This window comes from Tursiops truncatus, chromosome 2 (assembly GCF_011762595.2).
Source record: "Tursiops truncatus isolate mTurTru1 chromosome 2, mTurTru1.mat.Y, whole genome shotgun sequence".
In the NCBI taxonomy this organism is placed as follows: Eukaryota; Metazoa; Chordata; class Mammalia; order Artiodactyla; family Delphinidae; genus Tursiops; species Tursiops truncatus.
The window spans coordinates 156,475,852-157,348,537 of NC_047035.1; the positions used below are offsets into that span (position 1 = coordinate 156,475,852).

Consider the following 872,686-nt stretch of genomic DNA (forward strand, 5'->3'; position numbering starts at 1 on the left):
ACAGGCAGTCCTCAGGGCAGCCACAACCAGCACCTCTGGCCAGGACCTCAAGGGAGGGGAGGAATGTTCCGAGGACCGGAGGCAGGAAGTGGATTGGTCGCCAGGAAAGGGAAAGCGCCTGAATTGGAGGTGCGCAAGCGCAGGCACTGAGGTTGGGGGGGTGGGGAAGGGGAGGAAAGCGAGAAGGGGGCGGGGCGGAGCTAACAGGAGGTGAGGAAGGGTGGTGGCACAGTAAGCGAGTTACGGAGCGCCATTAAGGACAAATTTAGCCACGTGATTCTCATGGGAGTTTCCTGGAGCTAACGTAAGGAAGAGGTCTAAGAAGGGAAAGTTTGATTGGACTAATTCCTGGGGTGAAGTTAAAGATTTAGGAAGTTGAAAACTGGAGAGACTAAAGAATATGGCTGGTGAGGAAGGTACAAAGTGGTAAGGAACGGGTCTAGATTTAAGAAAGTCCCGTGGGGGAATTTCCAGAAGCAGTTTTAGGTGTTCGACCTAAAAGTACCCCAGAGTGAAGAAGAACCAGAGCTTTTTTCATACAGATCTTAGAAAGTACCCTGTTCTAGCAAGCAACTTCTTAAAATTACAGTGGAATGACCTCCTGGAATTATTGAATGAGATCACCAGCTTAAAAAATTGGCCAGTGTTGCCATTTCTTCTGAAATGTGAGACCAAGTCAACTTTAAAAAATGGCTCAGCTTATCTAAACAACTTATTATCTAAACAACTTATTTTCTTTTACATTGATGAACTCGTGCATCTGGCCTCCGATTTTTATCAAAACGGTGCTAGGGTTTGCCAACAGAATCTGACTGGGTGTTAAGTACAGGCCGGCTTTGACTGGTCAGGAGCCAAAGGAACAAAGGTGCAGAACTGGTCTTGATTCTTGCTTGATGTGCGGCGCCCCGCCCACAAAATAAGCTACTAGCAACCTCAAATCCTTGACGCAGGTCTAGGTTCACGTGTGTTCAGCTTTTGCCCTTTGCCTCTATTTACTGTTTTTTACTTACCATTTATTCTTTTTTTTTAATTGTTGAGGTATAATTGATTTACAATGTTATATAAGATTCGGGTGTACAACATAGTGATTCAAAATTTTTAAAGATTGTATTCTATTAATAATTATTACAAAATGTTGGCCGTATTCCCTGTACTGTACAATATATCCTTGTAACTTATTTATTGTACATAGAATTTATACCTTTTAATCCTTTACCCCTACCTTGCCCCTCCCCCTGGCCCCCCTTGCCCTACTGGTAACCACTAGTTTGTTCTCTGTATCTGTGAGTCTGTTTCTCTTTTGTTGTATTCACTAGTTTGTTTTCTTTTTTAGATTCCACATACAAGTGATAACCTACAGTATTTGTCCTTCTCTGTCTGACTTATTTCACTAAGCATAAAGCCCTCCAAGTCCATTGTGTTTTTGCAAATGGCAAAATTTCGTTCTTTTTTTATGGCTGAGTAGTATTCCATTGTATGTATATACCACATCTTTCTCCATTCATCTGTTGGTGGCAACCAATTAGGTTGCTTCCACTTACCATTTATTCTTAGCACACAAGTTGTGCTTCCAAACTGACTGTTGATGCGTCCTGTACTTAGGAAAAAAAAACTACCAACAGGCCCATCATTTAAAGGGTAGTGAAAGAGAAAGACAACTACTGCTATTTTGTACCATTGATAAACAACTATGAGAGAAGTATCCGAAAACACCATACTAGCAATAGCCACCAAGTTCTCATCAAAATTTTCTTTTTCTCATTTTGTCTGATTACCTTAAGAAGATTCACCTATGCTGCTGATAAATAAATTCTTCTTCTCAATCCTTTGCCTTTCATTAGGTGTTAAAAAGAAATCAGGGGCTTCCCTGGTGGCGCAGTGGTTGGGAGTCCGCCTGCCAATGCAGGAGACGCGGGTTCGTGCCCCGGTCCGGGAAGATCCCACATGCCGCGGAGTGGCTGGGCCCGTGAACCATGGCCTCTGAGCCTGCGCGTCCGGAGCCTGTGCTCTGCAACGGGAAAGGCCACAACAGTGAGAGGCCCGCGTACCGCAAAAAAAAAAAAAAAAAAAAAGAAATCAGGTGTTAAAAAGAAATCATGTGAATACAGGGATCAAAAAAGGAGAGCATTTGATCAAGCATTTGCTATTTTACATTTGTTATTTTAATAATCACAATAATCCTGTAGGTAAGTGTAGAAACTGAGTCACAGAAATATTAAGTAATTTATTCAAGATCACAAAGCTAGTAAATATATTATCTACTATCATACTGAACACTAACGCCACTAGAGAAAGCCCACATGCAGCAGTGAGGACCCAACGCAGCCAAAAGTAAATAAAATAAATAAATTTATTTTAAAAAATAAACCGAAGTGTATTTAAGCAAGTGTAAGTATAAAGTATATGGAACATGATACTAGTTAGCAAACCATATTGAAATTTCTCATGAAACTGTAAGGTTGAAAATCAGTTTACTAACACTGGCTTCTATTTCACCAAAATAAAAGTGAAGCAATGTGAGGTTACTCTTTTTTTCTTTTAGCTTTTGATAAACATGGTCAGTCAAAAAAGCAAATTAGATCTTATAGAGGGCTTAAAATACTGCATAGCAAATAGTGAAAGTCAAATAAATGAAGTTATAATCAAATGCACAAGATAGACAGTAAACAAAAAACTTAAATAGAATAAATGCTACAAAGGAAATAACAGGGAAAGGACTTCCCTGGTGGTCCAGTGGGTAAGACTCCATGTTCCCAGTGCAGGGGGCCTCGGTTCAATCCCTGGTCAGGGAACTAGATCATGCATGCAGGCCGCAACTAAGAAGCCCATATGCCACAACTAAAAATCCCATGTGCTTCAACTAAGACCTGGCATGGCAAAAATAAATAAATAATAAATCAATAAATATTAAAAAAAATAATAGAAATATAATGGTGAGGAACTGGAGAGAGAGAATAAGGTGGCTTCTGTTACAGTGGTCAGGAAAGGCTTCTTTAATGATGCAAAGTTCAGGCTAAAACCTGAAGAATTAGATGATCTGAGTTATCCAAATACAGATATCAATGGGCAGTTGGAGCTCAGAGAAGTGTACTGGCACAGAGATGATAATTTGAGCACCATCAACATAGCTAATATTTAAAGTCATAAGAAAGGGGGAATCCCCTGGTGGTCCAGTGGTTAGGACTCCATGCCTCCACTGCAGGGGGCACAGGTTTCATCCTTGGTCAGGGAACTAAGATCCGGCATGCCATGTGGTGTGGCCAGTAAATAAATAAAGTCATAAGAAAGAACGAGATCAAAGAAAATGTAATAAGAGCAGAAGGTCCAGGACAAAGCCCTGAAAAACTTCCAAATATAGAGGTTAGGTCCCTAAAAAGGTGACTGGGTGAGGAGAGAGGAAAGCTGGAGGGTATAGTGTTGTAAAAGCCAAAAAAAGAGATGCTCCAGGAAAGGAAAAGTGGTTAACTGTCTCAAGTGTTACTGAGAGAACAGGTAACATCAAGACAGAAAAGAGCTCACTGGATTGACACCATGGGGCTCGATATTGACTTTGTCGGAGGCAGTTCAGTGAAGTAGGGGGGACGGATTGGAATAGTTCAAGACTAAGCTGGAGATGGAAAAAGTGAAGACAGGTATTTGAGACATTTTATTGTGAAGAGCGATAGAAAACTATAACTGGGAGAATGTGAAGTCAGGGAGGATTTTGTTTTTGTATCTTTTATATTGTTTTTGTATTTTTTAACGAAAGGTATAGGGAATGTATACTAATGGGAATGATCCAACAGGGAGGGAAATATTGGGGATGCAAGAGAGAGAAAAAAAAGATAACAAAGGAGCGAAATCTTTGTGATGGAAAGGAATGGTATCCAAAGTACAAGTGGAGGGACTTCCCTGGTGGTCCAGTGGTTAAGATTCAGCACTTCCACTTCCAGGTTTGATCCCAGGTCGGGGAACTAAGGTGTCACGTGGTGAGGCCAGAAATTGTTTTAAAAATAAAGTACAAGTGGAAAGAGTGCCTTTGATAGAAGTAGGGGCATTTCTGCATGATACTAAGAGAAGACAAAGACGATGGATACATGTACAGATAGGCTTGTAGGTTTAGGGGGTGGTCCATGAAGGACTTCCTTGACCATCCCATTTTCTCAATGAAATTTGAGGCAGGCTCATCAGCTAAGAGTAGGTTGAGGGAGACATTGTGGGAGGTTTAAAAAGGGGAGAAAATAGTGTTTCAGACCCAAGTTCGTGTGCCTGACACACAGTGTGACCAAACAGAAACGTCAAGTTTGGAGCAGAGAAAGTTTTATCGCAAGGGCTGAGCAAGGAGAACAGGATGCTCCTGCTAAAAAAGTTCAAACTCCCCAATGGTGTTTGGCATAGAGTTTGTTTGTTTTCTTTTTTTGGCCGCACAGAGCAGCTTGCGAGATTTTAGTTCCCTGACCAGCAATGGAAGCTGGGCCCCCAGCAGTGGAAACACGGAGTCCTAACCACTGGACCACCAGGGAATTCCGTCAGGGAAGAGTTTTTATAGGCAAAATTTGGGGGGAGGGCTGCAGGGGGTGTGGCAATCCTCTGACTTGGTGGTGGTGAGGTAACAGGGTGGTGTTCCAGGAATCTGCCTTCTGGTTCCAACCAGCCGTGTTTACACTCAGCCTGAAGTTACCATCCTCCAGCTGGGTGGGGGCCTTAGTTCCTGTAGAAGAACTCAGGTATTTATATCAGGTTGTTGTGTATATCCCTTGAGAAGAAACCAGGCCCCTGCCCCTGTGGCTGCACTATCGTTTCTTTCCTGCCTTTCCTTTGTTTCTGCATTCCCTTACTCCCTGAATTAGTAACTGTTTAAATCTGCCCTTTGGGACTCGGGGGAAGGTCTAAAAGTCTTTTGTACCTGGGAGGGCCCTACAAAGTGTGAAAGCAATGGAGATTGCCTGCAGAGCCAGTTGAGGTTTGTGGTCGTGAATTTAAAGTAAAACCATCCAGCCTACGTATGCCAATTTCTCCAGAAGAGATGGACAATTAGATTTAATCAGGGTTGTGGCTTTTTTTTTTCCCCATGAGAGTAATGAAAGAGAAAGAGACAGCTACTGGAATTTGGGTGTTTGCAAAAGAATGATTATAAAGAGGGATCTTGGGATCTAAGCTGGGTGCAGAGGGAGGTTAAGGGAGAGGAGGTATGTGCGTCACTGTGGATGAGGTTAACGGATTGACAGGAGTACAGGTTGCAAAGAAAACAGTAACAAAAGAGCTTGGCTTCGGTGAATTAATGGGGACAGACAAGGACATAAGAAAGTGGTTCAGAAGAATTGCGGTAGCAGGAGGCGTAGACAGAAGAAGCAAGCCCAAAGGGGCCAAGGCTCTTGAAAGAACGGAAGAGAACTGGTTTGGAAGCCACAAAGGGAAGCAAGAAACGTGCATCTCTGAAGCCAGACGACATGAGTCCAAATTCTAGGCCCAACATTTACTAGCTATTTGAAATTCACAGCTTTTTATTCTTGAAAATTGTGATAGCGGTACTTTTTTCTAGGGTTTTGTGAACAGTTATTGAGGTGATTTAAATAAAAGCACTTAACACAGTGTTCATAGTTTATGCTCTATAAGTGTTAGCTATTACTAAATCATTTTGGAAACAATAAACACTATCATCTAAATGGCTTTGCAATTTGAGTAAATAGTGCTTCAGTGGCCCTTTCTTTGCCCTCCCACTGGTGTGAAACCAGTGCACCTGGGAGTTTTTACTCCAGCATTACTTATCCTGCTAAGACAGTGAACTCTAAAATGAAGATTTAAAAGAAAGGGGAAAAGTCAAATCACCACGCTGCACATTTTACTTTTCTTACAATTTTGTCAATTATACCTCAGTAAAACTGAGAAAAAACAAAAAAGAGAAAAAAGGAATTGTGTTCTCAGCTATCATAATGAATAATGACAGAGGTTTGTAAATATCACCTCTAATTCTGGTTTCACTTCTGTTTGTCCAGCAGAATAACCATTTTCAGTATTCTTTAGGAGAACTAATGGGTAAGTGGTGAGAAAGCTAACCCTTTGTCATCTACTTGATCTCAGTTCTTTAATTCCTTATATTTCTAAGTCTTTGCAGTGGGATAACTGTGATGAAATATACCACATATACTTCAAAACTAAAATGTCCAAAACTGAACTTAATATTGGCCTCCAATCCCATCTACTTCTTTTTCTATTTTTATTCTTTCAGCTAGTGGTGCTAAAGAGGATCAGACAGGCCACCCCCAAAATGTGTCTTCATCATAAGGATTATTTTGAGCGGAAGGCAATTGAGAATCAACAGATGCAGGAAGAGTTCTCTAGGACTCTCCTTATCTGCCTAAATGCAAGACATGGATTTCCCTTTGTGAAAGTGTCTACCCCCAACCTCAACCCCAGCATCAAGAAGAAAATGACTCTTATCACCGGAAATGTAGAGACAACATCCAGATGGGTTTGCATAAACAGATCTTACTGAAATAATCCTTATCTTCCATTAGTTCCCCCATATATTTCCTGGTGATGTCCCACAATTTGTCATCCCTTGAAACCCAAGTCCCCTTTCCTTTGTTAGGATGGTACCTAAGCCCCGAGTCTAACTGCTTCTTTGTGTTTCAGTTCTTTTCTGCGAACTCTTATGCACATAAATATAAGTGAAAATTGTATGCCTTTTCTCCTGTTAATCAGTCTTTCCTTAGTTTAATCTGCGCACTCCCAATTAAAGAACATAAGAGGATAGAGGAAAAGTTATTCCTCCCCAATCGTTTTTTTTTTTTAATTTTTTTTGATGTGGATCATTTTTTTTGTCTTTATTGAATTTGTTACAATATTGCTTCTGTTTTATGTTTTGTTTTTTTGGCCGTGAGGCATGTGGGATCTTAGCTCCTCGACCAGGGATCAAACCTGCACCCCCTGCACTGGAAGGCAAAGTCTTAACAACTGGACCGCCAGGGAAGTCCCCGCAATAGTTTCTTAGTCCCAACTCACCGTCTCTTATCCAAATGCAATCAGTATGTCTTTAAAAGATCTTGCCTGGGTCCTCCTCTGTATCCCCACTGACATAGCCTTAGTTCAGGCCCACAGCAACTCAAACCCACACCATTGGCAACCATCTCTTCTTCTCCCTAATTGCTTCCAATCTTGCCCCCTCCTGACCTTAGAGAGCATTGTTTCAAACACAAATCTAATTGTTTAACTCCCGTGCAAAACACCTTTTAATGGCAATAATCTCCGAACTTCTTTGGTCATACAACCCTATGGGGAGGGGAGGAGGGCATATACTCCCAACCCATGTCTATTTACTTAGATATAAACTGTGTATATATGTAATACTACACAAATTTATACATTATACTACATACCCCAAAGTAGAAGAAATTTAAAAAAACAAGTTCTAATATTTTGGCCTCGATGGATCATCTTGCACAGCCCCTAGTGCCAAGCCACCTTAGAAGCCACTCGCTTACAAGGTGAAATTCAGTCTTAAGCAGGAGCCTTTAATACAATGGCTCTTGCCTGTATATCTAGTCTCATTTCCTGCTGATCCCCCACAGGTCTGAGTTCTAGCCATAGTTAATAACCTGCATGTACTGGACGCCCTCTTCCCTTGGTGCACATATTATGACTTTGCCTAGAATGCTTTTTCTCCCATGACTGTTTTCAGACTGGTCGCTCAAGCATTATTTCCTCAGGGAAGCCATTTCTTATCACCACCCCCCCACATATATCAGATTACGTCTCTCTCCCTACCTGGGTTCCCATAGCAGCCTCTGAACAACTCAATTGCAACACTCACGATATTATATTGAAGTAATTTGTTTATATTTGTTTTCCTATTAAGACTGTGAGCTCCTTGAGGCTACGATTGGTAGCTTATTAGTCTTTGTGTCCTGGGACCACAACCACATTTTTTTTTTCACAGTCACATTTTGATAGAAGAATTAAAAGTGATGAATATGAAAGGGATTAGAGTATACCACCTCAAAATATGCCACTTTGGCATATGGATTATTTTGAGCTGAAGTCCATTGGGAATCAACAGATGCAGAAAGAAAACTTCTTGGAGCTCTTTATCCGACTAAAAGCAGAAACTTCTGAGGAATGAGGACTGACTGCCATAAATACCCTCCCTGGGAGATTTATGGACCTGAAGAAGATGGAAAGCCAACACCAAGATGAGTCTGCATAAACAAACTTTATTCAAATAACCCTTATATAGGTTATTTATATAGGTAATATGTCTTAAAGGGGTTCCATTGGTTATCCCATATATTTGCCTTCCAACAATTTTCTGCCCCTAGAAGTCCACACACACACCCCTTTTTTTGTCTAGTCACCCTTTGTTAAAATGGTATATAAGCTTCTGAGTCTAACTGTTTCATTAGATTTTCACTTCTTTTCTGTGTAGCCCCATGCATGCAAAATTAAAAACATCAATTAAATGTATATACCTTTTCCCCCTGTTCATCTGTCTGTTGTCAGTTTAATTCACACACCCCAGGTATTAAATCTAAAAGGGTAGAGGGGAAAAATTTTCCTTTCTTACAAACACTTTCTTGGAAGAGAGTGAAAAACCTGTGTACTTATGCAGGAATGTGTAGGATTAAACTAAAGTGAAAGAACAGACTATTTTAAAGACTGGAATTTCATTTTTATTTACCAAGCAATATACCAACTCTTAACAGTCCAAATATAGGATTACATGTCCCTTTTTGTGATTTCCATTAAAGGTAATTCAAGTTTTTAACACTGGGTGATTGAATGGATGAATGGAGAGAAATAAACAGATAACTCTTTCTTAATGTGTATTAGGCATTAATCCATCCAATGATTCTTTTTGAGAGACACTGTTTTTCTTGTTTTTATAAATGGGGAAACTAGGGCTTAACATAGTTTAATAATGTGCCCAGGATGACAGAGCTACTAAGTAGAACCTCAATTCTGGACTATCTGATCCCAAAGTTCACAGTCTTATGTAATATTTCCTCTTATTCTAGGGTGCTTTCTCCACCTTATACAACTGAATACCATACACATGTTCATACAAATGTCCCTTTTTACACAATCAGAATATAGAATAAGAAAATACATAATTTTATAATCTAGTCCTAACAAGACCGACCAATACATATAATGATATAAAAAAAAAAATCTCTGCCTGTGTCAGACATACCAATGAAAGTGCAAAGGGAAGAGAACTGGGTCTGGTTTTACAGCCCCACTAATGTCCATGGAATGCAGTGAACTAGGGCAAGTGGTTTGTAACCTGTGACTCAGATGCTTCACTTAAAAAATGAGTACATTAGAACTTATGATCCCTAACTTCATTATTTTAATTTAATTTTGGCATCACACTTCGTCATGGCTTCCAAGTGTTTAAGTATTCAGAAGAAAAGTGGTTGCCTTCATAACCCAGGACAATATTGTCACATTGAGAAATATAGCTGGAGAGAATAAAAGTATTACTCAGAGAGTCCTCTGGCATCACTTCACTCCTTGTGTCAGTTGCTAAGGGAAAGTAAAGCAGTGAGCGTCATTTCTAGCTTATTTGTCTTCTGGAATGTTCTACACTGCAGACATGATACTATATACTTTATACTTCCCTACCTTTTCCCCATGGAAGCTGTAGAAACAGCCATTCCATTGTGTTTTACCCTTTTTCATCCAACTTAAGGAAAGACTCATTTAAACAGGGATGTCGGGGGTGGGGGGGGGATAAATTGGGAGATTGGGATTGACATATCCACACTACTGTATATAAAAATAGATACCTAATAAGAACCTACTGTAGAGCACAGGGAACTCTACTCAATATTCTATAATGACCTATATGGGAATAGAATATAAAAAAGAGTGGATTTATGTGTATGTATAAACTGACTCACTTTGCTGTACAGCAGAAACTAACACATCATTATAAATCATCTATACTCCAATAAAAAATTAATTAAAAAAATAAAATAAACAGAGATGTCATGGGAATTCCCTGGCAGTCCAGTGGTTAGGACTCTGTGCTTCCACTGCAGAGGGCACAGGTTCGATCCCTGGTCAGAGAACTAAGATCCTGCAAGCCGTGCGTGGAACGGCCAAAAAAAAAAAAAAAACTTAAAAAAAAATAAAATAAAATAAACAGGATGTCACTTTGTATTAATGGTCTCATACCCAACATTTAATATCAATTTAAGAAGAAGAATAAGCTAATAACCATAGTTGTAATCCTTTGGGCAGAGTGTCATAGCATCCCATGGAAGAGTTACATGAGAGTTCATGATTGATAGGCCAAGAGGATGAACACTGCATATACTTCAGTCAAACCTTTCTAGAAATGGTCATGTGGGTATGGTAGGTGACCTCTAAAATGGTCCTCAAGGGCTTCCCTGGTGGCTCAGTGGTTAAAAATCCGCCTGCTAATGCAGGGGACACAGGTTTGAGCCCTGGTCCGGGAAGATCGCACATACCGCAGAGCAACTAAGTCTGTGTGCCACAAGTACTGAGTCTGTGCTCTAGAGCCCGTGAGCCACAACTACTGAGCCTGCGTGCTGCAACTACTGAAGCCCACTTGCCTAGAGCCCATGCTCCACAAGAGAAGCCACTGCAATGAGAAGCCCGTACACTGCAACAAAGAGTAGGCCCCGCTCTCCACAACTAGAGAAAAGCCTGTGCACAGCAATGAAGACCCAATGCAGCCAAAAATAAAATAAATAAAAATTTGAAAAAAAAGAATTTCCTTCCTTAAAAAAATTAAATAAGTAAATAAATAAATAAATAAAATGGTCCTCAGGGATCCCTTCCTCCTGGCATTTACGCCCTTGTGTAAAGCTCTCCTCTTGAGTGTAGGCTGGATTTAGTGACTAACTTCTAGTGAATATAATACAGCAGAGGTGATGGGGTGTTAATACCAATATTAGTTTACAGAAATGCTGTGGTTCATCTCCACATACCTCTCCCTGAGGACAATTGACTGCCATGTTGTAAGCTACGCTTGGAGAGGCCCACAGGGCAGAGAATTGAGGGAGGCTTCTGGCCAATGGCCAGTGAGGAACTCAGTCCTGCCAACAAACAAATGAATTGAATGAAAGTTGATTCTCCCCTGCTTGAGCTTTCACATGAGATCATAATCTCAGCCTGCAGCCTGACTGCAACCTTGTGAGATGCCTTGAGCCTGAGGCCCTGAGCTAAGCTGTGTCTGGATTACTGACCTACAAAAACTGTGAGGTAATATATGTTTGTCACTTCAAGCCATTAAGTTGTGAGGTAACGTGTTATACAACAATAGATAACTAGTAGATGATAATCATTATTATAACATTACGTGTTGTTTTTGGTTTTTTTTTTTGGCTGTACTGCATGTGGGATCTTAGTTCCCTGACCAGGGACCAAACCCATGCCCCCTGCAGTGGAAGCGCAGAGTCCTAACCACCGCACGGCCAGGGAATTCCCTACATTACATGTTTTATACATATAGTTAAACAAATATATTTTATAAGTATGACATATTTCAGACTTTAAATCTGGCCTATAGTCTTCTTCTTCATAAACACTTTTTTTTTAACCCCATTTGACTTCAACAGATTCCTGAATTAACCACACAGTTTGTTTTCATTCATTCATTCATCCATGCATACACCTATTTTTTAAAAAATATTTATTTATTTGGCTGCACCTGGTCTTAGTTGTGGCACGTGGGATCTTTAGCTGCGGCATGCAGGATCTAGTTCCCTGACCAAGGATCGAACCTGGGCCCCTTGCATTGGGAGTGCGGAGGCTTACCACTGGACCACTAAGGAAGTTCCACATCTAATTTTTTTGAGACTTTATTTTTTAGAGCAGTTTTAACTTCACAGCAAATTGAGACGATAAAAACTTTTCTCATATACTGCCTTCTTCCCACATATGCACAACCTCCCCCATTATCAACATCCCCACCAGGGTGGTGCATTTGTTATAGTTGATTAACCTATGTTGATATGCCATCATCACCCAAAGTCCATGGTTTACATTAGGGTTCACTCTGGGTTCTGTACTCTCACACGTAACCATCTTTGTAGTATATCATACAGAGTACTTTCCCTGCCTTAAAAATCCTCTGTGCTCTGCCTCTTCATCCCTCCCTCCCCTCAACCCCTGGCAACCACTGATCTTTTTATTGTCTCCAGTTTGCCTGTTCCAGAATGCCATATAGTTGGAATCATACATTATGTGACCCTTTCAGACTGGCTTCTTCCACTTTGCAATATGCATTTATGTTTCCTCCATGGCTTTTCATGGCTTGATAACTCACTCGTTTTAGTGCTGAATAATATTCCATTGTCTGGAGGTACCACAGTTTATTTATCCATTCATCTACTGAAGGACATCCGGATTGTGTACAAGTTTAGCAGTTATGAACAAAGCTGCTATAAACATCCACGTGCTGGTGTTTGAGTAGGCCTAAAGTTTCAACTCATTTGGGAAAATACCAAGGTGTATGATTTCTGGATCATATGTAAGAGTATCTTTAGTTTTGTAAGAAACTTCCAAACTGACTTTCAAAGTGGTTGTACCATCTTGCGTCCCCACCAACAATGTATGAGAGTTCCTGATGCTCCAAATCCTTGTCAGCATTTGGTATTGTCAGTATTTTACGTTTTGGCCATTCTTATAGGTGTGTAGTGGTGTCTCATTTTTTTTTCTTACTATATCACTGGTTTGTTATAAAAGGATATAACTCAGGAACAGCCAGATGGAAGAGATGCCTAGGGCAGGGTACCGTAAAGGACCAGGAGCTTCCGTGATCTCCATCTTCCCCCACATCTCCATGTGGTCACCAACCTCTCATTGTTGTTTTAATTTGTATTTCTCAAATGACATATGATATGGAGTATTTTTTCATGTGTTTATTTGCCATCTGTATATCTTCTTTGGTGAGGTAACTGTTAGGGTCTTTGGCCCATTTTACAAATCAGGTTGTTTGTTTTCTTATTGTTAAGTTTAAGAGTTCTTTGTATATTTTGGATACCAATCCTTTATCAGATACGTCTCTTTTTTTGAAAGACAAATGCCATATGATATCACTTATATGTGGAATCTAAAATATGACACAAATGAATTTATTTACAAAACAGAAAAAGACTCACAGACAAAGAGAACAGACTTGTGGTTGCCAAGGGGGAGGGGTGGGGGAGGGATGGATTGGGAGTTTGAGATTAGCAGATGCAAACTATTATATACAGAATGGGTAAACAACAAGGTCTTACTGTCCAGCACAGGGAATTATATTCAATATCTTGTGATAAACTATAATGGAAAAGAATGTGAAAAAGAATATATATATATATATATATATATATATATATATATATATATGTATAACTGAATCACTTTGCTGTATGGTAGAAATTAACACAACATTGTAAATCAACTATACTTCAATAAAATAAATTTAAAAAAAGGTATGTCTCTTTTTTAAGACTTTATATTTTTAGAGCAGTTTAAGGTTCACAGCAAAATTGAGGGGAAGGTACAGGATTTCCTAATGTACTCCATGGCCCTACACGTGCACAGCAGCCTCCCCCATTATCAACATCCCCCACCTGAGTTAGACATTTGCTATGGCTGATGAGCCTACATTGACACATCATAATCACCCGAAGTCCATAGTTTACATTAAAGCTAACCTGTGGTGCTGTACATTCTGTGGGTTTGAACAGATGTATAATGACATTTATCCATCATTATGGTCAGATACATCTTTTGCAAATATTTCCTTCCATCTGTGTCTTGTCTTCTCATTCTCTGGACAGTGTCATGCATCCAATTTTGAAAGTGTTACTATGTATCAATCACTGTTTTGGAAATAAAGTAGAAAAATGAATAAAGCACTATTTCTGGCCTCAAGAAAGACAGGCAGAAACTGATAATGACAAAATTACATGAAAGCCCCACTATTATTCTAGGCCATTTCATTGTCCATGTAGAAGACTCTATCCTGTATCCTAACCTCATTGGACCTTAACTTTAGCTCTGACAATTTTAACTTCCACCTCACTTCAGCATTATATATAACTCTATCTTCTCAATCACTTTCTTACTCTAATAATAATAATAATAATAATAGTGGTAGCTACCACTTATTGATCATCTACTATGTTCTAGTCATGGACTTTATGTGTTTTACACAAATACTTAAATATTTTACAGGTAAGTATATGGATTAAGAGTTAAAGGAATCTGCCTAAGGCTTATGTAGTAAAGGGGATCAGGGCATGCCACCCCAAATATGCCACTTTGGCATATTAATTATTTTAAGCTGAAGGGAATTGAGAAACAAATTTCCCTTTGTAAAGATGACATAGAGTTCCATTTGTAAAGATGACATAAACTTCCCGACTCCCATACCAGTAAGAGGAGAATGATTCTTACCACCAGAGAGGAATTGAATCTGCATAACAAACCGTACCAAATATCCCTTATCTACCACACTTTTCATAGTCACCCTTCACAACGTACCATTCCTAGGAGCACAAATCCCTTTTCCTTTGCCTAGTCACTTCTCCATAATATATCACTCTTTGTTAAAACGGTATATGAGGCCCCAAGTCTAGTCACTCCTCTGGGTTTTCATTCTTTTCTGTGAAGCCCCCGTGTACAAAAAGTATTAACACCAATAAGGAAATATATGCCTTTTCTCATGTTATTATATCTTTTCTCAGTTTAATTCACAGTCCCCCAGAAGCCGATCATGAGTAGATAGAGAATAAGTTTTCTCCTCTCCTACAGTAGTAAGTGGCAGGGCCTGGATTCAAATCCAGATCTCTCTGGCCCAGAGCTCGTATTTTTTTCTGCTGGGCCACACTGTTCTTTATCCTTTGACAACACATTCTGGCAGGAAAGCATTATACAATTTTATACTGGCACCCAAGCCTAAGGGTGAGTTATTGTCCGCAGTTTAAGAAACGATGAGTAGAAATTGAAGATTGTAATTTAAAATATGTTATTTTAGGGGCTTCCCTGGTGGAGCAGTGGTTAAGAATCTGCCTGGCAATGCAAGGGACATGGATTCGAGCCCTGGTCCGGGAAGATCCCACATGCCGTGGAACAACTAAGCCCGTGTGCCACAACTACTGAGCCTGCGCTCTAGAGCCCACAAACCACAACTACTGAGCCTGCGTGCCACAACTACTGAGCCCGCGTGCCACAACTACTGAGCCCACGCTCCTAGAACCCATGCTCCGCAACAGAGAAGCCACCGCAATGAGAATCCCGCGCACCGCAACTAGAGAAAGCCCGTGAGCAGCAACGAAGACCCAACGCAGACAAAAATAAATAAATAAATATTTAAAAATAAATAAAATAAAATGTTCTTTTATTATAAGCTCTGTTAAGAATGAATATTTTAGAAGGACAGGTCTCTAAAATGAATAGTGTTCTTTATAATACAACAAGTGTCATAGCAATAAGGAAGAGAATGGATAGTATTAAACCTTAGGCCTGAAAGATTGGTTAGTATTAATCTCAGGCCTAACAAACAGGATTTAGGTCCTATCTCTGCTGCTTATTAGTTGTGTGTGCCTGGGGTCTGTCTGACCTCAACTCTGCAAAATAAAGATACTATCCACTTTAAAGAGTTTTCTGAGTTCTAGACACATGTGTTTAATTATGTGCCAGATACCTGTACTCAGGAGTCTCATAAACATCCGATGTCCAAAACGGAATTAATCCTGCCTCACAGGCTTCTGCTTGTCCAGTGCACCTTTATCCGTTAATGGCACCACCAACCATACAGTGGCTCAACTCAGAAGCCAGGAGGTCTTCATCTCCCCACCTCCCCTTAGTTTTCATATCCAATCCCTTTATCCTATATTCTTCTTCTTTCATTAATTCATGTACTTAACATTTTTTACTCAGTACCTACTATTAAATTACTGGGTGTTCAACAGTAAATTAGGTGCTGGGGATAGAACAACGCTGTAGACAGACATAATCCCACACTCTAGTCATTTACAATTTAGTGGGAGGGCCACCCACAAAGGAGTCATATCATACGTTTAAGTTACACAAATTTAATCAATTATTTAATTATGTTTGAGAGGGTAGAGAAAGAGTCATTGAAATACGCTAAGTGGGCAAAAATTTAGATAACTATAATTATGACATATCTGGTACTCAGGAAACACTTAACAAAATTGTACTAATATAATAAGGAAATTTGTGGAGTACTATGAGGGCGTAGAGTAGAACTAAATAAGCCAAGGAGGCCAGGAACACTTTCTTTTTTTTTTCAGGAAGTAATTCCAAGCCCAGTGGAGAAGGAGGGTAGGAATCATCCAGGTATGTGTGTTGTTGTGGGACGGGAGGAAGAAGAGCCTTCCTGGAAGAGAGCATAGCTTGTGTGAAAATCCTCAAGTAGGAAAAGTATGGATGTTTGAGGAACTGAAAATAGTATCGCTGGTGCACATCGAGAACCACAGGAAGTGTGGATCTAATTAAGGGTGGAAGAAGAGGCAGGCAGACACACCATAGCAGACTAGGGGTTGCAAACACAAGTGGCTATAGGTCCCAGCAAGCAGACCACATAAAGGTAAGAGTGATGGTGTCTGAAAACGGGCACCCATACGCCCCATCTAGAGAGGCCAGCCACCGCTCAGCTCATGCTGATCCCTATGGAGGACAGTGGGTGCAGTGTGGCCAAATCTTTCCGCTTTCTAAGAAAAACCACGAATCTGGACTTGAATATGCAATCTTCCACGTTTTTAATAAAAGCATCCAATTAAAAAAAATTAAGACACTCTGATGGCAAACAAAGCATATATCAGCCATTTATTTATTTTATTTTTGGCGGTGCCACACAGCTTGTGTGATCTTATTTCCCCAACCAGGGACTGAACCCTCTCCCTCGGCGGTGAAAGCACCGAGTCCTGACCACTGCACCGATAAGGAATTCCCCATATCATCAGTTTAGATGGGACTTGTGGGTCACCAGTTTGCAAAATGATCATATTTTAATATATCATGGAGTTTAGTATATCATGACTTCATAATGACACAGAAGAGGGAAAATGTCGGGTAAGCAGTATTCCACATATGTGGATCCTGGGTCCAGAAGAGAGATTATGATGGTGATTTGTATTTGGTGTCATTTCTTTTTTATTGCTAATTAAAGTCCTGAGTGTGAATGAGATTACAAAGGAAAAAGGGTTTGTGTGTGAAAGTCTGGCACATTGAAGTTTCTGGCTGGAAAATGGGAAGACGAGAGTTTTAAAAAATGAGTCTAGGGATTTCTCTGGTGGTCCAGTGGGTAAGACTCCATGCTCCCAATGCAGGGGGCCCAGGTTCGATCCCTGGTCCGGGGAACTAGATACCACATGCCGTCATAACTAAAAGATCCTGCAGGCCGCAACTAAGACCCAGCGCAGCCAAAATATGTACATAAATATTTCTAAAATAAATAAATGAATAAAAAATGAGTCAAGGTTTGTGATCTATAAAGAACTCTTTAGTCGTAATAAGACATTCAGACTTTATCCAAAGAAGAACAGAGGACTTCTCTGGTGGCACAGTGGTTAAGAATCCACCTGCCAATGCAGGGAACAAGGGTTCAATCCCTGGTCTGGGAAGATCTCACATGCCGTGGAGCAACTAAGCTCCTGAGCCACAACTACTGAGCCTGTGCTCTAGATCCCGTGAGCCACAATTACTGAGCCCATGCTCCACAACAAGAGAAGCCACCACAATGAGAAGCCCACACAACAACAACAAAGAGTAGCCCCTGCTCGCGGCAACTAGAGAAAGTCCACGCACAGCAACAAAGACCCAACACAGCCAAAAATAAATAAATAAATATATTAAAAAAAAAAAAGAAACAAAGAAGAACAGAGAGTCATGAAAAGGTTTCAGGCAATAGTGATGTGAATCTGTTATTAATTTATAAAAATAACTCTGACTCAGTGTGAGAGGAGCACAGCAAAGCAAGGAAAGACCCAAGACAAGAAGACAATTTAGGAAGCTACTGTGGAACTCCTGGAGAGGGGTGCTGATGGCCCAGACAGGCAACAGGTGGAGAGTGAACATATTTGAGAACGATTTTGCATGTATTTAAGATCCAGAGCTGGGATCTGTATCATCTTTATTCCCAGTTGCTTCCAACTTTTGTGCAAATTTCCCTGCTGATTTGAATCCATGCATTAGGGATGTGCCACACCTTCTGCCCCTTCTCTGCATCATCTGTCAACTTCCTAGTCACTTCTCTTAATTCACTGAAAACTTTAACCTAGGACTAGGAGTCTTCCTCTACTCCGAGTCCTGCCATTTCCAAGGAGATATTAATGTCTTTATGGCAACTCGTCTAAAAACCTGTTGTCCAAGTTCCTTGATCTTCTCACCTCTGATGACACTCTTCCCCACCTCCACTTTAGCCAACAAGCTGGTCATTATCAAAATTTACATCACTGCTACAATGATCACTTCAAACATTCTGTTTTCTGTCTACAACCTTCTGTTCCAGATGTGATTCTCAAGCACCCCCAGTTTACCTAGTCTTCAACCTCATTGGAACTGCCAACCCACTGGCACCTTTCTTTTGTCAACAGCCCATTCTTATACTTGATAGCATTTTAAAAATGGTAGCCTAGAGCCCATGTTTTATTATTTCAATCGTCCACTAACCAATATCTTAAATGTCTTTGCCTCTTGACCTTTATATCACATCTGCCTGGAAAAACTTCAGCCCTGAATGAATCCAGTTATCATCCTTCTGAATTTCTCAGTACCAAGGCAGAAGAAAAATTACAAAACAGCAGAAATTGGTATCTCTGTATATTCATGGCCACCAACCTCAACCGGGTGAACTTCAAAACTTTAAAGATACGGGCTTCCCTCGTGGCGCAGTGGTTGAGAGTCTGCCGGTGCAGGGGACGTGGGTTCGTGTCCCGGTCCGGGAAGATCCCACGTGCCGGGGAGCAGGCTGGGCCCGTGAGCCATGGCCGCTGAGCCTGCACGTCCAGAGCCTGTGCTCTGCAACGGGAGAGGCCACAACAGTGAGAGGCCCGTGTACCACAAAAAACAAACAAACAAACAAACAAACAAAATATATATATCTTAGGAATTGTTCCAATTCAAGACATAATGAGCTGCTTCATTCTTTTTTATGACTCTATAGTAGTCTGTTGTAAGGAAGTAGTATAACTTATTTAATCTCTTATTTTTTGATATTTAGGATACTCACAATCTTTTAAAATTTAAGTTATAGACAATACAACAGTGAATATTCTTGTACACACATAATTGTGTTCGAGTGTGTGTATGAAAGTTTATCTTAGACTTTCAAATTCCTAGAAGCGGAATCACTGGGTTAAATGAAATGTGCATTTCTAATTTTGTAAGATATTGACAGTTTTCCCTCTATAGAGTTTGTACCATTTTACATTTCCACTAGCAATATATGAGTGCCTATTTCTCATATATTTACCAAAACAGAAAACTTTTGAAACATTATGAACTTTGCCAATCCACATCGAGAATTCTTATCCAAGGTCCACAGGCCCCAAGAAATTTATTCCAGAGACTTCCCTGGCAGTCCAGTGGTTAGGACTCTGTGCTTCCACTGCAGGGGGCACGGGTTGGATCCCTGGTAGGGGAACTAAGATCCTGCATGTCGCGCGGCCAAAAAAAAGAAAGAAAAGAAAAGAAACTGATTCCAATTTTTGCCTTCCACTCAAAGTCCCAACTTCAAATGTCAGTCAGTGAGACCACCATTTCACCTACATGAGAATCCCCACTCCAACTATGCACGCTTTTACCCCTGGTACATTCAGTCCCCTGATCCAATCAACTTTTCAACATAAGCCTCCCTTCAACTTCTCCAGCCTGGACTGCATGGCTCAGTGCTATGAATTCTCCCTTGCCCCATCTCTCCATCATACCTGCCTGGCAAAAATCCATCCTTAGTTAAATACAACTCCTGCCTACCCTGCACCTGCAAAAGGAGCTGAACATATCTGGAGAAAAACTCACAATCACTCTGTCTTGTCTGAGTCAAGTCCGTAACCACAAGCCTCAGTGGGCTCTTGGCAACCCCCAAATCATGACATTTCTGGGTCTGTTCACTTTCCCATCCCACTGCTTCATACCTTTTTATCCCTTTCAGTCCTCCCATGTCTTTTCACTCCCACTTTCTGCTGTTCATCTTGCTTAATATTTCACCAAAAAAAGTTGAAGCAGAAAAGAACTTCATCATCGTTCCATGATTAAATCTATCAGCCTACCGAAACAGATAACGCTTATGCTCTGCCTTTCCTCCCTTTTATATTCTATGAAGTTCCCTTGCTCCTGTCCAAGGCTAACCTTGTCACTGTGGGAGATTGGAGATTCCCTTCTCTGGGATATAAAGGGACACTGATCTCGTAATTACTTGCTTCTTTTTTATTGAAAGCTCTTTTAATCACGCAGTTATCCTGTATCTACCTTTCCACTCCCGTCTCTCAATACACACCCAATTCGCCGGCCTCTTGGAATCACTTGCAACGCCTTGCAGCCTCTCCCAGGCTTCTGTGCACATGCTTGCCCCTCTCCTTGGTGTGCCCCTCACCTTGCACATTTACCTTACTCCACATGAAATCTTCCACGTCCACTTTCTCTTCACTCCTATTCTATCGCTTTCGTACAGGCTCCTTCTCCCCTATTTTATTCTTTCTCCCTCAGTGTTTCTTACAAAAATGCAAATGGAGGGGGGATGTTGATTTTCTGGTTACTTCCTATGACCTTTCCTTCAAACCAAGTCCCTTGGTTTGAGTCCCAGCCACTTTTCATGCACCCTGTCGCTAATTTTTCCTTTCTGTAGGAGACTGCATCGTGTGTGTGAGGATGTGCTCTGGGGCTTCCAGGAGAGTGGTGGTGGGTGATCACTCCTGGTGGGAGACCGCAGCATATATAGGTATATCAAGGTTTATACCAGAAAGCCGGTAACGCTCTACTCAACACTCCCCATTTTCCCAAATCCAGGGCTACCCTCAGCCTCTAGGACCGCGCGAGTCCCAGCGGATCCCGGGGCGCGGCTTCGCTTTGAAGGCCGCTGATCTAGATTGGCTCCGAGGGCCGGTCCTGGCCAATCAGGACTGGGGGCGTTGTCTCGAAGGCGGGGCTTCCCCTCGCCTATTCCCCCCCCCCCCGCCTCCCACGCGGTGGGTTCCAGGAGCTACCTCCCTGTGAACGCGATCCCTAGATCTCCCGCAGAAGTCTCTGGGCCCGGGGGGGGCCTGGCGTGACATGGCCTTGGCCACTGTGGCAGCAACAAGACTGGGCCTCGGCCGGGCCCCTCCGCTCCTCCTCCGGCGCGGCTACCAGACAGAGAGGGGTGTCTACGGCTACCCGCCGAGGAAGCCCGAGAGCCGGGAGCCCCAGGGCGGCCTGGCGCGCCCCCCAGGTCAGGGGTTGGGCCCGGGCGGTGGGCGTGGGGCCTGGGGAGGCAGGGGGCCTTCCTGCCTGGCCTGGGGTGGGGTGCTTTTGATAGTTGGGGCTTCTAGGGGCCTCAGTGTGCGAGTAGGAGGGTGGGGAGGAACGTGAGGCGAGGGAGCAGAGGCGGACAGGCGTGCCTACAGTCAGGGTCGGGGGTCACAGAATGGTTTTGTGAGCTCTTGTCTTTTCCATTCCTTGGTCGTAAAACGTATAAGAACTTAGCTCTTTGCGGAGTCGGGGCTGCAGGAAAAGAAAAGTTCTAAGATATCCCAGCTCCTGGAGATCACCCAAGGATACATTTCCAGGTCCGTCTCCAAAGCTGGTGTGAGCCGGGATGTGTGGGGATCGCGACTGTGGCAGGGTGAAGAGGGCAGTTAGTAGATGGTCTTGGACCACAGCATGGTATTTATTGTCCATTTGTCTCCTCTGTGTAGCCTCTTTAATTTCAGAGTTTAGAACTCTTTGCTGAATTTAGAAACGTGTTACTCAGGTTTTAATGTATTACGAGACATGAATATCAGTTTTTGGAAGCTCTGTTGCATCCTCATATGCTAGAAACTAATTTTGAGCATTTGGTTTATGCTCCAAAGTTATTGTATCTTTATTCATCTTCACAGAATAGAAGATGAACACAGATCGATTATTAGAGGAAGGTCATTTGGCATCTTTGATCCAGTTATTGGATAAACAATTAGGAGCCCCTTCATCGTCTAAGCACCTGACCTTTGAGCAGTACATCACACACTGGAACCTCAATATTTTGCTTTTGATCCCAGGGGACATTTAGAATAAAACTGATTCTCCTTCTTGAGTCTAGCGGGTTTCTTTAGGGACAGGATTTTGGCCAGCTAGATTGCTAATCCCTTGAGAGTAAGACTATAGGTATCTTATTTCACTTGGCAAATTGAATGCCCAGAATTTTACACGCCAACTGTCCTCAAACTGAAGCGCGCATTCAGATCACTCTGCATGATGTTAAAATGCTAGCTTCCAGGCCAGCCTCCCTCTCCCCTCCCCCAAACCCCACCCTAGTTCTCATTCAGTGGCCTGAGATGAGGTTCAGGAATTTGTATTTTTATGTCACTCTAGGTGACTCTCTAGCAGGACGTCCGTGGCCACCATGGCCAAACACTGTTATAGTCATAAGGGATGTATGTGTAAGATGTATTTGACAATCTCTTCTTCAATTAAGAACTTACTAGTGTGTGCTCAGTGTGCAATTATTGTGATCTTATTTGAGGTTTTCCCTCACTGCTGGGTCTCTGTTTGATTCCTATTACCAGCCTGGCAGTCGAGAATTAATCTTTGCTGGGAAAAGTCTGGGCTGGTGGTTCTCAATGGCAAGACTGTATCCAAATCATCCAGGGAGCTTTGGGCTGGTGTGGTTTGAAAAAATATCTCTGGAGTTGATTTTATCTGTATATAATCTTCTCTCTTCCCTCATCACCAACTTGTGCCTCCCCACCCCTCCTAGCAATGAACTTGCTGTATTGTGGGATCCTTGGTGAACTTTGAAATTTCAGTATTGAGTTAGAACTGCAGGCTAAGGGTACAATATTGTGTTGTACTGAGAGGATAGAGTAAAATCAATACTGAGAAATAGTTGTTTGTTGCAGTTATGGGATCTGACTTAAGGAATTTTTTTCCTTATATCTTTTTTTAATACTCTGAATAAAACTTAAAGGCAAGTGGGCCGTTTTGTAACTTTCTCCAAAATTATCATTCCATGTAGATCTGTGACAGTTCTTTCTGTTTAAGAACTTATCACATCATTTTGTAAAAACTCTTTTTATAGATACTACTCCTACTAGGCTGTGTGGGAGAATGGGGAAGGAGATTACATATAGCTCACGTCCAAAGAGCTTGGTCACACTTCTATACATACCTGCAAGGGAGACTGGAAACCATAGTCTTTACTCAGGGTGGCTACCTTCCAATTAAAAATTATTTTGAGAGAGAAGAGGAAAATAGTTGTTGGAAAATAATTAGTAATCACGCTCGGCCCCTTTGGCCATTCAAATATCCTAAGCTTTTCTTCCCACACATAGAATGTACTCACTTCCTCCCTCCTCCATTAAATTCCTTAATCCAGCTCAAAGTCCATTTTCTCTGGAGAATGTGCAGTCCTCTCCAGCAGGTGTGGCTGTGGCTCCTTGGAGTCTGGAATTTTATGAACTGCCATCCATCCTGAATATATACACATTCGATGTACAAAGGAAACTCCCATCCACAAAAGGAAAGAATGAGGAATTTATAGCAGCCACTGGTTCAGACCAGTTATCAAGTCCTGTTGGGTGGGAATGGTAAAGCCCCTTTATGTGGCTTAGTGGTAAATTCACTAGATTGTCTGGCCCCTCAACTCTGCCCCTGTCCCTTCCCCTGGTCTTGCCTTATGGGTTCTTCTTCTTCTTTTTTTTTTTTTTAAATTTGCCCATTTTAAGGATGTAGTTTTTTTGTGTTTTTTTTTTTAGATGTTGGGGGTAGGAGTTTATTTATTTACTTTTTGGCTGTGTTGGGTCTTCGTTTCTGTGTAAGGGCTTTCTCTAGTTGCGGCAAGCGGGGGCCACTCCTCATCGCAGTGCGCGGGCCTCCCACCATCACGGCCCCTCCTGTCGCGGAGCACAGGCTCCAGACCCGCAGGCTCAGCAGTTGTGGCTCACGGGCCCAGCCACTCCACGGCACGTGGGATCCTCCCAGACCAGGGCCCGAACCCGTTTCCCCTGCATTAGCAGGCAGACTCTCAACCACTGCGCCACCAGGGAAGCCCACGGGTTCTTCTTTAACCTGTATCTTCTGAGGGCATTGGGGAGTGTGCCCTCCTTGGGGGCTGCACACCTTTCATGGTCCACTTTATTTTGATAAAGTTAGGAGCCTGAGAGTTACTTTAGGTAGTCATCAATTACAGATTTTTTTTTTCTGGCCAGAGTTGGGATTTCTTTGGCAGTTCAGTTTTTAATTTTATTTATTTTTATTTCTTATTTTTTAAATTAGTTTTTATTGGAGTGTAGTTGATTTACAATGTTGTGTTACTTTCTGCTGTACAGCAAAGTGAATCAGTTATACATATACATATATCCACTCTTTTTTAGATTCTTTTCCCATATAGGTCACTACAGAGTATTGAGTAGAGTTCCCTGTGCTGTACAGCAGGTTCTTATTAGTTATCTATTTTATATATAGTAGTGTATATATGTCAATCCCAATCTCCCAATTTATCCTCCCCTGCCCCATTTCCCCCTTGGTAACCCTAGGTTTGTTTTCTACATCTGTGACTCTATTTCTGTTTTGTAAGTAACCTCATTTGTACCATTTTTTGAGATTTGGAGTTGGGATTTCTTTGGCAGTTCAGGTTTTTAAAAAATTTATTTATTTATTTTTGGTTGCATTGGGTCTTCATTGCTGCGCGCGGACTTTCTCTAGTTGCGGTGAGCGGGGGCTACCCTTTGTTGTGGTACGTGGTCTTCTCATTGCGGTGGCTTCTCTTGTTGTGGAGCACGGGCTCTAGGTGCACGGGCTTCAGTAGTTGTGGCTCACGGGCTCTAGAGCGCAGGCTCAGTAGTTGTGGCGCACGGGCTTAGTTGCTCCACGGCATGTGGGATCTTCCTGGACCAGGGCTCGAACCAGTGTCCCCTGCATTGGCAGGCGGATTCTTAACCACTGCGCCACCAGGGAAACCCGGCAGTTCAGTTTCTTAAATAAAATTCCTAGGACTGCAGTCTTTTTGCTTTTTGCTTTTTGGCTTTTTGCTTCTAGTCATTCCATGAGCAATTTGCCCACAGTCAAAGAGTTCATCTGGGCCTAGTTTTTAAGCCTGCAAACCCTGGTCTTTTATTTACTGCTTCTACCCACTCGACTCCCTAAATTTAATGGTGTTTATTTTGAGACCATCTCAACTAATATGCTGTAGTGGGAAGGCAAAACCCTTTGTGTGATATTGAAGGCTCAGCTGGCTTTCATCATCTAACAGATAATGCTTACTAGAAGGTACTTAAAAAGGGGTTTCATCTTTTCTCCTATATCCGGCCAAGACAGCCTCTTCAGAACTACCTTAACTAATTGCTTCTACTCTTCCAACCTTGGCTGGGTCTGCCCTCTAGGTACTGAGGCCACAGATGGAGAAAACCTCCCAGAAGTGGAGTGAATTTCCCTCCATCTCTTCTTAATGATGAACTATCTCCTCCTTGACCTCACCTTTCTTCTGGGGCTTTCCTGAAGATGACAAGAAACGATGAACACAGACTACTGAGCCACAGGCTCCATGGGCATGCAGCCTGCCTTTCAAGATATCGCAAGTGACAGTTTTACCGAATGTCAGATAACATAACACCGCTTCAGCTTTCTAGTCTGAAATACCTGGGTCCTCAGTACCCACCACCTGACTGCGAAGCCAGTGTCATATACATTTTAGGTTCTGTTATGGCAGCAACCCACCTCCGGTAGCAAATTCAGTATTGGATAGGATGTGTTCAGGGGCTGTGCCAGAGACCTGGAATAACAGTGGGTTGAATAAAGTAAGTAGAAGTCTGAGCTGGTATGACAGCTCTGCTCTGCAAAGCTGTAGGGGTTCAAGTTTCTTCTATGTTGTTCCTTTGCCACTCTGTGGGTGTTGCTTTCAACTCTGGTCGAGGATAGTTCACCACTATAGCCACAAACTGGCCAGCAAGAGGGAGGAAAAGGGGGAGGGGAAGAGAACACCATCTCTTTAAGGGTAAGACCCAGAAGTTGAAACAGCACTTCTACTACCCTCTCATTGGCCAGAACATAGTCATATGGCCACCCTGGCTGCAGGGAAGGCTGGAAAGGGTATCCTTATTCTGGGTGGTCATATACTCAACTATCTGTTACCATAAAAGAGAAGGGAAAATGGATGTTGGGAGTTATAATAGTCTCTGCTACAGATGTACTTTAAAAATCTGGGGCAAGCAACTTTTCACCTTGTACTTCCTGTCCCATTTTGAGCACTCTATTTCTCAAAGCCTTGCTTTCTTCATATTTTCACTAACCAGGATCCTAGTCTAGGTGTTTAATTCTGGCCTGCTACCAAAAAAAAAAAAGTTGAATTCAAGGGTTCTTAACCTGGGCCCATGGACCCTTATGAGAAGGTTTCAGGGGGTCTGTGTACTTTGCACAACTCTGTGTGTGTGTCTGTTTGTAGGCCGAGGGCCCGTAGCTTTCATCACATTCTCAAAGAGATCCATGACTTCAAAGAGGTAAAACTGCTAGCCTAGCTGGTATTATAATTTATAGCCTAGTTCCCTTCCAGCTTAGTCCAGTCTTTCTAAAACGTTGGTTTAACTGACTTTCTTACTCAGGTCTCCAAAGGCTCTACTTTGCCTCTCAAAATAAAATGCAGGTTCTTTAGGTTGCTACTCAATGCCCTTCATGTTTCTTGACATGTTCTAATTCTTTCTTACCTCTTTCCATATAAATTCCCCCACTTTCCAAATCTCTTCTTCACTTTGTGCCTTTCCACTTCTTACTCTCCACAGTCCAGCTCCATCCCCAAGTTCTCCGTGACATCTTTCCAGACAACTCCAGGCTATCCTAATCTGAATTCCCTTAGCTCTCAGTATGGGGCCCAACCCCTTGGACTGTATTAAACTTTTTCTAATTGTGTGCAGTTTTGTGCGGGGATCATCTTCTCATTTACATTGTAAGATCCTGCCTAGTAAAGACCTTGTCTTATATTCCTTTCAGCTCTACACTTAACTAAATACTTATTAAATGATTGATTCCTACTAAGAAGTGGAAATAGGGTTCTGTATATGCAATTTCTTTGTGACGTTTGATACATTTGAATTTTGCACGTACAACCGTAACACCAAGAACTAAGAAACACTTTATATATAGGGTAATATACTGTATTACCATGTTCTAGAAGAAGGAATAACTTTTTTTTTTGCTGATGAAGACAATTAAGATTCATTGGGTTTTTCCTTAAATTCTGTTTAACTGTGTGCTTATGGTCTGTTCTAGTAATTATAGGAGGCTGATGAGGCCAAGGACACAGTTTAATTGGCTTTAGTCTTTCTTTTTTTCGGCCTTGCTGTGCAGCATGCAGGATCTTAGTTCCCCGACCAAGGATCAAACCCATGCCCCCTGCATTGGGAGGTGCCCCCTGCATTGGGAGCCCAGAGTCTGAAGCACTGGACTGCCAGCTAAGTCCCAGCTTTAGAGTTTTTCATAATGCCTACCAGTTGTCCTAAAAGGTACCATCTTTGTTGAGAGGAATGACTGAGTTAGTGGGATGGATCATGTACATTAACTTTTGGTACTGGCAAAATGAATCCAAGGACAAACCCTACGGAAAATGGACGCAAGGCATCCTCCCACATCCAAGGTGACACAGAGAAACGGGAGGAGGTACGGTCAAAGTTATGGTGCCTCCCTCCTCCTCTTTGACCTTCATCAGCCTTCTTTCTTAATATGTTTATCTTGGCCAAATATCAATGCCTGCATAGGATGACTACTTCATTTACTAAGATTTTCACTGTAGTAAGGCTTTGGAGAGATATTGGATTTGCTTGTAGTAACCTTTTTGGGTGGCAGCGGTTTCACTAGTTAAAATTTGACCTGTGATGAGTGTCCTTTGTAGCTGGCTATTAGTAAAACAGCTTGTACTTTAACCTCTGTATACCTCAACTTCCAAGTAAACTTGAATTTATTTATCAACAATCCTAATTTAAAATGGAGGTGGGTTTCCATATACATTTTAGAAGTATTTGTTCTAGTTCTGTGAAAAAAGCCATTGGTATTTTGATAGGAATTGCACTGAATCTGTAGATTGTCTTGGGAAGTATGGTCATTTTAACAATATTAATTCTTCCAGTCCAAGGCCATGGTATATCTTTCCATCTGTTTGTGTCATCTTCCATTTCTTTCATCAGTGTCTTATACTTTTCCGAGTATATGTCTTTTACCTCCTTAGGTAGATTTATTCCTAGGTATTTTATTCTTTTTGGTATGACACTAAATGGGGTTGTTTCCTTAATTGCTCTTTCTGATAGTTCGTTGTTAGTATATAGAAGGGCAACAGCTTAGAACCAGTGATTCATAGGCATAAATTTCATTATGAAGGATTTGGGTTATTAAAAAATGGCAGAATTTAGAGACCATTAGGAGATGGGAGCTGTAAGATTCCAAACAGCGTTTAGTGGTTACTGATCTTGGAGATCAGCTTTAGTAGTTGAAGTGAGGTTGCAGGTATGTTGCATATTAGAAATAATAGGAGCCTTGGGAATTCCCTGGCAGTCCAGTTGTTAGGACTCGGCACTCTCACTGCTGGGGCCTGGGTTTTGTCCCGGGTCGGGGAACTAAGATCTCACAAGCAGCGTGACGCGGACCAAAAAAAAAAAAAAAGAAGAGAAAAGAAATAATAGGAGCCTTTACTGGAGGTATAGGAAAAACAGTTGGGGAAAATCTTATTGCATTAGAGATTTTCAAAAATATTTAGATGATTTTTTAAATGTTTCAATGACTTCTAGTTATCTCATCCTGTTTGCTGTAGGCCCTGGACTTTCCTTTTCACTTTTTGTTATGGTATAGTGGGTAAAACACTGGATTAAAATCAAGCACACCTGAGTACAAATAGTTCAAATTCCAGCTTCTTCATTACCAGTGTCACCTTCTGCAAGTCACTTAACGTGTTTGGGCCTCAGTTAACTCTTCTGCAGATAAGGGTGCCTATTTCAGGGCTGTTACAGGATTAGATAAAATGACGTATCTGAAAAATGTAACACAATGTGTAGCACAAGTTAGTACTCAATAAATGGTCACTATCATTTATTATCAATCTGTGACTGTTGCTCACCTATTTCGGCAATGATTTAAGAAAGGAATCTCAAAAAAAAAGGAAAGGACCAGAACAAGGTTTCTATTTAAAGTTTGGTTTTTTGCAAGAAAGAACTATCTGGCAAAATAAATTTAGCTTATAAAGATATCAGGTTTGAGATGGGAAGAGAAGATAGGATGTAAAATGAACTCAGCTGCGCAGCCTAGGTATGAGTTTGTTGTACAGAATTCATAATAATAGTATTCTGGTACCAAGTCTTGCCTTTTGATATGGTTATCTATGAAGTTCCTAAGTTGAAGCTGGTGGCAGCTGTCTCATTTCTTTTTTTCTATAAATTTCTGTTGTTTATTTATTTATTTATGTATTTGGCTGCATTGGGTCTTCGTTGCTGTGCGCGGGCTTTCTCTAGTTGCGGTGTGTGGGCTTCTCATTGCAGTGGTTTCTCTTGTTGCGGAGCACGGGCTCTAGGGCGTGCGGGCTTCAGTAGCTGTGGTGTGCAGGCTCAGTAGTTGTGGCTCGTGGGCTCTAGAGCGCAGGCGCAGTAATTGGGGAGCACAGGCTTAGTTGTTTCTCGGCACGTGGGATCTTCCAGGACCAGGGATCGAACCCGTGTCCCCTGCATTGGCAGGCGGATTCTTAACCACTGTGCCACCAGGGAAGTCCCCGTCTCATTTTAATAGGGCCTAAGAGGGGACTTCCCTGGCGGTCCCGTAGTTAAGACTCCACGCTTCCATTGAAAGGGACCTGGTTTCGATCCCTGGTCAGGGAACTAAGATCCCACATGCCGCAAGGTGTGGCCAAAAAAAAAAAAAAAATAGGGCCTATGGGACTCCAATTATGGAGTTCTCTTTCTTGGAGTCTTTAGTATTTTTATAGATAGCCAATGTTCCCGCTTGCTCTAAGCATATGCTGACTTGAATGCAAAGAGACTGTGGATTGGATCTAGATATTTTGGGGGGAGGCTGTTTATGACCAGATGATGAAAGAGAACTGTATTGACTTCCAGTTGAAGTACTAAGTTTAGTTTAGGTTATCTGTCAGTGTACTTTATGTTGGTTAATATGAACACATTTCTTTCTGAAAATAAAATGCTATTCAACACTATCCAGTGCCCCCACTGTGTTTGCTTACAGCAGAGAATAAAGTGAAGTAGATATCCCTATCATAATGTTTTTTATTTGTTTGTTTGTTTTGGGTGCACGGCACGTGGGATCTTAGTTCCCTGACCAGGGATTGAACCCGCACCCCCTGCATTGTAAGCACAGAGTCTTAACCACTGGACCGCCAGGGAAGTCCCTCATAATGTTTTTTTACTCTTGTTTTAGCTAAGGTTCTTTTGGTCACAAGCAGCAGAAACCAACTCTGGCTATCTTAAGCAAAGAGGGGACTTTATTTGAAGGGTACAAGGGTATCTTCTAGAGCTGAAAAACGTTTCAAGTAATCAAGAAGGGAGTGAACCAAAGCTAACTCTGGGAATATTGGCAGAGGCTGTGTGTGGCCCGATAAGGCACAGCTGTTAAGGTACTTAGCTCCTGTGTCACCCATAATGTGTGTTGGGGGTTCACAAGACCACCCCACATTTAGAGATTCTCCAGAAGGGACTCATGGCACTCAGTCTATAGTTGTACTCATGGCTAAGGTTTATGGCAGTGATGTGATAAGGACACACAGCTGGACCATAATGGAAAAGGCACAGGAAGAGTCTGGAGTACCTTTGTGCAGGCTTCCTTCTGCGTTCTCCCATGAGGCATCACACGGAATGCACTCCTCTTCAAGAAACACAGCAACATGTGTGCAATGTTCCTGCGCAGGGAATCCTATTAGAGTCTCAGCACCCAGGGTTTTGTTTTCTTTTTTTTTTTTAACATCTTTATTGGGGTATAATTGCTTTTCAATGGTGTGTTAGTTTCTGCTTTATAACAAAGTGAATCAGTTATACATATACATATGTTCCCATATCTCCTCCCTCTTGCGTCTCCCTCCCTCCCACCCTCCCCATCCCACCCGTCCAGGTGGTCACAAAGCACCGAGCCGATATCCCTGCAGGGTTTTTATTGGGAGAGGTTCGTATAAGCACCCTCTCCATGTGCCAAAATCCCAGACTCCCAGAAGGAAAGCAGGTGTTCAGCCTAAACTACCTTGTTCTCCCAAACAGTCGAGGCACAGTGGATCACCCTTACCAATTAGGGACAGGTGAGGCCATTCCTGAAATTCAAATTCCCAGGCAGCAACCAAGAGCATAAACCTTGCAAGCAGGCTTTTCTAAGGATAGCAGTCTCACGCTCACTCTTCTCGTATCTCTTAATTCCAAGTCTCAAATTCTGGGAAGATTGAATCTGACCCACCTTGACTCAGGTGTCTTTGGAATCCATTGACTCTTTGGGAGGCAAAGTGGAGCAATAGAGACATGGCCCTGGAACCCACCCTCTGGGATGGGAAGGTACAGTTCTCAGAAGAGAAGGACCCAAAGTGATCAGGAGGGATCCACTGCAGCCCTCATACGGCATGTTTGAGGGCTCTGGAAACCTTTGATCGGGAGGGTTCTGTGATGCCATTACAATACAGTGAATTTCAGGACTTCATTCATTCAAGTAATAACAAATATCTCTTGAGCATCTACTATGTGCCATTCTCCTGAGCCAGAAGCACGCCTCCAGTATTTTCCATTTTATTTGGAAGAAGAGCGTATATATCTGCTACTGTGGTTTGCCCTATTCTCTCTGGCTTCTTAGGAATTTAAACATCCAATTAAATTCCTCTGAACTTTCACAGATATCGTGAGCACTGAGTCATTTGGTCAGTATTATGCCTCAGGTGAAGGGATTCATTTTTCTCTTACAGTAATCCTTTGATTTATACAGTAACAGGGAGTTTTTTTGTGAAGAAGATATGTATTCTATTGCTGTGATCCAATCCATTTAAATCTTTTAATTTCATTATTTGCTACCAAAGTAATCCAGCTGAAGCAATTTTATCCAATGCATTTGACACTGAAACTTGGTCAGTTAATTTAACAAAAAATCATTAAATCAAGGATTATCATAATGAAATGAGAGACACTTTACGTATTTTAACTCAAGTATGTTTATTTTTGGTTTTGTATATGCAAATCTTTAAAGTGAAGAGCACTTATGAAAGCAATCTGAGTGCGGAATCTCCTAGATTTTTATAATGTCTCCCCTAATGTTTACTTTTCCCCATAGCAACAGCCTTAGGAACAAATATAATTTATTCTTACAAGCATATAGTCAACTGGTGAGGGCAGTGGAGAGAATCTGATCATCAGAAGCTTTCAGGGTGTATTTAAGTCAGTTAAATGGATACAATTTAAAGAGCTCTGGGAATTTCCTGGAGGTCCAGAGATTAGGACTCAAGTGCTTTCACTGCCTTGGGCCTGGGTTTGATTCCTGGTCGGGGAACTAAGATCCCATAAGCCTCATGGTGTGGCCAAAATAAATAAAGAGCTCTACTGGACATGTTCATTACAGAAAACTTAGAAACTATGGTAAGCAAGAAAATTTTTTTTTTTTTTTGGCTGCGTTGGGTCTGCATTGCTGTGTGTGGACTTTCTCTCTAGCTGCGGCGAGCTGGGGCTACTCTTTGTTGTGGTGCACGGGCTTCTCCTTGTGGTGGCTTCTCTTGCTGCGGAGTATGGGCTCTAGGCTCAAGGGCTTCAGTAGTTGTGGCTTGAGGGCTCTAGAGCACAGGCTCAGTAGTTGTGGCGCACGGGCTTAGTTGCTCCACGGCATGTGGGATCTTCCCGGACCAGGGCTCGAACCCATGTCCCCTGCATTGGCAGGCGGATTCTTAACCACTGCGCCACCAGGGAAGTCCCAAAATTAAGAATTTTGTTTGTTTGTTTGTTTGTTGTTGTTTTTTTTGCGGTATGCGGGCCTCTCACTGCTGTGGGATCCTCCTGGACCGGGGCACGAACCCGTGTCCCCTGTATTGGCAGGCAGACTCTCAACCACTGCGCCACCAGGGAAGCCCCAAAATTAGGAATTTTGACATAGGATCATCACTAAGTTTTTGGTCTATTTCCTTTATATATGTGGAATATATACATGCAAGTGCAGAGACATATATGAAGTATATAGATACTAATATGCTAGATATACTATATAATGAAATATATATTATACACCAATTTTAACAAAAATCAGGCTTATGCTATATATATAGTGTCTTTTAGTCTTTTTCCATCTAAACAAACTGATGCTTTTCCAGTAAGCATTCTCCTACAGCATTATCTTGTGATGACTTTTGGCCAGTGGGGATTAGTTATCAACACTGTGGCATGTCCCTAAGAGGACTGGGGGTTTGTAGGGAGTTAGAGGACTAACTACAGGGGAATGTCAGTGAGGAATGAGGAGGCATTGACTCCACCTTCAGTACCGGAGGGACGTGTGTGTGGGTGATGAGTAACTTCACCTTCCACTGGTGTCCTCAGGGGAAAGCAGATTCCCGTGACGACAGGAGTATAAGCAATTGTTTAGGGAAGAGGTGAAGAGGGTAGGGAGACCTGTTAAGCATGGAACAGAATTCCAGAGGTCATAATGGAAGGATCTGGGAGACAGAGAGGGAAGAGATATGGGACTGGGTCTGGTGGAAGATACCAGAGCAGTGAAATGAGGGTCTGAGAGAAAACAGATGGTCAGGATGGATGGAGGATGTGCCCCAAGGTGGGAGGGGAATAGTCCTCTCTCTCTGGCTCTTTCAGAATAGTAGGTGCCACATGTTTTTCGGGGTGAGCAGCATCCTTTTGTGCCAACTCCCCCGTCAGTGTTCTAGAGTATCATTAAAAACTGGCTTTTCAGTTAGCAATTTCAGTTAGAAATTGAAGCAGTGATCCCTGAGCTGATGTGGTTCACTAAAGAGAATGTTTTCAAAAGAGGGCTAGTAGAAGACTTCCCTGGTGGTCCAGCGGTTAAGACTCCGTGCTTCCAATGCAGGGTGCGTAGGTTCAATCCCTGGTCAGGGAACTAAGATCCCACGTGCTGCGTGGCATGGCCAAAAGTTTAAAAAAAATTAAAATAAAGCATTAAAAAAAAGAGGGCTAGTAGATTGTGGTGAGAATGGTGATGATAACCCTATATATTTACCACTGGACTTACCCCACTAAGGATGTAGTTTTGCAGATGATATTGGAAGTCGTGGATGAGATCACCTAGAGAGAAAGTAGATTGAGAAGAAGACCCTGGGCAGACCTGGGGAGAACCAATATTTTAGAGGTGGACAAAGAGGAGGATCCCCTAACCCACTTCTCGCCCAGCAAAAGTGATTGAGGTTGAGTAGCCAGCGAGTTAGGAGGAAACCCAGGATCTTGCAATGCCAGAGAGCCCAGGGAAGCAACTGTTTTTAAGGAGGAGTGGCCAACAGGGACAATGCTTTAGACAGATATATCTGTCTGTATTTTAGCCAGAAATATGAAGGTGTCCTACTTCATAACCAGAATAGAGACTATAGCAAAATTATATATGACTCCTCCAGCTTGAAATCTGTTCATTTACTGGGATTGTTTGATGAGTTTATTAGACATAGTGTGGATCCTCTTAACTGCCGGATTTGTGCCAACAGATCCTACATATTCGTATGAATATTGAATGCATGTTCAACACACCTCAGTTCTTTCCTCTAAGCCTGTGACAAGAGATACACTGCAGTACCCTGAATACAAACCCCAGCACATAAACATGTAGCTCTGAAATCATTGTATGGCAACACATGTTCATAAAATGGTCAGTAAGTATTTCAAAATATGCTAACAATTTTCTTTGGGTTCTGAAAATAAAAATGCAAATTTTTGTAATGTTCAGAAAATGTGTGCCCTTCATGGTGGACTTGCTCATCTTCAGAGATTTGTGCTTGATTTGTATAAGACCACCTTGATGAACTGAAGGTTAATCGATTGTGGGCTTGAAGGATTTTCTTCCAAATTTTAGAAGGGCTTTCCTGTGGGAAAGGGAAGAAAAGCAGCTTCTGGCTCAATATAAAATCATCTAAGATAGAATTGGATTCATTGAAAGATAATGATTCCCCCTTGAGTAGAGACTGGGGAATTACTCATTTAAGGCTGTACAAACGGGATTTAAAAATTTTTTTCATTATGTGAGTAACAAGATAATTTCTAAGGTCTTTTCCTACTGTACGATTTCATGAGTGTATGTACCTGGGGTCTTTAAGAAATAAGGAAGGCTGGGACTTCCCTGGTAGTGCAGTGGTTAAGAATCCGCCTGCCAATATAGGGGACACGGGTTCTAGCCCTGGTCTGGGAAGTTCCCGCATGCCGCAGAGCAACTAAGCCCGTGCGCCACAACTACTGAGCCTGCGCCTTAGAACATGTGAGCCACAACTACTGAGCCCACCTGCCACAACTACTGAAGCCTGTGTACCTAGAGCCCATGCTCTGCAACAAGAGAAGCCACTGCAATGAGAAGCCCATGCAACGCAACGAAGAGTAGCCCCCACTCCCCGCAACTAGAGAAAACCCGTGCACAGCAACGCAGACCCAACACAGCCAAAAGTAAAATAAATAAATTTATAAAAAAAGAAATAAAATAAGGAAGGAAATGTAACATTGATTTTGTAGTTCAAATTGTCTGTATTTCTAATGTACGATATAAAAAATCTCAAATAATAATTAAGAGGACTATAATTATCCATAATCTCAGCATTTTAACAGTTATTTTCAGTTTGGGGTGTTTCCTTTTAATATCTATCCTCGTGCATAATTAGTTTCACAAATGTGCACTTATAGTTCTGTTTCCTTTCTGTATTTTTCAGTGACTTTCCCTCTCAGGAGATAAATTTAAGGAAATAAGTGTGTTTTCCTGGAGTCTGTTAGTCTTTAATCCTGAAAACCACTGGCAGCTGTGGTGGGTAGGAGCCGTGTGTTTAAAACTGTCCAAGGCCACAGAGGCTTCTTTGAAAAACTGATTTTGCAGCTTGTGGGCATTTCCTAAACTATATTGTTCTGTTGTTTTTTCCCCCTGAATTAGTGGATCATGGCCTTGCCAGGTTGGTGACGGTGTATTGTGAGCATGGCCATAAAGCTGCCAAAATCAACCCCCTCTTCACTGGCCAAGCCCTGCAGGAGAACGTGCCTGAAATCCAAGCCCTCGTGCAGACGCTGCAGGGACCCTTTAATACCGCAGGTAAAGCCCATCAACAATGGACTATCCACGTGACAGTTAACTGCCAGTGAGGTGGGGCTCCTTTCTCTGTTCTTGAAGGACCCACATGCCCGCTGGAGCTGAGGCTTCCACGGGTGTGAGGAGACAGTGAGGGGCACATTCGAACACTGTCTGGGAGGAGCAGTGTTGGGGTTCTAGAAGGGTCTTTGAATAGGACCCGTTTCTTCTCTATTCAAATCATATGTACAATGGCCAGAGGGTACATGAAAAGGTGCTCAGCATCACTAAGCATCAGGGAAATGCAAATCAAAACCACAATGAGGGGCTTCCCTGGTGGCGCAGTGGTTGAGAGTCTGCCTGCCGATGCAGGGGACACGGGTTCGTGCCCCGGTCCGGGAAGATCCCACGTGCCGTGGAGCAGCTGGGCCCGTGAGCCATGGCCGCTGAGCTTGCGCTTCCGGAGCCTGTGCTCCGTAACTGGAGAAGCCACAACAGTGAGAGGCCCACGTACCGCAAAAAAAAAAAAAAAAAACCACCATGAGCTATCACCTCACACCTGTTACAATGGCTATTGTCAAAAAAAACCCCAAAGATGGATAAACAACACAGTCCTACTGTCAAGCACAGGGAACTATATTTAATATCCTGTGACAAACCATAATGGAAAAGAAAATGAAAAAAAATGTATATATATGTATAACTGAATCACTTTGCTGTACAGCAGAAATGAACACAACATTGTAAATCAACTATACCTCAATTAAAAAAAAAAAAACCCAAAGATACAAGTGTCGGCGAGGATGTAGAGAAAAGGGAACTCTTGTGCACTGTTGGTAGGAATGCAAGTTGTTGCAACCACTATGGAAAACGGTATGGAGGATACTCAAAAAATTAAAACTAGAACTACCATATGATCCAGCAATTCCATGTCTGGGTATAAATCTAAAGGAATCGAAATCACTATCTTAAAGAGATATCTGCACTCCCATGATCATCACAGCTGTGCTCAATCAGTATCAAAGATCTAACGTTTATTGTAAGAAACTATACACGATATAAAGAAAATGTTGGTTTGTTAAATTCATATTGTAGGCTTAGGCAAATGACTGATAATTGATTTGGTGCTGGGCCAATCACGTACTACAAACCTTTCTTTTCTCTGGCTGAGATTCAGGGAGATTTCCTTTTACCTTAGAATATTGCATTGCTATCAATATTAATTCACATTAAGACCAACTGTGCAATAATAGGCATTGCTTTATAGATATTAATAAGACTTGAACGTTTTGGTAGATAGATGTTTCAGATAAAGGTATACATATGATTTGTAGCTATAAAGCAGATGAAAGGTAGGTTCACAATTTAGTTCAAAATGACTATAGAATCAAAATTTGGCATAATGCATCATGGCTCTGTTCGAGAGATGGAAGCTTTTTATTCCCTCTCCTTTTAGTACCTTTATGGCCTTTGATCATATTTTTAGTTTTGCCTTTAGAAAAATCTAGATAACCCAAGTTACTTGGAATGAAATGCTCTGAATTCAAATAAGGATCTTGGTATGTTCTATAATTAGTTACATGGTTGATTATTCTTTAAAACGATCCCTTTGATTCCATTTCGTAGGATTACTGAACATGGGGAAGGAGGAGGCCTCTCTTGAGGAAGTGGTAGCCTATCTCAGCCAGATCTACTGTGGGCAGATTTCTATTGAAACCTCCCAACTTCAGAGCCAGGAGGAGAAAGAATGGTTTGCCAAGCGGTTTGAGGAACTGAAAAAGGAGACATTTACCACAGAAGAGCGAAAACATCTGTCAAAACTAATGCTAGAATCTCAGGTATAAAAGTAGCAGCTAATATCAAAGAAACAGGTCGATTCATTTTCTACAAAGACATATAAATATTGAAGAGAGGGAGTTAAGACATGAACTCTCTGAATGTAGCCCCATTTACCCCATGGCCTCAACACAAGGGGCAGGGTAACACATACCACTTTATTCTAAGTAGAAGAAAGTAGATCACCAAACAACAGAACTATTGGTGCTTCTCAGAGTCAATATGTTTTATGTATTTGTCTATTCCCTCTATAGAAGCCTGCAAAATCCTTAAGATCTTATTTCTCTTTTTCTTACCTGAAGTGATAGAAAAAAAGGAACTGTATGTGGAAGAGGCTCTCAATACAGATTAATGGGATTGAATGTCTGTCAGGGCTGTGATCAGGACTCGGGCATATCAAGATGACAAGAAACCTGTTCCCAGTAATGTGGGTGGTTGGCTAATTTGCAGCCCAGATGAAATGCTATTGTAGAGCCCTGTACTGAAACTCAAGTCATGGGAAGGGCCCGGCATTCTGAGGGGATTCCTGCTGGGGTGAGTTCTTCTACCACTCAGGTTGTTTTCTCTGCATCCCTGCTGCTGTCTGGTGTCCTCGGCAGGGCTTTCCTGCCTGGCTCTGGGTGACTTCTGTGCATCTCTGCGGTCGGTAGTGAAGGAACCCTGTTGCAGCTGCTTGACGTAGTGTGGGGTCTTCTTAAACGTGTTTGACTTTGACCCAAGTAGTTAGCTGTCCTGTAACTGATACGTCTGACGTGGTGTTCCATAGGAGCTTGACCACTTTTTGGCCACCAAGTTTGCCACGGTGAAGCGATACGGAGGCGAAGGAGCTGAAAGCATGATGGGCTTTTTCTATGAGCTGCTGAAAAGGGCGGCCTACAGCGGGGTAACCGATGTCATTATTGGGATGCCACATAGAGGGAGGCTGAACTTATTGACAGGCCTTCTGCAGTTCCCTCCAGAGGTAAAAGACATTCTGTGTTTTCCGCTATTCATGTACAATTGACTGTAAAAGAATAAAACCAATGGTAATAACTGCTTTTAGAAAACCAGCCAAGCATATGAGCCATTTGTCCAGGAGACAGCTTAGTTAATTTGTTTTTTGATCTGAATTTTATTTTATTTGTTTATTTTTATACAGCAGGTTCTTATCAGTTATCTATTTTATACATATTAGTGTATATATGTCAATCCCAGTATTTCAATTCATTCCCCCACGCCCGATGCCACTTTCCCCCCTTGGTGTCCATACGTTTGTTCTCTACATCTGTGTCTCTATTTCTGCCTTGCAAACTGGTTCATCTGTACTGTTTTTCTAGATTCCACATATATGTGTTAATATATAATATTTGTTTTTCTCTTTCTGACTTACTTTAGCTTAGTTAATTGATGAAACCTGTTGCTGTTGGATGGCCCTCTTCTTTTTCCTTTTGTTTGTTTATTCTTTTGGCCGTGCCACGTGGAATGTGGGATCTTAGGTCCCCAACCAGGGATCGAACCCGCGTCCCCTGCTGTGGAAGCACGGAGTCTCAACCACTGGACCACCAGTGAAGTCCCTGGACCTGGCATTTAGGTTGATTTTCTGTATCAACTTACAGAGGTTCTTCACTCAGGGAAGTTAAAAGTTAGTTTGGGGCTTCCCTGGTGGCGCAGTGGTTGAGAGTCCGCCTGCCAATGCAGGGGACACGGGTTCGTGGCCCGGTCCGGGAAGATCCCACATGCCGCGGAGCGGCTGGGCCCGTGAGCCATGGCCGCTGGGCCTGTGCGTCCGGAGCCTGTGCTCCGCAACGGGAGAGGCCACAGCAGTAAGAGGCCCATGTACCAAAAAAGAAAAAAAAGTTAGTTTGTTTCCTACGGATGATGCAAACAGATAAATTCTGTTTTTCGAAGCATGCTTTCCCTATTTCATAAAAATCATTCAAACAAACACAAAGATCTGTACAATTTGATACAATTTTACCTTACAAAAAAGTCATTTTTACCTTCCACTTATTTGCAGTTTCTAGTTAATAGATTGTATGAAACTAGTAACACATTGTTATCTCAAGAGACCCCTCTGAGTGAGTGGTTTTATGGGTTATTGGATCTTGGTGTTCCTGTTCTGTCCAACTCAGCTGCTCTGTAAGTCTCGAAAGACTTGAGGGTCAGGATGGAAGATTCGATGTCAGGGAGCATCAGAGGGACTCAATGTCTGATAAGGTTGTAGCCATTACGCGTGGATAAACCTCATTACTGTTCTTGGCCCGGAGATTAAAAATAATTATAAATGTTAAAGGACCTTTCAAAGTTAGATGGAGTTAATGGAGCCTATGGAAGGATGTGTTATCCTTGAGAATATTAGAAGAAACACATGGGAACCCTAGTACGCTGTTGGTGGGAATGTAAATTGGTGCAGCCACTGTGGAAAACAGTATGGAGGATCCTCAAAAAACTAGAAATAGAACCACCATATGACCCAGAAATTCCATTCTTGGGTATATATCTGAAGAACATGAAAACACTAATTTGAAAAGATATATGCACCTCAATGTTCATAGCAGTATTATTTACAATAGCCAAGATACAGAAGCAGCCTAAGTGTCCATCAACAGATGAATGGATAAAGAAAATGTGATACACAAACACACACACACACACACACAGGAATACTACTCAGCCATAAAAAAGAATGAAAATTTGCCATTTGAAACAACATGGATGGACTTGCAGGGTATTGTGCTTAGTGAAATAAGCCACACAAAGATAAATACTGTATGTTGTCACTTATATGTGGAATCTCAAAAATAAAACAAACTAATGACTATAACAAAAAAGAAACAGACTCACTAAGACAACAAACTAGTGGTTACCAGTGGGGAGAGGGAAGGGCGGTATAGCAGTAGGGGATGGAGAGATACAAACTACTTTGTAAAAAATAAATAAGCTACAAGGATATATTGTACAACACAGAGAATATAGCCAATATTTTATAATAACTATAAACAGTATAATCTCTAAAAATTTTGAATCACTACGTTGTACACCTGAAATTTATATAATATTGTAAATCAACTATACCTCAATTCTAAAAAAATTTTTTTAATGAAAAAAATATATGTGATGTTATGTCTAGGGGCCAAGCTTTACCTTTAATATTCATACCTCAGTGTTTCTGATACTAAGAGACTGGTAACCAGCTTTGAAAAGACACCTTAGTAAAGGTAGAATATGACAGAATAAAGTAATGGACAGATGGAGACATGTGCTTAGATACCTGCAGAAATTTTCTCTCTCTTTCTTTTTTTTTTGGCCTGCTCCATGCGGCTTGCGGCTTGTGGGATCTTAGTTCCCTGGCCAGGGATGGAATCCGCGCCCTCGGCAGTGAAAGCGCAGAGTCCTAACCACTGGACGGCCAGGGAATTCCCCTGCAGAAGTTCTTAAACCAAAAATTGCATTCCTAAAATATCCCAGACAAGACAGTTACTGAAAGACACAGAAGTGATTATCAATAATCATATTTGCCAGAAACACACCCATCCCTATACTGTGTGAGTTTGTATGCTCCTATTTGCAGATAGGGAAATAAGAAGCTTTTGTGAACTGGAGAAGCTTTTGGGTCATTCAAACCATTTGGCCAGTAGAGAATAGCATGCTGTTTTTGGTAAATACCTTGGTTTGAGACCCAGATTTTTAGCCGAGGACCTTTAAACCATCTAGTTAATTTCTCTTGCTCATTCATTTTTTTTTTTTTTTTAAATCTCAAACTCCTAATTTATCCCTCCCCTTCCCCTTCGGTAACCATAAGATTGTTTTCTATGTCTGTGAGTCTGTTTCTGTTTTGTAAATAAGTTCATTTGTATCATTTCTTTTTCCTATTCTTTTTTTATTTTTGGCCGTGCCGCGTGGCTTGCAGGATCTTAGTTCACAGGGACTGAACCTGGGCCCTTGGCAGTGAAAGAGCAGAGTCCTAATGACTGGACTGCCAGGGAATTCCTGTATCATTTTTTTAGATTCCACACATAAGTGATATCGTATGATATTTGTCTTTTTCTGTCTGACTTATTTCACTTAGTATGATAATCTCTAGGTCCATCCATGTTGCTGCAAATGGCATTATTTTGTTCTTTTTTATGACTGAGTAATATTCCAGTGTGTGTGTGTGCACACACACCATATGTTCTTTATCCATTCATCTGTCAATGGACGCTTAGGTTGCTTCTGTATATTGGCTATTGTAAATAGGGCTGCGATGAACGTTGGGGTGCATGTACCTTTTCGAATTAGAGTTTTCTCTGGATATATGGCAACTCTAGCAACTCTGTTTTTAGTTTTTTAGCTTGTTCATTTTTAAAATGGGTAGTAACCTCTATGTCATAGAAGACTGTGAAGATGAGGTGACAGAATGTATGCAGAGAAGTCCTTTGAGAATTGGACAATATAGTTTTTAAGATGCCACTTGCACTAAGCAGTGTATGTTATCCCCTGACTAAATGGGATTAACTTCTTATTTGCCTCTCTACCTTTAACAAGAATAATACAGATTCTTTTGGAAAATACATAATAACAGGTGCATTTAAGAAAAAATATTTTGCTTATTGCAAGGCAGAAGTATCTTACCATCTGCATCAGGCTAGACTCTTCTGAAAGTGTTGGAACTTCATATGACTGAACATCTCCAAATAGTTCTGTGCATTCGAGCAGTTACAAGTGTGTGCTTATCTTTATTTATTTAATTTTTGGCTGTGTTGGGTCTTCATTGCTGCCTATGGGCTTTCTCTAGCTGCGGCGAGTGGGGGTTATTCTTCATTGTGGTGTGTGGGCTTCTCATTGCAGTGGCTTCTCTTGTTGCGGAGCACGGGCTGTAGGTGCATGGGCTTCAGTAGTTGTGGCACACAGGCTCAGTAATTGTGGCTTACGGGCTCTAGAGTGCAGGCTCAGTAGTTGTGACACACAGGCTTAGTTGCTCTGTGGCATGTGGGATCTTCCCGGACCAGGGCTCGAACCCGTGTGCCCTGCATTGGCAGGAGGATTCTTAACCACTGTGCCACCAGGGAAGTCCCTATTGTGTGATTTAAATGAACCACCTCTTACCATTTTTTCTTGTACGTTTATTCGGCATAGCTGATGTTCCGTAAAATGCGAGGCTTAAGTGAATTTCCGGAAAATGTCTCAGCCGCTGGCGATGTCCTGTCTCACCTGACGTCCTCGGTTGACCTGGACTTTGGCGCGCACCATCCCCTCCACGTGACAATGCTGCCCAACCCCTCACACCTGGAAGCCGTTAACCCCGTGGCTGTTGGGAAGACTCGCGGGAGACAGCAGTCCAGGCGGGATGGGGACTACTCTCCAGACGGTTCGGCTCAGCCTGGGGACAAGGTCATTTGCTTACAGGTACTAGTAGCTTCAGGAAGTGAGGCCTGAGGTTGGAAAGACCAGGAAGTAAGAATGTCCAGGATGGTAGTTACGACAGGAGATGGCAGATGTTCCAGATGAAATTGAGATGAACTTTTGGGAAAAGAAGATTTTTGGGGTTCTTTAAAAAATTAATAGCAGATGTGAGGTGGTGTAGTCTCAAGGCAACTGACTTTTATTTTTGACTGATGTTTTAAAAAATTCTTCAATTAATTTTTTTATTGGAGTATAGTTGATTTACAGTGTTGTGTTAGTTTCAGGTGTACAGCAAAGTGAGTCAGTTATACATATACATATATCCACTCTTTTTAGATTCTATTCCCATATAGGTCATTACAATATAGTAGGCTCTTATTAGTTAACTATTTTATGTATAGTAGTGTGTATATGTCAATCCCAATCTCCCAATTTATCCCTCCCCGCTCAAGGCAACTGATGGAGGTCTTCACTGTGTTTTTCCTTTCTTGAGTTATGAATTAATTAAGGGGATATAGACCGGCATACCTGCTACTGTTAAGAGGACAGATGTCATTACTTCTCTGAAATTATAACTCTCTTGGAAACGACGTGGTATCCGTCTGTCTAACAAGACTGCAAGAGTCTGGATTTATTTTATTTGCTTGTTTGTTTGTTTTCCAATGAAGGTCTTTGGCATTAAGGCAAACAATACAAATTATATAATGTATTGCTTCCTCTGCCCCCCACTTTTTGGTAGTCCAACAGGTATACTTTAGAGGTTTAGATTGTGGGTCACATTTTTCTTCTGCAAGTATTCATTTAAATATGAACGTTTAGGGACTTCCTTGGTGGTCCAGTGGTTAAGACTCTGCACTTCCACTGCAGGCCGCGAGGGTTTGGTCCCTGGTCGGGGAACTAAGATCCCACATACCACGCCACAAAAGTAAAAACATAAATATGAACCTTTAACTACTGGATAACTACTAATTAATCCTGGATATCAGTAACTGAGTCTTCAAACCCAAAGGAAATTAAGTAAATCTACAAGGCAGTAGAATATTTGGCTACATATACAAATAACCACATTATCTTACTGTTAATTTTCCATGGGCCAGAAACTTGTAGTAAATAAATCGGGGGTAAGCAGGATTGGATTTGATTATGTTATAGTATTTCTAAATAGAAATCTTCAAATCATTAGCCAGACATTCTCTTCACCTTTCACTTGAATTCATGAGACTAAAATATTTCAGTCACTCACATTTCCCCAGTACATTGAGCTGATCTTAAGGCTGATTCCTGAAGGAAGAGGTGAAAGTGCCATGTTCTTTGAAGTGAAAAGAAACCGCCCTCTTCTCTCTACTTTGTGTTCCCAAGACATTTTGCCCTGCTGTGTCTGCCTGGGTCTTGCCTCACTCAAGTTCAAAATTCTAATTTATTGTGGGAACTTGAAATTCGGAGTCTATAAAATCATGGTGGGTGAGACTCCAGATACTACTTTTGCCGTCTGTCTTCTGTTCATCTTGGTCCTGAATGTGGTGGAAGTGGATCGTCACATGTGATCCTCTGTGTGTGTCCAAGCCCCCTGCTGTGTTTGGCTGAGCAGTTTCCACCGCCCACAGCATTCCTTGGGGCTTACGGACCCGACTCCTGCAAAGCTTTATGGGCATCATGGAGTGTTTTCTCTTCTAAGACAGGAAATAAAATTAGCAGATGACACATGGCTTTAGTGCCAAGAACCCTAAGACTATGATAAAATGACGCAAGTTATGAACAGATGTTATGTTCTCAGCAATGCCTCTCCTGTAAACGCTTTTGTAAAGGAGTGGAAGAGACACCCAGCTCTCTTCCTTGCTTTACTGGTCTCCTTTTACATCATTACTCCACAGGAAGTCCCATCAGCAAGGAGGCCAAAGGGTGTGGAGTGTTCAGATGCTAGGAACCCCTTGACCCTGTGTGGACCGCCGTGCAGCTGAGGGTTGGACTTGACAGTGTAGCCCGGTGTAGAAAAGACAAGGATTCTGGAACCAAGAAGCACTGAGTTCAGATCCTGGCTTTGCTGCCTTCTAGCTTGGCGTGCTTGGTTCTGTTCCTCAGGTTCTCTGAATCTCAGAGGTCAATGGGAGTAGGTTACATTCCTTATAGTGTTCTGAGGATTAAATGAGAACATAGTAAGTTCGTTAACCCAGGCGAAAGGCTTGGAGGGGTGGGGAAATAAGTCCAAAAAATGGAGGCATCAGGACTTTCCTGGCAGTCCAGTGGTTAAGACTCCACGCTTCCAATGCAGGGGGCACAGGTTCCATCCCTGGTTTGGGAAATAAGATCCCGTGTGCCATGCAGCGTGGCCAAAAAAAAATGGAGGCATCACAGAAGGTCTAGTCCTTGGCACGTGAAATACGTACTCTTTCTGAACCTTGGTTTTCTCATCTGTGAAAAGAACAGTGGCGATTCCCTTACCTGGCCCCTACACCTGATTGTTGAATGGATCAATGGAGGTAATGTACATAGCGTTGTGGAGGTGACGTAAGAGTATGTTATCACTACGTCTGGATATTCCAAAACGTCAGTCATCCCTGTAGGCCCTAGCAATGGGAAGGTGTGGGCTGGAGATTTCGCTAAGCAAAACAGTGCTTCCTTTCTTAGCCAAAATGTTTTACCTATACACAAATTACTCTTTTAGGACGTCTTCACTGTCATTAAAAAAATCTGCTTCCAAGGATTCCTTCTTTTTATTTATTTATTTATTTATTTTTGGCTGTGTTGCGTCTTTGTTGCCGCACGCGGACTTTCTCTAGTTGTGGTGAGCGGGGGCTACTCTTCGTTGCGGTGCGCAGGCTTCTCATTGTGGTGGCTTCTCTTGCTGCGGAGCAGGGGCTCTAGGCACTCAGGCTTCAGTAGTTGTGGCTCGAGGGCTCTAGAGCTCAAGCTCAGTAGCTGTGGTGCACAGGCTTAGTTGCTCCGCGGCATGTGGGATCTTCCCGGAGCAGGGCTCGAACCCGTGTCCCCCCCTGCATTGGCAGGTGGATTCTTAACCACTGCGCCACCAGGGAAGCCCAAGGATTCTTTCTTCATTCATATTTAGGTCTTTTATTTCTGCTATTATTAGAGCCACAATGGTTACCATATCAGGTCATTTTATTTAATTAATTAATTTGGCCGCGCTGTGCAGCCTTCAGGATCTTAGTTCCCCGGTCAGGGATTGAACCCGGGCCATAGCAGTGAAAGCGCCGAGTCCTAACCACTGGACCACCAGGGAATTCCCCATATCAGATCATTCTATTCTCTAGCTGAGCATTTTGGCTGTTTATGATAGTAGCCTTTTATTTAATAGCTTTTTAATTAAAATGCATTTGTCATATAACATCATGTAAATTTAAGGTGTACAACATATACCTTATTGATATAACAGCCTTTTATACAGCATGAAGTCAGTGGAGCTCATACTTTCTCCTAAGGTCTGCAATTCCCTCATTATTTACTTTCAAGTTTTCTAAAAAAAATTTACCCCCTTTTCTACCACTTTCCGTTTACCAGTTTTTTTTGTTTCTTTGTTTTTTGCGGTACGCGGGCCTCTCACTGTTGTGGCACGTGGGCCTTTCACTGTTGTGGCCTCTCCCGTTGCGGAGCACAGGCTCCGGATGCGCAGGCTCAACGGCCATGGCTCACGGGCCCAGCCGCTCTGTGGCGTGTGGGATCTTCCCAGACCGGGGCACAGACCCGTGTCCCCTGCATCGGCAGGTGGACTGTCAACCACTGTGCCACCAGGGAAGCCCATACCAGTTGTTTTTCTTAATTAATTTTTTATTGAAGTATAGTTGATTTACAATGTTGTGTTAATTTCTGCTGTAAGCAAAGTGATTCACTTATACACATATGTATACATTCTTTTAAAAATGCTTTTCCATTATGGTTTATCACAGGATATTGAATATAGTTCCCTGTGCTATACAGTAGGACCTTGTTGTCAGGTTTTGTGCTATTATGATCTAGCAGACTTCACAAGTTCTGGAAGAATAGCACATTTCAGAGATTCTCTTACAATAGTATTTTGCTCTTTCCCCAAAGCCTCCTTTCACTTGTGTATGATATACTTACACCCCCATGCTCCTGTCTTTGCTGTCACATCATTCTCATTTATGTTCACAGTGGTGGCTAATACACCCAGTGGGAATGAGGTGATGTGAGCTACACGCAGTCTCGTTTTGGGGGGGAAATGATTGGGGAAGAGTGAGAGTTCGAAGCTGTGCATTGGTCTTAGTGTCTTGCAGGCTGTTTTCATGATTGCTTTACTAGAGTTGATTTTCCTTCTACACCTCCAATCACCCTTCTGTGGTGCTGCTGTGAACACTAGCGTGTTGATGGGGATGTGAGAAGTGATGGGTGTAGGTGATGATGTGGGGCGGAAGGAATAGGTCAACTGGTGGTGGCTGCAGGAGGAAAAGGGCTGATTTAGCATCTTTGAAAGCTGCTTGAGATCAGCCTAACCATTCTAGGAAATCCTATAACCGGCAGATTTTTAGGAGGGCAGGGAAGCAGTGAGAGCATGGTTGTTTTTATTCCTGTTACTATTGAAAACCTAAATTTCTCCATCCCTTACGTTCATTTTCTTTTTTTCTCCCCCATGATCTAGGTTCACGGTGATGCTTCTTTCTGTGGTCAAGGGATTGTTCCTGAAACATTTACACTCTCTAATATCCCGCATTTCAGAATTGGTGGGAGTGTCCATTTGATTGTCAATAACCAGCTGGGTTACACCACTCCTGCAGAAAGAGGAAGGTCTTCCTTATACTGTAGTGACATCGGTATGTAACACAGGGAAGAGTTGATGCTGTGGAGTCAGACAAGGAATTCCTGGAGAAACTTCTAGTTCACTCAGAACAGTGAGCCTCACTGCTGGTCCCATTTTAAATTTTGGATCAGATATGGCCAGTGGTCACCAACAGTGTTGTTAATATTCCTTTTAAAGTCTGAGTGTGATCTTAAAATCCAAGGAAATAAAACAAGAGTAGAATTTAGAGGGTGCAATCTCAAAGTGCTGAAGTATCGAGTTGAATGATCTGCTGGAATCCAGAGATAACACAATTAGCACAGCTAGAGCAATTGTCTTTAGGATAATCAGATTTGGAGTACCCAAGATCACAGTCAAAGAGGATATGTTCAACCGGTAAACTTGGCCAAGTGGTCTGGTTGGAAATCAGATGTGAAGAAGCAAAGTCAGCTTGTTTTAACCTGTGGAAACTAGTAGTATTCAAAGAAACACAGGGCTTTTTATTATTCATTCCCTATTTCACAGAATTTCCAGAACTGTTAGATGGTAAGAACTGCTCGGTTTTTATATCCAGAGCCTGGCCTGGATGCCTTTTGGGGCTACCTATATGAATTTTTTGTAATTAGTTAGGTAGAGATTTGAAAATTCATTCTCAATCTTCTCTTTGGAGAAAATCAATTTTTTTCTTGGATACATCCTTTAATGACCCTTTTATCTCAGGAAGAAAGATAATAGTCATGATGATAATAACAAATAAGTATCAGTTATGATGTACCAGGCTCTGTTAAGCACTTTATATGCATTAACTCATTGCCTCTTTAGGACATCACTAAGAGGTAAGAGCTATTATCCCAGTGTTACAGACAAGGAGACTGAGATTCATAACTTTACCAGGATCACACAGAGCTGGGACTTGAACTCATGCTTGTCACCTGACCTCTAAAGTGCAGGTTCTTTTTTTTTTTTCATAAAGTGCGGGTTCTTTTTGTTTTTTTGGCCTCACCATGTGGCTTACAGGATCTCAGTTCCCTGGCCTGGGATTGAACCCAGGCCACGGAAGTGAAAGCCCAGAATCCTAACCATTAGGCCACCAGGGAACTCCCAAAGTGCAGGTTCTTAACACCCAAGCCAAACTACCCCTAAGGACAAGGGCTGTCTCCCCATGCGGGCAACAGGACTTGGGGGTAGGTTCATGGGTTGACTAGCCGGTCTCATCTCCAGCTCCTCTGCCTCAGGGAAGCTTGTGGGCTGCGCCATCATCCACGTCAATGGAGACAGCCCAGAGGAAGTGGTCCGGGCCACGCGACTGGCGTTTGAATACCAGCGCCAATTCCGGAAGGATGTGATTGTTGACTTGTTGTGCTACAGGCAGTGGGGCCACAACGAACTGGACGAGCCCTTCTTCACCAACCCGGTCATGTACCAGATCATCAGGTACAAGGATGAACCGTCATGCGATGTGCCCTTTCCCCCACAGTGCTCACATTATTATTTGTGTTAGACACTCTCCGGTAGGGCGACCAGCTTTCCCAGTGTGTCTGGGACATGAAACTTTCAATGCTCAAACTGGGACAGACCTGGGCACACTGGGATGGTCATCCTATGGGTCGCAGGAAAGCGCCCCATGTTCTTCCAACTCTACATATTTCCTCAATGAATAGACAAAGGGCAACTTCACCCCCTCACTTAGCAGAGGGAGGACTGAACAGAAGACGTAGGCAGAACCTTGCCCGAAGCTGCTCAGTGCGACATTGACAGGAGCAGAAACAGAACCTCCGCGATTCACTTCTGCGAACTATAGACGTGGACCTGCTTTGTGCCTTGGCAAGAGGTTACGTGATGGATTTTAACGAAGTTCTGAACTACACTGTCCAAAGTGGAAGCCTCGAGCCATAAATGGCTGTTGGACACTTGAAATGTGCCAACTCCTGAAGGAGATGTGCTGGGAGTGTAAGATATACACCAGATTTCAAAGACTTAGTGTGAAAAAAAGAGTGTAAATGATCTTGATAATAATTTTTATATTGATTAGGTATTGAAGGGACAATATTTTGGGTATATTGAGTTAAATCAATATATGATTAAAATTAATTCCACCTCTTGCACCTTTTCTAATGTGACCACAGGGAAATTTTAAATTACACATTGTTTGCGTTACATTTCTGTGGGACAGTGCCGAGTCAGAAGGTTCACGTGATGGGGAGGAGTGTGTTCCTTTGGAATTTCCTATTTATGTATTTATTTATTTGGCTGCACCGGGTCTTGATTGTGGCACGCAGGATCTAGTTCCTGGACCAGGGATCGAACCTGGGCCCCCTGCATTGGGAACACGGAGTCTTAGCCACTGGACCACCAGGGAAGTACCAGGATTTCCTTTTCAGATGCTAGGAAGTAAAGTAGATCCCTCTTTCCTGCTTTATTTCCTCATAGACATAAATTAAAGCAGAGGAATAAACTTGGTGATATTTTATGGGCCTTTCTGGTCGTGGGTAGCAGACTGCCCTTGGAAGAACAAATCTGGTTTCTCCATTTAGCTTTGAACTTAGCACCTGAATGACTTGATGTGACTCAGGACCCTGCTTGTAAAAATATATCCTGTCTACCTCTCACTTTTTTCAGGATTAAATATAATGATCAATGTGACCAGACTTGCAAGTTTAACGTATTAAGCGAATGCAGAGTAGCATCATCGTTATTTCTATTGTTGTAAAACCCGGATGCTGAATAGTTACAGGCTTCTTCAAGCAACCTGAAACAGATGTCGGCAACTTATAGGTTCAATCCTTTTTGAAATAAAGGGATGCAGAATAGGTAGACAATATAAGTCAGCCTTGTAAATAACTGTCCAGAATTAACAGTTTGTAAGAAAACTCTACTACTCATTACTTCTGCCTGACTGTAGACAAAAGCTTATAAAGGTAAATTTGTGGGCTTCCCTGGTGGCGCAGTGGTTAAGAATCCACGTGCCAGTGCAGGAGACACGGGTTCGAGCCCTGGTCCAGGAAGATCACACATGCAGTGGAGCAACTAAGTCCGTGTGCCACAACTACTGAGCCTGCGCTCTAGAGCCACAACTACTGAAGCCCGTGTGCCACAACTACTCAAGCCCATGCTCCTAGAGCCCGTGCTCCGCAACAAGAGAAGCCACCAGGATGAGAAGCCCACGCTCCGCAACGAAGAGTAGCCCCTGCTCACTGCAACTAGAGAAAGCCCACAGGCAGCAATGAAGACCCAACACAGCCAAAAACAAATAAATAAATAAATTTAAAAAAAGAAAAAAGATAAATTTGTTTTCACTTGCTTGCCTGAAAGAGGTGGATACTCACCACTGCCTTTAAAAAACAAATTTATTGGAGTAAAAGTCACATGACATAAAATGGACCTTTTATTTTTTGGCTACACCACAGGGTGCGTGAGATCTTAGCTCCCCGACCAGGGATTGAACCTGTGCCCCCTGCAGTGGAAGTGTGGAGTCTTAACCACTGGACCGCCAGGGAATTCCTGTATCTGTCTCTTTGATTTTTACAAATCATATTGATTTTTGTTTCCCTTTTCCTTGGACAGAGCCCGGAAGAGCATCCCCGACACGTATGCAGAGTACCTTGTGGCCAATGGACTCATGACCCAGGAGGAGGTGTCGGAAATCAAAACCTCCTACTACGCGAAGTTAAATGGCCATTTAACTAACATGGCGCACTACAGCCCCCCTGCCACGAACCTGCAGGCCCACTGGCAGGGCCTGGTTCAGCCAGAAGCTTGCATCACCACTTGGAACACAGGTGTGCCCCTTGACCTCCTGCGGTTTATTGGCAGGAAGTCTGTGGAGGTGCCGGAGGAGCTCCAAATGCACAGTCACCTTCTGAAGATGCACGTGCAGGTAGGGAGCCCGGGAATCTCTGGGTATTGTTTGTCCATCTCTCACAGCAAGGAATTGCTGTTGGTCTGGTCTTGTTGCTTGGCTAATGCACTTGGCAAGTACTTATTGTGAACCACTCCTAGCGGTGTTTTGGTACTGCTTGTCAATTAACTCAAATTTTGTCTACTTCTATTTTTTTTTCTTTCTTTTTTTTTTTAACCTACTTCTATTTTTCCTCCACTTATTCTTTCAGTCACTTATTAATACATTATATGTACAGGTACTGCATGCATATTATTAGAAACACAGCCGTACAGGAATGCCCTTTGTGGTTTTTCTGAGCAGTGAGCAGAAGACACTTCCATTTTGAGGAAGGTGGTCGGGGTTTGGCTTAAATAAAATACATAAAAATCAGCACACATACTCCCGAAAGGCAACCATTTACACCCTTAAGCATGTCGAGGTTTTACATGTTGTCTCATGTTAAGGATGGATTGACAAACTGTCATGGTTTGCCTGTGGTTTCCTAGAACGTGGGACTTTCAGCACTAAAAGCAGGAGGAGAGCAAGGAGATACAGGTCTTCATCATTCTTGAACTTGGATGAAGACACGATGAACTCTGGATTATTTTTAAAACACTAACTTCGTTTATAAGTTTCTATTATAGGTATAGAGACTATTAAAACAATCTGTGTACTCACCATCAGGCTGAAGACATAGAATATTACCAATACCGTTCCTCTCTCCCCTCCCTGATAGAATATTACCAATACCGTTCCTCTCTCCCCTCCCTGACGTCTCCTCCTCCCATCCATCTGCCCGGTTAACTGCTCACCAGAGTGCCGGTTTGTTTCGCCTGCTTTCATATGTCATGTACTTGCTGTCATACTCCGATGTTTCCTTCTGCACTATCTGTCATATTTAATGTTATGTTTTTGATTCTTAACCATTGTTGCCTTACATTTTTTGAACTCAATGTGAAAAAGGATGGGAACTCTTAAAATTTTCTTTTCCCCTCCCATTCAATTTTACAGTCCAGAGTGGAGAAAGTGATGGATGGAACAAAGTTAGACTGGGCCACAGCAGAAGCTCTTGCCCTAGGCTCATTACTTGCTGAAGGTAAGACGTTTCTGTGTAGCTGCACAGAGGGTACGGGGTGCTTTATATAACATTTCTTAGATGTGACGCCTGCAGTTTTGAGTTACAACTACCTTGTATTGTTTTTATTGACTAGAGAGGTTCTCAAACGTGTTAACATTTCTTACCTGAAAACATTATTTAATCTTGGTATGTCATGTTGACAATCTTCATCAGCGAACAGACTATGGAAACAAAGGACTCAGTGCTGGATGTATTGGAAAGACATTTTCCTTTAAAAATTGTAGGACGAATGATGACTCTTCATTCTTAATTAGACTATGGAGTGTTGAATATAGGACAGGTTTTTTTTTTTGTTTTGTTTTTTTTCTGTGGTACACGGGCCTCTCACTGTTGCGGCCTCTCCCATTGTGGAGCACAGGCTCCGGACGCGCAGGCTCAGCGGCCATGGCTCACGGGCCCAGCTGCTCCACGGCATGTGGGATCTTCCCGGACCGGGGCACGAACCCACGTCCCCTGCATCGGCAGGCGGACTCTCAACCACTGTGCCACCAGGGAAGCCCAGGACAGGTGTATTTTAAGAAGGATAATCTATTGTCCTAAGGACAGTTCTCAGGATGAGCCGATATATAAGAATTCAGGGTCACCAGGCCTTATTATTACTTAGGTTATTCATGGGAATCTGGATTTTTTTCTTTTCCTTCTTGCTTGCTTTAAGGTTTTAACGTCCGTCTGAGTGGCCAAGATGTTGGCCGTGGAACTTTTAGCCAGAGGCACGCAATGGTTGTTTGCCAGAAGACCGATGACACCTATATCCCCCTGAACCATATGGACCCTAATCAAAAGGGCTTTCTAGAGGTAGGCTGTTTTATTATCTAGTATAAACCTCAGGTGCTGGTGATTATAGCTACAGGCTTCTTAGACCAACTAGAAACAGATGTCGGAAACTTTGGGTTCAGTCCTTTTTGAGATAAAGGGATGCCGACTGGGTAGACAATGCCCGTCTATGTACTTGGAATGGAAGTAACAGACTAGCGAGTAGACTAGAGCTGTTTTACTGTGGCTACTTATCTGTAATCATGTAAATGTCAAATGGGTGTTCATTTTGTGAATCCAAAATTGATTATATAACCTGCTCATTGCTGAATTCATCAAAGTGAGTCGAAGATGTGGATAATAAGCCAACATTTCTTGCCAACTTAAAAAAAAAACCCACTGACTTAAGGTTACTTTATTCCCTAGAGTTTAGCGGGCTTGATGAATGTATCCATTGCCATGTATTTCTCTGTGCCAGTTGCTAAGTTAGATTCATTAGAGTCAAGAGCAGGGCCTGGGTCTTTTCATTTTTGTTTCTCCAACAACTAGCATAGTGCCTGGCACATGGAGTTTATGAAATTATCCTTTAAGGTACAATTAGTGGTGTGTCATCTTTTTTCCTACTCTAGCCATTTGAGAGTATTGGGTTCACTGATACTTGATTTTTTTTTTCAATAAATTATTTTATTTATTTATTTTTGGCTGTGTTGGGTCTTTGTTGCTGCGTGCAGGGTTTCTCTAGTTGTGGTGAGTGGGGGCTACTCTTCGTTGTGGTATGCGGGCTTCTCTTTGTGGTGGCTTCTCTTGTTGTGGAGCACGGGCTCTAGGCGCGCAGGCTTCAGTAGTTGTGGCACATGGGCTCAGTAGTTGTGGCTCACAGGCTCTAGAGCGCAGGCTCAGTAGTTGTGGCCCACAGGCTTTGTTGCTCCGCTGCATGTGGGATCTTCCCGGACCAGGGCTCGAACCCGTGTCCCCTGCATTGGCAGGCGGATTCTTAACTGCTGTGCCACCAGGGAAGCCAAATACTGAATATTTTTTTTAAAAATTCACTTTGTGAAAAGCAAGCTTCCAGGACAATTACTTAAAGGACATGCAACTCATCTTTTCTTTAAGTTAGTCTAAAATCACCTCCTTGATCAGTATCAGATTGGTGACCTAGATACTGAAACATTTCGTATTTTCTCCACCCGATGTCTTTTATTGATTTGTGATTTGATATATAGTATCAGTTAATTTTGAATATCGCTATTTAGAAAGCCCCAAGTAAACGTCTCACATCTGTTATGGGGATACTGTCAAAGATTTCATTTATTACCTAACACTTTGTCCTTTATATGAAGACCCTAGGGGGGACTCCTGCTTGATCTTGGTATTGAGAGTAGTTGTAGTTCCCTGAGCAGTGGCTCGTCTTTATTGTGTGTACATCGAAAATTCTGCAACCGATCAACCTCCCCTTATCAATAATGGCTTCTGGGAAGGGGTAGAGGCCATGGCAGCCTCAAGAAAGTAGGTTACCAGGTTGTATGTTTTCCCCAACGCTGTTGGGTGTGTCAATCTATTTATTTTCTTTCTGCCCACCTACTTTTTTTTTTGGCTGCACAGCGCAGCATGTGGGATCTTAGTTCCCTGACCAGGGATTGAACCCATGCCCCCTGCAAAAGAAGCATGGTGTCCTAACCACGGAACCACCAGGGACTTTCCTGTCCACTTACATTTAAACTATCATTTTGTGTATTATCTATATTTACAGGCCATCTTAAATAATTTTTGGAATAAATGAAAGCATTAATAGATTCAACAAATTAATGTAGATAAGGGTATACAAGTATATGAAGTACAATAGATGCATAGGAGAAGGGGCAGCTAGGTTACTTGGGAATTAAAAGGAAGAGCTTTAGCGAGGAGGCCAGATTTGCGCTGGGACTTGAGGGACATTTGGAACTGCCTGGTCTAGTAAATGTAGGGAGAACATTCTAGGTGGACACAGTAGTGCATACATAAGCTGTGAAGTAAGAGGCCCTGACCTCATGCTCAGGGAACTACCTATAGCTTCATATGACTGGAGTTTAAGCTGCAAAGTGGATACAGAAGTAAAGGAAGAGACGGGCCAGTCAGGACTACCCACGTTGTGAAAGACTTTGAGTGTTACGTAGAAGAGAAACCATGGAGGAATTTTGAACAGGCGATCAGATTTCCATGTTAGACACAGCACTCCTGATGATACTTTGGAAGCCTGAGCTGAAGAAGGGTGAGACTTAGGACAATTTCTAAGGAGGCTTCTCAGTCATCTAGGCAGGAAATCCTGGAGCTGTGAATTAGGGCAATAGCAGTGCAGAGGGGAGATGGGGCCAAGATTTGAGAACTAGTCAGAAAACAACAGCTATCAGACTCAGTGGTAGGTGTAGGGAGTGAAGAAGACCAGTACTGGTACCTCCTAGCTCCCTGACTAGGACAGCTTGCATAAGATGATGGCATTTACCCAAATAAAGAGTAAGGGAGAGGAACAGGTGTGGTAAGGAAAGGTGATGGACTAACTTTTGGGCGTTAAACTTTGACATAGATATTTCAGGTAATTAGATATGTATGTCTGGAGTTAATGAAGGAATCTGGTCTTGGATGTCTATTTGGAAGTCATCAGGGTGCAGGAGTGTTTGAAACCACAGGGGTGGAGAATCTCTCTGAGAGAGCAGAATGAGAACAGATAGGGTCCTGGGAAAAACAACTTTTAAAGGGCTGGCAGAGAAAGCATTTTCCCAAAAGAGCATCCAGAAAGGCAAGAGGAGAACTTAGAGTCCCCGTGTCATTGAACTTAAGGAGGGAGGAATCTGAAAAGAGGAAGAATAACATGGCCATTCAATTTAGCAACTGGAAGGTCAAGGTTGACCTCCTCTAGAGCTATTTCTGTGGAGTGGGGAGAGCAGAAGCTAGATTTTACTAGTTGAAGGGTAGATAGGGGTTCAGGAGGTAGAGACAACTAGATTAGATAATTCTTTCTAGAAGCCTGACTGTTACAGGAAGCAGGAGCTAGAGAGCACCGGCCAGGGGAATATTCTTTGTTTTTTGCTTTTATTTTTTTGGCCACACTGCGTGGCATGCGGTATCTTAGTTCCCAGACCAGGGATCAAACCTGTGCCCCCTGCATTGGGAGCACAGAGTCTTAACCACTGGACCCCCAGGGAAGTCCTTTCTTGTTTTATTTTTAAGCTTTTGATTGTTCATTTGCCAAGAGGAGAAAGCCAGTGAGGAGAGGTTCAGAAAAAAGGAGTTTGGTGATGAGCCGAGTGAAGAAGCAGAAAAAAGGTATGGATTAGAATATGAGTGGGTGTGTCAGCCTTGGGTAGGAAGGGAGATGGGGAATGAGGTGAAGACGCAGAGGTGCAAGTAAAGCACTCAGTTCAAATCCCGTTGACCACAGACTCATGGATCTGAGAAATACAGTGTCTCTTTTCAAGTTAATGTCTTATAAAGATCATAATTGAAATCAAATAGAAATCAGGAAAGGTAACATGCATAATCCTGCCATACTAATACATTATCTGTTTTCATTTTTTGTTGTTGTCATTGAGTGCTTATCCATATAAATCATGCATTTTTATGGTTGTAATCATAGTAGAGATGAAATTTTTTTCCAGAGTTTTTTTTATTAAAAGCTTTATTGAGATAAAACTCATAGAATTCAATGTTTCAATGTGTACAGTTAAGTGGTTTTCAGTGTATGCAGTGGTGCAGCCATCACCGCTATCTAATTTTAGAACATTTTCATCACCCCTAAAAGAAACCCATACTTATTAGCAGTCACACCCCATTGCTTCCTTCCCTCAGCACCTGAAAACCACGAATCTACTTTCTGTTTACATTGATTTATCTATTTTGGCCTTTTTATATAAACAGACTCATAAATATGTGACTTCTTATGGCTAGCTTCTTTCACTTAGCATTGTGTTTTCAAGGTCCATCGTTGTTGTAGCGTGTGTCAGTATTTTATCCCTTTTTGCTGCCAAGTACTATTCTATAAATATGTAACTTAAGGACTTCCCTGGTGGTCCAGTGGTTAGGACTCCGCGCTGCCACTGCAGGGGACGTGGGTTTGATCCCTGGTTGGGGAAGATCCCATATGCCTCGCAGCATGGCCAAAAAAAAAAAAAAAAAAGTAACTTAAAAAAATTTTTTTAGAAAAATGTTGAAACAAACACAAAATTACAAAAAAGTTGGATGTATAATGCAAAAGGAACTTTTTCTCATTCTGAGACATTTGAGCCATCCAGATAGAAACATCACGTTGCCAGCCTGATGCCCTACATGTGTATTTCCTACAAACTAGGTCATTCTCCTACATTACCCCAATGCAACCATCCAAGTCAGGAAGTTAACACTGAGACATGAAGACATCTGGTCCACAAACCCAGTTCAGAGTTGTGCTGCCTTGAACTGTCACATCTCTTTAGCCTCTTCAGAGATGTAATTTTATGTTCTGCTTTTTAAATCTTAACATGTGGTGATGATTCTTTTGCTTTATCATGCAAACAGGATATTAGAATAATGGATTCCGAAAGGTAGGCCTTTTTCAAGTAACTTTCCCCCCCTTTGTTTGTTTGTTTGTTTGTTTTCAATTAATTTTTATCGGAGTATGGTTGCTTTACAATGTTGTGTTAGCCTCCACTGCACAAGAAATGAATCAGCCATACACATACAGATATCTCCCCCCTTTGGGACTTCCTTCCCATTTAGGTTACCACAGTGCATTAGGTAGAGTTCCCTGTGCTATGCAGTACGTTCTCATTAGTTGTCTATTTTATACCTAGTATCAATAATGTATATGTGTCAATCCCAGTCTCCCAATTCCTCCCTCTCCACCTCTTTCCCCCTTGGTATCCGTACATTTGTTCTCTCTGTCTATGTCTCTATTTCTACTTTGCAAATAAGATCATCCATACCATTTTTCTAGATTTTTAAAAATTTATTTATTTATTTTTGACTGCGTCAGGTCTTAGTTGCAGCACATGGGCTCTTCGTTACAGCGCGTGGACTTCTCTCTAGTTGTGGAGCGTGGGCCCTGGAGTGCAGGCTCAGTAGTTGCGGCACGAGGGCTTAGTTGCCCCATGGCATGTGGGATCTTAGTTCTCCGACTAGGGATCGAACCCACGTCCCCTGCATTGGAAGGCAGATTTTTAACCACTGGACCACCAGGGAAGTCCCTCCCCCCACTTTGTTTTGTGACATTTTTTAAAAAGCTCTTACGACACCATTTTACTCTCAGCTTCAAAGGTGGGGCATCTGAGAAGTTAATTTTGCTTCTCCTTCAAGAAAATCTTTAATGTCCATATTCCAACCTTTTGTATGTCTTCCTCTGTTTGCCCCAACTTTTCCCATACACATCATTCATGGAGAGCAGGAGATGTCCTCTCTCAAAGGGATGCGGGGATGAACGAAAGCACAGCTGCCCTCACGGCCCTCCTCCCTTTTGAGCAGTTGGTACCAATATGATGCTTTACTTTAACTGATTCACATCCCATCTTCCCTGCACGACGGTTCTGTTCTCCTCCTTTGCCCTAGGTCAGCAACAGCCCACTGTCGGAAGAGGCCGTCTTGGGATTTGAGTATGGGATGAGCATCGAAAGCCCTAACCTACTGCCCATCTGGGAGGCTCAGTTTGGCGATTTCTTCAACGGTGCCCAGATCATCTTTGACACGTTCATCTCTGGAGGTTGGTGTTGGCCTATGGGTGTGTAGTGGACGTGTGGCACCAGCCTCACGGGGACAAATGACAGAAAAGGGGCCATAACTGCTTATGAGACTCCTGTGTACCACGGCATCCCCCCACTCCGAGAGTTGGGAGCCTGTTCTGTCATCCACTGGGGCATGGCAGCTATCAGGCAGTTAAGTAAGCTGCTAGGAAGAGCACGTAAGTCCTCTGTCAGCAGGAGGGCCTGTGTCTCCTGGGGAATGTGCTTGGCTGTAGTGATGAATGGTGCAATGAAAATGGTTTTGGGGGTCCAGCAACAAACTAACATGTGTCTCACCGCCCAGTCGCCCGGGCTGTCCTGCACCTGCGTCGTAGCGTTCTTACTCCCGCTGCTGCTTTGCAGGTGAGGCCAAGTGGCTCCTCCAGAGCGGCATCGTGGTCCTCCTTCCTCACGGGTATGATGGGGCTGGACCAGAGCACTCATCTTGTCGAATAGAGCGTTTCTTGCAGGTATGTCCACTGCCTTCTGGATTCCACGAAATGTTTCCCTGCTTTCTAGGTGCTTTGAAATAGAACTGCCTCCTGCAAATACCTAATGTGAACCTTGGACTTTAAGACATTGTAGTATTTGAATGAAACAGATTTAATGCAATGTCAATCAATATTCCTTGGAAACGTGATGCCTCAAGCATGTTAGTATCACGGTTTTACGGCAATGAAAGTGCTTCTTCTTTTTTTTTTTTAGTATTTATTTATTTAGGCTGTGCCGGGAGTTAATTGCAGCATGCGGGATTTTTAGTTGCAGCATGCGGGATCTTTAGTTGCGGCACGCGGGCTCAGTTGCGGCATGCGTGCGGGATCTAGTTCCCCTACGAGGGATGGAACCTGGGCCCCCTGAATTGGAAGTGTGGAGTCTTACCCACTGGACCACTCAGGGAAGTCCCTGAAAGTGCTTCTTATGCGGCAAATATCAGTAGTTTCTGAGTCAAGCTGATCATCGGAGTCATCTAGGGGCTTTTTATAAACAGAGATACAGTGACCAACCCCAGATCTAAGTAGTGATAGTATTTTTATAAAATGATTCGTGACCATTAAAAAATGTTAAACAACAACCGAGAAATTACCATTGTTATCTTTTGGTAAGAATCATTACCAATGCCTCTTTACGCATATTTCTAATATTTTATTATGAAAAATTTCGAACATACAGAAAAGTTGAAAAAACTTTACAGAGAGTATTCATATGCCCACTTGCTACATTCTACCGTTAATATTTTATTATATTTGTTTTATCATGTATCTATTCATCTGCCATCCCTCTATCCATAAATCCATATAATTTTTGGATGCATTTGAAAGTAAATGGAGACATCAGTACACATCACCCTAAGTACATGAATATCATTAATTATCTTAGCATACAGGCAGATAAAATATATAGAAAGGTGATAGATTAGTAGATAGGTAGATAGAACAGTAGCTAGATAAATGGATATAACTGGTTGGTTGGTAGATAATGACAGAGAAATCATTTCATAAAAATTAGATTACAGAAATAAATTGGAGGTAAATTAAAGAACTAGCTGTGAAATACAAAACTACAGTTTTTCAAAGAAATATATGAATGAGCATGCAAGAGATACAGTTTGGGAGTCATCAGTTTCTAGATGATATTTAAAGTCATGAGACTGGAAGAAATTATCAAAAGAATGAGTACAATTAGAGAAGAGCAGTTGCCCCCAAACTGAGCCCTGGGATAGACCAGCAGTTAGAGGCTGCAGGGAAGGAGAACACGGGAGGCTGAGAAGGAGCAACCAGTGAGGCTGGAGGAAGGTCCTAGAAAGCAAGTGAAGGATACGTGTTAAGAAGGAGGACGTATCAAGGCCAGTCAGGATAGGACTGAGAATTAGCCGTTGGATTTAGCAATAAAGGGTTCATTTGGTGGTTGGTAACTGCAGTTTGTTTAGGTGGAGTGGTATTAGGAGTATATGGAAGGAGGAAAGTTTAACTCTTTTGAAAAGTTTTGCTGCAAATAGAACAAGGAAGGGGGAAATTTGCACCAAGAGAGGTTCTTTTTGCTTTTTTTTTTTGCGGTATGCGGGCCTCTCACTGTTGTGGCCTCTCCCGTTGTGGAGCACAGGCTCTGGATGCGCAGGCTCAGCGGCCATGGCTCACGAGCCCAGCCGCTCCGCGGCATGTGGGATCCTCCCAGACCGGGGCACGAACCCGTGTCCCCTGCATCGGCAGGCGGACTCTCAACCACTGCGCCACCAGGGAAGCCCTTGCTTTTGTTTTAAAGATAGGAGAAATAACAGCATGTTTGTATGCTGATAGGAATGATCCAGTAGAGAAGAAAATATTGATGTAGGAGAGAGAGTAGAATGACTGGAGTGATGGCCTTGAGAAAGCAGGATGGGCTGGTGTCCACTGCACAAGGGATTGGATCAGCTCTAGACAGCAGCATGGCAGGTTCCTCTATGGTGATAACCAGAAGGCAGAGAATACGATGCCAGATGATAGAACATGGGAGATGTTGTGGTGAAGGTCTGAGGAGATACTCTTGGGTCATTACCCGAGAGTGATGATGCAGGAGGAGATCCTGGGTTAAAGCTGTGAAATAGTCATCTGGAAGAGGAGGAGAATGAGTGAATTAGGCAAATAGAAGATAATAGTCTAAGAGCACTGAGGGCCCACTTAAGATTCTTGGTCAAGATTTTAAAGTGAGATCCATCAGTGTGATTGTGTGTTTTCTCCAGCTTCATTCCCTGCATAGGTGCAGAAATGGGACAGATGGAAAGTTGAGATTAACTCGGCTTGTGGTTTGGAGTGAAAAAATGTCAAGGGAGTCAAGGGTGTATGCAAAAGAATGATTATAATGATTGACTATGGAATTTAGCTTAAGTAAGGAGGAGGGAGGAGATGTGAAGGGTGAAGGCCCGTGAAAAGGTGATAGGATCAATATGTTGGTGGTATTGATGAGGCTGAAGGATTGATGGAGTCAGAGTGTTAAAGGGAATTGAGCTAGAAAGGTAGGAAGTGGTGGTCAGAGTGGAATGGATAAAGGAGAGCTTATGGAGAGATCCCTGTCATTGAAACCAGGATGTAGCCATGGAAATGGGTTGTTGAGGTAGGATGGAGGACAGAGTGATTGGAGGACAGGAGTTCAAGGAACCAAGTTGCCAGGGTTTTGAAAGGACCATCTACATATGCATTAAAATTACCAAGTCGTGTTAATAATTTTCTCAAACCTACTTCATAGGATTACTGTGAGGCATAAAGGGTCAATATATGTAAATGCTTAGAACAGTAATCGACATTTATATGTTTGCTGTTTATTATTTTTATTATTATCGTTTCCTGTGCTTGCACTGGGATTACCTCAAGCTCTTTGTTTACACTACTAATTTTATTTTTAGCCCTGCAAAAGAATTAATATATCGATATGTAAAGTGAAGAGTGTTTGCTGTGTATATAAGCACTTGCTTACTTCATCTTCTTTCACTGTGATTATCTCAAGCTCTTTGTTCATGCCATTTCTCTCTTTTTTTTTTTTTTCTGGTACGCGGGCCTCTCACTGCTGTGGCCTCCCCCGCCGTGGAGCACAGGCTCCTGACGCGCAGGCCCAGCGGCCACGGCCCACGGGCCCAGCCACTCCGCGGCACGCGGGATCCCCCCAGACTGGGGCACGAACCCGCGTCCCCTGCATCGACAGGCGGACTCTCAACCACTGCGCCACCAGGGAAGCCCCATGCCATTTCTTTTTCGTCCTGTCTGTTCTGCTTCTTGATGTTTCTTATTTATTTATTAGGTTTGTAATGGTTGAGTTTGGTTCTCACTTGGTTTTCTTGGCATTGCACTCACCTTTCTTATCTAATTCTACTGTGTTATCTTTAAGACTATCTGCCCTTTAAAACACTGTTGTTTTTTAAAATTGTGGTAAGAACACTTAACATGAGACCTACCCTCTTAACAGATTGTTAAGTGTGCATTGCAATACTGTTGACTGTAGCTACTATGTTGTACAGCAGATCTCTAGAACTTATTCATCTTACATAACTGAAACCTTATACCCCTTGACTAGCAACTCTCCATTTCCCCTTCCCCGCCCCTGGCAACCACTGCTCTGCTTTCTGCTTCTCTGAGTTTGACTATTTTAGATTGCTCATATAACTGGAATTGTGCAGTATCTGTATGTCACTTAGCATAATGTCCTCAGAGCTCATCTGTGTTACTGCAAAGTGCAGGATTTCCTTCCTTGAATAGGCCGAGTAATATTACATATATAGATAAAAATACCTGTATACCACATAGCACATTTCCTTTATCCATTCATCCATAGATGACCATTTAGGTTGTTTGCACATCTTGGCTATCATGAGTAGTGTTGCAATGAACATGGGAGTGCTAATACCTCTTTGAGATCCTGATTTCAGTTCTTTTGGTTAAATACTCAGAAGTGGGATTTCTGGATCATACAGTAATTCCGTTATTAGTTTTTTGAGGAGCCTCCAAGCTGTTTTCCGTAGTGACTATACCAATTGACTTTCCTACCAACAGGGTACAAGGGCTCCCTTTTCTCCACATCCTTGCCAATACTTATGTCTTTTGTTAAAATTGGCTGCCTTTTGCCTGCTATGTTCCTTTCTTTTTGTCCCCCCCCTTATAAAAAGTTATAAGGGGCTGTATAATATTTACATTGTTGCTATATCATTTTATTTCATCTTGTCTTTGATTATTTAGGGCAATTCTTCAAAACCATATAGTTTCCCTGAGAGGGTGTGGGTGAATTCCCCTTAATTTTCCTTCCCATTTGGTACCAATTTACCTTCTTAGAACAGCAGTTGAGAATAGTCTCCAGTACATGAAGCCTGAGGACATGGCGTGGGAGGACATAGCTCTGCTGGACAGAGGGTTTTTCTTGCTAAATTCCGGTGTCCCTTCTGAGATTCAATAGCTAAGCCCATACAAGGGTCCACTCCCTGGTCAGGGCTGTGTATCACTTCCGTGGGCCTCTCTTTCCTTGGCATGTCCTGGCCCTGGAAGCGGCAAGCCTGGCAGCCCCATCTGCCTCCACTGAATTCTGCAGGGGCTTCAGCCCTAGATTTTGCCTTTTTTTACCCAGGGTGCCACTCACACCCTGTCACCAAATTGGAGGAGCCCAGTAAAAATCTCAGGATTTTGTCAACTCACTTACTTTCCTCTGTACTGCTTCTTGATCAGGGTTAGGAGACATGCCTCAAGTTTCTGTCCCAGCAGGATCTTCTGAGATTTCATTCCTTGCCCTCAATTTTTCAACCTCATTAGCTGCTCTCGTTCTTGTCTCTAAGACAAACTACACTTACATTTACTCCATCAGGAGAGTGAGATTCAGATAGTGCATCCTTCCAACATCTTCACTCCACAGTCATCAGCATCTGTACTTTTCAAAAAGTCTCCTCCAGATGCTTCTTTTTTTTAATTTTTAATTTTAGCTTTTTTTGGTCATGCCACACGGCTTGTGGGATCTTAGTTCCCTGACCAGGGATAGAACTCGGGCCCTTGGCAGTGAAAGCTCCAAGTCCCAACCACTGGACCACCAGGGAAGTCCCCACCTCCACATGCTTCCTGCAGTCAGCTGTGTTTGGAAAGAACCACGTTAAAACACACAGACTCGGCCAATGGGGAGCCATCAGGCTTCTCCTCTGGTGAATTCTTCACAGGTCATAAATTTACCTTCTGGTCTTTTTCTATAATGAAGAGACACATCTCTTCTCCTGCTCATTGAGAGCCCCGTGTCCCCCTTAGGATAGCCTGTGCCCTTAGGATGGAGTGAGATGACCCGACTGTCTGCCCTGCCTCTCACTTCCCTCCCAGATGTGTGACAGCGTGGAGGAGGGCGTGGACGGGGATACCGTGAACATGTGCATGGCTCACCCCTCCACACCCGCCCAGTACTTTCACCTGCTACGGAGACAGATGGTCCGGAACTTCAGGAAGCCCCTCATCCTTGCTTCTCCGAAGATGTTGCTCAGACTCCCTGTAAGTAGAAAAAGCTGGTTATTAGTCTTTTTTCTCCTGTCATTTTTTTTCCCCTGCATTTTCGTCTCTTGTCTGTATCTGATTGTAGATGCAAATGACAGAAGCATCTCTTTGGTTTTAGTTGGCCATGCTGCTTTGTCTCTCCCTTTTTCTCTTTTTTTAACCTTTCAAGAATAACTAGAAATCTAAGTCGCTCTCAGTTTCATTGTCATGAAGGACAGACATAGCAATTATTATAACCCTGGCATCCCAGTCTGAGCAGAAATAATCTTTCAGGAAAAGTTTCAAAGTCCAAATGGTCTCAGCACTACTATGTTGATAGTTGCAAGTTGGGAATTGAAAGTACTTCGATGAAAATGAGTGGTTTTAGTCATTGACTTTTATTTAGACTTTTTCTGTTAAATGATTTATCACCGGTAGCCTCCATTTCAAACATTGTAACAATATAGCTTATCACTACCTGGCTTTACAAGAGTATATTTTCTCTTGGTTTACCAGAACTAAGTGTTAAGCGCACATGTTTTTTTAAATCACACAAATATGCTAGTTTTCAAGTGGCAGAGTTCAAGATAAGAAACACTGCTAAGCATATATTTATCCCACCTGCTATAATTTTTGTCAGTTTTGTATGAGAGTCTGAATTAGGATTAACATTCAAAAAACCTCTGCATTTATTTGGTTGCCACTGCTGAGGTGAGCTAAGTCGTTTAGGACTTGGCTGTTTGAGATGATCTTGTGCTTCTCACAAAGCTTATAGAATGTGTATTTGGAAGTGAGGAGTGTTGAGGGAAGCTGCCAGTGATTTGCCTTCACCGGTTGCCTTTTTTGGCGCTTCTAGCATTTGGAGGGGAGTAAGGTGACCCTTGTTCTCACAGTCGCTCAAGTGTAATTGAGTGATCCCAGAGTGAGCGCCCCCTTAAATTTTGCTCTCCAGGCCCCTCACCTGTCTCACCCCAGCCTCAGGGGTCAATAATGAGGAAATGCACTTCAAGTTCTTTCATCAATGGCTGAAAGTTCATTTGTTTGGTCTGCTTATTCTCTCTGTGAACAACCTTATGAATTTTGAGATGGTTTCATGAGCATCATGGGACATTCAAGACAAACAAATTCAGTCTCTTTACACCATCTTTCTGATGGGGCTGCCTTGACACCGATATTTTGAAACAGCAATGTGAAAGGAGCCAAGTCAAAATGTAAAGTTACTATAATTTTGCTCTGGGTCTTAGTAGCGGCATGTGGGATCTAGTTCCCTGACCAGGGATCGAGCCTGCACCCCCGGCATTGGAAGGCAGAGTCTTAACCACTGGAACACCAGGGAAGTCCTGATCTGGGATTCTTGAACCCAACTTTCATTGTATCCCTAACATTGTCACCTGCTCTCTCAATCATAACTAAAAGGAGTGTAATGATATTAAATATAATGCATGTATATTATTAGGTATTGAGTGAACTATTAGAAGTTTTGTTGAGAATTTCTTTTGCTGTTTGAAACTGAAAATGAGTTCATTTTCTGGCCCTAATGCTCCACCCCTCTCCCCAAGTCTAATATACAACTTATTAAATAAGTGAAGCCTTCCTTGGGGAGCTTAAAAAATATCAACAGCTATCTTATAGACTTTCAAGTGAAGAACTACTCTTATTAAGTAGTCAAATATTTTCATTAAACATGTACGTCCTTTTGTTAATGGAAAGTCAGTACAACCAGTATTGAATTCTGATTTCTTCCTGAAAATTGGATTATTGGTACAAGTGATCTAGCAGAATATAATAGCCAGCCTTCTCTATCCATGGCCCACTCAGAGATGACTTGCCATGTAGCAAACATGACTCAGGGGTACAGGGAGTTTGTCTGTCAAGTGGTACCAAAATCCCACCCCAGTTTCCCACCTAACTCTGAACTCTGAACTCTGAACCTTTTGATTCCTGCTGTAGGAAGTGGGGACTGACAAAAGGCTCTGTTCAGAAGGGAGAAAGATTGCCTCTATCACACATTATTTACTAATATGCATAGCTGAATAGCTAATATTAATTTTTTAGGTTATATACAATATCCCAGCATCAGTATGGCTGCCCTCAATGGCCTAGTCTAAATGTCATATACCCATTTGAGACTAGACTATAGGGAAACTAACTAGATGATAGCAAAAGGGATCAAATCCCTCACCTTGGCTTCATCAGTTTTCTAATTTAAGTTCTTTGCAACAAGTGTTTTTTTGCCGCACCACGCAGCTTGTAGGATCTTTGTTCCCTGACCAGGGATTGAACCTGGGCCCTTGGCAGTGAAAGCACTGAGTCCTCACCACTGGACTGCCAGGGAATTCCCAAGTATTTCTTTAAATTGGGCTCAGTAATAACATTTCTTTTCATCGTGGAAATAGTCATATGTTGTTCCTACTTGTTCTGTTTCGTTTATAAATTATAGTCAAAATCCTAAAGACAGAAATAATTGCCCAACTCAGCTATTCCGGTTCACAATATAAATTCTATAAAAGGTTGTTTCTGATTCCAATTCCAAAAAGTTAAGGTGTAGTTTTTATTGATAATAAAGTTGAGTCATCACACTGCAATTTTTTTTTTTTTGGCTGCGTTGGGTCTTCGTTGTGGTGCACAGGCTTCTCATTGCGGTGGCTTCTCTTGTTGCGGAGCACAGGCTCTAGGCGCGTGGGCTCAGTAGTTGTGGCTCTTGGGCTCTAGAGCTCAGGCTCAGTAGTTGTGGTGCACGGGCTTAGTTGCTCCGCAGCATGTGGGATCTTCACGGACTAGGGCTTGAACCCGTGTCCCTTGCACTGGCAGGCAGATTCTCAACCACTGTGCCACCAGGGAAGTCCTCCACACTGAAATTTTGACTGTTAAAATTTATTGTGGCACCAAACAAAAGGCGATCTTATTTAACCTCAGAAAAATATTTTATTCTGAAGTAACAGAACAGATACTTTTGGGAAAGATATTTTGTTTAATAGTACATATGTTTACTTATAGCCCCAGGAGAGAATTTTGATACTAGATTTTGGGAAAGATCCCTGATAAATAAAAGCATCTTCAGGTCCTTGCCCTTGGTTGATAGATTTGTGGCTTTTTTCTCCCCCTCCCCCTCCTTAGGCAGCTGTGTCAACTCTTCAAGAAATGGCACCAGGAACAGCATTCAAACCAGTCATTGGTGATTCATCTGTGGATCCGAAAAAGTAATCTGACGTGGAGCTCTGTTTTCATACTCTGCAGTAGATTTGTAGTGAGTGGGAAAACTAGTTCATGTTAAGTGAACCAAGCGACCCAAATCTTCTCTATCCTTATATAAGTCCTTTAAGTTCATGGGGTAGGAGTTAGAATATGCACAAAAGAGTGAATTTTGGAGGCATATGTTGCTCAAGAAGGTTGGCCAGGGCACAGCATGAGTGAACCCCACTACAACGCCCCTGCTGCTTCAGTGGTGAAGCATTGAAATCTCTGTGGTCTCCCCCTTTCTTCTGCTACAGTTCTTACTTTAAGATATTTCTCCCCCGCCTCGCTGTCCCTTTTCTACCCAACAGGGTTAAGAGTTTAGTGTTCTGCTGCGGCAAACATTTCTATGCCCTGCTGAAGCAAAGAGAATCTTTGGAGGCCAGGAAGCATGACTTTGCTATCATCCGAATGGAAGAACTCTGCCCTTTCCCACTGGATTCGCTGCAGGAAGAGATGAGCAAATACAAACATGTTAGAGGTAAAGGGTCCTTCTTATTAGACATTTTTGGTTTTAAGTTACCTGAAACCTATTTGAACTATCTCAAATAAAAAGATGGTACGGGAGCAGTGAGAGTTATTAGAAAGTTGAATCTCATGGAATCTGGAGATATGAAAGTAATACAACTGAAGCCAATGTCTCTATGTCTTTTTTGGTGTCCCTTTGGGTGTCCCTTTCGTTCTCCCCCGCTTTCATATAAGACATCGAATTTCTTGAGTTTGGAGGGAATCAGTGCTATACAATCGTTTATGATACATCGGTATAATTGTAAAAGATAAGCCTTTTCAACAGATGGGGCTGGAATGATTAGATATCTATGTGCACCTTATATAGAAATTAACTCAAAGTTGATCATAGACCTCAATGTAAAACTATAAAACTTCTAGAAGGAAGTGGATGAAAATCTTCCTGACCTTGGGTTAGGCAAGAAGTTCTTAGACATAACACCAAAAGCACGTTCCAGAAAAGAAAAAGTAGATTTTACCAAAATGAAAAACTTTTGCACTGCAAAGAATATAAAAAAGACAAGCCACAAACTGGGAGAAAATATTTGTAAAAACATATCTGACAAAGGACTCTCCAGAATGTTGAAAGAGCTCTGAAAACTCAACAGTGAGAAAACGTATAATCCAGTTTTTCAAAAGGTGCAAAAGAATTGAACAGTCATTTTACCAAAGAACCAGATGGCAAATACCCATATGAGAAGATCATCAACATGATTAGTGATAGGGAAATGCAAATTAAGCCAAAATGAGATATGGCTACATACCTATTAGAATGGCTAAAATGAAAACAAAACAAAGTCAAGGACTGATCAGGATGCAGAGCAACTGGGACCTTCATTCACTGCTGGTGGGAATGCAAACTCGTACAGCCACTCTGGAAAACAGTTTTGTCAGTTTCTCATGCAGTTACACACAGAGTTTCCTTACCACGCAGCAGTCCCACTCCTAGGTATTTACTCAAGAGAAAGGAAAAATCCATATGTGATTATTTATAGTGGCTGTATTCATAATTGCCCCAAGCTGGAAGCAACCAAAACATCCTTCAACTGGTAAATGAAGAAACAATCTCATTGTGCATCCCTACAGTATCATGCTCCTTAAGAGTAAAAGAGAGTGAACTATTGCTAGCGGCAAAATGACCAACGGATTTTGCTAATTCACAGAAGCCCAAACCAAAAGGCTGTATACTGTGTGATTCCACTTACCTGATGCTCTGGAAAAGGCAAAACTTCGGGGATAGAGGAAAGATCGGTGGTTGCCAGAGGTTGGGGGTGGGAGGAAGAGCTGAGCACAAAGGGTCAGGATGAGGGAATATTTGGGGTTTAGAGAATTGTTCTGTATCATGATTGTGGTGATGGATACATGACTATGCATTTCTCAAAAAAAAAAAAGACAACACTGTGCCATATTGGAAAGGTAATAATATATTTACTTGAGGATATATGTGTATGTGTGTGTGTATGTATATATATGTAACTATGTGTGTATATGTGTCTATATACATATATAACATGTATAGTGTGCGTATGTGTATGTGTGTGCACACACATGCACATATAGTGTGTCTGTGTGTGTAGTATGTTGTATATATTTACTTGAGGTACTGAGATGAACTTTCTTCTTTCATAGATTTTATTTGGAGTCAGGAGGAGCCTCAGAACATGGGTCCTTGGTTTTTTGTTTCTCCAAGGTTTGAAAAGCAACTGGCCTGCAAGGTGATAGCTCTTTCTCCTTTGCAGTGTTTTGTGTGTGTCCCTTTTCTCCTGTTGGAGTGCCACCAAATAGGTTTATCCCCTATTATCAGTCCAAAGCTTCTAAAGATAAACTAAAATATAAAACCTAGTTTTAGGCTCCTTTTTCAGACTAAACTTCTGAGTGTTTAGCAAGATGTATATGTGTAGCTACTAGTATCATGTTAAAAAACAAAACAAAAACAATGATTATACTCGAAAAGGTAGAACACCTACCTGTCGTCTACCGTTCCCATTAGCCTACTCAGCATTCTTGTCCCAAAGGTCAGTATCCAAGCCCCGGGAGAGGAGAGCGATGAGCTCGCTTGTTTTACAGTAACACTTATTCCAGGCCCACCTGCAAAGCTGGTAGACATCGGAGGCCAAATTCTTTGTTATGTTTTAGGAAGAGGAAAACAAGGAGAAGAACAGTTGTGCTTCTGTTTATCTTTCTATTCTGCTTTGATTAAAACTCAGGTCACTTGATACCAGTTTAAGGCACTCAAATCATTTTCACCTGTAAATAGTTCTAATTTAGGAAACTCTACAGCTAAAACCAACTAACAGTTACCTAAGAATAGGACAGATTCCAGAATATGTCTCACCTTATCACGCCTGGAATTTAGTTTTCAGTTGTGACATAGATCTCCCTGCAATCTATTTTATGTAACACATTATTTTTCAAAAAGGTGATTTATAGTTAAACAACTTCAGAGAAATACATGCACATCCCTGGACGAGCTAAGCAGAGCTCTGGTCTAGTCCAAATGTCATTGTATTTCTTTTCTGCTCCAACGCTAGCTCCGTCTGGTGAGCCGACCCGCGTTGCCGGTACCTGCTGTAGGAATCGGCAGCGTTCATCTAGAGCAGCACGAAGAAGTCCTCGCCAAGACCTTCACCCAATGATGTCCTAAAAAGAAACACTACTTACTTGTAAGAAAACTGCCATAAAAAGAAAGGCTCGCCTCCTCCACTCTCTCCTCCTTCCATTAGGTGCCACAAAAAGAATGTATTCCTCGAAGATGTTGGGATTGATGAGGACAGAGGAGAGGTTAATCTGGAAGAATACGTGGAACAGCCAAAGGAATTGTTCATCAAGACGTGAATCCTACACGTCACTTTCGTCCTTAAAAGTACCATAGTGTTATATTCTGTTAGACCTGCGTGGGTTGTAGAGCTAGGTCCTTATCCGGATGTTTCCAGACTCGACTCTTTCTAATTAACTGGCTGTACCCAGGAAAAGTTCTTGAGTCTGAATTTATAGTTGCATAGGGATTACCTCAACATTACCTCCCTATTTTCTTGACGCATGTGACTTTCATGAATTTTCCCTTTTTTATTCAAAGTCCCTGACTACCTGTATTTTCAATTTATGTCATCTCTGGTACTGCTTTCCAGCCACTGTGAAAAATGTTTCACCAAATCATTTTCACCTGTAAATAGTTCTAATTTAGGAAACTCTACAGCTAAAACCAACTAACAGTTACCTAAGAATAGGGCAGATTCCAGAATATGTCTCACCTTATCGTGCCTGGAATTTAGTTTTCAGTTGTGGCATAGATCTCCCTGCAATCTATTTTATGTAACACATTATGTAACACTATAGCAAAACTGTATTATTCCTGATTTGTGTTCTTCAAGATCACTATTTTACCCATTATCCTTAAATATAGGTCTTATTAAATATAAACCTCCGGGTGTATGATCCTTTAGCACAGTATTATCAAGCTGAGTTATAGTTACGATGAAATTGATTAGTGGTCTGCTTTGCCGTAGTATCTTTTTTCTTTTTCCTTAAATTGTTCTTGCCGCGATACCTTAATATTTTTAATTACCTCTGGGTGTCTGATATGGGGATTTCAGCCCCTGGTTGATCATCAGCCTTGCCTCTAAAAGTCCCTGCTGTCATATGATGTTAATTTGTGATACTTAAGGGTCATTTTAACTTTGATAGCAGGAACTTCCCAACATCAGGCACTTTCTGGATTTCTAGAGGTCACCAACCCACTCCCTTATTCTGAAATTACGCTTATAACTGGAAGTATAACTAAATATCAGCAAACTGTGTACACTTACCTGGCTTGGTGCTGCAGAGCACTGCCATGTACCATGCTTGTGCTGGGACACTGTTTTTCTCAGAAATGGGGGAAGTACCGGGGCCCTGTAACACCCTCTCCACTTTTACTGGCAACTTTTAATGTCTTTCAGAATCAATGTATAGGTTGTTCTGGCCACAGCAGTAGATTCGTGATTCATATCTTAAACGTGTACATTAGTGTACTGATTTACCGTTTCTGTAATATTCACATCCCTTTTATTCCTATACACGTGAATGCTTTCTTCCTTCGCCAAGCCTTATAAATCATGTAACTTAGTGCAAGCCTTATAAATCATGTAACTTAGTGTCACACATGTCAACCAGTAAAATTACAAAGGTCTGCTTAATGAGAATGGTTACCAATGTTGTATATTGAACTAGAAAAAAAATAAAAGCACAGTGCCTTTTTTTTTCAGATCTCTGTTTCTTGAGTTAAAACATTTCAAAAGTCTGAGCACAAAATGAGATGGAAAACCAGATTTTTTTTTTTAGTTGAGATCTCTCCAGATTTCTAACTTTACGCCTCACGAGTCTGTTTCCTGTTACATCTCCAACCTGAGCCGTGAAATGTCTTCTGTATCTTAACCTTACTCTCAATCACCAGTGCAACGTGGATCAGCATTTTGAATTACCTTGCAGGAAGAGGCCATTTGAGGAATTCCAGATCAAATACTCACATAATAAAGAATGGGATAAATATATCAATAATAAAGTAAAATATTTTAAAAATTGATAATGTGGTATTAATATCCCATTAATGTAAATCTATGCTAGAAGCACAGAGTCTGAACCACTGGACCACCAGGGAAGTCCCCCAAATTTTCTTTTTTATAAGAACAATTTTGCTCAGTTTTCCTATATTTTCCATACACATACTATAAGCAAAAATATTCTAAAGCATAGCCGTTTTGGGGCTGACTGTATTACCTTTGAAGTTTTATTATTTTAAAAAATTCCTGGCTGGCAATAGAAACAGTATCACTTTTGCAAAATTGAAGAAATATGGTTTTAGCAATTAAGGATTACACAGGAAGGAAGTCACAGATTAAGAATCAAGACTTTTGGTCAAAGAAAGACAAATACCATATGATATCACTCATATGTGGAATTAAAATATGATACAAATGAACTTATTTACAAAACAGAGACAGACTCACACACCTGGAAAACAAATTTATGGTTACCAAAGGGGAAAGGGGGTGGGGGAGAGATAAATTAGGAGCTTGGGATTAATGGATATCACTACTATATATAAAATAAATAAACAACAAGGTCCTGCTCTATAGCACAGGGAACTGTATTCAATATCCTATAATAAACCATAATGGAAACAAATCTGAAAAAGAATATATATATGTATGTATATATGATATTGAATCACTTTGTTGTACACCTGAAACACTGTAAATCAACTATACTTAGATTTAAAGAAAGAAGGAAAGAAAGAAAGAATCAAGACTTGGGTCTTGAGGTTCCTCAAGCCTTACCTAATTTCTCTTAGATGTACTTGGATATTTGGTTTACATTTTTAAGCTTCTCAGAGGATTCAGGCTAAAACTATTAAATTTTGGAGAAATTTGGACAAAATGTTTAAATCCTCAATATTTGTAACACTATTACACAAGTAGACAATTCCTAAATTATTCTATGGAAGTAGTAATTCACTGTCATGTTTGTATTTAAATCTGATAAAGCACAATCTAAAGCAGACTGTTAGTTCCCCATGGCTAGCTGCAAAATCAGTTAATTTTAGCAAACTTTTAATAAAAGTACACTACTTTAGTGTTGTTTCCCTGTGTCTTCTCTGACTCACGTGAAGAACCAGCTATAATGGAACAAAGATATGATCCTGTAAGAGTAGAATGGTATTTCCTCAATAAATAGTTTATTGAACATGTGTTGCATATATGGCATTGTTCTGGACATTAGAAACACATGAAATTTAGAGATAAAATGGGTTGCCCACTGCCCCAATGGACTAATAATCTGAGAAGACAAAATACTTTACATGCAGAGAGAGGTTCTTGCTGAATGTGCTTAAAACAAGGGGGAAGGTCATGATAGAGTGATATTCCTGATAGATGTAGATTAGGTGGTGTCTTGACGTTATGCAAGGAAAAGTCCTGAGTGGCAAGTAGTAGCAGAAAGACTGAAGAATCTTGGAAAGGGAATTCACAAAAGTTATCTAGGGTATATTCCCAGCTTGTTCCCAGGCTTTTCCTTGAACCAGCGAGCTGTCCCAGAAACAGGTAGTAAAGAGAGAACTTTTCGGGTAAGGGGCCTGAGGTGACCTCTAAAAATGGTTTGCTATTCACTTAACCCAGAAAACCCCACAAAATCATGCAAGTCAAGAGGTTCAAATCTTCATGTTCACTTTAAGAACACTCATGAAACCGCCCAGGCCATCAAGGTATGCATATCCGAAAAGCCACCAAGTATCTGAAGGATGTCACTTTAACGAAGCAATGTGTGCCATTCCGTTGTTACAGTGGCGGAGTTGGTAGGTGTGCCCAGGCCAAAGAGCGGGGCTGGACCCAGGGTCGGTGGCCCAAAAAGAGTGCTGAATTTTTACTGCACATGCTCAAAAATGCAGAGAGTAATGCTGAACTTAAGGGCTTAGATGTAGAGTCTCTGGTCATTGAGCAAATCCAGGCGAACAAAGCCCCAACAATGTGGTGCAGGACTTACAGAGCTCATGGCTGGATCAACCATACATGAGCTCTCCCTGCCACATTGAGATGATCCTTACTGAAAAAGAACAGATTGTTCCTAAACCAGAAGAGGAGGTTGCTCAGAAGAAAAATATCCCAGAAGAAACTGAAGAAACAAAAACTTATGGCCCGGGAATACATGCCGCAAAAAATAAATGCAAGTAAATGTTAAAAAAAAAAAGAGAGGTACAGGCCACTCTTCTCCTTCTGTCAATTAGATTTTCAATTTAGCTCATCTTTATTGAAAGGATTCACGAAATTAGTTCACAATCTAGTGTCAAAACTGTATTTAAGTCAAACACTTGCAGGTAACTGAAAATGATACAAAAATTAAATAAGACCCTCCCTGCTATCCAGAAGTTTATGGTGTACTAGGGGAGATTAGGCAAGTATGAAAATGACTAAACAAAGTAGAATGAGAGAAGAATGAAGTCACAGGATGTGCAGTGATGATTATGGCAGATTGCATTTTCCAAAAGGCCAGAGTCGTATTTTGTGTCCCACAAGCTCTTCCAGAATCTTACCACATCCTCACCTGGAGGCGGAGTCTATTTCCCTTCCCTCTTGAAGTTGAGCAAGACTTTGTGGCTGCCTCTATAAATGCAATGCACTGAAAGTGATGCTGGGTCATTTCCAAGAACATGCCTTGGTACCCAGCTGCCATGCTGTGGGGAAGCCCAGGCCACATGGAGAAGCCACGTGGAGATGTTGGAGCTGACAGCTTCTGCTGAGGTCTTCGCTGACAGCCAGCATCAAATGCCAGACTTGTGAGAGCGCCTTCTGATAATTCAAGTCCCCAGCCTTGGACCTGTTGCAGATGACCCCAAGTGGAGCAGAGACTCATGCAAGCCCAGCCTAAATTGCCATATATATATATGCCATATATATATATGTACGTGCATGTATGTATATGTACATAACTTTGTTTAAAGACAAACACAGCTGGACACTAAAGTGCTAAGGACAGATTTTATTCAGTAATATACTATGTGTTGCATTAGGGAAAAGAATCCAGTGTGAATTAAACCCAACTTTGATTTGGACAAAAGTGACTGGCCTTTTAAGAGGAGAGTGAGAGAATAGGAAGAGGGCAGTGAGTGGAGGCTCAGTAGAGTCAGGAAAGTGAAAAATTAAGTGAAAAAAGCTGGAAGGTTTGGTCCATGTGAAACCCATCCAGGTTTGTTAACTGGTGCTAATGGAAGTTAAGCTCCTATCCTTCCACAGAGGTTGGGAGCCAGAGATCCTGCCTTCAAGTGTTGGCTGGAAGAAACGGTAAATTCTTTTGGCAGCCTTGAGCTTTCCCAGGCAGATATTTTAAGGGGGCTACGGACAGCCTAGGGTGGAATTGTGTGGTGCTTGTTCCACCTCTTTATAGGTCAAGGTAAGGCCTAGTGGAGAAAGGGCTCAGAGGAGCCTGGCTAGAGTGTGGTCAAGGGGAGGCTGTGTGTGTGTGTGTACTTTGCTTCTTTTTTAGACATACATCTAAGCATTAGAACAGATCATTGGATTTGGTGATTATAAGTCATTAAGTGTCCTTTGAAATAGCTTGTTTCAGCAGTTGTTAGAGCAGAAGTTACATTGCAGGGGTTTAAAATTTGAGTAAAGAAAATAAATCTGAGGGCCTTCCATGTGTCAATCTCTTCGTTCATTTAGTTTTCACACCTGTAGGCTGTGGCTATCACTATCCTTATTTTACTGATGTAGCTCAGAAAAAATTAATTGCCCAACGCCATTAAGAAGTAGGAGGGACTAAAATGTACGGCCTAATACATTAGGAATTAGGAATGTAATGTACGGCCATTAGATTCCTAACACTGCATGCGTTCCCTTACACTACGCCGTCCAAGAGGAGACAAAAGAGATTAGTCCAGAAGGACAAAATCCTGATGTATTTCGGAGAAGCTAAAGGAGCGTGAGTGGTAGACAGTGGAGGGAATTCTCCGGCGGTCCAGTGGTTAGAACTCCTCGCTTTCACTGTGGGTTCAATCCCTGGTGGGGGAACTAAGATGCTGCAAGCTGCTCCGCGAAGACAAAAAAAAAAAAGTACTAGATAGCGGGGAGTTCAGAAGCTATTAACTATAGACAAAGAGTCACAAATTTCTGAAAACTTCCTAGTGGTTCCAATAACATGGAAGCAAAATAAAAAGGTTTGGGTCACGCCGGCTCTGGAGGCGTCTCAGCCCCAGTCCTGGGTATCGAACCCCGGCCCGCGCTCCTGGGGCGGCCGCTCTGGCTGGGTGCTGACCTGCCCCGCGGGGCGCTCGGGAGCCAGGGTCGAGGAGACGGCCCTTGCTGGACACTGAGCTCGGAGAGGTACTCATAACGGATAAGCCCTGGCGGCCCTGGCCTCACAGAGGCTCCCAGCTCCCAGAACCCACTAGAGGACGCCCACGGGAGAGCCGGCGGTGGCCATGGCAACGCGGCGGACGTCAGCTGCGCCGGCGGCCAACGGCCAGGCTGTTGTCGGGGGGCGGGGCCTGCCAGGGCCTGGCTGGGTGGGCGCGCGGGTCACGTGGACCGGGGCGGAGCCTGCGCGGGGCGGGCCGGAGCGTGTCGGGAGCGGGTGCCGAGGCCCGAGCCGCGGGACCCGAGCGAAGGCCGCGCTGAGGTCGCAGGGCCCCGCCGGGCCGCTCTAGCCGCCGCCATGGGCAGTGAGTAGCGGCGGCGAGGCCTTCGCCGGGGGCGCGGGCGCCGACGGGCCGCGGGCGGTGGGGCAGGCGACCGCCCGGGAGCGCTTAGCCCGCGGGCCGGGGAGACGCGGGCTGCGCCGGGCCGCTGAGGAGGGCGCGAGCCGGGGGCCTCCGCGGAGGCTCCTCCAGCCGTGCGAGGCCTCGCCCGGGCCGGCTGCGGGGTCGGGACCCGGAGGTCCGGGGTCTGCGCATCTTGGTGGGTGGCGAGGAGCGGCACACGGCGCGGAGAGGCCATTGGTTTTGGGGGCGGGGAGTTAGGGAACCAGGGGAAACCTGGACCACTTTTAATTTTTCAGGCAGGAGCTTAGGAAACTCATATTTTTAGTCCCAAATCACCGTTCTTTGGCATGTTAGTTGTGATGAATGAGGGTCCCTGACTTGTTTCATTTTTTAAAAAGTGATGCATGGCGTGTAGTTTCGGGGAGGAAAGGAGGCGATTGGTGGCATAAAGTTTTCTTTAAAATTTTCATTTCAGTCATTCTGTAGTGTGTACTGAAAACTAAACGTGTCTCAGGTTGTGTAAGCCTTAGGGACAAGGCCTTGCATAATGGGGATCTTTTGAGGGCCCTCTCCCAAACCCTCAACACCAGGAACCTTCACATCGCTGTTGGGGTGACTGTTGTATTAGTGGATTCCCGCAAACCCAAGCTGTGCACCCACTGGCCAGCTAGCTAGCTAGTGGACATTTGGGGGAAGCTGGAAAGGAAGTAGAGGAGACCCTTGGTCTTGAATTAGCGGTATAATGGGTTAAATTCTGCAGCACAAGAATAGACAAGTGGCAGACAAAAAAGCATTGCTTTTTACATAAATACTCCAACACGGATGATCTTAAGCCAAGAGATCAGGGAGGGGAGCTTGGGTGGAAGTGGGAAGGAAAAGGGGTAAAGGGGTTCTAGGAAGTTTCCCGATGTGATTGACATTGGTTTTACATTAGAGATGAACACTTTCATAATTCAGATTTGCTTTCCAGATCGTCTGAAATGGTACTTGGGTAACAAAACATCTGCCCATGAGAATTTCTGAATTCTGTCAAACATCAGTGGCTGCCATCATTTTGAGAGGTTTTATAAAAAGACAATATAGTCAGATCAACTATACTTCAATAAAATAAATTTAAAAAATATATAGTGTGGTCAACTTTTGGCTAACTGCTGAAGTGTAATTACCCATGTCAGTTTAAAAATGATATCCTGATGTTCGTATATACAGAATCCAGTGTTTGTAAGGGAAGATGATCATGACTAATACCTAGTTGTGGCTTTTTGTGTTTCTGTACGTTATAGACGCTGGCAAAGACTGAGAGATTATCATCTTCATCCTTCAGTTCTTTGGCAGGACTTTGACTTAAGCCGTGCCAGAAGAGAGTGCCTATCCTTAAAGAACCTTGGTTTATCTTTTCAATATTATGAGTTGTCTGGGAAAACAGTACTTTCTAATGAAATGTAGTTGTCATTCTCTGGGCTGATGATTGTACATACACAAGTACTTTGAGATCCTTTTGTGGGAGAGTGACCAAGCAATGAATAGCGACTTAGTGAAATGAGGTAGAGATTGTATACAGTACTTTGAAAACCTACCTATAGAAGGTTGTTCCCTGATCTGTCTCATTTATGCATTTCAGCATTTTTCAGTCCCCAGTTAAGTCAGTCCTGCAGTTACAGCCCATTTCCTGTTGTACTTTCCTTCTCTGATATGTCTTATTTCCTTCTGTAATGCATGGTCTTGTGAGTACACTGCATTTGCTCCTTTTGATGTAGTGGTGCTCACTGAATTATTCCTTTTCTGTATATATAAAAGGGGTGGGATTCAAGCATGAGGAAGCAAAATTGTGGTACAAGGATACTTGTATTACTTTGCTTCTGCTGACCAGCCCTTAAACCCTTCGGGCTCCTTTGTCCCGTGAATTATTTCTCTTCCCTTATGTATTTGAAATGGCGAGCATTATGGTTAATTCATTTTGGGGGGTGTGGATGGGATGGATTGCCATTAAAAGAAAACATTTGTATTTGACTCTGTGAAAAGATACATCTCTTTTTAAAAACTTTGTAATAGGGACATTTATTCTTTTTTTATTTTTTAACAGTCAAATTTTTAGAAGTTATCAAACCTTTCTGTGCAGTTCTACCAGAAATTCAGAAACCTGAAAGGAAAGTAAGTATAATATTTTAGTAATATAGAGGGTAGCTAAATGACTTATTCTGTTAAACTATCTAGATTGATTTATTTTCCCCAATGTTTTTCTGGTTGTAATTGGAAAAATATTACGTGTTCCTTCTCCTTGCAAGAGGCACAAAGTGAATAAAACTAGTGTAGACCTTTTAAATCTAGTTTATCTCATGGTTTCAAAACTGACTGTTCTTTAAGTTGTAACGTTTCCAAACCAAGTGTTTCTTTGGTCTGTGTGTTATAAGATATAGTATTCTCCTGTCCATTGTGGTCTACCGCACTAGGAATGACCCAGTCTGTTGGGTCAGTTTTGATGAGTACACTGTTGCACATAAATGGATTGCAACTGTGCAGTTAATATACCTCCCATTTCTTGATTCGTTCAGTACAAAGAAAAAAATCACAGAAATGCATTCGGAAGATATTGACCACATCTAATTGTTCTTCCATCATTGTACGCCTTTGGAACTGAGGCATTTCTATTCCAGAAATATTGTTAATCCCAAACTGGTCAGTTCCCAGACATTGCTCTTTTACTGTATGCTCAATTTCGCATGGAACTAACCAGAATAGGGACTAAAAAGAGTAAAGTAAGACTTCTGTTAAACTTACTGTTTATTTAGAAGTATATTTCTTTTTTTATTGCTTTGAGGTTATAAAAATAGTTGTTCCAGTTACATGTAAGGCATCTCAAGAAACTTTAGCTTTTCATATTCTATGAAACATTCACAGAATAATATTACAGGCAGTCCTAGCTTTCCACAATACAGTGTTAACTGAAATGTGTGCGTATTAGATCTGTGTCTTTTCATCCTTTTCAGTCTCAGTTAATGTGGTACAATGCCTTGAGGCCAGCCTGTATTTAAGTTGTACTTAATTCTGGAAAAAGTAAAGGAAGATGTTTGAGAAGTTTAGCTGTTTGCTTTAGCTGCTACTAACTAGGGCGAGAGTATTTTAAGAGTAAATAATAGGAGCATGTCATGATGGGGAATGCTGGTTAAGGTTTAATATGGATTTTTCTTTATATTTGCTATTTCTTGGTTTTGATTGATCATTCTTTGTTTTCTTGCACAGATCCAGTTTAGAGAGAAGGTACTATGGACTGCTATAACTCTCTTCATCTTCTTAGTATGTTGTCAGGTATGTAACCAAACATTAAACAAATGTCTGTACTGTTATTCTAAGGTCTTGGTTGGTTAGAATTTGAGAAACTTATTTTAGTTCAAATAGTAAATATACTGAATTATTTTGAGCAACATCATTTTTTAAAAATTATTTTTAATTGAACTGTAGTTGATTTACAATGTTATCTTAGTTCTAGTGTACGACAAAGTGATTCATTATACATATACATATTTTTTTTTCATATTCTTTTCCATTATGGTTTATTACAGGATACTGAATATAGTTCCCTGTGCTATACAGTAGGACCTTGTTGTTTATCCATTATGTATATAATAGTTTGTATCTGCTAACCCCAACCTCCCAATCCATCCTCTCCCCCCACCCTTGGCAACCACAGGTCTGTTCTCTATATCTGTGAGTCTGTTTCTGTTTCATAAATAAGTTCATTTGTGTTATATTTTAGATTCCACATATAAGTGATATCATATGGTATTTGTCTTTCTCTTTCTGACTTACTTCACTTAGTATGATAATCTCTGTGTCCATCCATGTTGCTGCAGATGGCATCATTTCATTCTTTTTTATGGCTAGGTAATGTTCCATAGTATATATGTCTGTGTATATGTTCCTATATGTGTGTGTGTATATAATACACACACACACACACACACACACACACACACACACACCCCACATCTTCTTTATCCATTCATCTGTCAATGGACCTTTAGATTGCTTTTGTAAATAGGAGCATCATCATTTTAATCTGAGTTGATAGTGAAAATGGTTATCTTCTACTGTGTATTTCTTTTGGTTTACTAGTGGGTTTGAACATATTTTCTTTTTTCCCCTTACTTTTCAGTTAATGATCTTTACCTATTTTTTCCTTGAGATTTTTAAAATTGATTTATGACAGGTTTTTTATTTTTATTTATTTATTTATTTATTTTGCGGTACATGGGCCTCTCACTGTTGTGGCCTCTCCTGTTGCGGAGCACAGGCTCCGGACGCGCAGGCTCAGCGGCCATGGCTCACGAGCCCAGCCGCTCTGCGGCATGTGGGATCTTCCTGGACCGGGGCACGAACCTGTGTCCCCTGCATCGGCAGGCGGACTCTCAACCACTGCGCCACCAGGGAAGCCCCTATGACAGGTTTTTATATATAAAAGTGTTAAATCTTTGACATGTATAGGGCAAATATTTTTCCACTTTGTTTGCTTTTAATCATGTTGTAAATTTATGTATTAATTAAAAAATCCCCAATAGCCAAATTCTAGAATCCTAGGGATATTCTGTGTTTATAAATTAATAAAGTTCAATGATGCTTTTTAGTAAAATTTCACAGAGATTAAGTTCATAAAATGAGGATAAAATGTGACCTGCCCATGTCACAGGGTTATTGTATTGTGAGGATTAAATTAGATAATTTAAGTAAAGTTCTTTGAGGGTTTGAAAAGTACCAATATACATATAAGAAAGTTTAAAAAAATTACATGAGGAAGGAGTAGAACAAATAAAGTCCATAATCTGGGGAAAAGCCAAATTTATTTTTTTGAAAAGTGAAACTATTTGATCATTAAAATATTTTAGTATTATACTTTGTTGGAAATTCTTTTGCGTGGTCAGGGAGAGTGAACTTTTGAAAAACACAGACAAGTAGAAAAAAAGAAGAATCATCCATATTCCTACCATCTTGTTTTAACATCTTGGAAATTCCCCTCCCCTCCATTAAAAAAAAAATCAACTTTTTAAGGGTACAATTTATGTACAGCAAAATATACTCATTTCTAAGTGTACATTTTAAAGAGTTTTGACAAATGTATGCATCTACATACCTACTATCTTAGTGGGTATAGAACATTTCTGTTACTCCAGAATGTTTCTTGTACTCTTAGTCAGTTCCCACCTCACCCCATTCTCAGGCAACCACTGATCTGCTATTTCTATAATTTGATTTGTCTTTTCTAGAATTTCATGTACATGGAGTGATACAGTGTCTAACTTCTTCATCAGCTTTTTGAGATTCATCCATGGTGTTGATTGTATCCATGTTGATTGTATCACAGTTTGTTCATCTTGTCACCTGTTGTTGGACATTCGGGTTGTTTCCACATGTTGGCTATAACAAATAAAGTTGCTATGAACGTTCCCGTACAAGGCTTTCTGTGGATATTTGTTTTCATTTCTCTTAGGTGAATACCTATGAGTAGAATTGCTAAGGTTTATGGTAAATGTATGTTCAACTTTGTGAGAAACTAACTCTTTTCCAAGTGGTCCCATCAGCCGTATAGGAGTTCTGGTTGCTCTGCATCGTTGTTTATTCTTAGTATTGTTCAGCATTCTAATATTAGCCATTCTAATGGATGAGGTTTTTTTTCATTTTTATTGTAATTGAAGTATAGTTGATTTATAATATTGTGTTAGTTTCAGGTGTACAGCAAAGTGATTCAGTTATATATATATATTTTTTTCAGATTATTTTCCATTATAGGTTATTATAAGATATTGAATATACCTTCCTGTGCTAAACAGTAAATCCTTGTTGCTTATCTATTTTATGTATAGCAGTTTGTATCTGTTAATCCTGTACTTCTAATTTATCCCTCCCCCATCTTTCTTTCCCCTTTGGTAACCATAAAGTTTATTTTCTATGTCAGTCTGTTTCTGTTTTGTTTATAGATTCATTTATGTTATTTTTTAGATTCCACATGTAAATGATATTTGTCTTTCCCTGACTTAATTCACTAAGTATAATATTGTCTAGGTCCATTCATGTTGCTGCAAATGGCAATATTCCATTCTTTTTTATGGCTGAATAATATTCCATTGTACACACACACACACACACACACACACACACACACATCTTAAACCAGTTGCCTGCTGATGGACACTTAGGTTGCTTCCGTGTTTTGGCTGTTGTAAATCATGCTGCTGTCAACATTGGGGTGCATGTATATTTTTTTTTTTTTTTTTTTTTTTTGCGGTACGCAGGCCTCTCACTGCTGTGGCCTCTCCTGTTGCGGAGCACAGGCTCTGGACACGCAGGCCCAGCGGCCATGGCTCACGGGCCCAGCCGCTCCGCGGCATGTGGGATCCTCCCAGACCGGAGCACGAACCCGTGTCCCCTGCATCGGCAGGCGGACCCCCAGCCACTGTGCCACCAGGGAAGCCCACATGTATCTTTTTGAATTAGAGTTTTCTCTGGTCATATAGCTAGGAGTGAGATTGCTGGATTTTATGGTAGCTCTATTTTTAATTTTTTAAGGACCCTCCTGTTTTCCATTTCCATCAAAGTATAGGAAGGTTCTCTTTTCTCCATGGTGAGGTTTTAACTTGTATTTCCCTGGTCAATGATACTGAGCAGCTTTCTCATATGCTTATTGGGTATTTATCTTTTGTAAAGTGTTCTTTCCCCAGATATTTTGCCCATTAAAAAAAATTGCATTTTTGTCTGTTAGTGAATTATATGCATTTTAAAATATTTTCTGGATACAAGTCCTTCATCAGATATATGTATTGTGAATATTTTCTCGTAGTCTATGGCTTGCCTTTTCATTTTCTTAACAAAACTTTTTGAGCAGAAGTTTTTAATTTCGATGAAGTTCATTTTATCTTTCTCTTGAATTGCTCATGGTTTTTGTTTCCTATCTAAGAAATGTTTGCCTATTTTAAGGTTGTGAAGATTTTCTCCTGTATTCTTCTAAATATTTTACAGTTTTAGCTTGTATGTTTTGGTCTATGATCTATTCCAAGTTAATTTTTGTGTATGGCGTGAGGTAAGGTTAGGGTTCATTTTCTTCTATATGCATAACCAATTGTTGAAAAGGCTCTCCTTTCTCCATTGAATTACTTTGGCATCTTTGTTGAAAATCAGTTAGCCATATAAGCATGGATCTATTTTTGTACTCTCAGTTCTGTTCCATTGATCATATTCCATCGTTATGGTAAACCATAACTCTTTTGATTAATGTAGCTTTAAACTGAGTCCTGTAATTAGGTTGTAAAAGTCATCCAACTTTGTTCTTTCTTTTCAAAATGATTTTGTCTATTCTAGGTCACTCATATTTCCATCTGAATTTTAGAATCAGCTTGTCATTTTCTTTAAGAAAGTCTCCTGGCATTACGATTTTTATTGCTTTGAATATATAGGTCAATTTAGAGAGCATTACCATCTTAATATTGAATCTTCTAATCCAAGGGTCTGCAAACATTTTTTTTGTAAAGGGCCAGATAGTAAATATTTGCAGCTTTGCAGCTGGAACCCAAGAAAACCCAAGAAGAAGAAAACATAACTTGAGTTACATTTCTTAAAGTGTGACATTTCTCATGACTGTTTCATGCCATAAATTAATTTATGCATTTTATGTTACCTCATTATTTTTTTTCTGTAATGTGTTTACATGGTTGTCAAGCTGTACCTTTTTTTGTGTGTGTGTGGTACGCGGGCCTCTCACTGCTGTGGCCTCTCCCGTTGTGGAGCACAGCCTCCGGACGCGCAGGCCCAGCGGCCATGGCTCACAGGCCCAGCCGCTCCGCGGCCTGTGGGATCTTCCCAGACCAGGGCACGAACCCGTGTCCCCTGCAGCGGCAGGTGGACTCTCAACCACTGCGCCACCAGAGAAGCCCAAGCTGTACCTTTTTGTCTTTTTCACGCTTAGGCAGTTTGGCCCAGGGCTGGTGATTTCTTGATTCTCTTTCCACTGAATCTCAAACAGAGAGAGCCACAGTTTTCCCCTCCCAGCCACAGTTGAAGGGTTTGGGGTCTCGTGTTCTCCATAGTGTTTTTTTAGCTTGAGGGACTGGTGGGAGGTGAGATCAACTGAGAGAAGTGCCATAAATGCCACCTGGGCTCTGCTCTCTTGCTAGACTTTTGTTACGTGTCTTGTGAGGGTCCTCACCACCTGACTGAGGAGGGCTTTATTCCATTACTGACCTCAGATCGCTCCCCAGTTCCTGACTCAGTGTAGCCCTGTAATTGTCAGTTGCACCAGAGAGAGCCCCGTTCCTGGCTTCTCTCATCCATTTCCTCTCAGCTGCCAAAGGAGGCAGGAGAGATGAGGATATCTGTGCAGCCCGCTCTTCTCCAGGTTTGGAGTGTTGTGGGAATTCTGTGCCCTTCCCTTTGTGATGGTTGGAGCAGTTTCATGCTGAGTCCCTATTCCTCGATTGTTGTTTTCTCCCCGCCTATGACCATCAAGTTTATGATTCTTTTTCTTGTTTGGCTGCTTTATAGATATTTTTCCTTTAGATTTTTAAATTCTTTTACTATTTTACATGTTTTGAAAAATGTGTTTTCTTATGTATTGGGGAGGGAAATTCTGTAACCTGATCACTCACGGCTTGCCATTTTAGCCCAGAAATATCTTGCTTGGTTTCAGTGCTCACTGCGTTTGGAGATCCCTACTACTAATTTTCTATTTGTCCATCTGATTGGTTCAGGGTTTCCATTCAAGCATGAAATGCTTGTTTCTCTGAAGTGTATACTGTATTTTGTGAAGTTGAAACTGATTATTTTATGTAATATAGGGCAAAGCCTGAAAGTCTCCAACTTTGAGAGTCATAGAAAATAGCTCCTGTTGCTGCCCTTGTTGGACGTGGTCCTGTAACTATGGAATTTACTAAGAGGAGTAAAGTTAGACACTGAGTTTAATCCTGTTGACTACGGGAACGGAGGGAATACCATTACTTAGGGATGGTTGGCTGACTCTTGTTTGTTATCCCGCAAAGCATCTAATCATGGAGGTAATGGCTATCTCTACGAGACTCAATTAAGGAAGGTAATTTGATTGATTGGTCTCTCCCCCACTTAGGGAATATTGTGATATGGACTATCCTGTAGTGTTAATTGGTTTTTATTCAATAACTTCCTTTCTCCCCATCTCTCACATTAGCTGAAGAGTGTTTGCATCTATAGGGTGCACACAAAATATTGTGCTTCTTGCTTCTGCTAACCCAGCTAATATATTCAGATGTCCAAAGAGGTTTAGGTTGACCAGATGACCTGTTTAAAATTGCTGGCAGCATCTTTTGGAACTTTTTTTTTTTTAAATCAACTTCATATAGGGAAGGTTTATGAAATTGGAAGTGTATTTTTCTCCTACATGGTGAGGGAGGGGGTATGGCCAAGTGCTGTGTTCTGAACATGGGTCGTATAATAGGAAGCATTCTGAAGTTAAGGTTTGTTTTTTTTTTTCTGATTAAAAAGTAATATGTGTTCATTATAGAAAATATGATAAATGCTGAAAAGAATATAGAAGAAAAAAACAACAGTAATCCCACCGCCTGTGAATAATCACTGTTCGAGATTAAAAAAAAATTTACACCTAGTTTTTTCTTCTATGCATATTTTTACAGTGTTGATCTTTTACTTTATTTATACAGTTTCATACCATTCTTTTTATACTAGGTTTCCTCAACAATGGCACTGAAGTTTAGGCTGGATAATTCTTTGCGGTGGGGGACTGTCCCATAAATTGTAGGATGTTCAGCGTCTCTGACCTCTACCCACTAATGCCAGTAGCACCCCCCTCAAGTTGGGACAACCAAAAGTGTTTTCCTATATTGCCAGATGTCCCCTGGGGGGGCAGAGTTGCCCCAGCTTGAGAACCATTGTTTTATACTTAATATTACAACATAAGCACATCCTCATACTGTTACAAGCTTCATAGTATAATTTTTAATGGCTGCATAGTATTCTACTGTATATCTCGTCTTCAGTCTTACATTTGGAGTATGGCCGTGGCTGTCACTAGTACCCATAGCTTTCCAAGATTATTCTGTGACGTGGTAGATATATCCTGTACTGATAGGAGCATTTTCTTTAATTGCAAAAACATAAAATTTACCAACTTAACCATTTTTAAGTGTGCAGTTCAGTAGTGTTACATATATTCACATTGTTGTGTAACATACCTCCATACTGATAGGAATATTTACTAGTGAAATGTTGTAAGTAATGATTCCCATTGTTTTTATTTTCATTAAAGAACTTTACTTTTAAAGTATGCTTGTTTTGTTATTGAACATGAGAAGTAGTGGGTTTTTTTTAAGTATTGCAAATATTAAGTGAATGCATTATAAATTAAGTTCAAACTTAATTTATATAATACATTTTTATAAAATATTTTATGTAATCTTATAGATACCACTATTTGGAATCATGTCATCAGATTCTGCAGATCCTTTCTACTGGATGAGAGTTATTCTTGCATCCAACAGAGGTATATGCTGCTTTTCTTTTGCCTCCATTCTAGTACTGACATCAAATAGATGTGAAAATGTGGAAACAACTATTTTTTGATGTCTATGGGGAGGGGCAGTATATGGTAAAAGAAACTCATTGCCTAGGAGAAGAGACAAACATAAAGATAATTACAAACCTGTGTATTTATTGTAATAATAGAAGTATGTACAGAGTATAGAGTTACGACAGAATGGAGTGATTAGCATTGTCTAGAGCTTTGGTTCTCCATCTTTTTGTGGGTCATGTTTCCTTTGAGAATCTAATTAAATTTATCTGTACTCTCCCTAGAAAAATGCATGTACATTCACACGTGCAGATTTTTCATAAAATCTCAGGAGATTTCCTGGACTCTCTGAAGTGTATTCTTGAGTTTCTCATGGGACTGAAAGACTGATCTGTGGTGCCAGGGAGGAGATGATGCTGGGAGAGCATTTGGGTTGGAATTCAGCCTGTGGACCGTCGGGAGAGGGAAGCCTGAGTCACAGCACACATGCATGAGGACACGGGGTGCAGGCTGGGGATTCGGGTGGGGGATGCTGATCAGTGAGGCTGAGAGATAGGGAGGGCCTGGATCAGGAGGGGCTTTTGGGGTGGGTTTTTTTCTGCATCAAAAAAGTAACATTTGTTTGTTATAAAAAAAATGCACCAACATTTCAGATTTGTATAAAGCTGAAAATGAAGGTCTCGCTTCTCAGGGGTAACTCCTGGGAAGACAACAGATTGGTGAATAACCGTCTAGACCTTTTATCTGAATATATATTCATATATATGAATTTATATACTTTTTTTAAAAACTGAAAAATAAGATCTACTATATAACTATTCTGCTACTTGGTGTGTTTACTTAATATCTTGGATGACCTATTTTACTGAATGGCCATATACTATTCCATTATATGGATGTGCCACGATTTCTTTAATCATTCATTCAGGTATTTATTGAGTTCTTCCTATGAGTGGAGCTTTGTGCTAGGTGCTGAGATTAGAGCAGTGATCAAGACAGTGATGCTGTTGTTGTGGAGTTTATGTTACTCTATTTGGGGAGGTAGACTCTACATGAACTGTATCTTGGGAGGGGGAAGGGACATTTGAGCAGAGACCTGCAGGACGTGAGAGAAGGCCGTGTGAAGATCTGGGGGAGGAACCTTCCCCCAGGGAATAGCAAGTGCAAAGCCCCTGAGGTGCGAGTATGCTTAATGTGTTCCAAGAACAATGAGGAGGATGGTGTGATTGGAAGAAAAAAGGAAAGGGGAAACGTGGTAGGACATGATGCTGCAGATGAATCCAAGAGCCAGATTATGAGGCTTGTAGACAGTAAGGAGTGTGTTTTAGGTATGACCCCAAGGCCTGTAGGATCTGTCATGCATGTAGTTTTTTTCCCAATTTTATATCATTATAATCAATGCTACCATGACTACTATCATACTCTTCTGTAAGTTTTTAATAGAATGAATTTCTAGAAGTTTAACTGCTTGTTTACAAGGAATGTACACTTAAATTTTTGATAGATATTGTTAAATTGTCTTTCAAAAGCTTTGAATTATTTTATACACTCTGCTATGGTGTATGAGAATGACCATTTCGCTTCCAATAGTGGATAATATTTGTCCTTTAGTCTTTGTGTTAGACAAGTAAAAATTGGTATCTGGTATTTAATTTGTATTTCTTTATGTGTTGGTGAGCTTGAACATCATCTTATATTTTTATTGAATATTTCTATTTCTTCTATGAGTGGACTTGTTATAAGTCATAGGAAATTACTGACTGGTTTAAACACAAAAATGGAATTTACTGGAAGGATACTAGTCATTTTTTGGAACCCAAAGAGGAGGTAGAACAACTAAGCCTTGTGGAGAGAGAACCAGCTTTCAGACCTCAGCAGCAGGGGCAGGGAACCTTGTCTTTGTGATCTAGCTTCAACAACTCCTGGGTTCTTCAGTTCTCAGTTCAGAATTAGAAATTACCAGGATTTCCACCAGACCCAGCCAGCTTTGGTTACAGTTTCAGGGTTACATAGTACAGATTTGGGTGCTGGGGTTTCCTCTTATGTTGTTGGTATTTTCCTGAGAAAAGAGCATTATTGGGAGTGGCCATGCCATTTATCTTTTTTATTTTTCTATTTTTTTTGCGGGGGGGGGGCCTATATTCCCTGTGTTGTACAACACACCCTTGAGGCTGTCTTATACCCAGTAGTTTTAACCTCCCACTCCCCACCCTATATTGCCCCCGCCCACCGCCACTGGTAACCTCTAGTTTGTTCTCTGTATCCGTGAGCCCGCTTCTTTTCTCGTTATATTCACTAGTTTGTTGTATTTTTTAGATTGCACTTATAAGTGATATCATATAGTATTTGTCTTTCTCTGACTTATTCACTGCTGTTTGTTCATTTTAAAATTCATTTGTAAGAATTCTTTGCCCTTTAGACATACGAGCTCTTTGTTACTTGTGTTCATTTTTCTTTTAACTATTACCCTGTCTTTTGCCACATGGAGGTTTCACAGTTGTATCTAATCATATCGTCCATTTTTTGCTTGTGGCCTTTATGTATTTTGTTATAGAAAGGCTTAGAGAGGCTTTTTCTTTTGCAAGATTATAAGCATACTCACTTCTGGTACTTTTGTATTTTGTCTTTTATGGTTATGTTTTCTAAATCTGTGGCCTTTATTTTAATGTAAGTCATGAGATAAGGAATCTAGGCTTAATTTTCTATATTGGCCAGTTATTTGCCAAGGTCCATTTATCCTTCTTTTCCCTATTGAGTGGAAGTGCCATATTTCCTAAATGAAATGTTCATTAAAGCTTGACTGGATTAATTTTTGGACTAGATCCATTTGACAGTTTTAAATTTTGGTGATTTAATATAAAAAGAAATCTCCCTACCTGCCTACTAGCTTTAATGATAAAACATATTTTTATCTTTTCCCATTGAGGAAGTATCTGAGAAAACATGAAGAATCCATTTAAGATGCCATATTTTTTAAAAATTTATTTTATTCAAGTATAGTTGATTTACAGTGTTGTGATAATTTCCGCTGTACAGCAAAGTGATTCAGTTATACATATATACATTCTTTTTCATATTCGTTTACATTATGGTTTATCACAGGATACTGAATATAGTTCCCTGTGCTATACAGTAGGACCTTGTTGTTTATCCATTCTCTATATAATAGTATGCATCTGCTAATCCCAAACTCCCAAACCGTCCCTCTCCCAACCCCCTCCCCCTTGGCAACCACAAGTCTGTTCTCTATGTCTGTGAGTCCGCTTCGTAGATAAGTTCATTAACAATAGAAACATGTTGATAACCAGACTAAAATAACAGGAAATGATTTTCCATTTAAATATTTAAATGAAATCAAACTGTACATGCTATTTTTGAATATTTTTCCTATCCACTATGTCATTAACATTTTTCATGCCACTCAACATTCTACAACATTGATTTTGATGACTTTCTATATAATTTTATATTTTGAATTAGAAGAGTCACAGCTATTCATTTTTGTGTGTGTGTGTGTATGGTACGCGGGCCTCTCACTGCTGTGGCCTCTCCCATTGCGGAGCACAGGCTCCGGACGCGCAGGCTCAGCGGCCATGGCTCACGGGCCCAGCCGCTCCGCAGCATGTGGGATCTTCCCGGACCGGGGCACAAACCCGTGTCCCCTGCATCGGCAGGCAGACTCTCAACCACTGCGCCACCAGGGAAGCCCCACAGATATTCTTAAATATCATCTTTTTATTAACTTGTTATTTAATTTTTGGGCTTTTAAAATCCTGCGTTAAAATGTTTAGTGTACATTTTAAAAATAGTGATTTGGACAGAAATCTTGGACAATTTCTTTCAAAGGATTTCTTTAACAATTTAAGTTTAGAATTCACAGAAATTTACATTTTTGTAGTATTTATAGTAATTTTGATTAATGCATTGTTGTGAGGTTGTGTTAATAAATGAGAGGGTTTTTTTTAGCAGTTAATGTTTAGAAAATGAAAATTTGCTTGTTAACATTTAACATGTATTTCATAGACATAATTAAGGACTGGGACTCTTCTAAATTAATCTGCATTGGATATCGTAAAGATTATTTACTTTTTTCCCCTTCCTTTACAGGAACGTTAATGGAATTGGGTATCTCCCCAATTGTAACATCTGGTTTGATTATGCAGTTGTTAGCTGGAGCCAAAATCATTGAAGTTGGAGATACACCCAAAGATAGAGCCCTATTCAATGGAGCCCAGAAACGTGAGCATCAGTACAATTAATAAAGAGCCTTTTCCAAATTTGAGAATTTTGTGGCAAAGATGTTTTTCTAGTCTTTTTTGTCTTTGGTTATAAGCATGTACTCCTTTTCCCCCAATTTTTGTCAGTATTTGGTATGATCATTACCATTGGGCAAGCCATTGTGTATGTCATGACGGGCATGTATGGGGATCCCGCTGAAATGGGTGCTGGAATCTGTCTCCTTATCATCATTCAGGTAAGAAATACAATTTTTCATATGGATAACAAAAAAGTTTGTTCCTTCTTTCTTTTGAAACAATTCTTTAGGTGATTGATATACTCATTTTCTTACTTTATTGAAGTGACATGTATAAGTTGTTTCGATGTTAAAAATTAAAATAGCCCCGTAGATGTCTAATAATTATGGATCAATCAACTGTATTTCACTGATTCTAAGATGCACATTTTTCACATTTTGATGTCTCTGAAATCAGGATGTTTTCTTAGAGTTGATGCAGTCACACGTGCGGTCAGCCAGGTGGCGGTCGTGATGGTAGGCATTGCCTGCATGTGTACGTCAACTTGGTCAAAGCTGTTTATATCGTCCTTATATCACTTGGTTATATGCATTGTTGATAAAACATGTCGTTGAGTTTAACTGCTGTTTAAAATGTCTTCCAACAGTCTGCTGTGATTTGTTATTGAAATGAAGAGTTATTGTGTATAAACAGAGGCACAGAAAGAGCAAGTTAGATGATAAACATCTATGTCTAAGTCTAAACTTTTTTTTAAGTAGAAAATAAAAAATTCTTTGTAATAGGTTATTGTGTCATAGTTTAATTGAAGTATTTTTTTCTTTCTTAATGACACAGATAATAGTGTTACAAATAATAGTATCTTACAGTAAGTGAAATACCATATAAACACACATGTATATCCTATGGATTTTTTAAATGGATATTTTGGAATGGAATTTTTGAAGGCCAACTTGATTTTCCCTCTACTAAGTATCTTAAAATGTGTAAAGTTTGGAAGATATTTCTCTAATGTAGTCATTAAAAATCCTTTAGAGAAGTTACCCAGGAATGGACTGTACTTAAGTTATATAATAGTTATTTACTGGATTTTGAAAAGAAGCTTGCTTAAGTTAAACACTAAACGTCTAGAGTCCTGGTTATCTTGGAGATGCCTCTTGTTCACTCTACGAAATTAGGATTAATTTAGGAAAAAAATTTTTTAATGGTCAAAAGGATCAAAGTCAGAAAAATAGTTTAAAATAAAACTAAAACACCAGTTTATTAGTATATATATACATTGAGAAATACAACCATTTCGGATTGGCATGCTTGACCATCTTTTTTTTTTATAGGAAATCTTATATAGGAAACAAATCATAGTAAGAAGATTGTTTAGTGAGTATGATTCAGAACAAGGAGAATGGGATTGTTGAGGTGTTTATTGGGCATCATTAACACATATCACATATCACAGGGCTTTTCTAATGAAATGGAAATATTTCATCTTTTAACCAGGGGAGGAATCTTTAATGGACTATTAAGTAGTTTTCTGAGCCCCAATGAGTTCCCATTTGGTATAAGGTACACTTCTTTAAAGGATAACTTTGTCATTATTTCTCCATTTAAAAAACACCTTGGGACTTCCCTGGTGGTCCAGTGGTTAAGACTCCGTGCTTCCACTGCAGGGGACACGGGTTCGATCCCTGGTCAGGGAAGTTTCACAGGCCGCATAGTGTGGCCAAAAAGAAAAAGTAAGAAAATTAAAAAAAAAAAAAAAACACCTTGACTGGCAAATTTACAACCCCGGGGAATTAGAGGAAGAAGAGTTGCAATGGATGGGAAAGAAGATCCTCTGAAAACTGGTTTTAGTATCTTTCAGTTCTTTGACATGAGGATACTGATACACCAATTTTTGCCTTATTTTGTTTCTTTACAGCATTTGCTTTGTGACCCATAGTTAGAATAACCCTGCTTTCTAAAAGACACTCAAAATTGGCATCTTGCTCTAAGAACATTATGCATCAGTAAAATTTTTCTAGTATTTTAGTAAGGGTGTATTTATATTCTTAAGGAACCTCAGCTGACCAGTTCTGGGTTAGTTAGTGAAAGTATTGACTTCTTATGAAGTCAGTTATGAATTTGAATTGATAAAAAATGGAGTTAAGCTATTGTAATTTTTTTTCCATACCAGAAATCAAGGAATAGTTAAATTCCTGGAACGGAACAAGTGAAGTGGGTATATACTAAGTTGTTTACATAAATTCTGGTGCACAAATATTTGTCTTGTGGTTAATCCTTCTAGTGTTAATGTATAGAGAAATTTTTCACATTTGATCATAGGTGGGTAGTGACCCATTGCATCTTTTTAAGGCTTTGCTAACATTGAAAATGTGTAGATTTGCTAAAGAGATGTGATTAGGTCAGTGTGTTTTCACCTAGAGATTTTGAAAACTGTGTGCATGCTGTTATGTAAGGTATTTCTCACCTTAATTATTCTTGTTTCATTCACATGGTCAGTGTTTTTCCACTAGTGAGTTTTGGAATCTAAATAGTGGGTCTTGATTAAAATTTTAAAAAAGAGTAGAGAGAGTATCAGTGTGCATGGCACATAGTAGAGGTAAGTATTGTTTTGTCAAACTGAGTTGTGTGTGTGTGCGTGCACGCATGAGCAAGGTTGAAATGTTTAAGTGTTATTTTTATACATACTTTAGAGATTCATATGTATTGAACATTCTAGAAGGCATGCAATTAATATTCAGTTTTTTTATCAACTGTTCTAGTCAATGAGATGCTGTCAGTTTCTGATTTCTCATTCCCTGCATAGGCATGCATGCTTTTTACCATCTCTTATTCCTTTAGTTATAGAAACCATTTCTCATTTAGGTTTCTCTGTAATTCCTTTGTCCAGTTAGAGAAGCACGAGTTTGATTTTCACCACATATAAATGAATCACCCTCTAGTCTGATGGACATTGGTGTGAACAGGGGTTTGGAGAATTATCGTTGTTTCAGAGCTGCCTGTGTGACCTTGGACAGGTCATTTAATTAGAAGTCCATGAAAACACTGGTTGGCTGATGGTTTGTGGACAGCTATCATGCCCTGTAGAGGGTGGGCTTCTGTATTTCTGATGGGGAGTATGTACTTGTTACATAACTGTGGTCAAAATAAAATCTCAGTAGTTAAGTCCTAACTTGTCTTTTATCTTGTCAAATTGGTAAAGTTGGTTTTCAAACAGTAAAGAATTTGTGAGCTCTCTTAGGAGTTTTGAGAATTTTACCTTTTTTACAGTCCATTGAAATTCAAATTTAAAGATTGTAAACAGACAAGTTAGGCTCTGTACAGCCATTGAAATGACAGTTAAGGAAAAGAAAAAACACGGTAAGGTAAGCATGCTTCAAATAGTGTACTGTAGTTTTCTCTTCTTAACAGGGATATTGGGTGAACTGAGTAAGGAACGAGGGTGGGAGGCTTCAGAGCTGGGAGGAATGGAAGGAGCATCTCATGTCTGTAGGAGGGTGTCTTTGAAGTGGGGACAGGTGTGAGATTGGGGGCCTAGAAGCACATTTTCTTCCCCCCTTGATTAGGTTACTGAAGTGTGGGGAAGGAGTCACATGACCAAAAAGGTCACTTGTAAAGCTATGGATTATTTCTAATTGATACATACTTTTATTGATGTTTTCTCCAAGAGGAAAATTAAGAATTTTCAATTTCACATAAAGTTAGTATGCTTTCTTTTTTAAAAAAAAAAATCATGAACTTAAGAACCTGGTGAACCCTTAATTGTTTTCAGATTTATATTCAGTTTTTGTCACTGTATGTATTGAATGCATTTTTACATTGTTATAATCTGTGTACATATTTGTGCTCTACTTTTTGACTTATTCTATTGTATATTTTATATATAATACACATATATAAAATCTATAATACTTAAAAATGTATCTGCATAGTTCACATGCTTTTCCTTTAATGGCCTATAAAATTGCATCTTGTTACTGTGTCATAATTCATTTGGTCTTTTACTTACTTGAAGCTATTTGGAATGCTTTTCAGTTTCTTGCTGTCATAAATGCTACAACTTTGTGAACATTTTTGTTTTAGGGTGCTTTTCAATAGGTCTTATTTAAACATTATAAGAGAAATATAAATATACTTTAAAAGTCAAAGTGCCTGCTTTATAATGTAACAACATTTCCAGTCCTCTCATTTTCAGAATTGGCTTCTGATGAAACTAAATCGGGTTAGATGCAGGGTGTCATAATAGTGATACTGCATCGACTATGTTTTAGTGTTGAAAATGCCTGTACTTTGAAAGTAGTCAGTGGTGTTCACTGCCCCTTTCTGAGTTTATTCTTGCTTCAGCTTACTTGCATTTCTTTCCCCACAGTTGTTTGTTGCTGGTTTGATTGTGCTGCTGTTAGATGAGCTGCTACAGAAGGGTTACGGCTTGGGGTCTGGGATTTCCCTCTTTATTGCCACCAACATCTGTGAAACCATTGTCTGGAAGGCCTTTAGTCCCACTACCATTAACACTGGCAGAGGTACAACGCACAGGGACGCAACTGCACGGGTTTGGCCGGGTGTGTGCTGAGAGGAGCACGAGGTGGTGGAGCGGGACTGCCGACAGACGCCCTGGTTTGCTGTCCCAGGCGACGGCGGATGTCAGGTGTTCCAAAGCTGATAAGCAGAGATTGGTGGAGTATGAACTGTTGCTTCAGAAAGAATAGTATCTAAAATTTAGCCTCTGCTCATTTAAAATTTCAGTGGTTGCAAACATTTAAAAAATTTTATTTGCCTAAGCCATTGTTGCAGAAGTCATTGATTTTGACTGATTTCAGCATTCCTCGAGGGATAAAAAGGTAGTGGATTTCAGATTAAAAAAACATCATTTATTGCATCATCAGGGAGTACTAGTACTTTTGCTGCTGTTCTCCTTGGCTTTGTAATAGCACCTAAATTATGAAATATTTCATTGTGTTTCCCCTTACCCATCTCCACTTCTCTCAAATGCCATCCAAGATTTGTAATGGTTAACATCTAACCTGGTCCCAGCCTTAAGAAAAAAGCGGTGATGGTTTATTAATATACTTAGTAAAATGAATTAAAGGCAAGCTTGGTAGAGTAATGTCTGTCTTTCAACTCTGACATCTTTATTCTGCTTTGCTGCTTCTTTTCCCCATCTCCCCCCACCCCACCTCTGAATGTTCTTTTCCCTTCCCTAAAGTAAAGGTGAGGCAAATCATTATGAACTAAATATTTGCTTTGGTTTATTCTACTTTGTTTTCATCAAGAATAGTCTCTTGAGAAAACTTAAGATTTATGAAAAAAAAGACATATTTGCCTCAATGATGTAAATATTTTTTAGAAGCTCCACACATGGCTGTATCATAAACATAGATGAATTATCTGGACTCATATTTTCTGCCTTGTACTGGAGCTTCAAGGTTATTTGTTTTTGACTTTTGGGACAACTTTGGGTAATGAAGCTACAGCCGATTTCTATCTTGATTTATCAGGTACCGAGTTTGAGGGTGCAGTCATAGCTCTCTTTCATTTACTGGCCACCAGGACAGACAAAGTTCGAGCTCTAAGGGAGGCTTTCTATCGTCAGAATTTACCCAATCTCATGAACCTCATTGCTACAGTTTTCGTGTTTGCTGTTGTTATATATTTTCAGGTAAGTATACTTTCTTCGCTGAAGTTAAGTGGAGTGTGGATTTTTATTTTGCTCTTAAAGAGGAGAATACCATTTGAAATGTTAGCAGCTAAGTCAGTGTTTCAAAATCTAGTTAGGCAAATAATTCCATCGTTTAGACTCTGAGGTGCAAAATTTTAGCAATTATGAAGTAGAAAAGGATTTCTATTTCTGTGTGTCTCTGTGGAAGGGAAAGTTTGTTAGCATTGTCTTTGCAAAGTCCCTCCTGTGACTGTTTGCCTCGTCTGGAGTCGTGGTACGTGCAGCCTCTCCGCCTCACTCCTAAGCTTCCTTTTTCAGGGATTTCGTGTGGACCTGCCCATTAAGTCGGCCCGGTACCGAGGGCAGTACAGCAGCTACCCCATCAAGCTCTTCTACACCTCCAACATCCCCATCATCCTGCAGTCGGCCCTGGTGTCCAACCTGTATGTTATTTCCCAGATGCTGTCAGTTCGATTTAGTGGCAACTTTTTAGTAAATTTACTAGGACAGTGGGCTGTGAGTATTTCATTATTTATTCTAAGTATTCAAATTTATTGTAATTTGCATTTCATGCTTTTAACTGAAAGAGATGAGCCATAATTGAAGCAGTTGCTATATATAACACTTCCAGATTCATTTACCTGTAGCCCAGTTTATCATTTATTTGGAAGAGTTGTAAAACTGTAAGCATTGTAAAACTAAGATTGGCCGAGTACTGTACTATTTTACGTCTAGGAAGCATTTTCACATCTTGTTTGAGTGACCTTTTAGGTTAAAATCACAGTTGCTCTTATGAAAGTGATTCCCTGTTTTGTAATCTTATTCCTCTATTGTCTAGAATAATGGTTTTTTCCAAGAAGCTATCTGCTGATTATATAGGATACCGAAATCATCCTCTCCTGCCTCCCCCGCCATTTTTCACGGCCCAAATGGCAGTAAATAAGAAAGGCACATAATAACTATATTGAAGAGAGAACAGTTGCTAGAAATGGAATCCAGTAAATTCTGCCTTCCTCTTTTAGATTTTCATCATAGCTCCTAAAGCAATCCAGCCACATTGTGATTGAGGTGTGAGTTATTGTAGGATTGAATTTTTTTTTTTTGGCTGCGTTGGGTCTTCGTTGCTGCGCACGGGATGGGCTTTCTCTAGTTGCGGCGCGCAGACTTCTCATTTTGGTGGCTTCTCTTGTTGCGGAGCCCGGGCTCTAGGCACACCGGCTTCAGTAGTTGCAGCATGTGGCTCAGTAGTTGCGGCACGTGGGTCCTAGAGCGTGCGGGCTTCAGTAGTTGCGGCGCGTGAGCTCTAGAGTGCAGGCTTAGTAGTTGTGGCACACGGGCTTAGTTGCTCCGCAGCATGTGGGATCTTCCCGGACCAGGGATCAAACTCATGTCCCATGCACTGGCAGGCAGATTCTTAACCATTGGGCCACAAGGGAAGTCCAGGATTGAATTTTGACTGGTTTAAATTTTCACCTGACCAAGGAGTGTTTTTTCCCCCTTAAAACTACAGAATTAGAGAAGAGTAAGAGCCTTTATTGTTTTCAGAATATGTAATTCTAGAATTTGTATTCCCCCAAAGAACTATTTTTTTAGTCATTCCTGAAATACGGTGCTTATTCTATGCATTTGTCTTAACGTGCTACCTTTTGTATTGTAAGTTGTAGCGACGTATCTTTCTGCATTTACTGAAGGCCATTTTTAAAATGTAAAGTTTAATAGGATGAAACAGTAATTCTTGAAAGGCAGTTGAAGGAAGTATGATTCCCTTTATCCAGAATAGTTGACCCTTGAACATGGGTTTGAGCTGTACGGGTTCATTTAGACGCAGGTTGTTTTCAGTAGTAAACACTTCAGTACTGCATGGTCTGCAGCAGGTTGAATCCTGCAATGCAGAACTGCGGATACGGAGGAGCCGTGTACACGGAGGAGTAACAATAACTTATATGTGGATTTCGACTTCATGGAGGGTTGGTGCCCTAACCCCCTCGTTCAAGGGTCAGCTGGACTCCTTTTCCATTCATTTAACAGAAATTGGATTGCCTGTGGTGAGGGGAGGGACTGTCCCTCCCCTCATGAGCTAATAATCTGGCAGTCATTATTACTATGATAATTTCACAGTAATAAATGCACTGAGTGGTTGTATAGATTGTGTTGTGATCTTAATGAGATTTTTTTTTAAAGTGAGAGAGCTATTGGGAAGTTTAATTTGTCAGGGCTTTTGATTTAGAATCAGTGATTCTAGGGGCACAGTAAATGAATCATTTGGAAATTGTAAATTCAGGAACCAGACATTTTAATCATTGCATCCAAAAATTGCTTTCCCACCATCTATGCCCAGAACTTCTATTTAATATGAGCAAATACATGTTATTCCCATTTCTTTTACTATAAAAATTCTTAAATGTTTGTGTGGATTAAAAAATCCCTTTATACTTATTAAAAGACTACTCTTTACAATATACAAATCATATAAAGTTTAGGTAGTGAGTCGTTAGTCTTCTGTTAATATTTCAGTTGATTGCATTCTTAATAGCATACCTTGAAGTGAAAGAATATGTATGTACTCTTACATAGTTCAGAAAATTTCTGACTCTAAATGTTATCAGAGATCGATGTGATCTATTCCTGTCTTCAGGAAGAGAAGATTCTTCTTGTAGAAGTATTATAATTTTTTTTAAAAATTGCTCTTCTGTTAATATATTCACAATGTCTTATGTAATAGACACTCACTATATAATTTTTTTTTTACTCACTATATAATTTTGTAAGGGTGAAGATATCAGACACAAAAGTAAATCCTTTAAGTTACATAGAATCATTAGCTGTAGGTGCTTTGAGCTTAAAACATCATCATAATTTTTGAGGAGTTTGAAGTCACAGAAATGTGACCATTTGTGCTTTTTATTCTTGTTCTATAGGACGTCAGTGGGGGAGGACCTGCTCGTTCTTACCCAGTGGGGGGCCTTTGTTACTACCTTTCTCCTCCTGAGTCCATGGGCGCCATATTTGAGGATCCTGTCCATGTGGTTGTTTATATCATCTTCATGTTGGGATCATGTGCATTCTTTTCTAAGACATGGATAGAGGTGTCTGGTTCCTCAGCCAAAGATGTAAGTATTTGGTTTGTTTGAAAATGAAAAAAAAAATTCATAATTTTTAGGTGTCAAATGGTAATTGATACACTTAATTACTTTTGTAATTTTAAACTCAAATTCATACATTCTTAATGAGGTAATGTCATCCCCAGGGAGTTAAAAACTACAGGTAGTTCCTGGAAAGTGAAAAATTCTTAGATTTTACAACGGTTTGTGACCATCCAAAGCTCAACTCTACCCGACAAAGTCTTATTCCTTAGTATTTAATTTCTCTTTAGGGAGGTGATAATTAAGGAAAGATTGAGAAACCCTGGCTTAAGGTATGGATAATGTGGTTGTGCAGCATTGTAGCCTCAGGGAATATTATGATATGACAGTGTCTACTTCAGTCTTCCTGTATTTTCTGTGGAGAGCACTTCACACAGAACCTAGTAGTAAACAGTGAAATAGAGTTTGATTTTAAAAGTTGTTTTTCTCTTTGCAGGTAGCTAAACAGCTTAAAGAACAGCAAATGGTAATGAGAGGCCACAGGGATACCTCTATGGTTCATGAGCTTAATAGGTAAGGAAGGCCATTAGACTCAGTCTTGGATAGGAGAGAGAGAGAATGTGTTACACACACACACGTGTTCTTGGTTTTTCAATCTATCATTTGTTCTCAGATGTTATTTAAATTCATATTTGAAGCACTTTTCTTCTACTTAACACAAAAGAACCAAAATTTAACACAAAAGTGAATTGTTCTCCACATCAGAATTGACACCTAAATTATTATTTTAATTGAAATTATGTTCCCTTCACTGCTCAGCCCAGTGTTAAAATGCTGTAGGTCAGAGGTCCTCGTCTGGCTGCACTTAAAACCACCTGGGAGCTTTTAAAAAATACTGATATCCCGCCTCTAGGAATTGTGATTTATCTGGTCTGAGGTGGGTCCCAGGCATCAGTTTTTTGTTTTTGTTTTTGTTTTGTACGCAGGCCTCTCACTGTTGTGGCCTCTCCCATTGCGGAGCACAGGCTCCGGACGCGCAGGCTCAACGGCCATGGCTCACGGGCCTAGCTGCTCCGCGGCATGTGGGATCTTCCCAGACCGGGGCACGAACCCGTGTCCCCTGCATCGGCAGGCGGACTCTCAACCACTGCGCCACCAGGGAAACCCCCGTTTTTTGTTTTTTGATAACAGTTTATTGAGATATAATTCACATATCATGTAATTTACTCATTTGAAATATACAGTTTAGTGGGGTTTTGTTTTTAGTATATTCTGAGTGTGTAATCATTACAATATAATTTTTAAAACATTTTCATCACCTGGAAAGAAACCTTGTACCTATTAGTTATTCTCCATTCCTACCCACCCTCCCACCTCCCAGCCCCAGGCTTTTTATCTAGTGTCTGTAGATTTGCCTGTTCTGGACATTTCATATAAATGGAGTTATATGTGATCCTTTGTGACTGTCTTTTTCACGTAGCATAATGTTTTTGGGGTTCATTCATTATTCGTGAATAATATTCCCTTGTATGGATGTACCATGTTTTGTCTATCCATTCATCAGTTGATGGAAATTTTGGTTGTTTCCACTTTTTGGCTGTCGTGAATAATGCTGTTGTGAACGTACTTGTTCAGCTTTTGTGTGGACATATGTTTTCATTCCTCTCAGAGTGGAACTATTGGGTTGGGTAGTAACTGTGTTGAACGTGTTGAGGAACTGCCAGACCCTTCTCCAGAGCAGCTGCCCCATTCTGCATCCAGCTGCAGTGTCTGGAGCTGCTGCACGTCCTCACCAGCACTAATTCTTGTTTTGATTTTAGCCACCTAGTAGGTATGAAGTGGTGTCTCATTGTGGTTTTTCCCTTTTCATTGTGGTTTTGATTTGCGTCTCCCTGATGAGTAATGATGTTAAGCATCTTCTCATGTGTTAATTAGCCGTTCAAATATGTTCTTTGGAGAAATGTCTCTTCTTTTGCTCATTTAAAATTTCTAATTGGGTTGTCTTTTTATTACTGTTTATAAGGGTAAAAAAAATATTTTGGATGTATCTCATCAGGTAAATGATTTGCAAATATTTTGTCCCATTCTGTGGGTTGTCTTTTCACTTTCTTGATGGTGTCCTTTGATGCACAAATTTTTAATTTTGATATTCAGTTTTTCTATTTCTTCTTTGGTTTCTTTGTGCTGTTTTTGGTATTGTATCTAAGAAGCCAGGGTCACAAAGATTAATCCTCTTATGTTTAGGTCTGTGACAACTCTGAGCTCATTTTTGTTTCATGTGAGATAGGGGTCCAGATTCCTTCTTTTCCATGTGGATAGCCAAGTGTTCCAGAACCATTTGTTGAAAAGGCATTGGTATTTTAAACTTTTTATTTACAACATGGAATAGATTGCAGAGTGGTATAATGAACCCCTGCGTTCAACTGTATCCAGCTTTAGTCGTTATCCTTCTCCCATTCTTGTTTCATCTACTGTCTTCCCCATCCATGGTCCCTCGCCCCCATCTTTTTTCCCCCTCTGGAGTATTTTAAATACAATCCCATTATTTTTAACAGTTCTCCAGGTGATATTAACATGTGGCCAAGGTTGAATTACTATTGAATAGGGTCATCCAAATCTTGTCACATAAATTTGATACTTAGAAAGCATTTTGATATTTACTCTTCATCTACGAGAGGGAACTAAAGGTTACCCACTTACAAACAATATTAAACATTCCAATACTTAAATCACAGTTGAGGATTCTCCTCTTCTGCTGTAAAAATCATGTATTGCCTTTCTTGGCTATTAACTGGTTTCTTGAAATCAGATCATTTCTTGAGTCAGATCATTCCTTTCATCATTTTCATCAACACATAACTGTGCACAGCCCTGGACGAATCGTCAGTACTGCGGACAGTTCCCTGGCGCGTTAGTTCAATTTTCTTCTGCCTGTTACTGCTGCTTCCTGCTGCCCCTTCCTGTGGGCCTCCCCTGCCTGACTTGGGGTTTTGTCTTCCAGGTACATCCCCACGGCGGCTGCGTTTGGGGGCTTGTGCATCGGCGCCCTGTCGGTGTTGGCCGACTTCCTCGGGGCCATTGGCTCGGGCACTGGAATTCTGCTTGCAGTCACCATTATTTATCAGTATTTTGAAATATTTGTTAAGGAACAGGCTGAAGTTGGCGGGATGGGTGCTTTGTTTTTCTAAATGTTCCAGTATTTTTGTGTGTGTGAAAGGGAAAATATTTTGACTCATTGTTTTTGTCAGATAATGCTGGCTCCCCTTTTCTTCTCTCACAGTTTGTTTTCAAGTGTTGACCGTCTCATTCCTGAAATGGGCACGGAGCTAAGCCTGTGTGCAGCATTAGTACCAGCTGCCTTAACATTAAAGTTTACATTATTCATTAAAAAACCTACATGCAGTGTTGCCTGTGATGCTGGAAACCAATGTACCTGCCTTGCCATGTTCGGTTGTGACGGTGAGATGGTGACGTGGATCAGTTTTGCACACAACATTCAGGACACTCAGTATTCCCCCCACTTGTTTAAAAATAAATGCAGTTCAGATTGCCACTTTCCAGTATTTTTGAGCTTATTTAATGAGTTCTGGATCATTTATATCTAATCTATATTTTAGATATAATTACTTTTTATACTTTTTTAACTCATAGTATCCACATTCCCACCCTCCCCCATTTTATTTGTTCCTCCTCAAAGCAGCCACTTAGCCCAGATGAGCAGAATCAAGCTTTCAGAGTCAAATCTGTCACCAGAAACAACTGCTTATAATTACTCTGCCTGTTTTCCATTCCCCTTTCCTCCCAGGGACAGCACAGTCGGTGCTGTTTTACTGTATCGGCTATGCCTTGGAATTCCAACACGTCACTTGAGAATACTCTTCAAGATACTATACCCCAGTTTTTTTTTTTTAATCCCTAAAGCAAAGATCTAATTCTCAAGCAATGTCTGTAGTTCAGTGGGGGTGAACAATGAGTAATTCATGCTAGGAATCTGTATATGTTGTTGTACTTTATAGCAGCAACATGAGTGTAAACAGTAGACAATAAAATTTTATTTAATAAAACTTTTGGTTGTGTTGGAAAAATAAAATCTGGTATTAAATGATTTCTAAGATTATATAGGTTCATTATATTCATACAGAATTCATCCTGAGATATCTATTGCAAATGTATTAGTTTAATCCTAAAAATATTGAGGGACAGTGAGTGGCCAACAAAAGGGTGCTCAGTTTTGTGACTAACATTTGGAAAGACTAGAAAAAAAAATGGTCACAATATCCCAGCCTCCATTTGCTATAGCACAGTTCTTTATAAATGACTCTTTTTTTTGGGGGGGGGGGGGGGCGCTGTGCTGCATGGCTTATGGGATCTTAGCTCCCCGACCAGGAATCCTTCATAGTGAAAACAGAGTCCTAACCACTAAACCGCCAGGGAATTCCCTAATTCATTTTTCAAAGTATGTGCTTTATTGCCCAAAAAGATCAAACTTAATTTTTCAAAGAAGTCCTTCTCATTCATATGGTTTTCTATCGTTGTTTACTTTCTTAGTGCAGGACGTGTATCTTATTTAGCTTAGGATCACAAAGCCAACTAACTTCAGGAGGAAGGCAGAGGAAATACAGGCAGGCAGGAGAGTCGCCATGTCCACTGGAGAGCATCTCCTGAGGGCCTCAGACCACTGTTACCATGGAAATACAACCCAGTGTTACAGCTCTTTTTCCCCAAAGAAGGTGGACATACAGCTTTTAATAATAAACCTTCAAAAAAGCACTAATAAACCTTCAACGTTTAAATACTGATACACTAATAGGGCCAGCCAGTGAAAGCATCCAGACTGCCAGTTCTCAAACTGACCGAATTTCCAAAGCATAACCTTTGATATTTGCAGAGAACATAAACTGCATTAGGCGATGTTCTAGGATTTAGATGTCATTTCTGAACTGCACTCAGGAAAAGAAGAAGGCAGAAAAGACAGGCAGGGGTTACAAATCTCTGTCCTCCATCAGCATTGTGTAGCTTTATCAGTTGGCATGGGGAGTGGTTTTGCAAGAGTTAGAGGCTGTTTGGAGACTAGTTCTGTGTGCTTGAGCCTGTGCATTCTCTGTATGCTTTGGCGTCTCTTGATTTTGATGAAGAGCAGTAACGAGGGCCTTGGGTGCTCAGGGAAGAGGATTACAGTCCCTGGAGAATCATGATGCCCATGATTAAAAATAAGGATTTAAGAGGTACAGGGGAAGGCTACTATTAGAGCAACTAGTTGGGGCTAAATTTTCATAGTATTCACAGGGAGAGTAGACTTCATCTATACAGTTCTCTAGTTGCATGATTCTTTCCATTCTTTTTAGGAAGTACAATATAAAGATCTATTTTTGCTTATAAAAATATCTCTAGGGAAGTCAGTGAACCTGCAGACAAGCAGACTGTACTTGTACTTGTACTTTTTGGCATTAGTCCCCTGATCTTATCTGGCTCTGAGGGGCCTGGCTAACCCCTGGTCCAGGGCTGGAAACATGACTTAGGGGTAGCCAATGAGAACCATCCAGAGACCTCTACACCAAAGAGGCAGTAATCCTGGAGCCCCTGAGGCTACAGAAGTCCACACAACAGCCACGCTCAAGAGGTAAGAAAATGGCCGGTGACATCGGTGGACCTTGAGGATTGGGGGCAGGGGAAGTTTGGGCACGGCATGAGCCGGAAACAATCCATATTTTCCTTTAAAGAAGCTTGTATTGGGTTTCTGGTCCTTGCTAACTGTGCTGGCTATACTCACGGTTTAACACGAAGACAGTGCCCCAAACCATATAAATCTTATTACTATGGGCTTGGTTTTTAGAAACTTCAAGTACTTTTTGAGGTAAGGATAGGAAAAGAGATTCTGAAGTATATACACGTGCTTGAGGGAAGGGCCCTGTATTTTCATTAGCCTCTGAACCTTGGTACGTGAATGAATCGACCGTTTTTCATTACATAAGAGCTGGTCACCCTCCAGTAGTTAGATGGCTATAAGGACACTAGCTAACTGGAAACATTTGCTTATTACGAATGTTATTCTCTTTTATATCCTGTGCTATGCAGATTAATTCCATATAGCAGATAATTAGGAGAGGCCAAGAAAGTCCCTATATAGGTCTGTCTGTTAAAAAAACTCTAATGCTGTAAACGGTTGTTTGCATACCTCACTACATATTTTTCAGTGGGGTTTGGAAGCGTTGACCTAATTGGAATTCAGGGCTATTTTCCTATGAAAATACCGTATCTCCTGGATTAGAGTAGAAAAGTTAACAGCTGAGCTTTCTTTTTTAAAAGCTGGATTAAACATTACCTGCATTTATGTTGTTGTTCTTTAATATTAGCTGTGGAGTCTAGCATTTAAATGAAGTCTATAATCTACCTGTAATTACAATTCCATACCACCACATGCATTCTGTGCTTTTATTTTATGAAAAAAACTAATTTCAAATCTCCATTGAAACTAAGCTGAATACAAAGTCTTAATGAAGGAGGCCTGTGTCCTGGTTACAGAAACAAGGCGACTGTCCTTTGGCCTTAAAACTTCAGGAAGGGCTCTTCAAGCGGCTTCGTGTTTGCATGTTTCAGCGCCAGAGCGTAGGAATAGACTCTGGCGTCCACTGTCAGACGTTCATTAGCTACCAGATCTAGAGGAGGTGAAGAATACAAGTCAGATAATGAAGTTGATAACGGATAATACCCCTTATCAGCCAATCAGTGTTTACTGAGCGGCTACTATGTGCCAGTTCCTGTGCTAGATGCTGGTGGTATAGTGATGAACAAGACGTTTCCTGCCTTCAAGGATCTTACTCTAGCAGAAGAATAAAGGATGTAAAAGCAGGACTACGTTTCCAGCATGAGATTAAGAACAAGAAAAAGTTAAAGACAGAAGAGCACATATACCAGGTGATGATTCTGTGTTTTAAACAGCAAAGCTTTAAGTTTATAGATCCAACTGTTACTTCATAGATTGCTCACTACAGGGCTTTGTTGCGCTGAACTACACAGTGATGATTCATCCATCCTCTCCACTGTCAGGGACACACAGGTTCCATGTGCAAGTTCAGCTGTGTGCTCGGATGGACTGGATGAGGTCTCTGAATCTGACCACAAGGGCCTTTCGTGAGAACTTCTGTTTTACTCAGGTGGAGGCCCCCAGATTTCCAATCTGCCCCTTGTTTCCCAGCCACTTGTTTAGGAACAAGCTCAGAGTCGGTTTGACCCTCAAAGACAGGGTTCTGTCCTGCTCATCTGTGCCAGTAGGTGCTGGGCGAGTGCTAAAAGCTATTCTTCATAGAAAACTGAACTCCACGTGCCTTCCTACTCCTCAAATGGTACGTGTGGAATAAATAATTTGATTACTATACTGTGATGCTAGTAAAGCCAGGAACACTGTTTCTTTGCCCCTCCCTCTTCCTATATATATAGATCCTTCTACCTCCCTATTTTCGCCCCTCTTTTAAGGCTGGAAGGGAAGTTACTGGAAAGGAGAAGGAAGGAATTTTTTTTAAAAGGACATTTTTCTAATACAAAAAATAAAAACAATAGCACATAACCTTCAAGCATTTGTGTGTCACCGTTATCCCATTTAATTTTACTCCTGCCTCCTCAGAGGTAGGGGCTGTCCTACTGTTCCCGTTTAATGAGAAGAGCTAGGAGCCTGTTCTGAGCTGTAACTAACACACGGTTGACTGAGCCTCAATCCAGCCAGGCCTGTTGGCCTCAGAGTTGTGCTGTGACGGGTGGCCGTGGCTCTCCCCGAGTAAACACCTCAAATCACTGCATCTCCTCACGACGAGCACTTCTAACTCTGACCCTGGGATCCTAAGGTGGTTTCTACCTTAGGTCTGGTCTATAAAAAGGTAACGTAGGGATGGAGGCTGTCTGTCTGGGAACCTGAAATCCCAGCAGTTTTTGAAAGATCCCCTTGACTTTTCAAACACAGACGTCAGAAATAAAACTGTACGCCACTGGTACTCACGGGAGGAAGGAAGAGACTGCTCCCAAAGCTTCAGGTCAAACAATGCTTCAAGTTAATTTTTGAAATAAAAACTTAAGAGTATTCAAATTAGGAGATCACCCACTTCTTTGTCATGAGTGACTGGAGACGAACCCAGCTGGCAGAGGAGCCCCTGAAGGCCCTGCCACGTCTTTTGCAGTATCTCCTTGTGTAGGGTTACTGGAGGACATCGGTCCATGGAACCTGACTAATTTTTACAAAGTCCTATGAGATGGGCTGACTGGGAACCACATGTAGCTACATGACAAGTAGTTTACTAAGGGGCACGCTGCTAGTTAGTTCATTATATCAGCTTATCACACTGCGTATATATTAGATGCCTAAACATTTGTTAAAATCTTTAACTTAGACCCCACACAAAGAACCGTCCAACATACTGGCATATTTGAGGATCAGTTAAGAGATTATTTACTATACCTTTGCATGGCAGGGGTTAAAGACTGAAGGTATAGAATAGTTTTGGCTAATCAGCAGGCCTATATCTTGACTGTTCTGTAGAATTAAAAAAGCCCCTAATGAAAGCTTTCACTTGACATGGAATGTTTTGCTCTTATTTTCAAACTCTGTGCCACCTGGAAAGGAAACTTATTATGTAGGTCAACTGCAGTCTTATAACAGTTTCTAGGTATTTGAGTTTAATGAGGAAGAAATAGAATTATATTTAGTACCCCGTTGGTGGGGATGGGGAAAACAGAAAGTGGGGTGATCAAGAATGCTTACCATCAATTCTCTTCAGCAGGTCATTCTTTGGTAAGGAAATCACTTCCACAAATTCTAAACAAACAAAGTGCAAGTGAAAATAAAGCCGGACACCAGGCGAGCCCAACTGAGCAACTCACAATGCCATGGCCGCTCCCGCTGCACCACACGGCACTCAAGGCCAGCCCCCGAGCGGGACACGTACCTCCATCTCCTGAAAACAAACAGAAGGGGGACATCTCAGCAAGGCCCGGAATGGTCAAACGCTGCAAGGCTTTTGTGCAAGACGTTATCAAAAAGGCTATAAGAGTTTAACAGAAACCTGGGTCTCTACTAATTTAATTTATACACGTGGTAAAACAATTCCAACAGTACAAAGTTATTGTTCTCCAAATCAAATGTTTTAATGGCCAAGTTTAAAGCATATTCTGTGATATGCATATATGTATTTTTAAACTTTGTTAAAATATACATAACATAAAATTTACCAATTCAACCATTTTTGAAAGTACAAATTCAGTGGCATTAAATACAGTCACATTGTTGTGCAATCATCAGCACTACGCCATCTCCAGAACTTTTTCATCATCCAAAACAGAAAGGTGGTACCCGCTGAACAAGAATTCCCTATCCTCGGTGACCTCTATTCTACCTTCTGTCTCTATGAATGTAGCGATTTTAGGTATCTCACATTTGTGGAATCACACAACATCTGCCCTCCTGTGTCTGGCTTAATTTCACTGAGCAAGATGTTTTCAAGCTTCATGTATCAGCATGCCTCGTTGCTTTATGGCTGAATCATATTCCATTGTAAGAATAGGCCACATTTTGTTTATCCATCTGTTAATGGACACTTGGGTTGTTGCACCTTTTGGGTATTGTGAATGATGCTGAATGAACATTGGTATCCAATTATCTGTTTGAGGCCCTGCTTTCAGTTCTTCTGGGTATTTACCTAGGAGTGGAATTGCTGGGTCACCTGCTAATTCCATGTTTAACTCTCTGAGGAACTGCCAAACTCTTCATCAGCATGTTATATTCGCTAGTTTGAAAACTGAGCATTTAAAATTAGCTGCAGTGGGAAACTGAACACTGGGAACAACTAAAAGGGACGGGAAATGGAAGACCTCCACTCCAACACATGATTTACGGTGGTGTCTGTGTCACCACCACCTTTTAGTGGGGCTGCGAGAGCACATGGAACCGACAGAGGCATTAAAGCCTCTGAATCCAAACTTGCTAAGAAACGTGGAGCAAAGAATTTCCCCAAAGCTTCACTAAATATGGAACTCAACAAAAACAGTTAACATGGTGCTGTGCTGTAGCACTTCTGCCATTCTTACAATATTGATGGAGACAGAAATCAGAGTGATTTCGAAGATTTTCACTGTTTATGATTTAAGGCCTGTAGTCCTTATTACTAAGCGGGAATAAACTCCATATAGAAGGTATGGAAATGTGTAATTGCACATTTTATATAAAGAAAGCACCAAAATCAATGAAGTGCTAAGAGAAAAATGCTGAAATACATAAGATTAGGAAAATAGCCAAGAGTACCAATGAAGCATCTCTGAAAGACCATTATTCTATTAACAAAAATCAAACTAGCAGCAAGTTAAAAGAAATTTAATACAACGCAACCACTGTAAACGCAGCCAACACGTGCTTACCTGGCTTTGGCTTAGGCCTTACGTTTTCAGCATCGTCTCCATTGATAGTTACGGTTACCATATGTGTGGTACAGTTTGACAAACCTGGATCCATACAGACAGCTGGGGAGAGAAGCAGCAGATCACCTTTCCAGACACTAGTCAGGTGTCATTCGTTTCATCACTTAAATGTCTTTGGAGGAAGAGTGGGCTTGTAACCCATAGTTTATGTAGAAGTTACGCAGGGGAACTGGTTTCTCCTATTCCCTTAGTATACACGCTGTAGGTCTGCAGAACACATGTGTAGTTAGTACTCATATTTTCCCCAGAGTTCCTGAGGAAATTTTGGTAAATCTGAGGGGTTAGATGCGGTAATATCCTTTCACCACATCAAGAAAGTCTTCTAGTGAGGAGCACGGCATACGGACGAGATGAGTACGTAATAAAGCTTAGAATGTGGGAACCCCGAAAGGCACCCTAATCTCATAATTCTTCTCCAACTTCAGCCCTTTTTGCTCAGCCGTGCTCTCATGGGGCAGGGAGGTTCACTCTCAGGTGACCAACCCTCATCAAGGATTTCTCTTCAGTGAATTAGCTAATAAATAAATCCCTGACCATAAAGAACACCCAAAGAATCGTCCCTTTCACATCCAGAACAATCAACTGCTTGGCTAATTTTCAAGAGTTTGTCCCCAAGCACACACATGGGAAGCAGCACGAACCTGGGGAACATTCAGCAACGTCGCCCTTGTAGCCAGTTTCTTCCTCGAGCTCCCGAAGAGCAGCTGCTTCTGGGCTTTCGTTGTCATCGATGAGACCTGCAAGTCCCAGTCATGTGAGAGGTGGGACAGGGAGCCCCCTTCTTCTAACACACAAGTTGCCGAGCTACGTGTGAACAATCAAGCAAGAGGTTTGGGAGAAGTGGGCGTGCAGATAAAACTGATTCCGGTTTTGATCTTTTATAGAAAAATTAAAGACAAAAGAACACCCCTGGGCAGATTTAGTAGGTTCTGTTCCTCGTGTTTAGACCTAGATGTTTTTGTGAGCATCTCAGCATCAAGCTTGTTGTACAGCACGGATCTCCTGGGCGGGTAAGTGGCTTGGTGGTGGCCAACTGGCCCCGGTTTTAGACTAGTCATGTGACTACAGCACAGGAAGCCTGTGCTTTTTTTTGTTTCCTCACATGCGAGTTGGGGACAGTGTTTCCCATCTTGCCTTCCTCCCTCAGGGCCATATGGAGGGCTCTGGAATGCAATGCTAGGATAAACGTCACCTGGGAGGGAGAAGATCGGAAAGGAGGGAAGCAGGGGGGAGGGGACTGTGGGTAACACTAGTTCATTGTGAGGAGGGAGTAAACGGGCCGAGTGGGAGGAGGCCAGCAGCATCGCAGATCCTTTCTCCTGAAAGGAATTTACAGGATGCAAAGAAAAAGTGAAACATGGGCTATTCAATTACTTTTCTGTTGTTTTTTTGGGCCACATCAAGCGGCATGTGGGATCTTAGTTTCCCGACCAGGGATTGAACCTGTGCCCCCTGCAGTGGAAGCTCAGAGTCTTAATCACTGGACCACCAGGGAAGCCCTCAATTACTTTTAAAGTTATTAATTTCTTCAGTGAAATGGCAAGGAAGTGAGAAAGAAAATAAAGCTGTTACTTATGTGTTACTATGGGATGGACTTTGAAAATACAGAACTTAAACCACTAATGATAACTGAGATCTAACCTCTTCAGATGGGAACAAGCCAATTAAGTGCTATAAGGATGCACTGCATTCTAGATACTTCCTGTACAACTGAAAAAATATTCTAGTTGAAATTAAGATGATTTCCTTGGCCTGTATACATACAGGAGGATCATGGTTCTTCCCCATTCACAGTTTCTGGAGTTAAAAGCCAGGCCTAGTTATTACTGTAAATTTGCCAGAGGCAGATCATTAGTGATAGAAAACGAAATACCTTGACAAATTAGGAAAAGCCAATGACTCAAAAGAGGCTAGAAAGAACGCTGCAAAGAGGAGGGCAGGTGGCCTGGAAAGGTGAGCTGTGATACCGCTACGGATTACAGGATCACTGGAGTGTGGCCTGGAGGTGCCTCACTGCAGAAGTGGTTTTGTTTTACTTAAAACCGCATGGACAGATGAAAAGGTGTTCAATGTCTAAGCTCTGCCGTTCTCAGGCTCTGCCCTGGCCCAGTCCAACAGTCCCTGAGGGGCCATTCTATTCCCCAGTGTTCAGTTACTCACCGGCAGGGAATTCTAGGCAGTAGCCCCCCATCGGGGGTCGGAACTGCTTCACCAGAATGATGCATTCATAGTGAAGGGTTCTTTGCAGCACGGGGATGACCGCCACACCTGCCAGCAGGAAATAAAACCAGGAAACCCCAATGAAAGCTCAGGAACGCCAGGAATTTGTTTACAGCAATCTAACTATTGATAAAAGCCCACATTTTAAGAAATGCTGCAGCTGAAATCTGTCTTGTATCTGCCATTAGCAATAGGAAGTTAATTTAAGCTACAATACTGGCAGTTAACTTTGGAAGTTATTCTCATTAAAAAAAAGCAAGGAAAAAATAATCACACTTCCGTATTATTTAATTTTTCTTTTTATAAAAAGCTTGTTTTTATTGCCACAATTTCTTTAAAATAAAATTGAAACTAGAAGTAAAACATTTAGCCCACGGTCCAGGACAAATTTTGGTCTACACGAACCGCTACAGACATCATTTCTCACCCTGCTGCAGCCAGGCCGCTGCCGAAGTTACATTGATCTCTGTGCTCTTCGATTTCCTTTAAGCAATAAATCAAATAAGTTCCAACATTTGTCGTATATGCTAACTAGACTGAACTTCATTGTTTTAGGATAAAAGACCCTTTCTCCCAAGTTTACTTGGGCTTCAAACCAAACCAAAACGAAAAACCACTGGATTCTGGAAAACACAACTGCCCAGGGGGACCATCGGCTCCTCTCGCTTTCCCAGTAGGAAAACACAGCAGCTGCGGCAGCTGCTCCACTTCCAGGAAAAACAGAACACAGAACAAAATGGAAAAAAGGGAAAAACAAGGAAGACTTATTGCCCAACTTCCCCTAGACCAGAGGTGGTTTTCAGGACTTTTTCTGGGATCTTTGCAGGCAAAGCATCCAGGCTGGAAGGGAAAGTGAACTGAATGAACAGTCTTTTCCTAAGTCGTTTCCTCATCAACTTATAAAAGCAAGCAGTCAGAAAGCGCCAAGTCATGCCAAATAAGTTTTCCAAACGAAAGGCTCTCACCCAGATCCTCTGACCAGAACGCAAAAGATTTCTAGAAGTCATAACACATCTAGATACAGTATGTGGCTTCAAATTACACTGACTTAAGTTTGGCCTTAAGTATGATGACATCTTCCCCTCAAAAACACTGTTCTGAGCTTAGGTAACAGGAACCGGAAGTTATTGATAAAGAAAGCTTGATTTAGTTACAGTGTTGCAAAATAGAACACCAGAGTTAAAGATAAAAGATCATACTTGAAGATAACCCTGCTCTGAGGTCTTGGTTACAGTAAAAAACCCTCCTACCCCCAGTCTCCTAGTCCTGTGTGGGACTTCCTTTCGGGAGAGTTCTAACAGGTTTGCACTCATACCATCAGCCGACTGGCCTTTCCTCGTTGTCCGTTTCACAGTTTCCCAAGTTCTGTTCAGGCAGACAAGAAAAAACAAAAGCATTAGCGCTCAAGAGGAGACTTCTTAGGTTTTGGGTGTATAACCAGCACCTTACAGATGCAAAGCATGCAAATGTGCTAAAGATAGCAGCCAGGAACACCACGCAGTAAAGATCTGTATCAAAAAAAGAGCCAACTGTGCTTTCCCACAGCCTCTAAAAATTATCAGAGAAAACCACTGCCTCCCACATCTAACTCTCTACATCTAAACAGAGGGCCTGCTCATCACTTGAGCTGCCTTTCAAATCAGCTTTCAAATCATTTACTCAAAACACTTCTGTTTGGATCATAAATTTGCGTGAGCAGCACAGCGGGCGATCACAGCTTTAAAGGCGATTAAGCAGTCAGTGCAAATCCAGCCCCTGTGCAAATTCCAAATGATATCCTGCATAATGTAAACCATTGAGACGTTTATTTATAGTTTAGATTTTAAAAGCTGTCACCTCAGCTACACAATGTAAGAAAGTAGGACCTTCCTGTTTATTAATTGAGGAATTAATAAATTTAGGTAAGTACTCTGCTTTGCATGCGTGAGATCCTGTCTAAAGGGAAAATGGTCCCTAAAAGAACAAGTGGGGTGAGCGGCTCCTGGTCCCCCCTCACAGCTTTATTCCTGACTAGCTATTTGTTTCAGGGAACCCGGTACTGACAATCCAGTTACTGGAACGACCGTGTTGTTTAAAGGGGGAAGGGCGCATGAGGGAATTTCCTCCTCACTCTTAGCCCTTCAACAGAAAAAAAGCAGCGGTTAGAGATGGGAGTAAAGAAGCAAACAATTTTGGTTTAAAAGAAGGAAGACAGGGCTTCCCTGGTGGCGCAGTGGTTGAGAGTCCGCCTGCTGATGCAGGGCACACGGGTTCGTGCCCCGGTCCGGGAGGATCCCACATGCCGCGGAGCGGCTGCGCCCGTGAGCCATGGCTGCTGAGCCTGCGCTCCGCAACGGGAGAGGCCACAACAGTGAGAGGCCCGCGTACCGCAAAAAAAAAAAAGGAAGACATCTGGATGGCTCCGGAGAAAGAAAGCAAAGCAGCCATATCTGACATCTGTCTCCCTACAGTAAGACTGAGGGTAAGAGGTGCTCCTCGGAGGAAACCTCGTACTTTTTATCTGGTTGTCCTGGAGGCTTGGACCTTGCCACATTTCTATTAAAAAGTGTCAGAATTTAATCTGGTTAAAAAAAAAAAAAACCTTTCGGTAAACTGTAGATCTTTTAGTATTGCACCCAAATTCTGAAGTGCAAATATGTCAAAAATGAACCTGTGAAAATCAACCAGACTACCAGGACGACTCACAGCTGCCCACATTCCTGTTAGTAGCAAGAAGCCAACCAACAAGCCATTCTGATCAGTCAGTAACTCGCAAGTGACGAAACACCTTCTGGCCCAGTTCTCTCTGCTGCCTCCTAGGGTTAGAGTCCTAAAGACTGAAGAAGACAGTGCTGGGAAAAGCACTGAAGGTCCCATCCCCAACACACTAGGAATAAAGGAAGCAAAAAGAGGAGCATCATTATAGTGGTTACGCTGAATTAAATAAGCAGTATGGAGCCATAAAATAGGTACGTATTTATAAGAAACAGTAGAACGAGAGCGCCCCCCGAGAGCTCCAGTCATCTCAGAGGGACTCAGAGAGGAGAGACGTCCATCTGATTGTTGTCTTAAAAGCCTCTTGTAGCTTTAGAATTCTGATTCTCGTTGAGTTACTCCGTTTTTAGTCTTTGTTATAAGGAAAGCCTGTTTTACTTTCTTCCCTCTAGTCAACCAACTCCAAGAGGTAGGCAGGGTGACAGAGGGGGAGCTCAATTCTCTCCTGAATGTCAATACAGGGGCACACAGCCGGCACATCTTTACTCTCCCCAAATCAATTCCATACCCTCTTCCATGAACGAGACAATGGAACAAAGGATTTTCTAGCTGCAACTTAACTGTTCTGTACATGCAATAGTACTGTAAAGTACTGAGATTCATTCTTCAAAGCTTGACATTCAGGTATGCAATGTTAATGTTTCACACAGGCGCTCTCCGGAGGCTGCAGGGCAGCCCTACGTATGGACGGATGCGGAAGACCGTGCTGTAAACAGGCCACACAGTGTGGAGTCTGGGAGACCTGAGGCCACTCCCAACTACTGAAGCAGACTCTCCGGAGGTGAGACCGAATCCTGAGTATTTGGAAACAAATCCCCAAGTGATTCCGAGGCACATCCCTGATGAAGAAGTGCTGGAAGGAAGAGAGGACAGGGGCAGGTGCACAGCCACATGGGCCCCAACCAACACGTACTCTTCACACTAACTAGTGTTAAGGGCTCTATTTTGTGTTATAAACTTAACTCTACAGGAAGGAGAACGAAGCTGTGTCATGGTAGGTTAGGCTCTAAGCTCTGGCTACGTTTTCACAAGTGTAAGTATGTGTGCACCTGTCGTGTTCCCCAAGTCTCGGGCCTCACCACACCCAGCTCACTGCACGTAACAGGTACCCCCTCCCACTCTGTGGACGGGGCGTAGTGTGTGTTAAACCAGTTAGCTTTCTTACTTTGGGTTTACCCAAAGTAAGCTTTCTTAGATTTTAAAAGCTGTCACTTCAGCTACATAATGTAAGAAAGTAGGACCTTCCTGTTTATTAATTGAGGAATTAATAAATTTAGCTTTCTTACTTTGGGTTTACCAGTGCTATGAATATCTTAATGTTCCCCATGGCTCTCCAACATTGAACCTTATTACTGTTTTTTGCTACTTTAGTAGGTATAGTCAAAAGTTGTTTAAATCACTGGCAAGTCCATGTACTTTCACACTGACGATAGATGTATTTATTTCCTTACGAAGAAACTTTATTCTCATTTGATCACTTAGCAAATAGAGTTTTTATGTTAATGAATTTATATCATATAACCTGGATACTAAATTTAGTTACATTTTCCTATCTTCTCATTCTGTTTTACTCCTTTTTTGTATTTCATATGTAAACGTTTAGCACATTTTTTTCTTTTATAATATACAGAATTACTAAACAGAAAAGTTGGAAAATAGAAGAAAAAGGCTAGTCACATAGCTGCCATTAATATTTTGCTACAGTTTTCCTTCTAGCCTTTTCTTACACATTATTTGGCAGGGTTTAAAAACCATATATCCAATATCCTATTTTGTTACCAGCTTATTAGCTTTTCTGATACTGCTGGGTTGTCTTCGTGATCTGCTGTGGAGACGGCTGCTTAGATTTTGACAAATGAATACACTGTAACAATTATTTCTCTATTTTTAAGATGTTGAGGTGAATTTCAATTTATTTGTCTTTTAAATTTATGATGAACATTTTTCATGCATAAATCTGATCCCAAATAGTTTTCTCAGCATAGTCTCAGACACCGCGGGCGCCAGGCCCCAGGAACTCCCTCCTGGCCCTCACCCACATACGTCTTTATGGCGACTGGTACACAGTGTGAAATGCTTTACAAAACTTTTTCCCCCCCAATTTTCATTTCCGTGAGCAAGGTGTAAGCCTGTAAGTTTTACCTCAAACCCAGTAGCAATTTCTCCTAAATTCTAATTCAGAGACAAAAACTGGTTTAATAGAAGGAAGTCACCTGTACTGTTAATTATTCTGCTGCTTTATTAGCCTAAATTAGGCTTGGCCCAAAAGGTTTAGGTTCACCCTAATCTACTTGGGAGAATGGTGTTAAAACAGCTTAACTAGATTCTTTACTTAAGACAGAGTTTACAGTGAGGAAAATATCAAAGTTTATGCTAAACACTAAATAGAGACCCTGAGAACCCAAATCCTCAGCATTTTACAAAAAGAAGAAAAAAATACTTTACCTTGTTTTACCAGTAGGATCTCTGTAAGTTGTTCTTTCAAGCTTGACCCATTTTCCTTCTGAAATTAACTAAAAGATCAGATAGTAAGTTGGGAAACTTTCAAGCTGAGCTGTTTTTTATTTAGTTATTTTTCCTTTCAAACTTTTTGTGGCTCTCAATGATCACGCTTCCCTCCCCAAAATTTGTGTCCAAGTTTTCTTTGTGTCTAAAGAACTGAAAGTTGTTTTTCTGATGGTGGGCCTGCTGTCCTGTGGAGTTTTGGAGGTAGGACTGAAGAGGTGAAAAGAAATGAGAGTTGACAAATTCTTGGGAGAGGGGAGGACGGGGGTACCTAGAAGGGAGCATGAGGGAGGGAGGGAGGGGTTTCTTGGGATGCTCCTAACCGTCTCTCCTCTGATCTGGGTGCCAGTCACGTGTGTGTGTTTAGGATGTGAAAACTCAGTGGCATCTGACTGTCAATGACTACACAGCAAAGCTGAATACAGGGATACCACGGCCAATGACTACATTTCCCATGACACATGGGTTTACCACCCAGTCTGAGGGGCACCCAGCATCGTTTTGCCTGGATGCCAAGGTTAGGTTACCAGGACTAACTTACCTACAGACTATACTGACTGAGCACAAAGGTGCACTGTGTACATAAAGCAGTAAGTAGCTTTTTTCTTACTATTCTATCTGTCACTTGTCGCCAGCAGCAACCTAATAATTATCAGCAGATCTGTTCACAGATAACACAGAAAGATTTTTAAATCAAAAAGAATTCCAGGGCTTCCCTGGTGGCGCAGTGGTTGAGAATCTGCCTGACAATGCAGGGGACACGGGTTCGAGCCCTGGTCTGGGAAGATCCCACATGCCGCGGAGCAACTAGGCCGTGAGCCACAATTACTGAGCCTGCGCGTCTGGAGCCTGTGCTCCGCAACAAGAGAGGCCGCGATAGTGAGAGGCCCGCGCACCACGATGAAGAGTGGCCCCCGCTTGCCGCAACTAGAGAAAGCCCTCACACAGAAACGAAGACCCAACACAGCCATAAATAAATAAATAAAATTAAAAAAAAAAAAAAAAAAAGAATTCCAGAAAGGTGTCAAGCTCAGAGTTCCAAAGATGAAGGATTTAAAGTTTATCCACTACAATGGTTCCTGTAGGAAGAGACTTTTTAAAAGGTAAACTGGATAACACACAAGACATACATTAGTTCTGGAATTTAGACCACAACTAACAACTTAGGTTTTTATTCTTCTTAAACACACATATTGAGACCACAAATATCTAACCAAGATGTGATACCTAGGGATGAAATGTCTAAGCCCTAAAACTCACAAGATTTATTCTTCTACCCAGAGAAACTTTTAATAAAAATTGAAACAATAAGGTCCTACTGTATAGCACAGGTAACTATATTCAATGTCCTGGGATAAACCATACTGGAAGAGAACATAAAAGAGAATGTATATATGTGTATTACTGAGTCGCTTTGCTGTAAGCAGAAATTAACACAACACTGTAAATCAACTCTACTCCAATAAAAAATAAATGAAAAAAATAAAAATTGAGAATTTTAAAAATCAACAGTCAAAACTCACTTTAAAAACAGCCTCAATTTCGCTAATACATATAATTAAGAATGATACACCACTGCTCCCACACAAGAGCAAAATGCCCGAGTCCTAAAAAGGGAGCGGGAACAGTGTTTAAAACCTGTCTTAAAGAATGAAAAACAGGGGCTTCCCTGGAGGCGCAGTGGTTGAGAGTCCGCCTGCTGATGCAGGGGACACGGGTTCGTGACCCGGTCCGGGAGGATCCCACATGCCGCAGAGCGGCTGGGCCCGTGAGCCATGGCCGCTGAGTCTGCGCGTCCGGAGCCTGTGCTCCGTAACGGGAGAGGCCACAACAGTGAGAGGCCCACGTACCGCAAAAAAAAAAAAAAAAAGAATGAAAAGCAATCATTTGAAACAGCAAATAGTCTATACATTTCTTTTAAACTCAGCTTAATATGGCGAAGGAGAAGGGAAGTAAAAATCAATGTATACCTCCTCTGAAATAATAGACTGCTTGGTATTTTGAGAATCTGCTGGTTCTTGTTGCTCCATTTTCACTTTATAGTCCCCAGGCTGTAAGAGAATGAGATGTGTTTAGGCTACATTAATTTTTCTGAATTACACATTTGTCCATAGGTCACTGGTCAAAGTACTTAAATGGCGGAAAAACTTGTGTCATCAAAGCTTGAGTTTCTCACGTGAAGACTGGGGAGAGCTGCCCCAGGTGGAACAGGAAACGCAAGGCCTCGGAAACGCCAGGAAAGAACAGAAAGCGTCCTGGTGAGACCGACCCACACCCTGCTATGCATAGACCTGGCCCTTAGACACAGCCTGAGATCTCCTGACTCCACCTTTAAAATGCTTTCCACGGGGAAACAGTACAAAGATTGTACACCATTCCCAACGCCCGCCCCTCAACTGCTGTCCCTTATCAACGCTTATCAGCGAAACTTTGAGTTGTTGGCTGGCTGCTTCTCCCTCCCCTTTGTGTGTGTGTGTGTGTGTGTGTGTGTGTGTGTGTGTGTGTGTGTGTGTGTGAAATGGATATACTATTCTAATAATTTAAAACTGAACAGTTCAGTGGTCCATTCAAAGTTTTAACGTGTCAACGTAACAACTGCACATAATGAGTTAACTAGAAGCAAGATTTGTTAGGAAAGGGCAGGCCCCATCCCGGGTGCCATGGGCTACTACTTTCTCCTGGCATATTCCCTCAATTCTGTACCCTGAATGTCTGAACATCTTTTTTCTACCCTCAAAGTTGATTGATAATCTGGCTGCATATACAATTATGAGCTGAAAATCATTTTCTGTCAGCAGTTTGGAGACACTGTTCAGGGTCTTGCTTCTAAGAAGCAAACTGGGGCTTCCCTGGTGGTGCTACAGTGGTTAAGAATCCGCCTGCCAGTGCATGGGACACGGGTTTGAGCCCTGGTCCAGGAGGATCCCACATGCCGTGGAGCAACTAAGCCCGTGCGCCACAACTACTGAGCCTGCGCTCTAGAGCCCGTGAGCCACAACTGCTGAAGCCCGCGTGCCTGGAGCCCGTGCTCCGCAACAAGGGAAGCCACCGCAATGAGAGGCCTGCGCACGATAGCGAAGAGTAGCCCCTGCTCACCGCAAGTAGAGAAAGCCCACGCGCAGCAACGAAGACCCAATGCAGCCAAAAATAAATAAAATAAATAAATTTATACACATATATATATAAAAAGCAAACTGGCTACTGCTAAGAAATTTGGAGTCACTCTGATTCTAGATCCTTTCCAAGTGACCGGTGTTCTTTCTCTGGAAACCTGCAGTTACTTACATCTTCACGGTGATGTTGGTGTTATTTTAGGGGATTCAAGTGGGTCCTTTCAATCTGGAAACTTCATTCTGTGCCTCCTCAACTATTTCACTGATAATTTCCTCCCCTCTGTTTTCTCTCTTCTCTCTTTCAGGAAATAATACTTAGCTGTTGGACTTCCTGAATCGGTCCTCTGTCTTGTCTTTTTCATTCCTATTTTCTGTTTCCTTGCTATTTTATCTACATTTCTCAGTGTCTATTCCAACCCTTCACTACCCTAAAGTTCCACAGTTCCTAACCTACCCCAGCTCCAAACTTTAGCTCCAGGGAAAATAGAAACCATCAAACAACAACTCTCTTACCAACCATCTTAGAAGGAAAAGTGTCTGCTCTGTTTCTTCTGGGACCTAAAGTGATAATTAAACAGCAAGTTTCCCTAAAACACAACCAACAAAACTTAAATAAACCTTCTCATAATCCTGTTCTCTGCTCCAACCTTGCAGGACTTCTTGAAAGACCAGATGACACTACTGTGTATCTTTACTCAGGCCATCAATATCTAGTCCCACACGTCATCCGCAAGCTGGAAATACAAGTACCTCCGATCCCTAAACTCCTTTACCAACCATAACTCATCCATCGCAAGTCCTCGAAATTTACCTCTAACACTTTCTGAAAGTGTCCTACCCCTACTATCCCTGCTCTGGTTAAAAACCTTAATGTCTCCCACTTGGGATGAAATGATTTCCAAAACTATCTCCCAGACACTAGATTTTTGTTTACATTATCCAACTTTCAACATTGCTCACAGTTATGTTACTATAAAAACTCCCTAAAATCACTGACACATAAATGAATGAAGGAAAAGAGTGCAACTGGCTGGCTAAGTCTAGAGAGCCAACCTGTTTCTAAGAATCAGGTTGGTGTGGGGCCTGCTTAGGCTTGTTCTGAAGAAGAGTTCCTCGTCTACTGGTCTTTATCTAATTAAGTTAAACTCAATTTCAAAATTACCTTGGCACAAAGTTAAAAAATTCACACTTTCTGATTTCAAAACTTACTGTAGGGCTTCCCTGGTGGTGCAGTGGTTGAGAATCTGCCTGCCGATGCAGGGGACGCGGGTTCGTGCCCTGGTCCGGGAAGATCCCACAGCCGCAGAGTGGCTGGGCCCGTGAGCCATGGCTGCTGGGCCTGCGCGTCCGGAGCCTGTGCTCCGCAACGGGAGAGGCCACAACAGTGAGAGGCCCACGTACCGCAAAAAAAAAAAAAAAAAAAAAAAAAGCCACAGTAATCAAGATGGTGTGGGTACTGGCACAAGCATAGGCTACATATAGATGGACAGAATTGAGAGTCCAGAATTAAACCCATAGATGTACAGTGAACTGATTTTCAACAAGAGGGCCAAGAGAATTTTGGAGGAAAAGAACAGTCTTTTTAACAAATTGTTCTGGGACTAGATATACACATAGATAAGAATAAAAATGAACCTTTACCTAATACCATCTATAAAAATTAACTCAAAATGGATCAAAGCCCTCATTGTAAGAGCGAAAATTATAAAACTCTGTGAAGAAAACATAACTTTAAGTCTTCATGATCTTGGGTTAGTCAGTTGTCTCTTAGATACGACACCTAAAGCTCAAGTGACCGAAGAAAAAACAGATAAACTGCATTTCATCAGAGTGTAAAACTTTTGTGCTTCAAAGGATACCATCAAGATAGTAGAAAGACAACCCACAGAATGGGGAAAAAGTTTGCAAATCTGATATAAGACTTGTATGTGAAATATGTAAAAAACTCTTACAACACAATAATTAAAAGACAAATAGCCTAATTTAAAATAGGCAAAGGATCTGAACAGACATTTCTCCAAAGAAGTGTATACAAATGGCCAATAAGCACATGAAAATATGCTCAACGTCATTAGCCATCAGGGAAATGTAAATCAGCACCACAATGAGATACCCCTTCACTCCCGCTATGATGATTATAATAAAAGAGATAATAACAAGTGTTGGTGAGGATGTGAAGAAACTAGGACCCTAATATATTGCAGTTCCTTAGAAGGTTAACCACAGAGTTCCCATATGACCCAATAATTTCACTCATAGGTATATAACCAAGAGAAATGACACACAGGCTCACGCAAAAACTTGTACACAAATGTTCACAGCAGTATTATTCATAATAGCTCGAGTGGAAACAACGTAAATATCTATCAATTGATGAATAAATAAAATGTAGTGATTCCATACAGCAGACAATTATTCAGCCATAAAAAGGAATGACGTACTGATACATGCTACAACATGGATGAACCTTGGAAACACGCTAAATGAAAGAAGCCAGCCACAGAAGGCCAAATATTGTATGATTCCATTTATATGAAATACCCAGAAGAGACACATCCATAACACAGCAAGCAGGTTTGTGGTTCCCAGGTGACTGGGGGAGGGAAGGACTAGGGTATGGCATTCCTTTGGATGAAAATGTTCTGGAACTAAATAGTGATGATGGTGGCACATCTTGTGAATACACAAAACCTTCTGAATTTTATAATCACGAAGGTGAACTTTATGGTCTGTGAATTACATCTCAATTAACCACCACCATTGCAGTCTTAAAATTCCCAACAGCTAAGTGTGTAGGATAGTTGGGTTATTGACTGTCACCCTGGGTCCAAAGGCTGACAAAGCCCGGAAGACCAGTTTGCAGAGTTCTGCTCTGGACTCCACAACACTGCGTTGCTAAACCACGCAACCATTTTACTGTCCGCTCGGTGCGCATTTTGTCTGATGCTCAGTACGTATTTATGCTGTATTATTAAAACATTATGAACACCGTTGCTTGCACATTATTTTGTGGGCCAACTCAGGAATTACTCTGGCAAAGAAGCGAAATTTGAGGCCTGAGGTGAGGAAAGATGACTATATGCTAAAGAAATAAAAATACCCACTTAATGAGGATGAGAGAAAGAAATGCCTGTACATCTTCACACTCACTGAAGCAGAGTGAAGGGGGGAGAAGGGTGCTAATCTATACAGAGTGATCAGGAAAGGCCTCTTTAATTCGGTGACAGTTGAACAGAGGCATGAAAGTAATAAAGTAGTAAGCTACACGTACGTTTACATACTTAGAGACAGCATATGAATTATACGCATACAGCATAAGAAAACAGGCAGCTATTCCTTTGAAAGTACCCCAGACGGTAATTTATTAGGTAAACTTTTAACTGGCATTGGTTTACATCAGACAAACAGTTGACATTATTACAGGCAATCACAGTAGAGTGCTGCCCCAGATGAAAACGAACCATAGGTTAGTTACATAAACGGCTGGCTGCCCGTCTCCACCTGAGTGTTCTACATCCAGAGAAAAGAACTTTATCCACCTAGATTTTTATCTTCTAGATTTCCATTCCCTTCTATTAACAACATATACATCAGAGAAGGAAAGTTTCCTCCACTTCTAGTTCTGACATTTAAGAGAAAGTAACTCTCAGGCAACCAAGCAACCCCATTTAGTGCACAATATAGAATCTGTCCAGAACGGTACAAAACACTCGGATTAAGTCAAAATTTCTACCTCCTTTAAAATGACGTTCCGACTCAAACTTCTTTTTTTTTTTAAACATCTTTATTGGAGTATAATTGCTCTACAATTGTGTGTTAGCCTCTGCTCTACAACGAAGTGAATCAGCCATACACATACATATATCCCCATATCTCCTCCCTCTTGCGTCTCCCTCCCATTCTCCCTATCCCACCCCTCTAGGTAGACACAAAGCACCGAGCTGATCTCCCTGTCTGACACAAACTTCTTAAAAGCAGAGAACTGCAGTCCTTAAAGGTACACGTGCCACCAGAAGAGCAGATGGGCAGAGCAAGATAACCTCTACTTTCCTCTATGAAAAGATTCATAATCTGGATTCCCAGGAGACAAAATGTCAGTAACACCTAATTTCGAACAAGAGGTCCTCCTACGACCCCCATGTGAGTATCTTTAGGGGCAAAGGGGCATCTAGTTCCTTCAGATTTACACGACACTTTAAGGCATTTATGTTATCTGCTGGGTCCCCTAATGTTTCTCTTTACAGCTGCCCTCAGATTTTCAAAGGGATTGTTCGTGGGCTAAAAAGGTGAAAAAGCCCTATTCTGAAGGATGGTTCCCCATCCACCCCTCTTCATCTAAATTAGCTAAACTCAAGTACAAAACAGTCCCAGTAATCAAAAATCGACCCTCAGTTGGCAAATGCTAAACTATTTATAAGCAGTTGTTTCAAACAGACTGTATTTTAAAATGTTTAAGCTAAACTGTTAGAGGTCTAGAAAAACAAAAAACAAGCTCCAGACATAAATTACAAAAAAAGAAAGAAAAGAGTGGCTAACAGGGCTGGGCCTCTCGAGGGTAATTACTTGGAATGCAATCAGCCCCAAGGGTGAAGAGTATTCTCTGGTAATCTATGAACTGTGTTAAAAACAAAAATGGGATTAAAGAGTGATTTCAGAAGTCTATTCTTTACCACGCGATTCCCAAAATGTTCAGGATTGTGCAAGCACGTCAAAAGTATTACTGAAACAGAAAAAGAACATTATTCTTAGCACCATTTCAGAAACAGAAGCTAAATAGTGCGGTGTGGGGCTGGTCACCAGCGCAGCTCTTCAGAGACCACACAGCTCTCCACGCCCGGCTGCATGCTTGTCTCCAACACCACTGTGACACAGCTTTCCTAAGCCAACCCCATGCTATTTCGAGATTTAAAAGTAAAATTTAATTTGGGCTTCCCTGGTGGCGCAGTGGTTGAGAGTCCGCCTGCCAATAAAGGGGACACGGGTTCGTGCCCTGGTCCGGGAAGATCCCACATGCCGCGGAGCGGCTGGGCTCGTGAGCCATGGCCGCTGAGCCTGCGCGTCCGGAGCCTGTGCTCTGCAACGGGAGAGGCCACAACAGTGAGAGGCCCGCGTACAGCAAAAGAAAAAAAAAAAAAAAATGTTATCCACTTCGTTAGCTAGAACTTAAGGTCATCTACATTTTGCTAATAGGTGTATGTTATACGTAAAAACCCCACAAAAACCCCCATGTACATAACGCTGAGTGTTCTAATTCACATAATCTGTTTTAACCTACTTTGGTTTGAGCAGAGAAGGTCTATGATGTGTCAGATGTGTGATTTTTCCAGGGCACAAAAAACTCCAGTGAAGGAAAATGTCACAGGATTCTTTGAATTCCTGTACAGTGTCGGGCAGCAGCGTCTAACTAGCTTTGTGAGCGTGGGCAGTTCAAAAGTTCAAGTATACAGCAAGTGCAAAGTGACCACTATTCCTGCCCTGGGGACCTTATATGTAAATAACCAGAAGGGCAAATGCCTGCTAGAAAGATAATGCAATACCAGGGTTTTTTAAATGAGGCACAAATCACATCCACTTGGGAGGCAGGGAAAATAGAAAAGACTTTTAAAAAGCTACTATTAAAAGGTAGTTTGATACTAAGATATGATTTAGAGACCAAAAAGGCAGGGCAAGCATTCTGAGTAGAAGGAACCACATGAACAAAAGCAGAGATACTAACTGGGGGAAGGGTTGAGAAATCACAGGAGAGGCAAGCCCTGAGGCTCTCAACTTTTCCCTCCCTATGCCCTCCAAAACAAACAAACAAAACCAAACAAACCCCACATATAATGGATGATATTAACAAACACATTTCCAAAGGCTTACACAGATTCGGCTGGATGCCCGCCCCTTTCCCCCAAATTTGCTGGCAAACAAAGCACTCAACAACCTTAACCAGCAGGCCACAAACTCCTGCTGCTAGGCACGTTCCTCTTGGGTTTAGCACTTACAATTCTCCACTGAAGGGAGGAAGATAAAAGATCACATTTTCACAAACTTGTGTATTTGAGTATTAGGAACAACAGCTGGATTAAAGTTAAGTGGGAGTAAGATTCAAGAAGTTAAACTGAGAACCGCAAAAGTCAGGCTGTAGGGTTTGCGCCCAGGCTCTCATCATTCACGTATTGTGATACCTGAGTCCCTGCAGCTTGCTGAGCTTGCAAAGTGAAGCAAAAATCAGAGCGAGAAATCACACATTGGTTAATCTCTCCCAGCTAACAGCTGAGTATTGTAAACACCATCTATACTCAACCAAAGATGTAGGAGCTCAAATCGTAAGCCAAAACTTCTGATTGACAAATGAAGGTCAGGCAGTTGGAACAGTTTAATAATTGAATAGAGAAATCAACAAGGCAACTTGAAAGAAATTAAGTGGGAGATCAATTTTTGCAAAAAATAACGATTGTGTTGTTAACAGGAATGTCTAAAATGCTATTCTACATTCTTTCAGAAAAATTACACAGAAAAGCCACTTGATTTATAATGAACCAAGTACCATTAGTTTTGTTATATTTCATAATCTTGGTTAAAATCATAAAGCTTCAAAAATTTTAGTTTTTTTAAAGATAATATTTTGATCAGTCTTCTTTTGTACCATCTATGGTACATCAAATGGATTAACTTTAAGCGAGCTTTTCTTTGTTGACAATTAACCTCACATAACTTCCTGCAGTTACTTTGTCAATGATGCAAAGCCACTGAAAGCTTTCTTCTTTCTTTTCTTTTCTTGTAGGTGTAGGGGTTGGATGGGCAGGGAGGGACTGACATTTTACTGAAATTATACTTGGTGATTTATAATCATTAACCAAGTGATTTACAATCATTACCTTTAGTTCTGGTTGAGCAAGAGTGAACTGATTGTAATTACCCCTTGGAAAAGTTAACTGGTTACAGCTACAGAGTAACAAGACCAGTAAAGAACCTCTTCATAATTGCCCAGGAAAGAGATAACACAGGTTTGGACGAGGGTGGACCAGGAGCAAGCAGATTTAATTCCCTGCAGATGAGACTTTTTTACTTTTCCTAAAACAGTTTCTGGGGAAGGGGTTTCCAAAGCTAATTCCAAGAAGGAGATGATCTTAAAGAAAACTGGGAGAAAGGGGTGGTGCAGTGTTCAAACTTGGAAACACTGAGTTTGAGATGTCGGTAAGATATCCCAAGGGGAGAAAACCAACAGGCAGTTGGAAACACTAATCTACAATATTAATTATATTATGGATTCAGAGAAGGAAATGTTTCTTCATTATTTAATTTGGAATTGCTCAATTACCCCCTATCACTTTGGTTACAGATATTTTTCGGCCCTCACGAGAAAAAGCAACTATTTCCACTGTTGTAAAGGTTTCATTGAAGAAACTTGATTAATATAAACAGTTGATGGCTAAATGAAGAAAAGGTAAACATGGTGGCTAATAAATAATGAAAGCGGGGCTTCCATGGTGGCGCAGTGGTTGACAGTCCACCTGCCGATGCAGGGGACACGGGTTCATACCCCGGTCTGGGAAGATCCCGCATGCCGCGGAGCGGCTGGGCCCGTGACCCATGGCCGCTGAGCCTGTGTGTCCGGAGCCTGTGCTCCGCAGCAGGAGAGGCCACAGCAGTGAGAGGCCCGCGTACCGCAAAAAAAAAAAAAAAAAAAGAAAGCGAATTTAGCTGTACCCATTCAAAATACTGGAGTGTCTGTTTGTAATATCAATTTATTCGATGCTGGTTAAATGTGTAACAAGTTACTTAAAATCAGCTGTGAGTAATACTAAAATGTCAGCACTTCTAAAGTATATAGCCTGAATAAAAGACATCTGCATCAAATCCCTTCCCTGTAGTGTCTATATTTAAGTTTACAGACTTAGCTGCTTCTTTACAAATAACTGCAATTCTCACCTCAACCTCTACACGCAAGTTTCCTGGGCTTCCTCCCAGACTGACTACGTTCCCAGTTTCTACTTTCTCCTATACATCTATTAATTCCTATCTTCAACAGAAAATACCTTACCCAAATTAACCCCATCAGTGCTAACATTGCCTTCAGCTGCAACTTGTTTATTTCTAGGTCACATCAAAAACAAATATTTGAGTGACCACTCCATCCGGTATCAAGTCTCTCTTAGATCTGGCAGCCTGGCACCATTCTCCCAGCATCTATGGAATATTGCTTCTTTCCCCCATCAAAACAGAAAGGATTGCGTAATCGTGGATCTCAGAAGTGCTACCGACCCACTACCGCCGCCCCTGCCCCAACATACTCTGCAACGGCAAACTTCATTTACCTCCGCTTTGACAATGTATGTTTAAAAGCTCTGCTCCCAATTAAACCACTTAGGAACACTTTTTGAGCAAAACAAAACAGGAAACGCATATTCCCGGTGTGTGTGGGGGCGGGGTTCTAACGCCTAATGGGCAGAGAATCCTGTAATTATACGAATGAATACCTTTCTAAAGAGGCTTGTAATCGGTGGGGTTCTCACCTCTTTCTAATTTAAAACGACTTAAGATGAGCCAGTAAGAATGTGCAATTTTAAGGAGCTATCCGAAATGTGCGCCCTTAGGCAAAGGTGCCTGGGACAAGCCCAAGGCACGTAACTGTACGAAGCAAGGCTAGGTTTAAAAGGCGTTTCTCAGCACCTAATCATTTCTCTTTTCATTCATTTAAAGAAATAAATAAAAGCGAACTTTTTCGTTACTCTACTTTCTGACCGCCATCTGATACGCCCTTACGAAAGGAATAGGGAAAACAGACGATAGGGTGATAGGGGACGGACGAAGAAGAGCGAAAAAGAATGGTATAACAAATTCGACTAGCATTCCTTACAGTCTTGTGAATCCAGCATGGCATGGGTACGGACACGATATCTGGCTGTGTTTTTGCAAGCTGCTACTTTTGAGAGACTAGAATAAATGAACTTGACGCTCAAAGGCGACACCTCTCCTTTCCTCTGTTCTCTCAAATCTACCTCCTCTATTCACCTCCAAAGTCCAACTCCCCAGGACCGTACAGACGGGCTCGTTCCCTCTCTCTCACAACCCTCCCCCACCAGAGAAGCGGGGCCATGCCTCCCTTTGCAGATGCCTCCACCACTGCACTCACGCTAACATTTCACTGATTTTTCCTACTTTCTGTACCCCGAGTAGCCCAGCTCTTCCACCCCGTTTCCTGGTTTGTCTCTGAACCTGCCCTCCTTTCCGCGCCTCGCGGGACGCGAGCTGGGTTCACAGCCGTGGAGACGCGCTCCGCTGCCGGCATGCTCCAGGTGTGCTCCCTCCCTCCCCCGCCAAAGAGACCCTGCACTTGATTGGCCCGCGCCGAGTTACCTACTCCCAGGCGTGGGGCGAAGGGATGGGTACTCCTTTAGGAAGGGGGAGGAAAGGAGAAAGCACGGGTCCAAGGCAGCAGTCTCAGGAGATGCTGGGCTACTGCGGGAGCCGCAGGCGCGCCTCGCGTTGATGAGAGAGGGTGCGCGCTCGCCCCCTCGCGGCACCCGTAGCACCCCCGCTGGTGACCTAGCCGCAGAGGATTACCTTCCGGGGCAGTGCGCGGCTAGACGAGAAGAGGAGCCCTGCATTTACAATCCTCGTCTCAACAGTTTCGGAATTCCTCTCCCGTGGACAGAACTGTGTGTGTGTGCGTCTGCGTGTGCGTGTGAGTGTACCCTAAAAAAGCACGCCCCAAGATTCTTTCTCTCCGCTCCTTCTTCACTCCTTCCTCCTTGCTTAATAGACCGGAAGTGTCCTCTCACCAAACCAGCTCGGCGGGCACTTCCGGGACGGGAGACCAGGGTTCCGGGAGGGTGCTGGGAGCAGAGGGAGAGGCGGCGGCGACGGCGGCGGCGGGGGCGGCTGGAGGATGAAGAAGGAGCATGTGCTGCACTGTCAGTTTTCCGCGTGGTATCCACTGTTCAGAAGCCTCACCATCAAGAGGTGAGACGAGAGGGGTTACGCCGAGGCAATGGGCAAAAGGGGATTGCGACATTTGGGGCGACTCCCAGCTCCATAAAAAAACTGCAGGCCTCGATGGGAGCGCCAGGGCCGAGATTTCGACTTCCTGGTGGTATTTCGGGTGGGGAGATGAATGAAGTCGATCCATGTTTGCTGTGCCCCCTGTTGTGCATCAGGGAGGGTGCTGGGGAGGTAGAAGGGCAGTGTCGTGGCTCAGTGAAGGTCAGAGGCGGTCTGAGGAGCAGATGAAGCTAGTTTAGGCTTGGGAGTTCACCTTAACTGCCTTTAGAATTGCCAGCGGGGGGAGGTGATCAGCAGAACTGGGTAGTCTGGGCTTTGCCACTGACTAACCCGCTGGGGGACTTGATAGTTTTTGGTCACTATCAAATGAGAACAATGATACAGACCCAACCTCAAATTCCATTGTGAAGCTCCAACATGATAGTGTAGATGGAAAGCATTAGTAAAGTATACTTATGTGTTGTTAGGGATGGAAGCCGTCTGAAAGAGAAGTGGAACAGGATTTGTTTTCTAGTTCTCTGGCCCACAACAAGGAATCTATGACCAGTTTGCAGGGCAAGCAGAGGATTAACTGTTTTCATCCTTCACCCGGTCATTTGAGGTAATGTAGGCAAGGCAGCTCGGAGAATATCCTCAAATGTTCAAAAGCAGTCGTGACATCTGGAGCGTGATGCAAGGGTAGGCTTTCCCACACTAAGGCGGATAGATCAAAGAGCTGCGTATCCACGGGTAGGATTTTCTGTCTTTTGGCACTCCCCCTTTAGGCCTAGATTGCCACTTTTTTAGATATGCATCTTCCCTTTTCATTCTCGGTGCAGAGAGTGTGAATACAGAGAGGGAAACTTTTGAGATCCTGAGTGTTTGGACAAGCCCAAGGAGATTATTCAAAAGACAGTTCTTTTCTATCCTGTTATTCATACATAGAATCAGCTCCCAGTTATCCAGGGTGTAATGGAGGTTAGAGCATCTCGCAGGAGCTTTGCATTTGAAGATGGTTGAAGGCACACCAAAACGGAAGGAAGAGCTTCAACAGCAGCAGTGGACTTTATCTTCTTATATGATGTGCCAGTCCTTCATTCTCTTGCATAATCGAAAGAGGCTCAGGGTCTGAGATGATGCTAGAATTACTTATTTTGTATTGGTGTGATAGAAGGTGTAATTGTGAGCCTGTCAGACATTTTCACACGGAGTTCACTCGAAACTGCCTTGTGCTTTGTGTGCAGGCACCTTTGTCACCTCTGGCGGAGTTTTTCTTTGCCTTCAGCAGTAAAGTATAATGGTTAAGAATTGGACTCCAGAGTCAGGGCCATCTGTCTGGCGTGGAATTTTGGTTCCACCAGCATCTTGTGCAAATCGCTTAATCTCTCTAAGCCCCATCTGGAAAATTGAGAAAATAGTAGGATTGTCATGAGAATTAAATGAGATAAAGCATTAAAAATGCTTGCCACTGTTTCTGGCATATAGTACAAAAAGCTGCTCATTGTTAATGTTTTTGATTTAATCAAAGCTCCATTGAAGCAAAATAATTTTAGTTCACTTAAAATGTGTACCATTCATGTGAAGCTGGGAGTGAAAAATAAACCAAGGCGTGGGATTTTTTTTTTATTTTTTTAACCAGTCCACAACTAAGCTGTGTTGCCTGAAAGTATTCTTTCCTCTGTCTTTGAACTGTAACTCTAGTTAGTTCTGTGGTGTCATCACTGGAACCCAACATATGGCAGGATGTCCCTCCACAACCCAGGTCATTCTGGTGGAGTTGTGTTAGGTTTGTCATTGTCATTGTCAGCTTTAATGCCGAGAAACCATATTCTGGTTATTGACTCAGCCTTATTATTTGGTGTTTATTAATCAAGGTTCAGAGATGATTATGGAGGAAAGAATATAGAATCATTTTTTGACATGTTCTAGAACTTTGACTCAGGCTTAAGAATAAGTAGCTAGATGACTTTGGGCCATCCACTCTCCTTTCTAAATGTTTCTTTCTTCAAATATGAAAGTTATAAATAATCTTTTAAAGGCCCCTTCAACCTCCATTCCATTAGATTAGCTTGTCTTTGTGTATAGAATTATATCGACTTGATGGGATAGGTACTTTGTCATTAAATCTTTTACATCTTTCGTTTGGGCCTCATGGAGTCTTGCCTGCATCGTGGATTTCAGTGACTGATTTAAGCTCTTTTTCGACAGCCTCAGTAGCTTTGGGTCAAGTACGCCTGGCCATGACTTATTTATGGCCTCAGTCTCTCAGGCATGGTTCCCTTTTCTTCAGAATTTTGGTGGCCTTTGGTACATCTGCACTTGGTACAGCACTTACCATATTGTACTGTGATTTTTATTTTTCTTTTGTGTCTTTTCCCACTCCTAGGCGTTCAGTTCTTAATGGAGTCATCTAGGACTCCTCCATGACTTAGGTAACATAATGCAAGGTCACGTCATTAGGGCGACTTTAGAACTGTGACAGCAGGACTCAGGGACTCATGAGAACGATGCAGAATCTAACTCGGTGAGGCTCATACATGTAAGAGTTGTAGACCCTCCAAATAGGAAAAATATGCAGAGAATTCACAATGGAATCAAACAGTAAATAGATGTTTCAAATCCAGTCAAGGGATGATGCAACCTGGAGGGAAAGTCAGGATTCACATCAGACTTGAGAATTAGTATAACTCAGAAACAAGGGACGTGGACTCGGAAATCATCGATTTGGGGATTCAGAGATGTTACTGGCATAGAAGAGGGCTCTCTCTGCTCTTATTGTGGTCAGGAAAATCACCCTAATGTCTAGGAACCAGCATCCCTGCTGATATTTCTCAGTCTCAGGCCCATGAAAAGGTAAACTTCAAATTCTCTTAGGAAGGTCGTGTATAATTCTCTTGGGCTGACATTGTTGGGTAAGTATCTTTAACCCCAGGAAGAGCTAGAATTATATATAGAGGTGATGAAATAATTCAAACTTGAGGGTTTTTTCTCCTGTTAAGTTTATTTAATATCCTTGAATTTGCCTTTTTGAGAACATTTGGCATATGTATAACAGGTTAGCCTTGTGTTTCCAATTTAAATTGTGTAATTGGTTTAGAATTGTGATACGTTAAAAGATATAAGAAAATTTTTAAAGTTTTTCAGTTTCAGTTGGAATGTTTGCAAGAACCTTGGATTCACTGTACTTACAATTTAATTCACTGGTTTTGTAAGAGTTAAATACTTGGAAAGGCTTACCTGTAATTAGACAATTGACATATTTAAAAAGAAAGGTGACTAGATTATTTTTACAAGAGTTAAAAAATTTAAAGCAACTTTTAAGTTTCAAAGACTCACTTGAAATTTCATTAAAATTTAGCAGATTTACAAATAGAAGAATAAGATTTGGTAGTTGAACTTAAAAGCCTGAAGAAGAAGTAAGCTTTTGAATGTGAAATTGTAATTTTGATAAATCAGATATTAATTTCTAAAACTGAAGTAGCTCATGAATAATCTTTCCTGTGCACAACATCCATCTGTAATGTGCCAAAAAACTTATTCAATAAATAAATGAAGCATACTGTTATAAGTCAATTATGGTCTCTCTGAAAGCAGGCCATAATCGTTTTCAGTTTTTAAAAAATACATGCCTCAAGATCAAAGTAATAGCATTTTAGGTATCTGTGGCAGGATTTTTGATGATTATTACAGAATAAAAAACCAAATTATCCCATACGTTTTTTCAAGTGATATCAAGTATGGCTTTGTCATCCCTTTTTTTTTTCCCAAAAGAAAAAAACGTATTTAATAAACAGTAACACAAGTGAATGTTTATAACATGTTCAGTGATTATTAAATAGACAAGATGATGGTAAATGAGGCTTGTATATCAAATATAAAGAGTAAAGTTTATTCATTTATTTATTTAGGCATCTGATGCCTTCCCATGCAACTTTCTAGTTTTCTCACATAGGCTTTGCCATTCCTTAATTATGATTGTCTGAAACCAATTCAACTGAAGCATGCCCAGGTAGGCAGCTGTGTACTCTGGTGATCAGGTGAATAGAATGCACATCCAAACATACCGTGAATTCTTAGCCTTACACACTCATTGCCAACCAAAGAATGGTTTCCACATCTTAAGCCTGCTTCCTCCCCATCTCTTAGAAGGTGGTCAGATGCTGTTCATCTTCTGATTTGTTTGCTCATTTCCTGTGTTGCTGCAAATACCTGCAGGGCTCTAATTTCTTAAAGGCACATAACCCTTGTACTCAGAATTCTTCTGAGCTTGTTGCTTTCATACTGTGATTTCAGTCCAGTTCTTTGGATTTGGCTGGTTTTTGTCTCTTTATCACCGAGACAATGGGGGTAATTATATGCACCTAATTTAGTTTACCACAGTATTTATTCATATTATCCTAATTTCCAGTCTGCTGCTGCCAAGTGTCCATCATTAACATTTCCCACTTCATATTAAAATAAAGGGAACAAGTAAATCAGAAATTGAGTTTTGAACTTTTTTTCTCTGCTTATGGTTGGTCTTTTAAATTGATGCCCTTTTTTTTGGTATGTGCATTTTGTTTTTGTTTTTGTTTTTTAGTGTCATTCTTCCACTTCCTCAGAATGTGAAGGATTATTTACTTGATGATGGAACTCTGGTGGTGTCAGGAAGGTAAGGCATATCAGAAAAAAGTTCTTTAAATTTTAGCATAAAGAAATTTGTAATGATTAAATCTCAGCGATTACCATGTAAAATAAGTACATTAGCTTTGGCCCCATTCTCTCCCTTTTTTCCCTAGTTAAAATTATTTGCTGATCTTTGTTCTGTATTCCTTGTTAATGCTCAGTTGATAAGATTTTCAAAATTGAGTACTTCCTCTACTAATAATTACAAGTTGTGAAATTGAGTAATTCCTTTCATCTCTACTTTTAGAAAATGTGTATGATAACTATTCCTTTTGTTCAAGTAGTTCCTCTGTTTATAAAGGAAAGTACCATGCTTCAGTGTTTTTAGTGCAAACTGGAAAAAGTTTAAGAATCATACTTTAATGTCATTCCTATTTTTTCATTCAGGTCTCTGCTCAGAAGTCATGTTATCTAAGTGTTCATCCTTCTCTTTCCTTTCTGAAGTAGCTTAATGGTAACCCTTACTGAAACATCACTCGTTTTTTTAATAGAATTCTAGGTTGGAAATAATTTTCCCTTAGAATTATTAAAAAATATATTTTTTATTGAGATAAAATATACATAACATAAAATTTACTATATTAACTATTTTTAGGTGTACAGTTTAGTGGTATTAAGTACAGTTACAATGTTGTGCAACCATCACCAGCATTCATCTGCAGAACTCTTGCCATCTTGAAAAACTGAAACTCTGTACCAGTTACACACTGAGTCCCCATCGCTCCCGTCCACCAGCCCCTGGCAACCACCATTCTGTTTCCTGTGCCTGTGAATTTGACTTCTCTAAATACCTCATACAAGAGGAATCACACAGTACCTGTCCTCCTGCGGCTGGCTTATCTCACTCAGCATAACGTCCTGAGGTTCATCCGTGTTACAGTATGGTGAGAATTGCCTTCCTTTTCAAGGCTAAGTACTGCTCCACTGTATGGATTACCACATTTTGGTGCATCACTTTTTATCTCCTAACCTCACTTTATTTTTCAGTGTAATACTTATTTCCATCTGACATCATTCCCTTAGTGGTTCTATTAGAATACAGTCTTCATGAGAACAGGGACTTGGACAGTTGTGTTCCCAGCTCTTGGAACAGTACCTGATACACAAGAGGTGCTTGATGAACGTTTCTTCAGTAAATGAACTCAGAAATGTAATTAGAATTGTGTATGTTTTCAGTACACTAATTTTACCATAAATATGTATGTGTGTGTATGTATATGTATATATATGTGTATGTGTATATGTGTGTGTGTGTATATATATATATATATACACACACACACACACACATATATACCTATATATATATTTTTTGGTCTGATGGATCTTCTGTGTAGCTTTCTAGATTATAGTTCTGTTTTTGGTATTCTCAACCACTTAATAACCTGAAAATTATTAATTTAGAGCCTCATTGACTTGGAATAATTGCAGGATAAGGAAACAGAATAGGTAGGTGAGTCTCAACCTTGGGATATTTACACACGTAACTTTATTATTTTTAAATATAGAACACTTAATAAGCTTACATAAATGGGAGTGTAAAGCAAATGCCTCCCGCTCTTAGAAAGGCCTGCATAGATTTCAGTGCTCTGAGCTTGTGGAAGAGCTCCTGTGATGTTTTTCGTTGGCCAGATGTGTGCATGAACTTCTGGCAGAGGCAGGCCTGTTAAACACTGTTAAGCAGTGTGATACAGCACACAGCACTTCACTCTGCTCTCCAGTAACGCACAAATCAGGTAGGGACCCTGCCTTTTTGGAGTTGACAGTTCAGCTTTGTATTTTATGGGAGTCAAATAGCACAGTGCTGGTCTGTCAGTCGCATTGCCTAGGGCTAAATCCTATCTTTGCTCATTTCTAGCTCTCTGTGCCTCAGTTTCCTCTTCTGTAAATAGGGTTGTTGCAGGGATAAAAGGAGATAATGCATAAAATGTTTAGCCATAAATATTTAATGTTTATAAATATAATAATGCCTAGTACATTGTGTGCTCTTAAGAAATACTAACTGTTCTCACCATTATCATTAATCTCAGTCCGCACATTAAACAAACACACCAGTAAATATATAAGTGAAAATTGTGGTAAAGGCTGTGAAGGAAATGGGGTGATCACTGCCGTATTAAATTACTGGGAGTGGGCTGGGGCTGAGGATTTCAGGGAGGGTCAGGGAATACCCCAAAGAGCTAACTTACGAGCCTCTCAGTTAGGAAGTTTGGGTGGAAAGCAGTCAGTTGAAGGGCAAAGGGAAGAATCTTCAAGGCTGAGGGAGCAGCATTAAGGAGGGGTCTGAGGCAGGGAAGATCTTGACGTGCTTGGTTTGGTTATCATTGCCTGCAGTTGGTGTAGGAAAGGAGGCTGGTAGCACGCATTTCTGGTGTAGACAGTGATTCATTTTCATTGCACGTTATTGGGTGCCTACCATGAGTTGGGTGCTGAGCATGCTACTGGGATAACAAGATGGGTGTCTGGTGTACTGAGCAAATAAACTTTCCATTTAAAACAAACAAACAAGAAAAGATGGGTGGGACATCCTGCCTTGGGAGTCCAGGCTTAGTTAGTCGCCAAGTCAAAGATGTAAATAAATAGGTGCCCGTGTTTGGAACAAAAGCACCCAGTGTTCTGTTAAGCCATGTTTTTGGAGTTGAAATAATCACTGTAAGCTGGGGTGATGCAGGGAGTTTGTACAGAAGAGGTGGTGCCTGACCTGGGCTCACAAGTTGGGTCGGATTCAGGTGGTTTGACTCAGCGCTCCCGAGTAGGTGTCAATCCTCACTGTCTCCTTTTGGCCCCGGGAGTTCTTTCTTTCCTGATCGTCTCCCTTAAGGAGAATGACAATAGATGCCAATTATAAAACACATGTTCGATTCGTTCATGTTTTGAATCTTCACAACTCTGCAGAGTAGCTACTGTCATATGGTTTAATTGATGGGATTCTGGTGCCACGCTCGCGACTAACAGAGGCAGAACTGACATATTCTGACAATGTCTGTCTGCCTCCAAAGCCAGTGCTCTCACATTTCCCGCGGCTTTTAGGTACCAGCTCAGTGCTAGCTGTGATATAGAAAACAGAGAATACTTCTAAATATTAACATCAACTCAGTCCTCAGTATTTAGAGGTTTACCTTGGAAAGCAAGTCTGGTGAACTTGCCAGTATATACACTCCATCATCTTTTCCATTTCAGTGACACATCCCATGGTAGGAATTGCAATAAGTTTTTCTGAAGAACTGTATGAATACACCGATTACAAATATGTTTTTTAAAAATGTATTTTGTTATACTAACAAAAACCAAAAGTGGTGTTTTAGAGTGATAAATGCATTTTCAAGTTCATTGAGTACCTTTTGTGTTGTTATTTCATGATAGTCATCTGTATTGCCTAAAGTTAGTGACTTAAAACGTGACCATTTTATGTGTCAATGTTTGCTCAGCTGGGTGTTGAGAGACACTTCTCCTTGGGTCTCTGCATGTCTTTTGAGCAGAGGCACTGACAGCTTTTGTTCCTGATTGTCTTTTCAAAGACGTTTATGCAGCAGATGGCCTTGGAAGATAGAGATAGTGTCTCTCCCTAGCAGAGAGCAGGCTTGTTACTGTCTAGTACAGATAAAGACAGTGTCACCTCTTGGGTCAAAGACCAGCCAGGTTTACCTGCAGCTCATTATAAAAGATGAGATTCTCTAAGTTCAGGGTTCCTCAGTTGTAACACAAACCTGGGTCACTCCTTGACCTTCCACGGGGCGTGAGGGGCCAGAGGGAACTGATTCGAAGATGGAGCTCATGCTTTGTACTGTGAGTGAGAGTCCTTTGTTTCTGACCCAGGAGTCCCCTGTCTTCTGCCAGAGTCCATGAACTCTGGCAGGCTAACTTGTTAGCTTGCAAGTGGGGTAAAATCTCAGAGCCTCTGTAATGCTCGACACTGGGCAAGTCTTCTGTCGGTCTTGCTGAGGTCGCTCTTGCGGCTGTAGTTTTCTGGTGGCTCGACCATAAAACTGGATGGTTTTAAGATACCTCACTCATGTCTGGCAGCGGACGCTGACTGTCACCTGGGCTTCTCTTTCCTTGTGATTTCTCAGCCTCAGACTCAGCTCCTTTACGTGGTGGTGGCAACATTCCAAAAACGGGGGCACGGAAGCTGTAAAGACTTGACACCTAGGTTCAGCATCACATGGTGTCGCTTGTGCTACATTTTGTTGGTCACAATGAGTCTTGAAGCCAGTTTGAATTAAAGGGGCGGGAAAACAGATGCCATTTCTTGATGGGAAGAGTGGCAAAGTCACCCTGCAAAGGGGCATGTCAAGATGGGAAGAATTGCTGTGGCCATCTTTGTAAATACATCATCAGAGTTTCTTGTTTTTGTTTTTCCCATTCATTGTGATGTGTACTTGGTGGGCTCTTTCGTTCTAGAACAGTTAAAAATATTATGTCTTTGATCATTTCCTCTTATTTTCTTGCTTCTCTTTCTGGAACTCCTATTATTTAGAGGCTGGGTCTACTGGATTAATTCTCTGAATTTTATCATTTCTTCCCTATTGTCTGTCTTCTTAGTTTTACTTTCTGGAAAATTTCCTTGATTTTGCCATTCATTCTGTTGAATTTTTAGATTTCGGCTACCACGTTTTCAGTTTCTACAAGTCCAACCTTGTCCTCTGGCCTCCTCTCATGAATGCAGTATCTTTTATCTTTGAGGATATTTATGATTTAAAAAATTATTTTTCATCTGGTTCCTGTATTGTCTTTATTTCATCCATGTACCTTTTCTCTCTCTTTTTAAAAACTCTTTTCTCATCTTGGAGCCTTTCTTTAGTTTTCTCATGATTCTAGGCCTTTATTCATATTTAAGAGTGAGGGATGGACACACACACACACACACACACACACACACACACACACACACACACATGCAGAAACTTTATGTGCCCGGGTGGGGCTTGTTTACTAAGAGTGCCAGCAGTCAGCAGGTATTGATGGAAGATTCCCAGATGACAGTTATTTGTGAGTCTTTCCCCGGGGGTTTTCCAGTGTCTACAGAGATGAGTCCTCTAATCTGTCTGTATTGGGGGAGCAGGGAGGGAGGAAGGGGACTAGAGGTCTCACTGTTAACACGACTTCCACTTATGACTTCGTCGTATTCTAGCATTTCACCCCGATTTTCCTCTAGGGCATTAAGGACCGGAGCCCTTACCCGGTTTGGTCCACGGAGGAGGTTGAGTTGCTGGGGTGTGCCAGCTGAGGACAGCTCGGCGTGCCTCCCTGCCCCCTTCACGGACTTCACTCAGGTCACCCCTTTTGAAGCCGGAGCTGTGGTCCCATCGTGTGTGATGGCTCCAGGGTCTGCCTGTTGCCAACTGGGTCCCCCCGCCACTGGCTTTCTGTTTTCCAGACTTCTGTTGTCTCTTCTCTGCAGTTGTCTCCTCTCTGGTGCTTTTTCCCTTGGGATCTTTTAAATCATTTTAGTAGCATTTCAAGAGGGAGTTCTTCATAGGCCTGGGCAGTGTCGCTCCCTCTGCGGTCTTTCAGCCCTTGCTTCGCCCCAGGCGGTAAGGATTGGCTGTTAATGGCCCTTTTCAACACCCGCTCTGCCCACTGGCTCCTTCTAAGACAGCATGTCTGAGTATGTCTTTCTCTTCCTCCCCCATGCCCTCCAGTGGTGCCAGTCCAGATACAGGGTAACTCCTGCCACCAGCCCACACGCCCTGTTTTCACTATGTAAACAAAAGATTTTTGGCTGCGCCCGCAGGGTGTCCAGCGGTTGCCCGGAACAGCTCCTCCGGCAGTTCCTTCTGTGGCTTCCTTCATCCCGTCTGGTCTTCCTTGTCTTGGGCAGCACTTTCTCTTATATCGGGATTGAGACTGGATTCTTAGTGTCCTCACAGGTGGAGTTTGAGTTTTTCTTTTCCTTGTTTCTAGTGATTTCTGAGAAGAGGGCAGGAAGTTTTTATTCCGCCATCTCTTATTGGACATGTACTCTCATTAATTTCATGTTGGTTTTTATTAGTTTCTGTCTCAAAAAGTGAACTTTTCCTAACATTATCTTCCAATTCTAAGGCTTTTTTAAAAATATATATACTCAGCACACCTGCAATTATGACTGCACAGCACCAAAGCTTTCTCTTGCTCAATTTAAATTTTATGTTCTTCCAGGGAAGATCCGCCAACATGTTCTCAGCCGGACAGTGATAACGAAGCAGAAGAAATACAGGTTGGTTCAAAATAATATAAACTGTTCCGTAATGTGTTCTAATCGAAATGTTCTCTGAAATGGTTCTGGCTTTGAGATCTTAGCATAGATTCAATCAAGTGAGAAATTACATGAAAATTTCCCTTGGACACATACTTTGTATTCAGGAAAAGCTGTCTCCTGTGTATGGGTGATTTTTAGATGGGGCACTGCTTTTTGGAAGCCCAGTACACTGTCCACATTTAACATTCTGTTTCTGTCCTCTCCATGCAGTGGTCGGACGACGAGAACACAGCCACGCTTACGGTAAGAGCCTTGAGGTGTGGGGACCACCTCACACTGTCACCCTGGGGTGCTTCCGGGTTTCAACACAGATCACTCTAAATCCCCATTTACTCACCTTTTCAAGCTTTTATTTATTATTTTGAAAAATAACTTAAATCACTGTTTACAGGCAAACATGGTGCGCCCTTTTTTCCCTTTTATTTTTATTTTCATTTTTAAAAAAATACACCTTTAAAAAAAATAAATAAATAAAAATTAAAAATACACCTTTATTTTATTTTTTTGGCCATGCCATATGGCATGTGGGATCTTGGTTCCCCGACCAGGGATCGAACCCGTGCCCCCTGCATTGGAATGACAGAGTCTTAACCACCGGATGGCGAGGGAAGCCCCTCCCTTTGATTTTTTTATTTTTAATTTTTTAAATTTATTAAATTTATTTATATTTGGCTGTGTTGGGTCTTCATTGCTGCACGCAGGCTTTCTCTAGTTGTGGCGAGCGGGGGCTACTCTTTGTTGCAGTGCACAGGCTTCTCATTGCAGTGGCTTCTCTTGTTGTGGAGCACGGGCTCTAGGCACCAGGCTTCAGTAGTTGTGGCACGTGGGCTCAGTAGTTGTGGCTCGTGGGCTCTAGAGAGCAGGCTCAGTAGCTGTGGTGCACGGGCTTAGTTGCTCCGCGGCATGTGGGATCTTCCCGGACCAGGGCTCTAACCCTTGTCCCCTGCATTGGCAGGCGGATTCTTAACCACTGTGCCACCAGGGAAGTCCCTGTAGAAGTTGATTGAGCATGTTTTAGTCTTTCAGGCTAAGAGTGTTGTCAAATTCAACTTAAAATATGTTTTAACAAAAATCTTTTTAAAGGAATGAGAGTATTTCTAAAAATATGGGAGGCAAATGAAGCTTCTCATACTTTGAGATAAAAGCGAAAGATTTATGTAAAATTGCTTACAAATAAATGTAAAGGCACAATAAAGGAAACTAGTTGTAGAGGAGGGTATATTCTAATGCAATTCTAAATAGGAGATATTTCTGTTTATTTTGATGGAAGAGATATGATGTCCAGGGTACAAGGGAAAAAAAGGGCAGGTGCCTAAACATTTCCTTAGGTATAAAAAGTGTGCCCACACATGCAGAAAAGGCAAGTTTACATGTTTTATTTTACTCTGGATATCACTCAGGTCAGTTCCTCTCCTTTTATGAAAATTCTGTTCAGTTAGCATACATCTTAGCTTTTGCCCATATTCAGCGCCCTGTAGTAGGTTCTATGAAGTAAATAAAGATGACTATGATTTGATTCCTGACGTTAGGGAGTATATAAACCAGTGAGGAAAGACGCTCCAGTTTGAGGGTGATGACAAAGTGCTGTCAAACACAGAGGACAGGGCTTCCCTGGTGGCGTAGTGGTTGAGAGTCCGCCTGCCGATGCAGGGGACGTGGGTTCGTGCCCCGGTCTGGGAAGATCCCACATGCCGCGGAACGGCTGGGCCCGTGAGCCATGGCCGCTGAGCCTGCGCATCCGGAGCCTTTGATCCGCAGCGGGAGAGGCCACAGCAGTGAGAGGCCCACATACCGCAAAAAAAAAAAACCAAAAAAACAGAGAGGACGGTTACCACCAAGGGCATCTAGAAATAATTCAAGGGAGAAGTGATATTTGGCCTGGATGCTAAGTGTAAGGATGATCAGTATCAACTCATGTTTTTTAAATATAGATAGATAGATACAGAAATTAATAATGTGTGTGTGTGTATTTACCAAACTCTGCTTAGCTCTAAAAGTGACATAATGACATCGTGGTGGCAGTGAGCACACCTAGTGCCCTGATCTTGGTGTCTAAATAGCATTTTCCACTAAAAGGAGTTGAAGCTCCTTGAGAAATTAAAGAATGGGGGTGGCATGGTAAAGATGAGCCTGCAACAACTTGTGTCAGAAAGTAAGAATGATGGGTCATGACACAGAGGACCCAGAAGTTAGCGTGAATGGGCTCCCACTGGCCACATATGTGAACATCATAACAAAACAATAATAGTAATGGAGTATAACCATTGACTAAAATTAGAATCCACGGTCCCATATTGACATAAACAAATGATTAAATTAAATAAATGGAGCAGAAGAGAAAGCCCTTCTTTATAGTAGAAAAGACACCAACTGATAATTGTAGAAGGAATGATAGAATTGGAAATCACCATTAGCAACCATTATAGTAATAATTGATGGAATAGATGTTAAAACTCATGGGTGAATATTTGATGAGGATACTTGAGTATTCTCAAAGTTTTGTCCACCAAAATTACTTACTAGTTGTAAAGAGAAAAACAGTACCTTCACAGTGGAAAGAGCTGGCACCAGTGTGACCAAAGTTAACCTTCTCAGTGATGGGACAGACTTACATCGCCTGTCTCCTCGTACAAGGCACAGAAGGACACATCACCTGCCAACAATGCACAACCTGAATCCAGTCATGAGGAAACAACCAGGAAACTGAACTTTTTAGAAATTACATAGAGTCGCTGCCCTGTACTCTCCAAAACGTCAGGGTCATGAAAGATAAAGAGCAACAGAGAGAGGAAATGTAACAGCCGAAAGGAGATTAAGGAGACACGACAAGGAAATGCAGTGCTCGATTCTAGACTGGGTCCTGAGCCAGAGGAAAATGTTCCGTTTTTCTTTTGCTATAAAAGACGTTATCAGGACAATGGGCACAATTTGAATAAGATCCATAGATGAGATAATGGTATTGTATCCACGTTACCTCCCTGATTTTGATAATTTGGCTGGGTTATGTAAAAAAAAGTTACTGCTTTACACACACACACACACCACACACACACACATACACCACACACACACACATCCCCCCCCACACACACCCCACATTCCCCCACCCCCACACACCCACCCCTACCCCTGCCTACTTATATGTAGAAAGGGAGTTGAGGGGGAGAATGATAAAGCAATGTGGTAAAGTGCCTGATTGAAGAGTGTGTCGAAATTCTTGTTACTCTTCTTTTAATGCTTCTGAAAGTCTCAAATTATTTCAAAATAAAAAATTAAAAAGTGATTGGGTTTCACTGGGGAGAGCTAGATGTTGGGCAGGGGAGCTTTCAGGGCAGAAGAGCACTCTCAGAAGAGGAATGTGAGCCAGGACCCAAGGAGGGAAAATTACCACTGCAAGTAATTAGTAATTAGTGTAGTGACAGAAATGCCAAATTAAAAATGGAACCAAGTAGTCGAGATGGGTAAATTCCAAAGGCACAATGGTGAATTTCAAAGAGCAAGTTGCCAAAAGTATAGATATCAAGTGACAACAGTTACTTTAAATTTTTTAAATGTTATGTTTTATGGACAGGCACACGTAGTATAACATCAGGACTGTAGAAGAATATGCCCACTCCTGTAATGATGGTTGCCTGGGGGGAGAGGGAAGCATTAGGGAGGAGAGCAAGGAGATTAGGAACTTCATTAGTATCTGTGATGTTTTTTCCTTAAGAAACTTAAAGGTCTGGATCAGACATGTCAAACTGTTGAATGTATGGATCCAGGTATATATTTTTTGTATATTTAAAACATTTATTTCATGATTAAAACATTTTTTTAAAGAAATGACCTTTCTGATGGGTGTGATAGAGGGGGGCTGTGGTGGGTAAAGTTGGAAAGATAGGTGAGTTTGGATCATAGAAAGTCCATGGATATGATTTAAAATGTGGATTTTATCTGACTTAAAACAGGAACCTTTTCTCAGACAACTGAGGTGTTCCGCGAATTTAAAATCGACTTGAACTGTGAGCTTAAAAGAACCCTATTACTAGTAAAATCTGTTAAAAGATAATTTTCAGGAAAAGGTAGAATAATGACAACACGTTGAAGGCTGTATTTAACTCAAGAGGGAACCAGGCAGATGTTATAACTGTCTCAAAAGAGAACCCAAAGGACAGACACATTTATAGATTAGTATTGAGATGAATACGTGGGAGGGAAGATAGCTGATTTCCACCAGACAGGATAGAATTTTCACGTCTGTAAGAAATACTTCTCATTGTTTTCACTTACCTATAATTCACCAAGTTGTAAACTAGCTCGCAGACCCAGATAGAATCAGGTAACCCAGAAAGTGCTGTATGTATAGAATGCATAGTCTTTCACTGAAAGCACAGATTTTTCTGTACAAGACATAAACTTTTCGTCATTTAAATTTGTTTTAGTATCCTTATGGCTGGATTTTTTAAAGTTGAGTAATTGGAGGATTTGAGGGAATCGGTTGCCTCTTTTAAAATGTATCAATGATACAGAATAGCCAATACTTTACAATAACTATAAATGAAGTATAACCTTTAAAAATTGTGAATCACTATGTTGTATACCTATAACTTATATGGTAAAGAAAAATGTAATACAGAAATATAAAGCAGTCCTTATATGTGAAGTTTTATGGGATAGGAAAATTAAATTGTTTTGTCTTTGAAGATCGAACCCCTCATATTGTACAATTTGTTAACTGTGCCATTTATCAAAAATATTGCTAATGCAGATCTTAGATGACTTTTTATGGATAGAGCTCTAGGGTAGCCAAACCAGCAACTTCAGGGGATTCTAAGGAAATTACTGCCTTAACAGAAATGAGGGAGAGATGAATGGAAGATAAAGGACTCAAGGCTGTTATTCGTTTTGTAAACCTCTCTAAATGGCTGCAGCTTAGTTTCACGTATCTAAGCAGAAGAAGAATAACAGAGGATGGAGACGGAGGCAGGCTGTCAGATAACTAACTGAAAGATGCTGCTGACTAGTCCAGAGGTCACGTACACCTGCAGCAGAAAGAAAGGAAGTCCAACCTGCCCTTGATCTCTGCCTGCACTCACTAGCCTGTTGCTTAAAGCTGGTATCTTGTCTGGGGAATATGTTACCTTTTTTTTTTTTTAACTTTCATTTTTTGGTCTGCGTCTCTGTGACTTGAGTCATAGTCTTTTCTCGGTCATAACTGGATTAGATCTTGGGGATCAGCATAAACCATTTTTCTTTTTGGTATTTGATTATTTATTGCTGAATAACAAGTCATCCTAAAACTTTGTGACTTGAAACAATAATAATCATTTCCTTTTTTAATTTTAAAAAATTTTATACAATTTTTAAAGATTATACTCCATTTACAGTTTTACAAAATAATGCATCATTCCTTGTGTCATACAATAATATATCCTTGTAGCCTCTCTTACACCCAGTAGTTTGTACCTCCCACTCCCTTAGCTTATTCTAGACCTATTGTAACTTTTTTTCCCCTTGTGGAAGAACTTGTCATGACTGGACTTTTTCAGTATTTGCAGTTGCCAGTAGGGGGCAGCAAATATAAAGGAAAAAAGTGACTGCAGAGCATCAGTGTTACTGTTTTTGTATTCTTGTCTCTCCTGCAGGCCCCACTTCCATCTCTCTTACTCTCCTTTTCTCTACTTTATGTCCATGTGCTCCTGATGGTGACAGAAGGCTCGAGGGAGAGCATAATTGTAATTACGTTTACGTTCTGTCACCACTGTATTTCTACTTACTTCCTGGTTGAAACAACACTTAGAATGTTTTGATTACTCACCAATATAAAATACACATTTTAGGGACTTCCCTGGTGGCACAGTGGTTAAGAATCCGCCTGCCAATGCAGGGGACACGGGTTCGAGCCCTCGTCCGGGAAGATCCCACATGCCATGGAACAACTAAGCCCGTGCACCACAACTACTGAGCCTGCGCTCTAGAGCCCATGAGCCACAACTGCTGAGCCCATGTGCCACAACTACTGAAGCCCGCGCGCCTAGAGCCTGTGCTCTGCAACAAGAGAAGCCACTGCAACGAGAAGCCCGCGCACCACAACGAAGAGTAGCCCCCGCTCGCCACAACTGGAGAAAGCCCGCGCGCAGTAACGAAGACCCAATGCAGCCAAAAATAAATAAATAAATTTGTAAAAAATAAAAATAGGGCTTCCCTGGTGGTGCAGTGCTTGAGAGTCTGCCTGCCGATGCAGGGGACACGGGTTCGTGCCCCAGTCCGGGAAGATCCCACATGCCGCAGAGCGGCTAGGCCCCGTGAGCCATGGCCGCTGGCGTCCGGAGCCTGTGCTCCACAACGGGAGGGGCCACAGCAGTGAGAGGCCCGCGTACCACAAAAAAAAAATAAAATAAAAATTTAAAAAATACACATTTTAAAATCAACCAGAAAGGAAAGAACATTTTAACTTTACCAAGGTCCTATTTTTAAATTTTGTTTATATTAAAACTTATCCGGAAATAGCAGCGTTTAAATACAGTTAACCACATAATTTATTTCTTATTCTCATGAAGCCTTTTGGGGAAACGTCCAAGAATCTTTTCCTGCAAATGGAAAGGCTTCTGGCCCTTAAGTGCGAGGTATTATTTCTGAGAATTGGAGTATATGCACAGGTGATATTCTATCTGTCTCTTTTCATTTAATAGATACTGGTTTTATAGGTGCTAAGAGAACCATTCATTCCTTCCTCACATCCCCAGGTGCCTTGTAACATCTGTCTCTTCAGCTTTGTGGTCTTGATTGTTTTGGAAAGTGCCATTGGCACTTGTTATTTTTTTTTCCTTTTCAGATAAATGCTATTTGATCATTGATTTTATTTAGCTGAGTTCAGAAATTCTGATAGTAATTTGTATTCTAAGTTATTTTTTACGCCCTGAAGTGTTGAACTTTGAGATTTTGATCTTGTTTTCTGTATTTGTTGTGATGATACTGACTTGCCCAAATATTTCTTCTTTCTCTCTGTAGGCACCAGAATTTCCTGAGTTCACCACTAAAGTCCAAGAAGCTATCAATTCCCTGGGGGGCAGTGTATTTCCAAAGCTTAACTGGAGTGCCCCAAGGGTAGGAACACATCAGTAAATCTCTCACTGTGTGAATATTATTTGTTTTGCTATTCCATTTCGCTTTATATCCTCACAGAGGGTCTGATTATATTCCTAATTCTAGGGAATTCTGTGGAATTTATTTTTATTTTCCCCCTGTTATTTTATTTTCCTGATTTTGCAGTGCACTTCCCTGGGTCTGTGAAATGCTGTATATTTTGCCAATTGACAGTTTCAACCTCTTGTGTTGCTGATTGCGCTAGAAATCTGAGAAAAGCCTTTCTCTACCCTTTTCAAAACTTCACCTGTTCAGTTTGACAGAGAGATTTTTCTCTATTGAAAGGTAATAAAAATTAAAATGTTGTAGGATCTAGAAACAACGGTTTGACAGATCACCTGACGTTTTCTTAAATTGTGTTTTATCATTTCATCATTTCATTGACAAGATTTTTTTTTAAGTTAAGGTCTGAAGGAAAATTCGTTATTTTTTCTACTACAGTAGAAAACAGTTTTATGTCAGCAAGGCTCATTTAAGGCATCAAGACTTATCTGCATTTTCAAAAAATCATCTCATGTGCTTATCTTTTCTTATTCTAACATGAATGATAAATTGTACTTAATCTAATTTTTGTTTTTACTTATTAAAATTAGTGACACATATACATAGTTTTTTAAATTAATTTTTATTGGAGTAGAGTTGCTTTACAATGTTGTGTTAGCTTCTGCTGCACAGCAAAATGAATCAGCTATGCAAATACACATATCCCCTCCCTTTTGGATTCCCCTCCCATTCAGATCACCACAGTGCATTAGGCAGAGTTCCCTGTGCTATACAGTATGTTCCCATCAGTTGTCTATTTTATACATAGTATCAATAGTGTATATGTGTCAATCCCAATCTCCCAGTTCATCCCACCCCACCTGTTTCCCCCTTTCTCTACATCTGTGTCTCTATTTCTGCTTTGCAAATAAGGTCACCTATACCATTTTTCTAAATTCTGCATATATGCATTAATATATGATATTTGTTTTTCTCTTTCTGACTGACTTCACTCTGTATGACACACTCTAGGTCCATCCACGTCTCTACAAATGACCCTATTTCATTCCTTTTTATGGCTGAGTAATATTCCATTGTATTACATATACAAAATAGTTTAAATTTTCAGAAGATCTGGAAGCTTCCTACAGAAATCAGCCAGTTCTGACACCCGTTTTGCTTCACTATTTCCCACTGCTCAGAGGCAGCTGTTTTCAAATATTTTAGTACCTTCTTCTGTTATTTTCCTCTACTTCTCTGTTCTTCTGTCTTAGATGTTTATTACTGACTTCCTGCTTTAGAACAGAAAGGTTCAGCTCTGTTTCATCTCCTGTCCCCACTACTTTATTTATTTATTTATTTATTTATTTATCTATCTATCTACCTTATCTATTTATTTATTTATTTTTGGTTGCATTGGGTCTTTGTTGCTGCTCGGGCTTTCTCTAGTTGCATTGAGCGGGGGCTACTCTGCATCGTGGTGCATGGGCTTCTTATTTCAGTGGCTTCTCGTTGTGGAGCATGGGCTCTAGGTGCACAGGCTCAGTAGTTGTGGCTCGCGGGCGCTAGAGCACAGGCTCAATAGTTGTGGCGCATGAGCTTAGTTGCTCCATGGCATGTGGGATCTTCCTGGACCAGGGCTTGAAGCTGTGTCCCCTGCATTGGCAGGCGGGTTCTTAACCACTGAGCCACCAGGGAAGGCCTGTCCCCACTGCTTTCTGTTCCACTGTCCTCATCATCAGAATGGCATACTTTGATTAGACAAGTATTCACTGTTTCTCATACTATGTTTATGCAAACACTACGTCCATATCTGATATATACCGTACATTGCTTGTGTTTTCTTATTCAACATTTTGTTTTCCCTGGAGTTAATAACTGTCTTGTTTATTCAGTTGCATGGTTTTCTATGTATATACTGTTGTTTTAGTGGAGTTAAATTTGTGTGTTCAGTATACCGTCTTTAACCAGAAGTTCATCATCCTTTTTCATTTGGAGAAATTTTAAAGAAGTTATTATAAAGAAGTTATTGAAACTCATTTTTAGTTTATCTATGAGCAGTAATTTGAGTTGTGCTTGACTACTGATCTGGCTTGAGGCTTTCTAGTTAAAATGCATAGATTATTTGTGATTTTAAGTTATTCCTTCATTTATTTTTTATTTATTGAGTGCCGACTGTGTTCCAGTGCTTTCTTTCATACAGTGTGGATAACTGGACTTTTTTTCTGCAGTCATTAGTTTTCCTAATTACTGTCCTGTGTCTGATCTGTCTATGGGAGAAGTACGTTTTTTAAACTACTTAATTATTCTGTCATTTTTAGGCATATTTCGCTGAGGTTTGTGCCTCCTGTGTCTGCTCTTCTTACTTTTTTTTGGTGCATATATTTGAGGCTTTCACCATTTAAAATTGTGATGGTTCAGAATATGTCACCTCCTCCCTCCCAGATTTGATAGACATGGGTCTTAACTGTTGCAGTCATCCAACTTCAGGGTTCCAGCCGTCTCTCCCCAGAAACAGGAAGAAAGGAAGGTTCTCTATTTTCTTAGTCGCTGGTCAGGCTGTTTTTTTATTCCTGAATCTTCTAGCTGAAGTGTCAGCATTTCTGATATCTCTTTATCCCCCTTCTTTCATCATCAGTGAGGAAGACATAGGGCAGTGCTTAGGCCTGAGCTGAAAGGTGAGAACCTGAACATCTTGGTTCAAAACTGAGTACCCGACATGCAGTGGTGATGCTGTTACTTGTTTAGAACTGTAACTTGACATTTGACAGTATAGCTAAAATTTCTTACCTGACTTTTTTCTTCAACCTCTTCAGGTTATATGCATTGTTGATTTTGGCTATAGGCTTGAACTTCATTTATAGCAACTAACTTGGAATATATACTAAGTAACATGTGCTCTGTTATTTAGGACGCATACTGGATAGCAATGAATAGTTCTCTGAAATGTAAAACTCTCAGCGACATCTTCCTACTGTTCAAGAGTTCTGATTTCATCACTCGTGACTTCACCCAACCGTAAGTATGTCTCTTGTTCTCTTATGTCAGTAGTTTCAGTACTTGTGAGTTTTTCTACAGATGAAATTCCATTAGTTCTAGTACTATTGTAAACAACAGATCCACATACCAAGGCTGTTTCATTTTCTCAAATGACCTATTAAAGCAAACCTTTCTTTTCCGTTGACAGCTAATGCTGTACAATGAATATCCCTAAATATCAAGGGCTTTCTGTGTATCTGCCCAGTAAATATAGTGGTAATTTTTTTCTTATTATAAAGCTAATATATGCTTATCATAGAAAAATAAAAGTGGGGACTATAGCTAAACAAAAACAGGAAATGTAAAAGCATTCATGATCTCGCCACAGTTGGTTTTATATACTTCCAGGATTCTGTCTGTGCATAGGTATAATATAGATACACCTGTCTCTAACTGTATTCCAGTTTTTTAAAACAAAAATGGGATCATATAGTTCATATTGCTTATGAGGCTGCTTTTGTACTTAATCAGTATATATTAAACATCTTTATGTGTCATTAAATATTAAACACATCATTGTTTTAAACTTGCTTCAGAGTATTCCACTGGACAGCTATAGCATCATTTATTTCATTAGTTCTCTCTTCTTATTTGTCTCTTTTCTCTTCTTCTTAGTCCTGCAGTGAATATCCTTGAGCTAAATCTTTGCGTGCTTTCCTGATTTTTTTTCCTTAGGATAAATTCCTAGGCATGGACTTGCTGTTTTCTTCCCTCTGCTAGTTACTCTGTAACTAATCCTTCATCATAGGCAGACAGCCCACCTGCACTGCTGCACTGTAGGCGATCTCTTTATGCTTCTTTTGTTCTGTCATCAAACAGCAGTTATTCTTCTAGATTTCTTATCCTACCCAATTTTTAGATCCAAAATATCAATTAAACTAACCTTTTATCTGATCTTTAAAATAAAGCATATCAAAAAATCTAGAAACTAAGCAGGTACACAGGTGAATACATACATACCTCATGTATGCATGCCACTTCCTCCCCATCCATCCAGTTCAGTTTGCCCTGCTCATTCATCCCCTTTCAGCCTCAAATCCTTTTTTGAAGAGGAGCCTGGCATAAAGAAAATACATTCCCTACAAGTCAGTTGTGCATCATCGCTTTTGCATCTGGTTCTGCAGCTTGGGCATATGGTTTTAGTATTAAATTAAGAAAACGAAGTTAAGTAATAATAAATGAGTGTGATTGTATCGCTAGTTTATTATAAAAGGACTTTACCTGTATTGGTTTTTCTGGTTCACTTACAGAAAAAGCTTTATGTTGTTCTGACATTTAGGTGTCAGCCTTTTATGGTTGTGTTGGCGCAGGTGTTATGAGGTGTTTGCTTTAGTAATAATGCAGCAGCATTTTCGTTCTGGGAGACACCCTCTGATTAGAGGAAGTCGTGGCCCTCTCTTTTTTTTGCCATTGTAGAGCTTTTTGATATTGAATGCTTTTGTAAAGAGGCCTTGGAATATATTGCATTAAAATACTCTGTACCTGTTAATTTTTGATATGGATTTTTATGCATCTTTGATATTAGTTGCAGTGAGTATATGAGGACATTTCCTCTCCAAAAATTATAAATCACTTCTAACTCTCTGTGGTTGATGGCTTTTAAATCATCTTTGCACCCTAGCAACCTGCTGGCTCCTCTTAGCCCACCTCTCCTTTTTTGTCTTACATGAATTTAGCCCCGATTCCAGTGAAGGGTAGAAATACCAGTCAGTCTTTTTGCGTTTTGTACTTTTTGACTTTTGCATGGGGAAGAAGTTAAATCAGCAAGTACATTTGAGGCCTTGGAGTGTTTATCCACAGAATACCATCTTTCTCCTCATGTAAATAATTGGGAGTTGGCAGGATAAACACCAAGCCCTGGGCTTGCAGCCTTTCAGACCGGTGGTACTCACAGTCACCTTTTCTGGAAATCTTTGTCGGTAGTCAGTTGCGTAACAATAAGTCTTGTTACTCCAGAAAAATCCCTATTGATTGGGTCTTTAATGAAAGATGAACTTTTGTCACAGAGGCCTTTCTGGACCCCTTAAAGATTAAGAATACAATACTTTAAATTGGACAGGATCTTATCAGTGATTTAATTTGACTCTTCAGTCAGTTAGAAAATTGAGGCCTGAATCTGCTCAGTAATTTGTTTCCATCCACTAGTTAATAGAACCAAAACCAGAATATAATTTCAGTAACGTCATTCTAAATGTTCTCTGTATTTTCACTTAATAAAGTTATAAATTCCTTCTTTTCTAAATGCTTCAAAGTAAAATATTATAGAATGTGATAAAAGATAAAATATTATAGTATATAATTATGTACATAAAATTATGTAATGTTATGAAAATTATGTTATACTCTTTGGGAGCTTGCTTCAACAAGAGAAACAAAGATGTTATAGTTAGGATTACAGGTTAACAGAGGGCCAACCAAAAAGAGTTCACACACAGTGTTTTTAAAAATACATTATTTAGCAAGGAGTCTGGAGATGGGCTATTTCCATCTATAATGGTTAAGTCACAGCTCATCAGGGTCACCAGGGACCAGGTTCTTTCAGTCTTTCTCTCTGTCATCCTTGGCTTACTGGCTTGGTATTTGGGTTTATCACCTAATGGTTACAAGGTGGCTGGTATTTTGCAGGTATGGCATGAAGATGACTATATCTTGGTCAAAAATATGAGGGGGTGCATCTAATTCCTCTCATTCTTCTCTGTCTGTGAGCAAGTAAAGCATTCTGGAAGCTTCCCAGGAGACTTCCTGATAGGCTCACGGTCACACAGTTACTCAGCCTCATCCAGTAGTTGGCAGAGGGAACAGAGACGCCATGATTGGTTTAGAGCAGAGGCTCTCCAACTTTAGCTCGGATTAGAGTCACCTGGAGAATTTGGTAAAACACGGCTTGCTGGTCCCCACCCCCAGAGTTTCTGATTCACTAGGCTGGGAGTGGGGCCCAAGAATATAATTTCTAACCTGTGCCCAGGTGACCCTGATGCTGCGGGTGCAGGCCTGCGCCTTGAGGGCTGTGCCCTTAGATGTACACGTGCATCCCTGGGATTCCACAGGTCCACCTGTCCTCCTCTGAACAGCCACAGAATTTTGTTGGCAACGGGAGAGGCCACAGCAGTGAGAGCCCGCGTACCGCAAAAAAAAAAAAAAAGAAAAAAAAAAAAAGAAAAGAAAAAGAAATGTACTGGCATAATTTCATAGTAGCTTTCAACAGAGTAGACCTTTGGTTATTTGTTTTTTTGCTTTTTTCGGTCTTTACCGTGATTGTACCCGAGAATACTTTTATTTTATAATTCACATTGTAGATTATATGACATTAATTATTTAATAACACCTGTGGGTTTTGTCTTTTTTGTTTTTGCTTTTTTCCGTACCACTTGGCATGTGGGATCTTAGTTCCCCAAGTGCAGAGTCTTACCCAGTGGACCACCAACGAAGTCCCAATAATACCTGTGTTTATTTTGAAGTTTTTTTTGTTTTTTTTTTTCTTATTTTTGGCTGCATTGAGTCTTTGCTGTACGTGGGCTTTCTCGGTGCTTTGTGACCTCCTGAATGGGTGGGATAGGGAGGGTGGGAGGGAGGGAAACACAAGAGGGAGGAGATATGGGAACATATGTATATGTATAACTGATTCACTTTGTTATAAAACAGAAACTAACACACTATTTTAAAACAGTTACACTCCAATAAAGATGTAAAAAAAAACAACAACAACAACCAGAGAGCAAAGGCAAATTTTGTGGAAAGAAACAGCAGTAAAACTGTCAGCAGGTTTCTCAACAGGAATATTGTTTCATCTAGTCCTACCTCTGCTGGGAAGGGCCTGGGTCCTGGAGGGTGGAGATGGATATAGAACAATGCAGATGCCTATATTGTTTCTCATCTGTATGGGACACTTATCAATCTGGACCTAGACTAATTTCGGGTTATAACTTGAGGAATTCTCTAACAGTTGCCCAAATTTCAAGGTGATCACGAATGATTCCATATTATTTCATAATTCAGGCAAATTTTTCAAGTGTTATTTAAATGTGTTCGTTAACACAGGGGAAGTGTTAGGTATTATGACATATTTCTTGCTTTTGCTCATACATTATAACGTATTATAATTTTATATTATATGCTGAGTTGGGACTTGAGAATTTATACTAGTCCTTACCATGACTTTTAAATTACGTGTTCATAGAAACAAAAGCTAAAGTAGACTTAGCAGTTCAGTATTCTTTCTCTGTAAATTGGTTTCCTTGATCTTAACTTGCTGTTACCTCTCTGAGGTCCTGCTTTCTTTTAGCAATTAAGAAACTGTTATTTTTGGAAATGAGAGAATCAGCTTTTTTTTCTCCATTGCAGATGCAAGTGTTTGGATCATCTGTGTTCTTGGTTCAGTCAGTTAAGGGAATAATACAAACATTTTTATATTTGATATGAATGAAGATATTTTATCATTTCTGTTAGGATACTCATATTTTCTGCTAGTATTTTTTCTACTAGTATTTTCAATGTAGTAAGAAGCCTTGATTTAAGGATTTCTTTCTTTTTCCTTTCTTGATGTAACCTGGAATTTTTGAACCGTAATTTATATAAGGATTTGTAAGCATTCAAGTGTTGTTAATACTCTAAATATCTTAACACATTTTTGCTTTTTAAATCTACTTCCTCCAGAATATAAATGGAATTTAAATATTCATACACAGTGTTTTTTGCGGTATTTCAGCTGAGCTCCTAAAAATGTTGTTGACCTTCACATTCAGTCTTAATTAGGTGGCTCTGCACTTTCCTCTCCTTTCAGAGACTGTACTTGACCATCTGATTAATCATCTTAATAAGAAAAAGCCTTGTACAGTAATCTCATGTAGCACATATGTTCTCACATCTACCTTCTGAAACTAGTCAAGGTTTTTAACTAACATTAAATGTTAAACCTATCACCACTTAAAAAATAATGTTATGGGATGGTAGAATGCAAATGTGTATTAAAATGTATACCTATTTTAAAGTAGCAAATGAGGATTAACCAAGGGTTGAAATCAATATTTGTAGGAATATAGAAGCATTAAAAAATTTAGATAATGAAGACCTGTGTTTTGGAAGTGTTTATTCGAATTCCTTTGTCATTTCTCTCCTCCCATCTCCCTTGTATATATATATATTTTTTTTTAATTTAATTTATTTTATTTTATTTTTCGCTGCGTTGGGTCTTCGTTGCTGGGCGCGGGCTTTTCTCTGGTTGTGGTGAGCTGAGGCTACTCTTTGTTACAGTGTTCAGGCTTCTCATTGCGGTAGCTTCTCTTCTTGCAGAGCATGCAGAGCTTGCTCAGCGTGCAGGCTGTAGAGCACAGGCTCAGTAGCTCAGTAGTTGTGGCACATGGACTTAGTTGCTCCGCGGCATGTGGGATCTTCCCGGACCAGAGCTCGAACCCGAGTCCCCTGCATTGGCAGGCAGATTCTTAACCACTGGACCACCAGGGAAGCCCTCCCTTGTATATTTTAGATGCATTTAAATTTTTATAAAACGATAGGCAGTTCAGTTTTATCATGATAAGAATTACTGGTTAATTGAAAGCTAAAATATTAACTTTTTTTTAAATTTATTTTTGGCTGCGTTGGGTCTTCGTTGCGGGCTTTCTCTCATTGTGGCGAGCGGGGGCTACTCTTCGTTGCAGTGCGCGGGCTTCTCATTGGGGTGGCTTCTCTTGTTGCGGAGCACGGGCTCTAGGCGTGTGGGCTTCAGGAGTTGTGGCTCGCGGGCTCTAGAGCGCAGGCTCAGTAGTTGTGGTGCACGGGCTTAGTTGCTCCACGGCATGTAGGATCTTCCCGGACCAGGGCTCAAACCTGTGTCCCCTGCCTTGACAGGTGGATTCTTAATCACTCCGCCACCAGGGAAGTCCTAACTTTTTAAAAAATTGTATAATTGGCCTAACAGTATATATTAGTTTCAGGTATACAACATAATTTGATATTTTGTATACACTGCAAAATGTAAAATATTAACTTTTAAAGTAAACTTGGTTTCTTATTATAAAAGTGCTATATGTACACTTTGTCCTTTTTTTGGCTGCGTTGAATCTTTGTTGCTGCGTGTGGGCGAGTTGCGGCGAGCGGGGGCTACTCTTTGTTGCGGTGCGTGGGCTTCTCATTGGGGTGGCTTCTCTTGTTGTAGAGCACGGGCTCTAGGCGTGCGGGCTTCAGTAGTTGTGGCTCGCGGGCTCTAGAGCGCAGGCTCAGTAGTTGTGGCGCATGGGCTTAGTTGCTCCACGGCATGTGGGATCTTCCTGGACCAGGGCTCAAACCCATGTCCCCTGCATTGGCAGGTGGATTCTTAACCACTGCGCCACCAGGGAAGTCCTCACTTTGTACTTTTATGTGTTTTTTAATTCCTCAAAATTAAAAGTTAAAGTAATATATATTTAATGTGATAAACATAATGTTAGAAATACTACAGAAAAGCAGCAGAAGAAATGAACGATCACTGCTGGGAAAGAATCATTGTGAACATTCCAATAGTTAACATTGTATTATGTTTTCTCATGTATGTTTTAAAATATGAGCTTGTACTGTGTAGTTTTGTGACCTTTTTTATTATTTAAAAGTATACTGTATTGTGAACGCTTTTCTCGCTTGTGAAAAATTCTTTTACCACACAATTTTTTATTCCTCACTGTCTGGATTTTTGACACACTTTTCATCTTTTCATTTAGAATTTAGAAAGGAGTTGAGGGAAAATGTTTTAAGGATAAAATGAATTTTTATAATAGAATTCATAAATGAATTAGTGTTTTTTGCTAATTAAAATATTTAGGCTGTTAAACCAGAAAAAAAAAGGTGAGGGACTCTTTTACAATAAAGAAGAATAGGACTTCCCTGGTGGCGCAGTGGTTAAGAATCCGCCTGCCAATGCAGGGGACATGGGTTTGAGCCCTGGTCCAGGAAGATCCCACATGCCATGGAGCAACTAAGCCCACGCGCTACAAGTACTGAGCCTGCGCTCTAGAGCTCGCGAGCCACAACTACTGAGCTCACATGCCACAACAACTGAAGCCTGCACACCTAGAGCCCATGCTCCGCAACAAGAGAAGCCACCGCAATGAGAAGCCCGTGCAATGCAACAAAGAGTAGCCCCCTCTTGCCGCAACTAGAGAAAAGCCCGTGTGCATCAACGAAGACCCAACGCAGTCAAAAATTAATTAATTTTTTAAAAATTGAAAAAAAATAGAATAATGAAGAATATATTATGTAGAGCTATTAAAGGAGATGATCCAGGACTTACGTATTTCTCTGGATCCATTTGGTATTTGTGGTTTCTCTGAAATCTGAGAGCAATAACAAACAGCTCTAGAACCTCCACCTCTGAGAGGAGCAGTTCCACACGTGGTTTAGTGCCCTCCCACCACTGACTTCATTTCTCACCTTTCGGAGCCTTGGTTTCCTTGTGCGATGAATGTGGATAATAATAATAGCACTTTCTCAGGGATTATTGCAAGGATGGAATGAGATGGCAGATGTACATGCTTCACCTGGTGCCTGTTCACTAATACGGAGAAAGCCCATTGCCTTTTAACAAAGCTCCCCGTGTGTATCTTTCTTTGTCATTCAGATTATATCCATTAGTGCCCAACTGTTAGTGGCAATAAAAGTTCTTATTTTCTGAGGATTTTAGCCAACCACCTTATTTGTGTTGTTATTGTTTGTAGTATAAGTCATAAATGATTGCAGAGAATTCCAACCTAATCAAACATTCAGGGAAATTTAAAAGCTTTTCAAATTTAATTCTACTTGTAAATTGCTTAAGATGTCTTTAAAACTATTTTTTGTTTTGCTTGTGTATTTTTTTATGAAAATGTCTCTTGACCACCTGTTTTGCTTCTTGAATTGTTGGTATTCCCTAGGTTTCTATCTGAATGAGCTGACTGATCACTTCTGTCTCCATCCTTGACCTTAGCTCTTATACCAGTAGGACGATTACTTCCAGATAATTATTTTCACCTCCACCCACTCTTGAGTTTCCTTGTTCCAGTTGCTTACTAGACATTCTCTGTGGTTCTCCCAGGACTTCTCCAACACTACCCACCCAAACGTAGTTAGCTCCCATGTTTTCCTCATCCACATCACCTGCTCTTCCTTCTTAGTGAATGGTATTTGCCTCATTATCCAGCGAGTCATCAAGCAGCCACCCCAGTTATCTGGCCTCTTTCTCCCTCATCCTGCGCTTTCAATCAGGCACCAAGTAGCCCTGACTTTGTCTCCTAAATATCTTTGTATAGAGCTTCTCCTCTCCCTCTCCTCTGCCTTCGCATTAGTTGGCCCCTCATCTCTCGCTGGGGCTGTTGCAATGAGCCTTCTAACTGGGCTCTCAGCCTCCCAACCTGCCGCCCATTCCCCCAGGCTCTCCAGCACCGTTGCCACCTGTGATATTTCTAAAGCCTAAGTGCAATGATCTCCCTCACATGTTTAGAAACGTTTTTAGCCCCCCATTGTCTGTATAATAAATCACAACCTCTCTGCGTAGGCAAACAAGACCCTTCATGATCTGGATAGTCCTTCTTGTCCAGAATTTCTCTCCAGCCACATCTTTTGGCAGTTCTTCCCTCCACACCCATCAGTACTGACCTCCAGTAGTCCTGTGCGTAGTTCTCACTTCTCTCCCTTTGCCTCAAACACAGACCCTTCTCTTCATGTCAAATGAAGCCCCTCCCCCCAAACATGAAGAGCTAATCAGTGTTTCCTTTGTGCCATCACAGTATTTTTATTTTCAGTGTTTTGAAATTCTTTGGGTACTTGTTAGGCTTTCCTCACCAGACTAAAGGACAAGGGACTCTTAGTCATTTTGGTGTTCCAGTGCCTCGCCAGCCCTTGGTATAGGTGGGTGTTTAATAAAGGATGTGAAAAATTGTCCATGAAACTGAGGATTTTTAGAGGAGGAAGGAATATATTTAATGGAGGAATGAATAATTCTTCTGTCAGCTATTTTTAAATGGGATGTGGGAGAAGGATTAGATGAACTTTTTGTGGCTTTAGGTGGCAGAGTTAATGTCAGCAGAGAACTAGACTTCTGGTTCAGCCATGAAGAGCACAGTGAGAATTATAAAACAACAGTGCCATCTCACCCTCATTTGGAATCTAGAGTGGGTTTGCGTTATACTCCTGGCTTGGTCACTAAATGTGCTCTTTCCTTAGTTTTAGCCCTTTTTTTTTTAACAGAAAGATGGAGATTATAGTAGCTCATATGGTTGTTTTGAGGACAAATGAAATAACAAATAACATTTCAGGGTGCCTAGGCTAACGCCTGACACTGAACGGTGCTTAATAAATGTTCATTGAATTTGAATTAGTCTCCTGTTTCTGGAAGCTTTTAGTAAAACCTTACTCCCACTTTAAATATAAGTAAATATAAGTAATGTGTATGCATAAACTGACAACCATAAAATAAAGATTCAATTGCCTTTCTTTCCCTCAAAGATTTATTCATTGTACTGATGATTCCCCAGATCCGTGTATGGAATATGAGGTAAGAATCTTTTTTTTTTTTTTGATCTTGAATAAAATTGATAATTCTAGATGAAGACGTATTGAGAATTTCTGTTCTTAAGTGAAATGAATCAAATTTTTGGACTAATTTCTCTGGGAACCTAGAGCCATTGAATTTTTAAATTTATGAAATATACACATAAAATGCATGTATTATGTACATACACATACAGTATATACACAGTATGTACATACTATGGAATATTATACATATTTTGAAATGAAGCAAACACCTTCATACCATCCAGCTTAACCTGTTTAAGCTTTTTAACCTGATTGACAAGGAAAAGTAGTCACCACCATTTTACCGTTTTTGTTTATTTTTTCTATGGTTCTCTCATTTTACAGATTACATATAGAAGTAAGAACAAAAGGACAGTGGAAAACTTTATTAGAGATAGTAATAAGAGTTGAAACACAGCAACTCCCTTCCCCATCCCCCAATAGCAAACCCATGTTTTCCTGGTTTGAAGGTATACAGAGCGCGCGCACACACACACACACACACACACACACACACACACACACACACACACACACACACACACACACACACACACACACACACACACACACACACACACACACACACACACACACACACACACACACACACACACACACACACACACACACACACACACACACACACACACACACACCCGAAGTGGGCAGTGTCCTTGGATGTTGTTGTTAGTTTAATTTCTTCGTCATCTATTTGCTTCCAGTCACTTGTATATACACATGCTTTCAAAAGTTGTCCACTGACTTACTGTACTAAGTAATTCTGAGTGTGTTGAGTGTATATAGTGGCATATCTTCTGTGAACAGGTAATTGACTCTTCACCAAGCCACCAAACAATTCCTACATCTTTTAGCACTTGTAATTGAGATCTTTACGTACCGTTTGTGAGGGGTATGTAATATATTAGCATTTTCCCAGGTCTTTAAACATTTTTTATAACATTAATCGTGTGTATGTAATACATTCATATCTATTGTTTCACTGAACAAACATCTATCAAGCACCTGCTATATCTTATTACTTTGTGCTAGAAACACAAAAATGAAAAAGATTGTTTTCCTAGTCTTGCCCTGCGACGTAATCTTTGTTGTAATGTCATCATCTGTCCCCGGGATTGATTTCACCGGCAGTTTGCTCTTTTATTGCTTTTTGGGAAATGTGCCATCATCATGTTAGTGCATAGGGTTTAAAACCCAGTTTTAAAAGCCCAGGAAAGTGAAAGTAATTAAAATGAAAAAAGTGGCAAGCAAAATCCTAGGTATCATGTGCTTGCGTCTGTGTGTATTTAAAAAGATACCTACTATATGCTCATGTATTCATAGAATACTTCTGGAAAGAGGTATGAGAAATTGTCAGCACTGGTTACCTGTGCGGAGGAGGACAGAGACACTGTTTGGGGGGAAGACTCACCTTTTACCTTTTTTAAAAAATCAAGTACAGTGTTTGTATTACCTGTCCAAAACGTTATTTCAATAGATAATGCAAATTTTCCAAAAACTTAATGTCAGTTTGCAATAATTGCATATTTATTTGTTGCTTACATAAAAATTACTGTAGCTGTCAGAAAATATATTTGCCAGTATCAACTTTTAATAGGTAACAACAGTGTAATTTTTTAGTGTGGGATTCTTCATTTAATAATTAGGTTCTTTTTCAAAAGGTGGCACATACAGAGCTTGACCAAGAGCTCACAATAATGAAAATTGGAATCAGCACACTTCAAATTTCTAAGACATATTTTAACACTACAGTTTTTTTTTTTTTTTTAATTAATTAATTAATTTTACATTTATTTTTGGCTGTGTTGGGTCTTCGTTTCTGTGCGAGGGCTTTCTCCAGTTCCGGAGAGCAGGGGCCACTCTTCATCGCGGTGCGCGGGCCTCTCACTGTCAGGGCCTCTCCCGTTGCGGAGCACAGACTCCAGACGCGCAGGCTCAGTAGTTGTGGCTCACAGGCCTAGCCGCTCCGCGGCATGTGGGATCTTCCCGGACCGGGGCACGAACCCATGTCTCCTGCATTGGCAGGCGGATTCTTAACCACTGCGCCACCAGGGAAGCCCTACAGTTTTTTTTTTTTAAGGAAAGCAACCTACTATCAAAAATTTAAAAATACAAGAAAATATGAGGAGCCTACCACCCAGATATCCTCAGTATTATTAGCATTTTGACCTTTAACTTCCCTTTCTTGAGATATTTGTGTGTGTGTGTGGGTGTGGGTGTGTGTGGGTGTGGGTGTGCACACCTGTGCGCATATACACACTCCATAAGATGCTTTATGTGCCACTTTTTTTTTCACTTATGACATAGTATGAGCATTTTCACAGTTCATTAAATTTTTTTGTATCATGTTTTTAGTGGCTACTTATCTTAAATATTTACCATTCCATGTTTCACTCGACAAACATTTCCTAGGCACCTGCTAGGCATTACATACCTGTGCTGGGAACGCAAAGGTGAATAAGACCCAGCTGCTCACCCTTAGAAGAGAGACTTGTGTCAGATTATCCTAGTACAACATGGGGTATGGGCTTACTCTCGAATGTTATGTACAAGAAACTGGGTGGCATGGGAAGGTACAGAGCCCACTGGGGGGATTCCTGGAATGGGGCCTAGAGTAATTCAAGTCCTATCTCCTAGGTCTTGAGGGGCAAAGAGGTGCATGCCAGGATTCGGGAGGCTGGGGCTCTTGTCATTGATTACAGTTAATACTTCAAAAGGACAGGACTAGTTTTTTCCAAAGAACATTTTAAAACCAGACTCAGAAGCATACATTTGTCAACTGTACTATTTATAAATTACAACAATATGAGAATTTACACATATTAAATAATGTTATAGTAATAAACCCATTTATGAATTGGGCCATTGGTAGAATTGTATTACTTTAAAATAATGGGAAAATCATGAAAGGATTTTAGTGAGTCTTTGTGATAAGCCGTAATAATTTTATCAGAGTATTACAGAATGATGCTTAAGGTAGATAACTTGGAAATTATTTTACTTTTTGATGTTCTTAAAGGAGTGAGGAACATGAATTATAGGGAAACTTATGGCCCAACGATGATAAGATGTGACTATATCATCCTTTGAGTTGTATGTTATGTCAGAACTCCCAAAATGGTAAATAAATGACAAAGGCACATTTTGTCATAAAGAGTTTTAATACAATTTCCCCTGTTCTGTTAGACTAATAGATCATAGCTCTGTTCCCTACATATCATGTCAGGAATGTTTTATGATGCCTTTTTTTTTAAAAAAACCAAAACACTTGATAATGGCAATTGTTAAGATATAGTCTCAACATAAAATTGTTTATTAGACTAGTAAATATTCTCTTGTTACATAGTTGTGTCCCTTTTTTCCTTTGTCTACAGCTTGTTCTTCGAAAATGGTGTGAATTAATTCCTGGTGCTGAGTTCCGATGTTTTGTCAAGGAAAATAAGCTTATTGGTGAGGTTTTTGCGTTTTTTTGTTTTTTTAAACCTTTGAAAGTAATTGTTAAAAGAAGACAAGCTTTTGATGGAAATAAATTACTTAGTAATTAAGACAAGGGTAACAATCAGTTTTTATCTCAGATGCTACCTCTACCCAATTGGCACTGACTCTCTGGAATGCTGTATCAACAAGGGTCCTGAGGCCAGATTCTGTTTCCACAGAAAATAGTCTTGTTGATGAATCACGTCAATCTGGATTCCAGGGATGAAAGTGGTGGCCTTTACTGTTCTCAGGATGTGTGTAATACTACCTGCTTTCTCTCTGGGGCTTTCCTAGGTATTACTGGCAATACACTGCTTATTTTAAGCAGCGTAAAAAGCCCAGTTTTTGAACATTTATTTCTATTATTGAAGCACTGTTTATTATTCTAGCAAGAGAAAATATGCAAAGAAGTACATTGCTTTAAAAGGCACCCATTTTCTTTCCTCTGAGGTTATTATTTTGTCTGCTATGATTTATTCAAGCTAAATATTGTAGATAATTTGCTCTTATTTTGTCTAAGCACATTTTCCATGAGGTAGAATTGATTTTCAACCAAGAAAAGTGTGATTTGAACAGAATCAGATCAACACTATTTATTTATTGAATGTGATGTTGACATTTAACTTACCTGAAATACACGGGGGTCGTTTGAATTTATTGTGTAATATTGTTATATATCTCTGAAAGAAACACTGCAGTATTAAGTACAGTTAAAGAAGGGAGTCATATTGGCATGTGATTAAGAAATTGGTTGGAAGCCCTTCTTTCAGAGCAGAGAACTTTTTCTTAGGTCTAGAGCAGATTAAAGGAGTTCTTACAATACTCCCTTTAGTCTTTTTGGAATAATGTCAGCAAGTCACTCTGAAGAAAGGAATGTTTACTTTTCCATGGCTTGAAACATCAGGCTTGTGAAGGCAGGATAGCACGTATGAACAAGGAAAATAGACCGTGAAGTGCAGTATGATTATGGAAGACGTATGGTGAGGGGTATTTTACGTTTTCCCAAAGAAAGTGGAAAAGAATGCCAATTTTTAGACAGTTCATTGGAAAAATCAAAGAAGCAGCAGTTGACTATGTGGGTAGGTTTAAAATTGCTTCTTTCATTTTTTACGTAAGAAACATTTTTATGACTTTGAATTCTTCCCATTGTACTCAATAAAAATAACTCCTGTTTCTAAAGTAAGAGTGCATGGCAATATGGAATTGTAGGGTTCACCTAGCCATTTGAACCTTTACAACTGATAAGCTTTATATCTATATAAAATGCTGACTAATGTATGATGCCATATTCATTCGATCTACTTTAATGGTTTCCTCAAAAAGAGGTTTAAATCACATATTGGTGTTTTTGAAAAGAATATTGTGTAATAATGAAATATAAAATATTTTCTTGTCAGGTATTTCTCAAAGGGACTACACACAATATTATGATCATATTTCTAAACAAAAGGAAGAGATTTGCAGATGCATACAAGACTTTTTCAAGAAACACATACAGTATAAATTCTTAGATGAAGACTGTGAGTATTTTTTATTGGCCCAGTGAAATGACATGCATAATGTTACCGAACCTTATTTCACGGCGGTACATATTTTAAAACTGGATTCAAAATACTGTATTTTAAACATTTTATTATATGATAGTATGGCTGATGGGTTTGCATGTTAATTTTACGTTATTTAACCAGAGTCCCTTTTTAATACTGAGATGGTCTCTCTCCTGTCATTTGAGGTATTTTATTGTACATTTCAAAGGGTCTGTCTACAGAGAACCACATGCTTCTGTTATTAGGACTAAATTAGCTAGTTGACTGATCTGCCTTTCTAGATTTTTATTTGAATGATCAGATAGCACCAGTTACAAAGTAAATATTTGTGAGTTGTTTTTAAGAGTTGAAAGTAAGTATTGAAAGTATTGTGTATGAGACAATTTTCATGCATTGTCAAATTATATCTGCTATGGTTTCTGTTTTTCTACTTGCCAAGCCTGGGGTCTGTGGCAGGTTTGACTTTTAAAAAAGATGAATCATGCCCTAAGCATGGCTAGGTAGTGTGCTTTTCTATTGCAGATTTTACCCATTTTATTCCCCATCAAGCAGTCAGTGATTGATGCTCCTTTCTCTGATATAGATAACCTGTCTCTAATTGTGAACTGGTTGAGACGATGTTGGTGTTTGGTTTGAATTTTTAAACGTAAGGGATTACGGCTGAGGATCGCGAAAAGGAAAACAAAATTATATAAGTAAAACATTGCAGGATGCCTTTTTATGTTTGAAGTTTTGAGATGTAGAAGCAGGAAGTCCTTTGAGTAATAATAAAACGCATTTTAATTTTCAAAAGGAGGTGTAGATCATGAAAATAGAAGTTCATTACTAACTTCAGGTTTTTTCTCCTTTGCAGTTGTATTCGATATATATAGAGACAGTAGGGTAAGTAAAAATGACATTTCATATGCTTTAAATACATAGGCATTCTCTATGGAAGGGCTCACCGCTCAACAAATATTTTCTCAAATCAACTAAGGTGCTTGAAATTCACCATGGCCAAGAATATCCCCTTAAAATATCCTTAACACTAGAACACATGATATCTTCCATTGTTATGTGTCACAAATTCAAGGATTATTAATTTAACAGACTGCTAAGGCCACCCTGTGTCCTCCTTTCCCCTTTTGTCGGGGGCCTGGGCCTACTTAAAATAGTTGAGTTTGTACTCTTCGGTGTGGCCAGGAATTTGTCACTGGATATTTAGAAGTTATTATTTTCAGTTACCTGAAAGGCCCTTAGCGTGATTCGAGTCACTTGCATCTTTAGACTGAAGACGAGGATTCGAGTAGTTTGTATTTATTCTGTAATCTTGAAGTGATGGAAACTTCTGTAATGAAAAAGAAAACAAAAACCTGACCTAGTACATCCTGCAGCAGAGATTTCACTATCAAGACATGCAATCTTTTCAAAGAAATTTGGTTCACTAGGTGTCCTGTGACAGTGCTCACTGACTTAGCTGTTCAGAGGACAGCAGGTGTGTTTTCTAAACATTAGACCCCTATGTTTCTTAAATGTCTCTCACATTTTTCTTCTTCCCTCTCCACGCTCCTATCGCCTCATTGTAGTGATGATTGTGATACCTTTGAATCATTTTTTGGACAAAAGGAGGGGCCCATATGGTCATATCCCAAAATAACTGTTAACTGTTTACTCATCTCTATCAAGCCAAAGCATCACTTACTCTGTTTTCATGTCTGTCTTTTTTTTTTTCACATCTTTATTGGAATATAATTGCTTTACAATGATGTGTTAGTTTCTGCTTTATAAGAAAGTGAATCAGTTATATATATACATATGTCCACATATCTCTTCCCTCTTGCATCTCCCTCCCTCCCACCCTCCCTATCCCACCTCTCTAGGTGGTCACAAAGCACCGAGCTGATCTCCCTGTGCTATGAGGCTGCTTCCTACTAGCTATCTATTTTACGTTTGGCAGTGTATATATATGTCCATGCCACTCTCTCACTTTGTCCCAGCTTACCCTTCCCCCTCCCCGTATCCTCAAGTCCATTCTCTAGTAGGTCTGCATCTTTATTCCCATCTTATGCCTAGGTTCTTCATGACCATTTTTTTTTTTAAGATTCCATATATATATGTTTTAGCATACGGTATTTGTTTTTCTCTTTCTGACTTACTTCACTCTGTATGACAGACTCTAGGTCCATCCACCTCACTACAAATAACTCAATTTCATTTCTTTTTTATGGCTGAGTAACATTCCTTTGTATATATGTGCCACATCTTCTTTATCCATTCATCCGTTGATGGATACTTCGGTTGCTTCCATGTCCTGGCTATTGTAAATGGAGCTGCAATGAACATTTTGGTACATGACTCTTTTTTTTTCTATAAAATATGTATTATATATTTATATCATACTTGTACTTATATTAAATATATTTTATATTTAATATATAAAACATGTATTTATATAGTATATAGTATAGTAGTAGTACTATTAGGTTTTGGGGTTTTTTTCTTTTTTTAATTTGACACAAATAATACACACAAAGAGTAACAAAATAATGCACAATTGGCCAATACCTTAAACAAACCATTTGCTCATCATTTAAACTTCATTTTCATGTGGATATGCTTTCTTTTTTTTTTTTGCTCACAACTCACACACACACACTGTATTTTATTTTTACAAGAGATAAATAAACTGGCACCAAGCATTGTAAATGGATGACTACAACAAAAGCAACAATGATTGCAATTACCAAATACGAAACACACTCATACTGTGTCATAATATTGATGTTCAGTCCAGTAATCCTCCACTGTAACAGCTCCTTTACTTTGCAGTGAAAATTGATTTGTATATTTTTTGCCTCTGAGTCCTTGTGGGATTTTTATTTTTTTTATTCAAACAGAAAGTCACAAAAATTATAATCAACCTCATCTACATGACTCTTTTTGAATTATGGTTTTCTCAGCATATATGCCCAGTAGTGGGATTGCTGGGTCATATGGTAGTTCTATTTTTAGTTTTTTAAGGAACGTCCATACTGTTCTCCATAGTGGCTGGATCAATTTACATTCCCACCAGCAGTTCAAGAGGGTTCCCTTTCCTCCACACCCTCTCCAGCATTTATTGTTTCTAGATTTTTTGATGATGGCCATTCTGACCGGTGTGAGATGATACTTCATTGTAGTTTTGATTTGCATTTCTCTAATGATTAATGATGTTGAGCATTCTTTCATGTACCTGTTGGCAATCTGTATATCTACTTTGGAGAAATGTCTGTTTAGGTCTTCTGCCCATTTTTGGATTGGGTTGTTTGTTTTTTTAATGTTAAGCTGCATGAGCTGCTTGTAAATTTTGGAGATTAATCCTTTGTCAGTTGCTTCATTTGCAAATATTTTCCCCCATTCTGAGGGTTGTCTTATGGTCTTGTTTATGGTTTCCTTTGCTGTGCAAAAGCTTTGAAATTTCATTAGGTCCCATTTGTTTATTTTTGTTTTTAATTTCCATTTCTCTAGGAGGTGGGTCAAAAAGGATCTTGCTGAGATTTATGTCATAGAGTGTTCTGCCTATGTTTTCCTCTAAGAGTTTGATGGTATCCGGCCTTACATTTAGGTCTTTAATCCATTTTGAGTTTATTTTTGTGTATGGTGTTAGGGAGTGTTCTAATTTCATTCTTTTACATGTAGCTGTCCAGTTTTCCCAGCACCACTTATTGAAGAGGCTGTCTTTTCTCCACTGTATATTCTTGCCTCCTTTATCAAAGATAAGGTGACCATATGTGCATGGGTTTATCTCTGGGCTTTCTGTCCTGTTCCATTGATCTATATTTCTCTTTTTGTGCCAGTACCATACTGTCTTGATTACTGTAGCTTTGTAGTATAGTCTGAAGTCAGGAAGCCTGATTCCTCTAGCTCCCTTTTTCATTCTCAAGATTGCTTTGGCTCTTCGGGGTCTTTTGTGTTTCCATACAAATTGTGAAATTTTTGTTCTAGTTCAGTGAAAAATGCGAGTGGTAGTTTGATAGGGATTGCATTGAATCTGTAGATTGCTTTGGGTAGTAGAGTCATTTTCACAATGTTGATTCTTCCAATCCAAGAACATGGTATATCTCTCCATCTCTTTGTATCGTCTTTAATTTCTTTCATCAGTGTCTTATAATTTTTTGCATACAGGTCTTGTCTCCTTAGGTAGGTTTATTCCTAGATATTTTATTCTTTTTGTTGCAGTGGTAAATGGGAGAGTTTTCTTAATTTCACTTTCAGATTTTTTCACTATTAGTGTATAGGAATGCAAGAGATTTCTGTGCATTAATTTTGTATCCTGCTACTTTACCAAATTCATTGAGTAGCTCTAGTAGTTTTCTGGTAGCATCTTTAGGATTCTCTATGTATACTATCATGTCATCTGCAAACAGTGACAGCTTTACTTCTTCTTTTCTGATTTGAATTCCATTTATTTCTTTTTCTTCTCTCATTGCTGTGGCTGAAACTTCCAAAACTATGTTGAATAATAGTGGTGAGAGCACTATTGGGCAGCGTTATCTTGTTCCTGATCTTAGTGGAAATGGTTTCAGTTTTTCACCACTGAGGACAATGTTGGCTGTGGATTTGTCATATATGGCCTTTATTATGTTGAGGAAAGTTCCCTCTATGCCTACTTTCTGCAGGGTTTTTATCATAAATGGGTGTTGAATGTTGTCAAAAGCTTTCTCTGCATCTATTGAGATGATCATATGGTTTTTCTCCTTCAGTTTGTTAATATGGTGTATCACGTTGATTGATTTGCGTATATTGAAGAATCCTTGCATTCCTGGAATAAACCCCACTTGATCCTGGTGTATGATCCTTTTCATGTGCTGTTGGATTCTGTTTGCTAGTATTTTGTTGAGCATTTTTGCATCTATGTTCATCAGTGGTATTGGCCTATAGTTTTCTTTCTTTGTGACATCCTTGTCTGGTTTTGGTATCAGAGTGATGGTGGCCTCGTAGAATGCGTTGGGGAGTGTTCCTCCCTCTGCTATATTTTGGAAGAGTTTGAGAAGGATAGGTGTTAGCTCTTCACTAAATATTTGATAGAATTTACCTGTGAAGTCATCTGGTCCTGGGCTTTAGTTTGTTGGAAGATTTTTTTTTTTTTTTTTAACATCTTTATTGGGGTATAATTGCTTTACAATGGTGTGTTAGTTTCTGCTTTATAACAAAGTGAATCAGTCATACATAAACATATGTTCCCATATGTCTTCCCTGTTGCGTCTCCCTCCCTCCCACCCTCCCCATCCCACCCCTCCAGGCTGTCACAAAGCACCGAGCCAATATCCCTGTGCCATGCGGCTGCTTCCCACTAGCTATCTACCTTACTGCGTTTGTTACTATGTATATGCCCATGACTCTCTCTCGCCCTGTCACAGCTCACCCTTGCCCCTCCCCATAACCTCAAGTCCGTTCTCTAAGAGGTCTGCGTCTTTATTCCTGCTTTACCCCTAGGTTCTTCATGACATTTTTTTCTTAAATTCCATATATATGTGTTAGCATACGGTATTTGTCTTTTTCTTTCTGACTTACTTCACTCTGTATGACAGACTCTAGGTCTATCCACCTCATTACAAATAGCTCAATTTCGTTTCTTTTTATGGCTGAGTAATATTCCATTGTATATATGTGCCGCATCTTCTTTATCCATTCATCCGATGACGGGCACTTAGGTTGTTTCCATCTCCGGGCTATTGTAAATAGAGCTGCAATGAACATTTTGGTACATGACTCTTTTTGAATTTTGGTTTTCTCAGGGTATATGCCCAGTAGTGGGATTGCTGGGTCATATGGTAGTTCTATTTGTAGTTTTTTAAGGAACCTCCATACTGTTCTCCATAGTGGCTGAACCAATTCACATTCCCACCAGCAGTGCAAGAGTGTTCCCTTTTCTCCACACCCTCTCCAGCATTTATTGTTTCTAGATTTTTTGATGATGGCCATTCTGACTGGTGTGAGATGATATCTCATTGTAGTTTTGATTTGCATTTCTCTAATGATTAATGATGTTGAGCATTCTTTCATGTGTTTGTTGGCAGTCTGTATATCTTCTTTGGAGAAATGTCTATTTAGGTCTTCTGCCCATTTTTGGATTGGGTTGTTTGTTTTCTTGTTATTGAGCTGCATGAGCTGCTTGTAAATTTTGGAGATTAATCCTTTGTCGGTTGCTTCATTTGCAAATATTTTCTCCCATTCTGAGGGTTGTCTTTTGGTCTTGTTTATGGTTTCCTTTGCTGTGCAAAAGCTTTGAAGTTTCATTAGGTCCCATTTGTTTATTTTTGTTTTTATTTCCATTACTCTAGGAGGTGGGTCAGAAAAGATCTTGCTTTGATTTATGTCATAGAGTGTTCTGCCTATGTTTTCCTCTAAGAGTTTAATAGTTTCTGGCCTTACATTTAGGTCTTTAATCCATTTTGAGCTTATTTTTGTGTATGGTGTTAGGGAGTGATCTAATCTCATACTTTTACATGTACCTGTCCAGTTTTCCCAGCACCACTTATTGAAGAGGCTGTCCTTTCTCCATTGTACATTACTGCCACCTTTATCAAAGATAAGGTGTCCGTATGTGCATGGGTTTATCTCTGGGCTTTCTATCCTGTTCCATTGATCTATCTTTCTGTTTTTGTGCCAGTACCATACCGTCTTGATGACTGTAGCTTTGTAGTATAGTCTGAAGTCAGGGAGCCTGATTCCTCCAGTTCCTTCTTTCGTTCTCAAGATTGCTTTGGCTATTCGGGGTCTTTTGTGTTTCCATACAAATTGCAAAATTTTTTGTTCTAGTTCTGTGAAAAATGCCAGTGGTAGTTTGATAGGGATTGCATTGAATCTATAGATTGCTTTGGGTAGTAGAGTCATTTTCACAATGTTGATTCTTCCAATCCAAGAACATGGTATATCTCTCCATCGATTTATATCATCTTTAATTTCTTTCATCAGTGTCTTATAATTTTCTGCATACAGGTCTTTTGTCTCCTTAGGTAGGTTTATTCCTAGATATTTTATTCTTTTTGTTGCAATGGTAAATGGGAGTGTTTTCTTGATTTCACTTTCAGATTTTTCATCATTAGTATATAGGAATGCCAGAGATTTCTGTGCATTAATTTTGTATCCTGCCACTTTACCAAATTCACTGATTAGCTCTAGTAGTTTTCTGGTAGCATCTTTAGAGTTCTCTATGTATAGGATCATGTCATCTGCAAACAGTGACAGCTTTACTTCTTCTTTTCCAATTTGGATTCCTTTTATTTCCTTTTCTTCTCTGATTGCTGTGGCTAAAACTTCCAAAACAATGTTGAATAATAGTGGTGAGAGTGGGCAACCTTGTCTTGTTCCTGATCTTAGTGGAAATGCTTTCAGTTTTTCACCATTGAGGATGATGTTTGCTGTGGGCTTGTCATATATGGCCTTTATTATGTTGAGGAAAGTTCCCTCTATGCCAACTTTCTGCAGGGTTTTTATCATAAATGGGTGTTGAATTTTGTCAAAAGCTTTCTCTGCATCTATTGAGATGATCATATGGTTTTTCTCCTTCAATTTGTTAATATGGTTTATCACATTGATAGATTTGCGTATATTGAAGAATCCTTGCATTCCTGGAATAAACCCCACTTGATCATGGTGTATGATCCTTTTAATGTGCTGTTGGATTCTGTTTGCTAGTATTTTGTTGAGGATTTTTGCATCTATGTTCATCAGTGATATTGGCCTGTAGTTTTCTTTCTTTGTGACATCCTTGTCTGGTTTTGGTATCAAGGTGATGGTGGCCTCGTAGAAGGAGTTAGGGAGTGGTCCTCCCTCTGCTATATTTTGGAAGAGTTTGAGAAGGATAGGTGTTAGCTCTTCTCTAAATGTTTGATAGAATTCACCTGTGAAGCCATCTGGTCCTGGGCTTTTCTTTGTTGGAAGATTTTTAATCACAGTTTCAACTTCAGTGCTTGTGATTGGTCTGTTCATATTTTTTATTTCTTCCTGGTTCAGTCTCGGAAGGTTGTGCTTTTCTAAGAATTTGACAACATTTCTTCCAGGTTGTCCATTTTATTGGCATACAGTTGCTTGTAGTAATCTTTCATGATCCTTTGTATTTCTTCAGTGTCAGTTGTTACTTCTCCTTTTTCATTTCTAATTGTATTGATTTGAGTCTTCTCCCTTTTTTTCTTGATGAGTCTGGCTAATGGTTTATCAATTTTGTTTATCTTCTCAAAGAACCAGCTTTTAGTTTTGTTGATCTTTGCTGTTGTTTCCTTTATTTTCTTTTTCATTTATTTCTGATTTCATCTTTATGATTTCTTTCCTTCTGCTAACTTTGGGGGTTTTTTTGTTCTTCTTTCTCTAATTGCTTTAGGTGTAAGGTTAGGTTGTTTATTTGAGATGTTTCTTGTTTCTTAAGGTAGGATTGTATTGCTATAAACTTCCCTCTTAGAACTGCTTTTGCTGCATCCCATAGGTTTTGGGTTGTCGTGTTTTCATTGTCATTTGTTTCTAGGTATTTTTTTATTTCCTCTTTGATTTCTTCAGTGATCTCTTGGTTATTAGGTAGTGTGTTGTTTAGCCTCCATGTGTTTGTATTTCTTACAGATTTTTACCTGTAATTGGTATCTAGTCTCATAGTGTTGTGGTTGGAAAAGATACTTGATACAATTTCAATTTTCTTAAATTTACCAAGGCTTGATTTGTGACCCAAGATATGATCTATCCTGGAGAATGTTCCATGAGCACTTGAGAAGAATGTGTATTCTGTTGTTTTTGGATGGAATGTCCTATAAATATCAATTAAGTGCATCTTGTTTAATGTATCATTTAAAGCTTGTGTTTCCTTATTTATTTTCATTTTGTATGATCTGTCCATTGGTGAAAGTGGGGTGTTAAAGTCCCCTACTATGATTGTGTTACTGTCGATTTCCTCTTTTATGGCTCTTAGTATTTGCCTTATGTATTGAGGTGCTCCTATGTTGGGTGCATAAATATTTACAATTGTTATATCTTCTTGGATTGATCCCTTGATCAATGTGTCTTTCTTTGTCTCTTGTAATAGTCTTTGTTATAAAGTCTATTTTGTCTGATATGAGAATTGTTACTCCAGCTTTCTTTTGATTGCCATTTGCATGGAATATCTTTTTCCATCCCCTCACTTTTAGTCTGTATGTGTCCCTAGGTCTAAAATGGGTCTCTTGTAGACAACATATATACGGGTCTTGTTTTTTTTTTTTTTTTTTTAAGAAGATGTTGGGGGTAGGAGTTTATTAATTTATTAATTTATTTTTGCTGTGTTGGGTCTTCGTTTCTGTGCAAGGGCTTTCTCTAGTTGTGGCAAGTGGGGGCACTCTTCATCGCGGTGCGCGGACCTCTCACTGTTGTGGCCTCTCTCGTTGCGGAGCACAGGCTCCAGATGCGCAGGCTCAGTAGTTGTGGCTCACAGGCCTAGTTGCTCCACGGCATGTGGGATCCTCCCAGACCAGGGCTCGAACCCGTGTCCCCTGCATTGGCAGGCAGATTCTCAACCGCTGCGCCACCAGGGAAGCCCCAGGTCTTGTTTTTATATCCATTCAACCGGTCTGTATCTTTTGGTTGGAGTATTTAAGCCATTTAAATTTAAGGTAATTACCGATATGTGTGTTCCTATTCCCATTTTCTTAATTGTTTTGGGTTTGTTATTGTAGGTCTTTTCCTTCTCTTGTGTTTCCTGCCTAGAGAAGTTCCTTTAGCATTTGTTGTAAAGCTGGTTTGGTGGTGCTGAATTCTCTTAGCTTTTGCTTCTCTGTAAAGATTTTAATTTCTCTGTCAAATCTGAATGAGATCCTTGCTGGGTAGAGTAATCTTGGTTGTAGGTTTTTCTCCTTCATCACTTTAAGTATGTCCTGCCTCTCCCTTCTGGCTTGCAGAGTTTCTGCTGAAAGATCAGCTATTAACCTTATGGGGATTCCTTTATGTGTTATTTATTGTTTTTCCCTTGCTGCTTTTAATATCTGTTCTTTGTATTTAATTTTTGATAGTTTGATTTTATTTATTTATATATTTTTTGCGGTACACGGGCCTCTCACTGTTGTGGCCTCTCCTGTTGTGGAGCACAGGCTCTGGACATGCAGGCTCAGCAGCCATGGCTCACGGGCCCAGCCACTCCGCGGCATGTGGGATCTTCCTGGACCAGGGCACGAACCTGTGTCCCCTGCATCGGCAGGTGGACTCTCAACCACTGCGCCACCAGGGAAGCCCTGATAGTTTGATTAGTAAGTGTCTTGGCGTGTTTCTCCTTGGATTTATCCTGTATCGGACCCTCTGTGCTTCCTGGACTTGATTAACTATTTCCTTTCCGATATTAGGGAAGTTTTCAAGTATAATCTCTTCAAATATTTTCTCAGTCCCTTTCTTTTTCTCTTCTTCTTCTGAGACCCCTATAATTCAAATGTTAGTGCATTTAATGTTGTCCCAGAGGTCTCTGAGACTGTCCTCAATTCTTTTCCTTCTTTTTTCTTTATTCTGCTCTGCAGTAGTTATTTCCACTATTTTATCTTCCAGGTCCCTTATCTGTTCTTCTGCCTCAGTTATCCTGCTATTGATCCCTTCTAGAGAATTTTTAATTTCATTTATTGTGTTGTTCATCACTGTTTGTTTGCTCTTTAGTTCTTCTAGGTCCTTGTTAAACATTTCTTGTATTTTCTCCATTCTATTTCCAGGATTTTGGATCGTCTTTACTACCATTATTCTGAATTCTTTTTCAGAAAGACTGCCTATTTCCTCTTCATTTGTTAGGTCTGGTGGGTTTTTATCTTGCTCTTTCATCTGTGGTGTGTTTCTCTGTGTTCTCATTTTGCTTAACCTACTGTGTTTGGGGTCTCCTTTTCACAGGCTGCAGGTTCATAGTTCCCGTTGTTTTGGTGTCTGTCCCCAGTGGCTAAGGTTGGTTCAGTGGGTTGTGTAAGCTTCCTGGTGGAGGGGACTAGTGCCTGTGTTCTCGTGGGTGAGGCTGGATCTTGTCTTTCTGTTGGGCAGGTCCACGTCTGGTGGTGTTTTTTGGGGTGTCTGTGGCCTTACTATGATTTTAGGCAGCCTCTGTGCTAATGGATGGGTTGTGTTCCTGTCTTGCTAGTTGTTTGGCATAGGGTGTCCAGCACTGTAGCTTCCTGGTCGTTGAGTGGAGCTGGGTCTTGGCGTTCATATGGAGATCTCTGGGAGATTTTTGCTGTTTAATATTATGTGGAGCTGGGAGGTCTCTTGTGGACCTGTGTCCTGAACTTGACTCTCCCACCTCAGTGGCACAGCCCTGATGCCTGGCTGCAGCACCAAGAGCCTGTCCTCCACACAGATCAGAATAAAAGGGAGCAAAAACAGAAAAAAAGAAAGAAGAAGATAAAAGAAAAGTTAATAAAATAAAAAATAATTATTAAGAGAAAAATTTTAAAAAGTAAAAAAAAAAAAAAAGGACAGGCAGAACCCTAGGACAAATGGTAAAAGCAAAGCTATACAGACAAAATCACACCCAGAAGCATACACATACACACTCACAAAAAGAGAAAAGGGGAAAAAAATATATATTTATCGTTGCTCCGAAAGTCCACCTCCTCAATTTGGGATGATTCGTTTATTCAGGTATTCCACAGATGCAGGTACATCAAGTTGACTGTGGAGATGTAATCCGCTGCTCCTGAGGCTGCTGGGAGAGACTTCCCTTTCTCTTTGTTCTCACAGCTCCCGGGGCTCAGCTTTGGATTTGGACCCGCCTCTCCGTGTATGTCGCCTGAGGGCATCTGTTCTTCGCTCAGACAGGACGGGGTTAAAGGAGCAGCTGATTCGGGGGCTCTGGCTCACTCAGGACGGGGCGAGGGGGGGGTGCGGATGTGGGGCAAGCCTGCGGCGGCAGAGGCCGGCGTGACGTTGCACCAGCCTGAGGCGCACCGTGCGTTCTCCCGGGGAAGTTGTTCCTGGATCCCGGGACCCTGGCAGTGGCAGGCTGCACAGGCTCCCGGGAGGGGAGGTGTGGATAGTGACCTGTGCTTGCGCACAGGCTTCTTGGTGGCGGCAGCAGCAGCCTTAGCGTCTCATGCCCGTCTCTGGGGTCCGCGCTGTTAGCCTTGGCTCGCGCGCATCTCTGGAGCTCCTTTAAGCGGTGCTCTTAATCCCCTCTCCTCGAGCTCCCCGAAACAGTGGTCTCTTGCCTCTTCGGCAGCTCCAGACTTTTTCCCGGACTTCCTCCCGGCTAGCCGTGGTGCACTCAGCCCCTGCAGGCTGTGTTCACGCCGCCAACCCCAGTCCTCTCCCTGCCATCCGACCTAAGCCCGAGCCTCAGCTCCCAGCCCCCGCCCGGCCCAGCGGGGGAGCAGACAAGCCTCTCGGGCTGGTGAGTGCTGGTCGGCCCTGACCCTCTGTGCGGAATCTCCCCGCTTTGCCCTCCGCACCCCTGTTGCTGCGCTCTCCTCTGCGGCTCCGAAGCTTTCCCCCTCCGCCACCCGCAGTCTCCACCCGCGAAGGGGCTTCCTAGTGTGTGGAAAACTTTCCTCCTCCACGGCTCCCTCCCACTGGTGCAGATCACGTCCCTATTCTTTTGTCTCTGTTTTTTTTTTCCTTTTGCCCTACCCAGGTACGTGGGGAGTTTCTTGCCCTTTGGGAGGTCTGAGGTCTGCTGCCAGCATTCATTACGTGTTCTGTAGGAGCTGTTCCACGTGTAGATGTATTTCTGATGTATTTGTGGGGAGGAAGATGATCTCCGCGTCTTACCCTTCCGCCATCTTGAAGCTCCTCCCACGTGTGTGTCTTCACGGGTGATGACATTTGTTAAGAGTTAGAAAGAGGAGGCATGAACTGAGATGTGGTACTAGAGATGTCACCTGGCAGAGTTTCAGCTTAGTGGAAACAAATCTCAGAGAAAGAACGGGGAGCTGGCACAGTAGAATGGGTAGGAACCTGAGCTGCTGTGCGCCCATGGCTCTGTTCTAAAGCCGGACCCCGGCCACATCCAGTCAGTCACGCACCATTGTTTATCGAGAGCCTGTCCTGTGTTAGATGCTGGGCTTCTAACAAGCAGCTTCCAACCAGATGATCTCTCGACTGTCAAGGAGCTTATCTTCGAGACTTAAGCGTTCCAGGATTGGCCTGGTAGCGAGCAGGATGGAATCAGTGAGGGAGGGAGGGAACCTAGCCCATTGCCCTGAATGTGCGGCTCAGAAGAGCTTTATTCTCATTTAATTCAGCATCTCCCTTAGTCCATACCACCCTGTGAGTTGTGTTATTTGTTCCCATTGTTCAGATATTCAGTCTGAAGCATTTCTGTTCTAATGCACTTATATTTAATGGCATTTGAAAATTTGGGGTTTGCTGGGGTGTCTCAGTATTTCCCTGGCACATGTCCAGGTCTGCTGTGGTTCAGTAGGGCTGGCATGTCCGTGCACATGTGTGAGTTGGTGAAACAGTAAATGTCTTAAGTGAAGTTGGACATGGACGTCAGTAATTATGACTGTGATCTGACAGAACTGAAAGCAGTTTGCGTGCTTTTAAATTGGGAAACACGCCAGTGTAAACATCCTGACGGTTTCTGAGAAGAGATGTCAGCCATGATGTAAAACTCATTTGCCTTCATTCAGTGGTACGTGTATCACTATTTCTTAGACATTGTCTTGAATATATAATTTTATGGCTACTGTTGTGAGAAAGCTAACTCTTCTTTTATGTTGTCTCTGATCTGAAGTATAACCAAAGTGTATCTAGGCTTGGTGACACTCTGATGTGTCCACGTTCTGACAGCAACTGGGCAGGTGGACTCAGTGTTGAGAGCTTCTACCTGCCCGGTATGTCAGAGCTACAGCGCCCCATCCAGTAGGTCTGGGACGAGGCCTTGGAATATGTATTTTAAGAAGCTTCTTGGAAGCAACCTAAGGGTCCATCATCGGATGAATGGATAAAGAAGATGTGGCACATATATACAAAGGAATATTACTCAGCCATAAAAAGAAACGAAATTGAGTTATTTGTAGTGAGGTGGATGGACCTAGAGACTGTCATACAGAGTGAAGTAAGTCAGAAAGAGAAAAACAAATGCCATATGCTAACACATACATATGGAATCTAAGAAAAAAAAAAAAACGGTCATGAAGAACCTAGGGGTAAGACGGGAATAAAGATACAGACCTACTAGAGAATGGACTTGAGGATATGGGGAGGGAGAATGGTAAGCTGTGACAAAGCAAGAGAGTGGCATGGACATATATACACTACCAAACGTAAAATAGATAGCTAGTGGGAAGCAGTCACATAGCACAGGGAGATCAGCTCAGCTCAGTGCTTTGTGACTACCTAGAGTGGTGGGATAGGGAGGGTGGGAGGGAGGGAGACGCAAGAGGGAAGAGATATGGGAACATACGTATACGTATAACTGATTCACTTTGTTATAAAGCAGAAACTAACACACCATTGTAAAGCAATTATACTCCAATAAAGATGTTTAAAAAAAAGAATAAATCTTAATGTATACCAATTTAAAAAAATCATTTAGGAGTTTGGGGGAATCCCAGAATGGAATGCAGAAACTGAGAAAAGAATTTAAATGTATTACAAATCCCAGTTGTGGGACATTCTGCAGAATGTCTGACCAGTAATCTGCAAAACTGTCAAGGTCATTGAAAACAAGAGTCTGAGAGACTGTGAAAACCAAGAGAAGCCTAAGGAGACATGACCATTAAATGTGATGTGGTATCGCTGATGAGATCCTAGAACAGGAAAAGGAAATTAGAATACAGTTAAGAAAAATAAAAGACAAACCAAGAGCTGGGAGAAAATATGTGCAATACACATTTCTGATAAAGAACTTCTATCTAAAATTACACAAATAACTCTTAAAACTCAACAACAACAAACAAGAACTAAATTTAAAAACTGGGCGGAGTACATTAAAACTCTCTGTACTATATTTGCAGTAACTCTATAAATCTAAAACTGTTCTAAAATAAAAGTTTATTTTTAAAGAAAAAAAAGCTTCTTAAGTGATGATAATGCACAACTAGAATTTAGAATAACTACTTTAGGTACTTGAAAAATGATTCGGGTCCCCCTATGTATTTTTTTTTGGTATGGTTATTGTCTTGTTATTAATTTCATTGCTTTTGGGGATGAATATCATCTTGTATCTTTGATATTGTTGAGAATGGATCTGCAGCCTCATCATTTTTTATTTTTTATTTCTGTCTTACGAGTGATTGAGAAAGAAAGTACAATTTCTAATGTGCTAAGTATTCTTTAGATATTTGTTAGATTAAGCTTGTTAATGTCATTAGTGTGAAAATATACATAGAAGGTCTGATTCTTAACCTTGCTCCTCTGCACTCCTATGGTATTAGTTTCTTATGTATCCTTCCAGTATTTCTTGATGCAAAAACAAGCAGGATACTTATTTTTTTCCATCTTTCTTACACAAGAGTTAGCATATGATATACGCTTGCACCTTGCTTTTTATACTTTTTAAAAACAGTGTATCTTGCAGAGCTTTCCATTTTCTTACAAGGCATAGTATTTCGTTATGTGGATGTACTGTCTAGTTTGATGAGTCACTTCCCTATGGATGAATGCTTAGCTTGTTTCTAGTCTTTTACACACTGTGCTGTGGTGAACAGTCCATATACTGGTGTGTGCACATGTGTGCATGTCCTGGTCTGAACTGAACTCTTTCAAGGAGTAGACTCTTTATGCCCTTTATGCCCATATGATCTTTATGCCCTCATGCCTGGCACGGTGTTTGGTGCATAGAGATTTAATTGGGTGGATGGAGGGGTGGTCCGTTGGTTGATATTAGGAAGGTCGGTGTGACCACTCTTGTCTGATGGGTTGCCTAAAAGCAGAATTTCTCAGGATGTTTTGTTCCTGAGGTGTGACATGAAAAACGTATTACAGGTTTGAAATCCTTATCTTGATAGTTTTATGCCTGATTACAGCTGGCTTATTTTTCTTTAAACTAGAGGATGGCTTCTGAACTACAGAACAAATTCTGCCAGCTATCAGTCCTAACAGTGGTGATTTTATTTGTTTTTTACAATGTGGCATATTTTTAGTTTATACGGCTAAATATTCTGATGCTAACAGGTGCAAAAGTTTTTTTTTCTTTCTTTTTAATAAGGAGATAGTTTTACTGGTTATAAAATCTCAAGTCGAAATGGTTTGAATTTTAGAAAGTACTCATTTTGTTGAAATAACATACAGTATATCAGAGACATCTGAGTAATCGCTGAAAAAGCAAAGCTGAAATCATACCAAGGAGTTGATTGATGGCTGACATTATTTCACGTAGTCAGAGAAGGTACGAGTGGGCACCAAACAGAAGTGAGGATACAAGTCAAGTGGCAAGAAGGAATTGCAGGGTTTCTCCCGGGGATTGTAGAAACCAGGAAACTTAGCCAATGGTATATGGTAGAAACTTCCTGCAGTAGTTCTTTGCCTCTTATTAGAGGTTTCTAGTTTGCAGCCAATCCTAGGAAGATGTTTCATCTTTCTTAAACTTTTCCTTTAACACAGATGAGAAACAGTGCTAGATATTAGGAATGCTGGCTTAGCAGTCCAGTTCCTTTTCAATTTCACACATGCGCGGCTGATCAAGACACGACTGCTACATATTTACAGAAAAAACTACCAACAACAAAACGGTACGATTAAATAAATGTCTCAGTGAGAAAAATCAAAAGGAGCAAAGATAAAAGTTTCAACGAAACATTTATCTAGTAAAATGTCACATAACGTCTCCGTGATCAAATGTGTTGACTTTAATCTCCTGGCAGGATTTCACAGATTCTCCAGCTCCTTTACGTCGGTGCTCTGCCACTTTATACCAAGGTGCAAAGGTGCAGACTGTCTGACTTGGGTCAGAGGTGTCCTTTCCCTGAGGCTGGACCCTATCACTTTGGCCATCGCTACTCTCAGAGTAGGAGAAGATGGCTTTTCCTTTAAAGGTTGATTTCTTTTCTTCATCTCCCTTTCATGTACCATCAAGTTCTGTCATGCAGAGAAAACAGTTATTACATTGAAATGAAAGACAGCTGAGCATTTTCTTATGTCTTTCGTGTGTTTAAAAAAAACAAGCCTCGGGCTTCCCTGGTGGCGCAGTGGTTGAGAGTCCGCCTGCCGATGCAGGGGACACGGGTTCGTGCCCCGGTCCAGGAAGATCCCACATGCCGCAGAGCGGCTGGGCCCGTGAGCCATGGCCGCTGAGGCTGCGCGTCCGGAGCCTGTGCTCTGTGACGGGAGAGGCCACAACAGTGAGAGGCCCCGGTACCGCAAAAAAACAAACAAACAAAAAAAAACAAGCCTTTGCAGAAACCTCTCAGGGCTCAGGGATGGTGCTGAGAACTGCTGGCCTCTTCATGAAAGATCATTGAAGTCACCCTTGAGAGCATTGCAGTCATGCTACTTCGGTGGAACCATTTTGTGAGATTTTCCTTTCCCTGCTTGGGTTTTTGACATAAAATTCTCGTGTGATTGGAGGCGGAAGTCTACATATATGTCTTCATCGGGCTTTCCTCCTTCATCTCTCCTCCGCCTTTATGGGCGGCCTCCCCTTTGGCGCTGTGCCTGCACCACTTAGACAGGCGGCCCCTTCTCAGATGGGGCCTGGAGGAAACTGTCTTTTGAAAGAAGTGATATGATTTTTAAGATGACCTTTTGGGTAGAATAAGATGATCTTTCTGATAAGCCAGATTACAGACTTTATTTTATACTTATTGATCTTTCTTTCTGTACTGCAGGGGAAGGTGTGGCTGATTGATTTTAATCCATTTGGTGAAGTCACAGATGCGCTGCTGTTTACTTGGGACGAACTGTTATCTGGAAGAAACTTAAAGGGTGATTTTAGTGAAGAAGCCCTGGAGCAGGTAAGATGATCGGAAAGATCCCCAGGAAGCCTGTCAGTCCACTGAGGAATTGCTTGCTGGTTCTCCAGGCGCTGACACAGATTTACTCATAGATGCTTTGCTGAGTTCTTCGTTTCATACTCTCTCGTGAATGTTTTCTGGCTTTCACAAAATAGTTGTATTAGAGAAAGGGTGTGCGCTTTGATTTCTTCACTTCACTTTGTCTAAAGTGAAGATGATCATCTGATAGTTTCTTTTCTGGTTATTTTTCTTTCTCTTGGCTCTTCTGTCCTGCCCACCTGAGAATCCGGACCGTGGGTCAGGTCACGCATCTGTTTATTCTGGTCCCAGCCCCGGGCTGCCACGCACGGTTAGAGGGATGTCGCCCAGATGCGCAGACGGGGCGGGGAGGGGGCTTGTCCCAGTCACCACCCCCAGCTTCCTGTGGGCTCTGACCGCAGGTTCTGTCGCCCTCACCAACGTCCCCTCCTGCTGTCCACGGTGGCCGTTCCACGCACTCCACGCTCCTCTGAGCTTCCGTCCGTCACTCCTGTCCTCCTCAGCAGCTGCTTTCATGTCTTCCCTCTTAGGAAAAGAGAATCCATCGGTGAGAACTCACTCCGTTAAACTGTCGTCAAACCTACAGACTTACCTGCATCCTTCCTTCCGAGTCTCGTCTCTGCCCCTGCGTCTCTCCAGGTTCCTGGGGCTACCATCTGTCTTCTTTCCTTTTTCCAGTCTCTTCCTTTCTCTGTAAGCAAGTAACCGTGTTCTGACGCCTCCTGTCATAGAAAGCAAGACTTCCCTCAGCCCCGTAATGCCTGCTCATTTTTAAAGGAAATTCTAAAGTCACGCATAATCCCACCTCCTCGAGAACCACCGTTAATATTCTGGTGTGTAACCTGCCTGCACATACACACGAGGCTTTCTAAAGTAAACGCGAGCGCTCTGCGTCTACAGCTCTGTCCACGGAGCTCTTCATTTCGTACTCTCTCGTGAGTGTTTTCTGTCTTTTACAAAATATTTTTATTTTCACACGGTTGTTTAAAAACACGCAGAGAGAATTAGAAAGAGGCGAGACTTGAAATCCTACTACCTAGAAATTGCCATTCTTACCACCTCTGTTAAGGTTTTCTGGGCATTTTTTGTGTATATACACATGCGTGTGCACACATTATTTTGGCAGTGGGCTCCTGCGAGTTCCTCTCCTGCTGTCGGGCCACTTGCTAGTCCTGTGGCCACCGCTCCCCAGCCCCCTTGCCGCCGGGCCTCCCCTGGCTCCCCCCGCTTCGCCACCCCCCCCCGCCCCGCCCCCGGTTCCGAAGAAACTGCTTGTGGTGAGGGCTCCACCAACGTGTCAGGAATTCCAGCGAGCAGTGCACGGCCCTGCTCTTCCTTAACGCTGGGCCGCATCTGAGCTGTTACCTCTTGTTCCTATCACACCCTTTCCCCTGGTTTCCGCGATGCCTGCTCGCCTCCCGGCTTTCTTCCTGCTTCTCCGGCTGCTGCCTTGCCCTCTGGGAACATCTTTCCTTCTGTCTGTCTCTGATATAGTCCTTTTCATCCTTACTCTGTCCCGGGCCGTCCTGGGCCTTGTTTTTCTAGATCTGACCGTGGTCCCTCTTTTCCACATCAAGGCGCTTGCCCTGCTGTGTGGGCCTCGCCTGCGGACTTGCCTGCCTCCTGCCTCGGGCTGTAGGTTTCCGAGCCCATTGATGGGGTCTCTGTTCTCCATGTGTCTTCGGGGCTGCACACAGTGCCAGGCACAGCTAAGGTTGATCAAATTAGTGAATGAAGGGATCTTATTCCTGCTGGCATCTTAAGAGTTGTGGGCCATTAAATCTGAGCGTCAAGGAAGAAGATTTGGCACAAGGTTATTTTTTTTTCGGTACGCGAGCCTCTCACTGTTGTGGCCTCTCCTGTTGCGGAGCACAGGCTCCGGACGCGCAGGTTCAGTGGCCATGGCTCACGGGCCCAGGCGCTCCGCGGCATGTGGGATCCTCCCGGACCGGGGCACGAACCCATGTCCCCTGCATCGGGAGGTGGACTCTCAACCACTGCGCCACCAGGGAAGCCCACACAAGGTTATTTTTAAATATGAGGGACAGAGTTATTGGATAGAAACAGTTTGCACAAGATTCACTGTATGATCCAAATTCATTCATTCTTCCTTCCCTCCCTCCCTCCCTTTCTTTCTTCTTAATGTAAACAACCTCATATTGGAGGTTGGGGATGACAGAAGGGCAACAGGAACTGGCCCCTGCCTTTCCCCAGCATCACCTCCCGTCTGTCCTCCACCGCAAAGAGATCTGCCTTCCTTTTGTTCCTCGAAGCCACAAAGCCCTGCCTGGCCTTCAGGTCTTTGCACTGGTCGTTTCCACTGCCTCCAAAGCCGTGTTCACTCCCAGACCTCACGAGGCTGCTTTCCTCCTACTTCTCAGTTCTCAGTCCAGACGTCGCCTCCTGAGCAAGGTCCCACCTGGCCCCCCTCAAGAGGAGTCTACATGGTTCTCCTCTTACCATAGTGCCCTGCTCTTTTGTTTTTATAACACTTTTTACTCTCTGGAACAAGCTTGTTAATTTATTATTTGCTTGCTTGGTGGCTGTCTACCATCTTGTTTTCCAGTTTTTCTCCCACCCCTAGAACAAGGTCCAGCAGACGGGTTTCATGAGTACTTGTCAGATGGCTGGTCTGTCTGTCATAAGGTGTGGCCTGCTTTCTAGGGCTCCATGGTCCTGTTCCACCCAAGTTCCCGGCCTGTCTCCACATGCTAGACACGATCCATCCCTCACCTAGGTCTCTGCCACCCATGAAGCCCAAACACAAGGCCTCTGACTCTGAAATCCTTTTCAGCACCAGGCAACATGTGAATATCCTATGCAAGACTCAGAGCATGTACAGTAAAGAATGTGAAGACTTGTTAAATATGATCCTTGAATTTGCAGTTTTACATAGGTGCTGAGAGGAATCTACAAATAAGTCTGTAAAATGCCGTGAGAAAAGCACAGCAGCGTTAGGGGTTCAGAGCACTCGTTCGCCCTTACTGTTGACTCTGTTCTCTAAGGCGTATTTCCAGCAGTGCACCTGTGGAAAGTGACAATGTTTATAAAGCATGCTGGCCTGTGTGGGACCACTCGAGGCAGCCTCAGGCCTGGAGAGACCCACAGCCCTTCATGGCCATGGTGGCTGCACACCCAGCACTCAGGGACCACCTAGCCCCCTGCAGGGACTCTGGCTTCAGATACCTTAGATGTGTATTTTCTTGTGAACATGTGGAAGTATTTTTAAAACCTTGGTGCTTTCTTTTACTTCAGTATCTGATTTTCTTCCCTACGTAGTACAGAAGAGGACATGGAGTGGGAATTGCTACACCAGTATCTTTTTCAGTTTGAAGAGTAGACTTAAAAAAGGACTTTCTCAGCGACTTTCCTTTTTCTTTTCCTTTGTAAAGGATGCTCCGGCCTTCCGTTGCACCAACAGCGAGGTCACAGTTCAGCCGAGTCCCTACCTGAGCTGCCGGCTGCCCAAGGACTTTGTGGACCTCTCCACCGGGGAGGACGCTCACAAACTCATCGATTTTCTTAAACTGGTAAGGTTTATGCGTACTTAGTAGGCTGGCCAGCTCTGCTTTCAAGTTGACTCTTTAATATTTCATTTTAGTTATATACCACGTAGACTTTTATTTGATGATTGGGAATTAATGGGCAGGAATTACTAATTGAGGTCATTTTATAATGACATATGTCAAGTAAGCTGAAAGATTAATTTATTGATTAAAATGACAGAAAATGTTTTTTATGTGTATGGTTTGAGTAATTTTCATAATACTTGTAATCTTGAAGAAAGTATGTATAGTTGACCCTTAAACAACCAGGGGAAAATACACATATGATTTATAATGAACGCTTCGTATCCACGGTTCTGCATCCATGGATTCAGCCGGCGGTGGGTCCTCGGTACCGTAGTATTCGCTACTGAAGCAAATCCACATGTAAGTGGCCTGTGAAGTTCAAACCCATGTTGTTCAAGGGTGAACTGTATACTGTTATAGGGCTGAGAGCAGATCAGATCTCTCCTATGGGTACTCCAGGGGGAAGGTGAGTATTTGTATTTGTGTGTGTTTCTGGGTGGGAATATTTGTACATAAAGAAGAAAGAGAAGAAAATGTTCAAATATCTTGAGGATAATGTGCCCAGGAGCCAAAGTGATAAACTACTTTAATGAACTACATAAGGCGTGGGTTTTTTTTTCCATGATAATTTTCAACCACATCTAGAAAATTATACTTGCTGACAGAAAAAGCGATCTTGGCTGAACAAATATCCCAATTAGAATGTGCTGTTTTAATGCATCTTGGTTTCCTTTGACAGAAAAGGAATCAGCAAGAGGATGACTGATTAGCATGCTAGAGTTCAAGGCCAAGTCACACAGGAAACCACTGCTGCTTCTGGAGGCCGTACATAGTCCACAACCTCCTATTAACCCAGTCAGCGGGGGAGGGGGAGGGGGCAGCGTGGAAGTCAGTGGCTTTTTATATTCATGTATAAAACGGGGGAAATGGAGGGCCTTTGCTACTTGTAAAAATAACACAATAAATAGATCTTAAACCTAGGAAACCATCCTGTTCTGATGATAAAATACTTTCTATGAAATACCTTGTTCTTTAGGTTCAGTCTATTTATTTTATCTCTGTTCCTTGTGCTATTTTTTTTATACCTGGCAGGTAGCTGGGCAAGTTTATATTTGTTATACAGAAATGGGTTCTTTCTTTATCATTACTTTTCCCATTGAAAAAATAGAACCTTATATTACTATAGAAAATATTTTTCCTACCTTGAGGATTTTCATGTAATTTTTCTATCAGTTGAGCTTCAGTTTGGGTATAGTTAAAATAATACAGACTTCTCAAACTGTCAACCATGAATTTCAGTATAGTACCTTAATGTGTATCCCTAAAACTATCACAGGCATAATTCAGCCTTTCAAACAATTATTGGAATTTGGGGGGCGGTAGATTCACTTTTTGAGGCCACCGTTTTAGTAATTCTTCAGTGTCGTGACTGATGATGATATGTCAGCGATACCTGATTTACTCAGCACTCACTAAATGCTAAGACGCTCTGCTAAGTGCTCTTTATGTGGTATTTTACATCACGGAGCAATTTAAGAAAACAGACGTTACAGTTTCCTAGGGTATCTATCTAATGTGGTATCAAAGAATATTTTACTAGTTGGAGGTATGTTTCTCAACATCAGAGAGCATGTGCTCCCATAGAAAGATAACAGAGAGAAGTGGGGCGAAATCTCCCCTTTCTGTGTAGTTACGGCAGATTACGTGTAGTGATGAAAGATATCATTTCTCATTAGGTTATTTCGAATTCTAGCTTGCTGTGTGGTTTCTCCGTTACAGTCACTTGATATTGGTGTTTAAAATGCAAAGATCAAGTGTATCAAATGCCATTTCTGAGGCCAACTGTTTGAGGTATAAGTGCTTCAAAAATATTTTTGTTTTTTAAACTGCTCATGGCCTTCTGTTAACTCATAATGGAGGGATCTATTGTGAGTTGATTTCGTCTTAGCTCCGAAGCTGGCTTCGCCAAGATGACACTTGACCAGTCAAAAAAAGGAAATGTATTTGATACCAATTGAAAAAGTTCAGACTATGTATAATAAAAAGACTCAAGCAAAATTTAGCAAACAGTTTATAGAAAGGACAATTCTTGGTGTAAAACTCATTAACTTTTTACTTTAATTTTCCTGACGGTATGATTGAGTTGAACTCGCACCTCCCTTTTAAAAATGTGATTTGGTACATTGTTTCTGTAGTATATTTAATTCTAGTTGATTATCCTGGTGTTAATATTAAATATAGGATAACATGCAGGAAATATTCTCCTAATTCAGATGTCATTTATGCCTGCCTAAAGATTAGTTTTCGAATCATCCTTTTATTATGTTGGCTTTATCTATTCTTTCTTTGAGGTACCTCAGGTTTGCGCTTGAATTTAGAGAGTGGATACACGTGTGATTCCTTAATCTGGTTCTGAAATCCTGCCTTCGGAAGAGAAGACATTACAGATCTTGATTCTGACAGGTTGGGATAAACACGTTTACTTTGTCCTGCAGGCAGTGGCATGTAGCACAGGCCTCGCCAACAGCAGACTTTGCCAAAAGTTCTGTTTAAAGAAGTGTCATTTGGATTTGCATTTTCTGAGTTCATAGATCTTTCCCATCTACTCAGCTTTTTTTTTTTTTTTGGAAATTGAGGATCATGTCTGTTAAAAAGCAAACAAAGCTTGTGTGACTGAGTTCTTCAGCTTAAATTTGTTTTCTTACCTATAAATTGGGAGAATAATAAACTCATGCCTCCGTTAAATGAGACGTAAAGCTTTTCATGTAGTGCATCGTACGCAAGCCCCTAAGAAATGTCAGCTATTATTACCATTCTGCTTTGCAGACTTCTGTAGTTTAAAGGCAAATTCTTTCTTAACAGAACCAAAAAAATTTTGAGTGGAAAGGGACTTCAGAGATCATTCAGCCCACTTTCTTTTCCTTTTTCCCTCTTTCCCTTTCCTCTTTTTCCCTTCCTTTTTTTTTTACAGAAAACTGCTCACAGAAGTTAAGACTTGTCCAAAATTGTAGCAGAATCAGAACCACAAAAGAACCTCTAGTCTAATGCTGCTCTCTAAGGATTTGTAGCCTAATATTTTTTGTAGATAAGTTTCAACCAGAACAAATTATTATTTTAATAATAAAATTTTCAAAAAGAATTGTTTTTTAAATAAAAGTAAGTACAGATTCGTTTCACACATCTCTGTGCAGAGGAATTAAATAAAAAGATGCTAAATATAGAGAAATTAAATGAAGAAATAACTGAAAGATTTAATTCAATTTCATGTTTGTATTAACTAGGCTGATCTTGAGAGGAGACTTAGCCATCTTTAAACATTTTAAAGACAGAATTCCTATTTAACTAAACGTTTTATTCATGTGTTGTCTTGGCTCATAGAAAACAGTTTCAGTAAGTGTTCTAAGAAAAGAAATAGTGATAAACTCACCCTCCATACGCACTGCAGCTCTATTATGTATACACATTAAGAAGAGGCTTGAGGAATGGCAATATAAGACCTAGTAACAAAAAAGTGGTTGAAGCAGCAGCTAAATGCCCCATGTCATGAACTTAGGCAGTGAGTCTGGCATTAATTACCTGAAGAGAGAATGCATTCAAATGTGTCTTTTTTTTTTTTTAACCAGGGAAACCAAATAAAATGACGCTTCTAAATACATATAGACAGAAAAATTAACAGAGGTGGAACATTAAGGTAAAGATGCTGAGGCAGCGACTTGTTCATCCAGCAGACATTTTTCGGGTCCAGGACAGTGTTAGATGCTGTGTGTACATCTTAAGCGTCCTGCCTTCAGAGACCTAACAGGATACAGGACACCATGATAGACTCGTACGTAAAGAAGGAGGGTTTGATGAGTTGCAGCAACTTGAAGACCTCTGTGGGTGCAGAAAGAGCGGTCAGGGCCTCGTCCAGGTGAGATGTTGGGATTTCATTCTCAGGTGAGGCGGGAGGCCATTGGGAGGTTTACGCAAAGGAGAGACATAATCTCATTTAGGGCTTTGAGGTGTTACTCTGGTTTCTGGGTGGGAAGCGGAGCGATCAGTTAGGAGACAGTGACTCGTGATGGTCAGGGTGGCCCCTGCTGCGGGGGAAGGCGGTGTGAAGACATGAAGTGCAAAGATTGGGAATACAGCCAAGGGGAAGCCCTGATGGGATGTAGGGCGTGAAGGAGAAGGAGGGTGTGAGCTGCCGGGTGGAGGGGAGGCAGTTTTCTAAGCATGAGAAGGAATAAAAGGGAACCAGGTTAGGGAGGGAAATCAAGACCTCCGTCTTGGACATGAAGAATTTGAGATTGCAGTGACTTACCAAGTAAACATGTCGAGAGACAGTTGGATTTAACAATTAGAACTTGGGGAATTCCCTGGTGGTCCAGTGGTTAGGACCCGGCACTTCCACTGCTGTGGGCCCAGGTTCAATCCCTGGTCGGGGAACTAAGGTCCCATGAGCCACACAGTGTGGCTAAAACAACCCCCAAAAAACAATTGGAACTTCTGTGGAACAGTGGGAGCAGATCAAAAGCCTGGTAAATTGGGAAAGAAAGCCAGGGGGTGGCATTATGTCCAGCTATGTGGGACACTGCTAAGAAGTTAGATAAGGCGGGCTTCCCTCATGGCGCAGTGGTTAAGAACCTGCCTGCCAGTGCAACAGACACGGGTTCGAGCCCTGATCCTGGAAGATCCCACATGCCGCAGAGCAACTAAGGCTGTGCGCCACAACTACTGAGCCCACACTCTAGAGCCCACAAGCCACAACTGCTGAAGCCAGTGCACCTAGAGCCCGTGCTCTGCAGCAAGAGAAGCCACTGCAATGAAAAGCCCGTGCACCGCAACAAAGAGTAGACCCTGCCTGCTGCAACTAGAGAAAGCCCGCGTGCAGCAATGAAGACCCAGCAGAGCCAAAAAAAAAAAAAAAATTAGATAAGGCAACAAAAAAAGCTCTTACAGGTTGAAATCTTTTAATTTGTTGGAAGACTTAATGTGGGTGTTTAATGTGAATTTAGACCGGTGATTCTTACTGATATTTATGTATAAAGTACAAATCTCTCTTCGCACCACAGAAGTTAATATTTAGCAATATAATTATTTTGAGATTCTTTAATTGATCATTTAATTTTGTTAAAGTCTCAGTATGAACTAAGATGACTTAAATTGGGTTTTCTGCATCACTGATTTTTTTGACTGTTGGACACTCACATTTAATGGGTAGAGTTCTTAGGTGGATTATCTCACCATGTACTTACAGACTTTTAATCAAGGAAAGACTTAAACTGAATTTCCCCTACTAGTTGCAAGTGCTTCTCCCCACCTTGAAAAATGTCTGTCAAATGTCAGCACTAATTTCGGAACAAGGCAAGCAGCTGGGGCGTCAACTACCCATTCATAGCGTGTGAACAAGCAGTCATTGGGGAACTGAGTGTAAATAACATAATAATCTTCCAGATAAGCGTGAGGAGAAATGGATTTCTTTGAGAATCTGGTGAAAGATATAGGCTCACCTGAGGAAAATCTTTACACACAGTTTCAGGGGGTCTTAGACCTCAGATTAAGACCCCCGCACTAAAGCTGTGTGGGATCAGATTAGAAGCCAAAGCTTCTGCACTTGCAAGAATGGAGCCATTGCATAGCGTGTAGTGTGCCTCAGAGAAGTAACGCGCACGGCTTCTCTTTTAACTCAAGTAGTTTCCAACAGTGTTGTTTCTGTAGTTAGTTAATTTATAGTACATTCCCCTCAGATTGTCAGCTCTCATGAACAAAGTAAACTGAGTGTTAGAATTCCACCAGAAAAGCAGAAGTAGTATGAGTCATACATATACATATATGTGTATATATAAAATCGCCCTATGACATATATATGTATATATGTACACTTGTTATACACACCTGTGTGTGTGTATAATAAGGGATTTATTACATGGGACTGACTTATTCAGTTGAGGTGAGCTGGCTACACAAGTCTGAAGCCTTCGGGCAGGCTGGGACTCCAGGCACGGGACGGGACGAAGCTGTTTGTCCACAGGTGGAATTCAGTGTGTTTCTCTCTGGAAAGGCTCAGCCCTGCTTTCAAAGCCCTCCAACTGATGAGCCCACCAGGATACTCTCCCTTAGATTTAACAGATGGGGGCTTTCATTGCATCTACACAATTCCCTTCACAGCAGGACCTGGGTTAGCATTTGAATAACTGGGGATGGACCCTTGCTTGCCATGTTGACACACATACTAGAGAAGACACCACATACTAGAGAAGAAGGTCTCCTTGTACTTACAGAAGCTATAGTTCTGGTGATGGATTATTTCAGGAGTAACTGTGACTAATTCCGATTGTTTTAAAAGGAGCAAACTGATTATGCACTGGAATGGGTGTTTTCCTTGAAAGCAGGTGCTTTAGGGATGACCATACACTTATTTTTGTGCTGTTGCCACCACTCCAAAATCTTCTCTTGAATCTTCTTGGAAGTGCCTTCAGATCCATTTATAAGCCACAGAAGAAAATCTATCTTACAATCTATCTATAGATTCTTTTCTAATCTATCTATCCTATTTTATTTAGTACCTTGTGTTTTGATTGAAACTGATACACACTTCCATATCATTTTTCTTTCTTATTCATCAGACTTGGTTCAGAATTCTTCCAAAATTCAGATGTCAGCTTCAAGAGGTCTTAATGCATTTTATGTGCCACTAGGACTTTAATCTTCCTGAAGCACATTTCCGGTCATTCTAACGCTTAAAGCCTCTCAGAGGTTTCCCATTTCTTAGAAGTTGATGTGCCGACTTCTCAGATAGGCGTTCAAAGCCCAGAGCAGCGTAGCCCCAAGTCTGTCTCTACGGCCCAGTTCCGTGCCCGCCAGCACATACTGTTCTCCAGCCAACCTCGGTTACTTGTGGGAGCCGAGGATATCTTTATCTTTCTTACCTGTTCCTCTGACTGTGCTTTGCCCCCTCACCCCCGCTCCCCCCACCCCATCTTCTGCTTGTTCAAAGCCAGCCTTCAAGGCCCGGCTCCAGTGGCACAGAGTCCTTTCTGTGCTGGGATGTTCACAGCACTTTTGTGTTATTGTCGCTTTCACACTTAGAACTTAGTGGTATAGGATGTTGGTGCCGTGATCGGACTGCTAATAGTGAACTTAGGGCGAGACTGGTGTCCTAGCTTTGCTCTCACAGCAGTTGGTGTGGTGCCCTCTCGGGGCCGAATGAATGTGATTTCACATCAGGGACGGGTTGTGACGTAGAAGCAATTCAAAAGGAGTCCCCCAAATGCTTTCCAGCACATTAGCATCACCAAAACTAACGCATCACTCTCAAAATCCACAACTCGACTAACGCAACACTCAGTTACATACGTTAATCTGCCCTTTCTATTCACAATATGGAATCACTACTCGAAAAGGTTATTAAAGAGCTCTTGTCGAGAATTCCCTGGCAGTCCAGTGGTTAGGACTCTGCGCTCTCACTGCCGAGGGCGAGGGTTCGATCCCTGGTCAGGGAACTAGGGTCCCACAAGCCGCGAGGCGCCAAAAAAGAAAAAGAAAAAAAAGAGCTCTTGTCTTTCTTTAACTGAACCAAACCATCCAAAGCCTGTTGCTAATATCTTATCCCACAGCCTTCAAGATGCAACATGTACTCCCCTTTCAACTGGGAATAAACCCCAACTAATTACTTCTGCCTGGTTGTTCTAAAACAATTCTATGGAACCTCAGTCTGTTCTGCCTGTCTGCCTTTCATCTTTTCAGACACACCTCCCTCCCCCTCCCCTTCCCAGCGCAGCAAGCAGGGTCTCCGTCCCAGGCAGGCACAGACAGGACCACTGCCTGGGATTCACTGCCTTACTTATGTGTCCAAACACTCCGAATGATAATCTCTTTGGAGGTAGTTCTGGTTTGGTTTGGTTTTGCTTTTAAGTGGAAAATGTGGCTCTTCTGTTGCTGTTGCATCTCAGCATAGCCTTCTCACATGGACCCCAGAGCCAGGCAGCCTGCATTAGGACTGGTTTTGTCCTGGGTAAGGTATTGCATCCCTCTGTCCCTGTGTTTCCTCATCTGTAAAGCAGAGATGGCAATAGTCCCTATGTCACAGGGCTGCCGCCAAAAGTCAGTGTAGGACAGTTCCTGGCATCATAGTGAATGCTTGGTAAATATAAACTCTTACCTGCTACACTATATCATTACCGTGGTGTGATTTCAGTGAGCTGTCTACATCTATGATAGAACAGTGTTTTCTGCCTTCTGCTTTTCCTCTGTGTTACTGGGGAGGGTTTTCATAGGAGATCCCTCTGTGTTTGTTTTCCCCAGTCCTACCCGCATAACCGGCCTTTGCCCTGCCACAGCATTGCCTGTAGTGGAACCAACATTCCCCGCAAGGCTCACTCTTCCTGCCCGAGATACAATGTGTGCCTTTCCAGAGCCACCTCACTTGACCTGGGCCCAGGAGGGAGCAGCCTGCAGGTAAATGCTTAGTTGAAAATAAATCCAGTATATCAGGAATTAGATTGGGGACTGAAAAAAATTCATCCTTTCAGGAGACACAAGAAATGACCAGCCTGGTAATACAAAAATTGTAGGATAGAGAATGCCAACTGCTTGATGTAAGTTACCTGAGTCTTAATTCTATAGCTATATGAGTTAAGCAATAATTTCCCCCATTTTATAGAAGATGAATTTGCAGCTCAGTTAATTTGCTCTAGATAACAAACAGTAAATTACGGAGGTGGGGTTCAAACCCAGATACGTCCAAGCTCAAAGCTTATGCTTTTCACCCTATGTGTCAAAAACCTCAGAAGACTTCAAAAACCACAGAAGAATAACCTGAAATCTATGAGGGTTTATGTGGACTGTATTCAATTAATCTGTGGCCCTTTCAGTTTCCCTTACAAGTAAAATATATATAGCCTTCTCGAATAATTCCGGTGGAGGCCACGAATCCAAGTGGTTTCTATTTTTGTGAACTGGAGACCAAGTACAGGAGCAAACTTGGAAGCATAGAAAATAAGACTTGGAACCTCCTTCCTACTTCAAGAACAGATTCCTTTCATTGTCCCATTTCAAGAGTTAATGATTCTCTCACCATTCTAGTCACCACCCGCTTAAGCCGGTCACGTTGGCTCGCTTTAGTTCCGCAGTGGAATTCTGAGAGGCCGACCATTCTTCCCTGTGGCCCGGGAGAGCCTGCCAGAGAGCATGTGCGCCTGCTCCGGGCTCCCCCGCACGCCCTCTGCTTCGTGCTGCAGGCCCTGCAGTTTCGTGATGACGCTCCCGGTTTCGTGTGTGCGTTTTTATCCTGTGCCCTCATTAAGCTTTTGGTTAATGGGGTCTCTTCTACCAAAGCAAGAGCGGAGCCGCGTGGCTGGGCGTTGTGCCCTGGTGTTCTTGCTTGAAAAGGACTCTGAACAGGTCACTCAGCTTTCATTACATTTTGAGGAAGATAACTACAAATCTGAAAAAAAAAAAAAATCCCTGAAAGCTTATGTGTTGATGGGAGGGTACTCTTTTCTTGTCCTTCTCCACCCTGGAATATAATAACCACAGTGCAGCTCCGAGGCTGCTGGGAAGGAGCCCCAGGCGCAGCACAATATTTTAGAAATTTCACCTGTTTGGGGGTCTCAGGTTGCTCTATTTTTTTCCTTGTCTCCTGATTCTTTGATTCCTTTAGTTTAGGTTTCTGAAAGCCCTGGATGGGTAGGAGGCAATAGTCCCTGACCTTGAGATTTACAATCCAGTGGTGGAATAGACACACACACGCACACACAAGCAGAATGGCTAAGATGGGTGGATACACACATGTGTTGACAGATGACAATAAATAAAGATATGCCTTGATTTATAGTTGGTTTTATAACATGTAAAACGTTTTTAAATTTTATAGAAATTTTATAAATTAAAAGTTGTTTTAATATAATTTATTGAGCTTATGAGAACAAGACTCTACAGTAAAAAGAAAAAGCCTCCCATTTTGTCCCATTATGCAAATACCTACCCACCAGATGACCAGTCCTAAACATGGTTTGTTGCATATCTGTTTTCTTTAATGCCACACAGCTCCATCTATTCCAGGTTGACATTTGAGAGGTGAGAGAAGGGGGCTTGTTGAAGGGACTGTACTTACTGTGTCAGATTTCCCTGACTCAGACCTGAGTGATTATTGGTTGAGACGGGAGAATCAGGGCGCAAGAGGATCCTTTGTGCATGACAGAACTCTGAGATAGAGTGATCTTTAAGGAAGACCTGTGTGCAACGCCGTGGAAAGGCTTTGGCTTCTGCCCTCATGCCCTGCATTTATTTGCGGTTCACAGGGTGCCTCACTGTGAAGAAGTTCAGCCAGCCAGTTCTCTGAGCCGGTGAAGGCTCGCCTTCCTTTTGACGGCAGGGTTCCTTGAAAAGGAGTAAGCTGGTCCCTAATCTCATTGAATTCTTTCCAGTCACATCATTGCAAAACATCGGGCTAATAGGCAAGGTTCATTCTTTACCTCCCTCCCCAATCCTTGGCCTCGAATAAGAATGGGCAGTAGGGGTGGGGAGAACAGAGGAAAAAGAGTACAGATGTTATGTGTGTGTGTGTATGTACGCCCACACAAACACACGTTACATGTGTTAGTTTAAAATTGATTTGCTTTGATAAGTGAGGCAACACTTGAATTTGGTATCAGGAAGTGGGCCAGTAACACAAAGGAAGAATCATCAAACATGTAAGACCACAGCTTGAGGGATGGCTGGGGATGACCTAGCCTCTGTGGAAACTCCTCTGTGGAGTCATAAAGTATGATAAATGGAAATGGAGCCCAGCCAGAACCCTGGAGTGTTTTTCTTCAAACTGTCATCCCAGACTCAAAATATTCATTAGATGAATGGTAGGTCTTGTCTTTTTTTCTTTCTTACTCTTTTCATTCCCCACATTTCCCCTCTTTTCCTCGTGAGAAGGCGTCTCGCTCAGCCACAGTTTATACGCAGGGCCCTTTGTTTAGGTCTGAGGAACAGGACAGACCGGGTCCAGCATCACACACTTATTCTTGTGGGAAGAACTGACAGCTAATTCATGTCTATGAATTGCTTGGAGATGAAAAGCGTTGCATAAATACCAAGTAACATTATCGCTGTGAGGGCTGTTCGTTTTGAGTGTAGTAAAACGCGTTGATCTCTGGGTCCAATGGAAGCCCAAACTTCCACAGCCAGAATCTGTGTCTGTTTCTCTCACATGTGAAAGAAGCGGAGCCTCCTGTATGCATATCGGTTATACTGAGAGCACTGCAGTTTTTAGTTATTTTTAAAAAAGTGGTCACTCAAAGAAAGAGGACATTGGGTAGAGACACAGGAAAGAAGGGGTGGAGAAGCATATTCTCAAATACTCTTGAAGGGCATCTGACATGGATTGGGAGGGGATTTAGAGTTGGAGAAATAAATGGAGTCGGAAGAGAGAATTTGAGAGGTGAGAGAAGGGGGCTTTTTAAACAATTTTAAACAGACACCTTAAGATCCAGTCCAGGGCAGAAGGATCACAGGCACCTCTCTCAATGAGTTAGTAGGTATGAAAATTAGAAGGTGCAAAGCTGGCTGTTTCCCATCAGCATTTGTTGTCACGAAGTTGTCTTCTTTGAAATGAAAATGAGAATCCCTGGGATAAGCCTTAGAAAAGGAGGGAGAAAGTCCACAGGAGAGGATATGCTCACCTCTGGATTTTGAACCCAAAGCAAAGCTGTGCAAAATTTGAATAATGGGAAGGAAAGTGGTCAATCAGTTAAGAAGGTTTAGTAGCAAACAACAGAAACTAACTCCGGTTAACTACAGGAAAGGGGTTGTAATGGAAGGGTAATTCACAGCAAAGCTGAGTAGACAGGCCACAGAGATGACAGAGACCCCAGCAATTTCAGAGACCCAATGGATAGTGTCACCAGGACTCAGCCACTAAGGAGGTTCTGGCTCCTGAGCTGTTTACTCCGCTGGAGACTCAGAATCCCAGAATAGAGTCTGATTGGCCTAGCTTAGGTCAAAGGGCAATTGCTGCTAGTTTGAACAATGTGAACTATAGCTCTGTAGACATTCAAAGGAGGAGGGGGACGGACTGTGCAGTGGTCCAGGAAGGCCTCCAGGAAGAGGAGGTTGAATATAATGCACTGGCCCAATATTTATGTAGTGAGTGGTTTGACACCCTAGCTGGAGTGGGCAGGGCACCGAGATTGACAGTCCCAACCAGACTGCGTACCCTGGGAGCGGGAAGTTCTCCAAAGGGAAATTGAGGAACCAGCAAAGGGAGTGAATGCTGGATGATGAAATCAGCAGGTGTCTCTTACAGTGGGTGAGCCGCGGGGAAGAGAAAGAGGATGCAGGATGGGGTTGTTCTGCAGAGATGCTTAAAATCCTTATTAGAGGGCTTCCCTGGTGGCGCAGTGGTTGAGAGTCCGCCTGCCGATGCAGGGGACATGGGTTCGTGCCCCGGTCCGGGAAGATCCCACATGCCGCGGAGCGGCTGGGCCCGTGAGCCATGGCCGCTGAGCCTGCGCGTCCGGAGCCTGTGCTCCGCAACGGGAGAGGCCACAACAGTGAGAGGCCCGCGTTCCGCAAAAAAAAAAAAAAATCCTTATTAGATATCCAGGATGTCTCCCAGAGGGCTCTGCTATGCGCAAAGCCTCAATTCCTACTCATCTCTTCCTTGTTAATTTCTCTTCTCTGTCACATGCAGTTTCATACCTGGATGTCTACTTAGGTGTTCCAATTCCACCTCATTTAACTCTAGCCAACCAAAGTGTATGTTACACACAAGACATCATGCTAAGTGTGAATAAATGAGATGCTATCCCTGACTTTAGAAGATTAAAATTTCATAGAGAAGCCCATGATCTAGACAAATTCATGCTCTCTACTCCTCGCCAACAATTTCTTGTATTCACTTATTTTTTGTTAACAGTGTATTCCTAGACCATCAGCTTTGAAACCTTGCGATCATTTATAGCTCAACCTTTTCCTTAGTCTCCCTTACGTATATCTCTTTTCAACTTGTCCATTTAGCAAGTCCTCTGAATCCTTTCGCCCATTTCTGCATTTCTGTTTCAGTGCCACCACTTAGCAAAGTCCTCATTATCTTACACCTATTTTTCTGTAATAACCAGCTAGCTGAGCTTGCGGACTTGGTTTCTACATCCCTCCTGTCTTTCCTGTCTGTATACAGGTTCCAGAAGCCTTACAGTAATTTCACTCTGACCTCTGTGACCTTATTTTCCTTTACTTCTAAAGCATATCCACAGCTCCAGGCTGGTCAGCCTTCTCACAGCCCTTCAAATATACCAGGTTATTCTTACCTTCATGCCCCTCGCCTCTCTTCCTCCTCCTCACCTGGAAAGCCCTCCTTTCTCTCATTCATCCATTGAAACCAGCCGTTCTCAGCCCCAGTTACACATTCTCATCACCTGGAGAGGGTTGTGAAGTAAAGGTGTGGGCAAATTAAAATCCCAAGCTTAGATAATATAACCTAAACTATATACGTAACAAGCTCTGAGCTGTCAGATAACACTTTTTTTGGTTAAAGGAATGTAGCACAATCTATATTTATTTATTTTTAATAAATTTATTTATTCATTCATTTATGCCGCGTTGGGTCTTTGTTGCTACACGCGGGCTTTTCTCTAGTTGCGGCGAGCGGGGGCTACTCTTCGTTGCGGTGCTCGGTTTCTCATTGCGGTGGCTTCTTTTGTTGCGGAGCACGAGTTCTAGGCGCGCGGGCTTCAGTAGTTGTGGCTTGCGGGCTCTAGAGCACAGGCTCAGTAGTTGTGGTGCATGGGCTTAGTTGCTCTGCGGCATCTTCCCTGACCAGGGCTCAAACCCCCGTCCTCTGCATTGGCAGGCGGATTCTTAACCACTGTGCCACCAGGGAAATCCCACCACTTGTTAACAGAGTCAGAGACCACTGTAGGTGACATCATGATGCACTCACTAATAAATGCTGGGACGTCGTCCCAAAGGGTATTAGAAACACACAAATGCACACCCACACAAGTACACTTGGTGGGGGGGGGGTGCGGTATGCACAGTTCAGGGGAGCCCTTCACAAGAAGGTGTGGGCCTTTCCTGAAGGGAGAGACTCGAAGCAGCAGCGTCTCTGTCTCTGTTGCTGGCCTTGAAGTTGGAGCCGCCATGAACTCTGGAGACGCGGCACCACTCGGAAGCTGAGCCTTCTCCAGCCCAAGCCTCCAGGTGAGAAGCAGCGCAGCCAACACCTGAATCTCAGCCTCCCGGGGCCCCACACAGAGAAGCCAGACGGTACCTGTGACCTTCAGAAACAGACAAAACAACTGTGTGTTGGTTTGAGCCATAAATTTGTTGGCAATGTTTTACATAGCAATAGAAAGCGAATACAGCAGTTATTTTCTAAAGCCGGGAACATTAGAACTAGGGCCCATCATTTCAAGCCCAAAGGAAATTTGTTTTTGAACTTAAAAGTGAGCACAACTTCACACACCCAAGAATAAATTTATGGAAACTGTTGCCCAAAGAATTGACAGTTAAAAAATAAGCAAGTTTTAGAAGGATGTCCGTGAAATCATGGACAACCTTTTTTAAAAATTAGAGCTTATTCTCTACCTGTTTCCAAACATGATTTGAGGTGACTTATAAGGCACTTTTTTTTCCCATAAGGCATGTTTGATGACAATTAAAAAGTCACGTGGAAAATAATAAACCACGGAGGATGAGGAATAATCAATATAAAAAATCTTGGCTAAGTATCATAAGGAATTTAGCTTTGAATTTCTCAGAAGTCAAGATATTTTTAAAAGGGTAAAATGATAAACTATAGCAGGGATTCTCAGGCCTAGGTATATATTAAAATCTCCTGGAGAACTTTTAAAACACCGTCAAGCCTGAGTCCCATTCCCTAGGATTCTGGCTTCATTGGTACAGAGTAAGGCCCTAGGACAAAGAGGGGTTAAAACCTGCCTCAGGTGATTCTGGTGTGCGGCCTGGGTGGCAAACCGCTGAACACAATTTTTATTATCAAACGAAAGCGCTCATACTAATTTATCAGGAGAGAACGTTATCTTTTGGGATTTATATTGTGAAATTTGTATAATAGAGAATGTCTGGACAGACATTTAATGACTGTTTGCATTAACTAATTTAATCTTCATGATAACATGTAAGGGAAATACATTATCCTCCCATTTTAAAGATAAGAGCACTGAGGCACAAAGAGGTTAAGTGACTGGCTGAAGGACACCCTCTTAGGAAGTCGAAGTTGTAGGCTTTGAATCCAGATATTATGGTTCCTGAGCCTTTGAACCAATTTCCTACATCCCACACACAGAACGATGGGAGCCACTGTAGGTGAATACGAGAATAATCAAAAAGCATTTGCAGACCTTGGAGAAATACATCCCGATGAAGAGTTAGATGTGCACATACAACTATACCTGGGAGAAAGGGGAAGGCTTCTGTGGATCGCATATGGAAGTAGCCAACCTGAATCATGTTGACCCAGGTACCAGCCATATCTGTAGCTCTTCCTTTGTGCTTGAAGGTTCAAGTTTCCCTCTGGTATAATTTCCCTTCAGTCTGAAGAACTTCCTTTAGCAGTTCTTTTAGTTTTTCTTCATCTGAGAATGTCTTTATTTTGCCTTCACTCCTGAGGAATATTTTTATGGGATAAGAAATTTTGGATTGAGAGTTCTCTCCTTGGAGAAGTTTTAGGATGCCCTTCCACTGTCTTCTGGGTCTGTATAGTCCCTGAGGTGAACTCTGCAGTAATTCCATTCATTGTTCTCTGATAGGTAAGGTGATTTTCACTAGCTGCCTTTTTTTTTCCGCACCGCATGACATATAGGATCTTAGTTTCCCAACTAGGGATTGAACCCGGGCCCCCTGCAGTGCAAGTGCAGAGTCTTAACCACTGGACCACCAGAGAAGTCCCTCACTAGCTGCTTTTGAAATTGTTTTCGTTTTCCTTTTCTGGCTTTCAGCAGTTTGAGTTTCAGTGTCTGCGTGTGCTTTTCTTTGAACTTATTGTTGGGGGTTCACTGAGCTTCTTGAATCTGCCAGTTTATATCTTCCACCAAATTTGGGGGATTCGGGGTCATTTTTTTCAATATTTCCCATACAAATCTCTTCTCTTCCTCTGGACTCCAATGACACAGATTTAAAACCTTCTGTTATTATTCTATGGCTTGTGTGGTCTTGTTCATTTTTAAGAAAACACATTTTCTCTCTATTCTTCGGATTGGATATATTTATCCTGAAGTTCATTGACTCCTTACTTTGTCATCCTCTCCATAATTTGTCCTGAATATTATTCGTTCATATCTGTGGACATTTGCACGAGAAGCAGCTATAGACAGACCACTTCTATTACTTCTGCTCTCTCTTTGTATACCTTGGTGTGTGTTTCCATCAGAGTGGAATTAGAGGGTTGGGTGGAGGAAGTGGGGAGGCCACAGAGAAGGAACTTCCCAAAGGATGCTCAGACCCAGTGGCCTTGACCTCAACAGACCAGGGAGAGCCAGCCCTCCATCTCAAGAGGCTTCCCTGCCACCACACCGGCAGGAAATATGTTATACGTGGTGGGTTGTGGGCAGCAGAGAAAGGAGTAACTGTCACCTCATGGGAAATTCACCTCTTAGAAAAACATGTGCATTGCTTCTGTTTTCCCTTTTGTCTTTCCTCCAAGTTTGTTATTCGAGATGCCCCCGGGATAGTGGATGTTCTCCCTGGGGGGAATGAAGGTGGGAGAGTAAGGAGCAGAGTCCTTATATTTTTCCTCTTACGGGGTGTCATCTGTTTTAGCTGCAGCTACTCCATCTGAAGCTGAGTTTTTGACTTAATCCTTGACCTGATGAAGAGGGTGGCAGCAAGGACCCTGCCTGCAGTTAAAGGAGGGGCATTTGGAGGTGGGCAGCTGGAACGGGTCTCCTGGGAGGGTCAGGATTCCCTCGGGGGTGCGCTGGTGCCCTCCCCACCGTAATTTCCCTGCCTGCCCATCCTCGCCCCACACCTCCTGCCTTCCCCCCTGTCCTCCCGCATGGCTGTCTCACTCCTCCCCCAAAATGACTTCATAAGTGCTGCTTTCAGCTCCTCTCTAGGGCCTTGCAACTATTTCTACGACTTCTCCCAAATCTGTTTTCCCTTCCCCAGGTTGCCTCTCACCGCCTAATTATGCCCTAGGCATCTCTCCTTTCATCTATATCTGTATCTTCTCGGATCTCTTCCCTTCCTTCCAGGTTAGTGCATCACAGACATGTCCCCGGAGTATTTTGGTAACAGAAAAGAAGGAGATGGATCACTGACATCCATACTTGGTCACCATCGCACCCCTATTCTCCTTAGTCACGGGTGTTCATTTTATTTTCCTTTTAACATTTTATGTTGGCTGTTAAGACCAATAAAGATGAACGTTTCTCATTTTAGACCCTTAATCTGTCCCCTCCGTGAGTGAGCAGTGAAGCTGGGGAGGGAGGACAGGAATGGGAGCTACACAATCCTCAAACTCATCGATCTAGTCGATCTCCCATCTCCTGTTTTCTCCTTTATTCCACTTTAAGACTCTCACCAAAATGTCTTCTGCTCCTGGGCTCCCTGCAGCTTCCTTTGATGGTCCTCCCTTCCTGGAATCTGATGGCCAACTTCCAACCACATTACTTTTGATCTCAGTTTCCTCCAGCCACATCCTCCTTCCAAATCTCACCTGGCCGATGGCGTTGTCTGTGGCTTACTCTGTCCTGCCTTTCAAGCCGCGCCTAACACCTGGCTTCCAGAAAGCTGAGTTAGATGACCTCCTGACCCCCAACATCATTTTCAGGCACCCTCACCCCCCAGTTCCTTGGAAGCTAATTGGGATAATTCGCAGCCATCACTGCTTATTTCTTCCAGTAGAGGGACTTCCCACCACAACGATCCATGTTTACCAAAGTGTGGCCTCAGGCAGCCAGGCTGGCTGTACAAATTTAGCCACAATGAGCATATATATCACCATGCCTGGACCATAGCAATGGGCAGTCAATAAATGTGTGTTTAAGCTTAATCTGAACAAAAGAACTCAGAGTTTGGGCAAGTGAGAATTCTCTTTTTTTTGTAAATTGAAGTATAGTTGATTTACAATGTTGTGTTAGTTTCAGGTGTACAGCAAAGTGATTCAGTTATACACACACACACACACACACACACACACATATAGACACATATATATTCTTTTTCAGATGCTTTTCCATTATAGATTATTATAAGATATTGAGTATAGTTGTTTCCGCTGCTATACGGTAGTTCCTTGTTGTTTATTTTATATATAGTAGTGTGTATCTGTTAATCCCCTATTCCTAATTTATCCCTCCCCCCCTTTCCCCTTTGGTAACCACAAGTTTGCTTTCTATGTCTGTGAGTCTATTTCTGCTCGAGATAAAGTTTATTTATCACTTTTTTAGACTACACATATAAGTGATATTATATGTCTGTCTGACTTACTTCACTTAGTACGATAATCTCTAGGTCCATCCATGTTGCTGCAAATGGCATTATTTCATTATTTTTTTTATGACTGAATAATATTCCGTTGTATATATACACCACATCTTCTTTATCCATTCATCTGTCAATGGACATTTAGGTTGCTTCCATGTCTTGGCTATTGTAAATAGTGCTGCTATAAACATTGGGGTGCATGTATCTTTTCGAATTATGGTCTTCTCCCGCTATATGGCCAGGAGTGGAATTGCTGGATCATATGGTAACTCTATTTTTAGTTTTTTAAGGAACCTGTATACTGTTCTCCATAGTGGCTTCAGAAAGAATTCTGATTTAATTTTTTTTCTAAAATTCAGTCAACCAAGTATTTATTTCATGGCCAATATGTTTCAGGCATTGGGGGTCTTCTGATATTCATCATGATGAGATATGTCATGAGTAATCCGTCAAGAGCATTCACTGAGTGCCTTCTGTGAACTTGGCACTGTGGTATCACCATGAAGTAAGTGCAGGACTGAAGAAGATGTTGGTGGCGGGGAGAGTCTTACAGGCTGGTGGGTTTGGGGGGGCGGTGTTTGCTGTAAGGCTGGGCTGGCAACATAAAGAATCCTGAATGTGGCCTGGAGCTTTTCCAGTCCCCAGCTTGACCTGTCTGGTCATCTCGCTTAGGTGTCTCCCTACAACCACCTGGCCACAGATCCGCAACTCTGATTTCATCACCACACAAAATGCAGAACTTCACACCACTCCTAACCAGTGTGGGTTCACTATCTAAGCAGAGCCCTGAGAGCTACAGTGAAGACCGTGAGCCTAGAAATTAGGGAACCTTGGTTTCAGTTCTGGTTCTTCAGGTGCATATTCAATTGTGTGAAGTTTTCATAAGTGAACAGGAGGCCCTGCATCATTTACGTGTAAATTTTAGGGAGACACCACTGGTTAACCCTTTCTCGAGTTGAAAAAGGAAAAGAGAAAAATACAGAGTCCATGTGCTCAGGCCATTAATTTCCTTTCAGGTTGTTTAAAACCAATCCATCAATGACCATATCTAGAAAAATCCCCTTATCTTTGAAATTGTTTGGAAATGAGATAGTACAACTTAATCTAGAGCCTGAACCTCGGGATTTGAGAAGTTCTTTTCTCAAATAAAACAGTAACTGTCAGGCTTTCCTGCTGGCACCGTGGTTAAGAATCCACCTGCCAATGCAGGGGGCACGGGTTTGAGCCCTGGGATGGGAAGATTCCACATGCCGCAGAGCATCTAAGCCCATGCGCTACAACTACTGAAGCCCACGTGCCTAGAACCCATGCTCTGCAACAAGAGAAGCCACTGCAATGAGAAGCCCGTGCACTGCAACAAAGAATAGCCCCCGCTTGCTGCAACTAGGGAAAGACTGTGTGCAGCAATGAAGACCTAATGCAGCCAAAAATAAATTAATTAATTAAAAAGTAACTTGTTAAAAAATAATTTTCTGTGAAACAGTCAAATTTCTTCCTCAAAAATTTTCTTGGATTTTATTTTTTACTTTTTATATATTTATTTTTTATTGGAGTATAGTTGATTTACAATGTTATGTTAGTTTCAAGTGTACAGCAAAGTGATTCAGTTCTTTGTATATATGTATGTATATATATTCTTTTTCAGATTCTTTTCCATTATAGGTTATTACAAGATATTGAATCTAGTTCCCTGCGCTATACAGTAGGTCCTTGTTGTTTATCTATTTTATATATAGTAGTGTGTATCTGTTTCCTGGATTTTGTAATCGCTGACTTTGGGATGGGGAAATCTCAATCAATATTTATTCACTCTTAGATCCAATGGAAAATGTATCCTGAGCCCTTTTTTATTATTAGCAAGTAGAAGCTCAAGGTATTCTTAAACTTGTCAAAAATAGTCTAAATACTGCACTTCACAAAATTAATAAAGTGAGAAAAATGGGCTTCCTGTTTCTTTCAAGTTGCTGAAGGGATTCACCACAAGATGGCGCCATGCAAGTGCTACTTAATAAAATGTTTTCCCCTGTGGGTACCGTTCATCTTACACGAGGCCCTTATATTATCCTTAAGCGCTGTGGCGTATGGCACATCTGAGAATGCGGTTTACACAGAGGCAAATGCTTGTCTTGCTATGTGAGTTTTTAGTGACTAAGGTCTTCCTCTTGTTCTTCGTATGAGCTCTACCTTTCAGCAAGCTTTTCTGCTAACATGCTATTGCCACGACACCAAGCCCACAGTTACATATTTTGAGGGGAAGGTGACTTAGTTAGGTGGGTCTCTGAAGGCACTTAAGTTTTCCCCTCAGCTCCTGATGGAAAATGCAGGAAGGTTATGTTCTGGTTCCTTTCTCTATCATGTTTTGTTGTCGTGGATTTCCGTAAGCACCAAACTCTTGGTGTCCTTAATTTATCTGTAGAAGATCAGCAGCAGATCTAGAAAAGTCTGCAGAGCTTGTGATTCTCATTTCCAATAATGCAAGGATGAGTCTGAACTCCAAGGCCGAGTGACAGCCATTCCCTTCACATGTGAAAGCAAACGTCTCCATCGGATGTTCAAATCCTGGATAACTGGATGATTTGGAAATTAAAGGGGTCCAACCTTCACATGGTTTTTAACACTTGGAAAGATAGTCACAGGAAAGGATGTAGCCTTTTTTTTAAATGGGAGGAGAGAATGAAGTGCAGGGCGTGTGTCCTTGAAGTTAAATAGAACTTTAACTACTACTCCCTTGTTGCCATGTTGCTAGGTAAATATTTGCAAAGTGCCTACTGCCTCTCTGGATTTGGGGCATATGTCTACCGGGTATGAAACAATCTCTGTGGGGAAGCGAGCCTTCCCAGCCTTTATCCCTCTCTTGCAGCAGAGTTCATCGAATATGACACGACCGCCAGAGGAAAGAGAGAACTCCTAGTTCTTCTGTCTCAGCTGGCACTGGAGCATTCTGGTGGCCAAGACCTGTGGGTCCTTTGCAGGAGCCCTGGAGACGGCAGGTAGGCCCAGAGGTTCCTTCCTAGAGTTGTAGTATTTCCTCAGGGCTTGTGTCCGGAGGGCGTTGACGGGTAGACCACTGAGCTCATGTGGTTCTTAGGGGCAGCCATCACTAAGAAACACTGACATGTGGAAAAGTAATGAGATGGAAAGTCATATTTTTCAGAACTGTTCTGAGGTAGGATATTCTAAGGGGTAGGAAGAAACACCTCGATAAGTGGTTTAAGGCGAAGTTATGATCGCCAGCCCCGACCCAGCCACTCCAGAGGTCATGCTAGGGTAACAGCGGCAATCTGCCTAACTGCCTTCCAAGGGAAAAACTTGTTTGCTAAGTGGGATGCACAGCATGGGGCCTGTTTTTAGGGACAAAAGAGAAGAGACTGAGTTATCAGATACTTTCTCCTTCTATCTCTCCCCTATCCCCCAACCAACAGGCTCTCATAATCATCAAACAAATCCCTAAAGACTGTGGATTTAAAGGCGTGCCCAGGTATAAGCCTGTTAAAGCACCAAATGTCTTCCCCGAGGCAGGGGACGCGGGTTCGTGCCCTGGTCCGGGAAGATCCCACATGCCGCGGAGCGGCTGGGCCCGTGAGCCATGGCCACTGAGCCTGCGCGTCCGGAGCCTGTGCTCCGCAACAGGAGAGGCCACAACAGCGAGAGGCCCGCGTACAGCAAAAAAAAAAAGAGAAACATAAGAAGAGGTTCAGGTTACAGGATTATTATCCAAGTGCCCGCTGGGTCAGGACCTTACCTTTTCACACCTGCCTTGTCTCTCAGACAAGCATCTTGGGACAATATGAGAGCTGTATATCCCAAATTTTCTGGTTTTAAATATTCTGTCCATTCTGTTCAGGTAAGTATATTTTAACTTGACCCTCAAGTCTCATGTCCTGATTTTGGCCTCAGAAATTTAGCCACCACAGACAGACTCAAGACTCAGACTTCGAGCTCAGCCATCCTTCCTTTCTTGCAGTAGGAAATCCCCTACGAGATGATCAGAGGTGGATCACTTGGAAAACTGCCAGGCCCGGGGTGGGCGGGGGGTGGGCGGGGGGATGGGGGGAACATTGCTTGTGTCGACTCCAGTGGAACACCATTGTGGATGCTTAAGTGAGTTAGTCACTGAGGGGGAAGATGAGACGGATCAAAGGCCAGGCTCAATGGAGGTACCTATTTTTAGAGAGCTTTGAGTTATTCAGGAAGGGTCCTCTCAAAGTGTGAATGGACCTATGGAAACAGAAATTCAGTCTTTTGTCTCTAGAATTTAGCTGCTTGAGAGAAGGCTCTCTGAATTGTCCAGCCTAAGGGCACATACTCTTGGCCAAATTTAGCAGCCCCTGTTTCTTCTATCCCATTTTTTTCCCTTTCTTAAATTCCTCTTTTCTTTTGCCAGAGTCGTTTCTGAGTGATCGCGTCATGGTGAAGACATGCGTCGTAAGCCTTCTGAGCTCCCGCATGCATGCCCAAGAATGTCTTTTTGTTCCTCACGTCTGATTGATAATTTCAGCGAGCTGAGAACTCTAAATTCAGAGCCATTTCCCGTACGTGTTTTGAACACATTGCTTTATCATCTTCTAGCATAATTATTTTAAGTTTTAAAAATTTAAATAAGATTTTTCTCTCAGGCCATTTCCGTCAGCCATCAAGGCTCTCCACCCCTATTAACTTCTGCTTCTTAGGCCAAGCCTTTCCTCATAGCCAGGGTGGGGTCAGAACTCTTGGTCAGAACTCCCTCTGAGAGTGCGTCTGTCTCAAGGGGATCAAATGCTTATAGTCAGGGTGAAAAGCTATTAATCTTTAGTGCCAGGGGCTGGAAGCAGGCCTCTTATGGAATTTGTGACTCATGCGAGAGCCTGAAAGATTCATTTGTTCCTGTTGGGCCCTAACTGCATGGGCTGAACATCACCGAGATGTCTAAAATCTAGCGCCAAGACACCATGTTAACTCACCTGGAAACTACCTGTTTCTGATTGGTGTCAGGATACAGAACACCTGTTGGGTGAATTGTCAACTTCCAGGTCTAACAAGCCATCTGCTATTTTGCTGAGTCACAGGGTAAGAGATGGCTGGGACAGTTAGATGCCCGTACAAGGGACAGGAGTAATTCATGTTCTTAGCAAGAGGTGATAGCTGGTGATAGTTCCCTCTGCATAATGGATGAATTATGAAATAACCCCAGGGAGAACCTGCCAAAAAGTGAGCTCCCCAAAAGTGGGATGGGCAGCCTTGCCAACCCCTGAGCTCTTCCTAAGGGTTATTCTGAGTGGAGATAATGTAAATCAGATCCAAGAACCTACCGGACAGTTGGAATTCATGACCTTTAAGTTCTTTTCAACCACGAAAATTTGTCTGCAGTGCTTAGCGCAATGCCTGGCACACAGTAGATGCTCAACAAATGCTAAATAAAATGTTTGTGGACTGCATTATGCCTCAGCTGCCGAGGCGAATAGCACCCCTGTTTTCATTTGCTATAATTCGAGTTCACACTAAACAGGATGTAGTTCGCAGCTACCATGAGCTACCTACATTGAAACATTAATAGAAGAGCCTCTTCCACAAACAGTGGCCGAGTTGGAACTGGGGACTCAGTTTTGGTCCCAAGCACTCTTCTGCTTGAAGTATTTATGGCCCTACCACAAACTTGGTATCGTGTAGACAGAAGCAATGCACAGGGCACCAAAACAGTTAAACAGCAAAGCCCTACTTAATTGTTTGGATTAAGGCTTTTGAATAGTAGTGAAGAGGCTTCCAGGCAGCACTTGGCCTGGAAAATATAGCTTTTCTTGTCCATGAGGGTTGAAGAAGAGCTGCCACTTTTTTTGTGTACCAGCTTGTGCGGTGCAGCGAGGAAAGTAATCTGTAAGAGTGGGGACGGTAGAGACACAGGTGTTCGTGCCCATCTATTCAGTGAGAAAGCTAGAAAGGATGGAGCCTTTCAGATAGGATTCAGAGAGGCTGCCCATATGAGCATCACAAAGTCAACACCAAGAGGAGACTGGCCCGCGTGACCAGATGACAGTCAAGGGCAACAGGCAAGGAAGGGACCTGGCCGCCCAGGCAGACTGCCTTCGCCTGTGCTGGTTTCCAATTCAAAAATGAGTCTGATAGAGGATATTTCCTCCTTTGTGAGTTTATTTTTATGTACGAAAATAGTATTACAGGTTTATAGGAAGATGCAAAAGAAAATAATGTATCCATAGTCTTACCAGTGACTTTTTCAAGCCTGTTTAATACCTTCTAGGCTCCCTGCAGGCACATATAGTTTATTAGAGATGGATGGTTTATGACAGTCGCAGTGCCAATGTAATGTGTGCAGTTGGATTATTCTTCCAGCTGAGTATATCATATGTATTTTGCTAAATATTTTCTCCCAACTTTTATTTCACACTTTTGGCTTCTTGCAGCTAAATGGTATTTTGTCACGTGGAAGGAACAATAGTATCTAACATGTGTTATGTTTATTATATGCTAAGGTGAATGCCCTGAGCTTTTAATGTTTATCTCATTTATTCCCCACAGCTGTAGGATGATGGGTGATATTATTTACCTCTTTTTTTTTCAGATGAGGAGTTTTAGAGAGAGTTTGGTAGCACAGCCTGTGAGTGGCAGAGCTGGGGTTTGGTCCTGATCTGATTCCAGGGCACGCCTCTTGCTAGTTGGACATTTAAATTGCTTCCTTTTATTTTCTTTTGTTATTATAACTCACCCTACAACCAAACAGCTTTATCCCCAGACCATCTGCAGTGTAATGTTGACACTGAACAACAGAGTCAAAGAGTGTGGACATTTTGATAACATTTGATGCCTTGTGCCAAAATGACTGAAAAAATTATGCCACTTTATAATACATAAATTATAGATATATTTTTTATCCATCTATCTATAAACGTATATCATTGCCAGCATTAGTTATGTTAATTAAAAATTTTGTTTCACTAATTTAGTAGCAAAATGATAATTTAGTTTAGTTTTTTTCTTTTCCAATATGGTTTATTACAGGATATTGAATATAGTTCCCTCTGCTATACAGTAGGACCTTGTTGTTTATCCATTCTATATGTAATAGTTTGCCCCTGCTAATCCCAAACTCCCAATCCTTTCCTCCCCATCTCCCCCTCCCCAAAATTTAGTATTCTAACTTGTTTTATTATTTGAACAATTAAACATTACTTCATGTATTTGTCCAGCTGCTATAGTTCTTTGAGTCATAGGTTTATATACTTTTTCAATTTATTCATTGGAGACATTTTTTAAAAAATCAATTAATAAGGACTTTTCTCGTACTAGTAAGAAAGATATTAACCGTTTGTCAGATTTGGTGCAAATATTTTTCCTGGTCTGTTTGCACTTTGTTTTATTCATTTTGACATATTTTCAAAAGTTTATCTAGTCAGATATAGCCATTTCTAACTTTTTAATGTAATATACTGCTTCTAGACAAAGTTCTCTCTTCTAAACTCTTCTCCAGATATTTCAGAAATATTTTAATTTATTTTTCTGTAATCTTTTTGTGCGGTTAAACAGCACTATTTGGAATTTATATTGATTTTTGGTGTGATTAGATGCCTAACATGCTCCAGGCTGTTTCATAACAAACAAACAAACAAACAAAAATCCTTATCCCATCTCTCTCTCTCTCTCTCTCTCTCTCTCTCTCTCTGTCTCTCTCTGTCTCTCTCTCTCATCTTGCCAATGACCTACACTTTCATTTCTGTTCGGTAAATTCCTAGGAGTAGAATTGGTGGATTATATGGTAGGTGTATGTTTTTTGTTTGTTTTTTTGCGGTACGCGGGACTCCCACCGCCGCGGCTCCTCCCGCCGCGGAGCAACAGGCTCCGGACGCCCAGGCCCAGCGGCCATGGCCAACGGGCGCAGCCGCTCCGCGGCACGTGGGATCCTCCCGGACCGGGGCACATACCCGCATACCCTGCATCGGCAGGCGGACTCTCAACCACTGCGCCACCAGGGAAGCCCAGTAGGTGTGTGTTTAACCTTATTAAAAACTGGATTTGGATAACTGCTAAGCTGTTATTCAAAGTGGTTGTACCATTTTAAACTCTCTCACTAACACTGCAAGAAAATTCCAGTTGCCTCACCTTCTTGCTAACATTTAATATGGTCAGTCTTTTTCTTTTTCTTTTTTTTTTTTGGGGGGGCGATACGCAGGCCTCTCACTGTTATGGCCCCTCCCGTTGCGGAGCACAGGCTCCGGACGCGCAGGCTCAGCGGCCATGGCTCACGGGCCCAGCCGCTCCGCGGCATGTGGGATCTTCCCGGACCAGGGCACGAACCTGTATCCCCTGCATCGGCAGGCGGACTCTCAACCACTGCGCCACCAGGGAAGCCCCAGTCTTTTTCATTTTAATTGTTAATGGATATAAAGTAACATGTATGCTGGTTTTAATTTGCATTTTCCTACTGACTAATGATTTTGAGCACTTTTCTATGTGCTTAGTGGTAATTTGTAGAGCGTATTTTGTGACACGTCTGTTAAAATCTTTTATCCATTTAAAAACTGGGTTGAGCTTCCCTGGTGGCGCAGTGGTTGAGAATCTACCTGCCAATGCAGGGGACACAGGTTCGAGCCCTGGTCCGGGAAGATCCCACATACCGCGGAGCAACTAAGCCCGTGCACAACAACTACTGAGCCTGCGCTCTAGAGCCCGCAAGCTACAGCTACTGAGCCCAAGGGCCACAACTACTGAAGCCTGCGTGCCTAGAGCCCATGCTCTGCAACAAGAGAAGCCACCGCAATGAGAAGCCCATGCATTGCAACAAAGAGTAGCCCCCGCTCGCTACAACTAGAGGAAGCCCACGCGCAGCAACGGAGACCCAACGCAGCCAAAAAATAAGTAAAATAAAATAAATTAAAAAAATTAAAAATAAAAAAATAAAAACTGGGTTATTGGGAATTCCTTGGCTGTCGAGTGGTTAGGGCTCTGTGCTTCCACTGCAGGGGGCACAGGTTCGATCCCTGGTTGGGGAACTAAGATCCCACATGCCACGTGGTGTGGCCAAAATAATAATAATAATAATAAATAAAAATTGGGTTGTTTTTCTTTTTGGTTTATAGAAGCACGTTATATATTCTGGACATAAGACCCCTGTCAGATGTGTATATTGTGTATTTCTCCCAGCCTATGGCTTGCCTTTTCAATATTTCCAGTTTATCAATCTTTTCTTTCATGGTTAATACTTTTTGTGTCCTAAGAAAATTGTTGCCTACTTCCAAGGTCATGAACATATATATTCCCCTATGTTTTCTTCTAGGAGCCTTATAGTTTTAGCTTTTACCTTTAGTTCTAAGATCCAGCTCAAATAAAATTTTTGCATGTGGTATGAGCAGGGTCAAGGTATATTCTTTTCCATATGGATATTCAGTAGTTCCAGCAAGATGTGTTGAAATGAATTCCCCCACTGAATTATTTGGGCACGTTTGTCGAAAATCAATTGATCGCATTTTACACACACACACACACACACACACACACACACACAATTTCTGGACTCCCTATTCTGCTCCACTGATGTATTTGTCTATCTTTGCCCCAATACCACACTGTCTTGTAGCTTTATAGTAGTACGTCCTGATGTCAGGTAGTGTAACCCTTCTAAACCAGCACTTCTTTTTTTCAAGATCATTTTGGCTGTTCTATGTCTTCATATTTTAGAATCAGCTTGCTAATTTCTACCAGAAAAGCCTGGAGGGATTTGGATCGGGATCATGTTGAATCTCTGGATCATTTTGGGAAGGATTAACATCTAAATAAACTGAGTCTTCTGAACATGCATATGACATATCTCTCCATTTAATTGGCTAATTAATAAGGCATTAAGTAATGCCTTATTGCATAGGCTAGAACTCAAGTACAATGTTGAAGTAGTGAAATCAGACATTCTTGCCTTGTTCCCAATCTTAGAGAGAAGACAGACAATATTTCGACCTTAAGTATGATGTTTTTGTCATGAATGGATGTTGAAATTTGTCAAATGCTTCTGCATCCACAAAGGCAGTATGAGTTTTCATATTTTATTCTGTTAATGTGGTGAAATACTTTAATTGATTTTCAAATATTAAATCAACTTTGCCTTCTTGGAATAAACCCCATTATGTTATGGTATATTATCGTATATATATCTGCTCTAAGCAAATATATATATATATATGTATATATATTGACTTTGCTAGTATCTTGTCAATATTTGCATCTTTGTTCTTGAAGGATATTGGTCGGTACTTTTAATTTGCAATGCCATAGGCTAGTTAACAGGGTTTATGTCAGACTATTTGTTGCAGCCCCACAGGCCATCTTTCTCCCCCAATCTTTTTTCTTTGCTGTTCAGTTTAGAATATTTCTGCTTATCTGTCTAGGTTCACTGATTCTTCCACAGTGAACACTCTCCTATTAATCCCATGTGATAAAATTTTATTTCAGATATATTTTTCTGTTCTGGGGTTTCCATTTGGTTCTGTTTTTAGAGCGTCTATATTGCTTTTTAAAAATTAATTAATTTTATTATTTTTGGCTGCATTGGGTCTTCGTTGCTGTGCACGGGCTTTCTCTAGTTGTGGCGAGCAGGGGCTACTCTTTGTTGCAGTGCGCAGGCTTCTCATTGCAGTGGCTTCTCTTGTTGTGGAGCAGGGCTCTAGGTGTATGAGCTTCAGTAGTTGTGGCATGTGGGCTCAGTAGTTGTGGCACATGGGCTCAGTAGTTGTGGTGCACAAGCTTAGTTGCTCCACGGCACGTGGGATCTTCCTGGACCAGGGCTCGAACCCGTGTCGCCTGCATCGGCAGTCGGATTCTTAACCACTGCGCCACCAGGGAGGCCCCTATATTGCTCTTAAAATTCACCATTTCTGGGCTTCCCTGGTGGCGCAGTGGTTGAGAGTCCGCCTGCCGATGCAGGGGACACGGGTTCGTGCCCCGATCCGGGAAGATCCCACATGCCGCGGAGCAGATGGGCCCATGAGCCATGGCCACTGAGCCTGCACGTCCAGAGCCTGTGCTCTGCAACGGGAGAGGCCACAACAGTGAGAGGCCCGCGTACTGCAAAAAAAAAAAATCACCATTTCTTTCCTCTTTGTAACTACCTTTTCCTTCACAACATTTACCATATTTGTTTGCAAATTCCAATAAATAGGTCATCTGCAGGTCTACTTTTATTAGCTGTCTTTCTTCCTGTGCCAATGGGTACACTTTTTCCTATACATGTTCCTGTCTGGTAACTTTTCTTTTCTCTGAGTTTATTGGCAGAAAGCTGAGTTCCATGCAAGTTACTGGTAGCAGAACTTCTTTCCACTCATTTTTTTAACATTAAACAAGTTGAAGTGATTTTCAAAAGTCATAAATTCTGGGGAATTCCTTGGTGGTCCGGTGGTTAGGACTCCACACTTCCACTGCCTAACTAAGAACCCGTGTGGTGCAGCCAAAAAATAAGCCCCCAAAAAACAAAGACAAAAGCCATAAAATCTGGGTTTTAATCCCATTCCTGCTACTCATTAGCTCCAGGGTCTTGGACAAGTTACTTAACTTTTCTGAACCTCAAAATTTTCCTCATATTTAACATGAGGGATTAGAATAGGTGTCTTCCAACTCTACGATTTGGAGATTTTATGATTATAATGTGTTGGTCCTCAGACTCAAGCACTGGTGCTGGGGACCAAATTTTAACTCTTTCACCTCAAAGTTCTGCTGACTGAGTACCCCCTTTACCTCTGAGCAGTTTTGCCTGGGTGATTTCCCTTGCTAATGCAAGCAGCCAACTTCCACTTACACACCCAAAAAGGACTTCATCTTTGCAGTCCTTTTTGTTCCCCTATCTCAGGAGGAAGGTACCTTTGACCTGGAAAGAGCGTCTGTGTGTAGAAGCATGGATGGAGAATGTCAAACAGCAGAGAAAGTTGGTAGCACTGGAAATACATCACCAATGCAAAGTTTTGACTCCACCTGAGACCTGCTGAAGCAGAAAGGCGGGGCTGGGGCCTAGGACTGTAGGTTTAACAAACTCGGCAGGTCCAGGTGATTACAATGCACACTCAAGACTGAGAACTGGTGTGGAGGAGTGTGATACAACAGAGCAGGAACACGGAACGGGGCCTGGGGCGGGGGATGGGAGACAACAGTAAAGCCATACAGAGGAATGTTTCGCTTTTACTCTTAGAAACAGAAACTAGAGTCTATTTTGGTCTTCGGAAAATGGCCGCTCAGAAGAGTGGGTGGTGGGCTTCCCTGGTGGCGCAGTGGTTGAGAGTCCGCCTGCCGATGCAGGGGACACGGGTTCGTGCCCCGGTCCGGGAGGATCCCACATGCCGCGGAGTGGCTGGGCCCGTGAGCCATGGCCGCTGAGCCTGCGCGTCCGGAGCCTATGCTCCGCAACGGGAGAGGCCACAACGGTGAGAAGCCCGCGTACCGCCAAAAAAAAAAAAAAAAAAAAAAAGAGTGGGTGGCATTTCTTTGGATGATATTTGAGCTGTTTTGAGAAGTAGAGGATTGAGGCAAGAACCATATGGCCTAGGAGTCCGACTAGGATTTTCTCCAGGTCATTTCTCTCCAAACCAACCAGCTTCTTTGGTTCTCTGAAGGCCAAAGTGCGTCAAGAGGGCTGCCCTGCAGTCACACTGGCTTCGGTATGGATAGAGGTTTGGTGCTGGTTGGTCCCATTAGGAGTTCGGGTTTATCCCATTAGCACCTCGTGGAGCCCACTGCCTCAGTGGTGCCCTGAGTGTGGTCACCCGGCCTCCAGGAGGGGCTGGGTGAGTAGTCCTAGGAGAAATCAGGAAGGTTAGGCTGACCTGGCTTGGAGCACACAGCATGTGTAAGCTTGGGAGTACACGAAGCCCAACCGTTCCGTTTCCTAACAGGAGACAACAATGGAGGTATTTCTCTGGCCAGAGGGAAATGGAGCCAACTTCTGTCAAGCAATTGCAAACACATGTGGATTGAAAAAAAGGGAACGCTGGTGAATGGTTAAGGTAAAAAGAGTCTTTGTTTTAGATGGTTTGAAACCACAGTAGGTTTGGTAAAACAAGGTACTTGGGCTTGTGCGGGAGAGGGAGAGAACATGCTCTCATATGTTTACTGGTTTCCTAGGGATTCCTGTGCTTGCCGCCTTGTGGAGACATTCTTGCTACGTGGTGGAGCAGTGCTTTCATTGCATTACTCTCTTGCCCAAGACCTCACTCCTGCCTGCCCTGTGAAGTCTGCCTTTTGCCACACCCTCAGGCCTAGGCTCTTTCCCAGACTTTTAACCTCCTTCTTTCATTTGATCCAATTCCACCTTTCCAGCCTCATCTCTGAATTCCTACCAACACCAGCGCTGCCTCTACCAGGCAGTCTCCCAGCTCACACCACCCTCTTGCTCACCGCCATGCCCCACTCAGCCTGTTTGCCTCCCTGTAGTGCCTCTCTCTTCCCCAAGTCAAACCATCCATCTTTCCTGATCTGGACCCCCTCCCTGATTATACCATGTCACACTAGGCTCTGTTTCCCCAGCTCCAATATTTGTAGGCCCTGCTGCTAATTTAGTGGCTAAGTATACACTGTCTTGTGGTTTTTACTGATGGGCTCTCTAGCTGGCTCGTTCCATGGAAGAAAGAAGCTTGAGGTCAACCTCCTTTGGATTCTCCATGAGAGCCGCCAGCTTGGGGTTGGTCGCAGGGAAAATGAACACACTGCATCGTTGTTTGCTTGAGTAGAGATCTGGTACGTTAGGTATTGATGAACTGAATCGTGTTCCAGGGAACACCAGCTGGGTATGGTGCTCATCGTTCTGACCACCATATATATGCCTCTTACCATCTTAGATGGCGCACTCACCCCAGGGGCAGCAGCTCCATCCTGCTACCAGCGCTGTTCTAAGTTAAAGACAACTGTTCAAATAGGGAAAGAGGGGATTTCCCTGGTGGTCCAGTGGTTAAGACTTTGCCTACCATTGCAGGGGGTGCGGGTTCGATTCCTGGTTGGGGAGCTGGGATCCCACATGCCTCGAGGCCAAAGAACGAAAACATAGAACAGAGGCAATGTTGTAGCAAATTCAATAGAGACCTTTTTAAAAAACAGGGCAGGAGAATGAAAGCGGAGTGTGGGGAGGGGGCGTTTTTACTATTCTTGCTCCTTAAATTTCAGTGCTTTGTCCTTTGAGGGGAGTATGTAAAGAAACATGAGGAATAAGTTAATTAAAACACGCTGAAAGGGGAGGAAAGAAGATGCACAAAGAGAGGGGCGTTAAAGAGAGTTTGACTTTCTTAGGGGGCCGGCCTTTTTTTCACTTGGCCATTTCCAGTCCATTCGTTGGGACCACACATGTGGTCCATTATCGTCTTATGTATTTAGCTGACCCTTCAGATAACATTGCCTCTCTTACCCATGAATAAAGTCGGAATGCTCTTGTCAGTACAGAAGGTGCGTGGGCTAATGGATGAGGACACAAACAGAAAGTTAAAAATCTGGGCACCCCAGAAACTGGTACTCTTTCTCGACCAACTTTGGTGTGTGTACATCTGCACACACCTCTGTTTGACAAGGACAAAATTGAAAACACAATCAGTCATAAACAAAGATTGCTCTTGCCCCGCATTTTCTTTTGCATTGGTGAAGGTGTATTAAAAACTATATGACTTTTGTTACGCAGATAACATGATAAATTCACAAATATTCAACATGTAGATAACAAAAAGAAAGCATTCACTTGGAATCACATTATCCAGACATAACCACGCTTACTCTTTTGTCAGATGCATTCTAGTTTTTTTGTTCCATGAATGTATATACACAGACATGTAAACTTATGAGTGGTATCACAATAAATATGTTATAAAGTTTTTCACTCTTCAATATATTTTAATCCTATTTTCACATAATCATCTATATCTTCATTTTAAAAAATTAATTTATTATTTATTTATTTATTTTTCGCTGCATTGGGTCTTCGTTGCTGCGCGCGGGCTTTCTCCAGTTGTGGTGAGCGGGGGCTACTCTTCGTTGCAGTGCACAAGCTTCTCATTGCCGTGGCTTCTCTTGTTGCAGAGCACGGGCTCTAGGCGCGCAGGCTTCAGTAGTTGTGGCACACGGGCTCAGTAGTTGTCGCTCGTGGGTTCTAGGGCACAGGCTCAGTATTTGCGGCACATGGGCTTTGTTGCTCCATGGCATGTGGGATCTTTCCGGACCAGGGATCGAACACGTGTCCCCTGCATTGACAGGTGGATTCTTAACCACTGCACCACCAGGGAAGTCCCTATATCTTCATTTTTTTTTTAATGTTTTGCTGTTTTTTTTAATTAATTTTTTGTTTTATTTTATTTTTGGCTGTGTTGGGTCTTCATTGCTGCACGTGGGCTTTCTCTAGTTGCAGTGAGCGGGGGCTACTCCTCGTTGCAGTGTGCGGGCTTCTCATGGCTGTGGCTTCTCCTGTTGCAGAGCACGGGCTCCAGGCACGCAGGCTCAGTAGTTGTGGCACACGGGCTCAGTAGTTGTGACTCTTGGGCTCTAGAGCGCAGGCTCAGTAGCTGTGGTGCATGGGCTCAGTTGCTCCGCGGCATGTGGGATCTTCCTGGACCGGGGCACGAACCTGTGTCCCCTGCATTGGCAGGCAGATTCTCAACCACTGCACCACCAGGGAAGCCCTATATCTTCATTTTTAATGGCTAATAATAATTCCTTTGGAGGTACCATAATGTTTTAACCATTTTTGTCAATTGATAGTTTTTAGGATCATACATTTTTTCTATAAATAAAGCTTCAGTGAACATGCTTTACATACAGACATCTTTGGATACTTCGAAGGATTAAATCCTTCGAAGCGGACTTACTAGGTCAGAGTATGCATTCTATTAAGAGTGAAGTAAGTCAGAAAGAGAAAAACAAATATAGTTTGTTATGCATACACGTGGAAGCTAGAAAAATGGTACAGATGAACCTATTTGCAAGGCAGAAATAGAGACACAGACGTAGAGAGCAAACATATGGACACCAAGGGGGGAAAGGAGGGGTGGGATGAATTGGGAGATTGGGATTGACATATATACACTAATATGTATCCAACAGATAGCTAATGAGAACCTGCTGTACAGCACAGGGAACTCTACTTAATGCTCTGTGCTGACCTAAATGGGAAGGAAATCCGAAAAAGAGGAGATATATGTATACATATAGCTGATTCACTTTGCTGTACAGCAGAAACTTACACAACACTGTAAAGCAACTATACCCCAATAAAAAAATAATAAACTAGTAAATAAATGTAAAAAAAGAGTTGTCCTACAGATTGCCAAAATGCTCTCTGTAAGTGTCCATTCCTAAGGTTCTTGCCAACAATAAACTATTCCTCTTTAATCTGATACATTCTTACTGTATCTGACACATTCTTACTTTGATACAAACTAATGTTTTTATAGCAGTAACAACTAGATCCAGGTTCACAGGATAGCCCAGTACTGGTTTGCAGTCCCAAGAGAGAAAACTGTGACAGGCATCACCCTCTTGAGACAGTGTAGAAGGGTGCAGAGCTGTGGGAATCAGTGTCTGATTTGTGCTTCTGTGCCCTGAAGAAAAGCTTCTCCACAGGACATGCTCTGGACATAAGGAAGCAGCCAGCCGCATTTAACCCACGTCCCAGCCTACCTGCTCTGCAGTGTTTTGCTTCCAACTGTCCATTCTGCTCCTCACTTTCTTCACACCCCAAACTCGACTGCATTTCACATCCTTTTCCTCCACAAACCTGCACTGAGGAAAAGATGTGGTATCAGTGAGTCCCACCTTGGTATAAATTGAATCAACAAGCTCATTTTTCTAGTTGTTTGCTTTTAAAATTTATCCCTAATGGTGCAAAAAGAGCACTGTTCTTAATGAAAGAAATTTATAACAGAAGGGATGCTTTTTTCTTTCTTTGTTTTTAGCAACTCTTAAAAAGCAACTCCATCGGGCTTCCCTGGTGGCACAGTGGTTGAGAGTCCGCCTGCCGATGCAGGGGACACGGGTTCATGTCCCAGTCCGGGAAGATCCCACATGCTGCGGAGCGGCTGGGCCCGTGAGCCATGGCGCTGAGCCTGCGCGTCCGGAGCCTGTGCTCCACAACGGGAGAGGCCACAGCAGTGAGAGGCCTGCGTACAGCAAAAAAAAAAAAGAAAAAAAAGCAACTCCATCGAGCCTATCTAAGTAGAATTAAGTTGCCCCTGACTGCCTGGGGAATTGCCACCTCCAACACAGATGGTTGCCCGAGTTAATGCTGGGCAAGGGACAACAGAGAGAGTGACCTTGCGGGAAGGACAAGTGAGTCACCTTGTCACGGGTTTCAGGAAAGTGACATGACTGCTCTGCGTGTTTCAGATCCATTCCTCAGTCCACACTTGTGGTCTACTGGTAAACCAGCTCTCCAAAGGGCAAAATGAGCCTGATTTGTAGCATTTGCTGCTTTCCATGGCAGATTTCAAGTTACTAACAGTTTAATGACTGGCTCACCACGCTCCTGACTGTTTAGCCATCAGCTCTTTCATCACGAAAGTCTCAGTGGTTGCTTTTACAATCAAATTTTCTTTTCTTTTCTTTTTATTTTTTTCTTTGCGGAACGCGGGCCTCTCACTGCTGTGGCCTCTCCCGTTGCGGAGCACAGGCTCCGGATGCGTAGGCTCAGCAGCCATGGCTCACGGGCCCAGCCACTCCGTGGCATGTGGGATCTTCCCGGACCGGGGCACGAACCCGTGTGCCCTGCATCGGCAGGTGGACTCTCAACCACTGCGCCACCAGGGAAGCCCTCAAATTTTCTTTTAAAGCTGCTATGCCTCACCCCATCTCACCTGTTTATTATGATGGGCACACTGGAGGAATTGTCTCTCAATATTAGGTATATGTTGGACACCCCATGAAATCATTTTGTGATCATGGCAGTGGACCACTAACACCTGTCTGAGATGTAAGGCTACATCATCTCTTCTGTATTTGATCGTGAATGACACTGGGCTGTAACTAGATGCTCATGAGAGGTTTTAGGCAAGCTCACCGTTCTTTGTTAAGAAAAATGGGTGTCCTGCTGCTTTGGGAGCAGTGGCTTTTCTTTGAGAAAGAGAATATATGTCAGACCCCTTAATTTTCACACGGGTGTGTCAATTCTGGCATCAGGTAGCTCAAGAATAGGGAAGTCTTTCTATCTAGCAATGCAGACAATATGAAAGAAAATGCTTGTGAGGTCACACACACACATCCTTTTCCAGGTCACGGTGTCTTAAAGTTTAGTGGCATGAGAACCACCGAAGGAGTTTCAACAATGTTGATTTCTACCCTCTCCTCTCAATAGTCTGATTCAGTAGGTCTGCGTCCATCCCAGAATCTACATTTTATCAGCACTTCAGCTGAATGTGAAGCAGGTTCTGGCGGGGGTGGGGTGGGGGTGAGGGGGACATACTTGGAGGCCCTGGTCTCCCCTCCTTTAACTCTCACCCTTGTGCTAATGTTGGTCGTCAGACACAAGTATGTTCAGACCTGTAGACTCCTCCTCACTCAGCTGCAAATCAGTATCCCATGCCCTTGCCTTTTATCAAAGGCCAATTACAAGAACCAGTCACATGAAGTAAATGTAGGTTTCTGCTCATACTTAGATTTAATAATAAATTCCTTTTAGAGTTTAATTTTAGTGGGGGAAAATGTCTTCTTTCTTCAATGTCTGAAGAGGGAGCCATCACATTTTTTTAGCCCCTAAGATGTCAGAATGGACTGAATTTAGTGTTTAATAACAATACTTGCCCACCCTGGGCTCCTGGTATAACTACGACTGCCTTTTTCTCCATAGTTTCTGGTGTCTCAGCTTTTATTGTAAGGTGCCTTAAGTCCTTTTTGGAAGTACACAATGTGTAACAAAGCAAAAAATAGATGAAACAGAGAGAGATCTGTTAGTTACAAGATCTGTTAGTAACAAGGGACATAATTTATCTCTTGGTATATCCAAAGCTGTAGCCTAGTAAAGGACTTCATCACACAGTTTTCCCACCATTTCTTTTGTCTTTTAACTTCAAGTTCCCTTCCATCCTATCTTCATCAGCACAGGGCTGACCATACCACCAATAGAGCCATCAACACTGTCATGGACTGAATGCTCATGCCCCCTACATTCACAGGTGGAAGCCCTGACTCCCAATAGGATGGCAGTTGGAGGTGGAACCTGTGGGAGGTAATGAGGTGAGGTCATGAAGGTGGGTTAGACTGAGTTAGAAGGAGGGTTAGGTGAGGTCATGAGGGTGGGGCCCTCATGATGCAGTTAGTGGCCTTACAAGAAGAGGAAGGACTAGGGGCTGGATGGGGTGGTGGGAGAAAGAGAGAGAGAGAGAGATCTCTATCTGCATACACCCAGGAAAAGTCATGTGAGGACAGAGTGAGAAGGTGGTCATCTGCAAGCCAGGAGGAGAGCTCTCGTACAGAGCCTAAGTGGCCCCCACCTTGGTCTTGGACTTCCCAGCTTCTAGAACTGTGGGAAGTGCATGTCTGTTGTTTAAGCCACCCAGTCAATGATGTTTTGTGATGGCAGCCTGAGCTAAAACAAACAGCATCTATGGGCACCTACTGTAGACCCAGTGCTCTGTTTTTGCTGCTCTTTGTCTGACAAGGGGAAAGATAGGGTAGATTTCTAAAACTGGGCAAGTCTAACTTTTACACTCCCTACTCACAATGTGACTGATCTCTGTGGCTTTTTCTGACAAATGCAGTTTCCTAGGTGTGCAAATGTCCCAGGAGAAAGTGCGATCCTTCCTCACACAAAGAAGAGCCACAAAATTCCGCCCAGCTCATGAGCTCTGTGCCTATCACCTCCCTCTCATGGGGGTGGGCAAACTCCTCTGTAGACCCCTAGAAAAACGCCATGAGTCTGAAGTGCCCTGTGAAATGCTGCCCACCTCACTGGCATGGCCAAGGCTCTGAGCTATTTCCCATTAAAGAGTCCCTTTCAACTTTGAGTCATCCAAGTTTTCTCAGTCAATCTGACCAGAGGGCCCCTCCCTTTTAATTTTTTCATTTTGAATAATGTCTGTTAGAAATCGGCAAAGGGCTGTGCTCAAGACCTACCTCCCCTGAGTGCCGGTAATGGCCCTCTCGTCTTAGAGGGGCTCAGTTTTACCTGCCGACACCGACACTGACCCTCTGTCTTCCCTGAAAGAGAAAGCTTCACCACTGAAAGAAATGCTTGTTTTGTTTTTGAGTCAAACAGAGATGATTCTAGAACTATAAGGCAATTATCACGAGGCCAGCTGTGGTTTCTTAAAAAAGGCCAGAGTGGTCTACTGGTGGAAGATACCTTAAAAAACAAAATGGGGGCTTCCCTGGTGGCGCAGTGGCTGAAAGTCTGCCTGGCAATGCAGGGGACACGGGTTCGAGCCCTGGTCTGGGAGGATCCCACATGCCGCGGAGCAACTGGGCCCATGAGCCACAACTACTGAGCCTGCGCGTCTGGAACCTGTGCTCCGCAACGAGAGGCCGCGATAGTGAGAGGCCCACTCACCGCGATGAAGAGTGGCCCCTGCTCGCCGCAACTGGAGAAAGCCCTCGCACAGAAACGAAGACCCAACACAGCCAAAAATAAATACATACATACATTAAAAAATAAATATATATATATATATTTTTAAATGGTTGGAAGGAAGCGTTAGAGATTTAAAAGTCTGTGAAGGGGGGATGGGAAATGGGGAGTTGTTTCATGGGGATAGAGTGTCAGTCTTGCAAGATGAAAACCTTCTGGAGATTTGTTGCACTACAATGTGAATTTATCTCACGCTACTGAACTGTGCACTTAAAGATGGTTAAGGTGGTCAATTTAATGTTATGTGTTTTTCTAGTTTTTTTTTTTTTTTTTTTTTAACCACATGACAAAAGAAAAAAGAGTCTGAGAAAGGTAAGGGAGGAAGGATGGGAGAGGGGAACACGTATCTGGAAAGTGAATGCTTAAAATGAAGTATTATAATAGTTACCTGTATCCAGAATATAATGATACCAATAGCATCTCTCTCTCTCTCATTTGTGTTTTTTGCTCTGTGTCCTTTTTTCTCTCATCATTTTGATCTGTAGAACCTGCTGGAAGACTAGACAAAGTAAGGTGGCCAGATAGCAGTGCGGTCATTGTCATTTTGGCCACTACATTTTCAGGAGACCAAGGGCTACCTGCTTTTTTTCTGCTGGTCCTCAAAGCATCTCAAGTAGCTTGAGAATTCTTGATTCCTCCAACACTAAGTCACTGCTTCAGGCCCCAAGTTAATGGATGGGGGGAAAAATTAAGTCATTAATTTGCACGCTTGGTCAGAGCCAGGTCTTTGTTTATGCTGAATTGCGCTTTGGATTCAGAAGTTCTGCCAAAAAAACCTGTGACAGTGCCATCCGATGTGAGATTGGGACAATTAATCAGAAACAAGCTTTTCTGTACTGTTTCTAGACTCCACCAGTGAGCATGAGAATGGGTCCTTTCCTTCACACAAAACTGAAAACACTAGGTGTCTGATGAGATTTGAACCAAAGGCAATAATAATTAATTATTATAATAAGTAACACTTTACAGCATGTTTGACATTTTACAAGTTATTCTGTCTAAATCATTTCATGTGGTCCTGACAAAACCACTGAAGGTGAGTCCTAGCATCCTCCTGTTGGGTTCAGAAAGGGTATGTGCTTGCCCAGGAGCACATAGTTAGTCATCTGTCTAAAGTTACAGGAGCAGAGAAGGAGTTAAGATTTGAGCACTGTTTTCAACAGTCCAGGGCAGGAGGTGGCTTGGTGGTCACAGATACTGTAGAGCTGTATTGGTGAAACCAAGGAGAATTTTGCTTATGGAAGGGACCCACATATAAACCCTACTTGAGTTCCGTCTTCTTGTTTGACCTCACTAATCCATCATGCTCGACTGTTCTCGAGGGTCTCACCAGGGCACGTGGGCTACTGACTACAACTCAATTGTAAATGTGGTTGAGACCCTAAGGACTGGAGAGCAAGTTCTGTAATTCTCATAAGAGTTCATTTTCCCAGAATGAGGGCTAGCACAGAGGGAGTACTTCTCTTTGGTCCCAGCCTGCAAAGGCACACAGCGCATGCTGCCACCTCCTTACTGAGAGGGCCTCCCAGATCCCAAGGTGGAAGTTCAGTGATGTAGGTGATACAGATGGGCTTTAACCTGTGAACCAGCTTAGCTACATGGGGTCCATGGTGAGAAGCAGCTGGATTTCCAGCCATTCTGGTGATGGAGGTGGGCTGTGTGTGAACAAGAGCCTCCCAAAGGCAGTTCTGCTCTCAGTCTAGTGGGGCAAGGAGCAGGCTGCAGGGGCAAGGGGTGACCACATAGCTTATGACCGAAGACTTCAATCTCTTCTGCCTCTGGGTATTTCCTCTTTTCTCATTCCTGTTCTAGTAGGAAAGAGAAAGGTAGATTTCCTCCCCAAACCCTGTTCTTGTGAGAGTGACCTTAGGTGATAAATGTAATGACTACAAACCTCAGTCTCCCCATTTGTAATCCTTCCTTAGCATGACATACACAGAGCCTTGTAATCTGTCATCATCTTCTTTTTTACTCTCATCCTTTACAATGTCCCCCCGACACATTATACATGGTCACAGTAAGCTACAGATGGAATGTCTGTGTCCCCCCCAAATTCATATGTTGAAACCTAACCCCCAATGAGATGGTGTTAGAAGATTGGGTCCTTGTGAGGTGATTAGGTCATGAGAGTGGAGCCCTCATGATGGTATTAGTGCCCTTATAAGAGACCCCAGAGAGCTCCCTTGCCCCTCTACCACGTGGGGACAGAGTGAGAAGATGACCATCTATGAACAAGGAAGGGGGTCCTCAGCAGACACAGAATCTGCTGGATCCCTGGTCTGGAACTTCTAGCCTCCAGAGCTGTGAGAAGTAAATATCTGTTGTTAAGCTGCCCAGTCCATGTTATTCTGTTGTAACAGCCTGAATGGACTAAGGCAGTAGACCTTTGAGGTTCCCCCCAGTGTCATGCTCATTCTCATCTTTGTTCTTTGCTCTTGATGTTCCCACTGCCTGGAATGTTGCCACTCTAACCGCCTATGGGATTCTCACTTACCTCTTATTTATTCTTTTTTTTTTTTTTTGGCTGCATTGGGTCTTCGTTGCTGCACACGGGCTTTCTCTAGTTGAGGCGAGCAGGGGCTACTCTTCATTGCGATGCGCAGGCTTCTCACTGCAGTGGCTTCTCTTGTTGTGGTGCACAGCCTCTAGGTGCACAGGCTTCAGTAGTTGTGGCAGACGGGCTCAGTAGCTGTGGCTCATGGGCTCTAGAGCGCAGGCTCAGTAGTTGTGGCTCACGGGCTTAGTTGCTCTGTGGCATGTGGGATCTTCCTGAACCAGGGCTAGAACCCGTGTCCCCTGCATTGGCAGGCGGATTCTTAACCACTGTGCTACTAGGGAAGCCCCTCACTTACTTTTTAAGACCTGTTTGAAAGGTCTCACTCCTCTGTGCTCCCACAGAACTTGGCATATACTCATATTACAGAACCCATACAAATTTCCCCTGATTATGTTCCTCAGCCCTAATCGGGGGCTCTGTATTTGTCAGCCCCCTAGTACACTTCCTGCACACAGTAGGTACTCAGTACCATCAGCTGCATGGAGTTGATAATATGCAGCTTAGGGCTTCTGCTGAAAGCTCCAGTGGGAGAGTAATATCAGACACGCGTCCTAAGAGAGGCAGTCATTTACGTCCGCAGCCTCCCTTCAGGAGCGCTCTTTCACTGCCGTTGAAGGAGAGTAAGTAGCCAACTTACTTTTAGAGGAGGGTCCTTGTAAGTACAACGTGCTCTAGAATGTTCCAGTGCTATCAGGCTTGGTGGTGAAGAGGACGGGCACCCGGCAGCACAAAGCACTGGGCTGAATCAGGGCAGCCTGCCATCTCCAGGGGCAGCCTCTTCAGGATATTTCTGCCCCTCCCAAAGGGACACTACTCTCTTCGGAAGGCTCCAAACCTTAAACTTGGTCTGCATCAGGCTTCATCAAGGGGCGTTTGGTCTTTAGAGAGGGATTGCACTGCGTGGAGGCACCAGGAGGACACGTGGAGCTTTTAAAGGCAGTGGCAGGACCAACTCCTTTCAGCGTTCAGAGGTTCTGTCAAAGAAGGCTGGGGAAGCTGACATGAAAGGAAATGGTCTCATTTCTGTCCCATCTCAGGCACCTGAGCATCTTTCATACCCATGGTTGACTCTAAGGTGAAGAGAAGAGAAATTCTCCTAACGTTCTATTTTTAGCTCTCATGTTATTACCCCCACCCTCATTACCAAGGAGGCTGGCACAACCCCTCATCAGAACAAGCCATAGGGTGACTCGTTTGCTGTGAAATCTTCAGCATTCAGTGTGGTTCCTCGTCCATAATAAAGACTCAATAAATGTTGAGTAGATAAATGGATGAATTATCTACTCAAAAGTGCAACCAAACAGCATGCCCAGTGGATCCATTTGGACAACTTCTTGAAGGATCAAAACAAATACAATTTTAAGCAAGTAAGCCTCCTGTTCGTTTTATTAATAAGACTAATCCTAGGAAGTTTTTAAAATTAAGGTGTGTATTATTTTACCATATTCATTAGAATAGCTTGGGTTCCAAGTACAGAATTTAGATCCTTGAGGGCAAGGATTACACCTTATTATTGCCCCTTCCTCACCCAAATGCTAGCTGATGATGCTATGAAGTGATTTGATACAGTAATCTTGAGATGTTGAATGTTTAAATACAAATTTTCTTTGACAACTATTTTTATTTATTAATTATATTATATTTAATATAGAGTATTTTGCCAATAGAAATGATCCTAAATGAACTTGGTGCATATTTGATATGCTCTTTCTACTGGGAAAAAACACCCTTTTGTTAATATTATACAAAGGAATTTTGGTGCGCTTATGCCTGCAAAATCAGTTGTAGATTTTGTAAAGTGCATCTAAGAACGGAGAATTCTTCTTAAGAAAAAGAAACAGCCTGCAAAAGGTAGAGATTTTATTGTCCAACATATAGTAATGGGCCTCGAGAAAATTCTCCGATTTATGACGGGTGTTCTGACTGAGTGCCAGGGCGCTTCCCTGACAAATGTTCTCATGATGTTAAGTAGGAAAAAGTTTCCTGACTTGAGTTTAATTTGATTCTCAAGGATTTAAAAGTGTTTTCTTTGCAACCATGGCAATGGACAAAACTGGAAACTATTAAGAGGCAAATTAAACCTCAAAAAGAGTAATGATATGTTCATTAGGAGCAAAATATATCCATTTGTCAACATTTGAATCCCCTCAGAATCTGTAGTTGTGAGACTGCAATCCCCACAGCAAAGTCTTTGACTTTGGAGAAACTTTGACTGGAAAGGGCACCTCTCTGTTTCTAAGCAGAACTTGACTTTGAAATAAGTTGTTCTAGCCATTGAAGAAGATTCTGTCTCTGTTCCAGGGTGATGATGTTTCAATGAATCACAGTGTTTACAGCCAATAAACTCTTCCTAACACTCTAAGTGCTCGGCACTTGGTTGGTGTTCAATAAATAATTGCTAACTTGGGTAAACCAGATGTCCTGTGTGACACCAAAAAAAGCTAGGATTTTTACTTTCTTAACGTTTTGGATTTCACCCTCTTTAGTCTCAATGTATCTGATGCTTCTTTGTCATTACCCTCTCTCTCTTCTTTGATCAGTGAGATTCTTGCTGACACTAAACCCCAAGGGGTCGGCTGAGCCTGGCTCTGCGGCTTCCCCTGCAGTTGATGAGACTTTTCCTCCACGCTCAGATGCTCTTGCCCATCTCTCCACCCCAACTCCATTCAACTTTTCTCGGCTAAACTTCCCAGCCCTGATTGCTAAAAAAAATCGTGGTGAACACCCATAGGTGTTCCTTTCTACCTCTGTCCCAGCAGTGGTTCAGCACTGACCAGCTTTATATCTTGTCTGTTAATAGAGCAATAATTGATGATTATTCCCTTGAAAAGCCTGTGATATGAAAGCTTCTTCCTTCCTGAATTGTCTTCGTAAGTAGAAGTAGACCCAGTTTTCACAAGCACAAGAGATTTCAGTGTCCACTTCCCACTTCACAGTTTACCCCGCCTGTGGCCTCGGCATACTTCCCACTGCTTTTGATACTGCAAACGGACCTAGGAACTAATGAGACAGAGTGGCACTGTGCAGAGAATGTTCTAGTAAAGAAGAGGGCAAAATAGACCCCTTCCCAAGAGACGCTGCATATATGCTCTAGGGAATGAACATTTCTCGGAGAGTGAGACGAGGATGATCATTGAGGCTCGCCTTTTCCTCTTAAGGTGCGTGAAGGTTGTTGGCCTTTCTCTTAACGTGAAAATTACTGAGAAACATTCTTCTTACAAAGGCTACTCACATGTTCTGAGCAGGGCACTGGAAGGGAGGCAATGGAAGAGATGTGATGGTAGGAAAATGGAATGAGCCCAGTGGTGTTCAATGAGTTCCTTTGTCCCAGTTTCCTCATGAACAGACTAGAGGTGATAGTGATCACATTAATAATTTGCTTAAAGCCGTGTTAGGGAGAGTAAGAGATGGTGCGTGTAAATCTTGTCACACCCTGCCTGGAACATACTAGGTGCTCAGTGAACAGCTGCCTTCGGAGCTGGTTCCCCCAAGTCCTTTCTCTTTGTCACAGGGCTCTTGTGCAACTCCTCCCTCTTTTTGGAGGCTGAAATTCCCCACTGTGCCTGGGTATCCTACTTTGAGACCTCATAGCCTTCATGGTAAAAATAATGAGAGCTGATGTTAATTGAACACCTGTTATGTACCAGGTATGATCTAAATGCTTTATAAGCATTCACTTACTTCATACTTGCAACTATGCAACAAGACAGAAGTATTATTATTTCTAATTTACATATGAGAAACTGAGGCAGGGGATGCTTTATTTGGCTGTTTAGCTGTCACAGCTAAGAAAGTAAGCCATTGGTCTCGGGGGTCAGGCTTTGGGGTACCGCTCCAGTGCCACCTTTAACTGTGGAGTCTTTCATGGAGCTGATCAGAAAAAAAAACCTAACAACTATTCGTACCACCTTTTTTTGAGTAATGTGTGTTTTGAGTTCCAAAAGCCAACTTATCCATGAACTTTTGGAGTGACATTCCTTTGTCAAGTCCAGGCTGCTGGTAATGGGGTGGGGAGTGGGGCCCCTGGCTGTCTGTTTGGGGTGAGCTGTGTTGAAAGGTAGTCATCCTGCCCTCACCCAGAGCTTTAACTCAGATGCTCATTTTCCACACATCCGGGGTGTCATTCTTCTAAGTCAGTGGGTCTGGCAGGCTTCCAGCAATGACTTTATGCTTTTGGACAATCCACATGGACTGGCCTAGTTTCCAGTAGCTTCCTACACATAACTCTCCAGAGACAGCCATGGTGTTTCACGTGCTGGCTCCCTTGGGGGAGGTCTTATTTACAAAATGGATCGTTGGGTTATCAACTATTTTAACTATTACTTGTCACATGCAGGAATACATTTTCTAGGGTCGTTTCACACCTTAGCAGCAGGAAGATGGACTAGCGGTCTCCTCTTTTCTGTCTCTTGTCTGTTTAGTTCCTGATTTTTTTACTTTTTATTGGAGTCTAGTTGTTTACCATGTTGTGTTAGTTTCAGGTGTACAGCAAAGGGAATCAGTTATACGTATACGTATATCCACTCTTTTTTAGATTCTGTTCCCATGTAGGTCATTACAGAGTATTGAGGAGAGTTCGCTGTGCTCTACAGTAGGTCCTTATTAGTTACCTATTTTTGTTTAGTGCCTGTTTAGAAGGAATTCTTTATTGTTGATGATTAATAATAGCTCTTATTTCATGAGTCTCTTCTGTGTCCTGGGAAGTGGGCCCAGCTCTTTATATATATTTTCCCCAGTTTCACAGATGCGATAACTAAGGCTCAGAGAAGTTCAGCCATAGGCAGAGCTGAGGCTGAAACCCAGTTCTATCTAGCACCAAAGCCTATTGTCCTAACCACTAGGCTCTCTTGCCTATAGCTGCCTTGCAGTCCTTTATAGGGATAAACGGGGTGCCTGTAGGGCTCATCCAAACAACAAGCAACTTAAAAAAATTCCTGTTTGCTATGGAATCCATTGTTCATGGGATTTCCTTGTCTTCTTCAGGCTAATATGGAAAATTAATTTGCATTTTGCGAGGGTATAGCAGTTCAACGTGTGGAGGGGTGAGACTGCACTTGGGAGCCTGAGAATCAAGGGGAAATAAAACAGATTGAGGTTAAAAATGAGCGTCCTGGTACCAACAAACAGTGGCTGTAGAAGTAGGTAACCAAGGTTGGTGGGCCCTTTGCCTGAGTTTTATGGTACATTATAAAATGATGAATTTCAATCTGTAACGCATTTTCATTAAGTTTAGACACTTCTAATTTGGAATTCACAACAACTGGGCTGCAGCTGAGTTGAAGCTTTCCTGTGTTTACTTAGCCAAACAATTTCTTTAAAGATCATACACATGACTAAGAGAAACAACGACCTGGGCTGTTCAAGGTAAATTGCTTTTGGTGAGTTTTCAGTGCCTTAGATGCATTTGTTTCTAGATGACAATAAAGATCAAGTACATGTCTTATTCCCAGTTTATTAAAGTGACCCCCACAGAGACCTCTATTAGGGAATATTATTCCCTCTATTAGGCAACCTTTTTTAGATGGGGTTGTCATTCTTTTCTAGAAAATTCTGAGCTCAGATTGTGAATAGTCTTCCTTTGGATTTAATGAAGCTTGACTTGTCTCTGAAAATGTCCATTTCTGCACCCACAATACTTTAGTTACAGTCAGTATCTGGTGTGTAGTGCTGCCTAGTGCATACTTATTCTGTGTACAGAGCAGTAAGTAAACCGCTGTGCATGAAGGAAAACCAATTAATTATAATAGAAAGGGGTTGGTTTCCCCACTCAGGACTCTCTTCTTTCTTATGGCCATTTCTGGAAAAGATGACCTGTCCTAGATTCATATAATTTTAGGGCAAGAATGGAGCTTAGGTGTGGCCAATTCGCTCATTTTCAGACATTCCTTAGGAACATCCATTTTCTTGAAAACACAGCCCAGAAAAACGTGAATAAAATCACATGCGGCATGGGTCTGTCTTCCTGGACCTGTGAGGTGTTTGTTTTTAATGCTGCATCTGCGTAGCTGCCTCCATGCTCAGGCCTCTCCTCGTCATCCCATTCTTATTTACCCACCTACAGAAAAAAAAAAAAAAAAGCAAGGCTCCCTCTCTAGCTCTAAGAAGACAAGGACATGATGCTGCTCATCACATATACCTTTTTTTTGACGTTCTTTTTTAGCTAGCTGGATAGATAGAGGAGTCACATAGATATTCAGGCATGTAAAATTTTCCAAATTGCTAAGATCGTGAGTTTAACCGTATTGACTACTACTGAGCCCAAGTCAGTGGTAACAGACCGTGTTTTGAATGTCGCAATTCACTCATTCATTCCTTCATTGAAGAAGCATGCACTGATTGACTGTCAGATGCCATCCATTGACAGTAGAGCAATAAGTAAATCACAGACCTTGTCCTGCAGGAGCTCACAGCCCAGAAGGTGAGGTAGATTGACTTACCTGTGTCTAAGAGGGTGAGCACCTTGACTGCTTTCTAGTGATGGCAATGGATCGTACTGATCACAGCTCACCCAGAGTTTGCTTGTGAACCAGGGCACTCATTTCCCAGGCTAGCTGAGTTGGGCGGGGGTGGTTCAAGGAAGGCTCGGAGGGTGCTGGTAGGTGGTAGGTGCCTATTATTATAGACCTGCTTTAGAGAAGCATTTGAGCCCCAGTAGACCAAGTTCAGTATAAAGCCAACGATTCATGAGTCACTTCTAAAGAGTAGAGTAAGTGAATTCAATTCCATCTCTAAGGATTCTCATCCCCAAAGGTTTCTGTTTAGGAAAGCAAAGCTCAGGGCATCATAACTGTCCACCTCCGAGGCTTGGCTTGCTTTACGGATCCAGGTTTCCTTGAGGTGAACAGACCCGTTCTCAATTTAGAAAAATAAATCAAAACCTTAAGTTCAGATTCCGCTACAGTTTTGTTTTGATTTTTCCAATTTAGTAAGTGTTCCATTTTAATAACCAGACTGTGCTTTTTGTTCTATTTTATTTTTCCTCAAAGAAAAGGCACAGAATTCCAAAATCCTTTTTTAGGTTTAGTCCAGATACCCGTTTCTCACAACATTTGTCTTTTATGTAGCTATTTGTCTTTTTTTTTTTTGTGGTTTGCAGGCCTATCACTGCCGTGGCCTCTCCCGTTGCGGAGCACAGGCTCCAGACGCGCAGGCCCAGCGGCCATGGCTCACGGGCCCAGCCGCTCCACGGCATGTGGGATCCTCCCAGACCGGGGCACGAACCCGTGTCCCCTGCATCGGCAGGTGGACTCTCAACCACTGCGCCACCAGGGAAGCCCGACTATTTGTCTTTTAAATGAGTAATAACTAGCAGAAAAGAAGTGAGAGAAATGGGTTATCTTTGTTTCCATGTAGAATTATTATTTATAAAAGTACACACATGAAAGATCTCTGAAACAGCAAAATGTTCTATATGTGTATCATAAGATTACAGTAATTAAAGTAGTGTGTTATTGGCATAGATAGTAAAACACAGATGAATAGAATATGGTCCCAGGACACATAAGAGTATATGACAAAGGAGCTTTACAAATCATTGCTAAAGGGATTTATTTATTGAACTTATTTAATGAATTATTTAATGAATGATGGTAGAAAAACAGACTATCTGGGAGAAGTCTCAACTTACATACTTTGCACCATTGGAGGTGAAGGCACGTCACAGTGAATTTCAGATGGATTAAGAGTGAAATGTAAAAATCAAACCATAAAAAATCCAAAAGATAAATGAACACAATACAGGTTTATTAGAAAATAGAGGTACACATTAATGAAAAACGCATTAAAAATTCAAATTCATGATTAACAAAAAAAATTATTTAGATGCGATTCGGAAAAAATTCCATTTTCCATTTATCAAATTAAAAAACAGTACTTAACTATAGGGTGTTTCTGTAGGAAAACAAGCCCTTTCACGTACTCCTGATGAATGTGTAAATTGGTAAAATCTTTTTTTAAAACAATTTGTCAGTATATATTCAGAGTTCTCAAAATACTTATACCTTTTGCTCTAGTAATTTCATATCATGAAGTAATCAGAGAAGTGCAGACGGATATTTATGTACTGGAATGCTCACTGAGGCATTATTTATACTAATGAAAATAGGAGACAACTTAAAAGTTTAACAGAAAACAATCATTAATCACATTTGGTACACCAAAAAAAGGAATAGCATGCAGCTGGTAAACATCTGGTCCTCAAAGAATATTCAGTGACATGGGGAAAGTCTCATAAAATGGTGTTTAGTGAAAAATATTCATCCCATTTCTGAAGAAAAATTATGTTTAGAAATAAAACAGGAAGCAAACATGCCAAAATCTTAGCAGCGCTTATTGATGGTTGAGTTTTTTTGGTTTGGCGCTCGCCTGGATTTTCTAATAAACCTTTGTTGTGTAACGCAGAGTATACCTAAGAGTCAAGTGGGATAAACTGCAATTTATTTTCAGTAAACTGAAAAGCACCGCCCACAGGCATTTTTATTTATGGTACTCTATCAATGAGTCACACGATCCAGAGACCTTTATCTAGAATTCAATCCCTTCCTGATAGGTTCCCTGCCTTCTTTCCTTTCCTTTTTAAAATTAATTAATTAATTTATTTATTTTTGGCTGCATTGGGTCTTCGTTGCTGCGCGTGGGCTTTCTCTAGTTCCGGTGAGCGGGGGCTACTCTTCATTGTGGTGCCTGCGGGCTTCTCATCGCGGTGGCTTCTCTTGTTGAGGAGCACGGGCTCTAGGCACGTGGGCTCAGTAGCTGTGGCTGGCGGGCTCTAGAGCACAGGCTCAGCAGTTGTGTTGCACGGGCTTAGTTGCTCTGCGGCATGTGGGATCTTCCCGGACCAGGGATCGAACCCGTGTCCCCTGCAATGGCAGGTGGATTCTTAATTACTGTGCCACCAGGGAAGCCCCCCTTCTTTCCTTTTTATTTCTCTTTGCTCCCAGCCCACCCTCTAGCCCTCCAGAGTCCAGACCTCCTGGTCTCCCAAGCCCTTCTCACCACCTGGAATTTCCTCATTGCTGATCCTTGCACATTCGGGGCCCCTGGGGTTCACCTCTATTCCAGGAACATCTTCCCAGGCCAGCCTCTGAATTCCTACAAGCCTTTATTGTATTTCCCTGTGACCTAACTGTTCTCTGTGGGTCTTTCTGAAACTAGGTTACAAATACCCACAGGGCAGCCCAGCATGTGTCTAGTACAAAACTTGTTACACAAGAGGTAGGGTTAGTGCACAGTAGATGCTCAGTCAGTATTGCAGGTTGTCTCCTTGCTAATCTAGTTGTGGTAATACAGCCCACCACCCATTTGGAAAACATTTATGGGGGGACATGTCTCCCCCTCACCCGGTCCCCCAAAACAAGGTCATTTAGAGACCATGGACCATCTGTGAGCCAAATGAGCATCCCAGATGTAAGGGAAACGAGTTTGCAGACCGAACAGGCATTTATTCTGCACCCGCTCCCACTGCCCCCCCAACTTTGTGTGGCTCTGCACAGACCTCCTTGCTGCTAAGGAGTCACTTTCTATGTGACGTCTAGGGGAACGCTTGGGCTCTCCTCTCCTTTTAACCTCACAAAGCACAGGACTTCTTTTTATGACCTGAAATGTAGTTATCCTTTCTTTTAGTGGCTGGAGTTTTAGGGAAGGCGGGGCCAGCCGCTCAGGGCCAGGGCCCAGCTGTGCTTATACTGGAAATCAGGCCTGGAAAGAAACATGGTGGCAGGAGCGGATGGCAACAACGCACAAGCAAGAGGTCACGGGCTCAGAGGCCTAAACGACTGGACGGGCAGCTCTCGCAGGCCTTAGGCTGGGGAGGAGAGGCCAGGATTGGAGACCTGAGCTGGCTTTACTGTGGAGGCTCAAGACCTTCGAGCTTCCTGACCATTCACTTGCTCAAGCCCTTGGAGAGGCCCTAACAATTTTCTAGTTAATTTTTGTTTTTTAATTAAAATAATTTTTAATATTATTTAAAATTTTTTAAAAATTAATTTCTCTTGGAGTATAGTTGCTTTATAATGTTGTGTTAGTTTCTGCTGTACGGCAAAGTGAATCAGTTATACATATACACACATCCACTCTTTTTTATTTTATTTTATTTTTTTTAAGGTTTTTTAAAAAATTTATTTTATTTATTTATTTTTGGCTGTGTTGGGTCTTTGTTGCTATGCACGGGCTTTCTCTAGTTGCAGTGAGTGGGGGCTACTCTTCGTTGCGGTGCGCGGGCTTCTCATTGCGGTGGCTTCTCTTGCTGCAGAGCACGGGCTCTAGGTGCCCAGGCTTCAGGAGTTGTGGCTCGCGGGCTCTGGAGTGCAGGCTCAGTAGTTGTGGTGCACGGGCTTAGTTGCTCTACGGCATGTGGGATCTTCCCGGACCAGGCCTCGAACCCGTGTCCCCTGCATTGGCAGGCAGATTCTTAACCACTGCACCACGAGGGAAGTCCCCACTCTTTTTTTTAGGTTCTATTCCAATATATGTCATTACAGAGTACTGAGTAGAGTTCCCTGTGCTATACAGTAAGTTCTTAGTTATCTCTTTTATATATTGTAGTGTATATATGTCAATCCCAATCTCCCAATTTATCCCTCCCCCTAGTTAAAATTTTGATTTATTTTTTTAGAGACGTCACCCCAAATTACACAAGCTTCAGGCCCCACAATACCTGGTTCCATGTGTAGTAGAACTCCGGTGGCTGGAGGGCTCTATCTAAACAAGCAGGACTATTCAGCTCCAAGTGATGACAGCTAATCAGAAGTGTTGCTAAATGGGGATGCATGTATATGTACAGCTGATTCACTTTGTTATACAGCAGAAACTAACACACCATTGTAAAGCAATTATACTCCAAGAAAGATGTTAAAAAAAAGAAAAAAAGGACAGCTGCAAAAAAAAAAAAGTGTTGCTAAAGCTTCTGATTTTTCAAGGGCAGCAAGGAATCCAGATTTTTGTATGAAATCTCTTACATTTTAGATGTTGGCAACTTAAAAAACAAAAATCAAACTTTCTCTGGCCAAAACAAATCATATATAGAGGCTTGATTGAGCCCATGGGCTGCCAGACTATGATTTCTGGTTATTGGAGTCGGTAGGAATTACAGAATTGCCAGATGCCGGGAATGGCTCCACGGCAGGTACACCTGCCCTCCTGGTCCCCTGGCCATTAAGAACAGGTCAGACCAGGTCTAAACCAGCGAGCTTTGCTCTTTTCCATGGCTGCAGCCCACAGCCAGACATTCCCTAAGTGTCTGCCACTGGTCACAGGGCAGGGAGATGGCCAAGAGTGTAAATGGATGAATGGGTATAAATTCATCCTTACAACCGGCAAAGTGAACTGAAGCACGTGGTCCACAGACAGTGATGTGGCAGCAAAGTCACCTTGTGAACATCCAAAGATAATGAGGGGTGGCTATAATTCTTCCCCGGGCACTAATGTGTCTCATAGGCGGGTAAGGAATTGTTCTGTGCTCCTCTGCAGGGTGGCAGCCAATGATTTCAGGAAAGATTTATGTAATTTCTTAAATGGGAAGCAAGTCACTTCTTTGTATCCCCCAATCCTCCTGAGACTAGGCAGCCCAGCATTCCAGAACTGCAGACTTTCTTCAGTGTGAACACTCTTTAGAATCTATAGAGCCTCCCCCGAACCCGACCCCAGTGAAAGGAATTACTTCTGGGGACCATTTCCTGTGCAGTGCATGGGCGCTCTTACAACCTCCCAGTGTGATGAGGACATGACATCATCAGATGGGGCTGTGGGCTGGAACTAGAGGCAGAACATGGCAGTCACGGCTTTAGGACAAGGACCAGGCTGATGGGAACAAGGAGAGCCATTGACAGCCCTGTGGGCATCTCTCTGCTGTCAACTCCAATGGGTGATAAAGCTGCTTCCAGTGGTTGCATGTTTTTATTTATTTATTTATTTATTTATGGCTGCACTGGGTCTTTGTTGCTGCACGCAGGCTTCCTCTAGTTGTGGCGAGCAGGGGCCACTCTCTGTTGCAGTGTGTGGGCTTCTCATTGCGGTGGCTTCTCTTGTTGCGGAACACAGGCTCTAGGCACGTGGGCTTCAGTTGTTGTGGCACGCGGGCTCTAGAGCGCAGGCTCAGTAGTTGTGGCGCGTGGGCTTAGTTGCTCTGTGGCATGTGGGACCTTCCCGGACCAAGGCTTGAACCCGTGTCTCTTGCACTGGTAGGGGGATTCTTAACCACTGCGCCACCAGGGAAGTCCCCCCAGTGGTTGCATCTTGATTTCTAATTAGCTTGTTGTGGGATCTGCTTCGCTACAGAATGGCTTTGGGGGCCAGCTTGGTGTTCAATTAATCTATTGTGGTGACTAAGCTTGAGAAACATGGGGCCAGAGCCAGAGGGATCTGTTGTATAAATGGAGCTTCTCCTGATTCTAAGAAACAGAAGTTGGGGGAGAGGCAGGATATGGAGGGGATGGGGGAAATCATAGGACATTTAATTCTACCGGGGACATTAGGGAACCATCAAGACCCGTATATATGCTGTCTACAAGGACATGGGTTCAAGCCCTGGTCCAGGAAGATCCCACATGCTGCAAAGCAGCTAACCCTGTGTGCCGCAACTACGGAGCCTGCACTCTAGAGCCCGCGAGCCACAACTACTGAAGCCCATGTGCATAAAGCCTGTGCTCCACAACAACAGAAACCAGCGCAATGAGGAGCCTGTGCACAGCAACGAAGAGTGGCCCCCACTTGCTGCCACTAGAGAAAGCCCGCATGCAGCAACAAAGAGCCAATGCAGCCAAAAGTAAACAAACAAACAAATAAACAAATAAATAACTAAATAGAGGGACTTTCAAGATGGCGGCAGAGTATGACATGGAGATCACCTTCCTCCCCACAAATACATCAAAAATACATCGACATGTGGAACAACTACAGAACACCTGAACCCTGGCAGAAGACCTCAGACTTCCCAAAAGGGTCTTGGTTCTCCAGCTGGGTGTCAGTCCTGAGCCTCTGAGGTGGGAGAGCCAAGTTCATGACATTGGTCCACCAGAGACCTCCCGGCTCCATGTAATATCAAATGGCAACAGCTCTCCCAGAGATCTCCATCTCAATGCTAAGATCCAGCTCCACTCAATGACCGGCAAGCTACAGTGCTGGACACCTTATGCCAAACAACTAGCAAGACAGAAACACAACCCCACCCATTAGCAGAGAGGCTGCCTAAAATCGTGATAAGTTCACAGACACCCCAAAACACACCACGGGACATGGTCCTGTCCACCACAAAGACAAGATCCAGCCGCATCCACCAGAACACAGGCACCAGTCCCCTCTACCAGAAAGCCTACACAACCCACTGAACCAAACTTACCCACTTGGGGCAGACACCAAAAACAATGGGAACTACAAACCTGCAGCCTGAGAAAAGGAGACCCCAAACACAGTAAGTTAAGCAAAATGAGAACACAGAGAAACACACAGCAGATGAAGGAGCAAGGTAAAAACCCACCAGATCAAACAAATGAAGAGGAAATAGGTAGTCAGCTTGGAGAAGAATTCAGACTAATGATAGTAAATATGATCCAAAATCATGGAAATAGAATGGAGAATATACAAGAAATGTTTAACAAGGACCTAGAAGAACTAAAGAGCAAACAAACAGTGATGAACAACACAATAAATGAAATTAAAAATTCTCTAGAAGGAATTAACAGCAGAATAACTGAGGCAGAAAAACGGATAAGTGACCTGGAAGATAAAATAGTGGAAATAACTACCACAGAGCAGAATAAAGAAAAAAGAATGAAGCTAATTGAGGACGGTCTCCGAGACCTCTGGGACAACATTAAACACAACAACATTCGAATTATAGGGATCCCAGAAGAAGAAGAGAAAAAGAAAGGAACTGAGAAAATATTTGAAGAGATTATAGTTGAAAACGTCCCTAATATGGGAAAGGAAATAGTCAATCAAGTCCAGGAAGCACAGAGAGTCCCATACAGGATAAATCCAAGGAGAAACACACCAAAACACATATTAACCAAACTATCAAAAATTAAATACAAAGAACAGATATTAAAAGCAGCAAGGGAAAAACAATAAATAACACATAAGGGAATCCCCATAAGGTTAACAGCTGATCTTTCAGCAGAAACTCTGCAAGCCAGAAGGGAGTGGCAGGACATATTTAAAGGGATGAAAGGGAAGAACCTACAACCAAGATTACTCTACCCAGCAAGGATCTCACTCAGATTCGATGGAGAAATTAAAACCTTTACAGACAAGCAAAAGCTAAGAGAATTCAGCACCACCAAACCAGCTTTACAACAAATGCTAAAGGAACTTCTCTAGGCAGGAAACACAAGAGAAGGAAAAGACCTACAATAACAAACCCAAAACAATTAAGAAAATGGTAATAGAACTTACATATCGATAATTACCTTAAATGTAAATGGCTTAAATACTCCAACCAAAAGATATAGACTGGCTGAATGGATACAAAAACAAGACCCATATATATGCTGTCTACAAGAGACCCACTTCAGACCTAGGGACACATACAGACTGAAAGTGAGGGGATGGACAAATATATTCCATGCAAATGGAAATCAAAAGAAAGCTGGAGTAGCAATTCTCATATCAGACAAAATAGACTTTATAACAAAGACTACTATAAGAGACAAAGAAGGACACTACATAATGATCAAGGGATCGATCCAAGAAGAAGATATAACAATTGTAAATATTTATGCAACCAACATAGGAGCACCCCAATACATAAGGCAAATACTAACAGCCATAAAAGGGGAAATCGACAGTAACACATTCATAGTAGGGGACTTTAACACCCACTTTCACCAATGGACAGATATCCAAAATGAAAATAAATAAGGAAATGCAAGCTTTAAATGACACATTAAACAAGATGGACTTAATTGATATTTATAGGATGTTCCACCCAAAAACAACAGAATACCCTTTCTTCTCAAGTGCTCATGGAACATTCTCCAGGATAGATCATATCTTGGGTCACAAATCAAGCCCTGGTAAATTTAAGAAAATTGAAATTGTATCAAGTATCTTTTCTGACCACAGTGCTATAAGACTAGATATCAATTTCAGGGAAAATTCTGTAAAAAACACAAATACAGGGAGGCTAAACTACTAAATAACTGAGAGATCACTGAAGACATCAAAGAGGAAATTTAAAAATACCTAGAAACAAATGACAAAAAAACACGACAACCCAAAACCTATGGGATGCAGCAAAAGCAGTTCTAAGAGGGAAGTTTATAGCAATAAAATCCTACCTTAAGAAACAAGGAACATCTTAAATAAACTTAACGTTACACCTAAAGCAATTAGAGAAAGAAGCACAGAAAACCCCCAAAGTTAGCAGAAGAAAAGAAATTATAAATATCAGATCAGAAATAAATGAAAAAGAAATGAAGGAAATGATAGCAAAGATCAATAAAACTAAAAGCTGGTTCTTTGAGAAGATAAACAAAATTGATAAACCATTAGCTAGACTCATCAAGAAAAAAAGGGAGAAGGCTCAAATCAATAGAATTAAAAATGAAAAAGGAGAAGTAACAACTGACACTGCAGAAATACAAAAGATCATGAGAGATTACTACAAGCAATTATATGCCAACAAAATGGACAATCCGGAAGAAATGGACAAATTCTTAGAAAAGCATAACCTGCCAAGACTGAATCAGGAAGAAATAGAAAGTATGAACAGACCAATCACAAGCACTGAAATTGAAACTGTGATTAAAAACCTTCCAACAAACTAAAGCCCAGGACCAGATGGCTTCACAGGTGAATTCTATCAAACATTTAGAGAAGAGCTAACACCTATCCTTCTCAAACTCTTCCAAAATATAGCAGAGGGAAGGACACTCCCAAACTCATTCTACGAGGCCACCATCATCCTGATACCAAAACCAGACAAAGATGTCACAAAAAAATAAAGCTACAGGCCAATATCACTGATGAACATAGATGCAAAAATCCTCAACAAAGTACTAGCAAACAGAATCCAACAGCACATTAAAAGGATCATACACCATGATCCAGTGGCGTTCATCCCAGGAATGCAAGGATTCTTCAATATATGCAAATCAATCAACGTGATAAACCATATTAACAACTTGAAGGAGAAAAACCACATGATCATCTCAATAGATGGAGAAAATCATTCGACAAAATTGAACACCATTTATGATAAAAACCCTCCAGAAAGTAGGCATAGAGTGAACTTACCTCAACATAATAAAGGCCATATATGATAAACCCACAGCCAACGTTGTTCTCAATGGTGAAAAACTGAAACCATTTCCACTAAGATCAGGAAAAAGACAAGGTTGCCCACTTTCACCACTGTTATTCAACACAGTCTTGGGAGTTTTAGCCACAGTGATCAGAGAAGAAAAAGCAATAAAAGGAATCCAAATGGGAAAAGAAGAAGTAAAACTGTTACTGTTTGTAGATGACACTATACATAGAGATTCCTAAAGGTGCTACCAGAAAACTACTAGCTAATCAGTGAATTTGGTAAAGTAGCAGGGTACAAAATTAATGCACAGAAACCTCTGGCATTCCTGTACACTAATGATGAAAAAATCTGAAAGAGAAATTACAGAAATACTCCCATTTACTACTGCAACAAAAAGAATAAAATACCTAGAAATAAACCTACGTAAGGAGACAAAATACCTGTATGCAGAAAACTATAAGACACTGATGAAAGAAATTAAAGATGATACAAACAGATAGAGAGCTATACCATGTCTTGGATTGGAAGAATCAACATTGTGAAAGTGAGTATACTACCCAAAGCAATCTACAGATTCAATGCAATCCCTGTCAAACTACCAATGGCATTTTTCACAGAACTAAACAGAAATTTTCACAATTTGTATGGAAACACAAAAGACCCCGAATAGCCAAAGCAATCTTGGGGAAGAAAACCGGACCTAGAGGAATCAGGCTCCTTGACTTCAGACTATACTACAAAGCTACAGTAATCAAGACAGTATGGTACTGGCACAGAAACAGAAAGATAGATCAATGGAATAGGATAGAAAGCCCAGAGACAAACCCACGCACATATGGTCACCTTATCCTTGATAAAGGAGGCAGGAATGTACAGTGGAGAAAGGACAGCCTCTTCAATAAGTGGTGCTGGGAAAACTGGACAGCTACATGTAAAAGTATGAGATTAGGGCTTCCCTGGTGGCGTAGTGGTTGAGAGTCCACCTGCCAATGCAGGGGAAACGGGTTTGTGCCCCGGTCCGGGAAGATCCACATGCCGCAGAGTGTCTGGGCCTGTGAGCTATGGCTGCTGAGCCTGCGCGTCCGGAGCCTGTGCTCTGCAACGGGAGAGGCCACAACAGTGAAAGGCCCGCATACCGCAAAAAAAAAAAAAAAAAAAGTATGGGATTAGAACACTCCCTAACACCATACACAAAAATAAGCTCAAAATGGATTAAAGACCTAAATGTAAGGCCAGAAACTATCAAACTCTTAGAGGAAAACATAGGCAGAACACTCTATGACATAAATCAGAGCAAGATCCTTTTTGACCCTCCTCCTAGAGAAATGGAAATAAAAACAAAAATAAACAAATGGGACCTAATGAAACTTCAAAGATTTTGCTCGCAAAGGAAACCATAAAGAAGACCAATAGACAACCCTCAGAATGGGAGAAAATATTTGCAAATGAAGCAACTGACAAAGGATTAATCTCCCAAATATACAAACAGCTCATGCAGCTCAATATCAAGAAAACAGACAACCCAATCCAAAAATGGGCAGAAGACTTAAATAGACATTTCTCCAAAGAATAATATACAGATTGCCAACAAACACATGAAAGGATGCTCAACATCATTAATCATTAGAGAAATGCAAATCAAAACTACAATGAGGTGTCGTCTCACACCGGTCAGAATGGCCATCATCAAAAAATCTACAACAGTAAATGCTGGAGAGGGTGTGGAGAACAGGGAACCCTCTTGCACTGTTGGTGGGAATGTAAGTTGATACAGCCACTATGGAGAACAGTATGGAGGTTCCTTAAAAATCTAAAAATAGAACTACCATATGACCCAGCAATCCCACTACTGGGCATATACCCTGAGAAAACCATAATTCAAAAAGAGTCATGTACCACAGTGTTCATTGCAGCTCTATTTACAATAGCCAGGACATGGAAGCAACCTAAGTGTCCACTGACAGACGAATGGATAAAGAAGTTGTGGCACATATATACAATGGAATATTACTCAGCCATAAAAGGAAATGAAATTGAGTTATTTGTAGTGATGTGGATGGACATAGAGTCTGTCATACAGAGTGAAATAAGTCAGAAAGAGAAAAATAAATACTGTATGCTAACACATATATATGGAATCTAAAAAAAATAATTGGTTATGAAGAACCTAGGGGCAAGATAGGAATAAAGATGCAGACGTAGAGAATGGACTTGAGGACACAGGGTGGGGGATGGGTAAGCCTGGACGAAGTGAGAGAGTGGCATGGTCATATATACACTACCAAAAAATAGATAGCTAGTGGGAAGCAGCCATATAGCACAGGGAGATTAGCTTGGTGCTTTGTGACCGCCTAGAGGGGTGGGATAGGGAGGGTGCGAGGGAGACGCAAGAGGGAGGAGATATGGGGATATATGTATATATAGAGCTGATTCACTTTGTTATACAGCAGAACTAACACACCATTGTAAAGCAATTATACCCCAATAAAGATGTTAAAAAAAAAAAAGATGACAAGGGAATATGAGACACAGCATCTGTCTTTTGGGACTCAATGAAGAGGTTAGACATCTGTGCACACGGAAATAAGCAACTTAAATGTCCCATGGCGTGGCACGATGGATAATTATGACGGGCACATGCTGGCTGAGGAAGGGGAGCCCTGACCAGCCCATTTCTCAAAAGATCAGGAGACTAGGATTTAAAAGTTCCATGTTTTTTTCTTCCTTCCTGCCTTCCTTCCTTCCTTCCTTTCTTCTTTTCTTTCTTCTTTCTTTCTTTCTTTCCTTCTTTCTTTCTTTTCTTTCTTTCTTTCGTCTGCATTGCATGGCTTGCAGGATATTAGTTCCCAAGCAGGCATTGAACCGCCTGCAGTGGAAGCATGGAGTTCTAACCCCCGGACCACCACGGAAGTCCCAAGCTCTGTTTTATAGATGTAAAAAGTTGAGATACAGCCTTCCCTGTGCATGAGGATATCAATTCAAATTAGCATCCGAAGCCAAATTTGATGTGTACACAAGAGTAGCATAAAGCTGGGGTTTGGGGCTGGAAAGTAAAAGATGTGAAACTCTCTTGTCTAGCACCCATATGCCCCCTTCTCCCGCCCATTCACCATTTGTCACTGGCGGAGAAGGTTGTGGGGAGGATGCAGGTGAGGGGAAGAGGGCTCTGAAAGCCTCTTTCCTCCTGGTTTACTTCTGAGTTGAACTGGAGGGCTCATGCCCTCCGTGAGTCTGAATATTCTGATTTCTGGCTCAAAGACTGCATGCAGCGGGTCACATGAAAACTCTGGGCTTTATGTAGGCACAGCAGCAAAAAAGTTCAAGTGTCTTTTCCAAGGATACAAATCAAGCCAGAAATAGAAGTCGGACGCCTGGCCTGCCAGCTTGGGGCTGCCTCTAATTGAAGGGTCCTCGTGAGTCACAGCTTCACCCAGTGCAGGGAGGTGACCGAGGGGCTCGGCATCCTTTCCTAACCCTCGGTAGCTGGGTTGAGAGTTTTTGTTCATGAGCTCATCCCGATCCATGTGTCCAGACGCCCAAATATTTGACTTGAGCCTGGTTGCTAAGAGACCTCCCACTGGGACCCAGCTGCCTGAGGGCAGGAGGGCGGGATTGGCATCGCTTCAGATTTCTGCCAATTTATTTTGAAACCAGAAAACCTGGAACCTTGGTCTCCTCAAGGCAGCCACAGGGAGAGGAGAGATCTGAGTTAGCCAAGCAACAGAGGAAAAACCCCCACTGACCTTCTGCCAGGGATCCGTAGGAGGGTCTAGGATAGAATTCTTACATGGCATTTGTTGACTTGGGGTGAAATTTGCTGGTACGGTGATGGGGAAGGAATTGGAGCTTTGTGCCTGGTCATGCCGGAGACATCTCGAAGCAACCCCAGGGATTCCAGAGCGAGGCTGGACTTCTGAGTTCTAACTGGGCGTGGTGAAAGCTGCCTTGCTTCAAACCCAGCACCTTGGGTTTTAATTGCCTGGTGACTTAAACCTCCTCCAGGAATGCCATGGGCAAAAGTCAGACCTATACAGGTGTGTTAGGGGTCAGTGCACGTCGGGGAGCTGGGGAAACCCCACTTTCCCAACATAAGGCGGACAGCTGAGCATAAACATCTGTATGGTTATCAGTAAATAACTATCACCGCTTCCCCACCCTGTGCAACTGAATAGAACCCCCTGGGCAGGACCCCTGGTCACAGCACCATTCATTCTCAGGACCAGATAGTGATCACTACAGGCTTAAAAGCTTCTCCCGGGTAGTTCATTTCTGAATGTGGCTTTAGTGTTTATTTATAAATAAGTGTATGGATGTGAGAAACAGATTTTGTTGCCAGGATTTTTGCATGAGAGTTGTCGTGTGATGAGAAACATAAAGGTCATGGATGTTGACCCTTGACAATCACCCAAATCCCTCCTTTCAATTATTTGCTCAGAGGAAGTACAACCTACTGGGTTTTGCTTTCAGATAGAACTGAACGGTGGGCTCCATTCTTTTCCACATAGATGTGTGCCTTTGGGCAAGATCTGATGCCTTGGTTTCCTTATCTGTCAAAAAACACGGAAAGGAGCATTTGTCGGGTTTGAGAAGAGGAGGTAGGAAGTAGTCCTACCTTGGGAAAAATCCACTGGAAATAGGAAAGAGCTGGAAATTAAATGGAAATAAGAGAGCAAAGGGAGTGGGACTGGGGTCATCACAGTGCCATCCTGGAGACCAAGGAAAAGATACTCTCCAGCCATGAAGTATTCCTGAATCCAGAGAGAAGGCCCTTCAATAAAGTGAGTTTTTGCTGTATGTGTGCTGAAGAAATCTTCAAGAGATCTCTACATTTATTACCCCCAAACTTCTGGTTAAATATACCATGTCATCCAGGGTACCAAGGATTTCTTTCCGTGAAAGAAGCTATGATATCACAAGGGCTGTATTGTGACATCATCACAGAATCTCTTGGGCGTCAGACCAAGAGAGACGGCCTCTTGTTTGGAATACAGATATCCTTGCTAATGAGGAGACTTGGCAGGGAGAAGAAGGAGGACACTCCAAATAAGATAAACGCGGCAGATGGAGGGCCAGATTCTGCACAGAGATCTTGAATATTCTACAGGATACTCGGCCCAAACCGACTTTTCTCTCTTAGTTTTTCAGTAATGATAGATGACAAAGCCTGGGGTAAAAATAAACCCACTTCCAGTGTTGTTTCTGGGTGGTTCAACAGGAAACAGCATTGTTAATCTTGAGGGGACCGCTGAGCTGTCTGAGATTTGGAAGCCTGGGCGTCTCCTGGGAGGAGAGTGATGGGGAAGGAGGGGCGCTCCAGGGCTATTCAGGCCCGAGTTCCTTACTTGGCCCCCTTCTTAGTTCCTGTCTAAATTCAATTAGAAGAAAGGCTCTTCTTCTGGGTGGTAATTTAAATATCTTTCCTCAACATGTCAGTTTTAGACATTTTGTCACGGGTGTAGTTAATGCCCCAATAATCCCACAGTCTGGTTTATGTGCATCTGGGTATAAATGCCACACCTGCCTCTGTCTGTGAACTCTGGAAAAGCCGTTGGACCAGGAATGCTGAGAAGCACTTAAATGATTTTTTTCCCCATAACTTTCGGGTGAATATTTCCCCCTCACGTTTCCTCTGTTTTTAGAAACACTTTGGAGAAATAGAACGATGAAGACCTCCAGGGGCACTCTGTCACCTCGAAGGAGCATATCCTTTTAAAAAAATTAAGTGACAAGTCATTTGCTTTTGTAAAAACTATTGGTCTCCACTTGTAGGTCTATGGTTTATACAAAAATACTCATATGTTGCTGTTTACAGATTTTTTAAAGTTTTGATTTCGAAGAGTTAATGCCCACAATGCCAAGATGCTCTTAGGGCATAAGGTATTGGCAGGGTCAGGCTAATGAGGTTTCCTGCAGCTAGGAAACCCCTGCTGGAGACAAGAATCCAAGACATTCCAAGACTACTGACATCGAATCTAAAATGCAACCATCTAGTGGAAGTCTTGTGGGTGGATGTGTTTTTGGTAGGATTTTTTAAAAATTCTTAAACCATTCATTTTATAATCTGGGCAGAAAACAAAGAGCCAGATGTGACAGCTATTAAAAAGTAAAAGTGCATACTGTTAATACCTTATGTTTACCTACTGGCTTTCTTCTGAGAAGTCCAGAGTGCTTTGCTGGTGTTTTCTTCTCCATACCCATATGGTACCCTCATTTGGAGAAGGGACTGGAAAATGCCTGAAGTCAGGGAGTGGGTTAGACATCAGAGGAGACCTGGGTTCTTTCTTTTCACACAAACACCTTGCTCTGGTTTGTTCTCTGAATTCAGTGGACCAGTATCAGAACACAAGCTAGATGCCTTTCACACCAGTTGTGTTTTAAAAAGAAAACCCCACTCTTGCACCTACTCCGTTGTTTCTCTGTAGCCCTAAGGGAAAAACCTGAACTTGCAAACAGCTCTCACCAGACCGACTGACAAACCTGATTACTTGTTGGCTTGGTTCCTGCGTCAGGCTGTTTGCAAAGTCATTTTTGCATGGAGTACCCACTCACTCACCAATAACAGCACTCTAGGGCTCTGTTGGACTGGAGTTAAGATTGTATTGGACTAGAGCTAATAGTCTATTGGACTGGAATTAAGATTCAGTGATGCTCCTGACTGTTTCTGGGACTCAGGACTGCAGAGATGCCCCAAAAGGAGATTGCATTTTAGAGTCCGAGCTAATCAGTCCATCCTTGACACATACGTAGGACCTCACCCCAGACCTCAAGATGCCTTAAAGACTAGAAATTGAAATACATTACTAACATCAAAAGTAGGAATGTAGGAAGCAATACTGCAACCTCTGGAGTTGTTGGTTCGAATTCCTTCAAAGGTGTCCAGGGTTCCGTTGTGCTTAAGGCTGTGTTCCACCAGGATCAGAAAAGCAGCCACAAGCCCATATACTATCTGTGGGTGACACAGCCGTTCCTGAACTGCAAGGTGGGGTGTGGCTGTTTTCAACCCTGATTGTCACACTTGTTGAAGCACTTAAAATTTTTATTTTGGGGCCCAAAAGAAGGACAGTGAAGGCCTTTCACAAACAGATCCTTCAATTTCTTCCAGCCTATTCTGTGTTCCCGTCTCTGCTCCCTGCATTCTAACCACCAGCACCTCCAGCGCCATTTCCTGAACACACAGCCTTCTGCAGTGCCTTTGGTGTGGTTATTAGCGCTGTTTGCCAAATCACTGCAGGTCTCCACCTTCTGGGTGCATGATAAGATTGCATTTCCAGGCCCCCTTGTGGGGTGAGGCTGTGTCATCAGTTCCGGCCAGAGTGGAAGTGATGTGTGTCACTTCCGGGACAGAGCAATCCACCAACTGCTGTGCAAACCTGGCTTGATTCCCCTCCGCCACAGGGACCAGCAGAGTTCAAGATGGCGGCTACTCTGCCAGCAGGTCCCGACCAATGGATGAATGTGAGAAACAAATCTTTGTGCCTATGCTGCTAAGATTTGGGGGTTGTCACCAGGCTATTCTGATGGATATACCTTTCTTTGGTTTTTGTTCCTTTACACATGCTTTTCCTTCTGCTTGAAATCTGCATGCACCCTCCCTTCCCTCCTTGGCAAATTCTTACTGATCGTCCAGACCCAGGTCGAAAGTTTTCCTTTCTGCGAAGTCTCTTCTGACCCCTCCAGGAACTTTGGCCCTTTCTGTTCTGTGCTTCCCCACCCCTCTCTGTGCAAACCTCCGTTATAGCCTCAATCACATTTCATTTTTACTACCTGTTTGCATGTCTGCCTTTGTCTCTTAGACTTGGAACGTCTTGAGGGCAGGAACTGTGCTTCATTCGTTTTTCAATCCAAAGTGTCTATTTCTTTTTTTTTTTCAAAGTGTCTATTTCAAAGTACAAGCTCAACAAATATCTCACAGAGAAATTAAGCTGCTCAGAATGGTTGATGGACAGAGTTCAGGTTAGTTCACTGGTGTTACGATTCATCTTCCCAGTGCCCCCAGATGCACCAGAACTGGTAATTTACCAAACACTGGAAGACATTTCTTTTTAAAAAAATTTTTATTGACGTATAGTTGATTTACTGTATTGTGTTAATTGCTGCTGTGCAGCAAAGTGATTCAGTTATACATGCATATATATTGCTTTCCGTATTCTTTTTCATTGTGGTTTATCACAGGATATTGCATATTGTTCCCTGTGCCATACAGTAGGACCTTGTTTATCCATCCTGTATATAAGAGTTTGCATCTGCTAATCCCAAACTCCCAATCCTTCCCTCCCCCATCCCCTCCCCCTTGGCAACCACAAGTCTGTTATCTGTATGTGTGTCTGTTCCTGTTTCATAGATATGTTCATTTGTGTTGTATTTTAGATTCCACATATAAGCGATATCATATGGTATTTGTCTTTATCTTTCTGACTTCCTTCACTTAGTATGATAATCTCGAGTCCATCCATGTTGCTACAAATGACATTATTTCATTCTTTGTTATGGCTGAGCAGTATTCCATTGTGTGTGTGTGTGTGTGTGTGTGTGTGTGTGTGTATACACATACGCCACGTCTTCTTTTAAAATAAATTTATTTATTTATTTTTGGTTGCGTTGGGTCTTCGTTGCTGCTTGTGGGCTTTCTCTAGTTGCGGTGAGTGGGGGTTAATCTTTGTTGTGGTGTGCGGGCTTCTCATTGTGGTGGCTTCTCTTGCTGCAGATCACGGGCTCTAGGCGCACAAGCTTCAGTAGTTGTGGCACGCAGGCTCAGAGTTGTGGTGCACGGGCTTAGTTGCTCTGCAGCATGTGGGATCTTTCCAGACCATGGCTTGAACCCGTGTCCCCTGCGTTGGCAGGCGGATTGTTTTTTTTTGTTTTCTGAGAAACACGTACATTTACTGAATGGAAAACAAGCCTCCTCGTAGAGCCCAAAACCTTGGCAGGCGAATTCTTAACCACTGAGCCACCAGGGAAGTCCTAGAAAATGTCTTCTTTATCTATTCATCTGTCGATGGACATTTAGGTTTTTTCCCTATCTTGGCTATTGTAAATAGTGCTGCAGTGAACACTGGGGTGCGTGTATCTTTTCGAATTACAGTTTGTCTGGATATATGCCCAGGAGTGGGACTGCTGGATCATATGGCAACTCTATTTTTAGTTTTTTGAAGAACCTCCATACTGTTTTTATAGTGGCTGCACAAATTTACATTCCCACCAACAGTGTAGGAGGGTTTTCTTCTCCACACCCTCTCCAGCATTTGTTATTTGTAGACTTTTTAATGATGACCATTCTGACCTGTGTGAGGTGGTACCTCACTGTATTGATAGTCTTGATTTGCATTTCTCTAACAATTAGCGATGATGAGCATATTTTCCTGGGCCTATTTGGAAGACATTTCTTAAGATTGATCCCTCTCCTTCTTCAACATTATTTGACTGTTACATCTTAAAAATGTTTGTGGTTCAAATTACTGAAAAGGAAAAAAGATCATCTTATAATTAGGCTCCCATCTTTTGATAATTACTCATCTTTACAGGAAAAGATTTTTAAAAAGATTTGGGGTTTTGGAGAAAATCAACTTTATGGGCAGTTTTTGGAGGCCATTGTGGTTGGTTGTGTAGGCCTGGCTTTGTTAATATGAAACAGCATATTTATTGACTAAATGCCCTCAAATTTTATAAATGCATTTATGTGTATCATCCAATGTACCTCCTTCAGTTGTTTGGAATATAGCATTAAGTTTAAATATAAATTGATGAGATTCTACTTCAGTGTCTGTTGTAGATCCTGTTCTGGGTAGAAAATCAGGGGAGGTACCATTTTTGTTTAGGCCTGGTTCCCCATAGAAGAGGAAACATATTTACTACTTTCAGTGTCCTCAATTTTATTAATTTTTTTGGCTGTGCCACATGGCTTATGGGATCTTATTTCCCCGACCAGGGAATGAACCCGGGACCCTGCAGTGAAAGTGCTGAGTCCTGACCACTGGACCACCAGGGAATCCCCATTTTTTTTTTTCTTGTTCTCAGTGTCCTCAATTTTATAAATGCACCTGTGCATATTGCCAAATGCACTTCGCTAAGTTAGGAATAGACTCTTTTTTTTTTTTTTTTTCGGTACACGGGCCTCTCACTGTTGCGGCCTCTCCCATTGCCGGAGCACAGGCTCCGGACGCGCAGGCTCAGCGGCCATGTCTCACGGGCCCAGACGCTCCGCGGCATGTGGGATCCTCCCGGACCAGGGCACGAACCCGCGTCCCCTGCATCGGCAGGCAGACTCGCAACCACTGCGCCACCAGGGAAGCCCAGGAATACTCTTAATTCTAACATGAACTGACAAGATTGTGTTGCAATGTCAGTTGTAGCAGAAGCAAGATCCAGGTCTGGGAGAATGTTGGGAAAGTTCCCGCCCTTGTTTCAGGTCTAAGGTAGGAAGATAAAGGTTATGTCCACCAGGTAAAGATCCAGGAGGGTGTGTTCATTTAAAAGTTCCTTGAGGTTTGAAAAAAAAAGAAACTTAAAAAACAAAAGATACATTTCTGGATTTAGCAGTCATTTGATTATCCTATTTTGTTTTTGAACAACTATCATTCTCCTCTCTTTATGGAAAAGATGTTTACATGGTGGGGGAAATCTCTCACTTTTGCCTGCTCAACATCCATCCCTCCCCCTTCAGTAACAGCTTCTCAGTGTTTGTCTGATGCCTTTTATTTGAGTAACACTTTGACGGAGGGACTACAGTACCACAGTTAAGGGCAGGGCTCTGGAGCCAGGCTGCTTGGGTTTTATTCATTCATGCTGTGTGCCCTGGGGTGTGTTTCTTAACCTTTCCAAATCTTGGTCTCCTCCACTACAAAATAGGAGTAGTGATATTACCTACTTCATAGAATTGATGTGAGGATTAATGAATAAATATGGTAAAGCACCTGGAACAGGGTCTAATGCATTATATGAACTCAATAAGTATTATCTATTATTATGAAATTCTTACATAACAATTAATTTCTTCAGGGACTTTATAAACATATCCTCTATCATTGGATGTGGCTATGGAAGTCTATGAAAGGCTGATATTTATTTTTCCCATTACATGTAACTTGATTTTTTTTTTTTTTTTGAGAAAACCAAAGGACTATTTCTTTGGAGTTAAGTAGTTTTACTAGGAAATGTCTTGATATTGATCATCCATATATTTTCTGATACCTGATGTGCCCCTTCAATCTGTAGATTAAGTTCTTCATTTCTGGAAAGTTTTCTTCTTCTTCTTGTTTTTTTTTTTTTTTGCCACACTGCGTGACTTGTGGGATCTTAGTTCCCCAACCAGGGATTGAACCTGGGCCCCTGGCAGTGAAAGCTCTGAGTCCTAACCACTGGACCACCAGGGAATTCCCTGGAAAGTTTTCTTGAATAACATCTTTAAATATTTTTTGTTCCATTATTTCAGTCTCTTCAGAAGGGATACCATTTATGAATATATTGAACTTCATGTTTCATATAATTTTCTAGGTAACCTTTACTCATTTCCATTTTCTTTTCCCACTATTCTTGATTTGTTTTCTATATCCCTTAAAAAGTTTTATACCTATGGTGATTTCATTTTGTTTCCTGATTCTTTCCTGAGCTCTCCAGCTCATGTTTTAAGTCCTGTTGTTGTCTTGCCCTATCTTCCCTGAGCAAGTTCTTGTCTTATACAATTATTCAAAATAAATTTTGATACTTTGAACACAAATTTTATCTATTCTATAGCATTTTTTTTTTTTTTTTTTTTTTTTTTTTTGCGGTATGCAGGCCTCTCACTGTTGTGGCCTCTCCTGTTGCGGAGCACAGGCTCCAGACACGCAGGCTCAGTGGCCATGGCTCACAGGCCCAGCCGCTCCGCGGCATGTGGGATCTTCCCGGACTGGGGCACAAACCCGTGTCCCCTGCATCAGCAGGCGGACTCTCAACCACTGCGCCACCAGGGAAGCCCCAGATTTTTTTTCTTGTGTTGAATCTTCACTTCTATTGTTCTTCCTACTTCTTCACTCTCTCTTTTTAAATTGGAGAAATTTTGTAAAGATTTTGTGCTTGTTCTTGTGCTTGATTTTTCATGTAAACTAGATGAGTTCCTCTACGAAGAGCTATTTGTAAGAGGTTCATGGTAAGGAGTGAGACTTAGACATCTTCCAGGCTAGCTGGAATTATCTTTGAATCATGCTCAGGTTCTTTATAACCCAGGTTTTGGACTAAAGGCTCTTTTGTCTTTACGTCTTTGGATAGAGATCTGAAACAAAAACACTGAGTCCCTCTTCTCAACCCTGCCTCCCTGCCAGGCTGCTTTTTTTTGCAACGGTGGCAATTATATGTGATTCCTCATTCAGCTTTGATTTTTCTAGGTGTCATTGTTGTGTACACAGTCAACAACTTACGCTGATCATCAGCACATGGGCAGACCTCATTTTATTGTACTTCGCAGATATTGAGCTTTTCACAAATTGAAGATTTGTGGCAACCCTGTGTCGAGCAAGTCTATTGGCATCTTTTTTTTAATGAAGGTCCATACATTTTTTTTAGACATACGCTATTGCACACTTAATAGGCTACAGGACAGTGTAAACATAACTTTTACATGCAATGCGAAACCAAAAAACTTGTGAGACTCACTTTATTGCGATGGTCTGGAACCAAACCTGCAGTATCTCTGAGGTGTGCCTTGCTAGGAAATATGGCCTAGTAACTCTCTTTAACTATTTCTAGGAACTACATACACAATTTAAGATAACCAAACTTTCACAGGGTTTGTGAGAAGAGGCCTCTAGCATCAGAGTGTTGTCACACAATCCATTTGATGGAAAGGATGATGCCCAACTTTTTATTTTTTGGCTGTGCAGTGCGGCATTCAGGATCTTAGTTCCCCAACTAGGGATCCAACCCACACCCCCCGCAGTGGAAGTGCAGAGTCTTAACCACTGGACTGCCAGGGAAGTCCCGATGCTCATCTTCTAATAATGAAACATTTTTCCCTGCAATATTTCTGGCTGAGATTTAAATAAGTTTTTCGTGTAGAGTGTATCTACATGAAGTCACCTAATAAAACATTTTTGATTAATACATTTTTAGACCAAAGAGTTCTTAAGTTTTCAAAGAGTAATGATATTCTGGATAAGCTTTTCATCATATGAAAAAAACACACTGATTTACAAATCCTAAAATCATTGAGTTTACTTACCACTCTCCCTCCTACAACCTGGGTTTTATAGGCTCAGGGAGGTAAAGTGTCTTTAACACAAACTTAGCAACAGACTTGGGACTTGAGCCTAGTTTCCTGGATTTCTAGTTCTGTCTACCACCCCAGCTTGCCTTCCTGGTTTATCACTTTAGGTACTAAAGGCTGAATAGAGGTAATTTAGAAATTTTCTATAATCTATTATAGATTATAGATAATCTATAATCTATTCTATCTATAATCTATTCTATCTATATAATCTATATAGATCTATAATCTATATATCTATATATCTATATAATCTATATAGATCTATAATCTATATATCTATATAATCTATATAGATCTATAATCTATATATCTATAATAGATTATAGATAATCTATAATCTATTCTATTCTATAATCTATTATAGATTATAATAGAATATATTAATCTATATTCTATTATAATCTATGCATTTGCTTTAGATAGTATATATTTCCCCCACACCACCTGCCCAGCTCTGAACCTGGGCCACACAAACCTGACCTACTGGCAGAACTGTTGGCTGGAAAAGAGTTTGATGGGCATAAAGTTAGTAAGTCTTTAATGATGGGTTATTAAACAACGTGTTCTTTGGGTCCTTTAATTAAAAAAATTAAAGGCTTTAAAGGAAATATAAAGACTTGGGACCTAAACTTTAGTAATCTGGAATATCTGCAGAGCTCTCTGGAGTGGAACTGTTAGGGAACAGACAGCTTTTGACCGATAGGTAACAACTGATTGACAACGGAGTTGGGGTGGGAAGAAGAGTGTGGCAGCCACCACCGCTAGAAAAACACGGCAGCTGGAAGAAATGCTCTGTTACTGGAGAACAGTCCAAGCAAGAGTCCTCAAGCAAACAGGATTAAGCCCTTAACAGGCTACGGTTTAACCATTCTTTGGGAATGATGGCTTTGTTCTCTATCGCAGTTTCCAAGGTCAAGATCTCTTACTTTACATGGTGTCCAGTAAGGGAGGAATGACCGTGCTAAAGCCAGACTGAATTGTCTTTGACATTTCCACCTCCTTCTTTGGGTCATGGGATCCATGCTTTTGGGCTTGGCCTCTTCAACTCCCCATTAGTTTGAGTCTTTTCTCTAGGACCTAGTCCAGCTGAGGATAACTTGATAATGCTCTGAATGAACATCATTATGGAAAATTTGGAATAGAAAGAAAACTCCCCATTACAGTTCCAACCGTAGAAAACTTCTTTAGCATCACCACTTCTTTATTTCCGGGGACAATAGCTGAGACTGAGAATTGTTATCATGAGCTCCGGTGTTTGATCCATAGGCTAGAAGCAAGGGTGAAATAGAGAGGAAAGAACGGGATAAGGAGGAGTGGAAGGAAGGGGAAGGGGAAAAAAGATGAGCAGATGCATATGGCGGGCATGGGAGTGTCCGCTGGGATCTTAGTCACACCTGGTTCCTACTCTTCATATTGCCTAACCTTTGACCCCAATAAACAATAGTACAGTTCTTCAAAAAAACTTTTTTTTATTGAAGTATAGTTGATTTACAATGCTGTGCAAATGTATTCCTTCTTGAAGTGGTGCTGTTTGCTTTTGGTGACGTGCCCCAACTTTGAGAGAGGTTCCCTAGTCATCCATCTTGGAAGTTGGGTTTGTCAATTTAGTCAGTTTCTAACAGCCAAATCCCCCGTTTGCTCTCCTCAGCCTGGAGAGCCTTAAGCTAACAGCCCCTGAAAGGCGGAATCCAGCACGCAGATGTGGAGGAATGGGCAGGCCAGATTATCTTTCCATCTCCTTGGGGTCAGGGAAAAAAGGTGGAGGGCGGCAGGGTGCAGTGTGGGGTGGGTACAGACGGCTTCTGGGAGAGCAGTCGGCCAGCGTCCAGCCTGTCAGAACGAGGAAGAAGGTGCTGGGTAAGTTTCCTCTTCAGGGAGTAGAATATTTTTTTCCCCCTTTTACAGTGAAATTGGAACAGTCCTGGGAAAATGGGACAGGTGTCACCAATCAAGACACAGGGCTGTTTACCCAACTCAGCCGAGGGGCCCTCAGGAAGAGAGAGTCTTGATACGAAGAAAACTACAATTTTTCGAAACACGAGGTAGTCCCTGCAGGTTGGGAATGGGCGTCTGTACGTGGATCGCCCTCTGACAGGTGGACACGGGAGAGGGATGGGCAGTCAGAATGCGCCTCCGAAATGGGAGGCCAGAGGGAACTCTGGGTGCGTTTCTCCAATCTGTTAGAAAGGCTATTTCCAGGTACCTTCCCTGGCACAGCGTGCCCTACTAAACCCACTGCGGCTGGGCTGAGGAGGGGCGGCCCCCCTGGCGAAGAGAGCGTGGGGCAGAGGTTCACTTTGCTCGAAGTCTCTGGGTTTCGGCCGGCGAAGAGAGGGAGAAACCAGGAGGGGCCGAGCTGGAGCGAAGGCCGCTCCAGCCCTGGGGCCGAAGCAGCCTGGGAGGCGCACAGAGCCCGGCCCTGAATCCACCCGCCGCTCGGCCGCCAGATAACCCTGAGAGTTAAGCTCCCAAAGAGAAAACGAGGCAGCGCCTGGCACGTCTTGCGCGTCCCCGGCCGCGAGGCTCCCGGCTCCCTCCTCGCCGCGAGGCCCCCTCCCCCAGCCATAATTGGACACGGGCGCCGATTTTGGTGCAATGCGAATTAGCTCCAGTCGCCCAGTCGGGAGGGCCAGGCAGGCTCGGGGAACGCCAGCCGCCGGCGGGCGCCGCGCCGCCCGAGTCAACGCCCACCTCCGCCAGCATCCCCGCGGCCGCCGCCTCCCGTCGCCATAACAACCAGCCCCCGCGTTCGACCCCGCGCAGCGCCCGGACGCCCGGGGAGGACGCCCCCGCCCTCGGCGCCCGGCATCCGGGTGGCCTCGCGCCCCCGCCCTCGCCCGCGCCCCCGCCCTCGCCCTCGCCCCCGCCCTGCAGCGTCCTAGCGCAGCGCAGAGGCGCCCTCTCCCGCAGCCGGAGAGGAAAGCCCTCGCGCCCCCGAGACTTGACTTTGCGGAATTAATAAAGCAGCCCCGGGGGGCCGGGGTCCTCCAGCACGCGCCTGGGCGCCCGCACCTGCCTGGGTCCCCCGCACCTGCCCTCTCCTGGGCTCCAGGGCGCGCGCGGCGGCGGGGAGCGTAGCCGGGCGGCGACGGCGGTGCCCCGGCGTCCGGGGCACGGCGTTCCCGGGGAGCAGGACATCCCCGAAGGCGGCAGCACGCGGGAGGCGGGGAGGCGGGAGGCGGCCGGGGCGCGCGGGGAGGGCGGGGAGCCCGCGGGAGGAGGAGGAGGGAGGGAGCAGGGCGGGCGGCTGGGAGGGAGGAGAAGGGAGGCAAGAAAGTAGCAGAAAGTGAGGCTGGCAGCCGGCTGCAAAGGAGCCGGGCGAGTGGCGGCGGCGGCAGGAAGTCTGTGCCCGAGACGCGCAGAAATAAGAGCCAGGGAGGGACCGCGGCGGCGGCGAGAGTGAAAGAGGAAACTGCAGAAGAGGAAGCTCTGCCGCAGCACAAAGTCTCCTCCGGCTCCCGCGCCGAGCATCCCCGCGCCGCCAGCCCAGCCCTCCCGGACCGGCTCGCCGCCGCCGCCGCCGCCGCCCCCGCGCCCCCGCGCTCGGGCGTCCCCTCCTCGCGCGCCCACCCCGGCCCCCCGCGTCCCCGGCCGCTCCGCCTCGCCGCCCTCTGCGCACGCCGGCCTCGTCTGCCATGGCCCGGGAGAACGGCGAGAGCAGCTCCTCCTGGAAAAAGCAAGCTGAAGACATCAAGAAAATTTTCGAGTTTAAGGAGACCCTCGGAACGTAAGTGGGGACCGGGGAGTAGAGGGTGGAGATGGCAGCGGCCGCGGGTGCAGAGGTGGCTCCCGCTGCCACCGCCGCCGCCACCGCGGTAGGAACCGGCGGGTCGCCGCGTCCTCATTGTCCAGTTCTCGGCTCTGCGTGCCCCCCTGCGTGCCGGCCGCGTGGGTCGCCCCGCGGGCCCGGGTGGGAGCCGCTCCTGGGCGGGGGAGGCTCTGGGCTTTAGGGGTCAGTCGCAGGCGGGCGACTTTTCACTTCCCTGACACCGCCGCCCTCTCGACTTCTCCCCATGCGTGACTGTGGGCTGAGCATGGTGGATATTCCTGTTTACTGGCTGCGTGCGTCTACTCACCGTGTGCATGGGTGCACCGTGTCCGCGAGAGACGTGGTCACGAGAAAATCGGGCTCCAGGCATTCCCATTTCTGTCCTTCCGTTATGTATCCTTATAGAATTGACATCTTCACGTACTAGGTGTAGGCAAGACTTCGGATGACCGCGCAATTAAGGAAGGGAGGAATTTCGCAGTGTTCAGGGTCACGTGTGGGCAGAGCCTTACCTGAGCGTCTGTCCATTTCACCAGGCTCGGCAGCACACGCTGGGGTGCGGGTCGCCAAGGGAGGGTCTGCGAGGGTCGCTGTACCGGTGGTTTCTCTCTAGGGCTGTGTGTAGTCCGAGGCTGGTTGAGGAGTAACCAGAAGTCCATGGCAGGAAGGCTCCGAGCATGTGCTGCTCCATTCAGCTGCTGTTCCCTTTCTGCCCAGGAGTTGGTTTTTGTTTGTTTTGTTGTGGAGTGCCTCAGAATAGGTAGGGAGGCTGATAGTGAAAGAGAATCGGGCACTGCTGGAAGAGTCTGAAATTGGAGTTATTTTCTCCCCTCATGTGATCGGTATCTGTCAGCATATACATTCATACATACACATATGTGCTGTATGAACCGAACGTTTTGCAGGGGTTCATGGAGGTGTTAATTAGGCTGGGAAGAGATAGACGAGGTGTTTCATAAGAGAAATCAGTGTGCTCTTCTCTCCTGTCTTCCTTAACCCCCCTTTACTTGCTATTGTGGTTGGTTTGCTTTTCCAGGACCACATTTTCAAACCCAGATTGTTTTCTGTCCCATACTCAGGGTCCACTGAGTTGTTTGGTCATTTTCCCTCCCCGAGCCGCGCATCTGCAGTGGTCCCCCAGAGCCCAAGTTGTGAAGGTAGCATCCCTGCCATGCTTCTGATCCTGGGGACGCACACTTGCCGAGGATGAGAACAGGGTCTCCCAGCCGTTGTGCTCGCTTCAGGAACACAGTCTACCTGTGGGTGTAGACTTTCTGTCTGTTGGAAAAAAACAGAAAGGACTTAGCCTTTTCATAGAGAGGGGCTTGGGGCTGCCTCTTAGCATGGCCTGTTAAGGGGTGAGGTTTTGTCCATAACTTTAGAAAATTATCATTGAGGTTTATTTGGGTTTGGGGTAGTGACTCTGAGGTGCTTAAGTTGCCGAGAAAGAAGCAGCGTGTGCTTGCTGGTCCTCCTGAGACCAGTCGCCTCAGATGAGGGGATGGGAGAGAGTGGAGTCCCATCATGAGAGAATGCGTTCCTTTGCCAGGCGCATCTCCACCCGAGCCCCTCGAGCTGGTCCCTCTGCCTGCAGCCTCCAAGCAGACGGATGCAGCTCCCCTGACTGCCTCCTGCTCCCTGGAGAGCCGGGTAGCTGCCCCTCTGCCGTGGCTGGGCTGCTCAGCCCCATGAGCTGTGACTTCACTGAGTGGCTCCTGCTGTGGCAGGTGCTGTTTGGGTATGACTGCTGGTGGTTCCACCTCTGGGCAGGATGGGGACTTGACTCATGGTGACGGAGAGACTGTACAGCTCTTGCAGAACAACCTCTTGGACTCTGGCCACATTCCCCGTGAACCTGGGGATGGGTCTCTGTTAGGGTTCCAAAGCTTTGCCTTCTGTCTTGGAAAGAATTCTTTGAAAAGAAGCTTCCCACTGTGGTCCTAGAACTGGGGTTCTAGAAGAGTGAAACACAAACAATAAAATGATCAAAATGTTTTCACTCTGACCTAGCAATCCCACTACTGGGCATATACCCTGAGAAAACCATAATTCAAAAAGAGTCATGTACCAAAACGTTCATTGCAGCTCTATTTACAATAGCCAGGACATGGAAGCAACCTAAGTGTCCATCAACAGATGAATGGATAAAGAAGATGTGGCACATATATACAATGGAATATTACTCAGCCGTAAAAAGGAATGAAATTGAGCTACTTGTAATGAGGTGGATAGACCTGGAGTCTGTCATACAGAGTGAAGTAAGTCAGAAAAAGAAAGACAAATACCGTATGCTAACACATATATATGGAATTTAAGAAAAAAAAATGTCATGAAGAACCTTGGGGTAAGACAGGAATAAAGACACAGACCTACTAGAGAACAGACTTGAGGATATGGGGAGGGGGAAGGGTGAGCTGTGACAAAGTGAGAGAGAGGCATGGACATATATACACTACCCAACGTAAGGTAGATAGCTAGTGGGAAGCAGCTGCATAGCACAGGGAGATCAGCTCGGTGCTTCGTGACCGCCTGGAGGGGTGGGATAGGGAGGGTGGGAGGGAGGGAGATGCAAGAGGGAAGAGATATGGGAACATATGTATGTATAACTGATTCACTTTGTTATAAAGCAGAAACCAACACACCATTGTAAAGCAATTATACTCCAATAAAGATGTAAAAAAAGATGTTTTCACTCAATTGCATGATAATAATAATAGTAGTAGTAGTAAAGGTAGGTGACTTTATTAAATGAATACCAAGAACCAGTTGTTATTCTAAGTGCCTTAGGTATAGTAACTCATTTTACTCTCACGTTAACCTGATAAAGTGGGTATTTACTTTTATCCCCACTTGGCAGATGGAAAAACTGAGGCAGCAGAGAAATTATGTGACCTGCCAAACCGGAGCTACTTATTAAGTGGAGCTGATATTCGAATCTAGGCAGAACAACTTGTGATTATGCATGTGGGGTTGAGCCCCTCTGTGGATTATGTAACAGCAAATGTTAATAATAATTTGACTAACTTTAGTATTTGGAAAGCTAATTTTCATATTAAGGTAAAGAAAACCTAATTATCCAAACATGTAACATGTGAAAGCTTTTGGGTTATCAACACCTTTTTGTCTCCTGGACTTTCTAGAAGTGGTCCAAAGTTCAGGATGCCTGTTTCGCCCTGGGCCAAGTCCAGTGATCCTGACCTGGGTCTAAATAGAGGTCACTTCTGGTTCTGTTAGTGTGGATTTTGGCTTTGGGCTCTACACTTGTTTGCAGTGGAACCTAGCATCCGTCAAGGGTGTCAACAGTTACAATTGAGATTCATTTCCAAGGTACTCTGCAGGCCCAATCATTTTGTTTGTCACACTTTTACCATATGCCTTTAGGATCCTAAGGCAGGAAAGCCCTGCCAGGAGCCAGATTGTCAGCCCACAGTGTTAAAATGCTTTTAAAATAAAGCACTGTGAAGGCTCAAGGAGCACTCACTTGGCAAAACCTTGTAATCTGATATCTGGCTGCCTGATCCCGGTACCTTTCCATGCAGAGCACAGCCTCTACTGTTGAAGGCCAGAGGGTCAAGCCATTTAGACCATGTGGTCAGCGGGACCTTGCTGGAGGGTGGGAGCCAAATGGGAGTGAAGGGTGGCCCAGAAGGGTGGGAAGAGAGCTGGAGGAAGCAAAGGACAGCATAGGGGAAGGAACCCACTGGGTGGTTTGGACCTGGGTTTTCTGATGCACCCCTGAGTCAGGCCTCAGGAGAAACCTCTCAACTTATGACCTTCAGTGTGGCTCTCTTTGAAGGGGAATCCCAGGCCCTAACCCTGGCTCTGAACAGGGTGGGAAGGCTTAATTACTGTTTATTAATCAACGCCGTGTTTTCAGATCCCTGCCTGGCACGCCAGATTAATGTGGGATCAAATAAATGTTGTGTAACAGCAATTAGGAGTCGTAAACATTTCTGTGGAGTGTTTGCCGAGGCCATGCAGGCCATCTCTACCGTAGGTGTCTTTCCACGTCTTCTGAACCAAGACAATGAAAATAGGCCATTTGGAGAAAGATACAGATGGGAAGAAAGGTTTGACTGTGGTGTCCAGGAAGTACCCCAGACTCATGGAAGTGGCTTCTGTAATTGCCACGCCATGAAAGGCATCTGAACAGAGGAGGCCCTGAGAGTTGACACAGAATGATTCTCCCAATATACCTCATTTCTTCCCCCAGAGTATGGAAATGGCACGTCCTGGAAAATAGATCTTCATCTCTGCAGGGTATGAATACACGCTTTTCTTACAGACCGAATGTTTTGTGTTGAAGTAATTGCTGTTTGTGGGGGGCTGGAGCGGGCACCATGGAGGTCTTGGGCCTGGGCTCAAGGTCTGAGTCAGCCGCTGCTGGGGTGTGTGGCCTGTGGGCTGCTTGGTCATTTTTCCACATGACCTGGTCTTAGCTTCCTCACCTGTAAAATCAGGGGGAGGGCAAGGAAGATGGGATGATTTTCAAGTGCCCTTACAACCCTAAGATTTTTTTGGCTTGTCTAGGTAACGAAGGCACTCACTACAATTTTTCGGGAGCTTTCGTGTGTAGCTAGAGCAGCTTAGCCCTATTTGGAGGGACATTTTTATGGCCAGGCTAGTAGCAAAGTGATACAGCTCAGGACAGGAAGTGTTATCCCACTTGATGTCAGTAGCACAATGCCTTTGCTTTTTCATGAAATGAGTGCCTGCTGGGTGCTGCTTTAGGAGGGGTATAAATAGAAATTTCTGTGGGGCCAGCGCTGTCTTTTCCCACTAGTATCTTCCTTACATGCCTTGTTCTGAAATTGCTCAATCAGTACACCTGTTGAGGACACAGATTATTGATTTATCTGAAAGCCCGGGTAGAACACAGACTCACCTGTTCTTTTGTGGGAGGCAGGTGTGTGTGTGGGTGTAGGGGGAGAGGGAGATTGCAGAGCTACCCGAGGTGATTTGTGTATTTGACCGACTGATTTAAGAGTAATTTTTCTGAGACTACTCAAAATTTTAGTCTGTGAAAAGCATTTAAAAGAATATTACCCAGAGGAGCAGAGAGGTGGGCAGCCCCCAGAGTGCCCCCCGAGGGTATCCCAGCTGCGGCATTGGTTAGAAGTTTGCATTTTTCAGCCCTTTGTTTGAGGCATGATATAAATTCAGCCTCTTGTACATTTAAAAATATCTATTGAACACCTGCTATATTCTAGGCACCGGTGCACGGTAGCGGGGAGTACAGCAGCGAACAAGCAGACACAAATGCCTGCTTTCCTGGAGCTCACATTCTGGTGAGGAAGCCAGAAAATAAAAAAAAAAACACATGAATCAGGAAGATGTAGAGTATGTTATCTAGTATACACGTTAGGGGAGAAATGAAGCAGAGAACGGGGATTTTTGGGAGGGGGAGGTGATGGTGGCTTGAAGCAGGGTAGCCAGGGAGGGCCTGGCTGAAGAGCTGCTATTTGAATAAAGATCTGGAGGCTGCATTGGGGTAGCTGAAGGTAAAATGTTCCGGTCGGAGGGAACAGCAAGGGCTGTTTTGAGCAGAGGTGTACCTTGACCTGACTCAGGTCAAGGTCATGGCTGTGGTTGCTGTGTTGAGAATGAATGGACGGGTTCAAGGGCAGAAGCGGGGAGACCAGCTCGGAGGCTATGGAAACCATCTAGGGGAGAGAGAATGGTGGTGGAGGACTGGGGTGCTGCTCTGGGGGTGATGAGAAGTGGTTGGATTATGGAAACATGTGGAAGGGAGAGCCGATAGGAATTGCTGGTAGATTGGGTGTGGGATGTGAGATTCGCCAGGGATTTGGGGTTGGAAGAAAGATGCTGTTTGTTGCTTTTGGTCAGTTTTGTTCCAAGGATTTTCTGAGCACCTGCTCTGTGGGCACAGCAGGGCTGTCCATGTTCTGGGAAGCTCTTGGAAAGAGTTTGGAGGGAAAACTCAACATTCTTTGGGCTCCTGGGTTCTCCTTGTGAGGGACTCTTGGATTTATTTATTTGTTTATTTTAAAAAAATTAAAAAAAATCTTTGGCCACACCACGTGACATGTGGGATCTTAGTTCCCCCACCAGGGATTGAACCTGCGCCCCTTGCATTGGTAGCATGGAGTCTTTTTTTTTTTTTTTAACATCTTTATTGGAGTGTAATTGCTTTACAATGTTGTGTTAGTTTCTGCTGTATAACAAAGTGAATCAGCTGTATGTACACATATACCTCATATCCCCTCCCTCTTGCATCTCCCTCCCACCCTCCCTATCCCATTGGTCTAGGTGGTTATAGGGCACCGAGCTGATCTCCCTGTGCTATGCGGCTGCTTCCCACTAGCTAGCTGTTTTACATTTGGCAGTGTGTATATGTCCATGCCACTCTCTCACTTTGTCCCAGCTTACCCTTTCCCCTCCCCATATCCTCAGGTCCATTCTCTAGTAGGTCTGTGTCTTTATTCCCGTCCTGCCCCTAGGTTCTTCATGACCATTTTTTTTTTAAAATTCCATATATATGTGTTAGCATATGATATTTGTTTTTCTCTTTCTGACTTACTTCACTCTGTATGACAGACTCTAGGTCCATCCACCTCACTACAGATGACTCAATTTCGTTCCTTTTTATGGCTAATATTCCATTATATATATATATATGTGCCACATCTTCTTTATCCGTTCATCCGATGATGGACACTTAGGTTGCTTCCATGTCCTGGCTATTGTAAATAGAGTTGCAGTGAACATTGTGGTACATGACTCTTTTTGAATTATGGTTTTCTCAGGGTATATGCCCATTAGTGGGATTGCTGGGTCATATGGTAGTTCTATTTTTAGTTTTTTAAGGAACCTCCATACTGTTCTCCATAGTGGCTGTATCAATTTACATTCCCACCAACAGTGCAAGCGGGGTCCCTATTCTCCACACCCTCTGGAAGCGTGGAGTCTCAACCACTGGACTGCCAGGGAAGTCCCAAGGGACCATTGGATTTTAAGGCTAATCTCTTTCTTTCCGAGAGCTTGTGTCTGGGATGGGCTTTTGAAATATCTCCTGTTCTGTCACAGGGGGAAGTCATGATAGGCTGGACATTTGAGCAGCTGGACAAACTGCTTAACTTCCTGTGAAAATGCTGGGTTTTGCCTCCAGAATTATCACCAGGAAGATCACTCTGACAGGTTTGTAGGTTACCTACAACTCTCCCACTTGATTTGGGAATTAAAGCGCAGACGTTCTGTGAAAAATAATAAACGTGCAAACTCCTGCTAGGTCTTTCTTTGATAGGATGTTTTATGTTTGGAGAAAAAAAGCCAGAAGTTTTTCTTGGTTGCAAAAAAGATAAACCCTCGTGGCCTTACTGATTAGTACGGTGGGATCTGGGAAATTGCACTTTTTAGAGCTTGGTCCCAGAGGGGCTAATGAAGACTAGGTCTCAAGTAGAAATTTCTGGATCAAACTTGGCAACCGAGTGGACAATAATTAAACTTGGCAGGTGGACTTCCTTGTCCTCTCAGAGGAGGATTTTAGGGGTTAACTTGTTGAGCTTTTTTTTGGCTGGGTCTCCATAAATCCCTTTAATCTTTCCTTTCCCCAAATAAATCTCCGTAAATCCCCTTCAATCTCTCTCCTTCTCTGCCTCTCCCCTCTGGGAGGGCTTAGCATTGGTCCAGCAGGGCACTGTCACATTATTGGACAGCTTACATCCACAGGGTGGACCCCAGGACCTCACATTGCCTCCAGTCCTCATGAGATTTTTCAGGAATCGCCGGGGAGCCCACAGCCCCTGGGGACACATTTCTTTAATTGAAGAATGAACCACTTATGGGTGGCCAGCACGAAGCCTGGAGCCTGACTCAAGATCCAATGCACAGGGACACATGGACCCTGGGAGACATGCCAACATTACCTTCTTTTGCAGTTCACGTTGGGTGCCTCCCTTTGACTCCCTGTGGTGCAGGAGATCACCTTTTCCTTGGGCTAGTTTTCTGTTAGACCCTTCTTGATTTTTTCAAAATGTTTATGATGCAGTATGTGGATTCTTCAGGTTCGAATCAGACCAGATGGATGCCACAGGCCAAGTTCATTCCATGGCAGACCAAGTTCATTCCCTGTCTCCAGTGGTCAGCTGTGGGTCTCTTGCTGTTTTTCCTAGTATTTCAGCAGGATTCAGAGATGGAGGAATGCGTTTCTTGGTTAACACCAGATCTTGAGGATAAGCCTAAAGACAGCAGATTGGCTGAGGCCAGGCAGGGGAGGCGTCAGGAGGCAATGAACCGTACTAGAAAGGCAGCTCCAGCACCACCCTTCATAGCTGCATCCCTCTTGATGTCCATCCTTCATCTTTCTGAGTTAAGATGCAGATGGAAGTTGCCGCTTGTGGGATTCCTGTAAGGATTCAGTGCCATCTCTGAGGTGCCTGGCACATAACTGGGATTGAGTAAACAGCAGCTGCTGTCAGGTTTTACTTGCCTTCAGCAGCTGTGGTGGAGGATAGCTACCCTCAGATACTCAGGGCCAGCGCTGTGAGGAGGAACATGTCAGTGTCTGTTGGAAATTGATTTTTGGAGGCTCCTGGGGCAGAGATGCAGAACAGTGCATACTTAACCTCCCCCCGCAAAGTTGATTTAAGAGACCGTCAACAAGTTCTCTGTCAACCAGGGAAGAACATTCGCTGGATATTCCGCGGGGCGCAGTCCTGAGCTGCTAAGAACGGAGGATCTGAGGTCACCAGGCCATGGGTGCACATCCTGGGTCCACTGATTCCTAGCTATTAGGTTTTGGGCAAATGATGTCACCGTTCTCGGCCTCGTGCCCTCATCTGCACAACAGGCTAACACTAGCACCTGATCTAAGGGTTGCAATGAAGGTTAGATGAGGGCGCGTGGAAACCCCTTAGTGCATGGACATGGCTGTGAATCTGTGTGCAGGAAATGCTCCTTCTCCCTCCTTAGCCCCTGCGGGGCTGACACCCTGCTCCTCAGAGGCCACGTGCCCAGATTTGGAGGGTCCATTGCACCATCCAACACATGCTTCCCACAGGAGGCTGGTTGGTTCCCCTGGCGCTGGTGTTCACCAAGAGCCTCAGTCCCAAACGTCCTCCAGGCCAGCTCGCGTGTTGAGTGACCTAGTTTGCTGCATACGTAGACTCATCCCCTCCCTGGGTTATCTCATCAGCTTTGTCTCTCTGCACCTCTCCCTGCACCCTGAGCTGCTTTTTTTTTTTTTCTTCAGTCTATCTCTACATCAGCTTGTGCAAGACGCTCTTCTAACTGCAGTTTCTGTTGTCGCCAACAGCACTTAGATCTTGGTGCAGCTGTGGCCCTTCTTGAAGCTGAAACGTGCTTCTTTCTGGGAATGGCTTCAGTCTTACCTGCGTTGGTTTCTGATTGAAAATAACGTTTGGCTTGGAGGACTGAAGTAACTTGTTGATTACAGTATTCCAAAACGTCACTGACTTTTGTGAGTTTAAATTCTCTAGGTAGTGAGTTTATGTTAATGCTAGAGTTTTCAAAAATGGCAACGTGTCTAGGTATAGACCGCATGAACGTGCATTAACAGTTTACTCAAAAATAACCTCATCAGGGATTGTGTGATGGAGGGTGGGAGATCTCAGAAGTTTAATTTCCCAGGTTGCAGCATGTAGATAAAACAGTCGGAGAGCTCATGTCTGAATCGGGTGAAATCCCTCATCTTGGCTTCTCCATGTTAGACCTTTCCATGGCCTGACCAGGTCTGGGGTCACAGATTATTGGTACCTCTGCAGTGTAGTGAGCATGGGAAGAAGAGGCTTCCCAACTGGACAGAGTCAATGTTTTTACTGGTTGAGAGGCCCCCTCTCTGACATTTAGAACCACGGCTTACATCACTGAAATTGCTTTTACTCCAAACTGGAGTAGGGGCTGTAAGTGGAATCCTAAAGGTATCATATTCAACAAATACGATACCTGCACACAATGCCGTCCCCTCCCACCAAGGCCCACAGTGTTGTGGGAAAAAAACCAAGAAGGAAATGAAGCTGTGCTAAGTGGAGAGGTCTGGTGGGATGATGGGGGGGGCAGACACCCCAGGGCCCCTGCCCCCTGCCCCCCTGGGCTCTTCCCATTTCTTTAACCTTCATAAAAATGGCTGCTCGAAATTTGCCTTAAAACATTAGAAGATACGAATGCCTTGAAATAGGTTGAGAGACCAGCCATCTGTGATGTAAGTGATTTTAAAGAAAGTGCTTTTTCCTCCCACGTGAAACTGACAAGAACTAGCAGTTTGGCTGGAAGACGGGAGGAAAGTAGGTAATTGTGGTTTTGGAGCTTTGGGGGGGGAAGTGGGGAGGTGCAAATGAGTTCCAAACTGGGAAGTTGAAGGCCAAGTGCGGCAACTGGGAGAAGGATCCCAGGCCGACCGACTGATTAAATAAACTGGGTTCTGACGCCTCCCTGGTGGTCCAGTGGTTAGGACTGTGCTTCCACTGCAGGGGGTGCGGGTTCGATCCCTGGTCGTGGAACTAAGATCCCATGTGCTACGTGGCCAAAAACAAACAAACAAAACTGGGTCCTAGACTGGCCCGGGCTCCGAAAGGGAGGCTGCTGTGGTACTGCCTCTGTGACCTCCCCCCTCCCCTCCTCCCCCAGCACAGCCCCGGCTCCCAGGACCCGGCTGGGACATTCACACTGTAATTCAGCCTCACTGGGCATTGGTACTCAAGGCTTCTCTAGGTGTGAGCGGGCTCCTTACCCCCATGAGACATTTCACTTTCCTTAAAAAATATGCCTTGAACAACCACCACACCCAAAAGGTGAAAATGAACTTCGGGGGCAGACCTTGTATAAAAGTTGGGGACAGCCTGTATCTGGCCGTCGTGTACAGGAACGATGCTGCTGGGATTCACTCTGCCTGCGTTAGCATGGCCAGTGTCAATGGAATTTGTGGTCCTAGTCATGATAAAAAAACTCTGATGTTGACTTTTTAGGGCCCTCTTGGCTCCTTTGACAGCTGGGAAATAGAAGACATAATATTTGGGTGTGTGTGTTTCTTAATTGTGGTTAAAAAAATGCATAACTTAAAATTTACCATCTTGACAATTCTTAAGTCTTTAGGGCCCTTTTGGCTCCTTTGACAGTTGGGAGTTAGAAGACCTCGTATTTGAGTGTGTGTGTTTTTAAGTTGGGGTTAAAAAAAATGCATAACCTAAAATTTACCATCTTAACCATTTTTTTTTAAAAATAAAATAATTTATTTATTTATTTTTGGCTGCGTTGGGTCTTCGTTGCTGCACATGGGCTTTCTCTAGTTGCGGCGAGCGGGGGCTACTCTTTGTTGTGGTGCGCGGGCTTCTCATTGCAGTGGCTTCTCTTGTTGCCGAGCACGGGCTCTAGGTGCGTGGGCTTCAGTAGTTGTGGCTCGCGGGTTCTAGAGCGCAGGCTCAGTAGATGTGGTGCATGGGCTCAGTAGTTGTGGCGTGCAGGCTCAGTAGTTGTGGTGCACGGGCTTAGTTGCTCTACGGCATGTGGGATCTTCCCGGACCAGGGCTCAAGCCCATGTCTCCTGCATTGGAAGGCGGATTCTTAATCACTGTGCCACCAAGGAAGCCCCCATCTTAATCGTTTTTAAGCCTATAGTTCAGTGGCACTAAGGACATTCACGTTGTTGCACAAGCATCACCACCATCCACCTCCAGAACCTTTTCATCTTCCCAAAGTGAAGCTTTATCTCCATTACACGCTCACTCTCCATTTCCCCTCCTTCCGGCCCCTGGCAACCCCCATTCTGCCTTCTGTCTCTGTGAATTCAGCTACTCTAGGTATCTCCTATAGGTGGAATCAGACAATTTTGTCATTTTGTGTCTAGTGTATTTTATTTAGCGTAATGTCCTCAGGGTTTTTGCCTGCCCTTTTAAGGCTGCATAATATTCTATTGTATGGCTAGACCACATTTTGTTTATTCATTCCTTTTTTTTTTTTTTTGCGGTACGCGGGCCTCTCACTCTTGTGGCCTCTCCTGTTGCGGAGCACAGGCTCCGGACGCGCAGGCCCAGCAGCCATGCCCCATGGGCCCAGCCGCTCCGCGGCATGTGGGATCTTCCCAGACCGGGGCATGAACCCGCGTCGCCTGCACCGGCAGGGGGACTCCCAGCCACTGTGCCACCAGGGAAGCCCTATCCATTCTTGATGAACACTTGGGGCTGCTTCTGCCTTTTGGGTTTTGTGAATAATGCTTTATGAGCATGGCTGTCCCTCTTCAAGTCCCTGCTTTCAATTCTTTTGGTTCTTTCATTTCATACCCAGAAGTGGAGTTGCTGGGTCATGTGGTAATTCTGTGCCTTATTTTTTGAAGTACTCGCAGACAGTTTTGTGCAGCTCTGTGGTGTTTTGCAGTTTGCAAAATACTTTTACATCCACGATTCCTGCTGCGCCTTAGGACAGCCCTGCGAGTGGAGAGCAATCATTGCCCTCATTTTACAGAGAAGAACATGGAGGTTCTGAGAGGAGATGAGTCAGGAGAAAAGGTTGCTCAGTGGCGCTTGGAGGTTGGAGCGTCTTCTGACTCTGAACTCAGTGCTCTTTCTCCCCCATCGTGCTGCTTACAAGCTGGTTAGTGGGGACAGTGGGAACAGAGAACACTGATGGATGAAAAAGGTACGTCCTCATTCTGTGGATGTGGTGTGGTTAGGAGACCATCGGAGCCCGTTGTGTGCTGTCAACCAGCTCTGGTTTGTAACCTTGCTGATTCCATGGTGTAACTACTCCCACTGGAACCACTTAAAGCTACCCCTGGTTTAACAACCGATTGCAGAATTCTTTTTTTTTAAATTAATTAATTTATTTTTGGCTGTGTTGGGTCTTTATTGCTGCGTGCAGGCTTTTCTCTAGTTGCGGCGAGCTGGGGCTACTCTTAATGGTGGTGCGTGGGCTTCTCATTGCGGTGGCCTCTCTTGTTGTGGAGCACGGGCTCTAGGCTTCAGTAGTTGTGGCTTGCAGGCTCAGTAGTTGTGGCTCGTGGGCTCTAGAGCACAGGCTCGGTAGTTGTGGCACACGGGCTTAGTTGCTCCGCGGCATTTGGGATCTTCCCTGACCAGGGCTCGAACCCGTCTCCCCTGCATTGATAGGCGGTTTCTTAACCACTCTGCCACCAGGGGGAAGCCTCCAAAATTCTTGAATGAGGCTCTTGTGAGCACGTGTGAGTTGACTCAGCACACCTTTGGAGGAAGTTGACGTCAGGAGATCTGAGTTCAGTTCTGGCTCTGTAGCTTCAGAAGTGTGGAACCTTGGTCATATCCTCTCTATGTCTGGATTACCTTGTTTGTTAAGTGGGGATAATGACACCTGCTTCCATTACAGACCTGTTGTAAGGCCTGAATGAGATAAGGTATGTGCAGTAAGGCTTTATACAAATAGAAGATATTATTATGTTGCAAAGATTATAGCTTTAAAATAGTTCTTTCTCATAAATGTTGGTGTCATGCATACTCTTTGGAACCTAGCTATCATCTTTTGGGCACGGTTCCCGAGAAGTTGGGCCATGGTCAGCCTTGACGCTGAAAGCATCAATGCAAAACCCAAAGTTTCATAGTATATTTTATCTAGACCTGTTCAAGTGTATGTTGTTTTTGTTCTCAGTGTTTAAGCAATTGGTACGTTCGGAAAAATTCTTTAAAAAGTATAAAAAGGACATGTCATCCTGGTAGAGAATTTAAAAAATATGGAAGAGTATAAGGAAGATGATGAGAACTAGGTGGCTGGATGGGTCTTGGGTCATCAGTCCCTCTAGGGGGCGGGGAGATCTCAGGAGAGACCCCAGCGGTCAGCGTTTGGGGGTGGGTCTCTGGGGGGGTGGGGTGGGGCTGTGGTTATTCACTCACTGCTGTGGAGATATTCCAGTATTTTACCAACTGGTCTGATTGGACCACTGCACACCGGTTGAGTATCGGCTCTGGAAATAGGAGTGGTGGTCTTTGTTGAATGCGGTGGGTGTCCGATGTTTTTCAGGGTGCCGGTAGTTTGTGTTAGTTTGGTGCTGGTGGTGATGCCATCATTGGGATTATTGCCATGATTACCCTCTCTACTCTCATCACCACCTCTAAACACCTACAGAGTCAGCAGTGGGACAGAACCAGGTGCCAACAGGAGACCCTGCTCAACAGGCTTCCAATGGGCTAATCACCTATGTGAGAAGAAGGAGGTAAAAAAAATATTCACATCCAAGTGTGCCTGACTCCCCTCGGTTGGCGTAGGACACAGGAACCTAGATTCTCAGTCACTTCATGGCATGAAATAATTACTGTTCACTCTGGACTGAATATTTGTGTCACCCCAAATTCATGTGTTGAAATCTAACACCCAATGTGATGGTATTAGGAGGTGGATATTAGCATAATATCCTCAAGGTTTATCCACATGGTAGCATGTGTTAAAATTGCCTCCCTTGGGCTTTGGGAGGTGATTAAGTCATTGAAGGTGGAGCCCTCTTAAATGGAATTAGTGCCCTTATAAATGAGACCCCAGAGAACTCCTTTGCCCCCTCCACCATATGAGGACACAGCGAGAAGGCAGTTGCCTTCTCGAACTAGGAAGTGGGCTCTTACCACACCCCAGCTCTGCCCATGTCTTCATCTTGGACTTCTGGGGGCCCTGCTTGGCTGGTGAGGCTCCCAGGCAGGGTTCCAATGGGGCATGGACGTGGCAGCCTCTGAGTCTTCAGGATCAGTGTGGCCGCTCTCCCCACCCCTCAAGGCTGTTCCTGGTGGCCTTCCTTTCCTGTAGGAATTTTTGAGTGTATAATATATTCCCTAAGTGTGATCTCATCCTAGGATCGCAGGAATGGTCCAGGTAGATGCAGGGGCCTCCAAAAAGCTTGGTTAATCGTGAAGGTACTAAGAGCTGGGTGTCCTTCCAAAGCTTTCCAGGAATTGGGAGTTTGAGGTCTCTTCTAGCATGGCCAGGGGGTCAGGCCCTAACCCTGCAGAAAACTTCTGGGTTCATTGAACCCTGAGTAAACTGGGCCCCTCTCTACAAGCCAGGTCTGCCCCATAGGAATGAGGGAAACTTGAACTAGTCCTGGTGCTAGAAATTCCAATGGGTTTGTCTGGCCAAAGCCATCTGGAAATGTGCCTTCATTTAGTTGCCTCGGTCAGGCTTCAGATAAGACTTTGGAGAATTGTGAGACTGATTCCACAGTTTTTTCTTTTAAAAAAAAAAATCATCAGATATTATAGACCGAGATTCTGCTCTGTGCCAGGCACTACGGAAGTGCTGATAAGACAAAATGTGGTTCTTGTCCCTGGGGAACTTTTGGGGGGGACAAACATGTAATTACACTTCAGTGTGATAGTGCTGCATGGTGGGGACACAAGATGGAAGCTGCAAAGAGGGGCGCCTTGCCAGAATTGGGGCTCAGGGACGGTGAGCTGGGCTGTTGCCTAAAAAGTCAGGAGTGGAAAAGATCTAGCATTCTTCATTACTTAAAGAGCTCCTGCTTTATGCCAAAGAGAAAGCTGGCTTCTGTAAGACAAAGGAAACATACAGTTTTAATAATAATAATAGCAACCATTTATTGAGCACTTACTAGGTGCTAGGCACTATGCCAACTACAGTATTTTACATGAATTTTCACAGTAAATCCTCATAGCAGCCCAATATAATAGGTTCCACTGTCATCACCATTTTAGAGATGAGGACACTGAGCCCCAGAGAGGTTAAGTAACTTGGCCAAGGTCACACAGAGCTATGTGAAAGAATTGGGATTTGAGCTTAGGTTAGGTTATCTGTCTGGGGCCAAAGCCAGTGCCCTTAACTATTAGATCATTGTACTAACATTCTACTGACTTCATAAGTTGGCAAATTTTGTCCCCTGAACTCTTAACACAGCACATGGTGACATAAGCATGGGGCAAAGTGTTTTGGGGTTTCCAAGGGAAGGGAAGTAATTTTTATCAGAAATAATAGATGGAGACGAATCATAAGAGCAGGTAACTGAATTGTTTTCCTAGTAGAGCTTCTCCAGCGGCCCATTTCCCAGATGGCAGCCGTGTATTCATTTAACCAGTGGTGGTTAAGCTCTCACTTATGGCTGGTGCTGTACCAACTAGAGATTCAGTGGCAAATGAGAGGAGTGGTCCCTGCTGTGTCCTCCAGACATGCTAGACCTGTTCTGACCTCTGTGTCCTGCTCTTGTAGGTCTTCCTGTTGCCATCGCTCCCCATTGATTTTCCAGGGTCTTAAGATCACTTAAGTCTGCTCTCTTCCATCAAGTTTCCCCAGACATAAGCAACCCACTTTGGACTTCTCTGCTTCTGTTCTTTCCAGTCTTAGAATCATTCTGTTGAGGGTCAGCCATTGCAGGTTTTTTCCTTTGTGAGAATTTTCTCCAGCTGGTGCAGCTCAGAGCTGCTCACTGGGGACATTCTCACACACGTGGTTTCCCTCCCGGGTGTTTCCCACAATGCCTTGCACCCTGAGTAATAGGTGGAGAGTGTGTTTGGTTCAGTGTTAAAAATCCCAAGTAATAAAATTGTCTCCATGGTCTGTTAGGAAGCTTGCTTTTACTAAATGTTTTCATTACTGATAAGCTCTTCCGAACATTCTGCCCGTATTTTCTCCCCCTGGATTTCATCTTCAGATCGTCACCACTTTTCCACGTGTGGCTTACTCAGCCGGTGGATTAGCTGCGGTGAATTTTTAATCTGTGGGGCTTTGCTTGCTTCCTCCCTTTGGCAGCCTCTTTCTCTTGGCCGCCGTGGGGCTGCGCTCGGAGAAAGAAAACTGGTCGTCAGGCTCCAAAAAAGAGTCCTCCTCAATAGGAAGGCCCAACGCTAAATAGAAGTGATATTTGGATCATCACACCCTTCTATTCATTTTGCGGCCACGGTTGGTTGTGTCCTGTGGTATCCTGTTAAATACCTCTACTTTCTATTATTTTCCATCTTGGAATTTCCCCCCAAACGTGGCTTGTTGCAGTCTTGAGGTACTCATGGAAGCAATATGTAGTTGGCTTTTTTCATCTTTTCTTTGCAATCAGGCCTTTCTTAGTTTTATGACTTTTTCTGCATGCTAGTGTGTCCAAACCCAGGGGCGATCCAAGGGGTAGTTGGCAACTGTGCTGTTTTTCTTCTGAAGGTGTGATGTCTGTGGAACTGATGATGGGATGCGAAATTTCTGGGCACTTACAGTAGTCTTTCCTGATGTTCTTTCCTTGAAAATTCAACAAACTCTTTGTCTCGAAGTCCCAGATTCATTGACTTGGAGGTAAAAGTTTTCCTTGCTCTCAGTACCTGGGCCAAACCTCCTGAGTGCAAACATGTGCAGCTTTTCTTTTGCCAACCTGTTTTCTGAGGAGGTCGCTGGTGTCCCTGGGAAGGTGTGGAGGTGGCTTGAAAAAACCTAATAATGGCCACCAGTATTTGAATATCTTCCAGGTCTGAGGTCTTTCACTGGCCACTTGGCCACTTGAAGGGTCATTTAATCCGTCAGTAACCCTGTCAATTAAGTACTGTTTGATAGTTGAGGAGAGCTTACTGGTCCCAGGGCACGTGATTCGTAAGTCACAGGACAGCGATTTGGACCTAGATCTGTCTGAAGAAGCTTCTGGAAGGCTGTGCCCAGCTCACAGCTGTGTTGACTGGGGTGAAGCAGGCTTCTCCAGGGTGTGTCCTGGCGTGGTCCTGGGGGCTCTGACAGGGAGACTTGTGTCCTTGTGTGTTATGACCATTGTCACTGAGTCTCTAGAATGTCGCCGCGGCCACCCTTCTCCTCGGGCCCATCAGAGACTTGCTCTGGAGCTTGGAGCCTGGAAGTGGTATGATGTTCAGTGTGCGGGTGAGGACACTGCCCCTTGGAATTCGTGCCCTGGCTCAGGCTCGTCAGAAACCTCTGTGCTGGAGTCCTCCCTGGAGGTCCGGTGGTGAAGACTTTGCCTTCCAATGCAGGGCTGTGCAGGTTTGACCCCTGGTCAGGGAGCTAAGATCCCACGTGCCTCTGGGCCAAAAAACCAAACATAAAACAGAAGCAATATTGTAACAAATTCAGTAAAGACTTTAAAAATGGTCCACATCAAAAAAAAAAAAAAACCCTTAAAAAAAAAAAGAAACCTCTCTGCTGAGAGAGAAGTGGGCCTCCTCACAATGTTACAGGCTGAGGTTAGATTTCGTTATCACGTGGCAATTTCCGTACTGGCAAAATGAAGAAAATCATATTGAAAACATCGAGAGAACCCTGAGATTTTAAATCAGACTATTTGCCAAAAAGAACAAAACCAAGCCAAGACAGAGCACTCACCTCAGGGTTCTGGCAAACAAAATGCTTTGGAACTTAAAAAAATACACATCATTTATAGCATAGATATCCATTAGCAAAAGGTCGTGGAAAACACAGGCAGATAGCCAGAAATTCAGACCAAGTCTGGTTGATTTTCTCAAATGGCTAAAATATGTACAGGAGTATGATTCTAGCCCCGGCTCTCCTGTATGACCTGGCGTTGAGCTCGTTCTTAGTGGCAGTTGAGTGACAAGGGGACAGATATTCTTGACTCCCAGTTCAGTGCTGTTTTCCTCACTGAAGGGGTTTTTCTTTTTTTTTTATTGTTGATGTTCTGCTCCCACTAAATAATTAGCTTTGTTTTCGCATTGCAATGTATTGTAAGTGCTTTTCAAAAATGTGTTAGAGCAGATTTACTTTTTCTCAGGGCTTGTTAATTAAAAAAAATGACTATTAGTTGTGCAATAAAGACCTCATCATATATGATGGACCTCACATGGTTTCTTTATATTTTCATTACTTGGAAAACACCAGGAGAGAGCCAATAGGAATATTAAACGTGTTGAACATCTGCTCTGTTAAGAAAGACGTACCAGCACAGTATGCCACGTTACTCATTGTTTCTTTTCAGGTTATGTTTTTTTTTTTTTGTGGTACGCGGGCCTCTCCCGTTGCGGAGCACAGGCTCCGGACGCTCAGGCTCAGCGGCCATGGCTCACGGGCCCAGCCGCTCCGCGGCATGTGGGATCCTTCCGGACCGGGGCACGAACCCGTGTCCCCTGCATCGGCAGGCGGACTCCCAACCACTGTGCCACCAGGGAAGCCCGGGGTTCTGTTTTAAAATCTGTTTCTCTAATGATTTTTATGCAAGATGACCTTTTCCTGTTGTCACAGGCAACTTCTTAGCATAAGAAGCAGTTAACACAGGATCTTGTATTGAGTTCACATCCAGAGGTATTAGGAGCCAAACTGTTTAACGTTCCAGTTTGAGATTCTGATTTTGCATGTGGTTAATTTTGGAGAAAGCGTCTGACACATGTAGCTGAGCTCACAGACCAGTTCATAGTCCTTTTGGCCTCATTGCTCTGGAGTCCAGAGTGACCTCTGGGGCCCTGGACGCCCACCCCTCCTGGGGCCAGCATCCTGGGTGTGCAAGCTTCATAGTCACACGGGGCCCTGCGCTCAGAGGGCCCCAGGCTTCGTTTAATGAGCTTTGCCCGCTGTCTTGAAATTCTTAACATTTTTTGAACAAGGATCCCCCCCCCCCCACCATTTTCATTTTGTGCTGGGTTCTGCAAATTACATAACAGGTCTGATCCCTTTTAATAATAAAACGTTCCTCTCCACTCCTTTCAGCCTAATATCAAAGGTCTTTTACTGATTGATTAAAATTTTCTTAGGGCTAGTTGTTAAGGTTTATCAAATACTGAAGTTCATTGGATTCTTGGGAAACCCTTGTGATATTGTGATATCTTGGGTAATGAACACTACCCGGGTATGGGCATACAACTTTTAGTATTAAAAAAATCTCTGAGGCACTACTTCGCAAAAATCTGAGGTGCTCCTAGAATGTTGTGGCCTGCTGGCTTTCTTGGTATTATTAGGGATCTTGTAAGTAGGTCGTGGTCTGTGGACGGGGAGACAGCATTCTCTGCCCAGCTTACCTCCTCACCAGCTGTGTGTGTGTATACTGCTGAGCCTGTATTTGTAATTCATAAAATGGGGATAATAATGGCCCACACTGTATAGGATTGCTTGGAGGTTTTGGTGAGATGACTCATGTACATTTTTTTTTATTTGCATAGTGTCTGGTATATACCAAATGCTTAGTAAATGGTAGCCGACATCGCTTCATTTGGGGCCTGTTTTTGCCACTCTGATTCATGGCCAAATATGATACCTCTGACTCCCAGTGAGAGATTGTTCAAAAAAATGGGTCGTCAAGTAGATGGATCGGCGTGAATCCTTTAGGAGACCCTGAAAAAAGGGGGTGTCATTTTGAGATGTCGTTCCCTGCATATGAAAGGCAGGGATTGATAAGTTTCCTGGCAGTTGCTAAGTCAGAGAGTAGCCAGAAATACTATTCGGGGTATCAAATTGAAAAGAGGTAAGACTGCAGCTCCTTGTGTGTGTGTGTGTGTGTGTGTGTGTATATATATGTGTGTGTGTGTGTGTGTGTGTACACACACACACACACACACACACACACACCACCCTACTATATTACAGGCCCTATGGATACAAAATGAAAAAGTCACATATACACACTATGATCTATAAAATACATAATCAACAGGGACCTTCTGTACAGCACAGGGTACTCTGCTCAATATTATGTAATAACTTACATGGGAAAAAAATCTGAAAAAGAATGGATATATCTATATGTGTAACTGAATCACTTCACTGTACACCTGAAACTAACAACATTGTAAATCAACTCTACTCCAATATAAAATAAAAAACTAAAAAACAAAAGCAAAAATCCGAAATGAAAAAGTCCCCATTACTTCTCTCCTCAAGGAGCAATTAGAAGGGACTCTTTCATGATATTTGCTACATGATTCCTCAGAACTGGAAAAAGGGAGGCATTTGCTCCTGTGGGTTTTCTCTGATGTAAGACCTGCAGGGTCTCAGGGCTTTGGTTGCAAGGCATGATGGGAGAAGGTGGATGTGTTAATAAGTGTGTTTGGCCTGCATAACTGTAACAGGGAGTGGGACGGGAATGGGGTCAAGAGGAAGGGGAAAGCTCTGATTTCAGGGTTTCAGATGAACCTCTTCTTCCTCGGGTTTGAATCCTGCAGAGCACGGACCATGATACTGCTTCAGCTTCTGATTAAGTGGATACACGATTTCAAATACGAGCTAACGGTTCATGGTGCTTCAGGGTTTCAGTCACACTTGTCGCCTCTTTTATGTAATAATGATTCAGTTTGACCACAGAAAGGAGGCCAAAAAATCCTTCCTTTCAGAAGCAGGTGAGATAATGGCACGTCTGCTCTCGTGTGATTGCTGCCCTTATAACATGGATTGATTTTTGCATCCGGATCAACATACTTTAAAAGAGCATTTCTCAACTCATTGAAGGCTCACATAGTCAGTAGTGATATAATTGGCTAGTTGGGCATTTATCCATCTCTTTGGGGTTAAAATGAATGGTAAGAGGTTCCGGTGGAAACAATACTAGGTACTACCTGTGTGAAGTCGCTGGTGCATCTTATGAATTTCATCCATTTAGATTTTGTTGAAAGCCTTCCTCTTCCCATTAGACTTAAAGAAATAAAAAGGAGGTGGAAGTGAAAAGAACCCGCTGTGCCTTTAAAGTCATTGTAAAAGGAGGTCAGGTTTGTACATACATGGAGCACTAACAATGGGATCGGCGACTTACGGAGTCACAGAGTTAATGCCACCCCCTTCCTGGTGTGCGCACAGCTGGACTTGGCCAAATGTGATGAAAATGTGAACACTTCAAGGAGAGGTCTGGGGTAGCATTTCTTCAATGGCGGATCAGAAGAAGTAGAACAACATCAGGTTTTATGGTGGATCACGTCACCCCATCCCTCTGGCAACCAGGCCCAGCCCAGGGCTGTGTCCTGCAGTCCTCACTCGTGTGGCCGTGAGCACATTCGAGGACGTCTTAGATTTTCAAGCTTCAGCACGTTGACTCTGGAGAGGGCCTGGCGAACATCTGGTTCTTTGATCAGGCTGAGAAAGCAGAAGGCCCCCAAAGGGTCAGCTGGGGGCCTTCTCCAGGGCCACACCGCGCAAGGTGGCGGGGTCAGTGCCACCTCCCGGAGCTTCTGTGCGTTGCACATTGGGGCTCTTTGCAAGGTTGCGTTGGGATTCCAGATGCTAAACTAACTTAGGGGACAGAAATACATGTATGTTCTCCTGTGAAATGAATAAAAATGACCTCAGTGTTCCTTCTTCTTGTCCTACTTCTGATTCGTTATCCAGATCTCAGGGAGGCCCGGGAGTGTAGTAGTTGGGGACCCTGTCTCTGGCTGTGGTGAGAATTAAGTGCACTGACACATAAAGTCTTTAGCCAGCACCTGCTACAGCGTAAGTGCTCATTCAACACCAATTCTCCCTGTCAAGAGCTGCGGGAGACAGGTGAGGAAGGAGTGCACTGGGGACTGGGTGTAGTTTTCTGTGCTTTATGACCACGTGGCCTTCAGCCTGGCTGTGTGCTTTGACGGGACAACTTTTATTTCAGGAGACCATGTGGAGGAGGAGCCCCTATTTGCCAGATTATTGTTGGATTTATTTCTCTTGTTGCCTGATGATTTTTAGTTGTTGATGAATGGTTTTCTCTGGCTGACTTTGCTAATTACAAGACAGCCCTGCGTCCGGGCATGCACACGTGTGTGTGTGTGTGTGTGTGCATGCCTGCGTGCTGTTTGCATATAGTAGGCATTTTATGCTGGCTTAATTGTTTTGTGTTGTCTTCGTGGCTCAGCTAAGCCCAGCACCTGGACCAGGGGAGGTGTCCTGGCTGTGATTGTGGAATGAGTACAAACTGGGTACTGGGTTTAGTTCTTCTCTTAATAACTGCTGCCCGGTGGACAGAGCCCCTCCCCCTTGCTTTTTACCCCTGCGTGCCAACATGCTAAGCTTTTTGAGACAGGAACTGTTGTCAGGTGCCTACAATTTTCTTTTTTTTAAAAAAATTTTATTTATTTATTTATTGGCTGCATTGGGTCTTCGTTGCTGCGCACAGGCTTTCTCTAGTTGCAGCGAGCGGGGGCTACTCTTCGTTGTGGTGCACGGGCTTCTCACTGCGGTGGCTTCTCTTGTTGCGGAGCACGGGCTCTAGGTGCGTGGGCTTCAGTAGTTGTGGGTTGCGGGCTCCATAGCTGTGGCTCGTGGGCTCTAGAGTGCAGGCTCAGTAGTTGGTGGCTCACGGGCTTAGTTGCTCCGCGGCATGTGGGATCTTCCCGGACCAGGGCTCGAACCCGTGTCCCCCGCATTGGCAGGCGAATTGTTAACCACTGTGCCACCAGGGAAGCCCGGTGCGTACAATTTTCACAGCTAGAAAAATACACTGTCTAGAAGAAGGCTTCAAAGAAGACAGAGCAAACCTCTCCAAATTGATTAGAATCTCAGCCTGAGTTTTCTGAAGCTTATGGTGTGGTGTCCAGGAGCAGCCTGGCTTCCCCTTCTCGGTGCTGGTACGTCCTCATTGGCTCATTGATTGGACAGTTTCAGATGTGCCAATTAGCCGGGGTTGGGAGGATGCTAATGTGGGAGAAGGGAGGGGTTTGGCAGTGCCATTGCTGATTAGTTTCCAGAGTGTAGACGTGGCCTTTTGGGGGATACAAGGTAAGAGTAAAGCTTTCAGTTCATTGCCTCTTTTCCTCTGCTCCCCTTTTAAGGAAAACAGGCAAACAACAGTTGCCTAAGCTCATATTTGGAACGTATTAATGAAAACCACGTTTTAGGATGTGTGCCAGGTCACTCACTGTATAGCCAGCCCAGTATCCTGCACCTTTATCTCTATAAGACTGTGTAACGATCACGCACATCACAGCCTTATGGTGTGTATCTCGTTCATTTATACCAGTTTCTGAACTTCTTGTGGATGAGCCTGACACACTTTTTGGTCACTGACATAGTATCAGAAATGAAACGGAAGATGTACCTGTCTGTCTACCGTAATACCGTAATGCTACTGTCTACTGTCTACATAGTATCAGAAATGAAATGGAAGATGTACCTGTCTGTCTACCGTAATACCTGTCTGTCTACCGTAATGTACCTGTCTGTCTACCGTAGATGAACAATACTAATATTGTTGAGAAGGGTTTTCAGCCACACAAGTTTGAAAATCAGAAATTAGAGTGGACCAGACTACTCCATTTCCTGAACAGTTTAGTTAAGAAATACTTCTACTACTACTAGTAATAATAGCACCTACTGTGTTCCAGGCACTTTATGAGTAATACGTAATCTTCACAGCCTCCCTGCAAGGAAGGAGTTTTTTTTTTTTTTTTTTTTTGCGGTAGGCGGGCCTCTCACTGCTGTGGCCTCTCCCGTTGCGGAGCACAGGCTCCAGATGCGCGGGCTCAGCGGCCATGGCTCACGGGCCCAGCCGCTCCGCAGCATGTGGGATCCTACCGGACTGGGGCACGAACCCGTGTCCCCTGCATCGGCAGGCGGACTCTCAACCACTGCACCACCAGGGAAGCCCCAAGGAAGGAGTTTTATCCTTAAATTTTTTTTAACAGTTGGCACAGAGAGGATAAGTATCTTGCCCAAGGATGCACAGGTAAGAATGGAAAGATCTGGGATTTGAGGCCAGGTCTTTTGAAGTCCAGATGTTTCCCCCTGTACCTCTGTGTATGTGTCCTGGCTAACGAAGATGTTGCTCTCATACAATTTGTTTAGGGGTCAAACTGGATAATCCAGGTTTCAGGGTGTAGTTTTTAATCTGAAGTATTTGGTATGACTAAATAATCAAGTTAAGTAACTGTCAAATCCCTCTTTGTTCTAGGATTTAGAGATTTAAATACAATTAGACTAGATCTTGCCAAATGTTTTTTTTTAGCCTTTTGTGGTAGAACTAATTTTGGAGAGCAGCAGAATGAGAACTCAGGGAACATTCAAGCAGGGAAATTGACACAGAATTTCAGAACATGCTCAGAATAAAGTGGAAATTGACACAGAATTTCAGAACATGCTCAGAATAAAGTCTTCCTTTCTGCAGGGAATTGAGTAGCTGACAACTCAGGGAAACGTCAAATTGACTTTAACTTCATGCGGGCTGCTTGGGCTTTGTATTAGCAGTTGTTTATTTCACCAGACACAGGCATTGAATTTCATTAAATCTGTCCATTTCAAGTCTTCTTGAACTTGAGAATTACTTGAGATTTTCTTTAACACGTCACTGTGCTTTTCCTACCTAGTACAAGTACAAAGACTGTTGAAATTGGTTTAGGGAAAAAATTTGAAGATATTGCATATTAGGAAATGGTTGTATTTAGGATCTCTTATGAATCGGTGTTACCTTTTTATCTTTGCGTGACAAGTACAGTTAGGAATTATACTCTCAGGGCTAACATCATACTTAATGGTGAGAGAATGAAAGCTTTCCCCTCAGATCAGGAACAAGGCAAGGATGTTTGTTCTTGCCACTTGCATTTAACGTTGTACTGGAGGTTCTAGACAGGACAGTTAGGCAAGAAAAAGAAATAAAAAGCATCCAGATTGTAAAGGAAGAGTAAAACTGTCTTTATTTGCAGATGACATGATCTTGTAGAGGGCAAATCCTAAGGAATCCACTAAAAATCAATTAGAACCAATGTATGAGTTCACCACGGTTGTAGGATACAAGATCAGTATACAAAAATCAGTTGTATATCCACATTCTGGCAATGAACCATCTGAAAATGAAATTAAGAAACCAATTCCATTTAGCATCAAAAAGAATAAAATAGGAATAATTTTACCAAAGAAGTGGAAGACTCATATGCTGCAAATTACAAAATACTGAAAGAAATTAACGAAGAAGACATAAATAAATGGAAAGACATTCTGTATTAATGGCTGGAAGACTTAATAGTGTTAATGTAGCAAAAGTCCCCCAATTTTTTAAAAAAAAATATTTATTTATTTGGCTGCGTTGGGTCTTGGTTGTGGCATGTGGGATCTTTCGTTGCGGTGCGCAGGCTTCTCTCTAGTTGTGGCGCACGGGCTCTAGAGCACTCGGGCTCAGTAGTTGTGGCGCTCGGGCTTAGTTGCCCTGCAGCATGTGGGATCTTAGTTCCTCAACCAGGGATCGAACCTGCGTCCCCTGCATTGGAAGTCAGATTCTTTACCACTGCACCACCAGGGAAGTCCCCAAAGTCCCCAAATTTGTCTACAGATTCAATACAATACCTATCAAAATCCCAGCTGCCCCCTGTGTAGAAATTCACAAGTTGATCCTAAAATTCATATGGAAATGCAAAGGACCTAAAATAGCCAAAACAGTCTTGAAAAAGAATGAAGTCGGAGCATGCACATTTCTTGCTTTCAGAATTTACGACAAAACTACAATAATCAAGACAGTGTGGTACTGGCGTAAAAACAGACATATTTAGATCAATGAACTAGAATTAAGAGTCCAGAAGTAAACCCTCACGTTTACAGTCTATTAACTTTTGACAAGGGTGCTAAGACAATTTAATGGGGGGGAAAGAATAGTCTTTTCAACAAATAGTGTTGGGACAACTGGATATCTACATGCAAAAGAATGAATTTGGATCGTTACCTCATACTGTATACAAAATTAGCTTAAAATGGATCCATGACCTAAATATCAGAGCTAAAACTATGTAAAACACTTAGAAAGAAACGTAGGCATATATCTTCATGATTTGGAGTAGGCAGTGTTTTATTAGGACCCCCAAAGCACAGGCAACAATAACAAAATAGATAAATTGCATTTCATCAAAACTAAAAGCTTTCATGCTTCAAAGGACACCATCAAGACAGTGAAAAGACAACCCAAAGCATGGGAAATTTTTTTTTGCAAATCTGGTAAGGAACTTCTGTCTAAAATATAACTCAATAATTAAGACAACTCAGTTAAAAATGGGCAAGGGATCTGAATAAACACCTCTCCAGAGAAGATATACATATGGCCAATAAGCACATGAAAAGATGCTCAACATCATTAGCTATCAGGGAGATGCAAACCAAACTCACAGTGAGATACCGCTTCATGCCCACTAGTATGACTATAATGAAAAGACAAATGACAACAGTGTTGGTGAAGTTGTGGAGAAATTGGGACCCTCTCACGCTGCTGTTGGGAATGCAGAGTGGTGCAGCTTCTTTGGAAAACAGGATAGCAGTTCCTTAAAAGGTTAAGATAGAGCTGCCATATGAGCCAACAATTCCACTCCTAGATGTATATCCAAGAGAAGTGAAAATATGTGTCCACAGAAAGACTTGTACATGAATGTTCATAGCAGCATTATTCATAGTAGCCAAAAAGAGAAAATAACCTAAATGTTCATCAACTGACGAATGGGTAAACAAAACGTCGTATATCCATACTATGATATAATATTTGGCCATTTAAAAGGAATGAAGTATTTATATATGCTACAATAAGGTTGAACCTTGAAAACGTTAGGCTAAGTGAAAGAAGCCAGTCACAAAAAAACTGCATGTTGTATGATTCCATTTATGTGAAACGTCCAGAATAGCCACATCTGTAGAGACAGAACGCAAATTAGTGGTTGCCTAGGACTGTGGGTGGGAGGGCTCGAGGGGATATGGAGAACGACTGCTATAGGGCATGGGATTTTTTGGGGGGATGAGGAAAAGGTTCTCAAATTGATTGTGGTGATCATTGGGCAATTCTATAAGTATTCTAAAACCATTGGATTGTACACTTTAAGTTGGTGAATTGTGAATTATAGTTCAATAAAGATTTTACAAAAAAGAAAGCTGTTTATCTGTCTATCGATCGATCTGTCATCTATCCATCTATGCACTAGTATTTCCTGTAGTAATTGATTTCCTATAGTAAATGAGTTGGAAACAACTCATTTAATAATACAAAATTTACAAAATAAACTGTGGCACGTCGATAGAATGCAACACACTGCAGACTTAACTCATGATGCAGAATATCATTTAAGGGTGTGGGTAGAAGATATCCTGTTTAATGTGAAAAAGAAGCTATCAAGTAACACCCCAATTTTGTGGAAGAGCATTTGTGATTATATGCAGAGGGAGAGAGCTGGAAGTAGCTACGTCAGTTATAATGAGAGTGCTCATCTTTGGGTGTGGAAATGACAAATAACTTTAATTTTCTTCTCCTTGCCTTGCTGTATTTCCTAGATTTTCTTTTTTTTTCTTTTTCTTTTTTGGCCGTGCTGCATGGCATGTGGGATCTTAGTTCCCCGATCAGGGATTGAACCCGTACCGCTTGCATTGGAAGAGCGGAGTCTTAACCACTGGACCTGCAGGGAAGTCCTTCCTAGATTTTCTATGCTAATCAGATATTAGTAATCAGAAAAAGGAATTTTATGTACAACTTACATATAATAGACTGGTTTAATACTTTAATGAAATAAGAAGGAACTAAGAAGATAACCTTACCCTCACATGTTTCATTTTACAATTATTACCATTCTCAGGATCATAATGTTCTTCCATGTTTTGACATATATACACATTATAGACATAGTATATAATAGCTACCTTATTGAGAGCTTAGAAAATATATGTATAGATTGTAAGCTCTTTCTAAAAGTTACATGCGTTTATCTTACAATGTCATAATAATTGCTTAGTAAATTCCAGCTATATCTGTTGGAGGGTAAGTTCTAAAATATTTTATTCATTTAAAAAAAATTGGGCCATAAAACCATCTCTCTTTTGGGACTTCCCTGGCGGTTCTGTATTTAAGACTCCGCGCTTCCACTGAAGGGGACGCAGGTTTGATACCTGGTCGGGAAGCTAAGATCCTGCTTGCTGTGCCACAGGTCCAAAAAAAAAAAATCTCTCCTCTTTCACACCTGCCTCCCCTCACCCCGCCTCCGTTCCCATAACGAGTTGCTTTCATTGAGTGAGTGAGGCAATGGAGCTTCTCGTGGGAGAGAAGAAACCTCAGATATTTACTTTTCTGTTCCTCCCTAGAGCGTCCCTCCTTTCTGGCACCCGCCACTTAGCATCTCACCTGGGGCCAGTGCTCTTTGTGGTCGGAGCAGTGATTCTCAGGAGATGTTCACTCTCCAGTGATGTCTGTAGACAGTGGCTCCTTCACTGATATTTTGGGGCACTGGGTTGTTTTCCCCTCCGCATTGGCAGGAGACTTCTCAGCCTTCCTGGTGACAGTAGAATCTTACATGTGTCAACCTTGAAACTTCCAAGCTTTCTCACTTTCCGCTTTTTCCCCAGACTCCAGCTTCTAGGTCCTTTGTCTGCAAATAAATGGTGTCAGTAAAACTGGGTAAAAGCAGAGGGGAAGAAAGCCCTGGGACGTTCTGGGGTGCCTTCTTTCCCTCTGTGCTTGTGCTCTGCTCTGTGCTCTTCAGAGGCCAAAGGAAAGGGGCCAATCCGCTAACTGCAGGGGTTAAAAGCAAAAATTAGAACACATCTCATCTAACGTGCCGCTTGAATTAATACACCGTGAAAAACACACACTTGCAAGGCTTCCGGGGGGCACGTCAGCGGCTCTGGGATCGCCTAGGGCCAGAGGTTCCAACCATTTTTCAGATAAGCCGTGCCAACGCAGAGGTTTGTCTGCTGTGAAAAGAGAAACCTCACGCCTGAGGAAGCCCCAGGCTCTGGCATGAATGGAGTGTGTTTCCATGCTCCCCGGCTTCTCCCGAAAACTCTGTTGTTGGAGGAAAATGCATGATGAGCCCCGAGAAAGGTGAAGCTTGTGATGCAATTGCCAAGATTTCCATTAAGTCTGCATGATTTTCGTGCCAGGGAGACGTGGCTGCGTTTCACCGAAGGGGCTTCTCGTCCGTGTGGTTTCCTTCTGCAGGATCTGGCTGAGGAGGCAACATCCTCCGGCTAGAGAAGGGGCTCTTTATTTGTTCAGTCAGCTCCAGTGTGTGGTTCCGAAGCGAGCTGAGGCTTTGGGTGGAAGGGGTGCTGCCACGTGCATGTTTCATGTGTGTTTCATGCCGTGTCAGCCGTGGCTTAGACCTCTAGCTACATTCTGGCGCTGCTCTGGGGACAGGCTCTTCAGGATACGGAGAAATGTCCCGATACTGCTCCCCTGGGGAGGGTGTGGCCAGAAGTGCCTTCCTCAGGCTTCCCCGAGAGATGCTGAGCACGACAGCACGACCCGGCTTTGCCCGGTGCACCAAGCAGCCGAGTGGCTTCGTCCACGCCCGAGTGGGAACGTGACCTAGTTACTGTGCCTCCCGGTGCGTTGGCACAATAACCAGACCTGCCTTCCTCCTCTCCCCACATCAGCAGTCATTCTGCTGAGCCTCTTGGAGGCTGAAGGGCCGGTTTTAGTAACATGCCCTTTCCTGGTCGGCTCCCGTCCAGTTATTTCGGGTGAGTGTTAATGGCCGTGAGTTTGAAAGTTTTATTTATAAGGAGACTGTCCTTCTTGACCCTGGTGTCCTTGTCAACTGTTATTCTGTCTCAAGCCCTTTCCTTCTTGGGGAAGAGGCTGAGAGCAAAGTGGTCACGCAATCCGTGGCTTTGAATCGTTACCTGTGGTCTTCTGCTTTTTTGGGGGATGTGGAGTTGGGCCAAGGGAGGGGGGTGAATTCAGCATCCGTACTGGTAGTAGATCTCCCAGAGCCCCAGCGAGTAGGCCACTTTTCTTGCAAGTGATTTTAACGCTGGTTGTGGGATGCACCCTGCTGCCGTCCACAGTGACTTGAACTTTGGGAGGTGCCGGTGGTCCTGGATGAGATATCATTTTGAGTCACAGGTGTAACCAATAGATTGTTCCGGCTTTGCTGGAGGAGATATAATGTTTATACTGTATATGACATTTTATAAAGCACTTGTCCCCTGTGGCCTGTCCGTTTTCAAAGCCGATGCAGAATTTTTATAGTCCTCCTTCTGGTGATTTGCACCAAGGGGCTGAAAAACGATAAAGTGGTTCAGAGCCTCTGTTTTACTCCCCAGTGGAAGGGATTTCTCCAATAAGTAGAATTCTAGAGCTAGAAGGGACCTAGATACAGCTTAATCCCATGTTTTGTAGAGGAAAATAAAAACCCGGCGCAGAAAAGCGAAGCCTGTTGCCCAGGATCACACAACTAGTCAGGGATAGAACAGGGCCCAATATGCTAGAGTGAAATGGGTTAAGAGGGCAAGGCCAGGGCAAGCACAGCCTCCGGAAGTGCTTCTGAAGACTCATGTATTTCCAGTCTCTTGGTCCCCTGACACTCAGGTTACGTGAGAGCAAGAGCATCTGGTCCAATGTGTAAGTGACACATGAGGAAACAGACGCCCAGAGAGGTTGAGTGACCTGCCCAGGGTCACACAGCTAGTGTGATCCTGGTCTGAAATGTGGGTCCAGCTTTGCCCACCGGGTGTCCTTCCAGCCCATAGATTCAGCATGTACTCTGTACGTGACTATGGAATGCTGTCTTACGTAGTCTTAACTGTATGAATTAAATTGGTGGGGTTCAGTTGGGGGTCACTAATGGGCTCAAAATCTGGCACCGAGTTGCAGGGGTTGGTTCACGATCAGTTTTGGCTGCCTCCAGAGTGGGTGTGTTGGGCCATCATTCATTCTCTTCTGCTAAGAGTGCGAAGCCCTGTTCTCAGGTGTGGTGTGTTGGAATCTCAGTCTTTTTGATCATAGTGGGTATAGGGGGAAGATTTAACTTCTGTTCTAAGTCACATTTCTGCTGAGATTCTTGTTATTCTCAATACAAAATCCAATACATGAACTTAAAGCCTTTGGGGCCCTGGGGACAAGTTGTAGGTTTGCTTTGCCCTGAATCAATTGGAATCACTATGTAAATGAACTTTCCAGAGGATTGTCTTTGGGAATTCCTAAAGCAGTCTTAGGATTGGTAACATATATAAAGAAAATGCATTAAGCAATTCATCTTAGAATCTTATTTTCTATTCAGGGTTTCCACAGGAAGGCAGTTTCACCCCAGCTGGGATCACCGGTTGCTTTCATATTTTTAATTCTTTTGCCAGTTTTCCAGATGCCTTTGGAAATTCATGCTGACAGTTTTTTTCTTTTTTTTCATTCCATTCTGAGTACTGAATATTTTCCCGTCACTACTTAAACCGGCATGAATAAAATATTCCTTTTCAGGATGATGATTTTCAAATTTTTTTTTAAAGACAAACAAAACACCCCAGTTGGTTACATTGGTGAGGTCTGTTAAAATGGCCTCACATTGCCAGTGGGTATATTTGGGAGCAGGAATTCTGTCCTTCTGTAGGCCACAGAGTGTCAGGCACAGTGCTTTCTGGTAGTAGGGTCCGTGAAGGAACCAGTAAAAAATAAGCAAATGTGAATGAATGGAATTGAGTCATTCAAGACTCAGAATTGAGTGTCTCCCTCAGAACCATCTGGTTGTCTATACTAAATTCATGGGATGGTTGCTGTCATTGACAACGATATAGATAAAAATGGGGGAATGATTAAAAATAATAGAAAGATCTTAAGTTTTGTATACGTTGCTAGGGAGTGTTCTAATTTCATTCTTTTACATGTAGCTGTCCAGTTTTCCCGACACCATTTATTGAAGAGGCTGTCTTTTCTCCATTGTATATTCTTACCTCCTTTATCAAAGATAAGGTGACCATATGTGCATGGGTTTATCTCTGGGCTGTCTATCCTGTTCCGCGTTGGGTCTTCATTGCTACGTGTGGGCTTTCTCTAGATGCGGCGAGCGGGGGCTGCTCTTCATTGCGGTGCATGGGCTTCTCATTGCTGTGGCTTCTCTTGTTGCAGAGCACCGGCTCTAGGCACACAGGCTTCAGTAGTTGGGCTCGCAGGCTCTAGAGTGCAGGGTCAGTAGTTGTGGCGCACGGGCTTTGTTGCTCCGTGGCATGTGGGATCTTCCCGGACCAGAGCTCGAACCCATGTCCCCTGCATTGGCAGGCGGATTCCTAACCACTGCGCCACCAGGGAAGCCCTATGTTTCTGTTTTTGTGCCAGTACCATACTGTCTTGATTACTGTAGCTTTGTAGTATAGTCTGAAGTCACGGAGCCTGATTCCTCCAGCTCTGTTTTTCTTTCTCAAGATTGCTTTGGCTATTCAGGGTCTTTTGTGTTTCCATACAAATTGTGAAATTTTTTGTTCTAGTTCTGGGAAAAATGCCATTAGTAGTTTGATAGGGATTGCATTGAATCTGTAGATTGCTTTGGGTAGTAGAGTCCTTTTCACAATGTTGATTCTTCCAGTCCAAGAACATGGCATATCTCTCCATCTGTTTGTATTGTCTTTAATTTCTTTCATCAGTGTTTTATAGTTTTCTGCATACAGATCTTTTGTCTCCTTAGGTAGGTTTATTCCTAGGTATTTTATTCTTTTTGTTGCAATGGTAAATGGGAGTGTTTCCTTAATTTCTCTTAAGCAGAAACTCTGTGACATAAATCACAGCAAGATCCTTTTTGACCCACCTCCTAGAGAAGTGGAAATAAAAACAAAAATAAACAGATAGGACCTAATCAAACTTAAAAGGTTTTGCACAGCAAAGGAAACCATAACCAAGACGAAAAGACAACCCTCAGAATGGGAGAAAATATTTGTAAATGAAGCAACTGACAAAGGATTAATCTCCAAAATAAACAAGCGGCTCATGCAGCTCAGTATCAAAAAAACAAACAACCCAATCCAAAAATGGGCAGAAGACCTAAATAGACATTTCTCCAAAGAAGATGTACAGATGGCCAACAAACACATGAAAGGATGTTCAGCATCACTAATCATTAGAGAAATGCAAATCAAAACTACAATGAGGTATCACCTCACACCAGTCAGAATGGCCATCATCAAAAAAATCTATAGACAGTAAATGCTGGAGAGGGTGTGGAGAAAAGGGAACCCTCTTGCACTGTTGGTGGGAATGTAAATTGATACAGCCACTATGGAGAACAGTATGGACGTTCCTCAGAAAACTAAAAATAGAACTACCATACGACCCAGCTATCCCACTACTGGGCATATACCACGAGAAAACCATAATTCCAAAAGAGTCATGTACCAGAATGTTCATTGCAACTCTATTTACAATAGCCAGGACATGGAAGCCACCTAAGTGTCCATCAACAGATGAATGGATAAAGAAGATGTGGTACATATATACAATGGAATATTACTCAGCCATAAAAGGGAACAAAATTGAGTCATTTGTAGTGAGGTGGATGGACCTAGAGTCTTTCATACAGAGTGAAGTCAGAAAGAGAAAAACAAATACCATATGTTAACACATATATATGGAATCTAAAAAAAAAACGGTTCTGATGAACCTAGGGGCAGGACAGAAATAAAGACGCAGTAGAGAATGGACTTGAGGACGTGGGTGGGTTAAGGGTTAAGCTGGGATGAAGTGAGAGAGTGGCATGGACATATATACACTACCATATGTAAAATAGATAGCTAGTGGGAAGCAGCTGCATCGCACAGGGAGTTCAGCTTCGTGCTTTGTGACCACCTAGAGGGGTGGGATAGGGAGGGTGGGAGGGAGATGCAAGAGGAAGGAGATATGGGGTTATATGTATATGTATAGTTGATTCACTTTGTTATACAGCAGAAACTGACACAACATTGTAAAGCAATTACATTCCAATAAAGATGTTAAAAAAAAGCCATAAAAAATAATAGAAAGAGCAAGTGTAAAATGGTCCACCTTTGCATCCACTCAGTACATTTTCGTTTAGCTGTCACTACGCGTCAGGCCTTGTGCTTGTTCCTTTGAGAAAGACAAAAATACTGCACTCAGGGAACTTACATCGTTAGTAGGAAGAGAACTTACAAGCCTAAATTACTGCAATAAAATTTAGAGAAGTAATAAATTTCACGAGAGAGGGAAGGCGAGGAGAATTTAAACCAAGAATTTTTCCATATATTATGCCCACTTCTCCTGCTCACCATGGTGAGATTGGTTCAGGGATTTTAGTTTTCTGACCCAGCGGTGTTCAGCTAGTAAGTGGCAGAGCTGGGATTCAAACTCCTGACAGGACACTCCTCTGCCTTCCCTGTAGAGACCTGAAAGCTGTGTCACTTCGGAAATGGAGACATTAATTCCATTTGGGGGAGAAGAGGGAGGTTGTGTTAAAGCATGAGCCAGTCCTTGAAGACTGGGGGGATGTCCAGCTTTGGAGGCGGGTACCACAGGCAGGTCGAACACGCCAGGCCAGAAGCACCACTGTGGGAGATGGTAGGGTTGGCATAGAGGGTGGGGCTCAGGTGGGCATGAAGGAGGCATGAAGGAACCAGTAGGAAGTAAGATTAGGAAGGTAGGTAAGGGTAGAGTATTCTTGGTCATAGGTTCTTCCCTTTCATCACTTTAAATATATCATGCCACTCCCTTCTGGCCTGCAGAGTTTCTGCTGAGAAATCAGATGATCGTCTTACGGAGATTCCCTTGTATGTTATTTGTTGCTTTTCCCTTGTTGCTTTTAATATTTTCTTTTTGTCTTTAATTTTTGTCAATTCCATTACTATGTATCTTGGCATGTTCCTCCTTGGGTTCATCTTGTGTGGGACTGTCTGCACTTCCTGGACTTGGGTGACTGTTTTCTTTCCCATGTTAGGGAAGTTTTCAGCTGTTACCTCTTCAAATATTTTCTCAGGCTCCTTCCCTCCCTCTTCTGCTTGGACCCCTGTAATGCGAATGTTGGTGCATTTGACGTTGTCCCAAAAGTCTCTTAAACTGTCCTCATTTCTTTTCATTCTTTGGTGGGGGGAGGGATCAATTAGGAGGTTGGAATTAACATATATACACTACTATATATAAAATAGATAAACAGTAAGGACCTACGGTTTAGCACAAGGCACTAATACTCAATATTTTGTAATAACCTATAAGGGAAAAGAATCTGAAGAATATATATGTATATATGTATAACTGAATCACTGTGCTGTACACTTGAAACTAACACGGCAGTATAAATCAACCATAGGGGTAGGTAAGGGATCAGATCATGATGTGTCTTGAGTTCTAGGCTAAAATGTTTATAATTTTAGCTGGTGATACCAGCCATTAGAGTATCTAGGATGTGGTGATAGAAGCTACTGGAATACAACATTCTAATATTAGAATAGGAGGAACCGACCTCAGTGCCTGGGGCATAGGGGGCTGGGACGCAGGCACAGGGGTCCCAAGGAGGCGGGCCTGAGTTAGTGATGAGGTGTGCAGCGGGGGACACAGGTGAGAGAGCTGTTTCACCTGGGAGCTCGGAGAACGGGGCTGGGTTTTGGCGCTGCCTCGGGAGCTCCCCATCCTAGCACAGCGCCCCTCCGATTCGACTCGGGTGTAGTTTGTAGCTGCTTCCTGATGGTGGCTAGAACAGTTCTGTATTTTCATTTGAACGCCTAGGGCTTGGTGCCACATTTCGTTCTAAGTGCTTTACAGAAACCCGTTTATTCTTCATGACTACCCTGTAAAGTAGACTTTTATTATTCTTCCCATTTTACAGATGAGAGAATGAAGGCGGCTCTGGGGTCTGTATTCTTAACCGTTCCGCGAAGCCTGACCCTCACTTTGGTGTTCATAGTACCACGGGGATTCAAATTTTAGTGTATTTCCCTGCATTGCGACTCTTTTCTCATCCTAAAAGAAAACGATGGTAGTGTCCACAGTTACATAATCTGCACGGTGGAAGCACCTAGAATGAGAGGATATTGGAGTGAGAAAGACGAGATAGGTTATGTGCTCACTGAATTTGGGTCCAGCCTTTTCAATGTGTGGGTGGGAGAGGAGGTGGGGGGCGGGCAGCCATCGGGGCAGGGCTGGGATTCAGGGCTCTGACATCTAGTGCACCGAGAAATGCTCTATTATGTTTGGGGGAACTTCTTGAACAATAACTCTTCGTAGCCTGCAGACCAGGGCTGCTTAAACAGGCGTCCAGAGTGGGCTTTCCGGGTGGGGAATGCTGGCGGTGACACCGGAGCCCCGGGGGGCTGTGCGGCCCGGTGAGGGCCCCTCTCCTCCTTGCTGCCGTCCTCCGTACTTTACTCTGTGTCCTCCTTGTCTTCCTCCATTCCTCTTGGAATGAAAACTTCGGGAACTGTTGCCCAAATTGTTCTTTTTGTGATGAGCGCGGTTGAGGTTTTGTCAATTCTGGTTCCTCTAGGGTTTCCAGAAGGGTCTCCCACTTAATCTCCTCTTTACTATCTGTGAAAAAAGCATCCTTCTATCAGAGAACATTCCTTTCCTTACAGGCTCCACGCCCCCATGGAGCAGGGGCTGTGCGGACAGAGTTTTCTCTTGCGTTGGTCTCTTATTATCTCTCCTGAGCTAGGCCTCAGCTGAGCAGATCCTTGAAATGGGCTTAAACAAGCACTAAAAATCTTGCTTGAGTTCAGAGCTGGAGTTGTGTTCCTTGCTACGTTGCTGGTTCCTGTGGGCAGTGCCCAGCCTTCTCCGTCCACAGCTGTTGCTGGCTTGGTTCCGTAGTTCAAGGCCACAGAGGTGGCCCGCCGGCCCTGTCCACGGCGTGGGCTGTGTGCCTGCCTCGCGCCGTCCCTGAGGTTTGCATTTTTAACTCGTGTCACCCCCAGGAATTGAATTATGGGCCCAGCAAGAAGCAGGTTTTGTGCAGCATCTCTGCGTTTGGCCCTCAGCTGTGTTTGTATGATGGTGAACGAGTTTCTCTCTCATCTCAGATGTGCCCCGTCGGCTGACCGGGCTCATCTGCCTGCCGTCGGTAATCTCAGTTTTAATTAATCTTTCAAAGAAACAGATTAAGCTGATTGCTTCACAAGCTGAGTTTTGGTGTACGTACCTTTCAGCTGCCTTCCAGAAGTGATTAAAAGAAGAATTTTTTAGGAGCTTGGACGCCCAGTTAAGATTATTTTTGGATCTTGTCTCAATGGTTTATTTCCATCTTGTGCCTGTTTTTAACTGAAGAACTGGAAATGAGGAGAGGGGCTGGTTTTCGTCTCCTCTGGATGTTCATAGCTTTCGGACGTCCTGTCATGATCTTAGTTCCTGTCTGCCTGATTGGCCATCTCCCAGGGAGCCTTTCCAAGGTAGCCAGTCCGATCCCCAGCACTGAAGTCAAACCTGTGTCGGTTTCTTGGGATGCTTCTAGTCCTGCCTCTCTTTAGTCTCAAGCTTCTGCAAATAAAACCATCTACTCCTGACCCACCCAAGACAAGGTGCTTGACCATTGCACCCAGGGTCTAATGGTAGCACTGGATTTTTTTTTTTTAGGATGAAATAGTCTGCTCTCTCTCTCTCTCTGTCTCTCTCTCTGTCTGTCTGTCTGTCTCTCTCTCCCTACCTACCTACCTATCTATTTTGGCCGCCCCTCGCGACTTGCAGGATCTTAGTTCCCTGACCAGAGATCGAACCCATGCCCCCTGCAGTGGAAGCGTGGAGTCCTAACCACTGGACCGCCAGGGAATTCCCCTAGCACTAGGTTTAATAGACGGTATTGCAAAAGGTTGTCTCCCGGTCGATGGCCCCCCTAGGGTGTCTTCCTTGAGGGCAGGTGTTGTTTCTGCCATCGCTGGGTCCCCAGGGCCCGGGATGGCACCTGCCAGCCCGAGATGTTCAGTGAGGGTTGTTTGAATGAGTGGATCTCGTTTAAGTATATGGAAACGTTGACAGAGGATGCTAACTATTGCTCAGAGTCAAGGTAGAAAAAATGTTGGCCTGCAGATATGTTTTGTTTGGCCTGCACACTGTTTATAAAATTTCTAAACCAGTATTTTAAAAAAAGATCAATTGTACATAGAAGATCCAGATCTCCAGCTTCTCTTGCAAAATGTTAAGACTCAGACTACGCTGGAACTGAGGGGCGAGCTTCCTTTGGAGGGGCCCGTACTCTGCCTTTTGCTCCCCTAATCCCTAAAATAATTTGGTAAAGCCATCTACCCCCTCACACACTTTGAGCTGATAGCGAAGATTTTTCATCATAATTTAAGAGTTTCATTAGTTTAAATTAGGCGTTTGGGATTAACAGATATACACTACTATATATAAAATAGATAAACAGCAAGGACCTACTGTATAGCACAGGGAACTCTACTCAGTATCTTGTAATAACCTCTAATGGAGAAGAATCTGAAAAAGAATATATATATGTATAAGTGAATCACTTTGCTGTATACCTGAGACTAACACATTGTAAATTAACTATACTTTAATAAAAAAAATGGTTAAAAAAAGAGTTTCAAAGGATGTTAGATCCAGCTTATTGTAAATATTGACATCTTGAAATAAAACGGTTACATCATTCTTTTAAATAGAACCAGTGGGATCTAAATAGAGACGATACCTATTGTCATCCACGTAAAAAATGCTTAAACAGACTCCTCTGTAACCATTGGAATTTCTACCTTATTCTCTTTTTATTTTTGAATTCATATCCTATTCCCACAGAATGATACCTTTGGGTATAATATTTGTCCTTGCAAAAAAATATGTCTATATATGTCAATTAAATTTCCCGTGGCTATAAGGGCCTATAAAGTTTCTGTGTTTAGTTACTATGATTGATTACTATTATACATTTGAGTGAAATATTAATATATTACAGATTTTGATAAATCTATTAAAAGGAAAAGGTAAAGTTTACTTGGAAGTATATCTCCTAATGAAATGCTTGGAGGTCTTTGTTTTCTGCCTTTTTTGCAGTTGTTTTCTGTATCCAGGGATGCATGTTGCTTATTGCTGGAATAAGAAGGCTCAATATTGGCTCATTCCTGTTTTTGTGTGTTTTAACAGGTGTCAGCACAGAGAAGTCATATATAACTGAATAGGTAGATGGGATCAGGGGTTATGTTATATATTATAGCAGCCCTGTATTTTGGGGGGGAACTCTTTCTGAGTTACACGTCAGGTTATTACTCTGCTGCATTCATAGTTGGTTGTTGTCATTAGCGTCTTCATTTTCAGCAGGTAGAGGATTGGAATTGGCTGGGGGTGGGGAGGGTGCTGTCCGACTGTCCACGTGTGTCTCTTTGAGGCTCTGGTGTGAGGCAGTGGGAGGTACCCCCAAGTACACTCAGGAGGGTGCAAGCTGAGGGTTGGTGCTGTAGCTCCCCAAGGTCAGGAACCACACCGGCAGGGAGGGGATCAGTTCTGTCGGGCCCTCCCCCAACATCCAACCTAGTCTCAGTAACGTTTGAAGTGTAATGCAGACGACAGCCAGTCCTTGTCATACCCAGATTCTGTGTCTGCGAATTCATTGACTCACTCAAATGTATTTGAATCGCCAGGCAACACCTGAGACGCTTGTGTGACTGTTCAAGGCCATGAGCAGAGCAGTGAGAAATTTGCGTCGCCTGCTGTACGTGTTCCCGGGGCAGGTGGGACAAGGCGAGGCTCTGCCGTGGGTCTGGTTCTCAGTGTAACATGGGTCCCTTTCGTGGTCCTTCTAGGGCTGTGTTTTTCACATTCTTGTGCCTTTTGTCGGTGACTTCGCTGTTCAAAATGGTGCCCAGAGGACTTCCCTGGTGGTCCAGCGGTTAAGACTCTGTGCTCCCAATGCAGGGGGCCTGGGTTCGAGCCCTGGTCAGGGAGCCATAAGTTTGTTTTCTACATCTGTAACTCTGTTTCTGTTTTGTAAGTAAGTTCGTTTGTACCCTTTTTTTAGATCCCACATATACGTGATATCATATGATGTTTATCTTTCTCTGTCTGACCTACTTCATACAAGACAGTCTTTTTTTTTTTTTTTGCAGTACGCGGGCCTCTCACTGTTGTGGCCTCTCCCGTTGCGGAGCACAGGCTCCGGACGCGCAGGCTCAGCGGCCATGGCTCACGGGCCCAGCTGCTCCGTGGCACGTGGGATCCTCCCGGACCGGGGCACGAACCCGTGTCCCTTGCATCGGCAGGCAGACTCTCAACCACTGCGCCATCAGGGAAGCCCCAAGATAGTCTTTTAAAGCGGTTCCCTGACATGTGTGGCATCTGCTAGCCGGTCTTTAGAGTTCACCCAAAGGAGAAGTGTTCTAATGATGGGAAATGGCTTTGCTGTTTAAACTTAACTCTGAACCTACTTCTCGCTTCGAACTTAAAGTCTGAGAGTCAGACAGAGGCTGAGTGAGGGGAACAGCATCTGAGTTACTCTTCTATTATTTGACTAAAGCTTCTGTCACTGGAGGAATAAAAGACTTGAGAAAAGAAGCCTGGAGTTTAGAAGCTGCACCGACCTCCTGATTTACACTCAGAACCATCATTTAGCCTCTTATGTTACATGCCTTCCACTATTTTTTTTTTTTAATACCTGTGAGTCCCACAACCACTAATCCCTACTAACTAGTACATAAAAAGTAATTGTCCTGGTTTTGAGACACTTATATTCTGAGGAGCTGAGTGTGTTTTAAGATGCGACTTGAGCCTGCTGGAATCCCCATTTGAGAGCTTGGCGTTTGAGTGGAGGGAGACTCACAGCCTTTACCCAGACTGTGACGTGGGCATTCAGGAGTCCTTATCTAATTCTCTCCTCTTTCTGGGACAGATCTCTGGTCCAAGGGATCCTTTCTGCACCCCACCGACTCCTCTTTATAGAATGTTTTATTTTACTTTATTTATTTTTTCTTTTCTTTTTTTTTTTTTTTGGCAGTACGCGGGCCTCTCACTGTTGTGGCCTCTCCCATTGCGGAGCACAGGCTCCAGACACGCAGGCTCAGTGGCCATGGCTCACGGGCCCAGCTGCTCCGCAGCATGTGGGATCTTCCCGGACCGGGGCACGAACCCACATGCCCTGCATTGGCAGGCGGACTCTCAACTACTGCACCACCAGGGAAGCCCTATTTATTTTTTAAATAAAATTTATTTGCTTATTTATTTATTTCCGGCTGCACTGGGTCTTTGTTGCTGCGCGCGGGCTTTCTCTAGTTGTGGTGAGCGGGGTCTACTCTTTGTTGCAGTACGTGGGCTTCTCACTGTGGTGGCTTCTCTTGTTGCGGACCTCGGGCTCTAGGTGCGCGGGCTTCAGTAGTTGTGGCATGTGGGCTCAATAGTTGTGGCACACGGGCTTAGTTGCTCCGCAGCATGTGGCATCTTCTTGGACCAGGGTTCGAACCTGTGTCCTCTGCATTGGCAGGTGGATTCCTAACCACTGCACCACCAGGGAAACCCTATAGAATGTTTTATAAGCTGAAATCAGATTCCAAGTCTGATCCCCCCAAATACATTATAAAGCCATGCATGCTGTTTTTATTCATATTTATGGAATCAGCAGATATGGCTGAGCTCCTGCTTTGTGCCCGGGCCTATGCTGGGTGCTGGGGGTACAAAGATAGCTAGCGCTCAGCCCTGGGGTCTAGGAGCCCACTCTCTGCTGGGGAGAAGCATCCGTATCATAGCCTGGAGAGGCTGGTAGGGGAGGTTCCTGAGCTGCGCTCGGGGGAACCTCAGAGTTTGCCTGGGAGCATCAGGGAAGGCTTCACAGAGGAGTTGGGGCTAGGTTTGAGGCTTGAAGGACAGGTAGGAGTTTACCAGCTCAGCAAGGGAGAGAGGGCTTCCAGGCAGATAGCCCCTCTGTGGTCCTAAGACCCAGAGGATGAAAGGGCATGGGGTCTATTTTGGGGGTGCAGGCAAGAATAAGAGGAGTGATGAGAGAGGAGGCTGGAACGGGACTTAGGGCTTTGGTTTCAAGGACTTCTGGTGCCACACTCAGTAGTTTGGACTTTACTCTGAGGGTGGGGGAATTGAAGGGAAAACGTGATCAGCCTTTGTGTGTGTTTGAAAGACCACTTTGGAGAGAAAGTTGGGAAATTGAGGACGGGCATCAGGGAGACCAGTTAAATTGCCCTTGGACTCATGGGGGGGGGGAACTAGGGGAGAGGTAAGTGCCCTAACTGGCAGGGGGCGTGGAGAGATGGGAACGGACAGAAGATGTGCTGAGGTAGTCAAGTCTAATTCTTTGGGTTTCGGAACCTCAGTCAAGGAGAGAAGGGCTAAGAGGTTTCATGCTTGGGCAATTGGGTAAAAGATGGTGCCCTCTACTGAGGACCCACAGGAGAGGGCTGTGGGGGAAGGTAGTGAGTAGAATTGCATGGACCATGAGACCCCAGGATGGAGTGATCCATTACACAGGTGAATAGATTCATCATTATGGCATCAGTTCAGCTCCAGGATTATAGCCCGGCAGCCAGGTTTTGTGTTTTCTTTTTGTGGTGTTAGCATGGTTTTGCCTGCATTATGTACGTAAGGAATTTATGTTGATCTGTTTGTTAGCAGAAAAAGAGCACGGAGCAAAATGTGTGAAGTTACCTGGGAGGAAGGAAAAATCTCTACTGGTGTGGTCTGAACACCAACGTGGGCACATGAAACCAGATGCAAGGGAGGCTGTGGGCTGGTTTTGGAAAGTGACTTAGGACAAGCTGTCCCCTCCCGGCCATTCTGTGTTCACCTCTGCCCTGTGGAATTGCACAGTGGCTCAGAACACTGGTTCTGGTTTCAGGTGGACCTAGTTCATCCCTCCCTTGGGCAAGTCCCTGCTCTGTGCCTAAACATCTTTCCTGCCTAATGATGATAATAGAAGCTGCTTTATTTGTGCAGATTAAACGAGCTAATTGATGACGTTTCTAAGCCCATTTCTTGGCACAGTGAGTCCTGAAAAAACTCATATCTTGAAATAATTACCAGAACAGATTTTATGGAGTGACTGTAAATTCACAAACATAAACCTGGGGATCAGGATTGATTTTCTAAAAGATTTAATCTCCATTTATGCAAGGATGCACCATAGAATCCCTATAGAAAACCTTCTTACTAGTGCATTTAAGAATACCTGATTCGCAAAAATTCCATGTGCTTTAAAATCATAGTCTGTTGTTAATCATGCTTAAATTATGATAAACTGTGTTACATAATGCACTGAACTTTTACTTTCTTCCCCCCAACATTGTCTCAACTGCTGCTCCGTCACAGGACTCCCTCACAGCGGGGCAACACTGTGGTCCCGACTCTACTGTGACAGTGTGGAGGCCAGGGAGCTCCAAGGACATCACTCAGGTGACAGCAGTGGGGCCTTTTCTTTTGAAAAAAAAAAGGATCAAAGAGAAAAAAGTGAGCATCTAGTTTCTTGAGCTTTTTGAAGAGGAAGCAATTGGGGAAGAAACCGCTAATGGAGCAAATCCAGATGGTTCCTTAACATTTCAGAGAATATACAGTTGCATCTAATTCAGTTTGGAAATATCACACCCCTTATAAATAAATATGCCCTTAATTAGTTGAAAAGATATAGACGAGTGTAGGGAAGCTAAGAGAGAGAGCTGTTATTGTTAATTATGTAGTGGATGGGACTGCCCTGAGAATGGATTACTCTTGGTATGAAGAACTTCCTGTGAAAATTAGAACCGTAGGATCGTGGAGCAGAAGGAATCTTAAAGATCAAGTTTTTCATCACAAGGACGAAGGATACTGTATTGTTTTTTTTTTTTTTTTTCTTTTTTGTGGTATGCGGTCCTCTCACTGTTGTGGCCTCTCCCGTTGTGGAGCACGGGCTCCGGACACGCAGGCTCAGCGGCCATGGCTCACGGGCCCAGCCGCTCCGCGGCATGTGGGATCCTCCCGGACCAGGGCACGAACCCGCATCCCCTGCATCGGCAGGCGGACTCTCAACCACTGCACCACCAGGGAAGCCCATGGATACTGTATTTTTGAGGCACTCATTCATTGTCTGTGTGTTTTTGTTAATATAGGACAGGCCTAGGTGCCAGCACTTCCCTGTGCTGTCCCCATGGCCACTGCACGCTGAGTTGACATAATCCTAGGCCAAAGCAAATATGTTTTAGCCTGTGCCATTATAGTGTGGGTAATATGTGGTCTCTGCTGGGACTTTTGAAATACTGAATATTAACCCAGGTGTCCCCATCACTCCCTTTGGGGACATCCACAGCCATCTCCCGTCCAGCCAGCTCATTTCACATACTTCATTAGTGTAAGTCACGTGCCTAGGGTCAGAAGCATAGGGACTTTGGAAGGTAATACATTGTATCCAGTGCAGATAGAGTGCCGAGAAAACGGGGATGAATCGCTGATGTTCTTTGTAGAAAACGCAATGACAAGGGTTGTAGTACACAGCAGTTTTTTAAATTGTAATATACACCATCTTTATGTTCCCTTGGAAGGCAGGCAATAAACCAGCGACACAGCTCAACTGTTTGCTTAGTGTCTTGCATCTTGACTCACATGCCCACCGTCCTAAGGAGCTATCTTAAAAAAGTAGTCAGTTTGTCAGATCGTACACAGAATAATTAACACCTGTAATGGTCTTGCTCTGTAAGTATGTACTGTGCGCCCTAACCCCCAGTAAGACCTCATTCACGGAGACCCCCATACGTTTGGAATGCCCAGTGGTAGCCAGCAGGGGCAGGCTGGTATCTACGAAAGAGGAATTTGCTGAGCACACAGACAGCATCAACACAAGTGTGGTCACGGTGTTTAACCACTTAGCTTTAGCATTTACACATGTAATTAAATGTTTATGACAAGTAATTCTTACCAGGACCGACAGGACTCCTGCCTAGCAGTACTTTGCCAGCCCTTTGAAGTCGTTTATGAATTTCAAAGCATTTGAAGTGCATTTCTCTACGGATGTCTTAAGATCAGCGGGGAAAGTGCAGGTGAAAGTCTATGACTTGTGTGCCCCAGTGGTGATGCTTTGCCTGTGGTTGACACAGTGCTGGCACACAGGAGCTGCTCAGCGCTCATTTGTCAAATGGATAATTGTATGCAAATACATCGATGACACTGGGATTGTTGGGAAAAATAACACATAGTGTTTTTCAATGGGGCTCTGTTGGTTCTGTGGCCAAGATGCCTCTTCCTAGCTGAGCCCTGTCCGGGGCATCCCTGGTTAGGGACCACCACTTCTCCCCAAACACCAAAATCAATTCCAGATACTAGAAAGTTAAATATAAATAAGAACATAAGAAACAATAAGAAAATGTGAATTAATATCTGACAGGATTTTTAAAAATTGAGTTCTCTGCAGAATCATGCTTTCTGACTCTACCTGGGCCTCCTCTGTTGCCTAGCAGGTCCTTCTCTCCAATTGTCTATTTGATTTTCTCATGCGCTCTCCCACCCCTTTCTCATGCTGTTCTTGATTTTCTCTGTCTCTTTACAGAGGAGATTGACACCAGCCAAAGTGACTTGTGGAAACTGCACTTCTCCAAAGCCCAGAATCCCTCCTTTCTTTGTAAGGAAGACTCCTGAGGGGGCCTCACTGCCCTAGCTTGCTGCTTCTTCAGCCCTCCCCCTACCTCTAGCATTTTCCATTTTATTTTCTCCTCTGTCTCTTTCCACTTTGCCTCTAAACCTTCTCAGGTGTACCGAAATTCTAAAATAAATCTTTAACATCCATCTTCCTGTACCACCATCTAGTAGCCTACCTTGGTCCTTATGTTCATGGCTAAACCGCTCAATAAATTCTCCTTAGCCTGCTGGAAAGAGCATGGGTCCTGCGTTCAGCAGCCCAGAGCACAGTCCAGCCTCTGACCACGCTGAGCCTGATGAGTAAAATGGGGATGAAGATGCCTTCCCCATAAGGAAAGATCCCCACGAGAGATGGACCTAAAATGCAGACAGGATCCTATTGTGGCCCAGCTTGGCATCCCTCAGAAGCTTGCCATTGCCAGTGGGAGAGAACCTCCCTTGCCCTCCCTCCAACTTCAGATTTTAGTCCCACTGGGCTGTTTATGGAAACCATCCCCATCCCCGCCTCCTCCCCCAACCCTTTCTGCTTTGCTGTTTCCCACATGGGTCTTTTCTGTCTGGCTGTCTGCTTTCCAGATCCCTCCTTCCACCCCATGGGTGACTCCAGCTCATGATTTCACAGTAGCCCCTTCTTCGGGAAGGTTCCCAGAGACCCCTCCCCCACTCCATCTCTGCACCTGCACATTGTCCTACAGGCTTCCCCACTAGACGGTGAACCTCCTGAAGGCAGGGAGGAGGCTGCTTCGGGACCTGTGGACAGGTTGGCCAAGGGATGGCCGGTTGAATGAATATCCATTCAGGGAGATGGTGGATCCAGTCCCACCAGTTCTAGCTGTGCTAGAAGTTGACAGACATCATCCAGTTAGGTGATGTTCTTGAATGTTTTACAGTGGTTCATGGTCTAAGTGCCAAGCGTATCTTCTGGGGGAAATAAAAACAGATTCTTTCCCCAGGGACATAGTTTGCTTACTCTCATTTTCTCATTCCCCATTTCAAACTCCACAACCCCCGATCCAGGTATGCACATGGCGCAGTCAACTTCCTTTGCTTGAGAAAATGTTTGAACCAAGGAGAGGTGCCTTCTCAGATCTTTCTTTTGAGAATTGTTTCTATCCAGTGCAGGCTGGGCACTCAGGTTCAGGTGGGTGGGGCAGGTGGTGATGTGGCAAAAGCGTTGGTGACTCAGGAGCTCAGAAATGTAAGCAGTTGCCCTTTCTCAAGTTGGACGTCACATAGTGCATGGTCCAGTGGTGTTCTCCATCATTGGTACTTTCCTGTGCTCGTCCTTTTAAAGTAAAACAGGTATTTTTTCTCTTTTATGATTTTTGTCTCATTCCATTACTTACTTACTTACTTTGTTTACTTATTCTGTAAATGTGAGGCATCAAGCTAGGTGCTGGGGAGTCAAATGCTTGGTCCCTGTCTCCGTGTATTTGGTCCCTACACTCATGGGTAGGAGGGGAAATGGGATGTAGGCTATGAATGTGTACAAAGAAATAAAACAGCTACACCTTGTGATGAATGCTGTGATAGAAAATAAGGGGATAGAAGAGGGAATACTTTTTCAGATAGGGTGGTCAGGAAGCTCTCTTGTGTTACTTGAAATCTTTAAAAAAAAAAACAGCTTCCTTGAGACCATACAAATTGATACAGATTCAGAGACCATACAACTCACCCATGTAAACTATACCATTCAATGGTTTTTGGTAAATTATATCAATAATCCTCTTTATTTTATTTATCTTATCTTTTTAAGATTTATTATTTATTTATTTATTTTATTTTTGGCTGCATCGGGTCTTAGTTGTGGCATGTGGGATCTTTGTTGAGGCATGCCAGATCTTTTGTTGCGGTGCATGGGCTCTTCATTGCGGGGGCTTCTCTCTAGTTGTGCCATGCGGGTTTTCTCTTCTCTAGTTGTGGTGTGAGGGCTCCAGGGCACGTGGGCTCTGTAGTTTGCAGCATTCAGGCTCTCTAGTTGAGGCGCACGGGCTCAGTAGTTGTGGCACGTGGGTTTAGTTTCCCTGCGGCATGTGGGATCTTAGTTCCCCGACCAGGGATCGAACCTGTGTACCCTGCATTGGAAGGCGGATTCTTTACCACTGGACCACGAGGGAAGTCCCTCAATAATCCTTTTTAAATTGTGGATAATATATGAGTATATGTATGGTTAATATACATCACAAAGTTTGCCATTTTTAACCATTTCTTTTTTCATTTAAACCAATTTTAATTGTACATCAGTGACATTAATTGCATCCACAATGTCAAGCAACCATCACTACTACCTGTTTCGAAAACTCTTTCATTATCCCAAATGGAAACTCTGTAACCATTAAGCAGTAAGAGCATTGCTGCACCCTGCAGCCCTTGGAAGCTCTAATCTATTTTCTGTCTCTACAAATTTGCCTCTTCTAGGTTGCTCATATAAGTGGGATCATACAATATTTGTCCTTTTGTGACTGGCTTCTTTCATTTAGGTTAAGGTTCTCACATTTCATCCGTATGGTAGCATGTGTCAGAGCTTCTCCTTTTTTATGGCTGAATATTGTTGCATTGTGTGGATATACCACATTTCATTTATCCAGGTCACTTGAAATCTTGGTATATGTTGTTTCTTTTCTTTTTTAATAAATTTATTTATTTATTTATTTTTGGCTGTGTTGGGTCTTTGCTGCTGTGCGCGGGCTTTCTCTAGTTGAAGTGTGAGTGGGGGCTACTCTTTGTTGCGGTGCTCAGGGTTCTCATGGCGGTGGCTTCTCTTGTTGTGGAGCTCGGGCTCTAGGTGCACGGGCTTCAGTAGTTGTGGCACACGGGCTCAGTAGTTATGGCTCATGGGCTCTAGAGCGCAGGCTCAGTCGTTGTGGCGCGTGGGCTCTAGAGCGCAGGCTCAGTAGTTGTGGCGCACGGGCTTAGTTGCTCCGCGGCACGTGGGATCTTCCTGGACCAGGGCTCGAACCTGTGTCCCCTGCATTGGCAGGCAGATTCTTAAGCACTGCGCCCCCAGGGTAGTCCCAATGCTGTTTATTTTCTTAGGGCTTCCCCATAATTCTTGTCAGATTAATTTGCCATATTATTAGTAAATATTTCTTTTTTTTTAATTTTGCGGTACGCGGGTCTCTCCCTGTTGTGGCCTCTCCCGTTGCGGAGCACAGGCTCCAGACGCGCAGGCCCAGTGGTCATGGCTCACGGGCCCAGCTGCTCCGCGGCATGTGGGATCTTCCCGGACCGGGGCACGAACCCGTGTCCCCTGCATCGGCAGGTGGACTCCCAACCACTGCACCACCAGGGAAGCCCTAGTAAATATTTCTTGATTGACTTTACTAACAATTTCCAACCAGATGATGGTGGTGACAAGTCAGCAATGCCATTTCCTGGTATGTGTGCAACTGCGTGCATTTTCTTGATACGTGTATATTTTTCTGTCTCTCATAAGTGAGGTCATCCAGTTGGTAAACGTGTCTGAGGAAGATATTGGGGGGCAGGGGTGGAATCACAAGAACTTGGAGCAGTTTTGCCCTGCCCCCTGCCCCAAAAGTGTTTAAAGGAAAAGCCGGTTTCTTTGAAGCTTAATATTGTCCTGATTTACAATCTGCTCAAAATAGACTTATATCTGTCTCCTTGTAATAAATGTGTCTCGAAAGGCTGAAGAAACACATAGAAAAAAAAAAAAGTACTTCTCTGGAAGGCTGCTCCCCGGAGAAAGTGAACTGATAAATCTTTTTGTTGCCGGTTTCACACATCAAAGGAGGACACGTGGAGTGTGATAAGGCAGTGGGGCAAATATATAAGACGTTTGATAACAGATGTTAGTTCTCTCTGAGCTGGAATGACACGCATTTTAATAGGTGACCAGAAGCAAGGCAATTCTAGATCTTAGGGACAGCCTGGGGCCTCGCCATTGTTGAGCTTCGGTTTCATCTTGAAGGATATTCTCTCCCCTGCCCTCTCTTATTGATTATTTTTAACCCATCTCCGCAGATATACTTAGTGCTTCTGCTCGTCTTGGGTTTGTACCAATTGCCAAAGGTGCCTGAGCATCGTGCTTTGTTGTAGTGGCCGCTGTGTGTCTGTGACCTTTCTAGAATGCTTGTAGATCCCATCTCACATTGCAAGACGTGCTCGAAAATCCAGTGCGTTCATGCCTCTACCGTCCTCTGACACCACCTCACTAAACGTTGACTCATGGAGTATTTATTTGGGCCGGTCTGGGTGCTGAGTAACCATCTCCGGACGAGATGACCTCGGCCAGGCCTCTGCGTCTTATTTTCTTATCCCGTGGCACAGCTGAGCCTTGGCCGGGTTTTATTTTTGGGGCGGGTGCGTGTGAGGAGGATGCCAGGAACCTGAGCTCATAAGTTTCTGGCTTTAGTTTAAAAAGAATTTCAACTTGACCTCAGCGCCTTGGGCTGTGCTCACGGGTATGAGCTCATGTTGGGTTGCTCGTTTTGTGGCGTCTTGCAGAAGTAGAGCTTGTGGCCTTGGTGGCTCTGGATGGGATGACCGGAGGGAAGCTGGCCACTGTCTGCTTTTTCCCCCAGCCAACTCCAGCATGCTCGCCCCGCCTCTCGATAGCCATTCAAGAAAGAAAAGTGCAGTGGCGTCTGTTAAAAATGAAACCAAGTGTAAGGGGTAGCAGGTACCGGGGTTGAATGTAGCAGAAATGGGTCGGGGTGAAGTGCGGGTGTTTGGCACTGAATTTTCTAGCCTCTTTTCCCCCTTTCTTTCCTTTAGGTGAATCAAATCACATGCTCATCTGTGTTGGGTCCTCCTGGGCCCTTTCTGTCCCTGGCAAGAGGTCATGAACATCCCTGCTGTCCTTTTCTGCTTGACTCACACCGGCCCTCGCCCACGCTGCCTTGTGTCACAGGGTTGGTTCTGGGACTTTCGAAGGAGGTGCTCAGCCATCGCTCTGAGAGTAGCTCCTTAGATAGAAGACAGGCCCCTTCCCTTCTCCCAGGGGCCTTGCTGTCTTCAGGTTCTAGCAGTGCTGGCCGCATCTCCTGGCAGGTGGGAAGGCTCATTCAAGGGTTGGGGAGAAAGGTCCATCCGTGCCTTTGTCTGAGGTGAAGGCCAGCCTAGCTGAGGTGCAGGGGAACCCAGGGAAATCCCAGGTAGCACACAGTGGTCCCCAGGGACCCTAGATGCAGGTCACCAGGTCTGAGATTCTGAGTGGAATGTCTGTCCCACCTGTGTGGGGAGGGGCTGAAGCTGCCTGGGGAAGCCTTCTAGGGAAGCCTCCAGAACCTCTGCAGCATCCTCTGTGTGCCACATATCACCACAGCAGATTGGCAACCCGCTTAGGCAGTTATGAATTGGGGAATTGTACCACGGGAAGGACTCTCGTTGTGCTGAATTGCAAGGGACAGAATGGAGGATCTCTACTGTAAAAACAGAAAATGTAAGACCCCTGTTAAGAACAAATAGTGAACGCTCGAGGTAGCTGACGTGCCCTCACCCAGCCAAATGGGTGATCGTATCTATTACTACACCTACTCCACAGGGTTGCTGGGTTGATCAAAATAAAAATGGAATCGTGAATTTGAAACTTGCCTTCACATCTTACGCGGTGTGAGCGTTGTACGGTGATGGTGAGGAAGGTGGTGACGATGCAGGGTCCCGGAACAGAAGGACATGGAACTGTGGTTTGAAGGAGAAGTTTCTGGTTTGCTGGTGTTTATGGATCTCGAATCCCTAGATGTGGGATTGTTCTGATTTCAGATGCCCTGTTCCATGGTCATACTGTATATTTCAGACTAAAATCACGCCCTTGTTTATTTGGAAAAAATGGGCTGTTTTCACCGAGGTTGATGATGGGAAACCTGGCTGGCCAGCCTTGAATTGGGGTCCTTGCGCTCCCTTCCCGGTTCTGAAGTCCACATGCTTTTTGCCAGTGGTCTTCAAACTGTAGCCAGCGTCAGAATCACCTGGACGGCTTGTTAAAACACCCATTCTAGGCTTTAGCCCCTGAGTTGCTTGGGGTTTGAAAATTTGCCTTTCCGACAAGGTCCCAGGTGATGCTAGTGCTGGTGGTGGGTGGTCCATGCTTTGAGAAGCATTACTCTGTACCATCTGGACTGCTTTTTCTGGGCACTGGTTCAAGACAAAGTTTTCTCGGGTTCATAATAATGTACTGGGGTTTCCAGAAATCCAGATATGTTAAGTGGACAGGATTATCCTTTTTTTTCCTTGAAATTTTGTCTTTCCTATTTTCTCATGGTCAATATCCTTTCTGTCATGAAATGATGGTAACCGTGTTGGTAGTTTGGAGGTACTGACCTTACTGGAAAAATTAAGAGTTGGCAACTCTCCTCAAGTTCCTTGATTGGGGGGAAAATTCTGCAGCTTTCTGAACCTCAGAATTCCGCCAACAATAATCTAATACGTGTATGTGTAGTTTAGTTCCTTTATTTAAAAATTTTCTCCTTTTGAACAGGAGGTGGGGAGAATGGAGGTGGTGAAATAAGAAATTTGTGTTTGTTACTTTGGCAAAGTCCTTGCTGTTTTATTTTCTGGTGATAATTACACTAAACTTCCTCTTTTGTTCGTTTGTTTTACAAAACCCCTGTCTCTTGCAGCAAGCTCACTGTACAAAGAAGACAGTGGCCCGGGTACAGTGATATACAGTGATGTGTGTTATCTTGGAAATCATCTTTTTCCTCTGTGGTTTCAGAAGTAGCTGGGAGAGGGGTCAGCCACGGTGAGGATCCGGCGAGGGTTTTTGAGCTGATGTTTTATCTGTTGTGCCTCGTTATCTTCCTGTTCGGCGGGAGATGTTACGGTTTGTACAAACATCTTGTGTTTTGGGAACTTTTTACAGCTTTCTCAAGCCTCGCTTTTGAAGAAATCTAACACTAATAAAGCCCGTTTGCAGGCTGCTTTCTGGAAGTGTTCTGATAAGCTTTCCCTATGGTTTTGGAATATTTTAGGCCAAGTGTAGAAGAAACTTGAGCAGCTATTCCCTGTGAATTTGAATTTGGATAGTTTCCTTGAAAAACCCTCTTTCTTTTTTTTTTTTAAATGCATTACTTTAAAAAAATATATTTATTTAGTTATTCATTTATTTGGTTGCACCAGGTCTTAGCCTCGGCAGGCAGGCTCCCCAGTGCAAGCGTGCATGTGGTCCCCCGACCAGGGATCGAGCCCAGGCCCCCTGCGTTGGGAGCACGGAGTCCCATCTACTGCGCCACCAGGGAAGTCTCAACAAACCCTCTTTCTAGCTCACAGTGTCCGGCTTTTTGCCTTGAGTTTTCAGGTGGTTAATTAGCTTATTTCCCCATTTGGCTTTCCTGTGTAGACGTCATCATAGTTGAAGCCTTTCTGATCTAGCTTTACGGCCACATTCAGTTCAGATTTAGGAAGTAGGTGATGGAGGGTCAGTTTCTCTTTTGTGCTCAAAAGTTTCCATTAATGTTCATTTTGAATTTCTACTGAAAAAAGGCGTCGAGTTAACCCTCTTTGATTTTCCCTTGTAAGTCTGTCTTGTTTCCCTGTTTGATTGTGTTACCTTCCCACGTGTATAACTTCCGCCCCAGCTCTTGCCATTTTCAGTCCCATTATTATAGTTAGGACACCGTTTCTTAGCTTACTAACTTTTCTTTTCTTGAAAAATGGTGTTGCAAGCTTCCCAAGATTTTCTAGTCCATTAAACTTGAAACGTATGTGATTTTCCCTTTCAAAAATAAAGTTACTTCCTTCCCTAGACATTTCTTTTAGTATCTTGGAGTACCTATTGGTGAGATACATTTATTCTATAAGTATTTATACTTTCTAAAAATTATTTCTTGCGAGCATTCTATGTCCATGGCTCTTTTTCAGGGTCTTCCTTACTTCTTACCTTTACTTCTTTATTCTTAGCTCAGCGCTAAGAAATCACTCCCCCGTTCAAAGCAGATTGAAATCACGGACAGTTATTTCGTCTTCTTTAAAATAGGCGGTTGACAGTGGGAGCCAAAGTATTTATTAATGTGTGATTGTGGCTGTTCTTACTCCAAGACTTGTGTCGTGTAGCAGAATAAAGGACAGTATTTCAATTCATTTAAAAAATCTTATCTCTGGGTTTCTTAGGGTCCACATAGTTTTTTCCTTAGGTAATAGGACAGTCCCTTTAAAAAAATCAGTGTTAAGTATATGAATGGAGAGGTCTCTGCAAATGTCATTTCAAAAGAAAACGTTTAGTTTGGATTGAACTTTTTATGGAATGGGGCATGTAATGCCGTTTGATTTGCTGAGATTTGGTGTTATTCATAGAACAGACGGATCAGCGTTTTCTCGGGTGTGTGTGTAAGACTTGCTTGTTTTTCCTGTCTTGATTGCTGGTTGCACATGAAATTCAGGAAAGGAAAACTTGTGTAGTGCACAGAGGAAGGGTGGAGGAGGGGTGACTCCAGACCCCCAGGGTCCTATGTCTGCTTCTCTTACAGCCCCTTTGGCTAGAGGCCTTCATTTCCAAACTGCCCGGATGGGGTCTTGTAAAGCTAATCCAGGACCCTGTGAGTCTGGGGGTCGGGCGGCAACCCCACGGATTGTGTGTTGGCGGTACTGAAGGTGAGAAGGCTCTGGCTGCAGGGCGGGGTGGCCGTGAGGCCAGGATGTCACTGGGCACCAGAGGGGAGGTTCTGACTAGTATTCAGTACTTGGCAATGGAGAGACCTAGAAGCCCCTTGCCTTACTCCGTGTCACAGTTTTTCCAGGGCGAGTGAAACTCTCTTTGCCTGTGGCTTCTGCTGCCCTCAAAGTCCTATTCCTTCCCATCTCTTCTTTCCTTACTGGTCCAGCCCCCCCTGCTCCAGCACTCCCAGCATCCCCAGCTGTTCTGCCAGAAGTGAGCCTCATCGCGGGTGTGTCCGGGTCTGTTGGCGGACTCCCTAAACATCTTCCGGGGTCTGAGATGCCGGAGATGCCGTAGGCTGCTGAGGCCTGTGGACTGGTTTGTTAATATAACATTGTCGGGGCTCCTGAGTCAGACTGCTTGGGGCTGAGTCCCAGTTTGGCTGTGTGACTTTGGATGAGTCATTTAAACTCCTGAAGCCTCTGTTTCCTCATCTGTGAAATGGGCACAGTAACAGTCCTTGGCTCATAGGGCAGTCCATGGAAAGAACATAGCATCGTGCCGAAATATAATCAGTTTTCAAAAAATAGTGTCTATTAGTACTGCCTGAACACAGGGTGATGGATGTGACCTTCTGATTTTTCTTTGTGTGTGTGTGTGTGTGTGTGTGTGTGTGTGTGTGTGTGTGTGAGAGAGAGAGAGAGAGAGAGAGAGAGAGAGAGAGAGAGACGGGGGTGGAGGGTGGTATTGCAAATAGCACAACTACTTCATGGACTGTGGGAGATATTTGAACAGAGTTTCAATGTTGTGTCTTTGAAGAGAGAGAGCCAGGAATGTCGGTTTGGGGGCGGAGGTGTGCCACCGTGCCAGAGAAAACAGGCTCCTGAGAAAGAAAACAGAGGAGAGATCCCTTGCAGACCAGGAGGTGGGAAAACGTTGCGGCGTTCAGCCAGGGGGATTGCTCAGAAGGTGGTCCTGGGGCCCAGGGGAGGAAGGCTCTGTGGGGCTGTGGGCTGGGAACCAGGGCTTCAGCCTCAGTGACTTGCAGGCCTCCTGGCTTTTGCTCTGGCTCCCGCGAGGGGCGAGCTCGGACTCTCTGGTGTGGTGGTCCCGCTCTAATGTTGACATCCAATAGACACTGGGCGTATTTTCTTTCAAAGACAGTTTCTTCCTGCCGTCTGGGCATTCCATGCTAACTGACCTAGCAAGTGAAGCAGGAATGAATAAGCGTCTCCAGGGTGTCAGAGCAGTGTAAATTGCTTGGTATCCAAAGAAATGTTTGGACCACTCCTTGCCTGCAGGGAGCTGTCATTCATAGGTCAGCTGTGGCAGATGACATGTCATCCAAGGAGGCATATGATTATCATATTGTGATGCCGTATGGAGGATAAAAGCTTGGCCAGCTCTTGACAGATTCGAGATGCGGATGGACCTACCTGATCGTTAGAGAAGGACTTGCTTCCTCACTGACTCACCATAATTATTGTCCTCATGGGCAAAAGTACATGTATCTAAGTTGGCGGCATCCTTACTGTATAGCTTTACACCTGACTTTTTCTTCCCAACACACACATGATCCCTAGAGTAATTTACCATGAATTATATAGCTGTTTGCAAATATGCCTTTTAGTGGCATTTTAATGTCTCATTGCAGTCTCCTCTCCTGTTGTTCGACATTTGGCCTATTTCCGTTTTTTTTTTTTCTTTACTGTTAGAAAGACGTATGTGGAGAATATCCTGGTGCATAAATCTCTTTCACAATCCTGCTTATTTTCTTTCTTCCCCTCCTGGTTTTGATCTTTGTCAGCTTTCTCGAGGTATAATTGACAGAGTCATGAGATATTTAAAGTATACACGTGTACGTTGTGGTGATTTAATATACGTATCCCATCTAGTTAATTAATACACCCGTCACTTCACAAATTTACCTGTGTGTGCGTGTGTGAGAACGTTTATGTTTTACTCTCTCAGCACATTTCAGTTATATAATATGGTGTTGTCAGCTGTAGTCACCATGTTTTACGTTAGAGCCTCAGAACTTACTCATTTTATAGCTGAAAGTTTGTACCCTTTTACCAGCCTCTCCCTATTCTCCCCAACGCCCAACCCCTGGCAACCACTTTTCTACCCTCTGTTTGTTTCTATGAGTCTGACTTTTCTTTAGATTCTACTTGTAAGTGATACCACACAGCATCTATCTGACTTCTCTCAGCTAGGATAATGCCCTCAGGGTCTATCCATGTCGTCACAGATGGCAGGATTTCCTTCTTTCTCATGGCTGAGTAATAGTCCATCGTGTATATGAACCACATCTTTATCCATCCATCTGTTGACTGACACAGGTTGTGTCCATATCTTGGGAACTGTGAATCATGCTTCAGTAAACATGGGTCTCGTGATAGATTCTGAGATGGGGAATTAAGTTAAAAGATAGATATTTGTTGTAAGGGCTTACATGATGCCATAATGGCTCTCAGAAAGATTTTTTACTCATTTACATTCCTATTAGTATTGTTTGAGCATATCCATCTTATCACATTCTTGCCAGTGATCATAAAACAAAAAATTTTTTTGGCCATTTTGAAAGTTCAAAATGAAACTTTTATTTAAAAGATAATCAAGGTATTACAAGAAAACCCTCGATGTTCATTTGGGCGAAGGTCCCAAGTACTGTGTTTGTCCAGGAGTTTCCAACCCCGACCTGGGTGGAAGGTGGAGAAGGATGGTCTCCCCATGCTGGGAGATGTCCACAGATTTCCTGTAGAAGAAGGACCTCAGCTGAGGCTGTGCTGTGGTTAGGGCATTGGGCAGAGGAAACTTTAGAACAGCTGCCTGCTTCTTTTCTGCTTGCCTTTCCTCAGTGAATGGACTTCTCTATTTTTGACTGAAAATTTATAAAGGTCCCTGGGAGGTCATCCATTCCAAACCTCATCTCAAATAAATGGAAATCCATCCTGCTTTTTAAAACCCCAGGGACAGGAGATTTCATAAGCGTTAATGATTTTCCTCAAAACTTGGCACATATAATCTCATCAATATTTACCCCTACCTCCCATATTAAAAATTTTTTTTTTAAATGAGGCAAATTTGAGAGAACTAATCCCAAGGAGGTAGGTTTGCTACCCTGCAGCACTCACTAGAGATTCCAAGAATGGAAGGGGGTTTCCCTGATACCCACTGATTTTGGGTGGTGACATTTTCTAAGTTACTGTGAAAAAAACCCAGGAAAATCCATGCGAGAGCCAAGTTCTGTTTCCTGACTTTTCCACAGCCTTTATTAACGAAACACAGGGCACACATTAGAAATGAGTCAGACCCATGGCTTTCCTGGGGCATAAAGCACTGGGAACAAGTAACCAGTCCTCACTGGGCCTCAGTTATTCTAAATGAAGCCAGAGAGTGAGTCAGCCTGAGATCCAAAGAGAAAACACAGGCACACTCGTGACACCCAAAAGCAAAAAGAGTTCCTGTTACTTCTAGGTTGTAGAAAGTATTAGCATTGGAAAAGCCATTTTCAGCTTCCTAGGGTTTTATTTTATATATTGGGTTTTATATATTGGGTTTTCGTACTTAAGTCATGACCACCACGACTGCTTCACCTGGAGCCTGACCCTTGCTGGATCCTACTTTCTTACTGACTTTAGGAAACTAACTAAATTAATTGAGTTTAAAAATTTCTTTAGTAAGCAATGAAAAATTGGACACAATACTTTAAAAAAAAACACTTAGAAAATAAATTTTTTTGTTTTATTTTTTTTGGCTGTGTTGGGTCTTCGTTGATGCGCACGGGCTTTCTCTGGTTGCAGTGAGCGGGGTTACTCTTTGTTGCGGGCTTCTCACTGTGGTGGCTTCTCCTGTTACGGAGCTCAGGCTCTAGGCGTTCGGGCTTCAGTAGTTGTGGCATGCGGGCTCAGTAGTTGTGGCTCGAGGGCTCTAGAGCGCAGGCTTAGTAGTTGTGGCTCACGGGCTTAGTTGCTCCATGGCACATGGGATCTTCCCGGACCAGGGCTCGAACCCGTGTCCCCTGCATTGGCAGGCGGATTCTTAACCATTGCGCCACCAGGGAAGTCCTCCAAATAACACTTTTGATAGAGGTAGCAGAGGGATGATATAATAGCCCTTTTAATATTTTACACTGATGGGCCACTCCGGGCAAATGAACATTATATAATTCGTTTTATTGTTCGACAAATTATAGTATTTGTTTTTAGAACTCCAACAAGACCTTACTGGCAGTGTATTTTCTGGATTAGTAAGATTTTGAGGTAATTGAGGCTTCCTCATTTAATTCACCCTTTGGGAATTCTGGGTGGAAATCTTAGTCCAATATATTCTTTTTTGGGGAGTTATCCAGAAAAATGCAGTATCCAGATGGCCTGAAGTTTCTGCGTGTTTCTAAGAGTCTCTCTCTTGCAAAGGGTTGTCATGGAATCTAGGAAGACTGAATATTTCAGGAGAAAACCAATTGGATTCTATCAGGGCTGTTATAGACGATGTCAAGTGTCTAAGCTGCCACCTATAAAATAAAGTATCAGATGTATTTTCTTGCATTTCCAGGGGGCTGCCATCTTTTCTGTGGGCTCACTTTGGTATCTGGGCCAACAGAGGAGTTCGGTGCTCTGGCCATCAGATGAGGAGGGGGCTTGCAGGGTGCAGACAGGCCCCTTATACATCACTGTAGCGTCTTGCTGCAGGGGCTTGCGGCCCCTCCATGTAAAAAGATGAACACACTGCTTTCCCCCAGGCCTGGAGAAGTCCCTCTTTCTGGTTGGAGCTGCCTGCTCAGGGCCCTGCAGGTTTTCTGCGTCATCTCCAACCTTGGACCTCTGGGGGAGGCAGGAGGCCCTGACCAGCATCATGGCCCTGAGCCCCAGCCTGTGCCTCTGGGTGAGGAATTCCAAGACCAGGCAGGTGTGGGCTCCAGGTGGTTGAGCCTCGTCTGCTTCCCACTTTCACATCCAAGCGTAGGAAGAACTTTCTGTCCAGCTTGCATCAGCCTGGGCTTTGCTCTGTGAGCCTAATGAGAGGAGTGAAATCCTATTGATAAAGCATCTCGCTTATACTACTGATTCTAAGGGCCAGAGGCTTTGTGGGCAGAGCTGTGCCCTCTGTGCTTGCCATCAGAATCCCAGGGAGCTTAAGACCCGGTGTTCCTAGCCCACATTATAACCATGTACAGCCAGTTCCCACGTCCCAGGCATCGCCTTCAGTCTGTTTGATTTGTGCCTTAGTTCACTGTTTACGTCAGGCCATTTTGCCTGGGCACTTTAAAAAAAAAAAATTTTATTTATTTTAGGCTGCGTTGGGTCTTCGTTGCTGTGCACGGGCTTTCTCTAGTTGTGGTGAACAGGGGCTACTCTTCATCGTGGTGCGCGGGCTTCTCGTTGCGGTGTCTTCTCTTGTTGTGGAGCACGGGCTCTAGGCGTGCAGGCTTCAGTAGTTGTGGCGTGTGGGCCCAGTAGTTGTGTCTCGCAGGCTCAGTAGTTGTGGCACACGGGCTTAGTTGCTCCGTGGCACGTGGGACCTTCCCGGACCAGGGCTCGAACCCATGTCCCCTGCATTGGCAGGTGGATTCTTAACCACTGCTCCACCAGCGAAGTTGCTGCCTGGGTACTTTTTGATAGTTCGCAGTCATGCCCCAGCAGCTTAATTTTATTCTATTGAAGCCAGGCATTCAGAACGATTTCTCACTGATATTTGGTAGTTAAACCATATGAAAATTCCTCCTTGGTTTCAAGCCCTAACAGATACTGAGGAGGAGATAAATCTGTTGAGGATGAACCTTTAGTAAGGATATTTTAGTTGTGTAACAGGAGGGTTAAAGAAGGCGATCTTATCTTTCTCTGGTTATTCTTGGTTTTCAGCCCGTGTTGGTAATGAGATAATTACACAATGATCAAAAGATCACTCACTAGCTCTGTCTGAAGGTGCCCCAAATCCACAGGCATGACCACATAATAACAGGTATTAAAGGGGACGCGATTCCTTGGATGTGAATAACTGCAGTGTTTCAGGTGCCAGCATGCCATGGGAACACCCAGCCAAAATGGAAGAGAGAATCTTGGAGTTTCCAAAGAAGAAAAGACCTTACAGATAAACGGAAAATAATGATCTGGCTTATGGAACTGTTTCACCACTCTGAGCTCTCTTTAGGAAATATGGGGGTAATATATAGTGGTTATAATTTATTACTTTTGAGGGGATTGCTTATGTCCATGGAGTATGTGTTGAGATCTAGAAAGCAAGGATGTTGTTATGGTCCAGAAAAACAGAGGAAGGAGGGGGATTTTTATGCCCCTTCCGTTTACTTCTAGGCACGTGAGAGAGATTTCATCTTCCACTCTCCATGGACCTCATCTAATATTATAAGAGTGACTAGTTAACTGTATCAAAAAGAGAGGCCCCTTAAATCCTACCCCGTGACAAGTAAATTGTTACCTCTGGCTGCTGAGTGAGGTACTGAGGAATACCAGGTACCCAGCACCTCTGTTTGTCTGGAAGCATCAGTGACAGAAATTTCATCTTCTTCTCTCCCATCAGATTGCCAGCTTGAAATGATAACTTGAGTGTCTCAGACTTAAGCATAAGAAACATTTCCCTCAAGGTTCGTTCAGACAGACGTAGATGTGGTATCCTGACTAATTTGGTTATTTTAGGGTTCATTTTTTGTGGAACAAAATAAAAAAGATCCTGAATGGTGTGTATTTGGACTTAAGGAGGCCTTTTGCCAACACCCAGGTGATGACATTTGCTCTATTCAAGTACGCCTGGTAGCTTCCTGCTTCAAGTCTTGATCCCTCTTATTTGATGTCCCCCAGCCCGCGACGCAGTACACTCTCCAGGACCAAATATCTCGCCCAGTTTGCTTCTTGGTCCCCTCACTTCTCTAGCTCACTGCAGCCTGTACACCCCAAGCCTCCATGGAGACTTTCTCCCGAAGGTCACGGCTGCCCATTCCAGGGGCACTTGGATCATCACATGTGTGCTGACAAGTCCCAAGTCCCCATTTCCAGCCCGGGTCTCCTTCCGGAGCCCTTCCGCAGTCCAGCGGCTCCCTGAATAATCAAGCCCAGCACGTCTCGAGTGAACCTGCCCTCGCTCCCCACCTGAGTCCCCTGGTTTCCAGTGGCCCCAGTATCCTCCTCTCTTTGCCCCAGCCAGACATCCAGTGATCAGTTGGGCTCCTTCCTCTACCTTGCATCTCTCCTGCCAACGCCCACTTCTGATCCCTCTCCCACATCATAAATTTCAGTGTAAATGTCTTGCATTCCTCTGTGAACAGTGACCATCCCGCCCCCACCCCCATGCAGTAGCCCTCGCCATCTCCTTCCTGAAATTCTCCAGCAGCACCTTCACCGCTTTCACCGTCTTCACTGTCAGCTTTTCTCGAGCTTGTGGTCCACGAGGGGCCCACAGTGATCTTCCGAAAGCACAGATCTGCTCGTGTTACTTCTCTGCTCAGACCCCATCAGGCACTTGTCCGTGTGAAGTGTGAACTGCCTCACGTGTCATTGTAAGTGGAGTGACCCCGTGTCTGGGACAGTCCCAGCTCAGGTGGGCCTTCCCAGCGCACATGTGTCCCGGTTTGGATGATAAACTGTATGGTTTCCCTCCGGATGAGGCCGTTCACAGGGTGTCACCCACACCCCCAGCCTGCTCGCCTCTGTCCTGCTCACACTTTGCTTCAGCCGCTCTGAACGCCTAGAGCCGTGTCATGTTTCCTCTTCCGCTTCACACATGTGGGTCCAACCTGACCCCCCCCCCGCATCCTCTCTCTCGGGCTGGCTACTGCCCATCTCTTGGCCTCTGCTTAGATTTCATTTCATCCGGAAACCTTCCCTGTTCTCTCCCCACGCTAGATAAGACACGCCCCTCCTAAAGTTTCCCCCAGCTGCCTACTGAGCTCTCAGCTCCTCTTATTGCCTTGCATTTAATTGTGTGTTTCGTTGTTTTTTTTTTTGTGGTACGCCGGCCTCTCACTGTTGTGGCCCCTCCCGTTGCGGAGCACAGGCTCCGGACGCGCAGGCTCAGCGGCCATGGCTCAAGGGCCCAGCCGCTCCGCGGCATGTGGGATCTTCCCGAACCGGGGCACGAACCTGTGTCCCCTGCATCGGCAGGCGGACTCTCAACCACTGCGCCACCAGGGAAGCCCTAATTGTGTGTTTCTTTATCTCATTCCTCAAAACTAGATTCTCATCTCCTTGAGGGCGACGGACTGTACCTTGCATTCTCTCTGAGGTTGGCCTAGTGCCTGCCAGTATCAACAAATATTGATAAGGATTTGTTAAACAAGTGAATATGTGGCAAGATTAAGGTAGGATTCCTCCCAAATAAGCAAATGTCATGTATCAGTTGTCCCGAATTGTGTAGGACGACAAGAAGACTATAAAATCCGGCATTAAGAATTATATTCTTGAATGTGTTGGTGGAAGAATTGGAAATAATAACCAGAAAATTCTCCTCCTGCTATTAAAGAATCCAGGCTCGCTGTGATTGTACTGGGGCCCAGGCCATGCCAGGGATGTGTCAGCTCTTTAACTTTAGCTAACTTTAGCCGACCCTGCTATTCCTTTACAATTTCCTCTTCAGCACACTAGGCGTGAGAAGCTGTTAGTTTGAGCACTGCAGCAACTCCTCTTTAATGAGACATCTTTGCGCTTTGGAATAGTTGGACTGGATGGGGAGTCAACCCCTGATACCGGGAAGGCACGTCCCTGTGCTAGATGGGCTGCTGTGTTTCTGGTTTAAAGGGTTTTCCAGGCACCTGGGCATCCCTCATGTTTCAGATGGAATCCCAGCAGGAAGGGGACCCACTCTAGATGCTTCCAGTGAGGAGACTTTAATGGAAGGGCTCGTGACCGAAGTGGGCGGGGGAGGGAATCAGCAACAGATTTGGGCGCCCAAGGTCTAGTGCCCTTCCCCCCTCCCCTGGCAAAAGGGCAAAGAGAGGAGGCCACGAGCCCTGGAGGATGGATGCCAGAGGGAACCATGGTTGTGGGGAGAAGGCCATTGCTGGAACCCCAGACCGAAGCATGGAGGGGGCAGGTAAGTGATACCCTGACCTCTCTCTTTTGCTCTCTGCTCTTCTGACTGTCACCCGCGGAAGCCGGGGTGATGCTGTTACCGAATGCAAGTTCATGCGCCCGACACACAGTGAGGCCAAACAATGCTGAAACGTCACAGTTTGGAGTGGAGAAAGGTTTACTGCAGGTCCACACAAGGAGACAGGTGGCTCGTGCCCCCCAAAAACCCTGAACTCCCCGAAGGCTTTCAACAAAGCATTTTTAAAGGCAAGGTGAGGGAGGGGCAAGATGAGGGAGGGGCATGGTTCGTTGTTGCAGACTTCTTGATCCAGGAGTCTTCGGTCCAGGTAGGTCAGGTCACGATGTTCCTGTAAACGTCCAACAAAACAAATGTTATTCTCTGTGCTGCAATTTTTTAATTCTATAGGAACGGAAAAGTGTTACACTCTTAAAGGTCAAAGCCTTGAGAATAGGCTACAGACAGCATTCTTAACTCTAAGCAAAAGCAATAGAATACAAAGGTTAAAGTGAAAGAAACAGATCTAATATGGAGTCAGATTTGTTCTTCCCTATTACAGTGCCACTTGCTGAGTTGTCCTATGGGGCAGAGGGCAGGACACTGCGGGGTGGAAGGCAGAGCTGGGAGGTGAGGGAGAGCCAGCCTGGGCTGTCCTTGTCCGGCAGCCTTGGAGGCTCTTCCCCTTCCTTCATTCGGTTTCACTTATTTTCCTCTCTGGGAGCTGTCACAGGGCTAGCAGGACGCTCCTAGCTTTACAGAGCTCACGCTTTCTCGGCAGGAAGGTGCTGGACTCTGTCCAACCTGTTGAGCACCCTTGCTGGCTCCTGGGAGCCGTCTCACCTGGGCTCCTGATTTGGGAATTGGACTGAGGGATTTTAGGTCGTTGCAAGTAAACACTCGCTAAAGACCCGGACCTCACCGTTCTCTCTCACTGAAGCTTCTTATTCCACTTTCAGAATTCTGCCCTGTGTCATCCCTCAGAGCTGTCTGTTCCTCCCCATCTCTGTTTCTGCGGCCTGAATCCCAGGCACTGTCCTCTCTCTCCTGGGCAGAGGCAGTAACTTCCCAATGCTTCCCCCACTTTTGTCTTGTCCTTCTTCTTCCTTTAATTATTCCATTTAAAAAATATTTATTTATTTATATCTTACTTGGCTGCATTGGGTCTTAGTTGCAGCATGCAGAATCTTTAGTTGTGGCAAGCAGGCTCTTAGTTGCAGCATCTGGGATCTAGTTCCCTGACCAGGGATTGAACCCGGGCCCCCTGCACTGGGAGCACGGAGTCTTAGCCACTGGACCGCCAGGGAAGTCCCTTGTTTTGTCCTTCTTCGATGTCACCTCCTCCACGGGAGCATCATCACCGTCCTGGAAGACGGCAGTTGATCAAGGCACGTCCTGTTCCAAAGCTTCCATCTGCTTCCCACCGCGTGTAGAACACAACCCAACCTCCTTACCTTGGCCCGGGGTTCTGATGTGGGACCTCTGCCCCCTTCCCCAGCCCCCCTCTCATTCTTGCAGTTATGCGTCCCTCACCAGCCCCTGCAGCCCCGGACTTCCGGCACCCGGGCGCTTCCCCAGCTCTGGGCCTTGGACTCACTCTTCCCTCTTTTCTGTCTCCTCCTCCCCTCACCCCTCTCTTGGCCTTGCTGGCTGCCCTCACGCAGTTGCAATGTCACCTCCTCGGAGCACTCTTTCCTGGCCACCCAGTGTCACAGTGGCTGTTCCCAGCCCTGCTGTCTCTCTCCTGACACCTGTAACTCTACACATCCATCCCGGTGTGCCAGGCACTTAGCGCAGGGGCTGGCAGACTGTCGGCACCAAGTTCAGGTCTGAGGAAGGTGACCACACAGGTGCACCTGGAACACAAGGGCAGAGGAAGTTGTGTCTGCAGCTGCAAGTCTCCTGAGCTTTCCCTTCTGGCAAGTTCCTGGGCTGTGTGTGCACGACTGTTTGCATTCACTGGATTTAATTTACTGGTTTGGTGGCCCGTGGGCCACCTGGACCAAGGGCAGGCAGCTCCCAGAGCAACAGCTCACCGCCCCCAGTGCGGGGGTCCCTTAAGTGGCCGTGGGTCACCTACTTTCGTTTTGTCTCCCGCCTTCTGTCTTGCTTGCTTGCTTTCTCCTCTGACTCTTAGCAGCCTCTGACTTCTTGCCTCATTTTAACCGCCAGCCACAGTGATGAAGACACACACACACGTCCCTTCTCTCTCTTGCCCTTTTCTCTCGGACACAAGTCAGCAGCCAGGATAATCGTCAAAACCCCTTAACCCCGTCGTACCCCTAGGTACTTCATGACCTTTTTTTTTTTTTGGAGCATGGACTTGATATGGGGAGGGGAAGGGTAAGCTGTGACAAAGCGAGAGAGTGGCATGGACATATATACACTGCCAAACGTAAGGTAGATAGCTAGTGGGAAGCAGCCTCATAGCACAGGGAGATCAGCTCGGTGCTTTGTGACCACCTGGAGGGGTGGGATGTGGAGGGTGGGAGGGAGGGAGACGCAAGAGGGAGGGGATATGGGAACATATGTATATGTATAACTGATTCACTTTGTTATAAAGCAGAAACTAACACACCATTGTAAAGCAATTATACTCCAATAAAGATGTTAAAAAAATTTTAAATATACAATTACCATATGAAAAAAACCCCAACTCTTATCACTTCAGATCAGCCTCTTTTCGAATTTGTGAGCATTTGGAGAGGATTAACCTCATGTTGACCTTGGTACTCCCCACAGAGAGAGGGATTGCTTGGCAAAGCAAAGTGATAAATGTGGCCCCCAGGGCAGCTATCGGCTCTGTAAGAGAACCAGGCGTTGTGGGGCAGTTAGCCCTGCTGGCAGGAGGGTTGATGTCCGTGTGATGGGGGTGGGGTGGGGGTGTGGGGGTGTGGGGCAGCGCCCCTCAACCCAGAGGTTTTGCTTCTGATGAACATGAAAGGGATCAGATTGCTTTAGAATATCGAGAGCTTCACTAAATCAAATTAGCCTTCCCCCCAAGTCATTTGAATTAATTACACGACTTTCCCCTGGTCCTACTTGCCGGCCAAGTGCAGTAGTCTGGGAACGAGGCAAGATGTGGCCGGCTTTGCAGATGAAGAAACGGTGGTCAAAGAGCTGCTCAGGCTGTAACTACCACAGGCCTCCCCAGGGGCAGAGCTGGAGCCAGAGCCCACGTGTCTTGAGTGTCGGATTTCTCTCTTGCTTCCCTCTGGAGCTTTGCAGTCTTGCAGCTTTTGTGTCCGTGTGATTCATATTTTTAAATGCTTTTAGGGGCTTTTGCATAACAAATCAGGAGCTTGGTCTCATTTTCTTATTTGCTGAAACGGATCTTCCCTCCACCTTGGTCTCGGTGTCTTATTACTGTAGTAGAGAAAGGAAGAACCAATGAAAACAATAAACCAAAATGGTGAAGGGAGTTTTGTGGGAAAGTTAATCAAACACGCATCACCTCAATATGCCGCTTAGAGCCCCCGAGCTGTTTTTCACAACTGTGCTGTCATCCCTGGGTTTTTTTTTTTTTTTTTTAACATCTTTATTGGAGTATAATTGCTTTACAGTGGTGTCTTAGTTTCTGCTTTATAACAAAGTGAATCAGTTATACATATACATATGTTCCCATATCTCTTCCCTCTTGCATCTCCCTCCCTCCCACCCTCCCTATCCCACCCCTCTAGGTGGTCACAAAGCACCGAGCTGATCTCCCTGTGCTATGAGGCTGCTTCCCACTAGCTATCTGTTTTACGTTTGGTAGTGTATATAGGTCCATGCCACTCTCTCACTTTGTCACAGCTTACCCTTCCCCCTCCCCATATCCTCAAGTCCATTCTCTAGTAGGTCTGTGTCTTTATTCCCGTCTTACCCCTAGGTTCTTCATGACATTTTTTTTTCTTAGATTCCATATATATATGTTAGCATACGGTATGGACACCGGGATCAGCTCTTAGCTGGTTGCTTACCGAATGGGAGGGAGCTGGGCTTGCAGTCGGGTCCGAGTGAATCCGAGGCTGGGATCCTTCAGTCACTGGGATGAAAGGAGATAATGTAGAGACCTGGGACCCAGGTACTGAGTGGGGTGCAGGACCAATCCTCAGACACCCCCAAGGGAACCGGTTAATCACACAGCACCAAGAGGTGATAAATGGTCCCCATCTCCACAAGGGATAATTTGCTTAAAAGATTCACCAATACTCAAGAAAAGCTGGTGTAACTCTTCAGAGAGCCAGCCTGGCTGGTGGGGAGTAGCCAGGGGGCCAGTGGGTGGAATGTGTTTCTCTCTCCCCCTAGGGCAGGGACGTGGGGAAATGTCCCTGCTTCGCAGGCCTCTCGTCTTGCCTGCATGACCACACCTAACTTTTCGCCTAATTTTCTGCTTCCCCGAAGGGATTGCTTAGGAAAGCTAGGACTGATGGCTATTATCCATCTTTTCTATATTACATTTTAAGATTTAGTACAGCAGAGACTGGCACAACATTGTAAATCAACTATACTTCAATAAAAAAAAAAAGGGGGGGCTTCCCTGGTGGCGCAGTGGTTGAGAGTCCGCCTGCCGATGCAGGGGACACGGGTTCGTGCCCCGGTCCGGGAAGATCCCACATGCCGCGGAGGGGCTGGGCCCGTGAGCCGTGGCCGCTGAGCCTGCGCGTCGGGAGCCTGTGCGCCGCAACGGGAGAGGCCGCAACAGTGAGAGGCTCGCGTACCACACACACACACAAAAAGAAGATTTACGACTCCCTCGCCTTCAGTGAGGATTTGGAGATGTTCTCTGCAGCCTCTTGCAGCTCTCCACTGTTTTTTCCTGACACTGTATGACCCCCAACTGTGACTTTCTTTTCAGCCACGAGTTGGGGTCTGGAGAGTCAGGTCACACCTGGGAAAAGATGTCCGAGAAGGCTCAGCACATCTCCTTGAGCACAGCTGGCTGTGGGAACCCTTTGGGCCTGGCATTCTGCGTTAGGAAGAAGGATTTGGGGTGAATCTGAAGGAAGAAGGATTTGGGGTGAATCTGAGGAAGGCTGGTTTCCAGATTCTGCAGGCTCTTTGAGGACAGGGGGTAATGCTGCTCCCAGCAACGGGGGCAGTTCTTCCCCTTTGGTGACAGGGGGCTGTGGGGAGCTGTTGGGCCCACAGAGACCGACTGGAACTTGCCCCTGTTGGTGGGGGGAGACAGCTCTAGAGCTTTCCCAGCCGTGTGAGGCTGTGACTCTGAAGCCTTTTCCATCAGCCCACGGTCGTTTGCAGACAGTGCTGTGAGTGATTCCGGGGGTTCATTCGTCTGCTGTCTCAGTGTTATTGGGTCTGTGGCAGGTCCGACTCGGGGGCTGGGGCCAGGTTTGAAGTCTTTTACTTTCCTTCCAAAGTGGGAATGAATGAATGAATGAACGGATGGATGGATGGATGGATGGACGGATGGATGGTGTCAGGTGCCAGCACTTACCTGTGCTGCTGGAGGTGTTGGGATGGCTCGCTCCCTGAAGACTCCCTGTCGTCCAGCCCCGTGGCTTCCTTGTCACCTGTGCTCTGCTGTCAGTGGGGGAGAGGTCACGCTGGCAGCCATTGAAGCCCGGATTCCAGCCATCTTCTCCCGGGATGGAGACACATTAGTAAGTGGGAGAGCCTGCACAGCAAGGGGAGACCCTTGGAGAGAGTCTTGTGTGAAGCCCACTCAATTAAAGTAAATGCAGATGCTATGTAGCCACTGAACAATCCCTGAGCTCTCACTGGATAACTGAAAAGAACCGCTGACTGTGCCCAGATGCATTCTGGGCATTGGGGAGGGGGCGGGGAATGGGTGGGGCACGGACGACATCATATCACCAGGGAGAAACCCACAGACCACACACCAGGTGCTCGGTCAGGTTTCATCTCAGCCAGCCTCAGAATTACCCTCTTTGTGCTGTTCTCCTCTTAGAGATGAGAGGGGCATGGAGATCCCCTGGTCTCCCAGCTGAATACCTTTCCTAGCCTCAGCTACTTTGATGCCTCACACTTTCCTGGAGATTTGCTGCTTATTCTCATCACTACAGAGTGCCCTTCTGCAGACCACAGGATTTGATTACCAACGATTGGTAGTCTTCTTTCTGCCCTCATTTCCTGTTCCAGGTTGCATGGTATTCTTTTTTTTTTTTTTTTTTGCCCCTTTCTCAGATTGAAGGGTTTGATATTTTTTATATTTGCTTTTTCAAACAAAATAGTCTAGGTTTTCTTAAGGTTCTTTTCCTCAATTTTCCTTGATGATTCAGTCAACAAAAGAAGGATGAAATTGGGCCAAGGGAAGCAGAATCTGGTAGTTCCAACTCATGGAATTTTGGAACACTTATTCAAGGTTCACGTGCTTTGAAGGGGAACAGGACCTTATTGGTAGTGTCTCCCCAAAATGCCTTACATGTGGTTCTCCAAGAAGTGGGCACTTGTTGTATATTCACGGAATAAAGCCCACAAAAACGAAGGAAAAACAAAGCCATGGGTTCAGAGCGTTTTTTGCAGTAATATGTTTTGGCTGGGCTAAGGGGTGCCCAGATAACTGGTGAAACATTATTTCTGGGTGAGTTTGTGAGGGTGTTTCCGGAGGAGATTAACATTTGAATCAGTGCACTGCGTAACGGAGAGCCTTCCCTAACGTGCAGAAGCCTCATCCAATCCCGAGGGCCTGCGTAGAACAAAAAGGCGGAGGAAGGGCAGCTTCACTCTCTTCTTGAGCTGGACGTCCATCTCCTCCTGCCCTGGGACATTGGGGCTCCTGGTTCTTGGGCCTTCAGGCTCTGGGACTTCACCCATTGGCTTCCCCGGTTCTCGGGCCTTTGAACTCAGACTGAATCGCACCTCTGTCTTTCCTGGTTCTTCAGCTGGCAGACAGCCGACTGTGGGGCTTCTCAGCTTCCATAACTGCGTGACAGTTCCTATAATAAATCTCCTCCTGTATCTCTATCTCCTACTGGTTCTGTTTCTCTGCAGAACCCTGACTAACACGCAGAGTGATGAACCTGCAGAACAGATAACACGTTTGCGGCCCTGCTCCTGGCCGACTCTCAGCTCCGTTTCATCCGGGTACTACGAGCGGTCAGGCCTCACCTGGTGAATGGTTGTGTTTAGAGTCCCAGTGTCCGTGGGAGGACTACCTGTCTGTTAGGCCAGCATTTCAGGATGCCACGCTTCCTGCGGTCCAAGTTTGGGCGGGTCTGTGAGTGCCTCTGAGTTTGAAGTATCATCCCTCCTTGGTGCAGTGGGACAGGAGACGTGCGTTCCTGGTCCACACGGCAAAGGGTTGGATCTTGAGTATCTGTGGTACCACGGCTGAGTGGGTCACTCACAAGGTAGGTATGAAGCCCCCTGGGTTAGGGTCCCCAAGACCACTACGATTTGATGATTTGCCAGGAGAACTCACAGGCCTCAGCGGATCGTCTCACTCATGCCTGTGATTTATTACAGTGAGAGGATACGGAGCAAAATCAGTGAAAGGAAAAGGCACGTGGGGCGAAGTCCAGAGAGACCAGGCGCGAGCTTCCCAGGGTCCTTCCCCTGTGGAGCCACACAGGATGAGCTTAATTCCCCAGCAGTAAGTTGTGACCCTGTGTGTGAGATGGTGTCTCCTGGAGAAGCTAGGCTAAACCCCAGCAGCCCGGGTTTTTACTGGGGCTGACCACGTAGGCACCTCTGCCTGGCTGTGCCCCAATTCCAGACTCCCAGAAGGAAAGCAGATGTTCAACGTAAACCTTTCACCCGTCGTGGAAACGTTCATAGGCGTAGTACAGTTTTATCCTCAGCTCGAGTGGAATGAGACACTTATGCGGTCACCCACCGTAGGGGCAGCTGGTGTCCTGAATTTCAGCGACTTTTCCTTAAGTCTTTGGCGTCTCACCTGGGTTGGGTATGTTCTTCTCAGGGTGCTCTCAGTACTTCCAAAGGCCTAGGGTGATACTGAGTGTTTTTGTGTATGCCAACAGGGAAAAGCTCTCTTGCTTTTCTGTAGTTGTCTTACCTTGAATAATCAGCCCTAAAATTTTTTTTCTTCTGAACGAAACCCAGTCCGTTGGAGTGTTTCTCAGATTGTAGTTGGCCACAGAGCGATGATATAGAGTGTGTGGGGTTTGGAACCAGACACACCTTGACTTGTGACTTCTGACACATTGCTCTGCCTTTCCGAATCCCATCTGTAAAATGGGAGAGTCCTTCAGCGTTTGCGGTTTTGTGATCATGTGTGTGAAAGGCCTGGCACTGAGGCCAGATGATGGGTGCCCCGGAGCTATCCACTGCTGTAGTTATCAGGGGCTGGAGCAGGGCTGGGTCCAGTCAAAGCTGTGAAGTAGGCTGGGGTCCTGGCTTTTATATTCCAGGCTGTTCTTCCACTACTTGTGAGCCTTCATTACTAGCCCTGAATTAACCGGTGGCTTTAGGGATAATAGCACCTAACAGGTTATTGCTTAATGATTCCTAAAATTTAAGGACGTAAATTAGCAAGTCTCTATCCATAACTGAAAAGTCAAAAAATTCCTTGCAATAGCCTCAAACCTATTAAATAATATTCCTGTATTATTCAGGGTTCAGCAGAGAAACAGAACCGAAAGGAGATAGATAGATAGATAGATAGGTGGATAGACAGATAGATAGGTAATTTATCATAAGGAATTGGCTCATGTCATTATGCAGGCTGAGAAGTCCCATGATTTGCAGTCAGCAGCTGGAGGCCCGGGAGAGGTGGTGGTATGATTCCAGTCCGAGTCTGAAGGCCTGAGAAGCAGGAGAGCCAGTGGTGTCCGTCCCAGTCTGAGGGCAGGGACATCCAGCACCAGTGTCCCAGCTTAGTAATGAGGTGGAGAGCAAATTCTCCCTTACCTCACCTTTTTGTCTTACTCAGGCCTGAACCACACTGATACATGAACAGGGTCGGACAGGGAGCCAGTCTCTGCAGTTTGCATGGTGGGAACCCTTTGCACATCCAAGTTCTCAGGTGCCCGTCAAGGGCCAGCCTTGGAAGCAGCCCCTTCCAAGGACAGAAATCAGGCCTGCTGTGATCACTTCCTGCATACCCCGCTAGGCTTATAGAGTGATTCCGGCAGCGGAAGTCATTGCCCTGCACCTTGCGCATTGGTCCTCATCCTCTTCACCTTGGACCCCTGATCTCAGATCTGCCTTGGAGAAGAATCCTCATTCAGAGCAGTTCTTGGCCTCTTTTCTCCAACCCTGGTCCTTTGCTTCACATCAGGTAACGGCCTCGTTTGTCCTCTGCCCTGATGGAATTATATATTTGGCTTCTGTCCTCTCTGAATTGGAAGGATGAAAAGGCTTAACTCCCCAGGACATTAATTCCGTTCCTTTCTTAAATGACATGTTCAGCTTCTAAGAAAACCCTATTTCTAAGCCCAGGCTATTCTATCAGTAGGGCTTCCTGGGCACATCTTTGCCTTGTCACCTTCCTGTTTGCTGGAACCTCCTTTCTATTCATTTCACTGGTCTGGGACTTCAATATTGTAAGGAAATTTGTCCACTGCTGCTGATCTCTTACCAGGGGTAGTGGGTCTGCATTTTTGGAGTCGTGCTAGGGATTACTAACCTTGAGGTTTAAAATTCTCGCCATAACTTCTGAAGTTTGAGGCATCGTGGTAGAGATGTGATGGGTTTGTCCTCCGTAGTGTAGAGGAAGCCTGCCTCTTTGCTTCCTGCCTTGCCCCATTCTACCATACAGTTAATAGTTTTGACTTCAGGTAGACAACCAAAAATAAAGAGACTTGCTTTTGGACACCGAGTATAAACCATATCCTCAAACAGCACTATGTTACTTTCACTTTTTTTTAGAAGGACATAATACTTGCATCGGATTTTGGTTTTCCCTGGAATTTTCCCCAGACCTCAGACTTCTGGTGCAGGAATCTTTCCCATCTTCCCCTCCCAGCTGTTAAAAACGGAGTCATGCAGCCCTCGTGGGTGGGAGACTGTTGTCTGGGTAGAACAGATGTCAGGCACCCTTGTCTACATCTCCCAGGAGCTGTTATCCCAAGCCCGGTGGCTGACTGTCAGAGGACTATTTACTGTTCTGTATCGCACAGGCTAAAATGGTTTTTCTTTTCTGCAACTCATTTTTGAAGCTTTCTGTGGGTAAAAAGACTGCATGTGTCTCAGAGACCAGAACGGTTGTTTGCTGTGGTTTCACGTGGATTGAAAGTGCTCGTATGTGGGTGCATTTATTCACTGAAGGCCAGACAGCAAGAGCCACATGTTTTTACAATTATTTTGTGAATGCACATCCCTTTATATCTGCTGGAAGCTTTATCACCATTCAGTGCGCTGTGGAGATGAAATTGATACACCTGAAATGTGCATCGTATTGTTTGCCTGCATGTGAGGGTTCGGCTGTGATGACAGCTGTGGAGTTTTCCTCTTACTGTTCATCCTCCCTTCTTCTGTTAGCATCGTCGGTGTCAACATCTGTTGCATGAACAAGCTGCAGAGCTGTGTTCTGAGTGGTTTGCACTTGAACCTGACGGTCCCCGAGTCCTGAGAGGGGCCTGCAATTCCTTCTTTTCTCCTGCTGTATCTTTGATACCAGGCAGGCTGAGGAGATTTTGTTTGTCTAAACAAAATGGAGAAGAATTTAGTGGCCTGACGTGTCTTACTTTATAGCAGGAACTTCTCTTTAAATCTGATGAAAGGCAGAGATGGGGCTTCCCTGGCCTGGGGTTTGTTTATTCCTTGTAACTCCTCATAAAAGTCTCTTTTAAAATATGTAGTAATTATGAAAGAGTAGAGCTGTTCCCCCTTTTTCCCTCCTAATACTCTTGTTGTATTTTAGTCCTTTTGGATATATAGATATACATTGGTTTGTTTGTTTTGCTTTGTTTAATTTGATGTGACAAATGGCAAACTCTATTTTTCCCCTCTCTCATCTAAGCTTACTTTTCTTTATTCTACGCTGTACTCAAAGATGGAAACTAAAACCCTCAAATAACCCGAGAAGCACTTGCTAATAGTCAGATTCAGTAAAATCTCTAGAACGTAGAATAGATTGGAAATTGTATAAATTGAATTTTCTTGCACAGAAAGGTGAAAAAAATGTAAATTTGCAATTTGCATTTAAAGTTATAAAAGGCAGTCTCTTTGACGGCATAAAAACGCAGCAGAAATAATTCTCCAGGTGTTATTAATGAATTAGAATGGACCAAAAACTCCATAAAATTTAAACCATATGCTCAAGGAGTTATTAAAGTAGTCTTTCCTAGTAATTTGCTTTTCTTAAAACTTTGATTTCTTGTAAACGTTATACAGAAGCGGAACTTCAGTCTCCTAATGTTTTATTTCAGTTGGATCTGCAAAGCCCTTCCTTTCCTGGTCACTGTTTTTAGTTGTCACCCCAAACCTTGAACATTGACCTGCAGGCAGAGTTTTCACGTCCAGAGTCTAATGATGTTGCTCTTTGAGGTCGTGAAAGGTGGTGTGTGGAGTGTTCTTCTCTCCTTTTGTTTTGCTTTCTTTTCTAAAAAGGAGAAAAAAATCAAAAAGAAACTTGCAACCACTGATGAGCATTTTGGGGACCGTGAAAACCTGTTTCCTCCATTTCGTTTGTAAGAAGAGGCACAATAGGAGTGAGTACACCCAGGAACGTCCACAGTTCTTCCAGGAAAGGAGGCTGTGATGATGGATTCCAGGCAGAACTGAAGAAGGCGGCTGTGTCTTTGCCTCCTTCCCACCTTATCTTTTCTTCTCATTTCCTTCATTCCTTCCACCACCCCTTCCTCACTGTTTCTCTCCTCTTTAATCTTTCCCTTTGAGCCATTTTCTTTTATTCCCTTTATATATCAGCTCACAGCAGATGAGAAGACAGTGACACCCTTCACAGAGATCTACTTTAAAAACTCTGGAAGACAGAGCCAAAGAAATTAACCTTTAATAGTGAAATTCTGGCTTGAGTTGGAAGGATATTTTTGAGCAGAAAGTCTTCTCAGAGATTCTGTGTTTATAAAGATTTATTCAGTATTTATGGAACAGAGATGACAGATGTCCAGTCAGAGCCAGGCGCTGCTGTCAAACAGATGAATACATGGTGTGCTGGCGTTTTGAGGGCCCTGTCATGGAGGGGAAGGGACAGACAAGCAGAGAAATTAGTGGTTACAATATAATATTGTAATTGCCTTCCTGGAGGCATGAACCATGGGTTGTGCTTATATAGTCAGGCATGAGAAGGACCGTGGAAATCTCCGTTTCCCTGGTCTCTTCGACTTTGAGGAAGAGAATATGCTCGTTGAGTTAATGTGAGAGTTCTGAAATGAAACCACCTTGGAACTGGTTTAAATACTGCACGGCTAGAGTTTAGTTAGAATTAGCTTTGGTTCTGCCTTTTTTTTTTTTTTTTTGCGGTACGTGGGCCTCTCACTGTTGTGGACTCTCCCGCTGTGGAGCACAGGCTCCGGACGCGCAGGCTCAGCGGCCATGGCTCACGGGCCCAGCTGCTCTGCGGCATGTGGGATCCTCCCGGACCGGGGCACGAACCTGTGTCCCCTGCATCGGCAGGCGGACTCTCAACCACTGCGCCACCAGGGAAGCCCCTGTTTCTGCCATTTGTCATAGCTTCTTTGGGGTGAAAGACAGGCCTAGGCCTTCTGTCTCTTGTTATTTGGCTGGCTTCCATGTTGGCCTTGCCATTCCCAACTGTGAGATACTTAGCACCAAAATATGGGTGAGAAAAGGGAAGACACACGACTGGGCTGCAGAATAGACAGACTTGCCTTTGGGTTTTCAAAGTTTCGTTGCTTAGTCATGTCAACACACATTTTTAGACAGGAGACTATCCCAAGGTCTTTTCCTGACTAGCCTTTAGCCATTATAACCGTCACATCTGCACTGTCTGAAGTCATAAAAAGAAAAAAAAAAAAGAAAAAGAGTCCCCAGTCTTTTTAATGTAAAAACCATAAAGCATGCCCTTGACAACGCCTGAAAATTATATCACTAATTTATTTTTATTGTTAGTATAACTTCAAATTGCCTTCCTTATCTTCTTGCCTGACGGTTGTTTTCTGGGCCGAAGTTAACCATGTTTTGGAAGTCAGCTCAGAGGTGAACAAATGATGTAGTCATAATAGCAGATAGAGGCCTGCTGTTGGCATTTGGTGAATGTCAGATACTAATTTTCACAATGATGAATTTGGGGAAGGAACGAGAAGTTCCCAGCTAGTGAAAGGAAGCTGTTTCGTGTGAGAGGCTCTTGTTATTTGTAGATACCGCTGTTCATTTCCATGGCAGATAGGAAATATGGCCTCTGTGCCTTAATTATTACCTTCCTCATTCAGCCTACTAATTTTTGAGGAAACTCAGTTTTTCAAATAGGGAAAGTAGCCAAGATAAAAATCCTTTTTCTTTTTGTGATCAAGGCCTGTTGCAGAAACGTTCATGCCAATAATTACTGAACCCTTTGGAGTTAGAACTCTTGGTTCTTGTTGATCTGGTTTTTAGTCTACCCTCCCCTCCGTGCTTTCAGATGCTACATGTGCTGTATTTTGAGAATTCTTTGAGAATCCTCAAAGAATTGAAGACATCCTTTGAGAATTCTGTGACGACTTCTAAGATTACACCAGACACCCTTAACTTATTCCTGTTGGATTAATGGAGAGAAAGGGCTCTGGAATGGGACCATTCCAACAGGCAGTATCCCCATTTCATCCTAAGACACCTCACTTTTTCTAGGATCAGTTGTTTCAAATTGATTTTTTTAGTCTTGTATCTCATTTTAGCTTTGAAGACACAACATTAATGATGTAATTTAACTGTAAAGGTTCATTCAAAGTCATTGTCAGTACTGGAAGCATTAGAGAAGGTATTGGAAGGTTGACTGCATCCTCCTTTCTTTGCTGTGCGTGTGTGTGAAGACTTTTCTGCAGAAACTGACTCAGAGCCCTTGAAGGGAATGACTGGCAGCTGCCCATCACATCGGGATGAGAGGCTCAGTGGGCAGCCTGGGTCTCTGCTGTCCAGTGGGGAGCCTTCAGATAGTTCTCTAGAGGGGAAACCACAGAGCTGCCTGCCTTTCTAGTCCAGATTTGTTTGGAGAAGAGAGTTAGGCGGGCACTTGAAGGTTTGAATTTTTCATGAGAAAAACAAAGTGAAAGATTTTTCTGACATCGGACATTTTGTTTGGGCCTGTGGGGCGGATTCTGTTTTTTCTCTTTTACCTTTTGTTTTCATTCTTTTGTACTGTTTTTAAGGACAGAAATGAGAAGTATCCCTGGACCATTTCTCCCAGAGAAAAACATCGGCTGTGACTATGTGGAAATGGAGTGTGGCACAAGGAGAGCGTACGGCAGAGTCATCCTAAAGGGTGATGCTGACCCTTAGGGCTCTGTGGTCGTGGTAACTTTCTCAAACTCTCTGTGCTCTGGTTCCTTCCTCTGTATGATGGAGACAACAGCCTCTTTGGGTATTGCAGTGATTAACTGAGATCGTTCTTGTCAAACCCTTAGAATAGTCCCTGGTACATAGTAAGCAGTTCCTGGTTATTACTGTATGAATATACCCTAATGCTGTTAGGTCATGTTATTACATGATGAGAGATTCTAGTTTCTTGGTACACTGATATGGTTGTAGAAACTTGGAACAGATGTCTCCTCAGGCCAGTGTTCAATGACTCTTTGGCCATGCCTTGGTCATTTGGATCTGAGAAGAAGCCCAATCTAGCAGCTTACTCTTTCCATCCAAGCCCAGTTTGCCACACTAATTTGGACGGTGCAGGGCCCTTCCAAAGCTGAGTGGGCGGAGCCCGAATGGGCCTCCGAAAGGCTGCGGTCACCTTGAGTAGCTGCTCTGGTGTTGAGAGTATAAAACACTGTAAAGGGTCCCTTGTAAACCAATAGAGGAAGGATGCTTGGCTATTACCCAGCTCCTCCACTAACCAGGTGTGTGTCCCTTGGGTCAGACAGCTATTCATTCATTCGCTTATTTAACTCGCTGCATTTGTAAAAAATGCTAACATATTTTAAAGTAAATTGAAGATATCTTATTGCAGCATTAATCACAATAACCAAGACATGAAGACAAGCTAAGTGTCCATTACCGTATGAATGGATAAAGAAGATACGGTATTGATAAAATGGAGTATTATTCAGCCATGAGAAAAAAGGAAATCCTACCATTTGCAAAAACATGGATGGACCTAGAGATAAGTCAGATAGACAGAGACAGATACTGTATGATATCACTTATATGTGAAATGTAAAAGAGCTGAACTTGTAGAAGCAGAGAGTAGAAAGGTGGTTACCAGGGGCTGGGGGGTGGGGAAGTTGGGGAGATGTTGATCAAAGGGTACAGACTTGCAGTTAGAAGATGAATAAGTTCTGGGGATCTAATGCACAGCATGGTGACTCTAGCTAACATACTCTACTATGTACTTGAAAGTTGCTAAGAGACTAGATGGTAAATGTTCTCGCCACAAGAAAGAAATGGTAATTACGTGAGGCAGTGGAGGTGTTAGCTAACACTGCAGTGTAATCGTACTGCAGTATGTAAGTGTATCAAAGCAACATAAAGCAACATGTTGTACACCGTAAATTTACACAATGTTATATGTCAGTTACCTCTCAACTTCAAAAATAAGTATCTTGACATTCCACCCCTAATAATACTTAGTGTGGATTAAATATTAATCCCATCCTGCGAAGAAAGGAAAGAAGGAAGGGAGGGAGGGAGGAAAGAAGGAAGGAAGGAAGGCAGGAAAGGAGGGAGGGAAGAAGGAAGGAAGGAAGTTTCCCCATAAAACTAAAATAACATGATCACAACTAACACAATAATTTTTTAATATCCTCTAATACCAGTTCCTGTTTGGTTTCCCCGTGTGTGGTCAGGTCATATACTGAATTTACTTTATGTCACTACAGTTGCTTCATACAAGGAACGAGGGAGAAGGACTAACTGAATGATCTCTAAGGCGCATTGCTTTATGTTTAATACCTTTAGGGAGCTGCTCTGATTTTGTTCATTTCTCTCTCCTTCTTGGAGGAGGAGGATTCAAAGTTTATAGACATAAACTGTGGCTCTACAGCAGGATGAGATGGAAATTTGGAAATGATTTGGTTTACGGGATCAGTTGAGGCAGTTTGGGGTCGCCTCACACTGGCCTTGACCTGTAGGTCAACCTGTAGGTTGGGCAGACTGAGCGTTGACACTGGTTAGAAAAATTGTACACTTGCCAGAGAGAAAGAGGCAGTCAATTCATTTTAAACCCAGCAGGTTTGGGTTTAAGCTTGCATTTTGTGTGTTCCGTAAATGTTCATAATGCCATTTAGAGCTAGCTGAGGACTTTGAGAGTCTTTTTGATTTCGTGTTTTTTTTTTTTTTAAATTGAAGTATAGTTGTTTTACAATGTTGTGTTAGTTTCAGGTGTACAGCAAAGCGATATATTACACACACACACACACACACACACACACACACACACACACGTACTTTTTCAGATTCTTTTCCATTATAGGTTATCACAAGGTATTGAATATAATTTCTTGTGCTATACAGTGGGTCCTTGTTGTTTATGTATTTTATATATAGTAGTGTGTATCTCTTAATCCCAAACTCCTAATTTATCCCTCTCCCCTGATTTCATTTTATTTATTTATTTATTTTTGCGGTACACTCTTTTGCGGGCCCCTCACTGTCGTGGCCTCTCCCGTTGTGGAGCACAGGCTCCGGACACGCAGGCTCAGCGGCCATGGCTCACGGGCCCAGCCGCTCCGCGGCATGTGGGATCTTCCCGGACCGGGGCACGAACCCATGTCCCCTGCATTGGCAGGCGGACTCTCAACCACTGCGCCACCAGGGAAGCCCTTCCCTGATTTCATTTTGTTACTTGAGACTCTAGTGTTTTATTCAAGGAGACTAAATGCTGGGTCTCTCAGGTTACCTATCTAGGAAATTCCTATTGTTCCAGAACAAAAGAATGAAAAGGTCATGCAGGGACCGCCTATGGGTGGATATCAGGTGCTCCATCCCCAGAGGCCCCTGTGATGGGCGCGTTCTCTGCGTCATGCAGGGGCCCTGGTAAAGCCTCTTCCCAGCTTCTTTGCCTTCTTACCACTCCTGCCTCAGGCCCCTGGGGGCCGTGTGTGAAGCGTGCGGGCCCATTAACAACACAGCCTTTCCCACCTGAGCTCTGAACCAGTTGAGAAGTTGGGCTGAGGGTTCAGATAGATAGAGACCAAGATATTAACTTTATTCCTGAGAAAAGCTAATTGAGGGCTGTAGTATGTGGTAATAAAGGGCTTCTTCATTCTGAACCTCTGACTCAGGCCATGCTGGTTTAGGGGAGAGAAGCAGTAGGTGGGCTTCCAGCAGGTTCCCAGGAGTCGGGAGGATGAGGGGGCTTCACCCCTTCTGCTCCTCTGGGCCAGCCTGGCACGGGGGGAGGAGGAGGGAAGGGACGCAGTGGGGGGCACTGCTGGGAAAGGGCCATCAGGGCTGTGGGATGACTCCTCCCCCTTTACCCTGACCTTCCCCTTGCGGGGCTGGGTGTTCCCCAGCATCATGGGTGCCTCCTGGGTTCTTCCCTCTGTCTTAGCCTCAGCGACTGATTGATTTAGAGGGGGTGAGAGAGGTAAGTTCTGATAAGAGTATCCTTCAGTAAATATTGTCATTCCTATGACAGGCACTCCTAGAATAGATAAATTTTTTTTTTTTTTTTTAAAGAGCATTTATTTATTTATTTTGGCCGCATAGCTCACGGGCCTCCGCAGCATGTGGGATCTTCCCAGACCGGGACACAAACCCGTGTCCCCTGCATCAGCAGGCGGACTCTCAACCACTGCGCCACCAGGGAAGCCCGAGTAAGGCCTTCTTGGTTAGGATGCTAGCTGACCAGCTCAGGTATAATTTACATAGAGTAAAGTTCACAAACCTCAAAAATTTTAACCTGTGTAATGACCACCTAGATCAAGATGTAGAACATTTGCATCACCCTAGAAGGTCCCTGGTCCCCTTTTCCCAGTTGGAACAACGTCCCCCTCCCCAAGGGTAATCATTCTGACCTCTGTCACCATAAAGCAGTTTTGCCTGATTTAAATTCCACGTGAAGGGAATCATACTTACATTTTGTGGGATTCATTCATGCTGCGTATATAAATTGTTCATTCTTCCCCGTTGCTGTGTAGTGTTCGGTTGTATGAAATCTAGATACACATTCTACACCTGATGGACATTTGTTTGTTTCCAGTTTGGGGCTAGTATGAATACAGCAGCTAAAAATACTCTTGTGCATGTCTTTGGTGGATGGAGTATGAGTTACTGATTAAGATTAACAAACTGTCCCCGGAATGGAAGTTCACAGTCACTAGCACAGGAAAGGCTATCGTACTGTCCGTGCCAAATGGTTTTAAAGTGTGTTGACGGCATGGTGCAAAAGTACAGTTGACCCTTGAACAACATGGGTTCGTGCCACGCGGGTCCACTCCTACGCAGATTTTTTTTCGATAGTAAATACTATAGTACTACGTCATCTGCAGTTGCCTGATCTGTGGATGGTTGATCCTTGGGATGCAGAACTCTGGATATGGAAGAGCCACTCTAAATTATACTTGGATTTTCAACTTCCGGGAGGACTGGTACCCCAGCTGCCACGTTGTTCAAGGGTCAACCGTATATCAAACGAAGGAACGAATTTAGTCTAGTATACTTGTATTTAGCAAACCGTGCTGGTACGAAAGCAGATTATTGCTGTTGTGCTCCTTGACTATGATGAATATCCTAAGCTAGAGGATCAGTTTCCTGAAAGCCGAGATTCTCATGTAAAAGTATGTTGTTTCCTCATGCTGTCTCTAAAAGGAGTGGGAGGGCTTCTGTGGTGGCGCAGTGGTTGAGAGTCCGCCTGCCGATGCAGGGGACGCGGGTTCGTGCCCTGGTCCGGGAAGATCCCACATGCCGCGGAGCGGCTGGGCCCGTGAGCCATGGCTGCTGAGCCTGCGCGTCCAGAGCCTGTGCTCCGCAATGGGAGAGGCCACAACAGTGAGAGGCCTGCGTACTGCAAAAAAAAAAAAAACAAAAAAACCCAAAAAGGAGTGGGAAAAGGACCTTTTCATTAATTCTGCAAATAGCCATCATTTTCTAATTTTAGGTTCTCACTGTGAAAAAGAGTCATGAATTACTAAAAACTCTGAGAATATAAACTAGTTTTGAGGGGAGTCCCCTGAATTGGAATGAATAAAGATTTTAAATATTCATTTATGTTTTTCTTTCCATGTCATTTTGGATATTGTGATGAAGAAAAAAATTTGCTGCTGATTGAGAACCCCTGAATACGCTTATAAAAATTGAATTCCCCCCCGTATTAACTAGGCTTTTTTAGAAAGCCTGTTTTCCTCTAATAAGTTGCTAGAGGGAAAATCTGTTAGCCTAGAGAATTGATGGGTAGAAGTAGAATAGGAGAACTGAACCGACCACCATCAGGGGATGCTGCATTGATTTAAATTTTAAAAGAGCCTGGGTTTAATGAAAGTGAAGAATTAGGTTAGCATTCCACTTGACAAGAATGGGAAAAATTCTAGTGACCGACGCTGCACACATACTTTTAAGGCATCACCACCTCTTTATAGCCACCTAACAATATCTTTTAACAACCTACAGGAGGGGAATCTGGCAGTGTGAATCAGTATTACAGATATGCAGTCCTGGCCTGGGAATCTTTCCCTGTACATACACCTGCTCATGTAATGAAATGACATGTGTACATGGTTATCACTGAAACTTTGCGTGTAACACCAAAACATCAGAAGCCACCCAGTGTCCATCAGTCATCAGGGAGCAGTTGAGGGATGGTGTATGTGTACAGTAGAATGCTGTGCAGTTGTTGAAAGGGAGCGAGGAAGATCTACATTCTGATGTAGGATGATGTCCGGGTACATTGCCAAGTACAAGAAACAGGTGGAAAGTAGTGTAGACAGTGTGGTAACTTTATGTAAGAAAGACTGGGTTGTGAACATACAGAGGTGAATTTGCTAATATTTGCATAAAGAAATGCTGGGTGGATAAACAGGAAACTAATACAAATGTGTATCTGGAGCAGGCAGAGGGGAACGGAGCGATCGGGAATAGATACAGGAACAGCTCCTGCGCGTATCTTTTTATATCGTGTTGACTTTTTGAATGATGTAGAAAACAACCAACCAGCGGAAGTGAATCTGCCTGGGCATTGCCCTTTGACACTGAACCAGACCAAGAGTAGGTGGCGTGAAGCTGGTTGAATGCATCATGAAAAGATGAGGCCATGGGCTCCGTTTCATTTCTCAGAAGCTAAGGCAGTGCATTCAGGGCTTGTTGAGCCAATCTGCCAATCCGACGTGCCAGGCGCTATTTTAGGCGCTGTCAGCAGGCGCCTTATGGTCCAGGCTTTCATAAGGCTGGCGTTGTTGAAGGAGCAGGCAGACAACAAGCAGGTGATGAGCGAGGGAGAGAAGCCTGCTACTGCTGGGGTCCAGGGAAGGAGGTAAAAGGGGTCCGTGCGGAGGTCAGAAGGGAGGGTCATTGCTGATCTGCATCCCTACGTCTTTGTGGTGCCTTTGTGAACAATATTCTTACAGATGGGGCAATACAGTGGGGTCAATTCTCACTTTTAGTCTTTTGCTATAGCAGTCAGGATTTCATTTTACCGTAAGGTCAGTATCACTTAAGTTTCAAACATAAACACATTAGAGCAGTCACTGTACCCCAGTCTGCTGCTGTGTTGGCAGGAGACTCGAAGTTAGGGGAATAAATAAAAAGTTGATCTGACCGTTCTAGTTTGTTTTCACAGCAGTGGGGCTGTAGTGGGGATAATGTTATCTATATGATTTGGCTTCTCCTCTGGTTTTCAATCGCTTGGCCTGGAGAAGAGGTTTCACCCATTTAACAAGGTTTTGCTTGTTTGTTTGTTTAAATTTTTATTGGAGTATAGTTGATTTACAACGTTGTGTTAGTTTCAGGTGTACAGCAAAGTGAATCAGTTACACGTATAATACATACATCCACTCTTTTTTAGATCTTTTCCCATATAGGTCATTACAGAGTATTGAGTAGAGTCCCCTGTACTATACAGTAGGTTCTTATTAGGTATCTATTCTATATATAGTAGTGTGGATATGTCAATCGCCATCTCCCAATTTATCCCTCCTCCTCCCTCTCCCCCTTGGTTAACCATAGGTTTGTTTTCTACATCTGTGACTACTGAATTCAGCTTCTAAAGAGGAAATAAGAAAGACAAGGATGCAAAGGTGAGATAGGGCAATGGGGAAATTCAGCAAAGGTGGGCTGATTCTCTGCCTTTTGCTCTTTGGGGCAGCAGTTCAGCGAGAGATGTCTTTAAAGTAAACGTAACCCGAAGCAGTGGAAATCTTTCACGATTAGCTTTAGGCATTCTTCCCCTGTGATTGTAGTCGATACATGGTCCTAATAGCAGATGAGCAGCCCCGGGTGGAGACGGTGTTGTTTTGCCAAAACATCTTTGGAGCCAGAAGTTTGTTGCTTGTCACAGAACCTGAAGACTGTTCTCCTGGGAGCATCTCTGTCTCCTAAGTACACAGTAGACGCTATGCTCTGCTATCCACTTACCCTGAATGTTCCCATCCAACACCTCTTGCATCTTCTGCACACAGCAAGGGCCTTAGCTCCTGTGTGAGTCAACGAAAGAAGACGTGTGTGTGTTCACAGTGGTTTTAAGGGTTTGCCAAAACCCCAGTTCTGTTAATTGCATGAAAAATAAATGATTCTTTTATGGGCATGTTTTCCTGAATGTTCAGTTTGTATTTCTGGCCTGTTAAGAGTTTTTTTTTAACTTCTGATAAGCATTTGACCATATTTGTGAGCGTCTCAGGGCAGCCCGGCACGATGGGTATAAAATGACAGTAGGAACAAGGACAACAAAAATAGAGTTGACGTTTGTATATTTCATTGGCGCTCACTCACTGAGATTTCTTTGTCCTATGTGTTATTAGAAAGGAGAGGGATCCAAGGACAGACGAAACAGGCTCAGTGGACTGATTTGATTCAGGAAGCTTTTATTTTTAACCAGTTAAGGTAAGAGGGTCTTATCATGTTGATGAGAATAATTCAGAGGACAGCACTTAACAGTAGCATGGACAGGACCATTCTGAGTGGACTGGGAAGAAGAAAGGAGCATTATGCTAGAGAAGGTGCATCTCTGGCAACATTCCGTCGAGCAGACAGTGGCTGGAATTCGTGTTGGGAGCAAACTTATTTCCTGACTAGCTGGGTTAGGGAATGAAATTAAACTCTAAGAGTTAAAAAAGTATGTATATATATTTATAAATGTATCATGTATTGGTGTTTATGAGTGTTTGTTAGTAAATTTGATCATTTGTTTATATTCAAAAGTTGACCTTTTTAAGTAAACCACGAGAATTCATACCCCTCCAGCACATCTGTATCTGTGTCAACCAATTTTCTCATGTCTGCGGTTGCCGCTGGTGTGTTTTCACTACCAAGTTCCTGGTGCTTTTTTCTCACCTAGGGCCTCAGACTCAAAGATGTGATATAAATGCTGAGCTGCGTTCTGAAAACCCAGTTAAAATGTATCTCAAAACAGTAATAAGTCTGTGACTGTTCTTCCCTCTTCTTCCCATGATTGTTGAATGACTAAGTAAGAAATTAACCAAAGTGATGGTGTGCAGACACCTGGCACAGGCCTTGGCAGATGGGTGCTCCATAAATTGGCATTTTCCTTCACCCTCAGAAGTGCTCTTCAGCCTTTCCCCCAAGGACTCTCCAGTGTAGAGAGTAGTAAACACAAGAACTCAGGCATCTCTGGATGGTTCACGGACTCTCCTTGAGGACACTGGTGCATCAGGAAGATGTGTCATTGTAATCTTGCGGCTCACCCACCCCCCGGCACCCATACTATAATTTGAGAGGTTTAGTGTTAATGGCTAATGTCAGACAAGGCAGAAAGGAGTGGTCAGTATATTCACTCCAAGTGCGTTTTGTCATATGTCTTTTTTTCTTTTTAATTTTATTTATTTTTGGCTGCATTGGGTCTTCGTTGCTGCGGAGGGGTTTTCTCTAGTTGCGGTGCGCGGGTTTCTCATTGTGGTGGCTTCTTTCGTTGCGGAGCACGGGCTCTAGGCGTACGGGCTTCAGTAGTTGCGGAACGTGGGCTCAGTAGTTGTGGCTCGCGGGCTCTAGAGCGCAGGCTTAGCAGTTGTGGCGCATGGGCTTAGTTGCTCCGTGGCATGTGGCATCTTCCCGGTCCAGGGCTCGAACCCATGTCCCCTGCATTGGCAGGCGGATTCTTAACCACTGCGCCACCAGGGAAGTCCATCATATTTCATATTCTTTGAAATTTGGCCACTTAGAGATAGTTCATAATGCAATTCTCTTCAGCCAGAGGCTAAGCACACACTTGTTTCCCAGTCATTCTGGGCATCGGCAGGGAATAATAATCATTCCTAAACCCTGCATTTGTGTATACAGCCATAATGTGGAAATCTGACGAGGACACACCTGTAAAGTACTTAGAATTCTGTGGATTTTAGTTATATGCAGAACTTTAATGGGGCATCTCTGATTGAAGGATAAGATAACAGGGCGGCATTTCTTTACCAGCTCAGATAAACGAAAGGAAAAAAGAAATCCTCTTGCTCATCTGGGCATTTCTGAGGCAGCCACTTATTATGGCCGATTCTCAATTACCCAGCAATTTATGCAGATAATTAAAATGCTCTGATAACCCTAAAATTTCACATTGGTTGTTAGTTTCTTATTTCTGTTGAATGAATCTTACTTCAAAAAACAACTTTTGACACAAGGGGTAACATTTTGAGCAACCACTATCTAGACTATTCACGTTGTCACATTGAATCTCCCTTCAGCCCTGCAGTGTGGATGTTAACCCCCATGTTACAGATGAAGAGACTGAGGTTCAGGGAAGCTAAACGCAAGGTCACCGCTGAATTATGGAGCTGAACTGTAACTTCACCTCCCAGACTGAAGACCCATTCTCTCTCTCCTAAACTATTGCCTGCTCCCTGGTAGAAATGGGGTAAAATGTCCCAAAAGCTAGGAGAAGGCCAGAAAAAGGCTAAAATTATGTTGAATCGTCAATTCCTGAGTAAGCAAGAATTGATAAATATTTGAGAGAGTTAGTTTCAGTTTCATCAAGTAAAAGTATTGATACGTATCATAAGAAGCAAATGAGATCATGGATTAAAAATACTTTGATATGTTACAAGCAGCAATAAATATGCCAAGGAAGATTGTCGGTCCTTGAAACCTCCATCCCTTGGGAAGAGTCTGTTCCCTGGGACTGTGCCTTTGGTCCTTGTGAGTTATGGGAAGGTCACCATGGTAGCTGTTTAAACTAGTTGAGAGCTACATGTAGTCTGGATAAATAAGAGTTACCAAACAAAGCAGCATGTTAAACGAGGGTTGTCATGGCCTGTCATGCATGGCCTGTTTGTTGAAGATCTCCAGAACTTTCTGGTTAAAAGGTACACAGCGTTTTTTTATTTTAAAGGTGAAATTATTTTTATTTTTAAATTGAAGTAGAGTTGATGTATAATATTATATGAATTACAGTGTACAGTATAGTGATTCACAATTTTAAAAGGTTATACTCCATTTACAGTTATTATAAAATACTGGCTATATTCTCCATGTTGTACAGTATATCCTTGTAGCATATTTTATACCTAATAGTTGTTGTTTGGGTTTTTTTTAACATGTTTATTGGAGTATAATTGCTTCACAATGTTGTGTTAGTTTCTGCTGTATAACAAAATGAATCAGCTATATATATACATATATCCCCATATCCCCTCCCTCTTGCACCTCCCTCCCACCCTCCCTATCCCACTCCTCTAGGTGGTCACAAAGCACCGAGCTGATCTCCCTGTGCTATGCAGCTGCTTCCCACTAGCTATCTGTTTTACATTTGGTAGTGTATATATGTCGATGCTACTCTCTTGCTTCGTCCCAGCTTACCTTCCCCCTCCTGCCGTTTCCTCAAGTCCGTTCTCTACATCTTCGTCTTTATTCCTGTCCTGCCACTAGGTTCATCAGAACCTTTTTTTTTTTTTTTTTAGATTCTATATATATGCATTAGCATACAGTATTTGTTTTTCTCTTTCTGACTTACTTCACTCTGTATGACAGACTCTAGGTCCATCCACCTCACTACAAATAACTCATTTTGTTTCTTTTTATGGCTGAGTAATATTCCATTGTATATATGTGCCACAGCTTCTTTATCCATTCATCGGTCGAGGGACACTTAGGTTGCTTCCATGTCCTGGCGATAGTAAATAGAGCTGCAGTGAACATGGTGGTACATGACTCCTTTTGAATTATGGTTTTCTCTGGGTGTATGCCCAGTAGTGGGATTGCTGGGTCATATGGTAGTTCTATTTTTAGTTTTTTAAGGAACCTCCATACTGTTCTCCATAGTGGCTGTATCAATTTATATTCCCACGAACAGTGCAAGAGGGTTCCCTTTTCTCCACACCCTCTCTAGCATTTATTGTCTGTAGATTATTTGATGATGGCCATTCTGACTGGTGTGAGATGATATCTCATTGTGGTTTTGATTTGCATTTCTCTAATGATTAGTGATGTTGAGCATCCTTTCATGTGTTTGTTGGCAATCTGTATATCTTCTTTGGAGAAATGTCTATTTAGGTCTTCTGCCCATTTTTGGATTGGGTTGTTTGTTTTTTTGATATTGAGCTGCATGAGCTGCTTGTAAATTGTGGAGATTAATCCTTTGTCAGTTGCTTCATTTGCAAATATTTTCTCCCATTCTGAGGGTTGTCTTTTCGTCTTGTTTATGGTTTCCTTTGCTGTGCAAAAGCTTTGAAGTTTCATTAGGTCCCATTTGTTTATTTTTGTTTTTATTTCCATTTCTCTAGGAGGTGGGTCAGAAAGGATCTTGCTGTGATTTATGTCATAGAGTGTTCTGCCTCCGTTTTCCTCTAAGAGTTTGATAGTGTCTGGCCTTACATTTAGGTCTTTAATCCATTTTGAATTTATTTTTGGTTAGGACTTTGAGAACTCATTTTGAAGCAAACCAAGTACCAGGTTCTCTCTCGCAGTCCCTTGAGAAACTTGCTTCTAAATAGGTGAAGAGCAGAAGGATGAAGAATGCTGCCATGGTTAAGCGTGTAGTCAGTAGTCAGAGCTGGTGGTGGGGAATCCACCCTCATGTTTTCTGGACAGCTGGAACTGTGGGAGATGATGAATTGTTACTGGAGCAATGTCCGGTCGTAAATAGGGTGGTTATTTCATGGGTGTCTAAATATTTTCGCCCCCGTTAAAAAATTGAAATTGTCAGGCACACAAGGCCTTCCTCAGTGATTTTTCTCTCATCGCTATTCATTTTCTGAGAACATCAGGTGAGGCAGCTGTCATAGTACCTGGCATAGTAACCGGCACACTGAGGGCTGACATATGTATTTGCTGAATGACAGAAGTCTGGACAGCAGCCAGGCTCAGTTTGTATGACCATCTTGATCCTCATGTAGGATGACCTCTTGGTTGGTCTCTATTCACATGAAGCTTATAAAATACGTTCTTTGGGTTTACTTTAATGGACATTTTAATTGAGGTAATTGTCGATTTACATGAATACAGGAATAATACATATGTAATATATTATAGGAATAATATGTAGAAAGCTCGTGTATCCTTTGTCCAGTTTCCCCAATGGCAACATCGTACAACACTGTAGCCCAATATCACAACCAGGATGCTGACATGCTGACAGTACATGCGTGTCATTCGGATGGTCTGCTGATTTTATTCAAATATGTTTTTTTCAAGTGATTTTAAAGTGGCGACGTATGATTGGGGAGAATAAAAGCCAGGCTGTGGGCTACCGTGGCAAAGATGGAACCAGACTTTGTAGACAGCTGTTGGGATGAGGCTGGTTCCCAGATGTGGAGGACAGCTGAGGGTAGGATGACTGGGCTGGGGGAGTCCCCAGTCGATGAGGAGGTTTTCCCAGGGCGTGTGTAGGACTTGAGAACAGAAAAAGTCTGTCTGGCAGCCCAAAGGCAAGGAGGGAGCATTGTCCAGGGATGAGCTGTCCCCCTGGTGGGCACCCCTGCCACCCGGACCCCCCTTTCCATCCAGCCTCCAGTCCACGTGGCAGGATCGTGTGTGATGGTACGGGAGCTCCAAGTCTGGTCTGCACCCAAATCCCAGACCACACCCTCCCCCTTTGGAACCAGAGTTTCCTGAAGGTTTGAGAAGAGTGAGCCTCTGTCTTTGTCATCCTTTCCTTTCATGGGGTTGTTTTTCTTATTGAATTCAGGCAAGCAAATAATTAGGTATTGGAGGGCTGGTAGCGCCTCTTTTTAGGCATTACTTAGCAGTCTCTTCCCAAGTCTCATCTGCCCTCAGCAGCCCACACAGCATCCTGCCCCCGAAAGGTGGATCATTAAGGCTAATGGAAATGAAGTCAGCATCTCCACAGAGGGAGACCTGTAGCTCCCCTGACACAGAGGAAACGGGAAGAGAAGAGGAGGGTAGTGGTGTAGTGTAGGGCAAAGAGCTGGCTCTGTTCCTGGGACCCTGGATGTCATGGCCCCCCTGAGCTTAAGGGGGCTTCTCTGAAGTGGGAAGGTGGTCTTGTTTCTATTTAGGGAGAGAAAAAAACTCTCAGCATTTTTATACTCCAGAATTAAATTCAGTGTTCTAGGTTAGAAGATCGAGGTTCCACCCTCCCCCATCCTTTGCATATGTAGACCTGTAAATGTCTGCATTTCGGACTGTCCAAGTAACTAACTCATGGAATTAACTCTTGCCTCTAAGGCAGGCTTTCCCTCTGGGGTGTGTGGACAGCCTGCAGTAATTAAGGGAGGCGACATTTGTATAATATTCCCTTATTTGATTTGCCATCCTCTGCTATAGATTTGGAAAATAAAAGACACGCCTTTCACAGGAATTACTACTTCTTAAATAACTGCGTAAACAACAGCTTACTATGTGGGGACGCTGAGAACTTTTTTCCCCAGGAAAAGCTAATATAATAATATGCTTTTGAAAATATAGTATAATATCATTTAGTACGTTTTTAAGAATCTGGTTTCCAAATTTGCAGCTTCTGGAGAAACTAATGTTGTATTTTACTTGGGGAACAATTTCATTGAAGTGACCCTTTCAAGGGATTTGGAAAGTGCGCGTGTTAAATTATTCTTTGAAGCCTTGACATAATCAGTTCTCGCTGAACTTTGTTATTCCTGGCAGATTTTTTTCTCTGTCCTCACTTTTTTTGGTTTATTAGGTTCTTCTTCTTAAGTATTGAACATTTTCTTACGGGCATATTCTGATATTTAAGTAAATGGATGAAAATCAGAAAAAGGATGGTGAATTCCTGCTTGATTGCTTTAGATTTTCCTTTGTATTCAAAGATATGTCTCAGTGGTTCCAAATGTTCACATATTAGTAAGCAACCAGATCGTTAGGTTTTTCAGATTGTGTCAAAATGCCCATTATTCCAGAAACACAACTAGCCTCGATGGCAGTGTTTGCCTCCCAGATTTCATAATGGTTTTCTCTGATGCTTTGAAAACCTTGGCTTTCTGTATAGTATGTCTAAGCTTGGTTTTGTCAATTAAGGAAAGTGCTCGCCATATTTTGTATAATATATAAAGACATGAAGAAGAATGTAAAAATCAGCTCTAATCCTGCCACTCAAAAATAACCACTGTTAAATTTTTAAGGTATTTTCCAGGCTTTTTCTATGCATAAATAGTTAACACAATTACTTTCATATTGTATGTTGTTTCTTCCCTTTCTCATTAAATGAAATATCTGGGCGTCCTCATATAAATCTCCCCTAAAATACTATATATGCCTTTTGAATCCCAAGAAACCCAGTCTTGGTTTGAAGTGAGCGTCATGGCCCAGTGCACTGCCGCCTCTGTACTAAACAGGGCCCCCATATGTGTATATGTATATGTATGTGGGGTGGGTGTATGTATGAGTATGTGTGTGGTGTGTGTTTATGCATGTGTGTATATGTGGTGTGTGTGGTGTGTATGCACGTGTGTATGTATGTGCATGCATGTGGTGTGATGTATGTACGAGTATGTGTGTAGTGTATGTGTGTGCACGTATGTGTGTATGTATGTACGAGTGTGTGGTGGGTATGCACGTGTGTGTATGTGTGTGTATGTATATGTGTGTGGTATGTGCGAGTGTGTGTGTGTGTGTGTGTGTGTGTGTGTGTGTGTGTGTGTGTGGAGGGGCTGGGGTTGACCCTCCCTCTTGCAGTCAGAGTACCATTAGTGCCCTCTCATTTTCTTCTCTTGCTCCCTTTCTTCTTTCACCCTGTGTCTGTTTCCTGCACGTTTATTTTTAGTTCTCCTTCCCCGTTGGCCCGTGTAGATCAGAAGCCGGAGGTAGAGCGGCTGCGTATTGATCCTGCTTCCCTGCCTGTGCGCGTGCTCCCTGATGGCGGTGGGAGCAGGCTTGCTCCTCTTGGAGAGTGGGCACCAGCCCTGGTCTGCCTCCCTGCGCCTGGGTACAAATGGGGCAACTTTCTTTTGATTCTCTTTCATGTTGACTTTGGGGCCTGAGCTCACTCGTCCCGATGTTGACTTCTAGCTGGAAAAGCATCTCATTCAAGATGGTGAACCCAGTTTTCAGTGCGGGGCTGGCTTTGCCTATCAGGTGACCACGTGAAATGTGTCCTGGGTCCAGCCTGTCTCATTCTTTCCTCTTCTTTCATTCCCAGTATTAGTCTCGTTCTTTCTTTGCTCAGCATTCATTCATTCATATTTGATTGGATGTCTTCTATGTGCCAGGCCCTCTGCTTGAGGCCGCGTGTGTAGGGATCAGTAGCACAGCCTCTCCCTCTGCCCCTCACCTAGGGAGCCAGGTGAGCAGACACGTGTCCAAGGTGGGGATTGCTTTGATGGTGGGCAAGGGCCATCAGAAACCCAAAGGAAAGTGGGCATAAGTCTGTCCAGGAGCCAGGAAAGCCACCCACGGTGAACTGACACCCCTTCAGGAGTTTGCCAGGTCAACGAGGGGCAGAGGGAGAAGGGCGTGCGGGCAGAAGGAACAGCACATGTGAAGCTGGAGGCGTAAACGGTGTGATGTGTTGGTGAAGATCAGGTAGCAGGGTGATCCGTGCAGGAATCAAGGGCAGAAATTGCACTTGGAAAAAGAGGCTGTGGCCACATCATGGAGATTCTTGTATGTCAAAATGATAACAATAGCTAACACTTACATGATCCTTATTATGTGTACAACACTGAGCATTTTATAGCTATTAATTCATTTAATCCTCATGGCAACTCTAAGAGGAAGGAACTATTATCGTCTCCAGTTTACAGATAAATAAAGTGAGGCTGGAGAGCCTGAGATTTACAGGAAGTCTTTCAGACAGCAGAGGGTAGAACTGGGATTCAAGTCAGGAGTCAACTCTGGGTGACCAGATAGCCCAGAAGTCATTCTCTAACAGCTCAGCTTGCTGCCTCTCATACTCCAGAGCTGGACGTTACCGTGCTGGCCCCGAGGGGCCGTGGAAAGGTGTCAAGTCATGGGGGAAAGGACCTGAGGTTTGTGTAGATAATTCTTTCTCTTTGGAGACAGATGGAGACTTGATTCTGGAAGGCTGCTTAGAAGTCCCTGCAATTTTTGTGGGGGAATCTGGTGGAACAACCTTTTTAGAATCACTTTCTCAGAATTATATATACTGAAAAGGCAATTCTGGAACCTATGTTTTAAACCAACATTCGTTTATAACAAAACTTACCCTATATGCTAATGGAACTTAATGTTTGACTTAAATGAGAAAGATGCTGATAGGATTTAAAGTATTCTGCTATATAATAAAAGAAATTTTGCTTTTATCAGATGCTTTTCTTAAGTCTCTTTGGACCTTCCTTCCATCTCTGGGTTGGATGGGAGGCTGGCAGTTTTGCTGACAGTACCTTTGGGTACAGCGATTTCTTTAGGGAATTGCTGGAAGACAGGGGAAGCAGCTGCTCTTTGACAGTGACCCTAACTGGTACCTCGTCCGTGATGGTGGTTTTTTTTTAAAATCATTTTTTCGTAGTTATATATATTTATAAAATAAACTTTACATATGTATAAAGTTTTATATATATATAAATTTTTAATATATATATAACATAAACTTTACCGTTTTAGCAACTTTTAAGTATACAGTTCATTGGTATTAAGTACATTCACATTGTTGTACCACCATCACCACCATCCATCTCCAGAATTCTTTTTATCTTCTGAAACAAACTGTACACCCCGTTCAACAACTTCCCATTTCCCCCCAACCCTCCAGCCCCTGGCAACCACTGTTCTGCTTTCTGTCTCTGTGAATTTGACTACTGTAGGTATCTCACACAGGTGGAATCATATATTTGTCTCGTTGTGTCTAGTTTATTTCACTTATAATGTCCTCAGGGTTCACCCATGTTGTAGCATGTGACAGAATTTCGTTCCTTTTCAAGGCTGAATAATATTTCACCATATGGATAGACCACATTTTAAAAATTATTTTATTGAAGTGTATTTGACTTACAATATTGTGTTAATTTCTGCTGTACAGCAAAGTGATTCAGTTATACATATATATACATTTTTTTCATATTCTTTTCCATAATGGTTTATCACAGGATATTGAATATAGTTCCCTGTGCTATACATCAGGACCTTGTTGTTTATCCATTCTATATATAATAGTTTACATCTGCTAACCTCAAACTCCCAGTACATCCCTTCCCCCACACCCGTCCCCTTTGGCAACCACAAGTCTGTTTTCTATGTCTGTGAGTCTGTTTCTGTTTCATAGATAAGTTCATTTGTGTCATATTTTAGATTCTACACATACGTGATATCATATGGTATTTGTCTTTCTGTCTGACTTACTTCACTCAATATGATAATCTCTAGGTGGACAGACCACATTTTGTTTATCCGTTCATCCATCCATGGGTACGGTTGCTTGCATCTTTTGGCTGATGTGAATCATGTTGCTATGAATATATATCAAATATCTGTTCAGTTCTCTGCTTTCAGTTCTTTTGGGTCTTCCATAAAGTTTTAACCCCTCCTAGCTCTGGGTTTGGGAACTATGGTATAGTTGTGTTTATGGGCATGAAAACTGTCTCCTTCTTTTCCTTCCTTTCCTACCATGTTGAATCATACTTAACGTTAGCTGCAGATTTCAGGAGGAGCATGTTTTAGAATGGATTCTCCTCCTCACTTTTATGAAATAGGAAGCATAGTGGACATGAGACAGGAAGCACTTACTGACAAGTTCCAAGCAGGAGATGACTGCTCCCTGAGCTGTGGAAGTGCTGGCAGAGATGGGGGGTGGGAGGAGGAGCAAGGAGAGCAGTGCTTATTTGAGCACAGTCTAGGAAGTAGAAATAGGGGCATTCACGAGTCTGCACTTCATGGTGGGGCATGAGGAAGAGAGGAGAGTCTAGAGGGAGTCCTATATTTCTAGCTTGGGTGACCACATGGCCCTACTACCTAGAAGGACTGGCAAATGGGGAGGGTATTGAGAGATGACAGATAGTACATCTACTTCGGGCTTCTCCAAACTAGGAGAAAAAACTCCATGGATCTGTGAATGCTCTGCAAGGTGGGGATAATTACTTCACAACTGTCTAATGGAACTAGAAAATGAAATAAAGATACAGTATAATTAATGTGAATTTAGAGTCCTATTCAAAGAGGATGGTTATATTTCTTTATAGATGTTTCTCTTATCGTGTCAGGATTTTTAATTTTGGTCACATCTGTTGTGAAGGTTAATATTGTCTCGGTTTGTTTCAAAGGTGACAGATGAAACTAGGAGAGTAAATTGATATTCAGTGTCATAAATTTTCCCACCTGAATTTGTGTACCCAACTCTGAACTTGAACTTGGGGTGAGTCATAATGGATGTTATGAGAAGGGTAATGGGTTCACTTACAGATATCCTGATCTCAAGATGCTGGTGGAACATCCAGGTGGAGGGAAGTAGTGGTGGGGTGTGAAGTTCCAGGGCTCAGGATTAATCTGGGGCTGGAGGTAGCTGTGAGGTACGTCATCCAAATGCCCAGGGGGATGAGATCGCCAGAAAGAAAAAAAAGGCACAAGAAGAGGAGACCAAAGACAGACCAGCCTCTTCTTTGTTCACCTCTGTATCCATATTAGGGGACAGAGTAGATGATAGACCAAGATGAAGAGATGGTGCCTGACCTAGGGATTTTTCATTCCATTATTTTCATGTGCACAACACAAACTCCAGAGCAGGAAGAATGGGATTTCAGTGGGTTGGCTGGAAGAGAAGTGGGAGGTATGGCAGCTGTGTGGTTGGGGGGAGGAGCCCCAGAGGAGGAGGAAGAGGGAGGTAAGGGTGAGGATAGGAGAACTAGGACAGGTGGTGTGTTGGAGGTCAAAGGGAGGAGATTGAGGGGGATGGAAGCCATCAACTGTTAGATTCCAGAAGGGACAGTGGTTGACCAGTGTCCACTGCATGTGGCTGTTAGGAGGCCCTTGTGACCTCTGCCAGAGTTGTTTCAGGTAATGGTGGTGTTTAATCCAAGATGAAATTCTTCCAGCTTGTTCTCTCCTTAGCTCTTGGATTCCAGACACTGTCAGTTTGGACATGATTCTTCTTCTCACCGTTCCTTACTGAAAATACCCTTCAGCAATTCAGAACATGTTCTAAGGACTTCCATTATACATTTTATTTTATTATTATTATTATTTTTGGTGTAGGTAAATCTATTTTAATTCAAATATATAAGTTAAAAGAGGAAATTATTTAAAATAGCTATGACTAAAATATGTTTAAAGACAAATATTAGGAACGAATGTAAGTTGTGACAACAGTAACTTAAAGTGGGAGAGAAGTTAAAATGTAGACTTTTTGTATGTGATTGAACTTAAGTTAACAACTTAAGTTAGACTGTTATAAGATATGTAAGTCCCAAGGTAACCACAAAACAAAAATACCTCTAGAATTTACACAAAAATAAATAGAAAGGAATCAAAGCATGTCAATACAAAAAATCAACAAAACACAAAGGGAGACACCTCAGTTCTTAATATATCATTTTTACAGGTTCTCTTTTATACGTTTTATACAAGGTATACTCTTTTATAGAAGATGGTATATATAATATTTTATACAAAATCTGCCTGTGCTGCCCCACACATCTACCAGGAATTGTTTAAGATCTACAGGAGAGGTTGTTGGTTTTTTTTGAAACCATCTTTATTTTATTTTATTTTTTTAACATCTTTATTGGAGTATAATCACTCCACAATGGTGTGCTAGCTTCTGCCCTACAACAAAGCTAATCAGCTATACATATACATGTGTCCCCATATCTCTTCCCGCTTGCATCTCCCTCCCTCCCACCCTCCCTATCCCACCCCTCCAGGTGGTCACAAAGCACCGAGCTGATCTCCCTGTGCTATGCGGCTGTTTCCCATTAGCTATCTGTTTTACGTTTGGTAGTGTATATATGTCCATGCCACTCTCTCACTTTGTCCCAGCTTACCCTTCCCCCTCCCCGTATCCTCAAGTCCATCCTCTAGTAGGTTTGCATCTTTATTCCCATCTCGCGTCTAGGTTCTTCTGACCATTTTTTTTCATTTTTTTTTTTTTTTTTAGATTCCATTTATATGTGTTAGCATACGGTGTTTGTTTTTCTCTTTCTGACTTACTTCACTCTGTATGACAGTCTCTAGGTCCATCCACCTCACTACAAATAACTCCGTTTCATTCCTTTTCATGGCTGAGTAATATTCCATTGTATATGTGTGCCACATCTTCTTTATCCATTCATCTGTTGATGGACACTTAGGTTGCTTCCATGTCCTGGCTATTGTAAATAGAGCTGCAATGAACATTTTGGTACATGACTCCTTTTGAATTATGGTTTTTTCAGGGTATATGCCCAGTTGTGGGATTGCTGGGTCATATGGTAGCTCTATTTTTAGTTTTTTAAGGAACCTCTGTACTGTTCTCCATAGTGTCTCTGTCAATTTACATTCCCACAAACAGTGCAGGAGGGTTCCCTTTTCTCCACACCCTCTCCAGCATTTATTGTTTGTAGATTTTTTGATGATGGCCATTCTGACTGGTGTGAGATGATACTTCACTGTAGTTTTGATTTGCATTTCTCTAATGATTAGTGATGTTGAGCACCCTTTCATGTGTTTGTTGGCAATCTGTATATCTTCTTTGGAGAAATGTCTGTTTAGGTCTTCTGCCCATTTTTGGATCGGGTTGTTTGTTTTTTTGATATTGAGCTGCATGAGTTGCTTGTAAATTTTGGAGATTAATCCTTTGTCAGTTGCTTCATTTGCAAATAATTTCTGCCATTCTGAGGGTTGTCTTTTCGTCTTGTTTATGGTTTCCTTTGCTGTGCAAAAGCTTTGAAGTTTCATTAGGTCCCATTTGTTTATTTTTGTTTTTATTTCCATTACTCTAGGAGGTGGGTCAAAAAGGATCTTGCTGTGTCTGCCTATGTTTCTGCCTATGTTTTCTTCTAATAGTTTTATAGTGTCTGGCCTTACATTTAAGTCTTTAATTCATTATGAGTTTATTTTTGTGTATGGTGTTAGGGAGTGTTCTAATTTCATTCTTTTACATGTAGCTGTCCAGTTTTCTCAGCACCACTTATTGAAGAGGCTGTCTTTTTTCCACTGTATATTCTTGCCTCCTTTATCAAAGATAAGGTGACCATATGTGTGTGGGTTTACCTCTGAGTTTTCTATCCTGTTCCATTGATCTATATTTCTGTTTTTGTGCCAGTACCATACTGTTTTGGTTCCTGTAGCTTTGTAGTATAGTCTGAAGTCAGGGAGCCTGATTCCTCCAGCTCCATTTTTCGTTCTCAAGATTGCTTTGGCTATTCGGGGTCTTTTGTGTTTCCATACACATTGTGATTTTTTTTGTTCTAGTTCTGTGAAGAATGCCAGTGGTAGTTTGATAGAGATTGCATTGAATCTGTAGATTGCTTTGGGTAGTAGAGTCATTTTCACAATGTTGATTCTTCCAATCCAAGAACATGGTATATCTCTCCATCTATTTGTATCATCTTTAATTTCTTTCATCAGTGTCTTATAATTTTCTGCATACAGGTCTTTTGTCTCCTTAGGTAGGTTTATTCCTAGATATTTTATTCTTTTTGTTGCAATGGTAAATGGGAGAGTTTTCTTAATTTCACTTTCAGATTTTTCACTATTAGTGTATAGGAATGCAAGAGATTTCTGTGGATTAATTTTGTATCCTGCTACTTTACCAAATTCATTGATTAGCTCTAGTAGTTTTCTGGTAGCAACTTTAGGATTCTGTATGTATAGTATCATGTCATATGCAAACAATGACAGCTTTACTTCCTCTTTTCTGATTTGGATTCCATTTATTTCTTCTTCTTCTCTGATTGCTGTGGCTAAAACTTCCAAAACTATGTTGAATAATAGTGGTGAGAGCACTGTTGGGCAACGTTGTTTTGTTCTTGATCTTAGTGGAAATGGTTTCAGTTTTTCACCATTGAGGATGATGTTGGCTGTGGATTTGTCATATATGGCCTTTATTATGTTGAGGAAAGTTCTCTCTATGCCTACTTTCTGCAGGGTTTTTATCATAAATGGGTGTTGAATTTTGTCGAAAGCTTTCTCTGCATCTAATGAGATGATCATATGGTTTTTCTCCTTCAGTTTGTTAATATGGTGTATCACGTTGATTGATTTGCATATATTGAAGAATCCTTGCATTTCTGGGATAAACCTCACTTGATCATAGTGTATGATACTTTTAATGTGCTGTTGGATTCTGTTTGCTAGTATTCCATTATACATTTTAAATACCAGTATTTGAACTCAGATACCTCTAGTTTTCTCTCCAGTGGCATTGCCTCAAAACTCATATTATCCTTATTTTAACAATAAAATGGGGAATGCTTTTGGTTTCTGAGATTCCCAGCCCTCAAGATGCTTGAGGAGTCAGTTAGTGGGAATCTCCATGGTTCACAGGTAGTGTGTATGAGTGACCCCGGGATCCTAGGGGCCCTCGGACGACCTTGGGCAAGGTAGGATGTATCTGGCAACTCCCCTTAGCTTCTGTCCTTGGACTGTCCTTTAAACGACTTCCGTGAAGAGCAGGGCTGTCATGGATTCCAATCTTATTTACTCTAGGTGTTTCTGAGCTACTGCTGTTTTGTGAATCTGTTCCACTGACTTTGATAGTAATAATAATAAAATAATGATAATGATAAGTAGAGTGTATTGAGTGTCTACCGTGTTTGGGGCACCATAGCCAGTGCTTGACATCTATCATCTATCTCATTTAATTCTTACATTGTAGTCGCTCATCTATCTCTTTTAATTCTTACATGGTAGCCTCATGAGGTGAGTGCTATTAACCCCCTTTCTTGAGTGAGGAAACTGTGACCCAGAAAAAATTGTCACTTTCTCGAAGCCAGTGGTTCTTAAACTTGGGCGGGCATCAGAATTCCCGGATGGTTTGTTAAAACCCAGGCTGCTGGGCCCCATGCCCAGAGCTTCTGATTCAGCAGGTCTGTGATAGAGCATTAGGAGTTGCATCTCTAACGGGTTCCTGGGGGCTGCTGCTGCTGCTGCTGCTGCAGGGGCTGCACTTTGGGAACCACTGCTCAGAGCCATTCAGCTAAGCGGCAGGACAGGGATTCATACCTGGGCCTGTCCGACTGCAGATGTGCCCTCTGCTTGATGGTAAGGGCACCTTGGGTCCCCTGCAGTGGAGGGACAGTGCTCACTGCCCAGGGTGGATGGACTAAGGGCTTCCTGGCGGGAGATTCAGGTGGGCGGCTCTTTCTCTTTTAGGTGAGATTTTGGCATGCACGGGGGTAACGAGGCAAAGGGAAGGGATGGTCACAGGAGCTGAGAGAGGGCTTTGCCAATGCAGAACTTCAGACGATAATAACATGGACCAAAAGCCTGTCTGCTTTATGATTGCTGTGAGCTGGCAGTTCTAAACAATGTCTGGGTGATGCTCCTTTCCCCACGCCCTTTATATGCTGCCACGTGGCAGCTAAAACACCTGAATACCCTTCATTGTTGGGGCTCTGGAGGCTCCCAGTCAGGGACCTCATCTTCTGCTTCTGTGTTTTCCACACATGGCTAAGTGCTGGGTCCACTTCTAGTTGCTAACTCCTTCCTTTTTCATCTTGATTTTGATGCTAAAATAATCGAATTTAAAATAGTCAAGGAAGAAATAAAATACTACAGACCCTTGCATTTGGCAGGTACGTTCCGAAGCGGTCCCTTCTCTCGCCCTCCCTGTGTATCAGACAGAGGTCTGACCCCTGGACACGGGTGAACCGGATGAATCCTCACCATGACCTTGTGAAGTGGCTTCTGTTATCATCCCCGTGTGATGAGTGAGGACCCCCATGTCCTCACTGCACAGAGATTCAGTGACTTGCCTGAGGTCAGACGACTGGTGTGTGAGCAGAGCCGGGGTTCCTGCCTGGCAGCCCAGCTCCAGAGCCCAGGCACTTAACCACAATGCCATAGTGCCCCTCAGGCAGATAGCGGGGGCCTAACGAGTGTGCATCGGATGGACAAGTCAAAATGGATAGACATATGAGATGCCAGCAATCTGGGGTGCACCATTCTCCGGTCAAAGCAGGATGCTGTGTGGGTCACCCACTCTACTTGGGGATTACTCTGAGTGCACTCGGGGTGCCAGAAGGTCCCTCCGAGATGCAGCCCATCTTTTCTGCAGGCTGCTGCAGCATTTACCTCCGCTGTAACGAAACGTGTTTTCCCTCGAGGGGGTGGTTATTGGTATTTATAGAGCATCTTCTAGCTGAAGAGCTCCAGAAGCAGTCATTACCTCTTTCACGCTTTTAGCATCCCTCTCTAGAGCGGGAAGCGAACTGGGGCTGCCTGCTTCTGTTCCCTCTCCCCTCTCGTCTCCACCCCTGCCCCCGTGGTCCACAGAACGCACTGAGCAGTGATGGGGCATTTGGAGGGGGAAAGGCATTTCTTGCAGTTCACGTTCAGAGCTGGGTGGATGTGTGGGGACCACTTGTGAGGGCCTTGAGGTCATCTCACCTGCCATTCCCACTTCCTTTGTACCACGTGGTAACTAAACTGGAGAAATAAACTTCTCGCTGAAGAAATCTTACCAGTCATGATCACTGTTCTCCTCAGGCTCAAGGAAAGAAAGTTGGAATAATGGAATTGTTTTTCCTTCTCAAGCAGTGAATTCTTCTGTCTTGGCAGCTACGGTTTTCAAGATGAGCTATTCAGAGGACTAGCAGAGAAAATAAAAAGGGATGAGGTCTGGGAAACTTCAGCGTTAGTGGCTTTTTTCCATGTTCGTGTGTATATCACACACACATTGGCATCTGTGCTGGCTTCCAAGACAAGCCCACGGGGCATGCATGATAAACAGCGTGTGATTGTGACTGTCTTTTGTTACACGGATGTAATTGGGTTCAGCGGCAGCACCTGAAGATAGACTCTAAGGCGATAAGACTAATTTTGGTCATCTGAACTCACCGATGGGGTGCCGTATTGGTGCTGGAGGGTTCTTTGTTTATCCCAATGTTTTCCATGACTGAGGGTGGAATCAAGCCTAGATAAATAAGATTCTGCCGTTGCTGGAGTGCATGAAGTTTTCAGACATTAGAATCTCCTATGTCAGGGTTGTTAATAATCATTTTCCTGGCCAGATCACAGTGCTAGCTAAGTGTTCAAGAGCTAATACAGTCCGAGAAGTACCTTCAGCTTTTTCTGTAATCCTTCATTCTGATAATTTCTGGCCGGATTAGCTTCCTCCTTCCTACCATTAAGCATCTCCGTCTGGCCATTTCCTGTGTGTGTGGGGCTGGCAAAGCCCCGAATTCCACTTTGGGAGACTCCGGTCTATGTTGGTTGAGAGGCCATCATTCGGTCTCACGCTTTTGTTTTGAAATGTTTTAATTTTTTTTAAGGATCTGATTTCTTAACTGGGGAACAGTGGTTCCAAGTTCAGGTCGGTGCACCCAGCCAAGGTCCCGGGAGCTGAAAAGGGCAGGGTGGAGTTGGCATTCTAAATGCTTCACTCTGTGCTTATCTTGGCACCAGCTGGGTTCTGAGCTCCGGCTCCCCCCAGGCATCCTCCTCCCTCTTCTGGCCCCACCCCTGGGGTCCTTCTTCTCTCCCTTCCTCGAGTACCTTCTCTGCAGCCAGTGACACCCAGTCACTGTTTGCCTTGGTGTTTCATCTCCGAATAAAGGCAGATGAATTAAATATGTCAGATCTGGGACAAAACAAGAAAAAGGAAGCACGCAGGAAGACCTTTGAAAAATGGTCATACAAGACTTCTCCCTCCTGTTCTCCGGGAAGGCAAAATCAGAGACGGAGAGCTGTCATTATCTCCCGTGTATGAGAGGAAAGAGCCAAAGTTCTAGGAGACGCCAGGAAAGTCAGGGAGCCTTCCAAGACGGCCGAGGGAAGCCAGCAGGGTCGTCGCTCAGGGGAGGTTGAGCTCATACAAGGGGACCACTGTGCAGTGGAAGTGCTAACTTGCCCGGGCCTCAGCCATGGCAGACAGCTTCCTGGGGATGGCTTGCGGAGTTCAGCCTGGTCTGTGCCTTTTTTTTAGATGTTCCCCCGGTTTCTAGCACGTGTCCTGTGGCTTCAATGGAGAGGCCATTCTGCAGCTGCTTTTGGGGTGACCGTGACTCTGGGGGCCGGGCGTGTGCCCATGAGGGAGGAGCAGGTGTGGGCAGAAGGAATTGTGGACTTCACGGCGTGCACAGCTGTCTCCTTCTTGGCCTCTTCCTTTCTCCTCTGACCCCAGCCTTTTTTCTTTTATATCCCCAATACCCATCCAGCGTGGGAAGGTTTTATGTCCAATTGCCATCCAGTGCAGAAAGCTTTGCTTTTCAGATGTATGTGCTGAGCAGAGCCGAGAGGAGCTTTTCTGTAGGAAATGCTCTGACGTTCTGAACATACTCACTGCTACCCATACGGGCATTTGTACGTGAGAATGCGAACAGACCTGAAATAGACTGTATTAGTAAGTGTCACAGAGAAGCGAGATGTATTTTTAGCAGATATGGCTAAAGCAGATTATTGCAGTGAGTGAGGGAGACGGAGGCGAGGGGGGGTCTGGGCGCTGAGGCTGAGGGTCATGGCCGCCTCACCTGTTCCCCCGGAGCTGAAACACTGATGGGGCCTGAGTCTGCCTGGACTACTGGTGGCGGCTCCTGGAGGATGGAGGGCCTCTCGAGGGCCCTGTGCTGGTTCTGGAGCCCCTGCGCTCCTGTTCTGCCTAGAGACAGGCAGCGTGACTGTGGTGAAGCCAGTGGATCACGTCCAGAAAGGCCAGTGGCAGTGAACCCCCCAGGTTCGGCGGAGGGGCTCAACCACCCACATGCGGTGGCCACCATCCGCCTCTGACTCGGTGGAGGACGGAGAGGCCCGGTCACACGGAGCCGTGTAAGCCGGGGGAGGTCAGGGCAGTGGTTGGCGGGGCTGGGAGCGCCGCAGGGTCCTGGGAGGGAAGGCAGGGGCTCAGGTTGTGATGGCCAGTTGTGCAGCTTCGGCCGCAGCACCCCAGACTCTCTCTAGTTCAGTTTCTTTATCTGCGAACAGAGGGTGTTAACATTGTCTCAGAGACTCATGAGTCCCAACAGGGTCACAGACCAGGGAAGCTTGGATCTTTGACAAGAACATTGTTCAACATTCCAAGATGTCATTTTTTCCCCTGCAGATTAGCTGTGTTTAACAGCTGACAGCAATATGGGTATGTCACTGTCTCTTGTAATGGCACGATTCACGATAGAACAAAGTTCAACCCCAGGTGGGTCCTCCTGGTGTCCTTGTGGGCCTCTGGACAGAGGGCCTGAGGCTAAGACACTTTCCACACCCTGGAGTCTCATGGCTGTGTTCCAACCCGGAAGTCTGGTTTCTTTATGTTGGCCAAGTTCACTCTGGGATCCTCAGCTTTGCATGGACCCCTGACATCTGCCCCTGGATTCCCCTTGTAGAAAACAGCCATTCCTATTGTGATGGTTAATTTTATGTGTCAACTTGACTGGGATCTGGGGTGCCCAGACATTTGGTCAAATGTTACCCTTGAGTGTGTCTGTGAGAGTGTTTTCGGATGAGATTAATATTTAAATCAGTAGACTGAATAAAGCAGATTGCCCTCCCTAGTGTGGGTGGGCCTCATCCAATCAGTTGAAGGCCTGAATAGAACAAAAAGGCTGACCCTCCTCTAAATCAGAGGGAATTCCTTTTTTTAAAAAAAATATAGAAAAGTACCCTTTTATTGAGAGGTAAGACAAGTGTATTTACAATATTCAGTTGTTAGATCATATAATCTGTGATATATAATTCTGATGGCCTTTGAACTAGGACATTGGCTTTTTCGTGCCTTTGAATTTGAATTGAAATAGCAGCTCTTCCTGGGTCTTGAGTCTGCTGGCGTTCAGATTGGAACTACACCATCGGCTCTTCTGGGTCTCCACTTGCCTACTCACACTGCAGATCTTGCAACTTCTCTGCCTCTGTAATTGTGTGTGCCAGTTCCTTATATTAAGTCTATTTATTGAGTCTGTTTCTCTGGTTCTGTTGCTTCTGTTTCTCTGTAGAATGCTGACTAATACAGCCATCTGCCAAGTACAGTCATACTTTGTGGCCCACCCCAGATGCCCCCAGCTCTGTTTCAGGATTTCCTAGGAAGGCAGTGAGTGAGCAGAGCAGTAGAGGTTGGGGTCTCATGGTCTAGTCTTCATGTAACAGCTAGTGGGTCAGAGACTTACAGTCACAGGGGCTTTACTTTTAGAAAGTACAGTGCGTAAAAATTTAAACCGGTGCAAAAGGAGAAGTTAGGAGCTAATTTTTCACTTGAAAAATAGGTTTCTCCACTAGGTCCCTTTAATGAACAGCTCCCTCTTTTCTATTGAAGATTTTGATTTGCACATGGATTACCTCCAGTGAGCTCCCCGCCCCTCCGCTCCCAGCCTCTCCTGCTGAACCTTGAGTGACCTTACTGATCAATTCACAAGGTTAATAATATGATGGCTTATTTCACAGCCTGTTCTCGAACAACTGGCATGGACCTGGGAGTTGCCCTGTGGCAGAGAGCTTTGGTTGATTTGTACCCTTTTTGTTTGTTTGGGTTTGATTTTATTGGATGGACCCCGAATCAATATTTGAGTCCTTTTCTCATCATTCAAGGGCTTGCAGCAAGCCTCGGCTCACCACTGCAATGACACGTATCCCAGAGGGAAGGCGCCAGGGAACTGGAATCATTTCTAATGGGTCCTACCAGGGATTCCTGTCGTCAGAAAGTGGCGTCAGGCTCAAAAGAGCTCTCAAGAGTCAATGGGATGGAGATTTTTCTGTTTGTCTTGACAACACAGACCCTTGGCAGGAGTCAGCAAATGTCAGTATTATCTGAAATAGAAGTGTCAAAATATCTATTCATAGACGCTTATTCAGCAATAAGCAAAGCTTATGGGCCCCTGGCCCCTCCATTCTTGTGTTAATAACCTGGGCATTTCAGGGTCTCTGTTGATCAGCACAAGCCTGGGAAACACCCCTCCTAGGCTCTCAGGAAACCTTTCCCAAGCTCCCCTCCCTTCCCAGATGTCACCCACACTCATTCCCACCACATCATTCACCCTAAGATGAAAGTGACGGATAACAACTTAGTAGGATGCTTCAGAGACTTGCAAGTGCGACGTCAAGTCAATGATGTTAATAACTCTTTAAAGGGCGCAGATTTTTTTTCTGAGGATAGAGGCCTCCCAAACTCCCCCAAATCACAGAGTGGGTACCCCAGTCCTTCATGTGATGGTGATTCTTCCATAGGCCCTGGATGAGTGTTCTATGAGAAAATGACTTTATCTTTAGAGTCTCCTATGAAGTCCCCAAATGAAGTGTGGACTCGACTTATCAGACCACAGCAGTCGGCAGGGACTCTGTACGGTGCAGGTGTCAGAGGAGATTTTTTTAAAAATACACTTATGTATTTATTTATTTATTTTTGGCTGCGTTGGGTCTTCATTGCTGCGCGCCGGCTTTCTCCAGTTGTGGTGAGTGGGGGCTACTCTTCGTTGTGGTGTGCGGGCTTCTCATTGCAGTGGCTTCTCTTGTTGCGGACCATGGGCTCCAGGCACGTGGGCTCAGTAGTTGTGGCTCGCAGGCTCTAGAGTGCAGGCTCAGTAGTTGTGGCACACGGGCTTAGTTGCTCCACGGCATGTGGGATCTTCCCGGACCAGAGCTTGAACCCCTGTCCCTGCATGGGCAGGCGGACTCTCAACCACTGCGCCACCAGGGAAGTCCCCCCCGAGTAGATTTTTTAATAGAGGTCGTCCACATGATGTGAATTAATGGAGGGATTTCCCACACTTCCCTTTTGTGGTAGTTCCTGCAGTGTGTACCTGCCCATGCTATTTATCCCTTCCCTTTCATCTCCACCACCTCTTGCCCGAGCTTTTATCTCGAGCCCTCACATTCACTGGCCTCAGGTTGACCATCTACGTCGCAGGTAGCTCTTTGCAGGCAGAGGCCAGCTCTGCAGAGAGCCATGTGCTGCCAGGCGACACCTCAGGGGTGCATTCCTACCTTCAGTACAAGCGGAGTGCGCTGGTAAACACTGTGTCCCCTGCGCTAGATAGCGTGGTACAGCTGTGAATGGGGCAGACCCACGCATGAAAGGTGTGGGTGACACCCAGCCAGGGCATAGGAGGGAGCTGGCCGGTGCCTCCCTAGGGGGTCTCCAAGGTTTTCTGGGTGCGATCTCCAGGGGCCCCTGCCTGGGAGCAGGCTCTCCTGTGCTGCAGCCCTCGCCTCTGCTGTGAAGCCTTAACTGGGCCTAGGAAACCACTCAAGGGTTGTCCCCTCTCTGCCTAGTAGGTGGAGGCAGAGGACGACGTCGAGACGTTGTTTTGAAATCAATTAGAGTGCGATATGTGTTATGAAACAGTAATACAGCCCGTGGAGCTGCCATCAGAGCCAGCTGCTGGCAGGGCGCTCTGACACCCTGACTTGCTGGATGCTTTTGCCACCCGTGGCTGTTAGGTTCCTGTGGTGTGGAACGGGCATTTGGGGGCCCACCCCAGCTTAATCGGAAGTCAGGGAAGTGATGGAGAGGGAAAGAGGCATTAAGACAGAAGGAGGAAATGGGATGGGTGTTGAAGAAAAATATCAGGGTGCCATTCCCACTGCCCCTTCGTTGTTACTTTCTTTGTGTAAGGGAGTAAGGCCAGGTTCTCCTGCTTCATTCATTTTGTAATGAAAAGGAAATAATGCTGTGCAGACCCTGGGGATCTGATAATGCTTATTGAGTTGGACACAGTCAGATTTCCATGGCCCATTTCCATGCCTTTTGCAGAATCATCCTGCCCCACGCACATTCGATTGTAACTATGGGTCACTGGAGGCTGTGCATGTGTGTGTGTTATGGACTGAATGTTTGTGTCCCCCCAAAATTCATATGTTGAAACCTAACCCCCAATGTGATGGTGTCAGGAGTTGGGGCCTTTGGGAGGGGATTAGGTCATGAGGGTGGAGCCCCCTTGATGGGATTAGTGCCCTTATAAAGAGATCCCAGAGAGCTCCTTGTGCCTTCCACCATGTGAGGACACAGCAATAAGATGGGAAGTGGGCTCTCACCAGACACTGAATCTGCCAGCGCCTTGGACTTCCAGCCTCAAGAACTTGGAGAAATAAATGTCTGTTGTTTAGAAGCCCCCCAGTCTATAGTGTCCTGTTGTAACAGCCTGAAAGAACTAAGTGTCAGGTGTCTAAAGACAGACTCTCAAGCTCTGATAGAAAATATCTGGGCATGTCTGGGCCATGATGTTCTGCTTTGTAACTGATGGCAGGTAATTGAGCTCATCAGGCGGGACAAAGTAGTCACCAAACTAAGGGCAGAGGTTAAATCGGGTGATGTTGCTTTTTTCGGGAACACATTGATTTATGTTATTAACTTGTGTTTTTGTTTTAAAGTCATACAGCCTCATGGGATAAGTTCACTTTAAATTTACTTTCAGAGGTGATGCAAAGTTAAGGAGATGTATATATATATATGTATTTTTTTCTGCATCTGGAAGGGCAATTCCTTTTTCTAAAAGAAAATCTTACTGGAATGAAAGATCCCCAGACTCCACCATCAGAGGCTGAGTAGTGGAAGAATTCTGACTTCAGAATGAGTGCTGGTTCTATATCCCCTCTCTGCCGCCTACCAGCCATGAGAACCTGGCGAGTTGGCTCCTTTCCTCACCTGTAACACACTGTGAGCAGATTCGCTGAGATGATGGCACAGAGAGACACCCACTCATTAAAAAATCATTCAAAGCCCTGTAGCAGTGATTTGCCACCATCCTCTGTTTAATACATTTCTAGCTGGAGGCTTCATTTTTAAAAAAAACATGTGACCTCTTTGAGAAGGATCATTCTGGACAGCAACGACTGTGGATTTCATGTCTGCAGGCCCCGGGCTTGTGTCCTCCTGCTCTGGGGCTGTTTTCCAAGGTGGAGGGTTGGAAACAGAGAGCCTAGAACACCATCATGATGGCTTCCCTTCACTAGGAAACTGGAGGAACAAAAATGCACATCTAGCAGCTGTCATTTGCAATCATATCCATTTGTGCAAGGGCCCTGTGGCCAGTAGGAAGACCTTTCCCATAAGGGGAGCTGGCTGCCTCTCCCCCACAGTCGTGTGGTCTCCCAGCCTGCCCGCTGGCACATAGGAGTGGCCTGGTAGAGACCGGGCTTGGAGCCCTCTGAGCTGGACACCAGGACCTGGCTACTCTTGTCCCTGCAGTTGACCCCAAACTGTTCCTCTTCTGGGGCGGATTTTATGGCCCCACTCCTGCCTGTTTTTGGCTGAGTGCGTACTCCCATCCATAGTGCTGCCCGTGTGGTTCCCTGGTGGCCAGTCTGACAGGCGCACTGTGGTTTATCAATGGATGAAACCCTTGAACACTTGCTTATATATTCTTGTCAGTAACTTAACACGGCCTTGTGACATGTTCTCTGACCCACACATAGACAGAATCTCTATAAACAGCCGTTTTGCCATCTCCAGTCTGCCAGTCTGGGGCTGGCTTGAAAACAGGTCTTTCTGGTGTCTCCTAGAAGCAAGTGGCAGCGGGGCCAGCGGCAGTGATTTCTGTGAAGGTTGAGGAGCCCAGGCTGACATCTGGAGGTGGGCAGGTGCCTTTGGGGTACAGAGTGGCCCTGCCGGAGATGTGGCCAGCACACACAGCCTAACCCGCCTTACGAAGTCTTAGGGTCAGAAGGAACCTTTCAAGATCCTCCCGTGCAAGTTCTTCACCTTTTCACATTGCCTGAAATATCTGATGCCAGCTGTGCATGTTCTCACAAGGAAAAGGCACATATGCACACACACCCCTGCAATTTTGCAGACCATTTCAGGAGTTCACCGACTGTCTGAAATTTATATATGGACCACAGATAAGAGACAACTGAGCCAGGGTACTCTGGGTCGCCCTATTCCCTTATTCACTGGTGAAAAGACTCTGGTGCCCTCATTTCTGTCTACCTAGCTAGTTTGTGGCGGTTTATATATATATTGGATATTAACCCCTTATTGGTCACATCATTTGCAAATATCTTCTCCCATTCAGTAGGTTGTATTTTTGTTTTGTCGATGGTTTCCTTTGCTGTGCAAAAGTGTTTAAGTTTAATTAGGACCCGTTTGTTTACTTCTGCTTTTGTTTCCTTTGCTTTAGGAGACGGATCCAAAAATATATATATATATTGCTGTGATTTATGTCAAAGAGTGTTCTGCCTATGTTTTCCTCTAGAAGTTTTATAGTATCTGGTCTTAAATTTAGGTCTTTAATCCATTTTGAGTTTATTTTTGTGTATGGTGTTAGAGAGTGTTTGAATTTCATTCTTTTAAATGTAGCTGTCCACTTTTCCCAGGACCATTTATTGAAGAGATTGTCTTTTCTCCATTGTATATTCTTGCCTCCTTTGTCGTAGATTAATTGACCATAAGTGCCTGCTCTCTCTTCTGGCGCATTGACCTATGTGTCTGTTTTTATGCCAGTACCATATTATTTTGATTACTCTAGTTTTGTAGTATAGTCTGAAGTCAGGGAGCATCACATCTTTGTTTTTAAGCATCTGTCTGCTCAGACCCAATCCCAGTTGTCCTATGGGCAGTGAGAATGAGCCTGCCATTGGAAATTCATTTTTATAAATGGTGTCAATTACGTTTCTTTGGCAGTGGAGAAATCACGCTCTTAGAGAATGAATGCAAAAGGAAATTAAAGACACCACCACCAGCATAAATAGACGAGGAATTCATAAATATTATAATATCTCATGGAGAAAAGATGATGTCTTTTAGCCTAGAATAGTGCCTGTGACATCAGCCTGTTTGTGTATCTGTTTTAAGGTATTCATTTTATGTGGGGCGGGATCAAGTGGATTGAAGATTAGGTGCCAGTGAGGATACACTCGTTTTCTGGTGGAAGCCCCACCCCTCACCTGAGCTTTAGAAGGACAAATGGGAAATGTTTTAAAATGCAGGAATTGCAATTTGAGGACGGGGAGGGAAAATACTGTGTGAGAGTCATTGAAGGACTATTACAGGAGGCTTATCTTTGGACTTGAGACATGGCTTAACATAATGAAGATCTTTTCAGCACAGTGCTTGTGGAAGGGGAAGTATTGCTCCTGCCGGGGGTCTTCAAGGGGAGCTATGAATTTCTCAGCAAAGTGGGGTGTTCCAGGACTGACAGGTGTCGTGTCAGTACTGACCAAAAAACCTCAGCCATGAATAGTACATCTGTCGAAGGCAAGTACTAGAAGAAGCTTAAATTCAGTTATAGAACCAGATTATCAAGGGTGGATTATCTCTGGGAAAGGTTCAATCCCAGGCTAGCTTCACTCTGAGTATTTTTGGCATGCAGCTTATTTTTGAGCCGTTTTTCCTTCTCAGTTGGTGTGTGCTTGGGAAATACATGCTGATTTTTAACGTTAGTTTTATACACACACACATATTATACGAGAAAGCTATACAGAGGAAGGCAGACCTGCTTCCTTGTCTCCCCTCCCCCACCCTTATCATGCCAGCCAGGTGTGTCACCAAGCCTGATAGTTTTGCCTTTGCTTTTGTATTCTCCGTGGCCTCGAATTTTCTTGTCACTTTTCACCTTTATTGTTTTGGTTGATTAAGAGCTAACTATCTCATTGTTTCGCGTTTGAGAGCTAGTAAAAAAAGCTGATTCTAAACAGACACTAGAAGCCAGTGGGATAAGGGTGTCTTGGAGATGGAATTTGTTTCAGGAGAAAATCTCATTTAGGATTAAAGACACCACCGTCAAAATCCTGCAATTTAAAAAAACGTTGGGAATTCCCTGGGAGCGCAGTGGTTAGGACTTGGTGCTCCCACTGCCGGGGAAGGGGCCCCGGGTTCAATCCCTGGTCGGGGAACTAAGATCCTGCAAGCCACACATCAGGGCCAAAAAATAAATAAATAAACTGTGAACTAATGGGCTGAGAACTTAGATTCTGGTTCCTTTCAAAGGAAGCACATTTTTTTTCACTCTTGTGTCTTTCTCACAACAAAATTTGCTGCGGCAGTGAAAGCCCATGCTGTTTTTGAGAAAGGAAAATGCCTTCAACTTTTTTACAGCCTAAAACATTCCCAGAAGCAAATAGTTTTTTCTTCTAACTGTCATGTGTACACATGACTTTACGATAATGCAGGATACAATGATGACGTCAATTTTGTGACTGTTTAGAACGAACTGAATGTTATCAAGAATATTTACAGTTAGTTCAAACAATGATATGCCTTTCCCATGTATCCAAGGCTTTAACGGGTCAGTTCTTTCCAGTTTTTAAAAAAAAAAGTCTTAATTTTTAAAATCAAAGATTTTTTTTCCAGTTAAGGGAGCAAAATATTTAGCTCTCCAAGAAATGCAGGAAGCCAGAATGGTTCATTTGGGTGTATTACTCACTTAAGGTTTTATGTCCTTTGGAAAGTTAAGGAATAAATATTTAGGCAATTTTGAAAGGATGGCAAGATGCCAATATGTTACACTAGCAGAACACAGAAAGAATGTATGTGTTCTGAATGTAAAGGACAACTTGTTGTCTGTCAAGGATTTAATGATGTGAAAGATTTGAAAAATTGGAGATTGGAGATATATATTCACTTACTGTAGAAAAAGCTGCTTTCTCCTGTTCTTTTAAACGTCTGTGTTTGCTTAAATGTTCCTTTGTTCACTAAAGGATGTAGACAAGTGTCTTAGTAAATTAACTTGGTTGTTAATGTCTTTTTGAAGTTCATATTCAGGTTTAAAATTTCAGACTGTTGAACTTTAATATATCAGTTAAGATTAAGGTTGGCTGCAAGTCATAGAAAACTACAGATAATCATGAGTGAAACAGGATAGAGGCTGTTTCTCTCTTGTACAAATTCTGGTGGGTAGTCTGGGGCTGGCGTGGGTTCATGGTGTCAGGGATCCAGGCTCCTTGTAGCTTGTTGCTCTGCCTTGTGTGGCCTTGAGCTCATGCTCCAAAATGGGGCGTGCATATCCCAGGCAGCAAAATGGATGAAGAGACAGAGAAAAAGGGGCCAAGGTGCATGTGAACTGGCCAGAGCTTAGGCGGTTAGCGACGCCTTAATGCAAAGGGGGATGGGAAATGGAGTCTTCATTCTGAGACATAGGGGCTTGAAATCAGGGGCTTCCTCCCCATAAGAGAAAGAGAGGGACTTCCCTCATGTTGCAGTGGTTGGGAATCTGCCTGCCACTGCAGGGGACACGGGTTCAATCCCTGGTTTGGGCAGCTTCCACATGCTGTGGAGCAACTAAGCCCATGCACCACAACTACTGAGCCTGCGCTCTAGAGCCCGCGAGCCACAACTCCTGAGCCCGCGTGCCACAACTACTGAAGCCCGTGTGCCTAGAGCCCATGCTCTGCACCAAGAGAAGCCACCACAATGAGAAGCCCACGCACTACAACGAAGAGTAGCCCCCGAGTGCCGCAACTAGAGAAAGCCCGCGCACAGCAACGAAGACCCAACACAGCCAAAAATAAATAAATTTTTAAAAATGCTTAAAAAAAAAGAAGTAGCAAAGAGAAGCAGTAACGATACTGCCCTGCTTTGGATGTAGAACCTTTTCCTTCCATGAAATGGCATCCAAGTTAAGGATTCCTCTCCATTTTCACGATAGCATTTAGGTAGCAGATATTCACGCCCAATTTTAGCAGTGGATAAATTAAGACATTGATTGCAGAAAAACTTGCCTTGGGCCATACTTGAAATCTATGTTCTCGGTTCTACTAATTCCTTTTTTTTTTGCATCCGTACCAAACTTGGTGCTTTATTATCATGTATATTATTGGTTGATTAATGGGCTAGATGCACCTGGGATGGAAAGGGGATCAAGTAAATAAAAATTTCCCCAGCAGTTCTTTCATAGATTGTCTTTTTAAAATCAAGCTCAGTACTTAGAGCTGAACGGACAGGGTCATTTGGAGCGACTGACAACCTTGGCTAAGATGCGGGTGGATGATTCTGGGTCTTGGTTCACGGCCAGGAACCTACACCTCTTCGCATTCTGGTAAGAACCGGACTGCTTTATCTCTGCTGCCCACAATCCGTATCCACATGCATATTTCATGATTTTCTTACCTTCCAGTGGCTTCTGGAAAAAAAAAGAAAAAAGAGAGAAAGACACATCAGAGGCGAGAGCAGAAGTAAACACTTTGCTGTCACTGGCCCTGAGGCATCAGGATGGATCTTCCCCCACAAATCTGAGTCCCTCCCCAGGAGACTCCGTCTAGGGAGCGGCACACATGGGGTTTTATGCTAGGATTTGGCTGGAACAACACAAAGAAGGGCTATTTTTCTACTCTTTTCAATAGATGGGCTTGAAAGAGGTGGGGCTTTCCCCTTAGAGCAGACCGTGGAGAGCAGAACATAGAATTACAGGCAAGTTCTCTGCCCTTTAGGGGTTAGGCTTTGAGGAAGCTCTTCCACGGGGCACTGACGGGTGTTGGCAGCACCGTTACAGTTCCAGAACCCTTCCCAGGGCGCCGGGACAGACCGACACTGCCCACGGTCTGTTTGAGGAAAAGGAATTACAGGGAAAAGCACCCTGCATGGGTCACTTAGTAAGACCACGCATAGCCGGGATGCTCAGAGAGGAGGTGGTTTTGACTACGTGGAGGATGGAGGATGGGGTGGGGGGAAGGGGGAAGAAAGCTATGTAACTTTTTCCTTTCTCTCCCAGAGCGGAGTCGTTCGCTGTGTGCACCTGTCCAGGTGTGCTCGCCTGCTTTTAGACCTCACTGAGGAAGGAGGCAGATGAGGCCCAGCATCACCTATCAGTGTGCATCTGCTCTGGTGGGGCTGGGCAGCCAGCCTGGGAGCCTTTCTCATCTGGGACTGGAGGAGCCCCTGCTGTCACTGCCGTTGCTGTGACCTGACTTCCTAGTGACTGAGAATATATTTGATGTACAGGCAGACCTGGTTTTATCGCACTTTGCTTTATTGCACTTCATTGTGTTTTTTACAAGCTGAAGGATTGTGGCAACCCTGCACGGAGCAGGTCTGTCAGAGCCATCTTTCCACTTCATGGCTGTGTGTCACGTTTTGGAAATTCTTGCAGTATTTCACACTTTTTCATAATTAGTGTATTTGTGATGCTGATCTGTGATCAGTGAGTGATTTTTTTTTTTTTTTGCGGTATGCGGGCCTCTCACTGTTGTGGCCTCTCCCATTGCGGAGCACAGGCACTGGACACACAGGCTCAGGGGCCATGGCTCACGGGCCCAGCCGCTCCGCGGCATGTGGGATCTTCCCGGACCGGGGCACGAACCCGTGTCCCCAGCATCAGCAGGCAGACTCTCAACCACTGTGCCACCAGGGAAGCCCAGTGAGTGATCTTTGATATCACTATTGCAAAAAGATTATGACTCCTTGAAGGCTCCGCTGATGGTTAACATTTTTTAGCAAGGAAGTATTTTAAAATTAAGGTATATGTACATTGTTTTTTTATACATAATGCTCTTGCACACTTAATAGACGGCAGTATAGGGTAAACATAACTTTTATATGCACTGGGAAACCAAATATTTTAGTGACTTGCTTTATTGCAGTATTCGCTTTATTTCGGGGTCTGGAGCTGAACCCTAAATATCTCTGAGGTGAGCCTGTATAGCAGAAAAGACCAGGCTTTGAGGCCTGGTACCACCCTTCACCTTGTGACTTTCGACACGTTAAAGGATTGTCTGTCCTCTAATGGCTTGGGACATTCTACCATTTTGTCATGGAGTCAGTCTCTCTTTCAGAAGACACCATGGTGTGGATTCTTGATGAGGGCTTCTCAGTGAAGTTCCATGCTATGCTCTGTACCTCATGTTTTGCTGATGAAAAATATCGTTGAATTCTTTGGCTAGTACAAAGAGGAGGAAACTGTACTGTTATTAAATACCTGCTATGTAAACACTTTTACATAGATTCCCTCCATGAAGCTTCCCAGTAACCTTCTGTGGTTGGCATTCTATTTCTCCCTTTACAGACGACGAAACTGAGGGTCCTAGAGGCCCCTCGCCAAAGACGTCTGAGCTAATAGTTGACATATCCAGCATTCACATCTATGCCCACCTGACACCCCCAGCTCATACCCTTCTCTACCCTACACAGTTTCCCAGCTCAAAGCCGTTCTGCTTACTCAGCAATGAAGGGAAAATGGAAACCTGGTAGCCCCAGCCCAGTGGGTAGTAGCAGTGCCCTTTTTGTTTTAGTTCATAGTTTTTTTTCTATGAACAGTGGCCTGGGTCTGCCCTTACCATTCTTCAGTTTTTTATTGTGCCCTAGTATATTCAAAACACTATCTCCTGGCTAAAATTCGCTAAGGGGTAGAGCGATTCAGAAAATCTGATTCTTGTTTAGAACATAGTAAGGAACAGGGGGGATTTTATGTATGCTCAAGCCTAGGTTTACCTGGGGACATGGGTTGCCCTGTGCAAAATGCTATTCTGTGCCGTTATCCTGCTGTGTGCCTAGTCTTGTGTTCATTCCAGCAAGTACTTGATGGTATTGTTGTGTGCACAGCCTTGTGCTAGGTGCTGGGGAGGAAATACAAAGAAATAATATGGACCCTGTTCTCTAGGAGCTAATGGTTTAATTAAAGAGACAGTATGTAGCAGAGATTCTCACCTGGGGGTGATTTTGCCCCCAGGGGACATTCGGGGGTTGTGTGTGCTGCTGTTGGCATCCAGTGGGAGAGAACAGGGATGCTGCTAAACAACAGGACGGCCCCCAGGACAAAGACTGCTCCAACCCAATGTCAGTCCTGCCCACACTGAGGAACCCTGGTGTGTCCCAAGGGGCAGCGTGTGATAATGCTGAGGACCAGCGTGGGGGGTTGGGGGGTGGGAGCCCCCTGAGCGGAAGTCACAGGGGAGAGATCAGGGCACACTGGACCGGCTGTGAACGTGAACCGTAGTAGAATTTCGGCCCCTGGAGGGGGGAGGGGAAGGGAAGTGTATTGGTGTGTGTATGTGTATATCTGTATATGTGTGTATGTGCAGGTGTGCCTTGTGTATGTGTGCACGCCATGTGTGTTTGTGCATATGTGTGAATGTGCATGTGTATACATGTGCACCTGTGTATGTGTGTGTGCATGTGTATATGTGCTGCACATACATGTGTGCATGTGTGTACATGTTTGCATATGTGTACATGTGTATATGTTTGTGTGTGTGTGTTTGCAACTGTGTGTGCGTGTGTATATGTTTCCGTGTGTGTGCGTTGCTGGGCTTGTGGGAGGAGCCCTTCTCCCCCTGCTTGTGCCTCCAGGTGCCCGCACATAATGTATTTAAATACATTCAATGAGATGCGCGAACCAAAAACTCCTGGGAGCCAGGTTGCAGCCCGGTGGCAGGTCCCTTGGGGTGGCGTGTGTCACAGCCATCTGGCAGCCTGGGCTACTTTTAACAGGTGAGGAGAGAGCGGCTGGGCAGAGGGGAGAGAAGGAGAGAAGGGACGTTGGCAGAAGCAGGCTGTTGGGGAGCGGGGCGGGGGCACTTGGAAACAGAGATCTTATCACGGGACAGAACATTCACGTCAGGCCCCTCTGAGCTGGGCTGGCTCCACCCTTAGGAATGAATGCATTTGATGGAGGATTAACTGACAGTGATGACTTAGCCTGATATTTTTGTTTTGTGTTTCCTAACACAACAGTCTTCTTTCCTCTGTTTTTGGCCCAGTCCTTCCGAGCTAGGTCTGCAGCTCCTGCAGGGTGGTCTGGAGGATGGAAGATCATATTAGAACGTTTCTCTGGGCATCCTGCTTTGTGGTGGTATTAAAGGTGCCAGGTTTAAAAGTCCAAGCTCCTAAGCAGGCAAAACACTGGCCTTAGGACAGTTAGCGTTTCTCAGGAGACTTGAACCTCCCTCTGAGGGCACCTGGCCGGCTTTGTTATGGACAGAGGACCCCATAGGTGTCCTGCTTTCCTGCCTTCGCTGGAGCATGGTAATCAGATCGGGAGCCTATTGACCAGACCTGGCAAGGCTGGGTTTGCGAGCCGCTGGGTACGTGTCCTACTGGAGACCCCGATGGGCGCTTTGTCCCCTTCTCTCCCCTCCCAGGAGGTGGCTGCTCTCCCAGGTTGTCCCTGCTCTGCATCCATGTCCGCTCTGACTCTCTCCCGAGATGTGACCCACATCTCTCGGGGGCAGGGCTGAAGCCTCACTGGTTGGGGAATTTCAGTGGCTGATGGCAACAGAGCAGTGGCATCTCACCTCTTCCTGCTTCCAACGGAGAGAACAGTCATGGACCAACATCACCTTGTTCCTTAGGTGTTTTTCGTTTTTGTTTTTTTCTGGCTGCTGTTTATTTTTGAGGTGTTTTATGATCATTATTACCCCCATCACCCTGATTGGTGCAAAGGCAGTGAGAGTGTGAGAAGTGTTAGTGGAGCGGGTGCAGGATTGCAGGGTGCTAAGGTGAACCTTGATGGTGGGACTTGTGTGGCCGCCCTCTGGACACGAGGACGGAGGACTCCCAAGAGTCTTCAAGAACTGAAGTTGTTGTTAAGAGCTTCTGGACTTCTTTTCTGTCAAGGCCCCAGAGAAATGAACATTCTTCTGCAAACACCCAGCGTGGAATAGGAAGGCACAGATCGTCTAAGACCTGCTGTATAATTTTTTTTTTTTTTTTTTTGTGGTACGCGGGCCTCTCACTGTTGTGGCCTCTCCCGTTACGGAGCACAGGCTCCGGACGCGCAGGCTCGGCGGCCATGGCTCACGGGCCCAGCCGCTCTGCGGCATGTGGGATCTTCCCGGACCGGGGCACGAACCCGTGTCCCCTGCATTGGCAGGCGGACTCCCAACCACTGCGCGACCAGGGAAGCCCTGCTGTATAATTTTAAAGGCGATAAAACTGTGATGTAGAAGCTTCTCGAAGGTGGATCCAAAGCTTCCACATGTTATAATATCAGGAAGATTGGTCTTTACTTTCTGGAGGGGACTTTCCATGGCCTGAGTGGTCCATCTGACGACTTCCTTGGCCTGAAGTTGTGCCCTTTACAAACGGGGTCTGTCCTTTATTTGTTTATTCAGCTCAGTTGCGCAACCAAAAATAAATAATAGTGGAAGCAAATGGGGCCGCATCAGAGTCTGTTTCACAAGAATTTAGTTATGCTTCTCACGGCAAGATTGGGGGTTTTCTGTGCTTTGAGGCTTTATTGCTGTTTGTTCTTTATCCAGGCCGGCCCTGCGATCTCGGGCATGTACCACATACTAACAAGATAGAACGAGGAGGGCTGCTCTGATGGAACAGGTGATTTCAGACAGCTGCCTTCTTCCTCGTCCTCCCCCCAACCTTTCCTGCCCCCATCACATCACATCACATGTATACGAGAATTTACCATTTTCCCCAAAAGAAGGGACACCCCAGAATTCATCCTTTTGTATAAGAGGCATAGACTAGAAGCAGGGGGATCTAGGTGGATTCCAGTCTCTGCTACATGCTAAATGTGTGAGAGCTGGCAAGTCACTTAACTTCCTAAGCCTTTATTTTCTCGTCTGTGCAATGGGTATATTATGCCTGTCTAGCTAGCTTCCTGGGGTTGCTGTGAGGATCAGAGGAAACAGTGTATGAGCCAGTGCTTGGGACATTTAAGATTCTCTACACGCTGTAAAGGAGTAAATGGAAGGACCCAGGCCATCCCTCTTCTGTTCATCCGGCGCTGGGTACCACCAGCCATAGGCAGGAGGGTGGGACCCTGCTACTTCCGGTCACATTGTATCCTTAGCTCCTAGCACAGCTCAATAAATGTTTGTGGAATTAATGAAAGGAAGCAAGAAAACAGTCTTTTAATATTCCCCATAGAAAGGCAGAGCTGGGAACGTTTTCCAAAGGAACTGCACTAATTAGAGGAAACGATATTGGGTTGTTTGTTACAGTGCTGAGCACCTCATTAAAATTTTTGAGGATAGCAAAAGAATTGAAATCAGGGTCTCCCAGATCTATCTGCACCCCCAGGTTCATTGTAGTGTTATTCACGGCAGCCACAATATGGACTAAAAAATCCTAGCGTCCATTGATAGAAGAATGGATAAAGAAAATGTGGTATACACCTACAATGGAATATTATTCAGCCTTAAAAAGGAAAGGGATTCTGCCATTTGTGACAACATGGATGAACCCAGAGGACATCATGTGAAGTGAAATAAGCCAGTCATAGAAGAACAAATACTGTGTGATTCTGCTTATGTATAGAGGTGTTGAAAATAGTCAGACTCATGGAAGGAGAGAGAAGAATGGTGGTTGCCAGGGGCTGGAGGGACGGAGAGATGGGGAGTTGCTTGTCAGTGGTTATAAAGTTTCAGTTATCATGATGAATAAGTTCTAGAGCACTGCATCTGTAGTTAACAACACCGTATGGTGCCCTTTAAAATATAAGAGGCTAGATCTCATGTTGGTTGTGGTAAGTGTTCTTGAAAATTTCTTTGAAAATTGTTTCAAAAGAAACACAGTTTTTTAAACTTATTTACTCATTTATTTATTTTTGGCTGCACTGGGTCTTCGTTGCTGCACGTGGGCTTTCTCTAGTTGCGGCCAGCGGGGGCTATTCTTCATTGCAGTGAGAGGGCTTCTCGTTGCGGTGGCTTCTCTTGTTGCGGAGCACGGGCTCTAGGTGTGTGGGCTTCAGTAGTTGTGGCACGTGGGCTCAGGAGTTGTGGCTCACGGGCTCTAGAGTGCAGGCTCAGTAGTTGTGGTGCACGGGCTTAGCTGCTCTGCGACATGTGGGATCTTCCCGGACCAGGGCTCGAAACCATGTCCCCTGCGCTGGCAGGCGGACTCTTAACCACTGCGCACCAGGGAAGTACCAGAAACACAGTTTTTAAGGATAGGCGAGGATGAATTTTTGAACGTGTTGAAAGACTTACAGCTACTGTTTGAATATGCTTTACTGTTTGGAGTAAGGCTACAGCCTGGATTTTTCTCGCAGCCCTGTTTCCTCACGATTCTTTGTTCCAGTGGGTCGTGTGCACAGTCTCCCTCAAGCTGATCGACACCATGGAGGAAACCAAGAGGCTAAGAAAACCCTGGTCCAGTGGAAATAAGGTTTCCTTCGGCAGCTCAGCTGGTATCTGCCTCCTGCAGGTGATGGCTCTGAGGATTCCATCCTGAGAAATGAGGGATGCCCAGCCACGGCGCGGCATCCCTTCTCTTTTTAATTTCTGTTCATCAGGTTGGAGAGGCTTAAGCCTACCGAGATGAATCATATTGTGTTGAAGAGGGAGTCTCACCTCCTGGTTTCCACTGAGACAGTGATTTGCCACTGACACCAGGAAATCCTATTGTTGCTTTTCCAGGAATGACAAGGGGAGTCATTGATTTAAGCCCCGCAGCTGCTCCCATTTCTGTAGGTTGCTGGCCAAGGGGACACCCAGAGGAAAGGCAGCTTTTGCAAATTGGCACCGTGTATGGGCTAGTGGCACCCTGAAATTTCAGTTTCTAGAAATCCACCAGTCAGGTCCCCCTTGACTCAGGCTCTTTCCCCCTCAGCTGGGCCCTTATTGCTGTTTCAGATTCTTTTATTTACTGATTCCCTTGCTGCCTCTCCACATCACGAATTTATCTTTCCCGTTTCCAGTTGGGATTATTTTGGTCCTTCCTTCATGTGAACGTAGATGCTTCTCAAGACTGTTTTCTAGAATGAGCTGCTCCTCTTTTCTCTTTATGCATCTCCCGTGTTCACCTTATCTGTCTGATCTCCTGGGGAGCTTGCAAAATGCAGAGCCCTGGGTCCTGTTCCAGCTTGTCTGATTCCCTGGGCCTTGGTGGGGTTGAGACCTTTTAACAGGCATCCCAAGACACCCTGCGAAACAGCTCTGGGATGACGATTCTCAAATCCCGATCTCCAGTTGGCTGCCTGCCCTCAGCGAGAAATCCTCACTTTCAACTCTGTGCCCTTTCCCTCTGTTTATCTCTTTGGTACCTCAGACGAATCCTTCCAGAACTAAAGATGTCATTATTTGCAACAACCGAAAGGTGGAAACAACCCAAAAGTCTGTAGACAGATGATTGGATAGACAAGATGTATACAATGGAATATTATTCAGCCTTAAAAAGGAAGGGAATCCTGACACAGGCTACAACATGGATGAACCTAGGGACATTATGCTCCATGAAAGAAGCTAGTCACAAAAGGAAAAACACTGCTTGATTCCACTTATATGAAGTCCCTATAGAGTCATCAAATTTGTAGAGACATAAGTACGATGGTGTCTGCCAGGGCCTGGGGGGTGGGGAATGGACTCTTACTGCTTACTGGGGTCAGAGTTTCAGTTTGGGAAGATGAAACAAGTTCTGGAGATGGATGATGGTGATGGCTTCACAACGAGGTGAATGTACTTAATACCTCTGAACTGTACGCTTAAAAACGGTTAAGATGGTAAATTTTATGTTACATGTATTTTCCTGCAATTAAAAAAAACCAAACACATCTATCTCCCCTCTCACTCCCCACCAACTGAACTCCTTATATCAATGCCTATTTAGTTGATATAACCTGGAGAAAGCTGGGAGGAACCCACTTCACTTAGTTTGTGCATTTAAACCAAAGTAATAAAATCAGAACTATACTTGGCCCTTAGACTCTGTAAGTTTATTAAAGGAAAACGAATTCATAAGCAACATTAACACTTCTGGAAAATAGTCTCCCCACCCAAGACTGGGTTGGCAATTCTGGCGGAGTACGAGGTCACCTTTGAGAGGGGGTGTGGGCACAGAGGCTGTGACCATTCACATCTTATTACATTTTCTGAGATGCAGGAAGGTATCTCAGAAGAGGAAGCGGCCTGCGCCAAAATGCAGGGGTTGGCGAGAGCCTTCACTGGGTTCATTGCAAGTCTTTCTGTTCAGCAGCTGCTAACGGGAAGGGCCGCGGGCCAAAGGCACCACCTACCTTTGGTGAGCACGCTGATAGCTACCCTGAGCCCAGCACACACACAGCTATTTCCTGACCTGGAATCCGGCTCTTGGAGGAAGAGTGATTAGAGACAAGTGTTGGGCTGGACCAGTGTGGTTTGATCACGACACGAGTGAACGTGGATTGTCACCTTCCTCTCAGATGTGAATTTGCGTGTCTTGACATGGGTGGGGTGATGGCATTCTTTTCGTCCAGAACTTTGAGAATGTGACTTCTAAGTGAACCTTGTCCCCAGACAGGTGCTGGCAGATCCCTGCTGCTGCACTTAACACGCTGGGGTTGGTCCTCCGTTCACCGGGGACTTTGTCAGTGACCGTGATTCAGAAGTAGCCACAGGGCACAAGGTGAATTACACAAAGGCCTGGGTTACACTGCTTGTTCCCTCCAGGCCCCCTGGCTGGATGCATGTTTCCATTTGGGGACCGGGAATCACTGAAAAGAACATTCTCCGTTGTTGTCTGCTTTCATTCTTATGGGGAGGAAATGCCCTTAGACTTTCAAACAAAAATCGTGGTGTGGGTCTAGAAAAACCTGAGTATGAACCCCAGCCCTCGCCTTCAGCATCTGTGTGTCCTGCTGGCCTAAATGCAGAGCCATACTGTTCATTTTAGGATGGTTTGGGAAGCTTTTTGAAACCTTCTCCAAAGCTGTCTTAAGATCTCCTTAAATCATGTCCTGTTATCCACCACAAAAGCGTTCTTTCCCTCAAGACGCACAGCTGAGAATTGACTGTATTTTCGCTAAGGTGGCTGCATACGGGTGAAGCAGAATTGGATCGTTTGCTGAGAGCAGTGTGGTCCTAGTTTCTAGGCCAGCTGCCAGGGCAGCCTCGGGACCACCCGGTAACTCAGCCCTTCTGCAGAGTCACCGACACATGTGATTTCATTCTGGTCATCGCTGAGTGAATCAGAGGGCCCTCCTGCAGGATGCAGAGGGGACGTGGATGTACAAGCTTGGCATTTTCTGAATTGCTGTGCATTCATTCTGCAGGAAGACAGTAGAAATGAATGCAGATGAGTGCAGAAAGGTGGTGCCCACAAGCTTTGAGAAGCCTTATTAATTCAGCAGCGGTGTGTACACACTGGATTTCTCATTGCTTAAAGGCGGTCCCTGCTCTCTGATAAGAAGCAGAGACCGAGGGAGGGAGAGGATTAGGCTGTTAGGTCTTTGCAGAAGACCTGGATTCTGAAGCAGGATGGTTTGACCTTCACTTTTCATTCCCTCAGCAGTTATACTGTGTGCATGGCTTAAATGTGCAGTTGATGTCCCACTTTGTTGCAAAGAGGCTCGACTTATTCATCATCGGGACCTGCCCTGTCTCCCCATTTCAGTGCACTTCAGGTGGCAGGGAGTCTAGGTTTTGGAATTGAACATCTCCCTTCCTTGGCCTTCATGGATCGGCGCTTCAATTCTCTAGTCAACTCAGATATTTATGACCTGGTAGGGCCTACCGGCTAGAGGTTTTCATCTGTGGCTGCAAATGAGAATCTCCTGGGGGAACTTTAAAAAAAAGGCACATACCCAGGCCCTGTTCCAATCCAGTTGGATTAGAATTTCTGGGTGGTGCCCAGACACTGGTATTTACAAAAATCAACTTTTTGGGCGATTCCACTGGGCAACAGTACAGAGAACCCTGGGGCCACACAGAAGGAGCCTCCTTCCAGGATGGGCATGGGGATTTGTTTCCACTACATAGAACCTAGGAATGGACCGTCTCTAACTTCTCACCAAGCCAGCAGCATCTCCAAGCAGGAAGAGCAAGTATGCAGGTGGAGAGCCTCATCTATTAGCAGGCTGCATGAATTCACTCAAAAGTGTGGGTTTTCTTTTTCTGTGTCTTCATCTGTGAAATCGAGATGATCCCTGCCCCGTGTTCCTAGCTGGGCTGTTGGAAAGGATGTAATCAAATCATACATGTCCGGGAAAGCACAGTGGTAAAGAGAATGAAACACATGCTAGAGGAAGCTGTCATTATCCCCTGGCATATTTTGGTGTAATGAGATACCCAATGGATTATAACTCTGTCTAAACCCTTAGCATGTGGCTGGAGGGTACAAAGAAGGATCAAAATGTGTCAAGTCACCCAGATATTTATAAAACCCTTTCCAACAGAGGGACTCAGGTGGGCTCCACCAAGGCCCCAGAAGACACTGCCTTATGCTCCCCTGGTTTCAGATCACCTTGAAGTTTCTACCACCGGCTTCACGAAAAGCCCCCCCCTTTTTTTTTTTTTTGCACCTGCCCATCGAGAGATTCAAGGCTCATTCCTGGGGCTGTAATTAAATATAGTACGCCTCATTTTAATAGATAAGGCTTCCTTTTGGCCTTCAGGATTTAGACTGCCTGGCTGCCACCCTTGTGTTTTATTCCTTGTTTCCAGTTAGTTGCTGCTTTCTCCGTGTCTTTGAGCCTGAAAGTGGACTTGGCAGTATCTGTGCGTTTTCTTAAACCCAGGAGAAAGGTTGTGCTCATAAAAGCTCACTAAAGCTCATAGGGGCGTTTGCTTATGTCCGAGGGAAAAATGTTTCCTGGTCCAGGTGATTTCAGTCTGTTCAAAGAGAGCAGGGGAAAAACAAGCAAACCGCCATGGGGCTGATGTTGACAGTGTCCGTAATAGAAGGACCAACGTGATCAGGCTTTGTTTAACTTCGCTTCAGTTACCGTGGTCCCTGGGTATCCACTGGGAATTGGTTCCAGGACCCCACGGCCAGCAAATTCACAGATGCTCAAGTCCTTTATGTAAAACAGTGTAGTATTTGCGTATAACCTACGCAATCCTCCTGTACACTTTAAATCACCTCTAGGGTACTCATAAAAAACATTGTCAATGCTGTGTAAACAGTTGTCGGTGTGTGGCAAATGGGAGTTTTGCTTGTTGGAACTTTCTGGAATTCTTTTCCCCAATACTTTCCATGCATGGTTGTTTGAACCTGAGGATGCAGAGCCCTCCCATACGGACTGTATTTTCTTTTCCTGAACAGAATCAAGAGCACAGACCCTAGAGAATACAGCTGGGGTTGTGTTTTCACCCCATGATGAGTGGCAAAGGTTTGGCTTTCCTGCCCAGTCCCGCTCCAGAAGAGGAAGTTCTGATGGCGGCTCATGTGGGCAGTGTTCCCAATCACGTGTTTCTGGCTGCAGCTGCTTGGATGGGCGTTTTGCTGGCTTTATTGACGGGCATCTCATTTTTCTGCCTGTCCAAGGTCTTTTTCCTGGCCTTCCTTCCTAAATGCTGTCTGCAGGAGAGTTGTTATGTGAAGCTTTTGAGTTCTTGGAATTGGATGTAAATAAATCCTATGAGCCTCTTGCAGGAGGGTGCTGCGTTACCGTAAGTGCTGGGAATTCTGAGCCTGAACCGCTGGTTGGTTCATCAAGTCACAGAAGGAGCCACAGCCCCACAGAGGAAGGCCTGTTAGGAGGATGTGAGCCTCTTGAGGTCAGGCTCCTTGACTTCTTCCTAAACAGTGCTTAATGAATGTTTGTTGAACCAATGACGCTTTATCCTCTATTTCAAGTGAAAAAGTAGTGAAAGCCCAAGTGATGGATGTGTTGTGTGTCCACATTGGTCTCCTGTGCTCAGATCAAACATTTGTTCATCTCGCGGTCTACTCCGTGGCAGTGGTGGGCCGTGCTTGATCCCGAGAGCATCATGAATGACGCTTTCTGCACCCAGGCCCTTGTTGCTGTGCTGTCTTGGAGAGATCAGACTTTCCCTGGGTTGTTGTGATGGGGTAATGACATAAGAGGCTCCGAAAGTGCTTTGCAGCTGGAGAAACATTAAAGTGTGCAGTGTGGAAACATTAAAGTTTCATGAATGCTAATACTCATAACAGTTATCTCATCAGCCTGCTCTCGTGAGGCAAGAAGGAGATGTGGCGCAGGCTGGCTGATTAGCAGAAGGGTCACCCAGCACCCACATCTCTTGCTTGTATTTAGCGCTCTATCCATCATTATGCAGATTTCATAGGAATTTAGGTCTGTCTTGGATCACACCTGGAGTGTTTGCATCAATAAATAAAAATTTATTATGATAAAAGTAATAACGTCCGTTCAGTCCTGGTCTGCCATATGCTAGACACTGCCCTGCGGGATCATGCTGATTTAATCGACACAGTGACACAGTGAGGTAGGACTTTTATATCCCTTGTACAGATAAGAAAACTGAAGTTATTTGTCTCAAGTCACATAGGAAGCAGGTGGGGCAAGATTTCAACTCATAGGTCTGCCTTGCTTCAAAGTCTATATTATTAATACAGTTGTCCCCCTTTATATCATGGGGAATTCGTTCCAAGACCCCCCTTTGATGCCTGAAACCTGGGATAGTAATGAAACCTATTTATACTTTGTTTTTTCCTATATATACATACCTATGATGAAGTTTAATTTATAAATTAGGTACAGTGAGAGATGAACAATAATTAATAATAAAACAGAACAATTATAACTCTACTGGCTCTCTCTCAAAATATCTTATTGTACAAATGCAATGCCTTTGCCATCGTAACGAAGCAGTCACCACACACTGGCCATAACTTTGGCAGTTTGAGGTGCGACAGCAAAACCAGCGTGTATTTCTTTTTTCTTCACAATTTCACGGATGGAAGAGTCTCTTTTTTTCTTAATTAATTAATTTATTTTTGGCTGTGTTGGGTCTTTGTTGCTGCGTGCGGGCTTTCTTTAGTTGTGGTGGACGAGGGCTACTCTTTGTTGTGGTGCGCGGGCTTCTCGTTGCGGTGGCTTCTCTTGTTGCTGAGCACGGGCTCTAGGCACGTGGGCTTCAGTAGTTGTGGCGCACGGGCTTAGTTGCTCCGCGGCATGTGGGATCTTCCCAGACGAGAGCTCGAACCCGTGTCCCTTTCATTGGCAGGTGGATTCTTAACCACTGTGCCACCAGGGAAGTCCCGGAAAAGTCTTCCTTATCATAGACCGAAGCAACCTCAGCATACAATTTTTTTTTCCTTTCCTTATTAAGTCGAGAACTTTCACCTTTTAACTTAAAGGAAGCACTTTATGGCCTTCTCTTCAGCATATCTTAATTGCCAGCATCACTACACTAGCGCTTTTGGAGCCATTACTAAGTAAAATAAGGATGACTTGAATACAAGCACGGTGATACCAAGACAGTTGACCTGATAACCAAGGTGGCTGTTAAGTGATTAATGGATGGGGTATGCTGGACCATGGGATAATTCACGTCCCAGGCAGGACAGAGTGGGAAGGCGTTATTTCATCATGCTACTCAGAATGGCTTGCAATTTAAAACCTAGGAATTGTTTATTTCTGGAATTTTCCATTTAATACTTTTGGACCGTGGTTGACCATGGGTTACTGAAACCATGGAGAGCAAAACCTTGGATGAGGGGGGACGGCTGTAAATATGTTTTTTTGTTTTGTTTTGTTTTTTCTGCTGTGCCACTCGGCTTGTGGGATCTTAGGGCATGGATTCAACAGAGAATGCTAGACTACCATAGGCTTTTGTCAAAGCTGGTTTGCAACTTGAGAGAAGAAATTGTATATTTCACTTTTCCCACTCAATAAGAAGCGCCTGGTTCATAGCTAGTGCTGTGCGTTTATTGGTGTATGTTTATAACCCTTTTTTTAAAAAAAATGCTTTTTAATTTATGGACAGTAAAAATCACTCTTGCAGTGGATAGTTCTATAAGTTTTGACATGTGCCTGAAATCATGTAACCAGCATCACCATCAAGATACAGAACATTTCCATGACCAGCAAATTCCCTTGTGCTACCTCTCTGTCATCAGAAACTTCCCCCAGCCCTGATCCTTGGCAACCTTTTCCTATAGTTCTCTTTCTCTATAGTTTTTCTTTGCTGGAATGTAATATAAATGGAATTACACAGTATATAGGTTTTTGAGTCTGGTTTCTTTCTCTTAGCCTCATACATTTGAGTTTCATCCATGTCGTTGCATGTATCAATCGTTTGCTCCATATTTCTAAGTATTATTTTATTGCATGATGTCTAGTAGTTTGTTTGAATCATTCACTAGTTGAAGGGCTTTGGGGTTGTTTCCAGTTTGGCTGATTATGAATATAGCTGTTATAAGCATTTGCATATAGGTTTCTGTGTAAACACATGTTTTCTTATTTTTTTTTTTTTTTTTTGCGGTACGCGGGCCTCTCACTGTTGTGGCCTCTCCTGTTGCGGAGCACAGGCTCTGGACGCGCAGGCTCAGTGGCCATGGTTTATGGGCCTAGCCAGTCCGCGGCATATGGGATCTTCCTGGACCGGGGCACAAACCCGTGTCCCCTGCATCGGCAGGCGGACTCTCAACCACTGCGCCACCAGGGAAGCCCCTAAATGGTATTTTATTGTATACAGATTTCCACTGGATGTAGAGTTTAAAAATCTTTGAAGATTTCTTCCACTGTCTTCCAGTTTCCATCATTTCTGATGAGAAATTTGTATTCATTTTAATCACTGTTTCCTTTATGGTGTGTTGATTTTCTCTGGCTGTTTTCAAGATTCTTTTTTATCTTTGGTTTTTTAGCAATTTGAATATCGTCTCTGTGTTCTTCTCTTTGAATTTATTTTGTTTGGGGTTTGATGAGCTTCTTGAATCTGTAAATTTATGTCTTTTACCGTATTCGGTAAGCTTTCAGCATTCTTTCTTCAAACATTTTTCCTGCGCCAATCTCTTTCTTCTCTCATTTTTGGAGTGTAGTGACATGAATATTAGATGTTTTTTTTTTTTTTTTTTTTGCGGGCCTCTCACTGTTGTGGCCTCTCCCGATGTGGAGCACAGGCTCTAGACACGCAGGCTCAGCGGCCATGGCTCACCGGCCTAGCCGCTCCGCGGCATGCGGGATCCTCCTGGACTGGGGCACGAGCCTGTGTCCCCTGCATCGGCAGGCGGACTCTCAACCACTGCGCCACCAGGGAAGCCCCAATATTAGATCTTTTGATATTGTTCCATAAGTCCTTAAGGCTCTGTTAATTTTTTTCAACCTGTTTTTCTCTACCCTTAATATTCAGTATTTTGGTTGCTCTGTCTTCCAGTTTATTGACACTTTCGTCTGTCGTCTATATTCTGTTATTTCGTGCATCTAGTGGATTTTTTTAAAAAATATAATTTATTATATTTTTCAAGTCTAAAATTTCCATAATTTTTATTTTGCTCTGAGAACTTCTGTCTTTCCATTAATTTCAACAGTATTCAAGCTTACTTATGGAATATAGTTAAAATAACTGCTTTAACTTTTTTGTCTATAATTCCAACATCTGAATCATCTTGGGGTTAGTATCTATTGATCTATTGATTGTGTTTCCCTCCCTCCCTCCTTCCTTCTTTCCTTCCTTCCTTCCTTCCTTCCTTCCTTCCTTAACAATTTTAGGTTGTATCCTGGATATTTTGAACATTATGTTGTGAGACACTGGGTCCTAATCAAAGATGCTGGAGAATGATTTTTTTGTTTTTAAAGAAGGAAGTCAACCAGGTAGGGCTCAGATGACAAGTCTGTCTCACCTTTTGGGGGTGGTAGCAACCATGCCAGTTCAGTTTTCAAAGCCTTTGCTATGTTGTTTGGCTCTGCCCCACATTTGTGCTATTTGTGAGTTAATTTTGGATTAATGTGGTTCTTTATATCAAAATTTACTTCTCAGAGCCATTGCTTCTTTGGGTGTGTTTCACAGTTGTGCGTCTCATGGGTAGCCTGGAACTTGTGTTGATTCATATATAGATTTACAAGATCTCCTTCCCCAGCCCTCCCCTCTCTGGGATTTTCCTCACACTCTCAGTCTCAGCAGTCCTTCTTCCCAGTTCTCTGGTCAGAAAGGTGGATGTGTCTTAGAGTTTTCCCCTAAGCTATTGTGCACCCCACGTAAGCTATTGTGCAGCTCTGTGTAACTGGGGCTGCCCTCAGGGCAAAGCAGTGAGAGAAAAGAGAGAGTACAAAAGTAACCAGCATCCCCTGCACTCTCCAGACCACAGGGACCCCCTTTTTCATTTCCTTTGGTCAAAGAAATGGGTTATTTCTTTGGCTCGTAGGGTCTCATGATGTGCAGCAGCAGTGCAGTGCCGTGACAAGGTCCAGCCTTAGATCAGGGCAGGGAGGAGAAAAAAGAGGAAATACCTGGGATATCCCATCACACTCTTCGGTTTTTAGAGGCTCCTTTTCCTAGTCATCTGGCCAGAAAGAGGAGATTTTTCTTGAAGTTTTTGTTTTCTTCTCCCACTGTGTATTTCTTTGATTGGGCCCACTTTTGAATCGAAGCCAAGAGATAATGGAGGAAAATTTAATCCAGGAAACCTGCCAATGTGTGTTTCTTCAGTTTTTAACTTCCTTCTGTATCTGATATTGTTTGCTCTTCAGAGGCCTCAAGAAGTTGGTTTTTATGTTCCGTGCAGAGATTTTACTTGTCATCAGGGGGAGAGAGAGGCTTTTGTGAGGCTTTTCTTCATCCTGGCCAGTCCCACGAGTCTTACATCCCCTTTCCAAAAAACAAACGGTAGCATACTATTTGCTTGGCACTTGTTTTTACTTGTTAGTATACATTGGAGATAACAATGATGCTATTAACAGTGACAGTAAAACAACCATTATTGAATACTTTTAAGTGCCAGGCTTTGTTCTAATTATCATACATATATTAACCTATTTAATCCTCGCAGTGACCCTATTAGGTAGGTAGTATTACTAAGTAGGTGGTATTATTTCCATTTTACAATGGAACGATACCTCTTTGTGGATATTAAGTAACTTGTTCAAGGTGACATAGCAGTCAGTGGAGGAGCTACCTGGTCTGTTTGGTTCAAAATTCCTTACACATAACTCCAGTTATATAATAATAATGACAATGATGATAAAATCCAACACTTACCTATCACATGCTAGCTAGAACATTGCTATAGTGACATATGTACAGATCACCTTCAGAATGAAATGCCTTTGTGAACACATTTCTCATTCTAAGGTAACAAGTACATTCATTCTGCACGTAGGAAATCTGAGAAAAGTCAGGTGACTTGCCAGAGGGGTGGCAATAGAATTCTCTAGAATAGAGAAGTGGTATTTTCAATGATTGTTGCTGTCCTCTCTGGAAGGTACCGTATATTCCTAGCCAGTAAATCTTGGAGAAATAGAATCATAGGAGGTTAAAGTTGGAAGAGACTCACATGGTCTAAATTTACGTCCTGATTTTATTAATCACACATCATGACGTAGGAGAAAGCATCTTGTCAAAGGTAAAATGGTATATGATGTTAGCTGTTTGCATAAGGAATCAGTTCTAGAGAGCTAAACTGATTAAATCCTTATCTTCATTATCATCATCATAACTGCATTTATAGGACACAAATGTCCCAGGATCTCTGCAGAACACATCTCTGATGTTTAAAATAACCTTGCAGAATAGGTATTATAGTCCCTATTTTTTTAAAAATGAAAAAAATGAATGCTCAGAGATGATAGGAAACTTGCCCAACAGAGGTGCCCCACAGTATTCCTCCACGTGTCTTTACTGAGTACTTCCTACCTATAAGTATTTGACACGTACTAATCGTATGTGTAATTATCATGTAATACGTCGTCTTGATTGGGATACAATACCGACCCAATACGTCGGTATTGGGAGACCGAGTAGTCATTATACTGGGACTGTCCTGGGCAGATACAAAATGCTGTAGATGGCCAGTGTTCGTGAGTGTGTATTAATAGGTCTGTGGGTCTGTTTCCTAAGGCCATTAGAGGTGAGCCACATGGAGCTGGGTATTCCTTTATGCAGTGGACAGAGGCCACTTACAAATTTGCTCATCCTTGGGGATTAAGAGAGGCCATTCTTTAAGCCAATATAGTTTTAAAATGCAAGGGCTGTGAAAAGTCATGAAGAAAGCCCTTATGCTAATATATATTTAAAATTTTTTTCTCTAGGGCTAGGTACTCATGAGCCTTTCAAGATGAATAGTATTAAGTATGGATGGGAGTAGATAAGATTCCTTCCCCCTGTATTACACTGAGATGAGGGTAGATCCTTCCTGGAGGTAAGGCTTTAGAAATGGAAATGACTTAAATGTGATTTTTTTTCACTTCTATTCTCATGAAAAAGATATTTATCCAACTGGTCGTGATGTATCGAGCTGGGTAATGTGCCTGTAATACACATAAGCATATAATGCTTATTGCCATTCTAAGGAAGGGACTCATATCCCTGTTCTATGTATGGGGAAACTGAGGCTCCGAGCGGTTAAGTTACTGCCCCAAACTTGCAGAGCTGATTGGTGCTGGTGTAGGGATTCGGGTCAAGGTCTGGCTGACTCCGGAGGCCGTGTGCTCCTCAGCACTTCTCTGTGATGAACTGGGAGGCTCTTGTCATCAGAACGAGGAACAGGGTGAAGCTGCTCGCTCCCTTCAAGCTGTTAATGGGGAGTATTGGGCAGTCTGACCTCCCGGGTGAATATGAATATCGTGCTTGAGGAAAGCACTAGACTGAATTATCACCCCAGTGTCTTAAGTGCCTGGGCCTTGGGCCAGTTGCTCAACCTTTCCTGAGCTCAGTTTCATTTTCTAGGAGGTGAGGGGATTGAACTTAATGATTTGTGTGGCTCGTCTGACAGTCTGCGGTCTGAAATTGACTGGGGTCCCCATTCATCATGGTGGACATTCTGGTGGGAGAATGCAGCTTGCTAATTTGCATGCTAAGAGTTTGACAGATGGAAAGGCATGCAAGTCCTGTTGCGATTTATACAGGACTTAGAAGAGTTTACAGGAGGGGTGTCCTCGTGGCTTTGGGGGTCTAGGGGTGGCAGTGGTTCTCATGTGTTTTCTGCCAGGGGCCGTTTTTGTACATTACTTTTGTGGACCCCATCCATCTTTCTGCATTGTAATTCCAAGCTTCCTCCCTTCACTTCCGTTGTTAGTCTGGAGGCTGAGATGATTAGAAGTCTGAGATTATCCAGGATCAAATAATTAGAGCACAGGCTTAAAGGACCCTGAATGTCAGGCTTCCCCTTGGCAAATAGAACAGAAAGTGGAAGTTGCATGAGGTTTACATTCATGTCAGTAGTCTTGCTTTGGACATTAGTGGCGAGACCATCACAATTTTATGATGAGTCTCTGATACTTGTTTTTCTTCAGGAGGAAGTAGTGTATCTTAGGGATCCAGTCAGGCAAAAAAAGCAAGGCTCCCTCCAGCAACCCACCCCCAGTGCGTTCATCCTCCTGTGCTTTGTGCTGAAATAGGTTAATGGTTGCTGGGGCTGCGTGGACATTACCAACCTTAGAAGTTTCCTTGTGCCCTGCCCCTTTCTCATCTGTATGCATCACATTTGCTTAAACGGATTGTCTGCAGGCAAAGTCCAATTATTTGGAACCAAGTTCCTAATGATAAACACAATGGCTCCAGTGTCTGTCATTGTAAACTTCCACAGAGCAGGAGAGATGACGGGGAGTCATCAGAACTGAACCAAACCCAACCCATTTTGCACAAAACAGCATGGTAGGGCACTACTAGTTCAAGATGCGTCTTCCATGTTGAAATGATAAACTGTCAAATGCAGAGTGATTATAACTGAAGCAAGACTTACACGTTGCTTTTCCTTTCTTTGTTTCCTCGCGATAGTGTTCTCATAATGTACTGTCTGGGTCGGTCACAAACCGAAAAATAACTTGCTGGCTTTCCTCACAGGGTGGTTAATGTCGTAAATAACTGCTAAATGATGAGTTTGGGTCTAGTAGCTGAGGCCAGGGAATTGATAATAAAGGCAAAGGAGATTTTCTGTCTCTAATTACAATGATTTATAATCTAGGAATCAGGGAACTCTTTCATAGGTCATCTTTAACAGGTCCCTAATCCAGCTCTTCCCAATAGAGGATGTTCCAAATGCTACCCAGTGGAGAGCTTTGGCCAGATCTGCTGATCATTTCCACTCGACAGTGCTCTCCCTGGGTACACTATTGAGCAATTGAACCATTCCTAGAAGAGAAAAAAAAAATCTTAATTTTCTCCACTCATAATTGGGCTTCTTTTTCTTAATTTAATCCTTAACCTTGTGCTTTTTCTTTTTAAAAAATTAATTAATTTTTAAATTTTTGGCTGCATCGGGTCTTCGTTGCTATGCGCGGGCTTTTTCTAGTTGCGGCGAGCGGGAGCTACTCTTCATTGCGGTGTGCGGGCTTCACATTGCAGTGGCTTCTCTTGTTGCGGAGCACGGGCTCTAGGCACACGGGCTTCGGTAGTTGTGGCACACGGGCTCAGTAGTTGTGGCTCGCGGGCTCTAGAGCGCAGGCTCAGTAGTTGTGGCGTACGGGCTTAGTTGCTCCGCGACATGTGGGATCTTCCTGGATCAGGGCTTGAACCTGTGTCCTCTGCATTGGCAAGCGGATTCTTAACCACTGCACTACCAGGGAAGTCCACATTGTGCTTTTTCTTCTTTGTTGTGTAGGCTTTTAAAAAGTTTATGTTGTCTCCATTCATTCATTCAATAGGTATTTATTGATCACCAAAAGAGTCACGTTTAATTCTCTTCGTTTTATTTTCAAGCCTGACCTTGCTGCATACATCACTGTTTATGGGCAGTGGTTGGCGTTTCTCTGCCCTGAGCCATCTCCTCCTTGCATTGTTTGTCTGGCTATGAGATTATTTGTCTAGAAGGCTGTGCCCCAGGCATCACCCCATGTCCCATCTCCTGGTCCATATCCTGTAATGGGATACAGTACTCCTTCATAGACTGACCAGCTGTGAGTTTATCCTTTTAAAGCCCGAGTTTTCAGGCCGTAACCTTCCAGTTGTGTTTACTGTAAAGTCACAGTGTCCTCCATGCTCTGCTTTTTAAAGTTTTCCTTGCTTCTTCTATCTTTTTTTTTTTTTTTTTTTTTTTTTTGGCGGTACGCGGGCCTCTCACTGTTGTGGCCTCTCCCGTTGCGGAGCACAGGCTCCGGACGCGCAGGCTCAGCGGCCGTGGCTCACGGGCCCAGCCGCTCCACAGCATGTGGGATCTTCCCGGACTGGGGCACGAACCCGTGTCCCCTGCATCGGCAGGCAGACTCTCAACTACTGCGCCACCAGGGAAGCCCCGCTTTTTCTATCTTCAATGCCTTTATTTTAACGGCTCTGTATTATCGCCGTCATCCTCCTTTATGCTCACTACTCTGCATTGGGACGTAGACCTCCACTCTAATTGGGTAGTTCTTGTGGCCATTTTATTAGTAAAGAAGTAGACTTGACAGATAGTGAGAGTTCCTGTGAACATGGTATGAACAGGTTGTGGGTTTATTATTTCACGTAAAAGAATTTAAAAAAATAGGGAAACCAAGACTAGCGTGCTGGCCCTATGAAGGCGCAGAAACCTGGGTTCTTTCTGTCTCTCTATTCTGTCACCACTAGGAAGAACTCAAGTTCACAAGCTGACTGCTGGAGAACCAGCTGTCACGTCCTTATTCTAGAAGCAAAGGAGGGGCAAGAGACAAAAATATATGCATCACAGCAGGTCGGCCCCCTTTAAAGAGTCTTCTGTAAGCCTCACATGATCACTTTGGTTTAAATCTCGTTGACCACCTCTAGCTGAAAGGGAGGTTGGGGATTGTAACTTTGCAGCCTGGTGTATTAGAGTTATGTTAGCTGTTGGAACAAACCAGCCTCCAAATTTTAGACCCGGGCTCCTTGCCTCTGTGGCACTACCCTCCTCTAGGACCTGCTGTCCTTAGCATTGAGTGGGCAGGTGGCAAACACGGATGGACAGTCCCGTGTGGGATGTTTCTGGGTCAGCCTGGAAGGGGCCCAAGGCATCTACTTATGCTCCATTGGCCAGAGCTCTGTCACTTGGTCATGTGTCCCTGTAAGGCTGGGAACTAGAGTCCAGCTGTGTGTCTGGGACAGAAGGGAAACAGGCTTGGTGAACAGTTAGCCACTGGGCATGTTCCTGCCCCCACGATGTCAGGACATTAAGACACACAGAGATTCATGAAACGATAACAGTCTCAGCCCAACACAAACTCCTGTTCCTCTTTCCCATGGGGACTCTTCTCACGGGGTCACCAGGGTCAGGCCTTGTCCCTTCCGGGTCTGTCTGATGACACCAGCACTTGATATTTTCTCCATTCTCCAACTTCTTGTCCATCCCACCAAATTTAGCTCTAAATTCCACAGTGACTTGTTTTTAATTTGCTCAGTGCTTCCTGGATCTTGATTTTTGTTCCTTAAACCTGTGAAAGCAGGGACTTTAACCTCTTCTTCCACTGTCATTAGTGGGTAGCGATGCCCTGGTAAGTGATGTGTCCCCCTCATGAGAATGAACAAGAAGTCCTCTGTGGAATCCAAGATCACGAGGCCAGGAGTTAAAGTTAAAACTTTCTGGCCAGCATCCAGAGGCCATTCCGAGGGCCTCCAGGCCTCTTTAGTCATGTTCTACCGCTGTCAGTTTCATCCTCTGAACCTGGAGAAGGCCCTCCCTTCTCTAGGTCCGGGTTTATTGTAGAAAACTCCCGCTCCTAAAAGGTTACTCACATGCCCCTGCTTTGTAAAAGTATGACGCTTCATTCTGGCCAGACCACGTTTGTTCTCTTCTTCCTCTGAGTTCTGGTAACGTTTTTTGTGCGTGTTTTTGTTTTAGGGCCTATCACCTCATCAGAACAATTAATATGTATGGATCACACCAGGGAGTGAGGGTATAATTCCCATCTTTTCATTTAATCCTCCCAACAGCCCTGTGAGGTATGGGGTGTCACCATCTCTATTGTACTGAGGGAGAAATGAGAGGTTATTTACATCATGGGGTCCAGTGCTACTGCGAGTGGAAGCCTGTCACTGCTATGCTAGGATGGTAGGTGCATCGGGGTCTGTCCTAAGAAACCAGGGCCCAGGGCTTCCTTCCTTATCTGTCCCCAACTCTGCAGTTCCTTAAGGCACCATTGTCTACTCCGCCTTTGGTTAAATGTTTAAAATATCATGAAATATTTCAAATTTACCAAAAAGCACAGAAAAATAAATGAACAGATTACTACGTACCCACCACCCAGCTTGAGCAAATGTTAATTATCACTTTGCCATGTTTACTTTAGACGTCTAAAAAGTTACGGATGCAGGGCACAGTTATGGACATGTGTCTCATTCTTTTGCCCACCCTACAAACAACTTGTACTGGAAGCTGATGTGTGCGTTCTTATTGTGTGTCTTTATACTTTTACTCCATGTGTATATACTGGACGTCCTACAGCCTAGGACTTCGTATTGTTGGTGTGTACGTGTGTGTGTTTTATGGAGTGACATAAATGGCCTCAATACTGTATCTTTTAGTAACCTGCTTTTTCTCACCCATTGTTATGTTTTTGAGATTTATCCGTATTAATTCAAGTAGATCTCATCATTTAATTTAATTGCTAGAATATTCACTGAACATCTCTATTTCTTATTTGAGGCATCTGTATCTCTATAGATAAATTTAATATTATAACACTCTAGATAAATACCTATAACTCTAACTCATTCTTTTTCATGCCTGTGTTACATTCCATGGTGTGGATGTACCATTCCAGCATTACTGGAAATTCATGTTGTTTTCATTATTTTCCATTTCTTATAGTGCTACAATCGGCACCTTTATACCTGTATCCTTATAGAATGCTTTTATTTCTATAGGATGGATTTCCTAAAATGAAATTGAACAGGGATAGCTAGTTCGTTTCCAAAAATGTTGTAGCAGTTTACAGACAGCTGCTTTCCCACATATACTGACCTTTTTTCAACCTGATAAGAACTAAGCTGTTCTGTTGAGGTTTTATTTAGCCTTTTCTGGACCACTAGGAAAATTGAGCATCAGTTAATATGTTCATCGGCCATTCTGTGAACTTCATATTTGTATCCTGGTTCACATCAATTTGCAGGACTAGAGCATCTCCGCTGGGCATGGTTTCTGTGAGCAGCGCCCCCTGGAGTTGTCTTAGTAGGAAGCCCTTGCTATCAGAGGGATATTAACTCTGTCTTATGGGTTGCAATGATATCCCTTTAGATAAATTGGGGTATTATATCCCTCTAGATAAATACATATAACTTTCATTCTTTTCAATAGCCGTATAGAATTCCATGGTATGGATACACCATTCCAGCTTTCCTGAAAATTTGTGTTTCCACCCCACCATGTCATTTTTTTTTTTTACTTTGCTTACAGTATCTTCTACTTTTCCCCCCTTTTTTAAAAAAAAATTTATTATTTATTTATTTTTTTGGCTGCGTTGGGTCTTCATTGTTGCGCACGGGCTTTCTCTAGTTGTGGTGAGCGGGGGCTACTCTTCGTTGCGGTGCTCAGGTTTCTCATCGCAGTGGCTTCTCTTGTTGCAGAGCACGGGCTCTAGGCTCGCGGGCTCAGTAGTTGTGACTTGCAGGCTCTAGAGCACAGGCTCAGTAGTTGTGGCGCACAGGCTCAGTTGCTCCGCAGCATGTGGGATCTTCCCGGACCGGGGCTCAAACCCATGTCCCCTGCATTGGCAGGCGGATTCTTAACCACTGCGCCACCAGGGAAGCCCTATTCCCCCATTTTTAATTCATAAGACTTGAATATTTTCTCTTCTCCAGTATTGCTTTTTGGGGTTTTGTGCCCTGCTGTAAAAATGTTAACTTATGCATACCTTCCAATTCTTTTGTCCTAGAACATATCCAACATTGTTATTATATTTTTTAACTGGGAAATTTAAGCAACGTCTTTAAAGAACTCAGATTTTCTTGATAGGTCAGCACAGCCCGGCTAAGGCCTGGGAACTCATTTACTAAACAGCATTTGCTTGGATGCTGTATCAGATGCTCTTTTGAAGAACAGTGCCATGACATGTGCTTTCATCTTTTCCTTTTTCAAGTTGACACTTTGATCTTTCCTGTTCAAATGCGGTGAAGCTCAGGGAGAAGGAGAAAGGCACAGCCAGCCAGCCGATAGCTGTGCACACTTAGGAGGAAGGTCTGGATGGGTGTTTGTGTTTAAAAAATCAAGTAAAGAAAACAAGACCATCAGGGGACTTCCCTGGTGGCACAGTGGTTAAGAATCTGCCTGCCAACGCAGGGGACAAGGGTTCGAGCCCTGGTCTGGGAAGATCCCATGTGTCACGGAGCAGCTAAGCCCATGCGCCACAACTACTGAAGCCCGTGTGCCTAGAGCCCGTGCTCCGCAACAAGAGAAGCCACTGCAGTGAGAAGCCCGCGCACCGCAGCGTAGTCCCCGCTTGCCGCAACTAGAGAAAGCCCACGTGCAGTAACGCAGACCCAACGCAGCCAAAACAAAAAAATTAATAATAATAAAATTTAGAGGAAAAAACAAGGCCAGATCGTCCCTGATGTTTACCCTTGGGAAAACGCTGGCCCTCAAGCCTCCTGGAGACTGACAGGCGATCTCTTTCGTTCTGCCATCCTGTCATTTTTGAAGGTTGAGACATAGTGATTTGTTCCTGGAGAAGAAAGGAAGGCAGCCGGGAGAGAGGAAAGGAATTCATTTTGCTGCTGCTCGCGAGATGGATCTGATTTAATGGTGAAAACAATTTGTGGATCCAGTTTCTATTTTTAAGCCGACTTTTCAGAAGCATTCAGGTCTGTGGCAAATGAAAAAAGAAAGTTAAATCATTTTAGCGTTACGTTGTGTGTGTGTGTGTGTGTGTGTGTGTGTGTGTGTGTGTGTGGTTTCCACACATTTCCATAACCTTCTTCTGTTGATCTGTGACGTGACTCAAGCCATTATGAGGATGAAATGCCAGTTCCAGGAAGGGCCTGGGGGGGTGCAGACCAGTTGCTAGGTGTCTGGCAGATTAGCCATGCGATGCAGAGTGGCACATTTATTCTCTGTGCAGCCAGCGTTGGGCAGGAGACGGGCATGCAGACAGCGTGTGGGACGTGGAGCTGTGAGTGCTGGGGTTTGCGCCTCTGCTCACAGTGGGGTCTGAGGGCAGGCCTGGTGTGCATTGCCTTTACGACTCTTATTTGGTGCACAAGGTAGAGTGTCATCCCCATTGTGTGGATGGCGAAACTGAGGCCCAAAGAGGGCACATCTAAGCAGCTTCCTGAAATAACTCAGGCAAGTACAAAGGGCCTGCTCACAGTTTCATGAGGAACTTGGACTAAATGGGTATGAATTCTGCTTTTTAGGGAGCATGAGAATGCCTAGTTAATGTAGCTCAAAGAATGGCATTTTTGAAGCCAGTACTGGGCTTGGCACAGTTCTTTGTGCTTTTTTTTTTTTTTCTTTTAAGTTCTCACTCAGAAGAAAAATGTGTCTTCTAACTGGTGGGTTTGCATATCTCTCAGAGAAAAACCCTCAACCTGCCAAACCCTGGCCATGACCCATGGACCCTAATGCTCTGTCTGGATTTCCCGGCCCTCCCCACTGTTTCCTCCTTCCCACACAGCTCCGGGCACCCTGGCCACCTGCTCTTTACCACACCAGGGCCCTCGCCAGCCCAAGGCCTTCATTAATGGTTTCCTCCTTCTGGAAGAGTCTTCTAGATATGCTTAGGGCCCGCTTCCTCGTTCCATTCAGTTCTCAGCAAAGAGGCCTGCCCTGGCCACCCCATCTAGAAATGTCCATGCGATTCTTTTTGACCCACACTTTATCTTTGTCTCCAGCGCTCACCGACACATGACATATATATTTGTTTATGGTCTGCCTCTCTTCTCACTGGCCTGGGAGCTTCCTGGGGCAGAAAGCTGGCTCCATCCGCCTCCCTTGGAGGGAGGCAGATGTTCACTGCATGCCTGCCGACCAGTCAGCCTGGGCTCTGTCCCCTCTGGGGGCTCACAGATGTAGGGCCTGCTCCCCAGGCAGCAGCAGGGCCTGGGGACACTTGCCCCTGTCCCTCACCACCTCTAGGAAGCAGTGCTGCGTACAGTGGTCAGTGACAGCTTGTAGCTCCGGTTTCTCTTGAGAGTGAAGTTCATTGTCACAGGCCAGAGCTGACTAATGTTTAAACTGAAGATTGTCCCCAGTGTCGTTAAGGACTTCCTGCTGAGCAGGTGCGAACATGGCACGCGCCCAGGCCATGTACCTCTGCTTCAGAGGGGATGGCAGGAGGTACGTCCCTTTACCCAAGAAGTGGTCAGGCTCCTTAATGGGCAAATGTGGGGAGATATTTTGGGGCAGACAAGCCTTTTGGAACCCCTCCCCAGCTCTGGGGAGTCTCACTGTTTGAGGGGTTGAACCTGTTTTACCTTTCATAAATCTCAGAGGAGCCCGACCAGAACATTGCAGTGTCAGGGGAAGGGGGTTGTAGAGTTTCTAAAGGATGCATCCACCTTACGTCGCGAGAGACACATGTGCTGCTTGGCCCTATTGGGAGAAGCCAAGCAGAAAGGACCAGTGGCCTCTCTGGGCATCAGAGCGTCCAGGTCACCGTTCCTATCATTGAGACTTGGGGAGGGCTGGCAGGGGCACAGTAGACCCTACATTCCTTTCCATGGTCTCTGTGATGGGTCATAACCTCCACGGCCAAGTAGCTGAGAAAAGCCCAATGAACCATATCCCCATGCTTCCAGCCTTCGTTTTCCACGCAGAGGCATCTCGCAGGATGCTCTTTGGTTTTGTGCGTAGCCACCAGGCAGGTGTACTCATTTTTGGCCAGAGAGAATGTCGTCATCAGAGCCTCACAACAAATCGGTTAGTAGTTCGTGTGTGTATGGTTGAACAGCAAGTGTTCCAGCAAGTGACACTAGTGCCTGCAGATGGACATGTGAACTTTTCTTTGAGATGGGACAATGTTAATGTGATTATGCTTCAGGAAATGGAGAACCGTCCGTTGCGTTTGAAGATGAAGTCTGTTCCATTCATCGGGAGATGAAGAACGGGTGTGTGGGAAGTTTAGAAAAAGAAGGATCAGTAGGTGGGACCATGCAAAGGTCAATCTTGAGTCTACCGAGTTTTTATACGTTTGAAAGGAATGAAAATTAGTACGTAGAATTTTAAGATATAAAGGCAGTAAGGAGGGGACCTAATTTGAAAACACGAAGGAGTAGCTTAGGAGCACGAACAGAAAATCCAAGTTAAAAATTCACCCACCCTCCTTTCATGGGGAGTGTGGGTTCCTGGAAGTGGGAAGGAAGAGAACACAGTTCTGCCTCAGCCCTTGGGATTGAAATGGACAAACATTGTCAGAAACTTACATGGATACCAAAGTTCCTGGGGGGTTCTATTAGCAGGTTTGCAGGTTAAGAAAGTTTCAGTGAATTTACCCATCAGAACCCAGATCGTCATCGACACAGTATGGGTGAGAATTTGGACAATTTCGTGGGGGGAAATACAATAAGAAGGACCTCTGCAACCCACCCACTCTTCTTACTCTTTCTGAACTATGAAATTAACTCCGCCCAAGGAGGTGGCATAGTTTTGAAAATGAAAAAGCATGACAGTGGCATCAAACCAGAGTTCTCGCATGTCTGTTGATTAACTGATGGGCAAAATTTGAACCTCTTGGAACTTCCATTTTGCCAGTTGTCAGGTGGGCATGATGTTGTCATGCAGGGTTATTGGTAGGATTAGAAAACTGTTGTCAGATAGTTTTTAAAGTAAGCTTTTAATAAGGCTTTCCTAAGCAATGTAGATGATGATGGTGGCGGTGATTATCTAGGTTAGGGAAGCTTCATTCTTTTCACAATAACCCATCTTTCCGGGGAAGGGAATTGTTCTCTAGGCTGAAACCTTGCACCTACAGTGAAGCACAGAATAACTTACATCTTGGCCAGGTTCTGTCTCCAGCCTTGAGTATTTATCTGTCCAACGTGTGCAGCTCAATGATGGGAAGATGTGTAGACCATTTCATCTGCTTGAGGTAGGGAGATGCAGCCAGTTAGGAACAATCACTAAAGCTAAAAGAAAGAGAAGGGAATTTTCTTGGTGAAAATGTAGAAATTGTTTTTATATCATTCACAGCTATAAATAGAGAAATGTTTGCCGTAAGTGGATTTCCTGCAGGGCAAAGTTCTATCATATCACTGTGACCGGGAGGACACGTATCTGTTTCTGTTCAAAATGATGTAAAAAGACACAAAGAATTCCCTGTGACACATTGGATTGGATTGAGAATATTAATCAGCTATGTTCATTTCCCCTGTTTGTTCATGCCTTCTGACTGCCCACTGCATGAAGTGACAGTCTTCCATCGCCTTTTATGATGTCCACGGTGTGATTTTAAGTTACCTGTCCAGTGGCAGCATTCCATTCACCCCTCACATCTGGGTTTGAATCCTGGCTCCTTCAGTCCCTGGCTTTGAGAGTTGGGCAAGTTGTTGAACCTTGTTGAGTTCAGTTTCCTCATCTGTAAACTGGGGATAAATACTAATAACGTAGATTTGTATTAGTTTCCCATTGCTGCTGTAACAGAGTACCAGAAACTTAGTGGCGTAAAGCAAAACAAATTTATTATCTTATAGTTTTGGTGAAAAGCTCTGAAGTGGGTCTTACAGGGCTAAAATCAAGACGTTGCACGGCTGTGTTCCTTCTGGAGCGTCTCAGGGAAAACCTGTTCTTTCCCTTGCAAGCTTCTAGACGCTGCCTCATGACCCTTTTTGCATCACTGACCGCTGCTTCTGGAGTCCCATGTCCTTCTCTGATTCTGACCCTCCTGCCTCCCTCTTATAAAGACCCTTGTGATTACACTGGGTCACCCGGGTAATCCACGGTACTCTCCCTGTTTTAAGTCCCTTCACCTCATCACAGATGCAAAGTCCCTTTTGCTATGAAGCTAATATTCACAGGTTCCAGGGGTTAGGACGTGGACATCTTTAGGGGACACTATTCTGTCCATCGAAGGATGCTGCAGTGTTATGAATAGAAATGATGTGTTTTGTAGCTTTATACACGCCCTCACACACATATGTTCTTCCCATTGCACTGTGCCCCATAAATTACCCTCTTCCCGCACTCCCCTCGTGTATCAGCTGCCGCGTTGTTCTGCTTTTGTCTGCTTGCCTTTCTTGACCTCCCTCCATTTCCCTGACGTTTGTGTCTGTTGAAACACTCATACTTCAATTCCCCCTTCCCCCAGAATGAGTTCCCTAGTGTTATGTATGAATGATCTCTATGAAGAAGAGGTTTTCTTCCAAAAGCCATTGAATTTCTGCATTGGTGAAGGTGTCCAGGCTAATGGTGAGCCAGGTAGAGAGGCTGAGTCACCAGTTCACACCAGCCCTATTTGGACGGACGGTTATCCATCCAGCACAGGCGTGAACTTGGCTCTGTAATGGGATTGTAGCTGACGTTTTGTCAATAGGGTATATAGCTAGGACAAGCCTTCAATTAGCTGGATAGTCATTTTGCATAGATGATTATTGGTTATTCTCTGTCCTTTTCCAAACATGTCTCTGCTTCATTAAATAACTTTTAATGGAAAAACAGTGCATGTACATGCACTGGGTATGTAGTAAAATGGGTAAAAAGGAAGAAGACTCCCAACCAGCCTCATTCTTGGGCCTCTCCCTGGAGGCAATAATTTTACTTGCTTCTTGTCTGTCTTCTCAGAGATTGCGTATGCGTGCACGTGCGCCTACGTGTTATGCAAACAGGAACACAGTAGACAATTTGCACCTTTATTTTTTCACTTAACAACGTATCTTGGGGATACTTCCATATTAGCACACATAAGTCTACTTAATTATTTTAAATGACTGCATAGTACTCCATTCTATTTTTAGGTTGCAGTTTACTTCATCAGTTCCCGGTTGGTGGACACAAGCAGAATTCATTCTGTTTCCCTTCACTTTATTGTGCTTCACTGCATTTTCTACTAAGTGGAAGGTTTGTTGCAACCCTGGGTTGAGCAAGTCTGTTGGCGCCATTTTTCTAACAGCATTTTCTTACTTTGTGTCTCTGTGTCACATTTTGGCAATGCTCAAGATATTTCAAACGTTTTTCACTATTAATGTGTTTGTGATGGTGATCAGTGATCTTTGATGTCACTGTTGCCAAAAGATGACAGCTCACTGAAGGCTCAGATGATCGTTAGCATTTTTTAGCAATGAATATTTTACAATTAAGGTATGTGCATTGTTTTTTTAGACATAATGCTATTGCACACTTAATAGACTACAGTACCGAGTAAACATAACTTTTACGTGCGCTGGGAAGCCAAAGAATTCGTATGACTTGCTTTATTGCTATTTTCGCTTCAGTTTGGTGGTCTCAAACCAAACCCGCAATATCTCTGAGGTGTGACGATATTTAGGATATTTCCAGTGTTTCGCTACTTCAAACTTTTATTGATTTTTTTTAAACCAGATTATAATAAGCCTCCTATTTTCTTTCTGTAGATACAGCCAAATATCCCTTTCACATAGTAATTATTATTCCAATAAGGACTCTATTATTTGATGGGGGAGCTTGAAAGAATGAGTACCTTGATGTGTGAGTTTGGTTGGCATGGAGCTCAAAGGCATTTCCCTTCAAGTGCTACGTCTGCCCTGAACAAGAATTAAAAGAAGTTTAAAAGAGGGTTTAAAACTATGAGCCCACCAGGGGGTCCCAGTGAGTAGAAATGGCCATGTGAGGGATGGCCAGCTGGGATTAACCATAAATGTCCATCCCGGCTTTGGGATTACGGTTTTGCCCACCACTTGATGATGATGTCCCCCAGCCTCTCCAAAGCCTGTGTATTTGGCGTCAGGGGGATGCTGGATCTTCGTAGCAGTCACAGGATCAGGGGACACAAGTCTGCTAGTTCTGGTTTCCCTGCCATGATGGGTGGGAGTGAGAAAGGGCAGGGTCATTCTGAAGAGCCACCCCTGTAGGGAGAATCTTGGTCAAACAGGAGATCTGTGAAGGCTGCAGGTCTAGGAGGTCTGCATGGTTGACAAAGGAATCTGGAAAATATACTGGGCGTTCCAGTTTCATCCAAGTCATCACACCTATCATCCAAGTAAAGTGGATTCTTGCAACAGATGCATACATGCCCCACAAGGACACCTTATGTGCCTTTTAGTGTTGCTAGCCTTTTAGCTGAGACTACAAGGACACTCTATAATTCCGGAAGTAATGCCACCACCTTCAAAAACCAGGCTTCCATGAATACTCCCTGTGGATGATGTGCTGAGAAAAAGTGCCCAACTCACTAGGGTTCCAGATCGACCTTTCCCTAGTGACTGGAGAAGAGCAGAGAGAAAATATGGGACCGCAGCAAAGAAGTGAAGGGGAAAAGTTGTGCTATTAAATGAAGCGTGTTCTTTAAAATATGACAGGAGGCATTCAATTGGAATTTATTTCTCTTCCTCATTTAGATCAGTGACGCAATTAGCGGGAAAGATTTACTGCCACAAAAAAACCGTAAGAAACCCAACATGTAACCCGCAAGACAGTGCTGGTGTTTTGCAGCTTCCCCTGGGACAAGCATTGTCATCACTTGCTCCAGTGGTTTTAGAGGCAGGGATGTAATACTTGGAGTGAGAATTGATCCGGGCAATAATCAGGCTAATCGGGTGAATGCTAAAGAACATTTCAGCATGGTTCTTGAAGCTGTTATAGAATCTGGTGGCTAATCATTGCGGAATTTGCCAGTTGAAGAGGGGATTTCTGGGTGAAAAAGAATAGCTGCTTTTAGTAGGAATCCCCCTATTCCTATGCATGATTTACTAAAGTTAAGAAGATGTCTCTGATTTGAACTGGTTGGTGAGACACGGGTTGCAATTAATAAGGGCTTGGGGGGCTTCACTGGTGGCTCAGTGGTTGAGAGTCCGCCTGCCGATGCAGGGGACACGGCTTCGTGCCCTGGTCCGGGAAGATCCCACATGCCGCGGAGCGGCTGGGCCCGTGAGCCATGGCCGCTGAGCCTGCGCGTCCGGAGCCTGTGCTCCACAATGGGAGAGGCCACGACAGTGAGAGGCCCGCGTACCGCAAAAAAAAAAAAAAAAAAAAAAAAAAAAAGGAGGAAGTGAGACTTTTTGCTTTGCTTGCTAGTCACAGCTTTATTCACATGGGGCATGGCTTTCTTCAGGCCAGTGGGCTGAATTAGTACAAAATGTCTTGAGTGGTATATGAATTAATGAAGATATTTAAGTGAAGATTCTACCAGAAAGAGTTAATGCCACTTCTAAAATTGCTGAATTTCTGGCTGGAGAGTTTAGACATTGAGACGATCTGACTCCACTACTGTTTTTATCTATTTGGATTCTCTGGGGTCAGTACGACTCCTCTTGGGGTGAGCAGACAGGTTTTCCTATTTTAAGAATTGATTCTGCTCTGGAACAATAGGTCTCAAAGGCACCTGTCAGTTTCTTTATTGTTTGAAGCCAAATATTACCAACTTCATTTTCTGCTGTTTAGGTTTTTTTCATTTTTTTTCCCCATCAGCCCTTAATATTGTCCTGGCCTGACACTGGGGAAAATAGTAGGCTTAGTGGAAAAGAACATTTTAATTTTTGGTCCAAAGCCTGGCATAACGTCTGTCTGTCCAGTTGCACGTCGCAGTAGTGGCAGTGGGTTAGAGGCGATGCTATTAACAAAGATAATAACACAGCCAATCTGATTTGTATGTAGAATGATTCAAAAGCATGGAAAGGCAGTGAAACAATAATAGCTGACTCTAAGGTAATAGGGCAGATCATTTCAGCACCATCTGATTACGTCTTGGTCTAATTTGGGATGGATATAATTTTATCAAGCGACCGCTTTAGTGTACTGTCGTGAGTCAGAAAGACAGCTCTGGAATTCCTGATTCTGCCTGAAAATCAGAGTCGTCTTTTGGAGGTTTTGCCAGTTCAATTGGACGGACATTTGGGGAGCACCAAAAATGTGCAAGTCACAGCAGGTGGTCAGAGACTCAGTGTTTGTAGATTTTGTGATTAAATTGCTCTCGTTTGACAGAAGAGTTTATTTTAAAATTATGTGCACTTAGGGGAGCCGGCACATCAGCTACTCTTCTTCGATACTAACTGATGTTTGTTCTTAGCAACTTTGGTTTGTAGATCATAGAAATAGGGAAAGCAGAATCCAGAGATCCTTTCTTTAAAAAAAAAAAAATTGAAGTATAGTTGATTTACAATATTGTGTTAGTTTCAGGTGTACAGCAAAGTGATTTAGTTGTACATTACTTCATTAGAGTAATGAAGTAATGTATTTAGTTGTACATTACTTCATTAGAGGTTTTCCATTATAGATTATTACAAGGTATTGACTACAGTTCCCTGTGCTCTACAGTAAATCCTTGTTTACTTCATATATAGTGGTGTATATCTGTTATCCTTTACTCCTAATTTATCCCTCCTCCCTGTAGACTCCTGTTTTTACTTTTTATGATCATAAGTGGTAGTGAGTAGTTGTGTTATCTAGCGTTATCTGTGGGAGTGGCTTAGCTCTGAGTTCTGCCCACAATATATAGCAGCGGATCTGGAGGTAAAGTGCTCTAGGAATTTTCTTTAACAACTGGAAGGTAAATTTCTAGTTGTGGTTCACAAAACCTTAAATGTCTGTTTTAAGCCAAGGCATCCTCAGCACACATGGATTTTGTGCTGCTTTTCCAGGGAGCTCAGAAATATAAGGAATTTCCAGAGCCCTACCCACTTCTTTGCTTGCCCTTCCGCTGGTAAGTTGAGGGTGAGGATCATTTCATTCATGGAGGTTTGCGTGCCGGTCCTCAGCTGGGCTTCATAGCACGGATAGTCTACAGCGTGGATAGTTCATTACTACACCAGGGTTCCATTCTTACAACTGACTAGATAAAGCAAAAAACGAGGCAGCCTTTTTTCAGAGCCATCATTGATGAAGTGAGAAGCAAAAGTAGTTGCTTAGAATCCTTTAGTGAATATAGAAAATGTGACATTTTCCTCGAGTCTTGGAAATTCTGCTCTCAAAGGATTGTTTCTTTTCTCCTGGGTTCCTGGCTTACAGTCAAAGCAAGGTGCCTCCAGATGATGATGTGATTTGCTCTGAAATGTGGACGAAAAGGGGGAAGGATTCAGCTTTTGTAATTTGTACAGCTTATCTTCGGGCGATGAAAATATTTAGCATTTCAAGAATTTTTTCTTTGACCTTTTCAGGAATTCATCCGAGGTTTAATTTAGATGGAAACTTGGTGTTTTTTTAAAAATAGGATAGTTTTCTTTAAATAGCAAAGAAATATCTTGTCACAACGTGAAACAATACAATTTTCGTGTCACTGGAATTTTTACTTCTCCCACGATTATGCATTTCCTAGAGTCCTTTATCTAAAAATCTGCTTATTGTTCCTACCAAATTTTACTTCTATAACCAGGATAAGGGGGAGAAGTATCATACCATAAATTCACAAATAGTGACGTCAGGATTATCGAACTGTAAAATATGACTTAAGCATTAAGGTACATAGTGTACAGTTTAAAGTATATCTGGAGAGACTCTAAGAATTTTTACGCTTCAGGAGAAACCTTTGAGGATCTTTCTGCATAGGCTTGCATAGAAGTTTAGAGGAATGCATTGTGAAGGAGGAAAGGGACAGTAGTTTTTCCTCTACACTGAGTGCAAGGTCATTGGCGCACGTCATTTACTTTGTGGATCTATAGCACAGGGAGGAATCCAAGGAGAGCCCCAGATAATGGTGACCAAACTGCCCTGGACGTCAGTTGGTGCCAATATTGTTAGGAATAGAGACACAGAAGAGAATGACTTAGGACTTCTGCTCGCATCAGGCAAGCACACGAAAGACCACCCCGGCATGTGTAAGTAGGGCAATGACGGTATAAGCCAAGTGTGTGACCCTCATTCTGTCTGGTGGAAGACAATTGAGAAAGCCTTCAAAGGTTAGGATATATAATATATCAGCTAGGCCCTTCAACATTTATAATGGAATATACTTCTATTTATAATGGAATTGTGCCAAGCAGAAAGAAAAAGGAACGGCATTCAAGGAAAGGGGGAGGTGGGGGAGGAATCGAACCCAGGCCAGTGGTGTGAAAGGGCATGGGTGTATTTGGGAAATGCCAGCTGACCTTTGCCGTTGGGTGGAGGTGATGTGTGTGTGCATGGTGGGGCGAGTTTGTGTTGGGGAGGATAGCTTGGTGGTAGATGAGCCTTCAGGTTGGGGTCAGCTTGGGGAGAGCTTTGAATGCCGTGGAAACTTGCAAAGGAGTTTAAACTTTATCCTGTGTAGACATAAAACCTCAGTGTTTTAAGTAGGGTAGCCACATAGTCAGGTCTTTGCTTTGGAAAAGTAATTCCAGGAGCAGGTAGGAGATAACGGTGGAAGGTAGGCTTGCTGAGGGCAGAGGGGCCAGGAGAGAGTGCTGGAAGCAGTCCTGAGTGAATAAAGGAATGCGAACCAGAGCAGTGGTGTAGGGATGGACCAACAGACAGGCATCTGAGAATCATTTTAGCGGAAAGCTGGATATACTTGGTGATGGAAATGAGAGAGGGATGACATAGAGTTCTAGGCTGGGTTCCTGAATCTATAGAGAAGAGACTATGTAGGAGAGAGAAGTTTGGGGATGAAGATACTGTGTTTTGCTTTGGTTATGGTGCTCTCGAGAGGCTGCTCGGGGGTTTCAGCTGGAGAACCCAAGTAGGCAGCTGGAAAGATGAGATTTGCACAGGAGATGAGATGAGAGATGTTCAAATTTAGACCAAGGTTAGGGGGCCATGAGGAGATAGGTGGTGTGGAAACAGCAAACACCAGATTTCCCGGGGGTGGGTGTAGAATAGGATGAATGCAGGGCTGAGGATGCAGCCTCGGAGCTCGCTGATGTTTGATTGGAAGAAGAGGAAGAGGCGGCGATGGAGGGAAGCTGGATGTAAAGGTGGAAGGAGAGAGCTGCCGTAGAACCAAGAAGAAGGGAGTTTTAGGAAGGAGGCCGAGGCCATCAGAGGTCACACAAGAGACCAACAGGATGAGCAGCAAGAAGAAGGCACTGCATTTAGCATTTGGGAGAACCCCCTCCCCTTCCCAGGGTCCCAGGGGCCCAGCCCTCCTGGTTCCAGTTAAGGGATGACACGGGGAGAAGTCAGATTGTGGAGGGGGGGATGTGGGGGATGCCAGGCAGGAGCGGCCACTGCACAGACTGCGTTTCAAGATGCAAGTGTGGGGCTTCCCTGGTGGCGCAGTGGTTGAGAGTCCGCCTGCCGATGCAGGGGACACGGGTTTGTGCCCCGGTCCGGGAAGATCCCACGTGCCGCGGAGCGGCTGGGCCCGTGAGCCATGGCCGCTGAGCCTGCGCATCTGGAGCCTGTGCTCCGCAACAGGAGAGGCCACAACAGTGAGAGGCCCGCGTACCGCAAAAAAAAAAGGTGCAAATGTGGCTCAGTCTGGCTGGAAGGCTCTACCACTCAGGTTTAAATGCCCAAAGCTTGTATTTTTCAGCTCAGGGAGTGCAACGTGCTTTGACCTCCTTGTATTTTTATAACGTGGTAACTCTCTGTCCTTGCTTGTGTTCTTAGGGGTTTATTTCCTTGGGTTGTCTGGAGGCTTTCTGGCTCCCAGATAATTTTTCTTGCTGTCTTCCCTCCTACGACCAGCCCCCCCTCTCTCCCTCCCCGCTACCCCATTCCCACCTCACACAGGCAGACACACACATCACTTTGTTAATTACATTGAAAGTGCCCTAGCTCTCCATTCTTGAGTTTCTGCTTCTGATGTTTATTTAGCTTTCTTAGAACAGGGAAAGTATCTTCCAGTGATTTCTGTTTATTGCGGGAACAATAACAATTTATGCTAATCTTATATGCCCCTAAGAAGACTAGAGACCTCTGTCTTTGGAAAGCTTAAAGCCGGAGTAAATGCACACATTGGCTCAAAGAGGAAGCGAGGTGGATTTGCACTCTCGGGGCAGAGCGGGAGGACAGCTCACCCAAAGGCAGCGTCTGACCCTCCCTTGCTGTCACGTGCCACGCTTGTGGGGAAGACCGCCTGCTAGCAGCCCAGCAGAGTGTCTTGAAAAGGACCTGGGAAGGGTTAGGAAGCATACGTTTTCCTTTCTGACCCTTACTACCTGAGCCTCAGTATCTTCATCTGTAAAACAGAGGGGACAGTAACTTCTTGGGCTGCTGTACGAATTGGATTTGTTGATAGGGGCCAAAGCACTTTGTAAAGGTCAAGTAGTACACAGCATCCGGCACCTCCAGTTACTCATATAACTTCTTTCTCCTTTAGGGAGGTAATGAGTGAAAAAGCTTATCGTATGTTTCCAACGTAACCATTTTTAAGCATGCAATTCGGGGGCATTAAGGACATTCACACTGTTGTGTAACCATGGCCATTATTCATCTTCTGAAGAACTTTTTCGTCTTCCCAAATGGAAACTCTGTCCCCATAACTCCCCATTCCCTCCTCTCCCATCCCCTGACACCCACCATACTACTCTCTGTCTCAATGAATTTGACTATTTTAGGTACTTTGTATAAGTGGAATCGTACAGGATTTGTCCTCTTGATTCTGGCCTGTTTCCCCGAGCATAATGTCTTCAGGGTTCATCCATGTCGTAGCCTGTGTCAGAATTCCATTCCTTTTTATGGCTGAATAATATTTCATTGTATGTTTATACCACAATTTGTTTATCCTTTTATCCATCAATGGATAATTGGGCTGTTTCTACCTTTTGGCTATTGTGAATAATGCTGCTATGAACATGGGTGTCCAAATACTGTTTGAGTCCCAGCTTTTGATTCTTTGGGGTGTATACACAAAAGCGGAACTGTAGGCTGAGTTTCATTCTGGTAGGACGGGAATATATCCTTGGCTTTGTGACTCTGCTTAGTAACCGTGGAGTCACAAGGGGCCTTGTTCGTTGTCAGGTCCCAGCTGCTTAGCTCACGAGGCCCTTTGCGTGTCTATGTCCCCTTGTCCTGCCCTCGCTGTGGGGTCACAGACAGTTCATCCCTCCCTCTCAACATCAGGGACAAAGACAGAGAAGCCTTCGATCCAAGAACACCATGTGTCACCTTGGCCTCAGCTGCCCGCAGCCGCCCACCAGCACTGGCTCTGATGGAGACCTCCAGCCCCCTCCCCATTGTCATGGGCCAAGGGGTTGATTCAGGAGAAACCGCACTTCTCACTCTGTCTCTGGGAGGGATTGATCTGCAGAGCAAGGAAGCACTTCTCTCATGTGTGCCCGACAGCTCAGCAGAATACCTCCTCTGCATTGGCCAAAGTCTGTTACTATTTTTACAGACTCTGAAAAGGAAGGAGCTCAGGGGGACACAGAGAGGGCAAGGGGACAGCCAAGGGGGAGAGGTCTGCCTGCAGTTCTTAGCTCAACTTCTGGCTGCTAAGGGGCTTTTCCACCTTTTGGAAAATGGGCGCAGTAAATCTGACAGACTCAGGAGAGAAACCGCTGGAGTGTCATCAGCATCAGGGACCCAGGAGACAAATGGGGCAACTGGAAATGAATGCATGGAATCCATGGCATAAAATCACCTTTGGTGCTACCCTAATGTTCGTAGCAGCACTATTTACAATAGCCAAGACATGGAAGCAACCTAAAGGTCCATGGACAGATGAATGGATAAAGAAGATATGGTACATATATACAATGGAATATTACTCAGCCATAAAAAAGAATGAAACACTGCCATTTGCAGCAACACAGATGGACCTAGAGATTATCATACTAAGTGAAGTAAGCCAGCCAGAGAAAAACAAATACCATATGATATCACTTATATGTGGAATCTAAAATATGATACAAATGAACTTATCTATGAAACAGAAACAGACTCATAGACATAGAGAACAGACTTGTGGTTGCCAAGGGGGAGGAGGGAAGAGGGATAAATTAGGAGTTTGGGATTAACAGATCTACACTACTATGTATAAAATAGATAAACAATGAGGACCTACTGTATATATAGCGCAGGGAACTATACTCAGTACCTTGTAATAACCTATAATGGAAAAGAATTTGAAGAAGAATATATATACGTATAATTGAATCCCTTTGCTGTACACCTGAAACTAACACAACCTTGTAAATTAACTATACTTCAGTAAAAAAAAAAAAAAAAAAAATCACCCGTGGTGCTAGAATCCTGGTCTTTCCTCACTGATTTTTTCTTGTCTCTAACGTGGATCTTGTTCCACTTCCTGGAGGACAGCGAAAGGGAGCAGGTCCATAGCCGTCCATGTTTCTTCCATCTAAGAACCCTCACTGGGAGAAGAATCCGCCTCAGTCCATCCCCGAGACAGACGTGAGGGAGAGGGGAAGCTCCTGGCTGGGGATTCCCTCAAGTTGTTATGAATTGACTTTTTTGGGCGAAAGCCATTGGCAGTGACCAAATGCCACTGGGAATGTCTGATGCCGTATATCACTCTGTGATAAATCTGTCCTGGGTTTTATGTATTTCTAGTTCATAATTGCTGTTCTGGCTGAGTCAAATATGAGGCATGTGGTGGGAGACTCCAACTTGGCCAATGCTTGTGAGCAGAGGATCTTTGTTCTGACATGTTCCACTTGGTTCTTTCGTTGAATGCCTACCTTCTGCCCCTCCAGTATCTATAATTAGATACAGACCTTGAAGATAGACAGACTCATCTCTCCAGAGTTAGGGTTCAGGAGGAACACTTGCCCCGAAGACTCACAGTTAATTGCACTAAGTGGAGTGAATTCCTTTCACTGGAAAGGATTTAAAATATATATATTCGTCTTCCTTTGGTCCAGGACAGATGCCTGTCCCTGTCAGATGGCACAAGAGGGGGAGAGAAAAGTCCGTTCTTGCATAGGCATCTCTCTTTTTTTTAAAATTAATTTTTATTGGAGTCTAGTTGATTTACAATGTTGTGTTTCTGCTGTACAGCAAAGTGAATCAGTTATACATATATCCACTCTTTTTTATTTTATTTATTTGTTTGAATTTTATTTAATTTATTTTTTTATACAGCAGGTTCTTATTAGTCATCCATTTTATACCCATCGCTGTATACATGTCAATTCCAATCTCCCAATTCATCACACCACCACCACCACCACCCCGCCGCTTTCCCCCACTTGGTGTCCATACATTTGTTCTCTACATCTGGGTCTCAATTTCTGTCCTGCAAACGGGTTCACCTGTACCATTTTTCTAGGTTCCACATATGTGCATTAATATTCGATATTTGTTTTTCTCTTTCTGACTAACTTCACTCTGTATGACAGTCTCTAGATCCATCTACATCTCTACAAATGACCCAATTTCGTTCCTTTTTATGGCTGAGTAATATTCCATTGTATATACGTACCACATCTTCTTTATCAATGCATCTGTCAAGGGGCATTTAGGTTGCTTCCATGACCTGGCTATTGTAAATAGTGCTGCAGTGAACATTGGGGTACATGTGTCTTTTTGAATTATGGTTTTCTCAGGGTATATGCCCAGTAGTGGGATTGCTGGGTCATATGGTAATTCTATTTTTGGTTTTTTAAGGAACCTCCATACTGTTCACCATAGCGGCTGTATCAATTTACATTCCCACCAACAGTGCAAGAGGGTTCCCTTTTCGCCACACCCTGTCCAGCATTTGTTGTTTGTAGATTTTCTGATGGTGCCCATTCTAACTGGTGTGAGGTGATACCACGCTGTAGTTTTGATTTGCATTTCTCTAATAACTAGTGATCTTGAGCAGCCTTTCATGTGCTTCTTGGCCATCTGTATGTCTTCTTTGGAAAAATGTCTATTTAGGTCTTCTGCCCATTTTTGCATTGGGTTGTTTGTTTTTCTAATGTTGAGTTGCATGGGCTGTTTATATATTTTGTAGATTAATCCTTGGTCTGTTGATTCGTTTGAAAATATTATCTCCCATTCTGAGGGTGGTCTTTTCATCTTGTTTGTAGTTTCCTTTGCTGTGCAAAAGCTTTTCAGTTTCATTAGGTCCCATTTGTTTCATTTGTTTTTATTTCCATTACTCTAGGACGTGGATCAAAAAAGATCTTGCTGTGATTTATGTCAAAGAGTGTTCTTCCTGTGTTTTCCTCTGAGAGTTTTATAGTGTCAGGTCTTACATTTAGGTCTCGAATCCATTTTGAGTATATTTTTGTGTATGGTGCTATGGAGTGTTCTAATTTAATTCTTTTACATGTAGCTGTCCAGTTTTCCCAGTACCGCTTATTGAAGAGACTGTCTTTTCTCCATCGTATATCCTTGCCTCCTCTGTCATAGATTTATTGACCATAGGTGCGTAGGTTTATCTCTGGGCTTCTATCCTGTTCCATTGATCTATATTTCTGGTTTTGTGCCAGTACCATATTGTCTTGATTACTGTAGCTTTGTAGTATAGTCTGAAGTCAGGGAGTCTGCTTCCTCCAGCTCTGTTTTTTTCCCTAAAGACTGCTTTGGCTATTTGGGGTCTTTTGTGTCTCCGTACAAATTTTAAGATTTTTTGTTCTAGTTCTGTAAAAAATGCCATTGGTAATTTGATAGGGATTGCATTGAATCTGTAGATTGCTTTAGGTAGTATAGTCACTTTCACAATATTGATTCTTCCAATCTAAGAACATGGTATATCTTTCCATCTCTTGGTATCATCTTTAATTTCTTTCATCAGTGTCTTAGAGTTTTCTGCATACAGGTCTTTTGTCTCCTTAGGTAGGTTTATTCCTAGGTATTTTATTCTTTTTGTTGCAGTGGTAAATGGGAGGGCTTCCTTAATTTCTCTTTCAGATTTTTCATCATTAGTGTATAGGAATGAGAGATTTCTGTGCATTAATTTTGTATCCTGCAACTTTACCAGATTCATTGATTAGCTCTAGTAGTTTTCTGGTGGCATCTTTAGGATTCTCTATGTATAGTATCATGTCATCTGCAAACAGTGACAGTTTTACTTCTTCTTTTCCAATTTATATTCCTTTTATTTCTTTTTCTTCTCTGATTGCCATGGCTAGGACTTCCAAAACTATGTTGAATAATATTGGTGAGAGTGGACATCCTTGTCTTGTTCCTGATCTTAAAGGAAATACTTTCAGTTTTTCACCATTGAGAATGATGTTTGCTGTGGGTTTATCGTATACGGCCTTTATTATGTTGAGGTAGGTTCCCTCTATGCCCACTTTCTGTAGAGTTTTTATCATAAATGGGTGTTGAATTTTGTCATAATCTTTTTCTGCATCTGTTGAGATGATCATATGGTTTTTATTCTTCAACTTGTTAATATGGTGTATCACATTGATTGATTTGCATATATTAGAATCCTTGCGTCCCTGGGATAAATCCCACTTGATCATGGTATATGATCCCTTTAATGTGCTGTTGGATTTGGTTTGCTAGTATTTTGTTGAGGATTTTTGCATCTATATTCATCAGTGATGTTGGTCTGTAATTTTCTTTTTTTGTAGTATCTTTGTCTGGTTTTGGTATTAGGGTGATGGTGGCCTCATAGAATGAGTTTGGGAGTGATCCTTGCTCTGCAATTTTTTGGAAGAGTTTGAGAAGGATGGGTGTTAGCTCTTCTCTAAATGTCTGATAGAATTCACCTGTGAAGCCATCTGGTCCTGGACTTTTGTTTGTTGGAAGATTTTTAATCACAGTTTCAATTTCATTACTTGTGATTGTTCTGTTCATATTTTCTGTTTCTTCCTGGTTCAGTCTTGGCAGGTTATACCTTTCTAAGAACTTTTCCATTTCTTCCAGGTTGTCCATTTTATTGGCCTAGAGTTGCTTGTAGTAGTCTCTTAGGATGCTTTGTATTTCTGCAGTGTCTGTTGTAACTTCTCCTTTTTCATTTCTAATTTTATTGATTTGAGTCCTCTCCCTCTTTTTCTTGATGAGTCTGGCTAATGGTTTATCAATTTTGTTTATCTTCTCGAAGAACCAGCTTTTAGTTTTATTGATCTTTGCTATTGTTTTATTTGTTTCTATTTCGTTTATTTCTGCTCTGATCTTTATGATTTCTTTCCTTCTGCTAATTTTGGGTTTTGTTTCTTCTTCTTTCTCTAGTTGCTTTAGGTATAAGGTTAGATTGTTTATTTGAGATGTTTCTTGTTTTTTGAGGTAGGCTTGTATTGCTATAAACTTCCCTCTTAGAACTGCTTTTGCTGCATCCCATAGGTTTTGGATCATTGTGTTTTCATTATCATTTGTCTCTAGGTATTTTTTGATTTCTTCACTGATCTCTTGGTCATTTAGTAATGTATTGTTTAGCCTCCATGTGTTTGTGTTTTTTTCATTTTTTTTTCACTGTAATTCATTTCTAATCTCATAGCATTGTGGTCAGAAAAGATGCGTGATATGATTTCAATTTTCTTAAATTTACTGAGGCTTGAATTGTGACCCAAGATGTGATCTATCCTGCAGAATGTTCCGTGTGCACTTGAGAAGAAACTGTAATCTGCTGTTTTTGGATGGAATGTCCTATAAATATCAATTAAATCTATCTGGTCTACTGTGTTATTTAAAGCTTGTGTTTCCTTATTACTTTTCTGTTTGGATGATCTGTCCATTGGTGTAAGTGAGATGTTGAAGTCCCCCACTATTAGTGTGTTACTGTTGATTTCCTCTTTTATAGCTGATAGCAGTTGCCTTATGTATTGAGGTGCTCCTATGTTGGGTGCATATATATATATAATTGGTTTATCTTCTTCTTGGATTGATCCCTTGATCATTATATAGTGTCCTTCTTTGTCTCTTGTAACGTTCTTTATTTTAAAGTCTATTTTATCTGATATGAGTATTGCTACTCCAGCTTTCTTTAGATTTCCATTTGCATGGACTGTCTTTTTCCATCCCCTCATTTTCAGCCTGAATGTGTCCCTCGGTCTGAAGTGGGTCTCTTGTAGACAGCATATATATGTGTCTTGTTTTTGTATCCATTCAGCAAGCCTGTGTCTTTTAGTTGGAGCATTTAATCCATTCACGTTTAAGGTAATTATAGATATGTATGTTCCTATGACCATTTTCCTAATAGTTTTGGGTTTGTTTTTGTAGGTGCTTTTCTTCTCTTGTGTTTCCCACTTAGAGAAGTTCCTTTAGCATTTGTTGTAGAGCTGGTTTGGTGGTGCTGAATTCTCTTAGCTTTTGCTTGTCTGTAAAGGTTTTAATTTCTCCATCAAATCTGAATGAGATCCTTGCCAGGTAGAGTAATCTTGGTTGTAGGTTCTTCCCTTTCATCACTTTAAGTATATCATGCCACTCCCTTCTGGCTTGTAGAGTTTCTGCTGAGAAATCAGCTGTTAACCTTATGGGAGTTCCCTTGTATGTCATTTGTCATTTTTCCCTTGCTGCTTTCAATAATTTTTCTCTGTCTTTAATTTTTGCCAATTTGATTACTATGTGTCTCAGTGTGTTTCTCATTGGGTTTATCCTGTATGGGACTCTCTGCACTTCCTGGACTTGGGTGGCTATTTCCTTTCCCATGTTAGGGAAGTTTTCGACTATAATCTCTTCAGATATTTTCTCTGGTCCTTTCTCTCTTCTCCTTTGGAACCCCTATAATGCAGATGTTGTTGCATTTAATGTTGTCCCAGAGGTCTCTCAGGCTGTCTTCATTTCATTTCATTCTTTATTCTGTTCCGTGGCAGTGAATTCCACCATTCTGTCTTCCAGGTCACTTATCCGTTCTTCTGCCTCAGTTATTCTACTATTGATTCCTTCTGGTATATTTTTCATTTCAGTTATTGTGTTGTTCATCTCTGTTTGTTTGTTCTTTAATTCTTCTAGGTCTTTGTTAAACATTTCTTGCATCTTCTCGATCTTTGCCTCCATTGTTTTTCTGAGGTCCTGGATCATCTTCACTATCATTATTCTGAATTCTTTTTCTGGAAGGTTCCCTATCTCTACTTCATTTAGTTGTTTTTCTGGGGTTTTATCTTGTTACTTCATCTGGTACATAGCCCTCTGCCTTTTCATCTTGTCTGTCTCAGTGAATGTGGTTTTTGTTCCACAGGCTGCAGGATTGTCGTTCTTCTTGCTTTTGCTGTCTGCCCTCTGGTGGATGAGGCTATCTTAGAGGCTTGTGCAAGTTTCCTGATGGGAGGGGCTGGTGGTGGGTAGAGCTGACTGTTGCTCTGGTGGGCAGAGCTCAGTAAAACTTTAATCCGCTTGACTGCTGTAGGGTGGGTCTGGGTTCCCTCCTTGTTGGTTGTTTGGCCTGAGGCAACGCAACCCTGGAGCCTACCTGGGCTCTTTGGTGGGGCTAATGGCAGACTCTGGGAGGGCTCATGCCAAGGAGTACTTCCCAGAACTTCTGCTGCCAGTGTCCTTGTCTTCATGGTGAGCCACAGCCACCCCCCCCACCTCTTCAGGAGACCCTCCAACACTAGCAGGTAGGTCTGGTTCAGTCTCCTATGCCGTCACTGCTCCTTCCCCTGGGTCCTGATGCGCACACAGTACTTTGTGCGTGCCCTCCAAGAGTGGAGTCTCTGTTTCCCTCAGTCCTGTCGAAGTCCTGCAGTCAAATCCCGCTAACTTTCAAAGTCTGATTCTCTGGGAATTCCTCCTCCTGTTGCCGGACCCCCAAATTGGGAAGCCTGACATGGGGCTCAGAACCTTTACTCCAGTGGGTGGACTTCTGTGGTACAAGTGTTCTCCAGTCTGTGAGTCACCCACCCAGCAGTTATGGGATTTGATTTTATTGTGATTGCGCCCCTCCTAGCATCTCATAGTGGCTTCTCCTTTGTCTTTGGATGTGGGGTATCTTTTTTTGGTGAGTTCCAGTGTCTTCCTGTTGATGATTGTTCACCAGTTAGTTCGGGTGTTCTTGCAAGAGGGAGTGAGAGCACGTCCTTCTACTCTGCCATCTTGAACCAATCTCCCCACTCTTTTTTAGATTCTGTTCCCATATAGGTCATTACGGAGTATTGAGTAGAGTTCCCTGTGCCAACCGTAGTTCTTTTTTTTTTTTAATTTATTTACTTATTTTTGGCTGTGTTGGGTCTTCATGTCTGCGTGAGGGCTTTCTCTAGTTGTGGCAAGGGTGGGCCGCTCTTCATCACGGTGTATGGGCCTCTCACTATCGCGGCCTCTCTTGTTGCGGAGCACAGGGTCCAGATGCGCAGGCTCAGTAGTTGTGGCTCACGGGCCCAGCCGCTCCGCGGCATGTGGGATCTTCCCCGACCAGGGCTCGAACCTGTGTCCCCTGCATTAGCAGGCCGACTCTTAACCACTGCGCCACCAGGGAAGCCTCCAACCATAGTTCTTATTATCTGTTTTATATAGAGTACTGTGTGTATGTCAATCCCAAGCTCCCAATTTATCCCACCCCCACTTTTCCCCCTTGGTAACCATAAGTTTGTTTTCTACATCTGTGACTCTCTGTTTTGTAAATACGTTCATTTGTACCATTTTTTTAAGATGCCACATGCAAGCGATATCATATGATATTTGTCTTTCTCTGTCTGACTTCCTTCACTCAGTATGGTAGTCTCTAGGTCTACCCATGTTTCTGCAATTGACAATATTTTGTTCTTTTTTATGGCTGAGTAATATTCCATTGTATATATGTACCACATCTTCTTTATCCCTTCCTCCATTGCTTAGGCATCTCTTTGATGTTGGCTGAAGAACAAAGGCCCTGAGGGACCAATATTGGGATGACATTGGTCCTTCTAGTGGTTTCTTTTGATGTAGGAGAGTTTGTCTCTAGTCATAACTGTTTAGAAGCCATGTTTGGTGTGTCTCAGAGGAAATGAGTCACTCCTGAAAATGTAGGGATAGAGAATGACTCGGTGGTTTTCCGCGGCCTGCGAGCACAAAGCCCAGGTTACAGAGGTCTGCAGCGGGCAGTGGAGGTGTCTGTTTTTGTTTGAGTTGTTAGGGAAGTTGTGCCCCAGTACAGGAGCAGCATCCAGGCATTGTCTGCTGGAAATAGACAAGGTGTCAGGTGGGGGGACAATGCAGCGTCTGGGGCTTGCAGACCACCTCTCTGAAGAAATGTAATCTCTGGCCCCGAATGTTCTGGTTACATTTTCAGTTTGGTGATGTGGCCTCACAGAGTTAGATTTCTGTTTTCCGGCAGGAAGTTCTCCCCACTCAGGGCATCATGTTTCTTTTCATTTGTTTGGTTGAAAAAAGAAACAAGCTGCCCACTGCAGCCCTGCGTGGCCTTGAAATTTAATTAACCTGTGTGGGTACCGTGCGTCACACACGTTAATTACACCCGTACCTATCTTTGAGAATTAATTACGGCTTTGCCAAGTGCTCTGAAATTTTCTTGGGAATGAAAGGGCCTGGGAGGAATCTAGACATTTCGGTGTTATCCTCTCATCTCCTTGGGGGTGTGGGTGCTGACAGCTTCAGACGGACCTGATCTTTCCCGCAGGAACCTTTCTGGAGCTTTTCTGTTGCTCCCAAGTGACTGCTGCTTGGTTGTTGTGCAGGATGGCAGGTGCCCACACCCACGTGGGCATTCCTGTGTCCCTTTGCAAGAGGTCACACTTGCCTTTGTCTACCCTCTGCACAAAGAAGTTTGGTTGGGAGTGTGGCTGGTTAAAAAGTCACAGTGATGCCGGGAATTGTTCTTCTTGTTGTTACTCAGATTTTGGTAGTGGGATCAGAGGAGCTGTCGGGAATGCCCAGATCTCCTGAATCTAAGCCGCTTCTTTTTCTCCCTCTTTGTTCACAGTGGGGCATTTTCCGAAGTGGTCTTAGCTGAAGAGAAGGCAACTGGAAAACTCTTTGCGGTGAAATGTATCCCCAAGAAGGCACTGAAGGGCAAAGAAAGCAGCATAGAGAATGAGATTGCGGTCCTGAGAAAGTAAGTACCAGGAGGGACGGCCTCCTTCCCCCACCGCCCGGTGGATGATGCTCCGGGGTGATCGGGCCTCTGGCCCACAGGAGGGAGGAGGCTGCCGGGAGCTGGCTGCCCAGTGGTCGGAGAGGGTGACCAGGATGCTGGCCCGCAGTGAGGGGTGGGCTTGTTAACCCTGACTGCCTTTCGTGCAGGGCGTCCAGAGCACTTTCCACATTATAGAGCATTTCCTAATGTCTGTGCCAGTCATTTAGGTTGTTATTCTTTCCAAAGAACATGGCAGTCAGATGGACTCGGTTTTGAACCGAGACCCCGCCACTCCCTGCAGCTGGGTGACCTTGGGCTGGTTCCTGAGCTCTGAGCCTCCTCCATAAACTGGAGTTAACAGTATCCTCCCAGGTGTCCTCAGGATTAAGTGAGATGGCGCTTAGCAAGTGTTTGTTCAGCACCTGCTGCATAGTAAGTGCTCAATGAAAGGGTAGCTGCCACTGCCACTGGCCCCCATTACTATTATTGTTTTCTTGTTGTTGTTGCTTTATTTTATAAGAAGGAGGTGAAGCTCAGAAATGGAAGTCACTTGTCCATCGCCTTGCAGCTCAGATGTGGCACAGCCAGGGAGGTAACCCCCCCTCCCCCGCCCCACCAGTGTGATTTCCAGTCTTTGGTGGGTCTCCTGCTCTCTGCCACACACCTGGCACCTGGCACCCAGAGAGTGCCAGAGCTCACTGGTTACCTGCTTCACCTCTTCACTGAGTTTGATTTTGCTCCCCGTGTGATAGAACCTGGATGGGGTTCCTGGACCCAATTCCAAGGTGTGTGGCTCAGGGTTTTACCACACCAACAAACAATTCTTTGTTGCCAGCAGGGTGTCCGAGAGCTCACCTCAGTCCTGACACTGTCTACCCGGAGACAGAATCAGATCGCACAGGTGAAGGGCTCAGTCCCATGAGACCGCTCCCCACTTCAGGCTCCAGTCTCAAGCTTGGGTTGTTACCTGTACTTCTGACCAACTGGTTATAAGTCAGAGGTTCCCAGGGCCCTCTCCTGGGGTTCGATCAATTTGCTAGAATGGCTCACAGAACTCAGGAAAACCCGTTTACTCACTAGATTACCGAATTATTCTGAAAGGATATTAAAGGATGCGAACCAACAGCTAGATGGAAGAGATACACAGGGCAGGGTCCCGAACAAGGGAGCTTCTGTCCTCTTGGACCGTGGGGCAGCGCGGTGGCATGCAGAAGCGTTCTGGTTCTCCAATGTGGAAGCTCTGCAAAAAGGGACAAAAACTTGTCCTTTGGGCTTTTTATGGAGGCTTCGTTATATAGTCGTGATTGATAAAGATCATTGGTCATTGGTGATTGGTTCAACCTCCAGCCCCTCTCCCCTCCCCAGAAATCAGGGGGATGGAACTGAAAGTCCCAACCCTCTAGTCACGTGGTTGGTTCTCCTGGCAACCAGCCCCCATCCTTAGGTGCTTCTAAAAGTCACCTCATTCACATAACAAAGAAACTTCTGGCTCTCTCAACACTTAGGAAACTCCAAAGGTTTTTGGGAGCCGTGAGTCAGGAACTGTGGACAAGACCAAATATATATATGAGAAATATTTTTTGGTCATCTCAGTGACCAAATATATATTTCTCATAAATCACAGTTTCGCAGAATCAAATCAAAATCATGCCTCCAGCCCACTGGTGCCACAGAGAACCATTCTGATGTGGCTGGATCCACCCAAAAGATGGCCTCCCGTTAGCGTGGTGTCCAGGCTGCTTCCCATGTCCTCACGATCGAGCCATTCCCCCGTGTCTCACAAGGTTTGGGGGAACAAACCTTTATATGGGACCTGCTTTTGCGTGATTGGGGTGTATCTGAGCATTGTGCTGTGAAGATTTTAAGCTCTCCTATTAGTGAAAGATGTTAGAAGTATCCTTGAGATTTGGGGGGTTTGGAATCAGCACAAAGTAAGAATCAGATAAGCAAAGAAAAATGGGAACAAGCCTTACAGGGCCTCAGAACAAGATGTCACACTCTCTGCATTCTTCCTGAGTAAGCCACGTCTCCCACTTCTGTGTCTTGGGGACCAACAGTGCCCTCGGAACAGTGCTTTGTTGCCGTCAATACAAACCCAGCGCCACTGAGGTGGTCCGGATCTTCCTGTTCTGCAGCGTGTGTGATGTGTGTTCTAGAACAAGTGGGTCTCGATGGCTTTTAAGTCCAAGGGTTTTCTGTTATTTGTTTGGTTGGTTTCTAGGTTGTCTCTTAGGGACCTGAAGAGTTTCAGGTTGTCCTGTGAGGACTGCATGAAATGATTCTGTGGCGGAGAATTTGGGAAAACAAATTACTCTAAGTACATTAGCATCCGGCCGGAAAACAGTATGTTAATGAAACATTTATTTAAATTGTTCATTTTCCAATATGAAATCGGCACTCAGAGAAGAGGATATTGGCTGTGTATGAAGTTGTAGCCACATTGCAGATATTTGGCATTTGAGATGGGATTCTGGGTGGGCTCAGAGCTTCCCCAGAGGGCCTACCTTGGGGCACAGGGGCTGCTGGATGCTGAGTCAAGGATGGTGCCTTTATTTTCATGTGTCTCCCTTATGGGCTTAGAAGCCACAAAGCCGGGGAAGTCAGTTTTATTCTCAGTGTTATCTTGCATCTACATGGGCAAGGGCAGCAGTGTAGACTTCATAAGCCAGTCTTCGTTCATGCCTTGTTCCCTCTGCTTTAAGTAGTGTCTCCACCCTGTGCCTCATTCAAATAATACACACTTCCAGCAAGAGGGCATTTAAAAGCAAGAGAGGGGACTTCCCTGGCAGTCCAGTGGTTAAGACTCCACGCTCCCAATGCGTGAGACGTGGGTTCAGTCCCTGGTGGGGGAACTAAGATCTCGCATGCTGTGCGGTGTGGCCAATTAAAAACAATTAAAAAATAAATATATCAACTATACTTCAATAAAAAATAAAAATTAAGAAAAAATAAAAGCAAGGGAGGACCAGGGATTGGGAATCACTTATTTTGATAATTCTCACTCTCTGCTGTTGGCGTGCCTTGAAGTGTGACCCTTTTTTCAGGAATGGAAGACAAAGAAATGATTTTTCAGGGGATAAAAGGTGCTGTATCCCCTGTACTGATTTCTTGTTTCGGTCCCCTGCGAAGGATTTATAAGCGGAGTAAGAAGCCGTTCCAGGTTATAAGCAGCCGGAAGCAAAGTATGTGAGTTGTAAGGAAGATAGTTTTGAAACTGCTGTCAGAAGCCGCCATTGAAGCATTCATTCATTTCACTGATGTTTAGTAAATTCCTACGCACCAGTTGGAACCAAGGTTGAAAAGACAAGATACAATCCTTGCCCTCCAGGAGCTAAATAAGTGCAGTAACGTCGCAGATACTGTGTGAGAGGTCTGACCAGGGGCTCAAGAGTAGGGCTGCCCAGTTTTCCCTTTGGGGTGGGGTGTGAGGGTAGGCTTCTTGGAGGAGGTGGGTCCGGACAATGAATATATTTCGCTGAGGGCAGAAAGGCAGAGGGATATTCCAACCAGGAAGGAGCAGTGCAAACAGAGGAAAGGAGATGGGGAGGCAGGCTGGTGTGCTGGGAACTCCACATAGCTCACTGGACCAGGTGGAGGGTTCAAGGCGAGGTGTGGGAGACCTGAGGTTGGGGAGGCTGGATCGGGGGGGCTGTATACCGCAGTTTATCCGCTAGACAGAGGGGAGCCTTGAAGGATTGTTTCATAGAGATTATTGTTGCTGAACTTGGAAGGATAGATTGGGGGGCGGGCAAGACTCACTCTAGGGGGAGCAGTTAGGCAGCCGTTGGAGGCGTCGGGGAAGCAATGCATTGAAACAGGAGGTGTGTGTTGGGATGCAAGGGGCAAAATGGAATCTCCAGGACTTAGGGATTCAGGAAGAGTGAGGGGAGGATTGAGGGGAGAGTGGATTCTAGGATAACTATCAGGTTTCTGATTGGATACCTGGGTGGGTAACGACCCCATTAGCTGAGATCAGAAATCCAGGAGCCGGAGGGCAGGTGATGAGTTCTGATTCAGACATGCTGGTCTTGGGAATGGCTGGGTGGAGTTGACCAGTTGACCATGGAGGTCTGGAGCTCAGCAGCTCAGCTGTGATCTGGGCTTGCTGGATGTTAAAATTTTCTGAAAACACATATTAAAAAATCCTTTGGTACTTTCCACAGCTAAATCATTGTAGATAGGGTCCCAGACAGGCCTGCATTATTCCAAATTCTGTCATATACCCTGGTCGTTTGTATATTTCCAGGCTATTTTTCATCCAGGGAGGCCCATCTGGGAGACTGCTTGCCCTCCTACGTGTTGCGTTTATTGCAGGGTGAGAGATTTACGTATTTCATTGGATTTAAGTAATGTAGCTAATATATCCTTAAGGATGTCTTTTTTCTTGCTCTGAAAATAGTTCCAAAATGAATCTCCTCCTTGAAAGTGGATATTAAACCAAGCTCAGAGGGAATAAAAAGAGGCTGGCTTCATGGTAGACAGTTACTATGTAGCAGAGAGAGACGCTGTCTGACTGGCCAGGGGCAGGGTCTGTGTGGCTCAGTACCACCTTTCCCTGGTGGAATGGTTAGCTCAGGTCCCACGCAGGGAGTGTTATCTGCATTATGGAATATCACATCATCAGTGTTACATACCCTGCACTGGATTATAGAGTTTATCGTTTCTGTAGTATTGTTTACTTCGAGGGCAGGCACTACCCAAATCCAATCTCAAGGCAACACATAAAGTATTTTTGGAGAAGTAGAAAGGCAAATATATAGACAGTCTGTATTGAAATGGGGGGATGAAGGGGCTGCATAAAGCTGGAATATGGGAGATGGAAGAAACAGGACAGATGTATTTAGAGTAGCCCTTTTCCTAACAGTTGGGGTAACCGAGGCTCAGACTGGTTAAAGAGTTACTGTGCTTATGAAACATGGCACCAGGATTCCACACGCTGTTGTAATGGTTACTTTGTCGGCTACAGAGGTGATCTTCCCTGGGGGAGGAGCCTGGGTAGCGATTGCTTTTAAATCGCATGTTCTCCATCTTGAATACACTGAGGAGTCTCAGCTGACGGTCTCTGCCTTCTTCTCTCTAAAGCAGTGGTTTTCAACCCTGGTGGCACATTGAAATCACCTGGGAAGCTTTTCCGACCATCCTGACACCCAGGCTCCATCCTAGACCAGTTGAGTTAGAATTGGAGGTTATGGTGGCCGTTGGGAAATTTTGAAAAGCAGCCCCTCTCCAACCCGAGATTCTTACCTGCATTCAAGTCAGTGTTGAGAACAGCTGCTCTAGGGCCTCAAGGTCTCACCTCCCAGCGGGGTAGAGATGCTCTTCACGTGTCCGGGAGTAGGGAAAGATGTGTACACACATGTGTGCGTGCGCACGCACACTCACACACTTACATACACACACACGCACACACACGCACACACACGCACACACACACACACACACCAGATGACGTTTCCTTTAGGTGAGAGGCTTCATTTAGAGAAGCAAACTCAAATGTGGTCCCTTTTGAAGAGCTGGGTTTTATACTAAGAGAGGGGAATTGACCTGACCCCATCCTCCGATCAGTGGGGAGTGGGCACCAGCCACTGGCTGGGTTCAAGAGCGAGAACCTGGCTTTTTGAGGGTGGCAGGGGAAGTAGGGGCAGTGATGGCCATTTCCGGCCTGGAGAGGCTGGCGTAGGGGTTGGTCAAGTCAGCAGGACTCAGTGACAAGGCCACTATCTGAAGGGGGTCAGGGCTGCTGAAGGCGGCAGACGCCAAAGCCCAGGATCCGCTAAGGCCAAGGTCAGGATGGATCTCCGGCAGGGTGGTGGGGCTGGGTCTTCTGGGGGGAGCGTGAGTCAGCACCTCAACCAGGGGAGAGCCGGGCTCCAGAGGCCTGGGCACTTCTTACAGTAGTTTGATTTCCTGGTTATCTTGGACAGACATGTTTCTCTCCTACAGATTAACTAGAGGGAAGGCAGGCAGCTTGAGCCCCCAAAGGAGAGGACAGCTGGTTTTGAATTAAGTATTAGCCTTCAGAGAAAGGCTTTTCTGTAAATGAACGCATTTAAATCTGGCTTGCTTCTGCTCCTGCAGCTTTGTTCTGATGGCAGCCTGGCCCGTTTGCTTCTTTAAATCACTGCCAAGTGACAGTTTATTGTGTGTGTTAGAGGAACAGACGCATCAATAGAAATTCATCGATTCAGGGCGAACAAAACCACTTTTCCAATGACTGAAAATGGCTGAGCTGGTAAAGCTGATACTTGAGTTTCTCAGGCACCAATTCAGCTTTTGAAGGATCTGATCTGCCTGGAAGATGATGTTCCAACATGGAGAGACTCTCCTCTGGAAAGGTAGTGTCGGGATTAAGGACACAGGCAGGAAGTAAGAAGAGGAATGGCTGGAGGCCCTGTGATAACAACCAGGGAGGCAGGTCTATCTGTTAGGATCCTAGAACCCTTCGCTCCCCTGGAAAAGCCTTGCTGAAAGTTCCCTTAATTCTGGGAAAAATGTGCAGTTCGAGCAAAACAGGTTGAGGGATGCAGTTAAGTTATTTGGTGGTGGTTATTGTGCTGTGTGTGTGATTAAAGTCACAGTCTTGTCAGGCTTGGAGCATGCACGGGTGGGTGTATCTGCCCAAGGCCCCTAGTCCTGTTGGAAAATTGACAACAGCCCATCCTGGACCTGTTCACACCAGGCTCAGTGAAAGCATCAGACACACGCACGAGCTGATGCTCGTCCCTCTGGCCCTACCAGAGATCTGACCTTGGAATCTTGCTGAATTTGGTGGACTTTCTCCTCTTTCGCTCTATACCTCGGCCTCTCCATTTCTTTGAGCCCCGTGGATCTGACTGTAAACTCCGCTTTGTTCAGACCACTATTTGCTGGTCGTTGTTTACTTCATCCTAACAGTGGGCATGTGTATAAGAAATAAAACTGGTCTCATGCCAGCGTGACTTTACAGCCAAAACGGGATACATTTGATGCTTCCAAGTGGCTTTCCCATGATGCTTTGTCCATAGCTGATAATCCAGCCACATTTTTAAAATTTGATTTGAGATCCAGAATCAATGCACTTTTATGAGTTTTTATCAATTTCTTGGGCATTGCTTACAGAATGCCATGAATGGGAGGAAAAGGGAATTGGTGGTATCCCTTAGTACAAAACAGGGATATTCAAACTAGTTTGACCAGGCATGTTGGCTTATCTTTCCAGTGACCGTGAACCTCTGGGGCCACTCCCTGCCTGCGGTTTCTGCTTCCCAAGTATCATGTGAAGTGTGGCTCTTATGATCAGACTGACTCCCTTTCTTCATGCCTTGTTCCAGTAACACTGTGCAACTGAGATTTTAAATGCATGTCTGATTTGACCCTCCCCACCTTAATTCTGGGAAGTCACCTGCTTGATGGAATCCAAGCTCCGTTGTAAACAGCCCCTCCCCTCCACTTTGCCATCTTGCTGTGTAGCGTTCACCTCCTCACCCCCCAAGTTCAGTTTCATTCTTCCAGAACGAACAGATGATTGCTGCACAGATGATTCAGGCCTCTGCCTCACCTTCCCTCTCCTTCCTGCTACAGTAGGCTAAGCCTCAGTTTGAGATGCCCCCTCCTTCAGGATTCCCCCCCTCCATTGTCCCTGCTGGGGGTGGGGGCCCTTCCCTCTGAGACCCCACGGCACCAAGCTTACCTCTGTCGCTCCTGACTCTGACTGTGAGGTCCACTTCCTGTGGATTTCCTGAGTCCAGCCCTGAGCTAAAGGCATGGTGGGGAGCATGGAGGGGAGGAGTGGGTGGAGGAGATTCAGGTGATAATACGGAGTTAGAAACACTGGGCTCAGGAGCTGACTCAATAGAGATTAGGGCGAGGAAGAAATCTCTGCTGACTTCTAGTGGGCTTTCATGACCCAGCGCACACAGGTCCATCAACCAATGGGGGCAGGGAGCATCCTGGAAAACGAGGCAGAGGCGAAGATGATTCTCCTATAACAACAAGGCTGACTTCATCCAGTCTGGCTGTTCCTACCACCTTTTATACTGTATGTATTACTCTGTAGATATTTAGAGTAGTTGAAGAAACATTGTGTTAGTGTTAGTTATTTACATGCTTATTTCCGTTTGCTAGCTCTCTGTCAGCTAATCTGGTTCTGTGTTTGGGCAGTTCAGCCCTTGTGTGGATGGTTGGTGGTTTAATTTCCTCTAATAATATATCTTGGCAAATGTTTTCTCCCTTCTTCAGTAAACTTACTTAGCTAATGATTTATATAAATTTTATTTAAATGATTCCAACAGATTGTGTGAGTTGATATCTGTATCTGTATATATCTCTCTATGTGTATGTGAATATATATGTGTGTGTGTATATGTATTTCTTGTCTGATATTTCAAAAAAATCAGAATAGCCTTATATTGGAGGGTATTTCACAGCATGAAAGATTAAGTACAAGGAGTCCTAGGATAGACCAGGATGGCAAATACAGAAAAAGAAATAAATATACCCCAAAGGTTCACTGTTTCTTTTCTGTTAAACTTTAGGTTGTGTCAGTTCTATTTTCGACATGGTTTTGGCATTGTTTATATGGGTAGATAAGTGATTTCAGTGAAGTTTTATTTATGACTCATTATCTAGTTTAAACTCTATAAAATTTGGTGAATAGATTTTATTTTACATATTTGAAGTCCAGGGTTATCCTTGGGTGGTTTAAAAACTTACCATTTTAAAGCCATATCACTGACTTTTGTCCTGAAAGTCAGCTTAAAAATTGAGGTCAGGGCTTCCCTGGTGGCGCAGTGGTTGAGAGTCCGCCTGCCGATGCAGGGGACACGGGTTCGTGCCCCGGTCTGGTAGGATCCCACATGCCGCGGAGCGGCTGGGCCCGTGAGCCATGGCCACTGAGCCTGCGCATCCGGAGCCTGTGCTCCGCAACGGGAGAGGCCACAACAGTGAGAGGCCCGCGTACCGCAAAAAAAGAAAAAGAAGAAAAAAAAAATTGAGGTCAGAGTCTTAGGTGATTGGTCTGAAGTTTTTAGGAAATATACAGTGAAAGAAATCTTTTCTAAAATAGTGATATATATGGAATTTGGTAAATGGGATTTAATATTCATTTTTTTTAGCCATTTACATTTTTCTTTTATAAATATTTTAAAAATAGGGTTGACTATAGGATTCAGATATGAGGTAGGTATCATTGGGGAATCCAAACACAGGCAAGGATATTTGTAAACAAATACAGTGGTGTGATGGCTGCGGTGTTTTCGTCCTTGTTGAAGGCTACAGAACTGATGCGCTAAATGCATACATTTATATGTGTGTGTATGTGCATAAATGGGAACAGATGCACATATATGTAGACACACATGTACATACACATATGTATATACACATTTTAAAATACATTTCAGTTTTTTTATATCTTTCCACTGAAGAGCAAAAAATTCTTTTTGCTTAATTTAATCAATATACCCTCAAGGCTGTCAAAAATCTGCTGTCTGGGTGCCTAAATAAGATCATAAGGCATATGAAAAGCCTTTTTAAATTACATTGAAATGCTCCAGTGTTAGGGATTATGTAAATGTTAGGCATTACCACTCTCATCATGCTATTGTAAGAGCTCAGAATATGTTGGCGGAAGAGGTAAGAGCAGAAATTGTATCCATTTTGTGGAAGGAGAAACTGAGGTGCAGAGGGTATAATTTTGAGTGAGTGATGGAGCTAGGGAGACAGCAGAGTCTCACTTATGGAGCTGTTCCCCATCTTTTAGGGTCCACAGCCTGCCCTTCTGTTAGGAGACTGTTATGGGAACTTCGTTCAATCTAGAAACAGCCTGTAGGAATCAGACGTCTTATGACTCCCGGAAATTCCCTGGCGGTCCAGTGGTTAGGACTCTACGCTTTCAGTGCCGAGGGCCTGGGTTCGGTCCCTGGTCGGAGAGCTAAGAGCCAACAAGCCACGTGGCCAAAAAAAAAAAAAAAAAAAAGTCTCACGACTCCCAACAAATAGTAAGAAATAGATGGCAATAGATTTCAATAGATAATAGGTGTCAGTAGATGCTAAATAGTTTAATTGAAATAGATGTCAATTAATTAAATTAATAGACTGATAACGCTAAAACCAGAACCTGAAAATTAGAGCCATTTGTAGCTACCCTTTGAGACTTTAAATATACTTATTCTCACTTTGTCATAATTTAGAAACTAGCTGGGACTTCTAGGAGCCTTGTTTTCTGTAATCCTCACAGTCAACCTCTGAAGTGTCTATTATTATTCACGTTTTACAGTTGAGCTGGGACTTAAATAAGAAATTTCTGGAGACCACGTAAGTAGATAGAGCAGGAAGTCAGACCCGGGTCTGTCTGTCTTTTCCATCATGATTTGATCCGTCTGGTGTTTCCACGTTGTTTAAGACAGGGCCACATACTCTTGATGTAGACAACAGCCCACTGCATGGGGGTGCCCATTAATAGTGAAGGAAAATAATCTCTGTCTATCTTATCCTGCCATCAGAGGGGCAGTGTAAAATATGGGTGAAGACCTGAGAACCTGCCTGCCTGAGATTTCATCTGACTATACCACTTAGAAGCTGTGTGACCTTGGGCAAATGACTTCAACTCTTTGCCTCCATCATCAGGAAAATGGGGGGAACTTCCTGGCTGCTCATTGGTTAGGACTCGGCGCTTTCACTGCTGGGGAGGGGCGGGGGGACCCGGGTTCGATCCCTGGTTGGAGAACTAAGATCCCACAAGCCGCGCCGTGTGGCCGGAAGAAAAATCAGGAAAATGGGGATATTGTTGGTACTTACCTCACATATTTCTCGTAGGGATTAAAGAGCCGATGCACGCAAAGCACTTAGAACAGTGCCTGGCATGTTATGTGAGCTCTCCAAATGTTTGCTGTTTAGTTATTACTATGTGTACGGGGGACATCTTGCTAGACAGCGGGAATGGGGAGGAGGTGCCTTCCTGGAAATCACATCACACAAGTATGGCCTCCCCGTGGGAGCAGCCGCAGGGAGGTGGCTGCCCTCATCCAGCGGAGAAGGTGCCACAGTGCTAATGCCCGGCGTGGTTGCAGAGTTGTTAGCAATGCATTAGCTTGACTGTTTCTCTTGCTGAAAAAAAACGCTGAAAGCTGCTGCTCTCTTTGTCTTACTGTCTGCTTCCCTAACATGAGAGTCACCGGGCATTAGAACTGGAAGATCTTAGAGAACTTAGAGATCTTGGTCCAGTTCTCTTGACCTCCAGATGGAGAAACAGGTCCAGAGAAGTTAAGTGAGTGGCCCAAGGTCACAGAGCTGACTTACGCGGATGTGCTGCCAGAGCGATGGTTTCTGGCCTCCTCGTTCAGAGCTCTTTCCACATAACCACGCTGGCCCTCTTGTAGAGCATCCTTTGGTAGAGTGCAAGCAAGTGACTCTTCCTCATCTTTAAGAGCCCCGTGGTGGGCTTCCTTGGTGGCGCAGTGGTTAAGAATCCACCTGCCAATGCCGGGGACACGGGTTCGAGCCCTGGTCTGGGAGGATCCCACATGCCGCGGAGCAGCTAAGCCCACGCGCCACAACTACTGAGCCTGCGCTCTAGAGCCCCCGAGCCACAACTGCTGAGCCTGTGTGCCACGACTGCTGAAGCCCGCGCGCCTAGAGCCTGTGCTCCACAATAAGAGAAGCCACTGCAATGAGAAGCCCGCGCACCGCAACCAAGAGTAGCCCCCGCTCGCCGCAACTAGAGAAAGCCTGTGCGCAGCAACGAAGACACAATGCAGCCAAGAATAAAATAAATAAATTTATTAAAAAAAAAAGAGCCCCGTGGTATGTCTGGCAAGGACTAAAGACCCTGCCCCGGTAGCTTGGCCAGATTCCAGTGTGGGACATTGGATCTGGTTCCAGAACCGCCTGCTGATTTCAGTTAGATGTGCTGTTCTTTCTGCCTCCCCTCCTTGGTGGTGATGCACTGATGCCGCAGGCTGCCGTGATTGCTCTCGTGTTCTGCCTCCAGCTGTCTCTGGTTCTCTGGAATTTGCTAGAAAGGAGCTCAGAGCCCGTGTTAAAGATGAACCACTAGGAATACTTCCTTCCCATTTCAGGTGTGTTTGAGGACCTTCGTCCTTTGTGCCAGCTTCTTGGCCATAGAATGACGATACCACTACTCAGAAGTGCAGTAGGAAGAAGCCAGCTGCCGACGGTGGAATAATTTGGAAACTGTGCAGAGTGCTGCTGTGGCAGGGGGCACGTAATCTGGGAAGCCTTTTTCACCCTCCCTGTCTGGCCACAGGCCAGGGAGGCGTGCCGAACACCCAGGCCCCGCTCCTGTTCCCGCTTTGCTCTGTTGGAACTTTTGCCCTCGCTGTACCTTTCTGGAATGTTGTAGAAACAAAGAGAGGGGTGGCTTCTTGCATACCGTGACTGGACATCAGAGTGGGTTTGAGGGACATGGGTCATCCTGCGGGTGGCCCAGGGTAAGTGCCACAGGGAAGGGGAGGCCGCTGAAGAGCTGACCACAGAGGAAAGGTACCGTTGGCGGGATAAGCCCACCAGTTCAGAAAGCCACAGAATTTTCCTCAATGGCAAGTTTTTATACATCAGTAGGTAACTTTTTCTAGGTATAAAAAGTAAACTTACAGAAAGAAGTATTTACTCAGCATTAGATATCCTTTCTAGTGAGTCTCCTTGCTGGAGAGTAAGGGATAATGTCGCTACTTCTTTAAAACCAGTGCTTCCCTGGGTCGAGTTGAGGTGGTTGGTGTGAATTGTATTTCCACACATCCAACCTTGATTCTAGAGCTGCTTGATACAGCCGCTGGGAGGTGACCCAAAGGGATGGCAGAGTAAAAATTCAGGTAGTGCCCAGTCTTGGGTTGAATGTTAGCAATGTCTTGTAGAACGTTAAAACTTGGGAGGCAAATCCGTTTGTGAGCGCATCTTTCTGTTTAACTCAGTAAAGGTCCCCTTTTCTCTTGGATTCAGAACACAGCACATTGTCAGTGAGCCCTAGAAACTCCCACACCTGCTTTTACTCAGGTATTCTTTAAAGATGTAAGTAGAATGGTTGAAACTTGGATTAACTTGTTCTTCTACCCAGAGCGAGTCCCTCCCTCCCTCCCTCCTGCCATCTCCCTTCCTCCCTTCCTTCCTTCCCTTTGTGTTTCCCTTTTTTTTTTTTGGTTTGGAGTGCCTTTTTTTTTTTTCTTAAAACCTTATGAAGCTTGCAGGAGTAGGTCAGTAAGCTAAATTTAACTCATGAACACTATCCATGCAGAAGTTGCTTCTGGTCACTTACATCTCAATAAAGCTGAAATAAAAAGTTGTTTATTGGTATAATTACCTGGAGGAATATGGCAAGTGGTTTCACTTTCCAAAACATCATCATTTAATTAAGTGACACAGAATTTCACTACACAGACTTGGATGCTTTAGCTCATATAGGTGGTGAGGGGACAGTCATTAAGTTATTATTATTATTCAGTCTGGTATTATTCTTCAGTCAATGTAATTTTTCCAAAAAGATATTCCTCTTTAAAAAAATAATTTAGAATGAGAGGTTTTGTTTCTTTATAAAGACCACAGTGTCAAGCAGTATAGTACAAACTTCTGAGTGGTAATTTTGTTCTGCAAAAACTACTTACACAAGAAATATGCCTGAATATTTTCACAATATTGGTGCTGAGTTGGATGAACAGATGGCAGTGACACTTTTCGGAGTAGAGATTTCAGACTTCTGTATTCTCTGTTCTCAAGGGTTCAATTAGTGTGTACATTTAATCTTTTGTTTTGCAGTAACAAGCTGCATTCACTTACTAGCAGAAACTATAATTTTTAACAAAATAACCCATAATATCAATATTTCATTCAGCATTTTTTCATTGCATCTTTTTGTAAAATGACAATCATCTATTACATTTATTATATAAAATCTTGCTATTCTGAACTTGACTTACTCAGGATACAGATCCATTTGAAATGCATCCTTTCTATGACTCTCAAAAATTGTGTGGTGAGCATATGACAATAAAAAACTCTTAGGAAGGTATGATAAAAGCTTCCTAGGAAAATGAATATTTTTCAGTTGTTGACCCCAGTGTGCTAAATGTTGGTAATTACCTTTTCACCTAAGTAGATGGGGCAGTGATCCTGTGTAGCTGTGAGTTCAAGATTCTACAGGAACTTGAAGTAACTCAAGTCCATTTCAAAATATTTTACAGCTCAGGCTTTTAAATATTTCGATTTGTCCTCTTACAATTACTCTGAGTTGGAGAGTTCTTAAATCTATTCAAGAAGGCCATATCACACTTCCAAGATGGCTGGTATTTTCCTAGTCTTAAATTTGCCTTTTCCCCATTCAGTTACCTCTTTGAGATGTTTGTGTCGTGGTCTCCCCTCTGGCTGTGTTCGCATCATTTCCTCTGCCTGGTCTCGCCTCCGCTGGGGTCTGGTCTGCACCCTTGCTACTGCGAGTGTGGTCCACAGACCAGCAGCATCTCCAGGGAGCTTGTTGGAAGTGCAGACTCTCAGGGCCCTGCCCTGGACCCACTGTATCAGAGTGTGCAGTGTAACGGAACCCTCAGGTGGTTCATTTGCACATTTACCTTTGAGAAACACTGATCTAGGAGACTTTCCTTTGGAAAAGAAGATGATATAGCTGCCCCTTCTGTGTGCTCCAGTAACATGGAGTATTTTCCTCCATTGTACCACTTATCACAATATGGAGTAATTGCCCATTTCCTGGTCTTTCTTTCCCATTACATCCCCCCCCTACATCCCCCCCCCACATCCCCCCCTACATCCCCCCCACTCCCCCCCCCACATTCCCCCCCGCCCCCCGGTACGCGGGCCTCTCACTGTTGTGGCCTCTCCCGTTGCGGAGCACAGGCTCCGGATGCGCAGGCTCAGTGGCCACGGCTCACGGGCTAGCCGCTCCACGGCACGTGGGATCTTCCCGGACCGGGGCACGAACCCGTGTCCCCCGCATCGGCAGGCAGACTCTCAACCACTGCGCCACCAGGGAAGCCCTTTCCCGCTACATTTAAAGCACCTTGAGGATAGGGATGAGAGCTGAGACCCTCATGTATTTCTAGTGCCTGGCAAAGTCCCTGCTTCTGTACTCCTCTGTTTTATTATTGAATTGAATTTTACCAATGTCACAGGAGGGAAGATTGAAAAAGACAATGCGTATTCCCTTCCCTCTTAAAAAGAAATCAAAATGCTTTATTTCCTTCAGTGGAGAGAATCTTCAAATATTTTGAAAACATAAGCACGTGTATCCTAACCAAAATGTTTTGAGAGTGGCAAATTTGCATTCATTTCAAAGATGGAAATCACTAAAAAACTAAGAACTTAAAAAAAAAAGGCTTGATAGAGTACGTTAAATCCCTAGAAGAATTGGCACAGAATTTCCAGTTTTGCGGTCAGTTCTTTTCAGATGGAACACACGATCCTCTCTTTTAAAATGGAGACTGCAGAGGGAAACGTTTGAATGGCATACCAAAGACATACCCCTATTGTTTTAAATAATTCTGGTTGAGATTTTCCTTTCCTGTTTATAGCTTTTCCAAAATTTAAAATATGGAAAGATACTATCAATGGCTCTAACGTTTCAATGACTAAACTACCTTCCGTAAAGAAACTAGCACAGTTTTGCACTGAATTAATAGATTTCATTTCTTGAACCTTGTTGATCGCTATATACACACTTTCAAAACTGAACAAAATCCAGTCCACGCCTCCAGGAACTGAGAGTTGAGACAAGGAGGTTTCCCAGAGCACCCAACAAGTGTGCGTAAGAGTGGCCTGAGCATACTGTAGGAGAGGCACAGATGCTTGGCAGACGGGTTTGGAAGGGGGACCAATTATAGCCATTGGGCGAGTCAGAAGCAGGTGGTGTTGGAGTGACCTTGAAGGATGGGGAGGCTTTTCGTGGGTGGGGAAGCAGGGGGGAGGGAAAACATCTCCGTGGATGGTACAACTGGAACAGGTGTGGACAGAAAGAGATGATGTTGGGGCTGAGTTTGGAAGTGTGGCTGGGAGCATTTGAGAAGATGCAGGTGAGAAAGTAGGGGCATGGCTCAGAGCACAGAGGTGCTTACCTAGGAGGATAAAGGGTTTGTACTTCATCTGCTGGGCGGCAGAGTAACTGCTGAAGACTTCTGCATAGAGGAGGATAGGGAGGGAATGTTGGGAAGATGAAGGATGATTCCTGTGATGCTGCAGGGGATGAAGGTGGATTAGAGCAATGTCAGAAGAGAGACCGAGGACCATCTGGGGTATGGTTGTGAAAGTCCCCGCCAGAGGGGAGGAGCCCTAAACAAAAAGAAAATGGTGCTTGTTTCAGTGAGCGATGGCCTACGGCTAAGGCAGGGTTGGAGAGAGAGAGGACGTCCTTGGACCGTGTTTTTACCCTGATGAGGGGCTGATTTACATAGATGAAGAGACTGGATATATGATGGTGTATGATGGTTAGTACTGTCGAGATGCATAAACCCATTAGGACAAAAATTCTGGCCCCTGAGGTAGGTCATAATCATAGTCTGGGTTTTTAAGATGGACCAAAGGAAGCCAACACTTGATATTATTGACAGCATATAGTGGGATCATTTCTCCTCTGAAGTTCTGACTTTTAGAACAGTGGGTTCACCTGTAGCTTCTGATGGTTTCAGAATGCCCCACGTTTTCTCCTTCCTTCTTCTGTTTTCTTTTCTTTCCTTCCTCTTGTCTTCTTCCCCTACTAGACTTCTTTAAATTGTGTTTCTACATCGACTGCTGTACTTCCTCCCTCATCAACTCACTTACTAGCTCTTTACAACACGTCTTCCGCCCATCCCTGATATTGACGCTATTTCCTCAAAGAGCCCCAATTAATGTTGAGTTGACAAACACCATAGCCTTTTCAAAGTATAGATTCCCTTTAATTTTTCTGAAACACTAGGCCCTGTTGACCAATGCTGTCTTCTTAAAACTCTCAGAGAGCTTAATTATGACATGACAGTTGCCTTCTGTCTTGGTCTGTTCAGCTGCTGTAACAAAAATAATACAGGTGGGTGGCTAATCAATGACAGAAAATTTATTTCTCGCAGTTCGGGACGCTGGGAAGTCCAAGATCAAGGCACTGCTTCCTGGTTCACAGCAGCGTCTTTTCGCTGTGTCTTCACATGGTAGAGTCATTTAAAAAGGTGTCCGCTCTAAACTTTTTATCCTGTGTTTCCCTTGGGCATTTTTTCCATAAGCAGAGCAGCCAACGATCCCATCTTTTCTGTGGAGGCTGAGATTGCCCTGTGAAACCACAGAGGGTCTTCGGGCAGAGGCAGAATTCCCCAGTAAGGGGATCCTGCAGGTTTAGTCCTCCAAACCTGGCTGCATGAGCCAGACCTCTCCTGTCTCTAGATATTTCTTAAGGCTGCAGTTTGTTCTTCAATGTGATCTGTAAGTAATTTAATTAACAGGTGTTTCTGAGTTGGAAATCTAGGATGTATCAATGTAGTCAGACTAAAATATATATTTTATATATGTATGTATGTATATATATATATATGTGTATGTATGTGTATATATATATATATATATATATATATATATATATATATATATATATATATATATATAGCGTCAATGAAAGACTGGAGCCTGGTGAGCCAGCCGCTTGCCTCCCAGGTCACAGTATTTGGGGTGCAAAGCTAGTGACTCTGCAAGTGTTGAATTAGTTGCATATTAAGCCCTCTGAGAACTCTGATTCAGATGACGGTGGGAAATGCACTTTGTATGCAGAAGCGTTACTGTTCAAACAGGGCTTGTTAGCCAGCTGAGATTTCACTTTGTACTTGAAAAGTAGAATGTAAATCATAACAAAATGACTGTATCATTTAAGCCCCACTGGAGAGGAAAACAAGAGTCATGGGATACTGTGTCTCCTTATCTGGGTACCAGCCTAAGGAAGGATATGAGAGTGCTTGGGAAGGTTCCACCAGGAGCCACTGGATTGGTCAGAGGTTGGAAATTAGGTTCTGGGAGGAGAGCCAGGAGCAACTGGTATTATTTTACCGGGACAAATTTGACAACTAGCATCCGTTCACATATATTTATTATTGTATGAGAGTGGCTAGCATTCTGTGAGGGCACTGTGCTTTTTTTTTAAGTTCGTGAAGATTTAGAATCATAACACGTAGCCCTAATATTCCATATCATTTATTTTACAGTGAAGATAATGAGTCCCAGAGAAATTAAAGTACCGCAGTTCTCCACTTGCCGTTGGCTGGGCACAGATCAGGACATGGGACTTGAGGACACAGGGGTGTACCGGAGGCAGACTTTTACTTTACTCTCTTAGGGTTCTTTGGGGCTGGACCTGAGAATTAAACTGACCTTAGACAGATCAGTAGGAGGAAAGCATACAGATGGATTTAATGCAAGTTTTACATGACACGGGAACCTTCCTAAGGAATGAAGCCCCAAAGCAATGGTGAAAACGATTGATTTGCTTTTATATGAGGTTGAACAAAAAAAGACAGTTGTTGAAAAGTGATCGGACTATGTGGGGAAACTAAAGGAAGGTAATAATTATTTCAACAAGGTCTGTTTGTTTAGAATGCTCTCAGTTTCAACTTCTAGTCCTTAATGATAAGAATGTTACTTTCCTTCTGCTACAGGGAGGAGATGTCTTTCAAATGGGAATTTCATCTCCTGTTCTAAAAGAAGGAGAGTCAGAGTGTTTTTCTTGTATTTGTTGTTTTTAACTCAAAATATTCAATATGCCCACATGACACATTTTGGGGTAGCATGTTCTGAACTCCTTCAGAAGTCATAGATGAAATTTTTTTTCATAGATGAAATTTAAATTTTTTCATAGATGAAATAAAAACAATTTTTTGCTAGGGGAAGATTATCTAATATGGGAATGTGGGACTACAGTATCTTATCTGGAGACCTTAGAAAATACTGTTTACACTGGGGCAGTTATAGCTCTGCGTAGAGGGGGAATAGATGAGCTGATGTCTCAATGTCTTTAATTTGATGGCTCTAATTATATGAGTTGGTTTTTCTTTAGCATCTAATATAAGAGAAATTGTTCTGGCAAACATACAGTTTGATATTTGCCATTGTGAAAATGGCTTATCCCATTGCCAGGCATGTTTTAAGATAAACAGCAAAGATGATGCTGTTTCCCAATAAGACACTTAGATTTTTATCTGACATTGTCAATGGTTGTGAATCATTTTGAGTATCTCCATATTTCTAATATACTCCATGCTTTGCTCTTTCTTTCAGGTAGCATTTCCACTTTGAGTTTTATTTTTTTTAATTAATTAATTTATTAATTTATATTTGGCTGTGTTGAGTCTTCGTTTCTGTGCGAGGGCTTTCTCTAGTTGCGGTGAGCGGGGGCCACTCTTCATCGCGGTGCGCGGGCCTCTCACTGTCGCGGCCTCTCTTGTTGCGGAGCACAAGCTCCAGACGCGCAGGCTCAGTAGTTGTGGCTCACGGGCCTAGTTGCTCTGCGGCATGTGGGATCTTCCCAGACCAGGGCTTGAACCCGTGTCCCCTGCATTGGCAGGCAGATTCTCAACCACTGCGCCACCAGGGAAGCCCGAGTTTTTATTTTTTCAACGACTGCATGAGTGTGATTGTACTAACTAGATTTAGAGTAATCAGAACATTATGATGGCAAAGTAGCTGTCAGCACTCAGGCACAGTGACCACGTGATTTCAGTGGAAACAATGTCTGCACTCCCGGGAGTACCTATTTTCCTTTTTGTCTTTGTGTGTGTGGAGAGTGGAAAGCTGGGCTCAGATAGCTCAGGTTCTGGTTAATACCTTGTGAGTGTAGATTCTTAAAATGATGCTGAACCCTAAGATTTATGTAAGTAAATAAAAAGCTAATGGGGGAAGAAGCTTCTACTAGGTATATTGCTCTTATTTGGAAAAGTGGCAATAAATTTTAAGGGAGTATTAAGGAAGAGTAACATGTCAATTCTACCGGAAGAAAAAAATTGAACTTTCTTCACCAAGCCATAAAGGCTGTTGTTCAAGAAGTAAGCCATATCTGCGAAAGGACTTGGAGATGATAATGATGGTAGTGGTGGTGATGAGGAAGAGGAGGAGGAGGATGGTGAGGATGAGGATGATGGCTATGATGAGGAGGATGGTGATGATGATGATGGTGGTGGTGATGGTGGTGGTGATAATGAGGAGGAAGATGGTGATGATGGTGATGATGAGGAGGATGGTGATGATGGTGGTGGTGATAATGAGGAGGAAGGTGGTGATGGTGGTGGTGGTGATGAGGATGATGATGGTGAGGGGGAGGAGGAGGAGGATGGTGATGGTGGTGATGATGGTGATGATGGTGGTGATGATGATGATGATGATGGTGAGGAGGAGGAGGAGGAGGATGGTGATGGTGGTGATGATGGTGATGATGGTGGTGATGATGATGATGATGGTGATGAGGAGGATGATGATGGTGATGATGAGGAGGATGGTGATGATGAGGAGGATGGTGATGGTGGTGGTGGTGGTGGTGGTGGTGGTGAGCATGTCCACTGTTGAGCACACATATTCCTGCTGCTGTGCATATTTATCTCCAGACTTTATAACAACACCGTAATGCAGGTATTGAATCTCCATTTGATGAGGAAACTGAGACTCAGATTCTGTTTCAGTAGCGGCCAAAGCTGAGATTAAAATGTAGGTTTCTCTAGAATCTAAGCCTTTTTTGTGTGTGTATCACATGGCCTCCTAATACAAACATGTAGTACAGTTCCTGGATTAAAAAAGACTAACCAACAAGGAAAACCACAGATAACCTGAAAATACTACTAGTAGATTTTGGGGCCTCTTGGGTAGCTGGATTTGGTCATTAGGCTGGGAGCTGATATTCAGACCAGATATGCCGCTTTCCCTACGTAGATGTAAAGTGAGGATAAATCCTTGCTGAGAAATTCTTCACAACTCGGCCAGTCTTTCTGGAAACTCATTGGAGATTTTAGCTGGTGGTTCCCCAAATTTGAGAGGCATCAGAATCACCTGGGGCAGGGGGCTTGGGAAAACACAGACTGCGGGGGCCAGCCCAGATCCTGGGCCCCAGATTTATGTTTCTGTTATCCCATGATGCTGGTCCTGCTGGTCCAGAGACCACACTTTGAAAAGCACTGACTCAGCTGGCTCAGTCCAGGGGCTCCATTCTGACCCTGCCGTTGCTTCTCAAACATGGTGACCAAGTGCAGAGCCTTTGGGGGCTCTGACGTCAGCCTGGGCTGCTAAGGCTGGTCTCCGGTGACTTGCCATCTGGGCCTGCGGGAGGCTTTGGGACAGCATGCATCATCTATCCTGCCCAAGAGGGCGTTTCTCCCTCACTGAGTGGGATGCTCTGAAGCATGACTGTGCAAGTTTTCGCTGAGGACCAGCTGTGGTGGGGAAACCACCATCAGCTTCTTTTAGCTTTTTGAAACCAGAGGGGTTTTGCCAGGGGCCCTGCTCTGACGAGTGGTCTCGTGGATCTGACATTTCAGAACAGTCTTCATAGCCTCCAGTGCTCATGGACGGCCCACAGGGATGAAGAACTCAGTGGGTTTCTCCCACCAAACCTATATGAAGTCTCGCACAACATTTTGAGAAATATTCAAATATCTTTGAATTGTTTCTCCTCTGTTTTTCAGTAATAGCAGCCTAGCATATCCCTATAAAGTCCTGCATGAGCTAAAGAAAACCAACTCCAGTTGGCTCAAGCAGATGATGTTTATCATGAGAATACTGGTTTATCTGAGCTAATCCAAGGGAAAAATGAATAACCGAGATTCTCCTGCAGAGGCAATCAGGTCTGTTCCTGAAACGTCATCTTAAGAATTCATGATCTTTTTTCTAGGGTGTAACCATTGGTATAATTCAACCTCAAGTCTCATCCCTTGTCTGTTGGACAAGTCTCATCCATGTCTGTTTGTCTGTGTCTTTCTGTCTCCCTCCCTCTCCCCCTCTCTTCCTCTCTCTCTCCCTTCTCTTTTCCAACTGTCCGATTCCAGGGATAGCATAGACCTATCTTGGGTCAAGAGTTATCTTTGGATCAAACAGATATGGTCAGGCTCACACGGCATGAACGTGACCCTTGGGGGGCCCCATGTTGGTGCTTTCATAGCTGTGCCCAGAAGAGGGGGCATCCTTGTGAACCCAACACCCCACCTTAACTTGTTTGTCATATGGGTTTCTCAAAGGTGTGTTCACACTGAAATGGAAGTCAGGGGATTAAAAATGCATGGTTTTGTATGCTAACACATATATATGGAATCTAAAAAAAAAGTGGTTCTCAAGAACCTAGGGGCAGGACAGAAATAAAGATGCAGACGTAGAGAATAGACTTGAGGACACGGGGTGGGGGGAGGGTAAGCTCCCAATGTGAGAGAGTGGCATGGACATATATACACTACCAAACGTAAAATAGATAGCTAGTGGGAAGCAGCCACATAGCACAGGGAGATCAGCTCAGTGCTTTGTGACCACCTAGAGGGGTGGGATAGGGAGGGTGGGAGGGAGACGCAAGAGGGAGGGGATATGGGGATATATGTATATGTATAGCTGATTCACTTCGTTATACAGCAGAAACTAACACACCATTGTAAAGCAATTACACTCCAATAAAGAATAAATAAATAAATAAAAAATCAAGTTACCAAACAGAAAAAGAAAAAATAAAAATGCATGGTTTTAGCCCTCAGAAGAGGAGTGTTTCTCTTACCACTGAAGTGGCGTCCAGAACTTGTCCTGTTTGTACTTTAAATCCTCAACTGACTGTTAGCTTACAGGGTGCCTTGTAAGGAGGGACTGAGTCCCCAGAGAGATGCAGGGCATCCTGGTGGCTGACTTTTAGCAAGGAAGATTTGCTTTCGTTTGTAACTGTTTTTCATCCTTTGTGAAATGCCTGGATAGTTTTGCATCCAACAGAGTTAAATACACACATAAACAGCTGACACTCACGTGGCCTGAATATACTGGCCTTGACGCGTCTTTCTGAAGTGTGGTTCTCCCAGAGTTGTCCAGGGCTCTGCTTTGCAGGAGCTGCAGCAAGGCCCCAGGCTCCAGATGGCCCCCTTTCTGCCCTCTTTTCATAGAGTGCTTACCCTCCCCTGGCTTCTAACTCCCTTAGAGCTCTTCTGAGAGCCACAGGCCTCCTCAAGGCTAGAGACTGGTCTCCATTTGAGAAAGCCATCGTCCAGGTCCTAGGAACCAGGGGAAGGAAATGGGAGGACGGGGCAAGGGGAAGCTGGGAAAGCCCCTGATGGGCGCCATCTTCTGAGACTCCAAGTGGAGAAGGAAAGAGCCCAAGAGAATTCAAGTAAGACCAAGTATATATTTGAAAAGTCAGGATGTTTATGTAAGATAGCAAATGAAATCTCCTAATGAAAGAATTCAGTAAAGATACATTTCACGTGGTTAGGAAATCTGACTTCCTTGCTTAAAGACAACACCTGTTCTCCAAAGTTAGTTCCAAGGGAAGACCCCGTAAAGAGAGGGAGCCTGACCCCCCAGCCTCCCCTCAGCCCCAAGAGTCACCTTCTCTGAGTTTCATTCTGAGGAATGTGACCACCTGTTTCTGTCCCTTTACACCCAGGCTCAGACATAGGCAAACAAGCTTTCTTTGGTGTCTCTTCCTTTGCTTACCTCTGGCACTCCTGAGACTCCCAATGCTAGGGCATTACAAAGGAAAAATCAAACATGGAGACTTCCATGAATCAAGACGCTTCTGTCCTTCAAGGGACACACAGTAGTTTGCTCTCCAGAGCCCAGGGGGTTCTGTCCAGTCCGTGTGGGTCCGTTTGGGGATCTGCCTTCCTAGTTCTCAGGTTGCTTCCACCATCTCTCACTCGCCAGGTAGAAGGAAAATGCTGGGTGTTGGCATCTAGGCCAAAAGAGAAAGATCCAGATTTCCCTTCTGCCTTCCCTGATCACTCCCACCATCCCGCTCCCTGTCTCTGGAGGGTGCCATCCCATGCCCCAGGGGATGGGCACCAAAACCCAGCCACACTTTTCAGGCAGGATTTGGCTTTTACCTCTGCCCATTTTCTCACGGTCTTCGATAGTTGTGTCTGTACCGGAACATAAAAGGGGAGCAACAGCGTTGATACAACAGAGATTTGCATGTCTGGTGGGAAAAGTGTTTTTTCCCCTCCCTCACCTTCACGACTGCCTAAGGTTGAATCATTGATCCGATATAACCATTGAAATCTATTGTGGATCAGACAAAGATACCGCTCTTCTTTGAAGTACTGATCTAACGCTGATTGCCAAAGGGCATTATCTGCCCTTTTGCTGCTTAAAAAAAATGTACTCAGGGCCTCACACAGTAGGGAGTTACTTGTGTGTACAGGAGCTTTCAATTCAGTTGTTCCTGAAACGTTAATTGAGCAGCTACTCTGTATACACACATCCGAACCAACTAAATCCTTTGTAAAAATCATTTTGCAAAAGAAATAAAGTTAATAGCCTAAATGCACAGGAAAGGTACCATCTCAGAAGAAAGAATAGCCTTTTAAATAAAAAAACCCAAAACTCGGGCTTCTCTGGTGGCGCAGTGGTTGAGAATCCACCTGCCAATGCAGGGGACATGGGTTCGAGCCCTGGTCCGGGAAGATCCCACATGCCACGGAGCAGCTAAGCCCGTGCGCCACAACTGCCGAGCCTGCACTCTAGAACCCGCGAGCCACAACTACTGAAGCCCACGTGCCACAACTACTGAAGCCCGTGTGCCACAACTACTGAGCCTGCACCCTAGAACCCATGAGCTGCAACTGCTGAAGCCCTCACGCCTAGAGCCCGTGCTCTGCAACAAGAGAAGCCACTGCAATGAGAAGCCCGGGCACCACAACGAAGAGTAGCCCCCTCTCACTGCAACTAGAGAGAAAGCCTGCGCTCAGCAACGAAGACCCAATGCAGCCAAAAATAAAATAAATAAGATAAATGAATAAAAAACAAAACAAAACTCTCCAAACACTCCTTTTCCTATACCTATTTTTCTGATTCCATCACTGACAGCTGAGAACGTGCCTGACTCTGGTACTGAGAGCAGCTTTTGAGAATAGCTGTTCTCAGGGCCTTCTCTTACTGGTAAGGAGCAGGAGTCCTTAGCACAGGGGCACAGGAGTCCCCAGCAGCAGAGACTGGTCTTCACCCCGTCTCCTACCAGAAAATTGGACTGTGGTCTTGTTTTCTTGGTTCCCTCTGACTTGGGCATCTTTCTGTTAGTGGTTTTCATTTTATTCGCTCTTGATTTCACTTTCCTCCTCTGTTAATTGTCTAGTTGGAAATGATCTCTGAGTACCATGCTCTGATATTATGGTTTCCTTTTCTTTTAAAGGGAAACAGAGTTCGCTGCAATGTTGGGAGAGGTTTGACGGTACATAACCTAAAACTAATAAGCAACAACTGGGGAGTAGCTAGCCCACAACCGCTTTCCTAAAATATGCTCTGATTTCCAAAATAGGCTGACAAACAACAGTTTGGAAGTCCCTCTAATAATATCCTGTATACAGAATTCCGGGAGATTTGGAACTAGCAGCATACTGACTGTCTCATCTACATCTATTCAGGCTTAGGTGATGGATTGCAGTGACTTACCGCCTTTGATTCTAGCCTGTGGTCCTGGACTCTGGCTGTGTATTAAAACCACTGGACCCTATTCCACATCAGTTAAATCAGAATCTTTGGGGTCCATACTGGGGTCTGGACATGAGTATTTAAAAGCAAACCTCCCATCTGAAAGAGAATAGATTGTATATATATGTCTAACCGAATCACTTTGCTGTACACCTGAAACTAACACAACCTTGTAAATTAACTATACTTCAATTTTTAAAAATGGTAAAAACAAAACAAAACAGCCAAATCTCCCTTAAGGTGGAGCCAGGGTTGAGAATCCTTAGACCAGAATAACACATACAGCAGGAAGGACAGAGCAGCGAGGACTCCATAGGAAAGTGCAGGTGACGTGGTTTCTATAATAAGACGATTCACCTTTACATATCATTTTAGAGAAGTATGCTCACCCTCCTTTTCTTATTCGATGCTCAAGAATGAATATTTGGGGGCTTCCCTGGTGGCGCAGTGGTTGAGAGTCCGCCTGCCGATCCAGGGGACACGGGTTCGTTTCCCGGTCCGGGAAGATCCCACATGCCGCGGAGCGGCTGGGCCCGTGAGCCATGGCCGCTAAGCCTGCGCGTCTGGGGCCTGTGCTCCGCAGCGGGAGAGGCCACAGCAGTGAGAGGCCCGCGTACCGCAAAAAAAAAAAAAAAAAAAGAATGACTATTTGGGTTTGCCTTAGCATCTCCGTAGATTTTTTCCTAGATGTGTGGCTCTGTCACCAGTAAACCCGAGATAAATGAAGGAATGTCTGTACTGTAGAAAGGATGAGTCATTGAAAATTTTGCCTTCAAGCTCTTTTAAATAGTGACTTTGTTGTTGTTTTTAAAGGGTGTATTTACATGCAGCTTTGCAGGAGAACGTGAATATTAAGGGAGTTCACATTTATGTCGTGTTGAAATGAGTCAGTTTATAGCAAATCTGAAGTGACTATTCCCAAGGGGGTGGGAAAAAGCTTGGGTGGTTCAGTGTACTTATTGCAGTTGGCAGGGCACCTGGGGACCACAGCTGCTCTGTGTCCCTTTGTATCTCGTATGTGGGTGACAGCTTGCAAACAGGGCTCTGCCAGATGCGTGCCGTAGTGACTGGGTGGGGAGCATCCCATCCCCCACCTGAAGAGGGGGAACTTGTTAAGAATAACGATTAGACACGCTGACTGCACACTTAGCAGCATCCTCGGGGGCTTTTCGTCCCGCAATTTAAATAGGAGGCACACCCAGGAGAATTTGCAGGAAAACAAAGAGAAACCCTGCTTTCAGAAAGTGCCTGCTGATTGTTTGGGGATGTGCAGTAAATACAGTCAGCATCAGATGGGACCTCCAGATCCCTCATCAGATCTAGTAAATATTGAGTCAGTATTTGGGTGCTTGCTTTTGGTAATTGACAAACCAGGAGCCACTGGTCTCCAAGAACTTCCTGTGTCCTGCCCTCAGATCTCTCTCCACGCTGCAGTGCACCTGCTCAGGGCTGTCTCTCACCCTGGAGAGGAAGTTATAGAACAAGAAAGCCTTTCCATTGCACTGGACATCCAAAAAAACAAAACAAAACATAACCAATTTGCAATTCTCAACTGCTATTCAAGAAAGTAATGGATGCTCCGCACTGAACTTGAGAGAGTTGTGTCCATCTGAAGTGCCTCTTTTTGTATCAGCGTTTTTTTTTCATTTGTTTGTCTGTTTTTTCCATAGGGAACAGACAGTAAAATGTAACCAAGAATTGTTCGGTGTGTCAGAGAGGCTGACTTGTTTACTGTGGCAGACTACAGAGGCAGTTTGAAAAGCACGCCTGCAGGCAGTGGCTGTACTTCCTGGGCAGAGAGCACTTTTTATTTTGTGATTTGCATGTTTCTCTTAATTTGGAGAAAATTGAAGTGTCTTTGGATGGCAGCAACAGAGCTGCAAACATTAAAGATCAGGCTTCCCAGCCAGAAAGGGCAAGTGAAAAATCTTCCCTAGCCCCTCTCTTGCCAGTGAAAATATAAGGCATTCTAATGTAATGAAACTGCATCTTTAAAAAACCTGTCCCCCGCCCCCCACAACTTCGAGTACTTTCAGGCAGGGGTGGAGGGGAACAGGAAATGGTAATTTTCAATATTTACCACTTCCTAGGAACGGGACTTTGAAGAAAACCGGCCTCATGGGAACATTTCATTGCCCCTTCATTGCAGTTATTTAGTAATTTCTGAGACTGGGTTTTCTCTGGCCAGAACATCTTGTCACATGTAGAGTTGCCATTATTCTGCCATAAACCCTCCTTTTAAATGCCCTTTGCAGTAGAGACCAGCTAGTATAACTCTGATGTGCCAAACCCCAAAGTCGAGGGGAAAAGAAATGAGAGCAAATGCAACTTAAAGCAAACACAAATTATTTGCACGTTACAATATGCAAATTACAGTGTGCATGAAAAGATAACAACCACTAGCTAATCATTCTTTTTGCAACCTTTAGGGAAGCCATTCAGAGTGTACAGAGTATTTGTCATTTTCTAGAGCACTTTTGGTATCATTTTAGGGCACTGAGTACTTTGTTTATTTAGTTAATTCTGTGCATGTTTTCACTTCTCAACTAGAGTCCCTTAGTGCTGGGTCTCTGTTTCTACTCTGCTTCCCCCATGGCTCCTAGGAGAGTGCTTCGTTCACAGTTGCTGTTCAGTAATTACTGCTGAATGTGGCTGCACTTTTACAAAACATGGATGTGATTTGTTTTGTTTTTCTAACTCAGCTCCTGATGAATTAATATATCTAGCTGGGCAGACATAACGCTGCCGCATGTAGAATAAAAGAACTCTCCAAGTGACCGGAATCATAGAACCATAACATTTTACAGCCATAAAGGACCTGAGTGATTTTATTTCAATCTATTTGTTTTACAGATGATGAACAATTACGGCTGATAGAGATCAAGTGACTTTCTTGCTCAGAGTTGCAGAGCTGTGGCTGAATCAGCCATTCATCTTACTCAGGCATTGATGAGCCACATATAAACTGACATTGCTGACAATTATTTTAGCCACCTATTATAGTACACTTAAGCTTCATCATTCTGTGTGCCCCTGGGTTTCCTTGGGGTAGATATTTATTGATTTTTAATTTGATCTCCTCTGAATTTGGGGCTAATCAATTGCTTTGTTTTCCCTGTCTACTTTCTAAAATTTCTTCATGCCACTTTCAAGGAAACTGACTTGAATGGTTTGCCTGTTCTCCTCATGTTGGACGCAGAGCAGAGGTGGGTGGGAGACATGATGTAAACAGAAAGTGGCCAGACCACATAGAATATGAAAACTTTGCCTTCTGATCTGAAACACCCAGCCCGGGGAGCCGAACGGTAACCCCTGGGGCAGTTGGCCCTAAATGACCAGGACTTAACTAGTCACTGACACTCCCCTAATTTTTGTCTTAGGACCAGCCTGAGAAAGCCCCATATGTTCTCCAAACCAGCCACAGAGGATGCCCCGCTTCTAGTTTGCCTATAGCTTCTCCATGCCGACAGCCCCCAATCAGGGCATCCCTGAAACCTTCCCTTTTTTCACTACAGACTTTCCCACTCTGCCTGCTTTGAGTCTCTACCCAATGCCAGTGATGGTGGGTGACTCCCTTGCTCTAGCTGGCTCTGATTAAATAATGTTTACCTGTTGTCATTTGCGTGGGCTTTACCCTCATGGAGGCAGACCCACAAAGAAGACCAGTCCTGCCTACTTCAGTGTTCTCTCTGGTTCTCATTGCGCAGCCAGCCATACATCTGCATCGTGGGGTTTTTAAAAGCCTATTTGTCTCTCCTTTATCAAAAGAATATATGGAAAAGGCTTGGTCATTTGCTTGGCTGAAATCAACGTACACCCTGTGGCGTTTTTCTGACCTGTCAGACCCGTAAACCTACCCAGACAGGGCGGGAGTTTAGCGTGGCGCTGCGTCCTCACCTCAGTGTTTTCTGAATGTTTATAAAATTTCCATTTCATAATCTCTCTAGAATTTCACCAGGAGGAGGATGTCAGGCATCATCTCTCCTTTTTCTGGAATCCATCCTTTTCTCTCATTTTGAAGCTCAGTGTTTTTCTTATTCTCCAGGATTTCTCAGTAAAGATTTAAAGGTCTGAAACCACCAATAAGGTTGGTAATTTACCAGCCAGGGATATCCTTCTTTAGAATGTTAATAATTCACTTTAATTCAAAGGATGAAATTATCGTGTATGTCACTTCCCTCTGCACAGTGACGCTGCCACGGCGGCGCTTGGAGTGTCTGTCAGCCCACACCTACCTCCCGATTCTCTGATGTGAGCAATTGGCATTTTCCCAACATGAAGGGAAGTGTTATGCAAATACAGTTGCAAGCCCCTCATTTCTAATTATATTGGCTCCATAAGCTCCTTAAGGGAGTAAAAAGTTAATGTGTGTAAAGTGCTTAAAATACAGCCTGGCCCATAATACTCTGTGTCTGCTGCTGTTACTCCTGCTTCGATCAGATAGAATCTGTGGAGCTGCTACTATCTCTCTGTCCTGCTTGCGTCACCCCTTATAGTCCTTGAACCTGCCAAGCTCTCTTCCACCTCTGCCTTCACCCACACAGCCCCCTCTGCTTAAGACCCCTTTCTCTTCCTTCTGCCTGCCTCTTTCGTCCTCATCTTTCAGGTGCCTCTTAGATGTCACTTCCTCCAGGAAGCCTTCCTAAACTTCAGTCTAAATGAAGGTTTGCATTTTATTCTCTTAGGCCAGGGCTCAGTAAATATTTTCTTAAAGGATACAGTAGTAAATATTTTACACTTTGCATCCATGCAGGTGACTACTCAAGTCTGCTGTGGTCATGCCAAGGCAGCCAAATGCAGTATGTAAATGAGTGGGTGGGCCATGTTTCAGTAAAACTTTATTTACAAAAACAAGTGGTGGGCCTGTGGCTGTAATTTACCAACCTCTGTTTTAGATTACTCCATAGTTTTTCCCCACAGTGTGATCTTGTGATTGTCTCTTACCTCTCTTCCTCTGAACTGAAGCTTGTTAAATACAGGGATTAATTGGTGTCTTTCTGTATCTATCGGACAAGCCTAGGGCCGGCATATAGCAGGCACTTAAGTAAATGTTTACTGAATGAATGAATGAATGAATGAGGTGGAAATGCAATAGGCATTGAGGTCTGCCTTCTGCCTTCTCCCACTGTCCTCAGTTTGTTTGCCAACATTTTTATCTTCCAGCTCTGAATATTTCTTTAAAATAAAATCCTCAGTGGTCTTTGGCCTTTATCCCCTCCTCCTCTCCCCAATCTAGATCCTTCTGGACTTACTGTCTTCCCAAGCTTGGGCCACTCAGTTGGTAACTATCTTTGGCCGGGCAGTTGTTGTCAGATGGGAATTTGCGATCCCTTCTTTTCTCATTAAAACATGGGAGTGAAGTTATGTGTGTGTCATTAGGAGTGGTGAGCTCATTTTAGAGCCTGATGACATTCGTATTACAGGGAGGAATGCTTGGCCATGTCAAATTGTCATTAACGTGATTTGGGGCAAGGAAAAAAAAACCCAGCCACCACCTAGCAACCCTTCCCCAAGCATTTCAAGATGTAGTCATTTCTTTTATACCAAATGAGTTTGTTTTGCTTAACTACAGTTAAGTCTATAGGTGTGAGCCTTGTTTTTATAGGCGTCTCCTTTCAAAGTGATGGTTTGGGACGTGCTGATCCTGGTTGTATTTTTCTTGCCTCTTAAATGGCTTGTAGTCGGGGCTGTCAACACTTCTCAGAGTCCACAGAGCCATAAGTCAGGAGGAATGTGGAATCACCCACCAGCGGAGCCAATGCTGGTAGACTGCATTTTCTGCCTTTCTTATTTCCTGCAGTGGATTTTCAGGGAGTCAGTGAACTCAGGCATTTCTCAGTGTCTCAAATGTAGAAACGTTTCTCATGATTGGGAAGTTCAAGGCTAGTTTACGTTACTAGCAGTGTTTCTATGGGGAAATGCATAATATATGTATATTTTTTAGACACATGTTTTCCTGGTAAAAATCTATTTCCAGAAGGTTGAACCTGTGGTTCTCGGCTGCTCCATCCTGCTGGTGTTGAAGAGGTCCCAGGACGTGGTTCACTGAGGCACAGAAGCCACGGTGTAGGCTTGCCTAGGGGCCCAGGACCAGGGCTGGGTAGGAGAACAGAGTTTACTGTCAGGGTTCAGTTGCAGAAACTCCTGTTTTAAGCACAAAGTCAGTAGTCCAGGGCATCTTTGTCAGCAGGGGCTGCCCTAACAAAATACTATAGACTTTGTGGCTTGAACAACAGATATTTATTTCTCATGGTTCTGGAGGCTGAAACTCCAAGGTCAAGGTGCCAGCAGATTCCGAGGCTGGTGAGGGCTCTTCTTCCTGTCTTGCAGATGGCTGTCTTCTCATTGTGTCCTCACATGGTGGAGAGCTCTTGTCTCTCTTCCTCTTCTTGCAGGGGTACTAATCCCATCATAAGGGCCCCAATCTCATGTCCTCATCCAAACTTAATCACCCCCAAAGGCTCCACCTCTAAACACCATCATTGGGAGTTAAGGCTTCAACAGATGAATTTGCAGGGAGACAAACAGCCCGTAACAGAGGGATTTGGGTTCTGCCACAGTTACTGGAAGGGCTGCCAGGAATGATTCTCAAAATGATTCCAAGAAGATTCCCCTTTCGCCACGGTCAGGAGGTAGAGGAGGATCAGAACTTGGAGAATGATCACAACCTGAGGGATCACTGAGATGCTGCTGGCAGTGCAATCAAGCCCTTCCTCCTGACGCTAAACTAACATGAGCCAGGGTCTGCTCCCTGGGACCTCTGCCATCTTGGTGGGTGATAAATCCAGGCCATCTTAAAATTCTTAATCATTTTATTTTTGCATTTGTGTTTTGCAGGTTCAGTACAATGAACATGTTCTAGGAACTTGGTACCTTGGCTCATAGGAGTTTTTGGTTTTTTTTTTCTTTGTTTTTTTATACTGCAGGTTCTTATTAGTCATCAATTTTATACACATCAGTGTATACATGTCAATCCCAATCGCCCAATTCATCACACCACCATCCCCACCCCCCGCAGCTTTCTCCCCTTGGGGTCCGTACGTTTGTTCTCTACATCTGTGTCTCAACTTCTGCCCTGAAAACCAGTTCATCTGTACCATTTTTCTAGGTTCCACATACATGCGTTAATATATGATATTTGTTTTTCTCTTTCTGACTTACTTCAGTCTCTATGACAGTCTCTAGATCCAACCACGTCTCTACAAATGACCCAATTTCGTTCCTTTTTATGGCTGAGTAGTACTCCATTGTATATAGTTACCAGAGCTTCTTTATCCATTCGTCTGTCGGTGGACACTTAGGTTGCTTCTATGACCTGGCTATTGTAAATAGTGCTGCAGCGAACATTGGGGTGCATGTGTCTTTTTGAATTATGGTTTTCTCTGGGTATATGCCCAGTAGTGGGATTGCTGGATCATATGGTAATTCTATTTTTAGTTTTTTAAGGAACCTCCATATTGTTCTCCATAGTAGCTGTATCAATTTACATTCCCACCAGCAGTGCAAGAGGGTTCCCTTTTCTCCACACCCTCTCCAGCATTTGTTGTTTGTAGATTTTCTGATGATGCCCATTCATTTTCTGATGATGCCCAATGAGGTATCATTGTAGTTTTGATCCCTCATTGTAGTTTTGATTTGCATTTCTCTAATAATTAGTGATGTTGAGCAGCTTTTCATGTGCTTCTTGGCCATCTGTATGTCTTCTTTGGAGAAATGTCTATTTAGGTCTTCTGCCCATTTTTGGATTGGGCTGTTTGTTTCTTTAATATTGAGCTGCACGAGCTGTTTATATATTTTGGAGATTAATCCTTTGTCCATTGATTCATTTGCGAATATTTTCTCCCATCCTGAGGGTTGTCTTTTCATCTTGTTTATGGTTTCCTTTGCTGTGCAAAAGCTTTGAAGTTTCATTAGGTCCCATTTGTTTATTTTTGCTTTTATTTCCATTACTCTAGGAGGTGGATCAAAAAGGATCTTGCTGTGATTTATGTCAAAGAGTGTTCTTCCTGTGTTTTCCTCTAAGAGTTCTATAGAGTCCAGTCTTACAGTTAGGTCTCGAATCCATTTTGAGTTTACTTTTGTGTATGGTGTTAGGGAGTGTTCTAATTTCATTCTTTTACATGTAGCTGTCCAGTTTTCCCAGCACCACTTATTGAAGAGACTGTCTTTTCTCCATTGTATATCTTTGCCACCTTTGTCATTGATTAGTTGACCATAGGTGCGTGGGTTTACCTCTGGGCTTTCTATCTTGTTCCATTGATCTATGTTTCTGTTTTTGTGCCAGTACCATATTGTCTTGATTACTGTAGCTTTGTAGTATAGTCTGAAGTCAGGGAGTCTGATTCCTCCAGCTCCGTTTTTTTCCCTCAAGACTGCTTTGGCTCTTCGGGGTCTTTTGTGTCTCCATACAATTTTAAGATGATTTGTTCTAGTTCTGTAAAAAATGCTATTGGTAATTTGATAGGGATTGCATTGAATTTCTAGATTGCTTTGGGTAGTATAGTCACTTTCACAATATTGATTCTTCCAATCCAAGAACATGGTATATCTCTCCATCTCTTGGTATCATCTTTAATTTCTTTCATCAGTGTCTTATGTGTCTGCATACAGGTCTTTTGTTTCCCTAGGTGGGTTTATTCCTAGGTATTTTATTCTTTTTGTTGCAGTGGTAAATGGGAGTGTTTTCTTGATTTCACTTTCAGATTTTTCATCATTAGTGTATAGGAATGCAAGAGAATTCTGTGCATTAATTTTGTGTCCTGCAACTTTACCAAATTCATTGATTAGCTCTAGTAGTTTTCTGGTGGCATCTTTAGGATTCTCTATGTATAGTATCATGTCATGTGCAAACAGTGACAGTTTTGCTGCTTCTTTTCCAATTTATATTCCTTTTATTTCTTTTTCTTCTCTGATTGCCATGGCTAGGACTTCCAAAACTACGTTGAATAATAGTGGTGAGAGTGGATAACCTTGTCTTGTTCCTGATCTTAGAGGAAGTGGTTTCCATTTTTCACCATTGAGAATGATGTTTACTGTGGGTTTGTCGTATATTGCCTTTATTATGTTGAGGTAGGTTCCCTGTATGCCCACCTTCTGGGGAGTTTTTATCATAAATTGGTGTTGAATTTTGTCAAAAGCTTTTTCTGCATCTACTGAGATGATCATATGGTTTTCATTCTTCAATTTGTTAATATGGTGTATCACATTGACTGATCTGCATATACTGAAGAATCCTTGCATCCCTGGGATAAATCCCACTTGATCATGGTATATGATCCTTTTAATGCGTTGTTGGATTCTGTTTCCTAGTATTTTGTTGAGGATTTTTGCATCTATATTCATCAGTGATATTGGTCTATAATTTTCTTTTTTTGTAGTATCTTTGTCTGGTTTTGGTATCAGGCTGATGGTGGCCTCGTAGAATGAGTTTGGGAGTGTTCCTTCCTCTGAAATTTTTTGGAAGAGTTTGAGAAGGATGGGTGTTAGTTCTCTAAATGTTTGATAGAATTCACCTGTGAAGCCATCTGGTCCTGGACTTTTTATTCTGTTCATTTGTTTTATTTTTATTCTGTTCGTTTCTTTTTATTCTTTTTTTCTTTATTCTGTTCCACAGCAGTGAATATCACCATTCTGTCTTCCAGGTCACTTATCTGTTCTTCTGCCTCAGTTATTCTGCTATTGATTCCTTCTAGTGTAGTTTTCATTTCAGTTATTGTGTTGTTCATCTCTGTTTGTTTGTTCTTTAATTCTTCTAGGTCTTTGTTAAACATTTCTTGCATCTTCTCAATCTTTGCCTCCATTGTTTCTCCAAGGTCCTGGATCATCTTCACTGTCATTATTTTGAATTCTTTTTCTGGAAGGTTGCCTGTCTCCTCTTCATTTAGTTGTTTTTCTGGGGTTTATCTTGTTCTTTCATCTGGTATATAGCCCTCTGCCTTTTCATCTTGTCTATCTTTCTGTGAATGTGGTTTTTGTTCCACAGGCTGCAGGATTGTAGTTCTTCTTGCTTCTGCTGTCTGCTCTCTGGTGGATGAGGCTATCTAAGAGATTTGATGGGAGGGACTGGTCATATGAGTTTCTGTCCCCACTGCCTGACCACCTCTCCAGGGTGGGTTCTTAGCCACATGCCCCTCCCCGCTTCCAGCAACCAGTGCCACCCTCAGCCTGGTGCTGGCCCGGGCATGGATACTCGGAGGGTCGCGACTGCTGCCGAGGGGGTAGAACGGTGTGCTGACCTTGCATCTTTGTGCCCAAACAAAGCGTGACATTAAATAGCAAATAAAAAATGCTGTGTCCGATTGAGAAAGAGACTGTGGAAGCAAGGGGAAAACCTCCCCCCCTGCTTTTCTGAGCAAGGAGCCCTGCACTTTTATTTTTTTATGTTAAAAATTCTAAAAAATTTTTTATTTTATATTGAGGTATAGTTGATTAACAATGTTGTGTTAGTTTCAGGTGTACAGCAAACTGATTCAGTTATACGTATACATGTATCTATTCTTTTTCAAATTCTTTTCGCATTTAGGTTATTACAGAATATTGAGCAGAGTTCCCTGTGCTGTACGGTAGGTCCTTGTTGGTTCTATTTTATTTTAAAAATATGTATTTATTTATTTCGCCACGCCAGGTCTTAGTTGCGACATGTGGGATCTAGTTCCCTGATCAGGATCGAACCCGGGCCCCCTGCATTGAGAGTGCGGAGTCTTCACCACTGGAACACCAGGGAAGTCCCTTTATTTTAAATATAGCAGTGTGTACACTGCAGTTTTATTTTGCAGTGGACTCTGCAGATTGTGTAGCCGGCCGTGGCTAAGTCTGATACCTTCAGGACAGTGTGTAGCAGCCTCTGTCTCACTTCTGTCACCCCTGCAGCTGCTGGAGGAGAGCCAGCCGTGGGGGAGTCTGGGAAACATAGTCTGGAGGGCTCCGCCCTTGGGTGGGCATAAGACACCCTGTGAAGGGGTGGAGATGAGGGATCCAGCTGTCCTAAAAAGGAAGATGACCCAGTAAGCCGCAGGGATAGGGGAACAGGGGGTGAGATGAGTGTGGGGAGATTTGGGGGAGGGGTTGAATTCATCCCCAAAGCTCCTGCCTTGAGCTACTCCTAGGTACCTACCTGTTCCTTGGTGTAGCCTCCCGCTGTAACGTGTAGATCAGTGTTGTTCAAACTTAGGAAGCAGTAGGCGAGCATGTTTAAAAATCAGGATTTACGGACCCTTATCCTCAAAGATGGTGGTGCTGAAGTCCTGTGAGATCCAGCATTGAAAGGCGGGGGGTGGTTCTCTGGAGCCCTTATTTAAGATGTGTTTCAGATCCACTGCTGGTATCCCATCCTCTGCTTTCGAGGCCGCCTGTCCCACCCACATTTTTTTCACATCTGGCATTTTCGTTTTCGTTTTCTGCATTTTTTTGGGGGCGCTGTTTTATCTGTCTTTATTAACTCTCTCATTGGTAAAGGGACTGAAAACAGAGTTATTTCTTTCCTATGAGTACTCTAGTGAACCTAGGACGTTGAAGATAAATGCTTAAAAAAAAGAAGATAAATGCTAAGTTAAGATGAGGCTATTGAGTTATCTGTGGGGTTTGGGGTCGACTTCATTCAACATGTATTGAGCCCCTGCCATGCGCCCATCTGCGGGGATACTGTATTATAAATACACAGCCCCTGCCCCATAGGAGTTCACAGCTTTGCGGGGAAGCTTAGCACTTCTCCTCCCTAGGGTTCAAGCAGTCAGGGGAACAGGGTCTCTTTGGAAGAAAACAACAAAACAACCGTTTTGCAGATCACACTTGGGTTCTGTGGTGACTGCTGTTTGATTTCTTGAACACAAGGCGCTGAGCTGACTCTGTAATGCCCTGATGGTCGGTGGGACATCTGCGGCTCCCCCTTGAGAACTGAATCCAGCAGTGATGTTCCAGCTATGGAAACTTCAAGTTGAACTTTCAGGGATGGAGGCCAGGGCGTTTTTGAGGGGGTGTCCTGGAGTTCACAGCTCTTCTAACTCAAGGTCGTTGGCCTTCCGGGGTTAAAATCTCCTCCCACAGATGCATTTACCATCTGGAGGGAGCAGCATTTCCCTTTCCGGGAGACACGTCAGTAAGTGATGGGGAGGCTGTGAAGTTATTGCCCTGGAAGGAGGTGGTCATGAGCTAAACCATAAGCAGAGACGGGAACCTTTCTTCTGACAGGGAGGCACATCTATGGCCCAGGTGTTTCCTAATTGGTGGTATGTGGAGAGAGCCAGATCCTTCCTGGAAATTGTAGCCATTCTGGCTTTAGATGATTGCTTCATTCATATCCTTGTCCAGTTCTTTGGCACCCATTTGCCTGTTCTCCTGGGCTGCCCAGAGGAGTGTCTGTGTTCACCATCTACCTTCAGCTGTTCTTCTCTCTCCAAAGATAAAGAAAGCTTGATGTTTGTGGTTGTGAGCCGAGTAGCCTTATCTGTACTCCAACCAGATCTCTGGGAGGTGTGTTCTGTGATCAGAACACCTGGGACGGTTACTTGGCTGTAATGCCGGTGTTGCCATCATTATCAAACAACAGCAACAAGTACTTGCCAGCACTACCTGCGGATGTCACTGTACTAGATGCTGCAGAAGAGAAACACCGCGCAGTCCAGGAGCCGAAGAAGAGCTCCCGTTAAGAGAGACGATGCTGTGAAACACGTGCATTTGTAAGTTACAGAACGTCTTCCTATGCAGACAGTCTAATCACATTTCTTTGGTGAAAGATAATTGCTTGTTAGCTTCAGAAAGACCTCATTCATGCTTTGATTCTCAGTATTGCCACATGAAAGCAATAGCTGAACCTGGGTCCCTGCTGTGAAAATGAAAATACTGCAGGATATTTGATTGCTTTTCCATTATTCATGTGCACCCGTGGTCTACCATCATGGCAGCTCATCTGCTCGGACCGTGTGATTCCGTGTGGCTCCCACTTCAGCCTGTTTGCTTCATTTCCTACAGCTGCTCTCCAGCAGGATCACATTTGAATGATGCAGATATTTTGCCCATAAAGACCTCCCAAGATGCATCAATGTGTGCTTTATCCAAAGAGGGGACCAAAGGAAACAGAAGCGTCCTGAGATCCAAAGTAGTTTGAACTAAGGTTTACTGAGTACCGACTCTGTGCCCGGCACCCTCTTCATATCTCAGGAAGCAAACTCGTTTTCAGAAGAAAATGGAATGTGTTTGGGGATAGTCTAGTTCCTGCAGATTTTAGAACAACCCACTGAGAAGTTAAATCCCTGGGTGCTCTTCTGCCATAGTCTACGAAATGCTTGTTGTCATAGAGCAATGCTGAATGCAAACGATCTTTGTAATATGGTCTGGGCTATAGGGCCGAAGACAAGACGGAAGGATTCGTTACCTATGGGTTCCTGAAACTCTCTTTGCGTGTAGGTTGTCGATTGATTGGACCTCTGTAGACCTCTGGGTGGGAGCAAGGTAAACCGAGGCTGGTTAATCTTTTACTGAGTGTCTTGTGAATGACATGCTGTCTGCTCTATGAGCGATGCCTGGATTTATCAAATCTATTTTCATTAGGTCTACACAGTCCAAAATATTTCAATACGTGTGATGTGTTGTAATCTCTGCATTTGAGGGGGGGCAGTTGCATAGGGAGAGGATTGAGAAAACAATTACTTTGGAATTAGCAAAAATGTGTACACTGTTTAGTAATTCAAAAGAATGCGTGGATAGGGCTTTCCTGGTGGCACAGTGGTTAAGAATCTGCCTGCCAATGCAGGGGACACGGGTTCGAGCCCTGGTCCGGGAAGATCCCACATGCTGCAGAGCAACTAAGCCCGTGCACCACAACTACTGAGCCTGCGTGTCACAACTACTGAAGCCCGCGCACCTAGAGCCCGTGCTCCGCAGCAAGAGAAGGTACTGCAATGAGAAGCCCGCGCACTGCAACGAAGAGTAGTCCCTGCTCACCGCAACTAGAGAAAGCCTGCGCGCAGCAGCAGCAACGAAGACCCAACGCAGCCAAAAATAAATAAATAAAATACATTGAAAAAAAAATGCGTGGATAGTCATAGAATTGAGAAAGGGGAGACAATTTCCCCATAAATTAGGGAAGGCCAGAGATGTGTCTGGGGGTTGTCTGGGTTCACGTGGTAATAAGTGTTTATCATCATTATTAATTGAGCAGTGATAGTGATTTAGTATCTTTTTGGCATTACTTGGACCAGTCGTTCTGTTTTCTTGCGTTGTAAAATTATGGGTCAAGTTTTGGGTTAGAGTGTTGGACATAGGAGGGTCTCCCTGTCCCTGCCACATTTTGAGAGTTGATGGGGGGAGATTCAGTCAGTTCAGGGAGGCAAGGTGCTGAGGCCTCTAGGTCCTTATTTAACCACTGTGGACTCCTGGAGCCTGGAGGGGGTGGGGTGGAGTGTAGAGAAGAGAGAACGTCTGGCTTCCTGGATCCTGGGTGATTCCATGACTTCATCGTTCGCAGCTGGCATCACGGGAGTAGGTGGTGCAGTGCCTCAAAGGAGCGGTCATCCTGACCGAGCATGAGAAGAAAAGACGGAACCTTTTTGCTTTGCAAGCTTCTCTGTTCCCTCCCACTGAGTCCCTTTCATGACAAGCCTATTACTTGGTAGAGACAGGAACATGATCAGATTTGGGAGAATCCTGACACTTTGGCCTCATCTCTCCAGCCGAGAGATGCTGGTGTTTTATGAGCACTTGTGAGCTCTTGGCACTGACATATGATGCCCCCACCCATAGGTATTAACACAGTTTCCCGACAGGCTCTAGTGGGAGGGCTTGGGGCTTACCCAGTGTTAGCCTCTGGAGATGAGACGAATTCCAGGATTGTATAAATCTCTTACTACCAACGAAGGGACGCTTGGATGTGCATACATTAGGCAAAAAGCCTGTTCTGAACAAGTGACCTTATTTTGCAAACAAACAGAATAATAGAAATTTGTAAAAATACCCAACTGGAAAAAAAAAAAGAGGAGGACTATTCACTGAAGTCGATTTGACTCCAGTTCCTGCTGCTTAAGTGGGAGGCTGGGTGGGTGTCCCCAGTTCTGATTAAATACTCTCTTTGAGACTTCCTCCACTCGAGGGCAACTTCAGAAACAAACAACCAAAAGAGTGGCCCCTGCGTTTTAACTCAAATGCTTTGTTTAACTCCAGGCAAAACCTCAAGAGTCTATACTCTGCAATCCACTCCCATTTTTATTTTTTGTTTTCTAAACAAAATATGGAGTGGTCAGTGAGCATGTGTTTTGTTTCCTAGGAAATTCCAGGCTCCTTTGTTTAGCAAATGTTGATCTGGTGAAGTGTGGTCATGTCTCTCTTTCAGCAACTGAAATGTCCGATAATGAAAGAATTTTCCCTCTCATTTACTTGACCAGACGGGCTGTTTGCTCAGAGATCTCTAAGTCCTTTATCAGTCTTTTGTGGCCTGAACTTCTGCCCACAAGCATTCTGTGTCCTGTAAACAGTGGGAGCAAGTTTTTCTTTTATGACAAGTTTTGTCCCATTCTGTTCTGGTTTGTTCTTATCTTAAAACACATGGCAATGACACGTGACACTCTAAATCTCATGGTGTCCCTGACCTGGCAGGTGTGTGGAGTGAGGTAACTTCTTTTTTTAAAAAAAAAATTTATTGATGTATAGTTGATTTACATTGTTGTTGTTGTGTTCATTTCAGGGGTACAGCAAAGTGATTTAATTATACGTATATATATTCTTTTTCAGATTCTTTTACATTATACGTTATTACAAGATACTGAATCTAGTTCCCTGTGCTGTATACAGTAGGTCCTTGTTGATTATCTATTTTATATATAGTAGTATGTATCTGTTAATGCCAAACTCATAATTTATCCCTCCCCCTGCTTTCCCCTTTGGTAACCATAATACTGTTTTCTATGTTTGTGAGTCTGTTTCTGTTTTGGAAATAAGTTCAATTATATCATTTTTTTAGATTCCACATATAAATGATATAGTATGGTATTTGTCTTTCTCTGTCTGACTTCACTTAGTATGATAATCTCTAGGTCCATCCATGTTGCTGCAAATGGCGTTATTTCATTCTATTTTGTGGCTGAGTAATATTCCATTGTGTATATATACCACATCCACTTTATCCATTCATTTGTCGATCGACATTTAGGTTGCTTCCATGTCTTGGCAATTGTAAGTAATGCTGCTGTGAACATTGGGGTGCATGTATCTTTTCAAATTAGAGTTTTCGTCTTTTCCGGTTATATGCCCAGGAGTGGGATTGCTGGGTCATTTGGTAACTCTTATTTTTAGTTCTTTAAGGAACCTCTACACTATTCTCCATAGTGGTTGCATCAATGTACATTCCCAGTGATGTGACTTCTTACTTGGGAGTCTGAATTCAGTCCTCAAAGATACAGGGTATAAACACTACTTTCAAGCATTAGAAGGGCTTTCTTCTCACCCTCAGCATCACTGACCTCGTTAAGTCACGTCAGTTCACCTTGCGTGCCTCAGGTGCCTGCCAGCCGTCACGTTCCATCATGAGTACCAGTTACCTACCTGTCTCCTCAGGTGGGAGGTGCACCTTCTGAGTCCCGGATCCTTTTTCACCTATCTTTGAAGTCTTCGTACCCGGTCAAGCCAGTGTCCGGTACTGAATTGTTTCTCAGGGTGAACGAATGTAGCAACACAGATGCTATGAGATGGGTGTTGTGCAGACAACTTGGGTAAAAACCCGGAGGCTGGTGGAAATTGGGTGCAGGGAATAGTACAAGTGCCAGTATCTTTGAGGACGGTGGACAGTAATCAGTAATCAGCTAAAATATGTACCATACAGTGACTATTTGACTAGTGAGCCGAGTGCTTGACACACGGGAAACTGAATTTCTGCCTCACCTGTGACATCATCTGTGTGGTTAGCTTCTCGGGAGGACTTTCTAGAAGCTCTTGTTTGATGCTGTTCAGGGGGTATCAGGAATTTGAGCGTCAGTCTTAATTATCTCCAGGTGACTCATTCCTGAGAATAGTAATAATTTGCCACCTATAACTGGTGAGCCTTTCTAGGGATTCAGATTCTAAATAACTGTCCAAATGTATATTCATGTATCATGTGTCAGGGGTACAGGGAAGTGAAGGGCGTGACTCTCCAGGACCAGGAGGGGGTGCGCCGGTACTGGAGTGCGAGGGGCTTGCAAACGTCGTCAATCTCAGAATCCTTTTTCCTGGACACTGGTGTACATGGAGCTCCACTCTGGAGAATACTGATCTGATCCGGTACAATGTTTTTATTTTACAGAGAAAAAAAGCCCTGAGCTCTGGACAGATGAAGGCCATGGGACCAGGACGTGGTAGACCTGGGGCCAGAACCCAGGTGTCTGGGTTCCTAGGTCAGGGCCCCTCCCTGTGAACCACGTGGCTTCTAATGCAGGGTGAGAGAGTGGGAAGAAGCTGTGTGTGAGTGTGCGTGTGTGCGTGTCTCTGTGTGTCTGTGTATAAGAGAGAGGCGGACAGACACACGTGCCTTGGTCAGAACTGGCCCCGGGCAAAAGGTAGTGTTTGCCTTGGTGTCTGCTCACCCTGCCCACCTGTCAACATCCTTTTGCTCCCGGCCACCCTTCCTTTTCCAGCACCTGGTGATTCTAGGCCACTCACGGGCCCCCCCTCTGACGCCCAGCAGCTCTCCTCCATCCCCGATGCTGTGTCCCAAGCAGAACTTCTCAAATGTGATTCCCGTCCACTGCCTTCAGAGGAGCGATTCAGACGAGGGAGTTCTCAGGAGGGAGCTGATGAAGGGCGGCGGTGAAGGTGGGGAGGCCCTCCGGCAGAGGTGCAGAGCACGTGGCCTGTGGCCCGCAGTTCTGCCTCCACCCTGGGCTGCCCTTGGCCATGGCTCTCTGTGGCCGCCTCCCTCCCTCTCCCTTTGGCAGGGAAGCCTTGGAAACAGCAGTTATTGGGAAACCAAAAGAAAACAGCCTGGCCTCTCCCTGGGGCCCAGGACTGGAGGGGCTGATTCCAGCAGCTGTGCTCGGCCAGCCTGCAGGGATCTGAGCAGAGGCAGGGGGCTGGGAGCCACAGGGCAGACGTGGGCATCGCAGGGGTAGCCGGAGTCCTGACTGCTAGGGGCAGATGGAAGTGTGGAGAAAAGGGCAAACGGAAACGCTTTCTCTGTTTCTCAGCCGTGCAACTTGGAGTGGAAAGTAACCAGAATAGCTCTTTACTCCGAGTGAAAGCAGGTGCTTTATCCTCATTTCACAGCTGAGCAGAGGGGTTGTGACTAAACCAGGGTCATGCAGGGAAGGGACCACTGGACCTCGGATCCCGGGTCCTCTGACCCACGCATTGCTTTCTCTCTACCCCGGGGACGCCTCACGAATAGAACAGCATCCAGAGGCAGATCTGGGTCTCAGAGAGACTAGGATGTGGGATAATTCATAAATAAACCAGCTCTTCTCGACACTGCCCTGCTCTGCCCGTTTCCCTTAACGTGCTTGGCTGAGCTCGCCCTGAGGTTCTTAAGACAGCACAGCAGTCGCTGAGGGCTTTGGCTCCAATTCCAGATACTTGTGAAAACCGTGGTCGGTCCTCCCAGGGCGAGGCTTCTGCTGGAAGGCAGGGGTTTTAACTCGATGTTTGAGTGTGGGAAACGTCCTGCCCATCCAGCCCCTGATCTACTCCTAGACCCGAGCCAGCCCGGAGGATACACACATTCTGTGTCACCCCTGCCGTTTGTATGATAACGGCTCCCATTCACCGATTCCCTGCAGCATGTCAAGTACTGAGCACTAAGCGCGTTGTGTAAATGAGCTCTTTTCATCCCCGGAAGGATGCTGGGAGTTAGATAATATCTCACTCATTTTGAAGATGAGGAACTTGAGGCTCCTTTTGCAAACATTCAAGCCCAGTGCTGTCCCCGTAAGTCAGACTCCTGCCTGCCACCCCAGAGACCGAATGCCCGTTTACTCTTGGGATGGGCCGGTTCTTTGTTTTTTCAGCTTTATTGAGATATAATTGTCATATAGCATTGTGTAAGTTGATGGTGTACAGAGTGGTGATTCGATACACGTATATATCGTGCAGTGATTACCACGATAAGGTTAGTTAACACCTCCATCACCTCATGTAGTTACCAGGTTTTATGCTGTTGTAGTGGGGACATTTAAGATCTATTCCCTTAGCAACTTTCAAGTATATAATAGAGTATTATTAAATAGAGCCTTTTACTTACACTCCAGTGCCGTGCATTGGGTCCCCAAATGTATTCGTCTTATAACTGAGAGTTTTTACCCTTTGACCAACATCTCCCCATGTCCCCCACCTGCCCCCAGCCCCTGGCAACCACCATTGTAGTCTCTGCTTCTATGAGTTCAGCTTTTCTTAGATTCCACAGATAAGTGAGATCATATAGCATTTGTCTTTCTCTGTCTGACTTATTTCACTTAGCATAGTGGCCTCAAGTTTCATCCATCTTGTTGCAAATGGCAGAATTTCCTTAATTTTTTAGTGGCGGAATGATATTCCATTGTACACATCTACCACATTTTCTTTATCTATTCTTCCGTTGATGGACATTAGATTGTTTCCATGTCTTGGATGTTGTGAATAATGCTGCAGTTGACAGGGGGGTGCAGATAGCTCTTTGAGATCCTGATTTCACTTCTTTTGGGTACGTGCCCAGGAGTGGGGTTGTTGGATCATATGATGGTTCTAGTTTCAGTTTTTTAAGAAAACTTCACACTGATTTTCACAGCGGCTGTCCAATTTACATTCCTACTGACAGTGTATGAGGGTTCCCTTTTCTTCACATCCTCTCCAGAACTTGTCATCTCTTGCCTTTTTGATAATAGCCATCCTAGCAGGTGTGAGATGGTATCTCATTGTGATTTTGATTTGCATTTCCCTGGTGATTAGTGATGTTGGGCACCTTTTCATGTATCTGATGGCCAGGCCAGGGCTCGGTAACCCAGCTGACCACTGACAAAGGGGAGAAGAAATCTCTGAAACTTAGCAGTAATGTAGAGCCTTGCTCTTCACTCCTCAACTAAGGGCAGTGAATTTCCATCTCACTTGCCCTCCTTTCCTTGAAGACGAGTGGGAAGAAGGGTTAAGGGAAGAGGCTGTCTTCCCCTCTGAAGGCCGGTGGGTGTCCGTGCTTGGTGGTCAGATGGTGTGACCTGGTGGTCGAGGGGAGGCCCTGAGGCCTGCCTGGTGCACATTCAGGTTCACCTACTCACAGACCGAGCGATCAGATTACTTCACGTCTCTGTGCCTCAGTTTCTCCATCTGTACAAATGGGCTAATAGTAGCACTTATCCTGAAGGTTAGCGTGAGATTAGCTGAATTAATATCCATAAAACAGCAGCAACAGTACTTGACCTGTGGTATATGCTCAGCAAATAATTACCTTTTTGTATTAGTTCCATTTTCTGTGTACTCTTTTTTATAAAATTAATTTTCATTGGAGTATAGTTGATTTACAGTGTTGTGTTAGTTTCAGATGTACAGCAAAGTGACTCAGTTATACATATATCCACTATTTTTTAGATTCTGTTCCCATATAGGTCATTACAGAGTACTGAGTAGAGTTCCCTGTGCTAACTAGTTCCCTTACGAGTTATCTATTTTATATATAGTAATGTGTATGTGTCAATCCCAATCTCCCAATTTATCCAATTTATTGTTTTCTACACCTGTGACTCTGTTTCTGTTTTGTAAATAGGTTCATTTCTACCATTTTTTTAGATTCCACGTGTAAGGGATATCGTATGGTATTTGTCTTTCTCTGTCTGACTTCACTCAGTATGACAATCTCTAGGTCCATCTTCTGTGTATTCTTCATCTTTCTTCCCCCTCCTTCCACGTTTCTACCTTCAAAACCTTCTCCAATAGTCCTAGAAAGTCACTAGCTCTTCTGCTGACATCCTATGCCAACGGGGAGAGTAGTGTGAAATCTCGTGAACTGATCATTTTTAGGGAGGTCTGGGGGAGTTTAAAATGAGGAATCCGAAAACTCTGAGGTGTGCTTAGATGTGTGGGAGCCCTTTCACAGTTTTGTGGCCCAGACAAGTCTCTAACTCCTGACCTCCGAGGGAGAGAAAATACATAGAGGTCATACACAGCTATGTGGAATGGTTTCTAATGACGGCAGAATCACTTTGCAAATGAAATCTTTAATGATCAGTCAAGGCTCATTTTTCTCCTTGGATGATAGAAGGTTAGAGAAACGAAACTATTAAATGAAAAGATCTACATGATTGATCAGAAAATAGCATTGCATTTAGTCTTTGCTCTTCCTTCTTCTACGGATATGCGGTGTTTGGCCAAACTATCTGATCACTGGAGCCTCAGTTTCACTGCTGGGGTAGGGCTGGCAGCACAGGCGCTGACGTCGGGCAGGGTTGGTGCAGATCCTGCTTCCCTTCTTGCCTGGGTGACCTTGGACCCTTGTCCACACCTTTGTAAGCCTTGCCGTCAGTGGTAAAGGGAGATCTGGAAGTCCTACCTGGTAGAGCGTTTCTGAGGTTGACATGGGAAAACGCCTCCCCGGGGCTTGCTCGCCTGAGGCTCTGCCCTGCCTCTCTCCACGCCCTTCCCCTGGGAGGAGAAGCCGAGGGGGTGACGGAGAGCCCGGAGGGAGGGGGGGCCTGAGCGCTGGCCTGGCCCCATCTGGGCCTCATGTGTCCTCAGGGGACGTGCATTCTGATCCTGCCTCAGCAGAGCCTGCCGCTGGGCTTCGGGGCCAGTGCTCGGAGGGCTGGGCTGCAGAAATAAGGGGCCAGTATTAGCCACCTTCAAGGTCCAATTCGCTTCTCAGGAACAGAGCTCACGTTTTCATCTCCATCCTCGGTGTGTGTCTCCTCTGACTCATTTTCTCTTGTTTCTAAACTTAGCAGGAGAAGGAAGAGATGTTATGTATTGGTTCCCTAAAACCCGGGAGTGCTTAGAGAGCACTTGACACCTACTAACTCTCGTTCGGGTGGTGATGGTGCCAGAGGAGTGAACTTCTTAGAGTTGCTGTCCATACGAGAGCACATCCTCGGTCGCGTCGCACGCATGACGTGTGACTCAATACGCTTCACCTGTATGACACAGGGAGTTGAGCAACCCTGTGAGCTCGGTCTTCCCAGTTAGACGGAAAAACAGACAAACCCCGGCTCTCAGTGAGCGTGCAGTGGTGCTCAGTGAGAAGAGATGCGTGTAGTCGTTCTCTTCTTAAAGGAAGGGATTGAAGTCAAGGCCTTGGTGAATTACACTTTAGGGATCATCTCAGGGACCCCATTCCTGGGACCCAACACAAGGCTGGTGTGGGAAGGTCTTCAGCCTGGACAGAGTAGACGTTCCCAGTGATTTGACTTTTATTTTCTCTCCATTCCCTTTTTCTTTTTTCCTCCTTTTTCTTCCTTCCTCTTTCTCTCTCTCTCTCTTTCCTTCTTTCTTCCTTCCTCCTTTTCCACTTCCCTCCCTCCCCTCCCTTCCTTCCTTCCTTCTCTGTCTCTCTTCCCTCTTTCCCTTCCCCCCATTTCCTCTTGGGCTTTAAAGCCAAGTAAAAACCCATCACCCACATGTCCCGTTCCCTCCATTGGTGAGGAGACTCCAGGGCTGATGGCACACATTCTAGTAAACTATCCCACAGCATCACCTTAGAGGGAAGATTGCTCTTGAGAGACATTGTGGGCTTTGTAATGAGAGGAGTTCGGAAAACCTCCTGGGCCATTTAGCATTGTGTTAATTTCCCAGGCACATCTCTCTGCGCTGTGTGTGCTCTCTTAGCATCCCGGAGCACGTGCTGCCTCCGCCGCAGACACACAGCACAAACCTTCTGGCAGGTGCCTGGCAGCCTGTAGTCACCCCCAGGATCCGAAGCAAGGTCCAATTTTGCAGATTGCTCTGGTGTATCACGGCTCTTTCCTACCCAAACACAAAGATGCTTTTGCTTTTAAAACTAACAGGAGTTCAGACCCACAGGGCACTATTTATTTTATTTTGGGGGGAGTAACCTGAGATTCAATAACAGAACAAAACAGACTCACTAGAGAAAATACCTGGAGACAATGGACCAATGGAATTCGTAGCCCATTTTCGTAGTGTACAGTGTTTTGCTGTTTGTGTCGAAAGATTTAAGATCATGTTGTCAGTAACATTTTTCCTTCTTCCATGCTGTACTAATACTTTCACTAAGCCAGTGATAAGAAGGAACCATCGGTTGTGTTTTACTGTATAAAAATCCAGCCCCATTGGCCTGAAAAATGGCAGTTGTAAAGAACCAAGTAAATTGGAGTTAGGGGCCATTTCATTTATTCAACAATGTTATAAACATAAACTTGTATTGAAATAACAGGACATTTACTTTTACCAGATCCCCTGCCTCTCCGTTCCTCTCTTTGTTCCTCATACATACGTTGAATCAAATTCTTGGGCTGCACCAACTGGAAGAGCCACCGTGGGGCAATGGTTGAGGACATCGGCTTCCATGCCTGCCCGTCAAGGTTCTCATTGGTCTGTGTAATCTTCGGCAATTTATTCCAACTCTGCGCGTGTCAGGTGTCTCCTGGGAGAAATCATAGGGTTGGCATAAAGAGTCAATGGAATAATCTATGCAAAGCCCTTGGGCTGGTGCCAGGTAGAGCATGAGCGCCAGGAACAGCCGTTTGTCATTATTGGTTTTATTGTTCTTGCTGTGGTTCCAAGTTCTTGTCCTCCAGGTTCTTACCCTCCAGCAGGAGGGATTACACAAGTAGACGGACATTCACCTGTGATGGCGGAAAGGACAGGAATGTTCTAGAAATGGGCATCACCCAGACCAGACCGCTCAGGGAGGTCTTCCTGGAGGAAGCAATGGCCCAGCTGTGTCTTAAAGGACACAGTGCAATGACCAGGGAGAGAACTGTGGGAACACCAACATGACAGGGCCTGGTGGGGGAAGGGAATCTTGTAGAGCCTGAGAAAATGTGCTTAGAAACAAAAGAAAAGTCAGCAGAGAGTCTCAGAATCTAGGAGGAGAAGAGGTTTGGGAGGGAGGAAGTGATTGATTGTCAACATGCTGGAGAGTTCAAGAAAAATAAAGGTTAGATGGTATCCTTTGGATCTAGTGACAGTGAAGTCGTTTGGCTTCCATAAGGGCTATTTCAGCAAGTGGTGGTGAAGCAGACCAGTGGTGTGCTGGCCAGTGTTTAACAACCGGCTCTCTTGTAGCCTTTACCCACTTCTGTGGGGTAGATACTCCCAACACGGCTGATGTAAAGCCACCAACTTGAGGTCCCTGAATTCCGATTGGGAAGAGAAGCTCACCAGCCTGACCTCGGGGGTCATGGCAGGGTGGCCAGCTGACAAAGCGGAGATGGGCAGATGGCTTCCGGTTTCAAGGTCACAAACTTTCTGTAGCGTTGCTGTAAGCAGTGTGGCACTATGTCTGCTGTCCTCAGTGCAGCTGCTCTTGGAGAATCTTGGTGTTCTCCCCTTCTCCGTGGGCACCCCCCTGGTTCTTGGGTGCTTTCTCTTCCCCGTGCTGAGGAGTCCCCTTTTCTGTCATCTGCCTCCCAGAAAGACCCGCTATCTTACTGTGAATAAGCTGAACCCCCAACTTTCCCAATCCTTAACATGTAATGGAATATCAAAAAGGAGGAGTTTGAGCGTAAAGAGTCAGTCCTCTTGGCAAGGACATCTCAGGTCTGGAAAGATGACTCAGTCTTTCTTTTCTCCTTGACCACTCAGTTGGATGATTTGACTTTGGGCTCAGAAAGCAACCTTTTAATCTTCATCTGGTTTCTTAAGTAGACTTTTCTTACTTGAATGAAAATATACTATCCAATTGATCTGACTTTTCCCATCTCCTTGGTTATAAGTCTCAGTTCAAAATTATGTGTTGACTTTCTGGCTTATACATCAGTTTCCTGTGAGTTTGGTTAATAGGAGTCAAGACCTGAGAACCCCTGAGGGAAATGATAATAAGAGCAAACATTTACGTGGCACTTAATATATACAGGACACTCTCACAAGTACTTTGTATATAAATCCAAACAACAAACCTACGAGATCTCCATTTTACTGATGAGGAAACTGAGGCACAGAGAGATTTAGTAATTTGTCCAGGGTCACTCAAAAAGTATCAGGACCAGAAGTTGAATGTAGGCATTGGTTCCCAGTGTCCTGATCACTACCATTTGCTGGCTGCTCAGCGGTGCATTCCAGAGCTGAGAATGAGGCCCTGGACCCTTGGACCCCATCCAAGTGCAGAGAACCTGGGAGATACCATCTAAACTACTAGCCACAGGCTTCTGCCCATCCCTGGAAGGAATGCAACAGAGGCTTCCTGGGGCCTTGAAGAGCTTCCTTCCCACTTTGAAGCTCTACCATTCCCCCTCCTGCAGCTGCCCTGCCCTCACCTGTTTCTTTGGTTTCTGGAAACTAATCATTGATTACTCTGGCCACACATGTCTGCTTCCTGGTGAGGAGGCTCAGCCCCGCCCCTGAGAACACATCTCTGCTACCTGCCCAACGAATGAACCCCATCCTGCCTGCACCCCCAATTCCCTGGACGCTTCAAGTCATTTGAGTTTCTTTTTGCCCCAGGTTATCCTGATAATGCCTTGTTTCCCCACTTTACTGGGCACTTCGTGTCTGAGGCTGGACCATTAAGAGGCTGATAAAAAGGGAACTCGGATACAGTGGTGAAAATGATGTTATTCATCTTAAGACTCTCCTTAGCTCTTCGATGCTTTGTGACAAGATGGTGGCCTTTTGCCTTCCATGTTCCCTCCTCCTTGGACCTCACAGGGATGCCCCTGTGAGCTCTTTTCAGTGAGCTTCCACTTCAAAACTCTGAGCCGGAAAAGAGATGACAAAACACCTTCAAGGGTTATGGAGAAGCCTCATTGAGGAACAGAAGTAACTTCTGGGCAGAGGGAAGGATTGGCCTCCCCTGGTGTGTTCATATGTCTGCTGTTTGAAGTTGAGTTTTTTTGGTTTTTGTTTTGTTTTGTTTTGTTTTGTGGTACACAGGCCTCTCACTGTTGTGGCCTCTCCCGTTGCGGAGCACAGGCTCCGGACGCGCAGGCTCAGCAGCCATGGCTCACGGCCCCAGCCGCTCCGCGGCATGTGGGATCTTCCCAGACCAGGGCACGAACCCGTGTCCCCTGCATCGGCAGGCAGACTCGCACCCACTGCGCCACCAGGGAAGCCCTGAAGTTGAGTTTTAACCTGTGAGTTTAATCGTGCCCTGGCTGTATCAGGAAGTTCACTGGATCAGGGGCAAGAGACAGCTGGCTTTCCTCCCATCGTCCTAGTAGAAGAAGACAACGACCTTGGCGGAGAGAGGAAGGTGGTTCTTCTGTTCAGGACATGGTGGGAGCACCTTGGGCAGCTCCATTTACTTTGAACGCTAGTTCATCCCCTGTGCAGTGGAAGGCTGGAGCTGTTTGATTTCCAAAACACCTATAGACCTAAAATTTCCGTGATTCTGTTGACAGAAGAAGACTTTTATAGAGGTTCTTTGTGGTTGGTGTCATTGCATTAAAAAAAAATTATAATTAGTCTAGTCTTGGCCACGTGAGTCCTGTAAGGCAAATCTATGACAGTAGTTCATCTTTGGAGATGGTGTCTCCAGGGGATGTGGTTACTATATAGAATGAGTGTCCCTCTATCTGTCTCGAGGCCTGACTAGGATGGTGTGTGGCATTGGTGCCTCCGTCCTTGATGGCTGGCAGGAATAAAGGTAGCTGGGCACCCGCTTTTCCCTACAGGTTAGATCCTAGTCTCTTTGTAAGCTTTAACCTAGCCTACATAGAGACCGTGATAAAGCAGTGGTACCTTGCATCCCACCCCCCCCTTAGGTGGTCCTCACACCCTCATGGCCCGTTCCCCATGCAGAAACCAACATGGACGTGCTCTGGGGCTACTTCTCTGATAATATAGGAAGACACATGTGACTCATGACTTCGAGTGCCAGCCATAGCATTATTGTGTTGGAAACTACTGACCAGGGAGAATCAGCCATAAGAAAGGCATGTGCCCAAATCATTAAAACACAGCGCAATGCGGTCAACGCCTTCCCGACGAATCATCAGTGCAGCAGGGCCCAGACCCGGGGGTTCTCAGGCAAGAGGTCGGGGGAGACAGCGGTTGAGGTGGGTTTTAAGTGTTCGTAGAAGCAGCTGAGAGGGGACTGAGAGGGTGTTCTGAGCAGGACTGGCTTGTAGGACGCCTGAGAGCGAAGAGAGAGTGTTCCTGGAGGGTGGGAGGGCAGAGGCAGGAGAGGATGGGGCAGGATGCCCTCAGGTGACCAGAGCCATCGATGGGTTTTTTTGTTTGTTTTTTTTTTGCTTTTTGCGGTACTCGGGCCTCTCACTGTTGTGGCCTCTCCCATTGCGGAGCACAGGCTCCGGACGCACAGGCTCAGCGGCCATGGCTCACGGGCCTAGCCGCTCTGCGGCATGTGGGATCCTCCCGGACCGGGGCACGAACCCGTGTCCCCTGCATCGGCAGGCAGACTCTCAACCACTGCGCCACCAGGGAAGCCCCATTGATGGTTTTAAGCAGAAGGAACTCAACTCACTGTTTTTGACACTTGATTGAGGTTCTTCACTTTTTGTATTCCATCTCAATCTAAGTACGAAAATATATTTGAGTAATTGATTCTGTCAGGTATGGTTTCCAGAAGGAAATGGTTCAAGTTCTTTGCCCCTCTTTGAAAGGGGATTCTCTGAGGAAAAGTGTGTGTGTGTGTGTGTGTGTGTGTGTGTGTGTGTGTGTGTGTGTGTGTTCACGATATAGTTAAAAGTTGGTAAGGAGATACGAAGAAGTGAAATTAGTTTTCATATTAGGAAAGTAGGGATTATGAGCAAACTGAATGATTGTATTTCTTACATAATGTTTCAAAATTGAGTGAATAACAACACTTCAATTATCCTGTACAATAATGACGGTAATCGTTTAATGATGCTTCCAGTTCTGCAGACACTGGAAATGTCTAAACTCTTTACACATATGAGCTCATTTAATCCTCTAACTAAGTAATACATAGAATGGGTGTTTGGGGGGTGGGGCAGGGGAGGTAGGAGCAGGACATTTAGTTTGGGGATTGCTTTCTCAAAATTGTCTCTGTTTGGTCATAGGAGTTCAAGGTGTGTCATAGTCACCTAAGCATTTCACCAGGAGCCTCTCATTAGCATGGTGACTGGAAGATATTTTCCCTCAATGGCAACATGGAGCCAGTAGGATTTGGAATAAAGTTATTAGTTGAAAATACATTTGTATTTTGCAGTAAAGTTACTTTTGCACCAAAGGAAGCATAATTTTTAAGTCCTTGGACTAACTGGTGCTATTGTTTTGTTTTGAAATGTTTTATTTCTTTTTGTAATGACCAAAGCAATCTGTGCTCACAGAAAGCAAATTAGGAAAAGTATATAAGCAAAAGGAGGAAAAACACTCACCATCCCGCCTGTCTAGAAATCCCCACTGTTGACGTTGGCATCATTTATGTTAAATATTACCATTCATCTTTTTTTTTTTTCCCCAGAATATATTAATTAGCAACAGCCTTTCAGTGGAGTAGGAGATTGAGCGGCTAGCGTGATAGGCAGATTTGGGGCTGTGATGGCCAGAAGATGAGGAACCCCACAGCACGGCAATTTGCGTTTCTTGCTTCTGGGAGATCTGTTCATTAACTTTGAGGAAAGAAGTAATTTTTGAAATCTTATTAAATATTTTATCGAAGTACAGTTGATTTACAATGCTGTGTTAATTTCTGCTACACAGCAAAGTGATTCAGTTATATATATATTCTTTTCATATATTCATGTCATATTCTTTTCCATAATGGTTTATCACAGGATATTGAATATAGTTCCCTGTGCTATACAATAGGACCTTGTTGCTTATCCATTCTATATATACTGGTTTGCATCTGCTAATCCCAAACCCCCATGGATTGGTTGAGTTTTGAAAGTTCTTTATATAGTCCCAATAGTAGTCCTTTGTTGGATATGTGGTTTGCAGGTGTTTTTTCCGACTCTGTAGCTTGTCTTTTCATTATCTTAACAGGGTCTTTCACAGAGCAAAACCTTTTAATTTTGTTGAAGTCTAAATTTTATATATATATATATATATATATATATATATATATATCTTATGGATTATGCTCTTGCTGTAACGTCTAAGAACTCTTTCCCTAGCTTTAGGTCCTGAAGTTTTTTCTCCTGTTGTTGTTGTTGGGTTTTTTTCCCTAAAAGTTTTCTATTTTAACTTTCACATTTAACTCCATGATCCATTTTGAGTTAATTTTTGTAGAAGGTTGAGACTCAGCTCAAGGTTCACCTTGTTGTTGTTGCCTTTTGCTTCGATTTCTTTTTTGCTTTTCGCTTCCGTTGCACCAGTACCATGTGTTTAGATGACTGTCTTTCTCCACTGAATTGCTTCTGGACCTTTGTTTAAAGCAATCAGTTGTGAGGGTTTATCCCTGCATTCTCTGTCCTCCGTGGATCTGCGTGCCCACAGCGCCGCCTGTATCACACCGTTCTGATTCTGCAGCTAGACAGTAAGCCTTCAAATCAAGTGTTATTCCTCCCACTTTCTTCTTTTTCAAAATTGTTTTTAGCTGTATCCTAGTCCCTTTGCTCCCTTTCATATACATTTTAGAATAATCTTGTTTCCATCTACAAAAAATCTTGCTGGGATTTTGGCACGGTGTTAACCAGCGTATCAATTTGGGGAGAATTGACATCTTTACCATGTGGACTTTTCAACCCATGAACATGGTATGTCTCTCCATGTATTGAGATCTTTTTTGAGTCTTTTAATCAGCATTGTGTAGTTTTCATGATACAAGCCCTGCGCATGTCTTGTTAGATTTATACTTAAGTATTTCATTTTGTGTGTGACTGTGAATGGTACTGTAGTTTAATTATCGGTGCCCGTGGATTCACTGGTAGTATATAGGACTATGTACAATTGATTTTTGCAAGTATTTCTTTTATCCTGCGACCTGGCTGAACTTCCTTTGAGTTCTAGAAGTTTGTTTTGTTGTGGTTGTTGTTTAGATTACTGGACATTTTCATATTATGAGACTTTGAATCTTATTTAAACCTTCTGTTTTAGATGGCTTTGCTGACACTGCCCTGGCAGGAGAAGGGGAGGGGTGCTGCCTGACTATTGGCAGTTGTAGGGAGAAGTCCAGGTTGGACTGGGCCTCCATTGACACCTGGGAGGCAGCTGCCCTTACTGTCAGGTGGGGGGGAAAAGTGTAGCCTCCTGCGTGGTCTCCACTGAGCTGCCCGAGGTGGAGGCTGGCGGGGACAAGCCTTGTTATTGGCCAGCAGGGACAAAAGTTTCAACTCCCCACCTGGCCTTTTGTGACACCACCTGGTGCAGGTATTGGGGCATCTTGGGACAGTCTTGCAAGGATGGACGTTCAGGCTCCTCACTCGGTTTTTGCTGGGGTGGCCGATGGTAGGCCACCATTTTTCCTGTGCTTTTTTGCTGGAGTTGTGTGGCTGTTGTCTGCATGCCTTGTCTTGCCAAGGACCCTTTCCTGATCCTTTGACAGGCTTTCCTCGGGCCTTTTTAGTTTGCACCTGTTGGCGTTTCCAGTTGCCACCTTTTCCAGCTCTATATCTGGGATAGATGAGGCATAAAGAAAACTCAGGGAATGCATCACCATCATGTTCCTTGGATCCCAAGGTCCCTCTCCAGCCTGCATCCCCCCTCCGCTGCAGCATCTTCTGATGTTCGTTTTCTATCAGATGTCCAGGGATATTGGTTATACTCAGCAGGAGGGGTAGGGAAAAGTATGTCTGCTCCATCTTCCTGCACGTGGACGTGGCGAGCTGGATTTGGTTCCTGGGCCCTTGTACTTAACCCCCAAAAGGAGGGAGGAAGGGAGAGCCGTGTGGCCAGAGTGGTCAGGGAGGCATTTGTAAAGTCAGTTAAACCTGAGTTGGCCAGAAAACTTAGGTTTTGGAAAGCTAAGGAGGAAGGAGCTTTCTCTTCCTGCATTAGCCTGACGAGAGGTGAGGACACAGGAGTGGGATGTGTTGGAAAGATCAGGAAAGAGCCTGGCCCACAGCAGTGAGGGCTGTGGCAGGGGACAGGTACCATCAGGGCGCCCGTCAGGCTGGCATGTTCCTTGCTTCAGAGATGATGAGCCCAAGATGGGAGTAGCCAAAATGTGCCTGCCTTCTTCCCTTCCTTTTGTGCAGGAGAGTTTATCTCGCTTAGAAAACCGACTCTCTTGATCCAGGGGAGGCCAATGCTGCTGGCAGTGAATTTTCTTGGAGGAGAGAGTGCCAGAGATGGGGGCTTCCTGCTTATCTCGAACTCCTTTGAGCCTTCATCACACTCTTTATGGTTGTGAAAATTAACTAGCATAGCAGGTAGGGTATCCAGGGCCATGCCTACATGGGCACATGACCTGTGCCTAGTTTTCCTGGCTTCCAGAACCTTCCTTCCCTTCATTCACGGCTCACTGTGTGCTGGTGTCTGCTCTGTAGCAGCCCTCTGTTTCTCAGCTCATGGAAATCTGGGAGGCGGTTGCTTTATTTATTTATTTATTTATTTTTGCGGTACGCGGGCCTCTCACTGCCGTGGCCTCTCCTGCCGCGGAGCACAGGCTCCGGACGCGCAGGCCCAGCGGCCATGGCCCACGGACCCAGCCGCTCCGCGGCATGCGGGACCCTCCCAGACCGGGGCACGAACCCGCGTCCCCTGCATCGGCAGGCGGACTCTCAACCACTGCGCCACCAGGGAAGCCAAGGCGGTTGCTTTTTACATGCTTGTATATGGTCAGTCAAATTGGATTAGAATCCATAGATGTCTTCACTTGAGGTTTTAAAAGATTTGCCAAGAGTGCATGTGGCCGCATCTGAGATACATGTCACATTACAGTAATCAGGGACGTCTGGACTTCTAGTAGAAGTTGGGCAGGAGTCATGCACTCTTACAATATTAGACCTGTAGGATCCGTAGATGTTACCCTGTTTAATCCCTTGTATTCAGTGTTTGCTGTTTTTGTTAATTTTTTTAATAGAAAAATTAATATACATTCATTATTACACATCAAGTGACATAGAAATGTACAATATGGAAAAAGTTAATATCTATGGCATCACCTTGATAATCTTTCATTTCTCCCTCTGGTGTAGCTAATGTTAAAATTTTGTCGTTTCCCAGTCTTCACTTTTCTTTCCACTCATAAATTCATATACGTATATGCTTAGTTTTTATGTTGTTTTAAATGAAAGCTACAGCATATTCACATTACACTGAAACTAGCTTCCTGTACTTAGTAGTACATCATGAACATTTTTATGGGTCTTTATTTTTATTTATTTATTTTAAAATATATTTATTTATTTATTTTTGGCTGCATTGGTTCTTCGTTGCTGTGTGCGGGCTTTCTCTAGTTGCGGCGAGCAGGGGCTACTCTTCGGTGCAGTGCGCAAGTTTCTTATTGCGGTGGCTTCTCTTGTTGCGGAGCACAGGCTCTAGGCGTGCAGGCTTCCGTAGATGTGGCACATGGGCTCAGTAGTTGTGGCTCACGGGCTCCAGAGCGCAGACCCAGTAGTTGTGGTGCACGGGCTTAGTTGCTCCGCGGCATGTGGGATCTTACTGGGCAAGGGCTCGAACCCATGTCCCCTGCGTTGGCAGGCAGATTCTTAACCACTGCACCACCAGGGAAGCCCTTTATTTTTAAATTTAACTTTACTTTTATCAAAGCAGGATACTTCTATGTCGTTTCAAAGATCAAATAGTAAGACTAGGTTTAAAATGAATAATAGTTTTCATTTGTCCCTTTCCCCCAGTACTCTGATTTTCTCTTCCGAAGAGGATACATTTTAAACTCCTTGAACTGTTTCTTCTGCTATTTACTTCCAAGTTTCTAAACAAAATATCTCTATTGCTATATCTTGATTCATTTGTTTTAGAACATCATTTATTGACATTGTACTAACTAGAGGATTCAGCTGTTTCATCTAATCCCACAAACATACATATGCTCTCTCTCTCGCACTCTCTCTCTCTCTCTCTCTCTCTCTCTCTCTCTCTCTCTCTCTCTCACACACACACACACACACACACACACACACACACACATCTTAAATGATTAAATCAGAGATCAGTGCTTACATGATTGCTTATTGCTACTCTGTGAATAACATACACAGCACAATCATAAAGTATATTAGGATTACATTTTCTGTCTTGTACCTTTTTGGTTTTCCCTAGATTTAATAAGTACCTTGTTTCTCTTTTAAATTTTAATGTCCTTTATCGGAGTTCAAGTTGTAGACAGTAAAAGCATCCATTTAAAATGTATGGTTCTATGAGTTTTTGAGTAGTGTACACATCCAGATAATCACCAGCCCAATAAAGGTACAGAACGTTTCCATAGCTCAGAAAACCTCCAATGTCCTTTCCCAGTTAATCCCTTCCACTCTGTCCCAGGCAATCACTGATCTGATTTTTTTTCACTATAATTATTTCTGCCTGTACTAGAACTTCACATAATGAAATCATCCAATATGTCTGGTATCTTTGTTTGCTATCTTTCACTCAGCACCATGTTACTGAGCTCCATTTATGCTGCTATGTTAGTCCTTCTTCACGCCTGCAAAGTATTGCATTGTATAAACATATACAAAGTGTTTATCCATTCACCTATTGATGAACAATTGAGTTCTTTCCAGTTTGCAGCTGTTATGTTAAAGCTGTTATAAACATTTGTATTCAGGTCTTTGTGTAGATGTGTGTTTTCATTTCTCTTGTGTAAATACTGAGGGGGAACATTGCTGGGTAATTTCATAGGTAGTGTGTTTAACTGTTTCCCAAAGTGATTGTACCATTTTTACTACCTCCAGTAATGTAAGAGAATTCTAGCTGCTTGTCAATGTTTGGTGCTGTCAGTATTTTTACAATTTTAGCCATTTTAGTGCTTGTGTAGGCATGATTCATTGCAGGTTTTTAAAAAATTAACCGACTTTATTCATTTAGTTATTTAGCTATTTATTTATTTAAGCAGTTTTAGGTTTTCAGAAAAATTGAGTGCAGGGTACAGAGAATTCCTATATACCCTCACCCTCGGTTTCCCCTATTATTAACATCTTGCCTCAGTGTGATACATTTGTTACAATTGATAAACCAATGGTGACACATTATTATTAGCTAAAGTCTATAGTTTATATTGGGTTTACTCTGTGTGTTGTACATTCTATGGATTTTATTGATAACAAATGTGTAATGACATGTATCCAACGTTACAGTATCATATACAGTAGTTTCACCGCCTTAAAAATGCCCTGATCTCCACCTGTTCAGCTCTCCCTCCCCCCTTCCTCCCTCCACCCGCACCCCAGCAACCACTGATCTTTTCACTGTCTCCCTAGTTTTGCCTTTCCCAGGATGTCATAGAGTTGGAATCACGCAGTCCATGATTGGAAGGCTTGGAAATCAGGCCTTTCCAGGTTGGCTTCTTCACTTAGCAATATGCCGTTAGAGTTCCCCCATGACTTTTTGTGACTCGATAGCTCATTTCTTGTTCACGCTGAAAAACATTACGTTGCCTGGATGTCCCGCAGTTTGCTTGTCCATTTATCTGTTGAGGGACATCTTAGTTGCCTCCTGGTTGCGGCAATTATGAATAAAGCTGCTGTAAACCTCTGTGTGTCTTTTGCTGGGTGGGGATAGAGCTTGGCTGTCAGTGTTCTGGAGCTGAGCTAGGCAGGGCCTTTGTTCAGTCACCTGTCTTCTCTGAAGTGCTTCTTTGACCCCTCAGCCACGTCTGAGGCTGCCTGATTCAATCTGTCTGCAGAGTGAATCTCAGGCTTTCCCCCTGGGTTTGCTCTAAGGGCAGGAGAGAGAATCGCGGGTCTGATCCGTCCAACCTGAGATATCCGGCATCCTGAATTCCTGAGCCTTCTGGGGCTCAGATGCAAAGCAGCCCTGGTTTTGTTTGCTTTTTACTCACCCCCCGCTCCATCCCACCCTCAGGCTTCCATTTTGGGTCTTCTGATCTGTCAGGCCAGTTACAGGTTGACCTGTCCTAAGTCATTTTTCCTCCTAATCTCTTTTTCTTTCTGCTGTGCCTAATGAAACTCATTCTTTTTTTATAATATCTGCATCGTATACTATAATATGAATATATCATGATTTTTCCCCCATTCATTCATTTATTCACTCATATATTAATTCAGTAAATACTTACAATATATGATGGTGGTATATTAAACTTTGAGACAGTCCTTTTTTTTGGACCACACCCTCTCAGATGCCCTCTTTATCATGACTTGCTGAACCATTTCCCTGTTGATGGACTTTTGGGTTGTTTCTGTGTCTTTATTTTGCTTTTGCCTCCATCTCCTAAACATCCTCCTCTATGTAGCCTGTCATACTGGGTTCTTTTATTTTGATAGAAAGATTCCGCCAAGTGGGATTGCAGGATCAAGTTGCGTATGTTTTCCATTTTAATAGACGTCGTCAGATTAATTTTCCAAAACTTGGTTGCAGTTTACACTCCCACAAGCTCTGGAGTCCCTTTCACTTTCCAAGTGAGGAAATTAGGATCCCAGGAGGGCTGAGCATTATTTTAAGCAGAGTATTTGCAATTAGATGATTATTCTTTACTTTTTCAGTAGTAAGTTTTGATAATAATGCTGGACTTTGGGAGTTCCCTGGTGGCCTAATGGTTAGGATTCTGGGGTTTCACTGCCATGGCCTGGGTTCAGTCCACGGTCGGGGAACTGAGATCCCACAAGCCACGTGCCACGGCCAAAAATAAATAAATAAAATAAAATGGTTAATGGTTAATTAAAAACAAATGCTGGATTTTTTTTTTAAGTAAGGGGGAGAATAGGACTGTGACCAAAGGTCCTCAGGTCGGCATAGGAACATTTCCTAATTTTCCATGCGGCACCAACAGCTTTGACTGGACCTTGTGTGCGCTATCCCCGAACTCCTCATGAAGCAGAGGTCATCCTGTCCTCAGTGAAGGGCTGTGAACACCTCTGGTGCCCCATGGGAGCTCCGGCAGGGACACTGCTCGTTCCCCCTGGAGAGGAGGACTTAAGGTGTTGTTTACCTGACTGATCTGAGATGTGTTTTTCTTTGAGGAGCAAAGTGTTCTGTTTCTGAGGCCGTTAGAGGCTCAGTGCATTTCTTCTCTGGACCATAGTGAACAGGACCCAAACTGGTCTTATTAAGCATTGTGACCCCTCTGATTGCTGATTTTGACTGTTCTTATTTTAACTTAGCTACTTCTAACACGTTCACATCTCTGGATGGTGGAAGGCCTGCCTCTGTGAGCAGCGGTTACCACCTGGTTCCAGGCCTCCAGCACGGAGGGCTCATGGGGACTGATCCTGGGGAGAATATGGTGCCCCAGAGCTGGAGGCATGAGGAGATAGTTGGAGTGGGGCAGGTGGTCTCAGCCTGCCAGGGCGGAGGGACTGGGATTGTTAGCAAACCAAACTTGGATCCACTGGCCCAATGGGAAGCAAAGCCAGTCTACTGTGTTGTGGTGAAGGAGAGTACAGCGTTTATTGCAAGGCACCCAGCATGGGGCCAAGCAAGGAGAAAGGGCAGCTCAGGCTCAAAAGACCTGAACTGTCTGATTGCTTTCAGGGAAGGGGTTTTAAAGGGAAGGTTAAGGGTTCCTTAACCCTGTGGGTTGCAGGGTGACTGATCAGCTCATGCACAGGTCTCTGATTGGTCAATGGTGAGGTAACAGGGTGATATTTCTGGAATCTCAGTTATCAAGTTTCTGGCTCCAACCAGTCTGGGGTCTGTGTGTTGGTGGTCAACACACAGTTAACTTCTTCCACCTGGTGAGGGTTTCAGTATCTGCAAAACAAGTCAAGGATATGGCTCAGGATATTATCTGTAGCCCTTGAGGAGGAGCTAAAGGTCCTGGACTTTGTTTTATGGCTAAACTAATATTATTTTGTCTTGCGTGACTGTTTTCCTTTGTTTCTGTATTTTCTCACTTCTCTGGTTAAATTTGCTCTTTGGAACACTGGGAAGGCCTAGGAGGCGAAAGCTTTTCTACAAGCAAGAGGCAGGGCACATGGCACGGTGAGGGCGGGGGAGGGGGGTGGGGGAGGAACGTCGGTCCCTGGGAAAACCCTGCAGGGTTCTGCTTGGTTTCAGGTTCTGAGTCCAGCATGGAGCTTTCCAGCATTGTGGCCAAGGGCAGCCCAGCTTCTCAAGCATCAGATGGGCCATGTGTAGAGCAGTGATAATGACATCTTGTCTGTGTCTGTAATGTCTGTAAGACTAAACCCATGTGCTAGCTCAGAGCCCGGTCACACATTCTCCCTGCAACTTTCCTTCCAGGACCTTCCAGGTTCAATCCTACCTTTCCTGGAGCATCACTTGTTTCTTGTGAAGGCAAAGTTCGGCTCTCCTTTGCTTACTTACCACTGGCTCGCCAGCACCTGCCACAGTACTTAGTGGGAGAGCAAAAGATAAATTAAAAAAAACCACGTTGCTGGCTTCCTCTCACCCTTTGTGACTTTTTTAAAACCCTGGGAGACATTTAACTTTCTTCATCATCATAGCAATGACCTCAGTGTTCCTGACTTTTCACTCTGTGCCAGAATCCCTGCTAAGCGCTTGACATGATTATTATATGGACAATATCTATTATATTATTATTATACAATTCTTATTATAGCACATAACTTTGTATTTGCTCATTTAATCCTCACAGCAGCTCCATGAGGCATCCTGAAAGTGCTCCCATGTTTACGGTTGAGAAAAGTAAGACCCAGAGAGGTTAAGTCATTTGCCCGACAACACTCAGCTGAGATCCAAACCCAGCCTCTGGATCCACAGCCCAAGCTCTTCTCCTTCACCCTCAATTCCCTCCTTCGTTCCCTTGTCCATTGGTGTCATCACAGCCTTTCCCTCCGTGTCACATCACAGGAGATCATCATGGTCCCTTGAAGCTCCTCCTTAATATAGTTTATTAGGGTGATGCCCGCTGATGCTTCAAGCCATTTAAAAAACCAAATACAGTTCAATAGACTCAGATTCTGCTGTATCCTCCCCAGTGTTTTTCTCTCCATCCAGTTTTTCTCCCTTAAATGCATCTTCCAGAACTACTTAATTTAACAAACACATACTGTTTCCTATACACAAAGTCATTTGGTCCTCAGAACAACCCAGTGGAAGAGGTACTATTTTTATCCCCATTTTATAGGTGAGAAAGCTCAGGCCCAGAGAGGGTGAGCCACTTGCTCGAGGTCCCACAGCTGGAATCGGTAGAGCTGGGATTCAAATCTTGGAAATCTGGCTCCGAAATTCCGAATCCAAGCTCTGTACGATCAAAAGTCTTTGGCAGCTACGTGCTTGTTAATTAAGAGATGTTCAGGTCCTTTTCCCTGACCTTCAGAGCCCTTCAGAATCACTCCCCAATTTACTTTATTCTGACTCATATCCAGGAAGTCAGCCTTAATCGCTGCTCTTTTAGCCCTTACCTCCCTTTAACACCAAATCAGAGTATGGGGTCCGGCAGCTCAGTGTTTGTTCCTCTTGTGTTTGATTCAGGACATGTTGTTTGATTTAGGGCATGTGCTATGGATTATTTGGGATATACTGAGGAATGTTCTCACCACTCGTTGTTAGAGAACCAGACTGAGGCACAAGTCCTGAGCAGCTTTTGTTGGAAGAAATGAAATGAACCCAGTTTAGCTAATGTGGACTCACCTAGATGCTTGTGGAAAGGTAACAGTCTCCCACCTTCTTTCTGAGAGTCTGGGCCCTTTCTTCCCCTTTGGAGTGCATTGACGGAGCTTTTCTGTTCTGAAAAGAGAGCTTCATATATAAAACCTATGCTAGGAATACTAGAATGTTTTCATACTTTGCATTTTTCTTTACAGAGCTTATTAAAGGAGAAAATTCACAGTTAGAAAGTAATTTCATTGTCTTAACTGTGGGTGTAACTGAGGAAAACCTGTGATTCCCTTGCAGAGATTCTGACTCATTAAGCCTGGGGCAGGGTCCTGGGATTTGTGTTTGTAGAAGCTCTCTCCTTGATTCTGATGCATTCCTTCATTTGAGCACCACTGGCGTTGGGACGTTGCTCTGAAATGTGGTTAACCTTGGAAAAAGTAAAAGGCTTTGCATCGTACTCAGGGGTGCAGCAAACCTTAATATTTAGTCTGTTCTAAAAACTGTTATGAAGCTACAGAGCAAAGATAAAACAACAGAGCGTTAATGGTCTGCACTTAAAGGGGATGTTTTTATTAGATGCTCAATTCTTGCTTGTTAGTTTTTAAAAAGCATATGACAAATATTACCATTTTGTTTAATTTACCAGGGGATTTATTTTATCATGATCTTGAAAATTATAACTTTATGCAATCAACTTTGCCCTCCACCTGCTGCCGTGGAAACATCTTGTTCCAAGGTGTTGAAAGCCCAAGATGACAATAAATAAATAGAAATTAAAAGCAGTACAGAAACAGAGCTAAAGACTTGTCCTTCCTGCCAGAACTCTTGCGTGCATCCCATGTCGAGATTGTCAGCACGTCACTTGGAGCAAAGTTAGAGGCCTTTGTGGCTGGGAAGGGAGGAGCTCCTTGTGTGGGAAGATCTGATTATAGGCATTAGAGAGGGGACACATTCTCTACCTCTGGTTTTGTTTCAACCTCCACAGTATCTTGCAGAAAAGTGCCACATGGTAACTCTTAGAAGAGCCGAATGGCATTTTTTGTTTGTTTGTTTAATTTTAGAGTTCTCGATTTTGTTAGGATGATCCATTTCTCTGGGCTTGAACCAGTGTTTGCTGGTAGCATCCTCTCAAGCGAGAGGCTCCAGGTACAGAAGGAAGGGGACCGTCTATTGAGAAGGTTATGAGTTCAGGGTTATTATGGTCATAGAATGAGGGTGGATAGAAGTGGGGCTGTGTCCCTCTGTACTGATCACCTGATCTTTAGTGAGTTCGGAGGGACCTCAGGCCAGAAGGGCTTTAATGCTTCCAACATGGGCTTTTCATCTTGCTTTTGGGTATAGTTTGGACTAATGACCCCTTTCCAACCCTAAGGGTATAGGATTCTAACAGTTAAGCCCAAATTCCTCACCCTGATCTTTGACGCTGTCTATCACCTGGTCATCTCTTACATAACTGTAATACCGCCTCTTCTCCCCAGTATCCTCTTCTCACTGGCAAGCTCATTTCTGCCTCTGGACCTTCTGTCTTTTCTTTTTTATTAATTTATTTATTTTTGGCTGCATTGGGTCTTCGTTGCTGCGCACGGGCTTTCTCTAGTTGCGGCCAGCGGGGGCTACTCTTGGTTGTGGTATGCGGACTTCTCATTGCGGTGGCTTCTCTTGTTGCGGAACATGGGCTCTAGGTGTACGGGCTTCAGTAGTTGTGGCACACAGGCTCAGTAGTTGTGGCTCGCGGGCTCCAGAGTGCAGGCTCAGTAGTTGTGGTACACGGGCTTAGTTGCTCCGCAGCATGTGGGATCTTCACAGACCAGGGCTTGATCCCGTGTCCCCTGCATTGGCAGGCAGATTCTTAACCACTGCAGCACCAGGGAAGCCCAACCCAGCCCTTCTGATGGCCCGTTGGGAGTTCTTTCTGTCTGTGGTCTCGTGCTTGGCCTAAAAGGTGGGGTGTCTCCCAGTTGGTGGGTCTCCTCTAGCCAGGCCCCAAGGGGCTGACCCACAGCGAGTGAGTCGGGCCTCCTCTGGTAGATAAAAAGGTAGTAACATGCGTGTTGGGAGCTGAGTGTGAGCTAAGAAGTCACTCCTTTCCTACAACGGGTCCCATCCCTGCAGGGGTGTGTTCTGTCTTGGCCGCCACACTTCGGGAGAATGAGGGGAGAGTGGAGCCGTGCCTGAGAGGAACAAGCAAATAGATCAAAGCCTGCCTTAGTCATCTTACGGGAGAAGGTTAATGCAGTTGAGAGGCAACAGTAATGCTCAAATAACTGAGATTTCTGGCAAGTTCCTTCCATCTCGGCAGAAGGTTAAACTGGAGAAGGTCAACTTCAAGTGTAGTGACAGAGAGTGTTGTGGCCTCACGAGCTTGCTAACAGTAAGCATTGTCAGATACCTACACAGGCCGCTCAGGGTGATTGTAGAAACTTGGTCCCTAAGACTGTGTGAAAAATCAAAGCTATGCTTCCGAAAAGGCTGGGCACAGGCTTTTGTCCTGGACACCCTGACCTTTTACATTCACTTGACTCTCGAGGCCCTGATCTGGGTAGTTTGAAGTCTGCACAGAAAGAATATTTCTCAGGCTTGGCTCAACTGGACCTTGGATGGAGGATTCCTTCTGGGCCACTCAGTGGCACTGTGGGAACTGGGAGAGCCTGAGGCCAGCTGCTGACGGGCTTGGGTTGTCCTGGGGTCCGAGTAGGAGCTTTTTGTTTCTTGAAGGATGATTTTCAACCCCATCGTGGTTGGAAACAGTTGTTTGCCCTGTTGCTGAAGTAATTCCTTGATGGGTCCTTGTGCATTAGCATCCCCCTTCTCGACTGTACCGTCATCTCCTCTGGCCACACAGCGTCGAATGTGCGCTGCTTGGCTGGGGAGAGAAAAAATAAAACGTAACCTAAAAACCCATCTGCTTTTTCAGGAGACGCCTCCAAACAGACAGATGCCCCAGGTTCCCCTCCGGCAGCTATTTTCAGCTGTAAGACAGCCCCCAGTGACCGTCTTCTTGTCCTGTCAGTTGTCCTTCTACAGGGGCAGAGCTCTGGGTGGGAGATTTCTCACCTCCTCCTCTAGCTCAGTGGCATGGGGACCAGGAACTCGTGTCCCCTGTCCTGCTGGCCCTGCACCTCCCTTTTCTTCTGTGGATTCCATTCAGGGACACTCTGGCCAGCCCTGCAGAGCCACCTGCAACTTCCCCACTGAGCATCACTATGATTCTTGACTCTTTGCCGCTGTTTCCTGTCCTTGCAGCTAGAGTCTAGTTTGGTGGTTCTTCCTACCAGCTCATTCCCTGTCACCTTCCCTGCCACCAAGAGGCAACATCTCAAGGTTCCCTCGTTGGGGACCTCATGATGACATGAGCCAGGGGTCATGATGGTGGCCAGGGTTCTGGCCATGTTCAGCAGGGCTTGGGTGACAGCACAAGCAGGAGATTAGGATTTGTTTTGTGCAGCTGTTCATTCATTCATTCTTTCATTCATTCATTCATTTGGCATGTGTCACATGCTGTTCTAGGAGATACGATACAACAGTAACCAAGACAGATGCAGTCTCCATTTTGATGGAGTTTACACTGGAGGGGAAAGGGTACGGGACATAGACAGTGAACCTCATAATTTCAGAAGTGGATACACACCGTGAAGGATATGGGAGAGGACAATGAGAGGGTGAGGGTTTGGGCGCTGCAGACCGAGCGCCAGGCTGTCCCAGCTCCGTGACCGTCCAGGCCTGGTCCATCTGGTTGTGCTGGACAGAAGACCAAGAACCACCACCTCCTGCGACTTCCAGCCCAGGTCAAGTGGGTGCTTTTCACTTCTCTCCGGAAACCCAACAGCCTCTCTCAGTTGTTTGTTTGCTTTAAGACCTGTAATCAGTGAAACACCTGATTTAGTGTAAAACTATTCAGACTTCACCATCTGGAGTAGATGAAGTATAAAGTTGTGTTCACTCACAAGTTTACTGAGTGCCCTCTGAGCCCATGGCATCGACCAGGAGCACAGGACAAGGTCCTGCCCTCAAGGAACTCCAGTCTGGGGGTGGGTGAAGGGATAAATGCACCCTTGATAGAGAGGAGGAACCCAGGGGACCTTCCCAGGGATGCAGGAAGCCCCTCTGCATTTCAGATCTATTGGTTCATGGTCCTTCAAATGTCCATAGTTACTGGAAATGAGGCCTCCATATTTTAATGCAGCAAAACTGATTTTATTTATAAATGTTAAACCTAAGTTAAAATTGGGAGCAGTGATCTGCAGAACTAAGGCTTTTATCTTATAAGGGTTAATTCTTTCTCTTTCTTCTTTTCTAAAATATGTGACTCCTGATAAAACCCAGTGTTTCATTTTATATTTAAATGATGCCCCATTGAACATTTTTACTACTAACAATTCGCTACTTAACAATCCCCTGGGCTGGAAAGAAAAGCAACCAATTTAAAGTGGAAGAAATCTCCCTCTTGATCACTGTGAGTTTCTCCATCTGGACATTCAAACACTTTCCAAATTGTCCTTGGAGGTTTTTTAAGTTGCGGTAAAATGCACAGGAAATTTACCATCTTCGCCATTTTACGTGTATAATTCAGTGGCAGTAAGTACATCACATTTCTGTGCAGCCAGCACCACCGTCCATCTTACAGACCTCTTTTCATTTTGAGGAAAGACTGGAGTTTTTACAGCTTCCCTTGCTGATAGGTGTATTTGTGTGTGTGTGTGTGGTACGCGGGCCTCTCACTGCTGTGGCCTCTCCCGCTGTAGAGCACAGCCTCCGGACGCGCAGGCTCAGCGGCCATGGCTCACGGGCCCAGCTGCTCCGTGGCATGTGGGATCTTCCCGGACCGGGGCACAAACCTGTGTCTCCTGCATCGGCAGGTGGACTCTCAACCACTGCGCCACCAGGGAAGCCCAGATAGGTGTATTTTATTTAGCCAAGGCACTATTACTAGGTATTTTATATATGTAAAATGTATAACGTATACTTGATATGTAATCACATTTGTATTTGATTTAATTCTCACCATAATCCTATAAGGGGCATATTATTTACAGACATACCTTGGAGATGTGGCAGGTTTGGTTCTAGACCCCTGCAATAAAGCGAATATCATAATAAAGTGAGTCACATGAATTTTTTGGTTTCCCAGTGCACATAAAAGTTATGTCCACATTATACTGTAGACTATTAAATGGGCAGTAGCATTAAGTATAAAAGAAGTGTATACACCTTAATTTTAAAATACTTCATTGCTAAGAAATGCTAACCATCATCTTAGCCTTCAGCGAGTCATAATCTTCTGGCAGTAGTGACATCAAAGATCACTGATCACAGACCACCATCACAAATATACTAATAATGAAAAAGCTTGAAATATTGTGAGAATTACCAAAATGTGACACAGAGACGTGAAGAGAGCAAATGCCGTTGGAAAAACGGCACTGATAGATTTGCTTGACAGAGTTACCAGAAACCTTCAATTTGTAAAAAACAAAAAAAAACCCAAAATAACCCCCGCAGTACCTGTGAAGCGCAGCAAAGGAGAGCTCAATAAAGTGAAGTGCAGTTAAACTAGGTGTGCCTGTACTCTGTTTTTACTGATAAGAAAACAGGTCAAGTACCTTGTTTAACATTATACAGTCAGTAGATGTTGGAATGGGAATTTGAACCCAAGTTTCTCCAAAGCCAAGTTTTTTCCTACTATTTCACAGTGATTTTCAGTATGAAATTTTGGTTCTGGCATCTTGCCCCTCCATCAGTCACTGTTGCAGCACAGGTCAGAGCGCTGGTCACATCTTCCCAGAATACTGGGCCTGTTTCCTTTGTTCTCTAATCTTCCTGATCAGCACACGTGAGCGCCAACACAACAGGCGTGTGCAAAAGCAGCTAGAAATCAACACCATACTCTCTTTGAAGAGGATTTGGAAACTTGGATCCCTAAAACGTGATGACTGCATATACCTCTGTTTAGAGTATTCTCCCCTCTAAAAAGTTAAGCGTTGTTTTTTTAACTCTAATAGGAGGAAGTGAATCTCATTGTTACATTACCTTCCTGCCCATTGATGATGGCATTTGTGTCTTTCTTTTATGAAAACACATGGACATATGACTTAAGTTTCCTTCTTAATCTCATCACTGGCTGGCCCGGGTGTAGAGGGAGGTAGAGGCAACATTAATACTGTAGAAGGTCCAGGAAGAGTCCCGATGTTGGTGCTACTGGACCTGCTGATACACAGGTGCCCTCGTTGTTGGGAAGCCACGTCAGCTGCAAAAATCGCGCAAGTGTTGGTAATCTTTTTTATCCTTGGAAGAAGCAGTCTGTTGGAGAACACGGTTAGGAGCTAGCGGTGAAGCATCCTTGGTAGTGGTAAAGTGTCCTCGGTTCCTTTCCCCTTTGTGAGGCTGTGGTGCTATATATTCAGGCGTATCACTCAGATGGGAACATGAACCATATGGCACAAGACGGAAAGAAACGCGCTCCTTCTCTGGTTTGACATGCAAACAAGAGGGAAGACATCACAGATGCACAGGCTGGCTTCTAATCTTAGAGAGGAGGGGAAGGCCACCCAGCATCCCAGCCCATAGCCTCATAATATCTCCTCTCCACCTCCCCGCTCCCACGGCTCCTCCCAGCCTGTGCCTCCAGGGACCAGAGGCAGCAGAATGGTGGGGTGGGGTTCCAGACATACTCGTGGTGAGAAGGACCTCACGGCAGGGAAAGAGGGTGCTGCTGTGTTTGCAGGAACCGTCTCTCTTCCTCCTCTATCTCTCTCTCTATCTCTCCATCCCCCCCGCCCCCCTCTACATCTCATCTTTTCCCTCTCCTTCCCCTCCCCCTCTACACAAACACACTCACGTACCTCCATCATTGATTGACTGAAAGTTCATTGCAAAGTTGGGGTGGGGATTGATGAAGTCTAGGCTCCTAGCTAATGTTTCACTTTTTCTCATTCTCAGATCCAAAACTCTCATCCGTGACCTTCCTCAGATCTGCTTTGAATGGCTTTGCATTGCCATCTGGATAAAGTTCCAACTCCTAGCCTGGTTGCTCTCCAAGATCCAACCTTTGTTCTTGGCTTTATCCCACTGCGTCCACCAAGCCTTCCCCATCCTCACCCCCAGCCCTTTATAATCTGACCATTGCAAACCCTTGCTGCTCGCCACGCACTGTGATCTCGGGCACCTCGGGCCTTTTGCAAAGGCCCTTCTCTCTACCTGGAAGACTCGGTCCCCTTTATCCCCCACCCACACACCACTTTTCCTGGATGAATTCTCCTCATCCTTCATCTGCCACATTCATTTCCATCAGGAAGTCTTCTCTGAGCCCCTACAACTGGCCAGGCTCCCCTCCTGCGTGATCCCATAACCCCCATGTTAACATAACATGCGGCATCAGAACAGCCTGCTCGCTGGAGTCTCCTTGGAAAACCCGAGGAGCTCACACGTAGTAATATCCTCAGAGCTCAGTAAACGTCTGATGAAGGAACGGGTGAACTCTGTCCCACACTGGCTGTGCAGCCATCCCTGCCCATCCCTCTTTTTGTACCATCAAGTCTGTAAATGTGGAAGAAGAGTGGGATGGAGGAAGGTGAGCTGTCTACCTTCCCTCTGCTGTGGTAGAAAACACATCCTCAGGGACACGTTCTCTGGCCACTGTCATCTCCATCACTGTTCCTCTTGTCCCACCACCTCCCTTCCAGTGTTCGTTACAGTCATAAATGATCTTACTTGTCTGCTGTCCTTCTTCACCCTCTCTGGACCGTTTTCTTCACAAGCACTGGGACCTCATCCCTCTGGCTCCCTCTTTAGCTCTACCACGTAGCTCCTTCCTGGGACATACAGAATATTCAGTACCTATCTGCTGAATTGTAGGAATTAATTAATTCAGTTGACAGCCACATACTGGACTTTCAGCAGCAGAAAATCCTCTCTCCCGTTTTTGCCTTACAAATACGGAAAAAATGCTTTTCAGAACCAGAAAGCACTCTAAGGGTTAACTATTTTGTTCATCTGCCCTTCATCTGAAGGGAAACCTCAGGAGAATTTTCATCTCCATTTCCTCTAGGACACATTCACGTGAAAACTTGCTCTAAAGGAGATCTAATGTTTATTTACTTTGTAATTAACATTTTGTTTTCCACTGTCCATCTGTTTATTATTTGTTCAGTTTCATTGATTTGCATGCTCATGCATTCATTACCAGATCATCTAAGCCCCTAGGCATTTTTCATTGCAGTGCTCTCTGGAAAAGGATTACTATTTAACGATCCACTGATTGTTAAATTGTTAAAGATATATATTCCTTATTTTAGAGAGTCTATCCATGTTCCCACTGTTCAGTTGGAGACTTCTATGCAACTGAAATTTTACAGGAAAACTCTCTTGGTAGATCTACTAGAATAATCGATAATTTTTTTTACAGTGCCAGTTCCTTAAACTCTGAGACTTTAACAAGAGGAAAGAAACCCTATAATATAACATTTTGTGAAACTCCCCTTTTGGATGATAGAAACCGACAGATGTCCTTATTATTATTCTGCAGAACGGTTCCTTCCTCTCACTGGGAGGAATCTGTGTTCCTAGACCCAGCAATTTCTACTCCTAGAAAACTCTTTTCATTTATTCTGCACATGAGACTATTTCTCCCAGTTGGGGGTTTTGTTTGCTGTCAGCTTGCCTTCACCCCATGCAATTAAGCAAGGCTTTGCCAAAGTTACGTGTTTTGCCAGTAGGGATGGTGGAAAGGAAAAGGATTTTAGAATCAGGAAAACCGAGCTCCAGGGTATTTGGCAGGTTAGGGCGTCTCTCCATTCCCAGGTTCCTTCACTGTAGAAATAGGGCTTCTTCTGTCTGTCTCACAGGTGGGGCCTCAAGAAGCTAGTACGGAGCTTTCCACGTATTGGATTCAAGTGTAGGTTGTATGAGTGGCACTGAGCCACATTGGGGGATCTTATTTGTAAGCCTGTGGACAGATCAGCTAGTAAATTTCACAAAGCAAGTAGTAGTTTGTTTTCTCTGTGGAAACCATGAGGATGTGAGAAATAGATATAAACAGATACAAATTTTTTCTTTCATGAGATGGAATCAGGCTACTTGCATCTCTCTGTAATTGGTAAAAAGTACATTCGTGACCTACATCTGTCTTTACTTCAGGGCTCTACAAATACGATCTTTTTTTCACCCTGTGGTGACATGAAAAAGATCAGGAATCTCTAACCTGCATATTCTAACTAAATTCTTTCAAACTGATTTTAAAGAATAATTTATCCATCATCATGGATATTCGTTGGCTTAAAATACAATTTTTTTTTTTGCGGTACGCGGGCCTCTCGCTGTCGTGGCCTCTCCCGCTGCGGAGCACAGGCTCCGGACGCGCAGGCTCAGCGGCCACGGCTCGCTGGCTCAGCCACTCCGCGGCATGTGGGATCCTCCCGGACCGGGGCACGAACCCGCGTCCCCTGCATTGGCAGGTGGACTCTCAACCACTGTGCCACCAGGGAAGCCCAAAGTACAATTTTGATAAACTATTTTGACTTAAAAAAAAAGTCAATATTTAAATCATCAAAACATGGAAATCTAGGACTATGAGGAATAAGTTGATCCTGGACAGACTCGAAAACATACCATGGAAGAGATGGGCTTTGAACACCGTAAGAAAAGGAAGCAGGAATCACTTTGAGTCAGCATAGGATTTTCAGCAAAATTTTGACACAGACAAACTCTCCTGTGCTTGGAGATGCTGTACCTGTTATCCAGAGTGTGTTGTAAATATTCACTGGCCCATCGATGGACTAGACTGTGATTTCCTTGAAGCCAAGAGTCATTTGGTCCAGCGCGTGTAGGGACTGGCACATAATAAGGCTTCAATAAACGTTTGTTGAATAAATTAATGAATATCCTTGTAGGTGAGATGGGAAAGTGTGAACTAAATCATACCACAGTTAAGTGGACAGATGATTGGTCGAGGAGGCACACCCAAAGGCAATTGAAAATATAGACCTGAAAGGAAATTTCTGGAGATCTTCCCCAGGACTGGCTCAGAACATATTCTTTCCAATACTGGAAAAATAAATAGCTTGAAAGAGGACATGGAAGGCATACTAATTAAATTTACACATGGCCAGAAGCTAGATTCAAAAATAATTCTGCCAATAATAAATGACACAATAAATTAAATTTACCCTAACGCTGGTTTCTTTTTGTTTTTTTTCCCATGTTTTTTATGCTTTTCATTTACTTTTACCACCCACTCTCTTTAGTTTATTTTAGGGTTTCGAGTTATGATTGGCTCTTGACAATGTAGAAGAAGACTGTGTAGTCATTTCCAGTGAGTGTAGGGGAATATTCTGTGAAGAAAACTTAACAGTGTTTCCTAGTATATTTGAGGTAAAATATAAAAATAAAGAGTCAAAAGTAGTCTTGGAAGAGACTGAGTTACATAACTTCTTTTTCTTTTCTTTTCCCCAAAATGACTATAAAGACTAGACATAACATATTTATTCTCCTCACCAAACTATATACAGATATATATTTATATATTTATATTTAATGCGGTCTGTGTGACCTAGCCTTCTTTGGGGTGTGAAAGTCCCCCCTGCCAAGAGGCTCTCACCCTGTTACTTCTTCCACTAGGGCTGCCTGAGTAAAACAGGACAGAGTTACTTCTCTGAATGTCCCAATAACAATAAATGTCTCTTTTCTCCATTCGTGTGAGTCAAAAAATAAACACAGCTCAAAACAGAGGACTGTGCCAAATGACCAAACCTTTGACACCTAAACTCAACTCCTTCCATGTTTGTGACAAATCAGATAACACCATCTCAGTAGGCCACCAGATTGAATATTTCCTTACCCACAGCATTGGCCGCATCCCTGGAAACCTCCATGACCTTCTTACATGTTGCCTTCGTTTCCTCTCTCGGTTGTTGCTTTCTCAGTGCACGGCTCCCCTCGCCTTTTCCTCGGGGCTCCTGGCTGCTCTCAGCCATCTGAGCTTTGGAGCTTCCCCTGGAATTTTAGTGACCCCCTCATTGTGCAGTCTTCCCTCTGATTCCGAAGGGGCTCCAGGCCTTTTGTGCTAAATTACACATTTTTCCTTACAGGCGCTGAAAGCTCTGATTCATATCTTGTGTAACTCCACAGAGAAATGACTTTCCTCATTATTTTTTCATAAGCCATTACAAGTTAATACCAATTTCATGTTAATATTCCTCTAAGGCTGCATTCAGGGGACCTCTTCCTTATCTCTGAAGAAAGTGGAGATGGGTGTCAAATGGCTCCTGTAGAAATTTCCTATGTTAGGATTGGATTTCAAATACGCAGAAATCCAAGTGGGATTGTGTGAAGGTTAGAAAATCTTCACAAATGGCTTAAATCCATTCCTTTTCTTTTGTGAAACTCTCGTTTTCTTAACCTCTGACCTTTACCATGTGTCTCACATCTCTGAGAATCATTCCAAAGTTTGTATCCTTCTCTGTCTTCCTTATTCTTTTCACATTTTTAAGTGGATGCACATTGTTGTGAAGTACATGAAGAGCAGTGAATGTTTTCCCACACTCTGACAGGAGCAACCATTTATCCCCTGCTATTTTTAGTCAGGACTAATAATAACGTTATATTCGTTATTAAGGCGATGCTATCATTTTCAAATTTATTACTAAACCTAGATATGAAACAGACTTCTATTTTTGTTCACACTTATGGCATAAGTTAGAAATATATGAACTTCACTTTTTGGACCCTCTCTATCCATTAGGATGCATTTGATCGCAAGCAACAGAAAACAAAGCTTGTATTAGAAATTAGCTTAAACAGTCAAGGGGGGAAATTGGTTGATGTGTCTGATTCTCCAAAGATAGGGCTGGCTTTCATTTGGTTTTATTCAGTGAAACGATACTGAGATCAAGACCTTGGTTTCTATCAGTTTCTTTGCTCTGTTCTCCACAATGTCATCCTATTGTTAGTTCCTTCTTGTCGTCCCATGATGGCTGCCAGCAACTTCGAGATCAGTTGCTTCCTTGTTCAAGGTCTGAGCCAAATGCCCCAATCTTACTGCCAGTTAACTTTCCCCAAAGCACAAGCTGTGTGGGAATGATGTAGATCGAGTGAAAACTCAAGAACTTCACGAAGGAAGAGGGTTACATGGACATCATCAGAGTTTCCAAAAAATAACGTCTGAGCAGTTTATCTAAAAATGCTGCCTATGTTGTAAACGTTCCTAAGGAAATGTTTATTTGTCCATCTGCATCACGAGGCTTTCTGACTTTATTTAAATCATTTTCATACTTTTTGGAGAATTTCTGTAATTTTTTTATACATGTCTAGCTTTTTAGTAAGTGATTGAAACATTGTAAATAGTTGCTGTTCAGTGTCTTCCACGAAACAGAAAATAAATTTCTGTGAGAAGAATTACTTGCTCTCTGGTTTATTCTGTTAATTATTTTTATCCAGAAGCTGGGCAAAAACTCAAGTCTCAGTATGGGAGATGATCTCTGAAGTGTAAAGCATTCTTGTAATTGATTTTCAAAGATTTTTTTCAAGGATATTAGGAGAGTAATTTCCTGCAATATCAGTGAGAATTTTTTAATATTGTTTCATTTGAATGTTCAGAGTTTCTCCCTGTCTGACCTGTGGATCTCTAAAGAACCCTCTCTGACCACCATTACAGGTAATAGAAATTTGAAAAAAAAAATCTTGTTATGTAACTAATATTGTTATAATGTTACAGAAATAGTAAGACTTCTCTTTCTCTGGAAAAATTTACTTATCTTAAAGAAATGTAGGGGACTACACCCAGACTTTCCTTCCCAATAAGACAGTCATGGGTTTGAATTCAGGACATTCCAGTGAACTAATTTTGGGCCAATTGCCCAATCCCCTTAAATCTCAGTTTCCTTTCTTATAAAATAAGGATAATAGGTCCATCCCCTAGCATTTTCAGTTATTGAAATGAAATGTGATCAGCCCAGGGTCCTGCACATAGAAAGCTCTAAGTAAATGATAGTTATTACAAAAAAATATGGAAGTGAACAAGGAAAAAAAAATCAAAGTCCAACTGAATTGTAGGAAATTATTACTTTAAAACTTTAGCAATTCTTTATCCTTTGTCATGCTGATTTCTTTTACTTTAGAAACATATAGCAGTTTCCTTAAAAATGTTGTTTGGCGATGCTTAGTAGAAAATCCATCTCTGTGAAAATGTATGGACATATTTATGTATATGAATATATACATATATGGAGAGGGAGGGAGACTGCAGGGTCAAGGACACGTGACCTAGGAGATGTCCTGCCCAGGGTGTGTGCCCTAGACTTTGACCCCAGGAATCCTCCCCACGCCACCACCATGAAAGGAGCCCCAGAACGCAAAAGTCAAATCTGGAAGGAGGTAGAACAAGTGTTATTTCAGAGTGTGTTGTTTTGATTTATAACTTCATTTATACAAAAGTCGTTTCTCCATAGAATATAAAGGAGTTATACCCTGGGACATACTGTCATCATAACCGGCTGACCATTTGTGAAGTAGTCATTTAATTTCCCCATCTGTAAATGGAGGGCTGGCTGAGACATTGGCTCCCAAATTTGGCTAATCATCAGAGTTGCCAGAAACTTTCAAATATATACATCATTCCCAGGTTCCACGAGCCTAGTAATGGTGTTTTCGGGGAGTTGGGTAGGAGCTGCAAATGTGCCTTCTTATATTACACGGGAGTCTTGGTGATCATACCACCCCCAGAGACAGATTTCAGTGTTGGTCTGTTTATTTGATCTAATCTCACAGCAGAGTCTTGTCCTATATATCTGGAGTTGAGGGGCTAGTGTTCACTTTGAAACCCTATGTCTATTCAGTATCTCTTAAGATCTGTGCTTTGCCAAGTTTGAGTTCACACTAATCCAGAGAGGCAGCTGTGAGGTCTGCTGCTTTGACTTTCATTCTGTGTTATTATTAGGTACTAAGTTTGAACAACAGTTAAGAAGAAAAATAGAGCAGATAGATATGTCTCTAAAAGGAGAGAGAGGCTGGCCTAACATATGACCAGAGGCTGTGTGTTGGAGCCCATAGAAACTGTGTTCTGGGCTCGTGGAGCCCAGAAATCCCATCAAGTAGCTGGCAAGTGTTGGTGGCTGATGAAGAGGAAAAGGTCTTTCCAACATCTACAGTGTGGTTTTGAAAATAATAAGAAATATTCCATCAGTGGGATCCCGATTCTAGAGATGTAGGAAGACTCTGAAGAACAAAACCCCAGATCATGACAGATATTGTTTTCTTTCTCACAATTCTCTTCTCTTTCAGAGGAAGAAAAAAAAAAAAACTATTGGTAAAAAGAGTCATGAACTTGACATTTTGCAGGATTCCAACCTTTCCATCACTACTTACTAAGAGCTCTTGCATTGACCTCGGTCCCCAAGGACATCTAGACATTTACACTGTGGTCAAGTTGACTTTTCTACTTGTTTATGACGAAAGAGAAAAGTGCGTATGAACTTCCCACCTGGGAGGTTAAAAGTGGAAGAAAGTGAAATTTCATGTTTAAAGTGACAACATCAGGAGGAGAGAGAGAGGGTTAGGATTTCAGGCATGGTTTGTAAGGAACTACGTCACATGGCTTAGTTAAGCAATTAATGTATTTCTTTTTGGTATTGCTCTTTTTAAAAAATGAGGTATTTACAATATTATAAGTTTCAGGTGTACAACATAGTGATTCATAATTTTTAGGGGGTAATATACTCCATTTATAGTTATTATGAAATATTGGCTATATTTAAATATCCCTGCCAAACAAAACACTACATGTACTTTTTTCAGAGCTGGAGTTTGACACGTGTATCCCGCTTCCTAGTGCCTTTGGCATAAAACCCACTCTGTTGAACCTGGCAAGCAAGCTTCTCATAATTTTCCCCAATCTACTCTCATCGATTTCTTCCCCATCCATCTGAGTATCCTTATGTCCACATCACTCTTCTGTGTCTTTGCAAATGCTGTTCCCTCTCTCTGGAGTGCCCTTTTCCTTGTTTTTCTATGCCTGGCAAACGTGCCAAAACCCAGAGCGCGTGTCAGCTCCCCGGGTGCAGCCCTGCTGAGTGCCCGGGCAGAATAAGACATGGGAGCAGGCTGTGCTTCCATGATCTGCGTCCGGCTCCCTGGCAGGAGGTTGGCTGTGCTGTATCCTGATGTTTACATACACACCTGTCTTCCTGAGCTGGCGAGGGAGCCACTGGGTTTCAGGGACTCTGTTTTATTTATCTTTCTAACCCCACTGCTTGGCCTCAGGTCTGGCACCCATAGGTACTCTCTGGATGTTTGATGGAGTCTAGGTCTGTGAGTTTTATGCAAGCTTTCTGGAAATAATGTGCCCTGATGCTCTTCCAAGGGCTCTTGTATGCAGTGAACTTTGAGGAAGAGTGGCGGTGACAGTAAGAGGTCGTGCTTTTCCCTTCCCTTCCCCTGCTGCCCCACCTGCAGTGCAGTTGGTGGCATTCTTGTGCAGGGTTCATCGTGACAGCTGATGGACTGTCTTGTTAAGCTGGGCCTCTGGGTGTTTCTTTGTCATCAGGTCGCATTAGAGCTTCAGATGCTTCGTTTACCACCAGCCCCATCCCTCACCCCCCTGCAGAGAAAAGAGGGAAGAAAAAAAAAAAACCATGAAAGAGGGAGCACTACCAGATGGTTCATCTGACTCCACACCCTTATTGCAAGATCCTAGAACTGACAGTCCGCATTCCCACGTTGGAGTTTGCTTCCCCCTAAGGCTCCTGAATTAACCAGCTCACGTCCACACCGGGGCTTCCTCTGCCTTCTGATTCGGCATCACAGGGTGGGAAATCATCCTGACTCAGTTTTGTGCATGTTTTTCAAGAGGCGCCACACTTTGCACCTTCCTCCACCCAGGCCCTTATTTTTTCTGTTCCTTTACCCCTCAAATGTTCTTGGCATCCTTTCCCTGAGATAAATCATTCTGCCAGGCTCTGTGCCTGCAAGAGTGTCTTCCACAGTGCTGACTGCCCCCCAGCCTCTGGTGGAATAGCAACTGCAATGCTGTTAGATCCAGCACTGTGTGACTTGAGACTGGGCTTAAGGAGAGTGGCCCCACAATGTATGTATGTATGTGTATATGCATGTGTGTGTGCGTGGATGCCTGTGTGCACGTGTATACGTACGTGTGTACGTAGCGCCTCACCCCCTTCCTGTCTCTGTTGTTGCATGGTTGGCTTCTTCCTGATTTTAACGTAAGTTAAAAGAAATAACTCTAAAGAGGCCAATGATTCAGGAAGAACATTAGCATCTTGCGGAATGACTTTCTGAGGACAGGTCTTCTCTTTGTATCTGAAAATATATTCATAATACTCGTCTTCTCTAGGTAGAGTAGGGAAGAAACTTTTTTATTCACTTTTGTATTATTTAGTGCACTGGTTTCCTTCTTCCCTATCTTTTTCATTTTCTTTTCTTCTTTTTTAAAAAAATAAGTTCTTTTAAAAAGTGAAAAAGCATAAATTCTTATACATATAGAAAAAAAAAATTCTTATACATATAGAGCCCCAGTACACAAACAGGTAAGAAATAATAGTATTTCACCAGCGTGACATAATCCAATTTTATAACTTTTATTTATTACAGAGGCTTTCAAGGAGAACACGAAGGAACGTGCTGGTAGTTTCCACTGTGTTCACATTTGGTATCTATTAGAGTTGGATCTGTGAAAGTTGTATTTCATGATGGTTTCTAAGATATTTATTGAGAATCTGGAGGATTTGGGAGAAACCAGATCGGAAAGCATGGGTCCAAAGTGACCTCAAGGAAGTCTGGCCGTTGGACTAAGATGCTTGGATGTTTGGAGGAAAAAAGTCTCCATGGCTTTGCTCTGAAAAAGGCAGTCACCTAAAATGCACCCGGCGGGCTGCGTATGACCTCAGCCTGGCCCACCCTCTCCACTCTTTGGCTTGCAGACTGTGGCCATCGCCTGAGCACTTCAGCTGCTCTGCTTGAGCCGAGGAGTCCAGGGACGGCCCCCCTCCCCTCCCCGGCTACCCTTGTGTAGCTGTCAGGGACAATCTGTGTGGCTGGACTTCTCCCATCCCCTTCTCCCTCACAGCACAATTGCTTTCCTAATTCTCCTTTAAACTCTGAATAGAAAACTGGGTGAATAGAGATTAGTTTATGAGCCACCATCTGTGAACAGTATCATTCCTGAGAATCTGCTCACAGCCCTGGTGCTCATCCCCTGGGTCATCATCATCTTTTATTAGCAGGACATCATATAACTATAAACTCCGAACTGTCTCGGCATTTCACACCCATCTACCATAAAACTGCGATCTGGAGAGGCGATGCATATATCAGACACATCCTCTTAACAAATCATCGACAAAGCAAAACATGCTGTTCTTTCTTTTTTCTTTTTTGTTGTTTTTGGCTGCACTGCACGGCATGCGGAACTTCCCTGGCTAGGGATGGAACCCGCACCCCCTGCAGTGGAAACGCAGAATCTTAACCACTGGACCACTAGAGAAGTCCAACATGCTGTTCTTTCTAATCGTGCCTCTAATCTCTTGCTCTTGCTTTCTCAAGAAAGAACACAGATTTGCCGTTATTAGACACTCATAGCGATTATCTCTGTGTTTTTAAAAATTATATATATATATATACATATATATAGAGCACACAACCAGCCACAAACACCCTCATGAGTTCCCACCATGTAAGTGCCTGAACACTGTTTTTTTTCCATTGAATGCACTTGATTTTCTGAAGCCTGGGGATGACCTAAGGGAGCTGTGTGACGGCTTTAATTACTGATGTGCAAAAGCTAAAGAACGCTTAGTTTGGTGTTTGTTGTCTCTGAACGTGGGCACTTTCCTGGAACGGTGAGGAGCGTTTTACAGCCTAAGTTCCATCCTCCTAAGTCTGAAATGGAGCTGACGGGAGACAGTTGTTCAGAGCAGACTTCTCTCCATCGCTCTTTTTCCTTCTTACCCTTTTTCATCCCAACTTTTTCTTTTATAATTTGCTTCTCGCTTTATCAATAAACAGCACAGTATTCCAGCAGATTTAGGGAGCTGCCCAGGATCGTGCTCGCGTGGGTGGCCCTGATGCTTCATTATCTGCAAGGAGAACAGGCAGCAGACTTGTGCCTCTTCGTTTCTTACCCGTGCTCCCGGGGCTCTGTGTCCACGTGCAGGCTGTGCTGTGCCAGGGCCATGCCCCTGTGCCATTCTGGGCACCTATGGACTTCGCAGAGTCCTGGATTCAAGTTGTGAAATACGGGACCTCGCTGTGGGTATCAGCACAGAGAAAACACAGGGCTCTCACGATAGGAAAGAAAAAGGATATGATGCCTTTTCCCAAGATTCCAGTGCATTGTCTTGGTCCCCTTTCCTTTATACTCACGTGAATGGAAGTGTTCAGAGCTAGAAGCCTCTAAGATGCTTCTTGAATGCAAGCCCAGTGTCTTCAGTCTGGGGCACAGGGTGTTTGTGATGAAGCTGCAGGATGCAGCCCAGGCCATTGGCACCCGGTTATAGGTCATCACAGGAACTCACATGGGCGTGGCTTCTGAATTCGCCTTGGAATTACCTGCAGTGAACCTGGAACGAGCTTTCTGAGATTCTCCTTCTAAGGTGCCTCTGGAGACTGTGTTTTCATATCAGTGGAGCTAGTAAATGAAAGTTACAAGACTTTATCTCTGTTTTCAAGCAGGTGTGTGCCTTATGTTCTCCAGGAGTGCAAGGCATCTATTCTCATGTTAAAACATCCCGAGAAATGTATATTACCCTTTGACGGAAAGTTACCCAAAAATCCAGAGAAGGAAACCACAACATTCCCTTAAATGTGTTAGTGTTTCAAAGCCTTACTAAGAAATACTAGAAATGTTATGGTTAACTGGTTGAAAATTGTTAATTTTTCATATTCTTTTTCCCAGAGGACTAATATGTTGGGCAAGTTGCCTTGAACTTTTAGCCTCAGGACACCCTGAATCTTACCTTTAAATCAGATCAATTATGAAATAAACGTATTCGGCCAAGTATTTAAAGGTAAATCCTTCCTCACCATCTAAGGTTTTCATTAACTCAGTGACTTACCAGTGGTTCTCAAACTTTACATTTGAATCACTTCGATTTTTTTTTTTTTTTCCCCCAAAATATCCAGAAGCCTAGGCTACTTCCCAAGCCAATTTAATCATAATGTCCAGGGACTAGATCCAGGTGTCATATATTTTAAAACTCCTCTGGTAATTCTAACATACAGCCGATTTTGAGACCCACCTGCAATTTATCATGGGTGGTAATAGGAGTAGGAAAGAATTACAGAGAGTCAAATCTTCTAACCTTTTTTGATTCCGGGGCCCAGCTTTTGAGTGCCTTTGGTCTGTAAGACTTGAGGAAGGCTGGAGTTCATTGTTCATTCATTTTATCCGTTCTTCTACAATACTCGCAGAGTGTTGGTATGTGCCAGGCACTGGGTTTTTCCCACTGATTTGGACCTAACATTTCTCCTTTGGACTAAAGCTAACCAGGCCTTGGTTGGAACTTCTGGAGTTATTCCAGATATGAACAAATCACTTGGTCCTTTCTCTGTTGGTTCAGGGCCTTGTAGAAGCTGACTTTGGGAGAGGGAAAAGGTCTTTTCCATGTGACTGGATTCTTATCTCAATAAATTCTATTCCACGTCTAACTGACAAACTTACCCACGCAAAAGAGCCTGTTGAAGCATGACTCGTTATCCAGGTTTCTGTGTAGCAAGCAGTATTCTGGTACACTGAATATTGGCTTAGAATCGAGCATTGTGGGATCCTTTATACCTCAATATGCTTTGCCTCCTTAATTTTGAATTCATTGATTGTGAGAGTTGGAAAGGCCCTGAGGGAGCATCCTGTTTGCCTAGTTAATTTCTAGATGAGGAAACTAAGACTCTGGAAAATGATGTGACTGACATACACCGTTTTCTGTCCTAGAGAGAATGTCCATCATTTTCCCCTAGAGACAGAGCCAGCCTAGTTAGCGCCCCTCCCGTGGTACCATTACAGGCTCCAGCCCTGCCTCCTTCTGTACAAATGCTGGCCAGGCCTCCACCCTGTGTAGCCTGCATTGTACTAAGGATGCCTGAGATGCTTTTTTGAACATGTGGTCAGCAGTGCACAAGGTTTTAATTGTTGTTTGTTTGTTTTGAAGGATTCAAAGCAAAACTCATTTCAAAATGAGGAGATATCACATGTGGTACTTAATCCTTAAACAAACAAATTGGCTTGCGTTCTTAAGATGTAGCTGATTTAGATACCAGTCTTCTGCCTCTTGGTGTCCTGTTGATTACAGCGTCACCTGCTGGCATCAAAAAAAGATGACTCGAAGCTTTGGATTTTGAATCCTTGCCTTTCCTGGAGTGGTCTATATTCTTTTTTAAAAAATTGATTAATTAATTAATTTATTGGCTGCGTTGGGTCTTTGTTGCTGCGTGCGGGCTTTCTTCAGTTGCGGTGCGCGGGGGCTACTCTTCGTTGTGGTGCGTGGGCTTCTCATTGCAGTGGCTTCTCTTGTTGCGGAGCACAGGCTCTAGGTGCTTGGGCTTCAATAGTTGTGGCACGTGGGCTCTAGAGCGCAGGCTCAGTAGTTGTGGTGCACGGGCTTAGTTGCTCTGCGGCTTGTGGGATCTTCCCGGACCAGGGCTCGAACCTGTGTCCCCTGCATTGGCAGGCGGATTCTTAACCACTGCGCCACCAGGGAAGCCCCCTATATTTTTAATAGGATCTCTCTATATATGTAACATGATACATGTATGTGTATATATATTTTTTTCTTCTATACATGTATATATATGTGTGTGTATACATAGATAATGAAACCACATAATTTAATGTTCAGTTAACAAATGAGGAAATCAAGTCAGAAAGTATTTAAAGGCTTGTCCAGAATCTTGCAGTTAGATGTGTCAGAGCTGAGACCCAACCTATCGCTTGATTGCTTGAGCGCTTGAACTAATCAATATGTGTTTCTTTGGGTCCAGCATTATGGATACATTTTGGTGAATCAGGTGTTGATGATTTTGATCAAGATCCTTTTAAAAATTACCTCTTTGTAAAAGTCTGGCAGTACAACAGTCCATCAGCCTTTCTCTACTTGGGTTCAGTGAGAGAGTCAGGCCCTAATTCCCTAAAGCATTTATTGTATATAGTGAATTCACTTTCTCCCCTGTGCCATCCTTGGGAGAATTGAGAAAATAGTCACTCAAATCAGTTTTCTCTGTTCTGTTCAGATGAAGAACCTCAGTTAAGAAAAACTGGAAGGTGAAAATTTCCTCCCATCCTATAGCACACTTTTTGAGGTACTCATTTACTGGTTTAACATGTATCCTGCTAGACTTTTATTCTCTTCAAATAAAACCATTTAACTAGGTACACACATACGCATACAAACAGATGGATACAATGCAGTATGTACAAAGACAAGGGATGAAAGAACTGGGGTGGCCCAGAGGAGAGGGAATCAGTCCTGCAAGAGGTAGGGGATAGCAAGGGATTCACAGTGGAAGTGATGGGTCTCGGAGGATGAGTAGTTTAATAAGAAGATAAGAGAGGAATGAGCACACCTATGTGGCCAGAGAGGAAGGTGTGCACTAGTGTTTGAGAACTGCCTGGGTCCAGTAAAGTTCTGGTATGGGGCAGCGGTGGAGGATGAGATGGAATGGACGGGTGAGGACCAAGCAATATGTGACCTTGTAGGTCATGTCAAGTCGTTTGGACTTTATTCTGGACTGTGGAGAGCCATTGATGAATTTCATTCTAAGACATTTGATCAACTCTATATTGTGGAATGATGGCTCAGGAAACAGCATGGAGAATGGTTAGAAAGAGAGCCAGACCGGAGGGAAGACAGGAGAATGATTAAGTGGTTATAAAGTAGGAGTGATCATCAATAGAATAGGAATAATAATGCCTGCTTTATAGCGTTGTTGGGAGAATGAAATGCGATAACATCTGTGAATGCGCCTGTTAAGTTATAAAAAGGAAAGGTATTATTTTTTTAATACCACCTGGCAAATATTTCAACTTTATCACTTTCCCTTGTGACTGACAATATCCTGATTTTCTCAGCGTTGTTTCCTGTACTGCTTGTAACAAGAGGGAGAGAAAAATCTGACCCAAGAAAGGATTTTGAGTGATTTTTTAAATGATTTTGTTTATTAAAAAAAAAAAAGGAAATCATAGTTACTTAGAAAAATCAAGACTGTTTGCCAAGACGTCAGAATATTCTTCAAATATTTTTGAGGCCATTTGCCATGCCAGAGAACCATAGCGTCTTTTCTGTGAATGAAATTTAAACTTTCTGGGCTGTTTAGAAAAAGATAAAGAGTGGTGGGTGGTGAAAGACCTGGTCCTTTAGGTCTTTGCCTGAGAGGGACCTGCTTTTCCCCTGAGGGAGAACTTCCCTGGACTGGACTGTTAACCCGGAAGTGCTTGTGGGAGGAGGACAGGAAGCTGGTCGCGGCTCATTGACGTAACTCCTGCCTTGTGCACCTGCGCCGAGATTGGTTCCTCCACCATATTTGTTCTGCTTTCACTAGTAATCACCGTGTCTCCTGTCTGCCCCTTCTGATTATATTTCCTTCCATCTCTTACCTTCTTGTGGCCTCTTTAAGTTGAGCAGATAAGTGACCTTTTCCAAGGACCACCCAAAGGAAAGGTGTTTTGTTGCCTTTCCTTCTGATAATTCTCTTAGTGCTCATAATTACTGCCATGGTCTTCCCACCCCACGCCCCCCCTCCCCACTCCAGATCAGTGAACCACGATAGGATGAAAACAAGCAAAAAATGTTGGATTTTCCTTTCTCTTCTCTTCTCTTTTGTGTTTTTCTAACTTTCCTCAGTTCATATGGAGTTCAAAATGTGTGGCTCCTCGGACCATGGAGAATTAGACCAGAGGGAGAAATGATGTCACTATCATTTTCATAGGAGCACGTGTAGTCAATAGGATGCCCGTCCTTTGGGTCCTGATGTTCTCTCCAGCCTGGGGGTTTGGAATGGGGCCTACTTGTGCAGTTGGCACGATTTTTTGCATGAATTAACTTTAAAATGTTTTCCTGGCTCTTTCTAGGGTTTTCTTGCTTGGCTGTCAGTTACCATGCAGGCAGAAGTCTGCCTCAGTGCCCATATGCTGTTTTCCCATTCAACTTTTCTCTCCCTCTCTCTGCCTGGGCCCACTTCCCTCTATCCACCTCTTCTGTCCATTATTGTAGATTATGGAGACTTTAGAGAAGATTACCACCTAAACCATTTACCCTCTGTACATAGATATACCAGACAGTGCTTACTTTGGGCCTGGTAGATAAGTGATTAAAATTAAGAGAGGGGCTTCCCCGGTGGCGCAGTTGTTGGGAGTCTGCCTGCTGATGCAGGGGACGCGGGTTCGTGCCCCGGTCTGGGAGGATCCCATGTGCTGCGGGGCGGCTGGGCCCGTGAGCCATGGCCGCTGAGCCTGCGAGTCCGGAGCCTGTGCTCTGCAACGAGAGAGGCCAAAACAGTGAGAGGCCCGCGTACCACAAAAAAAAAAAAAATTAAGAGGTTCTTTTCATCACAGAGTTGCTTTCAGTGACATTATTCTTTTGAATTATGCATATTTTAGAAAGGATTGCTGTTTGGGGGTGGACATTCCTCATGTTTGGAGGTCCTCTTGGCCGTGTTTTGGAGAGACCGAGTACTGACCTACAGGTATTTAGCTATGCAAGGTTAACAGAACCTTGGTTTTCATTGCTTGTAGCTGAGATGCCCCACCTCTTTTCTCTGTCCATTTTCTTCCCCCTTCTGATGATACCAGCAGATGTAGGCTGATGCAAGGCTCTTCTTAATTGTAATTTCTGGACTCCTAACTGTTCCTTCTGCTTCTGAATATCTCTGCCTCTGGTTCCCTTTGACCCGCTGGGATTTCATCTGTCAGGATGTGTATAACCAAGTATCTTGAGCGCTTCCAGTAGATTTCAGGATAGTAGAACAGATCTCTGCCCCACTCCCCTCAGAAGTGGATATCATATTGTTAGTTATGAAATTTAATGCTTTAGGTGCGGTAATTCTATGCAAATAACTGAATTTATGTGAACTGTTAGGTATTCTCATAGTTACTAGTTAATATGAAGTTACAACATAAGTGCTTGAACAGGGTCTTGGGAGTTAGAATCTTGGCAATTCCAGTTACTAGTAGTATGACCTTGGAACACTTTCTTAGCCTCCTGGGGGTCTTAGTTTTCCTCTTTTAAAAATAGGGAGAATGATAGCTACTTTGTAGGATTGCTGTATTAAATGAAATCCTTAAAAATACTTAGTATAGTTTTGACACAGACTTAACACTCAGTAAATGGTATGTAGAAAACAGCTATGTAAGTGGGGCCTAAAGAAAGTTATAAACTTAGTTCACTAGGTTTAGATTTGTTACATCCCAGGGGACTAAGGAAATCACACTTATCGCAAAAAAGTCACAGTTGAAGTATTTGAGAAAACAATATAAGAGATGTCGGCAAATTTTCCAAATATGAAAAAGGTAGACTGTGAGATGTATAGACGGGGAAATTTGGCTCCAATGCACAGCAAAGTTCTGGAACAGTAAATTAAGCATATGGTTTATAATCATTTAGTAGACTGTAGTAGTTGCTAGAAGTCACCATGGGTTTACTAAGAACAAAACTTCCCAAACATTCCATTTCCCTTTCAAATAGTATTATGTGCTGTGTAGAAGTGAGGAATGCCACTTCAGCCGAGAATCTAATTGTCTACTTATGGTTAGTACAGTAAAATATGGGCTAAGACTGCTGCGTTTGTAACTCAGCAGCCATCGAAGCCAGCTGATTAATGTCTTGGTTTTCTTGATGGGGTCTCTGGTGGAATACCATGGAGTTCTGGCATGTAACTCTCTCACTAAAGACTTTAACTAGGAATGTAGATGAAGACATACGGTATGAATGTGTACCAACAAAATATGCAGATGGCCCAAAGTGGAGAGGGGTAGTAACTATAATAGAGGAGAGAATCAAAATTCAGAATATTTCTGATCATTTGAAGCATTGCACGGAACCCAAAAGATTGAGTCGAATGAAGCTAAAGTGAAGACGTTAAGCTCAAAAGGTCAAGCCTGAGCAAGAAAGGAGATCTTGTTTGGCAGAAGTTCAGGTAAAAATGATCTGGTCATTTAATTGACCCTAAACTTTATATTCTTCCATTCATCCATCCAGTCATTCATTAATTCACTCTAACATGTATTGAAAGTACTACCTGCCATGCCCTTTTCTTACCATTGGGGAGACGGTAGTGAACAAAATAGTCAAAAATCCCTACCCCCATGGAGCTTATCTTCTTCATATGCCAACAGTTGTGCAGCTGCCTAAAAAAAGTGAACCTAATGTTAGACTTTATTCGCAAAAAGTATAATATCCAGCTCATGATGGTTAATAGTTCTACTCTGTTATTTAATATGTTGTTCTTGGTGCTATATCTTACACTGGGATCATTACTTTCAGTTCTGAATGCTCTAGTCTGGACAAACAAGAGTGACAATAACATGATGGTAGGAATATAAACCATGTTGAAGGGAAATTGGTCAATGATAGGAAGAGTAAACTAAGTAGGGAAATTATATCCCTCAAATATTTGCAAGATACATGAGACGAGTTTATATGATATGTAAGCTTGTTCTGTGTGGCTCCCAGGAGTCAATACTAATTATGACGAGGATGATTTCTGGTAAACAGAAGAAAGATTGAGCTCCGTGAGGGCTGAGATGTCGCTGCTGTGATTCCTAGTCATGTGCCTGGTACATGGTAGGCGCCCAGAGATGTGTGGATGGATATTCACATGGCATTTTGTGAAGATAACCTAGGTACTAAAATAACGTAAAAAATTTAAGTTCAGTTTTTGTGTATCTTTTTGCGTACGCGGGCCTCTCACTGTTGTGGCCTCTCCCGTCGTGGAGCACAGGCTCCAGACGCGCAGGCTCAGTGGCCATGGCTCACGGGGCCCAGCCGCTCGGCAGCATGTGGGATCTTCCCGGACCGGGGCACGAACCCGTGTCTCCTGCATCGGCAGGCGGACTCTCAACCACTGCGCCACCAGGGAAGCCCTAAGTTCGGTTTTTGTATATCTTAAGGAATCTGAGGGTGGAATAAAGTACCTGAGAACAGCTCTGAGGGATCAGGATGTTTTCTTCGATCACGTTCTAACATTTACAAGTGAATTAAACCACTTTTCTTAAGAGACATTTAAGAGCCCATTTTAAGATTTCTTTGAAATTTCTAATATGCTTATTCACACATTACCCAACCCAGCTCAACCTCCATCATTTTTTGAGGGCTTCCCCATAATTCTGACCCAGGGCCTTGCTTTCTCTGAATTTAACAATTCTGCAGAGCGTAACGTTTAATTCTTCCCTAATTGCTTCATGGGTCTCCCCATCAAGGTGATAAGATTTTGGAGGGAAAAACCTTATTTTATAGTTTTCTCGTATCAGACACAGAGCAGGAAGTCAGGAAATGACTCGCTTGCTTGATTCATCCGCTAAGAAGGAGAGTCAGTAGCAATAGCATTTCAGCCACTGTAAGAACTCATGTAAGACATAACGGTTAAATAGCCTTTAATTTCTCTAGCCCCTGCGTACAAAGAAGGGATTTATGTTCTTAATTTATTAGAGCCTCCTGCGTTGGCCGGGCATGTGCTTTGTACGTAGTTGATTCTTTGTATATAGTTGAATATTAATGGCTGTGGTCCAGGGCTCAAGTTGTCTTCTTGGTTGAACCTCCGAGGGGAGCTGGGACTCCAGGTACAAACCCCTAAGGCCCGCTTGGAGGCTCATTGACTGGGATTCATGTACTTGGGTGGCCGGATCTAGCACCCAGTTACATTTGAACTTCAGATAAACAACAGTGCAATGTTTGGGACACACTTATATTTAAAAAGTGTTCATTGTTTATCTAGAATCACACGTTAACTGGGTGCCCTGTATTTTACCTGGCAACTCTCCAATAAACCCCATTCTTTTCGTGTTCCCGTGAATCTAAGCTGCTAATTAACCCCTAACTTAACTTCACTGAAAGAAAATATTCGTGCCCATGTGATTGATTCCAATGGCAACTTTTTTTAATTGAAAAGAGGGAAAATCCATGCGCTGTATACTGTTTTTGTCATATTCTTTCAGGTGTGTCCAATAATGATACTTCCACAGACACCTAGGGTCTCAGCAGTTCCAGATTAATCTCTCATGGTTTCCTTGGTGGCACAGTTTAGCTGGTTCACATGACATGTTCCTGATGTTATTTTGCTCAGACAGCACAGAAACCATTGCTAACAAATAATCAGGTTCTGCACGTTAGAAGCGGGTGAAATGTGAATTTGGGATACTCTGTCTTCTCACTTCCTACACATCAACTGCATTGGCTAATAAGAGCCGCAGCAATCAAAGCAAAACATTACCTCTCCTGGTTAATTCTTTTGTTCTCTTCTTTCATCTGCTCAAAGGGAAGATAATATTCCTTATAAACTTCTTTTGAGGGGAAGACAGCTCACACTTAGGAAAGTTGCATCCATTTTCCCTAAATAAATAATGACTTGCCGTTCAGGAGCAAAAGGCTTAAATATCATTTATTCATTCAGCAAACATTTATCAAGCAGCTCTATGCTAGGTACTAAGTGGAAACAGAATGAGTAAGATGTAGTCCCTGCTTTCAAGGGTTCACAGGAATCTGCCCGTTCAGTGCTTGCTTTTAAATGGCTCAGCAGTCATTTCAGAGAAAAAGTGTGTAATAAGAGCTAACTAGCTCATAATGAAATGATTCTTCTCTCAAATGCTTTCAACAAATACCAAACCTTACATTCCGAGCAGAGGCTGTTCCTAATCGGTATTTCGAGGGACTAGACTTGGACTGGTTCCTTCTCCCTTTGTTCAGTCGTTAGGACTTTGCTGCTCCCAGTGTGGCCCGCAGACCAGCAGCATCAGCATCTCCTGGGAGCTTGTTAGCAATGCAGACTCTCGGGCCCTGTCCTGGACCCACTGAATCAGCGTGTGCAGTGGAACCAGGACCCCAGGTGATTCATGTGCACATGGCCCTGAAGTTTGAGAAGCCCTGGTTTGATACAGAATTTCTCCAGCTCCACGTTGTGCGGGATGATCATCTGAGGATCTTGTTGAGGCAGATTCCTGGGCCCCAGCCTCAGGGATTCTGATTCTGTATGACGGGGCCCAGCCTGAGAATTTGCATTTCTCACAATCTCCCAGGAGATGCTGGTGCCGCCTGTTTGGGAAGCACTCTTGGGGTAGCACCAGTCTAGCTCGCTTGGGGTATTGAACTGACCTTTGCTGGCGATGGTGACTAGAGCCCCAGTGAGGAGCTCAGTCTGGTTTTCCATTGCTTACACTGGAGTCAGGAACATGAGGACGAAACTGTTCCCTGAAAGAAAATATTCGTGCCCATGTGATTGATTCCAATCTGTTGTGGGGATGGATTTGCATACAGTGGACTATTCAGGCCAGTCTGTTCTGGCTGTTGTGAGACTACAGAAGAGGGAGCAATTAAATTCTCCTTGGGGGCTGAGCCATTTGAGTTGGGCCCTGCAAGATAATAGGATTTTGGCCCATTTCTGGGATTCATATGAATAAATGCCAGGAGAGTGGGATATACATGAAGCAGTGATAGTTAATCCAGTATTGCTACATTGTAAGATATAGAGCCTCCAGAAAGAAGAAGAGCAGAGAGCATGGGAGATGGGTCTGGGAAAAAGTTTGGGGACAAGATGGAGAGGTGTCTTAAAAATGTCACCTTAAGGAGTTTCGATTCTGTCTTAGAATTTTTTGCTATAATGACATCTGTTTTTTTTTGTTTTTTTTTAAAAAGTTTGCATGTCTCGTACTTACTATTCTGTGTGTGTGCTTTTTTTTTTTTTTCTTTCAGGATTAAGCATGAAAACATTGTGGCCCTGGAAGACATCTATGAAAGCCCAAATCACTTGTACTTGGTCATGCAGCTGTAAGTACCTGATTTATTTGATGAGTGCAGACCAGGGGTTGCAAACTCAAATGCCTAAAGGGCCAGGTGGTAAAATAAATTAATGGAGTGGGCAGGGCAAGACAGCAGGGAGTGGTGAGAACTGTAGGGCGGTGGGCAAGAATGTGTCTGTCTAAGAACAGTGGTCTTTAGACCTCACTTGGTCTCATCTGCAGCTGCTGGACCAGACCGCAAATCTGGAGTCCTCACAATAGAATCCAATGCTACTGTTGCAGGGTCGCTCTATCTAGGATGATGTCTCTTTTGCTTTTTTAATGTGCAAGGTCCACATGTTGCTTCCTGAAAGCACTTCAGTGGGCCCACTGTGAATACACTCTGCTCCTGTCTCCAGGAGAAACTCCCACCCTTGTCTTCATTTCTAGGGAGGCTGGGGGATGGCAGCAGATGGTAGCTGTGTGTTCTGTCCCTTCCCTTCTCCTCTTCTGCTGGCAGATAAATGCACATGTGATTCGTGCCAAACATACGAGACGTATAATTGGAGTTGGACTATGCCATTAGCATAGTCCCCCTTTAGAATATTTCTGCATTCCAGTAACTCTGGAGCTTACCAGAAGGTGGAAGAAATAAGAAAGCCGAATATCTAGGTAGAGGCTATACTTGAACAGGTGTTTTTTTGTTTTTGGTTTTTTTTATGTGAGGTGAAATTAGCCTGCCCACATACACAAATGCTTTATTCTAAGTGATGTAATTCGTAGGAGTATTCCAGGACTAAACTTGTTATAATTAAGTGACGGAAGCTGTATCAGAATGCTACATGTTCACCGCGACTTGAGTAAATTCTGGAACACTTTGTTATTGAGCTTAATGACCAAAGAGGATTTTTGCTGAAGGTCAGAATATATACTTAAATTTCATTATTTATTAATGATTTTCAGACTTTGAATTTCCAAAGGTATTTAGAAGATTTGAGGGTCAGGCTAACAATTTCTTTTTCATCGATTTTCCTTTTTCTTATGAATGTTTAAACAACACATTAACTTGGAATCATGTTAGGATGCAAATAAGTTTTCATCAATGCACTTATTTAATCTTTCATTATTTTTAAAGTATTTTTAGTAGGTTATGACACTTTAAACACTTATAAAAGTGTCCAAGTTGGAAGCATGTGGGCAGTTTTTCTCTGACAAATGACAGTCCTAGGTGATGACCAGCAGTTTTACAGGTTTGTGTGTCGTTGTCGGCTGTTAGGCAGTGACTGGTGACTCCATGTTAATTTTCAGTATCCTAAGTGCGATCTTTCCTAGTTCCTTGCTATTCTGTTTGTTTTATGATTCACCACATTTCTAGTTCCCCCCAGATCTGATATCCTTCCTAGAAATTCATGTGACTTTCTTTTATGCAGAATCAACTCTTAAAGAAGCAGGTGAATCACTTTCCCATCAAATATTGACTGCCCAATAGGAAAAACAGAACATTTTGGGGACAAGAAAAAGCCCCACAAAATGTCTGTAGTACATTTAAATGTGTGCTTTTTTATTGGCAATGCAAAAAGCAAAATATTAATACTTGAATCCAAAGCTATATGCATTCACTTGCTTTAAGTTCTCTGTTTATGAAACCGTCACGAAATAAGAGGAAACACCCCAAATATGTACGTCTCAGCTCTGCCTCTTACTGGCTGGGTGAACTTTAGCAAATAACTGGGCCTTTCTACTTTCTCTATGGAATTATTTTATCAGTTTGTCTCTGCAGATGGTCTTTAATTTTATGAGATAAAGTTCAAGTACATTTGAATTCTACCTTTCTAAGCAACTTGATTGTATACTTATGAGCAGTAGTGTATATAAAGATAGGTTGGCAGGAGAGCATGAAAGTGTCCAGAATGGGATGAACTTTAGAACATTTCTCTTACTATTTTATTGTTTTCAGTGTGTAAGTCTTCCATATCGTTGTTGAATTTATTCTGAAATATTTTTTTGATCTTGTTGTAAATGGGTTTTTACTTCATTTTTCCAGTGACTTGCTTCTGTTATAAAAATACAGTTGATTTTTGTACATTCACTTACAATCTTGCTAAATTCACTTATTGTTTGTAGTAGTTGTTTTGTGGATTTCTTAGCATTTTCTATCTAAACAATCATGTCATCTGCAATTTACGTTGATTCTGGTTGGTCCCCAAAGGAATTCTATTTGGTAAAACACTGATAGTTTAGTCCTAAATATTAAGTGTATTTGAATGTTGTAATTATACTCCTTTAAAATGTTTTATGTCAGATGTTTTGAAAATTCAAATTGACCTCCCTCTTATGCCTTCCTCTCCTCCATTCGTTATCTTAATCAGTGAGATTTTTTAAAAAGCAATGGCAAAAAAGAAAGAAAGGGAGGGAGGGAGGGAGGAAGGAAGGAAGGAAGGAAGGAAGGAAGGAAGGAAGGAAGGAAGGAGACCCTTAATGGATCAGAATATAATCCTGAGAAAATCTTTGGTCTGGTTTGAGAATTTTGTGGGCTTTATTGTTATTTTTGTTGCTGTGTTTTAGTTTTTGTCAGTAAGACTCAATAGTTTTCGCTTGTGAGACCCCTGTATTTTTTCTGCCTGGGTCAGCAGAACATGGGTTGGTTTGTTTTTTTTAAGAGTTTAGAAAGTCCTTGATTTCTAAATACTTGGGGATGGTCTAGAACACAGCATATGAGAGGGACTTTAGTTCACAGTATTTGTGCCTGGGAGGTTTCTGGTTTCCTAGGAAACATCATCTTGGGCACTGACACTCAGATATAATAGGGGATGCGCAGTAGTAATTTTATTACTTAGCTAATTGCTATTTCGACTCTGAGTACTGTAGATGTTTGTTCCTTCGCTACTGCAGCAAAGGAAATTTGATTGTTTATAGAGTTCTATATTTAAATTTGATTCGGGGTTTGGGACAAATATCTTTTTTTCCCCAGAGTGCTATTTTTTCGAGCATTCTTCTCTTTTTTCAGTTCTTTTTTATTATTATTATTGAGAGATAATTGACATAACATTTTATTCATTTTAGGTGTACAACATAATGAATAGTTCTTTTTTGGAACATTCTTCCTTAGATAGTGTGAGATCAAAATGACATTGAAGTAAATTACAGAAGAAAGGTCAGTTTGTTTAAAGTTTATTTCTGGTCTGACTTTGCTTGTGGGGTGTTAGCCCACAAGCTGGGCTTGAGGTTATCATATTCACCAGATCCGAAGTAAACTCCTGAACGTTTCACAAAATCTGCTTTCTCCTGCTGTCTGTCTCATCCCAGCAAATGGTAAACTTCTTTCTTCCAGTTGCTCAGGCCAAAACCCAAAGTCTTCCTTGACTCACCTTTTTTCTCTTAGGCCCTACAGTCCCATCCATTGGCAAACCCCGTGGTCACCAACTCGAGACTATCTCGAGAATCCAGCCACTTTCTCTTCATCTCCACCATCATGGATAAAACTTATCTTTCTTCCCCCATCCTTTCCCCACTGCACTGGTCTTTCTCAGCATGTTAGCCAGACCTTGTCATGCCTCTTGAAAACTCCTACTGGCTTCCCATCTCAGAGTACAAGACCAAGTCCCTTTTTTTTGGCCGCACCGTGTAGCCTGCAGGATCTTAGTTCCCCAACCAGGGATTGGACCCAAGCCACAAGCAGTGGAAGCGGGGAGTCTTAACCACTGGACCACCAGGGAAGTGCAAAGACCAAGTCCTTGTAGCAGTCTCCAGGGTCTTCCGTGTCCAGACCCCCTGGTCACCTCTCTGACCTCGCCCCCCCACTCCTCTCTCATTATTTCATTCACCTTGCTGTTCCTCAGACACACCACGCCTGTGCCACCACGAACCTTTGTTCTGCTTGGAACACCGTCTCTTTGATATCGTCATGCCATCATGGAAATATTAGAAATATTAGAATTTCTACCAAATGTCACCATTTCAATGAGATATTATTCCCCAGCGCCCCTGTGAAATAGCACCTCTCCCTACCGTCTCTTGCCACACACACATTCATTCCTGGCCCCCTGCCCAGCTTGATTTTTCTCTGTAGCACTTGTCACCGTCAGAAAACGTATCTCTGCTTTGTTCTCTGCTAGAAGCATGCTGGTACATTACGGTAGGCACTTACGAAATATTTGTTCCATTAATGATTACATATAATAGGAATAGTGGTTGACACTTATTTATTCACTCATTTAATCCTATCACAAACTCAGGAGCAACTCTCTCGTTTTTTTTTTTTTTTAACTTAAACTGCATACAGCATATATATTTTTTAATTTAAAAAAAATTTTTGGCCGTGCTGTGTGGCATATGGGATCTTAGTTCCCTGACCAGGGATCAAACTCATGCTCCCTGCACTGGAAGTGCAGAGTCTTAACCACTGGACCGCCATGGAAATCCTCAGGAGCAACTCTTATCCCAATTTTACATGAAGAACCTGAGCAGAAAACTTGGATCATTTATCCAAGCCAGCAAGTGACCCAGTGAATACACTTAATGAAAGGAATACAATACACTGATGACATTTTCTAGGAAAAAATCTTGTAGGTAATATTAATGTGAATAGTTCAGTTTACCTTGAAAAATGTATTACTTATGATTCCGTAAATGCTTAGCTAACTATAAAATGCCCTGTATATTGTAGTGGTTTGTGAGGGGAATAAAATTTACTGCATAATATCACAGAAAGTCACTAAACCAACCTCAGTTCATTCACAGCAGTGATTGTGTTTCTTTCTTAATTTTTTCAACTAATGAAGGGATGGATGAACGTGTTTTACCAGTATTGTGATTTGCTGCATTGTGCATATTCCATGCGAGACAGAGAGATTTCTAATATTCTGATAGTCCTTTTATTCCAGGACAGCATTAAGATATGTACAACTAGTTGCCCGCTGAGCCTGAAAACTAATGATTAAACACACGTTCTTTCAAGAATGTTAATTGGATTCCTGAGCAGTCCAAGACACAAAAATATATGCAGCTTCCAAGAGAAAATCTGATTTATCTACTCCACTAGCTGGTGCATGAATCTGTTTGAACAGTTCCCTATTTGTGGGTTGCCAGTGTTATTTCATGTGGATATTGTATTCATAATTCATACTGTGTGTTCCCAGAAACAGTTTTAATTAGAACACAAATTATGACTCCCAACAGAAAGTCTTTTGTAAGTAGCCAAGCATAATAATGAAGACAGAAGTGTTTCTGACTATGACACCTTCATATATTTACATATAATTTACCAAAATCTTCTCTCTGTTCACAACAGGCACTAATTGAGAGCCCAGAGGGCCTGTGGCCTCTGTTCATTATTGGGTGGGTGGGCAGGGGCTTGGGGGACACACATGAGGTGCAGTCGGGGGATTCCATGGCTCTCTTTTTGGATGAGCAATCATAACCCACCAGCACTGCACCCCTCAAGGTTTGCGCAGGGAGCTCTGGATCACCAGGAAGTCCTCAGTGGAGGAAACGGCCTCAGGTGGAGGGTGATTAGGACGTAGCCAGATGGATGTGCTGGGCATGGTGTAGGTGGGGGGAGCCATGCTCCAGGCTGAAGGGCTGTCACGCAGAGAGGCTTTAAGGAGCCTGGGTGGGATGTGTGGGGCTTAGTCTGTGGGGACTTCAGTTTGTGAGAGGTTTAGTCTGTGAGGGGTTCAGACTACGAGGGGTCCAATCTGTGAGGGGTTTAGAATGTAGGGGGGGGGTCCAGTCTGTGGGGATCTGTTCTTTGCGGGTTTCAGTTTATGGGGGATCCAGTCTGTTGTGAGCGGTCCAGTCTGGGAGGAGTTTAATCCGTGGAAGGTCCAGTCCGTGGAGTGTTCGGTCTATGAGGGGCACCATCCGTAAAGTGCTATCTGTCGGGGTCTGCCTTTGGGGGTTCAGCCCGTATGCGGTTTTGTCCTGGGGGGTTTCAGTCTGGCTAGGATGGGGGACTGTGTGACGTCTTGGTGGGAGATATGGCTGGAGACCTGGGCAGAGGCAAAGCCAATACTGCAGCTGCTGCTTCTTTGTCATCCTCCAGGCTAATTGCTTAATATGCTTTTATTGTTTTTCCTGCCACTGGAAAACCTACTGAGAGTTAAAGAGTTTAGAGAGTTAAGGAGGAAAAGAAAAGAGAAAAGCCAAGGTCCAAGATAATCATGAACCAATTTTACCAGGTTCAGCTGTTTGAAATTGCCAACATACAATCACATTTTTTTAGATCTTCCTTTTTTAATGTAAGCACTTAAAACTGTACATTTTCCTCTTAGCACTGCTTTTCCTGAATCCCATAAGTTTTAGTATGTTGTGTTTTTAGTTTCATTTGTCACAAGATATTTTCTCCTTTCCCTTGTGATTTCTTCTTTGACCCATTGGCTGCTTGAGTGTGTTGTTGAATTTCTACATATTTGTGAATTTTCCAGTTTTTCTCCCACTGTTGATTTCTACTTTCCTTCCATTGTGATAGGAAAAGATACTTTGTATGATTTCAATCTTTTAAAATCTATTCAATTTTTTTGTGTTTTGTGGCCTAACATCCTGGAGAATGTTCCATATGAACTTGACAAAAATGTGCATTCTGCTGTTGTTGGATGCTCTGTTCTGTGTATGTCTATTGATCCGATGGGCTTGTAGTTCAAGGCCTCTGTTTCCTTATTGATGTTCTGTTTGGCTGTTCCGTCTATAATGGAGAGTAGCATATTGAAGTCTCCTCCTATTTTTACAGAGCTGTTTCTTCCTTCAATCCTTTCAATGTTTGCTTCATACATTTTGGAGCTCTGATGTGTAATACATGTTTGATGTGTGTATCTTCTTGGTGAATGGATCCTTTTATCAATGTATAATGTCCTTCTTTGCTTCTTACAACAGTTTTGACTTTGTTTTTTAACATCTTTTTTGGAGTATAATTGCTTTACAATGTTGTGTTAGTTTCTGCTGTGTAACAAAGTGAATCAGCTAAAAGTATACATATACCCCATGTCCCCTCCCTCTTGCGTCTCCTTCCCACCTTCCCTATCCCACTCCTCTAGGTGGTCACAAAGCACGGAGCTAATCTCCCTTTGCTATGCGGCTGCTTCCCACTAGCTATCTGTTTTACATTTGGTAGTGTATATATGTCCATGCCACTCTCTCACTTGGTCCCAGCTTACCCTTCTCCCATCCATGTCCTCAAGTCCATTCTCTATGTCTGTGTCTTTATTCCTGTCCTGCCCCTAGGTTCATGAGAAGCATTTTTTTTTTTGATTCCATAGTTAGCATATGGTATCTGTTTTTCTCTTTCTGACTTACTTCACTCTGTATGACAGACTCTAGGTCCATCCACCTCACTACAAATACCTCAGTTTCATTTCTTTATATGTCTGAGTAATATTCCATTGTATATATGTGCCACATCTTCTTTATCCATTCATCTGTCAGTGGACACTTAGGTTGCTTCCATGTCCTGGCTATTGTAAACAGAGCTACAATGAACATTGTGGTACATGACTCTTTTTGAATTACGGTTTTCTGAGGTTTATACCCAATAGGGGGATTGCTGGGTCGTATGGTATTTCTGTTTTTAGTTTTTAAGGAACCTCCATACTGTTCTCCATAGTGGCTGTATCTATTTACACTCCCACCAACAGTGTAAGAGGGTTCCCTTTTCTCCACACCCTCTCCAGCATTTATTGTTTGTTGATTTTTTGATGATGGCCATTCTGACCAGTGTGAGATGATATCTCATAGTTTTGATTTGCATTTCTCTAATGATTAGTGATGTTGAGCATCCTTTCATGTGTTTGTTGGCAATCTGTATATCTTCTTTGGAGAAATGTCTATTTAGGTCTTCTGCCCGTTTTTGGATTGGGTTGTTTGTTTTTTTGATATTGAGCTGCATGAGCTGCTTGTATATTTTGGAGATTAATCATTTGTCCATTGATTTGTTTGTAAAGTATTTTCTCCCATTCTGACGGTTATCTTTTCGTCTTGTTTATGGTTTCCTTTGCTGTGCAAAAGCTTTTAAGTTTCATTAGGTCCCATTTGTTTATTTTTGTTTTTATTTCCATTTCTCTAGGAGGTGGGACAAAAAGGATCCTGCTACTTTACCAGATTCATTGATTAGCTCTAGTAGTTTTCTGGTAGCATCTTTAGGATTCTCTGTGTATAGCATCATGTCATCTGCAAACAGTGACAGTTTTACTTCTTCTTTTCCGATTTGGATTCTTTTTATTTCTTTTTCTTCTCTGATTTCTGTGGCCAGAACTCCCAAAACTATGTAGAATAATACTGGTGAGAGTGGGCAACCTTGTCTTGTTCCTGATCTTAGTGTAAATGCTTTCAGTTTTTCAACATGGAGAATGATGTTGGCTGTGGTTTTGTCATATACGGCCCTTATTAGGTTGAGGTAAGTTCCCTCTGTGCCTACTTTCTGGAGGGTTTTTATCATAAATGGGTGCTGAATTTTGTTGAAAGCTTTTTCTTTCATCTGTTGAGATTATCATATAGTTTTTATCCTTCAATTTGTTAATATGGTGTATCACATTGATTGATATGCATTTATGGAAGAATCTTTTCATTCCTGGGTTAAACCCCACTTAATCATGGCGTATGATCCTTTTAATGTGCTGTTGGATTCTGTTTGCTAATACGTTGTTGAGGATATTTGCATCTATGTTCATCAGTGATATTGGCCTGTAGTTTTCCTTTTCTTTTTTTTTTTTGCAGTACGCGGGCCTCTCACTGTTGTGGCCTCTCCCGTTGCGGAGCACAGGCTCCGGACGCGCAGGCTTAGCGGCCATGGCTCACGGGCCCAGCTGCTCTGCGGCATGTGGGATCTTCCCGGAACGGGGCACAAACCCGTGTCCCCAGCATCGGCAGGTGAACTCTCAACCGCTGCGCCACCAGGGAAGCCCTGTAGTTTTCTTTTTTAGTGACATCTTTGTCTGATTTTGGTATCAGAGTGATGGTGGCCTTGTAGAATGAGTTTGGGAGTGTTCCTCCCTCTGCTATGTTTTGGATTAGTTTGAGAAGGATAGGGGTTAGGTCTTCTCTAAATGTTTGATAGAACTCGCCTGTGAATCCATCTGGTCCTGGGCCTTTGTTTGTTGGAAGATTTTTTTTTTTTTGCAGTATGCGGGCCTCTCACTGCTGTGGCCTCTCACGTTGCGGAGCACAGGCTCCAGACGCACAGGCTCTGCAGCCATGGCTCACAGGCCCAGCCGCTCCGCGGCATGTGGGATCTTCCCGGACCGGGGCACGAACCCGCGTCCCCTGCGTCGGCAGGCAGACTCTCAACCACTGCGCCACCAGGGAAGCCCCTGTTGGAAGATTTTTAATTACAGTTTCAATTTTAGTGCTGTGATTAGTCTGTTTATATTTTCTGTTTCTTCCTGGTTCAGTCTTGGAAGGTTGTGCTTTTCTAAGAATTTGTCCATTTCTTCCAGGTTGTCCATTTTATTGGCATATAGTTGCTTGTAGTAATCTCTCATGATCCTTTGTATTTCTGCAGTGTCAGTTGTTACTTCTTTTTCTTTCTAATTCTGTTGATTTGAGTCTTCTCCCTTTTTTTCTTGATGAGTCTGGCTAGTGGTTTATCAATTTTGTTTATCTTCTCAAAGAACCAGCTTTTAGTTTTACTGATCTTTGCTATTGTTTCCTTCATTTCTTTTTCATTTATTTCTGATCTGCTCTTTATGATTTCTTTCCTTTTGATAACTTTGGGTTTTTTTTTTTCTTGTTGTTGTTCTTCTTTCTCTAATTGCTTTAGGTGTAAGGTTAGGTTGTTTATTTGAGATTTCTCTTGTTTCTTGAGGTAGGATTGTATTGCTATAAAGTTCCCTCTTAGAACTGCTTTTGTTGCATCCCATAGGTTTTGGGTCGTCATGTTTTCATTCTCATTTGTTTCTGGGTATTTTTTGATTTCCTCTTTGATTTCGTCAGTGGTCTCTTGGTTATTTAGTAGTGTGTTGTTTAGCCTCCATGTGTTTGTATTTTTTACATATTTTTTCCTATAATTGATATCTAGACTCATAGTGTTGTGGTCGGAAAAGATACTTGATACAATTTCAATTTTCTTAAATTTACCAGGGTTTGATTTGTGACCCAAGATATGATCTATCCTGGATAATATTCCATGAGCACTTGAGAAGAAAGTATATTCTGTTGTTTTTGGATGGAATGTCCTATAAATATCAGTTAAGTCAGTCTCGTTTAATGTATCATTTAAAGCTTGTGTTTCCTTATTTATTTTCCTTTCAGAGATCTTTCCATTGGCGAAAGTGGGTGTTAAAGTCCCCTACTATTATTGTGTTACTGTCGATTTCCCCTTTTATGGCTGTTAGCATTTGCCTTAGGTACTGAGGTGCTCCTATGTTGGGTGCATAAATATTTACAATTGTTATATCTTCTTCTTGGATTGATCCCTTGATCATTATATAGTGTCCTTCTTTGTCTCTTGTAATAATCTTTATTTTAAAGTCTATTTTGTTTGATATGAGAATTGCTACTCCAGCTTTCTGTTGATTTCCATTTTCATGGAATATCTTTTTCCATCCCCTCACTTTCAGTCTGTATGTGTCCCTAGGTCTGAAGTGGGTCTCTTGTAGATAGCATATATATGGGTCTTGTTTTTGTATCCATTCAGCTAGTCTGTGTCTTTTGGTTGGAGTATTTAATCCATTTACATTTAAGGCAATTATCGATATGTATGTTCCTATGACCATTTTCTTAATTGTTTTGGGTTTGTTATTGTAGGTCTTTTCCTTCTCTTGTGCTTCCCGCCTAGAGAAGTTTCTTTAGTATTTTTTGTAAAGCTAGTTTGGTGATGCTGAATTCTGTTAACTTTTGCTTGTTTGTAAAGGTTTTAATTTCTCCATCGAATCTGAATGAGATCCTTGCTGGGTAGAGTAATCTTGGTTGTAGGTTTTTCCCTTTCATCACTTTAAATATGTCCTGCCACTCCCTTCTGGCTTGCAGAGTTTCTGCTGAAAGATCAGCTGTTAACCTTATGGGGATTCCCTTGTATGTTATTTGTTGCTTTTCCCTTGCTGCTTTTAATATTTTTTCTTTGTATTTAAGTTTTGATATTTTCATTAATATGTGTCTTGGCATGTTTCTCCTTGGATTTATCCTGTATGGGACTCTGCGCTTCCTGGACTTGATTGACTATTTCCTTTCCCATATTAGGGAAGTTTTCAACTATAATCTCTTCAAATATTTTCTCATGCCCTTTCTTTGGGACCCCTCTAATTCGAATGTTGGCGCATTTAATGTCCCAGAGGTGTCTGAGACTGTGTTCAGTTCTTTTCATTCTTTTTTCTTTATTCTGCTCTGTGGTAGTTATTTCCACTATTTTACCTTCCAGGTCACTTATCCATTCTTCTGCCTCAGTTATTCTGCTGTTGATTCCTTCTAGAGAATTTTTAATTTCATTTATTGTGTTGTTCAGCATTGTTTGTTTGCTCTTTAGTTCTTCTAGGTCCTTGTCGAACATTTCTGGTATTTTCTCCATTCTATTTCCAAGATATTGGATCATCTTTACTATCATTACTCTGAATTCTTTTTCAGGTAGACTGCCTGTTTCCTCTTCATTTGTTTGGTCTGGTGGATTTTTACTTTGCTCCTTTATCTGCTGTGTATTTCTCTGTCTTCTCATTTTGCTTAACTTACTGTGTTTGAGGGCTCCCTTTCACAGGCTGCAGTTTCATAGTTCCCGTTGTTTTTGGTGTCTGACCCCAGTCGCTAAGGTTGGTTCAGTGGGCTGTGTAGGCTTCCTGCTGGAGGGGACTTGTGCCTGTGTTCTGGTGGATGAGGCTGGATCTTGTCTTTCTGGTGGGCAGGACCACGTCTGGCAGTGTTTTTTGGGGTGTCTGTATTATGATTTTAGGCAGCCTCTCTGCTAATGGGTGCAGTTGTATTCCTGTCTTGCTAGTTGTGTGGCATAGGGTGTCCAGCACTTTAGCTTGCTGGTCGTTGAGTGGAGCTGAGTCTTGGCATTGAGATGGAGACCTCTGGGAGATCTCTCACCGACTGATATTATGTGGGGCCAGGAGGTCTCTGGTGGCCCAGTGTCCTGAGCTTGGCTCTCCCACCTCAGAGGCTCAGGCCTGACACCCGACCAGAGCACCAAGACTCTGTAAGCCACATGGCTCAGAATAAGAGGGAGAAAAAAAAGAGAGAAAATAATAATAATTAAAAAATAAATTTTTTTAAATTATTGAAATAAAAATATTTTTAAGTAATAAAAAAAATAAAAGAATAGAGCAACCAAACCAATAAACAGGTCCACCAATGATAGCAAGTGCTTAAAAACTGTACTAAGGTAAGCATAAAAATCAGAAGCTAGTCAGTCGCATACAGCAAACCCCAAGTGTACAGTTGCTCCCCATGTCCACCATCTCAATTTGGGGATGATTCGTTGTCTCTTCAGGTGTTCCACAGATGCAGGTACATCAAGTTGATCGTGGAGATTTAATCCGCTGCTCCTGAGGCCGCTAGGAGAGATTTCCCTTTATCTTCTTTGTTCGCACAGCTCCTGGGGTTCAGGTTTGGATTTGGACCCGTCTCTGCGTGTAGGTTGCCGAAGGGCGTCTGTTCTTCGCTCAGGCAGGACGGGGTTAAAGGAGCAGCTGATTCGGGGGCTCTGGCTCACTCAGGCCGGAGGCAGGGAGGGGCACAGAGCGCGGGGCGGGCCTGCGGCGGCAGAGGCCAGCATGACACTGTAGCAGCCTGAGGCACGCTCTGCGTTCTCCTGGGGAAGTTGTCCCTGGATCACGGGACCCTGGCAGTGGCGGGCTGCACAGACTCCCCGGAAGGAATGTGTGGACAGTGACCTGTGCTCGCACACAGGCTTCTTGGTGGCAGGAGCAGCAGCCTTAGCGTCTCATGCCCGTCTCTGGGGTCCGCGCTTTTAGCCGCGGCTCGCGCCCGTCTCTGCAGCTCACTTAGGCGGTGCTCTTAATTCTCTCTCCTCGAACACCCCGAAACAATGGTCTCTTTCCTCTTCGGCAGCTCCAGACTTTTTCCTGGACTCCCTCCCGGCTAGCAGTGGCTCACTAGCCCCCTTCAGGCTGTGTTCACACAGCCAACACCAGTCCTCTCCCTGGGATCCGACCTCCGAAGCCAAAGCCCGAGCCTCAGCTCCCAGCCCCCGTCCGCCCCGGCAGGTGGGCAGACAAGCCTCTCGGGCTGGTGAGTGCTGGTCGCAGTGATCCTCTGTACGGGAATCTGTCTGCTTTGCCCTCTGCACCCCTGTTGTTGTGCTCTCCTCCATGGCTCTGAAGCTTCCCGCCCCAGCCCAACCCCTGTCTCCACCAGCGAAGGGGCTTCCTAGTGTGTGGAAACTTTTCCTCCTTCACAGCTCTCTCCCAGAGGTGCAGGTCCCATCCCTATTCTTTTGTCTCTGTTTTTTCTTTTTTCTTTTGCCCTACCCAAGTACGTGGGAGTTTCTTGCCTTTTGGGAAGTCTGAGGTCTTCTGCCAGCATTCAGTAGGTGTTCTGTAGGAGTTGTTCCACATGTAGATGTATTTCTGATGTATTTGTGGGGAGGAAGGTGATCATGTCTTAACTGCTCTGCCATCTTGAAGGTCCTCTCACAGTTTTGACTTTTTATAACCATGTTTTTAATGCAATCACATTTGTTGTAAAGATTTTTATAATGCTTTTCTAAACAACATCTTACCCATTTTATCCAATTTGAATGAAATTGAACATCTTTCATGAAATCTAATGAGTTCTTTAAAGTATGCACAATTTAAAAATCCCATACGTTATAGAACAATTGTAAAATAATTGGTAGGTAACATCTGGTCACTAATACTCAAATTTGAGAATCCATAAAAGTACATAAAGAGTAGAGCATGTGTAGAATATAAAACATCAATTTCAGAAATTATCCACTGATTAACTTACATGCTGTACACATATTTATTTGATTTAAGGATACATGTAATGCTGTAGAGTCAGCAATTGGAGCTTATAAAATAAAAAATAGAGATAGCACTGTGGACTTCACTGCTTCTAATTCCCTAGTATATAAACATTTGGAGCTTGTAAAAAGTGTGCATATGCAGTAATAAATTTCTGAATACATCAGATTAGACGTTCTGGGTTAAAATGCCCCTGAATTACAATTCTATCTGATGACTTATTAAAAGAAATAGGCTCTCTACTCCAAGCAAACCAATTTCCTAGGATTTCTCTCATGTCTTCCCAGTTTCTAAAATGCTCTTTCTCCTCTTCTCAGGCATCTAGACCCTCTCTTTTCTTTTAGACCATCAGACTAAACCCCTCATTATCCTGCCCAGGCTCCTTAATGCCTCTTTTGGTACCAGCCCTTCAGCTTGGAGTACAGCCTCCCAGCCCACCCCATGCCCAGCACATCCATCTGGCTAAGTCCTAATCACCCTCCACCCAAGGGTGTCACCTCCACTAGAAGTGACCTGTGACCCCAGAGCATTCTGCACAAACCTTGCAGAAAGAAATCATTGTATAAAATTGCTCCTCTTTAAAATGTAAGATGTGCACCCCCTGTGGTCCCAGGGGACCAGCCCCCAGAGATTCGCTCTTTCCTGAAATTCTGTAACATTTTAAATGTGTACCGGTCATTATGCATTATGATAACCATTCATTCATTTACTCAACGAGTACTTCTGGAGCCTCTGACTTGTGTCTGGCTTTATTAACCCATGGGGATATAGCAATGAATACAACGAATTCCCTTCCCCTATAGGGCTTACATTACAGCAGAAGAGAGGGACAACAGATAAACAGTTCACTTCATAAACAAGTTAGTATATACCGGACAGTGGTAAAGTTTATCGAGAAAAGTAAAGTCCGGGGGATGTGGAATGCTGGAAGGTGGGTGAGTGGTTTGCTATTTTATATACAGTCAGGGGAGACCTTTCTGAGAAGGTGACATTTGAGCAAAGACCCGAAGAAAGTGATGTAATGAGCCACGTGGCTAGGCCTGACTTCATGGGTGTGTGCCCAGTGTGGGCACACAGAGCCCCATGCCCAGGAGGGTCCCGTTCTCGGGGTTCAGTGCTTTGCACTTGCCATCTTAAAATTCTTAATAATTGACTCTGAATTTGTGTTTTGTAAGCAAAGTCCCTTGGAGGGACTTGGAGCATTGGCTCATATCAATTTCCAAGTCCTGTCACCTTCCCACGGGACACCTTCTCCCTTGTTCCCACCCAGTGGGGGTCTGGGCATAAGCGGGGGGGGGGGGTCTGCTCAGATGTTTGCACCCCACACGCCGGTGTAGGCAGAACCGCAGGTGCTATAGGGTCTGCACTCACCCCGCAGGTGAGTATCCCTGTGACCGAAGGAGTGTGACATTAAATAACAGATAAAAAAACCCACCATGACAGGTTGAGTGCGAGACAGTAAAAGAAAGGAAAAAAAAGGTTTTCCTGTTTTTTGAACACGGGATGTACAGTTCTATTTTGCACCGGGCCCAGCAAATGCTGTGGCCAGCCCTGTGTGTGGCTGTCAGAAAAAGCATCCTGGCAGCACAACCGCAGGCACAGGATGGGGGTGAGCAGCTGCGCCCTGTGGTGGAGGAAGATCAGGGGGCCTGAGAGGCCGGAGGAGAGCCAGTGGGCAGGTGAGCACTCAACAGAAGGGCCCTGAGAGGAGTGGGAGGCCACGCTGAGTGCGGCCTGGGTTCAGGAGGAGGAAGGGGGAAGCAGGGAAGAGTCTAAGGGGGGAGTTCTAGAACATTCCATAGTTTACTGATGTTGTGGTGCATTTACTATTCAGTGATCATATCCTGAATTGCCAATTTAAATCTGAGCCCCTGCAGGGCAGAGACTATTGAGTCATGGGATGTAGCCCAAGCTAACCTTGGAAATAATCTAATCCAACCCCAACTTCTGTCCTTTTGAGGGAATCACTGCCCCTTCCTTGGAACTGTGGAAATTCAAACGATTTTCAGATTACTTCGTGGTGAAAGTTGAGGCTTTTCGGTGTAAACTCCCTCACGGTCCCATTGGGAGATTTTGTCAGGCATCTGGTAGGAGATTTGGGGGCGATCTCACAGGGCTTATTTAAGGACTTCATTTAGGGATGCTGCGAATGGAAAGAGCACGGGGCCGGAGCTGGCAGGCACGGGTGCCAGGCTCCCTCCTGCCCCTGACGAGTCCTGTGACACCCCAGCGCCTGCCCTCCCTGGTCTGTCTATAAAGTGGAGGGTTCTTATTGTTGTTGTTTGTTTACTTGTTTTAGACAAGCCTAAGGTCTCAGGTCTAAAGTTCTGTAGTCTGTTTCATTGGCTGTTTCCATTTTCTCGGTGTAAAACTCCATGAAACAAGTGCAGACGTTAGAAATCCAGTACTGTAGTTGCGTTTTCTGCGTTTGCTAGCCCAGCCACTCCATTTCCCAGATATTTTTAAAACCGTGTCTTATCTCTTTGAATCCATGGGGCTTTATAAATAAGGCATGTTGGTGATGAAGCTGGTTCGGCAGCCCTGATGAATGTAGGAAATTTGATGTTTTACAGGGCAGGGCGAATGGGAGTGGCTGGGATTATGGAGATGTTCTCAGGTTGCTCTTTGGAAGCAGGCGTTTACAATTCTGCTGGATCTGGATGATTAACTTTACATTTTTTAAAATTAATTTTTATTGGAGTATAGTTGCTTTACAATGTTGTGTTAGTTTCTACTGTACAGCAAAATGAATCAGCTATACATATACATATATCCCCTCTGTTTTGGATTTCCTTCCCATTTGGGTAACCACAGAGCATTGAGTAGAGTTCCCTGTGCTATGCAGTATGTTCTCATTAGTTGTCTATTTTATACATAGTATCAATAATGTATATGTGTCAATCCCAGTCTCCCAATTCCTCCCACCACCCTCTTTCCCCCTTGGTATCCATACATTTGTTCTCTAATCTGTGTCTCTATTTCTGCTTTGCAAATAAGATCATCTGCACCATTTTTCTAGATTCCACATATATGAGTTAATATGTGATATTTGTTTTTCTCTTTCTGACTTACTTCAAAAAGATACATGCACCCCAGTGTTCATTGCAGCACTACTTCCAATAGCCAGGACATGGAAGCAACCTAAATGTCCATCAACAAAGGAATGGGTAAAGAAGATGTGGTACATATATACAGTGGAACATTACTCAGCCATAAAAAGGAATGAAGTTGGGTCGTTTGTAGAGATGTGGATGACGTAGAGACTGTCATACAGAGTGAAGTAAGTCAGAAAGAGAAAACTTTACATCTAGAAATAAAAATCCTTGCTCCTTTTTGGCTCAGACTCTGAAGCTCTGTTCTCCTCCACCCATCCTTGTTTCTCCAGCTGCCCATCATCTTTTTTTTTCTTCCAGTTTTATTGAGGTAGAATTGCCATGCAGCGCTGTGGAAGTTGAAGGTGTGCAGCACAATGACTTGATTCATGTATATCAGGAAGTGATATCGCAATACGTTTAGTAAACATCCATCATTTACACAATTTAAAAAATAGAAATTTTTTAAATTTAAAAAATAGAAATTTTTTTCTTGTGATGAGAACTCTTAGGATTTACTCTAACAGCTTTCATACATAACACACAGCAGCATTAATTGTATTTACCGTGTTGTACATTACATCCCGGTACTTATTTATCTTATAACTGGAATTCTGTACTGTTTGACCCAACCTTCTTTTATACATTGAAGACTTTGGTGTCTGATGCATCGATTTCTACCCCCTCCCCCAATGTCTGCGCTCAGGATGATCAGTGGGGTACCTTCAGTGTCCCTGTGGACAACCCACATGATAAACCTTTAGTGTTTTTCAGCCAGCTCCTCTCCTGTCACACACACCCCTGGGCACTTTCCAGAATGGTGTTCCCGAAGTTGCTTCAGCTCTTAATCTTAATCGTAATCTTAATCTTCACCACTCTATGTCTGTTTTCAGCCTTGCTGACAATAATCCCTCAATTTTTTTTATTTCTTGTCTCTTCCTTGGCATTATAGAGAGCCCCCCAGCGCCTCCCTCCTTGGGCTTCCTTACCCTGTCTAAACCCTTTCAGTATCCCCGCAGTCAACATCTTTCCTTCTTTGCCTGCTGTATCCATCTTGCAGATGCAAAACTCGACATCACTGTAACTGCCTGCATCCTCTGTTCCTACATCAGGGCTGCTGGGTACTGCTGGGGGATAGGACACATGTGAGTGGCTTGGAGCTGCTGAAAATTAAATGGTCTCCAATCCCAGCCCAGTCCCAGCACTGCTCAGCTCTCCTTTCATGTGATTCTGGCAAGATTCTTCTTCCATTCTCTTGTTTTCCACTTAACTCTATACGTTTATCACTCTTCTAAGCTACCTGCTCCAACGATTGGATGTTAGAACTGTATGAGCCTTTAAGGATGGTACTTTGTAAATCAACATAAGGCTACTAAAATGGTATCGAACTTCTCTGTAAACAAATCCCCCAGAGTTCGGCTGCATTGGTTGAAAAGCAGTTGGAAATCTTTCATCAAAATGTTCAACAGTTTAAGTGCAAAACAACAGCAGCTTTTGACGTTTTTAGCAAATTGCAGTTATTGAAAACAAAACTTGAAACACATCCCTGTGAAAGAAAGAAACAGAACAAATTCATGATGAGAGCTCAAATAATGTATAAGAGTTTTGAAATTCTGTGATTGTTCTTTGGAATAACTCAATCTGTGGGCAGTGTCTTGGTGGAGCTCCTATTTTCAATTGGATAATTTTCTGTCTGTTCTGCAGTGGATTGAGACTGGGAAGGCTGACCATTTTGCAGCATTCACACGCAGAAAAACATTGTAAAAATCATCAATAGAGACAGTTTACTTGACAGGGTTTGTCTGTTAAAAGAAAGGTAGTATTTATCAAAGAAAGGTAGTATTTGTCCAAGAAAGGTAGCAAAATGACAGTAACTATAAAAAAATACTTGGGCTGGAGTATTTATATATTCGATTTAAAATTTACAGTTTAGAATGTTTTTGTTTAGCAGGATTTGCTCTGAACGTACTAGGTATTAAAGCAACTTACAGAGTGGTTTCCAAGTTAAAAATATTATGGTTGATAGAGAAGATCCACTTGGAGGTGTTCGCAGTTTCAAACTTAGTGATTGTAAATTGCAACTTTGAAGACTGTAAGCGATTTTTTTTTTTTTTGGAGTATAATTGCTTTACAACGGTGTGTTAGTTTCTGCTGTATAACTAAGTGAATCAATTATACATATACATATATCCCCATATCTCCTCGCATTTGCGTCTCCCTCCCACCCTCCCTATCCCACGCCTCTAGGTGGTCACAAAGCACCAAGCTGATCTCCCTGTGCTATGCAGCTGCTTCCCACTAGCTATCTGTTTTACATTTGGTAGTGTATATATGTGAATGCCACTCTCTCACTTTGTCCCAGCTTACCCTTACCCCACCCATGTCCTCAAGTCTATTCTCTATGTCTGTGTCTTTATTCCTGTCCTGCCCCTAGGTTCTTCATGACCATTTTTTTTTTTTAGATTCCGTGTATATGTGTTAGCATACGGTATTTGTTTTTCTCTTTCTGACTTACTTCACTCTGTATGACAGACTCTAAGTCCATCCACCTCACTACAAATAACTCAATTTCATTTCTTTTTATGGCTGAGTAATATTCCATTGTATATATGTGCCACATCTTCTTTATCCATTCATCTGTAGATGGACACTTAGGTTGCTTCCGTGTCCTGGCGATTGTAAATAGAGCTGCAGTGAACATTGTGGTACATGACTCTTTCTGAATTATGGTTTTCTCGCGGTATATGCCCAGTAGTGGGATTTCTGGGTCATATGGCAGTTCTATTTGTAGTTTTTTAAGGAACCTCCATCCTGTTCTCCATAGTGGCTGTATCAATTTACATTCCCACCAACAGTGCAAGAGGGTTCCCTTTTCTCCACACCCTCTCTGGCATTTATTGTCTGTAGATTTTTTGATGATGGCCATTCTGACTGGTGTGAGGTGATACCTCATTGTAGTTTTGATTTGCTTTTCTCTAATGATTAGTGATGTTGAGCATCCTTTCATGTGTTTGTTGGCAACCTGTATAGAAGATTGTGAGCGATTTTATGAAAAAATTAAAAATAACAAATCCACATTGGAGAAAATGAATTCTTCAGATATAGATTTGGAGAGAGATATGAATTAACAATTGATTAAAATATGTAACTATGTTCCAGGAGTAATTATTCTACTTACAGTATTTTCTGATATTCAGACAAGCAACAAAAAAGTTTTTAAAAGTATTTCCATACATGGATGTAGGTTATTCTAATTTTTTGGAAATAAGTTTATTTTTGAAAATAGTTATTAAACAAAATTATTTTCATAGGCCTACCAGTGTGATAAACCAATTGTCAGTCCATAAATAAAAATTTCAGACGTTGTATGGTTTTATTAACTTCGGTAGCTTCTTTCATTCTCTAAATAGGCTAGTTAGATACTAAATTATACAGTAGTTCTAGCTGTGATACTCTTTCTAGCCTGCTTCTCTCCAGGAATTAAACCAATCCTCCCTGTCTTTTTCCACTTCTTGTAAATGATTTCATTGTGCCCTTTCTGCTCTTACTTGCCCACACATCTGTCTCTTCTAACTGGAAGTGCCTTGAAAACACTGTCTTATTATTTGTGCATCCTCAAGATTTATCCCAATGCCTGGAACCTAATAGGTCTGTAATAATGATTATTAAGCAAATGAATTTAGGAATCTAGGATTTTTTTTTTTTGTAGAACATTCTAATAAGGTAACCTGTCCGTAAGCATTTTCATTCAACATCATACCTTTCTTTTCATCTCCCCTCCAATAACCATTTATTCAGACCCCTAGTGACAAGCACATGAGACTGAAAACATTTCAGGGCAGCTACACATGGTGTTTTCACTCATAATGGATGCAGGAGTGCCCTCTAAGAGGGATGAGGTTGCATTGCATACAGATTTGACATCTGGTGCCTTTAAAACAAACCAATGAAGCATCAGGAAGATGCATCATTAAAGAAGGAGAATTTCTTGTCTGCGAGAGGGTGGTGTACACAGATGTCACTGGGGCACAAACCACAGAGCCCGTAGGCCGATTTGTAAGGCTTATAGGAAGTCAGAGAGGCTCCCGTGCAGGGACCGGGCTGCAGCAGGAAGTGTTTTCTAACATCTTGATGGTTTCAGAAACCATCATTCTCCCTGGAAGAGTGGAGTTCCTTGAGTCGCCAGGGGCTTTCAACGGATCAGTGACATCTGTCCGAACTGCATCTTTGTAGGCTCAGATGGGATGGGGGCGGGGCAGGGGGATAAACTGTGTTGGGTCAGACATGGGGTCAGTGCAGAGGAAGTCCCAACCAGAACATTTCCTGCCAGTGGATGCCAAGTTATTTGAAAGAAAGGACTCCAGCTATTTTAGGTTATAAACCCTTGGTAAAGGTCCTTGAAGGAGGTAGCTAAATCTTTTAGCCATTCCTGAGTATAGTAGGAGATTATTAATTCATGTATCTAAATACTAAAAAGCATGCAGATAATTGGATTGTTCTAAAATAATGTTTAAATGACTGCTTATTTTAAAAATCATTCTCACTTATAATACTTACAATGAAAAGAAAAAACTAAGAGAGAATATATTCAGAAGATATTGGGAATTGGGCAAAAAGTTTTTCAGTCATGATCCTTTTTATTTATGTGGGTTTTTTGGTTCTGGCGTTAAGAGCTCTGAACCCTGGAAATAGGGATTGTTTGTTTTCGCATGTAATACCACAAATTTATTATCATACAGACACCAGAAACCAAACCCAAATTTTGACAATATCCACGGAGTTTTCCACAGTCTTTAAAATAGTTAACAAGAAATAAGGGATAATTGAAGAAATGTAACCTCATAATCTTATAATTTCTATAACAGTGTAATCTATTCAGTTAAGAATTCTACTCAATTAAGACTGTAAAATGGCAAACTTTATATGAGTATTTATTTATAATATAGATAGAGGTCCTAAAGGATTTGTAGAGATTGTTGTCATAAACCATATTTTGTGGCTGGGCTACAAATAGACAACCTGAAATAGGTTACCTTTTACTTTGTAAAATAAACATTCATCTAGGGTGGTTAATATTTAATATCCCAGATAGAAGTGGGGATGGAGCTGCCTCCTGAGATTACAGCAAGGACTGCAAGTGAATCATGTTTTTCAGAGGCTCCTAAAGTTTAGCCTTGTCTTCCAAACGTTATCTAACAATATCGAACGATAGTCATTGCTAACTGCACTGCACCGGAGCTGTGACCTTTAGTGTAGATATGTATTAGAACTATTTAGAAACACCAGACAAGCCTGAGTTTTAGCATCTTTTACAAGGACTCAGTGCTAAGGGACTGTCCCCTTATATTAGGAAGAGCCACCATAAATCAATAATAACTACACTATTAACTTTGCTCAAATATCTACCTTCCCGAGAAGCGCAGTTTGCTTAACTGAGTAAATCGACCTGGACCCCTTATGAAGAGCCTGAGTGGCTCATCATCCATTTCCAGGAATAGTTCTCCAGCCACAGAATTATGCATATTTATATTCAGAAAAGTCATCCCCAGCCCCTGTCGGTGGTGACTCACTGTCTCCTGTTCTCAGTCATCCCAGGTTTGATAGAGAGAGAGAGGAGATGGCGTTTCTGGGTTGTGCAAACGAAGTCATGGAAGATTAAGGACTGGCGAGTACCCGGAGGTGGATGGACTTGCATCTTGAGAACAACTGAGTGGACAGTAATGGGAATTTTGGACTCTAGGGAAGTTTTGCAGGAGATTTTGAAGGCTAGCCTGCTTCTGCCCTTCAAATGTATCTTGTTTTGTTCCATCATCTCCCAGCTACAGCTACCCACCCACTCTGCATATGACCCAGAGAGCTGATGCATCTACTGTGCAGAGAAGGAAACAGTTTTCTGGATTACAGTAACAATGAGTAACAGTGAGTAACAGCCAGACCCCTGCAGTGGCATCTGCAAGTAAAACAACATAGTTGCACAGGAGTATCTTGTTTCTAAAGTTCTAGATGCTCAGGTCAGCATCTAGAAATCAACATTGTTCACACTTTGAAAGTTCCATCATGTATGCCATATATATATGGAAATATTATGCCCCGGATGCGGTTACTTCTATGTGCTGATATGGGGTGCTTTTGAAGATATGATTTTTTTCATTTATTTTATTTATTTACTTTTATTTTTTTATTGGAGTATAATTGCTTTACAATGTTGTGTTAGTTTCTGCTGTACAATGAAGTGAATCAGCTATATGTACACATATATCCCCTCCCTCTTGGACCTCCCTCCCACCTTCTCCCATCCCACACATCTAGGTCATCACAGAGCACTGAGCTGAGTTTCCTGTGCTTTATAGCATGTTCCCAAGCTATCTGTTTTACACATGGTAGTGTATATATGTCAATCCTAATCTCCCTATTCGTCCCTCCCCTTCCCCCCACTCCAGCCGTGTCTACATGTCCATTCTCTACGTCTGCATCTCTATTCCTGCCCTGGAAATAAGTTCATCTGCACCCTTTTTCTAGATTCCACATATATGTATTAATATACGATATTTGTTTTTTTCTTTCTGACTACTTCACTCTGTATGACAGACTCTAGGTCCATCCATATCTCTACAAATGATCCAGTTTTGTTGCTTTTTATGGCTCAGTAATATTCCATTGTGTATATGTACCACATCTTCTTTATCCATTCATCTGTCGTTGGACATTTAGGTTGTTTCCATGTCCTGGCTATTATAAATAGTGCTGCAGTGAACATTGGGGTACATGTGTCATTTTGAATTATGGTTTTCTCAGGGTATATGCCCAGGATTGGGATTGTTGGGTCATATAGTAGTTCTATTTTAAGTTGGGTTTTTTTTTTTAACATCTTTATTGGAGTATGATTGCTTTACAATGGTGTGTTACTTTCTGCTTTATAACTAAGTGAATCAATTATACATATACATATATCCCCATATCTCTTCCCTCTTGTGTCTCCCTCCTACCCTCCCTCCCTATCCCACCCCTCTAGGTGGTCACAAAGCACTGAGCTGATCTCCCTGTGCTATGTGGCTGCTTCCCACTAGCTATCTATTTTACATTTGGTAGTGTATATATGTCCATGCCACTCTCTCACTTTGTCCCAACTTACCCTTCCCATTCCCCGTACCCTGAAGTCCATTCTCTAGTAGGTCTGTGTCTTTATTCGCCTCTTGCCCCTAGGTTCTTCATGACCGTTTTTTTTTTTTTTAGATTCCATATATATGTGTTAGCATACGGTATTTGTTTTTCTCTTTCTGACTTACTTCACTCTGTATGACAGACTCTAGGTCCATCCACCTCACTACAAATGACTCAATTTCGATTCTTTTTATGGCTGAGTAATATTCCGTTGTATATATGTGCCACATCTTCTTTATCCATTCATCTGTTGATGGACACTTAGGTTGCTTCATGTCCTGGCTATTGTAAATAGAGCTGCAATGAACATTGTGGTACATGACTCTTTCTGAATTATGGTTTTCTCAGGGTATATGCCCAGTAGTGGGATTGCTGGGTCATATGGTAGTTCTATTTTTAGTTTTTTAAGGAACCTCCGTACTGTTCTCCATAGTGGCTGTATCAATTTACATTCCCACCAACAGTGCAAGAGGGTTCCCTTTTCTCCACACCCTCTCCAGCATTTATTGTTCGTAGATTTTTTGATGATGGCCATTCTGACTGGTGTGAGGTGATACCTCATTGTAGTTTTGATTTGCATTTCTCTAATAATTACAGATGTTGAGCAACTTTTTATGTTCCTCTTCGCCATCTGTATGTCTTCTTTGGAGAAATGTCTGTTTAGGTCTTCTGCCCATTTTTTGATTGGGTTGTTTGTTTTTTTGATACTGAGCTCCATGAGCTGTTTATATATTTCGGAGATTAATCCTTTGTCCGTTGCTTCATTTGCAAATATTTTCTCCCATCCTAAGGGTTTTTTCTTCTTGTTTATGGTTTTCTTTGCTGTGCAAAAGCTTTGAAGTTTAACTAGGTCCCATTTGTTTATTTTTGTTTTTATTTTCATTACTCTAGGAGGTGGGTCAGAAAAGATCTTGCTGTGGTTTATGTCAGAGTGTTTTTCCTGTTTTTCTTTAAGAGTTTTGAAGATATGATGTTAATGAATAAGCATCATGTATAACATTATGTAGCATGTAGTCTTATTTATGTTTTTAAACAAAGTTATATAGGTTATACAGACACATATATGCTTATATGTACAGGAACTGTCTGGAGGAATATTCCGAAAACTGCTAGGAGTTGACTCTTGGAGGAAAGCATGAGTATTTAGAATAGGAAGAAAGCAGTTTTAACATATACCCTTTTATACTATTTGACTTTCTTTTTTTAAACCATATTTTTAAAAAAGTTAAGGGGCCCCATTTGTAGTTATACCCAGGGTTTTAAACCTTCATTGTAAATCACTTACCAGATTTTTTTTTTTTTGGCTGCGTTGGGTCTTTGTTGCTGCATGTGGGCTTTCTCTAGTTGCGGCGAGCGGGGGCTACTCTTCATTGCAGTACACGGGCCTCTCACTTTGGTGGCTTCTCTTGTTGTGGAGCACGGGCTCTAGGCGTGGGCTTCAGTAGTTGTGGCTCGCGGGCTCTAGAGTGCAGGCTCAGTAGTTGTGGTGCACAGGATTAGTTGCCCCGTGGAACGTGGGATCCTCCCAGACCAGGGATAGAACCCATGTCTCCTGCATTGGCCAGCAGATTCTTAACCACTGCGCCACCAGGGAAGTCCTCCGTTTACCAGATCTTTAAGAGCCTTTGGGTCCTTCAGCAGACTGGATCTTTCACTGCCAACCTTGAATAGTAATTATTTTGCTTCCATCAATAATTTTCAAAGCATTGAGAGTCAATTGTCAATATGACACAGAATTCCACTTTGCTGGCATAATCAGAGATGAAATGTTCCTCAATGAAGATGTGATCGAGAGAGGTGGTTCCACTGATGTGTAATATCAGACTCTAAATGAGAAAAGGTCTGATGTGGTGCATTTTCAGAACAGATTCATTTTTATTGTCGTCCTTCCTACCGAGTCCTTAATGATTTGGGCCTTTAATTATCTCACTGAACAATTCATGTTGATTCAGGATCACCCGTAACCTTTGATTTTTTTGAGTCGACGCTCAGGAAAAAAATATTGCCCAGTCTGTTTTGACAAAGAGCCTTTCAACCCAATGCTGCCTGTCTTGTGCCCCCAGAATTGTATGCCAGAAATGTTTACATCTGTTCTCTCCCTACTGGGTTGTACATTTGCAGTAAAGGTGCTGTTTAATTACGAGTTTAATATATGATTATGGAACCTCTGTGAATTTTTGAGCTTCTCGTGTTGCTGTGAGGTGAAATGGTTGATGGGTGACCAGGACTGGTACCTCAATCCCAGCAGAATTACATCTTCTCATGATCACATCACTAAACTAAACTGAAGGCCTCTGTGTGTGTACAGCATAGGAGTGTCCAAACCAAAGGGCTTGGGCATCAGGCTAGAACAGGAGGCAACGTTTGCCATAGTGCAAGCAAGAGAGCAAGCAGTTGACTGAAATAAAGACCACGTCTCTCAATTCTGGAGATAAATAAAAAAGAGGGGAACACTGAAGTTCACAGCAGCTGAGGGCTGCAGTAGCTGGGAAGCGTGGCTTTCCCCCTGAAGAACTGTGTGGCTGTAACAGGCTGTGCTTCTCTGCCTGTTACCCTCACGTTCTTCCCTGACAGCATCTCAGGGACATCTCAGCTTGTAAGCCCAAGAATGGTGTGTTGCACTTCTTGTGATTTTGAGACTTTTGTGACTTTGAGCATGGCTGTAAATACATTTGATTAATGACCTATATCTATGCAGGTCTCTGGTCTGTTCAAATTGGTTGAAAACAAATCATCCCTGCTCCCCAGAAGTGGACATGATGAAAACCAGCCGGGGATTAAGATGAATGAAATACTATTTCGATCCAAGCTCTGCTCAGAAAGTATTTCCATGTTCTAATTTTGTTTTGTAAGTTTAGATGATACCATTGTGACATGTGTCCTCTTGTTTTCCAGAGTAGCCTTTCGGGGGCTGTTTAGCTCTTTCCAGGCCTGACATCCCTCCTGGCCACCAGGTGGTTGAGTGGCCTGTGGCTCAGTTGGCAAAGCTTCATTTGGTATGAATGACTCAATCATAGTGTAAGGGCATCTGGCCACACAGGTCTGCTTTCATCCTTAAAGAAGCAGTAATTGATTGAAACAAGAAAAAATGCAAACCAGTTGCTAATTACTAACCTCTGTTTAGCTTCTCAAAGATGAATCATGGAGAGAAAGATTTAAAGACTTACAAACAACTCAATAGGATTCCATGCCCTAATATTACCGTTACAATATTGGCAGTTTTTCCCTGCCATGTTTGGGTAGAAAACTCATCCAGAATCCCTGGGATCTGCAAGTCAGTGAGGTGGTGTAGATCCTTCAAGGGCCTAGAATTCCTTTAATTTCCAAACCGCTTACAGCTTTAACTTATCCTCAGACGTCTGTGCAATGAGTTATATTCTTTCAGACTTTTTAGAAGGCTGTTTATGCTCCTGAGAAAGGAAGTACTGAGTTCCCTTCGCAGCCGTCTTATATAGGCCTCTAGAAGAGGGAGATTAATGTCCCACCATTGCCTTCCTGCTTCCTACAACTTGGATTAAACTGAAAAGAAGAGAGATTATGACCACCCTATGGGGTGACTGTATTTTTTCACGGCGGCGGTTTCCATAGCAACCAGCTTTCATAACTCACTCAATTTTCTTCCCCTCCCCACTCCCTTCCCTTTCAAACGGAGCTTAATCTCTATTAGTTGGTTAAATAGACTCATTAACTAAACAAAGTATACTGTTTAATAACAACCTATTTCTCCTCATGGCAGTTGGACAGCCTGCTTCATGAAGAGGTTTCATTTCTTTCTCACCCCTCATCTAAAATTTAAAGTACTGTTGAACAGGAAACTCAGTTAAAAGCATAGATAAACTGGTTTTCTCACAAAAGTGTAGATATTAGAAATTGGTTTGAGCTGAGCCTACTATTTATAAAAGTCTTTATATTCAGTTTCTCATTAAATGGAAAACAAAATAAGGTTTAGATTATGTCTTTTTTTTTTTACAATAAATATGTAGTTTGATCCTGTCTTTGTTTATTTTTTTTAATTTTTAAAATATTTATTTGGCTGCACTGGGTCTTAGTTGCAGCACGCAGGATCTTTTAGTTGTGGCATGTGTGCTCTCAGTTGCAGCATCTGGGATCTAGTTCCCTGTCCAGGGATCGAACCCAGGCCCCCTGCATTGGGAGCATGGAGTCTTAACCACTGGACCACTAGGGAAGTCCCTAGATTTTGTCATTTTTATGGTTCATTCTGATTCCGGGGTTCACAATTTCATCGAAAGATTAAAAGTAAACAAGACATTAACACACAGAGAGCTCTCCAATGTTCAGGGATCATGGATGCTGAGAGATATTTATATTGGTTTATGATTTGGTCTTGACAGTAGCACTGACCCATAATCTATGCACTGAGGACTGGTCGGTTCTCTCTGATGTCCATTTGGACCTGTCAGCTTCACTCAAACATTGCCATGACCATATGTCACATGACCACAGACTTGACGAGAGTCACGGAGAACTGGCAGAAATATTGATGAGCTCCCATGTGTTGAGCCCTTACCGTGCCAGCCACTGTTCCACGCACCGTTTGTGCCCTGACTCCTTTAATATTTCAGTGCTGATTGCTGAAGGCAACTCAAGTCGCAGCTCCCACCGATAAGAGGTCCCCACACACATGTATGGCTGAAGACCTCATTCCTGAAACAACACAGAGGGTGTCAGCATACTTCCTTTTCCTTGCCCCCAGATTCTTGAAACCCATCTTCAGAGTGATGCTTAAAACTGACAAAGGGCCAGGGTGGGTAAGGGCCTTCCAGAAATTGGGCTGATGCATGAACTAGGTGTTAGAAGCAGAGAAGTTGAACAGATGGGAAGGTGATAAGCAACAGTGTGAATGGGCATTTGTGGATGGGGATGGAAAGACTCTGGACAGAGAGGTTAAATATTTGGCATGGGGCTCAGTTGCTTTATATTTTAATCTACAATATTAAGTTCTGTGAATAAACTGAAGAGGAGGAGAGGGAAGCCTTCCACAACCAAACCAACATTTACATCCTGTAAGTGTCAATTTTTAGATTGTCAGAAACATTGAAGGCAAGTGACGCCCACTCCCCCGTAGCTGTGGGGCCCTCCCACCCCTGGCTTTCCTGTCTAGCTCACTTTGGCCCCTGGACTGACACAGTTTGGTAGTGTCACCTTTGACTCCAGAGAGAGATGAGACAGGCCTGGCAGCTCCTAGTTTGCTTGTTGTTTTTCTTTTTAAAGGTGAAGTGATTTAAACCAAATGGTTGGACTCTTTTCCTCCGTCATAGGGGCCGTATTAACAAGGCACCTGTTTGATTTCACGTGTTGGTAATTTTATTTCCCCTTCACAGCTTTTTCTGTATTTTGATACAGCTGTTCATTTCAGCTGCAAAACCAGCCCCTTCAGTGATCTGGTGGTAAAGTGTGGCCTGTTTCTTGCTGGTTAGAATAGAGGCTATTAGCACATAGTGTTTTATGTAATATGTGATACTGATGCAAGACTAGTAAGGCTCAGAGGAGAGAGTTCAGAAAATAGACATTCCCCCCACCCAATTACAAACATATTTGTGTATAAGCATACGCACACAGACACACACACACGCACACACGTGCACACACACACACACACAGAGTTTGGTATATGTTAAAGAAAATATTTCAGACCAGTGGGGAAGGTAGATTATTTAATAAATAGTGCTAGTAATTTAGGAAAAAAATAGATCTCTGCCTTATTTCTTTATATAAATATAAAATCAATTCTAGGGGTCCCAAAGATATAATTATAAATAATGAAATAATAAAATACTAATATCATACTACTTTTTCAATCTTTCTACACTTGACCTAAAACTCAGAAGCCATAAAGAATAATATTAATAACTTTGAGACTACATGAAAATAAAAATAAAACTTCTTTATGGCTAAAAACAGTTTTTTAAAAAAGGGAAACAGGAAAAAATATTTGCAAAACACATAACTGACCAAGCTTTAATTTTTGTATTCATTAGAGTGCAAAGCAACAGGAGAAGTACAAGCCATTTAAATAGGAAAATGGGCAAGGGACAGAAATAGCAATTCCAGGAAGAGAAATTCATTAGTTCTCTCGATACATACGGACTGAACATCGTCTGCTGGTGTAGGTGCTGGGAATTAGCAGTGCTCGTGGCAGATAATAATCCTGCCCTAAGGAGCTTACATTCTAGTGGGGCTAACAGAAGATGAACAGAACATAAATACACGAACAAGAAAATAGCTCACTGGTAAAGTATTATAGGGTAATATGACAGTGTATTAACCATGTGTTTCTGAAGTTTTGATATCTTGGGGCCTTGCTAACCCTGGAGGGACTGCCCTTCTCAGCGTTAGCCGGTTCCTAGAGATAGTACACAGCTTACCTGTGATGACACCTTCTGTATGTAGACCGGCCAACCCAGAGCCCACACCCTAACTACCTCCTCTGTGGGGCTCTTACTCTCAGGAACAATACTCCTCTCACCCCTCATCCCCCAGGGCTAGACAATTGAAGACAGCCCCTACACCCTAGAAGTTGTTCAAACTAAAATTATCACTGAAATTATTCAAACTAGCCAATGCTAAACCTGCTTGCCCTACCTTGCCCATTCCCTTCTGAAACTCCTATAATAATAGGAGATGTGTTTTCTTCTTTATATATTTGTCTATAGTTATACAATTCCCATGTGTTATTTAATTTTTAAAAATATTTCAGAGTTTTTTTAAGTATTGGGATGGCTGAACTAAAGACGTGGCTCATATATTCCAGACTTTATTCTCCTCTCCATCCCTGCTTCCCCCCGAATTTATTTGCCCTCATTAAAATGCCAGAGAGCTAATGTCTTCTATTTGAAAAAGAGAGAAGTTTTGTAATGATTGTGTGTTATTCAGGACTCATTCAGCTAACAACCCAATTCTAATTGGGTTGTTATTCAGGACTCATTCAGTTAACAACCCAATCCAATTCACAGCGGATTAAGCACAAAGTATTGCTTCAACACTAAAAGTCAATGGGGTAAAACTTGCTTCTTGACACAGCTGGATCTCAGTCCAAATCTGTGTCCATCATTTAGTTCTGTGTCCTCTTGAGTTCTTTATTTTTTAGGCAGTTTTTCCAGCTGACAGCCCTAGACTCACCTCTTCACCCTGTGGAAGCAACTCTCCTTTTTTCTCGAAAGTTCCAGCAGAAGGCAGGGCAGGAACTCACTTCAGTCGCCCTCTTGAATGCCCAGGCACTGGGGCAGAGCAGCCGCTGTGGTTTCCACCAGTGTGGTGGCATCCCTGTTGGGATGAGGGTCCTGGCCTGAACTTGCCTAGCCTTTGCCAAACCTCTGTTCCCAGAGACTCAGACAAAACCCTTCCCCAGTCACTAAGAGTCTACTTCCAACTGGGTGGGGTCCCTGACTTACCCAGCCTGGACCCCTTGAGTACTGACAACAGCCTGCATCCTGACCCACCTCACTACCTCAGTCCCTTAGACACTGACATTTAGATGTTGGCTTCTGTATTAGTTTCTTGTTGCTGCTGTAACAAATTACCATAAGTAACTTAAAACAACACAGATGTATTATCTTACAGTTCTGGAGGTGAGAAGTCCAAAATGGGGGGTCACCGGGCTAAAATCAAGGCATCAGCTGGGCTGCATTCCTCCTGGAGGCTCTAGGGGAGAATCTGTTTCCCTGCCTTTTCCAGCTCCTAGGGGCCACCTGCCCTCCTTGGTTCCCAGCCTCTTCCTCCACTTTCAAAGCCATCAGTATAACATCTTCCTCTCTCTACCATGTATAGAGCCTTCCTTGGCTCTTTTTTTTTTTTAAGAGAAATTTTATTATTAATTATTTTTAATAAGTGTTCTTTTTTTACCGTGCCATGTAGCTTGTAGGATCTTAGTTCCCTGATGAGGGATTGAACCCAGACGCTCAGCAGTGAACGCGTGGAGTCCTAAGCACTGGGCCACCAGGGAATCCCCTCTGGCTCTTTTAAGGATCCTCGTAATTACACTGGGCCCACCTGCATATTCCAGGCTCATCTTCCCATCTCCAGATCCTTCGTTTAACCACATCTGCAAAGTCCCTTTTGCCATGTAACCGGTCAGACCCATGGGCTGCGGGGATGAGGATGTGGACAGCTTTGGAGAGCCACTGTTCTGACTACCTCCACCTCCGTCCATCCTCAGGGCCTTCCTCCCTTTAGCTTCATCTCTGCCCATTCCCAGCTCCCTCCCCTCTCCTCCACGGTCCTGTGGCCAAGGCATTATGACAATGACAATGGCATTCTTAATTATTGTAAGTAAAAGGGGATGTTTCACATCAGATGGTAGGGTCCATGCTTTAGTTACCATGGAATGCCTTGTCGTTCACACAGAAGGGCTTACAGACCACTCGATGGACGCCCTTCTTGTTAGTTATGGCCATGTTTTGATTACCCCCGAATGAGGTACTGTGGTCCTGCCTGGCTCTAAAATTTAACGGTGTGCAATATAATCTGTGTAACAATGTAGTCAATTAAAAACAATAAAGGAATATTTCATCTCTTTGGAAATCCTGCCATACTGTTGACTTATAAAAGAGACATGGAGCTTGAATATTTCCCAGATATTTTTCAGTCATTGTCCTGGGGGTGGAAGAGCTTGAAAATCACTGCTTTAAAATTATCTCAGGAGTCTGAACGCCTGAAGAAATATCCATCTACTTAAGTTATATATTCATGTTCATGTTCAGCAGTAATTGTCTTAATAGATGAAAATGTCATTCTCTACAAGCTGTCATTTACTGAGTCAATACTACTTGTAATTCTTGATGTTCTTCATGATATTTGGAAACATAAGAATCTTCTACTCAGTAGAACAAGTAGATCTAGTAATAAATTTCGAATTCTTGCTTTCATGGGAAAATGGGGCTTTCCAAGAAAGCAGCTCTTGAAGCTCTGTCAATTTTATATAAATGCACACAGCTCGGGGTTAGAAATGGTTCCATCTTGGTGGTGTTAGTTAATATTCTAGGATATTTATCTGCCTGGAGTTTTTCAGAATGGATCAGAGTTCCCAGCTAAGCAGTTTGTTTGTGGTCACACTAATATTACTTTTCACTGAACTTAGAAAGGAAAAACAATGATGCTGAACTCAACATAATTGGCAGTAAAAACAGGCTACCCTAGGGTAAATGTACAACCCAAAGTAAGGGGTAAGGATAATACACCTATTCACACAGAATTTAGAGGAAATTATGGAATCAGATTTGGGTTAAATAGTCCTAAAACCTCTCGAAATGTTTTTACCTTTCATATGTCCTAGAACTGGAACTAGAATTTGGGATTCTCTAGGGACCAGGAAACGATTCTCTACTTTTTAACCTCCTGCTTGCTAATCTCTTGCTACAGGAAAGGCAGCAAAGATTAAGAATAGGAATCTGGGCTCAACTTCAGCAGTGTTGCTAAATTTTTTGAGAATGCAATGATACTTTGAAAAATCAAGGACAAGGGGAAGACCAGACCCTCCACACAGGCACACTTTCTGCATTTCCACTGATGTTACTGAGCCTCCGGCTCTGGTCTGGGTTTTGGTCAGTCATCGTTTTGGCCGGGGTTTGGGGCAGAGGCAGCCACGTGGTGTGAAAGGTGGGTAGCTTTGCAGACAATCTGCAGGAAGTGGCTCTAGTCGTGTCCAAACCCGCTAAATCTCACAAAACCCATTTGGATTATTTGGCAAGAGTTGCTGGTTTGATAGGAAAGTTTGGATGGCCTTGGAATGGCTGCTCTTCTCTCATGGTAGTAACTTTGTAAATAGTACCCTATTGATACAGTTTTCAAGTGTGCCTCAATTGCAGAAACAGTAGATACTCCTGAAATTTATCCACTGGGATGTATGAAGTCACTGTGAACACTGATTTAGTCATTCCTGAGCTCTTGCTCCTGGGGGAAAAGAGGCTTAGGTGCCTGTGAGCCTCTGGTCACATTTCCATGAACCCATCAATACGTAACCTTGGTTTCTGTGTGCTTCTGTTTAAAGAGACCTCATTTCATATGTAGTGTTGGTTCATTAGCATTGAGTTCACAGCCAACAGCCCTACAGCTCATGCTTGGACAAGCTTATCTAACACGTGTCTTTCCTTCATAAGGCACATCCCAGCCTTCTTGAGCTCAGAAACACTAGACAGCATTTCAGCACTATGCTTGGGGGCCTTTTTCAACAGCAAAATCAGCAACAAAGATGTGAAAACCGTGGCAGTAAAGCGACTGCAACAAAAGGGTACTGGTTTACAGTCAGAGCTGAAACAAGAAGGCAGAGCTTTTCTCTGTTCAACCTTAGCTGGGAACGTGCAAGTTGGGACTTAAATTTTCTCCCTTCTGTTCATCTCCCCAGATGGCCACAGAAGTGCCGCAAGTATTTTTTTTTTACATCTTTATTGGTGTATAATTGCTTTACAATGGTGTGTTAGTTTCTGCTTTATAACAAAGGGAATCAATTATACATATACATATGTTCCCATAGGGTGAGAGGGAGGGAGACACAAGAGTGCCGCAAATGATGAGGACTGACTGTACTTGTATTTTAATTTTCTTTACTAAATATGTAAAGCACAAAAATGAGGTATTTTTCCCCAGATAGTGGCCAAAATCCAGACCAAAGCCAGAGGCTAACTCAGTGGAGATGTAGGACGTGCTCCTGTGTCAAGGGTCTTTCATTTGTCCTTGATTTTAAGAAACATCGTTGCACTCTCAAAATATTTAGAACACTGCTGAGCTTGAACCCAAATTCCTTTTCGTAATCTCTGTTGATGTACATTTAGCAACAAAGGAGTGAGCCAGGAGGTTAAAAGAGAATCATTTTCTGATTCTTGGACATATAAAAGGTAGAATCTTTTTGAGAGATTTTAGGACTATTTAACCCAAATTGGATTCCATCATTTCCTCTAAATTCTGGGCAGATCCTCGTATTTTTCCAACAGCTGCTTTGGGCTGTATTTTACATTGCCCCTAAGGTAGCTGTTTTTTGTTTTTTACTGTAAATTATATTGAATTCAGTATCATTCCTTCCGCCCCCCGCCTTGGGTATGATTGAAATATACTGCTGTTTAAAAGGTGACATTTTGGGCTTCCCTGGTGGCGCAGTGGTTGAGAGCCCGCCTGCCGATGCAGGGGACGCGGGTTCGTGCCCCGGTCCGGGAAGATCCCACATGCCGCGGAGCGGCTGGGCCCGTGAGCCATGGCCGCTGAGGCTGCGCGTCCGGAGCCTGTGCTCTGCGACGGGAGAGGCCACAACAGTGAGAGGCCCGCGTACCGCCAAAAAAAAAAAAATAATAAGGTGACATTTTCATTTTTTTAAATTGCCTATAGCTTATTCTTTAGTTTCCAATGAACCTTCACTTCCAGTGGTTTATTCCCTGGAATTATAATCTAAAGCAATCTGCAAAAAACGAAACACCTGCAAAGATTACAAAGATTTTAATTGGTTAATTAATCGCAATTAATTGTCATCATTTCCGTGGTTCTAAGTACACTCCTAAACAGACTTCAGAATTCTTCCAATCAGCTGGGCCGGGGCTGAGGAGGAGAACAGAGGACTAGATTGCCTCCTCTGTGCCAGGTCAATTTGTTCAAGGTAATGTGGTTTCTTAAAGTGACATCTCTGTGATAAACATCTGGAAATGTTTCTTAAATATCCACCTTCCCACGAACTCCAGGTCATTTGCTAGTATTCACTGGAGGAGCCTGGTATAAATTTAGGCTGTTTTATTTTTCTCCAAACACATGGTGTAATACTCACCTGCTCCTAGAAAGGAAATCTAGAGTTCTTTCCTGCTAGAGCAGATACATCCCAGGACTTAAGGGCTTATGACAGAAACTTCTCTCTCATTCTGGTGATATCCAGTTGGGAGCCTGGCTGGGGCCCAGGGTTTCTCGTAGGCAAAGATTGTGCTGTTGCTGGAGTTGCTGTTTTATATGCAGAAGTGGCAGAAGGCTCCAGGGGTCCCACTGGCAGGGCTCAGGACAGCCTGTGTGGAAGCCACCAGGCCCACGGGCTGTGGGAGTCAAGTCCTGCAGTGCTCTTGTGTCCTGGTGACTCAAGTCCCTGTGAGGAAAGGCGCCTGCATAGCAGCCACCTGGAAATGGCAAACAGCTGTCTTCCCTCCATTGCCCAGATACCTCGTGAGACAACTGAGTTCAATAGTATATGTAGAGCTGATTCACTTCGTTATACAGCAGAAACTAACACACCACTGTAAAGCAATTATACCCCAATCAAGATGTTAAAAAAAAAGTGAAATGCTGTCAAAAAGTAAACTCATATTTATTCAAAGGTATAAATTCCATAGATAAATCATCCATGGTTTGATACTTGACTCATTCTTCTTGGTGAGCCAAAAATAGACCAGTGTTGTTCTCTGACTTATTTCCTGGCTGTTTTGAAGAGTGTGTGTGTGTGTGTGTGTGTGTGAGTGTAACCTTGTGTGTGTGTGTGTGTGTGTGAGTGTGTGTGTGTGTAGATGTGTGTGGGATGATAAGGGATACAACTGCCCCTCCCATTAGTGATATTAATGAACTCTTATTGCCCAGGTATGCCCAGAGCTGTGCTATATTCATCCTCCTTTTTAACCTTTTAAATATAATTTTAAGAAGCAGCTGCATTAGGGCAAGGTTTAAAAATAGAACATTATTTATATAAAGCCCCTTGCTGTTATCAGTAAATGCTATCAATGTAGCTGATTACAGTTAGCAGTCACCCACCGCTGCTGGAATAGAAACATGAGTTAATTATACCAATTATAGCATTATCTTCGTTTTGTATGAAACACTGAGTGAAAATGGCTAGGGGCAAATGAAAAATGTGGGTCCTCAGACCCTGTAACTTGCCCTTGGAGTTTTGAGTTGAGACCTTTGTCCACATAGCCAGACTTCCCAAAAGATGTCACATTTTCGAGAGTCTCTTATTTTCTTTACCTCAGGTGATAACTCAAAAAGAAGAGATATTTCCCCAGAAATGAGTCATCAAGAGTGGAAATTCAAGTGAAGTACATGTTCTGGGTGATTGACAATTGACAAAATGGCAGCTGGGAATACAATGGATTCTGTAAAACTTTGTGGGTAGGAGGCGTGGGGTAGAATGTGAAGTTTGTCAGGTGACAAGCATTGTTTGTATAATTCCTTTAAATATTTGATGGTATTCATTTTAATACATCTCCCGTGGAAGGTCTACTTTTAGTGTATATTTATAACATGAGTTAAATATCACTTATTTTTCTTCTAGTTCTAGTAAATTATCCCCTTGCAGTGGTGGTGTTGGTAGTAATATTGGTTCTAGAAGTGTGAAATAAGACTTGGTGAAAACCGTTAGACGTAATCAGAATTTAGAGGCACTGAGTATGCTGTCTCCTCTATACCATCCTTTGTGATCAGTAGGGATCAAGGGATAAACTAGGGCTGCTGACTTGTGCGCTGCTTAACTGGTGGGTTTTGACTATAGATTAGATTTCTTCATACTCGGGTCTTGACCCACCATCTGATCTTGAATTCAGTTTGGTGGATTGTAACTGGCTTTACAAAAAGAAAACGACAGAATAGAAAATGATAGTTACCATATGTAGGTAAGAATAAGAAACTGTTGTTTTATGCAACTTTTGTTTTATTTACATGAACGTGTGTGTGTTATAACATAGGCTGGTTTAGGAAGACCGTCTGGTCTTTGACTGTGACTGTGGCTGGCCATTTCCATTTGACAGCTGCCTCTGTTCAAGGTAAATGAAACCAGGAATGAAGGTCTTCGTTGTAACAAGGACCTAGGCCAGAATTCAGTTGTTCATTTCTCTTGCCAAGGGTTGAGACATACTTTCTTTTAGTCTCATCCAAACATGGTGTAGGGTCTGTGCTGCTCTAAGAATAGCAGTTTTTTAGCTGGAGTGCCTCCAGGATGAGAATGCTTTTATTAATTGGTCAGATTAACCAAAAGTAGTGTTAACGAGAAACTCCTGATTTCATCAGTAGTCGAACATCTTTATGAGATGCATTGTAATACTTAAGCATCCTTATTTAGCAGTAAGTTATACGAAAATCATTTCATCTTTATCGATTTAGGAAATTACAGCATCGTCATTCTGACATAAAGAACCACAGTGCAGCAATGTAGATATGGATAGAGAAGATGGGAAGCAGCTATTTTTCGTGCATTTTCTTATTTATTTTTGAATGCAAGCAATTTTTGAGCACCTGCTGTGCACTGTGTTTGGGGAATCCGAAGAGGATGGCCTTGCCCCTTGGTCCAGAGGCAGAAACAGATGTGTAGACACACAACAGCCGTTCAGGATGGTAAGTGCTAGAATAGAGAGAGGTGTGTATAAAATCTGGGATGTTAACAGAGGAAGGACTGACCATGTAGTTTGGGAAGACATTAGCCATCACAAAATCTTGGAATTAAAATTTGACAGGCAAATAAGACTTCTCCAGCTGCAGAAAGATAGAAGTTTTAGAGGGGTGGGTCGGGGACAGCCAGACTCCAGAACATAGCCTGGTATTTGTTTTCTTTAGTCAGCACTTGATGTGTTTTGAGTATCAATTGCTTCATTCTCTTAAAAATTGAATTTAGAAAAAAAAATTGTAGTTATTCAGAGTACCAGTTAGGGGAGATCTGGTTAAATAAGGTTTCACTGTAGCTTTCGTGTATAAGAAAGCAGGATTATAATAACGTGTTTTGTTTTAATTCTATTAACAGGTTTTTGGGTGGTTTTTGTTAGTTTGGTTGTTTTGGTTAGGGTAGAATTGGATCTGTATAATTCTGATTATGAGTTCTCCCTTACAAATCCAATTTGGCATCTCTTTTCAAGAATTGAAATATAGTTGATTTACAATATTGTGTCAGTTTCAGGTGAGATTCAGTTTTTTATATATATATTTTTCACATTACTTTACATTATAGGTTATTACAAGATATTGAACATAGTTCCCTGTGCTATACAGTAGGTCCTTGTTGCGTATCTATTTTACGTATAGTAGTTTGTATCTGTTCATTCCATACTCCTAATTTATCCTTCCCCTTCCCTCTTTGGTAACCATAACTTTGTTTACTATGTCTGTAAGTCTATTTCTGTTTCGTATATAGATTCATTCATATCATTTTTTAGATTCCACAAGTAAGTGATATCACGTAATATTTGTCTTTCTCTGCCTGACTTACTTTACTTAGTATGTTATTCTCTAGGCCCATCCATGTTGCTGCAAATGGCACTATTTTATTCTTTTTTATGGCTGAGTAATATTCTGTTGTGTGTGTGTGTGTATACATATATATGATTGATTTTAAAAGATATATATATCACATCTTCTTAAACCAATCATATGTTGATGAGCACTTGGGTTGTTTCCATGTCTTGGCTATTCTAAATAATGCTGCTATGAACATTGAAGTGCATGTATGTTTTCAAATTGGGGTTTTCATCTTTTTGGAATATATGCTCAGGAGTGGGATTGCAGAATCATATAGTAACTCTACTTTTAGTTTTTTAAGGAACCTTCATACTGTTTTCCATAGTGGCTGTACCAATTTACATTCCTACGAACAGTGTAGGAGGGTTCCCTTTTACTCACACCCTCTCCAGCATTTATTATGTGTAGACTTTTTGATGGTGGCCATTCTGACTGGTGTGAGGTGATACGTCGTTGTGGTTTTGATCTGCATTTCTCTAAAAATTAGTGATGTTGAGTGTCTTTTCATGTGCCTGTTGGCCATCTGTATGTCTTCTTTGGAGAAATGGCTATTTAGGTCTTCTGCCCATTTTTTTGATTGGGTTGTTTGGTTTTTTGGTGTTGAGTTATATGAACTGTTTGTATATTTTGGAAATTAAGCCCTTGTCGGTTGCATAATTTGCAAATATTTTCTCCCATTCCGTAGGTTGTCATTTTATTTTGTGGATGTTTCCCTTTGCTCTGCAGGATTAGACATCTTGTATCCTCTGCCCAACAAGAATTTAAGGTGTTTATTGGGACTTTCCTGGTGGTCCAGCGGTTAAGATTCTGCACTCCCAGTGCAGGCGGCCCGGGTTCGATCCCTTGTCAGGTAACTAGATCCCGCATGCCGCAACAAAGATCCCACGTGTCGCAACTAAGACCCGGCACAGCCAAATAAATAAATAAAATAGTTTCTAAAAAATAAATAAAGTGTTTATTAAAAAGGGGACGAGAGATGGGTCATGGGTAGCAGAGAAAATGGCAAAGCCTTCAGAGGAAGACAGGAAGTGTTTGCTGGCATCTTACACAGCAGACGCGAGATGGGGAAGAGATGGCCAGATGCGGGAATTCCAGAACACAGAGGACAAAGGTCAATACCGTTTATTCAAAATTATGGTTTCCTGCGTCTAACCTCTCGTGGATTCCCTGTTCTTCGAGTCTGATGGGCACAGGTAAGTGCTCTAAGGAAGCAAGGCATTTCAGAAAGCACAGGGGTTCTTGCAGACCTGCCTTCCAAGTCCAGATCTGGAGCCCCTTTGGGCCTGCTTCCTTAGCTGTATAATCAGCCACGAAAAGACTCTCTTCATGCCATTTCTTATGAGGACTCCTAAGGATTTATGTCTGCTTAGCAGGTAGTCTGAGGTATAGGAGATGCTCTGTAAACCGTTTTCCTCTTCCCGCATCTCTCACCCCATATATGATCCTATGTTAGTCTTTGACTAGGAATTACAAGGTGACATGGTCACTGCGATGGTTGGGCACACATTGTAGTTAGTTTAGCCTGTTCTCTGTAAAATTCAGATTAGGTCTGTACAAGAGAGGCAATTTCAGTGTAGCACAAATAGTTAAGTCCCTTTAACTGTGGTTTCAATAACCCACCCAAAGTTCCACACCTGTGCAGTCTGCATGCTGCCACCTGTGATGCGAGCTGGCATTGCTCCCCCAGTGTGAGCCTGGAGGTCCTTCAAGTCCCAGGGCTGTATGGATGCATTTACACGCTCTGCTGCTGTTGTTGATACTGACTTTGGGAGGTGCTGGTGGTAGGGAAGTGAGGCGTAGGACGAAGCAACTCAATCTGGCCGTCAGAAAAGCATAAGAAGGATGAGAGATACTCTGTATGTTTACTTCCCTCTCTTCTGCCTGATTCCTGATCCCAGTTGGATGTCAACTTAGAATAATAAAACTCTGATCAAGGTAGCATAAATGCAGTCAGTTTTGTGTTAAACTCTGTCATACACTTTTGTTCCGTGTTTCTCTGAAGTCTTTAGATCACTTCAGCAAAAGAGTTGGTGATCGTTTCCTTTGCCTCTCGTTTAAACAATTTGCGTGTCTCTATTTTCTTCAGTGACACCGATTTCCTCCACCATTTTACAGCTATTAACTCCCAAGACAGTATAGTCAAAACAGCCTTGCAGGCAGATGGGCTGTTCATTCCTTCTTATTTTTGTAATATTGTGAGTCTGCTTCTGATTTGACTAATCTGGGATATTATTGGGGATTGAATATGGACATCTTGTATGATGTATGATGAGCTTACTTTAAATGATCCCGATTATATGTTAGGGTCCGGAGGTCCTCAGGTCACCCAATAAGAAGCTGAGCTGGAATCCACACTCCATACTCCAGAGTTAACTTCCCCCCATCCCTCTCCATTCCTGTGGGAGTTTCTCATGCAGTGTTAAATCCCCACACACAAGTATTTGATTTTTGGGACATATGTGAGACAAGTACATTCTCTATACAACTACACACAGATGCACATTCCTTCAAAAAACCCTGTGTTGTAAAACTGAAGTGAGTTGGGTCTTGATGTCCAGTTGAGATGCTGATTGTGGGGTAGGCTGGTGAACTCCCTGGGGAGAAGTCCTTGGCTCATGGCCCGCGGATTCTGTGAAATTCTTAGATGGAATTCCTCACCGCAGCAGCCCCCCCTTAAGTCGTGAAGCAAATTGAACACCCACAGGCAGACGGTGAGTGACAGCTTGTGTCCTGAAATTAGTTCAAAATATTACAGTCCAAAAAATCTACTTTTTACTAGCTGAGGCCCTTTGAGCAAATTACAGGGCTTCTGGGCAGAGGTTGCGACTCTGTAAAATTGGCGAGCGCCTGCCCGGCCTCGCTCAACTGTTGTGAGAATGAAAAGATGGAACAGAAGCACAAGTGCCTCACAGTGTAGAATCGAACATCTGGGCCCTCAAGCGAGCAAATACTGATGGTCTCCTGTGTACGAGGCAGAATAAAACGACAGGTGAGGTCAGGTAGGAGTGGAAGCGGCAGAGACAGGTGCTTTGGGGCCTGAGATGTAATTCACTGACACAGGTGTCTAACTCGAGGGTTCTGCGGGGTGATGCTTAACTCACGGGTACCCCGCAGGTTTGAACTGAACGGCGATCCAAATCCAGGTCTGCATGTCCTTAAAAGAGATTTGAAAACCAGAAGGAAGGAGCCTGAGAGGCCTGAAGCCCAGAGGGTTCACGAGACACTGCTAAGGTGGCTTCTGGAAGCGTGCCTGACCTTAGATGTGAACCTGTGGGCGAGGAGGTAAGGAGGAGGTACCACCTCTTAGCAGTGTCCCAGTTGGCGGCAAGGCCAAGAGAGGGACCCTGACTCTCTGGGGCTTGAGTTGTAGTGTGGGGAGGGCTCTTTGGGGCGGGTAGCCACCCAGCCCCGCCTCCCACCCCAGACCTTTCTCCCGGGTGAGTCACCCTGTCTGGGGGCGGGTGAGAACCTGATGGTGAGGCCCAGGGAAGGCCTCCACAGTGATATAAATGGAAAGTTTTTTAAAAAAAAAAAAAGACATGGAGGGTTTGTAAAGATGGACTACATTGTGGCTGAGAAAGTGTGGGGAGAGTGCTAAGGCCATTGCCGGAGGGTTTTTTCTGGTTTGTTTTTTCTTGGTAAAGGGAGATGTGGGCTCGGAAGGGACCAGCTCTTGCCACCCCTGGGCCATTGTGGAAACGACCAAACTAAAAAGAAGACTTTGCAGTGCAATTAAGAGTCAGTGGAGGGAAAGTGAAAATATGAGGCATAGAAAGAACTGACTGCATTCTTAAATCTTACGGGGATAAAAATATCTAGCACGGAGGCTTGGAGCCCAAAGCTCAGAGTCTGCTAACTCAGAAACAGCGAGCGTCTTCTTCAGTGGCTGTAGAAAGGAGTGATCCCGTTTCCTCCCTGTAGCAGCGTCCATGAAAATATCTATTTACCCAATACCTTGGGGGAGGGCATTAGACGAATTTGTGATTCAATCAGCTTGAAAATATTTCTGTTGAGTTTTGCCACTTTGTTTAGTTGAATTTAATTTTTAATTTTTTAGTAGCTTGTAGGCTTTAGGCATAGCCAGCAGTTGGGACATTTTGAAGGAAAGGTTACTTTTGATAGGAAGCCAGTAGAAAAGGAATATAAGAAAGTGGACTAGATGCCCAGAATTTCTTGTTATGAGAACAGTTGACCATATTTACATTAAAAAAATTTTTTTTAATTGAAATTTAGTTGATTTACAATGTTGTGTCATATTTACATTTTTTTGGAATTTGTTTTTGTTTTTAAGCCTGTCATACTTACACAGAGACCACTCAGGGCACCTCCAAAAAATAAAACAAAAGCACTGAGAGTCTGTCGAGAAGAATTAAGGGACGCTCCTCTGACTGACTCAGGCATAAGATAAGAGCTGGCTGACACACTGTGGTCTTTTCTGAATCTGCTCGTTAATTAATCATTTTGGGTACACAGATGATTTCTCCTCATTACCCAGTGGGAAAAAGAATGCTGTCTGATGGGTACTGCTCCCACAGTGGCTGGGATTGTCATTATTTTCTGGCTCTGTTCACTTGATCATTTGTGAGACTAGCCGAACGGTCTTAGTAATTTGTTGCCTTTGTTTCCCCATCCGTGAAACTGTCAGCCCCTATTTCAGGGACATCAGTGGTTTTGGTTGTCTTTTTGAGGTGTCATTCCAAATGCAAACGCAGACACCTATATTATTTGGTTTAGTAAAACTTGGAACACCCAAAGTAATGCATTTGGCAAATTGCAAATGAAAATGTCATAGGCGATGTCTGTTAAATTTTGAATTTGCATCAGCAGTACTTTGCATTTGTAGAGTCCTTTCATTTTCCCAATTAGTTTACCCTTTTTTTATCCTGTAGCCTGTTGACAGCCTGCCCCTGCCCTGACTTTCCACCTCCTCTCTGGGAGAAAGACCAGGAAGTCCCATTCTCATTTTAAAATGTTGAAAATGAGGCCCAGAAGAGATGTACACTATTCAGAGCCTAGAACTTTTGAGCTATTTAGCAAAGAAGACAAATTCCAATCCCCATCTCTTGGTTCTTAATCAAGGACTTAAGCCATTAAACCAGGCCTGGGGAAGCTACTGTCTGTAGGGCTTGGGTTCACTTTCATTTTATCCATGGGTCAAGGGCAAAGGGGTATCTGCTCATCTGATTTTGTATCTTCTTGCAAAAATCCAACAAGGCTTTAAAGAGTATTTCAGATTGTATTACGAAACAGCCTCCTCTCTCCCCCTCCCCCCTCTTCCTACTTTGGTTCATTCATTCCTTATTTTCATCTTGCTTCCCCAACTCTTTGTTAAATACCTCTGCCAACCACCAGGAGAGGTGCTGAAGATTAAAAAAAGAGAGCATGATTGCATCATTATCCTTATAACCTGAAAGGGGGGGAAATAGAAACAGATTAGTGCAATGACATTCTGTCTTCTGGAATCAGAATATGGACATCCTCTAAAAGATAAATCCTTTAAGGTGCTAACTCATCACAGAGGCTTACAAATAATTGAAATGCCTTAGTCCAGTTTCTTTGCTGCCTTACGTTACCAGTCACTGTATATCCAATTTTAGACATGGGCTCAATTGGGATCCTACGTAATTAATTAGTTTATTTGGTCAGTTAGAAAGGGATGGGGGCAGGAGCAAAGGTATAATCGTAATCTCAGGGTTTCTGGCAGAGGCAGCAAGACACCCATTTTTTGCAGTGGAAAGTGACATAGGAGTTGGTGTCTGGTGGTTGGTCCAAAGGCTTGTGAGCTTCTCTGAGCCTAAGCCCTGAGAAGACTCCAGTGTTGCATAGAAAGGTGATCTGCTTACAGGACCAGACAGAGCCATCAATCATTTTTTATTCAGCTAGTGTTTATCTTTAAAAAAGGGGGCTCCTTGGACTTCCCTGGAGACGCAGTGGTTAAGAATCCTCCTGCCAATGCAGGGGACACGGGTTCGAGCCCTGGTCCGAGAAGATCCCACATTGCCATGGAGCAACTAAGCCTGTGCGCCACAACTACTGAGCCTGCGCTCCAGAGCCTGCGAGCCACAACTACTGAGCCTGTGAGCCACAACTACTGAGCCTGCGAGCCACAACTACTGAAGCCCGCACACCTAGAGCCCATGCTCCACAACAAGAGAAGCCACCGCAATGAGAAGCCCGCACACCACAATGAAGAGTAACCCCCGCTCGCCGCAACTAGAGAAAGCCCGCACACAGCAACAAAGACCCAATGCAGCCAAAAATAAATAAACAAAATAAATAAATTTATAAAGAAAAAAGGGGGCTCCTCAATGTCACATAGTTGCTATTAACTAGGAAAACACAGCTGTAGAGGTAGATGTGGGAATACTGACTCCTGGGTTACTAGCATAAATTTTTTTTATCGGCCCCTCCATAGCTCTGTACAGCAGGTGACGTGGCTTTCTAAACAGTAGTTTTCAGATTTGCCCCCCAGAGTCCTAAGATACGCCAGGAGCCTGGGGTCGAGAGAGGGCCTAGCAAGGAGCCCAGTGGGTGGGCGCCAGTCCTGCTTCCCTGCTTCCGCAGAATACGTTCATCTTTTTGTGATTTCTGCCACCACCGGCACTTTGCCTCTGTGCCATCTGTCACTTGTGGTTACGTTCTCATCAGAGGACGGTATGAACTACTGGTTCTGTCCCTTATAATGGTAATGCAGAAGCAGAAGTCAGTAATTGCTGGTGCAGCATCCTCCTGCCCGCATGCCATAACCTATAAGCAGTGGAAGGACATGAGCAGTGATCTCCTTGTGGGGATGAAAACACCTTAGAAACTGAGAAGGTCCAAGTTCTTGCTTTGTTTTATTTTGTATAAGCCCCTCATGGATTGCGTGTATCCCGTTTGGAGAGGGATGGTGATCTATTTACACAAAATGAAGAGCCTGAAAGTTCCAACGTCATGGTTCTCTCTTTTAAAAGAAAGAAAGAAGAAAAGTATACACGATATACTGAAATAATGAAGGGGTTTGAAATTCTTTTATTGTTTTCATCCTTTCTAAGATTAGCCTGTGTGGCAGAAGCTGCCTAGCTGTTGATCAAACCCATTTCCTTTCCCTCCTGGGCGCAGGGCTCGATTGAGTTCCTAGTTCATCCTGCAGTTGGATTCAGCCCCATGACTACGTTCTGCCCCGTGGAACGTGAGCAGAAGTGATATGTGCTCTTCCAGGCCTGGCCCATCAGAACCTCCATGCAAAACTCTTTGTGCTGTTTCTCCTGTCGCTAGATGGAAGGAGATGCACACCCTTCCTCTTGGAGAAGGTGGAATGACCAGAAGGAAGGATCTGGGGTCCAGGAGTCACTCCTAGGAGGACAGCAGTGATCGTGAACTTGTGTGCACGAGAAATGAATGTCTACTGCCTTGGAGCCATTGTACAATTTAGGGCTTTGTTTGTCCCAGTAGAGCTAGACATCATAGTTTCATTAGGTAATTTCATTCCTCCGAATTAGAGAATGGGATCTGCAAGAAGCACTTGAAAATTCCAAGAACGACAGAAATTCTGAGCTAAGGGGCTAGAAACTCCCCTTAGTGGATGATGATGTATGTGTAGGAACTGCACGATGATCAGCTACTGAGAAGGTTGAATAAGGCCTACCTCCCCCCATCACCCACCTTCAAGCAAGAAGTCACTGATGTTAGTGTGGTGGCTGCTTTAGGCTTTCCATTAAGAGAATCGGAGACACAACACAGCAAAGGGAGGCGGGACAGTGTGATGATTCAGAGAACCAGCTCTCGAGTCAGACTTCATGTGTTTGTACCCTGACTCTGCAGCTTACTGTGTGACCTTGAGCAAATCACCTACCTTCTCTGTGCCTCAGTTTCTTCTCTTTAATATGTAATAACAATATTTATCTCAGATTGTTGTGAGCATTAAATGAGATACTATATAAGTGCTTAACACAGTATCTGTCACATAATTTTTCAAAGATATATTATCTATTGTCATGTTTCCCCACTTAGAACCCAAGTTACATCTCTGCAAACAGGTACAGTAGGTGGGTGCAGATGAGATGACATTGGTTTATAAATAACAGTGTTATGCCTCCTCCACCAGAATACTTTGGACAATCCATTGACAATTTTCTGTAGTTGGGCTGTACCCTGCCATTCATTTCATTCATGGTTTTTTTTTTAAGACTGTACTTTATTTTATTTTATTTATTTACTTTTTAACATCTTTATTGGAGTATAATTGCTTTACAATGGTGTGTTAGTTTTTGCTTTATAAAAAAATGAATCAGTTATACATATACATATGTTCCCATGTCTCTTCCCTCTTGCGTCTCCCTCCCTCCCACCCTCCCTATCCCACCCCTCTAGGTGGTCACAAAGCACTGAGCTGATCTCCCTGTGCTATGCGGCTGCTTCCCACCAGCTATCTATCTTACGTTTGGTAGTGTATATATGTCCATGCCACTCTCTCACTTTGTCACAGCTTACCCTTCTCCCTCCCCATATCCTCAAGTCCATTCTCTAGTAGGTCTGTGTCTTTATTCCCATCTTGCCCCTAGGTTCTTCATGACCTTTTTTTTTTTTTTAGATTCCATATATATGTGCTAGCGTACAGTATTTCTTTTTCTCTTTCTGACTTACTTCACTCTGTATGACAGACTCTAGGTCCATCCACCTCACTACAAATAACTCAATTTCGTTTCCTTTTATGGCTGAGTAATATTCCATTGTATATATGTGCCACATCTTCTTTATCCATTCATCTGTTGATGGACACTTAGGTTGCTTCCATGTCCGGGCTATTGTAAATAGAGCTGCAATGAACACTGTGGTACATGACTCTTTTTGAATTATGGTTTTCTCAGGGTATATGCCCAGTAGTGGGATTTCTGGGTCATATGGTAGTTCTATTTGTAGTTTTTTAAGGAACCTCCATACTGTTCTCCATAGTGGCTGTATCAATTTACAGTCCCACCAGCAGTGCAAGAGGGTTCCCTTTTCTCCACACCCTCTCCAGCATTTGTTGTTTGTAGATTTTTTGATGATGGCCATTCTGACCGGTGTGAGATGATATCTCATTGTAGTTTTGATTTGCATTTCTCTAATGATTAATGATGTTGAGCATTCTTTCATGTGTTTGTTGGCAATCTGTATATCTTCTTTGGAGAAATATCTATTTAGGTCTTCTGCCCATTTTTGGATTGGGTTGTTTGTTTTTTTGATTTTGAGCTGCATGAGCTGCTTGTAAATTTTGGAGATTAATCCTTTGTCAGTTGCTTCATTTGCAAATAGTTTCTGCCATTCTGAGGGTTGTCTTTTGGTCTTGCTTATGGTTTCCTTTGCTGTGCAAAAGCTTTTAAGTTTCATTAGGTCCCACTTGTTTATTTTTGTTTTTATTTCCATTTCTCTAGGAGGTGGGTCATAAAGGATCTTGCTGTGATTTACATCATAGAGTGTTCTCCCTATGTTTTCCTCTAAGAGTTTTCTAGTGTCTGGCCTTACATTTAGGTCTTTAATCCGTTTTGAGTGTATTTTTGTGTATGGTGTTAGGGAGTGTTCTAATTTCATTCTTTTACATGGAGCTGTCCAGTTTCCCCAGCACCACTTATTGAAGAGGCTGTCTTTTCTCCATTGTATATCATTCATGTTTATTGAGCACCTGTTATGGACTAGGACCTATACTCGCTGTGGATGAAAAATAAAGAGCCCGCAGTTTAGTGGAGACAGACAACAAAGCAATACTTCTGATGCAGTGTGACAGCTTTTGGTTTTTACATGAAAGTTGTTAGCATTCTGGATGATGACTGGAAAGACCAGGGACACAGGCTTTTTTTAGGACTCAGGTCCTGCAAGTTGTGGACTGGAGGCTGGACTCGTGTGTGGCCACCATGCTTGGATGAACCCACCTACAGCTGCCTGGAACACTGTCCAACCTCAGCCAGTGAAAACACAATACTTTGGGAGTCGGGACCCAGGCAGAGGGAGATTTTGTGAAGAATGATGCCAAATTCCACTAAAGCAAATACTGACAGTCACACAACACACCACTAGTACAACAGAGAAACGCGGGAAGAACAGAGCCCTCTCGGGGATGTGTCCCCCGCAAGGGTACACCAAGGCAGCCGTCAGCACACCCGGCACACAAAAAGTTACACAAATCCGTGTTGTGTTTGATGGACGTTTGATCCATCGTAGTTGGAATTTCCATCAATTTGTTGAGACCAGAAGATGGATTTGTGTTTGGTAGACCATGCTTTTGTATGTATTGCTTGTCTGATTCATCCTGAAATCAAAATCCGTCTCCCACATAAACTGTTGGCTAGAACTCCCGATCATGAAAGCCTGTTCTCTTTTTTATTCTCTGCCTCTTTGTATTCATTTCAGTTTTATAAAATCTAATGGCCCTGTGATTCCAGGAACAGTTGGTTTCTGGCTAAAAGCAAAATAGAAAACTACCCGTTTTAGTTACATAAGGTGACGTGGAGAGTACTTGCTTCTGAAGAAACTGGATCTATTTCTAGCAGGGCAGCCGGAGCGCCCTGGAGCAGAGGCACCACCTGCAGGGCTGAGGGAGAAACACACAGAGCGAGAAGCATCCAAACCTTGCTTGGCAGGAAAGACAGGAAAAGTAAAAGGGAGGTCGTCCCACAGGATAAATAGCAAAGAACTCATCAGGATCGCTTGTGAATATGCATGAGAATGCATCCTTGCAAGAGTTCTGACAAATTCCCTTCATTCCTACATTTTGGAGTTCTCAGAACTCCAAAAGTTTATATTTTTATTTACTTTATTTTTTTCATTTTTAGAGTGTGGAGACCCTAAAATTGTCCCCCAGAGCACTTCCTGCTGAATGCTGCTGCTGACTGATTTTCAAATAAAAAGCAATGCAGCACAAATATTGTTTGTCTTGATAAGACAAAGTGAATGCCCCTGCAAACTCTGTCCGTAGGAGGCAGGGAAAGACATCCTGGCCTTGACCCACAGTTGTCACACCATTTGATGTCTGTCCTCTCCAGCAGATCTAAATATGTGGCCCACCTGCACCCACCCATCTGTTCCTGCAGAAACAGCACTGCTAGTCTAGAATTAAGAGAACTTCGACAATGAAGATTAGCAAACATTAGTTTTTCCAGATGCCATGAAAAGCGAGTTGGTCCAGAATAAAGTTCTGCCAGAATTCTTCTGTTTATACTTCGCAAGAGTATCTCGGGAAGTATAAATAAGATGTCGCCAAGATGGCGACATAGGTCATTTCACTCCCTTCACAAGAACAGCTAACATTTATTCAAGAACAGGACACTACTGAGAGAATCGTAGAACACAGGGGTGAGGCTGAAACACCCCCTGCATCACAGAGACCAAGACAGATTGCACTGGAAGGGTAAGAGGAGAAGCTACACGCTGACCACACTGCCCCTCCGCATGCCAGAGAGGTCTGACCTGAGCCTCTGGTTCCTCCAGTAGGAAAAGAGAACCCGGGGAGACATCTAGTCTCCCCCAGCATGGTGGGTCGCTTTGTGGGAGCCCCTATTCTGATCTCACACAATGGGGATCACAGGGGAATCTGTGGGGCTCAACTCCTGGGAATGTGACCGTGACAGAGAAGCGGGGAGGGGTTTGCAGCACCAGGCACTTGAATCTTGGAAACGGAGTTCCTACCTGCAGAGCCCAAGTAGTAGTCCTAACCAGCAGAACCAAGTCAGGGCACACTCAGACCAGGAAAACTGGATGGTAAAGATCTGCCTGATCGGGGTCCTCATATGAGGAGTTCTGCTGGCCCCGGAGCCCGGTTTGCCCATGTCCAGCCACAGCCCCACTGCTGTGGAGGGTGCCTTCCAGCCCCATCTGATAAAAAAAACATGCTGGTGACAACTTCCGGAAGCTGTGTGCCTCAGCGACATTCAAGCTAAGAAGTAGGCAGGCAGACTGATGGCTCCCAGAGCAAAGCCACTACCATGCCTCAGTCCACTTCAAGTTAATTTTTGTGAGTGGCATAAGATCTGGATCCAGTTTCTTTCTTTTACATATGGGTATCCAATAATCCCAGCACCATTTATTGAAGAGACTGCCTTTTCTCCATTGACTATTCTTGGCGTCCTTGTAAAATATTAGTTTTCCTAATTCGATTGCTTTGCAGATATTGAACCATCCTTTCATCCCAGAGATAAATCCCTCTTGATCATGGTGAATGATCCTTTTATTTTATTTTTTTTTTTTGCGGTACGCGGGCCTCTCACTGTTGTGGCCTCTCCCGTTGCGGAGCACAGGCTCCGGACGCGCAGGCTCAGTGGCCATGGCTCACGGGCCCAGCCGCTCCGCGGCATGTGGGATCTTCCCGGACCGGGGCACGAACCCGTGTCCCCTGCATCGGCAGGCGGACTCTCAACCACTGCGCCACCAGGGAAGCCCGAATGATCCTTTTAATGTGCTGTTGAATTTGGTTTGCTAGTGTTTTATTGAGAATTTTTGCATCTATATTTATCAGGGATATTGGCCTGTAGTTTTCTTTCCTAGTGTCTGGTTTTGGTATCAGGATAACGCTGGCCATGTAAAAAGAGCTTGGGAGTATTCCCTCCTCTTTCATTTTTGGGAATAATTTGAGAAGAATTGGTGTTACTTCTTCTTCAAATGTTAGGTAAAATTCACCAGAGAAGCCATCTGGTCCTGGGTTTTTCTTCATTGGGAGGTTTTTGATTACCGATGCCATCTCCTCACTAGTAATTGGTCTTTTCAGATTCAGATTTCTATTTTCTTCCTGATTCAGTCTTGATAAGCTGTATGTTTCCAAGCATTTTTCCATTTCCTCTTTATTTTCTATTTTTTTATATATCTATGAGAAAATGATGTTAGCTAAACCTTTTGTGGTAATCATTTCACAGTATCTGTAAGTCAGACCATCATGCTGTACACCTTAAACTTACACAGTGATGTATGCCAGTTATTTCTCAATTAAACTGGGAGGAAATGTATACTTCCCTTAAAGGTGACCCATCTTTCTTGGACAGACCTGATTTGAAATATTCTGTGCACCATGCTATCTGATCACGTTTCTCATACACTCGGCCACACATCAGCTGCTGTTCCTTTAGCTTCATTTACATTTACTCTCTAGGGGCAAAGTAGGGTTTATTCGCTGATTTATGCATCTTGTCAGTACCTATCTTTTGGGCATCTGCTATCGTGCCACGAACAGGAGACACGGCAGATGTAAGAAGATACTTTTAAGAATGTCACCGGGAAGTTCAACAGCCAGCGTTTAGTCGCACCTTGAGGAACATCCCTCTCTTCTTCACCTGAGGATCCTCAGAGCCAATAGGAACGGACGTTTGTTGAAGCATCACAGTGTAGCAGTAACTGTGACAGATTCAGGGACGTTAAGGTGCAGCCCTTGTTTCTAGAGTATTTAGAGTTAAGTGGAAGACAGGGCACAGGGGACAGGGTAGACATGCACGTAAATATCATTCATAGCCAGCCTCAGGAAGTGCCACGGAGAGAGATCCAATGCACGTGCATGTGAGCACACACCACACACACACACACACACACACCCTTTACTGATGAGAAAACCAAAGCAGAGAGAGGAAGGGCACGGAGCTTAGCAGCAGCAGGCTACATTGTCAAGCTGACATTTTGAAGAGCTTCAGAGATCACTCTCTGTGGAAAGAGCAAAGCATAATCACATGACAAAATACATTTCTGTACGGAAAAGATCCTTTTGAAACTCCTGGAGGCACTGAACCTATCTCAGCTCCCCTTAGGGCTTCCGTTAAGTGGGTGCCTCCTTTAGGAAATCAAATGGTAGGAGACTTGTGGAATACACCTTAGGTTTATTGTGGGTCTTGTTTTGGCTTTGGGGTTTCCATGAATTAATTGTCTTTTACCCAGAGGTTGGTTGAAGTGTAGCATTAGGTTAACTTTGTTCTCAAGAATTCCAGGGGTGCTCATTGCTAACTGGCTTTTCACAGCAATGACATTTAAGGCCTGGATGTTCTGTGTTGGTACAGCGGATACACACGCATCTTGTTGGTTTAAAAAAAAAAAAACAACCAGGGAAGGAATGGAGACTTTGATCAACGTTTGTAGGAATCAGAGTAGAGAAAATGGAAGAGAGGATGGTTGGACCACCCCCGTGCTTGACCTTCATGCCGGTGCAGATGCTCATTAGGCTTGGGGAAGATCCGGGGAAGGTCAGCCACACACATAGGTGACCCTCAAGGAGTGGCATTTACCTGGATGAATCAGTGCCTTGCAATCCAACATCTAGACCTCCCCTGATTTCTCAGCACAGTGAGAGTAGGTCTTTTGGTCAGAACATAATCCCATTAATCAACAGGGAGAAAGCCAATTTTATTAATTTATAAAGAAATGTGTAATTATCCAGTGAGCTTATGTTTGCTAAGCTTCCTAGTCTTTCCCTTTAGTCAAAAATACCTGAAAAGGCAGACTCTAATCAGGAGATTGCTTGGAATCAGAGCAAGAGGCGGGAATGGGCTTATTTTAATGGTTGCTACCATCAAGCTGTGATGGGTAGTCTGAACTCTTCACCTCCATTGCAGGTCCATACCTGCCTCAGTCCATGGTCATGGTCAGTGGGCCAAGACTCTGTGCCCCCCGACAGTGCTGGGAGGCACTGCGCGCTCTTCTGTACACGTCCCGTGCTGATTGACTCCACACTCACCCTCACAGGTGTGTTTCTTCTTTAGAGTATTAATACAAACAAACCTCTATCTTCTTACATACTGGATTCCCCAAAACATGGTACTTATTTGCAAAACTTGATCCATACACGCACATATTTCTATTCCAGGGAGATTTAAAAATACATTAATATTTATATAAACAGGTATATAAAAATATACAAAATCCCTCATTACACCTAATCTTTTAGTCACAGTTTCTGATGCTATATTACTAGCGTTCCATATAGTTCTTTGACTTTTGTTGTTTCCTTTCATAACTAAACCCAAACAGTGGACAAGCTAGAGTTCAATAAGCAGCCGGTTGGCCACTTTGGCTCCATTTAACGGGTACCATCTTCGTCTCATCTCACCTGTGTTACTGTTGTGAGATCTTCATTTTTATCACTAGTTGCTTCAGGTGCATTTTATCATTTAACATCTATTTTTGTGAATAATAATAGGAAAGTGCCAAAGCTACTCCAACAACGAAACACCGTTCTATAGTAGACAAACATAGTGATTCAACTCAAACTTGACTTTGGCTAGAAGTCATGGCCGCAATGCAAAGCTGAAATTAATTGTGTGAGCATCTATCTTTCGCATGCAAAAGGCCATGTCACCGTATGTTATATTGAGAGTACAATGTATTTTTAAAAGTTAAATGTAGGAATGTTAGGGTTGTTTATACCCTCTGTCAGATTATAGTTAGATCTTGTGGGGGAGGGAGAGCGGAAGGCATTTTGCTTATTTTGGTAAATTCAATAAATAGTGAATGCCTGCTAGGTATCAGGCTACGTGCTAGGCATCTATTTTCAAGTTCTAAGTAGTGGTAGAACGAGGGGAACACCCCCTCTCTCGCGCCCTTACATATGCTTACAAATCATCGTTTTGAAGTCATTTTAAAATCTCTTTAGACCAGGGGAGCATGTTTTGAAAACATTTACAATTAAGGTGTTTAATCAGAGTGGAGAGGAGAATAACTGTATTTAACACAGAAATAAAAACATGCATTCCATTCTGCTATAATACTATCATATGTATTTCTAAGACTCCCCATGCGAGGCAAAAATCACACAATAAAAACCACAGAGCTTATGGGAGAAGTGGCGTGATGCATGCGGCACTCCAGAAGTTCATCAGTGATATGTCATACAGAAAAGGTGGGAACCTGCTAGAGACAGCACAGTTAAATGGTTAAGAATAGTTACCCTAAAAGCGACCTGAAATGTGCTTGTGGAAGTGGGTGTAAGAAGGGTTGGAGCTTGTGAGTTACTGAGAGGTGGTAGAAGGATGATCTGTAATCAGATGGAAAGCTGTAACCGTGACATGGATGACAAGGACTCATCACACAGGGAAATCCAGGGTAGCTGGTAGATGCTTGAAGGGTGTGCCTGTGTGCATTTTGCATATCCCTACCCGGCTCAGTTCTTCGTTCACTGAGCGCAGTGTTCCTCACGCTTTTCACTACTGACATTTGGTACTGGATAATTCTGTGTTGTGGTGGGAGAGCTGTCTTGCTCATTGTAGGATAATCATCAGTATCCTTAACCTCTACGCGCTAGATGCCGGTAGCAACCCCCGCCCAAGTCATGGCAGAAGCGTCTTTGGACATTGCCATACGGCCTCTGGGGGGCAAAATTGCCCTGATTTAGAACTGACTGAGTGTTTCTCACAGGCAAAATTGCGTATATGCAAATGGGAAATTTTGTGATATATCAGTCATGTTGGAACAAGTTCATATTTTCAAAGCAAGTGTGATAGCAAAAATGGCTGTGTTTCATTACATTTAAAATAATGAATTTCTGATTTAAATGTGAAGGAATCATTTGGGTTTTAAAAACTGAACTGTTTCATGTTGAATACAACACAAAGGTGAAGATGAATTAAAAATAAAAACAGGATACAATTTAATATCCATAGAAAATAAAGACATATGGCAATAACAATTGGAGTTAAAACTGATTTAAAGAAAACAGTTCAATAAAATGTGGAACATACATTTAATGTAATTAAAGTATTTTAAATTAGCAAGCATATAATTTACATATCTAGTTATGAACCTCAGAAAGTGTTCAATTTATCCAAGACAACCACAATAATAAACAAAGATGTTAAGCAAGGGAAAAAAAGAATGCTATTAATTTAGAAACAGTCCAGTGACAACGTATATTTCATAGTCTTTTAATATATTTGGTTCAAATTATAGGTTAGGAGATATCTTTTTTAAATAGCCTTTGTATTGGTTTTATAAGTAATTTGAAAAATTACATTTTGATTTTCAACATTTATGCCAACTTTCTGGTATATTTCTACAGCCAGTTTATACTTTAACAATGAACAATAATGAGAAACTCTTAACTGCTTCTTCTTCACAGTTGCCAGTGAAATCACTGTAATTTGTCTTTTGTGTAAGGAACTGGGTTTTCCTCATGCAAAAAAAAAAAAAAAAATCATTTCCAGTAACTTATTTGGTGCTGGGCAAGTTGAAGTAACGGAAGGTTTAGAAGAAAAGTTTATAAAGTATATTGTTATGGAAGAACCACCTCTTAGTCAAGGCAATTATCTGAAATTTGGAAGTCATGTGTTCTCCTTCCTAATGAGCATAATATGTACGCTTTTTTCAACATGAAAGAAAATGTATTGCAGAGAAAGAATTTTCCAGTATTTGAAGAGGTAGACACTGCACTGAAACCATAACATTCTAGATGTGAAAGAAAGGGTGTATTAAATACTAAATTATTTTTATTAACGATGCTCAGGGCTTGAATTTTTAATTTTTCTGAGCAGGACCTGTATCTTCCCATCTTATACTACTGCTTCTCTTACAAAGTCAGAACAAGCTGTAAAGCTAATTAAACCTGTGCATCATTTCAGCAAGCCATTGATTTGTTTTTTGGTTTGATTTCTAGTTTTTTAATTATTGAATTAATTGTCTCCTTACTCTGTGTGAAAATACAATCTTGAAATAAAGTTCAAAACACAGCTTTTTATTTTTCATAGCCATTATTTGGTTTCTTTTTCAGAGCAGGTAGAGAAAATAATATAAGAATTACTCTTAAGCATACCCACCCTTAATTTAGTTCGTTTGTGTCTAAATTACACTATTTGGCTTTTATACAGCATAAGAATGCTTTTTGTCAGCTCTTGTTTGTCTTGTGCCATTTGCTCCAATGACAATACCCACAGGGCAGCAATCTTGTGCCCAGGAGATGGATTTTAATTAGTCGGCACACAAGCCACCAGATGGCTCCCTCAGGTTTTTAAATCTCCACTTGGGTAAATAAATTGACTTGCCCTGAAAAAACGACTTACGTAAATTTTGAATAATGCCCCAAAGTCACAATATGAGCAGGTGTTCATAGTTTCAAGCTGAAATGCTGTGTGTAGAGCTGTCAGGGGATGATTATACAAGATCCTCAAGATGGTTTTACCACATGCATCGTGACTTATCTTCTTCATTGACTTTTCTTTTTGATTTTTTTTTTCATTCAAAGTTGAAATGCCTCATAGCTTGTTTCTCTTTCTCCCTTTTCCCTTCTGAATGTGTGGTGCCTTAAGGCTCTCATAACTGGCCCTAAGCCTTCCGAAGATGTTGGAGTTCACACGCAAAGTGGAATGCGGAAGTTGTGTTGCTCATCTGACATCAGTATTCTCTGCTGACCTTGCCTACTTGCTTCCCAGAATCCTCACAATTGGGCAGTTTCACATCTGCCAAGAACTCCAAAACCCGATGGGATAGATTCTTTAATCAAAACGAGGCAAGGGAAAGGGATAATGGGATTTTTTTTTTCATTGTGGTAACAACACTTAACATGTGATTTACTCTCTTAAATTTTTAAGTGCACGGTAGAGTATCATTAACTATAGGCACAATGTTGTACAGCAGATCTTCAGCTGAGTAAGTTCTAGCTTTTTGATAACAGCCATTCTAACAGGTATGAGGTGATATCTTATTGTGATTTTGATTTGCATTTCCCTGAGGATTAGTGATGTTGAGCACCTTTTCATATACCTGTTGGCCATTTGTATGTCCTCTTTGAAGAAATGTCTGTTCCAGTCATTGGCCCATTTTAAAAATCTGGTTATTTGGTGTTTTTCCTATTGAGTTGTAGGGATTCCTTATATATTTTGGATAATAACCCCTTATCCAGTAAATGGTTTGCAAATATTTTCTCCCATTCTGTATGTTGCCTTTTCATTCTGTTGCTTGTTTCCTTTGCTGTGCAGAAACTTTTGAGTTTGATGTAGTCCCACTTACCTATTTTTGCTTTTGTTGCCTGTGCTTTTGGTGTTATATCCAGGAAATCATAGCCAAGACCATTGTCAAGGAGTTTCCTCCTATGTTTTCTTCTAGGAGTTTTAAGTTTCAAGTCTTAAGTGTAAGTCTTTAATTCATTTTCAGTTGATTTTTGTGTAAGATGTAAAATAAGTTGTCTAATTTCATTCTTTTGCATGTGGATATCTAGTTTTCCAATCCATTTGTTAAAGAAACTATCCTTTCCCCATTGTGTATTCTTGGTACCCTTGTGGAAGATCACTTGCCATATATATGTGGGTTTATTTTTGAGTTCTTGATTCTTTCCACTGATCTACATGTCTAGCTTTATGCCAGTACCATGCTGTTTTGATTACTGTAGCTTTGTAATATATTTTGAAATCAGGAAATGTGACGCCTCTAGCTATGTTCTTCTTTCTCACGATTGCTTTTGCTATTTAGGGTCTGTTGTGAGTGTATGAATTTTAGGCTTGCTTTCTCTCTTCCTATAAAAAAGTGCCATTGAGATTTTGATGGCAATTGCATTGAATCTGTAGATGACTTTGGGAAGTATGGACATTTTAACAATATTAAGTCTTCCAATCTATGAAGATTGGAAGGATGTATTTCTATTGTGTTTTCTTTAACTTCTTTCATCACTAGTTTGTAGTTTTTAGCATACAAGTCTTTCACCTTCTTAGTTAAGTTTATTCCTAAGTATTTTATTCTTTTTGATGCAATTGTAAATGGGATTGTTTTCTTAACTTCCTTTTTGGATGGTTCATTATTAGTGTATAGAAACACAACGGGTTTTCTTTTTTACTTGTCATGGTGTTGTGTTTTTTTAACTTTTTTTTAATTGAATGAAAGATTTTTTTAAATTCTATAGTGCTTTACAATTTTCAAAAGTTTTAGACACATGGTTTCATATAATCCCATAATAACCCTTTTTTTGGTCCCCTACTCCTGCATTGCCCCTGCCCCCTTCCCTCTCCCCACTGGTAACCACTAGTTTGTTCTCTGTATCTGTGAGTCTGCTTTTTTCTGTTTTATTCACTAGTTTGTTGTAATTTGTTGGTGTATAATTGTTCATAGTGGTCTCTTAGGGTCCTTTTTACTTCTGTGGCATCAGTTCCATCAGTTGTAATATCTCCTCCAGAGTTTCTCGTTGAAGATTCACCCTGAGAACTGTTGAGAGTTTCACTCTTTTCATAGACGCACCACGCAGGGTCTCACAGTGCGGATCGTAGTAATGAAGAAATCCGTGAGGAGAAGTTCACCTAATGTTTCTGTGATCACCTGATGTGAGGCAGGGAGGAGTAAGCAGGCTGAATTGAGCAAGAGGACTCATCCATAATCCTCTTTTCTTTTTAGGTTTAGAACTACTTTGTATTGACATTACCCAAAACCACTCGCCAGAAAACACTAGGAACATAAAAAGAACTAACCACTAGCACTGACCCTCTGCCTCCTCTGTCAATCTTACTCCTCCTTCTTCAGTGAACGGGTTTTATTTAGCAAGTCTCTCTTGCAGTTATCCTAGGGCAAAACCTGTGTATAACACTCTGTTAGCGCTTACAGGAACCTGAAAATAATTACCCGTTCCAGTCTTTTGATTCCAGTCTTCTGGGAAGTATGGCTGAGAAATCTACGTGGGAGTGCTTTAAAGCACATCTCAAATTTTAGTGCACATCGGAATCACCTGGAGATTTTGTTAAAACAAAGATTTCTCGGCCCCACCTTCATTCTGATTCTGATTCAGTAAACCTGGGTGGGAAAAGGGGGCATGAACTTGCATTTCATTGAACTCCCGGGTGATACTGATGCTGCTCTTCCAACGGTTCCTCTTTGAGTAGCAAGACCTTCCAGAACACGCTTCTAATATCAGTTGTTGTCACCTCTAAGGAGAAATGCTTTTGAAGATGAACAACAGAGCGATGCTACAGCAAACCATTTGCAATCTGAACCATGCATGATTGTATGTGACTTGAGACTTATGACTTCAATTAGGGTGTAAGAAACCCAACTTGGTCCATCTCCAGAATTCCTAGCAAAAAATAACTCTTGGGGTTTCAATGAGAGAAGAGGAAGGGCACTGGACCATCACCTAGAGAATGCCCCTACTGGTTTTGTCTTCACTTATACCTAGAAGAAGATGATTGAGACAAATCTCAAGACATGGTCCCATTAATAACACAGAAGAATGGATGCCTGTTGTTGAACATGGAGAGACGGGATGAGTGATGAGAAACATGGCAAGTCTGTGACCTGCTGCCTCTAACCAGTCATTTCAAGGCATTCTTACTAATCTTTCGATGCAGCCATTACTTAATGGCAATGAGACCCAAAGGTGATGCCTTAGATAAGGTGACTGCTGACAAATTCTCTAATCTCCACTAAACACAGATCCATTGTCCCAAACCACTGGCTGGCACAAAGCCCTGATTGTCTTAACAGGGATTTGACATGGAAATGGGAGACTTTCAAGCCTTTTTTTTTTGAGAAGCCTTCATTTCTGAGAATGAAATGCTGCAATGGAGAAAAATGTTTTTTCTCTTGAATGGCCCTGAAGAATCAATAAGGATTTCTATCTAAGACTTTTCAAGTCTGTGGAAAGGTGGTGGTTCTTGACAGGTTACGCTGAGGAGTCTATTGTGTGTGCAATCATCCTTCCGTATTTTCAGCCTTAGAATCAATTGCAGCCCAAAGATGTACTCCGAACCATGCTTGTGAGTAGTTCTCTGAAGCCAACAGCAGCACACCTATCTTCTGGAATTTATCAATTCATTCAACAGAGATCTTTGGTGAGACTCTGTGAGATCATATAACATAGGCCTTGACTCATGGGGCTTGCTATGTTTGGCTGAGGTATAGATGTATGTACACAAATAATTACAGGTTGGTTAAATGACATCACGTGAGTAACAGACATTGGGCCATCCCCAGTACGCTTGGGAAGTGTCCATGATGGAGGAGCTGGTGTCGCCAGGGGAGGTGCAGGTGAGCAGAGCCTGGGAGGAGGGTGAATTTGCCTGGCACACCGGGATCTTCAGAGTCAAGGGAAAAGTCTGGAGAAGTATGCACATATGCACAGGGGACAGAGACCACGTTGCAACGCATGTAGCCTCACTGCCTACCCCGGCTTCTGGCACATTTCAGTCGCTCAATAAGTAATTTGAGACCAATCACAATACATTTTCAGACAGTACCTTTTCTCATCCTCACTGCGAGTGAGAAGTCTCTCTGCTTCTGTCTCCCTCCACATCCAGGTTATGAAAATACCTTCTAGAACTCTATACGGGGAAGAATGCAATTCATCAGAAGAGGAGTGTTAAGGAAGATCATTTATCACTCAATATTGCACTGTTGGTCGCAGGTCAAAATCTGGGATCCATGGCGTTGACGGCTCAGAGCTCAGAATTGAATGTTGCCTTCTCTAGCCACTAATCATTCATATATTTGTTCATTCATTCATCGAAAAATATCTCCTGAGCATCTACTAGGTGACAGTCCCTTTCTAGGCATCAGGAATACAGCAGTGAACAAAGTAGACAGGACCCTGCACTCACAGAGCTTCTTCTCTAGTAGAGGGAAACCCAGAAATCAAGTCAACACATAAATGTTCAAGGTCCATGTAGATAGTGATGAGTGTTATGAAGATCTGATCGGAAATGATGGTGGGAGATGGTAGGTGTGGGTGAACCCAAGACTTCCTTCCTGCAGACAAACACTTGTATTGTTATAGATACAGTACTCAACTCTGCACGTCAGAAGTACCAGTGTAGACTTAACATTCTGTAACAGAAGTTTTTTTTTCTGTTATTTTTGTTTGTTTGTTTGTTTGTTTTGCTGTATGTGGGCCTCTCACTGTTGTGGCCTCTCCTGTTGCGGAGCACAGGCTCCGGACGCGCAGTCTCAGCGGCCATGGCTCACGGGCCCAGCCGCTCCGCGGCGTGTGGGACCTTCCTGGACTGGGGCACGAACCCGCGTCCCCTGCGTCGGCAGGCAGACTCCCAACCACTGCACCACCAGGGAAGCCCCAGAAGTTTTTATAGGAGTTAATTAAACCTGTTGCTGGTCTCGAAGTGCAACGGGTTGTGTACCTGGAGAGACCCCGGGTTTACTGATCTCAGAGGCGCATTAAGAAGTTGTTGGAGAAGCAGTTGCAGAGCAGAGTGAATTGCTCTCTACAGCAGAGGGAGTGAGAAATGGGAGAAATGCAGGAGAGAGGAGCCTGGAGGCCAGAAGCCTGTGAGTAGGAGGAACTGGTGAAAGACTAGGACCTCTGCTGACGCGTGGGATGGGGGAGAACTTCAGCGTGGCAACATAGCTGTTTTGTGAGGAGTTACTTCTTTATTGTTGTCTGAGCAGATCGAGAGGTGAACTCCCTCCTCTGTGGGTCCTTCAAAACCTCAGGTGGTTCTCATTGCTCACTGATGCCTTTCTGTGGCTGGACTCTTGGGTAAATTCAAAGATGGGCTGAGTTCCATGTCCAGGCTGGCAATGGGCTATGACAAAGCCTGATCAGGGGACACAGGAAATGGAAGGTAGCAGGAGCCGCTGACATCTGGGTTGCATTTTAATGTAATCCCAAAGAGGTTTGAAATTAGCACAGATTGTAAAGTCATCTCCTGGAAGTAACAGAAATGTGTTCTTCGTTACCCTCATCTGGAGGTGGAGAAGATGGCCCTTCCTAGAAGCGTTGTGAGGAATAGCCAAGGGCCTGGCACGTTTTAGTAGTTACGGGCCGAACGTTTGTGTCCCCCCAGACTCACGTTGGAATCCTGACTCCTAATGTGATGGCATTAGGTCGTAGGATCTTTGGGGAGGTAATTAGGTCATGAGGGTGGAGCTCCACGGGCGAACTGGTGCTTCTTAATCTATAAGAAGAGACAGGTGAGAGCTCGCTTCCTTTCTCTCTGTTCTCCACCTTATGCGGACACGGTGAGAAGACTGCTTCCTGAAAACCAAGAAACAGCCGCTCACCAGGCATCAGACCTGGCAGCACCATGATCTTGGACGTCCAAAACTGTGATCAATGTTTGTTGTTTAAGGCACCCGGGCTACAGTGTCTTGTTGCAGTGCTAGCGAACTAAGACAGTAACCATTCTATTTGACAGATGGTGGTTTCCTCCCCCGCTGCCTGCCAAGGGATTTGGACCAGGTGCACGCTAAGGGTTTTATTTAAAATTGACAAAGCTGTAAGTTAAAAATACTTGTCCTTACTGAGTTTCCAATATTATGGCAGAAACAAGAAATGTAATCATGGGAATGAATGCAGTCTGTCAGGGACCACTTGAAACAAGAGTGAAAAATTAGAAAACAGAGTAAACAGTCAATAAATATTATTTAATAGTAACAGAATATTGGAAGTTTAATAGCATTTCTCTAATGGCCATATAATAGGGGCTCTTGAGACAGGTGAAAAACTGGGTGGGCTGGAACTTGAGTAGACTGTGGATGGGGAAAAGGTAGAAAGGAGAGTGTTGTAGAGTCTGTGGTGGGAGAAAAAGCTTAAGTACAGGCATGTGCTTAAGCTGAAGCTTCCAGGGCATCATCTTGTGGGTTTACACGTGTGTGTGCCCTCACATCTTCTTAATGAAGCCATCTCACTGAGTCACACTTAACTCATTTAGAGTTTATGATTATTTGGAAAGAGATGGCCTACAGTTCGGAAGAAAAGAGAATTATTAGGTGTTTGAACAGCCTAAGCAGGACAATTGTAGAATTTTAGCTCTAAAAAGGAAAGAGTGGGGCACCTATAGCTCAGAGAGGTTAAGTAGCTTCCCTAACCTCACACAGCTGGTCAATGACAGACCCGGAACTAATTAAAGGCATCAGTTTCGGGGTATCTCAGAAAGAAGGGGAAGGTTATCTACATAAGGAAACAAATGATTAAAAATACCAACAGGGGTATCAGTTACATAAGAGCATGCTGTGACTGCAGTACAGTAAGTCCCCTACATACAAACAAGTTCCCAGAGCACTTTGTAAGTCCAGTTTGTTCGTAAGTCCAACAAAGTTAGCCTAGGTACCCAACTAACACAATTGGCTATATGGTACTGTACTGTAATAGGTTTATAATACTTTTCACACAAATAATACATAAAGAATAAACACAAAAAATAAAACATTTTTGATCTTACCCGACAGTACCTTGAAAAGTACAGTAGTACCAGCTACATCACTGTTGCTTTTATGCTTGCTCCCAGATGTCCTGGGCTTGAACTAAAGGTATTGTACTGCTGTACTCCATACAGCACTATACAGTAAAGTACACAAAAGCGCAAGCACTTGTACAGGATGCACGCACATGACAGTGTATGCCAGACACGTGAACCAACTTACACGATTGGACATACGAAAACGTTCGCATCTTTGAAAGTTTGCAACTCGAAGGTTCGAGTGTAGGGAACTTACTGTATAGCACAGGGGGACCTGTGTCTTTTGGTACAGTTTAAGCTCATCCTTTATCAGCCTGTATATTTAAGAAGCAAGAGCTCTGTGGGCAGCACAACTGCTCCGTAAACTGAAAGTAATTTTTTCTACTAAAATACACCATATATTACCATGTTTGTGTCCTTGAGGTAGTCTCAATGCACACAAGCAAGGTTTTAAAATGGATTTCTGGGTTTGTACCTTTTTATCCTCGGTCATCTTTTACTTTAAAAGTATAAGGAAAATGGCATCCATGTATACAGAGAAGCGACCCTATGGTTCGGTGTTTGTGTTCTGGGGTTTTTCGAGTCTCTGAGAGGGTTCTGTAGTAGTCACATGGCTTCCTCAGGGTTTTCCTCTGCTTGAGCTGTATTACAGCTATACCTCCGCATCTTCGGGTATAAGAATGGAGTGTGGTTGCTGGACAAAAACAGAACTTTGTCAGTCCGCTTTAAAGAAGGCAGCTGAGTACAGGGTCACAGACGCTGAGAAGTTCTTGCATATTTAAAGGCTGTTTGGGGAACTGTTAGTACTTTGAAGAGCTCGGTACCTGGGATTTTAGGAGATGTTCCTTCTGCCTTAAAAGGAACAAAGCCCTGCCCAGTCTTACTCCTCAGGACCTTCCCTCGGGTCTAAGAGGTGACTAATATGCTCCATCTGCGTCCCAGCTTCTGCCACCCGAGTTGCTTGATGTAATTGTGGAAGTATTAAAGGCATGTTTCCCTCTATCACAACTTTCTTAAAGATTTAAATTTGTTGAATAATAAGTAAGCACATTTGTCCAGCAGTTTGCAGTAGAAAAGTGTCCCTGCCGTGTTTCTTTTGAGCCATGTGGTTGGGGGGCAGCCCCTCGAATCCACAGTCCTCTGTCCGTGAGATCAGCTTGCAGATGCCTGTCCTGGCTCCCCACCAGGTTGCCGCGGGCTGAATGAGAAATGCATGTGAGAGCACTTTGCGGTCAGGACTGTGGAAATCCTCACCAATGGAAGGCATTAGTATGTTCCTGTGTGATGGGATCTCAAAGCTCCTGTACATCTCAGCTCAAAACTAGGGTGTTTTCACAACAAGGTCCTACTGTATAGCACAGGGAGCTATAGTCAATATCCTGTGCTAAGCCATAATAGAAAAGAATATGAAAAAGAATGTATATATATGTATAACTGAACTACTTAGCTGTACAGCAGAAATTAACACATTGTAAATCAACTATACTTAAAGTGAATTTTTAAAAAGTAGGGTGTTTTCTTCCTAAACAAAAGGACATGAAGTAGTCATTTTAAAGAGAGAATAAATGTAACCTCAACCCAGGTATATGTGGATCTAGCTCATAGGCTGGTGGTTGCCGGGGTGGGGGCATGAGGGGTGGGAGAAATGGGTGAAGGGATTCAAAAGGTAAAGAGAAGAAAAATAATGGTGCATTACTGAGCAACGAAAAACAAAAAGAAATTGTTTGGTTAAAAAAAAAAAAAAAAAAGGTACTTAAAATGCCTGAGCCCAGAGGGTCTTGTTCACAGTAGCTAAATTTCATGATTTGATTATTACCTCCTAAATTATAATGCTACACCAACATTGAGTATTGCAGTGTATCCTAGCTTTGGCTATGTCTTTTTGTTCAAAAAAGTCTACCAAAAATATATGAACGTATAAATGCTTTGAGCAGTTGTGTAAAGACTTAACAGTGCTGCAGAAACGAAAATATACTGACCCTTGAATACAAGGCATTTTCTTTTTTTTAAAGGCATTTTCTTAAATAACACACAGCTTTAAAGAATACTTACTTGGAACTTCATCTCACCATCTTTGAAACTAGAGAGGGTTTAAAATTGTAAAATATGCTATCAGTTGTAGAGAGGAAATTAATTTTAAATAGAATGTATAATTCGGATAGGTTCATCTTTAAAAAATAGAATATGACATTAAATAACTTTGTCAAAGTCAACCAATAGTGATTCAGTGTTGACATTCAAATGCTAATTTTGAACTCTGTCAACTTTGCTTCCTTTTAAGAAATTAGAAGCTACACTGTGAAATTTATGTACAATTTTCCTTGTTTAAAAAATTTCTTAAGTATGAAAAAGTGGAATATATAGTGAACAAATCATGCTTCCTGTGTTCTGATGTCTTTCCAGATTGCTTATCAAGAGGTAAACAAATGATTTCACAATTACCTCATACTTAAGTGTAAAATTTGTAAAAATACGTACGAGGCAATAATAAATTAATATACTGAAGTGTCAGATAAATTGCCGACTGTTGTGGAGGAATCTTGGTTGATGGAGTAAACTACCTTAAAAACGGGATATTTCTTGTTATTCTCAGTAAAAAGGGATAATATAACTCATACTGTAATTTTTTTACTCCAATGGAAGTATCTTTTTTTTTTTTTTTTTTTTTTGCACTCTAATCCTAGGTTTATTCAACACAATTCGGGAAGTATCTTTTGAATTTAGAAAAATTTTCCATTTATAAAATACAATAACAAAAAGGCACAACTGCAAGAAAGAGTAAAAAATGTAACCTCAACTCAGGTATATTAACCCAAACATAATTAAAACTTTTTTTCAAAGGATATTCATCCAGAGTAGTTTGTAATCAGACAACTTTTAACTACTCCCTTAAAAAGTCATAAGTGCCCGCTGGCAATGTCAGTTAATACTTTGTCTTCTCAGTATTCGTCTTCTCTCGTCTTGGAGTCTAGCAGGTAAAATTAATATCATAAGACATGTCTACAGCTGTTCTGAGAGGGAAGGAATAGAAAGGATTTCAAAACGGGTCATGCTTTCCTAGCAGATTAGACGCTGACTAATAGTATGGTGTTTGTATAGACCATTTCTCTTTTTAGGGAATATTCCTGATTCACCCATGTTCAAGGTCAAAACCATTTTAATGTACTTCTGAGTACTTTTAGTATCAGAGACACGTGCTCAAAATAACATTTGCTATGGAGGATTTCCAATTTTGTTCTGCAGTCATTGACCATAGCAGGATGAAATTTTGAAATTGGATGTTGTGTATATTTAAAATGATTTTCCCCCCACAAAAATCTTAACATTTGTTTTTCTTTAAATCCCATTGTTTACATAACATATTTACAGACAATGCTTAAAATCTTCAAGAAAAAATAAATAGTAATTTTTCTACTCTGCCCACAGATGTATTGCAGATACATTGGAAAGGAATTCTCGGGGTGGAAGTCTTCAGTATTTCATCCCTATGCACATGCTATATGCTTTTCCTAGCTAATAAATAGTTCGTCAGGATTTTTACTTAGTTTATAAAATGGAACTGATAACATTTAATGTCATAAAGGGAATACTGAAGGCTAATAGAAAATAGACTTACATACAGTCAACATTAATTAGATCCAGTTCAGCAGAATTCAGAGAAACGTGTCCTGAAAAACAATTCTACAGAAGCCACAATCAGAGCATGTTATTAGAGTACTAATTATTTATAGACCTCCTGTTACAGAGCAAAGCTGTGCTAAGCACTTTATATTATTCACTAAATCCTCACACCCATTCTGCGATGGCTGGGGAAGCTGAGACTTGGAGAGAAACGTGACTTGCTTGTTTGCTTGCTTGGATTTGTTCTCAGTCTCCCAGGTCCCAAGCTTTACCTACGATGACTGGTTTTCCACAAAGGGGAAGGTTTTGAGTTCCCAGTTCCCACTTTTGTTTCCACCAGAATAGCTGAAAAAAAAAACTTTTTTGCGCTTGTTTTTGCATCCAGGTGAAAGGCCACTGGAACCAAGTTTCCTCTGGGCTGTACTCCTGACCACCTAAGGCCAAGGTGAAGGGCAGTTGTGTTAAATTCATGCCCCTGACAGCCCTGCCTATGATCACATCCATACCCTCCTTCTCTGCAGTCCTCTGGCCGTTCTACCCAGGGCCTCTGTAGCGTGCGAAAGGCTGTGGGTCATGGGGCCCAAAATACCAGCATCTGGGGCTTTGCTGTTTTGTAAAAACTTATTACCCAAGGAAGGGAAGCAAAAATCAGGCTCGTTCTGATTACCGTAGGCTACAACTTAAAGCCTTCTGCAGACTTTTCAAAATAATCCCCTTCAAGCCCAGAAATGTTAGGAAGATAAAGACTGGAAAACATCCAGCCAGGGTCTGTGTGTCATCTGAGGTTAAGTAATCATTGAGGACAAAGAAGCTGTCACAAGTATGTTCTGATATTCGAGATTTCTTAAAATCTTGCTTCAAGTAGCTTTTTTACTGACAGCATGTGAATGTCTAAGCAATCTGTATGTGGAGATTGGTACTGAGGTTGTGTACGAGGTGTATGGCCCATTGTATTTTATAGAACAAGCATAATCACTGGGTTGATAAAACGTTCAGAGGCAGAAGTTACACACACTGGGATGAGGGTGTTTTGAGGTCACACTCTTCCGTACCATGTGGGGGCCCCCGAAATACATCCCAGCCTTAAACACAACTCTCAACATCACGGCAATGAGACCTATTTTTTTGTTTGATTATGTGCAAGGTCAGATTCTGGTGTATCACTGTATATCATACGATGTATCTAAGGTCCACAGAATTTTTTAAATGTGGCATGTTTCTAAGTAAATCAGAGCCCTTTAAACTGGAAGATGTGCTTAAATGCCTCCCTGGGAGCAAAGCAGAGAGCTGCCTTCATAGCGCTGACTTGCGATTCCAGACTTGTATCGCCTGTTAGTGGGCTTATACAGTCATGATATTGCCTGTCTTACTAAATACGGTAGATTTGCAGTTTCTAAAATTCAAGATCTAAGGAAATGCTGCATGTTTTTCTAGCAATCCATCTTGTGCTGACATCTTGCAGGGACAGCCCTATCTGCTTTGTCATCCCACTTGGCCGCTTGTATAGATCCTTGGGCAGGACTGGTTGTACCTGTACAAACATTGGGATTGTGTTATAATTTTAGTCCGTTAGGAGAGCCCTTGTCCAAGGGTAATAGCCACTGCAGGGTGGAGACAGCCTGTGATGGGAATTGGCATCAGAGCAGGGTTAAGTGGCCTGACGTGGTCTGCATGTAGCAACCGGAGGCTATGAGTTAGTCTTTGGGAAGAAGCGTTCCAGTATTGCATTATCGGTGTGGTAATAGGACTGAGCCAGAGACTTGGCTTCCAAAATCATTATAAAGAAATGTGATCTCTGTGCCGTTGATGGCTGCGTGAGATGAAGCAGGCTGGTTTCTCTATCTGCCCTTAAAACTCCACTCGCTCACCCTCCCCGTGGACCCCCTGGCCTTTTCATGCTGCAGAGCTGTGTGCTTTGGCTGCCAAAGTCAGTGACTCTATAGAAGTTGCCACTGTGGTTCGGCTTTTCATGTGCACGTGCACGGATGTGTGTGCGTGTGTGTGTACACGCGTGTTTCTGACCTCACTTGCTCTTTGGTCAGTTGTTTACCTACAGAAAAAGCCTAGAAGATATGACAGTACTGGAGATGATGATTTGCAGTATCTGTCTCTGCTGATGATGAGCAATTACAACAACTACAGATTCTATACACAAAGAGAAGAAGATTTTAAAGGTAATCCAACACATGGAAAACCTTAAAAGTAATTAAAATCGGCCTTCCTTCCTCACTCAGGTTATCAGTATCCTGACGGATGCCATCCTTTGTGCCTGCGTGTCGTTGCAGTTGGGTATAATAGAATTCCCAGAATAATGGAGCTTTGGAACAAGGGACAGAGCTGTTCTTCCGTGTGTGTGTTTTTCATTCAACAAATCTTGTATGTTAAATAGGTGCTGAGTGCCAAGGATGGTTATAGGTTACAACAGACAATACAGTCTGTCTCTATAGAGCAGAGGACACAGAGAGTACCAAAAAACATAATAAGTATATTCTTTAGTAAGTTAGAAGGTGGTGAATTCTCAAGAAAAATGAAGTGGTATAGGGTGCTTAGGGGCCCAGGAGGAGAAGCGTGGTCAGGTATACACCTCATTGAGCAGGTAGCATCTGAGCAGAGACTTAAAAGAGTTAAGGGAGTAAACATAGTGGATATTTAGGGGCAGAGGGAAAGGTTAGTGGAAAGATCTGAGGCTGGCGTGTGCCTGGTGTGGCCGCGGAAGATCGCAGAAGCCAGTGTGGCTGGTGTGCGTGAGGCAGGAGAGCAGAGATGGAGATGGGGTCTAGGTGCACTAGGGGCCGGGTCCTATAGGGCTCTGTAACTATATGTGGACGACTAGACTTTGGGTTGACTCCGAGGAGAATGTGGAACCTTTGGGAGATTTTTAGCAGAGGTGAATTGTGATCATTAAGAGGCTACCACAGTGACCCAGTTAGGATGGGCTTCAGGCCAGGATGGTCTGCAAGGGAGACAGGGAGATGTGGTCGGATTCTGGAAATATTTGGAGGGTCAATGATACTCCCTGGTTGGATGTATACCAGGAAGAGAAAAACAGGTGTCAGGAATGGTGCCAGGATCTTTGCCCTGAGTAGCTGGAAGGATGGAGTTGCCACCAGCCGAGAAGGGGAAGGCTGGGGTTAGAGCCGATTGGGAGGGAAAGTCAGTTCACTCCTGGATGTACCGAGTCTGAAATGTCTGAGATGTACCCAACTGGAGAGTTGGAATAGGCAGGTCAGTACGTTTAAGCTAGAGGTCTGGGCTGTAGACAGACATTGGGGAGTCACTGGCATTTTGATTTGAATTTGTCCATGACCCAGGGTGAGATCACCAAGGTAGTGAGGGTGGACAGAAAGGAGACGGAAGACCAAGGCCTGGGGCTCCCCAACATTTAGGGGCTGCAAGAAGAAGAGTCAGAGAAGGAGACTGGGAAGAAGTGACTGAGTTGGGCAGAGCAGTACCTTGGAAGGTGAGTCCAGAAAGTGTTTCAGGAAGAAAGCGATGGCCATTGGTGTCCAATGCTGCTGGCGGGTCCAGTAGGTTGAGGACTGAGACTTCCTGGCTACGTTGAGCAGTGGAGAATCACTACCTTGGTGATCTTGATGAAAGCATTCTTAGTGAAGTGCTAGGGCGAAAGCCCGATGGGAGGTAAAGGGTTCAGAGAGAACTGTGGGGAGAGGATTTAAATTTAAGTGCAGAGAGTGTATTTTGCTTTGCTACCAAGGAGACGAGAGAAATGGGACAGTAGCTGGCAGGGGAAGCAACATCAAGATGAGAGCTTTGTTTGTTTTAATGAGAATCCTTGTGTTCCGGTGAGGATGATCCAGCAGAGAGAGGACAAGTTTATCCTATGGAGGGAACTAGGGAAAATTGTTCAGATGTGGTCCTTGGACCAGGGCATGAGATCTGGTGAACAGGAAGGAGGATTGGCTTTAGAAGGATGAGACATAGTTGACTAGGAAAGGGCAGAATAACTTGGTACAGATGCTTTAGGTGGTGAAAGTCCCCGGAAATTCTCTTCTGATTGTTTCAGTTTTGTCAGGGAAGGAAGAAACCACCCGGATCCTATCTACTAAAAGTCTTGTAAAACAGAGAATGGAGGAAAGAAGTCGTGAAATGATTGTCTGTTGGAATGGAATGTAGGGAAATAGAACACAGTTGCCAGGCAGTGTCGTGGGTCAGCATGGTCAGGAATTGAAAGTGGGACCAGTTATCACGTGTGTCTTCCACCACCATGTGCAGCTGCACAGGTACAGGCACAGAGTAGGTGGAGTTGGATCAACCAGGGTCATGGCTTTGCCAAGTAACTGAGACAGGAGAGGAGCAAGGGAGTGTGGAAGGGGGTGATTACAATGATTGGCTATGGAATTGAGGCTGGTTAAAGGAGGAAGGGAGAGTGTGGAGGTGACTGGGGACAGTGAAAAGATGACAGATAGAAAAGGTGGATTGGAGGTTCAGTGAGGTTGAAGGATTGCTGGGTCCCGGCTACTAGAAGGAGTAGGTTGGGAAGATTGAGGGTGGAGATCAGAGAGGAGGATGCCTGATGTTAAGATTATGGAGGGGTTGCAGTTATTAGTAATGACAAGGTCCAGGGTATGACCAGGAGCATGAATGCATGTGAGGTAGGATGCAGGACTAAATCATTGAAGGATCCGAGAGGCCCTCCATTCAAGAACCCAAGAGACTCAGGCACGGGCAGGGCAATCTGTGCATAGAGAAATGACCAATCATTCGTGGTGTTGGAGAAGAAGACAGTGAACAAAGAGCTAATAAAATCATTGAAAAGTAAGGGGGAGGTGATCTGGAGCCGATAGTTGACAGCAACAATGAGGGACCATGGTGCTAGCATCTGGCGAGATCATCTGTGTCTTAGGATGGACGTAAGACGTTGGCATTGGAGCCGAAATGCACCTCATTTCAGATCTCATCTCTGCCCCTTACTATCTGGCAAGTACTAAGTCCTCTCATTCTCAGTTTCGTCACCTGTTGCATGGAGACAATGATAGCACATACCCCAAAAACTGGGAAGTCATGAAGGTCAAATAAGATAATGTATACATGATAAAATGTTAAGCACAGTGCCTGGCACGTAGTAATTACTTAAAATATCATTACAGCGTCACTCCCTTGCCCCGAATCTTCACGTAAGACCCTGTGCCTCCATTTGAGAGCATCGTGGCTGTTGGTCTTTCTCTTCTTAGGTAGCAGCAGCCGTTTGCTACATTAAGGTTCAGTCGCCTTTGTTTCTTGGAATCATTTGGCTCAAATGCTCTTGGTTCCTGAATTGAACTTGCTTTTAGCCAACTCATTGAAAACTTCATTTTACGGTGACTTTCAAAACCATAAATAGCCATATATACGTTTGTTGTATGTATGATCCGTTTCTAAATTAAAATTTTTGAAAGGCCAGAGGTTCAAAGGTGAGCAGATCCGATCTGAAGCCTCTTTAAGATTCTCTGCGATGACGCCCCCAGCAGTGGCCTCCATTCGGGTCCAACGTGTCTCGTGCTTCCCTTGAGCAATTGGTTCATGTTATTCTAGACACAAACCTCTTGGACTTGGTTGCCGAAAAATCTTAGAGCCACATCTGTGACCGCTTTCGCCGGGGGCAGAGAACTTCGTGGCTTTCCCGTGCTTGCCTCTCCCCTCCCCTCATCTTTGTTTTGTTTTCTTCTTCGGCTTTGTTTTTCTTATATTAAATATTCTTTCTCTTTCTGTATTGCCTGCATCCTTTCTAAGGACTTTGAAGCCTGCTGTCTGGAATGGGTTGTGCGTAAGCAGTAGTTCCATAGGAGGATGGATTTGGGGCTTTGGATCTCTCCTTCCCCACACCTCACAGAGCACCTATTACAAAATAGGCATTCAGTAAACATTTGTGACAGCAGTTAAATTTTACTCAGTCCTATTTGTGACACGAAGATATGATCCCAAGCATTTGCTTAGAAGTGCTTTCTAATAATGATAAAATGATGATAATAATAGTAACAACAACAATAATAATAATGGCTAGTAGTTCTAGAGTGCTTGCTCTGTGTCTGTCTTTCATACATTATCTTATTTAATCCCCCTAATGATCTTGTACAATAACACAGTTATCATACCCATTTTACAGATATGAGATCTAGAGGGTAAAGTATGATACCTAAATTCAAGGAGCTGGAAGTTGAGGAATAAGGATTCAACCTCCAGCGCCTGGAACCTTCACCACTGTCCTGCAGTGTACCATCCACACGATAACACTGGCAGAAGTGTGTCTGCGTAGAAGGAGCTGGACACTCTCATCCATCTGTGGCCCTCTCTCTGCACCGTTTGGTCCAGGTCACCAAACCCCATGTAGAATACTCTGCTCTGACCTTGGAGCAAGGAGCAGCTGGCAGCCTGGCCGGTTCTAATACCAACAGGTTGTGGGGCGGCATAGTCGGTCAGTGTCTTTCTTTAGAAAAAGAAATGAAATGGGGCTTCCCTGGTGGCGCAGTGGTTGAGAATCTGCCTGCCAATGCAGGGGACACGGGTTCGAGCCCCGGACTGGGAAGATCCCACATGCCGCGGAGCAACTGGGCCCGTGAGCCACAATTACTGAGCCTGCGCGTCTGGAGCCTGTGCTCCGTGACAACAGAGGCCGCGATAGTGAGAGGCCCAGCGCACCGTGATGAAGAGTGGCGCCCGCTTGCCACAACTAGAGAAAGCCCTCGCACAGAAATGAAGACCAAACACAGCCATAAATAAATTAATTAATTAATAAAAAAAAAAAAAAAAAAGAAATGAAATGAAAGACTATACTTGCCCTGAAAAAACATGGAGGAAACTTAAATACATATTAAGAAAGTAAAGAAATCAGCCTGAAAAGGCTACACACCATATGATTACACTAACATTCTGGAAAAGGTGAAAATATGGAGATGGTGAAAGTATCAGTGTTTGCCTGGGGTTAAGGAGGAGGGAGGGATGAATAAGCAAAGCACAGATAATTTTTTGGGGGCAGTGAAAATACTCTGTATCTATAATGGTAGATACATGTCATTATACGTTTGTCCAAACACGTAGAACGTGCAACACCACGAGTCAGCCCTAACGTAAACTGTGGATTTCAGGTGATGATGACATGTCGTTGTAGGTTCATCAGTTGTAACAAATGGTGGCATGTGTTGATAATGAGGGAGGCTATGCGTGTGTGAGGGTGGGGATAAATGGGAAATCTCTGTCCCTTCCCCTCAGTTTTGCTGTGAACCTAAAACTAAAAGAAAGTCTGTTTTTTAAAAACCCTGCATTTCTCATACCCTCCCCACCCAATATTTCTTGCTATAGGGTTGAGGGATGGCTGGCCGCATGTGCAGGTTGCAGGGGAAAGAAGGATGAGCTGACTCTGATTGAAATTCCACTGTCTGCATGCTGAGGAATTTTAAAGACGTGCTGAGCCAGTGAGCGCTGTGGGTCCCTTGTGTAGATTTGGCAGTGGTTGGAAGGCTGTGCTGCCGGGGGAGCTGTTATGGAGGACAACCAGGTCTGCAGCAAGTCCTGAAACGTGCCCTCTTTTCATCCCGAGAGTCTGATCATGGTGCCAAATGCCAGGGCTTCTGTGGAGCCTCTAGCGCTCCAAGTAACCCATGAGTTTCTTCCCCATGAGGAGGACCATGCTCTCCCTTTTCTCCTCTCCTCCCCCCTCCCCTTTTCTTATCCTCTGTTACAGGCCATATTACTGTGGTAGACGGCTCAGAATTTAATGCTATCCTGGTCTTTGTAGTGTTGTGGGCCAAAATAGTCCTTTGGTTTTTAAGTAAAAATAAAAGACAAATTTTTCATTTTCACCAAGAACTTTATTGAACAATACATTCACCCTTTTTTTTTGCCTTCTTAAGGTGTCCTTTATTTTTTATTTATTTATTTTTAACATCTTTATTGGGGTATAATTGCTTTACAATGGTGTGTTAGTTTCTGCTTTATAACAAAGTGAATCAGTTATACATATACATATGTTCCCATATCTCTTCCCTCTTGCGTCTCCCTCCCTCCCACCCTCCCTATCCCACCCCCATTCACCCTTTTGTTCCACTACCTTCTGCCATTTTTTTTTCAGGCAACTTCATAATTCCATCTTCCCAAAACTTTTTATCTTTTTGAGTGAAGCACTGGTCCAGGTGCCTTTTACAATCTTCTAGGGAATTGAAATTTTTTCCATTAAGAGAATTTTGTAAAGACCTAAATAAATGGAAATCCAAAGGTGCAATGTCTGGTGAATACAGTGGATGAATCAGAACTTCCCAGCCAAGCTCTAACAGTTTTTGCCTGGTCATCAGAGAAACATGCGGTCTTGTGTTATCCTGATGGAAGATTATGTGTTTTCTCTTGACTCATTCTGTACAGTTTTTGTCGAGTGCTGTTTTCATTTGGTCTAATTGGGAGCAGTACTTGTTGGAATGAATCATTTGGTTCTCCGGAAGGAGCTCATAATAGAGGACTGCCTTCCAAACCCACCATATACACAACATCACCTTCTTTGGATGAAGACGGGCCTTTGGTATGGTTGGTGGCCGTTCATTTTTGCTTGCCCCGTGATCTCTTCCATTCCCTCTTCTTGCGTTTAAAACTCTCTCTTTGTCTATGATTTTAGACAGTTTTATTATAAGGTGTCTTCAAAAGTATCATTTTGGGTTGAAATTTTGGGAGAACTTACGAGTTTAATGAATTTGGATATTCAGATTTCTCCCCAGGTTTGGGAAGTTCTTCACTATTATTTCTTTAAATAAGCTTTCTGCCCCTTTCTCCCTTTCTTCTCCTTGTGGATTCCAATACTGTGAAAATTATTTCTCTTAAAGGTATTCCATAGTTCATGTAGGCTTTATTCACTCTTTTTCATTCTTTTTTTCCTTTGTTCTCCTCTGACTGGGTCATTTCAAGGGACCTGTGATCTAGTTCACAGATTCTTTCTTCTGCTTGATCCAGTCTATTGTTGATGTTCTCTGTGACATTTAAAAAATTTCATTCAGGGTTTCCCTGGTGGCGCAGTGGTTGAGAGTCTGCCTGCCGATGCAGGGGACATGGGTTCGTGCCTTGGTCCGGGAAGATCCCACCTGCTGCGGAGTGGCTGGACCCATGAGCCATGGCTGCTGAGCCTGTGCGTCTGGAGCCTGTGCTCCGCAACGGGAGAGGCCACAACAGTGAGAGGCCCACGTACCGCAAAAAAAAAAAAAAAAAAAAAAATTTCATTCATTCAAATTCAGCTCCAGAATTTGATTCTTTCAATTTCCATTTCTCTGTTAAACTTCTCATTTTGCTCATGTATGGTTTTCCTGATTTTGTTGAACTGTCTGTTTTCTTATAGCTCACTGAGCTCCCTTAAAACAACAATTTTGAATTCTTTACCAGAGAAATTGCAGCTCTCCATTTCTTTGGGCTCAGTTATTGAAAAATTATCATATGTTTTTGGTGGTGTCATGTTTCCTTTATTTTTAAATATTCCTTGAAGTCTCGCACTGCTGTGTTCACGTTTGAAGAATTGGTCATCTTTTCCAGCCTTTACTGACTGGCCTCAGGAGAGAAATACCTCCCATCAGCCCTGATAGGGATTCTGAGGCTTTCTCACACCTTTTCTGTGGACACTCCCACCTCACACCTCTTGTTTCCCCTTGCGGGAGAACTCTCAACTTTGCACGCCTTCTCTTGATCCTGCAAAGTCCTGCTGGGTGCTGACGGCCTCCCATGAGCTTGCTTCCCCTAGGGTGGTGCTGCCCCTCAAGCTTGTATGCTCTCTCCCAATCTCACAGCGTTGGGCCAGCTTCCCATGCAGGCTCACAGCCATCTGCGATGTCTTGCTGTCTCCACCATTGGGGATGTGCACCCATGGGAGCCAGCCACAGGGTAAGGCGGTGTGTGGGTGAGGTACATGGAGCACTGGTAGTACTCGTGGTTGAACTGATGGATCTGCAGGCATCGTATCCCCAGTGGCTTATAGGTGGGTTTCCTGATAGAGTCAGCAAAGCAATTGGTAGAATCCATGTCCTTTTGCCCTCCAAGAGCCCTGCAGCCTCTCCTTGTCCTACAGTCATACAGCACACCACAGTTTTCTGGATAGGGTGAGAAAGAAGTGGGTCTCTCTGACAGTGTCCTGCACAGCTGGGGAAGCCAGGGACTCACTCACATGGTCTCACTTTACCACCTGGGAGAAATCACAGGCTGAGAAGTTCTCTTAGTCCTAAGCTGTGCTGACCTGGGGAGATTTACATGGGTAAATTGAAACTATTCCTCTCGCCTTTTCACTGGGTACAATCTCAGATCTTATTTTGCTCCAGTGATGTGCTGGAACATCTCTGGACCCCTGGACTTCCACAAAGGCACTCTCAGTATGGGGGATTGGGGGTTCTTTGGGGGTAAGACAGTAGAAAACACATGTTGCCATTTTGATTACACAAATATTTTTTAAAAATAAAGATTGACAGTGGTTAAGAGTTGAAAAGTGGTATTATTTATGCCAAATATTTTTCCTAACTTGTAAAAATATTTTATAATAGCATGGTAGCAGAGTAGCGCGGTTTGCTATTTCATCACATAATTTGGGGTTTAATTTTCCTGATTTTTCCCTATGCATTTCTGTGCCGGTGCCCCCAAACTCTTTCCACTTGGGCAGCACTTCCTGCCACTCCTGGTTTGGGGTTGTGGGACAGCTTGCACAAGGGCCAGCCTGTGGGGGGAATTCACATGTAGGAGAGGACTGTGTTGTAAGTGAATGATCCCTTGATGTCGGTACCATGATGTAGGTACCATGTCAAGATCAGAAGCAGAAGCTGGAACCAGAGGTAGGCAGGATGGGCTGATGAAGATAGGTGAGGTTACAACTGGAGAAGATGAGACACTGGACAAGGCACGAATAGGTAAACTGAGGCAGTTCTGGAGCAAATTGCAAGAATTTGGAAGGCATTGCCTTCTTAGGAAAGATCTGTTTTTGCATCAGACAGCACACTCCATGGTGCTAGGTTGCTAGGTATTATTTGAACCTCCTGCACATGTAAATCAGTAATTTACATCTCTTTGTTTGAGAACGTTTAGTGTAGTGCAGGCATTCATGTAATGGGCCAATGGGATTTAATAATGGTAAGACAACAAACACTTTCTAATACTTGGGATTTCTTTTAAGCAAAGCAATGTCAGATAATTGGTGGCTCCTGGATTCCCTAAGGAAAGGGGATTTTCCAGATCATCCTTTTGATATAACAGACAAAATATGTGGAGTGCTGTCCAAAATGCTACAATATCAGAGACTTTAAATAATTTAATCACCGAAATCTTATTATCCTCTTGCCTGCAGGCTTTCTAGCAGAGTGCAATTATATTAAACGTAGGGGAAAACTGGACTCTGAAATCAAGACCTTCCTGTATCTCTTTGCCTTTCTGAGGGTCTCAGACGCTCAGATTTCCTTGTTTTCCCTTCTTCATGTTTGACGAGGACAGACACTCTTGGAACTAGTGCAGACAGGGTAAGAAGAGCCCTTCCGAGTTCAACACATCCTTCTGGACAGATGGGTGAATGCATTGCACGGTCCTTTATGAAAGAGCAGGGAAGACACTGATAATGGGGCAGCAGGTTTCTGACTCAGAGTTCATCGAACGACAGATTTAGTATTGGCTACAGCATCTGTGAAATATCAGGTGTAATTTTCCTGGAGTTTGTAGTACTTCACTTTGGGGAACTTCTAGGTGTATGTTTTTTGTTTTGTTCTTTACTGCTTGTTTTGAAAATTTTTAAACACTTAAAACTGTAGAGAGAATGTATAATAAGCCTCTGTCTTAGGTCTGGTCCCCTGGAAACAGGTTCTGAAGCAGAGCTCTGGGGGTAGGTGATTTTCTGGGAAGAGCTGTTGGGATCAGCATCTGCCAGGAGTGAAGGAAGCAGGACAGGGCAGAGGGAAGAGGGGAGTTAGTTGCAAGGCAGTTTCAACAGCCAGTTCTGAGAACTGTGGACTAGGGTGGCCTGAAGGGGGCGCACGAGGCAACACCAGCAGTATCCGCTGCATTTACCCATCACCCAGCCTCCTCTAATTGTCAGCCTAAGGGCCACCTTGCTTTCCCTCTACCTCTACCCACTTCCCCCCGCTCTACCCCCCTACCTTCTACCACCCTGCCTTCTTTATTTTTTTGTTTCTTGACAACTTTAGTGAAGTATAATTATATACCAGAAAATTCATTGACTTTAAGTGTACAAATCAGTGATTTTTAATAAACTTACCCAAGTTACACAACCATCACTCTAATCCACTTTTAGAATATTTTATTACCCTAATTAGCATATTCCCTTTTAAAAATGACTTCTGGTATATTTTGAAGCAAATCACTTTGTTGAGGTTTTAATGCAATTAAGTTTTTAGCTGAAGGGATCTATTGATAGGAATGAAAAAGAAATTCATATTCCTTTGAGTGAGTGAGGTACCATTAAAGTTATTTGAGGTCACGTGATAGGAGACCTTGGGAGATGTAATTAACTAAAGGCTGTTTCCAGAGAATGTGGTTTATTCCCAAAGGTTGTCTAAGAATAACACATCTGACAAAGGTGTGTGCTTTATAGTTCTTCTGCTTTATTCCTCAAGAGAAGAATCTGTATTCGAGACAGAGGGTTGGTTTAAGTGGGTATAGGTGTGTGTAGGCAGCAGGCAGTCGACGAGGAGGGCTGTCCTAAAAGAGGTAGGCAGCTCCAGTGAGAGACCACCTTTGTATGTCATCAGAAAGGAGAGAAAGACCACATGTGGAGAAGATACAACCAAAAAACGAAGACAGAGTGGAAAATTCTGTCTGTTAAATGGCCAAGGCAAAAAAACTAAGCTATTTCTAGGGTTGGTATAAATGTCTTGTGCACATGTGTCATCCTTTTGATACAATAATGAGCCTAGAAAAAGAAAAGAAGGCATTTTTTTAATGAGATATAATTCACATACCATAAATTCACCCTTTTAAGGAATACAATTCAGTGGGTTTTAGTATACTCACAAGATTGTGCAACTGTCACCACTGTGTAATTCCAGAACATTTTCATCACATAATAAACTCTGTACCCATTAGTGGTCACTTCCCATTTCATCTTCCCCTCAGCCTTTGCAACCACTCACCTACTTTCCATCTCTGTAGAACGGCCTATCCCGGACAATTTGTATAAGTGAAATCATACAATATGTGGCCTTTGGTGTCCAGTTTCTTTCCCTTAGTGTAATGTCTTCACTGTGTTTGCAGTGCCGTACTGTGTATCAGTACTGCATTCCTTTTAATGGCTGAATAATATTTCCTTGTATGACTTACGTGGATACACCACTGTTGTTCATCTAATCATCAGTTGATGGAAATTTGGCTGTCATGAATAATTTTGCTCTGAACATTTATGTGCAAGTTATTATGTGAACATAAATGAATATGAAAAATGTTTGCCATTCACCTAGGAATGAAATTGCTGGGTCATAGTGTAACTCTATGTTTAATTTTTGAGGAGTCACCAAACTGTTTTCCCCAGAGCAGCTGCCCCACTTTATATCCCCACCAGCAATGTCTGAGGATGCCAGTTTCTTCACATTCTCACCAACACTTGTTGTTTTCCATCTTTTTGTTTTGTTTGTTTTTAAAATGGTAGCCATCTTAGCATGTATGAAACAGAAGGTCACATTTTAAAAGATGCTGGCGGCAAAGAAATGTGAACATTAAAAACAAAAGCTGAGTTCCATGCTTGAGACTCTCAGTTCTGTGCCTGCCAAGCCGCATTGTACATGTTCCGTGGGTAGGTTTGGGGGCCGCCGCTGCGGAGGGGCTGGACCCTTGAGGGACCAAGAGGGCGCCCATCCCGGTCTCGCTCATTGACGAGGACCTGCTGATTTGTAAGACCCGGATTGACCAGAGCTCATAGTCATTTCTGAATACACGGGCATGCACATGCATACACGCACACCAGGTGAAAACACTAGAAACAGAATGTACTGAAGACAGTAAGAAAGTGAGTCTCTACCTAAGGCAGTTGTGGGGTTTTAGTGTTGCCGTATGTGGATTTTCGTTGGTGTTTTTGTTTTGCCAAATTTAGGCTGAGAAGGAACTTTGTTCAAGAAAACCACAAATCAAAACCAGCAGCTTTGTTGAAGGTGTGTCCTAGGGCCCATTTGGCACTTGGACAGCGTTTTAGACTTCTAATTGGCTTTGCAGCATTTTTGTCATCAAAGATACACTTGGAATTTGGCTCGATGCCTGTGTTACCTGTAAAAGTAAAAACATAAGGTACTGTATCTCAGATCCGCCCACTTGGGGCTCATATATCTTAGAAAAGCTTGCTGGAAATGGAGGGGGAAGTTGGAACAGTGGTAAATCACTTAGAAATGTGAGTTTTCCACACTGTCCATTCCCACTCAGGAGAATGTTTGAGTGGGGATCTCTTAATAGATGGACAACTCCTGAAACCACTTTCTCTTTCTTGTTTTCCTATCCGGGCCACCTCTGTGATTCTAATCTTCATTTCCCAGTCTTTCCCACACTGTCTTTTCTGCTCTCCAGTTTCTCTTAGAGGTTAGTGACTAGACTGGCTGAGAAAGGGGTCTTTTCACAGGAGGCACCATGAGGCAGTGCCGAGGGGCCATGCCGTCTGTGAACCGTGTGACCACAGGTGAGTCACGCCATAGCTCAGAGCATCACTTCCCTCACTGGTAAAAGGAGAGGGTTGACCTGTTGGCTTCCAAGGTCCCTACATTTGGAGACCAGGAATGTATCTTCCTGAATACAGACAGCAGGTGATGCCATGCATTGGGGTTAAGCCAAGGAGTCCTGTAAACTCCCAGAAGCTTCCGAGACCCGGAAGCTGAAAGTCCCCGTATTAGTTAATATATTCATGAGGGTTCTGCAGAGAAACAGAGCCAACAGGATGTGCACACACATGAGATTTATTGTAAGGAACTGGCTCACACTTTGTTAGAGGCTGACAAGTCCCAAGATCTGCAGGGGAGGGTCAGCAGGCTGGAGGTCCAGGAGGGCCAGTGGTGTAGTTGTAGTTCAAAACCTCAACACCTGGGTAGAGCCGACATTTTGGTTCAAGTCCAAAGGCAGGAAAGATACCAATGCTCAACTAGAAGGAATTCAGGCAGGAGGAGTTTCCTCTTTCTCAACCTTTTTGTTCTATGTAGGCCTTCAACCGATGGGTTGAGGCCCATCCGCATTGCGGAGGGCAATGTCCTTTCCTCAGTTCATCAACTCAAATGTTAATCGCATCCCCAAACACCCTCACAGACACACCCAGCATAACATTTGACCACATACCTGGATACCCTGTGTTCCAGTCAAACTGACAAATAAAATCAGCCATCAAAACCTCGGTCAGAGATGCAGCAAAGGGAAGCTAAGACGTTATCCTGGCTTCTGGTCTGGCCCAGGACAACGCAATTTAATTCCTCTCTTCACTCCTCACAGCTCATGATATTTAAACTTCTCTTATTTGTTAAATGTATTTTTTGAACAGTTCAAAAGCAAGCATGCTGGGTGTGTCTTTCAGAATAATCTTGAGAAAGGAATAATTCTGTCAGAGGTCCGCTGTGGAGCTGCAGCAGTGAAGAGTCATCCACGCCCAGACATTGAGAGAGCGGAGCGGGGAAGACGTAGGAGGCTCATGGGAACCCAGGGACTCGGGTTCAGGGTCAGGAAAGGGACGGGCAGGCAGGGCGTGCGGCTCAGAGTCCCCCCTGAGGACGTGAAGAGGGAAGGAAGAGAGTTCCTGGAAGGAGTTTTCGCTTTGGAACCTGAAACACCACTGGTAGTTGCTACAAGCTTCTGATCTGGGGTCATTGGCTGACCAGAGTGATTCTTCTGGTGACAAGGACAGCGGCTATATATACACAGACCACCAGAAAGGGCTCTTTACTGCGCCCACGTCTCAGAGCTCCTGCTGGCAGCAGACGGAGTAGGGAGAGGCCCCAAACGTTCATTAGCGGTGGTGGATGATGAGCGAGGCGTGGCCTGAAGAGGCCCGAATCCTTTCCATGACTTCTGTTTCCTCTATTAAATTTGATTGCAACTCAAGTTTCATACTCTTATTTTCACAAACAATTTGTTTTCATAAGGAGATACTTTCAGGTGTGAAAGCAGGAACTTTAGGTCTTACCAGTTACCCACACTTTGACTGTCAATCTTTGTTTAATGGCAGCTCCTACGTTTCGGGCATGGTGCCTCGGAGGTAGTAAATTACCACCCAGATTCAGGATGGTTTTCACAAGGCTGCTCTTCATTCCTTGGGGTCAGTGGTATCCATCTTTAGAAGCCCTATTCACTTTGGAGAAAACCTTGCTTTGTTTTAATGTTAAGGCTCATACTGAATACAACCATAATGAGGTTTTGTAGGTTGTCATGTGTTATCTTCAGATATGTTGCAGTGATCACATTCAATGCCATGATACATCTTATTTCACTCTGCTACATGTGGAGGGTAAATGTGTGGGTGCCAGAAAAAAATGGAAGTCCATCAGCAAGAATTCTTTTTGCCCAATAAGGGACTAGAACACATGGGAAATATGTGAGTCTGTGAGTGGAGGTTTTGTTATATATTCTCAGACTTGGAGGAATTTGGGCTCAGTGAGAGAGAGCAATAGTGGACACTTAAGTGAAATGTCTGGAACCTGGTCTGTTTCATTATCTTCATGCTAAAAGAGCAAATTAACTGAAGAAGCCATTTCAGTGTATAATGTGTATTTGTGCAATTACAAGGGAATGTTTAAAACAGTTATCAATCAAAATTCGCAAATGACAGCAAACTTTGATGGCTTCACTGCTTTCGTTCTGCAAACGGCTTTGGTCTGTTTTGATCTGCCCCATCCAGTCCCTGGGGCACGGATTAGGTCATGACAGTACCAGACAGGCACTTACACCCTGGGGGTCACTGTGTCCCCACACCCTGCTCTATATCACTCATAACTCACCCTTCAGCAAATCATTCTAAATGGATTTTTGACATGATTTTTAAACGGATGGTTATAAAAATATGCTGAAGGGTTCTCTTATTTAGTTGCTTTTAGGTAATCTTCTCTTGAGGGGAATTTACGAAGTCTCATCTGCTCAGGGTACCTGGGCAAAGCCAGGACCAGCCAGGTGGGAGAACCATTCACTGGGTGCGTCGGGGGCCCTAGAACATCCTTCAGTGAGGGTGCCTCTTCCAGGCAAAAAAAGCAAAACGCAAAGCAGAAGAGGTCAAGGGGAGATATGATTGGAGAGACGTAGGTAGAGCATGCAAACCAGTAGCAAGTTTAGGTGCCTGGGAGAATTGTGGATGGATGGCTGGGTGGGTTGATGGATAAATTTGATGATTTAATTCCTCTCTTCCCTCCTCACAGCTCATGATATTTAAACTTCTCTTAGTTGTTAAATGTGTTTTTTAAACAGTTCTAAAGCAAGCATGCTGGGTGTGGGGGCCTCAGAACACTTCTGTTGTGCCCTCCGTGGCATGAGCTTTGAGGATTTGCACAACTGCTTGTGTATGCCGTGCCCAGCTACATCCAGATCCCACTCACTGTTTTGTTTTTTGTGTATGTGTGTGCAAAATCTTTCTCTATTCAACATCTGTTTGGTTAGCTTTTTGTCTGTGCCAGGTACCTGGCCAGGTCCTGGCTAAAACAGTGTCAGTGAAGAGGTTGACATTGCCTCTGCCTTCGTGGACGTCACAGTCTGGAATAGGCAGGGGCAGAGTAGGAAGACAAGCATTACACAGACAAATATGCCAACAGTCGATTCTACCTGATGAGTGCTGGGCAGAAATACAGATGCTGAGAGAGAATGTAATGGGGCAGGGGGAAGGGAGGACCTAATCTGGTCTGGGGATCAGGAAAGGCTTTTCTGAAGTAGTGATATTCAAGCTAGGATCTAAATGATGAGTGGGAATTAGAAAGACAAAAATATGTGAGGATTCAACAGGTACAAAGGTGGCCCAGAGCCAGGGAACCCTACCGTGGGCAGCTGTGATCTTGTACATTTGTCAGTGCTATTGATAGAAAGTGAACTTGAACTCCGCAGACTTAATGAAGTCTGAACAACAGGTAGACCATTTTTATTTTGGTTGTGTTTTTTTGAAGGCACTGTTAGACCTTTCTCATATTACCTGAAAGCATGGGCTGTCCCATGCATCTGCTGTAAGATTTTCAGTACAGATTGGCTGAGAAACACTAGAATGAATATAAATACATATAATAAATTAAAGCTGGACAAAGGAATTAACTGCATTTTTTTAGGCTTGTCATAAAATTGGGACCCCATCAAGTTGTCTTCAGATTCTGAATCTCTGAGCATATGTAAAATTGCATAGTTGTTCTCCGTTAGTTTTGAGCAAACTCACCCAAGATAGGCAAAGCTGTGCTTAACAGCCAACTGTCAATTCCCTACATGGGAGTTAGCAATTTTACGGACTACCTGTAACCACGCCATCCTCCAGACCTATTCCAGAGCCATCTCCAATCTCTTCCAGTTGTTATCTACTCAAGAAATGCAAAATTATTTTAATACTAGAAAATTGCAAAAGAAAAAAAATTGTTGCCAAGTGAAATTTTCCTCATTGGAACTAATGGTGGGAAGGCCAGTATGTAACAAACATTTCATTACAGAATTTTTCCAAAACTTATATTTGATATATTCAAGAACATCTGTTAATATAAAGCCCATACTGTGTACGTTCTACCACAAGGTCACTGCCTGGGGCTGTGGCACATCTATCAGTATTTCATTAACCTAGAACATCTCAGGAAATGTGCCATCGGAGGTCACATTGCGACCCTCACATTGCGAGTCCTCATTATAGAAGGTTATAGAAATGCATCTAATTAATACAGAAGTCACAATACAACGTTGTAAGATTACGTAAGAAGGCTGACATTGTCACAGATTTCCATCCTAATCAAGTGCGTGGATATCTTCAAAAAGTCCAGCCTGTCTGCACGGAGCAGAGAAGAGAGCAGGGGACTCTCCTGCCTGTTCAGCCTGAAGCCCTATGTCACCCTCCTCACACTGCAACTCCCTGTTTCTAGCAGCTCCCTTCACACCGATCCCTTGTCAGTCAGTGGTTGGCTCCTGCCCCCGATCCCCTGCAGAAAAAGGAGAAGGGCACCGATATTTACAAAACACTGCAGCACACCAGGAGTCCGCCTAGGGGTTTTCCCTTCATTGTCTCACTTAATTCTTTTTCTTTTTTTAAATTAATTAATTTATTTATTTATTTTGCCTGCGCCGGCATGCAGGATCTTTGCTGCGGCATGTTTAGTTGCGGCATGTGGACTTCTTAGTTGCGGCATGCATGTGGGATCTAGTTCCCGGACCAGGGATTGAAACTGGGGTCCCTGCATTGGGAGCGTAGAGTCTTACCCACTGGACCACCAGGGAAGTCCCCTCACTTAATTCTTAGGCATAATTCCCCCTTGTGTAGTTGAGAAAATGAGGCTCAGGTAGGCCAATCCTGTACTCAGACATCTCCAGTCCCAAGGTCTAGAAGCATCTCATATGCCAATGACTCCCAGCTCTTCGCCTCCAGCCCTGATCTTCATCTTCGTAAATACAGTGGACATTTCTCTGCCCTCATCTCTCAGCAGCATCTGTCAGGGTTGACTAGACCCTTCTCCTTGATTTCCATGGCCCCACACGCCTCCTTTGCTTCCTCCTGCTGTCTGGTCCTTTGCTGGCTCATCCTTATCTGAGTGTTGGATCCCCAGCACTCAAACGCCTTTCCCTTATCCAGCTGCACTCTCCCAGGGGATCAGCTCTACCCTCTTGGCTTTGAAGACCATCTGCGTGCTGATGACTTGCTAGTTTTGAACTCTAGCCCTGATCCTCCCCAGGACCTTCAGGCTCATATCTGTGGCTACCTGCTTGACATCTCCATCCCACAGGCATCTCAGACTTCCATATCCTACCCAAGGCTCAAGATCTATGCAATCCAATATGGTAGTGCCATGGAGCTATTTACATTAGTTAATACATTAATTAAAATTAAATAAGATTTAAAAGTCAGTTTTCCAGTTGCACTAGCCACATTTCAGATGCACCGTAGCTCTCTGTGAGTGGGGGTCACCACATCAGATTGCAGATAAAAAGCATTTCCACCATCACAGGAAGTTCTGGTGGTCAGTACTGCCCTAGTTGTTTTTAACCCCTCCAAATTTGCTCTTTCACCCGGGACCCCCTTTTCAAATAACCTACCTGTTCCTCAAGTCAAAAATCTAGGAGACGTTCTTGATTCCTCTCCTTCCAGCATGCCTTATATCATCTTCATCAGTTAGTCTTGTCTACTGTGTCTCGAAAACATACCTCATGTCTGTATACTTTTCTTAGACTCCAGTGTTCCCCAAGCTGAGCCACCAGCCTCTGTCATGTGGATCACTACAGTGGCTCTGCAATGATCTGCCTTCTTCCACTCTTGCTCTATAACCTATTGTCCACACTGCAGGCAGCCAGAGTGATTTTTGAAAACTGTAAACCAGTTCCCCTGTCTCCTCGCTGAAAACCCTCCAATGATACCTCATCTGATGTAGAATAAACCCCCTGTTTAAATCTTAGTTTACATGGCCTCTTTTTCCATTTGGGCTGCCATAACAAAGTACTGTAGATCAGGCGGCTTATAGACAACAGAAATTTGTTTCTCACAGTTCTGGAGCCTGGAAGTCCAAGATCAGAGTGCCAGTGTGGTTGCATTCTGGTAAGAGCCCTCTTCCAGGTTCTGCCAACTTCTTGTGTCCTCACGTGGAAGTAGGGCCAACTAGTTCTCTGGGGTCTCTGATGAGGGCACTAATCCCATTCATGAGGGCTCCACCCTCATGGCCTGATTACCTCCCAAAAGCTCTACCTCCTAATACCATCACTTTGTGGGTTAGGTCAACGTATGAATTTGGTGGGGGTGGGTGGGGAACATAAACATTCAACCCATAACACATGGCCCTGCATGACCTGAGCCTTCGTCTCTCTCAACCACCCTACTCTGCCCACCAGATTCCAGTCACCATGACTTTGCTTTTGGTCCCCAAATACCTTAAGAAAGACCTGTGCTGTCCTAAGGGTCTTAGGACAAGCTCACCCCTTTGCCCAGAAGCTCTCCCGGATCATCACTGGGCTGGCTCTTCCCTGTCATCCAGTGGGGCCATCTCGGAGCCCACATAAAAGTGACTCCACCACATACTCATCTCAGGCTTGCTTCTACCTCCCCACAGCGTTTTGAACTCTCTGAATGTTTCACATTTACCTATTTGTTCATTTATTTCCTTCCTCTTCCTCCTTCACTAGAATATAAGTCATAAATCCTGGGGATTCAATATGGATAAGACACGCTTTGCCCTCTTAGAATACAAAAATCTAAAAATGATTTGTAGCAGGGCAGCGCAGTGGAAGCGTGCTGGGCCCATAAAAATGATTTTGTAATTAACTTATCTTTTTTTGGAATGTGGACAGGTGATGGAAGAGATTAACTGTTTTAATCTTGAGCATGCTAATAATTTTTTTCAACAAATCTTTTCATCCTTTTCTTGAGTAATGCAAAAGTAGAATTTCTCTATCAGAGTCTCAGCAAGCACGTTTCATATACAAAATTAAAACACCTTCGCTTCTTTCTTACCCATTGTTTTGGCTGTGACCACATTTTTCCTGGCCAGCCTTGAGGGGCAGCTGGATGGGAGCTGGAGGGGCATAGCTGGAAAACAGGGAGAGGTGATTGTTAGGAATCACTGAGGCCCCACCAAAGGCAGTGAAAGTTGTTGCCTGGATGGATGGAAGATCAGTGCACACTACAGAGCTGGTTGACATGGAGTCGGAGGAATGGATTTTAGATGCGCTGTTGTGAGCACATCTAAAGGTGGTAGGAAGCCTGCAGGACCGAGACTGTAAAAGCAGTAGGCCTCCAGGATGGCAGGGACAGACCTGCTTTGGAGGACAGGGTACACACCCTGCAAAAGGACTTTGGTTCCAAGATGTCCCTCCCCTCCACGCCCACATGCACAGATGGTCACACTCTCAGTAGCATCTCTCTCAGAAGTGGGTTGCCTTGGATCACAAGCAGCTTAGAATTAAGTGTGGTCCAATGCACCCCATCCAGTCTCTGCTGTGTGGTTTCCAGAATCCTTCGTGATTTGACTCATCCTCACCGGTCACATCTTCCAGATAAGTCTGGCTTCTTTGCATATCTTGTCCGTTCCTGCGTCTCCCTCTTCTCCCTGCCTGTCATGATATTCCTCCTAATGCCTTCCTTCAGGAATCAGCCAGCACTTTTCTGTCATTCAGTGAGTGCTGTGCTAGACTGAGGACACAAAGGAAGTTCAGATACCTCCTTCAGGAACCTTCCCTAACCACGGATTTCTCCCGTCTACGACGTCCTGTGGTCAGCCAGCCTGGATCACAGCCTGGCAAGTCATTAGTTGCTAGTGGTCTTGATGGTCAACTTGAACTTAATTTGTAGCTCCCCAAATAGAGACTAACTGCATGCCACGTGGTGGGCTTATAGAAGGTGCTCACTTAATGCTTCTTTCATTGATTCTATTTCCCTGAAAATTAATTCAGCAAAAACTCCGTTCATGATCGTTCAAATGACTGGACTCTGCCTGCCCACTGGACTTTTCTCCACTTGACTAAATACTGCTCCTCCTTTAAGACAGCTCCGATTCACTTTTTCCTGCCCTGTCCCCTGGCCTTCTGTGGTCTTCCAAAACACCTTCACCCCCTCTCCCTCCAATATCAGAACATCCGTACTGTGTTTTTCTTGTCTGTGTATCTTGGTCACCTGCCCCCCATACACACTGGCCTGTGTACCCCTTGGAAACAGGGACAGCGTATTTTATCACTTGATGCAAGACTATTTGATTAGGTGAATAAAAAGGCATACAATGCAAGTAAAGTAGCAAAAATGTTTTCCCCCAATAAAGCTTGAAAAAAATATAAAGAGAGTATGCATTCAAAGACACAGTACACAAATACGGACAGCCTGCTTGGGCTGCCATCACAAAATACCACGCACTGCGTGACTCGAAACAACAGAAATTATTTCCTCAGCATTCTAGAGACTGGAAGTCCAAGATCAGAGTGTGGGCATGTTTGGCTTCTCCTGGAGCCTCTCTCTGTGGCGTGCAGACAGCTGCCTTCTCACTGTGTCCTCACGGGGTCCAGCCTCTGTGTTCATCCCTGGTGTCTTCTCTCACTAGACCTGTATGACCTCATTTAACTTTCATTACCTCTTTAAAGGGCCCATCTCCAAGTACAGTCACATTCTGAGTTGTACTTTGGCTGGGGCGGGTGGGGGTGGGGGGCGGCGGTGGGCGGCTGTTAGGATTTCAACATAAAAAAAATGGGGGCTGGGGGGACACAATTCAGTCCATAACACCCAGACACCGAGAAGGGAAAAGAGCCAGAATCGAAATGCAGTGGCACACAAGGGGTTACATTTCTCTGCCCCATTCCACGGAGAGGTGTGTGTTTGTGTTTTGGAAACTTCTGAACAGATCGAGACTGGGAAGACGTTGCGAAGCTGAATTCTGAGAATAAAGGTATTTTGATTATTAAAGTGGGATTTGTTGAAGGAGGGAAATGTTGAGGACAGAGTTTTCATGAAACAAACCCTTAATCGTCCCAGAGTGGGTGAGAGAGTCCCCCCAGGAGCAGAGAGTGAGGGCACCAAAGACACATGAAGTCGTGAGGATCAGGGGACAGAGAGACAGCGGGTGCCCTGCATGGGAGGAAGGAAGTTCCAGGGGCTGCCAAGTCGGGACTCGATTGAGGCAAAGACTGATGGTCTTTATCTTTCTCCAGGCTGCGTGAAAAAAAAATTTCTGTCATCTGGGCCTTGGGCTTTCACAGTTGAAAACTGCTTTGTCTGCAGCCTCTCAATCACAACCTGTATGTTTCAGGACTGCCTTCCCCTTAGGATCAAATAGGGGAAATGTTCTTAGAAAACACGCGTTTTTAACCAGCCTTGCTCTGGGGCACATTAAGCCATGTGGCTCCTGTAGCCACGCCTCCCGGGTCTTGAACACTGGCGCTGCCTAGTTATCTGACATTCTTGTGAATTTCAGGGCATATCTGCTGTAACACTGCTTTTCATCATCCCCAGTATCAGCACTAATACTTCTCAGACTCCTGTCTCTAATATTAATAGCACAGCACTATACTATTTGGCCTTTTGGGGAAGGAAGAAGTTTTTTTCTTTAACTCTCAGATGGTCCCTGGCTGGATCTGAAGATGAAACTCACAAAGACAGATGAATAGGAAAAGAAGCAAACAAATTTTATTGAATTTTTACATATCCACAGGAGGCTTCACAAGGGAATGAAGACCTCAAGAAGTGACCAGGGCAGGAAGCTTTTATACCTTTTAGGCAAACAATAAATTTGTGAAGAATGGACAAGACAAAGTAGTTTGTCATAAGGGTAGTAAACGGTGAAGACGTGTAACGAAGATGATAAGGGTTAGTTGAACATGGTTTACTTGCCAGTTTCACTCTGGGCTGATAAGAGTCTGTCTCCAGTGAAAGGAGAATTTATTTCCTGCCTTCAGACAGAAAAGTGGGAACTTCTTTTACATTTACTTGCTTCTTAACTGCCTTCAGTTCAAAATAATTTTATGTTGAAGAGGCGTATTTGAGGGTGACATATTCTGGTTTCCACTGGCCTTCTTCGTATTTTATTAAATCTAACTCCTAGAGGAATAGATTTTTGGAGCCCACTTTTCAGCATTAGCACAAGTACCATTTTTGAATGAACATGTGGGTGATGTAAGGTATGAAACATTTTAGACTATAATTAGCAGTAAATCTTAAAATAAGAGGAAAATATCTACCAAAATCAGATGAAGTTCAAGTGCATGTAAAAAACAACATGGTTTGCCCAGTATTAACAGTGGATGCATGGTACACTGACAAAGTTGTATATAATAGTACATTACAGAATATATTACAGTATAGAATCAAAGCTTAGTTTACTTGATCCAGCGACTCTGAAATTCTGTTTCTTGACTATTTTTTGATTTGAAGAGATTTGCATTACTTAAAATTTTGCAAGTAAACAAATTTTATTGAGATCATTACGTCCAGCTATTTGGTTTTTGCATAGTTAAGATTCACATACAGTGATAGCAGTGCAGTGTAATAGGCAAGGAAGATCAGAGACTGAGCAAACCCAAGTTCACTGCAAAGGCAGGTTATTCTAAATAAATGTCCAAGTTCAAATTGAGAGGAGTAGAGAATTTTTCAAACCATATTCCTGTCTTCTGCTCCCTTAGTCTTTGGTAGCCAGTTTCCTTCTATATAGCTACATCCCCCTAAAGCTGAACCTCTCTCCCCTAGCTGCCATTAAGTAATTTTATTTATTGACCTGTTATTATGGTCCTATTCCTTTTCTCCAATCACCTGACCCCTGATCCTTCCAACTACATTCTGATGCTTTGCGTGTTTTCATTGGGGAACTCCATTTCTAAAGAGGACCTTTAAACCGCACACGTTGGAAGCTTGCCGTAGGAGGATATTGACTCAAGCAAACAACCTGTCAGCTCAGCAGCCCATCACCCCAACCTTCACGTGTCCTGCCAGCCTGAAAATGAGACAGGCCCCTTGCCACAATTCTAAATGTATTTCCTTGTCAGTGATTCTGGGATTCTGGTTGTTCACAAGTGATTTTGAAAATGATTGGGTGTCTTAGCTCAGGCTGTCATAACAAAATACCAGCGACTGGGCAGCTTAAAGGACAGAGATGTATTTCTCACAGTTCTGGAGTCTGGGATGTCTAAGATCAAGGTGCTGGCACATTTGGTTCCTGTTAGGCCTCTGTTCCTGGCTTACAGATGGCCACCTTCTCACTAGGTCCTCACATGGCTTAGAGAAAGAAAACTCTCTGGTGTCCCTTATTCTTCTCTTGGAGACACTAATTCCATCATCAGGGCCCCACCCTCATGACCTCAACTAAACCTAATTACCTCCGTAAATTCCCACCTCCAAATACCATCACACAGTTTGGGGGAGGGGGACAGTTAGAGCTTCAACATATGAACTGGGGGACGGGGGCGCACAAACATTCAGTCTGTAAGAATGGCCTTTTGAAATGTGTGCTTAAGGAGATTTCTGGAAAGTATAAAGTGACTTACAAACTTGAAGGTATTTTTATCAGTATTGTTACATTTTTTATTGGCAAGTTTTTTAAACTTTCACCCTGTTCCTTGGTTTCTAAGGAAATGACATTCTTTCTGAGCAGTGTTCAGAAAGATAAATCCCTGGTGCAGTTTGGAATTTAAGAAGTGAAATACTAAATGTGCAGAAAATGGAGACCCTGACACTACATGTGACAGGAGTATCTTAAACTTCAACTCTGATGCTTCAGTTCTTATTGCATTGCTGACCTATCACAGTGAAAATATTGTTCAACGGCTATTAATACCTTATATCACATTGCGGAGAGGTGGACTTTGAGAGAATGGGAAGCAGGAAAGATCAGTTTTGAGGGAGGGAAGGGACCTGGCAAAGTGCAGGTCACAGAGTGCTAAGGGTGGGAGGTGGAGGAAGGGGTGAGCTTTATTTATTTATTTATTTGTTTGTTTGTTTGGCTGTGCTGGGTCTTAGTTGTGGTATGCAGGATCTAGTTCCCTGACCAGGGATCGTACCAGGGATTGCTCCTGCATTGGGAATGCGGAGTCGTAACTGCTAGACCACCAGGGAAGTCCCAGGGGTGAGCCTTGTGGCTCGAGGGCTTCCAGCACCTTGCAGAGGATGTGAGTAGCAGGCAGCCCAGCGGTAAGAAAGCACTGGAACACTAGTAAGTGGTACCATTATTGAAGGTGGGCTGATGTAGGGAATGAGGAGGGGCACAATCAAGACAGGGTTTTCCTCCGGCGCAGCTAATGCCACCTTGATTGGCACCAGCTGCACAGGGTGGCTGGCACCTAATGGGCGCCCAGTACACGTGGAATGAATGATTGAATAAATGATTCAGTGAAGTGAATGCCTGCAAGTGAATGCACGCAGGTTCTCGCTACCCCTGGCAACTGTGCATCTCCTGTAATACATCCTCAAGCTCTGCAAAGGTCTTCCATTGAAATCATTGGAAGAAGGTTCCAGAAAAATGAAGAGTGGCGAGAACTTGATGTGAGTTGCTGAGAGGGAATGTCTTGGGATCTGGGCTTACCTAAGGATGGTTAATGTAGACAACATGGTCATCAGGATGTAGTTGCTCCCCTGTTTGTACTTCTTTTCACTCTTTGAATTGCTTTTTATTTCTCCTGAGCGTCCTTCTTCTTTTATCTAGATTGCTCAGTTTGCTTTGGAAATGAGACACTATGCAAGCGCAGTATGGCTTGGAATGATTATATGTAATGGGAAAGACTCTAATACATAGGCCTTTTATAGCTGCAATTGTGTTTTATTAGTTTTTTTGAAAAGAACATTTCAGTGGCTCAGTTACTGAACATTAATTGCGTTGACTTGAAGAAAATGAATCATAGCTTTGTGTGTTAGTGTATGTGCGTGTGTCACTCCTGGGGCCTGTCTTTTAAAGATGTAAAAGTTGTTTGTGAAACTTTCATGATCTTAATATTTCACATACACCTTTTTCATTTTGTTTTTGGAAAATTTTTTTCTCTTTTATTGAAATAGTGCTGATACGTCCCTTGAAGCTAATTTCAAGGGATGACTCAATTATTTGCACAAAGCATTGTGTTTCTTGGAGAAGTCTGTACTCCAAGAATTTGAAGGCAAAGGTATCAGTTGAATTGTTTCTATTCAGGATTTAACAGTTCTGTTACTTTGTTCAACTCAGAGCAACATCAAATCTCAGAGCTGAAAGGGTCTCTGTCCACCCAGGCTTTTTAACCTTTAGCGACCTAGGTCCCCTTTTGATAAATACAAAAAAAAAATGGTAATGCAATCTGAAATTCAAAGAAATTGAAATGAAATATTCTCAACAAAAACCGAAGTAAAACAATGTAATGGAGTGTCGTTCTTCTATCTCTTTTTGTAAATCACAAGTGGCTTTAAGGCTCTGATGCCTCTCAGGGTAGTTGACTAGATTAACTACCTCATTTTACAGATAAAAAGACTGAGGTGCAAAGATTCCAGGAGTGCCCATCCTCTCAGCATCTTAGGAGCAGAACTGGGTCAAGAACCCAGACGTCCTGTTGGCTGCTTCCTGCTTTGCCCACAGCACCCCTCCCACCGCCCAAACCTTTAAGGCTATACTCGCATGCAAAGGAGGCATCTTATCCAGTGTCATCGCCCTATAACTGATGATGCTGATATTCTGGAAGGTTATCCTGAGTTAATGCTGTCCCAGCAGGATGGAGGCAAAGGCCGAGAGAAACTTCTCAGGCCTGGCCAGTCCATGGATCCTGGTTGACTTTTATTTACTTTATTTCGTCCTGGACCATCTGTACCATCATGACATAGAAACACTGCCCTGATATAGCTTCTGGGGAATAAGGGGGCAACATTTAAATCTGAAAATTGATTTTTTTTTTTTTTTTTTTTTTTTTTTGCGTTACGCGGGCCTCTCACTGTTGTGGCCTCTCCCGTTGCGGAGCACAGGCTCCGGACGCTCAGGCTCAGCGGCCATGACTCACGGGCCCAGCCGCTCCGCGGCATGTGGGATCTTCCCGGACTGGGGCACGAACCTGCATCCCCTGCATCAGCAGGCGGACTCTCAACCACTGTGCCACCAGGGAAGCCCTGGATTAATTTTTGAAATAAAGTCTGGGTCTTTCACCATATTGAAAGGTCTTATTGGTAGTTTTCACTGAAAAATTTAACACGTCTTTTTTAACTTATACTGATTGGTTCTCTCTCTCTTTTTTTTTTTTAACAGTGTATCTGGTGGAGAGCTGTTTGACCGGATAGTGGAGAAGGGATTTTACACAGAGAAAGATGCCAGCACTCTGATCCGCCAGGTCTTGGATGCTGTCTACTATCTCCATAGAATGGGCATTGTCCACAGGGACCTCAAGGTGAGGCTGTCGCTTAGGAACACCCTCCAGTTGCTTTCCAACCCACAATGCACCTGTCGGAGCAGATTGGCTCCAGAGGAGGGATGAGGTTGCCTTGATGTAGATACGGTGGGCTTTGTGTACTGTTAGTCATCAGGGTCTATGGGACCCAGAGGTAGCTTGAAAGATGATGAAGATCAACGGGGCTGGCCATTGTTTGGGACATTTAATAACCACTGTACAGCAAAAGGGCCATGGGGAGGTAGGTTGTGTATTGCTTCAAACTTATCTAAAGGGTAATTTTGTTCAAGACCTGGATGCCGTGAAGATTGCCCAGTGCAGTTCTCCAGCCTTTTCCCAATTCCAGCCCTGTTTCAGTGCAACCCACCATATGAAAGAAAGGGAGCAGTAGATAGAGGGTGTGAGGTGAGGGAGAAAGGAAATAAAAGGTTATCCAGAAAGATGGGTTAAATGACATACAGTTACAGCCTTCTCCCAATGTCCTGTCGGTTCCATTCTTATCTTTTCCCTATGAGGTTTTAAAATACTCACCCTTCATCAATAGCATTGACGGATCTGGGCCTTGGTCACCTTGGCCCAAGGGTCTCTGTGGATGCCGAAGGGTGGGTATCATAGTACCAAGGGTGGGTATCATAGTACCAAGGGTAGGTATCGAACATATCAATTTGAGGAACAGGAAAAAATCTGCGCTGTTGACCCGAGGCTATAAAGTGGCTTCATTCTACAGCAGTTATAGGTCCAGCCCCCAGAACTCACGGCACCAGTCAAGATAGACCTCTCACCCCAGCACACATACTCACCACTCCTATCAGAAACACAGGGATTATATTGTGCTGAAGCCATGCTCTACACAACTACGGGCAATCTAAATCAATTTAGGGAATAAATGGTAAACGTGTGTTAAAACAGAATGTTAACATCCGGCCGTCATCTGGTGCTGGCTGTCAAGGTGTAAAATGGTGTGGCTTTCCCTTTCATAGGAATTCACTGTGAAGTTTTTGCTTTTCTCCATGTTAATCACTTTCCATTGACTAGGGTAGTGGCTCCCAGATGTTAGCCTACATCAGAACTGTCTGGATGGCTTATAAAAACAGATTGCTGGCTCTACCCCAGAGGTTCTGATCCTGCAGGTCTGCATCAGGGCCCGGGAACTTGCATTTCTAAGAGGTTTACAGATGATGTTGATGTTGGCCTGGGAACCACACTTGGAGAACTGCTGGACGAGGGTATTTGAGGACGTTGATGGACTTCTTACAGCCTTTGCTAGCCTCCTGATGGGTGAAATGGGCTGTGAGCACAAGTAGTTCATCTTCAGGACTTGCAGGTCCTTCAGAGGGCCAGGTAAGGGCTAGGTAAGGTGACCTGGCGCCTCTGTACCAGGCAGCCGTGCCTTCTCTGCTCTCTTGTGCCCTCACGAAATGCCGGTTCTGTGCTTCCAGGCCACAGCAGGCAGCTAGCTCTTCCTGAACAAGTTAGTTTAGTGACCGTAGAGATGTGATGTGGTGTACTTACTAGAAATCATTTCTAAGCAGGTAAGCCACTTCCTAGATGGGCAATGTTTATTTCCCCCTTAGAAAATGGTAAGGAAGGCTTTATTCAAGACCCCTGCACGAGGGGCATTGCATTAGGGGAGAGAATTGGGCTCCACTGCACATGTGGCAAGGACACATGGAGAGGTATAGCCGTTGAGCAGAGTGAGGGGTCATGGACGGATTGGCTTTATGGGAGATCATGTTTTTTACACACAGGTAACGCTTTTGAAGAAGTACATGCAGCTCCCAGCCTGTAGAATTTTAAGATCACCAGGCTTGTAATTGTGGATAGAATGTTACCATTTTAGGACCTTTCTGTGGTCTCTTTTCAGAGGCACAAAGAAGTTTGATCTATGTGGAGGAAGTTGGGGTTCAGGAATTAAATTTTCGTAAACCTCTAAGAAAATTAAACTCTGTGATAGAGGCCAGAGCAATAGAGAACATGATTGGGTTCATGTAAGATTAGAGCACAATTTGAGATGCTGCCCTACCCCCACAGGTGGCTATACCTCTTTCTCCCTTCAGAAAGGTATTCTTGTGTCTTCTTGCCCCAGAAGCTGCTAACGATGATCAGTTGTCTTTTTTCAAAACAAGCGAAACGTCCCCTGTTGCCTCCTCCCGTTAGGCACTGTTGCCCTTTGGAGCTGGGTCATGCTTTGCTGTGCGAGGCTGCCCTGTGCATGTTCAGTAGCGACCCTGGTCTCTACCCACTAGGTACCTGTACCAGTCCTGAAGTTTTGACCACCAAAAAGTGTCTCTAGGCATTGCCGAATGTCTCCTGGGGGGCGAAATTGTCCCCAGTTGAGAATACTGGATCAGGAGTATGACTATAGGTAACATGAACTTTACAGGAAGTGTTGATTCAGATCTTTTAGAAGATTGTTATGTGAACAAGCGTTGGAATTGACATCCCAAGTCAAGTATTGGCCACAAATTGTCTTGCAAAGATGCCGTAAAATACAGAAAAATCATTTTTCGGTGAGTCCTGGGCCTCATAGGATCCCAGGAAGCATCGTAAGATCGCCTCCCTCCTCCTGCCCCTCCACCCCTCACAGCCCTCCTACTGCCTAGTGGGGGCCTCCACCCACATCATCCCTGAGCCCATCTTCCCTCCCACTTTTTCCCTGTGCACCCCTCCCCGCAAGTAAAGCCCTGCTGTGCTTACTAAGTCTTGAGGTAAGTAAAAGTATTGACCTAAGCTGAGAATGGCCAGTCCACTGAACCCTCCTTGACGATTGCCCTTCAGAAGAGCAGTTCATTGATCCAAATGCGTCTCCTGTAGGAGGAAGGTATCAGGAGAGATTCGGGGCTCTTAGGCCGTCTCCTGCCTGGATGCAGCCTTGTCTAGGAGCATGAGATCCTTGACTTTACAGCTGTAGAAGTACTGGGACAGGAAGTTATAAAATCAGACACTTTAAAAAAGAAATTCTCTTTGCACCCATGATTGGATTCTTACTGTTCATCAAAGGTGAATCCCTAAACATTCAGAGAAGCCAAGAGCCACGTGCACTGTTTGGTTAGATTATTTCCCTCTGCTTTCTAAGTGTTGTTGTTTCTACTATTGATTGGCTCATTTTATTCTAGTTTAAAAGGAATTGAAAGCATCCTCAAGCATACATTGGATTTTCTTCTAATTTTATGCTTCATCCACAGGGTTAAAGTCACTGTGAATGATGTATCATGTTATTTTGAGTGAGGGGTAGTATTTTTTTCCTTGGGGTTCAGTTAAAGAAAAAAATGGTTCTGACACATGTTAAAATGGTAAGGAAGGCTTTATTCAAGACTCCTGCAAGAGGGGCATTGCATTAGGGGAGAGAATTGGGCTGCACATGTGGCAAGGACACATGGGGATGTATAGCCGTTGAGCAGAGTGAGGGGTCATGGATGGAAAATTACTGTGAGAGACAGCAAGGGTGGGGGGATGCTTGCTCAACATCTCCCTCCGTCTCCATAAGCCCCGCCCCCATTTTTTGCCAGAAACAACCAGATTCCCCAATTTTCCACAAGATGTCATACAAACGAAACTTTGCTGTCTCCTGGTTTACCCCAGGATTGCCATCCGTAAGCCCCTCCCATGTAGACACCACGGGGGTGCCACTGATGTACAGACTTAGAGTGGAAACGGGAGCTGTAATCGGACCTTTGCTGCATGTAGTGCATTACTGCTGCCTGAGCTCTGACATTTCATTTTACAGTCAGGGAAGCAAACGAGGAACCATCTTGACCCGTCTTCTACAGAAACAGAGCTTTTAAGGACACATGGCTAGAAAGCTCTAGATCTTCTGCCTCCGATTCATTCGGTGATGACCTCCCCCTGTTTCCCAGGGAGCGGAGCGCTCGGATATCAGCTGGCCCAGGAAAGGGGGAAGTGCAGTGCATGTGCCCGAGCTATGGACACAGGACGTCCCGTAGGGCGGGGAGAGAGACCCTTAGGTTGGAGACAGGTTGCTGACAAGGGTCAGAAAAAAGAAACCGAATAGCACCTGCAAAGACAGTTTTCTTTCTGGGAATCTCTGTGCCCCGAACCCAAGAAATGAATTGACAAGTCTGAGAGACATCTGCTTTCTAGTTGCCTCAATATATGGTTCATGGTTCTTAAGTAGAGAAAATACTAATAAGGGAAAGGGGCTCACATTTATTGAAAATCCGTAAATGCCCAATACTATATAAGGCACCCTGCATTGTTTTCACTAAACACTGCTTTTCTTAAGGCGTTTACTGTGTTTAAAGGTCAAGTCTGTTCTTCCATTGTCATTAAGTTTTGGTGGTTTGGTGAGGCTCCCACAAGTAACCCAGCTTTTAAAACAGATTTCTTTTTTACATTTCTTTTTAGCCTGAGAACCTATTGTACTACAGCCAGGATGAAGAGTCCAAAATCATGATCAGTGACTTTGGATTGTCCAAAATGGAGGGCAAAGGAGACGTGATGTCCACAGCCTGTGGGACCCCAGGCTATGTCGGTAAGGACTGCGCGTGTGTGTTTTCCCACTTGTCAACCTGATCGCTTGTCTTAAGCATTTGAGCCTGGCACGTGATCACAGCTGCCTTCGTTTCCCTTGAGGGAGGAATAAAAAGACTGAGAGACACTGGAATGAGTTTGAAGGGAAGTGACTTCCCCTGAAACCTTTTAATAGTTGGGTGGAAATCCCGTTTGATTTGGGCGTGGGCCTGTGTGGAGGCCAGGAATCGATTTGGGTGAATTCCCAGGTTCTAAGACCAGAAATATGTCATGTGTATCTATGTTTTTAAATGATTTACAGTGACATGTGGGATGACAATAAGGTGCAAACACACATAAAACAAAATGTTGAGATAGAAACACGTAGAAAGAAAATATTGGTAGGAGGAATCTGGTTCAGACCTTGACCAAGCCACTCTCTTTAATTAGCCAATCCTGATCTGTCCTGGAGAAGCCAAGAATTAAAGTTTTTTCTAAAATCAGAACCCCAGAGATCCTTTGTCCCTGACACTCAGAATGCAGAAAATGCTGTGGCAGACCTGAGCACATACTGAGACTCAACTTCCATCTTCTGGGGGCCCAGAGAAAGGCCATCGGAACTGTGTACGAAGTTATCGAGGCTTCCATTTGCATGACTGTATAAATGCCTGCTATGTACCAGATGCTGTTCTAGGCACTGGGGTGAAGACAGTGAATGAGACGGAACACCTGCCCTTGTGGAGCTGACCTTTCAGTTGGGAGAGACAGGCAGAAAAGAAACAGGGGGCATTTCAGATCTTACATGCTATGAAGAAGACAAAACGGGAGTGTATGATAGAATGACAGGTGTGAAGAGGGGTTGGGACATTTAAGGGGACAGGAGGAGACTCAGGCATTAGCCTTCATGACGAGAAGCAGCCCCAACCATGGGAAAGTCAGGGGACAGAGTTCCAGGTGGAGGCATCAGCTTGTGCTGGGGAGAGAGTGAGTACAAGCTAGGAAGGTCTAAGAGCAGGAAGAACTGAGACTGGAAGAGACTTTGAGAAAATGGAGACCAAGGCTGAATTCTCATCATACAGACCATGATGGCTTTTCTTAATGAGAACAGTAAGCCTGCCCTGAAGGAGAGGAGGTGATGTTAGATGACCAATGTTATTCCTGTTTGTTTGGGGATACAACCACGTGACCTTCCCAGGCAGGCTGAGGGAAGCAGGCCTCAGCTAAACGTGTCTGGGGCCCAGAGCATGGTCAGAAACTTCGAAAGACCTCGGAGGCAATTCAGGGCCCTCCAAGTGCTTGCATGATAATGGGCGTTAAGTCATCACTGTTAATGTCACAGCTGTTGCACTTTTAAAGGAACTCAGGAGAAAAGAACAGACTTGAAGAGAATAGAGACTAAAATGAGGGGAAGGGAAGGAAGCCACAGATTTAGGAGGAGATCAAGATGGTATAAATGTGGGAGGGGAGGAAAAGATGTGGTCAGTACCTGTTAGCTCTTGACTGTCACAGTACCCAGGAATTTTGTCCCTGGGTGGTGTGTATGCACTAGATATAGAAGGGGAGATGGTTCTGCTCGTGTCTGCGAAGCCAGCACATCTGATGGAGATGCATGGCAGGGTGAGCAGTCCCCGTTCTAGGAGAGAAAAGTCATGGTTTCAGGAAGAGCTTGGACTCCATCAGGAGGACTTGGATCAGCAGCTGTGGTGTGAGATGCACGTGTAGACACGTGTGTGCCCTGAGGGGGGGCCGTGGGTGGAAATGTGAGCGTGTGCGGTGCGTGTGTGATGTGTGTGTGTGTGGAACTTCTCCGGTTCAGTCCAAGCCAGCAGGCAAGCAGCAAATAAAAATGAATGAGACAAGCTTATTCTCATTTCTCTTAAAAGACAGGGGGGAAAAAAGCCGGTTCCAACCGTGGTGAGTCATAGGCATCAGAAAATGGACAGGCCTGTGAGGTCATGGGGTCCAGTCTCCTGGCTGGAATGGCTTTGCTCTGCTCTGCAGGGGCTGCTGCCCAGGCCACGCCGGGCGAGGAAGCTGAGGATGCTGTAGCCGCCCAGCTCCTGCTTCAGCACGTGGGCTCTGACAGAGAATGTGCATATTTACATAGACATCGTACTGTTCTCGTATTTGGCTCTGATGTTGGAAAGCTCCAGCACTTTCTAAATGGATTTTCGCTTTTTTCCATTTTGACAGAGCTTGTGGAATGGCAGTTTCTCTGGGTTTCTAAGTGGCTCCATCCTAGTGGTCTGGTTGCGTTTAGATGTCAGTCGCTGATGAGTCTGGGAACCGGGACTGGGGTTTGGATGTGGCCTTTGCTCTTTTACCCTAAATGGTGGCAAGTGGAGCCGTCGGGTAATTCTGTTGTCAGATACAGAGTTTTCCTGGAGTGAAGAGGAGAAAGGAGGACTATGGGAATATAGCAATTCTGTTTGTTCACATTTATTGAGCACCCAGATTCTTGGGGGACCTTTCAGAGTAAGAAAGGGGCAACACTGGAGAGCTTGTGTCTACGTAGACATGCCCTGGGCAGTGAGCAGCTGAGCTTAGGCTGTTTCTCCCCAACAGTCTGCATGGCAAGCTCCTATTCGGCCATTAAAGCCCAGCTTACGTGACCCTTTTTTTGTTTTTATTTTAAATTTATTTATTTGTTTTTATTTTTGGCTGTGTTTGGTCTCCGTTGCTGTGCACAGTCTTTCTCTAGTTATGGCGAGCGGGGACTACTCTTCATTGTGGGGCGCGGGCTTCTCATTGTTGTGGCTTCTCTTGTCGCAGAGCATGGGCTCTAGGCACGTGGGCTTCCGTAGTTGTGGCACAAAGGCTCAGTAGTTGTGGCTTGTGGGCTCTAGAGCGCAGGCTCAGTAGTTGTGGCGCACGGGCTTAGTTGCTCCGCGGCATGTGGGATCCTCTCGGACCAGGGCTCGAACCCATGTCCCCTGCATTGGCAGGCAGATTCTTAACCACTGCACCACCAGGGAAGCCCTACAGGACCCTCTTTTGACTGCTTTCCCAACATCCATCCTCTCCTTTGTCATCCTGGTTATTTTCCTTTTCTTACCACATTGCATCAGCTTCCATATTTATCCGTGTCTCTCCCCCTCTCCACTAGAGCAGGGGCTCTGGCTTACTCATCTTTGCACAGATGCTTGTTGAATTCAATAAAAACCTAAGCTTCGTAAACATGAGCGATTTTTTATTTCTCTGCTCCCCTTCTCTTCATTCAGCATGTGTTTATTGAATTCCTGTTATGTGTCATGCACAGGAGTTTGGTGTTAGGAATACAAATACAAATTAGATAGAGTCTCTGACCTCAAAATTTTCACAGTATTGTGAGAGAGAGGGCTAACAGGTAAATTGAATAATGTATGGTAAGTGCTACATTATGCCTCATTCAAGAATTATTTATTTAGTGCCTACCTTCTGTGCTAGGCACTGGGGATGCATCAGTAGAAAGAAAAAACAACAGATAAAAATCCTCAACCTCGTGGTACTTACATCTGAGTGAGAGGGAAACGGGCTATAAGCAAACAGCTAAATATATTAATTAGCATCTTAGATGGACATGAGTGCTATGCAGAAAAATAAGGCAGGAAAGACAATAGGAAGTATGTGTGTGTCTGTGTGTGTGTGTGTGTCTCTGTGTGTGTCTGTGTCTGTGTCTGTGTGTGTAGGGGGTTGTCATTTTAACTACACTGATCAAAGCAGCCCTCAGTAAGAAGGTGACAGTGGGGTAAAGATATGATTGCAGTGAAGGAGCCAGCCATGCCGTTATTGGGAGGAAGAGCATTCCAAGGATGGTTCAAAGGCTCTGGGGCAGGAGTGTGGGAGGAGCAACAGGAGCAGGGTGAGAAAGGAGGAAGTCAGAGAAGCAGAGGGCAGGGCATGTGCAGACCAGGACTTAGAAGTCACTGTCACGACCACGGGTGGCTGGAAGCCGCTGGAGGGATCTGAGGTAACGGGTGACATGATCCAACTTTCACCAAGATCCCTGTGGGGGACAGGCTGGGATAAGGAGAGGTGGCAGGGGGGACAGGGCCAGGGTGGAAGGAAGGAGACCAGCTAGAAGGCTCTGGAGTCGTCCAGGCGAAAAATGGTCGGGGCTGGGTCAGGTTGGCAGAGTGGAAGTGATGAGACGCTGTGGGATTCCGAATGTGATGTGCAGGTGACGTCATCAAGATTTTCTGAAAACCCAGAAGTAGGGTTTGAAAGAGAGAGACATCAAGGGTAATTCCAAGGGTTTTGGCCTGAGTCCTTGGAAGGGTGCAGTTGCCTTTAATTAAGATGTGGGGAGAGAACGTTGCAGAAGTATCACCAGGGGTTCAGGTTTGGATTTGATAACATCTGTGAGGTCCGGGAGGCAGCTGGAATAGGAGTCAGGTCTTGAGGGGAGACTCTTGTTTTGCACAGCAGTTCTGTCCTATAAAGTCACTGTGAGCACTGAACGGGCAGACCCTGAGCCCCACTCCCAGGGGAAATACAGGGCTGGGTTCCTGCGGGTCTCTAGTCCCAGCACTGTCATCAGCTGGTCAATACTTGACCTTGTTATGTGTGTATCTCTGTCCAGTGTCACTTTATTTAATATTGTTGCTGATTCATTACCATTGAGCTTAGGCTGACAACGCTGTAACTCACGCCTAAGTGAAGCTTATCGGACTTGCGTTTTCTCCGTAAGGCGCAGCCTTCTTGTGCTTGGGAGCACTGGACAGCCCCTCAGCACTGACACCTGGGGGCCGTTTTTTTTTTTTTTTTTTTTGCGGTACGCGGGCCTCTCACTGTTGTGGCCTCTCCCGCGGCGGAGCACAGGCTCAGCGGCCATGGCTCACGGGCCCAGCCGCTCCGCAGCATGTGGGATCCTCCCGGACCGTGCCACAAACCCGTGTCCCCTGCATCGGCAGGTGGACTCTCAACCACTGCGCCACCAGGGAAGCCCTGGGGGCCGTTTTTAATAGTGAAATCAACAGAATGCACAAAAGTGTGGGAAAATGTGGCACTAACTGGACCATAAAAACTATAGTTCTTATCACTGTGAGAGACAAAACAAGAGGGCAAAGCATTGCGGTGTTCGCCCTCAGCTGGGAGCGAGCACTCGGGTGACTCCCTGCCCACTCTGGGCAGGTCTACAAACGACCGCAAAAGCATCCCAAGTATTGATTTGGGGGCTGCAGATGAATTTTAGCGAGTAGGCAGATCTCAAATATGGATCCATGAGCTGTGGGGATGGACGGTATTTGGGAACTGATAGCCTCTGGTGCATTTTATTTGGTTTTTTTGTTGTTTGGGGTTTTTTGTTTTTGTTTTGTTTGGCCTTACCACGCGGCATGTGGGATCTTAGTTCCCCGACCAGGGATATCGAACCTGTGCCCCCTGCAGTGGAAGCGCAGAGTCCTAATCACTGGACCTCCAGGGAAGTCCCCTCTGATGCATTGTAAAGCCATGAACCTGGATGGAATCATCAAGTGGGGGGCGGGTGTAGATGGAGGAGAGGAAAGGTCCCAGGGCTGAGTCCCGGGGACTCAGAGGGACAGAGAAGGGACAGTGAATGGCGTAGGAAGAGAACCAGGGGGGTGTGTGGCATCTGGACAGTACTTCAAGGAGGATGAAAGGAAGAGAACCAGGGGTGTGTGTGGCATCTGGACAGCACTTCAAGGAGGATGAAGTGCCTTGTGTCAGCTGTGGCTACGAAGTCAGGTAAGATAAAGACTGAGTGGGGACCACTGGCTTGGGGAACCTTAAATTATAGATTAATCGAACAACTAATTATTTCTGTGGGAGCCTGGTAGTCAGAGTAATGCTGCAGAGAAGATGAAACAGGTCTTCATCAGAGGACCCCAGTGTGCTCTCAACCTGGGGCTGGACACAGCCCCATCCACCTGCCCACTCCCCACCACAAGCAGTCTGATGGGGACACTATTTGGGACCTTGGACACAGAAGCCACGGCCTCCTTTTTGCTGGGCAGTTTTTCATTTGAACAGGGCAGAGCCATTAGGCATCTACGGGAGAGAAGGGAGGGAGTACTGTTCCCCTGCTGCTCATCCTGGGGGCCACACGTCCCAAGAGCCCAAGCTGGGAGCAGAGGACGGCTGTCGGCTTTAGTTCAGATTCCTTCGAGGCAGTGTTGGTGTCCATTGGTGAGCGCAGTTGTTTTGTTGTTGTGTCAGTTATGACCTAAATGACTCTTCAGCTGAATAGTTAGTTTCACCAACCTCAAGTTACTACTTCAATTTAAATGAGTTCTCTAATAATGAAGAAATAATGGGAAAAGGGCTGTTTATCCTAAGTGTCCCAAGGCACAAGGTACCCTGGGAGAAAGCAAAGAAATCTGAGCCTTTTGAACTTCACCCTTGACCCTTAGCAGCTGCCTGGTCCTTACACACCCCGTATAAGGAACCAGGGCCCATGCTGAGTGTCAGGTCACTGATGACAGGAGATGGCGGGCATCTCTCCATCCAGGTGTATTGCGTTCCTGCTGCAGGCGGCGCCTAGGGCTCTGTCAACACCTGGGGCTCCTCCAATGCAGTATGGCCAGTGGGTGATACGGATCCACGTAAGGTATCGTGTTTGCAGTGTGAAGTAACTGACATAGTTCAGAAGCAGCCTCACAGATACAGGCGAGAGACGGATCAGTAAGGGCTAGAACCATCAGGGGAAAACTCACAGAGGAGGCAAGATTTGAAGGAAGGGTGGGACTCGGGCCAAGACGAAGGGTTTACGGATGCAGGCGAGCAGGACAACGAAGGTCCAAGGTCATGAATGGCTTCTGGTATGGAGGGCCTGGGGGAAATGAGCAGACTCACTTGGGGAGGGAGGGCATGCATGAATAAGTTCTTGGAGAGAATTGAGGAGAAATGATAAGGCCGTCTGGTGGCAGTCAGCTCCTCAGGGTAACATGGTGACCGTTAATGTGGTATTGACCTGGATTTAGAATCCATTTAATTGAGTCAGATATAACATTCCCCTTGGCATTGCCAATAAGAGATGGAAGTCAGAGCTGAGAAAGTTTGTAAAATGATTTATGCAACTTGCTCCACTGCGTTAATTAAAATAGCCAAACGGGCTCTCTTGAATCACTAAATAGAAACCGCAAGTCACAGAAAGCACCCATGTCAGTCGTGTAATTGACAAGACACTACAAGATGACAAATGTACTTCTGTTCTGTAGAAGGAAGCCTGTCGTTTTATTTCTCGATGTTGCTATTTGCACACCGATGTGATTTCTCAGATTCTATGGGAAAATTAAACTCTTCTAAAAGAACTTGGAACCTTTGTCTCTAGACGAAGTGACAGAGTGCCTCAGCAGAGGAAGGCAAGCCTGTGCTCTTACTTATTCTTCCAAAGACTAGTCTTTCTTATTCAGGGATTGCAAACTGCCCTTTTAAAAAGGGCAAGAAGGCTGGGGTGGTGCTGGGTGGCAGGACTCCTAACTGCTTTGTGATGTTTGCCTTTGAGCAACATGAGACTTGCTTTTTTCATCGAGCCTTTTTGAGTGATGATACATCCCTTTGCAGTATTCCATTTGGAGTGCATACTGGAAACCACTCTTTCATTATTTAATGTGCCTCAAAGATAGGAAGGTGCGTTTCTGTCTGATCCATCATTGTGTCTATAAGCAGAGCCACATCTTGGTTCTCTGCAAGGTGGCTCATTGTTATATTACTTAAACTGTGAAGAAGGAGGCATTCCAGTTTCTTCTCGCAGCTTAGTCACCTGCATAGACATTGCCAAAGTCTTTGGTCTAGCCCTGGCTTAACTTGTCTAAAATAGTTTAAACAAGTTTCGTTGTGTTCTCTTCTAAGTGGAAATGGAGAACAGTTGGTTCAACGTTCTCAGCATATTTTTTCACCATTAAAGGAATACTTTTAATTCATGGGATCATCGCATTTTTAAAGCTTGATAATGGGCTTGAGGTTAGGATGAGACCTTGGAAACCAGGGGTTCCAGGAACCAGGGTTCCGTTTGGGGATGAGGGACTATTCTCAGAGCCACCCAGCCTGTAGCTGGTGGCAGTCACAACAGTGGGTCTTGACTGTGAGATTCTGTCTCTGCCATTGCTTATGTGTAAGGAAGACCTGAGCCCTTCCCTTAAAATCTTGGGTTCTCAGTTTCTCGTACGTAAAATAAGCGTGCTGAACTGATCGGTCATCAAATCGGGCCCTGCCGCTTACCCCTTACAAAATCAATACTCACAAATGTTGACAGAAAGGAAGGTTGCCTTTAATCTGAATGCCGGCAATCTGGGGAGATGGTAGACTCAGCGTCCCCCCAAAACTACCTCCCAAGATTCTGCTCCACCATGAAAGCTTTTAAAGGGAAACAGGGAAGTAATCTCGGTGAATCTTTGAGGTAGGGGGTCAGAGTTGTCGCCATCCCCACTGTGTGCAGGCTGGGTGCAGGCTGGTCGAGTCCTCGTGATCTTTCTTTAGACCCCACCTTGTTCACACAGTTTGCAAGATTACTGAAGGGAAGCTAAGGAAGAGATCTGGTCATCTGTCAGTTACTTACTTTTCATTCCTACTTCTCTGGTCTATGAAAGAACCAAGAAATTAGACAAAGTATTGTGTGATCAAAAGATATGAAAGGTGTGCTCGGGCTGGAGATGAGTAGAGCATGGGGCGCCTGGTTTAAGGTTAGTGACAAGGCAAAGGGGCACCTTCTGCAAAGAGCTCTTTCCCGCAGAGGTTTTTCCTGCCGAGAGCTGCTTACGCATTGACCTCCATGATTTTTTTTCTGGTTCTGCTGTTCTGTATTTCTACAGATGTGTGACTTAGTAGCCTTTAAGTGTATAAATATTCGTGTGTCAAGGATATTGACTGTCGTTTTTTCCCATCTTCACTCAGAACAGACAAGAAAAAGTTCAGTTAAATTGACATCATCCGTCTCTGTCCTCCTGAGCGGGCTACGTCACGCGGTTCCTTTTATCTTTCCTCATAGATCCTCTGTTCCTGCTGCTTTAATCTTCACTCTTCTGTGTGGTCATTTTCTCCCAAAGAGCTCGGTTTTTATTTGTTGTTCACTTAAATACCGTATTTTAGTACACGGCTCTGAGCATTACATCATTGTTCTCACCCTCTCAGATTGTTAGCGTTGAAACAGGATTTTATGTAACTGATAAATTGTCACACAGGGCACAGATGAGTAGGCGGGGGACCCACATCAGAACTTTCTCGTTCCTTCTCTCTCAGCAGCGACTCAGTGACAACCGGCAGCGACCGTTTCATCACACTGGGCGCTTGCAGCCAGACCCCATGTGTCAGAGAGAACAGCGCCTCCCCACGTGGGGAGACCTGTAGGGCCTGGTATTAGCCTTGACATAGTGAATATGGACGAGGGCAGAAGCTCATGATCAGAACGTGTGCCAAGTAGACCCAGCCCTGCCCTGGAAAAGCCCCCACCCCACTAAATCCCTCTTAAAACTATTTGTAGAGCACTCTCCACCTTCTGGAACTCCTGACGGCTCCTCTCTCAGTACCTGAATCCTGGGGTGGAGTTTCATGGTTTCTAAACTGGTACCATTTTGCGGTGGTGGAAAGGAAAGAAGCACTGCAGCATTTTGTAACTTACTCTTTTTTTTTTTCTTTTAATGTTTATAAACCAAAACACTGGAATGACCGTAGCAGTATTCTTCATGTTGAAGTGTAGCTCATCAGATTTCAGAAGTGAGGAGGGCTTCAGTGCAAAGTAACCATCCGGTTGCGGTTCACAAACCCGTTAGGGCGGAGGTGGAATCCTGGGACAACCGGCAAGGAACACATTACGGGGTTATCCGTTGCCACATTGCTCTAAAACGCCTTACTCAGAACATTTTTCTTCCTCTGTAGCACTGAGTTCCAGGTCTCTCCCACATTTGAAAACACCAGATACCAGCTGCCCTCCCGTTTTCCACTCCCTTCCCGTTCCGTAGTCTCTCCCCACCACCCATCAGCCACATTTTGGCTTCGGCGGCATTTGAATAGTAACCCAGCTCCGATCAGACTGGTAATGAGAAACCAAGATGGTGCTTTAATGGGGACTCTTCATGCCTGTGGTAAAATTCAAGAAGCTACTAGGAAAATCCAAGTGAGCTGCTCATCTGCGATGCATTCTTAGTAAATTACGGCTCTAGGGGAGGGTGAGAAAGAGCTAAGGAACCTATAACCCCCAGAAAGAGAACAGAGCTGTCCCAAGAAGCTTCTGCTCCTCTCGTGCAGCTCCGGGCTGAGGACAGACCACCGGCAAGGAATGATTCTGTATCTGAGCTGTGTTTTTATTTGCCAGCAATCCAGACTGCAATCCTCTAAACCTAGGTGAAGCAACACCTGTGTATTAAGATGCTCACGGTAAAGCCCCTCGGCGCATTTTTTTTTTCTTTTTCAATACCTCTCCTGCTGAAAGTTCTACTGGCGGGAAGCAGACCTGAGTTAACCCGTTCAGTACCACCTCCTCGTTGTAATGCAGCTCTTACTGAGACTGGATGCTCCTCTGAGCTGTATGCCTGAATCTTACTTTCCTTGATCTTAGAATTTTATTTACCGTCTCTGAACAGTCCACTGCTGGGTAGAAAGGTCCTCTTTCTCTCCCACTGTTTTTTTTTTTTTTTACAATGTTGTGTTACTTTCAGGCGTACAGCAAAGTGATTCCGTTATACATATCTATATCTATATAGACATATATGTATATATCTATTCTTTTTCAGACTCTGTTCCCTTATAGATTATTACAAGATATTGAGTAGAGTTCCCTGTGCTATACAGTAGGTCCTGGTTGGTTATCTATTATACACAGTAGTGTGCATCTCCCACTGTTTCAGTGACATCCTTTTCACCACAATGATGACACGCAGTGTCACTAACTCTTTGGAACTATATTACAGTTTGATTTAAGACTATCCACTTATCCTCCAGCAGAGGAGCTCTGTCCCTTCTCACTACCTTTGGAAATCCCTTAGGGACAGGAAAACTTGGATCAAGTGTCCTTGGACACAAATCCCTGAGGGTACAGTTGGCCGTCTGGATCCATGGGTTCCACATCCTCGGATTCAACCAACTGCAGATCAAAAATATTTTTCAAAAATCGCCAGAAAGCTCCAAGAAACAAAACTTGAACTTGCTGCTTACCGGCAACGACTTACCCGGCGTTACCATTGTGTTAAGTGTTACGGGTCATCTAGAGGTAAAGTGTGCAGGAGGATGTTGTAGGTAATATGCAAATACTGTGCCATTTTTTTATGTATGGGACTCCAGCATCCACCAATCTTGGTGTCCACAGAGGGTCCTGGACCCCCATCCCCACAGATGCTGAGGGACAACTGTATGCCTTAGAATGAGGGGACACCTGCAGCTCTACGGGTGAGCACAGATTCTTTTCCATGAAGGCCTAACACTGAGACAGACTGGCAGGTGCCCTTCAAGACAGGAAACTGAGGCACAGAAAGATGATGAATTCGAGGTACACTGGTGCAGAGCCCAGCCTCTAATTCTGTCCTCTGAGTCAGTGCTGGGTCAGAGGTGACAGATGCTAGCACCAGCCTACAGGTGCACAATCTGATTTTAAAACCCGCATGGAAGTTCGGTGCTCTCCCATGAGACCACCTACTCCTCTCTTAGGCTCCTTCCTGTAAAGATGCTATCACGTTGCCAGCCTGCCCAGCAGAATGGAACTTGAATCCAGGCCCCCTGACCCCTAGGCCTCCTGACCTCCTTTCATGAGCGACTTGGGAAAAGCCATGATATTAAAAGAAGACTCCACTCCCTCTGACCATGACTGGCGTTTGTGTCTCAGAGCCTTTTCCTCCCCACATGGCATGCATTAAGTTCAAGTCAAATGCCTTTCTCCGTGGCCTCCTCAGGGAGACGAGGCCAGCCAGCAGGGTCAACAGATGAACCTGAGACAAGCTGTAGGCTGGCAGGTTGCCCATCTGCCTGCGTGTCTGTCTGCTGACATCATAGGCTATATAGTAGGTTAGAAGTTTCAGGTTCATTTTCAAAGACAGAAGCTTGTTCAAAGACAGGTAGAGGTGCTGATCTGAGTGTCTTGTCAGCTCTGTTTCAGCAGGTGGCACAGATGGCAGCAGTTGTACACACTCCAGAGAATTAGGGAATGCACCCCAGTGTTCATAGCAGCACTGTTTACAGCAGCCAAGACATGGAAGCACCCCTAAATGTCCATCGACATTGGATAAAGATGAATGGATAAAGAAGATGTGGCATACACACACACACACGCACACACACACACACACACGCACGCACAATGGAATATTCTCAGCCATGAAAAAGAATGAAATAATGCCATTTGCAGCAACATGGATGAACCTAGAGATGATCATACTAAGCGAAATAAGCCAAAGATAAATACCATATTATGTCACTTATATGTGGAATCTAAAATATGACGCAAATGAACTTATTTGTAAAACAGAAACAGACTCAGACATAGAAAACAAACTTATGGTTACCAAAGGGGAAAGGGGGTGGGGAGGGATAAATTAGGAGTTTGGGATTAGCAGATACACACTATTATATATAAAATAGATATACAACAGGGTCCTACTGTATAGCCCAGGAAACTATACTCAGTATCCTATAATAAACCATAATGGAGAAGAATATGAAAAAGAATATATATATGTATATTCTTTTTCATATTACTGAATCATTTTGCTGTACACCAGAAACTAACACAACACTGTAAATCAAGTATACTTAATTTAAAAAGAAAAAGAATTAGGGAGAAAATTAGGATATGCCCATTTTTATAACCAGTCTTGCAGAATAATCTTTAAACATCCCTTTAAAAAAGAATTATAATTGGGGCCAATGAAAACAAGAACTGGTTAGAACTGGGCATTGCACCCTTGTAGCTACTTAAAGGATGGGGAGAGCTCAGGACAATGGGGATGGGAATCTTGATAACACCTGGCCTGGAGGTAGGAGAGGGTGGGGCTGGGGGAAGGAGGGGGGCAGGGCAGGGAGAGGAAATGTGGAAGGAGCACAGCCTCTCCCCTCAATAAATGCAGAGCCACGAAGGGGCCACGCACAGCCAGAGGTCCTCGGCCATCACATGGATCTCTAATATCGGGACAAATGGTCCTGATGCCCACAGCGCTGTCTGTCAACCATGACGAACAACCTGCTCCTGCTGCCGTGCCTAGGCTGGTGCCTGGACCAAGGGGGGATGATGATGTAAACGTGTTGGTGATGTAGTGACCACAAGGATCAAGAACTAGATGAACAAAGGGACCAACTGGCTCCTTCCAGCTCTAAGATTCAAGTTCTCCTGACCTGCCCTTCCATCGCGTGTGGGCCCAGCTCTGTCCTGACTTCTGAGGGTTTTCATCAAAAGGGTGGAAATCTTCATTTATGAATCATTTTATGTTACGCTAGAACCGAAGGAAAGTACCAAATGATATCAAGAATCCGTTCAGCCTTAATTCTAGAGAGTAATAAAACCTACATTCCTTTTGCTCCTATGATCTTTCCAACTTTTCCTCCTTACATAACAACTACTAATTATACCCGTACATATGTGCTGTATATTTCCTTTAAGCCTCATAACAATCCTAAGAGTTGGGCTCTCTTAATGTTCCCATCTAACAAAATGGAGGCTGAGAAAGATTAAGGGACTTACCCAAGTCCACACATGTAGTAAGTGGTGGAGCCTAGGTTTCTTTCACTGAAAAGCCAATGTGCCCGACTATTTAAAACTTCTTAAATCCAGACAACTAAAGTCATTTTAAGTAACAAGAACCTAAATCCCGGCAACCATTTCACATCCTTCAGACCCCTCCTACTCTTTCATCTTTACGCCTATTACTTTATTCTTGGAAAACAACATGAACAACGTGCATATATATACGTTTATTAACAGCACCACTAGCCACAGCGATTTCTTTCCCCGGCTGTATCTTTCTCATTCTGTTTGCACCTTGCCCATCATTTGACTATTGGAGGTAATATTTTCTTTCCTTGGATATTTTTGAGTTTTATTTAGAGTAAGTTCAGTATTTTCAGGGTTGGATTTTGACTGAGTTCAACTTAAAAATCAACACCACCTCTCCCATCTTGCCATGATCTTGTCTGACTCTGATCATCGTCCTTAGGAGGGCGGCCGAGGCTGGCACTACGTCTGTGGCTTGTGTCTACCCTCAGTGCCCTGGAGAACAGGTGTGCCGTGAGGGCAGGGGCCAGGTGTGCTTTCGTCACCCATAAAGCCAGTGCCTGAAGTGGGATGCAGCCCATTAAATGACTGAATAAGGAGAAACACCACCACCATGGTTCTGGACCACAAGCTCTCCTTTTCCAGCATCAAGGGCTGCTCCTGCCACCCAGGGCTGCCCCTCCTGCTTGTGTCCCCACCCTTATCCCAGTAGAAGGGGTCATATTTGAAGTACGAAGAGGAGTGGTCCTCAAACGTCCGTGGAGGGGAACAGATCACCTTGAACATGAACGTGGTAACACGATGAGATCACATTCTCCCCGCTCTCTGCAGAGACGGTTCTTAGCACATCCTTGGACGCAGGAAATGGGAAAATTCCTTTTCTGTTTTATGAGAGCCTGAGGACTGGTGACTGTGGCCCCCACCTTCACAAGCCACTGTCCTCGTTTCCAATTCCACTTGGTTAAGCCTTTTTTTCCTCTCTCTCTTTCAGTAAGGAAAATGGGCAACTTAGTTGTTTTAAAAACAACATGAAAAGTTTCTGAAATTCTGTTTTTTTTCTTTCTGAAATCTCTGGAGTCCTTCCCTTTACCAGGAAACCTTGCTCTGAATCAATATAAAACAGCTCGGTTTATAGAAGACGTTTCCCACCAAGTGGAATTTTCCACAGTGCGTTGGTAGTGAGTCTCACAGCAGTAAATTCAATTATTTTAAATTTTGAACGTACTGTTTCACTAAAGAGCGTGGGTTAAGCCTGGGGCTCAGAGGAGGGAACATCTGTCCACAGATCTCTCCAGTAGCTCGTGGGATGCTCTGCTGAGGCTGTGTGGTTTATATGGAACTCACTTCTATTGACTGGTGTAAATTAAGCTGATGGGATACTGTTTCTATCGGCAGTAGCCTCAAAAAACCTGAATTGATAGTCCCCAAGATCTGACCAGGAAGGAGGTTCTGAGAGATCATTTAACAGACTATCCTTTCTGCCATTTAGCCCTAGAACTAATAATTCTGAAATCCCTTTGAGAAAAGCTTTTAAAAGGAGAGCAACGTGAATGACAGACACCCACAGAGAATTAGGGCTAATTCTGGTTCTTTTATCTCCCAGATTCATGTCAGAAACAGGGCATGTATTCAGCAGTTTATCTTACTTGTACCTAATACAGGGACTTCCCAAACGACAGTTGCTTGCAATCCAAAATTTATTTGTGACCCTCTCATTTTTTTGTTCCTGTAGGTACTCACCAAAAATATTTGAGGCAGCTAAGTTTATTTGTAAATCAGTTGTCTGGCGTTTGGAAAACATTTTCTTATAGAAATAATGGCGTGTGTTTTGAGTAGGTTGGGTTCAGTTGCATCACCATTTGGTGAACTACCAGAATGTACTAAGCCCTGAAAATACAGTCTAGAGATGTTCTCCAGCAGCATGAAGTCTGGACCTTGACAGTGTGATTCACACAGCAGTAAAGGGATGGATAAGGTATAGTAGGAGCCTACCAGAGGCTAGTGTGTTACAGGGTTTTGATGAATAGACCTGGGAACCCAACTGTCATGGCCCAACGCATGTCACCCAGGTGGAGCTGCGTCCACCCCACCCCTGTTCTCTCCACCTCTATTGTGGCTCTTAGCATTTGCCTTGAGGTGCTCCTATGTTGAATGCATGCATATTTACAATTGTTATGTCTTCTTGGATTGATCCCTTGATCATTATATAGTGTCCTTCCTTGTCTCTTGTAACAGTGTTTATTTTAAAGTCTATTTTGTCTGATATGAGTATTGCTACCCCAGCTTTCTTTTGATTTCCATTTGCATGGAGTATCTTTTTCCATCCCTCACTTTCAATCTGTATGTGTCCCTAGGTTTGAAGTGGGGCTCTTGTAGACAGCATATATATGGGTGTTGTTTTTGTGTCCATTCAGCCAATCTGTGTCTTTTAGTTGGAGCATTTAATCCATTTATATTTAAGGTAATTGTCGATATGTATGTCTCTACTGCCATTTTCTTAATTGTTTCTGGTTTGTTTTTGTAGGTCTTTTTCTTCTCTTGTATTTCACGCCTAGAGAAATTCCTTTAGCATTTGTTGTAAAGCTGGTTTGGTGGTGCCGAATTCTCTTAGCCTTTGCTTGTCTGAAAAGCTTTTTTTTTTTTTTTTTTTGCGGTTCGCGGGCCTCTCACGGAGCACAGGCTCCGGACGCGCAGGCTCAGCGGCCATGGCTCACGGGCCCAGCCGCTCCGTGGCACGTGGGATCTTCCCGGACCGGGGCACGAACCCGTCTCCCCTGCATCGGCAGGCGGACTCTCAACCACTGCGCCACCAGGGAAGGGAAGCCCCTGAAAAGCTTTTGATTTCTCTGTCGAAACTGAATGAGAGCCTTGCTGGGGAGAGTATTCTTGTTGTAGGTTTTTCCCTTTCATCACTTTAAATATATCATGCCACTCCCTTCTGGCCTAAAAGGCTGACTTCAGCCAAGCCTAAGAGGCAGTCGGGAGGTTGGACCAGCCACCTATCTTGGATCTGTCCCTTCAGCACTTCCGGGTGGGTGGGTCTCTCTACTGCCACTGATAGCCACTGACAGTCCCCAGGGCCCAGGCCTTGAAATGCACTGGAGAAACGTGTATGCCCACCCCACTGGAGTCTTTCCCTTCTGCTATGGCTGTGCCAGGAAACTGAGCCCTTTCCTGCTCTGCCTGGGGTTGATGGCATCACCGACAAGCCACGGTGCCTCTTAATGACTGCTTTCTCTGTCAATAGCTCCAATTAAGTGATTTCGATTCAAAGCCTCCCTCTGTTAGAAGGTGTGGGGTTGGCCAGAGTCACTGCCAACCTCCCACGACACATGAATTATGCTGGGTACAATTAGGAGAGAAAATCTGGGCTTCCTCAGCCTGGGAGCTCATTTGTCGTCCCAAAGTTTGTAAGTTGGATGCTGTGACTTTTTAGAATTACAGCTGAATTCTTGCCAGTGGTATAAGATTGATAACACAAGGGAGTTTGGCTGGTTCTCAAAGTGAAAACGGGTCTATGAAAAGATCAGAAAGAAGGGGATTCTCCCAGCACTCCAGCTGAAAGGGATCAAGGGAATGGAAGGAGGACCAAAAACCAGATAAGTACAACAGGTTGGCAAAACGATAGCGCCAACTGCAGGACGCAGACGGACAGTGGGAGAGAAAATATCCCACCTGACCTCAGGGGTTCATGATTTGTTCACCATATCAAATTGTCAGGAGGGTTTTGAATATTGTCTGAGAATTTATTTTTTTCAAGAATTACTATGAGATGACAAGTTAGCTATTTAAAGCTAGGTGGGCTTGTTCAAACAGTGTCCCAAAGAACATTTGTTTCCAGGAATCATATCACAAAGGAAAATAGAATTGAAGCCATTCACGTGTGTGCCATCGTACAAGTTTAAAATATTTTAAGTTGGTGAGAATTTTATTTCCAAATCAGTTTGCTTTGTCTTTTTTATCATGACGTTACACTTCTGGCTTCACTCTCTGGATTGGGTTCAAGTGCAATTAAGGACCTCACCAGAGGGCAAATGGTTCACCTGCCACCAATTGGTTAAAAATGTGTATATTTCGGGGCTTCCCTGGTGGCGCAGTAGTTGAGAGTCCGCCTGCCGATGCAGGGGACACGGGTTCGTGCCCCGGTCCGGGAAGATCCCACATGCCGCGGAGCGACTGGGCCCGTGAGCCATGGCCGCTGAGCCTGCGCGTCCGGAGCCTGTGCTCCGCAACGGGAGAGGCCACGGCAGTGAGAGGCCCGTGTACTGCAAAAAAAAAAAAAAAAATGTGTATATTTCATTGCAGTTGCTGTGACCCAGATAAGACACAACACCAAAGAGGACAAGACATGTTTGGCACAAGCACATAGAGTTCCACCACCAATGTAGATACCCTGGTATTTGTTAATCATTTAGAACTTTTCCCTAACATCCATACTGTTGATCTAAATCAGAAGTCTTTTTATACAAAAGCATATACTTGATGTTATAAAGTTTACTAGTTAAACAAAAATCTCATATTTTAAGAAATTTGTGTCATCTGTGGTTTCAAGAATCTAAACGTCCCAAGTAACATCCAAGCTCCGACTTGCATAAAAATCAGCCGCTTGCTTTTCAAGTCTCTGCAGTGCACTGCCCGATTCTCCAGAGCCCTGGAGCATTTGCCAGACTGCAGGCAAAGGGCCTGATGTGCACGTGCCGCCAGGTGTGTGGATTTCAGGAGCGGAACCGTGTTCTTTATTCCTTTGTTTGCTGAACAGTGGATGGTGGCCAGTACTTGCTGTTTTCTTTTCTTTCTTTTTTTTTTTTTTGCGGTACGTGGGCCTCTCACTGCTGTGGCCTCTCCCGTTGCGGAGCGCAGGCTCAGCGGCCATGGCTCACGGGCCCAGCCGCTCCGCGGCATGTGGGATCCTCCCGGACCGGGGCACGAACCCGTGTCCCCTGCACCGGCAGGCGGACTCCCAACCACTGCGCCACCAGGGAAGCCCGCTTGCTGTTTTCTAACAGATGATGACGAGGAGGAGGATTTGTTCTTTTAAGAATCCTTCCTGCCCCATCCACAGAGGTGGTCAGGAGAACACAGAGGGCTAGCTCTTCCTAGGAGTCAACCCTGCTTTCTAGGGGCCGGGTCTTATCCCCTCGTCAGTTGACATCTGGTTTCGTGGAGCGTTTGGGCCAGGCTGTCTCGCCAGCTCTCTGAAGAGCCCTGCAGACCCCGTGACATGGAAGCCAGGGCCTCTGCCCACCTGCTTGATGCGGCGCTCCTGATGCCTGCTGTCAGCTGTGCCGGGAGGAGGGGCCGGGTCCGATGTAGCTCTGCGAGCCTTTTCTGCCTCTCTTGAACTTTCCATCAGGCTACGAGGATGGCCCTGGAGGCTCAGAAACATGCTCGTTGCAGAACCAGTCCCCTCCCGCCACCTGTGCTCGTGTGGCTGTCAGCCCAAAGCATCAGCTCTGAGAGCACCGTCCTCCTAGATCAGCAGGACGTTGGCTGTGGGCAATGGCTCCCTTTTGTCAGTTGCCATAATAGAAGCATCTGAGAAACAGGCTCTTAGCAGTTCTGGGGAAGAGGGAGGATGGATTCGGTCACTCCCCATTAGCTAAGGGCCGCTTCTCCAGTCTGCGAGTTCCCCAACTTTGTAGCGCTCTCTGCTTCTGCTACTGCATTGAGGGTAAACGCAGCAAAGCCGTACAAACGTATTTATTTAGCTCTTATTAAATTTAAAAAAAAGTCTGATCAGAAGTTTGGAGGAATTGAGGCTGAAACCTAATTAGATTTGAGGATTCTCTGTGGGTTGTATTTCTTACCATCATAACCAGAAACATCCAGCAAGTTTGTGTCCTTCCCTCTTCTTGCTCAGGAAGGTGCTTATCTGCAACAGGATGAGAGGGTTTCCCTGTTCATTTTTCTACAAAAGGACTTTGCTTAGAGACGGAAGAAAGACTCACCTTGACAGTCAGTAGATTCCAGTGGAAAGAGCTGGGACAAGGGTGAGATTGAATTGTGTTCAGATCCCAACTGGTCTATATCTCCTATGTGGCGTCAGAAAAGGAACATCTCTGAGGCTCATTTTCTTTATGGATCAGGGGCAGATAATGGCTAATTGGCAGAGTTGTTGAAGGGATTACAGTAGAGAATGTCTATGAATGACGAGGACGAGACCCGGATCACACAGGCACTTAATTCGGGTTAGACTACGTTGGTGTAGAGGCCTCTTGGCAGCTGGATCCTGGGGATAAGTGGCTTGATCTCTGAGTCCCCGTGCACCCTCACCTGTAGCTTGGGAAGAAGGATAATAATAACTAAGCTCTTCCCCACCAAGAAAGGTTGTGGTGAGTTAATGCATCCCCAACGCACAGAACACACAGCTTAGCCTGACAAGTGCCTTGTAAGCTAGAGCTCTTTTTACTTTCTCTACCTTCTTAAACTTTCTGCAAAGTTTATCCTAGACACTTCAATCAGATGTATTTGCATAAAAAGGAGGTTATCCTTGTGAGGAAGGTTTACTTCCTTTCCTGTGTTTATTTACTCTTTGCACAAATATGTATGGCAGACCCTGCTGAGTGCCAGACACTGGGTGGGTATCCAACACTGGGCAGTAGCCACGGCCCGGAACAGGAAGTATGGGAATAGTACAAAATAAGCCAAGGCCCTGGACTGGTGATGCGCGATGAAGAGTGGGTTAGAACCAAGGAAGTGAGATTCAATAGCATTTTTCCTGTTTCACAGATGAGAAAACAGACTGGCAGTACAGTGACAGATAACACGCCCAAAACCTTAGAGAAGGAATCAGGAGCAGGCCTGAGGCAGGACATGGAGAGAAGGTTTTAGGTCTGAACTTGACTTAAGCCCCATGAAGGCAGGGGGAAGGGGCTTCACCTGCCTGTCCCCACAGCACCTAGAAAGGCCCTACACAGGGGCCAGAAATGCTTCCTTGAGCTGATTTGAGGTGAATCACACCCCAGGCCCCAGACTGAGTATTCTCTCCTCTCTGTCAGTCTGGTCTGAGCTATAGAGCTTAGCCCAGCACCGACATAAAATACCTCCTATCAAGTATGTATTGATTGATTGATAACCTCCAGTTGTACACACACACAAATGCTCCCCTTTTGTCTAGTTACAAAAGCCAACAAATATATCAGATTGTGTCTGCCTACTCAGTTTCTAGAATCACAGAAAGTTCAGCCCAAGTAGCAGACAAAAAGAGCAAAAAGCAAATAACACCTAAAACCCGCCTTATGTCTTAATCATTTAAATTGTCAGGCTTGTGTCTCTGCTTTGTTGTTTCACAGCTCCCGAGGTCCTCGCACAGAAACCCTACAGCAAAGCTGTCGACTGCTGGTCCATTGGGGTGATTGCCTATATCTTGTAAGTATGGCTTGCCACCTCGGCTTCTTTTTTCCTTTTTTTTAAAAATAATTGTGACAAAATATACGTTTAATTTTGTACACCATTTTAACCTTTTTTTTTTTTTTTTTGGCCGCGTTGGGTCTTCATTGCTGCGTGCAGGCTTTCTCTAGTTGCAGCGAGCAGGGGCTACTCTTCGTTGCAATGCGCGGGCTTCTCGTTGTGGTGGCTTCTCTTGTTGCAGAGCACGGGCTCTAGAGCACAGGCCCGGTAGTTGTGGTGCACGAGCTTAGTTGCTCCGCGGCATGTGGGATCTTCCTGGACCAGGGATCGAACCCGAGTCCCCTGCCTTGGCAGGCGGATTCTTAACCACTGCACCACCAGGGAAGTTCCTTAACCATTTTTAAGAGTACAATTCAGTGGCATCAAGCACATTCATAGTGTGGCACAACCATCACCACCACCATCTCCAGAACTTTTTCATCTTCCCAAACTGAAACTCACTAAATACTAACTCCCATTCGTTTCCCCCGAGCCCCTGGCAACCACCATTCTGCTTTCTGTCTCTATGAATTTGCCTTCTCTAGGTATCTCATGGAAGTGGAATCATAAGGTATTTGTTCTTTTTTGTCTGTTTTCTTTTTCCGCTTAGCATAGTGTCCTCAGGGTTCATCTATGTTATAGTTAGTATGTGTCAGAATTTCATTCTTTCTTGAGGCTGAATTATTCCCTTGTGTGTATATACTACATTTTGTTTATCCATTCATCCATCAATGGACACTTGGGTTGTTTCCACCTTTTGGCTGTTGTGAATAAGGCTGTTACGAACACAGGTGTGCAAATATCTGTTCGAGTCCTGCTTTCAATGCTTTGGGGTGTATACTCAGAAGTGGAATTGCTGGATCATATGGTCATTCTATGTTTAACTACTTGAGGAGCTGCCATCATGTTTTCCAAAGCAACACCACCATTTTACATTCCCAACAGTGATGCACAAGGGTCTAGTTTCTCTACATCTTTGCGAACACATATTTTCCATTTTTTCATAATGGCCGTCCTAAGAGGTGTGAAGTGGTAACTTGTTGTGGGTTCGATTTGCATGTCTCTTACAGCTGGTAATGTATTGAGCATCTTTTCGTGCACCACCTTGGCTTTTTTGGGGATACAAACCACTATGAAAATATTAGGGCATGTCCAACAGAAGTCACAATAAGAAAAATGTGATAAAAACCCAAAATTTAGCCTTTGAATTCCTCATTTCTTCTCAGGTGCCTTATCTCCATGACCCAGGAAATGCCATGGTCATAGGCTTGTTGCAGTTATTTTAAGATGATCAATTTTGGTTTTTATGTTTTGATTTGCTTAAGTCCCCTGTAAAGTTACTGTTTAAGCTACAATTTCTTTTTGTAGTCATATTTTCAAACACTTACTATGGAGCATACTTTCAGGATAGGTTTAAGGCCAATGCGTTTCTGAAATTGATCGGAAATGAATTTCTCCTCGTTAGCATCCCCAAGGAGGGGAATGTTTTCTTGCCGACAGAGCCCACTGCACAGAACAAAAGGCTATGAGGGAACTTTCCTCAACATAATAAAGGCCATATATGACTAACCTACTGCCAACATCATCCTCAATGGTGAAAAACTGAAAGCATTTCCACTAAGATCAGGAAAAAGCCAAGGTTGCCCACTCTCACCTCTCTTATTCAACATAGTTTTGGAAGTTTTAGCCACAGCAATCAGAGAAGAAAAGGAAATAAAAGGAATCCAAATCGGAAAGGAAGAAGTAAAACTGTCACTGTTTGCAGATGACATGATACTATACATAGAGAATCCTAAAGATGCTTCCAGAAAACTACTAGAGCTAATCAATGAATTTGGTAAAGTAGCAGGATACAAAATTAATGCACAGAAATCTCTGGCATTCCTATACACTAATGATGAAAAATCTGAAAGTGAAATTAAGGAAACACTCCCATTTACCATTGCAACAAAAAGAATAAAATATCTAGGAATAAACCTACCTAAGGAGACAAAAGACCTGTATGCAGAAAATTATAAGACACTGATGAAAGAAATTAAACATAATACAAATAGATGGAGAGATATACCATGTTCTTGGATTGGAAGAATCAACATTGTGAAAATGACTCTACTACCCAAAGCAATCTACAGATTCAATGCAATCCCTATCAAACTACCACTGGCATTTTTCACAGAACTAGAACAAAAAATTTCACAATGTGTATGGAAATACAAAAGACCCCGAATAGCCAAAGCAATCTTGAGAACGAAAACCGGACCTGGAGGAATCAGGCTCCCTGACTTCAGACAATACTACAAAGCTACAGTAATCAAGACAGTATGGTACTGGCACAGAAACAGAAAGATAGATCAATGGAACAGGATAGAAAGCCCAGAGATAAACCCACGCACATATGGTCACCTTATCTTTGATAAAGGAGGCAGGAATGTACAGTGGAGAAAGGACAGCCTCTTCAATAAGTGGTGCTGGGAAAACTGGACAGGTACATGTAAAAGTATGAGATTAGATCACTCCCTAACACCATACACAAAAATAAGCTCAAAATGGATTAAAGACCTAAATGTAATGCCAGAAACTATCAAACTTTTAGAGGAAAACATAGGCAGAACACTCTATGGCATAAATCACAGCAATATCCTTTTTGACCCACCTCCTAAAGAAATGGAAATAAAAACAAAAATAAACAAATGGGACCTAATGAAACTTCAAAGCTTTTGCACAGCAAAGGAAACCATAAATAAGACCAAAAGACAACCCTCAGAATGGGAGAAGATATTTGCAAATGAAGCAACTGACAAAGGATTAATCTCCAAAATTTACAAGCAGCTCATGCAGCTCAATAACAAAAAAACAAACAACCCAATGCAAAAATGGGCAGAAGACCTAAATAGACATTTCTCCGAAGAAGATGTACAGACTGCCAACAAACACATGAAAGGATGCTCAACATCATTAATCATTAGAGAAATGCAAATCAAAACTACAATGAGATACCATTTCACACCAGTCAGAATGGCCATCATCAAAAAATCTAGGAACAATAAATGCTGGAGAGGGTGTGGAGAAAAGGGAACACTCTTGCACTGCTGGGGGAATGTGAATTGGTACAGCCACTATGGAGAACAGTATGGAGGTTCCTTAAGAAACTACAAATAGAACTACCATATGACCCAGCAATCCCGCTACTGGGCATATACCCTGAGAAAACCATAATTCAAAAAGAATCATGTACCAAAATGTTCATTGCAGCTCTATTTACAATAGCCCGGAGATGGAAACAACCTAAGTGTCCAGCATCGGATGAATGGATAAAGAAGATGTGGCACATATATACAATGGAATATTTCTCAGCCATAAAAAGAAACGAAATTGAGCTGTTTGTAATGAGGTGGATAGACCTAGAGTCTGTCATACAGAGTGAAGTAAGTCAGAAAGAGAAAGACAAATACCGTATGCTAACACATATTATGGAATTTAAGAAAAAAAAAATGTCATGAAGAACCTAGGGGTATGACAGGAATAAAGACACAGACCTACTAGAGAATGGACTTGAGGATATGGGGAGGGGGAAGGGTAAGCTGTGACAAAGCAAGAGAGAGGCGTGGACGTATATACACTACCAAACGTAAAACAGATAGCTAGTGGGAAGCAGCCTCATAGCACAGGGAGATCAGCTCAGTGCTTTGTGACCGCCTGGAGGGATGGGATAGGGAGGGTGGGAGGGAGGGAGATGCAAGAGGGAAGAGATATGGGAACATATGTATATGTATAACTGATTCACTTTGTTATAAAGCAGAAACTAACACACCATTGTAAAGCGATTATACTCCAATAAAGATGTTAAAAAAAAAAAAAGGCTATGAGGGATTGTGATGGGAGAAAGGTCTGACAGTGGCATCCTCAGGGAATGCTGGAAACGTCCCCCCTGTATTGGCTTTGTCTCATTATTTGAGAGGCAAATGGTCTTTCTACAGCATACATTCAACTGGGCAGCATTTACAGTTGAGTGAGGATTTAGCTGACAGCGCCTGTAGATTCTTGTCATTATCACAGGAGAATTTATCCATTATAATATATTTGGCCTATAGGGCTCCCACTTATGGAATTAGGTGAAAGCCAGGTTCATCTGAGCTGCAAAACTAACACACTGCACCTAGAGAATGCTTTCAGTTCCAAGTTACGTTGGCCATCTTCTGCAGTGGTTTCATCCTTTTTGTGGGGGGAGGTGGGTTACAGACCCTTTTGAGAATCTAATGAAAGCTGTGGACCCTCTTCCCTAATAGATTCACGCTCACACAATTTTGCATACCATATTGGAGGGTCCTGGGTGAGCAGATACTTGCCATGGGCCCTGTGTTATTTACCTGGCTCCCTAAACCCTCGACTAAAATTCTTATCCTCACCCAACTGGACTGTGAAAGACTTAGAGAAATGAATGATAAGCCAGTCCCCTTCTAGCAAAGCACCAAAGCGGGTGTTATCTACAGAAATCTTCCATGGGGCTAAGCAAAACAAAATAGCCCTTATCTGGCCTTCTGCTTATTTGTTCCATTACGTCTGTCCTGAATCTTGAACCACTGCTCTGATCTGCACTAATGTCTATAGATTCCCTTTGTATTCTATAATTGTGTATATAATTATCTCCCTGAAGTCTTGGCATCGGGGTATGATATATCAGTACACCTATGAGGAGGTGTGTACTGCATTATTGGGATAAGCAGTTTAAAACCAAGCAGTGGTGTCTTAGTCAGCTCCTGCTGCTCTAACAAAATACCACAGACTGGGTGGCTTAACTAACTGACATTTATTTCTCACAGTTCTGGAGGCTGGAAGTCCAAGGTCAGGGTGCCAGCTGGTTTGGTTCTTGGTGAGAACCCTCTTCCTGGCTTGCAGATGGCCACCTTCTTGCTGTGTCCTCACATGGTAGAGAGAGAGACAGAGAGAGAAAGCTCTCTGGTATCTCTTCTTATAAGGGAACTAATTCCATCATGAGGGCCCCAGCCCCATGACCTCATCTAAACCTAATTACCTCTCAAAGGAGCATCTCCAAACACCATCATGTTGGGGGGGTAGGGTTTCAGCATATGAATTTGGATTACAGAAGTCAGTCCATAGTAAATGGTTTGGTTGACCGAAGCTTAGTGAAAGTATTACAGCAAATTCCCCTTAAAACATGGATGCTTCAGGTTGGGCATGGCACCCACTTTATAATAACAATATCAAACGTTCGTATGACAGTGCAGTGCACCCTTGAATGAAATCACAGTGCTGCTAGTGAGGAAGAAGGCAGGAATTGGATTTGCAGTAGGTAACGAACCATGTCCGCCATGGCCCATAGGTAGGAAAATGTCAGAAGGCCAACATGGTTAGAGTATCAAGACAGGAGGATATCAGCAAGAGCCAGAGGGAGGAGAGACCTGGAAGAAAGCTTAGGTTTTAACCCAAGTGTAGTGGGAAGCCAAAGAAGGGTTGACCAGAGGTGTGACGTAATCTCATTTTCACTCGAGTGTTATACTGGCTACTCTGTGAACAAGGGATTGGACAGAGCAGAAGTGGAGTGTGGAGACTGGTTCACAGGCTTAGGTCAGATGAGTGGTAATGGTTGCTTCTACCAGTGGGGCAGGGATGGAGGAGGAGTGGTAGATATACTTCGGATGTGAAGAATGAAGGAGAGGGATGTTTCAAGGATAAACCCAAGTTTGGGGCAGATGGCTAGGAGAGTGGTGTAGGAACAAATTTAGGGGGTAGGTGAGATCAAGAATTTCGTTTTGGGCATGTTGAACTTGAGACGCCTTTGGGATACCCACTGACTAGTGTAAATAAGCATGTGTGGAGATATAAATCTGGGTATGATCTGAGCAGTAGGACATCCAAATCCTTATCATTGCAGTGTACAATACAATATTTGGTTGGGGTCATGTAGAGCATCAAGCAAAGAAATACTGTATTTCTTTGTTTCTATTTTAAGTACAAACTTGATAAGCATAAACTTGACGGTTACCTGGTCACCAGTAGCTTTACCCCAGGGATGAGTCTCAGGTTGATTTCATGATTGTGTCAGATTTCAAAATGGCAGCCTGGGTTTTTGTCTTCCTTGGTGCCTTCCAGAGCTCCGAGAGTCTCAAGCAGAGAATGAATGGACTTTGGACGTCTCATTTGTACCTTCCAAGATGTTCAGATCCTTATGAGGGAAAGGCCAAATCCTAGATATAAATTGCTACATAATAGGTCTATGCCTGGAGAACCACTGGTCTCAAATTCATCATTATCATTGGACTTCCCTGGCGGTCCAGTGGTTAAGACCCCACGCTTCCACTGCAGGGGGCACAGGTTCGATCCCTGGTTGGGGAAGTTCCACATGCTGCACGGTGCAACCAAAGAGAAAAAAGAAAAATCATCCATTATCAGTGTCAACAGCTGGCATTTCTTGAGTACATTCTCTATTCCAGGTACTGCAGTAGGTGCTAAAGATAATCAAGATGACAAAGACATGATGCCTCTCATCAGAGTACTAACGATGTATACGGCGGGACAAGTAGTTTCCGAAGTAGACTGAGTGACAACAAGGCTTGTGTACAGCTCTAGGAGCTTCTAGGATGAAGCCACCATTGAGGAGGATGGGAGTATTCAGGAAGGGGGCACCACTATTCCAGTGATGTCTAGAAGGTTGGAAAAGTCTAACATAAGCAGAGAAGCACAAGGCTGGCTCCAGGTTGAACTAGTGTCAGAAGCTAGAACTCGTGGACCTCAGCCTCAGACTCTGGCTACTTCCCACGGATTCTCTGTGCCCGGTCTTCCCATCCCATCCTGGATCTGAAGACTGGTGAGGAAGGCTGCTGAGTGGGTCGTGACCAATAGGAAGCACACAGGGGAAGCCGGCTATCCCCTGGGGATCCGTGCAGAGCCCCTCATTCTTCACATCACCTGTAATGGGAAAGAGATTGGTCTCTGCCATCTGGGGGGTGCAGCGGTATTATTTTCCTTTGGTAAGCCTGTCACACCGAGATATCAGGTTGCAGCAACGGTGGCTGTGACAGACACCGCATTTCTCCTCTCCGTGCGCTATGCAAACATTCTTCATTTTGTCAGTGCAGGTCCTTGATGAAATGGTTCTCTTTGGATCTCCACACTCATTTCTGTCATCCATCATTTGGCAGGAGAGATATCTTTTCCTAACAAGGAGACTCATGTTTTTAAAACCCTTTTGATAGGTCCTTACCCTGCCCAGGAATCTTCCTTTGGGGATCAGGGCATGCAGAACACATCTTTGCCTGAGTAGCCGAAGCTGCTGGGAAGGATTGAGGATGGAGTGGGCTGGACACCGTGATGAATGTGCTGGTGTCCAGGCTGATGAGGTTGGCTCAGCCAAGGTAGCCCAAGTTCCAAGGCAATGAAGTTCCCCACTCAAGATGAGAATCAGCATCTCGTTGTCCAAACTCGATCTTGTGATTCCGTGTAGGCTGCCTTTCTACTGACAAATTCAAGGAGATTGTTGAATGATCACTTGCCTACATTCTGCCCAGGGATACAGCATGTTGTGGAGAAACATGGTGAGTGTTTGCTGGTATAAACACTGAGCTCTTAAGGAGATTAGGGCGTTAGGGCAGCCTGGACGGTTAGGGTGGACTTCCCGTGGGTGGTGAGGGTACTTACCCGTGCTGTGACCTGTGACCTCTCTGCCTAGAGGAAATCCCAGGCAAATACTTTTGGTCACAGCCTTACTTTCTGACTGGCCTCCTACATGGTTCAGTTTTCTAAACTAGGTCACAGAACTAAATTGGCCAAGGTCCAGAGCATAATTCGCTTTGTAAGAATGGAACTAAGAATGCTTAACCCACATGCTACATCCATTTTCTGAGACAATAGATGCTCGTCACCAAAGTAGTCACCATTCTTTGAACCACTGACAGCTGCCTCTTTATGGATACATATGTCCCAGGGAGGCGGCATGAACCCAAGCTTCAGCAGGAGAGAATGCATCATAATTACTGAACCCCAGTGAACATCCAAGCCCGGGGTATTGTGATGGTTGTTACTAGTACTCTCAGTATGAGGGTGGTTAACACTAACAGGAATAATGAACTGGCGTTGTCAGCAGGCAGCAGTCATCTTACATTCATATGCTACAGCAACGTGGGACACGTAGCCGCATTCCGGCCACCATGGGTTCATGGTCTGAACTTTGGCTTTAGACGTTTAGAAACGAAATCAGATCTGTTGCTTCATCTTGCTCAGGTGATCCCAGTGAGCTGATTCACACTAGCCAGACTCCAAAGAGATTAAAAAACAACACACACAATTAGAGTGTCCATTTATTAAATCATAATGAGAGGCATGCCCTGTGAGTTCATAGGATATGCACGTCATCAAACTAGCAAGTTCCGGGAGAAATCTCCAGGAGAAAGCAAATTCAAATGGGGAATTTCTGTAGTGAATGAGGGATCAGAGCAGTGGAGTTGGGTGGAGTTGGATGGAGCTGGATGGCCTTGGGTGTTTTCATAAAGGCTGTCATGGGCTCCGGGTCACCTTTCTCTCCCAAAGGTGATTTCTGACAAGGTGCACGGGTGTGCGCATCGGCCGGTCAGAGTGGTGCGTGCAGACAGTTCGTACACCGGCTGCTCCTTCCTCCTGCCTTGAAGACCAGCCACTACCCTGCGCCCTTCCTTTGTCATTCCAGCCTCACCGTTTTTGTTTTAGCAGGCGTTGATGGTTGGTTATAATTCACGGGTTCACGGATTTTACTTCGCCAACTGCACTTCAGTGTGGCTGCTTTCTGAGGGTTTTCAGAAAGATACCCGGTTCTCGCCCCGTCCCCCACCATAGTCTATACTGAGTGGACCCTGTGGCTGCCTAAACGCCTTTTGTTCACAAGTCCTGCTTGACCATATTTCAGCTTTGCTGATGGGCCTGTGACCCTCTCTTCGCTGCTTTGGAAGAAAGACGGTTGGTTGTCTGTTGACAGTTGGTTCACCTCTAACCCTTAGGAAAGAGCCCAACATAAGATACTCCCTGGTTTCAAAAAGCGAGTGCGGGGACAGGCACAGGGTGATGGAGGAAACGTTACAAGCCGTGTCACTGAGGTGAAGAAGTTCTGCGTCTTCCGTGGTGGTGGGAGCAGCTTCCCATGACCTCGCGGAGGGTGGAATCCACCCGTATCTGTGCCTTTGTCTTTGCAAAGCCCCAGGTAGAGAGGGCACCTAGTGGGAGAAGCAGGAAGGGAATGGCTCCTTTTACACACTGAATGGTGCCGCCTCGGGCCAAATGGAAAAACATTTCACGTAAAGCATCATCTCCTGGAAACTGTCGTTTAAGTATCTAAATGCATCGGGATATTTACTTAACTAACATTTATTGATCCTAATATGTGCCCGGCAATCTCATGGGGCTGCTGAGCTGGATTCATTGCTGCCTGGCCACAGAGTCGCTACTGTGGCGACAGACAGTAAACAGATAACTTACAATCCAGTCTTGCTGGCTGTTACGGAGATGGGAGGCAAGAGCAGGGTGAGTTCCCAGGGGAGAGATGGGAACCCTGCCCGGGACTTGAGGAAGGCTCCGTAAGAGCAGTGTACGGTGATCTGGGCTTGGAAGTACTGTCTTCAAATATCGGCAAGGCTGTCAGGCAGGGGAGGTCGATGGTTTATCCTCCAAGACCCAATTAGCTAAGGAGATGATGTGCTTACTGTGTTTGATAAAAGATGTCCCATTCAATTTGAGATATAATTTTTAAAATAGAACTTGGAAGGTTTGATCCGGCGTTGAACTTATATATTACCAACACTTGGGACTTCCCTGGTGGCGCAGTGGTTAGGAATCCGCCTGCCACTGCAGGGGACGTGGGTTCAAGCCCTTGTCCGGCAAGATCCCACATGCCGCGGAGCAACTAAGCCCGTGCGCCTAGACCCCGTGCTCCGCAACAAGAGAAGCCACCACAGTGAGAAGCCCGCGCACCACAACGAAGAGTAGCCCCCGCTCACTGCAACTAGAGAAAGCCCGCACGCAGCAAGGAAGACCCAATGCGGCCAAAAATAAATAAATATATATATATCACCAACACTTAGTAATGGGAAAAATATAATCTCTGAATATCAGGATGTTGAATTCGTCTAGCACCACACCGAGCAAATGAAAGAATCAAAAGAGGCTTTTATTATGTTTTAAAAGATTTACCGTCTGGAATGTAGCACCGCAGCACAGAGACAGAAGGGAGGCAGTACAGAGATAGTTAAAAAACCAAAAGGGGCACAGAGAGAGAAATGGCCAGCTTGCCAGGAGCTGTAGTAACAAGAGTCATGAATTCAGACCACTTAGTCTGAGCAGGGTTTGTGCCCAGGAGGGGAAGAGATGGAGGTGGGAAGGGGAGAGGTACCAGTTCACACCAGCAAGTCTGGAAACACTCGTGGAGGTGGTTCAGATGGAGGGACCAGGAACCCATGATTCAGTGCCAAGTAAAGGTGCACCGGAGTCGGGCAACACACAAGACCGCTTTCCGGCTTCCGATCACCTTGCTGTGCTCTCACAATGCACTTCCAGGGATGCCCCTCTGAGAATGAAAACAGTTTCTAATCATCCTCAGAAGTGCCTTGGGAGAGAGCCATCGGAGGCCAGGGGACAAGTGAAAAGTTCAATCAAAAGCCAGGACCAGCTTCTCCCCAGCCGGCCACGCGGGAGGGAGGCCGAGATGGCAGATGAATAAGGCTCAGGCCGCCCGGCCTGGTGGCAACACGATCTTCGGGAAGATCATTTGTAAGGAAATCCCAGCCAGAATCATTTATGAGGATGACCAGTGTCTTGCTTTCCACGACATTTCCCCTCGAGCACCAACACATTTTCTGGTGATACCCAAGAAACATATATCCCAGATTTCTTCGGCAGAAGATGACGATGAAAGTCTTCTTGGACATTTAATGATTTTTGGCAAGAAATGTGCTGCTGATCTGGGCCTGAAGAAGCGTTGTCGAGTGGTGGTGAATGAAGGTTCAGATGGGGGACAGTCTGTCTGTCATGTTCATCTCCGTGTTCTTGGAGGTTGGCAGATGAATTGGCCTCCTGGGTAAGCATGTTGTAGGGATAATTTTCCCTTCTCTATGCAGCGATCAGGTCTGCAAGTTCCAATACGCAAAATAATACTTTTTTTGCCTGTGTATGGAGAGATTGCAGAAATAATTTTAAAAACCCATACATAATAAAAGACATTGTTGCATGGTCTGAATTCTGTATTTGACTTTTTTTTTAATTAATTAATTTATTTATTTATGGCTGTGTTGGGTCTTCGCTTCTGTGTGAGGGCTTTCTCCAGCTGTGGCAAGCGGGGGCCACTCTTCATCGCGGTGCGCGGGCCTCTCACTATTGCAGCCTCTCTTGTTGCGGAGCACAGGCTCCAGACGTGCAGGCTCAGCAGTTGTGGCTCACGGGCCTAGTTGCTCCGTGGCATGTGGGATCTTCCCAGAGCAGGGCTCGAACCCTTGTCCCCTGCATCGGCAGGCGGACTCTCAACCACTGCGCCACCAGGGAAGCCCTGACTTCTTTGTTTAAAATATTTGTTGGAATGTTTGAAGGTGGAGTTCATAATTTGGGAGGTTTTTGTTTTTTCTCCCCGAGGAGGACTCAGCATGTGTACATGGCAGTAATGCTGTGACTGATCTTTGAAGACAAATTTAAAATTTTCATAAATTTAGCTTTCGCTTTGAAGTATCCTTTTAGGGTCAAATATTAGTCCAGGAGAAGATTTTCTAGTCCAGTTCTCTTATTTTCTAAGAACAAAGGAGCATGTGATGTGATTGATCCAGAAAGTGACAGTTGTAGGTGTAACAAAAATGCTTTTTGTCCAGCTCACATGTTTCCCCTGGACTACTGGGTAGCGTGGAAGGGATGAAGGTAGATTTGTCACAGAGCCTTTGATGACCATGTGAAGCCATCCAATGGTGTTTCCTTGTTACCTAAAGCTATTGATTATAAAGACTTGAAAATATATTATTTAGAATTAACTCTCCAAATTGAAAACGCATTGTTGTGAATGTGTATGTGCACACTAGCAAAAGTTTTTAAGTTATGCATGACTCTGGCTGTGTGGAGTTGGGGGGAGATCTCAGGGTTTGAGTTCTTATGTAGGCTGACAGCAAACCTTTTTGTTTTTCGGTCTTGCCATGCACCCTAGCCTCTTTAAGGTTGCACAGGGCAAATAGTTTTGCTTCTTTCCTTTCCTTCACGTAGGCACTTTCCAGCTTCTAAAATTTATTTAATACTTCTTGCCTGCTTTGTCTCTTCTCTCGTTCTCTTTATGTTCATGGGTTCCTTTCGTTTTTAATCCCTAAGACCATTTTAGTAGATTTTGACACATTTTATTGTAAATTGTTTTTCTTCTAAATGTTTAATTTTATTAGTGATTTTAAAAATTCAGGGGGAGTGGATCAGGGAAATTGGCTGTATATGTCTTACAAGTGAGTTTTTTCCAACTGTCATTTTTTTACATTGTTTATGGTGTTTAAAATATTTATATAGTTAATGTATCAATTTTTAATTTAGTTCATATTTTTAAGAGCCTTTCCCACCCTAGGAGGATTTATAAAAAAAAATTTTCCCCTAATACTTTATGGCTTTACGTATTTTTATGACTTTTTTATGAGGGAAGGTCTGGGGCGGGGGAAGAGTTTTGGAGGAATTATATATTATATATAAGAAGGTTGAGTCTACTTTCCTTAGGCTTATTGACTTTCCCATTGATTTCGTCAAACTATTGCTAATAAATCAGGTAGATAACCAAAAAAAATAAAATAAAATAAAGCCAAGGCCAACAGGATGGAGGTACCAAGGCATCTCCCAAGCACGGCTGTTAGTCTGCACAGATTCATAACTGCTTCCCAAGCAGAACGTGAGAGAGAAGGACACTGGGGGGATGGAGGAGGGAGGGAGGGAGCAAGAGCCCCACAACAAAAAAAGCAAAGTCTAGATGCAAAAGTCGAGCTGGGAATCCGCCGGGGTTCAGAACCATCAGTTAGTGCGCATGTTAACCGCCTCCAGACTGGACGTCTGCACCCCTTGGTGCAGGTCCATCACTCTGCTGAAAGTCTCGCTGTGTTTCTCCTAACACAACATCCCAGCTGTTGGATGCTCCCCTCACTCACCCTCTCCTCCCCACCAAGCCCTCCGATCCACTGTCAGCAGGAGCTGAGTCGGGAGTGGGTTTGTCCGAACCTCCTTCAGTTGTACCTCACCTGCAGGAGGAGGCTTGGGGCCTCTGTGCTCATCCCCCAGACTTCCTGGAGGTGCTGTCCGTTTGGCTGATGCAAGAATCAAAAAGTTATACACTTGGAAGTAGAACCCTGGATCACAACACAGCAGCTTTGCATGATGTCTTGTCCAGCCTAACCCTTTACTGTGTACAGAATTTTTTAAACTATTTTACTCCAAGTGGAGTATGCTGCTAACTTCTCACGCTTGGGGAAGTGTTTGTTCTTCTTCCCCTCCTGCCTGGCTCCCAATCTTCAGCTCTGGTGTGTATAAACTTTCTAAGGGATGTCTTTCCCATCTACCTTCCAGTGTCCCTTTCCTTCCTCCTCTAGGTCTTTGCCTGATCTGCTTCCTCCTTCTCAGCGTTCAACGTATGAACCAAATCTCAGGGGTGACGTGGGACATTTATCCATTGCATTTCACCAGCGATGCCTTGCTGAAGTCAGCCTGCATGTGGTTCTAATACGTGAACCTTCCCTTGTCTCTTCCAAGTTTGTAAGGAGAAAGCTCTGGCATGCACATAATCCAATCTCTAGTTGCTGAAGTAATTGCATTACAGTTTTGTAAACATTCGGGTCTCATTGGTCATTCTGGTCTATAAATCCAAATAATACGCTGAAATCTATTTTGCTGGGCTTTGCAGCTAATTGCCAGAGATTTGTCAGCTTAAAATGCTTTTTGCTTTATTTTATTATTTTTAAAAGTCTGTCCTATTAACCAGAGTAAGACAAATACAACCCAGATTCCTTAGTATGGAGTCCCAGACATTCATCCAATACACACTTGTTGAATAACTACTGACAGCCAAGACAAAGGGTGAACTGGTGGCTGTCCAGTGGTTGTTACATATCCAACAGACTAGCATCCAGAGGAGGGACGCCCAGATTTGATTGACTTTGTCTTTTTCAGAGACCCATGGGGCCTGGGTGGGCCCTATGTGGCTCCTCTGGTTTGCAGTATACGTGCAGGTCTGTTGTTTTGCTCAATTGCATAAAAATATTCTTTCTTCATAAATATACCTTTGAGTAAGTGTTCTCAGGGAGGCTTGAGCTATTCCTAGAATTGAGGGCTCCTTGGCAAAATGCTTGGAAATACTGGCCCACAAAGATTAAGGTTGAAAAGCAGGTCTCCAGGACATCCTGTCCTCATATCCATCACGCAGGGCACAGAATCATGACCAGAGGGAACACCTCTCTCCTTCCCTTCTAGAGCAGTTTAGAAGTTTAGGTCGGGATGTGTGGTCATTCGTGGGTGATTCTGAGACTAGTTACAAAATTTTAAAATATGTTGCTTTGTTTTCACATTTAGAATGTAAACTGAGTCCCTCAGGACTCGTCTGTTCTCTCCCCCTCCCATTGGCCTTCCTGATGCTGAGCGGGGTCCCAGTGCACAGTATTTCAGCTGAAGGAGCCTGAAAAGTGAGATGGAGTTGGTGGGATGGAAAAGAGAAGAAGTGGTGATAAGGGTGGACAGCTGGGATATAGTGATTGTTGTGTGACAGGCGCTTTCAAATGGTATATCTTTTATCTGTATCCACCCATCAATCCATGTGTGTGTGTTATATGTAGTATAGATTAGTATATAGTGTATGTTATATATGTTACAATATCTCTGTATAAGGTGGGCCTTGTTATCCTCCTTTCACAAAGGAACCTGCGACCGGGAGACACTATATAATTTCCCCTAAGTCACTCCACCAGGACTTGCTGGAGCCAGGATTTGAATCTGTGTCTTTATTTCTCTAAATCCCAGGCTGAGGAAACCACATCACGAAACTCGTCCGAAAGCAAAGTCAGTCCTCAGAGAACAGCAACACACCTTCCCTTGAAAAATCACTTCTCTCTTCACCTTCAGAGCCCTTCTTCCCATTAGACTAAAGGGCAAGGTCTGGGCTGCTGTTTCCTAACGACGATTCAGTCATCAGCGTGGACTGTTGCGCTCAGATGCTTTTTATGTATAATACTTGCATATGTTTGGGCACTTCGATGTATATTTCAGGTGGTCAGAAAACTTGCTTACACGTGTCACTTGATTTTGCAGTTACTCTGGGTCAGTGAGGCAGGCCTGGACTTCTGCCCAGCCCTACCGAGTTCCACAGGGTCTGGACAGCAGATTTTCTATCCTCTGCATCCCCTTGCAGCTCTGTGGTGGAGCAAAGGGCTGAACAAAGGCTACTGGATGTGACCATAGTCGGACGTGGTTGAGTAGAGACCCAGGTTCACTCTTCTCCATCCTTCTCTCCCACCAACAGGCCACAGTGGTCCCAAGCATGGTCCTGCCATCTGTCTTTCCAGAAGCCAGGCTGGGGTGGAACATTAGGTGTTGATTTTCTAACTGTAAGGACACGACCTCCCAGAGCTGCTTCCCCAAGGGGGGGACCATGTCCACCGAAAAGAGAAGTTTTAATTGCCAGGTGCCACAGTGACGTGTCGGGGCCACCCTCAGACCCACCCTTACCCCTGTGTTCTCCACCACGGTTGACGGCAGCCCCCGTGTCCATGCTGGGGACCTGGGAGGCATCCTGGCCTTCCCTCTCCACGCCGCTGATCACCTAATCTTCCCGGCTTTCCCTCTAAACTCTTTTAGAATCTGTTCCCCCGATCCAACTACCACCACCTGCACCGTCCTGTCCTTCCTTTGCCGGAGCACAGCTGCTAACTTGTCTTCTGCCTCAGAGCCACCTTTCTCACAGCTGCAAAGCCAACCGCCTGCCTGTATGGCTTCCCTGTCTACACCTTTATCCATTTATCCATCAGTGGACACACAGATTGTTTTCATGTCTTGGCTATAGTGAATAATGCTGCAGTGAACATGGGAGCATGCATATCTCTTCAAGGCACTGATTTCATTTCCTTTGGGAATATATCCAGAAGAGGGATTCCTGGATCACATGGTAGTTCCATTTTTAATTTTTTGAGAAACCTCCGTAACATTTTCCATACTGGCTGCACCATTTTGCATTCCCACCAACGGTGCACAGGAGTTCCATTTTCTCCACATCCCCACACTTGTTAACTTCTATTTTTCTGATAATAGCCGTCCTAACAGGTGACATCTCATCGCCTACCAGCACTTCTGATACCAGCTCCTTCCCGTCTTCTCTGTGTCTGTCTCTGGTACCAAAAGCCGTAAGGAAAGGCAGAACCTTAAATCTGTAATTCAAAGGTCCAAGAAATATGCAAGAACATAGAAGGTTGAGGTGAATTATAATAAAGTTACATAAAAGGGGAAAAGAGGTAACAACTGATCATTATTTGCAAATCTTTTCAGCAGGCGTCCATTTTTATAGGGACGCATATACATGGCCGAGGGCAAGCAAGGAGGAAGAAGGTCTCTTAATGTAGCATAATTCCCACAGTCAAGTCTCAGGACCTCTCAGCAGGAGCTCTTATGCTATCACAGCATTTCATTTTCCAAGAATAACTGTGCCCTGGTGAATCAGCCATGGTTGGCCATGGCCAATTTTCGCATTCATTTATGTTCAAAGTGCTCTTCATGGAAAACCTTCTCCTTTATGAACCTTGTCCACAAGACGAAAGTGGCATTTTAGATAACCCATTGCATTCTCTCTACAAACACAGGCCAGGTTGCCCCCAGCACCTGGCCCTGCACACTGGGTTCTTCTGGAACATCTGTCAATGACACAGAGCATTGCTTTTTTGCCACCTCCTGAGAGGGGTGAGGTACAGGAGGGAGGAGTTGGGGTAGGTGGGAACTTTGACAGCTACCTGGGCTGGGCAGTGGTGGGCTATCCTTCATCCGTCATCCATGTCTCTGTTCCAGAGCCCATCCGGGGGCTCAGCAGCCAACGATGAAGCCTCTTTTTCAAGAGCATCTTTGTTCATCCAAACATTTACCCAGGATCTGCCATGGGTAGACCCTGGGCTGGACACTGAAAATCCAAAGACAAAAGTAAGACATAAGACACGGTCCTGCCTTAAGGAGCTTGTGGACAGGTCAGGGCAGTGTGCAGTGTAGGAAGTGTCACCACGGAGCTCTGTCCGCTGCCGTGGGGACACAGAGCAGGGCACCGACCCCACCTGGCAGCAGGGCACTGGGTCTTACTAGTAACACGGCAGCCGGTCTCCAGGGGTGTGCCAGAGTCGATGGAAGGGGCCAGGGGAGGGCAGCCCAGGTAGAGTGCATACCTTTACCTTGGTCCAGAAACAAAAAGTGCCCAGTGGGCAGCGAACCAGCCCCAAGCATCTTAGCTACTAGACCCAGAGTGTGGGAAATGAGGTTGGGGAAGTAGCGTTCAGTCGCCAGGTTCTGTTTGCAGATGAAGGGACCGGTGGGCAAATGAAATGGCCTGCAGAGAGAATGCAAAGTCAATACTGAGACATAAGGTTCAGTTCTCAAGCCTCCTTCCCTTTAGTGAACAGGCAAAACAGTTAAGAACACAGACCCGGAATCAGACAGGTAGGGCTGACGTCCTGACTTTGCTGCAAGTTAGTTTCTCTGCCTTTATTTTTTTAATATAAATTTATTTATTTAATTTTGGCTGTGTTGGGTCTTCGTTGCTGCATGAGGGTTTCTCTAGTTGTGACGAGCATGGACTGCTCTTAGTTGTGGTGTGTGGGCTTCTCATTGCGGTGGCTTCTCTTGTTGTGGAGCATGGGCTTCAGTAGTTGTAGCACTCAGGCTCAGTAGTTGTGGCTTGCGGGCTCTAGAGTACAGGCTCAGTAGTTGTGGCGCATGGGCTTAGATGCTCCGCAGCATGTGGGATCTTCCCGGACCAGGGCTCGAACCATGTCCCCTGCCTTGGCAGGCGGATTCTTAACCACTGCGCCACCAGGGAAGCCCCGTTTCTCTACCTTTAAAATGAGGATTGTATGAGGGACTGTATACACGGATCTGGTGTGAGGGGACCACAAGGAATAGCACTGGGACCTTGAGATTTATAGCAGCTGAGCCGTAAGCACCCTTAGACCCTCGGTGATTGGGGGAGGGAGAAAGCAGTTACCACACCCAAGGGAGTCTGGTAGAGTCCCCTCCCTTGAGAGCAGCCTGGCCCTCAGCCCAGGGCTGTAACCAGCCTGAGCGCTGGATGGGAAGGCTCAGGGCAACACTCACCCTGCCCTGACTTCCTCCTTCCTCCCTCATCTCCCCTGGGGACCCCACTGGCCAACCCCGTACCAGACGCCAGAGAGTTCAACCCTCAGTCAACCCTCCGTACAGGTCAGCCTCCCGGGGACAGAGCAGAGCGGAGGGTGGCTCTGAAGGACACAGGGAAGGTGTTGGGGAAGCACACCTCCGGGGGGAGTGAGGGGTTTTTTGTTTTCGTTTTTTTTATATTTTTTTAATTTTATTTTTTTTAATCCTTTTTTTTGGCCGCACCACGCACCACGCGGCATGCGGGATCTAGTTCCCCGACCAGGGATTGAACCCGTGCCCCCTGCAATGGAAATGCAGAGTCCCAACCACTGGACCGCCAGGGAAGTGCCTGGGAGAGTGAGGTTTAAGTGAGATAATACAACAAAGCGCCTTGGTGGAGTTTTTGACCCCAAATAAGTGCTCAGTCGAAGCTACACTAGAATCTAGTAGGATGTTTGTGTACGTGTGCCAAGGTAGATGAGATGGCAGACTGAGTAGCAAAGGGAAGACGGGAGGTGGGAGCATTCTCCCCAGATGGCCATCCTGAGGCTGGGATGGACGTGATGGAGGAGCCCAGGAAGGCGAGTTGCCCGTATTGGGCGTGACCATCTGTTGTTGGGTTGTCAAGTTCAGATGTTATTCTGAACCATGAGCTTTTAGGCTTAGAACAATTGGGAGTGGCTTTGAGAACCCACAGTGAGATCATCTGTAGATTATTTAAATGGTTTGGTAACGTGAAATATGAACACAGAGATGAAAGCTGCAAATGGGTGATCCAGGACCACGGAAGTCAGCATTCTGTATGTGGAGATAGAAACAACTCAAAGTCATCTCTCCTAAGCGAACCCATCACGCAAACCTGCTCACGAAATAGCCTGACCAGGGAACTCTGCGAATCTTCTAGATCTGAGGAAGGTTTTACAACTTCTCCTTGCCCTTCTGTTCTGTTTCAGCCCTTATTTAAAAATGTTCTTTCTTCATTTTAACTCAGTCCCCAAACTCCATCCGTTTCCTTTCCTTCCATCCTCAGTACAGACACAGAAACACAGTGTTCTTTACTCCCCCTCCCCCACCAAAAGAGGAGCTAAAACCAGAAGAAATCAGGATTACTTTAAGAAAATTGGCGCAAGAAGATTAAATCTTTCTTGGAATTTTCTTGAAGTTTTTTTTCCTTGAAAAGAAAGCCAAACTGTAAAGTAAAACACAGTTAATAAATAAAAACCTCACACATCTAAAATTTCGTTATTTTCCGAGATGAACTAACATTTTGCCCTGTCGGCTTTTCCTAATATGCACATTTCATGTAGCCCAAATCCTCATTATGGGAAACATTTCCATATCCATCTCTCAGCTGCAGGCTTTCCTGGGTAGTAAAATATGTGCTTCGTGGTTTCAGAAGCACTGGCTCTTACTTCGCCAAAAGGAGCCAATCTTTAAAAATGAGATTTTCCAGGCACTTAGCCCCTAAATCCACCTTGTAGAGATAGATGATTCTGAATCTTATCAGCCCACAGAATGTCTCACAGCCTTTAAAAGTGTCATCGGCCGTTCCCCTGTGCAGCACGACCAGTGATGCTGTGTAGGGCGGCAGGAGCGGCTGCAAATTTGTACTAAAAGCTGTGTTTTGAACCTTCATTAAATTTCTTACTTGCTGGCAGCCTAAATCCCTCGAAGGCCTGGAGTCTGTTGATTCCCGTTCACTTGTTCTCATTAAACTGGTCTCTAGGCTGTAGCTGTGCTTTGAACAAAGTTGGGCTGCGTGGGAAGATTCAGGGCTCGTCTGGGGGCGGGACTCTCTCACTGTGGCTGCTGCCGCCCTGTGGGTTGTCTCGGGCCCAGAACCAAGTTCTGCGCCGTCCAGCTTTGTGCTTGGCCTTCCCGAATCCAGCCTTGCCTTCTACTCTGTCCGTCACTTATGGCCGCAGCCTCAATCTCACCCCTCCCTGATGTCCAGTCCCAACCAGAGGCTGCCCTTGCCTGCCCGCCATGGGCCTCAGGCGTGGACCGGCCAAACAGATTGGGGGAGGACACATAGACCCACAGCATCTTAAAGCCAGAAAGAATATTAAGAATTTTCTAGTCTGGCCTCTTCGTGTTTAGATGAGGACATTTTTGTCCAGAAAATGCATCATTGGCCTTTAATGGTAAAGATCACCTCAGAGCCCGTAGCAGACCTGGGAGTGAGAACCCACAATGTCGTGGCACGAATTGTATTTGGGGTATTTAACAAAAATTCCTACTTCTATTATGACTGTCAGTACCTCTAGAACTAGAAGTTTCTTGCACCAACATCCTAGTATCCTCTTTTTTTCTTTCTTTCTTAAATGTTTTTTGGCTGCGCCATGCGTCTTGCAGGATCTTAGCTCCCCAACCGGGGATCAAACCCAGGCCCTCGGTAATGAACGCGCCGAATCCTAACCACTGGACCACCAGGGAATTCCCATATGATCTTTTAAAAATCAACTTTGAGGGCTTCCCTGGTGGCACAGTGGTTGGGAGTCCGCCTGCCGATGCAGGGGGCGCAGGTTTGTGACCCGGTCCGAGAGGATCCCACGTGCCGCGGAGCGGCTGGGCCCGTGGGCCATGGCCGCTGGGCCTGCGCGTCCGGAGGCTGTGCTCCCACAGCGGGAGAGGCCACGGCGGAGAGAGGCCCGCATATCGGAAAAAAAAAAAAAAAAAAAACAACTTTGAAACAGTTCAGTGGAAAAAGGGTCATGGTATTAAGATTTATGTCAACTTCTGCTTACTGCATATTAATGGGCAGAGCTGTAACCCTCCAGATACCTGAACTGGGCCCGGGAGGTGATACTCTGCAGTCTGGGGCCACTTGCGGCAATTTGGTGACTCAAGTGTATAAAATTTCCCTTTCTTCCTCTGATGAGTTATTAAATAAAATGAACCTGGAAAGGTCTTGAAATGTATACCAAACAAATATTTTGTTTGTTTCACTAACCCATCATCTGTTAGGGACCATATCCCAGGCAGTAAGATCAATAACGTTTATACACAGAGGGCGGCCTGGTAGGTGTTCAGGGCGTGCAGGACTCTGGTGAATACCGTGCAAAGCATTAAGATGTGTTGACCCTCAGTCGCCACCAGGGTTAACCCTTTTAGCTACCTGTGAAGTCACGATTTTACTTCTGTGCCCCGTGTGCCCAGAGAACGTGTGGGTCCTTTGCTGAGATTGTGTCTGTAGCGCACACGGTGCAGGCTTCCTCCACTCCAGGGAAGACAGCTTCCTCCCAGGCAGGATGTGAAGCCACCACGTGGTGTTGGGTCCTCAGCCGGTTCAGATCCTCACGAGAGACCCTCTTGTCTCCCAGGCTCTGTGGCTACCCTCCTTTCTATGACGAAAATGACTCCAAGCTCTTCGAGCAGATTCTCAAGGCAGAATATGAGTTCGACTCCCCCTACTGGGACGACATCTCCGACTCCGGTAGGTCTCTCGGCTCCTTGTGGGCGGCTCCTGGGACCCCGACACCCAGCCCACCCGAGTCTCCAGCGGTCCCCGGGGGCTCAGAACGGTCCTGAGGCTCCTGAGGATGCTACGCACTTAGACTTGACTTGAGAAGCGAGGAGAGGCTTGGGACACGTGTGGGACACGTGCCCCGAGCCAGGCTGAGGGGTGGGGACTGACTTCTCCACCACTCCTGGCCGTACCCTGAGCTGGGTGCTCTGGAGTGAGACCGTATTAGCTCGAGTTTATTGGGCTTCCTTACTGTGTGCTGTGCACTCTAAACTCCGCGCGTGTGCCTAGTCCACCCAGTCCTCAGGACAGCCTATCAGGTGGGGATTACTATTAGCCCCATTTGACAGATGAGGAAACTGAGGCCCCAGAAGGTGAAATAACGGCTGGTTAGTGGCAGAGCTGGGGTTTGAACCCACGCCCTCACTCCAGAGCCCGAGTCTCAGCTACTGTGCCACACAGAACATTCCCAGGGAAGTTCACCATTTCCTCCTCAGGGATGAAAATCAAACCCCAGGCCCACGTAAGCAGATGGAATGTCTCCAGCCTCAGTTTCCTCCCTGACAAGATGAAGATGGTAATAATACCACTCCCACCCTTGTAGGTGGTGTCAGGATCACATGAAATAATGAATGAGCTATTCAAATATCCCATTTTATTATTTGTGTTATTTCCTCCTAACTGGAAATGCCCTGCTTTCTTCCTCAATCTTCCAACACCTAGGACCGGGCTATAGTTCTCCAAGGCTTGCAGGAAAGAGCCACACGGGGAGTAGTTTATCCTGAGTCAGGAAGGGCCCCAGCTGTCCCCCGAAAGTCCAGCCCTGTGGGCAGGGAGCTGCCAGACGCCACAAGGCGACAGATTTCCCGCCTGGCATGTGTCATCTTCTGGTTCTGGGTCCCAACCTCTCACGTTCTCAGTGTCCTGCTCTGGGTCATACCTGGTCCTGGGCCTCCAAGCAGTTTTGCTTCCCCACCAGGGCGCATCTCCTGCACCGTCATTTCCTGCTTGCTGGTTGTAATCATCTGCGGGGGTTGCAGAGGGGGCTTCTGGGGGGCTGTGCATCCACGTACTCGGGCGACTTTGTTGAATCGGTGAGCTCCTAACGTGAGGACGTCAGCAAAACAGCTCCCTAAGGCAGCAGTGAGCTGAGCGACAGGCACCTGGCGACAAAGATATTTCACCTTTTCCCCGAAACAAAGGCACCACTAGCTGCCCGCGGGAAGGGACTTCGAGCTGGGAAGGCAGGGTCACCACTCAGAAACCCAAACCTTGTCTTCCCTTTTCCCCAGATGCTGGTACCACCTGCCTTTTTGTCCCAGGTCCCGAGTGTCCATGGAAGGCTGGTCTCGTGTTTCCATGGTAACCTTGATACCCACAGAGGCACCCTGGTATCATATTGTCATATCTCAAGCCACATACTGACTCCCCCTCTTGTGCCTTCCTTTTGAACAGCAAAAGACTTCATTCGGAACCTGATGGAGAAAGATCCAAATAAAAGATACACATGCGAGCAGGCAGCTCGGCACCCGTGGTAAGAAGAATCACCCACTAGAGATGCCGGTCAGCTGGGGCTTCGTTGTGAAAGCCACGGGTGAAGCTTGCATCCCATCTGGCCCGTGGGTTTCATCCTTTCCCCAAACCAACACTCGAGGACACAGTCTTCTGAAGGCATTAATTGCAGATGCACAAAAGATAGCTGTAGCTTTTTCGCTTCATGTGAAGTATTTTAGGATCATTTTTAGTGAGGGTGATTCCCAAAGGAGGCATTAAGAGGGGAGTTTTATTCCTTGAACTTATTACTCAGTCCGTAAATGAATTGAGGTCACATGTTCTTTTCCTTTTAAGATGCTTTTCAAGTTAGTGTTTCTTCACCTCCAGAGGGATGAGTTGATAGTTTACGACATCCTGGACTACATTTCCTGCGGTGCCCCGAGGCCACCTTGTTTTTGTGCCACTTACTAGGGTTGAACCCAGTGACTTTGGGTTTATACTTCTCTGAGCCTGAATTTTCTCATCTTTAAAGTGAGCATAACAATGCCTAGTTTACAGGATTGAAGTAAGCAGTGACTGAGATCGTGCACACACAGAAAGGGTTTAGTGCATCTGGCACGTAGCAATTGCATCATTAAGCTCTTATTAAAGCACCGTGAGCCTCCTTTTTGAAACAAAGGCCAGGAGTAGTCAAATAGCCGCTACAACGCGCAGACCCTTGACTTCAGGAGACATCCGCCCCGACCAGTCCTCTAGAACACTGTTCCCTGTTGATTCCACCGTCTCCTGCAGCATTTTCTCCGGATGCTCATATGCTGATTAACCTTCCAAAGGGGACCTGCCCAAGGTCCTTTCCTGACCAGCTTCACAGTATTGTAATGTATAATGACAGCCGTCATTTATCATCTATGATGTCCCAGGCCCTGTGCTAATCATATTAAAATATCACCGCATTTTTTCTTTTATGATAATCCTGTAAGGTAGATTTTTGTCTCCATTTCTGAGATAAGGAAATATAGTAGAAAGATAAAGAAACTTAGCCAACAGGACACAACTAGCTAACAGCAAAGCCAGAAATGTTTCCAGGAAGAACTGTCAGATTCCAAAATGATGCTCTTCACCCCAAACTGACAGGAGAAGGAAAGGGGAAGGAAGGAATTTTCTGAAAAGGAGGCAGTTTTGATTGTGTGTCAGCCTGATATTTTTTTAATAAGTCACTTTGGATGATAGGTCAAAGTATGTGACAGTGAAGATATGAAAGTTTTTCTTATTTTATAAGCAGCTGGCTTTCACAGCTGTATGAGACTTTTTCCCCAGTTTTACAGAGAGAGGGTTGGCATGCAGTACTGTATAAGTTTAAGGTGTTAGAGCATAATAACTTGGCATCCATATATGTTGCAAAATGACTACCACAATAAGTTTACTTAATATCCATTGCCTAATATGTTAATTACAAAAAATTATTTCCCTTGTGGGGAGAACTTTCAGGATTTACTCTTAACAACTTTCAAGTATGCCATAAAGCAGTGTTAACCATTGTCACCCGGTTGTACATTACAACCCCAGTACTTATTTATCTTTCATGTAGGAGGCTTTTGAGGTTATCTTAGAGAGGAGGAAAATGACCTCAAAAGAAGGGAAGTGATTTGCTTCCTAGAACTTGTTCACTGATCCAGCCTCACTCTGTGGAAGGCAGGAAGGCCAGTTAAAACCTCATCTCTCCTTCACCAGACATTTTTGAAAAAAAGCAAAGAAGAGAAAGGTCAGTTTCACTGTCAGGGGCCTGGCAGAGGGGCAAGGTGGGTTCAGAATCAAGCAGAACTTCACGGAGATGCCAGCCTCACCCGGGCCGTCCAGGGTAGGGCGGGGATTCCAGGCTGGGCTAGCCAGGGGGGCTTCAACTCTGCACCCTCCTCAGCGTTCATGGAGACCCCTCCCCTCCCCAGATTCCAGCCAGCCAAGCTGCGGTGACCACAGGAACTGGGATGGATCCCAGGAGTTTGGGATACACACCAGGCATCACCAAGCCTGTTTTGAGCAAGTGACTAGAAAAGTGTACAATCAGAGCCGTGCAGGTAGAACAGACCGTGTACAAAACACAAAAACACCCAAAGGCGAGGAGAAGAGTTTAATGATCTGTGTGTGGAGAAGAAGAGCCAGACAGGCCTGATGGAGCGGAATTGATATAAACGCCATGTCCTTCGTTAGTGTAGAGGCAGCAACAGGGAAGCGAGAGAGCGTCGGGAGACCCAGATGAAACGGGGGTGTGTGTGTGTGCGGATTCATAAGGGAAGTCTCCTGTCTCGGGGCGTTGTGCAGTTCCTAGGACAGTCAGGGTGACCTCCAGGGTCCCTTCCAGTGCTGAGCCTCCACGCCTCCGGTCTCGTGGGTGAATGATGCTGAATCGGGGAGCGCTGGGCGTCCCCCGTGATCCCTGGGCGACGTGAGCAGCAGCGTGGTTGCGGTGCCTATTTTTGTTTAAGTTTTTTTCTCTCTTTTCTTTCTTTTTTTTTCACACCTTTATTGGAGCATAATTTACATGGTTGCGTTAGCTGCTGCTGTAGAACGAAGCGAATCAGCTCTGCATACACGTATATCCCCGCGCAGTTGCCTGTGTGAGGAAGGTCGTGAGCTGTCGTGAGCCGAGGTGGCGTTACCTCCAAGAAGAGTGTTTAACAGCGGCCTCCGGGCCACCGTGTGCCCCGCTTGGTCCTTACCCAGCGGCAGCGCGCCCTGGCACTGTGGGAAGTGAGCACGGAACATTCCTAGAATAACTGAAAATTTGCATTTTCCTCCCCTCTCAGCCTTTTGCTCACCCACAGGGAAGGGGGTCTCCCTGACACCCCGCCACCCGGCCTGTTTGGTTTGGAGCGGGCTCTGCCCCCTCATCAGGGCTCAGCCCGAGAATTCCTTCCTTCCCACCACTTCTGCCCCCTGGTTTCCAAGAAAGAGCTGACCACCCCGAGGTGGAGCTGGCGTCCTTTTCTGAGGATGCAGCTGTTACAAACAGGAGGAAACACTCATGTGAGGCCTCCAGGAGGAGAGGCTGAATAACGACAGCTGCTCCCCAGCTTCCTCGTGCCTGGGCTTTCGGGTGGATTTGCTCATTCACGTATTTCTCTTCACTGATGTGCATCTGGGGAAAGCAGGCAATTGACAGTTGTTGGAGATGGAAACCTGCCTGGCCTTGGTTCGTTTCTGAGTATCCTCTGAGCTGTGTATTTTCAGCCCTGCTGGGAAAACTAGAGGAGTCTATTTAGGGGGGGTCTTGCTCTGAGCTGGGAATAGCAGTCTGTACGGTATTCTAAACTTAGGCCCAGCCTGGCACAGACTTACCTTCCAGAGTCCACCAGCCATGTTTTCGGTTCCTAAAAGGAAAGGCTGGTGGTGGGAACATATTTTTTATCCAGGGCTGGTTTCCTATCTGAATAAGCCCCAAGCTTGTTCCTCTCACGTCCTAAATCGGTTGAACACGGCAGTCTGTGCCCAGTCTGGTCTGTGTCCAGGGCCCTCGGAGTCTGGGACCTGACGGGCTCTGCCAGCCAGAAAGTATGGTCAGTGTCCCCGGCATCTGTCTGCCCCTTAACAGTTCCGAGATCCAAGAAATTACTTCTGAGGCATCAGGCATCAGCTCAGAATTGAATAGTTTGGTGCTAAAGGAAAGGGAAGATGGATGGCTTCAAGCCCAGAAGAGACTGAGCAAAATGCAACTTCCTGTGAGATTGGGGGAGGCCAAGCGGTCAAATGTAGAGCGAGGGTGGCATTGAGGTTGAGAAGGGATGTGAGGGAGAAGAACGGGCTGGAGGAAAAAAAAAAAAAAAGGGCTGGAGGGACCCCCAGCTCATCAACGAGACTGGCGACTGTAAGCCCAGAGAGAAGAGGGAGGTGTAAGAACGAATGGGGGGCGGGGCGGGGTGGGGGAGAGAAGAGGTGTGATAAAGCAGAGGGAGGAAGTGATAGGATGAGGGGGGACTCTGAGGACAGGAGGTCGAAGCTAAACCTCCCTTCCTCCCTGCTAATAGAAGGCTAAGGTCAAGCAAGAACTAGAGAAAAGATTACCCAGTGGAAGGCAGCGGCAACATGGTTCTTGCGGTTCTGAGAACTTTTCTAGGAAATGCAGGAGTAGGTGTGCCAAGCAGGGCCGAGCTGAGGCTGGGAACCCTGTCACTGAGCACAGAGAAGGTGAGGGGCCCCGAGGGGAGGGAGGGGAGTAGAACGTGGCAGAGCTCAGGTCAGCCGGGATGGAGCCAGAAGGGAGCAGTGGGCCCCGGGTGTGAGCAGGTCCATGGACCAGAGATCCTGGGGATGCCAGAGAGGGGCTGGGGGGGAGACCCTGGGTAGGGGTCTGGTGCTCAGACCAGGTTGGGGGACACGCTTGAGACCTCAGAGGTGAGACACGGCGGGTAGGAAGCTGGGGGAGGGGGAGAAAGAGGAGAGCTGAATTCAGGTTGTGTTGTCCTTGTGGACTCTGATGTTGCAGGAATGGGGGTGAAAAGGGGAAGAAGGGGGAGCCGGGCAGAGTGGCCCACCATGAAGGTGCTGACCCATCCTGGAGGGGGTGCAGGGTACGGAGGTGGGACCGGGCTTGGAGTGCAGTGGTGGTGGGTCATGGACGTTCAGACAAGAGCTGTGTGTTGAAAGAAGCAGCCTGGAGGGGCAGTGACACGCCATCCTCTCAGCAGACCTGTGGGAGGGGACAGGACGTGGCTTCCCCAGGAAAGCAGCTTGGGACCCAGTGTCAGACACCCCCCTCCCCCCAAGAAACCCTCTTGAGAAGCATCTTTGCCTCCATTTCAGGATCGCTGGTGACACAGCCCTCAGCAAAAACATCCACGAGTCGGTCAGCGCCCAGATCCGGAAGAACTTCGCCAAGAGCAAGTGGAGAGTAAGTCCTGTGTTTCCTACATTCCCAGTGAACTTAACCTCTCAAACGAAACTGGCCCTGCAGTTCAAGCATTTTTTATTTCTAAGTGTTACTATCCCCCAAGTTTGATGAGAATCCCCATAGCCTCACCCAAATGTGTGCTAATTTTAACCAACAAGGATTAAGACTTGACGAGAGCATCGTGGTGTGAGAGGGATAAAGTGTATGATTTAATAATATCTCCCCTCTGTGATCCAAAAATATAGCAATATTGCCAGCTTTTCCTCATTGGCTGTTTCTTAAGAACACAATCCCTGTTGTCTTCCTTCACTTTGCTGGAACCTTGAAGCGTTGACTATTATTAAAGTGACATAAAAAGGGGGAAAAAAACCCAGGAAATCTCAGTTGAACTCATCAATACATTCTGGTAAAAATGTGATGGATTTAATCCATTACCCTGTGTTCTCACAGCATGGGTAATTGAGAGCTGGCTGTTCTTGCATGAGAACCAACAACTAGAGACTACACAGACAGTAATTCCACTGACCTACTTTATTTAGGACAAAACACCAATAATCAGAAAATGAAAACGCTTAAAATATATTTTAAGGTACTCTATTATTATAATACACCTTTTGTTCTAGAAGTCATTCTCTTAAATTATGGAGGGAATTGGCTTACGTTTACTCTGTATTCCACGGTATTATGTCAGAAGAAAAATACTCTTTTCATCTCCAAAATATATTTTCTTGGGGGGGAGAGGGTCAAAGGATGAATGTACTTTTGGAAGAAGAGGCAACATCAGTTTCCTTTCTAGTGGATCATGAGACCGTTGTCAGAAGTTTGACCTGCTTAGGGTAACAGGATAAATGATAGGAGACAGTCTCGGCCTTTTCTAATTAGCTGGAATATTTTGTCTGCCTTTCCCCTTTCTTAAATTTCAGCAAGCGTTTAATGCCACGGCCGTCGTGAGACATATGAGAAAACTACATCTTGGCAGCAGCCTGGACAGTTCAAATACAAGTGTTTCGAGCAGCCTCAGTCTGGCCAGCCAAAAAGATTGTGCGTATGTAGCAAAAACAGAACTTTCCAACTGGCGTTGGAGACAAATCTAGTAGGGAGAGAGGGGGACTCTCGTTTGCTGAGTAGCTACTGTTTGTCCGGGTCTGTGAATACTTGATCTTATTTAATACTCCCAACAATCCTATTCACTATTTTTTAAATATTTTTTTAAATTTAGTTATTTCATATTTCTACAACTGTAGCTACTGTTGTTTCCATTTATAAGACATCTGAGGCTCAAGTCCCACACGGCCACGTGTGTGTGGACAAAAGCCCGACACTTCCTCATCCATCTCCTTATGTTCTGATTTGCTTCTCATTGGGCATCACCCTTAGGGACTGAGGAAGGGATGGCAGAGACTCATATGACAGTCTGATCTCATTGACTTTTAAAATGTATTTTTTTTTTTCTGATAATCATTTGGGCTAATTTATACGAAGTGCGTTGGCTTTGGGATCAAAGTAATAGTACTAATGTTTCGTTGTCCTTCATCTGTGCGTGGGATAGTTCATCACGAGGGACACACTCATACCCTCCTTATTTTTCTCTCTGACTCTCCACTCTATATTTCTCTTAATCTCATACTAGGCCTTTCCATGGGCTCCTCTGCACTGCAGAGAAGTTGCCTTGATCGTCCCGGTAGGCCTTCATTTCCATAATCATTGAGACCCTTCAGTTTGGTCTCACTCTGAGCATCACACTCCTTCCTGTTTGCCTCAAAAAAGGTTCCCCTCCTCTTTAAATAGCCCTCCCACCTCATTCCGGAATGTCCAGCCCTTAAGTTTTCCCGGGAAACCTCCATGAGCATCCCCTGACACAACTGCACGCTGCTTTAGGCCCACGTTTACATCTCAGGGCAAATCATTTCCACCCTCTGGTCAAAGGAAACCCCACAATCTATCGTTTACTTGAAGATTCAGACAGTGGCTCTGACAGCAAAGCCATCTTAGTGATTTACTTTATGGCTATCCCGATGTTCGAGCCCACGGAGTTCACAGTGACGGGGGTGAGGGGTACACTGCTGCAGCTAGGAAGATAAGCCCACGTGAGAATGTTCTGATGCCAACACATTTGCTTGGGGAACATTGGAGGTGCAGCCCGTGAAGAATTTTTCTAGGCCAGGGGGCTGCCGAGTTCACAGAGGACTCAATCAGCAGCCCCGTTTCAATGTGCCCTATGTCACAAACGCTTCTTAGCCAAGGGTCCAGACCACACACCAAGCTGGGGTCAGAAGGGGGTATCACATCCTTTATTCGCTCTTAAAATCCCTGCTTCTCACTGCCATTGTAAGAAATAAACAGTTCTTGTGAGGACGGTATATATTCAATACCTAGCCCAATGCCTAGTATGTAGTAAGTGCTCAGTAAATGGAACCCATCATACTATGGTGGCTAAACCACGTTGTATCCAAATACAAAGCAGTTATCATTATTATAGTGAAACAAGGAGGGAAGACCTGGGTCTAAGAAGAATTTGAATACATTGCAAATGTTTTCCCGTGGATAGGGAAAAATTTGGAGTCAAGTGCATCAAAGTTTGTCCCCCGCGACAAACCCTTGCAGCGGGAAGAGGGAGTGAGTAGATCCTTCTGAAGCTTTGAACTTCTCGTGTCTGCTATCCCCCTGCAGGTCTGGCACCCTCCACGCTCTGTAGTTTCATGTCCTCTTCATCAGGGGTCTCAGGAATGGGAGCGGATCGGAGACCGAGGCCCACCACTGTGACGACAGTGCACTCTGGAAGCAAGTGACCGGCCCTACAGGTGGGGCCCAGGGGGTGAGGCCAGGGAAGGGGGGCCCCCAGGGGCCACCAGCGCCACCAGCCACTCCAGAGCCATCCCACCTTGCACGGTGCACCTCCCTGCACAGGACTGGAAGACAGAAGTTTTTTACGGCCATATTTTATACTGCAATTCTGAAGTGTTCATTTCTCACAAAGTGTACTGGCTCAAGGGAGCGGATTTGATAGGATCTGGTGCTGTACATACGAGTCTGCAAAGCCCTAACAGAATGGACTTTCTCAGTTCCTCTCCCTCAGCCCTGTCGTTTCCGATCTTCTCAGTAGAGGTAACCGTCTATGTTGTATTTTTTCATTCATAACAAAAAAAGGTTTCAACTGGATTATTTAAGTATCGGTAAATATTGTGCATTAGGGGTTTTTTTTTTCCTTTTAAGAAATATGTCCTTTTGAGCTATACTTCTTACTTCTGTGCCCTGTACCTTTTGCTTGTCAGTAGTAGACTTTTATGTTAACCTTTAAGAGATTTTTTTTTTTTTCCGAAGGGGATTTAAAAGTACTTTTTAAAATTCTAATAAGAGGATCGATCAAGAATCTGTTTCCGAGGTGAAGAGTGCACTTTACTTCAGTTCCTTCTCCTTCTCTCCCCTTCTTCCTCGGAGGGGCAGTTTTCTGAGAAGACAACTCAGCCCTTCTGCAGCCTGTCTTCTCCCCGGGGGTGCGGGCACCGTGGGAGGGAACCTGCAGAAAACCTTGCCCGGCAGCTCTTGCAGCAAAGCCCTCTCCAGCTGGAGACCCTGGGGCCTCTTGCCATCAGTGGTCAGAAATGAAGAAGCCTGCTCTCCCAAGACGAAAGGATAGACTTGCTGTGAAGGAGAGGGCCCCCGCTCCCCCAGCAAAGATCTAAGAGCCTCCCTGGCCGAAGGAGCACAATGCCATTTTGTTTGGAGTGAATTTCCCACACAGCTCTCGTTTCTCACAAGGGGAGTGACAGCGTGGAAGCCCTGCTCTCAGCTATGCAGTTTTAAAATTAATCTCTCTGTTTTTTAAAAATGCATTTCTAATCTTACAACTGAAAATGGCCTCCAGCTTACACCAGTTGTTTCTGCAAATGTTTACGCTGTTCTTAGAGGCTGATCCAGAAGGGAGGAGAGGGAAATGGCCTTGGAAAAGACTCCATTTATCTGGGTTGGTTAAGGAGAGCAGGACAGTGGCCACTGCAGTGATGGCCAGAGACCCAGCAAGCAGGACAGTGGCCACTGCAGTGACGGCCAGAGACCACCCCAGCCAGGCCCAGCCAGCGCTGAACGCCATCCTTCTGACCAAGGGAATCCCCAAACCAAAGACCTGTGATGGTGGGGTCACCAAAGGTCCCAGTTTGCCCAGGACTGAAGGATTTCCTGGGATGTAGGACTTTCAAACCAGCAACGTCCGGGGACCACTGGGCCACATTGTCCACCCACGTGGTGGATTGGTGTGCAGGATAGAGTGAGCACAGCATGAAACCCAGGGAAAAGCGCTTCTCCAGGAGGCTTCGAGGATGCTGTCTTGAAGAGGAGAGCAGGTGGCTCCAAATGCCCACTTTGCAGAAGACCCCCCCCCTCGGCCCTTGTGCCCATGTGATACCTTGAGTCTGCTTCGCACAGTCAGCCTCGAGCCCGCGGTGGGTCCCTGTTCATCTGCCTGATGGTCCAGTGACTTTCCTGGTTGTTGTCCTCACGCCCTTCTCCCACAGTTGACCAGACACAGTGGATCCTGTAGGCCATGCCATCTTCGTCACTTCTGCACCTTGGCCTAGGTCCAGGCCGAATGTTCAGTAATGCCCCCCATCACACACACAGTGTTATGAGGCTCAGCACTCCATTCTGCCTCCTTTAGGAGGGCAGTGCAGGTGTGCAGGAGAGCAGCCGGAAAGACAGGCATCTGGTCTACCCCATGTCCACCGTGTCCTAGGCACTCAGCCCCTTGACAGGATTCCCGCTTGGTGTCTGCCACACCAGCGTCCAGAGTGAAAATCAAGCTATTACTCTTCAAAATTTGTAAAAAGCCTGGAAATGTCTATAAAACGACAGTAGACCCGGTTAAGAAGGAAGTGGTACCTGAGTTGGAGGACAGTAGCAAGAATATTATAAACAATAACAGAAAACTGAGGCATCTCTCCCAGGGGTTTATTAGAATGTTGCTTACCAACAAGTGTAATGGAAGATTCAAGTTTAGACAGTATAAGAAAACAAGGAACTAGGGACTTCCCTGGCTGTCCAGTGGTAAAGACTCTGTGCTTCCAATGCAGGGGGCATGGGTTCGATCCCTGGTCGGGGAACTAAGATCCCACGTGCCTCATGGCGTGGCCAAAAAAAACAAAAACAAAAAAAAGAAAACAAGGAACTAGATGTTTTGGAGGAGGGGTGATAATTTGCCTGACTTTGATACTTCGAACGTGTGCCTGAATAGTTACCAGCTCCTCGTACTGTGTGCTATGTGCGGTCATTTGCACTTGCAAAGCAACATCTGAAGCCAAATTTATTGATGATAAATTATTTTCTGGAGCTGATGTGTGGGGTGCATGTTCTATGCAACTAGTTTGAAAGTATGTCTTACCTGGAAAGTGCAGAAGAGCTGAGAGATGGGCCGGACCCCCTTTTTGCAGTTGGGGGTCTGCTCTTGGCCATGGTTGGCCTGTAACACGTCAGGAGATGGTGACTGTTTCAGCCCAGAAGTAGACCCTGTTGAACTTGACATCAAGTGAGTCTCTACTGTCTGGATGCGTGTATTCCCATTGTTTTAGGAGGAGGAGAAAATACTGATAACTCCCGTGTAGAACTTACGCTCTGTTGAGAGAGCCTTCGTGGTAAAAGAATGGAGGTTCTCTTTCAACCGTATTTAGTATTATTTACACTTTATGACAACATGGGAAGAGAGCTCAGAATGTGCCTTTTGGTAACGCCTGCCAAGTGGAGTGGCAAAGTCCTAGGACCCTCACTGATGTCAAATTCCACCGAGGAAGCTGAGCATTTCATATGGGCCCCCAGCTTACACACCCCCTGGAGGCCACTGTGTGCAGCTGAGGCTAATGGTGGACCATGGACTTCAGCACAGTCTGCCTTCCAACCTCCCCGCCCCCCAGCTCGGTCTCTTCACCTCCTCACAGCAAGTGGATTGTTTCTGTCATTTGAAAGAGTGTCCTCAAATGGTCTTGCACTCAGCTGCCTGTCTATCCCCGTTCACTTCCCTGGTCTTCATCTCATCCGTGAGGCCATCAGGGAGGCTAGCATTTGTCTGAAACAGAGAGCGTGCACCCGCATGTGGCCCCAACAGACCTTTGAGAAGGTCCCAGCTCTCCAGCCAGCTCTTAGCATAGCGTCCAGGGAACTGGGCAGTCAGGCTTGGGGTTAACCAGGCAAGGCTCTGGCACTTAGGGAGCATGAGCCGGTGAAGAAAGGCATTTGGCATTTGGCGCCCCAGACTCAGTTTACCTGCCCGTCACTAACCTCATCCTGTTCATTTGTCTCCCTTGGCGTCCAGCAGATCCTGGGTGAATTGTGATCGGGAGAGGAGGACCTCCCCCCTTTAGAACGAAGGCCAAAAACACCAGGGACAGAGGGAGGGAACCCAAGTGACCCCTCCTGAAAAGGGGGATTGACCCTCTCTCTGGAGGAATGACAGCTTAATCTGATGAACGCCCCGGGGGTTTGACATTTTGTGAGCAATTTTAAACAGAAAGAAAAGACCGTATCCCAGGGGAGATAACTCTGTATTTTAAGGCTTTGGCCACCGTGGCCCCCTGGCCCACCCAGAGCCTGGGCTTGTGTTGATTCTTCACCCTGGAGAAGCCACCCTGGAACCATCACTCCAGGGCTGAGGGCAGGAGAAGGCGGGTATGGCCTCTGTGCTTTGCCTGCAACACTCATGACTTCTCGACTTCATATGATTTCCACAAGCTCACTGCTGGGTTTCCTCTGGATGTGAGAAGGAACAGCAGAGTGCAGCAAAGGGCAGCTCCTCCCATTTCCATAAACAGAAATAAGATGTACTCTTTCCCAGGGTTGCACAGTCACTTCTGGCAAAAGGAATGAAAGTCCTCCGATTCAACCGATGCACGAAACCTTTGCATGTTCTTCTGAAATAATACTGCTTCCCGTTCTGTCCACTCACACTCTGCAGAGTCGGCCTTTTCCTTAAACACATTCCAGACCAAACACTGTTCAGTTTGTTTAAAGAAAAATGTATATACCTGTATGTAACCCACAACTCTTTGCTGGGGGCAGGGGGCTGGCCGTAGGTTGGGGCTTCGGGTGTACCTGACATTGGCCAAAGAGTGTTCCAGTCCTTTGGTTTTCAGAATTGAAAATGTTGTGATAGGAAAGGTAAATTGGGCAGATTTCTAAAAGGGGGACTTAATTCACAGAGATGCCAAGAAAACTAGTCTGCAGATGAGATAGCTTGGAAACCTCTACACTGGACAGCAGGCAGGGAGGAGAAAGAGGAAGATAGAGGCCCAAGCCCCCTTCAGCCCCACCCTTCGTCATGGTCCCAGTGCATCGTGATCTGCAGCCTGAGCATGGGCACAGGAGCCCAGCCCCACTGTGAAGTGGGCCCTGCGTGCTGGCCACGACCTGGCCCGCCTCCTGCTCTGCGCCGAATCAGACAGCAAGGAACATCAGCCCTTCCCGCCTTCCCTGCCACCTGCAGCAGGAGCAGCTGGGCTTGTGACTCCGGGGGTCTCTGCTTCTGGAAATCCAAAGGCTGTGCATTTGGCGGCCAGCCCCACAGCATGTGGCTGCCAGGTCTGGTTTCGTGGACAAAGTGTGGAATGGCTTCTCGGTGTCTGAATCTCTCTACACCAAAGGGACTAACTATTGCATTTCCCCCTTTGTACCAATGCCGCTTCTGCATTCGCCACATCCATTTTGAATCTTTTGGTCTCCAGAAAACTTCTCATACGATGATTATGTCTTCTGATGATTTACCAACTTAGTTTACTTCAAGGTGATTTTATTTTCTTATGGACAGGAAAAAAGAAACTGAAAGGAGTGTTTGAGGCTTTAGGCATAGGGATAAGGTATGACCAGGGACTCAAAAGCCCCAAACACTAGATAAATTACTTCTCAAAGGAAAACCTTCATCTGGACAGACTGAGGTTCCTGGGCCCTCACGGTAGCCTTGCACTTGAGGGAAGAGGAGCGCTGGGGCAGGACTGGCAGCGGTTTGGACATTTTACAAAAACAAAAACATTTTGACAGCGACAAAAATACTGCAACCTCGCAGCATCTTTGTTTTGCAAGACAGGCGGCATGTTTCAGAGGACATTTCTCTTAGCCCCACGATCAGGTTGGAAGACATGAAAGGTACATTCTGTCCAGCATAGAATTTGGAACAATTTCTAAATTGGCTCTGGTCACCACACATAATGTCATAGTCCTTCTTGCAGCTCTCCCAACAGTGAGCACGTTTTCCAAAAGCTTATGACGTCGAACCCAGGAATGTCCCTGTGTCTAGTATTACCAGACTTGCAATTGGTTTGATTTTTCCATAAAACCATGCTTGTCCAAAAGAAGGGAAACTGTGCATTTATTCCATGCATGTAATAAACTCTGCAAGAAATTTACCCCACGTAGGTTTGCGGCACTGCAAAATTGTTAACGGGCCTGTGTAGCAAATGATTCTCTGCCTTGACAATCATGTACACATATCAAGATTTCTATCATAATGACAATGAGATTGATGACTTCTTGTTTTCCTCCAATAAAGACAATTAATCATCTTCAGATGTATGTGGTTTGTTTCCTCCATGAGAAGCAAGACTGGGGTGTTTCAACAGCTCGCTCTTTCCTCCTCTCTCTGAAGTTTGGGTTTGAAGGAAGGAGTTTGAATTGAGCCCCTGGAAACTCATAAAGTCCCCTAAATACTTTATCACCAGCCCGATGGGCAGGGATGCCAGGGATGGGGGCAGGGCGTGCACATTGTGGCATTGAGGTTTGTGGTGGGCGCTCAGGCTCCCCGCCCTTTTCCTTGCCACTGCAGAAGGTGGCTAGAGGCAGACCCAGAAACCCAGATCACGTTAACTAGATATTCTTGAGTTGTTTGGAGGAAAAGCCGACACTGATTTCCAGGAAAACGTCTCTGAGTAGCACTTGGAATTCTCGATGCCCAAAGGAAGATTCCTCGCTGATCACGTTACCAAAAGTGGGGTCCAGCTGCTCATCGCTCAAAAGCCAATAAAGAGGCAAGGTTGGTGGCAAGGACAGTTTGCTTCATTTTGGGTGCTGGCACCCGGGTTGCGGGGGGAGGGGACGCCTGTCCAAAGCCCGACTCCCACACCTCCCCGCCCCAGACAGTCGGGGGGCAAGAGCTTTTACAGGCAGAGGGAGGGGGCTACGTGTAGAAACAGCACAGTCAGCTCTGACCGTCATCTTGACATTGGTCATCAGTGGTCTGACCAGCATCATCTTGATTGTTTTAGGTACAGTTAGTCTTCAGTTCCAAGGTCAGTTTGTTCCCATTTCTTGAGGCCATTTCTCAGAATTGTGGCAGCTTACGTCATGGCTACAGCCTGGTCATCGTGTAGTTAACTTCTTCCACCTGGTGGGGTTTTCAGTATCTACAAGACAGCTCACAGGATATGGCTCAGAATATAGCCCTTGAGGAGGAACCAAAGGTCCTTGACTTTGCTTAATGATTAAACTATTATTATTTGGTCTCCTTTGATTGTTTTCCTTTGTTTCTGCATTTTCTCACTTCTCTGATTAAACTTATTTTTTGGCTAAAGTTTTTCTACAAACAAAATGCAGGCAGAGGACGTGGGGGACAAGGACCATAGGGTCCTGTCTGTTTCAATCAGAAGAGTGAATAGTGTCTTTTTTTTTTTGGTTGGGGGTGCTTACAGCTCATAGCTCATCAAATATATTGTGGGGATTGGATCTGATCACCAGACAATTCCTCCAATCCAAATAGTAAGTTGTTGTGTAGAGGGGAAAAAACGAATTGGACATGGGTTGTAGAAATGTAGAATTAATGCTATCCCACACAGCCAATATCAAGTGAAAACAGCATGGGCCTTAGTGGAAATAAGTGAGCCCCAAAGAAACACCTGATACCTGATGACTAGTCCTTTCTTAGCTGACAAGGCTTCTCTCAACCCAGACCCTAGTTAGGAAGTATATCATGACAAAGGGATCATTCAGTGGGTGCATAGGTGACACTTAATGCAGACTTTACGGAACAAAAGAACTTTAGTAAGCTAACCACTTCTGAAAACTATTTGTGGAGTCATTAAAGAGAGGTCTCCCCCACTGTGGCCGAAAATGTAGCCAAAGCAGATGCACAGAAGTGTAAAACTGCTCCTAATAGAAAGCTGGGGTTTATCAGGGGCTTAGAGTTGAAATGTTAAGGTCAAACCTGAACTTTTGACTGAGCTCCAGTCACAGTGACCAGGCCAGCACCTCTATCCTTCAGACATTCACCGAACCTCCCTGGGGCTCAAACAAAGTTCAACAGGCATTGAAATTCACCCCACGTTTCTTATATTTTTCAGATAAATTTTGGTCTGGCCCGTTCTCTTGGGATTATCTATCATTGGCCGTAACACATTCAGGGAGCCAAGAATTAAACAGAAGCCTTCCTGCATAGATAACTGTCCACCCAGAAAAGAACCATAGCCTTATTATTGTCAGCAACGACAACTACTGCTACTAATCATGTCATGGATTAGCCGTTTGCTGTGTCCTAGGTACTGTGCTAAGTGAATTCCATTCAATGTTTCATTTAACCATTAGCTCAACAAGGAAGGTGCCCTTATTGCCTAAATGGGTTCAGGAAGATTCAGTGATTTACCCACTGGCAGCAGAGTTTCAAACTCAGCTGGACCAACACCAAAGGTCATCCCGCTGCATTACCTCTCGTAATTTTATGTAGTTTTGAATTTTATGAATTCCAAACTACATCATCTGGATTTCATTTACTTAGTAAGTAACTAGGGGCCCCTGATCATTACTGAGTTGAATGACACAATCAAATCAGTTAACATTTTGGGACATCACTATTCCTAAGCTCCATTCTTCATCTCCAAGAGAAATTTCTCTTAGCAGCTCGGCCTAGCCTTACACATAGTTCAATAAATGAAGAATGGCAGAGAGAACCCAGACATTACTGTGTTATCAGCCCATGTGTTTTCTGCTGTTCTGTTATTCCATGTCTCAGGAGGAATGGCACAGAAGCTGGATTTGATCTGGAATCAGAGATGCAGACAGTAGTCCTAACACTGCCAGGTTTTTGTTTTGTGTTTCGTTTTAGATTAGTCTCTTCTCTTTCTCTGATTAATATCTCTGGAAAGTTCTGTTCATACACACGGAGTTTCATCCCTGACACGCAGGCTTCCTTGTCATCTACTCTTCTCCAGATCGCCTTCAAAACCTCTGATTTATTTTCAAGACAGTGTCTCAGATCTCTGGTTCTCTTCCAGCCTCTCCCGGGAGGAACTGTGTTTATCATGAGCTCATCTTCCTAATATGTTTCCACCAGCAAGCACGGACTCTGTCCAGAAAGACTTAGTGGGCCAGAAAAACGCAGTTCTTGGTCAACTTATGAACCCTTTTTCTCTTCCCTACATCTCAGGCCACTTCTTCCCCCTCCCTATAACATTGTTTTAGCTTTGCATGATATTTGTCTTGAGGGCATCAGGATTCATTTCTGTGGGCCTTGCTGAGTCAGGCTGTTTTACATCAGCTCGTGGAGAAAAACACACGGGTTGCTGCACCACCAGCCAACCTGGCTGTAATCATGCAGAAGGGCGTCATGACCGACCCCTCTAACGAGGGCCAGCGGTTCCCCAGCAAGAACATGGAAAGCAGCTGGCTTTTGTACCCACCTAGCACAAGGTGCTTGTCACAGGGCACCCCTGGGGGAGGAGAGAAAGCTTACTCCGGGGTGAGTCTTTTAAACAAATTGTCTCGTATCTGGATGGTAATCCCTACAGAGAAGGAATGTCTCAAGGGCACCGTGACTGGGGAGGACTTCGCATCACTTCTGGCTCAGGTAAGTCAGACTGCCCTAAAGGGGAGCCCTGCTCCCTCAGCTGTGCTCCCGGCAAACAGTCCCCAGGCTGCCACTGCTCCAATAGCTGCATCCCAGGGCTTCTCACTCCTTCTCCCGGGGATCTTGCTAAAATGCAGATTCTGAGTCAGCAGGTCCGTGGTGAGGCCAGAGCTGCTGTGTTTCTAACAAGCTCCCAGGCGGTGCCACTGCCGCGGATCCCTGGGACCCTAAGCAGGGACCCTAAGCAGGGACCCTAAGCAGGGACCCTTAGGGATCCCAGGGACCCTAAGCAGCTTGTGCCACGCCTGCCTGCACATTCGAATCACCTGGGGAACATTTCAGAAATGCTGATGTCCAGGCCAACTGCACCAGGATCGCTGGGGAAAAGGTGCGCTCATGGACTGAAGGCTTTATTCCTGGTCATACCGGTGGGCCTCTTCTAGGACTGCTGACAATGTGAGTGGTGCTAGAGGGAGAGACAGGCAGAGAGACAACACGAAAGTACCCAGCATGGAAACCACAATCTGTTTGTAACCTAATCTTGGAAATGGTGCCCCACTGCTCCTGCCGTATTCTATTCATTAGAAGTGAGGACTACCCGTAGCCGTGACTACCGGGACGTGGGGACCACAGGGGGCACCCCACAGCATTGTCCCTCTGTCAGCACACTCGGGACCACTCAGCCACCCTTGCTGACTGGAGAGAGAGGGTGAGGCTAGACTGTGATTCATGACCCAAGTCCACATGCTGAGGGAGAGGCAGTGTGGGTAGAGAGCCCCTGGATGCTGGAAAGAACCAAGATGTTCTCAAAATGACATGCATGTCTTTAAAATCTTCTATTTGCTGTAAGAATGCAGCACAAAATACCGAAGCATTAGCAAACTGCCCTGGGAAAGCTGCAAGCTTCAAGACACAGCATTTCCTGTGTCCTGAGGAGACGTTTTTAACTCTTCAGAGAAAAAAAGTAAGCTTTGGCCAAATGCCTCAAATCCACAGGTGCACCCCATCTACCAGTCGGTGTCAACGTGGTCCTTCTTAAAGAGCTCAGGAGTTCTGATGCTTCCTGTGGAGGTGGGAAATGAAGCCATGCCCACAGCGGCTGGTCCTCATGACTGAGGTTAAACCTGGGCACAGAGACTGGCTGGAAAGGGCTCTTCCTCTGGACCAGTTCAAGTGTCTCCGCTTCACCTGAAGATAAGCAGGAACGTACTCTGGGGCAAAATCCACCAGCGGTCCCTTCTCTCTAACGCCAACGCGCATGTGCAGAGGGGTTCACGGTGACTGAAGCACTTGACGGTGAATTACCATTCAGTCCTCGCAATAGCCTGTGAGGGGAGTGGGAATGGTCCTGATCTCTGCCTCGTACACGAGAGAACTGAGACTTAGAGGGAGGACGTGAGTTGTGTAAGGGGCACAGTTGGGCCTGAGGGGTCTCCTGGGCTGGCAGGCGGTATAACACGACCAGGTCAAAGTGTAAGAGAGGGAGGCTGACTGGGATGTCTCTTGGGTCCTTCCTGACCTAGTCTCCAGGCTGGACTCCCAGCTCTCACCTCTGTGGCCACCCACAAGCCCAGCATGGTCAGGGCTGAAAACTCAGTCCTCTCACTTGTCCTGTCCCACCCTCTCGGGTGAGGCCTTTTTCACTCAACAAAAATTTCCCGAGTGCCTCCTGTGTGCCAGGCACGTCCTAGCACTGAGGATACAGCCGTGAGTGACACACCGCAGACCTCTGCCCTCCTCAAGGTTCCACCCCCCCCCCCCATTTCTCCTCCGCCGCTCAGTGTGTGTTGGAGGTGGAGGCATGGTCAGAAGAGCTGGAGCTGTGAGTCCATCATCCAGTGTTGAAGAAGCAGCAGGTAAGCTTTCTCCTCTCCAGGGGCAGGGCTGTGCAGAGGGACCTTTCCCAGTGGGAGCCCCCCACGGTCCTCTCACGATGGACCCCACACAGGTGTGCTGAGCCACATGCCTGGGAGATGGCTGTTAAAACACTGACTGAGATCGCCGAACGCCAGACATTATCTGGCCATGTCTCATCAGAGGGCAACAATTCTCCATGTTCCTCCTGGCATCCCCCCATCCCACATCAACCCTGAGGGGATATTATAGAGTCCAAGAGCCCAGATGGAATCCAAAGACTTGGTCATGGTCCTGGATGTGCCTCTTAACGACCTGTGTAATCTTGGGTGAATCATTCTGACCTTTGCCTTCTGTCTTCACTTACACCATGATGGGTACCCAAGGTAGCTTCCAGCTCTAGAACCCTCTGACACCCATACATCACTGAATCCCCGTGTTATAATTGTGCTGGGGGCCAACGCCTCTCTTTGGGTTTTGCTCTTTGCCTAGAAAAGGGTGTTGCCATGTCCAGCTTACCCTTTTTGCTTCCTGAGAAACATGGGAAAGAGTCTCAGTTGAATCTGTGAATTTCGGGCTCTTCTAGCTTTGGAGCCCAGCCCAGAGGCAAGAAAGAGCGTGAGTTAGAATTGTTATAATGGTTTTGAAACCCACACTTCCTGTCAGTTCTTTCCAAGTCTGGTGTTAAATGAACAAGCTCAAATATGAATGTTAACAAGGATGACTCAGGCCTAGAGAATGTGGTAGCATGATTCTGGCTTTAAAGAATGGCAATAAAAGGACTTTTCTGACCCATCTGTTGACAAAAGACAGCAAGAGATCATTAATCTAGTTCACTGATCTCCAAACAGTTTTGATTCTGTACCCTTTTGATAAATGTTTTTGAGCATGCAAGCATTCCTAATATATGAATATATATTTGGAAATTATAGGCATGTAATATTATACCTACAGATGAACATATAAAATATACACAGGGGAAGAAAATTAAAAGAACAAGATCAAGACAAACTCTTGTCAGCCGAACACATTATCTTTGTCACATTAATGTAATTTAGTAGGTTTTTTGTTTTTGTAATACAGCAATTTGAAAGTCCAATTCCAAGTCTAGTTTGTCTAAATTCTTGGTCTCTAAGATCTGTTGTAACTGAAAAAGTTGCAAGGCAAAAATATGTAGATCTAAATGGAAGACATCTATTGTTGGAGGGCTTGTAATTGAGGACTTGACCAAATCTAAATTGGAAACTTACAAGACTGAAGGTGGTGTTACCATGTTACTGAGCCCAACCTTGTGCTGCTCGCCACATGACAGGCCAATAAACTGAGAGACAAGTTGTGGGGGCAAGGAACAGCGACTTTATTTCAAAAGCCAGCAGACCAAGATGGTGGACTAGTGTCCCAAAGAACGTTCTCGCCTGGGTTTGGATGCTAGTTTCTTTTATAGAGCAAAGTGGGGAGGTGGGGAGGTAAAGTTAAAAAGGCCTTAAGTTGTTGCAGATATTTCCTGGTTTCGGCCATGCACTGGAGGGGAAGTGTTAATTTCTTCTTTCCTTCAGCCACCGGCAGGTGGGCCAGGTCAGTATGTTTCCTGGAAGCTAAACAAAGGTATTTTAGTTAAGCTCAGGCATGGGAGGCAGGGTTCCTGGAGATGGGCCATTGTGTATACTTTAAGCTAAAGGCAACATCCCTTTAGTGATGACCTTGTAGCAAAAGCAATAGAATACAGAGATTAAAGTGAAAGAAACAGATCCAACATGGCGTCAGATTTGTTACCCTTCCTGCCAAAGACCCTGTACCCCACTAAATCATGTTACACAAATATATAACCATAATCCAGGTACGAACAGTTCCCCCAAAGACCCTATTTTTTGGTAGAACAATAGGTCAATGTTTATATTTAACTCTTTAAAAAAAACTTAAATTTTTTGAAAACTCACAGCTGAAAGGAAATAGGTACTAATGTCTTTCTTTTGATTAAGACACTCCAGGGAGCTTGGGGCTTCAGACCACTAGAGCAATGGTCCCCAAACAATGTGGCCCAGTTTCATGAACCTCAGCACACTAGCAAGTAGAATTGACTAAGAAAAGATAGTGCAAATAGGTTTTAAAAATGAATTTGCAAAAAAAAAAAAGTGGTATTACATTCAATGGAATATCATTCAGCCTTAGAAAAGAAGGAAGTCATGCCATTGTGACAACATGGATGAACCAGAAGGACATTATGTTAAGTGAAATAAGCCCGTCTCAGAAGGAAAAATACTGTTTGATTCTACTTGTATAGGGTATCTAAAATAGTCAAAATCATAGAAGAGACAGTGGTTTCCAGGGGCTTGCGAGTCTGGGAAATGGAGAGTTGTTATTCAGTGTGTATAAAGTTTCAGTTATGCTGGATGAATATATTCTACCTAGAGATCTGCCATGCACATCATGCCTATAGTTTACAATACAATCTTGTGCATGTCACAATTTGGTAAGAGAGTAGATCTCATAGTAAGTGTTCTTACCAAACCAAAACCAAAACGAACAAAACCAAAAGGTCATAAGGAAACCCTGGGAGGTACCGGATCTCTCTATTGCCTTGATTGTAGTGATGGCATCACGGTTGTTTTGCATATGTCCAAACTCATCAAATTGTACACACTAAATATGTGCGGTTCTTTGTAAACCAATTATACCTCAACAAAGCTGTAAAAACTGGATTTGTATTTTATTATTTCAAGTGGCATCTATGTCTGTTGAGCAATAGTAAATACATGTAGGAGACATATCTCATCAGTCGACAGGCAAGGAATTAGGCAACCTTGCAACTGCAGTCCTCGACCACAGCCAAGCCCCCATGAAAACACTCCCCTAGAGGGAGGAAAAGCACTTGGGAATAAACATCCAGACCTCTTAGTGATAGTCTTAAAAATCCAAGCCTATTACATGTGACAAACCTTACACTAACCAAAGGGCCTTGTGGTAAAGCAGGCATTGTGAAATTATAAGTCCTATCCTAGTTCCAATCAGTGTGCTGAGTGGCACTTGTGACCTTGTGGAGCAAAAAACAAGGTACAGTAGAGAGGGATACAGCTAAAATGCTTGCACTGAAAGAGAACCATCCGTGGTCTGAGATGCTAGGGTGTCCCCTCCTGCAGGGGTTCTTTAAGTTAACTGGTCATATGAAACACCTGGGCATACCCTTAAAGTGCAGATTACAATTCAATAGGCCTGGGATGGGCCCTGAGATTCTAAATTGCTAACAAGTTCCCAAGAGGCACAGGTGCTGCTGGTCCAAGACCACACCCTTAGTAATGAGACCCTACCATCTCTGGGTCTTCAACAGGGGAGTCCAGTCTTTCCTGAGCCTTTCTCAGTTAGCTGGCAGCAGCCAACAGTCGTGGAATCCAACAGAGGCCGGCATTGTTGAGCTATATGTAAAGCTCAGAAGCTACAGGTAGTAACTAACTAAGGTAGTAACTAATTATCAGGAGGTTGACTGCCCAACCAACTAACCACACCTCAGTATTACTTCCAGCCCAATCAGGCGGCACCTTTGGGTCAAACTTCTTTAAATCCAATTCTCATCCCCCTCCAAGGAGCGGATGCAGCAGTCAAGCAAGGAAGAGCCCTGCAGGTGGGCACCGCAGCGTCCCCTGCTGGCGGGAGGGATCCCCAGCAGGAGACAGGATGCTCTTTAGGGGAAGAGGCAGCAGCTGAGCAGCCAAAGATGGCGCTAAAGACAGAGGAAGTGGGGCTGCATCTCTGCTCCAGCTGTCTGCACAAAACCCTTCCAGGGTAGCTCTTCGTAGAAAGTCCCCCTGTGACCTGAGGCACCAGGGATGCAGCTCCAGTGGGAATAAGCCAGCTCTCACGTGCTGGGCAGGACTGGTTCCATCACCCACACCTCGAAGGTAAGACCAGGAGCCCCAGGGGCAGCCATTTCTTCCTGTCGGGACCACTGTGGCTCTTCCCCGGCCTCTCCTTTTCTGAAGGAAGCTACCCTCTGTGATTTTAAGGCAATACCCTGGCCCGCACACTACTGTGAAGTGGCAAGAAACTGCTGTAGTCTTTCAAAGAGAGGAGATAAAAGATTCATCCGCTTTCTGGCTGGGTCTCCCCTCCTCAGCAGCAAGAGAAGCTGTTAGACTTTGCTGAAGCAAAAGCAAGTACCCCAACCCCCCAGGTAAATGTGTGCAACCCTGTTTTTCCAAGAGGAAATGAGACGGGTTTTCTTCAAAAGTTTCCTAAAGTAACTGTGAATTAGCTTGTGATGCTCTTAAAGGCATCTGCTCAGAGATTCACACTTGGAGCTGACTTTCCAGTGAATCGTCTTAGGAGGCTACAAGGCTGATTTCCCCATTTAGGATGAGCTGCCGGAGCCTCCTGCTTCCCCTTACCGACCCCTGGCTATTGTGTTACAAATGGCGATAGTGGAGGGTGGATCTGAATGATTGAGAGCAAAGGTCAGGACTAGTTTGCTCACCTTCTCATCCCCAGGACACCGGTCAGCACTAAATAAATATTGGACGAGTTCATGAATCGCCAAATTTCTGCTTTAGTAAATGGAACTAGCAGGTCAGCCTCTCTGCCAGTTACACGTCTGGGTGAATACACGTGGTCCCGCCACGCCGCTCACCTTGGGTCCTTCCACCTGGAGCCCGCGTATTTGGGCGCTGGCTGTCTCAGCTGTGCCGGTTCATTTTCCCTTTGGCCGCGCTGCTCTGCCTCTGGTCGTTTATTAGCCTGGTAGGCTCAGGCTCCTCTTAGAAACTGCCCGGACGCTAGCTCTGCTTCCCTGCTTGCAGAGGACAGGCAGGAGGAGCCTCGTCTTAGGGCTCTCTCATCAGGCACCACTGTCACACTGGCTCGTGGGAGCCATCAGAAGGTAGAGCTTTGCCATATTTACCTTGAAGCCCAACTGGAATAGAGTTCAAAACCTTCTTCTACTGCCTTATCCCCTTTGTTTCTCTTCCCTCTGCGCCCAGGCTGAGGGATTTTTAAACTTGAAAAGGTATTGGTTCAGAACTGAGCATCCCAGCCTAGCATGTCAGTGCAGCAATGGCTTCTGGGAAGTGGCCAGAACACACCTGGAGCCACTGGGGACACAAGTCACTAGCCTGCCCTAGACCTCGTCTGGTGTCACCTCCGTGTCGTCTTAGGGTCATCCCACCACTAGGATGGATGTTTACCCAGGATTCAATTTTCACGGAGCCTGGCCCTCTAGCGGTATTCATAACAGCTGGAAGGCGCAATGTTCCGAGTCAATTTAATCAGACAGTTCCAGATGTTTCCTTTCAGTTGGCCAATTGTGTGTCTCTGATGCATTCAGGATGCCTAGGAGAACGCCAGGAGCTCTGAGGACCTAATCAACGATAGACATGCTTAGGCAGTGTTTGCCAGGGGTTAGCCTGGAGGGAAGGATGAAAGGGTGGAGCACAGAGGATTTTTAGGGCAGTGAAACTACTCTGTATGATACTATCAGGATGGATACATGTCATTATATATTGTCCAAACCCATAGAACGTACAACACCAAGAGTGAACCCCAATGTAGACTGTGGGCTTCGGGTCCAGAAGTTGTAACAGTTGTTCCACTCTGGCGGGGGATGTCGATATTGGGGGAGGCGAGGCATGTCTGGGGGCAGGGAGCATATAGGAAATCTCTGTACGTTCCCCTCATTTTTGCTGTAAACCTAAAACCACCCTACCAAACTCTTAATAGACAGGGTTCCCTCAAAGGTGGAGGGGTATGATGGGCAGAGACTGGGTTGGCAGCTGAAGAATGGCTGCGCAGATTCGGAGGTGAGCGAGGAGCCCCCTCCCCGGGTGCCTTGTTGATGATTTTGAGGCTCTGAGGTAGGTCTGCTCCTCTGAGAATGAGGTACAGGAATAGAAAGTCATGGCTTAGGACCTGGAGCCCAGGGGACGCCCTCTGGCGGATCTCGATGTGAGGGGTGGCTTGTCTGCACACGGGGAGGGCAGGAAAGGGAGGCTGTTGTCGGTTTATCACGGATACTCATCTAGGGCACCTCCACCCACCACCCTGCCTGCCCCTCTGCTCCCTCCCCCTCGGGGAACACTCGCTCACTGAGTGAGCGAGGCATGAAACTCTATGTCAGGCGCTTTGTTTATTCTGGAGCTGATTGTGAGCAAGGCTGGGCCGCCCTATCTGCTTTCCTGTGGCCCAAACACCTGCTGGCACATGGCCCGGCGTGGGCAAGCCTGGAATGAAGGCTCCACGGTGTCTGAGCCTTCAGGCTACCACGTTGGCTGATTCCCACCTGCGGTGATTTGTTCATTCCTGGGGGTCGCTGGGGGCTGGAAGGGTGGGGACACTTCAGGATGAACTTCCTCATTTCTTGTTTGAACTCCTACAGTTTGGTTGAATTTCTTAAGGACCCGGCTCAGTGGTTCTCGGACGTGGCGGTACATTGAAATCGCCTGTGCGAGTCTTGCTGATTCTGATGTAATTGGTCTGGGGTGTGACCTCTGCAGTGGAAATGTTTAAAGCTCCCTCAGATGATTCAAGTATTGGGGAAAGGGGACTTTACTGGCCCAGCTGAAGCATTTCTGGATCTGATGAGGATTAAATAGTCTGACGCTGGAACTGCCCTCATCCGCTTAGTCCAAAGCAGGGGTGACTTGGAGAAGAAAGATTAAATCTGGATGCTTCTGTGGAAACCTTCCTTATTTTCTCTCCATGTTCTTTAAGGGTAAATCCACCAGGTGACCAGTCTCCTCCCTTTTGAGTAAAGGATTTAAAAACCCTTTTGACACACGTTATATATCAGGTAAGATACAGTATGCCCAGTGAAATCTGAATTTCAGAAAACACTGAATTTTCTTAGTGTAAGTATACCCTATGCAATATCCGGGATATACTTATACTAAGAAATTATTCAAATTCAAGTGGGCATCCTGTATCTTTATTTTATAAATTGGAAGAATGTAATAGATAAATGGAATTCTTTTTATTACAGATGACAAAAACCCAACTCAAACTAATTCAAGCAAAAAACTAAATTAATGGGTTAGGTAACTGAAGAGTGCATGTGTTGGGGCTGTACTTAGATGTGTCCAGGGAGCTCTCTTTGTACTTCTTAGCTCTTCTTTTCTCCATCCAGGTCTTCCTAAGTAGAGGGAAATAAGGCCCTTGGGGGCTCTGGCCTCGCATAGTCCTAACAGCTTGTGATCCCAGTGCAAGAGAAAGTCTCTCCCGAGCGCTGTAGAAACAGGCAAGGCTGATGTTTGTGGCTCGAGCCACACATCTACCCCGTAACCACTGTGGCCAAGAAAGTTGAGTAGTGGGTTTGCTGTTGTGTTTATCCATGGCCACCCCTGGGGCTAGAGGGGTGGTCATTCCCACTCCAAATCACAGGGACCGATCAGCATTACGATAGACTGGGGTATGAGTGGTTTTCCAAGGGAAAGTATTTTGAGCAAGCATACATCTACTCCATGCAAAGAGGAAATGCTCTTCTTTTTTTTATTAATTTTTATTGGAGTATAGTTGCTTTACAGTGTTGTATTAGTTTCTGCTGTACAGTAAAGTGAATCAGTTATACATATAGCCACTCTTTTTTAGGTTCCCTTCCCATTTAGATCATCACAGAGCATTGAGTAGAGTTCCCTGTGCTATACAGTAGGTTTTCATTAGTTATCTATTTTATATATAGTAGTGTATATATGTCAATCCCAATCTCCCAATTCGTCCCATCCCGCCTTCCCCCCTTGGTAACCGTAAGTTTGTTTTCTAGAGTCTGTGATTCTGTTTCTACTTTGCAAATAAGTTTATCTGTACCATTTTTCTAGATTCCACATATAAGCGATATTATACGATATTTGTCTCTCTCTTTCTGACTTACTTCACTCTGTATGACAATCTCTAGGTCCATCCATGTCGCTGCAAATGGCATTATTTCGTTCCTTTCTATGGCTGAGTAATATTCCATTGTATATATGTACCTCATCTTCACTTCTTGCTCGTCCCAAATGTGAGCATCCGCTGCCTAAGGAAAAGAGGGTCTGAATTAGTTGGGATGGCTGTGAGGTCAGAAAGAGTGGACGACTCTCTGAGGGTCTCTAAATGAACTTCACAGTTGCTCAGTCGTTCTAGCAGGAGAGCATGCATACCTTGCTAGCTCTCTGCCATCCAGAAGGTCTCCTGCATCAAGAAGAGACCAAGGTCTTTTTTTTTTAATTTTTATTTTATATTGGAGTATAGTTGATTTACAATGTTGTGTTAGTTTCAGGTGTACAGCAAAATGATTCAGTTATACATATACATGTATCTATTCTTTTTCAGATTCTTTTCCCATATAGGTTATTACAGAGTACTGAATAGAATTCCCTGTGCTATACAGTAAGTCCTTGTTGATTACCTGTTTTATATATAGTAGTGTGTATATGTTAATCCCAACTCCTAACTTATCCCTTCTGCCCACTCTTCCCCTTTGGTAACCATAAGTTTGTTTTCTAAGTCTGTGAGCGTTTCCGCTTTGTAAACAAGTTCATTTGTATCATTTATTAGATTCCACAAATAAGTCATATTATATGATATTTGCCTTTCTCTGTCTAACTTACTTCACTTAGTATGATAATCTCTAGGTCCATCCATGTTGCTGCAAATGTCATTATTTCATTCTTTTTTTATGGCTGAGTAATATTCCATTGTGTGTGTGTGTGTATATATATATACATATATATATGTATATATCTCACATATTCTTTATCCATTTATCTGTCAGTGAACATTTACGCTGCTTCCATGTCTTGGCTATTGTAAATAGTGCTGCAATGAACAGTGGGGTGCATATATATTTTCAAAGTATGGTTTTCTCTGGATACATGCTCAGGAGTGGGATTGCTGGATCACATGGTAGCAAGGTCTTTAGTGTGTCACTTAGGGCGGGGGCCAGAGGGCCAGTGCTGCCTTTGCTGGGCGCATCCTTCCTCCAGCTTTGTGCACCCTTATGGCCGTGAAAGTGGGAAACCTTTCAATCTGCTATGGTTGAAGACGCCCACTTCTGAAGTCTGAATGGCTCATCCACAACATTCTGACTGCACTATGCCTTAGGAACCTTACCAAGCTGACACCTGAAAATTCTCTGGCCCTTTGGGTGCTGGTTAATTATGCTCCAGAGGAAACAGGAGAGCTTTAGGAGTTGCCCACTTCTGTTTTGTGTTGTGACCTTTTTGTTCATGGGACTCGCGTTTGAGTTCTCGGCTGTCCTGCTAGAGCATAAGCTTCTCGAAGGCAGAGATTCTTTCTTCTCTTCTTTCATTGGGTCCAGTGTGGCGCTTTGTTGGATGCATTAAGTTACTAGAAAGATGGGGAAGAAGGCTCCATTATCCTCGTCCCCAGTTCTCATAAACCAGCATTCCCATTAAACACACCTCTCCATCAGGGAGTGCATATCAGAATCAACATTTTCAAACAAAATTGCCTATCTCATGCTTTAAGAAATTCTGATTGAGAAGGTGGGGATATTGGGTTGAATTGGAATGTACATTTTGGTTTTGGAAGAGTCTACCAATAATTCTGATAAACTGCTCTCTTCTTCCCACAAGCCGCCTTCAACTGAAAATAGTTCTGAAAGAATTCTCTTCTGTGGCTTAGAATATCACAACTAAGTCTGGGGCTTCCCCGGTGGTACAGTGATTAAGAATCCACCTGCTAATGCAGGGAACACGGATTCGAGCCCCGGTCAGGGAAGATCCCACACGCCACAGAGCAGCTAAGCCCGTGCGTCACAACTACTGAGCCTGCGCTCTAGAGCCTGCGAGCCACAACTACTGAGCTCGTGTGCCACAACTACTAAAGCCCATACACCTAGAGCCCATGCTCCGCAACAGGAGAATCCACCGCAATGAGAAGCCCACACACCGCAACGAAGAGTAGCCCCCACTCACCACAACTAGAAAAAGCCCGCCCGCAGCAACAAAGACCCAACGTAGCCCAAAATAAATAAATAAAATACACACACACACAAAGTCTGGAGCAATAATGCCTCTGGTTCGATTTCAACACATCTTCACACTATGGTATACCACCATTGTGTTGGAAATAATTTAGTAGAAATGTCAGCCAAGTGGAATTGCATGTCACTAACCAATTCTAGTCTTATATTTAGAAGTACTTTCTTGTAAGCACAAAAAGGAGATTTCTAGAAAAAGTGGTTCCTTAATTGAAGGAGGTTCCCCTTCTTACGATGATTTAGATTTAGTTCCGACAGAGCTTGAGGGCGGAACTCAAAGTTCTTTTTCCTCTGGCTCCTGAAAAACAGGTTGTGACATGTTTCCCCATGAAGTCTGGGGATAGAACTACCATTGGCAACATGGATATTAAATTTGGGGATGAATGAATGCTCTGTTCGTTTTACTTCATGTTACAATGAATAAGAATCAAATCCTGCCCAATAATGTCAAAGAGAAGTGGGGCCTGGGAAGCATAAAATCGAACAATCTCCATGAGCTGGGCTCAGTGTGGGATTGCCAGGCTGGCAGAATAGGAAAGGAAAGTGTTGAGTAAGAGCTCGTGGATGAGAGACCTAAAACCCAGGACTCTGACTCACCTGTGTAGTAGATTCCACCTGTCGACTCCAAACTTATTCCGGTGTCGCAGCTACAGCAACCACAGAAGAGCTTCCCACACCCAAGTCTCCTCCATCCCCGTCCCACTCAGCTCAAGGTAAACCACTCCTCTCCAGAATCAGTGGGAACATAACTACATTCAGTGGTTATCTGGTCCCAATGCTTAGGTCTTAAATGATAACAAATGAATCAGAATCATTCAAGAAGTCAGGGGCTTCTCCCACCCCTGCTCCTGACACCCTCCCCCATCAAATAAAAACCGTATTTTCCAGTCGCTAAGTTTCCACATTGCAGGTTTATACATGAGGACATTAATGTCTAACCAAATCCGTTATTTTCAGATTCATACTTGAACTGAAATGATGATAATACTTTAAAAAATTTTTTCCCATTGGATTCCTTCTCTAACAGTGGAAACCTTTCCACTGAAATACAATTATAGGGTTTCCGTGTCCTACCCTCCCGAGGGATTTGAAGTCATTGTCCAAAGAAGCCATTCACAAGCCCCAAATTTCTCTGAAGACCTATGACTTAACCTTGAAAACCACTGAAATTTTTCTTATTCTACGTCGTAATAGATCTGGGCTTATTTTACTATAAAATAAGATTTTAACTCATTAACTGTCAGGAAAGCTGAAATAAACAATAAATGATATCATATAACCCTATATTAGGCTTATAAAAATTTTAAGAACATAGACTCACATAAATATGTAGAAAATAACAGTGTTTTCTCACTGCTATACAAGTTATGACTGGTAATTACCAAGGAGAGCTGCCCAGAATAGTGTCAAAGAATTGGTATAGTATAACATTTGGGGCCACTTTTAGTATATATTTACTCAGACAGTGAAGTTGAATGGTAGACTGAAAAAGTTCCTGATCCACTGTATCTTTCACCATATTGCAGAGTATTCATCAAGAACGTTTTCTTTAAGGAAAAATGGCGGGTCCTTAGATAGCATCCTTAATTTTACTACCAGTGTGATGTTACACATCAAGTAATTAACAGTCCCAAACACTTTATAATTCTCTTAGTTCATTCTCTTTAACTCTGAAGCCTTTTTTCATTGCAGAGATCTTGTCATGTTTAGTTTTTATTTTTATTTATTTATTTATTTTTGCGGTACGCGGGCCTCTCACTGCTGTGGCCTCTCCCATTGCGGAGCACAGGCTCCGGACGCGCAGGCTCAGTGGCCATGGCTCACGGGCCCAGCCGCTCTGCGGCATGTGGGATCTTCCCGGACCGGGGCACGAGCCCGTGTCCCCTGCATTGGCAGGTGGACTCTCAACCACTGCGCCACCAGGGAAGCCCTAGTTTTTATTTTTTAATGCAGTTTTGCCTTGAGATTGTTGAGGGTATTCAGACTTGGAAAAATAAATATCTGCCTAAATAAACCAATCTTGAGATACTTTTTAAATATATTATTATATTTAACCAGTAGTGAACTGTTAAATCAGTTCTTAAAAAAAAAAAAAAAAACCAACCCTGACTTGTTTGCCAGTTACAGTGGTGTAAATAGTCCCAGAAATCAGAAATGGCTGATTTCTAGCTACCAACACGCATCACTGAATGCGAAGTTGGGAAGAAATAGCACAAGTTGGTATGAGGAGGCAGGACCAGCAGACTCTAGCACAGCCGTGATGTTAACCTGTACACATAAATATGCATACAACCTATACATATAATTTAACAAATTCTTTTAGAGAATAGCCATGTAACTCCAGCAAGGTCAGGAAATAAAACATTGCCAGCACCCCCGAAGTCCACCATGTGTCCTTTCCCATTTTTAATCTCTTCTTCCCCATGAGAGTTAACCTTATCCTCCCTTTTATGGTGATCTCTCCCATGCTATTCTTTATACTTTTACCACCTAAGCATACATCCCTAAACATTCTGATTTAATTTGTCCTGTTTTGAACTTTATATAAATGGAATCATACTCTATGCATTCTTTTGAGATTTGTTTATTTTGCTTGATGTTATATTTGTGAGATTTATCCATGCTGGTGCATGGAGCTAGAGTTCATTCATTTTTACTGCTGTCTCGTATTCCAAAGTATGAATCTACTCAATAATGTGCTGGAACCAACTTGTACAGGCTCCCAAGAGCTCACTGTTGAATGTTCAGGAATTTTGCGAGTTGGTTGATAACCATGCTGGGAGCCTGAAATTGGCCACAATGGGAGTATTTACGTCACAGACATTGGCAAATGCTGCAAACCAGGGCTTTCCCCCACTGTTGTAAACATCTTCCAGGATGCCACTGAATATACTGTAATGCATTTATCCATTCTAGAGTAAATGGGCCTTTGGTTGGTTTCCAGTTTTTGTTGATGAGTATTCTCTTACGTGTGTACTGGTACGTATGCACTCACATTTCTGAAGGATAAACTATCCATCCCTCAGGAGGAAAATTGTTAGGTCATGGTATATGCAGATGTTCAATTATAGTTACTAATGTCAAATAATTTCCTGAAATGTTTGTATCAATTTACATAGAACCCTAGCAGCTTTGTTTGAGAATTGCTATTACTCAATATCATTGCCATCCCTTGGAATTGCCAGACTTTAAAATTTTTGCCAAAAGAGTCATTGTACACTTATATATCATTATGGTTTTAAGTTGCATTTTCCTAATTACTAGTGAGCTTGAGCACCTCTCCTTATGTTATTTGGCCCATTTGAATTTTTTATCTCTTCCTTGAAGTTTATTAGGATAGTTGCTATGCCATTAACAAAATATTGTTTATGGTTAATATGGGCACCTTAGTACAGGCTTTCTGTTTACTGTGATCTGCTCGTGAATTTTGGTTAACAGCCTTTAACCCTCTCTGGAATCACTTTTCTTCTCTTCATCCTGAGCTCTAATTTAAAGATGGAGTGTCGAGATTCTTTCCATTTCTCTGAGGCTTAAAGAGGCAGGAAGAAGAGGGGAAATTCTGCATGGGTTGTGTATGGGGTCCTGTACTCTCGTCTCCAGCCTCCAATACTTGTGAATGTCCTGGGCCCACTCTTTCTAGCCAGTGTCTTCCCTTCTCTTGGATGCTGGAAACTTCCTGTAACCCAATACAGTACACTGGAAGATGGCAAGTCTTGAATACCCTTCTACATCTGCTGCGTTCCCATTAAAGGCTAATGGTACAGAGAGAGAAGGAAGCAAAATATTATCATATTATAGAAAGACATATGTCCTAGCCCACTTGAACTGCCATAATAAACTGTTACAGACCGGGTGGCTTAAACAACAGACATTTATTTCTCACAGTTCTGGCGGCTGGGAAGTCCAAGATCAAGGCACTGGCAGATTCAGTGTCTGGTGAGGGCCCACTTCATAGACAGCTATCTTCTCACTGTGTGTTCACATGGCAGAAGGGGCGAGAGAGCTCTCTGGGGTCTCTTGTCAGAGCACTAAGCTGACTCTGTTACTTCACCATCCCACTAATGCTCTGAATACCTGCATGGCCAGGAAGAGCTCAACACCACCACCCTCAGCCAATAAGAGGTGGGGAAAAGGAGTGATGGGCATACAGGTCCCATGTAAGTGCCCAACCAGAATTGCATACATCACTTGCTCTCATCCCATCGGACAGAACTTAGACATATGGTCACACCTTCTTGCAAGGGATGCTGGGAATTGTAGTCTTTAGTTGGGGAGCTAAAACTTGAGGGGTTCTAGTAATGAAACGAAGAAGGGGGAAGGTCTGTCAAGTAACAGTCTTTCCACAGGTCCTCAGCCAGGCTGCCTGGTGGCAGCATTCAGAGATCACCAGGAAGGTGCCTTCATCCTGCCTCTACCCCTGGTCTCACTTTCCCCTTGTGAGTTTTCTTCTTCCTTTCCTGTACCTGCTCTTACTTCCTTCTCAGATTCTGCTAGCCCTTTGGGGATATCAGGCCCTCAGAAGTAGCTCAGGTGAGTTCTATCAGAGCCCCGAAGGCTCCATAAAGCAGGAACCATGAAAAACCTAAGGACCTCTTGAGGCAGGTTATACCCATCATGTTCTGTGAACGTCATCCTTTGGTTGCATGGCGAGCCATCAGAACTCTTGTTTTAATTTTTCTGATATTTGAGTTTGGGCCTAGGGAAATGAAGCTGCTTGGGCGAAGGGAAGAGAGACTAGAGAATGGGGCCGGCCCACCTACAAGAGAAGGTATAGAACATGGATTCTCAACGTTACGGTCATCCAGGGAGCTTCAAGGTGCTGCCAAGGCTGAGAACACTGGTGTAGATTGTGGAGAGCACGCACCCCGTGTTTTGCAAACCCAACTTCACAGGCTCATAGATGGGGTGACAGGGGTCACGGTGGCCCATCAGTGACTATGTCTCAACTCTGGCTGCTTAGAACTATGTCACCCCACCCTAGGAGCCTTCTAGAAGTGTTTGTACATCCTAAAAGACCATTTAGGGTGTGAGCTAGAAGCCAGAATCCTCTGAAACAATCCAGCCACCCAGGAATAAAAAGCACACCAGTGAATCTGATTCCTGTTTCCGGTGTCACATCTGTCACAGCTTCCCCTCTGCTCCCTCTTCTGAGCAGACTCTCTTGTCCCTGGGGCCAGATCTAATGCCCCAATACTGCTGACAACAGGAAGGGATGAGAGGACAGGTGGAGAATTGGGGGGCTGGTTTACCGAGGGACGTGGGAACACCCTGGAGTGGGTCCCTTTGTGTGCATTGTTGCCTCAGGAGTCCCTCTCCTTGTGGAATAAACAGGTAGAAGGGCAGAAAGTTGCTATATTAAAGTCCACTAGAATCGGAGCTAGTTGCTATAATCTGGCAGCTGAAACCCCACCAGAAAGAGGACGGGCTGATGCTAGGCGCACAGGGGGTTCAGAGAACAGTGCAAGGCTCCCCATCACTGCTCCCTTTAGGTGACCTTCTATACGCACAGTGCCCTCTTAGATGGGCTCCTGGAAACCATTTCTTCCTGGTCTCTTGCTCATTCTCCTTCCCTTAGTCCCTTCTGTGCACCTGACCTGATCCCAGACTCCATCTGCCTCTGTTGCTGTGTCCAAGTCTAGGCCACCCATGGCTAGTTCCATCTAAGAAGGACCATGACTGTCCCTCCATCATGAGCCCCCTCAGTCACGAGCACCCTCAAGACCCAGACCTCTCACCTACCAAGGAGAATTCCTTCTCGTAGCACCATGCTGGGCGCTATTGTGCTGAAAGACCCCAACAGAGAGGGTGAGATTTGGGGGAGAGACACAGGAGAGAGTAGGAAAAAGAGGCAGGGAACCCAATCCTGCCCCACACCCCCCCCCCTTGTGTGACAGAGGAGCGGCTCTGGGTTGACAGTGAGTGGTGATGTGAACCTCAGGGAGCTGGACCCATCTGCAGGAACGTGGCTGAGCTGCCCTGGGCACCCAGAGTGAAGCAGAAGATGAGTGACTCAAGGATCTTCCTCTGGGAATTCTTAGAAAACTGGGTGTCGATTCACCCATTTTTCACAGAATTTTCCAGTTCTGGGAATTTCACAAGAGGGAATTTCACAAGAGACATGAAAAATGTCTCTAGATGACTTAGAGCTATTCAAATTACAGATCTGCTCCTAAATAGAATAAAACCATATTGTAAAAAAATTGTAGAGGGGGAGGCACAAATCTTGAAGGGAATCATTTGCTGAAGTGAACAGTCGTGTGTGAGGAGAGTGATCATGTTAGGGGAGTGATGGGCATGTCGAGAAGAGGGGAACGTCCACAGACCCTGCCTCCCCTGGACACCTGTGTTCCCAATCCATAGCTTTTCTCTCCTTTTACATTTTGGATATTTCCATTTGTTCCTTCCATGCCAACTCCATGTCCCATTGGACTGGTGTGACCACTAAAACTTGTCTCAGTTTTTGGCTTCTGTATCTTTGTTCTTATTCATCCTTCTGTCGTTCTGAAAGCAACGTATCTGTCCCATTTCAGTCGCTTCACTCCCAAGAGCCCCAGGCTCAGCTCACCTCTCGTGCCTCTTCTCCCAGTTACAATCCCTACTAAAAAGGGCTTTGGGCTCTCCTTTGCATAATAAGGACCCTCAAATCTATGACATGAGTAGCCTTCAGTGCTACTCAAAGTGTGGTCTGTGATGAGAGAAAAATACAGAAAGTGAGTATAAGCATCTAGAAAGTTTTCAGCAAGTTGACATGGCCACAACATCCTAGTGGGTGATTTTGAACTTTACATGCTAGTACCAGATGCCAGCCCCCTTCCGGTGGCTAAAATGGGCCCTGGACTTGCTAAAGTGGTGTGGTGGGGATTATGACCCCTGTGCCATGCAGGTTCTTACTGCATTATGGTTGCAACATGTACGAAGCAGGATGACGTGTGTCTTTGTTCACCTGGGACAGTCCCAGCCGATAACCATTGTCCCAGCACAATTATGTCAGAATGTCCCTTTTCACTCTCAGAAGTGTCCCAGTTTGGACGATAAATAAATGGTCACTCTACTTGATCTCCATCCTCATTGCACGGCTTCTGTGTTCATCCTCAGCTCATCACCCCAAATCCCATAATAAGCAGCTACAGTGATTTCACAGAAGGCCAGAGAAACTTCCCATCCAATTCAAATATGTTTCTACTTCAGGGATCTAATCCTAGTACTTACTTACTTTATATGTTCCTGGTGCCTTGTGAGTTATACACCAGTCAACACTGAGAAAGCCCTCCAGTGGGAGGGGAGAGCCTTGCCCAATAAGCAACTTTCTGCGATGAGATATCACAGGAGTCAGGAGCCACAGGGTACAAGGAGAGGGACAAGGGGGATGCTTTCTTCTCACTCTTAGTTGACTGATGGTCTCTGTAAATGACAAATGGGTTTGTCCCAACCTGTAGTTACTGCCTACGTGGTTCCCCATTGGGAAGACACTGAAAGTCCAACTTGTCTACAAATGCATGCCCTTAACTGTTACTACATCTAAAATTCTTACCTTCAGAGCTACTCTTTCTGTTAAACTTAGGAGCAGATCTTTGTTAAAATGCAAACACCAGGGACACAGGACATTTAAAGAGGGATGTGAGTCAAAAAACAGGGCACTAGTACACGCATGGAAGCAGGCAGGACCTGGGCGTCCAGACACGGGTGATGGTATAGTGGGAGACTGTTAGGTAGCAGAGACGCGGGTGATGGTATAGTGGGAGACTGTTAGGTAGCAGAGACACGGGTGATGGTATAGTGGGAGACTGTTAGGTAGCAGAGACACGGGTGATGGTATATTGGGAGACTGTTAGGTAGCAGAGACACGGGTGATGGTATAGTGGGAGACTGTTAGGTAGCAGAGACACGGGTGATGGTATAGTGGGAGACTGTCAGGTAGCAGAGACACGGGTGATGGTATATTGGGAGACTGTCAGGTAGCAGAGACTCGGGTGATGGTATAGTGGAAGACTGTCGGGTAGCAGAGACGCGGGTGATGGTATAGTGGGAGACTGTCGGGTAGCAGAGACGCGGGTGATGGTATAGTGGGAGACTGTCGGGTAGCAGAGACGCGGGTGATGGTATAGTGGGAGACTGTCGGGTAGCAGAGACGCGGGTGATGGTATAGTGGGAGACTGTCGGGTAGCAGAGACGCGGGTGATGGTATAGTGGGAGACTGTCGGGTAGCAGAGACGCGGGTGATGGTATAGTGGGAGAATGTCGGGTAGCAGAGACGCGGGTGATGGTATAGTGGGAGACTGTTAGGTAGCAGAGACACGGGTGATGGTATAGTGGGAGACTGTTAGGTAGCAGAGCCGCGGGTGATGGTATAGTGGGAGACTGTTAGGTAGCAGAGCCGCGGGTGATGGTATAGTGGGAGACTGTTAGGTAGCAGAGCCGCGGGTGATGGTATAGTGGGAGACTGTTAGGTAGCAGAGACGCGGGTGATGGTATAGTGGGAGACTGTTAGGTAGCAGAGACGCGGGTGATGGTATATTGGGAGACTGTTAGGTAGCAGAGACGCGGGTGATGGTATATTGGGAGACTGTTAGGTAGCAGAGACACGGGTGATGGTATATTGGGAGACTGTTAGGTAGCAGAGACACGGGTGATGGTATATTGGGAGACTGTTAGGTAGCAGAGAGAGGGGGCGAGGAGGCATCTTCTGTACTCCATAATTGAGCACATCACTGGTCTGAGGTCCCCGTGTGTAACAGGATGCGGAGTGAGGCTTTCCTCATCTCTCAGAAGTTTAGCTGAGGTCCAGAGTTAAAACAAAGAAAACCTCCAGTGCTTGAAGCTTTGATTCAAAATACCCCTCCACCCCCTTCACCTATATCTTATCACCATGGAAAGAGAAATGAAGAGGAAGAAATGGAAGTTGTGGTTAACTTGGTGGGAAAAGGCATGCTTACGGGGGAGGACTATCTATAGGGGTGAAGAGGGGTGCCCTCCCTTCACAGAGGCCAAGTAGCAAAGAATGGAGTGCCAGCCAGAAAGGAAGACCAAAAGTTCTGCTTTCCATTGGGCTCATCTTCCAGGGAAGGACGTGTCCTAGTTAACTGAACTGAAGAGTGACTGGTCCCAATTTGTGGTACCTAACTATGGATGGCTGTATTCAGTATAAAGGGTACATAGCACAGCGTTTTGTTTTTTCTCCCATATTTAGCCTTTAACTGAAATTCTGGGGCAGAGGAGATCTCCATCAACATTTCTTGACCCTGATCCTTTCCCCCAAAATTGCCCTAGTTCCAGTAACTGAACTGGGGAATCAAGTCCTTTTCCACTTGAGCAAAATGAGGGAAGCAGAGCTGAAATGAGCTGTTAGGCCATCCAGAGGGCTGGTGCAAGCAATGCCCTGGTCCCAAACAGGGCAGCCAGGGTCAAGGTGGATGCAGGGCTTATCAGCAAGCCAGACACATCGCAGGAATGGCTGAGTGCCTGGTGGGCTTTGGGGACTAGAGATTTCACGGCCATGTTGGAGCTGAGAACATGGAAAAGAACCTGAAGCCCTTAACGTTTGCTGAACTTGGCCGGCGCTCTGTGCTGCTGGCAGGCCCAGCTCGAAATCTTTACGCAGCGGAACAAAGCATCAGATAAACTGGTGGCGGAAGAGCGCCATGATTCTCAGTCTAAATCTTGCAATGAGAGGGACACACAGAGATGATCCAATGGAACTTGAGGCTAGTGAAGCTCTGGTGAACCTGATGCAGAAATTTGCATCTGGGGTGAAACCTTGTTTCATTTCTAGAGAAGTGATTCCAAGAGAGCAATTTGTGGCCAGAGTTTTAGAGAAATCAGGGTTGACTCAGAATTAAGCCACAGACTTAGGACTTCAGGATTCTCTGCATTTTTTTCCCTGATTTTTTTTTCTTTTGGATTTTATTTAAACTGTATTTGGTAGAAGGAGACTTACAAATATGCGAATTCCTCTTTTTCTTAACTTAGCGGTACAGGTTCTACTAGGAGATGAGAATGACTAAGAAGTGGGCCTGTGGGCTTTGTGAATGTATTACTCAGGGTCCCCCAGAGAAACGAGCCAATAGGATGGACGGATGGATGGATGGATAGATGGATGGGGGGAGGGGGGAGAGAGAGAGAGAGAGAGGGAGGGAGGGAGGGAGGGAGAGAGAGAAAGAGAGAGAGCACAGTATATAGATATATAGTTTTTCTAAAGCATTTAAAATTTTTTTTAATTTTTTAAAATTTTATTGGAGTGTAGTTGATTTACAATGTTGTGTTAGTTTCAGGTGTACAGCAAAGTGATTCAGTTATACATATATACATATATTCATTCTTTTTCAAATTCTTTTCTCATATAGGTTATCACAGAATATTGAGTAGAGTTGCCTGTGCTATACAATAGGTCCTTGTTGGTTCTCTATCTTATATATAGTAGCGTGTGTATGTTAATCCCAAGCTCCTGATTTATCCCCCTCCCCATGTTTCCCCTTTGGTAACCATTAGTTTGTTTTCGATATCTGGAAGTCTGTTTCTGTTTTGTAAATAAGTTCATTTGTATCGTTTTTTAAATTAGATTCTACATATGAGTGATATCACATGATATTTGTCTTTCTGTTTCTGACTTACTTCACTTGGTATGATAATCTCTAGGTCCATCCATGTTGCTGCAAATGGCATTATTTGATTCTTTTTATGGCTGAGTAATATTCCATTGTATGTATGCATCACATCTTCTTTATCCATTCCTCCATCGATGGATGTTTAGGTTGCTTCCATGTCTTGGCTATTGTATATAGTTTTCTATATAGCTCTAGATAGATCTATTTAAAAAGGAATTTATTATAAGGTATTGGCTCAAGTGATTACAGAGGCAGAAAAGTCCCATGATCTGCCATCTGGAAGCTGAAGGCCCAGAAAAGCCAGTGGTGTAGTTCAATGGCAAGAGAGTAATAGTGAAGATTCCAGTCCAGGTCTGCAGCCCTGAAAACCAGGAATGCTGAGGGCAGGAGAACATCAATGTCCCAGATCATTCAGTCAGGCAGAGAGGGAATGCAACCTTCCTCTGCCTTTTTGTTCTATTAGATAAGGCCTGCCCACATTGGGAAAGGCCATTTGCTTTACTTAGTCCACTGACTCAAATACCCATCTCTTCCAGAAACACTTTTACAGACACACCCTGATGTAATGTTTAACCAGCTATCTGGTCACCAGATATCTGGTCAGCTATCTTTACTGCTATATATATTTAATTTGTTTCTACCCACAAGGCAAGTATCTGTTTCTCACATATGAAATACTCAATGTTATTTATTTCTTTTCAGTTCCTTTGTGAATTCTGTATGAATTTCTCTATGTTTCTACCTGCTCCCTGATACCTTTTACTAGAGGGTTTGGATAATTAAATGGAATTTCATCCTGGGGGTTGGTGGAGGGAAACTTATAATTATGTGCTAAATATGACTTTCTTCAGAGTCCAAGAGGAAAGTAGTTAAGAAGTGAAGCCTTCCCAGGGGATCCCCTCAATGGTATATTCCTGTTCCTGCCCATTTCCCAAAGGGAAATGTTTCATCTCTGCCGTCTTCCAACGTGTGGGAATCTCCGCTTGCCTAGAGTGTGTGTTGCAATGCCTTAGCACGTGTGAGGGCTCCTGAAATAGAAGCTCTTATTAGTATTCCTACTCTGCAATTCACTTGATGGCTAAGACGATCGCTGGAAATCAGATATCTCAAAGTTCACAAGCCTAACTTCATTTGCTAGCTTTGTGAGTGGAAGGAAGTTAGCCTTTCTGACCTTTATTTTTCTCATCCGTAAAATAAGGTTCCATTTTATGTTTGTAAAATACTTGCTCCAGGATGGTTGTGTGGATTCAATGAGACTAGAAAAGCACTTAACGCAGAGTCTGGTACAGATTAAATAACAGCCCAAGTCCTCACACGGGCAAGACCTCTCCATGTGGGTCACAAACCATTAGGCATACTTCTGTATTCATAGGACTGTTGTCTGACACTCAGAGAGCAACTCTTCAATGGTGCTGAACATCTTCTTTGTAATAACATGGGATTTATAACCATGCTCCCCATAGCCTAGCCTTCATTTTCTCCATCTCACAATAACCGTTTAAGGGAAGAACTACTTGGCAGTATCAAACGAGGCTAGCTGTCCTAAATTGAAATTTTATTTTATTTTTTAAACATGTTTTGAATAATTGTAAGAATGGAAATCAATTTAGAAAAATGTTCACAATGGTTATCTCAGGGTTGTTAGGTTAAATAAGTGGTTTTATATTTTAACACTTTGGAAATTTTTATAGGTCCTGTAAATGATCACTTTTTTTTATGATGACATTTCTTTTTTTTAACATCTTTATTGATGATCACTTATTATAGTTTTTTTTAAATGATGACTACCTTGCTTTCCAGTAATAAAAATCTAGTTAATATTAGAAGCCAACAGGACTAGGGCCCATATTTTCTTTTCTTTTTTTTTTTAATTAATTTTTATTGGAGTATAGTTGCTTTACAATGGTGTGTTAGTTTCTCCTGTACAGCAAAGTGAATCAGTTGTACATATACATATATCCCTCTTTTTTAGATATCTTTCCCACTGAGGTCACCACAGAGCACTGAGTAGAATTCCCTGTGCTGTACAGTAGGTTCTCATTAGTTATCTATTTTATATATAGTAGTGTATAGATGTCAGTCCCAATCTCCCAATTCATCCCATCCCCCTTTCCCAACCTAAATTGAAAATTTAAACGTTTAATTTGGTTTTATACTGAAAAGGACAAAATGTCTCCAAAGAGCTCTCTGATACCTGGAGAAATTTTTGTTTTGTGTTTTGAAAGTGCACCATTTGGTCCTCTGCATGCCCTGAGGTTGGCTACTCATGAGACCTTGCATGTTTTCATTCGATAATCGAAACCTAGGCTCTATTTCAATGGTACAAAAGAACCTCTACACCTTTTCTCTTTTACTGAGTGATAATTGACGTAACCATTGTACAGCTGACCTTGAACAACATGGAGATTAGGCACCACATGCCTGATGGAGGGCACCAACCTCCCCTCAGTTGAAAATCTGCATGAAACTTCACAGTCGGCTCTTCTCATTTGTGGGTTCGTTCTGCACTCATGTGTTCATGTGTTTTGCATCCGCAGATCTTGTAGTATATATTTAATGGAAAAAATCTGCTTAAAATTAGACCTGCACTGTTCAAATCTGTGCTGTTCAAGGGTCAACTGTATTAATTTTAGGTGTAGGCATAATGATTTGATATAGGTATAGATTGTGCAGTGATTACCACAGTAAGTTTCGTTAACATTCATTACCACACATGGTTACAATTATTTTCTTGTGATAAGAACTTTTAAGATTTACTCTCAGCAATTTTCAAATGTACAATACTGCATTGTTAACTATTTCTCCATGCTGTACATTACATCCCCAGGACTTATTTAGCTCATGACTAGAATTTTGTACTTTTTAACCATCTTTACCCATTTTGCCTACCTCCCACCCCCTGCCTCTGGCAATTACCAATCTGTTCTCTATCTCTAAGTTCAGTTTCTTTTTAGATTCTACCTATAAGTGAGATGATACAGTATTTGTCTTTCTCTGTCCGACTTCTTTCACTTAGCATAAATTCTTCAAGGTCCATCCATGTTGTCCCAAATGGCAGGATTTCCTTCTTTTTTATGGCTGAATTTTATATAATAAACATACACACATATACATACATCACATCTACTTTAACCATTCATCTGTTGATAGTTTGTTTGTTTCCATACTTTGATACTTTGATTGTCTTGGCTATTGTTAATAATGCTGCAATGAACATGGGGGTGCAGAGAGGTTTTTTGTTTCCTTTGGATAAATACCCATACGTGGAACTGCTGGATCATATGGTAGTTCTATTTTTAATTTTTGGAAGAACTTCTATAGTGGCTACACCAGTTTACATTCCCACTAGCAGTGTACAGGGGTTCCGTTTTCTCCACAACCTCTCCAATACTTGTTATTTCTTGTCTTTTTGTTAACAGCCATTCTAACAGGTATGATGTAATATCTTCTTGTGGTTTTGATTTGCATTTCCCTGATGATTAGTAATGTTGATCACTTTTTCATGTACCTATTGGCCATTTGTATGTCTTCTTTGAAAAAATGTCTATTCAGTTCCTCTGCCCATTTTGAACTGGATATTTTTGAGTTTTTTTTTCCTATTGAGTTGTGTGCATTCTTTGTATCTTGGGGGTATTAGCCCCTTATCAGATATATCATTTGTAAATATTTTCTCCCATTCAATAGGTTGCCTTTCATTTTGTTGATGGTTTTCTTTGCTATGAAGAAGCTTTTTAGTTTGATGTAGTCCCACATTTTTATTTTTGTTTTTCTTGCCTTTGCTTTTGGTGCCAAATCCAGAAAATTATTGCCAAGATCAATGTCAATTACCCCATGATTTCTTCTAGGAGTTTTATGGTTTCAGGTCTTACATTCAAATCTTTAATCCATTTTGAATTGATTTTTGTGTATGGTATAAGATAGTGATCTAGTTTCATTCTTTTAACATGTTGACTGTCCAGTTTTCCCAACACCATATTTTGAAGAGACCATCCTTTCCTTGCTGTATATACTCGGCTCCTTTGGCATAAATTAACTGACCAAATATGCACATGTTTATTTCTGGATTCTCTATTCTGGTCCATCGATCTATGTGTCTGTTCTTTTGTTTTTTTTTTTTTTTTTGCGGTACACGGGCCTCTCACTGTTGTGGTGGCCTCTCCCGTTGCGGAGAACAGGCTCCGGACGTGCAGGCTCAGCGGCCATGGCTCACGGGCCCAGCCGCTCCGCGGCATGTGGGATCCTCCCAGACCGGGGCACGAACCCGTGTCCCCCGCATCGGCAGGCGGACTCTCAACCACTGCGCCACCAGGGAAGCCCTATGTGTCTGTTTTTATGCCAGTACCATCCTGTTTTGATTATTAGAGCTTTGTAATATAGTTTGAAATCAGGAAGCATGATGCCTCCAGCTTTGTTCCTTCTCAAGATTGCTTTGGCTGTTCGTGGTCTTTATGGTTCCATACAAATGTTAGAATTGTTTGTTCTATTTCTATGAAAAATGCCATTGTAGGGATTGCATTGAATCTGTAGATTGCTTTGGATAGTTGGACATTTTAACAATATTCTTCCAATCCAGGAGCACAGAATATCTTTCCACTTATTTGTGTCTTTATTTTCTATTATCAGTGTCTTTCATATTTCAGTGTACAGGTCTTTTGCTTCCTTGGTTAAATTTATTCCTAGGTATTTTATTCTTCTTGATGTAATTGTAATTGGGATTGTTTTCTTAATTTCTCTTTCTGATAGTTCATTGTTGGTATAAAGAAACACAACAGATTTCTGTATATTAATTTTGTATTCTGCAACTTTACTGAATTCATTTAGTAGTTCTAATAGTTTTTTAGGGGCATCTTTAGAATTTTCTATATCTGGTATCATGTTATCTGCAAACTGTAACAATTTTACTTCTTTCTTTCCAATTCGGATTCCTTTTATTTCTTGTCTGATTGCTGTAGTAAGCACTTCCACTACTATGTTGAATAAAAGGTGCAAGAGTGGGCATCCTTGTTCCTGATCTCAGAGGAAATGCTTTCAGCTTTTCACCATTGAGAATGTTGTTGGTTGTAGGTTTGTCATATATAGCTTTTATTATGTTGAGGTGTATTCCCTCTGCACTCACATTGTTAAGAGTTTTTAACATAAATGGATGTTGAATTTTGTCAAAACTGCATCTATTGAGATGATCATATGATTTTTATTCTTCAGTTTGTTAATGTTGTGTATCACATGGACTGATTTGTGGATATTGAACCATCCTTGCATCCCTGGAATAAATCCCACCTGATCATGGTGTAGGATCATTTTAATGTATTGTTGAAAAGGTTAAAATCATTGGCTGAGTACCTACTAAATGTCAGGCGTGTGGGAGGTTCTTTACACACATGAACTCATGGACTCTTGAGGCAATGCTATGGGCAGCTATTATTATTCCCATCTCATAAATTCTATTCCAGGACTCTCTGTCCCCAAAGCCTTGCCCTTTCTGTTACTCTAGTCTGCCTTCTTCTAGAATTAAGGTGAGACTACAACCATGCAGGGCTACTAGGAAAGTCACCACTTCTGCAAGTTAAGATCACACATCTCCCATTGTCACTATTAATATCATTCTGATAGTTTTGGTTAAAAGGTAGAAAGACTACAGTAATGGAATAAGCAAGCCCCCAGGGCCCTGGGCAGAAGTCTCAGCTCTGAAATTTACTAGTTGTATGACTCTGATAATAATAGCTTACATGGACCGAATTATGTCCCCCCACCCTCATTTCGCAAATTCGTATGTTGAAGCTCTGATGGTATTTGAAGATGGGGCCTTTGGGAGGTAATTAGGGCCAAATGAGGTCAAGGATGGGTGCCTTAATCTGATGGGATTGATGTCCTTTTTAGAGGAGGAGGAGACACCAGAGAGCTCTCTCTCACCTCAAGCATGCACAGAGGTAAGGCCATGTGAGGACACAGTGAGGAGGCAGCCTTCTACAAGTCAACAAGAGAGCCCTCACCAGAAAATAAATCTTTTAGCACCTTCTAGTGTCCATAACTGTGAGAAAATAAGTTTCAGTTGTTTAAGCCGCCCAGTCTCTGTGGTATTTTGCCGTGTCATCCTAAGCAGACTAATACAATAGCTAACACCATTATAAGCACTTTATATACATCAACTATTCTGACGTATACCTCTGAGGAAGATACTGCATTATCATCATCTACATAATACAAACGAGAAGCCTAAAGCTTAGAGAGGCCATATACCTTAGTGGTGAAAAGTACTTCAGGCACCAGGAAAAAAAAAACAAAAGCACACACACCGATGGAAAGAAGATCAGTGGGTTCCTGATGCCAGGACGGTGGAGACTGACTGAAAAGGGCCACAGGGGAAACTTTTGGGGGTGATAGAAATATTCTATATCTTGTTTTATATGGTAGTGGTGGTTCCAAGATTGTTTATATTTGTCAAAACTTACTGGACTGGGCTTCCCTGGTGGCGCAGTGGTTGAGAGTCCGCCTGCCGATGCAGGGGACACGGGTTTGTGCCCCAGTTTGGGAAGATCCCACATGCCGCAGAGCGGCTAGGCCCGTGAGCCATGGCCACTGAGCCTGCACGTCTGGAGCCTGTACTCTGCAACGGGAGAGGCCACAACAGTGAGAGGCCCACGTACCGCAAAAAAAAAAAAAAAAAAAAACCTTACTGGACTATATACTTAAAATGGGTACATTTTATTATATGTAATTTATAACTTGATAAAAATGATTGAGAAATTTTTAAGAAAAATAAAATGTACTTGCTATTAAAGAGAAAAAAAGATTACTAGAGTCAGACCACTTGGGTCTGAATCCCAGCCTCATTACAGATTCACTGTGTGATTTTAATCAAATTACTTAATCTCTCTGGGTCTCTCAGCCTCATCTGTAAAATGGGGATAAGAATGTCTTCTTAATATATATTTTAAGACTGTCATAAAAATATTTTACAGTATATTTTATTCATTTGTGCATTCATCCAACAAATGTATAATGAACCCCTACTATTTGTCAGGCACTGTTCTAAGCAGGAAGGATGGACCCAGCCTTCTGGGTGGTATAGCAGTATACAAAAGAGGGTTCCTGTACTCTTGGAGCTAATATTCTAATGGGGGTCGGGGGAGACCATTGACAAGTAAAAAAAAAAAATAAGATAACTGCAGGTGGAAATATATTGTATGAATTAGATTAAACAAGGTAATGCAATCAGCTGGGGACTATATTAGAGAGTGTACCCAAGGAAGAGCCTCCTGAGGGGGTGATTTAACCAAGTTTTAAAGGAGAAGTGGGAAAAGCAGGAGGAGAAAGACCATGCCAAGTTCTGAAGGACGAGGGCTCCAGGCAGAAGGAATAATATGTGCAAAGGCCCTGAAGCTGGAATGAGCTTGAGTAATAAGGAATAAAAAGCTCAGTATGACTGGAGAGGACTGAGAAAAGCTGAGTGTCAGGAACAAGGAGAATGGTCTAAGGTAGGTCTGAGAAGGGCATGGATCAGTGGCTTTTCAGGGATTATGAAGGCCATGAGAAGCCCTTGGAAGGTTTACTAAGGGGATTAAGAAGACCTGGTTTAATGTTACAACAATCACTCTATGCTGTGGAAAAGTAGTTGTAGAGGAAACAATGATAGAAGCAAGGAAGCTTGTAGGAGGCTGTTGCAGCAGTACAGGCACTGAGGACTTGGACCATGGCGTTGGCCTTGTACCATGATGGAGGCCTTGGAGAAGGAGAGAAGTGGGTGGTTCTGGATATATACTGGTGATAGGGTCTTGCTAATGTATTGCATGAAGGGGGTGAGAAAAAGAAAAGAATAAAGAATAACTCTGTGTTTTTGGCTTGTGCTACTAAGTTGGTGTCATTTACAAGGTAAGAGAATCTCAGACAGAAAATTAAGAGTTCTGTTTTAGACCTGATAGATTGGAGGTGTACCTTGGACAGCCATATGGAAATAGTATGTATGCGGCTGGATCTGAGAGTCTGGAGCTCAGGGGCAAGTTGAGGCTAAAGATAGAAGGAACTGTCCATAGCAACGTAAAGTGTGTTGTTATTGTGTCTCCTTGAAATTGCAGTGGTTCCCATCTCTCCTGCCTCCCTCTAAGTCTAGTTCAGTGTCTCTAGATTTTTTTTTCAGTTATATAATAACTTTTATTGTATATTCTAAAGAAATAGTAAGGCACAATGTTCACTTACACAATTAACATGCAGTCAGCACTGGGTAACTCAGAGACACAAATGTCAACAATTTTTGTTCAGGACTCATCTGCATGATACATAAAGTTTTCATTGCTGCTGTGACTCTGCAGACAAGCTTTCAAAGCTGGCCTCCCCAACAGTGGCATTAGAACCCTAAGAGAAGCTTAAATAAAACAACAGATTTCTGTCCCCATACCCCCAAAATTCTGATTGAGAAAGTTTGAGGTAGGGCCTATGAACCTCTCATTTCTGTGCCGAATACGAGACACTAGACCCACAGGGAGCAAAGTATAGGGGCCAGGAAGAGGAGGCAGGCATAGAGATGGTTCTCAGTAGACACTGATAGCCAATCACCACATTCCAATGAATAATTCCCTTTCCTGAGGGATCATATACATTTTCAGACTCCTTCTAACTCCTTGTTTTCCAGGTCTCGTGATAAAGGCACCTTCTCAGAAAGACCTTCTTTAGCCTCCCTATCTAAAATAGGTCTCCTCACTTGGTTTCCACCCCTACTGCAGTATTTTCTCATCCCCCACACTGTTAATTTTATTCATATCATTCGTTTATAATTATTAGTTTATGTTTAGTTTATTATTAACTAAAATAAATTATTTATTTCTCCCTTCCATTGGAGAGAGAATTAGACTCTGTTATGGAAGGGAACCTTCCTGCATGGTCATCATTTTCAGCCAGAACTAGCACTGTGCCTGGCACATAATAGGTGCTCAATAAATACTTGAAGAAGTGAACAAGCTGCCCTTGCCTGAGATACCATGAGTGGATTAATTGATGCTCTAAGCATGGGCTGGTGTAGCTTTACTCCAGATCACCAAGCCCTCTGCCCAAGACAAGGAATGGGTTTTATTTTGTTTATTATGATAGAAACATTTAACATGAGATTTACCCTCTTAACAAAATAGTCAAACTCATAGAAGGAGAGAGTAGAATGGTATTTGCCAGGGGCAGGGTGAAAGGGATCTGGGGAATTGCTATTTGGTGGATATAAACTTTCGGTTATGCAAGATGAATCAGATCTAAGGAAAACTATGTGGCGGAATTCCAACACCTTTAGGTGCTGGATTCCATTTGCATCAATCACTGAACACGATGACATGTGCACTCTTATTAGCAGGATCATGGCCCAGGAATGGGTGGATCCACTCCAACTCCCTAAACTAAGCTCCTGAAACGAAAGATTTTTGTGAGCATTTTGAATTGTTCTCATGAGATGTCAGGGCCTACACACTGAAAACCCATTTGGCTATTTGCCAGCTGCAGAGTTTAAGATCTAGCCCCTTTCATGGAAAACGAAATTGAGAAAATATTTCAAGATTTCTAATCAAGATCTGTCCCCTGCAGGGGAAAACGTTATTTTTATGTTCCATCCCAACACACTGGAGAGTTCTGGGAATGCAGTATGTATCCAGCTTCTATGAGAGGGACTGGAATGAGAAGCTAAGTGCTAGCTCTCCTCCTAAGGAGGAGGCTGAAAATATCACAGAGCTCTGTGTTTCCCAGCAACGTCTGTCCTCCAAATCTATTGAGAGATGGGAAGAAGGGACAGTGGGTCCAGTAAGGAAAATACACAGTGAAGAGAAGTGGCAGAAAAATTATAAAGGGAACCTGAAATGGTATAGACTTCTGTTAATCTAAACTAAAGGGTATTCTTTTTCTTTTTAATTAAAGTATAGTTGATTTACAATGTTGTGTTAGTTTCTGGTGTATGGCAAACCGATTCAGTTACATATGTATAGATTCTTTTTCATATTCTTTTCCATTATGATTTATTATAAGATCGGATATATTTCCTGTGCTCTACAGTAGGACCTTATTGTTTATCTGTTTTATATATAGGAGTTTGTATCTGCTAATCCCAAAGTCTGAATTTATCCCTCCCCCACCCCCTTTCCCCCCGGTAACCATAAGTTTGTTTTCTATGTCTGTGAGTCTGTTTGTTTTGTAAATAAGTTCATTTGTATCATACTTCAGATTCCACATATAATCAAGGTCATATGATAGTTGTATTTCTCTGATTTACTTCCCTTAGTATGATAATCTCTAGGTCCATTCATGTTGCTTCAATTGGCATTATTTCATTCTTTTTTATGGATAAGGAATATTCCATTGTATATACATACCACATCTTTATCCATTCGTCTGTTAATGAACGTTTAGGTTGCTTCCATGTCTTGGCTATTGTAAATAGTACTGCTATGAACATTGGGGTGCATGTATATTTTCAAATTAGAGTTTTCTCCAGATACATGCCCAAGAATGGGATTGCTGGATCATATGGCCACTCTATTTTTAGCTTTTTAAGGAACCTCCATACTGTTTTCCATGTGACCCACCAACAGTGTAGGAGGGTTCCTAAAGGGTATTCTTAAGAGTATAAACTTATGCATGTGAATTAGCCAATAGGGAGGCATGGAGGCAAAGGGAAAACTGTCAAATTTTCCATTATTCTAGAGGAGGTCAGAGTTCATAGGGTGAGAGAAATCATGATCTATTCAGGGAGATGTTAGAATTTGTTCTCCTTTTGAGATATTGTTTATGTCTCTTTTTAGTCTGATGAAAAACTATCTCTTTCTCACTAAACAGTTAGTGAGAAAGAGCTGGAAACACCTGCATATATCAATCGCGGTATTTTGGAAGGGAAAATAAGGAAAGGGAGGGCTTAAATCTTCACAGGCTGAGTTTCCAGGAAAGAGGAGCTGGTGACCTTCCCAGCCAAAACCTTGCTGATACTTGATTATTTGACAGCCAGAAAATGGGAAGCACTTGAAGTGTACAACCTGTTGGCTTGTTGGCACTTGGTGTCTGACATCAAAATGGTAAAAATGAGTTGAGAGTAGCGCCTTTTCTTCAGAGATGTAAGAATAGTTGTTTGTGAAATGCCCTGTGGTTAATTTTTGTTTGTCATACTTTGTGGGTTATAATTTTCCCTTTTTTTCCCACCACCACCTTCCAAAGAAAGGAACAATAATCCAATCCTTGAAGGTCGCAGTGAAAAAGTAAAATTAAGAAGTGACGAACAGCATGAGTTGAAAACATGTACAAGCATAACTAACAATTTTAAAAGCAGGTGATGCGAGTTAGACTGTGGGAGAATCCTCCCATTCTTTCTTAGCTGAAAGCCAGTTGTGGCTCCCCCCACCCCTGAGGCCTCCTATCCCCCATCAGTGACCCCACTCCGTGCCACTGGTGGGCCATCCGTCATGGTGTGCAGATAAGGTAGGGCTGCTGAAGGTCCAGCCTCAAACTGCTTGCTGGGGTGGATGATGGATGGATGAACATTCTGTCGTGGCGGCAGGACAAATATTCTACTCATCATCACTGATGCTCATGACCAAAACAAGAAAAAATTTATGGAGATTTAAAAAAAATCATGTCTCTCAAACTGATGTGTCGTTTTCTTCTCCAAAGTCCCCGTGATGTACGCTTCTTGGCAAGCAGGCAGACTGGGTGGGTGTAAAGGCTTATGCCTCTGGGACATTGACAGGGGTTACCTGTCAATGGAAGGGCTGTCAATGGAAGGGCTAGGGTCCCCTCCCTCCATCTGATGCTTAGAAAAACTTTGCACTTGGCCTTGGATTCGGTAACCCAGAGATTTACAATAACCTCCATCTTCCAAACTGAACACTTGGGTCTGAGTTATTGACATAAACTCTAAGTAAAAAACTGCCTTGGGGGATCCAAAGGAAAGTCACACTTAATGAAGAAAGCCTGTTTTAAGTGCTGCCTGCAAACGGCAAGGTGGGGTTTAGGTAGAACTGCTCTTTGGAAGAGATCCATGTACTTGAGCAAGTGTAAAAAAAAAAACAGTCGTCTTGATGTATTTTCCAGTGGCTATGCTGGAGAGCAAATAACAGATATAAGGATAATAGATAGATTGATTGATTTTTAAATTTACTGATGGGGACACTAGTACAGAGAAGCTGAATCATCTCCACAGCATCGTAGAGAAAGCATTTATGAGGAACAAGAATTAACCTCAGCATTGTGGTTTGCCTCTCACAACGATGGCCTTCTGCTTGGGAAGCATTCTCTCCATCATTGGAAGTTTGCCCGTGGATCCTGGACAGCAGTGGAGAATGCTATAGACTGAATGTTTGTGTCCCCGCCAAATTCATATGTTGAAACTCTGATCCCCACTGTGATGGTATTTGCAGATGGGGTCTTGGGGAGGTTATTAGTTCATGAGGGTGGAGCCCTCATGAGGGAACTAGTACCCTTGTAATAAGTTACACAGAGAGCTTGCTTCCTCTCTCTTTGCTCTCTGTCACTTGAGGATATGAGAAGACAGCCATCTGCAATCCAGCAAAAGGGTCCTCATCAGACACAAGATCTGCCAGGGCCTCAAACTTGGACTTCTGAGCTTCTTAGAACTGTGAAAAGAAAAAGGTTGTTGTTTAAGCCCCGTAGTCTGTAGTATTCTGCTATTATAGCCCCAAGTAAGAGAGAGCTAAAGAAGGGTTCTGGATATGGAGTTGACCTCCAGAATCTTAAGTTCCCTTTTACCCTGGATTTCTATGTGCTTTTAATGGAATCTTACAGATTCTTTGTTGGATGTTGGATAACATCAAGGGACAATAAATGTGTTTTCAGTGCTTCTGTGACTTTCAGCTACTTCCAAGGTTACCAGTTGTCCTTCATAAAAATACCCAGCCATGGAAATGGTGGAAACAGTGATAAAAATGTGTCAGTAGGACATAATAAAGGCCACATATGACCAGCCCACAGCTAACATTATACTCAACACTAAGAACTGAAAGCTTTTCTTCTAAGATCAGAAAAAAGAGGAGTATGCCCACTCTCACACCTTCTAACATTGTATTGGAAGTCATAGCCATAGAAAAAAAAAGACATAAAAGATATCCAAATAGGAAAAGATAAAATTGTCTCTGTTTCCAGATGACATGATCTTAAATATAGTAAACACAAAGACTACACTAAAAAACAGTTGGAACTAATAAATGAATTCAGTAAAGTTGCAGGATACAAAATCAGCATACAAAAACCAATTGTGTTTCTATATAATAACAACAAACTATCCAAAAAAGAAATTAAAAAAAAAACCTTTACAATAGTATCAAATATAACAAACTTCTTTTTTTTTTTTGCAATTGACAAGGAAATTTAGTTATTTCTGAGATATACATTTTAAAGTAATAACTAGAATTATGACATAATGTTATACCAGAACATATAAGATTTTTAGAAATTTCATGTAATGTCTGACACATTTATGTTAACATATTTCCATACAAATAACCCAAAGAAAGTTTACTACTAGTTGTTTTTTTTTTTATACTGTAGGTTCTTATTAGTCATCAGTTTTATACACATCAGTGTATACATGTCAATCCCAATCGCCCAATTCAGCACACCACCACCCCAACCCCACCGCGGTTTTTCCCCCTTGGTATCCATACGTTTGTTCTCTACATCTCTGTCTCAACTTCTGCCCTGCAAACTGGTTAATCTGTACCATTTTTCTAGGTTCCACATACATGCATTAATAACGATATTTGTTTTTCTCTTTCTGACTTACTTCACTCTGTATGACAGTCTCTAGGTCCATCCACGTCTCAACAAATGACTCAATTTCATTCCTTTTTATGGCTGAGTAATATTCCATTGTATATATGTACCACATCTTCTTTATCCATTCGTCTGTCAATGGGCATTTAGGTTGCTTCCATGACCTGGCTATTGTAAATAGTGCTGCAATGAACATTGGGGTGCATGTGTCTTTTTGAATTATGGTTTTCTCTGGGTATATTCCCAGTAGTGGAATTGGTGGATCATATGGAATACTATTTTTAGTTTTTTAAGGAACCTCCATCCTGTTCCCCATAGTGGCTGTATCAATTTATATTCCCACCAACAGTGCAAGAGGGTTCCCTTTTCCCCACACCCTTACCAGCATTTGTTGTTTGTAGATTTTCTGATGATGCCCATTCTAACTGGTGTGAGGTGATACCTCATTGTAGATTTGATTTGCATTTCTCTAATAATTAGTGATGTTGAGCAGCTTTTCATGTGCTTCTTGGCCATCTGTATGTCTTTGGAGAAATGTCTATTTAGGTCTGCCCATTTTTGGATTGGGTTGTTTGTTTCTTTAATATTGAGCTGCATGAGCTGTTTATATATTTTGGAGATTAATCCTATGTCCATTGATTCGTTTGCAAATATTTTCTCCCATTCTGAGGGTTGTCTTTTCATCTTGTTTATGGTTTCCTTTGCTGTGCAAAAGCTTTTAAGTTTCATTAGGTCCCATTTGTTTATTTTTGTTTCCATTACTCTAGGAGATGGATCAAGTAGATCTTGCTGTGATTAATGTCAAAGAATGTTCTTCCTATGTTTTCCTCTAAGAGTTTTATAGTGTCCGGTCTTACATTTACGTCTCTAATCCATTTTGAGTTTATTTTTGTGTATGGTGTTAGGGAGTGTTCTAATTTCATTCTTTTACATGTAGCTGTCTAGTTTTCCCGGCACCACTTATTGAAGAGACTGTCTTTTCTCCATTGTATATCTTTGCCTCCTTTGTCATAGACTAGTTGGCCATAGGTATGTGGGTTTATCTCTGGGCTTTCTATCTTGTTCCATTGATCTATGTTTCTATTTTTTGTGCCAGTACCATATTGTTTTGATTACTGTAGCTTTGTAGTATACTCTGAAGTCAGGGAGTCTGATTCCTCCAGCTCCGTTTTTTCCCTCAAGACAGCTTTGGCTATTTGGGGTCCTTTGTGTCTCCATACAAATTTTAAGATGATTTGTTCTAGTTCTGTAAAAAATGCCATTGGTAATTTGATAGGGATTGCATTGAATCTGTAGATTGCTTTGGGTAGTATAGTCATTTTCACAATATTGATTCTTCCAATCCAAAAACATGGTTTATCTCTCCATCTGTTTGTATCATCTTTAATTTCTTTCATCAGTGTCTTACAGTTTTCTGCATACATATCTTTTGTCTCCCTACGTAGGTTTATTCCTAGGTATTTTATTCTTTTTGTTACAGTGGTAAATGGGAGTGTTTCCATAATTTCTCTTTCAGATTTTTCATCATTAGTGTATAGGAATGCAAGAGATTTATGTGCATTAATTTTGTATCCTGCAGCTTTACCAAATTCATTGTTGATTAGCTCTAGTAGTTGTCTGGTGGCATTTTTAGGATTCTCTGTGTATAGTGTCATGTCATCTGCAAACAGTGACAGTTTTACTTCTTCTTTTCCAATTTGTATTTCTTTTATTTCCTTTTCTTCTCTGATGCCATGGCTAGGACTTCCAAAACTATGTTGAATAATAGTGGTGAGAGTGGACATCCTTGTCTCATTCCTGATCTTAGAGGAAATGCTTTCAGTTTTTCACCATTGAGGATGATGTTTGCTGTGGGTTTGTCATCTATGGCCTTTATTATATTGAGGTAGGTTCCCTCTGTGCCTGTTTTCTGTAGAGTTTTTATCGTAAATGGGTGTTGAATTTTGTCAAAAGCTTTTTCTGCATCTATTCAGATGATCATATGGTTTTCATTCTTCAATTTAATAATATGGTTTATCACATTGACTAATTAGCCTATATTGAAGAATCCTTGCATCCCTGGGATAAATCCCACTTGGTATTGGTGTATGATCCTTTTAATGTGTTGTTGGATTCTGTTTGCTAATATTTTGTTGAGGATTTTTGCATCTATATTCATCAGTGATATTCGTCTGTAATTTTCTTTTTTTGTAGTATCTTTGTCTGGTTTTCATATCAGGGTGATGGTGGCCTCATAGAATGAGTTTGGGAGTGTTCCTTCCTCCACAATATTTTAGAAGAGTTTGAGAAGCATGGGTGTTAGCTCTTCTCTAAATGTTTGACAGAATTCACCTGTGAAGTCATCTGGTCCTGGACTTTTGTTTGTTGGAAGATTTTTAATCACAGTTTCAATTTCATTACTTGTGATTGTTCTGTTCATATTTTCTGTTTCTTTCTGGTGCTTGGAAGGTTATACCTTTCTAAGAATTTGTCCATTTCTTCCAGTTTGCCCATTTTATTGGCATAGAGTTGCTGGTAGTAGTCTCTTAGGATGCTTTGTATTTCTGCAGTGTCTGTTGTAACTTCTTTTTCATTTCTAATTTTATTGATTTGAGTCCTCTCCCTCTTTTTCTTGATGAGTCTGGCTAATGGTTTATCAATTTTGTTTATCTTATCAAAGAACCAGCTTTTAGTTTTATTGATCTTTGCTATTGTTTTCTTTGTTTCTATTTCATTTATTTCTGCTCTGATCTTTATGACTTCTTTCCTTCTGCTAACTTTGGGTTTTGTTTGTTCTTCTTTCTCTAGTTTCTTTAGGTATAAGGTTAGATTATTTATTTGAGATTTTTCTTGTTTCTTGAGGTAGGCTTGTATAGCTATATACTTCCCTTTTAGAACTGCTTTTGCTGCATCCCGTAGGTTTTGGATTGCTGTGTTTCCATTGTCATTTGTTTCTAGGTATTTTTAAATTTCCTCTTTGATTTCTTCAGTGATCTCTTGATTATTTAGTAACATAGTGTTTAGCCTCCATGTGTTTGTGTTTTTTACGTTTTTTCCCCTGTAATTCATTTCTAATCTCATAGCATTGTGGTCAGAAGAGATGCTTGATATGATTTCAATTTTTTAAAATTTACTGCAGCTTGATTTGTGATCCAAGATGTGATCTATCCTGGAGAATGTTCCATGCGCACCTGAGAAGAAAGTGTAATCTGCTGTTTTTGGATGGAGTGTCCTATAAATATCAATTAAATCTATCTGGTCTATTGTGTCATTTAAAGTTTCTGTTTCGTTAATTATTTTCATTTTGGATGATCTGTCCATTGGTGTAAGTGAGGTGTTAAAGTCCCCCACTATTACTGTGTTATGGTCGATTTCCTCTTTAATAGCTGTCAGCAGTTGCCTTATGTATTGAGGTGCTCCTATGTTGGGCGCATATATATTTATAATTGTTATATCTTCTTCTTGGATTGATCCCTTGATCATTATATAGTATCCTTCCTTGTCTCTTGTAACATTCTTTATTTTAAAGTCTATTTTATCTGAGTATTGCTACTACAGCTTTCTTTTGACTTCCATTTGCATGGAATATCTTTTTCCATTCCCTCACTTTCAGTCTGTATGTGTCCCTAGGTCTGAAGTGGGTCTCTTGTAGACAGCATATATATGGGTCTTGTTTTTTGTATCCATTCAGCAAGTTTGTGTCTTTTGGTTGGAGCATTTAATCCATTCACGTTTAAGGTAATTATCGATATGTATGTACCTATGACCATTTTCTTAATTATTTTGCGTTTGTTTTTGTAGGTGCTTTTCTTCTCTTGTGTTTCCCACTTAGAGAAGTTCCTTTAGCATTTGTTGTAAAGCTGGTTTGGTGGTGCTGAATTCTCTTAGCTTTTGCTTGTCTGTAAAACTTTTGACTTCTCCATCGAATCTGAATGAGATCCTTGCTGGGTAGAGTAATCTTGGTTGTAGGTTCTTCCCTTTCATCACTTTAAGTATATCATGCCACTCCCTTCTGGCTTGTAGAGTTTCTGCTGAGAAATCAGCTGTTAACCTTATGGGAGTTCCATTGTATGTTATTTGTCATTTTTCCCTTGCTGCTTTCAATAGTTTTTCTTTGTACTTAATTTTTGCCAATTTAATTACTGTTTGTCTTGGCGTTTTTCTCCTTGGGTGTATCCTTTATGGGACTCACTGCGCTTCCTGAACTTGGGTGGCTATTTCCTTTCCCATGTTGGGGAAGTTTTCTACTATAATCTCTGAAAATATTTTCTCTGGTCCTTTCTGTCTCTCTTCTCCTTCTGGAACCCCTATAATGCAAATGGTATTGCGTTTAATGTTGTCCCAGAGGTCTCTTAGGCTGTCTTCATTTCTTTTCATTCTTTTTTCTTTATTCTGTTCCGCAGCAGTGAATTCCACTATTCTCTCTTCCAGGTCACTTATCCGTTCTTCTGCCTCAGTTATTCTGCTATTGATTCCTTCTCGTAGTTTTCATTTCAGGTATTGTATTGTTCATCTCCATTTGTTTGTTCCTTAATTCTTCTAGCTCTTTGTTAAACATTTCTTGCATCTTCTCGATCTTTGTCTCCATTGTTTTTCCGAGGTCCTGGATCATCTTCACTATCATTATTCTGAATTCTTTTTTTGGATGGCTGCCTATCTCCACTTCCTTTAGTTGTTTTTCTGGGGTTTCACCTTGTTCCTTCATCTGGTACATAGCCCTCTGCATTTTCATCTTGTCTATCTTTCTGTGAATGTGGTTTTTGTTCCACAGGCTGCAGGATTGTAGTTCTTCTTGTTTCTCCTGTCTGCCCTCTGGTGGATGAGGCTATCTAAGAGGCTTGTGCAGGTTTACTGATGGGAGGGACTGGTGGTGGGTAGAGCTGACTGTTGCTCTGGTGGGCAGAGCTCAGTAAAACTTTAATCTGCTTGACTGCTGATGGGTGGAACTGGGTTCCCTCCCTGTTGCTTGTTTGGCCTGAGGCAGGCCAACACTGGAGCCTACCTGGGCTCTTTGGTGGGGCTAATGGCAGACTCTGGGCGGGCTCACACCAAGGAGTACTACCAGAACTAATGCTGCCATTGTCCTTGTCCCCATGGTGAGCCACAGCCACCCCCCACCTCTGCAGGAGACCCTCCAACACTAGCAGGTAGGTCTGGTTCATTCTCCCCTGGGGTCACTCCTCCTTCCCCTGGGTCCCACTGTGCACACTGCTTTGTGTGTGCCCTCCAAGAGTGGAGTCTCTGTTTCCCCGAGTCCTGTCGAAGTCCTGCAATCAGATCTCACTAGCCTTCAAAGTCTGATTCTCTAGGAATTCCTCCTCCAGTTGCCAGACCCCCAGCTTGGGAAGCCTGACCTGGGGCTCCGAACCTTCACTCCAGTCAGTGGACTTATGTGGTATAAGTGTTCTCCAGTCTGTGAGTCACCCACCAAGCAGCTATGGGATTAGATTTTACTGTGATTGTGCCCCTCCTACCACCTCATTGTTGCTTCTCCTTTGTCTTTGGATGTGGGGTATCTTTTTTGGTGAGTTCCAGTGTCTTCCTGTCGATGACTGTCCAGCAGCTACTTGTGATTCTGGTGTTCTCACAAGAGGGAGTGAGAGCATGTCTTTCTACTCCGCCATCTTGGTTTAGGTTCTTTCATTTCGTTTTATTATTTAATTGAGTTTTTTTGAATTGGAGTATAGTTGCAGATAGCACTTCCTTGATTAGGTTATGCAAGACTGTAACTTACATCTTACTTGGGGACTTTCCCTATTGCCCTCTTGGCCTGTATGCTTTGATGAAGTAAACAGTCATTCTGGAGCAGCCCATGTGGCAAGGAATTGAGGGCAGCCAACAGTCAACTGCCAGCTAGGAACTAAGGGCCGCAGGTCAACAGCCTGCAAGGAACCAATCTTACCAGTAACCCATGTGAGCTTGGAAATAAGGTTGAGCCTTCAGATAGACCCCCACCCTGGCCAGCTGCTCACTTGCATCCTCGTGACAGTCCCTGAAGCAGAGAATCCAGCTAAGCCATGCCCAGACACACCTGACCCATGGAAACTGCGAGATAATAAACATGTCTTGCTTTGAGGCAATGAAACGTGTATTATCTCACAGTTATTACTAAGTATGTGGTACTTTGTTACACAGCAATAGATAGCTAACATAGTCTAAGCTATTTGCATTTGGATCAGTTTACCAATATTCAGAGGTGCTCCAAGTACCTCAGTGTATATCTTCTTACCCAGGGGGCTCCCCAAGATAAAGTGTTTATTCTGAAGGTAAACAGCCTATGTTACCCTCAGAGCAGTGACTTCTCAATTCTTCCTGCATATTCTCATCATAGGGAAGGTGTTTTGTTTTGCTTTGGCTTGATTTGATGTTTTGCTTTGTTTTTAATGCCTTTGTTGCTGCCCCATTCAGGTAAGAAGGGGGCAGACTGGCAGGCATCCTTTTATTTATAGCTCCCCAGTTGTTCCTAATGGGCTGCCAGGGTTGAGAATCACTAGTTCAGACTCAGATTATATAACTGTCTGGCACTTCTAGAATGGTAGTTCTATCACTGTTTCCAGCACTCAAAGGTTCAGAAATATTGACGTTCACTCGCAGAGTGCCCAGCTACACACTTAAGCAATGTTTTTAATAAAAGAAAAAGGGCATTTCAGTGTCTGGTTTGAATTTTCTCATGTTACTGGACAGGAAGAAATGAAATGCCAGGCCATCCGGTTCATGCCCGGCCATCTGGCAAATGGATATTCATCACTTAGGGACAGAGTGATGCAGCCAACTCATGATCCCTTAGTGGGGAGCAAGATTAACTGGAAAAACACAGATGATCAAAAAGTTTCATTTTGGTTCCTTTGTTCAGCCTCCTCTCTTAGCCTTTAGCAAAAGCTGAAGAAAGCAGTAGAAAAACTCACAGGACTTTACTCCTATGTTAAACCTCTGCTTCCAAAGACAACAAGTTCTGTAGACATCAAGGCGGGGGCAGCAGGATTGAAGGGGCAGGAGAGAAGCAAGGGGCTTTTTAATCCCTTTTCTGGAGAAATAGTGTCTGGATAACCCCAAAATGATTTTGCCACATGGTTATTTTCTTGTGTGTTAGTTGTATGAGGTGGCGAGCAGGTGAAGATGGTGAGAAACATACTCAAGGATGTTTCCTATGGTCCTAGAGTCCAGGATAGCTGGATGCTAGAAAGAGACTGAATCTTCATGCACAAAACAGTTAGCTTTGGATAATGGCAGTTCAGCTGCTGTGGGACATTAACATGGAAGAAACTGTTCTGGAGGTAAAAAGTTTCCTTGAGGCCAGCAGCTGACAGGACCCTGGAACACATGGAGTGATTCCCGTGGTCCCTGTTGTTGGCCAAGGCTGAGCAAGCTGTTAGGCCCAGATGTACAGGAAGAGGAGGAAGCCTGGGTGATGAACACAGTCATCCTTTGCTTCTCTTCCTTCATGTCTCCAGTCCTTACCATTTTGGGTACAGGATTCTGTCTTCTTCAACTCTTAATTTTTCCCTCGACAAGCATTCAGTTAGTGTCACTCAGAGATGAAGTTGCCATAAGCCCTGCCCTCAGGGAGCTCACAAATTAGTGAGGGGGACAGAAACAAGAACTAACCAGAAAGAAATGTGGTCAAACCCTAGAATGGGAGTATGCCCCAAATGCTATAGGATCACAGAGGGAGGAGTGATTGATTCCAAATAGGGGGTTGGGGAAGACTTCACAAATCAGGGTTTAGTGCTGCTTAGCTATTATGCAGTGTGCATATAACGAACACTACTGAAATGTACACTTAAAAATGGCTGAGATGGTAAATGTTACATGTGTTTTTTACCAACCTTTTAAAAATGATCCTTCCCAAAACTTTCCAGTTGAGATCAGACTGCTTTACCCAAGGTTTCTCAATAGCTACCCACTTCCACACTATAAAATTTTGAAGAATTGCAATAGTTGCTATGGGAATGAGAATCATGACAGGCTTTGAGCAGATTTTGAAACTTGAATAAGATTTTTTGAGATAGAGGGGACAAAGAGAGACCAAGACAGAAGGCATGGGAATAGTATAAGCAAGGAGATTGGGCGCTGAGTGAATTGGATCCAGTGTGGCTTAGCATGAGGGCATATAATGAGTGTGGGCAGACAGGAGGAACTGAGATGATGATTTCTTTTTATTGAAGTAAAGTTTATATAATGAAAAGTTCACTATTTTAACCATTGTAAGGTGTATAATTAAATGTTTCTTTAGTATATTCATAATGTGCCAACAACACCACGATCTAATTCCGGAACATTTTTACAACCCCAAAAGAAACTCATTGCCCATTCACCCCAGCCCCTGGCAACCACTGATTTAAGTTCTGCCCTTTTAATCCTCTCCTTCTGGAATTCTCATTATGTGTAAGCTTCATGGTGCCTTGCAGGCCTCTTAGACTCTGTTCATTTTTCTTCGTTCCTTTTTATTTCTGTTTCTCAGACTGGATAATCTCAATTGAACCATTTTAAGTTCACTTATTATTTATTCTGTCTGTTCAAATCTGCTGTTGAGCCCCTCTAGTGAATTTTTTATTTCAGTTATTGTGCTTTTCAATTCCAGCATTTCCCTTTGGTTCCTTTTTATAATTTATTTATAATTTATTTTTTTGATATTCCCTATTTGGTAAGATATTGTTCTCATGGATTCTATTTTGTTTACTATTTATATCCTTTTGCATTACTTAAGAGGAGAAACTTCAAGGTTTCCTCTTGACCTTCCTTGCCATACTAGCCTTAACTGCATGGTTCAGGGATCCAGTGTGGGCATCTGTCAGACACCAAGAATATCTATTCCAACTACATACTCGGGAGCTGGGGAGAATAATTGCAGAATGGGTTCGCAGATCCATGAGACTTACTGTGACATGGATTTGGGCCAGAACACCATTTTCTATGGGACCTCCCCCCACCATAAGCATCCCCTTTGACTGTTAGCTCAGGGATAGTTCAGTGCCACTATCCAGTCCTATAAAGGTTTCAGGATTTTCCTTTCTCTGGTGCACATTTGCACTAGTGAGCACCTGTAGACAACTAGGAAGATATATAGCATCCTGTAATGTTACCACAGAGTTTTCTTCAGGGTTTCTGACCACCCTCCCTCCCCTTTAATCAAGGGGTCCTGTGAACTGTCTCAGGTCTTAGAATCAGTTGAAGGACCATTACTAACCCATAAGTAGAGACTCGAGGCAGACCTCTGTTTGATATATATATATGTATATGTACACACACACACACACACATACACAGCAGCGTGATGAGAATAAAGGTCGTAATAATGGGTATTTTATTTCATGTATGTGATAGTGATAGTGATAGTGTGGTGGTGGCTGAGCTATAAATGAATAATATAAATATGGTAAGTGTTATTATGATATAAATTAGGTTTGGGATAGTTATACTTGGATTATACCATATAATGACTGTTTTTCATCCTATATGGGCAATTGATGTGTAAGCTATGATTTTCCGTAATTGGGTTTTGTTTAGGCTGCCGTATCCCCCAATTATAAATGATAGTATGGATGTAGATAGTATTAAATTTAGGTTAATATTATAGTACAGATGTAGATAGTATTAAATTTAGGTGAAATTTGATATAATACTGATGGGGTGTAAGTTTTTGTCAAGTTAATAAAATTAAGCCTGCTATTAATGAGATGCCTTGTGTGACTTCAGGTACTCAGAAGTGGAATGGAGAGAGTCCTAGTTTTATGATTAGGGCTACTGTTATGATTATTGATGCCATTGGGCTAAAGATTTCTGTAACAGTTCATTGGTTGGAATATAATAGATTAATGATAATAGCTATTATAAGTAATATTGATGTAGTGACTTGTGTCAGAAAGTATTTAGTGGATGCTTCTGTGGCTTGTGGATTAAACTTTTTTATTATGATGGAATAATGGTAGGTATATTTCAAATCTGATTCAGATAAGCAATCAGTGGGAGCTGGTTATTACAATTATGGTTCCTGAGATGATGGTTGTTAAGATAATGATAAAGGTGATAGGATTTATTAGTACGGGAAGGATCCAAACCAACATTTTCGGGGGATGGGCCAGGTAGCTTATTTAGCTGACCTTACTATAGAATGTAGTGTAATGCGGTAGCATGAACAATTTTGAATTCTTAAGGGTAGGTTCAATTCCCATGATTCTAGAAATAGGAGGGTTGAAACCTCTATTATTTATTCTATCAAAGTAACTGTTTTATCAGACCTATTTCTTATGTTGTGGGGTTATGCTTGATGTTATGATATGTGGTGAGACGTGTCGTATGCTTAGGGATAGTGTTAGCCGTAGGAAATTTCTTCAAAGCAGATGTACAGTATAAGTTGATTGTATTCGAATCAAGGCTAGGACGTTCGGATTCATAGGAAAGAAATTGTTAATAATAGTGTTTTGATAATAAAGTTGGTTGTATATCCTTCTGGTGTGGAGGGGTTGTGGAATGCTCCTAGAAAAAGGATTGTTTTGAAAATATTATGATGATGTTGGCATATTCTCCTAAGAAAAATATAGCGAATGGGCCTGCATATTCTACTTTGAAGCCCGAGTTCAGATTCTCCTTCTGTTAGGTCGAAGGGGGCTCGATTAGTTTCTGCTAGAGTAGAGATAAATCATATTATGGCTAGGGGTCCTGATGGGAAGATTCTTCATAAATGAGGGTTGAGAGAGTAAAGGATCCATTTATTATCAATAAAAGGACTGATAGAAGAGTAATCGCTAGTGTTAGTTCATCTGAGATTGTGCTACCACTCATAGAGCTCTGATTAGTGCATATTTTGAATTGGAAGCTCATCTGGATCAGAGGATAGTATAGACAGCTAGGCTTGACGCAGCTAGTATAAATAATACTCTTTAAGTTGATATTAATGAGGGGGTAAGGTAGAGGGATTCGTATGGTTAGGTCTAAAGTTAGGACTAGAATGGGTGCTATGATAAATACGGAAATGGAAGATGTAGCTCGTTGTAATGGTTCTTTAATGAATAATTTGACTGCATGGCAATAGGTTGTAATAGGTCATATGGTCCAGTGATATTTGGTCCTTTTCAAAGTTGCATGTAGCCTAGAACTTTTCATTCAATTAATGTGAGGAATGCCACAGCTAGAAGAATAGGGATAATGAATATTAAGGTGTTAATTATAAACATTTTGTTAGGGAGAGGATTTGAAACTCTGGTTATAAAGGTTTAAGTTTTATGCAATTATCGGGCTCTGCCACTCTAACAAACCCTGTTCTTGTGTAAGATTTGTATATATTAATTAACTTAAGATTATATCATTAATTGGTTTTAAGATGATTTTATAAAGTGAGCCTCATTTATCTTTTCATCCTGGGAGAAATATATAATAGAAACCAACCTGTATTATTCGAGTCCGAGATCAGATCACGTAGGACTTTAATCATTGAACAAATGAACCTTTAATAGTGGTTACACCATTGGGGTGTCTTCATCCAACATCGAGATGGTAAACCTTTTACAACAAATACATCATCGATATGAACTCTAGAATAGGTTTGCACTGTTATACCTAGGGTGACTTGGTCTGTTGGTCAATTTTTGGAACAATAAGTGATCATATATTTTGACTAGTATGTCTAGACTTTAATCACTCAGAGACTTTTTTGTTCTCCAAGGTCACCCCAACCAAAATTGTCAACCCAGTTAGATAGCCTCATCCACCAGAGGGAAGACAGGAGAAACAAGAAGAACTATGATCCTGCAGCCTGTGGAACAAAAACCACATTCACAGAAAGACAAGATGAAAATGCAGAGGGCTATGTACCAGATGAAGGAACAAGGTGAAACCCCAGAAAAACAACTAAATGAAGTGGAGATAGGCAGCCATCCAGAAAAAGAATTCAGAATAATGATAGTGAAGATGATCCAGGACCTCGGAAAAACAATGGAGACAAAGATCGAGAAGATGCAAGAAATGTTTAACAAAGAGCTAGAAGAATTAAGGAACAAACAAATGGAGATGAACAATACAATACCTGAAATGAAAACTACGAGAAGGAATCAATAGCAGAATAACTGAGGCAGAAGAATGGATAAGTGACCTGGAAGACAGAATGGTGTAGTTCACTGCTGCAGAACAGAATAAAGAAAAAAGGATGAAAAGAAATGAAGACAGCCTAAGAGGCCTCTGGGACAACATTAAACGCAATACCATTTGCATTATAGGGGTTCCAGAAGGAGAAGAGAGACAGAAAGGACCAGAGAAAATATTTTCAGAGATTATAGTAGAAAACTTCCCCAACATGGGAAAGGAAATAGCCACCCAAGTCCAGGACGCGCAGTGAGTCCCATACAGGATAAACCCAAGGAGAAACACACTGAGACACATAGTAATCAAATTGGCAAAAATTAAAGATAAAGAAAAATTATTGAAAGCAGCAAGGGAAAAATGACAAATAACATACAACGGAACTCCCATAAGGTTAACACTGATTTCTCAGCAGAAACTCTACATGCCAGAAGGGAGTAGCATGATATACTTAAAGTGATGAAAGGGAAGAACCTACAACCAAGATTACTCCACCCGGCAAGGATCTCATTCAGATTCGATGGAGAAGTCAAAAGCTTTACAGACAAGCAAAAGCTAAGAGAATTCAGCACCACCAAACCAGCTCTACAACAAATGCTAAAGGAACTTCTCTAAGTGGGAAACACAAGAGAAGAAAAGCACCTACAAAAACAAACGCAAAATAATTAAGAAAATGGTCATAGGTACATACATATCGATAATTACCTTAAACATGAATGGGTTAAATGCTCCAACCAAAAGACACAAACTTGCTGAATGGATACAAAAAGCAAGACCCATATATATGCTGTCTACAAGAGACCCGCTTCAGACCTAGGGACACATACAGACTGAAAGTGAGGGAATGGAAAAAGATATTCCATGCAAATGGAAGTCAAAAGAAAGCTGTAGTAGCAATACTCAGATAAAATAGACTTTAAAATAAAGAATGTTACAAGAGACAAGGAAGGATACTACATAATGATCAAGGGATCAATCCAAGAAGAAGATATAACAATTACAAATATATATGCACCCAACATAGGAGCACCTCAATACATAAGGCAACTGCTGACAACTATTAAAGAGGAAATCGACCATAACACAGTAATAGTGGGGGACTTTAACACCTCACTTACACCAATGGACAGATCATCCAAAATGAAAATAATTAACGAAACAGAAACTTTAAATGACACAATAGACCAGATAGATTTAATTGATATTTATAGGACACTCCATCCAAAAACAGCAGATTACACTTTCTTCTCAGGTGCGCATGGAACATTCTCCAGGATAGATCACATCTTGGATCACAAATCAAGCCTCAGTAAATTTAAGAAAATTGAAATCATACCAAGTGTCTTTTCTGACCACAATGCTATGAGATTAGAAATGAATTACAGGGGAAAAAAACGTAAAAAACGCAAACACATGTAGGCTTAATACTACGTTACTAAATAACCAAGAGATCACTGAAGAAATCAAGGAGGAAATTAAAAAATACCTAGAGACAAATGACAATGAAAACACAACAATGCAAAACCTATGGGATGCAGCAAAAGCAGTTCTAAGAGGGAAGTTTATAACTATACAACCCTACCTCAAGAAACAAGAAAAATCTCCAATAAATAATCTAACCTTACACCTAAAGAAACTAGAGAAAGAAGAACAAACAAAACCCAAAGTTAGCAGAAGGAAAGAAGTCATAAAGATCAGAGCAGAAATAAATGAAATAGAAACAAAGAAAACAATAGCAAAGATCAGTAAAACTAAAAGCTGGTTCTTTGAGAAGATAAAACTGATAAACTATTAGCCAGAATCATCAGGAAAAAGAGGGAGAGGACTCAAGTCAATAAAATTAGAAATGAAAAAGGAGAAGTTACAACAGACACTGCAGAAATACAAAGCATCCTAAGAGACTACTACCAGCAACTCTATGCCAATAAAATGGACAACCTGGAAGAAATGGACAAGTTCTTAGAAAGGTATAACCTTCCAAGACTGAACCAGGAAGAAATAGAAAATATCAACAGACCAGTCACAAGTAATGAAATTAAAACTCTGATTAAAATTCTTCCAGCAAACAAAAGTCCAGGACCAGATGGCTTCACAGGTTAATTCTATCAAACATTTAGAGAAGAGCTAACACCCATGCTTCTCAAACTCTTCTAAAATATTGTGGAGGAAGGAACACTCCCAAACTCATTCTATGAGGCCACCATCACCCTGATACGAAAACCAGACAAAGATACTACAAAAAGAGAAAATTACAGACCAACATCACTGATGAATATAGATGCAAAAATCCTCAACAAAATACTAGCAAACAGAATCCAACAACACATTAAAAGGGTCATACACCATGGTCAAGTGGAATTTATCCCAGGGATGCAAGGATTCTTCAATATACACAAATCAATCAGTGTGATACACCATATTAACAAATTGAAGAATAAAAAGCATATGATCATCTCAATAGATGCAGAAAAAGCTTTTGACAAAATTCAACACCGATTTATGATAAAAACTCTACAGAAAGTGGGCATAGAGGGAACCTACCTCAACATAATAAAGGCCATATATGACAAACCCACAGCAAACATCATTCTCAATGGTGAAAAAAATGAAAGCATTTCCTCTAAGATCAGGAACGAGACAAGGATGTCCACTCTCACCGCTATTATTCAACATAGTTTTGGAAGTCCTAGCCTCAGCATTCAGAGAAGAAAAAGAAATAAAAGGAATACAAATTGAAAAAGAAGTAGTAAAACTGTCACTGTTTGCAGATGACATGATACTGTACATAGAGAATCCTAAAAATGCCACCAGAAAACTACTAGAGCTAATCAACAATGAATTTGGTAAAGTTGCAGGATACAAAATTAATGCACATAAATCTCTTGCATTCCTATACACTAATGATGAAAAATCTGAAAGGGATATTAAGGAAACACTCCCATTTACCACTGCAACAAAAAGAATAAAATACCTAGGAATAAACCTACCTAGGGAGACAAAAGACCTGTATACAGAAAACTATAAGTCACTGATGAAAGAAATTAAACATGATACCAACAGATGGAGAGATATACCATGTTCTTGAATTTGAGGAATCAATATTGTGAAAATGAGTGTACTACCGAAAGCAATCAACAGATTCAATGCAATCCGTATCAAATTACCAATTGCAATTTTTACGGAACTAGAACAAAAAATCTTAAAATTTGTATGGAGACACAAAAGACCCCGAATAGCCAAAGCAGTCTTGAGGGGAAAAAATGGAGCTGGAGGAAATCAGACTCCCTGACTTCAGACTATACTACAAAGCTACAGTAATCAAGACAATATGGTACTGGCACAAAAACAGAAACTTAGGGCTTCCCTGGTGGCGCAGTGGTTGAGAGTCCGCCTGCCGATGCAGGGGACACAGGGTCATGCCCCGGTTCGCGAAGATTCCACATGCCGCGGAGCAGCTGGGCCCGTGAGCCATGGCTGCTGAGCCTGCGCGTCCGGAGCCTGTGCTCCACAATGGGAGAGGCCACAGCAGTGAGAGGCCCGCGTACCGCAAAAAAAACAGAAACATAGATCAGTGGAACAAGATAGAAAGCCCAGAGGTAAACCCCCGCACCTATGGTCAACTAATCTATGGTAAAGGAGGCAAGGATATACAATGGAGAAAAGACAGTCCCTTCAATAAGTGGTGCTGGGGAAACTGGACAGTTACATGTAAAAGAATGAAATTAGAACACTCCCTAACACCATACAAAAAAATAAACTCAAACTGGATTAGAGATCTAAATGTAAGACTGGACACTATAAAACTCTTAGAGGAACACAAAGGAAGAACACTCTTTGACATAAATCACAGCATGATCTTTTTTGATCCACCTCCTAGAGTCATGGAAATAAAAACAAAAATAAACAAATGGGACCTAATGAAACTTAAAAGCTTTTGCATAGCAAAGGAAACTACAAACAAGACGAAAAGACAACCCTCAGAATGGGAGAAAATATTTGCAAACAAATCAATGGACAAAGGATTAATCTCCAAAATATATAAACAGCTCATGCAGCTCAATATTAAAAAAACAAACAACCCAATCCAAAGATGGGCAGAAGACCTAAATTGACATTTCTCCAAAGAAGACATACAGATGGCCAAGAAGCACATGAAAAGCTGCTCAACATCACTAATTATTAGAGAAATGCAAGTCAAAACTACAATGAGGTATCACCTCACACCAGTTAGAATGGGCATCATCAGAAAATCTACAAACAACAAATGCTGGAGTGGGTGAGGAGAAAAGGGAGAAAAGTGCAACTCACTTGCACTGTTGGTGGGAATGTAAACTGATACAGCCACTATGGTGAACAGTATGGAGGTTCCTTAAAAAACTAAAAATAGAATTACCATATGATCCAGCAATCCCACTACTGGGCATATACCCAGAGAAAACAACAATTCAAGAAGACGCATGCACCCCAATGTTCATTGCAGCACTATTTACAATAGCCAGATCATGGAAGCAATGTAAATGCCCATCGACAGACAAATGGATAAGGAAGATGTGGTACATATATACAATGGAATATTACTCAGCCATAAAAAGGAACGAAATTGGGTCATTTGTTGAGACATGGATGGATCTAGAGACTGTCATACAGAGTTAAGTAAGTTAGAAAGAGAAAAAAATATCAGATATTATCGCATATATGTGGAACCTAGAAAAATGGTACAGACGAACCGGTTTGCAGGGCAGAAATTGAGACACATGTAGAGAACAAACATATGGATACCAAGAGGGGAAAGCGGCGGGGGATGGTGTGTGTGTGATGAATTGGGCAATTGGGATTGATATGTATACACTGATGTGTATAAAATTGATGACTAATAACTTGCTGTATAAAAAAATAGAAAAAAACTGTTTATTAAAAAAAAATTGTCAACCCATGTGAAAATTTTGTTATCTGTTGGGGGTTTGTTAGTTTTTGGGGGTTAATAAAGCTCCAGAAGGCCTTCCTATCGTATTTTGTTATTCCTGCCTCTTCGTGGGAAGGTCAGTTTCACTGATTGAAAGTAAGAGATAGTGAAACCCTTGTGTGGCCATTCATACAAGTCCTTATTTAGAGAACAGATGGTTATGCTACCCTTGCATGGTCAGGATACTGCGGTAGTTTAACAGTTGTCACTGAGCAGGCAGTGTGCCTCTAATACTAGTTATGCTAGAGGTGATGTTTTTGGTAAACAGGCAAGGTTTGTGTTTGCTGAGTTCCTTTTACTTTTTAAAATCTTTCCTTGAGTGCATGCCTGTGTTAGGTTAACAGTGTACTTAATAAATAATTCAATGTTGAATTGTGTTTATTTGCTGTTAGCGATCAGTAACTGATGTAACCTTATGCGAGGAGAAATGGTTCTTGTTATTCATGTTAACATTATTGCTTCTATTGGTTAATAGATTATTTCAGTGTAAAACTAGGGGTTGATTTGTTTATTGTTGATATTAAGATAAAGTTGTTGAGTTTGAACACTTTTTAATTGGTGGATGATTTTAAGCCAACTATTGTATTGTTTATTTTTACTCTCTAGATAAGGTTGTGCCCATTTCTATAAACCTGTACCTCTGTAAAAATACCGTAAAATTTATAATTTGGGGTAATTTTTTAAAGTTGAACTAAGATTCTTTTCTTGGACAACCAGCTCTCACCAGGCTCATTAAGCTTGTCATCTCTACTTATAAATCTTCTCACCATTTTGCTACATTGATGAGCTTGTTCTAATAAATTGTTCATAAGTAGCTCGTTGGTTTCTGGGTATTTAACTTAATTTCTCTTTGTTAAATGTTTACTAGTTAAATCCTTGTGCAACAGGTAAAAGGGTAAACTTTGCTTTTCATTCCCTTATGGTACTTTCTCTGTAGCACCAAAGGTTGTTTTAAATTTCTGTCTTCTATACTTTGAATGTTGAGTGAATGATTTATTTAATTTGCTTGTGGTAGTGTATGTGTGTGTGTGTGTGCTTGTGTTTCCTTATTTATTTTCTGTTTGGATAATCTATCCATTGGTGAAAGTGGGGTGTTAAAGTCCCCTATTATTATTGTGTTACTGTCGATTTCCCCTTTTATGGCTGTTAGCACTTGCCTTATGTATTGAGGTGCCCCTATGTTGGGTGCATAAATATTTACAAGTGTTATATCTTCTTGGATTGATCCCTTGATCATTATGTAGTGTCCTTCTTTGTCTCTTGTAGTAGTCTTTATTTTAAAGTCTATTTTGTCTGACATGAGAATTGCTACTCCAACTTTTGATTTCCATTTTCATGGAATATCTTTTTCCATCCCCTCACTTTCAGTCTGTATGTGTCCCTAGATCTGAACTGGGTCTCTTGTAGACAGCATATATACAGGTCTTGTTTTTGTATCTATTCAGCCAATCTGTGTCTTTGGTTGGATCATTTATTCCATTTACATTTAAGGTAATTATCGATATGTAAGTTCCTATTACCATTTTCTTAATAGTTTTGGGTTTGTTTTTGTAGGTCTTTTCCTTCTCTTGTGTTTCCTGCCTAGAGAAGTTTCTTTAGCATTTGTTGTAAAGCTAGTTTATGGTTGCTGAATTCTCTTAACTTTTGCTTGTCTGTAAACATTTTAATTTCTCTGTCAAATCTGAATGAGATCCTTGCTGGGTAGAGTAATCTTGGTTGTAGGTTTTTCCCTTTCATCACTTTAAATATATTGTGCCACTTGCTTCTGGCTTGCAGAGTTTCTGCTGAAAGATCAGCTGTTAATGTTATGGGGGTTCCCTTGTATGTTATTTGTTGCTTTTCCCTTGCTGCTTTTAATATTTTTTCTTTGTATTTAATATTTGATAGTTTGAATAATATGTCTTGGCGTGTTTCTCCTTATATTTATCCTGTATGGGACTCTCTGCTTCCTGGACTTGACTATTTCCTTGCCCATGTTAGGGAAGTTTTTGACTGTAATTTCCTCAAATATTTTCTCAGACGCTTTCTTTTTCTCTTCTTCTGAGACCCCTAAAATTCGAATGTTGGTGTGTTTAATGTTGTCCCAGAAGTCTCTGAGACTGTCCTCAATTCTTTTCATTCTTTTTTTCTTTATTCTGCTCTGTGGTATTTATTCCCACTATTTTATCTTCCAGGTCACTTCTCCGTTCTTCTGCCTCAGTTATTCTGCTGTTGATTCCTTCTAGAGAATTTTTCATTTCATTTATTGTGTTGTTCATCATTGTTTGTTTGCTCTTTAGTTCTTCTAGGCCCTTGTTAAATGTTTCTTGTATTTTCTCCATTCTGTTTCCAAAATTTTGGATCATCTTTACTATCATTACTCTGAATTCTTTTTCAGGTTGACTGCCTATTTCATCTTCATTTGTTTGGTCTGGTGGGTTTTTACCTTACTCCTTCATCTGCTGCATATTTCTCTGTCTTCTCATTTTGTTTAACTTACTGTGTTTGGGGTCTCCTTTTTACAGGCTGCAGGTTCATAGTTCCTTTTGTTTTAGGTATCTGTCCCCAGTGGATGAGGTTGGTTCAGTGGCTTGTGTAGGCTTAGTGGTTGAGGGGACTGGTGCCCATGTTCTGGTTGGTGGGGCTGAATCTTGTCTCTCTGGTGGGCAGGGCCACGTCCGATGGTGTGTTTTGAGGTGTTTGTGAACTTAATATGATTTTGGGCAGTCTCTTTGCTAATGGGTGGGGTTGTGTTTCTGTCTTACTAGTTGTTTGGCCTGCGATGTCCAGCACTGGAGCTTGCTGGCTGTTGGGTGGAGCTGGGTGTTAGCATTGAGACGGAGATCTCTGGGGGAGCTCTCGCTGATTTATATTACATGGGGCCGGGAGGTTTCTGGTGGTCCAGTGTCCTAACCTTGCCTCTCCCACCTCAGTGGCTCAGGCCTGACACCAGGCCAGAGCATCAAGACCCTGTCAGCCACACAGGTGGAAATACATTTGCTCTTGATTCTTGCATGTTCCTGGCCTGTGAACATAAGAGACTTGTCTCCTGCAGCTGTTAAGATGAGTAGTTCTCTGCACCTGCCCACCAGAATCTTAAAAGTTTATATAGAGGCCGGTTTCAGTCGCATATTCAGTGCCGATGGTCTCAACCCTGCCTTACTCTCTCAAAAGTTGCATCCTTGGAAAAGCTATGTTTGTTTGTTTTTTGTTTTTTAATCCATCCAGCCACTGTATATCTTTTTGTTGGAGAACGTAGTTCACTTACATTTAATGTAGTTATTAATAGATATGGACTTATTGTAATTTTGTTAATTGTTTTCTGGATGTTTTGTAATTCCTCTGTTCCTTTCTTTTCTTGTTCTTTTCCCTTGTGATTTGATGGTTTTTCTGAGTGGTATGCTTAGATTTCTTTATCTTTTGTGTGTTTTCTGTAGGGTTTTGCTTTGTGATTACCATGAGGCTTACATAAAACATCTAAGAGTTATAACAGTTTATTTTAAGCTGATGACAACTTAAGTTTGAATGATTCTAAAACTCTACATTTTTACTGTCCCCTCCCAGCACATTTTATGATTTTGATGTCACATTTGCATCTTTTTATCTTTAGTATCCATTAACAAATTATTGTAGTTATAGCTATTTTTACTATTTTGCCTTTTAACCTTTATATTAGTTATATAAGTGATTAACCCACCACCATTGCATTAGATTATTCTGAATTTGACTACATGTTTACCTTTATCAGCAAGATTTATACTTTTACATATGTTTCCTGTTACTAATTAGTGCCCTTTTATTCCAGCTTAAAGAAGTCTTTTTAACAGTTCTTGTAGGGTTAGTCTACTGGTGCTGAACTCCTTCAGTTTTTGCCTGTCTGGAAAACTCTCTCTCCTTCAATTCTGATGTTGTGTATATAGATTTTGCATTCTGCAACTTTACTAAATGTGTTTATTAGTTCTAAGAGCTTTTTCTGGTGGAGTCTTTAGGGTTTTGTATATATAATATGTTCTCCTTCAAATCTGAAGGACAACTTTGCTGGGTAGGTTATTCTTGGTTGGTAGATTTTTTTCTTTCAGGAGTTTGAATACATATCCCAGTCCCTTCTGGCCTGCAAAGTTTCTGCTAAAATAATCTGATAATTTTGTGTGTGTTCTCTTGTATATAACAAGTTGTTTTTCTCTTGCTGCTTTTAAGATTCTCCTTGTCTTTATCTTTTGATAGTTTAATTATAATGTGTCTCAGCGTGAGTCTCTTTGTATTCATCCTTTTTGAAAATCTGGGCTTCCTGGATCTCGATGCCTGTTTCTTCCTCCAGGTTAGGGAAGTTTCAGCCATTATTTCTTTGAATTAGCTTTCTGCCCTTTCTCCTTCTCTTCTTCTGGCACCCCTATAAATGTGTATATTGGTCTGTTTGATAGTGTCCCATAAATCCCTTAAGTTCTCTTCAATCTTTTGTCTTTTGCTCCTGTGATTAGATGAATTCTACTGCCTTATCTCAAGTTTATGGATCTTTATGATTGATCTAGTCTGCTGTTGAAACCCTCTATTGAATTTTTCAGTTCACTTATACTCTTCAGCCTTGTGATCTGATGGGTACTCTTTAATATTTTCTATCTCTTTGTTGAAATTCTCACTTTGTTCATGCAAATGATGATGGAGCAAAGATGCTTCTGACCACACTGAGCATCTTTATGTCTGTTAGTTGAAGTCTGTTAGATAACTTACTAACCTCTGTTTTATTAAGATCTGTGTCTGGAGTTTTGTCTTGGTCTCTAGTTTGGAATATATTCTTCTGTTTCTTCATTTTCCATGACTCTGTGTTTGTTTTTGCACATTAGATAAAGCAGTCTCCTCTCCCAGTCTTGCTAGAGTGGTCTTGTGTAGGAGATGAACCTTATCTATCGGGCTGGCTCATGCTCCTGTAACCTTTGTGATTGTCCAAGCCACGTTTTTTGTTCCTAGTACCTCCCAGTAGTTGAAGGTGTGCCAACTTGACAGGGTTCCAAAGGAAATGATCACAGCACCTACGTGAAGGCTGGTTGGTAGCTGGGCCCTCAGGCAGCAGCTGGGAAAGTATGTAGATAGGCATCTTCCAGAAAGAAATGGGAGCTGGGTGTTTTTGCCTACTCCCTCTGCACTGGGCCCAGGTATATAGCTTTGTGGCCAGGGTGTGCTCTTGAGCCTTTTAAGAACTTCTTTGTTTGCTACATGAATGTAAGTCCTGTTTGCTATCAGAACCAAGCAATTTGGGTGCCTGCCTCTGAGGTGGCAGCCACAAAAGCTGGGGCACAGATATGTATACAAGTTCCTTCCAGGGAGATAACTAGCAACCTGGAGCAGGCTAGAAAAAGAGGGAGGAAGAGGTGTCTTCGGGCTTCCCTGGTCTTCGGAGAGGATCAGGGAATCAGGCCCTAGGTGCATAGTACAATAGAAGGCTGACCCTCAGGCGGAAGCTTTTGAAGTATGCAAAGAGACCCCTTTCAGGGAAAGACTGGGAGACTGGGCATTTCTGTTTGCTCCTTCTATGCTGATCCCTGGGGCGATGGCCAGTTTAAAACTGCCTCTGTTTTCTGTAGTCCTGTGGGACTTGTAAATGGAAGCACTGGTGACTGTCAGAGCCAGGTGATCTGGGGACCCATCAGCTACCAGCAGCCACAAAGGCTGGGGTGCAGACTTGTGTACAAGTTTCTTTCAGGGACATTCTGGCAACTTGGAGCAGGTCAGAGAGAGAGGACAGGGGTGGTGTCCACTGGCTTCCCTGGTCTTTGGGGAGGATGGCAGTCAGCCCCTAGATATGGGCTCAATTAGAAGCCTGACCCCCAGGCAGCAGCTTTTAAAGTATCCAAGTAGACCCCATTCAGGGAAAGACTGGGAGGTGAGCGTTTTTTCCCTGCTCCCTCTGCACTGACCCCGAGGTGATGGCTGAAGTGAGTGCTTGTGCCCTTTAACAACTGCTTCTTCTTTTGCTATAGTCTGTGGATCTCATGGACGCAAACCCCATTGGCTTTCAGAGCTAGGTGTTTGGAGGCCCACCCCTCGGGTAGGAGTCTTAAAACCTGGGGGATGTAGATGTGGGGTCCAAACCCTTCACCCCTCAAGGAGAAGCTAGCATTCGGGGATTTCCTTCCACAAACTGTACAGTCTGTGCCAGGGCTGGGGTTTATGGCAACAGCATGTCTCAGCCTTTCCTACTCATACATAGGAAAGACGTAGGTGTTTTCTTGGTCCCTCATTGTATAAGAGGTCCTTAGCCAGTTTGAGTTTCTTTCAGAGGGAGTTGCTCTTTGTGTAGCTGTTCACTAGGTGTGTCCATTGGAGGAGGGGGCGTCCAGGAGCCTTCTGTGTCACCATCTTTAAACACAGCTTCAATACTTTCTAAACTGTTTTGTTTTTTCCTGGGATGGATAAATCTGAGCATGGCTGGAGGATAAGGGCAGGATTCCCCAACGAAGAAAAGATTTATGATAAAAGAGGGAACATTGGTGGAGCCAGGTTTTGAGAGGAGCGATATGAACTCAGGATAACAGGGCAGGGGTTTGACCCTGGATGTGGCCCAGAGAGATAAGCCTTCCTTTGAGTTGGAAGGGAGGAGAGAAGGGGGGCAAACTAGACAGTGTGAGTGACAAGCTAGTATGGATGAAGAATGTCCTCTGCCATATCAGTAAACAAAGGATGTTGCGGCCATCAAGCTAGCAGCCACTGCAGCGCGCTGACTGTGCACCCTGAGGGGATTCAGGATGGAGAAAAACAGGACACTGGCCCTAGCTAGTTAAGGTGCATATCAAAGGAATGACTTCAAGAAGCCCAGACTCTCGCATCTTCCCATATGTAGAAAATTCGTTAACTTGCAATGTCTTTTTTTTTTCTTTAATTGACCGCCATCTTTCAGTGTTTTATCTGGTTGTGTTTTGCTTTGTTTCTGCAAAAGCTCCCGCGTACCCTGTCTCCTCGCTCACCTCTTCAGAGCGACCTGAGAGGCACCTCCCGGGCTGAAGTCCTCAGTATGTCCACCGAGTAAAACGCAATGCTCAACCTTTAGCTTTTTTTTTTTTTTTTGCGGTACGCGGGCCTCTCACTGTTGTGGCCTCTCTCGTTGCAGAGCACAGGCTCCAGACACGCAGGCTCAGCGGCCATGGCTCATGGGCCCAGCCGCTCCGCGGCATGTGGGATCTTCCCGGACCGGGGCACGAACCCGTGTCCCCTGCATCGGCAGGTGGACTCTCAACCACTGCGCCACCCGGGAAGCCCTAGGCTGTGCATTTTTTAATTCGACCCTGAGAAGGTGAGCAAACACATTTCTGATGGACTATATTTTCTTGGTAAATTTGCAGGAACAACCCACTACTGAATGTGAAAGAAAAGGAGGTAGTTCAGAACTAAGGAAAATGGAAGGAGCTGGAGTATTGGATGGCAATTGGACGGGAAAATGACATGGAATCCCACCAGACACTCTTATTTCTGACATGCATTGGGCCTTTCCGGTGAGTATTTATCACTATAATGTAGATGATTATTGTGAGTAATATTATTGAGTACGTGTGGGGTGTCAGGTATCATGCTAAGCGCCTCCTCACAGCCTTTACAGTAGGAGTGATTGTCCCCATTCTACAGGTGAGCTCGTGCTAAGAGAAAAGAAGATAGGGTTGGAGGTCTGACTGGCCACCTGTCCTAGTTGTGTACACGGGGCAGGTTAATCTCTTGAAGCCCGATTCCTCTTGGAAAATGGCGATCAGAATCACTATTATGAAATTGTTAGGAATATTAAGTGGGATGTGTATGCGAGAGCCTAAAGCATTCTGTGTACTTAGTTTTGTTCTTTTTTTAACGATCATAGAATGTGGACGTTGCTGAGCCAACAGCTGATCCACAGTCGTTGTGATTGGATTTTGCGTTCTCTCTCCCCAAAGGAAGGTGAGGATTTGCACCACAGAAGCGGGAATCCCTGTTAACTTCTGCTGCCAGGCAGGTACCACAAATGCGTGATGTGTGTTAAAAAAGAAACAAAAAAACCCAAAAAAACCCAAACGGGGGTGGGTGCGATAGTAGCAGAGACAGCGGCCTGAACCGTAGTCCAGTGAAGGTTGACATTCAAACACAGAAACCTCATCCCCACGTGAGGTGTGGCCCACATGCCACCAGTTTGTAACTCCTGGGGACCCTGGTTTAACGATGCTAGATTCTGTCAGCCTCTTGCTTATTATGTGACTTTGGCAAAGTCACTTAGCCCCCTTGAACCGCTGAGTGGAACCAAACCATGGCCCACAGCTCAGAGAGAGTGCTACGACAGGTCGGCCAATGTGTGTCAAGTTCTGAGCAATTCTTGGGTTTTTCTTGCATGAACAACTCCTACTAGTACGACGAGCGGGTGGCGAGGGCTGCCGTAAGATGACGACGTAGCAGATAATGGGGACCTGGGAGTTCCTGTTGGCACAGATCCTAATGTACTTTTGAAGACATTGATTAATGAAGCTGCGTGTCCCTCGTGAGGTGAGGTCAGGATAACACTGCTTGTCTGCAGGTGTGTTGAGAGATGGGAACCCGGGGAGAGACAGGGTTAGCCTCATCCCAACGGGGAAAGCAGAGGCGGCTTCAGCTCAATCTCCTAAATGCCTCAGGTGTGACCCACAGATGCTTCCCCCGGAGGATCTAAATGGCCTTTTCAGGCCAAAGCTGGAAATCCTGCAGGCCCCCTGCTCCCAAAGATACACGCATTGCTTTGCTGCTGTGGCTGAACTATTGGCTCACGTTTATTGAAAAGGCAGAACATAATGCATCCGAAGAGATCCAGCTTCCACAGTTCCCCAAACGCTGGCTGTAAATCACCGTTAGGCTTGTCATTCCCTTGGGTGGCAGCAAAACTGCTGCAATGAAACGTCCCTGGGAAGAATAAACCACAAGACGTGCCTTCTATTGTACCAGACCATGAAGATTACAGCTGATACAGTGCTGGCAGAAGCTTAGCGGTAAAGAGCCCTTGAGCAAAAGTCCCCATGCTGTGCAGTCCAGGGCGTTGGCTTCTCCTCTGAGGCCATCGCCTACCATCAAGACCCAAGTGTCACAAGGCTCATGCCCCAGGCGCGCTGCCAGAGCAAGAAGGACATGGTTTTTCTAAAGGCAGGGGATGGAAATCTGACCCTAACTGCCATTTCCAATGGAGAGGACGGCATTGTCGGGCCCTCCTGTATCTGGGGTGGTAAAGGGGCAGCTTCTACCTAAAACAGCGGGGAAGGGACACTGGTTGGTTTGGAGAACCATCATCAGAAGCTAACCAAGGGATGGGCGCTTCTTAGTCACACAGCTGGGACGCGATCACATGTGGCTAAGTGAAGGGCTCAGGTGTTAGGTATTGTGAATATCTTTTACTTGCAATAATCTCTCTAGAGGTTTCTTCCCAAAGAAGGTGAAGCGATCGTACAGAGGATCTAATGCAGTGAGAAGCGGGCTGATGTGCAAACACTACTCCCAGGGTCTGTCTGGACAGTCCAGGTGGGTGCAAAGCATTTGCATAAAGAAGCCAAGATCGGAACGCCCTCAACAAGCCCTTTTGGGAGCAGAGCAACGAGGCAAGGTCCCGAGACCCCAGTAGGTAAGGAGGTGTCTTTGCACAACAGAAATTCACAACATATTGGGTCAGCTCACCTCGAATTCAGAGAAGTTGGAAGTAATCACTGAGCAAACAGTAAGTCAGAATTTAGTAGGGGCTGAGATACTGTTCGAGCTCCTCCAACTTAGAAATGTGCTTTCATGAAACAGGACAGGACCATAAAGGCAATTCCCCTTTAAAGTGGCCCATGGGAAACCTCTGTAACTCTGGATAGCTGAGGTTGGAAATCAGGTATAATTCTTCTTAATTACCTGCCACCTCTAGCTCCACTCCCTGACTTGTGATGAGCTCTGTAAGTCTTAATGACACCAGAAGATTCCACGACCTATCATTCCTTCAAACCAACGGTTGTCCTGCTGCTGAGAGCTGGGACCACACTCCCTTTCTTCGGAAATGGAGGCTGAACCCCTTGAGTTCTGTACCTCTAGAGATTCTAAAATGTTCTTTCCCTAATAAGTGCACTTTTTCCAAGCTGCTCCTGGAAGCCAGGGACAGGCCCCAGGCAAGCATAGGGCACTGCTGGCATCAGAGCACTGGGTCTGGGACAAGGGAAGGGCAGGAGGCCGGCAGCCAAGGAGATAGGAGACTTGCCCTGTAAACCAACTAGACGCTACCCAATGCACAGTAAAAATATCATCATCTACAAGAGTTCTTGAGCTATGTGCATGTCTAAACCCAGTGTCCTTTTCCACTCCCCGTGAGAGGCCTCAGCGGGTACCAGGTGAGGCCAAGGCTCCATCCCTGCTACCCCCGCAGGTAGGCGGCGCCCGCGGGCTCGCGGCCCAGCGCGTTGATGTGCGGGAGCGCGCCTGCCGCGGCCGCCAGCTTCTCGCTCAGCTTCTGGTTCAGCAGCTCCAGGTGGCGGCCATTCTTCCGCGCCTGCCGCAGGGACCGCTTGACCTTCTTCACCCGGTCCCGCAGCTGCTTGTTCCGCTTCTCTAGGGTGGCCACCTTCTGCTGCAGCTTCTTGACGTGGTCCTCCTCCTCAAACAGGGCCTTCTGCACCGAGGAACACATAAGCTGGGGAGGAAACACCAGGAGACGCAGGTGAGTTTCAGAAAACCTCCCCAGGTAAGCTTCCTGGTGCTGCCAGCCCGGCAACACAGACCCCGATGTCACCAATGGCCCCAACCCGGGATAAGGACAGTCCTCATGCCCCTTCTTGTTTTCACCCTGTGGACCCCAAATGCAGAGCCCCCCTCTTTTGCTTTCTGTGTTTGGGTACCCTAGATAATTTTGTTTTCAAAAGATACTGAATGGTTTTGTCTTCTTACGCGCCTACCGATTTGCATCCTATTGAGTCCCTGCTGGAGCAGGTCACTCTTCACTTTTTGCTCTCATTCAGCAGTTTCGCCTGTTCAATTCTAATCTGACTCTAGAACATTTTACAGTAAAGCCCAAGTTTGAGGATCACCCACTTGGAAGCGAAACTGGATCCACAGAGGGCCTTCAGCGTATTTCCACAAAAGGGCTTTGCCTGTGCTGAGGTGCAAATACCCTCATTCTAGAAACATTTCTAGTCATCGTGGGATGGGCTGGAAGTGAGTGTCTCTTTTGAAAAACTGAGTTTTTGTTTCTTACCTAAGCCCCCTTGGTTTCTTACAGAAAAAAAAGATATTCTAAATATGTCACTCTAGCAAGAAGGACAGAGCTCTGGTGACCCAAGAAGTAAGAGAACAAAACCCGAAACAGAAAGATGCACAAAGAATATGAATAGTCTACAGGAAGGTAACATACAAGTATCTCTTAATCTCTTATATGAAAAACTTAATAAGAGAAATGCAAACTAGATCCACAATGGATGGCTTTTCTTTTAACAAAATGAAATTTTGATTTTACCCTTTGGTAAAATCAGAACCAGCATTTGGGGAAATAGGCATTCTCTTGTAGGCATTCTCATATGCTGCGGGTAGAGTGTAAACTTCTATAAAGAACAATCTGTGTCAAAATGAAAACTGCTTATACCCTTTGATCTAGTCATTCTGATAGAAACACTCCCATATGTGCAAATGTATATTTATATATTATATATAATAATATATTATAATTGTATTTTATTTATACACACACACACACATAAAACAACTATAAGAAGGTTGAGGAATGACATTAGCATCATGGCCGTATGAGACATCCCTCTTCCCGCCCCCAACAAAAATGGCATCATGAACAAAAGTGACTTTAAGAGAACTGTGGGATCCACCAAGGGACCCAGGAGGAGTCTTGCCCACGCATGGCATCTGTGCATGCCTGTCTTTCTGATTGCTTGCCTGTCTCTAGTATTCTATTGTGTCCACAGAACCTATTTTTCCCTGTATATTGCAAATTGTATGTTTATAAGTGAAAATGTTAATACATTAAATGATTGTTCATTTTAAAGCATAAGAAAAAAAGACGCACGTCAGTCCTGGCTGTGGACCCTTCAGTGGTCCGCGAGCTTCCTCCAGCCCCTCTCAGGCAAAGAACCTCAACAGATATTCCTCAAAGGAGATATACAAATGGCCAACGAGTATATGAGAAGGTGCTAGACCTCACCAGTCATCAGGAAAATACAAATCAAAACCACAGTGAGGAGCAGGCAAGCAAAGGAACCTGTTGTTTGTTCTCCCTGCCCCCCACCCCTGCTCTGCTGCAGCAGGGGTCCCAATAAAGCCCTGACTGAACTTGGCCTCTGATCAATTTCTATTGATTAAGGAGGCCAAGAACCCTAGTTGGTAACAGATTTTGTGGTGCCCAACGTGGGGCTTGTCCCTTCTGCAGGAGAGGATCTGGGCACCTCTGGGACCACCTAACGCAGCTTCCCCGCGGGTGACAAGTGGCCACCTGAACCTCTTGTTTCAGCATCGCCTCGTCTGGTAAGTCTGCCTTTCTGGCCCCCGAGGGGCCTCAGTACCCTCATTCAGGCAATGCTTCTCCCCTCCCCTTTGTCCCTCCCCATTTTCCCTCTCCTGAAATCTCTCTACTTCTCTCTCTGTCCTCTCCTCCTTCTGTCCTTCCAAGAGAGTGGATGTCGGGCAAGCTACAGCTCCCTCTGGCCGGCAATGGCTCACCGTGACGGGCGACAAGCAGAGGAGGGAGAGGCTCCCTTCACACCTGCAGACCTTGGTCCAGCGGGCTCTCCCTGACTGGAGATTTATGAGTGATAGAGGTTCAAACCTCATATCGTGTAGTGGGCTGTAAGTCCGATCATCCCCATATTCTCACCTTTATTTTCCTGCCGCCAAGAGAAGTCCCGTTGGGAACGAGCTGAAGCGGCAGATTTCTATATACTGGTGCATGCGTGGGTGAGAGTCCCACCTGTGGGTCGGGGACCCACAGATGACATGCAACTGGCTGGTTTCCGGGCTTGATCACCCTGATGGGCAGTGGACAGGGTGCTCCCTCCTTCACTGGTCCTTTCTGGAAGCATGCAGATTGGTACCTGAATAGACAGCCGCAGGGGGCGGGCTGAAAAGGCAATCTCTCTGTCTCTTTCTCATTTTCAGTCTTTTCTGTCCCTCCTCCCTTTACTTCTCCCTTGGTCCTTACCCCTACCCTCCCATCCCCTTAATCCTGAAAACTTCTTGTTTGTGTCTTTAAGTTTTGCGATTGCTTTCTTTGTGATGTAGTTTTTGTCTGTCCAGCTGTCCCTGGAAGTCACTGCCGACATTGTGAGCACATACAAACACAGCCCGCATTGCCTGAGACTCCAGCCTTGGGTTACTTAGTGGGATTTCAAAGAACAAAAAGAAAAGACGGGGGCTTGCATCTCTCTCCTCTGCCTTTGCAATGTAACTCTTCTGCCTGGGCTCTCAGGAACTACCTGATTCATCTGTAGTCCCCCAGACTGAGGGGGGAAAAAAAAGGCCATTTTAAATTCAAGCAGGAAAACTATGAGATCTCTGCTTCTACAGAAATTAACTTGTCTAGCTTAAGCTATGGGTTTAATTAATACAGACCCATCTTTGGAGTCATCAACATAAAGTACAATGCTTTCATTGTATCTAGGGTTACTGGAAGTCAATAAGTGCATATTGTTCCTGTTGTAAAAATCTGTCAACAGGGACAATAACCTGATATGATTAAATTTTTAAGTAAATGTAACTGGGATAAGAACTTTTTGCTAAGCTACATAGGAATAATTATGTTTTGGAAACGTCCATCTAAGAAGCTAAAGTAATTAAGATAGGAATTAATTGTATCTGCAGGCCATTTCAAATAAGATAAACTATTGGAACATTAATTGCTAAACAGGTCTAAATTTACCTACTTTTGTCTTCTTGTGAGAGAGAAATTAAGCTGTTTGGTGCCACCTTGAGATGTTCACTACCAATTTATGGAATGCTAACGTGAAAGACAGTTCATGGTGGCTTAAGGAAAGTAGGATGCGTTAAGAAAAGAAGGTAAAAGGAACGGGAATATATTTTGTTGAAAGGAAAAAGGATGACTTTGTCCTAGAGCTGGCTGTTTCTGAATGGGGAAAGAATAAGGGACAAAGTATGGCTACAGAAAGTTGCAGGTTTGCGGAAGAGGAACATTAGGTACTTTGGTCAGGATTTTCTAAGGTTGGATTAAATTTAATTAGGTAAATGGATTTTATTAAGAGTAGGTTGATGCAAGACTGGGCTTGGTTTCTCTCTCTCGTAAAAAAACAAAGTTTTCCCGGGATCAGGTTCAAAGTCAGCCCCCACCTTTCCCCCCTTCGGGAAGTAGCGATGGCAACAGAGGGGTCATTAGAGTGCACAGCCCCTTCTCAATGGGAGACTTAGGAAACCCATAAGGCAGGTTCTCAGAGAACCCTGACAAGTTTAGGGATGAATTTATCAGGCTGGGATTGACATTCTCTCTCACCTGGCAGGACATCATGGATTATTCTGGCCCACTGTTGTACCCCAGATGAAAAGGAGCGCATACTGAGAAAGCCCAGGGAACACGCAGATGGCCTACTGGCCACCAGTCCACATGGCCAAGTTTATCAGGTAGGTGGGACGCAATCCCAGAACATGACCCATGCTGGACTGTGAAGATTGTGTAGGCCAAGCTAGGATGAGACATTAGCTTACTTGTCTGTCAGAAAGAATGAAAAGGTGTATGGTGAAGCCAGTAAATTACAGTATGGTCTGAGAGGTTACACAGGAAAAAGATGAAAGCCCAGCAGGCTTCCTGAGCCGCGTGACAGAGGCATTCAGGAAGGACACCATTACAGACCCTGAGTCCGCAGAAGGGAGGACACTCTGGGCCATGCATTTTATCACCAAGGCTACTCCTGATATCTGGAGACAGTTCCAGAAGCTTGCGGCTGGGCCCCAAGCCCCGCTGTCAACCCTGAGGAGGCCTTCAAGGTCTGTAACAACCGAGACTTAACAGAGGAGGCCAATGAGGATAAGAGGCTAAATAAAGAAAACGCAGCCTCTGGCTGCTCTGATCCACCCACCACCTCCAGGGGAACCTGGAGGGCCGAGAAGGCTGGACAGACCAAGAAGCCCCTTGGACCCAAACCAGTGTGGCTTTTGTCGGAAAGGGGGGCACTGGGAGGCGGAATGTCCTGGGCGCCCTCCTGTGGGACGCCCGAGCGCCTCCCCGGCTCCAGATCCATCCTCGTGCCTGCAGCGAAGCCTCGGGTCACCCTCGATGTGGCAGGTAGGAGAACTCTTGTAGACGCTGGAGCCGCCTGCTCTGCTCTGACTTGGCCAGCTGGCCCCCTCTCCAGCCATGACTGTGCTGTGATGGGAGTTGATGGACAGCCAAAGGAAAGGCGATTTACCATCCCCTCTTGCCTGTGGAATCGGGTCCATTATTATTATTCACTCCTTTTTGTACATGACAGAATGCCCTGTCCCTTTCCTCGGGAGAGATATGCTAAATAAGTTAGGAGCTAGTATATTCTTAGGTCAGGGTGAATCCAAGAAGGTAATCCGCACGGAGAATGCATCTATTAGTGGTCCCAGATGACCCACCTGTTGGGCATCAAAATATGCCCCAAGACATCCCCCAAGAAATTACAGAACAGGTAGATCCTGCAGTTTGGGATACCTCGGTGCCAGGAAGGGCAAAACGTGTTCCCCCAATAAAAATAAGGTTAAGGCCTGGGGAAAAATACCCCTGGAAGAGACAATATCCTTTAAAGCCTGAGGCCCTGAGGGGAATCCAACCGCTGCTCAGCAGATTCCTGAGACACGGACTCATTAGGCCCTGCCAATCCCCTTGCAGCGCCCCGAACCTCCCCGTACAGAAGCCTAACAGGGAGTGTCGGTTTGTGCAAGACTCACTAGCATTAATGAGAGCTTTGCAATTAGGGAAGGATAAGAAATTAACTATTTTCACTGACTCTAAATATGGGTTCCACGTGCTACATGCTCATGTTGCCAGATGGAAAGAAAGAGGAATGTTAACCACTAGAAGTTCCCCATAAAACATAAAGATCTGATTCTGGTCTGTTAGAAGCAGTGTAGCTTCCTACCCAGGTAGCAGTAATGCACTGCAGGGGCCATCAGAGGGATGGATCTTTTGTGATCTTTTGCGAGCCAAGGGAACAGCAAAGCTGATCAAATTGCAAAACAGGGAGCTCAACTGCAGGAACCTGAACAAGGTAAGGCTCTAGTGATTGGCCCCCACCCTGAACTCCTAGCCTTCCCCAGTTCTCCCCCCAGGAATAAGAAAATGCTGAGAAATGGAGCTCTGAGAAGGGAAGCACAGGCTGGCATCAAAAGGAGGATGTTTCTAATCCCTGAAGCCCAACAATGGAGACTCACCAAGAGCTTACATGACACCACCCACTACGGGAGGGATGCACTATGGGACTTGAGGCAAAAGGCTTTTTCAGGAAAGGGGCTTGAAAGAACAATAAAACAAGGAACGCTTGCCTCGCCTGTAATAACCCGCAGGCCCATGCAATCCCCCCTTCGTTACTCAGGCCAATTCAACGCCGAGGGACATACCCGGGGAAGCCTGGCAGTTAGAGTTCACCCAAATGCCCCCACGATCAGGATATAAATATCTTATGGTGTTTGTTGATACTTTCACAGGGTGGGTTAAAGCCTTCCCCACCCGATCTGAGAACGCCCTGCAAATCTGTAAGTCCCTTTTAAAAGAAAGAATTCCTCGGTTTGGACTTCCAAAGTCCCTGCAGAGTGATAACGGGCCCTCTTTTTATAGCCAAAATCACACAGGGGCTCACAACAGCCCTAGGGCTAGACTACAAGCTACACACCTCTTGGCACCCCCAGTCTTCAGGGAAGGTAGAGAAAATGAACCATCCGTTAAAGAAAACCTTAGCAAAGCTCTGCCCAGAGACTCATGCACCCTGGACCAACCTGCCTCTTATTGCTCTCCTCAGGGTCCGTGTAGCCCCCAGGAGTGGTCTGAAACTTAGTCCCCTTGAAATGACCTATGGGAGGCCTTTTCTTACTACTGACATTCTACTGGATGAGGAAGTGAACCAGACCCTGAGATATATTATTCTAGGACAAGTTCAGAAAGCAATCCAGGACTATGCCTACAAGGCACTGCCAGCTCCCACTAAAAATACAGAGGAAGGAGCAGCTCCTTCACAAATAAACCCCGGGGACCCAAGTTCTTCTCAACATCTGGAAAGAGAGCTCCCCCAAAGACCAACTATTGCCAACTATTACTGTAAAGTAATTTTAACCACCCCCACTGCTGTCAAACTGCAAGGGGTATCTGTTGGGTTCATCTGTCCAGACTAAAGCTTTTACTTCCAGAAACCCCACGGGTCACGACAGAAGAACAGTGCACCTGTGAGCTAGCGGAAGATCTGAGATGCCTATTCCAAAGACAGGTCCCATCAGCAGGTAAGTACAATGATGTAGTGGGTTGGCTCCTATCTCAAGCCTTAACGGGACTTGGGACCTCTCGTTTCCTTGGCTCATGTGGTCTTGACAATCGTCTGGCCCTTGAGTACCTTCTGGCAGAGCAAGGCAGAGTTTGTGCAGTAACTAATACTTCCCGCTGCGCTTGGATCCGTGCAACAGGACAGGTAAAAGTTGATGTTAAGGAAATATAAGCTCAGGCAGAGTGGCTTCATAATTGTGGCAGGGGTGATATCGCCTTCCTTGTCTGGTGGTCAACAGTCAAGGAAGCCCAAAGTTAACCTGGTTCCTTCCCTTTCTAGGCGCTTTAATAGCAATGGTTGTTCTTCTCCTTTTTAGCCTTTGTTTTGTTTAACCTTTTGGTTAAGTTTGTGTCTTTTAGGCTCCAACAGTTTGAAGTAAGGCTCATGATGGCTCAAGAAATTCAGCCCATTCCAGCGGAAAGTGGCCCAGGTCCCTACAGGTCCTTGGAACAGTCAGGTCCTTCTCCTCTAGGGGAGGCTGGGGTCTTTCAGAAGAAGAGACCTTCAGCCTCTTACCCCTTAATAAATGTGTCGAGTCTCTCGGGGGAAGGAGACAGGCTGGGACCTGGGAGCCTGTGCTGCAGGGCTGCAATGCTTGCACCTGGACACACCTCTCCTCAAGCAGCAAATTAAAAGAAACTGTGTGGGACTGAAAATTACTGTGTGCATGCTCAGTTGGGGCAAATTCTAGACAGAAGATACAAAGAGACCAAAAAAACCCAGCTGCCATTTTGAGGAGCCTGGAGCAAAAGCAGGGCACTGCGCATGCCCCCGGCACACAACACCACCTAAGGGGTGGGCAAAACACCTAAGCTACCCCTTCGGCCCAACCCCTGGACACACCCCTGCCCCCTCTCAGGGCGTGGGCAAGCAGGGGAACCTGTTGTTTGTTCTCACTCCCCACTGCCGCAACAGGGGCCCCCATAAAGCCTTGCCTGAAAAAACAAACAAAACCCACAATGAGGTGTCACTCACACCTGTCATCAAAAAGACAAGAAATACGGTTCCAGTTCAAGATGGTGACATAAGAGGACTCTGAGCTCACCTCCCACCATGGACACACCGAATCTACAGCTACATACAGAACATCTTCCCCTGAAAGAAACCCCAAAACTACGAGTGGCCCCTACCTACCAGGCAACCGAGAAAAAAACGCACATTGAAGCAGGTAGGAGAGGCTGAGACAATCTCATCTAAACCCGGTGCAGCAGCCTGCAGTCAACAGGGAACTGACAACTGAGCTTATCCCCGAGGAGCAAAGGGGTTGAACCCCACATCTGGCACCCCAACTTTTAAGACCTGCACCTGAGAGACGAGCCCCCGAAATGTCCAGGTTTGAAAGCCACCAGGGCTTGCCTCCCTGAGACCCACAGGCTATGAGTGAACTGAGAACAGTTCTTAAAGGGCTCACACAGACTCACCTGGCTACCCAGCACCAAGGCCCAGTGCAGAGGCAGCGACTGAAAAGCACCCGATTCGCTTATCTGAAAGCTTTGGCCTGAGGGGCAGGCTTCTCTTTGAACACACAACTAAAGGCCAACTGAAATACTCCACGAAGACTATGGCCTCTTTTTGAATTATGGTTTTCTCAGGGTATATGCCCAGTAGTGGGATTGCTGGAAGTCATGTACCAAAATGTTCATTGCAGCTCTATTTACAACAGCCCAGAGATGGAAGCAACCTAAGTGCCCATCATCGGATGAATGGATAAAGATGATGTGGCACATAAATACAATGGAATATTACTCAGCCATAAAAAGAAACGAAACTGAGCTATTTGTAATGAGGTGGATGGACCTAGAGTCTGTCATACAGAGTGAAGTCAGTCAGAAAGAGAAAGACAAATACCCTATGCTAACACATATATATGGAATTTAAGAAAAAAAAATGTCATGAAGAACCTAGGGTTAAGACAGGAATAAAGACACAGACCTACTAGAGAATGGACTAGAGGATATGGGGAGGGGAAAGGGTGAGCTGTGACAGGGCGAGAGAGAGGCATGGACATATATACACTAACAAACGTAAGGTAGATAGCTAGTGGGAAGCAGCCGCATAGCACAGGGAGATCAGCTCGGTGCTTTGTGACCACCTGGAGGGGTGGGATAGGGAGGGTGGGAGGGAGGGAGACGCAAGAGGGAAGAGATATGGGAACTACCCCAATAAAGATGTTAAAAAAAGACTCTGGCCTTCGGGAGCCACTGTCATGCTTTCCCTCTGCTCCACCCTAGGCTGTGGCGCCTCCAAGAAAGGGGCTTGTGTAGACGTCTGACGCCCTAGCTTTTGTGTCTGTCACCCAGAGAACACATCCCTTGATACCGTGGCTCTGGTGGCCAGCGGGGCTTGTGTTCATGGGTTCATCAGCATGGCAGCAAACAAAGAAATAGTTCTTAACTGGCTGTTACCACAGGGTTCAAGGCAGAGGGAGCAGACAGAAATGCCCATCTCCCCGTCTTCTCCTAAAAGAGATATTTGCAACCTGTAAAAGCTTCTACATGAGGGCTTGGCTTCCAATCAGCCTGAATCTAGGTGCTGACTGAAATCCTCCCCTGACAGGTCTTGGCACACCCTCCACTACTGCAAGCCACTAAGAATAAAGGAGGCTTCTTGGACAATCAATCACAAAGGTTTGAGAGATATCCAAGAGCTAGGGCAGAGTTGAACGATAAGGTTCATCTCCTACACAAAGCCACTCCTTCAAGACTGGGAGAGGTAGTTGTTTCATCTAACGCATATAAGCCATAGACTGTCAAGGAAAAATGGAGAAACAGAGGAATATTTCCAAAGGAAAGAATAAGATCAAACCTCAGAAAAAGACCTTAATGAAATGGAGATGAGTAATTTACCTGATAAAGAGCTCAAAAGAATGGTGATAAAGATGCTCACAGAGCTCAGGAGGAAAATGCATGCATAAAATGAGAATTTCAACAGATCAAAAATATAAGAAAGTACCAAATAGAAGTGACAGAGCTGAAGAATAACTGAACTGGAAAATACAGTAGAGGTGTTCAACAGCAGACCGGATGAAACAGAAAAAAAGGATCACTGAACTCAAAGACCGGGCAGTGGAACTCATCCAATCAGAACAGCAAAAAGAAAAGAGAATGAAGAAGAGTGAAGACAGCCTAACGAGACAACATCAAGCAAAAGGGGTCCCTAAAGAGGACGAGAGAAAGGGGCAGAAAACTTAATTGAAGAAATAATGGCTGAAAACTTCTCTAACCTAGATCCAGATCCAGGAAACCCAGAGAGCATTAAATACGATGAACCCAAAGAGACCCACACCAAGATACATTATAATTCAAGTATCAACAGTTAAAGACAAGGAGAGAATCTTAAAAGCAACAAGTGAAAAATAACTTATGTACAAGGGGAACCTACGAGACTATCAGCAGGTTTTTCAGCAGAAACTTTGCAGGTCAGAGGGAGTGGCGTGATATACAAAGAGCTGAAAGAAAAAAAAAAACTGCCAACTGAGAATACTCTACCCTGGAAAACTGTCCTTCAGAACTGAAGGAGAGAGAAAGAATTTTCTAGACAAGCAAAAGAATTTCATCACCACTAGACCAGCCTTACAAGAAATGTTAAAGGGAGTTATTCAAGCTGAATAGAGAAGGTGCTAATTCGTAACAAGAAAACATTACAAAGTAGGCATCTCACTGGTAAAGGTAAATATACAGTAAAATTCAGAATAATCTAATGTCATAAAGGCAGTGGGTTAATCACTTGTAAAGCCAGTATGAAGGTTAAAAGATAAAAGTAGAAAAATAACTATATAATTTGTTAGTGGATACACAAGATAAAAAGATGTATTTGTGACATCAAAAGCATTGGAAAATAAGTTATTAACTTAAAATGGACTGTTGCAAGTTGTTTTACATAAACCTCATGGTAACTACAAAGCAAAAACCTATAGTAGATAAACAAAATATAAAGATAAAGGACTCTACCACTACAGAAAATCATCAAACAACAAAGAGCAAGAGAAGAGAAAGGAACAGAGGAACTACATAACAACCAGAAAGAAATTAACAAAATGGTAATAAGTACATACCTATAAATAATTACATTAAATGTAAATGGACTATCTCCAATCAAAAGACAGAGTGGCAGGACTTCTCTGGTGGCACAGTGATTAAGAATCTGCCTGCCAATGCAGGGGACATGGGTTCGAGCCCTGGTCCAGGAAGATCCCACACGCCGCGGAGCAACTAAGACCATGTGCCGCAACTACTGAAGCTTGCATGCCACAACTACTGAAGCCCGCACGCCTAGAGCCCGTGCTCCACAACAAGAGAAGCCACCGCAATGAGAAGCCCATGCACCACAACGAAGAGTAGCCCCCGCTCGCTGCAGCTAGAAAAAGCCCGCGTGCAACAACGAAAACCCAACGCAGCCAAAAATAAATAAATAAGTAAATAAATAAAGACAGAGTGGCTGAATGGATATAAAATATGACCCATCTATATGCTGCCTAAAAGAGACTCACTTCAGCTCTAAGGACACACAGAGACTGAAAGTAAAGGAATGGAAAACGATATTCCATGCAGGTGGAAACCAAAAGCAAGCTGGGGTAGCTGTACTTATACTATAAGACAAACTATAATAAGAAACAAAGGTCATTAATATAATGATAAAGGGATCAATTCATCAAGAGGATATAACATTTGTAAATACTTATGCACTCAACATAGGAGCATCTAGATATATAAAGCAAATATTAACAGACCTAAAGGGAGAAATAGACAGCAATACAATAATAGTAGGGGACTTCAGTATCCCCCATCAATAATAAATAGATCATACAGACAGAAAAATAAGGAAACACTGGACTTCAACTACATGTTAGACCAGATAGACTTAACATTTACAGAACATTCAATCTAAAAGCAACAGAACACAGATTCTTCTCATACGTACAGGAAACATTCTCCAGGATAGATAATATGTTCGGTTCCAAAACAAGTCTTAATAAATTAGAACACTGAGATCTTATCAAGCAGCTTTTCTGACCACAATGGTATAAAAGTAGAAATCAATTATAGAATAAAACTGGAAGATTCAAAAATATGTGGAGATTAAACATGCTCCTGAACAACAAATGGTCAAAAGAGAAAATCAAGAAATAAAACATACCATAACTTGCGGGATGCAATAACATCAGTTGTAAGAGGGAAGTTCATAGTGATAAATGCCTCCATGATAAAACAAGAAAGATCTCAGATAAACAACCTAACTTTACACCTCAAGGACCTAGAAAAAGAAAAAATAAAGCCCAAATTTAGTAGAAGGACTAAAAGCTGGTTTTCTGAAAAAATAGTAATGTTCAGCTAGATTCAGTGAAGAAAAGAGCCGTAAATAAAATCAGAAATGAAAGGAGGTATTACACCTATTACAGCAGATCATAAGAGACTATGAACAATTATACACCACCAAACTGGACAATTTGAAGAAATGGATAAATTCCTAGAAACATACAACCTACCCACACTAAATCATAAAATAAATAGGAAATCTGAACAGACCAAGTACTAGTAAAGAGATTGAATCAGTAATCAAAAACTTCCCAAGTACTAGTAAAGAGATTGAATCAGTAATCAAAAACTTCCCAAGAAACAGAAGTCCAGGACCATATGGCTTCAGTGGTCTTTCTTTCTTCATTTAAAGAAAAATTAATAGCAATCCTTCTCAAACTCTTCCAAAAAATAGGAGAACACTTCCAAACTCATTTTACAAGGCCAGTATTACCTTTAATACCAAAACCAGACAAGGCCACCACAGAAATCAGAAGCCAGTATCACTGATGAATACAGATGCAAAGATCCTCAACAAAACATTAGCCAACTCTTTTCAACAATATATTAATAGAACCATATACCATAATCAAGTCGCATTTATTCCAGGAGTGCAAAGACGGTTCAACATCTGCAAATCCGTTAATGTGCTACACCACATTAATAAAATGAAGGATAAAAATACTATCGATAAATGCAGAAAAAGCATTTGACAAAATTCAACATCCATTTATGACAGAAAATTTGGTGGGGGATTAGGCCTCGAGGGCAGAGCTCTCATGAATGGGATTAACGTCCTTATAAAGGAGGCCTGAGAGCTCCCTTGCCCCCTCTGCCACGTGAAGATACAAGAAGAAGTCTGTGACCTGCAAGAGGGCCCTCGCCTGTCCATGCCGGCTCCCTGACCTTGGACTTCCAGCCTCTAGAACCTTGAGAAAAAAATTTCTGTTGTTTAGAAGTCCCCCAGTAGGTGGAATTTTGTTATGGCAGCCCAAACAGACTAAGACCCCCTGGTACATAGTAAATGTCCACTAAATGTTGGTCGTTATTATGGTATAGAGTTCAATCTCTTAAAACCCTTAAGACCTTTGTGACTGGACCCAGCCTGCATCTCCGGTCTTACTTATCATCCTTCTGTTCACACACTTTATGCCCAAAGCAACCTGGCTCTAGTTGTTCCCCAGTATGTCTGTTCTTTCCCATCTCGGCCTCTGCGTGCTCTTCCTTCCTCCGGGAGGGCTGGTCGACCCCAGCTCTGTCTCGCAGTCCTAGAACCATTCTGCAGGTCCACCCCCACGACACTTTCCATGGGTGTCTCTCCAATTACACACAACGTTTCCTACTCCCCCATCTCCACAGCACGCAGAGCTATTCATACAGCACACACCAAGCACCACACAGCCCCGGGGGTACGTGCACTACCCTCGTCACATCGCGAACTGCCGAAGGCCTATTTCACCATGGTCTTGTAGCCTTGTTGCCCTGGCCATTTTAGGCATACACTGAAACATCTGAATCAAGTTATGTGTTCCAAAAATATCTGTCATTTAACAAAGAGCTTTTGCCACTGTTAAGGGCGTTGGGGGGAGGGAACATGTGCCACACTGCACTCTTCTGGCCAAAATGAGCCCCTCGAAGAGAAGGTGCTACAGGAGACTCTAGAGAACTCATTATTTATATAGTATATGACCAGATATCATCTATATAACTTTCTGACAGTTTAATATGGCCACGTACTAGGCTCAGCACTTTATATCCACTCTCACTAAGTCACGATCATTCTCTAAGTTATGACAGATCCTTGAACCAAGAACAAGATAAAAGAATCCAAGCAAAGTCTATTAAAAGAAGAGGACTGGGTTTTGCGGGGGGACTGACATGTACACACTGCTGTATTTCAAATAGATAACTGGGGCTTCCCTGGTGGCGCAGTGGTTGAGAGTCCGCCTGCCGATGCAGGGGACATGGGTTCGTGCCCTGGTCCGGGAAGATCCCACATGCCGCAGAGCAGCTGGGCCCGTGAACCATGGCCGCTGAGCCTGCACATCCTGAGCCTGTGCTCCGCAACGGGAGAGGCCACAACAGTGAGAGGCCCGCGTACCGCAAAAAAAAAAAAAAAAAAAAAAATAACCAACAAGGTATTGCACAGGGAGCTCTGTTTGATATTATGTGACAACCTAAATGGGAAAAGAATTTGAAAAAGAATAGATACATGTATATGTATAACTGAATCACTTTGCTGTACACCTGAAACTAACCCAACATTGTTAATCAACTATACTCCAATATAAAATGGAAAGTTAAAAAAGAGGACTGGGTTTTAATATGGCTGGCTGTTCATTTTGAAAGGACAGAATCCAATAGTGGGTTGGAACATAACATCAAAGAGAAGGCTGAGTTACATTTTATGACGTTCTTCACACGCTGCATTTTAAAATAATAAATGAGAGCAAACATGGTGGGATGCGACAAGCTCTGTGCTCTTGGTGGAACGTTAGTGCACATCTAAGACATCAACACTCTTCATAGGCATCCCTCAGACCCAGGGCCCAGCTGTTCCCTACTCTAGGGAGCTAGAGCAAGAGGAAGACCACCTTGACAATGGCCTGAAGAAACCAAGATGAAGCAAAGGGACAGCCGGAAAGTGTGTCTGTGGGGGTTGGGGTGGGGGGGTAGTTATTAAAATGGGATGAATGGGATGACTGGAGTTCCTTGGTGAATATGTCACTCTCAATCCCTTAGCGTCTCTTTGACATGGGTAGGGTTTGAGCTGGAGCAGAAAGACATAGAAGGACTCTTGTCCAATGTCACCAATAGCAAAGCTGTGACCCAGGACCCCTTACCAAGTAGAAGGTCTTTATCTTTCTGGAAAGTGGGCTCTGCCTGCAAATAGGAAGGGCTTCGGCCCTAGGAATAAGAGGCTAACCCCATAAAATCATGAAGCCATTGTCACAAGTGTCTCAAGCAGGCCTCCTGAATCCTGGCCTTCACCTCTTGAGAAAGCATGAATTTCTACACAACACCTGTGCTTTCAAATATATGTTTCTTTAAGAAACTACCCTTTCTCTGAAATGCTTTCCAAATGAAATCAATCTCTTTAGAAACTGCTTTTAAAATATACATATAAAAGGTCAACACACTTGCTCATTTAATTTTGTGTGCTTTATAAGAGGCTGAGAAGAGGAGGGGGAAAGGCCAGACCAAGAGGAAACACGTATTGCCACGTGCTCTTTGAAGAAGAACCAAAGAGAAGCAAATGATCATTTGGGGCAACCGTCAAGCAACTGATTGCTAATGGGCAGCCCCATCCTCAGGACCACATCACACCAGCTCTGACTGGCTACAGAGGAGAAAGCCCTTGCCTGTCAGATGTCTAAGCCCCCAGCATCCACTTGTGGCTGAGTCGCTTTTCTCTAGAAAGCTCCAGTGCTTCAGGGTGGATGGGAAGGCTGTCATAGGGGAGCCTGCCCTTTTATTCTCAGACAAAAGGTAGGCTGGGATACCCATTCTTTACCTTCTTTTTAAAGTAGCGTCTTTTTAAACTATAAAAAGCAACATATTTTATTGTACAAAAACTTTTTCAAATTGAGACCAAACAAAGATCATCTGTAATTCTGTTGCACTGAGATAGCCACTGCTGACATTTTAATACATCTCTTCCTAGGACTGTTTCTATTGGTATACATAAATATTTAAACGAAGTTGGACTCATGCCATTATTAGACTTTCTGATGTGATTTTTTCCCTTTACTATTTTATCATGATTATTTTCTGGACACTTGTACACTTCCATGGAGCATTTCAATGGAAGCTGGGGGAGGGGGAGTCAGGTGGTTCTGCCCAGCTGCCGTTGAACTGAAAAACTCATCCCTAGTTGTTAATCTTCCTCCATCCTTATAACCACAGGCCAACAGGGAAGGATGCCAAGATGGGCGTTTTTGCATCTGTGGGGCTGAATGATCTTAGGGTGGCCTTTCGGGTGGTCACCAGCCTCCAATGACAGGACAAACCCATGAGAGTTTCTCACCTGTGCTCTACCTAAAACCTTCCCATGTGTTCTCTGCTGTCCCCAGGAATCTCAGGTGCTGTGGGAAAGTTTTGCCATCAAGATCTTGAAGGGTTAAGGAACTGAAGCCATGTTACCATATAGAATCCATATACAATACAGAATCACCTCTAAATGATTAGAGAAATCATTTCTAAATGGTTTCCACCTCCATATGTTCGTTCATTCCAGCAAGAAGCATTTATTATACCATGCCTGGCACTGTACGGTGTAGAAAGTTCTCCCTGAGTTATTCCTCAATATACCACTAAGCTCTGTATCTACTTAACAAAAAGTGCATTAAAAATTACTATTTCATGGCAGCAGACATACCAAAGGGTCCCTGAGAGGATTCTTGCCTTCACAGCTGCTTTCAATTTAAATAACCCTATACAGACAAAACAAAATGTACTTTCTGAAATGTTAAAAATGAGGCAAGTCCCAAAGTGGTAACACTGACCAACAGCTTGCCTTTTTAACACTTTGCTCCTGTTCTTGAGATTCAAAACAGAGAAAGGAAAAAAAAAGGAGAGAATTAAAATCTAGAACAGAGGCCAGCAAACTGTGGCTTGTGGACCCGATCCGGCCCACCACCTGTTTTTGCTAATAAAGTTTTATTGGAACACTGACACGTTCCTTTGTTTACATATGGTCTGTGGCTTCTTTCCCACTACAATGGCAGAGTAGTTGCAACATAGACTGTGTGGTCTAAAAAGTCTAAAATGTTTAGTACCTGGCCCCTTGTAGGAGAAAATTCTGGAACCCTCATCTTGAGAGAAGCTCAAGGCAAATGGAGATGCAAAGGCCACAGCTGACAACTGGATGAGTTTGGAGGGAAAACAGCCAATAAAGCATGGAAGAGGGCAAAGGATGAAAAAAGCATCGGGTCCCAGAGTTTGCCAAGACCCTCACTGCCCACCCTTCACCCTTTTCACACCACTTTCGAACACTGATGTGCAATCACTGCTTTGGGCTGCCAGGTCGCAGCTCAAGTTCTCAGTGATTCTTGTCAAGGAGCCTTTGACTCTCAACAGACTGCTGCCAATTTCAAACCTCCAGATGGAAGTTCACAAAAGAGCTCTTTCCAAAATGGTTATCCCACTGTTTCTGAAGTGCTTCCCCAGTGACACTGGAAATATACGCTTTCCGGAACCTACCCGTGTGCACTGCCCAGGAGCAGCCAATCTCAGAGTGAGAGGCACTCTGAAGTGGGTCGCCGGTCACACAATTTGTCAGTTCTGAAAAGCTTACACTGCATGGTGCCTTCTGAGCCAGTCAAGGCCAGAGGCTAAGACTCCTTCATTCTCCGTGTGATGCAGGAACTCCTGGAGGGTTGATGGTGAGCCCAGAGGCCTCAACCCAAGTTCTTGCCAGTTCTCTCTCACCCTGTCTCTTCGTTCCACCATTGTTTTAAACCTCTTAGAGACAGAGGAATGAGGAGGCGAGCAGCAGAGTCAAGTCAAAGCAGAATGGTTTCCTAAATGATTCGACAGCAACAGTTTGGATGACACCCAGCACTACCGAGAAAACTCCCACGCCACAGAAGTGACAACAGCGTGCTGCTTCTGCGGACTCTCTGGAGAAACAACCTGAGGTTCCTATGACTGTATTTGACTTGGCATCTGGTCCTTCCTGTGCTCCACCCAAAGTCAGAGTTGTCTCCCTGTGCCAGGAACCCAGCAGAAGCGAGAGCAGATGCCCCAGACAGGCTGTGGCTGAAGGCGAGGGGTGTGGAGGATGGGCAAGTGGAGGTGGGAGCAGGCAGGCAGGGGGTCAGGGGACAGAGCTGGGGCAGCAGCACCCTTCCCACTGGGCAGTACTGGCTCAAGGGCTCCCCCAACCCTCCCTTCCTTCTCCCTTCCCCCCACTCTCCCCAGACAAGCCAAGGCTGTCTGGCCTCCTGGGTAGGAGCCTGGTCTTCAGAAGCAGGCAAAACTGGGATTGCCTCCTGGCTGCTCCTTCACGTATGGCAGGGCCTCCTCACCTGCAACAATGAAGCTGCCTTAGTTCACTCTCTTTTTTTTTTTTTTTTTTTTTTGCGGTACGCAGGCCTCTCACTGTTGTGGCCTCTCCCGTTGCAGAGCACAGGCTCTGGATGCGCAGGCTCAGCGGCCATGGCTCACGGGCCTAGCCGCTCCGCGGCACGTGGGATCCTCCTGGACCGGGGCACGAACCCGTGTCCCCTGCATCGGCAGGTGGACTCTCAACCACTGCGCCACCAGGGAAGCCCTCACTCTCCTCATTTATACAACGGGGGTAATAATGCCTCCACCATCCACTTGCTTTGAAGATTAAAATCACATAACAGATGTAAAAGCATCTGACATAGCGCCTGACATACAGTAAACATACAGTAAATGAATCTTTATGACTGTTCCTCACCTGAACTTGAGCTTTCCTGATTGAACTACTCCTTCATAACCACACTGGGCTCCCTCAAATATCTATGCCTTTGCATGTGCAGTTCCTTCTGCTTAGAAAATCTCCACCAACTACCCCCCAAATCCTTATCCAACTGACAAAATTCTACTTATTCTCCAAGCCTGGGTTCAAGGGTCACCTCCCCTGTGAAGCCTTCCCTGATTCCTCCAGAAAGAGCCATGTAATCTTTCCCCAATTCTATTGTCAAGTTTATCACACTGTGAGTCTGACTCTCTCCTGGACAAGTCAAAGCCCCTCAAATGCAAGGGTTCCATCTTTTCATCTTTGTATCCAGTACCTGGCACTTAATCAAGGAAGGGATGCAGGCTGAAATAAAAACAAGTTCAGTGACTTAAAAATGAGCAACAGGGCTTCCCTGGTGGTGCAGTGGTTGAGAGTCCGCCTGCCGATGCAGGGGACACGGGTTCGTGCCCCGGTCCGGGAGGATCCCACATGCCGCGGAGCGGCTGGGCCCGTGAGCCATGGCCGCTGAGCCTGCGCGTCCGGAGCCTGTGCTCCGCAACGGGAGAGGCCACAGCAGTGAGAGGCCCGCGTACCGCCAAAAAAAAAAAAAAAAATGAGCAACAAACGGAGAAGCAGGAGCCACCTTTGGAAAGTAGGTGCAGGGTTCATTGTGATCCTTGTGAAGTCCTATCCCAAGTCTGTTCTGACTCCCTGTTCTGGTGAGATCAGGAACTGGCTTTAATGATCCCTGAAGTTAATGCATTTTCTTTCCTGATTCTCTCCCAGGCCCCGGTGACTAGGTTATTTTGTGTATCCTACACCAAATCCGTAAGAGCTGCAGGACATAATGGAGGTGAAAAAAGACTGAATTTTCCCGGGGAGATGCTGGGTTACAGGAAGCCCAGGTAAACTCAGGACACAGATCACGTTTCAGAAAGACTCCAGAGATGGCAGAAGAGGACAGGGTCTTCAAAGGCCAGGGCTTAACTCTTGAATCGACCATGATTAAAATCAGGAGAGACTGCGCCGCCTTGGGTCCATTCTGCGCCATCACAGAAAGGGAAGTTTACCGATTACGTTCGGTTACAGAGAGAGAAAGGTAAATCTTCAGATCAATGCACCGGAAAGCACTGCCAAGGTGAGGTCTACATAATGCTCATCTCACGATGCTCGCATGGGGACAAAAGGGGGTTTTTTGGTCAAAGAAAGTTCAAAAATCCTGCATATTATGTCTCCCTCTTTGATACGATACACATTAACCTATCAACCATACACGTTGGTCCTGCATTAAACCAACCTCCGTAAATGTTTTACACCCATTCTCATGTGACTGTGGCAGAGCCCCCCAACAGGCAACAAGAACGGATTTCACGTGTTGGGGGGATGTCCATCTTCTTAGGCCTGGAGGCAGCCAGTCCACTCAGCTACGAGCAGCCTGCTACACGGTCCTCAGGGCTTTCTTTATCAATGTCCGTTACAAAAATCCTTTCCTGTTATGGTTGGAAAAGGCATCATGGGTCTAGGAGTTCAGTAACTTTTAGAATAAATTTTGAAGATAATTAATGATATTTTAATTACCACTCATACATAAATGAATAAATGTCCTCATTGCATCCCACTACACACACTCTCTCTCTCTATATAGATCTATATAGAGATATAGACATATATCTCTATAAAGAAAGAATATTAATCACTCAATTGTATGCACGTGGACCTTGCTGATGGGAACTGAACTTGTTCCATTCTGTGACACTTGGATCTAGGTTCTAAGCGTCTCGCGGGGGAAATCAGTATCTCCCCAGGGAGTTTTGCAAACATCATTTTCCACACTGTCCATGATGGGAGGATGACTGGGAAGCACTAGGTCATGGAAGACTGATTCCAACCCCCAAGGCTTTTCTAGACCTACCAAAGGAGGTAAAACTGAAACCACAGATCCTTGCGTGAGAAGGCTGCTAGCGGCTCTTATTCAGTTCCGAGCACTTTCCACGGTGCAAGGGAGAAAAGACTCCCCGGTAAGGTCGAAAGGAGGGTGTGATTTTTTTAGGTTCCCAGAAATTCATTCCACACAGTGGGCATCACAGTAGAAGGATGGGCACCTCCATCTAGTCCCAGTCCTGCCACTGATGAGTTGGTGACTTTGGCAAGTCATGGTCCTCCCTGAACCTCAGTTATAGCCTCAAAGACATCTTCCGATGCCTCTGAATGTTTGGTCCAAGCCTCCTTGGGCATTTTAGTCCCTAGTTGTCCAGTTCTGGCCAGGGCTGGGATTCTCCCCCATGAAAACAGTGGGAGGAAAACAGACCCACAGTAGACTTGCCAGTGCAGGAGTTCCCTTGGGAGGCATGGGTGCTATTCATGGTCACTGGGATCTCAGGATTTTATTTAAAGAACTGACCACCGGCCTTCTGATGTGCGTGCTCAGCCTTCATGGCATCTCGGGCTATGCGAGAGGAAGAATGAAAGGGCCTGATGGTGTGGGCACCTCCAAACCCAGCAGTCGACAGATGTGCGACTACTGGCGATGGGGGCCAAGTTCATTCCTGCCCCAGCCATGGGTGTGCAGACCACTGCTGAGTGGTCTGCACAGAGCCACCGACTGGCTCCTTAAGCTCCAGGCCTCGGGTCACTGCTGCTGCCCAAGGGAAGAGCAGGCTAAGGTGAAGCTTCTCCCTTGCCCTGTGGACCTCTGAACTCAGTCCAAGGTGACCTAAAGGCAGCTCCTCTGATCTCAAGGCATCCGGGTAAGGCTGCTGAGAGTAGGAAGGCTGAACCACGGATCACGGGGGTCCCACCAGGGAGGGGAAGCCTAGAGCAGAAACTGGCCCAGAGGCAAGCCAGCCTGCTCTGCCCCTGCTCTCTCTCCAAAGGCATCACTGGCCTGACCCATCTGGGTCCGAGGCTCATTTCCCTGGGGCCTTTCACACTCACAGGTTTCAAACATTCAGTATTGTCTCCAGCCCTTCTGAAAAGGGCAGCTAAGGACCAGGCTCTACTTTTCCTCCTGATGTGTGGTGTATTTTCCTGGTATCATCCGTACTGGCTGAAAAACCCAAAGGGTTCCTGCCACCAGCCCAGCCCAACTGGGAAATGCGACAAAGATTTATAAGCTGTGAGCATGCTCCTATTTACTTCCCAGAGACTGATGACTGGTCCACGGCCACATCCAGGCTCTGACTCAGTCCAAAGTCTGTTTGCTCGGGAGAGTTCTTCAAACCCAGATACAGGATTTTCTGCTACTGAATCAAGACAGATAGCCCCGGAGCCACCTCTCCTTAGAGGAGAAAGAGCTGGGGGTGGGATTCAGTGAGAGCAACTTCAAACTTAGCTCAGGCTACGCAGCTATTTTTTCTTCTTTCAGAAAGTGGAGATACAGATAATGGTGAGACTGTGCACGGCGGTATTTGGGAAGCTGTCCATCCACTAAATGTTGACCATTATAATCACATACAGCCTCGGTCCATAACCTCATGTCCCAGAATCAGTTCTCAGCTAATATTTTAATAGGTAAAAATATTATTGGAAAATCCTTAAACCACAGATGACAAACAGATACTCAAGCACAGTGATGTGTTTCTGCCAACTTTCAAGGGCGTCCTTCCTGCCTTGGTATCTGGCACAAGTCCCTGCAAACTTGAAAGCTTCAATAACATGGTCAGGGCAAATTTTACATGTGAAAGGCATTAGGTTACAGAATCCTACCCACTGCATGGTTATGGCCAGATTCTATGACAAATGAAAAAGGAATATTAGCTCTGAGAAGAAAATTTAAATATGCCTTAATTATTGTCCCATTATACAAACAACCAGTTATTCCTAGCCACCTCTTTAACAATTTGCTGTTCCACCTTCCTGAAATGCTGTTCCATGACTCTGCACATCAGGCTCATTGTCGTCCTTCTGGTACCTGTGTCACCACCTCAGATGTCTTTCCTTACCACCTTGTAAGTAGCCTCCCCTAATGACTACCTCAGCAACCTGCTCGTGCCCCTAATAGCATGATCAGTTGACTAAATAATGATTAATTATCTCTTTCTTCCATTACACTATAAAACAGGGACTCTGTCTCTCTTTTTTACTGCTATTACCCTAGTGCAGTTATTACCCTAATACAGTGCCCGGCATACAGTAAGTGCTCAGAAGAGTTTTGACTGAAATAACGAATTATAAAGCTATTACATGCTAATTATTTTAAAAATTGGAAACTACTTCAAAACAGAAAAAACAAAGTCACCACTCAAAAATGACTTCTTTTACTGGCATCATTTTTTTTTTTAACCTAGTTATAAACTACACTATTTTCAATTTTGAATTTGGCTTTCTCAAGCTTTCATTTCATAAAAACCTTACAATCTGAGAGTTTCACTATTCTGATGGCTGAATCTATTTCATTATAAGATTACTCTTTAATTTATTTAGATATATTCCTTTGGTTGGGCACACAGGCTGTTTCTAAACATTGTACTATTTTAAATATTATTCAAGACAATAACACGCCACATTTTTCTTTATCAGGATTATTTCTTTAGGGCTGACACTTGAACGTGAAATTCTTAGGTTATTAGACTGGAAGTAATGAACATTTCTAAGAATTTTGCTCTGTGTTGCCAAATTGTTTTCTAAGAGTATTACACTGATTTAAGGTTTAATTTTTCATATTTCTTTCTTTGATTTACCTAGAATCTATTTGGGTATATGGTATGATGTGAGTACATAAATACATTTTTTTCCAAAAAGCAAATCAATTATTCTCCCACATTTTATTAAATACTCCTCCCTTAAGCTGGGGGTGTGGGGGGTGTGTGATGAACTGGGAGACTGGGATTGACATATATACACTAATATGTATAAAATAGATACCTAATAAGAACCTGCTGTATAAAAAATAAAATAAAATCCAAAATAAATAAATAAATACTCCTCCCTTTCCACAGATTATATTACCTCCTTCCGCAGGATTCTAACTTATACTAAGGTCTGATTGGACCTACTTCAACCTGTTTAGCTGTGGGTTAGTACACCAGTGTCATGGGGCTTTTATGGTCTATCATGTGATAGGATATTCCTCTTCTTTTTCAAAAAGTCCTTGGCCAAACTTTTAAAATCCAGATGGATTCTATAAGGATCTTAAAACACGGTATGAACCCACAGAGCTCTATACATAGTTTGAGTGTGTCAAAAACTATAGACTAATATTTATTACCTAACTTTAAAAACTGCTTCAAAGTGTATGCTTTTCTGATCTGTCTCCCTGCCCATTATTTTTTCTTAAATACACCCTTGATTCATCTGTCTTATTCCTACTCAGGGAATAAAGCCATGAAAGTTTTATGTTTTGTTCTGGATTTAACCTATAAAAGTTATATGTTCCCCTCTTCTCATTACCCATCTAGAAAAATACGCACAGATGTTCCTAATGGGAATAAAGAAGGACAGTCACAGCAGAATTATTAATAAGATTGAAAAAGTAGCAACAACTTTCATGCCCGTCAGTAAGGGAAGGGCTAAATAAACTACAGCCTGTCCACCCAATGAAATACTATGCGAAATTAAAGGGATGAAAACGGAAAAAATCTCCGACATGTATTATCAAGCGGTAACCTTCCCCCAGTTGTAGACCCATTCATATAGTATTATACCACTTATGAAAAAAAAAAAAAGCCCACCAAACTATATTTTAGGGTCCACATGTATGCATGTAAAACCCTGGTCTGAGGTCTGGAAGGATCTTGACTGTTAACAAGGTTGCCTCCGGGGAGGGGCCTGGGACTCAGAGTTGTAAAGGAAGTTGTGCTTTTATCTGTAGCGCATACATTTTTATACAAATACATTTTTATACAAATACATTTTTATACAAATACCATATGCATGCGTGTTTCACTTGCGCAATTGGAAATGAGTACGTGTTTTTCAAGTCATACTCTTGGAAGGGATGATCAGCTCTTAGGTGCATTTCTCTTGCACATGCCTTGGTGCCATGAGGTTCCTTCCGTAGGTGCTCAGCACGACTTAGCCCCAGGGAGCACCCAGGGCCTCAGCCCCCAGGGATCCTCACCCAGCAGGAATCACAAAAGACTCTGCAGTTACCATTTTAGGTAAAAAAAAAAGCCACTTTCGGGCAAGGGTGGGGGGAGCTTGGTGAGGATTAGCCTAGCAGCCGAGTCACGGGTGACACTCCCCAACCACAGTCATAAAGGAGCAGGTGCTAAGCATGGAACTGGCTGGGGACATCACACACGACCCATCGGATCCGGTTCCCGGCTGTGGAAGGGGGCTGTTATTTCCTTGATGCACCAAGATCCCCACACTTGGGACTTTATCACCCCTAGATTCTGGCGTTGGAGAAAGAATAATAACTACCATTTATCAAGGCATCCATGTGCCAGGCACCGTACTACCCGTTTTGGACACATTCTCGTATTAAATTCTGACATTTGACCCACAAGGTAGGTTGAACTATTTGTCCCATTTTAGAGATTAGAAACACGAAGCTCAGACAGCGGAAGCAAGTTGCCTAAAGCCCCATGGTACGTGATGGAACTTGAACTTGGAATCAGACCATCTCTCTTCAAAGGCTGTGTGCCCTTTGCTCTTAAGCTCTGTGACAGAGGTCTTCAAATAAGGAGATTTCATCTGCAAACCAACAGCTCAAGTGGAGGTTTCTAGGGGCCTGGCTCTCCTCCCTGGCCGTTGGCAGTGCACACAAGGCCATTCCCCTCCCACCACCTTCCACCTACTCCCCACTCCTCCGCCCGCGCCCCCCCCCCCGCCCCCCAGAAAACCAGGCGCAAACTAAACATGACAATATTTGCCTGTGACACAGTGGTTTCAGTTACCAAAAGAGAAAACTGGGAACAAGCGTTCCAGCCGCCCGCCTCCTCACCTGCGTCCGTAACCCCACTTGCGAGCAGTCTGGATACTCAATCTAAAATGAATTAAGGAGGCAACTTTAGTGAAGAAGGACATGAGCTCAGCTTTTATTTATTTATTTATTTATTTGGCTGGGTTGGGTCTTCATTTCTGCGCGACAGCTTTCTCTAGTTGCAGCGAGCGGGGGCCATTCTTCATCGCGGTGCACGGGCCTCTCACTGTCGCGGCCTCTCTTGTTGCGGAGCACAGGCTCCAGACGCGCAGGCGCAGTAGTTGTGGCTCACAGGCCTAGTTGCTCCGCGGCATGTGGGATCCTCCCAGACCAGGGCTCGAACCCGTGTCCCCTGCATTGGCAGGTGGATTCTCAACCACTGTCCACCAGGGAAGACCCAAGCTCAGCTTTTAAAAACTCAGTTAATGAACATCAAATTCCACTCTAGTCCCTGAGAAGGTGACCTTTTGACTCATAAACTTTGTACATCCTGTGGCCAGAGCTGGAATCCTGTCCCAAAGGCTGGGCGTGTGCATCTGCTGTGAGGTCTGCCCAGAGGCCCAGGGTGGGCGGCCAGCTCCCCACTCACCCCCTCCCTGAGCTGGAAGCCAGGAAGCCCCGCCCACTGATAGACTTGACTGACCGGGGAAAAGCCAGGCCTTATGCTTTTTTCTCTTTTTATTTATCTATCTATCTATCTATTTTATTTTTGGCTGCGTTGGGTCTTTGTTGCTGCGCGCGGGCTTTCCCTAGTCGCGGCGAGCGGGGGCTACTCTTCGTTGCGGTGCGCGGGCTTCTCACTGCGGTGGCTTCTCTTGTTGCAGAGCATGGGTTCCAGGCACGCGGGCTTCAACAGTTGTGGCACGCGGGCTCAGTAGTTGTGGTGTGCTGGCTTAGTTGCTCCGTGGCATGTGGGATCTTCCCGAACCAGGGCTCGACCCCGTGTCTTCTGCATTGGCAGGTGAATTCTTAACCACTGCGCCACCAGGGAAGTCCCTCTTTTCTTCAAATCATTTTTTTTTATTGTGGTAACATACACAGAACACCATTAATGCACCATTAATGCATCCATGTTTACATGCACGGTTCCGTGGCATCACGTGCATTCCCACGGCTGTGCAGTCCCCCCTGCCATCCGTCTCCAGGCCTCACCTCTGGGCTCCCTAAGCGTTTCCACCCCACCCTACCTTCCCCAGTCATCGGCTCCGCTTCGGCCCTTACACACTGTCCTCCACTTCTCCAGATGGTCCTTTGCTTTCTGCAGCAGGGCCATTCTGGGGAATGAAGCCCGCACCGCAAGCAGCCCACACGGCACAGGCTCCCGAGCGGCCCCGCTCTGATGGCCTCCGGGGCCTCCTTCCAGACCCGGGCTGGACCTCACTGCCCAGACGGCTCAGGACCTGCCCCCTGAGCGGACCCCGAGCCTCCCCCTTGGACAGCCCTGCATCCACCCGCTCCTCCCTCCAGGCTTCTCCGTGTCAGGAGATGCTTTGGAACCCTGGCACCTCCTTGGGCAGCTAGGTGACCCTGGGCAGGTGGCCGAACCTCAAGGAGACAAAACACCCCTCTACAAAATGGAGCCCCTGTATCTAACTGCTACAATGGATGTGAAGACTAAAAAAGAGTCTTGTCAAGGGCCCAGGATGTGGAAAGCTCTGTTAGATGCTGACAGGCTCCTTCTATAAGATGATACTGACTCCTACTGATTCCTACTTCAGCTCCCTCTGTCTCTCCATCACCCTCCTCCTCAGTTCTCACTTCCCTCTTCCCACAACACCCCTGTCCGCCCACTCCTCACTCTCTGCCTTTGGTGGGAACCCAGAAGGTTGCTGTTATCCCAGCATGTGGTAGGCTCCCTGCTGTCTGAATCCCAAGGAGCTTCTGTTTCTAACCTCTTCCCTCGGCTGAGTCTGGCAGAAAACATGCCCACTTAGATGTCACATCTCATAGGAGGGAATGTACAGAAAGAGACAATTCCCCAAATGCCAATTTACAGCCTGGAAAGGGAGCCCAGAGCCTTCTGGGCTCGGAAAACATACCCTTGCTCTGATGCTTGCCAAATGTTCGATATACAAACATAGGACATCCTTTCCTTCCCTTCTACTCTGTGAGCGAGATAAAGACAATCCCTTGATAGATTTGAAGAATAAATTACTTATTTCTAAAAGTCACTGGGGGGAAGGAGACCATCTGGATGCTCTGAGAGCCTTAAACACAGGAAAGAAACCAAGTAGACAAAACCAGATTGGAATGGGCTTCTACAGACATCCCCTGGGCCTGTCTGTAACTTTAATCTCCTAGAAGAGAAAGTAATATGATTGTTCCCCTGCAACCCCCTGCTTGGGAAATACATGCCAGGGCACTTGTATTACATCACTTCTCTGCTCAGAAACCTTCAAAGGCAACCAGAGCCCATCAGGAGGTGGTCCTCACTTGGCTTCCCTATTTGACATCATAACTCTTTTCACAAGCACTAAATTACAAGCACCCTTTACTAGTCTTGCTGTTTCCCAAACATACCCCAACCGTCACTTGTAGAGTCTTTATTACCGATGCGTTCTCCACCTGGCATGTCTCCCCACCCCCACCCACTTAAAAGGCACCCTCTCCAAGGCCAGCCTCTGATGCCACCTTCACAAAGCCTTTCCTGGGTCCCTCGGCTGCATGTAATCCACCCCCTTTGGCCTCCCATGGTGCCTGGAACCTCCCTTTTTGCATTTATCTTGCGGAGGCAAGAATTAAAACCCATTATGTGACATCTTATCATAAGGTACATAGATAGGTTCACCCCAGGGATACATCACGGTCATGTACACACTTGTCTTTACCTCTGTGCTTGATGAATCTTGGGAGGCAACACCTGTGTCTGCCTCCTGGTCTCCATCACTCAGCACCCCTGCTCCATGCCTGGAACTTTCCGGGTACTCAGTAAACATTAGTCTATTAAGCTTTACAAGTTGATAACACTTCTCTAAGCATACAGCCTGTGGACACAACCTCCACTGCCATGTGGATCTTGGAACTGTTTATAAGGAGCCTGAACTCAGCAGTGCACATATCCCCATGGAACAGCTGTACTTTGCAGCGAAACCAAGGGAAAGTGGAATTCCCTCCCTTTGATAGGTTGATGACACACTAGGTCTGGTCTGAGATTCATCTATGAGCTCACTTCTGCACCTTGAAGGAGACTGGTTTCAGATGCGACAGAATTATCATCCCCTCAATTTCCATACCAGCATCTGGTATGATGAGCCTAGGCTATGCAAATTTCCAGGTGAAGCTCTGAGTTTTTAGAGCCCTTCCCAATCTCCCGGAAAGCTGTGAAGCAAAGAGCTTAACATTCCCTATTTCCCTATTCTTGAAACCACCTTCCCACACAGTGTGGCTTAAGACACAAAAATCATTGCATTAGGCTGCAGACTTGCGAGCACAAACGAGCTCGTTAGGTTCTCCTGACCTGTTTCAGGAAATCCTACACTTGCGGGTTGAAGTAGAAATCCTAGAATGCCTTCTGAACTGAAAATTCATTGCCGAAAGGGAACTTATAACTGTGTTGCCATGGCAGCCAACCTGTCACATTTCACTCAGCCTAAGAATATCTAAACCCGGATGGTTCTGAGAACAGGCTAAGTGGAACGGCCAGAGGCGATCTCCACAGGGACCTGGGGTAAGAGCCATTTTCCTGGTCTTAACCCACTGTGCCTCTCTGTGGATCTCTAAATGCCCCGACTTCCTCTGAGTGTCACTGTGGGGATCCAGGCTATAGCTCCTGCTTCTCCATCACGTTCTGTATGTACACACATGTGTGAATGTGAGACTCCCCAGAAAACACGGTCAATGTGGGTCTCCGGAGTGTGAGGCACCATGGAGAACAGTGCGAGAGAACAGACAAAGAGAAGCTAGAGATTTTCAAGGGAGACTGGCAGTTCCCCAAGGTGGGAACTGGATGTGATGTGGCGAGCAGCCCCCGGGGATCACTGAGCCCAGGTGGAGGGGATGCAGTAAGCCTGAAGTTCTAGAAGCTTCTGTGTGCTGTTCGGGGGGAAGGCAGATTTGGGAGGCAGAGATGGTCCGAATGAAACACAGGGTCCCAGGAGAGCCCAACTGGGGAGCAACAGACCTCGGTCAGACCAGTGGGTCTCCATCAGGAAGCAGGTAGGTGGGAAGGGGATTCCAGAGAGGAGGATAGGCAGCAAGGCCTGAAGGGATGCCTCGAGGTGCTGAGAAATCCCGCCAGTGGGAGTGCTGTTGAGGTCACCAAACTAGGGTGTCCTCTTTGCCTCACTGGCTCACATTCAATAGGTTACTACTGATCCTAGTCAAAAAGTCATCCAGATCACCTTTCCCCTCCTTAAAATCCCTGGTGGCCCACTATTAATCAAGAATAATTTCAAAGTTCAGAGCCGCTGAATCACGTTTCGAGGTCCTGCAGGCAACCTCTCACCCAGTGAAGGCAAACACTTCTGACAAGTGGCCACTGGGGAAAGACACTCTGACCACACCTGGCATCCAGCTCACTTTTTTTTTTCTAGCACAACTACCTATCCCAAAGGGAAACATGCTTACATACCTTATAGCAAAATATAACATAAATGGTTTCAATCCTTGCTCTGGAGTCACGCAGAATAAAACCATTTCCTCTTCTCCAAGGTAGCATGCCAAAGGTTTGTACTATACAGAATCATGCCTTCTTTAAGTCCTCTCCATCCCAGGGTAAATATCGCCAGCTCCCTGGACCATTTCTCACGTTACATTTTTCAAGACTCCCTCATGGTCTAAACTCTACATCTCAAGAAACCCTCCAATCGATCCATCCATCCACCCATCCATCCATTCTACCTAATGTGGTGTCCAGAGCTGAGCACTGTGCTTAAGGGATGGTCTGATCAGGGCTGTTAAAGCCCAAATCTTATGTATGAGGCAAGAAGGAGCAGGGAGGGGTAGAGTTGGAACTCCCATACAGCCAGCTCACTAAGGTGGGATAGGCCTGCGGAGGCCTTACCGGGCTGTAGAGGGAGATTCTGCAGATGCAGTGGGGTATCTGAGGTGCTGTGCCCAAGAGAGAGGTTGGGCAGGAGTAGAGAAGGACAGCTGGGCACCCAGTGATACATCTGGAGTGCTGGACAGTGTTCCAGTCCTGGGTGGGGTCTATGACTCTGGGTAGGGTGGGAACGGGTGGACAGTCAGGAGTAGAAGCCAAAACAACAATCAATACCAATCCTTGCTATGGACTGGGGAGCACAGGTGGAGTGTGAAGACAGCTGTAAATTAGTGATAATAGGCTGGTCTCTGCTCCATACACCGGGCTGTGTGCAACAGGTAGTGATCATCAAATTCTGAGCCTAAGAAACTGACATAACCCTAAGATCCACTGGATGGGGTACCAAAGCCATGTACTGAAAGCCATTAAGGTATTTCTCATATATGCCAAGAACTGTGGCTAAATGGAAAAGGATGGCAGGCAACAGTAGCCTTAGCTATGAGGCCCAATGAAAGGACGGCAGGACAGACATGCTGCCCTGGCTCCAGGATGCCTCATTCATGATGTATTGGAACTGTGATCCAGCAGCACTCTTTTCAAGATTGTGATGTGAATGATCACACAGAGAGGGCCTACCTTCTTTGCTCTGCATTCTGTTTTTCTATTAAGGTGGAAACAAAGATCGAATAACAGGTAAGACACAGAAAATGATAAATAGCAAGATGGTACACTTAAACTCAACCATTAAATATGGTTGGACTAAACACTAATTAAAAGGACAGAGATGATCTAACTGGATAGAAAAGCAAGACCCACTACATGCTATTTATAAGAAATGGACTTTAAATACACAGACACAGATATATCATGGAAACATGCAGCACAAGAAAGCTGGTGTGGCTACACTGATATCAGGCGAAGGAGACTTCAGCACATGGAGTCTATTACTCGAGATAACAGAGGACACTTCATCAAGGGTCAACTCATCATGAAAACATTATGATTATATATATATTTACCCCTAAGAACAAAAAATGTAGGAAGTAAACTCAGGGAATATTTCTTTAATGCTGTGAGCATTAAAAAGATAAATAAGATATAGCCACTGCCCCCAAATAACTTCCATCTTGTAAATAAACAAGTATTTAAAGATTTTCAGAGTACAGCAGGAATTCTGTCCTCTGACCACCATTCCATCCCTGGAGCAGCAACTGGGAAGTCAATCCCTTTTGTGTAGCAAGTTCTGATGTGGCAAAAGGCTCTTGTTCCACTGAAGACATGTCTAGTCCCCCAACATCCAAAGTGAGGGGACAGAAAGGTCTCTATCACAGGACTGTTGGCAAGACCAGCTTTGCAGACACCTGGTTGACCTCAAGTGGAGATGAATGTGATGATTAATTTTATGTGTCAACTTGACCAGGCTAAGGGATGCCCAGACAGCTGGTAAAACATTTCTGGGTGTGACTTTGCGGGTGTTTCTGGAAGAGATTAGCATTTAGTTCGTAGACTGAGTAAAGACGATCCCCTCCCCAATGTGGGTGGGCATCATCCAATCCCTTGAGGGATAGAACAGTAAGGTGGAGGAAGGGTGAATTCTCACTCTGCTTGAGCTGGAATATCTGTCTTCTCCTGCCCCCAGATATCAGCACTCCTGGTTCTTAGGCCTTCAGACTCAGGGCAAGACTTACACCATTGGACCCCTGGTTCTCTGGCCTTTGGGTTGGGACTGGAACCATACCACTGTCTTTCCTGGACCTCCAGCTTGCAGATGGCAGATGGTATGAGCCAATCCCTCATAAGAAGTCTTTCTGTTTTCCTACATTTATCCTCTTGGTTCTGTTTCTCTGACTGATACAGTGAAGATCCAGGTCATCTGGGGCCATCAGACTAAAAGATGACATCTATTGGAGTGTAATTGGTTTACAATTGGTGTGTTAGTTTCTGCTTTATAACAAAGTGAATCAGCTCTACGTATACATATATCCCCATATCTTCTCCCTCTTGTGTCTCCCTCCCACCCTCCCTGTCTCACCCCTGTAGGTGATCACAAAGCACTGAGCTGATCTCCCTGTGCTATGTTTCATTATGTTTAAAATGAAAGTCCTGATGCCAGTCTGATAGAATTGGGGATTACATCATGCATGAAGACGTATACGGAAGGTCTTTGTAAACTATAAAATGCTATACAAAAGCAAGCTAAGAAGTCAAAGTGGGAGGGGGTACAGTCCTATCCTGCAGGGCACAATAACAGAAATCCTAGAATGAGAAAGAATTTTCTGGGCTTGCTTTAGCCACTGAAATTTCTTTTTGTAGTAAGTAGATGAAAGGTGAAGGGTATTATAAGGTAGTCCGCAAACATAAAATGGGAAAGACGTGACAATTAACAGCTGTGTACTGTTTTAAAGTAAAAGTACTGTTTACGCATCTATATGTTATAATGGGAGATGCTAACTTGGGAGCAAGTTATGATGATGATTTTTAAAAAATTAATGTATTTATTTTTGGCTGCGTTGGGTCTTCGTTGCTGCCCACGGGCTTGCTCTAGCTGCGGTGAGCGGGGGCTACTCCTCGTTGCAGTGCACAGGCTTCTCATTGAGGTGGCTTCTCTTGTTGCGGAGCATGGGCTCTAGGCGTGCAGGCTTCAGTAGTTGCAGCACGCGGGCTCAGTAGTTGTGGCATGTGGGCCCTAGAGCACATGGGCTTCAGTAGTTGCGTCACGCGGGCGGGCCCTAGGGCGCAGGCTCAGGAGTTGTGGCGCACGGGCTTATTTGCTCCACGGGATATGGGATCTTCCCAGACCAGGGCTCAAACCCGTGTCCCCTGCATTGGCAGGCGGATTCTTAACCACTGCGCCCCCAGGGAAGCTCCAGTGATGATTTTTTTCGTTCATTTTTTTCCTTTCATAATTGCACAGTTGGAACAGAATTCCACATGTCATCAAGCTCATGCCCCGGGCAGAACCTCAGCCAAATCACTTTCATCAAATAGGTCTATAATCCTTTTGAACAAGCTTCCCAGGAGAAGAGACTGTGAAGTTTCTCTGTGAATGGCTTAACGTTTTTCACTTTCTCTTCTAATCAGTGATAATGGGTCACCGATTTGCAATGTGCCCTCAGAAAGCATATGTGTCACAAAAGCAATCTGTAGACATTTAGCAGAGCGGTGAGTATACTTAGATATTATTTTGAGGGAAAGTATTACCCAGTTTCTAGTGGCAAATATTGTGAGCAATGGAAAATGTTCTCTTCCCATGACTGGGATGAGAGTTCCCTGCAGTGTGTGAATGTTTCTCTGTATTATTGGTAAGAGGTCAACCTGACACTGAGGGGACGGGATGCCGTTTTGATATGTGAGGTAGGGTTGCCCTCCTGTGCAACGGACAACGGCCGCAGCAGACAGTGGCTGCTACTGTTGGGTTAACAGCTGAGACCACATTCTAGAGCAATTGTTCTCAAATGGGGTTAGGGGCATTTTACCTCCCAGGGGACATTTGACAGTGTTTGTAGACATTTTGCTTGTCGTGACTTAGGAGATAATACTACTGCCATCAGTGGACAGAGGGGGCAGGGATGCTGCCAAACATCTCACAACGCCCAGGACAGGCCCCCTCAACAGAGAAGTATCCATCCCGAAATGTCAACAGTGCTATGGTCGAGAAAGCCCGTTCTAGAAGGAGACCTGGAGCACAGAGCAAAGGAGGGGCTTGTAAGGATGGGGCTTCAGTGGGAACTCCAATGACATGTGTCTGTCCCAGGCTCTGGTCCAGACCTGACTCTACACAGTGAGGGGCACAAATCCATTTAAAGCTCTGACAAGTGTACTGTGTTCACAAACCTTTATGAGTGAGGTCCACGCATGAGTACAACAATTATCAACTTTTTTAGGCAGACATGGTGGAATGGGAAAAGCCAGAAGTCCTAAACTGTCTGCATTTTAAGAATTGGGTCCTATGTGTACGTTTCTTCTATGGGGGTTCTTACTCAGGGGTTCCCACCCGCCAAAGGTCTGTGAGTAGAATTCAGAGGCTCTGTGGATTTGGGTGGGAAAATATTACCTGTTTATTTTCACTAATTTCTAACTGAAACATAGCATTTTGCTCTATTCTGAATTCAGTCAACAAGCCACAGCAGTATTAGCAACACCTGACGTTCTGTCACTGGTGGAAATCAGACACCTTCATCTCACCTTATATCTCAATAAATTACTGATGCTCATCATTACTTTGAAATTATAAATGTTATGAGACTTGCAGCTAGTTCTTATTCTATAATGTGTCAACAATAGAGCATGTGTATTTCGATATCACAAATTTGTTTTTTTATATTCTGATAACTTACGTACATAAAACTGGCTGCCTTTGTAACTCTGGGCATCTTATTTTCTGCCTTTAAAAATATTACTCTGAAAAGGGGTCCATAAGCTTCACCAGACTGTCATAGAGCTCTACGGCACAGAAGAAGTTTAAGAATCCCTCTTGGTGATATAGTGAACAGACTTGTGGTTGCCAAGTGAGAGGAGGGGTAGGGAGGAAAGGAATGGGAGTTTGGGATTAGCAGAGGCAAACTACTACATATAAGATGGATAAACAATAAGGTCCTACTGTATAGCAGAGGGAATTATATTCAATATCCTGCGACAAACCATAATGGAAAAGAATATGAAAAAGAATATCTATCTATATAACTGAGTCACTTTGCTGTATGGAAGAAATTAATACAACATTGTAAATCAACTATACTTCAATGAATTTAAAAAATAGAAGACTCCCCCTTGGATAGGGACAGACTATGATTCAGAATAAGCCCATTCACAAATTGTTGCCATGGCTAAAGGAAAGCTGATGGTCTGTAGAAAGCATGTTCATTGGCCTGGCTCTGATGGAAGGCCAACCTGGGCCCTTTGGACAGTGGTCACAACCTGGGGCCTTGGCCGGCTGGAGGTCCATGCAACTCCACACCAGGGCTCCACTTGGACCCCTGAAGGCAAACAGTCCGCCCCGGTCTGTCATCACCCAAAATGTTGGCCCCTTCCATCTCCCATCGGCCCTGCTCTCACTCCAACTTTCTCTGTGTTGTTATGCTTTGATCCAGGCTGCCCACACCCTCCTCCCTCCCAAGTCGCTGGAACTCTGCAGTATAGAAAATAAATCCTCAAACATCTTCATCTCACGGGGAGAATCCTCCTTCCATCTGCCTGCCTGGTTGAAGCCTCGCTCTTCCCCAAGAACACAGCTTCCCAGTCCCTCAGGCTGCAAGGGTGGGAGGAGGGATTCGCTTTTTCCTCCAACAATGGCATTTCCAAGCTATTCCTCCTCCACTCACATATAATAACCCTGGAGCTTTTGGACTCAGGCCATCCGATTGCATCACAATCTCCACCTCTTCATTTGTCATCCACTGGTCTTCTAATCACCTGCCTACACTCATCAATGCTTTTAGCCCAGACTTCTCTCCCACCAGGAATCACATGGATAATGTACCCTTGAGCTTGCCTCCAGTGACCTTCATCCACACCAGGCTTTAGCCACTTTCTCCTACGGATGTCTCCAGTAGTGAGTCATCACCTGGAACCACCCCACCCTTAACATTCTGTACCCATTATGCACCACAACTTCCTAGAGGCAGTGTAAGTACAATGTGGAAAGCTTAGGCTTTGATGCTAGACTATCTGGGTTCAAATTCCAGTTCTGTACTAGTGGGGAGACTTTGGACAAGTTACTTAATCTCTCCATGCTTGTAAAATGTGAAATATAATAGTCCTTTCTCATACGGTTGCTGTGAGAGTTAAATGAGTTAATTTGCACCAAGAATCTAGAATGATGCCTGGACACACAGAGAGCTATTTATACACCGGCTTCCACTCTCATCCTTCCAGATTGCTCATGCCATCACTTCCTTTGTTGGTCCTTGACTTCCTGAGGTTTCTCATCTCCTGACCTCTCCATTTTCTCCAAAAGTATCCATTTACTCTTGTCTTCACCTCATTCCTTATCCAGCCACCCTCTCTCCCATGGTTGCTTCATAAATACTTGCTTAATGGAAGCATTAATCAATGATCCATAACTTCAACTATGTTCTCGTCCATACCCTCAGCCCCGCTGCCTTCTTGTCCTTTTAATAAACACCCCAACAATACACCAGCCCCAGATCTAACCAAAGATCTAACTTCTCCCCTCCTACCCCCCGGATGTTGACTGCTTCCACTACAAATTTAGCATCTCCAGCTTCAACTCTGCCCAGTTCTTCCTTTATGTGTCTCAAGTCAACTCTCTTTGCTATCGCTCACAACAGTGATGCCAGCCTTCAGTGCTCCCTCAAAGCCCTCTTCTCCTACCACCTCCTTCTTCACTCCTGGCAGATGACTGCTTCCTGCTTTATAGAGAAATAAAGACTTCCGTGCGTGCGTGTGTGTGTGCGCACACGCTCACGTGTGTATGAGAGAGAAAGAAAGAAATGAAGTGGGGCAGAAGAAAGGTTCCTCAACTTTCTTCCCCATTCCTTAAACATATCTGCATCTTCTAATCTGCCGTTCCAGGAGAAAAGCTGCCCTTCTTTGGAGTCAAAGCTAAATTCCTACTCCAGTGCTCAACTTCCATCCAACCCATCCAACTGTAGCTTTTAAGCTGCCTGAGAAGGAAGCTTTGTATTTTATAATGAAGATCACTACTAGGTAATAAATGGTAGAAATGGATCAATCCTGTCCAGATATCAGCTGGCCTCTAAGAATAAATTAGACACTCTGGGAAGGTCAGCTTTCTCACATGGGGCCATACAGAAGCATACTGGAGATGCCAACCAAATCATGAGAATTACCTAAAAGAACTATGAAATCAAAGCCTGAGCAATCCCATTAAGAGTGACCCAAATCAGTAACTTTTTACAGCCAATGACTTAATACAGATCTTAACTAATTGGTAAACCCAAAGAACTTCCTGAAAACAAAGACTGTTAGGTACCAGCAGAGTTCGGCAAAGTGACATTGCAGGCCTTTAAAGATGGGATAGACCTGGCTCAGATGAATCAAATGCCCATTCAGGGCCTTCCCCGTCTCCAAGTTTACTTCTGTGTTAACATTATCAGACCTAAATATCTGAAAACAGGCTGTTTTTTTCCGACAAAGCAGAGAACCCTGCTGGCAGCTGTTTCACAGAGAAAAGAAAATAGCTTAAAATACATCAGACTATTTCAGTTAAAGAAGCAATGACACAAAAAGAAAAAATAAGGCATCTGGAAAAAGAGTAATTGAAAGAATTTTTTCCCCTTAAGCCAAACCCCAGTACACTGTTTCTCCTGGGAATGAAATTTTACAGTTGGGAAACATGATGTGCGGATAACTGCTACATTTCAAATATATTACTGGTGCACAGAAGGCTGCAATGAAATGGTCAGCAAGGATTTCAAAATTGTATAACCCTTTGAGAGTTACGCTAATAAGATCCATGTTATGAACGAGCTAGATGTCTGCAGAAGTCACCTTTGGGTCTCATCCCTATTCAAAGGGATGAGAATCAGATGTGGCTTAAGGAAGGAAGGTAATATACATACATGATGGAGGAAAGGGCCACCTTCAGCCCACATCCCTTCTTTCTCTCTCTCTCTACTTGCAGGACTTTTCCTAGAATAGCAGGTCTCTCTCTTCAACCCTAATTTGAAGGTCATTGTTGGACAGGATTTGCCCTTCTTAGATCCTAGGTCCAATGCCTTAAATCACTGGGAGCACTAAATAAATATCTGGTGACCAACTGAAGACCAACAGGTCTGGTCAGAACTCAAGTCCTTGTCCTTAGGCCCGTTCACATATATCTTGTGACATTATGAGAATATCTGGGAAGCTGTGGGGCTGTGAGCAGACTGCGACATCACATTTGATTTTTAGGGCCCCTGGAAGACTCTTTTGGTTATTTAAATAGCAGAGGAGCCAAACACCACTGCCAACGGTCCCTCGATATGGGTTCTCTCTTTTCCTCAGTAACAGAATCCTACGAGAACTGTGTAACCGGGCACTGGGTTGCCCAGGTGAGAACCCAAGATTCCCAGCCTGCCTTGAGCCCACTGCAGCCATGTGAACAAGTTCTGACCACGGAATATGAGTAGAAGTGGTAGGTAGAGTAGTATAATGTACAACTTCTAGGAAGTGCTTCATAAAGGTAAAAGCATGTCCTTCTCTTACCCTTTTTTCCTTCCTGCTGGCTGGACTGCAGATGTGATGGCTGGAGCTGGAATGGACATTTTGGGCCATGAGTTGAAGTTAGTCACAGAGGCCATGCACAGGGGAGTAACCAGACGGAAGAACCAGACCCCAGGGCACTCCATTCCAGTCTGGCCTGCCTACTGACTTTCACACGAGTGAGAAACAAACCTCTACCTAAGCCTCTTGGGTTTTCTGATCCTTGACCTGAAACTAACCCTAGGAATACATACTGATTTATATAACACAGCAGGACTGGGCTAGTTGCCATACTCACTGGGAAAGAAGGTATAAAACAGACTCGTGCTTCTAACTCCATGGAAGTAATAACCTGGGAGGACTCTGAGGAGGTCACTCAGATTCTTGGACAAAGACTCTTCCTTTAATACCAATATATCTGGGTTTTCTGACCAGGGGAACCATGGACTTCCCTGGCTATATATCACTATGAGTGCAGCCTGTCAAGCAGTCAGGTGCTGACGTTAGGCTGAGGTTGTATACACGTGGTGACTGTGCAGGCCCATCGGAATGGCGGGACATCGATGGAACGGACATCCATTGGAATGGCTGGGCATCGCACCGTACCTTTTTCTGAGCACGCTTTAGGGGCACACACCTGTGCTCTCTCCTGGCTACTGCTACCCCTCACCCCTCATGCACCATCACGGCCTGCGCTCCCCTGGCTGTCTCCTCTCCAGGGCAGCCCCCTTCCCACATCCACCATTCTCCTTACGACACAGATCCAGCCCCACCCCCTCCTGGAAGCTGGTCCTTTCTTCCTCCAGCTCTTACCTGCACACTGACTAACCCAAGGGCTCCCCCTGACAGGTCAGGGCTAAAAACATACGTATTGAATGAATAAATAAACTAAATATGTTCAATAAGGCTCAGGCCTGAGAGTTCAAGCTAACAGGAAACTCTCCAAAGCACTCCCCAGAAGCCAGAAAGCATATTGGGGTGCACATTTAAAAGAAAGAGAATCAGCCTGAGTCACCACTAGGCTGCTCTGTCCACAGGATTGTTTCACTTGAAAAAAAGAGGGGACACTGCCTGCTGGAATGCTAAGCAAGACTCTATGGCGCCCGAGATCAGCTTCAGAGCAAACAGAATGAGGTAAATTGTTCTCTATTAAAATAAACAACATGGGGGGCTGCCCTGGTGGCACAGTGGATAAGAATCTGCCTGCCAATGCAGGAGACACAGGTTCGAGCCCTGGTCCAGGAAGATCCCACATGCCGCGGAGCAACTAAGCCCATGCGCCACAACTACTGAGCCTGTGCTCTAGAGCCGGCGAGCCACAACTACTGAATCCCACGCACCTAGAGCCCGTGCTCTGCAACAAGAGAAGCCACCGCAATGAGAAGCCCGCATGCCGCAACGAAGAGTAGCCCCCGCTCGCTGCAACTAGAGAAAGCCCGAGCGCAGCAATGAAGACCCAACGCAGCCAAAAATAAATAAATAATTTAAAAATAATAGTAAAATAAAATAAACAACATGAAATGCTTTAACACGCTGGGGTTGGTGAACCTCAGAGAAACATGCATTTGATTGTCATTTTTTCCCCTTATCCTGGATTTTCTGGCTAAATCTCCTGTACGCCATTAGAAAAGAGAAGATAAACATTTCTCAACTTCCCACCTCATCACCCACATCTGAAACCCTTAGAAGAAACCACACACCCCAAGCAGAGCCAACTGCACAAGTTCAGACCCGCAGTGCTGCCCAGGGAAGATGTCGGCCATGATCGTTTTTTCACAGCTGACAGCGAGATCCTCTATAAGGAAGGGTCTGACTCCATTTAATGCCCAACTGGAGTAATTAGGACCAGGCAGCCTGGGTCACCTCAGGAGGGGCAAGACGTGCAGGGGGCATGTATGGCGGGGCTGCCTCGGTAACACAAAGACTGAGTGATCTACGGCTCAGTTTGTGCACAGGTGCTTGGATATCAAAGGCCAAGGAGGAGCTGAAACAATCCATCAACAAGTACTTAGTGAGAATTGGGAGAAATAAAGACAGTTGAAAACCCTGCATCAGCCAGCAAGGAATGTTCACCTTGACACACTGATTCTTAGCCTGGAGGCCATGACCCAGTCACGGTGGGTTGTGAAATCAATTTAGCGGGTCTCTACCTACATTTGTAAATAAATCAGGACAGAATAGAAAGTATCAGGGCAACACTTTCATAACTTTGTGAAACTTCTGTTTTGGTTCTAAAATGTTCTTCTTTGTGGGAGCTCCAGCCAAAAATGTGTGGGAGCCACTGCCTGAATAAACAATGAATAGTTCACGTTCTTGTGGGAACTCCTCTTTTATGTCTCGTGCACTCGCCTTCCGTGGAATTCGACCCCATCTGCACAACCCCCAATATCGTTCTTCCAGTGTGTTCAAAGATGGCCACAATTATACCCTTTAATCCGATAATGGATGCAGGTGCAAAATAGAAAATGACTTCCAGTGGCCACTCAGAGGACACGGCCACAATGGCTGCGGCCAAATCACGTAAGACCCAAAGGCAGGCTTGTGTGGTCCTCCCCAAACCTCCTAAGTAGCCAGCCAAACAATGAACGGCTGCAAGTAGCTAGTGGGCACCAGCTAGAGCAATTCGCTGCTCCGTCCTCAGTCCGGGAAACAGTCCCTGGCACAAAGCTGGCCCTCAATAAATATTAGCTGAATGAATAACTCAATGAAGGAATGAATTAGGACAATCCTCAAAGCTCAAAAATCATGATGTAGTGACATGCACATTTACCTAACCCTGCAAAGAAATCATGTTTCACTGAGGTGCAATAAAGATACTCAGCTAGACTTAGAGAACTGAGTTAGAACCAAGATTATTTAACTCCAGCTTGAAGTGCTCTGATGGCATCATTTGGACTGAACACCAACCTGGCCTGGGGCATCACTTCATACCCGAGCTCCCTCCTAGCTTTCTAGCTACAGATTCTTCTTCGCTCTCAGCCCATCTTGAAACTTCTTCTTTAGCAATAATGAACTAATTGAAATTCTCCGTCTCATGGGACTGTTTTATGATTTGGTGACATTGCATGTTCAGTGTCCTTTGCCTGAAATGCTAGTCGTCTTTGAGACCCAGCCAAGTCGTCCCATCCTCCTTTAAGTCCCAGGTCAGGTATGATCTCCTCAAAGCCTGCCCTGATCACGTGCCCTTAACCCCAGCCTCTGCAGAGTAAACCAAGCTCTCATCCACGCTACCTCTGTACTGCAGACAAATCCCGTACAATCGTTGTTTGGCTAATATCCTGTTGCAATTTACCTGGTTAGGTGTTTTACTCCCGGACTGGATTTTGAGCTCCCTGAGGTCTGCAGCGGCTCTTATTCAGTAAGTGTTTAATGGAGGTATAAATGAATACGTGAATGAATGAGTAAACCAGTCAGTCCTCCTGGACCCCTCTTGCCCACCTTCAGCCCATCTCATCCTATCCTCATAAATTACGAGAAAATTAAAAAGATGAAAATATGTACATGCAAATAAAATACTGATATGGCCCGAAGCAAAAGAAAAATAGGAAGTCAACAGCTAATGGTGTTTTCACAGGTAGACCACGGAGAAGTCACTGGTCTGTGACTCTCGCACCACCTGCTTGAACGTGGGCAGGGAACATTCTCTCCCGAGCCCCGCTGCTCACTCGCTGAGGGACAAGCTGAGACGGTGGCTCGCTCAGGTTTAACCCTGTGGAATTGTGACTTAGGAAGAGCCTGGGGGGCTCGTGGGCACTCAGCCCAGGGAACGCGGACCCCGAGAGGAAGGACCTCTCACGTGGGAAGAAGAAAACAAGGGAAGTCATGAAAGGGTCCAGGGCAGGGGACGACAATCATTTTTGATAAAAGGCCAGTGAATAGGTATTTGGGGCTTTGTGAGTCACACGGCCTGGGACAACACTCATCCAGGCCATTGTAGCCCAGAAGCAACCACACACAATCCCTGACACCGACCAAGGCTGCGAGCCACTAAAACTTTATTTATACACACTGAAATGAGAATTTCGTGCAATTCTCATGTCGCAAAATATATATATATATATATATTTTTTTTTTTTACATTTAAGAATGTGAAAACCATACTTAGCTCAGGAGCCATACAAAAACAGGCAGTGGGCCGGAGGTGACCAGCTAACCAGATGTGGCCTGAGGGCCGAAGTTTGCCAAGCTCTGGCCTAGTGTGGAAAAATCATGCTAGGTAATAACGTCTGCAAATCTTCACTCAGAAAACAAACACTGCTATGTATATGCATAACTGAATCACTTTGCTGTACACCTGAAGCTAACACAATATTGTAAATCAACTACATTCTAATATAAAATAAAAATTAAATTAAAAAAAGAAAAAGAAAACAAATACTGTTGTAGTTTAACCCAGAATGCCCATGATCTGACCTAGGCCAAATTATCAGTATTTCCAGAATTTCTATATTTTAAGTCCAAACAAACATGATGCTCATAAGAGACTTCATCCAACTCAGATGTTTTTGATTTTGAATGAGCTTATGCTTCATGACACAGATTATTGAATGGGGTACTTAATATATATTTGCCCCATTAGAATCCAACACTCCAAAAAAATGAATATAATCCATGAAAGCAAATAAGGGACCCAGACAATCACAACGCATGTGTCACCTGGGAGACTCCCAGGAGAGCCCTGCAGACGTCCATCGCCTTCTGCCTTCCCGTCTTTAGCGCGTGGACCAGCCCACCTAGACATCACCAGCTGTCACTCACAGCCCAGCACTTCACGCAGTCACCACACACTGCCCACAGCAGCAACCTGTGCTTCAATTGTTTTCGATGACTCATCATCTATTTTTTAAACGTTTAGAATAAGTGTATTTTTGTTCAGACACATCTGATATTTAGACTCCTCGGTTGGTATACCAAATGGAGTTACATGTTCCCAAAATTGTGTACTTTCACTTCCCTAAAGAGTCACTGTAAGATTTCGTTAAATACTAAGCTCTCCTAATTCAAATAAAATATAACTTTTCAAGGACACCTCTGTTAGGCAACCTGTAGAATTTCACTTCAGAAAATCTTACTACCCGCCCTCTGATTGGGATTCCACACCCCCCGCCCCCAATCCTACTCCATCCATCACTTCATTCCTGTCTGAAAACACCACCTTTCTGAGGCAAAGCCCAGTTATTTCTAAGCCTGTCCACGGTTGTTACAGGGCAGGACGTTGGGAGTGAAGAGGGAGAAAAGTTTCAAGGGAGACCCTGTGGATCATCTGGTTTGTAACCAAGATGCAGATTCAGTAACTTCATCCTTGTTTCTGTGACTTGTGACCACTACATGTTGCTATTCTGCCAGGCCACCACAGTCAGAGAGAAAACGTCCTCATCCATCATTCTGTGCCTCTCAAGATATCCTGAGCTATTCGTAAAACTCAGTATTATACTCTTCAGGCCAAGCTTCCTCCATCAAGCCTGTCTATGGAGCAGGAATATGGTTAAGATGGACATTAACGGGCCCTCCACCCAGCACAGCTGGGGAGTCAGCACCCAGACCCAGCGGCAGACCCGAAAGCCGCTCCTCACCCCCTTTTTCCTGCCCATGGAACCCTGATTTTATTCACCTTCCTCCTGGTTCCAGGCTCAGAGAAAAGGGCTTTCCCACCTCCAGGAGATGTATCTTGATGAGTCTAAGGTTAGACTCTCCACTAACAGGGGAAATTACACTTCTTTTCCCACAGTAGAAGCCTGGAGCTTCCGGTGGATTGATTATCACGGGCCAAGAACACAATTCTGGCCAAGGAAATGACAAAGACCTCTTCTTGACGAAGCTTTAGTCAAGTTCCTCGAAGTCTTCTTCTCCACCAGGCCTCAACCTTGTGCTGAAAGGACTGTGACCCTCGGCACAAACGGTCTTACCCACTGCACCCCACTAAGGGGCTCAAACAAACTCACATGGCTTCGAGCAGCCTGTGGTCATGTCCCTGGGTTGAACCAGTGCCCTGTGAGTTCCCACCAGAAAAAACCTCAAAGCTGCCAAATCAATTTACCATTTGTTCCAGCCAACAGCCTGATGGGCCCCTGACTCCCTTTTCTTAAAGCATTTATTTAAAAGACAAAAAACAAAAAACCTTACAATTGTAAATCCTTCTCTGTCCCTTTGAGATGTATATGTGTCTTTCTTAAGGACCTGAGAGCCATTCCTTTCAAATGTAATCATCAGGAAAGATAGCACCACCACCCTCCCCCGACCCCCCACCCCCCCCACCCCCACCCCCACCCCCAACACACACACACCTTCCCAGGTCTTCCGGGCTCTATGGGAGGCAGGAGCCTAACTTCTAGTAGCACCAGTTGGTAAACCCACATGGCCTCATCACACTGACTAACCAGCGTGCTTTTTGTGATTTTTCTGCCTCTCTGTCTGTGCTTGAGCCTCTGCTCATTCTCCTCTTAAAACTCACAGCCACCTCTACCCGGATCAGAGTTCAGCCCAGCTCTCCACGTCCTCAAGTCTCTTTCTCCTACTGCCACAGTACTGCGTGAAATCTGTCTTTATCTCCTTTACCTAGTGTCAGGCTCTGTCTTCCTTTACCAGAAGCATAAGGAAAGCCTGCTCAAGGGCTGCTACAACTCCTTCTTTCTGATCAAAAACAAAATGAAACCAAACCAAATGAAACAAAAACAAACAAACAAAAAACCCCCAACCATCCGAGACTCTGAAGGAATCTGGAGAAAAATTTCCATTTGGGATAAAGCAGCTGTGTGAGGAGGTGATTCCTAAGGCGACAACCTTGCACCACAAGGGGACAAATTCAAAGGCCAGGCTGAGAGCCACAGGTGCCAAGACCCTGACAGCCTGAGCCTCCCATGACACTAGATACCAACCCTGGACCTGCACGGCCCTGGGCTTCTTGTTACAGGAGACTGATAAACGCCCTAGCATTTAGACTGCTTTGGGGACAACCCTGAAGTCAAACACATCCTAACTGATTCAATCCACAGGGTCTGCTGCCCAGAGGGTGCGGCAGAAACACAGCAGTGCCCAAAGAGCAATGGTGATCATGACAATTACAGGTAACACGAATGCAGCCCAAAGCTCCAGTAGGGAAAAAGGAGTCTTCGGTCTATGAAACTGACAAGTCCAAGACTCACTCTAGGTCCTGGCAGAGCTGGACTCAGGTATGCTGACGATGCCATCGGGAGGCTTTCCTGTCTCCTCTGCTCTGCTCTCCCCGGCATCAACCTCATCCTCGGGAGCTTCACCCCATGTCGTGGGGAAGATGCCAACAGCATCAGGTGTACATTCTTCCTATCGGTAACCCCAAAGGGAACGGGGAGCCTTTGTCCTTACAGTTCCCGCAAAAGTCTCATTAGCCTGGCTTAGGTGTCTGCCCATTTCTTAAACACGGACCATGGCCAGGGGAGATGAAATCTACTGGACCAGGCCTAGATCACAGGGATGCAATCAGTTCAATGAGAAAGGGTGGCCACAGGAAAGTCAGGATGCCGCTGCCCAAAGTGAGAGTCAGGCCGAAGCAGCAGGTAGCCAAAGATGACAGGATTGAAAGTTAAACCTTAGGCTCTGACCTGCCCGGCTAGCTTGGTCGTCAGGGCATAAGACTCTTAAATCTTAGACTCTGATAACTACCCTACAACTGCCCTGATTCACTGTAACCTGGGAAGGGCTACCACGGCCATCTCACCCACATTAGTAGTAGTAGAAGTATACAAGCTACAAAGAGTAGGACCACGCCTTATTATTCCCTAGCACAGTGCCTGGCTTGTAACAGACACTCAGATACTAGTTACCCAAGTGTTCTATCATTTGCATATACAGGGGTCAGGGTGAGCCCAGGACCAGCCCATAGGAAACCGTCTTTATGGACTTAGTATCTCCTCCACTCAAAAAATAGGATGTCAGGGCTTCCCTGGTGGCGCAGTGGTTGAGAGTCCGCCTGCTGATGCAGGGGCCGCGGAGCGGCTGGGCCCGTGAGCCATGGCCGCTGAGCCTGTGCGTCCGGAGCCTGTGCTCCGCAACAGGAGAGGCCACAACAGTGAGAGGCCCGCGTACCGCAAAGAACAAAAAAACAAAAAAAAAGCCCCACAAAAAATAGGATGTCAGAGCTGAAAGACACCTTCTAAATCATCTAGTCCAAACCCCTAGGATTACAGTCAAAACACCTGAGCCTCAGACAGGGTTAGTGGTGTGGCCTAGATCTCAAGGCTGGTCAGGGTCAAGGTCAGGGCTAGGGCCTCTTGCCAGCCTGGTGTTTACCACTGCACCACAGAGTACCCAAAACACTTACAGGTGAGTCTTCAGGAAAATTAAAATGTTCCCTCCTTTCTTAAGGGTTTTCTCAGCATAACGGTACTGTCCTTGAGAGGGCAAAGCAATGAAAATAACAGACATAAGATTTTTGAATATCTGTTGTGTTTTTATCCTCCAGTTCCACAGACCTTTGGGATTACTGTATTGTTTTTTAGTGTTTCATTTGCGTGTGTGTGGAAAGAGCGGGGTGGGGGTGGGGGGAAGAGCCAGGATAAAGAAAGCTCACTGGGAGCGAGAAAGATGTGTCTGGGTCCTGGTGCAGCAGAGGATGGAAATTCCCTAACCTCAGGTTCAAGATTTGTCTGCTTATTGGCCCGGAGAAGGCAGCTGCCAGGCGCGGGAGATTTATGTGACATTCCAGCCCTGATCTCTGTGGAAGAAACAGGCCAAAGCCCACAATACTCAGTGTACGTCTGGTGCTTTTGTACTGAGCTCAACGTCTTTTCCCCCACAATGGCAAACTATGCGGAGTGGAAACACAGGGTGGGCGGGGGGAGCTGCGCAGCGGGGAGAGGCGAGAATTGTGGGAGATGACGCCCAGGCCCCTGAAGGGGGCAAGGCTGCACAACCCTCCCTACACCCAAGGGCGTGGAGAAGGCCACACCTTTCCAGAGTAACTGTGCTGCCCGAACTCCGCCCGCCACATCCCAAGCTTGGGATTTCTGCCCTGACACCCAGAAGCAGCCCTGCTGACCAAACCAATCAGGATGGAAAATGGAAAGTTTTCTATGGGGTATAAAGCTCTGTGCAGAAAGGCAGGAGAGATCTTAGTGGTCTTCAGGCTTGGTCTGCTTAGAATGTGACATCTCAGTGGAAGAAAAGTAGGCAGGAGGGGGAACAGAAGTGCCTAACAGCAGGGAGGAACCCACAAATACCACCACCACACCCTCGGCAATACGGATGCCCCCTAAGGTGCTGGCAGAGAGCACCACCATCCTGAAACAGCTCTGCGGTAGGAACGGGCTTGGGATCCCCTACACCCAGGCCCTGGCCCAGACTCTGCCCTCACCAGCTCGCTGGTTTCAACAAGTGGCTTCAGCCCACCCTGTCTCAGTGTCCACGTCTATGACAGGAGAGTCCTAAGAGTACACACGTCGCAGGGCTGTTGTGAAAACCTAGTGTCGCCAGAGCCTGCCGAGTGACTGTCACCCACTTTATCTACTGTTCCCAAAAATGAGTTAGGAAAGGAAACGGCAGGTGGATCGACTCCTTGCTGAAGACCAGTATTTCCTTCAAAGCAAAGAAGAACCATAAGGCCAAAGAGCATGAAACGTGCAGAGAGGGAAGACGCTTCCATCAGTCTTAAATTATCCGAGCTACAGTCTATGTAGCAAATCTATTCATAGAAATGGTCCTTGTGAATGTCGGGAAAGGCGTTGGCATACATAATTGGGGTGTTTTTTCTGTTGCTTCTTCCTCAAGGCTCTGGGACTACCGTACACCTGTAGCCTAGCTCCCCGCTCTGTGTTTGCTCTAAAGCCTGGAGCAACTCAGGACAAAGGAGGGCTTTGCATTAGGAAGTTAATGGAAGCACCTAGGCTCAGAGTGCTGGGGACGCACAAAGGATCTGCCACTCCCAAGAAATCAGCTGAAATCAGTACAGTTTCCATCTCAACGTTGCTGATCCAGGTTTGCTCTAAAGACCTCCTTAGGAGGCTTCCAAATAGTTACTCGCGGTCTCAACTTCAAAGAAAATACTCCCGCCATGTAGAGGAAGACCCTCTGACCCCTCTTTGAGGGCATGAGCGTAAGGAAACAGCTTCTGAGAAAGAAATGACTATTTGGATTTGTGGATGCTAAGTGTCAGACCAGATAGATTGACAAACATCAGACTTCAGGAGGTTGATGATAAATAATGGAACGTAGCTTTCTGAGACTCAAAGTCAAATTTGATAAAAGCCCAAGAAGAAAGAAAACAGAAACTGCTGTTTTCACACCAGAGTAAGAGCTCCAAAATTTCTCCCTGCCTTCTTTGGCTTCCCTGAAGTGGAAGGATTTGATATGACAGGTTCTACTGTCAGATGGACACCTACCCTTTAAAGAGATTTGCTTTGGATCTAACAAAAATACCGAACCATCAGCAAACCCCCCAAATCTCTTCCAGCTGTAAGAATGAAATGATGCATTAACGTGAGTGAGCTTTCCCATTTAGAACTGGTTCTTCCTTTCTTCTTCTAAAGACCTGTAGCTTTGCAGTTGTCACCTGTTACATCTAAAATGCCATATCAAGTGGCCAGCACAAAAGCCTCAGTCCCAAATGACATAAAACATCATCAGATACAACAGGGAGTTTAAGTCACATAGTGTGAAAATGAACTCCAGAATCGTTTGGGATACACAGAATAAATTTTTTCTTGAGTAATGTATCAAACATGGACTAGGAAGCATATTTTTAGTTCTAGTTAAAAGCTTCAAGAAGCCAAGATTTTTCTTTTCCTTTTTCTTGGCTAGAATTGCCATAGCTTTTATATGTTTCTTACAAGTGTATGTGTATGCTTTTCATAAATTTACACACAGATACACAACACACTATTTTCCAACTCCATTCTCCCATCAAGAGTAATGGAATCTAAGCTTTTTATTTGGTTAAGAGACCTCCAGCTATGTTAAGAATACTTCTGCAGTTAAATACCACTTTCAACTAGTGAAAGAAAATAGCTGTGGGAAAGAGGAGGCTTCTGAGACTGGAATTCATTAACACATTGGACAATAGTATTTTTCCTTTATTTAGAAAGCTGCTCTAACTCCTCCCAAGATAAAGACAATGACCAAATATAGGCCAAGGGCTCACTCTGTCTCCTCTTTGGCTCTGAGCACCAACTAGATTTCCTTTCTTGTTTACCTTCGGCTCTCTCTCTTCGTTTACCTCTAACAAAACAATACCATTCATAATGCTACTTTTTACTGGTATGGCACTCAGACTCATCAAATTCATACATTCAGCACAATAAGCAAACACACACAGAGTGGTGCCCACGTCCTAAGCACTGTTCGAAGAGTTTTGTATGTGCTTCACTCATCAAACCACGTTACGTCGACATCCCTCACGATAATCTCACAGGCTTCATGGTGATGGCTACCCAAATCCTTCCTCCCTTCCCGTTAAATCCCAACTTTGTTAAAGTTCCACCCTTTTTCACATGGCCATTACTTCAGGAGGGTGGGTCCTTACTGGTCTAAGTTAAGTGGCCCACTGGGTACAGGTCTGTGACACACTTCTGGCCAAAGACACACGAGAGAAAGTCTGCCAGGTTGTGGGGAGGGGGAAGTTCATGAGGATAATTTTTTTGTTCTTAATAAAAGCGACACAGGAAGAGAGAATGCCTCCCTCTTTTGGATCTTGCTAGGCCTGGAGTTGATGCCTTGAACTGCTGCAGCCTTCTTGCAACCGTGAGGAAAGCTAGCCTGAGGACAAAGGCACCACAGAGAGAAGGCCAAGTCAATAGTCACCCAGAGGGGTCCGAGAGCCCCGACTGTACTGTTTCTGCAGCTGCCATAGCTTTTGATTTCTTGCCTCATGTGATGAGACATTTCCTCATTGTTTTATTCTTCTATAAAGTATTTAATCTAGTATTAATTTTTTATTATTATTTTAAAATTTATTTATTTTTGGCTGCGTTGGGTCTCCATTGCTGCACGCAGGCTTTCTCTAGGGCTACTCTTCGTTGCAGTATGTGGGCTTCTCATTGCAGTGGCTTCGCTTGTTGTAGAGCACAGGCTCTAGGCACGTGGGCTTCAGTAGTTGTGGCACGCGGGCTCAGTAGTTGTGGCTCGTGGGCTCTAGAGCGCAGGCTCGGTAGTTGTGGCACACGGGCTTAGTGGTTCCGCGGCATGTGGGATCTTCCCGGACCAGGGATTGAACCCATGTCCCCTGCATTGGCAGGCGAATTCTTAAGCACTGTGCCTCCAGGGAAGTCCCTTCCTCATTGTTTTAAATTAGCTGAGTCCAGAGTTCTCTCTTACTTGTAGCCAAAGGCATCCTTAATTGTAAATTAAGAGATGAAGAAAGAAATAAAGAGTAAGAGGGCAAGTGACTTACCTAAAATCACACTGCTAGTCAATGTCCTGAGAACATGCAGGCACTAAGGGACTACGGTTTATACACAAAACCTAAGAAAAAGGGCTAAGAGAAAGACTTCCAAATACCAATGTTTTATAAATTATATGTACATATACTTTCATAATCACACACACACACACACACACACACACACACAGTCTCTCTCTCTCCCACACACAAGCACATCACAACTAATCTTGAAATTATGGTTAGCAAGTTCATTAACTAGAGCTCAATATATATCTCTGACTCCTATCCCCAAAGATTATTAGATTTTGATGTTGTGTGAGAAAGAGATTATAGGTGTAAGTCACTGAAAGTGTCACAGGCACACAAGAAGGCAAATATATTCTCTTTTTATTAAACTCCAATGGTTTCGACTCTTAACAGTTTATCTTAGTAAAATCAAGGGATCAGCCACCATAGTCTAAGAACATAAACCAGGCAGTGATCTGTTGCTCACTGTTAATGCTTCTTTTCTCCCGTGATCCTGAGTCACTGACTCCCGTGTGGGGATTTCGGCTAGAAGGAGGCATCATGCAAAAGAGAGCCCAACGCTGGCTCTCCCCAGGGAGAAAGCTTCATTACTACAGATGCCATAGAATGACACATGGAAAAGGCAGACTCCACACAAGCGGGACTCGGCATAGAATTCACTCTGGATGATAAACCACTGAATTCTATGAAGCAAATTAAGAGTTCATTCTTGGGCTTCCCTGGTGGCGCAGTGGTTGAGAGTCCGCCTGCTGATGCAGGGGACGTGCGTTCGTGCCCCGGTCTGGGAAGATCCCGCATGCCGCGGAGTGGCTGGGCCCGTGAGCCATGGCCACTGAGCCTGCACGTCCGGAGCCTGTGCTCCGCAGCGGGAGAGGCCACGACAGTGAGAGGCCCGCGTAACACACACACACAAAAAGCCACTCCACAAACTAATAAACTAAGCAAATAGAAAGCACTTTGCAAAGGCAGGCGTGTCATCAAACTCTACTTCTCAGGGTCTACACCCTAAAGTGGGAGCCTGTCTACTTACAGGTGCAGTGTCAAGGCAGGTAATCACTCTAACACATACATCTGCAAAGTTGTAGTGTTCTGAAGGGAAGAAAAGTCCTTGACTGTCATGATGTGGCATCAGATCCCGAGCCCGTCAACTGCCCTCGGAAGCCTCCCTCCCTCCCTCTCTGTCCCGGGGGACTCACAGGCTACACTTACACGGTGCAGCAAAACTCTGCCTCACGGAAGCTGGCAGGAGAGGAGCCTTGGTTGTCAGCCGAACCAAGGCCTGAGCGGAAAACACCGTGGCTGTTACCCTTCCTCCCATGACCAAGGACGTTTTCTTGCCTTAACTGGTCCTGCACAGTGAACACAAGTGACTCTCTGAGGACCTCAGGTCTCCCACTCAGAGCACAACTTCCCAACGTCGACCATGGTAGGCGGCAACGTGGATGAGCAGGAATGGAGACGCTGCAGTCCTACAGGAACCTCTTTCTTGCCAAATCCAGCATCTTTCCGCCCCTTGAACTTCAGCCCTTGGCACCGCTGCCCTCCTGGTTGTCTCCGCGAGAGGGTCCCACCACACTGCAGTCTCCTGCTCTCCCACCCACATTCCTCATGGCTGGTGGTCTGTCCGCCGGGCTGAGTCTTGTCCCTCTGTCCTCCCTCAACTGCAGCCAAGCCCCAAGGCGTGGTTCTCAACCTCAGTTCTCTCCTGTCTCCTCCGAGGTGGCCTCATTCTGCCTTGTGGCTGCGACCATCACCTCCCAGGCCAGGCACATCAACTTCTCTCTGCCTCTCATCCCACTGCCTACAGGATAATAACCCTCACTGTCAAACCATGACCTCGCGCCATCCACAACCCAGACCACCCCCTACCCAAGCAAGGCCTCCAGTGCAACCTCTCTCCCCAACTTTGCTTGTGGTTTTGCTTTTGTTGTTCTATTTTTGTCATGATACTCGCAGTCAAGCAGGCTTCCCCTCCAAGAACGCACAGCATCCTTGGACCTCACTGGCACCTCACCCCCAATTTCTAAAGCCGGCCAGAGGCAAGCATCCCCTTATCTCAGCCACAGGTCCAGGCCATACAGTTAGTTGGTTTCTGCCATGTTTCCAGTCTGGCATCCTGGGTTTCCTGCTGGACCAGACCTCCTACCCCAAGCCACATCCCATTCTAAGCTGGAGTCCTGATACGTTCCTAGTTCCTGCCAAGTCGCCATCCACCAGGGCTGGGGGACGAGCATGCTCCACAGCCACCTGGAGACTCTAGATCACATTCCAGATGCCTCTAAACCTCCAGTATGGAGGTTCCTTAAAAAACTAAAAATAGAACTACCATCTGATCCAGCAATCCCACTCCCGGGCATATATCTGGAGAAAACCATAATCCGAAAGTATACATGCACCCCAAAGTTCACTGCAGCACTATTCACAATACCCAAGACACGGAAGCAACCTAAGGGTCCATTGACGGAGGAATGGATAAAGAAGATGTGGTACATATATACAATGGAATATTACTCAGTCATTAAAAAGAACGAAATAATGCCACTTGCAGCAACATGGATGGACATAGAGATTATCATACTAAGTGAAGTAAGGTCAGACAGAGAAAGACAAATATCATATGATATCACTCTTATGTGGAATCTAATTTTTTAAAAAATTAAACAAATGAACTTATTTACAAAAGAGAAACAGATTTACAGATATCAAAAACAAACTTATGGTTACCAAAGGGGAAACGTGGAAGGGAGAGATAAATCAGGAGCTTGGGATGAACAAACACACACTACTATATATAAGACAGGTAACCAACAAGGACCTACTATACAGCACAGGCAACTCTACTCAATATTCTGTAATAACCTATATGGGAAAAGAATCTAAAAATGAATGAATATATGTATGACTGAATCACTTTGCTCTACACCTGAAACTAACACAACATCATAAATTAACTATACTGCAATAAAATTTAAATTTTTTACAAAATAAAAATGAGGAATTCCAGAAGACAGCTTGGTTTGGGGTAAACAGCACAACAGAGGGAAGTAGGGTGGTATAGTAGAAAGAATCCCAACTTTGGGTGCGGACAGGCCTGGGTTTGAATCCCACCAACTCACCAACTGTGACTAGGCAGCCTTCCCCTCTAAGCCTGGTCCCTTCACTGTGAGGTGGGGACACCACCACCTGGTTTTTGGAATTGTCATGAGGAATAAAGAAGTTCAGAAGAACAATGACAGGAGCTACCATTTATGGAGTCTTCAGGGGAAGGAGACCAGATGAGACCAGCCCTTAGGGCTGCAAGAAACAGAACATTCACACTCCATCTTGCGAGAGCACCAGAATCACAACTAACTGCTAAACAGTCATGACAGGAAGACACTGGATCTCACCAAAAAAGATACCCCACGTCCAAAGACAAAGGAGAAGCCACAATGAGACAGCAGGAGGGGCACAATCACAATAAAATCAAACCCCATAACTGCTGGGTGGGTGACTCACAAACTGGAGAACACTTATACCACAGAAGTCCACCCACTGGAGTGAAGGTTCTGAGCCCCACGTCAGGCTTCCCAACCTGGGGGTCCAGCAACTGGAAGAGGAATTCCTAGAGAATCAGACTTTGAAGGCTAGCGGGATTTGATTGCAGGACTTCAACAGGACTGGGGGAAACAGACTCCACTCTTGGCGGGCACACACAAGGTAGTGTGCATATCAGGACCCAGGGGAAGGAGCAGTGACCCCGGTTCAGGAGACTGAACCAGACCTACCTGCTAGTGTTAGAGGGTCTCCTGCAGAGGTAGGGGGTGGCTGTGGCTCACCATAGGGACAAGGACACTGGCAGCAGAAGTTTGGGAAGTACTCCTTGGCGTGAGCCCTCCCAGAATCCGCTATTAGCCCCACCAAAGAGTGCAGGTAGGCTCCAGTGTTGGGTCGCCTCAGGCCAAACAAGCAACAGGGAGGGAACCCAGCCCCACCCATCAACAGTCAAGCGGATTAAAGTTTTACTGAGCTCTGCCCACCAGAGCAACAGCCAGCTCTACCCACCACCAGTCCCTCCCATGAGGAAACCTGCACAAGCCTCTCAGATAGCCTCATCCACCAGAGGGCAGACAGCAGAAGCAAGAAGAACTACAATCCTGCAGCCTGTGGAACAAAAAAGACACAGGCTCACTGAATGGATACGAAAACAAGACCCATATATATGCTGTCTACAAGAGACCCACTTCAGACCTAGGGACACATACAGACTGAAAGTGAGGGGATGGAAAAAGAGACTCCATGCAAATGGAAATCAAAAGAAAGCTGGAGTAGCAATACTCATATCAGATAAAATAGACTTTAAAATAAAGAATGTTACAAGAGACAAGGAAGGACACTACATAATGATCAAGGGATCAATCCAAGAAGAAGATATAACAATTATAAATATATATGTACCCAACATAGGAACACCTCAATACATAAGGTAACTGCTAACAGCTATAAAAGAGGAAATCAACAGTAACACAATAAGAGTAGGGGACTTTAACACCTCACTTACACCAATGAACAGATCATCCAGGCAGAAAATTAATGAGGAAATACAAGCTTTAAATGACACAAGAGACCAGATAGATTTAATTGATATTTATAGGACATTACATCCAAAAACAGCAGATTACACTTTCTTCTCAAGTGCACATGGAACATTCTCCAGGATAGATCACATCTTGGATCACAAATCAAGCCTCAGTAAATTTAAGAAAATTGAAATCATATCAAGCATCTTTTCTGACCACAATGCTATGAGATTAGAAATCAATTACAGGGAAAAAAAACATTAAAAAACACACACATGGAGGCTAAACAATACATTACTAAGTAACCAAGAGATCACTGAAGAAATCAAAGAGAAAAACAAAAAATACCTAGACACAGATTACAATGAAAACACAACGATCCAAAACCTATGGGATGCAGCAAAAGCAGTTCTAAGAGAGAAGTTTATAGCAATACAACCCTACCTCAAGAAACAAGAAAAATCTCAAACAATCTAACCTTACACCTAAAGAAACTAGACAAAGAAGAACAAACAAAACCCAAAGTTAGCAGAAGGAAAGAAATCATAAAGATCAGAGCAGAAATAAATGAAATAGAAACAAAGAAAACAGTAGCAAAGATCAATAAAACTAAAAGCTGGTTCTTTGAGAAGATAAACAAAATTGACAAACCATTAGCCAGACTCATCAAAAAAAAGGAGAGGACTCAAGTCAATAAAATTAGAAATGAAAAAGAAGTTACAACAGACACCACAGAAATACAAACCATCCTAAGAGACTACTACCTGCAACTCTATGCCAATAAAATGGACAACCTGGAAGAAATGGACAAATTCTTAGAAAGGTATAACCTTCCAAAACTGAACCAGGAAGAAATAGAAAATATCAACAGACCAATCACAAGTAATTAAATTGAAACTGTGATTAAAAATCTTCCAACAAACAAAAGTCCAGGACCAGATGGCTTCAAAGGTGAATTCTAACAAACATTTAGAGAAGAGCTAACACCCATCCTTCTCAAACTCTTCCAAAAAATTGCAGAGGAAGGAACACTCCCAAACTCATTCTATGAGGCCACCATCACCCTGATACCAAAACCAGACAAAGATACTACAAAAAAAGAAAGTTACAGACCAATATCACTGATGAATATAGATGCAAGAATCGTCAACAAAATACTAGCAAACAGAATCCAACAACACATTAAAAGGATCATACACCGCAATCAAGTGGGATTTATCCCAGGGATGCAAGGATTCTTCAATATACACAAGTCAATGTGCTATACTATATTAACAAATTGAAGAATAAAAACCATATGATAATCTCAATAGATGCAGAAAAAGCTTTTGACAAAATTCAACGCCCATTTATGATAAAAACTCTCCAGAAAGTGGGCACAGAGGGAACCTACCTCAACATAATAAAGGCCATATATGACAAACCCACAGCAAACATCATTCTCAATGGTGAAAAACTGAAAGCATTTCCTCTAAGATCAGGAACAAGACAAGAATGTCCACTCTCACCATTATTCAACATAGTTTTGTAAGTCCTAGCTACGGCAATCAGAGAAGAAAAAGAAATAAAAGGAATACAAAATGGAAAAGAAGAAGTAAAACTGTCACTGTTTGCAGATGACATGATACTGTACATAGAGAATCCTCAAGATGCCACCAGAAAACTACTAGAGCTAATCAATGAATTTGGTAAAGTTGCAGGGTACAAAACTAATGCACAGAAATCTCTTGCATTCCTATACACTAATGATGAAAAATCTGAAAGAGAAATTAAGGAAACACTTCCATTTACCACTGCAACAAAAAGAATAAAATACCTAGGAATAAACCTACCTAGGGAGACAAAAGATCTGTATGCAGAAAACTATAAGACACTGATGAAAGAAATTAAGGATGATAGAAACAGATGGAGAGATATACCATGTACTTGTACTGGAAGAATCAATATTGTGAAAATGACTATACTACCCAAAGCAATCTACATATTCAGTGCAATCCCTATCAAATTCCCAATGGCATTTTTTACAGAACTAGAACAAAAAATCTTAAAATTGGTATGGAGACACAAAAACCCCATATAGTCAAAGCAGTCTTGAGGGAAAAAAACGGAGCTGGAGGAATCAGACTCCCTGACTTCAGGCTATACTACAAAGCTACAGTAATCAAGAGAATATGGTACTGGCCCAAAAACAGAAATATAGATCAATGGAACAGGATAGAAAGCCCAGAGATAAACCCACGCACCTATGGTCAACTAATCTATGACAAAGGAGGCAAGGATATACAATGGAGAAAAGACAGTCTCTTCAATAAGTGGTGCTGGGAAAACTGGACAGCTACATGTAAAAGAATGAAATTAGAACACTCCCTAACACCATACACAAAAATAAACTCAAAATGGATTAGAGACCTAAATGTAAGACCGGACACTATAAATCTCTTAGAGGAAAACGTAGGAAGAACACTCTTCGACATAAATCACAGAAAGATCTTTTTTGATCCACCTCCTAGAGTAATGGAAATAAAAACAAAAATAAGCAAATGGGACCTAATGAAACTTAAAAGCTTTTGCAAAGCAAAGGAAACTACAAACAAAATGAAAAGACAACCCTCAGAATGGGAGAAAATATTTGCGAACAAATCAGTGGACAAAGGATTAATCTCCAAAATCTGTAAACAGCTCATGCAGCTCAATATTAAAAAAACAAACAACCCAATCCAAAAATGGGCAGAAGACCTAAACAGACATTTCTCCAAAGAAGACATACAGATGGCCAAGAAGCACATGAAAAGCTGCTCAACATCACTAATTATTAGAGGAATGCAAATCAAAACTACAATGAGTTTTCACCTCACACCAGTTAAAATGGGCATCATCAGAAAATCTACGAACAACAAATGCTGGAGAGGGTATGGAGAAAAGGGAACCCTCTTGCACTGTTGGTGGGAATGTAAACTGATACGGCCACTATGTGGAACAGTATGGAGGTTCCTTTGAAAACTAAAAGTAGAATTACCATATGACCCAGCAATCCCACTACTGGGCATATACCCAGAGAAAACCACAATTCAAAAAGACACATGCACCCCAATATTCTTGCAGCACTATTTACAATAGCCAGGTCATGGAAGCAACCTAAATGCCCACAAACAGATGAATGGATAAAGAAGAATGGACAATGGAATATTACTCAGCCATATTAAGGAATGAAATTTGGTCATTTATAGAGACATGGATGCATCTAGCGACTGTATACAGAGTGAAGGAAGTCAGAAAGCGAAAGACAAATATCTCATATTAATGCATATATGTGGAACCTAGAAAAATGGTACAGATTAACCGGTTTGCAGGGCAGAAATTGAGACACAGATGTAGAGAACAAACGTATGGACACCAAGGGGGATAGCGGCGGGGGAGGGGGAGTGGTGGTGGTGTGATGAATTGGGAGATTGGGATTGACATATATATACTAATATTTATAAAATGGATAACTAATAAGAACCTGCTGTATAAAAAATAAAATAAAATAAAAAAGAAAGAAACAGAACATCCTAGCACAGTGCAAGTCCCTCTGCCAATTATGAGTCCTGATGCAGGGCCACTACAGCTGCCCACCCTACGGGGTAAGTCTCCAGGATAAAGGGAAGAAGAAGGAGGCCCTGGAGAGAGTCCAACCAAGGCGGGAGGCCTGAGCCATGGAAGAAGGCAGGGAAGCAACCTGGCCTCACGCCTGAGTCTTGGGGGATGCCGCCGGCTCTCACCTGTGTAGACCAGCACTGTCCACCTCTGGGAAGGGCTGGGGGAGCCAACCATGCTCTTCCAATGTGACCTCCAAGAGGTCAGAGGCCGAGATTATTTGCTGGGTTCCCAGCGTCACCAGAAGGCCATTGCTGCCTCCGAGTCAGTGAGAAGGGGTAAGTTTCCCTCTCGCTCATGCACGTTACCCAATTTCCACTGCACTTAGGGCTTCCAGGTAAACCCAACCCCAGTCCCACAGCCCCAAGGCCTCTTGCATATAACCCCAGCTTTTCTCCCGGGAGCACGATGTAGTTTTAAACAAAAGTCACTACACCAGACATTTGGGGACCTGAATTATTTTCCTACCTGCTAACAACCTCTATGACTTTGCGTTGGTCACTCACCCACCCCCCGCCACGTTCTCATCTGTAATGACATCTGTGGTTGTGAAAATGACATGAGAAATAAAAGCATCCTCAAACTAGGCAGCACTAGAGAAAGGTCCAAGATGATCTTTGGAAAGGTCAAAGACATAGACAGCAGCCCCTTTAATGGTAGGAGATTTAAGGGGCGATGGACAGCGTCCCAAATCTGAGATACCTAGGCCTCCATAATGAAACACATTGGATAGGAAATACCTGCTGGGTACAGTGAGAAAAGCCTCATCCCATGCAGAAACCATGGCCAGGTTTTCAAACTTCCTGTCTGGACTTTCCATTTATGAGACAGGCTGCTTTCAGAACCTGGCCAAGCCAGCGTGTTCCATACGTCATCAACAGAGCACAGGAACAGGGCAGTTCGGTGCAGGCCAGAGGTCTCCACTGCCACCAAAATGATGATCCTGCTGGCAGGGACTGGCCACATGCCTCTCCTCCTGTTTTCCTCTCAAAGTGTGTTTTTATAGCTGTTATCTTTATCAGCAGAGGGGACGGAACTGCCTGATGGTAGATTGATATACTGAAGTGATAGCAATTATATAGAATTTGGAAATCATGCATGTGGCTCTTTTATCCACCTCAACTCGGCCTCAGAATACCCTACAGAAGGGGAGGGAGGGGTGGGATGGAAAGGGAATTACGGCCCAGACAGAACACGAGGTACTGGGAAGCAGAGGGCATGGGGCTGAAGGCTGAGTGAGCTCTGACTATGAGTCACAGTGGAGCTGGGAGCCGAGCTCAGTCAGGAGACCCAAGGTGCGCTGGACCCCCAGGCCAACAGGACACCCCCGTCTTTCTAGGAGAAAGGAGAGGTGGGTGAGTGTATCAAGAAGAGACCTCGTGTTTCCCAGTGACGTCATCTGCATCCTTAATCCCAGAAAAGGGATCAGGAGGGCGTTTTATGAGAGTCCTCTGTGCAGCCCAGAGAAGCCCCACGGTCTGCTCACTTCCTCTCTGTCCGGAGGCCCATCCTTCAAGGTCGGATGAGGACACTCTCTCGCCAGCTCCTGCAATGGTAGGAACCAACCTTACTCAGAGAAAGACCCGATTTCTGCCAGGCGCAAGGGAAGAAAACAGGGCTGACTCAACCCATCCGAATGGAAGTGGGTGGGAGGAGGCGGGTAGGATGAACCCAGCTTCTCAAGACAGTCCCGACAATCCCCTGCCCTTCCTGGAAACTTCTTGGAACCCAAATCAAAGGCAGGAGACGGAAAGAGAGGCTGGAGGTGTAGGAGGAGAAGATGGAATACAGAATAATCACAGTAAGAACGACAGAACCAATATTTATCGGGGCTTTACTCTAAGCGTATGAAGTATATTAACATGAGTTAATACATTTAACTCCTAACAACCCTCTGAAGTCAAGTCTATTATTGTCCTATTTTTTTTCATGAGGAAACTGATCCCACAGCTGTTACTGTTCACTTTCATGCCAGGTGTTTGAAAAATGTCCTGAAGGCCTTTAAGACACGAGTTAACCGTCACTCCGAGTAGCCAAGCAGCAAAGGGCAGCATGGCTGGGAAACGCCGTTCCACGTGGCGAAACAGGAGTGTGGCGTCCTGTTGTCGAGAGCTTTTGTGAGAGTGTAGGGAAGAGAAACAGACGCAGCTCTCGGAGCCCTGGACGCTGACCCACCGGCAGAGGCACCCGCCTTTCTGAGCAGCTGGGTCCTTGCTGCCGGCTCCACGGGGGGCTTCCACCCCCCTCCCAGGTCACTGCCTAACTGTGGGGTGGGGGGGCAGGGCTCTGTGAAGCTTCGTCCTTTCAACATCTCGAATTCTTCAATGGGTCTTATTTGAATCGCATCCAGGGATGAAGGTGGATGGCCAGATCTGGATCTCCTCAGGAGAGCTCTAATAATGTGTTCTCCCAGTTTAACAGTTACCATTTTTTGAACACCTACTGTGTCAGAGACGTGTAGTAGCTAGGGTTTTATATACATTATCTCCTGAAATCTTAACCTCTTCAAGGTAAGTAATGCCTACCCTGTACATTGTGCCATGACAAATGAAGAATCTGAGACCACCCTCCTGCCACCACCTCCACGATACAGGGATTCCCAAAGGTCAAATGTCCGGTGAGGCCAGGAGTCAAATCCATGCCTGACTGACTGAGCTCATGTCATCATGTGGGCTTCTCTGGCCTTCATTATTAGGTCTAAATTGTTTTAACACCATGGACTTCGACCCTGCCATCTACACCCTCTTCCCAAGCCCCTGACCCAAGCAGGGAGCAGAGGCATCTCTCCCTCGTAAATGTCCTCCACCACACACACACACACACACACACACACACACACACACACACACGCATGCACGCACGCACGCGCACACACACACACACACACACACTCACTCTCTCTCTCCCTCTCTCTGTCTCTCTCTCTGTCTGTGTCTCTCTCTCTCTCTCTTTCTGTCTCTCCCTCACCCTCTCTCTCTCTCTCCTGGCCTCCCACACCTTCCTTTTGGGCCTAGCCCCCAGCCCAAGTTCTCAACAGACAGGAACCTTCCCACGTTGTACTCAATTCCAACCCCACCTACTGCACACAGGTCAGCCTTGTAAGAGAAGAACTTGAGTTTCAGCAGCCTTTCACGAGAAAGGCTGCAAGTAAAAAAATCCACCGAGCCAATTCACCCCTAGTTGTTTTTCCAACTAGAAGAGAGATGGGCAAATCAATACTCAACAACCCCTCCCACGGTCTACAGCACTCAAGTCTCTCTTTGTGCACAAGGCCAGGCCTGCAGCCAAGGGCTCTCAACAAGCAGCTGCCCACCTGCTGAGCATTGGGGGACAAGTCCTGCTAACAGTCCTTCTGTTGCCAGCGCCCTCAGTCACACAAGGGATGCCCCTGGCAAGTGACAAGAAATGGACACACTGTGCATGTAACCAGCAACTCTTACAGACAGCCTCGAAGCATTTCACTCTTATCAACCTTTAACCTTGTTGCCAAGGGTGGTAGAGTTATCCCAACCCCAGTTTGCAGGTGCTAACCTTCATTTCCCCAGGTTTCAATGAATTGAGTCAGGCTAGAAATTCAGGACCCAGCACAGTCATGGGACCCTGCGCCCCAAGATGCACCCTTCCACATTGCATCCTACTGACTTAAAGACAGGAGGTGAGAATCCCTGCAGGGGTAAGATGGCTGTTATTCGCATCTCAGCCTCCAGGTCTCCCCAGATGGGGTCCAGACAGTGGAGCAAGGCCACCTCAACCAGCCACAAGCCCGGGCTTGGTGAGAAGCATGTCTTTGGAGACCAAGGTCTCTGCCCCATTTCCCTCAGATGGATGAGTAGAAAGATGAGCAGTAGCAGCAGTGTAAGTGAGGGACAGGTGGTCCCCAGAAACTCCTGGACCAGCATAAATGAAAGGAAGTGGTGTTTCTGGAGCTGGTACTTGAGCATTCATTCTCCCATTCGCTGAGCAATTTCTGTGTGTTAAGCTACAAGGATGATGAAGACATGGTCCCTACCCTCAGAGTAGCGGGTACAATGGAGAAGCATAGGGATGGGGAACAGGGGTAGCCAAGAATTCTAAGTGAATTCCACCACATAAGATTGAATTGTCAGGACATGAATCCACAACCACAAAGAAATGTATGTTATAGAATTTATTTTTCTACATCTGATCCTAACCTGCCTCTAACTTACGATCTTATGATATAAGTAGATAAAAACAGACGCGTGCACCTCTACACATGCCCTGTCCCATATGCAAAATAATGTAATTCTCACTGAAAATCCAGTAAGACTAGCGGGGAGGGAGGTATGAATTGGCAGAGCACGAGGGAATCTCAGGGCGGCGAGACTACCCTATATGACACTCTAATGGTGCACACATGTCATTATGCATCTGTACAAACACATAGTACGTACAACACCAAGAGTGAACCCGAAAGTAAACCGTGGACTGGGCGATTATGATGTATCAACGTAGGTTCATCAATTGCAAGAAATGTACCATCTGGAGAAGGATGTTGATAGTGGGGAAGGCCATGCATGTGTTGAGGCAGCGAGTGTATGGGAAATCTTTCTATCTTCCCCTCAATTTTGCTGTGAACCTGAGACTACTCTAAAAAATAAAGTATTTAAAAAATAGTTCGATAAGACCACCACCAGATCATAATATAGACGGGTATTTAGTCCAGTCGGGCTGCTGAAACAAAGTACTATAGACTGGGTGACTTGCACATAACAGAAATTTACTTCTCACAGTTCTAGAGGCTAAGAAGTCCATCAAGACACTGGCAGATTCGGTGTCAGGTGAGGGCAGCTTCCTGGTCCACAAGCAGCCATCTTCTTCGCTATGCCCTCACATGGAGGGACAGGGAGCTCACTGAGGTCTCTTCTATAAGGGCACTAATCCCATCCATAAGGCTCCACCCTCATGACCTAATCACCTCCCAATCCCATAGCACTGGGGGTTAAGGTTTCAAGATATGAATGGGGGGAAGGGCACATAAACATTCAGTCTGCGGCAACAAGAGCCCTGGGCAGCCAGCCAGCCTACCCACCCTGAGCCCTCTCTCTGCTCACAGCCTTCTCCATGGCAGCAACCAAAATGAGACATTATGCAGTATGCCAGGCATTTTGAGCCTCTACGGCCACCCTTTAGGGTCCAAGATTTAAAGAGACGTCCATTTGGAAGCCCAGATTTCTCAGTCTGCAAGCTCTGCCTTCACACACCATCCTGAGATAGAAGTTCAGTGGGCCAAAATGCAAACCATTGGGGGATTTGCCAAATTACAGAGCTCCATTCCGCAGCTAGCCACTTCTTAATCTGTGCCAGAGTCTCTGCATACATAGCTCATTTAAATCTTAAAATAGCCCTGTGCAAAGAGATCATTATCCCAGTCTTACAGATAAGGCAGCAGAGACTCAGAGAGGTTGAACGTCTTACCCACAGTCACAGAATGAGTTTGGAGCAGTCCCAGGATTCAGCCCCCAGGTCTCCCCAGGCCAACACTCAAAATGGTATCCACCACTTTTTAGTGTCCAGAGGAGAGTAAGCAGTGCCTTTGGCATATTTCCTTGGTGTCCCTAAATGCCTGTAGATACCAGCGTTGATGAAGCCTTTCAAGGGAAAAGAGCAAACCTGCCACCCCTGCAGAGTTAGTAAGCTGATTGCAATGCTGACAATGACAGCATCTCAAGCAAATTTCCTTGGATAGGTCTCTCCAGAAAGCATTCAATTCCAGCCATGAGAGCAACATGTTTGCAACATGAATTGACTAAAGGGAGACGAAATGCCCTTCACTTAAGGGTTTCAGTTAATTAGTGTTTCTCATAACAAAATCCAAGTCCTCAAAGGGCCTTTCCAATAAGGCCTTGTAAATGGTTTTCTAACCCTAGGAAAGACTTACTGCTGACTCCTTCAGGCTTATTAATATTTCATCATTAACAGATACATATTAAGTTCCTATTGTTCATGAAAAGAATTGGATTTAAACGAGAGGATTCCTTCTCATTAGTAGCTTATGATCTTATTACAGACAGATAAAAACTTACAAAAGACACGTCAGGGGACTTCCCTGGTGGCGCAGTGGTTAAGAATCTGCCTGCCAATGCAGGGCACATGGGTTTGAGCCCTGGTCTGGGAATATTCCACATGCCACTGAGCAGCTAAGCCCGTGCGCCACAACTACTGAGCTTGCGCTCTAGAGCCCACGAGCCACAAATACTGGGCCCTCGTGCCACAACAACTTAAGCCCGCATGCCTAGAGCCCGTGCTCCGCAACAAGAGAAGCCACCGCAATGAGAAGCCTGCACACCGCAACGAAGAGTAGCCCCTGCTCGCCGCAATTAGAGAAAGCTTGTGAGCAGCAACGAAGACCCAATGCAGCCAAAAAATAAATTAAATTAATAATAATAATAAAAAAGACACGTCTGGAATAAAGCAGGTTTAATCTTCCTTAGGAACAACTGGACAGAGGAACGAACTCAGGCCCGGGCTTGTTCATGGTTGGTGTCTGGATGGTATCAACTGTGTGGTTTGAGTGACCCAATGTATCGTCTAGAAAAGAAAAGCTATTTTCCCACTCTTGCTTGAGTACCCTGTTCCACTCATTTTTTTTTCAACTGAAGTATAGTTGATTTATAACATTATATTAGTTGCAGGTTTACAACACAGTGATTTAATATTTTTATACAGTATACTCCATTTAAAGTTATTATAAAATATTGGCTATATTCCTGTGAACATTACATCCTTGTATCTTTTTATTTTATACATCTCTATTGGAGTATAATTGTTTCACAATACTCTGTTAGTTTCTGTTGTCCAACAAAGTGAATCAGCCGTATGCACACATATATCCCCATATCTCCTCCTTCTTGGGTCTCCCTTCTACCCTCTCTATCCCACCTCTCTAGGTCTCCACAAAGCACCGATCTGATCTCCCTGTGCTGTGCGGCTGCTTCCCACTAGCTATGTATTTTACATTTGGTAGTGTATATATGTCAATGCTACTCTCACTTTGTCCCAGCTTCCCCTTTCCCCCCACCCCATGTCCTCAGTTTCATTCTCTATATCTGTGTCCTTATTCTGTCCTGCCACTAGGTTCATCAGTACCATTTTTTTTAGATTCCATATATATGCATTAGCCTACAGTATTTGTTTTTCCCTTTCTGACTTACTTCACTCTGTATGACAGACTCTAGGTCCATCCACCTCACCACAAATAACTCAATTTCGGTTCTTTTTATGGCTGAGTAATATTCCATTGTATATATGTGCCACATCTTCTTTATCCATTCATCCGATGATGGACACTTAGGTTGTTTCCATCTCCGGGCTATTGTAAATAGAGCTGCAGTGAACATTTTGGTACATGACTCTTTTTGAATTATGGTTTTCTCAGGGTATATGCCCAGTAGTGGGATTGCTGGGTCGTATGGTAGTTCTGTTTTTAGTTTTTTAAATATCCTTGTATCTTATTTTATACCTAGTAGTTAATACCTCTTAATCCCCTTCCACTATCATGTCCCTCCCCACTCCCCTTGACTCATTTTTGTTTTTAAGAATTAAAGGATCTAAAGCTTTAAAATGTCAATGTTTACGGAAGGCAATAAATAATGCCACTCATCTCTCTTACCACTTTACCCTGAATTAGTCTATGAGAGCAGCTTCAACTGTCTAGCAGAGCCTTGGGGTTACACAACACAGGCAGGCAAAGGACAGGTTGGGCAGAAGAGATCTCTGGGGTCTGGAGAATGGGACTCTAAGAAAGAGACAAGGTGGGAGCCATGGGCACCAGGCAGGTGGCCAACAGGGGTCTGCGGGGAGAGCCCAGAGATGAAAACAAAAAGACAAACAGCACATAGAGACTAACCCTGGTCTCCAGACGCAACTACGACCATTTCCCAGAAAACTGAGAAACCAACCCTTCTCTCTGGCCACAGAATAAGGAAATGAAAAAAAGGGCCCTTTTCTCAAAGCAAACAAATAGAAATGATTTAGAAAGCACCTGACACTGTGCAGAAAAGCTTGCCCCCTGACACTGTGCAGAAATGTCCTTCCCTTACTTTTTATGTATGTATGTATGTATTTATGCACACAGGCACTGGTTTATTATATTCCTTTGACCTGTACTTATGACCATTTTGCTTTACTACAAAGCTACGACAGAGGCTACACACTTTTGGAACCCTACGCTAGCTTCTACTAATATTTTAATAGTTTTAGGGTTGAAATTACAGTTACCGTATTTAAAATCAAAACAGCATCACTCGGCCACATGGTAAGAGCTGTAGCTGTGGGGTGGGTCTTTGTTTTCCTATAAAATTCTTCCGCGATGTTGCATTAAGGGGTTGACTAGATGACTCTTCAGCTCCCTTCTAGCACCGACATTCTTCTCCTTGTGTCTGTGCAGAGTAAATGGACTGGCCTTGAGTGCACCCCGGGGACAGAACAGGCTGGCAGCATCTGGGTTTGCCTAGGCCCCCAGGGGAAGCATGGCTCTGCCAGGTGTCACAGCTGATTTAACTAAAAGAAAGATAAAAACCAGCCATGGGAACTGAAGCTTGACAGCATTCCCTGAGGGTCTGGTGAGTGAGAACCAGAGAAGTATGGAAGAGACTAGAGGAATCTCCTCTGGCCCAAGACTCCCAGGCAATGTTTGCTCTAACCACTGAGATCCATCCCCAGAAATGTCCCCAGCTGTGTGCAAAACCACAGCGCCTGCTGAGGAAGGTGAGAGCTGAAGCTGCTAGTCAGCTCTTGGGATAGGATGATGCAGAAGCAAAGGGCCAACTGGGAGAAGGGGGTGTGGGGAAGAAAAAAGAATAAAGGCAAAGATACGTTTTCCGGTCTGCATGAGCTAATATCTCCACAGGGAGAGCTCAGATGGTGGCAGATTTTTTGTTTCCAAGACAAGAAGGGGATAAATGATCATCCTGTCTTATTTAAGACCACAGCTTGATGGCCAGAGATCTCTCTTCCAAATTTCTCATGCTGCTTTGTAAAGGACAAGGACAGTCAACACATTCAGCCTCCGTGTCCACATGGGAACAATGAAACACCGAGAAAGAATGTAATGAAGAAAGCAACTGCAGTAGACTTTGGGAATAGACGTCAGAACGTCCACTTCCTAGCCTGCAAGACTCTCAGAATGCTTTATTTCCTTTCCTCCTAGTACCAGAGCACATTTCTATAGCAACTCCCAGAGAACTGGGTGCCTCATGGGGCCAGGTGGAGGTTGGCTTAAAGATCCTCTTCTTTGGGGGCACAGAAGACCCTTAACAAGAACTAGATCCCTTGTTGGATCCTCCCCTTTCAATTTCAGGATATATGTGCTGAGGTACTCTGGAATGATTTGGGGATTAAAGGGTGAACATTAGGCAAGAAAAGAAATTAAAAATTAATGAAGAAATGAGGTCACTCAGTGAAGCCTCTTCAACAAACCAGGATGAGAACCTCCTGCTCACTTCTGACTTTCTGGCGAAGACGCATAACTGCCACCTGTGAGGCGGTCCACAGGATGAGAGTATGGATTACTCACAAAGCTCTGAGTTTAGTTACCAAGTTCTATGCCACTATGACCTACTGTTATCCCTTTTGCAGATGGAGAAACTGAGTCATGGTGAGATCACATGGTTATTAATGAGATAAAAATGAGCACTGGCCTCGCATGGATCCTAATCTACAGCTTGGCAGCTCTATTCACAACAGTCAAGACGTGGAAACAACCTAAATGTCCATCAACAGATGAATGGATGAAGAAGATGTGGTGTATATATACAACGGAATACTACTCAGCCATAAAAAAAGAATGAAGTAATGCCATTTACCACAACACGGATGGACCAAGAGATTATCATACTAAGTGAAGTAAGTCAGAAAGAGAAAGACAAATACCATATGATATCACTTATATGTGGAATCGAAAATATGACACAAATGGGGGATTCTCTGGCAATCCAGTGGTTAGGACTCTGCACGCTCACTGCCGAGGGCCCAGGTTCAAACCCTGGCCGGGGAACTAAGGTCCCACAGGCCACGCAGCATGGCCAAAAAATAATAATAATAATAAAAATGACACAAATGAACTTATCTATGAAACAGAAACAGACTCACAGACATAGAGAACAGACTTGTGGTTGCCAAGGGGTGGGGTGGAGAGATGGATTGGGAGTTTGGGGTTAGCACATGCCAACTATTATGCATAGAATGGATAAACAACAAGGTCCTACTGTACAGCACAGGGAACTATATTCAATATCCTGGGATCAACCATAATAGAAAAGAAAAAGAATGTATATATATGCATAACTGAATCATTTTACTGTACAGGAGAAATTAACACAACACTGTAAATCAGCTATATTTCAATAAATTTTTAAAAAAATCTACAGCTATGGTCACATACTACAACATGGATGAACCTTGAGGACACTACGCTAAGTGAAACAAGGCAGTCACAGAATGACAAATAATGCATGATTCCACTCATTTAACGTATCTAAAGCAGTCAATCTCACAGAAGCAAAAAGCATAATGGTAGTTGCCAGTGGCAGGGATATGTGGGGAATGGGGAGTTACTATTCAATGGGTCTAGAGTTTCAGTTTGTGCAAAATGACAAAGTCTTAGAAATCTGCTTTCAACATGTGTATGGTTAATATTTGCACTATACACCTAATGGTTGAGGGTAAATTCCATGTTGTGTTTTTTAATCACAATTTAAAAGATCTATAGCTATGAGCAGCTTAACAGCTGCGTCTCACGCATCTTAGTGCTGCTGCAAAGAAGAGTTTGAAGACATATATACTATAAAGGAAAATGTCTACAGCCATAGCTCTAGTAAGAGGAATGACAAACATGGGCAAAAGATATGAATAGACATTTCACCAAAGAGGCCATACAGATGGTAAACCTGCAGATGAAAAGATGACCAACACTGGCAGTCATTAGGGAAATAGAAATTTAAACTACAGTGACAAGACAGACCACAGAATGGGAGAAAATATTTGCAAATCATATACCTAATAAGGGCCTAGTATCTAAAATATGTAAGGAACTGTTACAACTCAACAATAAAAAGACAACCCAATTGAAAACTGGGCAAAAGCTTGAATAGACATTTCTCCAAAGAAACTACGCAAATGGTCAATAAACACATGAGAAGATGCTCAAATCATAACTCATCAGGGAAATGAAAAATCAAAACCACAATGAAAGACCACTTCACTCCCAGCAGGATGGTTAGAATCAACAAGACAGATAATAACAAGTGTTGACAAAGATGTAGGGAAACTGGAACCCTCATACACTGCTGGTGAGAAGGTAAAATGGCGCAGCTGCTTTGGAAATCAGTTTGGCAGTTCCTCAAAAGGCTAAACATAGAATTACCATACGACCCAGCAATTCAACTCTCAGGAAAATACCCAAAAGAAAACACACATACATACATACAAAAACTTGTACAAAAACATTGTTAGAAATATTATTCATAACAGGCAAAAGTGGAAACAACCCAAATGTCCATCAGCTGATGGATAAACAAAATGTGGTAATCATACGATAGAATATTATTCAGCCATACAAAGGAATGAAGTGCTGACTCATATTACAACATGGATGAACCCGCGAAACATTATGCTTAGTGAAAGAAGCCAGTCACAAAGGGCCATATATTATAAGATTTCATTTCTATGGGCAAATCCATAGAGACAGAGGACAGTAGTTGCCGGGGGCTGGGAAGAAGGCTGAATTGGGAGTGACTGGTAATGGGTACCTGTCACTCTTTTTGGAGGGATGAAAATGCTTTGGAAATACAGATAATGATGATAGTTGCACCTACATGAGAATATACTAAAAACCATTGAATTATATACTTTAAAAGGGTGAGTTTTATGGTGTGTGAATTACATCTAAAAAAAATTTGAACACAATGAGAACATACCTATCAGAATGGATAAAATTAAAAATAGTGATAAGAGCAAAGAGTAATGATGCAAAAAACTGGATCACTCATACATTGTTGGTGGGAATGTAAATGATTCAGTCACTTCGGAAAACAGTTTGCAAGTTTCCTTTAAAATGACAAATGAACTCATCAGATGACCCGGCATATGACACTCTTGGCCATTTACTGTAGAGAAATGAAAACTTTTTTTTTTTTTTAAGTGGCATACCCTTTTTTTAAAAATTTATTTTTTATTTTTGGCTGCACTGGGTCTTCGTTGCTGCACACGGGCTTTCTCTAGTTGAGGCAAGCAGGGGTTACTCTTCCTTGCGGTGCTCAGGCTTCTCATTGCGGTGGCTTCCTTTGTTGCGGAGCACGGGCTCTAGGCGCATGGGCTTCAGTAGTTGTGGCACGCGGGCTCAGTAGTTGTAGCTCGCGGGCTCTAGAGCACAAGCTCAGTAGCTGTGGGGCATGGGCCTAGTGGCTCCGTGGCATGTGGGATCTTCCCGGACCAGGGCTCAAACCCGTGTCCCCTGAATTGGCAGGCGGATTCTTAACCACTGTGTCACCAGGGAAGTCACCTTTTTTTTTTTTTAATTTATTTTTGGCTGCACTGAGTCTTCATTGCTGCGCGCGGGCTTTTCACTGCGGTGGCTTCTCTTGTTGTGGAGCACGGGCTCTAGGCGTGCAGGCTTCAGTAGTTGTGGCGCACGGGCTTAGTTGCTCTGTGGCATGTGGGATCTGCCCGGACCGGGGCTCGAACACGTGCCCCCTGCACTGGCAGGCAGATTCTTAACTACTGCGCCACCAGGGAAGTCCAAGAAATGACAACTTCTGTCCACTCAAAAACCTATGCATGAATGTTCAGAGCAGTTTTCATTATAGCTAATAACTCAAAACCAACCAATGTCCTTCAGTGAGTGAATAGTTAACCAAATGATGGTCCACCATACCATGGAGTATTACTCAGCAATGAAAAGAAAAACAACTTTGGATGAACCTCAGGGAAGTTATGCTGAGAGAAAGAAAATAATCTCAGCAAGTTCCTTAAACTGTATGGTTCTACTGATATAACACTTGAAATAACAAAATTCTGGAGACAGAGAACAGATGAGTGGCCACCAGGGTTTGGGAATGGACAATGGAGAAGTTGTAGCTATAAGGAGTACCACGAGGGAGCCCGAGGTGATGGGACGGTTCTGTATCTTGACTGTGCTGATAGCAACAGGAAGCTACACACACACAAACAAGTGCATTATGTGTAACTGGTGACTCAGCTCTGTGCATTTCACCAGTGTCATTACCCGGTTTTGCTATTGCACTAGTTATACAACATGTTCAACTGGGAAGAATGGGTGAGGGGTACCAAGGACTTCTCTCCATTTCTTTGCAACAGCCAGTGAATCTATATTTATTCCAAAATAAGAAGCGTGTGGGGTTTTTAAAGTAACTACATGGGGTATTAGTCAATGCTTAAAAGTAATGACTGTGTTTCAATAAAGGTCAGAATTGAAGGCAGGAGTCAAGAAGAAATGACAGCCTGCACAGTACAGCCACAAACCATCACCTCTACAACATGTCAGAGGAATCCTCCTTTTAGTGTGAACTGCATACACCTGATAACAAGTCAGGAATTTCTGGTGCAGACCCACTAACTTGTGTGTCCTCACTTGTCCTCTAATCCCCCGCGTGCAGCTCTGCTATCCTAACCTACCCTCATCCTCATCTCCAGGCTTCCATTCATGCTCTTTCCTGTCTGAATTCATCTTCTCTCCACTTATGCAAATCCTTCCCACTGGGTCATAAGGCCCTGCAGCAGTATCCATCTTTCCACATGGGTTAATTGTATCTCTCTAACTAGATGCTTGAGTTCAGACACCAGGTCATCTTCCTCTACCATATCCTCCATAATACACCATACAATGCTGAGAACGTAAGGAGTATCAAAGATCTCTGTTGATGGAATAAAGGCCTGCCTGCCTCAAGATCTTTTATTATCACTCTTGCAAGCTAGGTGATGGAGAACGGGTACACACAGGGGCATGAAAGCCAAGACAACGTTTCACACGTAATTGCAACTGTGTACTTTTAAAATCATCATCTCAGTTGCTTTTTTTTTTTTTGCGGTACGCGGGCCTCTCACTGTTGTGGCCTCTCCTGTTGCAGAGCACAGGCTCCGGGACGCACGGGCTCAGCGGCCATGGCTCACGGACCCAGCCGGTCTGCGGCATGTGGGATCTTCCCAGACCGGGGCACGAACCTGCATCCCCTGCATCGGCAGGCAGACTCTCAACCACTGCGCCACCGGGGAAGCCCCTCAGTTGCTTTTTATTACAGGGCTATGAATGATGCATAGGAGGCATAATCTGATCCATTTTACGGATGAGGAAACTTAGTTCAGAGTGGCTAAGTGATATACAAAATCACAATTGGTACTGAGTCAGAGTTAGAAACCAAGACTCATCCTAAAACCTTAACGAGACGCAAATTGCCACTTTAAACTTTTTTTTTAAAAATTACTGCTCTCTTCCCTTTTGCGGCCACTGCTGAAGCACCAGCGGTCAAAATGAAGTGCAATCCCTTTGTGACTCTGACCCAAGCGAGAACAGGAAAAGGCATTTCAATGCGCCTTCCCACATTCGCAGGAAGATTATGTCTTCCCGTTTCTAAAGAGCTGAGACAGAGGTACAATGTCCGATCCATGCCCATCCGAAAGGACGATGAAGTTCACGTTGTACAAGGGTACTACAGAGGGCAGCAAATTGGCAAAGTAGTCCAGGTTTACAGGAAGAAATATGTCATCTACGTGGAACGAGTGCAGTGGGAGAACGCTAACAGCACGACTGCGCATGTGGGCATTCACCCCAGCCAGGTGGTTATCACCAGACTAAAACTGGAGGAAGACCGCAAAAAGATCCTCGAACGTAAAGCCAAATCTCACCAAGTAGGAAAGGAAAAGGGCAAATATCAGGAAGAAACAATTGAGAAGATGCAGGAATAAAGTAATCTTGAATACAACTTTCATTAAAAACTGTTAAAAATGAAAAAAAGGGCAAATTATTAGTAAATTAAGATGCAAATATTCCCAAAATGAAGTGTAACTTTTGCAACCCAAAATATGGTACTTAGCCAACACCTTGGGGTGGCTGAGGCCCTATATGAAGAGGAAAAAGGAAAAGCCTTAAAAAGTGGGGATAGAAGGGCAGACTGTGATCAGGGAACAATTGGAGGAACACAGGAAAAGCCCCACTTCCAAACATATCCTGAATCCAGCCATACCTCTCCAGCACCACCGCTGTCCCCTAGACCCTGCCTCCATCACTCAGAGCACATCACTCCACTCAACAGCTCCCCGAAGCACAAAGATCTAAACTTGACCTTGCTTAGAAAGCTCTAAATGGTCCGGGTCCTGCTCACCTCTCTAGACTCATCTCATTCCATTCGTCCCCACCAACAATGCTCCCTTCACACCTTTCCATCCCTCAAGCATGCCTAGCGGGGTCTTGCACAGCGGCACTGGCTGCTTCTCCTGCCTGGAATGCTTTGCCACCTGACCTTTGTACAGCTTGCCCTGTCATTCAGACTTCAGTGTAGGTGTCACCCCCTCAGCCTAAAGTAGTTGCTAATTCCTCTTTGTCACTTACCACCCTCTTAATTCTTTGCCAAACATCATTAACTGACATGTTTCTTATTGACTGATGTATTGATCGATGTAGTGATTGTCTCTCCCTCATCCCACTACAGTGTAAGCTCTAGGAGGGCAGGGAACTCTTTTCTCTTTTTTTTCTTTTGTATTCCCAGTGCCTGACATATAGCAGGTATTCAATAAATATGTGTACAGTGAAGGTCTGAAGGAATGAATGAATGAAAAAGACCACCACCCTACCTCCTTCACAGTTCTGGTTCTACCTGGCCAATGAATGACCTATTAATGGCAATCTAAAAGTTACTAACATTCAACTAGAGGATAGGTAAATAGCATGATCCTTGATATCACAAAAGGTACTTTGAAAACAGTAAACCGCTGACCCTTGAACAACACGGGGGTTAATGCACGTATAACATAGTTGGCCCTGTGCATCCTCAGACTCAACTAACCATGGACCGTGTAGTACTGTATTTACTACTGAAGAATATCTGCATATAAATGGACCCGTGCAGTTCAAACCTGTGTCATTCAAGGATCAACTGTATTACAGATCATCTTACAAGGTCCAGATCAAGTCCCCTCTCTTCTCTGAAATCTTCCTGGGATACTCAAGCCCCATTGATCTCCCCTTTCTCTGACTTCCTAAAGCTTTTACTGCCTACACCACTCATGTGATACTTTACAACCGTCTTCTTTTTTTTTTGCGGTACGCGGGCCTCTCACCGCTGTGGCCTCACCCATTGCGGAGCACAGGCTCCGGACGCGCAGGCTCAGCGGCCATGGCTCACGGGCCCAGCCGCTCCGCGGCATGTGGGATCTTCCCGGACCGGGGCACGAACCCGTGTCCCCTGCATCGTCAGGCGGACTCTCAACCACTGCGCCACCAGGGAAGCCCTACAACCCTCTTCTGTATTTTGGTACCCATGCCTACCATGTGACAGAACCATGCTAGGTCCTGGGAATACAACAACCAGTAAAAAGGAGTTTAAATCCCGGTTGGGGGACATGAATAGTGAACCAGTATTTTCATAAACCATTGTATTTGTGATAAGTGTCACACACACACACAAAAAAGTGTGCACTAACCGCATAATCAAAGGACAAAACCAGACCAGCTGCATAAAGGAACGATAGCAAGTAGGAAGTGCGTCAGGGAAGTAACAGTCTATGAGAAGCTTTGGGAGGCAGGAGACCAGGGAGCAGGCAGGATGGAGAACATAAATAGCGTGAACTTGAAGCCCGGAGACCCTGATCCCACTTCCGGCTCCATCACTGTCCACCCACATTCCTCAGTTTGCCTGAGTTTCAACTGACTCCACTGTGATAAGAACAGAATCACGTTCAGTGTTTACAGAACCCTCAGAGAAATAAAATATAACCCCTTCGTTTTCCAGAGATGAAATTATTTAATTTCAATGAACAAGATACCTATTGAGCATATATTAATTACGTGTTAAGCATAAACATCCATCAAAGTAAATGGATTTGCCCAAGATTAACATTAGTCAGTGGGCACAGACCATATTAGAATCCACATCTGCTGAATCCCAGGCCCTGAATTCGTCTCATAGGTATCCATCACCCTCCACAATCTGGTCTATGCAACTCCCACTACTCTCACTGCCAGAAGCCCATTCCAAGCTGAAATGCTGAAACCATTCCAAGCTCCATGTTGACTCCAGGCCTTCTGAAATTCTGGGCCCCTTTGCGAGGTCACACATCCCCCCTTCCCAGCTCAGAATGTGAAGTGTCCCCCATCCACACTCAGTTCAGGTAACACCTCCTAGTTTGCCATTCACCTAGCTGGTCTAGAGCAGTGGTTCTCCAAGTCTGCAGATTCCTGGGGGATCCAGAGATCCTTCAGGGGAGCCCATGAAATCAAAACTATTTTCAGAACAATACTAAGATGTCTTGTTCACTGTGCTGACATTTGCACTGTTGGTGCAAAAGCAAAGGTGAGTAAAACTGCTGGCACCTAGTGCAAATCAAGGCAGCAGATCAAATGACACGAAGAGGCATTATATTTTTCAGTGCCTTGTGTGGGCAGAAAAGAAAAAGGCAGTTTGAGAATGTCCTTGATGATGGGACTTCCCTGGCGGTCCAGTGGTTAAGACTTCACCTTTCAATGCAGGGGAAGATTTGATCCCTGGTCGCAGAGCCAAGATCCCACATGCCTCAGGGCCAAAAAACCAAAACATAAAACAGGGCTTCCCTTGTGGCGCGGTGGTTGAGAGTCCGCCTGCCGATGCAGGGGACGTGGGTTCATGCCCCGGTCTGGGAGGATCCCACATGCCGCGGAGCGGCTGGGCCTTTGAGCCGTGGCTGCTGGGCCTGTGTGTCCGGAGCCTGTGCTCCGCAGTGGGAGAGGCCACGGCAGTGAGAAGCCCGCATACCACAAAAAAAAAAAAAAAAACCCATAAAACAGAAGCAATATTGTAACAAATTCAATAAAGACTTTAAAAATGGTCCACATCAGAAAGTCTTAAAAAAAAAAAAAAAAAGAATGTCCTTGATGAAGCAGTAAAAACCATTAATTAAATCCTGGCCCTTGAGTACACACGTTTTTAATATTCTGAAGAAATTCAGAAGCACAGAAAGCACTTCTGCTGCTTATCAAAGTACAGTGGTTGTCTCAAGGAAGAGTACTTAGGTGACTGAGTTCTGAGTTGAACTAGTGGCTTTCTTTGTGAAAGACTATTTTTACTTGAAAGGATGAATGACAGAAAAACTATGGATTTGAGTATTTGATAGACATTTTCTTGAAAATGAATAAATAAGCCTCTCACTTCAAGGAAAACTAGCAGTATTTGCTGCCACTGATAAAATTTGAGCTTTCACGCAAAAATTAGAATTTCAGAAAACTTGCCACTGCATGCTTGACATTTTTCCACTGCTTCAAGACTTTCCTGATGAGATCAATGGTGATAATGATGAAAAGGGGTTTTTAATATTGTATAATTAAAAGTCTCAATGTTTTCAACATCTATATAACTCCGAACGAGTATTTTTCACATGGTCAATTCATCATGTTACAAAAATCATGCATGGATTAAAAAAATCCATTCAAAGCACAAGAAAGACTATTGGATTTTCATGTAGGAATACAAAAAGTTCATTGATAAGGTTTCTGATTCTGCACTGTAACTAACTTTTAAGAAACTATCACTTTTTGAGTTTTGATGAGGTATCAAAGAAGACTAAATACAGAAAAAGTACTTAACTTACACTTAACAAGTCACAAATACTTGTTAAACTGACGTTATACTCCTCCATCCCTAAGGGATATCTTTGTTCTTGAACAAATAGTGTGGTAACCTAGACTGCCTAAGCAAAGTTCCAGGGACGTTTTAAATCAAATACTTCTAGGGCTTTATGAAAGATTTGGATGAACTGAATTATGATTTTCTTGACCCATTTGGGCTCGAATTTCACCTTAAAAACTACAGATCCAGAGAGTGGCATGGACATATATACACTACCAAACGTAAAATAGATAGCTAGTGGGAAGCAGCCGCATAGCACAGGGAGTTCAGCTCGGTACTTTGTGACCACCTAGAGGGGTGGGATAGGGAGGGTGGGAGGGAGGGAGATGCAAGAGGGAAGAGATATGGGAACATATGTATATGTATAACTGATTCACTTTGTTATAAAGCAGAAACTAATACACCATTGTAAAGCAATTATACTCCAATAAAGATGTTTAAAAAAAAAAAAGGACAATCCTCTTTCCCATTCCTATTTGCTTTTGATCATCAAGAAATAAATACTGTTCTTTCCCCCCCTGCAGTATGTCCTATGCAAGATTGACCAGATGTTCTTGATGGGCCCAGTCAAACAGGAACATCAGCTTCCAGTAGCAGTCAAGATGAAGGAAACTGCATGTAGCCTATGAGTCCTACTGATGTCAAAATCTCTGCACATAATACACAAAGCAACTACCTGAAGACTCTGAAAACTAAACAACTAGAGGCTATGGGACCTGAATCAAAGGGGGCAGAATCATTGAACTATGCAGCAAAAACTCTAGGAGAAATCTCCTATTTCTATCTAGAACATCAAGTAAAGGAGCCCCATTGTACTACACAGTAAGGGGGAAGTCCCTGGTTTTCTTCTCTTTTTCTTGTCTTTCCTCACCCAGCCTCGCACTACACCAACCCCAGTCTCAGATCTGCATTGCCGCGGTGGCACAAGAAAAACAGACACCCTAAACAGTCCTATCTATTAAAGAAATTGAATGAGTAGTTTAAAACCCTCCAACAAAAGAAGACTCCAGGCACAGATTATTTACTGATAAACTTTACGTAACTGTTACGGACTGAATTGTGTCCCTCCAAAATTCATATATTGAAGCCCTAACCCCAGTACCTCAGAATGTGACTGTATTTGGAGACAGGGCCTTTAAAGCAGTCATTAAGTTAAAATGAGCCTGTTAGGGTGGGCCCTAATCCAACCTGACTGGTGTCCTTATAAGAAGGGGAGATTAGGACAAATGGAAAGCCACTAAGGATGCTGACACACAGAGCGGGGACACTGTGAACAGGCAGCAAGAGGGAGGCCATGTGCAAGCCACAGACACCTCAGAGGAACCCAACCCTGCCAGCACACGGATCTTGGAATGCTGGCCTCCAGAACAGAGAGAGAATAAATTTCCGTTGTTTAAGCTACCCATTATGTGGTATATTGTTTTCCATAGAAAGCTAATATACAAACATTTAATGGAAAAAAATACCAATTCTACACAATCTCATCCAAAAAACAGAAGAGGAAAGAATACTTTCCAACTCATTTTGTGAGGCCAATATTATCTTGATGCCCCCTTTTTTATTATAAGAAAACTACAGGCCAATATTCCTCATGAACATACATGTATAAAATTCTCAACAAAATATTAGCAGATTAAATCCATCAATATATAAAAAATGGGATTTATCATGAGAATATAAGGGTGGCTCAAAAGTTAAAGACAAAGAGAGTTTTGAAAGCAGCAAGAGAAAAGCAACTAGTTACATAGAAGGGAACCCCATACCCACTCCAATGAGACTATCAGAGGATTTTTCATCATAAATCTTGCCAGGCAAAAGGAGTAGAATGATATATATATTTAAAATATTGAAAGAAAAAGAATTGCCAACCAAGAACACTATTCTGTCAAAATTGTCCTTCAAAAACAAAGGGGAAAAAAAGGGGCGGGGGGGGGGGAAACAAAGGGAATGTAATTGATATAGCCACTGTGGAGAACAGTATGGAGGTTCCCTAAAAAAAGAACTACCATACGACCCAGCAATCCCACTATTGGGCATATACCCTGAGAAAACCATAATTCAAAAGGTCACATGTACCCCAATGTTCATTGCAGCACTATTTACAATAGCCAGGACATAGAAACAACCTAAATGTCCATCGACAGATGAATGGATAAAGAAGATGTGGTACATATACACAATGGAATATTACTCAGCCATAAAAAGGAATGAAATTGGGTCATTTGTAGAGATGTGGATGGACTTAGAGACTGTCATACAGAGTGAAGTAAGCCAGAAAGAGAAAAACAAATATTGTACATTAACACATATATGTGGAATCTAGAAAAGTGGTAGAGATGAACCTATTTGCAGGGCATGAACAGAGACACAGACGTACAGAACGGACATGTGGAGACAGTGGGAGAAGGGGAGGGTGAGACGAACTGAAAGATTAGGATTGACATATATACACTATCATGCATAAAACAGATAGCTAGTGGGAACAAGCTGTAAAGCACAGGAAGCTCAGCTCGGCACTCTATGACAAGCTAACTGGGTGGGATGGGGGGAGTGGGAGGGAGGTCCGAGAGGGAGGGGATATAGGTATACTTATAGCTGATTCACTTCCTTGTACAGCAGAAAATAACACAACATTGTAAAGCAATTATACTCCAATAAAAAAACAAAGGAGAGATAAAGACTTCCTCAGACAAAGGCTAAGAAACTTTACCACCTGCTTTATAAGACATGCTAAAGGTAGTTCAAGTTGAAATGAAAGACACTAATTAGAAATATGAGAGCATAAGAAAGTGTGAAACTAGTTGATAAAGGTAAATATAGAGACAAAAACAATATTTTATTACTATATACTATAAAAGACAAAAGTATTAGAAACAACTAAAACTGAATGTTAACAAATATATAAAGGTCAAAGTAAACTGTGACATCAAGAATATATAATGTGGTGGGGAGGAGAGGGAAAAGACAAGATTTCTTGTATGCAAGTGAAGTAAAGTAGTTGTCAGCTTAAAACAGAATGTCATAACTATTCGATACACGATATATTACTTAAACCCTTAGTAACCACAAAGAAAATATGTATAGAAGTTATACAAAAGAAAAAAGAAAGACATTTCCACTAAGATCAGGAAAAAGACAAGGTTGCCCACTCTCACTACTATTATTCAACATAGTTTTGGAAGTTTTAGCCACAGCAATCGGAGAAGAAAAAGAAATAAAAGGAATCCAAATCAGAAAAGAAGAAGTAAAACTGTCACTGTTTGCAGATGACATGATACTATACATAGAGAATCCTAAAGATGCTACCAGAAAACTACTGAAGCTAATCAATGAATCTCGTAAAGTAGCAGGATACAAAATTAATGCACAGAAATCCTTTGCATTCCTATACACTAATGATGAAAGATCTGAAAGAAAAATTAAGGCAAGACTCCCATTTATCACTGCAACAAAAGGAATAAAATACCCAGGAATAAACCTACCTAAGGAGACAAAAGACCTGTATGCAGAAAACTATAAGACACTGAGGAAAGAAATTAAAGATGATACAAACAGATGGAGAGATATACCATGTTCTTGAACTGGAAGAATCAACAGTGTGAAAATGACTATACTACCAAAAGCAATCTACAGATTCAATGCAATCTCTATCAAACTACCAATGGCATTTTTTACAGAACTAGAACAAAGAGACTGCACAATGTGTATGGAAACACAAAAGACCCCGAATAGCCAAAGCAATCTTCAGAAAGAAAAACAGAGCTGGAGGAATCAGGCTCCCTGACTTCAGACTAGACTACAAAGCTACAGTAATCAAGACAGTATGGTACTGGCACAAAAACAGAAATATAGATCAATGGAACAGGATAGAAAGCTCAGAGATAAACCCACACACATATGGTCACCTTATCTTTGATAAAAGAGTCAAGAATATAATGGAGAAAAGACAGCCTCTTCAATAAGTGGTGCTGGGAAAACTGGACAGCTACATGTAAAAGAATGAAATTAGAACACTCCCTAACACCATACACAAAAGTAAACTCAAAATGGATTAAAGACCTAAATGTAAGGCCAGACACTCTAAAACTCTTAGAGGAAAACATAGGCAGAACACTCTATGACATAAATCACAGGAAGACCCCTTTTTTTTTTTTTTTTTTTGCATTACGCGGGCCTCTCACTATTGTGGCCTCTCCCGTTGCGGAGCACAGGCTCCAGACGCGCAGGCTCAGCGGCCATGGCTCATGGGCCCAGCCGCTCTGCAGCATGTGGGATCTTCCCGGACTGGGGCACGAACCCGTGTCCCCTGCAACGGCAGGCGGACTCTCAACCACTGCGCCACCAGGGAAGCCCGCAAGACCCTCTTTGACTCACCTCTTAGAGAAATGGAAATAAAAAGAAAAATAAACAAATGGGACCTAATGAAACTTAAAAGCTTTTGCACAGCAAAGTAAACCATAAGTAAGACGAAAAGACAACCCTCAGAATGGGAGAAAATATTTGGAAATGAAGCAACTGACAAAGGATTAATCTCCAAAATTTACAAGCAGCTCATGCAGCTCAATATCAAAAAAACAAACAAACAATCCAAAAATGGGCAGAAGGCCTAAACAGACATTTCTCCAAAGAAGATATACAGATTGCCAACAAACACATGAAAGGATGCTCAACATCACTAATCATTAGAGAAATGCAAACCAAAACTACAATGAGGTATCACCTCACACGGGTCAGAATGGCCATCATCAAAAAATCTACAAACAGTAAATGCTGGAGAGAGTGTGGAGAAAAGGGAACCTTCTTGCACTGTTGGTGGGAATGTAGACTGATACAGCCACTATGGAGAACAGTATGGAGGTTCCTCAAAAAACTAAAAATGGAACTACCATACAACCCAGCAATCCCACTACTGGGCATATACCCTGAGAAAACTGTAATTCAAAAAGAGTCATGTACTACAATGTTCACTGCAGCTCTATTTACAGTAGCCAAGACATGGAAGCAACCTAAGTGTCCATCAACAGATGAATGGATAAAGAAGATGTGGCACATATATACAATGGAGTATTACTCAGCCATGAAAGGAAATGAAATTGAGTTATTTGTAGTGAGGTGGATGGACCTAGAGACTGTCATACAGAGTGAAGCAAGTCAGAAAGAGAAAAACAAATAACCTATGCTAACACATATATATGGAATCTAAAAAAAAAAAAAAAAAGGGTTCTGAAGAACCTAGGGGCAGGACAGGAATAAAGACACAGACATAGAGAATGGACCTGAGGATACAGGGCAAGGAAGGGTAAACTGGGATGCAGTGAGAGAGTGGCATTCACATATATACACTACCAAATGTAAAACAGATAGCTAGTGGGAAGCAGCCACATAGCACCGGGAGATCAGCTCGGTGCTTTGTGTCCACCTAGAGGGGTGGGATAGGGAGGGTAGGAGGGAGACGATATGGGAATGTATGTATATGTGTAGCTGATTCACTTTGTTATACAGCAGAAACTAACACACCATTGTAAAGCAATTATACTCCAATAAAGATGTTAAAAAAAAGACAAAGGAATCAAAACCTATCCATACAAAATAAAACACAGCACAAAACACTGAAGACAGCAAGAGAGAAAAACATGGGAAAAGGAACTATAAGACAAACAAAAAACAGTGAACAAAATGCCAATAGTAAATCCTTATCAATAATCACTTTAAATGTAAATGGACTAAACTCCCCAATAAGAAGACATGGGATAGCCAAATACATACAAAAATTAAGATATAATTGTATTGGGACTTCCTTGGTGGCGCAGTGGTTGAGAATCCGCCTGCCAATGCAGGGGATACGGGTTCAAGCCCTGTTCCAGGAAGATCCCAATGCTGCAGACAACTAAGCCCGTGTGCCACAACTACTGAGCCTGTGCTCTAGCTCTCGCAAGCCACAACTACAGAGCCCTCACACCACAACTACTGAAGCCCGTGCACCTAAATCCCATGCTCCGCAACAAGAGAAGCCATCGCAATGAGAAGCCCACGCACCTCAACGAAGAGTAACCCCCGCTCGCCGCAACGAGAGAAAGCCTGCATGCAGCAATGAAGACCCAACACAGCCAAAAATAAAAAAATAAATTTATTTTTAAGAAAAGAAACAATTGTATTGTATCTAGAAGAAACTCACTTTAGATTCAAAGGCACATTGACTGAAGGTGAAGGAATGGAAAAGGATATTCCATGTGAAAGATAACCAAAAGAAAGTAGGAGTGACTATCCTAATATCAGACAAAGTAGGTTTTAAAAACTGTCTCTAGAGATAAAGGTCAGTACATAATCATAAAGTGGTCAGTTCAATAGGAAGATATAATAATTGTAAATATATATGCACTCAATGTGAGAACACCTAAGTATATAAAATATTGACAAATCCAAAGGAGAAAGTGATAGAATACAATAATAGTAGAAGACTTCAGTACCCCACTTTCATAATGGAGGTAACATTTAGATGCAGAATCAATTAAGAGTGGACTTGAACAACAGTATAGACCAAAAGGACCTAACAGACATATAGAAAACTTTTCACCCAACAGCAGGAGAGTACACATTCTTTTCAAGCGCACACAGATATGCTCCAGGATATACCACGTTACACCACATGTTAAGTAACAAACAAGTGTTAACAAATTTAAAAAGATTAAAAGTATACCAAGAGTCTTTTCTGAACACAATGGAATAATCAATAATAGAAGGAAAAGAGGGAAATTCACAAATACACCGAAATTAAACAACACACACTTGAATAACCAATGGATCAAAAGGGAATTTTTTTAAATCTTGAAACAAATGAAAATGAAAACACAACATACCAAAACTTATGGGATGCAGTAAAAGCAGTACTAAGAGAAAAGTTTATAGTGATAAATGCCTATATTATAAAAGAAGATCTCTAATAAAGAACCTAAATTTACACCTCAAGGAACTACAGAAGAACTAAACCCAAAGTTATCAGAGGAAGAAAATAATAAAGAACAGAGAAGAAATAAATCAAATAGAGACTAGAAAATAACAGAAAAGAACTAAAAGTTGATTTTTTGAAAGAAATAAATAAAATCAATAAACCCTTACCTAAACTAAGAAGGAAAGAGAGGAGACTGAAATAAATACAGAAATGAAAGCAACATTACAGTAGATACCTCAGAAGTAAGAATGATCATTAGGGACTATTTATGAACAATTATGTGAACAAATTGGAAAACCTAAAAGAAATAGATAAATTCTGAGAAACATACAACCTGTCAATACTGAAACAAGAAGAAACAGAAAAATTAAACACACCAGTAACAAATAAGGAGATTCAAACAGTAATAAAAAGACTCCCAAAAGCAAAGAGCCTAGGACCAAATGGATTCAAAGCTGAATTCTACCAACATTCAAAGAAGAATTAACACCAATCCTTCTTAAACTCATCCAAAAAATAGGAGAGGGAATACTTCCAAACTCATTTTATGACAGCAGCCTCACCTTATATCATAGCTAGACAAAGACACTGCAAGAATAGAAAACTACTGACCAATATCTCTGATGCACGTAGATGCAAAAATCTTCAATAAAATACTAGCACACTGAAATCAACAATGTATCAAAAAGTTTATACACCACAACCAAATGATATTTATCCCTGGGATGGAAGGTTGGTTTAACATATGCAAATCAAGGTAATACAGCACATTAACAAAATGAACAATTTGAAACACATGATCATCTCAGTAAGCAGAAAAAGCACTTGACAAAGTTCAACACCCATTCATGACAAAAACTCTCAATAAAATAAGTATAAAAGAAATTTATACAACGCAATACAGGCCATTTATGAAAAGCCCATGGCTAACATCATAATCAATGGGGAAAATGTAAAGCTTTTCCTACTCTTGCCAATTCTATTAAACATAATGCTGGAAGTACTAGCAAGAAAAGACATAAAAGGCATCTAAATTGAAACAAAGGAAGTAAAATTATCTCTGTTTGCAGATGTCATGATTCTATATGTAGAAAACCCTGAAGACTCCACACACACAAGAATTAGAATATATGAATCCAGTAAAGTTGCAGGATACAAAATCAACATATGCCAAAAAAAGCGGTTGTATTTCTTTACACCAACAACAATCTGAAAAGGAAATGAGGAAAACAATCCTATATATGATAGCACCAAAAAGAACAAAATACCTAGGAATAAATTTAACCAAGGAAGTGAAAGATCTATGCACTGAAAACTTTATAAGATTGATGACAGAAAGACAAAAAAAAATCAATAGAGAGGTATCCCATATTCATGGATTGGAAGAATTAATATTGCTAAAATGCCCATATTACCCAAAGTGATGTAGAGATTCAAAGCCATCATTATCAAAATTTCAATGGCATTTTTCACAGAAATGGAAAAAACAATTCTAAAATTTGTGTAGAACTACAAAAGATCTTGAATAGTCAAAGCCATCTTGAAAAAAGAACAAGCTGGAGGCATCATGGTTGCTGATTTCAAATCATATTACAAAGCTACAGTAATTAAAACAGTATGATACAGGCATAAAAACAGACCAGTGGAATAGAATTGAGAGCCCAGAAAGAAATCCACACATGTACAGTCAACTAGTCTTCAGGAAAGATGCCAAGGACACACAAGGGGGAAGAATAGTTTCTTTAATACATTGTGGGGCTTCCCTGGTGGCGCAGTGGTTAAGAATCTGCCTGCCAATGCAGGAGACATGGGTTCAAGCCCTGGTTCAGGAAGATTGCATGTGCTGTGGAGCAACTAAGCCCGTGCACCATAACTACTGAGCCTGCGAACCACAACTACTGAGCCCATGCACCACAAGTACTAAAGCCCACGTGCCTAGAGCCTGTGCTCCGCAACAAGAGAAGCCACCATAATGAAAAGCCCGCGCACCACAACAAAGAGTAGCCCCCGCTCGCCTCAACTAGAGAGGGCTCGCGTGCCACAACGAAGACCCAGTGTAGCCAAAAATAAACAAATAAGTTTATTTTAAAAAGATACAGTGTGTTGGGAAAACTGGATTCACATGCAGATGAATGAAATTGGACCCTTATCTCACACCATATACAAAAATTAACTCAACATAAAGACTTAAAGGTAAGACCTGAAACTAGAAAAAAAATCTTGACATTGGTGTGGGCCATAATTTTCTAGATAGGACCCCAAAAGCACAGGCAACAAAAGCAAAAATTGATAAATTGGATTGTATCAAAATAAAAAGCTTCTGTACAGCAAAGGAATCAATAAAATGAAAGGGCAACCTATGGATTGGGAGAAAATAATTTGCAAACCATCTATCTGGTGCAAAATATACAAGGAACTCATACAAGTAAATAGCAAACAACCTGATTTAAAAATGGATGAAGGAATTGAACAGACATACAAATGGCCAACTAATCATCAGGGAAATGCAAACCAAAGGCATAACGGGATATCACCTCATGCCTGTCACAATGGCTAGTGTCCAAAAAATGAAAGATAACATGTGTGAGCAAGGATATAGAGAAAAGGGAACACTTGTACACTGTTGGTGGGAAGGTAAATTGATGCAGTCATTATGGGCAACAGTCCAAATGGAGGGTCCTCAAAAAATGAAAAATAGAACTACCATCCAGCAAACTCTCTTCTGAGTATATACACAAAGAAAATGAAATCAGTACCTTTAAGAAATCAGTACCATGTTCATTGAATCATTAATCACAATAGCCAAGACATGGAAACAACCTGTGTCCATCAGCAAGTGCATGAAGATACATGTGGTATATACACATAAAATGGAATATTATTCAGCCATGAGAAAGAAGGAAATCCTGCCACTTGTGACAATACAGATGGACCTTGAGAGCATCATGTTTAGTGAGATAAGTCAGAAAAAGACAAATACTGTTTGGTCTCACTTATATGTAGAATTTTTTTTAAACTCACAATGAGATAGCACCACACACCTATTAGAATATCCTTTTTTTTTTTTTTAACTGACAATACCTAGTACTGATGAGAATGCAGAACAACTGGAAATCTCATACAGGGCTAATGCAAAATGGTACACTCACCCCGGAAAACAGTTTCACATTTTCTGATAAATTTAAACATACACTTACCTTATGGTCCAGCAAACCCATCCAAGGTATTTATCCAAGAGAAACAAAAATTTATTTTCACACAGAAACCATACATCTCTATTTAGAACAGCTCCAGTAGCCTAAAACTGGAAACAACCTAAGTATCTCTAACTGCTGAATGGATAAATAAAACTGTGGTACAGCCCTATAGCAGAATATTCCTAAGCAATAAAAAAGGAGTGAACTACAGATACATAAAACATAGACAAATCTCAAGTGCTAAATAAAAGAAGCCAGGCTAAAAACAAACAAAAAAAAAAAAGCAACATACATGATTCTATTCACATGACTTTCTGGAAAATGCAAAACTAGTTGGAGAAGCAACCAGAGGTTCCCAGGAGTTGAGGTTGGGGAAGGGTCTGACTATATGGCAGCAGCTCAGGGGAGGGTTTTGGCAATGATGGAACTTTTCTATATTGTGGTTGTAGTTGTGATTATACAACCATGTGTATCTGTCAAAACATAACGGTACCTGAAAAAGAGTAACTTCTGCTACATGTGGATTTTAAATATTAATTTAGAAAGTAGAAATAGAGAGGGAGAAAGAGGAGGCCTCTGCTTACTAAGGCCTCAGAGCTCCCTGAATGAGACATAATACATTCAACGAATGTGTAAGACACCATAAAAACATACCAAATATACAATAGTGAATAAAACAGATATCCCTGCCCTCGAGTAGTTTAGTCTACTTGGGAAGACAGCATCTGATGACTAGGCAAACAGGGACCAAGAGGCTTTGAACAGGATGGCTGCCATCTTTATTTATTTATTTTGGATGGCCGCCATCCTTAAATACAACAGCCGCTCCCCACCCCCACCCAGCTGTTCTCCCGCCTTCGCCTGCAGCCTCATCTGTATTCAACCCTCCACAGCCAAACGTCCTGAAGGCGTTGCCCACTCCCACTATCTCCATATCCTCTTGTCCCACTCTCTCCTCACACCCCACAACCTAGATTCTCCTCCCTCACTCTATGGAACTGTCCTCATCTCTGCCACCAAAGTCGAGTGGTTATTTGACTTCATCTTACTTGACTTCTCAACAGCTTTTGGTTCTGTCGATCACTTATCCTTCCGGAGATATTCTGTGCCGTTGACTCTCCTAGTTTTCCTCGTACCGGTCAGACCGCTCCTTCTCCACCAGTGTTAGCATTCTACACTACTCAGTCCTGCCCTAGGGCTTCTGCTCTTACTCTAAGCCCTCTCCCATGGAAGTCTCATCCGTGTCCAGTTTCAGCTGATACCTAGTTATCGATCAGACACAAAGGTATATCTTCTACTCAGAGCTCTTCTCAAAGCTCCAAAGTTACAGACACAACCACCCATTCAAGATCTCACATGGATGGCTCAAGGGCACCTCAACTCAACATGTCCAACCCTAGACTCATGAATTCCCTACCACCTGTCCTATCCCCATTTATCAGTGTTAGTCCTGGCATGCAGGCAGCCAGGAACACAGGAGTTATCTTTGACCCTCCCACCTCTTGTACCACCCAAATCCAAACCGTCATGAACAACTACTGATTTTATTTCCTAAATCTCTCTCAAGTTTGCCTGCATCGCTCCACCCCCATTGCCTCCACCCTGGTCCAACACCTATCTGGTAGCTTTCTAACAACCACTACCTGTTCTTACTATATCACCTGGATCCCCTCCTATCCAGTTCCCTACTCCTGCCACTTTGGGTGGGTTTTTTTTGGGGTGTGTGTGTGTGTGTGTGTGTGTGTGTGTGTGAATTTGTTCCCATCACCCCTTGCTTTCAAAACATCAAGGGTTTCCCATTACTGTAGAACAAAGCCCAGTCCTCACCAGGATCTATCAATCCCTGCATGGTCTGACGCCACCTACTGCTCTGGCCTCATTCTTCTCACTCACTCCCTTTCCTCCAGCCACAGGAGCTTTCTTTGGTTTCCTCAAAGGCACCATGGACCCTGCTACCACAGAGCCTTTGCACAGATTCTTCTCCCTCTCTGGATTGCTCTCATTTCCCAGTTACCCCAACATTAACTAAGATACCTCCTCATCCATCAGATTTTAGTCTCATTATCAATTCAGCGGAAAAGGCTTTCTTTACCCCTAAGTCTAGATCAGACACCCTGATAATTTCCTTTCTTTTCCTTGGAGCATTGATTTCCATTTTAAATTATAAAGTCATTAACGTGGTCTTTTGATTGTGTCCACCATCAACACTAAGACTATAAACTTCATGAGATCAGGAACTCTCTATTTTGCTCAACACTGAAACTCTCGTATCTAACACAGCAGCTGCCTCACGGTAGGCACTCAATAAATATTTGCTAAAGTTTGGACTTGGGACTTCCCTGGTGGTCCAATGGTAAAGAATCTGCCTTACAATGGAGGGGATACAGGTTCATTTCCTGGTCAGGGAACTAAGATCCCACATGCCACGGAGCAACTAAGCCCGAATGCCATAACTACTGAGCTCGTGCGCCTCAACTAGAGCCCACGTGCTGCAAACTAGAGAGCCCACGCACTCTGGAACCTTTGTGCCACAACTACAGAGCCCACACGCCCTGGAGCCTGCACACCACAATGAAGAGCCCGCGCGCCACAACAAAAGATCCCGCATGCCTCAACGAAGATCCCACATGCTGCAACTAAGACCTGATGCAGCCAAAAATATATAAAATAAAATAAATAAGTAAATAATAGATCTTAAAAAAAAAGATTGGACTCAACAGTCCCTCAAAATGAGGTATGTATAATGTTACACATGTCCGCGCTCTATGTAATATCAATGAATTGGAAACAGCGTAACTACCTATCGACAGGGGACTTGATTAAATATATACAGTGAGGCGTTCATACAATGGAACACTATGCCGCAATTTAAAGCAACTTACATGCATTGATATGGAAAGATTTTAAAGATCTACTTATGAATAAAACAGGGCACAGCAAAGTGTGCACAGTGCAGTGCCACTGGTGTCAAAGACAACAATGAATCATGTTTGAATTGTTTGTTGGATGAGAATACTCATCGAACGTTCACAAGAAACTGTTAACGGTGGTTACTTGTTTGGAGGGTAGGGGGGAACTGGGTGGATGGGTGTCGGGGGTGGGAGAAAAAAACTCTACCAACTACCATTTTGTACTTTTAGATTTGGGAATCCACATGAACATGGATTATAATTCAGTAAACGATTTTTTTTAAGTGCTCCCTGGCTGGAACCCAATAAGTTCTATTGAATGAATTACAGCACACATGACAGCTTCCCCATCACTGTTCCCATCTCCAACACATATCCCTGTCACCACTGCTGCCACCACTCTGCCACTGCCCTGGGAAGAAGCAGGAAGCTTTTTTAAAGCTACATATCCTTTCAATTTTAAAGCCCTACTTTCGAATTACCAATTTACAGTCATCACTCTTTATACTTGACAAAGTGCTTTCAAACATGTGCTCTAATTAGGTCCTTATAACAACCTGAGACAGTGTATATGTTTTTCGCCCCATTTTATAGATGAGAAAACTGAGGTTGTGAGACATTAAGGGTCCTGCCTAAGTCACGCCTCTGGAAATGGCTGAGCCAATCTCAATCTCCTGATGAAAAGTCGACGTTCCTTCTGATGCAGCTTGGAGGATGACAACTCCCCCACCATCCTTCCTGACTCCAAAATGGGAAAAAAGAAAGATGGCAGCAGGTCTTTCACAGATTTTACTTCATTCCCATGACATTCTAGAACAGTGTGGAGCCGTCTGGGTGTTGGTCCTAGGGGACAGGACTTGCTGAGAGGGGAAAACAGACAACTTCTGTTTTGATTGTTACACTCCCCCAGCAGGGAAGAAAAGAAGGAAAATCTTCTTGGCTGGTGTGGAGAGAACCCTGCCAGAAAATGGGATGGATGCTCTCACTTGCCAAAGACATCCCCCGCGGTCCCATTAACACCATGATACTGCACCAGAGAGACGCTAAACAGGAGCAAGATTGTGTTTCTACCGTCTGAGGCATGGGTGGAACGTTTGAGGACGGAACTAGAGAATGGGAGGATCTGGCTGCTGAGGATGAGTTGCGGATCACCCTGGGTGCGCATCACAAAAAGTTTCCCTACATAAGATTTTCCTCTGGTTCCATTTCTTAACCCAGAGCCTAGATCCACCGTTCAAGCTGACTGGGGGCGTAGAGAAGAGCAGCAGCAACAGTGGAAAGGACAAGAACTCCGTGTTCCTCCGGGATTTATCATCGTCTAAGATACGGCACGTAATTCAAGAAAGCCACGTTAACGTGTGACACCCAAGGCCGTTCATAAAGGTCTCAGAACAAAGGAAGGATTCATGTGTTCCGATTAGCAAGAGTCTAACTGGAGTAAAAAGGTGACCTGCACAGCTCCTCTGATCCCTCCTAAGACCGAGAACCCACCACCTTAGGAAAAACATAGCTTCTAATGTAATAGGCTGTGTTTATCCTGCATAGGAGAGAAAATAGCATGCTCACCTTCAGACAGAAAAGGCAGAGAATTGTTAGCCTTTTTTGGAAGAAAGGAGCAAGTAATTGTCAATAACTCTTCATCTAACTCTCAGATCTTCAATTCACAGCTACTTTAGTCACTCCAGAGGCCATAAAAATTTCTCAAGGAGCGTCGTAAAATGTAAATGCTAACAACATTTACCAGAAAGCCAACTTAGTTTTAGTTTAAACCTAAATTCTCAAATGAACTAGCTAGTTTAATTTAGCTCTAATGTGGTACATTTCAAAATGGACCACGGATAAAAATGGAGAGAGCCAAGGTGTTGAAAAGTACAAGGTCCATAAACGCCTTCAGCTACACAGCAGCTCAGCAATCTGGAACAATTAATTTTCCTCCCCAGAAGCTTCTGACTCTTAGAGCAAATGCACACGCCCACCCTTTGTTGTCTAAGAGACCAGGGTGATGAAAGGGAAAAGGAATTCTCCCCAAGATCAACATCTGACCACCAGAAATAGGACTGCCTTCACACTGAAACAATTCTCCATGGTCCTATTGTTCTACTTTTTTCTAATGATGGAAAAATCTAATTCCAGGGAAATGCTAATAGCTTCATTATGTGACCACAGAGCTAATCAGTTATATAGCTAAAGAGTTTGGGGGCTAAGCTATAAGGTATTTTTGGAACAACATCTGATCTCGTGAAATAAATCTATTGTTACCAAGGATTTAGTAGTTTAAGCAAAACTCTCACAGGATGGAGACCCAAAGGACCAAGACTAAAAGGATTTCATTCGGAACATGCTAAGGACTGACCCAGGCTGGGGATTCTCAGGCTGATACGTGGTAGGTCCAGTTCAATGCAGGGTGGGTGCCGGCACGGATGAAGAGCAGAAAAACAAACTAACAAACAGGTGCTTGGAACCATGCTGGGAGCAAAATATAAGACAAGCACTCAGAAAATTCTGGCAAACCATGGAGGAAGGGTCAGAGGAGTCTAGATCTCTGTCAGTAGAGTAGGCCTAAGGAAGGAACCCTTGGTCATGTTAAGGAAGTAAGAATCAACATTTTTCCTTAGTTGGATGCACCTGCCCTTCACGAGAACAGTTTCTGGGCAAAGAACATGAAGAAAGCCTCCAGGTGCCAGGGAGCGCTGGGCAGAAGGTAAGGAGGTTTGGGCAAACAAGGCCGCTCCCCTGGCCAATTCACCAGATAAGAGAAAGTCACATCCCCCAAGGCCACCCCAGATAGGACAAAAGAAGGAAGCCACCTAACATGTGCAAATTTACCCATGAAAAAAGTCCTTGTTTCAGGGGACACCCACATCCCCACATCAGAACTCTCTCCAGTGGTCTGTCACACGGTCCTAAAAACATCTCAGATGGGAGACTGGGAGCCATGGGCCACCACCTCCCCTGACCTGGTCCCACAATCACCACAGGTCTATTGTGGCAATGCCACTGCTCTGGGAATGTGACAATCCTTAAAATGTCCCCACAACTCTGGCAACTGCCTCAGATTGAAAGATCCTTTTTATACTTTCATGCCCAAAACTACCCGACCCTTACATTCCACAATTACCTTGGTCACACTGTACCTCTACGTCTTAGCAACTATAGATAAGAATCATAGAAGTGTTAGCTATGATAATTATTTAATTCCATTTCCTTAAGGGCTTTTTCTTTCCTCTTAGAAAATTCCTTAGAGCCCTATGCTATCAATAATAATGATAATAATAGTGGTAGTAGTCATAATAGCTCGCGTGTATTGAGCACTTACCGTGCTAAGTACTGTGCTAAGGGCTTTACACATTTCCATTTCCTGCCTAGTTAAATCATGTCCCATCAGCCCTCCGGGGTAGCTGCTACTATTGTTTCCATTTTACAGAAGCGGAAACTGAGGCACAGTGTGCCAAACTTCATCCCATCTTGTTCCCTCACTTTGTGAGGAACCCCACGCCAAACAGTAAAGCCTCAGAAATCCGAAGTTTATAAGCAGTGTTTGTTAACTGCTGGCAGGGAAGGGAGGAAAATACTCTTTGGTTTGGGTTTTTGGAAGAGGACTCTTGACTCCCTTGGTCACAAAATGCACACAAGATGTAACTCTTCTATTATTTTGCTGTAGCTCAGGGTACAGCCAATTCTTACCCTAGTGTCTTCTTGGACCTCCCAGTCACTGGAGAAAGTTGCCAGTTGCTGCCCTTGGGAACAGTTTGAAAACTGGAAAAGGCTGGAAAACATCCTTCTGTTCTCTTGAGTGTCTGGAAAGATGGCATCTTGGAAATTGACTCCATGAGGCAAGAGGTTATAATTTTCATCCATCCTAATGGAAAAAAGGAAAAAAGCAGAGCTGTACACTGGGTCCATATGGGGTGTACCATCCTGAATCAAGAGTCAACAGAAGACTGTGACAGGCAATTTTATGACTATGTCTTTTTTTTAATTAAAGTATTGTTGATTTACACTGTTGTGCTAATTTCTGCTGTATAGCAAAGTGACTCAGTTATACACGTATATGTACTTTCAAAAATATTCTTTTCCATTATGGTTTATCCCAGGAGACTGGATATAGTTCCCTGTGCTATACAGTAGGGCCATGTTGTTTATCCATTCTAAGTGTAATAGTTTGCATCTACTAACCCCAAACACTCAGTCCATCCCTCTCCCTTCCCCCCGTCCTCCTGGGCAACAAGAAGTCTATTCTCTTTATCTGTGACTGTTTCTGGTTTGTGGACAGATTCACTTGTCCCATATTTTAGATTCCACATGTAAGTGATATCATATGGTATTTGTCTTTCTCTTTCTGACTTACTTCAATTAGTATGATAATCTCTAGTTACACTCATGTTGCTGCAAATAGCATTATTTCGTTCTTTTTTTATGGCTGAGTAGTATTCCATTGTATATACACCACATCTTCTTTACCCATTCATCTGTCAATGGACATTTAGGTTGTTTCTACATCTTGGCTATTGTGAATAGCGCTGCTATGAACATAGGGGTGCATGTATCTTTTTGAATTATAGTCTTGTCCATGTATATGCCCAGGAGTGGGATTGCTGGATCATACAGTAGTTCTCATTTTAGTTTTCTGAGGAACCTTCATACTGTTTTTCATAGTGGCTGTACCAACTTACATTCCCACCAACAGTGTAGGAGGGTTCCCTTCTCTCCACACATTCTCCAGCATTTGTTATTTGTAGACATTTTAATGATGGCCATTCTGACTGGCATGAGGTGGTACCTCGTTGTAGTTTTGATTTGCTTTTCTCTAATAATTAGTGACGCTCAGCATCTTTACATGTGCCTACTGGCCATCTGCATGTCTTCTTTGGAGAAATGTCTGTTAAGGTCTTCTGCCCATTTTTTTGATTGGGTTGGTTTTTGTTGAGTTGTATGAGCCGTTTTTAGATTTTAGAGATTAAGCCCTTGTCTGTCACATCATTTACAAATATTTTTTCCCATTCCATAGGTTGTCTTTTCTTTTTTTTTTTTTAATGGTTTCTTTTGCTGTGCAAAAGCTTGATTTTGATTAGGTCCCGTTTGTTTATATTTGTTTTTATTTCTATTGCCTTGGGAAACTGACCTAAGAAAACATTGGCACGGTTTATGTCAGAGAATGTTTTGCCTATGCTCTCTTCTAATATTATGGTGTCATGTCTTATGTTTATGAGAGAAAGTCTCATAAAGGCACAAAGTCTCTAAGCCATTTTGAGTTTATTTTTGTGCATGGTGTGAGTGTGCGTTCTAACTTCACTGATTTACAAACAGCTGCCAATTATACGACAATGTCTTCCATGGCTCTCATTAGAGAAGTGACTTTGTTTCTCTGCCTCACATCACATGAGTCTATTCTTAAGGTTTTCAAAAAACGTAAGTTGGGGAGTGGGGGAGTGTGTGCGTGTGTCTGTTTGTCTATTTGTGTCTCCCCAGTGGCCTTCCTTCTCAGAGTGTTTCTCGGCGAAAGGAAAGCCAGTTGTAATGAGCCGGGATTCAAGTCCTACCATTGCTACTTATCTCCTGTCTGACACAAAGTGAATTTCTTAAATTCTCTAAGCTTCAATTTACAATCTATAAAAAGAGGGTGACAACAGCGCCTTATTATTTAATGGTGGTGTGAGGATTGCATTTTAAACAGTAAGTAAAGCATCTGGCACAGAGTGAGAACAGTATGAAAGTTAGTTAACATTTTTACAGAGCCTCACGTAAAGTACCTGTTGGCAAGATAAAGTCAAGAAAAGGAAAAGGAGAGATGGGAGTTACCCTCCAGCCCAAAGGGGGCATTTAGAGGTCACCAGGGAGTCTCCACTGCCACTTTCTCCTGTGACACTGACCAGAATCTGTTCTCTTCTCAGTGGGTCCCAGAATAACAGAAGAGGAATGATTTGTATGCGGTTGTTAACACACATCAGGGCAACACAGCCCTGAGAAATAGAAATCTGTCAGACTACCATTTGACTCTATTTCTACCCTAACGTTTTATAAACATGTCAGAGCAAAAGATGAAAGAGTTGGCTGACCACCGCAGAGCCAGCAGACAAAACCGTATTTCATTATAAAATCGGAAAAGAAAATAATGTCTTCTCAAGTACTCCAGCTCTTTTTTTTTTCTTTTCTTTTTTTTTTTTTTTTTTTGCGGTACGCGGGCCTCTCACTGTTGTGGCCTCTCCCGTTGCGGAGCACAGGCTCCGGACGCGCAGGCTCAGCGGCCATGGCTCACGGGCCCAGCCGCTCTGCGGCATGTGGGATCTTCCCGGACGGGGGCATGAACCCGTGTCCCCTGCATCGGCAGGCGGACTCTCAACCACTGTGCCACCAGGGAAGCCCCAGCTCTTTTTTCTTGGGAAAATAAAGTTTTATTGTTGAATAGTTTTATACCTGGGTTCCCAGTGTTTTCCCTAAATAAAGGCATGAAAAAATCTATGTGAAGTTTCTCTGTATCAAGAAGATACTGTCTCACTCCTTGCTGACTTCATTTAGAAACTGTACTTCTCAAGCAATTAAAAAAAAACTCAGCTTAATCTAGCTAAACCACTCAAGCCAACACAAAGCACGCCATGTATTCTAAACTTAGCTATTCTGGCTTCAATATGGAAAACATGTGTTGACATGAGCTTACTGACGGCCCTCTGTGGAACTTACTGTTTTCTTTCTCAGTGACATGAAATCTCGAGAGCTAAAAGTGAGTCTGCAGGCCAAGGTCATGGTCATTCCATATACCCTTACTGCTACTCCAGGGGCTGGGAAGACTGGATCTCCTGGATCCCCTGAAGATCAAGATAGCGAGTGAATCCACGGCCCATCACAGCCGTGGATTCACTAGCCATCTTGATAGATACAGAACTTCAAAATGGAATCTAACTTATCAGTCTTCTCCTTCAACTGGAGACAACCAATGCATTTAGGGTTCCACCTGCTGCTTTTTATTTCAAACTTCAGTTGAACCCATCGTCTGAATTCTTATCCACACGCATTTCATCGTGACCACAAGACCAACTTTCATGGAACTGCACGAGGTTCCAGGAATCTCCTATCAGACAGGGCGTCCTACCTAATTCACCTCTGTAACTTCAAAGCCCTGTGACACCCCGCCCCGAGCCCTTACCGCCCCCCAAGTCCCTCCTCCATAAACCTTTGCTATTTCGAAGAGCCTGGCATTGAGGTCTGCTGGCAGCTGATACGAGCTAACACGAGTGAAACAAGAGGACAACAGCTGGGTTGCATTCCACACCATTCCCATCTTGGCATTTAAGCAGGTGCGCAGAATAACTATTCGTTCCCCATCTAACCTGAACCAGGTGTTTTGCATGAGTTACTGTGTTTTAGTCTCAACCAGCCTTGTTTCTCACATTATGAAGGTGAGGCTATTGAGGTTCTGGACAAGGTCAGTAACTTGCTCAAAATCATAGGGAGAACAGAGCCAGAATTCCAGCAAGTCTGATTTCAAAGGGGGTTTGTTTTGACCACCGCCCAGCCCAAACTACTCCCACCGAATCCAGTTTAAAATATAGGGTCTCACCTATATTAGAGTTCCACCTAAATTAGGGTTCCACCTGTTCTTTATTTCAAACTTGAGTCGAAGCCATCACCTGAATTCTTACCCACAAGCATTTCATCTGGACCACAAGCCAACTTTCATGGAACTCAATCAGAGAGGGCTCCTGCCTGATTTACCTTTATATCCTCAAAGTACTGTGACCAGGGTCTCCCCACCCACACCCCGGAGCCCCCCCGCCGCATAAACCTTTGCTCCTGGAATAGGCTGACTACTTGTTGCTGGAAACCACTTAGAGCTTTTGCCTGAAACACTCTTCTGTCCTTTAAGCGGAGGAATCATCCCTCTTTTGCCAAGTCTTAGCCAGAGGTACCCAGGATGTTGTAGACACGGCGGGAGGAGCAGGAAAGAGTCGAGTACGGGAAGGAGCCCAAGGCATCATCTAACATCGCACGCACGGCCAGGATCCCGTGGGAGGTACTGATCCGGCTCCGAATAAAGGTGACCTCGGTTGGTCACACGCAAATGGCCGAGGGGGTGGTGTGGGCGGGAGGTGGCGGGCTCACCTGAGGAAGAAGAAATAGGAGTAATCCTGGACCACGGTGTGGGAGTGACAGGAGAAGTAGCCCAGGCCGGTGAGGTTGAGCCTGGAGCCCGCGGGCACCTCGAGCATGCTGCCCCACGCCTGGTCGCACAGCATCTCGATCTCGGCCGAGTAGAAGAGCCCCGCCTCGCCGGCCTCGTACTGCCAGGGCAGATAGTTGTACAGGCCGTGCACCTCTTGGTGCAGCGCCAGCACCTTGGCATACACGATGATCTCGGCCAGCTCGGCGCGGCAGCCCTCACTCAGGGGTCTCCACTCCGAGGGCAGCTGGCAGCTGCGGGAGGTCCCCAGCCGGCCGGCCAGGCAGAGCGCGGCGAGCAGCAGCGGGCGCAGCATGCCGGCAGCGGGGCGAGCGGCGGGACCGGCCTGGTGGGCGCTGCGCCCGGGGCGCACTAGCCGGTGCGCATGGCGGGGAGGCCCGGGGCGGAGCTGGGGCGCCGGTGGCGTCGGGGAGCCCGGAGCGGCCGGCCCACGGTGCCGCCCCGCCGGCCGGGAAGCGCAGCCCTGGGCGCTCGGCGCGCCGCTCCCTCTGCCGCCAGAATCAGCCGGCTGGCCCTAGCCCGTGACGCTTTAAAAAGGGCGCGGGGAGGGCCGACCTCCGCCTCCTCCTGCCCCCAGCGGCTGGGGCGTGGACGGCAGCGGGAGGGGCGGAGGCGGGACGCGAGCCAAGGGCGCGCGAAGCTCGGGAGACGCGGGGCGCTGGACCCGTAGCCCCGGGCCAGACGCGGTGTTTGGGGAGCGCCGGGCTCCGCGGAAAAGCCAGTGCTGGGAGGGGCGGCCCAGCCCTGTTGCAGCGCCCCGCGGACCGACTGGTCGAAGCTTTCCAGGCGCAAAGCCTGTACCAGACGTGGCGTCCGTAGAATGATCGCTGTCAATTGCCATGATTAGGCTGTATACGTTTTTGCACTTTCTGTAGTCCATTTAGAGTCAAATACACAGGAATCTAACTTTACCATCGCAGAGGTCAACTAGGAAATTCAATGTGATATAACAAACTTTTCTGGATTCATTCGTTCTCTCTCTCCCCACCCCCCTTATTATTTTATTATTATTATTTTTTTTTTTTTGCGGTACGCGGGCCTCTCACTGTTGTGGCCTCTCCCGTTGCGGAGCACAGGCTCCGGACGCGCAGGCTCAGCGGCCATGGGTCACAGGCCCAGCCGCTCCGCGGCATGTGGGATCTTCCCGGACGGGGGCACGAACCCACGTCCCCTGCATCGGCAGGCGGACTCTCAACCACTGCGCCACCAGGGAAGCCCCCCCCTTATTTTTTAATAATGCTGTTAGGAAAGCCTTAAAGATTTGAAAAGCCAAAGCCAGACTGCTCTGATTTTCCTACAGTTACATGATTTCATGTTTTACATAATTCCTACATTCAGATTCTGAATACCCTTCACCTGAGAAATAAATTCAGCAGTAAACTGCAAACAGCTTTTCACAAGTCAATGAGTGGCTGTGAGGAGACCCAAACTCCACAGTTAAATCTTTATTCCTAAACTCAGCAGTTCCTTTTATCTCCAAATTGCCTTAATTGTTCCTAATGTAGTAAGAAGAAAAAAGAGGATATTATTTATAAATATGTATTATTTTATATAGGCAATACAAAATATCATGCATATAATTTACATATATGCATATGTCATATATATTATATAATATATATTTATAATAAATTTATAAGCAAAACTGCCTTAAAATGGAAGGCTCTTTGTTCTGCGAGCATATTAACCAGGGTATCTGCACGTGTAAATCTTAGAATCCAGCTGAATTCTTCTCTGTACTGAAGGGAAGAGTTCTTAGGGAATTCTGGAAGGAAAGGTAAAGAGAAAAGAGTGTAGAGAAGCAGGAGAGAAAATTCCAAGGCTGGGCCTCACCTCCCATGATCCCCAAATCTTCTTACTGTGATCCCTGAATCTTCGGTTAAGACAACTAAATTCGTCAGTGCTTCTTGTGACGGAAGTTTTTGAATGGCAACTCTGGGGCACAGATCCAGCCAGCGTGGGACAAGGAAAGGGGAGGAAGAGTGTGTGAAAAGGGCAGCCTCAGGGAACCAGAAGACATCTTCGGGAGGGCTTTGGCATCCCAAGAAGTGGAATGACCAGGACTCCAGCCAGCGCTGCCCAGCTTCTGAGAGAATGGAAGGCTCCAGCCAACACTGGGTCACACTAATCCAGAATCTGATCAGTGACTCAATGGACCAAATTCTTATTCCTACAAAATCATCTGTGACGGGCCTAAAAGAAGAAAGAAATCAGAGTAAGAGCTCCTCACAAATAACTAACCCCTGCATAGCTAGTAGTCAGCCTGAGGCCTCAATTAATTTTGTAGAAAAAGTAGTTATATTGAGGGAAGCAAGTGGACAGTAGTCCCGATGGTATATGACTCCTCACTGCGACCCCCCCCCCATGGTAGGTACCAGACTTTCCCAATGGTATGGAGGATGGCATCACATGCTGTACTTCAGGACTGCTCATTTGTCTCTCACTGAAATTGTGAGTTAAAACATAGTCACTGTCTTAGTCTGATCAGGCTGCCATAGCAAAATACCATAGCCTGAGAGGCTTAAACGACAGACATTTATTTCTCACAGTTCTGGAGGCTGGAAGTCCAAGATCAAGGTGTCAGCAGGATTGGTTTCTGGTGTGGTTGCTCTTCCAGGCTAGTATACGGCCGCCTCCCCTCTGTGTCCTCACACGGCCTTCCTTCTGTGTACCTGCAGAGGGAGAGAGATCTCTGGTGCCTAGTCCGTCCTCCTCTTGTAAGGACACCAGTCCTATCAGATTAGATCACCACCCTTGTGAACTCATTTAACCTTAATTACTTCCCTAAAGGTCCTATCTCCAAATACAGTCTCATTGGTGGTTAAGGCTTTAAGCTATGAATATAGGGCAGGGAAGAGGGGGCAGGAACAGGGGACACAATTCAATCCATAAGTTATTTAGCAGGTGTTCTGCAGGTTTGCTAGAGAAAAAGAGAGAGAGGATATAAAAGGGTTTATATTCCTGGCAAGCCGACCTAGAGCAAGCATTGCCAAATCATAATATGAACAACTGCTAACATTTACTCATCGCTTACTATGGGCCAAGCACCATTGTAAGGACTTTGCATATTGTAATGCTCCAAACAACACTTTGAAGCAGGTACTGCTTATATAGAATAGATGACTAATAAGAACCTACTGAATAGCACAGGGAACTCTATTCACTACTCTGTAATGACCTATATGGGAACAGAATCTAAAAAAGAGTGGATATATGTGTACGTAAAACTGACTCATTTTGCTGTACAGCAGAAACAAACACAACATTGTAAGTCAACTATAGTCCAATTTAAAAAAATTTATTTAAGAAAAAGCAGGTACTGCTATCATCCTCATTTTAGAGATAAGGGACTTAAGAACAGAGAGGTTAATTGACTTACTAAGATCACAGAGCTAGAAAGTGACTGAGCCAGATTTCAAACCCCAGCATCAAATTCCAGAGTCCATGCACTTAACTACAGCATTAAAATATGGACAAAACAAGCAATGTTTTAAAGGCATGAGTGGGCCCTTTATCAAGAAGTAAGTAGAGTATATGAACAATAATAACCTTCGCAGAATCACCAGTGATGGTTAAATGAGGGTGTAATTGGACTAACGTTAATTTTGTTTTAACCAGCAGCCCTGCTGTATAAGTTATTAAGTTTATTTTAAGTTAGTGCTATAACTTATGCAGACAAGACAATAAGGAAGTTTTTCTTTTTAATTGTATCTTCAAGTGCTTCAGAGGCCTGGAAAACATTTGTCCATTTCTACAGACCTTAAAACCCTGACTTTTCTTTCCATTCAGATGAACAAATAAATAAAAATCAGTATGCACGGCTGATGTCTCTCTTGTTGTATAAACTTGACAGAATCAAAACTCTTCCAATGCTGCCCAGAATGTATTTTCCAGACACGAGGGCCTTTGAGAGGTTGTCCTTCTCCTGGATTCTTCACAGACACATCAGTCACGCTTTTCTTCTCTGCAAAGTCTGGCAGAGGGCCTCGCTGATTGGGGTTCTTCACCTGGAGCCCTGGGTGTGAGCGTCCCCTGGTGAGCAGCTCCTCTTTGGGGACTAAGAACTCCAAACAAGCAGAGCTCAAGGTAGTTGGGATGGGAAGCAAAAACTCTATGACTGAATCCATGGGTTCAGTGGCAAACAAGCCACTTCCACCCCTGGATTCCAAGACCCGTATATTCTGGCTATGGGGGAGATAGCACCATATATGTTTGTTTCAAACGTGTACAATATCCTTCACAGCATTTACAATATCCTTTAAGATAGCATCCCATCCTTTCAGGATGTTGACTCCCATCTGACACAGGAACTGAGTCTTCATAAGCCATTACATTGTACCAGTAAGCTTTCAAAATTTGCCCAGTTGCTTCTAGGTGATGTAGTACATGGTTAGACCAGTTAATTCCATGGCCAAGAGCCCATTGCTGCATTCGCTTTGCTGTGAGAGAAGAGATGCTATGGAAGTCACTGATCAGAAGCAATGCTACGGAAAGTACCATGACGGTGAATAAGGTGTTCTTTGCTCCATAGATAGTGCTCCTGGCAGAAGCATCGTGGGGCAGGGAAGGCGCATCCACACCTAGAATGTATCTACTCCAGTGAGGACAAGTCTCTGCTCCCTCCAAGATGGAAGAGGTCCAGTGTAGTCAACCTGCCACCAGGGCATCAGTATTGATCTCTGGTGCTGACATAGTAAGCCCTCAGCATTGGTGTTAGCAGGGTCAGCCTTAGTAAGGTAAGTTCAGAAACACGAAGTGAGCAAATACTGTTGGAAAAATCACACAGATAGACTTGCTCAACACAGGGTTGCCACAAACCTTCAATTTGCAAAAAGACATAATATCTGTAAAGCACAGTAAAGTGAAGCATAATGAAACGATATATGCCTGTATCCTAAATATATATAAATGTAGATATATCCTAACATATATATTATATATTCTAATATATATATACATATATCTCGTATTGGTGATACATATACTATATATATTCATCTGTTTTTCTGGTGATGCCTAACATGTATCCAATCAAACCACTATCAACTGCCCAAGAGTTGGTATCCATCTGTACTGCTGGCCATCTCTCAGTCTGGACATTGTGTACAACTAAGTATGTTGCTCAGAGCTCTACCCATGGGAATGTTTTCCCTCACCCACGTCCTTCAACATCAACCCTGAGTGGCAGGCACTGAGTGATACCAGCATACAAGACAGAACAATCTGTAAACCAGGCTTATAGTTGATTCTATAGGTGGGTCCAAGTAGCACATTCAAATGTGATATATACAGTTGACTCCTGAACAACAGGGGTTTGAACTACATTGAGCTTGAGTTTGAGTCCTCTTATAAGGGGATTTTTTTCAATGAATATGTGTTATGTTTTGTGGGACCTATCTCCCACCTTCTGATTTACAGACACATTACTAAGGCCTCTGAAGTATCTGCTACTTTATGAACATCAAATCTAATCATCAAGATGTCATCAGTGAGCTTGGAGTATGATGTTTTGTGGAATGTCAAGATAATCAAGATCTGTCCAGAATAATATGACAGAAAGTAGAATTGGTATAGCCCGGAGGCAAGACTGTGAAAGTGCACTGTTAGCCCTGACGAGTAAAAGCAAACTGTTTCTGGTGGCCTTTACAACTTGGTATAGAGAAAAGGGCATACACCAGGTCAGTAGCTGCAAAGCAAGTGCTCAAGAACATGTCAATTTGCTCCCGGAAAGACACTACATCTGGGGCAGCAGGTGGAGTTTTAGTCACCACTTCATTAAGTTTATAGTAGGCATCACTCATTCTTCAAGATCAGTGTGACTTTTGCACAGGTCAAACTGGTGAGTTCAATGGAGATGTGATAAGTGTCATGTGTTGTGCAGCTTTCAGCCTATAGATAACTAATATTGTGGCTGGACCGGCCCTTGTGGTTCTTATTATAATTGTAAGATACCCTCAGCAATAACTAATAGGAAACTGAAAAAAAAAAGAAAATTTTATTACTTTCAAGTCCTAGCAATTACATGGTACACATAGGGTCATACAGCAAAGTCACAGGTAGAGAGAGAGAGCACAGGCCTGATGTTCTGTTATCTAACTATCTATCTATTTATATTTATCTATTTATTTAGCTAGCCGTGCCAGGTCTTGGTTGTGGCACACGGGGTCTTCGCTGCGGCATGCGGGATTTTTTTTTTTTTTTTAGTTTTGGCATGTGAATCTTTAGTTGCAGCATGTACGATCTAGTTCCCTGACCAGGGATGGAACCTGGGCCCCCTGCATTGGGAGCGTGGAGTCTTACCCACTGGACCACCAGGAAGTCCCTGGAGTTCTGCTTTTATTGGGGTTGAGGGTGGGCTGCCTAGGATTTCGCAGGATCACTATTTATTGGTGAGTTTAAAATGTAAGAGCAGGACTAATAAGAACCTGCTGTATAAAAAAATAAGTACAATAAAATTCAAAAATTCAAAATAAATAAATAAAATGTAAGAGCAGGAACCTAAAGCACAAGAAGAGGAAAACCAGGAGCCTAGATGGTCCGTTATCGAAAACAACGAAGATCTCTAACAAAGGAGCTGCTGGGTTGGAGTTGGGACAGCCTGGCTTTTTATCTAGTCTTGCGGCTGGCACTGTGTTTATTCAAGATAGCTGACTTTGAAGAGGATGCCTTGGCAATCAAAGCTTAAATCAGGCACTTGCACTACGAAAACTAAACAAACAAACAAAAAACTGTCAGGGCCTACACTACATATCACCACCCAGATTTCTTTCAAGTCTTTGATGGCAACATTAATTTCTGCACTCCTCCCAGGGATGCAGTACTGTTTCTGATTTACTCGCTTGATATGAATGGAAACCCTAGGGGCGTCTACTTAGCCCTTCCTACCATAGTTGCCATCACCCATGGGTCAGAGACCAAATGTGGGGATTCTGCCCCTTGTCAACTATGTCTATTCCAATGACACCTTCAGCAACTGGGGAAATAACCACTAGCTGAGTCCCTGGACTCCCTAAAGTTAACAAATGAACAAAGACTCCAGCAGCTACAATTCAGAGCCATCCTACCTGAATTAGGTTCAGAACGTTCTTTCACTTTTGCCTGTTATTTTAATATTGTACATATGGAATAGGCCCAGAAAGGCTGACCAGAGACCAACAAGTTAAAAATAAAGGACGTTCTTCCCATTATATCATCTTTCCCAGTTGTACGGTGTCTTTCTTGGAGGCTGTCAATGTGCTATGTAAATATTAACTCATTCTTCCTTCTGGTTCCCTTGGAAGGCAGGAAGCCAATGTTATTTCATAGATAAAGAAGCTGGGGTCCCAAGGGGTTAAAAGCCTTGCCTGGGATCACATAACTACAGGAGCTGGGGGTGCTGGGAATGGGGCTTGGGGTCAGGAATCCCTGCCGGGTGTCCCCTGACTCCCAAATAGGGCCTTCTTCTTAAGAGACAACTTTGTGTGTTAAAACTCTGTGGGAATCTTGTTCTATAAAAGGAATGTTATGGGATGCTGAGATGCGACATACATTATTCTTCCCCACGTTCATGCAGAGTACATTTTCAGGAGGCAGGTTTAGGACATGTAAGTATTGTCTATAATATTGATAGTTCCAATTCATCCAATTTGGGGACTAATATTTAGCCTAAAAGACCCTTTCAGTGCTGAATCCATGACAATTCTATCAAGAGAAGATAAAAATAAGGAGGCTTAACTCTTGACAGACATCTTAATCTATGCCATTTTATGCGTCTGCATTCAGAAAAAGAATGAGCTAAGTTTGGGGTTGACAAGCACCCCGTAGGAATGCATGGCTCTCTGTTAGGGTTTAAGAACCATGCTTACTTCCTCACTCCACTGTCACAATGAAGACTTGGCCAGACCCCTTTTCACAGTTGGCAAAACAGAAACAGAGAGACTAGTTGATTTTTCAAGTAATTGAGCTGAGGCTGTAAGAATTCCTGTTGTAATTTTAAGTACCTCAAACCAAATTCCCAACATCCTTTTGTCTAAGTTTTTAGATGCTAAACGGAAATACGAGGCATGGATTGAGCATCTTGACACTCTAATATCATCAATCGACACGTGCGTTTCAACAAATAACTTTCAACATTTACGTTTCAACTACCATGTGTCAGGCACTACTCTAGGCCCTGGGGATACAGCACTGAATAAAACAGAGACCCCGTCCCTCTTGGGGGGTGCATCCACCAAAAGTCAAGTTGGTGCCATTGATAAGCTGGGGAGAGAAAGGCTTGCCTTTGAAGACATAGCCTTTACCTGGGAAAGAATGGCTTGAACACCTCGTTCAACATCCCCTGAAATAACTTCATTTAAATGTCCAAGTAACTGACCAGGTTAAAATTCAGCACTCTGGGTCTCAGATAAGCCTCTGAGAAGCCAAGTTCCCCTTTCTATTTCAGAGCGTAACCAACCCTCAGACTGAGAGCAAGGTGGGTTTCATTGACATTAGTGTCACATCATTTCCTTCACATCATTTCCTTTCACATCACTGGAAGGAAATGAAAACAATAAGCCACAGTTGAGGAAGAGGAGTGGAGAGAGGGTATCTGTGTGATTATCCTAAAGCCGCTCTGACTTTCCCTGAGATGCGGTTCTTTCCCATAGGAAGTGAAGTCTCGTGGGGAGGTGGTAGAAACCATGGTGGGTGGAGTGGAACAAAGTTCTTTAAAGGGAAGAGCCCTCCTGCTGAAGAGAAGACACACAGCTGGGCCCACTCAACAGACTGTAAATTCACAAACTATGCGTCCTGGACCAATTTTCACCTCTCGGCACTTGCCTGTTAGTTAGCTCAGCTTATCAGTTCCTGCTCCAGGAATGTATAAAACTGATAGAATAGCATGCATGGGAAATTTTATTTAGACCCAAACATATAAACCACTGGGTGTTTTCAATTTGCTGGTTCTATGTTTTTGCCAGCTGCATAGAAGAGTTCAAATCCTGTTGAAAAGCTTGCTGGAGAAACAGGCTTTTATTCCAGAGGAAGGATCTCATAGGATTTTGGCTTGGTGGGACATTGTGATGACCACTGAGAAATGCATAGAAAGTTTGGATTTCAGGTATTCTTATGTTTACTGTGAAAGCACTGCATTAAAAGGGTGAATACATATGGCTCTGAAACATACATAAAACTAGATTGCAGCCCTTTTTTTGGCATCAGGAAGAAGTCCAACGGATTCATTTATAGCAAAACCCCAAAGGCATCACAATTAGAGTCTTTTTTTTCCCTAAGTGATTTTTTTCACTTGCATTCTGCATTTATTAACCTTTCTATCTGTGCTCTCATTGCAAAGGCATAATGTGATCAGTATTTCAGCAACTTCTACCCCTAAGGTAAAGTACTTTGCAGAAGAATATCTGCTTTTTCCAAATTTTCCATTACTGATTTTGTTCCATTTAAAAATATTAGGACTTACTGCCAGTAACCCCACTTTATACGTTATAGCCTTTAAAAATAAGTTTTCCAAACCTGTGTTAATAATGTGAGCACTACGTGTAGTGACTAGCAGTGAGCCGGCACTACTGAGTTACATGAATGAATGAGTATATATGTTCTGTGTCTATAAATGTACAACTTCAGCTGAAAGATAATCCAACACTAAAACTATTTATTCGATTTAAATGTTCCCTTATCATGTATTTAATTTTTGTGTTCGAACTAAAAACTGTGGGCTTTGGGGGTGGATTATAGCTATAATATAATATGGCTCTAAATGTTCTACTCATTATTTACAAAAATGAGTGCTTTGTGGGAATAGCTAAGCTTAACACTTAGCAACAGAAGCAGATAACTCTTCTGAAATCGTTTTTTTAAAGAAACCAATTCCAAGTACAATAGGTTCCCTTCTATCTTTCTCTTCTTCTCAATCTCAGCTTAATCTTGCACGAATCTCCAGATCTTCGCTCAAGAGCTTCTCCCTCCACTTCAATCCTGCCTTGGAGTCAACTCCCTTCTATTTCTAGTAACACACTTTGGGGGAAATTGGCTTTAAAAAAAATCTTACAGCTTTTTTCAGCAATAGGTTCTGAACTTCAACTTGCATGAGAGCTCATTCCTGTGACCAGCTTCTATCAGTCTGTGGCTAAAGCAATTCTGCCCAGAAGTGTGGCTTCCTTTACTCAGCTCTCTTATCTCCTTTCCACGGGGGAAAATTAAGAGAGTGATCTGCTCTCAGAGTATAACACCTACCTCCCTTCTCTGCTTTGCGACTTTCCAACCTCCCATCACCTAATGGGTAGATTCTCTCCAGTAAGATGGACACTGTAGAGGGATGGGAATCTCCGGGCCTCTCTTCCTGCTTTTCTATTTCCCTACCCCCTCCTTCCTCCAACCTCTCACAAGAGATGAGGATTTCCTAACTTTATTGGTGAGAGCCCAGGACATTCATCAGGTCACATCTGCCAGTGAGCAGGTTCATGGTGCCTTTAAGGACAACACAGGTGGGCAGACCTCTCTCATCAGCCTCCTCCTGTAGACTATGCAGAAGCTGTCTTCTCAGAGCATTCATTTCTTTTCTCCACCTCTAATGGCATGCTAAAATGGGCCAGGGGATCCAGACTTCTTTCTAGTTTTCTCCCTCCCCGAAGTTATATCTGAGTGGCTTGTGCCAAGATTTAGATTCAGGATAAAACGCAGACGATCCTCTTAGACTGTGAGCCGAAATCACATGCTTCAACTCAGTTTCACCACAGAGTCAAGCACTGTCTGGTACTAGGGCCTGTTCAGCTATAAATAGAGTGGTACAGGGGGCCTCTCATTATATGAGAATCCATTGTCTGGGTTATTTAAGAGAAGCAAAGTCTTCTTAAAGCAAACCTATTCATTAATAAACTGACAACTTATAAAATTAATGTCCAACCAAAGACCCTTTCTTTCAAGACATTAGTATCCATCCTACCAGCATTATAGCAGATAATAAATTCAAATATAGAAGAAGTGAAAAGAACTTGTAAATATTACAAAAGATGCAGGATTTCATGAAGTTGATGAAAGCAATACTGCAAAACTGCTTGAAATATATGTCAAGCCAATAATAAACGGGGAGGCTTCCCTGGTGGCAGAGTGGTTGAGAATCCGCCTGCCAATGCAGGGCACACGGGTTCAATCTCTGGTCCGGGAAGGTCCCACATGCTGCAGAGCAACTAAGCCTGTGCGCCACAACTACTGAGCCTGCGCTCTAGAGCCCGTGAGCCACAACTACTGAAGCCTGCACGCCTAGAGCCCGTGCTCCGCAACAAGAGAACCCCCACAATGAGAAGCCCGTGCACCACAACGAAGAGTAGCCCCCGCTCACCACAACCAGAGAAAGCCAGCGCTCAGCAATGAAGACCCACCTCAGCCAAAAACAAAAATAAATTAAATAAATAAATTTATTTTTAAAAATAATAATAATAAATGGGGATAATTTGACCAGTTAACAATTGAAGAAGAGAAAATAGACAAAGATGATGACATAAAAGATACAAAGCACGTGGAAAAATTAAATAAAATTTTTGAATATTTTTGCAAAAATAGCCCTTTTTCTGATTACATCAAAAGTCAAATGTGAAGTCAAAGATATTTTATCCTACCATTATACAAGTACCTCTAAAAATCATTAGCTCCCTGTTTGGCTTATCTATTGTTGCCTAACAAACCACCCATACATTTAAAGATTTAAAACAATAACAATGTAACATTTCTCACAGTGCTATTGGATTATCTGGTAGCTCTTCTGCTTCACATGGTACTTTTAAGATTCTTAGAAGTCTTCTTGTCTAGCTGAGAGGATCATTGAGGTAGTCCTTAAATCTTTCTGACGCCTTAACAGAGACATTGACCCGGAGGTCATATTTTACTAATAGTACCCTGTATTTCATTCTCAAACCAAGGCCATTTTTTACTTGGAGAGACTAAGGATGGAAGCAATTTTATTATCAAACCCACAAGTTCTAGTGCCTTTTTAGTTCTTCTAAATTCTGCTTGAAATCTAAACAGTTCCTTCTTTGCTTCAACTGGCTCTTCCTGGACTTTACCATAGGCATCTAAAAAGAGCCAGATTTCACTTTCAACACACTGTCCAGAACTCCCCTCAGCCAGATCCCAAGTTCATAAGCTACCCTTTCTATTTATTTCACATATTTCCACAGGCAAATAGTTTTGCTAATTGTTCTACCAATACATAACTCGGGTTCTCTTTCCTTCAGCTTCTAGTAGGGTGCTCCTCACTTCGCTTCAGTCTCCACTAACAGTCTCTTCGTCATTTCTGCAAATTTCTCCATTCTTCCACCAGACTCAAAATCAATGCCACATGTGGTGGCAGGACCCCACTTTGAGGTAATAGTTTCTGTTTTAGCTATCTATTGCTACATAACACACCACCCCAAATTTAATGGCTTCTCACAATTTATTATGACTTCTTACAACTCTGTGGGTTGACCAGGAGGTTATTAGGCTTCACATGTTGTAGGCTTGCAGTTAGATGCCTATAAGATCTAAAATGGACTCACACACATGGCTGGAAATTGGTACTTGCTACAGGCTGGGAGCCCAGTTGGACTTGGCTAGAGGCCTTGATCCTCCTCCAGGGAGGCTTCTCTACATGGTTGCTTATGCTTTCTCACAGCACGGTGGAAGGTTTACAAAATGAAGCATTCTAAGAAGACAAGGTCCACTGTGCAAGGACTAACCAGCCTTTCACTTGCATCACTTTTGCTAATGTTCTATTGGTCAAAGTTAGTCACACGGCCAAGCCCAGAATCAATGTGTGAGGGGACTCACAGGGATACAAATAAAAAGAAGCTTGTTTCATTGAGGGCCACTAAAGTAACAGTCTATCACATCCTTCAAATCAACACTCCATTTATTTTTGGTTGAGCAAATGATTTAGTGCACAATTGTCATTATAAGATCATTTTGTTGACCATGAAACAAAATAAACTAATTTTTCTAAATCTGCCTTTTATTTATCAAAAATCATACCTGTCAAACCTGTTTTACATTGTCTACTATGAAATTTTGTCCTCACTTTAAGTGAATTCCGTTTGAGTGGCCTTTTCCTAGTATTAGTTATCTTCGGATATAAAGAGTCCTGTATTTTGTTTCGCATTTAGTTTTTGTGCCTTGAGTCTCACTCTCAGGTCAAGAACCCTTTGCAGAAAAGGAGTGAGTCACAAAACAGAATTTGGGCCATCACTAGTCCCTGGAAATATCATAACAGCACCAAAACATCACCCCTCATCCTGACATATCTTTTTTTCCTTTACTCATAAAGAAGAAATAAATGGTCACTTTCCCACCAGTTTTCTAACTAGGCACTGATAACTAGGTGTGGCTTGAAATTATTTACAATGGTACTTTCCTTGTCAAGCCTTAAAAACCTACAGCTCTTACAAACTGATTCAGTAGGAGAATTCTACAGATATTAGTGCTAAAATGCCGAGAATCTTTATAAGGAACATTTTGAACCAAGGTATACTTTTTAAACAGAGGTTTAATTTTGTTCTCTGATACATGTTTAAGCTTTGAAGGAGACTTTAACGAATAAGAGTACTTTATGTTTCATAATGCTATGAGTCTACACTTAGCATTGAATACCTGGGATATGTCTTCTTTATACAGAGACAGAAAAAAATCTAAAATGTTTGAATTCACTGAAACTTAGGAAACACTCTACCTTCTTATTTAATCCTTGAGGAAACGACAGGTAATTTTTTTTAAGGGATTTAAAATCTAGCCAGGAAGCATGTATGCTGACCATTTTGATTTCCTCCCCAGAGATTCTCAGTTTAATCATATAGTAGTCAATGTAACACAAGATTTTTTTTTACCCCAGCATGAATCTGAGAGGTAATGTAACTGAAACTCTCTAATCAAATGCTTCCACAGAGCCAACGATTTCAACAGTGCTGTGTGCGGCCTCCCCAAGAGTGTTGTTCCCTATTCTTTCATCTCCTCCTCTTAGATAGATCCGTCATTTTTCCAGGCCTGAACTTTCTGTTCCTTTCACATACCTTCATAAGCACTTAACAAAGGATACCCCCCAACCTTGGAGTTTTGTCATTTTGCCTTCAGTTTCCATGACAATCTGGGTTGTTTTTAAAGGAAATATAATTGCTGCTTCAGTACTAGCTCTGTTTCCATCAAACTTGAAAACAAAACTGCCAAAGGCCAGTGAGCTGGTCTATCACCAACCTGGAAGGTAGGGCCATTATTAGGGATGAGCTTATGAGAAAGGGTCAGGGTCTGGGTCCATGGGTGAATTTCAATAGCAATTCCTCTGCTAACAGACATTTCCCAGAACCCAAAGTGCACCTCAGGAAGTAATCCACCCTATAGTGAACTCTTTCAAGAGATGGATAGTGTCCTATTTTAAAGAGTCTAGTGAGAAAGAGATTCAATGGCTTCCTTCAGAAATGTGTCCCATTCATCATGCCTTATCAGGAATTCCTTCACATCCCATAATAATATGAAGTCTCCCCTTTGTCCCCTTTCTCTCTGACTCCTCACTGCGCTAAAACACTAACCGTTAAGTCATTCACAGCTACCATTCGTGGGGCAGCCACCACCTGCCCACAGTACATGTCGACACTCTACCAGGGACTTTATCATTTAACCACTACAACACTACAAGGTAAATATTATTAGCCCCATTTTACTGATAATGAACTAAAGCAATAGTTCAGAGAGGTTATATTAACTTGCCCAAGTTCTCATGGTCATACAGCTAGTAAATGCTAGAGCCAGCATTTAAACCTCATATTCTTTTTTCTCAGTTAGTGATAGAAACTAAGGAGATGTCATGATTCCTCTTAGGGAGTTAACACGATTCTGCCGTAGAATGTTTACCGCATGTTTGACAAGGACCCTTGGTTTACAATGGCCAGGTTGACATAAGACACAGTGTCTCAATGTCGGTAAGTCAGTGAAATAGCTCAGAACAGAATTTGGAACACATGTAACCCAGACCACCCAGACACTTGAACAACCTCATTGGGATTTTAATTTTTTTTTCTACTTCTTTCTAATTTGCGGTTCATAGAGCACTCACAGATGGCAGAGCAGAATCAAAACTCTAGGGATTCAGTGGATTATACTACTTCACCCACCAAAAGAATGGGTATTGGAGTCAATTTGTAGACTACTGCTGGATTCTTGGCCCCATGCACTAAATAACTGGTCTAAGTTGGAGTCCTAGGAGGACAAATTGATGCAAAACCACAGATACAGAAAATAGAAGGGCAGTAAAATCCAAAGGGCACTGTCTCCCTTTCTGATAGTCAAATTCACCAAAACCAAGTTTCTGCCTCTTTACAAATGAGGTATTTCTCCAGACACTGCTGGACCATAAATGACATGAGGATAGGAAACCTGGTGTCTTAGTCCCTACCATATCACTGCACTCTGCAAAGTGGTGGCCATATTGTCAGCTCTCAACAGATACTGAATGAATCACTGCATAATCTAATAGTGTGTGGAATTTCCCTCCAATTTAGAGTCACTTGTTCTACAACTAAACAAGGTGTGTGGTATGTGATCAAGGATGAAAGTGGAGGCTGATGGGATGCCAGCCTCTCCCCTGTACTCCTGCGGTGGGCTGTGATACCACTGCCCCCACTGTGGATTCCGATTCTAAGTCTCAGACTTCTGGAAATTTCTGTGACATGAGGAAAGCTGTTTTGATACTGCCTCAGGAAACAGTTTCATCTTTCCATTTGAGTTAAAAACAGAAGAGACGGAAGGAAATCACTATAACACCCAGTTCTGGGATTATTTCAGGATGCCCAAGTAGAGAACACCACTGCTCTATCTCTGGGTTGCAGTCTTACATATGGGGCCTTTACTAAGTGGAAGCGGCCTCTGCAAGCATCAGTGCTTTTTGCTCCTGTTTTCCTCCAGCGTGTCTTACCTTACTTTTCTGCTAACTTCCTGAAAGCCAGGCAAAAGAAACTCACCTTTTGGCATGACTGCTATGATGGGTTTTGTAGCTCAGCAGCTAAACAATAGGTATTAGCAACCAAAAACAAAAGGAATGAACACCACCTAGTAAAGAAGGCCAGAGAAGTCTCAACTTGGTTCTGGAATGAACGGCAATATCCTTCAAAAACACTTTGCCAAAACAGATATCCTACCCTACGTGAACCTTTCAAAAATTTCAATTTTCCTGTGGTTCCACATTGTCTTTTTGGTTAGACCTGTGATATTGTTAAGGGCAGGAAACATATCATGTTTATATACATTCCAGTGAACCAAGTATATTCTGATTGTTTGACTCATGTTAAGGAATCCAAAGGCATTTTTAAAAAATATCAAGGAGCTCTTAAGTTTATAAAACAAATATTAACAGACCTAAAGGGAGAAATAGACAGCAATACAATAATAGTAGAGGACTTCAATACCCCATTCTCATCAATGGATACATCACCCAGACAGAAAATCTATAAGGAAACATTGGACTTAAATGACACCCTAGACCAGATAGACTTAAGAGACATTTACAGAACATTCCAGCAAACAGCATCAGAATACACATTCTTCTCAACTGCTCATAGAACATTCTCCAGGATAGAGCACATGTCAAGCCATGAGAAAGTCTTAATAAACTTTGAAATCATATCAAGCATCTTTTCTTACCACTGTGGTGTGAAACTACAAGTCAATTACAAGAAGAAAACTGGAAAACTCACAAATATGTGGAGATTAAACAACATGCAAATGAACAACCAATGGGTCAAATAAGAAATCCAAAGAGAAACCAGAAACATCTTGAGACAAATAAAAATGGAAACACAACATACCAAAACTTATGGGATGCAGCAAAAGAAGTTCTCAGAGGGAAGTTTATAACTATAAATGCATCAAGAAAAAAGAATGATATCAAATAAACAACCTAATAAGGAACTAGAAAAATAAGAACATACCAAGCCCAAAGTTATTATAAGGTAGGCAATAAAGATCAGAATGGAAACAAATGAAATAGAAACTAAAAATAAGTAAATAAAGTAAAAAGCTGTTTTTTGAAAATGTAAGCAAAATAAACAAATCTTTAGCTAGACTAATCAAGAAAAAGAGAGGAGTGAAACAAAATTATAAAGGAAGGAGGGACGTTACAAGGATGAGATACAAAAACAAAGGAGCATGAGAGACTACTATGAACAATGACATGCCAAAAAATCTGATAACCTAGCAGATATGGACAAATTCCTATAAACATACAACCTATCAAGAATGAATCTTAAAGAAATAGAAAATCTGAACAGATCAATTCCTAGTTAAGAGATTGATTGGTCATGAAAAATCTCCAACAAGGAAAAGTCCAGGACCACTTGGCTTCATGAGTGAATTCTACCAAATATTTAAAGAAGAATTAATACCAGCCCTTCTCAAACTCTTCCGAAAAACAGAAGATAAGGGAATTTTCCAAACTCATTTCATGAGACCATAATTACGTTGATACCAGAACCAGACAAGAACACTACAAGAAAAGAAAATTATAAGCCAATATTCCTGATAAACGTAGATGCAAAATTCTTCAACAAAACATTAGCAAACTGAATTCAACAATACATTAAGAGGATCATATGCCATGATAAAGTGGCATTTATTCCAGGAATGCAAGGATGGTTCAACTTCTGAAAATCAATAAATATAATAAACCACATTAACAAAATGAAGGATAAAAATCATATGAACATCTCAATAGATGCAGAAAATGCATTTGACAAAATTTAAGGTTCATTCATGATTAAAAACTCTCAACTAAGTGAGTATAGAGGGAATGTACCTCAACATAATAAAGGCCATATATGACAAGCCCACAACTAACATCATACTCAATGGTGAAAAACAGAAAGCTCTTCCTATAAGATCAGGAACAAGACAAGGATGCCCATTATCACCATTTTTATTCAACATAGTACTGGAATTCCTAGCCAGATATATTAGGCAAGAAAAAATAAATAAAACTTATCCAGATTAGAAAGGAAGAAGTAGAACTGTCTTTATTTGCAGATGACATGATATTGTATATAGGAAACACTAAAAATCCCTCAAAAAAACTGTTAGAACTAATTAAAAAATCAGTACAGTTGCAGGATACAAAATCAATATACAACAATCCCTTGAATTACTTGAACAAAAATCAGAAAGAGAAATTAAGAAAATAATCCCATTTATAATTGCATCAAAAAGAATTAAATACCTAGGAATAAATTTAGCCAAGGAGGTGAAAGACCTGTATGCTGAAAACTATAAAACATTGATGAAAGACACTAAAGGAGACACAAACAAATAGCTATTCTGTGCTCTTGGATTAGAAGAATTAATATTACTGCAATGTCCCACTACCCAAAGCAATCTATAGACTCAAAGTGATTCCTACAACATATAAATAATTCATAAAACTCAATAGAAAGAAAAACAATCCTATTAAAAATAGGCAGAGGCTCAGAATAGACATTTTTCAAAAAAAGACATACAAATGGCCAAAAGGTACATGGAAAGGTGCTCAACATCACTAATTATCAGGGAAATGCAAATCAAAAGCACAAAGAAGTATCACCTCATAACTGTTAAAATGGCTATTAATAAAAAGACAAGATATAACAAGTGTCCATGAGGATGCAGAGAAAAGTGAACACTTGTACATTGTTGGCAGGAATATAAATTGGTGCAGCCACTATGGAATACAGCATGAAGGGTCCTTAAAAAATTAAAAATAGAACTACCATATGATCCAGCAATCCCTTTCTGGGTATTTATTCAAAAGAAACAAAATCACTATCTGTAAAACACATCTTCACCCTCACGTTCATTGTAGCATTATTGACAATAGCAAAAACATAAAAACAACCTGAGGGTCCACTGATGGATGAATGGACAAAGAAAAATATGATAAATATAAAATGGAATATTATACGGCCATAAAAAAGGCCTGCCATTGGGACAACACGGATGGACCTTGAGGGCATTATGCTAAGTGAAATAAATCCATTGGGACAACACGGATGGACCTTGAGGGCATTATGCTAAGTGAAATAAGTCTGTGAAAACTGATAAACAGAAACCTCATTTAAAATGGGGTTTCTGTGAAAACTGATAAACAGAAACCTCATTTAAAATGGGGTCAGGGGGGCTTCCCTGGTGGCGCAGTGGTTGAGAGTCCATCTGCTGATGCAGGGGACGCGGGTTCATGCCCTGGTCTGGGAAGATCCCACATGCCGCGGAGCGGCTGGGCCCGTGAGCCATGGCCGCTGAGCCTGCGCGTCCGGAGCCTGTGCTCCGCAACGGGAGAGGCCACAACAGTGAGAGGCCCAGGTACCGCAAAAAAAAAAAAAAAAAAAAAAAAAAAAAAAAAAAAAAAAAAATGGAGTCAGGGGCAGGGGTACTTCCCTGGTGGTGCAGTGGTTAAAAATCCGCCTGCCAACGCAGGGGATACGGGTTTGATCCCTGGTCCAGGAGGATCCCATATGCCGCGGAGGAACTGAGTCGTGCGCCACAACTACTGAGCCAGCGCTCTAGGGCCCACAGGCCGCAACTACCGAGCTTGCACACCAGAGCTACTGAAGCCCACTCGCCTAGGGCCCGTGCTCCGCAACAAGAAAAGCCACCGCAATGAGAAGCCCACACCGCAATGAAGAGTAACCCCCCCCACCCCCCCCCCCCCCCCCCCGCTCACTGCAACTAGAGAAAGCCGGCATGCAGCAACGAAGACCCAAGGCAGCCGAAAAAATAAAAAGTAAAATAAAATAAAATAGAGCTGGGGGCCAGAAGGGGGAGCTCTCACACTCTACCACTCAATGTCAATTGCAGATCCAACAGGAAGAGAGGTACATTTTCATCTCCCACAGGAGGAAGGTTACTACTTTACTACACAGCAGAAGGGAGGAAGAATTTCTCCTTGCCTGATAGCAGGCCAGCCAATAATAGACTGTCACAATTCAGCCAGTAAAAAGCCACTACACTTAAAACTTTCAGTTTCCGCCAATGGACTCCTTGTTTATAACAGCCCCTTCCAACTCCCCCTTCTCCTCTATAAAAGAAGGTTCCTCTCCTTTGTTCTCTGAACTTGCCTGTGGTTCACTATAGATTGCATGTCCCAAATTGCAATTCTTTGCTCTTCCTGAGTAAACCATTTTGCTAGTAAAATAACTGGCTGCTTTACTGTTTTATTGTTTCTCAACAAGTAACAGAAAGACAAATGCTGTATGATCTCACTTGTATCTGGAATCTAAAAATCAAAAACTGAACTCACAGATACAGAAATAGTTTGGTGGTTGGTTGCCAATGGCCATAGGTAGAGGAGTGGGCAAAACGGGTGAAGGTGGTCAAAAGGTATAATCTTCAGTTATAAATAAATAAGTCCTGGGGATGTAATGTACAGCATGGTGAGTGTAGTTAACAATACTGTATTGTATATTTGACAGTTATTGAGAGAGTAAATCTTAAAAGTTTTCATCCCAAGAAAAAACTATTTGTAACTATGTGTAGTGTTAGGGGTTAACTAAACTTATTGTGGTGATCATTTTGCAATTAATACATGTATCAAAGAATTATGCTGTATACCTAAAACTAACACAATGTTATATGTCGATTATATCAATAAAATGTACATTATTTAAAAAAGAAAAAAATATCAAAGTCTTGTGGTAACCATTCACACATAATTTATGGTTCTATGACTTAAGGAGCCCTGGAATTGGAACCACTTGGGAAGACCCTTCAGAAAATGAACTTGAATAGAAACACACCACCAAACAAAATTTTCCCCTAGGAAGGAAAGCAAAAGGGGGCTTAAGTGTCTAATACCACTAGGAAGTAGCCGTCCACCAGTATGTAGTAATAAAAAAAAGTACTACCATATGACCCAGCAATTCCTACTCCTGGGTATAGATCCAAAAACACAAAACTACTAATTTGAAAAGATACGGGCACCCCAACGTACACAGCAGCATTATTTACAACTGCCAAGATACGGAAGCAACCTAAGTGTCCATAAACAGATGAATGGATAAACAAGATGTGGTATACATATACACACACACACACACACACACACACACACACACACACACAATGGAATACTACTCAGCCATTAAAAAGAATGAAATTTTGCCATTTGCAACAACATGGATGGCCTTGAAGGGAATTTTGCTAAGTGAAATAAGTCAGACAGAGAAAGACAAATAGTGTATGATATCACTTATATATGGAATCTAAAAAATGAAAGAAACTAGTAAATACAACAAAAAAGAAACAGACTCACAAATATAGAGAACTAGTGGTTACCAGTGGGGAGAGGGCAGGAGGGAGGGGCAAGATGAGGGTAAGGGATTAAGAGGTACAAACTACTATATATAGAATAAATAAGCTACAAGGATATATTGTACAACACAGGGACTACAGCCAATATTTTAAAATGGAGTATAACCTTTAAAGGTTGTGAATCACTATGTTGTAGACTTGAAACTTATATAATGTTGTATATCAACTATATCAATTTAAAATTAATTTAAAAATAAAATAATTATTTTAAAAACTGAAAAAAAAGAGGTGGAAAATATTGAATCCTGTTTGATCTCTTTTAAATTCAGTTGACATCACTGAATTTAGCAGTATTTCCAAAATGTAAAACAATCTGTAAAATTTAGCAGTATTTCCAAAATGTAGAACAATCCATAAACTCCAGGTAAACCATACGCAACTTGCAAATAGAAACGTCTTCTTCAAAGAGCTTAAGTCAGAGAAGTTCTAGAAAACCAGGCTCTCTCTAAACTAGACAAAAAGTAAAAGCAGCCTTAAATATATTAAGTAACTTTATCCCATAACTAATTCTCAATTTTTTATATAAACCATTTAATTGTTCCCTGTTAAATTGTTTTGATAAAAAATTCCAAATATACCCCAAAATAGAGTATAACAAATACCCAGGTACCGGTTATCCAGCTTCGATACCCATCAACATTTTGTCATGCTTGTTTCATGAATAGTCGTTTTTCCTTAAGCTAGGGTTTATTAAAGCAAATCCAAGTTTTCGAGTCATTTTGCTACTGAATACTTCGTTAGGCATCTAAAAAGAAGAAAATATTCTATCACATAACCATAATGCCATTAACACACCCAACAAAATTATGATACCCAACTTCGTAAAAGTTCCTCAAATACCTAGAACAATCTTTCTTACCATAGGTTTATTTGAAACACTGTATAAGGTTATTATGTGACTTAGGTCTCTTTTAAGTTTCTTTCACACTAGAGCATTCCTCTCTCTCTTCCCTTTTTTCTTCCCATGATATTGGGTAGTTGAAAAAAACTGGGTCCAGAGTCCTGAAGAACTTGCCACACCCTGAATTTGGTTGCAAAGCCATTTCTTAAGCTGTAAACCCCCTGGCTAGCTATGATTTCCAGAGGAGCATCCTTTGATATTGTGGACACTCTGTATTGCCTCATTTGGTGAAACTGGTGGGCGTATAACCTGTGTCCACGCTACCCTACTCTTCCCCTGGATCCACGTGGAGGAATGTAACTAACCACTTGGAACCCCAAGAAACAGCTTTTCTCCAGTGGAGATCCCTAATGGGTTTCCTAGGAGAGCTGGAAAGGAGAGAGGTGTTCCCACAATCCAGTTAAAGAAAGAGTAGCCCAGGGCTGTGTAGGCGCTCTGCCAGGAAAGAACAAAAGTTGATTGTTAAGCAAAAAAAAACAACCAAGAGTGTTTGTGTTCCAGAAGAGGAAGCTCCTATCACAGACAAAGCTGTAGGACTTGCAGAGGCTCAGCAGTAGGGGCTCCACGTCTCTTGTTGGGAGGCAAGTAGCAAGAAGTAGCCGGTGGTGCTCGCATGTATTTGCTTGTCTACCCAGCCCTGCTCCTTTCTTTGTATTTACAGACACGGAGCCTGGATCTGCAGATTAGAAACAAGAATACAGATGAAGTTCCCGGCAGCTCAGAGCAAGCCAGCACCTTGCTCAGGATGCTGGAGCTCCTGGGAGCGAGGGATTTATGGGCTGGCCAGGGGGCCTCTTCTATACACCTGCCCAGCAGCACTGGTGGCTCATTTTGACCACATCTTGCATACCTGCTTCAAGGTGATTCCTTCTGAGTTCCCGCTCAATCTGGGTTGCTTTGAGGGTCCGGTTTCGTCACCATAATCCAGAGGAGCCTGGTCAGGAAGCCCTGGAGTAATTAGAAATGAAACTCCAAGGTACACCTTTTGACTAACTATCTAAGAGAGCAGCTCAAATGCAAACATGCATGTGCTTTAGTTTGAATGAACACATGATGGCTGACTGTCAGCTCAGTGCCAGGCTTGGTGCTCAGGACTGGGACATATAGAGAATATTCCAGACTATTCCAGACCTGCCCTCCCAGAGCTGTCACTCTGGACACAGTTGTGCTCTATCCATCCCTGATCTGTCTCTCTTTTTTAAGTACTTCCAGAATGGAGTCCAATATAAATTTTTATTCTGTAATTTATACTCCTGTTGCTACTGCCCTATACTATAAATAGATAATAAATCATCTGGGGCAGTTATGTAGTATCTTTTGCACAGGACTTTAAAGCACTTCACAAACACTGACATGAAGAGTAAATTAATCTGTAAATGAATTCCTACTTTACAGATGGATAGTAGCACGAGGACGTTTAAAGTCAAGAGGTATCAGAGGAAACTTCTGACTTCACTGTAATTTGCATTATGGTCCTCCTCCCTGGAGCCCTGTGTCCTCCCTGTACGCAGCATTGGCAGCTGAAAATAATATGACCCTTTCCTCCTCTCCCCACCTCCCCCGTATTTGAAAATCTGGGAGAGGTGATTTTTAGTTGTCATAATAATGGTGGCAGATGCATTAGTGATACGTAAATGCCAGAAGCCTGGATGTTGTTTCTCCTGCACAGCAAAGTTTTCACAGAGATTTTCCTGCCCCAAATGCCAGTAGCCCTCTGGGTGGTCATTCACCCTGGTAAAGTGATCTCTTACACCCTTCCCAGTTGACAGTCTATGCATATTGGTCACTGACAGTCCAGTCACAGACAGATGAAGTTCTACACTCAGCTGGTCCAGCCCAGGCTTGATGAGAGGAACCGGAAGGGAGCAGACAACTGGCGTCAGGGGCTCTCATTTGCAAGTTTTTCAGGTTACTCAGCTTCCGCTTGGGAAGGGCCCCAATGTTTCACCCAAATTTGCTCCTAAATTCCACACAAGAATCTAATGTTGGCAACCCTGTCAACTTGTGTTAAGAGTATCATCAGCCCAAGGTCAACTCTTTTAGAAGCCAGTGGGTCCCAGCTGCGAGTGGAGCCTGACTAACCAGCAAGTTGCGCTGTCCTCAGAAGTAAACAGCTGGAGCCAAGCAACAAGGACAAGCAGAATAAGTTTCAGGTTTCTAAACTCCTGGCCATCTGTACACCTGAACTTCCAGGTGGTCTTGGAGGGTGACCTTGTGCTGT

General features: G+C 43.6%; 6 protein-coding genes, 4 long non-coding RNA genes, 2 other non-coding genes and 2 pseudogenes across 42 annotated transcripts; 9 read left to right on the forward strand and 5 right to left on the reverse strand.

The window, feature by feature from the left end:
• Positions 1-13,336: 13,336 nt before the first annotated feature.
• On the reverse strand, positions 13,337-20,920 carry LOC141277891 (uncharacterized). Its single transcript, XR_012329763.1, has 3 exons — positions 20,465-20,920; positions 18,808-19,620; positions 13,337-13,820 (listed from the first exon to the last, which is right to left on the reverse strand). It is a non-coding gene; the product is annotated as an uncharacterized lncRNA (long non-coding RNA).
• A 225-nt stretch (positions 20,921-21,145) lies between these two features.
• Positions 21,146-73,738, forward strand: DHTKD1 (dehydrogenase E1 and transketolase domain containing 1). Of its 4 annotated transcripts, XM_033852359.2 has the most exons (17): positions 21,146-21,394; positions 36,217-36,372; positions 37,975-38,186; positions 38,951-39,145; positions 43,282-43,551; positions 48,161-48,332; positions 49,534-49,732; positions 51,863-52,175; positions 53,190-53,274; positions 53,972-54,111; positions 59,623-59,773; positions 60,156-60,262; positions 65,606-65,770; positions 68,870-68,952; positions 69,298-69,467; positions 71,123-71,208; positions 72,025-73,738. In XM_033852359.2, exons 1-17 carry the CDS (start codon positions 21,238-21,240, stop codon positions 72,127-72,129), a joined length of 2,766 nt encoding a protein of 921 aa, XP_033708250.1. In that variant the 5' UTR covers positions 21,146-21,237; the 3' UTR covers positions 72,130-73,738. The 4 variants fall into 4 exon arrangements, with proteins under 4 accessions (XP_033708250.1, XP_033708251.1, XP_033708253.1 ...); XM_033852360.2 differs by lacking the exon at positions 38,951-39,145; XM_033852362.2 differs by lacking the exons at positions 71,123-71,208; positions 72,025-73,738 and having other exon boundaries at positions 68,870-68,999; positions 69,298-69,436.
• A 4,802-nt stretch (positions 73,739-78,540) lies between these two features.
• Positions 78,541-106,362, forward strand: SEC61A2 (SEC61 translocon subunit alpha 2). Of its 9 annotated transcripts, XM_033852364.2 has the most exons (13): positions 78,542-78,683; positions 80,006-80,266; positions 80,806-80,873; positions 81,963-82,028; positions 89,157-89,235; positions 93,370-93,501; positions 93,627-93,736; positions 97,885-98,038; positions 99,014-99,174; positions 99,493-99,690; positions 102,093-102,284; positions 102,754-102,830; positions 105,259-106,362. In XM_033852364.2, the coding sequence occupies exons 5-13, from the start codon at positions 89,175-89,177 to the stop codon at positions 105,443-105,445; spliced, it is 1,272 nt and encodes a 423-aa protein (XP_033708255.1). In that variant the 5' UTR covers positions 78,542-78,683; positions 80,006-80,266; positions 80,806-80,873; positions 81,963-82,028; positions 89,157-89,174; the 3' UTR covers positions 105,446-106,362. The 9 variants fall into 9 exon arrangements, with proteins under 9 accessions (XP_073657650.1, XP_019788819.1, XP_073657649.1 ...); XM_073801549.1 differs by lacking the exon at positions 89,157-89,235 and having other exon boundaries at positions 78,541-78,683; XM_019933260.3 differs by lacking the exon at positions 89,157-89,235 and having other exon boundaries at positions 78,541-78,683; positions 80,006-80,109.
• On the reverse strand, positions 93,734-132,999 carry NUDT5 (nudix hydrolase 5). Of its 9 annotated transcripts, XM_073801557.1 has the most exons (11): positions 124,517-124,661; positions 123,480-123,605; positions 122,165-122,245; positions 120,135-120,202; positions 117,703-117,801; positions 116,251-116,300; positions 114,876-114,983; positions 113,357-113,452; positions 112,656-112,757; positions 111,007-111,199; positions 108,676-108,913 (listed from the first exon to the last, which is right to left on the reverse strand). In XM_073801557.1, the coding sequence occupies exons 3-10, from the start codon at positions 122,222-122,224 to the stop codon at positions 111,027-111,029; spliced, it is 756 nt and encodes a 251-aa protein (XP_073657658.1). In that variant the 5' UTR covers positions 122,225-122,245; positions 123,480-123,605; positions 124,517-124,661; the 3' UTR covers positions 108,676-108,913; positions 111,007-111,026. The 9 variants fall into 9 exon arrangements, with proteins under 9 accessions (XP_073657654.1, XP_073657658.1, XP_073657660.1 ...); XM_073801553.1 differs by lacking the exons at positions 108,676-108,913; positions 123,480-123,605; positions 124,517-124,661 and adding exons at positions 93,734-94,168; positions 132,153-132,596; XM_073801559.1 differs by lacking the exons at positions 123,480-123,605; positions 124,517-124,661 and adding an exon at positions 132,860-132,999.
• A 15-nt stretch (positions 133,000-133,014) lies between these two features.
• CDC123 (cell division cycle 123) lies at positions 133,015-191,325 on the forward strand. Of its 3 annotated transcripts, XM_019933263.3 has the most exons (13): positions 133,101-133,258; positions 137,856-137,927; positions 144,080-144,137; positions 144,390-144,422; positions 151,173-151,268; positions 154,201-154,307; positions 163,776-163,824; positions 167,243-167,318; positions 168,743-168,865; positions 169,746-169,774; positions 186,604-186,729; positions 190,161-190,298; positions 191,080-191,325. In XM_019933263.3, exons 1-13 carry the CDS (start codon positions 133,185-133,187, stop codon positions 191,104-191,106), a joined length of 1,008 nt encoding a protein of 335 aa, XP_019788822.1. In that variant the 5' UTR covers positions 133,101-133,184; the 3' UTR covers positions 191,107-191,325. The 3 variants fall into 3 exon arrangements, with proteins under 3 accessions (XP_019788824.1, XP_019788822.1, XP_019788823.1); XM_019933265.3 differs by lacking the exon at positions 168,743-168,865 and having other exon boundaries at positions 133,015-133,258; XM_019933264.3 differs by lacking the exon at positions 137,856-137,927 and having other exon boundaries at positions 133,120-133,258.
• A 3,370-nt stretch (positions 191,326-194,695) lies between these two features.
• TRNAG-UCC (transfer RNA glycine (anticodon UCC)) lies at positions 194,696-194,768 on the forward strand. Its single transcript has one exon. It is a non-coding gene; the product is annotated as a tRNA-Gly (tRNA).
• Positions 194,769-262,803: 68,035 nt separating this feature from the next.
• On the reverse strand, positions 262,804-265,841 carry LOC117311160 (uncharacterized). 3 transcript variants are annotated; one of them, XR_012330379.1, is made up of 3 exons: positions 265,630-265,841; positions 265,425-265,540; positions 262,804-263,269 (listed from the first exon to the last, which is right to left on the reverse strand). It is a non-coding gene; the product is annotated as an uncharacterized lncRNA (long non-coding RNA). The 3 variants fall into 3 exon arrangements; XR_012330377.1 differs by having other exon boundaries at positions 262,804-263,178; positions 265,630-265,836; XR_012330378.1 differs by lacking the exons at positions 265,425-265,540; positions 265,630-265,841 and adding an exon at positions 264,361-264,604 and having other exon boundaries at positions 262,804-263,178.
• CAMK1D (calcium/calmodulin dependent protein kinase ID) lies at positions 264,832-682,001 on the forward strand. Of its 2 annotated transcripts, none has more exons than XM_033852368.2 (11): positions 264,832-265,075; positions 429,534-429,665; positions 522,800-522,874; positions 619,659-619,797; positions 624,163-624,289; positions 645,190-645,265; positions 666,937-667,049; positions 668,535-668,613; positions 673,371-673,458; positions 674,382-674,503; positions 676,129-682,001. In XM_033852368.2, the coding sequence occupies exons 1-11, from the start codon at positions 264,984-264,986 to the stop codon at positions 676,151-676,153; spliced, it is 1,068 nt and encodes a 355-aa protein (XP_033708259.1). In that variant the 5' UTR covers positions 264,832-264,983; the 3' UTR covers positions 676,154-682,001. The 2 variants fall into 2 exon arrangements, with proteins under 2 accessions (XP_033708259.1, XP_019788832.1); XM_019933273.3 differs by having other exon boundaries at positions 674,382-674,499.
• Positions 328,887-334,415, reverse strand: LOC141277892 (uncharacterized). Of its 3 annotated transcripts, XR_012329766.1 has the most exons (4): positions 334,166-334,415; positions 332,688-332,752; positions 331,772-332,091; positions 328,887-329,077 (listed from the first exon to the last, which is right to left on the reverse strand). It is a non-coding gene; the product is annotated as an uncharacterized lncRNA (long non-coding RNA). The 3 variants fall into 3 exon arrangements; XR_012329764.1 differs by lacking the exon at positions 334,166-334,415 and having other exon boundaries at positions 332,688-333,172; XR_012329765.1 differs by lacking the exons at positions 331,772-332,091; positions 332,688-332,752; positions 334,166-334,415 and adding exons at positions 329,877-330,090; positions 330,180-330,753.
• LOC117311495 (U6atac minor spliceosomal RNA) lies at positions 348,171-348,301 on the forward strand. The gene has a single exon (XR_004525690.1). It is a non-coding gene; the product is annotated as a U6atac minor spliceosomal RNA (small nuclear RNA).
• On the forward strand, positions 654,785-656,624 carry LOC101338288 (adenosine 5'-monophosphoramidase HINT1 pseudogene; annotated as a pseudogene).
• Positions 682,002-684,939: 2,938 nt separating the features above from the next.
• Positions 684,940-757,917, forward strand: LOC117311161 (uncharacterized). Of its 5 annotated transcripts, none has more exons than XR_012330382.1 (10): positions 684,940-685,107; positions 685,206-685,264; positions 686,261-687,120; positions 745,751-745,900; positions 746,254-749,070; positions 749,629-749,751; positions 750,784-750,878; positions 752,861-752,981; positions 755,724-755,813; positions 756,200-757,917. It is a non-coding gene; the product is annotated as an uncharacterized lncRNA (long non-coding RNA). The 5 variants fall into 5 exon arrangements; XR_012330381.1 differs by having other exon boundaries at positions 684,946-685,264; positions 746,254-746,330; positions 746,773-749,070; positions 756,200-757,909; XR_004525370.2 differs by having other exon boundaries at positions 684,941-685,264; positions 756,200-757,916.
• CCDC3 (coiled-coil domain containing 3) lies at positions 747,143-848,765 on the reverse strand. Its single transcript, XM_019933275.3, has 3 exons — positions 848,165-848,765; positions 843,752-843,926; positions 747,143-749,043 (listed from the first exon to the last, which is right to left on the reverse strand). The coding sequence occupies exons 1-3, from the start codon at positions 848,536-848,538 to the stop codon at positions 748,768-748,770; spliced, it is 825 nt and encodes a 274-aa protein (XP_019788834.1). The 5' UTR covers positions 848,539-848,765; the 3' UTR covers positions 747,143-748,767.
• LOC101335899 (large ribosomal subunit protein uL24 pseudogene) lies at positions 822,667-823,101 on the forward strand (annotated as a pseudogene).
• Positions 848,766-872,686: the final 23,921 nt, after the last annotated feature.

What these genes read in the sequence shown, in the direction of transcription:
- SEC61A2 (XM_004320429.4), top strand. An exon ending in GTCTCCTTATCATCATTCAG is followed by an intron (nt 93,737 to 97,884) that starts GTAAGAAATACA and finishes CTTTCCCCACAG; the next exon opens with TTGTTTGTTGCTGGTTTGAT. An exon ending in CTGGTTCCTCAGCCAAAGAT is followed by an intron (nt 102,285 to 102,753) that starts GTAAGTATTTGG and finishes TTCTCTTTGCAG; the next exon opens with GTAGCTAAACAGCTTAAAGA.
- CDC123 (XM_019933263.3), top strand. Translation starts at nt 133,185, where the DNA reads ATGAAGAAGGAGCATGTGCTGCACTGTCAGTTTTCCGCGTGGTATCCA. An exon ending in ACTCTGGTGGTGTCAGGAAG is followed by an intron (nt 137,928 to 144,079) that starts GTAAGGCATATC and finishes ATGTTCTTCCAG; the next exon opens with GGAAGATCCGCCAACATGTT. An exon ending in AGAACACAGCCACGCTTACG is followed by an intron (nt 144,423 to 151,172) that starts GTAAGAGCCTTG and finishes TTCTCTCTGTAG; the next exon opens with GCACCAGAATTTCCTGAGTT.
- CCDC3 (XM_019933275.3), bottom strand. Translation starts at nt 848,538, where the DNA reads ATGCTGCGCCCGCTGCTGCTCGCCGCGCTCTGCCTGGCCGGCCGGCTG. An exon ending in TCCTATTTCTTCTTCCTCAG is followed by an intron (nt 843,927 to 848,164) that starts GTGAGCCCGCCA and finishes TTTTTCCATTAG; the next exon opens with GATGGATGAAAATTATAACC. An exon ending in AGGTCCAAGAAGACACTAGG is followed by an intron (nt 749,044 to 843,751) that starts GTAAGAATTGGC and finishes TTTCCTCCCCAG; the next exon opens with CTTATGTGTTCCTCGGTGCA.
- DHTKD1 (XM_033852359.2), top strand. Translation starts at nt 21,238, where the DNA reads ATGGCCTTGGCCACTGTGGCAGCAACAAGACTGGGCCTCGGCCGGGCC. An exon ending in GGGACCCTTTAATACCGCAG is followed by an intron (nt 36,373 to 37,974) that starts GTAAAGCCCATC and finishes TCCATTTCGTAG; the next exon opens with GATTACTGAACATGGGGAAG. An exon ending in AGGCTCATTACTTGCTGAAG is followed by an intron (nt 53,275 to 53,971) that starts GTAAGACGTTTC and finishes GCTTGCTTTAAG; the next exon opens with GTTTTAACGTCCGTCTGAGT.
- CAMK1D (XM_019933273.3), top strand. Translation starts at nt 264,984, where the DNA reads ATGGCCCGGGAGAACGGCGAGAGCAGCTCCTCCTGGAAAAAGCAAGCT. An exon ending in GAGATTGCGGTCCTGAGAAA is followed by an intron (nt 429,666 to 522,799) that starts GTAAGTACCAGG and finishes TTTTTCTTTCAG; the next exon opens with GATTAAGCATGAAAACATTG. An exon ending in GGACGACATCTCCGACTCCG is followed by an intron (nt 667,050 to 668,534) that starts GTAGGTCTCTCG and finishes CCTTTTGAACAG; the next exon opens with CAAAAGACTTCATTCGGAAC.
- NUDT5 (XM_073801553.1), bottom strand. Translation starts at nt 132,176, where the DNA reads ATGCCATGCTGGATTCACAAGACT. An exon ending in GATCCTACTGGTAAAACAAG is followed by an intron (nt 117,802 to 120,134) that starts GTAAAGTATTTT and finishes CTTTATTCCTAG; the next exon opens with TGTGTTGGGGATGGGACCTT. An exon ending in CGTTGCTGAATGTTCCCCAG is followed by an intron (nt 112,758 to 113,356) that starts GTTCGTGCTGCT and finishes TTCTCTCCCCAG; the next exon opens with CTGTCTGTATGGATCCAGGT.